Source organism: Myiozetetes cayanensis, unplaced genomic scaffold, assembly GCF_022539395.1.
Source record: "Myiozetetes cayanensis isolate MyiCay16 unplaced genomic scaffold, myiCay2020 scf9, whole genome shotgun sequence".
In the NCBI taxonomy this organism is placed as follows: Eukaryota; Metazoa; Chordata; class Aves; order Passeriformes; family Tyrannidae; genus Myiozetetes; species Myiozetetes cayanensis.
Window position 1 is genome coordinate 29,721,408 of NW_026088185.1, and position 1,095,652 is coordinate 30,817,059.

Below are 1,095,652 nucleotides of genomic sequence, written 5' to 3' on the forward strand. Positions count from 1 at the left end.
AGGGAAAAAAGCCTCTGCTCCCGATGGCGGAGCTGGAGATGCCGGCCGGAGTTAGGACTGGCTTGATGGCTCCTGACGGTAGCAGGAGGGGAGCCTGGAGGTGGTTTAACTGTGCCTTTGCCATCACTATGGTGGTTTCTGTGTGTTCCTAGCTGTGTTGTGAATTAAGGGACACTGCTTCAGGGTGCCAGGTGGGGTGGTCTGGTGAGCTGATTGAATCCCAGCCCTGTGACTGCAGGGGATGTGCCTCCCTGCCTTGGAGCTTTGCTTCAATATTTACATAACACATTGACACATGTTTAAAAAGCTTCAGCTGGAACGAGCAAGACCAAACACTGCTGTGGGAATGTCACCGTGTCCTTTTTCTAGAGGCAGTGTGGGGGGCTGGCTGTTGGGCACAGAGCTCTTTTGGGAGCACAGAAGTTTGAAGGGAAAACAAGGCTGTAGCAGTGGATGAGCTTTTACTTGGGGTGGAGGTGGGAGAAAAAGAAGGGAAAGGGATGCTCAGATCTGTGGTACTAGAGTGAAACATGAAGCCAAGAGCCAGCTTGACAGGCTTTGTTAGAGATGTCCCAAGGAATGCAAAGACCAGTTTGTGATACAAAGCAAGCTGGTTTCGGATCTACCAAGGAACCTTTGGAGATGCAACAGTGCACCCTGACCGGGAACAGCCCTGTCCTGCCTAAGGGGATTATCCAAGGGAACCCTCAGACCCACCTTGCAATAACTCCTGGGGCAAAAACTTGGCCACAGCATAATCATTGCCATGCCTGTTCTGCACTGGGAAAGCTTGATTTTCCCAGGCATTGCACAGACAGACAAGTAAAGAGTGGTGTCATCTAAACACTGTTATGGATATTTTAATGGTGCTGTGGGCTTGTTTTCTAGCTTTCTCTGAAAAATAGTTTGGGGTGCATATAAATGCACATATGCTGAGCCTTAGTGTTTCTTCAGGGAGGGAAAGGAACTAGAGCACCACTTTGCTATTCATTTCCAAAGGCAGGATGTACAAACAATATCAATATTTATTAAACAGCTTTGTTTGTCCCAGGATTGCAACAAAGAAAGTGACTTAGATTGTGGTGTTTGTCCTCTTTGCAGTGTCCTATTTCTCTTTTGGGATTGCAGGTCTTTCTTAGTGCATATATTATTTCCCTTTTCTGAAGACAACTGTACCCAGAATATCTTAAAAAGAGAAAGTGGCACTTAGTTGATGTTTGCCTCAGTGGTTATATCATTTCTGCTTTTAAGAGCCCTGCTTTGTGATAGACAGCAGCACTCACCACCCAGGCTTACAACAGAAGCTTTCTTGTCAGATTTTGCCCTTCAACTCTTCCTCCCTTCCCCTCAGCTGCTTTAGATAAACAGAGAAGTTGTAAGTTCAGTAAGACTAGTAAATTTACTAAATCTACACCTATGAATGGCTTATTTTGTTTGCTTCAGTTTAAACCTGGTTTCAAGTGACATCAAGAAATATCCCCAAGTCCCCAAATCCCACTTACAGCATTGTGAAAGTGCCCAGCCAGCAGTTTCCACAGCAGCAGCTTTGCTGGAGGCTGTTTGCTGTGCCCCTTAGTGATGGGCCCATGGAGGGTGCAGGGGGGCATTTCTAGGTATCTCCTGAACTACAGAAGTGAGAGTTAAGGTGTTTACTCTTTATTAAAGATGCAAAAAGTCAGTCCCGAGCATGGGGACTCTCTGCCACTGCTTGTTGCATCCTTACGCAAGACAGAAACACACTGTAAGGCATGGTGCTGCTGCCTCTGAAAGCTCAGGACTGTTACCAGCTGCTCCCTTTAAATTAATTTTCCCAAAGTCAGTCACAACGCAAGCAGAGAGACTATCCTGGTGACATTTCCCGAACAATTAGCACCGGGAGCAAGTGGCACCAGAGGACTCACGCCATGTTCTGTGCTGCATGTCTCCAGTATAAATAGCCTGGCTGGAGGATTTTTTGCCCAAAATGATGATGAGAGGGTGATTTTATGTTAATTCAATGTGTCAGTTGTGTTTGAAACCAGGGACACCAGAGCTTTCTTATCTGCCTTGATCAGGAGCACTAGACTGATTAAAGAGAGGGGCAATGTGAGGGTTGTTCATAGCTGGCTGGTGGACATGAAGGCTTGTGGTGTGGGCAGTGTAGGGCAGGTAGGTCCTATGTACTTCCCAAACTGCTTGCTGTGTCATCTTTCATGAGGAGAGGCCATACTCTGCATGGTAGGGACACAGCCAGAATAAGGAACCCTCCTTTGGAATCATGAGGGCAGTGACCTTCTGATGAGGCACCAAATGAGACCACAGAGATGTCCCATCAGGAAAGATCCAGGATGACCTACCAACCAGGCAGGTTGAAAGTGCTCAGTGAGAGCCTGACTCCTGCTGTAATTGCTGACGAACCCAGCTCGTGGCTGTGATTTGCTAAGCTTGATCCCCAGGTGCTTTGCAGAGCAGGTTGGCAGCTGCAGTGACCTGCTGCTGGTCCTAGAGGAGCTGCCTCTGCCAGAGGACACTTGGCCAGCACAGATCTCATGCCTGCACTGCCTTCCATAGGCAGAAGTCTGTGGAAAGGATGTAAAGCCCTTGGGATGGAAAATGCTCCTTACGGTGCCAGGAGTTTGCTGAGTCCTTGGCAGTGGTTACGGTCCTCGCTTAGTAAGGATTAGCACCCAGCCAAAATGACTCAGACTAAAACTCCTTCAGAAAGTCCCTTAGTGGATGGTTTTCTTCTCCTTCCCCTTCTGTGTTTTGACCAGCTGTGGGCCAGTGGAAGGAGAGAGGAGAAAGTGAGTAAACCAGGGGAAACACCACTGTGCCCAAGGCAACGTGCTGACCATAACTTCAAGAGGGGGGAATAGAGAAAAGTGTCAAAAGTTGAATGGGCAGAGAGCCACAGTGGTTTGTGTTAATTAACTAATGAGGAGTCTGTTGGAGGGACCTAGAATTACTGGCCCCTCACTACATAGAAAGGCCAGTTGCATTGCTGAGCTCAAGAGTCAGGGTCCACCCTAAGCAGTGGTAGCATGTGAAATACTAGGGGAAAGATCCCAAAGACTGATAAAGACTGATAGCAAAGGCTGGTAGGAAGACAGCACTCACCTGCTTGCAAGGCTCTTGAGTAATTCTGTTGGGGAGAACATGTGTGAACATGGAAATGGGCTGTGGTGTGTTGGAGCTCAACTCTTCCCATCAACAGGGGATCCTGTCTCATGCTTTTAAGTCATCTGGTCCCTCCAGCTCATCTTTTCAACTTTAATAAGAGATGTGCTTCCTCTTCCCCCCAATACGTTACATTTTCAGATCAATTTTAAAAGTAACCTCTTTAATATTGAATTATTCCTGATCTCTATTGTCACTTCTAGCTGATTAGTTTAAGGACTGTGCTTGGTTTGTTTAATAACCTCTTGACACTAAACAAACAATCTCGAAAAGGGAACAATTTGCAAAACAGAAGGAAAACAAATAACCTACAAGGGCATCCTCTTCAAAATAGAAAGACCGATTACATTAAAATGGCAAAATAATTCCAGACATTAAAAGAATGTATATAGATATTGGCTTATCTATATTCAAGGAAGATTTGAAAACACCGCAAAGTTAAAGTTTTCATTAGCAATACAGTGAAATCTCTCAATTAGAATTCCTTGAGCATATTAAATGGTATTTAGTTTCTAACTCAATGCATCATTTTCTGTTAAATAATTGATCGTGGTGCAGAGATTGTGTTTGTGTAGCTTAAGAAAGCGATTAGACCAAGGAACATTTGGTAGGAAAGTTGCATCAATAACTCCAGTACTACTCCAGTGTGTTGTGGAGGTGCTCTCACAGCAAGGCTGATGTGGGAAGGTGTTGGGGCTGAAGTGACTTCGGGCAATGAAAGCTGTACTGGGCCACAAGGAACTCTTCTGGAACACGACAAGGAGAGCCTGATGCCATCAGAGATCCAAACTGCCCAGGAACGAATTGCAGATGGGAGGAGGGAGAGCCCGACACCCCAAAACTACATTGATTAAGTGAACAGAACAGAAGGGAAAAGGCTGAAACTCCAGAGATGCTGAAGATCCTAGTAAGGAGCCATAGGAGTCCTGGCAAAGGCCATGTGGAATGAGTTTAGGCTGGAGGAGGACAAAACTATCTGGTCTTTCACGAGGCTCTAGCACCTCCGTGAGCAGTGTCTGAACCTCAGTGCTATTATTTTTCTACGTGACATTTATTTACGCTCTACCCACCTGGTGCCTGCAGCAGGAGAATATGGTGATGTTACACCTCTCTGTTGCCACAGCACAAAAGACTCTGTCTTCAGATGTGTGCACTTAAATATTATTTTAAATGCTTGTTTCAGCCTATCCCTCAGCCATGTTTGGACTAGGAAGGGTTTAACCTTCCTTTGTGGCTCTGCCATGACTGGCGCGATGCAATTACAGCCACGTGTAAGGGTCTGGTGGAATTCCCACTTGTCTGAGACTAAAACCAAGGTTTCTGTTGTGCCTTTTATGTGGACAGGTCTCCTTGGAAACTTGCTGCCTAGGTGAGCAAAGCCGCCTTCTGGGCTGCCCGAACACCACCCAGTTCTTCAGGGCTTCACTCCATTTTATGAGGTATTTAGGCTGATTGAATGGCACAACACAAAGCCCATAACGTCGAACCGCCAAGATTTTGGGCAGCTTCTCCCCCCGCTCAAGTTTTTAATTTTGATTTGCTTATATTCTTTAATGGGATGCAATTACAGTTTCAGTGTAGTAGGTAGGAGGCTTTATATTTGTACTGCTTTGTAGTAAAGACATAATTACTGCGTTTATGAATCAAATCCCTTTATGTATCATAAATACTTATTAAAACAGCCACTGGCAATTTTACCTCAACATGTTTCTTCATGAAGTAGGATTTATTGCCTATATAAAAATGCCAGTCTTCCCTGGATCTCCCTCCCCTACAATTGCTTGGCTTGCAGAATCCCCGTGCCTGGTTCAGAGTGGTTCAGAAGGTGAGACATTTTATAAAGCACTTAAATATCTGTGTGCGTGCAGATTCAGCTCCTGTGCCCTGAAGACACCTTCATGATTATTGTTTGTGCTCCAGTGATACCTCTTGTCTGTCTGTTGCTCAGTATGCTGTGAGCAGACAGTAGTAGATGTCATCTTCATCCCAGCCAAGTTTGGGGCTGACTTATCTGTAGCCTCTGCTGTAGCAGCTCAGCCACAGCAGAGGTGTTTGCCCAGTGCATTCTGTGCTCCAGTGGGGCTGTCTCCCTAAGTCTTTAGACTCTTCAGTTTTGTGCATAAAGGTGGGTTTCATGCAACTGAAGAAAGTTTCCCTTCAAATAATTTTTTTTTTTTCAAATGCAAGTGTTATTTCACATTCTCTTCCTCTTATCCTCAGACTGGTTGAGTGGAGTGTGTGCCCCATCTGTAGGGGGAAAACAAGGCTGGGGTGGGAGGTGGCACAATACAGGTAGAGATCTGGGAAAGACTTGAACATGGCAAATTGTTTGACACTTCAGAGGCTGCTGCCAGAAGGAGAATTTGATTCATGGACTATTGAAACAGTAGGAAAGACAGCTTTGATTTCTGTAGACAAAGGTTCAGAGTCCCAAAAAGTTTAAAAGGAAGGTTGGCAAGGCAAAATCCTGCAAAGTGGTGCCAGGAAGTTTGTGCCAGATTAAACTGATTTCTCTCTCCTTGGCTAAGCTAACAAACAGTCTCAACACAAGGGCAGTAAATCTCCTCCCTGGAACTGTACTCCTGAGAAAGTACTTTACAACAAGTCATTGGTGAAACTAGAAAAATTGTTTCTCAACAGATGAACAAATAAGGTTGATAAGGAATTCATTTACAGACAGACAACAGCAAGCAAAGAGCGTAATAAATGCTTTTCTCAAAGATAGATCTTGGGACAGATTTTCTCTAATGACATTTCCTTAACGACCCAAAAAGCCAAAATTCTGTTTATTGCATTAGCCACTGAGACACATTCAGGAGATCTGGTCAGTGGAGAGTAGAATCACAGCGTGGTGGGGGTTTTTTTGTTTGTTTTTTTTTTTTTTTTCTTTCCCCCAAGAACCAGGAGAAATGGAAATAAATGTTGTAAGAAGTGCAAAGTCCTGCGTTCAGGCACTCAAGACAGTGCCAGCAGCTTGTGGTACACACTGGGGGCTGGGAGCTAGTGAGGACAGCCACCCCTCTTGCTCCAGTTATCAAACAGGCAGCTGTAACCTAAGGGTGGGACGGACTTTCCCCAGATACAGGAAAGCAAGATAATCATTACCAACACACAAGGTCTGTACAAGTACTTGCCTGGAATACTGCATATTTGGGTCACACATCCTTAAGAAAGATGAATTTGTCCTGGAATGGTTACAAAGGAAGACTGATAGAGCAGAGGGGAGATCTTATCCTGCAGAGGAGGCTGGGAGTGCTCGGTGAGGAGGCACAGGAGTGCTTGTCTTTGGGTGCTGTCTCTGACAAACTCTGCTTGAGTTAGAGGACAATGCTGGGTAAGAAAAAAGATGGATATAACACTACATAACTATAACTATGAAGAATGAGGGGGTCAAAATTTTCTACCTACCAGCAAAAGAGATGGGTCAGCACCGGAGAGGACAAGAAGAAGGGCACAAAGACCTCCTGGCTTAACAACGGAATGAGTAACTCAGACACATCTAATAGCAAGGAACAGTAATCCTGAGTGTCCCTTTGGTCATCAAGTCACTCTTAATGAGCCCCTTCATGCTCAGTCTTTCACAAGACAACACATGCAATCTAGGTGCACTGTGAAGGTCCTGGTGCCTGCCCTAATTTATTCGATGGCTGTTATTCCTTTTTCATCAATAAGGAATAATGACACAATGAGGCCCTCTAGTTGGATCATTAATTAGAAGACTTTTCACCTTTCAATTAACGGAAGCAAAACAAATGCCTCCTGGTTCCTTTTGCTGCAGTCCCGGGGGAAGGGGAAGGCAATCACCCCATACAGGTAGGGCAACAGGGGAGTTTCATCCAGCAATGCAAGGTGCCATCTCTGGAGCTGATTGATTGGCCCAGGAAGCTCGTTTAACCTGATATCTATCTTCAAGAGTAATCAGGCATGATGAATAAAAAAGAAGAAGGCAAGCTCTTTAGTGAGAGAAGACTGGTGGCTGATAAACAGATAATTACACAAAGCAAAGCTGTCACGACAATAAATGTGTTTTAGCAAGAAGTGACCTCACGGTGTGGGAAGCACAGAAGAGTGTAAACCTCACCATCATCCAGGGGTGAGGGGAATGAAGGAGGATTTGCCACACAGTAAATGGTCCTGGCATTTGTCACAGGAGATATGCAGAGTCTCTGGACACTGCTTCAGCAAGCCCTGGTGCAGCCAGTAGCTGGTTGTTTCTCAGGCATTTGGTCTGTGATCTGTTTTTTCATAGAATCATGGAATGGTTTGGGTGGGAAGGGGCCATAAAGATCATCTTGTTCGGACCCCCCTACCTGCATGGGCAGGAATGCTGCCTACTGGATAGTATTGTACAGGGCACCATCCAGCTTGGCCTTGAACACTTCCAGAAGTGGAGCATCAAAACTTCCCTGGGCAACCTGTTCCCATAACTCAGCACCTCACACTGAAGAATTTCTTTCTTAACAAAATCTAAATCTACCCTCTTTTAGTTTAAAACCATTCCCCCTTGACCTATCAGTATTTGTCCCTGTAAAAAGTTGCTCTCACTCCTTCTAACAGCCCCCTCTAGGTACTGGAAGGTGCTCTAAGGTCTCCCAGGAGCCTTCTCATCTCCAGGTTTTACAACTCTGACTCTTTCAGCCTGTCTCTATAGGAACTGGTGCTCCAGCCGCCTGAGCATCTTCATGGTCTCCTCTGGTCTTGCTCCAAAATTTCCATGTCTTTCTTGTGCTCAGAGCCCCAGACCTGGATGCAGTACTGCAAGTGGATGTATCATGGGTCCTGGCAAACTCTGGAGTCATCAGATGGACCCAGCCCAGAGCAGCTGCCAGGGGGAAAATGGGCTGCTCCAGCCCAGGGGAGCTGTTGGGACTCCATGCTTCACCCCGTGCTCTTCCTTAGCAATCTGAGGAAGCATTAGAAGCCTCGGTGGGCATCCCTTTGGCCATATTTCCTTCGGGGAAATGCAAATCAGGGGAGGCAGAGGCTGCTGGAGCTGGATGCCTGGCACGTTTCCGTGGGAGCAGCCGAGTGTGGAGCTGTGCTCTCCCGCGGGGAGAGACCTGCCACGCAGGACCACGGCCCTCCAGGATGGAGGAGCCTCCGCCGTGCTCCGTGGTCGGAGGGGGTGCCAGGTGGTGCCAAGAGCCGTCCCCAGCCGAGCTATCCGCTCCCCTCCTCTCTCCACAGGGTGGCAATGCTGCCTTCGGCTGCACATCCCGGCCCGCCGCCGCTCGCAGCCCCCGTGGAGCAGCCGGAGCCCCGGCCGGGGGTCCCTGGGCATCCCGCGGGGGCATCCCATGGGGACAGGGACATGGGGCTGCTGGCCGGACCTGGCACCTCCGGCTTGTCCCTTCTTCAGCCTCATGGAGTGTTCCTGCCCATCTCTGCTCTTCGGGGTGGCTTTTGGTCCTGTCCCTGGCCATGCTCCCCTCTCAGTGCCCATCTTCCCGGCGTACCACCAGCGCACACCGACCAGGCTGGGTGGGAAATTTCCGTAGCTGGGATGTCTCGGGGGCGATTCAAGACCTGTGCAAAACGCTCAGCATACATTTGGCAGGCAGCAAGCTGTTGGTGTTTAACTGGGCTTTGTAAATACATGTGTGGCTCTAATTCCAGGTCCCCTCCTGTAGAAGCTGCCGAATAGCAACAGAAGGAGCTGCTGAATAGCAGACATTAAATAGATAAACATTAAACTTGTGATGCAGAGGCAAGCACCAGAAAGACAGGTGGGGAAGGTTTGGGAAGGTAAGGGAAGGGAAGAGAAGAGAAGGGAAGGGAAATGAATTCCCCTGAAGCACCTGAGCCCATTTCTTTATTACAAACTGCATATCTATATATGAGAGGATAATGTGGCCAAGCACAAGCTCACACCACTTGCATGGCCAAAGGTTAAGCTGTAGGACAGGCAGAAGACTGTTGTGAGCTGAGCAGCAGGACATTGCCCTGATGGACCAGCTGGGTCTTACAGGACTGAGAGAGGAGCTCAGATGCCCAGTGGTCCCGTACTCAGGAGCAGCTGCACCCTGGGAAGGCATCCCCCAGGGTGTCCCTTTTTATAACTGAGTATTTACAATATTGCAGCCCAGAGAGCAGAGGCAGGTGTTGTATTTTAAAGCATGCAGGAGGCTGAGTAAGTTGCATGTATAATTGTTCTCAGGACTGAAGTAATAATTTAACCCCATCTCTATTTCTACCATGACAGGAGAGCCCAAACATGTCCTCTAACGATGTCATGTGTCAGAATTTCTTAATGATGCTTTCCCCTCTGATTTTTGTTTAATTTGCCCCCTTTCCTTCTGAAGATTCTCTCTTTTTACATTCCTCTGAATAAAGAACATTTAGTTAGCGGGGAAGAAAAGATTGCCATTGAAGAACTAAGAAAAGCACTGGATTAATTCTCTGCCTGCAGCTAAACTGAGAGTTCATCTCCTAATAGGCCATTTCAAAGCAGTTAGATTTACTCTTTTAGACTAACCATACTGTCTGAACAATATTTTATGCCTGTGTTAAAATATAATAGGCTAGAGAGACAACTCAAATGTCAAGAGTAGATAGTGCTGTCAAAGTAATTTGTCTTGGGTAATAGATAGAGTGACATGACTTTGAAACATTCTGAGAAAGAAATCATTCCACATTTGAATGGATTGTTTCTTGCCCCTTAAAAAAAGCCAAGGCTGTATTATTTAAATCGTGTCTATAAGGAAGCCTTTATTTTCTGTGAAAATAACATTGGTATTGCCGGTGGTGGGGACGTGGCACAATGGGACTTTGCGGTGTTTGACAGGGGAATTAGGCAGTGCCAGCACATTGCTCCCAGAGCATCCTCAGACCACCCAGCATGACACCTTGAGTACTCAGGAGAGTTTGGGAATGGATTAAAAATTAAACCCAGTGCCCAGGGAAGCAGCAACAGCGTAACTCATTCAGGAGAAATGCTTTTCAACCAAGGTGTTTCGAAGTCCCCTAAGGAGTGTGATTTCTCCAATATTAACCATTTAGATAAAAAATGCTACCGAATCGCAGAGGTAATTGTTTGTCGCGAGCCCCTCTGTGGCAGAAATGTTATTGTGACTGCTTATAGATTTTTAAAGCTTTTATCAACTTCCACATAGACAGTCAGTGAATAGACGTATGCTTAAGGGATATGGACGGCCTGTTATCTAGTCTTGTCTGGAAGAAAGGCATAACTTAGTTCTTTGCTAAGAAAGTCTATGTGAGGACTTAGAAAAACTCTGAAAAGTCTTAAGAGAATTCACTGTCTTGTGTTAAAAAGATAAAAAGGAAGTTGGTAAGGTCTTACTTTGCAGAATACAGTGTAAGTAAGATTTTTAGTGTTTATTTAGTCTCTTCACAGCACTGTGCTGGGTAAAAGAACGGTTGAGAAAGGAGCCAAGAACATTTATGTTCCCTTTAAAGTCTGTTTCGACTGCAGGTATAAATGTCACCATCTAGCAGAGCTGATAATCACCTAGTTTGTCATCTTCCCTAGTGCTGTGTTGTGCTCTCCGGGGCTTATGCTGAGCTGTCTCAGGGCTGGGGGTTCCTGCTGGGGCACAGGTAGGGTCAGGGTATTATCCATCCATGGGAATGGAGATTGGTCCTGCCTCAGGCTCAGTCTGGGACCATCTCAATCATGCCCTTCATGAGGAACTTCTTGAAAGGCACAAAAAGGCCTATAGGTCATAGCCTAAAATAAGTACATGATGTGTGTAAACACTTCTTTCACCTGGAAAAGAGGCATCTCATTTGGAAATGGATCCATGCAAACTCAGTGATGAAATGGTATAAGAAAAGCCTTCATTGTTTTGACTCTACCTGAAGGTAGTGTGGTGTTTGGATGCAGAACAGCTTCCCCAGGCATAAGGGTGTTCTACAGGGCTGAGCCCCCATGCTTCCTACCCCTTGGCAAAGTGTCTGCGCGACTATCCAACACCAACAGCATATTTTATTCCCCATCTCCCACACATAGGTATAAATGACCACCAAAAACCATGGGGCTATAGCAACAAATGCCTCACTTGAAGATTTCCCAGGAACATTCCATAGGAATGTTGATAGTCAGAGCTGTCATCCTAGTTTTATGGATGAGTACATTGAAGCATGGAGAGAGACTTGCTCTGCTGGAATTGGAGGCAGTTCTGGGAATAGGGTAGGTGTAGCAAGGGAGCCTCATGTTCTAGTGACAGAACTGACACTTGTGGGCAAAATGTCCCTTTTCCATTGCTACTCTACTGCCACTTGCAGCCATTTCTATTCAAGGCATGTTATTAGCAAATTTTGTGGAGACCCCCCTTGAGATTTTTGGCTGATAACTAAAAGAAACTCCTTTATGTTCATAATGATAAAACAAAGCATCAAGTCATTCGAGTTGATTTTACCCAAGACACTTCCTGAGTTATTGCTCTCTCTCGCAGCTGTCATGGGCTTGAAGCTTTCAAAAGCCCATTTTGTTTCTGCTCGTAGCTCTTTCATCGTCAAAGCCTGGTGCTGCACCCCTGGGTTTGCCTGTGCAGCTCAAAGCGGAGCGAGCGATGCAGCTCCTCAAAGTTAAACAAAAAACCCTCGCGGTTAATGAACTTGTCTAATTTTATGCAGAAAATGCTACCTTCTTTCCTTTCAAAACTCACTGCAAATTCCAGGTTGATACCGAGGGGGATCGTTTCAAACGCACCTCAGTCTTGGATGCAGCTCCCTTTGACTTTCAGCCAGACCTATACACTCTTACACACTTTTAGTGGAGGAGATTTTCAGCTGTCAAAGCCTTTTAGGCAGAATCACAAACCCACCTGGCTTCTCCTCAGCACTGTGACCAGCCAGGAAAAATCAATGCCTCTCTACTTAGCTGTGTAAATCCAATTTACTGTAATTACCCATGTAAGAAAACGATACGGCTCTACTTTAAGGCTCTCCAAAGTTGTTTTATGATCTTCCTATATTATTTTATCCATGTTGTGGTATTTTTTTCCCCCACATCTTGAGCAGTGAGTGAATATGAAACTAAAAAAAAAAAAAACACAACTCAAACAACCCATATACAAAAAGACAAATAGTGTCCCTAAAATGATTAAAGTCCTATGTAGGTGAGTGGGTAGAAATGCTCTTGCCTACTCTGAAATCAAGTTGACCTAAATTATACAGTATAGATTATTGCATTTAGAATAATAATGGTGTGCTGGATATAGTGGAGTGCTTTTAAACCAAGGACGGACAGCCTTTGCTGAGATCCAGACAGGTTTCTTAATCTGATTTATGATGCAAAATTTAGGTCAGGTGGATTGATTCCTAATAGAGATATAATGAATCAAAATTTCTACAATGGCTTTATTTTGCACAGAGGTGTCAACAAGCTGTACTTCTCTATTTGTGCACCTGGCGTGTAATGATTCTCTTGAAAAAATCATAATCCATCAAGTCCTTCATTCAAGAATATCAATCAGTGCCAGGAACAAGACTATTTCAGCCAGGAGTTCTCAGTCTTTTTGCTTTCCTGTTCACGAACACATAAGGCGCTGTGATATTTAAATTGTGCTATGACATGTAATCATTAAATGTTTGAAAATGTCTCATTCAGTTTTTGTTGCTTCATCCATTTGCTTACACTGGCTTCTTGTTTTGCCCTTGTTTTTAGCATTTGGTACCCATATTGTTGCTTTTAATAGCTGGAGACAGAGTAATCTCAGTTTTCTAAAAAGAAGTTTGGTTTTAGTATTAGAAGGCTAAAATTAAAGCTAATGAGATGTTGGTTCCTGCTTTAATGGAAATTAAAACAAACCAACCCAGACCTGTCTCTTACCATACCTATCTTTCATATAACAAGCCAACATCAAGGTGATGATCATAAAACTTGTGATGTAGGCATGAATGTAGATCTGTGGGAGCTTCTTGCTAAGGCTTATGTCCTACAAGTTTTCTTGTGTTATACTTTTTCTTATTTTCTTCTTATTTTCTTTTTTTTGTCAGTGTGGAAACAAAGTTACATGATTGGGTCACCATAATTCCCAGCCTCCTGACAGTGTCATATGTTGGGCAGCTTTCTGGTTACACTTGAAGAACTGATACAGGGACTGGGGCTGGAAACACAACAAATCCCTTAAACTGAGCAGCAGTTCTGGGAAGGACTGGGTGTGACAGGATATAGTTACACTATAAGTAGATGTACAGGCATGGCATTATTTATTATTGCTGGAATTAATTGTCATAAACAATAACAGTGACTTCTTTCTATTCTTACTGAAACAATGTGCAAATGTCTAAGCCAAGACGACAGCCTGGTGCAATAAGAAGCTATAGAGTTACCCATGGAGAAGCAATTGCCTTCCTTAAAGGGCAGGGCTAATTGACCATATTATTTTTAATTTGATCATTTAGTTATGATAATCCATTTAAAAGAGGCTTAAGGTGGAGACCTCTATAAAGCATGTTCAGTGAGTGTCTAAAAATGGCATTAATACTCACTGTGGTCCTGACAATGTGCTGCTGTTATAAAAATTCACTAATGGTATAACAAAGGTTTGACTTGTTTCAGCCAAAATTCAGCTCAGTGTTGTGATCACTAATGTCCTGCTTCAGCCTCCACAGGCCACTGCCACCAGCCTCTTCCCTGAAGCATCCTCTGGCATTACACAGATGGTCAGGGGCTAAGTGAGGGCTAGAGGTGATCTTCATATCTCCTTTCTCTGCGTGAGAAAATTGTTGTTTGCATAATGATTAGAGACCCTGGGATACAGGAGAGCCCTGTGTGGAAGCGTCCACAGAAGTGCAGCTTTTCCCTCGGTACCCTCCCATTTAAAGAGGTTGAAAACAGTGGGCTGCTGTGTTATTTGTGGCACTGGATGCAGGCAGCTATGGGTGGCTTGTAAAGTGTTTGTATCTTTATTCCAAACCCCCCACAACACACACAAATCCCAGGGCCCAGCCTTGTGAACATGCTCAGACCTGTCCCCCTCCAGCACGTGGCAGAGTGGGATGCTGCTTGCCTCCAGCCTTCCAGCAGATCATCAGACTTCTTTTCCCCTCCTCTCTTCTAATTCTGGTGCGTAACTGAGAAAATTATGCCTCATTTTTTCCTTGGTGTAAATGGATGCAGCTGCCTTGGAGTCGGCGGGGCTGTGCCAGATTGTACCAGCCGCAAGGTTGGCTGGGAGCCAGCGCTTGGCACGAACTTGCTGAAAGCTGTGTACAAACAAGGCTCGTCACTATGTGTGTTATTGCCCTTTTGTTTGGGATATAAATATGCCCCATATATGCAGGCAAGCCTCTCGTTTGCTATTTCAATGGAGGATCCTGTAAAACAGCTGTCATGCTGTCTCCTGTCAAATCAGTTGCAGATGCATGTTTCCTTCCCCATAATAAAAAGGTATGAAATCGTCTTTATGTGCTACGCCAGCCCTTGTCACCAGGAATGCAAACTAGGGAAGCTTGGGGAAAAAAAAATCACCTCGAAAGCTGGTGCTCTGATGGAGCACCATGACAGTTACTTTGACCTCTTCAAAGAGACTTACAAGCATTTTGGGGCATGAAGTAATGAACTAATGGTGATGTGAGTAGAAAAACTCCTTGCTGGCCCATAAGGTCGCCCTCCTACACTAGCTGCAGGTACATGATGGCAAAGCAACCTTGTCCTGGACTGGATTAGAGTAAGACACCAAGGCACAATCCTTCCTGCATCCACCAAGATGGACACATGCTTTGAGAATAACTGTCTGTAAGAGGGTAAGGTAAGAAGGTCCTACTGTATAGTGCAAGAAAAGGAGACAGGCAGGATTTCAGGAGCATTTTGTGACTCCTGGACTCATTACATATCTTGTTATTGCCAAGGGTGGCTGGAATTTTGACTATTTTTGTCACTGGGTGACTTTGGGTGAGAGCAGGCCACCAGATCTCCTGCTCTGAGGGACTTCAAGTACGTCTCTATTCAAGAGACCCAAAGTGTCTTGAGATCCTTGTTGGAAAACTCTGCCCACCTTGGTCTCACCACAGGCCAGTATCAGTTTGGGAAAACCTGAGCAAGCATGGGTTGTATGTATGAGTGCTCTGTTTTTCTCTCACTAAAATTTGATAAAAAACCCAACATGACATGTGTCAAACATCACTAAAGCTCTGACTTGCTCTTACACTCAGTGCTGCCCACAGGAGAGTTGATCTTCAATATGGATGGGAAATTAAACATAGTTTATAATTTTTGGGTCCTTTTGCCTCTACGCTTAACTCCCACCTTGTACACCAAATGTTTCATGGCACACCTTCTGTTTTCAGTTAAGTACTTCTTTCCCAGTGGCTGACATTGGTCCTTCACATGAATTAAGTGTCAGATTGTGAAAATCCCCACTGCACAAATGGAGATAATGAGGCAGATTTGCAGAGATGAGGGTCTGGCCCATACATTTTATTCACATTTTCTTAGGCCATGTCTCTGAGGTGGATAATCATGAAGCTGACAGCATCAAATAAAGTGCCTATTAGCTATTAGTATCTTGTTTCATGCAATAGCAGTCAAATCTGCTTACATCTGACAGCAGCGTGTGTGAAGGTTTGGAAAGTTTGGGGTATCCATCAGAGTTAATTTTTTGCAAAGACTCAGTAGATCAAAAACAAGTAGCTGGGGTCACACACTGACAGTGGGGATGAGGAGCCTCTCAAGACAAGGCTTGAATGCTGATGGAGTTCTCCATACTGAGCATGAAAGGAGTAATCTCTTACAGCTTGGAGACTCTCTGCAGCTGATGAATTTCCCGTCTCTTCCCCACTTCAACAATGTGCTGTTGAAATCATAAAACTCTTATGAAATCCTGTTTGCACCCGAGCCAAGGATGTTGAAACCCTGTGATGTACCACCAGGGCCATTGGTCATACAGCAATTAGTGAAGTGCTCCTGGGCATGGCACACCACACACAAGTCAGACCTCTCAGACAGGGCTTTAAACAGGGATGCTGAAAACAGGAGTCCAACAAGAAACCAGAGCAAGAAGGTGCATTCTGGAGAGTATTTCTAAGATTTTTTTACAGGAAAATATGTGTTTAAAGAGGTTTCATTGAGGACTAAAATGTCACTGGGAATCATAGAATCACAGAGTGATTTGGACTGTGGAAGGGACCTTAAGGATCATCCGGTTCCAACCCCCCTGGCATGGGCAGGGCAGGGACACCTTCCACTAGACCAGGTTGTTTAAAGCCTCATCTAAACTAGCCCTGAACACTTCAAGGGATGGGGCATCCAGAACTTCTCTGGGCAACCTGTTCTAGTGTCTCATCACCCTCACAGTGAAGAATTTCTGATCTAAACCTGCCTCTTTCAGTTTAAGGCCATTCCCCCTTGTCCTATCACTCCATGCCCTTGTAAAAAGTCTCCTCTCCAGCTCTCTTGTAGCCCCTTTAGGTACTGGAAGGCTGCTCTAAGGTGTCCCCAGAGCCTTCTCTTCTCCAGGCTGAACAACCCCAACTCTCTCAGCCTGCCTCCATAGCAGAGGTGCTCCAGCCTTTTGATCATCTTCATGGCCTCCTCTGGGGTCATTCCAGCAGGTCCACATCCTTTCCATGCTGAATAAGAGGGTGTTTTGTTCTGAACTCCAGAGAATGATGGTTTTAAGGAAATCATTACAATTCTTTACTGATGTGTGTGGTGGGTTAGATGTGAGGAACTGGCCTCACAAAATCGGTAGGTGTTGATTTATTGGTATGTTTGACCAGAAGGGTGCTGCTTGATGAAAAAAACAGAGGCTTAAGTGGTACAGGGAGGAGAAAATACTGTCCCTGTCTGCTGTCCTTCCTGCTGGCAGTGGGCAGAGATATGTCCCACTTCAGGTGCTGCAGCTCAGGTGATGGGATGCCTTTCCTCAGCAGCTTCACGTTGGCTGACATGCTCACAGGACTCAAACTCTACTGCTTGGCCACACTGACTTTTGCTGCCCACTTTTTTTTTGAAGAAACACTTTTGGCAAAGGCACTTGGTTGTTGGTAACATCTACTCTGCTGAAAATAGCTCTGCCTTCTTAATTTTACTCCTGTGAGATCACTTTACCACTACTTATTACAGCCAACCAAGGCATCATGCCCATCAAACTCGCTTCTACTAGGCAGGCCAAACTTGATCTAATAGCCCTGGGTTGAAGGTGTTAGCCTCATACATTCATTTTGACACTCCACACTAATCTATGCAACTCTCAGCGCAGGAGTTCGGGGAAAGCGTTGTCAAAATGACACTGTTCTTGCTGAGGAAGGCTGCAAGCTCTGAAATCCCTAAATTATACCCAGGAAGTACATGGTGATACTTGCTGACATTTTGTACAACTGCAGACAAAAATAGCTGTCCTAGTAGAGGAGGATGGGGGAGTGGGTTGGGACTTGCAAAGGCAGCAAAAATAAAATAAAAAACCTTCAGACTAGAGAGACTTCAGACCACTCTTCTCTTGGATGCTTTGCATGTTGGTGGTGGAAGAAATAGGGTGTCTCAACATTTCTCCTCATTGTTTTGTGAGGACGAACATCTGCCAAGGGCAACAAGTGCCTCCTGATGATAGGAAAAACTTTCTGCATCTTCTGCAAGGACGTGGCTGGGACAAGGGCTGTCTGGCAGGTCTGTGCTGCACCTTCCCACCCCTTCTTGATCCTCCTGTCCCAGGGGATCACTACCCCTGTGCTAGCTCGGTGCACATCCCTGCAGAGCGATTTACAGGCACTCACTGCTGGTGCACCACGGGCAGAGCTGCGGAGCTGGCCAGTGTGCTGTTGGCAACATTGAAACAAATCAAATGAAATGGATCTAATTGCTGCTCCCAGGGTTTTTCTCATTGAGTGAGCTAAGGTCCATGCAGATCAGCTGAGTTCTCCAAGCTGGGCTGGGTTCCCAGCATTCCTGCCGCCCTGGCTCCTCTCTTTCCTGAGCCCTGCTGATCCAGATCCAGATCCAGATCCAGATCCAGATCCAGGGCAGATCCAGCTGCTCCTCATACCTCCTTGCTGAGGAAGGACTGTGCTCCCAGAGGACCAACAGTAAGGGGATGGTGGCCATGAGCATTCCTTCTGGACCATCCTTGATGTCTTTCTGTATTTATGTCAGAGCTCCATACATCTTTGACCTTGTACCTCTTCTCTTTTCCATCTACTTCTCCTCAGGTTTTATCATCTGCAAACTTCAGTTTAGGGAATGTTGGCAACTCACAGACCAATGTCACTCTCCCAGATCACAGCTGCAGCTTGTGTTTTTGACATATCCTAGTGGATATCTGGTTGCCATCTCCAGCTCTTTTCACCCAGGCTATGCCTAAGTCCTACACGCTATTTCTCTACAGCTTCTACAAGGCTACCACCTATCCATCCCCCCCCCACCACTGTTATATCTTTCCTCCAGCTTTCCCTACACCCACCTTTCCTCCTTGCCTGACAAATGCAGCTTGATCAGCTTGTGGAGAGCCACCATGGAGTTCCCTCTTTGGGTTTAGTGGCCATTTCTTCCACTCCGTAAATCTCCCTGTTCCTTCATGTTCCTCAGTAGTTACTTTTTCAGATAGTCCCACTCCAAAATAATCACTTGACAGTGACTCAAAGTCATTGAATCATTAGCATTGGAAAAGACCTCTAAGATCATCAAGTAGCTGTCTCTGGTTTTGAATTGGAAACCTCTTTTTAGTCAGTGTTTACTAAGGGTCTGGCGTGGGAGGGTCCTCATTGCTGAGCTGAAACGAACACATCAAACTACAGCTTTGATTACAAATGTAAAAATACTCTTCCTCTGCCCTGAGATCAAAGGGTTGGTGTGCATGTTTCCCAGTAGGGGAAAAGGGGGTAAAATAGTCCTTATTTATTCAATCTGGAGTGCATGAGTGCAGGAGGGGAACTGGTGTGCACAGGTATGGCCCTCACAACAGCTGCCAGGTTTGCTCTCAGGCTTGGGAATCTCCACTATGGCAGGTCCATACCTGCGTCTCATCCCCCAGAGTGAACAGAGGGGATTTAATCCATCAGCAGCTGGGCTGAGGAAAGAAGAAAAATTCAAGGAAGAAATCAGAGGGCAAAACAGCTTCCAAAATAAGTTTTCGAAATCTGTGGGAGTTTGATGCTCATTTAAGAGTCTTTTCATTTTGTGCAGACTACTAGGACAGGATAATTAGCTAATTAGCTAAACATAATGTTTAAGTCTTTTTTTCATCTTTATGCCAACTTTATTTTTAAACTCCCTCCCCTCTAGCCCAAAATCCAGCCGTTTCTCAAAATCATCTTCTGATTAATCTTGGTCCTGATTGTAATCAAGAACAAAAATCCCCTTCATTACTCTGTGGCCAAGGTTTCTTCTAAGAGGATTTTGGTCAATGTTTTTTCAAATTGCACATTTAAATAAACATGAGTTTTTACTTAAAAAATCAATTTGGGCAAAAAGTAATCCTATTTAAAATATTATTTTTGTAGATGTACCATTTACAAAATCTTTTGTGGAAGGATCATTCTTGATGTAAAAAAATTCAGTCTGGATTTAAAGAAAAGAGCCTGGAGAGAAATTGGAAATATATTGCAAATGTTTTATATAAAAGCAAAGACTTGCTTTCCCCAAATGCTTCCAAACTTAAACAAGGCAAGCTTGAAATTCAGCACAAAAATAGGTTTTTGCTCCTGTTTGTTTTGACTTTCTTTCTGGTTGATTTATTACCCTTGGCACCCTGCGGTACTGTCTGAGCAGTCTTTCATTACTCTGCTCTTTTCTTTCGGACATGATGAAACTTTCTGGCTCCTTGCTGTCCTCCCAGTGATGATGAACATGGAGCAGGCACCCAGCTCTTCCCAGGCAATGCTCCCAACCTCTGCTGCCAAACACCCACCTTCAGTGCTTGCATTTGCTCTTGTCTTGCTTCTGCCAGCAATTTGGGTTGCACTGGTGCATGCCTGGGAGGATGGGAGATGGCCAGAAAGGGGGGAAAAAATAAAAGGCAATTAATTAAGTGAATCAATCAATCAATTAAAAAAAAAATCCAAGCCCCAAACCTTTACTCCTGTTTAAACACCAATTTAAGAGCCAAAACAAAACAGGGTGCTTTTTGCTGCAGTGGCTGCTGAAGCGTGCAGATATTTTGATACTGGGGCAGCCAGGCAGATGAGCAGCAGGGCAGCTGGGTGAACTCAGCCTGCTTTTAATCATGTATGTATTTCATACACACCCCACCTTGTGTGTTCGACCTTCTTTTTGCACCTCTTACCCAGCAATTTCAAACTCAGTGTCCAAGGTATTTACTAGCCTGTTGTGTCATTTTGAAACACCTAACCCTATGATTTTTTTTTCTTTTTTTTTGTGTCTTGCTTCATGATGATTGTTTTGTCCTGCCTTGTCAGTGTGAGGCTGCTGGGGCTGGCACCAAGGTGATCTGCTGCAAGAGCAGAGATGTGCCTGTGCAGGCCAGGCTGTGCTTGCTGAAGCCTTGGGGGTGAGCACTGGAAGAGAGATGGCTGGGGGTGGCATCACCTACTGCCAGTTATCGCACACAGGAAAAATTAGAAACACACTCTCGGGCCTGTTTGTGTTTGCACACTTGTGAGGTCTGGATGGGTTCTTCATGAGACCTGCCATAGGTGCTCCAGCCTGGAAGTGCTGAAGACGGGTCGTGAAATCCGTAGCCTTTCCCAGTTTTTCCTTTGTGGCAACCTAGTTTCGCCAGTGGCTTGGTGCAGTCAATTTTCCCATTAATGAGGCTGTAATTAGGCAAAGCTAATTTGGGAAATGCTGAAATGTTGGGAAATGCTTTTTACAGTCCATCAAAGATACTGGGATCTTACTCATTGCTCCATTCATTAGTGGCACAAAAAGGGGAGGTTACAAAATTGACTTAATTTGCATTTTTGGGGTGGGTGTTCTTGGGTTTTTTGTGACAATCTCACCTGAGATGCCACAAAATGCCCATGCCATGCTGCCTGCCTGTACATGCCATAGAAGACCATGAACAAGGCAGAGGTGGACACCAGGAAAGTGTCTCCAGAGGAGATGCTGCAGCAAAACCCTTGTCATAGATCGAGTCAGCATGAGGTGCTGAGACACTGGTAAAGAGAGTGGCTAATCCAAAAAACCTGGAAACACGAGCTCAGTAGACCTCACAGGTTTGGAAATCACAGATTAAAACCTCTCTCCCAGAAGAAAATTCCCCTTGTACGTGCTTTCTGGAGGTAGGATGGTGTCTAACACAGTTTTGGAATGCTTTGTTTTGGCAATTGGAGGTCTCATTTCCACCCGTCAGCAGATGTATACAGCCAACACTTGAACACGTAAATTACAGGGTATAAATTAAATTAGTATTATGAAGTTCAAAGGCACCTATTGGCCAATGCATTATCTAATACTAAGATCTTGCTACCTAGAGAGTGATCCAGATAACTGAGTCCACTCAAAGGCCGTGTTTTTGTAGCCTGTGCACGGCACATGCAGTCATCCAACCAGCACCTTTTCTCATCCAGTCCAGTGCCACTGAAATTAAGTCAGTACATGTGACTTGAAAAAATTAGAACCCGCACATGAAACTGACAAACTCTTAACTACAATCCCAACTTCATGCTTGTTACTAATTGCAGTGAAGCCAGTAGCATTATTTTATCCATCAGGAGAGGTACAGAGAAGGGTAAGGGATGACCAAGGGCGGGCAAGGGTTTCCATATGACAAACACTAAACAGACTGGGACTTTTCCTCTTGGAAAATAAATGACTGTGAGGGACATGAGCTAGAAGCTGTGATATCTTGAAGGTGATGGATGGAGTGACCAGGGGATTATTCACCATGTTGTTGAACACCAGTACAAAGGTCACCAGCATTCAGTGGTGAGTACCAGGTTCAAAGGAAACACAAAAAAAGTGCTTCCTACTGCTTCCTCACCTGACAACTAATTATGTCGAGCCCCGCTGTCTACCTCCATGGAAACTTTTGTGTCTCAGGTGGTCAGTCAAGTATTTTTTTGTTGTTGTTTTCAGAGTGAATAGAGAGAGCTGCTCTGTAACAGGAGGGGTGTTTGGCAGACAAGAACATGTCAGATAATGGGTACTTTACAATATTTAATCCACCAAAATCTTCATCTTCTCATTGTATCACTTACTAATTTGCTAGTCCAAAAGGAAGGGGGCCAGGTCCAGCACGCCAGAAAGCAGCAACACCTGGTACCTTTCACTGCATCACTTGCCAGTCTGGAGCAATCAGTCAACTGCTTAATAAGCAAAACACTTGAAACCTTTAGAGGTATTTTTCTTTGTTGTTATGAAAAGGTGACACACACATCTAAGCAGCACTGACTTGCATTGTGCTGCTTTATATGAATGCACATAACCACCTGCGACCTGCCAGCCCCTCATTTGTCAATGGGGAGCAATCACTCAGCCACTTAACAATTGCCAGGAGAAATGCTCTGAAGCTTTCCAACTGGAAATTAAAGCAGAGCACTTTGGTGAGTGATTGCAATTCCCTGACAAAGCATCCTATGGTCTTAGAAATAACCATGCATTTTTGTATATATCTGTAAACAGTTGACAGTTGATTTCTTCCATTTCTAAGCAGGCTGGGTAATTCTTTAATTAATAGTCATTAGGGATTTAAAAGACAAATGAGTCATTCATTAGCTCGGTGTCCAAACTAATGAGCAATAATGCTTATGAAAGACATGATTTATTTAGTATTTAGAATCTGTGTCAGTATGCAGTATCTGATGAAGATTCTAAGAAATAGACTTGACCTATGCCTTGCAGCCTGCTCTGCAAAACCACACAGGTGCCAAGTTTGGGAAACTCCTGGGAAGTCAGCAGCCTTCCTAGGACTAACAAGGGTTAGTTTAGACAGCCAAGGCAAAATTTTCTCCTAATGTTAGGTGTTTTCCTAGGGACTGAGTCCAGGAATATAATTCCTGTCAGATCACTTATCTGAGATCTTCAGTACATATATGGCACCACCATGGGCTGCATGTTCTTGTCTCAAAGCCATTTTTGGACTCAAAGCCATTTTGGACAGTATCCTTTGATACTGTCCAGACAAAAAACCCAGCAGTTGAGGAGGAGAGTCTGGCTGGGCTGCTACCCCCATTACCACTCAGTTTTGTCTGTGGTCTTTCAAGAAGGCTTTCTACTCACCCAGCCTTTCTTTCCCACAGTTGAGAGCTGGAGTTGTAATAGTCCAGAACAAAGCTAATATACCAAAACATCAGAAGTAGTAAAAAAAGAAAATCACAGACAGCACATTAGTTGCAGCTGGTCCTGAGAAAAATTCACTCTGCCTCCTTTTTAAACAAGCCAGGAGAGACAAACTGTGGGGCTGCTTCACATATGACAGAGACAAGGAGTTGTAATACTAGCAGGCACTTAAGGAAGCTAAAATTTGGATTGCAAATGGCCCTAGTCACCAGTCCAGGCTTACAAAACCTGCTGGTGCCAGGTAGAGGGTGGCTCTTATCCTAGCAAACAAAAATTTGTGGTCAGGGATGAGGACACGTAATGGGTGCTTATTTTTGAGAAGAAGCTCCTGACTTACCTGGTGTGTGTGTGTGTGTGTGTGTGCTTACTAACACATCCTCGTGGAGTTGCTCTCTGAGCCAGCTCTCTGGCTTAGGCTCCTCTGGTCTCAGGAATCTCTTCCAGAATCTCTTCCAGCCCCAACTCTCAACCCCTTTTCTTCTCGCTGATTTAATTGCTGTTTGGTTGGACTATTGGAGGAGAAAAGTGCAGCTCGGGGTAGCAAGGATCAGCCCTTTCAGACAGGTCCTTCCAGCTTCCAGGGAGTCATGTGAGTGATTGGTGACTTTTGAAGGACAAATAGCTCCTCCAGAAATGTGGCTTCCAGCTGAGCAGACAGCAGGCCCAGGACCCTGCAGGGATCCCCACTTGAGGCTCTGCACAGCGGTGGGCTGAGGGTTAGACTTGAGAGAGATCAGCACTCGCTGTGCTCATCCTGGGAGGCCCCTCAAACAGGAAGGACAGGTGTACAAAGCAGACACAATCATTTGTTTTCTTTCTCCTTACAGACCTTGCAGAGGTCTCAACACAGACTTCTGATCCCATTGCCTGGGTATTCACGGTAGGTTATTCAATCCCTGCTGCAAGCAGAAAACGGGAAACACGCTCAGTAATGTTTTCCAGGCACAGAATTGGCATTTATTTTTATCACAGGTACTTCATATGTGTTGTTTCTGTATTGGGCTAGAGCTACATTACCAAATGTTTCAGATGACAAGAATTTAAAAAACTGGTACAAGCAGACATTTTGTGGACCAGACAGTTCAACTCCTTTTTTAAAAAAAGAAAAGATCATCAAACACTGTGGTGTTTGGTGGGGTAAGAGTCTGTGCATCTGCCCTATGACACTTCCACTGCTATCCTTCAAAGTTCTGAAAGTCTGCTGCTTAATTAAGACATCTTTAACAGATAGATGTCACTGAAACGAGCTGAAGGAGACAATTAAAAAATCTGAAAATTAATTCAAAATGAAAGGAACTCTTCAGATATGTGATTTTTGGCACAGGGATCCTCTGGGACACAACTAATTACTGCAGAGACCAGAGGCAAGACCAAGGTGAGTTCATTCTGCTCCTAAACGAGCTCCACAGCATTCCTGCCGAGAAAGGGGAGTCCTCAGGCGTGTGGTGCACATCTCCAGTGCTGCCCAGGGCTGGGGAGGAAGACAGGAAAGCACATTGCCCTGTCCTTGCAGAGGTTTGGAGCTGTTGCCAGCAGAAACAAGATGGACAGATGACATCTCTGTCACCTCTAGGAGGCTGCCTGCAGCCCCTGAGCAGAGCCTGGGGGACTTGATGCCAGTGGGAATTCGTGGTGCTGCCCATTTGCCTTGCTCTGCTTGGGCACAGCAGGCACACAGTGGCTTCTCCAAACTTTAGGATCTCGAGGGGGATCATTGAAGGGGCCAAAGGTTCTTCTCACTTAACCATGTCCATTCTCAACTCCCAGAGACTCAGATCACTGGGTGATAAACGACAAAGTAATGCATGTGTGTGATAGAGAGACTTGTCTGCAAGAGAGACTTGTCCCTGCAGACATGCTTTAACTGGCCAGGTGAGCTGTGCTGGGCGCTCTGAGCTGGCCCTTCCCACTTCAGAGATGTTGAGTTAATCTTGTCTGTCATGGTGGAGCAGCACAGATCTCATCCAGGAGCAAACAACCCCATGCTTAAATAAGATAACCAATTTGTGCCTTCATGAAATACCAGCACAGCTCAATTTATGCCGTTTAAGAAAGGCATTTATTGTTTCCTTGCATAAGCAGCAGCAGCAGAGGTAGTGCATTCTTCCTTGCTGTTTTTTGAAGGCGGTTCTAGTCCTTTTTAATGTGTAACCTTCAAGCTCTACAGAAAACTTACAAATGAAAAGCTTCTGTGAGTAATCCTGTTTGTAGTCAATATAGCTGCATTCTGCAGAGGTTGGGTATAACTTTCTCACCTCAGAGTAGCAGGTAATAAACTAAGGGTGGGTTTTTTAACTTTTAATAAATGGATTATTTGGCATTCAGAAATCCTCCCTTAAGCCTAGACTCTGAATTACGCTATTGCAAGAAATGTTTTTAATTTAATTGAAGAGTGGTTCTTAAAGACTTGGCTCTGGCCACGGTGGGCGCCTTTTGTCACCAAACCAGTCCTTGGTGATGCTGCCTACCTGTGGGCTTGCGTGGGAGGGGGAAACCCAGTGTGCAGCATGGGCTGGAACGCCTGTGTCCTTTGCAAATGCTTCTCATTAATTTAGTGATGAATGAGAAAGTCGGGGAAGAAGGGGCATTTTTCATGTCTTCCTGCTGTCTCAGTCAATTCTCCCTGTAAGAAAATCTCTCTCTTGGCAGCTTGTAGAAGTTCATAAAAAATAAGTGTCAGAAAAGTAAGTTTTTTGGCAGGGACTGAAGCTGCTCAGTCTTGGCAGGTGACATCCAAGGGCATGTGGGACTGGGGTTCAACAGGACGTTTTCCCCCTGCAGCCCTGGGTGAGAGCTCAGACAAGGCTGCTGGGGTGATCAGCCTGGATAATTAAAGAGGTGTCCAGGTCTCTTGGTGATTAAAGAGGCTTTCTGTATTTACCTTCCAGAGCATTGATTTCAAACCTTGGCCTTTCTCTCTACAAAGGGGTTAGCTGATCTATTGCTTTCTCATTTATTTTTTTAATATGGGGGGATGGGGTGGTGGTGAGATAACTTGTGGGAAAGGTGTGAGGGACTGTGAGCTGACCTGGCCTGCTCAGTCTGCAATAGGAGAGTGCAAAAATTCTTTATTTCTTGTTGCAAACAGTCACGGCAACTTTATTTTTAACATTTGCACACTTGAAGCAGCTGGGGGTAGGCAAATGAATGCTGGCAGAGGAATGGGTCTCCTTGATGAGTGCAGCCCAGCGCTCCCATGAAAACTGGGACTGATTTGGCTGAGTTATGAGCTTTGGAGAGCTACAATTTATTCATGCACTGAGTATGACTGTACATCCAGCTGGGGGAGAGATTGGCTGTCCTGCGCCCACCCTGGGGCTGAGGGAGGCTCCTACAGGGACATGACTCATCACTCACAGAGTTTCCTAAATCTCTGTGTCAGTCAAGTAGTGGCTGCAGCCTGATGTGCAGAGCTGCTCGTAAAGGGATGCAGAAAACTCAGCCTTCCCTCCGTTTTGGGGAGACCAGGCTTCAGCTGCAAGGAAATAACTTCTATTTTCCATTAAACCACAGATTTAAATAACTTTCATCCTTCTCTTTGCCTATATATGTTAGGAATACTCTTTGTCTGTCATCTGATCACTAGGCCAGCTCTCTCTGGTGCATAGTCACAAAATGTGAGCAAATCCCAAGCCCTTGGCAGAAAATGGGAGTGCTGACACAGCTTGAGCCATGGAGCAGCTCCTAAAGGCTGAGGTTGCCTCATTTCTGTTCAGCATTTAAGGCTAAGCTGCAGAACATTTTGAGGAATGATTATCAGGATGCTTTCTGCAGGCTCTGGAACACAGAGAACAAAATGTACTTCTGCAACGTGGTCCAGAGCAAGATCTCTGTATACTGCATATTTCTTGGGCCAGTGCTGACTTCAGAGTCCTGTAATGCTTGATTTAGTTCAGTGGTTAGGAAGTGGGAGGACAGGACATAGGCAAGACTATGCTGGGTTACTGTTCTCTGATGGGCAAGATGTGTTATTTTGACCTATTCTTAAAACCAACTCAACAACCCAATGAATCAAACAAAAACAAGCTTGCAAAGCAGTGGCCATCAGCAGCAGCCAGGCCAGTAAGCTTGCTGGTGGGCTCAGGGAATGCTGTATGAGTCTTTCACCAAAAAAAAAAGTGATTTAAGAATTATCACTCCAGAGTGCAAAGTCACCCCATTTTGAAATGGGGGGTGAGAAAAGAAAATTAACAGACTGATGCTTCAGTGCATTCAAATATTTTAATAGCTTAAATTTAAAGAAACACTCACTTTATTATTTTTATACTTAAAGATATAAACCACTACGTACAAATTTTTGGAATTTCCACGACAAAAAAAAAACCCTCATTGCCCCAAAATTATTTTTTTCCTGAAGTTGCTATTACTGTCAGCATTTTCCACCCTACCAACAAACAAACAAGTATTCCTCCCTCTAGGCGAGGACAATAAGATGCTGTTTGTATTAAAACTTTGAATCAAAGTAGTTTTCAAAATTGCAGAGGGTCTTTATTTTTGGAAAATCCATGTCCAGAGAAAACACAGATTTTTGAGGATGAGAAAAATTACAGCAATTTGGAAAGAGATCTTTCAAGCTTCAGAAGTGGTCACTCTCTAATAAACACCAGTTAAAGAACCACTGGAAAAAATAAATCAAGGCAAAGATTTTATTTCAAGACCTGCCAAGGCAGATACAGCTTCAAGGCATTACCTTTGCTTCCTGATGGCTTTTCCCACCTGCTCTGGTTTTTGCAGAAGTGTTTCCATGGGTTTTGGTCAGACTGAAAGATAGTTTCTGAAGGAAGATCAGACTTAGGTGCTTATACCCACTCCACGTCTCCAGAATCACCCCCCTTCTTGAAATAGAATCTCCTGGGACCTGTGAGGTCCTGGATTTGGGTGAGTTTGGGACCTCATGCTGCCTTTTTTTTTTTGGTAAAGATTCATGGGAAAGCCAGTTTCCCTGCTTACGGCATCTGCTAACTGCGGGAATCTAGGCTTCCTCCTGCCTCAGGTGGGTGAATAGCTGGCTCTGTCTCTTGTATACAGTGCTTGTGTCTCACTGTGTTGCCAAATTAAGTGTGCCATGGATGGGCAAGAAGTGATAAAAGCAGCACTTTCAGAGGATGAATTGAGACCATGTTCCTGTTGCAAGAGGAACACCCTGGCAATAAGGATATTTTCAGCCATGTCACACATGTCAAAGGACAGTAGCAAAGCATGGGGCAGATCTTCACTCTTATTTGGGATGAAATAGCCCAACTCCTGTTTGTGGGATTGGCAGGGCACTAGGGGTGCTGAGAGCATGTGAATACCCCGCACTGCAGCTGCAATGGCACCAGGAGGATGCTAATGCTAAATAAATATGATGCCTTTCAAAGAAACAAATGATTTAGGTCTGTATGCTGGGTTTCTCTAACATGCCTGCAGTGAAATTGGGCATACGGCTCCCAAGGCAAGGAGAGCATGTCAGAAAGTCCCAGCCTTGTGGGCAGCAGAATTTGGCCATCAGAGTTGGGAAGCAGGCTTTTTGGAGGCAGTGACAAGGCTCATTAATGTCAGTGGTACTGGGTCAGCGTGTCCTGGGGCACACTCCCACTGAGGGCAGGAGAACCTCTTGGAGCAGCAGCACTTGCAGTCCTTGAAGTTTCAGGTCTTCTCTGTGTCAGGATGTCAGGCCAGAATCAGGCTCAAGTTTGGACAAAGTTTAGCCAAAATATTCTTGATACAGGGGATATTTAAGTAAAAATAAATGTAAGCATCGCCTACTTAAAACTTGGAGAAGGAAAAAAACCTGGTCAATATTAATCAATGGGTAGGTGTTAATTAATGTCTTGTTTCTCAAGCCAAACACCATCAAGCCGGTAAACCGCTTTTAACCTCACTTCCAGGTAAATTATGTTTAGTTGCCCTTTTATCTGCTGTGCTTTGTATATAAATGAGCAGCAGCTCCCGGTAGACTCCACCGAAAGGTTAGCAGCCGCGCACAGCATCCGGGATGAACGCTTGGGATCCTCTCCACACAGACAGGAGCAGCAGCAAAGAACGCTTGGGTTTGATTAATTGGGACAAATTTTACTTTGATGGGAGTCCGGAAGGTACAGTGGCGAAAGCAGTTGTTAATCAATGTGCCTGGAGCTCGGTGTTGTGTGCTCCGGCATGGGAAACATTGTTATGACATCAATATGCATCTCCGGGATGGATGATGCGTAGTCCGTGTGATGTTTAAAGATATGTAGGAGAAAGTGGGAGAGTAACAAGGGGCCATGCCCTCATTTACAATCTTTTCAGGCAGTGAATTGTCAAAATATCTTGGAAGGATTTGGGCAGCTTTGTCACTTCCCCTCCCCTGGTGCTCAGCTCTTATTTAATTATTAATGCGTGTGGCTCAGGGTTGTCTCGGCAGGTGGAAGAAAAGTCTCTGTTGAAAGTGATGGGAGTACACTTGAAAATCTCAGTTGCACGGTCGTCGTGTAGGACCTTTTGGAATAGTACAAGAGGATAAAATGTCATGAAAGGCCAGATCCAAAGTCCGTCAAAGTTGGTGAAGTATTTCCATCACTTTGGTTAGCTTCAGGCTAATCCCCAGGAGTACTGATGAAAGAGGGGAGCAGAGAGAGATGGGAGCATTCCCAGCCAGGTGCTGCTTCTTCTCATCACCTGACATTGCCCTACTAATTGCAAATTTGGCTGGTTAATGAGGCTTCATGATTTTCACCCACTCTGGGGGACTCGCTGGTCCCCATGTCCGCCTCAGCGGTTTCACAGAGCCCTTCCCAAGTGGCAGCCCCACCCAAAGCCAGAGACTTCTCTTGCTGCAGTGATGCCTCTTGGGCTGTGATTTTTAGTGACATATTGATGCTGGCAGGAGCAGCAATATATGGATTTACACCAGCCAAAGAACGTGTCTTCCTTCAGCGACAGAATGGGAAAGACTTTTTCCAGCAGAAGATGTGTCGGCCTTCAGAAGTGCCAGCAAATTCTTATTAGTGCAGACAAGATCTGGGGAGAGGTTCCCTTCCTGGATGACATTTTTGGCAATTCTCTGAATATTTTCCCCTTCTGTGATGATCATGGCCTGGGAGACGTTTCAACCATTGGCGTTTTAAACAGAAATCTCCCTCACTGGGATTGATGCACTTTGAAAATCTTCTCATCTCTAAAACATTTTCGCCTTCAATTTGGGAAGCAAAACTACTGAGGTAATTAAGTTCCCTGTTTAGATTTTCTAAGTGGTTTCTGAGCACTTTCAGTTTTATCTCAGTCTCAGCAGAAGGTGCTGGATTCCAACAAATGAGGCAGGATGAGCTCATCAGGTGTGTTTCTGAATTGGGTGATGTATTTGTTACAAAAAGCAGTTTATGCTTCTAAGGATAACAGAGATGCATCTGTGGCGTTTTCAGCAGCATATACATGCATCTCACACGATGACAACTGAGCAGCAACAGAGGAGGAGCAGACCCCAGGGGAGATTCCCCAAAATGGTACATTTATGGCCTATTATTAGTCTTCTCATTTGCCAGCTTTTTTTCCCACTGATGTGGCAAGAGGAGAAAAAAAAAAAAAAAGCGACTCAGGAGAACACTGCAAAATTTCTTGCTCTTCCCTTAATTTCAAAACAATGTCCTCATTGTGTTTACATCTGTACTCAGTAAAACATATTGTCAGTTTTCCAGTATTCCCTGCCAGTCTGTTACTAATTCCTCTTCTTGTGTTTTCCCAATAACAGATGGTCACCATCAACAAAATTTCTAGGAAGTAGATAGGATGCTCAGAAGTCCTTACTGGCAGTGTGGGTGCAAGAGATGTTAGGATTAAATCCTTGTTAGTGTGGCACAGACAAACACCAGGCTGGATGGGCTGAACTCCTCCTTTTGGCCACTTTTGCCTGGGATAGATAAGGCTGCTTTCCTCACTGTCAGGACCACCTCTAAATTGCTGTGGATTGAGTTCATATGATATGCTAACTTGCTGAAATCTTTAACACTCACTTTCCCTAAAAGTGGCAATATTTTTGCTTTTAGTTTTGGCAAGAAATCAGAGAAAATTGAATTTTGGCTCAATCTCAAGATTTTTTATTTTTGTTTAGCTTGCAAAAAGAGTCTCTTATTTCTCCAGCTCTCATACCTGCTGTGCCAAGACTTTTTAAACTTGATATGAGCTTTCTTTTTTTCTTCTCAAATTTGGCTTGACTGTGGTTACAAATACTTCTGAAACCCAGAGTCTAATTTCTGACCCCCAACTCCCTAAAAATATCTATTTGGCTTCATAATAATGTGTGATTTTGATGTTCTGTTGGAGGTTCTCTACATTTCTACTCTTTCTTCGGAGTCAATTTGGATTTTCTTTTCCTCTGTCGATTTTGAAAGTTGGATGTTCCCCTTATCTTTGAACTTCTCTACTTTTCCATCCAGGTACTGGTTATATCACCTGCCAGGTACCTCTCTCAGCTACCCTCAAAGACACAGATGGGATGGCTCAGACCCAGTATTTACATAATTGACTTATTCCAGTTTACCTGAAATGCTGCTGCCAGGACACTCTCCTGCTGTGTCAAACATCCTGCACACAAAGGCAGAAAAGTATTTCAGCTCCTTTCAGCTATATGAACTTAATCTATGCTTTTAATGGAGAATAATTTTGCACTCTTTGATTTACAGCCTTTTTTCCCTTGACAGCTACCTATAGTCTGCAATAACTTGGGTGGTCCTCTCTCAGACTGCTCATTCCTCTTGATTTTAGTGAGAATCGTGGGGCTCAAGCTTGCTGAAAATGACTTGATAAGGGATTTTTACATGTTCACCTCATTCTGGAAAAATAGTTGCGGGTGTAAACCATTTTGACCTCAGCAGAGCTGAGTTTATTTACATCAGCTGAGGATCTGACTGAGCCTGTGGAAACCTGACAGTGATCTCTTAGTTTCTCAGCTGTGATTAAAATATTTTCTGTCTTAACCGATCTTAAAGGCCTTAGAGGCCCGCTCTCCACTCCATACCTCAATGTGTCGGCCGGGCTAACTTAGTATTAGTCGTTTGTCATGCAAAACAGACAAAGTTGGTTGGGTTTTTTCATTCAACAAGACTTGCTGATTATCAGTATCAGTGTTTTCAAATACTGACAGGCACCACGATCTCATTTTAAAAAGACTATTTGGAAACTAAATGTCAGAAATATGAATAGAGCAGTACATACAGCTCTGAAAACAGAGATTAAGAGTTAAAGCCTTTGAAACAGTACAGGAGTTTGCCTCTTTAATGTGAAAATGATGGCTATCATCTGGTTTGTAAATTCACATCAGATGAACATCTTGGATCAGTTTACAGCTACAGAGCACAAGATATCCAAATGAATAGGAGGGGAAAAACCCTACAGATGGGGAAAGGGATCCACAAATACCTGATTACATAGGTAAGGGATCCATAATACTTCATTAGATAGGCTTAGCTGTGGCACTTGATGTTAGCTGCAGAATGAGCCCTTCTACACTGGAGCAGGAGTTTTGCTTTTCCAAATGTGAGTGCCACAATAGATATTCGGATGAAAAATCACCCAGTTCTATGCTTATGCTTCAACAGAACTTTAGCAGTTTTCTAACTTTTCATCCACATTGCTATGTTCTGGGTCAGAACCCATTTCTTCACTAGGGTCATTGACATTAAGTGAAGGAGCCAGGATCCTTGAATGCTTGATGGCACAGAGGTGAAGGATGCCTTGGGACTACATCCAACATAATGGGGAAAGTAGCAATAATTAGGGTAAAACTGCAGAAGTGTCAAGGTGGGAGAAAGCTGGAACTAGAGGTGTTGATGAAGTGTTGTTCACAGCAGTTTTATAACCCTTTGTGCCATGAGACTGCAAATTACTGTGCTTTCTAATAATTAGTGCATCTCAATTTAAAATACCTTGTTTAAATAACCATTTTGGGAGAATCCCTACTGTTGTATGCACTAGAAAACTTCAGGAGTCAGGATTCACAGCCCTGGGCATGTTTTTGCTGGCTGCCCAGGCATTTGAGGAGAGTCTCACTGTTCCTGATGTCCAGAAACCTGGAAGTTGGGCCTCTTGTCTTCTTCCCAGACTTCTGGGCAGCACACATGATCCATCCTCAAGCCCAAGAGTAGACTCACCAGGAGCTAAGCAGTGTTAGAGAGAGCTGGGCAAAAGAGGGCTGAATTATTAGCAGGAACAAATCCATGTAGCTCCCCAGATATCAACAGAGCAATGTTGATTTACACCAGCTGCAGATGTGACCCAGGTCACAACTCTCTGCTTCATCTCCCGTACTGGGTGATGCTTGGAGGCCTTTTGCTGAATTCTCATCACCAGGAACCCCTCACTAAGCTGGGCCCCACATGTTTACTGGAGACTGAACATTTTACCCTGGCATCCTCAGTGCGCCGAGCCTGTCCCACAGGGTCACAGCACGTCGCACCCGAGCAGGTCACAACTGACATGCTGGCCTGTAATGGGAAGTGGCACTGTGCATCTGGGAGCAACAACAGGAAAATGTTGAAAAAGTGACTTTTTTTCACATGTTTCCTAGTCTAAGAGATGTAAAATCAGAGTGTGCTGAAGCACTGTGGCCACAACAGCCCTCGAGAAAGAGAGATGCTTCTCTGGCTTTTTCTTCCCTCTCCATGACAGCTTGCACTGGGGGACTCAAAAAGGCTTCCAAAGTAAATAAAATGGAAGTAGGGGACTTCCCCACTCTTGATCTTGCAAGTTTTTGGAGTATAAACACAGGAGAAGCAAAGGGTGCTTTTTCCTCTCATTCCTCCTTAACCACAGACAGATCCATTTATAGTCTTGTGAAGCTCTTTCAGTCTGGTTGAAATAACTGGATTTTCAGAGACAGGGTATTTCCCTTCCCTTTAGCATTGCTATGGGTGTCTGTCCCTGCTTGTTATTGGAGAAATTTTATAGCCCTGCAAGTTGAGTCAACAGTCTTTACCCATGTGTGGAAAAAAACACCCTTGTTCTTTTAGCCCTGAGATCCTCATTTCTCAGCCCTGGGTAATTTGGATTAGCTGTTACTCATGCAAAGAGTGCCACTTTAGTTTAGTTTGATCTCATTTCCACCCAGAAAAGAGTTGGAGGGCCTCAGAAGTGTGCTGAGAGTCTGCTACCCCCAACAAGCTCCTCACATCGCTACTCTGTAAAGCCAAACATCTCCTTTAAAATCACTGTGACTGCACAATCAGAGTAACTGCAGACTCCCAGTGCTTGTGTGAGCCATAACTACCACGGCAAAAGCCTTCCAGAAATTCCCTTTCAGAGGCTGAACAAGAGTGAAACTATCAAGGTCACCTCCAGTTTGATCTTGGCATGTGCTGCACATTCCTCTTTTCTCTGCACTCTGGCAAGGGCATTAGCATCCTTTTATAGGTGTGCTGCTTGCTTGGAACAGTAAGTAGCTCTTCCAAAACCTGGTCCCTGCCAGGTGAAGTTAACTGTGTTAAGGAAAACTTATTTTCTCTCTTAACCCTTGTCTGGGTGAACTCCAGGCAACACCACTTGGTGGCTCAAGGACCTCAGCTAGTTCCTGGTGTCCCAGCACAGGTCAGGAGTGGAGTTACTGGGAGAGAGCCAGCAGGTTAATCACCATGGCAAGAATGTGGAGGTTTTTCAGGAATGTGGTGCTTTCTCTGCTTTTAGAAATCTTTAAACCAAGATAAGGCACCTTCCTAGAAAACAAGCTGTAGTTTCAAAATGAGTAGAAATTCCCAGGTGAGTTTTTCTGCCCTGCACCGTGCAGAAGGTCACACGTGATTATTAGAATGGTCCCGCTGGCCTCAACATCTGTGAAAGTTTGCTGCAGTTCCTTTGAATAGCTAGTCAGCTTAGTAGGAGGGGACTTATTTTTTTTTCCCCTGTTGGCATGTTATCAGAAGAGATCAGACTAATTGCGTATTTATCTGGAATTACAGTTATGAATCTGCTCTAATAAGGCAGTAATTCATATCTTGAGTGATTTATGGCCTGAGCCTGAAAGCCCTCTGAATCCTTTGACTGCACTGGGATTTCCTAAGGCAAGGTCATTGCAGAATTGTGCTTCCTTGTGCTGCTGATACCCTGATGGTGTGCAACCAGCACCTTCACGGAGCCGACTTATTTGTTAGTATTTATACAAAACATCACAAGCAGACCCAGAATAAATGCAATTTGTGTACTATTTTCTTATTCACCTACTTATTTAACAGCTTGCAAAATCCTCTCCTGGCTTACCCCAGTGTGATGCCTAGGTGGCTTAGCAGGAGTTTTAGGAGGCAATTCTTCTTCACTCTGGAACTTGTGCTGTTAAAATTCATTTAGCTTCAACAAAGGAGAGCAACGAGCTTTTATAGTCCCTGTGAAGTAGTTTTAACCTAGGACTCAAAAGACAAAGACTGCTGTTGAATAACAATATTTATTTAGCATTTTAGCATTTAAATCTTTCTCTATTTGGATGTGTCTTTCCTTTTGAACTGGAGGCATAAGTTCCTCTATTTGCCTGCAAACAACTTTTTTTTTCTTTTTTTTTTCATCTCGAACTGAATCCCCAGAAAATCCTCAAATATTCTTGCAAATCTCAAAGATACTAAGACGTTAGCCCCCCTTCCTCCCTGTTTAGACCTTTGAAGGCTGGTGTGACTAGAATGATTTTGGAGTTATAGCTCAGAGTCTGAATAAAAAATGAAGGGAAGCATTTTGCAATACCGTAGTCAGTACAATAACTAATTACTTATAGATTTTAGGTCACATTTGAAAAAGACAAATACTGAAATAAATGGATGATCATTTGGAGCTACCACTAAGAGTTTGTTTAAATACCTTGGGTTAAATCCAGCTCTGTGTCACAGCAGAGCAGCTGCCTACACCAATGCATGCTCTAGCTTCATGGCAGTGCCAGTGAGAGCCAAACTGGTCCCTTTGTGGAGATCAGAAACATTTGTGGCTCAGGCTTGTGAACAGCACTGGATGGTTGGTTGGGCTTTTCCTGGACCATGCCAATGGGAAAAGAGTTAACCAAGCAAAACACGACCAGTGCTGACACCAAGAGAGACAAAAAATAACCCTCTGAGTATTTTGAGGCCAGATGCTGCCCTCTACCATGATGTTTAGCAGAAAAAACTAAGAAATGTGCTGGCAGATTTGTGGTGATGTGATCTAAAACATCAGAAGACTTCAGAAGAGAAGGATGAAAATACAGCTAGTGACCCCTGTATGATGTGATGAGTTTAATCTTTAGATACAGGCAGCACGTGTGTTAATGTTGTTACCTGTCTGTAACATGAGCAGAAAAGTAATTCCTTCACTGCAATCTTTTAAAATGACATCCTTAATGCAATAAATGCCTTTCTTACTTTTGCAACTGGAATTATCAGTAATTTTGGTAAGGAGAGATGTCTTATGGGTGCATCAGGCATAAACTTCAGGCATTGGAAACCTGGAGAACTGGCTTTTAGTTAGCAAATATTTTGCTCTTCAGCATCTCTGTGTGCCTGAGTGGAGCTTTGAATTACGTGTGACTTCTGCTGAGGATACAAAAACTGCATTCAGCATCTCACCAAACTCCAGGGGCAGCCTTCAGCCTTCTCTTTCATGTCATTTTCCTGAGGTTTGACAGTAATGCCAATATCGAGACACGGAAATGGTTAGACAAACACTCTATTTATCAACACACATTCTCAGCAGGATCCTCCAGGACCTAAAGCTCCGATGCTGCGAAATTGGCAACTCGCTGCAGAGCTGAGTTTTCTGGATCCAGCTGTCCACAGAAGAGGTGTTGGCTGGGGAAGCAGCAGCCTGGGTGCCTGCCTGTGCAGTGGGCTGGGAAGGATGGCACACGTCTCCTCCCTTCCCGAGGGGCATGAGATGAGAAACCTCCCTTCAGTTGCTTCCCTGTGGATTTTGGTAAATCCTTCCAGCCACAGCATGTATCCCACAGTGCCTGGTTGTTCCCCATTCCTTCACAGCTGACAGAAGGCCCAGTTTTCTCCCCAAAAGGAGAAAAGTTTCAGCTTGGTGCCAGACAACCTCTGTGAAATGTTCATCTTCTTGGAAAAGTAGTGCTGGATATGTTGGAAATTATGTTTTAGGGCTCCAGAGAAGACTTGTGTTCTCAAGGCACTCTGCTAACTTACTTCAGAAATACATGTGAACTGCCAAGAAGGGAAGACAAACTACCCAAATACCCCCAATTCTCTCCACCCCAAGTCTCTTCAGATAACAAGGGATGGTCAGGGACAGGGATGGGAGCATCTGGAAATAACATTATTCCTAAGGGAAAGTGCTCCTTTTAAATTAATTGTATTCCTTTTATCCATGACAGTGTAATTGCATTTTGCTTAACTAAGTCTTTTTAATTGGTGCTGGGTGTAAATGATAAGCAAAGCTGCATCATTCCTTTTCAGCTGTCACAGACAGCTCTTTTAGGGCAGTGCAGAGACTTAGAAGCTGGGATCTAATATCACTGAGCTGGGTATTTGGGGAGGGGGGTGGTGTGGTCATGCAAGGCAGCCTCCACACCTCACCAACTATCCCATGGTGACTCGTGGCACCCTTCCTACCCCAGTGGACCTTCCCTTAGACTGGAGAAGCACAAGTGGGGCACAAGTGCTCTCCAGACCTGCTGCCTGGGGGTCCCAGGGCTGGGTTTCAGGCTCCAAATGCCACTGCTGTGAGTTGAGTCCTTCCCCCACAGTGATGAGGCTGGAGTTGAGCTGTGGAGCTGTCCCTCCAAGGGGACACCTCTGACATGCAGGCAAAATCTGGGGTTTTGCCTTAAAAGATGTGTTTCTATCTATTAAGAGTGGAGAGCAAAACCTGCACAAGTGTTCCAACTGCTCAACAGTCAAACAGTCAGGTACAGGAGACTGCATCAGAAAAGTGTTTTCCACTCCTTTTTTTTTTTTGTTTTTCCAGATCTCTTTCTGGGAGGACTGGTTGACCACAGCTGGAATTACTGAGGACTGAATTTCTCACAACCTGAGTTATGCCCTCAAACCGAGCGCCCTGCTCTGCTCTTGGGCTTGGTACCTTGCTGCATGTGCCATCAGGCTGTTCAACAGAATAAAACACATTTTTGTCCTTCCCTGCAACACATGTGGGATATCATGGAAAATCTCTGGCTGCATCACCAGGCCCCTGTGGCTGCCACTGCCCTCCCACCCTTGGGATCATAAGAATCACAGAATGATTTGAGTTGGAAAGGAACTTAAAGTTTCAATCCCCTGGGCAGGGACACCTTTTACTAGACCAGGTGGCTCAAAGCCCCATCCAACCTGGCCTTGAACACCTTGGAGGTGGAGCAGCCACAGCTTCTCTGGGCAACTTGTTCCAGAGCCTCACTTCCCTCACAGTAAAGAATTTCTTCCTAATAGCTAATATACTCCTGCTCTCTCTCAGTTTAAGGCCATTCCCCCTTGTCCCATCACTACATGCCCTCATCAAAAATCCCTCTCTAGATCTCTGGCAGATATTTGGAAGGTGCTCTAAAACCTCTCTCTTCTCCAGGTGGAACAGCCCCAACTCTCTCAGCCTGTCGTCAGAGGAGAGGTGCTCCAGCCCTCTGGGCATCTTCGTGCTCTCCTCTGGACTCGCTCCGGCAGGTCCGTGTCCTTCCTGTGCCGGGGGTCTCGGAGCTGGACACGGTGCCGTAGGTGGGGGTCTCACAAGAGCAGAGCAAAGAGGGATGCGAGGGAACCGCGGTTCCCCGTGGGATAAAGCAGCGGGGACGAGCGGGCAGGAGCGGCATCAGGGCCGATCGAGCCGATGTCGCGGACCTCCCGCGGTGGCTTTGCGGAGCGGGCGGCGGGCCTTGAGCTCCCCTTAGTGCCGGGAAGGAGCATCTGAGATAACCGGGAGCCGCGGGCGGGGACTGGGACGGGGATGGTCGTGGGGAGGTGGCAGGTGGGTCCTGGGGCGGTACCCGCGGCTCATCCTGCAAATCTCACCGCGCCCCTGGCATCCCGTCGGGATGTGCCCAGCGTTCTCCTCGATGGGAAAACTTTATTTATTGATAGCGAATTGCGTCAATTGCATAGGAGCCAGGAAAGCCCAGTCCAATATTTTCTGCCTAATACATCTACAGATGTGTGTGTAATTTTATTTATTTATTTATTTATTATTTATTTAGTTATTTACTTTTTAATGCCAAACAATAGTTTATTCATTTCTGATACACCATGATTTGATATATCTTTTTATTTGTCATCCTTTTGCTTTACTGGATCATCTAAATTCTAAAGGTATTAAATGCTTAGCTTTGTACACCAGGTAAGGTAGAGGGTATTGCTCCTGGAGACTGGTTAGGAAACACTGACAGAGAGGACAAGGGACTTGGCTAAGGTCAAAAACTAAGGGCTATGCTAAACCAGGATATTATGGTGCCTAGATCCCAGGCATTTATTTTTGCACTTTAACCTGCGATCAACATAATTTCTGGAGAGTATTTATATTTGCATGCCAGAGAGTTCATCTGAGGATTTCTGAGCATCTGCTGTCTTGGGTGTATACACTCCCTGGGGGGTTTAGGCTCAGGTTCACAACTGTACTGTGATGAAGATGGACTAGCCCTCTCAGCTGCAGAAACTGCACACTGAGCCTCTTCTCTCACTGCACTAAGCTAACATGGACCATTTTCCCCCCTGTGCACTTAGAGGTCATACCCTTGTGAGCTCCTGCAGGTGAGCTGATGTCAGGTAGCTGAAAAAGCTGTGAACTGGCTCACATGCCTGAGCTCCAATTGTTTTGTGACAGCTGGGATGTTTCAGGTTACCTGTGGGTCTTGCAACCGTTACTGATTTACTAAAAATTCAACTTTCTTTGTCAATACTTTTATGACCTGGTAAGGAGACTATATGCACAGCCTGATGAAACTGGGTTTGCATCGTGAAGAAAAGCCCCAGAGAGAGCAGAGGTGGCAGCGGCTCCCAGGGCAGCTTCTGTGTCCCATCAACTGCACTCCACCCCAGCATCCTCGTTGTGGTTGCAGTTGTGCGAACCCCAGCTGTTCTTTGCACAGGAGAAAATCGAACTTTCAGTCCCACTGCAATTTACTTCGTCAAGCCAAATTGTTCCAGTGCCTTTGGAAGATGAAGTAAACAAAAAAAACTATTGGTCAAGAGAAAGAGGATTATGCGCTTTTTTTAAAAGAGACTCCTGTAAATAGTGGGCATGTGTTGAGTTGGATGGTTGGCTTATTGGAAATCAAGCTTTTGGGCACAGTTCAAGCAGCACTTAATGTGTAGCTCACTCATCCCAAGATGAGTGAGCTACATATCCTCAGGAAGGATATTGAGGTGCTGGAGCAGGTCCAGAAAAGAGCAACAAGGCTAGTGAAGGGACTCGAACACAAGTCCTATGAGGAGAGGCTGAGGGAGCTGGGGTTGTTTAACCTGGAGAAGAGGAGGCTCAGGGGTGACCTCATCAGTCTCTACAACTACCTGAGAGGAGGTTGTAGCCAGGTTGGTCTCTTCTCCCAGGCAACTACCAGCAAGACAAGAGGGCACGGTCTCAAGCTCTGCCAGGGGAGGTTTAGGTTGGATATTAGAAAGAAATTCTCTACAGAGAGGGTAATCAGGCATTGGAATGGGCTATCCATGGAAGTGGTGTTTACTCCATCCCTGGAAGTGTTTAAGAAGAGACTGGATGTGGCACTTAGTCCCATAGTCTAGTAACTGTAGTAGTAGTAGATCAAGGGTTGGACTTGATGATCTCAGAGGTCCTTTCCAACCTGGCTGATTCTATGATTCTATTCTATGAGTCTATGAATGAGCTGCCCTGCTGAGATTCTCTTTGCTCTCCTGCTGCTTGTGTAGGTGACATTGTTGTGGTGCTTCCTGGGTGTATGCAATGCCAGGCCTGGGGACGTGTAAAGTTGTTGTGGACTCACCTCCACCAGCTGTGAAGGCAGAGACTGCACGGCTGAATCCCAGCATTCGGCAGACTACAGCAGCCTCTTGCATGGTCCAGTGGTCGTCACATACTGTTCCCCAGATCCCTTGGTAGAGGACTTCCACACGGCCCTTCCTGCTTCCTCCCATGAGTCGTATATGATTGGAGTCAGCTGACAGTTTAGGGGAGAAGAAAATAACTCTATGGGTCATACAGGCGTAAGAAAGACAGAAGCAGTGATCACCCAAACCAGATGGATGCTCCCATCTCCGTGGCTGAAGCCAGTGGCCGAACCAGGAACCCAGTGGGACTAGGTTACTGGTACAATTCAAGTCCTTCTCCTTCATCTGGGGACACCAGGCTGCAACTCAGAGCATAGACCCCCTGGTTCTGGTTGCTGTGCTGTGGGTTAACCAGTGTGAGCAGAGGGGAATGTTGGTCCTGATCTCAGGTAGCTTTGATACCAGAAAGCAAGTGAGTGAGGAAGTGAAAGTCCAGTACTCCTCCCTTTTCACCCTTGCTACCTTTTGCTCCTGGGAAACCTGTTCCAAATTAAAAAACCTCAAACATTTGATGGCTGAGTACAAAGAAATCCAGTTATTATCTTGTTCTGAATACTTGTATGAGTTGGAGATGTGAAGACTCCCTCCCCTTGTGGAAAATGAAAACCCTGAAGTGATTAAGGATATGTAAAAGAAATGTGGCAAGAAAAGTATGATAACATACAACAAAGTCTTCCTAATGTGTGATGCAAGAAAAGGGTCAAAATCCCACCCACTCACTTGTGGGAAATTGTTGGAGGTGAAAATCATGAAAGTTATGAAGACTGCAGAAGAAATCAAGAACCTGAAGTATCCCATGAAAACGAAACCTCCCTTTGAGGGTAGATGAATTGTTTCAAATGTATTGATGTGGGGTTTGTATTTTATTTCATGGTTAACTATATTATACTTGTTGAATGTACCCCAGTTTCATATGAAACTCATTTTATTCCTTGTACCATGGACCCTGTTCTCTGACTGGTCTGTTTCTGCCATAATGTAGTGTTTTTCCTATATGGTTATACCTTCTCTCAGTTTTGCATGTTCTGTCCATGCTCCTCCCTTGTTACACCCCTTTTCTAGTTGGTTCTCTCCTTGCCCTTTATAAGGTAGGAACCATGTTAAATAAAAGGCCATTTTGTTCTCACATACAAAGTGTGCAGTCCCATTTTTCCTGCCATAACTGTCAGGAAATGTATCTCATTCCCACTGCTACCTGTAAAAAAACATCTCTAATAGCCTTTGGGCTTTCTGGAAGCAAGTACAGTATCTCCTAAAGTACTTGAATGAAGGTTTACATCCTGGGATTTGTTCTCCAGGGACAGCAGAAAGTTACTCCCAACAGTCTTCCACATTTCTGTGCAACATCTGGCTCTTGAGAGAAGGGATGTTTGAAAAAAAATCCAATGAGCCCTTTCCCCAGAAGTTACCTTCAGAAAGCCTTCACTGCTGTCTTCTTCTGTGGGGGGGACCAGAAGATGAGACCCACCCAGAGGGCAGTGCTTGTCCTGGAGCCAGCCAAATTACAGTTTTCCCCTCTTCCAGAAGCAAGGCTCCAGAGGAGGAGTGCACAGAGAAGCCCCACTTACCATCTACTTTATTTTGTTTCTGAGGATTCCTCTACTATTCTGTGTGAACAACTAAAAGAAAAATCATATGTAGCACTGGTTGCTTCCCATGGCCTGTTGTAACTACTGTTTGGGGTTTTTTTTTGACTACAGGTCTTAGGGTTCTCGGAAACCTATGCGATGGGAAGAGGGATGAGTAAGGAAGGAGAGTAGCTGTAGTGTTGGCCCTTTTGAACAACTTTTGTGTCCTACAATTAGCAAGGTGTAGTCAAATAGCCTCACTATTAGGTGTTCACAGTTTTGTGCTCCTGAGTGCAGTGTTTATCTGGGATTTATCCCAGTGACACAGTGTGCTGCAAGATGTCTCCGCACAAGGCAAAAAGGGACATTGGTTGTTCCAGTTTTTTCTAAGACCAGTGATTTGAGAAAATCTAATGCATCTGTTTACTTGCATGTCTTTTAGCACACCTCCCGCTGTGTACATGTGACACTCTGCACATTCCTCTTTTGGGAATGCTAATCTGTCTGTTGAGTTCCTCCAAATGAGCTCTGTAACATTCCCCAGAGCAGCTTGTGCCAGTCTGAGATCTACGGTCCTGAACCCAAAAGCACCGTCAGCTCCACAGACCCCTTGGCAAACAGTCTTACCAGACAATCCTTGGTCTCCCTTGGCTCCTTTTGGCCCCGGTTCTCCTTTTGGACCCCGAGTGCCAGAATCACCTTTGCTTCCTTTTTGACCAGGTAGGCCTTGCATGCCTGGATGTAAAGCAAAAAAGTAATTGCCTTTGTGTCTTCCCAAGGAAAGAACATGTTGATGCAGAAAGGTGGAACTTGGCATTTAAAGTGTTTTGCATCATCAGGGTAAGTTATGCTGTAAAACATGGGTTTACCTTTTAGGCCCTGGTCTCCCTTTGCTCCCTGTTGCCCTGGAAGACCTAAGGTCATCAAAACAAACAAACATACATACATTTATAAGACCAATATTTATACATTTATAAAAGCTTATGCAAACTAGTCTGTATGTAGTACTTTAACTTGTCTAGTTTGGGTGTCTATTCTGTAGACATCTATCTCTAAATTGGGTGTCTTATTTCACATCATATTTATTGCAGACCATGTCAAAAAAGAAAATACAGGCAGTGGAGAAACATCTTCCGCTGCAGTAGATCGACTCCTGGTGATTTATTTCGTATCTTAAACTGCACTGATGTCATAGAGACTCTCCCTCCAGCTGGGTCTTCACTAACCATATAGACCAGCCTAGACATGTAAATTTAGGTGCATCAGACATATGCAAGCATGTAATGTTGGGCCAAGTGACTCTCATCCCTGTCATCCAGCTGTCAGTGAAGGCAGAAAGGTGCAGCACTTGGACCTCAGTTACCTCCTGAAGGGCATGAGGTTGCATGCACTATATAAATTCAGGATTTTAAAGAGAAGTACATCAGAACAGGTTTATACAGCAGAATGTCACCCTGTTGTTTGGGTGCCTTGAAAAGAGGTGACCCTTTTCAAGTGGAACGTCACAGAAAAGGCCTCGTTTGTGTGCCCTACATTGGCCTCTGAAGATACTTCATCCTGCAATGCTACAGAAGAGGCCAGGATGGATGCCTCCTTCCCCATCTTCCCTCCAGCCAGCAAAATTTGTCTTTAACTCCAGATTAGGGAGGTGGTTGTTTAGTTCATCTTAAACTGATGCTTTGTTTGTGCATTTTCTATTTATACAAAAATTCAGGCAACATCACCTCCTGGCAACATCAACTCTCTGGTAAACAGCCACCCCCCAGTAGCCTGGCAGAGGCCCACGACTGCCATAGCATCTTGGGATGCACTGGGGCTCCAAGAACAGGACTCAACAGATCTCCTCCTTTCCCATGCCTGCATAATGAGCATTGTTGACTCCAAACTGGTCTTATTCTCCTTTACCTCTTATTCCTTGTTCTCCCTTTTCACCTCTGAGTCCAGCAGCGCCTGCTATTCCTAAAATTAAAAACAAATCAGTAAGGGTGAAGCCATCATACAAAGTGAGGCCAGACTATGAGCTCAAGGAGTTATAGGTTTGAGTAGTGTTGTACCTGGGCTACCTTTGGGCCCCTGGTCCCCCTTCTCCCCTTTCTGACCAGGTCTGCCTTCAGGGCCAGGGCTTCCCACAGTTCCAGGCTGTCCATGTACACCTTGAGGTTGAGTGAAAGCAGCACATATGAAATGCAACACAAAACTTGAAGGACATAAGAAGGAGGACAGTTCAGTCACCAGCCCCTGCACTGTACAGACAGAGTTGACCCTATGAAGGCAAAATGAATGCTGGGTCTGTCCGAGTCGCAACCCTCCCCTGGCAGCACTAATCTTAGTGCAGCAGGGAGTGATGCTCTGGAGTGAAAGGCTGTACAGACCCAGGTCCTTGCAGCCTATCATCCTTGACATGCATGAGTGCTTTCCTAAAAGAGCACTCTTGCATGTGCACACACATCAGGAAGCAGACACAGGTCTCCACAGTTCAGGACCCTTCTTTCCTTCTCAGTCTCCAGCACAGTGAGCAGGGCCCAGATGAAGCAGCCAGGGCTGCAGGATGAGTTTGCACAATGCTGGAACATTGTCATGGTTTCTTCATCTAATCATCATCTCTTACCCAGGCTGGGATCTAGGCTGGCTGCAGTTTTCCTTGTCATGAAGCACTATCTAAAAGAGATCAGTCCTATATCTCTAGAAGAACCTTCACCTTCTGGGCTACTTACCTGCCTCTCCTTTCTGCCCAGGAGGTCCAGGCTCCCCCGTGGTACCTGCAACAACATCCTGACATCAGTGCGAACAAGGCTTAGCCCAATGCTTCGGTTAGGTCAGCCCTGCTCCACAGCATGTGAGGGCTGATGATGGGTCACACTGTGCCCTCTGCACTTACCATTGAAACCTGGCAGTCCTCGGACTCCCTGTTGTCCCTGAGGACCCATGGGTCCACGTGACCCTGGGTCTCCCTTCTCACCTGTGTCACCCTTCTGTCCTTGGACACCTATCAAACAGCACAGCACACACATATAAATAAAAAAAAAGCCAATTGTCTCTGCAGCCTATGGAGCACCTCTGTCTAGCCACATCAGCAACAAAGTTTGGCCTCACACCTGCCATCATTCAGTGGCATTCCTGTAAAGCTGTAAGAGAACAGGGCTGGTCTTTTGAATTCACCTCTGACTCTGTCAGACTGTCTGGCCAAGTGTTTGTCTGACCTGGTGTTAAAGGTTTGCAGTGGTGCCATGACACCTCTCCAGTCTATTCCCTAAACTATCCCTACCACTACAATGGTTTCTCCTTTAGTTAAATATCCCTTATTGCAGTCTGCATCCTTCCCTTCTTCTAACCACAGTGGAGATACAGGACAGAGTATTCTTGTGCTTCCAGAGTTATCTCCCCTTAGCCTTCTCTCCTCTCAGCAGGTGATAAGCATGCTCCAAAAGAGCTGAATTACTTGACAGTACCTCACTTAAAGTCTTACATCTCCTTCATCTTTCTGCTCCAGAATTATCCCTTTTGGTATTCCTCCTACAATCACTTTTCTGGAGCAGCTTGTGCTAATGAGTGCACTGAAGCATATGGGATCTGATGGAAGATCTGAGGAAGCTCTTACCAGCCTGTTCAATTGTCCCTCCTGCTCTGCACCACACACATCATCTGCTTTCTTTTCCTATCCTTCTTTCAGCCCATGTGGGACCACTGAGTAACAGCTATCCAGGAGATGCCCACTAATGCATGTTGTATGGGAGAAACACATTGCATAACTCTTCTACTTAAGGTGTATAAAGTCAGACTTACATAAGATATAAAGCTCTCAGAAAGAGGTTTCACTGAAATGACAACTAACATCCACATGCTTGTGCATATAAATTATATTGTATTATTTTATATCATGAAAACCCTACTGAAAACATTGGTGCTTTAATCTAGGCATGATAGATAGGCTGATAATTGAATATCTGTGGCTTTCATTAGGCAAAGGTGACTCTATAAAAAAACTTCCATGGTGCAGAGTCAACATTTTGCATGACCCCTTCCCCCAGGCCTCCTTTGGGAGCTTTGCTGAAGCATGATATGAAATCAAACCCCTTCAGATCAGGTTGAGAGTCCTGTTTATCCAGCTCCCTCGTTGACTGGCAAGCCACTCTTAGAGCTGCATGGATTTTTATGAAATACTGACCTATGAATCCTTCTGCTTGTGTTACATGTAGAATGAGTTTAAACAGAAATACATGTGAGAATCTTAAGTAGTGTAGAAGTCTTACCTGGAAGTCCCACCTGTCCTTTTTCTCCTTTCACTCCTGGCAAACCACTTGAACCAGCAGGACCAGGAGCTCCTTTGCTCCCCTTCTCACCCTGCGGTCCTTGTAAGCCTGCAAGGACAACACCACTTTCCTGATGCTCCATTGGATGCAGTGCCTAATGAATGCCAGCAGCAGAACATGAAACTCAAACGCAGGCAGAAGCCAAACTCCCCTCTCCATGCACTTGACAGTGTGAAACTGGCCCACTGTGACTGTTGCACGTTGACTTTTAAAATAAGATTTTTTTTCCAGTTAAGTTTTGCTTTTGCTCACATTAGCTCTATATAGGCTTATATTTCCTTCAATGACATTCTTACTTACTTACACTTTCACTGAGGGCAAGATTGCCCATAAAATCATCCATAAAGCCACTTTATGTCCATCCACAGAAGTAATTCAGGTTTCAGAAAAGCCTTACCCTGGATTCCTTGGTCTCCCTTTGTCCCCGGTGGTCCCCCTAGCCCTGAGATATAAAATACATGTATCAGCTGACACACATCATCTATTCACAGTAATGGCTAAGAAGAAGAGATGAATTTTTAAATCATCCTTTGTGCACACAGTTTTGGTCACCAGTGAGGCCAATCTTCAGCTGTCAGGGAACAGCATAACCACTTGGATAAAGTCCTTGGAGCTCAGCTGAGCGCATGGCTGGGCAGGGGCCAGCTGTCATCCAGCCAAGCCCACCTCATGGGGACCATTGGGGACATCTTCCATGAAAGTGCACTGAACTATTGGGCTCTGATGTGTAATAAGCACTGTTTGGCAGGAGGTGCTGTTTCAATGTTGTAAATGAATCCAGGAAGATGTGAAAACGTGATTTAAAAAAAAAAAAAAATTTTTTTTTTTTCTTCAGAAAAGCTCATCAGTGTAGCCAAGAAGTAGGGATGGATGAGCCACAGACATGACCCAACAGGGGTTGCATCTTAGATCATCGCCATAGAAGCACAGAAACTGTTGCCTAGTCCGACCTCTGCTCAAAGTGGAGCCAGCCTTAGATCAGGACTTGCTGCATCCTCACAGTCTAGAGACATTTATCTCCTGCAGCAGGTGTAGTTCTACCCAAGCCCCAGGTACCCAGGGCAACAGCTTGTGCATGGCTGTGGAGAACAGCCCTTGCACCCAGCTCATTCCTAAGTCTGTGCCATCATTTTCCTAGGGACAGGGTGGGCAAAGTACCACCTCTGTTACATGCACTGTTCAGCCGTGGCTCTACAGGGCAGGCACTGGGGTGGTCTGCCTGAGTTGTCCTGGAGTAAGCTGGACAGCAGAAATTGCTGTGTCTGGGGCAGAAAGCTCAGCCATCTGCTGATTGTGGGACACACATAAACACCCTCACTGTGAAGAGGAGATTTGGGATGGTTATTGCAGATAATGATCAGTTACTTGATCACCCCTGAGTTTTTCTAATGGGGTACCAGTGAGGAGGCAGAGACAAAATGCTCCTCTGTGGTGGTCACTGACCTCTGCAGGAGCACTTGGGCCAACCAAGGCTCCTGGAGGATCAGTCCAAAGGTACAGCAGGTCTCCTCATGGCCAGGGCTTTGTGTTTGTGCACACTGGGTAGGGTCTGGGTCTAGAGACTGAAATCCCAAATCCTCAGTTAAAGTCTCTTAGATGAAGTAAAGAGAAAGAGTTAAAAAGGAAAAGTTTTACCAACATACCTGGGGGACCAGGATCTCCTTTGCTTCCAGGAGGACCTGAAATATTTAATGGATATTTTTCAGTAGTCAGCGCTCAGTGAGGAGCATATCAATATGGGATTGACAAGCCTGAGGCCTGGGCTGAAGATATCACCCTTTCAGAGGGCACCTGGAGTCCAAATCTACAAATTACAGGAGGGGAGGGATCCCACAGCCACATGTGCAGCTGCTGAGGGGATCCGGTGGTCTGCACAGGGCAGTGCTCCAGCTCCTCCAAGTGTGTCCAGCTCCCCGGCCAGAGGGTCTGGAGCCGACTCCAACCCTGGGCACTGGCTCACCACTAACAGACAGGAAAACCAAATCTTGCCCTTGTCACCAGTTCTGAACTATGTTTTTGGCCCAGCTTTGCCAGTGGTTCAGAGGAGCCAGGTCTTTCCATCGTAGAGCTAGCATGGAGAAATGTAACCATACCTGCAACCAGGCTGATGTTGCTCACCATCATCATCAGATTTGCATTGCTGTTTTTGATTATGGTAATTTCCTCTTCTAAACTTCTCCTCCAGTTTTCTTCATGTCCCATGTACTTCTCAGCAGAGCTTCTCTCCGAAATCAGACTGTTGGCAAAGGAGCTCTTCAGAATCTCTTCTGTATAGGAGGTATTTTGTTCCTGAAATTTCAGTATCTCTCTCTCCATCTTAAGCACTGAGGAAACAAAAAGCCCATGTAGTGAATATTCCCTGTCCGGTCTGGTTGGGAAATGCCTGTCTGGCAGAGCAGCTCCTCAGCACCTGGGGAGAACACCCGGGGATAAAGACCACCCCTGTTTGAACCAGGGAGGTGATTTTCATGTGCCAGTCCTTGCTGCAGCCAGGAGTGCAGCCGGGAGTGCTTTTGCAAATGCAAAGCACATGTCTGGGGCTGGGGGAATAGTTTCCTGCAGCGGCTGCTTTGCCTCGCGGTGTGCGGAGCAGCCTCTGTGCTCCCTCAGAGGTTTCCGCCCTGCGTGCTCGCCCATGCCCTGAGAGCACCCAGCAAAGCTCTCTTTTGATGCCAAGCTCACGGTGAGGTTGTGGCATTACCTTTGTACATCAGCAGCCCTTGGCCAGCCGTCAGCAGCAGCAGGTAGACGCCAAGGGCCGTTAGAGCACAGCATGTGGATGGCTTTCTCTGGCCTTGAGGCTCTAAAAAACAACAGAAGTAGGGTAGGCACCCTCCCACACATGCTCTCCCCTACAAAATCTGCTTGCTTCCAGTCTTTCAGGTTTGGCCACAATAAATTAACAGTGTTTTCCAGAGATGGGGAGCAGAAAGATCTGTCTGTGAGAGTGCTTGATCGTGTCAGAAGGCAGGTTGCTTTCCTCTCCTCTGGGCTTTGCACTGCAATTCACTTGGCTGCCTCTTCCTTAGCCAGTTTAACCAGCTCAATGCCATCAAGAACTAATCCAGCCTATAACAAGTATGAATATGGTGGTTCTCCCCTCTCTGCATCAATAAAAGTCTTGTTTCCATTGCTTTTAGTTGTCCCAGGTTGCCATTCAGAGGGTTGCTCAAAGCAATTCCCTCTCCATCCAGAGTGCTGCATACATGTGATTCCAACAGTGATCCGTGTATGCATCAAAACCAATGAAAAATCAATAATAAACTGAACTGAAGAACAAATGGAGACAAGTCATGTAAAATGAATCATTATTGGCAAAGAGTAGAAGAAATAAACTGCTTTGTCAAATTTTGCCCTTCAGGAAGAAAAAAGTATTTCAGAAGTATTAATAACTACTTCAGACACTCAGTAAGTTACCCTTAATTGAATTTTTTTTTTCTTTTTCAGAGTAATGTAATCAGGAGTTTAAAGTCTTAGTTTTAAAAGAGTACAATGTTTTAATTGGTTTTACAATAGAATGGTTTAGTCAGCAATTAAGTATTTATACTCAGCTAAAAATTCATAAACTTACATTTTTTATTCAGTCTGGTAATTTCAGTATCTTAATTATTAAGACATGAAAGTTTTACTCAAGAAAATTAGTCATTTTCTAAAACAGGGAAATAACTAATTTTTTTTCTGATGATCAGCATCAGTTTTTGGATAGAAAGGATATTTTGACTTACTTCTATTTTTAAATGGCAGTTAATTTACTAGCAAAATCACTGTAGAAAGTATTTAATATGCAATATTTTATTTTTATGTGTTGTTTTGTTTTAGACTAGATAAAATCCATATAAATCCATTTAATAAAAAGAGATCTTACCACTTATCTGAAAGGTTGTGGTAGTAGCTGAGGCAAACCCAATCTTGTCAGAAACACTGAGACTGTTCATATCACTTGAATTTTGATCTTCTCCGTACCTGTCTTTAATTTTCATGACAAATTTCTTGTGGCTAACCTAAAGCCTTGCCAGATTATGGGCAATAAAAGACTGAAGGGACTTCTTCTTTGTCTCCTGATTTGATATGCTTTCTGATATGCATTTCCTATCTGCTCAGTTTTTATAAACTACTGAGAACTCTGATGTGGTAATTTGAACAGTTCCTCAAAAAATCCCACAGCTAAGAAGTTCAGCTGTTCTCGTGTTCTCACTTGGAGTCCACGGAGCCTTGGGCAGAATCCTGAAAGAGTCTCAACTGGGAGTTATTCAACATCTCTCCTTTATAGCAGGGTTAGGCATGAGATGGACATTTTGTTCCTGACACAAGTAAACCTCCGTATGTAGTCAAGATCTCATGTGCAGTGTTAGCTTGGAGATCCATCCCCAGGGAGGGGAAGTTAAGGCCTTTTAATAGTGAAACACACAGTAACTTGCACCAAGATGCCACTTTAGGGATGGTGCATTACTGAAGTTCAAGAAGGGAAAAAATCAGGAGGAGCTGTAATGACAAACAAATGATGGTGGGATGGGGGATGCTGAAGACTAAATGCTTTTGGGATGGTATGGAGAAGACACTCGCAGCCTCCTTGCAGTCTCTCCAGCTCCTGCTTCCTCCCTGATCCATTTTTCACACCCAGGGACACAATTCCTACCTCTTCACCATTTCTTTTCTCACATCCTGTAAACTCACCCCTGCAGACCTCACCATGGTATTTTGTATTTTGGCATCTCCATTTGTGTCACATTTGATTTTGATTTTGCAAAGCAAACTGACTCACCCAAATCCTCAGGCAGGAGCTGTTGGTAGGTGCTGGGCAGAGCCCTCCTCATCCACGCTGCCACCACCACGTGCTGCCCTCTTCGAGGTGCAGGGCAGTCCCTGTCACACAGTTTGCTCCTGGACTGCAGGTCTGTGTTCATCTCTGGGCCTGCTGCATCCTCACTGCTTTGCTTGGCCATGGAGTAAAGTGTGGCCTAAGCTTCAGGTAGAGGTGAGCTGGAAATCCACACCCTGTGTGCAAAGTGAAGCCCTCTGTTCTGCACCTGATGTACAGACCTCTGAAAGACCTAAACCAAAAATGTGTGGGGATTTTTAAATCTGCTTCTGTGTTCTTCTTTTAAAATTTGCTTGTGCAGCTGTGAACTGGTTTGCCACCAGCAGGGAGGAAGAGGAATCCTCCATTATCATACATTCTGCCACACTCCGTAGAAATTGGGATAATTTGCTTCATTGTGAAGGGCTCAGATATCCCTTTGAACTAGGATGACTTCAGAGGTTATCACCAATCAGGTGAGCCACAGTAATGACCTGTGCATCCTCTACCTTCATGGCATCACCTCCTCACTGGGGTAATGGCTTATATCCACCCAATTTCTGATGGTTTGTGGGGTCCAGCTGAGCATTCTGCACAAGCCTGAAACCATCCATTCTTGCTGGCCCAGGTGCTGAGCTGGGAATGACTGCATTTGTGCCACCAAGTGGATGTTTATAGGGATGGATGTGATTTCAAGTGCTCATAGAGAACACATTTACAGCAGAGGGGCTTTTAACAATACTTCTAGTAAAATCCATTTTACTTCAAAGCATTAAAAGTAAGCTGGCAACTGTAGTTCTCAAAAGCCCTCCTAAATACAAAAGGTGCAATAAAATCTTTGTGCTGTTCTTCCCTGAGAAAGTTCAGGGGTAAGTTTTTGCACCACTGATGGTCATGCTGTGGCCATACCACTCTCAGTGACCCAGATGGCATCGGTGCAAAGTAGGGGTAGACACCCTTGATTCTGACAGCCCTGATCTTCACTGCTCTGGTGTTCAACATACAATTCTCCATTTTGGGGGAGAAAATCATGATTTGGCTACCCAGCTAGTCAAATCTTTATTTCTAGCTGCTGTAGCCCTGTGCAGTTCTGTGAGCTGCCACATTCCCACTGCTCAAGTGAGCATCTGGCTGCCTGGGAGCATGGTGGTGTGTTTCTATCTGGATGTCATCTTCTGCACACAGGCAGTGGATTTCCCAGTGCACGTGGGCATCTCAGCCACACTGTGGATGCCAGAGATAATGTACCAGCATGCTGGCTCAGCCCTTGCATGAGCTCACTGCTCTTGCTTCCCACCCTGCTTTCTAGATGCCTTTCATTTCTCACTGCACCATCACCGGCTGCAGCAATAGGTCAACTCCGATTTTGCAATCAGGATTACTAAATCAGGAAAGAAAAAAAGAAAAGAAACTGCTGATTCAGTGTAATCTCCCTAGGCTGATGTTTTGCTGAAACAATGGGGTTATTAATAGAATAAGTTTCCAGCATATTATGGGACATGTCTGCTGGGCCATCAGCCTTATCCTTTGGGCTCTCCGTGAGGAAGCCCCGATCCCTCTCCTGCTGTTCACCCTGCTTCCCCTGACATATTCTGCTGACATTCAAGGAAGAGCTTGAAGTCCTCTAGTTCATCCCTTCCCTTCCTGCACTCTGATGTCGTGGCTCGTGACAGGCAGAAGGTGCTCCCCATGCTTTCCCTGTGAATGTGCACCACATCTAAACCAAGTTTTATAAACAGATACCTCAAAGTCACGGGCCTGAGGGGAACTGCTGGTGGAATGAATAGGAAGTGGCCAGCAAGCGGCTGGTGGAGGGAAACGTCCCCAGCCATACCCGATACCTTTCTCATGTCCTTCCACCACTGTTGTCTGCTGCGGGCATCTGCCACCATCAGGAGCTCATGGTAGAGCAAAGAGATGTCACACCAAACTCCAACCTGGCAACAGTGAAACACAGGGGTTCCCAGCAGTGGTACTGCCAGGGTATTTGGACAGATGTCAGCCTCCTCAGGATAACCATTTATCCTGAAAGAGCTGAAGCTGTGATTTGATGAAGATACCCCATCTGAGAGGTGTTTGTCCATTTGTCCATAAGGAGGTAATTTTTCCAAACTCATCTATTTGACTGTAGACTGTCTTGGGCATAAATATGCAGAATTCAGGAGGCTTTCGTGACCCTCCAAGGACGAGGAAAAGAAGAGGTGATGGCACAAACAGGTCCTATATAAGGTAAGCTGAAGCAGGAACCTCCACCATTTCTGCTGTCACCTCTAGACTAAAGTGAGAGTGGCAGCCAGAAAAGCTGACAGTCTATCCCTTATCCCAAGACCTGCACTCATGTTTCTGCAGATGGGCTTCAGACCAAAAAATAATCCTGCCCACAGACCACACTGCTCTCCCACAGGAAAAAACAAGTAGTTGTGCTTTGACATGTGACACAGCCCATACATGCCCACTGCAAAGCCAGCAGTGACCAGAGCTGTACAGTTGACTCCCTCGAAGGCAGGGAGGCCCTGCACAGAGACCTTGACAAATTAGAGCACTGGGCAATCACCAACCATATGAAGTTCAACAAGGGGAAGTGACGGATTCTGCACCTGGGATGGGGCAAACCCGGATGTTTGTACAGACTGGGGAATGAGATATTGGAAAGCAGTGCTGGGAAAGGGACCTGGGGGTCCTGGTTGATGGCAAGCTGAATATCAGCCAGTAGTGCCGTGGCAGGCAGTAGGGCCAACCCTGTCCTGGGGGGCATCAGGCAACACATCGCCAGCTGGTCGAGGGAGGGGATTGTCCCGCTCTGCTCTGCATTGGGGCCACCTCACCTTGAATGCTGTGACAGTTCTGGGTACCACAATATAAGAAAGATATTAAGCTATTAGAAAGCATCCAAAGAAGGGCAATGAAAATGATGAAGGGCCTTTCCCCACCCCTCCTTCCTCTTTTTACCTAATTTTTCAGTCTTTTGTCTTTTTGAAATGAACAAGATTGTTAAATTTTGACATATGATCTCTTGTGGTATGTTTACCACAGCCATCAGACAAACACCCACCCAACTGTTCTTTCAGTTTTCGTTCCTAAAGGATGGGGAGAAAGTAGCAGGAAGGTGAGAAGACTCATGGTAGTTTATTATGGAAAGCAAAAGATGCACTTGCAACCAAAGCAGAAAGAGGGTTGTTTGGGCTGACAAATGTATGAAGGAAAAACTTCCTCCTTCTTTCCCTGAAATTCTGTCACTGAGCCTGACGTCAGATGGCAGAATATCCACGGGGTCTGTTCAGGTCAGCAGCTCCTGCTCAGTCTCTTGCCCAAGCCCAGCCTGTTCCCAGCCTCTACATTGTGCAAGCTCTACTCACAATAGCCAAAACATCAGAGCGTATCAACTGTGGTTTAGCCCCAAATCCAAAGCACACCACCATACTGTGTTGGGTTGCTGTGAGAACGTTACCTTCATCCCACTCAGATCCAGTGCAGCTTCCCAGTATGATGGTGTTTATGCTAAAATGCCTTGTTCTCCCTGAGGAAGGACCAGGGACTTTGATGCCCATGGATATCAAGAGGCACTACTGAATTCAGGGGATGCCAAAGCAGGATGTGAGTGATCTGCCCACCAGCAGCTCATGGAGGTACCAGATCTGGGTTCTCCCTTGTGGGTATCCCACTGATTGCCCAGATCAGCCCTGGTCAGTATCTCCTTACAAAAAGCATATCTAGCTCTAAGGGCAAGAAATGGTGCGTCACATGGAGAGTTTCCATGCAGAGGAGAGACTGAGGCCAATAGACAAGTTCTAATGCCAGGGTATTAAAACAAACCTTGAGCCTCTAGTCATGTGGAAGAAAGGGCCTTGTTGTGAAGCCTCCCACGTCCCTGCATGGCCAGACCCGTGCTCGGGGGGTCTGGCTGCTGCAGTAGCACCTGTGCACTCCTGAGACTGTGGAGAAACACTTGTGTGAAAGCAATAAAATCCCCAGCATTGCCTGGCTGACATTTCTCCTTTCTAGCTTGATGTGTTGCTTGGCTTTGTTGTAGAGATTGAAACCAGATTTTCTTTCCCTTCTATGAGTTATGTTAATTTGTGTTTCATCAGAACTTGACTCTTCTCCTCCTTTTTTTTTTTTTTTTCCCCCTTTAGGCTGGATCCAGCTGCACCATGAATTCAAGGAACCACCTGCAAAATATTTTAATGACTTCAACCTGCTCTTTGAGGTGAATTAATACCAGGGCAGCCTCCATAGCATGGTGAAATAGTCAGGCTTGGCTAAGCAGGCCACCCTCAAAGCAGAAAAATATGTTTTACAAGGCAGAGGCTCCTGACAGGCAACTTTGTTTTCAAGGTCTTTGTATAGTGTTTTGTTCCTCACCTGAAGACAGTTGTCCCCTATTTGGGTAAGAGCTGATCCTGGGGACTGGATGTATCTCAGACCAGATTAGAAACAGGAGGGATAACATGACATGAAAAAAACAGCCACACAGAGGATGGATTAGATATGTTAATGATCTGCTATAAAAATTGCAATTACCGTTGAAGGGAGGCATCTCCCAGGGCTTGCTCTGCACGTCGCGGCTCAGTGCTGTAGGGAGAGATCAGCTGCTCCCTAATGCTCCTCTTTTTGGAATGCTTTGGTTCATCCCATGCATTCAATGAGGCCAAAAAGTCTTCTCTAAGCACAGCTCACAGTGTCTTTTGATTCTCTACTATTTCTCAGTGTCACAGGAGCTACATCTCCACTTTCCTCCAGCCCTTGGGCTTGTAATATTCAAGAGTCATTTTAGATTTGCTAAGCAGCTGCAGGTGTTGTTGTGGTCTTTTCTGGCCAGGCGTGTGTCCCACAACCAGCCCAGCCAGGCAAGAATGTCTTTAATCTGCCCTCATGTTTTTTTCAGGAAAATCGCTGGGATTATGTGAAGTTCAGGGTCATTGTATTTTTAGATATTAAGCTAGGCAGGTAGTCAGCACATTGTTCAGAAGGACATTCTTAGAGAGGTTTATTATCAAGTATTGTCCTTGCACTGGGGCACATCCCAATTAATTGCCTGCACATCAATGCATTACTCTGGATTTATCTCAGGGTAAACATATTAAGGAGCTAATACTTGGGCTTCCACTAAAGGATGCCACGGGATGGTTTGTCTCTGATAAGGTTTCTGGCACAAATTCCCATGTCCCGAATGCTGTTGGCAAACACTTCAGCTTGAAAATCCATTAACCTGTAAACCACCCCATGCCCCTTATGCAATGAATGCAGAGAGCAAACATGTGTGTGAGCAGCTATATACACAGGCTTGAAACCATCACTGACAGCAGTCCATACAGAATTAACTCAAAGCAAGTGTCCTGTAAAACATGTGTGCAGTGCTAGGAATTAAAGCTCAGACCCTGAAAATGCTCCAGACTTCCCTGCTTCTTGGTTTTCTGCTGTCCCTAGAGAGCAACAACCAGCCCTCCTGTTAAATCATTTCCCGTAATTGCTATGGTGACACTGGGTGCTTCAGAGACCCGAAGCCATGACTTTTCCCCTTGAATTTCCTTCCTTCATCTCCTGCCCTCTGTTCTCACGTCCCTTTGCTGTCCTCCTGTGCAGCTCCTCTGGGTGCTGACATGATGGCATTGCTCCTGTCTGCTCGGCGCAGCTCTGCAAACGAACCTCGATTCACTTTTGGTGACTTTTGTGCTTGCCAGTGACAGCTACGTGTGCCTGAGTTTGCTCAACATCCTGCTAGGAAATGATAAGCTTGAGTGTGAAACTCCCAGCACCAGCACATGGGGAGGGGTAAGTGACAGAAAAGGAAACCGTGCCTTTTTGGGATCTTCGTTGCCGTCCTCCAAGGCACAGCACTTACATAAACCAGAGTCAGTTTGCAATTACTGCATTGCTCCCCACAGATTTCACCTTTATATCAGTCTAGGTTGTTTTCTCTTAATTAGGGCCAATAACTGACTGCTTCTTCCCCATTATGGTCTTTAGCAATGATAACTAATTCTTAATTAATTCTTTTGATTCTCCACTATTTCTCAGTGTGAAGGAGTCTGCCTCAGGAAGTACCTCAGGGAAAGGGAACAAGAAACTGGTGAAAGATGGAAAGAGCAGGGTGAAGCATCTGACGGGGTGGAGCAGAGACCCTGGTCAAAGTGGTGAGGGCCTGGGAGAGGACAGTGCAGTGGGTGCTGCTGGCTTAGTGTGTCAATCCCACAGCATTGAGAACAAGGCAGAGTCTCCGGGGCCATCAGTAAGGCTTGTTCTTGTTCTCATGGGCACATGGGTGGTGTGTCAGGACTGGAGTGTATGTGCAACCTTTTGACTTGCCTTCTCACCAGCCAGTGGCAGGCTGGTGGTTCTCACAGTTCACATTTTCTACAGTTGTTGAAAGACAAGTGTCATCACTGCTTCTTTGCCATGCAGAAACAAAAGTGAAGCACTGGTTCACAAATCTCCTCTGAGCATCTCACAAAGTGGGCTAATGTTAGTAGCAGGAGTGACTTAAGATGGTGTCAAAGGAGCAAACAAAATCACTTTTTTCTTTTCATGCTTTCAGATACTTTATTTCTTTGTAAGAAACTGAGTGCAAGTGTCAAATGCCTAGAGAATCACATGATGCTCAGATCTTGCCAGTGGCTAACTTACTTGAGGTGTGGGCAAGTCTTTCTAGGGAAAAAAAATTCTTTTATACTGACCTTCAGGCTTTTGTGCCTCTTTCCATAATCAACACACACCTTATTCTGGGAACTAGCTGGGAATTTCCTTCCTCCTGCTACACTGGCAATGACAGATCAAGCAAAGCTGAACTGCTTTGATTGCCTTGATGAAAAAAACTAGAATTTGCCCCACGGCCCTGACTCTTGCCTAATTCCAACCTCTCCCATTGAACTGCTTTTTTTCCTTTTGCTTTTTTTTTTGTTTTTCACCAAAGTAACTGGAAGCAGTGAGCCTCTAGGATTCTCACACTTGAATATGAGCTAAAGACCTAAAAGGCTTGGGCAGAGTGGCTGGAGCCGTCAACACCATTAATTCAGGGGTATTGCTGTTCTCACATACCTATGGGTATTTGAGCAGAGTTTTGACAGAAATTTGGTGGAGCCAGGCTCTTCTCAGTGCTGCCAAGCAACAGGAAAAGAGGCAACCAGTAGAAAGTGATGCACAGGAAGTTCCACCTGAATATGAGTGCAGGTGACCAAGCACTGGTACAAATTGGCCAGGGAGGTTGTGGAGGCTCCCTCACTGGAGATATTCAAGAACCATCTGGATGCAATTTTGTGCCATGGGCTCTAGAATGAGGTTTGACTACTGTGGTCCCTTTCACCCTTACCCATTCTGGGATTCTGTGAAAAGGGCTTCTCATGCCACAGCCACTGCGTGTCCTCTGTGTGTTGCCTACGAAGACAGGTCCATATGGCAATGGCAGTATGTGGCAGTGGTAGAGCAAAGAATAACCAGGTGTCATTGAAGGCTGGTTCAATACAGAGATGGTAGTCACTGAAATAAAAAAGTATGGTTCTTAATGAATTCCCTCTGTCCTAACCACCAGGGAACCTGGCAGAAGGCAAAATTTAAGCAAAAACAAACATCAAAACCAGGTATGTATATGTACTTTAAAAGAAAGGAGGAAGGGGAGAAATCAGTTAGAAATAGGTTTCATTAATCAGTCAAATACTTAAATCTAGCTCAGGAAAATAGTAAGATTGGCCTGCCATTATTTGCCTTTATTAATGAGTCAGATATCTTTAGTTCAATACAGCACTCTTGATGACATCAAGAAATTCTACATGGAAGCCACTGATTTACATTCACTGCTGTGTTCAAATGAGCTGAGCTGGTGAAAATGTCCATGCTGTAGGTTGTTTAACCTTCCCAAGGCATGAGGATTTTGGTTTAAAACAGCAATTTTTGGGACAAGTCAGCAGGCTGCAGGTGAGGCAGGAGCAGGGAAAGGCATGAGAGGAGCCTGCAGTCACGGTGAAGATGTGGAGCATTTCTGTGCCTGCTGTTACAGTCAGCGGAGCAGGAGAGCTGGAGGTCACTGGTTAGCACAACCCTGAAGCTGTGATGGTCCCCAAAGCCCTTCTTATGCTCCTCAAAACTCTTCTCTTCAATAATGTTGGGGCCACACAGGGACACGACCAGTGTCTCAGACCCCGCTTCCTTCTCAGTGAGGCTCCAGCAGAAGCCCTGGCTGACCTCACTCACACTTTGGTGCTGAAATCCAGAGGTCAGGAGTGTGCAAGGGGCTTGGTGTGTTTGCCAGCACTGAACTGGATGGGAGTTGATAAGGGAGGTCAGCCCAACCAGAGGGATGCCAAGCCAGTTAGCCTGGCTCCTTCTCCCCTCCCAGCCACATCTGAGAGGGATTTCAGAAACCTTGCAAGGGAGGCTTCAAGACCCTCTGCTTGCCAAAAATATTAGAAAGACATTGTAAAAAATTATGGCTCCTGGTGTCAATAAAGTATGCGATAATTGCAGTGGATTTCTGGATGTCCTAATTTCTTTAATTAAATTGCACCAAGTGAGCAAGCTGGTGAGCAGCTTTCCCTGCAATGTAAGTGCATATCTGAGTGAATTGGACCAAGGTGCCACGTGTTAATCATTATAAGATTTTGTCTGCACAACATCAGTCTTGCACAGATCTACTTACGAAATCATACCTTTCCCATTAAGAGCAGCTTGAGTTCTAAAAGAGAATTCATATTGGCTTGCCGTGAGTCTTTGTACAGGGCTAAGGAAACCTTGGAGACATGGCCCTGCTTTAGGTAATGAAAAAAAATTAAACTGAATTCTCTTTTGTGGTGCATTGAAAAGTCTCTGCTTAAGTACTGTGGATTGATGGAGTGGCCTGAGGTAGGGAGAGTTTTAAAAAAGATGTCAACATGCCAATAAATGTATGTACCAGAAATAAATGCATTATATGTTAGTCCATCAGAACAAGCTAAAGAAAGGTGTTCTTTTATGGAGAGAGACAGTCTGATAGCTCACATCATTAAGGAAAAAAATTATCAAAGCAGAAATGAGCTCAAGTTTCCAAAAGTCATCTCACATTCAGAGTTCATTCCCTCAACCAGACAAGGGATGGATATTTGATGAGTAAGACCCAGGATCTCAACTCTAGGGAGAATCTTTGGTGTACATTTTCCTTTAACTGTCCCCTGCTTTCCCTCCATATGTTACCCGAAGCTCAGGATCAGAAATGGCCTTTCAGGAGTTGCCCCAAAACCTTTCCGCAGACCTAAAAAGAGAACAGCAAAATCCTAAAGCAAAATGAAAAGAAAGCAGATCAAGGTCACAGATTTCATTCTCCAGCTTGAGATCACGAAGATCCAGACTAATGACAAGCAGATGGGAAGTCAGGCACTGGTCTAAGTTGGCTGCCTTTTGCAATAGCAGTAGGGCTCGGTCTATAGTGAAACATGTTTCTGGTGGAGGCATGCTGGCTGTGGAGAAAAAAACATTGCATCTCCTCTCCGAAAGCTGAGCCAAGAAAACTTTTGTTTTAGATAGTGTTTTGTCAGCCTAGCAACGTTGTTAGTAGAGATGATACAGCCCTGCTGGCAAAAAAAGTCCTCATTTGGTACACTCAGAGGTCTGATGTGATGTCTCCAGTAGCATGACCTTACCAGGAGATGATTTATCATGCCAACAAGCTCTCCTTTTGTGGTCTGTATGGGACCTCTAGTTGAGAATGAGCATGAGCAGCTGGTGGTAGAAGGAGGAAAGACCCACCCAGAACCTGGCTCTCTGCTCTGTCCCCTGGCACCAACACAGTCAGTGGGGCAAGAAATGGCATCTTTTGTCTGATTTTTGTCTGTTTTTTCCTAGATAAAGCCCTCAGCAAGGATAACTCCTAATGCATTTTGGCATGTGAATAATATCCCTGGAAAGCTCTCTGGCAGTGACCTATTATGGGAAGGGGACAACAATTAGCAGCTCATGGTGGGTGTTGTATCATGTAGACTTACTCAAAGTTCAGCTTCTCAGTGTACTAATAAGAACATTTGAGGTTCATTCGTCACACACCAAAGAAAAAAAGGAAAAAGAAAAAAGAAATTTAAGAAAACCCATGTAGCGATATCTCCTGTCCTAGGAAATAAACACATCCCTGTCCTGTGGCAGTGCCCCAGACTGGCAACAAGCTCATATTACTTAATTATGATATGTTGCATATACCAAATAGCAGGGGACAACCCCCCTCCTATATTCTCACAGTCAGCTCTGGCTGTGTCTGCCTTGCAGCTGTTCAGAGCACATATATCAACATGTCTCAACATCCCAGTGCAAGCAGAGGTGCTGGGGATGCAACCCTGGAGAGAGAAGCTGCAGTGAGGAAGACCCAATTTTACCCTTAACAGTGTAGAACCAACTTCTTCCCTTCACAGGATGATTTCCTTCTCTTTAAATGCAAGTTTGGTTATAGTTCTTTGCAAGGTTTCCCCCTAAAAAGCACCAGCTGCTGTTTTGCCTCCACATCAGTTCTTCCCTGTTGCCACCCTGGACCCAGTGCAGGGAGAACCAGCTGCTGTATTGCCCACCAGCAGGATTATGTGGACAGTGAGAGGAAAAATGCCAGGAAACTTCAACACCTCTGAGAAATCTGGTCTTATGCATCCCAAGCACACGCTCCTGTTCTCCTGTATTTATTTCTTCCAGCAAATGGCTTAGTTATACCTCTCAGCTCTGTTTTGGGCTGAGGACAGAGAAGAAAATCTCCAAGTACAAAATATTTTTAAAATATACAATTATTTTTATAAAATACAGAGTATTTGGAGGGGGGGAAAAAAGTGTCTTTTACGGACTGCTGATTCACCCAGTCCTACAGGGAAGAGCCCAGGAATGTGCTTCCCAAGCCCATGGTACCCAGAGTCACAGCTGCTGCCAGGCAGACCCAGGGAAGATTCAGGCCTGTAGCATCAGGATAAACACCCAACCGGGAAGGCCAGGAATGAGTGTTTGCCAGTGTTCCTCCTGGCTTTAATTAAGCTCATTGTCATTTTGGTCAACTCCCACTCCCCTTCCCTCCCTCTCTCTGTCTTTTTGCCCTGAAAGTCTGTTCAGCAGATTGTTCCCAGCTCTCAAAGCTCAAATTTTAATTAAAGTCATTCAGTGGTTTTGAATGACTAATGACCTCTTATCAGGTATTGTGCTACAAATAACAGGCGAATGACCTTCTCTCCCACTCTTCATTAATACACTGTTATTTTTTTCTACTGCCTGCCCTGCCAAGACTCTTCCTGCTTCAAAATAACATGAAGATTGAATGCCTCCTTGAAATCCATTTTAGTTAAGTGCAAAGAGCACAAAGAGGCCCATGGATGAAGATGCACCTTTACAGGCCCACCTTGAAAAACCTGGCTGTGGAGGGGTACAGCTTATAATCCAATTTTCAGCAAAGAACAAGTCCTGTTGGATTTCTAACATCAAGGTCTGTCTGATGGGCATTTCTGTCCATCACTGGACAGCAAGCATCTGGTGCTGTCTGGGTGAGTGTGGCTCAGGTTTGAGTATCCCTGAATCCTCCAAGGACAATCAATAAGGCAGTAGGAGAAAAACATTTCTACTGGAGCTAGAGAAAGGGCAAGGATCTAGGATGAAAAGAACTAAGTAAAAATTCCATTTTGCTCATATTCTCTGATCTCTCCTTGTTTGGATGTGAAAGTTTTCATAGAGGAGAAAAGCCTCTGTGACCACCATCCTTAGGCCCCTGGGCCCCGTGTGAGGAAGAAAAAGAGCTGAGATGAGCAGAAGTTGCTGGTGTGGCCTTTGCTAAAGTGTTGGGTTCTCTCAAAAAAATGATACAGAGAAGTAAGAATAACACAAAACACAGTTTCTTTTCCCAGTGGCAGTTCTCTTTTTGAGGTGTGGGGTGGGTGTGGCACATGGTTGTGCTACCTCGGGGTAAGTGGCTCCTCTGAGTTACTTGGCAGCACTTTGCTTATTGGGAGCAATTAAATGCTGTGTTCCTTCCGTGCTCCTTCACATCCATCAGTGCCAGAGATTCATGTTTTATGAGGTTTCGTGAGTGTCTGAGGGGTGAACTGGGAGCACAGAAGACCTCTGCCAGGCTCCCAGGGTAGTGACTGCTCTGGAATGATGTTTCTCTGGGAAAGTCCATTACACAGGTTTCCAAATGCGCAGGTGCACGGGGAGGTCCTTACTGCAAATTTGCAGTGCCACGATGATAAGAAACGAAACTTAACTAGTAGGATTGTTGAAGAACTACTTTTTACCTTCTTGAAGTTGTCACATAAACACAAAATGAAAACAAAACCAAAAAAAGGTGAGTTCATAGCATAACTCTTCCCCTATTAATGACACTGTATACACCAGCAACAATTTTCGGACGTAGGTGACAACTTGGGCTTGTTTCCAAGTGTTCACCTTAATGTAAAGTCTTCAGATTTGCCATTCATATCCTTTAGGTCAAACTCAGACATAAACACATGTTAAACCCAGACATTTTTTAAAGCACTGGCCAGAGCAGTCTCTAACTGCAACTTAACTCTGCCCTGTGCAGTCTGAGCTGAAGGAGAGCTGAACTTGCTGTTGTTTTTCAACAGCTATTTATCTCTCTCTCTCTGTGAAATGCTCAGCCTGCTCATGTACACACAGCTGCCACGCTGCAATTTGCTCTGGGTTTATGGCCTGAAGCTGCAGCTTTCTCCTGACGCATCTGCAGCCCAGGGTGGGAGACCACAGCACGGAGGACGGAAACATCCATGGGCTTGGATTTCCCCCATGTGAAGCCACGAAGCCAAGGTGGACCTGACCATGTTTGACATAGGGGTATGATGGAGATTTCAGTGAAAGTGACTCTCTGAGCTCCACTTCTGCTGCAGTGGCTGGTTATGGTCACTCACCTGCCGGACATGGCCGGCCACTGAGAGGAAGCTCAGCAAACCCACTGCGTGCCATGTGGCTCCTGGTTTCTTGGCCAGCCCAGCTGAAAGGAAGCCACACAAAGTTGTGTTCTGCTTTGTACGAGTGGGCAGGGCTGACATGTTTCCATCTTCGATTTTCTGTGCATTTGGCAATAAAACAATCCACGTAGCAGCAAGGGAGGAATAACTGAACTTCTATAGCCATGACAAGACCCCTGCAGCAGCCACTACATGGGTAGGTTCATTCTGCCTCAGCATCCTCTTCTGTCAGCTGGCCAAGCCAAGCCAGAAGCAAAGTCCTACCTCTCCTACCAGGTGTCCCCAGAGATTTGCTCACAGTGGGATGGCCCCAGGGCTGGGGAAAAAGTCTGGGGTCTACAAGCCCCAGGTTTCTGGAAGTGGTGAGCTGCAGCACCGTAGCTAATCATGCCAATACCTGGCCTTAGGTACGACAGGACTTCCAAGGGATGGCAGTTGGAACCAGGCCTGCCAGTGCTCCCCAACCCTAGCAGGATTGAGGGGTGCCCTTTCTTTGTATGAGCTCATGGGATACCCTCCTTATCAGAATTCTCTGTTGAAAAATCCCCTTTGATTTTCTGACCTATATAATAAATTCCCTGGGATAACTTTACAGTAGCATGGCAAGGAAATTCCAGTTCCTGCCAATGGCATTAATTCCACCCATGACCTTAGTATTTCATACCACATGGGTGAGAAAAAGAATACAGAGATAAACTCCTGTACATGATGCTTCATCTGGGGATGGACAGAGTCAAAGATAAAGCAGTCACAGATGAACATGTTCAACTCCTCAACTGTGTAGAGTTAAAATTACATACAGAACTGAATTTCTTCCTTGCTGTTTAAATGTAACTTTTCTGTCATGTCACCAAAATAAAACCACAAAATTATGAACATTTTGTCATTTTGAGAATATTCATGACCCTTCCTCATTGTTCCCTTCCGATTCACTTGTTCTTGCTGTGGCTGGGCTGTAACTTTGCTTGCTTCCTCTCAGCAAAGCACTGCCTTCCTCTTCTGAGCTGCTACTGTCAAATATCAGCTGCCAGCTCTTCAGCTGGGTTAAAAATGGCCAGGGACAGTAGTAAATTATTGCAGAACTCATCTACTTTCTTTTCCTGCAGGCGTCCGTCTGTGAATCTGTGGACCACGTCCTACTGTCTCTGAAAGCCTACTAAAAAAAGATAGTGAGTTGTCAGAAGGTTGAAACACCCACTTCCCACCAGGGGCTGTGTGAGGAAAACCTTTTCCTGTAGAGAAACAATTCCTGTAATTTTCTAAGCCCTATTGAGTCCCATTCAGCCTCTCTCTTGACTGTAGTATATGAATGAAAGCTTTGACTCAAATGGACCAAAGCCTTAGGTAGCCCACTGCCCAGCCTGAGGTTTGCCAAAAGTGAATACCTAGGAAAGAGAAGAAGAAGAGGATATAGGAACATATATATGATGCTTCCCAATGGTTTTCTGAGCCTCCAGTCATTCTCAGCTCAGGGATTTCCTGAAGAAACCAGATGTTACTCCCAGTATTTGCTGTTTCTGTCACTACTCGGACCATTTGCCATCTATTTCCTCTGGTCAAGTAGTCCCAGCCCAGTTGCCTCAGGGTGCTGCTGACCCCATGACCCTGGGGTGCCCATCTGCTCCATGAAGCCCTGATTTGAGGAGTGTTTTCACTGTTCCTGACCCTGCTATACTACTGAGATTAAATCAGTTGGTTAAGCAGAGCTGTGGGATCATGTTCACCCATACACCTTTTCTGAGGTGGCCGAGGCCACTGCTGAACTGATGCTTAGGGAAGTCCATGCCCCACGTTGCATGACTTTAGAGCAAGAGTAAATTCCCCACTGGCAGCACTAAGACAAGATCAAGACTTAATGCTTTCCTCTATGCACTCCTAGTCCAGCAAGAAGGTTGTTCTGTACAGAGAAAAAATGCTTCAGGTAAAACCCATGGCTGGTTCTGCAGGAAGAGGGGCAAGGAGATGGGATGTTCAGAGCAGAGGAAGGTCCTGGGGAGCAAAGTGGGAATGAGTCAGGGTAATGTGTGAACTAATAGAATTGAATAAAGGGACTGAGATACCTCCAGTGGTGTCACAGAAGCTCCTACAACCATATCTAGATGGGTGATAGCTAGGGAAACCCTCCCCAGACACAGAGATCCTCTCTGAAAAGCTTCATCCCTGTGTATATGAGATGTGAAGTCAAGACCTGCAGGAGGAAAATGTTAAAGTCATAAAAGCAAAAGGTATTATCTAGGAGGGTCTTAAGATGACTCCTGACATATGTTTATGCTATGTGCTCTTAAAACTAAAAGACTCACAGTCCTTCACAGATAACCTGTCCTGATGTGTAATTACCTTCACAGTTAGAAGGGATTTTTTTTTCCTCCAAATGCCTATTACTAAGCTCTGTTGCTAAATGTTGAGTTCATTCCTTTTTGTCCTCCCCTTGGTAGCTATGGAGAGCAATTGACTGCTGCCCTCTTCATAATAACCTCTTGCATATTTGAAGACTATAATCAAGTTCCCACTTCTCTTTTCTGGGCTGTCAGACACTTTGTTAACTGCAAGAAGTATCACAGCTATTGTTTGCCTATATTCATTATGTCAGACATCCCATTCCCAGCTGGTGGGAAGTATCACTCTCACTCAGCCTGAAGTGTACAGGAGCCTGTGATGCCTGTGGGGTGCAGGTGGAGCAGGATGACCATGGTTGTCAGGGGAAATCCCAGACGCAGCCCTGTGCCCTGGCACTCCCAGCAGCAAGTGTTTCAGAGCAGGAGGAGATGGTCAATGTGCAGGAGGGAAATGCCTCTGTAATGCCCACTGGCTGCACGCTGCCCTGAAAGGCAGGGCTCTACAGCTTTTAAGTTTTTAAGGAGCCATCATCTGCTGCCTCTGTGCAGGAATTGCTCTCACTGTGCCATCTGCCTCTGGAAACCAAGTAATGCTGAGCAGAAGCATGGAGCACTGAGTTTTCCAGCACGGCTGAGCCACCAGAGGAAGAGGCTCCCTTAATTGCTTGAAATCCATCACCTTTCTGTGATGGTGGTGTCACTTTGCTCTTGCATGAAAAAATAGAAGAGGCACATCTGATTTCCTGAGCCTTTCTGTGTCTTGCAGGCTCACCCCAGCCTTAGGAGCAGCCTCGGTGCTGGCTATCCAGGCTATAGTAAAAGCTCTGGGGACTCCAGGACCATATTGCCCTTGCACCAACATTTTCTAAATCCTTTAATACTGGATTATGCAGGAGGTACAATGCAGGATAACTTCCAGGGCCGTGAAGCAAGCTATACAGGGTTAAGTATAACTTGCTTAATATGCCTTACCATACCTCATATTGGCTTTTGCCTATTAGAAACTTCGTCTTACACAGAGATGGATGTGATTAGCTGGGCGCTGCCCGGCCCGGAGCCGCTGCCGTTCAGCATTGCAGCAACCCCACCTTGTGGTGCGCATCGGAGCGCTGCGAGCGCCCAGCCTGGATCCCGCCTCTGCCCGGGCTGCGGGGACACCTGACCATCGGGCTACGGTCGGGGCTCACCTCAAGCCCTGGCTAAACACTCACTGCTCACTAGCATGAGCTCTGTCTCTTCTAGACAGGCACTAAAAGGTATGGAAAAAGTCCAGGATATACGAGGAAAAGTTTGTTGAAGGTCTTTTTTTTTGTGTGTGGGTGATGTTGCTTAAATCTTTCCATGTAGAAAAATGAAACCGTGGTTCTGATATGTAAATATGTACCTTGAAAATTCAAAATACCGCTAGAGGTTTCACAGAGGTGTTACACAACTGGCCAGATACCTTCTCCTTTGCTGCTTATGCAGGAAGGGGTCTCAGGGCTGTTGTGGGCTTTACTGAGAGCATATTTTGCAAGCAAAAGGTTTGTGACTCCTCACTTAGTGCTGTGAGTGTCACTGGTCTTCAGAAAAAAACAGGTATTTCTAAATCCCACTGATTACCAATTGACTCAAGGAAATAATCCATCATCTGTAATGAGGTGAAAGTGTTCCTAGAGAGGTGGCAGATGCCCTATGCCTGGAAACATTCAAGGTCATCTTGGACAGGACTCTGAGCAGCCTGATCTGGTCGAAGTTGTCCCTGCTCATTCTGGGTGTGTTGGACTAGGTGACTTTAATAGGTCCCTTCCAACTCAAATGATCTACTTTTAGAGGTAACAACTCAGAGTAAACTAGACATTCTTCTCAAAGACCTGGATAGTTTTCAGTCTCTGAGAGCATCTGCATGACCTCTGCCTTCCCAAGTCCAGTGCTGTGAGCTCCCTGGCACATGCCCCATGACCATGGTACAGAAAATTCTCAGCCTCCTGGCAGAAGAGGAAACTGGGCAATGTGGAAACTCAGCACTTTCAGTGCTTTCTTTTGAGGGAAGGTGACACAATATTGTATCTTGTAAAAAAAAAAAATTTAAAAAATTATATATTTCTGTGCATACCAACTCTAACAGATCCAGGTAAATGCCTGGTACCCCAGGGCTGCATTTTCTGCAGTGCTCTCCAGTACTTTCTGAATAACAGGAACAGTTTATAAAAATATAAAGCCATCAGTGACTTTGACTAGCTCAGAGGCTGTTTCTTCCTTGCACTTCTTCCTTGTGTGCCAAGGAATTAAGACTATTCACATCTGCTTAAAGGAGGAACTGATGGCTGGAAGGAACAGGAGGCGACCTCCTCCCTCCAGCTTCCTTCTGTGGTAAAAGGATAAGGAGCTGCAGGGTCTCTCTTAAAAAGCTTTTCTCCAGGCTTGCTAACTTTGCAACCTGCTGATGAGTTAATGCGAAACAGAGCCCTGGAAAACGCAGGGAGCGAGAACAGCAAAGCAGCCTGGGGGTGTGGGTTGGATAAATCACGGACACGCCGGCCGGGAGGGCAGTTGTAGGGCTGCGCAGTCATAAAGGCTGAGCTTGCTCCATACGCCTCAGCCGCTCGCCGGGCTGCTCCGGAGCTACTTGACAGAGCTCTGCCTTACAAGCCAGTCTTCAAAGCATTCCTGTCTTTACTGTTGAATGCACCAAATGTCTCCCACAGCTGTTTAGTTGGTTTGTGAGCCTTGTTAAGTGCCGGGTTTATCATAGCTTTCCCAAGGAATGCTGTGCTTCCAACAAGTAGCTGAAAGATATTATCTGGTTCAACCAGCTGAGGAGCTCAGGCTCCTTGAAGACTAGCTGGGAGTGTACAACCAGTTTCTTTACTGGGGCAGACACTGGCCAGTTTGATATGTTTAACTAAACTTGATTGTCCTTCGGGCTATATTCTGCTGAGAAGAGAGGTGTGTGGGGAGTCTCAACATTGTCACCCTTGTAATGGTGGAAAAGCACTAAGTATTGCCTGGTAAGCCATTCAGGTAGTCATAGCCTTTCAAACATGAAGTCTTAAATCAGTATGTTTATACTTATATCACCATTAAGAAATATCCATCACCTAAGTGTTGTGCACCTGCAGTTGGTAGAGCCATCTGCCCAGACTGACCTAATATTGTTAGCTGCACCTTGTGTCCTCTCCATGATATAAGCCAGAAAATTATCCTTTCAGCAGCCAAGGCTGCATCCAGACCAGCATTTATTTTCTCATCAGAGTAAAATCAAACCATACCTTCCATTGCAGAGTATGGCAAAAGGTCTACAGCCCACTCTGGGAGTTTTACCTGAACTCAGCCTGCTTCCCTGTGGATTAAACCTCGCCCAGGCTACTGGCTGTTAAAGTTCCCTCCACAGCATTAAGCAGCTCTAAGCTTTCTTTGAAGATCACTTTAAACATCTCTCAAAGCCATAATGGGTAATGTGAAGGTGAGATGTCTAACGGTCACAATAACCTTATAAAGCACACAGAGAGACAGACAAAGTACCTGAGCACTGCAGAGTACCAAGCCACTGAGTAAATGGGCTTAAGGGCCTGCCTCTCTCATTTGCTTGTTCAGCTGATTGATGCGACCATAAGCTCCCCATCTGCAAGCTCTCTGGGCTCTTCATAAGCTAGTTTTGTCCATGACATACAGTTAATATTATTAATTATTGTCTCTCTCATCTCTGTGGAGAACAGTGTCACTGGTGCACAGCAGGCAGCAGAGTAAGACAAGGAAGAGAAATATTAGGGAGAAACATGCCAAGAGGGGTTTCCCATCCTTTTTCAACCAGTAGGAGGAGGCTTGCAGAAGAGTGCTGTATGCCCTTGGATGGAGGACACAGGACAGAAACTAAGCAGTGATTTAAAATCTTTCAGTGCAGGATGGTAAAATTACAGTACGTAATGAAGGCATGGAAAAGTAGCAACTATAAACTAGGAAATTCTACAAAACAGGTCATGAGACAATAAATCAACTCTGCTTAGAAAGTGATGCGAAGCTAGATCACTGGTGAAAGTGACAATACAAAGTTCAGGTTGTACAACACACTGCTATTTGCAGTGCAGTCTTAATGTTTCTGATGTGAAATTCAGAATCAGAGATGCAGACTTGCATAAACTGAAGTAAACCTTTAAAAGACAGCCTGAAGAACTGAATGGCAGTCCAAACTAAGACCATACTGAACACGTGGAAAAAGAAAGAATTCAGCTGAAAGGAGACAGTGTGGGAGTTAAAGGGGCAGGGAGACACACTTGATTTTCAGCAGAATGAAAAGAAAAAAAAATGTTCTAAATTATGTAGATATTGCAAAATACATTCTCTGGTCATGAGTTTTCTCCCTTCTCCTTGATGTGAGTGTTGGTGAATGGCAAACAGCCACCAGTTCAGGTGTCTGTGCTTCCCTTGGGAAGCTGCTGTTTGGGTGGCAGTGTAGGATTGGACATCACTCCTGGCCAGACCCTGTGCCCAGCCCTGCCTGCCCTGAAATAGTGGATGTGGAACTGAAGGCATTTTGGTTTGCCCTGGGATAGCATCATAGGCATCAACAATTTCTTGGAGGGTTAAAGTTAATTTTTCCTCCTAGTTAGTCAGTTTTAAATCCCAACTTAGATCACCTTAAATGAAAGAGGGTTGTTGATGGAATTTTTTTTAATGTATGGATCAAGCAAGAGGTGTTGAACTGGATTCTATAACTATTGCACTTTTCACATCATTGTAAAGTTTTCTAGAGTCACAGAAATATTAAACCATCCTTTCAGTAGTCCTAGCAACCAATGCTCTTGACATTAGAGGGGAACTATGTTCACTGAGTTGAGCTCTGCTGGTCATGTCCCACAAAGCTCCTGCCTCTGAAGCCCATGGATCAAAATTTTTCTTGGCATAAGAGTTACAGAAAGAATCACTTGGATTTGATGAGTCAAAAGTTTACCCAGCATCAGCCCGAGTTGACAGTTTCATTTCAGCAAACCTAGATTATTTTGGATATCTATTAAACTGGACTGACTGGTATTCTCATTCCCATATATACACACACATACCAGACAATAATCTCTCGAACAACCCACAGATGAATTCCTTAGCTTATGAATCTGCCAGAAAACACATAATTTTCCCCATCAAAGAATGTCGCTTGGCACATCTTTAATATATCACTTACACAGCCCTCAATCAACCTAAATGATTCATCTAGCAACGTCTCTTAGGCAAGGCTTTACGTGATTGAATGGTTTATCCTCACTGAAAAAGCACACACCATTCAGTCCCACGTATCAGCTATAAAAGTTATTAATAACTAGGAATTATTTAGATAAGAGTCATGAGGTCGGCTTTAGCCTGGGTGATGGCAGCTGGCCCACTTCAAGCTCCATCAGTAAAAATGAGCCAGAATTTGCCCCTGTGGGAAGAGATCAGAGGCTTGGAGGCTCAACACCAACCCATGCATCATATTTTATGTTGTGTTTTACAGTTTATCAGCCTTTGGATTAAGATTTATTAGTGTTGCCTTGCTGTTTAGTGGTCATAACTCATGACAGGCTTGTTGCTGAGCATTGCCTGTGACAGAGGGGCTGGTTCTTGCTGTGGACACTGCACCAAACTACAAACCCACATGAGAAAACCACCTCAAGCAGCAGTGCAGAGACACCAGGTCTCTGTCAGGCTGGTTGTCCTGTCTACATGGTGTCTCACGTCTGTAAGAGGCCAGGAGACATTACTATAGCCAGTAATGGCTATTGGATCTGATCACAGCCGTGGGTCAAGAGATCTGTCTCCTGGGCTCTCATGGATGTGAGAGGCCATTATGGGCTTGGCCACCTCTGGGATGGAGACGCCAGTGATTAGCTCGAGGACGGACAGCAGGGCACCTGGGAAGTAATTTTTCATCTGTGATGTCTTCTCTCCTCCAGGGCTGGATGAATTACATAAGGTTCCTTGGACACCAGGCAGGCCAAATTGGGTTAGAACGCCATGTGATCTCAGCTACAGTTCCCAGCCCAGTGTCCTGATACTGTGCACAGACATGGTAACTTGGCTTCTTTCCTGCTTGAAAACATTTTTTTGGATGTTCTGAGACTTTCTCAACATTGTGAACCCCCACCATAGGGTGTTACATGGCTTTAGATAAGAAATCTCCATAAAACTGTAAGCAATGTGTCTTCTGTAGTAAATCTTTCCTCTTAGTCAAGAGTGAAGCAGTCACATTATGTTTCCTTATATTACAGCCCACCTGTTGCAAGGAAAGTGCCAAGAAAATTATACACCAGTGGGAAAGTATAGATTGCATAGATGGCTTGGACCCAGAAAGAGTCAGTGTGGCTGTGGGATACACATTTAAAATCACCCCTGATCTGTGAAGCTTTCTTTGTGCAATCGGAAGGGAATCCCCGGCTGGATGGAGACAAGCAATCTGCTGGCTCAGACACCGTAGCTGTAGCTGCTGTCTCCCCACCAAAAGGAAGGAGGATTAACTGTGTGTTGGGCAGACAGATCCTGCATAGCATGGCACCGTGGAAATCCTTGGGGTGCCTGAGGCATGAGGAACAGCCTTCACTTCCCTGCCTGAACCTGGCTGCTCCCTCCTGTGCTCTGTGGCCATGAGTGAGGAATTGGCTGGCAGCACTGCGTGTGCTCAGGGCTGCCCATGCCTGCTGGTACAAGCCACACTGGGAGACAAAATGATGGGCTTGCTGTCTAAAAAGAGGTTTACCAGAAAAGATCTGTTGGCACCGGGTGGTTTAAATGACCTTTCCTTATCTCCTTAATAATTACTGCTAATTCATTACTTTTGAAATTATTTTAAAAGCCCAGTAGTGCCTTTTTCACTGCAGTCTGGGAGGACTGTGCATTTGTACCACTGCCTGTGCAGTCAGCATGGGGATGGATGGGACCTACATAGTCATGGGATCCAATTCTCACTATTTGCTTCCTACAACCCACTTTCTGAAAAGGATCATCTTTCACAACCTCTTGGGGTTCATCCCTCCCACTTAAGCTGAGAAACAGCTCCTGGAAGTTTCTGCTGAAAGGGCTGGAGAGGGCCCTCCTGTCTGCAGCACACAAGGACTCATGCCATACCCCAGCTTCTGCCAGGCGCCAACACTGCCTTTCCCCTGCTTCTCACAAAAGCGCTTTTGCTTCTTATTTCTCTGTCTTTGTACTGTCATGAAAGTAAATAATGACAAAAACTAAACCAAACAACCAAACAACACTGGGCTGCATTAGCTGCTGAGGTGCCAGTGCTAGGTGTTGTGCAGGGAGAGAACATAGATGTCCTGTGGTGGCACCAGTCTGGTAGGGCTTTCACTCCAGTGGCACCTCTGCAGAGATCTCTCCTGCAACACTGATGCTTAACACCCATACTCTAGCCTGAGCTGTATGTGAGAGTCCCACGAGGCCGAAAATACACACTGAGGGGTAAAAGAAATTAACCTCACCCAGGGTGCAAACAGCAAGCAGCCTGGGAAGAGACTTGTCCATCCAACCCTGCGGGAAGAGCAGCGTGCTGGGATGTGGAGCAGCTCAGCTGTGATAGCTGGCAAGAGCCACAAGATGTCTCTGGAAACCAGCATTTAGACAAAAAAAGGCATTAATAACCCCAGGAAAGGGGCCGGACTGTTTCCATCTGCAGTGAGTGCACAGCCCTGGGATGTGCACTCTGCTGAGTCTGTGGTTGGAGCACTAGTGCTGGGACAGCCCCACTTGCTGAAGGCCCCTCTCCACAGCGATTTCCTGCAGGTGAGAATTCAGCCTGGTCACACGCATGACGATCCCTCAGTGCACAGATGGGAACTGTGGATCGCTCAGTCATTGTTGGATTAAAAAGCTGTATTGACTTATGAAGTAGTGGGGCAAACAGCAAAGAGTACACATTGAAGACCAAATTAAAGAATTATCACAGCGCAGCAGAAAACAGCAAAAACGGGAGCAGTCCTCTGTGGGAGCTCTTCTGCTAAATGTTCCCTGCACACCAGAGCAGTGGCTACATGGCTTTGGAACCCTCACAGCAGAGCCTGCAGCTGATGGGATCTCAGCACTGGCTGCCTCAGCCTGGAGCAACGATTGATAATCCCTTTCTCTCTTAGGGTGCTGCTTCTGCTGCAGGTCCCTCCTGAGATAGCTAAAGGAGATATTTTCAGCTTCTGAGATGTTCCCTGTAGGCAGCACAGGCCTGAGTTTATAACCTCCACCACTTGCCAGCTCCTGTGGTCTTTCACTACCTGCACCGTCACTCCCAGGGATTGATGAGTACAGAAAAAATCCTGCTGTGGCACACCCACAGACAGAGATTATGGGAATGAACTCTCTGGCCCTGACACAGGGAAAAATCCTGTTGAACGTGACTCAGAGCTCAGCTGAATGTCTGCAAGTTCTGATCCTGCATCCATGTCAGTCACTTGAGGAACTCCTCTCCCTTTCACCAGTTCCTTTTGGGCTGCCTATTAAACAGCTAGAGAATTGCAGGGTGGAAAAGGCCCATATAAGTGCAAAGTTGTTATTAAGAAATAGGCAAAGCACAGTAACTAGTGACTCACAAAGTTTAATGTGAGAAAACAAAGCTATCCTTCAATGGACCACATAGAGAGACAGCAATTATTGTAAACTGGAAAACCTCTTTAACATCCAACTGAAAATGTGTGGCAAATAAAATCCAGTGCCCACCAGCCTCAGTGATTCCAAGTATCATTTGTTTTAGGATTTGTTTTCCTCTTACAAATCATAAGACAGTCATTTAAATTAATAATAAGCGAGTTATGGGGATAATGGGATTTTTAATGAGCTGTTTCTGGTTGGGGGTTGCCTTTACAGAAATTCATCTGCTGCATTGCAAATGCCAGTGCTTAGCACCAAGGGATGTGGTGAAAAGTCCATTAGTCTAAATCTGCTTGGACAGAAGGGCCAAACTTTGTTCTTGCAGTGTGTTTAGGAAAACTCCCTCAGGACTGAGCTATCATTACGTGATTTTACTCGAGGCACATACATTTGGATGGAGCAGGATGAGAGGAAAAAAAGATGTAATCAAGATCTCTGGCATGATTGGAGGAAAAAGGAAAAAATTAAAGATGATGTTGGTAAAGTCTTTGCCTTCATTACACAGACTGGGTGCTTAGAGTTGTTCTTACTAATACAATTGTGTAGTATTCAGACAATTTGGAACCGTTATTGTGGAAGATCATTAAGATTTAGTGGAACATTTCTTGATGATCTTTAGCTTGACCTCTACATCCTGAATTGCCTGAGATGACTGCTTTTTTTGGTCAGAAAGTACCAATTTCCCTCCAAAACATGCTGTAACTCAGAAACAGAAGACCCATTCCTGAATTGCTACCCATCCAAAAAAATGCTTGCCCCAAAGGACCAAAATCCCACAGCACATTTAATTTCCTGCATGAAAAAAAAAGCTGTGGTCCTCCATTTGGGATCTGTGTCTCTCATGATGTCTGGGCTGAGGCCTCAGGCGACTGAAGGATGTGAATCCAGCAAGAAGAACCCACCCCAAGCCGCAACCACCCTTCCCACAGCCACGGCTTTGTGCAAAATGACAGAGAGGGCAAAACAGTGAATGCGAAATCTCCTGAGTGAAAAGGAATTAGTAAAACCCCATATTCATGAAATATTGAGAGCTAATTATATGTGCATCGGAAACCTCTGGGGGAAGGGAGATGGAGGCCTTTCATTAGACGGTAACTGGAACTTTTTCATCATTTGTCTAGCTCAGGAATGTAAGGCTGCTGTCTGGAGAGGGATGTGGGATTTGGCTGCAGGGCTGGGTGTGCAGGTGAAGTGCCATGCTAGCGAGTAATTCTATTGTACTCTGGCATGTCTTGGAAAAGGGTCTCAGCTGTAGCAAGTCGGTTGGGCTGGGTGCTCCAACAAGCTCTTGGTGCTCCCACAAGACCTCTTCACTTGTGCACGGGGAGGAATCGTTTTTCCCAAATAACATTTTCATCTTCCTGCCACAATGCCCCCAACTGGGTCTGAAGTCACATCCCTCACTTCAAACCTCGTCCCAGTTTCTCCAGGACGGTGCAGACCCCAGTGTCTGCCAGACTGTCTCCAGAAAGTTCAGTTGCCCTGCTTTTGACTTGCTCTCTGCTTTTGCAACCGAAACGAATAGCTAGTTATTGTCACTGCAACACTGACCAAATTCAAGACCAAGATCAGAATCGGTGAAGACGGGGGGAAGTTTTTATGGTGGAGCCAGAGAAAGGCTCGCTAAGGCAATCCTGCCTGCTGCGTGGCCGGCAGCGCCCGGCAACCACGGGGCAAGGGACGCAAAGCAGGAAAGCGGGGGAAAAAGTAGCCTGCAGTGCGTGACTGAGGGTTTTCTCTCCCGAAGTTTTGCAGCAACTTTAGACGCAGGGATGCTGGGAAAACCCATCGCAGCTCTCTGCCTTCTGTCCCCGGCTCCCTGCTGCCAGACCCCTTGTCCTCCCCTTGGGATCTCCTGCCGATCTCGGCCGGGAGGGACGCGTGTCACTCCCCGCGCAGGGCAGCAGCTTCCCTGCCGGGGAGCGCCGGGACAAGCCGCCTGCCGGCAGCGGCTCCTCCGGGCCGTGCTCGGGGCCCGGCTCAGCCCGGCCGCCCCCCTTGGAGCTCCTGCACCCGCGGAGCCCACGCACCCGCGGAGCTCCCGCACCCGAGGAGCTGTTCGCGTTGCTCCCGCGGCGGCGACGGCGGCGCGCCCCGGCCCTCGGCACATAAATCAGCATTAAACCCATTCCCCACTCTGATCCCCGGTGCCACCATCTATTACTCCCCCAGTGCGTTTTCTATCACCTTTTGTTAGAATTACACAGCCGGAAACTTAATTTACCCCGAGCTTTAAAGACAAATACACCCCGGCAGGCCGGTGGCCCCTCGATATGCCTATTTACTCCCACGATCCGTAGATTATTATGAATCGTTGTGATTTTCAGGCTGCTGCTGGTTTAAGTACCTTCTCGGCTACTCTTTCCAGATGGAAAAAAAAATTTCACCCACCCTTCCCGAGCAAGGGCCAAAGTGCAGGAGACCATCTCACTTGCACTGGGTTTTATTTACTTTTCCTACTATTGTTATTATTATTTTTGAAATTTGGAGCGAGTGAGGTTTTCAATTGCTGAAATAATTGCCTGGGAGAAAGGTTGCTTAATCTGTTCATACATTATTGACTTGGGCTCCAATATTTGACTTTCTGCTTTTTATTGCAAGAAGATCACGTACGACAGTCTTTTGCATAACAATTTTTAAAGAGGACACATCCTTATATCAAAAGTGGACGTGACTAGAATTTTGCCGGCGTTTGTCCCTAAAATGACCCAATTCCGGTTACCGCCACTGGGCAGCAGTAACATTGCATCATTACTCCAGGCAATAGACTTATTTTGCTTTACTCTCTGCCCCTTTCCCTGTCCCCCACCCCCAAGCGAACACGTACTTTTAAAGCTGATTATTTTGTCTTGCTGCGTTTTAGCCCTGCACACACTGTTTTCTCTCCCTGGGAACGGATGAGCAGAGAGCAGCAAGCCCGGTTCGTAGGAGAAACATGGATAATTAGAGCCGAAAGTTCCCAGGCAAGGCAGAAATAGTGCCTTCAACGAAATTTTGCTGTGAGACGCCGCAGAGAGAGACCAGCGCCGGTGTCAGCGCCTCCGGCCACCTCCCCGAGCATCACTTTCCCCGATGAGGATCAAAAGAGCCCCCCTCTCCCCTGCTTTTTCCAATCGAAATCGTGCTGCTCCCAGCCACACTGGTCAAGTTAGTTCCGGAACAAAGGAGGACAAAAACACAAAGGATTTCGCTTCCCCCCTAACCCCCCCCTTTCTCCCCTTCTCAGCTTCCCCAGTGCCTGCAACCCGGCCCGCTGCAGGTCGGAACCCCCCAGCCGGTATCGCCTCCCGGGTCCGAGGCCCGTCTCACAGTCACGGCCCGGCCGTAGGGGTGTGAAGTGACACAAGTGCGGGACGGAAATGTTGTGGTGAGGGGCATGGGCCTCGGGTCCTCTCCAAAGCACTGGCAGGGAGAAAACCCTGAGCTGCCTGCGGACAGGAAGGGGAAAATCGGTGACACTCATGTCCCCCGACACCGGTGCTGTCGTTCAGACCTCGGGGTAAAATACCAAAAGATCGTAGGTGGAGAGCCCCTGCCGCCACTGCAGACAGGCGCCTGGGACGGGGTGTGCACCTGAGAGCCGAGGAGATGACCCTGGGAAGGAGCATCCCTCTGCGCGAAGAGTTGGGCAAACTTCCCACCGCGACGGACCCCGCCGGCTCCCGGGCAGTGGGCGAGCGCGGGGTTGCCAAGAGAAGCCCCTCAGGGCGGCCCTCGGGCAGATGGGGAAGGCAGGGAGGACTAGTGGTGGAGGGGTACCGTGCCCATGTGCAGCCCGTGAGCTGACAGCTACACCCGTTTGCACACGCGTGTGTGCAAGCGAATGTTTCCCCCACACCCTCGCTGCACCCACGTTCAGCCGCACAAACGCACCCGCAAATCCTGACACGCAAATACACGCGCAGAGAGTGCGGTAGGGCTGCAAGCGTGGGCTGGGAGACACAGCGGGGCTGCGTGGAGCTGGACGCAGACAGCCCCTGCCCCTACACCCACGGCAGAGCAGCGGGTGTGCGGCGTGGGCGCCAGTCCCGCCTGTGCCCCTTTGTCAGCCAAATATCCAGAAGCCGGGGAAGTGAAAGGTTGCACTACCACGGAGAGCCCTGCACGCACTCGAGGTGGGAAAAGTCTCGGGGTGCCGTTCCCAACGCGGGGCCGCGGCACCCTGCCGGGACAGGGAGCCCCCCCGGGCAAGGATACCCCCTGCGCCTGCCAGAGCCCCGCGGAGCCGCCCCGGCCCTGCCGCCACCCGCGGGGTCGGACTGCAAAAGTTTTCCCGACTCTTCCCTGGGCTCCACGGCTCCCCGAGCTGAAAGGGAAGCAGGGTGAGACATAAGTGGGGAGAGTCGGAGGAAATTGAAAACATATTTTAAAATGTAAGCGGGTCGGAGCCAGCCCGAGCCGGTGTGCGGGTGATGAGGCGTATGGAGGGACCGGGACCGGCCCGGCGGAGCAGAGGCGTCTGCAGACCCCAGAGCTTCCACGGAACTTTCAGCCCCTATTGGTAACGTTTTTAGCGAGGGGACAGGAGTATCTGTCCCGAAATAGGGCAAAACAGTTCTCAAAAACCTTCACTGTAACTTAAACCAGATTGCCAGGGAGCAGCCGCGGCCAGAGGCAGCCGCCGGAGCTGCTCGCCGGGCGAGAGGATGCCGCTGCCCTCCTCGAATCTATTCCTCCCCCGACCAGCTAGCGAGAAACATCTCCGGGAGCTGGGACCTTTTAAGGCACCCGATCCAGGTGACTTGAGCTGCTCGCAGAGAGGTAGGGTGGGCTGCAGATGTGGGTGGGAGGCGGGAGGGGGCTTGGGAAGTAGATGAGAAGGGGTTTGCAGCCAGGCCACTGGAAAGGAGAGAGCTTCTTCTTTCTCTTTTTTCTTTTTCTTTTTCTTTTTCTTTTTCTTTTTCTTTTTCTTTTTCTTTTTCTTTTTCTTTTTCTTTTTCTTTTCTTTTCTTTTCTTTTCTTTTCTTTTCTTTTCTTTTCTTTTCTTTTCTTTTCTTTTCTTTTTTTTCCCCTTTTCCTCCCGCTTCTTCTTTTCCCTTTCCTTCTAATTTTTCTTTTCCTGTTTTCTATGCATCCTCTTTCCCTCCCCCTATCTTTCTGGGTTCTTGTCACTTTTCTTTTCTCCTTGGTTCTTTCTTTTCCTTTTTTAAAAAAATTGTTTTTTATTTACTCTTGCTTTTCTTTATTTATTTTCCTTTTTTTGGTAAGTTTTTTTGTTTGATTGTTTGTTTGGTTTTTTTTTCTTTTCTTGTTTAGTTTTGGGTTTTATTTTCATTTTTCTTTTCATCTTTAATTTTCCCTTTTCTTTTTTTTTTTTTTTCATTCTTCCTTCCTTCCTTTCGTCTCTTTCCTTTTTATTTTTTTTTTCTTGTAGGAAAAGAAACAAACTAATAATATCTCTAAGAAAGACAGTTTTGTCTCCTCTCCCTAGAAACTTCTGCGGGGTGTTTTCGCCTCCATCCCCCTTGGGAAGTGGGGACAGACAATGAAGTAAATAAAATTAAATCTTTCCTATAGTTCCCTGTGACTTGATAGCCGGGCTGCACTGCTGGGGTGGGGGTGGTCCTGGATGGTAATTGATTCATAACTCTGCACCAGGACACCAGGGCACAACATCCCTGGCGCCCCGGGAACTTCTCGGGGGAGCGGGGCGTCCGCGCTGCCCGCCCGAGCGGGGTGCGGGGTTGCCGCTCTGGCCGGTGGCGCCGGGGTCTCCCCGTAGCCCGGCCCTCCTCTCCATAAAAACCATCCCTTCCTCTCTCCCCGCTCCCCGCGCTGCTACCAGGAGAGATTTTGCATCCCAGAGATATAAACCTGTGCTCCGAAGAAAGTTTCGAGCGGGGTTGTTTCCAATACCTATTTACCAACGAATTACACCGCTATTATTGCTTTCAATGAAGACTGAATCCCCAAGCGATAATTGAATTAGTCTATTGAAGAGACTGTCAGGTACAATGACGTGGTATATCCCGCGCCTTTCCCAGGGTCTATAGGCTTTGGGGACCCGGAATGTATAGTCTGACCTTACAGCTCATAATAATAATGCTGCACTTGTAGCAGAAATCTATTCGTATTCACTTTTAACAAAACCTCTGGTCAGCCAGTCCCTGTAGGAAGGATGAAATCTATTGTATTAGAACAACTCATTTATGTCCTTCAGCAAAGGCCCCAATGAGATCTGATCTAGACCTAGAAATAGGATTACCACAGCGTATATTAACCACGTTTCTATACTTCCTCCTTCCTATAAGGGCGCCGAGAAAAAAATAAATATAATGGCTTTTCAATCTAATTTTAACTTTGTTTTTATTTTCAATTTTAAAACTTCCTTCCTTTGATGGCCTCCCTCAAAAAGAAGAAAATTAGAAGAAAAAAAAAAAAAAGTAAATGCAACGAAATCGGAGAAATTATTTCGCCCAGTTTCCAAAGAGGATGCGGGCACCGCGGGCTGGCGTCGTGCGGCGGGAGCGATGCGAGCGCCCTCCGCACAGCCCGACGGCGGGCACCGGGGGTCCCAGTCCGGCTCCCCGGCTCCGCCACTCCTCGGCCACTCTCCGCCTCCCGGACTGGATTTTCTCCCGCCCCATGCCGGGATGGCTGACCCAAGCTCCAGCGCCGAGAGCCGGTGGGGACACCAACCTGCCAGAGACTCAGACGGCACCGCGGCACTTCCGAGGGGCAGCAGAGGCGCAGCACGGCCCCGGCCCTGCAGCACTTTCGGGGGAGCCCCCGGTGCCCCGGCCCCGCTGGACGCGCCGGCGGCTCCTCGGGACCGGCCCCGCCTGCTACGGCAGCGGGCAAGGGGTGCCGGGAGGCCGGGCCCCCCGACGGGGACCCCGAAACCCAACGGCACCCACAAGTTACAGAGGGAACTTTTTCTATGAAGCGGGTTTTTTTTTAAGGCTTCCGTCCATAAGCCGTCCGTGTGCAGACATATTACCCCGATTACTGTAACTACCTGCGAGCCGGGGAGTAATATTTATCTATTTAGATAGGAAGGGTCGCGGTGGAAAAAAATATCCAGCCTGGAAATATACATCGTCTTTTCCTTTAACCCCTCCTCATTCATCCAGCCGATCCCCCACCCCCTCCATACACAAACCTACTCAATTTATAGAGAAGCCTTTACAATCCAGAACAGTTTCTGGAAGAAGGGAGGACTCCAGATGAAATAATCCCCCTCCCTACACACACACGTACACACAGACACACACGCACATACACACACTTCCCCCCGCGCGTGCTCAGGAAGGCAAATTAAATAGTTAAAGGCTTCGATTTCTCTCTCTCTCCCTTTTGTTACCCAATTTTGGAACATTTAAGGATGGGTGTGTGTATTGTATTCAATAATAAAAGCTATAGGGCCGCCAGGACATTTATCATCCTATTACTGTAACAAATCCGGGCTCCCAATACATGAAAGGTAAAATGAATTACCGACGTTAAGCCGTCAATAAAGTCATTTCTGTAAATGGTGTCTCCGAAGGACTGCAGCATTATTCAACTAGCTTTATCAGCAGCTGGGAAATTACGTGAAGAAGCTCGCAGCGTGTAATATGGCCCTGCTTACTTTGATTAAGCGTCTTGCCAGGGAATAGTGACAGTGCTTTTGACCAGGTTTTATTCGCCGTCCTGTGATGAACGCCAAGCTGATCAGGCGGAATGAAGAGTAATTAAAACCTATAAATTATCTTTTGCAGCCCTTCTCAAGGCGTCTCTTGCAGGAGAGATAAGGCAGCGAGCCCCCATTTACAGCTCTGAAAGGGACCGCGGCTCACAAAGGCTACGTGGCTAAATGGGATATTGATAGTGTCCTAATTAGAATTTAATTAAGTACCCACGCTCGCTTTTGGGATAAAGATTTCAATTTTGCTAACTTAAATATAAATAAACCCAATTTCGGTGCGAGTAAATGATATGATATTGTGAATGCGGGGGGGGGGGTTGGGGGGGGGTGGATTTAACATTCATTTAATTGCGGATGAAGCTCTTGATTCCAGGGCTGATTTTGTTCTGCCAGCTATTATTTTAGGGGATTATTGTGTGGCTGGAGGTAACAATTCGGTAATGTTTCCCCGGTACAGAAAATTACCGAACGTGCTTCGGAGGTGCGGGCACACGCACGCCTCCCGGGCACCCGGGGAGCAGCTGACGGACACCCAGAGGTGTCTCCTTCGATTCCCGGTGCCGGTCGCCTTCTGGAAGCGTAGCCACGGGCCGGGCCGCTTCCCCGGCGCTCCTCCCGGGTTGGGAAGCCCATCCAGCCGGGGCGGTGCGGCAGGGCGAGATGGGGGAGCCTCGCTGCTGCCGTCACCGCAGCTCAGCTCGCAAGGCACCGCCGTCATATAGACACACACAGACAGAGCTATAGGTGTATTTTGAGCCCCCACCCGTGCACATATAGGATATATAGGCGGCGGCACGTGACGCGGCCCGGCCCCACGGAGAGGCGCGGAGAGGTGCGCGGGGCCCCTCGGCCTCCCCGGACCCACCGCCACCCTGCCGCCGTTTTGGAGGGGAAAATGGGGGGCTTCGGTCACGTCAGAAACGGAAAACGCCCTGAATTGCCCTTCCCGCATGCCCGGGAAACAGCCGCGGGCAGGAGCGCGGCTCCAGCCGGAGCAGGTGCCTGCGGCCGGCCGGGAAGCGCCGCGGCTCCGGGCACCCAGCCCGCCCGGACCTTCTCCGGTGTGTAAACTGGGAGGTATCGGGGGGACCCCCATCCCTAGTGCCGCTTCGTGTGAGCACCAACATTGCCCTTCCCCGCAGCGACTCGGTCCTTGGCGGCCGGGAGCGCCCGGGGCCGAGGGGACCAGCTGCGGCAGAGCCGCCCTCCCTGCGGAGCTTGTTCTGCGGCCCCAGCAGCCCAACAAAACCAAAACCGGGACCAGGGTATTTTTTAGTTTTTTTTTTTTTTTTTCCTCTAAATTAATTTTTAGATAGCAGCATCGATCCTGAAAAAAAAAGCCTTTTTCTTCACAGCCTTTAAAATATTTACATTTCCCTTCTGCCTCAACACACATCCTGAGGTGGTTGCTCCTTGCCGGGCAGAAAAAACTAAAATAAAACCAAAGAAGAATACTAAGGAGAAAAAAAAAAAAAAAAGCCAACAAACCGAGTCCAAACAAACAAACATCAAAAAAGAGACCAGGAAACATGATACGAGTTCAGCTGTGAGCTGGCCCTGATCTGCTTCATATTCCGAAAAAACCCGCAACATCCCAAACCCAGTGAAGAGGGGTTTACTGAATGAGAGAGAAACTAGTGAGACGCAGCAGCAGTAAGCCCAGCTCGCCCCGGCAGTGCCTCTCGCTTTTATTGCTATTTATTGTCATTGTCATTTTTTACTCCTCAAAAACAAAAATTTTGGATTCTCGGCGAGCCTCCGCCCGGCTTGCCGTCTCCCTACGCTGCGGGAGAACAGAAAACAAAAAGAGGGGGAAAAAGCTCACATATTGGGGGGGTGTGTGTGCTTATTATCGCTGGGGCTACAGGAAAGCGGCCGATGATGACCAAAAATCCACACACCACGCGTGGGGGAGGGGAGGGGTACGGCGCCACTGGAATTTGTTTACGGGGCTGGTAGGGGGTCGGGGTGGTGGTGAGGGGGGGAGTGGGTCCACGCGCGTGGGCGCGGCGCGGTGCCCCCGCCCCGTCGGGGCTCTGCTGTTGCTGCTGCTGCTGCTGCCGCCGCCGCCGCCGTCCCGCCCGCCCCGTCCCGCCCGGCGCCGTCCGCCCCGTCCGGTCCCCACGCGGTATTTATGGCGGCGGCCCCATTGGGCGCGGTGCGGGGTGTCAGCGGCGGCCGCGCCGCGCCATTGGCCGCCCCCACGTGCGGGGCCACCTCACGTGCTTCCGGTGCGAGTGAAAAAAGTGTGGCTGAGGGATTTTTTAGGGAGAGTTTGGTGCACGGATCGGCGCTGTCAGAGATTTGGCCTTTTTTTTTTTTTTTTTTTTAAGGAAAAAAAAAAAAACGAAAAAAAAAGGGAAAAAAGGGAAGAGGGAAAAAAAAAAAAAAAAGAATTAAAAAAAGAACCCTAAGCGGGCGCGGGCGGCGCAGCACCGGGCTGGCGGGGACGGGCTCCGGCAGCCCGCGGCGTGGGCAGAGCAGAGCGTGACAGCGGGGCAGCGCAGAGCCGCCGCGGCGGCGGCGACGGGGAGATGGGCAGATCGTGACGGGTTTTCGGGGGGCGGGTTTTTTGGGGGGGCCGTGGTGCCGCCGCACACACCTTTTTGGGTTTGTTTTTTTTTTTTGGTGTTTTTTTTTTTTTTTTTTTTTTTTTTTGGTGGTGGAAATATAAGCTGATCGGGAGAATTGGGAGAGAAGCCCTCGAGTGTCTCCCCGATTTTGGATCCATCCGTGAGAGAGAGAGAGAAAAAAATCTCAGCTCCAGCCCAACAAGTGGATTTTAATATCTTTTTTTCTTCTTCTTTTTTTTTCTTCTTTTTTTTTTTTCTTTTTAAATTTTTTCCTCCCCCTTTTCCACCCCGCCACCCACCGTCAAAGTGGGGTGGGCGTAAAGTGGGTGGGTGGGGGGAAAAGAGGCAGCGATCTCCGTGGCGGCGGCTGAGCATGGAAGAGCCGCCGGAGGGGCACGGCCACCGAGACGCGGCGCCCGGCCCGGCGATCAGCGGCAGCGGCAGCGATGGCGAGAGCGTGCCCGTGTCCCCAGCCCCGCGCCCGCCTCCCCCGCCGCGCCCTGCCCCTGCCTCTGCCCCGCCGCCGCCACCCGCCGCCCCCGCCACCGCCCCCGCCACCGCCGCCGCCCCACCGCACCACCAACTTTTTCATCGACAACATCCTGAGGCCGGACTTCGGCTGCAAGAAGGAGCCACCCGCGCCGGTCGGCGGCGGAGGAGGAGGCAGCCGGGAGCGGGACGGAGACCGGGGGCAGAGCTCAGGTAGAGAAAACGTCAACCCGCTGCTGGCCCGGCCGCCCAACCCGCCCGCCCTCCTCTGCCCGGACTCGAACTGCCGTCCCGACGGCTCCGCGCCGCCGCCACCGCCCGCCGCCGCCGCCAAAGCCAGTCCCGCCGCGGCGGCAGCGGCGGCGGCGGCGTCGGGGGCGGCCAAGCCCCCCGCCGACGGGGCTGAGACTCACCCGGCGAAGTACGGGGAGCACGGCAGCCCCGCCATCCTCCTCATGGGCTCTAATAATGGAGGACCTGTTATAAAGCCCGACTCGCAACAGCCGCTGGTGTGGCCTGCCTGGGTCTACTGCACTAGGTATTCAGACAGACCGTCCTCGGGTAAGGAACCGCGGCGCATCTGGGAGCTGTTAAATCGTGACAAGGTCGCCCCCCCCTCCCCTTCCCCTCTTCCCCCTTGGCTTTGGCTCCCGGCCTGTTCAGGACCTCGCGTGGGGAGGCGCGGGGGGAGGGTGGCCTGGGTCACCCGGGGCGAGAGGAAACGCGTCCCCCCCACCCCACCCCTCCTTCCTCCTCCGAGTCTCCCAAATTTGAATGTGACGCCTGGCCCCGATTCGGCAGCGGTTCGATGCGGAGCCGGCGAGAGCGACCCCCTTCCCGCGCCCCTGGCCCGCCCCGCCTGCCGCAGCTCCGGGTGTTCCGCAGCGCGGCGGCACGGGGTGAGAGCCGAGAGAGAAAAAAGTAGCGGGTTCGGCCGCTTCCTTGCTCTGAAGCTTTCTCTCCCCTTATTTTATTTTTTCCTGGGTGCTGGTGGCGGGGGGGGGAAGACCCGAGCCACATGTTGAGCGGCTGCTGGCGGGGTGGGGAGGATGGGGGAGGTACTGTTTTCTTGGCAGGCGAAGGGAAAGGGCTTTTTAGGAAGGTGGCGGAGAGGCTGTTTTACCGGGGCCTCTGCAGCAAGCCAGGCAGGCCCTTAGGCCGCGCATTGCCTCCGGAGCCGGTGTTCCCTGCTGCTGTTTGGGGCCCAGCTCCGGGGAGAGGATGTGCCTCTGCCCGGGGCCGTCCCGGTGGGAGCTGCCGGCTCGGCCCTCCCGGCCCCGTTCTGCCGCTCTTTCTACCTCTTCACACTCCCCAGGTGCCCCAGGCAGCCCCTTATTTATCACCGTTACGTTCTGGCTTTAAATGCCATTTGTTTGCGAGAAGCAGAAGGTGAGGAGAGTGGGTTCCCCCATGACACCCCCAGCCAGCAGCCAGGGCTCCGGCAGCTCGGCGCGGGGCCGGGATGGGCTGCCCTGTGCCTACCCGGGGTCCGCTCCGATGCGCGGGGAAGGCGGTGCTGCCCTGCCCCGGCCCCGCTCCGCGCTGCCCGGCCTAGTGCTCCCCGCCGGCCGTCACTGCGGCCGAGCCGTCTCCATCCCCCGTTATTGACACGTCCAGCGACTTGAAACTCAGAAAAGCCGCTTTGATTGACTGGGGTGATTGATGGGGTGATAGAGCTGTCAGACGGCACTACCGGCCTCGCTCCCGGCCGGCCCGGCCGAGGGTGTTGTGCTGCCGATTCCCAGGGCCACCGTGCGCCCGGCGTTTTGCACTTGCGCCTTCATTTCCTTTCCTCCCCTTTCTTCGGGCAAAGAATCATTTCTGAATGTCCTCCCCAACGCTCCCTGCTCGCTGCAGCCCGGAGGGGAGAAGGGCGAAGGGAGGATGGCTCGCCTCGGCTGCTCTCTTTGTTGTGCTCGGAGCTGCCCTGCGGCCCCGGCTGCTTCTCTTGGCTCCGGGGACGAGCGGGCTGCGGTGGTCGGAGGTCCCGGCACCCCGCTGCAAGGTGCCGGGGCTCAGCTATTCACTCCCCGCGCCCTCCGCCCCTCCTCCGGCCCAGCCTGCGAGCATCCCGCCGGGCCCCGTCCCTCTCCCCGCCGACAGCCACTGCCGAGCCGGGGAGAATCCCCCCGATCGGGGAAGGGCTGCGCTGGGAGAGGAGCTTTCGGCCTACTCGGCAGCAGGGAGGCCTCTCTGGCTTCGGCTGCGGCTGCGGCTGCTGCTGGCGGGGGGCTGTGGGCCCGGAGCCACCCGCCGAGCCCGGCAGCTGTCGGGGGATTTTCGTAGATCCCTTTCTTCACGGTTCCCCCCCTCCTCTCCTCCTCTCTCCCCTGGTCGGGCAGGGCCGGGCCGGCGAGCAGAGGACAGAGGATACCCCTTCCCCCCGGGCTGGGCGCTGTCCCCAGGATGTGCCCCGGGACCGGGCGGCTTCCCGGGTGAGCTGTGTGACACTTTAGCCGGCCCCATTGCGGCCTGGAGGTGGAGAAGGCGGGGGCACTGCATTCGGCTGGGCTGCACGGAGGGAGCCGCAAGCGGGGCTGTGGGTCCGCGGCAGGGATCGGCCGCCGGAGAGCCCGGACGATTCGGGCAGTGACGGCGGGGCACCGAGGTGGCGGCGGGGAAGGAGCCCCTGGGACTGAGCTGGCCTTGCGGAGACGGTCGTGGCCCCCAAAAAAGAGACTAGGGCAGCCTTCGGCCAGTTTGCTGCTGGCGGCGGCTTCCCGGTGCCTGGCAGCGGAGACCCTGGTTCCCCGCTCTGCCTGGCGAAGCCGCTGCCCGGCCGACGCGCTGCGGTCCCGAGCCGTGCAGAAAGAGCACGGCTCGTCCCGGCGGGGCGGGCGGAGCGGCACCCCGACGTGTGCCGGGGCGGGGGCCGAGCGGGGCTTCGCTCCCCTCGCTCTGCGGAGCCGGCTTGGCGGGGCCGGGGCGGCGGGCGATGCCCGGGCGCGCTCGGCCCCGGCCTCCCCGCTCCTTCCCCATCCTTCCCTCCGCCGCGCCGGGGCGGCTGTGCCGGGGCTGGGGGAGTTGGTTGGGGGGACACACGGAACCAGCAAAAATTCACCCGTCGGCCATTTTTCCGCGGCTGGCGGGGCGGGGGTGGACGTCGGTCGGTCGTGCGGTCGGTCTATCGGTCGGTCGGCGGCACGGCCCTGCCCAGCGGCGTGTGTGTGCCCTGCCCGCAGGCCCTCGCACCAGGAAGCTGAAGAAGAAGAAGACAGAGAAGGAGGACAAGCGGCCGCGGACGGCGTTCACGGCCGAGCAGCTGCAGCGGCTGAAGGCGGAGTTCCAGGCGAACCGGTACATCACGGAGCAGCGGCGGCAAAGCCTGGCCCAGGAGCTCAGCCTCAACGAGTCCCAGATCAAGATCTGGTTCCAGAACAAACGGGCCAAGATCAAGAAGGCGACAGGCATCAAGAACGGGCTGGCGCTTCACCTCATGGCCCAGGGACTCTACAACCACTCCACCACCACGGTGCAGGACAAAGAGGAGAGCGAGTGAGGCGGGCGGCCCCAGCCCAGCCCTGCGCCGCGGCGCCGGCCCGCCGGCCGGGAGGCGGACAGGTGCGATTTAAAAGCAGATCTATTGTCTATCCATAGTATAAGGACTCCGATTAAGAAAAAAAATAAAATATGAACACTTAAAAAAATTATCTCTATATAGCCAAACAGCATATGACCTTGTATATATTTAATTTCAGGTAAGAAATACGTGTAGCGATCTCTATTTGCTGGACAGTTTCTCTCTTCCCTTCTCTGTCTCCTTTCTTTTGTTCGTTTGTTCGTTTTCTTTGCTTTCTTTTTTTTCTTTTTTCCCCCCCCCGATGTCCGTTGCTCTTGTTTTACCGTAAATGTCTGACTTTTCTCATCTTTCGTTTGATCTTATTTTATTTTTTGTGTGTGTGTGAATTTCTGTCTTTTTTTTTTTTTTCCCCGAGGAAAAAAAATTCTGATCCACAGACTGCGAGACTGAACCCGCCGCTACAAGCCAAAGATTTTATTATGTTCAGAAATCTGTAGTCTGAAATAAAGTGTAGACTGTGTTCAGGATCCAGGCTGGCTGTAGTTCTTCATTTTAGTGCATGGATGTTTGTGTGTGTATATATATATATATGTGTATATATATATGTATATATATATAAAAATATAAGAAATGTATATATACATACACCATATTCTGTGTACATAGTACCATTTTGGTGGTGTATTTAGGTTTTGTTTCTGATGGATAGGTGCAGCAATTTTTAAACCTCTTATCCCTTGTATAAAAACCCTGTCTGAGACCTTCGATTTTTTAAAAATTATTTTTAATTTTTCCACCCTCTTAAAAAACAATTAACTCTCTTTGGCTGTTGCAGTCGTGCCTCGCCTCCCGCATCTCCCTTTTAACCAGAAATAAAGCCCACTTCTATATAATGGTAATAATATATCACCAGCTCCCACTGAAAAATTGCCTGAAACCGTTTGGATGTTTAGAGCTCCGGGATGTGTTGGAAAGGTATTTGTCTGACAGCTCCTTGCCTCGGTCCGAAAGGATCTACTCGAATGCTGTTTCCAACGAGGATTTCACCGAAGCATCGGACCGGAGCGATCGGCGCTCGTTGCCGGGCGCTGCGCCGCCGCTCCCGGGAGCTCTCCCGACCCCAGCCCCTGCCCTCCACTCCCTCTTCCAGGGCTCGGGATCACATTTGCCGTGTGAGTGGGAAGCACGGGGTGGCGGGCGGCCGGGAGCACAGCAGAACTCCCCGCTCTGCTTTCCTCCCGTCCCGGTTAAACTCGGTTGTGCCCCGTCCGGGCTCGGCTCTCTCTTTGTCGCCGGCCCGGGGACACCAACGGGCCGGGATCGGGCCGTGCCCGTGGCCTTGTCCTCGAGCCGTCGAGGAGCCCCGCACCCGGGCCTGGTGCCCACGCGGCCCTTGCGTGGGGCCCCGCCGAGCCGAGGGCGAGCGAGGAGGATCTGTTCCTCACTGCCCCTGAGGAAACCAGGCGCCGGAGCGGGCAGAGAGCCTCCCGTCACCCTCGAAGAGGATGTCTGTCGGTTTTCTTTCTCCTTTCTTTCTGCCCCTCTGGATCCCCGCCCTAGGCCGGTAGCCGGCGGGGCAGAGGGGAGAAGCCAGCTGAGCTGGAACCGGGGGACCCTCTTTCCTGCATCCGCCGGAGGATGGGGCAGTGCCGAGGCCGTGCCCCGGGCAGTGGGACTCGGCGGGCCGGGGCGCCGAGGGGAGCGAGCAGCGGCACTCCTGGTCAGCACAGCCTGCAGTTCCCCCCTCCTCGTCCCGTTGGAGGCATTAAGGGATTTCCATCTATTCGAGAAGGGGAGCAGAGGGGCAGCGGGAGGTGGCTTCTGCCATTTTTTTATGCATTTTAACTCTTCCTGCTTAGCGCTGCGGTTTGTTCTCACCGTCCGGAGATGGAGGCACAGGCTGGGGTGACAGGCCCCTGCCCTCTGCGCCCGCTGCCAGCGGGGCAGGACCCCTCCTCCACCTCATCCCACCCCATTCCATCCCATCCCATTCCATTCCATTCCATCCCATCCCATTCCATCCCAGCCCAACCCAGCCCAGCCCAGGCCGCCTCTGCCCGCTGAGGGCTTTGCTCTTCTCTGCAGGCCAAGGACCCAGGAATACTCGAAGGGATTAAATAAATGTTGTACAGCGCCATCTAAAGTTGTGCATTTCTTTCTTCCTTTTTTTTTTTTTTTTTTTTTTTTTTTTCATGGGATTGGAACATAAAGTCAGATCTTCTGCGCGGAAGAACATAAAACTGTCCCTCAAAGTGTGAGCTGTACTGCTCACATGGAAAGTGGTCACCGAGGGCAGCTGCAGGATTCGAGGGGTGCATTCAGATCCCCTCTAAGTGTCCCTCTCGCTGCTGTCCGGGGTGCACAAAGAGTTCGTCCCTCTCCTTCCCCTGCTCCAGTCTCAGTTCAGTCCTCTGTCCTTCTCATACCAACCGTCTTGCACTCCCCTGGAGCTGTACAAGCGAAAAATGACATTTCTTCTTCAAACTCGAGTAACAATCCTCCCCGAGAGCATTCCTGGGCCGGATCAGGCCCTGCCCTGCCGAAGGGAGAGGGCTTTGCTTCCCCCGTCCGCAGGGCACGGGTGATGCTGGCTCGTTCTCGGCGCTGGGTCAAGTGGAGCTGTCAGCCCCTTCTGCCGCCCCCCCCCCCTCACGACAGACCCCGGGACTCGCTGCCTACCTGCAGCACTGGAATTGGCTTCCAGGCGCGGGGGGGCCCGCGGGCTGGGGAGCTCCGGAGAAGAAGGGAGATGAAGAGAGGTTTCCTCAGCCACAGGGCGTCCAGCCGAGCTCAGATGAGCTGGACAAGTTAGGAATAAAGACGACGGGAGAAATCTAGGGCAGATTAAAGGGAGCCTAAAGAGGATTATTTAAACAAATCAGGCTTTTTAATATAATTATGCTGTTAGGATTTTGCATCGAGGGCAGCTGAGCGGGGTATATGAGGGAATCGGCACAGGCCAGCATGGTTCAGGTCTGCCATCGCTGGCTCCACGAGTGACCCTGGTCCCCCGTGGGTGCCAGGGGCTGACAGCCCCACAGGGACCCTCTCTGGCCAGCAGCCGTGGAGGGGAGGCCTCCAACGGGGGCTCAGCACCACCCTGAGCCAAGAAATAAGAGAGAAGGTGCAACACTCTCCGGGTAGGACAGGGATCAGGTGCGCGCGGAGTGGCGGGAGGAGGGGGACATGCACCGGATCCCCGGCTGGAAAAGAGAGCTGGGGGTTGGACCTGTGGAAGGCACCGGGCAGTCCAAGGCCCAGGAGGAGCACCCACTAGCCCAGGTGGAAAAACCCTGAAGGAAACGCGGTTTCTTCCCCTTCCTTCCTCCCTGCCATGTGGGTCTGCTCCCCTACATCCCTACTCTCGTTTGTGGCATGTGAATATCAGCCAACACCCACTAGACAGACGCCCCCTCGTCCTCCCTCCGCTGGTGGAAGGACGCACCGACGCTCATTTCTCCGTCGAAAGCACCCCGGGAGTCGGACACAACTTACTTCCACGACCCCGGCCCCGGCCTGACGACCACCCTCGGGGCAGGGGCGGCCCGACGTTCTGCTGCTTTGCATATGCAAATGCGGCGCAGGGGAGGAGGGGAAGGCCACGCGTGGTCCCCCCCGTCGGTCCCCGCGGGCCGGGGCGCAGATCCCGCTGCCTCCTGTCACGGAGCTTGTTCCTTTGTGCCGCCTTTCGAGGAATCAAAGCAGACACGGTTGTGACACGTAGCCCGGCGGGTCAGAGGTCAGATTTCACAATCCCAATTACAATGATTTCCAATGATGTTTATCTTGCGAGTTCCGACGGCTAGGAGCTTTACAAGAGGTCTTCCCTTCCCTCTGCCTGGAGGGCCGTGGGTGCGGGGGGAGATGAGCTGCCCCTGGGCAAGGAGCGCCGCGTCCACCCCGACGAAGGGCGCTGGGGGACCGAAGGCGGTGCCGGGGGGAGGCCTCGGGGGTCCGGCTCTGGCCCCAGGCTCCCTCCGTACCTCCCTGCGGTGCTCGACGCCACGGCGGAACTAAGCGAGTGAATACCACAGTGGTTTACAGTGAACACTATCAAGCATTCACCTCTCCCTCCCCGTCGGGTAAGGTCCGAGGCAGCGCTAACAAGTGACTGAGCGGAGGTAGGAGCTCTGCTCGCCGACCATTTGTCCGGACCCCGTCTCGGATTGGGGGGCTGTAGGGATCGACTTTGCCACAGTCGCACTCCCACCCCTGGGCCACCGGGGGAGACCTGGGGGGAAGGACGGCTAGCGATCCCGGTGGGAAGCTCCCGCCACGTCCGGGGAGGGTCCTTGGAAACAGGGGGCACGGCCCAGAGCACCTTTCAGCCCCGGGACTCCGACTGCTTGTTGGTGAAACCGGTTCGATTTAACTTTTATTTTGTCTTACAAGAAATAAACGCAGAGCGGCGGTCGGATCAAAACAAAACTCAAACGGTTTCTGATTATATCTAAAACCGTTTGGAAAAAGCTTTGCTGAATGGCCAAGGGCTGAAACTTAGAGAAAAGGGTAATAAATTTTGAGTTTATAAAAAAAATGGACTTTCCTTCTGCTAGGGAGTTGGACATGTAGCGCCCAAGCCCAGGGCTGGCTGCTGACAGCAGCGCGCAAGATGCATCTTTATACTCTACATCAAATGGCTTTGAAACAGACTTAAAAAAGTGTATGTAAAGTAGCTAATGGTGCTCTTTCTTCCGGCTGAGTAAGCCGGAGAACCAGACTTTGCTGGAAGCAGAAGTCCTTTGCCCTGAGAACTGATTGTTACTGCACCAGGTGAGCAAACCTTACATTAAAAAGAGTTTGTTTGTTTGCTTGTTTGTTTGTTTGTTCGTGGTCACTTGATCAGTTTGGGATAACGAGGATGAGAATAAAAACTTTGGTAGCTGTGGCAGCAGCAGAGCCACCGGGGGCGGGTTGAGGAGGCTCTGGGCTGCCGAACCCAAGCCGGTGCGGTCCTTGGCCGGGGCGGTACCGGTGCCGGCGGCGCAGCTGTGGGGGTTCCGAGGGACTCGTGGGGGCAGACACTGGGCAGAGCCCCGCTCTGCCCCCGGGCTCTGCCGCGGGGGTCTGCTCGGGTATGGGAAGAAGCAGCTACGCCAGGGCGATGCGGGGACACAGGTGGGCCAGGGTGCTTTTCGCTGGGGATTTTTTTCCCTTTTTTTTTTTTTTTTTTAAATCTTTCTCACCCTCTGTTGTGGTGCTCCACCGAGGATCCGCTCGGGGATTAGCGGTGTCACGCCGGGAGCAAAAGCAGCCCCGACACCGGGCGCTGCCGGGGTGCCATGGACGCTGCTCTTCCTCGGCGCGGGTGGGGTGTGGGAACAGGATGTGCTTGCAGTGGGGCCGGTCCCTGTCCACCGTCCTTCCCAGTGCCGATGGAGATGCCCCCCACCCGCTCCCCGGCACCTCCATTTGCGAGGACACTCGAGAAAGCACCGCAGGGGCCCGAGGAATGGTGGCAGTAACGGGGCATTTTTATTTCCTCTTCCTTTCTTTGATTGCCAGAGGAAAAAGACACCCCACTTCTTATCCTGTCCTGGTCCACCGCAAGCTCCCCGCGGCGGGGAGGGAGGCTCGGGGACCCTGTGGGGGACACCGGTGCTCTCAGGTGTCCTCTCACGCCAACAGACCTTCTAAGAAATAGGTGGAGGAGGAGCTGCACCTGAACGGCCTTGCCGGGCCCAGAAGCCAGGCTGGGGAGAGGTTATGCTTAAACCCTAAAATCTGGAGTGAATGGAGCCAATGAGGACTATGGTTTGGTGAGTCCCTTCAGTTATAAAAAGATTGAGGAAGGCATGGGAAATAATATTAACTTTAAGATCAGCCCCATTTTTTTCCCAGAGAACAATGAGTGCCTTATCTCTCTCTGAATAAATAAATCATAATTGCCCGACAGTTACCCATCACAATAAACTTGACCAGACCTTCCAACAATTAGTTACGCGTTCTCTCCGCTCTGGTAAAAGTCTTGTTAAATGTGATGAATGTTAAAATAAGCTAGCCTTGAACATATTTTCAAAGATCTTTATTGGAAAAGTACAAGTATTTAAGCCTCTTAAGGAGACCATAATGAAAGAGTGAGATGGTAAAAGATAAGACAAGAGACAGCACTAGATATTCAGACACAAATGAAATACTAATTGGATCCATTTTAATGGGGTTTGATGTTTTCCTGATGTCCTGGTACAGCTTAAAATAAAAATAAAAATTAAATGTGAACCCTTTTGCTTCAGAAGCTGGGCACCGACTCCTGTAGCAGTTTTAGTGCAGAGTGCTGTCAGTTTGGACCTTTCCACTGGTAGCTTCAGCTGCCTAAAATATTGCCTGGGAGTATCACACCTCTGTTGCAGTGCTCTCCTCCTGTGGGCTGATGCAGCAGTACCCAGACCCCAGCTGAGAAGGTGCTTCCCATTAGGCCAGTCTGGGGCAAACCCATGCTGACCATCAACCCTTAAGAGACAACAGACTGTGGTTTGTATGGAAGAGGGAGGCTTGCAAGATGTGAGGCTTGCTCCTGTTTCCCTAGCAGAAAGTGGGGGGGAAGGTGTATTGAAGAGTCCTGAGTCCAGCTCCCCAGCCATCAGATACTAGTGCTGCCCAGTGGAGCCCTGGGCCAACTTTGTAACAAGGGACATCTGTGAAATCTGCCTCCAAGACATGGAATTGCAAGGCAAGAGCAGAGCAGAAGACTTGAGCACCTGCATGCAAACAGCCCCAAAAGCCGGCCCCAGGTGGTCATTCTGTCTAAGGAACCAGAGTAGACCTTGGCACATTTGAGGACCTTTAATTGGATTAGAAAAATGATCAATGTTTTTTTTGTTGTTGTTCCCCAGAAAGTGCTGAATTTTTCCTTGGGATCACCCAGTTTGTGTACTCCTGGGTTATTAGCCTGGCTGTACCAGTGTGATGGGTCCCGGGCTGGAAATTTGGGTCCTCCCTTGAGCAAACTAAGGAGAAGCTGCTCTGAGGTTCCTATCTGCAGGTGAATCAGGATGAGACCTTGGAGTGAACAGAGTAATTTCTTTCTGTCCATGCTGGTGCAGAGCAGGGCACTGAGATTTTCACCTGAGCTGAGGGAGGTTCCTGGGCCACCTACACACCAGGAGACTGCACAAGGAAATTTCCCTGCACATTTTCGAGCTACACCCACTGCACAGTGACAGATGCCTTGGTGTGGCCCAAGTCTGGACATTTATAGCACTGTACCATCTCCATGCTGCTGGAGGAGCTGGTGAGGCTCTATGACTGTGGAAAAGCAGGCAAAGAATTTCACAGTGGAGGTTCGTAGCTTGGAGCAAGAAAGAATCTAAATGTTAGAGCAGCAACCTAGAGATTTCACTTGAAGCCTTTAACTTCTATAGGTCTTTTTACATGTAGGGTCATATATTTAAAGTGAATTTCTGGATTAATATGAGGTTGTTTGACGTTCCCTCCCTTAAGTAAAAACACACAAGACCCTTGCTTTCTTGTGGAAATGAACAAAAATATGGATCCATTTTTGTAGTGGTTTAACATGCAGCTGAGTTTACCCCAGAACATGTCTGTTATAGGATGCATTATATAAATATATAATGACTCACATTTTAGGTACTGATCATGTCCTCCATAGATAATAATATCAGTTTGAGGTTATTACAGGTTCTGTGATGTAGCTGTTTCATATTTGACTTTTTAAAATACGTTCCACTTACTTGTAGACCACACAAGCTCTATGGAGGACACCTGGTATCTATTAGGTTGTTTCAGTCTGTGGAACAAAGCTAATCTGATATGACTAGGGAAGTTGGGAGTTTTGCCATTGATTTCAATGGCAGCAGGATGGGACTCAGAAGGCTGAACTGTAAAAACACAGCTCCATATGATTTTATTCACATCTAGCCTGTCAGGAATAAAACCCCACTAGCCAGAGGTCAGGGGAGCTGCACTGTGCTAAGGTGCCTGCGTGCAGGATTGCAAGCACAGACAAACCATGTGCATGTGTGGATTTGCCAGCTTTCACCTGAGGCTTAATTTAAAAATGAGCATCAGCTCAACCTGAGCTACAACAATAGATTAGTGGCCTGAATATTGCTGTAGATAGGATAAATCTTGGCAAAAATAACAGGCATATAGCAATGCCAGCAGAAAGTAGATCATTCCTCTTTGCCTTGCGTATTGTAGCCTTTTGAACATCCAGCTGAAGGTACAATTACAGTTTACAGACTCCCACCTGAAGTCAATTCTGAGCTCTGATTCCAATGGGAATGCAGTGTAAGCTGGTTGTGCAGTGTGGTCAGTCACAAGTCAGGGACAAGCTCTGACATCCCAGGGAGTTTAGTAGCAAGCATGAAAGGTTTTTTCCCCAAAAGAGTGCTGTAGAAAGCTTCAGGATCCTACAGATCCTCTTTAATCCACTAACTCTTGATCACTGCCTGAAATTCCTGGGTGCTCCCCTTGCCGCTCCCCAAATCCATCACAGAATTGGTTTGAAGGCAGTGCCCTGAATGAAGAGCTGGCTTAAAGTCGTTTAACCCAGTTGGTTTCACTGCTGTGTGACAAGGTGAATGCAGGCAGCACGAGTTCTCTTCCCTTGTGTGCTGGTTTACACCAGCTCCAGATAAATCCCTGCAGTGGTGACGCTGAGTGAAGATGAGAATGCAGCACCCAGCCCATGCTTCTGCCTTTCAAGAAGGCTTATACGTCTGCCGTGGATTTTTGTACTTCGATACACATTGCTCAGTCAGTGTGTTTCACTACCCTGAGCTGGAAAAGTTACTTGTAAGCTTTATTTAAAATTACAGCAGCTTGTCACACTTCAAGCTCTTCTTTATATCCAATAAATTATTAAAAATTATTTATGACAACATGTACATGACTGAACATGAATGACATCATTATTGTTAGTACTACATATTAGGGGCCCAGTTTAATTTGTGGTTGTTTTTATTCTTTTTTTTTTTTTTTTTTTTAAGACTCCTTTATTTTTTATTCTTCCTAAATCCACACTTATAGCAGTAGTGATTCTGAGAATTGAACTTGTCATTGTTGTATGTGGTAAAGTCATCCTTGAAATCACCAGGAATTCTGTGTGTATGAAGCTGAAAGTAAATCAGGGCTTCAGGATCTATTTGCAAGCAATTCAAAAGAGTCTTAGAGTTTTATTTCATTTGGATGGAGTGCGCTTGAAGGGAGAGCTCAAGCACTAAAAATAAATATGCCTCTTCCCCATGCACAGAATGAAAGAAGATGAACTTGGAGACAACTTCTTGAGACATCTGACCCAACCCTTTGCACCACACAGAGTAAAGGTTGCACTAATCCAGCCCTAAACTTCTCTGTTCTTATCTTATGCATGTCTGCTGGTGCTTTAAGTATCTGAATAGGCATTTATTGTATTTGCTAGGAAAACAGTAATCAACTGTACCACTGCAATTATTTTTATGTTTCTATTTCTGCAAAGATTCCTCTTTTTAGAAGAAGACCTGGGAAAATGTTTGTGTGTTAAATAGGTTTTTTGGTCAGTTAGGTAAAAAGAAAAGATTAATATGGTTGTGTTGGAATCTCGGTAGCTCTTTAATATGTAGTTAAATAAAACAATTAACTTGGTTCTAATTTTTTTCAGTGTTAGAGCATGCATTGAATGGTAAATGGTTTAGAATGACTTCTGGATAAACCAAGTCAAGTACTAGAATAGACTTGCATATCAAATTTGTCAGAAATCCTTCTTTTGAACTGTATTCTGGATAAGAGAGTATAAAATTAATGCAGTTTAAGTTTATGTAAGAGTAGCAAACTAATTACAAACTCACAAAATTAATTGCCAGAGAGTTATCAAAATTGTTACATGACTATATTGAACAGTCGTAGAAGGAAGAAAAGTCTCTAAATCCAGAGATCAGAGGTGCACCAGTTTTCAGCAATCCACAGGTCCTGGGAGTACAAAGCCATCCCCAGAGCCAGCTCTAATTCAGAATAACTACAGCTCCTGCATTCCTGGCACACCACAACAAAAGACAATAAATGGAGTCAGGTTTTGTCCGGTCCAGTCAGCCCTCGCTACTGTGCTCAATGGGTTGCTTCACTCGAATGCAGGACTGGACTCAATATGTGCCTGCTTTTTTTTCTTTATCCTGCCCCCCTGTCCCCTCCTTTTCTTTTTAAATGTATGTAGAAAGAAAAAGCCCCTCCACATTTTTCAGGACCAGCCCCCTCAAACTGCATCTTGTGGTGCCTCTTTGCCATTCCATTTGTATTGCTCATTCCCCACCATAAATACATCACAAGTATATTAAGGTTCCTGAGACCAGGGGTGTTGAAATATTAGTGAAATTTCAGGACATTACAGGAGAAAAGTTCAAAACCTCAGGGCCCAATCCTGGCCCCTTTGAACTTAACAGGAGCTGTTGCATAGACTTCAGTGGGAGCGAGATTGTAGGCTCTACGTGCCGAAGCATTAAACTTAAAAGCAAGCTGTTTAAAAGACTGTATTGTTTCTTGCTTGTACTGATAGTTTCTCATGTAAAGTTCTATATATTCTTTCACAATAAATACATGAAACAGTTAATCCAATGTTTTATTGTTTAGTAATATTTTACTTGCAAATGACCATCATTTCTTCTCTGCTCTGTTTGTTCTTCTGAATGTCTGTTTTATATTCTGGAAATAGAAGAGCTATTCTTTTAATGCCCATTTCTTTCTGATGATAATCGTTCTTTCTGGCAAATGTTGTGACTCGTAGGTAGTCTATATTTTCGATCAGTAAATATTGAACCACAATGGCAAGGAAGGTCTGAGCTATGATACGGCTAAAACAAACAAATAGAAACCAGCCCACCTTTTTTTTTTTTTTTTTGTTATATTTCTATTATTTTCTGGATAGATGTACCCTCCTCCAAGGTGATTCTAAACTACTGACTACCTTGTCCCAGACAGGATGTAAGCCAAACTGCTTTTCACCAGCAGCTACAGTGGGGAGGACAGGAGCCTCGTGAGTTGGTGGCTGATACCTGCCTGCTTTCTGCCTGCCCTGAGGGGCAAGCCAAGAGGCAGGGCTCCCTGGGGTGGCCCCAGGTGGCCATCAGGGTGGTGGCCCAAGGGATGATGTTGGGCATCACTCAGCACCGCACACTGGAGCACAGTGCTGGCACCGACAGTGGGATTTGGCCATGAGTTTTTGGGTCTGAAGGGAAGGTAGTGCCCGAGGTCTGTGGCAAGCCAGACCCTGGTGTAGGCTGGCTGTTGTGGTAATCCCCTTCTCCTGGTGATGCCCAATTGCAAAGACAACCAGCGGGCCAAATCCCCAGCCCTCACCAAAGTAAAATGCCATTGACTTTAATGAGAGTTTGCAGGCAGATTTTGGGTAAGTCAGTGTGGACTTTTGTCTGCATGAGGACTGAAGGATTTGGCCTACAGTCTTTTACAGTATGAGGTTAATCAATATGCGGGAAATTCCCACACCGTGTAAAGGGCCCTATTGTACCCCTGTGCGACAGAAATCTCTGCTAAATCACTGGGTTCTCTGCTAAAAAGCTGTGGGTATGATATGAACCAAAGTAACTCCAAGTCAGTTAACAGGATCTTCCCAGGAATGTATCAAAAAAAGCACCCACAAAAAAAAGCAACCTGGATAATTCAATGGGAGCCAGTAGGGAAGTACCCGCTCCTGCCCTCATTAACATCAGTGGGAGTTTCCCCATTGATGGAGCCCATTCAGTGGGAGAGGAACTGGGCTTTACAGTAGCATTTTAAATTATATTCAAAGGTCACTTAAATTATATGGTCACTTTAAAACCCCTCTCCAGAAACCTGAGTAATATTCAGTTATGCTGGGCACTTGCCTGAAAGTGTCAATTAGGATCTCTTTGGATACATTCACTTTTGAAAAAGCCAGTTGGCATCAGCAGCTTGTTGTAGGAGCTGCTGCAGTCTAAGGTGTTAAAATGAAGCATTTGTTTTTGAAATGACCTATAAAGCCTGTCAGCATTTGCAATCCAGCTTGCGAGTGGTTGTGCAAGGCAGACTGTTTGATGTCCGGGCGGATAGTTTGCGATCTTGGGCAGGATCCAAGTTTTTCCGGGAGCTGAAATTATCACCGGGCAGTATAGAAATACTAGCATTTGGCAACATGAAGTATAGATAGAGACACCATCCTATAAATAATCTATTCCTCCTCCAGTTATATGGAATCCTGGAAATAATATTCTCTATTATGAATGAAAGGTGTTGAAGAATAAGGTTAGAAAATGTGAATGCAGCCAAACAGCTCACCTGCCAACGCAGGCACAGCTTGCCCTGTAAGTTAGCTGTGTTTTCCTTGTCTGGCATAATATCTACAAGAAGCAATAAACAGCCTAAATAAAGCATTAATTCTCAGCCTGATCACTTACGGATCCATTATACCTTCATATAATTTACTAATATTTATCTAGACCAACTAAATGTTACTGAAAATTTAAAGATGGAGAACACGCTGTCTGCTGAATTATTCTGTGCATGCGGGGAAAGTAGCTCATGGCAGAATTGAATTATTTAATATTATTTTCCAGTATCATGTAGAAGCTTCATTTTTGGATTATGATTTGTATTATGAAATGCTTATCAAGTGTTTTCCAAAGATTAGTTTAGTTTTAATTAAATAAACCTTTCTCAGGAGAAAGCTCCAACTACTCTTCGTACCCAGAGGCTACCGTACTTGTTGTTTTTAATTATTTTTCACTGTTACCCAAACTGCTTTGGGTACTCCTGCCCAATTAAATCACAGACATGGGCTTCTTATACACAATATGTTTAATATTTAATTTTAATTAAATTAATTAAATTGTTTATTTAATTTTATGTGCATTATTGTGCATGAAGCAATGCAAAATTTATGATAGGAAGAATTTGTGGGAGCTTTCAAACAAGCTAATTACTGAGGTAAAAAGAGACTTCTTCTCTCTTTCTAGGGAATAGGCATTCGACCATAAGGAGATAACAGAAGTTGTTTGGATAAAATAATAGGTGGTTGCACAGCATTAAGAATTATTTGTTTTACCTTACTTTATGTTGTAACCATTATTGGATCGTATTATAATAGATTTGACAACAGCCTTCTCCCCAAGTTGTGGCAGACAGGTAATCAAGTATTTATCAGTGTAAATAAACCTAAAGCTACAACATAAATACATTAGTAACATTAAAAATCAGCAACTCACATGTCACAGATACACATTTTTAGTTACACCCTGAGTCTTTTTGTTTTCAACAGACTCATTTATCTCCCAGGTAATCTTTGCAAGAGCCTGCTGTTTATTAAAAAGAGTAACAAATAAAAAAAATCTGTTTTTTTTCCCCAGTGCAGATCATTTGTTGTGATAGTTTTTGTTTTTGGGCTTTTTTTTTTGTTTGGGTTTTTTTTTTGTTTTAATGAAGATTTCTTTTTCATCTGAAAAGAAGCAGCACAGTATTTTTGATGCTGTTGTAATCTGGTGGTATATTGTTTTGAGAAGGTCACTGATGCTGGGTATAGACAGAAAGCTATTTTGCATGACCCTGATGCACATTATTTCGGCAGGAAGTTAATAAGCAAGAAAAACATAAAAACGCCATTTTGTAAAAGTTGTTTTTTATGATTTATATAAAGGTAGCTCACAAGCCTCGTCTCTACCCGTGTGGAGGCTATGGGAACCCTCTTGATTTAGTGGGGTTCTTTCCAGCAATGCTGGTGGGGGGTTGCAACAGGCCTTATATGGGGCTGATTTCTTAATAGTGGAGGAGGCAAACCCACTGCTGTGCCACAGTTGCATTTGTCAGGAGTGCAGCTCCAGGGAGCAGAGAGCAGGATCAGGCCCCTGTGAGAAAGGGTCCTGGAAATGCAAACCAGGCTCCTGGCGAGAGCAGCCCTGGTTGCTCTTGCGGCCCTGCAGTTGCTGTGCTGCGGGCAGCTGCGAGCACGGCCATCCCGGCCGAGTGAGATGCAGGTCCTTACGGGGAAAAAATAAAGGGAATTCTTCTCCCTCCCCATTCTACCCCCTGGAAATGCAGAATGTGTTTTGCGAACTCGATACACGGTACGTCTGTGAAGTTGTTGTGATGGGCATTTCCCCTCTCCATGTTTAAGGGTTAAAAGTGACCTCACAGTGAAATATAACATGCTACTTCTCTGAGTATTGTGACAGTTAAAACAAATACAAATAAATGTATTCACAGGAATTATTCATATAATAATTAACAGCTCCTCAGTCCCAAGATCAGAAGAGCTAAAAACAATTTTTCTTGAATGTTAGAGATATTCACAGAGCAATACTTTTATTTCAGCAGATTAAATAGTATCATAAAAGTAGCTGATGATGCAGTAAATTAAAAATCAGACTGGGGTCGACTTTACAGCAGCTTTTTTTAGTGTAATACAATTACCCATTACTGGCTAAACATTAGTTTTAAATCAACAGCAGTTGTCAAAAAGAATTTTCTCTTAAAATTATTACCAGAAGAATTTAAAATGAGAGCAATATTACCGGATACACAAAGCCTGAAGAGATCTTAATACTGAAGGAGCACACATCATAAAGACTCATCTAGATCTAATTTTTTCCCTGCAGTCTCTATCCCTGCGTAGAGCCAAGGCAGAGCAGTACGTATGCATAATACTGCTCCCTAATGTACATGCATACACTGGGAGACAAATCCACTCGAATTCATAGAGACACAGCCTCACCTCAGAGTGGTTAAACTTAAAGGAGAGATGTGAATAAGGAATGAGGCTGGGGCTGAGCCCTGTGCAGTAGCTCAGTGGGGCTCGCTGCTTGCCCCCAAGTGTTTGGGGCTACTTCGGATTTCCATATGCTCAAGTGTACACGGCAGCGTTATTGAGGCAATAGCACCCAATTATTTCCAGACCCTTCTCAGGATATTCTGGGCAGTATCAGTAAACTCAAAAGTTCAAAGTCTTTGCATGCTAATGGGAAGGCGTTTTACTCCACGAATAAAATGGGAAAGGGCCACAGGGTGCTGGAGACTGCGGGGTCGGTGGGGAGACTGGGGAGATTTGGGGTGCCATGGGCAGCTCCCTGTAGCCAGCACTGACACAGCATTCATTCTGTGTGCACCCATTCCCAGCTGTTGTGACCAGAATAGGTGCAACACAGGCATTATTTGTTGCCTGCCTTTCCTTCCCTTCTCAGGAAGACCTGAGAGAAGACTGGAAAAATAACATGAGTATCAAGCTAACATGGCATTTCTAGAGCGGGACATTTCACAAGTATAAATAAATGGTTTGTTACCAGCCACAAAGACACACAGACGCTCTAGTCAGTGTTCCTGTGCTTGCAATAAGGCGGGGAAAAGCTCGGAAATAAGGTTCATGATGTAAATCAGGGCAGGCAACTGCAAGGAAGAAGTAGCTATATGATTTACAGAGTAAATTACTGGCTTCACTAGATTTCATTATCCTCACCAAACTGTTCTTTATATTTCAGTGTGTTTATATTTTATTCAGAGATCTTTTCAGGGCAGGAGGCTGAGCATGCACAACGTCGCCATTTCCTGAGATGCGTGCAGGGTTCCAGGAGTTATTTATAAAGGCAAACTTTGACTTTTATAGGCAGGGCGAGATTATTTTCCCTAGCTAAATATATGTTTTAGTAAGTGTGCTAAAGGTACTTTAATATATGTGCCTGTTATCTGATGAGCTTACTGCAACAGCTGCTATTTATCCATGACGGCATACTGCTCTAAGATTGATGGGTGGAGGACTCATAGGAGCCAGTGCCTGGGAGACCCTGCCCCGGCACCCCAGGCTTTCCCAGCTGGTGCCCTGGACACGGCCAGCACGGCAAACATGACTGTGTCAGTGGATGGGCACCATCAGACTGTGTGGCTTTGCTATGGCCATTCCCGATCAAAATGGAGCCAAGGCAGCTCTGGGAACCCTTTTCGGTTGATCCCAACATTATTGCCTTTTGCATGGGCTCCCAAAGGGAGATGATGATGGAGGGAGGTAGGGATTGTACAGAGCAAAGGGAAGGTATTTGCTGTGAGCTTTCCTTAGGCTCAGAATTCGGTTAGAGACCTCACGAGTAAGGAGACGAGGCAAAGGGAAAGTGAGAGAGTGAACGGTTTGAAATCCGAGCTGGTGACTGCTCACTGCTAGGACAGCTCATCTCTTTGTGATGGTCACTCCCATGAGCGCAACTACACCATGTGTTGATTCCGTGTTTAATTTCTTTTGAATTCAGCATGGCCATTTTCCTTCCCTTGTCCCTTCCTTCCATTTGTCCATGTCATCAGCTGCAGCATTACCAATTTCACCTGCCCTTTCTGCAGGGAAATCCACTGCTTCTGGCAGTGCCATTTTCCCAGGTTCTCTTGCAGCTATTCCCACAGCCATGGCCACTGAGGGGGAATTTTCTGGTGCACGAGCCATCTAAGGGACAGGGTGAACTCGCAGGTCTGCAACCCAGAGCTGTTGCACAATGCCTCCCCTTCCTCCTGCTCTGGGACCAGAGCCTCTCTGGTGAGGTGAGGGTGAGGTTGAAGGGGGACACCCCAGTGGTGGGGTGCTACAAGCTTCAGGCAGTTATTTCCCTCCCCTTCTGGTGAGGGTGGACAAATTTCATGTGACTTAACATCTGAGTCAGGAGTGCAGGCCATAAGGAAGAGTTATCTTGACTTGACAGAGCAAAACATCTACCGTGGTGTTGCTCAGAGTCATCATAGAAGCCCCATCAGCTCCAGCATGGCCACCCCAGACTCTGATGTCAAAGCTGCATATGTCATACCACAAATACAGTCTATATTATTATTTAACAGAAAATAAAAAAGAATGTAGAAAATAGAAAAGAAAAATGTAGTGTTTATCTAGAAAAAATTATTTTTAGGAAAATAAACTTTAAATGTTGTTTAGAACAACACTTCCAGACTTCAAAATGTCATGAATTTAGAGTGGTACAAGGTTTCCCTTTCTAGCCTTGTATCACTCTGTCCAACAGGTAATCATCATCACAGGCATTTCAGAGCATTTTCTGCTGTATTTATTATTATAGCTGTTTGATGAAATAGAGCAATTTAATTATTCCCATTTTTCAGCAATAGAGCTGAGGAATAGGAGAGCTAAAAGTAGTACAAGAAATCTGTGGCAGAGAAAGGCTCTGCCCTGGGGCTTTTCTGCAAGACATTATTAAGACTCAACTTCAAAGATGGGACATTTAGATATATAAAACAGTGGCTACTGCTCTAGGATGGAGTTTTACCTTGGCTGCCTCAGCTTCAGGCAAGAGTATTGTGTGGTGGTTGAATGTAAATTTATTATTCTTTGGAAAAGGAAAAAAAACCACTCAAAAAAGAAATAGAGACTGAGATTTCTATAAAACTGATGAAACTGATGGGAAGGAGTCAGAAGCTCCTGAGGATTTTATTTCCTCCCTCTGCAAGCAGCATAGGTGGGCATGTAAAATATATCACGAGGTTACTTACATATGTGTGCATATGTAAGCCAGTGTATGTGTGCATGCACACGTGTGTTGTGTTTCTCTTCATGTACTTGATCTATTTAACCATTTTGGGCACACTGTTTATATTCCCTGCAACAAATAAAATGTGACCCCATAGGCAGAAGTCTGGCACACCAGATCTGAGTCTAGAAGTAATTTTCTTTTGTTCACAGTGGAGTTATTAAGCTCTTGCAATACGAGTTTACAGCCGAAGTGCTGACAGACTTAATTTCAAGAGCAATGTGATTAGGGCAATGTGCAAGGTAGTGCTGTACCAGTGCTTACCTTTATTAGCTGTGACAGTGGCGTAAGTCCAGCTGACTGAGGGAAAAACAAAACTAAGGCAAACAAACAAACCTCCTCCAGGAGGAGGCAACTTTGGCTTTTGGAGGCGCACATTAGGGGACACCTGATGCCAAGCCAATTCCAAACTGGGGGAGATTCGCGTGTGCTTTTGCTAATATTTATTTTATGACACATTATAACTACTGTGTGTTACGGTTGCTATGAACCCTTGGGAAATAAAACTGGGAACTGTGTTGTGGTGCAGCCAAGAGTCCACAACTTTATTAAACACGAAAGCCGATGTACGAGGAGCCGGCAGGAGCCACGGGTCCCGGCCGAAGGCAGGCAGTGGGGCAGCCAGGCACTCTCCATGGCACCTCCATGTCCTCCTTGCAGGGATGGACAGCGCTGCTCCCACGGGTCCCGCTTTGCACCTGCTCATGTCCACTGAAAACAGCCAAAATGTCACCGTGCCAATATTAGCTGTGCTCAGAGAGCTGCACCCCGATCAGCTGGGGAGCAGAGATTATTCACAGATATTGCTCTGAGGAAAGCTGCAGAGGGAAGGGAAAATTAAAGAAAAACAACATTCCCTATAAAAATTCTCTGGCAGCATTAATCCACTGCCTGTTTGGTTCTTGCTTATTTGCCTGACTCTTGCTCCAGGTTGTGTTTCTGCTTTGGTGTCATGAGGCTGCCAGTGCTGCTGATGCTTGGGTGTGCTCACAAACACCGGTGCTGATAAAGTGAGTGCAAACATAAAACGCGGTCTTGAAAACATCCTTCATTTTTTTATGAGATGGTGAAGCCCAAATCTAATGAGTTTGTACAGTCTGAATACCAATCTCATTAAAATGCTCTTTTCCATTTCTTTTGGATCAAACCCTGCTATAGTCCTTCCCTAAATATTAATCATTTGTCTGCTGGGACCATGTTCATTTTCCATTTTGTTCTTCTACCAGCATTTTTAGGGACTGAATAATTGCTCTCTGGAAACAATTATAAACCTGGTTAACTCTTCCCTTTCCCATCTTCTCTTCCAAATGCATTACTTTGTCCTGGTTTTAAGTGACATATGGATCTGGTTCCTTATTCCTTCATTTTCTGGGGACTGAGGGCTTGTATGTAAAAAAAAAAAAAAAAAAGAGGAAGGTAAATTAATATCTTTTTCAACTTTTTGAACTCAGTGGCTTTCTAAGCAAGTGTAGGACAGTAGACTGAGAAATGTGAAGCAAAAGTAAACAATGTGCAAGGACTGAGTGGCTGGTTGCACTGGTGGGTCTGATAGTTATTTCTAGACAGGCTCTTGAAGAGTATATCCCAAAATTCTATTTTGAAAAAATGTCTGGCCAGAAGCAGAAGATGTAACCTCTGTCCTCCTGTCTTTAATTTTCAGCTCTAATATAGACATATTTTCCCACAGTTACAGAAGAACAGCAATGTGAAGGATGATTTGGTGCAAGAGGTCTTTGCCTGAGTGATACTAGAGTATCTTGCTAAGAGATAATGCGTTATTCCTTTCTCTTCACTGCAGCAAAGGCACGTGGTATTTGTAAAAGTGTGGAGTTAAGTGCCCAACGTGAGGAAGTGTGTAGCAAAAAGCAGTCTGAAGTTTCTGGCTCTTCAGGGGTCAGACCTTAGAAGCCAAAACTCAGATCCAATAAAGGGAATTAGGAATTTCAATACTAATGAGTTATTGTGGGACACAACAGTCAGCTCCGGGGGTCCCGCTATCCCAGGGCATCAAAGGATGTTACAAAGCTACTGCTTTAGTTTGTTGTCCCATTAGAAGAAGGATATCTTTGCACTGACAGTGCACTCTTTTGATATTTTGATTAAAATTTATGAAGTTCTGTAATCATCTGTTCTTGCCACTCATTGCCATTATGATCCCTAAATGCACTCTTCTGTGATTTTCCCCTTCTCAAAGCTTTTTATGGCATTCAGATCATCTCTGTCTGACAAAGTGGGAGGACAGAACGTTTGTGAAGGCACTCTAGCTCCTAATTGGAGTGATAGTAGCACAAAGGACTCTGGAAACAATACGTTGTGCTTAGGAACGAGGCCAAGAGCGGCTGCCGTGCCCTTCACCACAGTGTCAGCGGAGTTGTGAATAGCTCAACGGTTGTGAGCAGTAAACAACCTAGCTCATCAAGGCTCTTCCCACACGGTGACAGTTGAGCTTTTCTTACTGTGGGGATTTTTCCAATTACTGTCCTGACAGTATCATTCAGCACCACACTGGTTTTTGCTTTCTTTCTGGAGGTGGAATGAGTTCTTGATGATCAAATGCAATCTTTACAGCCATTTCAGACTGTAGGTGTTGCAGGTCAGGCAATACTTGGGACACTGAGGCTGTGCCTCCTCTGAGCTCTGTGCAGATATCACGCAGGACCCAAAACTTGCCAGAAACTTCAGTTCTTCTTTGAAAGAAGCAGTTGTTAAAGTCTTTCTAACCAACTTTTCTTGAATCCTTGGAAACTCTCAGCTTTAAGGAAGACTTTGGAGAAGACTGTAGCAAAATAATTGGATAGCTTTTGACTCTGCCTGGTTTCTTGCTGACACTGACAGTTTAACCTGGCAGCTAGAGAGCAGGTGAACTTGAGTGGTGACTTCAAGCTGCTCTTGTGTCCTGAACTCTTCTTTGGTCAGTATGGCATTTTTGGTCAGCAAAGCCGAAGTCTCTTCTGACCTAAACATCAGGCTGGACATCCCACCCTCAGCTATCACCACGGTGAACATGGTCAGCTCATGGCAGTGACACAAGATGTTGAATATGTAAACACAGGTAGAAGGGGTGGTTGATGGACTTGTCAGTGAGGGTAGACCCAGGAGAGGTTGGCCAGTTTGGCAGCTTAATTGAGGACTTTAACCTGGTCTCTTTCCTTGCTTAGGTGGTACTATCTAGGGGACATTGTAGAGCTTCTGGGCTCTTGCAGTATCCAGTTGTTCCTGTTACTTGTGTACGGCAAGCGTGCTGCATCCTTTTCCTTTTCCTACAGAACCTGTTATTCATCAGACCTTGCCTTGATTGCTCATATATTGCTGCCCTAAAACCAGACTTATGATAATCACTCTTTTATCTATCCAGGGGTTGTGAAGAGCATGTGATGTGCTGGCCTAGCTGTTAACATTTCATGCAGAAAGTGCTGCACTGGCTGTTGGTGGTGCAATTTGAAAAGCTGAAGGATGGTGGTGTGTGGTCCAGTCTTCAGCTACACAAGAGATCTGGTCTTTTGTCTGGTAGCTGAGGAAACCTGAAGTATTTGGTCAAACTGCTTTGATGAGGTACACTTGGGTAACACGACACTCTTTACCAGGAAATGTTGGTGTAGGAGTTAAATTTCCCCTAGACCTTAAAGCATCTGCCTTCAGTTGTCTGGAGTCTCCCGATCTACCAGTGTGATAGGGGTGGTCTGCTCACAGCTTGAAGACCCAGGGGACAGCAGGATGGATAGCTTACCTTTGCAGAAGGCAGTGCTGTGAAACCTTTGAGGAGGAACAGGTAGAGGTACAGATATGGGTGGATGTAGTCCTGAGGCTGTCCTGCTAAAGAAGAAACATTTTCAAGATCAGCTGTCTCACTTCAGGCTTCAAACCTGTTAACTGGAGTTAACTTTTTAATAGACTTTGTAATGACTTCTATGTTTATGTATTGGACTTACAGAAAATTTTCTCCCATATTATGTCTCTGGAGCTGCGGAGACAGTGCTTGTTCCCCTTTACTTTGCTCTGCATCACTTCCTGTTGTTATTTTCTCTTAGTCTTCATAAACAGTTATTTCAGTAGCTTTCACTTTGGTCCCATATTGCCATCACTTTCCACCATTTTTGCTGGAAAAACCAACTGTCCTCTCTTGCAACTACTTAAATTCAGTGTATCTTGTCTAGCATAGCCTGAATGCTCTCACATGTGGGAAAGAAGGATAAACAGTACTAGTTCTCATATTTGAAGAAGGATCCTTTCATACAACATCAATTTAATATCAAAGAGAAGTTAAAACTTGACGCTGTTGTTTACAATTTTGTTTTTTCAAACCCCTTTAGATTTCTTGTTTACATAAATTGAATAATTTCATGGCTGTGAAACAAAACAATGGGTAGTGTTGATGCTGTGTGTTATGAAATAGGTCTTCATGGATCATATTTTTGGAGTATTTCAGTGTTTGTATCCATTCAGACTTTGGCTTCTCTGAAAAACTTAGAAGATCCCAAATGTTGGTTGTGCACACATAATAACTTATTCATAACTTCTTTATATGCCACTGTTCTTCCTCATAAATATACTAATAAAACTCATCATAGAAATCAAAGCCAGCTAATACAATATATCTGATGGACAGCTGTCTCTGGATGCATGAATTATAATTACATGAAGCAAGATGGTCTTATTATGTCAGGGTATCTTTGTTCTGAATAAATTTCTATTACTGATGTGTAATCTTTTGACTCAGGCCAGATGATAGGAAGTTGCACAAATAAGTCTCTTACAGCATTACCATTGAGCTACGCTTTCACCTGTAGAATTACGATCAGGTAAGTGATGCTGGAAGTTGTGACTTTGAGTATCAGTGGTCTGAGTGAGGTTGAGGGCTGGGGGGAGCAAGAACCATTCCTCACCTGTACTGGTCTTACTTCTTCAATCTGCTTTCAGGCTATAACTTGATGCCATACACCGATTTAGATGTAGCTTTTGTCAGCCATATAAGACTATAAGACAGAGACATTTGAGGACTTGACCCACACTTTATTGTGAATACGTGATTGAACTCTGAGCTGACAGACAGAGGCAGCCATTAGTATGGGAAAGTGAAATTGTTCTGCCATGTAAGATTTCAAAATATCCTAAACTCAGCTCTGTAATTTAAGCTTAGAACTCTCTTAGCAAATTTCTCTATCCTCTCTTATTTCTCCCCCTTTTCTTCTGTACTTTGCTAATAAAAATGGCAGCATCTATTTTTGAGATGTCCCTTGGGACACTCCTTATTTCAAGGGATTTTTCTCCTTAGACCTCCAGTATTCATATTAACCAGAACACACTGATACTGAATGCTGAAGCTACAAACCTTTAGTGAGTCTCTTTGCTCTAAATTTAAGAAAAGTGAAGGTATTTGCATGACAGCAATGCAACACTGGGTGTCTGCTTAGGTTGAGCTGCAAAACCAAGGACTAGAAAAGTAAAAACTGTCCGGCAATAGTGGCATTTCTTTCCCTGAAAGTGTTTTGACCCTTCTCCAAGAAGCTGAATTAACACTGAGCAATGCTGACATGAGAGACCTGGAAAAAGAGTTTGTGTCCTCAAGAAATGTAGGGAACACTTACAAATAGGAAACTTTCTCTGAAGAAAAACAGTTTTCTTATTGCTATGCCTGTTCTATCAGCAAAGATGTAGCACGTCATGTCAGACAGTCTGTTCTTCTTCTGATCTGCTGCAGATGATAAAGTAATGGAGGATCAGGAAAGAACTAGAGTAAATGAGCATGTGACATCTCTCTCACTTTTATCCCAGGACACTGTCCTGTGTATCAGGCAGAATCGAGAATATTCAAAGAACTCATGAAATATCCAGAATGCAAAACAAACAGGAGAAGGAAAAGCCTGTTTCTTGACCTTGAGGGCACATTAAAATAAAAAGAATTCTCTAATCCTTACTATTAAAAGATTAATAAATCAGATTTGCATTTAGCGATAATAAAGGCATCGTATGCACAGTAAGAAGCCTATCCCTGTATTTATTATATGTAAGTTTTGATTTAAACCACTTCCGCTTCACAAATGTACTTTATATCAACAAGAGCAGTATTTACACTGATTTTTTAATTAAAGGAATGTAGTCATCTTTTATGCTTGCAATTTGCCTGCAAGCAGGATTTTGTCCTCTTCAATTCATTCTGTCAAAATGGTTAGACAAATTGTAGAAACATGTTTGAATTATGGATTATTTGTCAGTTGTACATAGCAAGATACTTGTTGTAGCTAAAAGTTAGGGAGATACCTAAACTTGTCTTCTGAGCTCCTTCTCTTATCAAAGGAGAGAAATCATTGTCTCAAAAAGGTGCTTCAACCTCTGAGGATGAGGAAAATGTGAACTCCTTTAGTTGTACCTATCTCTTCCTGTTCTCTGTGAAAAAACTCTTGCAGACCAGGAGCCTAACATTTTGATGGTTAAAGATATCTGGGATATTTTGTGACTGTTTATGTTAACTAGGATAGAAGTTTTGGCCCTTAGCAAACTGGTGCAGTATTTATGAACTGTTGTTGCTTCTGTTCCAGCCAAATTTCAACTCTTGACTATATTGTTTTCAATGTTAGTACAAAATCCACTATATATGAACTCTTGTATGGAAACTTCTAGGAAGCATGGGTTGTGGGAAGGAAAGATATCAATAAAACTACCTCTGCCTGGGGTTTCTAGTTTGGTGCTTGTTTTGTGAATAGTCTTGTGGAATTCAGCAATTCAGAGGAATGAAGGACAGCAGTGTGATACACTGATGCAGTGGACAACGTGGTTCCTGGGATGAGAAATTACAAAAGGAAAAATTAAAATAAAGGGAAACCTCAGGAAGCTGCCCGATGCTGGAAATCTTAATTGATACATCTGGAATATTAATTGATACTGCCAAGTATCAATTATTTTTCTTGGAGAAAAAAAGGAGAAAAAAGAATTCAAATCGCAGTGATTGGTAAAAGATTACTCAACATTTTTTTGGACTGTTTTCTGTGAGGATTGAGACTAAAACTGGAGAGTACACAAAGACCAGTCGTCACCAGGAGCTAAGGGAAATGAAATAGGGACAGTTCCTCTGCCTGGGGTGGCAGCCAGGTGCCTTCCATGTCTTCTGGAACATCCTACTCTTACAGGGCCCCTGCTCCCGTGCAAGGGGTTTCATCCCCAGCACAAAGGGTGAGGGACTGGGCTGACAGATGTGGTACTTTTAGACATCTTTGCCAACATCCTCATTTGTGCAGAGGATTTATCTGAGCCAAAATGTAAAGCACAGAAAAAGAGAAAGTGTTTTACATGCTTTTAAACACAGGGACTACTGGTACTGTCACTGCCTGTGTTTGCCTACAAGCAACGCACCCGGCTGAGTAATTTATTCTCAGTGTATAATCTTTGACGGCTGAAGAGCAGAAAAGCTGTTCAATACATTTGGAAATGACTGCAGCTACAAGGTGAGGGAGCAGTATTTAATATCTGTTTTGAAACCTATACTGGAGGCACCTGATAAACTGCCAGAAGATGGGGTTTGTAACACACACAAAGCTAAAATTTGAAGGACTAACAAACACTGAAGCCACTCATAGGGGGATATAAAATGCTGTGAAGTCTGGACTCAATTTATTTTGCCCTTATAAAATGCAGTTGTCTGAGTTGTTTTAATATCATGGGCCAGCAAGTGGAGACTGAAAATTTCACAAGAGCAGGCAGTTTTGAGTGGATTCTCTTTTGAGAATATTGCAGAATATGGGGCACCTGTACTCTGATTCAGCCCACCATGAGCAGGAGCATGAAGCACCAAAGGAGCGAAGGCAATGGCAAACAAGGAACTAAACTTTTTAAACCTCAAAATAATCTGGTTATGGTTGAAGCCTTGGCCAGTGTTGCCAAGACTTCTTGTTCTCTTATTCACTACCCGTCTTTGGAAACAGGGAGAGAAAGGCTTAAAATGATAACATTTGAAAAGGGCATCAATACACACACACACACAAAAGCTTAATAAATGCCATTTTCACATTCACCTTTGCATTGATAGGGTGGATATTACATCAAGCATAAGACCAAGAATAAACAAATAACTAGGAGGGTGATATGGGAAAAAGGTAGATTAAGCTTAAATCTGGAGCTACAGTATCTGTATGGTCTCAAAGCTTGGTGGTGCTGTCTCACAAGGTCCCTTAGTACAGAATACAGGATTGTAGAATTAACCCTGTAACAGGCAGCCATTGGGTGGCAAAGAGAAAACCTTTCTGCAAATCAGGTCTGGAAAACTGAAATGCTTGAACTGTCTGATTTTGGGGACATTTTTCCTCCATAAGAAAGCCCCTTCTGGGCTAAGTGGAACGTGATGAGGCTGGTGCCACAGGTGAAGTGCAGGGCTGTCCTCTGTTCCTTGGGCCCTGGGGAACAGGGACCCTCATGAGTGGGAGGTCTGTTTTGTTTTCCTCCATCTGCAAAATGGTACTGCGTGTATTTTCTTACTAATCCCCAAGTTTTTGTGAGTCTTGCCAGTAAAACACATCAGAGACTCCAGCAAAAGGACCTTCATAGATTTTCAGTCTCCAGGAACCATGCAGACACCTCTGGACCAGAACCTGGTGTTTTTTACAGTGACAATCTTGAGAAATAGAAAGAAAAGGCATAGTGAAGAAGTTTGCAATCAAACTACAACTTGAGCTTGACCCAAAGCTCTGAAGTTGAGGAGAGGCTCACCCACCAGTGGGCAGAGGCTACAGAAAACCAAAAGGTAGGTATGAGATTATGATAGGTGTGGAAACAAATGGAACTATGTCTCAGCTATCAGTTGTATTGCTCCAAAGAGTAATGAAGGAAAGGGTTTAAGGGTTGTTTTATAGTTGATAAGAAAGACCTGGACATACAGATGGGTATCTACAAATCAAAGGCAATTATTTTACTGCGGTGGAAATAAAAAGTGAGACTTTTATTGTTGCAGCACAGTCCAGGCTATAGTCAATTGCCTTGGGAAGAATCTTTATGGTGTTAATGTAGACTTGGCAAGCTCTGTCCTTCTGTGTGTGAAATCAGCTGTACAGCAGTGTGTTTAATCTCCAACCTGGTGTTGCTGACACACACGAACAGGGCAGGACTTCTCTAGATGAGGTATCATCTAACCCCATGACCAGGGACTGTCTGAGTCCAGAAGGACTCATGTTAAACCAGTCCCACCAACACCTTCACCCACGTCAGTCTACGCTGTGCTGCTGGTGGTGTCCATAGGAGACTATCCATAAAATTCACCATGCATACAAGCCCTTGTAGCATCCTTTATTAATATGCAAAATTCAGACAGAAGCAGCAAATGGGTGGTGGGCAAGAGCAAAAAGGAAATTATGATAGCAAGCAGACAGCTGTAAGGACTAGCAATGTGCCCAGATGATGGTATTGCAGCCATAGTTTTTAAAATGTGCAATAAGGGATAAATAAACTGATAAATAAAATGGATCTCAAAAGGCCACATGGGAAAGATGCACAGTCTTGATTACCTAATTACAAAAGGAATATTGCAGAAATGGAAATAGTACAACAAAGTCCCATAATGACTTTGAGATTGGAGGCTCCAAAATGGTTAGTGAAACTAGGTCTGTATCCCTCGCAAAGAGAAAAGATTAAGAGGGGACCTTGCTGAGCTGCAGAGGGCTCTGGGGGGAACCGCAGGGAGCAGTGCTGCAGTTATTAGAGCTAATGTCAAATATGAGGATGAGGGACATGGCTCCAGCGAGGTCTTGCACTGTACAAATGTAATACATTTTTTTTTTCCAGAGGGTATATATTATAAGCTACCAGATGCTGCTCTAGAAGCGACCGATCTGACCAGATTTCAAATCGAGTAAGAAGCATATGGAGAGAGAGGGGGAGAAAAAGAATATATTATGGAGAACAACTGTTAACTGGAGGAAAGGATAGGCCTAGCTGGGCTTCCTGGCCTCCTGCCATCTTAAGATTTTCTTATGTCCCTATGTAATCTTCTGACTTTTGATTTAGATGTTTCCTAAAAATGTGGCCCAGTGGTTGGTACATACTAGGCATTAGCCCAAGAAAAGAATGAAAAAAAATATGCACTGTATCTCATTAAAGAATTTTTAAAGGGAGACTTTGAGGCGCCATTTGCTTCTTGTTACTCATCTTTGCAAATGTCTCTTGTCTTCCCAGGCTCTGCCCTGATGTGTTAGCGTTAGCAGCCTGTGGATTTCTGAGCCGCGCTGAAATGGGAACTCAGAGCGGCCAACCTAAGTCGGTCAAGCAGAGACGGCAGCGCAAAGCAAAGGAGGAAGACAAAAATAAGATCGAGCGAAGTAAACGATACAAGATCTTTTTATGTGCATAAATGGTTTCAGGTAAAAAAAAATGTTGTCTGGTAATGGCTTTTCAGGCTGCTGTTGGGAATAAGGGTCACTCTTATATTTGAAATATTTACGGTTCAATTAACAGCATTTGTTTCCATGAAACATTTTAAAAGAGAAGAGTATTTATCTTTAATTATTTTTCATTTTCTTTGACAAAAGATTCCAATATAGATATTGCTGTAGGCACAGGGGGCACTGAACACCAAGAAGTGGATTCTGTAAACAATTTTTCTCAAAGCACTAGAAAGTTTAAATATTAATTTGGCCATAATTGGCAGAGAAGCAATTAAAAACGCTACAAAGCTGACTTTCTCCCTCCTTTACTTTCTCCTCCCTTTTCATTTAACCACAGTATAGAAAGTAGATGTAAAACAATAGGACCCTGAGCTGTACGGCATTCTAAGCCTAGCTTGCCTTAAAGCTACAATATGGATTTAATTTATATGCAAATGTAAGCAATAAAAAGCCAGACACTGTAGAAATTATAGTATTTTTCATAGATGCTTCAGCACCGGCACATAAGCCAGCACTGATTTCAAACAAGGAGCTAATTATTACTGGTCACTAAGCTACCTTTTTCTTTTAATATCTCTCTCTTTCTTCCTCCTACCCCCCTCTTTTTTTTTTTAACAATGAGTAAATTATTTTCTTGAGCGAGGAAGGAGGGGGAGAGAGAGAGAGAGAAAGAAACTGGAATATTGGGGGTGAGTGAATGAAAACAACCAGAAATATCTCCTGTGAGATTCAACATCAGGATAATTTCACAGTCTCGCTTTTTGACTGCTGTGTCCTGAAGCTGACCAGCACCATGCAAGGCTGATCAAAGGCCATCGGAAACATCAAGTAAGCCTAAATGGGGCTAAAGTATGCTAATAGAGAAGCTAAATGTACTTTAATCCTGTTATAATACAAGGTAACTTAGAGGCAGTGAAGGGCCTTGTTGCTTTTCCCTACTGGGTCCAGGACCCCTGCAAATCTTGAATAGAAGTTGCTTCCTATTCTTCGCCGGCCGGGGTATGGCTTTCTCAGATGCACACACAGTCCCCTCCTCCTCCGTTTACTAAGTGTCAACAGTCGGCTGAGCAAGACTTCTCCGCTCCTTAGATCAGCACCCTGTGACCTTCCACATTTAAGCACAGACCATTAAGCTAAGCTTTCCAGCTGTTGCCTGAATTATGAGGGATTTTTTTTTTTTTTTTTCAGAGGAGGGCAGAGCTTAGAGGAACACTAGGCAACAGTTTTATATTATGGACCCGCTGCCACCCAACTTGCTATGCAGAGCAATGTGCTTTCCGCAGGGCCGTGGCAGACGGGTGACGTTGCCTGAAAACAGGGGGCTGCTTTGAAGTGATTCAGACCCGGGGTTGTCCGGCTTTGGCATCATTGTGCTCGCTCGGGGAAACGTAATCTAATTTTAGGAAGAGGAGGAAACAAAGTAAACACGACTGGACTGCGCTGAACAGTACGCTCCGGCTGGGATGGCATCCCCAGGAATATGTGTGCTCCCTGGGCAACTTTCTTATTCATTTTCCTTTTTGTTTTTTAGACACTGATTTTGGTGCATCCTACCCAACAGAGGGAAAAAAGAGTGGCAGTTCTGCCCATGAAATGATATACTTTGGTGGATGCCCCAGACTAACTACTGCTTGCAAACCCCAGATTAAAAAGGAGACTGGTGTAACTTTAAATCCAGCCAACTGCCTTAGTGACTGTATCAGAAGATTAAAAACAAAGGTTTCATTGAAGCACTACCTCCCACTGTGCAGCTGAAAGTCTCATGGCTGAGGCAAATGGTCCTAAATATCTTTCTGTTAAGTACAAATTACATACTGGATATATTAAGTTGTAATGGTGCGTTTTTCAAGAGTCACTTTGCTTGTGTGAGAGCATCAGTAAAGACTCAAAAAATGCTGACTGTATGGCACATGGAAACAAAAAAGAATCTGCCTTTCACATAAAATGTTTTGTTCCCATCAAATCCTCTTTTTCCTCCATCTCTCCCCAGCCCCCAACAAAGCCTGGAATTTCAAATGACAGAACCAGTATGTACAGTAAGTCCTTTTGAAATCCATGGCAGAGAAATAGTATCCTGGCCTAGCAAACTATTATCTGCACTTACATTCCTAAGCCTTACCCCTCTGTGTTAGTGCTGATAGGAGCCCTTTAGATCAGCTGAAATGTAACTGAATAAAGATGCTCCAGAAAATGTCTTTTTAATGTGGAATTATCTTTCATTTACATAGGCAACATCCCTTAACTCAGCACATGTGCTGTAAGGCTTCATGTAATAGAAACATTCATATAAAACTTAACGATTAGCATTCGTCCTGCTCCCAAATGATCAATAAAATGCTAAGTTAATACACAACGTGCAAAGAAGTCTATAAGAATGCATAAACTTTGCATTACTGTGTGGGATGTAGGTAAATAATGACTGTGGAGCAGAAGAAGAGAGCAGTGCCCTGCACTTGTGAAATGGGCAGTGGCACCAGGGCTGTCCCTGCCATCGGCTTCTTTCCCAACTGGCCTTGGAATCTTTTATGCCACACATGCACTGCCATGTCTGCAAACATCCATGTGCACAGGCACAAATACACTGCTACAGCAGATAAAAAAGGACCAAGCAGACAAAAATAAATAAGAACCCGTCTATAACATCTTCTCTTTGCATTTTCTGTGAAGGACCACTTGTGATGTGATTTCTCTACAAAAATAATTTCCAACTACTAAATAAGACAGAGGTAGCACTCATGGAGTGGTGCATGTTTGCCCAGATACCTTTACATCAATCTTGCAAAAGTGGTTTTGAAGGCCTTATTCTGGTAAATAAACTGTGTAGATTTTGAAAGAATATGTTTGGGCCATATAGAGTTAATATTAGAAAAATGTTTCTGGCAAGTACACGCGTAGCTTCTCCTGAAATATTTCAGTTCTAATCTGTTCCTCTTCACCCCGTCTAGGAATAACTGCCTCATTTTTAGGTGTTTATCTACTTTTGTATTCACCATCCATCAGTTATATTTGTCTGTCCTTCCCTTACAAGATCAACTGAATTATCAGCAAATTTTGAAATGAAAAGCATTTGCAAGACTCTTGCCTGTTCAGCTACAATTTTCTGGATTTGTTTTTAATTAACGGAAGTCCTTCCCTACACATATGAAGCTTGACAGAAATCTTTTTGTTCTTACAAACACTCATACACTGTTTTTGCTGCTCAATATCTTTCCACGTCTATTTCTCCACCACTTCTTTTAAAACAAAAACTTAAAAAAATTCAGTGACCAATTGAGAGGGGGCAATTTCAGTCCACAAGAGTTCCAGAGATAGTCTTTGAAATTATTAGAAGGCACCTAGTTCAGAGATATTGAATGAAAAGATACAAGAGATTTCTCCCCCCAAATTTTTTTCAGGTGTTCATTTTTCAGGGTTAATTTTTTTCAGGTGTTCATAATTTACAAGATAATGACAACTTGAGGTCATATTTGACTGCTTAAATACATTTCTACTCAAGTTCAAATGTTTTGTTTATTATTTTTATTAATTTAATTTCTAAAATATCAGAATCTCTATTGCCACCACAAGAAACCACTACAACATGAATAAAAGAAGCCAAAAAACCCAGCCAAACATGAGCTATATATTAACAGCAATGATGAAGTGAGATTCACAGTTTGTTTTTATCTTTTGCAGTTTTGTGATTCTTTGCATCATCTATGTTTATCAACAAAATGTTTTTATTTCTTCATCAAGCATTTACAATGTTGTCAACATAGACAATTAATATTTCATGTAGTTATTTCCAGACCTGGCAGTTAATGTCTCTTTCCCATATAGAGAATTACTGGAGGTTCTGGCAAGGGCAAAAGCCACTGCAAGGCAAAGTGCAGCTCTGTAGCAGCACAGGAGGTTATGAACACGACTGAGTGATGGGAATTGTTAGACCACGTAGCAAAGCTAGGAACATGGCTCAGTTATTAGTTACCTGTTAAACTATCTGCACTTTATTAACAGAGACGAGGTAGCTGCACTGCCCACACAATCTAATCTATAGGTAACACACAAAGCACACTCTGTGTGGCAGATACTGTACTTACCAACTGCCAAGTTTTCCCCATGCTAAATATTTTCATTTTGAAAAATAATTTAAAATATAAAAAAGAGCTGAGATGAGGTTGTGCCAAAATTCCCCTTTTCTATGCTGCGAGGTACAAGTGTATGAATCTGAGTTTTGATTTCAAATGTTTTGCCCCACCAAATTTCATAGACTAGTTTTGAGCTTATTTGGCTTTCCTGTGTCCAAGAAGATGAGTCTGAAAGGTTGGCAATGTCTCCTTCTCTCCTAGTACCCAGAACTGAACAGACTCAAGATGGCTGCAGAAATGCAGTTCTGCATGCTATGGTTCTTCTAAAATTAAAAACAAAGGAGAAAGAGACCACCCAGTCACACTAGGTGAGTTTGCTTACCCGTGTTCTGAACTGGCAGCTAAGCTGCAATGTTTACAGTTTAGATATGTGGCAAATTCTGGGACAGAGTCACAGCTGACTTGTTTTTCTGAATCGTGCTTGGCCCCAAGTCTGAGATGAAGAAAGAGTCAATATATATTTGCCTGTGGAGTAGCTAATTAGAACAATTAATCTGAGAACCAGGACAAGCTGTGAGACCATGAGCTGATTCAGGCACGCCCTCTACTAACTTAAATTTTGATCAATGTTTAAAACACCATGGGAAGGACTGGGGTGATGAGGCCCAGTGGCTGAGATTCAGGTTCGCCGTCTGTGCCCCTGTTGCTGTGACATGCAGTCGACCTCGGGCAATGTGTTTTCCTCTTGTTTCTGAAACAGGCCAATGATATGCACTGCCTTGTTGAGCTTTGTGGATACAAGCAGCATGTTGTGAATGAAACGTTAAGTACATCTCAAAGCCAGCCAAGACAAGAATTGCATTTTTCTTCCTAATATCTATCAGCTCGGAGCAACGGAAGAATCCCACTTGCCACCAGCTCCCTCTTCTTGTTTGGAGTTGTGGAGCTAGCCCGATCATATCCACCAGATATTTGCTTTCAGGGTCACATGAAAGTAGAGCAAAAGAAAGATCTTTTGTGGGGATGACATGCTTGGAAATATACTTGTCCAAAACAAACAGCGCTTGTTCTTTCTTCAGCTAATTCACTGAAAAGATATTATTTTAGTCAAGAAAACGGTATCAATTCTCCTCCTTTTAGGCAGGATGGTGGCAGGTTTCCCATGTAGATTTGTGGAAGGTATAATTTTGACAGGAGCATCTGGTTCCTTTGTGAGCTTCACAAGCAATTGTGTGGCAGTGGCTTTAGGTCGGCCTCTGGTTGAGCCATGTGGGCAGCCCTTTGACATGTCTGCGCTGCTTTTCCTGCTCCACTCGGTTTTGTTTTGACTCTCTTTTGAGCTTCCTAAATATGCAGCCTTGCTCTGCAGATTCCCTGGGACAGTTTCATTCAAGGTCCCTGACAAGGACTGCGGTTTTGCCAGGGCTCATGGATCCATTCTTACACTGGTGCTGTGTGTTATATTAGCCGACAGCTGCTTTTGGCAAGGCTTTTTTTTTTTTTAGAAATCCTCTTAGAGAAGGGAAAAGAGTGATCTCTGGATAGCAGAGCTTTCAATTCTCAAAATAAACCATGCCAGGTTGTTTAAGAATTTAAAAGCACTTGTGAGCGTTCCTGGTATAATAACGTGTAGTGTGGTCCTTCTGCCCTCTTTAAACAGATGATGCCTGGCTTTTATCTACTAGGTATATTTGCAGTAAAAGAAAGCCTGAATTTCTTTTCTTACTTCCCTATGTACAGAGTGACATGAAAATATCCTTTTAACCTGATTTACATAAATGCAATCACAGCACCCAGCTTGTGCCAGCTTGCTGCATTTGGCACACAGTACAAAGGTTCAGGATACCTTGACTTCTGCTTCCCAGATCCTCTGAGCAGTTCAGGCACCATGCTCCAGACATTTGCTGTTGTGCCTACCACTGTGAGTGACTGGGAAGTGACCACCAGTTGTGCTGCTGCTGGGTGTGAGCGAGGGGATGGGCAGGTAAGAAAGGTGCAGCTGGGAAGGCACAGACTCTCAAGCTCAGTCCTCTCTTAGCCCATCCTTAGGCTGTTTGAATAAGGTCACCTATGTTGTACACATTGATGACATGACAAAGAGGGTCCCTGTCTCCTCCTGGTGAACCATCCCTTGGGGCCAGCAGGAAGGATGCCTGTGCAGCTCCAGCACTTACCACACAAGGCCAGCTGGGGCATGAACCCAGGGGATGGCTGTGCTGTAAGCAGTTTGTTACGGTGGTGTGTGCTGTTCCATACAGACTGAAATCACCAGGAGATTGTTCAGGAGAGATCTCTGGCTAAAAGAGTATAAGTGAGCAGGAAGGATGGAATAATTTTTAACCGTTGTTTGGACAAATTTTACGTCACTGACAACAGTTCACAAATCAGGAAGCTGAGCTGTTTCAGAACTAAGTAGTTCATGTTTATTAAAATTAGGAAAAAGCTTGGCTAAAATCAGTGTTTAAAGAGGAGCCCATGACTGAAGCATATTTAAAGAGACTGTCTCAAGTCCATGGCATTACTGCATTGAGTGTGCTGGCTTTCTTTGGCATGAAAAGACATAGAGACACAATACAAATACTGAAGGAGAGGGTGTGCATGTGATAAGATGGAGGGAGAAACCTGTGCATCTAGCAAAACTACAGCAGTATCAGAAACATCAAAAAGCATTACAGTACTATTGAGAAATCCAAAATAATACACCAGGGATGGTGACAGCCCAAGTACAGTATATCTACTTTTGCAATGCCAGTGGAAAGGAAGAACAAAGCAACTGGTTCAGTTGCAGCTAACAAGTTGAAGGAAGAGCTATTACCGCAGCCTTTCCATGTGATGATGGATTTCCCAAAGTGCTTTATCAATTAGCCATCTCTAAAGTCATCACAGCTGTTTCTTTACAGAGTGGAGCCACTGCTGGTGCATGATACGTGCAGCAGAGTGTGTCAGCGTGCCCAGCAATGGAAATGTTATCAGGCAAACAGAGATGCTCCCCCACTCCTTGCTTCCCTCCCACCAGCACAGAACTTGGTTTCGCATTGCTTTTGCTTTCTAAATTGATCTAACTAATGTAATCAGACAGAAACACCCTGTTCCAATGTCACTAATGCCTTCCAAACTAGAAGGCCTAATTAAGGTCACCAATTTCATTGACTAAGACAATTTCTTGGGAGATATCAAAGTGGATACTAGAATAGGTCATAACATTACATAAAACAATTAGCAGAGAAAGTGAAAGAAAACACCCAGGTCAACTGGAAAAAAAGACTTTGGGACTTCAAAATTTGCAGACAACAAAAACATAATTATAAATGATGAAGAGTGAAGTGAAAACAGAGAAAGCCTATTCCCAGAACTGAAACTTTTGCCAGACTCAGAACCTGTAGACAAATCAAAGGTTTGCCCAAAGACAATACTTCATGGCAAAATGAATAAATGTGGTGTTGCTCATTTTTTTGCTATTTTGGAGCCTGCATCTGGTTGCTGGAAGACAAAGCAGATCAAAGAAGAAATAGTCCTGATCTGTATTAATGGGCCGCAATGGAGGAGGTGTGCAGTCACTCCCTAAGCCTATTCACTTGCCTCAAGATGTGGCTTGCAAAAGGAGGGAGATGAAACCTATGGTGGGATCTCTGGGGTTGCTGTTAAACCACCATAAAGCTCTATGTCCAGAGGCAAAGTAAAAGTCAGATGAATGCTTCATATCTGCTGTTGAATTATTTTGGTTAGAATCAGCTGGGAATATCATCTTCACCTTTGCAAAAGCAACAGCTACCTAAAGAACAAAGCTACCGAGAAGTCATGCTGGGATAAAAAATATTTAAAATAAGCAGAAGTTTCAACAGTAGAATAAGCTTTCCTTAAGAATACCTCAGGCACATTAACCTCATATAGAGAGGTAGTGACTGAAGTGGCTGTGCTATAGTTAGGGTTATTTGAGTGACTTCTGACCAAGAGCTGCTTCTTGGGCTGCTGCTGCGTGTGGTTATGTCTGGTAGTTCACAGCAATGCAGGAGAATCAGCTGAAGCATGAACTCCCACAAGGACATCCAGTCTGCCTTGGTCCCTGGCAGAGGTAGGAGCTGTGGGTGCAGGAGACCTCCAGGAATGTTTGCTGACCTGGGAGGAACAAATGTGCCAGTGCTAAGAAGGTCCCATGGGAGTCCATCTGGTACTGACCACCTAATTTGGAGAGGCAAAAGATGTGTGGGAGTTGAGTCCCACTAGTTGAAAACCTTCACTGGGACACATGGGAATAAAGACAAGCACAGGGCGAGATAGGCAAGAGGACATCAGGTACATGTAATAATTTCTGTAATGCATACATCTCTCACATCATCATGTCTGAAAAATACTAAGGGTGCAATGCATCTTTGTTGTCTACCATTTAGCAGCAGCATTTATACTGATAAAAAAAATGCATACTAGGGTTTGAACAACATCAGTTTAAGACAAAGAGACTGAAAGAAGCGCAAAAACTAGACCATTTCGCAGACACAGCTTCATCTTTGCCTCACATACAAGACCAGGTATTGAACAACAAACTAACACTAACATTCATCATCATGGTGAAATTTATGGCTTCAAATAAACTGAAGAACAGGTAGTGAAATGCCTGCTAGTGACTGTGGCAGTGACCCAAACCACAGACGACTTTTGGCCACCAGGAGGATTTCCTAGCGTGATTGACCACGCTTGGAGTTTGCTTCCAGACAGTTTATAGCGACCAAAGTACATTATGTTTCAATCCCCTAATTTGCCCAAGTTAGTCAGGTTGCAAAACCATAAATTGAATCTCTGGGCATTTGCAATGAAATCTGTCCTCTCTCTGAACTCAAAAAGCAAATCTCTGACATATCATATTACAGCCAGCTTTGAGATAGATATCTGGTTAGTACAGAATACTGAATAGCCAGGACATCCTGAATTTATGTTAGTGGTGAACTGGATAATTTAATTTTCTTCTGTTGGTGTGTAACTTTGGCCATTTCATAAGGTTTTTACACTAGTGCTGAAGTTAGAAACCCAGTACAGACAACAGTGTCCAGGTCAGTATCAGTTAGATTTTCTCAAAATACATCTACTTAGGAATGGTAGGAATCGTTTCTATGGATAATGAGCAATTCATTCTATGGCCCTAATTTTACTAAGAAAGTTAATGACAGAGCTGCATTGATACTGAGGAGTTTTTGCAAGAATAGGGTATTGTAAATAACTCCATGACTTACATTTTAACTGTAAGACAGCTGTTTGACTGTATAGACAGCTTGGTCTTAGAAGAAATACTTGTGAATTAGTGTTTGAGCAGTTATTTTATGAAATGTTGTATTCTTTGCATAAAGATCACCATTTCATGATCTTTTGCTCTATTAATTTCATGCCACCTACACCAGTGAAAGTTTTACCAGAAACACCACTTCCATCTATACAACACAGGATAAAAGTTCTCTCTTTATTACCAAAAAGATATACAAGGGAAAAAATATAGGAAGTACCATGAACACATCAGAGAAAAGGCAGACAGTCCCTCCTAACCCCAAATGCCCCAGATCTTGTGACTATCTGGACTTTACACACTTCAATATAACCTTTTAAAAACCTACTGCAGTCTTAAAATTTCTTCAGCTTTCACTAAATTCTAGCACACTCCAAATAACACAGAACTCTATTTCTACCATAAAGCATCCTAAAATATGAGCTTATTTTCATCTTACAAGAGTGCCAAAGATGCTTTGAAGCACTCATCTGGTAACCATGACTGACCCTTTTTTCAATTATGTCATAAGAAAAACTTCTGAGAGCACTGAAAAATATTTTCAGATTTTTTAGATGCTCTTTGTACCTACAAGACCCAGCTAAGAACAGTCTCACAACCTCAGTGCATGCCAGTAGCTTTATTTTGCATTAAGAATTTTCACCAGTCAATCAGTCAGTCTGGTAAGTGAAAATGTGCTGCTTTGCATGCGTGAACATAGACATGATTTTTAGCAAATCTGAGATCACTCTTGCCAATAGCCCCGTTAAATTGTTTTTATCAGTCTGGTTGACTGGAATGTTTGAGTATTTACAATAGACTCAAGAGTATTAGGCTGAAAGTCTGTCTAATATGCTACCACATTAGACATGGCTATACAGTTGTGCAGCAATTTTCAGCTGCTTACTCCAAAACAAAAAATTAAAGTGTGATGAAAAAAAACCTCTTAAAAAACATATTTTAATTCTGAATCTAACATTTTCTCCTACCTTTTGCTTCCCAACGGTGTTCTGACAAAACAGAAAAGAAATCTGTAAGTCCTGAGCCCATCCTAAATCTTCCCTTTCTCTGGAGGCTGAGCTACTTTCAGTAACCTAGTACTTGCTGAGGAATAAAAGCATGTAGCTGGGATATTCCTGTGGCTTGCTGCTGTGCTGCAGTGGTGGCTTGTTCATGGCTCATCCATCCCCTTGGTGTTGAAGGCACACATCTGGTCCTGCGCACTGTGTTTGTCATTTATCCTCCCATAACAGGATGTTTCCCAGAAGCAACAGAAGAAAAAGTTAAGCTGGAATGGGGAAAACAATTAAACATGTGATTTAATTTGTTGGGGAAAAAACCTTTAATGGCGTTTAAACAGGAAAAGATAAAGGATGGTTAAGTATCACATTGCAAGTGATTGAAACTGGAGGAACAAAGGAGTAACCAGGTGTACTTTTTGGTCAAATGATGCAAGAAAAGACTGAGTCAGGAATGGGTTTTGACCTCTGGAATTTTTGGGTCTACCATTAGGGCTTGTCTACACAAGACAGTTGGAAATTAGGAAAAGGTCTAACTAAAAAGATGAAAAGTTATTTGGGATTCACTCTGTATGTATCTCTATATTTTTATATATTTGTGTGTGTATATATACATACACACATGTATATTTATGATCCTTCCTGGAATAAGCAATCTCTTTTTTCCTTCAGTCTAGGGCAAAATCTGTGGAAAAGCCCTTTTATTTCAGCCCAGGACTAACAGTATGCTATTGTCCCAAAACATCCTCATTTGCACCCTCAGGTGCACAGAGGTAAATCTGTTCTGCAGCTGTAGGTGTCACAGCTACATCTGATTCCATCTCACCTAAGATGATGCTTCAATCAGTAGTATAAATTAGAGTGGCTTTTAATCTCCTCCTCTGCCTTTATTTTGAGCTACATTCCCTTTTGCTTCCATCTAAGTTTCATCTTTGAGCCCTGACTTGTGCTCATAGAAGGAAATGTCAGCTGTTGTCTTGCAAGCTCAGTTTTCAGACTGGGATGAGGGCTTGGAAGAAGGGGACATCCCAGAAGACTGCAAGACCTTTCTGTAACAGCATTAAACCACTTTGTCAGGTGAGTACAATGGACACTTTGTTGGTGTTCGAGGAGAGAGGAGGAAGGATTGTGTCTACTTTTTAGTATGGCCTGGCCATGGGCCAGTTCCCCAGAATTTGGCAGGAGGAGTCCAGCTTCTGACCAGTTCAACTCTTGCAGCCTTTCTCACAGTGATTACATGATTACATGTTGAGCCCAGACTGGAGAGGAAACAGCTTTTAGGAGGGGCTGCACTTGCTCAGCGAGCAGTGGCCGTGCGGGAGGTGGGTGTGAGCACCTCGGGCAGCTCTTCATGCAGAGCAGCATCGCACCACTCAGTTGCATCTTGCATCAGTTTGCAATTAGCTTGCATCATTTCACCCATCAATATTGCTTAGCTTCAGATCTGGCATGGCAGGACATTGTTCCTTTTCTTAGTTCTCTTTGCAGCGACTGCTCGGGAAGCGCTTGAGCTGGAGCTCCTGCAGCACAGGGATGGGAGCTTTTCCCTGTTTTCTATGGAATCGGGACTTTTCTCTGCCTGATGCTTGGGTGTTGGGATTTGCTAACAGACAGAGCACCGTGCTCTGCCACCGAGCCTCCCCACTGATGTGGTGGGTGGGGAAAGAGGTGCGTGGGAGCTGTCTGGTATTTTTGTGCTGCAGGTGGTGCTTTAGTTTGGGCAGCATTTGCCGTCTGTTTGTTTTCTGGCTTGTTCTTTTGTGTACATCAGATCTTCATGAAAGGGTGCAGTGCTCTCAAGTGGAGCAAGCAAAAGAAACATAAACATAGATGTACAAGTCAAAAGAAATACGGGCATGTACTGAGGCCTGAAGCCATCAGTGTTCTGCTCCACTGGTTTGCTCTGCTGGGGGAACAGGCATCTCCTGAGAGAGAAGACCTCACCAGTCCCACTGCAGTCCTCAGCCCTGTGGCTTCCTCTCCTTCTGCACTCTCCATCCGTGCCAGCAGGCAGCTGCTGGAGCACATACCAGGCTTCCCAGATCTGTTCTGATGCTGGCCATAGAGTGTAAAACCTACAGACCTCATCTGAGCCCAGCACTGCAGCTTTCTCCATTGTTTTTGCCCTCATTTTAGCAAGAGATAAAGCTGAACAATCCTCTAGATGACACCACCCCACATATGCTGCTCATTGAGATGGTTGCTAGCCAGAATATGATATAGATTGATTTAGGTATGCTTTGTGTAAATACAAGTCATTAGGTTTAATACAGGATGAAATTTTACGGCCTGACTCATGTTGGAGGTTGGACCATACGATTTAATAGTTCCTTCTGACTTTAAAATCCATGTGCAGCAAAAAATACTTATACTAATCTTAGCAACCTCACGTTTTTCTTACTTTTTTCTTTCTATTGTGCTGCTACTGTAGGTGTTTATGTTCCAGAGATGTTGGAGGACTCTGCCCTGAAGGACATGTGCCTCTAGAAACTGAACTTTGGACTGCTGATTTTAGCAGAGTCTTTAAATGGCTTTAGCAGTTTACAGAATTCAAGTTTTCTCTCTGCTTATTGATGCAAATATCTGCAACAACCATGCTGAGTTCATCCAGTCTGGGGCTAGGAATAGCCTCATGGAATTCATCTGTCCAGTCATAGCCGAGCTAATAGACTTTTGCTAACTTGTAGGAGTTAAAAATGTAGAGGAAAAAGAAAACAACAACCCCAAATTGCTAGATATATAAAAAAAATTAATAACTTTAGGGAAATGGTGATTGTTCATGGAAGAGCCACGAGAAGAAAACCAAGCTAAATTAGTCAGATGATTTATTCATTGTGAATGATTCACTCCATTACTGGCTGCTTCCTCCACAGGCCATGGAAGCTAATATATACACTGATAGAAGAAAGGTGGGATCAATAGAGAGCAACCTCTCCCTCCTCTCCAGGGAAAATAGGTCACCTGTCCCTGGTACGCTGCTCTTTGGGCACAGGGCACATCTCAATAGACTGAACACTCATTTTCAGCTAATAAAGTTTGTGTTTTTCAGGGTAAAATATTCCCTAGGAGTGTTTCCCGTTTTTTCCATCAGGTCTAGAGCCTATACTCACAGTTTGGCTGGCTCCCTTCCCCCGTCCTGACAACTCTCATTGTTCACAGATGATGGCTGTTTGCTGGCCTGTGCAAAAAAATAAGAGATTTTTTTATCTAAATGCGGTGTCCTTTAAACTGTTGGTGCTGTGGAGGAAAGACCTTCAGAATTTGCTTAGTATGGGACTGGCTGGTTGCTCTTCAGATGAACCAGTATGGAGTGAACCTCTGGGTCCAGGGTGTGACTGAGTGGCAGGGATGCAGGGTGCTTGGTAGGCACACTGGGGCTCCTCATGTTGCCATTGTTACTTACACCCCATAGCCATGGGATGTGGGTTTTTCTCCTTTCCCCACATCCCATGCCAGCCCTATGCCACCCCAGGCACTGAGAAGCCCAGCTGTGGCCCTGCCTACACAGGAGGGTACTGATCTGCAGAAAGCTGCCATGCTGGGAAACATTTCTGAGGCCCCTTTTAGCTCCTAATAAGCAATAATATTACCCGTGGCGACGTCTCTGCTGTATTTCTTGTACCCAGCAGAACCCACTGTTTATCATGTGACTATTTTAAACTGCTGCTGAAGCTTCGTAAATGGTTTTTGCTCATTGCACAAATTGGAGCTGAACAGCTGGAAACTGTATTGCAAGCACAGCCCGAGCTGAGCCTACCCAGAAATTGCGCACAAAACTTCTATGGATGGTATTTATTAGAGAGCTGGTGGAGAGGAGTTGCCAGCTCTGGATGCTGAACGCATTCAAAACTTGGGAGTGTGGGGTTTACTTGACAGTTCATCTTTAATTAATTACAGAGGCCAAACAATTAGGGGAAGAGGTTGCTGCTGGGCTACCTGACTCATAGGGCAGTTAATGTGCTAATGGAGGTGTTTGCTTCTGTGCTGCTGGGCTGAGCTGTTCCCCTGCCATGACTCTTCCATGGCCCATGCAAGGTCAGGCCCTCGTGTCCAGCTTTTAGCACACAAGTGAAAAACTCCCAATAAAACCCCACAAGTGGGCACATCAGCCAGCAGCCATTTCAAGTAGGGAGCTGAGGAATTGATGGGGCTGGGGACAGCATGTTCCTGGCAGTGCTTCCTCCGTGCACCCCAAAGGGAGTTTTGCAGTGTTGTGTACTCCTGGTGTATTTGGTTGCAGGTAAATGTCAGCCTTTATGCTTCTGCTCACCTGATGGTTTCCGAGCAATATACATTAAAGATAAATAAAATAAAGAGTGCAAACCATCTTTGTGTATAATAAGTGGTTGGGAATAAAGAGCTCTGGGTTTTGCAGATTTAAGAGGTTTTTCAGTTTGAAAAAAAGAATTTCAAAGATCCTGTTTTAAAAAAGAAGGAAAGAATAAAAGGAAGGAAATGTTACAGTAATTTTGTAGATGACCAAGGCTTTCCAGGCAGCTCGGGTGTATATGCACAACATAGTCTCACAGTTTCTGGAGAAACCAAAGACCTCATTCTACGTGAAGTCAGAAGAGAGTGTATTATGTAAAAACATTGATCATGAGGTCAGATCTTCAGTGCCAGTGTTGTGCAAATACAACTGCATTTGAAGACCACACCTCAGCTAGTAGAGGACATTCATCACCCTTAAGCCATGATTCATGTTGAGTTTGGTTCAGGAGACTCAGGACAGATGTTCTAAAGTCTACTGTTGAAATGCAAGAGAAAGGAGTCATCTGTTAAAAAGATCTTGAATCATGCTCAACTTGAATGAGATCCAGATCAAAACCAACGACCTAACTACCATCTTTTGAGGAAATTTAAAATCAGAGCTGTGCCTGAATTTTGTGGCCAACATCACATTCACGCATAAAAGATTTCTGCAAATCTCCCAAAATGTACTTCAGAATTCTGTCTGTTAAAACATAATCGCTTCATTCAAGTTTGGTTCTAACTGCAACGAAATAAGCAAACCAAAAGCACAACCCATAATGCACATCAGGATTTAGTTTGCTTTAGTTTAACCCAATTCTTACTGTGTAGTTAAATAAAACAGATGGCAGTCACCAGGTGCACTGAGCCCAAATACACCACGTGGTGGTGGTGGATCAGCGCAGCTCACAACCAGCCCTTGAAGTCCCCAAACCCTGACTTGCTACCACGCAGTGACCTGGTCCAAGTGAGTACCATAATACTGAGTCTCCTCAAGCTTGAGGGGAAAGAAGAAGAAACAGGAAAATAGTTAATGTACATGATTTTTTCCTCTCATTTTTTCCCATTGTTTCTTTAAACCCTGATGTAGAATAAGTTACCTGGACAGAATACGAATATACTGTTATAATACATGACAATGCAGCAAAATTCTGGACTCTGTCAATTACTGTGGTGCTGTATATTTTTATTTTATTCCTTTGGGGAAATGTATCATTCAAGTAAAAAATCACTTGGACAATGCAACTACACAGAGAATATCGAATGCATGAAGACACCTTTGCAGTGAACTGCACATGGAGTGATATGGAAAATGGTACGAAATTGTGGGAAAACTTCCCAGTCTAATTGGTGACACAGTGCTGCCAAATGAGCGTCTCTCAGAACACACTTGTTGGCGTAAGTCACCTTCAGAGATCCCTACTGATACTTGAAGTTACAAGGGACAGAGTTGACTATTTTTTTAGTAGTAGTAGTCTGAAGCAGTGGAAAAAATCCATCACAGCAGCCAAATTGAGTTGGGCAGCAGAAAACTTAGCACCTGGGAGGTGGAGCTGCTCAGGAATGTATGGGGCAAGGCTGAAAACCACCTCCAAATTATTTTGTTCGAGACTAGAAAACCTGCCCAGTAACATGTGCTAGACAGACTTGGATAGATCAGAGTGAACTGTTTTTGAAAGGAGGAGATGAGCCAAAAAAATGTATTTTGGTTACCTGGCAATGACTTCAAAATTAAGATTGAATTATTTTGAATTGTGTGGTTGGAGATTTTTGAGTGAGTTGGCAGAGAAAAAAGAAGAAGCAAATAATCAGGGGGTGGCTTGTCAGGTTGGGTTTTTATACTTGTTAGACCAAATGCAGAGTCAGGGAAGGGAGACCTCAATTCCCTCCTCTCCCTGAAAGAACATGAACCTCTGGGCTTTGCTCCTGGTGGAGATTCTGAGCCCAAAGGCTGCAACAGGGCTGCTCTTATGGACCACTTCCCATATGGGTCTGCTGTGCATAAATAATTAAACATCTGGAGCTGCGTGGGGGCCTTATGTAGCCTCTTCACTGTGGACAGGTCAGTCTACAAGATGGGGTTTTCATTTTGTGAACAAGATTTGTTTTGAATGGAATGCTAAACCAGTGTTAAGCAATCGGGGAAAATTCCCAAATAGTGGGATATTAGGCTTGAGGTTTTTAGTTGGGGTGGTATCTTTAGCTGATACTGCCAAGAAAGGATCAACCAATTCCCATAACTCCTTTAACAATTTTACCCTTCCATCTCCATTTACCTTCATATCTTTTTATTAAAAAATAGGGACTGTAATAACTTTTGCATCAAGCGATATGCATGAATTGTGAATTACTGACTTTAATATAGCACGATCATCTAAGTCTGTCCAAGCTTTTAGAACTTAGTACTCAGGTCTGTATGCAACATGTCAATTATTTTGCCCTTTCAGTGTCTACTTCTTTTCTTTTCTTTTTTTTTTTTTTTTGCTTGTACAGTGTATTATTAAAAATTTTAAATGAAATTAATCTTTTTCAGGCAGTAAATGAAATAAAGATCACTCTGGAGAAAACGTGTGCATTATTTCTACTGCAAAATAAATCATGATGGAGATGACATGTTTTCAGGTATGTAGACCACTCAGTGTACATAAAAACGCACCCAGTCTTTTAGTTATATCTAGGCTCTGTGTAGTCATTTCTGTAATAGCAATCAAAATGTTTCCACAGTCAAAAAAGCTTTCACCTTTTTAAAAAATATTTTTCTTTGAAAATCTAGGTGAGCAGCTAAGCTGCATCTTCAGATAACTGATGGAAAATGAGTGGCAGTGGCAGGGTCTGGCTGTGGGAGAAATGGGCTGTGAGTGAGGGTCGGGGCTGGGCAGCTCTTTGCAGAGGGAGGACTCGGAGGTAAAGTTTCCCTTGTCTCCTTTGCATATTCATGTGATGGACCTGTCTGTTAAATCACAGTTTTGCTTTGCTTTCTTAACAGATTCCACTGGGTTAATTATGTGGAAAAATTGGTAGCAGAATATATAGCATACATACAACTCTTCTCTTGTAATAAATTAAAAATTCCTTTAAAATCCCCATTATTTTGCCATTTTCAAAAAAAGACTCAAAGGTAAATGTTGATTTTAATATGATTGTGGTGATTTTTCCAAAAGTTTAGCGGATAGAATACCAACATACCTTTCAATGAATACTTATGAGCTATTGATTAAAAAAAGTAGTTGCAGAGCTAGTGGTGCAAGATATGCCTTGTATTTGGGAAGCTGTATAGACATCTTTATATTAAATGTATTCACAGCACCTCAAAAGATCATGCTTGAACTGTAAATTGTAGCCCTCTAGCAAAAGTTTAATGTTTATTTAAAGGGGGCAGCTTTCTATTATATTGTTTGAACAGATCTCCTCAGACAATGATCATAACCTCGTTCCCTTCTCCTTCACACTCAGGTTATGATATCTATACTCTTCTTATCGCATGTGACTTCACTTTTATGAGCTGTCTCTGGCTCTCACCTGATTTTATGCTTGAAGTCAAGAGGGATATCGTGAAGCCCTGAACAAAATGACAGCCTCAGATTTTTGAGAACTACTTGCAGCGGTCAAACGTTTGAGCCCGGGCAGGGAGATGGGATTCTTATTTGATGCAGCCCCGGCGGGTGGAGGAGGGAGCTGGGAAGTCCCCGCTCATCGCCAGCGCTGCCCCGTGTTGTGCCCTGGAACTCGTGCGGGGGGACGGGGCTCGGGTGCCCCGCGGACGGGGCTCCTGTGACCTTTGTTCTGGGGATGGGATGGCCCTGCACTGTGCACAGGCTGGCGCTGCTAGGCTGGGTCTGACTCCCGATCAAGCGAACAGTCCCATCTCCAGCTCGTCTCGCTGCAGCTCAGGCAGCCCCACGTGCTGCCGAAGCGAACTGCGCTCGGTACAAAGCTGCCTGGACACATAAAGAGGCATATTTTTTTTTCCGGGCAGAGATATCGGTCCACGCTGATTTTTCAGGCACAGTTTAGAACCTTTTGCTTTTGAGAATGTGACTTGCTGGTCCCTAATGTAAACATACAGAGTTTTTCACTCTAGATCTAAAAGCACACATTTTTCAAAATACCATTAGGCAGAAACGCTTCATTCCAGATTTACATGTCAGGGGTTTTTTCTGTTTTGTTTTTAATTTTCATTGACAATGTCTTTCAGATATGTTATTGCCTGTAACTTCAGCATTTTGGGGGAAGGAGTCTGAAATCTGCATCTAACCTGTACATATTGTTAAAGATGAACCCACCAAAATAATCCAGCAAAAAGTTCAGATATTAAGTTGGTCACTGAATAGCTGCTCCAGCCTGTGTAAAACAGCTGCTATCTACTATATGACTAAGAACAAAAAAATGTCTCCACCATCCTGATGAACAAATTTTAATACCCAAGCTATTAAAAATCTATAATGCGACCCTTGAAAAATGTTCAGAAATATATAAGCAGGTTTTTATAGAAAGCATATTTGGACAAGAAGAAATGCCTCAGCAAGGAGGTAAAAAAGATCTCAGTCTGTACATCTTTGTGTGTATGGGAAAGGCACGTAGGATCTGGTTCCCAAGCCCAGCAATTCCCTCTCACTCGCAGCGTTTGGTGAACCTGCAAGGGCAGCAATAACAATCCTGTACTACAGAGACTTCAAATCCTCTTCTATCTAGGTTCTCGTGCTGTGCTCTCATCACTGGGGTTTTGCACCTAGGAAGGGCTAATAGGTACTAATTATGATTATAGCAGCAGCTATTTTTGCTATACTTAGTGTGGTCCCATATGCTTAGGATTCTAGGAGACAAAGGGGACAAATTGAATGATTTTGGATGTGAAATTCATTTGCAGTGCTTTAATTCCTTAATCTAAGACTAAAGAGTGCATTGGATATGCTGGCCTAAGAGTGAATATGCACTAAGCCTCCTGGGGATTTTTTCTAATGTGAACTAGTCCCAAAACCTCAGAAAATAGTAGAAATAAGATTTTTATTTTCTCCCCCCCCCCCTTTTCCTTTTTTTTTTTTTCTGCAGAGTAAAGCATAATTTTGCTATATTTGTAAATCCATTCTCTAAACATAAGGAACTGAAGTGCATGTGTAATGTTCTTGCAGATTTGAAAAATGCACACAGTAATGAGGAATGAAATTCTCCTATGAAATGATTCCACTGATTTCAGTGGAGTTAGGCCAGCGGGGAATTTGATCCTTTAGAAACTTGTTCAAATTGTACTGAAGTTTCACGCTGGAACATAATCATGAACATCTAGAGTGCCCTACAAATGAAAAATTTATTAATTTGATTAAAATGCTTAGATACTGTGCTTTCAGTATATATTTTTTTTCATATGTTCTATAAAGAATTTAATATAAATTCCTGAAATTTTTTTGGCAATTGTCTAAAGGTACACAAATAAAGTAATACTGCTTCAAGTATAAAAAGAAATTAATTGAAAACCTAGAATTAGTGTGACTAATTCCAAATTAAGGCACACTTTTAAAAATATTTTGCCAGGAAAAAAATAAGCTAAGGTTCCATACTTATGCACAGTTTCAATTTTTTTCTGTCTCCCTCTTTTTTTTCTTTTGCTGCAGGCTCAAGCATAATCTTATAATACCAATAAATGAAAAATATGCGTTGAGGGAATCAATATACTGATTGTATGATTTTTTTTTTGAACAAGGTTAATTTTGTAGTGGCAGATTAATTTGTGTTTTACTTAACATAAAATTGTCTTTAGCCTTAATTCAGAAGTAAATCGCTCCTCTAAGACTTTGGATTTTGTTTTATAATAATTAACACAGAAAAAGGAACTTCAAAACAGTTCAATTAATTTAACAACAATAGCCTTTTGAGGTATAAATACAACCATTTGCTCAATTCAAGCAATAAAATTAATGTGAAATAGATTTTAGTATATATCTCAACTGAGGGACACACCATCTCACTGCAGCAGGAGAGCACTACCACTTACAAAGACTAACTAAATCCCAGGAATATTCAGGTTTCCTCAAAAGCCTGTATTACTGAGTAATAATCTAAATTACAAGTAGCTATTAAAAAATAGAAAATTAAGTGTGGAGAATCCTCCTACTTAGGCAGGAGGGGAAGAGATTTTAAAAGTTTTTTTTCCTAAAACAAGTTTTGTTTTTTATTTATTTTCCCCTTGTCCCCCCCACAGTGTTCCTACAGAATATATGCATCACAGATACTTAAAAGTTCGACAGTAAGAGCACAAATGTCAACTAAAGGACATTATTCAGCACAAAACATCTGCAGCAAGATGTGAAATCATGGTAATAGCACAAGGAATAAGCTGAGCAAAAATTCCTGTGTCTAATATTGTTACACAATTTTATATGATAAATAGCCAGAACAAATGCTCCTCAGAATTATGTTTTTGTTCTATCTTATTCTGCAAAACTAATTTGTGAATGACCCCAAAGATAGATGATTTGTTAATTTGCAGATGTCTCTCCACTTTCTTCCCTGTCTCTGGCTGTTTCAGCAGATTACGCATTTACTAACTGTATGTGCATGTATAAAATATCTCTCTCTTAGGCATTTCTCAATCACTCATCGTACCATGTTTAAGTGCTAAATAAATGTATTAGGCACACACATGCCCACCCACAAATGGGAGATACATATACATATCTGCTAGCTAGACATTCAATTAAATATGTATTGTAAAAGGCATAAGTGATTTCAAAGATTTGAAGACAACCGTGATGACAGTATATATTACTGTTAAATTCACCAAGGCACATCTGCAAAACAGACTAGGGACTTATCTGTAAATCTTTTCTAGGAAGCTAAAGGTAAACATTATTTGTTTGCCAGAACAGTGTGGAAAAAATATTTATGATTTCAAGAAACAGTTAGTGAAACATTTGCTAAGGGAGTAACAGTACATTTGCTTTTTAAATGAATTCATCTCAAGTAATCAGGATTTAGTTAAATGGACTAATGCCACTGAACGTTTCAGTCTGTCATTTGGGGTGTGAACACTGGCACTCAGAGGATACCTTTTAAGCACAATACATTTATGAACTCATTTCTTTTTCCCTGAGGATTAAAAAAATAATTTTTATGCACAGTATCAGTGGCCTTCTTTAATAATTTCCTCACTGCCACAGCTTACCTTTAGAAAGAATGAAGAGTTTAGCCTCATATCGTAAAAGTTTTAGCCCTGGGGGGTTTATTATAGTAATATTCCTTTTCAGTGCACTGTCCACCATTATGGGTCTTAACATCTCACTGGGTAGGCAAACAGAGAAGCACAAAAATGAAACAAGCTATGTTTAGCAGAATTTTTACATACCATAACCTCTTTACCATGGTCAGGGAAGGCTGGAATTTTCAAGATGATCTCTTATGGCACAAATCCATTGCAGGACAGAGCTGATTTACAGCTTAGCACCATTCTCCACTCTTCACTGAGAGTAAGTTAAATGACCCAAGAATAACATTAATATGTACTGTAACTAGATAGAATGGTGGTCTAAAGGGTGGTCTAAGGCATTAGCTTTCACCCAAGGAAACTCAAGCTCATATATTGCCCAGAAATACTAATAAGGGTCAAGTATCATTACTATTTTAAGAGGTTGACAATGCAGTGAGTTATGGGGTATGATAGCAAAGCAGGGCTCTATTCCTGCCTTCTATCAGCCCTCTTGTCTCCCCACTGCAATGTTTTGAACAAATCTTGGCTAAATTCAGACTCATTATTTTGTATGCTCTTTTGTGGCTAACCTGGCTTAAATATACCTGCTGACCAATTTTTTTTTGGGGCTTGGTTGGGTCAATCTGTTTAACCTCAACTGAGTCCTCACAGCAAGCTTTTTTCCTTTTTTCCCCTTTCATTGGGGAAGTAATTTAGAATTAAAAAACCCCACATACAAAACCAACTTGGAAGAAGCTGAAGCCACAATTTTAAAATCAAGTTAGAAGGGGCACTAAAATATTTCTCCAGTAACAAGAAAGATCTGACAAAACAATAAATAGAAAAGTAAGATGTTGAAATTATTTTAAGACAGATGCCTTTTTAAACTGTATTAAGAACACCTATCATGGAGCCTGATTCCAGCAGTTCCTCACACAGGAGGTATTTTATCTTCACAACATCTGGCACTGTCAAGGAGGTACAGTTGTAGACCTTACCAGATGCAGACACTCCATACATAAAAGTACACTAACAAATCATACCATTAATAGCAGCACAACACAAGTGTTTCTTATACATCCATGAAGAGAGCTATTCCATGGTTATGGGAAAGCTTAAAGAAAAAAAGCCACAAAAAACCCCCAACAACCCTTAACAGAAATTTCTTGCAATTCCTAAAACATAAAAATAAGAGTTTTATTTTCAGCTTTTTTTATAGATGACTGACAAGAAGGCTTTTTTCTTCAGGTTGAAAAACTCCTTGTCCCATAAATCTGTGTGGTTGACATATCTAGGTAAATTTGTATCCTTGCTCAAAGGGATCACTGGTTTTATTCTCTATGGATTTTTCACTCACTCTGTTGTGGAAAGTGAGTTGAGGCAGAGAAAAAATTGCTTGATATTTGAAGGAAGGTTTACATTATTTTATATCATCCACACTGTTCTGTTGTCACTTGGTTTCTTTTATGAACTGTTTAAAACATAATACTATATTACATAAACCTTGCCCATTTTTAAATATGTAGTTTATTTCATACCCTGTAGGTCTTGAGCTTGATATTCTTCTCACATACCTGTCTGTTAGTTGGACATAACTATACCAAGCCCAAAATAAAACATGAAGGCATTTGGAAGTTATATTTATATAAAACACATGTTTATTTTCCCACTTTAATATTTTATTTATGTATATAAGTATTTATTTATTTTAATCAAGGTGTCTCTGCTAGTCTCTCTAATATAAATAAGCAGTCAAGTAAGCCTCCCTTGAAGGTAAATCTGAACATCAGTGGCACTGGCATAATTGCCAAAACCCAAGGATTTAGTTTGCATATGTGTCACTTGGTCCTTCCTCTTTATATTGCACCAGCAATTATCAATAATCCACAGGACTCATCAGTACAATGCATAGGACTCATACGAGAGGCAGAATTTCTATTTCGGATCTGTTTCTCCTCTCCTTTTATTAAATGATTAAGTAAAATAAATAGGTCTCAGCAAAATACTATTTTTAAGATCAAAGCGTTGCTCAATGTTTTGTAAGATATTATCATAACAAAATGCACAGAACAGCAGCCAGCTGCAGTCCCAGGGAATTATTTTAGTGTATATAATACCACCCCTCTCAAGGCTGGAGCCATAACATGTTGTCAGGAGTGGTGTTTTTTTTTCTACCTCTGCAACACGCTTTAAAATTTAATTTTCTCCAAAACGCGTGCTGCTTCTTGGAACTGAAGTGATTTTAAGTGCCTGTGCTGTGTTATGACAGCAGTGATGGTGGTGGTGCACGCTTGGCAGAGGGATTAGATATGGGTCAAATGCTTAACCATCTGGATTTACCATGAGTTAAACCTTATTTTTGATACCTCTGTTTAGACTAACTGGAAAGCGATTCCTCCTTCGTCCTCTCCAAACTTTTCCCTCTCCTCTCCAGGCTGGTGTGGCTGTGGAGCCGCACTACTCCTACCACCCTGTGGCAATCGCATGCCATGACACACGTCAGCTCAGCCCGGGCTGCTGGCAGCGAGCTGCAGCCATCTATAGAGTTATTTGTCTTCTGGTGATTAATTCTAGGAACAATTAACTTTGTTTCTTCAATGCAAACAATACACACGTAGGTGCGGAGTATTAAGATAAAACGCTCTGTAAAAGAGATTACTACTGCTAAACTCTTTTTGTATGTGTAACTCAGACTGTATTAAAATAACTCTTAAATGCTGGAAGCAATAGACTCTGGTTTTGTACCCGAGCTATTTGTATATTACAGACATAGAAGATCCTAAAGAAAATATCTGGGCAGTACTTTAGACATGTCTATTTGCTTACTTAACATAGCAGGAGATGATGAATACAAGAAGTTATCCTGATCAAAAAAAAAAAAAAAAGAAAGGTTAATACAATTAAAATTTTCTCACTGCATGCACATTTCACAAATTCTCTGCATTTTATATGTAGCAGATGGTGTTCAAACAAATCAAGAAGCTGAAGCTAAAAAAACCACCCTGATGGAGAAACTCATATATTTCTTCAAACGATAAGATGAACTGCAGATGTTTGTTGAAGAGTACTGCTGACGCAGGCGACCTAAGAAGCAAAGGCTTAAAAAGAAGAGTCCAGTTGTGTTCAGCACTGGCCAACCACGCTAGCTGTCACTGCATGATTTATGAAGGTTGCTTGCTAGATTTTATGCCGACAGAGAAATTGTGATTAAAAAAAGCCCGACCAGTTACTTATGTTAACAGGGAACATGGCAAAACACTAGCTTGCAGCATACCTTGCACCTCACTTTTTCAAGTTTAGCTTTACTGGGCAGACAAAGATATTTAAGCAGCATAACTCTCTTCCATCAATCTTTCAAAGTTTCGACCAACGTGCCTTCATGCTTCTGCATTTTGTCCACATGGTTCTCGGTAGTGCTGCTAAAATACTGTGCTTATCTGACACCTGCAGTCAAATTAATCCTAAGTTAAGCCTGACAAAGTCACTAAAAGGAAAACAGTTGTCTGTTTAAGAACTTGGGAATCAGACAGAAAACCAGCTGCTTGATACATGGTTAAAAATCATTAGTGAACACCTAAAAATTAATTTCTCGATTATGCTTGATAATGTTTGCAAAACCTATAATTAAACCAGTGTATTGCTGGGGGAAAGTTGCACCCTTATGTGTCAGTGTTTCCACACAGAAAATCACATATTCTTACAACTTGTTGCAACTTGGCTGTAAATATTTACTCTAGGCAGCAGTTTAGTATACCATGTTACAACCCAAAAGCAAATATTTCAGACCAAGTTTCAAATATATGGATTTTCTGATTTGTAAATGACTCAGGCAGCCTCTCCCCTCCCTTAGAACTGGTAACTCAATCTATAAACATAAATATACCATTTCGGAGGAGAAAGGATGCAAATTGCACATCAGCACAGTAGTCCTCAGGGAGTTTATTATGGGGTAATTGAACCAAACAAGGGCCAGCTTCTGGCCTGATTTACAGTCTCAACAAATCTATTGACATCAGCAGAAGTCTAAGGCAAGGAAGAATTTGGCTTTGAGGGGTTGAAAAGAGTTTTAAATTATTCCAGCTTAGCCTCCCTGTGCTGACTTCTGCTCTGAAGGGACACCATTATAAAGGTAATTTGCAAGCAACTCGACTCCGCTGGCTAAGGATGGGTGTAACCCAGAGCAAGGCTTTGCCTCCTAAACAGTGCTTACTCATCAGTTCTGAATTTGGCTCCTCTAAACAATTATAACCCTCTACAGATACTTAGTAACATCACCAAACGTGTGGTTTTCTTATGTAATTCCGTAGGCTGGTTGCAAAGCAGAGTTCCAGGCTAGAGGCCAAGCCGCACAGCGCATGAGCAGCTTCAGAAACAAGCACCGTTCAGGTTTGTTTACTGCAAGTGGGATGGAAACCATTAAATTAAAGAAAATGAAATAAGTAACCACTTGTGTGTTAGCGCAGGTTTTCTATACCCTTCCTAAAATTGCTCACATTTCTGCGGGGTTAGGAAGAGAGTGCGGTGGCAGATTAATGTGGCTACTGAATTCTGTATTGCACTGGGGTCTTACACTGCACTTCTGTGTTGCCATCAGATTAGTCTGCCCATCTCAGAGTGCTTTGGAGATGTTATAAAACACACTGAGAAATGGGAATCCAAGACTGCAGGTGTCATGAGGTGACAGCTCCATACAGCTGTGGCTGATGCTGGGGACTGCCCCATGCAGCAGCGATGAAGGGCATCACCATGCTCGTGTAGCAGTCAGTGAAAAGCAATTTTGTAAGGTTTGCATGGGAATTTTGCACTGTCAATGAACATTCACTCAGCTACAGCTCGGACTGGAAGTGACCCAGAGTAACTGTTTCATAGGCCATGGTAAATTTCTTGGAGATTTCAATGCATGTGACCATATCATTATATCACAGATATTGTTCAAATCACTGGTTTTGTGGTCCCACAATGGTTAACAGAGATTAAAGGGCAGCAGTGTCTTCATCTCAGAGTTCATATGAAGCAAAAAGGGACACGAGGTCTCTATTTCAAATTAATGTGTAGCTCAATGTCTCTGAACTTGCAGCAAGTATTTTTCTCATTTATTTTGTGCCTTAATTGGCCATGGGGTATATCTCCAGATTTTACCAGTAGCTGCTCTGGTTCTGTGATCTTTGAATTTACTGTGGAAACAAACAGTGACAGTTGAGTCTGAGTCAGATTGTAGTTCTGCCAGCCATGGAGTTCATACCTAATGACTCAGTTTTCTGCAGTTTGTGAGCAGTGTGCAATCAGAAATAAGAGAGATGTTTACAGCGTAGTTATGGTTATTGTTAAACACAGGAAATATTTGCAAACATGTCTTAGAAGCTCAAGATGGGTTGTTTCTGTCCATCCATAGCAACCATGCAAGAGGGCAACTCTGTACTTACCTTCTTTAGATGCTGTGGAAATGATTGCGTGCCAGGCTGGCTGGAGAGAATTAAATCTGGTGTGCAAGGGGACTACCCTACAGGATTTTGGTAAATTTGATATCCAGTTATAAGTTCAAATTCATTCAAAAAAATGCTGTATGTGGCAAGATTGGAATCTCTTCTGCATGCACTTATGCTGTTGCTTGCCTGAAGATTTTTCCTTTGCTTTAGTGTGCCCACCTTTGAGGAGCATCTCTTGTGCCTCATCCTCTTCCTTTTCAGGGCAAAAGATTTCTTTTAGCTTTCTGTTTGCATAGGACTTCAGAAATCAGGATACATGTCCAGTTAGAAGAAGAGCCCTTAGGTTTCCCAAAAAGTAATTTCCAAATTGCTGTAGGGGATACAGTAACACCAGATGGGTATAAAATCTCACCTCCAGCGAATGCAAAATATGCAAAAGTGACTTAGCAACAGCTACAGCTTTGAATGAACTTTCCCTTCTCTTGCTTTTTTTTTGCTGAAGAATGTGATGCTAAGTTGCTTTTCTGCCTGAGACAGTGTGAAACTTGTCTTCCCTCTACTTCTGTGAGACCTGCACATGGATGAGTCTGACTTCACAAACTGTTACCATCCTTTGTAATGTCATTCCTTCGATAAAGCACCATATTAGATACCTTACTGCATTTCATATGTTATTAGAAGTTTGATTAAGAAAAGTCATACATATAAATAAAGTATTATATTATCACAACAAGCTGCAATGGCATCTGTTTAGTCCCTGAAAGTGCTCACATAACAAACAGTGCCATGAAACCATTGTTGGTAATGCCTGTGTTATTCTTGCTCCTGATAAATGCACTATTGAAATAAACCAGCTCTCCCAGCATTAATGATCATTTGATTAAAGAAAACTTTCTAGTTAACATTTTGTAACAATGTAATAAGTAACTTTCAATTAAATTTTTCTATATGTGGAGAAAATGTGTAATGAATAAATCAGTAAAGACTACATAATGGAAGCCTATTAGCTGGGTGAATATATTCTTGTAACTCAAATTTCTATACCACTTTAGTATTATCTTCTATCAGAAGAGAAGGTACAATTACCAATTTTATCTTATCTTAGACTTATTATTAAAGAGTAGTAAAGGAAACTTCATTCCAGAAGCTATAATGTGATTTTTGATTAATGGTGGGATTTTTATGTGACAAGAATATTTCTCCTAGGCAAAGTACGCACATGTATCTTTGCCTGAACTGACTTGTTTCTGGCAGGCTTTTCACTGACAGCAAGTTTTGCTTCTCTAGACATATGTATTTTTCTGTATATATAGCAGATGTAAGTGTACAGGATCTAAAACAGTCTGAACTGAATCTATGCTGCATGAAAGGACTTGAGCTTTTACTTCACATTTTAATCCATTTAACAAGACTCACTAAGCAATAAACACCCTCCACTTCATCTTCTGAAATGTCAAGGTCGCAAAGAGAAGTGTTACAAATATGAGCAAAATTAATCATCACTTGAAGTGTTGCAAGTAGGTCTCGCACTTGCAGGTAGGTGCAGTAGTGATTGTTACTGAAAGCTACGTGCATATAATGATGGCCGATGGGATGTGCGAGAGATTATTTAAAATACATGGAAAAGGATATCCATTCAAGATCTGCTGCCCTTAAACTGCCATGCATGACACTTTTTAAAAGGCAAGGTTGGACTGTGTTAAATAAGAGTTAAGTCAAGCACTCACCAACATCAGATGAAAGAGCCTGCTCAGATTTTCAGGTTGCTGACAGTAAGACTTGCTTGCCAAGGCACAGTTGATATTCACCTATGTGCAAGGGACAGCAAGCAGTCCCAGCCTACACGAACAGGATGTGTTAGACGTGGGAGGGCATATGATTAACACAGTATCTGCTAGAACTCTTTAGTCTCTGCTAATGCTTTAAGAAGCACAAGAAGTCAGGCCAACAGATCTTTATGGCAAGACCTGATCATCCAGCAGTGCCGTGTGCCGCCAAGTCAGGCCTGCAGCCTTGGCTTATCTTCCCAGTCCTGCTTTCCAGCACCACTTGGCGCCTCTGCAGAGAAAGAGAACAGCCTTGTGTCAGGTAACAATGGAGAACTAAATGTGCCCTGCATCTTACCTGTGCCTGCAAAGGCTCCCCACCTTGGCATACACTCTGCTCTTCACAGGACAGGACCTTTGCCCAGAAAAGGACAAGCTGCAAGTCAGCAGGTCCACTCTGCCTCTTTGGTTTTCAGAGCTAATGAGAACAAATATAAATATATATATATATATTTTTTTTTTTTCTTTAGAGAGATTATTTATGTTCTTGGCTTGAAATTATATTAAAAGACACAATTTTATTCTTAGCCAAATTTAAAGGAGCTACTCTGGATTTAAATCAAAGAACAAAATTAATTGAATTTGGACTGGCTCCCCTTCTAACCCTCTATCTTCTTTTTTTAAAATCAATTTATGTGATTTTTTTCTATAGGGGTACACACAAATCCATTTCTCTTGTGCTTTTTACTTCTTTCAACTAGATTTGTTTTTCCTAGATTCTTCTTAATTCCAAATAGCATAAAGATTACTTTGATTTCCCTTTCAATATATTTTTTCCTCACATGCATCTCCTTTCATATAAATACATGTAAATGAATTTATATACATGCATAGATATATGTGCTTGTGCAGTCAATTGTCCTGGTTTTGACTGAGATAAAGTTAATTTTCTTCCTTGTAGCTGGTACAGGGCTGTGTTTTGGATTTCCTATGAGAATAATGCTGATAACACACTGGTATTTTAGTTGTTGCTGAGTAGTGTTTATACTAAGTCAAGGATTTTTCAGTGAGCGTTATGAAGGGGTAAAGGGATTTGGGAGGGGACACAGCTGGGACAGCTGACTCAAACTGACCAAAGACATATTCCATACCGCATGGCATCATTCTCAGCATGTGAACTGGGGGGGAAAGCTGACCAGGGGTCACTGCTCAGGACTGGCTGAACATTGGCCAGTGAGTGGTGAGCAATTGCATTGTTCCTCCCTTGCTTTGTACCTTTAAATTCTATTATTATTTTTTAAAAATTAATTTCTGCCCCATTAAACTGTATTTATCTGAACCCATGAGTTTTCTCCCTTTTACTCTTCTGATTCTCTCCGCTATCCTGCTGTGGGGGAGTGAGGGAGCGAGTGGCTGTGTGGTGCTTAGTTGCTTCTTTGCTATCCACTTTTTTAGTCTCTATTGCCAATATGCATTTCATAGGTCGCTGAAAATGCACAGTGTCCTGATGCATGGTGCTGCTGTATTGAATACAACATTTTCTTCAAACTCTGGAAAAGTCAGTGGGTACTATTCCATGGAAAACAAGTGTTTGTGTCAGATGTAGCATACACGTAAGTCATGGGATTCTTTAAATTGTTCAAAATGGTTGTTTTTAGTGATCCCTTCAAATACCAATAGGTTTGCTTTGGAGTGGGACTTCTGTACAGTTTTAACAACCTGCATTTTTTTTTTCCTTCTATGAAAATAAAAAAGGAATCAGAGTCATGTTCACACTCTTCATTCAGTAAAACCCAGGAAGAGTCAAATGCATTATGTCTGTGCAACCAAATGGCTATTTCTGCCAAACTGCATGGAAGCAATGTCTTTCCAGGTTGTACCCAAATTGGGAAAATGAACATGGCAGTTTTAGAACATCTGTGTTACTGCATATAAACCCGATGGTGATTCACTGGCTGCTCCTGCTGCGTTCTCCATAGTATCTGTAAATATGCACAACATATGAAACACCTTTGTAAAGACTCTTCCAGCTTAAAGACCTTCTTCTGCCACAGAAAAATCCTGCTGTTGATTCAGACACACCTTGGGCCACCAGCATATTTTCCAGGGCAACCACAGGACTTATAAACTCCATTCAAGTTTCCAGCAACACTGTGAAACCAGTGCAGATCTTTATACATCCCTTTCAGAAACAAAAGGAAAAAAAATGGGGCTTTCAATTAACCTCACATTAGTACAAGAAAGATGATGGCATAATTTTAAATGCATGTTATCTTGCATGAAATATAATGCCTGCACAGAATAATTTCCAGCTTCCCCTGCCACTAATCTCTGAACAAATACAAACAAAAAACAGTAGCAGGTCAGAGCCCCTGTAATTTATTCATTTCCCTTCCACTGAAATATTTTACAGTCCTTCATTTATTTGTAAATTTTGTTCTAAAACAGAAACCCCCTTGAGATCTGGCATCTTGTTTGCAAGAGAGTCTGCAGGGAAAACAAGGTTGATGGCAGCCACGAGAACAAAAAGGTTAAAATGAAATGGAAGATGACATCTTCAGTTGCTGTATAGAAGTCCGCAAACAGACTTAACGAGATGCACTCATTTTTACTTTAAAACATCACAAATGGTTTTTCATCATGCAATGTTTGCCCTTGTGTCCCTGTTGTTTAACCCCCTTTATCCCCTACAGTGCATTTTGCCCATCTGTTTATACCTCTGCCCTACCCCAGACCGGTGTCTCTGTCCTGCTCGTGATCGAAGCCGATGAACTGTGATTCTAAGCAATACCCAGGCAAGATAGGTATCCCCTCAATCACCTGCATAAATTACACAGAGGGCAGGCACAGATCGCCTTTTCTTGTCCCAGGGTTTCATGGGGAAAGGGGAGCAATGATTATGATCTTTTAATTAACGCTGCATTTAACATGGCGTCAAACAAAGGTTTTTGTTTTGGGGTTGACAAAACAGTATCAGAACCAAAGCTGAGGTAATAGAATTGCAGACTTGGAGACTGAGAGGAAGGGACATCCAGTGGGATGATATTGTTCAAAGTCACTGCACAGAGGGTTGCAACACAAAGGAAAGGGTTTAGACACCAGTAGCAAATAGTACTGAGTTTCACTGCTCATCTGGCTGCTCAGGAACTAGATTCTTCTTTGCCATCTACAATTTCACAGAAAGTTTCTGCCAAACGAATCATCTTCAAAAAAATGAGAACCCACAACTCCTTGCATTTTTTCAGTCTGTTCTCATGTTGCCCTTCCCTTTATTAATGTCCTGTTTCCCAACAAACTATGGAATAGATACAAATGCTGCAGTTTCTTATGCTCTGTTTTGAACCATCATTAGTGTGAATGGATGAATCTGGTAAAGATGGGCCTGGTCCAAGCAGCCTGCACAAAGTTATTTCACTGAATTAAAACTTGAAACAGTTTCTGCTATTTTGAGCAAAATGTAGATTCTGGGGACATTCCTCACATCTGTGAGAGTACTGATATGTAAAATCTCTGTTTTGGAAATGATGCCTACTCTCTTCTTCTCTTCCTTCCCACCGTTGTCTCAACACAGCCCAAAGTCCACCAGGACTTCTGCTTGGGCTTCCTATCATATTAATTGTTGTGTCCACAAACAGATTTCACAAGTGCAAAACAAGTGTCCAGAAAATGAAAATACTTTCAATGAGGTTAGAACATAAAAGCCGCAGTGGTCTGCAGTCCCATGGCTCAGACCTGCATCTCTTCCCTGCGTGCACAGGACCTCACACACCTGTAGGGCAACAGCCAAATGTAGTAACACGAGGTTTCAGAATAAAATACAAAGGCAGATGTGAGAACAGACCATAAGGCCTGTGAACTATTACACAGGGTGTGATCCTCCTCTAACTTACAACTGGTGTAGATCAATTTACAACTGATGTAGTACTGATATAGACCTGATGTGGTGTAGGTTAAACCCCTATTGAAATCAATGGAGTTAGACAGGTATAAAACTTGAGGGAAAGGAGTGGAGAACTAATCTGATTATCTCAGAGTTATGAAAACATCATTTATTTTCAGAATTGACATACTTTGTGGTTTCTGCTGCTTGACTCTCCAAACATTCTCTTGTACAGAAAGTGAACTTGAAAACTTTAAAGATTTATGGCACAGCCCTCAGTTTGGGTAGGTAATTAATTGTGATGACTATTTATTTTGGAGCTCTTTTTGTATATTTTTTGGAGAAAGAAGGAAGCTTGCTGCCAGGAAAGAAGGAATCTTTGTTTTGCTTCTCACAATTTGTGGCTATGTCAGTGGTTGATGCATGAAGTTATAGGAATAGCCGCTGTTGCTTTTTCTTTGTGAAAATGCACCGAGCATTTCCTAGTCCTCGTTTTTTTGTTATTTTTTTCACTTCCCAAGACTTTGGCATCTGTTGCTGTCAGATAATTTGTAGCACGGCCTACTTGACCCTTAGTTCACAGGTCATCAGAATCTATATGAAGGGGGTTATTCTCTGCTATTGTCGAGCGAGGGATTTACATCCTAACTCGTATTAATGCTTGTAAATCTCTCATGCATCATTGACAAGAGGAGGCCTAAATTACAATCATATTTGCTTATGAATACTACTAGAGAACTGACACAATCCAAACAGGCATGGAGATGGGATATTGAAGAAGATGAAGTTTTCATGTGAAGTCTAACAGGAATCTGAACTTGCAAACCTTACAGGAGTGCGATTAGTGAGATAGTTAGAAAAACATTTTTAATGGTTCTAAAAGAAGAAAAATGGTTAGGAGATGTATTGCAGCCTTGTGGCAACAAGTCACACACTGGAGAAACAGCTGTCTGACCAGGAGGGGAGAACAGAGTGAACTGCACCAAGTACTGGACTTGCTGAAATCAGGCAGAGAGATACTGAGAGGAACTCAGGCAGTTAAGCATTTTATGATATGGCTTAATAAGATGAGCAACATGAAATCAAATCTGTTTTTAAACACTACAAACAGGCATGTTGCAGTCCACTCTCTAGGATCTACTTTTATAATAACCATCTCCAACCTTTGCATCAGGCATTTGAGGTAAACCAGATATTTGTTTAGAAAATCATGACAAAAACTCCTTCCTTTTTCACTAGCACTTTTAGGAATGTCGCTGGTAACTGATATCCCTTTGAGGAGAAATCAGTGAGCAAGATGTGCCATGGGATCATGGAGGTGGTATCACCCAAACTGTGCTGGGTGTGCAAACAGCCATGACCACCCACATCACCTTCTCATGGCTGAGCCCTTCTTCTTCCACACTTGGATTGTGGTGTTTGTCCAAAAGCTTTTCCATTTTCCAGTTTCACTGGGGAGATGTACTTGCAGTAATGATCTCTGTGGTACTGTGTGAATGAATTACTATGAGCACCATGCCAACTGCCACACCCCAAACTGTCTTCTGGAAATGTAGTATAACAGGGTCCTTATGAGTTACGGAAATAAACGAAGGAAGTAAGTTTCTCCTTGAGTGGAAAAGGGTTGTGTTAATAATGTGCCTAAGACAATCACAGTGGAAAGCTGGGTGTATCCTACTCAACAACCTGCTAATAAACACAATTTTACTCCTCTACCTAAGCAAATCTCTGACTTTATCTTGTCAGAATTATTTAATGTTTTTTTTTTCATCCTGTAGAAGCTTATCTGCATACTCTGCACTTCTCTACATACAATCTAAAGAACATTCTCCTCAGGTTACTAAACTCAGGCACTGAGGGTCTGAAAGAGCAGTCATGCAAACAGTCCCTTTGACTCACATGAGCAAGAGTTGCTTCATCAGTTCATTATACATCACTGCATTCATCAATGCAAAGGTTACAAGTTCAGAAATGGAACAAATTTGAGTAAGTGCTTCTAAAGTAATAGTCTGTTATTTTAAAAAATTTTTCACAAGAGTTTTCTCATGCCCCTAAAAAATAGTTTTTCCTTACTATTGAAGATGTTAAAATATTATATTAAAATAATTATTTATAACTATTAGTTATTTATGAAGGATTTTACTTCTTAGGGATTCATGGATATTTGCTGATAAATATTTTGAAAGCTTGTTGTCCCTTAAATTAGGGCTTAAATTAGGACTGTTTCAATGTAGATGTTCATTATCTGGATGTTTTAAAGAACAAAACTGATACCTCTATCAATGTGAGGAGCAAAGACTGGACCCACATGGATATTTTGCCTTATTCTTAATAAATGATGAACACTGGATGAACTGTATGTTACCTATATAGGGATGTATGTATCCTGTATCATGGGTACGTTAGTAAGACAATGTAATTACAAAGAAACAGATAAGGAATATCAAAGAAATACTTATAAATTAGGTGTTGTCAAAGTATTTATGTGAGTTTAAGGCTGTCCATTTTACGGATATTATGTCTCATCATTTAATCTCCAGGTTAAATATCAGACCAAATCATTCTTTTGCAGGAAATAATAGAAAAACAAAGAAATGTAACTTAAGCACAATTCAATTATATGCAAGGGAATTGAGCACCTCAATTCTTAATGAAATTAATGATCTTTTATAATCACAAATGGCCAGACCTTAATTTTACTTGCTATTTAAAAGATGACACCTAGAGTAAAGTCATGTCCCATAAACCATTAAGTGCCTCTGGGATTCAGAAAAGACTGTCCCTTCCTGGATTTGTAAGAGACTGTCTTGACACACCTTTAATACTTCCAATACCAAGACAGCTCAATTATGACTACAAGATTTTGATTAAAAGGTAAGTGGAGCATTCCAAAGCCAAATGAGATCAAGCAAAGGGCACTCTATAGGTTCAGTGGAATATGGCATCTGCCTAAAAGTCTTATCAACAGCCATTGTCATACATGGTTGCTTTGAATTTTTACAGATTTTGTCACAGATAAGTCCAAATAACAGAGGAGTGATTTTTAAATAATGTTAATCTTAGATACACATTAAGAAAATTTTTCCTAATGTCTAAGAAAAACCTATGTTTCCCTGCAATCCCTTTATTTTGTGTTAAACAATTCAAGAATAGATTATTTTACTCCTTTTCCCAGCTATATTCTTATTACTTTATGACTATTATCTAGCTCATGTAGGGGTTTATCAGAAAGAATTCGAAATAATACATTGCAATAATCTGTTTGAGATGTCTTCAAAATAGAAATCTCTCCAGTAACAACAACTGAGTTAGCATTGACTTCCAAAAAAAGACTCTCCTGATAAAGAAAGATATTCTTTCACTATCTGACTTAATCTGTGAAAGCTATTAGAATGTGAAAGACACCCCCAAATTTTAGTTACTGAAGTTGGGAGAACACGGATTATTGTGGGATTATTGTGCAATTTAGGATTGCACAAAAGGAAAAGGTCAAATATCCCGGGACTCTGGTTTCACCCAAATAGCTACAGACTGACTTGTGGCATTGACTTCCAAGCTTGTACAAAAGATGTAAAATGAAAAAGTGAATGAAGCAATACTAGAAATGTCAGTGTATCAGAGGCTGAACAATAGCAATATTTCGGAAAAACTTCTATCCTATTTTGCAAACTGTGCAAGCTTTTTGAGCTGAGGAATAATGACTATTTCTTCATACCCCCTCATTATAACTTTCTTGCAAATAGTTCTTGACAGTAGAGTCATTATCCCAAACTTCTAGAATAGAAAAAATTATGTATATTGAGAGACTTTTGTTCTTTCCATGTGACCCTCACATTATAACCAGATGGTAAATCACTACTTTTTTCCTCCTAAAGGGCTGGGAAGATGTAGCCCATACTGACTTAATCTGAGGTTGATGAAGTGGTTTGTATTTGAGATAACAAGATTAGATTATCACAGTTTATTAGTTTAAAGTCTTTCTGACAGAGCCTTGTGTTACCTGGTATTAAACCATGAATCATCTCTGCGTGCACTCCACGGGCCAGATTCTCCTCTGGCACAAAATGATACAACTCCAAGGATGTCCCTGGAGCTGCCCTTGCCAATGCCAGCTGAGGATCTGGCCCTTATCACACAGTACTTTATTGAAACGTCAGTCTTCAGAGCAATTCACCAGCTTGATCTACCTCACCAGCCCTGGTTAGTCATGCCCTGGAGGTAGCTGTGATAATCTCCATTCAATCTGTACTTCTGGAATGGAATTGTTTGGAAATAATGCTTTCAGCTGCACACCTTGCTTTTGGGAAGTTTGCCAAGAAGCTTCTTGCTCTGTTTTGAAATAAAGACTCACATCCCAACTGAGATTTTGGCTCTATTCCCTATTGCAGAATGTTCAGTAAGTTATTAGGTGCATCATTACCCCATTTCATTTCCTGGCTGTTCTGACTACCACCCTGGTGCTTATACACTGAAACCAAACCAAGATCCTTTCCTCAGCCCTATCCCTGACTGCCTGGTCCAAATCCCACAGAACTCCATTAAAAGTTTCCCAGCAAACTTACTCAGACTCCTAGGAGAAAGAAAAGGAAGACATCTAAAGTTTTTGATCATGAAATCTTTTATGCCACAGGTTGAGATGCTGAAGTGGAGCAGAGAGTAGCAACAGGAAGATGAGATTTTCATTCCTGCAATATCTTCTACAGGTTTTTCCCCTGCCTCTGTACCTGCAGGAAGATAATCTCTTGGGGAGGACAAAGATACGGACTTTTTCTTTCCATTTGGAGCATACTGCCTCCTGCTGATAATGTGCAACTGACTTCACTAGAATCTTTTTATACATTCCTCAAGGTTCATGATTTTCAAGAAGACTTTGAAGATGTGAAATACCTATTTGTGGGTTTCTAAGTTTACTCTGTGTCTCTGCAGTTCTTCTATAATATACCACAGTGGGGTATCATGATGATTCCTATTTCTGCATTCTGTGTTCAGTCTCATAGAATATAAGGATCAAGAGCAGGAGAAAAGGTAAGTGCACAGCCAGTTTTCTCTAAACAATGCACACAACACCTCCTTTGGATTCAAGCAGCTGGCTAGAAAAAGAGATTTTTCTAGATAGAAGAAAAAACTGAATGCACTGGGAGCATCTTCCATACAAATTTGTATACTTTTGAAGGCTGAAAAAAATCTAATCTTCCTGAGCACAAAAAAATCAAATAATACGAAATATTTCCTTAGCCTATACCTTGAGCCCACATCTTGAACTCTGGCAAATAGTCTTGCTCTCTCTTTCTGGACTTTGTGCTTGGCTTCTTCATCTCTGTATGTCCTCTACTTCCCTCTCCTCATCCTTCCAAACATTCCTAAATGGCCAGGCACTTGCCTTTGCATTTTGGGTGATGACATGCTTCTTGGCTTTGATTTGGAGACTGCTATAGTTTCATAAGTGACTGTAACTGCTGCTTTATGGTTATCTGAAATGAAGGGCAGCTGTTACACCTCTGGCCTCAATAACATTTTGTCCAGCCAACACCGACTTCTTCATCACCTCATTGAGGCAGAACTAGTCCTAAGCACTCACTCTATGGGCTTGTTCTCTGGACCCTAACATGCTTCTGAGTCTGCTGTTTTCCTCTTCTCCAGCTGCTCTGGTATTTCCTTCATCTCAAACAGACACAAAAGTGCTCATGAACAATGTCAGTGAAATCCCCTTCAGTGCTTGCCTTTCCTTCAGGTCATAAAACTTGACTGTATTGTGGATGGAGATTGATGTTGTTTCAGCTGTTTAGTTCCATAAAGGAGCTTTGCTACTACTTATATTAATCACGGTAAGTAGTGGACAATTATTACTCTCAAAAACATAATTGAATTTTTTCAGTTTCTTTGCTCATGCAGACTAACAGCTTGGATGAAGCTTGATAAATGCAACTGCTTGGCAGCAAATGTGGCTCTGAAAGGGAAAGGCAAGGAGAAGGAGTCTTCAGATCTCCTCATGGGTTTGGAGGTTTTAGCTTTTTGCTACCAAAGACTCAGCTCTGGTAAATCACTTGGGAATCCTCTCACTGACTTCAGCTGCCATCTAGACCAAATCATAACAGAGATTTTAAAAGATTTTTCAGAAAAGTATCAGAAACAGTTTCATTTCAGTCCTGGAAAATGAGACACTCGGCACTAACAGATTTAATACTTATCTTGTCACATTCTAGGTTGCCCTACTGAACTTCGAGCTGCTCACACAAATAGCTCCCTATCAAGTTTCTGCTGAAATCTCTTGAATGCTCAGCAGCCTGGTCATAGAGCAGAATATAGAGAGGAGTTTTAAACTCTTCCTTCAGAACAGAAAATTATTTTTTCCCAAGATTTTGATCCAATGCTTATAGATAAGAAGGTAGAATGCAGTAAATATATGTTTTTGAACACATTAAAGTATCTGCTGTGTACTTATAAAAATATTTGTCTTAGAAACATTCTATTTAAAATTTCTGAATATTAAAATAAAGCTCAAATGCTTTTTGTGCTAGAAACATGTGCCAAATATAAATGAAATTTTCTTATCTATGTGTATTCAACTTTGCTTGGAATGTTGTCCAAGCTTCAGACTATTTAACAATAATACTTTGGACTTCTACAAAGCCTTGGAGGTTTCATCAGTATTCCATCAACTGTAGTTATCAATACTTATCACTGTAAGGCTGCATGAACTTCATCCAGACTGAAGGAAAAACCCCAAACTTGTGCTATTGATGGGCAATTTCATTAAATCTGGTTTCATTTTATTTGGGCTATATATTCCATTTCATAAAAATCTTATCATAAAGATCTAAATCTATGAAGAGAGACATTAAGCAATTCTTTATTACCTCTGCTGGTCCATTAAAATAAATTACATCTATCCCTTCCCCTATTATTTCAGGGAGTGCAACTGATATATTTGGGTATAATTGCTTTGGTATCCCAGGTTTATTCTATAATTGCTGTTGTGCAAGTAATCAGCTTTTTTTCTATATGGCACATCACCACAGTATATAAGCAATATATATGCTGTGTATTTTGTAATATATAAACTTTTCAATGATTTTATTGGCGTATTTCTTGATAAAGACAGATGTCAGACTGCACCCAGTTTATTCATACACTGTAAGGTGTTCTCTGGCTTCCTAATTCATTAACAATGGTCATTCGTTATGATGACAACTTAGAAAAACAGATTACTTAAAAGTTACGATGGGGTAATTCTGCCTCTTGGAGCCTCTGTAATGAATCATTATTTTCCCTCCCTCCCTTGACCTAATTTCAAAATCATATACCTGTGTAAAATATTATGATGAGAATTGTGTCTAATTATCTTTTAAATTTTTCTTTTAATTGCTAGAAGGATGCCCATTCTTGAATAAGGGAGGTATTCATGATGTAATAGTGTTAGAGAGTCCTTGAAATCTAGATTAATTATTAGTTGTGTGGACTTCTGAGAGTTTTTGATGTATTCATTTGCATTCACAAAGATGGCTTTTTAATTAAAGAGAGTTTTTGAACTTAGACAAATGAGCCTTTTGCAAATGTCCCTAGAAACGTGAAAAGTGTTAAAAGTGAGAAGAATCAAAGTTTTCCTGAAACATTACCTCCTGCTACAAACACTGAATGACCAAAGCATTTGAAATGCCAGACCTCATGTCAGCAACTCTAGCGGATCTCTGATACAAAGTAGAATTATTAAAGCCTGTGCTTGTTTCAAATACCATAGAAATGGTTCTGTACAAAAGAGCAGTGTAAGAATATCCGATTTCCACTTCAGTTTCCACTACAGCATATGTTTCTACCTTTACCTGCATGCTTATTTTTTCCTCTTTAGAAATTAGATCCTCTTTCCCAAGGCCTCCAAAGTTAAATGTTTCCTCATTGTAACTCCTATCATCCCTTGTTGCCACCTCAGACTTCTGGTTTTTCTTTCTTTCTTTCCCTTTGTTCAAGATCAAGAGAACAAACTGAAAGCTCTCAGTCTCCAGGTCTGTTTGACAGATTTATAAATGGTACCATATTTTCTGTATTACAGCTATTCAGTTCTTAATGCAGCCTAACATCTAATTTACAATTTTGACTGCTGCTACATATTGAATTTGAGCAGATGTCTTTACTGAGCTGTCCATATTGATGCCTAAACAATTTTCTTCAGAAATTCATAGCAAGTTCGGATCCCAGAGGAGTGAATATGTAGTTTAATTTGTACCTTCTAAAGTAAATTATTTTGTAAAGAAGTGACATTTTGTCTGACAGAATACTGCCTGATTTCCTCATTTTTGTGCCATCTACCCAGGGCTGCTCATACACCTTTTGGTCAGGGCTGGCTGCCTAACTTCAGTTTTCAGCACATGCATAACACCAGCCCTTTACCTCAACTATGGTCCTATTCCAGAACTGTGCCATGGTGAGACTGGAACCTTTAAACCTCCTCCATGGTCCTGTGTCTTCCACAGTTCCCAGTTTACACACAAAACTGTAATCCAGATTTACTGATGTCTTTAATTTGCTCTTGTGAAGACTTTTTAAAGTCTGTATCACAGATATCCACTGGTTTTGCCTCTTGTCTCCCGTTCTTCAAGTCTTTGCAAAGACCTTACCTAGAGTCCAGTAAAGCAGTTATTTTTAAAAGTGAACCCACTGTATTCTCATAGGGGGATTAAAACACACTTATTTAAATTTGTTTCCTCTTATGCTATTCTTGAAGATAAAGTAGTTCAGGATGCCCACCGTTATTTTCATAGCTTTTTTGCCTGTTTAAATTGGTCATTATAACTAGATACCTGACCAAATACTATATCTACTTAAAGCACATCTACTTTGTCTTTCATTTTCCAGGAGAATTAAGTTTTGATCCAAATTTCCCTAAAACCAATTAAATATTTGACCGGATCAGGGGTATTTTCTATTTTTACTGTTGTTCATGCCCTCTGTTTCCAGGTCTTTTGTCTCTGATGATGTTTAAACTTCCTGACAGATGCAGGTACAGGGCAGTGTAGGTATTAATCTTTCAGTTTGATAGAAAATAACCTTAAATGCTATTCTAGTTCCTATTCCTCCTCTATATTTTTTCATGTTTTCATTTTGAAAATGTTCTTCTATTCTGAAGCACTCAAATAATTTATTTCAGCATCTGCTCACTTATTTTTCTGATTTCTTGCAGTCCTCAGAGATGGCACCATATATTCCAGAATTCTTTCCTTCTTGGCCTCACTTGGGAAAAAGTTTAATTTTCAAATTATAGATATATTTTTTTAACTTAAATAGATTTTTGTAATTTTGATTTTGACTGTTTTCTTCCCTCATAGCTTTCCTGTTCTGTAATTCTACTTGGCAGGGAAACATGAAGACTATCCATCGTTCTGTCAGCATTTCTTTAAACAGATTCTGAGTTTATTTCCTTTCCTAATTTTTTTCTTTAGTATATTTCAATGGAAATAAACCATGTATTTTTTAATTTCATTTCACATGCACATATAAACTACATAACAGCCAGATTATGCTTGTTCATACTATGATCACAGTGCTACTTCACCTCTCGCTTCATGTACACACTCATGTCCCACAGCAGGGGAGTTGTTCTGAGAAGCAGCACCTCATGCCATCCAGCTATTACTTTTCCTGACCATCTTCTAAGGCAGTGCTCAACCACCCCAAGGCAGGACTCCCAAAGGTGTTTGTTCTTTACCAGCTTTTGTGTTGTCCTCCTTCTGGTGGATGGTGACCTGCAGTGTTGGAATTGCTGCTACTGAAGCTGCTTTTGCTGGTCTTGTCTTGCTGTGAGTTGGGAATTTTACCTGTGAGGTTTCTATATCATGGTCTGCATGAAGAGGATCTTGGGACCTCCTGAAGTTCTCTGTGAAAAACAAGGGGAAGAAAATCTCTCGCCTGAATATTTAACAGCCGTGTAGTCAGGACCCAGGAGATGAGACCTCGAGGTTGAGGTTGCAATTGTCTCTGCTTTCAAGCAGCACCTTGAATGTGAACTTCTGACAGCTGGGTGAAAGCTGCAGTCAACAGACTTTGGTGGAGTCTGTCTTAAAGCTGTCCCTGCTTCTGGTTTTTGGAGTAAAAGTAAAGATTCGTTAGTACAAAATGTGAGTGAGCTACTGATCACCAGTGCCCTCACTAATGCATCTCTCTCACTCTCTTCAAAAGCTTTATTCAAATTGATATTTTACCGTGAAAGATTTTGCTTTCTACAAGACAAACTCAAATGGGAATAACAGAGAGCCTAAAATTTCTCCCACACATCCAATTCCATTCAGCCATCTACTTTCAACCTTCATTAGTAAATATCTGCACTTAGCTTACAAAGACATTTTGCTTTCCTGTTGGGTTGCAGAAATTTACCCATACCTGATTTTAAATATAGATTTTACTCATATGCTTAGACCCACAATTGGTGCTGAACCAAATTACTTGATCTAGCACATTTATTGTGTATGGAATTCATCTGGTTCTAACATTTCCCCAAATCTTTGGTTTAAATAAATCTTCCCCAAATATTCATGGTCTTCCTTGAAGGCAGTCTGTTTTCATGTTGCTTAAAATGTAAACCATCCGTGCAATGTAAATGCAAACCTCCAGGCAATTCATTTTCTAATTTGTTTTCTCCCGCATTGGAAACTCAAGAACATGTACTTCATTTACATCTATTATTACTATATTAAAGATATTGTTATTATTATTAACATTATTATTATTATTTACTCTGGGGGTGCTATATACCCTCAGGCAGATACATTGTAAATTGAAACCAGATGTCCAATGAGTTGATGGCACAGAGATTTCCAAGCAGGACTGAAATCTCTTCCTAAAATTCACAACGCTGCAGACAAACTAACGTGAGTCTGTGTGACAAACAGGGAACAGACCATGGCAAGCCTGAAATAATGCCACATATCACCTTGTGTTTACACACAAACCCCCCACTTTTCACAGTTTTAAGTTTGCTCTTCAAAACCCAGAGTGAAAATATAACAAAACAATTAGGGAACGTAAGAGGCTACAGTAAGATTAGAAAATAGGAAAGGTACATTCGGAAGCCATTAAAAACCCAATGCTACTAACCAAAGCTAGCTTTAAGATAGTCCCTCCTGGGAGGATACTTCAAAGATCCTCAAATAAAAAAGGCAATTTATTGGCTAAGTAATCTTCTTAGAGGCCCCAAATTTCCTACCCAGCCCATTTGTTTTTCATTCCTCCTAAATTTTAAAGTCACCTTTGCAGTTGCTTAGGATCTTTAAGGAATTTTTTTTAGAAATAATACTAATTGGCCTATTTTTACTCCCCTCTCTTTGCCCTTAAAGACTATGAAGCTTGGTGCCTAAAAATAAGTCGGAGTGAGCTGAAGTCTGTGCTCTCCAGATGGCTATCAGCAAGAGAGTTCCTTTTACACCCCGTGCTTTGTGCGTGGTTACCTGTGCTCCCCTGCACCGGGAAGTTTAACCATTGCAGCAGAGTTGAGAACAGCAACACCAGAATGTAGGGCACCAACCCACCCCTTGCTGAGGCTATTTCCTACAGAGACCAGGGCTGTGTTCTCCCACTAGCCCCCCTTACTTTGATGTGGCTCAAATCCGCTGTGCAATCTGAAATTTTGCAGTGATTTGAAGATGAACTGAACAAATCCTCCTGCAAAGCTCTCATTGTGAGCAAGGGACTAATAACAGTAAACATGTAAAAAAGGTTAATTTTTTTATTTCCATTAGAAATAGAACCACTGAAACTGCTGAATCCAGAAAGACAGACCTATAACAATGAAGACATATACAATCTCAACAAGCCATTCTTGTATGTGTTTTTAAATGATATTTTAATTTTCTACAGCACTTTCAAGAATATCGTGACCAGTACTTTGCCGTCAAAGGAGTGTGGCAAGTCATATCATGTGAAGCCAAGAGCCTGTCTCCGTGTCCCCATGCCTGGACGTTCAGAGACACCCAAAGCAAACCAAATGCTGGGGTAGCTGTGGTGCATCCCTGCAGCGCTTGCGCTGCCAAGGCAGCGAGTCCTGCTCCCCTGCAGGAGTCACAGCCTGTGCTAGTGGGGCTCTGCTGATTTTCTGCTTTTCCCTGCATTGCCTTGCACACGTAGGAGACAAAAAAGCATAGTCCCCAAGACCCCTGTCTGTCAAGGAGTGAGAAGCGATATCCAGTGAAGAAATTGTGCGCTTAATATTAAATCTGTGAATTTCACTAAATTTGTATGTGTTAAATGGTGACATTTTTATAGGACCATAGAGCAGGCTTAGAAGCTGAAAGCTCTCAGCATAAACACAGAGTTCTGTTCTTCATGGAACTCATTTGCTCGTATTTGTTAGAACAGAAAATGGAGAAAAGTGTTAATTGAACTGTTTAAAATCATTAGTTAACACACTACAAGTCTGCCAAGACGTACAAACAGGCTAGACTTGAATTGCATGCACTGTTCCAAGATGAAAATATTTACAAATGTCTGAAAGGTGTAAATGTGAATCAGGATATTAGGGTAGTATTTTGGTTTTGAAATCTGGGGTAAAGACTGACACTGGCAGGGAATAAAGTGCTCACCTGATGCTTTCACCTACATAACACTGTTTTTATTCTCATCAGAGCCTTCTCATGACCAGGGAGGAATGGGTTATTAAAATAACCAACCAGGATTTTCAATAGGAACCTACTGATAAGCTAAGATGGTTGTATAGCTACAGCAAAGGACAGCTCCTGGCTGCCACAAAACGTTAAATCGTTTGTGGATTAAGCCCAATTTATTTCCTAGATATCAAAGATACTTTTTTTACTTTTCTGTTTCATGTCTGTAATCTGTTTTATTTATACATTCGTGAACTGCTGGAGCCCTTTGTGGCTGCTCAGTCCTTCCTGCAACGCCAGGGCTGCCGGGTCTGGCACAGCCCCACGCAGACTTTCCCCATCGCAGCCATGCACGGGTGGGGGGGAAGCCCCAGAGCCAGAAGATTCAGTCCCACTTGACATCATTTAATCTAAGTTCTGCTACCTATGTCCTCTTGCAGGTGACTGAGGAGGAAGGGGACAAAGCAGGATCAGGACCAATGTGGTATCTCCCAATACCTGTCTGCAAAGGAGAATTTAAGTGACATTTCAAATGAGGAAGGAAAAGATCCCCCTTGTCTAGTTTGTGCTGAATACGTTTCCCCATGCTCTTCCTCATGTTTAATTTTTAGTCATTTGCACTCTGATAGAGATCAAAGTCTTCTGTCAAAATACGAAGTAGATATTTTGCAAACATACAGGGAGATATTTTTCTCCCCTAGTGTATCAAAATTTAAAACTAGCCTGAAAATGAATTGTGAAAGGAATGATTCCTACAGATTTTTGCCTCTTGATTACTTGCATTTTAAATAGAATTATATTAAAATAATCTATTTTCATTTTCTGTGTTTATAAAATGCACCTTCTTATAACCCTTTCAGAGTAATTTAGCAGCAACAAGCAAACATAGGAATGCAAATTCATAAACTGTTACAGAAATAAACAGATTCAAAAAACCTGAGTTATCATTTCACAGCAAAATGCTATTTTCCTCCTAGAAGGCATTTTATGTCAAAGAAACATTCAGTAGCCTTTGATAATTTTATCTGAATGATGTAAGGGAATAAGTTAAAATGTATTAGGAAACCAGACAAGAACTCCAAAACAAACACACATAAGAAAGGAGGAACAACTTAAAGCACTCAGGAGCATAGTACTGAGCTATGTTTCTCTGTCGTTTTATCTGCATGGAGGGAAGATCATTTGCAGGTTGGCAGCAAAGGAATTGTAACCCCAGGAGAAGGGAATCTCTCCTCCCCCAATCAAAGAGAAATATCATCTGATGCATTAGTGCTTCAAGTCTTTCTGTTTTCTAAATAAGTTCAGATGCCGCCTGTGTGTGTTTTTTAATAAGAAAAAGGCAAATCCACTTGGTAAATTTTAAGCCCAAATCAGCCTTGGCTTTCCAAGCTCCAAAGAGGACGCATTTCAGTTAAGACAGCCCTCTGTAACACCAAAGAAATATTTCAGAGATGCTGTGAAATATTTAGCATTTACCAAAACTAAACAAGCACAGGACCAAAGAAACTCTGCTTTCTCTAAGAGGTTTTTCTGTCCAAATTATTTTTCTGTTTGCAGTTAAGGTAACCCTCGAGCCCATTTCCCCTCAGCTGCTGAGAGAGGCTGCCTCTAACCTGCAGCACTGGAGAGGACCACCAGCCATAACAAGATTTTTTCTCTCCTCTCATGTCCTTGAGCTTAACAACCCATCAGATGGACAGTAAGCAGGATGACCCCATGGCTGTCACTGACAGCAGCTCGATAACATCCCAGCATGGCCATCAGCAGCACACATGCTCCTGGAAGGCAGAAATTCCTTGCTGGGAATACATGGCATCCCTCCTATGCCAGAAAGCACCATACCCTCCACTCTTTGTTGTGGCCGTTCCTTCTCAAAAGCTCACACTTATCCCTTGTAAGCACATTTGCCCCTTCAAATCTGCTTCCCCACAGGACATTTTACTTTATCATAACAACCTGTTTGCATCTCTGGACTGCCACATGTTTTCTGGGCTTTTTTTTATGCAGCTAGGGGAAAAAGCCCTCCACCTTTCCCTTTCAGATTCTTATTTCTCTATCTGGAGCTTTCTGCAAAAATTCCCCACGAGAATGCTGCTTTGATTGTTGCTGCATATTTTTATCTTGCCATTTCACACTCAACAAAATGCTGCCCCCTCCTCGTGCCACCTGTTCTCACCTCTGGCCAGCCCTTCCTTCCATTTTTAATTACCATTTCACTTACCTGTTATGACTCTATGCAGAATCACTGACACTACAAAACACGCTGCACGTTGCTCTCCTGTCATTGAGATGCTGGCTAGACTGGTTGTTGTCTTGGCCATGGGGAAAGGATTCCACCCAGAGACCCTAAGCAATTATCTTTCTCCTTCCCCTTTGAGGCAGGAGCATAGTATTGGTAATTAAATTCATACTTCTGTTTGTTGTGGGGTTTTTTTCTACATGTTCCCATTTCCCAGAAACCTTAGGTGGAGGATTTTCTGTCAGGATGAGGAAGGAGAATCTGAGGCTGATTTCGTTTAACTCTCGAATCCAATCTGGATTTAACAGTTACATGGTGAATTATTATTTATTTTTATTTAAAAAAAAAAAAAAAAGGAAAAAAAAAAAAAAAAAAAAGAAAAGAAAGAAAGCCCTAGATGTTTTGCCGAACAGTTGAGAATTTATTAGGTCACATTCACAGTTTGCTACATGAGGACCTGCCTGGAATGTATTATTTTCAAGGTAAGTTATTCCTCGACCAAAAAGGAACTCCTGGTTAAAACAAGCAAGAAGTGGACAGGAGCAAGGGAGATCCCCTGGGATGGGTCCCCTTGTCTGGAAACACTAGCTCTGCTTTCTAGTCAGTCAGCCAGCCAGTCACTCTTCTCTCTTGTGTGTCTCTGGGCCTTGTTTGCTGCCACACACTACAAAATAAAAGCAAACAAATCTCTCTCTCAGTATTTTCAGGTCATTGCCAAGCTCCTGTGCTGTGAGCTGCCAATCCCTATCTGAGTTCTCAACTGCACAGGCCCTCTTCTCCCTGCCAGACCACTTTCTTTTCTATACAGACATGCCACCTCCCTCCACCACTTCCCAATTTGTTTGTTTCCAAAGCTGTTCATTATTTCTCCATTTCATTTCACTGCAGAGGTCTGATCCAAGGCCCGTTGAAATGTTTCCATCAACTTCAATGGAATTTGAATCAGGCCCAATGTCTTTGTTTCTTTCAGGCATCCTTAGCTGCCTCTAGGTCAGTCTTCTCTTTCTGTAAGGTCTCTTTTTCCCTCTCCCTTTCATTCAGCAATGCAATATGCCATGAAATCTCCTCTACCTTGCATGGCCCACCCGATCTGGTAAAGATGATCTGAGGGCCAGGGAGGGAGAGGAGATGGCACAGGGTGTGGACATTGGCTGAAGTTGGAGCCACCTTTCAAATGGCTCGATATTTTCAATTTACTTTTAAGATTGCTATCATATTTGCCAATATTTCATGGGTTTTGATACAGTTTAATGTAAATTAAACAATTATCAACTGCATAGAAGATGCCAGGGTTAAACCAAACCAGACAAGTGGTGCATTAGGTTGCTTCTGAAGGATGCAAGCTTCACTAGTATGTTGTGGAAGAAGACAGCCTTGGATGATGTATACCTCCACTGAAAACAAAAAGACTTTGGAGATTTACAGCAGATAAGTATTTGTTCCTGAAAATACAAATACAAATAAATAAATAAATAAAATATGAAAAAAAGAAATCCCAGTTGCAGTTAGGGGTGCAGTTAAAATTTCAGCTCATACTGTGTTGTTTTATTTTTTTTTTTCCTGAATCACACAAAAGATTGTTATATCTTTTTTAGCAAAGTAAAACTCCAGATGCAGGAACTGTTTTTGACCAGTCTCCATATAGCATAGCTAAGGATTTTCACTTCTACTAAATGCCTTTTTCCTACCGTAGACATTTCCCCTCCTCCATGTGGAAGACACATCTACCTTTCAAGGATCCTGCTGCTATAGTTGTTTGTTTGTTCTTAACAAGACCGTCTTTTCACGGCAGCCTAAAGCCTTTGTGTTTATCTCCAGCGCAATCATTTTCCCCTACCTGCTGTGCTGACAGCCTTGCACATTATTCAGGTCCAAGCCCATCTCGCTGCTCTCCCACCCCTCTCTGGGCAGGGACGAGCTGCATTGCTGGGGGCTGAGACAAGGGCGAGTGCTGGGTGAACTTGTGTAATGTGTAGCAATACAGAGTAGACCATATCAAAGAACAAGCTTCACCCCTTTTGTAATGCTTTTTCTCTCGCCTAAAAGGTGGAGCTGGTATTTTCACATGGCAGAGGCGTTGATAATTTGAAGTTTTAATTTGATTATTCTTGCAAGTACTGGGATTGTCTGGGATCCAGTAAACACCCTCCGAGTGTGTGACTGCTCCAAACCCCATTGAAATCAGCGGGAGTCTTTCTGAACTATTGAATTGCAGACTTTCCTCGGGGTTGTGTACAACGCCACAGACTTAATTACCATGTTCCTGGCTGGGATAAATATGCAAATGGACTTTTCAGCTGGAGGGCCTTAAAATACAGGTTGGACACATGGCAACTAATGACTTGATTTGGGCTATATGCAAACATTTGCCAGGCAAAGGCCTGCTCATATTCCCATGGAAGCAAAAGGCACAATTATTACCAGCTCCAGAGAGAGTAGGACTTGGATGCCTTCTTTAAATAGTGGCCTATGTTCCCAAGCAGCTCAAATCTGTCAGCAGCCTTTCCTCAGCCTTCCCTCCTTCTTCTCTCCCTGATCCACTGTGATAAGAAAATGTTTGCGACACAGATTTTATCATAAACGTTAGAGATTTATGCACCTGCAGGTTTCACAGCTGCAGGGCAGGCATCTTATTGCAAATGCAGCTCCAGCCATATTCAACACATGGGTTGTTTTCATAAAGTGGGAGCCTTTCCTCAGAAGGAGTAAATCAGCCGCTTAAATTTACCAACGCAACCACTCTCCTCAGCATCTCCTGCACAGTAGAACCACATGCTCTCTGTTAAGGTGCTGAGCACGAATTCAGCCTCTCTCAAATCATTAAAGCTTATTTGTATGGCCGATAGTGAAGGGTAAGAGAAGATTCAGCCCCACAAAGCTTGGCTTGCTGACTCAGCTCCATGGGGCTCCAAGGCCAGCTGTAAGCAGACTTGTTAAATCAGCTCCTGTTACGGGATAAGAACATCTGCTGGAAACCTGATGTCCCTAATAATTCACAATTCCCGGACTGTATTTATTGACATTCATAGTCTATTTTTGACTTTTTTTTCCCCTATCAAAGAGCTGCAATCAATAAACAACCATTTCAGTCATATGCTTTTGAGAAGGGTCGTGTCCAGAGACACAAGCCGTGACTGGTGCGTTAAGCAGCTCAGTGCAGTATTTTTCATCAGAGCAAGAAAGCCTGGAGTGTGTGCAAGGAATGGTTTCACACTCACTTGTCCCAGGGGGCACCCAGCCATGCACAGAGAGGTTCAGTGAAACAGCACGAGGAATTAGGATAAAAGGTCACTTCTCTGCTGGTGCCATGGAGGCTCTGCTGTGATGTGATGGAGGAGCGGGAGAGTTGGAGGAGTGAAGTGAGAGGTGGGTGACAGGATCTTCTGGCAATCATACTTATCTGGAAGAAGGCTCCATCCCTTCCCAGTCACCAGTGGAATGGTGCCTGCCAGCTTGTCACTGAGAGCCACTCAGTGTTCTGCGCCCAGGCACAGGGCAGAATATTTGAATACACCCAGGGTTACTTTATTATTATTAACTGCATGAGATGTAGTCCTGTGGTTCAGAAAGTCCAATGTTGTGCCAGTATTTTTTATCTTATTTTTCTGTATACCCACAATGAGATATTGAGCTTTCCTTTGTCAGAAAAATAGCCTGTACTTAGATAATCAAATATGAAGGCAAACGATACCATTTTTTAGCATGAAGTGAAATACCATGGGTCCCTTGTGACTACAAGGTTGAAAAGGGCAGGAGTTTGATGGTGCTGCTCCACTCATGTCTGTGAATCAGCAATTAAGTGATCATAATAAAATACAGAAAAATAAGTTATTTTTAAGTTGCCTCTTAAATTACTCCAATTTGTGTCAGCAAGGACATCTAAAATAGAGGTTTGAAAACATGACAGCAACAGTATTACAGCAACCATGCAGTGTGCATTCCAAAGAAATGACAAAGCCTTGCTGCAGTATTTGAAACCACAAAAATACCCTGGGAAAGGAGAAAGGTTCACTGGGCAGAGCAATAAGCAATATGAAGGAATCCAAAAAGCAACCAATTGATCTCTACTAATTCCACTCCCCCCCCCAAATATTTTCTCCAAAGCAGCAGATAACACTAATCAGACAAAGAGGCATTGATAAACAGAGGTTGATGATAGACAAGGGAAAATAATTTATTAGATACATATAGACATAAAAGGGAGTTACCATTCTAAGTGCAAAGTAATAATGTGGTACGTGTGTGTGCATAGGTGTGTTAGTATGAATATATGTGCTGGCATACATGTGTATATTTGGCCAGTGGTTGAAAGCAGTAAGAAAGAAATCTATTGTTGCCTTTTTAATATTAAATTCGTAAAAAATAAAATGAATTCAATCATGGCTGTACCTAAGTACTTGGATTGTTAATTCAGCATCTAAAAACACACTATCCACAAAAATATAACTCTTTCTTTGTCAATACTGTTGAGAATTAATTGATATTTATGGAAGAAGAGAGTCCTAGATGATCATGGGAGAATCATGTAATTTATACCCAGTCAATGAGAAGATAAGGAGAAGAAAGCTCAAGGTAGCTAGTGCCGGTGAAAGTTTGTTTTATTTTTGTGAAGTTGTTGAGAACCATACAGGGTGCCTGCCATGCATTAACCTGTTTGGATGAAGATTCACAGCAGGTTGCTTCAGTATATTGGTGTCCTCTGCAAATCATCTGGACAGCTGGGACCATGAAATTTACCCAGATCCAAAAAAAGTTGACCCTCACCAAACCTCAGTGCCCTCTAAGGCCATATGTGCAGACCACTTCACATTTTGCACTTGTTTTGCCACTGTGGAATGACAAAAATGCTCTTGTCAAGTGGACATGAGATTTTCAGGTCCTTCCACACAGAAAATATGTCAGCAAAACTTGTCAGATGGTTTTTAGCTACAGCACTATAGACACATTTTCCCTTTGTTTCAGTGTCATCTTCTGTACTTTGAAATAAATAAATAAAGAAAAGGCAAAAGGCTGTTTGACTCAGTTTTGTGTTTCTGAACCAAGTGTAATCCCATCAGTTTGGTTCATCATTTGTAGTAAACTATTCACTAATCTAAGACAGGTGCCCCTGGGTGTTAACATTTAGTCTTCTAGTAGAAAAGTGGGTGCAAAGTTAAACCACATGTTCTACTTAAAAATAAGTGAGGTGTGATTAGGCAAGGTCTTTAAAACATGCGCTCAGACACACACACACACATGCACACGCACGCACAGTTTGCAAGGAAAAGATGCTGACACTTACAGGCTGTATTGTGCAGTTATGGTCTGGACTTAACTGTTTGCCAGGTGGATCACCCTGTAGAAATCTGAGGGGCAAAAGGTTATGTTGAGCTCATTACTGTGGACAGCTTTTAAAACAAAAGCAATAATATGGACATTCCTAGGATGATGTGTTTCATTAATATTTGCCCACTGCTGGACTGTGTGAAGATCTTTGCTCATAGGAAATTGTAGCTTATTACAGTGTTATCTGTACAAAGAGTATATAAATATGCCTATTTAAAAATATGTGTTAAAATACTTTAATTTTTATGAGCAACCTCCAATCAGCTGCATTTTATCTTTTATTGATAGCAGGGAAAAGTCTACAAAAGTCCACAGTCTTATGTGATTTCAGATTGAAATGAATGCTTAAAATATGGAGTGAAGACTGCATTAACCCAGCAATTTAAGAACTGTGTTCAGTGTATACTCCCTTACTTTTGTACAAAATTATTGTCAAGGACTTCCAGTTCTGAATTCTGCTTTATTTTCTCAAGGGGATCAAAGCTGTTATTGCCTGGGTGAGTGAAAGAGCAGTCAAGACTCCTGGTCTACATCTCACAGCACAACAACATCCAGGAACCTGCTTCCAAAATACAAAGGGGACAGAGAACTCTTCTTGGGTTTGAATTAATTATTGAATATGGTCTGACATTATTTGAAGATGCAAAACACAGGAAACATAATCAATTATTTCTGTAAGAATGCATTTGAGGCTCAAGTTGCAAAAGTTTTGAAAGAAGGTAGGAAAGCAGATTTTTTAAAAAAATTGAAACCAGTTATTGCAGTACTGCTGGTAGCTTTAAAGTCTGAACCATCATAGATCTAAATGTCTTCAAATGTTGGCAAAAGAGCAATGGAAAATTAATGATGCAGTATTTCAACAGAGATGTTCACATCATCTGTTATTTGAGGATCACAGCATTCCAGAGAAATGAATAGCTTATCCCCATTTTACAGACAACCAGACAGGGAATTTCCGTGGCTCACCTACCACTGCTCAGCCTCTTGGTGACACTGCTGTGGGTAGAGCCTCTTAATATCTGCTTTCATGTCTACCTATACAAATTCAAGGCACAAAAGAAACTATTATGCCATACTAGAGGCTTTCAAGTGCTGAATTATTTACATCTGTGCTTGAAGCCTTATTTCAGAGTAAAGCTACTAAAATTTTAATGTTCTCTCACTCCACCAAATTGTATACTAAAGCTATACTCTCTAAGTGTAAAGAGAAACTTATCTGTGAACTCAAGTACTTGATCTTCTACTATCTCACTGCAAAATAAGGGAGAGTTTGATCTGGGAAAGGAGATGAAGATGATTTTTACCAGTAGTGAATAAGAATATCCTTTAAACTAAGACTTTAAAAAAGGAAGATTTCAATGATGTTATACCAGATGTAGTGTGCCAGTAATATGCTCCTGGCAAGCTTTACAGATGATGTAGAAGTAAAATAAAATTGTTAAATCAAAGTTATGAAATGAGAATTGACTAAAACTGATCTTTCTCAGAATACATTTTCACTGGAATTTGAAAACATATTTGCTTTTGCTCCAAATCTGAGAAACACCTACCGTAAAGTTGAGCCATCTTATGAAATTCAAATGTAGTCATCATTATTGATCCATCCTTGCTAAGTACACCTAAGACCTTGTAGCACAGGCACACCTCTGCTTGCCAAAAGAAATATTTCTCTCTCCCTAAATGAGGAGACTGCAGTGCTCTGCAGTTCAGACTATTGCCACCTCCTTCCAGTCTGCTGAAATGGAGCAGAGTGGACCACAGGGCTCTGTAATAGAGAGGAATTAATTCCAAGAGTGCCAATGAAGCCTACACAAGACCTATGAAATATGAATCTATTACAGATGGGTGGGGTTTTTTTCCAGTACAGTTTCTGATTTTCACCCCTCTCCTCCTCCTATCACATGTTGCTTGTTTTAGTGGTTGGCAGGAGGGAGGGGGAAAGGAACTAACAACATGTGTGCCTATCATCACCCTGACCACTGCACTTGTACATCTAACTCGCTCCCCTTTGCTTTGTCTGCTTTTTGTCTTTATCCTGCTTGATCCTGTGAACGCTTAACGTGTGTGTAAGTTGTGCCTGCGTTGACTTCAGCTGGGCTACTCATGAGAGGAAAGCTGCAGACACAATGCTCACAACACAGAACCCTTTCACTGGTTCCTTGAGGGAGATTTCCTCTGCATTTGCAGTTTGGTGCAAAATGATCAGAGACAGGAGCAATCTTCCAACCCCTTCATAAACCCCAACAAACCAACAGCTCTGCCTTCTAGCACATCAGCACAAGAGATACCTGTCATAGTACACAGGCTTTTTGGAGACAAGGCAGAAGAAAAGAAGGACAAAATATAGGAAAGAGCAGAGATGGAAGATAGATTCTCCCTCTTGCAGCTTTTGGGTTTTCTATTGCTGAAAAGTAGGGTGGGGGAAGAGCTAAAGTGACTCACCAAAAGCCCAGGGCCCCTCCTGTGGATTGGGCTGCCAGCTGCCCAGGGGATACTCACATCAAATCTTCTCTCTCCTACCTCAGCCCCAAGAGTGAAGCGAGCTCCAAGACTTTCTGCAAACAAAACGCATCTTATCATGACTGTGCAACACCACACAACATGAGAGACAACACAAGAAATGTTAAAATGAAAGTAATTATCTATTTCACTGAGGCTAAACCGATGTAGTCCCCTCTTGCATTCTAATTTAGTAAAAACTATCTGCTTGTACAGCCCGTATTAATGTGCCCACACTAAACAGGCCAAGGATTGGTAATGGGTAGGTCCTCTAAGAGTGATTGTAAATGTGCAGTTAATGTGTTCTGGGGATGTATTCACTGAGGTTGAAGAACACTTTTCTTAAGCAATACCATTAATTGTCAAGATTACAAAAAACTTTCCTATTTTTCTCATTTCCAGTAAAATGGTTGTTTACCTAAATACTTAATAATTAAAACAAAAAAGTGAAAAGAAATGTGAGAAGAAATGACTGCTGGAAAAATGAAAGCTGAGTCCAAAGTTTTCAGTTTTCAATTTTTGTTAAAAAAAATCTGACTACTGGTTCAGGTGATCATTACCAAAGTCATGGTTCTCTGCCCTGATGTTCCTTTATTCTAACACTCTACAAATATTATCAAGGTAGACACCAAAACCTGCCAGATGAGGAACTGGGAGAGCTTTCCTGGTATGTTCATTAGGAAAGGTGTACTGGCAAGATGTCTGGTTCATGACAGAGAACATAAGAATATTTGTGCTATATGGGGCTGATCTGGGTTACTTCAATGACACAGATTTCAGTAAATCCAATACAAACTGTATGCACAGGAAAAAAAAAGGCCTGGATCAGTCTGACAGAAAATCTCAAAGGATGCAATGACACTGAAAAAGTCTTCTAATAAATGGAAAATAGTTCATTGAACATAAGCTGTAAGAGCAGACACATAACTAAGATGTCAACAGGTTTATTGGATAGAGAGAGAGAGGATGAGAAGATGTGGAGTTGGCATTACTCCATAGGACAATCATCTGAGACCTACCTCCACTGGAAACAAGGAAACAATTGTGGATGTCTTCCTTCACAAACTTGAAGAGTTTTGTCACTGAAACCTTCAGGAACTGAATTAAGTGCAGAGTGAACACACAGGACCATGGAGAATTTAGAAGATAAGCAAAGGATTTGTCATCTCAGCTGTTCTTGAAATTAGATCAAAAATGCTTTATTACCTGAGAGACTGAAACTCAAGTGTAACACACACAGCTGTCCTAGGTGTGTACAAGCTTAGAACAAGAAACAAAACTGACTAAAGAATTTGATCAGTGAGGGCCAATACCTGCTAGTTAGCAAACTGCTGGCAGATGTCGAGAAGAAGCATGAGTTTATCTTTAAAAAAAAAAAAAAAAATAGACTGATCAAGGCTGTCAGAATGTTTTCAAGGAACCCTCCTTAATGGGCTGAACTAGTCCAGTATTTTGACTTCCACAGCCCACAGCAAAACCACAGGGTTCTGATGCAATATCTTAAAGTCCCTATTCCTATAGCACTATAAATGCAAATGATTGTGAAAGGATACTCAGCGAGGTTCAGTAATAATTCAAATCACAAATCCTTTTGCCATGCAACTCATATAATATGATATTTTTTATGGAAGCCCTTCTCCCCCTCCAGAAGGCATTAAATTGTTATTCATATTTCAGATTAAAAAATTCAGGAAGAGTATTAAAAGACAGACAGTGATAGCAAGATAGATTCAAGGCATGTGTATATGCCTCATGCCTACTATAGCAAGTGCTCCTGCTCTAGAAATATAAAAAGGAAGTCAACTGAACAGCATGAAAATGGATGTAAACATGGAATTAAAGAGATCAATCTCCAAAGGTACAATAGCATTTTTAAGGGAAGGGTGTGTAATTTGAACAAACACAGCTGAAGGCAAGAATTAGCACCATATGCATAATCACATAAATCAAGATAAATAAGATTGGTGGAATTACACATGATGCTTGTTTGCTCTGAAGAACAATGAAGTCAATAAACAAGGATGTCTCAGGGTTAGCAGGAATTGCTATGCTAAGTGGCAGCACTGGTAGGCTGCTAGTGCTTTCTAAATGCATTACTAAAGAAAATGATCATGGTATAAGAATCAGAGCTACAGGAACTCTGGCTACAGAGCTCCACTGATAGCCATCAACATATGCAGGTGCAAGGGGAGACATGTCACTCTTAAACAGCTCATTCATTTTAAGTCTCAGTTCATTTGCCACTGAAAATATGAAAGCAGTACACTGGAGAGAAAAAAATCTGTTAATATGTGCATCCCAGCTCTCCAACTAGCAGTCATCTTTTAAAAGCTTAGTCATGTAGTTGCAAAGGTGGTGAAGTTCTGCTTTGGATCCTTCACCAGCACAAAGTAATGTAGTTTGTTTGGTTTTATTTTTAATGTGCTGGTTAATTTATTCCTAAAAAAGTATATTTTTTATGCAGCTCTTGATCCTGAATTTGACCTGATGAACCCAGAAGCATTAGAAAAACCCAAAGTGAGATCGGTCATTAATATTAAAATGCAGAGTCCAGCATATTCAGAAAGAAGTTGACATATTCAGAAATGATGCTCTGCCACTTAGGAGGAACTGAGACTCTCAGATAAAGAGTGCCAGGGCTCTGAGCTGTCATTGTGGAGCAATAGGAGCAGATCTGCAGAGAGGAACAGGTGACTGTGAGGTTTGGCTTTGTACCATTCCTGTGAGCTGAATGTCCACTATTCATGCAGCAGCCTTTCCTCTGGGCAGTGACTGCAATCAGTGTTTGGAGTGTGCTTGGCCTCCTGGATTGCCTCCTCCAGATGAGCTCCCATCAACAGCATTCCAGTTTGTGTCCTCTGAACTGCTCTGTGCTATGACCTAAAACACAGCAAGGGAGGGCAATCAGATTTCTGAAGCATCCCCTGTACCAGAGCTAAGACATCACTTGTAGGGATATGCAGACACACATTCCTCAAGTCAGGAGGTTTCAGGGGAAATGAATGAAGTTCAAACAGCCCCAGTCCTGGAAAAACTGAAGAGAGGATCAGTCCTGTGAGCATACAGAACCTCAAAGCAGAAAACAAGCTTTGTAAGCTTTTTTTTTTTGAAGTTCCAGTTAATTTCTCTCACTCAGAAGTTATGGATAATGGACAATTGGAAAGATCGAGACAATCTAGGTAGGAATGTTATAATAATGTCTCTTCCATGTGGCTAATGAGAAAAGACATATGAAAAGATGTATAAAGCATGAGAGTTAAGGGCAAAACACTGTTGACATTGATAAATCTGAACTGATTTGGCTTTGGTTAGGTCTCCTCCAGCTGTCACAGAACAGCTGCTATTCAGCATGACTGTATTTTCTGCTTTTTTTGCAAGTGTAATACCATTAGCTCAGAAGTTCTTTTATTACTCTAGAAAAGCACAGGCTTTGCACTCACTTACTAAATCACTGGGACTTTTTAGATCTACAGTTGACTCTTCAGAAGGAACTGCCTATAGCATTATTAAATGCTTCTCTTGCACCCTGATGTCCTTGATAGGAATTGAGATACTGCTCCTGTGAAAGTAAACCAAGAAACTTCACTTTTGCCACCTCCAGCATTTTTTGGAGGTCTCCTGCTTCAGGCAATAGTGCAAGAGTCTCCTTGCAGCTCTGGCTTGGGACTGGAGAAGGTTGGAGTTTGTACAGCAGAGTCCCTCTGTGTCTCACTTCCCCTACAATTGTCAGAAATAAAGAGAAAAAAGGAAAGAGAAGACACAGGAGTGCAAAGATAAGAGGCAGAGCTCAGCTTTTCTTTGATCTCCTCCTCTGTTGCAGGCAGAGGAGATCAAAGAAAAGAGGCATAACAGAAAGCACGTGAGCCGGGTATGCCTGCAAGAGGTTGTCACTTGGAGTGCCTTGGCTCTGCACTTGGGGAGTTTGGATGCCTGGTGAACACCATGTCTTCCTGAGCAAGAGCTACAGCAGCCTGGACAGAGGGCAGGGGACTTATTTCTGCTCAGGGAGCACAGGGAATTACAGCAGCCTTTCCTCCAGCCAACCTTCCAGCTCACAGGCAGACACCAAGAGTGAACACGGCCTTTGCTGCACGACTGTGTTGGAATTAGTCTCAATTTACATGAGCGAAATTCAGTCCAGGCCCACACTTAGAAGGCCTTTCTGGAATAGAAATATCCTTCCATTATACTGTAAAAGCAACTTGTAGCAACAAAACTCCACTGTTGATACTATAACTTTTCTCATCTTGCCAAACAAAGTAGGATGGAAATGGCTATGGGGTATTTTTGCCAGTTTACCTGCATCGACATTGATTTTGCTTATGCCAGTCACAGATCACACCTCATTCTACCCTTGAACGACACAATTATGCCAGAAAAGTCTGCTGTGCGGGCTTAAGAGGGAAAATGTGGTTCCATTTTATCACATTGGAGTTTTCTCATTAAACTTATTTGGACTGGGATTAGGCTATTAGAGAAAATTTAACCCCAAATGATTGGAATGGAGAGAAAACCAAATTAAAATATTCTCATATGTTACAAAGGAAACAGCCCCCAAAGAAATTGTAGAAAATATAAAAATGTATAGATTTATAGCAGGGGAAGAGGTAAAATGGTAGAAGAATTCAATAAGCTATTCTAGTCAAAAAAGCACAACCTGAATCAAAAAAAAAAAAAAAAAAAAAGAGAAAACAAAAAAAAAGACATTAAAAATATTTGAAGTACTTTCTGTATTCAAATAATGGTTCTTTTATTGTGATGACCTGCACTATTCATACTTAATAATCCACAAGTTAGAGTCAATAGGTTTGTTTTAAGGTAGTACAACAGATTTTTACAAGAGACGATTACTACATATAAATAAGTATAAAGGTGATAATGATGTTATTGTACCTGAGTTAAATATATATGTGGGGTTATATTGAATGTATGAGTAATCAGCATGGTCTTTTTTTGCATTCTTGGTTCTTAAGTATTTGTAAAATTTCTGAATCCTTGGTTATTTAGCAGTTTTTGCTACCAATTGAATTATCCCACTTTAGCTCCACTTTTTCCTCAAATTTTGTTATGTCTTGAATTTTATAGATTTTTAAAGATGTTGAGTGCTCTTTAAGACTGGTGATAGACTGTTGATAAAAGGGGGATAAAAAAAGAAATTAAGACAGTCCTGCGGACACAGACGCCAGGAGTCAGGGTGGCTGATGGTCTGGGAGCAGTCAGGAGGCTCCAGGAGTTGGCTCTGCCCAGCATTCATTACCACATAATCCAGTACTTTCTCCTTCCTCATCATATAGAGCTTTCACTCTCCCTATTCCTTCTGCCCTTTTTTTCCCCACGTATCTGTGTTTTCTTTTGATAACTTTTCCTTCCTTCACTTTCTTTGTTCCTTCTTACCTCTTCAGCCTTTCTTTTTTCTAACCTGTTTCTGTCTCACAGCTTCTCATGGTTTCTCCAACTGCTCTATCTCCTCACACTATGGTAACCCTAGATAAGCTTCACTTTTACTTCCACCCTTCCCAAATTTTGGATTTGGACTATTTATAATTCAACAATCCTGTCTTCTTAACAATGTGTGGAATTATTCATTACATCTTCCCATCAATTCCCAAATCATTTCATTAGCATTCTCCAGTTACTCAGCCTAGACTGGACCAGAATGATAGATTTAGGCTCAAAGGTAGGAAAGGAAGGACCTCGCTGCACATTCACACTCTTACCCTCCTGTAACAGAAACACACTTTACTCCTGCCTTGTATTTTTACCCTGTCCTTTGCCTTTATTCCTGTTTTGTTATCATCATCATGTCAAGGCAACCTAGATCCAACATTCCTCCTCTCCCATCCAGCATATCGGTACCCAGATAGAGATCGGCCTCAATTACTTCTGTCCAGCAAATGTAACACAAAAAGATACAACCTATGCCCAGTTTGCAGAGTCGCTGAGCACTTGCAGCTCAGGCTTGGTGCAGAGGTGGTGCAGAAGACTGGACTGAAGCAATAATAAATGGCCCCCAGCAGGGTCAGGCACAGGATCCATCTCTCCTGGATCCTATTGTCAAGGTCAAAGCACAATAGCTGCAAAATTCAATCATTTCATTCACAGTCCTGCCCGATTATTTGGCAATAATCCACTATTTGGCAGCTGGTGGATAGGGCCATGATCTTTTTCCGTGTTGCCAATGCTGATTTCTTGCATTTGGCCACCAGACCTATTGCACATGTATGTTCGACTCCCAGGTATCATGTGCTGCTCTTGGACTTTAGGGTTTAATACTTTTGACAAAGTCCCATAATGTAATGAATTGGACATACAGTTGAATCATCTTCTGGCTGGAAGTTAATCCTTACTACTATAGAAATGAAAAATACTGTTAACTGAGATAACATATTGGTCAAAAAGAGTAAAAAACTCACCAAGCTGGAAAGAAATAAATCCTAGTAGTAGAAGCCTTGTGTATTATGGAGCTGTTTAGACACTGTGTTGATTTTTCAAAGAGTATAAACTAGCAGCCCTTTTGGCTTTGAAACGTTTTAAGTAGCTTTTTATATGACAGTACCATGAGATATTCATTTGTCTGCGGCAGGCTGAAGGAAGGAATGACTGGATCTCACAGACAGGAAGATATAAACAGACCTTGAAGAGGTCAGATGAATTCATGTTTCATAACAGCCTGAAGGGAGCTGTTGCAGAGAGGTTAAAGCTGGTTAAGCATTTTTCCCTATGGATCCAGAAACAGAAGTTTAAGCCTCACTGCAGACTCATGGCAAAGGTTTTGCTAATCAACCCAGATGTAAATGGCTATTTAGTGTTTTAGACCAAGGGGGCACAGGCAGGTGGACAGAGTGCTATATCACTGCTTGTATGCTACCTTCAACTTACTAGTCTGATAGGTTTGTGTTGGCATTTGGCCCTTGAAGAGAGAAGCCAGCTCTGAAGCATTCATATTATTAGCCAGCCCTCTATGGGATTGCTGTGCTTGGGGTCTCAGCAATGTAAAGGACATGCAATGCTTTAGAGTCTCACCGGTATCTCTCACGGCTGGGAGTGTTCCCCTGGTGCATATTTTAATCATTCCAGCTTGGTGAGTGATGAAATAATATATTTTTTGTTGAATTTATTGCAGGTTGGAAGAGAAAGGATGGTCAACAGTCAGACTGCCAATACTCATAACAAATCAAATCCGCATTTTGGCTTAATGTTTTAAAATATTTAGGAATACTAGTTTTCTGCCTCTTTACTCTGTAAGAGGTTTCTAAAGAGCAAAAGAAAACTAAATTATCCTATAATGCCAGCAAGCAATTGTAACAAATCTTGTCTTGCATAAATACACATTCTGTTTTGCTTCCCAGGACTACTTCAGAGTTTTTCCAACATAGGGGTTTTACCCATGAAGCAGAAAATACAGACTATTTTGTGGTGGGAAACAAGCTAAAGGCAAGCAGCTGTGGCAATTTGAGACTATTTTCAAACACAGTCATCTTGCTGCTGTATGTGCAGTTCAACACATTTGACAATTTAAAGTGCCCCGCTCAACTGACTGTGCAATTTGTTTCCTTCACAGCAGCAGCGTGATGTACTGGAAACCACCTACTGCAAAGTATCCAACACAAAGTGACACCAAAGGCTCAGGCTGAAAGAAGAAATTAATTCCTTCTCATGCAAATACCTCCTGAAAGCCATAGGTCATCTAACCAAGCCTACTAATTATTACCACCACTTGATTTTTTGCTTTGATATTGCATATGCAGCTCAAACTGCTGCCAAGTTCAGTAGCCGCACAGTGGCTGATAAACTTGTAAATGTGTGCACCAAACCTGGGAAAAAAATTAAGTAGTTTCATTGATACTTTCCCTGCATCTGCAGTCCTTATGTTTGTGTAAAAACTGGACTCCAGGCTAAAAGATGAGCATGAAAGGAAATAATTATAAATTATCTGCATAAAATCTGCAACAAATTACCTATAAAACTATAACTATCTAAACAGGATGACATTTACTTTATAGGTTCATGACTTCCTTTCTTTAAAGTTAGCTAAGAAGAGAGTAAAGTAATTACAGTTCTCTTTTGATTGATTAAACATGACATATATGCTAATATGAAAGTAACTTCTGTCCTTTGTTACCCAAGCTTCTGGTTTAAAGCAATTTTGAAGATAACAGATATAATCTCACCAGTGCTGCCATTTCTAACATATATGCCAAGAATGTAATTCCTCTGCCTTTTTTCTCCAACAGAGAAAGCATATTTTATCCTTCATGTTTTAAATTTTGGATACAGAAGTCGGATGATATTACAGCCATAAATCCTCTGTTTCTTTGCCATTATATATCAGGAAAGGTCTGTGCCACCAGTAGAATAAGTAGTTCTGCCTTTTCACAAAGGTTGTCCCACCAGTTTGGGGGAGACTATTTGATCGAATAAGGTTGATGGGATACAGTCCCGTAGGAAAAAAAGAAACACTTGCTAAATTTCACTTGAAAGTACTACACACTGAGGAACAGTGTCCATCAGATTCACCTCTATTTAATTCTGGCTCCAGTATCAGAAGACTATCCTGACAAACTGAGGTTTATGGGGCTCAAGTTTTTCTGCTCCATAAAATTTTTACCTAAAATTCAAGTTTTAGCCATCCTCTAATTCCTTACCTTGATGCTTTTATGCTGTTGTTTCACTTTAATGTCAGCATAACTCTTGTGTTTTTAGTGTGGATGTGCACCCTCTTTGCCACCTGTCCTGTAAATGGCACGAATTCAGTTCCCCAAGTCCTCCAAGGCTCTCCTTACAGGATGGATCCTCAGGTCTCACATCATCTGACTTGTTTTGACTCTCTGGTTGCATCCTGCCCTTTCTGTAATTGTTGAAACCAAAAGAGAGGATGACGTTCCAGCTGTGGTCACACTAATGTGAACAAAAATGAACTTCAAACTCTCTGAACTTAGCAGAGACGTCCCAAAAATACATTCACCAAATAGATGTGGGGTTTTTTTCCCCAACACTGCATCATATTACACACTTAAATTAAACCCAGTGGACAAAATTCCTCCCTGGATTAAGTTTAGTAATGTCTGTGGAGTCCAGTGAGAGAGAATTTGGACCAATAACTATTAACATTTCCAGTTCCCTCCCTGAAGCAATGGTCTTTTACTGATATTAATATTCCCCTCCAGAAAGTTGGGAGGAATGCAATCCCAGTATTCAGTTTCCTTAAGTCTTCAAACAAACACACACCTCTCTGGCAAAGGTCTTACCCTGTTCTATCCCACCCTCCCATTCCCCCCTGCCACAAGAATGCCTGACATTCAGGTTAATGCTGAAGTTGCAGCAGGTGACCACTAACACAGAGGGAAAATGGATTCCTTAGTAATGCTGGTTTAGGAGATGATGGTCCTCAAGGAATAGTACAGCAAGATGTCAGAGATTATTTTATGTCTTGGACCACATACAAGAAATAAAATATGCAAAAATAGGGAAGGGCAGCAGGGCCTGGAGATGGGGAGGAAGGGAAGGAGAAAAGGCTGCCTGCAGCAGCCTCCTGGATGTGAGGGGGGAGCAGGGACTTTCCCATGGCAGGAACTCGACTTTGCTATCGGAGAAACTATAGTGAGCAAAGTCTTTCTTAGGTACTCCAGCAATTAAATATCTTTGCTTTTTTATGATATTTAGACATTTAAATGAACAGAGACTAGGCTTGAGCCCAGCCCTACATGAGATATTTCATACACACTGTTATGGAGGTATCAGAGCAGCTTGCAGTACTTTTGCCTAAAGGCAAGAACAGGATACATAGGGGATCTCTATTTGGTTCCTTCCCTCTGTATTTCTGTTTTTCTTGGCTAACTCTACTAGCACTGCCATGGTTTTGTGCTTGGTGTGTTACACACCAGAGGTACAACAAAGGTGCATTCTAACTTCGTTGCTTGGAGAATTGCAAACTATTGAAAAAGGCTTCCAAGGAATAAAAGCCTGTGGTTTGAAGTAGAATGTTGTTACTAGAAAAGGAGAAAGTAGGTTCATAACAAGTTTTAGAAACAAAGATTATGCTAATGGAAAAAAAAGGTGTTCAATTCTCTGTATTTCCTATTATTTCCTAAAGTATAAACACAAATCACTTAAAATAAATTAGCATTACCCAAATTGTACAATTCACAGGGTACTGTCTTAGGCCAATAGATTTGCCAACAAAGGGGAAAGCTTTCATAAATAAGAAGAAAAAAAAATTTGTTTTGTAGATTATCTACTTTATATAACCCTTAGGATCTGTAGCATTTATAAACAGCAACATGTAACAGTGCCACAGAAATACAGAACTGGGTCCTTGACTTTTGTACAGTATTGTATCACCTCAATTCTCTCTTGGCACAGTGCTAATTTACGCTAGTTAAAAATCCAGACCAGAGCAGTTTTCAGGAGGAGATGACTGATTCATGAAGTCTAAGTGACTGAATACAGAAGTAATTCATTAGCTCCATGCTGTATATGAAAGCTTGACCAGGGATGACTACAAAGTACAGCATATGCAGGCTAAAAAAAAAAAAAAATGTAAAAAGCAGAATAAAATGTAGGAAAGCCCATTAGTAATTTGCCTTGAGTTTGATAATAGGTCTGCAACTTAATTTATTTTGGTGTGACTTGAAGTAATGCAAGAGGAAAAAATGGAACAGCAACATTCCTGCACTGACCACGCATCGATGGTTTTCTAGAAGAAATGTATTTTATACCAAGTTTACTTTCCTTACATATTGTCCAGATAAACTGCCTCTGTCTAGTGTGCTTTCTTTTTCAGTTATGTTCATCTCTGCTGCAGAAAACATAGCTGTTTTCTATGTTTCTATTTTGAGTTTAGCTATAGGTCCTTTTCACCATTAGTAACATGGAACAAGTCCTGTTGGAAAGTAAAATCCATAAAATCCATGATATGTCCCAGGTGAGTTTATGTTGATTCCAGTCTGGGGATATCTGAATGCTACAAGTCTCTGCTTCTCCAGTCTACATTTAAATTGATACTGGTGCATTAAATTCAAGGTCCTAATTATCACATAATTACCTAAACCAATAGTACATCAAATGATCCCTTCTTGTTATAACTTCTCCAGGCTCCTGGAAATCACTGATTAATTTATTGAACGTGTTGTTTAGCTCCTCCCTTCTTCATCCAGGTCTGCATTGGTGAAACATCACTTAACCCATTTTCAACTTGTTCATTAGGAGCACCCACAAAAGGAGTTTGTCAGTAATCCCTGTGCAGTGCTCACAGACCTTGTGTAGATGAGCTGATAGGCTCTGATCTTTGGAATTATTTAATCTCTTTTTCTTTGACCACTTCTCAATAGCCTCTTCAGAACACTGTCAAAGGTGTTTTAAATTATTGTTTTCTTTCTTTGAGAACAATGTGCCTGAAAAGCTCTAATAGATTAGGGAGGTATGTTTTTCTTTGGCAGGTAGACACTGTCTTTATTCTATTATGATTCTCATTTATTTATTTTTGTTTCACAATACCCCTGATATTAAGAAAAGAAATTGGTGTTCAATTCCCAGGATTATCTGTAGCTCTCTTATTGAAGATAGTCACTGGTGATCAGGCACAGTAGTTCATTTTAATGAGCCTGAATTTTAGGGGTTTTAGCAGTACAACCATTTCATTCTTAAGTTCCTCTGAAAGTCCTCGAAATATACTCTCTTATTTTAATAACTAGTGGTTCTCTAATTCTTTCCTTCTGTTCCAATATGTCCTCTGCTGCTATTGCAGCCTCTGACAGTACCTCATCTTTATTTCCAGAAAAGAGAAGATGTGTCACCCAACATCCTCCGTGGTGCAGACAATGGCAAAGAAATAATTTAAGTTTTCTGCAATGTCTGTGTATTCCTTAATTGCTCTCATTAATCCCTGGTAGTCCAACAGACACACAATTTTTTTCAAGGACTTTTTGGGCAATCTATCAAATCACACTCAGCTGTCGCTTTAGGTAAGATACACATTATGATTTGACATATGTCCTCACATTTTTCATAAGTAACTCACTGCAATCTACGTAAATCATTTTGCACAGACAGTCTATATGTGATACTTAACTTGGATTGAAGGCAGAGCAGGCCCAATTGTCTCTCGTCACAAATACCTCTGGATTTTCCTGCTATTGGTAATCCCTAATATTTTTCAGTTGGTGATTTCAAGGCTTCTTGGGCAGACTTTGTTATTTCCAGTTTTACAGTTAGGAAAATGAGTGATATGAAGAGGACCCTGGTGTTCCTATGGCTGTTGATGCTGCTGGTGGATCTCTCACCACCTCCCCCAGACCGATGGCAGCACCTGATCTCCTCCAGCCGTAGGTCCCAGCCACACTTCCATAGATTGCAAACATAATCTGACAACATGGCCATGTACTTCTCAAAGATAACTATTTTGGCAAAATGAAAACAAGTTTACATTGTTTCTTAGTAAGTGATAAAATATTTTTTATCATTAGACGATTGGTAAGTGGTTTTAGGCAGCACAGGAAAAATGGAAAAGAAAGACTATGCTCTAACTGTGTAGTCATAAATTACATGAAGTACATTTCATTATAAAGTACTACATTTTTTTCTAATCCTTTATGAATTCTCTCCGTTTACCCTGGGGGGTTGTAATGTAAACTGACATCTTATTCTCTACTCAAAAAAATCACTAGTATTCTCTTAAAATGTTTTGCCTAGGAATATGAACAAACAAATAAAAGCAACAGAACACACAAGAAAAAGAAGTATCTCTTTTTTAAAAACAAAAAAAGAAGGGAAACTATAACATCTGTATGGCAGTGACTGAAAAAGTTCAAGCATGATATGTACAGAAGTAATGACAACCATACACCTATTTTATTTCTATGAAAAGGAGTATTTAGATATTATTGCTGAGATATAATTCCCTTAAACAATGAGGGATATGCTATAAGCATTAAATACTTGCCATTCATATATGATTTGCATTATTATTATTATTATTATGATTTATACTGCCTGAGAAAGAAATAACACTCTCGTTTTCCTTAGCTCCAATAATTGTGAAGAATTTTCATATTTTCTTCCTATTTCTATCAGTTAAACAGCTCAAAGCGAGGTTTTTCCACTCCTAGTTTTGAATAACACAGAATACTGGCTTTGTACCCTTGGGCTACTTGGATTTAATATCAAATTCTTACCTTGCACAAGGTCAGAAAAAAAAATAAATCTTATAAAATTGGACTCATATGAAGAATGAGTTTCTATCTTTTAATACCACCAAACAATCTGCAAATTATTTAAATTAAGACAACCAGCACTCCAACATCTGCAAGCAAAATGCTTAAATGCCAAATGCAACTTTACTGGCATAAGAAAATAATAAGTGGAGTTCAATTTGTGTCAGCATAGCTCAGGAAAATAAGATATCATGTCTTGCTGTCTGCTTGATGTCAGCTTCTCAGATTCAAACCCTAATGCCTCATCTTAGGCTGTCCTTACTGGAGGCTGCCAAATAGCAAGGTTCAGCCAGAGTTCATGCAGCTACTACAAAATAGCTTTTTTTTTTCCTTCTCCTTTTTCAATCATTATGAACCTTCTGCTTTATATTGTACACACTTGATTATATCTATCCTTGAAATGTATACAACTCTATTAGCCTCTTCTCCTATTCTTTTAACATACTGTAAATTCCTTTCTGTGCTTAGTTTGTTTTATGACTTACAGAATTAGGCTTTTAAACTTTCACTGCACAGAGAAGATTGAGTTGTGCAATTTGCTACAAGGAGAAAACAAAGGAATGGGAATTTATACTAATATAAAAAAGAAACAAAACTATGAATGCTTTTACTACTTTGTAGACTCTTATCAGTTTTCTGCTAAAATATTAGTCACCACCATAACTTGGTTCCAAAATAGCTGGAAGGGGTTCTGCCTAGAAAGGAAACATTAGCAGCTCTCTAAAATGCCCATTCTTGTTCATTCTAAGAAGCCTAAATCTCCTCCTGCCTAAAATCTCATCTCGCATTGATATTGATATTTCAAATGAGACATCATGCAAGCTTAAAATGAGCAATTTAAGTGGATTCATTTTCTCAAATTGTTTTAAATTGGCTGCATATAAAATTACTCTAAATGGAAGTTGTGGGACAGATAAGCCAATAATTTTATAATAATATATATAGTTTAGTACTGTCAAAGTTTGTAGTCATACAATACCTTTTTGGAGAACTCAGCAAAGCCTGTTGGAATCTGCTTCCAGTGGAAAAAAAGAACAACCCAGCACATGTGGGTTGCAGCATTAAAGTCATAATATACCAACACATATATTTTGAAGATAACACGATCCTTCCACAAAACAGGGATTGAAATTTTCTGAACATTTCAATTGTAATAAACATGCAGACACACAGATACCTCTATACACACGAGGAAACATGTATAGAGTGTAAGGAATTTAAGTTTATCCCAGTGCTGCAAACAGTACAGTTTCAATAATTTTAAATTAATTGATGAGAAGTAAGAAAAGCAACTGCCTTAATATTTCCTGAAATATGAGGAAGATTTAAAAAAAAAAAAAAAATTTGGCTTTTCTTCCCTTTCTGACTTGCTGTCCTAGTTTAAGGGAAACAAGTTTCTTCACTTAGGCTCATTCATTGCAATCTTATCTGGTATGAATTACTGAAACAGATTTGCAATATTCAATGTCTGAACAGATGAAACACTTTAATACCTTAGATGGCTCATTTCTGGAATCAGCTGGAGGGGCATACTCCCCAAACTTTAAAAATATTTTTTACAAAATTCAAAGGCACTCAAGATTAAAATTCCCAAATGTGTATTCTGGATCACCTCCAAAAACATTCAGTCATTATTGGATATTGTCTTGATTAAAATTCCTGTTGGTTTGTTCTATGGTTAAGGAATAATCTTGTATCTTAGCTTTTGGAATGTATTCCTATCATGTGACATCTGTGAAGTCCGAATTAATATAAAGAGATCTTTCTCACTACCCAGCATGGGAAAAGGTTTAAAATCTTCAGATTTCAGCATAAAAGCAGTGCAGAGAATGGGTTTTCCACTAATATTAACATTTAGATAGATCAAAATTTCCTTCAGGAACAGGGAAAAGTTAATTTCTAAAGCAGTATCACGGAGATTAATGTGTGTACTAGGCAATAATTAAAGCAAGAATTATTTATTGTCTCCTTTGTAGTTACCCTTTCCACAGAACCCTCATTTTTTATAATGAAGCTAGAGCCATTCCTGACTTAGCACAACTGAGTCACTACATTCATGGACTCCAAAGCTACAACACTGAGCAAGCTGTGATTTTCCCACTCTATAAAGCCATGTGAGATTACCTTTCCAGTTTTCATCTACCTTGGGACAAAAAGCAGGAAAGTTTTCCCCATCAATGTCAGATCGCATGACCGAGCCCCAGGACACTGCTGCACATAGGCCACTTGCAGGAAGAAAAGGCAGATCAGACATCTTGGTTTGTTATTCTCACACCTAAAACTCTGCTTTTAAGTGCTATTTAACTACTGAGGCACTATTTAATGATTTTGAGATGTTTCCTCAAGGTCCTCCTCCTTTAGCTAGTTGAGGAGGAATATTCACCTGGAGCCTCTGATATTTCATGAAGTACTGCAGGAAGATTTGGGTTTCAGATCTCCTAGAAACAGTAAAAGTAGAAATTCCATTTTGTATTCTATGAAGCTGTCCACGACAAAGTTCATCAACACTCACAATGACAAGCTAGCATTCTATTTTGGAACCATCAGTGTTTTCCTCCTCAAAGCCTTTAATTCATATTTCCCCAACCAGCTCTCTAGGTAAAAATAACATCTACTTTAGAATTGTTTCCACACAGAAATTTGAAAAAAAAATGTTGTAGAATAGGAAAGGGAAAACCCCCACATTTTCTAGTGTCCCCAATGAAAAGTTTTAGATACATAGACAGACGAAAATAATTGACTTGTATAGGAAGTTACCTAAAAACTACAACAGTCACACCAGAGGGAATACGAACTAGAATTAGTCTCTGAATCTGTCTATAGAAAATTTGACTTAATCCACAACACGAAAAATACCCTGCTGAGAAGTTCTTATACTATATATTGTTTTTCTACATAAACAACGCCAGTGTATTCTTGCACAATGCTTACATTTGCCCAAATTTTTGGGAAACCACCTTGTGCACCCAATATTGTGTCTACAGGTAACTTTTAGTAACGTGAATCATGGGTAGGTGCTTTCTTGAGATAACTAAAATATGAAAAGATACTTTTGAAATTTGGGATCTATGCAAAACCATTTTCTTTTCCCCAGAAAGACTTACATAGCAATATGCAGAACATGTGGAAATCACAAGCTGAGTAAATTACTCTTACCTTGCTTTGGCTGTCCTTAAATTTAATATGCATACATTTGTCACTCTAAAATGTGATTTGTATATGCCAGAAAAAACTGAGAGACAGCAAGTATGTCAAACTCTATAATCTTCTTCTCCTCCCTCTTTATGTTTTGAGATTGTCTCTTGCCTAGTCTGTCTGCCTATTTATCTAATTACAGTGCTCTGGTTTTGACCAGGATGTCATGGAAGGCATATTGCCCTGGAGGAGTTTCCCCATTTCTAAAATGTCATGTTCTCAAGGTGAAAGCTCTCAGTTTGAGCAGGTAGGACTCTCATTTGGGAGGAACAAAGGCTGGGTGGAGGAGACAATTCCCTGTTCAGCTTTGAAATAGAGTCACGACACTGGTCTGTGATGGACCAACTATAGGAATTTATTTCCATGTTTTTAACTTAAGGGGATTATAGGTATCTTTAATGCTTTCTTGACTTACCCAGCTCGTAGTGTGATAAGAATATCATCCTTAATGCCTTCTGCATTTTAGAGTGAGACTAGCTCATATCTCCTTCAGTCTGTGGAGAACTAACACACAGCAGCAGTGCCCTGTCTGGTTTTTAACAGAGTATATAATTGGCCAGTAGGAGCTACATCAGGACATAAGTACATGCTGGGGTAGCTAAGGAAGAGATCTGGTTTTTAATAAACATTGAAATTGGAAGAGTGGAGAGTATTTGGCAGCTTATAAGTTATCCTAATAATTTAGGAGTCTGACTTTCAGCACCTATGTTTCAAACTGTAGATTCAGGTTACTCATTTGAACCATGGTTACTCATGCAAGTAACTTTTATTGACCACAGTAATAATATTTCTCTAAGTAAGATTTTCACCAGGATTTTTTTTCTTTTTTCTTTTTTTTTTTTTTTTTTGGTGTATTTTTCTTTATAGCTTGGAAGTATTTTTAACACATTTTGAATCTGCCTTTTCATATACAACTGAATATTGCTAAATACTTCGTGGTTCCTCAGTGACATAGCTTTGCCAGGCTAAAAGATTTTTAATGTGGCAGTGAATGGATAGCAATGGCTGTGAGTGTTCATTCCAGCTTTTGTTGCGTCCTGGCTTTCTTCCCTTAACAGTTCACAGGTCTGTAATAGTATTGTTTTGATCTGCTTGCTATTCTCTTGTGAGTATTCACACAGAATGTGTAATTAGTAAATCAGTTAAGCCTTTTTTAAAAAATTTTGCTGCCTGAAGTGTATGTGTAGATAAAAAGTGTGTTCTGAGTCCAACTATAGAAGAAGCAGCTGGTGCAGTAGTACAGAGAAAGTGGAGGCACTAGTTAAGGAAGTTAGGAGTGTAAAATAGTGCTGGCTGGTAAGAACATGAGGATGATGACACTGTGTAACCAAACTTTAGGCATCTGGTTTTAACTGAGGCAAGGAGTTCCCACAACTTCCTTGTGCACTTTATGAAGAATCACTTCCACCCACGTCTTTTGAAGTTGCTACTTGTTGGCTTCCTAGGGTGCCTTGGAAATGACAGTGTGCAACTCTCTTTGACTTATCCAGCCCAGGTCTCCGTGAGTTCATAGACACCTTTAGTCATCCTTCTTTCAGATTAACAATCCTTTCTCTAGTCATTCCATAATTCTGATGGTTGTTCAAGTCCTCTGAACCTTCTCCAGTTCCAGGATAAGCTTTCTTTAGATGAAAGGAGTAGCAATAAGGGGACAGAGCTACAAAAAACATTTAAGATGTGGGGGCACAGTGGATACACAGAAGCATAATGATGATACACATCTCATGGTCTTTTCTATTCCAAATAATTCCTAGCATTTGGTTTGCTTTTTTGCCCATGATTTGAAATGATCAGTGAGAGTCCACCAGTGCTTTTACACAGCCAAGACTACTTTTTTTCCAAACATACCTCACTTCCAACTTATTTACAATGAAGGTAAAGCAAGTCACTCATTATTGTAAGTTCCCTGCGCATTTATCACCCTTCTGTTATTGACACAATACACAAGAATATTTCTCTGTTGTGCCTTAATTGTGCATCTCAAAATGAACTTCTGAGTGTTCTATGCAGGTGCTCTTCTCCATGGTTTATGTACAAAAGATTTTCTTTACTAATTCATTTTAGTGGAAAAATGTCTTAACGCAGTAACAGTGCCTACATTAATTTTTGAGTTTTTCCTCTTCTGAGTTAACTTATTTCTTTCCTCTTGCCTACCCAGAATAAGTTGTTTCAGTTTGTTTATAAACTTCCCAAATGTTGTGGAGATTGTTAGTTGGGTTCTCCAGACACTACTGTAATGAATAAAATAAAGCAACAACAAAATATATTAGCCTTGTGACAAAGCACTCATTCCTTTTAAGTACTTTGCCACTAATATTAGGAATGTATTTGTGTAATTTTAGCTGTTGCTAAGGAAAAAAGAGTTTTGATCTTTTCTAGAAAGGAAAAGATTAAGCACTCTGTCTACATTTGATTCTCATTTCATTTTCCCCATATATTCTATTTCTTTCTCTGGAAGTCAGCCAGCAACCCAGCTCCATATAACTACCTTCTTCCTTCCAGGCCTCTAAAAGTATTTGGTTTGAAAAAGATGTTTATGGTGCCTGTTATACTGGTCATTCTGTGTTCCTCTTTCCTCTTCATTGTCTATTCAGGTTATGTGTTTGGGTTATAATTGTGTGTCCATACAGAGCCTGGCACAGTGCAACCCTACTCTCATGCAGATGTGTAAGTACTGCACTAGAAAATGTCATTACCATTGCAATAACTAGTAATTAAATTTTCTATAAATTATTTAATTCAAATAATATATATTTAAATATACATATTGATAAAATATAAATGATTTAATTAGGCCTCCAAATTGTAAAGGCTTTAGGATTTTAAGTAAAAAACCCAAACTTAAAATGGTTTCCAAGTTTGGAGGCAGTATCTTTGAGTTCTTCTTGCAGAACTGAATTGAAGTTTAGAGATAAACTGCTAAGATTATCCTACTAGTATTCTGGGTGTGGTTTTCAGTCATTTACTCACAATGGTACCAAACAAAGAGCTATACATGCAAGCCTACAAAATTCTTACTGTTTTTGGGAAACACAAGCTTGAAAGATTTCTTGCACCGTTCTGTTCTGTCCTACATGGGATGGTAGATCCACAGATCCTACACTAATAGTAGACCACCAGTGCTAATTGTACCTCTTCTTGGACCCCACATGCTCTCTCCAAGGGCAGTCTTGTACATCAGTTATTTAAAAAATGACCCTTGACAGGCCTGATACTCATAAGTGAAGTAATTGCTTTTAAATTTTGATCAGTCCATGATGTTCTACACAGAAAGACAACACAAACTGGCCCACAAAGATGGTCTTCCCTATTAACCCTTAAATTTGTAGTATGGCATAGTCAAAATCAATATACAGACTCTCAGCCATTTTCCATATGTTTTATTTGGTAAGAAAAAAAGGAACCAGTTCACTTTCTTTACCTGTTTGACTTGCAAGCAATATTGGTGATGATACCATATTTATAAGTGCTCTGACTAGTTTGAGTCTTTTCTGCAGACTTGGTCTCTGTACACTTCTGTCAGTTTAATTTTTTACAGCTATATTTTTAAAAGCATGCCTCATTTATAAATCTGGCATTTATTACTCTCTGTTCAGCTAAGTTGGACTACATTTTCAGTTTTGAATCCTGTGTGATCACTTTAAAAATGAATTGAAAAGAAAATAATTACTTTTTAAAGCATGTGTGTTTGGAATTCCCTTTGGTTTTAGACTATTTTTGAAGTACTATTTCTCACCACAGACACAAAAAATTATGCATTTCTTCTAAGACATACACTCAAGGAATATTATATATGCAGTTTTATTGAACAGTCAATTTGCCATGTGAATTTTTTGAACTGAAGGCTCAGATTCAGGGCACTTACCAGCCTTAAAAACATGTTTGAGGTACATACACAGATGCCACAGTACTAGATGATATTACACCTGGAAAAAATTTTAACGTAACATACTTAAAGATAAAAAAAAAGTAAAAATAAGTAAAAAATCAAATAAAATATGTCAGGGGTTTTTTTACATATTTAAAATTCCACACCTATAATAGCTGCAAAATATATAAGCAGGAAGAAAGTGAAATGAAAAAAACCCCAAAGTTATAGATAAAAATAAGAGTTTTCTGAGTTACTATTTAAACTCATGAGATACTTAAGATAAGCTTTATTCTTTTAAGCATAGGCACCAGAGGGTTTAAAATATTCACTAAATACCTTTGGTTTCACAGTGTTTTTCACTGTTGAACCATTGAAATGAGTGGAAAATAAAGAAAACCATCCTGATATAGTAGGAATACCAGGAAGACTATTGTAAAATATGCAGAAGAGATTCTCATGTTATATCCAGTTTGCCCCGACTACAGGTAGTGAGAAGCGCAGAGAATTCCCATGTAAGGTCTGCCATGTTTCCAAATCAGTGCTCCATCATCACTGCATCCTGCAGTTTCTGTCCCCTGCTGCTGATGGCAAGTGGCTATGGAAGCCTTGGAGTAAACATCATTGTGCTTTCTCTTCTGGGGATACTTCCAGGAGAAAAATCTTCTCCAGTGCAGAGAGCCCATAAAAACCCGAGTGCATTAACCTCCTGAAGGTGAGCCTCCCAAAGCCCTGCTGGGTAAATCTCTGCAGCTTACAAGTGATTCTGTCCAGCTGTATGGAGAATCCAGGTTCATCTTTCCCTGAAGCACTCAAATAAATGCACCATCACATTGGTTTTCATTCTCTGGGCCAGTGCCAGTTTTCAAGAGCAATTCAGCAACTCCTTTCCATCCCTATTCCTCCTCTGCTTCTGTGTCTCTCACATAGTTGGACACTTAGGGACTCCTAAACACAACTGCAAAGTGGATTCATGAAGAGAAACTTTACCAACAGTCATACAGATGCTGTTTGGAACACAAAAAATCACAGACATAAAGAAAACACAAATTTGGAGCTCAGTCCTGAACACACATGTCCTGAGCTGCTCTTCTCTTTCTGCAAAAACTCCAGCTACTTCAATCCCAGAGGGTTATTTCATGAGGGCACAGCAATCTGCATTCTAAATGCTTCTACGTTGCAAAACTCGGACCCAGAATTTTTTAAATGCCTAAAGTTTCCCAACTTTTTTTTTTCACGGAGGTCTTAGACAACATTAAACTTAAAAAAAATCCCAGAACCAAACCCACAACATTCTGTGTGTGTGTGTACACTAACATGACACAGATGCAGCTGCTGCTGTTGGAAAAGTCAGCATTTTCCGGAGACACTCCATAGTGACCGTAGCTCATTTCTGTGCTGAGTGTGTTGGGGTAAAGACTGGAACATCACATTTCTCTGGTTTAACTTAGCAGACGCTATTTTTTAGCAATGAATGAACTATAAATAAGTTTCTCATTGTACAATCATACTATAGTATTCACACGAGTTGGAACATTTCCTAATTCCTGCCTAATACTAAACAGCGACAATATAGATCAAAGATAATTCATACAAATTTGATATTTACAGTGTCTCCATGCCTAGAAAGAAGAGGAAAAGTGATATGACTGTGTATAAACAAGAGTTATGGCATTTTCAAGGATCAACTACACAAATAGCCAACATGTGCACAGATATAAGTTTAATAGCTGCTTATTAAAAGATGCAATAAAATTTGAGAGTGTACTGGCAGTAGATAGATTAAAGATCTATTAATCTATCTTCAGACCAAAAAATATTTCATATGCAGGCACTATTAGGTGGCTGGGTGTAGCATATATATCCATGTGTAATTTTTTTAGAACTGCAGTTGTTAGGTTTTAATTATACACCATACTTACTTCCATTAAAATAGCTGTTTTGTGTAAATGAACAGCAGGAAGTAATAAACACCCAGTACAAACAGTGTTTTGATATGAAAATATGGGTGAATGATAGTTGAAAAACACATTTACCAGGCTCTGCAAATAAACACCAAAATATGAACTGACAATTGGGAAGCGGAGACATTCGATACCTCTAATGCATGTCAGCAGGATGCCTGATGCCAGAAACCCAAATGAAGTGTTTGCTGGTACTTAAGACAAATACTGTCTCATCATCACAGTATCAAGGTAGAGACATACTCTGAAAGAAGATCAAAAGAAAGCAGTGGATTGGGGCTATAATCAGAGCACTAAAATCAATGTTGTCTAGAATCAAAGTTGGCTACAGTTCAAGTTCATGTTAGGCAGATGTTTGTCATTTTGCCTTTCTCTCGTTGGTGTTAAACAGCAAAGCAAGAAGGAAAACCAGAAGAAATAATCAGAGAAAAAGCTCAAGAGGGGTGTTCTCTGGGAGATCAGGTAAGGGACAAACCGCTCACATTGGGGTAAAGGTTCAAATCCTGTGGAAGCAGAGCTTGATGTGATAAAAGACCACCAGGCCAGCTGTGGGAGACTGACTACAGTGTTTTTCTCTCTCTAGAGCAGAGGCAAAAACACCTTAAAACCTGACTTTCTACCCACTAGTGTGGGGATCTACTACCCAGACAAAGTAGGAATGCAAGACTTTTTTTATCTCAACCCAAATCACATTCCACTCTGAGCATGTGAGGCTGTGAAATGATCATCAGATTTGTTCCAAGGAGTACAATTCACATTAAGTAAAACAGTTCCTTAATGCTGTTGAGGAAAAAAGAGTTTTGATCTTTTCTAGAAAGGAAAAGATTATCCTTAAGGGCATCATGACAGGAATACAACGTTCATATGGAATGAACATTTTGTTCAGTTTCAGCAATGCCCTGCTAAAAAGTATTCCCTGAAGATCCCTTAGTAGAACTTACCTTGAACATACTTACATTTATTGTGACCAACCTTATGCTTTGAGACTTCTGTATCTTTTTTATATCCAGTTTATTTACTATATAAAGAATTGCTTTCCAGGTGCTAAAATGTCCCTCAACAATCTGAATTCCTTTGAGAACATATTTGATTTTATTAACTTTCTATTCTGGTAGTTTTCTAGGCTACAAATTAATCTTGGCCACATCAGCATGTGTGCCTTTGGCTAGAAGTAAACCTTACTGTGTTTGGGAGGGAGACCACAGATTTATATGGTGCCAACACAAAAATATGTAAATGGTGGTAAAAGTTTCTGTAGAGACTGGTGAGTTGCAAAAGAACTTTATGCATGAAAAATAAACATATAGAATTAGTGTCTTAGATTTGCTAGACCAATCATTGTGTATTTCTGCCTTTCTGAACCATTGATGTGCTAAACAACTTTCAAAGCCTTCTCCTGACAGCTCTCTGTCCTGTAAAGGGCAGGTTCTGTCTCTGACAAACCAAGGGCCCCCAGTTCTCACTGGTCTCAGGTTGCCACTCAGCCCCAGCAGGATTTGGCCCCGAGGTCTGCCCAGTCCTCTGCTGTTTCCCATTTTTCAGGGAAATGAAACTTCATACAGTGCTGTGCTAATACCGGTCTGACCCCTTCACACTCCATGTACAATTAATTTAAAGTTTGAAGCAGCTTTGACAGATATTTTCTTGAACGTATGTAATTATGTTTTAAATTCTTCCATTGCATTACATGTTTTCACTGGGGTCTCACAAATCATCCAATCGGTTCTGGGGTCCTGATTAGGATCTTTCACAGGAGTGGGCTAAAACACAGGGAAGAAAGAAAATGGCACATGTTTTTTTGCCAACATATTAAAAAGTACTTTCTCCTTTTTTTTCCCCTCATTTTTGTTTCTGAAAGTACGTTTAAAGCCTATGATTCTCACTGGAGAAAAACAAATATGAAAACCCTATCTTCAGATTTAGTGCGTATGAAACTAAAAGTTTACTGTATTTGAACTAAAACCAGGAAATCCATTAGTATTAGTGGTACCAGCTGTTCTTTGTATTAGGCCAAACTCTGCAAGGGGACACTGGAAGTCCTGCACTACAAGGTCAACACAGAATGGATAGCTTTTATTTAAAGTGAAAGAAACAAAGAATACAAAGAGGTTTCAGAGAAAAAAGTGCTGGGCTTATGACTCTTTCTGTAAGAGCAGCCATTTTTAATGGATTTGAAGAACTCATGGAGCAGGACTGCAGAACTGCTTTTGGGAATTATGCTGGCTCCATGTCTCAGTTGACTTTCTTCTTCCCTGCAAGAACGTTTGAGTAAAGTAGGGAGGACTTGCAGTTTTCCAAATGTTAGCATTCTTTTACACACAGTGGTCTCTTTGTCCTAGATGGTCTTCCAGCCAATTTCTTTTTTTTTTTTTTTTTTCCTGGGGGAAAGAAAAATATCCTGTTATGGCATAATTACCCAATATGAAGAAGCAACAACTTGAGAAGCCAGCAATCCCATCTTCCTTCTTAGGAAGCCAACACAGAGAAAAAGCTGGTACTCAAAAACCTGTGCCTGTTCCAGTGACAATTTCAGTGACTTGAAAGTCCAGTCTCAAATGTGAAACTCATTTTTTTCAGTCCTACTTCATCAGGTATAAGGTAGTGCCTTCATATTTTGAGTCCTGCAGAACTGGGCATTGGATTCAGTGTACTAATTCAACCTTGGCTTTTCTAATTTGTTTTCTTCTCTAGTGATGTTGAAGAAACTCAACTGATACATTGCAAGAATTAAACACACTTCACTTCCCATTTGCTTTAAATGTCTGCTACTAAATAGTGCTGATAAGTAGAGATACAGCCAAAACCAGCATTCAGGTGATTAAAAGGTTGTGCTATCTCCAGAAGCTCCCACTATGGTGTCTTAATTTACATTTTGCAGTGAATTTCCAATTCTACATAGTAATATATGTGTGGGAGTAAAAGTTACAGAAGAGAAGGAAATACTGACATCCAACTTTACAACTTGGACATCACAGTGATAAATAATATCTTCTATTTTCTGCAAATTGAATATTACACAGATTCTTCTGAAGTCCCTCCTTATAAACAAATAGTTGAAATAAACAATCCTGGAGTTATTTTGTACCTAAAATTCATTAAGATTCAGGGCATGTCTACATGTGCTTGACATATTTCACATGTGGAATTTATGCAGCTCCCACAGTCTTGGGGCAGAACACGTGTTTCACACATGGACTGTGCAGTCCATGTTAGCTACGGTCCACCCAGACATATGAGGTGGGCAGGCTGCAGATGAACAGTTATTTGCTGAGCCTTTAAACATGGTAACAGTGAGAAATGCTACAGGAAACTTCATTGCTTGGGACTGTGGTCAAAATTCTGCAGAGACTTGTAAAGAGACTACCTGCATGTAGCTCTACCTTGCATCTGTGTGTGCCAGAGTGTGTATTTCAGATACTCTATTAGTGTCACTTCCCAGGAGTCCTTTTCTGGCAATATACTCACTCTTCAGACCATAATTGATTAATTGGTGGGCAAATGTCAGGGGTCATCTGAACAGAAGGAGGAGGGGGAGCCTGCCATGTGTGTTCCAGTGTGCTAACAGGTTTTGCTTTGGGAAGAAAGAGTGTTGTTTTATCATAGGACAGAAAGGACCACTGAGAGGTTTTCTGAAGCTTTCCCCACCCTAAGGCAAGATCAGTGACCCTTCTGCAATTCTTAATGATGTTTGTCTAGCCTGCTTTTAGAGATCTCCCAAAGGGAAAATCCGGTCTTCTTGTGTTTTGTTATCCTTAGTGTTCCTAAGATTTTGTTGGCACTGAACTATATAACTAAAATATAAGTCTGTTAGTGCTTGTCTTGCCCATGATGGACATGGAGAACAGATGAGATGCAACAAAAGCTTGGAGACTGTACTGTTCACTTGTTCAGTCCTCCTGTCTGACTAAACCACCTCACACCCTTCTAGACTGTGCTTTTCTGAGTCTTATTAGGAGTTATGTGAATACCACTTTTATTTTGCTTTCTTGTGAGAATACCAGATAAACTATGTAAAAATTGTCACTAGAATTAAAATATATGACAATAACAATCTCTTCCCTATTCACAAAGGCTGTTGCCACAGAAAGCAGTTTGGCTTGAACTGGCACACTTGTGATATATCCTAGGACACATGCTATATGCTACATAGGATCCTATTCACTTTGCCACATTCCAAGTTCTTCTCTGGAATATATCCTTGAAACACTATTTTGTTTTACTCTGTTTCAGAATTATTCCAGGAACTCATGTTCATTTGGCTGGACTATAGTGCCCCAGATTCTTCTCTTTGGGGGAGGGACTATCATGAGGTGAGAAGCAGTTTTGTTATTCATTTTGCTTACAAGAAGACATTGCACTGTGTTTTCCATGACATTCTCACAGAGAAGGCAAGGAACTGTACTGAAAATAAAGCACATTTAATCCAGCATCACTACCAGCAGCCACCTTGTGCAGATCTAACCTGGTACACACCTTCTCCCTCTGGGAATCTGCCGAATCAGGACCTGATTTTTTTTTTTCTTAAAAACATATTCTTTTGCCAAAACTGAAATCCCTGTTTTCATTTCCTACTCTACGTATTTATACTAATGGGTATTTTCACCTCTGAATCTGCTAGCCCACTGATAAACTCCTGTTACAACACCAGTGTTAAAAGCACAAGTATTTATCTAATGCTGCCCTGAATATGACAGTACAAATTCAAAGATACAAAAGTGATTACTGGATTTTTGAACTAGATCAACAAAATTGCAGTTATAGGAATGCTTCTCTTCTACTTAGTGTGTGTGTCTTAAAGACTACTCCTGATTTAAGATTTGCTAAGGTGTAATTGTCACCTCTGTAAAGCAAATATGTCCTGTACTTGAGGTAGAGCTAATAAAATATTGCTTTGGAAATCTAAAAAATATCAATTCAATCTCCTTTTCAACATCTGGAGCCATGTCTTCTAAGGTTTTTGTATGAGAGACATTTCCATATGATGCAGGGGGGAACCATCACAACACATCTCTCCACAGCGAAGACAAGAAACACGAAAGTACCTGAAGAGGAAAATTCCTGTCAATTAAGAAGGTGCTAAATGAGGAACAAATTTTAAAGATGTGTAATAAAGTATATTTCTTTGGTAATATTCAGAATCCAAGCACCATTTTTTCATCATCTATTTGTGTCTTTTCTGTTATAAAGCACTTGAAAAATATTTCCAGCCTGTGTTCCAAGATGAGCTCTTTGTAATGACTTATCATGATAATCCACTTAAGGATGTAAATTACTGGGGAAAACAGGAGAGAATTCTAACAGATTTCAGACTCAAGTATGTTTGGCAGACTTATTTATAAGTGCTGTTATTTCTATATACTTTTCCAACTTTCTTCTCAGCCTCCCTAATAATAATATAATCTGTGATTTGAATGTCATGGCATCCTTCTCCAAAGCTAGTATGTCCTTTAATAAGATAGGTAAGCAGATTAAGTCCTACATCTGAAGGAAAATAAAGATACAAACTTGTGAACAGATTCAAGGAATGTAAGCTCTGTAATGAAAATATTATGCACTAGGCAACACCATCTAACAGCTTTGATAAGATATGGTAAGATATAGTTTATAGTCCAATAGGAATGTTTCTCCAGGCAAAATTTGCATTTTGTTTCCATAATCCCCTGTCAGTAACCTTGGGTAGTCCTGGGATATTTTTTGTACTTGTGTTTTTGTCTTATGAATTGCAATAGTTGCTCTGGAGGTTGACTTATGTGATTTACTTGACACAATTGGCCTTACAGTGTAATAACAGTTTGATAAATGTCACAAACACCTATGGAGATCTTTGATTTCTTAATAATCTTGATTTTGGAGGACAAATGTGATTACTCTCAGTGAAGATGGAACAAGTTATAAGTATGGGGCTTTGCTTTAAGGACTTATAAGCAATATTAAGAAACTTCTAATATTACTAATTATTCAAGACTAAATATGGGGAGAAATTATCTTCATATGGCTTATACCACAGCTGCCACTACACTGAGGCTAGGTATATTCAGTAAGAAGAGTCCAGCTGCTACTTTTCTATATTTTTTAAAAAAATTAAAACTGAAAATGAAAACAAATTATACCAACTGAAAAGCCTATGTAATCAGTAAAACATATTTTCTGTATAAGTTAATTTACTTAGACTATTTAGAAAATCCTATCTTGCAGGTATCACAGCATTCCCCAAAACACAAAGACTCCTTATCCTGGCCCAGAAACTTTAAGCCTGGAAGGGATTTTACTAATGATTTCTTCTGGTTTTGAGAGAAATACCAAATAAGGACTCCTATTCTCTCTTTTAACTTCATAACCTCTTTGTACTGATTGTGTATTTTTTTTTTAAGAAAGATACTCAGTTTGGATCTAAAGAGGAATAAATTGGGAAATGGTCTTAATTGTAGACTGCCTTTCTAACCTCACAAACCAGACCTTGCAGTGTGGGTTTTTTTACAGTGCAGTTTCACAACAAAGGAGAACTGTCCCTAATGAAAAAAACACAGTCTTCTGAAGTAAATTCCCTGAAAACTATTTAACTTTTTAGGACACATCCCCACCTTCCCAGTAAATTATATAGAGAGACCTTCCCACTACATGGCAAATAGTAAATGGACCTTCCCAGTCTCAGTATTTGTTACCATAAAGAATAGACCTATCTGAAGGTGAAAGATGGGGTACAGCCAGTGGGAGTAATCAGTGAAAAAATACTCTCCTAGACTTTTTATTTTGTGGAAGGGTCTATGTATGCAAGTTATTGAGGATTCTTTTTCATCGTTAATGTTGTATCACAAGTTTGGGAACATTAGGCATCACCTATCAAAAGCATTGCTTAAAAACTTATCATGACAAACTCCTGGAGTAAATGGAAAAGTTTTGGTTAGTATTATAGAAAATTTGGTCTAATTCCACTGGGAAAAACCCCTCCAAATTCTAGAATATTATAGCTGTTATCAAATGGAACTTTGATCTATAAGCAATTACAGGTTTATGGAAAAATCATGGGAAACTCTCTTCTTTCAAATCCAGCTGAAGAAGCAGCTACACACTCTCTTGTACACTGATAGTTCAAACAAAACTTACGGTGTTGGGTTGCATGATAAAGACACATACCTAATCCCCTGAAAGAAATTCTCAAAGACTGATGAGGAGACTGGTGAATTCATTCTTTGTAACTGCAATTATCTGAGCATGTGGGGAAAAGAGAGTGAGAAACAGTCAGCAAGTGAAGTATGTGCAAGGGCTGTGTGGGGAAGGAGCAGGGAGACGGGGCTTCTTGGACATTGTATTAAGAAGAAAGGTGGGTTTACAGGTTTCTGATCAAATTGCCTTCTGCTGATAGTTCTTTCGCATTTAAGAAGAGAAGATTTCAATACTACCCCTGTAAATAAAGGAGACTTAGTCAAAGAAGGATTGTTTTGCTTCACTGTTTGCAAAGGAAGAATCCTGCTTACTGCTATCCACTTTCTCTCAAGCCATCATCTTGTGACTTAGACCATAAAGAAGCAAGGAATCCTATTATCAGGTTGCATTAATGGCAGGTCATGGAAAGCTAATCTGAGAACTGCAGAGGCAGCATGTACCATTCCAAGAGGGCATAGGATTATGGTGGGCACAATACAGCAGATAAGAACATTGCTATAATACTTTAGGTCCCAAACCATCCTGCTGTCTCCCCTTCAAGGAGGCATTGACTGTGTTTGCTCAGGTGGAGTTTTACTAGGGGTCCTTTGACAATGTCACTTTTAACATGATTCCGATGATGCCAAGAGTCATCTCAAGGTCTGGGTTTTTTGCTTCGTTGGCATGAGGAGTAAGAACTTCCAATACAGACTTTGCAATAGACAGTTCAGATAAACTGAGGTGTCAGCAACTTACTTACAGGTCTTTCCACTGAGTTTTACACAAATTTGCAAGCTTTATTTCTGCACCTGGTTTGCCCTGTCAACCCTTCTCTCTTTCTCCTCAGCAATGTCTCTTGCTGGTCCATGTAACCCTGGGCAAGCAAAAGATGCCTTACTACTTGTTAACAAGAGTTAGCAAATGACATATTTTCCAAATGAAGTCGGTGGAAATCCCCTGTCAGCTGTGAATTGTACTATTTAAATTATACTGCTGTGCTGACAGATTCAGATTTGCTACTAACCATGTTTGCAAGAAAAATCCAGGTATGGTAGAAAATTATTTCTTACAAGCAAAGCTTTACCTTGGAACAACTATAGAGAAAGGGTTTTGGCTCTGTAAGTTACAGATTTCAGTGGCATTTTACTTAATGTTTATGATTATCCATTTGCAGAAACTGTGAGTGGGTTTAAACTTTCCACACTGTCCATGAACTAACAAAATAAACTTTTAATGGCTTGTATTTTGTGCTCTGGTTTTCCTTTACGGGTTTTCATGTAATGATTAGGCATCAGGTCCTTCTGACATGTCCACATATTTCTCCCCAGTTTGAGGGGCAGTCCTGTGCAGGGTGGTGGTTGCTGCTCATTGACGGTGGCAGGGCCTAGGAAAGCAGGCTCTGGAAAACAATCCACAACCTAGGGTGTCAAAACAGAAGTCATTAACCTGAGTGGTTACCAGGCAACTGTTCCAGTCCACTGTTTTGGGGTAGGAGACACAATACCCCATGACTCTGTAAAAAAGGCCTGGTAGATTGGGAGATATGTCTATCCACCCCTTCGCCACCAACTCATGGGTAGAGAGCATCTTCAAGCCCTCTCTGCCCACGACAGAGGAGGTAGAGGCTGGCTAGCAATGATCAGAAGCTTGAGGTGAATCTGGGACTTACTAGGGGATGGTGGGTGATACTAAATTACGTTTGGTCTTGTAAGAACTGGAGTTAACAACCAGAATGAAACTGGAAGTCTTTTCCAGGTGTAATAACCTGATCCTCACACCAGCATACCTAATCACAATTTGCCTGTTGACTTTGGTGTTCTTTGGAGTGGGATCTGAGGCACTACAGGCTATGTCAGCTATTGTGGCTGTGTGGGGAGAAAGGCAGAACTAAGCCAGACCCAGTAGTATCTGGTGCACAGGCTGCCAAATTTTGTTTCTAAATACAGAGAGAGGGGAGTGGGGAGAAATAATCTTGATGCTCAACCTATGCATGCACAATTGCAGTGGCATAACTCCTGCTCACTGTTGAGAGTGTGGAGCCAGGATCTGGCAGCTGCAGACTCTTAGGTGGTCTGAATTGCTCATTACCCTCTTGAACTTAGGTGGGATATCAGGCTCCTAATCTTGGACGCCGTAGCTGGCAGTCAGTATAGGGCCCTTGTATCCTGCAGCTTAAGCAAAGACTGTAAGAATGAAAAGTGGTATAATGTAATCCACAAAGGGGGGATAGGAAGAAATATTTAGGAATCAATCTTCTTTATTTCATAAGCAGTATCCAGTAACCAAGAAGAGCTCAACAGAAACTGACCATGGAAGCACAGGAGAAATGCTTAGTACTTGACCATAATTTAATTAGGTCTCAATAGCTTCCAGAAAAAAAAAAAATCTTTAAACCTGCATATATTTAAGATAAGCCTTTTGTTCCATTTGTAACCCACAAACTGACAAAGAATTTAGGTCCCTTCCCCCTTCTCAGACTCCATCCTCTTTTATTTTTTTTCCCCAAGTTACAGAACTTGATTTTTTTTCCCCTGCAGTACTTTTGTTTGACCTCATTCCCCCCTCCAAGTAACTCTATCCTGTGATGCTATGTTCTTGCCCAGCCAGAGCTTTACAGATGGCTTAATTATTTTCTTTTCTCAAAGAAAATTCAATCTGATCCCCAATACGCATAGGATAGAATAAAATGAATCAGCTGGGAAGCTGCATTGTAAAGGGGGAGGGGTAAAGAAGTTATGTAAAATTTCATGTCGCTGTCAGACTGTTTTCATAGAATTTGTGTTTGAGATTAAATTAAATCTCTAAAACTGCTTTGATAGCTTCATACTTAGGGTGAAACGAAGCAGATGCATTTTACCCCGATACCACACTTCTCATCTCCCCTTGCAGAGAGAGAATGAGCTGCTTTGTGGAACAGTTCTATATACTTACAGTATTAAGCAATTCTTCTTTTCCCCTGGCATTGGTATTCTTTTATTCAATTTATCTGTACTATAGCTTGGATAATATTTACCAGATGTTAAATAAATAATTTAAGATAACAGAGTCCTGCATGACAGTTGTAGTATTTTGGGTCACCTTTTTATCCATTTTTTTTAAAAAATCACTTCAGCTCAAGATTTCAATAAAGTCCACCTCAGTGGTGACACTTAATACTTTTTCCTCTCCTTTAATTTGAAAGCAGTGTTCCCCAAATAGTTCATTTGCCATATTGTTTTTATCTTTAACAAGATAAAATAGACGTAGCGGGTTTACTATTTCAGCCTGATGCCGACAAATATGAAACCAAAGAATATGAAGAGCCAATGTTTTGTAAAAGCCAGTGTTATATAATGAAACCAAATGCATGGTTTGGAATTTAGAAAGAAATCCTAGTGTGAAGATAAAAGGACATGAAAGATAGTAAATGCTGAAATGATACACCACATAATGGTATACTGTCAAGAAAGAAAGATAACATGATAACTTACAGAGCCATCTCAAAGCCTACATAGGTACTTGACCTATAGTTTGCAAGGAAACAATCTTTTAGTTTCATCTGGCTCATATTAAAAATAGGAAAAACAAAACCCTTATTTTTTTCCACTCTCACACATATGGTTCAAAATCCATGCAATTTTTAACTGTCTAAAATTCTTTTAGGCAATTTAAGACAGAAAGAATTATTAAATCACTTTTCCATTTCATTTGATGAAAAACTGCACCGCCGCCGTTGTTCTATGTACTATCAATTTTAAAGCTCATAGGGCTCCAATTGGTCCCATGTGCAATCCATCACGAGTGGCATCGGATTTGTATTGCCAAAGTTGGGTGCTGCTGCAGACAGAGCTGAATAAAATCTAACCCAACGTGTACGTTAACTTTGAGCAAAGCTTAAAATCCTTCCCTGCTCCATCTCATTCCAGGTTCTGAAATGTGACTGCTTCCCAGTCCTGTCTCAAAGCATTTCCAGAGGCTAACAAGCCTCACTGTCCTCAGTCCACCTGCACGCAGGGAACTGCCTTCTTCCTTTCTCCTCTGCAGGACTGAGGGGTTAAAAAGCTATTTAAGAAATTCACTTTGTTGTAAGAGGATAAGCAGCAACCTACTAGCCCAAATAATCTGGTTTCCAGAAACTACAGGTTAAAATACCATTAGATTGAAGTCAACCTTTCATCTATCCTACGTACACAGTTTTAAACAGCTGTGGTCTGCATAAGAATTTTCACAGGTCTGCATTGCAGCTGAGAGTGCTTGAAAATCTTTGGTCATATTTTTTTTTTAATAACAAATTGGGGTTTGGATTAATTCAAGTTCTTCTGTATGTTCCTCTCCTCAGTATTTTAGGAAATATCCACACAGCATAAGAAAGAATCGCCTCAACCTATTCTACCAGTTATGCTAAACTTACTAGTGTCTGAAACCAAGGTTTTGGTTTTCAACTGAAAAAAAAAAATATTAAAGCCAGAACATCTTTATCTGGGATTATCAATTAATGACCTTTAATCTTCAACTAAAATCTCCATAACTACATTTTTTAAAGAAAACAAAGCCTTATCCCACAATTAAAGTCCATTGAATAAACACTCCTGTAAGATGAACTTGTCCCAGTTTCCTTGGCTATAATGCTCTTTTTCACTGTAACTATTCAGGAGAATGTTTCTCAGTGGCACTGCATTTTTTTATCCTGTTCTAGAGCCCAGACCTGCCAAATGTTATACTCTTATCTCCCACTCTTCATATTAGCAGAGAGCAATCATATATATAACTTTGTAGAAGACACTCTTGAATGAGCAGGTAGCTAGAAGAGAAGGAAACCCATGATTTCTGAAAACATAGCCTCTCTACAGTAGGAGCTGAAGGTGCTCAGAGCCTTCTGAAGTCTTTGGAGTTTACCTGTGAATCCTATTTCAAAGTGTTATTAGCGGCCCTACTACCAGAGAATATAAATCTGTACCTTAAAGAGATTACTTGCTTTGTCACTGGGATTGTTGCCAGGGAATAGATTCAACACAATGCATTTCAAGGACTAAACAACAATGGGTAATTGCTTGCTTAATTGAGAATTATGTGTTTATCTGGCAAACACAATATCTGAAGGCCCACTCACAGTTGTTCACAGGTGTGCTTTGGTATTTATGTGCAGATATTTCTTGCTCTGGAGGCTGGCTGTGAGCTTCTGGTTGCTGCCTAGGTGTGCAGCTCAGGGTACTTGAGAGGGAGGGAGTGGAGGAAGAGTTGCTCAGTGCTCATCGTTAAAGCAATTCAGGAAATAAAAGTGAGTGTCTCTCAGCACAATATATTCCTGGGAGCCTAATCTGAATGAGCAATTCATTGGCATGTTTCTATTTCCAGCAGGGGCTGTGCCAATTAAGAGGGCTGCATATAAACCCTTTTAGTGATGTACACTGGGAGGTTAAAAATAATGATAAAATATGGATTTATTTTTTTAGCTATTCCTTTAGTAATAGTGGGAATGGAGCAAAGCAAGCCTACTGCCTTCTCCTTTCACAGGCTGTTTCCATAAGTATCTGGCCATCTAAGAGGAAAATTCTCCTTTGGAAGTGCTAAGAAACTTGTCTCTTACTTGTGCATCCAGATAGGAAAATAAACAGACTGCAGCCAAGATTTGTTATTACACTTGAAGAATTAAAGGAAACCTTTTCATCTTTATAGTTAGAGTGTCTTTTTAGCACCTATTGCTGGCTGTGAAAAGGTTAGGGGATGCTGAATTAATTTTATCTACAGTGTTCAGTCCTTTTATTCCTTTAATATGAAGATGGGGTGGGAGAGGAGAGAACACTTGAGATATTCAAGCCTGTGGGATTCTGCTCTGTTGAACCAAGTAGGAAATAAAGAAAAGAGCTGAAAGGACCCCAGTGACTTTCAGAGATGAGCAACTTTGAGATCCTGTCTGCATCACTTCAGTCAGAGCTGTGAACTTCAGTCAGAGATGTTTTATACATCCAGTTGTGGGTTTATGCTTTTTCCTTTGCTACCTCACGGCTGCAATGATGCCTTCACAGTAGCTCTCCTGTGAATCCATGAGCCTTTGAGGGAGGATTTAATCCAGAAAGTGGGGAGAAACTCCTCCTGATCTGGGAGGAGAAGAAATTCGTCCCCCACTGGGCAAGAGATAGGAGTTTAAAAAACAACAACATTCCCATAAGAAGGAAGAGGGAATTAAAGTACTTGGAGCTTTACAATGAGCTCATCCTGGGAGGCACCAATTGGTCCTAAGTCCCAGTTTCCTGCTGTACCATTGCCAGAGTGGGACTGGGGGGCACTGTGCAAACCCAGAATGATTCCTCAAGTTGAAGGCTGCCCAGGAAAAATGAATGCATTTCCAGTTTGCTGAAATATTTGAAGTTACAGCTCTTGTTTTCACTGTGATGCCAAATGAACTTGAGACTTTTAGAAATTTTCAATATAAGAAAACCCAAACAGATGGTTTTCACACCACTTTAGTACAGTAAGTGACCCTAATTTAAAACCTTGCTCTGAAGACTTAATTTGAAGTTTCTTCTGCAAAAAGGTAGGTGCCAAACCACAAAACTGTTGGGTGTCTACAGTAACAGGAGGGCAGTGGAAAGGAGCAGAAAACATCTCTCTTTCTCTGCTCTCCTGACAGGAGTTGTGTTAAAGAAAATACAGCCCTAGCCAGCTAGGATGCCACAAAAGCTTCTTTAGATGCAAACCTGAAAACTAGGAGAGATGTTTCGTGCCAGTGTGTCTCACAGATTAACTGGCAAGTGTGTTCCTTATAGCACTGAACAAGCCTTCCTTAAAAGAATTTAAAGAAATCTTTTTTAAAAGTACCAAGAGAGCAAACAAAGTAGTCTTTGGATGACCTCTTGTTTCTCTTGACTAGCAGTAGCATTCATTAATCTACAGCATATGATAAAGTCAACTGTTCAGCTGGCTCCCAGTAAACTAGACTCCTTTAACTGACAAAGCCCCTGCCATCTAAGAATTTAGTTCATTTTTTCATATCATGCTAAAAGACTAAATAAAATCCAATCTTCTGGAGCAATATTGAGATATTACATCCAGATGAAGGGTGGGTGTCATAAGAGAACAGGCTGCTAGCAATATTCTCTAGGCTTCTTGCCATCAGCTTGGGTTAAAGTAGTGAAGCTGAGGGAAAAAGTAAAGCAGTTTTGTATTCTTGCTGACATTAAAAAAACCCAGAATACAGCGCACTTCATCAAGTTTTTTTTTATATATGATTATTGACCTGGGAGTAAAATGTTTATTGTATTCTTTGCTTCCTAATACAACACTTGTTTCATCTTAGGATGTACTGTGCTTTATATAGTAAATATACATGCTCTAAGATGAGAGAAAAAAATTAATTCAGATTCATACTCAGATCAGATTCCAAATGTCCATAAATGTGTGTAATGGAAGGTGGAGATTTCATATTTATCCCCTGCTAATTTCATCAGGATGAGACTGCACTATCTGTTCTGCTTTTCAGAGTGTGTCAGTCCTGCCTGGAAAAAGCTTTCATTGTGTAATGGCAGAATGTTGCCCCTACTGTGCTGGGTTATTGCAATAAAAAGCAGAGTTACTACAAGTCAAACAAACACTAACCCTTGTACCAAACTGACAATAGCATTCACAGTTCTTTTCAACTGATGCAAAAACATTTACACCATATGAAAGCTATAAGGCACTAAACGAGGAGCACATTTAAATGATGAGCTGCACAAAGCCCACCGAACAGCAACCTGATCAGCTTTAAGGGCAGAGGCTGCAGGGGTTTGGCAGAGATGGGACAGCTTACACTGCCCAGCAAAAGACACACTTTAATTTTTCCAGGTCAGTCCTGCAACTTCATGAAGCTGTGGCTTAGGTGGGTGCTGGACAACCTCTGGCTATATGGGTTGCAGATCACTAAAGCATCTACACCGTAGGGTGCAGCGTGGCTCAGGGAACCGTTTTCCGGATTTATGAGCACCATTTCATGAATAACTGTCTAGTTTTTGTTCCTCTCTTCCCATTGTTATTCTGTTTTCTATTCAGCTCTTCCCCTCCCCACAGCAGAGAGGGGACTTTCATAACACAAGAGATACCCAGGGAATACTGAAGCAATGGTAACTAAGGCACACCAGGGAAGTTGAGGGCAAACACTGTACTGATGGCTATGTGCAGCAGATATATTCTGTATATTGTTAGTTCCATCTCATCCTGACCTTAATATTCCCTCCAGGGCTTTCTTCCCTGGCATACAGTGCAGCAAATACCTAGGGAATATTGCAAAAAAAAAAAAAAAAAAAAAAGAGAGAGAGAAAATTATCTAGTTACCTAAGGCAACTGAAAAGTTTTAAAACTGCCCAGTTTAGTTGTGTTTCACAACTCCCATTTAACAGACAATGCCTGTCTCTCAAAATATCTACATGGAAATGCGGAGCCAAGAGGGAAGTTGGACTGCTTTGTCTGTGTGTCCTGCCTGCATCCAATTAACAGCCAAACTATTTGAAAGTGATCAAATGGAATTAATTAATTTACAAAATATAAATGGGCATAATGTTTTTACAATACAGATTTATGTATTTGCTGAACTGGGGAGGTTTCTAAGCTTTTGAAAGCAAAGTCCTTTCTGTTGGGAAAACAGCGTCTTATTTGTATTTATTGTTTGTATTACATTTGGGCCTTCTAGGAGCAGGAAGTGATACTTTGAGATGTGTTGTACAACAAGAAGTCCTTTTCAGAAAAAACTTAGAGCCCAAGTAGAAGACATAAAGCAGGAAGTTATGGCAGGTTACAAAGTAATGATCAGCTGCCCAACATATTCAATTTAATGTCTCCAGCTTCACCTTCTGTCTTTAGTTCTATTTTTCCTGCATTGCCCTCCAGCAGACGCCCCATCTAGTCTTTGAAAAAGCTGAGATCTTCAAAATACAATTGCATTTCTTAATGCTGTAATGAATGACAAATTAGCTAGCAATGTCTCTGTTTGAAACAGCGTGATTCTTGTTGGCTTCAGGATACACTTGGTAGAGAAATTCATGTGTCATGGATGTGGTTTCAGGCTCTGAAACCAACGTTGCTGGTTACATTTGGGCCACGTCTCCAAGGGGGTTTTTATTTTTTTTTCTCTTGGAACTGGAATAGCTGTATTTTAAATGAAAGGCTAAGCCTCAGGAAAATTAATTAAGAAGTTGAGTCTTTACAGCCAACTGCAGTGTATGTGTGTTCCTCATGCCAGCTACAGATACTGTATCTGGCAATAATTTGCACTCTTAACAATTCTATTTAATTTTAATTTAGCAAAATGACTCTGTTTAGCTACTAAAGTCATAAAACCCAATTAAAACATCAATCCAATTAAATACATTTAAGTGTGATTTAATTTTATACATACAATTGCTTATATTGACTTCCATTTTAATGTTTCAAACTAAGGAAAGGCTTAAGCGTTATAATGATTTTGATTCGATTATAACACTAATTTACGACTTTGGTACTGACAACAGGGCCAATGGAATGTTGTCAGCAATGAATTTGACCCACTGTGCTGAAAAAAGGTGAGAAAAGCTTTTAAGAATTCAAAGACTCAAGACTTTCCAGCTAAGTCAAAAGATTGCCCAACATATGCCCCTAAGCAAACTTCTCTTGAATAATACTGTCCTTTTGCTTTGCCATGTTTTACATGTTTCGTCCTGGCTGAAAGGATGACCCAGACATCCTTCTGCTTGCAACAGAAATAAATAATAATGGAAACCATAAGGGAATAAGGGATATTTAAACATTTACAGCCATGAGTATGTCACAATGGAGACAAGCCACACTTTGCTATGGAGAAATGGCAACTCAGATGGAGCTATTCAGCCAAAAATAAAAACTCAACACTCTTCCAGATTTTCAGAACTTATTTTTCTTGAGGTAGTCAGCAAAACTCTAGTATCTGTGATGTGCCTTTCCATAGTCTATAAAGCTATTGGAGAATAAGTCATAATTAAATATGTATAATAGGAAAACATCATGTTACATACATATTCAAGAGCAAATGTTAATTGATGGGCATAAGGGAATTTCTAGTGCAGAATCTGACCCTCAGAGATGCTGTCTTTGAGAACTAGCTATCTAGATACTTATATTACTCCCAGCACTATGATATCTGGGGGCCTTGCAAACGTTAATGAACTTATCCTCACAACCACCTTGTGAGGCTGGGAAGTTTTAGCATCGACTTTAAGGGAGTACCACCAGGCCCTAGGCATGCAGTAGCAGCCACAGAGGAGCTCAGAAGGAATCATGCTTGCTTCAAACAACATTAACTACTTGTTGGATAATAGCTGGGGATAATGGCACATACAGCGTCAAGTGGGTTGCCCCTCTCCCATAAATAATTTGGAGGAGAGAGCCTATGAAACTCCAGTGAGAGAGGTTTTGCAAGGAAGTAGGGGAAATAATACTGCTGAGCTATGGATTCCCTTCTCTCTTCCCTTTCCATCATGAAAGCCTGATGACTTTCAGTCATTTGCAGTTGTAGAAATGTGTGTGCGTGTGTGCGCATGTGTGTGTGTGCAGGCGCATGGGCACAGGAACGAGGAATGACGTCAAGGAGGGAAAAAAGAGCATCACTTTTCCTATGGGTGCAGACAGAGAGGTAGCAAAAATACTACATTAATATTTTTTACTTACTTTGTGTCCAGTTTCAGTCATATTGCCCACTGCAATTGCCATCAAAATGAAACCTTCTGTCAAGTCTGGCGTGCTAAAGGGCTTGGCCCATACATGTGCAATAAGTAGCCATCTTCAATTCCTGAGTGCAGGAACTCAGATGGGAATTGCACAGGCACTTTTGGTCGTTTTTCTCCATCAGAAAGTCACATATCCTGTACAGGTGTGGCATACTGTTTGAAGGCAAAAATGACTTTTGCACATATCCAGTTCACCTTTTGGGATGTAATTTAAGAAGGGACTTTTTGTAAGACACGGCACATATTCGGGCACAAAGGAGGAAGCAGCCTGACAAACTGAACAAAGCAGAAATTTTTTCTCTCTCCTGAATGTAAAAACAGGGAATGTGCAAAGCCCAAGCATGCTTCATAAATTCCAGCTGCTGTCACTCAGCGGTGGAGAGGAATACAGGGGAATATCTGTTACTAACAGGCACCACAACAGTAGGGGTTTTTTCCCCCTTCCTGGCAGTCCAAGGCAGATTTGTGTTTAACCCTTCTTGCTGTGAAAAGCCAGTGGCCAAACTAATTTTGACTGCTCTGGGAACAAAGTGTGAATATGCAGTTAGCAGCCTCAAAGCATGTCGGTGGGAGGAAATGCTCCAAGGATCTGCTTCTGCAAGATGGAAGCCTGGAGAGCTCCCAAAACCAAGGTACATGTACCCAGCTACTCCCCTCCTATCCAGAGGAACTACACCAACCTCCATGGACATCTGATATTGTCCTCAAACTACAGAGGGCTTCCCATTGCCAGTTCTGCTAAAGTGAAAGTGTTTGTCCCCAGAAATTTGGTTGCAGGACTGGGGCACTGAGTGTTATAACCACAGTCTAATCAACAATTTCGTTTCTACTCTGCAAAACCATCATCCAAATGAATTGTTTATCTGTTTTTGCAGTCAGACCCTCTGAAAGCCTTTTTCCCTTGTTTTTCTAGAGTGGGAGATTTCAAGCTGTTTTAAGTGTTCTACTAAGATGCACTAAATATACTGTACATATGGAACAGAAGTGGGCTAAAAGGAAGCTACTACTTCCCCTAAGCAGCTAGAAAATAGGTAGGTTCAGCAGAAAGCAATATATGGCATGTGAGTTTTTCTTGCCAAGGAGGAGAAAGTTGCAGATTATGAATAGGGAAGAAGAATTTTTCTGTGAGCTGTGTTGTACAATTCCTTAAGGCTCTTTATTTTTGTTGTTGTTGTTTTTGTTGTTGTTGGTATTTTTTTAGTTAATACAACCCCCCCTCCACTGACTGCAGTTGGAGTTGCACGTGTGGATAAAGGACAGGATGAGCTAACAGCAGAAAATTTGACAATCTGGCTTGATTAAGCTTTCATTGAGCTTTGCAGCACCTGCCTTTCTGTCTATCTCATGAAGCTGTTCCTTAAGCAAGGAAGAATTATTCCTCACTCTTCCCTATGTGCTTTTCTAGCCATGGAGAAAGGGGTGAGAACAACAGCCTCCATACTGGGAACTGGGAAAGAGTTAGGTAGAAAATGTGCTAGTTATATGATTTTTTAAATAAAATAATAAACTCTGTTTTTCTAGGAATATTCCTATAAAGCAGCTCTCAAATTTGTCCCCACAATTCTGAGACTGCTGGTAAGAGAATACTGCTTCAATTTTTAATCTTTCTGGGACAGGTATTTCTCTTACCTTTAATGAGTGCACAGCAGCTAGCACGAGAGAGTGCCTGGTTTCAGGTGAAGAAAAAAAATGCATTGTTAATGAATAGGAAAAAATAAGACAACATTGATAGTTCTCAAGCCAGAAAAAGAAACACACAAAATAAGATCCTAGATCTTCATATGAAAACAAAAGGGAACATTACTTAAAGCATGATTAAAATTAGGCTCAATATTTATTAAGGTGTTCTGAGGTATTGCTAAAGGAAAATGGGATGCAACGACAATGTGCCACAGAGAGATTCTACGTATGTTTAAAGATAAACCAGAACTAATTCGGGTTTTAATTCTTTGATGAAAACTAAAATTTTGTCCATTGTTATTGCATAGTTCTATTTCCCTGAATTAAACATTTTTGCCACTGTTTAGCACATCCCAAATAGCAGCCCCTGTTAGATTGGGATGCTCAGTTTGGAAGTTTATTTATCAGAGGTACATTGTTGAAAGAAAATCTACATGCAGGTCTAATGATTTCAACATTGGATTAAATCAACCATTAGCTCCTAGGAAGTGGAAGGGCAAACTCTGTCTCAGTGAAATAAATGAAAGCATAATGCCATATTGCTCTGCAATGAATTTGTGATTTATCATACTCTTTCTTTTTGGAGTTGAGAGAAAGAGGGTTTTAGCTCACCCTGGCTTAAGACCCTAGAGTTGAAAATGTTAGTGAACATGCAAACAAGTTTTGTTTACAAAATTGTGTTGTGTTAAGTGGTTTGAAATTAAACTAAATCTCTATCCAGATTAATATGGTAAAAGTGAGCTTGCTTAAAACATAACACAGATTCATTTAATTCATAACAAAGGGTTCACATTAACTCTGACTGGTTTTTGTTTTCTTTGAAAAAAAAGGCAGTTTTAGCAATACTGAAATGCTTTCTAAATTCACTGAAGTGTTGCCAAATTGTCAATTGGAACAAAACCATAATGTAGAAAATGCTGTAATGTTTTATTTCATAATTTTAAAACCAGAATACTTGAAATCTAAATGATTTTTTGTTTTGAAATTTCCTTTAATACACTTAAGAAGTAAAGCTGCTTTAAAAAACTTTTAAAATTTAGAAGGAATTTTTCAAAGTTAATCACTTTTTGATTCTGCAAAACTGCTGGCAAACACAAATCAGTTTTTTTCAGATAGATTTAATTCCTCTGGCTTTAACGGGAAATGAATTCTCCATCCAGAGCAGAGAAGGTGTGCTTCTTGGTAGCATTAGTATAAAAAGCCTTAATAAAGATAAGCCGTTTCCTAGGAACAACTGTCAGCAAGTCCAAATAAAGACAATGTGAGAACCTAGGATTCATCTTGACCTGCAAATCTACAAGAAAACTATCCTCAATGGGATTTTAACTTACATCTTTCATAGCTGTCTTTCCCTTCACAAGTACTAGCCTACATGAAATGAATTTTATTTATTTTTTTCATTTTCAAGGACTGGATTAAATTTAAAAATTCAACTTTAAATCATGATTTTGAATCTTTAAAGTCTGAGGCCAGAGATAGATATTATTTCATTAACTACAACCTTCTCTTCTTATTCAAGCCCCATTTGTCTCTCCCTCTCTGTCAGTATAACATTACCAGCAGTTTTATAAGCCCTGGTCTCCTCCTCTTTTTTATCATGCTGTGCTTTTCTTTTTCATTTACTGCATGGCAGCATTTCTTTTTCTAGGTAGGGAATGTCTTCATCTCCCTCTCCATCCTTGTTCTCCATTTGGGGTGTTATTGAAACTAGTAATGCTTGTCTATAAGCATAGTAAGATGCATAACTGAGTACAGCAATCTTACTTTAAGGTAATGGCACCTCTTAATTATTCTTCCATCATTGTCTTCACAGAAATGAAAACATATTGATGAGGGATTCTGGTGGTCAGCTCATCTTTTGCACACTCCACCATTATGTCTGCTTAACCACAGAGGTACTGACAATTATAAATCTGTTATCTGTTCTGTAAAGGGAGGGAATGGGACTAAAAGCCTGGGAAAAGAGAACAAGGCCAGGCAAAGTTTTGAAGACTCCAGTTGTGAAAATATCTGAAGAATATACAGATCAGGGCTATATTTACAATCTCAGCAAAAATAGGAGGCATTTAGCCAGATCTTTAGCTGATGTAAATCTGCACAATGTACAGAAATCATTAACACAGGGAAGGACCTGGCCAAGTGCCTTCTGCTTAAGGCATAATACTCATGATTTAGCAATCTCTGCTCTGAGTGATGGATCTGGGCTGATATTCACCAGGTGAGAATACAAGCCCGCATCTTAAAATCAAGATGTCTATTGCTTGGCTCAGGTAAATTCTGTGCAGTAATTGCTTGGAAAAAAATAAAAAAACCACCAAACAACCAGTTATTGCTTGTTATTATTTCACTTTTGCCTCAAATTGAAGTGTATAAATCTGCCTGCTTATCCTGGGCTCAGCTTACAGAAAGCTCACTGTACTTGCTTATGTGTAGTTATCTGTTGCCTTCTTGAGTTGATGTTTGATATTTTATTGGCCACCCAGAAGGGTAATAGAGCAAATAACGTACTGATGTTGAAATGCAACTCAGGAATAACATTTTGGTGTGTGTGTATGTGTCTGGGAGTGCACATGTGTGTTTATTTACAGGTGAACCTTTGCAAAGAGTGAATTAAGCACAACTGGACCTAAAAGGATTCACTATTTTCTTCCACAGTTTGGATTTGTGCTGAATTAGACCAAAGCAAAAATTCCCTGCTTGGATTTTTTTCTGTTGGTGACCAGGCATGGACTCTGAGTCAAATTCTGCCTTGGTTAGGCAATATTTTCTTCAGGCCTAACAGGCACTGTGAACTTCACAATTTCAATCAAATGTCACCATTTCTGCTTAAACTGTGTGTCATCAGAAGGTTTCTGACCAGCCTTTCTTGTAGCCAAACTCCACATCTGACAAGCTCTTGCTGTTTTTCACAGCACGTTTTAAGTTTCTTTGCCCCTACAAAGAGATATAGCATCATCTTCAAATATAGTTTACTTAGAAATATTTCCAACAAAACATCATGGTCTATGGTGAATTAAATCAATGCATTAATTCTCATTCAAATTTGTATAAAATATGTTGAAAAAAAGCATGAATTTTAGCATATGCAGTCGAGTCGATATGGAGGCATGTGAAAGCATTCTGGTTTAATTTGAAATTTGCTCTGTTCAGGATCAGCTGGACTTTAAAATCTGGGATCACTTTGGGTGTTCCTCAGCTGAACCAGAGCCATGGGGAGGGCAAAATGGCAGAGGCTGCTAATATAGAGCTTGTGAATATTCAGTGCACTTTAGCCTATGTCACTGGATTTAAAAGCAGTTTGTAAATCAACTTCCCATTCTGTGACTTCCATTGCTGAGTCCAGAAGTTCAGTCCAGACAAAAATTCCAAAAACAACAGATACCGATGACTTACTCTGGATATTTCAATGTTAAATAAGAGATGAGAATTAAATCTAAATAGTTTTTAAAAAGCTTTGCCGTGTATCTCAATGTACAGGCTGTGAACGAATTAGAACAAGGGAGGCAAAATCAGACATTCAATGTATCAAATGTAATAAATCCTCTGAGGCTAATCAGCCTGCCTTCCCCCACTAACCTCAGCCCCACGCTATGCCAAATAGTGAAAGCAGATGTTTTAGGAACAGGTAAAAAACAAACTGAATTCCCATTCCCCACAACTGAAACAAAATGTAAGGGTTTGGGGTTTTGATTTGGGAAGCTTCCAAACTGAGCTGCATGAGACATTTCATCCAAAGCTCTTCAAAGAAACAGCCCAAAAAAAGGAATTCAATTTAGCTGGCACAAGGAGAGAAGATCTATTGTAATATGGAAGAAATTCAAACACTATAGGAGAGCAAAATGACATCTCAAATTGCTGTGATTTATCTTGCCTTGCTTACCTATATTTCTTCAAAATAGCAAGCTAACAAACCCAGTTATAGTGCTTAATACACAGAAATCCACCCATTTCCTTGTCCCTTTTACCCTCTAATTTTCTTTAAGGAATTGCAACGAAAAATGCTCCATCTTTGACCTTAGAAAACAAAATCTTTCCCCCAGAGTATGCTATGATCTTCAGATTATTGCTCTTGGCATCAATCAGTGTATGAAGAACATATTTCTAAGGTGCTTCACTCCGTGCGAGAATGTAAATGAAACAAGAAAAATATTATATTGGAATAGCTGAGGCAAGAATTCTTCAGGTCTATATGTGTGTATTACAGGTTCATTTTCCTGACTAAATACTTCAGGAGCCTACCAGTATGATTCACATCCATCACAGAGAACGGTTGGGGTAACACACCATCATTCCTCGTGCTTTGACTCTCAGCCTGGTTAGCTGGTTTGAGAGGAGCAGGCAGAGGCTGACACTTTCAATAGCATTGTGCCTATTTATACACACAATGAAAAGTGATGGAAAGAGCTGTACTTTTTGTACAGCCCTGAGCAGCCCCTACTCTCCAAACCAGAGCTTGGTGCTGTGCCTGGCACCCTTCCCTGTGTGGGCAACCTGTTTCCTGCCCTGAAGAAGGCCAAGGGCAACGTGTGTGTAAAATGGTGCTTGAGTCTCTCCTCTGGGAGTATCTAGAAGAGCAAAATCACCAGGTGAGGTTATTTTTCTCTGCCTGAATTGTACATCTGTTTAAGACACTTGGATCATAAACGGGGGGAAGTTTAGGTAAAATACCCAGAAGGTGTTTATGTACTGGAACAGGCTCCACAGGGAAGTGGTCACCATACCAAACCTGCCTGAGTTCAAGAAGTTTTTGGACAATGCTCTCAGGCACGTGGTGTGATTCTTGGGGTGTCATGTGCAGGGCCAGGAGTTGGACTCAGTGATCCTGATGGGTCCCTTCCAACTTATCCTATTCTGTGATTCTATAATAATGCTTCCAGGTAAATAATGTATTAAACATGAGAGAAATGTGGCTGGACAAATCTTAAGGTGATGATTGTATCATCTCCAGCCCTTTGCAGGATTGTGGAGCCTCAACAGCTTACTAATAGAGTTTTAGAAAGGCATGTTGGAGGTATTTTCAGAAAATGGTCGAGGAGAATGCCTTTTCTTCCTTCTTTTTTCTTTAATACTTGTACCACTGAAGCTGCCCTCATCGCTGGAGCTGGTCTCATACCTGCATCTGTACAATTGTCTCTACAATGCCTTCTGTTGTTTGGGGATCTGTGGGGGAGATAACTAGCAGGAAAGAAATCTGGTCTCAGTGGGTCTTTGTGAGAGTTTTGATGCAACCTTTAGCTAATTAGTTTCATTTAATATAAATTCTCATGGCTGAAGTTCTCAAGAGACAGGATCACTGTTCTATGAAAGGAAAAAGCTCTTATCCTTAGCAATACTTTTGTATGCACTTCTTGGGGGAAAAGGGGTAAGAGGTAGGCTTTGAAAAGCCACTATGCCAGAACAGAGTTGGAAGGTTGGATTTTGTACAGTCATTCCTGTGTGATATAAGAAACTATTTTGTAAGACATATACCTATAAAATTCCCATTGATTCATAGAACAAAATGAAATTACCCAAATAGCTGTAGAGACCCCACCTAGCTGAACAGATGTTGCACTGTAGTACTTTGGAAGTCCTATTGACCATAACTATAAAATGTTCATCTGTCTGTCATGGCTTCCCTTGACCACAGCCCTTGAAGTCAAGAAATGGGTCCAGGAACGGAGGCAAGACTTGAACTGAAGCTCTGAGTGGTCTGCAATGGTCACAGGGTGTTTCTGTGAGCAGCTGCATCGCTCAGCCTGAGATCCTCTGTTGGCTGATTCAGGCGAGCCCTGCGAGCAGCAACCCGGACATGTTTATGTGGTAAAGGTAAAGGGAAAACAGAGAACCACATTCCTGTCTGATGCTCAGAATATAAATCTGTCAGAGGAGCCTTCGGAAGAGATTTTGGTCGGGGAGTAATGAAGTGAAGGAACTGTAGGTGAGTACAGATGACTTAGTAAACTAACGTAATGGCTGATTGGGGAATTAGCAGCACCAGGAAAATTTGGAGTGAAACATACCCTGAACCTTCTCTGTGACTGTGCCACTCAAGTTCACTGAACACGAGTATTTTCTTAGAATTAATGGAGATACTGTAGAGAAAATAATCTCTTGCATTGTGACATTTTTTTTGCATCACTTGTAAAGCTCTTTCCTTCTTGCTTCCCCCTGGTTTTGGGTGAACTGACAGTTGTGCTGGCTGAGTGTTTGCACAGTGCCCCAAATGGAACTCTGAAGGGGTGGGAAAGGGCCAAAATAAGAACCAGGCTCTTTCTATTGAAATTCAGTCTCAGGGTAAGCAATGCTCAACAAAACCTGTGGCAGTTTGGAAAGCCAGAACTTGAAACACAGGACCAGGTCCTTTTTCTGCTGCAAATCCTCCAGTCCAGAGAAGAACTGAGATTTAATTGACTTAAAGTAGAACTGGATTTTCTTTGTTAAAAAGGAAGATGATTTGTTGCTTGTTGAGATGCTAATCTTTATGATCTTAAGCTCAACTGAAAAAGACATGGCAAAGATGTCATTCTACTTCATAAAGCCTGAGCATCCTAGGCTGCAACATAGAGCAGTGCAGATGAAAATATTCCACCTTTTGTACTGCATTGTTCAAAGATTTTTAGATAGTCAAACACAACCAAAAAATGCACAATGCCTTTCTGCAAACTGACACTGTACTGTACTTTTCTTTTGGAGTGTCTGTTTATTCCTCTTCTTTCCCACCACTTTTTTAATCTCATCTCCATATCTTTTCTTTCCTCTTACTGTCTTTTCACTCATTTCCTTAATCCCATGCCCACTGAGTCCCTCTGTTCATTTTCCTTCTCCTTTACTGTTATTAATTCTCCCCACCCAACTGTTGCCTGGGTTAACTATTCTGGTTAAGCAATAGGATTGGAAAAGCCAGCACTTATTTTGAGAAGACCTTGTGGGGAAAGAGGATTCATACTGTAATCTCAGGTGAGGGTCTAAACATTTCCCAAATTCTCTGACCCCTAAATATGAATATCATTTGACTTTGAATAATGAGCTATTCGTTCATCTCTATATAAAACTTCATGTATCCTGACAGTTCCCTATTGCCTTCCTGTCTGAAGTGGCTCAGGAGTATAAATTATTCCAGCGAAGGTTGGCAGTAATTTATGCTCAATAAATTGACTATAGATCCGCTTGTTTCAGTAGGTAGCATGGGAAGGACTTATACGTTTTGCTAAATTCCCTCATTTGTTCTCGGACGGACTATTCACCATCCTGGGGCTGATCGTGAGCCCCAAACCTCTGTGATAGGCAGGTACTTGTGTGCCTTCAGTAAAACTGCTCCTTTGAGTAGCAAGTCACTGATGTAAGGAAGAGGTAACCAGGCTGGTCATTGGAAAGTCACTGGCACAACAATGTGGAAACTGGAGGTCGTATTTTGCAATATATGTGTAAAGGGCAACTGATGGAACAGCAAAGGCTGTTCTTAAAAAAATCCCCCCTCACTTTAACTGGCAGAAATGCCCTGTTTCTCTTTAGACTGATTTTTCCCAAAAGAGCATGAAACAGCCCATTCAGTCTTTTGTTTTTCTTTTTCTTTTTTTTTTTTTTTTTTTAATGTAATATGGGCTAGTTCCCTAGTAGGGCTTCTGTACAAAAGGCTGTCTTTTGTCCAAGATGCAAAAAGCAGAAAGTAATTCATCACCTTTCAAGTACAATTTATTATGGGTCAGGGAGAAAGGTTTCACTCATGATCATTAGGTTTTAGTGGTGCAGATGCTGGACATGATGAACCAATGAGGCTTATCAGGTGTGATAATCAAAACAGATTTTCTTTTGTATCTGCTGTCTCTCTCTCTTAGAGAAACCTAAGTTTCAGATTCAGACACTGACTACCATTTCATAAATAGACATACTCCTTTATTGTTCTATGTGGAAATTATCACGAAATATTTTAAATTAGAGTGATAGAAATGATTACCCTGCCTGAAGTTTGATGCGAGTTTTGAAACCTGCCTTCCTGGGCCCCGTGGGAGCAGCAAGGGCAGCTCCTCCTGCACTGCACTCTTTTCCTTCCACTGGTGCCTACAGCTGCAGCAGCAGCACCAACACAAAGCAGGGAGTGGGGGAGGCAGACACATCCCATGGCCCATGTGTGATCTGTGGGTCCAGGCTGGTTACCTGGTATTAAGCATATGCACAGCACCTTAGGGTCAGATCCTGCTGTGAACACTGCACAGGCAGATTGCTATGCAGTCTCACTGTAGACAAAAGCCTTTGTGTGGCTGCAGAGATGTGTGTGCAAGTAAAAAAATCTGCTTTAGGGTAATCAACATAATTAAAGGGTCAACCTTGCATTGCAGTGTTATTCTGGTTCCGTGGAGTCACTGAAAATGTGTCTGCTGAATTCGGTGAATCTACAGGGCCATCGGTCCAGCTTCCCACATAACTCACCTTTGCTTTGCAGTTTTATAAACTTTGCTATTAGCATTGTATCTGAATGCTTCACTCATTCCAGCTTCACAGCACAGTGAGGTGATCACAGTGAGAGAAATGGAAAAGTGAAGTGCAGCACCGGGGGGGGGTGTTGCTGACAACGTGTTTTCAGTATTTGTCAGTCAGAGAAACGGAGGCACCGTCAACTCCAGGTACCTCAACCAGCCCAGATCACTGTGGGGAAGAGGCAGAAACAGATTCTCTGACACCTAAGAGCTAAACTTTACAGATTGGTACTGAAACCTCTGACTTTCCCCAAAGGCAAACAGAAGTACAGACTTTGCTGCCCTAGGTACTTCTGTGCATCTGCATCACTAAGCCTGTTAAAAAGTTTTCCAGTGACAATTTGGTTTATATATCTATGTATATATACTATAAATACACAAATATATAGACACCCATATCCATATGTTCATATACAAAATCATCTGTATTTCACAAAGCTGCCTGTGGTTGCAATGACAACTAAGGATTCAGGACTAGTGTTCCAAATGCCAGCATAACCCTGGTCTTATGGAAAATCAAAGAATTTGTGACTATGAAGCCATATAGTACTACAACAATACTGGTCTCTAATAAAAACACAATAAAATTAACCAAGTCAGCTATATGCAAAATCAGTTGCTGCAGGTTTTTGGCAGTGAACAATTCTCCTTTCCCTCTCCCTCTCCCTTTCCCTCTCCATTCTAATATCCCTCCCTCTGTAATTCTCTTTTTCTCTCTGTTTTTCTTTCTATTCTTATGATCTGAATCCAAATGACAATTCTTTTTTCTCTTTTAAGGGACATGCCAGCTACCACTACAGGGTATGTTTTGCATGTGGGCATTAATTAGGGTCATCTGTAAGTTTGATAATGTTTGATTCTAGCAGACAGATGTGAGTATTTCAAGGGAATAAAAAAAATCCCACATTTTTCCAATCACTTTAGAGTGATTGTTGTTTTCTTTTATTAGTAACATAATTAAATGAGTTATTTTCCTCCACTCCTTCCTCCTTTACTTCAGTAGCTCAGACATCAATGAAGATGGGCTCTCTGGTGCCAGGATCATGGTCAGCTTTTACTGTCTCAATGTCAGAACTTTCATTTTCTGCCCTATGACCAAAAAAATTAACTTTGGTATAAGGACAATATCTCTGCTTCCACTGTCCCCCCATCTCTCCATCAAATAAAAGAAAAATTCTTTTGGACTAGTCATATTTAAACCACACAAACAGTCTAGGATTAGGTGTCCTTCTTTGTTTCTCACACAAATAAATGAATACAAATAAATGTCTGACCACCATTTCAAGTAGGAATGAAATTAAACTGGACATCTAATATGACTGCAGCTAAGCTTTTGGCTCTGCTGCCAGATTCCCAAGCAGATATGGCTTTCCTGTTAGGAAGCTACTGCAGGGATCTGTGCAGGGATATTCAGTTTACACCAACAAGCTCACGGGCTCTACACGCTATAATTATAACTCATTTAACTGCTCTTGGGGCTTTTCTAAGTGCTTCAGACCTACCAGATCTGGAGTTTGTAGGACCTAAATACAATTTAATCTGTGAGAACTATCCCATATGTACTGAGATACCCTTGTGCAGATAATGCTGGTTCATACAATGCCACCTGCCCACTGAGCCCTGCCAGAAGGGCTCACCTTACTCCCCGGACCATCTTTACTCATATTTTTTACTTAATAGTTCAAAGTCAGTGATTCTTTGACATTTCCTCTCAATCATTACCTTTTTTTGTGCCTTGAATTGTAAAACAAGCACCAACATGTTTTAGCTTCCCCCCCCCCCAAATATTTGGCCATTGACTGGTATAAAGTATTATCAAAATTCCTTCAATGAATGGACAGTGAAACTGAGGAAATGTTTTGTCAGGGAAAGGGGGAAGGGAAGAAAAAAAGATAAGTTGCTGTCCTTCAAACTTTGTATCAGATAACGATGTTTCCTAAGGAAAAAAAAAAGACTAAACTGTAACAGGAGCAGAAGTATTATATATTTAATTGCAGCAGCTACTGGCCTTTCATGAAGAGAGCCTCTAATCAAGTACTTTGATTATAAGGGACACAGCTGAGATAAATATCTTAGAAAAGAAAAAGAAAAATTCCTCAACCTAGTATTTTAAGAACACATTAGGTACTACAAACTACAACTGTGTTGTGAATCAAGCCTAGTTTTCAATGAGGATATCTTTTGCTTTGTTTACCTAAAATGGGATACAGTGTCCAGTCTATAGAAAAACTACTTCATCCAAACACCAGCAAAGGAAAATACTTAAGCAAACAGTAAGAAATGTGATTAGGATGAAGTTTTACACTTAAATGAAAGATACATTAAATGTGTTGCAAGACCCACCAAGTTGGGGCACTATTCCTTCCGTGGAAAAATTTCCTAGACTGTCAACACAAGGACATTTCCCAACTCTTACCAGTAAGTAAGAAGTGCAGAGCCTTCTTCCAGCTCACTTTATTTTTTCATTTGTTTTACCTCTTTTTAAACTGAAGATTTTATTCTGTAACTTCACACATATAAATTGTGTCATTCAAGCAGCATGTGGGTCTGTTCAAGTTGTGGAAGTTATTAAAAATTGATGGGATTCTCACAGAAATTTAGAAAGTCACTAAGACCATAGGAAATTTGTGATGCTTCTAGTACAAGGGTTCTCCATCTGTGGCTACTGCCCATATGTGGTATTATAAAATGTTGCAAAATAGAGTTGTCTTTCATTGATTTAATGTTTTTTTATTTGGGTTTGTTGGTTTGGGGTTTTTTTTGGTGATGCTTGGGAATATTTAGAAAGAGACAACACAAAATACATATTTGAGAACAAATCAAAACAGAGTTGGAGTCCCTAACTACTCCACAGGGTCTCTTTAAGAAGTAAGCTATGAAACAAACTCTAAACTGAGATCCGCCTAACCATCTAAACTTTATATTAAAGAATGATTATCCATCTGTCATCTGTTTTGTGATCCTTATCCATGCCTACACTTGAAGTCCTTGATCACATCCACTTCCTCTGCCAACCAGCTGCAACTTGGAAGAGTTTGGCCTGTTGTCAGAGCTCTGACAGCTTTCATCAGTTTCAGCTTCATTTTCTTTAACCCAGATCGGCACGGGCAGTTTTGGGATCACCGGTCCAGGCACTGAGCAGGTTATTCTGACTCCTGATGACCAGGCTTCCACTGCTGCACAGTTTGTGTCCAACTGCTGAAAGGGGCTTGTGCCTGAAGTGATGAGGGAAATGTGCTGGAGCCTGAATGAAACCCAGCCCCTTGCTGCCAGCCCGGCACAAGGTAAACACTGGAAATTCCATGTGGTAGAGCTCAAGAGAAGTGTTGCATAGCTGTAAAGCTGACCCACAGTCAGAAGATTAATTGCTTCCACTCGGGATCTGATCCAAGCTGAGTGAGTTCAGTGGGACTCTTTCCAGTGGAAATTAATTCTGGGCTTCCCTGATTTCAGGAGGTGACTGGAGGTTACCACACATCTCTGTTTTATGAATGAGAATGCAGGATGCTTCCTGCTGATTTTACTGACTTTTTCTGTCCATCTTTCAGGGCTTAGAAGGGAGCTGCTGCCCAGACTCTTAAAGTTCAGTGAGTTAAGCCCAGGGCTGGTGTTACTCTTTGCCTTTGTAAGAACATGCAGCTGCAGTTAGTAACATACTGACTCAACTGATCCATTCAGTGTGGGGGCTCATTTAAATTGGGCCATATCTACTGAATTTCCTGATAAAAATATGTTCTTACTACTTTACTTAGCATAGCACAGCCCAGCCCAGCTAATGGAGAGGGAGTGAGACTCTTCCATCAGCAACTAACGCCTGCTCCAGATGCCCAGTCCTTACTACAGGTGATGAAGTGTGAATCAGACAGAGCACAGCTCAACTTTCACATGCAGGATTAGCTGGCAGTATTGCTGGATAGAAAAATAATCTCTTCACCATTAAAATGAGCACATTTGATCTGCAGTGAAAGGTGCACCCTACAATGCTGTTCTTCTCAGGGTGGCCTTTTAGCACAGAAGCAAACTCAAGTCCATTTCCTACTTGTTAATGGAAGAGCAATTCTTCTACTGGTCTGTTAATACCTTTTTCCCCAGTTTGTTGATAATTCTAGGACAGTTATACTAAGTCATTTCTTTCTTCTCCTCTAGTTATCCACAGCAAAAAAACCCAAGCCCATTTTCTCAATACAGACCACTCAGTCTCTGTTGATTTACATGTGGTAAAGTTTCAGTGGAAATCTAAACTATAAAAACAGTTCTCCTATTATTTAACTTTGAAGGTGATTCCTCACTGACCTGCAAAAAAGAGGAGAAAATGGAAAGAATCTGTTTGTAAGAAACATCTCAATACAGTGGACCAAATTCTGCTCTCAGTTCTGCAAAAAGATGTCATCAGGTCGGGGTCTAGCAAAAACAAAATCAAGATCATGTTTAATTATTAGCACAGGAACAATTCTTTTTGCCCTCACTGGCAGGGCTAGATGATATAAAGTATGCTCATGGGAACAACTTTACTTCCATGCTCTAATTTAACTGCAAGCCTGAGTGTCTTGTTGGAAAGTAGTCAACACTTGAAAGACCAAAATTGAGAAAAGTTGTTGAGCACCTAAGTCTTCCTGAAGAAAACATGTTTGATATCAGTGGTTTTTGGTTTTGTTTTTTTAATCTGGGGGCTTTAACTGATGATTTTAAATACTCTACAGAATCAGAATTAAGCCTCAAATCATGGGCCTTGAGCTGATTTTGTTTCTCACCAGTTTAAGTAATTAAAGCTAGAAAAGATCAGTCTCAGACTCTTTTACATTGTTCACATAACAAAGAAGAAAGGTCTTCTTGGGAACAAAACCCATCTAAAACTATCTTAAATCTGACTCAGCTATTTTATTATTTTCTGATGAAAAAATTTCAGGCCTAATTCTGATTTTGAATATGAAGCTGCACCTCACAGCATGCTGTGGATGGCAGCTGATTTTTACCAGAGAAATGTCACGTCTCTGAAAACTGTCAGCATTAAACTGGAAAACTGCTGATATATAAGCAAAGTAGGCACAACCATTGTGTAATCTTAAACTTCAAATAGGAAAAAGCCTAAAGCCCTCTTTATAGCAGTTTATGTGGCTAAACACTGCATAAAGAAAACAGGGCATCTCTAGTTAATGAACTATCTCCCCATTTTAAGTTCATTTGCCTAAGCTTCTCATTTCCTTGGTTTTTTTTTGTTGTTGTTGTTTTTTATTGTGGTTTTTTTGGGGGGGGGGATGGTTAACAATCTGTAGCTACTGAAACAGAGAACAAACAGTTTATTTTTTTTTTCCTCAGGTTGGTTTGTACTCCTTTCCAGAAGGCAAGTCTCTGTAAACCTTACTTGTTGCTACCCACTTATATTTTATGTCTGTGACTCACCACACTTTACATATTTATCTGGCACAAGTGTTTCACATGTTACTATTCTACAGACAGCTAAAAATCAGCTGTTTTGATAAAATACGTGGGAATTTTTTAGGGAAAAAAACAATCCATGTCTGCTAACTCAAGCAGTAATGAGCCTTTCTCATCATAGCTCCAGTACTTGAGATAAAACTTTTTCATTGAGATCCTTTTACCAGCTCAATCAGTCTGACTTTCTGTTTGAAGACAGCCTCACTATTTCAGCATTCTGGGTTTCTCTAGGTCACAATTCAAGATTTCTGTTTCTTCGTCCACCTAACTGCCCACAAAATACTTGATGGGAATGAGCCAGTAAATACCTCCAAAGAAATAAATTCCCAAACCAGCGTGGTAATAATAATCATAATCAAATAAAGTCTTACAGTAAATAGATTTCTAAATTAATGAGAATTCATTAAGACTACCATAGACTCTTTTTGCTATGGATTTTAAACAGACACTGGGCAGACACTGCACCTATAGGAGATATAAAATCCCTTGTGATACATAATTAATTGACCCTTGCTGTAAGATTAACATTAGAGAGAGATCTGCACCAAACCTCTGGACCTTGAACATCTCAGCATTTGTGGAATATCCACCAGGAAAGTTTATTACACCAAGTCTGAGTTTTAAAAACAAAATTCCTCCTACAGCTCTAAAATTTGCTCCTCCTCCGAACACCAGAGCTTAATGTGCTCATTCAGTCTAGAAGAAACGTGTGACTCACACGTGGAAATACCTTCTGGCATGATGTATAACCATTCCAGTGAACCCACAGAAACTGGGGATTACTGAGCTGGCCTGGAATTGCAGAATAAACATTTCATAGGCAAAAAGAGTATGTTGTACGCTCTTATTCTAGGTTGTCTTAAATTACTGATATGGACATCTTAGCAGCATAAAATGGAACTACTGGAGGATGAGTATGGTAGATCATGAGTGTCCTCTGACATAATAGTGAACATATTCAAAAATAAACAAACAAACAAAAAAAACTTAGCCACCACTGAACAAGAATATTTTAGAGGGTTTTCCCACCAATAATTTCTACCAATAATTACATGCCCTTTTCATAAAAGTTGTAAGGATAAAAAAAAAAAATATATTTGCTGATAAAATGCACAGATCATGCAAAGGTTGGTGGAATAGTTAATTTAGTAAGGAGGAGATGGTCACTGAAAGAAATTAGGTAAACTAGGTAAAACCAAACAAAGCTCACACCAACAGACCCAGATGCAAGGACAGACATCCAGCGACCAGAAATGGAGGTCATGCTTTTGGAAACTAGGACGAGTGTCCTGGATAGCAGGGACTCTGAGAAGTTTCTTGGATAATAACACATAAGCAAATCCACCTGAGCTGTCAGTAATATCCTGCATCAGAGAGGGCTGATTCAATTCTGGGGTAAATAAGCTAACAACAGTGAGGAGAAGGCTGTGATTCTTGGAAGTGACTAGACTTTTTAAATGAAGTTGGTATTAAATGAATAATAAAAGAAAACCCAAACTGGAAGTGAGAGCCATGAGAACTGAGAGATTCTTCATTTCTTGATGTCTACAAAGTAAAACTACATTCCATTCTCAAAATGACGCTTTGCCAAAAAAAAAAAAAAAAGCTTTCATCAGGCTCAAGTGATTGGTCTCAATGGAAGTGTAACTGGATGAAATTCAGTTGAATGTGATACTCAGGAGAATACTCCAGATCATTTAAAGGCACTTCTGCCCATAGCTCCATGAATATTCATATAAATCAGGATCATGAAAACGCAGTCAAACTCCTCTTTTGCTTTGTCTTTGAGCTATGTTCACATATTTCATGTGGACTAATTTAAAAAGTCTGAACTCAAATGAATCACCAAGTTTCCTCTGGTTTCCCAATGCCATCCAAAACCTACAGAGTCAGATCTGAAACAGCTCATTTTCATTTAAATTTTTTTTTCAATCAATTCCAACAAGCTCTATGTAAGTTTGCAAACAAACTTGATCCTGTCAAATTTTAGTATGTGCAATTTTCAAAGTGCTGCTTTTAATTGTATCTGCTGTCATCATGTCTTAGGGCTGAAAACTGGACTTCTGGATGCTATAATAATGCACACTATTATAAAAATAAAGAGCAAAATAGGAAGCTTGGGGTCACAGCTGCAGGGCTGTTGCCGAATCACTAACCTCCTCCTCCTCCCAAACAGCAATAAAAAATCATCTCCAGAGATTCCAGCACTGAAGGCAACAAAGTACAGTAGTTACATTTTGAGATGGAATCCAGAAACTGCCAAAATGAAGATATGCAGTCTCCACTTGGGAAGAGGCGCTGAAAACCCAAGTACATAGCCTGACAAGTGAATCATGTCAACAAAAGGAAAGCAACAAAAATCAACTTGTTAAAAGCATCTCTGTGTGTCAAATTGTTCAAAGCAGTGGACACATTGCTGAAATGAGTTCAGTAAAGATGAACATCTCATCGTAGCTTTCAGGAGTTGAAGCTGCATACCAGAAACGGAATGAAATTCCATATCGCTTTGCAGCTGGTAACGTAGGGGGGGATAACAACGTGGAAACACTCCCTGCACTGGATCCACAGCCTCTGCACTCAGGAGAGCAGTTGTGTTTGATGTCCGAGGCACCCATAATAAATATGAATATCTTTATTCTTAGGGGTGCACTAAAGAGTCCATACCTTACCCCAGGATATGGGAAGGATGCAGACTGGGAAGGATGCAGACTGGTTGCTCGTGAGACTGGGCACTGGGAATGGCAGGGAGGTTTCCTAAAATCTCTTAGCAGACTAGGATGACTTCTGCAAACCAGCTTAGTTTACTGGTTTGATTGCAAGGCTGTATTGCTGATTCCTTCAAATTCCACATCCAGCCTGCTGCAAAAATCCTGCTCTACAGTCACGCAGCTTGTTGGAGTTTTAGGCAGCAGGACCTTTCACTGGAATATAAAAATGCCTGTATGCTTTCTGAGCACGATTCCTTAACATTAGGGCTACTGGGTGTTGAAAAAGTCTTTAAGACAACTTTTTGGTTTAAATGACAGTTTCAGTGAACCAAAAAAGCAGAGGAATCAGCTTTTAGTAATCTTGCACATTATGTAGTGGATGGAGAGTGCATAATAAATTGGATGGATTTTCAACAACTTTTAAACAATCTAACTATAAATTAACTAGTGGTGATTGCCTTGAAAGGATGTGGCATACAGTCTGAATTAATCCATCAGGTGACTGTGTTGCCTTCATTGGAATAACACAGAACTGGGTTTGTTTTCTTGCATCACAACACAGCTAGTTGCAAGAAGGTCTGTAAAAGTGGAATACGTTCGAAAAACACAATCAAAGCAAGATGTAGTAGCTACACAGAGATAAGAAAAAAAGATGAGGCTAAACAGTGATTTAGAACAGTATTATTACTCACATGAACATTTTCACGTTTCAAAAGTAACTTGACCATTCAGCAGTACTTGGATTACTGACTTAAGTGCTGCTAGTGATAATATGCCTGTTCCAGTGATATTTGCTCTCAAATGATTTACTCTGATTTTGAATATCTCTGAGCTTTTATACCAAAATATGAGAATGCAGATTATCAGAAGTTATGTAAAAGGGGCTGATCATATTACAGATAATGTGGAAAAACACATTAAAACTTAAATTAATGGTATGAAAGTCAAAGATTAAATAATTTCACATGAAAAATCAAACCAAACCACGAGCAAAGAGAAATACATTTTCAGTTGACATGTATTAAGAAAAAATAGTGCACATAATTAAGCCCTCTTCTTAATAATGCTTTTGCAAGTAAAAGGACCATTTTCTATAGTTTCCATATTCTGAAATCATTTCTGCAAGAAATTTTGTGTGGTGCATTCAACAAGCAGCCCTAAAAACCACGAGAAAAGCAGTTCTGAGAGTGGTGTTAAGAACCTGGTTCTGCCAAGCCCCACAGAGGCACATCAAGATGGCACCAAGCCCAGCAGAGGCTTTTCTGTGTACAGGCAGCATGAACACGATGGGAATGCAGCCAATTCAAACACGATGTGTTTCTGCTGAAGGAATAAAAGCAAATGAGAATTTGTTGCTCCTGTTATCTTTTCTCATTGCTCCACATGATGCAGTGGACAAAGTATTCTGTTTTGTTGCTGTTCCATTTAAAATGTATATAAATACTATTAGTCTCTGTGGCTCTGAATCATCGAGTTCCTTCAGCACATGTCTGATGGCATAAATAGTCCTGACTGAATCAACAGGATTATTTATCCTTTTAGAAGCAGGCACAGGTTTAGTATATTTACCAAAATGAGATACTGATTCCCGTTATTTGTGGTTCAGTTATATTCTCTGTCATTCTTTTCTTTCACTTCTTTTTATTCAAATAAACTGTTTCTATGTAAAATGGGAATTACACTAATAAAAACTCCGTGTCCCAAAATGTTCAAATTTTCTCACTCAGGAGTCACTTTAACTCACATGAATAGTCCCATTTGACTCCAGCATTTTAAATACAAGTAAGTAGGAACACTAAATATAAGGCAGGGAAGCACACTCAGACCCTGTCATTTAGGCACTGACACTGATAACTGACAGGCTCATGGAGTAAGGAAACAAAACTTGTAAACAAAAAAAATAAACACAGCCCCATTTCTGTAATGAGCTAAGAGGCTGGGTGCAAAAGGTCAAAATCTAGACAGAAAGAAGATTAATATTTTCTCTGTGTTCTTCTGTTGTCTGTATCACCTGGAGCAGGCAGACCTGGACTTTGTTACAGGTAAATAATTACAGTTGTATCTGCCATAAATATCCACTTGAAGGGGCTACTGCAAAAAAATTGAGATTGTATCTCCAAGCAACTGTCAAATGGCTAGAATAAATTTAGAGGGCTTGAAATACTGATGTACACTTTCTATCATAGATATCTCTTGGTCTAGACTTTCAGGCTGCGTTTTGACAGAACACATTGGATGACTGAGAAATTAGGGACTCAGGACCAAAAAAATTACATAGTGTTGGCACTTGTGGTTTGTGTCTTCCTTACCTGTGGTACTAGAAAACAGGAAGTCATTGCTTCACAGCAAACCCAGAAATATTAACAGGACATATCCTCTTGCATTTTAAACACAGAAGGCAATAAATCTTGGACTATGATGGCAAACCTAAAGAGGTCACTGAGTAATGGTAAGCGTAATATCTGTACTTTTCAGTGCTATAATAAATCTGACAGTGCTCTTTTTTAAAGTTGGGATGCTTCTGTATAGACTGAAGATCAAAAGTTTCTTTGCCCCCCAAAAGGAAAAAAAAAGGCACACACATGCACTGCAATCACCTGTTTTTCATTTTTCGTATTTGGTGGAATAGAGAGTGAAAATAATATGCCTGTCTTTTTTAGTGTGGGTGATATTCTCATAAGCCCTGACTGAATGAGAAAAATCTGTCCCTTATTTAGAAGAATAGATAGGAAAGTCATTCAAACTTTGAACTTCCCTGTGTGTTTACCCCCCTTTCCTACTTTCCCAAGCACACATTAAAATATCATTATGGGGGTTTCTTCCCAGGCTGACCCAAAAGGTCTGATTTCAGTTTAGATCATCACTCCACTGCAGGTAGCACTGACCTCACCATAGCCATATCTGACCATACCTGTTTTCAGGGGTCGTGCTTTGCCTGCTCCACAAAACTGCCCTCAACCTTTCTTAGGTCAGATTAAACACTCTTTGGACTACAATCTAAGATATTCATACTTCAGACCCTCAAGCTTTTCCTTAATACGTAACATATGTAGAAATACAGTGTTTCTTGGAATAAACATCCTGCAGGCACATATAACAGTTCTACTGAGCAAGACCTATTTCCACCTGCACTTGCAATGCTGCTGCTGCCCCCACTGAGGTTGAACTTGTAATAGCCAGTGAAAAAGGAATAAGGAAACAGTATGCATTGATTTTTTTCTTTCTTTGTGTGTGTAATTGTGGATCTAGCCAAACCCCAGAGACTCTTTCTTTATGGAAATCTCAAATATGAAGTATGTTACTGAAATAAAGGAGAAATGAGAGGATGGAAACTCTGTTAGAAAAGGCAGACATATAACATTTATATATACATACATATATACGTATGACACATAGCATATATACATATATACATATAACATTTTCTAAGATACTCCTTTTCTCATTTGCCACTTGCCATGGCTCTTCCCTAAGCCATGACTTACCTAGCTTACAAGTCAGACCACGTGTTGTTGCTTAGCAGACTGAGATAATCAAAGGAAGAATAATAATCCAGGAGTGTTCAGTCAGACAAGCTCAGAAACGCAGCTTCACTGAGCTACCAACTGCAGCGGGCAAGGAGTAAGTGGACAAGAAACCCAGCAGTGGAAATGAGTTTCCTGTGGAATGTGTGTATAGACACCCTTCACTGTAACAGGACCGGAGGACCAGCTTTGGGGCTCAGTGATGGATGTTTGTTAGCATGTCTGAAGCAGAACCGCAGCCTGAGTGTTATCTATCAAGCCTCTCTCTGCCTCACCATCTGTGAGACTGAGGATGCATAAAGGTGTGATAGAGAGCTCTGTCTGCAGCCTTTATTCAGAGTTTGGGAACTATTTATACTGCTTGTTTATATTAATCTTTCCCCACTTTCTGTGTTATGGCAAACAGAAATCGCTTCTTGTAGGGAGCTGTCGGTGTAAGAGGATCTCGCCAGAGGAAGCTCCAGCCCACTGCTGTGGCTCGTTTTTCACACCAATGTTTGGCAAAGCAAACCTACTCTCCTGGGCTCTGCAGACTGCTGAGCAACGTGCCCTCTTCACTGTCCAAGTTCCCCACAGCCTAGTCATCGCCTTGCCTACTCTGAAACATCTGCTTCTCCCACCTCTCTGATAGTGATACAAATGATAATTTTTCAATCTTCCAGCAATTATCTTAGCCCTTTTTCTCATGTTACCGTTTCAGTGCAGCAGGAGCTCCCTGGGAACAACCACTGTGCCACTAAATCTGTCCTCATGATACTTTACTGTCTGCAGATGGTGTGTGATTGACTTTGCTTTCCAAAACGAGAATTTCATCCTTGGTAAATTGTTTTGATTGCATCTGTGAAGTACATCCATTATCCTATAACTAAGGACAGAGTATAGATTTATATATTACCTGACTTTAGGGACTAAATTCACAACTGGCCATTAACACTAAGTATTATAATAATACTTGCTTTGACGCTGGTCAAATAGCTGCTTTAAAGTGCACTGGTGTCAAGGGAAAGATTCCCACGAGCGTCACAGGAGGTGAATAGATTCTCGATCTGAGTCATGATCTAAATTAGCGCAAATTTTTATGCATCTGAATTTAGGTTGACCGAGTCTGTACATTACTCATTTGCCACTGTCTAACAAAGGGACAGCTCTTTTCTTCACGAAGCAGCGGCTGGGTCTTCAAAATATTGTGAAACCTGCAAGCAGATACTTAGAGGTTTCCAAGTCTGTTAGAAAGTTTTGCAGCCTCTGTTTGCATTGCATTTTGAAAAGGGCATGATTAATTCAGTCCAGGACTACAATGAAGGTTAGTAACATCGTAGTTGGAAACACATGAATTATTCTAAATCTCCTGAATTCTATTATTCAGGAATATTTCCAGCTAGTAAATGTACACAAGCTAACAGGCTTGCTTTCCCCTCTCTCTTACCACGAGTGATATGCCAGTATAATGCATGAATACCAGTGTAGCAGAAGATACAAACAGGCCCAGCTGAAACTCTGTATTTAGATTTGCCAGGCAGCAAGGTGGCAGATTTAATTCCATCAACAACAGTGAGGCTTCTAGAATGACTGCAAGGAAAATGAACCAAAAGATATGTAAGACCAAGACACTGTTTAAATGCTATTTCTATGTTATTTTCCAATCCAGAAAGTTAGAAATCCCTTAAGTAGATTTAGGTCTTTATATATGAAATGGGGAGAGCAGAGGAAGCCTCTGTCAAAACAAGCAGCTGATGTAGGTCATTAGCACCTATGGACATGTAAATGTCAACAGGTTATCAAATCACATATCTAAATTCTGCCTGAGGGTGGTATGTTAGCAACAGAATCATACTAGTCCAAAGTAAATATATATATACATATATAAAATTTTTTTTTATATTTTTTTTTACACTACACATGCTTTCTTTACAAAGCCAATTTTGCTTTATAGACAGAAGTGTTCCAGGGTAGGACAAAGACAGTGCAGAGACTGAGACCGCCCTTCAAACATCACTGTCCTTACACAGGATTTGCAGAGGTGCCTGTAATAATACTTTACAAACAAGTTCTTATGACAAGAGCTTTTTGAATTCAAATAGGGCTGTTCATCCAGGAACTCCAAAACACTGTCACCATGACTTGTACTATTTTACAAGGCAGAAACTAAGGGAAAGAATATTCGAGACTAATGGAAAGAACATTAGAGACCTATGCCTAGTTACAGTGAGTCAATAACAGAATTTGGAAAAAGCCCCTTCTCCCAGTTTAGGGCTGTTCCACAAAGTCACAGATAATCCTGTGAGGGGAGCAAAAGAAATTCCCTTGTTTCTGCACTGACTAAACTTTTTGTCGTTGAATAGCTACAAAACACACTTAGAGGAAAGTTGGCAGAAATACTAACACTGAAGTGGTCACTACCTAGTGCACTCAGATAAGTAATATTCCTGTTCAGTAAATTAGCACATTCATGAGTTATATACTTTGTCAGCACTTTTTCTTAGCGTGTGTAGACCAGATTTCCACTACATCATTCTGAGGTTAGCAGGGAACAAAATTAAACCCTCAGTGTTTTCACCATTGTTCAACCTGCAAAGTCATTTTTCAATGCACTTAACAGGTTATCTTATCTTGGAAAAGTCTAATAAATGGTGAGTGTTGCCTCTGACTTTCCCTTAGCAGAGCTCATTGTTCATCTAATTTTTGCAACAGATTTCCTACCTCCTTTAAAACTTCAGCTAGAAGTGCTTTCCTGTTACATATTGCAAACAGACATATAAGTGACTCAGAAGCTTGGATCGGGTTGTGTAGTCAATATAGTTTTTGGCAAAAGACTGGGAAGCCTTTTTCTGGCTGAAAGCTAAGAATGATAAAAATAGATCCTGATTTTACAGTCACTGTGACAAACTGGCTTCCAAAAGCTTCACAACAGCACAAAGGGAACAAACTGGCAAAAGGGAAGTGAGCTGGAAAGATATATATTTTTCCCCAACAAGACTCAAATTCACCATCTTTGAGGTTTACAATGATCTTATATCATCACATGTGGCATTTGCTGCACAATGGCAACCCAGAAGTCAGCTTAGCTTGCAAGCAGCCATTCTCTTCCATAGCTTTACTGTGAGCTCAACACATTTAATTCACAATCACTTACAGAGCTTATACAACCCTATAAAATAACCTAGTCTCCTGAATCATCTCTTACCTACAAGATATAATTTTATTCTATTTCATATGATTTCATTATCTTATTTTTGTCACTTGATCTCATTTTTCTTGGGGTTCTAAAGGATTTAACAACGAATGATAAGAATGAGATTATCAGCACAAAAATAGACAATAATTAAATGTCAGTCATGTCTGTGACAGAACAAATGCAATTCTGTATCTCACTACTTTTGGTGCTGGCTAGTGCAATACTCATTAAATATTTTTACCGTTATTGCTGATAGTTTTGCAGTTATTTCAAACAGATGAAATACATTTCGCTTACCTACCCTTCATTCTTCCTCCTCTGCAAATAAATTTTTTCCAGTGAAAGATTAGCATGGTTGGTACCAGGAATTTCAAATGGGATTGTTTATGCATCAAAGAGTAAGTATTAATAACAAAAATGCATTCACAGTATGATTGCTTTGTGATGATTAGAATATAAATTGTTAGTTCTATATATACAGACACACACACACACACACTGAATTATGTGCCTCACGATGGTATGTCTTTTGCATTCCTCTAACATCTGATAGTCAGATGCCACGTCACACACATACTTGTCAATTGCTTTTATCACTAAAAAGTTTGTCTGTGATGTTGTATGCAGCTGACAACTCAGCACACTAAGAATCCACCTGAAAACGTTACCCAGAGAGATGCCTTGCACTTGTAGGGATGAGGGGGAAGGAAGCACCCTCTGCCCCAGGATCAAGCAAGCAAAGGCATTAACTTCACACAGAAAGCTAGTTTTCTCGTTGTTGATGATGAGAGGTACATGCTAAGCAATAAATTAAGTGAGCACAGTCAGAGGTGGACAGAAATTCCTTTCTGCAGGCTCCGCTCCACCATGTATGAGTTATGGGGTCATCTCTAACTTGTGAAAATAACTCACATATCACACTATCCCCATCACAATGCTTCTTGCTACTTCTGCCTGTGGAGCTGGTGCAAAAACATTGGAGCTGGACAAAGACTGAAGAGATTGAGAGGAACCATTTAGCAAAGAGTCCTATGGCAACTCTATCAGGCTTGTGGATCTTGTGGAAACACCAGCTGGAAAAAGGCCGGCCTCTGCCTCTCCAACTGCACTTCATCATTCCTGACCTTCATCTAAGGGGAAGATGCTCTAAAGCACAACAGCACATGGTTTTACAGGACTGGAGAGGGGCTGAAACTGCACCTGTGTTGTGGCCCTTGTCCAGACCCCCACCGACCTTCGGAGGAAAAGAAATTTTCCCAGGAATACAGTGAGCAAAACAACCAGATAAACAAGCAGCTGACCGTGAAAGCTATGGGAATAAATAACACAGTGTTAAGCACAGGCTAGGCTAAGTATGTGAACCTTCAGTCAAAGTTCTGACCTCAGCTTTTGCAGACATACCCAGGCTCACTTTAATTGCCTGGTTTGCAGGCTGGAGGAAAAGCAGCTGCTGCAGCGCAGAGCCCAGGGCAGGTTACAAACTCCCCCTGTCTGGGCAGCAAGGAGCTCTCTGCTGCTGTGCCTTGGTCAGCCCCATTTTTGGGGCAAAATAAATCTACTCATCGCATCCACTGGAGTGACACAGCTAATAACTGGGCAGTAAGAAATTGGACCGAAAGAAAAACTGCCCCTCTGGTTTAGGTAACGTGGGCAACTGCCCCGTGTGTCCCTGTGATGGACTGAGCTGCCTTTGATCAGCTACACTGCTATTCAGCAGCTGAAGCAGCCAGTGTATAATGTCCTTCTCACTCCTTTAATAGGAAAGGGCTGCCTTTATCCATGAGGCAGGATCATGCTTATTATCATGTTAATTAATACATTTCTAATGAGAAGCCGTTTCTCCAGTTTATATAGAGCCAAAGTGAAAATTGAAATGATTCTGCTAATTTAAAAAGAAATTATTTTAAAAATAGCAAGGAAGAAACTTTGAAGAGCCAAACAAAAGGAAAAATATTGGCTCTAATGAAATGTTGGTTAATTATCCTTTTGTTCACTCTTTTATATCCTTTCCCCATTCCTAATTGTCTCATCTAATTAGATTATAACTATTTATTTTACTGTGTATTGCATATGGGGCCTTCATAATACAGTGCAAACAAATACTACTAATAATAATTAACAAAGTCTTTCCAAGCCAGGGAGTGTAGTATCCAAGTGTAACTGGTTTCTGGGCTTGGCTTTATCTGTGACACAGAAACAGAAATCAAGATTTTGCAGACTTGGTTATTTCTTCTCCTCCTGTGCCTGGCCAGCTTCCTAATGCTCTGGATCACTGTTCTCAGACCTAAGATCACCACCTTAAGGCAATTTCACTCTGCAGGTTAATGATCTTTGATATTTGCTGAAGGGAATGTGTGTCATTAGGCAGCAATAGCTGTTATCTCTAGGAGGACCATTCCTCTGCTTTCTGAGGCTGTCCTAGAAGAGGTTGATCTTTCTGGTCTCAAAAACAGCAGTATCTGTTCAGAGTCCAACGGAACAGTGAAGCCACTGCATTTCTGAAGTGCTGAAGTGCAATGCATGGGGTTCTGTGCACAGTTATAGCTCCTTCCAGGAAGCTCAACAGTCTCTCTCCTTTCCTCAGAAGCCTCCATTTGGGCATCCCCGTGTTGGATAATATCCTTGTTAAGTAACTGCATAAATTATTCTTTTTCATTGTAGTGTGACAGGGATGCTTCAGGAGAGGCTGAGGGCTCACTGAGACTGTGGCTCCACGCACCCAGGCTTTCCAGAGCTAACAGAAGACAGACAACAACATTTCCTTTCTGCCACCTGTTAATTCTTTTTAACAGATGGAGAACTGGAGAATGGAGAGATTAAAAGCCCTGATACAGGAAACCATATTTTTTCAAGACAGTGCTTAAACACATGCTTCTGCAAGCACAGGCTTCTGTCCCAGTGAAGCTGAGCACACGCTTAAATAGTTTTTTGACTGGGTATCTAAGTGACTCTTTCAGAGTCATAAAAGCAGTAGGACAAGCTGGCTGTGAAACCTCTAGTTCACATTGCAGCCTTGGTCATGTCTTCACAGAGTCCATTTCCAAAACTGTTCTGGAGAACTCTGATGACTCCTTAGGCTCTCCAGCTGGAGACTACAGCCAAATCTGTGTCAGTTATTTAGATAGAAAGGTTACTTCAGGTTTGTGTACAGGTTGCAGATGTGAAATCAGTTAAAGGTGAAAAAAATTGAAAGAGCAATGGAAGGCTTTAAATGTCAAATCTCCTACAGTTTAACCTGCTCTAAATAAGAAAACAAGGGGATTTACCTGTGTTTATATTGTAAGTCAGAAGAGATTCAGATCCATCAACAGTTACAATACTGTGCAAACCTTTGGGGTACTCCTACTCATTTTAGCATTTCATACCTTAACTAATTTACAATGAAAATTATAAAACTTTCAGAGTTGAATACTAACTTTCTAGTAGTGCTCAATGCACTGTTGGCTTAGGAGGCAAAAAGTTGCTTGTGAAACTGAGAAAGGCAGTCTTGTGGGAGCAACAGTGAACTGAATGTGGGGAGATGTCCCCCTCAACCTTCTTCTTTGACCTCGGGCAACACCCTTAATTGCCGTGTGCCTCAGCATTCCTGAGTATTCCCTGTCCCATTCATGTATTCAGGAAAACAATCCTCTCTTCTTCTCAGGCTTGCCTGCCTTGCCTACTTCAACATACTTTTAAAAGCATGAAGGTTGTGCTGTTTTTAACTACCACAATCCCCTTCTGCCCTCTCTCAAATTAACCCCTTGCAAAACGGCCCCTAGACCAGCTCTCCTAGAGAGCTGTAACATCACAACAGCTGCATGTCAAATTGGCCAGTAAATTCTGGACAGTTTTCATAAAACATGCCATATAGTCTCTTGCAGTATGATAAACAACTAATGCACACGTTGCAGGTACTATAAAAATAATCCACAAAGCCTTCCCATGCAGCTACAAAGAGATTTTAAACTGAGATAGGCAATGGCACAGCTCGTACCTGGGCCTTTCCAGATGTGCTGCCGTGCTCCTCGTTACTCACACACACGGAGGTGAGACCTCCACACCTCCTCTGTGTTTAATTTCTCCTTCTCTGGTGCATAATCTGCCTGGGGAAAAGGGAGTTTGCCACAGTGCCCCACAAAAAAGGGATGTCATCTTTGCAGGGGACTGTCATTACCCCTGCTCTAAGTTTAGCAGAAAATGGCTTTCATCTTTATTTCTATAAGTCTCTGTAATTACGGTATTTACACTTTAAAAATAAAAGCACTAAAGGATTTTTTGAATAAACCTTCCTCTAAGCACTGGAAAGCTAAACTAGATGATATGAAAGGTAGTGTCAAACAGCATAGTAAGGGGAAAACAGTTACCAAATGGATACTCTTTAGGTCCTTATTTCATTAAAATCTGTATCTGCTTCCACAGAGGATGTTTTGCTATCACATGCAAATTTGTTATTTTTCAAGGAAAGCTTTATATAACCTGACTATTTGGCCTTTGTCAGTCATGCTACAAAGACTTAGAAGCTTTGCAGATTGTCTTAACTAAATAGAGCCACAAGAACAACAACGCACTTTCTTCCAGTCACTGATCAGGCTTCTAAAGAGTAACTAATAATGTGAATTTTAAGGAGCAAAAGGCAACAAGAAAATATTTAATAGTAGAACTAACAGTGCAGCATACCTTCTGCAGAAACCTGTCTGATTTACTTTCCTTTTATCAATATTGCCAAGAAAGTAAATTTGTCACTGTACAGTTCAGAATCTCTCAAAGATCTACTTTAATGTTTCACGCTACGTTTGCAAAACAAGAGTAATAAAAATAATGACACCATTATTACTCTTCCCTCTTTGTTTTCAGTTCATCACTTGCATATTTGAATAATGAATTATATTCACATTATCTCTACACTTTTGCTCTTGACTTCCTCTGCTGGCTGAAAGTAAAGCTATTATCCAGTTGTCAGCTCTGAAGAGCCATTCAACACAGCAGCCAATGGTCCTGACATGTAGATATACTACTATGCAAAATTATCTAGAGTACAATTTCAAGCTATATATGAGAAAATTACCAGCCAGCGTAAAAATGAATCTTCAGCTAAGGTGAAATATTAAAAATTTCATCAGAGCCACTTTAGAACATAAATAAGTAGACAACAGAATTAGTTGTGAATTAGGCACAAAAGGCTAATTAGCACTATTATATCATCTTGATTGACTTAAAGTCTATTAAATCACTATTTTATTGTCTGAATCTCTGAACCTTACAGGAAAAATAGAACCTTCTTCTATTAAGAGGGCCCTGTTCATTCTCAGATCTGCAGCTTTTGACTGAATTTCATTAAGACTCGTTCCACTAACCAATACTTTGCACGTGTAATTTCCTGATAAAGGAATGATTGTTTGTATCAGTTGATTTATAAAGCTTTTTTTATTAAGTGCCATGTTAAGTTATAAACAAATCACATGAAACAAAACCCACACAATTTTCCTTTAGTGTCACATCCCTTCATGTAATTATAAGTATAACTGGAGTTTCAGAAGTCAGATTTTCATGATGCAATGGAGGGGCAGATACAGTTTAGCAGCAAACATTCTCAAGGGAAAAGACTTTCTTCTCTTTGTGCTTAAGCATTTTTGTCAGTGAAGAATAACTGGAGGTCGGGAAGGTGAGGAAGTGCCCTCTACCAGACAGAAGGCAACATCCCTGAGACGAAATTAAACAAAGAGATATAAGAACAGACGGGAAATCAGAGCAAGCAACTGTGCTTGCTTTGAAGAATTGTCTAAGAGAAGAGCAGCTGTTGCCTCTGTGGTCAATTTTTATTCTTCTGAATCAGCTGCCTCAATCCCTTTTCTATCCATTAGACCTGTTCCTGTTTGCAACGCTGTATTGGGAATGATCTTCAGACTTTTGAAAAGAAAGAGACAAAAACCCAATGAGTATTTAGTGCAACACAAGATGATAATAATTGGTTCTCTGTAAAGAGTGAAAAATATATCTCATGGATCTCCTTCAGGGATGTCTCCAAGCGCATCGACTTATATTGAAATTTAGAGATGGTGCAATGATTTGAAATGTATTTTCATGGATTACAACTCCTGAAAATTTACATCTAGAAGAAGTTTTGCTTTTTACTAACACTGTTTCATCCCACAGCATCACTTAGTGTAACTTAACACTGTAATTGCCTCACCTTAAACATGGATGTTTAAGCAAATAGAAGACATGATTTGTCTAAGAACATGGAATGAGGATAATCACTTGTCCAGAAAACTCAAACATGTCCTCTTTCTCCTCCTGGAAACACTGTTCTTATGGCATTCAAGGACAGTAGCCATTCTTGGATGTCTGGCAGCTTGGCAATAGTAACACTATTTGTTATTGGTCTGGGGACATGGGCAAGTCGGGGACAGAGGAAAATCTGCAACATTTCAACTGCATGGTGCAGGCAAAATGAGTCGGATGCGTTCATGAATGTGCCAAAAAATGTCGACACATGCACAATAAACCCGATATGCCTGGCTTACTGCACACTGGGAATCCATCTCCATAATGCATGCATGCATATTTCTGCCTGGGAAATCATGGATAGCAGCATGGCAACCCAACACAGAAAGTCCTCTTTGAAAGCCATGCTCTCCAGCCAATGTTTAATTCATTAGGTTAGCCCTCCTTAATCAGTGATCAGTAGAACTATTTAGATCATGATGCATTAGAAGAAAGTCTAAGACACTCCTTCCTAAAAATGGAAATGTATTAATTCACACATGTTACAAACAAGTAAAGAAGATGGAGGGGAACTAAATATCACATTCAACGTTTGGGCCAATTGTGATTGCTTGTAAATAAAAATGACTGTGGCAACAAAATTTTGGGATGTGGACTTTTTCTAGCAGTAATATGGGGCCAAGTGAACTACAAAAGCTGAATAAAAATTAGGTTATATTGATTCCTGCCCTTTTGATCTGCTATGAATCATAGCAGTGTCCATCCAGTAGAAATTGCAGCCTGTTTTTGCCTAAAGCCTGCCCCCTTTTCCTCAACGACCTATTTAAAGTGCTTTCCCATCCACTTACCATGTACCAAAATCTTTGTTGTAGTTAGACTATAAGCAGTCTGTCCCATGCTTCATGACCACAGTCGTGGCTTGCTTGTCCTTCCAGCAGCATCTTTGTCCTTTTAGAGAGTCTGAGTGGGCACACAGATGGGTAAGAAATGTTAGACCAAGCCTTTCTGTTAACTTGGAAACAATAATCAAAGTTAGTTGGGATTCTCCCTACCTAACTTCTGCACAGAACTATCAAAAGATAACAGCTAGATAGCACCTACAGAGTGAAACCTTGCCCCCCTTAAACAAAAAGCACCCTCAAAACACCTTTTTCTGGACTGAAGAGGCAGTGAGACAGTTAACTTAGCTGTCTTAATTTACAGCACAGACTTTCTGAGTTAGATGAGAAAATCCCATACCTAGAACCTACTTGTTACTACTTATATTTAGATATATGCTTAGATGTCCTTGGCACTGAGATAGAGGAGTTCTAGTATTGATTCCCTGCCTTGAAGGTTGTAAAGAAAAGAGAGCTAAGAGCAGTCAGGTGATGTAGTACTATGAGAAGAGGCAAGGGAGTCCTGCTACCTGATGTTTGGGGCTTGTCTGGGAGTTGTAAGGCTTATTTCCAAGTCTGCCTCGCCACAGTCTTTCTTCAAGTGTCCTTGGACATGTCACTTAGTTCCTTCTTCTTGGTTCCCAGCCTGTAAAGTGAAACACCAGCACTTAACTACTTCACACAGATGTTACCAGAACTACTATAGGGCAATTTGAGGAGTCCTGACAATATAATAATGAGAATCAGATAAATGCCACTGATGTGGGAAAGAAGGGATCAAAGAAAGAACAGCATAAGTATGCAGTTACAATCTGAAATTATGGACATTTTAAGTTTCAAAGGAAGCCCTTTGGGTCATTGAGTATACCATTCTACACTGTAAACATTTTTTCCCTATATAAATATTAAAATGTATTTCCACCATAATAGAGTGTATCTTATACTGAGGAGTATTACTTTGTTCTCCTCATGGCTAAGAAGTTTTCTGTAATATTTAATTAAATAATACATAGGATTTCATGATTAAAAAAGAAACAAGATGCAATTAATAAAAAAGCTCAGACATTCAGTGGCACAGTAGAGACTTATTTTCATTTAGTCAGACGTGACAAAACTTAAATTGCTGGGCTTGTTTGACAGAAATAGATGCAGCATGCCTGTAAGTTTTAAATGGAGAAAAAATTTTGGTGACAGCTGTCTTTGGAAGTCCAGAAATTATGAATGCTACCTTGATATAACTATCAAGGAAAAGTCATGAAAAAATGACCAAAAAGATCACAAAATTCTTCCTGTCTAGCTAATTTCACCACTGATGTGATTAGATCCATCCGAGACAGTTATTCTTCATCCAGAACCCAGTTTTATCCAGAACCTATCCAGTTGGAAGGTGCATTTTAATATGAAAATCAGAACACAGTTCTTATAGCTCAAACAGTTAACACAGTTCTTATAGCTCAAAGCTTTCAAAAGAATCTCTTCACCCAAATCAACAGTACAAACTCATCAGTCTGGATTTTTCTCTGGATATTGGCAGGCAGCAAAGTGCTTTATTAAACTTCTTCAGCAACCAGTGAATACACCTCTGAAGATATATTGGTTTTAATGCAGTGCTACAAGACAAATCATTAGCCTTATATTGAGCAATCAAATATTTTCATATTATTTTGCTTGTTTGTGGCAGAGTAAAACCAAGAGGCATGGAAAGTGGTAAATGATGGAATTTGAAAAAAACGTACTGCACCAGCACAAAACTCTGGTATGTTATCATTACTGCTATTTCTTTCATCAGTGTAGTATGGGTTGGTTTCACGGAAAGTCCAGGGCCCTGTTGAGTTAAATTCTATATGTACTAAGAGACTGCCCAAGGAAGCTTCTGGCAAAGCTACAAACTGACCTTTATTTCCACCACCTTCCCCAGTAACTATCCCTTCATCATGCATAATTTATACAGGAGTCACTCAGAACTGACCTCAGGCTCCATTTAAAAGGAGAATTGTGTTTGCTAATGGTAGTTTCTCATTTATGCTCATCTTTCATCTGGAACCTGTCCTTCTCTGAGTTTTGTTTTCTTGTTTATTTCTGTATGTAAACCTAATTTTGCATCTGTTTATTTCTGTATCTAAACCTAATTAGTCCTGGGGACAGTTTCAAGCCTGCTTGTCCTTAAAGGCAATTTGCATGAGAACTGAGGCTGGCCAGAAACACTCTCTTCTTGTAGGGTGTGCACCCACAGAGTCTCTCCCATCTCTCCCATTCTGTCTATGAATTGGTTTCTCAGAGCTTTCTTTCTTCTTCAGAGACTCCTTTTAAAATGTCTGATTTCTCACAGATCTTTTAAGCATTCGGTTATGCCAAAAAGAAAAAGTTGTACAATCTTGTCCTGGCCCCCAAAAGTGGACCTTGGTCTTGCATTTATTTATATAATCATTGTGCTGCTCTCCTGCTGGTTTCCCCGATAACTGGACATATAAAAATGTAAATGGATATCGATATGCTGGAACAGTGCATCACCAGCAATCACATGCACTGTTGGCTAAATTATACCACATATTCCTAGATTATTAAATACTTGCTCCATATCCACCACATGGCCTACTTATCTAACACTCCATTTACCAAAAAAATACTCAACACTTAAAAAAGTAAAGCTTTTTATAATTGAGGACGTCATAAATCTTACATCACCTATAAAACAATATACATGCACACGGCCACACATTTTACCAAGTGTAAGCTCTGGTCCCTTGTTTCCACACCTAGAGGGTTTTACCTCTTGGCTGTTGTTAACAATCCTCTACAGAAATATCTTCTTCATCTTCCTAATCTAAAAGAGATATGTATTTTCACAGACATGTGGTACCTGCTCAAGATCGCACCAAGGCTGGTGACAAAAATACCCATTTCTATTCAAATATGACCCATACATGACATGAGTAAAAGCAGACTCCATCATTGAACCCTCAGCATAAAATATTTGTAAATAACTTTGCTTTACTCTGATTCAAGTTCTTCCAGTATGGCTGGCATTTGGAGTTTCAGGAATATTTAATTATATGGAAAGCCTTAAGGAGCAATAACAAGCTGGTTTCTGAGCTAATGGGAAAGAAAAGAATATGAGATTAAAATCTAAAAATTAAATAGAGGGTCATTCTTTTTAATGACTAATAACTCTCAAAGAATTTAAGTTTCAATTAAATTCTGACTCCAAAGGTATTTATGTAGTCATGAAACTATTTTTAAATATTTCACACTCAGAGTGCTCCAGTTTCCTCAGTGGTTCTGGATAATATCAGACACCATTGTGATATCTGAGCAATCTTGCAGAAGCTCTGTTTTTGCTTTTAATGTCTTGTTCAAAGTAGTATTTTTTTTTCTATCAATGACTTTGGAGTTTTTCATGGTTTCTTAGAAAATCCTGCTGCTTGTAGAACAAACACTGCAAAATTTTGGCCAAACTGGTTGCTTACACTTTTAAGTACTGAATGAAACTGGAAGTTTGGTGACTAGAGCATTCTGGTGGGAAAATATTGTCAGACAAGTAGCTAGCAGGGCAACAGGGAATTATTGTCCATCCTGGAAAAAGAGAAAAAAAGGTTATATTCTCCCTTGCATATTAAAAATGTGAATGTAATGTGATTAGAGAAAAAGGAAATATGAAAATCATCCCTTTTCATAATAGGACACACAGCACAGGAATGCATAAAGATAATACAAGACTAAGAAAATATAAATGGTCTCATTTGGCAACGTGCAACAACATGACCCTCAGACGTCAGACCCAAACTGCTTCTCACAAATTAAGAGCAGGGCTTTATCAGGTAACATCTTGCATTAAGTTATGTAAGCAGCTCAGGGATTCATTCCCAGGTTACAAAGCATTGTGATTTTTGAGAAAAAAACCCCAAACACTTTCAATTAGAGCCCAGCTGATGCTGGAAGCTGGGGTCATGTCTCACCCCACTTGTGCCTGGAGCACTGGGATCCCCCATGTCAGCAGAGGTTTCCTCTCGCTGGTCTGAGAGGAGAACTGGCCTTCTCAAAGTCCTTTATAAATCTTGGTTTTATGAGATGTATTACTGTATCTCCAGAGTCTCCAGCCTCAAATGGGTTTCCATTCCATGAGAGAGGCATCTAGACTTTCCTGCTGGCCCAACAGCTCCTGCAGCTTAGATATGCCAGCAAGGAATATCCTCTCCTCTTTCCCAGCTCGAGGCATGAATTTCTGCTATCACCAACTACCCCTAAAGGACCCTACTTCCCACTGTACTGATGCAGCTCATTTCTCATTTCTCACAGCCCAACACCTTGATGTGCTGTGTCCTTTGGTGACAACCTTGTGCTGAAGGTGTGCAGCTCCAGTCATTAAAGCCTTGGCTTGGAAATACAGGGTCTTGAGAAGAGGTCAGAAGAAGTCCTTCTCATTTTGGTTTGCTGCTTTATTTTCAGGCTGAACCGTGGTAGTTTTTAGATTGAATTTTCATGTCACCTTTTTGGGGAGATGAAACCCAAAGAAATTAATGCAAATTTCTATTTTCATGAAAACATAATATCTCATCCGATTTTAGGAAAATAATAACAAGAATAAAACCCTCAATTATAGAAAAATACATTTGAATCAGGATAATAACTTTATCACCAGTTCCAAGCATAATGACATTTTTGTCTGCCTTTGCTGTGTAGTCAATATTTCAGACATTCCCCAGTGTGTTAAAGACAGAATGCAGTATACATTCACTGCTACAAAAATTGTTAAAGGAATCTCTCTAACTACTTCTAGGAATCTGTGGTTCAGAACTTGTACCTCTCTTAACAAAATTATAAAGAGAAAAGATGCACAGGAAATTAAGAAGAACTTACTCTTGTGTCATCAGAGGCATATTGGGCTAGATACTATAAATTTTTATAGTAAGGGACTCCTAGTTTCAGTGAGTAAGAAAGAAGAAATGACATTTTTATTAATTGCATTTTATGAGTATATATTTATAAAATTTTATATAATTTGTCCATTTTACCAAATGGGAATTGGGGATTAGACTAAGGCTCTGTTTAATAACGGATGAAGCTAGGTGTTAAAATTTCAGATGAAGGAAAAAGCAACTTGAGTCCCTCTGAAATATTTGGAGAAAGATGTGGCTCTTTACACTAGAGGTAAGTGGTTCTGTGCATTGACCACTTGGCCCTTTGGAGAACCAAGGTACATACAACACCCTGAATGGCTATCTTAAATGTAAAAATTCACTCCAGATCGCTGACTGCCACAAGGACCTAGACCTCTGAACCCCCCCCAAAGAAGACCAAAGCAATCCTCTGTCATAATCTCAAAGGCACTCCAAGATTCCATCGGAAAGTTTGTAGCTAAATGAAATTACCTCAGCTCTGCACTCATGGTCCTGTACTACCTCCTTCTTCTCTTACTGGGGACACACTGCAGGTGGAACATCACCATTTGGCCTTGGGTCTTGAAATTCAAGACAGGACATCCAGAATCCATGAGCTTAAAAATACATATAAAGGTATGAGGGGACCAGAAAGACTACAACGCTGTTCAATAATTAAGCAACACCATCCTCAGCTGGCATACACTGGAATAACCATTTACACCTGTGAAGGGCTAGTAGGATTTGGTTTTGTCTAAGAAAGAAACTACAGTTGAACTCAAAATCTACTTAGTTTAAAAACAGCACACTTGATAGCGTTTCTGCTTTTAAAGCAGCTTGTGACTTCGGTTGTGAATTTGATGCAACACAGTAGAAGATGTAACAATTATGTCTAACACATACATGCACAAGTTACACACACACAAAATACACATATATTAACATATCTCTATTTTCTTCATTCCCCACAAATTAAAGTGACAAGCTAGATGTTAGTCCTCTCTGAATTAATCCTGTCTGAATTGCATTACTGTCATCTTCACCATACACCAGTAACCGCTAGGCTATAAAATTTATGATATAACGTTCAGAATTAATCTGCAAATATATACTAATTCACACTGACCTTTTTTCAAGCTGAGGCCTTTTTAGCACTCACAGTAGGTTTAACATTGCCCTACTGAGTGTTATTACGAAGCAGTCAATGGTTGTCCATAATTACATCATGCAAATGACATTTGCTTTTTTGTTTGAGCTTATTCCCTCCGATGTTTCCTTCTTTTATCACACTCTACACACATCTGTGTCCCTGAAATGGCACTGTAAACTCCTCCTCTTTTGGTCCCCAAGTTCCTTTTTCTGTCTTCCCTGACTGTCAGGCAGACACCACCAGCAGTTTGGGCTGGTGCTGCAGTGACATATCCCTCTGACATAGGTTATGTCGCCAGCTGGTTGGAACAGGTGTACACTGATTTTACCATCAAATGGCAACACGCTCTTGGCTTCCTACCAGCGCACAGGCATGAAAAACCTGTTCTCTTAAAATTTCCTCCAAGATTGATGGGCTGTTCTTTGACACAGCATCCAGCAACAATTTCAATTCCCAGATTGTTTCTCGCCGTTTGGGCTCGCTTGACAACAGCAGCAGTAGAAAGTCGCGGAGAACTTCCTGTTAGTGGAGACAAATTACTCAGTCTTTTCCTCTCTTTCTTCAGCAAAATAAAATGCAACTTAGGGTGGAGAGCAGCACGAGTACCCAACTGCTTGTGAAATAACACCCGACACCAAATACCCGCCTTTTAGAAAATAATTGATGCAAAATATGAAGCAATATTTTGTAAAATTCCCATGAAAAAGGCAAAGAAGGTAACAATATTTCTGAATAACTATCTGGTTAATCCAATTAAGATAAATCAGCGCCAGGATATGCATCAATAGCTGTGTCTGGTCACGGCTGAGTCCTGTGAGCCATATTAGTGAAAACACAGCTCAGCTGAGGATACAAGGCAGAGATCAAATATACCAGCTGATGATCTTTGTCTTTCCAGTACCACCACAGTGACGATGCACTTAGGAAAGTTCAGGACTCAACTCAGCTCTAAAGTACATTTTCAGGCTGAGATCATCTTCTTATTCTGTTCCCAGAGTAATAAGTAATGCTCTGATTAATTCTGCGATAGAAAATAATCTAATACTAAAAATATCTCAGCTTCCATTAAGCCAGTTCTGCAGTCTTTAAAAATCCAAGGCAATTACACTAGTTTATATTTGACAGTATGTCTTGATTTGTAGATACTTTGGGAAACCCTTGTTCTTCACAGCTGAGGAATTACACTTTCTATTAAAAGCCATTGCTTATATTATCTTGTTAGGACATCCCACAGTAAACATTGGATGGCAAAGCAGACTTTTTAATGACAACTAATCAGAAGGTCAATGGCTGGAAGACACAGCTAAAGTAATCGAGTTAGTAAGACAATGTTATTTTAGTCTAAAGCCAGCTGAAAAGCAGAGGTGCAGGAGTGAAATAGTGCACAGTTCAGCTGTTCCTGTTCTTAATATTTCTTTTCCTATCAGCTTGATTTTCAAATTCTTTTGCCACAGCTCCTTTTTTTTAAAGTGAAAATATTCCTGGGGAACTTCCACACATCTCATTCCTAACAAACTGCTTATCAAAGAAAATTACCTGACAGTGTATTCATTAGAACTATAAAGAGACTTCCTTAAAAGGCTTTTATATTATTAAAAAAAAAAAAAAAAAAGGTGTGTGTTTGTCTTAAGTATTTCAGCTTCTGTACTGATACACAGCATAACAGGGCTGGTGCCATGGTAACTAGCGTGTGGTTTTTAATTGAACAGCTGACTTTCAGTAGTGAGAACAGCTACCTACTTCCCTGCTTCCTGCAATTTACCAAGGCTCTATCCCAAAGAAAAACAATGAATTAGGGGCTGTTAGCTCCTGTGGACTTGACAGCTATGTTTTCTCCATACAGTAGGTGTAGTTCATATAGAAAAGGTCTGGGAAACCTGCCATAGCACAGACACATCCTTTGTCGATAATTTGATTTGAAACCAGGTTACAATTGCATTTTTTTTTTTTTTTTTTTTTATCCTTGGTCTAATACTAAGGGCAGGAGGGGTCTGAAAGAACTCATTAAGTCCATATACAGCCTAGTAAGGAAAAGGCCTACATATTATTACATGTTATGTATAATTGCACCACAAAGAAGACTTTTTTCTCCAAATAGTTAATTGGGATGCAATGCTGGTTATTTTAAGCTTTACAAAAGAGTCCTTTGCATAATAGAGTGGCTGCTTCGTGAAGCTCCTATGATAAAATTCTCACCAGTCTTAAAATGACAGATGTAATATTACCTTTAATAAGTGTCTACCGATGCATGCAAATTGAATTAAATAGTGGGAGTACAAATTTGTCCGATAATTAAGATAAAAATTCGTGTCAGCTTAAGCCCTGATGTATATTAGTAACCCTGTATACTTCTTTTCCTGCATTCTCTACCAATTACTTTTAGTGTCGAACTCTTGATTACTGTAATATGCAGTCCTTAAAAAATTTATAAATGATCTGTGGAAAGTATTAAACAAACAAACAACTTCTTTTTAAAGCACTTTCAATAAGAAATATCTGCACCTTCAAAATCAGAGAGCCTTACAAACTGCTCAAAGTTCAAAATACCTCACAATTGAATAATTTCTCTCAGAGCATAAAAGAAATGAGAAATAATAGGTATAGATGTACAGTAATAAGTAGGGTGAGCTGCAAACAATTTCTCCAACCTGTGAAAATAATCACTGTTTTGGAAAAGGTCTCTGTTTCATGTCAGGGCAAAACTCTACCATCAGCCCAAGTTTTCTAGAAGCCAGTTATGAAATTTAGCTATTTGACTTTCTTGTTAGTCTCTCTTTGAAGATATTCTAAGAACTGGAAATTCCACATTTTTATAGTGAAGAAACTCACCTAGGACATGAAACAGGCAGCCCAGGTGCTTGAACCTAGGTTTAAACATTTCTTGTAAATGTCCTAAGTCATGAGCTCCTCTTGGATAATACCTTACGTGCTTTCATTTTTGACCTGAGATGCTTTCTTGGATGTGATGCACCTTATAAAAATGTTATTTAAATGGCTACAACTCACATAAGTTGTAATTACAATAAAATGTTTTTCAACCAAACCCTATAAAATCTGTAGTAAAAAAAAAAAATAATCCCTATCAGCACTTGGCATAAATGGAGGCACTAAATGTGTCTGGAATACGAATTTACATTTTTTACACTTTAAATTAGGAGTTTCTTAACTAAAATATTTCTGGTTTAGTATGATACACGCTTATAGAAAACAAGAGTCTGGGGTTATTTGAGGCTAACCATTGCATTGTAGAAGGGAATTTGTGCTCGACATGCACAGTGATCTTCAAGGTAAAGAATTCAAATTCAGAACACTGAAAGACTGATACGTATTTTGGAAATGAGATAAAACTGGAACTTTGTCCTGAAACATCTCAATTTTATTTTTATGAGGACCTAGAGCCAAGGTATCTTGGCTTGAATATCAGCCAGTGTTGCTGATATTCAGGGCTATACTCTGGAGAAAAAGTCCATAATTGCTTTGCTGATGCAGTGAGATGTCTCATGAGGACAACCCACCCACTGGCCCCAGACTGATGGAAGTCTACTGAAATTAGCTGGTCTTCCAAGTATTGTAACATTTGAGGACAAGATATAAAAACAAGACTATTTGCATCTTAGATTCAAAATGTGTTTACAACTTACGTTTGTGCTCCTTGAGCACCAAGTAACAGAAAATGTGGCTTTTGATGCACTTGGCATGGGTTTGGTCCCTTTATATGTAAGATGCAACGTGTAAGTATTCTCCAGTGATAGTTAAACACCTCTAATGAGCTTTGCAGACATGTAGTGAAGTTAAACATCTGTCAAAAAGAAATATCAGCTGCTCTGAAAACCCAATCTCTTTATTTAATTGCTTTGTTATCACTTGTGAAAAAGCAGCCAGTCATCATATAGGCTTACAAGCTGCATAGGTAGAACAGGCACCTTTAAAGTAGAAAACCATACCAGGCCAGAAACAATAGATAGACAGTTCAGAATTATTTAGACTCGCCCTCAGATGGGGAGCTGAAGCCCATTCTTCTGCTGCAGGCTTACAACAGAGCTCAAAATAATTTTGGATAGGGCTGCACAGAGTAGCAATCAGCTCCAGACACTTTTTTTCTTACAGGAGCCCAACCCGCTGAAATCCCTGACTATGCTCCTAGACATATCCTTGTTATTGCTCTGCCCATCTGTAAAATGGAAATAATAGCACTAAGGATGTTGTGAGGATAAATACATTAAAGATAATGAGGTGCTCAGATACTACAATAATACGAGCCATATGAGTAAGCTTTGTTTAAGTTCATGTGCGTTAATAACAGTGTTCAGTCCGTCTCTGCTATAACACTGTACTTGGCAACAATTTAAGTATTATAAGTACTATATAATGAGTGAGATTATAGAGCTGAATGGATTTGGAAGCCAAGACTGGCCTAATGGAGCAAATAACACAGACCCTGTCATTAAGCCTCGGCTCCCTTTCCTGCCGCACCCAGCGGGGCGGGCGCTGCACCCCAGACGGGCAGCACGAGCCCAGCCAGCCTCTGCTCCCTCTTCACGAGCCTCCATCCTCAACAACTGCAAGGAGAAGGGCAGGATACACGCCCAGCAGAAATGGCTGCAAATCCAGTTAAAATATTGGTTCGACCTTACTTAAACCAAGAAAAAGTGTTGCCCAAGATATTTCAATATACTGGAAGGGGTAGAATCACACCCCGTGCTAACAGATCGCTTCTGAAAGAAATGGCACCAGAAGGGGTTCTCAAAGCCATTCCTTGAAAATTTCCAAATAGTGTGTTTTCAGGTCCTTCAACGCTAAAGAACATTTTCCATTTTTTTCACTCTCAGTATACAGATGAAATGAGAGAAGCAGCATAGGATTTATCACTGTTTGAAGCTTCAGGAGTGAGCCTGAGTTTTACCTTATTCTTTGCAACCCTGTGAGGAGTCCCAGACTCATTCACTAGAATCCATCCAAGGTTATCATGGCTTTGTAATATGACAATGAGAACTTCAGGTAGCTGTTGCAGTAAGAAGACACGGAATCAGCTCCCCTGTAACTGTGACAACAGCAGTGAAGTGAATGTCTAATTTAATGCAATCTCCCAGTGCCTCTTGCCACCAGTGGAGATACAATGATATGTCTGGGGAATTTGGCTCATCCCACTGACTGTCCCAGTGGTCTCCATGAAATGATGTGGGGAGAGATGTCTGTACCCCAAAGCAACAATGGCACAAGAGCAATGCAAGAAACCAACATGCCACAGACACCAGTGTAACTAATGACCACAGCAGGTGTCATAAATACTTTCTTCAGCCAGAAGGAGCTACAACTTCTCTTCTCCCAAGGCTGAAGCAAGATTTTGGGATTTGGGGACTATGGGATTTTTGGGAATATGGAGTTCTCACTACCCTTTTCCTGAAAAAGGACAGTAAAATACCTCTTCTGGATCAACACCCTTCTATTCAGCATATCTGTAAGGGGCTACACAGGACAATACACAAAAGAAGTGTTGCTTTCCCTGCAAAGCACCAACACATGAGAGGAAAGATGCTTTTAAATGAGTTGAGTACAGAGGGGCTGTTTCCCCTTCTCTCACCTAAGTGAGGAATAAAGTCACTGAAAGGAGCAGCCCAGGGTTGCTCCTGTTGTTACTCCCTATCGCCTCCCATCAACTGTAGCAGAAGCTCTACCTAATTACACCTGTGATGAATTTTTCCTATCTGTTGCAGACATTATTAAGGAGTGTTTATTAGAGATTGTTGTGTGATGGTGTCTTCTCTGTAATCCTCACAAGTAGGTCCCATCAAATGGGAATTGATGGTAAGGATCAGCCTAACATTTAACGTCCTTTTCTTTGCTGGGTTTCTTGGCATAATTTTTTTAAAGTAGTTTTTTTGTTGAGTTAATATACACAACTATTCAGAACTATAAATTACTATTTATCCTGTAGCCAGCTAAGAGGGTTCAAACTATATCAGAAATGAGGGTACACTGGTAAAATGGCTAACTGTGATCTTTAATTTGTAAATAATGATTTTAGACCATGACCCTTAATAGGACACTGTCACTTGTGCTGTGATTTATGTCTAGTGTGATGACATCAGTACCAATACTGCTGATAAAAGAACACTTATATTGAAGCAAACAGGATGATGAATGGAGTACAAGTCTTACTTACTCATTTCATTACTGACTCTTCTGTTCACCACAGAGCTAATGTAGCGAGTCATTGTCTGCCTTGGGAGTATTTTGCAGGTTGAATTTAATGGCACAAGTGTGTGATATGTACTTCAATCCTAGTGTTTGAAATGGCACAATCATAGATTAAAAAAATAAATGTGTGTTGGATAGTTTATGTATGAAACAGAAAATAACTTTACGGTGATTTTTTTAAAAGCAGAAAGCAGCTAGAAAGTACTTCTCTTGTTTTTACTGCAAAATCTCCAAGGTTTATGAGAGCACCTAATTCCCCAACAAGTTAAATTTCTGCATATGTTTTATAGGGTGGACAAAAATAGTAAGTAATATTACCAGCACAGTTAAGTATGACACACATGCTTTTTAAAGGTGCACAGTGGTTTGTTTTTTTTTTTTAATAAAAAGTTTTCCACTGCAAATGCAGAAACATTAACATATAAGCCATCTTTAAAATGCTTTCATTAGCAAACATTTGATACTGAAGCCTTTGCCGAAATAAACAATGTAAATGTTAACATTAACCTTAATCAGACCTATTTCCTAAGATATAAATACTATACTAATGAAAGAGTCTGCCAGCATAATCAGGAGAGCAAAGAATTCCCCTAGGACTCTTCAAGCATGTGTATGTCACCAATAATTCTGCTAACCCTTGAGTGCTAGTGACTTTGAATGTAGAGAAGGGGAGGTAAATGCAGTTTTATTAGTGCAGTTTTATTGCTATGGCCAGCTGCACTCTTTTCTCTATAAAAGGTAATTACTTCCAATAGTAACAAGCTAATTGATTGCTAATTAAATCAATTGGCACACTAACCGCTGTCAGAAAGTGACAGATTAGCTGGTCACATGACAGTGTGTTAGTAATGAAAAGTGGACATGGTCTGAGTGTGATTGACACAGCAGATGAAAAGTGATTTGGGATCTCCTAGGTGGTCATGAAGAGGGCATGGAAAACATGATTGATTCAATGGTGACTGTCAGGGAGGAAATGAGAATTGAATGGGATTCAGTGTTGCCCTGGAACCTCACCACATGATGCTCCAAGTTTTTTCACATGTAAATAAGCTAGACAGGGCTTTCTGGCAAATGAAAGGCAGGATGGGGGAGGAAAATGGGAGGAACAGAAAGTGAAAGTCAAATCAACAGAACTCACTTAGAAACTTCAGTTTGCTTTGCAAAGGGGAAACAAATACAGAATTTTTTTAGTGACTAAGTACAGGTCCCCATGTCTTATTGTCATTAATTGTGAAGCTTTATGAATTAGTTTAGGAAGGCCTTCTTAAAAATAAAACTAACATTTTATTTTTTAACATGTTGCTTTAGTTTCAAGAACTCTATATGCTTTATAAGACAATGGAGAGGAAAGGGAAATAGTTTTATGCCATTAATATTGAATAGACAAGTACATATACAATTACATATATCTCCCTCTCTGTGTGCCTCTCTATTTTATGTATAAATATTTATATAAAAATATAACAAGTTTAGTATCACAAAACTGAATTGATTTCCTAAAGATTAAAACCTCATATCTAATATTTAAGATGCATTTATGTCCAAAAATTAGTACTATATAGTAGTCAATATTAATATCTCAAAGCCCAATCTTTTAAAGTAAAGTGGGAAAATGTTGCTAATTTTTTTAGGAAAGACATTCCATACTTGTTATATAGTTCTTGCCATCGAAATTGAGTGTTTCTGAAACACCAAAATTTTTACATAGTCTTTGAATAAGAAATACTTAGTTAATACTGAGCATAATAATATGTTAATAAATGAGTTAATACTCAGTAGCTCCTTAAAAAAGCTGACATTTAACTGTAACTGTGAAAGTATTATCCAGATACATCTAAAAAGGATTACAATTATTACTGTTTTATTGACATCTAGATGGTATGAGCCAGGGCTTGTGTGCTTTATTCATCCTTTCAGAGGAGAACTGGCACCACTAAGGACAAGTGCTGTTTGGCAGAGCACCAAAACCAGCTATCCCTGAGGTTGTTTCCTTCTGGTAGAATCCAGACCAGTGGCATTGCACAAGATGTGTGGACGTGGTCATTAAAACCCACCATTTTTTAAAAGGAAATGGGAGTCTGGCCTCAACTCCTTTCTCATACTGCCCTACTCAACTGCTTTCAGGATGGGTGTGGGAGAGAGGTGCCACTAGTTATGAATGATTTTGCTATCAGTAAGAAAGAAGTCAAAATAAAGATGCACCTCTGTCTTTTGAACGCCGTAGCAGCTTGTAAAGTCATTGAATGAGTCCATCCCTGGGTGGGAAGAGACATAGACACCATCTAGAGGCTTCTGTTTTGGCTAACAGATGGCAAGTGGGATTAGAAAGATGCAGGTGATGTATTGTGCCTTAGCTTTTGAACAAACTGTTCAACATTGCCTCACTGCACAGAGTGGTGGGATCTGGATCGTCAGGAGAGCAAAAGGCAAAGTGCGTGTTCTGCCTCACTTAACTCCTGCCACATCTCCTGCAGATGCCACATTATCATCTTATGTCTTTAATTTTTCTTCTCTGCTTCCTTCTTTTTCTGTTTTTGAATGGATGTGACCTGACATCTCTTCTGTCATATGGGTACTACCGAAGAGGAAGGGAAGAAGGACTTTCATTCACAAGAATGACAATTCATTTAATCTAAATAAGCCTAGACCTCTCAGTTCATTCCTTCCTCAGACAAGAAAATTAAAGCAAATTAAAAATACTGAAAAGAATCCTATCCACACAAATTATCCGAAGACTTTATTGCTATGCCTCTGAGTTTCTACATCAAATTATGCTTCAGACTATGCTATAGGATTACAGGACCAATAAGTATTGCCCCTGGCTAAATAAAGCACATATTGTATGAATATAACAGTATGTGACCAGAACACATTATGGGATCATTACTTCCTCTTAGTATTTCTTTTCTAATTCCAGTTTATAGATGATGAAGGATCTTCTATATCAAAGAACTTTCTACTAGGATGAGTATAACTGGAGAATTATTTCTAGATATTAGCTTTTTCAAGGATGTCAGTTCTTGCTCTTACAAATTATTCTCGCACTTTCTTGTTTCTGTTCTTTAACCACTTACACAAATGAAGGCAAAGTTCATGCACACGAGTTATTAAATAATAATTTTTCAAAGATTCTTACTCATGCAGCATTTATCTTCTATTTTCAGCCAAGTCTTTTAGACCTCTAAACAAGAATGGGCATTACATATAGGTATAGGTTTTGTCATTTATCTCATCTCAGGAACCAACCAGAAGTTATGAAATATTGCCAGCAAAAAAATCATGCAAGCATTTTGGCACTGAACTTCAAGCCATCCTAATTTCTAAACATGGTAGGAGTTAGTGATGAGTCACAAAAATCTTCCCCTGTTGAATAGCAAGGTATTACAAAATGCTCTGGAAGTTCCACAGAGAGCATTGGAACATATATCTCAACTTCATAATGGGTATTTTTGTCTTTTAAGGTGAACTATTAAAGTTTCTTTTTTCATAATGATTCCTTCCCACCTAATCACAACACAGTCATGAAATTACCACTCATGCTCTGGGTTTGACCTGCCAGAACAGCTCAAATCCAAAATAAAAACCTTCTCACGTTCCTACCTCAAAAAACACAGGTGATGCAGAGAAAAAGTCCTTTTTATGTGTTTTCTGTTCAATCAGTTTCCTTACTCTGGACTGTGTGTATCAAATCCCACAGGTAAGTGTGGATCACATGGCACATGCCACGTGCTCAGGGAAGCTGGGGGCTTTGCTGGTGTTGGAAGCACATTGATGAGGGAAACTTCCTCCACTGCAGGTAGGGCCTGGCTGGCTATCAGCCCGGTGCAAGATCTGCAGAGGTTCCTCTCTATTCCCATCTTCCCACAAGTGCCAAGTAGGATTATCCAGCAAAACATGTGGCTCCACTGCTTATCATGTAACACATGAGTCCAACTTGGAAAACATATCTGAGCCTGTATCAGAACATGTGGTCAGGTCTCCACTGCAAAATTTTCCTCCAAAACAATGGAAGCTGCAAAATTAAAGTAACTAAATGATTTATTTATTTTTTTTTTTAAGTAAAGCTCTTGTAAACTGAATTGATTTTAGAAACTATATGTTGGGTGTCTGCAATCAAGTTGCAGATTTGTCATGCTGACCACTGTCCTAAATTTTATTCCACCAGCTCTCTTGGAACAGCCAGTGCACTGATTAACACACTCGAACACGAAATCAGGCTCCCCAGGTAGGCGCAGGAGCATGAGAATCTCAATCCTTTCTATTTATCCAAAATCCCAAATGGAAAATTTGTCCTGTGACTTGGGAGAACAGTCATGTTTCTTAACACTTGCTCCAATATTTAGGGTCATCTTTCCTCATGATTAATTAAATTGCTGTATAGGAAGAAGCTGTGGAAGGTGTGAAAGGATCCTGCCCTTCAGTGTGTTGTAAATATGTCCTTTCAGGGAACTAACAAGGAGTGGGAGGGAAAAATATTATCACAGCTTGACATGCTACCTCACTGATAGAAATAAAACTGAATTAAACTTGTACAGATCCAACAAGGGTGACATTTACAAAATAAAGCTAAGCCCGCTTATGTCTGGGTTATTTTAAGTCATAGAGATAACTCTCTATAACACTGAAAAACCTGCAAATATAAAAGATATTTAAATAAATGTAGTAGTGTCTGTACATTCAAGGGATTCATATTGTTTGGACCAACATGGTACCTGCTTGCCCATTTCCATGCCCCTAACTATCCCTTTCTGTCATTTATAACCAATGGCTTGTCTAGTTGCGTACTTGGGAAAGATAAAGCAAATCCATTAATGGTGAGAAGTCAATAAAACATAAATTAAAGCATGTCAAAAACCCATGTAAACACTCTCAGCTAAAGGGGCTTTAGATCAGATGAAGCCTTCATACCTAGATTAAGCTCCTTAAGCTGCTCACATTGACATCATATGTTTTCTTTATTTTCTTTTGAGCATCCACAAACAGACAAGTTGTCTTCTGCTCACACGCTGCAGAGGAAGAAAATCCTATGATTTATATCAAAGACTTTATTGAAGCCCCACAGTGATATCCTTGAAACATTTAGTGACAAAATTCCCACTGATTTCAGTGGAGTCATGTCTTTTACCTCAACCTGTTTGAGTTTATTTTAGCAGACAATAGTTTAAGGTGTTGCCTGGCTTTATTTGCTATATATTCTTCGATATGCAAAGAAGGGCAATAATCTGACCCTGTCTATCCCAGTGCCAGGATTGACTTGCATCAACAATACAGAATTATATTCTGAAAGGATTCCCAGCCACAGATTCAGGTCTAATCTACCCCCTTTTTTAGTATGAGTTCTTAAATACTCGAGAGTTAGTGCTGCCTGGGCATCATTTAACATACCAAAATCATATGAAATGCCTGTGTCTGTTGGGTACAATGAATCCCAGAAGGATAATGTTAGGTACAAGTGGAGCTTCAATGTCTCTCTTACCCACTCTCAACCTGCTTTGAATTCTGCCATTTGCTCCCTGTTGTGAAATTCAGGTTTTTTTCCTTCTCTGGAGCTGATCCAAAACTCATTAAAGCCAGCGTGAATTTAAATGAATGGACTTTGCATCATGAGTTTAATTACAAGCTTTTACAAGTCCAGCCCTCTGAATGTTTCACCCTTGCTGAAACACTCTTATCTTTGCTTCTTCTGCTATTAATGACACCAGTCCTGTCCATCCCAGCACAGTCTGTTCAAAGACGACTTTTTCAATTACCATCAACTGCCATCTCTATGCTAATAATTCACTGATCTACATCTCTCTAGACCTGCCTCTGTGTGCAAATTAAGGTCTTGGTCTGCCACTTTAACGTTCTCTGGTATTTAGCTATCACCTAAAACTAAGCAGGCACATAATTCTCAACCTTTCCTTCCAAGCTTTCCCTCTCTCTTTGTTATGAGCAGTATCACCATCATATCTGGTTCAAATCTGGTGTTAGCTTTGACTCATGTCAATCCCCAGGTCTCTGAATGCCTGGTTTTCCCAAACCTGGCTGTTCTATCATCTCTGAAATACGGAATTCCTCCAAATGACTTGAGATCTTGTCATCTTACCTCTCAATTAATGCATTATTTTCTTAGGCCCAAAAGGGGTGCAAACTTATTCCACTTATATCCAGCAAGAATGCTACCAAAAGGATGTTTTTCTAGCCCGTTTTTGACTGAATCTTTTCCCTCTTGAATAACATACAAACTGGACTTCTTCACTTTCCAAGTCCTTCACAGATTCCTGTCAGTGCATCTACTGTCACTTCCTCCCTGATGAAACATGAACCCACATCTCAAAGGTAAATAAAGGTTTATAAACCTTTCATCAAGGCTTTTTTGTTCTTTTGTTTTTGCACAATTGGAAAGTGCTCACCACAGATATGTATGGAGTTATCTCATTGTCCTGTTAAGGTTTTTTCTGGGGAAAGAAAATTGACAGTGGTCAGGCTGCTTTGGACACTTTGGACAGTGTCTGCTTTTTACTTTTGCACTCACACAGCCTTGAAGCAAAGAGGTCTTTAGACACTGTGATGATATTAATATGTAGGAATAGTTGTTAAGATTTTGAAAAGGTCAGAAAGCACATGATACAAAAGAATATATTTTTAGTACTTTAAATCATTGGCCCAATGAGTGCATTTGACTAATATTCACCAGTAAAATAAATAAATGAATATTTGTACAGCACCCAAGTGATGAGTCCCTGGTCCTTCAGGTACCCAGGTACAGTTAAATAACAGAATCACCTTGACAGTGAAAAGTACAAGTTTTTAATGCCAGTGCTTTATGGCAAATGATATGACAATGAATGAAATGTTTACTTTATGTAACTTCTGTAGAAAAATGATTTATAGCAATGCACTGTGTAGTCTACATTTATGTAAGGCTTTGTTCAGTGCCTCATAGACCAGGCTTTAGGCTTCAGGCTTCAACACTTTGTGGCACAAAATTACCAGTTTTATATGTTCCAATATACAGTCTGGTCCACACTGAAGTGGGACCAAATGCTGATTTTAGGTATATCACTCCCATCACCTTCTCCCACCCCACATTATTATCTTCTGTTCCTCCCTTTGCACTTCTCTGGTCCTGCTTTGTCTGCAGATAAGGTCAGCCCAGGCTTTGTGCTGTATTTCTGATCCTGGTGTGCTCTCCTAGCAGAAAGGGTAGAACAGTGCATTGATCTGGCCTTTCTCTATGTTTGTCACCATGACTGCACACCCACTAAATCTTGTACCTTATAGTCACTAACAGAGAAGAGGCTGGACATCACAGGGCAATCGCTGTCACAGGGCTCCCCTTCCCACTCAGAGTTTTGAAGTCATCACAGGCAAAGTCCTAGAGCAGCAGAGTCACTTTTGTGAGCTCCTCTTGTCTCTAAAGGAAATAACTTGGTGGAGAGCAGTGGGGAACTGGAATTTCTAATGATTGGAAGTGAAACTGTAACCTCTGCTTGATCGTTATAAATATCTGATTTCCTTATAGCAAACACTGGGGGTGATTTTTCTATTAGGTACATAGTAGGGAAATGTGCTATGGTGATGTTTTGATGTTTACATATTGGCTTGTAAACAAATTTAACTATTAAGTCATAAGTACTTGTACCAAAACTGCTTTGACAACTTACTTAGCAGGCAGTAAATGGAGACAACCAGAAAGGATCCATTTAAAAGTAACTCCACTCTGAAATTAATTGGAAAGCGTGGATACAGCCTGTAAAATTGCCTATGCTCATTATGTATCCTCTCCAACATCCCAGCCAGAAGTTCCCTGGTCTACGTAACATGTTCCTTACCTTCTCACTTCCTCACCTTCCTTTACTGACCTTTTCAGTTTCTTCTTTATGGTCTCTCAAATACAGCATTCAGCAATCAAGGCATGGGAGCCCTGATCTACACAAGAGTATGAAGATGTTTTTTCTTTTGTTCTCTGTTCTTTTAATGTGGAAAGACTCTATTAGTGGTTCCTTTTCATGTGCTGCAGCTCATACTGAGAGAAGAGTAAGAAATGTTATGACATTGCTGCAAGTCAGTCCAGCCTCGGGATTGTTTGGATATATGGTTTGGGAATGAGGGCTCAGATATCATAATGACTGGCACAGGGTGAAATCCAGATTGGAACAGTACATATATAAAAGCAAGATGTAATTAAGTAAGGATTATGTTTGGAAAAGGATAGTTAATTTTTTTGTACTTTTCAGTGAAGATAGAGAAAGTAGCAGGGGTTGATCCCAGGCATAGAAGTGATACCTGGAGTCCATGCAATAGCTCTGCCAGCCTTGCCCTGCTGTATTCCTCCTGCTCTGCCACTACTGGGCATCCCCTGGGCATCCCCTGCTGTTTGTGCTAGATAGTGGGGTGGGTTTTATGATACAGACCAAAAACCTGCCAAGAATCTACTTCTATAAACACTTCAGCAGAGTCCCGGGACAGTTTTAAAACTTAGATTTCCAACAATAAAAGGATGAGGGTGTAAATCTACAGGAACTACTTGCTGCAGACTTTTAATGAAAGCACAACACAATGAGTTCACTAAAGATAACTAAATTCAATGCTTGGGCTAGAAAGTCCATCATTCATCCAAGGAAGCATGCTGAAGACAAATCTATTCATTCTCAGAATGAAAACATGCAGAAGACAGTTTGATGAAAGCTGTTTTGGAAAGGGTTTTGGACTGCTTTGGGCTGCGGGGAATTGCAGGAAGTCTGTTATTTAGAAAACTCGTGGCAAGTTTCATTTGGGAGAGGTCATCTGGTTTTGTTTTGAACCCAGAAGTCCTTGACCTAATAGCTGCAATACATCCTATTTACTGTAGAGTAAATTGAACAGATTGAGGTCATTTAGAAATCAAGATGACTGCATCTTCACTGTGAACATTTGACTTCTAAACATGTGCCCTAAATTCTTATTCTGCATAGATGTGGACTTGCAGATCATTGGCTGACTCCTTTTATATTTTGTCTTGATTTAAGCTAAACACCTTAATTTTATAATCCTGCTGTAGCTGGGTAAGTGCTGGACTCCTGAAAAGCACCAGACATTTTAAAAGATGTTAGTGCAAAGAGATTAGCTTCTGAAAACCTGTCTCCCGTGGGAGGTTCCCCACTCTGGAGCAAGGGGAGAGTGTGATGAGCCCTCATCTGGAGGAGGAAGGAGCAGCAGAGACAACATGTGGTAAACTGACCATGGCCCCCATTCCCTGTCCCCCTGCGCTGCTGGGAGGAGCAGGGTGAAAAAATTGTGAGTAAAAAGCTAAGCCCAGGATGAAGGAAGGGCTGGTGGGGGGAAAGTGTTTTTAAGATTTGGTTTTCTTTCTTATTATCCTACACTGTTTGCTTGGTAATAAATTGAATTGATTTCACTGTTTAGCCAGTGAAGGCAATTGGTGAGTGATCTCTCCCTCTCTTAATCTCGACCCATGAACCTTCCATGAGAAGGTCAAACTCTTTTATTTGGAGTGAATCATCAAGAAGTTTGTTCAGTAATAGAAAAAAATTCTCTCTTGCCATCTTACACAAACTTTTCTTATACCTGTTTGCCATTTTGCCACTCTTTACTCGTGCTGCTTCTTTAATTTCCACTAAATTTTTCCTTTAAAGAAATTTGACTTCTTTAAATAAGTGGCTTTAGTGCAGTTTGTTCAACACTGTTAAGATTTTTACAGTCAGCCTGTATTAATGTGGATAATCCAGGGCAGAGTCATTTTGTGATGACAGGGAAGTTGTAATGATCAACAAGAGATCACAGCTGGCATTAGCAAGGGGGTCAAAGATTAGAAACTCATTAATGGGTGGTTATGAAGCTTCTTTTGAATGTGACATTCAAGCCCCAAATTGTGATATTTATTATCCTTATTTGATGTTGGAGACCAATCAATAACATTTGCTTATTGGTTATCTACCAAGATTGAGAAGTTCCATTCATAAGGGATAATGAATCACACACTGAAGAAATCCCTCTCCCCTGCAAGTATAATTAAATATTGCATTAGCTGATCAATAATAACTAGATTTAGAGGGGGTATGGGACACTATGCCATTAACCTGATGGCAGGAGCGGTTTAGTTTTTAAAAATTTGTCTTTGAGAAAAGATAGAAAGGTGGTCAAGGTTTTTCAAAACATAACTCTGCACACTTTTTCTAAGTAAGACCTTTTTTAAGCAGGGAATTGAGTCATTCCTCAGCAACAAACTAGCTGAAACAATTGCTTTTTAAGGAGAACTAAATGTTGGCCCTTATTTTGAAATCCTAGCTCTACTTAAACATAAATAAAAAGAAAGTAAAAACTGACCTTGCCAGTAAAAACAAAAGTTAAATTTAACTTTTTGCCCCAGGAGTGTCCCCTTCAGCACAGAGAGGACTTGCACCTGCTATGAGCTCTGCCAGCAGCACCAATGCTCTGTACACCCCAGCAAGGACACCTCAGTCCAGGGCATCTTTGAACCCACAGGGATGGAAACAGGGACTTACTTTGCCTGGTGGAAATGGCCCACATGGACCTGCTACATTCCACTACTACGTTCCATGGTCTTCTGAATTATGAATGGCTTTGCTTTCCCATGTAGACTGGGTCATTAGCCTCTGATGACCAAATCAATTAGCAAATCACCACCACATTGTATAAGGAAAAAAACAGTCTCTGCTGAAGGGGTATTAACAGTAAGCTTGAAAGTTTATTGATTTAACTTCCCATTTCAAAGTCTTTTTTTTTTTTTTAATCTCTAGTGTCCACTTTCACCCTCTTTGTGCCTGCAGTACAGTGCTTTATAACTTTTTCTCCCACATAAACCCAAAAATCACTGCCTGCAAGTTACCTCAGGCTATTGCTGACCATATAGCCTAGTAAGATGACAAAAAATGTTCTTAACTGAAGAATATACCTTATTCAATAAAGTAAACAGGAGATTAATTTGGCGAGCAGGGAATAGTAAGTTGCCAGAGGCAGTTATAAATCTTTTTAATTTTTTTTTTAAAACTTCATATTTGATTTAGAGCCTTGTAAAAGTCTTTTGCTTTTAGAAATACAAGTATGCTCCAATACTGAAAATAGAAAAGCCATTTAGTGCACTGCCTTGTTCAGCTACAAATATTCATCAAAAGTATCATCTTCGTCTCTTCACTTTCTCTTTCTTCTCATAGTCTACTGATAGACAAATGGCTTGTCCCTCCCCTTGTCTTATCTGCCTCTTCTGTGCACTACAGACAAAAAATGAGATTTAGTATCACAGTTGCATAGTAATTTAATAAGCAGACCTCAGAGAACAAGAAAAAAAAAAAAAGAAGAAAGAAAAATGCTAAAATATTGCTCAGAAAGAGAAACTGATGGAGCTGTTCATAAAGAAACAAGAAAAAAAAATCAGCCTGGGAGCCCTGAGGAGTGATATGGACTGAAGACAGTGAAGCTTCTGAATACCAACTGAGCAGACTCCCCAAACAGCTTATGATCCCCCAGAATAGGCATCCTTAAATTTTCCCAGTTCAGGGAAGCATTTTTGCAACTGAATGACTCAGCCTATATGACTTTCCTTAAAGTGGGCATTACCATTGGCAGTTTAGCCAGTGGTGTGGATTAAAGCAAATCCCTAGGATAATTTGATGTCACACCAAAGGAAGCTAGCATTGCAGCTGGAACTCACCTGTGCTGGAAATTCTTGCTCAAATATATAGAAAGAAAAGCTTTGATCAAGAACTTGACCACTAAGGTGTTGGTCTTCAGACAGGTCTAAGCCAGCGTGCCCTCTATGATCCCAGAGCCAGGTCTGTGTGTTGGACCTGACTTTTCAGCAGAGCATTTGCAATGTATTTTTGCCTCTATAGTATCCTGACAAAGCGCAGCTTTGGCCTTGGTGAGGATAATTAGTGTAATTTGCAGCAGGTGGGATTAACCAGACTGTTGCATCTCCTCCAACCCTACAAACCATATTAAAACAAGGCTTTCCAATCCCCAGATACTCTCCCCATCCTGCTCTCTTTTTGCCTGAAATATGCTTCTCCATTACTTTCTTTCTTCATACAGCCTCCCTTCTTCCTCACAGACATCCTTGGGCCTGCATTGTACCAGATTAGAGAGGCATCACATGAAAACAAGCCCTGTGATGGCCCTAGAAAGTAAAACAGCCTGTGCTGTTTTGTAGCTTCTTGTTGATTAAACAGCAGAAACCCAAACACTTGCGTTTAATCTCTGAAGTTTCACTTAGGATTTATACGTCACACTCTCAGGGCACAGTCTGCCTCTCTCTACCTGTGGTCTCCAAGAACTGCAGGACAAAAATAATCCTGTTTTGAAATACAAAGTTTCATTTAACACAGTATAGTCAGCGTCAGCAACACTTGGTGAAACACACCAATATTAGCTAAAGATAAGACCTAAACTGTGGACTAGGAAACCGAGCTAAGCTGAGGTCCAAGGGCTTTTAGGTGGCTGATTAAAGTTCAGGCTTTATTAGAAATTTTAAAAAATTAATAAAAATTACACTTTGGGCTTCAAAAGCACTGGGCGTGCCTGCTCAGAGCTCCAGGGCTTCAGAAATGACACTCATGCAGATGACTGTCTTCTACAAAATAGGATAAAATTAATCTTTTTTCTCCCACAAGTAAAAAAAATCAACTTTAAATATTTCAATATTTTAAAATAATCATTATTTATTGTTATTGAAAAGTAACATATATATAAACAGTCTTCATAAAATGAGGTTTATGAGCAGTTAAAAACTCTAAGAATATCCTTCCAATGCATAAATTGTTGGATTTAAGTAATTAAAATCCACATGTACATTATTGTTCAGGCATAAATTTTCTCTCTCATTCAGACCAGAGACTATTTTGACACACTATACAACTTATAAGTTGTAACCAGTATTTTATTTGGAAAGGATTAAAGCCACAATTTATTACTAACAAATTCAGCAGAAATAAATTTAAAATATAATGTGCATGAATTTAATGCAATAAATAAAGAGTCCTCTTTGTAAATAACCTGCATATTTTTTTTAATTTACTGGGACTAGAAGATCAGGTCATAAGTTTTATATTTTTATTATGGTTTTCTTTCAAGACTATTATAGTTCCTTTTGCTAGTTCCTTGCTTTCAGGGCATCTTCAGTACAACTGGGAGGAGAAAACAAAGGAATAAGCCTTATCAGTTATTTAAGCTGATATCTTCCACTACCACTGAAGAGATATTTTGATGATACAGTTTTCATTACTAAAATGCTATAGCATAATAAATTAATTCTATGTTGTGCACTTATCTATTAGACACATTACTACAGAAAAATAAAAATGTTAATTATTCATTATCATCTCTCTGATTATTTGTTGTGGCTGATAATTACATTGAATGTATTTTATATCAGTAATAACCTTCTGTCTACATTTACAACGTATCATATCTGGGGGGCTTGTCAAGCTTTTTCCCAAAGCCTTTTCTTTATTAAGACACAGACCTCATGAGTACATAACCTTTATGTTGAAGGCTGATTTTCCTCTTTCATATAAAGTACAAATATTATAGATTAATTAATCCAATGTGATTATAATTTAATCACCCTTCTTCTGCAGTCACAAGGGACTTGGTTATTATTCAGTGGCTCATTCATATTGTTATGGAGAATAAATGCAGTCATAAAAATATTTGTGTGTCACTTAATTCACACAGCTAAAAAGAACTGAATATCAGTAAACAAAACTCACTATTTTTCTTTCAACATAGAAGCTTTGTGGTCTTGCAGGCTCTTACTTTCTACCTCTTAACCATTTTCATCTGTTCAATGTCTTGGTGTAGAGCCTCCATTTCCAAACAGAGCAATACATGCTGCTCCCTTTCCAAACAATAATTAACTTGATTTTTAAGAGGTTGACTCAAAATTGAAGTGTGGATCCTGCGCACACCTGACCAAATGTCTCTTGCCCCAGCCCATTTTTAAAGCAATGACTTACACGTTCCACTCATGTCTAGCCTATTCCGCTTGATTTTATTGTCAGAGAAAATGATTACTTATTAATCTAACTTTTCTAACATTTGCTTTTATGCCATTTCCTTAAAGTGTACCCTAGACCATATTCCTATCACCATGGAAATCCTCTTGGATTATTTTTATCTTCAAATTCTATGAGCTCTTTGAATGCTGAATCCTCTCAACATTTATTTTAGAAGGACAAGGAAAAAAAAGAAATTTCTTTTCATGAGACCTTTGAACAAAATGTAATTTGAAAGTGCGAATGAAACTAATGTTTAATAAAAATGAGTATTTGAGCTACATGACTTTGGGACAATGTTTCATTAAATTAATCAATTTTAATTTTTAATGAACTTTGAGAAACTAAGGTAATTCACAAATGTATTAGATGGAAGCAAAAGTTATGAGTGATATAAATATGATATTTCTTCTGCCACATCTAGGAAGTCTTAATTAGTTCTACTGTTTAGAAAACAAGTATTAAGTGCTGAAATAAATATTATCAGTCCAAATGGATTGATCAATAAAAATGCAGCCAAATCAGAGTGTAGGTTAAATGAACAAGAAATACAGAAACAACTGAATTATTTGTATGAATATGACATGGAAAAAGTCTTGGGTCTGTGTGAGCTGCTTAGTGATCAAAATCGAGTGTTTTTAAAGGAGACAGTAAATTTTCATTGGGCCAAATGAATTTGTACACTGGACATTTCAATTCTATCTTTCCTTAATTTCAAAGTTATGCTTGCACTACCATGATTTTATCTTGCTCTAGCATGAAAATCCAGGCAGCTCTGTGAATGTGAGAAATGCATATTTTTTTCAAATGTAGTTCTACTACTTTCTTCAGAAAAAGCTCACGTAGGAAAGCCTAGGTATGGCTGGGGTTGTTGAATTCTACAGCCCAACAGGGGCAAGGCTTCTTCAGCTACATGCTCAGGCTTGTTCCTCCCCAAACTACCTTGATCCTGAATGCTGCCTCATAGAAAAAAACATAATTTTTTTCTTTTTTCCAACAGCACTGAAATTTTTAAAGGCAGCTATAGAACCTTACAGGCCTAGAAACAACAGACGATAAGTTGCATATGATGGAGTTCCCCAGCTCCAAATTGATTCTTTCTGCAGTTTTCTTCTCTGCCAGTGGAACGAACACAAGTGTGAGCTCTCAAAGAGCTAGGGCACGATCTGATCATTTAAAGCATGTGTAAAGAGCATTGAAACTGGAGCAACCGTGGCTTGGGACTTTCCAAGCTCTTCATTGCCTCAATATGAAAATTACATGGGTGGTCCTCCTTCTTCTGCTCTATCCCAAGCACTGGAATCTCCAAGTGCGTCTGAGGTCTTAGGCACAAGCCACCAGATTAGATGAGCAGTTTTTTGCACAACCAGTTACACAGGTATCCTGAATACCAAACAGCAGCTTCAACTAAACTAAGCTGATCTCAGATCATCTATGATACGCAAAAATTATGTTTAGAAAAACCTTCCAGACATGATCAGAAGTGAGTGATAAACCTAAATCTAGATGGGAAGGACGCCAAGTTGGAAAGATCAGAAGATAGAACCAGTGGAAAAGTAAGATTGCTGTGTTTGAGTGTTGTATGGACAAGACTTCCTTTACACAGGTGTACTGCTGGTGCACATCTACTGTGACATTTATGTGGCATTTTTCTTTATGGTGTTCTGGAACAGATTTCAGAATACTGTTTTTTAACGTAAAGTGCAATAGCATGTCCTTAAACTCTTACTTCAATTGTTGCATAGAAAATGGCAGGAAATGCCATCCTTCTCTTGTCATTTTATCTATATTTTAGTATTTGCTTTTTACATCTTTTTTCCATGATTAGTAGTCTCCATTTTCCAACCCACAGAACCCAGACCTGCTCCAATTTCTCATGATGTTCACCAACTGCTTTTAAACACAGATTGTAAAGGGCAAGCCTGGGCTTGGGTATCAACTCCAAAACCAACCTCAAATCCTAACAAGTTTGGGAATTCAGCAGCTCAACATAACTTATACTCTTTGTTCTGTTATATCTTTGAACACTGGCTACCTGGGCAGAAAACATGGTTATTTATGTAGCTGTAACAATACAATAACTGCATATTCCACCCATAATTGTCCTACTCAGTTCTGTAAACAGAGGAAGAAAAATTTGTTCACCTCAGAGACTTCCTGTACTAGACATGACAATCTAATTGTGGAGGAGTCAATTATCTCTCCATCTCTTTTCCTTAATATCTAATCTTGTAGTATGAATACAAAATTTCTATACCAAAAAATCAGACAAACCTGGAATGTCAAATTACAGTGCATAATTCTAAGTGCCTGTGCAAGTTATTTTCATTAAATTATTCTCTCTCAAATAGGAATGCGTTAAGATGATCGAAACCCACTCTGGTCTAAGTGCCAGGAGAAAGGGATCTGTCTGTGAAACTGAGAGAACTGAGAGCTGTGAACATTCAAGCCAAGCAAAGTATCTCAAGTGTGGGAAAATGAAAACCACATCTGACACAACATAATTTTAACATCACCCTTCACACCTCTCTCTTCTGTTTTTCAGCCACATCCATTGGCACACCCATGCTCAGGATACAGACTGTACACTCTTGGGGGTAGATTTCTTTGCCTCCAATGAAGCTGCATCACATACTATGATGGTATGCTAAATCATTAATTTTACTGTGCAAAGAATTAAGATATAGTTTACCGTCAGTGAGATAAGTTTTTTGCTTTGATTCACACCATAGCAGTACATGAGGGCAGTTCATGGGCTCCCAGTGCTCTTCAGGGCACCACAAGTGGAGGAATTTGTATTCATATGCTTTATTTTTCTCAATCATTAACATCATTGCCTGTTTTGCCATGGTAGTGCTGACCCAGCCCAGCCTCGTTTAATGTCTGCTGCCTGACAAGATCACAGCTTGAGGAGATAGGGCTGAAAGTTGTCTTGTTTTCCAAGTACAGTTTCTTTTAAACCACCAGCATGAGAAATGTTTGTTTGCAAACATGTTTACACAGCTCTTCTCCTTTCAACATAAAAGGGAAGCTATTGCAATGGTACAAAGAAGAGTGGTAAAACTGAGGTCCCCATGAAGACAAGTGGTGGCCATTGTAATAAGTGTTTTGCAGCTACCGAGCCTTTCATCTAAGGATTTCAAATTCCTTGCAAAGATTGATTAATTAAGGCTCACGGTGAGAGTTCTGTGAATCATCAAACCACAAGCATTTCACACCTCACTGACTTGCAACTCAGAGAAGCTCTTGATGAACATGAGCTAAGTTCCATGAGACTTGAGGGAACTTAGATCAACTCCAGTGGGTTGGCGCTGAAGTCATTTTTAAGATGTGTAAATTTAAAGGGAAGCCAGGTGAGCAATCCAGAGCGCTTCGTTAGGAAGCACAGTGAGTGATCCCTGGGAAAAGCCTCCTCCTGGATGCTGAAACTGCTGCGCTCTGGAAGCTGGTGAGGTGCTAGCAAAATCAGTAGTGCACTCTCATGGAGAAGAAAGAATCCTTTAAATCTATTTAAAAAGCTTAGTCTTATTTCGCTGATATTTATTTTACATCAGTGTAAAGCTGAATGCCACTTCCCCTTCTTTTTGCAGCACCTGTACCCATTGTCCTTGACCCAAAGCAATGTCAGACCACAAGAGGACCTTAGTAATGGGCCAGTCTCTCCTCCTGCATGTTGGATGACTTGCACAGCACCTGAGGCCTCTTAGTAGCTCTCCCATCAGCCCATTCCTTCCCCCTGGCACCATTGCATCACCTCTCTGGTTATGCACCTCTCTGGAAGCTATTCATTTCATTTTCAAGAACGTTTACAGGACTATAACTACAGACATTTAAAATCCTGATTAGTATTTTCTCTGTCTTAAGCGTTGTTATAAAATATTCCCTGGTCATGCACAGCTTATAAAAAATGTTTTATACATAAGAATGTAGGCGCCTATGTTTTTAGTTAAAAATAATGATTTGGTTAGTCATATTTTACAGTTGCTAATTACTCTACAAATGCCATAACCTGTCTGAATGGTAACTGCTCAGTAAAAGGTTTTATTTTCTTTAAGACATGCTAAGTAATGCAGAGTAATACTACATGTGTCAGGCCAATCTATTATAAAATTTATATGTTATATATAAATATATATATACACACACACACATACTTCTTTCTTTCTGTTATTGTTGGCTGAGATGATAAATTCCATTTGAAAGTAAATAATTTCTTGATTTTCTCCAAACTCTGAGCTTTCTCTGTTGTTTATTTGGATGTAAATTGAGCATAACTGTCAAAATTGTGGTGTGGGAAGACCACTGGGCCTCTTCCTGATTTTAATGACAATACAGTGACCTGTTGGAATAGCAAAAGAATGGTAACTACATGAAATCCACTCAAATCTTTTGATTAAGTTAATTTCTGGTATATTTCTGGCACAGTCACATACTTTGCATACATACACTGGAAATATGTTTAGCTTCACATTACTGCAGAGTTGCAGAGAAATACAAAAATGTATGTTTTCAGTGATTGCTTCGTCTTCCTTTCATTTATAAATGTTTGGTGTTGGTAGCACAGAGCAGATCATAGCTTGGGCACTCTGCACTCCTGTAGGAGCTGCTCTTTCCCAAATAAACCCGGCCTTCCTAGCCCCAAGTTAGCTTTGTGGTATCCCCCCAAGCCCAGAAGCAAGGCCCTGTCCCTCCATCCTTTGTTCCTCCCCCATGAGCAGCCCAGATCAGGTTCAGGAGATGGCCACAGCCACAGCCCTTGTGACTCCTCTTCCCCATTCTCCTCCAGTTTGTTTAATCTTGCTTTCGGTGTCCTCTTCTGAGAATCCTTCAGATGTTGTTCCCCAAAACCTTTTTGGTTTCTTCTCCTGCAGGCAACCTCAGCAACAAATCGAGAACTGTAGGTGCTATAGCAGCAGTTCATCAGCTGAACAGAGGAATCTGGAAGTTTAACTACCATCCCTCCAGTGGTCCAGCTTCCCCCCATGAAAACAGAAATTGCATCAGCTTCTTGTGTAATTCACTAAAAGTTACAATTTAAAGTTCTAGATATTATTAATTATAGTAGGAACCCAAGAGGTAGGGAACTTTAACTGTCATAAAATGCATCAGCAAATAACTCATTACAGATGCAGGTGTGAGCTCTCCTATATTATTCCAGAATGCTGAAAAAAACCTCTGTTTTGAAATAATTTTCATTCAGGAAACTTGAGCAAGCAGAGATAATAATGAAACACACCAGAGTCATAAATTACTCTCTGAGTCTCCTGTAAGCTGTTTTCAAGACATTAAGAAGTACGAAATAAATAGTACAAGAAAAGAAAGTCGTGACAGAACAAAGAAGAAAAAAACTACAAAAAAACTACACTTAATCTTTTTCTCCTTTTTAACTGTTACGCGTTTCCTTCACTTAAAGACACACCAGAATATATGGCAATAGCCTCTGAGTCACACAAAGCTGGTGGATATTCTGAATGAAGTCATTTCAAAATCACACGAAGGACTTGGAAAATAAGTCTTAGATCTCTGTAGAAGAGCAGAAATAAATAAAGGGGTTTTTTTTCATATAGGACCAGAAGTCCAAACTAGCATTAATTCCTAAACCTACCATCAGTGATTACAATTAGCTGCAAAGGTGTTCTTTTCCTGGTAGAATGCAGACCACAACTAAGTTACACATTGTCAGAAATTTTTAAGTTAAGGCATTAGTGATTTTAGGGGAGTAAGGAAGAGTTCAAAGTTTTGACAAAGTTTTAGTGGCTTCCTTTCATTCTGGGTGGATCGATACTATCTTGCCAGGATTTCCAAGGCTCATCTCCTGGGAAGCAATTTTGATTTAAAAACAAAAGGAAAGGTACATGCATTGCTTTTCTAGAAGAACCAGTCAACTATCAAGGAGCAAGATATCCTGCTTTCACCCACATGCCCACAGACAGTTGCCATCCCCATAACCAGTGCTGACTCAGACAAGCAGGGGCTAAGCGGAGTTGCCTTGACAAGCAGAAGAAAGATCCCACAAACAGCCTGCCAGTACTGCAGGGCCAGTTCATCTTAGACAGGTGCTCGGTGAAATGCAGCACTCTACTGTACTGCACACCAGATTTGGCGTGCCTGGTGTGAGCAGTTTGGCCAGCGGTCAAGAGCTGAGCTTATTGTCACTGACTCCAGTAGAGCCTGTCAGACCCTGTCTCAGCCCCCCTTGCTCAGTTCCATTTGATCTCTGCATGTAGGATCCCTCATTAAAGGCTGCTGGTGAGGAAAGTTGGGTGACCTCTTAGAGCTGCCTCTGTCATGTGGAGAAACAACCCCCTGCATTTACCAGAAAAAATTCTTGACTGGTTCAGCACCTACGGATCTCACAGAGTTGTGCCAAGGGCTGGTTTGCTCTTGCTCAATTTCATCAAATTCTCCCTCGTGGGGAGGAATGTCACTGACACTGCTGTGAGCTACTCGTGCCTTCAGCGTCTGTGGGAGGCCATTTCAAAGGGTAGGCTGTTCTGGTTTTAAGATGTTCAGATGCTTCATACTGGTTTTATTCCCACTAGAAGTGCCTCACAGGACCACTTTGGCACAAGACACATTAACAAAGCATTGCCACTGCCTGTGGTGGATGTAAAACCTGTAAAACAAAAGCATTTTCTCCTGCCTATCTTCTTTCCCAAATTTCAATGAAAAGTAGAAATCAAATTTCCTTTGTTTATAATTTTCTCCTTTGTCCTGTTTCTTGTTTGCATAAGCTGCCCCAGTTTCTATTTCCTTTAATAGGAATTTTATCCCCCAGACTGTAGAAGAAGGTCCAGCATTATGTCCCTTAAGACAGCAGGCCATTCTGGGAATTGTAAAACTCTCAAAAGCAGCCCTACCCAGTAAACTCAGTAATTTTCCAAGGAGGTTGCAAATAGTCTTTGCTCAATGAATTCAAAGTATTTGTGAACTCCAGCTATCATCCACTTATCCCCAGCAGACACCAGGAAAGTTGGCTGCCCCAGCACTATATCCTAACTTCATTCAGAGACTTTAAAACCTCAGAATTTCTTTTGGTAAGAGCTCCTACCAGTGCAGGTACCAGGTCCCTCAAACTTGTCCAGGAACAGTTGCACTTGAATCCTTTGCAGCACTGTTAGCAGCATTACAAACATAGAGGAAAGAGGATATTTTGCATTATTAAGGCAGAAGACAAAGGGATTGTTGATCATAGTAAGAAAATTGTGCATGTATAAATGATTACTTTGTCTATATTTCCTCTTAGGCAATAGCTGATGCAGAGACAATCAGATATTTGCAAGATACAAGGCAGATACTCAATTTAATTAAAATAAATATTCTCAAAAAGATATCAAAAGCCAAGCAAGGTTCCCATTCAGACAGATAACTGTATTCCTTCATTAATAAGGTCCTTGATTTAGGGCCTCAGAAGAGGGAATTAACTTCTTATCATAGGATAAATTTTCTCTACTCACTATGAGATATAAAACCAGAAACTCTCTAAGGTGACAGAACTCAGAATTTTGGAAATGTGGTATTTTGGATTTTTGCTAAAAACAAACCTTATTTAAAATACTCAATGGGCAGTGTTTGTAGTGATTGAAAGAAGGCATTTCCAACGCTGTTTTTCTGGGTACCACTGTCCCCATATTTCAGGCCTTGGAGCTGTCACACAGATGGGAACTCCTAGCTGGTCCCACCATGTCCTTGGTCCCAGGCTCGGTGCATTATGATGAAATTACTTCCATAGGTAGGAAGTTATTTATATAAATAAATGATAAGGAGGCACTCTTTGCAGTTGTGACATACACAGAAGTATTCCGGCAGAGAGTAGTGATAACTTTGTACCATTAAATACAGCCATGAATGAATATTTCATCAGCCAAGATACCATTTTCCTAAGGAGAAAAACACAGAAAAAAACCCAGTCCTGTGGGGTCAAATCCATGGCTGGTGTAAGTCCAGATAGTCCCTGGACTGCAAATGGAGTTTACATGCAATTTACACCAGATGGGAGCCTGACTTTACAAAGCAATGGCTGGAGGCTAAATGATATTCTTGAAAGTTGCAAAGCCTTGGATTATGAAATCTGTCTCAATATATTTCCATTTCAACTCCTTCCAGTATCGTTTGCTCACAGCAGTCTGAATGCAGAAGAAACATCTATTTCATTACCTCAAATAGTTTATAAATGCTTTTTAAAAATTCTGTTATTTGCACAATGTAAGGACCCCAATGCACCCTAACAACTGTTTGACCTGAATATATTAAAAATATTGTAATGTTTTGTTACATATCCCAAGGTAAAAAAAAAAAAAAATTAGAAAAAAATCAGGGTATGGCTTATTAGTTTTCTCTTCACTGCTTCTTATAAAGGTTTATTTGACAGAGCATAAGATAGTGGTAAAATCCTAAGGTAAAGGTTAAACTCTGTTTTATTATGTTTACAGGATTTAAAGGGTAAATCAGGAAGTGCTTATTTAACATCAAGTGAAAGTGGTGGATTAGTAACCAGACCGAGACTTAAAAGCATCCTTAATCCTTAAAATCTCTGAGGGTGAAAGGTCACTCTTTAACACCAGGCTGTGTAAAGAATGAAGCAGACAGAAGCTTCTGTTTCATCATTGCCCAGTTAATCCACTGAGGAAATGAGCAGCATTGGTTTTTTGCTAGGTAAACTCCTCCTAAAACCAAGGAAACAGAGGAAAGCCTGAACAGGAAATAATTAAAGCAGGTTTATTCCATGAACACAGCAGAGCAGCATAGGAGGTATTTTAAACTGTTTTAAAAATGACACTGCTGTGACTCTTAATTGTCTACCTTGATTACATTTTCATTGCTCCTTATTTTCATTATTTTTTTTAATGATTAAATTAATGCTCAGTATTTTATTTGGAGAAAGAAGTAGAACAAGACAAAAATTTTCAGAGCCACAACGAGTCACTTCCAATAGCCACCGGTTTACGTTCTGTATCTTTTGGTATCTTGTGGATTAGAGAGCACAAATGGGGCTCATAAATACTCTACCTCTTTTAAACTTAGGAGTTTGGGAAAAATAATTAAATGCAGCGATATGTGTCAAAGAAATAGGTATAGGAAATATAGTTTGTAACATTTCTCCTCTTTAATCTCTACTAGAAGGTAGGAGGCATTCACCAGTTGCTTCAGCTATGATTAAAATGGGGTTTGAAGTTCCCAGTAGCTAGGATGAAACATAACTCAATGAAGCTTTTCTCTACAAATGCAATATAAAGTATAGTATGTTAAAGAAAATGTTTAGAGCCCACTAGTTAGTAAATATACCCACTTCTTGTATAGACAAGTCTTAACTTCTTTTTTTCTTTCTGAACAATCAATATGAAAAGACGAAGCTCTCACATATTTCAGCTACTAGAGAAAGAGAATTTTCAATACTAGCAGCCTTTCAATATTTATATTGAGCTTGCCTTTATTAAATCACTGGTGAAAAATAAGAGGATTCACCCAAGCTGTGGTTTCATCACATAAAACAGTGCAGACATTTATCTTATAAAATTGCAGAAGTGTAGCTCCACGTAGACTGATGGAGCTGAACTGCATTTGGCGTTAGGATCTCATTTTCTTGCCTAAGGTGTTTATGACGCACACAGTTGCTAATAGCTTATGCAGTTCATTTTTTACGGAATCTGTGGTTTAAGCATAATGCTTAGTACTTCTGAAATACTACTTTTCTTTTTTAAAAATTGCAGAGTGTTTAATGTGAATTATGAAGAGTGCTTAGCTGCACGCATTTGAGACCTGCCTAAATTTTTCACAGTATTAATCCCTACCTTTGTGGTTCCATTTTATCGAAACATTTTCTTAATTAAGCAAAAATAAAAGCCAGAAAACCACATTTTGTAAACTGAAATGAACATTTGGGTTCTTTGGGGTAACTTTCCAACAGATATGCATGCTCACAAGCATCAGCACAAAGCTGGAATAGCCCTTCCGTAATCAGGTGGATCAAACATAGAAGAAAACATCCTTTAATGCAAATAAAGGGATCAAAAAGCTCATATAGCTTTTCTTCTATCTCCTTTGATACTTTCAGTTTGATTTCCTAAAGAACTGATTTATGTTTATGTGACCAAACCATCTATTCTTCTTTACTGCTTCTTGTAGTTTTCAACCAACTGGCCACTTCTGAAGGTATCTGACAAACGAACAGTAATCCCAGAATTCTTATTCAGGTTTCCTAAAATTTCATTAGAAGAAATCATTTCATAGAGGGCAGAGATACCTAAGTCACCTAGCTCATGGGAAAACTGAATCAAGTGCTTTTGAGAGTTCACAGTGAGGAGAAACCTCTGAAATGCCTGAATTGTGAGGAAACATTCAAAACAGAGCTGGCATCTATGAATTCATAGGAAAGCAGGACTTGTTAGTTCTGAAGCTCATAAAAGTGTCTGTTTTGCTTACTCAGATACCACGACTTTGCTGGCCCATCAACACACATCCATATTCAGCAGCAGTAGTACAAAGTGCAGAGCTGCAAAACAAACCAAGCTAAAACACTGTGATTACAGGCATCAAGAAACATTAGCTATTTCTAGGTGACTGTTAGTTTTCTCGGTGAGGGATAACAGATGGTTTAAAAGATTCTGTTTCAAAGCTATTTTTGAAGGAAACTATTTATATATGATGAAGTATTTAATTTAAAAAAAAAAAACAGGTAACTTTGGAAAACAGAAGGAATATTATTAATTTTTCTGAATAAAACAGATTGTGAAAAGAACCAAAATAATTCCAGAGGAGTTGTGTTTTGTTTTTCAGAATTAGCAGCATTTAGCACCTATGTGCTACCTTATACCCAAAAAAGACTTTACAAATGCTTATAATAAATTCTACTGCTTCTGAGCACTGAAGTCTGGTCTTCAAACCACAGCTATTGTAAGAGTTAGAAAAGGAGGAGCAAGCTAACAAATAGGGCTTAAAGTCCCAACGTCCATGGCCTGGATTCTTACACAGATTGCATGGCAATAATGCCTCCCCATTTCAGAGTTTAAATCACAAAGCCAGTCTCCTGCCTGATCCTACCTACTTCAGCACATTTACAATATGAATGGGAAATGAAGCATAAGACCACTGTTTTCAGAAATATTTAGTTTGTAGTCAGTAAGCTTTGAGGCAAACAGCTTGAATCCCTTTGACCTGATTCCTCTTTGTTAAAAGAAATAAAAAAATAAATTCAAGCTGCAAAATGAATTACATCAGAGCCCAGCAGACAAGGAAGTAAGTAATTCTGCAGAGTCTCCCTGCTTTAACAAGCTGAGAATCAAGAAACACCCAGTACTACCTGCATACTAGAACCAGGCATGTAAAAAATTACCTGTCTTATGTTTAAAATTATCCAAAAACAAGCTGTGAAAAAAAACCTTTACATATATTCATCAAAGAAACTTGCTTCAGCTGTGGCTTCCTCATTTCTACTCAATTTACCCTAATACTAATTCAAAAGTATAATTTTATTTGTTAGTAATATAATGTATAGCAAAAGCAGACAACACTTTCCCAAATAGCAGACTTCCCGATACAATTTACAGCAAAGTGAATGTCAGTGTCAGTTCATGCTCAGTTGTTCATGGTTTATATGTTTCATAAGAAAATCAGTTTAAATTTACAATAAAAATAATTTTATATTATTTTCTATTAATAAATAAGTTGTCTTTTTAATAAGTAGTGGTTCAAGACACAATCAAAGCATATACTTGGAAATTATTCAGTTGTTTTTATATGATTTGTTGCACCCTTTATGCAATTTAAACAATAGCTCACCAATATGTTTTATAAACTAACCATCAACATGAATCAAGAAACCAATATACCATTTTCTCAATTTACAAAAAGTAATAATGGAGAAGATTCCCAAAGATCACACCCAAAGACATTTCTATATTGAAATTCTGCACTGTCAATGTCCCAAAACAGCCTACAGCTCAGACACAAAATCAGTAGAACTTTGGGATCCTGAAATACAGCAAACACCTTAGAAAAATTAGAAAAGAGGTAAGAGTTATTCACTTAAACAATCCTTATACCAATATATTGCCTGAATTTGGTGCTACTAGTTAGATGAGCAAGATCTTATTCTGGGAATCCAGAACTGGAAGGGATAAGAATATATTTCCCCTACCAAATAAGTTGTTAAAAGACATAAATGCAGTCCCCAGAAAAGATGTTCTTGTCACAATTCAAAGAAACCCAAACAAAATTAAAACTAATTGGAAGCCAAATACAAATGACCAGCACCTGGGTTATCTGTAGTAAGTAACCAAGAAAAATGTGCTGTCTCTCATCCTCCGTGTTTGAAGACGCAAAATAAGAAAGTAAATCACAGCCAAACAGTATTACAACAGAATTAATTTCTCCCCAAATACTTTCTCCAAATGTAATAACACTGTTCCAAGTAACACACCCTGGAAGCACAGATGCAGATGTGCACCTTGTGCACTCAGTGGTAGGAATCTGTGCACCCAAATTCCAGTCAGAGTGAGAGTCACACAACACTTATCTCTGCCAGTCCCCCACTTCTGCCTCCAGACCCACACGGAGCCCTATTAAAATTTATGGAGCTCCATATGGGTGTACATGTCTGCCCAGGTAAATCACTGGCAAGCTTGGAACTGTAATTATCATTATTAGGAGTGTCTAGTACATTTTTTATGTGCTAGCAAAATCCAGCAAGTATGCTGACAGCAAAGTGAGGGCTTTGCGGTGCAATATGAGGTTACTCTGAATGTCTCTTCAGAGTCTGGTCCTTCATTTCTTCCACAGTCAACACTCCCCCTGCATTCTACAGTGTCTCTGAAGCTCAGGTATCTCTGATGTACCACCAGATGCCAATTGTGAAAACTGGTCTTTTTTTCATGATTCCTTCCAGCCAAATAAGAGTGGAAGGACAAAAAATAACAATTTGCTAATAAAGGAAAATAGTTGGAGGAAAAGACTGCACCTTGTTATTAATTTGAATAGAAATGCTGGAAAAAAATGAATCTTTATATTCTTTATTAAAAAAAAAATCTCCCATGCTATTCAAAGTCTCTAATTTTGGTTGTCTTAATGCATTTTTCATGTAAGTCATAAAGTATGATTTTTATTTTTATTATGGTTTACACACAAAATTATATCTAAAATGCTTTATAGGCACTAAAGTACGACATCCTTTACTCCACCACACCCTAATAGAACAATAATTCACTCAGAGATTGATAGCTGGCATTTGTCTTCAACTTGTCCAATGACTGCATGAGAATTAAAATAAAATTATCTTCTCACCAAAGGACTTAGTTATCCCTGCAGGCCAGGGCTGAGGTAGAGTTATGATGAATCACATGTTGGGAGGATCTCTAGCTTTCAATGAAATTAGTAACTTCCTTGAAAATTAATTTAATTACACCTAACAAAAATCTCTGTTCACAAAACACGCACCTTTGGAGGTCTAAAAAGAGAAGATGCACTATTCCAGTCAATAGAAATTTCTATATTTTCATCTCTTTCCCATATATATTTGCACACTGTCTTGGATGCATGGAGGAGGAAACTGTTTCTAGAAGAGCTGAGAGAGAAGTTATTCCATGAGTTCTAAACTGTAAGCTGGTTTCTCAGCATGGATGAATTCATAGAGTGCCTTTGGCTTCAACAGAGCTACACTGAGTCACCCTGACGTGGGGCCTGACCAAAAGTCTAGTCTTCTCCTAATAAAAAGAGTGAAATAGAAATTTGGAAACAATTTGGCTCCAAGCAATGTTTCTTACAGGTACAATTTATGAGAACGATAACAAGTACTGGAAATTTTAATTCAAAAATTCATTAGCAGTAATCATAGTCCTCTTCTTATTTTTCCACAGACAAAATAAAAGCCAAGTCTGCCTGAATGAAAAAAAAAACCCTTCTCTATTTTTTAACTCTGCATCTGCAGCAAGTCTTGGCATCTTCTGCAGAAGAGGTTTTTGAGCTCATGAGCTCGATTAGCTGCTTCTGGTTTATGCAAGTGTTTGAAAGCTCTAGTGTCAAATCTTCCCTTTGCTCAGCTTCATCTCCAAGACCACAGATACTGCTCTGTTTCACAGCTGCTATGGCAGTGCCAGCAGGTCCCTACCTGTTTGATACCTCTCACTTGGGGGTAGGGAGGATGTTGCCTTTCTTCTAACACTTATGTTTAAACCTTCATTAGCAATGGAAATGTCTTAATGGGACATTCTCTGATGCTTGTTTGTCACAGGCAGATTTGCTCTGAACTTTAGCCAACTCTCACCTGTCTGGCACCTTCCATTATATCAAACGCAGCGTTATGGCAAAGGACTAAGTTCAGTGCCAAATAATGAGTAATAAATGATTCAATCTGAAGAGAGAGTTCATTTATCTCCCCACATCTGATTCAGCTTAAAAGACTTAAGGAACACTGGTGAGTTTTCTTCAGTGTGGACAGACAAACTTACAGATGGATAAATAACACAGGTATAGGCTAGAATACACTTATTGTTGAGCTCATTGTGCTTATAAAAATACACCCTTTCTGAAAAAGGCACTGTTACTGTGCTGTAATGCATCTGTGATTATCTGCAAAGAATTCAGAAGTACCTGCTCCAAAAGTATGGCTTATCTATAATTTAAACTGAGGGAGACTTTCCTTTAGGCAACACAGACTTCGTGACACATGAATGAGCAGCTCTGGCTGTGTCTAATAGTTTACCACCAGTGCTGGAGCCTTTGCAGCAACTTCACTTCCCTTAAATTAGAGGTTTTCATTTACAATACTCAGAGGAAAACATTATTATTTTTGCAAAGGTAGCCTAGCAGTTTTGTGCTAGTCATTGCCAGATAAGGTCTGTTTCCTTCTTCTCTAGATGGGATGCCACTACTTGCAGAGATGAGAAAGGAGAGGTACAGTGCTTGGAGAAGGCAGCATGGAGTCAGTCTGAGAACACAGGGCTGAATCACAAGATACAGCTGCAAAACCTCAGGAAATCCTTGTCTTGTTCCAGGGCCAACCTCACCCTAGAAGTAAAACATACCCCTCACTTTATTACAAAGGGCCCAAGACATGAAGCCCTGGCAGTACTCAGAGGTGGCACCGAGGTAATTCAACAACATCAAGCTATGAGAGTTAGAATTTGATTTATAAGGATGACTAACCCAATAAAATGGTAAAGCAAGTCAATACGCAGGCTCAGAGACTTCTCCAATTTTTTTTTACCCCCTATTTCTTTGATGATGCAGTCAGCATAAAGCATTCCAGACATGTCATGCTCAGTGGAAACTATGGAACAACAAAGCCTCATGTGTATCCTTGCAGAGATCAGGTCATTCTTCATTAGAGCTGCATAAACCTATTTACATGATCAGCTTTTCTTGTGGTAACAACGAAAGGTGAGAGGGGGAAAAAAAGAAAAACCCAAGTGCCAGCCTCTTGATCACAGCATGTATGAAAACAGTTCCTAGTAAGAAGGATATTTTTATGTGAAAGTGGTAAATTTTCAGGTGGACCAAAAAAAACCCCAAAAGTCCCAAGAGTTCAAATCCTTGTAAATGGACATTGCTATGCTGATTTATGCCCACTGAGAGTTGTCCCATCATAATTTGTTCCAGGTTGGAATTTTACTATGGAGAAATATTCACATTCTTGTAAAGTCAAGGAAAAATACACCCAGGTAAAAGGATAGTTTCCATGTAGTTCTATTTTTGATCACTTCAGATATTTTAGGCTATGTCCTGCAATCATCCTATTTATGGGATCAAAAAGAAGTAACCCAGATATTGGAATAAAGTTAGTAAAGTCATTGGTCCAGACAGGACTCAGGCTGCTAAGTACACGATGATTGATATTGGACACATTTCTTTCTTGGCAGGGAGTTTTGGCTTTCAGCTACACCGTGCTGACATCAAGCACATTAAAAGTGAACCCAAATATCTGCTGAAATTCACAGAGATGTTGAAACATTTTCAACTCTGAAGCCAAGGATGTGTCAGCTGGGAAAGCTGAAGTCTACCTTCAACTTCTTTCATTCTAATTCAGGGAAGAAACGCTCAGCAAACTTGTCAAGTCTAAGCAAGCTCTTTTACAACCCACTTCTCTATTTTCTTGTGGCAGGAGTCCACCAGCAAGAATCTTTATAAAAGCAGTAGAAAGGTCAACTGTTGCATGTGTTTGCCAGCGCTGGATACGGTCCCAATGCACAAAAGTGGGTTCAGAACCCTAATCTATATTTCACTTTCTGTAATCAGGCAAAGAAGACAAGTTTTAGGTCCATCTTTTGCTGAGGCAAGTGATTTCCAGAGAGAGCCTACTTGCTCAAGAGATGAATTACAGGACAGAAGCATATTTATTATCTTTAGACAACCTCTCCTCTCTTTCAGGGCTCCCTAACTTCCTATTCTCACTTCTGTTGTTTCATTTTCTGCTTTCACGTCCCTCTCCTAGTTCTGCTGCTATTTAAGGGCTGATCAGACCCCATCAATCGCCCACTGTGCCACGAGCCATCTCAGGAGCCCCAGGAGAGAAAACACAGGCAACCCCTGGAAGGTTTCAGACTAAGAAATCACAAGTCATGGTGTGTGTGCTGTTCAACCAAAAACTGCATTCAGGCTGTAACTGGTTGCTCAGTTTGGCATCTGAGGTAACACAGATTGCTCAGTTTAATTATTTTGCTCTTTGGTGTGCAGGTTGCTGGTGGGACTTCTGCTGTCTTCCATTACTTTAAATACTGTCAGGGTTTCAAAAACTTATTGAAATGAACCTAAACAGCCTTTTAAGACACTATCTTTCAAAGACTCAAGAAAGTAATTCCCTTAAACTTAGTGGACAGTTTCATAAATGATGAACTATGATAAAGCAAACTGCTTTTCCCAGACAATGTCTTTTTGGAGTGGCACAGCATTGCTATGGTTTTCATGGAGGCACTTTGTATTTTATTATTGATTTTCTTAACTTAATTAATCGGTTTTACATTTATTGGCTTCACCTGAGTGTCCTGCATTTTAATGTTACAATGAATCATTTGTTCAATAATTTTTTTTTTGACCACACTGTGGTTTATGTTTTAAATAGTTATTAAAACAGGTTGAAAAAACAGTTACAGAAGAAGTTTGAAATGATGAGCATGCTGATTCAATTACATTTTCAGATTAAAAAAATATTTTGGAGGAGAACCACATTAAATTTTTTCTTTCCCCCCCCTCTGTATGGATGGGATTTCAGACATTCTTTCAAAGCTCACAGACAGACACAGACATTAACAGGGCACTGCAGCCATGCCTGGGCCAGGCTAGGGTGAATATTCATTAGGCTACCTTAGGGGCAAGAGCCAGGTCTGCAGCAAGAGTTCACCAACCTGCCCTTACCAGTTGTTTCCTGGGCTGCAGGAGGTTCCATTGAGCCCCCATTTCCAAGTTTACATAATGGTCCATGCGGGAGAATCTCCTCTGGAAATACAATTTCAGATACAATTTCTATTTTAGATATATAAATATAATTTCAAAAATAATACCTCGCTCTCAACTATTTAAACACTTCACTGTTTATACTTCCATTAGGAATTGAAATTAGAGTAAAGATTACTGAAGGAATAGTAGATTTTTTTTTTAAAACAGCTCTGAGAGGAAATGAAAGTATATTGCATATATGAAGAAAATTAGCAAACAAATTCTGAGAATAGAATATAATTTAAAGATGTTTTATGTTAACCTTTCACACAAAATATTTCGTGCTGCAGAAAGAGCAGAAATAGCCTAAAGAGGAGGGGCTAGTCCTCATTTAGAAGATATTCAAACAGCAAAGTGAAATTATTTTAAAAAGCAATTTAAAGCTTTCCCTCTAAGAATTTCATCCATCTTATACTGGTAAGAGACAATATGTACGTGCTACTTTATATAACAGACTGTTTTGCTCATGCTGTGAGATGGGTGAAAGCTGAAGATATGTAGTATTTTGTGTAGCAAAAGGTCTTACTGCTTTTCTGAAGACCAACAAATTTACACCAGGAAAAGAAACCTATATTGACCTTATTGTCAGGAAATGGTCAGACTCAGGCATGTTTCAGCTGACTAACTAGTGGAAACATTTCAAGCCACATAAAGGACACAGTGCACATGAATTAAGACATGCACTAAGAACAATGGAAATAGGCACTGAAAGATAAGACATTGTTTAATGGGTTGTGTAATCTGATAGTTTGATCCACGTGATCTAGAAGCTGGATTTTGCAAGGTTAAGATATCAGTAAAAGAGAGCAGAACAAAATGAATATTATAAATAGTCTCCAATGATGACACCTACAAGGAATAGCAAAAGGTAACTTTCAAGGAAGGAGCTCTCAGGGGTTCATCTCTACTACTGGATCTGAGCTGAGCCGAACCCCTAAGGAAACGCTTTTCCATCAGCAGTGAATTTCTGAAGCACACATGTGCCCTTTGTGCAGACAAGGGCAGAAAGAACAGAGTGCTGGAAACTCTGAAGTCCATTTTGCTGAAAGTGATGAGGTTTCTCAAAGCTAATTAAAATAGTTTAAAATATCTGAAGAGTTATCTGGTAGTATAAGCAGGCACAGCTATGTCTCACCTGAATCAACTGGCTACCAATTATTTTGTAGTGAGGATAAGGGGCATATAAATACCTTTTAAACAAAATATTCCTTTTGTCACCTTAGAAATTTTCTGCAGAATAGCTGAGTTCCAACACACCTTGTCTAAAAGACAAGGAAACCTCTCACCTGTCCCCCAGCCCAACCACTTCACATGAAAACATCACCAACAGCAGACTTTCGTCTCACCCTCAGGTCTTGGTCAATTTGGATTGGAGATGACAATTTCCTAGAAACTAAAACATTTGTGAAGCTATAGGATTCATCCTGCACATCTGGCACTCCCAAACACAGAATTAACTAACATAAGAAGACTTTCAGAGTTGATTTCATCATGTTATTTTTTTTTTTGTTACATCTCATCTTTTAATCCTTCTTTATCATGACCATCATTTATGTTACAGCCTTTCAGAACAGAAAATAGAGTCCTTGTACAAGAAAACACAAGAATGCTTTATGTTTGTTGTCCTTGTGTAGAGCAAAAAAATAAAAGCAGTACTATTGATCTGTGCTAGAGTTGACCATTATCTACTTAAAAGTTACATGGCTATTAGTTCTGATATACAACTATGTTGTCCCTTAAAATAAAACACAGCTAACAGATAATGAAAACCATAATTGACTGAACTCAAACACCAAGATACAAGGTCCCTTAGTGTCATCAACTGAGCCTCAGCAGACCTCCTCCTCATCTGTTATCATTGTCCACGCTAAGAAGGTAGGCATTGTATAAAAGCAAGTTATAGCTGGGTAAGATGTTTTCAGTAAAAATAAAAATGTTTTAGCAAATTCTAAAGCCACCTGCTCCAGAAGCTGGAGCCTTTGGTAGTCACCATGTGGGAAACAGATCAGTCTTGCTGATCTCACACACCTTCCTTGACCACAAACGTCCAGGACACAGGTATCACATTTATTATATTACCTCACATTTGCTCTGCTATTCAGTTTTCTCACCCCAATTACAGTGACCACCTCTATATTGTCCAACAGCTCCTGCGACCTCCGTGTTCCATGAGTGAAGTCCATAACATGAATATCTCAGCATCATGTTTAATTTGATGATGGCCTTGACTGGAAATCTGAAATATTGAACTTTATATTACAAGAGAGGCCAGGCATATGAGGGTTGTTTATAATGAAAACAGGATATGGAACAAAACTAGATATTGGCAAAATAAATAACAGTAATAAAAAAAGAAAACTAGGACAAGCTAAACCTATCTGTAAGTCTTCAAACACTGTAAACTGAGATATGCATATGCTGAAATTAATTTTCTGTTTCTTTAACCTCATCTCTTCCTTTCAATGCAGATATTGCTGCTTTGTGACTCAGTTTGTATGGAGTCATCCTCACGTTGAGACTTGTGATTCAAACAAATGAAGAAACTAAATCCACCTCCAACATGTTATTTAGTTGTGCAGACCATGTCTGCTGTTCCTTCCTTTAAAAATGACAGTGGCTTCTCAGCACGTTGCCACACCACAAAGTACATTTCAGGTCACAGCTGAGGTCCTGGCAGAGGCAGGCTGGTCCTACATCGTCGAAAAAAAAGAGGTTTAAGGAGCAGAGAAGGCTTGGGTGGGGCATGGAGGGAAAGCCACCAGCTCCTGCCAGCCCTTGGAGTCACTCCAGAAGAGCAGGGTTGAGGGATTCTGCCATGAAACAGAAATCTTGGCTACATCCCTCCATTCCTCCCCAGCCCTCTCCATCCTGGCACTCTCTGGTCTCCCAAGAGATGCAGTAGGAAGAAGAACCATCTCATTGCTCTCTCTCCCCACAACTTTTCTATCTGTTTGCTCCTCCAAACCTCTGCCTACTTTTGTAGATAGAACTGGTATGTAGAAGAGCTGATACACTAAAATAAAAAAGCAGGCTAAAAGGAGGTAGTATTTATATTTAAGTAAACACATGACAAGCTCTTTGAGGCAGTCTGCATGTCCATAGTGGGCCCCAGTTGGTTCTAACCAATTAACAATATTTTCATTCCTATTAATTGATCAAAGATTAAATAAATTGGTCCAGATTAGATTGTTATGTGGGCTTAAAAAAAAATTGATTGAAAATATATGCCTGAGCTTAAAATTTCGTTATGTGAAATTAATAGTACAGCAGCATAATTAGGCATTATTTCAACAACAACAAAAATTTATTATGGCTACAACTTTCCATCCAACTTATTTTTCATAAATTTCTTTCTAAGTAGTTCTTTTGGTCTAACAGGATTCAAGGGAAAGAGAAGCAGCAGAAGAAACAGAATAGCAAGACATGAAGAAAAAAGAAATCAAACTAAAATAAAAAGACATTTCATCTTCCCAGCCACTCATCATCTCCCTGAGAACCTGAAAACCTGAACTACCATAGTGATGACTTTATGGCAGAAGAGGCACAAAAGAGAATAATTGAAACCTAAAGTCACTTGCATTATATGCATTTATTTTTGCCACTATGGTCTTAATGTCCCTTATTGCCACAAACTCTCCCTTATCCAGATTAGAATTTGCAGGGGAAGGCAATATCTTGTCTTTGTTCTTTGGTTTCTGATGAACCATTTCACATTTCCCTCCTGTTCTCTCTCCTGCCATTCCCAGAGGACAACCATGGACCAGATGTGAATGAAGCAAGTCACAAATACGCCCATAAATACTTCACCATGCAAATGCAATTTCTTCAGCCACATATAACAAAACGCTGTACATGTCAGACTGCTTATTCACACTCCAGCTTGCAACTAATCAGCACTAATCAGAGCTATCAGATTCACACTTCACTGAGCTTTCCCAGATTTATACTGCAGTGGACTTGGATTTCAGAACAGGAGCACATGGAGGCTTGTAAGCAGGGAACAGCCATCTGTGTCTCTTAGGAGAAAGCTCACTGAGTGTGTAAGACCAACTTCAAAAAAAGATCAAATTGGTTCCTGATGCCATCTTTTCCTCTTAAGCTAGTGAAGGATCCAGAAAATAAAGAGGCACCACTCTTCATCACTTTCGCATGATAAGTGGAACAACAACATAACATTACCTGGAGTTACCATATATTCTATGCAAAAATTATTTGGGTTTGATAAATCTCTTGTAAGACTTTGATCTTCAGGTCTCATGAGTCATATTACAGAAGAATTTATTGTACTTAACTTAGAAATCATTTGAAAAGGTCTGCCACATTCATTTCTCTCTGCACCCCTATGAAGAGAGATCCCTAAATGAAGGAAACTGAAACCAGCAAGCTCTGTAAGTTCTAACTGCATATGATTATTTGTTTAACAAAAGAAAAAAGTATCAAAGTATAAGGAAACCATTTAAATTTTATTGCTTTAAGCAGCCATTAGATACAAAAGAAACATAACCAGAGTTTTTAAAGGTTTTGAGTGAAGCATTGATTGGAAAAATTGTTGGCAACAATGAATGGCCCAGAGACTTGGAGACTTCAGTAACCTTCACCGATGGTTTACTTTGCTTTAGACAGGCAGGCTGAGCTAAAAACCTGACTCAGACAGGATGTTCATGTTTTCATCAGCCAGCAGAGAAAAGTCAGGTTTTTCCTCTTCTTTGACAAAGATAAGAGGCCACAACTGATTTGGGAGAGTTCAGTGGTGCAGACACTGCGTGCAAACTCTGGCAAATTCTCTGGAGAGGAAACTAGTAGTGTTACTTATCAAATATTACCTGTCAACTACCCATAATTTTGGTAGGTTAGGTACTGAAGAAGGCTGAAGATAGGTTTGTGAAGAATTTCTACCTTTGGAGAGAAAGAGTTGCACTTTCCTGGAAAGCAAAGGTAAGGCTTCAGGATTCTCTTTTTACAAATGCTTTTGCAGTTTATTCTTTTCCTAGTTACGAACATAAATACTAAAAGAATATTTACTTTCATTTTCAAAGTTTTCCTTTAGAAAAATTCTATAAACAGAATTGCATCATTATATTGGCATTTTATTGAATAAAGTAGCCTAATTTTCCCAGGAAAGGGGGCACACTGGAAATCATTCATCTTTCTCTGAAATACAAGCTAGACATCCACATACCATAGAAATGGGAACTATTTCTGTGCTTAACTAGAAATACCCCAGACTTGTATATGGATCAGTATCTTTTAACTAGTATTTATTTAAATAAGATGCGTTAACTTACACCGTTTGCCCCATCTTCCTTGGGTAATTCTTACATGTTTATTGAGCCATGATAACAATAAAATTGCCCATCTTCCTTCAAAACGTTCAGGAGGTATTACTGAATGTGCACACTGCTTACTGCACTTACATCTCCATGACAAGCATTAACAGATCTTGGCTGTACTTAAATAGAGGCAAATCTAACAAACATTTGCCATCAGGGGTACAAGTTCTGACGTCAGAACTGTTTAACACCACCACCACTGACCATTTACATTCCTCTACAAGTTGCTACACAAAGGAAGATGACATACTGACTTTTTCATTTTAAGGATGTGAATTTGATATTTCTCCTTTGAGGTGAGAGGAAAAATCCAAAACAAAGAGAACCAGAATAAATGTCAAGTTTCAAAAGTAAATGACATCACATGCACACAGGCCTTTTCAGTTAAGCAGAGTTTTCTATTATACGTTTCACTCTTACTAGTGAACAAATAGCAAAGTGAAAACAGCCATTTTAATAGAGAAAAAGGGAACATTTCTGTAGCAAAACATTTATCTATAGTGAAAAGCTCACTTTCTATATTCCTTTTTTAATTTAGATCCTGAGGCCACGGATGAATTTAACCTTCGGCAAATTAGCAACTTCCAGTGGGAAAACAGCCTGTCTAAAAAACAGATGCTTTTCAGAGCTGACCAAACTGATCATCATTGCCATGGACACAAGATACTAATTTCCTGAGGAAAACCGTCAGTGACTTAATGCTGAGGATTTAGAGGAGAACAGGAGTGGGGCACCCTGAGACATGATGAGAACAGGACACATCCCTTCCATAAACACTCAAGCCCCGCAGGGAGCTGGGAGCAGACAGTCCCAGGTGTAAGCAAAAGAAATCAGGTGAATAACTTGAAGGTTGCCAGGAGACTACCCAGATACACTGGCCACTTTGGTGGTTCATTAACAAATGGAGGTTAATTAGGAAAAGCAGATGTGTTTTCCACATTGAAGTCATCCACGCTGACCCAAACCCAAGGGAGCATTTGCTCCTGAATAGATATACAATCCAGATCATCCTAAAAGCATTTCCTGTACCTCATAGCCACTGCACAGTCCTATTGTACAGCTTGATCAGCTACCTCCCAAAAACCTAGAGGATCACCTCTGCAGTCCTTAGCAGCATCTCCTGCAGCATGCCCTCTCTGATCAGGGCCACTGAATCCCATTAAGGCTCATTGAGGTAAGGGGACATAGCAGTACCAGGAGCCATGGACCATGGGAGAGGAAAGGTCACAAATCACAAATTCTGGACTATTAGCCTATGACAGATACCACCTCCCAAAGAAATCCTCACCTCTTCTGCAAGTCAGTATGGTGCTAGTCCCATCTATCCACTGGTCAGACTGATGGCTGCCTTTGCATTCTCAAGCTGGTCACATAATTATGTTTTAAAGTTATTTCAGTGAAGTTAAGGAGGCCTCTTTCATTTACCCAGGTCTTTCATCATCAGAGATACCAGGACTCCCTCCTCAATGATCACAGGTTGGCTCTGACAGCCCCTGGCAGAGACCCAGCCTCTCTGGAATTAGCCACTAATAAGGCATTGCCTGCTCTCACCTTCTCCACACTGCAGAATTGGGTCCAGCTCTCCTTATATTGACTAATCCTGCTAATGACCCCCTACTAATGATATCTGCCAATGACCCCTGGAGATATAAGCTAATGATATCTACTAACGAAGTGTAATTGAACTGCACCTTCTGCTCATTAAAGGCCAAAGTCCACTAACTTTACTGCCCTTGGGTAGAGCCTTGGTCTCTCCTCTCTCCCTGATACTGGCAAGACAACTTGCAGAAGACAAGCTCTTTACATAAGAAGGTGGCAGAAGTTGCATCTATAGGTTAAACAGAGGGTTTCCTTTCTCCACCTGCAGTGCTTTCAAGAGGTACATTCCCCAGAAGGAAAAGAGGATCCTCTGAGTAAACCAGGCTATGAGAGGCCCTAGCTGGGCGTGTGCTCTACCACAAATGCCTTGTGAGGCAAGACACTCTGAGATCCCCCTCTTTGCACCAATCTGGGTTCTCCAACTGAGGATAATTACTTGTCCAAAAAGTGTGTATTACTTTCTGAACAAGGAATGCAATCAGTAATGAACTTCTGAGCCAAAATTTATAAAGAAGGACACTGGACATATAGAGGCAAATTATTTTGGTGGACCAGATTTTTGTTAGTGTTTTGTAGGCTAAAAAGAACCCTTAGAAGCTCTGGTGACTGAATTTTTTTAATCATTAGAAAGAGACTGAAAGTTAGTGGAGAGTTGGGGGAAAGCCAATATATTACAGTCAAAGAGGAAAACTACTCAAAGGCTCTTTGATAGTGCCATGATAAAATGGGTTTCTTCCCAGTCCAGGTGACTTTCAGGATATCTTTTGATAAATATCCTAGGTTTTGGTCTCTGGTAGATTGAACCTGTCCCTGCAGGTGCTCTTGGAGCAGGGCAGGGTGTCTGGGAGGGTATTTACCTGTGGAGCCATCACAGGGAATTCAGCAGAGTCCACCAGGCAGAGCCCTGAGCTGGTGCTGTCTACACTGTGATCAGTGCAGTGCGCTGAAGTCAGTGGCAATCTGTTAACACCTGGGGAGATGTTGACACAGCACCATTCCCTGTGCCTACTTTTAGCAGCATCAGCCTCCAGGGTTTTGTGTGTCCAAGGGGACAGATGCCTCGGAGCAGAAGCCACTTAAAATGTCTGTTAAACTTAACGTAACAAGAGAGCAAGTTTGATCCCTCTGGACAAGGTACCCCTGATTGTGCTTTGTTAATGATCAAGTGTACAAGGAAGAGTCTTATTCCCACTTGCTATTTAACGGAATGAAATCCACAGCATCCAAAACACACAGAAACAGAGGGTATTTTTACAGACATCCTCTTTAGTCTAAGTTCTGGCATTTTCACTCAATTTACCTTGTGTTTTTCTGATACTGATAACTCAGGTGACCAAGACTTTTCTATAGTTCAGCAGTATAAATGAGAAAATGAGAACACACGGGGTTCTACTCTCCACAGACAGACATGGCTGGCCAACCACACATATAGGATATTAATACAGAGCAAGCAGCAATGTTTTTTTCCAAATGTATAAGGAGGCAGCAGTGGTGAGGGGAGAAAGAAACCCAGAAAGCCCAGAAAACAGATATTTATTGTGCTTGCCTGCCATAAACATTCCAGCAGCCCTGCCCTGGGATCCTAACACCATTATACAGCTAATATTGCTTGATTACCCATGCACCACCACAGCTTCAGCCTCCCAAGAACTGAAATCGAGTTTTCTATTCTTAGCTCGTGGTAATTTAAGCTCATTATGGAGGTGCTTGTATTCCATGAGCACAAGAGATAAAGGAAGCAATATAACTTTAATGAACAGCTGAAATAGCAACCACAGCAGGCTCTGTAGGAAAAAAAAAAAAATCTTTTCTCTGATGTTGTCTTGATTTTTGTCCCACAGGTCTGAGCAGTTAGTGCTCTCTGTATGTTTTATGAAGATATTCACACACACACATGCTTAATGGAAACAAATATGATATCCTATTTAATAATAGTGGGTACATAGTAGCCTGGAAGGTAGAACCTCTCAAATTATGGAAAAGGAAAAAAGCAAAAATGTTAACCTACATCCAGGAAAAACAATATTAATAAAGAATGTAAAATAATACTCGGCTTAAGCTAGGCAGCCACAGGGCTTTCCTGTTTACATAAATAAATGTCTTATGTGTCTAATGGTTCTCACTTAGGCCGAAGAAAATGGATGGATGCAGATGTAACTGTCAGAAGCAGTAAGTGGAGGAAAAAATGCAAAGCATTCTGGGTTCTCTTTGATAAATGTTTGCACGCCCCAGGTTATTGATTGGGTGCTGCTTTTCTTTCAGTGCTATTCATTAAGGCTCTAATCAAATCATATGGTCAAATCCTGCAGCCCCCCTTGCAGGCAGCAGTTCTGTTTGCTGAGCAAAGAGTTCAGAGAGAACGTGAGGTAGGCAGACACCACAAGTTTGGAGCTAGGATTTGTGGAAACCATCATCTTTCAGCAAGGATGGCAACTAAAGGACCACTTTACAAAAATGTCCCATGGATGACTATCTGCCTCCATCCAGGGCTCATCCTCACTTTGTACACTCCCCATGACACGAGATACAGAAAAGCATTTTGCTCCAAAGTGAAAGGCAAGATCTGGAGGCAGCTGTGGAAAAGACCTGCCTTCTTCTCAGCTTTAAAATTTGTCCTTCTAACTATTTTGAATTCCTATGTCATAAAATAATCTCTCAGGAATGTTCAGAAGCTAGTGTAACTGTTTGGAATCTGGTATACTTTTAAATCCATTTGGAAATTAAATTTGGTCCAGTAGTTTCAAAACAGAGCAGTTCTTCATTAACTTATTTTTCCCTAACAAAATAATTTTTCTGTGTTTTTCACATGGTTTTCAATTTTCTTTTGGCACGCACTCGTCATTCCTTCCAATGAGGAAACTGAGAGGAGGAAGGAAGAGTGAGGAGACAAAACATCTGCTTAGAATAAAGGAGAAAAAAAACCCCAACACTTTGACTATTAAGATTTTATGTTTTCAAAATAAGGGAATAAAATCTATGTGTGAAAAGCTTCTGACATTGGTACATAATTAAAATTCATGAAGTGTTTAAGCATAATTATTGCCATGGCCCAGAACCTTCTTACAATAACTACCTATACAACACCTCTGAATATCTCTGCACAGAGTCAAGGTTATATTTATCTCAGGGGCATGCTTTCCCCTTTGTATCTGGGAGAAGGACTCCTACATGATTGTATACGGACACTTGATTTCTGTAGCACCTGGTAATTATGACTGCACTAATTTGGAGTGGTTTTATTATCAACCTTATGCAGCATTTAAGTTCACATCTTTAAAGTAGACTGGAATTACATTTAAAAAAAAAATCATAATATATTTCTGGACCAAAATATGATAAAGGCAGTAATGCTCCAGCATTTCTCTGAAAAGACTTTGTTCTTCCATTTAAAAGAAGGCATATTTGAGGCAAGCACTCTTCACAATAACAGCAACAAAGTTAAGTTTCGAAATATCCTTCTCTGTGTTGGAAAAGTTATGATGGACTGCCAGCTTTTCTGTTCACCCACATTCCTCATCTATGCAGGGAATTTCATTGTCGTCAGTAGAAATGCAGGCTTGAGCCCAGATTAACACCTGAAGAGGATACTAGAGGGCTTCTCAAAGAAGTGTCATTTACATTTTGGAAATGTGAGGGGGTTTTCTGCCTAAATTGACACTGAAGATTCAGTTGGAGTGGGGAGGGCAAAAGGTTGGAAGCAGCTGGAAAAGGATAACAAAATTCTGGTTATGAACACATCACTGTGTCTTTAGCCAGTAACACTATCCTTGAGATCCACTGCACCGAGCACACTTTTAAAGGTTTTATTTCTGCCACTCTGTGAATGGAGACAATGAGATGAATTAATAAAAACAAGTGTGTGGACAATCTTCATTCCTACTTGTCAGCCACTTGGTGGTCTGACGTCTGAGAGGCACAGGAAACTATTTCCATATAATAGAGGAGATGTGCATTGAGTTTCCTGGCACAAGACCTGGGGGCTGCTGCTTGTCACTGGGTAGAGTTTTCCAGGGTGCTATTGTGCAGCTGTTATACCACAGATCATAAAATATTCCCCCTGCCCCATTTATTTTCTCTCTGGAGAAAAGTCAGAGGATGCCACCAAGAACATCAGAGAGACCATCAGATAATAGTGCTTGGATTTTTTAACCTCCCAGGAGGACTTTTTCATACCTGCAGAAAAATCACAATCTTGAACACTCTTTAGAGACAAAGCAGCCAAAGGCAAGCAGTGGTTACAATCCAGGAATCCAGGGATCAGAGACAGCTGTAGAAACCTACCAGGATTCTTGAGGTGGGTCCAAAAGAGCTGCTGACTCCATTCTTTTTGGAGGTTTTCTGCTGAAAGGGCTTTAGACCAATCTCAGGTACAGTAAAAGATGCACTCAACGTGACTGACACTCAGTCTTGATTGAGTCCTCAAGCTGGGACTGGAGCAAAGGTCCACCTTGGCTGCTGTTCTACTTCTGGCTCTCTCTGGCCAAGGAAGTTTAGACACAAACATAACAATGGAACATGTTAAGAGAGCTCTTTCCCCCAAAATTTTATCAATGTGTTATTTAAGAAATTATAATAATAATAATAATAAAAGTTAACAGATAATTCTAATCCTCAGAGATAATACCTCAAGGGTTATCCTATGTTCCTGAGCAACAGTCAGGCCATGACTGAATAGCCAATTCAGTCAAACCTCATGAAATTTTCTTCCCTGAACAGGAATGAAAGACTAAGTTGGTTGATTTCTTTCTCCTTGGCTCGGAGACCTCATCCTGAGACACCCACAGTGATAAGGGCTTCCACCCTGATCACTTAGCCCAACACCTGAGTCAAGGTTTTCCTTGGTCAGTTGAGTTCCTGAACTACCTTTCAGGGGTCGCTGGTGGGTTGGCTCCCCAGCCTAGTTCCTTTCTTATCCCATTCCATGTTTTCTCCTGTGAATGAAATCCAGATGCAGGTAAGAGCTGAATCCAAGCTCCTTGTCGTGGCCCAACTCACACTCGTGCTCCCAAGCAAGTTCACTCTTTTCTTCTGGTCCACATTTCAATTCTTTCCCATAAAGAAACTTCACTTAGGGTAATCAAACTGCATTTGCAAGCCATAAGAAAGGTCAGTGACACATATGAAAAAAGCTATTTTTGAATGTCTGGCTCCACACTTTATCTCTTGAAATTCCCTTCATGGCTTTCTATGGGTCCAAACAGACTCCTGTTGATTTCCTCAAGAATTGGATCAAGCCTTCTGCGGTGCTTGCCAAAACAAAAACACAGAATGCAGTCAACTGTATGCATCAGGAGGGCTGCAATAAAACCTGGTTAGATGAAAATGTGGTTCTACTCTGAAGACTGTCTCTGTCAGTGCGGTTGTGCCTTTCCTTGGTTGACTCTCAATCATTTTCTTATCATCAGTGCCAAGATTAATATTTTAAAATGTGGACATTTGTTTTCACGTGCTACAGCCCTCTAAAATCAACCTGGGATTAAGAGAGGAAGCAGGGTCTTGTGGTTAAGACTAGCATTCACTCCCATGTCTGCCACAAACACCCACCACTGACCTTCAGCAAGTTGCTAAGGGAGTTATTTTCAAAAGCACTCATCTTTGGCCTGACTCTGCTTTCTAAGAGTTAAATGGAAACAGAAATTTGCATTAAGGGGAAGATAGATAGGTTGGACCTAAATGTCACAGAATAAACTGTTTTCCTTCTTCATTTTCTTCCCTTTAGTAGTATTAATCCTTATTCATCAAGCCCTTTAAAAGTGATTTCTTCACCATGGAAAGACACTCCTACACAGGTATTGTACAGTGTCCAGTCTAATAAAGCCTCTTGATTGAGTCCTCAATCTGGGACTGGAGCAAGGTCCACCAGTCCAGAATAGTCAGAAGCTATTTTGCTTCTGACTTTGTCTGGCCAAGGAAGTTTAGACACAAACAATGGAGCATGTTAAGAGAGCTCCTTTCCTCGAACTTTTAGCAATATGCTACGTAAGAAATAATCATCATAATAAAAGTTAACAAATAATTCAGTCTAATCCCAAAACCAGAATCTAGTTTACCTGCTCCTGTCTATATTAGGAGGGAAAATGGAGTTTTTCATAATATGACTAAACACGTCTGCTAAATAAGTTACAATTTTCCAGCCATATATGCACTCTCATAAAATATTGAGGAGTTAATATACTCCAACTACATCCTTCAGTACCACTGGTTTAAAATGTGTCCTTGGGAAAATCACTTCTCTTAGCTAATCCATTTTCTTCTTTTCATCTTTCCCAGCATCTACATAGCTGTGAGGACTTTGGGGCGGTGACTGGCTTTCCATTATTGTTCCTGCAAGGCTTCCCAGTGTGGTCCCTGGTCTTGAAAGGCATTTCCAGATGCAATTGCAGTGCAAACAAAGGGATGATTATTCTCAATATATTCGACATAAAGAAATTATAAGAAATCTTTCTATCTAGAAGAAGTCATCATGTGCACTAGAAAAAAATGGATATGCTTCTCTTATATCCAACTTGGAGGAAATCCATTAAAAAATTAGATGTCCTTTTCTGTTTTAAGTTTACCGAGAATTGGAACTAAACACATGCCATCTGAAGAAATCCCTTTCTCCCTCCAGCCATCACACTGAACTGAAATAAAACAGATGTGCTCAAATAAAAAAATCTGTGCTTACTTGTTATTTTTTTCCTTGCCCTTATTACCAACACATATGACTTGCACTAGTACAGGTAAATGCAAGGAATATTCTTCAGAAGTTTCACATTGCTGTATTCTGCCAATACCTGCTGTGATTCCATTCCTATAAATAATGGGTTTCTTGTGTTATATCGTCAGATCTCAGCTGCACAAAAGCCAAACTCAAAACTCAGACATTCTTAGAGATTTTAAAAAAAACCTCCTAAAAAACAAACCACCAAATCCAAAACAAATACCTAAAAATTCAACTAGAGATTAATAGTTTCAAGATTTGTGGTCAATTAATGCTTGTTTGTATGAAGCCAAAAATGCACTTAGTTAAAAACTATCAGTTTTTATATAGGAATATGAAGTATTTTTTAAAGCTTCATTCAAATATCCTTTCAGAAATAAGTTCTCAGGATGGGGTTTCATAGTTTCACCATTCTATTAAGAAAAATAAGTTGTTTGTAGAACACTATGCAGTTCATAAGTTACCAGTTATAAACTAATCCTCGATATCCAGTCCAAATCCTAAGGGAGGCTTCAAGACAGCCACTTCTTTTTGGCAATACAGTGATGAAAGATATATTGTTGAAAACCATAAAGCCTTGGGAAAAAAATTAGAAACTATCTGCACAGGAATGAAATGTTGAGAGCTTGGCTCATCAGCTGGGGCTTTCTGGAGAAGGAGGGGCTGCAAATATTTTTGTACAGGTTGGCTAAGCAGTCTTGAAAACAAAGAGAAATGTTGTATGTGAATTATGAGAATGGTTTTCTTGTGTATCACAGAGGTTTGCTTCCCAGGGATCAGTGGGTAAAGATTAGGTGTTAAAAGAGTATAAACTGTCCTTTTGTAAGTTGTTCAAAAACATTATTACCCCAAATGAAGATTGCATCCAGAAAACATACATATGGGTATATATTTACGAATTCAGGAGAACTTGTGTTAGCAAGGATGGCCCATTGTGTACAAACAGCACGTGGGTGACACTGCACAAGCAACCACTGTCCCTTACTGTGCCAGTCTAGGTGAACACAGAGGAATATTGGTTTTCCAAAAAATTAACAGAGGGTTGCACCAGAACCAGCTGCCTGGTTTCTTATCGAGGCAGAGCTCTGGCCAAAATAAAGCCTGCAGGATTTAGGGATGCAGCTAGATGCTTCCTTCCACATCAACTCTAGGAGAAGCCAAAGCATTTTAATGAGAATATTTAAGTGGGCACACAGAGCATTTTATAAACCAGTAAAAGCTTTCCAGACATAAAGAGCAGTAGTAAAACAAGGTGTTCTAAAACTTTTGTACTGAATGAAAAAGTCTTAATTGCCCTCTCTGATGCTAGGAAATAACTCCCTGGAAAAGCCTGTGACACCCTTCACACGAGGCAACGGAGTCATCAGGGCCTTAGTCAGCCTGAGCCTCTTCTTTTTCCCAAACCTTTGTACATCAGTTTGCTTACCCAGTCAAGCTGTGGGGTCACTGCTATGGGCTGTCTACAGTAGGGTCTGCAGCCGCTGCTGAGGACAGCCTGGCACACAGTGTATGGAATTGGTCTCCAGAGCAGCTCTCAGGCACCAGTCTGCAAACACAGACCTCTGTGCCTGAGCACATCCCATCAGCAAACGCACCATGGACAGGCCCAGGGTGGTCAGCTGAGCTCCAGTGACCTTATTTCCAAGCAGAGCAGACCAAGCCAATGTGCCCTTCATAAGGATGTTCCCTCTGTGGCTGGAGGCTCCTGGGTGCTGCTATAATACGAATGGTCAGATAAACTGAGACTGACACCGAGGCGTTGAATATAAATATTGGAAGTGACATGACAATTTCGTCATGTTAACACCTCACCTAGGCATCAGAAGAAAAGAAACCAGAATCCTGGAGCTGAGCGGTCCCAGAAGCTGAAGAACCTGGAATCAGATCTGAAGTTTATGGCAGTGTGGGTTCCGTACACAACTTACTTATACAAGATGATTTATTTTTAATTGCAGACTAATTCATGGAAAGACTTCAAAAAGCATTTGATTTTTTTGGCAAAATCCCGGTCCCACTGAAGCCAGTGACAAATTGCCCATGACTTCAATGGGACCGTGCTTTAAGTCTTTGTTCCATCCATCTCAATACAATAACAATTTTGGAAACTTTTGGTTATTACTGAAAAGAGACATTATTAACAGAAGAATCTTCCGTTCATCAAATAATTGTACTGAGGAAAGTTTGATATAGTTCAGTGGCCACATCCTTCTGAACACACACTCAGTGGCAGTTTGAAACATATGTTTTTTATAAATTTCTCATTCAGAAACAAAGACTGACACTAAACCCCAAAAGCTTTGATATTTATATAAATTACTAAATGGTTGCACTGGAAAGTACATTTCAATTAATGTGTCACAGAGCATCACATTTGTTTTAAAGTTTGCCGACTCAACTGCCTCTGTAGCTCTGTGCTAGTCGTTTGGGTTTTCTCTAAATCTGTGGTATACAAAACAGTGCCTCCTCAAGTGCTCTCCAACAAGTGGAGATTTTTTTTTTAGGTCAACTTAGTTCCCTCAGATCCAGAACATTAGTATTATTTTCACCCTATTACCTATTTCAAGGATATGCCAATATTGCCTCTTGGGTTTTATATGAGCACTTTATTCCAGTAAAACCCTTTAGTAGGACTTTATATATATTAACTACTAACCAAACACAACTTTGCCCATTTTGTGTTAGCTTTTTTGTTTCTTATGTACTCTGCTGCCGCCTCTAGGACAACACTGTAAAACTAGGTTTTGTTTCTATGGCAAGCAGAGATTAAAGTTACTTCTATACCTCAAATAATGCTATAGGAGAAAATTGAGACAGTTCTAGCTGGATTTTTTGCTAATTTGGGAAACTGAAATGAAAAAGTGATAGCAGGTATCAAGTTCGGTTAAAGAAAAACAGGTCTTCCCAGCAAAGACACAATTGTCCTATTTTAATTCACTGCCTTTCCTAGGTTTAGTGAATCTATTCAGCTCTTGGTTCTGTGAGCAAACAAGAAAACTCTCTTTAAAACTCACCTAACTTTCAATTTTTCCACAGATTCAAGAGTCAAGTAGATTAGTGTGCATAAAATGCCCCTTAAATGTCAGAAACTGCCTGTGAGCTGGGAGCCAGACAATGCACTTTGGTTCCAAACCTTTTGCTGTTCTAGGAATACATCAAAGTGCATTGACCAGCTCACATCCCAAAGGGTGCTTATATTCATGGAGAGATTACAGCCTATTTCCTGATATTGATTGGGCTGGACTGGGGGTTGGTAACCTCAGAGAGGAAGAATGGCTGTCCTTGAGCAAGAGCAAAACAACCTGTGTCACCCCATGCTCCTGTCACTGGGAGCCTGCACAGGTGACCTGGAGCAGATCTTGATGGGCAGGAATCAGTGGTTAACATGGGCAGAAATCAATGGTTAACATGTGCCTTTGCCAGTGTATCTTTCCTGGCAGGTGTCAGTAATGCGAGCACTCAGGAGACCTAAGATAAAGAGAATTGGATAAACAGTTAGGGAAAGCTATACAAAGGTCAATTTGGACTTGGAATTAGCTAGCAGAGAGCTCATGCTGCACATGCAATTCTCATTGCTCTAAAGTGTTTAAATAAAATAACTACCACTCCTGAGAAAAGCCCCTTTCTGCTTGAGATTGTCATCTCCATGGCCCCACTTGGCTGCAGAAGGGCTTCACTTGCCTGCTTGGCTGCTCTAGGCTGATGGGACATATTCATAGCAATGTGACCTTTTTTATCAGTTTCCACAAACAAAAGGGATTTTACCTTCATATTGTAACACATAATTGGCCCAATGATATGCAAAATTGACTAAGAGGGATAAAAACCCCTCTGCTTACCGCTTTTTGGAGGTTTCTTATTCAAAGATGTAAATCTGCTACATTCACATTCAAGCTTGAATTGACATTTCTGTCTCCCTTCCCCCAAAGTCACAGCCAGCTACAGCTCCTGCAAATGCTATTACCATATTAATACACCCTCGTAATATTGATTTCTCAGCAAAAAACACCCACTAATTAGTAAAAATGACTGAAACAGAAACATATGTATCTACAGTTCCTTTCACCTACTTCTGCTTCACTCACCAGTGCTTTTGCCCTTCAGATGCTGATATTTCCTTGTCTCCACCAGTGCTCTTTGCAGCCCATATGCCTGGACTCCCAAATCCACCTCAAGCTCCCAAGTGCTCCTCTTGTTCTATGTACCTGCCACTGCCACTTTTGTTCAGTAGGTAGGTAGGTATATTTTTTTCTGTTAACTGTTTGATCCTGCATATTAGCTGACCTTAAATTAGGCTGTGGCCAAAGCCTACTGAAGGAATATCGTGGACCGAACCACACCGACATGATCCATGGGGTTTTGGATCAGTCTCTTATAGACTCACAAGGCCAGCATGCCTTGTCCATGTGTGAAGCAAGTTAAAATATCGACCGTTCCACCTAAAAAGAAGGTCCCAGTGAAGAGAGTGAGTGTTTTGCTGTTGAATTTGCTCAGGCCAAAATCCCATTTTCTTCAACTTCCTACAGGCAAGCCGTGCATTTATTGTACAAAAAGCAAGATTACTGAGTCGTTGCTGTAACTAGGGTTTCCCCACGGAAAACAAATCATCTATCGAATCCAACTTCCCTCAACATTAAAACCAGAAGCATATATAAATCATATGAGCTGAAAACGTGTGGAACCCCTTCAATATTTTTTTTCTTATCCTACAAGTATTTCCTACGTACTTTGTTCTTACTTGATAAATGTTAACTACCCTCATTTAAAACTGAATAAATAAATTGCAACCATCAGAGAATGATTATGAAAATTCGAGCCAGAACTTGGTGTCTTACAGTTGCTCCAAAATAAGAGATGGCTTATGGTGCTATGTTTTGTTTCCTTTTTCATTATTATTTTAAAGGAGGCAATTATTTCTGAAGTCATATGGAAAAAGTTTGATTAAAAGTATATTTATACAAATGAGTATATTCCCAAATAATGATCCCTTATGAATAGGGGCAAGTCTATTTTGGTTTGGATGTTTTATTTATTTATTTTAAAATTAAGGATTGTTCCTTCAGAGTTTTCCCATTATACTAAATAGTAATATATGAGCAGTATGAAAAATGAAAGCTGGCAGAAGAAGTTGAAGAAAAAGAAATCTCCATAGGAGTCTGGATACAGAACTACAATTGCTGTAAGTGATGAATGCAAACCAGCACTCTTTTCAATTGCTAGTCTTTGAAAAATATAATGGAGAAGAACACCTATGTTTCATGCATAAAATATAAATGTTTCATGCATCAAATATACATTTCCCTTATTTAAAAAGTATTTAAAAATCTAGGCTTTAGGCATCTTCTTACACTTTTACCTACTCATAATAATTATTACTCCATTTTTATGCAAATATTTTAAAGAAACTTAATATTATAAAGGAACTGAATATTTATAGTGATGGAAATGCACAGCAAGAAAAAATTCTCCTCCAGCACTATTCCCAAATCTACCACAGGAAAGAGCAACCCAATGGTCTCTTTAACATGTGAAGAAGGAAAGACATATAATAAGCAGAGGAGGCAAATAGGAGCCAGGATTCTTTGGTCAGATTTTGCTCATTCATTTTTGAAATGGGAATAGAAACAACTTGCGTCCCCTGGGTATTGCTAAAGACTTAATTATGTTTTTTTTAATGATGTTTCAATTATACTTGCATGGAACGATAGCTGCATATTGCCACACACACACAATTATTCATTTATAGTCTAGTAACACATATCCAGTGTAGTCTTATCCTCTGAGAAATTACAGACCCCACCCTACAGAGATTATAAAAATAATAATAATTCACTATTGTTTAAAAGTAAGATAATCATATATACCAGATGGGCAATTTGTAGGAAGGTATTTGTTGCTTTTTGTACAGGAATACTTGGATCTGTACGTACATGCAGGCCAGTTTTTGCCAAGTGCCAGTAGATGGAGCTAAAGAATATAGGCACCTTTGCAGGTTTGGGGGGTCAACAGAAGAGAGAATGCTCCCTTCTGCCTTGTAATTTGTACCAGGATGTGAGTGCAGTTCAAATGCCATTGAATCTGAACCTGAAAGTTATATTGCTAAGTTTGCTCTTGGCTCCCAGCTGCACTGGAGCATCAGCTCTGACAGGTAGTGGTCACTGTACACCCTGCAAGGCTCCCGGTATCTTCATCCTTCTTTGGCTGCCATTGTCCTCTCCCACAGCCCATCCAGACATCTGCTGCAAGGCAGGAACTGGGCACACAAAGAAAGAAGGACAATGTGATAAACCTGGACTGAATGCAGACAGACCTGGGAGGGAGAGGGGAGGCATAGGGCCCAGGGGGATGGCATCTGCCATCATGGAGACTGCAGTATTCAGACACTCTGAATGTCTACGGTCTAATCATGATTTCTTTACCTGAGATTTGCTCAAAAAAAGTCCAAGCAAGACCTGAGGGGGGAAAAAAAATCCATGGAAAAAAACTTTGGGGTTTGATATACTGCTTCAAAAACTTTATTTGAAAATTTAATTCTTTACAGCTAATTTTGTCAAGAGATCCCTAAATTCTAGTTTGATTACCACTGAGCAGTAACATGCTCACCTAATGTTGCCTTATTCCTTGGTGATGACCAGAAAGTTCATCTATTCTCAAACATAAATATTCTGTGAAGCTTTTAGGACAATACACCTCAATAAATCAAGAAAACTGATATCTACTACATGAGTTTTAGAACTGTGCTGGGTAGCAATCTCCCTCCCTTTCTTTGGGTACTGAAATCCTTCTGCTCTCATAACACCCACACTGGACAAAAAGTTCTGGGACATTCTTCAGAGGAGAAATGTGAACTGAAACCCCTGTCATTCAAAGGCAAAGTTTCATGTGTAATTGAGGTTTCTCCTTTTCTTTTAATTTTCAGCATTTAATATTCATAAACAGAGAATACTTCTAAAAGAGAGAAAGAGTATGACTGCTGAATTAAGATATTGTTCACTCAGTGAATTCTTCCTTTACAAAGACAAGTGCATTCAAAATTATTTTAGAAGTAATTTGCTGAAACTCTATTTTTCACAGCTTTCAAGTTCTGGCTCAACAAACATCTTCCAGCAGAAGCTGTTTCTTGAGTTTTATATGTACCAGCAACTTTCCCTGCCACGATCAGCGACACATTTCAGACTTTAAAAAGATAGATATTTTTTCTCCAAGTCACCTTGCTCACGTTAGGTTCTCCTTGCCACAATAAGAGAAATTTAGTAGAGCAAGGAAGACAAAATTTCTCCACATCTCAGAGCACTGCTGGTGGCTGGGGACTGAATTAGAGGCCCCATTGGAGCAACAGTGGCACTCAGAGCTTGGGGGCCTGGAGAGCAGTCTCGGTGCATCTGGGAGCAGGCTGGAGCCAGGTCTCAGTTGCCTGAGGTTGTTAAAACAAAACCAATGCTAATTTTCATTTTTGCTCGGGGTGATTTACTTTACCTTTATGCATCCTCTCGGAGATAAATAAATGCATACAAACTGCTTGCCCTTGTCCCCACGGTGAAGGTTTCTGCCCCTGGAGTCAGACTGTGGCCATGCACAAATTAATGTGACATCCAGCTGAAAGGAAGGAGGTCGGCATCTGCAAAGTGGGGAGTGTGAGGACGTGGTGTGGGTAGCAAGGAGCCTCCATCAGACCCACAAATGATTCTGATAGCTGTGAAGAGAGCTTCCCACCCCAGCGGTTCTCCCCTTCTCATCATCCTTTGTGCCTACCTGAAGTGTCTGCCTGCTCAGCCACACAAATTGTTTGTGTCTCACCTGGCAGCTGAATAAGGGCAAGAAGCTTAAGTGGAGAAATTTTTAACAGGCATTTTTAGACAGATTGCTGGAGGACTTTGGGGGTAAAGTCCCCTGGCATTAGCTGCATGAAAGTTGCTGTTGCTGCTCCACACACTGCTATGTGCTGACCCAGCTGATTGCTCTTCACAGAATGCATAAACCAAGAGTTTATTTATGGCTACATAAATACATACAAACTTCAGTGGCTTTAAACCAGGCCATCAATAACTGCTAAAGGAGGAAATGGCAACTTTTTCCAAAGGCAGATCCTAAGCCATGTAGGCCTTTAAAGGCCAAAGCCCAGGGTGAGAAAACTGCAGACCATTAGGACAGAGCTTTGGGAGCAACAGGTGCTAAAAGATGAGGGGATGGCAAATTAAGGGCAGTACCTGTCTACTAAGTGGCATAACTTGTTTGCCAATTAGGATTGCAAGCCAGTACCATTTCCACATTTTCCTCTTGGTACCAGAAATTAAAAAGAAAAGAGTGAAAAAGAGAAGGTTGGGTCAACAGCATGTTTTCTTCCATATAGCTGTTCCTCGCAGCCCTCTCCCCGTGAATGTATATTAAGAAATGCTTTTCCTCTTGCCATAGTAATGCCTCAAAGAGATAATTAAGTGACATCCTGGTAACTGCTTATGACTACAGAGGAAGATTTTTTGAATGCTGGCACATGGTGCACACTTTACTATGGCAATTGTGCAAGCTCAGATTTATTGGGACGGTTAGTCATATCAGTCCAAAGACTGTCACATCCCGTTTTCACTGCTGTCGTGTAATTAATCTTCCCTTGACTTAGAGTCAGACCTCATCATTCTAAATACCATAATAGATTTTTAAATGAGAACATTAATAACAAGGTCTCTCTATTATTTACCTTGGCTGGAGTAATGAAAGCCAAAAAGGAGATGGCTACTCCCAAGGGCAGGCGAGGAGAGGCGTGAGAAGGAAATGAAGGTTGCTGACCTTCCTGTAGAAGAACCCAGGGAAAGAGTATGATTTGCAGAGCTTCAGTTCGTCACTGAAAAAGAGGTTGTTGTTGTAATTTCTATTAAGTACTTTGGAAGCATTTCCACACGATGGTGGAAATGGAAGCATTTCCACACATAGGCACACTTAGATAGCTCTATTAAACAATAAAAGTATAAAGGTATAATATGTTAGTCTCATTTAAAAACTAGGAGAGCTACATTGAAATGGGAGGTTTTCTACCCGTAATCAGACTAAATTGTGTATTTAAATTTGACAAAATAAGAATGCTGAGCAGGTTCTTTGCAAAGCAGCTTCAGGTTTTGAGTTGTACTACAAGAGTTTAAGTAAAAAGCCAGAGGCAACAATTTCATCTGAACAGACCTTGGTAAGCTGGGAGAATATAAGATACTTTAAATTCCATGCCTGTATCCTTACTCTTTCTGAGATGTATGTAAAATACAGATATTTTCTATAGATATGGGAACACAGTACACAAGGCAGTGAAATTGTGACACCTCATTCACATACCAAATAAGAACAGAAGCAGCACAATATTAATCCAGCTTCATGACAACCACTGTGAAGAGAGTAAAATGGTGGAAAAAACACAACCTTCTATAAAGTACAGGGTTAAAACTGGAGTCTCATGTTACTTTTCTGCCTCTACATTCCATTAAAATTAAAGGCCTAATAAGAAATGCATTTCAGAGTTTGGCCACAATTATCCAAACTCTACAGAGGGCATGGAGTGAATGCAGATTATCACAATTTCAAGAAATCAGTGGATTTTTCAGGGAAAAACAGAAGTGGTGTCACAACTAGAGCTTAGATGCTGTTGCTGCTGGAGAAAGTTGTTTTCTGAAAGGTTTCAAACCCACTCCAGAACATGGAATGGGAAGAAGAGAGGATCAGGCATCTTCCACCAAAGATTTTTTGTACAAAAGTACGTTTTTTGTTACTTCACTGCCTTTTACCACCCAAGGTTATGTCACCCAGCTGGGAGCACGGGACCCAAGCCAGGTTTGTTGTATGTTAGGGGGTGTTGGATTATCCTCCAGGTGAGCAGTGACTGAACACTAGGGATGAAATCCTAGTGGAGAAGAACATTATAGAAAAAGTGGAATCACACCAGGGTGAGTATCCATAACTGCAGATTGAAATTGTCAGAAATACTACTCAGGGGTTGAGATCAACAGAGGGCAGGTTCCTGCCACACAATGGAAAGCTATTCCTTGCTTCTCATTAACAGCTCAAAGGAAAATGTTCCTGAAAGTCTATAGAAATACATGATAGAAATTGGCCACGAAGAGCTTGCAGCACAAGTGATGGAGGGGAGCAAAAATTTTTATAAACATAATGAAGCCCAGCACACAAGGAAGTGTTCTGATTAGTCACTGGCAAGGAAGACCTGGGAATACAGACACTGCAGTCATATTCTGAGATACCTGAAGCCTCCAAGTAGTAAAAAAGATTTAGAAAATGTTTGCGGGACTGTGTGCTGGTCTTGGTTACTTTTTACAAGGGAATTCTCCAGACAAGGCAGAAAATACCTGAATGTTTTATTGTTGTACACATCCTTACAAGCTCTCTATTTTTGTTTTGTTTTCATGCCATCTCTTTTAATAACAATGACAGCAGCACCACAGCTGGGAGAATCAGAAAAGGTGACATGAAATATGGTCAGTCAGAATGACACTTTACTTTTATTATTTCAAATGACAAATTTGATTTCAGAGCTTTTGGGGGGTACTATTCTTAATTTATAACAAAAGATGTTGAAATTGATGTATAGCATAGATCATTGTATTCCAGAATGGCACCTTGAAATGTTAAAAGCATTAATCTAAAATGATATACTACATCCAGAAACTGAAATGGGTTAGTATGACTTTTCTTCCTTCTAAAAATTCATTGAATGGAACCCACCACAGGACAATACAGGTTTCTAAAAGTTTCTTGTCTCAGATTTCATGTAGTTTCAAAGTTATTTCCCTTTGGTCCTGTAACTTGCAAACAGCAATTAATAGAACCAGACTTTCATAATCATATCATTATCATTATGATATCGATTTCTATAGCATGTTTTCTCTGATGATTCCTATAGCACTTTGTAAACTAAAAAATGTCACAGTCAAGCATCCTGCCAGTTCATGACAAGAGCAAAAGGAAAGGGACATCTTGCTGAAACCAGCTACTTGATTTCGTGTTTGCTGACCAGAATGAAGAAGAATCCATGAAACAGAATAAAAGAAATGAACACAAAACGGTGAGGACAGGACTGTCTAGAATCACTGTTTGATTACCCCAGGCTCTATATGGATAGCATATGTTGATAGAAAGAGAGAAATTTACTACCATCTTCTTTTAACAGCACCCAAACACCCTTGCTAATCTCAGGGATAACTATATGAGATACACACACCTCAAGGGACATAAGCTGTCCTAAGGAATTCCCAGTTTGAATAGACATGACAGTCAGAGAGTAGGAAAGGAGGCAAATTATCATATCCAGTCACAGATAAGGTTTTGAAGCACCTACAGATTATGTGCAGTCAGGCTCATCCTTATCAGTGGAGGGAGATTAGGGGTATTTCAGCTCTGTCCTTCAAGACTAACCTCCCCCAACAGAATATATCAAGTACCAACAACCTCAAAGACACTCAAATGTACAGTATTTTGCTCTTGCATGTCTCTTTCTTGCTACTCTTTACAAAAGCTTTGCACCCTGTTCCTTGGGCTTTTTCAGCAGAAAAAGTGGGTGGCAAAGCCTAGAGCAAGAAGCAGAAGGAGTGGACTTGTAATAGTGATTTAATGAATGCCAAAAATGATCCCTTACCTACAAGAGCTGATCTATCATGCCAGCAAGACCAGAAGTGACTGTAGCTGTGGTACAGGTAGGAGGCTGCAAAAACGATCTTTTAGCCAAATTCCCCAAGGAGAAAAGGGAAGAGAGAAGCTCTGTTTAACAGATCATGATAAGTCACAATTGTCACTGCTGCATTTCAGGGCAACATGCTTTATTTAGCTCTTTAACCTTGGGCGATTTGTTATCAGCACAGTCGAGAATAGTTTGTATTCATTAGGAGACTTGTTTGTTTTGTAACATAATCCTTTTCTTTGTTAACATGAAAGCACAACGGATGAACCACTGGAAGGACAGTTCATCCAGGTCTGCAATGTTGTTCCATAAAAATGTCTCTTGATAAATGATTGCCAGGATTAGATTTTATTGGTTAGATTCATAAGAAATTTCAGTCTTGTTCCCATATGTTTCTTACATAATAGAAAACATGCAAAAGATACTTAAAATGCAATTCCTGGTCATTCAGTAAGTGCTCCCTCTCTCATTTTTCTGGGAAGTATAAGAAATGTTTGTATGTTTTGTGGACTTATTAAGGTTGGAAGAATTTTTTTTAGCATGTCAACTTTTTCCTGTAATTTGAATCCAGATTTTTACTTGCACTCCCTAAGGATTATTTTATAACAAAAGCCAAACCGAAAAACCAAAACATGCTTTTGCTCCTTTCTTATCTTGCTCACACCCAGCTTCAGGAAAGACTTCAGCACATAAACGAGAGAGAAAATTACATTAGAACAGGTGACTGGTGTTTGACTATACTGGTCTTGCATTTCCATAAGTGGCTTGCAATTTGTGCTTCCATCCTTAGGCCTTCAGGTCACCAGCAGAGAGAAAAAGAGAAAACTCACACAAATTTGATATTCTCCCCCAAAAATCCAGCTTCTCTGAGCTTCAAGGTAGACTGGAAGAAGTGGAAGTATGCAAAAGTTTTCTAGTCATCTTGAAAACGTATATTTAGATTACTTCTTCAGTCTGTCCTTGAGCAGACACATTTATCAAGCAAGTGGAAAATGTCTCTTTAGATAAACTAGATGTAATACCAACAGGAAACATCAGAAGCACTGTCTGTCAGTACCATTGCACTGGAAAATGCTTGGGGCCAGGTTAATGAAGGAACATAAACTCTTAGAGATATGTGATCATGGAGACTTAATGCAGCTTCAAAGACGGAGAACTTAATTTCATTATTAAGCACTCAAATGTCTTTTAAAACTGGTGTTGCCCTCTATTTGCATTAATCCAGTAGAGAAATTAATGGGTTTTTCTGTCACTTTCTTGATGTGGCTCTTTCAGTTTAGCAGAGGAGATCAAGAGTGGCCATTCTGTACCTCTGCAAGGTTTTTTCTGGGCAGGCTATAACCTTTGCCCTCCCTCCCTCTTACCTATGCTGAGGAGATAGTTCATTTAGATTTCAACACCTTTCCCACATTTGGAGATTATCAGACATTTTTCCTCTGAACAGAAGAAATGAAGAATGACCAAGAAACCAGCACAGGCTATCGAGCTCATTTTAGGTGAAATAAGAAAGAAGTTTCTTTGTGGGGAAAAAAAAAAAAAAAAACTGCAATGTTCATATTAAATCTGAACTTCTGAACTTCAAGTGCTCATGTTAGGAATATCTTGTTCACCTATTCCTCTCCAGGAATGTTTTCCATAAAGCTTTATGATGGAACACATAGTAAACAGAAACAATCTTCTTCATTCACAATCATTTAATCATGCTCACAGTGCACACTTCCTCCTAGCTGCACTCTGGATTTTGGATTTCTCTCCCTACCATCCAGTGGACAGATAAATTTAGCAAAGCTTTTGTGTGTTTCTTCTGCTTCTAAAAGAGGTGAAACAAAGTAATTTTTGTTTCAGAAACAAAAATACCTCATGTATAGTCAGGCTATTGAGGATGAAGAAATAATGATGTAGCTCTTTGCCGTACAGATCAATATGCACAGCTGGTACTACAAGATTATTAGGTAAATCTCCTAAAAGCTGGTTGGATTAAACTGAGTATGGAGCATGTAGCTCACAACTGGATGTTTTCAGGACAGACAGGGAGAGGCTCTGCGAGGCCAAAAGTTCGTTTCAACCATTATTCTACATAAAAAGAACTCTGATTCCAGCAGGATTTGGTTTCTACAAGAGTAGCCATCTGGAGCTATAACCACACTTAAGGATCTCTGGAAATGCCTTGTGGGTATTCTTTGTGCTTCTGGAAACCCAAAGCCATTGAGAGGCTTCGTGAGCTTTAGTTCTTCAATGGAGAGCATAGCTGTGGTTGATGGAGGGCTAGCAGGCCCAAAGGGTGGGTGAAGCACAGTAGCTTCTCTAGCTGGTGCCACACAAGAGAGTATTGTGTCTTGCCTACGTGTTTGCTTGCTGCTGACTCCTGACACTGGACAGAGACCCTCTGACAAGGAGCGCTGGCCCACTGCCAGGGCTTGTCTTGAGGCTGAAACACACATCTCTGGGACACTGGAGAGATCTTTAACCACGCTGCCTCAGGAGCAAGAAAGCCACTTTTCACAGAGCATCCTACACTTATCTCTGGGACAAAAGGACACACAGTCCCTAAGCAGAGTGATTTATGCTCTGCACATAAAGAACTGGAGTAAAAACCTGGCTTTCTGCTAGGATGGCACCCACTCCTGAATTTATCCAAGCCCAGTATTGTTTCCATTAGGTAAACCTCTAGCTTTGGCGTCATTGAACAAAGAACAACTTCAGAATGAAAATTCACTTTGCACTGGAACTTGGCTTGTTCACTGTTATGTTTAAGAGCCAGCTTCCCTCTTCTCCAAATATATTTGAATAGACTGATCTGGTTTCAAGCAACAGGGATCCAAATGGGTCAGTGTTTATTTATAAATCTGAGTTCTTCTGCCTCTTATGTTAAAATCATGTTTGTTCCAGGGTCACAGCTTTTTTTCAGAGTGCCTACAAATTAGCAGTTATCCTTAATTCCACCACTTCCTTAGTACTTAAGCTTTTGCTGTGTTTTAGGGTTTTTTTGTTTTGTTTTGTTACAGTGGCACCTCTAAAATTGAAAAAAAAATAAGACTGTTACATATTTGAAAGAATAAGGTACTGTGGATATTTTTATATTCTGCTGATTTCTAGATGGAAAAAAATTTGAATTTAAAAGTCTCCTCTTCAAAATTACTTTTTTTGTGTCATGAAGCATGCCTGGCAATCATTAAGTATAGAATAAGCGAATTATTTAAGCCAGCAAGCTTGGCAAAACCTATAGAACCTTCTTTCTTTTACTATTCTGCCTATATTTAGCATTACAGACCATAGCATTTTTAAAAAGCACCTTATTTTTCTCCATATTTGAAAGTGTGTTCAATGTCTCCTTGTGTCAGAGAAGAGCTACATACTCTCCAGCATCCCTACTTTGTACATCTGGTATAGCACAATAATATAAGCTAGGCAGATTAGGCAGAGTAAAACCAGTAATTTGGGGAAAGGACCAGGCCATCTGACTATACGAAAAGCAAACAGGCAGCTCCAGCAAAGCCCAGGGTTTCCAAGAGGTGTCAGGTTTTTCTGTGGATAGGTGCACCAGTGTGGGTGGGAAGTCTGGTCTTCCCAGAAAGTCCTGGCCCTGTACCACCAAGCCACAGCTCAGAGCATCACAGCCCTTAGCTCCAGTTCCATATATGAGAAAGCTCTTATGAAAAAAACACAACCAACCAAACAAAAAAACTCCAGTCCAGGTCACTCTCAATAGATAACATGAGTACAGGACTGCCTAACCTGTCACAAGAACATTCAGAAAACCCAAACAAATACATAAAATTATTGTTGGAATTGAATTACTGGCTCTTTTAAGGGCATTCTTCCCTCTAAAACAGTTAAAGCAACATGCAAGTTCAAGGAAGGAGGTAACGAGATCAGGGAGTGATAATCCACATCAGATTAAGTGTGGTCAAGGGAAAATGCAGCAACCAAAAAGAAAATCCAACAGAATTCTGGGCTGCATGACAAAGGCAACAGCTCCTTTTCTTATACGTAGATGAAGCTGCTTTTAGGATATTATGTATGACTTGAGGCCTGACTGATATGGAGAATGATCAGAGACTTCTTTCTGTTAAACCTCAAGAATTAGTTCCCTGAAGGTCTTGAGAGGATGGGAAAAATAAGTCCAAGTGTTTGAAATTTAAGACAGTTCGGTCAAATCTTACCTCTTTTCTTACTGTTCCTCTGTCCTTCCCCTGGGACTCAGCAACATCTTGTGCTAGGCACTTCCAATGTAGCCATCACAGAGATAACACATTGTGAGAGGATTTAAGATGAAGGGTTTGGATATCCCCTATATATCAATTCCCAAAGCCCTTGAAAGTGAAAGGACTCATTAACATAACCGATAGCACTGAAATGTGGAGCAAATTCAACTTGGAATCTTCCACCACCATCTCTAGATTCAGCTACTGTTGGGGAGGCACAACGTCTACCTCTAGCACAAATAAAAAGAAGTAAAAAGAGTGGGAATTGTTTTCCTCTGAAGCACCTGAAACGTTTATTTCTTGGAGCAAGGAGAGGAAGGGAAAAGAAAGAAGCTGGGGAGCCTGCTTTTGTAACAAAGCATTGCAACATGAGCCAAGCGAGAGCTGCCCATCGCCTCCCGGCTGTAGCAGTTTGGTGTCCCTCCTGCTCTTCTCTCTCAGTGAACCACTTTCCCAAGAGATCCCACAGTGCCTATCATGGATTAGGTCAAAAGAAAAAATACAGATAGTAATGGCCCATAAAGAGCACAGGGGCATGAAGCATCCAAACCACATCTGCCTCAAAATACTACTATGGCTCACACAGATACTTGATTGTATCAAATTGCTTTCAATTCAATATTTGAATTCAATACATTTAGAGTTTTAGATGTGGGTCAGTTGGATTAGGAATGATACATTTTATAAAAGTTCCCCCCACTGAAAACTTAAAAGAAGCAATACCAAGAATTTTCCCCCAGCTAGAATTATCAATTTTGTGAAAGTTGAGTGTTGCCAGAAGGTTTTTGAGAGCTTGTCAGTCATAAAACAGAAAACAAAAGATCATATAACCGTACCAACAAAGAGGTCCAAGACACAATTATTAGAGCTACTGACCTCTTCTTCACCCTTTGCCTGTGTAAGGGGGAGATGAATGCCACTTACTGCATTAAAGGGAGAGGTCAGGCTGTACTTGGCCTGAGAAGAGAGCAATCAGGACATCATCTGCATTGAAAGTTGGGAAAAGAAACCAAAACCAATAAAGCTGAAGTAACAGCTTGAAAGTCATAATGAGATTGAAGATGAACAATCAATGCAAAGCATCTGTTTTTCCTCTGCTACAGGGCTGATTTCTATTTTACTGGCTATCCCAGGACCTCTTTTTCCCAGTTCAGTGCTTTGATTTCTTCTGCTGCTTTCCACTAATTTTGGCTGTGTAAAGCCCTATCAGCAAATTAGCAAAGGTTGCCTTAAACTGAGGCGAAATATCAGATTTTACTCTGTACACAAACTGGTAATAAGTTTGACTTCAACAGGTTTAGCTGTTTTGCAAAACTGCACCCTAGAGAAAGGAAATGAAGGGCAAGATAAGAGTATTTAAAAGCAATCTCACCCCTGGATCCACCATTCTTCAGTCGCTCCTCCAATAAACATTCATCTGGTGTGATGGGTGTCCCCAGAGCTAAACATTGAGAGAACAAGCCGTGCTGTGCTGGCTTGTTGGAACTGTGATAGTTCAGCAGAGAATGGGAATCCACATGGACAGAATCTTGCTGACCTGCTCCCAGCTCCTCCTGCTCACAAAGTGCTCTGGGGACATTTTTACGCTGACAGAGTCTGTGCTTGTTTTCATTTGACTGCCATAATCTCTCCCCCAGTGGGTAAGCTACAGCACAAGGGAAATGAATTTTTCCTGTGCGTGGCTGTCTGACACTAAGACACAGATGTTTGAGTAGTTGGAGTTCCCTCCACTTTTTCTCTTCCCCCTCTCATCTCCATCTTATTTGCATTAATTTGGCTAGAATTAGAGTTCACTTTGTTTAATCACTCAGAACACTGGTGGCAGGTGAGCGCAGCTGTCATTTCAGAACATGACAATTCACTTCCACAATGCAAAATAAAGATGATTTAAGAAAATTAAAATTAAGAAAAAAACCCACCCCGAAAGCATCCAGCATCTCCCAAGGAATGGTCCCAAACAGAAAGTCCATACAATACCCTGTAAGTATCTGCTGTCAAACACCCCTCCACACCTCCAACCATCAGGCAAGAAGAAGCTGAAATGTCATCTTACAGAACGGTCTCATAAACCTCTTCTACCAATTTTTTTTTTTTTTTGGTAATGGTGATGACTTTGCTGGGGACGAGGGAACAGGTCATCTACTTATTTTATTTTTCAGTGTTTATGAAGCTTTTTGCTCCTTTTACATATGTGATAAACAGACCTTTTGACTTCTGCAGCTATTCTGCAACAAATGAAATGCAGAATCTCTTTTGGCAGGCAGTCACTTTGGATTTTCTGATATCTGTTAACACTCCTGAATTTCAGAATGGTCTCACCCCAGTTAGTTTAGCATATGCTAAGCAAAACTTTCCTGCATGGCATTGGGTTTTGGTTTTTTTGGTTTTTTTTTTTTTCCTATCATTTGTCATGTGCAAATAGAGCAAGAAAGAATCAACTTCCTAAGAACAGCAGTTTGTTCTGTAGAGAGAGCAGTATTGCTAAAAATACAGGGCAATAAGGAAATGAAGTATAATCTGATAATCTGGGCTGGGACTCTCTCCAACTTTAATGATGCCTTCACCGGCCCCTTTCTGCAATCCTTGGATATCTGAGAAACCCAGTGGACGCTGTGAGGCACCACACCTGAACAAGGAACTGGCACCTGCCTGCACACCCCTGCATATTGTGCATTTGAACTGATGCCGCTCAGAGTGGGCTCAGGGAGAGCCCATCATGATCAGCTCCTGCGAATTAAAACAATGGGCTTTTTGCATTCCATAATTCCCATTTGTTTTAACTACAAGCAGGCTAAACTGCCATGATGAAGAGATGCTTCCAGGGTCCAGAGAGAGTGAAGTCACCACCGTTCTGGGGGCATGGTAGATACCACAGAAGCACCGAGTCCTTCAGGAGTTCCCCCAAGGACATCGCACTCCTCAGCTGCTCTGCAGAGAGCTAAATCTGCTTGTCACAGGCCAGAAGTTTGTCTCCACTCCCAATATGTAAAGTAAGGATAACACTATTTATCCCATGGGGAAGTTTCAAGGGCTTAGGTAATGTGCATACATGGCTTTCGAAATATAATCTGCTCCAAGGTCAGCCCTTTGTTTGTCTTGGGGGGCTGCGTTTGCTGCGTGCTCGCTTCAGAGTGAGCTCTGGGGTCACCCGAGGGGTGACCATCCCCTCACCCAGAGCCACCCCGTTATCAGCTAATAATGGGAAGGCAATCAGATCGGTTACACCTGTGTGATAACCTGCGTCCGATGAATAGCTGTGTACCGGGCAACATCATCCATCCCAGCCCACCAGAGCACAGAGAAACGCGGTGAATTAGCCCCGTGCTGAAAATGAATGGTCGGTCCCGGCACCCTGTGATAAGGTGAGACGCACATCCCGGTGATTAGCTGGGTCGGTACTAAAGAACATTAGGAATTCACTTCTGCTTCTCTGATTGGTAATTAAGTGACTCGTCTACTGGCCGACAGTCCTGTATGCTTCCCCAGGCAGTTGTTAGTTCTTCGAAAACCACTCCTGACAAAATGAGGTTTGCCCTTGGTACACAGATAATGAGACTCAGCTTGACAGGTGTGGCGCGATTAGAGCGCCGCTACGCGCGGCTCTCCCCGCTGCAGCCACTCGCGGTAAACACACTCATTACAACCCGCCGGTCCCCGGAGGCAAAGCATGTTTGACATTATTAATTGGCTTTTCTGTATAAGGAGTCAAATAGATGAAAAGGTTTATCAAGCTGAAATAATTAATTTTGCCTGAATTCGCTGACAGTTCAGTTCTCCCGCAAAAAAGACCGTTTTAAGGGTTTGGTTTCTTTCTTTCTTTCTTCCCCACACCCTCCCCCCCCCCACCTTTTTTTTTTTTTTTTTTACTGAGTTTCAAAGTTCAAAAGACATAATAGTGGCAAAAGTGGAGCTTTTTAGTAAATTATAATTAAAGGGGATTTAATTAATTTAGACCTGAGAAAAGGGTGTGTGCGGGGGGGAACTCCTATCTTTGTCTATACAGAGGTCTAGATGGTAGAACATATCACGGCTTAATAATGCATTAATTTTAATCTAATCAAAGTATAGTAAAAGAGGTAATTATGTTTAAAAATTATCATGCTCCAATATTGGTATATTTAAACACTTAATACTTACACTGCTTCCAGTTAGCAAAAGTTGTAATTGTTGCACTCAAATTTAGCTTATTTAATGATAGGGCTTATATTCATGAGGTTAATTGAATAAATCATTGTAATAACTCATGGTGAAGCTATGATTATCTATTGGGTTCTAATTTTGCTTTCAAAAGGAGAAAGAAAAGCCCTCAGAAATTATTTTTCCTGGTTTCTCTCCCCAAAAGGCAGTAGATATTCTCCTTAAAAACTTGGAAGCTAGGATTTGATTTAAAAAACCCCAAACATACTTCTCATGTACTTTTCAAATTACACACTTTACAGTTTATTCAGCCTTTTCAAAGCATGCCAATGTAACTTAGCAAATATTTTAAACCTTCCACATTAAAACATGCAGATAAATATTGTGTAATTATGTGTATCGGTCTGTCTAGAAGCCCTTCTGTACTACTGAAAATATTCCCCTTATAAGTCCAAAGGCACAAGATTTGAAAGTTCAGAAAAGTTCCTCTAATATGTAAAGAATAAAAAGAAATAGAAAACCCAGGAAGAGCAAGTGGGTCAGCAGTTGCTTCTGCACAGTCATTTTTTAATACACCTGCTGATGCACTTATTTGAACATTTTAAAAGGACATTTTCACACTTATCTTTTAAAAATAATTTTGACCTTTTCTGACAGACATGTGTGCATACCACTGAGCAAAGCAATGAAAAAACTTCCCAAGTAAACTTGTTCTTTTTGCTGAAGCCTCAGTGGCCCATGACCGTCAAACCGTTTCACTTCATACAGTGTATGGACTCTTCCAAAGCATTCAAAATGTTTCAAAATAGTAACAAGTGAATTTTTTAAAGCTGACTCTCTACTATCAAATAGTCCAGAGTTTGTTCAACACATCTCTTTGTCCCAGTGAAACAGATAAATTCAGGAAGCCTTGGTGATTCATCTAGCAGAGCCTGAGGAAACAGGAGTAAAACATGAGTGTCAACGTGTCAATATTTTTGTTGCTGTTGGAGAATATTTGTAAATTTTATAGTCTCTCACGTCTATATAAACGTATTTCTGAACAGACTGATGGGAATCTCGAAAACAACTGTTACATCTGTAAAAGTGAAAGGCAACCCACCAGTTTCAGGGAGGAGGATACAAGCCCCACTGGAAAGTGCAGCAGATGGGCTCTTGAGGCTACCTCACAGTTCCTGGTGTCACTTGCTCATCTTTATGGACCAACATGGACAGGAGAAAATATAGGGAAAGAGGGAAAAGCAGTGGGACCCACTCTTAAAGTCACACCCAGAATCAGAAACTTAGAAGCCCTGCACAGTAGCAAATGGTAATATTTACCAACAACTTAGCATTTGGCTCCAGAAATGTCATCTTCCAAAAGTGCAAACATCTGTGCAGTCATGGTGGAATAGTCAGCAAATGCGTCAAAGGGATAAGAAAATAAGACCATTCATTAACAGCATCATTCTCTTCCTTTGCCACACTTAATGATACTTATAATATTTTATACTTGCATGTACTACATTAAACTTAGTAATTGGCTACATAATAAAGCTCAGAGTTACTACGTTTAAGTAACTGGAGAACTGAGAACCAGGAGAGAGGAATAGAAATGATGGGTATATGCATATTGACCAAGATTTTTAAGATTTTAGTTGGTATTTTCCCTAAGTACCTTTAATTCTTGTGTCTTACAAAAATGAACTCATATGCTAATTCTAAAAGTAATTTATTTGGGATTTGTAATGACTTATCTCACACTAATAAATCCTGTCTTAAAAAATCTGGCAAAAAAACTCCCACACAACTAAAGACTCCAAAGCTATAAAGCTCATTGTTCTGCTGACAGATTTAATAATTCTACATCTTATAATTCTGTTTTCAGCAATTTTGTTTGATAAAATTCTCCCATCTAGAAGGATTCTGTGTCAATGTGGTCAGTAGAAGAATATCCTGGGGGAAAGCACATCTGCCCAGCACCTCCCTTTCATTCATTAACCCACCAGGGGCTAACACTAATTAGATCAGGCTGCTCATTTTAAGCTGATAATTGATTTAAATAGGTTGCTCATTTAAAATAGAATAAAAACCTGCTAAACATTTGGTGCTTGGGTTTTTTTCATCTGCAACTTTCAATTGCTTGTGCAATGTAGCATAAAATGTAGAGGTCTCCCTTTGCTAAAAAGGCCATAAAATTAATTACAATGAGTATGAATTGTGCAGGGTGAGGGGGTGGAGGAAAATGAGTGCTGGAGTTAACCGGTGATGACTAACTAAGAATCACCAGCAATGAAGCTCGTTTCTTTTCAGCAGGATTTTTAAGGTAACTTGGATATCTGAACCACATAGTTTTATAGACTTTTAACCCAGAAGAGAAGGAAGAGTTCAGCAAATCCAGAGAAGCTTCACACATCTTCTAAACTACCACTGCTGGATGCACAAACATTACCACAAACTGCTAGATGTTTCTATTGTCCCTCTTAAATTAATTAATATCTCTGCTCTCTGTATCCAAGCATGTAAATACACAGTCTTAATTTTATTAGTAGGAAAATATCAAGCCTCAATCAATGTAAAAAAATATCCACTTGGTGAAGTTGAACATCAAAAGCTTTAGTTGCGTGTGTCCATAACTTACCACTTGTTTCTTCCCAACTTAAATAAATCATTATCTTTTCAGCCAACTGTAACTATGTTTGTTTGTACAAGGCTCAGACTTCATCCCAGGCTAATACCCAACATTTGCTGTTTATTTACCTGCCTAAGTGTCTATATCTGCAAGCTGGCATGCACACACGCACAGGACAGAACAAGTAACAGCAGGTACATGTAGGCTGAAATAGAAACTTCTGACAAAGCTGCAGGATTACCAGAGGACAGAAATAAAAGTGACTGCAAGATGCAGATTGTCAGCCCTGCTATATCATTTTTAATCCCACTTAATAAAGCCAACACTCTGCTACTCCATCTGCTTCTGCAGCCCTGTTTCATGCCCTGTTTGGGGAAGTCACTTCCACACGGGCGGCACCGCATTTCCCCCCTAGTGAATCACGTTATTTCTCCTGTTTCCAACAAATTCACCCAGAGATCCAAACTCTGCAGCTCAGATGGGTTCAAGGACTCTCTGCCTTGAAAAACTATTCAAGAGCACTCACTAGTGGCTGCAAATGAAAACAGCGCCTTAGAAGGCATCACTTAGGCAGCTTCCTTCATGCCTCTTTAATTTGTAGGGAAGGCAGCAAGAAGACAATAAACATGCTTTTGATAATTCTCCATTCAGGCACCAGATCATTTTCTCAGTTAGTGGTAAACATTATATACCAGTAAGCAGTTTTTCAAGGCAACCAGTTGTGAAATACATTGAAAACAATACCAGTTTCTCAATTGCTATCTAGAAATATTGAAGATAATTCAATTGCTTACATTTTACATAAATGCCTGAATTTCTCCATCCAGTTTTGAACAAAGCACATGTTAATACAGCATGCCTTTCTTAAAGGGAGATGCTAATTTATTCCCTTTCATTTCAATTTGCCACTGAGCACATGCTTCTCATGTTCTCCCGTTAGGTGCACTAATATCTAAGCATGCAGCATATGAAAAGGCATGTGAGCAATCAGTTTAATTGACAGTCAGCTGTAACAGGAGCACACAAATAGGATGAACTTAATGACCATACTGTGGCAGTGCACCTGGTTTGGCTGCAGTAAAACTGCCAGTGGACTCCAAAGGCTGATAACCAGGTAAAACTGTGGTGCCCCAGAGAGGATGATTTTACAAAGTTTCTCCATCATACCTCTCTAAGTGGCAGTACCTGTGTTGGTCAGCTGTGAACGTGGGTGAGGACTGGCATCCTGGTGCACTGGAGATGGGACAGCCAACACAGCCAGCAGGAGCTGAGAATATAGCACAGCCAGAGCTCTCTAGCTGGGGGCTCACAAGTGCTGCCTTACCGGGAATGACGGGCTCCTCTCTGAACCACAGTGCTGTGCAGGAACAGATTGGCAGCTAGTATGGAAAGCTGCCTGTTTCCTAGAATAACGATGAGGTAATTTAGAATTTACATATGTGTGGAGAGGGACTGTTTTGATCCCAAGGTAGTATATCTGTGATACAATAACGCAGGCGATAGAGAAAAGGTGAAGCAAGGAGGCCAGATAAGAGGGAAGCGAAGTGTCTCTGGTGCCAGCACCAAGGAGAGACCTAACAAAGCACCAGGCCCAGCTCGGTGCTGAGTAGAGGCGTTGCTGGAACAAAAGAGATGTGGCTGAGCTGGGGAGAGGCGAGTGCACAGCGAGGAGCACTGCAAAGGTCAGTGAAGCGCCTTGCACGGCTGTGCTTCCAAGTGGGCTCCTCTTGCCCCAGGTCCTTCCCCTGACATTTCAGTAGCTGAAAACCAGGCTTTGCTGCTGCCTTTTCATGGCCTCAACACCTTCAAGTGCCACTGGGAGCTGTGAGGTTTTAGCTGGGGTAGGCTAAATGTACTTGACTCCCCCTTAGCCCTGTGTTTGAGGCGCTTTAATGTGTTTGCTCCCATCACAGCCAGTTGGATGTGCCACCTCAGACCTGAGCCCTGGAGAGGCAAAGGGATTTGTCCGTGGCTGCATGGGCAGTTGGCAGCAGACCAGGGAATTGCTGCTGACCCCGGGGCAAATGTTCTGAGCAACACAGTGTCCTCCCCAAGTACAGGATTGGGGCTGGAGTCAGAGAAAACAGACTTGCATTGATCCACTGAACCCTCAGTGATGAGGCAAGAGCTGATGGCAGAGAAGTAATGAGTTGCACAGTGAAAACACAGCATTATTCCTGAATCCCAGCATACAAAAAAATAAATCCAATGCTAATACTGGCTGTTTTGGGTGAAGGAAGGTCGAAACACCAAAGTCTCTCTGATACATTCTGATTAAGATTTGCACCATCTATCCCGTTTGGAATAGCAAAAATAATTACATGGCAGTAATATAGTAAAAAACCACCATGTTCTTGTGCACCACACATGACCTAAGCAGAGAGATAAGTGGGAGTAGCTTAAACCTAAGACATCAGTTCTTCCCCATTCAGAAAATCATGGCATGTTGAACTTGCTAGAGGTAATGTCTTCTCCCACTACATGTGCAGGGATGTATGTATAAGTGAAGGCTGGTGTATTTACACTAATGAAAAAAAACAGGTGGCATCAAACTGAGTACCAGAATAGCCATCAATCCAATCTGTATGTCGCCTTCTATTATTTCATGTTTTTCCTTCTTTTTAAGCTTTCTACCTTATTTTTGCTTTTCTCTTATTATTTCTGCTTTTTCTCTTCAGTCCATTTCTGTACTTTTTTCTGTATTTTTTCTTAGAATACTTTTCCTTAAAATATCTTTTAATTTTGCTACCATTTCTCTCCTCTCTCTACACGTGCCTTCATCTTGAGATCCAATTTCTTATAGCTTTTAATTATCTCAAAAAATAATGTTCTGTGTAACTTCTGTTTCCCTCTCCTCTTTACATTTTTCTTAGTCTTATTTCTAGCTATTTTTGTTATTACTCAGAGTATAATAATAATAACAGTAATAATAAAATGTTTAGCTCCCTCAATTTCTATTGATAAAATGTTTAGCTCCCTCAGTCTCTGTTGATAACTAAAACTGTTCTTACAACCCTTTGCCACTTCTTGAAGACCAATTCTAAACAAAACTCAACCTGTCTCCACTAGAGCTATACTTTCCTTCCTTGTCCTTCCTTCTGCAGTGGTAGGACAGAGGGGGCACACTGGCTGGGGAGCTGATAAACCTTCTTGTGCTTCCATGGGGGGAACCATCCAGATTTCTGGGAAACCTAATTAGTGAGGAAATCCAGAGTATCATCTCGAGTTTAGGACATCCACTAGAAAAAGGCTCCTGCCTGGATCACTGCTGTAGTTATTGAGGTTCAGCAAAGAGTACCAGAAATAGGGTTTACCACCAAATCCCCAAGTAATTTCAGGCACAAACTTTGAAGAAGTTGCCTTGCTTGGAAGTAGTGATGTCCCTTGCACAGAGGTCTGGTGTCCTCTTGAGAGGAGGTAAGAAAGCAAGATGAGTGCTGGGCAGAGTTTTACTAACATTTCAGTTTGGGTAGACATTCAGGGCTATGAGGACTTGGAAGGACTGTTTCTTTGTCACAGTCCTAAGGCTCAAGAGCCCTTAAAGTGAATATCTAAAAGACTTTTCCTTTCCGTTACCTCTTTCTTCAAAAAGGAAGGAATTATAAAGAGCTCAACTTTCTGTTTGTTTGGTTTTTACTTTTGATCCTGGGGGATTTCAATTACCTGTGTTTTGGGGGCCAGCTCAGCAGAAACACACAACAGGAGCAGTGTGCTCGCAAGCGGACTGTGCAAATGTTTCTTTTGTGGTGTGTTTTCTTTTGTATCCCTGTAGTCAGCGACTGCTCTGGATCCCGTCCTAGGACACAGGCCAAGAATGAGAAATAAGGCTGCAAGCGAGACAACAATTCACAACCATGGCATTGTTTGACTTGGAATACTCACCGGGGTAAAGCCTACAACAGGAATAAAAGATGCTTTAAAGTAGCAGATGCTGATTTTAATCTTTCTGGTGCTTAGGGGAGTCCACCTTGCCCGGCCGCACGCAGCCCACGGAGCCACGAGGGACCTGGCAGAGGGATTTCTTCCTGGTTGTGGCAGCGAGGAAATGACAGCAGGAGCAAGTGTTGTTAAGCACCCAAGGTGATCAGTAGAGTAAGTAGGATGCATATGAATATACGCTTTGTTAGAGAAAAGGACTGTGCTATCAGTGAAAGTGAGCAGCAGCAGATTAAGAAGATGGATGGTTAAAACGGGGAAAATATACCTGTGTTCTAGTTTGTAGGAGTTTCCAGACAAAACCACGGCAGAGTCTGAACGTACACACGCAGCATGAGGAGGAAAAGATAAAGCTGTTTTGCTACAATGTGGAAACACAAAAACACAGGCAAAGGAAAACAGACACTGAGGTTTCGATTCTGCTTAAAGAGGAAGAGAAACATGAAAAACTGCTGCAAAATTCCAACAACAAAGTAGGATAAGAGAGCAACAGATAGTAATCACCACCTCTGCTATGAAGTAGTATAAAGCCCTTAGAAACGTGCATCCTACATTTTAGAGAAAATTAGTGTAATACAAAGTAAACTCTTAAAGAAAACCTCTCTTTAATTTTCTGATAATTGTTAAGGTATATGATGTAGCTTTAAAATTATTTAGGAGACATTGTGGTATGAAAATTGAGTTTGGGAACGTAGCACAAGTTACTGTACAGGACAATATGAACTCTGTAATTTCCAGAGCAGTTTTTGTTTGAGCTGTTCAGAAAATGTGGGCAAAAAATGAATTTTCATAAAAAAGAAAACCTCCCTCAGAACTGTTTGTAATTTCCTAATCCAGCCCACACTCCCAGTTCCTGCCCATCTTTGAGAATGCTCTGGGTGGGATCCAATGCCTGTGAAAGCAATGGACAGGATCCCACTGGCATTCAGCAGGTGGGACGTGAATGCCAAGTCAGTGTCAGGATGCCTCTTGAAAGCCATATCTCTCGCTGCAGATCCCAAATATTATATCTAGGCCTGAAATAATCCTCTGTAAAGCAAGCTACAAAGGCTTTGGATATTTTATGTTCACACTTGCTCGTGCAAACGAAATGGCAAATAGTAAATTTGTAAAGATGGTAATTACAAAATGAAAATGGACCAGGCATATTCACTGGAAAAGTTATCTACCACACTGTCCAAGAAGGGAATGCAAATTTTCCTATTCAGAAAGGCACAGAGCTATCAGCTTGAGCAGTCTCTGTACCCTGGCCCTGTGTCAGCTGCAGTTTTACCATAAGAGGGAGGCTGAAGTTCTTCAGGCTCTGACATCACACAGCTGTGAGCACAGGCAGCCACCTCTCCACTCAGCAACATCCTTCCAGTTTGCTTCAGGTGTGAACTACAGTGCTCCATGACCACTGCTCACCCAACACCTTTGTGCTCTTTCCCTTCTTCCCCCTCCAAAAGCAAAGTAGGAAGGGCAATGGACAAGTCCTAGAGGAAAATGTTACAATTGCAAACCTACTGTCACTGCCCACCAGAGCTAGAAGGGAGAGTGCCAAGTATCTCCTCACCTCACCTGTGCAAATAATCCAACTAATTCTCTGGCACCTCCATAACTATGCAGTTTTCCAGAAGTAGCTGGTCTTTTGTCCAAGGTGGAAATTATTTGTGTGAAAGGGAAAAATATAGAGGATTCAATGTCATTGAGATAAACCAAAAGTATCACTAACAGCAATGGACTGCTAAGAGCAAGATTTACAGAAAAAGGTTCTGAAAAAGGGCTACAATTAACTAATTTTCTGCAAATTAAAGGCTTACAAGCAGAAGAGGGTCAGGAAATGAAAGGCTCTTTTTAACTGTTCCTTGACTCAGCACCATCCCACACTTACAAAGCAGAAATACAAAGAAGAATGAAATGCCAAGGAGGTGAAAAAATGGAGAAAACTCAGATCAACATCTTTTACCATAATCAGATTTTTATATGTTCTAAAGCAAGGAGTCCCATAAGCTGTGGGTAAAGCAAATGGCACAGATTTTGTGTCTCTCTGTTTGTCATGAGGTCTGATGGCAGCTGGATAAAGTTTCTTTAAGTCTCTGCCCTGTTTGGGTTCTCAGGTGTGCTGCAGTCACCTTGCAGGTATTTTCCCTGCCAGCCTTCTTGGGGTATTTTTTGCCTCTCATGCTACACGTTTTCACCAACCTTCATGGAATATTTGGAATATTTATTCCCCTCTTGGATTTATTAAAATGGGTCAGATTCAAAAACTGGCATAAATGAAAAGACATAAATTCACAGAAGCAAACGCTCATATGAATATTGGTCTACAATGCTGTTATTGTTGGAGGGGTTTTTTTATTCCGGAAGGTTTTGTTGTTGTTGTTGTTGTGAGGGAATTGGCTTAAAATACTATCTAGCAGAATGAGAATTCCCTCCATCAGTCTCAGTCAACATATTCTCCTATTTCATTCATAGTTCCAGGAAATAATAATAATTTTAGTAGAAAGTTAATCTGTCAGGATTATAGTATTCAAAATGAGCTGCAAAGAGAAGGAAAGAACCATAAATGATAAATACATGTAAGCTAATTGCTGGTTTTATTTTATCAAGCCACAAAAATGTAAAATACTCAGCTCCAGGGATTCTAAATGGATTGAACAATATTTTTAAAAAGAAATCTTTCATTTATTTTATTCCAGGATAATGAGTAAGTGCCCCCAGGATAGTCTTGAAAGGAGATAATGCACCTCAAGAGCTGATTTCCTTTTCCTGGCAACATATCCTAACTGCAAAAGTATTTGGATTAAGCAACTGCATTGACTGACTGTCAATGCTGCAAAGCAACTTTACAAAGCCACCTTAGTTGCACTGCTCAGCCACAGCTATCTTTCAGTATTCAAAACTGTCAGGCATATTCTCTTCTCATGTGAAAACACAATTTCCTCTTCAAACTTCAGGTGAAACAGAGAGCAACCTACCCAGGCAGTGAACTGCTCAGGAATCCAGAGATTTGTCCCCCTTAAAGCCTTGGCAGCTCTTGGTGCCTTCCAGTTCTCGCTGTGGGGATGGAACAGGGCATCCAGACCATCACAAAGGTATCGGTAATCTGGCCCTTTCTGCAGGAGGGAAAGAGCACATCTAAGTGTTCACAGCAGACTGTCGACAACCTGAAAATTTTTTTTTCGTTCAATTTAAGGTGTATAATGGAGTTAGAGGCTCAGAGCTGGCTGAATACGAATGGGAGGAGGGCTTCCGAGGAACTCAGACTGCTCAGGAAATCAGCTGAACAGACAAGCAGAGGAATTTTTACATTGTGATAAAACACGGAGAAGTAGGATTGTAAGAATGGAAGACAGAAGCAGCCTCAGGGTGACTGACTGATGATCCTGATAGGGCATTGGTTTGTAGGCTTGAAAGACAAAATTAAGCTCAGGTGTTACTTAAGTGTCTGAACCAAAAACAGAAAAGACAAATAAGGAGATTCAAAAGCCAAATACTGTAGTGCCTGGAACCTAAAATTTACACACAGCAGTGTGGAGCCCAATCTTATGAGTCTATCGTACTTGTAAAATTTTTTTCTTAAAACTTCTTTATGCGTACAGCACACAGATGACCATGACTGGCTGGTGTCTCTACACCTGTTAATACTTCTATACAATGAAGGGAACAAAAATGAACAGCCAAACGGGGGAGGCAATATGAGCAAGTGGATCAGATAAAGAACTGGTGACAGACAGATATGGGTTTACACATGGCTCTGCCTTGCTGAATGATGGCAAATCAAACTCCTGCTGCTTTAGATCCCCAGCTAAGCTGGGTGGTGAGCCTTGAGGACTTCAGACAGGAATTTCTGACCTGCTGTGAAACCAGACACTGCTACAGCCACGGCAAAGCAGGAGCTTCAGCACTGACCTTCAGCAAAGAGCTCTGCTTAGACAGATGTTGCAGTCTCCCCTTCACCCCTCCCTGAGGATGGTATATTTCCCACCAAACTTTGAATCCCAAAGAGAGCCACCTGCCAGCAAGGTGGGCTGTCACTGACAAATATTGTCTCAGTGTTCTGTAAGTAGAGAGGTGAAAAGGGTACACTTGGAATAGCTTCACACCTTTGGGTGCTTCAGGTAGAGCAGTTACAGAGCTGTGTTTCATACTGTCCCCATTACAGCTGGGGAGACTTGCAATTCCCCTGGCAGCCCTATTAAAACGACAGGGAAAGTGTTGGGGAATACAGCTAGCTATGTGTATGCAGTCCTCCCATAGAGAGAACAGACCATTGATTTGGTCGAGTGACTCATAACAGCTCGGTTAGAAATAGAAATGTCTAACACTGTCCAGTCACTATTGCTGATCATGGAATCCTCACAATATCTGGGTTCCTCCAACAGTTTGACTTTAGTGTTAAGTAAGAGAAAACTTTCCATGGTGGCCAGTTCAAAGAAGAAAAGCAAACCTGTTCTCCAAGGCTTAAGGGTGTTCACATCTCTCTAAAAATGGAACTGTTAATGAGATTGCCAAAAAACACGGGATCAAAATACTTTGCTGCTTTTATAGACATCAACAGACATTCGTAATACAATGAAATTCAAAACCTAATTATGGTTACCTAGTATATAGTACATAAATATTATCTCTTTATATATACATGGCTCTACAAATACCCTTTTGCTAGGATGCCTAAGTTTCATTGCATGTGTTGATTTTTATAGCTTTGTTTTAAAATCACTAACCTTCAGGAGAGAGAAAACATATAAGTACCTTAAGAAATGTTGATTTATGAACTATAGTGGTCTTTATTTTTCTTGTAAACCTGGGTGGAAAATTGATCAGTTATAAGCCAGCTATAGATCTCACAGGTTTGCAAGATATATTATTGTATTTCAAGATTATCTGATATTGCAAAAGATTTTTTTCCCCTTCTTTTTTTCTTTACCATGGTCATATATTTTCCTGTCTCCAATCTTTTTTCCTACTCTTGTTAGAGTTAGGGAAGCTATCAGAAAATAAAAATAAAGAGGAAGAAATCATCCTAGAGAAAGTAGCTTTGGGCCACCCCAGGTTTTCTCAATCCATCATAATGTGGGTTTTGTTTCATACCCCACCGAGGTGGAATTTGCAGAATGTTTCTTGAATTACCATGAGGCACTCTTATAAGACAATTACTGTCTTTTTTCCCTCCCTTTTGCTTCACTCTGCTTTTGACAGCTGTTGGCATTTATTATATAACCAATGAACCCGGCATTTGTTTACAATGAAGAGCCCTTCTGTAGGCTACAGATCAGTTAAACTTTGAAGTAAAATGTACAGACCAGAACTGCTCAAATGTGGGATATCCATCTTGTAGAAAACAAAAATATTTCATAATCTTTTGAAATTAAATTTTTGGTAGAAAGATGAAATATGAGAATCTTATCAAAATGTTCTAAAAATAATGTTTTGACAATATTAAAATGCTGAACTTTGTATTACAACAAAAATGTAATTTTAAAGTGGTAATAGTTTTGATAGTTCTGTTCCTCTAGCTCTTTTTGTTTGGGGTAATATCATGGAGATAGAGACCTATTTGTAGCATTCCTCAAATATCACCTGTATTGAGAATCTCCCAAATAATGGAATTTATCAGTAATACACCCTCATCAAACAGTGCTACATATTTTAAGGTAAATTATATTCTGGGTCACTTCTATTTTTATCATTTACTCTAATAACCTGTACAGATCCCAATCATGTAAAAACTCTGGTGACTTTAAAAGGCATATTCAACACATTTTTGGAGCTCTGGAACATTCAGTTGTTCCAGATTCCTTAACATGTTTGGGTGCTCAGAGTGCAAACAAGCTGCCCTTTCTCTGACTGGATGGAGCTGAAATGCCTGACCTTATGTTAGGGAATGACTTCTGAGGAATGGTCTCCAACTTGACCACCCCAGAAATGCCAAAGTCTGGCTCTCAGCTCCTAAGTCTTGGACTGAAGGCTGGGTATGAATTGCAAGCTGTGTTGTGGCAAAAGCAACCAAGCAATCGTGATTTCTGTGACAACTCCAAAGCTCTCAGAGTTCAGCTGTGACTGGCAGCAAGCTACCTACCCAAATTATCTGCGTGTTTCTTCATCCTTTTATATGGTCACTTTATGCCTTTGAGGAGATGCTCCTTCCCTTTTTATGCTGTACTTACAGCACCTTCTGGGAGCAATTGTTTTACTTTAATCCTTGAATCAGGAGCTAAAAGTAAGGGGAAAGTTCCTTTTGCTCTTTTCTAACTGGAAAGAGGCCTTCTGGGTGTGCATCAAAAAGCAAATGTACTGCTTCCTAAGAGCTTCCCTACCAAGGGTTATATACTAATTATTTGCAGATGTTGTATTTTGGTTTATTCCACTGGAGTCTCCACTGAGTGACATTAACAAGATTTCTGGATGAAGAAGAGTTTCCTCATTATGAACACAGATATTACAGTGTAGATGGAAAAGCAGAGGTGTGGACTGAGACAGAAGATTAGGACAAAATATTCAATCAATCCTTACGTTAATCAAACCTAAAGATGTCCACCAGTGCTTCTGACATACATCTGAACCAACTCTTCAGATATACATGGAATGGCTGTTCTGCATAAGTTAATCAGTCTTATGGTTTGGGGTTTTTTTTTTTTTGCATAGACAGTGATTTTTTTAGTTTTCAGGTTCATACCTCTCCTGGAGAAGTTACTGAACATGTACAATTGGAGGAAAATATATGAAAAGAAATCTTCCATGCTGAGGTTGTATATTGCCATGTAAAGTCTGATATGGTCATTTACTGCATGAGACAAGAAGGGCCAGATGAAACACAGATCCAACCCAGCTGGTTTTAACATTCTTGTTGCCACCTTTCTATCAACCATGTGATAATTACACACTCTAAATAAAAAATATCTTTGAAGAATTCCTTAATCAAGAACTTTAGTGATGCAGCCTCCTGCTGGAAACATTTTTCTCCTTGACGTGAGCAAGTTTAAGTGTATAACACCGTGATTTGTTAGGTGGGAGAAGCTGTATGACAAAACACTTCAGAGATGCAATGCTTTTTGCCAAGCAGCTGAAACTGTTTTGTTGATAAATGTTCATGTCTCATACTATTAACACTGTCACACAGGTAAAGTTTGATCTCCTGACAAAAACTCCTGTGGCTATCTCTTAATCTATTTAGTAATCAATATTAACACTCTCAAATGTCTCAAAACATTCCTTTTAGCTTGTTTTTTCAGCATGTACTATGTACACACACACATATTTCACTCCATATATTCATTCTGTATGTGTGTGTATATATATATTTCATTCCAAGTGATAATTTTCTTTAGTAACTGCAACAACCTAGAATGCAACAGAAAGATGAACACCCAGATAACCTTGCAAAGAGCACATTATTTTGGAAAACAGGGTAGGCAGCTGCTTTCACAAACCTGCAATTCGTACTGAACTCCAGGATAGTCTGGCACTTTTGTTTGCTGTCTGAGGAACCTGTTTGGCTTTGTAACCTCAACTCTGCCTGACACCAACAAGAACAGACAGTGCTCAGTTTGGTGTGGAAGATGGCCCACCCCTCTCATGACTGAGCCTATCAAGCCTCAAGTATTTATGCAGTCAAGCAATAAAAGATGCATTTCTGTGATAAACAATAGACAGTCTGCCTATTCCAGCTGTCTCATAATATTTGAAATAAGCTGTGATGATACAAGCCCCAAATACTACACTGGGCTCTCACACCTAATCACTCCACTCCAAATGCTAGTGAAGAAGAGCTTTCCAGATTAACCACACCAGACACCTGGATTCCCTCATGGTGAAGCAGATTCCATTTGTCTCTTAAACACATATTTCCTTAAGACCATCAGAACTTCAAAGGTAAAAGAAAATTAGCATGTGTCTTGGCTTAACCTAGACCTGGAAGAATAAGAATAGTTATTTCTTGGAGGCCAAATGAGCGTAACTTTGCAAAGTTGGAGTTTTCACAAGCAGACACTGCATTTTAATAATTTATCTTCTCAGAGGAGCATACTGTACCTTGAAGTAGAGCCTGAAAGGTTTTACCCTGTAGGGAATGCAGCTACAACAAAAGAAAACTGAAAGCCACTTGGCTGCTTGTGACCAACTCAGAGTTCGAATTGGCCAAATTCCACACACGAGCAGAGAGACACAAACACACAGCGGCTGCAACCAGCTCACAGTGCCAAAATGCAGCCGTATTTATAATCCTTTCAAAACACTCGGGTCCATTTTTGTGGGAACAACAAACATAAAAATAATGAAACCCCAATATTTCCTTCAGGAAGTAAAGTGTCCTCTCCCCCACACAACCCAGTAAAGGCAGTCATATTGCATTTCCTGCTACTGAGATTAATAATACCAGCCGTTAACATTTGTAGTTTCTTGTAAAGGTTTCTTTAGAATAAATGTGCTAAAAAATAAGAACACTGAAAGTTTTGATATATATTGCATCTTCTGACTAAATCCAAGAAAAAGACATGGGAAAAGGCTTTCCATAATTTAAATTATACCTGTTCTTGTGAAGCTGTTATTTCAACATCAGAAAACTGTTTTAATCTTTAATATGAATTCAAAGTACATTTAGAGGTGGCACAGAGTGAAATTTTGCACCTATGCTATGTGGCTATTAAACAAGTAATGACAACAAAGAATCTGTCTTGACAGTCAAACACTATGGTAAAGAACAAATTAATTTCTGCTGATACTAAACTCTCAAAATCACAACAGCATATTCATATATGTTCATGCATATATTCAATATATAAAAATATTTTACATTTATACATAGCCAGGTTTTAGGGCAGACCATTAGCTGATGATGTTGGTCAGCAACATTTAAAATTTATACTACATTAGACTCTCTCCTCTACTATTGTGCTGTGCTGATATTTAAAATTTTCTCTTTGAAACTCTGTTTGAAGAGACTCCCACCACTCTGAAGTTTCAAGAGACTAGCTCCCTCCACTGTCTGCAATAACCAATTCACCCTCAAAGGATTAGTCCCACACCATCCAATAATATTTCCAACAGAAATATTTCCAACAGAATCCCAGATTGAAAGTTGTTTTCCTATCTGAAGTGGCAATTATTTATTGAAGTGAAGACATGAGTCTAGGAAATAAAAGGAAGGCGACAATATTTTCCATTGATATATAGGACAAAAAGAAGGAAGGGAGAGGGATTATTCCCTGAAACTGGGCAAGTGTGGACTGCACGATGCCACTTACAATTCTGAAACATGAAGCAGAGCTGCAGTAAAACGACATTAGTAGCTTTCATATGATAATTGGTATAGAAGAGAAGGTTGTTTCAGGGTGGAGCAGTAGCCAAGACCAAGATCACTGAACCTAGCACACCATTCAATCAACCATGGAAAAAACAATGGCAGATAGAGATGGGGGAGACTTTTATTTTGACTTGGTAGCAGACATGAAGGCAGGGGGTGAGTACAGGGAGGGGAAAGTATGCAAAAGTGAGAATTCAAGGAAGCTAAATATTTGCAACATCTCTGAATGCACATATATTATTTATAACTATAAAATAACAATCATCCCTGCGTTGACACACAGGGTGGCAAACCAAGCAAATGCAGATTTATATGGGATATGTAATATATGAAATAATGAAAGAGGATGGTGGCAGTCTGCCAAGTCTCCCCCTCCCCATTGCCCCCCTCCCCAGTCATTGACTTTCAAAGAGGAAAAGATTTCATACAACAAAATCTACCCTGACTTCCAGGAGATGCAATGAGAAGGGATTTACACTTAGTAGTATCTTCTAAATAGTCCCTAATAAATTCAAGTTTCAAATAGTTCCTTGCAAGAATTGTCTTTTTAGCTTGCTGGGACAGACATACAGGTTGGGATTTTCTTGCCTATGTCTTTTAGGTAGGATTTTTCATTTTTTTTCCTGTCTTTTGGCATCATTTTATTCTTATTTCAAATACAAACTACAAAAGGCTGTTCCATTTTCATGGAAATAGCCCAGTAGTATGAATTTCAGCTCATTTCCAGGAGAATAATTTTTGTGCTGGTCAATCCAGCCAAGATAGTTTGGTGGCTTTCACACAGTAATTTACTAATTAATGATAAATTAAATAATGTTCTATATGAAGATGACTTCAGAGGCGCTTTCTAAAGTTTGGGATTCCTGGAATATCTTTAGACTGGCTACAGTCCATTTGCACAAAAATATGGCTGTTAAAAATCATGTTGATTTTTTGTGCTACCTAGCCCAAAGTAAACCCTTCCGCATGTTTCCTTTAGTCATATAGATATTTACATATGATTCAATACTCTTAGTGTACCTTAAAAACATGTTTATAATTCAAAACCACAGAGCTGTTGTATTAACACTTTGCTGCACTCTTTGGGAAAAATCATTCGGGCTGCTCTGAGAAATGTAAGCCATGCTATCAAAATGCATTGCTGTACAGCATGGCTTCATTTGGAAAGGGTGTGGGAATGGTTCACAGTGTTGCACCCCTCAGGGTTTCTCACCAGAGGTGTCATTTCAGAGTTAGGCATTTTCAAGCACTCAGGAGGGGTATAATTTTCATCTCACTGAAACAACAAGGTAGCTTTTGCTTGCCTTTAATGGGACCTTGCTGTGATACTGTGGTTATGAAAGAGTCCTTGAATTCCCATCATGAACTGCCCCAGAGACCCACAGGGTGATTTTGGGATGCCTTGGCCTTTTCTCCAGCAGCATCAAGTTCTCTTGAGCCTGGTCACACCAGCAGAGTGCAGCTGGGGGTGGGCACAAAGTAGCTGAAGGAACTGCAAACCTTCTGCACCGTGTCCCACACCAAAACCTCAGACATCACCTGGCAGATATCAGATGCATGCCTGATGCATGTGTTGTAGCTTTTGACAATGTGACCTGATGCACACTGTAGTTCCAGACTGGATTTACATCAGAAGATCAGGAATTACTATATTTTGACATCTAATACTAGAGGGGACTGTGAGGCTGTAGGGTGGCAGGGAAGACACTGCAGTGTGATGCTGTTTAGGGGAAAGAGGTGTTGCTAAACACCCTATACTTGAACCATGGGTTGGCTACTTGGTCCAAAGCAATTTTGTTTGCATCTCATCTGCTTTGTACCACTACAGAATTTCCTGCCCAGCATACATTAGGTGTTAAAAACCTGACCATAAGAGCCTGTGTTTTCTCTAGTGGTAGATGGTTGAGCATGCTGGGCTAATCTCCCCAGACTTGAGGAAATGTGCAATAAGGCAGGAAAGATTTAGTTTTCAAAATAAATTGAATGTTTGATCACAAGTTAGCATTCTGCAAAGCTGTGTGCTGTTACTATGACAAGTTCTTAAAACTAGATCTAGCTAATAAAAGAATTTTATTGATTGTCATGCCACATCAGGTCAGAAATTCATTTAGTGTTTTATTGCATTCTAGCACCAGATGTTTCAGAGGAAGGTGTGAAACTCCCATAACAGAGAATTATGCAATAACTTGCTTATGAGAGAATCTTCTTCCAAAGCCCAATGCTTAATGGTTAGCATTATTGTTGTTCTTACTATGTACTGTCCTCCTATATAAAGTGGCTGCAGCTTTTCTTTCCACATATAATCAGTGAGTCTTGCAGTCATTATTGTGGTATTCTAATGTTACCCATATGCAATGAGTTCCACGATTAACATATGTACAAATGATATTTCAATAATTTTCTGCCCTTTTTTTTTAAAAAAAAAAAAAAAAAAAAAAAAAAAGACATCCCTTTATATTATTCATGACCAAAACCATTTATCTATCCTGTACTAATCCTTACTGAGGATTTTTTTATGAATCCCTCACTGTTTCCCTCTCTAAATTCAAAATGGTTCAGCAGCAATAAAGACAGTAAACAAAAAGCAAAAAGCAAGCCATACACTTGCAGACCTTTGCCTCTCTGTGCATTCCTGTGTTAGGTAAGAACAGATCACAATGTGTTTGAATTTATTTCTGTGAAAGATTTTGGTAACCAATATTTGCTCAGTGTTTTATTATTTATGCCAGCTTTTAAGCTGGCTTTGCAGGACAAGTAATTCGAGATATTTTCATATATAAAGAAGAATGGGCATATATAAGTTCATGAATAAGAAACCAGATTACAAAATCAAGAGAAAATTTCTTCAACTATTTTTGAATGTCTACTAAAACAGTGCTTTCATAAACTATCCTGACAGAAGCTCCTTTTCAAGAAACCTAATGAAACTGAACCCAAAGCAGATGGGAATACAATCAAGACAAATTCGTTTTCCAATTCCATTCAGTTGTTAGATTTTTTTTTCTCCACTCTTCTACTTTCAGGTTCCTCATCTGTTTTATGGGTTGCTACTACTTACTCTTCCCATAGTGAAAGATCAATACATTCATATTTTTAAAGTATTTTCAAATCTCTGAGTGAAAGAGGCAACTATATCAAATTCATTTTGTGTTTATAAAAAAGAAACTTAAAAGTTACTTCAGAGAAGGCTTCAAAATCAGATCAATACAGATCTGAGAACTGAATATAATGAAGCTGAATACAGCATTATGTACATATTACTCAGCTGGGCTCTAAGCCAGTAAAGCACAGGTGTGTGCCAAGTTTTACACACTCTAAGTAGTGCCACTGATCTCCAAGGCACTCCTCAGCCCTAAGTACTTCACTGGACTGGGGCCTTCTTGTCATGGGGCAGAAAGGGAAGTGCCACAACCATTAGGATACACAGGAATCCAATTACATTTGTCTCCCAGTGGATCTCCCCATAAGGTGTCTTTTTATCATCCCAATTGTGTTTTCTTTAGGTCATGAGCAAAGATGTTTAATTTGTCAGCCTCCATAAGGATGGACACTTTGTAAGCATTCCTTTCAGAAGCACTGACATCCTTAAAATAAACTACTAAGTTTTTAAATGTAGTCCAGGAGAAACTACTTCAGAAATAAAAAGCTAAAATGCCTCTCTCTAAAGTAAATGAAAGTCAGTGATATTCAGCTCACACGGAAAAATTTTATTCAGCTTAGGGAGGCCCAAGGAGAGACTTTGCACAACAAAGCTTTCCAGTGCTATTGAATCACTACCTTTGAATCTTTCTTCCTACAGGATAAGAACAAACAAGCACTCATGGCTCATTCAGGATTTGAGAAATGCCTCTCTCTCCATTTGAAAGATGACTTATAGACTCAATTAGGAGCTGATCTTACTGGGCAAATACTTTTCATAAGTTTCAGACTCATTTGGTTTCACCTTCTCGTTGTCTTAACTCATGGAGTTTGTGCTCCTCTGCTTGCATGTATCAGGCACTACTTTGCTATACAGGAAACTAGATTTACTTAAGGCCAGTAGCTCACATTTCATAGAAATCACAGAATATCCTGAGTTGCAAGGGACCCATAGGGATCATCAAAGTCCAGCTCCTTTATTACATTGCTTCCCACGAGCCATGGGTGGGGTGAGTCTATATTAGTATTTTAGTTGGATCTAGGTACCTTAAAAGGAAGTTTCCTAATTGTACTGACTTACCACACCTTGGTTCACAACACAGAGCAAACTCAGAGGGCACAAACAGGCTTCTTGTTTGGAAGAAGCTGATGTGGTCAAAGCATTCCAGAGGTCAGCTCATGCCCTCCAGGCACCAATGGGCTAACCCTGGACTTAGCCTGGAGGTAAAACTGCAAAAATGCAGAGTGTGAACCTTTCATCCTCCTTATAGGTGCTCTCCCTTTGCACTGCATTGCTCAATAGCATACACGACAGTAGTAAGCTGTAACTTACAAATTAAGCTAATTGCTATTCCACCCAAACATCAATTCTCTACTGGACAGTAAAAGTCTGATCTCATTTCTGAGTGATGCAAAGCACCTCAGTGAACTGTATTTGTGCTGCAGCAGAGCACAGGCAGGGAGGTGCCTTGGGGAGCCTGCAGTGACAGAGGCACTGCAGTGGGACAGGCTGGCTCACCTCTTCCAGTGGCACCAGGGGCAGGCTGGGCTCTTCCCCTGCTGACAGCAGGGTAGTGACACCAAAGAACAAGGGAGAGAACTCCCAGCAGGGCTTTATTCTTACCTCTGGGAGTTAAGGACGGAGGGCTTCATTCTTCTTTCATGCAGGTCTGAGAGGAGAATTTAGATTTTCAAACCAGCATCATTCTGTTCTCTCCTTTCCAGCTCTTGCACCTTGCAGTAGTGGAGCTCCATTTCACAGACATGGGTGAGATCTTGTGTGCAATCCCATGTGATTGTATTTTCCTGGGCTTTGTGATACAGCATTGCAATGGAGTTCATAAAAGTGATCCTGGCACACACATCCTATGCTGTACTTTATGCAGTGATGAACCCTCAGTCTGGCTCATCCTTAGTTCCATAAGAGCCTTAGCAATCCTAAAAAACAAAGCACAATTACCAAATCATTATGATTTATTCAGTATTATTTTAATTTCTATTTACATGCAAGTTTAATGTTCTATTTAAATGGACGTTTGAGTGCTGCAGCACTTAAAATATTGTACTTCCACTAAAAGCTTTTTCCTGCTTATAATTTTTTTCAGTTACATCATTAGAATATGTCCACAACTAAGCCAAAACAAAGATTTTTTTTTCCCCCTTGCACACAACCATAAAAATATTTACTTGACACTGTGAGAGCAAGGCTCTGTTCAAATAAAAAAAAAATTAACCTGAGGGTATTTGCAGTAAAAATGTCTCTTTTATAATTATTCCCTTGTGTTAAAACAATCCTGGTCAGTCAAGAATCAGTCTGGCCATGGATTCCTCTCTTTCTCATGTGAGCTTGAGTGAAAAAGCAAAGATGAAAGCAAGGAAGAGGTTTTATAGTTCCTCTTGCAGTCATTTCTTTCTCTGACTAGAATATGATTAAAGATATCTCATGTAAACTGGGAATAGGCAACACTTCCTAGCAGCTATTTCAAATTCTGCCCTTGAGGATAATATAATAATAAAAAACCATCCTCATTCTTACGCAGCATTTCTTACCCACAGATTTCAAAGGCATGTCTTGTCTCACTACTAGGGTGCCCCACACCCATGTGGAAGTTTTTCTCTCCTTGCTTGCTGCCACCCCTGAATGTTTGGAGGGGCATTGAGGGGGGTGTTGCATGGCTGGATACAATCAGAGAAGGTGCCAGGAGGGACCTTTCACTGTCACCTACCAGAGCCTTCTGGTAAAGCCCAGTGAGGCTGCCCCAAGCAGAGGACACGCTGGAGCATCACAGCACCACAGCAAAAGGGCTCTTTTCAGCTCAGAGGTGCTCCCTGAACCACTGTTCTCACTTCATTACAGCTATAGCAGTGACTACTGCAGTCTCCAAGAGAGAAACATTTTCTTCATCATATTATAGTGCAATTCCTTTTTCATCTGTCTTCTTCACTTCTAAATCAATTCTCACTCAATGTATTCTTTTCTTTGTTTCATTAACTGATGGCTTTAAGGACTCTCAGTGTTGCATAGTTAATAACTTTTCTGTAGCTTGACTTTTTCCATCAGTTCACGTTTCCAAACCAATTAATTCCTTGTTGTTTTCCAATGGTTATTAAAAGGTAGAAAAATCCAGTTTAACCCAGTCTACCGTCTGAGGGATGCATCTATATGCTAATTACTTTTCCAGTTTGCTAGCAGGAAACTCTGCATGATAGAAAGGACCATTTTCAAAAATTATCAAGGGCCAGACTTTTAGAGGTAGTTAGGTGCTTAAAGATGAACAAGTGCCTAGTGGGGTTTTTAGAAGTGCCTAGAGATTTAAACCCTATTGAAATGAGTGTGATTGAATTAGGGGACAGAATACTGTAAAAGCCAAGCTCCACAAGACGCAAAAAGAGGGTTTTGAAAAAAAAGCAGTATTTAAAAAATAGCTAGTCATATAATGAGGAAGTTAAATATTTGAAAGAGTGGGATGATATTTTTTTTCTTCAGTTAATTAAATTTTACGTTAATCAGCAGGATTATTCAATTCATGGTGCATTCAGCCAAGTGACTTCAGCTAACCAAAAGAGCCCTGAAAATATTTCATTATTGCCATTTCCAAAAGATAAACCTTTTCCTGTTTTGTTTGTTTCTTAAACAATGCTCGTGTTAATTCTCTGAAAAGGATAATAATCTGTGAGCAAAACAAAGTGAAACTGTTTTCCTCTTTCACCAGGAAAAATTACAGAATACGTGTTTCCAGTGAACTTCACCCTGCTGTGTATATACTCATTTTGCTCTCCTTGACTCATTTCAGTGTAAGAGGCTGCAAGGCTGATCTCAGGGCTGGGCTTCTTGCCTGTTGTCATCTCTTAATTGAAAAGGCACTCTCAGCACTTGCTCTGGCAGCTTTGACCTGTCCCATCTACGTCTGCAGCAGCACCACCTGAGCAACATCAGACATCTAAAAACCAGCTTGAGACCCTTTTTCAGAAGGGCCCTAATAGGAATGATCTGCAGGTGGCCAGAATTCCAGTGGGCTCAGGTGAGTTCAGGATTTGTTCACAAAGTATCAGATCTCAGGAGAGCCCAGAAATATAGGTTACTCCCAGCACCAACCAGCTAACAAATAACACGACTTTGAAGATTAATTCTCCCTGGTGCACAGAGGGATTGCCTTTCTTCACTCTTAAGGCCCTTAAAAACCAGACTATGGGTGAAGTTTGAAGAAGATTCTCCATAAGAGTTATCAGAAGTCACATATAGCCAAGAGTCCTGAACACCCAAAGGTGTAGATCTTACATTAAGCTGTAGATACCCAGATACTTTCTGAATCATGTTTGATAACCTAGTTTGGCTAATTTTAGAAATAGAGAGCCAAGTATAGGCTTGCTAGAGGTGGGATCATCTCTCAAAGAAATTTGGTTGTAGTCACTTGAACTAGTTCTTCTACTATCTATTGTATGAAGAATTTTAAAAACTTGTTAACTATTTAGGATAGACATCATTGCCAAGCTAGTGAAATAAGGATTATGGCCTCAATCTCTGGCTTGATTTCACTCAGGACACAATGACCATGCATCTCTTAAGACTATCATCTCATAGTCTCAGGAGTGCAGCTAAGCAAAAATACAAGAAAAAATTTATTTCAGAAGAATGGTTCACTGCTAGTTTATCTGATTTGTTCCTTAAACCACAAGTTGTATTTATTTCTTCCCTAGAAATATTGCAAAATTGCTTAAGGACAGGATGGCTCAAGGTCTGGTAATGGGATTTTTAGCCTTTTGCATTCAGCTCATTTATCTGAGCATGGGTAGGTCTTCAGGTCAGTGAGTTGTTACCTGCTAAGTCTTGTCCAGTGGCCTCTGAAAAAAATGAATGAGCAACTTTAACACAGTGAACACTTGTCTACCCAAAGTTATAGCCAAAAAGGGACAGTAAGATAAGAAATAACACAGCTACACAAGAGTGGAGCCCAAATTTCTTTATGAGCACAAAAACATTTTGGAATTATGCTGGTAAGGAGATTTGAGTAACCCTATACCATTCAGCCCATCTCTTCTGCATGGAGATACATTTTAGTGACCCCACACTGAATCATATTTCTGCTGCACTTGCCAGTACTTTTTGTAGGCAATAGACTTGGGAAAAATAGGAACTCCCATTCTTTGAAGAAACCACCAACATTATGAAATAAAAGTCTGAAAGATCAGTAAAGTTCAACATTGTGTCTAATGCTTTTTATAGTGAACACTGCAATAAAACCAGAATATCATAAGACACATATAAACACACTCACAAAAAAGGCTGAATACGATCTTATATTAAGGATGGAAAAAAAGAAAGCAGAAGAATACAGAACAATACAAAAGAAGAAAGCTCAGGTGAGATATTTCATTTTGTTTGGAACTTCCTTGTTTATTTTCCCCATTAAAAGCATTCTGAGCAGCTCTTCCAGGCACAGACTTTGAAAGGGAAGTGTGGGCAGTGTCAAAACTAGTCAGGACTGCAGGAGCTCACCTGGCTGAGATTTCTGACTTCAAGTTCTATCTTCTGCATTTTATTCAGTCTTCTACTTCCCACCCCCACATTGGCTAAAACCAAATAAGTACAATGGAATACCCTTAAAAATTGCTAAAGAGCAGGAGCATCCAGAAATTACCTCATAGTAGATGCCTTATCTTGGTTCTCTCATTCCTGATTATCAAACCCAGCATGCCAGTACCTGCTAAATGTAACCTCAGATACTAATGATTCATAAGGCTAAGAGATACAAAACCCAGTCTCACCAGAGAGGCTGCTTTTATGGAATATTACTCTTCCTCTCACTTCTCAGCTCCTGTTAAACCCTAATAATTCCTAATCTGTGAATTGGATCATCTCTAATGATCTTATTGATTAGTATATTTAAATTAAAGTCATCACCTCATATTTGGTTGAAGATTTATGCTTCTCTTCCAGACCTCAAAAAGACCTCAAATGTGTCAATTTTTTCCCACAAACATGTTAGCAAGTCTATAAAAATACAGCTCTAGATCATCACACCAGTATCAATGCAAATAATTAAAAAACCAACACAAACCCACAAACAAAAAAACAAAACAAAAATAAATGCACAGGTACCTGTTTGATCATTCTTCTACTGTAATTAGCATAAATCATATGCAAAATTGATTGATAATTGCACGTATGAACTTGATATGATTTGGTCCATATGTGTATATGTTTGTATACACACCTGAAATTCATACTTCCTGTGAATACAATAACATTAAAAAAGATTTACTGTGTACCACATCACTATATATGCAGGATATTGCAGTGTGCTGATAATTCAACATAGTATTAAGACTGTTTTCTAGGAAATCAAATGTTAAATATTTAGTATCATCCATGATACAAGGCAATATTTCATTAGTTATATAAATATTTGGTTTGATTCACTGGAGAAGGTAGAACCATAGAATAACTTGATTGGAAACTCAACCAGTCCCACACCCTCCCATTTTCTGGAAAAGTATAATGTACATAACTAGGATGTCTGCATGAAGATGTTACAGATTCATCAACCATGCCAGGAAAACAAAACACGGTATGTGAGGATCCAGCCTTGTGTTACTTACAGTGTTAAAAGAAAGACAATTCCTAGCAGCCTAAATTTCATAGATTCCTGTATTCTCATCACTAAAAAAATCCCTGAGCCCTTGGAAACTTCTGATCATTTGCTTGTTATACCAATTCTCATCACATTCAGCTAAACTGAAACAATCCCAATTTAAATTTAAATAATAGCATTCATGTTGAGATGTAGTTCAGTAGTTTTGTAGTTTTAAAATGACATTTCAAGTGAAACTGCTGAAGTTTTTTTATGTAGTTGTAAGAAGTACCTTGCTGATACCTTCCTTCTACACAGAGCACTGCACATCTCACAAGACAAAGGCCTCAGACCAAAGCTGTGCAGGAGTTGAGGCACTTCTCCTGTAAATTAGGCAATTATTTCCTCCTAACAAGCCCTGAGTAAAGCTCAGTAAATAATTTGCTGACACGGTCACCAGCTCAGGATTTGGTACAGGGAATGCAAATCCATAGTTGCCAAGGATGGATTGCATGGAGGTGTGCAGGTGAAGGGCACTGCCCCTGCCAGCAGTTTCTGGGCTGTCTTCTGGCATCTGCTCATGCTCTCCATTTTAAGAATGGTCCAAATCCCACCAGATGAACACTATGTATGTAGCACTGCATGTCTTTTTTGCCATACCATGACTTCCAGACATGCTGTGCCTAGGGGTTAACTTCACCCCGTAAGGGGCAAAAATCCCCAGCATCTGTGAACAGCTACAAAGAGAAAGTGCTGAAATCTGCAGAGCTGTCGGCCTCTTTTAAGTGGGAACTCCCTTTGCTGTAAGCACAGAGCATTGCTTTAGGCTGCAACTGGATGTTTTCATTTGCATTGAACAGCTCTCTGCTGAAACACTGGTGGCACGAAGGTCAGCAATGAGCATCCCAGATGGAAGTGTTATAGCAGATCCTACACCTGCTGCAATCAGATCACACTCGTGCCGGCCCAAGGTGAGAGAAAAGCCAATTTAACACTATTTCAGCAATGCAACATCAGAGCAAAATCGTGTGCTGCTGAACGGCCATCTCAATAACAAGTGATGCTCGGGGTGGGGTAAGCGTGTGGGTGGGGATGAGAGAGAATAGGCCTTTGTCAGAGAGCACACCAGGGCTCCAGATCAAAACATTCTGCAGCCTCGGAGGGGATTCACCATCCAAACTTCGGTGCAAACCTGAATCTCATTGCTACTCCTCTCAGCACACCGAGCTAAATCAAATTCCCATGCGCGAGACTGAAACACGAATCCCAGCGGCGTAGCTTGGCCCCATCTCTAACTGTAATATTATCAGTAATAGGCTGTCCAAGGAAAAGTGAAGGGGCATCACACATCTAACACCCTGTACATAAAATATGCTGGACCAAATTCTTGCATTTACATTTTGCTATCAAAGCCTACAGAAAAATGTTGATTTAAGCAGTAGGAGCTCTGTGCCTACGTCTCCCTGTAGATATGCTCATTGTCTCTGTGCCAAAGCCAGAAATGAAGTCTTGGGGATATTGAGGCAGAGGAAACTCAGAAGAGATTGGAGGGAACTTGAATCCTAGTGCTTTGTCTAGGATTCCTTTCACAGTAATGAAGGCATTAATGATTTTTCACACAAAGAGGTGGCTATGCAGGATACATGAGTGTGCATGTGTTTGTGTAAGGAAGGAGAGGGGTAGAGGTAAATGTGAGCAGCTTTACACTAAAATTAAATCAGGCTTTTCCATAAAACAGATGTTATGATTCCCTTTAAAAAAATAATTAAATTAACAGCAGACAGAAGTGTTCAGGAGAAGGAATTTGGGGTTAGTATTTTGGCATTAGTAATTCCCTATACTTAATCCATAAAAGTTTTCTTTTATGTTTACAGAAGGGGGTTAAAAAAAGAAGCAAGTCTGTTACTAAAGAATTTTAAGATACAGTGGAGATGTGAAAGGCACAGAAGATTTTCATTTCCTGTGTTATGGGGTGCAAATAATATCAGTATGAAAAACCTGGCAGGAAGATTTAAGATAGCAGTTTTTACATTGATAAGTATTTGTTCATTTCCTGACAACAAAAAATATAAATCTCTTCAGAAATTAAATACCCTGGCTTGTTGAAGCACTTTTGTGACGTTCTGTGGTAGACTGGCTTCCTTTCATTGGAAATCCACAGCTAGAATAATAATCACAGCATCAGTTATTATACTTGTATCAGTTCTGTGCGGCAAGAGGCTAATACAGTGTATGGCCGAATTCTCCTACTTTTGTGTCACTTATTTTCTCTGTGGGCCAGATTTGCATTTTAATGGAAGTAGTTTATAGACTTCTTTGCTGCCTTCATAGTGCCACAAGTGGCATCATTAAGTGAGTTAAGCCGGATTAATGCTGATAGTAAAGTCAGATAATACAATAACAGAGGCCTTCATTTCCATTTGGATTAGGTGAAGAGAGCAGGCCTGTCTGGTGCAGGGTGATAATTTGTAAGCGCGATATGTTGTACTTGAGAGGATAAGATTAAATTTAGTGGGTTTAACTGTCATCCCAGTAAGTCAATTACTTCATCTTTTCAGGCTTTGAATTTATTTTATAAATAAAATAAATGGAATATTGAGCTGCTCCACAGCCATTTCGAGCTTCCATGAAGAAGAATTACACATGCTGGGCCAAAAAAAAAAAAAAAAAAAAAAGAAAAGGAAAGAGAGGGGAGGAGAAAAAGGGTTTCTGATTCGGCTTCATAAACAAAGTACAAACTGCATTGAAGTGCCATCATGGCAACAGCTTGGGAATATTGTCCATCTGTCATATCACAAGCATGACAGATTCCATTGTGACTTTAGTTTACTCATAATAGGAAATATTTGCGTTGTGCCTGGCCTTTTCTATTTGTATATATTAGATTGTAGAAGGAATACTAAAATACCGATCCCTGCTATCATTTAACTCTTACTTTTTTCCTCTGCTTGCTATCTCCTGTATATTTAATGCTTACACCTTGCTGCTAAGACAGTCTCAAATGGAAATAAATAAAGGAGATCTGTTTGATTTTGGTTTCTATCAGATAAACCCTTTTGTAATTCTCATGTCTTTTCTCCCCATCTTCACTCCTATTTGCACACCAAATCCCTTCAACACTATTTCTTGGGCTCAGGAATTTTGAAAGCTTTCTGTAAATTAGATACAGGTGTATAAACACCAACATCTTCATTTCTATCCACAGACCCAGAACAAGTGATGTCAAGGGATGGCTGGCATCAACAGGGGATATGCCTGTTGTGTTGTATGTGTTTATGCAGAACAAGAGATGATTTTAGAAGCCCCCCAAACTCGAGATGCTTTCATAACATCCTTTATTAAGTAGTTTTCTCCTGTGATTCCTGCTGTGGGGCATTATCACATGCAAGAGGAAAGAAACCTCTGTTAGTGTCTTTAAAGCTACAGATAAAGCTCAGCTCTGCAATGAACCTGTGGCAAGGTACCAGGCACACTTATCTCCCACTGATGCTGAAAAAGAGCTGGCAATAATCTCCTGGGAGGGACAAAAGACAGAGCTAAAGGCTAAGGAAAGTGCTCTTCATTCCCATATGAATAGTTGGCACATGGACCATTGGCCAATTCAGTCAAATGAGCATCCTAAGATCCCGGCATTAAAGGACTCTTTACAGAAGATGCTCAGCAGCCTGCAGGACTGAAAACATGTATGAACCCATACAATAGCCAAGAGTGCTGGATAGATTCATAGAGGCCTGTCTAGGATGTGCCTTTTTATTTTCCTCCACCTCTCACACATGGCACCTCTCCAATTTCATTGGGGACTGAGGCACTACAAGGTGAAAGGCACCCTTCAGGGTCGATAGGAGTAGGATAAGTACATACTTTGACATTCTGTGCCAAAGAGCTCTGTATTTTCCACACAATTAAGCTGACACAAATCATAAGTAAACAACTCTTTGCAGTGGGGGTTTATGTCATGTCCCACTCTCTTTTATGTTAATTAAAGTTACATACAGCTTCCCAAAAGTCAGAGGAATCACCCAACAATCAAACCTCTAAGGCAAAGAACTGGGTCTTTTCATGACACAAAGCTATACGAAATAAAATAGGATGTATCAAATGACAGAATCTGTATCTTCAGTGGAGGGCACCACCTAACAGAGATTCCTTTGTAGGTAGGAGATATTTTTCAAAGAAGGTTGTTCTTTGAAAAGTGTTAAACAATTCCAATTTTATAATTTCATGCCACAGTTTAATGGTCAGTTTGACTTTCAGGTATCTTAAAATCTATCTAACCTCTTTAAATATTCCTTAGTAGGTGACATTTACATCTTCCCATCTTTTGGTGTTGAACGGTTTCTGTAATTACTTATATAAAGACACTAAACAACTTTAATATTCACGGGGTTGATTTGCTGACATATATGGAGTTTATAATCAAAATCCCAACCCTGAGTGTTCTTACAGATATCAGTGTCCCATTTTCTCTCAAATTAGCAATGTCACGCAAGTTTTGAGAGGCTGTAATTACAACCTCAACAAAGCAGAAAAGCAAAGCCCCAGCAACCAGCCAGCCTCATTCTGCTAAAAAATGGGTCTTCCCTTGTCTTTAACACTGGGGAGTTCTTCCTGCTTGCATCTGAGTGTTGTGACTGTGATCCAAATCGTGCCTTTTTTTTGGACCCAGCAGTGCCACATATTTTTTACGTGCAGATGTCAATATGGCAGAATTTGACTGGCCTGACTTTCATCTGCCCTGATTTGTCACACAGTTCTGCCAATTGAGTCCCTTAGATGGTATGGAAAATCGGTGCAGCTTTTCTCCAGAATGTCTCTTCACACACCAGCACAGCACACGGACAGTCAAGTGAGCAGTAAACGAAAAGCACAATAGCTCAGTGGGTCTGTCACAACCAGCTGGGCTATCAGCTAGGTTAACTCAGCTATTTCAGGGAAATTACACTGTATGGCAAAATTAGCCTCCCTAGATGTCTTCCTTTGCTGTGCTACCTGAATATCTCACTAACGGTGGTTAGCGTTACAAGTGAGTGAAATAAGGCAGTATTAATCTTCATTTTCTAGGAAGCGTCACAGAAAGAGATAATGGCAGGTTTCAACCTAGTCAAGATGTTAAAAAATGCAGAGAAATAACTAGTAACTACAAGTTTATAATCCATTTTTGCTGACTTTCCCCTTTCCTCTTCAACCGACCTGATTAGATGGGATGTAAATCTCCCAGGGGACACCTGCTTTATATCTTTTGCTATTTAAATATTTTTCAATCAGTTATTAAGTGATATTAGCAAGCAGCAACCCTTATGCCCAAAGAAGCACCTCAGTCACTATATGATGTTATTGTTGGTAGGGCTGAGCCAAAGCTCTGTGAATGGCTCAGCGAGGAAAGAGGCAATTCTACAGAGACCAGCAAGGCCAAAATCCATTCAACATTCCGTTTGATGAGCAGCTCAGTCCAAAACCCTGGCAAGCTTCAATATATTTGATGAGAAAGGAGAAATGTGTGGAAAGCCTTCACTCTGCGGGAATCCAAATGGACTGGCATTGTCATGATGAACACTGAGGAACAAAGTCAGAGGGGTTGCACCAGTGCACATGAGATCCTCAGGCCAGCTGCCACCCCACCTTACACAGGTTTTATGGTGATGTAAAGTCTCTGAGGATGATGAGGTTGCTTTGGGCTGGTTACTTGAGGTACTTGAAATTTATGTCTGCACATGTCATAGAGGGCTGCTTGAATTAATACTCACCCAGAACATTTGAAGTATCAAGTCCTCTAAGTGCCAAATATGGCTATTTCTGAATCAGTTCTCATCTGATAAAGGGCAGCTTTGCTCTTACTGGTATCAGAATTAGAAGCCTGTATATTTGTCATCCATCAGCTGTCTTAGAGTTATCAGTGTGTTTCAAAGGGAGACAGAAGCGAAGACAGAGAATGATTAAAAAATGCTGCAGCAAGATCTCAGCTTGCTTTCCTATAACTCTATATGGGCAAATATTAAAGGTTGTAACAGGGAACATCCTGCCTCAGCCAAGCTTCAGCTAAAACAACCTCTCTTCTTACTGTTTCTGTTCTGCCAAGCACAGGAGGTTTGTTAAACTTGTATTAGATGGCTTTGACAAACAGTTGTTCAAAAATATTTAAAGCCTTGTAGACATTTGTAAAGAAATATGTTTATTACAAATGCCACAAAACCCCAAAGGTTCTCAGAAGCTGAAAGCAGAGACCTATGCCAGAAAGTCTCAAAAGAAGAATTTCTACCCATGAGATCTTCTTTTCCCATTCACGCTACAGAACAGAGGGAAAATTTGGGAATTCAAATCCATTTGAACATGATACTGTAGCAGCAACAGCAGGGCCAGATTTATAGATTTGTAGAGTGGTTAAGAGACTTTTGTATTTACCAAAGCTTTATGTCTTGTACAGTAGGTCCAGAAGCCCAATCTGGTTTTATCAGCTAAAATGCAGCATTAAATCCATTTTAGCTATTGCAGACGGGATCCTCTGACATAAACAGCAGCTCCTGTCAACTTCTAAGTTGAAGTCAGGTGCTTCCAAACTACAAATCTTTCTCCTCCAAGACTGAAGGAAAGCAGATATGGCAGACAGGAAAATAATCACAGGCTGGTTAAGCCAGTGTTGTTGTGATGTGCTGTCCTTCGAGGCTGGTATCACTTGAAGACACCACTGAGCAGCTCTGAAAAAACACGAGGCACCGGCCTTCAGGAAGCAGTGCAAGGGTTAGGGAGGGGGAACATGAGTTTTAAGGAATTGCAGCCAGATATCCCATGATCTGCTGAACACTGCATACATGTGGTGTGTCAGCAGTGACATTTGAGTCTACAGTGGGCTAAGACCACGAAATGCATGATGTACATGAGGATCATCAGATTTTTTTTCTTCTTTCTCTTATCTTTCTTTTAACACATATTCTTGTTTCAGTATGCAGGATATACTGGCTTAAGAGGAGGAATAAGAAGAATTCTTCCAAAGAAAGAGAAATAAATGGGTGTGAACTGCATAAGGCAGTCTGATTTTCATATCAGAGAAGGTCACCAAGAGGGTTAGCAGGAGTTGTGTGTGCAGATACATCAATTCTGCAGCCAACCAACTCAAAACCTAACTTGCATCTAAGCAAAACCTACCTGCCACAAAGAAAACAATTCAGTGCAATACTGAGGAAGCTAATGGAGCATTTTACGGATAAAAAAAGATTGCAGCAAGCCTAGGTCGATAAAGATGGGCTGAACTCTAGGAAGGAAATTACTGTAAATATACAATACTAGGACTAAATATTATCCAATAGTCCATTTGGGCAGATCTGGGTGAATAAAGTAAGTAATATTTTGATGTTTCTTGAGCATGTGACCATTCACCTAGTGACTATATTATAATACACATGTACAGTGTTTAATATGCTGCCTTTTATCTTGCATCTTTTAGTTTTTCAAGGTAGAAACATGACTTTTCTGAATATATGCCTGTGTGGGAAATTTTTAAGCCTAATATTATACTTCCATGGGAATGAGTCCATATGTACCTTACAACATTTTCACACACCTCACTGCATATAATTGAAACTATTTCAGATGATGCTGTTACTTTAAGGATTGACTTGTCATCTGTTAAAATTACATCTGTCAGAGGGCTGAGATTTAGAGACTTCAGACTATGAGTACATGGATTGCCACTTGTGTGTTGGTTTAGAAGATTTTATCATGTTCTACATGCCTGGCATCAATTTAACCAATTCTCAAATTTTGTATCGCACTTTTTTATAAGTTTTTCTTTCTTTATAAAGAAGGTTAAGGTAATTTACTCACCATGTTTATTATATATGAAGTTGTTGAAATAATGAGGGCAATAAAATTGAATTTAGCATTGTCTTTATTGGTTTGAAGGTTACATTCATAAGCTTTGTTTGTTTTAATAAGTTTATTGTACAGTCTTAGGCATATGTTATTATGCAGCGATGGATATGCTTTGAATATTTTTGTAATTGTGGGTAGTATAAAAGTCATTTTCTGTTAGATTGCACAAATCCATTACATTAGTAGAAAGATACATTATTGTAATAGGATTAATGTGCAACACATAAACATGATCAGTAATATTCTTTTTGATAAATTATCTCATTTTAATGACTTCGAATGTAGAGAGATTTCAGGATAGTTCCATCTTTGATTTGCATAATTGTATTACAGACAGACAAATTGCATTATATTCTTCATTAACAATAGATGGCTTGTATAACTATTGTATTTTTGAAGGCACTGCTTTTATGTTCATCCTGTAATTTGTCATTTTATGACACCACTGTTTAGCTTAGTTTGGAGAGAATAGAAACTAAAAGATTATTTGATTTTAGCTGAGCACAGTAATATCTTTGCATTCAACTGTAATGCAGTAAGCTATTGTTTGTTTTAACAAATTATCATCCCCAGCTAAAGTTAGTGAAAAAATACTCTTCTCATTTGTGGCAGATCCCACATTCATGGTATTTCACAGCAAAGTGTCAGCACTTGTAAATGAACTTCAATATAAAAATACAACATAAAATTAAATTAGATCCATCAGAATGTTTTCTACTTCTCTGCTTGGGCTCACTCTCCCCCCTTTTCCTCCCTTGCACATGCACACACACAGAGACACGTGGTCTCTCTTGCTCTCACTGAGTTCTTGAGGGTTTTGTAATTCCACAGGCTAAATAAAATATATAATTTATTTTTTTCAATGGCAAATCCTTCTCTTTTAAGATTGTGTGTTTTCTCTATGAAAAGCTAAATACTCTCAAAGATATTTTAGAATAAAACAAATTATTTTTTCATTTTTCTCTAACCAAGCCTTCTTCAATCATTTCTGACTGCTAAGAATACCAGTAAATTAAAAGTTAGTAGCTTGAGACAGGTTTGCACTCCTACCAAATCAAAACAAGCTTCTTATTTTAGAAAATCTAATTGTTGCACTCTATTAGGGCACCTTCAGCATTGTGATTCTTGAAAAATAAATTGCTTTTAGAAAGAAATTATTATGGCTAAATCACAATACTTTTGTTTGATAATGACACAAAACTTCAGTTCCCATTCAAATGCAAGTCAGAATTCAAGCCTAGCTCACTGAACTTTGCTATGTTACACAGCATTTTAAAAATCTGAGCCAACATTCTTGTAATTTGATTCTAAATTTAGGTTGTTATTTTAGGTTCTAATACTATAAGAGCATATTTATTATTGCATGAAATGGGTAATTCTGTCAATGCTGATACAACCAGTCTCAAATGAAAGCCTGATCCTATAAAGCCAGTAGGGGTACACTTATAAGTCCTATGAGCCCAGGATTTCATCCTTTTCACCCACCTACTGACACTCACCACAATTCTGGCCTCCCTAATAACACTGGGTTTTTAAAATCCATTACACACTGAAAATAAACTTTACAGAGATGGGAAAAGGAGAAAGAGTTTGGACCAAATTGCCATTTTTCCTCCAACAGATAAAACACATTATTATAACACTTTTGAGGCTTGTAATATGTTTTATATTTTATGAATATTTTTAAATACATCAAAAAGAAAAAATACTTATCTGGCATTTTTTCATTCTTGTGGAGAAGAAACATATTAAACAGAACTTATGAAAAAGATAAAGCTGGTACAACAGAGGCAGAAAAATATAGATATTCACAGGGAAATTAAAGAAAACTCTGAAGTTGTTTCAGCTATGCTTTTTAAATTTATTCCTTTTAGTTTTCTCAAAATAGCATTCACACAAATTTCATCTGCCCGCCCCTATCTGACAGTGTTATTGGATATTTTCCCAAAAGGCTGAAGGTTAATATTTCACTATCTGTCTTCTTGGAATTTCTTTGAACGTCTCCACTTCATCTTGGCAAAACCTTAGTGCTTCAATGAGGGAGGATAAACATTATCTGCACCATCACATGGCCTCCATGGCTGACTGATACTGAGAATTAACAATTAATGAACTCTGCATATGCAAGGACAGTGTCTGAAACAGGCTGGCAAGAGGAAATCTCATCCTAGTGCTGACAAATGAGAAAAGGTATAAAATTCAGAGGCTGCTTGCAGATAATTCCCAAACATAAAACAGAATTACATTTGCAAGCAATTCACGACCAACAAATTGCCAAACAGAGCGCATATTTACATCAGCTCTCTCAAAAGTCATTTTCAAAAATGTTTCAGCGCTGATATCTGCAGCTGACCTCCCCAAGCCCCCCAGCATCAAACATCGCTGATGTGTCAATCTGAGAAGGTTTTGTACTGCTTGACACCTCGCATCAAACACAGAGACATCCTGGCTTTTCCAGTCCCCATGTTTTGTGTGTTTTGTAAATGTGCACATTGCAAGGCAATTGAGATTTAGGGTCATACATATTTAACACTCTAAAGGACTTCGGGAAATATCTTTTTGCTGCTTATACTAAATAGCCAGACATCTCACAAAAAAGGTAATGTGAAAAATAAGCTTATGCTGTTATTTACCGTCACAATAGCTCCTCTAATCAAATACACACAAGCCACGCTTTCTCAAAAGCACAATTCTTCAGACTGTTTAAGTAGGGCAAAACAATCACATCCTCATCAGTTGCATCTACCATGGCTCACTGCCAATTAGGCTCTTCCAAATTGTCTCTCTGTATTCTCCAGATGGAAAGCCAGAGCACTCTGAATGTTTCACCCACTGTAAGTAGTCCATGTGACCATCTCACATGGGGCAAACTGGTCTTGGAAAGGAGGGTTGACTTTTGGCCACCACAGACTCATCCTCTGATCCAAGGCAAGCACATTCTGCTTTTTATGTCTGCATGTATTGTTCATTCTCTCCATTAAGATGTCCTACAGGAGGTTTTCCTGCCTGTGTGATTTAACCACAGATATTAGAAAGATAAATAGGGAGCAGTATTTTAGGATGTGTATTTATTCTTCTTCTAATAGCTGCCTTCCATCACCTAACTCTTATTAATGCAGTTGAGGAAGTTCCCTCCAAGACTACATGTTACAGCATCAGTGGTTTAAGTCTTGAAAGTTCTCCTTATCCACCAAGAGGATAATTATAAATATTAACAGAAATAGAAGCTGCTGCATGTAAAAATATATCAAACCAGAAGAAAGCAAAAAAAAGCCTAAGCTAGCAAATGTCTCCTTTCTTAACATGTTTCCCTTAAAATCATTCTTTTCTCTTCTCTTCTTCTTTCACAGATTCCCCTGAACAGAAAAATGGGATGCATATGATGCATGTTGTACATATGGAAACTAAACATAACCCCCTTCAGGAATTAATAAGATTAAGTTACACATCAGTGGGAAATCAGTGTACATAAATTAATGAAAATTTCCTGTGGATGGTGGTGAAGAAAGCTACTCACTGTGCCAGTGAACTGATGCAAACAGACATTTTATGATGAGAAGAAAAATTACTGAAGAAGAATTAATAGGACCTACCTACTGTCTATGACAGAATATAGGTGACCTCAAGTGTCCCCTATGAGTCAATGTTTTCCATCACATCTGTAAGTGAACCAGGGATTGTGTTCTGATGCAGACAGCAGGTAACGTGTTTTTTCAGTTGTGAAAAATGTCTCTGTCAGGCAATCACATCAATGTTTGCTTAAAGGTAAGAATGTGTTTAAACGCTTCTCTGGTACTTGGAGTAAAAACTCAACCAACATCTGCTATTGTCCTATATGTTTTTCACTACAGGAAAGCACAAGGTTCTGTCAAGTGACCAGTCCTTAGAAATTCTCTTGGTCTTGGACACCTTATTAATGATTCTATCTCTCACTCCCTTTCAGAGCTGTGAAGGTCAGCACAGGATAATGCTGGTGTCCTCTAGGTTCTCCAGATTCTCTCATTTCAGGCTCACCATCAACCAGAGTATGTGTGGGAATTCACCTAATCCTATTATTCTGAGGTTACTTAGTTCCTTCAGTCCGAGTGTCCACCTTTGATTTCAATATTGATAGCAAGGATGCTTTTGAGTCACATTTTTAGAGTTGGTTCTCGAAGAATAGGCTAGATCTTGAAAAATCACTTTTTCTCCCACCCTCAGATGTCCCAGGCTGGTACTGGACATCTCTTCTGTTGATCAACGCACATGCATGTGGGGAAATGAGGTTTCTTTCTCTTCCCTCTCCTACCTGTTATTTTTGCTTGCTGTTGAAGAGTGACTTTAGGTGTGGTTCTTTGAATTTAAGTTATATCTGAATCTTGGCATCTTAAGTTAAATATTCTTCTAATGAGGTTTATTTTTTTCAGAACCCAGGAAACAAAGGGCTTTTGGGTCTTCTGCAAGACAGCAGATTTATTAATATGTTGTCTACTGCACCTTACATTATCAAAGAAGAAACTTTCCAAAATTCCCATAAGGATGCTATTTTTGTATTTATTAAAGCTTGCTCATAGAAAGCATTTTCCAGAATTTTTTTGTCCCTATTTTATTCTATTATTCCCAGTTATGCTGTAACTAGGATCACTAACTACTAATTTATTAAAAGAAATCCAATAAGATTTGATCAAATAGTCATAACAGCTTTAAGATTCCCAAGTCTGAGATTATGTTTGGTACTTTAACATTTATTGTAGCTATTGAAGCTCTCAATGCTTTTAAAAATCTCCTTGTGATGTGCAACTGTAACATGGAGCTTAAATATCTCACCACTGAGTGAACTAAGTGTTTGATATATAAGAGGAGAATCTTGGAGATATAAAAATGTTTCACTGCCCTCCTTCTTTGCCCCAAGATGCCATATGAAGTGTTCAGTCACTTTAGACAAACAGAATGATGTTTGTTAAAGGACTTTAGTGCATTTAAAATTCAGTCCTGAATAAATAATTGTTTACAACTCTGGGAAACAGGAAGAATTTCTGTTGTTCTCTTCAAAAGCTGTGTTACACACAGAGATCAAAATAAAAGAAAGCCTCTGACATGGTTAGGTGGTGGCATCCTAGAGGGAATAAATATAACCACGGGAACAATAGGTATTTTTTCAGATCTCCCACTGGAACTAATACTTAGCTCTAGATCAAACATAGAGGCTATTCTGGGATCTGAAAATGGGCTTCCCAAAAAGCCCAAATGCTCACAGTATCCATGTTTCCCTTTTAACAAGCAAAATGAAAACTTCATAGACTTAGAAGCGATGAGTTTATTTAAAAAAAAAAAACAAACCAGTAAATGGCCTTCTGAGGTCAATATATTAGTTTTCCTCTAGATATACAGTTTCAATAGCAAGTGATGCATGAAGTCTGTTAAGCCTTTTGAATTGTCTATCAGTTCTGGGAATTATAGATTTTAACCCATATAGATACTTGGCTCAAGCACAAAATGAAAAATCATTAGGAAAAAAGCACTGTATATTATTACTCCAATACATAGTTGTGATTCAGAATTGGCATTTCAATACACAATGAAAATTCTTAGAATCATCCAGCAAAATGCAAATGGGTTCTATAAATACTTTAAATAACCAAACAAAAGAAAGCTCATCAGAATTTACTACTCATCCAAGTATATACAGCTTTTTCTATTACACAAACACCCTTTGTACTTCTACAGTTGATTGAATCAAAACATGAGAAGATCTGAAAACACTTTTGTAGCTTTCTTTAAGTTCTACTACTACTGTAATATGTTCCCCAGTTGTGCACAGGCCATACTCTGTAAATAAATGTGTGTTTCATTTTCAATTGGAATTTCATTAATCAAACCACAGTAATAGTAGAGTATTTAAAACACATTTCTCTCTAAAAGGGGGGTAGAACATTCCAGCAAACTACTGATACAGTTCTGCTGCACAATTATTCAAACCATCTGAGGAGATGGCCTTTTGCCTTTGGATTTCATGACAGCCTGGGCTTGAACTTCTTCCCTTCCCAGAGGCTCCCAAAGCAACTCCAACACAGTCATGAAATCTCCCCTTCCAGGAGTCAAATGTATAATTCTCCTCCTCATTTCATTCACAGGGAAATTCAAGAAGAAAGTTAATGCAGAGGTGTCACATCTATGAATCAAACCAAGGGCATATAGGTGACAGTGGCCTACCTTTCATAACAATATATATATAATGTCTGCTGCCATTATACACAGCATTTCACTGGAAATTTATGGATGGAGAAACAGAAAAACTGATAAGAGAGTGACGTTGAAATGTCATCCATTGACTGAGCTGCGAACAATCAGAAAACATCCAATGTCCAGAACTTTTGCCCCTACCTTCACAAAGTAGCAACTAAAAGCCCTGGTCCACATGAACATACCGCAACAGCAGTAAAAGCATCAGTAACTTTCTCGGGTAAAGATGAGCTGTAAATGAAGCTTTCAGCTAAGGTGTGGCTAGCTACAGCTCAGCTGCAAAATGTCTCTCCCGATTCCCAGGAATACCTATGGCTTTGTTGTTTGCAAATTTGGAATCACAGAGTTATTTAGGTTGGAAAAGACCTTTAAGGTCATCAAGTCCAACCATTAACCCAGCACTGACAAGTCCACCACTAGGGACAGAAATCAACAGTATCCATTAATACCAGCTAGCAGTTGTTATCAGCTTCATATCTTGGTTCTTAATGTATGATGCTGTAGGTAGTGAGAAAGAATGCACAATGGGGAGATGAATGAATTCCTTAAGAACCTCTGAGGATTTCATGCAGAACAATAAAAACCCAAATTAACTTGTTCATTTTTATCACCTGATGAGCATAATTAGCAAACAGTACATAATGACAGCAAATAATGGCTCTTTTTTCCTCTATTAAGATAGTTTAATGACTGTATTTTCTCACAGTCTTAAAGCTGTGCTGTATTTACCAGTTGTACTTACCTGAAAAATGTTTTGTCTGTCAATATTGAAGTTAACAAAATGCTTACCTAGAGCACATAATGATGCTAACACAGAACAGCACTTGAACTGAGCATGGAGGTTTTTGTAGCTGTCATTGTGCTTAAACCTCTGTGACAGCAACTCAGAAAAGAAACATGATGTAGCAAAATTTAATCATTCACTTCATCTTCCCTGGATGATGACTAATAAGCAGCCCTCATTTGTGATATGCTTCTTTCTTTTATGAGTTTCACTCTCTGTGTATGAATCCCAGAACAATCATCTAGAGAAACTTGATGGTAGAACTGCATTTTAATTTAAGCACTTTAATGTACAGCCACAGGATCCAGGTAGCCTTTGGTAACATTGAACTATCCCTTTGGGTTTCAAGGTTGTGAATAAGGTTATCAAGCTGGCTTGCTCTATACTCACACTGAGGGACCTTGCAATTAAACCTGGGGAAAATGGCTTTGCTGAATTTTCTAGTGTTGAAATCAGCTTTTTGCAACAGGAACAAGATGCAAAATGTCTTGTCCAATGACAGAGTTTTCATGCTATATCTTCAGCAGCAAGTGACACTGATTGCATTGGCAGCTATTGCTATCTACTGCCAGACAGAAGAAATTCAAACTAATTTGGATGGAGTATAAAATATACCTCTCCTCGGGGCACAGTCTTGCAAGACCCCTGGAGACTGAACTGCCATTGATTTCCCTTGATTTAAAAGGCACAAATGATTCGCATGACCAGGTCCAGAATGGATAAAGATGGAGAACAGCGGTGATTCTGATATCATCCTAAAAGCCTCTCTGACCCTCACTGCACAGCCATCCTTTGATTCATCTGTCACAGCTGTATCTAACAGAAGTACTTACTTTAAAGGATCTTCCCAGCCTATTGTATTTTTCCTACTGAGTCCAAGCTTAAATGTCAACTTCCATGTCTTCCAGATGTCTGTATTCTGCCAACATCTTCTTGTCATACAAAGGGATCAGAAATGTCTCTTAGTTCCCTTTTTCTACAGCAACTTGCCCAACATGACAATTGTCTGTAAGCAATACTGCATGGCCAATTAAAGTAAACAATATACAGGAGATAAACCTAAAAAAAAAAAAAAAAAGAAAAAATGTTATTCTTCCTTCTCAAATCAAAGCATTGTCTATCTGGAAAATAAAAACAGCATTAGATATGACTTAGTGCTGTCCTAGCTGGTCCTTCTGTGAGATGTAACACCAACAGTATATCAATGCCCAATTTTATTTTTTTTTATTTTGTTCCCTAATAATATACATTGAAAAAACCTTGCAGCTTTACATAAAGACAGCATGTGGCACTTACCATTACGTAGATGATGGTTCTACTGGTAGTCTTTCTGAAGCTTCGAAATTCTGTGTTATTCCATAGTTGTATTGAGTGGATATACATTATGCTGGTGGATCTATGGCTTTGATATGATGGAAGCTGCTTTCCTCATGCCTGGGGTAATATAGGGGAAAAAATAGGTAAGCTGGAAGATGTAGTGTCTTTTGTCAGTCTTGGGAAAAGTGCAAAGGTTCTGGACTTTTTTTATTGTGGCTTTGTTTGGTTTTCTGTTCTCTCTGCAGAGGAAGAACTTTCCTCAGTAATGCCTCTTCCAGAGACCAGGGGTTCACATGGGCCCACAGCTCCCCACGTGACTCATTCAGTTATTAATTTGCTTCTTTAGAAGGATCTGTGATTGAGTCTCTGCAAACTACTTCTACTTTGTACCTACTTCTGCTTTGGCGCAGAGGTCACCACATACAGAAAATATATTTACTCTTACTGTCTCTCAAATTCTTTCATGGTTTTGTTTTACTTCTTTCATCAGACATCAGTGAGGCATGAAAGGATGATAAGAAAAGACTTGCCAGCCACTCATGCTTCTGTTACAAATCAGGACTCTGAATGCTAGACCCAAGCATTAAAAGAGGAGACTCTACTGTATATGGATTTTCTGCATGGCTGAAAAAGATAGACTTTGAACTTTATTGGATCTGGTTGGCTCTATCCTCTCATTACAGGGAACGTGTGGCATTGATGATCTTACTCTTTCTAACAAGATCCAACTAAAGAAGATTATTTAGCAGCAGAGGATAATTCAGGGAAGAAGGCTGGAAGAGCTCAGTCCTTCAGCAACTGGATATTATGTCAACATCTGACAAGTACAGAAACCTTGTCAAAACTAAGATTGTGCAGCTTGAGGTATCCATTCTACACTCATCCTTTTTTTCATCTTTATCATGGCTATTTCTACATAGACTTTGGAACAAGGGAAAAGACTCGTGGCTTCTGGACCAAGTTCTTCTGTGCATACATTAGACCAACATGCCCTGTATCAAAAGAAGTATTAGACCCTATTGCAAAAACTTGAATCATGTACCTCAGGGACAGAGGAGAGACTGGAACAATGAATGAGAGCCCTGTGTATGTAAATACATAAACCTGCAAACACACAAGCAAATGCCTACTGATACTATAAATATTACATAATATGCTGGCACTTGTTCAAAACTTTGAGGCATTGGCATTATTTTAATCATTTTTCCATTGAAGTAAAGAAACTGCATGTATAATTAAACAGTTGCATTGTATTGTAGAAATAACCATGTAATGACATAGTTAGAAATTCTTGGTTTTTCATGGTAATACTAAATATAATTACCATGTAATCTGCAGAAAGCAAACAAGGCTGTAATTATTCTGTAATCCAATTAATTACAGGGTAGCAGATTGGTTATTTCTTTCCAATAAAGCATACATGCAAAGGAAATTAACTGGTAGAGAAAAGATATTTTTTCCTTTGAGGAAACTTATTTAATGAATAAAAAAAGATTCACTAGCATTTCTGTGTCAAAGGACTCAAATGAACCTAGCTGTGGACATGCCTCTGACCAACCCTTGCAATGTGTAATCTGGCATCACTCTGTTAGCAGAGGTACTTTCTTTACCCTTTTCTTTCTTTTTTAGTTGCTAGAGCTGTAATGCTTCCATGCAGTAACACCATATATTTGTGTGATTCTATAGGAAGATACCAAGTTAAAAGCATAGAAAAGGGTACTCCTATAAGTATTCCCAAAATGGACATTATCTAGGTTTGGAAGCCTTAGCTTCCTTATGCCATCTCCCACAATCGTGTGGGACAAAAAGAGGATGAGCTGACTGTGTCTGTTCCATCCTCTGCCCTGACAGTAACCAAAATGTTTTGCTGACTTGGGTTCCTTTCATTTTTGCAAAGTGTCCACTATCAGCTACTAAAGGAGCCCTTTTGGTTTTCCTATAAGTGAAAAATTATTTCTACCCAAAAAAAAACCCCTGTTTGAGGTGAGATCATCCCCCAGAGAGCAATGAAATATTTCTGCAGGCTGTACTCAGGTATTTTGAGACCTCACCCACATCCCTATTTCAGTTCTGTAATTCCAATCAAGTTAAATCTTCTGATCTATTTTTTAATAATAACAATTGTGAAGCATGCTACAGATATGGATGTAAATCAAGGAAAGGCTGTGCTGCATGTGCCAAGGGAGACATGACTGCAGCAGCTTCCAACCATTCCTGCTGTAAGTTTGAATTACTGTATTCTATAGTCAACAGGCCTATGTGCAGCTTGAAACTACTTAAAGAGCTTGACTACCATATGATAAAACAATATTTTGTTCCCTTATATATGATTTAAGGACACTTTTAAAAAGGATTTTGATCCTGTGAGCTATTTCTGCTACCTGCTTCTGCTCCAGGTATTTATTCTAGCCCAACACTAGTTCCAGACTACTTAAAACCCCAGCCTTGTGATGACAAGATCAGCTCTCTAAGCCAGCAATGCTCCACTTTTGTGGACCATGTAAGGATATGCACAAAGTCAAGACAAAGTCACCAAAATTCAAGCTATTGTCCTCCAGTGCTTTCCTGCTCTATTTCTTTGCTTCTAAAGTTTAATTGCAACAGCATCAAAGACATATCTACCCTTTGTCCCACCAGAGACTGAACTCAACACTTGGTGCCAGCCCCACGGTCCCAACAGCCTTTGGTCTATACGTGTAGCCCAACATCCTTTTGTCAATGGTGCAGTTTTGTACAGTGGCCATTGGACTTATAAATTCATTGCAAATAAACATTTTGCCCTACTTCTGCCTGCCCAGCTGGCTCTGATCTCCTTTTTCTAACCTCCTTTTTTTTTTTAACCTTGCACCACTCTAATCCTCAGTGTTCAGTTGTTAATCCTTTTGAGAACAAGATGAAAAGTGGTGCAGTAAAGCAATGCTTGAGGGCATGTAAACAATTATACTTCTGCCCTTAGCAGGTGCTGTTTCTATTTCTGGAAATTGTTTAAAGCTCTTCAAAGTATGAATAGATGGAGAGTACTCTTTCTGCTCTGTTTCCTCATATACAGCATCTTCTTCATGAACAATACATCCAACATTAAAGGAGTCCTGGGGATCAAGATTTCACTTAGAAAATTTAGGCACTCCTCATTAGTTATTAAAAAAAAAAAAGCTCAAGAAATTTCTTCTATTTTGATGCAAATATATTTTTGAATGTGCATAATGTTTTATGCACATTCATTTTAGAGCATGAAACATCTACACCACTTGAATGAATTGGGACAATAGAGTTCTGTCTCCTACAATATAAGTGTGAATTTCTGGGGAGGGGGTTAGGAGGAAGCAAATTTCAAGGGTCACACACTGCTGTAATACTTTTTTCCTATTTGCCTTCTGAGATAAGTTTAGAAGATTAAAATGAGGAAAGGCTGTTGCACAGCAGGAGTTCTAGAAAGGAAACGCTTACAACAGCATGCCCATGGAGAGGCTGTTTAGCCAGACTGCCAGACTCACATTCACTTCTGCCCCAAGTTTTGAATTTATGGACATTCATTTTTGGGTAAAGTATACCAGCCTGGGTGTGTGGAGCTGATTTTTTTTGTCCCTTGATCACACTCTTGTAAAAGTTGCAACTGGAGGATCACATTGCTGTAGGATTGGTGGTAAGATCCATTTCTGCTTAAAGACCACAAGTCCTCTGATGAACGGCTTGGCAGAGTGGAGAGGGAATCTCTGCCTTTTGCATGCTTCTTTTTCCCTTTTCTCCTAAGGGAATTAAGCTTATGCAATCATGTCACGTCTGAATGTTCCCTCACCCTTTCATTTTGCAAATGATTTTTTAGCCTGCTATGCAATGTCAGCCAAATTTGAGAGAATGGTAGGTACTGAGTCTCTACAAATTTGTACAGTTTCTATTCTATTCAAATAAATATAATAATATATTATATTTATAGCAGCTGAGAAGGGTGAGAGATTTTATTAGTTCCCCTGTGGAAGGTAAGGCTACAGCTTGAATTTATTTTCTATTTAGCTATGGGAGAAGCCATATGGGCAAGAGACATTATGAGTACCAGGGCTGGAAAACCATTGAATAGGTCTCACATCAGCGAGTACAACTGCAGGCACAGCCCCATAGGGAAGCAGCTTTCACTGATTCCACTTGCACCACAACTTCCTGATCCCTGCTATAGCTCAGGTTTTAGTCTGGCACAACAATCTGTGAAAAAAAGCCTCTTGGCATTATCAGAGCAAGGATACACATGAACTGATGCACTGAAACCACTATCAAATAACACTTAGAGGATATCATGGTGACAAAATCAAGCTCTAAAAATATTGTGAATGACATGTGGTTCAGCACATGTACATACATGGACTGCAATACTATCAGTACACAGGGATGGGCTTCAGTTTGATTCATTAAATCTTTTCACTTATTTGATACAGCCCCACAATAGTACTATCCTCCCACCCAGTAAAAAGTTGTTTTTCTTTTAACTCTGTTTCTGTGTTGCATTCTTCAGAGTAACCAGTAGTTTCACAAACATGCAGCCCATTGCATTTCATAACACTTTGCAGAACAGATGTTATTATCCCCATTTTACAGCTGCAGAATGGAGGCACAGAGGAGCTACCACCAATCCCATCTACCTGAAATCAGTTTCTTTGGGTTTTTTATTCTTGGGTCTTCTTGTTGAGTAGCCAGATTGCAACTGCACTTTTTGCATTCAAATCACAGCTCAGGTTGACTCCTCTTACACCTGTAAGAACTCAACATCTCTCCAAATTTGTCCACAGATAAATGGTAATGGACAACCAGAAGATGAGAAACTCATCCCAAAGGTCCAGCCGTGCCAAGACTGAGGATCTGCCCAGTTTTATAGGGCAGACACTGTGAGACAGCAGCAGGAATGGAATCCAGCTTAACCACAGGACGTGGCTTCTCCTACTATTGCTCCATTACCTCTGCCATTTGCCTTCCAGCACTGGAAAAAATGGGGTGAGGTCCTGCACGGAGAAGGGTTTCATTGATTGCACAGCACTAACTCACTCCCAGGGCTCAGTACAGTGAATAAAGCAGGTCTTTATTGAAGGATGATGAAAACTTCCTAATCTGAAAAATTCTGAGTACGTTATCACTTTTCAGATTTGTGACACTGCATATCACTGCAATACAGTGCTACTTACTGCCTGAATGTTTTACTTAAGGATGCTGAATCTGGTTTGCTTTGCCACCGAAAATGAATATTCATGTTTAGCATGAAATAATTATTTTTAAACTCTGTGCAACAAACCCAAAAAATCTTGTGATGACAGGAGCACTTAGTGCTCTGCTAATTGAGTAATGTGCATTAGTGAGGATGGTATTCCACTGTACAGTATGTGCTCATGTAATTAAAGACTTGTAATGCAGACAGCCCTATTAATACCATTTAAGCGGAATATTCTGAAGCCCAAACTTTTCCTTTTTTTCAATTTATTTTCTGGGTGGAATTCAGAATAAAAAAATAAAATTATCTCCTTATTCATCTTTCTCCACACTTCCATCATGCAAAACCACATTAACTCCACCCCAGGTCAGCAGGAGGATTCAGACAACAGATATTTTACTACTTGTATGAAACTGTTGACAGCTGGGGACTTCGAAAAACTCCTAAAGCCATTGAACAGACATTGGTCAGCCAAAGCAAGCACTGATCTCTGCAGGAAAATTAAAGTATGGAAGATTCAGTGCTCATTTCTTTGCTCCTCTAGAATAAAACCTTGACAAGGATACAGTTCAGGGAAGACTGGTTAGAATATCCTTAAGACTCACTGAAATCAATGCTTACCTTGTGCTAATGTGCTCTTATAAATGGACTTCTGAGCAGTAGTTCTAGACTCAAACTACAGCTTGCATTATGCCTGAGCCTGGCTAAAAGTCACAACTCACTGAACCCCTTGCTCCCTAAATGTCATGTTTTCAATCTCACTTACAGGGATGAAAACAATATTCTCACCAAATCTGGCTTTCTAATAAAATATCAACCACATGAGTTTTGTTCTTATGTTGCTGGCTTGAATGCTCATTTTCTACTTTCATTGAGGACTTCTGTACAGAAGTGAAAGATTCAGTTCATTTTGGATTCACTGAAGTCTTAATTCAAAAGGCATTCACATAACCTTCAACTTTTTGAACAGCACTTGTGTTTGTTGTGTGAAAGCACATGTGCACACTGCTGTGGGAAGAAAGCCAGAGAAAAATTGGTTCAATACCCTTGAATTATTCTGAATCTAAATGTAACATTAAAATACATTTCTGTATGTTATTTAGATATACCACTTGTCCAGACTTTCAGTAGAAGGAATAAGGAAAGGGAGGATAAAAGATGCAAACAGAAGAGTGTAGTAAAAATCCTGAACAACCAATAGCAAACAACTGACTGCAACTGGCTCCTTCAAAGCCATTCTAACCCTTTATGTCAATATCTACTATTAGAGATCCTTAATTGATGGACTATCGACACCACAAGCAGTGATGGCTCCTTTGGAGTTGTTACACTCAGTGCTGTTAGTGTCTGTTTAAGGAGCTTTAATCTGCCAATTATTGACATGAGAGAAAGTAATGACTCCTTGGAAAACATTATGTTGTACTGTGTCAGGGCAAGTTTTTCTGCCTACTCAAAGTGATACTCTGCAATTTCATGCTTTAATGATGACTAAGAGTGCTGTAGATAATACTAAGAAATACTGCAACAACTGCAGCACCATAACTTCAAAATCAATAATATAGGCAGCAAAAATATCCACCAATGGATTGCAATAATTCGCGTTCTGTCCAATTTCATCTGCCTGTAAAATGAAAACAAAATAATAACATCACAGGAAAGGTCAGTGTGTATTTCATTTCAAGTGTGGAATCTATTAAAAAATCTCAGTCTAATAGTTTTTATGTTTGAGATGTGTTTCATCCCCAAAGCTCCTGAGCAAGCACAGAATGAGTCATGGAATAGTTGGTTACCAACACCACAGCATGTAGTTTGAGTGCCTGTGATAGAGATGCAGAAAAACATTTTTCAGCACTCCTTTTCTGGTTCCAGGGCCAGCATTTGGGTAGAAAGCCAAATTACACACGTAGGGAGCTCCTTCATCGTAGCTATTCTGGAACCTCCACACTGTGCTATTGTTTTGCCAGCACAGCTGTGCCTGTGTTGGGTCATAAACTGCACTTTGCAAAGCCCTTCATCGATCTGAGGAAGATCTGTTCTGTGTATCTGCAGCGTGGTCCCACCTTCCGTCCTCAAACCTTGCATTCTCATCCTCTCCCTTGAGACAGCATTAATGATCACACGTTTGGCTGTGAGCAAAAAATTACCATTGGTGTTGGGGGATGTGTGTGTGTGTGCAAGATTTCTTTTGAGCTGTATCAGCTCACTGATGCAGCCAACTGCACAGCTGCCCCTGTTAATGCTAACACAGAGAAGGAGAGGGAACACACAGCAAGACCCCGGGCTTTCTTGGGCTTAAACTGCTTCATAAACCACACTCTTTGAGTGGTACATCCAGTGGTATCTCATCCAATATAAAGATCACTGGTGCAAAGTCATCAGAAGTGACAGCTTTGGCCTAACAGAGAAAGTCTATCCAGGCTTGGTGTTTTGCATCATTCAGTCACACAATGTTTGATCCAGTACTAGAGAGAAAATTTATTATATTGTTGAACTGTGGTCTCAGTCTGTACCCCAAACTACTTCCAGTTTGAAAAGGCAACTAAAAAAGGGCTAGAAGAAAGGATGTATTATCTACCCACTTTGAGTGGAAGATGTAAGGTCAAGTGACCTGACCAAAACTGCACGTCAAGTCTACGGCTGAGTGGGGAATTTAATCTGGATTTTACAAATCTCACTTTGATGTCTTAACCATAAAACCACCCTTCCTCACTCTTATGCATGTCCTTTTCATTCCAGAGACAGCAAACTATAAGGCAAGATTTTTCAAAAAAGCTTTGGCCTTTTGAAGTACCACAAAACACGTTTGAAAACCTGACCTTTCTGCAAATGCTTAAGTGAAAAGTGAAAAATCTGTCTCTATTTACATATGCAATGCATTTGGAAAATCAACACAGAATAGTTGTTTTAATGATTCACTGCTTAGGTAAAACTTTGAAGATGACCAAAATTGTAAAAGTCATAGAGCAAAGACAGGCAAAAGACTATTCTTCTCTCTTCCATCTCTAGTCAGACATGGTTAAAAAGAAGACCCAATACCTAATATCTGAGTATTAAAGAAGTGGTAGAGTTTTCTGGGTTTCAAAGTACTGGCATTTCTGATATTATGGAAAATTAAGCGTAGTTGTGATGTAAAATTTTCTTTCCTGGTACAATTATCTACTGGCAAACCCACCACTTTCTAGAAAATAAGGTTATTCTAATAAATCTATTTAATCTAATCTTCATAATCATGGTATCTCTAAGGAAGAAAATTAATTGGATGAAGTTAAATATCCCCTTTTCATGTCAACAAAATTGGTTTTTCTGGGGATTAAAGGATTAACGTGGTGTTAAATCCCTAAAGAGGTTAAAAACACTTTATTATTCATTACAAAACACAAAGATCGGACCCTTATTTTGTTCTTATGTCACTGTTTTTCATTTCATTGAAACAAGAATAACAGGAAAACACAAATGGTTTAAAAAACAACCTAATGCATAATTTTTAAAAGTGTGATGAATTATCAAACTTTTGTTTATAAAAAATTATCAATCTTTTTAAACAACAAGTATTTGCAGTTTTCAGGTTCTACTAAACCTATAGATGAGGAACAGGAGGTAATATAGTTCTTCATCGATATGTTAGAATTTCAGGTAACTCCACAAGTATTCCCAAATTAATCCTTTCTTTTAGTTATCTTTCTTAAAGCTATAGAGTGAAGAAAATGGTCCATTAACTCTGTGTTCAGAAGGAATTCTTGCTGAAGGGAAGGTTCTTTAAGTAGAAGAATTAATCCTCACAGAACACTTCCCTCATCATTCTGGGACTGATCTTATTAAAGTCAGAGAGAGTTTTTCCAGTACCTTCAGTGAGCAATGGAAAAAGTCCTAAGAGCTGTGCTTGGTCAACATCATTAAAACCTATATTTTTTTAATCTGTTACAGAAACAAAACTTTGTACTAAGGTGTTCTTTTGTTTGACATCCTATATTGAATTTAAATAGATAAAATACTGTTCATGTTAATAGGTGATTCTACCTACTCTTGCCAACTCCTGCTATGGCCAAATAAACAGCTCACAGTTAATTTGTGCCAAAAGCAGGATCAGTGTATGGATTTCCTGATGGAATTCAAAGATGGAATCCTAAAGACTGTGAAAAGCCAAGGGCATAAATGGGAATGTGGTTTTCAAATACTTTCCTGGTGTCCTGTCACAGCCAGCAGCATTAGTCAGTGGGATAGACATATCTGGAGAAAGACTGGCTTACATCTTCCAAGTGCTCCTAATGCACGAATAGATCCCCCAGATATAAAAAACCTGCCTCTGTCACCAACCTCACCCTGACAGCAAAGTTCAAAATGTTTGTTTCCACCAGCTCAAGACATACCACAAAAGAAGTTTGCAATTTGGAAGCTACTTCACAAAAACTTCACTGACACAAGTGAAGTGTCACTTGAGACAGTAGTTAGCAGCATCTGGAAGAATTCTCTTTGACCATCTTTCAGACATTAATCCACACTACATTTGTATGGAACACAGAGAGAAGGTGCATGCATGTAGGCGTGCCTGCTGAAACACATCATATATCCACCTCTAGTCTTCTGATCTGCTCTTAACTGGAGGAGGTCTGGAGAAGGTCCATGGACACTGAGACATAGGAAAAGTATAATGAACCTGATAGGACTAATTTTTGTTATTGTTGCTTCAGCTTAATGTTACTGCACTAACAAGACACAGTGCTGGAATCCTTGGCACCAACAGGCCATTCTTGGAGGAAAAATGCCCCAGAGCAACACTTAAGGTTCTGTGAATTTGCCCCAGCTTCTAATCTGTATTACATGATACAGACCATGAACCCCCCAGGCTTTCCTGCATTCACAGGTCCAGCCAAGGTATCAGTTCAAGCCAAAGTACTGCAACAGCCAGTTGCATGAGAGGTATTTTAGAGAGCAATTAACACTAACCATAGGCAGAGCAAAAGAGAATGCTGGGGGTACAGGATTGGAGGGAATGAAAATGTTTTCAAAGATTTGAAGAGAGGGAGAATCAGGGAGGTGGAGACACGGGAAGGTGGTTCCAAATGGCAGGAGCTGGAGAGGAGCCCAGCCATGCATATCAGCACAGAGTGATGGGAGGGAGGACAAATATTTGGCCATTTAAAGGGTACCTAAGAAGGACCTTGTTTAGTGTGTTTCAAGAGAATCTTGACACAGATTATCTCCAGAGGTCTGACTGGTGAGATACCTGCTTGCTCAGAGATGCTCAATTCCTAAGTGAAAGCCATGTGGTCACATCTCCCTTAATATTTTGGATACAAAAGCTTAAACTTGGGCTATGCTTTTCTCCTAGACCTTGCAGTTGCCTGTGAAACTATTGCAGTCCCTTTTCCTCAGCTGATGTCACTCTGATAAAAGCAGTAAATTCCTAAATCTCCCATTGCTCAAGTGCTTTTCTAACCTTAGCGTCCAATTCAGCCAGCCTCATGTTGCCATCTCCTCTACAGAAGTTTTAGTTCAGGCTTCAGCCAGTGAAAAAGGAATGTCAGAGTACAAATAAGTGAGAAATTAAAAAACAGTGCCAAAATATCACAAGAAAGCTGATCTTGGAGCATTTCCAAGCAGAACCAAAGCAAGAAATTCTAAAAGTAACAAAATAGAGATTATTTTCTTGGTATCTCCTGCCAAATTTTGGCAGCCCAGTAAATAGGAATAAACTGACAAATTTTGAGTGCTCATCCACTGAATGCAAGCTTTGACCCATATTAGTTATACCCATCTTTAGTCAAAACTCAGCTTCACAAACCCCCTGAGGCTTCTTCCAGTCGTGCTGCTTTGATTGATGTCTGTATAAGGAAGATTTATACTTGGAGATTCTGGAGTATCTCACATGGTTCAATTTTCAGCTTTGAAAAACAATATCTTTTCTTTTCCTAATTCTCACCTCAGATATTATATTATGAGGGAATCTTCTGTGTTCCCACTCCACTGCAGAGGAAAAACTTCTCCGTATCTTTCCCAGCAGCAGACGCTGCCTTTACAGTTTTGTTTCGGGAAACTGAGAGCTAAAGGAAAGGGATGAGGCTCCATGGAAACTTCCCTTCTGCTGACCATTGTCACCAGCTTGGTAAGAGTTACACCCGTGGCACTAAAAATCCCATTGCTGCAATCACAGCCCAGTGTGCTCTATCACCTGGCACGATGCTGAAACAGATGCTGACTTAGCCCATGCACACGACATACGTTTTGAACCAGGGAATATCAATATTCACATCTTTTAAAGAAACAGGATAATTTTTGAGTTGGGGAAAAGAGTAAAACCATGCTCGTGTATTGAAGGTAATGCACATTCTTTGGCTCTTTGTTGTGCTCAGCAGGTGGTAATCAACGGCCTGATAAGATTAGTGAGACCTTTAACATTTCAGAAAGGAGTTTAGGAGCCATGAAAAAGTCTTATAATTGATGGTATTGCAGCAAGATCACCCAGGGCAAGAGTGTATTGCTCTAATATTTTCTTTATTTCATCCCTGACAGTAGATATCAAACTGTTAATGCATTTTCTGAAAATAATAAAGTATCAAGACAATACTCCTACAAACCTTTTCTTTTTGGCTAATGATGGATTCTCTTATTAAATCAAAGACTATCTGGACTTGCAATGGAGAAAAATAGAAATCCAGAAAGTTGTTATTTTATTTGAAAGAAGTTGTGTTGGGTTCATCGAGCAGTGCTGATTTCATAGCACAGAATAAACACTTATGAAAGAGATAAGAGATAAAGAATTTTGAGGGTAGATATATTTCCTGCTATATTTAATGACAGTAATATTCCACAATGATGATGGCTGCTGTAGTTTTTCAAATTAACCCATGGATGAGGAAGACTCTCCTGTTGCTTTTGCCAAAAGGCAATAAGCCCTGGACATAGTCAGCTCTTTCACACTGTTCAGTTGTTGTATCCCAGAATTAGATATATGGGAAATCATGCAGTATTACTTTTCCTTGCAAACAAGTCTCTTCAGTGCTACAGGAATAATATACAAGTATGGATAGAAAGAAGGCATTTTTTTCTGTCTGGAAACTGAAAAGAATTGTATGGGGTGACATTTTTTTTTATAGCTGCCTTTTGTGAGTTTGTAGTGCAGTGATTTCAGACTAAAAGTCTGACAGTGGAGCTGGTTTGAGATTTCAAGAGGATTCAGAGCTGCAAATTTCTAAGTAATGACTCCAAGAAGTTTCAGTACCAGAATGGAGGAATTCTCACAAGACCAATAATAGCAGTCACTTATGAGATTTGATCTCACCACATACACTTTCTATCTAGAGACAAAAACACAAGCACAAAATGCATGTCAACTCCTGTCAGCTGAATCTAGGAAATGTCCTGCTTTTGTCCATAAAGGGCTGGGATTTTATAGAAACATTACAGCCCAAATTTCTGTAAGTCTGGCCTTGTTTTACACTACCCTTTGCATGAAATAATTGGAACTGCAAAAGTAAAGGGACAGAACTTAAAATATTTCACTGATGATTTATCAAATGATAAATTACTCTTAAGTCAAAGGCTTCAGCAGGCTGTCATGCCAATATAGTCTTCCTCCTCACCAATGTCATCCATGTGCAGGAGTGTCTGGCTGCTGAAACTGTTGCTTCTGCTGCAATAGTTCCAGACATCCTCAAGTATGCATTAGCAAAAGCTGGATTTAATGAAAAACATTTTCTTTATGTGTTTGTGCTACATGATGCAAAATTAAGTTTTGTGTGGTAATGGGAGTAAAGTATGACCTTTTCTTACGTTCTATTTCTATGATTGAAATCCACTGCATTGCTTTTTTAATCGAGCTGTTCGTGTGGAGTTGTTTGTACATGACCTGTACACTCACTTCCTTGAGTGTACAGGTTATGCTGGAATCTGGGCTTTGAAAACTACAGAAGAAGGTAAAGGAATACAAGTCAACAATGGTGGGAAACCATTTTTGGTTTTGTGAATATTAATTACAGAGAACTGTTGAACTAGAGGTGGATGCAGCTTCAGTCTGGCTAGATTTATGGTCTGTAAGTTTAATTTGGAGCAATATTCTCAGAAAGAAAAGGAGAATGTAGCTTTTCTCTCTAATTTATGCAGAATCAACCTCCAGCCACCTGGAATTAGGATGGTGGATATGGTTATACCTCCGGTGTGTGACAGGATGTTTGAGGAAAAGGGAGTGTATTTGAAACCTCAAAATGGGACAGAAAATGATGACAGACTGAAAGATCAGGACTGAATTATTAAGTGACACGAATGCAAAAAACAACACATTTGGGAGATTTAGGAAAAAATAAGATTTGGACTCTCTGCAGTTTTAAATTGCATTATTGGCCTTTTCCCCAGCAAATAACCCAGAAAAACCTCACTTAGTTTGCCAGAACTCTGGGATGATTCTCTACATGAAAGATGACTTCTCACATGAGAAAGAAGACTTCTCACAAGAGAATAGGCTGCTTCCTCCAGAATTAGACCCTTTGATTTATTTTTGCTCTCTCACATAGCCACAGAGAAACCACTTCAGCTCTTGGCCAAATATGAGCGACCCATATTGAAGAGTGTAGATGTTGGACAGATAAAAGCAGGTCCAAGATCAACACTTTGACTACCAAATGAAGTAAATCTGATTCTTAAATCAAGGGTCCTTTCCTATCTGAATTATCCTGGGAGAAGTCTAAACCATCAAATGAGAAGGCAACCAGCCCAGACATTGATTTTGCAGCTCCTGCAGGCTGTGTACTGCACTGCAGCCCCATGACCTGCACAGACCTTTGCATTAGCTGCAAACATCTTAAAGTGACCCCTGTGCCTGAGATGTGCAGTGTAGGCACACCAAGAGTTGAAGCAGTTGGACAGAATGCTGTCAGCATTACACCTGGAACAGCAAGAATCAAACACTTATTCTTCCCCTTTAGCAGATTCTTACATCTGCCCTGAGTCCTGTGTTGCTCCAATGGGACTGAAACCTATGCACAGGACCCCCAACAATTTAATGCCAGTGTGGATGTATCCATGCTGTACTTCAATGCCAGTATTCCATCCACACCTTTTTTACCTTGATTCTTTTGGGAAGGAAGAAATGGAAAAAACCCTCCAGACTGCATGAGCTGCAAGAACCCTAAGTCTATATCTTTTTATGTGACCACAAATAAGGCAGAGAGAAGCAGGGTTCAGCAGACCCATGACAGGAAATATCCTCTCTCTGCACTGAATGGTTGCACAAATTCATGCAGAAGACCAGGCTTTGACCAGGAAGGGGTCAGCCTCAGGGTCTCTGGAACCTCCTGTGAGGGTGACTAAACCAGGGTGTATTCAGGGATTATCTGTTTGGAGGATGAATGGAACAGTGACCCCTCTGCCTCTCCCTGGCTTACTCTCAGATGTGGCTCTGCAATGCTCAGGTCAAATGTTTTTTGGCAACTGGGACATGGAAGAATTTTAATTGACTTCAAAATCCTTGAATCTGATTCATAATATTAAACTGAACTTTGGACAGTAAAATCCTTAGGGCAGGAACATCAAATTTTATTAACCTGACAGTCACTTAAACCTTACCCACTTTCACTTAGAGCATTATAGAAATGATCAGTGTGAAGATCTCAGCAGTGCAGCACTCTGCCTTTGAACATCACTATCTCTGGCCATGGCTCACCCGAGTTGAAGGATCATCAGAGTGAAAACTTGGCCATATTAATAGATCCCAGGCACCACAGCTCCACCTGACCACAAAAACACCCCAAGCCATTACAGAAGGAAAACGACTTGCAGCATTGCAGAGAGAACAATAAAACTGGTCAGAACTTCCACACCCTTATCTTTGTCCTGCTGTGAAGAAGGGGTTAAGGGGAGCATCTCTGCACTGCATAAGCAAAAAGGGAGCCCTTGAAAAAAAGATCTCAGAAGACAATGTAGGAGAACCTCCCCCTGCACCAGCTCATGGAAATCAGGGATAGCACTATTTTTCTCGTGTAACTGTTTTGCTTACCTAGGTGTGCCTGTCATCAGAGGACTGAATTGTGAGCCTCCAAACTATCAGACAAGATGGTCTCTGTCAAACCCATGCCAGTTTCTCTCAGGTTTGCATGGAGAACCAAACAGAACCATTGTAGCAGTGCTGCTGACACCGTCCTGTGGGGGAAAAATGAGAACTGTCTTGCTGAGCCTGTGTACTTTGCAAATATCCTGCACAATATAAACTGCCTTATTTTTAATTTAAATTATTGCATTTCAAGTACAAAATAATTATTCTTTTATCTGTTATTTTAATATTTTAAACTTAGGAAATAACATATTAATCTAAATGGAGTCCCTCTCATAAAACCTGCTTTGATACTGATCCATAGATTTAAAGCTATAAAGTGTCTTCTTGGCCAAGGAGAAATCATTGTTTCAGCCAAGCCACAATAAATTCCTATGTTGTAGTTCCTAAAATATTTTCCTGGAATTTATGGCATCACTGGAACTTATTCCTTACATTTTTTAAACACATAACTGTATTATTTTGCCAGTAATTTTATGTTTTACACTAAATCACTGGGTTATGAATGTTCCCATTCTTTTTAGATTTTGTATTTTGTAAATCAAATTAATCACAATTTAGAAGTACATAAACTTGACAGGACATTTTTATAACTCTGTTGAGCATTTCAAACTGAGTGTACACAAACCCCATTAAAATAAGAAAATACCTTGAATCGCTATTATTTGAGTTCATTTATCAGTGGCATAGAATAAATTACAGTTTCTAGAATCTGATTTAGGCCACTCTGTAGCTTCAGTGACAACCACAAATCACGTACACACATACTGATTTCCTTACATCTCCCCAGTCTCCTCTGCAAAGAAATCTGCTTCCTTTCTGTCCACTCAGCCTTCTCAGCTCTCAGTGTTTCTGGACTCTGAGCCTTTGTTTTCTATTAGAACAACATGCTCTGCTACTTAGCAGCAGGCATTAAGAATGAAGAAGTCTGTGGACTCCTTTGGTGTTGCCCTAGAATTATCTTTCCCTACAAGATGTAACTTTCTCTTCTTCACCTTCTGCAGCTATAAAATGCCAACCCTCTGCAGCCAAAGAGAGGCAGAGATTTATTAACCTGTCTAAGCCAGACTTCAAGAAGTGCAGAGGAAATTTCTGCTGAGCAGATGCCCCGTAGAAGGCATTTTCAACACTTAAAATTTGCTTAACATTCCCTTTCAAGGGACTGAGCAGCTTGTAAAACTCAGTCTCCCTTTCAGTTGCTAATATTATTTCAGTCATAGGTTGTTGCTTACCCCTGATCGTGGAGTTTCAAAACATTCACCACTCTCAACTGTTGCCACAATCAGGAAGAATAAGAGGTAACAGCCTAGAGAGGAATTTGTTACAGACACAGGGTAAGTCCCATAAGGGCCAAACAGCTGCCAGGGAGGTGCTGTGGGTGCAGTCTGCAAAAGTGGACTCGGAAGAGTTATGAACTGTGTTAGCCTGCTCTGATCTTCTTTGATTTCTCAGCAATAGCCCACTTTAGGTCCTTGTAAACCTCACACAAACACACTTTGATGAAGTCCTCAAGTCCCTGAAATTCCTATCATCTTTCTTTCCCCTTTTGATGAGCAGCTGGTTTGTCAGCATGTGTTCCACAGGGCTCCAAAGCTAATTTGATGACTGACCTATAAAGCCTGAAAAGAAGGATTTGTATATGATATGCTGAGAGACTTGTAACAAGGACAACACAGCAGCAGCCGGTGTGATAAAACTTATACTAAAATATTGTTTGGAGAAATAAAACAAATAATTCACCTGACAAGAAAAAATGTGTTTTACCACTGTATATCCCAGCAAGCTGCCTTGAAATAAAAGAACAAATAAAATACTGAGGAATATATATATAAAAAATTTATATATAAAATTTATATAAAATACATAAATGCACAAATATATAAAGATACAATTTAGATTGAGATATCCATGTATAAATTATGCGACTTTTTAGTCAGAAGAAAAACCATCTAAATGGCAGTTCCAGAATGAGACTCTTCTGTTACTGAGTCTATCGCACACGATCACAGAAAATCCATCAGGCTTGGTATTTATTATCAAAGGGCTCACACAGCAGTGCTGGAAACCTCCATGTGAATAACGTTTGATGCACTGCCCCATCCGAAAAGGCCCCAGACAGGCCTGTTTCCTCGGTGCAGCAGGTCCCGGGGTGAGCGTGACACCTGGTAGCAATAGCACTGAATCAGAATCAGAACCAGAAAGCAGGCAAGTGCTGTAAGCTTTTGTTAAACCTGACAGTTTAACCTACTGCTGAAAAAGGAATTTATGGACTCCTAGTTTTGATTTAAATCACTGATTTATTGCTTTCATTCCATCCCGAACTTTCCCCAGCGAAAGACTTTGCATTAACAGTTCCACTTTTCTCAGCAGAATTTCTTGGTGGAGATTCCTTATGTGAAGTATTAATCGGGCTCTTCTTTCAGAATCCACTTTCTGCCAGTATTTTACAGTCACACAAGATATCTCCAACACAGCAGGGTAAAATTTTTCAGAAAAAATAATATACTCATCAGGAAATGTCGTGTTGTGATAATACATAAAAATATTTGAAAACTCAGGTCAAATCCAGCAAATAATTTGAACATAGCAAAGTGGAATAGACAAATAATGCCTAAATATTTTATTTAAAAATTTCAAAAATGAAACACTTCAACTGCTGACGTCAAATGATCACCTTATCTCAGGCATTACCTACTTTATTAAAGAAATATTTTAAAGATATTTTAAAACCAAAAAAATGAAATTGTTTATATTAAAGCTGTTGGAAATAATTTTAAGCAATTCCATGAAAGAAAGAATTTTAAAAAGACTGCAGGAAGTCAATCTGGATATTTTGATTTGTTGACTTAATTTGAAGATAGGGATGGGAAGAGGCTATTTACCCAACTCATTATTCCCACAGGCCTCCCCCTGGAACTGTACTATGAAGGCAAGGATGAGAGACCATCACAACTGATACTGGCACAGCAGTAATGGCCATGATCTCTCTGAGGCTGGAAAAGTGCATGAAGCTCTTACCTAAGGACTGGTGCACATTGAAAGAATCTGATTAAAAGCAAAAAACCCCACAGCATTAAGTTTTAAACTAAAGTTTCGTCCTTATACAAGTAGTACCACATATTTCAGCTATCCACAGTATCTTAGAAAAATTACTGCATTGTGAGACTGCATATAAATGATGTGCAATATCTGGAATGAAGTGCAGGAAATGTCAAGGACATGCATTTTATCATTGTTTCACAGGATGCCCCAAGAAGAGACATGAGTGAAAACCTGAGAGCAGATAGGTACATGAAAAATGGACCTTTTTCCCTTCCTGTTCAGAAATCCTGAAGCACTGGTTCCTGGCTGCACCACAACTTCTTCTGACTACACGGCAGTAAGCAAAAAAGATATTGAATGAGAAGAATAATGTTTAGTGGCTGTTTATTATCAGAATTACAGCTGTTTAGTTTAGTGTGGAAAATCTCAGTCCTAAGTCATTTTGTTTTGTCATCCTCCTAGAAGAGTGACTTCTCATGCCCACAGAGGCACTGCACTGTCCACAGCAAATAGCTTCTCGCACACATTTGGATGTCCTGCTTGTATTCTTCTTTGAATATTGTGCAGTTAAATCATTAATTGTTTTTTAGGAGTTCATGAAAGCAAAAATAAAAAGCAGGAAACAAAAGCCCAACAAATCTTAGGGAAAAAATCTAATGTCAAACACTGTGCAAAGCCAGAAGGGCTTTATGTCATTTGAAAAATCAAGACACCAGTAAAGGAGCCCATATATAATCCTGCAGTCCATGTTGTATGTGGTTTACCACCCTATCAGCAACACATATAAACATGAGGGGAATTTTATCGTCTTCACAACATCACACACTGACTCCTTACATTCTTAAAATAGACTCTAAATTATCTTGACCTCTCTCTCTCTCTCTCCATAGGAGCATTTCACCCAGAACAGGTAGTATTTGGCATATAATCCAAAAGATGCACCTTCCCCTTTGCAATCTTTCAGTTTGCCCATTACTGAAACTTGTCCCACCACCATAATTCCCATAAATCTAATTACCAGTGTTCAGACTCAGCTCAGCTAAGAAGACAGGTATGTCTGGCAAAAGAATGATAACTGCAAAGAGAGAGAAATAAACTTTATCCAAGCCACTGACAATGATTTGTCAAGCTTACCCGAGCCTTGCACTCACTCAGTGGTAGGAAGCGGCTAGAGAGATCTTATACTGAATCCAGCCCTTATTCTGCTCTTAGGTTATCCAATATGTTATACCTTGAAAACAACCCTTATGTAGGTAAAGTTACAGAGGACTCATATTTCATATGTAGAGAAACAGCTGCTTTTTTAATTTAAAAAATCTAAATTAAATCATAACTTAAAAGCTCTGTTCCGTCATCTATAGAACATGCCAAATCATATGCCTGAAACATAAAACTGATGCTGAAATTCTGGTAATATTTAACATGTTCTTTATGAAGAAAACATTCTTCTTGAGCTTGGAAACTGACTGAACAATAGCAGCTTTAGGACCTCCAAAGCCGAAGGCGCACAAAGGTTATGAGAATGTGTCTGCCCAAAACTACAAATCAAAAGAGTAACAACAATACCATATGTTACAGAACATAAAGTATCCTTCACAAACACTATAAAACCCCCACATATCTCTGCTTCGAGAGTCCCACTGGCCAGTGGAAGGTTGTGTTTCATTACACTATCACCATATAAGAACATTTTTTCTCCATTTCTAACGGCATCCGAAAACATAGCGGTACCACTGAGTGACCTTTGGAGGGTTAAGATTAAGTAGTAGTGGCAGAAGTTTGTCTTTGGCCTAATACTTTTTAAAAATGCAGAAGCTGATTTCATAGAGAATGTCTCCAGCTGTCTTTAAACTACAGCCAAAAATGGTCTTTATTGAGGTTGTTAGTTTGTTGTTTTAAATTTGGAGGAGGTGCGTGGATTTGTCCACTCCATTAAGACCCGTTTCTTGCTGGAGTACTTCACTCATTAGTACTGTGGGTCCCCGTGCTCTAAGATATTGCAGTAAGTAAAGAAATGGACACATCTAGACTGGTACCCAAAGAGGGATGAGAGAGAACCAGTGACCCTCCCTGTTCAACTGCACAGAGCCCCCAGACTGGGCTTTATAACACAGACATGCACCCACCACATCACACAGTGAGGAGCAACTTGGGAGAAATGCAGCTTCTCCCACAACTCATTTCAGCAGCAGGAAGATTGCAGTGAAGTGCCACCACTGCTGTTGACAGATCATTTATTTTCTTCCTTGCAACAGAGAGGGATGCCTTCAAGCATCTACAAGCCACAGATGTGCTGGAGCTGGCACAGTTCTGCTCCAGTAAAGGTGCAGAGGACTTGGTCAGTCCTTCAGCACTGACTCCTACGGCAGTGGGACCTTTACAAAGCCTGGAATTAAAAGCGGTAGATGTAAAGATATACATACAGTCCATTTAAGATCCTTCTGAAAATCAATGAATTAAGTTTTAGAGCAGTCCCAGAAGAAAGTACAATAAGATGCAGAGGTTGAGTTTTGAGCTGTAAAGTGTCTGCATCTGGGGCATGGGTTAAAGTGAGAACATAACCAGCCTCATCCTGCACGTAGCTCTTTGCTGAAGGTCACCTCTCTTTTGAGAAATATTAATATAAGATTATTTGAAGGTTCACTGAACATAAACATGAAGCTTAAACTTTATCAATAGATCCTCCAAATTTTAGGAAGTATCTAAATGCTCTGGAATACTCCTACACAGCCTCTAAACTAGAAGATAATGAATAACAAAACTGTCAGCCTCTCTTTCCTGTATTGATTTCAGAGAGATTTTCCTTTCTCCATCAAAATTACCTTTTCAGACTCCCAAAAGCAACATGCAGTCTTGCTCAGCAGAACTCAATCGCAGCCTGTGTCTGGTTTACAAGGAAGCTTAGGTAGACCCTTTCAACACAGCTATGAAAAGAGAAATTCCCCCTGATTGCCTGTGCAAACACCCCATTTCATCCTAACTTGTGGATTGCTCAGTATACTTTGTCTAATCAGACGAAAAATTACACAAAGCCAAAATGGAAAAGGTTTATAAGTACATGAAACAAACCAGAGTGGAGCATTCCCGCAGAACCTTTCTCAATACAAGGTTCTCTTCCTCCCAGAAGGAGGAAGGCTAGAGGAGGCATTTACCTCCTCTATACAGATATTCCCTGTACTTAACTCTTATACCTATTCTTGGACTTAGCAATACAGAAAATTACAACTTTAAGCAATTAACAGTAATTAAAAGTGTTATAAGTTTTGTGAGTTCTATAAACGAAAGCTTTTGCATGCCCATTTGGAGATGCTGCAGATCTAGGAGATGTGTTGTAGATGGGAAACTGGGTTTCCCCACAGCACAGAAGATCTGGAAAAGAATTTCTATAAAGTTCAGACAAGCCCAGCATACCCAGAGCACAACCACCAAACAACATCCCCTTTCTTTGCCTCGTGCCATATGAACAGACTTATCTGTAGACGGGGCTGAGGAGAGACAGTGACAAGAAATCCTTCCAGGCTAGGACTTAAATCCTTGCATTTCTGATTGAACTACAGATTACTGTGGCCATATGCTGCCTTTCCACACCAGGTGGAATACACTTTATCAGATCTGCCATTGCCAAGACAGCTATCATTTTACACATCTAAAAGATTTATGCCCCAATTGTCTTCTTTCTCTCAGACAGAGGGCTTGTCTATGTGGGAAATTTGCTGTGCAGTAAGCCAAGCCACATGCTTTTCCACAGTAATGCTCTGAATTCACACATTTAAGGAAGAGTATTGTTACATGGGTGTTTTTTTGAGGCACTCTGAAAGAATATATGGCTGGAAATTGGTGCAGAGAAGTTACGAAAATTCAAAGCCTCCCCTGCCACAAACTGATTTTCTCTGGTGAAAGTTATTGTAAACAAGCTCCCACAAAAGTAGCTGAGAGGAAAAAAAGGGTGCATAAGATCCAGCCTCCCACTTCGTGCTCTTCCCTTCTCCCTCTGAAGGCTCTTGAGCTTTCCTGAAGATGTAACTCCTTTAGAAGTTTGGCAGACCTGAGGCTTATTGCTGTGGTCTGTAGTCAGACAAAGCAACAAAAGATATTTTATTAATGGAGCTGAAGCCCTCTGGGCCTTCAAGGAAAAGAGAAGAGTCTAAAATTTCTGACAGGGCTGTTTCCATTGGAAGAACAGAATTTCACCACAATAATGGGTTCACTTATCTCTGCCACACTGGTATAATATAAACATAAATGACATAAATAATACCCACGCACTGGGCACACTGGTGCGGAGGACAGGCCGAGCTGCACCCAAGTCAGGTTGGAGAACTAGTGATTCTAGTTTCTCCTGCTTATTCTAATTTTTAAGTGTCTTGCACTCTGACAGCCTAGTAGCTTTTATCCCTTTCATGGAGAGATTTCCCCGTGCCAGAGCTTCCCTCTGGAGTCTCCCCTTGAATTCAATCTTTCTTGTCCAAACCTTGCAGATGAAGAAGCGTCACAGGACAGAGAATGCAGCCTTAATGAGGGGAGCGTGGTGGAACCTTTGCTCCAAGCTGGGTTGACATAAAGTGCCACATCCAGATGCAGGGCCAAGGCAGCCGCAGGAGATCCATCATGCAGGGAAATAGTGCAGCTCTGCCACGTCATGGTCAGATGAGTCCTTGGGAAGTATCTTCTTGTGCTTGCAGCTGAAAAGTGGGTAGTTTGTCAGAAAAAAAAAAATCCCATCCCTCACTCCAGCTAACTGCATAAAGAAAAGCATGAACTGGGGTGGGCAGATTTATCATCAAGAGCACCCACATCCATTTAGTTTCAGTAAGAGGTAATTCTGTGTGTTGACTGGAGGTATTGCACTATCACATTTATGGCAGTGCCACATATGGAGAGCATAAGGTGTTGCTGTGCCAGGTACTGTACATTATTATTATTTGTACTAGCACTGTGCCAGGAGCCAGGTGCTGTACAACATAAACCAAAAAGTAATTCCCTTCTGCAGACAGGTTACAGAATAATAGCAAAGGTGACCATTTCTGACCTAGACAGCTTAGTCTAGATCAGGACAAAAGAGAACACACATCAGATATCATGGTTAAATAAAATATTTGTTTTCCTCATGGAAAGGGTCTTTGTCTAACAGGAGTCAGGGTTGCAACCTTGGAGAAGGGAAGAGAGGGAGAAGGGACACCTTTATCACAACATGTTTACTCGAGGTTCTTTTTGAAACATTTTATCAGAGACATCCAATTGCTGAAGAGCCTTATTTGGAAACCAGTTGTGCAAAGTTTAGTCCTGCAAGAGGTAGAAATAGCCACGGGACTCAGAACCCTTAGACATGCAGACTTTACCCCGAGTAAACTCTTCATTTGCAAAAACCCATGCAAAGCACCGCCTTGCCCATACACTGAAAAAGTAAACATTATAAATATATCTTAAAGCCCAGTAGTTTTTTCTTCTGTGGGTGAAGATGGAAGAACAAACCCCCAAGCAGACAGACAGGTTCTCACTGTGGTTGCATGTCAGGTCAGGCTTCAGCACTGCCAGTGAGCTTCTCCATGGAAATGGACCAAATAATCCTCTAAAGAAAAGGTGTTCCATCATGTTAAAATTACAGCTCTTTTCTGAATCCTGAAGGTTAGGGGGAAGAAAAAAGTTCCAAATCAACATATTAGGTTCAGAGTTCCTTTTCCAAATCAAACTGTAATTTATCAAGTGTCCTTACAGCAGTGGCCATGGCCTCACCATGTGCTGCAGCCAAGTGAGACTTACATTTAAATAAGCAAAACAAGAGAAAAAAGGTAATGATTGATATTTTTATGGGGGGGGGGATGTTTCTGTGACATAGCATAGTGCTTCCAAAATGTATGGAAAGCTAATATGGGATAAATGGCATCAGAAAACCAAACTTGCTTCTTCAGGCACATCAAGCCAGTAGACCTGGCTGAATGGAAGAGGTGAAACAGGGGGAAGATTTGGCTTGATCTTTTTCCTTTTTCTTGTATATGTAAATTTCGGACTTTGAAGTTTAAAATTATAGTGGAGTTTCAAGATGATTAGCCAGGAAGAGTGGGATTGTAACATGATTAGTATCTTCTTTCTCATAAAGATCTTCTGCCTCTTTTACAACTGGAAGGCAATATTCAAAGCCTCTAAGATAATTTCATCAAAACATCAGACCTTACAGATAAGTGAGGATGTTCCTTGTATTCTGTTAAGAAAATCCTTTAAGACTTGTTTTGCCAGAAAGAAAGTGTTCATGGTTTTTCAAAGGAAAGTTGTAGCAAAGAGAAAATATCCTCCTTTTTTTTTTTTTTGCATTATAGAAAGAATGCCAAAAGTCTTCATCAAAAAACTCACACAATTTATAATCAAATCTGCATATAACATCAAAATTTGTTCCATTGTTTCACACCACGTTACATTGCATTCTCTAGGAAATCAAGTAAAATAAGTAAAAACTAACAGAAACGCTTATAAAGACTTTTATAAAAATGTGATTAGGTTGCCTTTATTTTGATTGTCTGGATTCAAAAAAGGAGTTTGATACATTTTGGGTTAGGGTATTCAAAGCCCATTCCAGATGCCCCTGGGTTTTGCTATATGTCCCTCCCCCAGCTCCCTTCATCTTGGTTCTCATTGTCATGTATCTCAACCCCACACACGGGGTCCAAACCAATGAACTGCATTTTTGCCATTGTCCCTGTAAGGTGACGGATCACAGTCCTAGTCTTTTACCTGCCTAATCCTTTCTCACAGAGGGATGCCCCTAATTCTAATTAAGTGAGTGCCTTTGGGTCCCTAATCTATGCAAAATCCTCTTCAAAATTTCTATTGATAAAAGTGCCAGGAAAGTATGTATGTGCCAAGATCCCATATGGAAAACAGAAGAATTTACTTATCCAGACACAGTCCTTGTATTTCCTGACATGTGTGAATCTTGTACTTTTAGTACAGAAATGCAGGTTATTTGAAAATGGAAGACTGCCCTGAAAGAGTCTAGTACTAGATTTAAGATGATGAAGGCATTCTGTGGCTAAAACCAAAGTATTTTCTAAGGAAAGGTGAAGAAGCCAAAGGCTGAAAATTCTGCTTGCTGAAAGACAGATTCAGAGATGGTCTCAGGCTGGTTGTAGAAGCTGACATCGATTACCATCTAAGAAGCAAAAATAGGGCACAAGGGTACTCAAAAGAAGCCTCTCCAGGACGAGCCTTCAGGTGTCATAACTTGGTATGGTGTTATCAAAGCTGAGGTGGCAAAGAACAACAGCTCCAGAGCAAGGCACCCAGGCCAGGCAGATTAAGTAGCTACCCAAATTCAGTCCTCTTTAAAAATACATTTTTAATTTCTGGAGCTAGATCTTGACCTGTTTACTCCTGGGATCTTGCCCTACAAGAAGTTCCACATAAAGCACTTTTCCTAATAAATAATAGGTATAATAACCTGGATGGGAATGAAACCTATGAAACAACATCTATTTCCTGACAGACTTCATAATTGGTGAAAACAACTTTAACAAAATACAGCTCCTCCCTCCCCCAGTGGTCCCTGGTCTGTATGCTGATGTATTGTGGGTTTACCAAAACCCCCCCTGCAAGCTGAATGAAAACCCTGGCCTCTCGAGAGTCTCCCAAATCAACAAAATGTCTCCTCCTAATTCTTTCTCTGTTAGAATTTGTTTTGCATGGAATTTATTTGCCCGTTTTGCATGAGCTGTTTGGCTGTAATCTCAGCAGCATGCAGCCTTGCCAGATTTCAGAAAGATGAGTAAACTTCTGAATCTGATAGCGACTTCAGCAGAATACCAAAAAGGGGCTTCTTTGTTCTCCATAAACAGACTATTTACTTTGATCTGGTAAAATGAATTAATGAAAGGAAATGACACCTTCCAATTTCATGTGTGCAGGAGAAAGAGAAGTGGGCTTAATTTGTTTTGGTTTTTTTTTTGTTTTGATTTGTTTTTTTTTTTTACTAAGGATGGAGTAGGCTAAGGGGCATCCTTTCCAAAGTACAGCGCTCTTAGAAACAGACAGATCTTTTCTCTGGTAAAAAGTCTCCTCAAAACACTGTAAGGTCCATGTATATGCAAGCAGTTCAGAGTTATTACAAATCTAAAATAGGAAGCTATTCACTTGATCTTTTGGTTCAATCCTATTAGGACCCCCCTGGAGCTCTAAATGGATACCAGCCTGTCACAGGCCTGTTGCTGTGACGACCCAGTCTTTACAGAACAAGAAAAAGAAATGATAGTGATTGGCAGACCTTCCTTGCCCTAGTATGTAACACAAAAGGAGACAAAATGAAGAGGAAGTCAGACTGTTATTATAGGTTTGATGCTTCTTAACCTTACAGCACCTTACACCTGGTAAGTGTCACCCTGCAAACTCAAACCCTCGCCAGACTACTGTTACATCTCAGAATCAGATGTGAAGAGCTAAGTCAGGCATTAATTTATCCATCCTCTTGTTTTAGTTGACTGAAATGCAAACAACATTCCAAGCAAAACTGCGTTTGCAGAGGGAAGAAATAAATACGGGGAGCCAAACCCTGCTCACCGTGCCCTCAGAAGTGAGTTTGTGGGTGTAAAAGCTGCAGGTCAAGCAGGATTCAGCCCACAGCGTAAATGAATGAGTGGCCAGCAAAGCAAGGGCTGCAAGAGCGAACTGTCTACAGTCCCTATTCGCCCTGCATGAGAGGGAAAGAATTTGATAAATTCTACCATATGGTGCCATACTGTATCTTGCTAGCTATAAATAATAGTCTTTCTGTTTCTGCTTTTCTTTAGCTTTCCTTGGTAGCTGTGACAGATTTTCAGCAATGGTTATAAAAAAGTGCAAAATGCAGTTTCTCCGCCTTTTTTTTTTTTTTTGACCAGAAAAAAAAAAAAAAAAAAAAAAAAAAGGTCAAGAAAAGGAATAAAATAGGAAACTTCCCACTATGTTAACAATATGAAAAGCCTGATAAAGTCATTGTGATGTTAGGATATTGTGCAGTCAATTGTTGCTATCAAGAGCTGTCAAAGAAAATGATTGTTTAAGGGTGATAGATACACACCTGCATCCTCAATGCCGGAGCTATATTCCTGCTTTATGCATGTTTTTCCTAAACTTAATTATAAATTTTGTTACTATCACATAATAATCTTGTAAAAATCCCAAGAGCCAAATAGCTGTCTCATGGCACCCCAGAGAAAGTTCATGTAAAACTTTTATATTTTCATTCCTCTCCAGCTCCTCTTTAAAGTAAAGGTTTTTACTCACAAACTTTCAACCGACATTTCTGACATTTGTGGCACAATCTTGTATTTAAGAGTATCACTAAACAAATGTTTGCTTGAGTAGTCAGATGAAATCCAGTAAACCATGATCCTTAATGATGGTATAAAAGTTTGCTGTATTAGCACGCTCGAAAAATTACATTCTCTAAAGATAATAAGGAAAAGTTAAATTAGCAAGAACAGAAAATCTGGCTATCTTCTGAAATGTCTTCTTAATACTTTAAGTCACAGTTCAAAGCATTAATTTTCTTGATTAAGCAAAGCTGAACTTTCAAAGGTTTATAGGAAATCACTTACACTTGAAATCAGAGCCAAAACAATAGCCTGGATTCTTAGCTGATGCAAACCAGCGTAGCTCCACCGACTGCAGTGATGTTACGCTGGTATAAAGCAACAGAACTTCTGATACAACCTTCTAAAAGCTTTTTTACCTGGAATTTAAAATAATATGCTATTGAGTGTTTTGGATAATGCTTTGGATATTTACATTTGGAGCTCTCCACCGTTCTTCCTCCCTAACCCCTCACTTCCGAAGTGAGACCTCCAAGGCAAAATGGAAAATAAGTAGGTGTATGCATTGTTATTATTAAGGTAGGGATTAAAAAAACCCACCCAACATTTCTCAGAATTTTAAAAAGCAAAGAATTTAGCACAAATTTAGACCTATAGTTTCTTTTCATCTTTATACAACTTAATTCCCCCATACCTTTAAAAAGATTGTTTAATAACATGTTGAACAGAGGTATGCTTCTTACAACAGATATATATATATACATACTGCCTGAAGAAGTCTGCATTCATAAAAGCAAAGCAAGTTTCTGTACCTGGAACATATGTAACATTTGCCTGAAAAAAAGTATTTGTTAGCCAGGAGAGGAAAAGGGTTAGAGGTGTCAAAAAATATATTATAAAAAGATGATTTTTAATTTTGTTCTGGAGAAGTATGCTGAAATATACTGGTTTTTTTTATACTGGTAGTCTAAACTATCCCACAATAGGCTTTGATAATCACTGCCAATTGAGAAGCTTAAATAAATGCTTCTTTTCAGAGTCTTGTTCTTCTTAAAAAAAAAACCAAAAACAAAACAAAAACAAAACAAAATAAACCCAACCAACAAAAAAACAAAACACACAAAAAAACCAACCAAACAAACAAAAAACCCACCCATAACTTCTGTAATGTTAAGAACAATAAACTGAGTCTATTTTTTATTTTCTGATAAGCGGAACTCATGTCTATATACTTATTTTTTCCACAATGTAAAATGAGTTTTCATATGACAGCTTTGTAATAACACACTGAGATTTTTTAAATTAAATAAAACCTTCAGTTTATTTGAAACTAATGAGTTTATTTTTCTAACGTTTCAGTAATTCAGCAATCAAGACATGTTTTACACAGTTTTGTCACAAAGACAAATTATTCGTTTTGTTAAATTACCACCAAAGGCCATTCAATATATTTAAAACTCCTTATTACTAATGTACACTATTTCAGTAAGGAGAAAGGGAAACTATTTAGTGATCCCTGTTTTGAGTAAGAGAGAACTGATAACACAATTTCATAACAGAGCTTTTAATTTTTTAAAATTGATACACAAGGATGCAATGGCTTATTAGAATCTATTTATTTTTACTCTTATTAATTAATTTTTAGTATTATTTTATGGAAAAGTTTGGAAAACAAAGAAGAAATAAATTGTACAAAATGGAAAAAAAGCGAGCACAAAGAATCTAAAATATGATCACATTTTTGTCTGCATTCTGCACAGCAAGAATCGCTTGTCCTGGAAATAGAATACTTTAGAAGTCATTCGGTAATACCTTTATTTTATCACCATTATTGCAGCACGATAATAGCAGTTCGCAGTATAAAGTTCCCCTGTGTTTGCTCCCTTTCGCACAGTTAGCATCGTCAACCTTGAGTACATACCAAAATACCAGAGTTACAGAAGCATGCAGGGCAGGGTGAAACCTCTAGTATTTTTCCGGGTAATACAAGTTGGAGAGTTGTCCCTGGAAGAGCGAGATTTGCCTCCTATCCGTGGGATGAGCAGGGGCTTTGCACCACCTCCTGGCGCGCTGGAGAACAGCCGGAGACCAGGGCTGTAGCTCACTCATCCCTTCTTGCTGCCGTTTTTCTCTCTTTTCACCGCTTTTGCCCCTATATTTTTTTTAACCCCTCTTTAAAACTTGGGGACCAATAGCGCCAAAAGCCCTTATCCTGCCCTCCTGTCCCCAGACCCCTAAAACAAAGGGGTGAGGCAAAAGGGTCTCTTTACATCCACTCTCCTGCTGCCCATCTAAGAGAACACCTCTGTGGATAAAGCCAGCACAGAGCACACTGCTGATTTAACACGGACTCCAGTCTGGGAAGCACGGGGATCCTGAAGGGATGGAAAACACCTCGACCTTGCAATGAGAGGTGTGCTCTGGACCTGACTGCACTGGGTGGCATTGCCACAGGGTGTCAGTTCCAGGCAGGATCGCTTGCACAGGGCCTTTGTCACAGCCCTGTTCCCTCAGCCATCACCGCTCTCAAGCTTTTATCATCCTGAGCTGCAGGTTCCTAGAGAAACCCCCAAGGGCCTGGTCTGAGGTCTTGCAAAAAATGAAGAGAAATATTCCTGGAGGTTCCAGCACGCTCCGAGTCAGGCCCCAGAGCTAACAAACTCCCGGAGGCAGACCATCCTTGGGATAGGCTAGTCCCAAGCTTCTTATGCGTGTTGATCAGCGTAGGTCTATGGGATTTCCGACACAGAAAATGAATGAAACAGAACAAAAGGCAAAAAATACAAAATCCCAGAGCTCCTGAACTGAATCGTTGTCTCTTGCCCTGGCAGAGCTGCTGTGTGATGGGGATTTGGCCCCATAAGTCTAGTAAACAGTCTAGAGCAAAACAAAAGAGCTAATAAAGGGGTTTCATCATCTGTTTGGCTTCGCAGTCCCAGCTCTAAACAAAACAAGACTCTACCACCATAATACCAGAAAAATAAATGCTTTTCTTTCTTAGGTTCATAAAACACTCATTACCCATAATTAATCATAATGACATGCTGTATTCAGGCCTCTAGCTAGGTTCTGGCTGGAAGCATAGAGAATTGGCTTCTCACAGCTTCCAGTGCTTTAGCCAGTATGTTCCTCAGGATGCAAAATTGATTATCCAACATAGAAATCTCTTCGTTTCCTTTGTTTTTGTTGTGTTGAAAAACCTATTAGTTAGTTGTTAAGAATCTGAATTTTCCACTTCCCTTAAACAACTGGCTATTTAACTCCACTGAAGTTAATGGGTTTACCCTACAGGGACGTTAACCTTGCACTTACAGAGTCATTACAGACTTGACCAAAACTTGACCTGATCCTCACTAAGGATTTTTGGGCCACTAGTGAGATTGTTAATAAATTATGTATGTCTTAATACTATCCACTCACAACAGACCCCAGGATATAATAGATAATATTGATCGTAATGCAATCTCTCCTTGTTGAAACAGCAATTGATACTATTTCTGAATATGATTTTGAGATTTAAAGCAAAACAACCCACACCACCATAAACACTTTAATAATAAATTTCCAAGGTATACCAGGCCATACAAAAATCTTTGACTCTAAAAGCAAGAGTGCAAGGAGAAAGCAAATGCTGGTGTATATCCATCATCCCAGCCAACTATGACACTTAAACTAAAAGTACAATTCTGCTGGAGAGATTTTGTTTACTCTCACATCACTTAAACTCAGCTCTGATAAAAGGAGGTTGAATCTTGATCCAAGGTCTGTTTAGTCAACAGTTTTCTGCACACCTCAGCCTACAGGTCAAAATGGATTGACCCCCCCAGGGAACACCATGCATGTTGGCTTCCCCTATACCATGTGGGATATCAGGCCAGTAACAGAAAAATACCCACTGGCTTTTGGAGTAATTTCTACTTCCTTCACTTCCTTGCCTCCTCTCAAAGCATGGATATCTGTTCCAGCTTGCTCATGCCAGTGGCTCTTCTCCCCTCATCTTCATAGTCAGTCTAGCCAAGACCAGTTTTGAGCACCCTTGATATGAACCAGGTCATTTTCCAAAGCTCAGGGAACTAACAGACAATAGCTGCTCACATACTTAAGACAAGCGTTTTGCTCTCTTTTTTGACAAATCTGACCCATGCAGTGTGCTGCAGAAGTAATCACCACTGACTGCTCCTCGAGAGGGCACTTGCACAACACAAGCAGGATACCTCCTTCTCACATGCTTCAGAAAATGGGGCTGCCAAAATTGGCAAACCAACACCAACCTTCCCAAGTCTGAGGACAACATCCTGTGATTTCCTCATAAAGATTAATAACTCAGAGTCTAATAACTGTAATTTTTGATGAGTGTACAAAGACTTCTTTGTATGAACAATTACTGATTTGGTTCAGGGATCTAAAACAGACTTTAAAAGAAAAACTCCAGATAATTTAAAAGAAAAACTCAGTAAAATTGTATGGGCCAGACTGTGCTCCCTTTCTGGGCTGGGCTTAGTGCAGTGGTAAGGCTGTCAGTTTTGGTTTCTTAACACATCCCCATGGGCTGCTCCAGCTTTCACCAGATGGCAGTGGTGCCTCAGGGACTACCCATCAGATGAGGTTAGCAGCAGGCTCTCCTCCCCTCTCCTGGCATACCTACCCAATGGGGGACTTTGGGGAGCAAAGCATTGCATCTTCCCTGTGCTGTTCAAGACTCCCTCATTTCCTATGGCATCTGCAGCAGAACATTATAGGAAATCTCTAAATCCATATTACTACATGAACAAGAACAACACTAAAAAGTAGGAGATCCTGGCAGTTCCTGTAGTGACATCTACAGACTTCTGTGAAACTCCATAGATCCCTTCTGTTACTAAACTTAAAAAGAGTTTTTCTGTAAATACAAGGACAAAGAGTAGTCAGGTGGAATCAGAGCTTACAGAGTCAGGTTTGCCACAAGACCTGTATTTGGGCTAATTCATCTAACCTTTCCATTTTTCAGTCTGCATGATAAGCACAGTAATTCTCCTTCAAATGATGTCTGATGGGCTTTAACTCTGTTGTCATCTGCAAAGTTCTAAGGCTGATGAATATTATGGAAACATCTATCTGAATGTTTGTATAAGCATACATTCTTGGAGCACAAGTAATATTTATATTCATGATTGTGGAAACACACTGACGTTTCCAGCAGGAGATTTCCATCCACTTCTCCTCCCAGCCTTTCCGTAGCTCCTGTCACACTCCATACTCATTCATAAAATCTTGTTTATTTTTGTGACAATGATTAGCCTGTCGTTTCTCCTATATAGCAAAGCAATTTTCCCAGTTTCATTCTCACTTTCCTTCATTGGTTAGAGTTCAGGGCAGGAGGGACTGAGAGGTTTCCAACACTAAATTCTACCTCTAACTAGTAGATGTGGGCAAGTTTTTCACTGTGACATCCTCTTACATAACGAGCTAAAAGGGATGTCAGCACAACATGTGGGGAAACCCTAGCAAGAAACTGCTGGTCAGTGTATAGATTCTTCCAGGAGTAAGAGAGTCCAGATGGGAGATGCAGACCAGTTCAGTAGTCACAGAGAAGAATGGCTTGGGAAATGGTTCCTCCAGAGACATGCAGAGGGACACAAGCTATTTCCTTAAGGAAGTTGCCTCTTACTCTCTAGTGGACCAAGAGATTGAGCAAATGTCATACAAACTGTTGATCTGGTCAAAGAGTACTAATCTATGCATGTATATCTTGAGTGAAAGATAGGGACACACACATATATAACAGTACACACATACTTTAGGTGTACCCAGCAGAAGCACACTTGTGATCTGCCACAAGTCTCTTTTTTTGAACTACAGCCCTGGTAAATGCTGAAGGTTTTCCATGCTTAGATAAAAAAATTGAACTGTCAAGAGAAACAATGGCTCTGGTGGCATTTCCTGCTTCTCTAAGTGGTGGAAGGTGGGCAGAGAATTGCCTGCGGTATGTGGGCTGAGATCTGGTAACACCTCAACTCTCCTGAGATGTGAGAAACAATATATTATCTTCTGTAATGTGAAATATGTTCTGAGCCACAGGAGAAGTCTTGTCTGTTACAGGGAAGCACAAAGAAACAGGACTGGCCAGTACAGGCTGTGTTAATATGCTGAATTTATATTCTTGCAATGCTGGGTTTTGAGCCACAGCTTCATCCCCACCTCGCCACAACCCTGCAGCTGTGCAGATGTACATGCTGTACTGCACGAGCAAGAGACACATTCTTAATAAGTTGTTCTGACATTTCTACTCTATGGCATTTGTGTTTATTACAGCAGACCATCACTGTGCACTTTGCAAATCAATACAGTGAATGTGAAGCTGTTCGTAGCACTCAGAGCCTTGTCCATTACTGTAATATCCAGTTGTTTACAGTGCAGTAATGAGGCACTAGTAGGCCTCACTCAAATATGGCTTTCATTCCCCAGCATGATCAAATGCCAGCATGCTGTACAATGGTTCCTTTGTGGATCAGGTATATACTGATTTAGCCTCGGATAACACTACAGAAGTCAACAGGGTTGTAGTTCACTCACATCAGCAGGTAAAGATAAATTAAGTCAAAACCTCAGACCCAAGCAGTTTCCAGAATTAGGGAACTTTTGGCTCCAATCCCTTTCTATCAAGAAGAAGAATTTAAAGAGGAGAAAGGGAGCACAAGGAAAAAGGGGTGTGGAGACAAGAAAAATATGCCATTTCAGCCATGCATTGGCTGCTTCTGTTAAGACAAGTCATGAGCACAGCTCAAAAACCCATTTCTCAGCTTCTTTGGCTGAAACAAAGCCTAGCAAGCGTCTGTATTCCATTTCCTAATGTCACAGACTGACTCTGCACAGAAGAGACTGCAGAGGCACTTGATGGTTCTCTTTGCCATGTCCCACAACCCTTCACACGTCCCAGGTGTGGGCTGTTGAGAGCTCATTTAGCAAATATTCTGGAGACCGGCACTCTATTTCCATGGAAACAGGTAAACAATCAGTTGACAGGGTTTTAAACAACAACAATAACAGCAGTGTTTGTTTTTATTGTTATAATACCTTGTTTTTACAACCCTTCCCCACAGGGTTTGCTTACTACAAGAGGAATAATTTCATCCCAGGTTCCTCGGAAGGAGGCAAAACATTCTAAATTTGACTTTTTGTTATTTTCCCACCAGCAAGACAAAGGGTCTGTAAAAGGTAGGAGGTTTGAGCTCTACAATTTTGGGAACAATCTGGTGTTGCACTAGGAAACAAAAACTAAAGAGCTCTTTTGCTTGCAGACCAGAAAGATTTCAATGAGGTGCCATGAGCAGCAGACTCACTTAAAACAGAGTTTTGTCCTTCTCTCAAGCATCTTCAATGACCACATTAAAGATAAAAACTGAAACTTGTAGTGAGGAAAAAGAATAGATGGAATACAGGTATTTCCTTTCCTTCTGGCAGTCACAAATTTGTTCAAAATCTTCCACCTATACACCTATATATTCAAATTTTACCTTTGTTCCTCTTTTCTGTTTTTCCTCAGTCTTTTTTTCTCTCTTCAGTCTCTCTTTTCCTGCCAAGGATTTCCCTTTCCACAGTCCCCTTAGCTCATTAAGGCCACACCCAGCTCCTCCAGTGGTCCTTCCCTAGTGGACTTCTCTCTACTCTGAACCCTTTGTTATCTCTCTGCAGCAGCAAGATTTATTATTCTGCTGTTCCCAACCACAACCCAAACTACCTGTTTTTCAGCATCCCAGCTCTGGTGCAGGGCCAACCCAGAATGAGCAGCCCAGGCAGGTTGCACCAATGCCTGCTCACAGATGTGGCCAAGGAAGGCAGATTGATCTACCCCAGTGCAGAGTGGGAATGGCTACACCTGGATCAGGGCTTTGATGTTCGAGAAGGGGTGGTAACACAGTAGATGAGCAGATCTGCAAACAAGTGCCTCTGTAGAAAAGCTAGAAGCTTAAGGAAACTGGCCAAAGCACTTGGCTGGGAAGTTCATGGTTTCAATTTATTATTTTGTTGTGTTACAGCAGTCAGTTTTTCACCAGGTTATGGCTTTTGCATGTGCGGTGGATATACTTCCATAATATATGTCATTTGACCTTTTAACTATGCAGATTGATTTTGTGAATCCAACCTAAACCACAAAAGAAGCCCTAAATTATTTTGTTTAGTTTATCTTTTGGATATCCAAAAAACAGTCTATATTTGCTGGTTTGTGCGTGCTCAGATTTAATGCACTCCTGCAGCCTATCTGCTTAACCCCCAAGAAGCAGGGCTGGTATATTCTATATGCATCAGAGTAACTGCACCTGCACCAACCTTCTGTCCAAGATTTCCAGCAGCCTGGTCAGAAGAGCAGCAGCTCTGTTCAAGCTGAAGCATTATTGGGCAGGAGGGGGACAAGGCCTGGCAGATAGCCTTCAGGTGCTGAGCTTCATTCATCTTCACGGAGCTGCTACAAGGCATGTAGATAGTGGTTGCCTTCTTTCTCAGGTGGTCTGTGACAACTGGAACTACGATTGGCATAAAACCTGGTCAAGAACATGCAGGAGAAACAATGACTGACACATTTAGTGAGCAGCACTTAGTTAATATTAAACATAGCAGGCTCTGCAGCAGCTGGAAACGTAGAGTGTTGTAAACATTGTTATTGTGCAGAGTAGAGAGGGTGAAGACAAGACTTGCCTGAGCACCAACACCCTGAGCAGGTAGACTAGAAACGCAGCAGCAAGGCTAGAGCTTCAGTGACAGCTTCCAGCAATGAATGACATGACTGTCTCCATGTCAGTTCCTTACCCAAAACCAAAGTATTTCTCAGAAGTCAATAACTAGGCAGGGCTGCCTTGCCAAATTGTTACAGGATACATACAAAGAATTGTTGCTATATCTGAAATTCCTTGTTTGCTTGCCTTAACTCTTTTCTGGCTTTATTTGCAATCTGCAAATTATAGTAAATCTCTTATTTTAGCCAATTAAAAAAGATGTGGTTTTGGAATCCTTTACTTTTTTCTAGGCACACACAATCTGTAAAATTTACATTTCATTCATCAGCAGCTCCCGATGAACTCACTGTAACTGCTGTCTCAAGTGAAACTTATTTTAGCCACTGCAAAAGCTGAGTCCTCAAGGTGAGGACCTGGTGGATCAGACAGGATTCAGCAAATCCTCCAGCTGATGTTTTGCCCCATTACATCTACCCTGACCCAGCATGGCCACGTCAGGAGTGTCACTGCTGAAGAGCTGTGCTATTCTGTTTCGCAAATCCACGCTTCTCTAGTGTGTACAAATAACAAACTCCCTCGCTACTGCTCCAAAAATATTTAACAGTAGTGGCTCCAGGGATGATTCACATTATTGAAATGTAATTAGTCCTACAAGAAGTGTAGGAACATTTACTAGTCTATTATATTAGCATAAAGAATAATTACAGTGCAGGGATTTTTTTTTTTTAAACACAGTTGTAGGAGTACATATTTTGCACAGTGAGCACACAGAAAGGCAGAGAGACCTGGTAAGCCCCCAGAAAAGTGTTTATTTGAGTCATGGGAAGAAGAAAATATCCAAGGTTTATAAGTAACCTGAAAAAGGGACAAAGGTGCTTCAGTGATTCAACAAAGTGCTTATTCTAATCCTTATAAATATGCACTACATCTATCTTTTATAACTGTTATGTTTTGCAGTATTTAGGCAATAGTGGGTATTGAAGGCTTTGTCAGCTATGCTTCAATGGATTCACAAAAGCACCTTCCATTTAAAGACAGAGGATTTCATAGTAATGGGCAAAATTGTTAGTGCTGTCAATGGCTACATTTCATCTCATTGATTTACACTGTGTAGGATGATTGCCTGATGTGAGTCCCGTATGCTGGAGATGTGCCACGTTCAGTGCAAAACAACTGGAGCTCACTGAAGAAATGAATTAGCAAAAATCACGGACTCTGTCTGTGGAAAGCTCACAGGGTTACAGCGAGGTGATCTCAGCAGGGCAGCAGTGAGGGGAAACTAGCAAACAATGAGTCTTCAGATGACGTCTTTAATCTGTCTGTGGCCAAAATACACCTACTTAATTAGCGGGTGTTCAGTTTTGGTGCAAAACATTGTTGAAAAGAGGCCTTGGGCTGGGACAACCACTAACTACAGCTAAGTGGAGGGTGTTTCGAGATGAAACGTGCAGATTGGGGTGGCTGGCATTGTTAGCAAAACGCTACTAAAACCTGTGTTTGCCGGGGCTTGTTCTTGCCCTGGATAATTGTCAGTAAGGTGGGAGGAAGCCATGGATGGGTTATGACCTGAGCTATGTAAGCCAAGTTGTTCGTGCAGCAGGGGGGAGGAGCTGTTTTGAACTGATTGATAAATTGGGTGTGTCACTTGGACTTTGTTATGGTCACAATCAATGATAAGAGGTAACACCCTGGCATACTCCACCTAAAGTGTGCTGTCATCAGTAAATCAAAAAGCAGAGGTTTGGTTTGCCTTGCACTTCACAGCAAAGATCAGAGACAGAGATCATATTTTCCATTCCAGCCTATTTCATGTAGGTCCCCAAAAGTTACATTTCTGTTCCTCTATTAGATTAAGTAAGGTCATAGTCTGGACACTGAAAGCATAGTAACTTTTATTTTCTCTCTCTCAAAGAGGGAGTCAGTCTGAATTCTTGTGGAGTAAATGCACAGCTCTTATGAAGTACAACAGTAGGGCAAGAGAAGAGTGAGGTCCTTTATCACTTGTATTAGCTTAAAATTTCAGCTTAGAGAGGGCTGATTAATTGAAATGTGCAGCTGCACAATAAACTTTCCTCAAACCAAAAGCATCACAACTATGGGATGCAAAATACTTTCAGCACAGCTAAAATCTGCAATGTAGAATAAACTTGAAAAAGTTGGCTATAAGCCTAGGCAGACAAAAGGTTAACTCAGAGCACAGTAGAACAGGACAAAGGAGCCTGAGCAAGGTCAGAGGAAGGTAAAACCTCTATGCAGCACAGCAGAGAACCATGCTGAGTTTGAGTCCCAGAGGCAATACAGATGCACCAGTGCACATGTTAATAAGCTTCATCTCAGCAAAAACTATTAGCATGGGCACAGCCTCCTGCTGCACCAATTATTCCGCTTTGAGTGCTAGTTTAGCTTCTTCAAGGTGCTCCACTGCAAACAACAGCCATGCCCTCTGCTCCCATGCCCTACACAGCTCCTTTGCTAGGAAATAAATTCGTGGTATGCAAAAAAAAAAAAATTAGACATGGCTTAGTTGTGGCTTGGCCTTGCTTCCAGTGCTTGTGTTGAGGAGTTGAGAGCTATAACAGTTTTGACTGTCTGAGAAGCTCCCTGGGGTATTTTTCCCTTGACACATTGAGGGTGATGGAGGGTATGGATTGAGAGTGCTAGCAGGGACCCCAAAGCCAAGTCTGGCCGGAGCAGGGTGCTGGCAGCCAGCTGTTTGCCAGCTGTTTGCCTTTACCCTCACCCAGTCATACATGGTCAGCCCTGTCTGACACTGGGTTTCCTGTGTGTGCTGAGTGTTTAGGAACCAGGACCTTCCAGGTGAGGACATCTCTGGCACACCTGGAAGCTGTTCTGTGGCTGTCACTGGTCACTGTCACAGGAATGAGTTTGCCCTCAGGCTGACGCAGCTGCTGCCTGGCTTCAAACACAGCAGAACTTACTTTGGGTCACATCTGCCCCAAAACTGCTTTGGCTGAACTGGCTATTTCAATGCATCTCCCAGGTTTCTGCCCTCTCTGTCATGTCTTTGATAGTGCCAGCCCAGGGATTTACTGTGAGGTTCTGGAAGTCCCCAGACAAAGGGCTGTATTCAAATGGAGAGGGTGCAACATGGCCAATCATATTGGCTTGGGGTTTGACTGACCCTCTCCAAACTCAGGCATCAGTGACTGCTCCACTGCCCCCTGGAAGTCACCTGGGAAGGTAAGAGATGCAGATAGGCAAAGTTCTGAAGCCAAAGAAAATAAAGCTTTAATCATAATGATAGGGTTATTGCATGATGTCATAAGAGATCATCGTGAACTTTCCAATGTCTTTCTCTTCAGACTTATTTTAACTGAGCTAACTTCAGCTGAGTTTTCTGTGAATTATAAGGCTTGCCTGTGGGACAGTTACTTCCATTTGAGGTGTTTTATGCTGGCATGATTGATATATATATATCAGCCTTAACTTCTTAACAGGGGTTTTGGCACGGTTTGGGAAACAATTCTCCTGGTCCCACTTAACTTACATTTAAGTGTAATAGCCAGTACTAAGGGGGTTTTCTTGCACAAAGGGCCAGATGCAGAGGCAGGTCTTAGATCTTTGAAATTAGATTTTTGCACTGAAAGTTAGATCCTCTTGAAGGTGGATCATTTTGTGCAGCCTCTGAAGTTCATGGATGGAGAAGTGTGGGAGCAGCAGGAGCAGGAAATGGCTGCTGGACCAGAAAGACTTACAGGAGGGCTTACAAAGCAAATAAGTCCAGTAGTGGCACTTCATCAAAAGATACTGTGAGTCCATCCCATCTCTGTTACCATCCATTTCATCCTGCCACATACAGAGAAGGCTTTGTGTCTCAGCAGGGAAAACAGGCCTTCCTCCCAGCCAGCCCTGGAAGGGCACACTGTGGAATTAGGATCAGCATACAGATGGAAGCATTAAAAAATAGGTGCAACTATTCATGTTCTGAGATACTGTGACTGACATCCAGCTTGCATATTGCTGCTTGCATATCTGTGACCAGGTTCCATGGATCTGGACCATTTCCAGGTTACTTGGCCTCAGCTGTGACTGCTCTTCTTACCTTCTTTTGCTATTCTGGGTGAACCTATGTCCTCCGAGTACAATTCTCCAGCCTATGGCAATTTGTTGTTTGGACATGTATTTTTTTAATCCAATTGACTATGAGCTTCCTACCAGTGCTAGCGCTTTTCTCATACAGGCTAAGCATCGTCACACATTGTTCATGATCTAATAGACTTGATCAGGACCACCACAGAGTCTGGAAAAATGTTGAATCTAATCCTGTCCCACTTCCACCACAGTCTAGTGACTCACCATGGCTGGGAGCAGAGTCAGGCTGACACCTGGTGTGGTGCCATGAGTAGGTCCCACACCTGGGCCACAACGAAAACCACTCTGTTTGGCTTGGTAAACAAGTGGAGGAGCCCCCCTTCTTTTCTGCCTGTGCTGGAGAGCTGGTTCACAGCTGGTGATGGTGGAGCCAAACACAGATGCTTGAGGGAGCCTTGGTTTGCAAGAAAAACATGGAAACTGCTAGACATTGAGAGGGGCAGTGAGGAGATAAGAAAAAGCATTAATAGGAGAAAGCAAAGCCGATCTAATAACCAGGGTACAGTGTTCAGGGACTAGGTAGCAGTTGCTACTGTCTGCTACCCACTTTATTATGCCCTTGGGCAAGCCACTTTGGATCCCAGCATCTGAAGGCCTTGGGCATTTCATGAGCCTTCACGCCTCAGTTTCCCTTCTGTAAAGAAATAATACTGCTTTCTTACTTCTCGAGCAACTTGTGAGAATAAATGTATCAAGGTTTGTCAGCAGCACAGGTATGGGATGACACACACCAACAAATGCCTCTGGGCTCTTCTTGGTTGAAAAGCACATGTGCCGTGAGGGCATGTGGGCACTGGGTGTGTGCAGCCCAGCTGGGCCTGGGGGGGCCATGCAAACCCCACGTGTGGGGGAGAGCTGGTGCCACAACACGGGAGATTTACACCTTGGCTGGCTCCACAGTAACGTCCTTGTGCACACAAGTCCTCACTTTACCTTCAATTTTCCCTACAGGGATGTGCTATTAATTCACATCCCAGCCCTGTGTGCAATAATTTTTCCATGGAGACAAGCCCTGAGACAGATGTGAGAGTGGAAATGTAAGGCAGGGCAAAAATTAAGGCCAGCTGGAGCAACAACATGGTGGGACAGGAGGGTTGTGTACCCCTTCTCCACAGCCGCGTGTAGGATGAGCAAGGACTCCTGTAGTCCCTTCAGTCTTCCCTCCTTCCTGCGCTTTAATATGCCAAGGAAACAAATCTTATGAGAAAAACTTTTATGAATCAGATGAATACAACGTGGAAAAGGATGGAAGGATTTGTTTTGTCCCAGCTTTTTAACACAGACCAAGCTGGAGTTTGCTGCAGGATTGAGCGGTCGGCTGCGGTTTGTGCCCACGGACTCGCACAGCAGCACAAGGTCGGAGGGAGAGAAATGAGGCCCTGTGAGGAGGAGATGCAGAGCAAAAGCATGCCAGGAGAAATGAATATTAGGCAAAAAAAAAAGAAAGTGGGCATGCCTGTTGTGAGTGAGCTTGTGGCTGTGGAGAGGGGCATGTGCAAGACAGAAAGTAGATGAGGGACCTGCCAGCGGCAAGTGTGAAGATGAACACCCAGTAGTGACAATGATGGTCGGGCCAATCAATGATGCTTGATGCATGGGGGACGGGGTAGATGTCATTATTCTACAAAATCATACACAAGCAAAAACAAAGCCATCTTTTTAAAATGAAAATGAAAGAAATGACAGGCGAAAAGCAAAATATTTGTGAGATGATTTAAACAAAGAGAAGTAAATCCAAAGAATATATTTTTTCCCAACCAATATGATGTACTGTATGGTTTACAAGAGAAGAAGGAAAAAAATCAATCTGTGGCAATATCTGATGTGCCTCTGTGTAATAAACTGTTCTGCAATTATATGAACAAGGTGGTGGTGGTGACGAGAGTTAGGGGATTTTTGTGTCTCCAAATGTGCTGGGTTTGTATCATCCTGTCACCAGTTGTTCAATATTGTGATACCGGACAATCTCCAGTGTTTTTCCCAGTAGGTCAGTGAACTTATTTTCTTATCAAGCCTTAAGGCAGGTGTAGACATGAGGAAGGCATTTGCCTTTGTTTTTCTCCTTCAGCCCAACCCAGCAGCTCCTTAGTATGCGTGACCAGTGATTCAGCCACACAAGTTTCCTCCTCCCAGTATTTTCTTTATAAGGATTGCAGTGAAAAGCACAACGGGGAGAAGTTTCATCTCTCCCTGTAAATACAAATGAGAGAAATGTCTAATACCTGTTATAAAAGGTGGCATTTTAATTACCTCGCCGCACTGCAGCAAGCACACACACATCTGCTGCTCCTGCACAGTCACAGAAACACACACACACACACTCATTGCACCTCTCCCCCCCTCACCAGGATGAAGGTCTTCTTCCTCCTCCAATCCCTTCTCTGCCTTTATGCAACCCGGGGAACACGGGCTGATTGGAAAGGTCTCTTTCCTTGATAACAACAATTCAATGCGCCTTGACATTTTAATAGCCTGCCGTCCTAGTGAACACAATCGAGCTGAGCAGTGAAGCAAAAATCATTAGGTAAGCAAGATAATCTAAACGAAAAATCAGCCTCAACTGGTTCCCACATCTGGGGCACATCTGGGCAGACGCTACCCTTTCCTGCCTGCTTCCGAACAGGAATCCTCTCCTGGGAACACTGTCAGGGAAAAGAGGGGTGTCCATGGATTTATTGCCAGGGAAAATCCACCCTCTCCTGCCCCCCTACCCCTCCCACCTTCAACCCCTTCCCTCTGCTCACACCCCCTTTTCCATAGAGATGCTGACTTTGCAAGCCATTCGCTTTATGAATATGACCCTCAAAGGGAAGAAACCCTCTCACAAGCCCAGAACTATGTTATCATCGTTATTAAGGAGCTTAAAAAGGAGCTGGGAAGAGGAGACACCGGTGGAATTGCAGCCTGATTGTGATTGATGTGTTCCTATTAGCTCCTCACTGTTATCTCTCTGGATGGCAAGAACAGCCAGTGGCTTGTAACACAACAGATTACCTGAGTTTTCAGCCCTAGACGGATGTTTAAATAAAATATAGTCCCTTTTAGCAAGAAGCTCATTTTCTCTCCGAGGCTCCCAGACTATTTCATGTCAGCTGTGATTCGCTGTGACTCTCCTCAGTAAACATGTCTTATCATTAATAATTCTTTACAAGCACAATTTCATGGAGTCTTTTTGTATGTGTGCGTGGGGGGAGGAGGGGGCGTGCATGCGCAAACGTTGGTCTCAGCCTCATCTCGATACAGTTTGGGAACCCAAGGTGCTTCTCTTCAGAATTTCACCTGCCTTGCCAAAAATGATTGATTACCCCTAGCAGACTGGGTGTCCAGCTATACCCAACAAATGACTTTGGCCCCTAACAACAGGCCTTGGCCAGATAGAAATCAATATTTCACCATTAAAATCTATCAAAGAAGAGTTAAGGCACCATCTGTCCCTGCCGCCTTTCCATGGTGTGTGAACATTAAATCCGACACTTGTAGTACATGAGTAATCAATATATAGTAGTTCACAGATCATTTGTGGTCCCCTTTTAGCAGTGATGGATGCTTGGAATAGTTGTGATTCATTTTGTCACACCATTAAACAAGATTCTGTCCAGTTCCTTCCTGATTTCATTTAGAGGATCATTCTTCACAGTTCATAAGAGAGAAACGGTTTTACCAATCTGCTTCTATTTCAATAAGTCACTTTATAGAGATTTTGTGTCCTGCAGACTGTAAAAATTCTGGAGAGATAGTACAAACATACCTCTAAAACTATTCACTGCATGACATATGCATAAAGTGTGAAAAACTGAATGTAAATATGTTTACCTCTTTATCTACAAATATTGGTTTTAACCCTTCCCTTGCTACAGGGGACTTGAGGCAGAAGTGCATGGAAATTCAGCCTCCCCTAGGGCAGATACAGCCAGGTTTGGAAATGGCCTGTAATTAAAAGCATGAATAAAACAACTGCAAACTCAGTGATAGGGCTTTACTTCTGAAATTGAAATGGTGAGGTCTCAGTAAAATAAACACCTTTCTTAATTGCTTCTGCTCATACGCATGCAGCTTCTTCTGAATTGTTGATTTTATACCAACAATAAATGTATAATTGCAAAGCATGTTTAAGTGGTTCCAAATAAATGGCCTTCTTTTTTCTTTTAATTTTTCTTATAATTGCCATTATTATGCAGACTTCTTCCTTTTTGGAGGAGAGGGGGAGAATTACATATTAATGTTCCGTAGATTATTAATCTCATAAAAGACCCGCTCTTCCAGTCTCCAAATCATTCAATCAGATCCTCAGACGATGCTGTAATTGGGCATCATGATGGGGCTTCTCAGATTTAAACACTTTAGGAATTGGCCCTGTCTCGACTTCCCTCGGCTGCAGTAAGATATCCAAATAATATAAGCAGCAGACTTGGATGCAGAGATAAAATCAGAGGGAGCCCTGAGGACCTGTCAGAAGACATCTTCTAAAAACTGCATTGTGTGGCAATTTTCCTAATTAAAGGACATAAACAGCAGTGATTCATGCAACTAGCAGTGCTGGCCTGTCCTCTGTGGAGTGCTTGATGCAGTAATTTTTAATCAGGTTGGTCATTTATAACCCATACATTTTTAAGAATCCCATTTGGCTGCTGGAGTGCGCTGACTCACTAAACAGAGGGCAGAGGAGGAGGAAGGCAGAAGCCTGTCCTCGGCTGGATGAGGTCCCACCAAAGCTTTCCTGGCAGTAGATCAGACCCCACAGATACTTAATTCAAGTATTCCTTGAGGAAGAACGTAGTTCTTGGAGTGCAAACATCCTCAAAGTAGGGTTCCCCCTTCTGTGTGTGGCTGTGTCCCAGCAGTGTTGAGTGGCTCCAGGCAGATGGGAAAAGGCAGTAGGAGAATGGAAGAGCCCTGTTCTCTTCAATGAGATCACTGAGAGCAGAAAATGCAGTAAGCTGATGAGTTCATATGACTAAAGGAACCAGAATATTAATGATAAAATTGTCCAGAGGATTTTTGTAAGTAAGGTTGAGTCACTGGAGCAGAAATCCATAGTGAAGAATTCCTGGGGCCTGGCTTTGTCACAGCTCCTGAGTGGCTGGGCTCAGGTACATAAAATGGCTCCAGGCAGAAAAAATTGCCCCAGCTACACATGCTTCTGGGCTGGTGTCCCAGGAAAACTGCCTGTGGTTCCATACACGTTAGAGCAAGGGTGAGAATGGGGGAGCTGTGCCCAGAAACTGGCTCTGAGACATGGGCTTAGGCTGCAGCTGCACCTTTAACTTCTTGCTTTATATAACCATCGCTCATTAATTCCATAAACAGAGCTGTGCTCCTGGGAGATAACAAATGCAAAGAGTTACTGCTAAAAATGTGCTACTTAAAAAAAATGGGCTTTCTAGCACAAATCAAGTCTCCACCTTGGTTTCAGTGAAGATGTTCTGATTTGCACACACAGAAGCCCCCGTCCCTTATGTTTAGGATTGCTGTATTTCAGAGAACAGAGAAAGCAAAATAATTACTGACTGTTTTCCAGAAAAAAAACCCACATGGAATCACAGTATGGAAGCAGCTCCTAACTTCAGCCATACGCCTGACGTCATGGAGCTGGAGGTTGCTGAAGGAACCAGGTTTCTCCTGTTACCACCTAGGAACTCCATAGGCTCCATGCAAAAGCCAAAGAAAGAAAAGAGATAAAAAATGAAATCAAGTAAGAAATCTGAGTTATTATCAGTAAAAACATTGCATGGGGAATAGAAGAAAAAATGAAAACATGCATCATCTTTACTCTTCGAATATTATGCAGAGCACCCCTCTTCAGCTGAATCTCTAATACATTTCAACAGATACATGTATTGATTTTTTTGCTAATAAACTGCATAGCTGTGATTCCCTTATTATAAATCTTTTCCTAAGCACAAAAGTGAGCCAAGGGAGGGGGAAGGGGTTGTAGGGTAACAAGACTAATCAGGACTTCACCATCAAAGCAAATACATCCAATTAACAGCTATTAAAGAAGAATTTTATGGCACCGTGCACAGTGAAGGCCATTATATCCAGTGGAATTAATCTTAATTATTTGTACCTGTGTACATACATGCAAAGGAAAGCAACTCACATTAATCTACATTAAACTTAATACACAGTTGGTGTATTATCTTCTGAGTCAAAATTGACTGCTGGTTTCTGCATATGTATAAGCGGTGCTATCTTCGGTACATATGGGATGTCTAAGGACAGAATTTGCTCTTTACAGAACAACTCAGCACTTAAAATCTTTCCTGTGATTTTTAAAAAGCAAAAAAACCCAGACCAGTATAGGCAGATGGGCAGATATTATCATCTCAGAAGTCTTTCTTGGGGGAAAAAAAAAAAAAAAGAGAGGCACACAAAAAAAAGGCCAGAAGAAGCTGTACAGATTTATTATCCAGCTTAAAGGGAAACCGAACAAATATAAATCTGCAGCTTTCTGAGGTTTAAATAACAGCAATTACTACCCCCAAAATATTGCATTTCATGCACTGTGGACAACGTTGTTAAAACCACCCACAGTATTTTGGACTGTGGAGGTTTTTTTCCAGGTTTTTACAGAAGCTGACAGTAAATTATGTTGGTTGTTTGTTCACTTGGTTTGCATTATTTGATAGGGCTGGCTGTGGAGGTCTGTGCTGTGGTAACAATAATGAATGGTGTACTTTTTGCTTTAAATCCCTGTCTAATGAATATAGACATAGGCAAACAGCTACTTAGGATTCCAAAATATAACTAACCACAAAGCAGAGCTCCAGCTGGTCTTCCCTCCTAGTGCATTGTTCAAGGGCATTTTTCTTATCAAGAAATGGATTTTGAGACCTGAGAAGCAAAAAGAGAAACTGATATCCATTGTTCCCAGCAAAAGCACTTCTGATATGGTGGTGATCAAGTACTCAACTGCTTAACAGTCTTATAAATGTTCACACCTAACAGTGGGTTTTATCCAGGTAATAATATGCAAAATCCTGGCTGTGCAGAAGTCAGTAGGTCCCAGTTTGGTGCTGTCTCAGCTCAGGATTCCCAGAGCAGGTGTTATATACTTTAGTAAACATAGGTAAGTTCCTTGTCCTGAGTGAAAGCCTAAGCACTGCATTTTAGTTATGTTTTAATATGTGTTATTAACCTTCAATGGCTACCAAGATACTAAAATCTCATAAACCCACTATACAAAATATTTCTCTTAGGGTTAGTCATAGATAGCAGCAAGTTAGAGTCCTTCCATGCCAGCATTTGCAGATTTGTCAAAATATGCACCTAAGTCCTATTATGCACTTCAGCTGTTTTTAACAAGCACTTTGAGCTAACAATTGTAACTATGAATCTCTGGTAGTAAAACTGGCAGATTCATGAAGATTTAAAGAAAAGGCTTGATAATGTTTCATGTTATTTTCACTCCTTCAGCAATGTTTAGTCTGCTCTTGAATGTTTTAGGAGCTGTTATATTTCACCCTATGCTATTTAAATATTGATGCATGTTTCTTAGCTATTAAACCATTACAGCTGAAGTGATTTCTCCTGCCCAGGCTGCTCCTGGGGCTTGCTGCAAGTACACCTGCATAGGATACTCAGTGCTCTTGAACTGCTGTGCAGTCTGGCATTTTAGCATGAAATCAAATTTTTATGTCAATCTTAGTTTTTGCACTGTCAAGGAATATCAAAAGGGGTGGTGTCACTGGATTTGCTTTAATTCAGATGCTTACTGAAGTCTGAAGTGACCATCCTTTCCTCTGCTTGTATAGCAAAACTGAGGCTTTTCCCCCAAGCCTACATCACTGTCCTGTCTGTGCACATTAACCATAAATCCAGAGATTATGTTGCCTTTGGGTTTCTCCATCAGGATGACAATATAAGCACCACAAACCAGAAAGTCTCCCAGCCCAGGGGCATCCAAGCAGCAAGGAAACTAAATGGAGAAGCTCCTGCAAAGGTGGGGAGTACAGAAGATTAATGGGTATGAAAGGAGACAAACTTGGAAGAAAAAATGGGAGAGTCACCTGCCAAAGACTGATGTGCTCAGAATGACCTCAGTGACTCTTTTTGAGAGGATATTAGAAAACACACCATCTCCCACTGCAAAAAGCAAGATCTGAGCTCTGATGCTCTTCAGAGCAATTCTGCACTGGGATAAGTTTGCAAGTTAAGACAATGAAGGTGGTAGTGAACCTTTAAGAAAGCCAGTGAACTCCATGATGGAATGAAAGCTGAAGGCAGAAGTATGGATCAGTACAAATACCATCATTAGCTGCATTCCTGAGGTCTGCAAAGTACAACAGAGATGTCTGCTCATGCAAAAAGTTGTTAGCTAGCCTCAAAACCATCAAATAAGTGGGTGGGAATGGAGGAAAGATTTGTATACAAAGATGAGTCTTTGTGAGTAAAGAAAAAAAAAACAAACCACAAATGGATGTTTCTGAAAATATCTCTATCCCGAAAGATTAGCTTCAGCAGAAGTGTCACTGCAGAAACCATCTGCATATTGAAGAGGTTGCCTAGCAAGGGTTTTTTTCCTCATTATTATTTTCTACTTAGATTTCTAAGAAAAGATCTCTCAGGAGAAATAACAGTAGGATCATAAAAATAGTTCTGAACCTGGCATTAAAAATTCAACACGGATATTGTCTAAGCCATCTGTACTCAGCTTGTTTTGAAGCCATCATGTTAAATAGCCTGAGATTCTCTGCTGAACTTGCTTTTAGTTCTAGCACCCACTTAAGTATTTCCCTGAATTAAATGGCCAAAGAGCAGCGTGGTGTTGGGGAACCAAACATGGTCTTGAGGGGGCTGTGACACCGGGGCACAGTGAGCAGGCTGTGTCCTCCTAATGAAATAAAACAGGACAAGGAATTGCTCTGAGATTAGAAAAGGAGATCCATAGGAGTTAACACAAGGACAAGGAATTGTACTCTAACTAGAAGAGCTGATTCATAACAGTTACCATGAGAAACTCCTGCAATAAGAATGGAAAGGGAGTGAACCAAAACCTAATGTTTTCTATGTTTCCCCCCTATGCTATTATATGTATGTTGTTATACTGTGACCACCCCTGTTCCATTTTGCCCTTTTCTGAAATAAGACAATAGTTTCTGTCATGTACTGTTTCCTCTTTCCTCTTTCCCCTCTCTGGAAACTGGGTATTCTCCACACAAATTTGTTCTTTCCCTATGTAGTCTTTCTCTCCTCGCTATTTTCTTCGTTCACTGCCTATCCCATCAAAGGTGTCGCTGCTCCCTCTGCCTCCCCTGGGCACCCTGCTTCTCACAGAATCTGAAGAACACAAAGAGCTCAATAAAGAGCATCCTCCTCTTTAAAACAGGAGTGGCATCAGCCAGCACAGTTTGTAAGCTATTGCTGTATCACACAGTTTGTATATTAGGCATTTTTCCACTGTGGTTTGTGTGCCTGGACGATGGCAGGCAGGAGGAGCCTCAATGGCCAAAACATCCCCTTACTTTGTTCCTACAGTGCTGTGTACAACCAACACTTGTTTGATTCCAAAGTCATCACCCTCGGGAAGAGCAGGATGCAGCGCTCTTCTGTGGTGCAGATGTTTGTTTATGTTTATACTTACATTATTTACTGAGGCAAATGTTGTTTGGATACACTTAGTGAGGATGAATGTAGCAAGCAGAAACCTGTGTTAAATTATGAGTGTCTACATTTGGAGAAAAGTGAGTAAAATGTTGACATTGGTTAAGAATTTTCATAACTCGTCTTAATGTGTCGAATACAAGTGGAAGTGGGTAAAACCTCAGCCCTAGTGAAGCTAGTGGAAAACTACTGACTCCTTAAAACACCCAGCAGAAGCCAACATTTTAGGTGGATGGGAAACACTGTGAAGATTTATTGTGTCCTAAATTCTCCATCACTATAGCCTCCAAGCACATCTCAAATAATATGACTCATTGTTTCTCTTGACCTTCCTCTGGGGACAGCAGAGAATGCACCATGAAATGATTTCTTTTGCCACCAGCTGTATTTTGAGGTGGAGGGGCTGCACATCCTGTTTGTTTCTGGAGAGGAAGGCAAGGCATAGATGTCTGTACCTTGTACCTGATGGGCAGGTAATTGTGTCTTTGATGACTGTCCATTCCCAGAGGACTTTGCTTCCCAGGCTGGCACCATGAACACCCGTCCTCACAGTGAGAGGGCCAGGAGGCTGACTGGAAATGAATTCCAGCGTGCTGGAGGGATGGAGTGGGCAGGCAGTGCCTCCATCTCGAGCCTTGAGCCAGCCTGTCATATATCCTGGTCACAAGCCACTGAGCACTTTAAAGCCTCGGACCTGTTCAATAACGTCAGCGAGTGCGTAAAACCTTTTGTGGTCCCACACAATAATTCAACTTCCATCAGTGCTGCTGATCTTGCCAGTGCAACAATACCAGCTACCGCATGCCAAAACAATAAAATAGCTGTTTCCATGAGCAGCCTGATGATAATTTGAACTCTTCAGTTCTTTCCAGTTATTTACAAGCATTGTATGTCACAAACAGACCACCTCTTTTGTAACGTTCTTTAGGAAAGCTGTGTATTATATTGGCATAATAGTCTTCTTCAGGGAGAGCATTCTGTTTTAATAAAATGTGTGCCACCATATTTAATCAATCAGATTGATTGACACCGGCACTAGCTGCATCTCCCAGCAGATGCTGCTGCTACCTCATTCTTATTCCAGTTTCATTTCTCAATCAAATCCATGTGTAAAAAACATAATGTGCTGCCAACATAATGTAATAAAACTTCAACTGAAATGCACACCACCACAACTGAAACTGATAAGTCAAAGTATGGGGAAAGTTAACTTCAGCAAAATCATTTTTGACATGAAAATATTAAAGTTTTACAGTTTAGATATGCCTTGGCTAACCCTAACATAAATGCAAAAGTTTCTCGGGGGCTGTTAAAAAAAATAAAAAAAAAACTATAGAAAGAAATTCTGGTTATTGAGCTTTTAGCTGGCTCCCTGCATTTTCTAATCTTTGGAATTTGCTAGTGTCATTCCAGTTGGATTTAAGTGTAGGCTGCCCAAGTGAGATGAATTATAACTTTTACCTGAACAGCTCAGGTGCATGTGTAAGGTGAACACCAGGTAGCAGTGACACATGGCTCAGGGCCAGAGGCTGAACTAGCAGGTTTGGAAGTTAATGATTCATACAAGCATAACGAGAACCCTGACTGTTAGGTGTCACAGACAGGGTGAAACTACTCTCAACTCTATTAAAGTTAGTAATAATAATAATAATAATAATAACAACAATAACAATAATAATCATAATAATCTGCACCCCCCCACATTACCCACAGAGCACATATGGTTCACAGAGCACTTTTCTGGGTATTTTGCTTTACTGTACTTACAATTTCAGACCACTGAAGTTGAGACCCCTCTTGATACAGGTGGGTCACTCAAATTCCCAAGGAGGTTACACCTCAGGCTGCCAAAGTCACAGCCTTCAGCCTCACAGCAGTCCCCCAAAGCCAGCTGGGAATTAAAGTTGAGCATCTGACAGCTTTTTTACCATGTGCATGATATTTTCATGTGTAATTACTGAAGAAGGTATGAAAAGACTACAGATCAGTTTTTTTAAGTCCCCACAATAAATTTCTTCCCTTTCATTTATTTTATACTTCTAGTGATGATATGATAGGAAACACAAGCCATGAATTCACATCCCACCAATTTCAATACTTCTGTTAGAAAGGATAACAGAGGTTTTAATCTGAGAAAATACCTGATGCTTCAGAATATCCTTTTGCCTTCCTTGTTTCAAATGAATGACTTCTTTTCAAATTAAAAGGTTTCATTAGCTGCAGTCCTGTTGGACAGTGCTTTGGACAGCCTATGTACCCACTGTGCTTACACAGAGAAGGAGAGATTGGGAAATTCTAGGCACCAAGGAAATTGCAACAGATGAAAGTTTTTCAGCCTCTTTAGGCAAAATGCAGAAATGTTAAATATATAAATACAAGCAACACTCAAAGAAACGGCAAGGCTCAAATATTATCAGCCTCTCAATTTTTATCTACCCAAACACAATAAGCCCAGTTGGCAGGTGGGCTGGGGGATGCCCCACCAGCAGCACTGTGGGCTGTGCTGAGCTGTGCCAGCCGCTTGAGATCCCTCCTTTATTCCCCTGGGATTCAGCACATTACGCTGCTGGATCGGCCAATTTTTCCAGAAATAATGTGTTTCCAAACAAGGTTCCTTTAACACAGACAAATGTCCAGGGGTGCTCCAGCCCCACAATGGGGGTGATCACATGTAGGCTCCATAAAACAGGAGTAAGGACAGTGGCAGGTGGTGTTCAAGATGACCTCAAACCCTGAGCTGAGGCTGGTTGAGGTTTGACTGCTCGATGCTTGGGATGGGTTGCTGCTTTCCCTTGCCTGTCCCAAGCTGGTGCTCACCACCAGGACTACAACACCAAAATACCCCTGGGTGACAGAGGCAGTGAAACCCAGCAGTGTTGGAGCTGTTATCCCACCACCTGCTCCTGTGTCTTCCCAGAGTGGGGCTGAGGCTCCCTGCCCGCCAAACATAACAAAGACACATGGGCAGCCTGAAAGAGATTCCAAAAACAAGCCATGGAAATGATTTAGTGTTTGGAAAAAGCCTGTTTTGTACTACAAAGATCAATCCATGCAGTTTAGTAAAATGAATATTTGGCAATAGCTTAGTTATCATCTACACATAGTATCAGGGGAGAAAATTCTGACAGCAGAGGGCTCTTTAAGCCAACAGGCTGAGTTACAGAAAGATCTGGTAGCTGCAAGCTGAAGCTGAACACATTTGAACTGAAAACAAGCTGAAATCTATTAGTGATGAAAAAATCTAATCTCAGGACTTCCTTGCTTTAAAAATGAGTTGGATTCCATAGAAGATGGAATTTTAGTTCCAACTGGATTGTAAATATAATTTTCATTTAAATTAGATACATTTTAAAAAAGAAATAAACTTCTTTAAAGTTGCATTTATTATTATGACAAGCTATAGTAAAACCCAGACTTACTCTTATCTTGGAGTAATTCAGATGCATAAAATAACACACTGCATCAATGAGATAAAAGTGATTTAAATTCCATAATCATTGGGTTTTAGCATGTAGTCCAAGGAAGAAACGTGAACTTCTGGAAAGGGCCCAGGCTAAAGAGACTTGTTGCAAAACCATGCAATGCATTGCCTGCATTATTTTTTTTTTTCAAGTGTAAAAGTCCTCAAAAGCTCATTATTTGCTCCAAGCTCATTTCAAGACTGAGACAGCAACCAGATGTCTTTTTGTTCCCTCAAAAAACATGTACTCCCCTTTAGCACAACGAGCATCCCATGTTCAACTGATTTTTCCCATGAGAGGTCACAACTTGCTGCCTCCGAGAGCACAAGCTCTGGCTCTGCAGCATTAAAGTGTTCATTGCTGAAGATTTCATCTGTGTTCATCAGAAACAGGTAGATATTTCTGACAGAAAAACAAAGAAAACTGCCCATTTTGTGAACAAAACTGAAGCAAGTGATGTACTGCATGTTTGAGGAAAGGTAGAGTTAAATGAACCCAGAGCAGAGTTTTCTTGGAGATGGTACAATGAAAACACTCCCATGTGAAAAAAACAGGAGAAATTTGTCTAAGAAGTTTTCCTCAGCACTGCTGCTGAAAGGAGTGTTGTTGCCTCCATACTGCAAAGTGGAGTGGCTGGAGCAGGGTTTTTCATGGCACTTGACATGTGCCTCAAGGAGAATCTGGCTCTCATCATGGTTTTAGGAGACAGAACTCATAGCCAGGTCTCAGGTAGAAATGGCTCTATTAAAACATGAATATGAAAGAAAATATAGCAACATGACTCTTGACCCTAAAATATTTAGATTAAATTTCATCCACATCTGTACTGAGCTTCTTCCTGGCACAGCCCTGGCAATATCCTTCCAGGCTCTAACATTGCATGTTATTCCAGACAGTACCAAAGGAACACAGTTACATCCAGACCTATTACTTTAATTTTCTGATTAGCAAAACAGCCACTTTTCTTAGGATCTGGGCATGTTGTCACTCCTAAGGGTGGCAATTCACACTGGAGACCATGAAGCCTTTCCCCACTGTTACTGAATTGCCCCTCCATGAAGGAATCCGAATGAGGCACAGTTTGCCAATGAGTATGTGGAGGAATTAAATCCCAGAGGGTAAATCAGGAGCTGACATGTAGGTCTCTAGTGCCAGGTGGGAGGCTCTGGGGACCTGAGACATCAGTATAGGGCTGTCAGGAAGGAAAGATGACCTGTGTGAGACCCCAGTATCTACAGAGGAGGCCAGGGCTGGCCCAACAGAGAGTGAGGTGCATGTGTTACAGCAGCCAAACCCCCTTCAAGGTGACTGAAACCTGCCCAAGCTCCTCTCCAGTATGACAACTATTTATACAGCATGAGGCTGGTCCCCACCAGGCTTGCAGAGCAGGAGCTCATAGCTCACACTCTTCATTTGCCCTGAAGTACCTTTGGTACTGATGGACCCTCAAAACAGGGAATGAGAATTAGTATCCTTTGCAGGAGGGACAGACATTGCTTGTCTGAGCTGACACCCTGCAGGCTTTGCCACCTCCTCATAAGGATGCCTACTTGACTAATACCTTTTCATTAATGTCTCTGTGACCTTTTCTGGCTTTTGTTTAACACATAGTTCAAGCTTGTCAAAGACATGATCACTGAAGTGTATTTTTGAGTATACCTTTGGCACTGAACACACGAGGCTGAGCATTTCAGTCTTCCACCACTGTTACTTGTTGCTTCCTGATCTTCTTACATGCATTTTTTTAATTATGATTTCCCACCCCCCAACATAATTTCTTAGTATAAATAATGGCAACATCACTTCTCACTTCCATAAGCATTTAAGCCCTGAAGCAGAGTGTGCAGCCACTGCACCAAGGGTCTTGTTTTGTAGTGGAAGTGAGGAGATATTGAGCAGAGGGAGAGTGGATCTGTGCTCTGGATGCCCGTGGTCAAGGTGAGGAGGACACATTTTTCCTGTCTTCTGCTACCTTTTGTTGCCTTTCCCTGCCATTCCTTGTCACAAGGTCGTGGGTGTTGATTCCCTCTCCCCTGAGAGCTGTGACCCCATGATTTGAATCTGGATGACAGAGATAAAAAAAATGAGCCACAGGAGCAAGGGATGAGGGCAGAGGAAATGGTGCTACTGCCCCTCTCCCCACGGCCAGCCAGGGCTGTGGTTCCCTGGCAGCCCCAGGCGTTCCCCACAGTCTGTTCCCGCTGCCTACACTGCACTGCTCTGCTGCAGGGGTTTCTGTGTTCTATTGGTTTTGGCTGCCTTCCAAAATTTCCCTCAGGAATGCAACTGGAAGGGGGGAAGTGGCAGTTTTTTACACTTCATATTTCAGCTCGAATGGAATGAAATTTTAGTGGAGCAAAAACATGGTGGTTGAGCACCTCTGTAGCCTGGGGGCTGTCTGCTCACCAAACACCGCCGGCACGCCATGATCCCAATGTCAGCCTTGTGAAGGGAAAAGACAAGGGACAGTTCTGTGAGGGGAACTGTTGCAAAGGCTGGAAAAATATTTCGTTGCACACCCTGCTCTAGTACGTGCTAGAGAAGTCAAAAAAATTCTGGACATTAATGTTTTCGGTAAGTTTCAAAAGCTCAAACTAATACAAATATCCCTGGATTCTGGAAACTTTTCAATTCCTATTCAGCATCTGTGGCCTGACTCCATTTCTAATCCATTTATTACTACATAGACATTAAAAGTCCTGTTCTGTGTGTCTCCCATGTCGAGCTCCAAGCTCCCTCCTTGGCACCACAGGGCTTGGAGTTGGATTGCAGTGCCCTACGCACACGCTGCTCGCCCAGAATTTGGCTGCGGGGTTATTTACAGCCTTCCCCATGGCAGGGTGACGGTTGCCAGCTGTGCTGGTGGCTTTAGCGATGAGCAAACTGAATGCTCTGAGTTTGGCTGGAAATGCATAATTCATTGCAACATTAAAAAAAATGAACACCGTCAGATGTGGCGCTCCTTTTAAATGCCTTCGCTGCTCGGCTCGGGTTTCTCCTCATCTGTGTGAAGGAGCTGCTGCACGGCCCGGGACTATGGAGAAGCTGGGACAGCAGCTGTGCTGCAGTCATCATTTTGGGAACTTGCTGGATTGGAGGATAATTTTACAGACTTTGGCAAGGTACAGAAAGGCAGAAACTTCAGGATATCTGGCCAACCTTGGGAACGTCCCACTGAGGAGAAACTCTTCAGACTGAGGTGTTGATGATGAAATAAGTTGACGTCATGCCAATTTACACTTTCCCAAATAACTCAAGGAACAGTTGAGTAGTACCAGAAGAGAGGAGGTTAGATAGGAGTATCCTCATCCCTGCCCATGGACAGCTGTCTTATTCTCAAGACTTTTTTACACCAAAAGTTTTGATGTTTTTCTTGCTTCATCCAGTTGTTATGGCTCATCATTCATATGGCCAGTCTGTTTGGGACTTACATATTCAAAAGAATGGAAATGTAACAAAGCCATAATTTGGATAAAACTATCAGTGCTGCCATGGTATAAAGCAGCAGTTTTCTTATCTAGGACAGGAGAATAGTTTGTAAACCTCTGTATTGAGTATGAGAACTTCCTTCCCATGACATTACAACATCTAGAATAACCCAAGTGGTTTGATTTCTTTGCTGCACAAGAGAAACTGTGTGGACTTAATGAGAGCCATTCAAAGAGCTGATGTTATCCCAAAATTTGAATAACATCTCCTGGAGAAAGTGAGGCAGAAGAAGCAACACTTAATCGCATTCAGGATTTCATTTGCTTGGACTAACAGCTCAGGAAACTGGTTTAATTTCTTCTGTGAGAAAAGTGAGATAAATGATGTGTACATGTGTCTCGGGTAAAATATTTGATCACTTACCTTCTTAGTCATCACTGGTCTTTAATCGCGCATTATGTAACATTACACCCAGCACAGATTACATCGGGGGGGAAAATCACAACCATGCAGCCTGCAGAAACTAGAAAGCAATTTGTCTCCAGGAGGAAGGATGCTCTTTTCTGCACACTCTGTATACAGCACCATTTATCACCTGGGAGCATCGCCCAGCAGAACAGCGCTCAGCTGAAGTCACATCAGGCCAACTCTCCTCTTAGAGGCTCCTGTACCAAGAGCAGCCAGACCCTACAACTTTCCTAGGGCAAAGGACTTTAAAGCAATGCCAAATCAGTCAGCCCAAATAGGTTTATAAGACCTTTTAAACTCCTGGGCACTGCTCATCATCTTTTCCAGGCTACCTCTGTCATAGTGCCTAATTCAGAGACATGGTGTACTTGCAGATTGAAGACAGATCTATTTGGTAATAAAAAAAAAAAGAGAAAGAAAAAGAATCCCAAAACCAAACCTCCAAACAAATTATTTCCTACTGAAGAAACTTTTCTGCTCCTGTGAAACCTAACTACACTTTGGCATGTTTTCCCAAACACAGTATGCAAAAGTAGTAATATTTTATGTTTTGATTATAGGACATTGTGGGCTGCAGCCATCTGCTAAGAGAGGGACATTCTACTCCCTGAACATCCTGGTTGCAATTTGCACAATATTTGAGTTTCTGAGAGATGTCAGGAGCTCCAACAGAGTGTAGATACCCACATGGACTAACAACACTTAAAACACAGGAGAGCTGACTTGAGGGTGACAGTGGATTTGGCACCTCATGATTTTTCCCCAGGCAGTGGTAAGTGTTCCAGCGTGAACTAAACATGTAAAAAGGTTTCCCCAAAGCACATGCAGCCCCCATGAAAAACTAAAAACATGAAGGAGTGCCTCTTGCTATAACATCATCTCCCTTTTCCAGAGTTACAGTTGGGTTCAATTTTCTTTTATTGCAGATCTTTGGGGTGGGGCTTTTTTTTGAAGCGTTCAGCCTTGGCCCAAATCCTCTCCCTCTGGAAAACAATGAGCCCCCCCGACTCCCCCGCTGCTTTAATGGTAGAAGAGCGCAGCCAGCACAGAGCGCTTCGGAAAATCCCTCCCTCCGCCCGCTCCCGCACAATGGGTCTAACGTTTCATCCCTGCATGGAGCCTGAATAAACAGGCATTGCACAAGGAATCGCGGTGGGGAAGCCAGGCTGGCCGTGACGTGGTTCCTATCCTTCCATATCCCCCTACTGATGGTAAAGATGGTAATTTCTGACCTCGGGGGCTATTTGCTGTAAGGTCAGTTTTGGCTCCCTGATTGCAAATTTTGATGCAAGATGGTATTTTTGAAAATTGACCCATTTCATTCGTTAATGAAAGAATCACATGGTCACAAATTATCACCTACACTTTCATAAGAAGAAGAATTTACTGTTGCTTTGAAGTGGCTGACCAAACTGTACCTACCCATCAAAGATACTAACCTTGGGGACATCCACCTGCCACACCAGGCATACCTCCTCATTTCTTGACAAACCATGTCTGAGCTTCGCCCAGGCAGCAAAGACAATTTGTGCTAAAAGACCTGCACAGTTCACCCACATTCTTCTCCTTAGGACTCACTGGTAGGGATTTCAGATGGAAATGTACAGTCCCACAGTGAATGGAAGCTTCTTCACCCATGGGCTGTCTTGCAGGAGGAGGTTGCATAGAGGACTAAATATGGGCTCAACAGCCTTGAGCCTGTGCCTGTAGCACCTCAGACAGAAAACTAAGCTTGTATTGGGTGAAGAGTGTTAATTTGCTGCTAACACATGCTTTTACATCATTATTTCTTCCTTATCTGGCATGTTTCTGGTGTGGTCCATCAATGCTCTGCCCTGAGTCTCAGGATGTGCTTCTGTAGGCCAAAAGGAATAAATAGCTTTTTTCTTCTGCATTAGGTAAACAGGCACAGTAAACGGGTTCTCTCAGTTGACATTATTTGAGGATCTGTCTCATCATCATCAATGCCAAGACAGATGAGCATTTCCTACCATCCTTCTGCTGAGACAGCTACAGCAAAGGCATAAAGTGCTTTCTTCAGGCAGCCCTGTGCATACTGTGCTCATTTAAGAGGTAAATAAAGAAGACATCACCACTGGATGTGCGTCCTCTGCTAGCAATCAATGCACAGCACACACTTTTGATGAGGCTAGATAACAAGCATCACATGGAGAGAGGAGTACCATGCACACACAACGTTCTGAATATGTGTCAGCAATAAAGTGAGAACTTCAAAGGCAAGCAGTAGCTGCCCACTGTAGGATATCTCATCTACTTCAAGTTCAGCTGTGCAGTACAAGCCCAACTCTCTGTAGTTTGATAAAAAGCCACCCCAAAAACAACAACAAACCCCCTATATACTGCTCTGAAGGATTAGCACAAGGATATGTCTTTGTTCACAGAGCCCTTTTCAGTCTTGAAAAGGGAATTTCTTACATAAAAAATAGAGAAATTCTTTCATGTCACAGTCAGCTCCGTAGCCCACCTAAAATTGCATTATTACCACTGACAGAAAGACAGGTGTCTAACAGCTGGAGAGAAAACAAATGTAGAGCACTGTGGCAAAATTTGAGGAGAAACAGATGTGTGAGCAACATTGTCTTTGATATTTATTTTAATAGTGCTTCTCAAATGTGTTCAATATTTATGCAGCCATAGGCTCAGCTTTCCCTGGCACACGAGAGCCCGCGCGGTGCATTATTCGCCTCTGCCACCACTTCTCCTTCTCTGTTCCTCCCTTCTGACTGCCATAAAAACAGCATCCACAAATCTCTCAGGAAAAGCTGGTTTATTCCTCCTCCCCTCCCCCAGTATAAAATGGATAGAGTTTTTTAGCAGTGGGAGTTCAGTGTGATTAGTATGCTAATACGGGAGAGAGAAAAGGAAATGGAGATGAGAGATACGGTCCTTTAGCGAAGAAAAGCAGGAACAACTGAAAGGAGGATCTCTGCTAATCAATTAACCTACAATGGACCTAATGCCATAAGAAGCTATTGTGCATAAAGGGACAGAATTCTCGGTGACAGATGGCACTTGGGCTCATGATATTACAGGGTTGCTGCTCGAGAGCTTGTTTACCTCCCATACAGGGGTAAGCAATAAAGCAATAAAATTGCTTATTTATTTTAAAGAGAGAAGTTGAAATGCTTATTTACCAAATCAATCAAGGTTTACTAAGGCAGAACAGCCACAATCCTCATGGCCCTAAAATGCTGGATACTTCACTGATTTCAAATAGCAATTATCTACTGCAGTTTCTTGAACCCGCTCTGACTGCAAAGAGACGTTTAATTTGCAAATTTTGATGAAAATTGTCATTTTTTTAATTGCCTATTTCACCAATTTGAATTTTAAAACAAACTATTAACTAGAAGCTCATTTTTACTTGCCTTGGGCAAGCCCGGAAAGATATTTGTCAAGACCCAAGCATGTCTGCTTAGCATTTGAGTTGAGAAATGCACAACTGCCTTCAAGTCAACATTAGCTGTGACAGAAGCAAGACTATTATTTAACAGTAGCTGAAAATGTCAAAAACAAGCGGCATTTGGCATTTTGACAAGACGGTGCAGAAAAGAAACTACTTTTTTATTTTTTTCCCCAAACATTCAGTTAACTGTAAAGCAAAACTGTACAATTATCACTTGGCTCTGAGTACGGCTCTGGCTGTTTCCTTTGAACCAGAGGAGAGAAGGAGAGCAGGTGGGTCTCCACCTTCTGCTTGCAGCCACCTTCAAGGTCCCACCACGGGCCAGACCCTCTGTCCTTAAAACCAACCCACGTTCTGCTCCCAGAAATGGAGGTGGCATCATCTTACAACTTGTGTCAGGCCTCAGGCACATCAACGAGATGAAGACATCTTGAAAGCTAAAGGCATATGTAAATGCTTAGAGGTATATATTTTAGATGTTAACTGGCTGTCAGAAGAAATGCAGGCATTTTTTAAAAAATATAGATATTGTGCCTGGGCATTAATCAGCCTTTTTTACTTCAGAAATCCTAACAAAGGGTCAGCTGAATTAATTAAAAATAGCATTTTGTTGAAGAGAAGTCTGATACTGAAGAAGTGCAGGGAAACTAATACCTAAAATACTATGTTCCCATGGGAAGATTAAGTTGGAAGTTACTGTTTTAATCAATGACTAGATGTAACAGTGCTTATGATAAACAATATTGTGAACCATCTCAGGGAAACGATGCAATGGGTGATAAGATTCTGCTTTCAAGAACTTTAGATACCAGAATGAACAGACCTTCATAACTTAAGAGATGCCAAAGTAATGAACACATGTTCATCTTCATTGCATGCATCAGATACTCTGCATCATTTATCTGAGCTCAAGTAAAACAATTTTCTAGCAGCGTTTCCTACCCAGGAAGTGCCTTTAACATCAGTCAACATTAGGTTGAGCATAAAATCCATAAAGATTTGTCTATACGAGTGCCAGTTGCCTGTTTATGTCCTTCCTCAGTGAAATCTCAGCACACACCTCACAGAGCTGTGCAAGGGAGACATCAGATATGTTGGCTGGTCCCTATTCCAGGTCCCATCCCTTAATAATCTTCTGTGTAGCAGCTACATGACCAACCTCACCACATCCCTCTGGGTTTCATTAGTTACAGTGATCTTATAAATCACAAACTATCAAAGTCTGACCGCTCACCAAAGTGTAGGTATTCCATGAAAAGCTGATTCAGATGATGCCAGAAAGCATGTCTTGTCCCCATGGCTTTGAAACTTTCCTGAAAATTTGGGGGTTTCTGGTAGCAATTGGGTCCCTTTCCTGCTGCACAGCACCCCTGGTTTCTCACTTCTAAGACTAGTGGATGGCAGGAGGAGGCAATACCACAGACAAGAAGAGGCCTTCCCTTTGCACTGACCCTGCATTAGTGCTGGGATGGAACAGAAGGGACTAGGGAACCACTCCTGCTTCAACTAAGCTTATTATATTTCCTTGGAAAAGATTAAGGGACCACATTTGTCAAGCCACAGGCTGTGGGAGCAACACAGCCATCCCCATTTACCCATGAGCTGATCCCAAGCAGTGAAACACAGTGGTTTTCACATCCTAAGATGCACTGCAAATCCAGAGAGCTGGGGTACAATAAAGCACCCTAAATGGCATGTGTGGGTCTGAAGAAACAACTCCTCCTCATACTTTCTAGCATAGTCCCACAGAGGTTAAGGGTTGAATGCAAAAGCAACCCGTGATACCCCTCTCTGTCCCTTGGTACTTGAAGGCGATTTTCCTTTATAAATTTACATTAAAAAAAAAATATATTAAAAAGCCCATGTGTGAACTGTACAAATATCACTGGTATTTGTCTTGGCATTGGACACTTTGACCTGACATCTCAACAGAATTCCCTTTTGTATCCAGCCAGCTTATCAAGTGACCCCCTGTCCTGTTGCTCTTCACTGCACCAAAGTTCACCCCCGGACCAGTGCAACTATTTAAAGTCTGCAGAACAAACATGGAAAAAAAAAACATTTCCAGGGAACAGGTATAAATCCCTCTTTCTACCAGCTTCATTATTTCCTAACACTGCATTTCTACATTTATTACTTACATAATACTACATGTCTAATATTTCTAATGCCACCTATGGCCGCAGTGGACACATCACTTCATCGATTCATGTCCTTGAAACATCAGTCTTCAGGATCTTTCAATTCATCTTCATCAAGCCACTATTCCAGCTGCATTTTCACCTGATACGCTGATTTGAGGAAACTGGTTGGTAGAGGAGTCTGAAACCACACAAAGGAGTATTATTTTTCTCTCCCCAGTTTAATCAGAGCAGGCACAGGTCCAACACAAAGCCTCAGCTGAATTTCCTACAAGCAAAATGCTGGACCAAAAAAAAAAAGGTAAGATCATGGCAAGCATTTTTGACAACAAGCTCATTGGTGGCCAACATTTTGTATTTGCATCATTATTAATCTGCTCTGCCAGATCTGATTCTCCTGAAGAGTTGATATCCCATATAAAAAGAACACATTGCAAATCTCAGGGGATGACGACAGTTTCCATCAGTGCTTAAAGAGGGGAGGGAAAGGCAAAATCTGCAGTGTGCTGCTCTTACTTGTTGCACAATGTAGGAATTTTTTTGACCTATATCACATTAGAAAACAAGTGAGGTCTAAACAATTTCATCCCTTTCAAACACAGTGGGTCAAATTCCCAACCAGCATGAAATGCTGCATATCCACTGAAATCGATGGAGTTATGCCAGTTTGGCTGAGAACTTGGCTTTGCATGTCAGTTCATTCAGCAATGATTGCACTTGACATGCAGCACAGAACAAACATTTGTTTTTAAAAAGAAACAGTGGAGTCTTTCAGTGCTGACCCAGCCTATATATAGTCCTGGCTCCAAGAGCAGGATTAACTATCCTTAGCTCAGGGTCCTCTGTATTTGTGCAAATGAAGAGTAAGGAGGAGGAAAAAAAGCATGTTCTTTGGCACACTGTTGGCATGTCACCACTCGAGACAAGAAATGATGATCTGTAGAACAGGGCAACTTTGCTCTTCATTGGGACTCGCAAGTGACACATGCACTTAATGTCCTTACAGGCACTGGGCATCCTTTCACCCCACCTGAACACTATAGACTCACATCCCTCACTTTACCCCACCACTACCAACCAGTGCCTTGGGCCAGACCACCAGTTTCTCACCCGGTTCAAAAGGACTGTGTCAATCTCAGCGAGGAGTTGCTAAAGCCATAATCCCAAGAATTCCCTGGGGGCATAGCTAGGCTTACCCCAGGCACCCCTAGTCACTGAGGAAACAACTGGCACAGCTGGGGTGGAGGAAAATAGACAAGCCAAAACACATTCTGTTGATCATAGCCAATTAAGCGATGCCTTCGGAGAACAGATGAGATCAGAACAAGTCAATACAAATGCATCTGTGAGACTCCCCTTACCCTTGTTTTGAAACCCATGGTGCAATCAGAATGATCATTTACTGTCCTTTTCTTTCTTGCAACATTATGGAAAATGCTGGAGGTTCTCCTTGCATAATTTCTCTCTGGTAAATTAAGTTGCAGCCCTGTTCCTCACAGCTTTCTTTTTAGTTCACATATTTTCCCTGAATAACTGCAGAAAACAAATCCTTGCTTTGAGGTTTGATTACCAAAAAATTATTAAATACCTAAACAGTTGATAACAAGGCCAGTGAACTAACCAGAGAACAGAAATAGCAAAATTACATTGTGAATTCAGACAGCAACATATTTATAAATCCAGATTTTTCTTTCAACAAATATTTAGCCATATTTGCTTGCAAGGCACAATTTCAGGATTTCTACCACAAAGACATAAAAAGCAGGTGTTATGGCTACAGCTGTGACCCTTGCCCCTGAAAATGCTCTGCAATGTGAGCTTATATCCCTGCAGAACTAGAGTACAACAGGTCACTTCCTACACAGAAGTTTTTAAGTGCAAAGTACAAGGCAGAACTGCTGCCTCTACAGAAAGAGAATCCTGTGAACCTTGATCTGAGGACTCTGCAGGTTGTGCATCTGACGTGGATGTGCAGGGCACAGAGCTGTCACCTGGCTCGGCCTGGGGAAAATTAGTAGCTGCCCTTTCCCTCTGTATTTCTTTGTATTCCTATATATTGCTTCCTATCTGCTGTAGTGCTGGGCAGGCTAAAAAAGCAAACTGTGAAAGTGTAACAGGAGCTACTGAACTTTGGCGCCTGAGAACTGAGGAGTAAGAAAGCAAAACCTCAAGAAAATGCCAAGCTACATTTCAATCTGGATTTTGGCTCCAATCAGATCAAATGACCCCCACCTCTTCCCCAGCATGGCTTTTAAACACTCAAAGCATGAAGTCCCAGTATGCCACCTCAAAAGCCCAGGCATAAAGTTTATCCTTTAATTTGAGGCTTTGTCATTTGGCTGGGGGGAGGCAATCAGGACAAGGCTCTGGACCACGCTGCTCAAAACATGACAACAGACACCAAAAATCCGAGCTGGCTGCCCGAAGCAATTAAAGGAGTGTTTACTATTCCATGACAGTTAACATGTTGGACTGACCTTTCATTTACTGTTTAGTGCTGAACATTAAGCTGCAAAATTACTCATGCTTTGCATTTAGTACTGGCATCAAAACTAACAGCATTGGATCGCTATTCCCCACGGCAAGACACGCGTTCCCTCTGCCCAGCTGTGCTCGTATTTTCACAAGCACTGCATTTGATATTTAACATCATTTCCACAGGTTATATTGGAATGATTGGTAACACTGCTCCAAAATTGTAAAAGGCATATGCAAAATGTCTGGGGTGATGCAGCTGGTGAAATTATGTTCCTTCCTTGCATACCGGGAAGGATAAAGAGGGAAGACTGGTGTGTGCCCACGGGTCCCCATGGCTGCTCCCAGCCAGACGGCAGCAGGGAAGATGCAGAAGATACGGAAGAAAAGTTTCTTTGTTTACTCTCCTCCTGGCTGCTTAGGGCAGCCGTGTTACAAAGAGAGGCACAAGATGCGTTTCGTGAGAGCCTGGCAGCTCAGCAGTTGGAATATTCTCCCCAAAACAGGCGACTTTCCTTTTGACACCCTTGGGTTGGAAGGACCGGGAGTTTCCATTCCTCATGGAGAGGCTGCAGATGAGAGGGAGAGGTTAAGTTTCCAGCAAAACACCTTTGCTTGCATGCTTTTGGCTGATCTCAGTGCTTACTATTCAAAATTACGGTTATTTCTATCCCTGGCTGTAATTTGCCTGGTCAGACACTTGGCACGCCCAGGATGCTGCATTTTGACAGCCGAGTTAGGAATTTTGGGTCACAGGCTGCCAACACAAACAGAGGATTTTTCCATTCACTCGCTGCACTCCTCCCAACTTTCAGTTGTGGTTCTGTCCTGCTGTGGGACTGCATCTCAAACCCCCACGAACTTCTCCTCCCACCCTTTCCTCACCGCTGTCTGGACACTTTTCCATTACACATTTCCAAACCTCTATTGGTCACATCTTTTTGAGACATGGAGCAATAGGCACAATGAATGGAGTCTGTGAATACCAGAATAACATTCACTTCATATCCAGACCGGAACATTAATAAGTACAAATATATTAAAGAGTTTCTCTGCCGTTTGTGGGTGGGGTTTTTTTCATATTCAAAGCAGTTATTTATATCTAAATCTCTATTTTCTGTATTGCGAGGGGAGTTATCTGACTTATTCCCACTGCAGATTCAAAAGGGCAGATTTTCCAAGGCTGCTCAGTATGCTAATTAAGATAGAATCACAGCTGATTTGATCTTGCCTGCTTCTTTTTCAGTATTTCTAGGCAGGTGTGCAACCAATATGCCAGCAAAATGGTCAAAATTATTATGAGATTGCTGATAGAAGGCAACTCAGTGTATTTTAAAAATCAGTGTAATTTCTTAAAGGAAGAAGAAACCTATCAATCAAGGTTGTAATTGTATTTAATGCACATTTTGCTTTTAACGGCAATTTGCCAGTTTAAACAGCATAGACCTCAAGATGCTTAACTGGTGAAGAGATTATAGTGCTTATAAAGTTGTATCGAAAATATACCTTATTCCTTCTCTACTGGACAACATTTTTAAGAGTCTAATGTTATAATGACATGCTATACAGTAGCAGCATGCCCCCACCACTAAAGTTAAGGCTGTGTCAGCATTCTCATCACGAACCTTTTCCGGGGTTTGAACACATCAGCCACAAAATTACAGCGCAGTTTGAAACAACAGGACACCCACGACGGGATCCTGTATTGACGTTAGTCAAGTAAGAATAAAAAACAGTAAGACACATATAATAAAGGACTCCACCCAAATTTATTTTGGATGATTGCTGCCTTTGCACAACATGCTTAAAATTTCCAAAATGAAATTTAAAAGTTAGCGGAGAGCACAGTCTAACCAGGTTTAGCTGAATCTGAGTGCAAAGTGCCGTAAAGTGGGTGCCACAGATGCACAATAACCACTTCTCACATACTGCACATTTGAACATACACAAGGCTGCTTCTGTCTAAGTATCAAGACTGGCAGGTAACAGCAGTTCTACCACCAAGTGAACAACAAAAGTGACTCATCTCCAGTTGTACACACTCACTGGTCATGATGAAACTACATTGTTTACCAAGTCAGCACACTGGCTACTGAGGTACCATGTTTTCTCTACAGTTAGGATAAGAAATATCTGAATTTTTATGCCACTCAAGCTGCCCAATCATGCTGCCCACCAAGCTGAAGGCATTTGTTGAAACAAAAAAGGTGGATGAAATGAAATACTGTAAGAGAGAGACTCAACAGCTTCTTCAGCGAATCGCCAGAGCCTGCCTATAGAAACTCACTCTTCATTCATGCCCAGTTTCCTGTTTTATTAATAAAATGCTTCTTATTGCCATATGGTTTGGTTAAGAGAAAACCTCTAGTCATGGATCTACTTAAACATGTTCTACCTCTGCTTAAAGCAAAGCACCTCTGTACGTGCTTTCCTGAAACATGACCATGTGCTGTGGGTGCTGAACTGCTGTGGAACCATGACAAGCTGATGATACTTTGCAGAGATGCAGAACCAAGCTCTTTATACCACACTTGCTTTTTACTTTTACAATTCCCCATTCAATAAATTTTCCTTCTGTGACTACTCCATTCCATACCTTTTGGACCTGGAGGTAAGCAGATAAGACTGAAAAAGAGTAGCCTAGTTCAAGCTTTGTGTACAACGCATTCGCACATTAATAACAACTTGTCTAAACATCTATCTGTTCTTTGGACCAACTCCAGCCTCCCTAGGTGACTGCAACATGTCTTATAAACCTTTCATGGAAGACTTAAAAAATAGTACTTCAAGACAAAAAAGGAAAACAAATACATTAAAACATCATCAACAAAGACAGAAGGGGAAAACAAAGTGGAAACATCCCATGCCCAAGTCACTGCAGGCACAGGTTAGCAGTGTCCTCTTGAAGTCTGCTTTCTGCCTTCTTGCACAAGTTCTTTTATCTCATGATCTTAAAAGGAAGCTGCAAAGCCAAGAGGAAATTCCACATATGCCCCCAGATATGGGTCACAAACTAAAATCCTTAAGAAGGGAACTGATTAGCACACGGCCTATTTCAGCTTACTGTCCTGCCAAGCTTTCTGTGCACAGGCACCTGTAAAACAGCGGTAATGCATTTCTCTAGCCCAGAAAACTGCTGTAGGAACAAATGCATTTATGGTTGTCTGCACACAGTCACAGAAACAACAGCTACATCGGCACCTAAAATACAGCCTGGCCTCCTCCTGCTGCTCCCTGCCAACAGAGCAGGTGGTAGGCAAGGACTGTCAGGAGTAACATTGGTAATGGAGGGGTTTATGACACTATATGGTAGTGGCTGATTTACTTCAGCAGAATTAAATTTTGCAATAAAAATTCCCTAAGTTTTCTTTTTTTCATAACCACACAAATCAGCTTAAAGGATTGTACAAGAATAACCCCAACTGTATCACATTGAGCACACAGGCAGTTCCAGAATCTGTCCACATCTGATGATGGTTCACATAAATTCATACACAAACATGTATATTGGTTGTACCAGGGGAAAAATAGCAAGTAATTTCTAGATTCAGTTTCCATTTCTATATTCTGTGATATTGGGCAGGTACCATAAACCAATGAAATGCTACGGCAACAACTCACGTAACCTGTATTGTTTTCTCTCCTGTAATGTGAGTAAGAACGATACACTGTGTTAACAGGCATAAATCAGTTACTTATTGCATCAAAGTTCATCTGTAATCCATAAATTTCATACAGATATTATGGGCTACCATCATAGAAAGAGATCTTCATTCCAAAATTTGAACCCCCTGTCTTTCACTAGCTGCTAAGAACATATTCCTCAAAACTTTCAAGATAAAGTGAAGCAAGAAGTTTCAGCTACAGAAACGTAGTGCAAAGATTCAGTTTGGCACTGCAACATTATGGACAAACAGGAATTTATGGTAAACTGTTTAGATTTGGAAAAAAGAATCCTATAATTGAACCAATATTGTCAAATGTATTGCATACTATTATAACTTCACAGTAATCAAAATCAGACATCAAGGTTTCTATAGAAGCAGCAATCACAGATTGCAGTAAAGTATACCACTCAAGGGAAAAAAATTGCATTTTGGCAATTTCATAGTCAAGTGTTCCTTATGCTCCTCCAACAGTCATTTGTCAGACATTTTCCTGTTTAAAAGGTGCATATTGTTTCCTCTCAGTCCTCGTGAGACTTCTCTGCAATGACTTTGCATTCATACTGAAAAACACAAGTTGACAAAACAATATTAATTTACATAACTCATGAAAAAGACTTATGAGAGTGACTTTTCTACAAAATGGGTAATAAAACAGCTCTTCTTAAACTTAACCCACGTAAGTTTGGTCTCTACAAGTTCTGTGCACATACTGGTGGCTGCAATTTCTGTCTCCCTGAGCAGCAGATAAAGCAGGTCAGATTTGGGGTATGGCCTGACTTTTCCCCAAACACAGGAGCTCTTATTTACCTCTTGGTTCTTTCAGGACCTAAAAGTATGTAACAGAGTGTGCAAAGCAAAGCATAGGCTGCGCTCTGAACAACAGCACAAGCAATGATTACTGATTTCTGCCTTACTGCACAGCCACGAGTCAAATAGCTGGTTGGTATATATGGAGGAGGAAATGACATGGACATTTACTGGAAGGCAATAAACCCTCCCCTCCACCACTCACCATTGCCAGCTGCCTGCCAATATTGCCCATAGTTATTCCACCAGCAAAAAATATACATGGCAACCAGGAACGAACATAGAGGAAATCTGGAGATGTGTATCTGGAAAAGAACACACATTTTTGAGCTCATCATTGTGCAATACAGAGAGTCCTCCAATCACAAGGCAAATTCACAGATACTAGGACATTTCAACTCAAAAAGATACATATTATAGAAATCTAATTACTTGCAGAAAACAACAAAGGAGGCTTCTTATTGATTATAGCTGCATCTACTCAACTGGAAAAAAGCATGTTACATTATTGGTAAGGTACCAATTTTATTTCAATTAGCAACTTCCAACTAGATTTCTCACACACATAACAGCTTTCATAAACAGTCCAACTTATGCTACGCTCAATATTAGGTGCTGACAGCTTTGGAAATCATGTCAAATCATACCCTTTCAGTTATTCTAATTTTATGTTACAGGTTCAGAACACTGTAATTTAACCTTAAGAGAGCAAATACTTACTGATAAACTCCATTGTAGACAAGAAGCTGTGATACCAACGTGGCCAGGAAAGCAATTCCCACTCCGAGACCAAAGCCACTCCGTGATCTATCAAATGTCCACCACAGTCCAATCGAAAGGGCTGCTAATGTGAGCGACAGCTGGATATTGTTGGCAAAATCCACCTTCTGTGCTGGTTGTTAAGGATAAGTTCGGAAATACCATATACAAGTGTAAAGCAATTTTTTTTTCTTATTATTATACAGCATTACCTGTGTCAGCTCTCACACAGCTACAGGTGTGAGGGAAATAAGCCTTGTAAAAGTTGTCAATATACCGGGAAACCAAAAACTTGTGACACTACTTCAAATTTTAGGTTCTGGGCCCTGTACAAGAGCAAAGATATTCCACACCTATCAGAGACTGCAAGGATTTTATAAAGACACACAATGCACATGTTACTCTCAAGAGTAAGGACATCTCATCCTCACCTTGTCCTTTACTACAGTAGATAAGAAAACTTAAATCTAGCATTAGACTTCTCCAAGTGACAGGGATTTACCAAAAAAAGGTATTTATCACTCTTAATTAATTGCAATTTGTTTAATTTAAATAACACTTTACATAAAGCTCAACATTAAAATGTTGTTTTCTATAAAACTAAATGTAAATATTACTGGAAAGCGTTCACGTAAATCAATATAGAAAGTCAGTTTTGTCAGCTATGTGACAGAAATATGAAGTCATTCCAGATATCTTTGTAGTGTTTCACATCCTTCAAAATGTTTTGGAAACACTAACCCATCCTCCCAACTCCTGTTCAAAACAGATAATTAAAAAGGAGGCCGTCAAGTTTCATAAGCCTGAAAGCAAATTTATGGGATGACAATATAAAAAACACTGCTCTATTTCTGCACAAAAATCTGGAGAGAGACCTAGAGGAAATGAGAAAGAAGTTTGACTAACTGAAATAATTACAGGATAAAAATCAATAGCATCAGAAAAACCGTCAAACAAGACCAAACCCCTCACCAAACACAGCAACGTGCAGAACTGGCAACAGCCAAAGAGAAAGCAGACTGGAGAGCTGTCCAGGAGGAAATACAGACAGTACATTGCTGATGTCCTGGAATATGGGTAACAACTGTTAGAGAACTGCAGAAGGTTTGCTGTAAATAATCAGACCCAAGCAGAGAGGGGGTGGCAATTCTCTTGTATTTCTTAAAAGCAGCAAAGTTGCACATGCTCACCCAACAGGTGAGCCAGGTCAGTGAGAACCACAGCACCAGCCTAGTCCATCTTTGGCAAGGACAGTGAGGACTGGGAGGGACAGCCAGAGTGACTCAGAGCCTTCGCAGCTCCAGCTCATCCGGCCGTTCTGGAGAGCAGTGGGTGGGAACACTACCAAACAACAAAACCTATCTGAGGGCCAAGCCACCTCAGTGGAAACTCAGCCTGTTTTCCCACCTTTCACTTAACTTGCCCTCTTTTCCTGGGAATGAGGAGATTCAGTAGCAGGTGGTCAGCATTTCTTAGCACCGTTTTTGTGAACTGTGTTGGAGCTGACACTGATGGAGACAAGCATCTCAGAGACGATCAACTTCCTTTTTAATTACTCTAAAAGACCCCAATTTTCACAAACAGATAGTGGCTTTAGCTGACAGAGAATGCATTATGCATGACTACACAAAACCTCTCAGCACTGCCAGCAAGGTGCACCAGTCCACGAGAAAAGCACCCTGTCACCCACAGCATGTCCCCAGCTGCTTCAGAGGGGACACCTTTGAGCTCACTTGTGCCAGGATGCATCTGAGCAGCTACTCAATTAGGAGGAGTATAATGTACTACAACATGCTGACTGACTTCTAATTGCTCTTACTGAATGACCACAGGAATGAGAACTACTCTTTTGGCATCAAGGAGGGCATCATTTGCAGAATGGGGTAGCAACACTTCCTTAAGTCGCATAGTCCTGAGTATTCCTGGTCCTGAGTTTTCCCCATTCTTTGCAAAGTGCATGTGCTTCGCTGATGACCTCAAGACTGGGATTCAACCTCTTACTGTGGTGTTAGAAGGACATAACTTGGAATGTCGTAAAGCACTTTTCTGTAATACCTACCACATGAATATTTTCCCACACTTTAATTATTCAAAGAAAATAAAGATTGTAAGTAAGACAAAGCCTAATACTGAGACATTTCTACTGAAAAGATTTTTCACAGCAAAAAGACCTGAGACTTAACCACCTCCAACACTGCTACAACAGTTCGACACTGACACATATTCTGCATGTCCCTTGCAAAAACTCTGCATGTTATATCTTTACTAACAATTCACGTGACAGACTGTGTGAGGTTTTTTTACATGGAAACCCACTTGTTATCACCAATTTCATCTGAACGAAGGATACAGCGCTGGCATGATTTATTCCCACAAAGACTGCTACACATCGCATTACACTGGACCATTCTCTCTTGAACTTATGTGGCTCTCCCAGATGTCTGTCCATGCAGGGGTACAATAACCCAATCACAGCTGTGGAGAACAGGAAAGAAAAAAGGCCCAGAAGTTAAAGCACTGGCAACGTTTAACTGAAATAAAGACTATCTAGACTTTGACAATTATAATCACTACTAAAACAGACCTGTAAGGATAAATAGCACAAAAACATACACTGTAAACAAAGAGGAATTTCAAAGAATTTCATTATTTAAAAAAGCCCTGTAAAACTTCAGCAGCATCGTCAAACACTGCAGCAGTGATCTGGCAGAAGGAGCAATATAGAGACAGTTTGAACTAGGGGCAGAGCTCTCCCACACACCAAAATCTGCACTGCAATTCAGGAAGAACAGTAATAACCTGTAGGGTGGCACTTTTGAAAGCCCCACACCTCAAACATACATGTTTAAATAACTGCAAAACAAACACACCACAGTGCAGGCAGAGTGTGGTATTTTGTTTTTTCTATTGTTGTTGTTACAAGCAGGTTTTGTTTGGATAAAGTTTTTCTCTTCTTCAGTGTTCACTATCATGCTCACCCAGAAGAGAGAAAGCCAAGAGCCTATGGCAGCTGTTGAATACAGAAAACAAACAGGACTTCCAGCCCCAGGGAACGGCGATGCTCTTTCCATATTTCTTCATAAACGTGTTCTCTACTGCAACTGCAGCTAAAAAGACTGTTACCAACCCCACTGAGGACTAACGATGGTGCATAATGTTACACTGGTGTGGCAGGAGTGTGGCAGAGCCTGAGCCATCAGTACAGACTCCAGTGCTCTCAGTCCAGCACACTGCTGGGGGTAACAACACAAATGCTCTTTATTCTGCAACAGAGGAAACTGATCTCCAGGATTCAGGAAAATAAATCATCGGTAAAGCTGGAGCGGAAAAAAAAACCTCTCTGAGCAATTTTCTTGCCAAAGGCCTTGGGCCAAACTCATGACTAATAACGGTGATGGATGAAAGGACTTCTCTGAATGCAGCCTCGATCACCACTGATTATAAATATGCAAAATACCTTTATTCTGTTCATAATAATAAACCATACTGCAGAGAAATGTTCACGCCAATTCCAGGAAGGCTGTGCAAGTACAAATGGTAAGAAAATGGGTGAATTATCAGCATTTACCACAGAGGTTCCCTGGATGTATGCTAGCAGAGAAGATAAGGGAAGAAAATGGAGAAGACTGATAATGAAAAAGAAAGAACCTGAACACCTCAACAGGGGTGACTCCTGCTGGGAAAAGCCAATTAAATCTGTATTATCTTGAAATCAGGTGGCTTAAAATCAAGCAGTGCAACTGCCTAGCAAGTGACTGACTACAATTTACAAGCCATATCCAGTCATTCCATCAAAACCACCAAGCCGTCAGATCCAGGGAGGCCCACGAGTTTCTTGTGAGATGATTGCGAGAGCTACCCTTCACAAGTTCCTACTCACAGCTGCAGTGTCCTCAGATGACCTAAGAGCGCACAGGGTGCAGCCCGATGCAAACAGCCTTTGATGCAAACACTGCAGTAAACACTGCAATCCCTGTGCATTGCTGCTGCAAGTTGGTATTCTGTCATTTCTAACCCCATTACTCCATACATATAAAAGATCAAACCTTTACCAGAAATATTTGTCAAGACAACCAGCTTAAAGCATGAAAAAAAAATGCAGTAAATGCAGGATATCAACCAAAACCTAATCAACAATCTTGGCAAGACAACAAGAAAAGGACTAAGACAACTAGCAGATAAGACAGGTAAGTAACTGCCACCATAATATGCCAAATGCATTTCCACTGGAGAACAGAACTGACGTATTCAGCAAACTGTTTGGAGTGCTTCCTTTCAAATTAAGCTCCTCTATGACATCTAGAGTGTAGTATTTCAAAAAGGTATTAAAAAAAAAAAAAACTAGCAAAAAACCCAGGTTTAAATATTACCATTAGTAAGACAGCAATGCCATCTTGAAAACAAGTTTATTGACTCACATTACTGCCCAGAATCATGAACTTCTCAATCTTATTAAAACTGACCTCTAGGAAGATACTGCCTGCAAGTAACAGTTTCACTAAAGCAGAATCCTCCAGTACTGGCTGCTAAGAATATTCCCTTAGCAAAGCGTGAAACTGACCCACAGGATCAGTGATTTTCAGAGCCAAGTAGAAAGCCTAATCCTATCATGCTTGTAACATGGAATACGCCTTGATAGTTGAAAGAAGAGGGAAAAGGGATATTTCTTACTACCTGCAGTGGGCATACATCTCACTTAACTATCTAAATACACAAAAGCCTCAACTCCCTACGTGGTCATGGGAGAAATGGAGCATGCTCACATCATCTGAGGTGCTCTGTTCTGCACTGTGCCTCTACAATATGAGCTGCCTGCCTGCCCTCACCTCTGGAGACACATCAGGGCTCCCAGCTCCATGAAGCTAAAGCCATACTTCCAACTGGAACGAGGAACAAATGGAAAGCTGGACCACAAAACGGAGTACTTCTCAGGGTGGTTTGCTGTGCTCAAACAAAGCACTGTGTGCTGCACAGTCTGACACTGCTGAGGTATTTTCAAGGGCTGCCTGAGAGCACATTCCTGTAACCCAGCCTCCAGGTTACACATGGCACCAGTTTTTCAAGTTTGTTGAACTTGCACTCTACCCCAGCATAAAAAGCAGAAAAATTGCTGTGCTAACAATGGTACAATAATACAAGTTAGCAGACTTGTCTTCTAAGACAAAAACAGCAATTTCTGGATACGTGCATATTTGTGTACACACAGAGAGATCAGAAAGGATGGGAACAGTTCAAAAAGGGCAGTGACTATGGAAGAGAAATTTTTATCTTCCCCACCTCTCATCTAGTTTTTTGTAACTATCTACCTCCCCCTCCACTTTTTGTTCTCCACGCCAGGCACACACGTGACTGAACTTACCTGATGCCGTGCCACAGCAAGGTGGTACCCACCAAGCTGAAGAGAAGATGCTTGTGATCACGTCGGGGGGGAAGAGAGTAACGTTTCTCTGGATCTGAAGCAAGTTTAATACTAATGCAAGAAATACGCCAATAAAAAACAGCACTATACCACGAATTACCAAATTCATGCCACGACTGGTTACAGAGGAAATATATGGGCCACACTTTTTTGGTAAGGTTGGCATTGCATCATTTTCTGCCATGACTTCTTATGTTCTCAGAGGCATCCAACAGGTTGACTGAGGAGGATTCACTTGCAACTGGTATTTTGACTCTCTTCAATTAGGAGACACCCAAACCCTGAAAAATAATAAGAAAGGGTGAAAACGCAGATATAAGAAACATTTCATATATTTCTCTTAAATTATTTGGAGATTGGGTTAAAAAAAAAGTCTATTATATTTATTTCTGAATTTTCTGAGCAGGCAATTAGTCATTTGAGAGTAGAAACAACCACAGCTGCAAAAACAACTTACAAAGAAAACAGGTTTTACAAATAGCTTTGTCTGTTAGGAGACAGAGGAGGAAACACGTGATATGGGACAGCTAGGAATGTGAAACCACAGTGAGGAGGAGAAGAAATGAAACTGGTATCAGATGGAAGAAAGGCTTGCTTTGTAGTAACAATAAATTGTTTTTCTCCCCTCCTTTAAGCAACAACTGGAGATTATGTAATTCAGAAGCAAGTAAACACAGCCCTTAATTCCAAGTCAGCCACAGAGGTTCATAGATCTCTCTTCTTGAAGAGATGCCAGAAAACATTTCTCAACTGGAAATGAAATCTGAGAAATAATTTTCAGGATGGAGTCAGAATTTCAACAATCCTGCAGTGTGCACATTTTGTAACCCTTGGTAAGTGCAAGCAACTTGGCAAACCAGAGCAATAACCTCAATACAGAGAAGTATTTGCCAAAGTAACACACTTTTGGTGAAAACTGCCACGTATTATTACAAACCATAACTGTAATCAGGCACAAAAGCACCTGAGGGTGAAGGTAAAAGGAGCCCTGCCTGCCCATGCACTCGGCAGCATCCTACATGAGTAACTGCAGGCACTACAGGAATGGAGAGTTCCCATCCCAATCCCTCTTTTTTAAAAAAACCTGTCCATCAAGAGTCTTGTTATACATGGATTCAGTGCCACATTCATGTATAACAACGGTTTTGATCGACAGCTTAGCCACCTGGAACTTCAGAAAAAAAGGCCTGACATTGTTTTTAAATTTGAAACTGCCAGCTGGTGGCGGCTTCTGTTAACTCTTATTTATGGCACATGGGGAGCCAAACCAGAACATCCATCCCCCTTCCTCCCTGACTCCAGTAGATCCAGAGGAAGCTCTCTGAAGATGCAGCAGCAGAGCAGAGGACACAGCATTCAGTTTTGCTGACTGAAAGCTGAAAGGGAAGTTAAAAACATCCAGGCTACTTAAGATACTCCAGGTAACTCCACAGAGGATGCAATGCCACAGCATGGCATCCTCCATCAGACAGAAAAGGTTCCAAAAGGCAACAAAAAAAAAGGAAAAAAAAAAGTTATGATCACACACAGCTTCCCACCGGCAATTTGGGGAGGCAGTGGTGTCTTCCTGAAAACACAGGATCTCTTCTGCACAGCTGATTCTCCACATTATTTGTAACAATGAGCACATCTTAGGGGTACAGAGGACAACCAAGGTGTCTGGCTTCTCAGTCTGCTTCCTGACTCACATTGCTACCCTTGATGTCTACATCAAGGCAACAGGCACTGCAACACACTTCCCTCAAGCAAAAAGGAGGTGCTCTAAATTTTTTTTCCCTCCTCCGTATCGCATGGCTTGTTTGCTTGGATAAGTGGAGCTTGGATAATACGTTTAGCCTCCAGGAAAGAAAGCACAGAATCACAAACACATCACTCTTTCAGCTGAGAGTCTCATCTGTGTCCCTGAGTGCTTTGCCCAACAGGTGATCACAGGAATTCTCAGAATTTACAGGAGTCTTTTCAACACATTGCGTTGGAGGCTCTAGGTCCCAATTACAAACTCTGCAGGAATATTGTGCCTAACAGAGGCTTTCAAACTGTTATGTCCCTTCTAAGCTTTAGCTTGCCTAGGAAAACAAGTTAAACTCCTGACTCTCCACTTCCTTCACCATCCCAACAGCTCTTGGCATTTCCTGAAATCTGCACATTCCTTTTTTTAAATGCATGGCCATAACTGACGTACAAGAAAGTTCACACCTTTGTGTCTCTCTGTAACCAGCAACTATGCAGCACACAGCGTCATGGTTTCTTTTTTTTTTCAGTCATAAAGTGGTTTGCTCATGTCCCATGATCCATTACTACTTCCCAGTCTCTCCTCTTTCATGTTACTGAAATCCTTGTTCCCTGGTACCAGCCCCAACCCTTGTATGCTGCATTTCAGATGTTATTTACTCTGACACTCAACATCATTCCATTTTTCCTGCACAATCTCTCAGTCCTCTTTGGCCCTGCAAATGGTTCCCAGCTTTGGGTCCTCAGCAAGCATCATTACTGCATCCTGTTTTGTGCACCAACGTCATCAACTAAAATAGAACCATACAATGCTTTGGGTTGGAAGAGACCTTAAAGATCATCTAGTTTCCAAACCCTTAAATACTTAGATTGGCCCAAGTCCCCAGTCTTTGACGAAATCTATTAACAATTTCCCCACAGCAATGATTTCCCCCTTTTATACCATCTCTTGATATGTCCCTCTAACAAGACTCTGCTTTCTGTAATTCTTCAACTACAGCAATCTTCAACCTAATTAAGAATCACCCACTGTCCCACATGGCAATACTGATGTAAACACCTATCAAATCTTACTGTTGTTTACTTTTTTTTCTAGAAATGCTAATGATTGAAAAAAGTCCAATTTTAGTCTGGCAGAAACCAGTTTCAGACTAGGAAACCTGCATTTATCCGATTTCCTTTTATTTGTCATTCAGCAAATATGCATTTAATCGTGAAGGCTTAGCAAAATGTAAGAGGACTTTGCTACTCAAGGAAATCACTCACTGCTCTTATACAACCACTGCAGCTGCAAGTCACAGCGGCAGATTTTTACTACCAGGTAAACAGCCTGACCACAGCAAGGGCACCTGAGTGGGTACACATTGGTAGATGTTTATAAAAAGTAACTCAAGGTCCTAAAGTAGCAGTAGTTTTCACCTGGTGGTTTCTCACCCTACATGTATCATTCCTATGTTTTATCCCTGTTTCCAGATTTTGTACTGACCCTGAGGCCTTCTGGCACGCCACAGAGCAACAGGGGAACAGAGCAAGGTGACCAACGCTCATGAAAAATTCTTCAGTGCCTCTGAAAGCTCTGGTGCAGCAAAGATATTTAGTATCATCACCTTGCATGAAAATTAAATAAGATCTCTAAAGACAACATCACCTCCTGCTCCCAGACTACGAGGCTAGTGAGCCTGCAGACAGAGAAGACAATGTCTCCTTTTAAGACTTGTTTTTTACTGAGTGTTTCCTCTCAGATGGGAATAGATCACATATTGAACCAACACGACTTCTGAGCCTGCGTCTCTTGGGACTGCTCATTCACAACTATAACACCGCACTGAAAGCTACAGGTTTGGCACTGCCAGAGCCTCAGCTGCGCTCCCCCTCCCCGCTGGCACACGGATTCAGCCCAAACCTTCCAACAGACAGTGCCTGGCGTTGCACAAAGAGTCAACGAGTAAATTACCACCTCAGACATTTTGGAAACACTTAGTCACTTAACTGTCTCGTAATGAGAAGGTCCGTCCTGCAAGTGCGCCCCAGGGCTCTGCGGGAGCACCGGGAGAGATCCACAACTCCCGACACCGCACACACACACACCGGGCACGGCGCGGCGTTGCGGGGGCCGAGGAAGAGGAGATTTATTTAAGCAACACCGCGCAGGAGATGGCAAGAAACCATCCGCCGCTTGCCAAAGCAAACCACCCCTTTCTTGGGGCGCAGCGGTTCAGCCCGGGCCCCGCGGCAGCCCTGCCCGCCTGGGCACCACCAGCACCCCAGACCCGGTTCTCCCCGGCCCGGCCCGGCCCGGCCCTTCCAGCAAGGCCGGCGGAGCGGCCACGGGCCCGGGACAGCCCCGCGGGGCACAGGGTCCCGCCGGCGCCCCGGGAACGGCCCCGCCGGCCTCTCGCCGACGACTCGCCCCCCGCCGCGTCACCCCCGTCCCGGAGCCCGCGGGCAGGACGGGCCGGGGGCGCCGCTGACCAGCCCAGCCCGACCCGGCCCGGCGCGTCCCACCCTCCCTCCCGCAGCCCCGGCCCGGCCCCTCCGCAGCCCCGGCACTCACTCGGCCTCCGCCATCTTCCCCAGTCCCCGCCCCGCGCAGCCTCCGCAGCGCCCGCCGGGCCCTGGGGCTCGCTGGGCTCGGCAGCGGGGAGGGAGAGTCTCGGGGTGCGCCCGGGCATCCATCGGCACCGCTCCCGGGCACCCATCGGCACCGCTCCCGGGCACCCATCGGCACCGCTCCCGGGCACCCATCGGCACCGCTCCCGGGCATCCATCGGCACCGCTCCCGGGCACCCATCGGCACCGCGCCCCTCCGCCTCGGGAACGCGTTGGGGACCAGAACTGGGGGGCGTTGGGGCAAGTGCAGGGGAGCGCCACGCAGTTCGCAAGAGGACTGGAGCGCAAGAGTGCTGTGTGCGGTTTTCAGCACCGCCGTACAAGAAAGACATTACGCTGTTAGAGGGCGCCTAAGGGGAGGGTAGCGAGGATGGTGAAGGGCCTCGAGGGGAAGCCGTGTGGGGAGCGGCTGAGGGCACTTGGTCGGTTCAGCCTGGAGAAGAGGAGGCTGAGGGGAGACCTCACTGTGGTCTTCAACATCCTCACCAGGGGATGTGATCCCACCAGGGGAGGGGCAGGTGCCGATCTCTTCATTTTGGTGACCCGTGACAGAACCCGAGGGAATGGCCTGAAGCCAAGGGGGGGTCAGGTTGGATATCAGGAAAAGGCTTTTCACCCAGAGGGTGGCTGAGCACTGGAACAGGCTCCCCAGGGCAGTGGTCACAGCACCAAGCCTGTCAAGAGCTCAAGAAGCGCTTGGACAACGCTCTCAGGCACATGGTGGGATTCTTGGGGCATCCTGTGCAGGGACAGGAGTTGGACTCAATGATCCTGATGAGTCACTTCCAACTCAGCATATTCTGTGATTCTATGACAGGCTGGGGATGTTGGGACTGTTCAGCCAGGAGAAGAGAAGGTTGTGTGGAGCTCTCACAGCAACCTTCCAGTATCTGAAGGGGGCCTACAGGGAGACTGAGAGGGACTGTTCATCAGGATCTATAGTGACAGGACAAGGAGTAATGAATGGGTACAAACTGAAAGAGGGCAAATTCAGGTTAGATATTAGGGAGAAGTTCTCAACTTCGAGGATGGTGAGTGTTCAAGGCCAGGTTGGATAAGGCCTTAAAGCAACCTGGTCCAGTTGGAGGTGTCCCTGCCCATGGCAGGGGGTTGGGACTAGATGATCGTTAAGGTCCCTTTCAACCCCTTAACACTCATTGATTCTGTAATTAAAACAAAATCTATACATGTCGGGCTATTTGCACCGCGGTCGTGCTCCCAGCTGGGCTCAGTGCAGCAATGAGCGGCTGTGCCACAGCCCTGTTACACATTCAAGTACAGATGAGGGGGTGAATTCCTTTTCCCCAGCTGAAACTGCCAGCCCACTGTGGCCCTCCTGAGCACCTGGTCCCACAAAGACTTTCCCAAGCGCTTGCTTTATTGATTGAGTCCAAAATTACACATCTACTTACTCCAGCAGCCACATTTCATCACCAGTTTGGGAGAATGTACAATGTTAAGCAGAAAACAATTTGCGTTAGCCAGTCTTAACTACTGGTAAAGGCATCACAATAAAAAATACCATTTATTGTATATACATGAGGGGGATTATGGGAGAATAATACTGTTACAGCCATTTATATCTCATATATATTCCTTATAACTTTATACTCATTATTCTATTATTAATGAAATCTCTCCTTTCTCATTGCACTGATATTGAATACAATTTATTAAAAATATTTGCATGTTGCATTCCCCCATGCTTAGTATTTCATTGCAAAGACTTTGACGGAACTTTCCATGTGACGAGCTCTGCAGTGGTTCTGTGCAGATCCCATTGTAGTTCCCAGAGTAGTGACTGGGTAGGATGGAACTTGTAGCTATTTACTATATTGGCATCTTTAGTGATAACTGTGGTTTCTTTGTGCTGGTATATTGCAAACAACAGTGTCACCAAACATGTAGAAACTCAGAGGGCAATACATGGGTCTATAATAGACATATTAAGAATGGAAAAGGGAGACATTTGCAGCAGTAGAAACTCATTGTGGCTTAGGTGAGCAATAAATGAATTTTCAAATTATTCAGCTTTGGGTTTTGTCACACAGAAACAAAGTCTTTTTATTCTCCGTAATTCCTGATGAGCTGCTTGCCCTGCCTGTGGTTTAGATATTTACTTTGCTGAACGTGAACTCCAAATTGTGGATCGAGAAAGACAAACAGGGTTTTTTTTTAATCAAATAAAATAGCTTTCCCTCATGTCAGATAAATGCCTTTGGCCAGCCACGTGCCTGAAGCAGAGCAAAGTGCCTTGTCTCTTTGTGCCTTAAGGACCAGGACCACCAGAAAGCCTGAAATTGGAAACTTTGGGAACATAAGGTGTGTGCACTGGAGAGGAAAGTATGGCATAAATAGATGGAGACTGAGAGTGATCACTGGATCCTTCTCTAGACACCTATGTATATTGTCGGGTAATGGCTTGTATATAAATTTGGATTAGTTACAGTCAGGTCTGCTGCTGTGTTTGGTACTATAAAATTATAAGAAATTAGTTCCTACAAAAAATTAATGATCATATAATAAATATTAGCCATATTAATAGAGGGGCATGAAGACTAACGTGAGAAAATACATAACCAGTGTTGGTGTAAATCTCTGCAACTCTAAGGACTTTATGGCATTGCCAGTTTACATCAGCTGAAAGCTCAGTCCTTACACCCATCTGGTTTTCCTGGAGGGCACAGTGTCCTGTTGCACAAAAATGGCAGGAGCACGAGGGAAAAACATATGAAAATGTATCTGAATTGGGAATTGCCAAAACAAATATATCAGCAAATAGTGTTGCAGACAAAGGAGACAGACATGTGACCTGCAGAGAAATGTCACTTGCTCTGATTTTGACTGGAATTGCTATGAAATATCACGGGAGAATCATCTCTTTTGGAAAGCAACATGGAGTTGTTTCATTGCACTGGCTGCAGAAGAAGATGGTACGAAGTGTTCTGCACTTAGTTTTGAGACATCAGCATTACTCTGGGTATGATAGACTTGACAGTGAAAAGCCCAGGAAAGTTTATAAAAAGCAGAGGAGCCTAATTGCAGCCACACACCTGCAGAAAAAGTGGAATTGCTTTCTTGAACCTTACAGTGGCTTTTTAAAAGCTGTATTTTGTAAAGGCTTTCAGAGCTGCCTGATACACTGGTTGAGTGAGCCAAGGCCAGTTGACTTGACTGGACGTGTGCCTGCAGCAGGACAGTAAGGGAAGGGTGAGAAACAATGGATAGATGTATATATGAGTGGATGGGTTAAAAAAAGAGAAAGAAAATAAGAGAGTAGGTAAAAAAAACTCACCTGAGTCTTTGTGTGATGATCCATAGTCAAATGATCAGGTGTTTCTGGAACTATATGCATGTGTAACTTTGGAAAAGCCTATGTGTACGACAAGAAAAAGCCTCCAGTGGCAGTCTGGAGCCAAATCCTGGTAGGGCTTCCAGAGCTGATATAAAGGACAACATCAGGCCAAAGCTGTTGTTCTTCTCCAAGGCCTGCCTTTACTGTGTGTGGTGGTGGGGCAACCACAGAGTGCATTCAGTGTAAGACCCTCTGGGTAGGAGCCTTGTTCCCAGGGATTAAAGCAGGTTTGCTTCCTTTAGGTATATGAATTAATGTCTGTAGAGCTCTTCAAGCACAGTCTGCAGATCTTAAGTATGGCATCCCTGCAGCAGGAGTTCTGCAGAATCCTCTTTGTGAGCCATGCTGAAGCATGACCAATGACCAACAGCAGTTTCCCAACAAGGAATGCCTGTCCCTTCCTCACTTTACGTTCCAGACAACTATATCAAGTATTGCTGTTATTTGGGGCCTTTAGCTAGTATTGTAAAAAAAAACCAACCAAAAAACCCCACCCCAAACAAACAAACAAACAAACAAAAAACCACACAGTAAATAATAGATTTTTCTTTATCAAATTATTCTTCAGTAATCTAAATCTCTTTTCAAGCCTTCTTGGAAGTTCTCCATGCATGCAGAAGGCTTCTGGAAGGCCTAAGTGAAGAATTAAAGAACTGCACACATTTTCCACAAATGCCTTTTATCTCACCAGCTGAGGACGCTGTCTTGTCTTCTACTACCTTTTACTATCTTCAGAAGGCATAGCAGGCACCTGGGTTAGCACACAGCTGGTCACAGGCAGAGACAGCACAGCTGACAAGTCCTGCAGCACATGGGAGCTCGTTAGGCACAGAGAGGCAGCGTGCTGTGAACTAGCCTGGAGTCTTGGCAAGAGCAGAGCAAGTAGTGGACAAGTTCTATAAAATTGATTTTTCAATAGCGTTGGCATTTTAGAGAGAAAATCAAAAAGAGATGGCAGCAAAGTGCAATCATCGGATCACATGCATTCTCACAATCAAAAAGGGCTTGTGCTTATCTCAGGTTAGCGATAAGATACACAGTTTTAGGGCTGACATCAAAGGCATTTTTATTTATTTAGCCACTTGCAAAAGGCACTGGGTTGCCAGCTCCAGAGGCTAAAGTCCTGTATTTATGTACTGAAAGGTGCTTCATGGACAAATGCAGCCTGGGTTTTCCTGTATCACTCTGCCAGCGTGGCTCAGCCCTGGTCTGGTTTCCATATTCATTCAGTACTTGCTAAAATAGTTACCTAGGGAGTAAACACTGCCAACCACAGCCAAAGTTTCTGAGATATGGAGTCCAGCCCAGTCAGGAGTTTGCCAAGATAACCTCATTGCATCACATGCCAGAGAGCCACGAACAGCTGTAGCATGAAAGGAACTGTGACATTTAAATAAGATATTGAAAATGCAAGGTAATCATCATCACGTTAGAATACATCCAGATATGGGATTTAGAAATTAAAGACTCCCTACCATAATTTTACAGTGCCATATAACATCTAGATTCAAAGAACAGACTAAATAGCTGGGGCACTGAGCTTCAGTGAGGTGCCTTTTTTTCAGTGGTAAATTCTGGTGAGAAGCAAGGGCAGTATGGAGCCTGGAGGTACATGGAGAATGTATATGAATGCATTCCAGCCCTGGGTATATGTGCATCTGTCAGAAGTGTGTCACTTGCTGAGAGTCAAAATAAGGTCAGCGCAGATGAGTAAGTATATGCAAAAAGGCAGGGAGGAAATTCATGTCAAATCAAGCTAAAAATAGATAGCTGAGTGGATGAGCAAAATGGCTAAGAAATACAAACAGAAAAACTGCAGTGTCGGAGAAGGACAGTACCCTTGCACAAGAAGTTAAAATGCTTTCTGAACTTAAGTGAAAATATTTGAGATATATGTGTCATCAAAGTTAGAATGAAAATTATTATATTTAAGTTGGGAGGTTAACAATTTCTTGGCAGCCATGAAACTCAGGTTCCCTTCCTTCCTCCCTTCTTTTCTTGCTCCCTTTCCTTCTCTTTCTCCTTCATTTCCTTTGTGGCATCTCAGATCCACAAGGAAGAAGAAGATTCCAGCAACTGCAAATGAAAGCTTCTGCTCAGTATCCCAAGGCCTGCCATGTAGTCATTACCAGGCAATCTCAATGACAACTGCATTTGGCAGTACTGTTGACTGACTTTATTTCAATTGGCATTATATTTGTAAAGATACAGACTTTATACTTATGCCTACAAAGAATATTAACAACTAATTTTAAATTATTTTGAGATAGGGCAAGCCAGTTTTGCCCTTCATGTACAAAGGCAGAGTGTGAACATCTCAGGCACATGCTGGGATTCTTGGTTTTGTCCTGTGCAGGGCCAGGAGTTGGACTTGATGATCCTTGTGGGTCCCTTCCAGCTCAGCATATTCTGTGATTCTACAAACAGGCTATTTCTGCAAAGTTTACGGTCCAAAGAGAGCAGCAGATTCCTCTGTGGGTGGTAGAAAGAAATAGCACACACAGAAAGATCCTTGTGCTCATTTGATGTATCTATTTTAAGTTAAAAAATTGTCCTCTGGAGAAGCCTGCTTCTTTCCTTCACCTGTTGCAAATGGAAAAGGTGCCAAATTTCATAGGCATCTAACTTTTAGGCCTCAGAATAAGGAGATAATGATGTTATCCTGTGTAATTTGTTCAACAGCATGGGTTATCTGGGTCAGTGTTGAGGAATGTTTGTGTTGCAGCAGTCTCAGGCGCTTCTGTCAGACAGCAATCACTGCTGGCATTGACAGTGCTGGGAAGGACACATTACAGAGCAGTTTAAAAAATGTCTATTTCTCTTAGGCAGTGAAAATCTGCAAATTTACAGTGACAATTCAAATACCACAAGTTTTCATTTCCAACAAATATTTCCATTTTGCAGCATTCTGCTTTGTCTCGAATTTGACCTTTCCCTCAGAAAGCACACGGTGCAAATGCAGAAATAAAGGAACCAAGAGCTCACTTAGAAACACAATTTTCCATTAAAATCAGTTTTAATGAAATATATTCCATCAGCTGTAGCTGCTTTTGACAGTCAGTAAGTCATTCAGGTGCCTAAACATAGGACTCACGGTCTGCCTTAGAAACACTTTAGGGCATCCAGGACACCTGCATGGAGCTGGGGATGTGACAGACACCTGCAAGACCTTCACCTTCCAGATGCTGTGGCTGTGGCTGGGGAGGGACACCCTGGGCATCTAGAATAGCATTACACATCCTGGGCTGGGCAATTAGTCTCAGAATCTCTACGATTTCAGACAGAAAAGCATCCCACCTGATGCTGTTGTTAATGGGCTGTCAGAGCCTGATAAAGGAGAGAGGGAACCAGCACAGTGCTCTCGAGTCTCACCAGAAATTCATGACACTCCATGACCTCCAGCAAGTGCTGAGCATTGGGATCTGGTTTGCCCACTGCCTCCATGCCAAGCCCTGGAGCAAGAGGCAGGTTGGAGTCCAGTGACTTGCGGCAGGAGCCCGTGCTGTCCTGGGAACCCTCTGAGCATGTGGCACTGCAGCTGCAGTGAGCTTGGCAAAGAAGTGAAGTCTTTTGTTGGGCAACCTGATTGTGCAAGGAACACCAGCATAAACAAAGCAGTAACTAGTAATCAACTGAAGTCTCCCTGAAGCTATAAAAACAAAAGAATTATCTGAATCAGCATTATTATATGTTTTCTTTTTGATCAAAGAGGCAACACTGGAGAACCCGTGTGCTGGACAAGAAGGGAAGACAGAAGTATGTAACTGGTCTGGGCTGGATGGGCTTTGAGCAACCTGGTCTAGTGGAAGGTGTCCCTGCCCACGGCAGGGGTTTGGAACAAGATGATTTTTAAAGTCTTTTCCAACCCAAACCATTCTATGATACTATGGAAATATAAAATAATTTAAATTGAATTTGTGTTGGAGAATTCTCAGGCCCAAAAAATGAAAATGCTTTCCCTCCTTCATAATTACTGTCTTGGCTGTAGTCTTTGTGAAAAGATAAAGATTTGTCTCTTTCTTCTACAGTGACCCACTAGTTAGTGTCAGCAAAGAGCTGTTAGGCTGCCCTGGAGTTCTGAGCTACTGCTTCAACTTGACCTTTTCTGATGAAAGCAGAGGCTTAGCCATGCTGTGTAAGATTTGATGTTACAACCAGAACATGGGGTATGAACCTTCTGAACTTACATTTTAATGTGATGGCAAATGGATCTGTTAACAGAATCACTTGTACTCTCTTCTACATCTTTTTAAGGTTTAATGAGGAAGGTTTAAGAAGGTGTAAATAGGAGGGTTTAAGAAGGTTTAATGAGGAAGGGTTTTTTTTTTAATTCTTTTCTCTTTTACTAGAATTATCACACGTAGGTTGAGCCAAAGTAGATGGGACTTCACGAGTACTGAAAAATATGTGCCCAGATGTGTTGCTGATGTGAGACACTGAACTATTACCAGCCTAAACTGGCTCCTGGATTTTGTTTTAGCCCCATTACTCCCAGGCCACACATTTTGGATGTCAAATTCTGCTGGCATTGTAAATTTACCCCAGTGAAGAATTTGGCCTTCTCCTTGCAGAAACAAATAAAATCTCAGTATTGTGTTTGTGTTTGGATTGTTCGTACTGAGGTTTTGGTAGGTTTTTTTTTTTTATTCTTTTTGCTCCAGTGATTCATTTATGAAACAATGTGATGAGATTCAGGCTTCTGACGATATTTCCATTACCCAGGAATTGAAGTACCCTGAGCAGGCCAGGACTTGCATAAAGATAAACACACGTACCCAAAGTGAACACAAATACTTTAAATACAGAAAAATATTACAGCTTGTGCCCTGTGCTGCTTACCCAGCAGACCCTCTGCTGTGGATTTATGGCTGTTGTCACAGTACTTTCTCCTCTGGCCTTTCTTGGATGAAAGCTTTTCCAAGAGCTAAATTAATTAAAGTCATAGAGTGTTAAACTAAAAATATTGTCCATACAGATACGCACATATGTACATTCATATACCCATAATTACCAAACAGTTCTTCTAGAGATTTGATCTAAATCCGGCAGATTAGATTATCTGATAATTAGTTTGTTTAGTGGATCTCCAGCGCAGATACAGGACTCCAAATAACATAATTAGTTTGGGAAAGGGCACGAGCTTCTCAGCAGTTCACTCTCATTTTCTCATATGTGCTTCCTGAGAGCCGTATGGAGATCTTCCATTCCAAATAAATCCAAAGGCATGTGTCAGTCGCCAAATATGTTATAAACAATAAGGGAATTTCATGCACCAGTCTTTTTGAGAGTAATCTGCTTACACAATTTTGTGACTCTTAGATCAATATTTTCCAGCATTTGTGGTGCAGCAGAATAAAGACCATGTTTTATTCCAGTTATGAGATTTTAGCTATATATTGTTAGAGACTTTAGAAGTAGTTTAACATGCTTGTAACCAGAACATGGGCCAAAATGAGTAATGTTTTGTCATCAGTAAATTTCTGCTGCTTCATAAAAAATGATCTCACCTTCATAACCAGCAATAATCTTATAACTTCAGATGAAACTTGGCCTCTGGCTGTGCTAGAAAACTGATACATTTTCTGTTTGCTCTCTATGCAGAATTTCAGTTGCCCTGGCTTTCTCTTTTGCTGCATAATAAATAAGTAGTGTAGTTCAAGTTTTATTTCTCTTATAAATAAGAAATCTCATCCTTATTTGGTGTAGAGCTGCTTCAGATGCTTTACTAACATTTTATTGGCTGCCTCAGTAACAAATACACTGTCTATCCAGAAACACTGTGGCTTCCATTAGACTGTTCTATTCACTGGATTCAAGTGGACAATAAAACATGCTGAATGACAGTGTGTCACTGATGACTAGAGAGCTTTAAAGAAAAGCCATTCTGTCTCCTGCCTTTTTCTTGTTTTCATATATCTGAATGTACCCCACACACTTTTTTAATGGCCTTGTTGATTTCTATTGTTGTATTTCTATTAATTTTTAATGATTAGCCCAGTGTAAAGCCTTGTTAGATAAAACTGATTATGTTATTTTTTCCAAAGGAGAAAATAGGTACCCAGATGTCTAAAGATTAGTAAACACACTTCTATTGAGAAATGTTGGTTACCAGTGTATTTTTAGTAAATTATTCTGCAGTACTTGGAAAACACTGGAAAACTAAGGGAGGTCCTTTAAATGAAAATATATATAGATATAAGTCAATCTGCTCTGGGCATAGATGGAAGAGATGACTGAGAATCAGTGCTAAAAATGGCTGGTCTGTGACTTGTATCAGGGTTGTGAGTTGGTGGAATGTCTGGTTTGGTAACAAAAGACATTTCTTTCACTCTGGATGGAGTTAACCATGTTCCAGAAGCTGGTACAAAGCCAGTACCACTTTTGTTGCTTTTGGCTCACACAATGCATAGGTTTCACGTGCTGCACAGGGATAAGGTGTCATTAACACTTGCTTTTCTTTTTTTACTCCTCCTAGTCAAGCAGAAGTGTAAGTGACTGTAATTCCTCTATCCATTAATTAGATGTGACACTTCAGCAACTTCTGCCTGACATACATCTGGTTTTCTGGAGTCCATCAGAGGTCCCTTATCCTGGGGGATCTACTGAACCTTCACATGCCCTTCAGGTATTAGATACCAGTATGTGATTTTCAAGGTAAAACTGGAGATCTTTCTTTATGAAATTCAGGCAGGTTGGTTTTTTTTTCCTGTTTATCACATATTTGTTCTGTGGTGAAGGAATATTCCAAAGTATATTTAAGATATTACCCCCTCCTTTCAGAATGCTTGTATTTTGTGCCTTAATTAGAGAGTGGCCAGGAGGCTGTAGCTTGGGTTCATTGGCCCTCTTTCAAGAAACTGGCTTTTGAAAACTTGGCCACAAGGAGTAGGCTAGGAGGGTTTTCATGTGTGCTGTTTTAGTGTTGTGGAAGACCTATCTCAGCATTATTAGAGAAGCACACATTGCCCCAGCAAACACATCCCCCACTCTCTGTGATGTCCTGCCTGGGGTGCAGCCTTGCAAACCCCCTGTTGCCTCCTGGAGATCAGGTCTCTTTGGGACAGGCAGCATCTTTCCTCTGTGTGTGAGCACAGGATGTAGCAAAATTGTCTCATTATGCAGCGTTTCTAGGACCTGCACATCTCTGTTACAAGAAGCCTTTGCTTACCCACAGGACCTCTGTGTAAATGGTGCTTGCAACGTGGACCCCAATAAACAATAATGATGGAAATGACGATGGCAATGGGTTTCTTTGGCTGCCTGCCCTTTCTGTTACATGGGAGACATTCAGGTACCACAAGATGGATGTGGCACAAAATAACAGATCTGTTGTACCGGGAAGCAGCAATACTGGCAGCACTTGGAGAGGGATGGTACTGTGTGCTGAGAATGTTACATCTCTCCACCTCTTAAAATTAAAACACTGTTTACAACACCTCTTGGTTGAGGAAGTGTTTATTTATGTTGCTCCACGTCCAGCTAAATGTTAAATATGACGTCATGCAGTCCTGCTCCGTCTCTGGGTGAAGGTACGAGTGGAAAGGCATACAGAACTTTCTTCTCTGACATTCCCATCTGCAGATACACATGAATTGATAGAAATAACCTTTTGTAATACCCACAATTTTCTGTAGTTCTAATTTTTATTGTGCCTGCTGCCTGAAAGATGATAAGACTTATTCATAAATTCACACTCCAGTGGTTTGATAAATATATAACAGTCTGAAAAGGAGTTTCTTGGTGCAGTGCATGTTATTTATCAGGTCTCAGTTTTCCTTGGGTTTGGTCCTAAGGTTTATTGTTGATTTTTTGTGGGTTGGTTTTTTTTTTTTTTTTCATTCTGACATTTTTAGCTGACTTCTCTGATCCTCTTCATACCCATAGCCACAAGGAAAAATAGCAATTGGGACAACTAAAACTAAATATGGCATGACAAAAAATATGTTTATATACCTTTATTATATTATCTCTTATTCTCTATCTGATAAATGAGGAGGCGAGAATATTGTAAAGTGATATTCTATAGCAGGCACAACGCTTATCAGTTATTTTCTTTTGACCTTCTGCCTTAGAAAATTAATTCACTTGAGCTGCTCGTACACTAGAACATTAGGAAAAAAATAATGTTAGCACTAGTGAATATAATCTCTGCAGGAAAGCTGGGCAATTATTCAATGGCCTAATCTTATCTCTTGTTTCATTTTTATATGGCAAGTCTACATTTAAAGTATTAGATATACTGTGCTTCTGCTCAGTGCCATCAAACCACAGTAAATAAACGCCGCTAAGTGCCACCATGAGTGAAGGAGCTTATAATGAGAAGTGTGAGCGGACGTGTGCGCCATTCATCATCCTGCTCGGGCCGATATTGGGGCTCTTTTTATCAGCACTATTCGTAGCAGTGTCATCACCTCTGGTATAAATCTTCTGTCAGTGTCTGTCGTCCCCGTGCCCTATTAAACTCATGCTCTCACATAATCACGGAGTGACCTTTGGATGTCTTTCATTAACCTCTGACCTGAACCCCGCTGGCTTCTTGTTGGTAGGTAAATCTATAACATGACATTTGCTTACGACTCAACCTTTATCCTTGCTTAATAGTCGTGCCTTTCAATTTATTTTTTTTTTTTTCTTCTGGAGCAAAAAGATAGTTATAATCTTAAGGCACAGCTTGGATTTCAAAGGTTGGAACACAATATTCACCTTAGTGTCTCCTAATAGACTTCATAATATTTTTCCACTGCTGCTTGCTGAGTCTTATCAATTGTAAACTGGTGCAGGACGTTAGCCTCACAAATAATAATTTTGTTTCTGATAGAAATTTGTTTTCCCTCAGATATTTTCTTCTTACTGTGTTCACCTAATCAGGGATTAAAGATTGATTGATTCAAATTCAGTTCTGCAGCTGTGCCAAAGCTTAGCCTAAAATTTCTGGCGCTGGAGATGAAGGATAGCTATTATACAGCAATAATGATAATAAAAATAATGCAAGATTTTGTTCTCATGAGGATCAAGTGGGCTGGAAAGTAGTTCCTGCAGTGCTCTCTCTATGTTGCCGATGTCTTACTGCAAAGCCTTGGTCAAGCTACTTGCTTTTTCTATGACTCATTTACCTCACTTGTAAAACGGGCCATGGTAAAACTGTACCTGAGGAATAAAACATGAAAAATGGCTTCTATTTACCTCTTATGTGCTTGGGAACCAGACTGATGCTCTTATTAACCCTGCTCAGCTAAGTGTGTGTACAGAGTTGAGAGAGTACTGAATTATATTTCTCCTCCTTCAGCCCTTCCTCCCCCCACGAATGTGCCCCTAGTTACCCCTTAACTATAATTAGAGCCAATTAACTGGAATTCTTAGCAGTTGTATTCCTGTATTCCTAAAATTATTAGCAGTTGTATTGATGAAAGGGGCTCTTGGTAGAGAACAGGAAAGTAAGTGGTTGGGGTTTGTGCTGGCATTGAAATGAGGGGTCCATAGAAAAGGGTAGGACTGGCTGGTGCTCCCTTGGCAAGGAGTTGGGGCCATGGGCTCGGCCTCTGATGGGAAATGGGAGAAAGGAAATGGATGTGGCACCAGAGAAACCCAGGGAACACGAAATGTGGGCAATAACTGTGAGGGAGGTTGTGGAGAGAGAGTGGGCGGGCAGGTTTGATGGTCTGTCTGCAAGGTGCTGTGGTGCTGATTCAGTCATTCGAGGGACCACAGAAAAGAGCACAGGGCTTTCTGTAGGTAAAAATATGAGTGAATTACATGCTTGGCTTTTGTATTTTTCTGCTAAAGTGCTGTAAATCATCCTGACGCAGTGTTAAAGTAAGAAAAGATTGGATGGCATTATCTTCTCCTGAATTTTATACATACTTTTAATAAGGATGTTTTATCAGACTTCTGTACTTACAAAAATTTCAACTAATTTGTGTAATAGTGTCAGTGTTTCCTGCTCCATATAATGCACATGCACTCATTAAATCCATGTCTTTATTTTGCTATGCAGCAAAATGCCAGCAGTTTGTTCCTGAGATTTTCTCTCTCTGTTTCTTTTACTGTATTCAGGAATGGCAAGTAGGTTATGCTTCTTTTCCTGTTTTGGTGTGAGGCTGTCTCCTCACAGCTGGAAGGCCCATCTCTTCTCAGCTTGCGATCAAGCACCATCAAAGTGGGGAAAATTTCAGGGAATTGGGAATGAACAGATAAGCACTTTGTCTCTTCTTTAACTTACGTTTTTTTTGATCTATCATTCCTCTCTGTTTTTATCAGTATTGTCCTCATAGCTCCTTTTTCTCTCTCATTTTCTTCTATGCTTGGGTACGTCTTTTTTGATATCAAGGGCAAAAAAAACCCCTAGTGTTGATGTTTTTCACTTTATAAAATACATGGAACAAGTTACGTGGATAGCAAAGGAAACTGTACCAAACCACAGCAGATACCCACCCCTGGTATTGGCTGACAGTGTAACTCTCCTGCCTCTCTGGAAAGAGAGGTTGTTCTTGGCATCAGCCATCTCCATGGGAAGGTGACACCACCACGTGTGCCTGGGACCAGTGTCCTCTGAATGACTCGGACGTGGCCTGAAACAGCATCAGCTTCCTCATGGTGTCTGAACTCTGGGTGGTTACTGAGGGATGTGGCTGCAGCCCTTTGTCAGGGGGCAGAGGTGACAGTGATGTCTGCTTCAGTCCTTGGAACCATCTTCTTCATTTTCGGGTCACCACAAGGAAATCTTCTTGTCATACAGGTGTGGAAGAACCAAGAACTCATTTCCTGACTGCAGGCTCGCTACATGGATGGTATTACCAGGTGTAATACAACTTACACATGGATAGTTGGGCAACACTGTGCCTTTTGTTCAACACAGATGTACCTTTTTATTGTTTGTTAATCAAAATGAAAAGGGATAAAGCTAGTGAAAGGAAACAAAAGATTTTTGTTCACAGTGGATAATCCATCTTCCCAACTCATTTGCAAGCACCTTGCCCTTCCCAGTTTGCCGTGCATCTGTTTTGGAGCTCACAGGCTCACATGGGGCAAACATTGAGTAGTGAGATGGAATTGGTGGTAAATTAAACCATGAGCTTATGAGATGCCAGTTCCAAAATAGGGTGCACAGAAATATCCTGGCAAGAGACTGTTGTTGCCAGGGCAGTCTCCTTTCATTGGCAAAAGGGGAAAAAACTGGGCAGCATACTGTGTAGTTCTAATCCCTTGGCCATTAAGGCCCATTAGTGCCCTCAGAACCCTGACACAAATCCCTGCAGTGACAGGGAGATAGGGATGGACAGCAGGGAACCGTGGAAAATGTGATGGAGAGGGCATTTCCCTCAGATGTGCCTAGTGCCAGTGTTTGCTTGGGCCCAGCATCCCTCACGGTGCCCATGATGTGACCTGGCACCTGGGCACACATTTGTCATGTTACCGGACAGGGATTCAGGATTCACTGGAAGTAAGTGTTATAATTCCAAATAATGGTAACACTAATGATAATAGCAGTAAGTTATGAGAGTACTCTGGAGCTCTAGCTGTGGATCAGAATTATATTGTGCTAGTGACAGCAAAGAGCTTTCCATCACCGCTGAAGAGTGAGATGAACAAAGTTACAAAAGCATGGGAATAGAATAAAAAAATAAAGGATTCTCCTCTCTTTCCATTTTATTTGGATTTGCAAATACATTTGGAAATGGTTGTCAGGGTCAAGTTTGGCAAAATGCAGTTGAGGACCTCTGGAATAAACTGTATTTTGAGGAGAAACATATAGAGCAAGGATCCTGTCTCTTAGATGTCTCAGCCCCACGGACCTGAGTGGGCTTTTGATCTGGCGATGGCAAAGCAGATTTTCAACTGATGATGGCAACTGAGAGGACTTTTGGATGACAGCAGCAAAGAAACACAAAGCAGTGGTTAATTGTGTGACCCACAGGGAGCACTGGAGGACATTAATGGGTATAAAGAGGCCATATTTCCATAAATGACCATTAGTCTTCCACAAATGTTCCTTGAAATGTAAAGGAATGGTTTTCTCTCCCCAATTAATCATCCTCGAAATCCTCTTTCGTGTAGTCTTGAAAACACGGGAGAGGGCTTAATATCAGCAAATGTTGCCAGATGTACAAAATGGCAGAGTAATGTGTTGTATAAAATGATTTTCGGTGGCAGAAACTGGATAGGAAGCCAAGAATACTGCACCAACATTTGAGCTTTTCTGCAAGAGGCGTTGCCAGCCTCAGGAGGGAGCACTGGATAATTTATAGGTTAACATTTTCTTTTTATGTGAATAGCATTTTTTCTCATTTATAGTTAATTAGGTTAAGCATGCATGGGGAGCGAGGGAGGAAAGACTTTCAGAGAGAATCTAAATGATTAGTAATTTGAATGAAGTAAAAGAATCTGCTAAAAGATGTAGCGCTGGAATTAAATATGTTGCTATAACAAGTGTAAGTATCAGATAGGAATTTTAAAGGTTCTTACATTAATTATAGCAGCAGCATAAAAAGAGGGAGAGCATATTTACAGATTTGGCACGTGTATTCTTTTCCCATGTAGCTGCTGTTTCGTTTTACTAGAGAAAGAGAAACTATTTGTCCCACCATTTCACAGGTTTATATCTTTTGCACACATTTCTTGTCTCGGGGGTTTCGGTTCACATACAGGATCAGTTAAGGTGAATTACAAAGTAAAATGAACATTCCCTTAACCACTGAGTTTCTTCAAATCTTTTTTCCTGTATAAAATTCTCTTGACACTTCCTGGTTGGCTGCACACTTTTTTGGCAGATTCTGTGTGTCCATCTCTACGCAGGGAGTGGAACAGTTTCACTAAGAGCCCTCTAAAAATGCTGCACAGTATCTAGTGCAGGACAGACTTTTATGCAGACGCTCAAATGGTTCAGGGTATTAAAAGCACCTGGGCTGCAGTTCGATTGCTGGTCCACGGACCTGTCAAATCCAGTGTGTTGGTGGTGAGGGTTGCACAGTGTGGCTGTCATCTCTCCCACCACGAGAGCAGTACAGATCTCCTCTGCAGCGCTGCACCACAGGCTCTGTCCCTTCCTGATGTCTCATTTCCCTGGCACAACTGGCCAGTTTCCCCCCCAGGACCAGCTCTTCACTCCCTGTCTCCTCCACTGGGTGATCCAGGGTGTGGTTATTATGGCCAGATACGTTCCAGGGTATCTGTGATGAGCAAGATACAATTTTAAAAAAAGGAAGACATTTATGAAAAATTATTTAAAATGCATTTCCAGCCATAATGCCTTCCACTGGGTAATTTTTAAAAATTCTCAGAACAACTTTTAACTAATTTTCAGTTCCCTAAAGTGTTGGGTGGAGGTTTTAAATGTAAGCATGTAAGTTCAAATTTAAATACTTTTATCCAAGGGATCTGAGTACAAGTTCTCCCATCTGAAGACCGTGCAGTATTTCTGAAAACCATGCAGGGCTTTGTGGTAGGTACTAAATATAGATTTAACAGTTTATCCCCTGACACCCAGATAATTCAAAAGGTGAATGATTTATGATTTCAAGAAATGAGTGATTATTTATACTGGAAAACACTGCCATTTTTATTGCATATGAGCAGTTCCACATGGAGAGTTAGTCAAAGTAGTTTAATATTTGTGCTGTGCCCATAAATGCCAGTTTCTTTTTCTAGACAAGGGTCTTTAAAGTAGCCTAAAGGAATTGAATGCTGAGCCCAGATGAAAGTCACAGTGAAAGATAAGCATTGAATTCCCTAATTTTAAAAGATCCCAGTGTTTATTTGCTTACTCCCAGCTGACAAAACAACATTTTAGAAGCAATTTTTTGTTCTTCCAACATGGCACGTGTGGTGCTATGAGTTCAAATACCCTGCCTTGGGTCACCCAGGGAAGCAGTAGCAGATGCTGTAGAGGAACAGGGGCACCTGACTCAGAGCCCATTCACCTCCTGAACCACAGGCCTCCTGTCACAAGCCAAAGGGAATACTTTCATACGTGCAAGGAGAAACATCAGAGAAAGTGACAGTTCAGCCAAGCTCGTAGTGAGTTTGGATAAATGGGCCTTGTTGGTCAAGCAGCCAGAGCTAGGGACCAGAACCCAGAACTTTGAATTTGCTTCCTGGCTAACTACAACTGTGCCTCTGGTGACTCCTGGCAAGTCCTTCATTTCTCCACCAGCCCGAAAAGCTGGGCAGAAATGACTTTATGGTATGCTTGTGAGAATTAGCTAATTAACACTGTGCCAAAGCTCTGCCAGAGATCTGCTCTGCCCTCAGCGGAAGATCCTGAGATGTGTGCTCCCTCCAGGCTCTTGCAGGGTAGGATTGAATTGCACAAGGGCTCATCTGTTGCTGCTGAGATCACTGGAAAGTATTTTGATCCACCTGGATCGACCGTGTTCTTGCCCAGGCAGCCTCAGAGACTGAAGCTGAGACTGGTGCAGCAGGAGGTGAATTTAGGCATTTTGGGCATCATCCAGCTCCCACAGGGCAGCTGCAGAGCAGCACCAGACCGGAAGGGCAGTATGACCTCTACCACACCAAATTGCTGCACCTCTCAAGCATGTCCACAGCTCTCCCTGAAGTGATTCCAGCACAGTTAGAATGCTCACAGGACTTGTGCCATCTGCCCACGGGTTGGTTCCCACACATGGCAGGGAGGGTCACAGCAGAAGGAGCCAGGGGAGGAACCACAAGACCTTTCATTTCCTAATGTCCCTTCTGCTTAGAGAGTCGGGCCCATTCACAGGGGGACAGTTCTGGGGTTGGGTGTGTGGACTCTGCACAGCTGCTGCTTTATTTGTCCCAGCAGCAGCAAATGTCTCCTCTCTTCTGAGAGAAATTGTAAGTGAGGCAGGCATAACATTTTGTCACTGGTCAAAACTGCAATATCCAAGGAGGGGGATCAAGAAGGGATAAGAAGGGCTGATATGGCATCTCTTCAAGACCTGGATCACATCATGGACAAGTGAAATGCTTCTCTTTGCACCAGTTGGTTTTCTCATCTTTGGGAAGGGCTGCTTCCCTTGCACCTCTGCTGTGTCTCTTCTCCCCTCCCATACCTGGCTGTCAGGGCAGTGGGAGGTGCTTGGTGAAGAAATGCCGGTGCCTGGAGAACTGTGTGGGTCTGAATGGCTTTTGCTATCTCCTTGTGGAAATCCTATTGTATCATGGAGCCCGTGCCAATGGATGTTCCAAGGCTTGGCTCATAGTAACATTCCCTTGAGAAATAACAGTTTCACTGGAAGAAGTTGCCAGTACATTAAAAATGAAATAAGGATGGCATTTTTCATGCAAAGGCTTGCTGTCAATATGGATAACGAGCTATCTGCTGCTAGTTTCCTTCTTCTTGGGGTGGGAGACAAAGAACTGAACTCTGTGCTGAATGGGTGGTTGTGAGAAGGTGATACTATTCAGTGATTCATGAGCAGCTTGCAGACATCAGGAGTAAAGGTTCGTTACATCCCTAATTTTTTTCTTCCTTTGGGCAGGTGGCCTAACAGCCCAACAGCTGATCCTACGTTTTAAATTTAATTTTAATTGAATGCACTGCTAGAGATGCCTTAAATTGACTCTTTTTGTTTGAATTTCCTCAGGGAGTTTGCCCCAAGACCTCTATCCTAGTGATAACTTATTCTGGCCAATGGAGCCAGTGTGTATTTATTGTATATTTCTCCATCCTTTCAGTGGCTTCTGCTCCCATGAACACTGCAGTTGCTGATGACTAGAAAATTACTCAAGTGTGAACTGTTTCACTGTCTGTCACTTGCTCATTAGGTTAGTGAGAAAATGTATCCACGGCTCTGTCACACACAGCCCTCATTAGGTCAGCAGCACGTTGAGATCATTGCCTTTTTTAAAGATGGCTGCAGGAAAAGGGCTGGGTAGTTTGATGCTCCTCAGTAATAAGTGGAAGTAGCAAAACTAGGGCTCGTTGCACTCTCCTCTGAAATAATTGCATTGTTTGCAGAGCCTGATCAATGGAAGGAAGTGATACTGCTGGGGAAGGCAGCATAATTCCACTTCTTACTCTGAGGGGAAGGGGCTGGAGGTATCACTAATTCAGTGTGCAGAAAAGATTTAGTACAAGAACAATATCCATATGTTGCATCTGCTTCTCCTTGTGCCTCTTTAACCTGGAGGGACTTTATTGAGGGTGGTCAAACTGTCCTTTGTGTCAGCATGAGCAAAATTTAGGTCTATCAGCTATAGCTCCAACTGGCAGCAATGAAGGCTACCAGTGGGTTTATAGTTCCTACCTCAAGCAGTTAGCCAAAGTAGCACTAATCAGTCTAGACCTGTTTTAGCCATTCCTGGAAGGCTGCATTTGGACACCATCACTGCCAAATGTCCAAATGCTGAGCTTCTCCTAGAAAAGACACATCAGACCTGTAGTGCTGATGGTTCATCTCTGTTCTCTACAGGAATGTTCATTCATTAGCACTGGCACAGAGGATCTCTGATGTACTGTATTTGATTAGGTTCATAGCAGTTATGTATCCCCTAAGGATAAGATGATGAAAAAAACTTAAGGTCTTTTTGCTTATTTAAAGTTGATATCCAACTCCAAGTTAAATTGGATATCAAGTACTTGACTTGCTCTGCGTATATTCTCTTCAGTTCCATATATGCAGGATTCTTCTCATTATCTGCATTTACAAATTCAAAGGCAATTAGCCCTGAAATAGCTAGAAATGTAGAGAAAGAAATGTTTGAATTTTTATTTCCCATAAAGTTCACATTTTCTTTTCCATTTAAGTGGAACTTTAATTTCTTTTGAAGCACATAAGACATACGTTTAAAAAAAAAAAAAAAAGTCCCTCATGGGATGGGAGGCTGAAAAGAACCATTATTGTGAAATAGAGTATTTGCTTCCTATGCTGGTGATTCAAATATTCTTTGAGAGTCTGAGTCTATACTGGCACGTAGAAAGCGGCTCCTGATCTGTCGTATGTTGAGACTGCCAGTGCTGGGATGGCTGGGCTCTGGTGTTTTGGTTTTCCTGGCAGCTGAAGCCTGGGCTTGAGCAATGCTGAGTGTTTCTAGAGGCCAGCCTGGTTAGTGTGCTCAGTACCAGCCTGCAGTGTCACCACAGAGCACTGACAAACCTGCAGCACACCATCTGCTGTGTTCAGGCTGGCATTCAGCTGACTCTACAATCCATAACAGGAGCCCAAGTTTTAATCCAAGCCAAGATTTGGAGCTACCTATGCAGGAACACCTGTGTTCAGTCAGGTGCTGAGTGGGTGTTACTGAACGTGGGAGCTGAAGAAAGGGATCAAATTCACATTTAAGACATAATCCTGGTGGAGTTTATGTGAAATAAGCCATTCCAGTTCCAAAGGAATAGGTGTCCCCACACTAAGACTGAGAAAGGTTGGCTCTCTTAAAGCCAGACCTCGAGCAGCTGTAGGATAGGAGCCAATTTCCTGTATTTTGTTCCTTTATGTCAGAATCAAACCAGTCTGTCCAGCAGGAAAGCCTGAGCTGTGCCATTGTTACATTCCCTGCAGACCAGGCTGTACATCCCTGTGCCAACACCATGCAGGGTTTCACAGGGCTCGTCACACCTTAACAGTGGGAAGAACAGGTTCACACTGTGCTGATTTTGCAATTGTCTTCAGTTTTATATTAGTGTTTAACTTTCTTTTTCACACATAACTCGTCTTCAGATACACCAGCTTTTCAGGAAAGTAATTAATTTACAGCAATATTAGTTCATCCAGCTGGCTGGTTGTGCCTTATTAATGCCGAGGTACAAGACTGGGTTTTTTCTTCATTCTGACAGGGATTCTTGGAGTCTCAATGAGCAATTAGTTTAAAAAAGCTGTCCTGGGGAGACAGAATTAGTAGTAAAAATCCCAAGCCCTAACTTGAAACTCTTCAACATGTCTGAAATTTTGTGTATTTTTTTAATCCATTAAAAGATACATTATTAGCTAACAATCTTCCCCCAAAATACCTATCACCTATTAAAAAATAAAAATTAATAAATTTTTTGAGTTTTTACAAGTCAATTTTAATAATTTTCATTTAAAGGAAAAATATAACATCATATTCCAAGAGAAGAATGAATGTCCTGTTCAACAGATGACGCTTCAAGAGTTGTTTGGGGGGTTTTGTGTTGGTTGGGTTGATTTTTTTTTTAAGAACGACATTTTCAGAAGCATAATTTACCACAGGAGTTGACTTTCAAAGGGCTGTTGGTGGCATCAGCTTTTTTTTCTCTTTATTAGAGCTGGTGGGAGCCAAGACTAGATTGTTGGCTTTTTAACATCTGTAAACTACATGATATCTGCCGTGGTAGGAAAATAAATAACCAACAGCAGTGCATGAAGACATTATGTGTAACATGGCCTGAACTAGTACCTCACTAATGTGTACATAACCTGCTTTAGAGAACCATATCTTAACCAGGCTAAGGGCTTAATTATTATTGATTAGTTCTGCCCACTCTTCCAATATCAGTCGTTATTGAAATAATCTCTGTGTCCCTCATTAAACATGCGTCTGTTTCCATGGGAATGCATTTTTAAATAAGAAGTGCTATTTGAATATTATTGGTTTCACTGGTTGTTCAGGCACTTGGTACTGCAGTTGCCCAATCTGTCATAGTTAATCAGCTCTCATCTCTTAACACTGGCTGCAGTTATCAATGAGTTGAGGATTAATATTCTGGGCGAAGCAGATGATAAATCATTTGTATATAATTAGTGTACAGCAAGGTTACAGCTGACATGAATTTTTATCTTAATTATGAGAGAAATTTGTTCCATTAATTTAATTTAGTTTGCATGAGTGGCTAGACACCTAACAAAGTTAATCTTACACCTGTCATTACAACATTAAGGAGAGGCTCATTTTCAAGCTGTAGACACAGATACTCCAGTATATAAGGATAATGTTGCTCATTCTGATGTGAAAATAGATGATCGTAGACAGAAGATATAGAACCTACTCTCTTTAAAGACTTCCCAAAGGATTTATGTGCGAACATTACGGAGATTCAAATCCAGTTGCTGCTGTACTGAATGGACTAATTTTCCTTCAGTCTCCTTATGTACTTCCTCACGAAAGAGGCATGCAGTGCTTACAAACAAAGGGGAAGGTTTTCCCCTTATTTTTATGGATATGTATTTTAATTACTCTAACTATATACATATAGTTAACATGTGACAATGCCATAGCACGTGTATGACATGATATCTGCATTAATGGCTGAGGAAATATGTGCTGCCTGCAAGCCAGCCTTCTTATTTATGTGAAAAAGAATTATTCATAACTTCATCTACTACACAAATGGCAATTATGCAGGCATTTCTGAGGTTTCAGCACACTGAATAAACCTAAATTCTGTGTTAATTATCCAAGCAATTATTAAGTCTGATAAATCATACATGATTGATAGATAAGGTGGGGCTGTTTGGGTAACAGGATATGGTGTTAGTTATTTTGCTGATAATTAACCAAGCACCTAAATGAAAGAAGACTATTTGTGGCATCCCTTATAAAAATGTTTATCTTTATAGATTTGTTGATTATAGTTATTTTATTGTGGTAGGATGACTTCGAAAAAGAAAAGCCAATACCCGAGTCTTTTTACAGCTAATGAGATGAGACTGAATACAGTGGAGACAGAAATATAACTGAAAATTGCATTCTGCACTAGCTCAAGCCCAAATACATATTTGTAATACAAGCCACAGTCTTCTTCACATTTGCAGCATAAAAATAACCCTCAAACAGAAACATTAATTGAACAGTAACTCAGATTAATGTTTTGTAATATTAGTTCACAATTATTACTCTCAGCTAGGGTCAAGAAGTATATAGTTGGATATTCACAAAGAAATGGCTGATTTAAAAACAAAGAGCTCTAATGGAATTCAATAGTGCTTTTCAGTCATTCCAGTTGGCATCTCTATTACCTGAAATGATTCACAGTCCATTATGGGAGCTTCCATGCTAATAGAATGTCTATCTTCTGTAATACAGACACATCAGGGCACTAACTGAGAATCTGTCACAATGAATTTCATCTAGATTTCACTTCATCTCTTCATGGACTGTAAAATTTGCTCTTGTACAATGCCTAAATTTACTGTGGGTAATTGAGAGAGATCTATAGATGCAGCACACAGTAAAAAGCAGTTTTCCAAACATCTATCGTAAAATGTGCAGATTTGGTTCAGTTGGAAAAATATTACGGAGTGCTGGACACCACTCTTTGCTAATTAAATGCTTTTGGTGAACTCTGAAAATATTTTTAACAGATCACAGTGAATAGAAAAGAGAAAACAGCAGCCCAGTTACAATGCCTCTCTTGCAGCTAGAAAGGCAATGAAAAAGCTTTTGAAATCTAAGAAACCCAAAAAAGAGGTAGGCAAATGAGGGAGAGTAAGCTCCATTACCCCTTGTAAGACTTATGGATCATATCAACTAGTCCTATGGTATTTTTTATCTGTCCTGTGTTTACATAGTGCAAAGCGGGATATTACCCACTTAATCTGACTTCCTCCAGTTCTTTAGAAAATCCTGCTTAAATAGGGCAGGCAACTCCATTTTATTATTTTTGCGACTGAGATTATTCATCCTCAGTGAAAATGTTGCTGTTAAGTTCTATGCATGGACTGTTGATAAAAAATTAAAATAACGTTTAATGCGTGGCTCATTTTTTTCCCCAGCTGAACACTTATTGCTCTGCTCATGAAATAGATATGCTGAGCATTTTCAACCTTTTCTTTTTTTTTTTTTTAATTTTACTTGTTTCCATCAAAAGCTAAAGCAAGTTATTGATATCCTTACTGATCACAGACTTTAATATTTGTTAGACAATTACAATTGGGATATATTCTATAGCTTTTTTCCTAAGCCACAAACAGAATAATAGCATCACGCTCCACTGCAAGTGAAGTGATCTCAGCCTTTACATTAGGAGAAAATCAGAATGGTATGACTGCAGTTCATTACTGAAATAGGTAACTGATGAACTGAAAAGACAAAGGGCATTGTTTAATGAAATGTCATTATTAGAGCTGCTCATGTTTAACAAATGTACTGTAAGTTAATTCAGTGGTGCTTTCTCCAAAGTTCTCTGTAGGACATTCACCATCCATGTTTATGTCTTCACATGTTCAAAGTATTTTTATTTTCTTTGTGAAAAAAACACTAACTAAATCTTAAATAAACACCAGTTAAACTGTTGTAAAAAATGGTACATCAACTTTTGTCCAAGGTTTACTTCCAGAGCTATGGCTCACCCAGTGATCTCTGAAAGACAAGCCTTTATGATTGCTTTTAAGTGTTTATGTATATTATATTTACATAAATGCCTTGTTTTTCTTGAAGGAAAATGGAAGGTAAATCCACAGTTTCATGGGAAAAAGGTTGAGTCTTTAGGCTCCAATTCAGCAATCTATGACTATGCAACAAAGCACTTTGGCACGTGTTTAATGTCAGGACCTGAAGCATCTGTTTTAATATGTTGCTGAATTGGGGCCTTAAAGCTCAAGCAGAATCTTGGATCTCGTATTTTAAGAGCTGTGTAAAAGTGCTGTTCTGATATTAAATAAAAAACATATCATACTTTCAGCATCTGTGGGAAACTGTTTGCATTGCCCCAGAGGTGATAAAAATAATTTATGGACTCAGTATTTTTCACAACAAGGAAATGACCTCAGCTTTGGCAATCTGAGGTAGTTAGTGAAGCTTTTCTGCTACATTTATAGATCTGCTTGAGCTACATATTCTTTGACCTGTATTTTAGATTTATTGGCAGATACATAAGTCACAGTAAATAACCTAAAAAGCAACTGATGCTCTGTGCATTTTGTGCATGGACTGATTGACAGATTATGAGAGGCTCCTTCTTCACAAGTGATTGAGACTTGTGCCCTTGCTTGTTATAAATGTCTGCTGAGGTGCCATGAGAATTTTTTTAACAAAAAGTTCAAATACAACTGGAAGATTAAAAGCATATTGATAATATAGGATGTGTAAATATGAGCTTGAAAAGAAAATATGTACTTATGCATGCAGTGCAAGAGAAATCAAACTCTTGGGAGCAGCCTTAAAGCCCTCTCTTCTCTGGGGAGTCCCACTGGCTTTGTACCTCTCTTAGGAACAGGAGTGCAGAGTCCAAGTTTCTGTTTCAAAGCATTAATGGTTCAAAAAAGAGGGGCAAGAAAAGTTCCTCTGGTATGTTTTCCTTCTGCTATGGCAGTACTCACACTGAGATGAGCACTGTAAACAGCTGAGGACTTCACCCCCAGCTTGCTTTTGTCTTGAAAGGTTTTGAAATGAAGATTTGGGCCTCGAATGCCCTATTCAAGGCACTCCTCCAGTGCTTTGTATAGCCCTACTGGACTGAGTAATTGTGTCTGTATGTGAGGAGAGAGACTTGAGCTGGTGTTCCTCAGGTGAATCAAGCCCTGAGCAGTAAAATAAGGGAAAAAGATGCTGCATTTGATGGTCTGACCTCTAATTGGAAATCATAGACCCCACAAGTATGTTTGTTTCATGACATTGCCATGGAACTTAGATATTATTGACATCACATAGATATGCCTACTATATTTTCATCCCTTTTTCATTTTAGGCAAGGAAGTTAAAAGTTACAATCAAATATCTATACTGACATCTCCATTATTTGCCTGCTGGAAATTGGAAAAAACCCACCCCCCTCTACTATCCTACCACCAGAAGGGAGATTAATTTAAAGTGTAAGGCAGAAGTGTAAAAGTTTACTCTCAAACTCTTGGTTCTTGTGGCTTTAAACTGATATCTTATTAACCCTTTCACACACTTGTTTTAGCAGTAAAAAAAATTGGCAATACAAAAGTTTTAAAGCAACCCATGGTGATACGCCCTCATCCTCTCAGATGTAGCATAGAATACATAATAAAGAGCAAAAGTTTACTCACTTGAAACTGAGCTCCATCCTCATCTGTTCAGCTATGCATAGGTTTTAAATATGGATATAAGAAAGAAATAATAAGAGATTTTATCTGTATCACCAAAGACATCACAAACAAAGTAAACATGACTTGGACTACTAACAGATATGGATGAATTAATAATATCTTCTGCCTCTTGAATGTGCTACGGACCACCTGTGCATTGGAAATTAACCTTGCACTGTCTGAATATGGACAGAGCTCTGTGAGCTCTGCAGCAGCACCATCCACCAGGCAAAACACATTTTGTCGACCTATCTCCCCTCATTTGTTTAACTTCACTGCCATCTGCTGTTAAGGAAGGGAAACTGGTCCACAGGCCCGAGAAATAGCTGTGATGTGCCCAGGTATGACTTGCCATAGCACTTCCAATGTTTACACATTTTTGATGTGTTGTAAAGGACAGGAAGGAAATAGTTGTCTGTAAGATTTGTGCCCCACAACGGACTACCATTGCCAGGAGTTCTGCTAATAGGCCAGAAGATGCTGTGTCCTGCTGAATTAAGTGTTAAAATGGCCCCTGACTGGATCCAAGGCAAGCCTGGCCGCTCACAGATTGCTGCTGGTTGTCATCCTGTGCATCCTTATACCTCCCCCAAGGGACTGTTTTATCACTGATACACTTTGTGAAGACTCCAATGACACCAACATGAGTAATGCCTTCATTATTTGGGCATGTTTCCCTTCTGCTTCTTCCTCCCCCTTTTCTTCTAGAGAAGAAGTCTTCCTCATGTTCCTTTTCACGGCACTATTGCCCTATGTTCCTTCAAACAGATCCTGGGAAATCCCATCTTTTCCACATAGCTTAAAAGAATGTAGAAAAACAGCTTGAAGAGTAATTATAATATCTCTCATTTTGTGCAGAGAGGACTGGAGCAGCTGGATCACCAGCTCTTCTCATTCAGTATGTCAGGTCGTTCCTTCCAGTCTAATTACTTGATGCTGGTATTTTCACTGCTAAAATAACTCAGTATGGGTAATGGGTTGCACCCAAGAAAAAAACAAAAAAAAACCCTACCAAACAACCCCCCCAAAAAAACACCCCCAAACTGTATATATATATATATAAAGATTATTAATTTAAAAATACACTTTAGTTATGGAAAATATGTTAAAAGTGGAATATATTCTACTAGTGATGGGAGCAGTTAAAGATAGGAAGTCTGTAAAAGCATGACATTTTCTATTTCTTCCTATATATGTGTATCCAGCTTTGACTCAATTACTTAATCCTTTGGCCTGGTTCAATATAAAGCAACAGAAAACTTTGCTTTAACCACAGGAGGCTTTGGCTGAGACCATCAGTAAAACTACTGTGGAAGATAAAGTGATATTTGAAGATTAACCTAAATACTGTGTTTAGATAGTTCATCTGATGGACTTGAATGGTAAATGATGATATTACAGTTCTATACATTTACTACAAATAGTATATTTTTAATCTGCAATGTCAGGAAGAGGTTCTTGTCAGTAGCAGTTTACTACTCTGGTATTAACTCTTTCCCCATGGAAATACTTTTTCAATCTCCTTGCTTTTCTGAATTTTTTTTTCCTAATTACTAAAAGGCTTGACAATCAGTACATCTGTAGAAAAAGCAAGATTCAGTCTATCTCTCCTTACAGCCTAGTAATAAAATTTTTAGATACTGTGTTAAGTACAGACATGGCACAAGTTAGAAAAATCTTATTTTACCTTATAAAAGGAGTGAATTTGATATGGAATTGAAGAAGTATGAGAATAGAACACCAACATGCCAGTTCTTAAGTAGAACAACATCCCTCAGGGCAACCAGATTTGCATGAAAGTCTAACCCAGCATTGCTAGCACAGGAGTGTGTTCTGGTGGGCAGAATGTATTAACAGGCATATTCATGTCCAGGCCTCCTGAAAAACCTCGATATGAGACACGGAACAAAATGCTCTGAAAATGAAAGAGTTAAGGAAAACACTTTGGAAAGAAGGAAGTTGGACTAGAGCTGACCACGGTCAAAGGACAGAGATGCCGGATTGTTTTTCTTTATGTTTTATTTTTTCATAAAGTGTTTAAAGTACTTGTCCTGACTCAAACCCTTTCACCGTGCATTTCTTCATTTCCTCAGTTTCTCCTATGAAACATGGATATTCTCCTGTGAACACCCACTCTTTTGCACAACCACCCATCATATATGCAGGCAGACTTTCATAAACTAAAATCTCTTCAGAACTGACTCAACATTTGAAATTCTGCCTGTTGGAAAGTTCATGGGAAATCACTGGCACTTGGTACTTCTGACTTAGTGCCTGGCATGAGAGCCACTGCTTGCCTTCTCACTTTGGAACTCCCAGTCCACTTTGTCTTACTGAAAGCAGACTTGGCTTTTCTCTCCCACACAGACCAGCACAGACCTATTTTCTCCGAGCCACTGTGAAACACGCTGCTTCACTTCATACACACTTCCAGAAATAAAGGCTGCCGAATCCTGATGTGATGTTCTGATAAAGCATATGCAGCTCATTTCATCCTACTTTCTAAACCAAAAAGTGGAAGGATTTTTTTTTTTTTTTTTTTTTTTGCTACACAAAGGGAAAAGCATAGCAGATGGATCGACTACAAGACTACAGTTAGGGAAGCAAAGACTGACAAAAAAGAAAATGCATTGTTGGATTTTTCTTTAAACCTGCACATAAAAAAGGAACTGGGCAAGAGAATCTCGCCAGAAGAGATGATGACAGAGAAATGGCTTTAAGCTCAGTAGAATAGTCAAGGTAAAAGGTTAATTATTCTCTCAGTGGAAGTTACAGTGCCTGAATTAATGGGTGCAACTGCACCTCCTCCGTTAGAAGCAGTTCCTGGATTCAGTCATTTCTGCTCCACGTGGACTGTGCTGAACTGCCAGTTTATAGAATTGCTCCATGTCCACTGCTCACCTTCCCCCCAGCCCCAGGCTTCCCAAAGTGGAAGGAAGTTATGTCTGCTAAGTCCATCTGCAGGAAATGGACAGTTTTATAGGATGGCTTTTTAGTTTGCAGAAGTCTAAGTTAAAGACAAACAATACATCTCTGCAACTACAGGGCATCACAGCTTGAGGTACAGTAAGTTCTCACAGCAGGGCCAAGAGATGGGAAGCTGGAAAAGGTTATATTCCCTACAAAGAGACTAATTTAGGAGAGAAGACATAGCTGTGCATCTATTTCTTATAGTAAGCAAAAGCAACAGAGATCCCAAGAAAGAAGTCATCCCCAATGGGAAGTAGAGCTTCCTGGAACTTTTAAAGCTTTCTTTGTGAACGAGCTGTGCTTTTAATGGCCATTCGGAACAAACTAGACTGGACACCATATGGCATATTTCAGGTGTTTGTGTGCCTGTAGGAACTTTCCTCCTAATTTCAAAAGTCACGGAAGTTACAAGGCATCCTTTTCCAGCTTCTCTTTCTAGATGGCATAGTCTCTGATAACAAGGAATGCTTTGGGGATAAGCAGTATAACTCCAAACATATTACTTCCAGCCTTTCAAACTCACACGAATATGATCTATTGGAGACAGTGGAGAAATTGGTAGGAGAATTCTATGACAAAAGACTTCATTAGCCTTGAACTGCAAAAAAATCCAGCACAGTCACTGGAGTCAGCCAAAGTGCTGCTTTTGAGTAGACTGATAATAAGAAAAATGCTAACAATCTTGGATGCAAATCTTTGTCCTAAGTGGCCCTGCATAAAGGATGTGAAGCTGTGTAAGAAGACATTGCCAATTCTCCTTGTTTTTATTATGAGCCTTGCAGTATTTGATGTTTGTTTATAGCCCAGCTCCCAGAATCAAGAGATTAGGTGACAGTCTCTGTTTTAATTGAGAAACAAAGGTTTCCTTCATTTTGTGTTGCTATAAAAAAAAATATTTCCACTGGTGCAAACCCCCCCCCCCAAAAAAAAAAACCAAAAACAACAAAATAGATAGAAAACCCTTCATATTGATATATGATTTAGATCTGATTGAAGTTGATTACATTATTTATGAAGACTGAATTTTTAATGTTCATTATTTAGTAACACTAATAATGCTAAACCTAATGAAGGCTTTTTCTTTATTTTACACGTAGTCCTACTAGGTGATTTCTTAACAACTAAGCTGGATCTGGGGGTCTTCTCGGCTTGGGCCTCTCTTGTCTTCTATTTTTGGCTTCTGAGACTTTTTTTGACTATAAGAAGTCTTAGAAGTCTTGTACAAATTGAAAGCTAAATCTTTTGGAGATGTAACTTTTTCCTCCCTCGCTCTTTTGGGCAATAATGGACCTGTTTTTAAAGTTACCATTCAGTATAGGTGATTTATCTCTATCAGCTACCAAAACCTTCCTCAATATTCCTCACTGCACAAACAGCAGACTTACCAGTTGAGTGTTTCTGCTACAGAATGTTCAACATTAGAAACAATCCTAACAGTTTTTGATGGCGTCACTGGCTGAATAAAGATTTATCACCTCACTGCTGTGAGATGCTGGGAGGAAGCAGGACATCCCTTTTCTTTCATGATAATCATGGTATGCTCTGTGCTGGCTTATTCAGACATGCTGCTCAATTTTATTCTAGGTGACATTCTGATGATTTTCTTTACACTTTGGGGATGTAGTGCTGTATTATTGTATTAAATAAAATATTAAATCACTGTTATGTGAACCAGGTTCATATGATGAATTGGAAAATAATATTGTAATTATATGACCATTTTTTTCATTAATTATATACTTGAGTCCCATGTCACAGTTAAGAACTTCCATGGTTTCGGCATTCTTGATCTTTATCTAGTTTTTGGCAAGGTTCTCTGATGTCTAGGGAGTTTGCACAGCTTTTGAAGTGTAAGAGTTAGTCTGCACAAAACACAGCCTTAGAAAACCAGTTATTTGCAGACTAAAATTCCAGAAAGTGTTTTCTAAGCTTATTGTAACTACTAACTGCGTTTATTAATTCCTAACTAAACACACATTAACTTGACCTTGAATTTTGATGAAATGGGTCCCATCACCATTGTGGAAAAAAAAAACTGTTCAGAAAAAAAACATGTATTTTATTTGTTAGCATGTTAGGGTTCAATTTGTGCTGAAATTAGCTATGATTTGCAAATAATAGTCAGGTTAAGATCTATCATTTTTCCTTACTTCTGAATAGCTAGAATGGCAAAAGGTAATTCATTTTTCTTCATAATTGCTTCTGTGGAAAAAGAAAATCTTTGAAAAGATAGCTAAGCCAAGTTGAACGCTGTAAGAAAATACTTGGATCATACACAGAAAAGCCTTGAAATGTCCAGTGCAATAAAACTTGGGACTGCATTTCATGGTGCCCATAAAACCTGCTCCAAAGCCTCCTAAAAAATGTCTCAGAACAATTCATAAAATCTTTGATTCAAATTGCAAGAACTTCTCAGTGATTTAAGGGACAGTAGAAATAAGGTCACTGTCAGCCCTGATTTGTTTTCCGAATGTTCACTGTTGTATTCCTTATGCATAATTGAATAATGAATTAAAACCCATTGAAACACACCGAGGCAGGCTTTTCAAAGCACAGCACACCAGGAATGTATTTTCTAATGGCAGCAGAATACGGTGAAGTGCCTGGTGTCACCAGATGGTGCTCTTCCACCATTTGTCAAAGTGTTTGCCTGAGAGTAAGCAGGATTTGATTCTTAAAAACATGTGTGATTCTAATGGCAGTTTTGGATTATGCCAGAATCCACTGCTTAGAATTAGTCTGAAGATGGAGGGAGTATTAGTGAATGCTGGCAAAGTTTGCTTTTCATTTAGGGTTAAGTTGCAGTCAGGTTAAAATTCCTAAAAATTGCTCAGTGGGACTCTCATTTCAGAACACACACATGTATAAATTACTCAAGTTAAACTTGATGCCTACCCAGACAACACACAACATTTTATTTCTGCAGGCTATTTTCCTTTTTGCTTAGCTCTCTTAAAGGTTACACTGCCAGTGCTCACATTGTATATCCACCTTTCTGTCTCTTCTACTCCTACATCACTGATACTTTCTCTTGCTCCTCTTACCATTTCTCTGCCTTTTCAATTCTCTTTCACAGAAATCCACATGGAAGAAGAAAAGCCAAAAAAACCTCCTCCACCTTAGGCCATCATTCTGTTGGGAGTGAGGTGTCCCTGCGAGAAGTCTGTTACTGTGTCAGATTATCTCACTCCATGGGGAAATTAGAAATTCATTGTTACAACTATTTTAAGGTAAGGATATGCCATATTATTATGACATGTAGAAGGTAAAATCTAAATCCATATATTTTGCCTTAAAATGCTGCAGTGCAAATATATATATATCTGCCCCTTTGTAAGGATTTGCAAGCCAGTAATCCAACAACCTACAGTCTTGTTCTTTGAATACCAAATAAATCTCACAGGTGATTCTGTTTGGAGAATTTTTACCTTTTAAAAGTATATTATAAATTACTGGGCTTTTTGTTTTCCATCAATTCCAAATCAGATTTGCTCATAAATAAATATAAAAACAAAGCAAAATATTTCTTCACTGGGAGAGCATCACAGACACAGCTTTGATCTGAAATTTAATATCCTGGCCCATATTTACAGTGGATTTACAGTGCAAAGATTCTCATTTTCTTGGTACCTGCTCAGGTAGAGGCTCCATAACTCAGACTTAATTAGTTGTTCCATAAAAGACCTCTCCCACAGATTAATTTCTTTTGAGTGTAACAGCTACAGATGACCTGAGACTTTCAGAAGAGAAGATATGTGAGGCATTGGCCTTCCCTATAGGTAACTACTCTTTGTCAGGGTGTGCTGTGCCTGTTCTTGCCTGAACTTTGGAATGTGTATCCGTGTAGAAACCCAGAAACTCCTCAGTAGCCCAAGTTTTCACAGCAGCACACTCTGAAAAACAAGCCTCTCAAAAGTTTCTCGAAAACTGAAGTAGCCAGAATGACTAATTACTTTAATATTCTGATTACAGCCTTTGAGTGATGTGATCAAAATTATGACACTGCAAAAAGAGAAGTTTGGTAAAAACTTTAATATTCATCAAATACTTTGTTATAATATTCTCTTATTCTTCAGACAGACTCATATGAGACTTTGCACAGATGAAATTGTAGAGAGGACCAACCACCAATTTTGTCAACTTCTGTCATGTAGACCATGAGGGAGCTGTGCTTTTTTTCTTACCAGAGCCTCAATATTTTCACTATCTTTTCTTCTACAAACTCCACAGACCATCAGGTCTTTTCTCTTGCTCCTGCTTTAAAAAGGAACTACTACTGTGTGTGGCCCTTTGCTAACTACATCACCAAGATGACCATGAACAGGAGCTTCTTCTGTTTCCGCATTCATTACCCACACCTGTTTTGCCTGTGTTTGCCTTGGATTTGGTTGGGATGAACCAACTGCTAAGTGAGCTAAAAATGCTCATGTCCATATTGCAAATCTTAATAAAACAATATTAAAAATTACACAAACATAATTTTCAAGGAAAAAAAAAGTCTTCTTGTCTGTCTGTCTGTATGTTTTAAACTATTAAATGCTGAGAATAGGAATTGTTCAGAGGAGAGATTGAATAGGACCTTGGCTGGACTGGACCTTCTAGCTGTCATCCATGGATAGGATAGTGGGCATGTTTAAAACATCATTTTAAAACATCGCTATTTACTGTTACGTGCAATTTCTGAAAGGGCACAATACCTTGCAAAGCATATCAGCCCATTTGATGGGATGCAATGGTCTGCTGCAGCCCCTAACAGTGGCTACTGTAACAGGTCTGTGACTTTTTCATTTCACAGTGCACAGTCTCACTTCCACTGATGATAATTGGGAATTTGCAATTGCCTATTGAATAGTTCCTTATGCCTACAACATCTCAGGAAATAGATGAAGGGGAGCTGAACTGTAAGGAAATGGGACACAGCCCAGACAACAAATGAAAAGTAAATGCATGCAGAGGAAGATACTGCTGCTGTGACCTGCAGTACTGGTAATTCCAGAAACCTGGATGAAAGCAAGGAGTCATTTCATTAGGGATCAGGATGGAAGTGATCTCTGTGCTGAAGCTACCAGGCAACTAAATGCTTTGAAAGCAGAGCTCATCCAATATATGAGCAACAGAAGACATAGCAAAATTTGATACTGACTTTGGAAGATGTGGGTTTAGTTCCCTACAGCTGGCTTCAGCTTCTCCTGTAACCAGGAATACAGCTGGAAAGATGCAGTCATGGCAGTGTGGAGGTCCATAGTCTGATGCAGTCACTGGGATCCTTTCCATTTACTCTGAGATCTGTCTATGACACTGTGTTTTATGGAACACATAAAAAAATGTTGTACCCTAACAAGAAAATGCTGTACAAAGTACCATTGACAGGAAGTTATACTGACATTATCTGTATTTTATCTATCATCCAGAATTTAGGAAAATAAGTACTTTTTAGGCCTTCTCAGCACAGAGAATATTGGAAAGTTACTTTAAAAAGTTACTTCAGTTACTTCATGTATCTAACTGCATCTGCCCTGCAAAGTGAGGAGCCCTTGCTGTGGCTGTTACAACTCCATCTCGGATTTTGTTCTTAGTATAAAAAGAAACAAATAAGTGCTAAAAGATACAGTGGAACCTATTGCTACATTTTCAGTGGTGAGCCAGTCTAATGTTGTCACAAGTCCAGGCTGAACAGCAAAATGAATCACATGGCTACAAAAAAAATAAAAGAGGAAGCTCTTAAGCTCAGTTCACGGGATTGAGATGAATGAAATTGAAAAATCAAGATAGGATTGTTCAAAGCAGTTGCACCAAGAGTCAGAGCTCACTTACTGTCACGGATCAAAATAAAGCAAGGAAAGGGAAAATGAAGACTAAAGCTGAACCTGCTACAGATTTGCAAGCACAAAATCTAAATATCTGAAGGAAGTGGGGGGGTTCTTTTTTAGATGGTACCCCTCTTGGGACTCTTTTTAAACCTAATTGGTGCTTAGAAGATTGATTATCCAAATGTCATAGGAGACAACGGCTCTGTCTGGGTAACTGGGTGAATTTGCATCACAATTAAGTATTAGGATGCAATGCCTTTGTGGAGTATTTTATTGAGGTTCAAGTGATCAAAGATGAGTTGCAATGACAAAAGACATATATTTTTGGATTTTCATGCCTTTCTTTTTTCTTTCCCAACTGTATACCAGGTGAAGGAAAATTCCAGCCTTCACTGTAAAGAAGAAAAATGTTTCCAGTCTTTATGGTCTCATAAACATAGAGCAAATTAAAAGAACCTATTGCATTTCTGTAAGCACATCATTTCAAGTCAGCTTTGTGATTTTGGGTTCCACTTGCATGAGTTTTAAAGTTCATAGGAGTTAACTAACCCCATCTCCCTCTTTTGCTTTACTATGCTCTAAAAAGCCAGAGAAACAGTTCAGTTTCTCAGGGTAGGTTTCTTCCCTCCCATGTATGATACTCAGTACTATTCAAGCCCTTAGTCCATACTAACCTTGGCTTTTTATTTATCATTTTTCTTTAATGTGTTTCTTTTAAAAGGAATTTTATGACCATATAATGGCTCAGGAAGCTTTTATCCAAGTTGGTGTTTCTTTTCAGCAGTTACCTCACAACCTTCACTGGCTGCTGCATCTGAAGGTCGCTTTCATCCATTCCTAACACTCTCCTTGTTTAAACCCTTCTCCTTGTCCCTGCTTTTTGCTTGTTTGTTTCAGTCTTCCTCTCCACAGCAATCAAATTACTGTCATACAGTTCTCTGTGAGGAGAAGGCAGACAGAAAGCAGAACGCCCATATTGCTCTGGTGACCACATTAACCTCCTGGACTGCACAACAGTTTTCTGCAGCTCTAATTAAGACATGGCCTGTGGTTACACCAGCACATGGTCTGATCTTGTCTGGCATATTTTTGCTTTTATTATTATTATTGTTGTTTTGATCACTCCTTCAGGGCATCAGTTGGTATGGACTGGCTCACATATGCTCTGCTGCCCTCCAGAGGGATGGGAATACTGCTTTTGTGTGGTTTCTCCTGTTCCTTCACCTCCCTGAGATGCTTCTAGCCACTATTTTTTGTAATGCTCTGTGTATGGCAAAGAGCCTGGAAACAGAACACCTATGGTAGACTTGAAAAGAGACCACTGCCACCTATTTCTGAAGCCCTTGCCAACAAGAATGCTGCCCTGCAACCATGCTATGCCATGTTTTGATCCCAGGCTGTTACCACCCATCAAATCCTCCTGCACTGGTGTGATTTTATTCACGAGGCTGAAGTGTGTCGGCACCCAGACAGTGCATGGGCACAGCATCCAGCGCTCAGCACACACCCATCCTGCCTCAGGGTCTGCCCGGTGCTGCCGAACCCGGGATGGGAGGCCAGGTTCCAGCACATCCAGGTGCCCACCTTCCCAGCGGGCTACGCTCAGACATGGCCCCACGATGCGCCCAGTGCTGGGAGGCAGAGGCAGCACCAGATTGTGGCGGTGCCAGGGTTACTCGGCAGGGCACTGGCCACAGGTCCTAGGAGAACGGCGGAGGGAGCTGGGGGTGTTTAGCCTGGGGAAAAGGAGGCTCAGGGATTACCTTATCACTGTCTACAACTCCCTGAAAGGAGGCTGTAGCCAGGTGGGAGTCGGGCTCTTCTCCCAGGCAACCAGCAGTGGGATGAGAGGATACAAACGTAAGCTGCTCCAGAGGAGGTTTAGGTTGGACACTAGGAAGAATTTCTTCACAGAAGGGGTGATTAGACATTGGAAGGGGCTGCCCAGGGCGGCAGTGGAATCACCATCACTGGAAGTGTTTAAGGAAAGACTGGACGTGGCACTTGGTGCCATGGTCTGGTTGACAAGGTGGTGTTCTGTCACAGGACAAACTCGATGATCTCAGAGGTCTTTTCCAACCTAATTGATTCTGTGATTCTGAGACCTGTGTGCAGGGCAGAAAAAAATAGAGCTAAACGCCCCTTCAGCAGTCAGGTCACGAAAGGGAACCGGGCTGGCAATGAGGAGCGTCAGCGCCCCGAGGGGCACGAGCGGCCGTGAGGCACCTCGCGGTCACAGAGCACTCCGCAACTTGTCCTCCATGCTGGCGGGAGGCCTCAGGACCCCTCGGAAAAGGAAAAAAAAACGAAGGAAAAAGCGCAGTGCCAAGCGCAGCCCAGCCGGAGGGAACCACCCGGCGCCTGAGGGCGGCGCCGCGCTCCGCGGGGCCGCGGGCACGGGGGCACCCGGGGTCGCCCCCAGGGGCGCCGCCCTTGGGCGGGCGGGGCCGCGGCCGCTGCGCTCCGCGCAGCCCGTCAGTCACATGAGCCGCCGCCCTCCTTCCCCCGCACCCCTTCGGCCGCGAATGGCACGGCCCGGATGCGCTTGTACGCAGGGAGGGTGCGGGCGAACCATTGCGCGGGGGCGGGGGAACCCGGCAGCCGCCGGCCGGGAACACCCCTTCGCCGGGGCGCTGCGGCGGTGGCGGCGAGCGGACGTGACAGCGGCGCGGCCGGCGGAGCGCGATGGGGGTCCCGCGGGGGCAGGAGCGCCAGGCCCCGCAGGAGGTACCGCAGCGCTCGCTCCCGGACCCCCGTCCCCCCGAGGCGCGGCCGCTGCTCCCCCGGCCCCGCGGCACCGGCGTCCCCGGGCTCGCCGCCCGCTCCTTCCCGGAGCCTTTCCGGGAGCCCGGCGGTCGCTGCCGCGCCGCGGGCTCGGCCCTGGGGGCGCGTAGGGCGCGGGGAGGCCTGCGGGGCTGCCGGCAACGCTGTGCGGGTCACCTTCGGTGCTCCACCGCCCTGCCGGGTCCCCGCTGCCAGGAGGGATCGCCTGGAGCCCGTGGGAGCGGGGGGAGAGCGGGAGGGTGTGCGGAGCGCTGGAGGTGGGGAGGGAGCGCAGGTGGGTCCCTGCAGCCCCTCAGGGCAGACCTGCAGCCCTGTGACCCGCCTCTCCGGCCTAGGGCTGAGGGGTGTGGGAGCTCCGTGTCTGTCCTGACCCCTGTGTGTGTCCCTGGAGCTGTGGGGTTTCGCCCTGTAAGGTGGGGACAAAAGCGCTGCGATGTGGTGGCTGTGCCGGTGCTCTCCGGTCGCTCTTCGGAGCACTCGGGCTCTCCGGTCTGCCTGTCACACTTTGTCTCTGCTGTGCTTTGAAATGACTTACCCTCCCCCCAAAAAAGCGGAATTCCATATGGATGTCTCCTACTGTTTTTGTAAAAGGATTATTAGAAGCGTGTTCTGGTTTTGGCTGGGGTAAGAAGTTAAATTGAGGTGCGTGATTTTATGAACCCTGAAATTGAAAGAAATATGCGAAATGGAGAATAAATTAAGTGGCTTATGGCAATAGGGCAGTCTGTGTAGCTGGAGGCAAGCAGTGGACCAGGAGTCTCAATAGGAAAACCAGATTAAAGTATTTAACTGAGTGGAAGAAAAAGTGATGTTAAATCCATATAGAAATGTACCTGTTTCTTTAATGTCTTTCATTTTAACAACCAAGTTACATATGGAAGTCAAGGTTTTTCCTGATATGTGGTCTGTGCTAAGGTTAAGTTTGGAAAATGTTCATTCTTCAAATGAATGAGAAGTGGTCAATTAGTGTTGTGTTGTTTGTTTGTCAGGTTGAAACGAGAGAAGATGAGGAACAAAACATCAAGTTGACTGAAATTTTGGAATTGTTGGTGGCTGCTGGGTATTTTCGAGCAAGAATCAAGGGACTGTCACCCTTTGACAAGGTGAGACTGGTGCAATATTTTTAAAACCCCTTTTTTAAGTAAATGAAGCTCACATGTTTTGCTAGTTTGTTTAGCAGTGCCAGGTGACTTTATAAAGGACACTTGCAACCTGTGAGGCTTTCTTGTGTAAGTAATTCTGCAAATGACCTATTTTCAGGCAGACAGGACCTCCTCAGTCTTGAAAGATGATTTTGTGCAGCAAGGCCTATTTTGAAGGAGACAGTTGGATGCAACCTAATTGCTGTCTGCTTTTTTTTGTGGGTGTTACAGCCTGTGGGAGAGTCATGTCCAGGGAATTTGCCCCCTTCTCTCAACTGCAGTTAGAATAGTGAGAAAGATTTGATACTTGGAGAAAGCCTGGTGATTTTAAAATGAGTATTCGTTAATGAGAAATGAGGAAGTATCTGTGTAAGAATGGAACAGTTATCCTCGTGAGATTATTTTGGGGCTGTTTTTACATATCTTTAGAATGTCACATATGTTAACCTTTCATTGTCCCAGGCAGGAAGTGTGTGATACTGACAGTGAGCAAAGTTCAGGTTGAAGAGAGATTTCTGAATTGTTTCGGTGCTGACTCGGTGAGAAATTCCTGACCCAGGGTTTGAAAACACATAACTACAGAAGCCTTGAAATGGACTCTTCTGTTTTCTGCTCTTTGATCGTAGCACAGCCTTGCTTTGCAATGCAATTTTAGGTTGCTCCAGACTCCTTGGTATTACTAAGTGTAGCTGCTCAGGAGTCTCTGCACACAGGCACAGAGTAGTTTGAAGGAGAGTGCCCTAGGATGTAACATTGTTGCATTTGTGTGTAGAAATCGGGTCCATGCTTACCTAAAAACAATTGCAAAGGTACCATTTCAGGACAATGCCCAACCTCACAAAAACAAGCATTGCTATGGAAAATGCTCAAGGTGCTAGTGCAGGAGGGATTCTGTAGGTTAACTGTTTCAGAGAGGAATGTGGGAGGGGTGATAGGTCAGAAACCTTGTCTAGAACAAGGTTCCCAGTTTGCTTTGTGGTATTGGTGAGTTACTCCACATTTTAATCCCTTTTTCTCTGTTCTTTGCCTTTGCATACATTTAGGTTATCTTGACTATGTTTATGCAAGGTTGTCTTTAAATATTTATGTAAAGTTGATGAAATGGCTCAGGAGTTTAAATATGCCTAAGTATACATCAGATTAGGGCCTGAAATAGAGATTTCCATAGAGCTGGGGATTTCCATTGCTGGTACTGTGTCTAGCACTTGTCTCAGCAAGCAAGGAGTAACAGTAGCAAATGTGTATGCATAAAGGTAAGTACATGAATGTAAAAATTATGATCCTTGATAAAATTTTGATCTGGTCACTTTTTAGAGATCATGGCATTTAACATACTGTTGTATGTTAAACATACTGTGTTTTATCAATTTTTTTTAGTCTGAAAGCAGTTTCAAATCTAAAGTATGAACCTAAGAGAGGAATTTAGAATATCAGTAACTGCTGGGGTTTTTTCTTGTATATGTGTATTGTATGTAGAAATTTATATGGTCGTGGTATCTATTTCAATTTCTCTATGAGAATACTGAGGATGGAGAGAACACTACAGCCTGTATTTGGTTTTACTTCTTCAATTTAAAATGGAACTAATCCTGCTGTTGCTCCTTTGATAGGTGGTAGGTGGCATGACGTGGTGTATCACTACTTGCAACTTCGATATCGATGTTGATTTATTATTTCAGGAAAACTCTACTATTGGTCAAAAAATGTAAGTTGGTTAAATGGCAAGTGGGGTATTTTAATTCTTCTTAAAGAGGAAGCGGATGGGGAAGGGGAAGTTACCTGCTATCTACCTGTTTCTAAGAAGGATTTTTAGTCCAAGTTTCCTGCTTTTCAGGACTGCCCATCTGCAAAACATTGCACAAGTTTCTGGGTTTCTCAGACTGTAGTTCCACAAACTCTAAAAGCAGAAAGAAGCTTATTTCAAAAAAGGCAGTGCTATTCCCAGTGGGCTGCCATGCTCTTAAATGTTTTCACTGCTTAGTAGGGATATATGTGGCTCCACACAGAACTGGATTGGGAACTGATCCTGATTAAACCCTATAAAAAAAAAAAAAAGAGAGAAAGAAAATAGTTTTAACATGAATGAGTTCCTGGATCCAGTTCTCTGCACAGCTGCACAGATGCTTGTGCTGGCACAAGGGGATGATGCGGAGGCCAAAACAAAGGGCAGAGGGAGACCGTGCTGCTGGAAACTGGAGTGCAACATTAGAAGACCTTCCCTGAGTACCCTCTGTCTGCAGTTCTGCTGTGTAAATAACCTCTGACTCTCCTTTATGATTCTGAGTTGGAATTGTAGGCATCGCCAAACAGAATTTTAAACATGTCATTGTTGCCAAAATAGTTACCTGCCCCATACTGAGTGGAGATTTCCTTTCTCAGTGACCCAGTGAAACGACTTTGCTATGATTAATTTCTTATGCATGGAATTTGCTCATAAGCCAGCTAATTCCTGTATTAGAGAGGTTATAAACTTTGTTTATGCTGAGAAAGGGAGCACATTCCAAACACATGCATATCTGTGATAAAAGAACCATAATTAAAATTTGCAGAAAGTAAGAATAGCCTGACGAGTTACAGTGGCATGAAGAGACTTGTTTTTTACTCAATGTAGTTGAAAAGAACATCTTTCTGTGCTGTTTTCTTGGAAGTCATTGAGCACTGGCAAGGCTGTAACACTTTTAAAAAGTAAAGATTTGTGGATATTGCCATTGCCCGTGGAGACACTCAAATTTTCATAGATAACTAACTACATAAAGCATTGCTGAGTGCAAAGAATTAAGTAGAGGCTAGGAATGAAGATGGTAGTGGTAATTTTTATAATTGCTAGGTTTTTATAATTGCCATTGTTGTTATCCTTAAGAACAACAGGATAGGAGATAGTTAAGTTATCCTGAAAATGTTCTTTTATTTTTCCAACTGACTGGATGCAAAACTGGCAAAACAAAAATCAGGCTCCTTTCCCAAAACAGCAACAATGATTTATTTGTAAATCTGAAGCGTTCAGAATCACACAAGCATAGGCTGTTTTGATGTCCACGTAATGTTTATACTGGTGGTGGCTCAAGGCTTCTGTGGTGTTCTCAAGATAAGGAAAAGCTAATTGTGTTTTCTCAGAATTATTCCAAAGACATTGCGATGGTGTCCTGTTATTTAATTGCTGTGTTGAAATAAACACGGAATCGTACATTAGGAGAGGATCTTGCATCTGTTGGATAAAACTCTTGTTTTAATTGCATTTGCTTTGATTGTGCTCCACTTCCTTTAATAGGTTTCAGGCTCTCTTCCCAGGCTTTGGTGTCATAGCTCTTGCTCCCCTTTTGTTCTTCCAGAATGTCAGTTGTGCATTTGGGCCATACTAAATATCAGTGAGGTCAGTACTGCACCAGTTAGTTTTTCTCCTTCATGGGGAAATAGCTTTGGTTTTCTTGTAAAGTTTTCATCCTCGGTGCTGACACCTACTTTAAAAATGTACTTGGCATCATTGACAGCAAAAAAATTCCTTGCCCTAAAATAAGGGATTTGGTGGAAACAAGATGAAGTTTCTGTAGATGAATCCCTCATGGTAGGGTGATCCTTTCATTTTACCAGCTCCTACCTGAGCTCTAGAATGAGACGGGTGCCAGCAAATTCAGTTTTACTCACTTGAAAACTGTGTGAAGTATACTGTGTACTGAGCTTTTAAGTGCAATATATATTTGAAACCATACAGTTTCAGGACTAGCATCAAGGTATGTTTTTGGAGTTCTACCAAACAGTTTTTAAGTCCTTACATTTGATTCTGTACTTTTTGAGTGCATGTCTCTTACTTATAACTGTTCTCAAAGCTAGTGTCTCCTCATGTGGGCATATACTAGAATATGCAAAGGTGTTTGTAGATGTATCTTACATGGGTATTTCATCTGAGCAGACATGCAGATCTAAAAGTTTTGTGTGTAATACTATAAATACAAAAACTGTGTACAGTGGAAGCCACTAGAGGGAACTTAACTGTGTTTGCAAAAATAATTTGTAATTTACAAAAGAAGAACTTATCTGTGTTTTTGTTATTGTTTTATAATAGTGCCTTAACTGAAAAAATTGTGTCAGTGTTACCAAAAATGAAGTGTCCTCATCGTTTGGAGCCACATCAGATCCAGGGACTGGATTTCATTCATATATTTCCTGTTATACAGGTAATAATAATTTTATGGTGTATCGATAGTTTGCTGAAAAAGGCCATAAAACTTGCAAAGCTTTTCATTATTGTTTGGCTCTTTATTTAACTTTGGAATGAATAGTCACAGAGAAGTAATTTAATGTTTTTAAAGAATGGAGTGACATTATGGATGATAGAATCCTTAATTATCATTTGATCCACATTTAAGAACACAAATCAAATTCTCTAAATTCTTTGAAATGGAGTCAGATTCTGCCTTTTGTGGTACACCTGCTTACTCCATAAGCTTAAGCACAGACTGTAAGTTACGAAGACAGTCACTGAACCAAATGTGAATAAGGCTGAAGGCAGCTGGGGTTGTTTCTTTAACCATAATACATTCTTAATTCTTATCACTTAAAAACTGTATGGGTGGAAAAATACATTGCTCTGACAAGCACCGCTAGCTGAGCATGTGCATATGCATAGTTCTCAAGTTTATTAAGGTTTAAGCTAACACTTGATGTGTTCCAGTTACATGTGGTATTTTGAGAATCCTTGGCATGTTGTTATCATTTTTTGATTTTCCTTTCATCTGCACTCAGAAACGTATCTTTGATACATAGGGAAAATGAAGACTGTTAAGCAAGCTTTTTTTCTATTAAATATCTCACTACCTCCTGCCTGTGTAGGAATTTAGCATGAATGGAATCTAAGTTTCAGTTTGTAAGAAGTGGGGAAAACTTCCTGGTGCTTTGTCTTGTTATCTTCTAGTGGGAGTCTTCTGAGGGAAACCACACTTAACTGCACTCCCCACAAAACATTCTGTGGTGTGTGCTACTGTTACACAGCTTTCAAGCTGTTCTCATGCTGTCTAAGGTGGAAAGTTTGTATCTTTGTTAATAAGACTTTTTACTTCTGAATTCTTATTTCCTACCAAAAAAACAAAAATCCAATCCAGGTGAATTTTTTTCCCTGGTCACTTGATGACAAGGAGTGGTTACATTTATTAAATACCAGGCTTCTTTCACAGGAAAAATATTACTCCTGCTGTAAGAACGATAGCACAAGGTATTCTTTTCTCTGACCTGCTTTATCCAAAATCCTGATTTGGGATATTACCTCAGGAAAGGAGAAACATTAATTCTAAGCAGGGAGGAAATCTGCTTCTGGGTTTCTCTGAGAGCAGTGATTCTCAGTAGCTGGCCAGTAGGTGGTATAGCTGACCCATACTTGAAGAAGTCTTTCTTGATTGACTTGGTTTTTTGTCTGTAGAGGATCTTTTTTAGAAGTTGTGGCTTTCTGTCAGGTTCCTGTGAAACTCTCAACCAAGACAGGCCTTCCTTGCTGATGTCACCAGCATACTCTGTTCTGAAAAAGACCATGCAAGAGCTACAAAATGCTGACTACACCATGTAGGAATTATGTATTGATAATGACACTTCATTCAATGTCCTGTTAAATTCAGGATTTCACTGGCTATCTGTAAATCTCAAATCAGTGCCCAACTAATAAAAACGCTTGCTCTTCTGCCTGGGATTGTGTCCCAATACCTCTTGCACTGTGCAAACTAGTCTGGTGGCCTTGACAGGAAAAGTGTAGATGGATCCTTCCCAACAGGAAGAAATTAGGTTGAGTTGGCTCACTGCCACAGACTGTAGCAGAACTTTAAAAAATAATTAAAAAAACCCGCCATAACAAATATTCCAGTGGAGGACAGAAATGTCGCTCTTCTTCCCAGTAAATTGTGCTGATGTTCACGGACAAAACTATGGATACAAACTTGTGTTGAGATGCTCTTTGTAATTAATAGATTGCATTTTCATCTCTCATTGTCATCATCTTCCCCTTGCTTTCCAGGGGTTCATGGTTATAGCACAGGAAACAGTTGCTGGTTCGAACATGGATCCCAGGATTGATCTCATCTCTTATGTGACCTCCTGCACAGGCTGTCAACAGCCAGCAGGATTTATCTGCTCCGACATTGTTTAAAATGTACTTCAATATTTTGTGGCTTTTTGTGTGGTCTTATAAATGTCAGAAGTCTTTTTTTCTTACACAGGCATGTGGTTCTTCATGAGCACTTCATAGGCTTGAAGATACGTCTTTTCACAGGGGAGCTGTAGTTTTTTTATAACAGTGATCTGTAGTAGGAAAAGTTCATAAAAGAATCATATGCACAGAAGAAGAAGAAGAAGAAATGTGAAGTTTATAAAAGAGCTAATGCTGAATCATTTTGTTAGGATTAGGTCCCTGGTTTACCATGTTTACAAATAAAAAAAATCACTTGTTCTTATTTCTGTGCTTAAAATGTGCTTTTAGCTTTTATCATGTATTAAAACTAATTATGCAGCAGTTTGTTGTTTGCTGCTGTTACTCTTCTTCTTTCAACTGATAAATTTTTTTTTCAGTGGCTGGTGAAACGTGCAATAGAAACAAGGGAAGAAATGGGAGACTATGTCCGTTCTTACTCTATATCACAGTTTCAAAAAACTCACAGGCTGCCAGAGGTGAGATGAAGCCAGTTCCTGTTTCTGTTATGATGTGTCAAATGCTCAGGTGCAACTTCACAGCACCAGAGTTGCTTTTGCTATCTTTTTTTTTTTGTTTCCTTTGTATAGGAGGAGGGGTGGAATGAGCTTGGATATGTGCCTGTAGTGCAGAATTATCAGTTCTGTTCATTCCATATTTAACACCTAGAACCCAAGTTTTGTAACGTTATTAAAGCTAGATGGCCCTACTATTGACTATTTTATTAACTGGGGATGGTTTGGATTTTGTTTGGGGGTTTGTACTTTTGTTTTTTGCTTAGTTTTTTGTTGTTGGGGTTTTTTTAATTATTTTTAATGCTTAGAAACTAAAATAACAGTAGAGAATACTTTTCTCTTTTCCACATTAAGCCTATCCCAGCTTCATTTCTTTATAGTGTAAAGACTGGAGATCCCAGTAGTGTCCTGGAATGGCATTTGTGTCAGGTCCTGTATAAGCAGAGAGCAGGACCTGCTGATCTGGGTACAGCTTTAAAGACCTACCCACTATCTGATGACAGAAGCAAGTACTTTTCTGTGTTACAGGAAATCACTAACATTTCACCAAATAACTGGACAACTCAGAAACTATTTGACAACTTAGTTTCACAGAATCCTTAGAATGGTTGAGATTTAATCTCCATTCCTGGTATTTTTCATTACCTCCATTAATGTCTTTCAGGATGATGAATTTATGCAAAGGAAAGAGAAGGCAATCAAAACGGTTACTGATATCTTTGTAAGTATGTTAGATTTTTCTTTTTTCATGATCAAGAAACAAGTGGCTTTAGTAATGAAATGGTGATAGTTAATTCTGTTTAATGCAGCCAGTGCTGGGTTTTCTCATGAGAAGATCCCAATTAAGTTACATGTTGAGCTTTGTTCTTAGAACATGGTCTCAAATGCCAATATATCAGATTGAAAACCTTTTAGGTGTGCACTGTATGAGTAGATAAATCATATCAACTGCCTGCACAAAGAGTGTGGAATTTCACACTACCAAACTAAAGTCACCAGGTAACTTACAGGCTGTTAAACTCTCAGTAGACTATTAGTTTGAAGCTATCAGCAGTTGGACTATTTATCTTTAATTAAAGTAGAGATGACCTCTTCAATTTAAATGTCTGCATTTCAACACTTGTCTTTTTTACTTGTAATTAGCAGTGGAAGTACACACCCTAATTCAGAAATGTTTTCGTCAAGTGGCAGATGTTGGTTGGGAAAGGTGGTATCACCTGTGTTCTCCCTCCCTCTTCAGGTGCAGATCTTTAACTCTTGGATAAACTGCTTGTTTATATTTTTTGAAAGCTTGTTCATGAATACTACAATGACATGTAACCTGTCTAGGCTCTCTCACTCTCTCGTACCTAAATTCGGTTGCCTAGCTAGCAACTGGAGTTCCTATCCTTGGAGTTTCTGTCCTTGCTTTCTAGTTTCCCTGTTTGCCTGGGATCATCCATTTCACCATTCCTGACTCCCTGCAGTTCTCTACCCTTTGTTTTGGACCGTCTTGATAAATTCCAGTCCAGCATTTGAGAAAAGGTGAAAAGTCTGGGTTGATTTGACTAAGACATTTCCAGGGCTCTTCAACACATGGCAGAACCCTACTCTGCAGAGAAAGCCAGTGCTATTTGAGGTAGCTCTAACAGGCATCTGAACTCTTCATGTCCACTGGTGGAGGTGTCCACTGCCTGTGTAATGAGCTGTGTGAGAGGTTGTATAATGGACCAGACAAGCCATTTGAGTCCTTTGTCAGGTTTTGGAGGTGGTTGTTTTTCTGTTCTAGTGAGCTGAGTGCTGCTGAGCCTCATGGATGTGGTTGAATTACAGCATGTGTTTATTCAATAATGTCGCTATGAAAGTCTCCAGGTGGTGACCAATGCAAATTCCTTTGTTAATCTATTTGAATAATTGCTCTTGCTTTAAAAATTTCAGTTACAGTCTCTTTAAGTGTTGTTCTCCATGGTTTGATTATGTTTTTTTTTAATTATTAGCAGACTTACAATGAGTCTTTTACTCCACCCAGAAATATGTTGTCTTTCCACTGAGATGTTTTCTGTTTTACAAGTTAGCTCTCCTTGTACATAGGTATCATTGCATTGTTTATGCACCTCTGTAACCTTTTAAATTGAGAAAGAATGCAAACCTGTGGGATAAAGCAAATTCCAAATGTGAGTAGCACTTGAAATTCAAGTAGCACTTGAAATTCATTTGGCTTATTTCAATTTTCAGAATAATTTTTCAAGTGTGTCCATTTTTTACCTGCACTGTCTTTATATAGCACTAAAGAGTCTATATCCAAGTGGCTGATATCGACCTTGTCACAGAAGAGACAGAAACAAAGTAATCACAATGCTCTTATGGGACACCTGTACCTAGAATTTTCAGTGTCATTCAAAAATATACAGAAGATATTTGATTAACAATGATGAAGGGTTCCCTTTGGTTGCTGAGAAACAGAAGTGGTTTCAAGGCTTACTTTCTATGTTCTATTACTCTGTCTTCTCCATCTGGCTCAGTTATCTAGTTTTTAAGTGCATCTTCACGGAACGTAAAGTTTTTGACATTTGTTCATCATTGCTCAGGGTATCATTAGACAAACATCTCTTCCTTAAATATATGAGCTCTGTCAGGATCTTGTCTTCTACAGCTGGTACCTGACCTTCTTAACAAAAGATTAGTTCATGAGAGTTCTTAAGGCATCAAAGCATAAGTACAGCCCAGAACACAGAATTAATTTGCAAGGGAGAATGTGCAGAAGCTTCCTTATCTATCCACAGGAACTAGAAGGAGAAAGTTGCTATTAGATGAAGGTACTTTTGTAGGTCACCTTTAAAGCATTGGAACTGGAAGAGAAATTCACTGTCCTAAAAGAGGATCAGCAAGTGTGAAAGAATAATTTGTTGTCTGAATTCATTATTACAACTCTGGTCTGAGGACCTACCCTTCTTTTTGCAAGGGGTCAGTACGCTGACATTTATGGTCATGGTCAGGCCTAAAGGTTGGAAAAGAGAATATTAAATATCAGCAATGGTTATTGGAATAAGAACTACTGCTGCTGAAAGGTGACTGTCTAGTCAGTTGAGATTATCTTGCAGTGGTTTTGTTCAACTACTCAATTACCTGATGCCAAGGCTAATGTTTGTGATATGATGCTTACACTTTATATAGCAAAGGTATAAAATACAGTGCCGTTGTAAGAGCTATAATTATTTTTGTTACTTATGTTGCCTCTCTGTATGTGAGAGGCTGTGGGAGATCCTTGGTCCTAAAAAGCTTTTTCACGTGACAGTCAAAAAAGTAGCAAGATTGAATAGCTGGAAGCAAAGGTGACAGAAATTAAGATTAGAAATGAAGTAAAAATTGCAAAGAGTAACAGACAAATTCAGTAGAAACTTACCAAGGAATAGTGTCAATTTACATTTGTTTGAAATCTCCACTTTGGGATTACCTGTCTTTGAAAAAGATTGAAAGCTATTTCAGCAATGTTATGGTGCCAGCAACTGCTTGTTGAAAATAATAGTTTGTCTTGTACAGAAAGTCAGAACAAGCAAAAAATATTCTTCCTTTTGTTTTTTAAATTGGAAGCAACTCTATCAGAACAAAATAGCACTTGTGAATCCTTGTTTTATTTGATGGGCTGTTGTCCAGATATTGGATCACACTTGGATAGCATTAGATTGAATCATTTTACTGACAAACTCCTTCAGGTATTTTTGTTCCAATAAAATCTGCTTTAAGTCTGTTGTAAGCTGTGACCATTGAGTAAAAAATAATCATGCTTATTTATCTAATCAGAATTTACAAATAGAATTAACTCACAAAGAAGGTAACATTTCTAGACACTAGCATTAGCCAAATAATCTTAATAGATGTTGAGTATGTTATTTTTGACTCTTCTTTCAAACATGACAGAAGAGATGGTTGAGAAATTGTGTGTTGTTAAATATCCATTTATATTTTTGTTTTAAACCAGGAGAGGTTTTATTCCTGTAGCAAATTGTTTAGAAATGAATTCAGTAAGATTTTATAATGTAATTCCAAAAAGACAAAGTGAGGGATGTACATTTGGGTAAGTGTATTAAGTTGGAAAGCAAACAGTGTGTGTATCACTTGAGATAACAAGTCACCATTTATTTTAGAAAAGCCTTTTACAAGCTCTGAATCCATTCACTGTTTTACAGGAGGTTTACAAACCTCAGAGAAAATACAGACGTCAGAAGGGAGCTGAGGAGCTGCTGGATGAGGAGTCAAAAGTTCATGCTACACTTCTGGAATACGGCAGGTGAAAGGCTTCATTTAATTCTCCTTGGGGTTTGTATTGTGTGCATTATAAGCATTACATATAAAATTTGGATTGTGATGGGTTCTTGTCAAACTACTTCAGATATGAACTATGTGAAAGGTACTTCTGTTTGGTTTCATATTTTGTTTACTTATCCTGGAAATTCTCTGGGAACTGGACAGTCCTTATATGTGTGACCCATTTTTTTGTACAATGGGAGCCCAAGTTCAGACTTTGTGCTCTTAGTAGGGTATGGTTTTTTAACATAGTTGTTCTTTGTGTTATAGAAGTGGCTTAAATTCATGATCCTTCTATGTATTGTCTGTCAATTAGTTTTGTCTCTGAGCAATGCAAGCAATCCTCAGAAAGTGAGGGGAAAAGGAGCTGAAGTTGCTATTGCTTCTTTTTGTAATTCTAATGTGTTTGTTGCATCAAGAGGCTGAATCATTGTTTGGTCTTCTTACTTTTTGCAAACTCCCATACAGAGTCCAAGTTACCAAGGTTTTCACTTTTCCATTATCCCTCTGGTTTACTGAGAGCTCTCCAAACACATGAAAATGAAGTTACAGAGCTTCTGTTTGAGGTTTCTATTTCCACTTTTCACAGTTTAGTGATAAGAGCAGCTTGTCTCCTGTCTGAACTCTTAATACTTAACGAGTGCAAATGACATTTGAATTCCATTTTGTATCTTCTGTGGCTTCTTCTCCCTCAAAGCCATAGATTTTTATATTTGTTGTTCTCACTATTTTGAGTGCCTTCCTTTTAACAGTAACATGGACTGTAGTGTAATAGCTCAGGATTAACTTCCAAATGGAAAGAGGACATCATTGCTTTTTCCTTTCATGAGCTTTACATGACAACATTTTATGAAGAGTCAAGATTTGCAAATCATGATGGAAAGAGTAGATGGAGCTGAAATCATTCTGTAAATATGCTTCAGTACTTGCTTATTTAGTTACCTTGAAACATTCTAAAAACTAACCTGAATCTGGCTGTTGGTGCATATCTTATGTTGAAAACTGATAGAAACTTAATATATTTGTAAAAGTTGTAAACAACAATCTGTTTCCTTCATGTTTCCTATTGTTCTTTTAGGAGATACGGATTTAGCAGACAAGCAGGAAAAACAGAACAGGTAAAAAAAAATACTAACTTAAAATACTCAAATAGTGGCAAGAATTGCATTGTTGGAGTGTTGGTTACTGTTAGATCTTAGAAGAATACAGCAGAATAAACAGCTATAACTTCCATTATTACCCTCTCTTAAGAACTGCTAACTGGAACTAAAAATCTGCATTCCATGTTTAAAAGAAAGGGGGTTTGGGTGTTGTGTTTGTTTTAGTTCCGTTTTTACTGTGAGGTAATGACATATCCTGTCTGCTTAATAAGCATCTTTTAACTAAGTGTTCCATAATGTGATCATTAATGGGTTTGGATTTTTCTTTTTAAAGACGCATTCAGCTTGGTAAGAAATATTGTAGACATTTATTACAAAACAGGTTATCTAATGTGGTAGAGAAACACGATACCACACGATACCATGCCATAAATAAATCATTGGGCTTCTGGAAAAGTAGCATCCTTGCTTTTGATGGTTATGGAATCTTAAAATGTCCTTGTCAGAGTATCTGCAGTTTTACTATTTACTATTAATTTGGCTACAAGCTTTTATTACAGACAGAGATAATGAAAATAATGCATGAAGCATGTCATGGACTCAGGAATACATTTGACTATATTAAGGTTGCCCTTCATCATCTCAATATTCCACATACAAATTTCACATTTCAATTTTATACATAGAGCTGTTTCCCGATCTAGGCATGCCTGTCTTCCCCTCAGAGTAACGACCAGGCTGCAGTCATGTTTATTGAGTTAATTTTCTTTCTTCAAAAATATAGTTGACTTTGGGATATGGTATATTAGATGGTCGTCATGATTGTTATGGGAATCGAGTCTCCAGTAAGGCAGAAGTGGACAAGGAAATAACCATGTTTGTGGTGCAGTATTGACCTAGAAATCGAGCCTGTCTGTCACCAGCTGTCATTAGTTCTTGTGACTCAACTGGGCAGTTTTACACTCTTTATGTTGTATATTTATTTATACCCATATTAAGTTATAAAAATTATTTATGTAAAAAAAAAGTTCAACCTTCTCCTGTGTAGCAGACATGCTATTTTGGGATAGCTGGCTTTCTCCTGAGGTTGGTAGCTCTCAGAAAGCTATGAGATAAGGAATCTTTGCACCAGATGTGTCCATAGGAAGCCAGAAACACAGTTGGAATACTTGTGAGAAATCAGGGAGCCTTATGTTTCAGCTGACATGATTTGGAGTGTAGCTGAAATGCATTCATAAAAACAGAACAGCTACATTCCAGTTTTCTCCTTGATGTCTTATTTAACACTTTAGAAAACAGGAACCAGATATGATAGTGGATTTTTGGTTTTTTTTTTTTTCTTTAAAAGGCTGAAGATAAAAAAACAGCGCTGCCTGCAGGGCTTGCAGCAGCGGGAAAAGCTGAGCCATGTGATGAAGATGACCTTCAAGCTGCTGAAGAGGTGTGCCACAGACATAGTAGGCATGGATGTTACTAACTTGGGGGGAGGGCAGCAGTTATCACTGCCCACTTGTTCGCTGGAAGAAGGAAAATTTCCGTGGTTAGTTGAAGTGCAAGTTGCTTCCCACAGAAGAATATGGAATCTGAAATTGATGCACAGAAATGTTTGTTGGTGTTTAATACCCCAAAATTGAATTTTTGTTTTGGAGTTGGAGCATTTTTAAAAGGTTGGGTTTTGACCGACAGCAGAGCTGAATAATCTGAGGGAATGTGTACTGTTATAAGGGACTTTCCTTAAATTAGGTAACTTTAACCACCTCTTTAACTTCCATAGATTTAGTGCCCTATTACATTCATTAAAATACACTTGTTGTGTGATACTAATTTTACAGATGTGTCCCTGTCCCTGGCAAAAAAAAGCTAAATAATAGAAGTTAAATTGTTATGTATAAATCTTCCTATTTTGCTCTAGCTTCGCATTAAAACTCTGATGACTGGAATGGCTGCAATGGCAACAGAAGAGGTAAGCAGCATTTAAAACTGATAAAGCTTTGTTTAAATTATGGTTGATTGTGGCAGTTATTCCTAAAATCAGACTTCTGATTCAGATCTGAAGTCTTGGAATGCCTGCATTTAAACTTTCATAAGGAGAGTGCAATAAAAGATGGTTGAAATAGGAAGACAGTAGTTTTTAGGAGGCTGATGAGTTTGCCCTGAAATGGCAACAACAGTAAAATAGTGCCTCTTTCAAATGCTTTCTATAAGGAGAATTTCAGAGGAAAGGCATCACTGTGCGGCTGCCCAAGATGCAGTATGATCTTACTGTATTCATCTTGTGAAGTTATCCAGGGGAGGAATTGTTTTACTGGGGAGAGTGGAGGAAAATTCTATGCCTTTCAAGGTGCTTTTCAAAGCACTGATAAATAGTTATAAACAACAATGTTAGTCTAAGACACTGAAAATACTGGATATGTAATAGTGGATATGTATCCTGTTGTCTTAATTCATTGTGTTTAATGATATAATGGAACTTGTAGTCAGTCCTTTATTTTGATTTCTGGGTGAGAGGAATAGGAAGAAATTCAGTTGTTAAAATTGTTTCTGTTTATGCTGAAGTTACAAAAGCAAAGGCAGTAATTAGTCTGCTCTCAAAGTTGATTGGCATGCTTTCTACTTAAATCCATTGTGGAATTCAATTCTATTTGAAAACTGTTTTTATACAGGCATGCAGTTTGAAAGGTGCATTCTTAGAGTTTTATTACTGCAAATTAAAATTCAATATAGAGAATAGAATCAAAGTTAAGTTTCTGAAATCTGATTTCAAATTTGCTAGAAGGTTTTAAGCGAGAAATTTCCATCAGCATAGTTGACCTTATGGAGTGGAATGTTTCCTGGACTTTTCTTGTGATTAGAGATTTTTACCCAGTGTAAAAATTTTGTAAATTCCTGTTAAAATTAGAGCTTGTGGAAATTGTCATGTAAAAAGTACAGGCAGCTCCAAAACTCCAAACATTTTCTTGACACAATTGCAGGGCAAACTGACAGCAAGCACAGTTGGCCAGATTGTTGGACTCCAGTCAGATGAGATCAAGCAAATAGTGTCTGAATATGCTGAAAAGGTAAGTGTGTCACCTGATTGTGTTTTACCACACTGTGTTTTATAGCTTGTTAATTTAGGCCTTAAGCTTCCAATTTAATTGCCATGATTCTCTTGAAACACACTGCTTCATATATGCTGTGGATGGCAGCAAAGCCAGAATTCAGGGAAGTATTTCAAAGAGATGTATGAGTAATTTGAGTTTAAGCACCTGCTTAAATGTTTTTTGTGAAGAAAGAAGGCCCTGAGTTGATACCTATTCAAATTAGAGGCCTAAACTCTAAATATGTTTTAAAATGCTCAGTGTTAAGCACAGAAATACAGTTCTGAGGGCCTGCTCAGAAAAAAATCTAGGCCTCCTCCGCTCAGATTTTCATATACTGGGATCTTGCTTGCACTGGGCTCCATCTCTGTCATGCCCTGGATCTCTAGTTTTGAATCTTGTCTCATCAAACCAAGCCTTTGTTGCTTTGAGGAGTCAAGGCGATTAAATGTGCACATTTACCCCATTTATTGTGTTCAACTGTGATTGTTTTTACTGTAATGTGAAAAGAAAATCTGGCTCTTCAAGCAATTAATCCATACAATACATCACTGCCAGATATGAGTTATAGGTCGCTCCTATTTGTCCAGTAGTCTTCTCATATTTCTTCCTTTTTGTTGACACATATGAGGTATGGAGCTTTTCCATTTGGGAGATAAACCCTATAGCTCAACAGAGTCTATAGCAAATTCCTGGCCTTTCTTTATTATAAAGGATTGGAGGAACAGAAGCCCAAGGGTCATATTTCAATGTTACATTTCTTCTGTTCTGAGAGAAGGCAGCAGGACCTTGACCATTATAGTGGAACAGTGATTAATACTCTGTAAAGTAAGAACTGATTCCAGTCAAACCAAAGATAGATCACTTTTCAAAACTATTGGATGTGATAAAACAAAATAAATTTCTGTGCACGTATTCATGCATCAGGAGAAGAATTAAGGATGTTATCAAACAGTTTATTGAAGCTTCAGCAATGTATGGATATAATTCTAATAGTTTTAACCCCTTGTAACTATACACAGCCTGAGCAAGCACAGCAGTGCTTATTTGTCTACCAGAGTCTTAATAGAATCCACAGGCCCAATGAAGATAGCTGACAAACAAAATTCTAGATCCAAAGTTGCCATGTGCCAGGACCTTTCTTACCAGAGGTGTTTTTGCAGAAGATCAATGCAGTTTTCTGCATTTGCCCCTCCATTCTGCTGCTGTGTTAACTTGTTCAGTAAACTGGAGGGAGGGTTTTATTGTCATTCCTTGCTTTCTAAAAATACTGACAGAAAATCATTAACATGGCTTTTATCTGTCTATTCATCACCAGCTTTCTAAGGCCAATTATTCAAAGTAGTTTTGAATTTACTGTATTAAAAGTATTCTTCCTCTGAGAATTTACAACTACAGTGATCTATAAAAAGTGGTTTTGCTAGGAGTAGAATAGGAGCAAAACCTTGTTCCCTGGTGAGAGAATGAATAGAGCAGTGCTGTGTCGAAACTACCCTCTTCAAAAATACCTGAAGGAGAATACTCTTCAAGAGTTTTAAGTGCTGTTTGCAAGTTACTTATATCTTAAGTTGACTCAACATATTTTAGGATTTCTAGAATCCTATATTAAAAATGCTTATGCTCCCTATACAGTCAGTAGAAGTATTATACAATAAAATTTTCAACCTTTTAGTTTGCTTAGGGTTTGTTGTTCAAAGAGGATAATAAATTGGATATTTTTATATTTTTTTGGTTTGAGGAAACACTCGAAAACCCTCATAAGGTTCTGTAGAGAAATGTTTGAATTGTTCCATTATTAGCTTATGTCATATGTGTGTGAGAGAATTTCATCATAAAGAATAACATTTATTGCAAAACCTTTACATATTAACAGTATGAATATATAAACATATGAACAGTGGCAGGCAAGCTCTGAAAGTCTAGAAGTAACCATGTATTTTGGCTACCAGTTTTTGAGCTGCCATGGATTAGTGATCCTCATGCATAACTAATAATGTGTTTTAATTTATCAAATTCTGTCATACAAAATGAGGCTACTAACACTTCACGTTTAATTAATTTGAATTGGCTAAATCTTTTTAGGGCAATTGAGCAGTTGCAGGGAACAGGGAAGAATGCAGAAGTGAGTCTGTACCTGTCAGTGGTGGGGATAATGTGTGTTCACAGAAAAGTTGAAGGATGTATCCACGTATCCCTTTTTTTCACGTGTAATTGGATTTCATATATCGAGATAAAGTAGAAAATTGATGATCTTAAACAGTCAGAGACATTAGTGCTCAGATACAGCTTTCTTAAACTGTAATCAAAAAGGCAACTGCTACTCCAGTATAGCAAGAGACCAGACAGCAACAAGGATGAAAGCAAAGTAGCTTCTATAATTTGTGCTTTCTTCTTTCCGTGATGAAAGATGGGTTTTTCTCCACAACTTGGAACCCAGCTCCTCAATAACTTTATAGTGTTGCTGCAGAGCCCCTGTGACTGCATGAGGCTCATCCCTGGCTTTTTCATTTGCAAACCAGAAGGATTTCTCTGCAGAAACCTCTGCAAGTGCCATACAACAAACCTCTATTATGGTGATGGTTATTTCCCGTTTTCAAAAGGCGAGCTGTAACAGTTCACTTCTTAAGATGTGCCTTTTTTTTTTTTGTGCCAAAGCTGGACTTGTATGGGTTTTTAATGTTTTTGCAAACATCAGTCTCAGACTGGGTTAGCTCGTGTTTCTTACTTTTGCATTTTCAGTTTCTCAGTTGGTATATTATGCATATGAGAGAGGCTGAATGTACAGTGAGAAGGATGGGATCTTGGAATGCACGATGTGATGAGGGAATGTGATTTGACTAAATAATGAGAGGAATAAGTAATCTGAGTGTGTATTTGTAGAATAGTTCAGTGTTACGGGTGTTGCTTTTTTCCTTTCCTAACAAAGGGAGAGAAAGTATGTGAATTCTTGGGTTAAGAAGTCAGAATTGGTCTTTTTGTGTTGTGGATGTAAAAGTACAACAAATCATTAAGCTGCTCTTCAAATTGAATAATATAGACAATAGTGAAGAGGGAGACAGATTTTTACCTCTTATTTTCATTTAAAATTAAGCTGTTTACCCATCTGCCTAGAGTGGAACCAGGAGCAAATATGAGTGAAGAGTATGTCATACTTCTTGCAGCATTTTGGGTGATTATACACTGTAGTGGTTGTCAGTATTTGGTGATTATTCAAAAAGCACTTAGTATTGAAGTCTTTGACAGGCTGTAAATTAGCACCTGAAGTACTTAAAAGTTAACTGGTTTTCTAATGAAATATTGGAAAATGGATTAGCTCAAAAACAAAAGTGCATGAAGCAAATTACCAAAACAGAGGACTTTCAAAAGGTACAAATAATTGCTAGGCAAATAATCCCTAAGACATCAGGCTGTCACTAGTTTTTAGTCATTCTTTTGTCTACTGCAAATAGACAATTTCTATTATAAATGTTATTTCTGGTAAAGAATGTTTCTGTCAGCTTTGCTTTCGCTATTCAGAGAGAACAGGAGACTGGATCCAGATTGCTGTCTTCATTATGTATTTATGAGACACTTTCTTGGCATTGCAGGCTGGATTGAGTAGTTCTCAAAGACTGGTGTCAATAGTACACGTGCACACACAAAAAACATTTACCACTCAGTGGGTTTCATCTACCACACTGAGTATGTTGTTGTCATTCAGCATCAAGATGCATCCAAGCCTCTGTTTCAGAATCTAAATACACTATTGTTCAAGGCCTTTGAAAGTCCTGGATCTACTTACTGGGGTGTAGAGCATCTCCAAGTCAACAGGCTCAGTAAATAGCACGGCTTAAGGTGGTTTTTGGCATGTTTGTATTTTTTCTGTTTAAGGAATGTGTAATGTTGATGCAAAGAAATTACGTCTGTGTTCCAATATACTGTATTATTTTCCACCCGTACCAGGACACTTGACTTTAGTTTACTTTACTTGTAAATTTTGGAATATAATTCATGTGTTCAGCTACTTCCTTACCTTGATGTGAGATAAATTGGTAAGTCATTCTTTCTGCTGGACAGTGGGACACAGTTCTAGATAAGAAATATCACAGATGCGTCCGGCTTTGGTATTTTGTGAGCTTCTGAAGAAGCAGAAAGTGATGTTGTGAGGTCCAAAAGGCTGTTATTGTGGTTTATTTTAGCAATCTGAGCTTTCAGCTGAGGAGCGGCCAGAAAGGCTTGGAGCTGCCCAACAACACAGAAGGAAGGTGGCATCTCTGAACAAGCAGATTCTGCAAAAAACCAAGCTGCTGGAAGAGGTAAGTATTGTGTGTGTAATAAAGAAGAAAACTGTGATAAATGTGGTTGATCACAAAGTTGTTGCTATCCAGAAAAGATTTGCAGGCTATCTTCTGTACCAACAATTTGTCATGCTGAACATTCACTTCAGTGTCTCTGAATGTCTTGCTTGCACATTTATTACTAAGACAATGTGGCTGGTTTTATATTAAAAAATTATGTAGCCCTGTCTGTGAGGAGGGTGCTAACTAATCAAAACATGCTTTTCCTTTTTTTGCATGTCTTTCAGAGAAAAACAGAGGGAGTATCACTATTTGATTTGTTAGCTACAATGTTGAATGTGCTCTTTTCACAGTTTTAAGAAACAGTTTAGGAAGTTACTCTAAAATACGTTATAAATTACTTTTATCACTTCCTGTCCTTTATATGAGCCAGCTTGTCTCACCAGGGTGGGGTTTTGCTAGTTTGTTTGTGGATTTTTTTGCAAGTTACTACTCAGTTTATATTTTCACATTTTTTTGGGAAGGAAGGGCTCTTGAATTTGTGAATAATTTTTTTTAATATCTATAACTAGAACCATTATTCCTCTATTTCAACCTACTTTTGCTATTGCCATTTAAACACAGAAAAGTGTAAGTGGAAAAGCTGTGCCATTACTGAAATGCTGCTCTTAATTATGCATACTGCTGTAATCAGCACCATCTTTAGCATGCAGAATCTGATGAAAACATGCTGCATCAGAGTCAGTAATTGGAAGAGCTTGCCAAAAAAATAAATAGTACTTGAGGAAAAAAGAGTTGCTGATGACTCCTGTGGATGATGCTCTGTCAAGTACAGCACTGCTCCAGCAGCCTTCATCTGTTTTTGTTTTGTCTGCTCTTGTCAGTAATGCCTTAACCTTACATCTTCACTGGATTTATCTGTTCAGTGTTGGGGTTACAGGGGCTCTGAGAGATAGGTGTCTGTTTGAGACATTGTATGAGACAGTGTTATGTTCTGTCCTACAAACAACAGAGGTTTACTGATTTGTAAAATTAGAATAAAATAGTCTCTAATGCAATAGTGTCTCTTATTTAAAGGATATTTATCCATTCAATACTTAAATCTCCTTCCAGTAAAGCACATGCTGTAAAACATTTTTTGAAGTCTTTGACTAACTTTCAAGTGATGCTAAGTTTAAATAAAACTGTAGAAATAAAACCTATGCACAACACATTTGAAAGACTAATTGCCTATCCTGTTCTTTATTTCTCTCTTAATTTTTTCCAACTTAATGAAAAACTTTATTAAGAACCAGTGCAGGTTTGTCTTGATTTATTTTGCTGAAAAGAAGAATTTTGGAGGGTAGAGTATGACAGTGTTTTGACTGGTCAATATTAGAATGCATTTCCTCTGGAACTTGCCAAACTAGTTTTGTTCTTCTTAAACTGATGCATTTCTGTTCATGTTGCCCTCTGGCATCTGTTAGAATAGCATTTTTTTTCATTGTCAGTAGCACTACAATTATTATTTTCACTATATCTTGAATGCAAACTATGTCCATCACAATTCCTTTCCATTCTAGAGGGAAATATTAAAAAGTATTGCAATATACTATAATTATGATGCTATTTTATATAATGAAATCAAACATAGGTTGTTTGTGTTTTGGGGTTTTCTTTTCACTTTTTTTACTCTATATTCTTTTAACACTTTGTTAATATGAATTTCCATGTCTGTTTGTGTCAAACATAATTTTAGTGTTCTGTCAGGATGATGACTGTTAGTAAAAAAAGTGTTGACACTACCTAGCATTTAAATGCAGGCTGAAGTGTCAGGCTTTCAGAATCATAGCATGGACTTGTAGACAGTTAAATCCTGGTGGATTCCCTCGTTGGATTGAAATCGCTTCCTGAAGTAGAAACACTACAGAATGAGATGTTTGGAATTTCAGAAGTGGGGAATTTCAGTGTATCCCAAAATCACTGTGGTATGTTTGTGTCACACTTCAACTCTTCTTTTGAACCATGAGGGCTGTGAGACACGTGCATGTGAAGGGACTGAGATGTAGGGTGTGTGTATATTGTAGAATGGAGACAGATGCAGGCACTTGAAGCATCTGCTCTGAGCAAGCCTGTTCCAGGTAAGCATCTTTGTTGTCATGGTTGTCACTGTTGTAGCACTGTTCTGTTATAAAAGAGGGCAGATTTGCTCAGGTTTAATTGAGTTCTAATTACAAATCTACAGGTTTTGGTTGTGTCCAGTAGCTCACAGCCATCTGTAGTTTTATCCCAGTCAATCTGTAGCCATACTGGAGCATGCCCAGTTTGAGGGTGTGTATTTTTTAGAACACTGCATTGCCCTTGCATTCCCTTGTGGGCAGTTAGCTCAGGCTTAATTTTGGGGAGGACAGCCTGGGTACAGTTGTGTAGGAGAAGTGGCATTAGGAAATTGCAACAGCTAGCTCAGGTTTCAAAGTGCAAATGTGTATTAGCACAGCTCTCCAGCCCTGCTGTTCTCTTGATCTTTCTTGCCTAGTTGAGCAGTAAGAGAGGCTGGTAAGAGAGCCCAGCAGTCGTGGGTGGCTTTTGCAGCTCTCCTGTGTTGTGCAGTTATGATCTGGAAAGCAGAAAGGATCCATCAAAGTCTGTCCATCAAAGCCTCAGTGACTGAAATGTTCAAAAGCATTTTCTCTGTAGCAGATGACTCTGATATTCCAGAGACTTTGAGCATAGTCTGTCTCCTGGGTCAGTAATACAGAGTATGTCTGTAACTAGATGTATGTTGTGGGGATTACGTTTTCATGCCTGGTGTGCACAATTTCCTTTGCCAGTTTCCCTGGTATATGAGTGAATGCATTTGCTTGTTTTCCTTGTGCTGCTGAGAAGCAGAAAGCAGTTTGGAGGTACCCTGGTTGTAAACCACACAAAATTGGTAGAGTTCTTACTTCATTACAGCTCTGCTTTGAACTGCCAAACAAACTTCCCAGGAAAACTTCAGTATTTCCTAAGTCTGTTTTCATGCCATTTTAACGATTGAGGACCCTTTAATTCTGTGTGGCTTGTTTTCAGTATGTAAGTCTCAGTGCTGTTTTTATGTGGGGAAAAAATGTACTGACAGCTGTTAGCCAAATATGATGCTTTTATCACTTTAGTAAAGTAAAAATTTCCTGGCTGAATTTCTCTTACTACTTGCCAAAGGCAGTGTTTGAAATCAGTGACGGTCAAGACTCCACCTTTTTAAAAACGTTTATGGAGTTCTGCCTTCAATAGTGCAGTAATTTTTGGTAAGATTTCTCATAACAAATAACTCTTTAATCTTTATGTCAGTTTTCATGAGATGTGGACTGCAAGCTTAAAATTTTTGCAACTGGTTAGAACCCAGTCTGTTGGTGAATTATTGGTAAAAAGTTATGCAAAACAATGAAAAGGGGTGTTTTTTTAATATAAATTAGGCTTTGGAAAGGAATGAGTGGAGCATTAAGTCACAGCTCTGTGTTGTGAACAGCAAACTAAACCAGCATGAAGGGAAGTGAAACAGAGCTACGTGTGTGTGTTTTGTTTGCCCACTTTTGCTCCACTTTTGTAACCCATGTCTTATTTTTGTTGTTACTATTGGCAATGTTATCTTAAATCATAAGGACTTGAAAGAAGGATGCTCTTCTAAAATTAGCCTCTGTAAATTATTACAAGTGAAGTATCTGCTGGCATTTTGCTAACTGCCTTCTTATTAGACTTTCCATAGTTACACAAAAGAAAACTTAAATCAGCTTGCTTATTTGGTATGGACATGTCTGTGGTTTGGTGCCCTGGTGCTTCTGTGCAAGTCTTAAATTGCCCTGACTTACTTGGAAAAGTACAAAATGGGGCTCTCTTCTTAGCCTGCTGTGAAACTAGGCCCATATAACCAGGCTAAATAAGTTTAAGTAATTTAGCAGAGATTCTGTCCAATAAGTTACCATTCTGTTTTGTAAAAGCCGTTGTTTATTCTACGACTTTATCTAGAAGTTCAGGTGCTAAATGTTGCTGTGATTAATTAAATATTCGATCAGAATTCTTGCAATCAAATGCTCTCAGAGTAGCTGACAAGAAAAGACAGTGTCTGTGATGGTTGGCCTGTTGTTTGATAGACAGTCATTATGAACAACTCAAATATTGCTGTTCTGCATTACAAGTGTAATTAGTGTGAATACAGAATCAAAATCTTTTTTTTTCTCTTTCATAACAGTTGCAAGCTAAGTGTACTGATCTGCAGGCAAAATGTACCGAAGCAAAGAAGACATTAGCTGAGGTAATCTTGGTTTGTTTTCCTGTGTGCTAATTGTACCCATTTTTAAGAAGTTCTGTGTGTGAAGGAATGTATAAAATGGTGAAGGTGTTTGCCAGCTTAACTCACTAATCCCATGGTGTGGGAAAGCTAAGTAGCATGACTCATGTGGAAGTGTATTTCAATTTGTTATTAATTTCAACCCTTAGGTTAAGAGTTACAGTGAAAAGCTGGACAAGGAATTGGCAGCCTTAGAAACAATAGAAGCCCAGGCAGATTCTAGGTAAGTTTCTTCCTATATGACCTTTGAAATTCTGAAAAATAATGACTTTAAAATGAATCATTCAATGTTTCTTGCTTAAACTAAAATTTAAAAATTAAATAATTCTCCAGCTTGCTTCTCAAAGACAGGAAAACATTACCATAACATTCAGTCAGAATGAAAAGTGCCAGTCTGTAGTTCAAAATAATTGTAGGTGTTTAAAGCAGAAGAACCCTAGACACATTTGACAAGTAGATGAGGCCTTCTTGAATTGTTTTGTTCATATTTGAAGCCTTCATCTCAAATTAAATAGGAGTCTCTCAAAATTTCCACAGTAATGAGGTTAAAACATAGCAAAGCCATCAAAATACTCATTGTAGTACTGCATCTTTATTTTGACCTTGGTATATCAGTGGTGATATTTGGGGTTTTAATTTACCCAGGTTTTATTAGAAATTTACTTAGAACTAAGCTTGTTCTAATATGTGTTAATTCTCCATCTGTTTAAATTAGAAACTAAAAATCTAATATGGTTTACTGGATCTTCAAATTTAGTGTATTACAGAGTCTGCGAGCACTGGTGGCCATGAATGAAAACCTGAAAAGCCAGGAGCAAGAGTTCAAAGCACATTGTAGGGTAAGTTCTGGTGTCTTATGTAAGGATTAATTTAAAACTTGGTAAATCAGCATTGTACTTGTTCCTGATTTGTTGCTGTGCTGTGTGTGACCCTGTCTGCCATCTGTCCCTGCACTCCCCACCCCCGTGTTCTGGTAGTTCCAGGCTGATGTTGAATACTGCCACCAGCTTGATTTGCAGCAGAATTATGGGCAGTTTCCCATATCTGCAGCACAGCTGTGACCAAGAGGGTTGGCACTGGCAGAGGGATCTGCCCCCTGCCCTGAGGCAGGGACGGGTAAGGAAGGGCTGCCAGGGCAGCTGAGTTTGTGTGGCTGTCCCTAACACAGGGCCGTTCCCAGACACCACATCTGCCTTGTGCTGCTCACAGCCATGGCCCTTCTGGCTCTTCTGCTCATCCCCATTCTGCTGAGAGCAACCTGGGCTGGGCTGACAGGGATACTGGAATGTAAGTTTGAGGTTGGGCTGTACTAGACACCCTCCTGTGCTATTCGCAGCCTGAAATGGATCATCTCTTCCTGGATCATGCAGCCAACAGGGACCTGAGGAGAGGCACAGTGCCAAAGAGGAGTGTTCATCAAGGCCCCTTCTGTGGAACAACCCACCAAAAGAGACAAAACTGAGCTGGAGCTATTCCAGTTTTCAGACCATGTTCCAGTTTTACTGCTTAATTGCTGTTTCACTTTCCTATTTACTGCTGTATTTATGGACTGCCCAGAAATATCATCAGAGAGAAGCATTTTCATTTCCTTCTATTCAAACAATAGCAGATGTAATTTAGTAGAATGAAAAGAAGAAAATAATGCCCTAAGGCCTACATGGAGCATAAGAACCTCATTTTCTCCATGCATACTCCTTTGGAAAGCTCTAAAGGATTGTAATGGAAACTTCCTTGCAAGCAAGTTTAGGTTCATTCATTTTTAGAAATGCCATATGTTACAGTCCCCTGTCACTCTGCTGCTATTGTAATATTGCTTTGCTTCTTCAGCTTCACTGTCCATGTCACTCATTAGCTGTCTGAGCTGGATCTAGTATATTTGCAAGTAAAATAAATCTGTTTCTGTGTTTGATAAAAGCAGACAGTTTAATGTAACAAATATTAATGGATGCCTTGCCCTTAAGCAGGGAATGCTGTTTAAACTATGTGTGGTCAGCTCTGCAGTTTTTTTGGAAGTGTGGGTTGGCAAGATCCTGCTCTCCCCTGCTGAGAGAATAGGTCTCAGTTAAAAGCCACATCAATTTTTGTTTGTTTTAAAGGAAGAAATGGAGAGGCTTCAACAAAGTATAGAGAATTTAAAAGCTGAAGCAGCAGAAGATGGGGAGGAACAGGTAACAGCAAATGTCTAAGTTTTTTACTTACAATTTTTGTTTTGAAATGTTGGTTTAAGTCCTTCTGACTTTTGGGACATCTTGTAAGCATTAAGGTATCTGCTGGAATATCTGAAAAATTCCATATCCCCCTGGTAAAGGCACAGCTCAGGCTAATAATCCTAGAAGTAATTTCTATTCTGGAAACAGCTGTAGCATTCTTGGTTATTCTTGCAGGATCTGTGGGGATCTACTCAGTGATGCTTTTGTGCATCTTTGTACTTTTGTGCATTACTTCTTTCTGTATAGTTCCAGAGAAGAATCTCTGAGTGTTGTGTTAAGAGCTGTGAATACCTCTGACAGAAACAGCTCTTCCTCAGAAAGCATGTTTGGCTTGGTTGTTTTTTCCTCAGAGTGGGTTTATTTGAAGGATGAAAGCAGGAGTTTTCAGTGGCTCGGTACATTGCATGCCATGAGCGGCTGTCAGAAGTTAGGCTTTAACACAAGTGCATCCAGACTGATGGCAATGAATAATGAATGAACAGAAAAGGAAAAGCTTGAATGACTTGTATTTTCAGTGGGTAAACATTTGATACATTCATGCCTCTGAGATGAGGTAGATCAGAAGTTCTGTGATGCTGCTGTCCTTCTGAACGCAGCATGAAAAAATTAAAAAGTAAACCTAAATCTTAAATTTTTTAACATGAAAAAGTTACTTTAAGCTCACAATCCAGGAAATCTTGAATATGTGTTAGAGGATTTATGTTTATTTTTAAACCCACCGCTGAATCAAAGTATAAACACTCAAAGGATACGGACAATCTTCCGATCCATATTTGAAGTGTGACTCTTGTAAAGTAGAGCAAATACTATCGACAAATCTTAAACTAAAATATCAAAAGTTAAAAGCTAGCTAAATGCACTTGCTTACAGTAGATGTGTCAGGTTTTTAATACAGATTATGAATTACTGTTTAAAAAAAACAACTAGAGCAACAAATGGTGATGTCATTACTGGGCACCATAAGATAGAGACAAACAGAAAACAAACCCAGTCTGCCCATTTTTGCACTGCAGCTCTTCTATGCTGCTGTAATACAAAATTGCTTTGGGTTCTCAAATTCTAGGAGCCGAATAAGATCATAGAACAGCAGTACCAAGCTGAGAAAGAGAAACTTCAAAAGATCCGGCTGTTACTGGTGAGTAACTGTTTGTGAATTTATTTGTACAAAGTCGTTGACATTTTCCTTCTCTTGTAACTTCTAATACTTCTCTTTTTTGTTCTAATTTTAACAAGTTCTTCTGCCACAAATCAATTACAAAAAAAAAAAAAAAAAGATCCTCAGCCAATGCTTTTCTTTTTTTAAAATAAATTATTTAATAACAAAGTATTGCTTGGGGGGGGGCTTCATCCATTTTAAGAAGAGAACAAGAAGAGGCTTTGTTTTCTCCCCTCCTAACTTTCTATTCAGGCACGAAGAAACAGAGAAATAGCCATTTTACAGCGCAAGATTGATGAAGTACCCAGCCGAGCTGAGCTCACACAGTATCAGAAGAGATTTATTGAACTTTACAGTCAGGGTATGTATATCAAGCAGGCACATCCTGCTGAAGGCTAAAGCCCTGAAAGGAGGGCAGTTGCATTTTGAGCATATGGCATGTAACAACAGCACTAATTCTGTGGTATTTGAAGGGTCTTTTGGTATTCATGTTCTACACCATACTTTTGAAGTTTTATAAGCTGGGCTTTAAGAATTTTCCTGAGGGTGAAACTCAGTGCACAAGATATCTGGAGTAAATTTTATCTGCAAGTGGTTCTGTCATTTAGGTTAATGACCAGTGTGTTTAGAAAGTCCTTAATTCACTATTGACAAATGAGGTTGCTGTAAGTTTGAGTCATGTTTAATTAATTTGCTTTACCATTAGATTGCTTTCATTGTTTTCACTGAAGTGAAATATCTGGTTCTGAACCAAACTGTGTCAAGAACTACAAAGAAAAGGCAGTCTCTTGAAGGGACTGTTTTCATTTTTGATTAGTAAAATCCTGCAGTATCTTGGTAGAAACAAATTGTCTTTAGCTTCTATGACCAGAAGTTATAAAATTGGGAAATGTGCTCAGTTGAATTTTTGGATAGGAGTGTGTTTGCTGTACATGGATGGTATGGAACATGCAAATAGAATAAAATTTCAAGGTTGTTCTATTAAACTGATAACAGACCAATGTGCTTACTGGTGTATATTTAATGAGCTTGTGTATTAGCATAAGCCAAGTCTCTTTTAAAGATATTCTGCATTTATTAAATGTGTGTGTGAACTGAGCTCTTGAGGGTTGAGCAGTTCCAATCTGGTTATCTAACTATGATCCAGAGTCCTTTGCCCTGGTGAGGCATCTCTAGTGACACAGTCATGTGTTGTCTTCTATGTGTGTTGTCTAACTCAATACATGGGAGAGGTGTGAGTGCAAACCCAGTACTTCTTCCCCTCTCTTTGCTGTGCCTTGCAGTTCATTCAATCAGGTCCAGCTACAAAGAACTTTGTTGTCTTGCATTAGTTCAAACAGACTCTGGTCAGATCATCCACCTGCTCAGACAATGGAACTTCATTTATAGAGGAAGTACAGAAAGATTAGGATCAAAGAGACTTGTGCAGCTTTGGTTGTAGATTGAAGATGCCTTGAATTTTATGGGACTTTGTATTCCGTAGTATAAAGTATGTGTAGTAACTCAGAATAACACTGCTCAGTCATGGTTGGGAACTGCTTTGTACAGGCTAAGCTTCTGGAAAAATGAGCTGAAAATCTCTAGCCAGCCTTTCTGTGAATTGTGGTAATTTTAGAGTTGTGCAGAAGCTTTTCATTTAGCCAGATTCAGATGACCTTCAGAGTTGCCAAAACTTGGTTTTTTGAACTTTGATCCGAGGGGCGTTGGACAAGAATCTTCAGCAATGACTTCCAACCTTAGTGATTTTGTGATTTTTGTACTAGAATGCTTTTCAGTTACAATATTCAGAGCTTTACTTTTTACCTAACAGAGCCTCTTTCATTGAAAACATTAAGCTGAGGCTTCAAGAGAATCATTGAGCCAATTGGCTCTTTCTTCCTCCTCTTCTTTGTCTATCTTACCTTACACGGGCTCGATAACTTGGCACAACTTTCTGCCCAGTGGAAATCTTGAAAGGTTTTCTGAGCTGGTACGTGGAACCCATAAAATATCTGGACTACCAAAGCTGCTGCAAGAACAGAAGGAGCTGCACAAAGCAACTGGTTTGGGAAAGACCTCTTCCATTTGGCAGCAATTCTGCAAAACCCAGGCTAATTAAGAGACCACACCTGACATAAGCCTGTGTTCCTGCAGGTTTTCAAGCTGCAGCATGATTTTACCTTTTGGAAAATCTTTGGTGAACATACTGAACAGCCCTTAATAATTTGTCAATCCATGCCAGGCTTTCCTGATTTCCTCAGTGTTTCCATGCTGCTGGTAATCAGTGTGTTCCTCGAGACTGCAGCATGAGCAGAACATGTGTCACATTTGTGCTGTGACACTGAGAAAGCTCTTTGGTCCCAAACATCTCCTACTGCAGAGGTAGCCACTGCTGAACTTCTGTCACTAAGACATAGAGATTTGGGCTGTGGGTTGCTCTTGAGCTTCAGCTGGAGAAGAGGATGGTACAAATCAAAAGCTGAAATTTCTTTAAAAAACTTTGGAAGTTCAGTGACATTGTGCTGTGGGAAGGAGGTCATGCTATCTGTAAATGGTTCTACTGAAAAGCTTAGCCCAGTGTATTAGTTCCATAAAGGTGTTATTTAAAGATGATAGTTAGTTAGCCTTTAGAGTGTGATGTAATGAGCATGATTTCACCAAGGTTTACCTTTTAACCCATGCATTTTTTTCCAGGTTCTGGTTTCTACACAGTACTTAATATATTAGTGATTTTTGCTGACTGTCTTTCTGTGCTGAACTCCAACCTTGGGAATCACAAATATCTTGGGTTTCCTTAGGTATTGAAAAACTAAAGAATAAAAGAGCACTCAGCAGATCTGAGTATCAGGCATCATGCCCAAAGGGAAGGCATGGCTGAGCCTTACCTTCTCCACTCAGCTCTATCCAACATCTGCCGTGAACACCTAAACCAGAAAGGATTATTTAATTCTATCACCATGAATAGATTCTAAAAAGATAAAAAAGGCTTTAAAACAGAAAAAGGCTTTGTTGGTCATCTTGCACCTGTGCAGCTGGAAATATACAGTCTAATGCACTGTGTTCCCACCCAGTACAATCAGCTTATCTGTTCTTCCCTGTCCCTGCCCAGTCTATGCCTCTCCAACACCACAGCTGTGCCAGGGCCACTGTGAGCAGCACAGGAGCCCGTGTGGTGTCAGGGTAAAGCTTGTCAAGGAAGGATGGGCAGGCTGATGGTGCCAACATATGTTGGCATAAGGGACTGTCTGCATTTGAGACTTAATTTAGACACTGAGCTGTGTTGTCCTTATAAAAAGAGGGTAGCTGGAAACCCTGCTGAGATTTACACGCAGAGGGAACATCCTTCCAAAGTGTATTAAAGAGTGTGTTCCATTATTGATAGTGGAAAGTATGTTATATAAGGCCTGTGAAGTATTTTTACAGATTCCATTTCACCTCATGTTCTTTTATTATTATGCTCCTTTTTTTTTTTTTTGTTTGCAGTCTCAGCAACTCACAAAGAAACGAAGCAGTTTTTTACTCTTTATAATACACTGGATGATAAGAAAGTATATTTGGAAAAGGAGGTAAGAAGTTGTTATTACTGTCTTCTAAATATTCTGTCTGTGGGGAAGGAGATAAAAAGTTTTTACTTGGCTTTCACCATGTTCAGTCTTGTCATAGCAGAGTTACCAGTCTCTCTAAATAAAAATGGAACAGCTGGTTCATAGGAATATTTCTAATCTTGGAGGGGAAATGGTCTGTGTTGCAAGAGAATTGCTGTTAGTTTAAACCACTTGCTGTGCTCACAAAACACGAGTAACGTTTGATTAGCAAATATCTCTGTCATGTTATCACAGGACCAAATTACCCTCTTTTTCTCTTTTTGGTCAATATCTTTTATTATGAACCAATGCTCCAGGCAGTAACCTTGGAGAGCAAATTCCAGTTGCTGTCAGCAACATCAGAGTTAGTTCTCAGGGTCTGAGCCTGCCTGCTCTGAAGCCACTGGCAATTTTACTGGAACAGAATGATGAGTAGTTTTCATGGAAGCAGCTTGGGTTTTGTCTCTCCCAGCCATACAGGGTTCACCTCTTTCTTGGGCATAACTTAACTGAGTGATTTCAGCTTTCTTTTATTTATTTTTTTTTTGCAATGACAAAACATCTGATTTCAGTAAAGATGGAGAAATGGCAGTTGTCGAGAGTTGATAAAAATTATTACTCTGTTTTTAAAATATGTTTTCATACTTCAGGCTTCTCTGTTTATTCTGATGAAATAAGAACAGATTACTGAGTTTTGCATTACTTAGATATATTTGTTCAGTTTGACAGACAAGCAGTGGTCAAATTTTTGACTGTGTAAAGACACTGTATCTCTGGTTCCAAAGATCACAAGCAACTATTTCCTTCCCCTAAGCAGCTGATTCTGATCTACCCATTGGGTAGTTTTCATTTTTTCCATTCAGAAATGTCATATACCAGACTTAGAAAACTACATTAAGTAGCAGCTATAGAATTTATATTATTTTAGCTTTTCTCCTAGGTTAGAGTTTAATACAGAATTATTTGGGTTTTTATTTTGAGGGCAAACCTGCAAATTTTAAAAGCATGCCAAGATTGTTTTTGAAATGGGCACATAAAAATCAGCCAACAGAATACAGAGCAGATTTATTTCACTGATACATAATTTGGAAGTACTCTTGTCAAAATAAATCAGTGCCTTTTTGGGGGTTCACAGGGAGAATTCTGAATGTTCTTCTGATGCCATCCTAACTTAGTTAAATGTATAATATCATTGAGATTTCCTTGAGTTGCTCTTAATACAAGAACCGAGGTTTCAGCAGTTAAATACTGCCTAGTAATGTACAAAAGATGCCTTTGGCATCTGTGCCTCACAAAGATCTCTGGGATATACTTGCACTTCACCTTATCCTGTGTTTTTTTTGTTGTTTTTTTTGTGTTTTGTTTTGTTTTCCTCCTTCCCAAACCAACCTTTTCATAAAACACACTGAACATCATTGCTTCAAAATAGCAATAGCAGGAGTTACTCTGAAGTTGAATTTTGGCTATGGAGGTTTTAGTTCTGACATGAAAGGTCTCTGTGATCATGGTTCATGTTTGCATCATTATTTTGAAAAGGATTTTTTAAATGCTTTTTGAACTAATTCTTTTCATAATGTCTTTCAGTTTTGGGGTGCATACTCTGATTTCAGTGTAAAGTAACCCATCACACATTCCTGTGCAGTGGTTGTGCAGTACTGCTGTGCAGTGTTACTTTTCATGACGTGAATGCTTTGTGGTATAAGCTGTAATTACATTCTCAAACACACACTTATTGGAAGAGTCTTGAGGCAGGGATGTGGACTTGGCAAATATTGATGAGTCATGCAACAATTTCTTTCCTGTAAATAACAGGAATTCTTAAGCATCTTGGCTGCTTTGGAGTCTGTTCAGAATTTGTTTGTTTGAATTTTCCAAGGGAAGGTCAGGAACACCTGCAGAGTCTGCCAGGCATGTGCTTATTGCTGTCTCATCCAGGTGGAAGGTTTTAGATTTGGGAGAGATGAGTGCAGCTTTCCACAGCAGTGGGGCAGGTGATTCTGTTTGCTACGCTTGGGTTTGTTTAATGCAGAACACTTCAAACACTCATCAAAAGGAGAAACTGCTTGGAAGGCTGAACCACAGGAGACTTGCAAGATATATTCAAAGCCAAGAGAAAGGATCACATTAATTGCTAGTTGCTGAATTTTAATACTCTCAGCAGTACATAAAAAACAAGACAAAAATCAAAAGTGGTTACATGGGATAGATTGAATATAGTTTAATTAGTTGGGGGAGTTTATACCAAGCAACAAAATATTCCTGTGATGCTGTTATAAATTGCTGGTTTTGTCTTGAGTTAGTGAATGTTAGTGAAATGCCATTCTGTAGCTTTTTCAATCTTTTAGCATCCTGTAAAGTGCATATAAGCAAAGCAAGTAATGATGCTGTTCAGAAACCTGTAAAACTCATTTGCATGAAAGCAGGGCAGGAATTCACCTGCTGTGCCTGCACTTTTTTGGTGAGTCTTCACAGGATTCTGTGGAGATACTTCATCACATACATTGTGTGGTTCCAGTCTCAGAGGCAAAAGTGGAGGTTTTTTCTGTTTATTTGTGATGTGCTTGTGCACAGTCACTGTTGAACAGTGGGCCAGTACCTGTAAGGTATTTTTATATCAAGTTTCAACATGTGTAGGACATGTGTACAGGCCACTTTACTGTATTGCTTTAGTTTGGGAAGTCATCATGCTAGAAAATTCTCAGTGGTATAAGTGAGTGTCAGTGAAATTAAAAATCTCAGTTGTGGTCCAAGACCTACTTCTGCTTTCTGTGATTCCACCACTGAAACAGATTTTACTAATCAGAAGAATTGTGGGATTTGTCCTGAAAGAAAGCTTATGGTGATGTTCATACAGCTGGCTGCTTTTCAGGGAAGTATCTGTATAGTCAAGTTTTTGAACTAAATTTCATCTTATTGTCTGTGAGAACTCATACCAGAAAAGACAAATGTATATTTTCTTTTTTTCTCTTCTAATTCACAGGTTAACTTACTAAATTCTATTCATGACAACTTCCATCAGTAAGTAATGGCCTTTTATCTCTTAATATTGGCAAAGTGTTGGTTGGAAGAATGGGAGTGGGCATCAGTTACAGAGACTAAAAATTTGTTAGAAGTTTTTATAATCATAAACTAGTTTATTAAATAGTTTATTAATTCTGATTAAGCCAGTTAGGTAATTCCAATTCTTTGATTCCCCAAACCTTTATAGGTGACATATGTTTTTAATATCTGACTCCTTAGATGTGGAAATTTCATCATAATTTTCCTGGCATTAATTTAAATCTTTTCCTGCATTTTGTGAGGTTGTGGTTATTACATTATGTACAAAACATCAGACTGGGACATGTTTCAGACATGTTTATTATAAAAAACTCTGTATCTAAAGGTTTTGATATAGTGTGAACTCCTTATGTAAAATCGTGGTTCCCTTGGAAGTTCATGGTCAGATATCAGTCTGTGATGCAGCCAATGTTTATTTTTCTCTGAATCTTTTTGATTTCAGAAACAAAAGCCCATTAGGCATTTTTGTCACAGCAGTTTATGAGAGTCATGGGGGAGGAGATGGCATTTAGTAGTTTTAAACAATTCTTCCTATTACATTGTTTTATAATTTTGTTGTGAAATTCTAAGCTTTTTTTTTTCCAGATTAATTATCTCTTTACTTTCTTCTATACACTTGTGACCTTCTGTGTTTGATCAGAATTATTTTTTTTATTTTCCTGTTGTGTTGTCCAACACAGTAATTACAACAAAACCTAGGAATTTACTATTTCAGATGTTTTCCTTTGCAGCAGGGATTGTAGATCTGTTTTGTTCAGTGATGAGATCCTTTTGTCAGGCACTAGAAACCAATTCTGTAATGGACAATTGGGCTTTGAATTGGGGTTTTTTTGGGGGTTGTGTGCAGGGGGATATTGCATTTTCCTTGGTTTATTTTTCTTACTCTGTTTAAGATATGTTAAAGTCTAAAATGATTTTTAGGCTTTCCCTGGTAGGGCCTGAAATTGCTTAGTGAATATTTTCTGACCTACTAGACCTCTACTCACTTTCTTAATATTCAAAACAGCAGCTTTTCTTAAAAATTTTTTCTTTTATTTAGTTATTTGCAATTTATTTCTATACAGCACATGAGAGTAAGCAACAGGCTTGAACTGAGAGGGACAACACTTGTGATGAGCTCTGCAGTGTCCGTTCCCCTCTCTTTGGTCGCTTATAGCAGCTGAAGAGCTGCACTGTCACTGAAATCACTGATTACAAAGATAAATTTTTACATAGAACACTAAACAGTGAGAATTGCTGGATGTGGCTAAACGTACAAGACACCTGGTACATTGAGCTCGTAGCTGACACAGTGTCCCACATCCCTGTCAGTTGTCACTTTTTTTCCTTTCCAGAGCAATGGCATCTTCTGGTTCTCGTGAGCAGTTTCTACGGCAGATGGAGCAGATTGTAGAAGGCATCAAACAGAATCGAATGAAGGTCTGAGACTCCTCTCACTTTTCTTTGCTAGAACCTAGGAGTTATTTCAGCAAAGCCTCTTGGATAATAACTGTGTGTAGAGAGATCCATTAGGTGAGGTGCAAATTAAGCGAGTAACTAACAAGGATTATCTCTTTTCACATTCATAAGAAGCTTCTCACCACTAAATGTCAATGAATAGAGTAGAACAGAGGTGTTATAACACCTCTGTCCTGACAGGAAGCTTGTACCCCATAAGTTGGTTACTGTCAGTGTAGTGATTTAAATGCTTGAGACAGCTGAATGTCACTGAACTCAGGGACAGCTCCTCCACCTGGATTGTGTGGGTGCAGTCAGAGCTGCACCTCAGGCAGCTGGGACTCATGAAGCTGCTTTCTGCTGCAGAAGAGGGTCAGCAGCACCTCAGAGTCCCAACTGTCCCTTGTCTCAGCTGCAGCCCTCACCTGTTGAATCCATTCAGGTGGGCTTTTTAACCTGGCTGAGAAATGGCTCAGCTTTGCTGCTGAGTGTGTTGTGTCCACATAGCAAGTGAAAGGGGTTTGTGGGTGAGGACAGGTTCAGAGAAGACAAAAACTGTTCTGCTAACACTGGGGGCTATTTTGCTGCATTCTGAATGCCACTTACAGTGCCACTGATACTGAGGCTTCAGCGTTAGGTTTCTAGATATCATTTATGAGGTATCTGTCTCCCACTGTGTTTTGTAGATAGTTGTTCCTTAAGCACTATATCCATCTGTGTGTGTATTCCATGTACAGTGTGTGATCTCTTATCCTTCCTGCACATCAACAGATGGAAAAGAAGAAGCAAGAAAACAAAATGCGAAGAGACCAGTTGAATGATGAATACTTAGAGCTTCTAGAGAAACAGAGGCTTTACTTCAAAACAGTGAAAGAATTTAAAGAGGTAAGAGCACTTTTGCTGGTGTAACACTGTCAGGTGTTCAGTGACACATTTTGACTTGATTTGTGCACTAATATATGCATAAGATTTCCTGACACGATGCTTATCACACCGTGTTCGTGATGTATCCTGGTGGTTATCTCCATGTGAATCTTGGACTCTTGATTCTGGCAATTCCTCTTTCACTGCTAGCTTGGCACCCCTCCATGTTACAGGGAGCAGAATTTGTTATCAAGCAAGATGCTTATTTAGGTTTCCAGGTGGAATCTCTTGAAGACTTATGAGCAGTTACTTACTGGAGCAAAGAGGGTTGAGGAATGTGTGTGAATAAGGAGGAAGTGCAGAGTCTTGGTAGGTATAAATAGCTTTGGGAAGCAGCCTTGTTGTCTAACGACTGTGAAAGAAGCATTTAACACTTCATTGATTTAGCCTTTCCCAAGCTTTTAATCAGCTTGTGCTTCTGTTAATTCTTGTCTCCATGAGAATGAATGGCAAAGGAGTGCTGCCAGGCAAAACTGTCATTTGGCTTCAGATGTTGGAGGAAAAACATCTTTCTGTAATTTGTCCTGCTTTGTTCTGAGACAGTTCCTTCCTGTTTCAGACAATGTGCTCTGGGAGAATGACAGGGACTGTTCAGCTGCTTGTCTGACATACAGCATTTTACATCCTTGTTGCAGAACTTATGTGGAGGTTTACTTATTTGATTTTTAACCCATTTTTCTTCCATTGCCATGTGATGGAACTTCTTGTCAACCTTGCTACCCTTAAAAATAAATGAAGTGGAACACAGGTGGTGTGTACTCGTGTAAATATATTTCTTGACCTAGAGTTGTTCCCTGAACACTGACTTTTTTGCAAACTCTCTTGTGAAGTTCCAGATCACCTACAAGTAAACTCCATTTCAAATGTATTCTGTTTATAAGTAAAAAGCTGGATTTGCTTTAGCTACTTGTAACAACTTTAAATGAATGGGTTAAGCAGTGTTCCTTTCGGCTTGTGTTTCAAAGTGTAATGGGTATGACCATTGGAATAACATTATGGATGAAGAGGAATTATCTTCAGCTCATCACTCACTCCAGACTACTTTGGATTTTGGAGATCCTTCAAAACAATAGAAAGTGCTTGGTTTTATCGCTGTGAAGATACAACCAGTAAAGAGCAGCTACCTCCTCCTGTGTTTGTTTTCTGTTCACAGGAATGCCGTAAGAATGAAATGCTGCTGTCCAAGCTGAAAGCCAGTTCTTCCTGAAGAACTCCAGCTGGGGAAATTTATAGAAGATTTTTCAGTCCATTGAATCTCTTTTGTGAGGTGACAGTTATAACTGCAATGTAGATGTATATATATAGATATATATATAAAAAAAATATATACACACAGCTGTAAAAGTCTGTTTTTTCCAGTATGTGTTCAGTTTACAGTCCCTTGTAACATGGCTGTATTATTCATTATTGCCTCCACTACACAGTAAAGAGTTAACACAGTACGGCAAAATAGAAATACTGTCTAATTCTATTTATTTGGGTTTGGGTTTGTTGTTTTGGTTTTTTTTCCCCACAGTAAGGACAGTGGGGATGTTTTTTACTTGGGTTTTAACACTGCATTAGGTCAAGATTCTGGAATAAGTAGATATGTACTGTGTAATATGTCCAATACCACAATATGAGCACTGCAGAATGCAGTAGTTTATTAATTTTGGCCCCAAAAAAAACCCTAGAATGAGGTTCGTGAAACTCACTTCACCACCTAATAACTTCACATTACTTTACTTTACAGTCTAGCCACAGATAGGATTCCAAGGATAAAAATTAATTTCTAATGGTTAAGACATAAGAAAATGGAGACTTAACCTTGGATAATTCCTGGTGTAAAATTATAGATCTATATTTTTATAAAGTCTAGCTGTTATATAAATTTCTTTGAAATTTCATTTTTATATAGAGAGAGTATGCTTGTTAAATTAATAGCTCCAGGAAAAAAAACACCTTAATCACTAGGACCACCATGTTATCCCTGGCTGGGATGAAAATCAGTCTATCACCTGTAATATAGGAAGATAAAGATTGAGGCATTGTGCTCAAATGAACTGAAGCTCACCTTTGAAGACAACCACCTACTTACCCTGCTGAAGATTTGCTCTTGAAAGTTTAGAAACTTTGTGGGACACTTTCTGAAACATTTTTATATCTGTATATACAGTATTTTATAATTCAAACAGTTGCTTTTTGTACTTAACACCAGGATTTTGGACTGACTTCTTAATGTACATCAGATCTTCAGGAGAAGAAATCCATGTTCCTTTTTCCCAATGACCCTGATGACAGTGCTGTTCAATTACTTGCTATGGCAGCAAATATAAAATAAAGGATGTTTGGAATCCAGTGACATTCTGCTATCGTGTCTTTAAGGTGGATCTTGCCTTAGGAGCTTTACCAGGCTGTCAAGTTACAAGTGCCTTAAAAGATGAATTCTGTCAACAGTGAAATGAGATGCTGTTTTGGTGACATCCTGTTCGTGTTCCTTCAGCACAAACAGAAAGAAAACCTTTCTACTGAGCCAGCTGGTAACCTTGCTCCCCCATATGAGTCGGGCACTGAACAGACACAGGCTGCTCCTCTTGTTTCTGTTCAAAAAGTCAATCTGCCCAGGGCTAGTGAAATAAGGAAGGCAAAGTCAGATTCCAAGTCCCTTCAAAGAAGGAAAAAATTACATTCAGCATTTCCTTCATTTCCTTTGTAGTCAGCTTTGATACCAGGTGATGTTATTTCTTACCTACAAACTTTGCCCTCTATAAAAACTGTAATGTTCTTTCTAGTTTGTAGTAGTTCGAATGAATCGAATAATTCATCTCTGGCAACAAGAAAACCTGTTTGAGAATTCAAGCTGTGCTGTATTTGTGTACAATGGAATTCTCAAAAAAATAACTTGAGTGGACGTTTCAATTCGGGTTTTACCATTTTCATCAAAATTGCTTTAGCCATCAAGCAAAATTTCCTGGGTAGGGTAAGTAATGAACTTGGATGTAGAATAAATGATATTTGTTCAGTATAAGGTTAAATTTTATGCTTACCTGCTACAAACATAGTAACCTGGAAACTTCAGTGAGGAGTATGAAAATGTCAGAGCCAGTGCTCTGGCTAAGAGTTTGTAATTTTGACTAAGACATAAATCTGAGGTTTGTGAAGATGCAGTTACTGCTCACAGAGAATAAATCAGAGTCCAGATTATAACTGACTATCTAAAACAGATGGAACCCAGGGCAGATGGACACATCTTTGCCTTCAGACCCCTGTGAAAATGAGAAGAAAAAGCCTGGAGAGGGATGAAAACAGATCCTTGCCTTTTGGCCCAGGCTGTATGGTGTTAAATGCCATTTCCTCTGATACCAGAGGAGGAACCAACAGCAAGAAGAACTTTCTTAATTCTCCATCTCAGCTGGTTTCAAGGGAGGAGAAAGAGTTTCTCAGAATTTTACTTCAGTATTGCTGGATTTCTCTGTTTAAAGAGCAAGGGTTTGCCCTGAATTCATTTGGTGTTACTAGGCTTGTAAAGTAACATTTACAGGACTTGCAGCAAAACTTTTTTTTTATTTTTCATTTGCTAGAGCCAGTTTAGAGTTTTAATGTGCATTTCAATAAATGTAGTTATTTTGATATACTGATGAATAAACTGCTGGAACATCAGTCTGTCCTGTGTTTCAGAAGTGGAGACAGTCTCTGAACTTCAGGCATACACTCACCTTAGATGTTGACAGCTCTCTTCAAATGCAGTTCCTCAAGTGCACTTGTAAAGCAGCTTTTGAGAGTGGAATCAGTGACATACACTCAACAAAATCCAGACAATCCTTTTGTTACAGTATGTCCCAATGAATGGAGTACTGCACCAAGTCACTTCTAATGTCAATAAAGAAAATCTCTCAAGGCAAGTTTAAATGCAACCAGTATTTTCTATAAGGGTTCTTCCCTTGTTCCTCTTTATTTTATGACAAAATCTGCTTACTGAAGCATGACCTTAGTGTGTAGGTTCCTCAGTCAACGAGTATTTGATGGAGAGGAAATGTATGACACCAAAAACATTCTGCTGTGTGGCAAACTGGCACCTTGCACTCTTTACTCTCCAGAGGCACTATGGGCAACCCAGCCACACAGGACATAGACTTTGCTGAGAGTTCTTTGGAAACATAAAATTACTTGCATGAGAGAAAGGGTTTTACTTCTGTGTCCCCCTCTGTGTAGCTGCACTCACACAAAACAGGCAGCTGGAGAGCTGTGCTTGGCTGGGGCACCCACCCCCTTAGAGCAGCTTTCCTAAATTGGGCTTGGAAGTAGGACAGATGACAGGGCCATACACAAACCCTGCTCGTTTGGGTGGTGGGTGACGTGCTCTGAGCATAGTCTGTTATCTTAAAAATAATATCTTAAAAAACTCCAGCCTGTTCATTCGTGCAGTGCCTGCACAGCCCTGGCTGCAGCTGGTGTGAACTCCAGAGCAGAGGCTGGAGAAGGGCTGGAAGATCAGCAGCTCCTGGGCACAGCAATGAATTACTGAAGAGCTTCCATTGTGGAGGCTGGAGCATGGATGTAGGTTTCCTGGAGACAGGAGCATAGAGGGTTATTAGCATTTCTGTTCACACTCATCTTCCCAAGCCCTTTCATTTCTGTACAGTCTGCACTCCAACAGCACAACAAACGTAGGCCTTCATTTCAATACAGCTGCTGCAGGGTTCTCAGAGCCTCGCTGCAGGAGGCAGCAATGCCCTTCTGCTGAGCAATAGGCTCCAGTGAGGTTTTCTAGCAGCACATTCAATGTCAGGAAATAAAGTTTAAAACTAGTAGTCCACCGTGTGCAAGCAGAGATGATTGCTGTACTCCAAACTGGCAGCTTCTATCTGGGGAAGTAAACTGCTGTATGTCTAATCTCTGCAAAATAATGTTCCTTTAGAATAACTGGGGTTTTTTATATTTGGATAGTCAAGATACTGTGTCATTTATCTTAGTTCATTTATGCTAGTTCATATGGAAGTTGTGTTTTCCATATTTTCTTTGGTCCATCCTGAAGGCAAGGATAACTGCACAACGATAATGTCAGATCTAAACCCTAATGCTTAAGTGCCAGAAAGAGGAATCCTTTGCATGCTTGATTCTCTTTTTTTTTCAATTAAAATAAAGTTGCAAGATTTAATAATGAGATTAATTAATCACAGAAATAAAAGTACCGAGGAATGTAGAACATTATCCACAGTTCCAAATTGTTTTAATCAGGGTTGATGACGATCTAGCAGTTATTCTCCCTTTGCACCAGGTCACTGGGCTTGGCAGACAAATGGGAGGGTAAAGCTCAGGGCCTGCAGTGCAGGAGGCCAGGGGATGGGAACACCTTTTCTGGCTTTGGGTGGGAAGCAAAACCCAGCAGGTTAGACCATAGCTCCAGATAACGCAGTTGTTTTCCCTACACTGAGCTCAGATTCCGTGTCATTAAAACCCCGGGATTCTAAACCCTGAACATGTGCTGCCGCTCTCCTAAATGCAGTCTCCATTTACAGCCAGTGTGGGAAGTCGATTTTGTTCAGAGCTTTCTAAAGCCACTGTAAGGAAGTGAAAGCCCCGCTTGTTCCTCGGCGCCTCTGGGTGTGTTCAAAGCGGGCTGGTTGCTGTGCAAGCCTGTCACTGTAGCGCTCGCTGCTGTCACAGATGCCTGGGTGGGCAGAGCACCAGCTCGTTATCTTCAGAACTTCTCACAGCAAAATTGCAGAGGCTCAGACTCGCCTCCTAAGGAAGCTAAATTCATCCTTGAGGAGGCGGAGAGCTGCGCTCTGCTGCGTCAGTGCCCTGCTCCCAGCGCTGCCGCTCGCTGAGGGCGCCCTGCTGCATCTGTCTCTGCAGCAACAGCTGTGCAGCTGCACTGACCTGCACACTGACCTCACTGCTCTGTGGTGTTCTCCCAGGTTACAGCTGCCAAGTATGGAAAAATGTACCTTCACAACCTGTTGTTTCTGGAAGGACTCCTGTGCTGGAACTGGAGCCGAGTGTTGCTCCAGTCGGCTGGCACGGAGAGTTGAATGTGAGTATCGCTGCTGCTGCTGCTGCAGCCACACACTGTCATGGGCCTTAACCTGGGTGCAGCAGGGTTGGCACTGGATTTGTGTGATAGTAATGGCTTGTCTTACCAGGCACAGTGGGTACAGGCACCAAAATTTGGCAAAAGCGCGATTATGAGAAACTTCAGGAGATTTGTATGCTTTTCAACACCAGCTCAAGATGACCTCTTCATTTCCTCCTTCCATGTCATCTGTTTGGAGTTTAAAGATTTTTAGAGCAGTGACTCTTTCACATGAAAAATTCAGTTGACTTGAAAAATTTGTGAATGGTTCTGCATGAGGCCTGTGGGTTTTAGTAACTTTCATTCTCTTACATATGTGTGTTCCTTCTGGCTTAATTAAGCCTCCAAACAGTAGCTTAAATGGTAGCTATTCCATATGCAGGCAAGTTGAGAGTCACACGGGAAAGTTATTTAAATTGACACTTAAATCTGAGCCACTTTCTAGCAACTCTGAAATTCTAGGTTATTAAAGTTTCTGAATTTCCACTGAAATTGAGAGGAGAAGCATCATCTGCAGGAACACAAGACAAACAGGTGGCTGTGGCTGCAGGCACAGCAGGTCACACTGGACTGTCACAGCACTGCAGGTGTGAAGTACAGCAGTGCCTGACCTCACCACACACTGTGCTCCTGAGATACAGCCAGGCCTCACTTCAGGAGCTGGAGGAACATGTGCTTTGATGGCATTTACTTAAATCACTTGTTTAGAAAGGAGCAGCTTCTGAAGGAGCTGTCATGTTGCCCAGCTCTATCAGAGCTATGATGATTTGCCCCTTACAGTACCTCAGGAAGCTTTAGGAGGAGATGGAAGAGGGTGCAGGGACTCTGCATCATTAAAAAGCTGCAATGCAAGAAATACTCAGAGATGCTCTCAGCTCTCCCCCTCAGGGCAGGGGAGGAAGTGAAATCCACTAGAGGAACAAGTATGGAGCGAGATGGACTTGGCAGTATGCAGGGAAATACTTTACTTATGTACATATTGTTGGGACAGGAGTGCTTGTCTGATCTTGGAGAAACAATTAAAGGCTTGGTTTTGTGTCACTTTAGGGTTTTGGGAGTGACTTAGACCTCATGGCATCAACACCTTCCTTACAGTAGGAGGAAGTTGATGCAAGCTGACAAATTGTGGACTTCACTCCAGGAGGGTGATGAGCAGACATGGTGCAAGACACAGTGCAGACACTCACCTACCACTGCCAAGCAGCCACATGCTGCTGGCAGCAAGCCTGGTGACTGAACAGCATGTTTGGTGTTTGTAACACAGATGCACCCTCAGTTTTATGGCAGCATGAAATAATAATGCATCCAGTCCTCGTTCACTTGGAGGTATTGGGGATCTATCTTGAGCTCACCTGGTTTCATAAAACAGGGAGAGCCTGAGCCCTGCAGAGTAAGGGTACAACACAGGGGAAAACTCCAGGCTAGATCCTCCTCCTGTGCAAGGACCGAGAGGACGTCCTTGGGAGATCTGAATAATTTTACATTTGGCTCTAAAATTTCACTCCCAAGGGACTCCAGGGGACACAGCCAAGCCATCTTTCACCAAGCCTGCCCATCAAGCACTGCTTGCTAGAGCACACACAGCCCCTCAATCACATCAGGGCGTGTTTCTGAGCCACTTAATCATCCATTTTAATTTCACATCAACTCAACGACTGATTGAATACAGCATGTTTATTCCCTTCCAAATAAATCTCAGAAATGAAGCAGCATCCTGCCCCTATCACAAACATTTTGGTATTGCTCAATTAGCAACTCCCACTGTTGCCTTTGCTAATGATGAGAGAGCTCCAGGATGGCACGTGTGGGTTGGATGAGATCAGAAGTGCTGGGTTTGACAGTCATGGTATCAGACACACACAGTGCTTCACTTTCAGACCTCAGCACATGTTGATTCCAAGAGCAGAAGGGAGGTATTCACTGCTTCCATCTTTTCTGCCAAACCCTGGAGTAGCACATATGTATTTCCAAGGGGGAACTGTAAACTGTCAGTTGGTTTATATCCAAACATCTTCCATCTTCCTTCTCATTGTTCCTGAATCCCCTTGAGTAGCTCTTGTGCATGAAACCTGTACATATCACAGGCACGTTTCCCTCAAGAAATCTCTATATTATGCAATAGAGGAATAATTTCCTCCTCTGTCGCCCCTTTTATCTCTGCTTTACAAAAAGGTTCTTGAAGGCATTGTTGTAATTTTTGTTAAATGCTGTATAAATGAGAGGATTAAAGAAAGAATTTGAGTAGCCAAGCCAAAGGAAGATGCTTTTCCAGACCGGTGGGATGTTGCAGGAACAGAGGGGACTTATTAATTCTGTGATGAAGAAAGGGATCCAGCACAGTACAAAAACTCCAATTAAGATGCCAACCATCAGAGCTGCCTTTTTCTCTTTCTGTTCTCTCCATGTTTCTCCATCTGTCTGGAAAGTGATAGCTGCACGACGAGCTGTAAACACCATCTGTGGTTCACGCGAAGCTTCCTTCACCTCAAAACAAAAGCAAACACAATTTCTTACCAAGACAGTTTGTTTGAGGGAAGTATTATTTCTAAGTGACAGCACAACATCTGTGCACCTACCACAAAAGGCCTCAATTCCATTCCTTCCACGTTAAAAGAAAGAAAATGCCCCAGAGTGCCAAAGTTACCAGACTTCTCATTATGTTGGAAAAGCTGCCAAGTGTGACTGACAAAGGGAGCTAAATAAAAAATAACTGATGCCATGTGTGTTGTGGGATTCTTTTTCAGTTCATTTTATTGGATGCCTTGATACCTAGTGGGAAATCAGGTTGTTAAGGCAGGCTAACAAAGGCATGAACCTTCTGCCTATCCCTACACTGGACTCATGCTGTACATGACCTTTAGGATCCTTTAGACCTGCTCCAGATGAACTGCTGTGGCAGAAGGGTTGGACTACATGGTCTCCAGAGGTCCCTTCCAACCCCAACCATTCTGTGATTCTGTATTCTCTCAAAAAATACTCCACTGCCAAAAAAACCACCATTTCAACTGGCCTTCAGTCCAAACAATGACTTCAGCAGAAGTTCCACGAGAGAGGAGTGCATTTCAGCTACTCCGGGTTGCTGACAGCGCTTCTTGAATCCTCTCTCTCTGCGGGAGAGTCATCCGTGCTGTGAGACTGTGGCAAACAGGTTCTGGGCACAAGTTATTAATGTGCTTAGAGTCTAACCAGAAGATACTCCCCTGTGATTTTAACCTGAAGATTAAAGTATCTGCAATATTAAAGTTTTTCTAGGCACTACAGTTATGAGCACAGTGCAATAAAAGAAAGAGTTTAAGGACGCAACCTGAGGCTCTAAAATTTGCCTCAGTGATAATCCACAGGCACCGCAAGACTTTGACACCACTCCAAAGGTGGCTTATTGTTAAATTAGCTACATGTTCCACATGCACGTGCCACCTTTGTGCAAGCTTTATAACAGATGGAGGGCCTCTACTTAATATGAGCATGGCAACTCAGAGAGGGAAGCACTGGCAATGGCTAAACAATCACTCTTCAAGATGGATATCCCTGTCTGCACCCCCAGACACGAGACATGGCTGCAGAATGTAAGAGCAGCAGATTATGGGCGCAGGCAAATAATGGAGGAAAATGAAAATCACATCTGTTCTGACAATTAAAATGGGACACCCCTCACATAGCAAGGATCACACCATTTGTCTGCAGAAGGACTTGCTCTGCACATCCTTAATCACACTCTGCAAAAGGGGATGAATGTATGACAGGAGGACAAATTTGTGACAAGCAACCCTGAAAGATTACGTCTCAGCCCTGAGGAATAGTTACCTAAGTGTGCCTCTTGGGAAGAGCCATACAAAGGACTTTGTCACTCACACTGGGCACAGTTTGGTACTATGCTTAACTTTCAACTCTTGCTCAAAAGACAGAGCTTGCAGTGTGCCATCATCAAATCAGAGCCTTTTTGCTCTACAGGTTTTAAAAGGCTTATGACTTAACTGCAGAATTTAGTAGCAGCAACCCTTTTATAACCTCGTATCTTGAGAAAAAAGTATTTCATTTATTTTGATAGAAGATACCACAGTCCTCAGGTGTTTTCCCTAATGAAGACAGCATTTACCACTTGGTCAAGTTCCTACTGAAGTCAAAGGAGATTTTACAAACTTCACTGGTTGTTCGATCCAGCCTCTGAATACTAAACAGCAAGTGAAAATGGATCATGATATGTTTTATAAATTGTGGGAGAGCAGTTGTCTTCCTGTCTAAGTAATTTCTACTTTCTCTGATGTCACAGCTGTTTTTTCATTTGGGATTTTTTTGGCCTAGTTTTGCCTGAGACTTCTGAATAATGTTGTATTAATAGTAATTATAATAACAGTGAAAATAGCAGTCTGGTCCTTTAAGAAAAATAACAGGATCTCTCATGGAACCTTCTATTAAGTAACCGTGTAAATATCTGTGGCAGACTGGAGATATTTTGCTTCAATTCTCCATAAGAAATCCTTTGAAAAGGATGCACAAAATGTTCTTGAAAACGTTAACCAGTATCCCCGCTCAGCGAGGTCTTTCAGCCTGTGCCTTCAACAGGCAAGCTGGGAGCTGTATGGAACGCTCCACCCCACCTTCCTCCCGGGCATTCCCAGCATGGGGCACCGCTCCAAGGGCCAGCCCCTGGCGAGGGGCTTATTTCCTATAAGGCAACCCACACAAAGTCCATGGAAGATAAATTAGGCTGCTGCAGGCAAGCCCTCTCGGGGTGCACAGTGCTGGCAGGGGAGCCCTGCTGAAGGATTCCCTCCCTTAGCCAGGCAGGGGGTAATCCACTGTAATTTGGCATTGTCTGAACAAGAGCACGGGTCAGAAGATTACGTAGCTGCTTTCCAGCCCTGCCAGTTGTGATTTGCTTGAACTAAACACAGCTCTGGCTATACCACACCTGCAGTTCCCAGAGTCAATCCTGGACGCTTTGCACAACTCCAGTTTCTAATGTAAGCCACAATAGCTGGCCATTATCCCTGCACCACGTGAAACAAAGGACAAACTTGTTTTGGGCCTGCTGATGAATGAGCACTGGTGAGCAGGCTGTGACAGTGGAAAAGGTAGTCACAGGCTATAAATTAAAGCAGGAAATGCCTTGGGTTATACCAAGGACATCTCTCACCTGGGAGCATCGCTGCAGTGTTGACAGCGTTCAGCAGCACACTATGCCTCAGGCACAGACTTCCTTCCATCTGCCCAGGCACTGCCCCAGGATCTACGAGTCAGGAGCAGTGGGGAAATAGCTGGTATGAAGGGACTCCTACTCTGAAGCCAGGATTAGGTTCTGCATTCATGAAATCAGCTATTTCCAGGACAACAGGCTCTGAGAAGTGCAGAGACAACTGCTTTCCAGAGAGAATAATAGAGAGACTAAATGAAGGAAATGAGATCTCAAGAACAAATTCTTCTACAGACACAAAGGAGTTTGGTTTTAGTTTCAGAATTTATTCTTCTGTACGTTGATCAACAGTTACAGTTCAATGCTCTTTCACTTGTTTGTCTGTCCCCAGTGAATCGCTATTACTAAATGGCTACATGTTCCTAGAGCTGTATGTTCCCAATTCCTGTGTTCCTAGCAGTGTCACAGAAAACACGTCACCAAGGAGCTCCTGACAAAATCCCTTGATTTAAAATGTTCCTTACAGCTTTAATGATTGCTATTATTGGTCCTTCGTGGCAGGTACTCTGTGTGTTTGTCCTGCACCTCCAGGGTCTGCAATAACAAAACAACAGTAAAGATAATAAACTTCAATCAAATCTGGCTTACTAACACAAATTCAGAGTTTTGCCCATTACAGTGTGATTCAGCAAAGGTCATTATTGCCTCAGTGGAGCTTTGGCACTTCTTACTCTTTGAACAAGAACACAAGAAACTGAAATGCACAACAAAGGATCAAAACATAGGAACATCTACACTTTTTTGGATGCTCCACAAATAAGACAAACAGGGAGAAAAACACCTGCTTTCTCTCACAGGATTTTCTTCTGCTGCAAGCAGGAATAACTCTGTATTTCTGCCAGGAAATCATTATCTACTCCACTTTACTTTCTGCCTCACCTTTCTCCTACATGACATTTGCTGCCACTCTTCCAGACAGTTGAACTTCATTCCCTGACCCATCTTTTCTACTTGTACAGCCAGAAGGACAAATAAGAAATGGAGGGCCTGTGACCCCTTTCAGAGAAGGAAAATCTGTTTTCTCTCCCACATTGTGAGTAGGAGAGGCTGAAGGGGCCAAGGGGAAGAACAGCACTGCACTGCTGGAGCTCTGGGCCTGATACTCATCTGAAGTGGGAAGGACTCTCACAAAACAGTAAGGTTTGGATCATGCCTCATTTTTCATAAACTGTACAAGTACTTCAAGAGGGAAAAAGGGAAAACAAAACAAAACAACAACTGAAAAGCCCCCAACCATCAACAGAACTTTATTTTTAACTCCTCACATAGAAATTTAATCCTGACTCTGCAATTGCTACTTGTAAGTAATGAAGACATTCAGATGCTGTCATCCATGGTTTTGCTGGGCAAAGCCTGTGCTACAAGGGACTTCACTGATTTAAAAGGGCATTATCCAGCAGTACTGCTGCTTTTCCAGCAGTTTCATTTATTTCAACTGGACTGTTTAGAAAGAAAATTATTACCTGCTGTCAGGAAGGTGTGACAGAGCATAGCTCTCTGCCAGTGATGGTATGTCACAAGGTTTTTACAGGGATCACCCACATCAGTATTGCCTGCAGAATTCACTTTTTAAAGAGTTTCACAACTAGCAAACAAACAATTATAAGAGCCCCAGCTTAATTTAGTATCCCAATTTTTTTTGTTTCAAGGGAAGGCAAGAAACAAGCTCTCGTTAAAATTAGAAGCACCCCAGATGTTTCATGTCCATATCCCTATCTTTTTTTTTGAAGGTTTTAAAAAGCATTTTTCAGAAACACAAGTATAATTTTAACCAAAAAATTACTCAAAATAGTTACTTGGTAACTATAAATATACATATATGTACATACCCACACATAGATATATACATATCTCTCACCATCACTTGGTGCATCTGTTCTTGGTGCATCTGTTTCTTCAAGGCATCCCTACTGGCACATGAGCACTATGAACTCAAACCTTTTCCTCAGCCACGAGGCACAGTTCCAATCCAGTGCTACCTGACAGCCAATTCCTGAGTGCAACACTGACGTCTCTCCCAGCAGGGATGTGTTACTGCTGCTGTTATTGCTGCTGTTATTGCTCACCTCCAGACTGGGAAGCCCTTCCACCCTTTGGCATCTGCCAAAAACCCCTCTAATGTTCCTCAGATAGTGCAGGGCACCTGGAGTGAGAACTGACAGACATGTAGAGGGCAATCCACATCCAGGGAAGGGTGACAGAAGGAAAACGTTGCCAGGGAGAGCATGACAGGTGAGCATTGTCAGAGAGGGAAAGGATGAAAGAAAGCAGAGGGAGGAGAGACATTAAAGGAAGAAAAAAATGGCAAATCAGGGTGAGCTGATGGGCAAACCAAGAGAAATGGAACAGAATTTGCCCCATCAGAGCGAAGGACAGAGCTGACACTGACAGCCTGATCACCTCTGCATGTGGAGAAGCAAAGCTGGAGCACCTCATCAGGTTTGCCACACACCCTGGCAGTGTTATCCTTGTGTCTGCAGGTTAAAAGAAAAAAAGGGTTTTGCCAAAGGAACAGTCGTGTTGTTCTTGAAGATTCCCCTCCAGAATTCACTGGGAAACTGCTCCTCTTCCTGTGGATGTGATGGATCCTGCTCCTATAAGCTTAAAGAAGATCAGGACAAAACTCAGTCTCTTAGAAAGAAAACTGAGAAGAGATGCATCCTGAATGCCAGCTCCCCTGATCCATGGGTTCATTTAATGAGCACGTGTACACCTGGGCATCAGCCCTTCCTTTAGGTGAGGAGTAAACAGCTGTATTGCAACCCTTCCAAAATGGGGATTCAGCTCACACTGACAGAGCTCTTTTGTCAGTACAGCCTAAACCAGCTCCCAGACACTGCATCAGCAAAAAGCACTCACCTGCCAGCCATGCTGGGCCCACGCAGGGGCTTCTGCAGACACAACTATAACAATCAGGAGCCAGACTTTTTTCTGCCAAAACTGACATGCCTCTAGATTGGCTCAAGCAGCAACACCTCAGCTCATTTGGCTTCCCAGAATTTTAGATTCCAAACAAGTAGTCCTGTATGAGTACGTGTGTAGGTAAAAGACAAAGCATGCAGAACCACTACAACTGATCAGCTGGCTTTTGTGCTTGGAAAGGTTATGCATTAACTCTAAGGAACACATTCCTCATCCTTATAACAATCTGGACAGAAATTTGGTGCAAACTAGGGGGTGAAGATAGTAGGAACAAAAAAAAAAGAATGCCACTAGAGGAGACATTCTCAAGTTTTCTAACACATTTTATGCTGTTGCATAGAAGACACCTCCACTAACCAATATATATTAAAAATATCTCCAAGACATTACGATCCAAACGTGCAAGTCTAATCACATGTAATTGCCAGCGCTGTTATCTCTTGCAAGAATCTGGGGACACAACCTGCAGACTTCTATTTGTGACCATAATAACGTGTTCTCTACCATGACTCCAAATCAAAGTTAGAGGAGTGAGGCCCTGCAGGATTAGCCCAAATTGAACAGAAATGTTCCATGTCTCTTTAGGCATCTCTGTCATCCACACGGCTCGTCTTTTGCTATTGGGAAGGGACTGGACTTAGCAAGTACAACAGGTAATCACAAAAACATAAAGAATCTTTTCCACAGGCAGGAGTGAGAGTAAGAATCTGTTACAGAAAGCAGGGAGAATTTACAGAGAGCACTGCCTAGCACCCTGGTGCCATGGCATGGTTGACAGCATCATCATGCAGAGAGCCTGACTTAGAGGACTCAAGGAGCCGACCCCAACCCTTCCGAGGGGACACAGCTTTCCTGTCAGCAAGGTGTGTCCCCAAAGTGAATGAGACCTCCCACATGGCTAAGGCACTGTGGGATTACAGACAATCTCTGGGATAAGAAGGACACGGTTTTTAAAACAGGAGGTAATTTTAAAACAGAAACAATTAATTGCTCACTGCTTTGACACTACGCAGTGAGCAGCATTCAAGGTAAAGCAGCCCATGCACATCAATGAAGTGCATAATTTGCTTATTAACACGTGTTGAGACATACAAAGTCTGTGCTGGTAAATAAAATATGCATACATTTACTCTTACTTACCGGACTTAGGGATCTGTTTATGTCTGTTTATGTCTTTGTTTACCCCACTAACACTGGAAAAAGAAATAAAGAGGAAAAAACCCCCAAGGAATGGCAAATTCAGAGCAAAGAGAAGATTCTTAAGTAGCTCTCCTGACTGGCAGTGAAGGCGCCTGTTCCTTACTCTTATCACATAAAAGGAAACAATGAGAATAAAGCTCTTTTCCAAGAGTGGCGCTTTTTGACTGGCAAATTACTGCTCACGTCCAGTCTGGAACAGAGTGTCCAGCCTATAAGAGAGTTAAGCTCGCACGGGACACCCAGGGCACTCGGCAGTCGAAACCAGCAACGCAGGGGTGACTGCTGGCAGCAGATGAGGAGGATCACGGCTCCCTGGGGGAGGCAACAGGGGCTCTCCTCCCCATCCCCACCGTTACCTGGGCAGCCTCGGGCAGGGGCACCACGGCGTTCCTCCTGCGGCCCCCCATGTGGAACTTGGACGCCTTGTAGATCTTCCAGTAGACGAAGAGCACCACGCAGAGGGGCAGGTAGAACGCCCCCCCGGTGGAGACGATGGTGTAGGAGGGGTCCTGGCTGACCTGGCAGCGCTCCTGCTCAGGGCTGTAGGTCTCGCCCCAGCCGAGCAGGGGGGCGAGGGAGATGGCGGCGGAGAGCACCCAGGTGAGCGCGATCATCACGTTGGAGATGCGGCGGCGGGTGAGCAGCGTGTACTGCAGCTGCCGGGTGATGGACCAGTAGCGGTCCAGCGCGATGGCCGTCACGTTCCAGATGCTGGCGGTGCAGCACAGCACGTCGAAGCTGACCCACACGAGGCACAGCTCCCGGCCCAGCCGCCACCGCCGCCCGGCCGAGAGCTCCTTCACCAGGCTCAGCGGCATCACCAGCGCCGCCACCAGCACGTCCGACACCGCCGTGGAGGCCACGAGGTTGTGGGGCACCCGGTGGAAGGCCTTCACCCGCAGGATGGTCGCCAGCACCAGCAGGTTCCAGAGGAAGGTGGCCACCGTCAGGAGCACCAGCAGGGTGAGGATGAGGACGGTGAAGATGGAGAAGGGCTCCCGGCCCCTCCACGCGCTGCCGCCCATCAGCGCGAGGGCGGCCGAGGAGGAGGTGTTGGTGTCCGTGCTGGCGGACGAGGCGTTGGCGCCCATGCCGGGCTGGCACTGGCCCCGTGGGCTGCAGGGGCTCAGGGTCTCCGCCATGCCCGGGAGCGGGGCTCGACCCCTCACTCTTGCCCCTTCCCAGGCCGCCGGCACTTTCTCCAGCCCCGCTGCCGGCGGGCGGGAGCCCCGCACCGGGACGCGCCTCCCTCAGCGCCCGCCTGCCATGTGCCGCCGGCCCAGGGCATCCCGCGGCTACTGCCCGCTGCTCCTCACAGCCATCCCGGGCGGCGGCAGGAGGGCGGGAGGCTCGGCGGGACCGCGGCGAGGAACCGGCACGGAGAGGGATGGAGGGAGGGCGGCACCGCCGCTCCCGCCCCGCCCCAGCGGCCGCCCCGGGGGCGGTGGCGGAGCCGCTCCGTGAGGGCTGGCGGCTCCGCCGGGTTCACCCCGCGGTCCCCGCGAGGCGGCCGGACACCCCCTCCTCACAAAATCACAGAATCGTCAGGGTTAGAATGAACCTCAGATCACTCAGTCCAACACCCCTTGCCAAGGAGGGTCACCTGGAGCGGAGGACGCGGCCAGGTGGGTTTGGAATGTCTCCAGAGAGGGAGACTCCACAACCCCCCCGGGCAGCTGTTCCAGGGCTCTGCCACCCTCAACGTGAAGAAGCCCTTCCTCGTGTTGAGATGAAGCTTCTTTTGTTTAAGTTTAAGGCCATTGCTCCTCGTCCTGTCGCTGGGCACCACCAGAGTCTGGCACTGTCCTCTGGGTGCTCACCTTTGGGATATTTATGTGCACTAAAGAGATGCCCTCTCAGTCTCCTCTAGTCTAAAGAGGCCCCGCTTCCACAGTCTCTCCTCATAAAAGAGATGCTCCAGAGCTCTCATCATCTGTGTGGCCTCTGCTGAACACTCTTCGATAGCTCCTCGTCTTGTCCTGAGGAGCCCAGGTCTGGTCACAGCACTGCAGGTGTTCACTAGGGCTGAGCAGACAGTAGAATTCTGTGTGTCCCCACAGCCCGTGCAGTGACAAGACCCTCCCCTTCTCCCCACAGCCCCCATGAGGTGACAGAACATCCCCTCCTCCAAACTACCCCCAAACTCAAGATGTTTCAGAAATTATTTTAAATCCATTACACAAACTTTAATTTTAAAGTCTGTAATAGCAGTTAACAATGTGATAGCATAAAGGAGATATAGTGATTAGATTTGTCAGTTCCTGAGTAATAAACCATAGAATATACAATCACAGAATGGTTTGAGTTGAAAGGGACCTTAAAGATCAACTCATTCCAACCCCCTGCCATGGGCAGGGACACCTTCCTCTAGACAGGTTGCTCAGAGCCCCATCCAACCTGGCCTTGGACATTTCCAGGAATGGGGCATCCACAGCTTCTCTGTCAACCTGTTCCAGTGCCTCACCACCCTCAATAAATCATAGAATCATTAAGATTGGAAAAGATCTTTAAGGTCATCAAGGGCAGTGACTGTAGTTAGAATAACCAGGCTGTTTTGTTGGTTAACTTTTGGGTGCCACTTCACTCACCAGATGAACAATAAAGCAAATAAATCCTTTTTCAGGCCCTTAATGCAAACATGATTTCAGCTGCTCTTTCCTACAGTAATTCTGACACGTGTTCTAGTGTAAGCTAGCAGCAAAGAGAAGACTATCTGCATCACTTACCAGCTTTTATTAAGAGGAGAAAAGGACTTCTGAGTGCTGAATGTGCTTCCTTTGCTTTGAGTTTCCAACAGGCAGAATCTGACAGAGCTTGTCAAAAAAAGGCTTTTCATAATACTGCTGCAAGTTAAGTCTAAAGCAGCACCTGAGACAGCTAGACACTGCTAAAAATTTGTCAGGGTGGGCAGGCAGCACTTGACTGCTTCACGACCAGCTTTGCATACTTTGCCTTATATTGCTCCTTTCTCATTTGTGTCTCACTTTGTTAATTAATGCCACTTTTAAAATGTCAGCGAAAGGATTACTGAACAACACTTTGTACATTTAAAAGGCAGCCAAACATGAAAGCAGGCAGGGAAACAAGCAGATAAAAAAGCCTTTCAACTTCTAAATGTTTCAACAATTGTCAGTCCACTTCTGTGAACTTAAGGACTAAAGGGATCTTGTCACAATTTGAATTAACTTGGTTGTTAAAGAAAGACTGCATAAAAACAAATGAGACTTAGACTAACTGCAAAAGTTTCATGTTTAGGGATCCAAATGGGCCTGGATATAATCTTTTGGTTCTTGCTCCTGCAGGAAATGAGGTGTTTTTCTTGTATGGGGGTGCTTCCTTGGTGGGTTGCAGACTATTCCTACTCTTAAGCATACAAGCAGATTACTGTTTTCAACCCTTTTGTTGCAGACCATCATTAAAGCAGCCCAGATGATCTCAGAATCTTCCTTTCCTGGAAGCCGTGTGTCCCATCCCTCTCCTCCTATTTATTATGTGTACATTACGTGCCACATCCTGAGAGTTACATTTCAGTTCACACATTGAATGCATTGAAAACTCCCACTTTTTCCTCCCTCTTGGCTGAAATAACCCAGTCCTATAATACAGAGGCTTGAATAAAGTCTCCAAGGGGTTTATTTTTTCCTCAATAATTACTCCACTGCTGTCTTGTCCTGTCACTGCAAATGCTTAGCACTCCTCAAAGATTGCTATGGCAACACTTTACAATGTCTCAGAAACCAGGGTATACTTTGAAAAAGAGAAGAGGGAATTATAAAAAAAATCAGGAGACTTGCATGTATTGACTTATTCTAAATAGCAGGTAGACAAATACAAATTGCATGACATGATAGAATAAATAGATTTAAAAAAGCCACCAAGAAAGCAAAAACCAAAACTAAAACATTTTTCTTCTACTGAAACTAAAGGAGGACCTAGTTTACTTTTATGCTCAATTACAGTATGATAAGCTGCTGCCACATCAAAGTGAACTGAAAAAAATGAAAACCCTTTGTTTCATTCACTGATACTTTTCAATGACTTCAGAAACTAGTTTGAATCTTCATAGTTTCTTTTTTTTTCAGTGGAGCATGACAGTGTGTAACCAACCATTTCATTGCTCTTAAAATAAGCAAACAAATATGTGACTAAGGGCTTGGAGCTGGGTGATAGAATTAACAGTGAACACCAAGCCACGTCATCTTTCCATCTGGATGTTTGGTACTTTGTGGGCTGGGAAATCTGTGGGATGCAAAACAGAAAAGGGTGGAAAATAGTAATCTGCTTGTAAGTCTTAGAGGAAAAAAACTTTATATCTTTTGTGTCCAGTTCTGGGCCCCTCAGTTCAGAAAGGATATTGAGGTGCTGGAGCAGGTCCAGAGAAGAGCAACGAGGCTGATGAAGGGACTTGAGCACAAGTCCTGTGAGGAGAGGCTGAGGGAGCTGGGGTGGTTTAGCCTGGAGAAGAGGAGGCTCAGGGGTGACCTCATCACTCTCTACAACTACCTGAGAGGAGGTTGTAGCCAGGTGGGGGTCGGTCTCTTCTCCCAGGCAATCAGCAGCAGGACAAGAAGGCACAGGCTTAAGCTCTGCCAGGGGAGGTTTAGGTTGGATATTAGGAAGAAATTCTTTACAGAGAGGGTAATCAGGCATTGGAATGGGCTTCCCAGGGAAGTGGTGGATTCTCCATCCCTGGAGGTTTTTAAAAAGAGACTGGATGTGGCACTGAGTGCCATAGTCTAGTAACAATGGTGATAGTGGACCAAGGGTTGGACTTGATGATCTCAGAGGTCCTTTCCAATCAGTTCTATGATTCTTCCTTTGCATCTGTTCTCACCTTTCCCTGTGTACCTGAGAACTGCTGAGAAAAGGACTTGACAGAGGTGAGGAATTGCAAAATGTATTTCCTTGTCCTTATCACTTTACCATCACCTGCAGAAGCCTCTCTCTTGAAGTGAATCTCCTCAGATTCAGTCTTGTCATAATCTTTTTTTTTTTCCCTGTCAGTCTGGAAGTTCTTAACTTGGCTTAACCCTCCCTGCATCCTCATAATTCCTGTCCAAGCTCCCCTTTGCTCAGCTGTGCTAAGGAAGTGTTTGTCCTGACCAGGCAGCAGCTGCCCAGGCCAGCTTCGTTACAGCACCCTGTTTCCAAGCACTTCCAAAAACAGAATGCTGCTTAGGAACAGCTTTGGAGGAGGATGATTCATCCAGATAACAGAATTTCAACTCATTATGTGAAGTGATGCTGTATTTTTATAGCAAATATATAAAATTTAATGTTACATTTTTCAGAAGTTGGTTTTTATGTGTTAGAGGTAGATTATTTTTACACCATTATAAAGGGACTACACTGAACTGATTTATTTTCCATTTTTGTTTTAGATTGAAAAGTCCTATGAAAGCTTCTAGTAGATGCAGTTTTATCACATTCTCCTCTGTTCTCTGCTAGCTCTTTAATAGAAAACCAGCCTCCTTTGTAAAGCATTTTCCAGAAAACTCAGTTATATAAATGCTGCCAATAATCTGATAAATCTCTAGAAAATTTCAGCTCAAGAGAAAACCAAACTTCCAAATTTCTTTGACAGCTGGGTCCATACTTTTATGACTGAAAATGTGAAAGAGAATCTAGATGTCACATAAATGATGCCTCATAATGATTTCATTAATAATAATGAGCAAGTCCTTGACAGAAGAATTTCCATTCGAATATGAGACTTATGTAGCCTACGAGGATGTGAGAGACTAAAACAAGATTTCAAACACAAGGGCTAGTCAGCCAAGATCTGTATCCTGGCATGAATTAGGTTTGCCCAGGAGTATGTATGAGATAATGAGCCCTGGTACTGCTAAGGCTAACACATGGATAAAAAAGGGTATTTTTATTTTTGCTGACATTGTCCATTTCTCCTGTTAGAGTGGCCACGTAAGAAAAACCCTCAACTAATAAACTATAAGAATGGTAAATATGATTTGCTTGACCTTGACTATTGTAGCTTCTGCTACTGATAGAATTCTTGAGAAGGAGCTAGAATTTATCTTTTTTCATTATTATTTTACTGTGTATTAAACATGGGCAGATTTTAATATTTTAAAGTGTCAGATTCAAAGTTATTTAGGAATCCACATCCAGTGAACTCCAGTTTAATTGGTGTCCAAGAAAGTTGCAGTGTTTAGATGCCTTTTGATTCTTGTTCTAGCTCACTTCAAATCTGTGCAACCCGTTCCACATTTGTCTTAAGTTTGGTAGAAACACCCCTCTTTCCTTGGACAGAATGTTCACAAACATTCCTCATGTGGGCCACCTATTACCACTCATAACGTGGAGTGAGTCTAAAGCAAGACCTTTGTATGAATTTACCATCAGTACAAGTCTGGGACAGGTGTGTGTGTGGTTTATTTCTCTGTGCAATACTTTTAAATAGACAAGTTTTATGCCCATACTCAAATTTTGCTAATTTTTATTCTGCCACGAATAAAGAGAGGAATGCAAAGATATCAGTGAATACAATTTCTATAAAAACATCAAGTTGCTTTATGGTGGGGTTGGTTTGGTTTGGTTTTTTTTAGTAATGTCATTTTAGGTTTATATTTAAGCCCTCAAATCACATTTTGTAGGTACTAGTGTTACTATGTACTTTCATAAATTCTTTCTCTGGCCTCTTAATAACAATGACAGAAAGGTGGCAGGCAGAATTTGCCCCCTCCTCTGTTTTCCCATACAGAAAGTGCTTTAAATCAGAAGTGACGACGTACCAGGAACATTTATCCAGAGACCCAACAACTCCTGCAAATTCACATGGTCTGTCAGCCCCTGTGAGTGAACATCTAGGCTTAGTTCTGAGAGTAACACATCTGGTACTCCTGTAATTCTCAACAGTCATAGGTGATTGCAACAACTCAAAGAGGAGCTCAGAAAGCCCTGGGTGGTTCAACATATGGAGCTGACAGCCAAAACAGTTTGGAAGTTTTGGTACCATTATACAAGATTTTGCAGAGCCTATGTTTTTTTTTTTTTTCCAAATTCTGACCAACTCGGAAAAAATAGTAAGTGGTTATGTTTTTCAGTGTTGCAGCTTACAAAAGTGTTTAGGAAGATGGACTACAACTGAAGAGTATGGCAGGTTTGGTTTTTTCCTTTTTCTTTTTTTTTTTGTAAAAGTGAATGCAGTTCTTAAGCTGGATGACACAGATACAGCAAAGTAAATGTGTTTCTAGACAGCACCCTGATTTTCCATTTGTCTTCCCTTCTCTTAGTGGCATCTTTCCTCTACCTCTCCTCACAACTCCATATCAAAAGTTTATTGTGGTGGCTGAGGAAAAAAAAAAAGTAATCTCTTCCCCACATGGCTGTGCAATAAAGAGATTTGACAGAAGAAACATCATGGTATTTATGACTTTGATTGAAGAAAGCAGACTTTTTAGAAGCTAAGAGCATTCCAGTTCAGGAGGCTGGATGCCTATTGTCAGGGCTCAACATCACCTATAAATCTAAAAGCATTGGACAAACAAAAGCATCAAAAAGAGTTGCATGAATTCTCCTGTCAAGCCAAGCAGCTAAAATCCTGAGAAAACCAAGCTGGTAGAGCAAAAGTCAAGAGCGGTGACAGACTTAATTCTTTATGCCCAGCCTCTTGCTTCTAGGTTTCTTTCAGCATTACTTTACTTCTAATAAAACCCAGCCCCACCAACCAACCCACCTTTCAAGGGTTAATAAGTGGCTTTTCTAACTGTTGGGTTTTTAGGTCTCTTGTAAAATCCCTTCTAAGTTTGGGGAGTGTGTGTGTATGAAGTAACTGGAAAACTGTCTCCTAAAGAGGACTGAGGTAGAACTACAAGCAAAAGTCACGGAGCTGTGCTGTATCCTGTCAGCACCCTGTCTTCCTTCACAGTGAGACCTCTACTAAAATAATATTTTTTTAAAATCACATGGCCCTTTTCATTCTTCCTGTGAGAGCTTGCTTCCCCTGAACCTCAGAACACTGGCTTGAAAGGAAATCATTTGAGTATCTAAAGCTTTGGTAGCTTACTTAAATTGAGTCATCAACTCATACATCAAACAAAAAGGCTAATTACTGCCAAAACATAAACACACTTTTTATTTACAACAGACCTCAGTAGATAATATCTTACCCTGTTGTCGTGGTTTTGCCCTGGCTCAATTTACTTTTATACTCTCACATACAATTACTATTAGTTGAGAGAAGGTTTATGCAGACAAAAAGAGGCTGAATTGAAAAAAGGTATGAGTATTTATTATTAACAAACTAAAACTAAGGAATTATATTTACAACAATTCTACTTAAGTAAAAGGTATTATGTATTTACAGAAGATATTTCTCCCCCCACCTCCCTTTATATCAGTCCAAGGAGGAGAAGCAGTCTTTTTCTGTTCTCGGAATTCCAGCTCTCTCTCTCTCCAGTAACTCTGCAGCACTTTCGTCGCAGTTGGAATTTCTTTATCTCTCTCTCATTCTGTGTTAGCCTCCAGGGCTGGGCTTACCCCCCTCCTGGGTTAAAACCGAAGGCTGAGGGTTACCCAGGTCCTGAAGGGTCTCCTTCCATAGACTTGCAAGGGGACACTTGCTTACTATGGATCTTCTTCCACAGGGTTACAGGGGATAATGGTTTAAGAGTTCACCCCTGTTTCCCTATGGAGGTCCCTCCCCATGGGAGAACAGTCCTTGATTGACTTCTCGGCATGGGTCCAGTCTGGATCCCTTACTCGGATCCCAATATCCCACCTGAGCCATTTTCTGCTCCAGCGTAGGTTCTCTCTAGCACCAGCAGCACGGATCCCACACATGGATCCCAACGTCCCTACCTGAACCGTTTTGTGTTCCAGCGTAGGTTCTAATACCCGTCAGGGTCATAAATCTTCAACAGCAGCAGCATGGATCTCTCACTGAGATCCCAAGCTTATCTGAGCCGTCTCGCTCCAGCATAAGCATCGATCCCTCCGAGGGTCACAAAGTCTTTAACAGGACTCTGCCTCATCCGAGCCGCTTTTACTCCAGCATAAGGCTTTCTCTCTGTTAAAGTCACAAATCTCTGGTGCATCCACAAGCTCCTCTGTGAGCCGCACGGGGGGTCTCTTCACCCCAACAAACTTTCACAAGTGGCAGGGTTTTTATTTTTCAGTCTTTACCCTGCTGAAGGGAGAGAGAGCGAAAGGGAGAAAAAGCAGCTCTCCCCCCTTCGAACTTTTCTTCTTTCTCCTGCGACTGCAGCTTTGACCTTGGAAGTTCTCTTATCTCATGGCTGGAATTCTTCTGCAGCGGTTTCTCATCTAGGCAGTTCATCTTTTAAACTTTTTTTTTTCTTCACTCTCTCACAAGAGAGAAGGGAGGCTTCAGTACTACACCTGCCCCATCCCCGGCCCAAGCCGGGAAGGAGGGGGCCTTGGCCCTCCTCGGGCCCGCTACCCTCCTACATGGCTGCTGCTCCTAATTTCAACTGCGCCACAACCTTCTCTTCCGTTTTCTTAAAGATGTAATTAGCAAAGGCGTCACTGAACTTTTTGATTGGTTTTTTTGTCCGGAAATCACCTGGACAAAACCATCCTCAGCCCCAGGGATGGGCTGGCGGGCAAAACCACGACAACTCCCCCCTTCGCCTTTGCGAATTACATTTTAAGAAATCTTAAATTCTACAATAAACATACAATTATAAATAAACAAGCTATAACTAAAAATTACTCTATTAAAACTTAAAACAACATCACTATAATATTTTAACTCTATTATTCTCTTTCTACTACAACCGCAGTACACAGAGTTAGTCTACTTTTGTCTGCAGACCTTTCTCTCAGTTATCTTAAAATCATTATGGCCAATTCTTCACATTAGGCACTAAAAATGTTGGGGTTTGATTCAGTCACTGCCTCTCTGGGCAGTCTCTGCCCGCATTCTCCACCAAAAATGTCGTGGTTTTGCCCTGGCTCAATTTACTTTTATACTCTCACATACAATTACTACTAGTTGAGAGAAGGTTTATGCAGACAAAAAGAGGCTGAATTGAAAAAAGGTATGAGTATTTATTATTAACAAACTAAAACTAAGGAATTATATTTACAATAATTCTACTTAAGTAAAAGGTATTATGTATTTACAGAAGATATTTCTCCCCCCACCTCCCTTTATATCAGTCCAAGGAGGAGAAGCAGTCTTTTTCTGTTCTCAGAATTCCAGCTCTCTCTCTCTCTCCAGTAACTCTGCAGCACTTTTGTCGCAGTTGGAACTTCTTTATCTCTCTCTCATTCTGTGTTAGCCTCCAGGGCTGGGCTTACCCCCCTCCTGGGTTAAAACCGAAGGCTGAGGGTTACCCAGGTCCTGAAGGGTCTCCTTCCATAGACTTGCAAGGGGACACTTGCTTACTATGGATCTTCTTCCACAGGGTTACAGGGGATAATGGTTTAAGAGTTCACCCCTGTTTCCCTATGGAGGTCCCTCCCCATGGGAGAACAGTCCTTGATTGACTTCTCGGCATGGGTCCAGTCTGGATCCCTTACTCGGATCCCAATATCCCACCTGAGCCATTTTCTGCTCCAGCGTAGGTTCCCTCAGGATCACAAATCTCCAGCACCAGCAGTATGGATCCCACACATGGATCTCAACATCCCTACCTGAACCGTTTTGTGTTCCAGCGTAGGTTCTAATACCCGTCAGGGTCATAAATCTTCAACAGCAGCAGCATGGATCTCTCACTGAGATCCCAAGCTTATCTGAGCCGTCTCGCTCCAGCATAAGCATCGATCCCTTCGAGGGTCACAAAGTCTTTAACAGAACTCTACCTCATCTGAGCCGCTTTTACTCCAGCATAAGGCTTTCTTTCTGTTAAAGTCACAAATCTCTGGTGCATCCACAAGCTCCTCTGTGAGCCGCACGGGGGGTCTCTTCACCCCAACAAACTTCTACAGGTGGCAGGGTTTTATTTTTCAGTCTTTACCCTGCTGAAGGGAGGGAGAGCGAAAGGGAGAAAAAGCAGCTCTCCCCCCTTCGAACTTTTCTTCTTTCTCCTGCGACTGCAGCTTTGACCTTGGAAGTTCTCTTATCTCATGGCTGGAATTCTTCTGCAGCGGTTTCTCATCTAGGCAGTTCATCTTTTAAACTTTTTTTTTTCTTCACTCTCTCACAAGAGAGAAGGGAGGCTTCAGTACTACACCTGCCCCATCCCCGGCCCAAGCCGGGAAGGAGGGGGCCTTGGCCCTCCTCGGGCCCGCTACCCTCCTACATGGCTGCTGCTCCTAATTTCAACTGCGCCACAACCTTCTCTTCCGTTTTCTTAAAGATGTAATTAGCAAAGGCGTCACTGAACTTTTTGATTGGTTTTTTTTGTCCGGAAATCACCTGGACAAAACCATCCTCAGCCCCAGGGATGGGCTGGCGGGCAAAACCACGACACCTGTTCTCAAGCATTCTTGCTCAACACCAGCAATAAATGTGCCCTCTACCTGTGACATTCACCCTGAAAAATTTGATGGCAACACTTTCTGACTGGTCTCGTGCTTGTCTATAACTCGTTATGGCAAAGGAAACTCGTATCATGACAAGATCTTTCATGATTATGAGCAGTAGCTCAGCAATGGAATTCTCCTTTATGGGCCTGTTCCAAGAGCTGTCAAAAAAAAAATCTTCCAGTTCAAGCTGGACAGTTTTGATCACCCCCTTAAGTGGTTTAAAGAGTCCAATTTCTTTGTCAAGGTTCTCAGAGAAAGGAGGCGATTTCTCAAGGCACACAATATTAGTCCCCAACCTATCGGTCACTGTTATGAGACAAGCCTTGAGAGTCTGAGGGCTGAGGTCTATTAACTGCTCACAAGATTGATAACAGGGGAAGCTGCAAAGGAAACGTTGGATTTCCAATCATTCTGACAATGTTTTACAGTTCTTGCAATACCCCACAGCAGAACAGATGCTGCCCCATACATGGTATTTCATCAGAAACTATCTGTCATTTCTGACTTCATAAACAAAGCAAAAGGTAATTGCATCTGCACAAGCCAGGAAGCTGAAGCCCCTTCTCTTTTAATTCCCACTTAGTCTCAGCTCGTGAATTTCTCTCCTGCTTGATCAGGAAATTAGAGCAGACTGTGCAGTTACCACAGGCTGTGCAGCCATCATGCATATATAATATTTAAGTAAGAGTGTTAACACTTTTTTTTAGGGTAAGCTAGTACTACTCCAGAGCAATAGTATTGAGTCTTTTCATCTCCTAAGTAAGATTTTTTCAAAAGTTTCTTTGTATTAGGGTCTATAAGAAAATGCAACCCAAATATCCCAGGGAAGAATTGTGCAGGCACATACCAAAGCCCTGTTTTGTCAGCATTTTCCATGTATCAGACAGTACCTCAGCTCTTCCAAAGGAAAAATTATGTGGACCTAGAGGTTTTCAAACCTGGGGAAGCAGTCAGTCTGCTGTTCCCAAAATGACTGACAGATATAAGCAGTTCTCCATAGTGCAGGCTTTTGCCTACACAGGGAAGTGGAAGGAATTTTGATGCATTTTCAAGCCCAACCAGTTCTGGCTCTGCAGCAGCACATGGTCAGACAGGTGGCCACTGACTGGCCCAACATCTCAGCCAGACTGCTTTTCCCCACATCACCACACTCTGATCTTCACAGTGGTTTACTAAAGCTTTGCTTACATCTCTTTCCAAGTAATTAATTTTGCAGTTCATCTAATGAGTCCCTCAGCGTCTCTTTTGCTATAATGTTAAGCTAATTCCCATGCTGTGACTGCACAGCTGGCAGGTATAGACAGGAGCTTTAAACTGTATGAGGCTGTAGGTCTCAGAGATAACTCCTAAAATGTGCCACTAAAAACCAGGCATGACAACTATTTTGACATCTTTTATAAATATATAAGAAACCCCAGAATCAAAGATTAGAACTCAATGAGACAGGCATCATGTTCTTAGCACTGCTTACCCTTCAGAGCAGATTTTGCCACTTCAGTGCAACCCCAGAAGCACGAGACATTCAAATCCATGTAAAAAAATTAATCTACTGAAATGTTTTGACATTTGACAATCAGAAGCTCTTAAGATCTGATCAATGTTAATTAAGAATCGTGAAAAGTCCAAGTCTACAGTCAGAAATGGAAAAGCAGGCAATGCTCAGTTCTGAATGCTGGAAGCACTAGCAAAAGAATAGTGATATTATTTCTCCCCTGTCCTCCCCCCAAAAAAATTATCTAAGGATGAAAAGAAAGTTCACTTATTTTTTTTGGCAATACTTCAATGCTCATATCATAGTTTTAAATCTGACATGCTACTTCAGAAGACCTAAGAAACAACAGTCCTGTTTATACTGGAATATCTATTTATGCTTTTGTATTTGTAACTGGTCCTGAGTTACATTTTAAATGTTAATTAAAAGCTGGTTTACTGTAATCACATGGGGCCCAGATTTCTGGATTCTGTGACATTTGTCTTTCCCTGTCTTAACACATGAACACTTTTTAAACACTTGCCCACCACCCCTGTAGCCTCATATGAGCAGTTACCTACTGCAGCAAGAGCAGAGATGAAAATAGTATGTAATACAGTTACTCTACTTTTGCATTTCTGTGTTTGCAATGTGTATTCCAGCCTCTTCCACTTCAGTCTTTTATATTCCTCCTTCAAAATACCTTTCTAGTGTATCTATATACCCCATTTCATTTTTCCCTTATTGAGTCTCTCCACCCCCTCAGTCCTGTGGCAGCACCTTTGACTTTGCCCACCACTGATCTGACATACTAAGACTTAAAAGCAATTCACTTCTGTAATTTACAAGATAAAACTGCAAACATTCTCTGCATCAAGGTTATGAAGTATCTTAAGAAAACATTATCTGGGTCAAGTACAATTTATGTAACCTGCTTTTCTTAATTTTCTTTGCATATTCATAAGAGTAGACTAGACCTCCCTAGATGGATAATTTCAGATTTAAAGTGAACATGAAGGAAAACCAAACATTGCAATAGAATGTTACCATTCTATCACAACATAAAAGTATTATTCATGTCCTAGAAGTGGTGTAAGAGATTATTTATTATTTTGGACACTGTATTTGTTATAAAGATACCATGTCTGAAATTAATCACAAGCTCATACAGCCTTAATTATTCATCCATATGCTCTGTTCCAAAGGAATCTTCCTATATTCTTCAGCATATTTGATGGCCAGAGCAGAGTTCTGTAGCACTAAAATCCCTTGCAAAGATTCATGTGAGCAAACCCTTTTTATCTCACGTTGCAATGTCCTTATGTTGAACGCTCCAACAATTTTCAGAGTACATAGAAAAAAGGGTAAATGTAAAGCAAATTCTTCTATAAAACCTAAAAGTAATTTTTCTTTCTTTAATAAAAACCTCTGTAGTATTGACTTAAGATCAATAGGTTAAATGATCTTCTTCCTTAAATATGGCAAAATTAGCTAGCCATATTATCCTTTAGTCTCCCTCCCAAAGAGTCTTCCTGACCTGAGAAATAAAAGATGTTCCCGGAAAAAAAAAAAAAAAAATGCGAATGGAGCAGTTTAAACTGAAAGTAGCTGCCGGATGGTTTTGATCAAGGTGGGCTATTCCAATGCCAGCAGCCATTTTAGTGACCGGATGGTTAACGAGAAAACTGCCGATTGTCTGATTTCTTGCTGATGTGCTTGAAGATTTTCGCTTTGTGGACACTCTTGGACTTCTGATAACCGAATCCTCCGCCTCCACCTCTTTTCTGTAGTCTTCTGCCATGGTTGCTGTTCACATCTGAAGTTTTATTGGTTAAAGAACTTAAAAAGGAATAATTTGAAATGTTGTTTTTTGGGGATATGAGGGAAAAAATACCAGCATTATACAAATATTGCATAACTATAGAGGAAACCAGAACTATGTGCCTGTGGTTCTAAATACTCCTGCAGTTGTCCAAAGTGCTATTGCTTCAAGTTCCATCCACTGCCAGGTCTGACAGTAATCTAGATACAGCTTTCTGTTTCGTGCTTTTGCCCCTCTGTGTCAATATTCCATGACTATGAAACATAAGCACGTGCATTTCCATGAAAATAATTTTGCAGAGAGGAGAACAGTACTTTGGGACACATCTGCTGCCCCACAGCAACTGAGGCACACACTCCGAGGACATGCACCAAAACACAGATGTTTGTAGGCAATTTTTGCAGTTACAGTATGTGCAGTGTAACATTTCCTTTGATAAACTACTGGGGAAGCATGAGGGATTCCTATGGTTAATAGCAAAAAAAACCCCACAACTACAAACTACCAGAACCTGAAGTAGCAAAGGAATTCAGTAAGTTGCACTCAACACTTATAATGCAGAAATTCAGCTTTGAAACACTGCAGTAAAAGGATACTGAGGTCAACAAAAGGAGGAACTTTAAAACCAAATGAAAGGCTGACTTTGGGAAGATCCAAGTTATTGACATCATAGATCTGCTTTAGAGAATGGGAGTCATAAGCTCTAATATAAGCTTTGTATGCCTCCTGGGCTGACTTGTGAAGGAAATAGTTCTTCTCTATCAGTTTTTCCAGCTGGTGAGAGAAAAAAAACAAACAATGAAGAGTCACAAACAATGATATCTGTAAAGTCCATACATTATATTCCAGCAGATTATTTACTGAGTGGCAATGACATTATTCACTTCAGCAAAACCGCCCTGTGACAGCAGAGTGCACGTAGAGGTATCAAAATGCTTTTATAAACAAGTAGAGGGACATAAAAGCCTGAAGCTGAATTACACTACAAACAAAGCCTCAGCAATACACAAATTCACAGAAATAATAAAAAGTTAAGAAGGAGAATACAACTGCAGCCACACCATGAAACGATGTGTATTGAGAATTAGTGTACAACAGCAATATGCCTTTAAGTCTAAACTCCACGATTCCATGTAATTCTGTCCTGTCTTATCCATTATGGTGCAAATGCTTTGTAAAATACGCAGTGTTAATTCTAAGACAAGAATGCAGATACACTAGTGTAGACTGAGACATTTGATTTGTTGTGGGCCAGGTTCCCAATGCTCATTAAATCAGAGTGTCTCATTTGATGTTTAACGTATGTTAATTCAGCACACTAAAAATAAGTTACATTAGTCACCATTATTTCCTGATTATTCTTAATTAGGAACCTCTGATTGTAAGGACTGTCTTCATTGCTTCTTGTACTTGCTATTTTACATTTAAGTTACTGCAAAGAAACTTCACAGACCTCTTATCAAAACAATGATTCACAGAACTCACCAACAACAGAAATTCACATCTACAGAATTATCTGTGCTATTCCTCTCAACTTTGTGCTCCGTGGTTATTTTTGTAGCACCAGAGCACAAAGCAGGTTTAGCTGATGCTGGGCTTTCTTAACACCAGCTAAGTTAAAAATACAAATGGACTAAATAGTAACATTCCTAAGTGTTTGTACTGGATCTATTTCTGCACACTGAAGTCTGAGAAAATCCTCTTACAACACATACATTATTCACAGTTAATCTAACGTAAGTAATTACCCAATGAAAGCTACCAAACCCCTATTTGCTAAACCAGGTAAGAACATTTTGTTTCAAAAGCTGAAAACAGGTTGACATCACTGTCATTTTGCGTCACTGTCCTTTTGTCATTTTTTGATGTAATGTGAAAAAACAATTCTTAAAAGCAAATTTGTACTGTATAATGATGACAATCTAGTACTAGATATTAAAATTCATCTTTAATTCCTAAATAGTGTCTTGCTTAACTGTATTCAAGGGCAGGAGGATTTCCTGCATAGTGCTCATTTACCGGAACTTTCCTAAACAAGCACACCTCTTTGTGAACTGCAGTTGTTACAGGCTGTAACATTCTCCATGTAAATTATAATATTCAAAGTAATTGTAGTATAAAGTAATTTCATACCTGAGACTGGATGTCTGAAATTTTTGACCAAGAAAATTCAAATTCACTCAGCGGTACCTTAAAAACAAAAGAGGAAATGAAATATCAAAATTATTTACACTCTGTATATAGTGAAAGTGTTTAAGATCCAAGACAAAAAAGACCTGCTAGATAACAGATTTTTTTTTTTAATACCACAGCTGTATCTGTAAAGTGCCTTTATATCAGTATGACAGTATTATCACCTCCTTTAAGCTGGAGTAATAAAGATGCTCAGTATGACACCTTCTTTTACCACTTTTGCTTCAGAAGTTATACCATTTTAAAAGTGGCAAAACAAGCCCATAAGGAGAGCAACAAAAAAACTCTGTGCAGCTCTATCATATTAAAATGGCTACATTTACAAGAAGGCTACGCTTCCTTTGGAATTCAATAAATTGAAACTGATCTTTGAACAGAAAAAAAGATTTAAATTTAAAAAACAAACAAAAAACCTCATTAAAATGTAGACACAAGTTTACCCTGGCTTGTTTCAGGTATCGCAGAAAGCCCAGTTCTTCTGGTCGTAAAATGAGCAGAGCGTGTCCTCTCCCATTTATGCCTCTGGCAGTTCGACCAACACGATGAATATATTCCTTTTGGGAAGAATAAGCAACAGCAAATTCAATCAGTCTTACAAACTTGCAATAATCAAAGTACTTCACAAAAAATACCCCAAATTTGACATTATAAACGTAATTTATCATTCATTATATCTTAAGACTTATTCTTGTCACTGGCAAATGGATAAGGTTGATGAAAAGATGAAAAGATGAAAAGCACAGGTAGGCTGAGACAGAATCCCTGACTACAGTAATTTACCTTTTACTGAGGGGAAAAAAATCTTAGTCTAATATAATTAAAAATTAAACCTTGGCTTTGGTGAATTTGCTGTGTACATTTGTCAAAACTTCTGAGTTTTTGAATTTCACTTGTACATAGTAGACATTTATTCAAACCAATTTTTTTTTTTAAACGAAAATCAAATTTCAACTGGAAAAGCTGTTAAGACTCAGGGATGCACACATAAACTCACACTCCTCTGGAAAAGCATTTTGTTGTTTGGTTGATTAGATTTTAAATTAATTGCACAGCAAAAAGAATATTTTATAAAGTAATTTTTAAAAAGGTAACAAAGGTCTCAGTTAGGAACAGGATTTCCTAGGAGGTACTGAAGGTAAGTGAAAGAAATCAGGCTGGATGTGATCATGGCTGAATCCTGATCTCTCTCCATCAGCAGTTTCAGGTTTTTTTGCAACTATGTTTGCAGTGAAGATTTGATTTCTTGCTGTGAAGTTTCTCTCTTTTCTTAACTTACCTTTGGATCATCTGGAGGGTCATACTGAACAATCCAGTCAACTTCAGGAATATCCAATCCTCTGGCAGCAACATCAGTGCACAGCAATATTCCAGATTCTGCATTACAGAACTGGAAAAACGTTGTAGTACGTTTGGTTTGCTTCTGCTTGCCCTAAAAGGAAACAAACACATGGGGCATGAAACATCAACAAAAAAACCCTGAATTTGCCAGCTGGTAAACTTAAATATAATTTCTCATTTCACATATATCACATAGATATTATTTGACACATATAAAATAATTTGGGGCATCTTTCCAAATCTTGGTGTTGTACAGACCAAGCAGGACCATTTCACAGTGAACAAACAAGGAAAAAATTAAACAGCACAGGGCTACACTAAGTGACAACTCCCAGAGGTAACAATGTATCACCAAAAGTATTAAAAATTAAAAATTGCATAAACATTCTGTTCAGGAGGGCTGCATAAATGTCTGAAGTTCAGAAAAAGGACATTTGCAAGTCTAGCAATATGTTAAGAGTGATTACAGGTTAAAAAGCAAGCAACCAAACAAAACCCACACTTCAATCGAAGAACAGCAGAAAAATCTCCCAAAGAACAAAATAAGAAAGGACATTTTTGGTTAGTTACAACTGTTTCATATACTTACAGTCAATTCTTTGTCCTAAACTATGCATTTTGTGGTTTTGACAGAAAAGCCACAATGCTCATCCAAATGGTAAGAACTGGCATAGCAAACCCAAACATCACCCCGGCCTTAAGAAAAAGCACCAAACACTTCAGGGATCAGAAACTTTGGATTTCTCTGACAAGAGCTTTGCTCCACAAGTTGATTTTAAGTGCTTGTGAAAGGCGACCTCTTGGAAGAAAACATAATTCTTTCTACACACAGAGCATAAATTAATATCAGTGTTCAGACTAGTTCAAAAAATTGCAAGTTTAATTACTGAAGTGTTGTTATTATACAGTCTTTGCTTTATCTCCTTTCTCTACAGACTAATCAGGACCATCACCAGTTTTGTGAGTAGGGCATTTGTTTTTTAGAAACTGGACTGAAACAAACAAGGCAAATGTAAGGTCAGTAACAACTTCCAGGTACTATGAGATTACCTGAAAATAAATTAATGAATAAAACACTTACATGAATGGCCAAAACAGGCAGATCAATATAGTTGAGTAATTCATAGTGGTACTTCACTGACATACATGAAGAAAAAAATACCATCAGTTTCTTCTTCCGGTTCTTCTTGAGGAATGTGAAGAGCAAAAGGAACCTTTTTTCAGATGGACACACTACATACCCCTGGAAAATTTTTAAACATTATTATATACAGAGAAGTAGGGAGAAAACTTCTGTTTCAGCAACACAGTTAAATCAGGGAAGGGTTATGTTGTGAAACAAATACACCAAATAGTTAAACAATGAAATATATCTGTAGCATATCAATCTCTAGTCACTAACGTGGAAAACACAGTTATAAAGACAACTGGAGCTTGTGTATGTAATAGGAACAGACAAGTGTAAGTACCTATATTATTATTTCATGAGGTTTTATATCATCAGTCCTACAAAATTGACTAGATGCAGGTAACTTACCAGTCTGCACTCTGAATAAAGCCCTTTGGGCAACTGAATGGCTTTTGCCCACTAGGATGTTAAACACCCTTTAAGACAACCCTGTCAAAAACACAGAGGAATTGGTGTGTTCACAGATCATAGCCCTTCTAACGTTCGTGCTTTACCTGTTCAAGACCATCTACTGTTGCTGTCTCCTTGTTATCATCAACCCCAACATACAGTGGCTCTTTCTTCAGAGAGATCTTTGCCAGATCTTCAACCTTTCTGGTTTGTGTAGCAGAGAAAAGCATCGTCTGTCTGCGCTCTGGAAAATATTTATTTTGAAAGACAGCCTCACTTTTTAAAGGAGAATTCAAATAGTAAGGTCATAAAATATCAAACTGCAAACTACCCTGAGCAAGTCTCTTACCTTTTTCAATTAAATTCTAATTGAAACACACTGCTACTGACAAGCAAAGAGCAGTGTAATTGTATTATGGATTGTACAGGTTGTTTACTCAGGCTGCCCCACCTCCACAATCCTAACAGCTATAAACTTGCAATATTCTCCCTCATGCAAAGTAAATATTTCGTTTCCCTATCAATTACCACTCCACATGTAATTTTCATGCTCTTCCTTCCATTTCTCTTTTTAGCACTGTTCATTAACATTTTTCACATGATGTTATTTATTAGATTCATATATCTGCATTTTAAACACAGAGATCTGACTTTTAATATTTAAGATGTGAAAACTCAAAATATTTATCATTGTTTTTTTAATGTACTATTTCCATGGGGTTTTTTCTGCATTTTTAAAGTTTAAAAGGAGAGAGCCTTGTTGACTCTGGGAATGTGTTTAATACAGCAATTACAAGGAATATCTAAATGAAAAATTTGGAGAAGAAAAATTTTAGGTATAGATTTAAACTTCCTTAAGATACTGGTCTTGGAGGTATGAAAAAACCCTTGAACTACAAGACAGAAGACCTTTTTCCTTATAGTTAAAATCTTATTAAGAAATAATGAATTGCAAGAAATAAACAGGCAGAGTAGGATTAATGAGAAAATGCAGATGTCAAATTAAAACCATTTAATATGAACAGAATTATATCTCTAAAGTGCATATGAAAACTCTGTCCTTCAGATAAATGATGTTAAACAAGATACTAGGAAAAAAAAAGGCAGAGTAAGACAACCACTATGCAGTTCATTTACAGAACTAAAAAATTAATGACTTCTCTTACAATACTTGAGTCAGAAAGAAGACATAATGTTAGTCAGGTAATTTCCAGGAAAGACTGATTTCTTTGTTCTTACTTGGCAAAAGTTTTATGATCTGTTTCATTTCTTCTTCAAATCCAACCTCCAAGATTCGATCTGCCTCGTCAATTACCAAACACTGCAAGTTCTTATACATGAAACCTGGAGTGTTCTAGAAGATGAACAAATTCACAGTCAGAGAGACAGGAGTTTTATTACTGTTTTTAATAACAAAGATTAGACAACGATATTGTATCTACCTGCATATGATCCAACAGCCTTCCTGGTGTTGCTACAATGATGTTGATTCCGTTTCCAAGCTTCTGTGCTTCTGCTGATCTGTTACTGCCCCCCATTATCAGACCATAGGTGTGAACATGATGATTCATGAGTTCTTTAAGAACTCCATAGGTCTGCATAGCAAGCTCTCGAGTAGGAGAAAGAATAATGACACCTGTTCCTAAAAAATACATCAATGAGACAGGAGTAAATTTCAACTCGTCCAATCCCCTCCAGTCCCTAAATGGTTGAGTAAAATTCAGCTGTGAAATGAAGAGCCTTACCATTTCTAGGCATAAATTTCAGCTTGTAGATGAGTTCTACTGCAGGAATGAGAAATGCAAGTGTTTTGCCACTGCCTGTTTTTGCAGCTGCTAAAATATCCCTGTATGGAATAGAGTTAGAAAAAGTATTTAGATAGAAAAACAAGTATTTAGTTGGCCATACAGAGAACAGAACAGTCCCACTCTGAAAACTGTTGACACTGTAAAAAACCTGACGTGGCTTAAAGGAGACCGGTGGAGTTGGTATTAAGATCCAGGCCACAGCAATCGGTCGCTCTGTCTCTGGTGTCAGTGTCTTTGAGACACACTGACAAGACTAATGAAAACTGGCTTCTCTGCTTCCAAAGCTAAAGGCAAAGCAGCTCCAGGAGCTTACTCAAGTATTTGTTCCCATGCAATAATGACACCCTATTTGTATTAATTACTATAAACAAAATATATAAAACATAAGAGAATGCATTAAAAAACCCCAACGGTTTAGCTGCAGAAAGTCACATCTCAGCTGTTCCAGGGGAGGTTCAGGTTGGACATCAGAAAGAATTTCTTCACTGAACAGGTTGTGAAGCACTGGAATGGGCTGCATAGAGAGGTGGTGGAATCACCATCCCTGGAGGTGTTCAAGACACAACTGGACACAGCACTCAGTGCTATGTTTTAGTTGACAAGGTGGGGTTGGGTCAGAGGTTGGACTTGATGATCTTGGAGGTCTTTTCAAACCTTAACAATTCTATGGTTCTATTCAATGATTCATCTATTTACCTTGCTGGCAAAATTCACACAACATTTCAGATCAGCAGAGCGATTAAAAAGACTTATTTCTTACCTGCCTTCCAGAAGAGGCTTAATACTTTTATGCTGAATTTCGGTCATGTGTGTAAACCCCATGTCATTTACGCCTTTCAATGTATTCTCACTGACAGCACCAGCCAGGGAAGCAAAAGAATTGTCTTCAAAAGCACCTGAAGTGAGGGGGGAAATGAAAAATATTTGAACTTATTTCTTCAATTCCACCTGTCCTCTGAAATTACCCAGTTAAAACTGACCTACACGAAAAAAAATCAAAGTTTTTTTTCTTATTCTATTCTACCATAAAATTTAAAGATATTGACAAAATACTCTTTATTAATGTAGTACTAAGAAAACTACATAGAGCTAGTGAGAATGAAAATGAATCCACTGCTTCTCATGGCCAATTTATTAGCTGTATGCTTCCACCTTGCTCTCCTTTACAGTTAAATACATGTGCATGCAGGTTTAAAAAACAGACTTTCACCTGTAATTTTAAGACTAACAGATGTGTATATAATGCAAATTCCTAAGAAGAGTAACTAGAGGACAGCTGAATATCTGCCAGTGTCACATCACCTGAATTCAAACACCTGCATTACAATGCTCACTTGAAAACTGCAACTCACTCTGGAAGAAAGTGTTAGACCCTGGGTTTTTGCACACACATGCAAAAGAGAACACAAGATACCTGTTAAACCTAGTGGTAAACTGGGCACTTCATCCTCCTCCTCATCCTCCTCTTCCACTTCTTTCTTTTCAGAATTCTGCTTATGTCCATTTTCTACCTCTACAGATTCATCCTCTTCAGTTTTTGCTTTTTTGGTTTCTGTATCTAGAGTATTGTTTTACAGAAGACAAGTCAGTTAGCGATAAAAAGGACACGTTAATCATGAAAAACATTCCACAGACTGCATCTCCTTTAGTCTCTAAACCATGTACAAAGATCATGCTTTTCCATCGGGTGGAAGGGCCTGGAGAAGGGGAGGCAAAGTTTCAGTTGAATTTTCTGAGGCACAGAGCAAAAAATTCCGAAGTCCTTTCCATACAACCCACTTTGCATAGTAAAACAATGAAGCTTAATGTACATAAGATGATATTTTCTGTGGAAACAAGATAAACTGTCCTTAAAAAAGCAACAAAATTCTTTCCCATTTGTAATGCAGACATTAAGTTTCCAACACAGTTCTTGCTTAGAATATTAGAAACATAAAGTCTGTTGCATTTTAACTACCTGAGTCCTCAGAGGATGAAAGCACCTCTTCACTGGCACAACTATGGTAAGTGTCACAAAAATCAAATACATGAGGAACAGAACCTTGAAACATACATATGTCCGTATATATCTGTATATGTAAAAAAAATACACGAAAATCTAGCAATATTTCTGGGGTGCTATTTTTTGTGTAGTTTTCCAGCATACTTTAGTTTCATAATATACAGACGTTGCCAAAGGCTGGACGTGCTGCTAAAAAGTCGTATTGGCTGCACAGCCAACACAGAGATCCCCCATCTGTCAGAGCTCTACTCTGAAACACAGGGTGTGCATTTGCACAATAAACAAGCAAAACGTCGCAACTGAATGTTACAAAGCAGAATCCTATGCAATAATTATATTGGCTGCTACGGGTTTAGAATAAATTGGAGTTCAAGCATTCCAGCTGCAATAAAACAGGTAATGCTGAAGACCTCCGGGTTTTTAAAACACACACCAGACCGGCACATGGCACGGGGCGGAAACCCTAAGGAGGCGCTTTAGGGGCGCCCAAGAATAACCCAGCCCTGGGAGACAAGCTGTATTTGCTAAGACAACGCACCATCTCCCGCATCAGCTGCCGCTTTCCTCTTTTTTTTCTTCTTTTTCTTCTTCTCCTTCTCCCCGCCGCGGGGCCCGGCAGCGTCCGCAGGCTCCGCGCTCTCCTCCACCTCCGGGGCCGCCGCTGCCTCCTCCTCCTCTTCCTCCTCCGGGGCTCCCTGGGAAGCCGCCTGGCCCAGGGAGGGCACTGCGGGGAGAGAGGGAAAGAGGGAGAGAACACAAAGTGAGCGGCGGCTCGGCCAGCGCTCAGCCCGGGGGGAGGCTCCGCCGCGCCCGCACCTGCCCCCTCGGCCGCCCGCAGCTTCAGGTTGCGCTGCCGCAGCTTCAGGTTGCGCTTGTGGATCTTCCTGCGGAGCAGCCGCATGGGCAGGTTGCTGGCGGTCGCCGGCACCGACATCGCTGTGCCGGTGGTGGCCCCGCTGTGCCGGTGGCGGCGGCCCCGCTGTGCCGGTGGTGGCGGCCCCGCTGTGCCGGTGGTGGCCCCGCTGTGCCGGTGGTGGCGGCCCCGCTGTCCCAGCACACGTGGGAGCGCCGCGTCCGGGAGCGCCGGAACCGCCGGCGGGGCCCGACGGGAGCCCGGCAGCGCCTCCTGGGGGCCCGGCGGAGGCAGCGCCGCCCGGGTCCGTGTCCCGGCACGGCCCTCAGAGCGGCCCGGGGAGCGCGGGCCGGTTCTCCCTCAGAACTCGCCATCTCCCCCACAGCCCCCCGCAGGACCCGCCTGCCCCGTGGTGTTGGCTCCACTCACGGCTACGGGTGTTTAACTCCAGCGGGAGAAAGAGACAGAATCGCATAATCGATTAGGTCGGAAAAGACCTCTGAGATCGTTGAGTTCAGCTGTGTCCGAACACCACCATGTCTCACTGAGTGCCACCTGCAGTCTTTCCTTAAATGTACCCAGGCACCCGTGACTCCACCACCTACCTGGGCACCCCATTCCAATGTTTAATCACCCTTTCTGTGAAGAAATTCTTCCTAATGTCCAACCTAAACCTCCCATGGCACAGCTTGAGACTATGTCCTCTCATGCTGTCACTTGTTGCCTGGGGGAAGAGCCCGATCCCCACCTGGCTACAACCTCCGGTCAGGTAATTGTAAAGAGGGATAAGGTCTCCTCCGACCCTCCTCTTCTCCAGACTAAACAGTTCCAGCTCCCTCAGCCGCTTCTCACAGGATTTGTGCTCCAGACCCTTCCCCAGCTCCATTGCCCTTTTCTGGACTCACTCCAGCACCTCAATGCACTTCTTGAATTGAGAGGCACAGAACTAACACAGCACTCAAGGTGCAACCTCATCAGTGCTGAGCACAGGGGGACAATCTGTTCCCTAGTCCTGCTGGCCACACTATTTCTGACACAGGCCAGGATGCCACTGGCCTTCTTGGCCACCTGGGCACACTCCTGGCTTGTGTTTAGCCAGCTGTTGACCTGTGCCCCCAGGTCCTTCTCTGATAAACCACTTTTCCAATCACTCTCCCTGCAGCCTGTAAACTGAAACTTGCAGTCTTGCAGGATGTCCAGCACCAGCCCTGGGGATAAAGGAAACAGCTGTGGTGTTGGTGAAGACCTGAATCTGTGGTAGCCACCACTGTCTATTCCTCCTGATGGGTGCAAGGAGCATGGGAATCCCCTGGTGTTTTCACCAGCCTGGAAGTGCTAGTGCATACCCAAGTAATAGAATCACAGAGTGGTTTGGGTTGGAAAGGACTTAAACATCATCTCATTCCAACCCCCTGCCATGGACAACTCCCACTAGACCAGGTTGCTCAGAGGTCTGTCCAGCCTGGCCTTGAAACACTTCCAGGGATGGGGTACCACAACTTTTCTGTGCAACTTGTTCTAGTGTCATCTTTGAATCTGGGAGCCCCTTATTTCCAGGGCACAGTTTCTTGAAGCTTTATTAGGCAGCACTTTCCATCTGGCCAGCTGGAGTTCCCAGCAGCATGACCTTTCCTTCTAGTGTCCTGGTGCTTTTTGCCTCTTCCGAAGAGTGATTCTCCCAGGCTGAATCGCAGCATCCCTCAGCTCCTTCCTGACCAGCAGAGGGCACAGACAGCACAGGGATACACGGCCGCTTTGCTGCCTGAAATCGCTAACCACCGTGTTCTTAGAAACCTGAATAATTACAAATCGTGTATGGCTCAGCTTGCGATACCTCGCTGTAGCACAGAATAAACTGCAGAAATATTTCTGTATTCATTTCGAAGCGTTTATTGCATATAAGTTTTCTTAAAGCTACTGATATTAGAGATGAAAAAAGGTATTTTTTCAGCATCTGTAATTGTTGCTTTGCAGAGGTCATGTGGAGAAGAATTAAATTTGTTTTTCCACAGCTTCAGACTGTGAACCATGTGAACTTGTCTAGACCTTCACAGGCTAGAGAACAGGTCTGGCCACTGGCTTATTAAGTTGAATGGATAACTGTCATCTCCATTATCTGCATTTGAAAACTGATCCATCCACAGCAAGAAAGGCTTTTGGTACAAAATCCAGAGGACTCAGTTTTACCAGCTTAACTTTAAGCAGTGTAATTTATGTTCTGGACATATTTTCTTCTTGGATACATTATATTGTATTTGCAGGATATATTTTTAAGTAGACGTGGGTTTGCTCTCCCTAGTCTGTAAGGAATTATGTGTATGTGACAAAGTTTACTATCTGGATCTGGATTTAACCCAGGCAGGGCTTCTTTCTGGAATATGGTCATTGTGCAAACAAAGTGTATTGAAAATCTAGACAGGAGGAGCTGGCACTGATACTTACACTGAGGGAGGACAAGTTTAAGTCCTTCGGGCATGGCCTGGTCTGCATGTTCCCATCCTAACCAGTAGTGCCAGGATCATCACTATTTTGGCTTTTACCCATGTCATCACACCCCCAGCTCTGCCAAGAATCAGGACCTGAAAACCCTGGTCAGGTGAAAGCCTAAATAAAAACTCACCTCAGTGGCTGTGTTGGGTCCTGGCTGACTTGGCAATTCTTTGTGAAATTGCATTAGTGTGGCACGAGGCCCAGACTGATAAACTGTCCCGAGGAGTTATGTCAGGTCCCACTGACCAGAATATATTGGCTGTGTCTGTTGGCTACTATAACCATGGTGCACAAGGAGAACCTTGTAGATAAAAGATGATCTTACATCTGTGTAAACAGATGTCATGGCATTGTATACAGGAATTTAGAAACTGCAGATTTCATTAGGAGGCAAAGTATCATGTGCTCCAACATTGCTTTCTCTCAAAATCTTGTAAAATATGTTGCTTAGAGTTAACAGAGAAGTGTGCTTCTTTGGAAATTTCTAAATAAGTCTTACAAACTTCTTTCTTTTTGGTGTTTTTTTTTTTTTTTTTTTTCCTTCAAGCTGTAATTGTCACAGAAAGAAGACTCAGAACGTAATAATGATATTTTTATTGTGACAGGTCTAGACAATAATTTGAGCCACTAACTCATGTTAATAGTTTTGCTCTGAATTTTGTCATTTTTTAGATACCATCTGAATTCCCCCTGGTACATGTCTCATTTCTGTCCAATAAATTCATTCGTAATTGCTTGAGTTATCAGGCAATCGTTACAAACAAAAGGATTGTATAAAATGGTTATTGAGTTGTTGTCAAAATGTCTTAAATTTTCTACACATGGTCTTGCAGGAAGCTTTGTAAAGAAACACGTTTTTTGTTAGTAAAGATTTCACAGAGCTGAATAAGTCCATGTAAGGTACTCTGAATTTATCTCTTAAGATGAATGTTTTTAATTGGCTGCCAATGTCAGTGTTTACCTCCCAGAGTCAATTTATCCTTAAAGCCAAATTCAAAATATTTGTTCCAGGTTACCATTAACTCACTTGTGTTGGCTAAAATGTAACACAAATGTAGTCATTGATTTCAGTTGTATCATTTCAGGTAGATGGTGATAATTTGTACAAAAAGTACCAATATCCAATCTAGAAAAGGTCATGAAACAAAAGTGTGTAGTCATTTTTTGATACAAGAGTTGGGGCACAGAGTTTATTTAAGGAAGACAGGTTTTATTTTCAGTAGTCAGAGTCTGAAAAATGCTTTTTTGATGTCTTAGATTGGACATGAAGAAAAATCACCAGTGATGTAATTAATTAACATCTGCACCATTAAGCTATAAGTTTTGAACTGGAAAACTAAGAGCTGTCTTTTCATCATTAACAGATTATAATTTTCCCTGTTAGAGCAAATTTATCTGTCAGACAGTAATACAAAAGGACTTGGTTTAAAATCAAATATCAGATTTTTTTTTCCAAATAGTGTATACTTTATGCAAGAAAGCCAATCTGTATAGGTATGCAAATGATGAATACAAAGGTATCTGCAGAAATAATCAGTTTTCCAATTTAATTGAGATATATAATTCTGAATTCTGGACTTTGACAGAGAAAGGTTACCCAAATGTGAACTGATGTAAATGGTGCAGATACAGATATATTCAGATATATCACATAGAGAATGGATGACTTGATTTATAGAACATGTCAATGTTAATGGGAGTTAGAAATTGCTGGTACAAATCATTTCTTCATAGGGTAGCACTGAATATCACTGAATCTGTGAGAGAATTTAAAGTGTGGCTTACAAGGAGAGTAAAGTATCCATGTTTGGAAAAAGCAAGCTAGGCTATCATAATCACCTTTTTTTTTTTTTTAGGGGTTTTGTACAATACTGCTTTTAATTCATGTCTCCCTTGTGCCATATGGAAATATTGTCTCAGTTAGAAGTGACATCATCAGAACTGTGTGAACATGGCAATACAGGTGGATTCAAATCACATTTGTGTTTTTTTTAGGAAATTTCTCATTCAGCCAATATCTTGCAACTGGAACTGAAACCACTGCAATTGTTCTAATTCATGATCTCCTCTTTTACACACACAGAAGAGCAAAGTCTAGGAAATGCCACCTAGTATAAAATGCTGTTGTTCTTCCTTGCAGTAAGAGGGATTATACTTTTTGCTTACCACTGAAATTTATGCTAAGGTCAGTGTTTTGATCCTCATCTCCAAAATACACCAACACTAGGGCCTACTTTGTCTAAAATATTTGTTGAATCTCTCAGAAATGAAGAAGAAAGTTGCAACTGTAGAATCACAGAACGGTTGAGGTTGCAAGGCACCTCTGGAGATTTCCTGGTCCAACTCCCCTGCTTGAGCAGAGTCAACTCGAGCAAGTTACTCAGGACCCTGTCCAACTCCAATTTTGAGTATTTCCAAGGATGCAGACTCCACAGAAGACTCCATCTTCTTTACTCTCTTCCATCAGGTGTTGATGCACATTGAGCTTTCTCTTCTCCAGCTGAGCAGTCCCAGCTCTCTCAGTCTCACCCTGTGTGCCAGGTGCTCCAATCCTTTTATCACCTTCGTGGCCATTTGCTGAAGTCACTCCAGAATGTCCCTGTCCTTGTGCTGTGGAGCCCAGAGCTGGACACAGAGCTCCAGAGATGTCTCACTCAGCTCAGTGCTCAGCAGAGGGAAGGATCCCCCTTTGTTTGTCACAGTTGTCACTGTGGGACTTTCTGTTATAACTGTGTAACTCTTTTTCCTTAAGAAAACTTTGCCATTTCCAGGGTAGATATACAATAACTTTACATTAAACACCTACACACTGCAAACAAAAAAATTTTCTTGGAAAACAGGATGCTATACACATTTTTATCCTCACAGAGGCAATGAGAGAACAGAAAAGACATGATACAAGAGCAGTTTGTAATGTACCACTGGCAGGCAGAAGGGTACCATGAGGATAACTGTAGGACACATAACTGAATAGTTGAGATTTGATTTGATTTGATTTGATTGTACAAATTGTTTGTGACATTTGTATTTAAACTTACAGAATATTTTTGGGGCACTCAGAAGCTGCTTTTCTGAATCAGATGAAATAATAATCAAACATTTTCTGTTTTGTTTTAGGAGGCTGTTTATAGTTGTTTGTTTCCACTGTTCCACCATCCCTAGCAAGTGTTGGTAAATATCCTGTGCTCACATGACAGTAAGATACAGCCACTCGTATTAAGACAGCATGTATATTTACAATATTCACAAGATTGTTTCTTTACATACAAAGATCCATTTTTTAGTATTTTTCCACTTTTAGAAAACTTAGTGAAGGTTTTTCAAAATGCTGCAAGGGCTACAAATAGGATCAAGTGTTTTATTAGCATATTAATCAAACTGCAGGTGTAGCAACTAGTTTATAACTTACAGACTGACAGGTTCATAATCTTTAAAATAATTTTCTCAGACATAAAAGACATTCCTTTTACAGTGCCCTCATTAATTTAAAGAATCCTGGTAAATATATTACTGTCGCCTATTCAGAAGGAGTGTGTCTCTTATATTGCTTTATCATGTACAGATCTTCATTTAAAATAGCTCTGTTCAAATAATATAAAGTCACAGTTAAACTAAAAGAGAGTATGAAATCTGAGGCAGAAAGTGAAATACATAGGGGCAGCTAAAATTCTTTGCAACTCATTTGAAGATGAAATTTGAAAGAGAGGGATATTTTGGGTGCATGGCAGCTGGATAGAGACTGATCAGTGGCAACTTGTGGATGGAATGAACACAAGATGTCACTCTCACTGTGAGAGAGAGCTCCAACACACAAATGCCATTGGCTGAAAAGGAAAAAGAATGAAGGATTGAGGTTTACCTTTTTTTTTTTTAAGTTGCCATCACATGTGTTCCTTCATTTACTTATCCCGAAACACTCTTCACTGCAAAATTTTCTCCACCTTGTTGAATATTTTTAATTAAATTATCTCATGCCAGTTATGATTGTTCAATTGTTGTTTTAAAGTAGTTTCTGAAATTTGAAATCAGATTTTACTTCCTTGAATGGTAGCCCGATGTTTCTTATACCATAGGTGAAAAAGATGATGGAGAACAGTGACTCTATTTTTCTGAGTTTTCTTCAGTCTCATTCATTTTTGTACATTTACTTACAAGTGTAAAAGCTTATAGAAGGATGCAATAGTAACTATTGTGAAAATCTTCAGATAACATCATGTAGTTGAATTGTTATATTTCTTCCTAAAATATGTAAACCTTTTTGTGCTGAAGAGTAATACTTTCTTCATGAAACAGTTTGAAATTTCATTCACCTTTACTCTAAAAAATACAAATTCTTCCTTCAAGGAAAAAGGAGTTGAAAATCTTGAATTAAACAAAGCATTAATTAAATAATGACATTCTTCTGAATATGGATGGGGAGTAGATACCTTAAATATTGAACTCCTTTAGCTCAGGCCCCTGATTTCACTGATACAGGCATGCCCATGTTCAAAGTGAAATTCATACTTTAAATGTTTGTTTAATTGAAGACATCTGTGTGGGACTTGGGAGACAGAACTCAGTGCCTTGTTGTGTTGTAGATGCTCATATTATCTTAAGTGGTCATTCTAATTTCATTTATCTCATCCAGACAGTGAGAATGTCTTCATCAGTAAGATGAGGATAGCAATACTCCTTTACTCCCACTACCTGTTTGTGTTTAGATAGCAAGGCCTTAAAGCAAGAACTATTTTAAAAAATATGTTTGTATGGGACCTGTAACAGAGAAGGCCTGTGTGTGTCAGGGAGCTCTGGGCACTATTTTAATATTGATTAAACAAAAGTGTATTACTCTTAACCGTCAAAATTTAAACATACAAACAATAGTAAAATACTATTTTATTACAAAATATACATCTTATGGGACCAAATTCTCATCAACCTGGACAGAGGGGAGAACTAAATAGTGAACACCGAGCATGTCAAATAATCTGTGGTACCTCCATCTGACTGATATTTTAGCCCATTCTTGAATACCTTCAAGAAAATATCTAATGTGTTCATTCTCACATTTTCCTTTGAGTGACTCACTGTTCCCTTGTTCAATATTATTAGTATGCTCCTACATCCATAGTTTTACACTACTCTTCTGCTTTACATAATTCTGCATGTCCTTAAGACCACTGTAAGTTATTTTTGCTCCTAAGACCCTTTCAGAGTGCCATTTAAAGGAGATTTAATATCCCTGAGAATGAGAATGGTTGATTCTTAGTCTCTTACGTAATGTTGGGATTTCTGATGGAAAATCAGTGGAAGTTTGGAGAGTCAGCACTCCAGAAGAGAATGCTCAATAGTTTGTGTTATTGGACTCTGAGCTTTTGCAGTTCAAGCCTTTATAAACTGTGTCAAGCTGTGATAGTTATAATTATTGCACATGTTGGCTTAACCTACATCGTGTAGCCATAATGCATTAGCCTTTCCAACTTTGCTTTGCCTGTCCTTTATTAACTGTGACATTTTCCCTTACAGATTCAGAACAAGCATGACTTTATGATCAACCGTGAGATTTAACTAAACTCTTTTCTTTTCCCAAGGAAGACTGTTGAAGATACCAGAAGGTGGCAGTCTTTCTTAATGAATCGCAGTCAAAATCTATCCATTTCTGTTCTTTTGCCCCAGAATAGGCAAAAATTTAAAATGAAGTGAGGGAAGGGCCACATTTCTTGTCCATTTTTAACAGGAAGTCATTGCTTGACTCCTTTGGTATCTTCCAGAGGCTTTTCTTTCAGGTGTCAGATCTTGAACAATCATATTAACCCAGGGAGTTGTGATCTTCCCAGTCTTCACACTGGCCTTAGTGCAGTTTTCTTAGCTGGCTGTTTCAACATACCTGAACCACAGTTCTTGTTCCCTGCTAACACGCAGGAGAAGTCAGTGACTAGCCAGCCCACCTGAGACCGTGCCCTTCATCTGAGAGCAGGCTATTGCACAGAAAACTGGCTTAGAAACAACCCACTGTTCATTCATGTATGTTTGATCAGTATAAACATAGTAGTCCAGAAACTGTGTGATCTGCTCTGTCTCTCTGTTAGTAAGTACCTTAATTTATCTGTCACCATTCTTGGACAACTCAGCTCCTCTGCAGGTGACCAGGATTTTGACTGGCTGTGGTGCTTTTGGGCTGTTATTAACCTGACTAAAGGCAGTGTCACATCTGTTTATAACCCACTGGGATATCACTGCAGTGATGTGTGTTTCTCTATTCCTACTAAAGAACTAATTGCTGCATGGCAGTATTAGACACTGGTTTCTTTTGAGCTGTTGATTGCAAGCATGAACAAAACCTTCCTACCTTTCTATATGCTTTTCTGCAGAGTAAGCACCAGAAACTGACACAGGAGAGCACAAAAGTGGCTTAAATTAAGTCTTTGTCCTTATTGACACAGTGCAACTCAAACAGAGCTTAGGAAAACCATGATCTGCCTTCAATTATTTACGAGAACTAGTGATAGATTTAATTCTAACAAACTAATTATCTTGTATCTCCATACTTATCATTGCCTTCAGACTCCCAAAGCTGCCTCTCAGTGTTACCACTCCTTCCCTTAAACTGCAATAAGGTGCACAGGAATGGCAAGTGCACAGAGACCAAGAGCACACATTACATTATATTATATTCATAACCACATCAGGCTTTTACATTGTTTGGACTAATACTTCATCTACTACTGGGGCAAATACTTGCTTTGTACCTGACAAACATTTCAGATTGTAGTAAACAACCCCTCAGTGGCTAATAATAATAACAGTAGTAAAATGAAAAATTCTTTTAGGCAGTGCTGAATAAGATGAGCAGATAGGTAAGCTGGCTGATGTTTATTAACTGTTCTGATTGCTACCTGAGCTTATTGCAGAACCAAGTTGTTCCAAAGGTCCAGCTACATTCTCACTCATCATATTTGTCAATATTTTAAGGGAAAGTTTTTTGGTTTTTCAAGTTAGTGATAATAGACCTCCATGATGCATTTTTGTGAAAAGGTCCTGAACTTTTCTTCTGCAGCTCACTGTGTTCAAATTGATGCATGTTACTCAATGTCCTGGCACTGTTTTCCTGAGCACTCATGGATTCTGCAGTCATCCTGCAGGTGACTGGTCCTCACAGCAGAGCTCTATTTTTAACTTGGCGTGCAGGAAGAGGAGCTGTTCCCATCTAGAAGGCAAATGTCTTACAGACTTGTGTGCCAGGATTCTGCAGGTGAGAGCTGTGTACGTGCTAAGGAGTATCTGGATATAGGCTTGGAATATGGATACACTGAGAGTTAAAAACTCCTTGGTGTGGCAAAACTACTTGATATATGAATGACCCTTAATGTATTTATCAAAGTTTGTTACTTTGTGTGCTTCTCAGAATATCAGAAACAGTTTACTTTAGCTGTGTATGTGACCTTTCAGTTGCTGTGCAGCATCACACTACAGGCCTCTGAAAGCTATGTCCAACATTTATCTTAATCATTTGGCAGAAATGTTTGAAGGCGTAATGTCTCATTAATAATTGTTAAATCACTGAGTTGTTCAAAGAGAGATGTTCCATCTTCACTTACATAATGGTAAAGCACAGGTCATTTACCAAGCACGCAACAGCACATCAGATACTGGAATTAACGCAGCCTTATTAAGGATATGCATTAGTGAAAGAGGAAAGCATTTAGTGATTGAAACAGTGTTCAGCCAATGTATACGGTCTAGTTTCTGCACTCCCCCATTCTCTGACAGCTTAAAACATTCTCATGTAAACTGGTAGGTGTAAAGAAAAAACATTAGTAATATAACTAAATTATTTCTGTGTCAGTTATGGGACTGGAACTCAGAGAATACACACAGAGCTTCCACCTCTGCCAAAGACACCCGACATGATTGAAATAAATCATTCATGCTTGCACTCCTGCCATCTGACCATGAACAGTGACAGAGGTCCTGCATTAAAGCACTCCCTTCAAGAAGCAGCCCAAATGTCACAGTGGTGCCTGTCTCTCTTCATGGACTGTTGAGGGTACAGAGTGAACCGGATCTTAGCAGTCCTTCAGTGCAGTTTTGGAAATCATGTTGGATGTTTGTCTGGGTTTGTAGGTTTATAAGCATTGAGTTGAAATATTCAACTGCTTGAGTTGAAATGCTGCACTTCCCTAGAGGGTTCTTCATACCCTTTTGCACAGAGTTCAGTAACCATTATGCTTCTGATCCATGATAACAATCAGTCCTTAACCTAGATCCGGGGTATGTAGGGAATCAAAGCTCCTGGTTAGTGTCAGAGACAGGGTCTGGCCTGAAGCAGTTCCTGTGTCCTTCTGCTAAGCCCTTGGCCTGTCCATCCTCAGCCCTTTTCTGCACAAAATATGAGGGAATTCTGGTTTCAGCTTGATTTGCAGCAGCTTTTGTGCCTATGCCATCGTTGTTCTTCTGGAGGGTATGGAGTGAAAAAAAAGGTTTTTTGAGTAAAACTGATGAAATGGAAAGGATTTTTATTTTGTTTTAGTCTCAGAATGACATTGCTTCTGTATAATTTCCATCCTTTGTATTAATAGCATGCTTTATACCTTCCCATCCATGTCTGTGTGGAATGAAGATAATCAGAAGCAAAGGAGCCAGCAAATCAGTATAGGTAAGCTCTGGACTGAGAGCAAATGTACTCACTCTACAGTCTGTAAAAGGACAATTTAGGGCTTCAAATGAAGCCTAAATTACTTCAACCTTGAATGGCATTAATCTGTATTCATGTAATTTCACAAAAGAAAGCAAGAAAACCAAGAGATGCGTAACCAATTTAAATGGCAAAATTAAAAAAAAAAAAAAAAATCCTGAAATCTTGACCTGGGATTTGTACATTTCAAGAAAAATAAAGCAAGGATCCACATGGAGACCTGGAGTATAAGACATATATATATTTTGCAAATGTGCAGCAGGTTTTGATGAATGAAACAGAATTCTGTGTGACTTCTTAGTCTCTAAGAGATAACACCCCAGCAAGCTTAAGCATTCAAAAAAGGTCTTTTGTCCAGATACCAAATATAGAGCAATTCCAAGTGCCATAGAACTAAACCTTCATTAAAATAAAGTGATAACCAACTTCAACAAAAAGATTTGGTTTTGCTACACCTTGGAGTCCTCTGATCATGCTCTTCTAAAAGAGCACTCTCTCACTGATCCTGTCCAAAGCAGTGGGACAGTCCCTTGATGACTCCAAAATGCAACGTCTCACATCCAAGAACATGCTGTGTTTGAGTCATCACCACCTACATGTTCCGTATCCTCAAAGGTGTGCTTGTGTGTTTTCTCAGAGCCCTGTTACATCCTGTTATGAGCTATTTACAGGATTCTGGCACAATAAAGTCAGGAGAAATTATCAGGGAGAGTAAAGAGCCAAAGAGTTGTGCACAGGGCAGGTGAGTGGTGGGGTGTAAGTATTGCAAGGGCTACGCTGGGAGCTCAGTAAGTACAAAGGAGATGGGGTGGTGCTGTTTAAAATAACACTTTCTATGGTGGCACCTCAAACTTAGAACACACATAGATTTTGGCCTCCTCAGAATAGACAGGCCCTTTGAAAACACCATTTTCAGTTCTATTCTACGTTCATGATCTTGCAGTGCTATGACACTGGCTGATGCTGTACTGCTATTTCTTGGTTACTGTAAGACTTTCTCCGGAGTCTGATTGCTTGGGATAAGGATTTATCTGCAAAAGTAAAGTCATTTATGCTGTGCCACAGAATTAGTGTTACTCAGGTTTTTTTCTGACAGAAGCTAAAGCATTGAACAAGTCTGGCCCTGGAGGTGATGCTGAGGGACATTGGGGGATATAAAAAGTAAAATTCCCTAGCCAGCTTGATTTTAATGTAGAATATTTACTTCTTCCAGGGAAGTTAAACATCACCTCCACCATGCACACTCTGCACATTTACACCTTTTACAACTTTACACCTTCTTGGTAGTTAACTATCTTTAAAAAGGATAAACAAACTAATTCTAAATATTTTTTAATTACATAATTTCCCACATCATATTATCTTTCCACTAAACAGCACAGCTTTAGCAGACACACAGACCTGTGAGGCAGCAGCTGTGAATCTCTTAAGCTTTCCGTCTTTATTATTGTGTGTTTTGATTGGTTTGAAGACAGATTCTTTGAGTTTTGTGCTCAAAACCATCTTGTAGATTTGCAGACATGATTTTAAGTGTGAATGATTTGAAAACTCCCAATGTCTCTACCTGACTTCTGAGGTTTTGCCCTTTTCTGTTACACTGAAGGCGCAGAATGAAGAACTGATCCTACCTCAGAGTTCTGTCTCTCTCTTGTTATATTGAACTTAATGAGAAAATGTTTATAATTTCAGCATGTAATTTTCTGCTATTCTCAAACAGCTTTAGTGGTATAAACAGCACTCTGGATGTGTTTGAGAGATGTACTTTGATAAACAGAGAACAGACTAGTGAGGAAATGTGAAGACTTGTATAAAGGTTAGGATTTTCCTATACTATTGGAATGGAAATAAGCCCTTGGTTAAAATATTTTAGGAAATAGAACCAGTAGGGTCCAATTTAAAGAAAGAAGTGCACTTACATGAATAAGTGGAGGTGTCTGACTTTTCCACTCTTAAAGAATTTCCCCCAAAGTTATAAAATGAGAATAATTACTCTAAGCAAAATTTTCTGATCATCTATTCTACTAGGATTTCCTGGAGTACATTTTCAGATCATGGATTATAGGTGCATTTCTCATTATCACTAATGAGAATTTCAATGCATGATATAATTTTACTGTGCTATTTTGTCTGACTTGTATTACACCTGTCAGTCTGCTTTCTCCTGCTATTTCATTAATATTTAAATATTAATATTTAAAGGTCAAACTTAGCCTTCAGTGACATTAAAATATATTATTCAGTTTTATCTGACTTGAGGAGAACATCACTGGGACAGTGTTCACTAGGTAGGGAAAAAGGCAATCACCATACACTTTGCTGCCTTTTTAACTGAAAAGTTTCTATCTGGGAGAGGAAGGAGAAAGATTTGTAAAGGAATGAAGTGAAATTCACAGTGCAGTCAATGGAAGTGAGGTGCCACTTTCTTTGTACTTTGAGAGTCTTGCACTGAAGCAGTTGCAGAACTGAGAGGCCTCACAGGACAATGCAGCAAAAACTGGTTTTTTTACACTAGAATTTCTCAAAGCACATTTCAACAATATATTGTCCTAGAATAGAAAGTAATGTTAAGTGTTTAGTATAGTGGTGTGATAAATGCAGTGCTACAAATTAAGCAGCATTTTTTACACAATTATATAAATAGTTGAACTGTGTTCCATAGGTAGGATTTTGCGTTTTGAGCAAAATTCAATTATCCAAGAAACTGCTTTATCTGTGTAAGTATTTGTGGCATCAGAATTGAAGATTATAAGGCCAGGTTAGCAAAGAACTATGAATACAGGGTGCAAATTCCATAAAAGAATGTTATTTGACTCGGGACCATGATAATGCCAATGGTCTTCTGTGACTGAGTCCTTCTGAAAACAACAAAGAAATTATATGTCCTTATTTACTTGCTGTGTTCCAGGAGGTGGTGGCGCTGCAGAGAAGATGGAAGAGGTCCTGCAAAGTGTCAGATGGATCTTCACAGAGAATCTTCACAGCATCAGAGCTGCCTCTCTCGTGAATTTAAGGGAATCTGCCGTGCAAACACCTGACAGGAAGGTAAGACTAGAGCTGTGTATATGATGTGTATGTGAACTGCTGCCTATAGCATTGCTTGAAGTGCAGGAGTCTTGTAAAATTTGCTCATGTGCAAGCAAAAAGGAAAGCTCCAGGAAAGCCCCAGTAGATGATAAGACTTCCTAACTCAGCCAGTGCTGCAAGAGCAAGTGGGATATGTGGCAGCAGACCTCTTAAATGTAGCATATCCATCCTGTCAACACTGGATACTGATGCAGTTGGACTTGTGCCAAGGGATGTGAGGCATCCAGCTTTTTCCAATGTTTTCTTTCAATATACATAAAGGAATTGTGCAGATTTAAACCAAAATTGTGTCCACACGATTTGGACACAGTAGTGGTTTGGACTGAGCACAAGCTTGACCAGATGTTGATTATATATACACGTACCTGTGGAGCTGGGAAGCTGTGCAGCTTGACATATTTTATTGTAAAAGGCTATCAAGGAACAGGGAAAGTATTTAGTCAAAGTGTCAAATCTTTACCATGGATGTGAACAGAAGTGTAATTGCTGACTTCAGTGGAAATAAGATCAGTCTCAAAGTGCCTAACAGTCTAAATGATCCTGAGCAGATATCCTAAATCTGCCCTTGTGGTTGTTCACCACTGCTGAATGCCAGGCTGTATGTCTTGTTTTACCATTGTGCCATTTAAGATTATATTAGACTTCCACAGGCAATGTAAAAAGATCACAGTATTGGAGTCTTTGTAATTGCCTACTAATGTGTGGCTGTAAGGTGTTAAATTAAAGTAGACTCTTGTTTCTTTTGTCTGTAACTTTTTACCTAACCTGGACATGTCAGAACAGAATTTTCCTTATCTGCGCAGTGAGTTGGTGATTATAGCTTTTGCTATCAGATACAAAAATAGAAATTGTAAATGCATATACTTTTAATAGGAGAAATTATCTTCAGCTATATAGCTGTTTATCCAAACCCTAATGTCATTGTTATGAACCTAGAGCTATCTGCTTCTGAAGATCTGACATAAATTATAATTAATTTTGTGACTCTCCTCAGTTTAGCATCATTATTCAGTGTGATTTTCTGACCTCAGCTCATGCTAAATAATCAAATGTACTTGCTGTGCTTCTAAACACCTCTTTTGAAACACAGAACAGCAATAAGAAAATGCAGTTGCAGACACATCGAAGGAAATGTTAAAAGTGGGATATGATATAAGTAGCTGATCTTTTATCACTATTTGCATATCATCAAAGAAGAAAAATACTTTTAATAAGATAAATAAATCTTCCTAAATTCAGTAGTTTAATAGTTCCTCTGGAGGGGTGTATATGGAAAGAAACAACACCCTTCTTTTTGTGCTGCCATAGAAACCAACCTTAGCCAGGACATTGTAAATAAAAAGAACCTCCTCTGACTTCATAGTTATGGATGAATACGAATCTTGTCTTGAATATGAAAAAAGGCAATTTCTCAAACAGGTAGTCTGTTGATGCCCTTTTAGGTTTGTCTATATTTGCAGAAACAAGAAGTAATTTTTGACTGAAAAATTGGAGGTACACAGACCCTAAAGGGACTACAGAGGCAGCACGAGTACCCCTGCAGACCCAGGAGTCAGAAAGCTCCCACTGCACCCCAGTGTGGGGGATGGCAGAGTGCAGCTCTTCCCTTACTGTGCCATCAATCATCCTTTATGTACCTGTCAGGGAGAGTAGAAGGCTTAGACAAAGTTTTAGAAAGCAAAGCCTTGCTGGAGAGTCTTGAGGTGCAGGAAGGACTCCCTTGCTTTCTAAACTCCTTCTCAGGGAAGGGTTCAGGTGCCCTGAATCCTGTCTTACCTGGGACTGTGTTAACAGTTTAAATTTAAAGGAATTAAAAGAGGTCTCAAACCACTTTGTCCCGCAGATTTTAATGACGGCAAAACGAGAATATTTATATAAAATGAATAATTTATTTTATACAAGTGATCAGACAAAAAACCTTAATCAGAACTATTTACTACACAACATAAACACTAAAACAATATAAACACTAGAAATCTACTAACAGAGTATAATATAGCATAAAGTAGTACAGTGCACTGTAACAAAGCAATTATTGAAGCAGTTGTATTAAAGCTAGAAAAATAAAATAATTATTAGGTAGAGATCTGACTATCCTATCATGGATAGTGAGTTCTCAAAGTTTTAAGTACTTTTTGTAAGCAATCAAACATTTGCTTTGAGTGATGTGTTCACCTGACACCAGTATTTGACTTGAAAAGTTTCATTAAAGTGCCACAAGCTAAAACCCCCAAAATGAAGGCACTGAAATGACACATGAAATGCTGTCTCTATTGGCATGAAAATTTTGGGACATATCAACTGCTTCATGTGGAAAAAACCTCATACACTAGTGCACTTTTGCAAATATCATTTTCAAAGTTGTGGAGAAATTATTCAATTTCGGTTTAGTGTTGAATTTACCTTTAAAAATAATTTTTTTAAAAAATGGTTGAAATGACCTTGTTTCTCTGTGTGATCCCACTCTAGCTCTCTACTTCTAGAGATAACTTTAAAATATGCCAGTTTTTAGGAGGTGAAACTCTATGCTAACTACTAATACAGCTATTAATGGGATTAACAGATAGTAGCATCTTCCCACATGTTGACTGTGTTGTCTGTATATCTGCTTTTGGTGCACCACAAATCTGCACATTACAGGTAGGAACTCCAGTGATCTTTTTGTCCTTGACACTGGGGTGACCCTTGTGGGCAGGTGAGACTGGACTGGGGACACAGCTGCATGAAATAAAGGTCAGTGTGTCTGCTCAGGTTGCAGCTACACTTTTCCAGGCATTTCTTCAGTTTCTACCTTTAACTCAAGAGAGAATATATATAACGCCAGCAGAGGTTAAAAAGGCTTTCTGCCACTCATTCCTGCTGCTTCAGGGGGGATACCTGTCTGGTTGCTGCAACTCTGAAGGATAAGCTGAAATGCTTATTTAACATCTGAGAGTAGATCCAAAAGACAAGGCTGGATACAGCCCATTGTGGAGAGCTGTAGGGCCATTCCTATGTACGTTCTTTTGTAGTCTGCACCATTTTAATGAAGAGACCTGGCAAAAATCACTCTTAGGAAAGAACCTACACTGTTGTTTGTCTGCTGTCAGTTGTACAGCACTGCCACAAGGATAAACAGGTGGGTAGAAGCAGCCAGGTCCCAGCCTAGTTAGTTCTCCATGTTTTACATATATAATGGGAAGCAGTCAGACCCCCGCAGGCTGGGCAATGACAGCGGCTGATTTTCAGTAGCTACAAAATACTGTGTCTGCTGCAAGAAATGTATCAATACCTGCAGTCATGTCAGGGTGACACTAGCAATATTCTGTGTGGAAGTCTGCTGTTCATTTGAGCAGGGTCTGGGTCAGCCCTCAAGGCTTTGTGAAGGGCATATGCTGAAGCTGGATATTCATGCTGTAAAAGAAACTATTTCATCATAGTCTTGTCCTTTATGCCATTGCTAGTTTCATTCTAGCAGAAGCTGCATTTCTTTCTTTTCTGACTTTTCTTTTTCTTTCTGTGTTCTCACTTTCACATACATACCTCTACCTTAAAATGCACTGTCGATCAAAAGCTATCTGTGTAAGAACTGCCTCTTCCTTCCCAACAAGGCTGCACCCAGAGAATGATACTCACTGAGTCGCCTGACAAGAGACACCTTTGAATGATTTTTCACTCTGTTAGCAGAGCGCCTACGAGGTTTGCTCAGCCAATACCACAAAGAAAAACACTTCTTTCCTTGTCTGTCTTTGGCATTAGACCCATTTGCTAAGTCACAGCTGTGCAAACACACTGACAGCGAGGGTGTTACACAGGTGAAATTGGGCACCTCGTCTGACCTACACAGCCTTCCCCCTGGATGAGAGTGTCGTGCAAGAAATAAAGAGACTGTGTAAGTTTAGATCTCTCTGCCTTTCTAGATAGCAAGACTGTTCTGTCACAGAAAGGAATGGTTTAGTTCAAGTAAGGATTAAATGAAGTCTCTGGGACTTTTTCCAGGTGCTAATGGCTGGGGTGTGGCGCAGGATGTAGATGCCAGGATTGGTGTTTCTGGGGGAGAAGCAAAGGATGGGGCTGTGGGATCAGCAGGCATGTCCATAGAATGACTAACAAACTGACTGTGGGAATGTAAGCTTGGGACCATGTAAAAGTTAAATATGAAATGATGTTATTCATATTTCTTCAAAGTGATGCTTGTTCTAGATTAACAGTCTGCTTTTTATTTGGAGCAGTGCAGTTCATTAAGACACTTGCTTAGGTTGCAAAATCAAGTATTTTGAGGCTGAAAATTGCCAGATTTATGGCTGTCCATACAACATTAACTCTATGTCCAGTGTCTTAAATTATAACATCCTACTTCAGTTCTCTACAAGTGCTCCCCTTATTCAGTGTGCAGAAAGGGAAGGGAATCAGGGCAACTGAACTGGCCTTGGCTAATTGCCTTGTGCCACACTTTGTTCCTAACAGCTCCCATTTCACTTGTTTCCTATTGAATTTACCAGACACCTAATGTTAGTCTGGTGACACCAGGCTGTTTGTCCACCTGAAGACTTCAGGTCCTTTATAAATGATGCCTTACCTTTGCAAGCCTTCTGCAAATTAAATAATTCATTTTACAAATGCAGCTAGATACACAAATATGGAGTGATATACTTGGAGGCACAGCACCAAGGCTAAACCCAGAAATATAACCATAATATATGGGCTCCTGACCTTCCATTTTAATAACAAATCTCTTGTCTTATGCCTAGTAGTTATTGATTTTCAATATAAATGGAAGTCAGAAATCTATGGTCCCTTTCAATAGATCTAAATCAAACTGCTGGAATTATATCTTATAAAATTTCAGGTGGGGTCTCTGAAACAGGTAGAAGTAATCAATTAGAATCAGGTGTAGCTCTGTTTATATATTGCCAAGTGACAAAGTCTTAAAGTGAAGTCTGTTGATACATCCAGCAATATTAGTAAGAGAGGAGACTTCAATGGAAGTGATTTTTCTTTTCACGGTGACACCATGTGAAACTACAAGTTGGGACTTTATCTATACCCATATCTTCATTACAGTTCCCTCTCTCTGCTTTCTTCTGCAGCACATGCACTTGCCATAAATCCTTAAGAAGAAATGGTGTTGTTACTCTCACCTACCAAATTTTGTGTTGGTCTGAGGAGATGAAACTAGGATCGTGACTCCATTCCCCTCAGCAGCCAACATAGCTGGTCAGTGAGGGGCTGGGAAGGCTCTAGATAATGGAATTGCCAGAAGAGCATGAGAAGAGAGTGTGACAGTTCCATGGGGGGCCGTGCATGGAAACAGTCCAGGCACTGTGCTAAGCAAGGTGTATTTTTGTTTGAAAATGTTAGTGTTTAATTAGAGGTGTAAACTATGAATTTTTGGCCCAGTTGAAAAAGAAAGGCTTTAAGGGTGAAAATAAATACACCTAATCTGCCGACAAATACATAATACAAATATATTTAAAAGAACCCCATAAACTTCCAAAAACCCTCATTGCCACACACAGTTATAGGTTTGTAGAACTTGGGGACAATTTTGGTAACAGACATGCTAAATACTTTTAACAAAAGCTGCACTAGGACCATAGGTGCTTTCTGGAAGAGACCAGTGATGAGTGTACAGCAACTCTGTGGTCAAAATTAATCTGGGCCGTTGTTGCTGTTAAGACTTTGGACACTCTGTGTTCTTTGTTCAAGCAAAGCTGGACTCAGGAGCAGAGAGAGGCAAGAAGAGAATATTAGTAGATGTTCTGGCTGTAATGGAGGCTTGTTTACAGAGTGAATGATTTGTCTACATATCTGTGTGGAATAAGGCTGCCAAAATTCCTGCTAAAGTGTAACCACAAAAATAACCATGCTACTGTCTTCACTACATACTATGCCAATTTCTTTACTTAGCATGAAGTCTGGAAGGGGATATCCATTAACATGAAAACCTACCATGTAATTTAAGAAATAATATTTATCTTAATCCTTTTTTTCCTTTTATCTCCTCTCCCTCCCCCATTCTGTCTCATCCCTGCAGCAGTATGATGTAGTGCTTCTGAATGCTGATGAGACCACACTAAGTCATACCCCAGCCACTCATTATTGGCCACCTAAGTTGGCGCCACAGCAGCATTTAATACTTCTGACAGGGAGAATATCTATGGAGAAGGCTGGTCGTGGTATTGAATTTTCTAGAGAAAACATGGCTTTGTTTTATTTTAGTGTGTTCTTAAATATAATTATTCAAGTATTGCCTGATTATATTCCCTCCTCACCATGTTTATCTCAAAGAGGCAAAATCTTCCTGTGTTCAATCATCTCAATCTGTTTTCTGAAGATGCACATGCAGAGAGAAGCCAAGATCTTCTTTCAGCATGCAGTGAGAGAGGTTTATTGTTTATATTTCCTACTACTTCTGTCCACTTGTGTGCCATAGTTGAAAAGCTTCTTGATCCAAAGAAGTTTATAGATGAGACAGATTCAGAAAGGAAACCGAGGCAGAGAAGTACCAGAATGGACTGTGGCATTTTGTAATTTAATGTTTGTGCTGTTTGAGACATATATACTCTGAATTTAAGTAAGATTAGTCAGTGCAGAATTCCTGTTGAGATTATACTAGAGCTGAGAGAAAAATAGAGAGGCAAGGGATTGGTATTAAGCAGCAATTGACTACAAGTGGGTACCTGTGAGTGAAACACCCCTTCTTCAATAACAAATATGGATGGATTAGAGGGGAAAAAAGGTGATCCTTGGCTCTCAGAAACAAGTCCCAGGACTTAGGAGTTGTAAGTGTAATCAATAACAAGTAAGTGCTGGTATCTCTGAATTATGGAAGCTTTAAAACATATGAAGTATGAGTTACAATTTCTTTGTGCATTACCAAAGAGGCTGGACTTTTTCATAGACACTTTGCTTTGAAAAGAGAAATGGCATCCATTTTTTCAGGTATTCCTGTGTAATAATATTCCCTAGACAGTCACACTAATGCATTGCAATATAAAGTATACTTTAAAACCATTTCCCTGACTGCAGCTGTCAAACACAACACCAAATGTGTCCTGCCTGGTACCATACATACATTTCTTAAATTAAATCATAGGCAGATCACAATTTTGTTGGATCACCTCACTGAAAGATATATAGACAATTAACCAAAATGGTAAATTCACATATCCCCAGAATGACTGCTGTTGGAAGACAACTCAGGAAATAATCCAACCCAACTGCCCTTCGGAGAGCAGAGTCAGCTAAAGCAGATTGATCAGGATCCTATCCTGTCAGGTTTGGAATAGCCCCAAGGATGGACACTCTACAGCCTCTCTGGGTTCCAGAGCATGAGAACCCTCTCAGTAAAAAAGCTTTCTCTTATGTTTAAATGAAATTTACCCTATTTCAATCTATGGCCATTGCCTCTTGTCTGGTCACTGGGAGCTGCTGAGATGAGTCTCAGTCCATTTTCTTGACTTCTCCCATCAGGGTATTTTTTTACTCATTGATGAGACCACCCCAAGCATTCCCCTCCCCAGCCTGAACAGCCCCAGCTCTCTCAGCTGCTACTTCTGCACTGAAAGCCCTTAGAAATCTTTGTGGTGGTCTGCTGGACTACCATATGCGCATGTCTGTCTTGTCCTGGAGAACCCAGAGCTGGACACAGGACTCCAGAGGTGTCTCATCAGAGCTGACTAGAGGGGAAACATCACTGTTTGTCACAACTACACTCTGCCCAAAATATCAAGTATTGCAATCCACCCCATCAAGATAACCCAGAAGGCAATCTCCTGGTCTGAAAGTCCAAGAGTACGGCTTATATCATTCCATGTTTTTCCTTACTGGTGACTGTGGTGTGTGTTCCTCTGCAGCTGTAAGCATCTCTGAGCTTAGTAGCACATTTCACTGTCAGAAACCTAGTTTTAGAACACAACCTGAGTAATTTATTACAAAAACTCCATGTTAGACTAAATATATGTCTGCTGCCTACTGGTGGTATGCTGTGCTGGTCTGTTCAAGCGAGCTGAATTACACTGAATCAATTCTTATCAAATGAGATAAGCATACCCACTATATACCTAAGTTTTATGATAACTTACATAGAGTTCCCCCAAATTAGAGAGCAGGCAGGTGGTTGCTTAAGCAACTTTAGTTTCTACCTGTGTGCTCTGCTGAGAGGCAAGCACTGCAAATGAGATCATCTGTATCTGTTGATATTTTCCTGATTTTTCCCTTTTAAAGGAAAGCTGAAGTGGTGTGCGTGATGCTGTGGTTTAAAATGCTTCACTTGCTCCTGAATCAAAGCTTCATGTAGCTCTGGCTGAGGCTTGAGAAAAACAGCATTTACCTTGATCTTTATGCACTACTCACTCATTGGGGCTGTGGCTGTTTTGCTTCATGACAGGCTTCCCACTAGCTGTGTAAGAAATCTATGGCAAATGATTTGCAGGGCTTTCCTTCTAGGTCAGCAGTTTGCAAACACTCTTTCAAAACTCAATTAAAATGTTCCATTTTCTCGTTGGCACGAGGATAGTAAATGGAGGAATTTCAAGGCTTAATATGTCTCTCTCTTGGAAATACTTCAGCTTGCACAGCTGTGAGCAGAGGTGCTTTATCAGAGATTAGTTTGTTCAGATTTCCTCCATGACTGAAAATTGTTAACAAGAATTCGATTACTGTTGTGGGGAAGTAACTGAGAAAATAAAGGCTATTGCTGGCTATTTGCTCAAGGAATCAGTTAGAGTAATAGCATCAGTTAGAGTCAGTGGGCAATACTTTAGAAGTTTTCAGTAGCTTAATCACAATCTTTTCCAAATGTAGCATCAGGTGAAAATAGAATTGCATTATGTCCTGCACTTCAAGTTGTTTATGTCTTGTACTATATCTTATACGTACTGTCTACTGGGGAGACCCAAAATGGGAGAGTGATATTGTCTGTGCCTCTCACCAAAGCATCTTGATGGCACTTTGCTATCTGGATGCACACAAGCCAGTTTCTGCTCTCTCTTTGGCCAGTCTGTGTTGCTTCACTGAACAGTTTAACCCTTTGGAGGTGAAGTGCTCCCCCTCTCCTCCCTGTCCCACAGTGGTTGCAGCCTATGTTTCAGCTTGCAGCAGCTGTGTGTCCCTAGCAGTCTCCACAGCTGAACTGCATGTTTTCATCCACCCACAGCATTTCTGGCAGTAGCCATGGCCTCATCCAATAGCATTTTATTGCTCTGTACATCTAATACAGGATCAAGGACTGAAAATTTGGACATGGAGGTGTAGCCCAAAGGCTGTGCTCAGTTATGGTGCCCTTCAGCATACAAAGTGTGCTTTTGTTGAAGAAAAGTTAAGTTTTATTGAGTAGGAAAAAAAAAATTAACTCTACTGCTTTCCTGCATCCCTCATTGCAGGATGGGACTGACTGCAGCCTGCTTACCCCTGCTCTTCTTACCTAGATATCACCACTTTTCCTACAGTCTTCCTTAGTTTTGACACATCTCACCTCTCAGGCTGACTATGCTCAGCCTTCCACTGGTATCCCCTGGATTGTTTTCTCCATCAGAGGGATTGTCAAGCTCATCACTTCTTGCTGCTCTTTCTGAACTTTATAATTAGCTCTGCCCTAAGGGCTTGTGAGCCTGAGGAGCCCTGCTTTCACAAAAGGGGGGTTGCTCGATAGGCTAAGTGCAGGTTTTCTGAGTCTTTCTTAGTACCTATCCAGCCTAGCTTATCTTTGCACTGAGCTCCCTCATCTATAATTAATACATGTCAGAGATGAATCTGTGCTATGAAATGTTCTTATGAGGATAAGTTCTTCCATGAAAATATTTATCAGGTTCTGCTCACCTTCACCATAGCAGTTTGCAATTCTTTTGTTCAATTATTCACAGTCCTGTGAAGGACTCAAAAGTTCAAGTAGCATTTTAAACAACAGATTGGGTGGGATGTGCCATAGGCTTCATATTTTGAGCCTGTCTTCACATTAATTGATGCAATTTTTTCGTGAATGTATTTTGAAGTCCTTATTTTGATTACTTGAAGAAGGTAAGTCAATAGTGCCTCAGAATTATGTGAAATTTTGGTGCAGGGATATTAATAACTTGACTTTTCCCAGTGTGCTTAGTCCCCACAGCTTTCATTAACTGCAGAGAGACTTGCAGTCACCTGTACTTCCTACCATAATTTTCCAGGCTTTCTTGACTCATCAATGACACAGATGGGAGAATGAGTCATATTTTTCATTAATGACTACTGATTTTGAATATGTCAAGGTTCTGATTATTTGAAAAGTCAGGCTTTTTTATTTCCAGGTTTCAGATTAAAACTGAAAATTCAAAGCCTGAAAGCACTTGTTGCTCACTAAGATCCTGGCAATGACCCCTTTCATATTATTTTATCCCCAGCATCCCTCACAATCCACTCTGCAACTCCTATAAAGATGATTCTAGTGTTTTCATCCCATCCTGTTAAATTGAGAAGAATATTTCTATTGATTCAGAAAGCAGAGGGATTAAGTTCTAGTGCATGCTTTGTTCCATTGTGCCACGGAGTGCCTCATAGCCAATTCATAGCATATGCATCTTTAGTTTACTGAGTGCAGTTCCAATATCTAACTGTCTGTTTACATCAAGCATGACATTCTGACACAGATAATTATTTTATGTTGTTATAAGCCATACAGTCTTTCTGGAAATTAAAATGATTTATTTTTTTCTTTTTTATTTCTGCTGCCTCTGCCTTACTTAAAACCAGTCAGTTTAAGACCATCTCTCTGACTCACTGAGCTGGGTCCAGCTGACAAAGATACCTGCTTTTGTCACAGAGGCAGAGTCATTAGGTTATCTGGCTGATCCTCTTCTTCAGGTTGTGCCTGGAGAACCTTTGCTTACAGTTTTCAATATTCTGCCCATTGAAACAGTATGATGTTTAAAGAGCTACAGTCAAACCAAGAGCAGTACTGGATATTTTCTCTTAGACTGAAACTGCTCACTCTCAATTCTGAGTTTCTACAGACCTGACAATCAAAAGGTCAAGAAATTGGCCACACTAATTATTTTTTAAGGCTGTGCTAAAGGACTTTATCTCAGTCTGACTATAGTTAGCAGCGTATATTTCATCCAAACAAAAATGGAACTATGATGATTCCTTGAGGTGAAGGTGGAACCAGGCTAAAACCTCTTGGGCACGAAGCATTTTTCAAACATTTGGAAAAAGAGCTAAAAGCATGGAGCAGCTGTTGCTCTCTGGTTTTAGTATGGATTGATTATAGAAGACTTGGAAGGTGCTGTTTCTTGCTTGTTCCTTATGGTGTCTGGACTCCCTAGTGCTTTGGTGAGATACTGTGAAGCTGAAAATCCAGGCTGTGGAGATGAGGTTTGGTGGTCAGCAGAGGTGTCAGAAAACCTGAGATCAGTCACACAAGGGCAACATGTGGAGCTTGCCAATCAGTTTATTCTCTCGAGTCCAAGAGGTGGTGATGCTGTAATGCTGCTGCTCTACACGCTGTAACTCTGCTCTGGGCTTGTCATGAACGCAGAGCTGTAGGGCGAGGCAGGAATAACATCAGGATTGGAGGCCTGGGCCTGGCAGGGAAGATTGGACACCCTTTCCTTATAGCCAACAAGACTATTCCTCTGTTTTTTTGAAAAACTGGGTTGTGTAAGGCATGCAGCCTTAAAAATGTAAGTGTACAAGTCCCTTAGCTGGAATATCCTGTATCCAAGCAGGAGCTGACAGTTTCCCCTGGTTTGGCATGGGGCTGTTGCATCACTGTTTTCCTCAAACCCTTTGAAGGGTCTCTCCTCCCAGGTAGTTTCCTATGCACATAATCTGTGGGAACACAGCAGATCCACAGGACTCCCCTTGCTCCTTGGTCTGACTTCAGCTGTCAAACGTCTGTCAGTCCAAATAAGGAGGCTGTTTACACTTCTACTGCCTTGGGATTTGGACAACATTCCACATGCAAGGCTGTGCTGCTGCTGATGTTGCAAAGATCTGATGGGGGCTGTGCCTGCAGATTCATTACACCTCTAAGTAAATTTCTGCCTGCAGATATTGAATACAGAGCCTCTATATATCCAGTGTATCCTGAAAAGATGTGACCCTTTCTTGAAGGCTGTTCTTGAGAAACAACTCATTAACATATAAAGCATATAAGATAAAATGGCAAAGATTGGCACTTTGCTGTGCTGCAAACTCGGTTTGGAACATGGAGATTTATCTCAGTTTTGAAATGTTTAGTTCTTCACTTCCCTTCTCTGCATTACATGAGGAGAAGAAAATGGGAAAATGATCAGAAAAGTTGCCTGAATACATTTTAATAATAATTTTAACATAAAAAGAGAAAAGTCATAATTTTGTTCAAGTAGTTCATCTCCATTCAGACAATACAGAGGTTATTGCAGAGCTCATGCCTTTGATTTCTTACTTTACTTTGGCTTGTGTACCAACCAATTCTTGTTAAATATTTATGGACAAGATTAAAGACTTTATAAAACTTAGCAGCTGGCAGCTGTCCTCGCCTAAAGGATAATGCAGAGTTTTCATTTTAATTGGATAACTATGTGACTGAAATATGCAAACCCCAAGGGAAATACCAGAATTGAAATATGTAATATATTTTTTTAAAGAAAATGCCCTTTTACATTCTGTACTTTCTTTTTCCCTTAGTAGCTTTTATCTGAAGGTGAAATTGGCATTTCTTTTCCACTTCTTTCTTTTAAACTTTTATTTAAAGTTGGTTGGCTTTGTTTTTTTTCCCACTGAAGTTAAACTTTTTAGATGGGATTCCTTCTGTTTTTACAGGCCAGGCATGAATTAATATGCCTGTATTCTATCCTTCTGTATTTTTTCTTCTTCTCCTACATTATTTCACTTTTTGTGTCCTTATTCAGTGCTATTATTTTGTTAGTGGGAATCTTAATATTCCACCCCTTGAAGATTATCTATTGATACAATCTTATAGGCTGATGTCTTCTCCTTCTTCTCCTTCTGTATGTCAGTACTTTACATACACCTCATGGTCCAACTAAAAGAAAGGGCAACTATAGCTGAGCAAAACCAGAGGATCATATTTCAACTGTTTTTCCCACTGAATCCATTTCTTCTGTCTTTCTAAAAGTGTTTGCTCAACTGCCTTAAGCTGTCCTGTGGCTGTCTTTGCATGAATGTCTGCATGGAGTGTGGCAATAAAGCAACAACAGTTTCTTTCTCATTCAGTGTCTCATAGTGCAGTTCCTGACCCCTCGTTTTCTCCCTGCATGGATGCTCTCATGTTTTTCTTCTTAAACCTATCTTAAGATTTTTCTTTAACACCAACTTATTCCAACAGATTGTTGTTCTCGTTGTGAAAAAATTTCTTCTTGTGTGTAACTGAAATCTCCCCAGGAGTAACTTGTACCCACCACCCTTGTCTTTTCCATGTGATTCTTTGTTAAAAGGGAGTCTTCATCCTCTTTAGTCACCCTTTAAATACTGGAACATGGTGACAAGGTCTCCCCTTAGCCTTGTTTCTCAAGGCTGAATAGACCCAGTTCTCTGAGCCTTTCCTCATACAACAGGCTTCCAAGTCCTTTGATCATCTTTGTGGCCCTTCTCTGGACCCTCTCCAGCCAGTCCACAGGCTTTCTTCCAGTTTGCTGGAATGTCCTCCCAATCTCCACAACTTCTGAAAGATTATGGAGACACTATGGCATCAGCCAGCTCTCTCAACACAATCAGGTGGATGTTGTCAGGCCCCATAAATTTCTAGGGGTCAAGTTACTGTAACAGTTCACTTTCCAGCTCTTCCTTCACTAACAATGGGTCTGTGTTTGTATTAACCTGCATTTTTGCTCCCAAGGCCTGGGCCCAAACAGTGTTGGCCCAACAGTTCAGCTTAGCTTTGCCATTGACTTATAGTGGCTTTGAAATTACTGCTAATCACTTCATCTAGGACACTAATCACATCATCCTAAGCTCAACCAGGCATCTATTGTCTCCACCAAAAGAGTGGGAGAAGCCAGATACTGCCTTGCAGAGCTCCAACAGCTGGAGGGGAGAGCACACAGGACATGCTTGTTGTCTGTTATTACCCAAGAAGAAAAGTAGAAAGGGCTATAGAAGATGCCAGAGGTCAGTGGGGAGACAGCTCCTTCTGCCTGAGGATCACAGCCTTGCTCCTGGGATAATACTGCAAAAAACTGAGAAGACAACCTTCAGAAACCATCTGGAGAAGGTACCTGCTGTTTAGCCAGTAGCTAACTGGCTGGAAAGCTGAGCCAGGCGGTAGGAACAATGAATTCACAACTCCACTGAAAGTCTGAAGAGATAATACCTCCCAGAGTGCAAGTTCCTGGGGAAACTGGGATGAAAGAAGAAAATCACTGTCAGCTGCAGATGCAAGTTTACTTTTTATGGCAAAATTAAAGATACATTGATAGAAAGAGAAGGGGATGCTGATCTCTACCCCAGTGTTGGTACTTTTGTAGAAGGACGGAGGGCTGGATTCTACTGTGTTTTTCCTTGACTTTTTAGACTATTTCTATCTATGAGTGCAGAAACCCATAGGCAGTGGTTTAGAAAGGGCCGAGCTGAACTAGATTGTTTTTTAACACTTCCAGGAAATTGTATATTATAAAGGCAGTTTGGTAAAAGGTGAAGAGTCTGTGGAGTGGCAGCTGTGGGGTGATTCTGAGGACTTTAATTTGGATTTGCATTGCTCAAATGGAAATCAGGCAGGACTCTGGAACCAAAGTCTTTCTTCAGATTTGTCCTAAAATGACTCACCAAAGATCACAGCTGAAGTCCTTATCAGAGAACAAAACCCAAAATTTGCTTTGTAAATAATAAATTGACATGTCCATATGGGTCCTGTTTTTTAGTCCCAGTATTGCTTCTCCTTTCCCTGTTGGCACTTCAAAGCACTGACATTTTAGATTTGACACATGAATGTGTTGTTTAAATGACCTGCAAAAAGCAGGAGGCTTTGAGCTGTACAAGAGCAGCTGGACTCTTGTGCATTTTTTATGTGCTTTCTCACCTTCCAGCAGCAAGCAAAGGATGAGGTTTTTTTAATTTTATTTAAAGAGGTAATTATTTCCCAGGTTTGCTTCCTAAAACTTCTTGGTTGCCTTGCATTTGCTAGGAAAAGAGTACAGAAAAGAATATTATAGTGAAGAAACATCTAATGAAAAATATCTTTTTTACTTGCTTCTTCATCTTTTTTTAACAGATAAGAAGAATCAATAGATGATATTATGATTTATTTTAATAAAGTATACAGTAAATGTATAATATTTCCTCTACTTCAGTTTGTACTGAAGGTCCTTGGACTACATAAGGAATTCTTTTCTTATGAGAAGCTGCAAGCAGGCTTGGCTGATCTTCCTAAAATTATAAAAACAAAAAACCCTTTAAAATACCCTTATCCAGTGGTGTATTATTAGAGTGTCTTGTCTCTCTTCTTAAGCGCTGGTCTGGAATTTGCAATGCCAAAATTCTTTGTTAGATATAAGGATCTTCAGTAGCTGCAAAAACAGCTCAGCCAGTGTTTGTGTATAACAGATAGTGTGGTCAGAGAAGCACCAGAGAACATGGATCTGCCACATGTGTTTCTAGGAGGAATACTGGCATCAGGGCTTAGTGGCATGCTGGGATTATGGCTTTTCCTTCTACAGTAGAACTTTTAACTATTCAGAGAGGTACTTAAGCCCCTCCTCAATGTCAGTCTGTCTGGTGTGTGGGCCAGTAATTTACACTTTCACCCATCTTTGCTTTAGCCCACTGTGATTAACTTTGAAGTACTTGGAAATCCAGGCACAGAAACTTCTGGCTCAACTCCTGTAAGGATTTCACATCAGCCATTTCAAACAGGGACTCTGGACATATACATTAAATGGGCCTTATTCACACAGATTAGATGCATTAATTAGCTGCACTGTGTCTTATGCATTTTATATAGCCTCTGAGATTACATCTGTAATATCTCATTAAAAAAAAAAAAGGCATATTATGTTATCACACTTTTCCTACTTTGAGACCCAAACACTGCTGAGAGGCATACTCACCCTGGCTTTCCTCTTTTCTGCTGGAATTTCTGTGATTAAACAAATACATTGAAAGAAAAATAAGGTAGGTTATACCCACAATTTCTTAACTTCATAATCATGTTTGTGCTACAAATAGTGTCATCCAGTGAGAGTTACTGCCATATGTTATATATTTACTCTTCTAATGCACTTTCTGTGACTGGTCCACTGAGAGGATAACGGAGTTATTCCTATTGAAGTGAGTTTTCCATTAACTCTTCTAGTTGGTGTTCTGGATATAAGATAGTTGGCAGTTTCAGTTCTATCTCTTTTTTGTTGTATAAGCTTCTGAAACCTCTTACACATTGGACATTTAATCTAGATGTGACAAAGTGATGAGAAAAGTCTATTAGAAGTGAATCCAAGTACTATCTTGAAGGTCTTACGATGTACCATTCTGTTTTTTTTTTTTTTTTCCTGTCTGTCAGAGTTCTTGGGCTGTGTCTGTGCCTGAGAATGCAGGAGAAGAAGGAAGAAATCCTTCTTACTACATTTTGTGAAACTCCTTCACTGGAGTGCATGGGCTAGAGGAGTGTGCACCTCAAGAATACCTAATCCACTAGGTTTTGGATCATGCTTTCATGCTTGTAATTCTTCTCCCCCCCCCCCCTTTTTTTTTTTTTTCCCTTTTCTTCTACTCTCCTTTTGGCAGAGTTTTAAACAGGAAAAAAAGAGAAGGAAAATATTGAAAAACATTACTAAAATAGTTCAACATATCGAGGATTTTTAACCCCCTCAGTTGTGATTTGTCTGCACAATTCAGTCTGTTTCAACACTGTAGCACAAAGAGCAGAAAATCTGCAAGACCAAGAGCACTAAGGAAAAGCAGAATGGTTGCTTGGCAGTGCTATAAAACTCTTGGCTCCATGTAAGGTTTACATGATTTAAGAGGGAGATTTGGTATTTACTTTGTTACTGCAAGCAGAATCTCTGTTACTTAGACTCAGGTGTTACTCAAAGGATTGAAACACACCAGTGAGCTGAAATGAGAGTTGTAGTTAAGGACTCCATAGATTAACCTGTTTTGTTTGAGAAGGCTTGGGAAAGGCGTACTTGTAAAGATCTGTGTTGAGATCACAGTTGGTAACTCACAATGGCCACACAGAAAGGATGTGGGTTGTCCGCAGGAAGGTGGGAAGTGATGCTGATCAACTGCAATTCCTCTGGACTCAGCCCCTCTGAGAATTGGCTCTTTGAATCTCTGGTTCAGTCCCTGAAGGACATCAGGTTTTATCCTGAGGGATGTCTTTGTTCCCATCCCATTCTCATGATTCACTAACTCAGCAGCTTGTAGGACCTGGTGCCAGCTTGCCAAAAGCTTAAAAATAGATCATCTCCTGCACTGCCGTTGCCTCTCAGCTGGCATCTGTATCAGCACATTTGTGTCTTGGCTGAATCCCACCTTTGCAAATGGGGCCTTTAGTTTCAGAGTCACTGAACAATAATCAAACCAGGGAAGAAATCCTTGATACATAGCTTTTCCCTTTTCTTGCACAAATTCTTGGGCAGGGTGAGTACAAGTAGCTTTTCGGAGATCAGCTGTCTGTACATGAATTGTCATCTCTGAGGACATCTCTTCAGAGTTAAACAGTACAGGGAAGTGCTGTGAGGAAACCAGGCTCAGGGATGTTGAAACAGCTCTGGTGTTGAGTTTTGCAGTACTTTGAGAAGAGAAATGCCAGCATTGTCAGGGGATGGGTTGCTAACAACAGGGAATGACAGCATCTCCCCCCTACAGGGAATTGAGAAAGAAAGATGTGACCAAACAGGGAACTAATGAAGTACAAGGGAGACTTCTCAGAAAAGAAAAGAGAAAGGAAAGAAAAATGTCACTAAAAAAAAAGTTGGAGGGATGAGGCTTCCAGAGTTGGCAGAAATGTAATAAGGCCTCATAGGGAAAAGCAGAATAGAGAGACAAAAAGGGATCAATGAGATTTAAAAGCCCCCACATCTTGGGGAAGGCTTTTTATCTGCCATACAGCCTTCAGCCTACAAGAAAACTCCCTACTGCTTACAGGAGTGGCATCGGAGCTTGCATGACCCACAGCAAGATTTAAATGAAATTGATAGTAAGTGGGTCAAGGGGAAAAAAAGAAGGAGGATTTTCTTTTGTCATTAAAATCCCTACAAATGTACTTTAGTTTTCTTGCAACTTTCAGCTTTTGCTTTTTTCATTTTTGCATTTAGTATTTAAATATCAGGCAAATTTAATTTTTTTTTTTTCCCCCCTGATCGCTCAGGTAGAAAAGCAGGACCTAGTTTTTGACTTTCAAGACTTCACCACTGAATTTCCTTTAGGGCTTAAGGAGACTTGAAAAGTGATTACTTTTCTGTTCTCGCCCTTCTTCCTTCCCCTGCCCTGAAATTTCAGTAGACTTTTGTCACTAAACATTCAGATTGAGAATGAAAAAAAGCAATTAGAAGAAATACATGATTCCCTTGGGTCACCACAACATTTTTTATCTACAGCCTTTGGCCTTAACATTAGAAGCCCAATATCACAGTTTCCAAGGTTGCTGTATGCATAATAACACTGGCACAGGGAAACTTCTACAATGAGCAAGGGACTATGACTAAAGACCCTCCTAAGGCATTGCCTTGAAAGGCAAGCTCAAGATGAAGTATGTAGTTGCTCACAGTTGGAATAGCAACACTTAAACTGTACAGCACAAATTTAATCAACCCTTACTTTTTCTTTTTGTCAAAATACATGGCTGTAGGACAGCTGGGTTTTTGTTACTCAGTGCTTCCCAAGCAATGTTTCAAGAGTATTTGATATTTTTTGATTGCAGAGTGGAAAGTGTTCTAGGTGCTTTTGCAGATGGAGAGGAAGATACAGTGTTAGTATCAAAGGCAATACAGGCAAAAATAAAAACAAGCAAACAGAAGACAGTATCCATTTTGGGCTTTGCTCTTCTGGACAGTATTTTTACTTCAGGGAATTGTTTGTCCTGAAAGCTGAAATAAAAGAGTAAGCAGCAGGCTGGTGACGAGACATTCCTTCCATGGATAAAGGCAGAAGTAGAAAGCCAGAATGAGGAGTTATATGTGTCTTTATCATCCCCAAAGGATCTGTGGGGAAGAATGTGGGATTTAGAGAACAGTGTTTTTATCTGTTATCTCTCATCTGTGGTGGAGAACGCGCTGGGAGCAATATGCCCATCTCATGAATATTACATACTGTATTTCTCAGGTGTGCAATCCAGTGGGATTGCTGAGACTGAGAACATGCTTCACCTTTTCCTCACTGTCTTTCCCTGTTAGGATTAAAGACAGGGCAATGAGATGTGCTTTCCCCTCCTTATGTCTCCTGGGGAAGGCAAGATCTGAGAACAGCCACAGAATAGCACATCTCTGGGGGCCTTATTCCCTATTTTACCCTTTGGCATCCACCTAGGATTAGACTGTTACCTGGCATAAACCAAGTAAGTCTCCAGCAGTCCAGACGAAAGTTAGATTCTTCTTGAATATAAACTCACTAAATACTCCACTGGCCAGTTAGCAAGATAGCTTCTGCAAATAAAGCAGCTTTCTGTAGGCATCTTTGCCAGATGCTGGTTTCCTACACCTTTTTAACACCTGCTGGTGGCAGACTGAAATTTTTCATTATAAATTAGCAATTCGTTGACAGCTTTGAAGTCCACAAGGTAAAAGTCATATTTCTTCATCATCCATTGCAGATGAAGGAATTAGGTTTTCTTCATAAGGATGCTTTGCTTCTTAATTTGTCTCTCTTGCAGTCCAGAGTCCTAGTCAATGGACAGATCAGTCCTATATGGATGTGGAAGAGCCCCCTGTCCCAGAAACAGGAACAAAATTGATTACAAGGTGTAGAAAACACCTTAACATCTTAATCTGTGGGTTGGAATGCTAAAAGAATTCTGAAAGCATGTAGCATCATTCTAGAATGTTTATAAGACAGCCTAGCTGAATGTATATTTTGTGGCAGCTCATCTGTTCACTCTCACCACATGCTTTTTCTTGCTCGCAGATCTGACTGTCATCCTATCCAAGGATCTTGCTGCTGGACAGGATTGTTCTTGGCAGCTGCACTGGCTGGATTAAAGTTATTTTGGTTAGGTCTGTGTGTGATATGTGCTAAGGTGCTGAATCACTGTACGTTTCACAATCTCCAGTGGGAGCTCTGCTTGTGGGATTTTATGGAATTACTCAGCAGATTGTCTTCCTCTGTATAAACCTGGCAGCACTGTGGCTTGGACAGCAGGCCCTCACAGCTCCTCTGCCTCCCCAGCTGGACTGTTTGCCTGCAGGGTTGTGTCCCAGCCTGAAAGAGTTAGCAAGGATGTTGAACTCCTGACAGTTATCCTCCCCCCAGGTAGTTAGGGAAGAGGCAGGAATGTGGTTATAGATTTCATTTGCTGGCCTAGAGCACTGGCAGCTTGGCAGGAGATGAGCTTGGTATCAGGATCAGATAGCTGTAAACTACCTGTCAGGAGGAAGAGGTAGGAGAGAGATTATGACTGTGATGAAGTGTGGATTATAACACTGCCTGTTATTTGTGGCAGAGCTTAATGACAGGATGCAGCTCTGTGAAGGCCAAAGAATAAATATATAGCCAAAAATGTGTGCTGGGGTGTATATCCTCACATCCTCTCTTCAAAATCTTTGGCATGGGGGTGTCAGAAGACCTTGCTTTAACCCAGCAGCAAGGCAAGATTGAAGCTGAGCGATTCCCTTCTTCCTTGAGCATCCCATTTTTTGTTTTGTTGCAACAAATAAACCAGCAAAGTTAAGCAGGCTGGAGCTAATGAGAGGCTACTGGAAAGCAGCATGTGAATAATGTAAATGTCTTAGTATGATAAGATGATGTATTTTCATTAGGTTGGAACAGCATTGACAGGGCAGCTGAAGGGCCCTTTGGCAATATGAAGGCTAATTACTTGCCATGAAGAAACGAAAACTTGTCAAGCGGGAGCTCTGTCATTGCTCAGTTCAATAAATCAAGGCAATAAATCATACCCCACAGAGTCCCTGTGCCGTTGTAGGCTATCTGTAATGTGTGTGGGAGTGGAGAAACCAAACGCTGCGACACGGAGTCATCTCAAATAGGGGCTGTTTTTACGTAGTTTATGAAAAATTATTTCCATGCTCGGGTTTTATTGTTTCGTTTGAGTAATGCATATACACACTGATTGAGGTGGAGAAGGGTGAAGAGGGTGAATCTGTAAATGAATATAACAGGGGAGAATGGAGATGCAGCAAAAGAGCTTTATTGTTTTCCTTCTAAGTGCTCAGGATAAGAACTTTCAATGAGCTCTCCGGTTCGGATTCCTCACTTCATAGCCCCCAGATTAGCTGATGGAGTATTTTCAGCGGTACAAACAGCTCTTCAGGCAAACTGGTTCTCAAGGGGCAGAGGTGCTTGTGTTTTCTGATTTTCTTCTGCATCAGGGGACCACAGAATATTACTCTCATCTGGGCACCCCTGTTCCAGCTCTGCTGCCAACCCTCCTGACCTTGGGTAACACGTTGCTTTCATGCTGTAGCCTTCAGTAAAATGAAACAAATAACAGTTGTCCTATTTCTAAAAAACTAGAAAGTTAGATATTAAGATACGTAGTAAAAATTAGTAGCTAAACCTTCTTTATTGTTGTTTTTGCTGTAAAAGAGGTTATTAAATCAGGATACCTAAATTAGCTTCAATACTATCACAGAGCTGGATTTAATTCAGACCGGAGGAGGATACTGTTACTGCTTTGTGCTTGTTCCACAGTCTGATTTGCAATTGTAAATATTCTCTGAGGAGACCTGAAGAAGTCCTTTCTGATCTCTCAGAGGTGGTCAGCTTCTGCTGCGTTGGCCTGTTTGTTCCTAATTAAAACAATTTTTGAGTTCAAAGAGAAATGTTACTCTTGCTTGGTTTTGGCTTTTACTTTTACATTTGTTCTGAACAAATACTGTCATGTGAAATGTTTTTGCCTTTCACTGATCACAGCAATTCCGTTTGCTCACAAATTATGTGTGTAATTAGTATGTGGTGGTCTTTTACTTCTGTGGTAACATTAATTTATTTATTTAAAAGATTTATTAAGGCAGAAGATGAGAGGATCTGGAATTAAAAGTACGTAAAAGCTGTAACTGTCAAAACTAGCTTAGGTTTAAGAAAAGTTTCCTTCTTCTTCCTTGATTTTTAAATATAATAAATATTATTTCTTTTCCTACTGCAACTGAGATGAGTGCTGAGATTCCAATTGTTTTTTTAAGGGGGATATGATAGCTGTCAAGTAAGAATTATTTGTTATGTTGTGAAATACCCACAGCAGCCCATTCCTACATGTTCCCATCTTCCTTCTTGAGGAGAGGGTGCACAGACAATAAGCTGGAGAAGTGGAATTCCTGTGACAGCACTTGACATACTGCTGGACAGTGGGATATACTATGGTAGGGGGATGGTGCAGAATAAACACCCAAAGGAGTCCATACATAAGTAAATATCCCACAATAAATATTGTTAATGGCTGGAAGTTAACACCTGAAAATCTAGATCCTGAGTGTTACCTGAAATTTCTGAGATAAGGCTTTTGATCTCAGATCCCTCTGTATTTCTGGGACAAGAGGCTGAAGTGTTGTAACTAAATGCAAAATTTAGATTAAGCTTTGCTTTTTGCTGAAATTTTTCATGAAGAAACGAAATTCGTCGTTGAGATTGTTTTTGCCAGCACCACCAAAAGATGGCATCTAAAAACGAATCCAACTGGTTGTCTTTCAGGGTTTGCAGCTACAAGGTTTTTGCTGTTGAGAGAAAAGCATAAAGGTGTTTTTGTAACCAGCACTATAGAATTGCAACAAGAAGTATTAGGTCTAATTTATCCCTACTGCAAAACCATGGAGAACAACAGATGTATTCATGGAGAAGTATTTATTCCATTGTGATAAAACAGTAGTTGTAGAACAGAAAGAAAAGAAATCCTCTTGTAATTCCCTCATATCACTGAGGAGCTCATTAAAATCTCATTAATGGAATAGTTCAACTTTTGTCAAATTCCTTGAGGCAATTTTTTTTTTTTTTAATGAAGATCGCAATATTTTTGCTAGCAACTGAAAGGTGAATTACCCTGTGGTAATGTGCATATGTGGAAATACCCTAAGATCTTTTCTCAGTGAAAAGACTGTAGTAGTGGTCAGGTTTTATCCTTGTCTGTTCCTTTTTTTTAAAATTAAATTGCGCATGAGGACTTTTAAAAGCATTAACATATAACACATTACAAAGAGTCTATCAGCAGTTCTATGATAAACATCCTTTTTTAGGTTGGGTTCTATAAAACCTCATTTTATGCTAACAGCAGTAAAACAAGTTGGAAACCATGCTGCATAGGAGCTGTGGCATATTTATCTCATATTTCAAAATTGCTTTTCAGAAACTGAAGTTCTGTAATTTATGTCATCTGTAGGGTCTGAATGTAAGCCTTTTGTAACCAAAAATAATAGTTCTTGGCATAGAGGACTAAAACTTTAAGGGCTGAGGCTAGAAAGGAAGACTTACAGGATCAACTTTTCAGTTATTTAAGCCCCTGACTCAACCCAAAACAGTGGGAGGCATCCATGTAAAAGTCTGTAGAGATCTGAGTCGCAGGTATGGCAAAGCTACTGATGATATTCATATCCTGATGCCTGCAGGAGATTCAGGAATGTTGAGTCAAACATGAAGGGGGGACCATAAAGCAAGCTGCTCAGAGAGCTGGCTGACCCTAGATGCCCACTGAGGAGTGGGGTGTCTTTCAGTCTTGGATTAAGACCTAAAAAAATGATTTGGGGAAGGGTTTCACGAGACTGCTAAGCCACCCTCCTGATTCAAAACGTATTTTCTTCTGAATAGCTTTCATGTGTAGTGAGTTGCACTGGCTTTTTGTGGGATAAGACAAGTGTTAGAACCAGGGTATGTGAGAAGCATGCAGATAAAATATGGGATGAGCTGGATTTCGACCTTTTGAGGCAGGAATGCTGTAGTTCAGATTGATTCACAGGAGCCAGCACAGCTGTAGTGCTGCAGTGTTTTGTACCATCCAGTACCTGAGATTTTCTCTTACTACGTGACCTCACTTTCCAGTCAAGGAAGACAAGGAGAGGGCAGGAGCCCTGTGACTCGTGCATGAGCTGTGCATATCAGGAAACCTGGTTTAGCAGATCTTCCTTTGCATGCAAGGAAATGCTTCATGTCTGCATCTCCTTTTCCCAGGAGAGCACTGTAACCACTGGATTCTGGAGTTACCCTTCCTCTTAGCCTTCCCTGCTGAAGCCATGTTGATGTTCAGTGAAGAATTTGGCAGTTGTGGGGTGGTGAGGAAGAGAAATCCTGGGTAAGTCAGTGATGAGATCTCTAACCCTGGGGTGGGTGCAGGAAAGAAAGGAGCTTTCTGAGTCTGAGACGATGTCCTAATCCAGCCTTTGAAAATCCCATCCTGGACTACTTTTGCCCCCTGAGGCTTTCACCTTTCATCTAGGGCCACAAACACTGCTTGAGATGAGAGATCTTGAAATGTGGGCAAAACTGTTCATTAGGAACATTCAGAACCTCCCATTTGTTTCACATGGGCCACCACGCTGCGATAAAACAGTAATAAAGTAAAACCTCGATCGATTATCCAAAGAAGAAAGATCTATTATCTCTGAGATGTTATTAATCCCAGCTCATCCAGTCTAAATATATTTCAAACTGATTAATATTCCGAGCAGTAGCTGTAGGGACATTCTGTACCACTCTCAAGCTTTCCATTTATGAGCATGTTTAATTTGCATCCATGGCGTGCAGCTTAACGGCAGGTGATTTTCCAGTGCTAACAACAACCCTGTGCCTCGTTTGCATGCTCTGTGCTATACAAAGCCCAGCCAATCAATGCTGACCACTGAGAAGCAGGAAAAAGAAATCCACAGATAACGTTTGAAACCTCTTTTAGAAATTAATCCTGAGGACTTTTTAATAAAATTTACATGAAAGGCCTTATTTTCTCCTATTTAGACTATGTATTAGGTGATTCTTTTTTATGCTGTGTTTTTAGTGATCTCTGGTGTGCAGGTATCCATCCACACACACATTATTCCTTCTAGCACATATCTTGGGAAGTCCACAAGATCTGCAGGGTCCCTGTGTCTCTGATTGCTGTAAGTGGATGAAAATGCAAATGCTGTGATGGCAATGAGAGATGAGCTGCTTTTTGCCGTTGGAGGCTTTATTGATCCATTTGTAAAGAGAAGGGTTTGGAAGTCATTAACCTTTGCTTTTTTTTTTTTTTTTGAGCAAATAGTTTTGATCAAATACTTGAGGAGGTAAAGTGGAGCAAGCTTTAGATAATGTCTGGAAGGGAAGTTAAGATATGGGCTTTTCATTCTTTTGGGAAAGGTAGATTGTTTTTTCTCATAGGTGATTCTAACACCCCTCAATCCTTCATGACTTAAATCAAGAAAAGTTCTTCTTTCTCCATTCTTGGAGTGGTATTGAGTGGAAGGAATATAAAGGAATATATATTTATTAAAAATTTCCATAACACACAATTTACTATTTGAAATGTGGATTGATAAAAGGTTAATTTATCTTTAGAGGAAAGATAAAATAACACAAATTTTATCTTCTGCTCCTTACAAATCAGCTTACACATGTGTCTTGGGACTCCTCTAATGCTGCTATGCCATATTAATGGTTATTTTTAGGCATTCAAGTAAAAGGTCCCAAGGAGCTCTACAGAAATATAAAGAAACAGTGGTCCTTGGGGATCTTGCTGTCTAAAACTGGCTGTAAGTCTTAGCTTTCTTTCCACATTTTTATTTTTTTTTTTAATGTTTAGTCCAGAGTTGCAACCCAGAATAATGAGAAAAAAGGTTTATAATTGATATTCTAAAAATTTCATTTTGTGAAATGAAATGTGTTCCTTATAATCTCCAAGAGATTATAACCAAAAGCCAGGTAATTCTTCTCATTTCAGGTGAAACCTTCCTCTCCAAAAAACAGCTGTGCAACTGAATAATTGGATCTTGTAACTACACAGTTGCCAATGTGGGTTTTGGTAGGATTGAGATTTTTGAATTTTACTTAATATCACCATCTTGGAACAGAAAGCTTGCAATTTTCAAGATCACAGGTTTGTGACAGAGAAACTACACGTTAAATGCCAAGCACTGCCTTGACCCTGAATTCTTTGATTCACAGTAGGATTCATAAAGCTTCTGGTTCCTTGGGAGAAACATTTTAAATGCTTCCAAGTTAAATCTACTCCAAAGTTGAAAAGTCTGACCCAGGTTCCCAGAAGAAAAGCTTTATAGAATTTGCAAAAATTGAGTCTTCACCATGAAACACAATTTTTAAAAAAACCTAATTGTCCTTTTCCAACAGAAATCTGTGTCATCATTAGGTTTTGACTTCTTGTAGTCATAACACTGTGAGAGGTGACACACAGTAGTGTGGGAAATTATTTCTTTCACAAGAAAAGAAATAGCATCTGAGCTGAACAGAAACCACTCCAGCTGGGTGAATGAAGGCTCAGAATCTCTGAAAATAAAGCCATTTGGTTGTAGGTTCTTCAATATATTTCTAGCTGTAGTATTAGAAAAATGACCAGTAATTTCTAAACCATTGTGATTTATACTCTGTTGTGGTCAATTATATTTATTTTTCTTTATTTCTTTTTTTTCCCCTTTCTTTAATATTCTGGATCATTTATCTCTGACTCACATCCAAATCCCTCATTATTTTACTGCCTGGCTTACTTCCAGAACAGCATGGACTCACAAAATTCTGTGCTGCATGATGATACATGATAACTATCAAAATCCAGTGCCTGATAAAATAGAAGCTCAGTGACAAAACTGCAAAATCTAGTAAATTGCTCTTTGGTTTTATTCTTCTACAATGGCTCAAATGTTTGGAACACAGTATAAATAGTTTTAATATAAATAATGGTACAACTTTTTAAAATGCATTGTGACTTTTATCATGCAGAGAAAGGTCTGAAATCCTCATTTTCTTCCTCTTCTTTGTAGCCCTTACTCCAAATAAAGGAAAATGACTCTTAAAATTTCCCACTTGACCCGGGAAATGGTCTGTCATCTCAGGTATAATCAGGTGCTGCCTTCTCAAAGTTCCTTTGCAAAGCGTGTGACATTCTCCATGGGAGGGACTGAGCTGAAAAAAATCTGATCTGAATTCTAGGCAATACTGAAATGCTTTAAAACAGTCTGGGGAGGTCACTGTGCCTTAGAAAGCCTCGGGTCCTTATCCTAATTAGGCTGCATCCCCTCCAGAACCTGGTACCAAGGTGTTTAATGACCCTTTAATTCTCCCGCACTGAGCAGTCTCTGCTGTGCTACCACACGACCTCTTAACTGAAGATGAGTGTCTGACGAGCTAAAGGGAATCACACATATGGAAGATAAGGCATTAGAGACACCAGAAATTAGAGTTCTGTTCCGTTTCAAATTGTCTCTTAAACAAATGGGAAACCTTGCCATTGTTACCCTGTGGTAATAGAAGCAATACCGTGTCACTGCCTGCTCTGGATTCTGCCAGAAGTAGCTGGTGAAGCACAGAGCTAAGTAATTATCCTAATTGAAAATGGAGAAAGGCAGTCACCTGCTCTGGACCTGAGACACAAAAGTTTAATGCAACTCGCGGAAGGGTGACAATTTTAGTCTGCTTCAAGACACATGAAGCAAAGATATTTAAATTTGTGGTCTTAAAGTACCAAAATAAGCAGAAATTTCAGAAATTAGTGATGGGAGAGGATGGGAAAATATAATATAGAAGAAGCAGATGAAATAATTTTCTTCCTCATATATATGCACACTAACAGATACACTGGCATTAAAATTAGTAATGCTGAGGATGTGTCTGACTTCTACACTAGTGTTCTTCCCTCATAATTGACAGCTCAAGGGGGGTACTGATACACAGTGATGGTAATGACATTAACTTGTTCTTGAAAGAAATCGAAAATGACACTGCTAATAATACCTGAACTGTGACAGCATCTCTGCAAATTGCAGGAAGAGTTCAGTGGCACTGGGAGAAGATGTAGATGGAATAAGGTCCCATATATCTTAATATCAAAGTTATATAATATTTGTCTATTTTATTACTTGCCTAATGTTAAAACCTTGGAGTTGGAAGAAAAATTTCCCCTTGGAGAGGTCTATAACAAAATGTGCACAACTCAATCACTGAATCTTGGTGTGATGTGCTGGCCCTATAAACAGAGGGACATTTCACTGAATTTGTACAAAAGTGAAAAATTATCAGTGCTAAAGAGAGAAGTACTCTGGTTATGGATGTGGAAGAATTGGAAAATATTGGTTTATAGACAGGGCAATCAGTAAATTTAATAAGTCACTTCTGTAGTTAGTCAAAGTAATTAACACAAGGGCGTACAGGGCAACTTGAGCCAGCAGACTCTGGCACTGGAAAAACTGACTGTAAAGAGCCATTAGCTCATGATTAAGTGGTTTATCCCCAGAAGTCAGCATCTGTAGTCATAAGTACTTATTTATAACTATTTCTGACTGGTGCTAGGGCCACACAGGGCATTACATAGCCTGGGAAAGTGTAATATACTCTATTTCACATGGGAAAATTTTCTGCTTTGCTTGTTTCAAGCCATCATTTTGTGTTCCCCATGAAACAGGACCTGAAGAGAAGCATATCCATGGATCCTTGACTGGAGATAGAGCAGTGTGAAGTAGCTGGAGCATAGGATTGAGAGCAGAAACTTTTTACAAAGATACAAAGTGGAATCAAGGAAGGTGGAATCCCTCCAGCAAACAGATCCATGGACATGGGACTACAGAAGTGTCAGGAAAAAGGGCTGTGTTGCTAGCCAAAAAGGAAAGATTGACCTCTGGCAATCAGAGTAGGAGGCTGGCCAACTTTACAGGCAGCATTTTCACTTCTGGGTTTTTAGTTTTAGAGTTGATGTCAAGAGGACAAGACAGAAGGCAGGAATGTGATTTGCAGGTTGGTGTCTGGAAAAAGGCTCTGCATATTCTGAGAAAAAGAAATTACTTTGATGAGCACATTTTACCATTATTTAGAGATAGAGTTGGTATATGACTGAGATATAGCAAGAATGGTGTCTCCAGAGATGATGAGATCAAAACCCTTTAAAATGGGTTAGAGAAGTCTGAATGCAGTCTTTGAATGTAGGGAAACTGTGCTGAACTTCAGGAGTTTCACTGAACTGGAGTTGAGTAAGTAAGATCATACAGTAGTTTGCCAGATGAGTTTGTGAAGAAAAGAACACAACCAGGTTGTATCAGCAGAACCCCTCTTTGTTGAACTTCAGTCTAACCAGTCATCTATCCTGCAGAGATAAAAAACCATTCCCTGATAAAATGAAGTTCACAGTGCCAATTCACTTGCTGCTGGAAGGTGGAAAATCTGGGGGCAAAAGAAGGTGTTGCTAACTATTAACAGTGCTTCCTTGTCCCATTTGCCTTCCATGTCTTCTGGAGGTGTCCACTGTACTTTGAAATTTCTGATTTAGGGTCTATAAATTCCACTATGAGAGCAACCTTGGCATAGTGTAACCTTGAGTTTCAAATGCAAATGATTATTTTTTTACAGATGTGTCAATAATTCATCTATCTCACTTTAAAATGCTGGGGATTTCATTGGTGGATGTATGTGTGTATGTTTGTATGCTTGATATAAGACACACAAATGCTGTTTAATTGCATACTTCTCATCTACGTGTAACTTTCTATCTCCCCTCAGCTGTGGATCCCTTGGACAAATGTGTCTCCCTGTGCTGGTATAAACAATTCTTGCAGCCTTCCTCTCCTCATTTCCACACGAAGTCTCTCACGGTAGAAAAACATGATGTTGGGTGTGTGTCCATCTGTTTTATTCTGTGATTTGAAACACCATTTGGATTTTTTCTGATCAGGACAACAGCATGTACTAAGTGAGAGACTTGCAATTGTACAGGCCAGTATTACTCAGAATTTCCCAGGCTAATGGGATTACTGTTGCTCTACTTTATATTGTTCATACACAAGAGAGGAAAGAGATTCCCGAGACAAGAGCTCATCCACAGTAACACACCTGAGAATTTGTCCCACTTCTTGTTCCAGTCCAGTGTAATAACTGTGAACTGTAATTTCCTCTGAATTGTAGTGCTCAGATAACACAGCTGACCAAACATGGGTCTTATCAAAATGCAGTGACTCAGTCATACACCATGGGAAGATTTGTATGGGTCTACTTAGAATTTGGCAGTCATAGTTAGAAACACCTGAAGTTGGATGAGAAACTGGAAGGAGAGAAGATGGTTGGTAGATCAAAATGAAACTGTAGAACAAATGGATGGAGAAAACTAAAAATAAGAATAGAAGGTGGAAAGAAATACCTTGACTTTACTGAGTACTTGGCAGTTGTACTTTTAATAAAAGAAAACTACATAAGAGACCACAGGGGGGCAGGGCTAAATCAAAGATCAATATCTCTGTGAATATTCCTAATGCTTATGTTGAAATGGTCATTTCATGTGAATGGACCTCAACTCTACTGGTCCATTAGTGAAAACAGGGGGCAAGTAAAGTCTGATGTAAACACAGAAAGATCATGGATGAAGTCTAAAATAAGTACCTAGCCTCTAATGATGAGCTTTATTTTTTGATTTGAGATCCTCTCTGAAAGTCCTACAGGGTTTTTTCAAAGCAGCATATGATCTAGTCACCAGTCTGTCTCTTTGCCTGGTTTTGGCTGTCCATAAAAATGGCTGGTTGACATCATAAAATTATCTTTCCATAGCACAGTGGAAGCTCATGGCACACATGTAACAAAAAACTTTGCTTTGATATGGTGTGAGAGTAGTAAGAAAATATATAAATTTATAGTACATACATTAGGGATCACAGATTTGTGAAGTCCTAGAAAATGAGTCTTCAGTATTGAAACAAGCGATATTCACTCCTGAGAATTTCACTGTCTGTGATGTTTAGAGAGAAGTTACAATCATTCAAGCTTATAGGAAGTAAGGATTAATTTCCCACATTTATTGTTGGAGGCACAGTGTATGTTATCCCTTAATGAAGAGACTATAACATGGAACAGACAGTACTGTAGGTTTTCCATAACACAACAAGCAGATGAAGATCCAATCCCCTGAGGCTATTTGGATTTTAGGGGATTTAAAATTTTGGCTAAGGAGCGATGTTCATGTTATGAGTCCTTTCTTTGAGCTGCTGTGTCTGTAGCTTTTTTTTTTCTTTGTGCTTAATGTACACCAACCTGTAATAACTAGGGATCCATATATTATAAGTCTGTGGCAATTCTAAAAAGTCCTCACTGAAGAGTCTAGTACGTGGTTTAAATCACCAATGTAGGGCTAATTCCTTAATGTGTAACTCCTCCTTAAATGTTGCAGGTGATAACTCACGCTTGTAAATACAGCACGTGGCCAGAGAAGTTTGCTGCTGCCTTAATCAGCTTTATCAATTGTATTACTTAATTGAAAATGCTAATCACATAACTATTAAACTGCTAATAATCAGGAATCAGTAGGTCATTAATTCGAAATTGCTATAATCACAGGATGCACAAGTGTAGAGTTTCACTGGTGAGGTTGAACAATTAATTTAATTTCCTAAAGACAAATAAGTCATAGGTAGGCATCGTACAAATAGTAATTTAAGTGCACAAGTATGTGTTTCTTTGCTTTCAATCATATTTATTTACTTTTCAGACAAGCAAAATACCTGAGAATTTTTTTATTTTTTAATAACATTTCTGAATTTCAGAGAAAGAATTTTCTGTGATTATTTCATCCCAGCAGGGTTTTTTCCTAGGGCTGTCCAACCTTCAGCAAGAAAAAAGGCAAGCAAAATAATCAGCAGTTCCTTGCAAATAGAGCAAGACTGTCTGCTGGGCCCAGTCTGCCAGTTTTGCATTACCAAAAGCATCCAGTTTACAGAAACTCAGCCCTTGTCTTTTTATTCTACAGGGATTCAGTATTTCTTTTAGGTGCAAAAACCTGTCCATGTATTAGAACTGAATCCAAATCTCTGTGTGTATTCAATGCTTGCCCTTACATTTTCCATGCAGGAAAGTTAGCACACAGCCAGCTACTTAATAGGCGGTTCTCTGTGCCACATTCCTTGGGAGTGCAAGCAGTAAGCTGGAGATAGTTTTCTGTGTTTCTCAAACCTTTGTATAATTTATATACCTTGTTTGGGTACTTGCAGCAGTTCCTTCTTAGAAGGGGTAAGCAAAGCTTGGCCTTACCATGCACTAACTGAATCCATGAGGGAACTGCAGTATCTCTGGTTTTACCAGCTGGCTTTGCAACGTTTCAATATTCATTTTCAGAGCAACCTGGTTAGTTTGTCCAAACTGAGCTTGTGCCCTTTGCTGTGACAACCAAGGAAGGGAGATACCAGAGGAGTTTCATGTGCAGATGTCGCAGTGGATTGAGGTCTCTGATAGGTGTGAATGTTTTATCTCTACCCAGGAAGTCCCGGGCAGGTGGGGCTCGTTAGCCCTTAAAGGCAACCCACCTACGTCCTAAGGACCTCGCTGCCACCGTCCAAGCTCGCTTGGCCCCGGCAGATGAACCTTAGGATTAAAGGGTGGGCTCAGTTCCGCGCACACTGTGTCTCACCTAAAAAAAAAAATCCAATGCGCAGGCTGGAAGGTGGAAAGACCTTCCCCGGATCTTCGCTCGCGAAGACTGGCCATTATTATTACCCAGGAAGATCCCATCACAGCCACGGAGACACTGCAAGGCTCAGGAGGCCCTGGAGACTAACGATGACACAGTTTGTGGAAGCAGATTTTGGCACACAAATCATCAAAAATCAAAGCCATCTGCAGTAGATATTTAATTCCTCAGGGTCCTGCGGAAAATCCAGTACATCTCCAGATAGACAGGTATGTTTGTGTCTTTTGAATCCTTAGCTATTGCTTTAACACTACTGTGGTTTGTTTTCGAAGAGATTACATTTCTGTAAGCCAGTTACACACATACATAGATGTATCCATTAATATTGCATCACACTGCAATCCCTACTTCTAATTTCATCACAAAAACAGAATAAAAATGTGCAATGCAAATACACCCTTGGTCATTGTTCAGTGGAGTAAACTTTCCATTGCAGCTTGTGAAAAATTAGGCAGAGTGTTAGCTGTGAACATCTAATTCCCCCTGCAGGGTGCAGACAATGTACTCCAAAATAATGGTTTTCACTAATTGCATCCTGCACTGACCATGGAAGCCTTCTACTATCCCATGGCAGAACAGTAGGATTCCTATGGCTTTTCCATTTAATTGAAAGTGAATATAAGGGACTGTTACTATTGTCTTCTGGGATCCAGTGAGGCTCCCACAAATTGCAGAATTTTAGGCAATTGGTTAAAACTTTGTTACATTGTTAGCTATCCCTCACTTTCATTTGGGAAAAAAATGAACCCTTAACATAAAATGTTCAGTAGGCAGGCTTCTCTGGAAGTGTGTCATGCTGCCAGCTCTAAATTAGATGGAAAATGGGGTTGCCTTGCTGTGGCTCAAAACTGAAATTCAGGAAAAAGAGAAAACCCAACCCACAAAATAAAACAATAAGTAACTTCCTGGAAGCTATAGGGTTGAGGTTTTTTTCAGCTTTGTAATGCAATTTTTTTGTATAATATTTTTGCATTAGTCCAAGAGTGATTGTCTTATTGGACATAGTACACCAGTTAGGTTCAAAGTATATTATCACCTTCATTAGTTAGTGCTTGATCTTCCTACTACTGAATTAGCTTTGAGAAAAATAGGATTAAACTCTAATATACAAAAGTAGTCCTGATTAGACAAGGAAAAGAGAAATCAAGCTGTCTGTTTAAAAACATATTTCACACCCGTGTGTTATATTGCACTATGTAACTTTATAGTGTTTTATACACTATCAACCAGTGTAAGGACAGAACAGACTGGAACAGATGGAAAAGAGCAGGTCTGAATAGGGAATGTGCTTTCTCTGTCCCTCTGTGTTTGTACCTGTGTGCAGTGCAGGCTCTGAAGCTTTGCCACATCTCCTTGTGGCTGTGCAGGGTGCCCGAAGTGCCTATTTTATGTATGGAGTATATATACTCTATAGAGTATAGAGAAAGTAAAAATAGGTACATGGAGGTTGCTTTAATTTACAAGCTTATGGAGCTGAAGATTATGTTTCTTTTTGTCTTTACTGGACCAAAAAGAGATTTGCAGGAGAAGCTGTTCAGTGATAGCAGCAAGAAGGCAAAGGTGAAATCCACTGAGAAGAATCTGAGTAAGAAGGATGAGAGAAGGCTCCATCAAACAACAAGAGGAGCGAGAGATAGATAACTGAGGAGAGATCATTTCTTTTGCCAGCAGGGACAAGATGATATTTGTTTGTTACATTTTTGCGAATATTTGAAATTTTATCAGGTAGGAAGGAAGGAGCTTTCTTTTTACTTAACAGGTTGGGCCTGAATACCTATTTGCATTCGCAGATGTGGGAGTTGTGTGCACTGCTGGTGTATGACTTTGGGATTTCTTTGAAGACGTTTAAACTTCTACTTGTTTCATATTTGTCCCTCAAAATTAAAGGAGTTAAATACTCTGAGCATGTGACCCTTTGAGTTTGGTGTCAGCTAGGCTTTTTGAAACAAATTCTGCCATTTACAAGGACAAACGGCATAACCTAAATGAAAGAATATTTAAAAACCTTGAAGGAAATTACTTCTGTGTGGGAGAGAAGTTTTCAGAAGCATTAAAACGAGTTAATTCTGACAAGAATGCTAAGACTTTAATAAGCTAGTTTATATGCTTGAGGCAGTCAGTAATCAAATGCCCAAGTACCTTATGTACTGACATTTACAAATCACAAACAGATTTATATATTGTGATTCCAGAACTTTATCACAGGAAAATCATACTCTGCTGTTTAAACCAGATGAGAGAAGAAGAATTAAAGATTCATGCTTATGAGAATAGAAGCAGCTGTCTGGTGTTTGTTATATGGGATGGAAAGCAAGAGGAATGCATTTTAAAAAGCTGAAATAGCCTTCTGAATAAGGTGCTAACTAGAGGGTTACCCAAAAGATTTATACTGGGAGAGCACTTTACCTCCCTGTTTCCCTCCTCTCAAGGAATAATTATTTCTTTCTATTATTCTTCATCGGTCTTGCCCATCTAGGTTGTGATTTATGATGCATAGGAGTTAAAGCTGCTTCAGAATTTTTTCTTTTGAGTTGTTAGGTTCCTTAAAAAGTGGCTCCTGCTGGCTCTCAAAACACCCCTGATTTCTTATAAGTGAAAATATCGGGAAATGGAAACCCTTCATGAAACTGTGCAAGTTTTTGGGTAATCTTTTTCTAGGAAAGCATTTCAGGACAGAAAGTTTCAGAAGTTGGGTGATGTCTCCCACAGCAGTCATGGTGTTCTGAGCTAAGGCATTTAGCTGTGAGGAGTGGGAGAATGTCACAGCAGAAGGATAATCCTGGATTCCCTACAGACCAGGCAAACATCATCACACTGGACTCTAAAGGAATCTGGGATTTCTTTTCTTTTATAGCATATCTATGATGTGCACAAATATTCAGGAACTCTGTGGTTCTTGTCTAATGCACATAGGAAGTACAGTCACAGCTCTTGAAGTGTGGTGCTGAGTCCTCCTTTTCTTTGCAATTCCTGTGTGATTTAGTTAAGAATTTATTCTCCTTTGAAATAATAAGCATAATATAAACTAACATAGATCTAAATATAATGGATGACATGTTTTTAAGTGGCTTAGTGTTGAGCAGTGTGTGACATACGTGCAGTAGCACAGCCTGAGAGCTTTCAGAACTGGCTTGTCTTTCTGGCTTGACCTTGGACTTGCCTTGTACCTCTGGAGTGGGGTGATCATGGGACTGAGACAGACTCTAATTAGTGCCTCCAGGCCAGCTCAGAGCCACACTGCCACCTCAGCATCCCACCTTCTGCTCAGACAGGTTCCTCCATTCTCCTGCCCTGCTGTCCCTCTGCTCCCACTCGCCTTCCTTTCTGGTACCAGGCAATCATTGCTGCTCCTGGGCACAAACCCTGATGCAGAAGGACAAGAAATTTCATTTTGAACTTGTAAAACTGATAGGTATTAATATTTAAGTCAGGCACTTCTCCTGTGGCAGTATGATTTCTGGGCGTTCAGTAGAGTTAATGAAGTGATCATGTGAGTGAACAGTTGCAATAATGGGAGTTCTCCACTAACATTCCGGCTCCACATCACAGAGTAATGCCATTCCTCCAAATGCATTTGGCTTTCACTCTATTGATCTTTCTTAAAATGTTTTCAGGATTTCATCATTGCCTGCGTTCAGGTTTTTGTAGAAAATGAATATTGCTGCACTTATGAATGCCACTGATTATGAAATCCACAGCATTTAAAGTATTGCTAACATTTTCCTGGTAATGGAAGAAATTATTTTTTTATATAAGCACTGGTTTTTGTTCTTTTATCTTTCACTTCAGCAGACATTCTCCATTAGTCCTTTCCTTCTTGTTTTCTTTGGTTTTGGTTTTCTTTTCCCCCCCTAAACAAAATTTTAGTGTATTCTGAAAGATTCTGCTCTCCTGAGAGTTGTGAAATTTATTTCAAAGGAAATCAAAAAAATCTTTCTATACTCCTGAGAGATGGACCAATCAGCAATCATCAAAAAAGGAATAATAACAATTATTATTGCTGTACAGGATAGTATATTTTCTCTCTTAAAAAAAGCTATTTAAGATTTCAATGCAAGAGTACAAGTACTTCCCACTTGCTATTATTTAACCAACAGAGAATACACCTACAAGGCAGACAGAAAAAGTAAAAACATAGGCTATTCCTTTCTTTCACTGAGTCAGTGAGTAAGCTTTGCATCCTGCTCTACAGTCCTGTTGCACCCGAAGTTTTTAATTTACAATTCTCCACAAGGAGTCTCGGAGAAAATATAAAGAAGAAATATGCAGTTTTGAGAATAAAGCATCATGTAGGTTCAGTTTTTCATTCCTCCTCTTGAAATGGTTCACATTTGTGTATTGCAAGCTGCATCTTGTCAGAGCACAGCCCACTGTCACCGTGAGTTACATGATAAAATGGGATTGAAATAATTCTCTGCATCTGCTGCGCCTTCCATAAGTAGCTGGAAAATCATCCCTGTAACAGGAGGAGAGGGAGAGCATTCCCACAGGTCAGGATGAGGGATCTAATTCCCAGCTGATTTATTTTGTGGACACGATGTCAGTCATATCATAGTTTTCTTCTTCCTGTACAGAACAGACAACTACATTTGAATATATACTTGCTATAATTTGTGAAAAGCTTCAACATTTTTCTACCTCATCCTTATTTTTTCCTTCAGGATCAGAAAAATGCTGGACACCAAACTACTGTCCAATTGGAAATTGTCTTCAGGTCTGAGATATCCCTTTGACTTTAATTAATAATAAAAATGTGGGTATTGCAGGGGAACAGATTTTTACTGCACTACCCCTAACTTTACAGATCTCAGGAGGAAACCAAAGAAGCAGCTCCCCACATTCAGTGAACATTTTTCTTTTTCCTCCCCATTCCCTTTCTGAGGCTCACTTCTGACTTTGTATCTAACTCTGACCCAGTGTTCCTATGTTTGAAGCACAGACAGCAGGGTGTAACAGGCATAGGTATTGACTTTGCTGAAAAAGCTCCACATGGAAGCAGCCAGCTCATCCTTGCATTTTAACCAGCTTTTCCATCCGTAATCATGTTATTATTTCCAATGACTAATGGCTTGGGGGAGCTCTATCTCCTTCCGTGCCGAGGCTGTGGAGGAATGTGAACACTGGAGGCAGGGAGTTCAAGTGAAAATCAAAGAATTTAGGAACAACAAACCCTGATAGAAATGAAAATCCACTGTAACTATGCCCAACAATTATGCAGTCTGACATGGCTAGATTTAGGCACGTGTGTGAAAAAAAAAGCAAAGAAAAAAAACTTCCTGTGTGCTTAGGAAAATGAGAAAGGAAGAAAATGCAGGATTAAAAGAAAATGTATCTTCCTCACCAAAGGAATCTCCTCTGCCTTGGTGTAGAGAAAATTTTCAGATAGGTTGTATACAGAGAAGGGTCTGGAAAGAAAATGACTGTGGAGTAGGAAGGATATGTATCTCTTGTGTTGGCTGCTTCATATATAAAATGAGAAGTACATAATTGACTCAGTTTTACTTCCACAGACCTACTTACATCTGTGTTACCTGCAGGTAGGGCACCTCTCCTCTGTCCGTTCCCACCTGAGAAGTGGGTGCATGAGCTGCAGCTTCTTTTGTCTCAGAAGCCTGGGAAGAAGTCTGATGTTGTTCAGCATCTATATGTGAATCATAGGGCATTTGAAGCTCCCCCAGAGTTGTCTGTAAGATTAAAAATGCTAATGTTTTCCTGGTTATTTTAATCCCATGTTGGTAAAGCCTCACGGTGTTAAAAGCTACAGACGAAGAGGACACAGAGCATACTTATGAGGAGGAGCTCATCACTGCATGAAACAGAAGTGTCTAGAGAATGAGAGACTATAAATACTAATAAGGGAAAAGATGACTTACAGAGAAACAAAAGCAAGAAAAGGTAAGGACGAAGATCAGAAAGCAATTCTTAAAGGGAAATCCTCTGCTGCTACAAATCCCATGAGGAATTAATCCCCCTGTGAGAAGTCACAGTCTGTACCGACGGCACTGCACGCAGAGTCACACACCGTGGTGAAGGTGCTCAGACCATGTGGTGTCAAACCCCAAGTCTATCTCAGCCTTCTTGAGTGATATCAGGCACATCAGCTCACACATCACTACAGACAAACCCTGATCCAGCTTGTCACCCATGTTATTTAAAAGCTAGCAAAATGTTAGCTCTAGTTTCTGATGTCTGCTAAAAAAGAACCTGAGTGGTGCTGGTGCCCTGAGGCAATAGCACACGTCATCTGGGTGGCTGTGGCACAGGTGGGACCCTGGGTGCTCAAACCAGGCCTGCCTTGGGGATCTCCTTGGCTCAGCTCTCCCTGAGGATGGGACAGGTGCCCTGAGCACACCTGCAGCCAACAGAGCAGAGAGGAAGCACCCGACTGTGCAAGTGATGGCATCATCACCATCTGTAAAGTGGGAAGGAAGCAGAGTGAAAAGCCCCCATTTGGTCTCTCACCTGTGTAAACCTGGCCAGTAAGTGCCTGGGAGAGATGGACTTCTAGGTGGGCTGTGCACAAACCATTTATCAAGCAGCAGAAAATGAACTGTTTGATCCATTAAAGAAATGGTCCAGCTTAAAGCATGCAGTAATTGGCCAAACCATTGCAACATGCATTTGTTCATCAACTGTTAATTTATAAATAATCCATCAAACAGGAATTTACTGTAGCCTATAATCCACCAATACCAATGCACGATATACTCCTACTCAGATAGCTGCTTTCCACCTCTTATCTTCTGTTTTTCCATCCTCCCCTAAACTGCAGCAGACTGTATACAACTCCTGGAGAGAGACAGGCTGTCCAGCTGAGGATTGCTGGTGCCTGAACAACAGTTGTTTTTGTTTCCTTGCATTGCCATCAATATAAATTACAGAATTGTTAATGACAATGGCCCTGAAGGATGAATCTCCTGGTCAGGCAGCAGCTGTTCTAGCAAATCCTGGTACTTAAATGTGCTTGTTGGTCTGTGCAGTGAGTCAGCCTTTCATGTTTGCAGCTGTAAATACAAGGAAGGCAAATAAAATGAAAGCTCTCTTTAATTCCAGTGTTGTGCTATCAGGCTGAGTGCCTATTGCATGAGCTGTTCATGATGCAGAGTTTGCTGTTGTCTCCTTTTGTTTAGAAACAGGAACCACTGCAGGCCAGGCTCAGGCTACGGGACCACTGCAGGTTGTGACCGGTGTGGTTCTGGGAGCTGCTTGCTGAGGGGTGAGGCCTTTCCAGCTGTCCACATCTCATTCCACGTGTGCAGGACAGCCACTAAGTAACCACAAAGGAACCTGGCTGTGGATTAATTTACTATACTAGAAAACGGAGTCCAAGGTACCCCAGCAGCCTTCCTGGGCAAAGCCAGTGATAACATAACTTTAGTGCGATAGTTCAGAGCTTGGATTGCTCTGTTCTGGAGGTTGAAGTAGAAGCACTGGTCACATGTGAAGGTAGGAGCTATCCATTTGTAATTTTGCTTCTAGTTTTATATCATGGCCATTATTTCTTCGTGCTGTTTGCACAGTGTCCAGCACACCAGTGCTCTGCAAGCCCCCAGTTCAATACAGCCATTAATGAGAGTCTGTGTGTGTATCCAATGCTGTGGACACTCTATCTGCTTTTCTGGTTTACATTCCATTAAGACTGGAGAATCTGGTCATATCTACTTTAGAAAAAAATTGTGGATGAATTGAAATAGCTGCTTCCAGCAGCACATCCTGGAAAAATGCTTACAGTGACAACAGAGCTAATAGCAGAGGGCTTAACTGATTCCTCCCCCTGACACGGTGCTTTATTTGCACTAAAAGCACAGATCTTGTGATAGCAGCCTAGCACTGGGTCAGCTGTGCTGATGTCAGTGCGAGCCCTCAGATTTATGCCTCACATTTACTGAGCAGAGGAGCTATGATTGTTTAAGACATGGCCTTTCCCCAGCTGTTTTCTGTTACAGGTGGAGAGCCAGGCTGGGCTCCTGTGCCCGAAGCAGGTGCCTGTGCCAGCTGGCAGCACTGCCATCTGCAAGGATTGCAGCAAGGCTGCAGCTCAGCCCGCCCAGCCCTCCATCAGCATCCCACTTGCTCATTTTTGCACTTACAGCTTCCTTTCACAGCCTCTCTGAGCGTGGAATCACCACGCTGTCCCAGTTTTAGTGCCATCGCCTTTTAGTGCCAGTCACTCCCACAGTGGCACTTGAGCCCATCCTGATACTAAGAAAACATGTGACAGTCCCTTGGGAAGTGCTGGATCTCCCACTGTTGCACTGGGGGATGCCTGTCAGCACTTGATCATGCACCACTGTGGTGTCCTTCCAAGTGGGACGGCACGAGAGGTGCTGGGCCTGATTTCTGCCTTGGGACACCGCTGCCTTTGTGAGGCTGTACACGACGAGTGTTGCAGATCTACCTCTCTTAAGAAATGCCAGGCCAGAAACATTAATGCTGCTGTTTGGAAAAACCCTAAATGAACTCTGAACTTTTAAGGGAGAAGGAAGAAACTCGGGAAAGCTCTTACACCTGAATTACCATTTCTAGATGTTTGAAGAAAACCCCTGTTGATGCAGTGTCAAAGATAAAGCAAAATTAAAATCTTGTGTTTAATGCTTTTCCCAAGAAAATGTGATCAGAGAGACCTGAATGGTGAGATGTGTGTATTGTTTGTGAAAAGAAAAGAGAAGACAAGCACTCTAATAGGCTGCAAAGGTTTTAGATATGCCATAATAAACAGCTCTTGACTATACTTAGAGACGTGTTAGAGAAATATTTTTATTAGACAAATGTTTTTGAGGTTATGTCTTTTTGAGAAGAAGAACAGAAGAAGCCATTTATGAGACTGTGAAGGAAGTAATTGCATTTCACCACATCTACTTGATATGCACACCAGAAAGGCTCCAGGAAATTATATTTTTATTAGGCATTGCTTCCCATGTAGTCCCCTTTTGGCTGTGAAGCCTTGACTGTGAAGTACAACTGTTATCATGCTGGGATAAAAGTCCACCATTTCTCTTCTCATCTTCGTCAGATGTAACCTCATACTGGACAGCACCTCTGAAGCTGGGCAATGAAAAGAAGATTCATTTTCAAATCTGAATACTCCATCTCCAAAATGCCTTCTTTTAAGACTGCAGTGTTTTCCATCAGCTATAGTCCTGGCATACCAATTCACAGACATGCTTAGGGCATGCAGTTGATGTGGAAAGCAGAAGAAGGAAGGAATCCCAAGGAACAAAGCCAGGCTGAGCACATCCCTTCTATTTTCTCTCTGGCAGTGCAGAAGGGGCTGTATTCACAAGGACACAAGTAGGTCTTGGAACATGCAGTAAAAGACCTCTCAAAGGAATTTATGAAAGTAACTGTTTTATAGTAAACATTTTTATTTTTTCTTTAGCTCTGACTATACAACAAATGATAACATGAAATCAAACATGACACCCTACCTGCAGGACTTGACTCTGACAGATGGAGCTGTGTTTAAATAGCACCATGTTGCCAGTTCCAATAAAGCAAAATACACAAAAGTTAAAAGCTAATGGGAGAACTAAAAATGTTCAGTTCTTGGAAATAGACCAGAAAAACGTGGGAGCAAGGAGCATGGTGGAGAAAACTCTTACATAGAGATCAAAGGAAAAAGCTTGTCAACAAAGGAGAAACCCAGAAGGACTGAGGAAAGCATTTCTGAAGTGCTGGAACTTGATGTTATCAAAGAAAGTTCAAATATTTCAAGACAAACACGGTCAAGGTGCAGATGTATTTAGATTGCTTTATGGGTAACTGGCATTTCCAAGATTCTTATTAACTCTGAACAGAAGTTTTATTGAACATAGCATCTCTTTTTGGTGAACTTTGACATCACCTTATGGTGTCAATCAACACAGCTCCACTGAAGTCACCATATGAATTCACAGTTATGTTTAGCAGGGATCTCAGAACCTGTAGCAAGAGTGATAAGCCTGAGAGTAGCTTGGAAACACTTGTGTTGGTGTTGCATTTAAGAGCTTCAAAAAGTTTAGACATAAACCTGTTTTGGAAATACATGAATTGCTTAGACTTCACAACTTCCACCTTTGTTACAGTACCTGGTGTTCTGCCTAAGGTCTCAGTTTCCAGCTCTTGGCAATTTTATGAGAATTTCAGCTTCTGTTAAGCTCTTGGGTTTGTGAAGAAAAAGCTTGTAAGAAGATATTGACTGAACCTTGAAGATGAAAAGAAAGAATCAGAAGGCAAAGAGTAAAAAATTGCGATTTTTAATTGAAATCTCATGGTTCTGAAGCTTCCTGCTTAGGATTGCTGGATTCTTTGGACTGCCAATACCAGCACATCACTCTGGAGAGCAGACTGAGTAGTGCTTGTTCAACAAGAGTAGATAAAGCTGCTTCCCTAGGCATAGTAGAGCTCCAAAATACATAATGTCTAGAAATTATTAATTGCATATATTCTTATCCCTCAGATGTGTGAGGTTAAGTGATATCAGTTCAAAGCACTCAGGGAACAGAGCAAGGAACTTCTGCCCTTCACCTGGTGTAAAAGCTCAGTTTAAACAGGTTTTGAGCACATTGGTAAATCTTCCTACCCCCACGTATGGTAGGTGTGAGGATTCAAGTTATTTATGTCATGCTGTTAAGTGCACAGCAGTGGCTCAGAAAAGGAATGAAGGTGCTGGTTCTGCCACTCAGGTTCAGGTTGATCAGCAGCTTTGGGGTGTTCAGACAACCAGCATGAAAGGAAACATCTCTGACATCTTGCAGTGAGTGACTGATACTCATGCCATGTTCTTGTACATTACATAAAAGGCTTAGGCAGTCATTGTTTCTTTTTCTGCATGAAAAATTTCAGTCAAAGTGAGGGTGATGTGAGTGCTATTCAATCTACCATCTTGTAGCAATTCATCATCAACCAGATAAAGCAGAATTCTTGATAATTTAGTATTTACAGGCTAAGAAGGTTTTGGTTTTAGTTGACCTAACTCACCTTTCTGTGAGATGGTACTTGCCTATCACATGATGAGTCTTTTTTAGTCTTTTTTAGTAAACAGATCAACTACTTTCCTTTTGGTTACATCCTCTTTTTATTCCTTTTAAGTTCAAATAATATTTTTAAACATTTTTTTTCATTACTATCCTTTATTTAGCAGACTTATCAGTGAAATATTTGAATCTGAAGGATTTACCCTGTGGTAGTTCACAATAACTTTTTGTGGGATCCAAAGTATTTACTGATTTCAACTAAAAGTACAGCTTATTTCATTTTTTTATGACAGCAGCTGTTGCTGCAGGAAATCATAATATATTAGATAACAAGTATGAGACTCTTTAGGAATATATAGTACCCCTGGATTAAATGTATATGAAGAGGCTCTTGTGTTCAGCCACAGAGGCAGCTGTGACCCCTTGAGATAAATTGATGGGTGCCTTGGAAAATTGGTATCACCTGTGATTTGTGGGGAGTGGGATGGAGCAGGTGTCTAAGGCTCATTATAGAAGTGGAGATGGGGAGGGAGGGGTTTAGGATGAAGGTTTGGGTTTAGATGAGCAGTGTTTGGGGTCTGAGCAGACCTAAAGTGCTTTCCAGGATTTGTATGTGATCCTCCAAAGTTCCCCTCTGATAAGGAAAGGTAAAGGATGCTGCTTGTTAAGCTGCTGCAAGGTAAGGGAAGTATCTTCCACTGGATATTATGAGCTTATGTGGAGGTGTGTTGTAAAATGTCTGTCTTGGTGTTTATTTCTATTTCTGGACCTTAAAAGTGGACTAAAGTAGGTTGTATGTTTGTCAGTGATTTAATTGTAGGAGCATGCACAGCCTATTGAAAGAGAACCAAAAGTTCTTAAGCAGGGACTAATGAGACACAAAGCTTAGCTCAGGAACTAAGTGCTTTATCAGGAATGCCAGAGCAGTTGACTGCTACATCATAAATAAATGAGTTCTGAGGAAAGCTACTGAGAAGGACCGAGGTACTGAAGAACTTCCAGGCTGTATTATGAGGGTTGGGATGCAGTTAAGAAGGTTGTGAAAATTCGTTGGTCTTTGGACCAATGGAGTTTGGGAATTTCTTTGTCAATTGTTGTGCCTTTTGAATTGACAGTGTTGAGATACAGCTTCAGCGTGGGCTTTCCTTTCTCTTTTTTGTCTATTTATCCCTGCCCTGTTGCCCTGATCAGGACTCCAAGTTGTACTTTTTAGATTAAATGCCGAAAGGAGAGCAAGGAAATAGGTGGAGTAAGGGGGGGCTGATTCTTATCTTTCATCCTGTCAAAGTACCACTTAAGCTTTTCTGCTGTCTTGTGTGTAGCAGTAGCACAGTAAGGTGTTTCATTGTATTAAGTCCTTTATCTTTGTTTGAGTAGTTGTTTGTTTTACCTTGCCTTAATCTGCTTTATTTTTTTTTGTTTTGTTTTCTGTTTTTGTAAGAAGTAGTGGAGGAAGTTAGGTAAGTTTAAAAAGAATAAAAGAGGCACTTTCATCTAACAGTGGCATGCTTGAGAGACAAGGGGGAACAACACAATTTCACTGTAACCATTTAGCAGAAACCAATGGGAAATGCAATATGTAATCTTCCAGCCACATCTTGTCAAAAGCTGGCACAGAACTATCATCTTGAAGGATTTTCTTATGTCTGTTCATCCATTACAGCTGCTTGTTATTAAACTTGATTTTTCTTTCAGAATTATTACACTGATTTATTTGTTCCTTTTCTCTCATCTCTAAAAATCGCTCAATAGCAACACTAATAAAAATCTTTTCTGGGACAAAATAAGAGATATTACACTCTTTAAATTACCTCGTGTTGTATGTAGTTCTTTGCTTCTACTGGTGGAAACTATAAAATAATTGAGGCCAGATGTCTATCTTTTTGTTATTTTGTTTTTGGTTTTTTTTCCAAACACTTACTTCACCTTTGCTTTAACTAAAGGCTTTTGCTTTGACTAGATCTTCCAAGATTTTACTGCAGTAGAAATTGCTAATGTTGAAAGCTCTTTTTTGTGTGTGTGTGTGTGTGTGTTTTTTTTTCCCTATCATCTTTGCCTTCCCTAAATAACACTTTTTCACTAGAAGGACAGCTTAGTTTTAGCCAAAAATGTAAGTTTTCCATTACAGCACATGAGAAGGGACTTCTGTCTTTCATATATCCCACTATAAGTCTTCATTGTATCACCATTTCCTCTAAGGAAATGTTTGTATCATCATTCAAGCCTGAACAAGGTAGAGTAAAAAAAACCAAACACAACACAGGATTTAACAACTGGAATGTCTAAGAGGACAAACACTATCCTAAAGCAATGGCAAAACGTTTAGGGCTGGATTCTCTGTGTGCCTGCTATGTTAGGTACTGAAGAGTACAGTGCACTGTAAGTTTTTAGGGACTTAGCCCCAGAAATGTCTTGTAGCAGTTGTTCTGTGCTACAGCTCTTTAAATAAATGCAAATAAAAAGGGGACAAGCTTGCAGAGGGTTGTCCTGCCTCTAGTAAACTTGTGCATATAACACTGTGCAGACCTGAGCCACTGTGTCTGTGCAGCTGATGGTGGTGCCAGGGTCAGATATCAGTGAGGAAATCCTCTAAGCAGAATTTATTTGGTTGTGCAAATGAGTTTTAAATCAAATCTGAGTTATTACTGATAGTTGTAAGCACAGGAGTTGCATTGTGCCAAGTGCTAAGGTGCCAGTGAAGAAACAACGGGTAACTCTGATTTCTGTGACTTTCTGGCAACTTCAGCACTGACTTGACTAAGCAGCAATTACAGCAGTGCAGCAGAACACTTGTTAGGTGCAGTTAACTGCATTTCTCACACCTGTTCTCCAGAAAGCTGCTTCAGTGTGGAACTTGATTTACTTACTCTTTCAAGATGAGTGATCCTTAGTAACAGCATTTTCTCCAAGAACTGAAATGTTCTTCAGCTGTGTGATTTTGGGGATAAGTGTGCAAGCTGTGAGGGCCACAGTCCTGTAACAATCAACCCAAAGCTCTACAGGCGACAGTGTGCAGCTGGGCATCACACAGTTTGGGATTTGTCTGGATCTCTGTGCATGTGCTTAAGAGTTGTGAAGAACTATGGGACATGCAATGAATAAAAATATTTTAAGTGTCTTTTTATTATGCAACCGTCTTGTAGCAATAGCAGCACGTCTGGCATTATCCAGAGCCTGTTCCACACAGCCTTTCCTTAGATGCTGCTACCCTGCACAAATGGACAGTGCTCCCATCTTTTTTTTTTTTTAATGTATCAGAGAGTAACTGTACCCAAGAGGACTAATTATTGTCACCTGTGGGTTGTGTGGAGCACTCATTCTTGTGACTGAATCTACAGGACAAAATACAAATACTGTAAGATATGAGATATTTACTCTTTGTAGAGACATAGATATAAAGGCCAGATGACTTCAATGTGGAAAAATTATCTTGAAATATTGTTCCATAGGCAGAGTTTATTTTTTAAGAAACCACAGTTTAGGTATGACTGAGCAAACGAACTTGGTCAGAACAAGGGTCTCTGTTTCTTCCCTAATACTTCCATCTAGGAGTGCTGCAACCGCACTCTGGTCTTTATTGGATTCATATCTCCTTTGTGTGAAAATATTACTTGCTAATTTCCTCTGCTGCTGTCTTTCCTCTCAGTGTACTTGGTTAAAGACTCTGCATATGACATATAGTAAAATACACAGGAGATGTAGACTCTATTAGTATATAATAAGCTGCCTATAGATCATGATTATTCCTTAGAGGATGCTCTATCAGCACCTCTTAGTGCTGTTTTTTCTGCGGGTCTGCTTTGCTGCCTTCCTTCAGACATGTACCATAAAATTCCTTTTAAACTGTGGGGCCCAATTTGCAGAACTGCATCCTTGTGCTGTGTTTTTCCCCTTTGTTCTCCTCTCTATGGGACCTGTAGACACTAGCTGTGCCACAGAGAGGGATGGCTCATGGAGGGGGTCTCTGTACTGCAGGGGAGCTGGTCTCCCTTAAATGTCAGTTCTGGATTTAAGGCTCAATCCTACAGGTTTGAGTCTCTTATTAAAGAAAAAAAGCACCCTTCTATTTTAGAACCTCAGATTCAGTGTTTCAAACAACATGGTTCAAGTGTTTCAGCTTTGCAAGGAGCTTATTTAAAACCTGTCTGCACTGGTCCCAGCTGAGCACCCGATTGTGAACAACTGCATTGAAAGTTGATTTTTTCTTTTTTTTTTTTTTTTTTTTTTTTCTTTGAGCTGTCATGGCTCTAAGCACAATCTCTGTCTGCAGCTCTGCAGGCAGGTTTGCTGGGCACGGATTGATCCTTGCTCTTCCTGGCACGACAGCTCGGGAATGGCACCTGCAGGAGGGTATTGATCTCCAGGACTCGCCTGTTGCTCAGCTCTGCTCTCGGTAGAATTTCAGCTTCTGATTACTACACTTCTTTTTTTTTTTTTTTTTTAATACTTTGGGGAGTTAAAACAATTGAAGGAAAGAGAACAGAGCTTTTGCAGAGGATTTTATGAACTAAATGGTCTTTACTCATTGGCAAAGTGCTGGAAATATGGCTAAAATGAGATGGCTTTGCACGGTTCCCCAGCTCTGCTGGTGGGGATTCCTGCTGCTCCTTGTAGAAACCCCTCTGGCTTGTATTGCTGCTTCTTCTTAGCTTGCTCATATCTGCTGGCAAATTGTTGCTCAGTAAGCCCTTTCTTCCAGGCTTTTTTGCACTTAAAATTTATTCTTTATTAAAAATCAACTCCAACTCCTTGTTTGTATCCTTCCTTTCTCCATTGCCCCAGTGCATGTTCTTGCAAGGAAGCAGAGCAAATGTGATATCTTTCAGTTTATTTCATTTTCTTCTGATTTTCCCCCCCTTGAAAGCAAGTCTGGTATGATAATTGCTATCAGTTATTTCTGGCCTGGAAGACATAGTGTGTATTGCACGGTGCAGCTGATTATTGAATATTTCACTGCATAATCAATGTAAGAAATCTGTCCACTTAAAGCTCATAATGTCTGTTTGATATTCTGATATTTCCTAAACAGTCAAGATTTGCATTTGTAAATAGCATTTATGGAATGAATTCAAATAGGGAAATTTGGTATGACTTTTTTTTTTGCACTCAATTATGCAGGTTAAGTCAATGCACTCTGGTTTATTTAGACTTAATAAATCTGAACCATGAGTTACTGCAAGGAGATTTCCTGAGCAGTCTGATCTGAGTAGGGGAAATCTATGCAATCAAGGTGCTTTGTGAAAAAATTCTCGTATCTAGAATAAGTTTTTAAAATTAAGCTGCATCTGTTAAATTGGAAATGGTTTGGGCAACAGTCTTTCTTTCTTCACAACAGAATACAGCAAACCTTCCCAACAGAATCCATTAGCCATGGGTTCACCTTTACTAGCCAAGAGTGTCCATGCATTTATGATGGCATTGATGGGCACTCTCTGTCAAGGAGAACCTTGTAGATCACTGAAACAATTGCTCAGGAAAAAAGATCTCAGTTCAAATAGAACAATGTTACCTAAGAGTTAAGGTTTTCTGTCTAGGAGAAATTTTCAGTCAGACAAGAGTAGTTTAGCCAAAACAGTTTCTATGGTCTCCTCATTTTTAATTAAATGTTTAGTAGTTCTTCAACAGGCAGGTTGTGCTTAAGTCTTTACCCTGGCAGTGAAATTGAGCAAACCTACAGGAGTTTAGGGTCCTGAGTTTGAGTTAAGTCATGACAAATGCCCTCCCTCACATGTTGACTCAGTAGCCCTGGTGAAACTATTCCTGCCTTGAACAGTTATTCTATATAATTCATGTGAGTGCTGAAATGGATTAACCTCTTTTTATAGCCTGGGATGAAAAGCCTCTTCTGTTGTAACTCATCTTGTCTGAATTCCTTACATAAAGGCTAGGAATATATTTAAAACATGAAAATCACAGTTGTCCTCTTCTGTGCTTCACCCAGCTTGGGTGCAATACAAAGAACTCTCTTGTGCCTGGGCTTGGAGCGGATTTTGCACAGCTCTGGCGTTTAGCAGTTGGTGCTGAGTGCCTTTGTATCCATTGAGCCTTTCAGGGAGTTCATGGCTTAAAGCAGGCATATGTTATCACTGCTCTTGATAGACACATTTCTTTTCTGAAGGTGTTTTGAAAACATGCAAAGCTCTACCTAATAGAAGTTCTCCCTGATTACACTGTGTGCTAATAACAAAAAATTGGTCAGTTTTAAAGATGTCCTCACTCTATCTGCCATATCCATATCTATCTGCCATATTGAGAGACATGCAGTGTTTCTTGCAGGGAAATTATGAATCCAATTTGAAAGCGGTCAGAAGGCATAATTCTCATGCTGCCCAGAGGCTGAAGGATAAGAGACTGTTCTGTGCTGAAGCAGATGTGTTTAGGTGTTTGTGAGCTGGCAGCTTTTCTTCCATCAAAAAGGGAAAATTAAAGCCAAATTCCTTTGGATGGAGATCTTGAGAGAAAACCTGTTCCTAAACAGCAGAAAATACTATCTCTGGCACAGAAGTTGCCTGAGTTTTCACCGAATTATGCAGGTTTTGGGGAAAAACCAAGGCAGTCCCTCAGTTATACTTATCAATACCAACCCTGTACAGTTCAAGGGTGTGATTCTTTCCAATGAGATAAATTGACTAATTAATGAAAAATACAGTTTTTCCTTAGTAGGAGTTATTTTGAACTGTTTAAGCATAGCTATTAAATATTGGGAAATGCACACAGTAACTAGTCCCTGCTTAAACCACTTGAGGCAGTGTGAATCCAGGGCCAGCTGATGGGAAGCCCAAACCTGAGGCTGTAGCTCTGGGAGGCGTAGTATCAATTCTTGGGCAAAGGGGAAATGGTAGGACTTCAACTAAACTTGGTGTGAAATGAGATGATGTTTCAAAAACCCACCTGGAATCTAGAAGAGTAAGAAATCCTTCTTTAGTCGGACACACAAATTTTACATACCTCTGCAGCACCTCTCCCAGGTACTGCACCAATCCTCCTGCCTTCTTTCCCAGGCAGTCAAAGCTCTTCAAGTGATAAAGGCAAATGTTACATAATGCATATTTTGAATATTTATAAATTGCTTACTAGTTAAACTTGTAAATCATTGCAGTTCTCCTGGGTTATTTCCAGCAGTGTATGTGGGGAGGTTGTTTTCCATGTCTGTGTCTGAAATGGTTCAACTGCACAACAGGGTGCAGCTGCCTGTTTATATCCTCTACTTTGCAAGCTTAATTTTGAGGTCACCTTTGCTTGAATCTGATGATCACACCTGACACTGATCCCCCTGTATATGGGAAAACAGAAGAAATCTTTTGGAAATAGTTTATTTTGGAGCTTAGTTATCTCCTCTGGTTGTAGGTTACAATTAATATTGTGACAGTGCTGTCTTGGACCCTGAGCTCAGACTGCTTTGGTGGTGGAGTCCTGCAAAGACTCAGTTGCTCTGACTGACCCTGATTACTTGTTTTCTCTCATCATGGTCTCTCATCTGCCTCATTAAGACTGTGGTTTATTCTCATGTTTTGGCTATTCTTATGAAAATGCTCAGTGAAGATGTTAGATTTGTTGTCATTATTTCTGACTGCAGAGACATTTTGTTCTGTCACCAGACAAGACAAAATGTTTGTGTGTTTTCATACACAGTATCTTGCCAACCTTCCCCACAAGTCCATAAAAACCCTGTACCAACCAGGGCCAAAACAGATTCTTGGGCAAAGCTGTGGCTTTCCCAGGATCCTGTCAGAGCTCCACTGATGTTAATTGTCAACTCTTATTTCTACCCTTCTGTCTTAAGCTCTTGTTTGAGTAAGTCTTATGTTTTCTCAATGCAGCTGCCCTCCTGTTTGAGCAGTGCTGGTGTTTGATACTGTCAGACCCATCTGTCTTGTCCCCAACTCCCAAATGCAGCCCCCAGCAGTGTTGTGGGTCTGCCAGCCTTCCTCTTGAAGGGAATTTGTGGCACTGATAGCAAGACCTGATCCTGCTCTTGAGGTGTGGTTTTTTTTGTTGTTTGTTTGGTTGTTTTGTGCGGTGAGGGTTGTTTTGTGTTTGTTTTTTCTGCCCAAGGTCAATTTACCAATCTAAGTCTGGTTCCTTGGAGGGATGATTTTCATGACTCTCTGGGTGCCTGAAGAGGGAGAATTCAAACAGCAGGGATTGCACATGGATAAATGCTGTGAAGATGGGGGGGGGGGTAAAGGATACTGACAACTTCCTACTCTGCTTAGAACAGGGAAATAAAAACCTTGTACTGACCTCAAGGGGAACAGTAACATCTAGAGATTCAGACTTGAAAGGGCAAAATATTTTCTCTTATGCTTGGTGCTAGTCTTCTCTCAGGAAGCATTTGGACACGTGAACTGGAGAAAGGAATGAAAGCACATTTGGGAAAGCCTCAGATACTGCCACGCTGTGCACATCTGTGACTGTGCACACAGCTATGCAGTGTCTCACTTATCCAAACCTCTTTTTGAAACTGAACATGAAGATCAAGCAATACAAAGCCAAGTATTGCTTTGCACTGCAAAATGCTGGCACAGCTTTGTGATTATTTGTGTTAATGCTGCAGTCACTGTGGTATCTGAAAACTTGTTACTTCAGTTCCCAGTGACGTGTACGTATCTGAAGATTCCCCAACACTAATGTGACTCCCATGGTTGTGACACAGGCTCAGCAACTGGCCTCTTGGGGACAAAAAAGCTTTTTGGTGTGAGCAGTTACTGAACACATTAACCAGAGCATATGTATGTTTGAAAATTGTCCTCTGGGGACTCAAGACCAGAAGACCACCTTATTTGTCTCATCCCTTTCTGCTGCTTCAGCAGGACAGATGTTGCTGCAGTACAGCTTTGGTTTTTCATGGATATCCTCATCATTTTTTCAGTGACTTTTTCCTGTCTTTATTATATGAGATATGATACCAGAACTGGGTGCTAATAAGCACACAAATAACTAGTGGCACTAGTAGTGGTGACATAAATTTATAATCTAACAAATGCATGTGGTTTCTTTTTTTTTCTTTTTTAAATACTTAAAAATACTCTCATGTCCCCCCAGCTGGCTGAAGTGTTTATAGGTACTTATCCCTCCTCTGTGAATTTATTTTAAAAGTGTAGTTTTCAGGGCATTTCTAGATGATGAGACTGGTTTGTGACTGTGTTACCCTTTCCTGACTGGCATTCTGAGATACTGTCTTGTGTTTTTATCCTCCCAGTAACTTTATATACGTGAATTGCTGTGATCTGTTGTTATGCTGACAGTGCATTATTTTAATATTGAGAAATGGAGCTAATTAAATATCACTGTCTCAGACTGTCTATGCTTTTTTCTTCCTCCTTTGGTAATGAAATAGAGGAGGAAAATATTGGCTTTCCCATGAACACCCTTGGGAAGATCCTGCTGGCTTCATTGCAATTTGAGCTCATAACAAAATGAGCATTCATAGACAGTAATTTCTGGTTGGTTTGCCTGGGTGGTGGTGTTTTGTTTGTTTGTTTGTTTGTTTTGAAATTCTTTATGAATATCTGGAGCTTTTGATGTTCCATCCCTCCATCCCCCTGCCCCAAGTTACCTTATGGATCTAATTCTGGATCCTTGGAGGGATATTTCCATGACTTCCTGAGCACTTCTGTTTGGAAACACTTGTTTACCCACTACATTGGTGCCTGAATACCTGTTGGCAGCTTTGTTTTCAGAGTCTCATACGTGATGCTCTCTATAAAAGTGTGTCAGAATTGCCATTTATTTGGCAGATGCTTTTGGACAAAGAGTCTTCTCACTTTTTTAGGAAGAAGTTGATTGTTGAGCTTATACCAAGTGAAAGGTGGCTTTTGTGTTCTTCAACTACAGCGAGAACCAATCCAATTCCCGATGTAACATATACAATGGAGAAAATACAGCTTGCCTCACCTGAGAAACCAGCTCATAAAGGTGTCTTACTCTCAGGATTTTGGGAGTTTCCATTTGTCAGTCCTTGCAGTATGCAGTTGAGTTTTTTCCTCAAAGATATTGGAAAGTTAGAAAACAAAATGTGCTGTTAAACATGGATTGTAGCAAATTGATATTTTAAATGAATGATGATACATTGCAGCGATTAGTGATGGCACAGGAGTGTTCTGGGGAAATAATGAGCTGTCTAAGTGGTCAGGAAAAAATTTACCTTCATTCTGTCACCTCAGATGTGCAGGAGAGAAAAGTGAAATAATTTATGACAGGGCTATGTACCTCTTAGCACTGTAATATATTAGACTTGTGATGTTGTGACACTAATCACCAAAAAATTCTAGGGTTGTGTCATAAATTAGATTGTGCTGCATCTGATTGGGCTTTTTGTGCTTTATTCACATCAAAAGGCAATTACATTTTGTGCAAACTTAATCTTACCAGTTTAATGGTGCATGTAAAATATGCCTTTTAATTTGTCCTTTATTAATACTGTATATAGGGGCTTTCTGCAGATGAGAAGCAAGTAATTATTTTGTTTCTTGGATACTGGGGGTACCCTTCAGGATATAACCTTTGCTTAAGTTATCTGTATGTATGTGTAAGAGATGTATCTTGATATTTTTTCAGGCCTGCATCTGTACTACTTAGAGGAATTTTCTTGACAGTCAATAGGAACTAAATAAATAATAAATTGCCTAAATGAACTCAGCAAACCAAGGTTCAGCTGAGATTCTTGCACAAAACTGAGACAAACACCAAAGTCAGCTCTCTTTGCACAGGGACAAAGGGGAATGGCTTTAAACTATAAGAGAAGATGTTTGGATTAAATGTCAGAGAGAAATTCTCATTGTGAGGGTGAAATTCTCACTTCCATTGCTGGAAGTGCTCAAGGCTAGGGTGGGTGGGGCTTGGAGGAACCTGGTCTAGTGGAAGGAGTCCCTGCCCATGGCAGGGAGGGGTTGGAATTAAATGCTATTTAAGGTGCCTTCCAACTCAAACCATTCTATGATTTTATGATCTTTTTTCAATATTCTTTTTCATTTTGTAATGAAATAAACTTGACACCAAAAAAAAAAAATCAATTTGAGTTGGTGAAAATTCCTGCCAGACAAAAACTAAAAGGAGTGTTTGAACAGCGAAAAGGGTCTCTACACAAGAAATGAATGACCTTGGAGAAGGGAGCAGCAAGAACAGGATCAAACTCAGCAGCACAAAATGAAAAGCCACATGTACTGGAGGACTCATGAAATATTTGCTGGTCTAAACTGGGAGCTCTAAAAGAAACATACTGGACACCAATGTGACGGAGATAAATGCAACTAGAGGATGAATTAGGACACGTATTTCCATGAGGGTTTGGGATGTTCTGGTGCCTGATGAGGTGTCTGCAAGAGCAGGTGCAGTATGTGACTCTGGGTATCTGGTGTTTCACATTTGGCCAAGTAAGGCTTGCAGGTGGCAAAATTGTACCTAGAACAGGCTAATTTTTTTTTTTTTTGGCCTGACTGTACATTTTCGTTGCTGCTCGTAGAACATGATTAAAAAATAATAAATGATCATGAGGGGTAATGTTGGCACTGAAAAAAGTTTTATAAACAGGCTGGGAGTGTGTGTGGGCAGGTTTTAGGACAAGATTTGGAAAAATGCTTATTGAAATACCCTCAAATCAGAGTATGGGCAGAGAAAAATGGAGGCTATAAAGGAGTTATATGGTCCTGGTTGTAACGACACAAACAAGTGAGGTCACCTGGTCTTGTTAATGGGCATGTTTGTGTGAAAAGAAGCTAAATTATGTGTGTTGTTTCCAAAAGTCTGTAATGAGGAAACTGGTGAAAAGAGACTGAAGGAAAGAAATAGCATAGCTGACATGTCAGACAAGGTCTGGGTTGATGATGATTTCGGGAATTGAATGTGTATGATGGGTCTTGATTCTGTACTCCTATGGCTGATCAGCCCTTAAAGGCAACCCACCTACGTCCTAAGGACCTCGCTGCCACCGTCCAAGCTCGCTTGGCCCCGGCAGATGAACCTTAGGATTAAAGGGTGGGCTCAGTTCCGCGCACACTGTGTCTCACCTAAAAAATCCAATGCGCAGGCTGGAAGGTGGAAAGACCTTCCCCGGATCTTCGCTCGCGAAGGCTGGCCATTATATATATTACTGGTTGGAAAGGGTAACCATCCAATACAAAGGACTTTCCTTTTAAATAGAAAGCAAATTTTCTAATTAAATGCTTCATAGAAAGCTTATTTTCAAATGAACTTTTCTTAATGAAAAGTTCTTGTTTTCCCTGTGGAAAGGTGATAAAACCAATTACTTCCAAAACTTTCAAAGGGGAGGGGAGAAGATTTGGTTTTGTTTGGGATTTTTTTTTTTTTTCTTAAATAACATAAGTTTATAATGGAATCTTAACATTTTATGAATTTATTTTTTTCTGATAACAAACCCTTATTTTTCATTAGTGATTTCCAAATAACTACAATTCAGAGGCTGATTTCAGTTTGCAAGTAGCTCATGTTTGACTTAAGCTTACTGTTTTTAGAGTGTATTCATATCTCCTCTGATGAAATTGAGCTTGATATTAGTTGAAATCTAACATCAGGTTCAAGTAAATTAGTTGCATTTTCAGAACCACCACATTTATTCTTTGCAGATGTGGCAGCAGTGATTAGTCATGTTATATGTCAGCTGTAACAGGGAACAGGAAAGAGGAGTGATTTAAATACAAGCTGAAAACGAAAATAGCTCTACTTTTCTCATTAAATGGTTTGCAGAACTGATGCACGAAAACAATTACTTGTTCTGCAGCACTCAGAGATGCTGCATTGCAAACACTCCCAGCAGCTTTATTTTTAGAACATGTTTGAATCATCCAGTATGATCTAGTTGTTGTCCACCTACGATAGCTGAGAGACAAATAATATTATGTGTGACATTATATCTTGAAAAACATGCCTTATTGATACGTGTTTTTCATTTCTATGCAGTTTTCTATCCAGAGCATTAGAGCTGATTTTCCTTTATAACATACAGATCATTATCACAGGCAGAAGTCAGCAGAAATGAGCTGGGAGTTTCAGATCAGTTTTTGTGGCCCTAGTCTTGCCTCAAAAACTGCCATTGCACAGACTACAAGCGTTGTTTTGGCTGTGGCTTAGCGACCACATCAGTATTGGTCTGCAGCTTTAGCAAAGAAGAATCATGTGGGTAGAAGTGGGCAGAGCTCCTGGCCTTTAGTAGTCATAAACTTCATCCTTCCACTTACCTACCTCGCTCCTCAGGAGTCATTGCTTGGAGAATGCTGGACTAATTCATGCTTTTTCCATCCATGGGTTTGCTAAGCATGGTCAAAAAAACTAGCAAAACATAAGTCAAATGATGATTTTAGATGTACCAGAGTGGATACAAGCTAAAGTTGGGGAAAAACTGCTTTTAACAGCAGGCTTTTGGAGTAGAAGAAGACTGGTATCTTCTGATTTCTCTGCTTCTTGCTGTGGGACAACCCTTTGTGTCTTAGAGCATTATAGATCTGATTGAGGTGCACAGTGAGAAAAGGACCTGTGATTGTCTTTGGCAAAGACCTCTTTGCCTCATCTCTCTTCCAGCCACTATCAGGGAAGGAAGAGGAGGGGAATGAAAAGTAGAGGCTCAAAAATATAGCAGATTAGTGTTGTAATACAAAACAAAGTAGTTAGCTGCATAATATAAATGTAATAATGATAACTGAAAACTGACCTAGAAATTAAGGTCAGGAACAACTGGTCTTCCTGAGTGCCTCTGTTTTTTAGTGTCATTCTAATGAGTTAATAGAAGGATTTGAGTTGCAACCAGTTGCCATATCCCCCTTTGAGACTGGATCTTTTTCCCCAGTAGATCTTCTTGGGACTCAAACTAAGCATGTTTGGATATCTTGGTGCACATCCCAGCTGAACCAAAAGGGCAGTTTCACTGACACCAGTGCCACTGAACTGGATTTTACACTCAGTTCAATAAACACTAAAATTGTGTCAAATTCTACCTTGATGAAATCAATGGCAGAAGTCATTTGGCTATGACCTTGTCTGCACTCAGGCCACTTTATGCTCCTCTGGCACCGTAAAGGAGCAATGAATTATATTGTGACTCATTTTAAAGCCCCTCTGTGCTGCCAGGGTGATATTGTGGGTTTAGAGTAAACGAAATTTCAGGCTAATTGGCTTTAGTGTAAATGAGCATCATGGGCCATGCACTTGTTTGGGCTGAAACAGCGATGGGATGTATGTGTGGATGAGTTGCCCAACTGATTTTAGTTGCCCTGTGGCTGAAGGGCATCCTCTGCAAGGATACAGGATGATAACAGCTGTTGGTTTGAAGAACACTGTGTGAGTGAGGCAGGAATGACCCTTCCTGAATACTCTAAACCACCAGACAAATGACTGAAATATGATGGGGAAAATATCCTTTCCTCTCTGACCATGTTTTGTCATATTGCCTGGGGATGGGGCTGGAAAGTAGTACCATTCCTTGGGAAACATTGGGAGGGAGGAAAAAAACTTCCCCTCTTTTCCAGGTGGTGCATGAATGGTTTGCTGAAATGTGGCTAATGGCATTTTGGACTGGTGTGATCTGAAGTTCTCTGCAAGCTTGTAAAGCAACTTTCCCTCCTCTTCCTGAAATAAGAACAGCAAAGTCCCTCAGAACTTTCTCACTACAGAGGATTTATTCAAGATTTTGCATTTCCATCTGCAGTCTGTCTCATGTGTGTGTGTGAGGTACTTCAGAAGTAAGGCACTAAATCAAATAAACCATTTTATAGCTGTATTGCAGAGTTAAACGGGAGCAGCTTGCTGAGACATAACACATATTTTGTAAAAATAGCCAGAAATGTATTTCCTTTCAGTGGTTACAATTAAGGTTTTCTTCCAGGAGAAAAGTGAGAGAAAGGCTGTTCAATTACACAGAGTGCTGCAGAAATGCCATTGAATGAATCATTTAATCCTTTTAAGTACAATCATCTTCCAATGGGTGGAATTTTACCTGTTTCAGACATTTCCCACCTTACATGACACATCCAAGAATAAAGGGAAAGGCTGATTATACCTTCTTTTGTACTCCTTGTCAATGTGCTCTTGAGAAACACCTGAACACAGAAGTAACCCCCCTACTCCTATATGGCTGATACACATAGATGTGAGTGTGTATAGTAATTTATTAAATATGTGCATTAGGTTTGCATAAACTCTGGCTTGTGATGCCTGTTTTTGTTGTTGGATTACGCTACTAGTTCTCTGTGCCTTGCATTTAGGAACTGATCAGGTATGGCCAGCATAACATTGCTCATTAAATCAGTGAGAAAGAAGGAAAAGAACTGACATCATGTAGGGAAAACATGGGGGGCTGGAGGAAAAGAATACTTTGATTTTTTTTTTTTTCATCAGTTCTGTAGGTTTTCCCAAGACAAAGACTTTCCATTAAATGTAATGTCTCTTTACGTCTCCCTCCTCAAGTGTAGCTTCACACCTGCTGCTCTGGGAAATGAGAATTATGCTTGAAGTAGGTATGATCTGAGTAACTTTATTCCAGGATACAATTAGTTACTTAGGCTGGTTGAAAAAGCCTAGCACATGTAAGGATGCTTTTTTTGAGATGTTTGCCCTTGGTTTGCAGTGGTTTTTAGCCTGCTGTACTATGTGTTACATATTTTAAAATGTTGCTTCTTATCCAAATTAGTTTTTATTTGTAAAACAGTTCTGACAATGAGTAGTTTGACGTAAGTAATTTCTGAGAGACTCCTCAAATTACAGTCAGTTTTCTCTGATGTACAAAAGTATCTTAGTAAGAATATGTTATCTGAACCTAAAATTGTCAGTTTTTCAACAGCTGTGATCCAGACTCTTTTCCCATGTTTATGGAACCATTGGTTCAGATGGGAGAAAGAAAGAGAAAAGATAAAACTCTTGTCTCTATTAATGGGAATTTCAGATTACTTTCTGAGCTTGGTAAGTTTCAAGTGGGTGGGTGGGGGGAAATTTTGGAGGTATTATTGGCAAATTAATAATTAATTGGCAGTTATGCTTTGGTAGCAAGAAATGAATTAGGGGAAAATTTGAAAGGCTCCAGCTCCCTGAAAATTAATTTTTGAGGACATAGAGAATTTCATTCTAGTAGAAGAATTTTAGACCTTGGTTTCCATGAACAGGTGGTGTTTGACAAGTTACAGCTTAACCAGGAAGGAAAAGCATTCTCCTTCCAAGTTTTCCATGCTGCAAAGTAACCCAGGTGGTGCAACTGCTGTCCTAAAGGAAGCAGTGAATTCATTTTACTCAGACTGCTGACACAGAGCACACAAGCAACCACGTCTGAAAATTGTGTATATCTAGAAATGAGATTTATCTCCAAGACTGGTTTACCACTCTTACTAAATATTGCCTGCTGTAACTGTGGATTTTTTTTAAGGTGAGAAGTACATAAACACAAACATCATAACATGAATTGTCTACAGAGAGGAAAAAAAGCAACCTATTTTCTACAAAATACTTATGTTTTGTTCACCATTCCTGTAACTGTCTATATTTAAAGTTATGAATCTTTCCCTTTGCAGTGCAGTAAATACTGAGCCCCCTATCTAATCTTTATCGAATTTGCATATGTTACTGTGTAGTTCATACCTGTTCAGTGAAATCAATGTAGTGAAATAGCTGTACTGGGACTTTCACTCACCTGAAAGTTTTTAAGTCCCCTCTACTGACACTTTCAATTTCCAAGAAAAAAACTTTAAGTTAAATCTTATTATAGGTAAGCTAATTGGAGCTTTTGATAACAAAGTTTTAAAATGTGTTTATTTTGGGCTTCAATGCATGTGACCCTATGCTAAATTTTAGCATGTACTTGCATGCCTTTCTGGAGGGAGGAGTGTTTTATTTACTGCATGAATTGAAGATAAATGAAAAATTATATTCTGTGTAAGTACTCTTGTAAAAGCAAGACCAACATTTATGAGCAGTGTACACATAGCATATTGTTTGGTCACTGGGGCTGTGTTTGTGTACCCTTGGGTGTCCTTTTAAAAATGCAGTCAATAGAGCAGACTCATCCTGGGATTTAATGATGGGCATCATAACACAGTCCATCACACCAGGTATCTCCACTAGTGTGTGAGAGAGAAAAGGATGAACTGGTGGTGCTGGTGGGGTAATAGACTTTTTTATTGCCTTTTTGTGCTCTGCTTACCACTGAGAGTTTCTGTTTTTGTACATTTGTCCATCTGCTCAAAGGGGCAGCTCTAGCTGGTATGGAGAAACAAATCTTTTGTCCCAGATACCCTCATGTTTTGCAGTGTTACCTGGCACAATACTTTTTCATCCATCCTCATTGTAACTTGACTTCTGGGAAATTTGCTTAGTATTGATTTAACTTCATTTCTGTTAGAAGAAAACCTGAGAGCACTGTCTCTATAGCTGTGCTCTAATAATGGAATATCCTCAATATCTGATTAATACAGCTGGGAAATATACTCTTGTTCCACAGTCAAAGCAATAAACGAGGGGGGGATCAGGCTGTAATGAGAGAGAAACTTTTCAGGCTATTTAATATGTTGAACTTGGACTGATCAAAACAACTGCAGAGTAAAGCATTCTCTTTTATTTAACCTGCTTTTTCCAATAAAATTCTTAGTGGAAAAATACCAGGTAGTCTACAAAAAAATCGCAGTTTAACCTTTTGATATTTCTTCAGGCAAGGTGACTTGTTTTTAAGTGAAACTTTTAAGGACAGGAACCACCAAACAAAATTCCAGAATCACTGGGTTTAACTATTACTGTTTGCTCAATACCATTGCTGGTGGAGGATTCCATCTCTAGTCACATCTGCTGGCTCTTAAAAGTGCCATGGGCACATCCCCAGGGCACTGGTCAGGGTGGGAGCCCTCCTTTTGTGTGTGTCAGAGCAGTTCAAAATTTATTAAACTGTTTCTTTCACCGGGGAAGAAAAACATGATTAGTCATGATCAACAGGTCTGTTTTCAGTGGGTTTGAGGGAGCAGTTTTTTCAGTGCTCTTCGGGAAGATGGGCTTGGAGAAGGTCTAAGGAAGCTGCAGCTGCAATACTGACAGGTGTTGGCAGACACTGGACAAGCTGGTGTGTATCGTAGTGAAGCCAAACGGAGACATCTGGATTCAAATGAAAGTGGTGGATATCCCTACCCTGAGGGATGGGGGATGAAAATCAAGTGGATGTGCTGCTCCCTGGCAGTGCAGGGAAAACAGGATAACCCCACCATTACTGGGAGATGCCCAGAAGGAAGGATTGACTCGTGTGCATAGGCTCTTGGTCCTGGAGGCATGTGGCTGAGCTCACAGTGTGCACCATCACCACCTTGTGACATTTATCCTCCTACAAAGCTGGTTGAGAAATTCCCTTGCCTGGATAGATGACAAGCTGCCCTATTATGTTTTCTCAGTGCTGTCCTCCTTGAGGAAGCAGAGGACAGGGGGCTCACAGGACACAGGAGAGGGGATCCTGAGGTACAACCAGAGAGCACAGCCACACGGACAGATATGTCACATCTCCCTCACGAATGCGTGTGATGTGATGGAGGAGTAATGCCAGAGCACCCAATTGTTAGGGGATAAACAAGCTGTTCTTTCTTTTTTCTTTTTGTTTTAGAATCTGGTTTGTGTCATACTGTCATGATAGTTACTGTTCCCTTTGTGCTCTGAAGTAGATCAATAGGTTTGTTGTTGGGTCAAGACAAAGGGCTTGACAGCCCAGGAAACAAATTGCTTGTATTTCCTTTCCTATTCAAGCTTCCTCTGTCACAGAAGTTGTTAGCTGTGGAAGACAACTTTTTTTTATGTTGATGTCAAAATATCTGGAACAGATGAACAGGTATTTTATCCCTACATAGCTCAGCAGCAGCTTTGCTGCATTCAGCTTGTCTTCATGGTAATAATTTGGTATTTCACTGGGATGCCACTATCATCTCTTTTAACAACTGCCCCTCTCTTTGACAAATAAACAGGCAGCTGAGGAAGACTCTTTTCAACAAGAACTCCATGTTCATTTGTGAGCAGCTAAAGTAATACCAGCAATAATACTAATAAGCTTTTCAATGTCATAGCAGCCAGATGTGTTTTTATTGAAGCAGAATTCTTAATTTCTATAGTGGGAAACATATTTTCCCTATCTCCTTTATATGGAAGGCACGAGTGGAGAGGGATTACATCAGAAATCATCCATTTTGTCATGATACTGACTTTTATTTTCCATTGGGTCCTTTTAAGATTTGTATTTTACTGTCTGTGTCAAAGACCAATTCTGGTCAAGACTTACTGCACACAGATGAGCTATAAACAGAGTTATGAAAAAGGGCATTTGAGGCCTCTGTAAACATATATCACACTGTGCTTCTGGAAAGCCTGGACCCTGTGAGTTTCTCAGTCCTTAGTTTCATTACTGTACCTTCTGCTCTCCTTTCAAGCAACTCTTTAAATCTCTGCTTTGGAGCCTTGGGCTGCACCACAACCTGTGAACACGACCACCCCCTTGTCTTCCTCCCAGTGACTGCGTGGAGTGGTCACAGGGAGTATGAAGTCTGAGCATTTATTCACTGTGCAGTATTTCAGTCCAGTTCTTCTCACACCAGGACTGGTTTTATGTCAAATTACTCTGAGCACACCTTGCTGGCTCTGGTTTATACTGACTAATGACAAAGTCATTCTGATTGGGTTGGTTTGATGTGATTTACCTCTGGGAAACATGGTCAGGAAAACATCGGCTTCTTTATCTTAGTTGTTTCACTTGATGTGAAACAAATCCTTTGTTTGATTGTAGAATTTTTTTAAAAACTCTTTATATGTGGCATGGTAGAAGATAGCAACACTTAGTTTTGCTTTAACTCTGAAATCAACACAGGTATTTTAAAATCTGTAAAGCAGGTACCATTTAAGAGAATTTCTGTCTATCAGTATATTCTTGTACCTCAGTTTCTGTCTCTTTATTCAGTATTGGAAAAACACCCACTGTTTAAATTGCAAGTGTGTGAGACCTTTGGTGAATTACTCTCAGCTGGCTCTGAGCAGGGATGTGAAGGCTGATAGCAGGACAAGGATGTCTCAAGTTGCTTATGGCCACTTCTGTCTTTGTACACACAGAGACTGAAGTTGCTCTGCAGAGTCTTGTTCAAAATGCTGAAAATTTTGTGTGGAAGGAGGCCCAGGGTTTGGAGAGAAGGTGGAGACATGGAGTAACATGGTCTTGATTAAACATCTGCTAACAGGGCACTGAGGGAGGAATGATGTCTGGTCCCTTAGTCTGATTCATCAGGCACTGTTTCTAATTCGAGGATGCTTCTCAATATGAGCCTCTAGTGAGATTTAAATTTGAGCTCGGTGTCTGTGCTGTGAGGTTTAAACTCCCTTTCTCTTCCCCTCTTCGTCTCAGCCACTGTAACCAAAGTTCCAGTGCCTCCTATTTATTTCGGCAGGGAAGGGAATACTTCTCTCTGAGAAAATGACAGTTTCTTGGAAAATGAGTTTTCACTGGGAGGTGGGGATAATGGATTTCACCCAGGTGTTTCTTTCCCCACCACTCCAAGATGGGAAAACAAATGTGGTAGTGCTACATTAGTTGTTAGGATCAATGATCTATGTTGCCATAATGCATGATCACTGACCTTTCCTGTGTTCTGCATGCTCTCATGTGAAAAATACATGGAAAAATGTCCCTTTCATTCCCTGGAAGCTTACCCTATCTAGTTGGGATATTTTTGAACCTGAGGCTTCTATGGAGAACTATTTTGATTCATGTGGAATATAAATCACTGTGCCATTTTTGACTATTTCTTCAAAAACTGTACAAGTACGAAAGAGCTTGAAATCCTGCTTTAAAGGGAGAGCTGTAGTTTTTTTTATGATTCTCAGTGCTGCATTTCCACACATGATTTTTTTTTTTTATCCTGGTATATCACATTTATTTCCCCTTACTCTTCCTTTCTGTTTTATGAACCATGAAAACTCTGAGGACCACAGGAAGGGTTTGGTAGCTGTCAAGCAATACTCTGTGGTATTTCACATACGGTGAGGGGCATCAGTATCATGCTTGGAAGATCAGCTTGATAAAGGGGACACAGAGTAGAAAGGTTGCACAGATGTTCTGGGACCTCAGTTCTTGAATTTGGTCGACCAGGAATTTGATTATATTCTGAAATCACTGAAGCAAAGAGTAAATATAAAGCTCTGTGACGAGAAATCCCTGCAGCAGATATATGCTCTGTGCTACATCTTACAATTAAACCACAGTGGTGCAAAATCTGCTTCCAAGGCATGGCCTAGGGAATCTGAAACTTCCTTCTGCAGGTCTGTGATTCCCCAGTACCTCGAGCAGGAAGGTGGGATTGCTGTTCAGTGTCTCTGCCGTGTCTGGAGCAGGAGAGCCTCCCTTTCTCCTTGCCCAGCTGCAGACACAACTTTATCAGCTCTGGGTAACCTCTGTTGCTGTGCTTAATATTGAGCATTGCACGCATTGAATTTCTGTGACTTAAGTGTATCTGTTTTCTGTGTGTTTGGAGTTGTTGCTCATTTAACCATGACTAATGGAGAACTTGAGCAGAGATCTCCGAAGAGAGTCTATTCAAGTTGAGAGCACACAAAAAGCCTTATCTAATCAACCTACGCACATATACACATCATCAACATTTGCAGTTGAGTTTTCCCACACAACCACTTCTTGCTTGACAAAAAGATGTATTTTTCGTTCAATTTTGGATTAAACTAATTGTAAAAAGAAATTTTTTGTTCACTCTGCTCCAAACAAGAAAAACCATGCTGTCTGATTAAGGGCTGTATATCAAATACATTCTACAATAGGGAGGGGTGAAAATTCATTTTCATCTGGTTTTTTTTTTTTTTTTTTTCAATACCACTGCTGTCTGACAGGTGTTGAACTAAGAAAAGAAGAAAAGGTTGCTGGGGTATGCTAAGATATATTAAGTGGTATGAGACATATGACACGTCAAATGAAGTCTGCCAGCTTAAGATAATGCTGAGATTAAGGGCTATTAATGCTACCTGGTCTATCTGTCCAGTTTGCTGGTTGGCATTTGTGTTTTACTGAACAAGACTATGGCAAATCAAACATACACTAAAGTCTTCACGGCCTAAAAACGTCTCTGTAGAGAGGAAAAAAAATTACAGGTTCCCACAGTTAATGTTTAATCAATTTATTGGCTTTTCCTCTTTAAGCACCATCAAATATAGTGTAGCCAGCCACAGGCATTCCTGACTGTATTGCTGTTTTGTTAAATAATAGTTAAAATGGAGCTTGAAAGTAAATTTCTCTCTTGAATAATTGGACCAATAAGTTCTCATATGCTTGGATGTGTTACTGTGCCTGATGGTGGCATGAATGCTGCCACAGTTGTTCTTATCTCTATAGAGATGGAAAACTTGCTTTAAAATCATGTGTTTTGCAGCTTTCTCTTGTACCTAAGGGACAAACAAGTGGCTTTCTCATGTGCTCACTGGTTGTTGCTGTTCTGTTTGGATAAACTCTGTCTGGGGCGTGTTGAAGCTCCCCTGAAGAATAGGATTTGTTCTACCCATTGTGGCTCTGCATCTGGTCAAATGCTTCCTGGAAGCAGTACCTGTTGTTTTCTGTAACAGGGGAAACAGCCTAAAACTCCAACTTCATGTGGAACCTTTCAGTCCTTAAAAGGAATTTCTGTAACTTTAATTTTTTTTTTCTAATTGTCTGGATAAAACATGTTAAGTGGTTCACGGTGACTTGGATCACTTCAGTCCAGGATAGTCTCAAAAAAGGTTTTGGTGTTTCATGGTACTGAGAAACAATAAGTCCTCAAAGCACATGCTTCTGTGCTGTCACCCCAAGTGTGAGATTTATATTGGTGATGGATGCAGAGAAGAAAAATTTGTCAGAAAAAAGAAGAATCTTGCATGATTCTTTGCAGTCCTATGCACTTTTTTTTTTCCTTACGACCAGATAAGAGTAGTCAGCATGGTTCTTGTGCTCTCCTTTCATTCCCCTTGAGGAAATTGCATATTGAAGTTTCTCCAGAGGTTCATACTTTACTTGTTGCTTTGGATTTAAAGGCACAGGGTCTCTTAGGTGTTATTCACAGTTCTTGTCCTTGCGTGTTTTCTCTGCCCTTGACAGTTAAGGACAGTTACTGGTACAATGTGTGGTTACAGCAGTTGCTTTTGCTATTAACAGTAAACAATTCCCATTCTAAATGTGTCATTCCTAAAGGTCATGGTGTGTTGTGAGGTGATGTAGCATCATGTTGGCTGTCTCTGTGACCAGGTCTCTTCGTGGAGGTGGCAACAACTTCTCGTTTGATGCATGAGAAGTTTCCTGGTTTACAATTATCGATTAGCATGGTGTGATTTAGTGAGCCATTTTAATAAAAGACTAATGTGAATAGGTTTTAGGTCTACTGGAGATGCTTGTGTCCCTAGCTTGTGTCCCTTGTGTGAGTGAGACTGGAGGCATCATAGCTGCAGGCCATGGAAATATCCTTCAGACCTTTCAGGAAGTAAAAAGCAAGGCTCTTCTGGAAAGCTGGTAACGGTTGTGTTGGCTTGGACTCTGTAAAATCTAAGTCTTGCTTGGTTCATCTTGCAAAGTGCCTGTTCTGGGCACTTTCACGGACAATGTGTCCTTCCTCTGTCTAATACTTTGCTTCCAACACACAGCAATGGAAATTGGAGAGTGTATTTCCTGCACTTTCCTATTTCTATCCATCTTGCATCTGTGGTACAGTAACTTTCCTGAAAGTGTAGTATTAACATAAAATAATTGCAAATCATCTACATTGCTAACAAAGAGGAAAACCTTGGAAAAAAGTAAATTTCAGTGGCATAGGACTTCAGTTTTTGGTAATTTTGAGTTTTCTATGTGTTTGTAATGTATTCTTAAAACACCAAGCACTGGTAATGATCTGAAATCTTTTTGGAAAGAGAGGGTTTCTGTTACAAGAGTCACTATATATGATTTAGCGACAAGAATAAGTTGGCAAATTATCAACTTAATTGGCTTAAAATTAAACCTGTAGATGACAGTACGAAATGCTTGCATTAACCATGCTTTCTAATCTATACTCTCTGTTCTTCCTATCTTCTTCTCTGAGTTATAAACAATTCAATACTACATTAGAATACTAGGTATTGAGAATGTCCTGATCTCTGCAGAAAACTGGCATATTAATATTTGTGATTTTTTTATTTTTTTTAAAGGCTTAGAAAACAAAACACCAAAAAACACTCAAACACATCTGTCCCCTCTCAGAACCCAGGATCCCTTCAAACCACCAGAAAATAGCTTTTAATGTTGCCTGGACAGTAGATAGCAAGTTTTGAGCACTTGGTATCTTCAGAAGAAACTAAGGAGGACAGTCCTGGCACATCCACCAGGAGTGATCAGTGGCAGAGAATCACCCAGGAGGGCTGCAGCTGCAAGTAACTCTCTATCTAAGTGTTGTAGGAGACAATCCTGGGTGGGTAATTAGGAGTGCTGTGACTGTGAGGTTAACAGATTGAAATAGAAGACAGGCCCCATCTTTGAGCAGAAAGAGCAGTTTGGCAGCTGTCATTGTACATTAGGTGCATCTGTGTGTGTGTGTGCAGAACATGAAACAAGAAGCCTTTCAGGAGGAACTAATACACTTGCTCATGGAAGATTATATATCCAAATCAGACAGAGCAGAGTTAAGGAAATGGGCCAGTATATAAAAAAAATAAACGTGTGTAACTGTGTCTAAACTCCTACTTATAACTAAACTGTACTCCAATGTCTGAGATTAAATCTCAGTGTCTTTCCTACCACTAAAATTAATGCTTGCACATGGCTGGTAATTCCTGACCTATGTAAATTCACACCCTTTTAAATTTAAACTATCAAATAACTATTCATTTGTAAATACTAAAGAACCCCTTCTTCCTAATTTCTACTGTAGCTATCAAATTATTGCATTTTATAAAAGTGCTGTGGTTTAGCACAGGTATTTGCAATATGTTCGTTCATATGAACGTACAGTTCTCTCCTTCTGACTAGCTGGTGCTGCTTTTGATGTCTATTTTCCACTTTTCAAGAGAAAAAGAAAGAAGCAGTTGCAGAGCTGTGGTGGGAGTCATGAAATCAGCACCGTGTAATGCCTTTAGTCTGCTGTCAATTAGTCGCTCTGACACAAAACCATGATGAATCCCATGGCACCATTTCCCTGTTGAGTCTAATAAAATTCACTTTCAGTTTGCAAGTCTGTAGATGCCCCTTCTGGTCTAAGGGAATAACAAAATATGTCAAGCTACAAGTCAAACAGCAAGAAAGTAGAAAAAGAAGCAAGCTGCAAATGTAACAAAAAAACCCACCCAAAACCTTGAGAAAGGTGTATTTGCAGTTGAATGTAACTGACTTAAGAGATAGGAGTTATTTAACAAGCCTGAAGTTTAGTACAAGCTTGTCATGGTAGACTGTGTTTGCAGTTCATATATCACACTAAGAGGTGTTGCCTTTTGTTGAGAAAGAGGAAACAGCTTGGCAAGGCTTTGAAATACTGCTGTGCATTCAACAAGAAAAATACCTCTTAACATCAGGTGAATCCCTAAGTGAGGCAAGGCTGGGTGTTTTGCAGAAGCTCTTGGGAAATCATAGGGGAAGGGATGTGTCTTAGAGGAGAGCTGCCTTAGGGACATGGAGCAGAGAGGGTGGGAAGCCTTGAATTCCAGGGAGATGTTGGGTCTGTTTCCCTGGGAGCTTGGCTGCTGCTTGGCTTTGGGCAACACTGCTATAGATACAAGAGCTGAGCAAAGAGGTGAACAAAATCAGGGTGGATAAAGCAGTCAACTCTGCTAATGAGATTTTTTTTTTTTTTCCCCCTAAGATAATCTGCTATGTGACTGTTCTCATTCCTGACTTAATAATTACAAAAATAATTTGAAAAATGGAGAATGTCTTTCTGTTGGGAGTCTTTCCCCAAGGATGGGAAAGGATGTTCTGGGATATCCTTGTTTACTGCTCTGCTCCAATTGTTTATAGGCTGAAGGAACATATATATTCTGCAGATTCCCCTCCTGATTGCAATCTATTTTAGGGAGGTAGATATTTTAGATATTCCCCTATGTACAGAAATCTTATTTAAAATTACAAAGGATAAAAACTTGGATTTCTTAAAAAAAAAATTAATTTTAGAGTCAGTTTAGGTGGGCTGGGTTAACCATGGAAGGTAGGTATAGTGTGGAAGGTATTTTGTATTTGTGACAGCAAACAATTGGGTATGTGATTTACATAACATAAAACTCTGAGGTATAGAGCTGTCTATTTTTTTCCTCCAATAGTCATAGGGAGCCTAATTTACATCACCATACCTTTTGACTCTGTGGCAGGAGCTGGTTGACAGACAATGTCATAACCTCATCTCCTCTGTTATTTGAGAAAATGTTTGGGGGATATTGAAAGTAAGGAACAGGATATGGCCACAAATCACTTCTGAAATGAAGCATTGACTCTGTTTTGAAGAAAACATGTTGAATGTTGGCATGCTGCACTCTCCTTTATTTGGCCAGGAATCCTTAGTGTTTATTAAGGGTGAAATTCATCCATGTGCTGTGAACTATGCACTCCAAATAAAGCTTCAGTGAGTTTTTAATGTTGGATATATCATATGCTGACTTTCCTGCATAAGGATGAGGTTTTTTCTTGAAATGAAATGAAGACTGAGAGCAGATAAGGTAAAATAATGATGGGATGAAATAAAACTGGTCTATCAGAAGAAATGGCACAGAAATCCAATCTGGGACAGTAAAATGGGCATACATATCATTTTCTGTTGTATGCTATTTCACACAAAGTATGGTTGCAACAGGAAATCAATGGAAAATAAAAATTACGTATGAGGCAAACTGCTAAAAATCAAGAGGCTGTACTTTCCAGTTCAAATTGAAAGGTAAAAGCAGGAGAGGGATAACATATGGGTTTCATATCTTTTGGATAGCTGTAAATTTGCTTCTTTTGTCTGCTGATGTACAACCTTCAATTTTATTCTCATGATTGTTTTGGTATCATGTGCCTGTCCTGATACTGTGGTGAATGCAGATAAATGTTCTGCATAAACACTATTAATGTTACTTCTGTCTGTAATTTCTTTTTGCCTGAAGTCATTTATATTTCAGGCATCAGACCTCTTCCATATCTGGATGAACCTGACTTTTACACCATAACTGTACTTAATCCTATTATGCTACCAGTGTTTGTCCTCTTTGTGCTACCCCATGGATCCTGGTGCTGCCCTTTTAAGTAATTTGTGTCTGTGTGTGTATGTTAAACTCCTCAGCTATAACCCTATTTAACAATCACCATGAAATAGCTGGTAGAAATGAGAAAGGTGCTTAGAGTTCCCTTATTTAATAAAAAAATGACCCGAGTACCTTAATCTTTTAAAAGACAATATGGTATCTGTTTTACAAATTAGAAACTGGATTTAGGTGGCTATTGGTATCTGTGAAACAAAAATAAAATCCAAATGTCAGTGGAGCTTTAGTGCTAAACTCCAAAATTCATTGTAGATAACAGGATATTATTTGATAAATTTTTGCATCAAAGCACAAAAAAAAAAAAAAATATCCCTCAAAGTTGCTGCCTTTTAACTGCAGAAGGGAAAAAGAAAACTTGACCAATAGCTTTCTCTTGGCTCAAAGTACTCTTGGGAAGAATGTCCATAGCTTTCCTTGCCTTCTCTCCATCTTTTTTCTTTGTATTTCTCCTGCATTTACAGTTTAAAAAAATAATTTTTTTCCTCCTGCTCTATTTTTTCCCTCAGTTGCCTGTTAGAATCCCCAGTGGCCCATTACCTGTGGTACAGCCCTCTTGAGCTGGCTCTGTATGAGCAACATTTGAAGTTACCTTTGAAATATTGAAAAGTAGGGGATATCAGGCAAGTCTCTCAGAGTTACTGTGACTCCAGAGAAGATTAATCAGCCATCAGCAGACGAACAGCTACCGGAATTCGAAACAGTTAATGAATTGTTTCTCTTTCCTACCTCTTCTGTTTAAGTCAAAGGAAATTCTGATTTTTAAACAAAACACAACAAAGCAACAAACTTCATCCTGTTTCAGTCAGCCAATTGCCTTTCCTAAGAAATAATTGAATTTTTAAGGTTTTGACTACAGCGATCAAGACAACGGTTCTGTGCTTTTGAGATGATAATTATTCAGTGGAAACCTTTTGAATTTCAAGATGCATGAAATTCTCCAAGCTTTAAACTGCAGGGTTTATGTAAAATGTATGAAATGGAGACTCGTCATGGACAGTGACCCATACAATTATTCTCTTGGTTTTATGTTTTTGTCTCGAAGTGTTTGGACTTGTTCAGCATGCATATAAGAGAATTCATTAATCAGAAATTTGACTGACTAATGGAAAGGCTTATTGATTTAAGGTGCTCTTATAAAATCAGTTTCTGGCGTAGGATTTTTCACTGGGCTAGAAAACTCTACCTATTGGTATTCAGTGGTATTTCTTTGCTTCATTCAGTCTGCTGGTCTAGTGGTAAAGACGCCGCTCTATCACCGCGGAGACCCGGGTTCGATTCCCGGTCAGGGCCACTCCCGGGCAGGTGGGGCTCGTTAGCCCTTAAAGGCAACCCACCTACGTCCTAAGGACCTCGCTGCCACCGTCCAAGCTCGCTTGGCCCCGGCAGATGAACCTTTAGGATTAAAGGGTGGGCTCAGTTCCGCGCACGCTGTGTCTCACCTAAAAAATCCAATGCGCAGGCTGGAAGGTGGAAAGACCTTCCCCCGGATCTTCGCTCGCGAAGACTGGCCATTATTTTATTACTCTAGTGTTTCCAGAAGGCTTGAGTCTCCCCTGGGATGGAAGCAAGGGGGGACAGCCATCCTTCAATCTGAGTACCCTGTTATCTGCTGTGCTTGCTCAAGAAGCTGTACTTGAGTTTGGATGATGTTGGGTTGGGTTTTTTTTGCATGTGTGTGTTATGAATAGGTGACCAGTAATAAATATAAGCTGGATGTAATGTATGGGACCCAGAAATGTTTCTCAGTTTCTGGTTCCTAGTGTGTGCCTTAGCAATGTATCAGCTCCTAAGTGTGGATCATTCTGCTCTTCTCATGTGAACAAGTAGATGAACAAGAGGAAAACAAGATGTGACCAGGGCACCACAAAGTAAAACACTGTGGTTCAACTAGAGAGTAGAACTGTGTCAACAGGCCTTCTGGAAACACTTTGATTCTTGTAGAGGAAAATCATATTAAAGAGGAGTATATCTAAACTTCTATCCTGAATAGGTTGCTGTGAAGTTTGATGCCACTTTGCCAGTTTGCTTCTCCAGTTCCTGTGATACTGTGATTTAGAGATAGAGAGATGACTGAATGACAGCGCTCTGCTCCAGTGAGGTTGTCATTGCTGCATGTTTTCTGTTGCACCTCCTGCTGTAGGTTTGTTTGTAATGCCTCTGCCAGACTAGGCTGTACCTTGCTGTGCTCCTGTGTGAGTTTATTTAAAAGTGTGAGTTTCCAGGATGTCTCAGTGTTATACCTGCACTTGAAGCCTTTCACAGCTCAGTAGAGGTTCAGCATCTACTGACTGGATTTGGTGCAAAGAGATTTTTTTCTTCTCTGAGCACTTAGTGATATGATATTCTTTTATCTGTCTTCCAAAACTGTACTGGCCTTCTGCTGCTTACTTTCTGAGGATGGGCTGGACATGGACACCATTATAAGTGACTTTCTCCAGTAGTCTCTCCCTCCTCTCCCATTCAGCAGTTGTGATTCATGTTACTTTGGTTATATCAGACAGAATTTTTCTTATGTGGTATATTTTTATTCCATATTTGTGGAACTATTAGTTCTTCACAGTGCTGGGTGATTCATGTGGGTTTTTTTCTGCTGTTCCCACCCTCAGGGAATTAATGAAATAATGAAATGTAAGCAATAATTAATTTAGTCCTTCAGTTAGGGCAACTGTTGAGGGCTATGACTTGAACCATGCTGAGTTTGGAGGAGCATACTGAGTTGTTTTGGTATTCCACAGTCTGAAAGGGCTTTTCAACCATAAAATGTTTCCTACACCTTGTAAGCAGCAGGTTTATTCTGAACTTGCAGCCTGTGACTGCAGAAAACCTGATTTCTGGCACTGGCTAATGTGTCGAGGGGGCAAGTCTGCTGTCACTGGGTCCTATCTTATAAACACCTAGGAATTTGCTTAGCAGAAGTTTCTCTCTGATGGATGACAGTCTATTTTCACTGTATTTTCTGAAAGAAATAGTGTGCTTTCATATTGTATGCACTAGTATATTTTTTCTGTGTGTGTGTGGAAGAGAACTGATGTTATATGTTTGATCCTGTTTTGTTGTTTCAGTGGTTTGGTTTGGTTGGTTTTTTTTAATACTTCTAATTCTATTTACCTTACAGTTAACAGCTGTATTATTTCTTTAGGGTGGATTCTACTTGGCTCACAGCAGCAGGGATTCTTGTGAGCAATTATACTCAAGGCAGCAGTTAATTATGGATACTTACTGGTCTGAGTTATGGAAATCCTAAAAATCCAGGTCTCTTGTGTTTGCAGTTTTATGGAATATTACTAAGCAGAATAACTCGTTCAGGATCTTTTTTCCTTGTACACGTGGGAGGTGTATTATAATTGAATCCAGATTTGTACAGCATTGGTAGGCAAAAAATATGTTTCATCCCTAATATATATGTCTAGTCTCCATCTAACAGCAACACCTGCAACTTATAGGAGAAAACATGCATTTGAGTGGGGAAATAAGAAACAATTTAATGGAAATGTGTAGAATTGGCTTCCTTATGGACGTCCTATGAGCAATTCTAGCTTTGGAGAAGCTCTTGCTCACTTACAGCACTGAAGCACTGTGATCTCCACACTTGTAAAGAGATGCTTGAGGATGGGAATTGAAGAACTTCCTTTTTCCTTATCCTTAAGACTTTATCCAATGACTGGTGAGAGACTGAAGGATTTTTCTCAATCTCTGCTGAGAGCACTTGATGGAAGTGTAGAAGCCAAGCTGAGAGCTGAATACTCCTGTCTGTTGTCCTTACTATGACAAGTTTTCATTTCCCAGCTATTTGATCTGCACAGACTCGATTCCTCTTCATGCTAAGGAAGATGTGCTGGAATATATAAACCCTTATGAAAACGGTGTGTGCTTCTGCAAGACCACAGCAATTGCAAGATGACTGTAAATCTGTTCCCATTTGCATTCTTGATAAGAGCTTCATTAGCTTTCTTCTCTAGTGAGTCTATGAAACAGATTTGTTTCATTTTGGTCTCATGAGTAAGTAACCAAAGGTGATAATAATGTGGATAATGAGTCTATCAGAGATGCCTTTGGTATCTCCCAGGCAGGTATTTTCACGTCAATATCCCTTAATTTGAGGGGATTGCATTTTGTTCAGGTCTCCTCCCACAGATTTTACTAAAAATCCTGCATCTCATTTTCCTGCCTCCTGTTCTTTGCCTATGCCATACTTTTTTAAGGTCATAACAGCTGTCCCTCTTTGCTTTGTTCTGTAAAAGTATCCTCTTCCTCACTCCCACTGTTTTTGGGGGCTGGGTGGCACCACTGAAAACATGAACCTTCAACCAGTCTACAAAGTGAGGCTGGTCAGAGTTGGAGAGAGGGAAGCCCTGCCTGGTCCCACCACTCACTGCCAGCAGCAGATGCTTATGGGAAGAAGGGGGAAATAAATCAAACCTGTAACTCTGGATAGACTCTTCTAGTGTCTGGCAATCTGTAGTTTAGGGGCTTTCTGAGTTGGGGATTATATTGTGTCTTGGCATTTAATAGTCTGTAATGATGTTTTCTTCCATGGTCGGGCTTCCTACTACCATTTTGGAGGAAACTAGTGATGAAATGAGTGCTGTGAACAGCTGAGGTGTTGAAAATGCATTTACATTTGCAGGTAGGATTCAATCCCAGCAGCACATTCCACTGCATTTTATTGTCTGTTTATTAGAATAACACTGCAAAATATATGACTTGGCGTTGTGCGTTCCCTTGAATTACCCCCAGTAATCAGAAATGGCTTTTGTTTGTTGCTTCTGCCACTTTATTTTTCTGTTCTGCAGAACTCTTCGTAGCTGAGGTGGGTGAAAACTCTTGTGGATTGAAGCAACTTGCTTCTGTGTCCTCTCATCTTCCTTAGTTTCAGGACTGTATCTTTTCAAATGTTGTATTTGTTAATTTCTTTTCCTCTTTCAAGCCAGATCCCTTTCATAAATCATAGAGGAAGTAAAATGTCTGCATTGAATGCATAGGTATGGATAAATATGGTTGTTTTCTTTGTCCTTGAGTTGATACCTAAGGAAGATGTGATAATTTAGGGCTTTCATTCGTACTTCCTGGTAAGTTATTTAAGAATTAAAAATAAATTCACATTGCTCAGTAGAAAGTTTCTTACCCATTTTTAATGCACTGTTTTAAATGGATATAGTTGAAGATACGTTATTCCCCACACTTATGGGCCAGTGGTTGATTTATTTATTTATTTTATTTATTTATTCTTTGGCTGGCCCTGCCTTGTCTTGTGGGGCCTAAAAGCAGGTTACCTTTCAGCAGCTGACAGGATAATCTCTCACTGGTGGAAAGGTGAGAGCAGTAACTCCCACAGCACCACACCAGGGAACACTGCCCTTGGCTTTGTCAGCTCCTTCCACCTGTTTTTATGCTCTTTGGCTTGAGAGTGGGGAACCTTTATTCAGCTTAGACCCCAAGACAGGCAGTAGTTTACACACAACAAACTTCAGCTGTAGGATAGCAAATAATTTGGTATCAGTGACTTTAAAGATACATCTACCCATCTCTTCAAGAAGTTCAGTATTGCTGTTGATATCCTCACAAATATTTTATTTTCCTGCAGATTTTTACGACTGTGTATGTGTAAAATCACATGTTATTTTGATCCTCCTCTGTATCTGGATAACAGTGCCCTGAGAAACATCCTTGAAACATTACAGATATACACTTTTTTCTCAAAGGACAAATATAAAATAGTGGGTACAAGAAACCATAGAGACTTTCTGAGCTGTTTCTGAGCTGTGTTGTGGGACACAGTGTTAGAGGAGTAGTTTAGGGGAAAAGACTGGCTACTTTCAGGAGAAATCAGAACTCTGATAACAATTCATTCAGAAAATGTAAAACTTCTATACTGTGCACCTGCTAACAGCTTCTTATTAAGCAGCAGCACTTGCTGTCTGTTTGCTCCTGCCAAGGTGTAGCTGAGTGCTGTCAGCTTAAAGCCAGGCTCTCAGATGACATTTATTCGTTTAAATTGTGGACAAGTCCCCTGCAGAGACAAAATTTACACTGACATAGAATCAAGATGGTGCACAGTCAGCTTTGCCCTTTGCAGCCTTTCCTTTGTGAGAAAGGGCTGTGACCGCCAAGGACATTAAAGAAAAAAACACGTAATTTCAGATAGCTTTCAGTCCTCCAGGCAGTGAGAGGGAAGAGCTACCTGTGATCTGTTACTCTGGGCATCACTGCATGGGGGATTTTAAATTAATAGTGGTGAGCTCTTGGGCAAATAAATAAACTAGCTCCAGACAGTATAGCAAGTAACTGGACTTCAGTTTACTAATTTTGCTTTGGATCAGTTGTGTAGTTTCACTGCACTTGATAAGACACTTAGCATCTCCCTTAGGCTGGTCTTATCAAATGTAGAACTGACTGTGGATTTGCATAAGAGAGCTGAGAGGAAGAAGCTCAGATGTTTCGTGCTCTGCTGACAGGGTTTGATCTTGATTCTGAGTGAACGTCTGAATGCCGCGTTGTAGGTTGGATATGTCAGAGGGACACTGTTTTCAAACCAGGAGAGGCATGGGTATTATTGTTGTTGGCAGGGACTGAAAACCACTTACAAAAAGTCTCTCTTCCCTCTTGTTTCTTTAGTTTGGGCCACTTCCTTACAGACCACAGATGAAATGAAATGAAATAAACGCCCTCTCTTCATCATCACACTCTCTCAGTGGGAAAACACAAGTTAAATAGAGCTCAGCTTTGTGGTCGGAGGCTCTGTGTGCTCTCACAGCTACTGTCATTTCCCTGGGGGTTATTGCTGACTGACCATCCCAGCACAGCTTGCATGGAAGCAGCACAGTTGCCCATGGGTTTTCAAGCCCATGTGGGTGTCATAGTAGTTTATTATATTTGAAGAGTTTTTATTTTGCTCTAAATAAGCTTAATTGTGGGGTGTGTGTATATTGAACAGGCTTTGTGGTATTCTGAGGCATGGGAAAAATGTGCAAGTCTCTCTTTCCAGAACACGCTTCATTCTGTTTTCACTTGGGGACCTGTTCTGCAGGAAAACTGAGAAAAGAGGGAAATGGGAGACACAACACATCTTAATCTTGTGTACATGTGTGCATGGCCTGGTTAACTGGGTGTTCTACCTTGTTGAAGTCAGATTGATCTGGTTTTTTTTCTTAGCTCATTTGGAAACTGAACATTCTAAGTTGATTTTTTTTAAAGAATTGCATTTTATAACTCTATAGGATTTCATGGAAGTACTTTTTGGAGCTCAGTGGTTCCCAGGATGTTCCTGCTTTGTGTACAGTGGGGGTAATATGTATGACTGTGCCCATCCCTGTGAAGAAAATAGGCTTAATATTTTTTTAAAAAACCCAAACGCATCACTCTGAGCAAAATCCATATGAAAATACAGGTGAGTTTTGGATCAGCTTTCACTTTGCTCCATTGTGGTAGACTAACAAGAACAATTTAATTTGAAGGAGCATTAAGATGTTTGATTTTAGCAAACAGCAAAACAAAATGTTTCTGTGTTTCGATGCATTTCTTCTGAAGCTTCCATTTCAGTGAAAGATTGTGCTGTCAACTCTTTATCCCAACCTTAAAAGAAAACTCACTGTACACTATTGGGATTCTGAAGTGCACTGAGATTCCTCCCATCTAATGAACTCCAGTTTGAGTTCTGATGTGTGACTTGAGTGTTTCATAGATCTAGAAACAGAGGACTGATTAAAGCAGAATCACTGGAGCTATTTCTGTTCCTTTTGATACTCCTTCTTAAAACTTGTCTGTTACCTCGAAGGCCTTTGTGCATACCTAAAGGAGGTCTGCAGTTGAAACTCCCCAACACTTAGGAATACATTGCAGTGAAACTACTTGCTTCTAGATGTTTATCATAGCAGAAGTAGAGTACTGTGGTAATTAAAAGCTGAATGGTAAGATGGGTCTGTGTAGCACGTGGGGTAAATTGGAATGAAAAGCCAAACAACCTCAGCTATATGATTATCCTTCCTCATCAGTGCTGAGTTTTTTCTTCCTTCCCTAATAGTTGACCACATATTCTAAGAAGCTGAAAATTATAGCAGTTAAAGGGGCTGTGTGGGGACCATGGGTTTCTGCTCAGACTATCCTGCAGTCTGGTGCTTGGCTGGGGGGAAAAAGAAGAGTGCAGGGGACTTTACCTGGAATGGAGTGGCTGAAGTTGCAGCAGCTGCTGGATCACTGTGTGGTTGAATCACTTGGAAGAGTCTGATGGGTCATAACTGTTTGCTATTTTCTCAAATAGAGCATTTCAAAACTGCTGACTTGACAAAGCAGCTGCATTTGATGGAATTTCCAGGGAGAGTTTTGCTTCTGAACCTCCTAAAACTCCTCTGAAATGCTGTTGACCACAACAATGAGTTTAGTATTGACATTAAAGGTAGATTTATTGCTCTTAAAGTTTTTCTTCCTCCCAACTTATGAGATCTTTGAGAGCTGAGATTCAATAATTCCTTGTAAATGGCTACCTCTACTTTTGATCGAGCCTTCTTAAGTATGATATATTACTAGCACTGAGCGCAAACATATCCCTTCTGTTGTTTCAGAGAAGTGCTGTGTGGGTTTTCTTGCTGACAGGAAATTGGAGAACCATAAAGGTATGAAAATCTAGTGAGATTATAGCTGGATTTGACACGAAATGTTGAAAATTCTCCTTTCCCTAACAGGAGATTTTGCTTTTGGGAGTGGAGATGTAGATCAGAAGCTGCTATTAATGTAATAAAACTGTTGTTAAAGACAGAAAGCTCTTTGCACATCACATTGACTTACATGTTCAGTGTACTTGCAGCAACAGCTGGCTGCTTGCTTAGATGCTGTTTCCTTTACTCTTTGTGTATTCCTGTAGTCTGTGCCTGCAGCAGGCACCACTTTGTCCTGTGTGTTGTGTTAGAGCATGCTGATGTTGTTGTCAAGATCTGAGTGAATTTCTGAGTTTATCAGTTCTCATGAATTGCATAGGACTGCTACTCCCCCACACTCTTTGGTCCATGGGAGTCTTATTTGTTGTCTCCCAGCAAATTTTTTTTTCTCTTTAGAAACATTTTTCTCTTTATTCTGTTGTCTTCCCATAATTATTTCTCCATTGATACCCAAAGTGCCTGTGAAGCCTAGGTCACAGGCATTCACACAGGAGGGGACTCTGAGATTGGGTGAATATAGGTGATTTTTTTTCCATCCCTAGTAGCAAATGGACAGAATCACAGAATGGGTCAGGTTGGAAGGGACAACAGTGGGTCCTCTGGTCCAACCTCCCTGCTCAAGCAGAGCTGTCCTAGATCATATGGCACAGGACTGAGTCCAGGCAGTTCTTGGATATCTGCCAATGAGGGAGACTCCACAGACTCTCTGGGCAACCTGTTCCCATCTGCAGTCACCCACCCAGTAAAGAAGTTCTCTGTTGTATTCAGGTAGAACTTCCTGAAAAATATTTCTCAAGAAATGGTTTATCTGTGAAGCTGTGTGAAACTTTGAGAGTAATTTTGGAAGAAAAGAAAGAGGAAAAAACGTGTGCTTTGTTTTATTTCCAAGTTTTCAGCTCAAAATTTTGAGAACACCATATGTGTGGTTTCATGACAGGCTACCTTCCTTCCACAGACATCTCGCTATCACTGGTCAGTTATTCTGTCACTGAAAAGTAAGTTTCAAGTGCTGACACGTCAGTCTATTAACTCACCTAGGTACAACCCAGCACTTTGCCTTCCCATGGATCTTCTGTTTGCCAAGTCTCATTTTTTTCTCTTTCCAATAGATTAGATGAATTTTTATTGTTTTCTTTTAGTCCTATTCATTCTCTGAAGGATGGCAAAGTCTACTGTTACATGTCACTGCTATTTTTCAGTCTTTCTCTTTTTCCTTTTTCCTTGTCCTTCTTTTTTTCCCTCTGATTTTAATCCCTGACTGAATTGTTCATCCTTGACAAAAAATTGTTTGGACTTGTTTGCTCCTGCTCTCCCCAGTGCTGTTTCCCTCCTGTATGTCATTACCTTTTTATGTACTCAGAAGAGGGATGTATTCCTGAAGGTGAGGTGAGAGTAATATCCCCTGGTGACTTTCCTGGGGCAGACTTCTCCTGACCAGGGTTGACCTCACAGGAATGTTAGACTGAAAAAGATGATCATCCCCATCAACTGATGGTAGCCAGAAGCACCTGCTGGTACCACCACAGCCTACAAATGACTTCCTGATCCATGTCATGGACTAAAACTGTGTAATTTAGGTGTTGGAGTCAGGGTTATGCAGTAGTACAAGGGGACCAGAAGTCATCTGTGCTGTTTGCAATGCCCCAGTTCACGGCACAGGGTAGGATTTCATTTAGAAAACAAACTTGGTGGTCCAAGATGATGAATATGCTGTATGGTAGAGAAGACAACAGTAGAGCATATCAGAACCCTGGTAAGGGTCAGTAGGCAGATGTTTGATATACTGACCTGGTCTTTAGACTTCCTGAGCCTGTTGGCAGAGCCCACCAACCTGTGATCTAAAAAATGTATAAAGTTCTATGGCCATCAATGTACCTTGTACTAGCCTGTTCCTTGTTACTCTTCATTGTGTTGTCTCAACTGAAGCTTTTCTTACGATTCTGAAGGTTTGAATTTTATGTTCCACTTTTTATATTATCAAATAATTTTATAACTTAAGACAAAAAGGAAAGAAACACTGCTGTTGACTGGATGTTACTTTGTTATAAAACAGGAAAAATGTAGAATGAAGCTTTAGATAGCTGTAAGGCAAGTTTAAAGGAAATGTGCCCTTTTATTTTTAAATTCATTTTGCTTTCCCAGAAATAACAGGTCTAGTACATGTAGACAATTATAGCAGATGCATTTGCAGAAGCAGAGAAATCTTTTGTGTGCCTCCAGCCCTTTCCATTTTTTGTTACAATCACTGCATTTTCTTCTTAAAATGCAGGCAAGTCAATGGAAGCATGGCTGTTAGGATAAAATAGCTATGGGATAATTTGTCTGCCAGACCAACCAAAATCAATCACTGTTATTTAGGGACCAACAGCATTAAATAGCTGAGAGATGTTTCTGGACTTTTACAAAGTGCTTTCTTTTTAGGACAGCTAAGGGAGGGGGCTGCTGAAACACCCTGAGGTGGTGGTTTTAGTTTTCAAATTTACGCACTGATTCGAACAATAGTTATAGAGGGAGTTGTCATCGTGGTGGGTTTGTGTTTAAAACTTTAAAAATCAAACCTGTCAATATTGAAATTCACTCCAGTTTTACTACATATTCTTGAAAGACAAGAAGTCTTAATACTTGCATATATGAAATAGAAAGAAGGTTTCATGGAAATATATCTAGCAGAAAAGAAACACCCACTGTGTTTCCTATCCATGAAGTGGGACTGGATTAAAATAGAGATCAACTAATTTCTCTGATTTACCAAGTTCTTACCGGTGAAGTGTTTCTAAGATTTTAATCATTTCCTCTTGCCTCTCCCTAATAAACCTGCTTGAATGTTGCTCAGGATGTAACAGTGGATCCTGCTGGAAACCTCTGAGTTTCCTGGGAAAACACAGTCAGTTGTCTGTCAGATACCAGGAAAACATCTCACTTGCTTTCCCTCCTGAGCTCTAAGCTGTTCAGTTCAGCAGTATTTTTCACTGGCAGAATACAGTGTCCCACAACCTGGTTTAGAAATCTTGTGGGAAGAGGTGTCAGTCCAAGTTTAAACTTAAACCTTTTTCCTGCTTTTATCTGGGACTTAACCCTAAACATCTGAATCAGTGTAGAGGAAGAGATGGGAATGTGTGGTGAGGTTGGGCAGAAGAAGCTGAAGTTGAGAAAACTGGGAATCCCCTGTGTGTTCTCAGGAACAAGGGTCTAGTGAGACACCTTGTACTGAGGTAATTGACTCTACAAAACAAAATAAAAATTAGTGGTTTTATTTTGAAAAGGCAGGATGTAAGAATGTGTGCTACCTGTATTCTGAGGTAGTCTTAAGACTGAAGACTAAGGTGTAATGAGGCACAGGTGGAGATTTCAAATCATCCAGTGAAACTGGACAAAAAGTTTGATGTTTTTTAAACATAATATCCCTTTAACACTATTCATCTCAACAGAGTCTGATTCCAAACTTTGCAGTGATGTGTAAATACTACATTTCACCCATCCCAAGGAAAAAAACTCAAACAAATAACATTTTTTTAGGCTGGGGAGTTTTCTGTCTTTGTGCAGGGAAATGATTTCTCTTCTTTCTCTTTCAATTATGGTTGTTACTTTTCCTTACCCTAGTAGCCTTACTAACTGTGCAACCCCTTGCTCTCCTGAAGCCAACTTCCCTGATAATTTTTATCCAAAATGAAATTTTTAGATTAAAATCTGATTACTTGACTAGATTTTAAGTCAATTTAAGTGGGCTTTTTTTTCCACTCCAAAGAACAATAAACCCAGCTGCTGCTGCTGATAGAATTTATTAAAGAAACTAAGGAAGTGCATGTTTGATAAAGTGTACTGGTTCCATCAGTAGTAAACTTGTTTTTAATTGAAGGTGCCAACATTTAATTCATTAAAAAGCATATTTACCTATTACCAGATTGATGTCTGGGTTTTCCACAAATTCGGTCCTTCATGACAGGAATGCATATTAATTTATGACTTAAAGCCATCAGAATATTTGTCTACAAAACAAGATCCAAATAAAAGAGTTTATATTGCAACAAATTAACAAAACCAAACAAAACACAACAAATCAAGGGCTTTGAGAAAGGTCTGACTTCATGAGACCAGAACCTCAGGGTGCAGAAAACCCTGATTCAGGGGGACTGTCTCTACATTGCTTACCAGCTCTCTTCTTGCTGCAAGGGACCTCTGAAACCCGTGTGCTGCCCTTCTGCCACCCTCAACTCATGTTTAACCTCTCAGCTCTCTCTGTTATGCCTTGAGAAACTTGGTCTTCCATATTATGGTAATAATTGTTAAAACCAATATTTTACTTTTCTATTGCCCCTCCCTTACTGTGCCTATGAAAAAAAACAAACAACAAAACAAATATGGTAGCCAAGGATTATATTCCCCTTTCTTTTGGTCATCTCCTCTCTCATGTGTTGTAGTTTTCCATCCATGAAAATTCTTTCTTCTCCCTTTATCCTTGTCACAGTTTCACAGCACTTATTTACAGGCTGTCCATCCTACCTTCTCCTGTCACAGCTAAAGCACAGGGTTTGAACAACAGCAAGGATGTTGCAGAAGTTGCATTTTTTTCTTGGAGACTGGCAGGATAACACCAGGGTTTGCTTTGGTGGCTTTAGCCTGAGCATAACATTGAAAGCAAAATTGATACCTTTACCTGTTGCCACCCTGGAGATGTTCACAATTTGAGGGCAAGTTATAGAAGAGCAGACAGAAAAGATTAAATGACTAGAGAGATCTGATTTGTCAGGTAAAATTAGGGATGCAATATATTGAGGCTGGATATGCAAATAGAGCAGGGGACACGATAACTATCTTGAAATACTTGCTCAGTAAAGACTAATGATGGTGAAAAATTACTATGGAGAGGAACAGAGGTGTATAACTGAGAATAATGGGTTGAAATTAAGAAAAATAAAATGTGGGCTCAGTGCCATGATAAAGCTTCACTAAATTGAGAATGCAGGAGATGAAGAAGTGGTGAAAGACCCATCCCTTAAGACAGTTTAAAATTAGACATGAAAAAGTAGTAGAAAGTGTGCTCTAGAGGGCAATCCTTCACTGGCATGGGGATAAGAGTGAATGTTCCCTTCCATTTCTAATTTCTGTTACTCAACAGTCCTGTGATTCCGTGATAATTTTTTTTCCTTGTGCAGACCCAAGATGCTACTTAATATTTTAAGGGAGCTTTTAAAATAATCTGTAGTAGCACTGAGAGTTAGCTTTATCAAATAAATTGAAATACAGCATTATGAACCCTAGGTCTGTCCCAGGGAACACTGAAGGATTTAACATATAAAATAATAAGAAAAATAGTATGACAAAATACTTCATGTGGCTTCCTCACAGCCATTCTGAAGACTTGGGTCAGCTCTAAAGAAATGGTCTAAACTCTGTTGACATCTCTTCCTTTGTGAGCTCTGGTAAAGTTAACTGACTGCCCTTCATTCCTTCACCAGAGGAGCAAAATGTCAAAAATATGTTAAATGGAAACTTGAGCCCATGTGGTTGCTCTCTCTTGTGCACTGTTCAAAAGAAGCAAAGAAGAAAGTTGAACAGATTTTAGAAATGGTCCTTTTTGACCTTTACAAAAGTAGTGAATTTAATCCCTTTAGCCCAAAAGATCCTGCTGGTGAAAAGGATTAGTAAGGGAGAGAAAAAAATTTGTGTGTCAGGATTGGTCAAGCTTTTGTGACCCAGCACTTGCAGCACATTTGTTAAGTCTCCTTTCTTCAGAGGGTTTCATTTTGTGACATGTTTTAGACTGATATCTGAAAATTGCAGGTCACTGTTTTTTGTAAGGAACAAAATCTTTAAAGGGCTGATGAAAAAAAAAAAAAAACACACCAACAAACCCAAATCATAAAACCTCAACAGACTTCCCTCCACAATCTGTTCCCATATTGGTCTACCTGAACTTGATCTGTGTGAATATCTTGACATGGATTTCTTTTCTCTGTGTGTCTGGTGGTTTTTTTTGTTTGTTTGTTTGGTTTTTTTTTTTAAATGTCATTAAATGCAAAATGGTTAATGATCTTCAGGAACTTCTTGTCCATACAAACCAAAGGAAAATTTAAAATGGTTTTAGAAAGGAACAGGCATCAGGGGAAAACAGTTTCCATCAACATCTGCCAATAATCAGACAAATTTTGCAGCTGATCCAGTTGCCAGTGCTCTGCTCAAATTCATGTATCCCACTTTCAGGGAGCCTAATTACTAGGTTTAAAGGCTAATGTTACTATATTGCTTGTGGTTCCAAAACTTGATTACTGGAGAAATCTTGGATGTGTCTCTTTTTGTCGCGTACCCTAAAAGAGCACATAGTGGTATTTGGGACTAGTTGATAATCTGTCTTTTTTCTATAAGAACATATTTTTACCCAGCTGAAGGCCACAGTCTGGAATTGCTTTTAATAACTTACACAGATTTACACTAAGTACCACTGTGAGGATAGGATCTAATGGTTAGATGCAATTGCAAGGATGCAAACTCATTTGGAGATGTTTGACAATGCTGGAAATTCTAGTGTTGTTATGTTCACTGAGCACATTAGTGGGACAAATAGAATTGTCTTGTCACTTCTGAAGTCAATGAGGGTTTTGCCATTAATTGCATTTTCGAGTAATGTAGCCCATAAGGAAAAACACATGTTCTTCTGAAGTTATTTATTTAATTGTTTACGTTAGAAAGACAACACAGAGCAAAGTGAGGTAGAGAAAGGAGGGAGGTGTGAGGGCAAATGAAAAAAACAGGAGGGGGAAAATAAGTTATGTTTGTTTGCATGTCTGTGGCAGCTGTGGAGATAGCACTGTGATTTAATAACCCCACAGTGTGCCATGTGTCGCTTCTCTATTGCACACTGATGTAATAATGCGACGGGAAGTTGAATTATTTGTCATGTCATATATTGTAAGAATGAGCTGCCCAGAAGTAAACAGCTGAAAAGTGTCTCGATAACAAATTGTGAGGCTAAGAAACAGGAAGGCAAAGTGGCAAAAAGGAATTGCTGCTGTCCTGTTGTCTCTGGTGAGCTGATATACGTTATTCTGAGCAACTGCACTGCGAAATGCGGCGTCTCCAGTAATGACAATGTGTGGTACAATTGTGTCTTGTTATCTGTAATGGTTTGCTATAAACCATAACACCATCCTGAGCTTCACGGGAACAAACGGTGGGGTAATGTTGTGTTCTGAGATTGTTTTAAATAGGCTTGAAATTATTCTGTTGAATAAACAAAGTGGCCGAAATTTGCACGAGGGTTTTACCTAATTTAAATGCAATTCAGGTTGTTAAAAATGCCCACAATCCCCTTTATAATCTCTAATTCGTTTCCTACTGGGTCATTGCTAAGTTTAGCCTGATCACATCTATTTCACAGTGATATCTGCAGCTGCACAGCCACCTGCCTCTCTGCATGCTCTCATTTATTTGTACAAGGTGATGTCTGCAAATAAAAGATTAGAAGCTCGGGCATAGATATCTCATGTGGCCATTGATCAGGGAACTGCAGGTTTTTAAAATCAAAATTCTCCCAGCATTAATTTCAGTCCCATTTATAGGACGAGATCGTTGGCTTCTCACTGTTGTCTCTAGTGTATTGTATTGCCATGTGATTTATATAAAAGAAAACCCCAAACCAAACCCACAACTTGATCTAAAAGTAACAATTACAATGCTGAGTGAAAAGGAGGTAAAAAACACTGCAATTAATGCATTTTTGCAGGTAGGAGTTCCCCAGTCCACTTTGGAGCTTGGATACTTATTGCCTTTGAGGTGCAAAGTGGTTTAGGACAGAAAACCCATAGAGAAATTCCAAAGAGGGAAATGGTTTGATAATTTACTTCATTTAGAGTAAAGAAGTCCTGACTATCTATGGAGTGGCTACTCTTGAGAGGTGAAGTGGGTGCCCACTGATGCTGCAGTGAGAACACCTTTGGGATGCGTGTGGGTGTGTCCTGCCAGCATCTCATACCGAATATTTTTAACAGTCTCCAGGCTGGAAGCTGAGTGACATAACACTGTACTTTATAATAGCTAACTTTTAACAGTGGTTATGTACAATAGAAGTGGGAAGATATGCTGTTACCTGCTCCTGGGAGGTGATGGATATTGGAAGAAGAGGCAGAAATCAGTGTCTACAGGGTGCAGGTGTGATAAAAGAAGAAGCAATTATGCCCATATGATGAGATGTGCCTACTTCTGGGTTTACACTTTACAGCTCCTGTAATAATAGGTTCAAATAACACTAATAACATGCCTGCCTACCTACTAATTTGTGCTGTTGCTCATTTTGAGACACACAGTAGTTAATGCTCTGCCCAAGCTTATTTACTGTGGATTGTTTACTGGTGTTCTCATAAATATCATCCCACAGTTTGGAAACATCTTTGGGTGATTATTTTATCATAGTCACAGTATAAAACCACAACATTTAAGAAAATCACATTCTTTCTAGGTATATTGATCTAGCTATTTCTTTGGCAAGAGAGAGGAAAAATGTGTACCCTGTGTATGTGTTTGTACCTGACACTTACCTGCTTATCTTGTTTCTAGTATTTTTTTTGTAATATCTTTGCTTTTTGGTTTTACTTTTAACCTAGTGAAACTTCTTCAGTACACTGTTCCTAACAGTGAAGTCAGACGCTATTTCAATGTCAGAGTGTACCTGAAATCTAAGTAAAAATTCTGTATTTTTAGGCTATTTTTATTCATTTTTAATAGGGCTTCACAAGTAGCTTTTTGTCAGTTCTTGCACATCAAATAGACATTTTAATTGGGTTGTCTGCAGTGACATATGAGCAAATTGTTCCTTTACTACACTTTTGTGTGTTGAGAAACCTCTGTCACTAGCATCATTTCAAGGAATACTTAATCAAGAAAGTAATTTCCTGGATCATGACTCTATTATGGATTTGATGAGTCTGATGTAATGCATCTGATGTGCATCACGACATCTGTGAGACTTCACCAACCTCCAGAATCTCTTGCTAAGAAACGTTGTCATCTTACTCTATACATCTTTGGTTTTAGGAAGCTAAATTTATGTCTTTCATTACTTCTGCATGTTTAATTCACACCTCCAGTTTTTAAAGCAAGATCTCCCATGGACTGAAAGCCAGGCTGTAATTTGCATTTCTTGTTTTCTCTTGAGCCAATACACATCTGATTCATTGACAAGATATTACTTTTTACCTTTTGGAATTAATTTATTGATTATCACATTTTTGGGGGCTCTTCTGCACGAAACCACTTGTTTTCTTTGAAAGATTTAATAAACTAAATAATTCTCACTGTGTTCAGCATTATAAGATTATGCAAACACAGATATTCATAATAGATAATAGGGGCTTGTGTTTCATAGTGGAGTCGGATGAGAGTTACAGACTTTTCTAGGTGATACCAACTTTGTACCTTGGCACTGCTAAAGTGTATTAAAGTAACTGAGCTGAGGTCAGTGTGTCCCTAGTATCCCTTGTCTTGTTGAGGATAAGAATTTCAAAACATCCACACTTTTATATTCTTTATTTCGTTTTGTAATGACTGAAGATCATCTCACAAGTTCAACATTGTGGTTGTTGATGTGTGTGATACTTGATGTTAGAAAGATTGAAAGAATGAAACAGGGTGGGGTTTGCATGTCCCTGAAAGTCTGATTTATTAAATGTTACAAAGTTAGGTGGAGCCTTTTTCGGTATGATTTTCATGATTATCTTTTCTGGGTAATCCATTTCCAGCTCTATCAAGCAGGCTGTGTCTGCAGCTGATATCAGCTTGGTTCAGAAAAAAGATTTAGCATGAAATGTGTTGTTAAAGAAACCCAAACCAAACAAAATCATAAACCCCATGGCAAACAGAGAAGTTGGGAGAAAGTAGTGCAGCAAAAGAGAAAATCTTCAGAGAGAGTGAGGACATGCTGAAATGTGATTTCATAAAAGACTTAATGAACAAGAAGCATTGACCCTAGATAACAAGTTAGAAAAGACAAATGGTTCAGGCTCTTAAGGGAATAGATCTAGCTGACATAAAAAATGGAAATCAGGTTTGCTGGTTTTAATAGGATGATCAAACTGAGAATTGGTTAAAAGGTTGTCACAGAAGTGTTGATGAATGGTAGAGAAGACAATTTTTCAAGTATTGGTGCTGATAAATGAGGAAAATGAGCAGTCTAGATAGAGGAGCTATAGGAAACTCTATATGGATGGATTATTTAATTGAATTGTTTCACTGCCCTTGTTTTCATGCCAGCAGCACTTCAGTATGGCGGTTTTAAAACTTTAGAGCTGAGATAAACGAAAGTGTTAAGAGAACAGCAGGACAGGGAACACCTGTGCTTTGTGACTAGGACTTGTGTGAAGCTCAGGAAAATGCAGCAAAGACATGGTAACCAGTGAAGAGCACTGATAAATGCATTATTTTCCTTTCTTTTTTTTTTTTTTTAAATTCAAACATCTTCACCTTTTGTGCTTTTTTGTAAAGCCAAGGAAATCAAACCTCAGAATTGCTGAACAAATCTTCGTTTTCAAAACACATGAGATGAGGATGCAGTAACTCTCAGATGCTGGCAGTGCTGTGCTAAAACAACTTCAGCATGAGGAGCACGAGGCAGCAATGAGAGCTGTGACTGAAGTCCAGATCCTTGGCCTTTCACTGCTATTATTTGCCATTGCAAATATTCTTGGTAGTGGCCAAGGAATGTGGCATGTAAGCTCTGAAGTGATATCTTTAGGCTTATTTGGATAGCTGGATACCTTTTTGCATGTATAGATGGCAACAGTCACATAACAGGGTACTGACTTCACATCAAATAACTTTCTGTAATGCTTTATTACTCATGTTGTGTGAAAATCTTGCCTTTTTTTACTAAGTGCTTATTATGGTGGTGCCTTGCAGTGTGTGGGTATCTTTTTGTAACCTGCCCTTGAATCTGCAGCCTTCCTTCGACTCACTTCAATTTTATTAATAGAACGGTTATAATTAAAGTGTTCTCAAGGCTTTAAAGAGATAACACAAAAGTTTAGATCTGCTTAGGGCTTAACAATAAATTACCTCTGTGGCTGCCTGGACAATTTGTCAGGACAGCAGTGGAGTCTAATCTTCATTCTTTTGGACCACTTGAAAATTTCTCCTCTCTGTATGTGATGTGGAATAGGGTTTGGTTTTTTCCCCCTTTTAAGCTGTCTAGTTTTTCAAAAGCAATCTTAAATAAATATCTAATAACAGTTAATGAATCATGAATTAGGATGGAAATCCTGCTAACATGGTTATTAGATGAAGCTAAAAGCTTGGGTTTTGTAACAAAGAGACAAAAAGAAATAGGATGCTAATAAAATTGGGAGAAGCTAATGTTCTTAAAAAAAAAAGGACCCACTCCCATGAAGCTCTTTGAGAGGTATGTCCATGACTTCCTAACTTTGTTTTGATTTTATTAATGAGGAAAGGTAATCTGCCTTGCCTTTCTGTTGATGATCTTTCAGTAGTAACTTGAAAGCTTTCAGAAAGCGGTTTTTCATTCCTTTGTCAAAGAAATTTTTCATGTCAGTAAAAATACTTTCCCCTCAGTGAGCAAGTAAAGTTGCAAGAAAAAAAAATTTAAAAGGGAAAACATCATGTGGAAAGTAAAGACAGGAGAGTGCCCTTGAGTATATTTTGAGTGTATTACATTTCCTCATTTGAGAACAATTGATAGCAGAGACATCAATAGAAGAATGAGGATCTTTGTTGTGTGTTTGAACTGAACATTATCCATGTAGATCTAAAACCTTCAGAACTGTAGCTTTTATCTGGATGAAAAAATCTTTAGAAAAGCATTAATGTTATGAGATTTTTAACAAACCTTTGTAATAAGGACAAATTGGGAAAAAAGAATTGAGGAAAACAATAAAATGTTGAGGTTTTTTCTGTGTTAAAGGGCATTTTCTTTACTTAAAATGGCAGAAGATTAGGGAAAACAGAAAACTGAAATACCTGAGTTTAATGATCTTGCTTAGTAGCAGAAATAACCAGAACTATGAGTTTAGAGGAGAAATGCAAAAAATCTAATGACATTTAAACATTTTGAGAAATACCTGGAGCCCTGAATTGGTACCTACAAATACTGGGGTTTTTCTTTAAGCGGAAAATTATTTAGTTATGATTTAAGGGGGGGGAATCAGTTATAATGTAATTTCAAAAAATAAAGATACATTTTAAAGTTTAACAATACAGATTTTTTTTTTCAAGTGCAAGAATGTAGACTCAAGGCAATTAGAAGGGAAGAAAAAACTTGTAAAATATTTTGTAAATTGCATTATGTGGAACAGGCATAAATTGGCACTGGCTATTGTTTGTCTCTCTCTTCTCTCAGTTGCTTGTTCATCCAACAGTGCCCTTCCCTCTGCTCCCACCATGCCATAGGTCCCTACTCTACTACATTCCCTGTCTATATGTATAGATTTGCTGCCTAAAGTGAGATATGGCCCTTTCATATCAATAGATTGAATAATATGAGCACATATAAGAATTAATAGATGTCTGTCATAAATCAGTGGAACTTATGTGCATATAATTTACTTGTGAAAGGTTTGACTGGATATGCCATGGAATAATAATTTCAGTAATAATAAATAATGGAATGCACTGGGAAAAAAAAAGCTTACATGCTTTGCAGGTCTAGATTTTCCTGACCTGACCTCCCCCTATGTCCTTTGTTTATCTTCTCCTTTGTGTTTCTGAAGGGCTAAAACTACTCAGGAGGAAACCCAGTGATTGAGGGAGGAGTTTGTGGGAATGAAGGTGGAATGGCTCAGGCCTGAGTGCCATATAGTCATTAATGACACTCCAATACCCAACTTCACACATTGCTTTGTGCAAGACTTCCCATCCTGTGAGGAGCTGCCTTGTGCTCCACTGTAGATCAGATATGAGGAGCAGAGCATGAGGGGCCAAATTATAAAAAAAAATTAAAAAAATAAAGAAATGTATATATATCTTTATGATGAGTTCCTTGAACACCATCTGTAATGCACTCCTCACAAAGAAGATTAAAACCCTTCCATTTCTATTCTTAGTAGAAGATCAGTTCTCCACTGTCTCTGGAGTACATTCAAGTGATATTGAACTTGGTTTTGTTACACTGCTAAAAGCTGACTGGAAAGTGTAGTCACCATGAGGAAAATGGAATAGCCATGCCAGCTGTAATGTAGTATTGACAAAAAGCCTTGACTTGGCTCACAGCACACACTTTCTTGGCTTTGTTTCAATTAAGTTATTCTCACTTAGTGTAGCCTCCACAACTCACTTTTCTCCCTGTTTTTTTTTATTTATTTTTATTTTATTTTATTTTTGTTTTTATTTTTTTTTCCTGTGGGTGCACCGCAGTTGGATTTATCAAGAGGCACTTTGGGTTATAGCTCAAGATATCTCAATGTCCTTCTCCCTTAAATGCCTTTCTTTGTGAGTCTATGAATGAGACCTCTCTCACTGCCATTTGTTATTGAAATTGCTTTTTCTTTTTCCTGGAAACTTTCTTGGAGTGGAACATTTAACTTTCACTCTAGTCCTTTCTACTGGGATTACTTTTCCTTCTCTTTGCTGAACTTTCTGTTCACCTTTTTTATCATTATACATTCCATTCTCTAGATGCTTTTCTTATTTGTAGCCTATCACTTCATTTTATTATTTTCTTTCAGCCTCCTGTTCATGTGGAGTAATGTGTTTTTTCTCTATCTCTTTACAAAACAGAGACATATAAGAACAGGATGAGAGAGACTTTTTTAATGTGAAAATGAAATCCTCAGTTCAAGTACTTCCATCTATCTCTGATTTCTTCTTCATTATCAAAGTGCAGTGGCAGGTAATACCTCAAATATGATAGTCAGCCTCTGCAGACCAAGAGCATAGTGCAAGCCATGTTTCTGATATTAGAACCAGTCCCCTTAATCCCTTACTTATATCAACCTTTTTAAGAAAATTAATTTCACATGATTATGCTAATATTTTCTTAATGAATTAGAAAAGAAACCTGTGCAGAACATTAATGAATCATTTTAACCATCCCTGCTGTGAGATTTCAAGATCATTCTTTCTGTAAAAGTATATGAATATTAATATGCACCCTGCTAATTGGTACAAAGTTAATTACTGTAATTCCACTGTAGTAAAAAAAAAATCTATGTAATATGCAGTAAGAGTTAGCTATTAAGATGGAAATCTTGAAGTTAAAGTACTGACCCATATATATGAAGTGAGGGTAAAAAACCCAATTTTGATATAATAAACATCTTTTAAAGAAATTTAATTTAGCTATTAATCTCATTCAGTTCATGTAAATAAATATTCTACATAATTTAGTATTTATTTCAGTTAAGTTTGCCTCAGAACTGGAGTCCACATGATTGATATCTATTTCTTCTAATGTCTAGGATAATAATATATGTACATGTGACAAAACTTGACCGTGGAAATGAGAACTAGCAAATAAATGTATACTCCAAAGCTTTAAAACAGGTTTTTTGTTACTGTTTGGCATTTGGCAGGATAACTTAAATTGCCTGTTTCCAAAACAAAGAGTAGTTTATATAATATGTATAATGACATTGAAGTAGGTTCTGTCTTAGAGCTTGTCTAAATGTGTACTTTAATTGATGGATGATTTTTATGTGCTTCCTAGAACATGGATGAGTTTTTCTCTCAGTGGAACTCCAGCCCAAGCAGTCATTTCTGTCTGCTATGATGTAGGAATTTGCCCTCCTCTCATGGTATGGGAAGGAGGGAGGAACTGTTCACTGGTGTCCAAATTCTGTCAGCAGCTTCAAGGCAGAGCTATGAAACCCCCACTCACCTGGTTTGGTTCTGTACCTGCTTTTCAGCTCCATGAGTTTCAGATGTGCCTTCACTGCCCATGTGAAAAATGGTATTTTTAAGGCTATTTTATGGAATGTTTTCATCTGAGGTGGGAAGAAATGTGAAATGCTTCTATAACTGATGGTATAAACCTTAACAGTTATTCAGATGCTGTTCTTGGATGTGTTATTAGTTGACATAATCTTTCTGTGTATCTTGCAAAAAACCCTTGATCCTTACAATGATATAGCTGTGTGCTCATTTTGTTTTACTTGCAGCTGAAAAAGTAACTTGCTTCTAGTGAAACAGGAGTAATGTGCAGTCATACACACAAACAGAAATTGTCTACAAAATTGTTATCCAGGCTTGTAAGCTGTTCATTTTTCCTAGTGTTTATTATATTGCTGTCTAACCTAATATCGGTGCAGATCTTCAGTGGGAGTTTTTTCTTGAGAATGCATTAAGACATGTAATTATTAACCAGTCCAAATTGATGAAGATGCTTCCTTTTCATCTAAAGTCTGTGTATTATCTACTCCCACTAATGTAGCCTTCTTTTACTGAAGGCTTTTTCGCTGTGCCAAGTCTACAATTTTCACATTACCATATAGACTGTAATTGAAAAGGAATAATCCTTTATTAATTTTCTATTAGGGAAAATCAACACCTAAGAAAATCAACACAAAAGAGTATGAATACCAATAGGGAAATAAGAAGCTTTCTAGAAACTTTATCCATCATACTGAGAATAAATTGGAATAATACCCCCTAAGCAACTTAAGATTGAATTGTCAGGTAGTAATAAAATGGTGGCTTAAGTGATTTAAAAATGGCATTTAGTCAAGATGTTTTTCTGCTATATAGTTACCACAGAAATAAAGTGGACAAATATTATTTTCCTTCATACAAAGAAAATATCTGAGTGCTGAAAATTGATGTTAATGGAAGTGTCTTTTTTTTTCCTAGTACTTGTATGCTATCTTTTAATAATGCCCTGTTTTAACTGTGTGTGTTTTCATTTTGATTATCATTTAAAGTAAATGTTTTAGACCTGATTAATATGAAATCAGGAGAAACCATGATGTGTTAAGGAAAGAGAGTTACCCTGGAAGTAGGTTACCTTTCCTCAGGGTAACATCAGGGCTTCACCATTCTCAGAAGTCAGCAAAAAGCAATGTCATAATGGCTTTGATTTCCTAGTCTTGAATGGCTAGATAATAATTCCATATGTGTCATGTTAAAAAGACAGACATGGGTCCAAATCCAGAGGGGAAATTTAATTTCACACCTCTGTTTTCATAGAACCTTACTTTAATCTGCCCTAACAGCTTTGTTTGGGAAGGAAGGAACGGGAGGTCCCGGGTTCTCCTTAAAATTGAATTTTTGGTGTTCACCAGGGCCCAAAGCAATCTATCACCTTCAGTCTTGCTGTATTTCCATGCTGTGCTTTAGTGGAGAATACACAGCCCCTGCCTAATGACACAGTAGGGTTATTGATGGTGTCCCCTCTATTTTTCCTCCCAGTGACCTTGAGCTCTGCAGGGAGCTGGTGTCATCAGTCTGCATTTCAGAGTAGAAGGGTTTGACAGTCCTCTGAACTCCTCACCCCTCTTGCTGCTGTCAAGGAGAATGTAATGCCTTCAGCATTTAATACTCTCTTGAATTGGTTTCCTTTGGAAAAATGGTGCCTATAAAAACTGAATTTTCCCCCTTCTCCGTCCTGTGATTTTAATAACTTCAAGTAACAGAAAGAAAAGATGACTATGTAGAGCAGAACATCAAGATGAAGGATGACAAGAATGCTAGTTTTGGGTTTTAGTCAAACACTTTTGGTTTCCATTAACAAAAGGGCATTTTTAAAAGGCTTTAGCTGAAATTGTTCTTCATTGAAGTTCCTATTTGGCTTTCCTGGTGTGCATATGGAAAATATCAAGAGCTTCAGAATAGAAATTCCATTTGTGTGTTTTCTGTTGTGCTCCTGCTCATCTTCAACAATTTCAGCTGTTTGCCAGGCAAGCTGTGCACCCTTCTGCATTTCTGTCAGAACTGAGCCTCGGGAAAGTTCAGTTTTGCCTTGTGTAGGACTCTGTCTCTTCAAAACAAAGTAACCCTGTCTCCTGTCAGATATTGCTCTTTTGTTCTGGAAGGAACAAAAGAAATGTTTTTCATGTGTGTCTGTATCAACAGAATTTGAATAAGTTTTGTGTTCTGAAGGCTGGACTGTGATCATCCCAACTTCATGCAGCCTATAATGCCAAGCAATGACTATTGTACCAGCTCACACAACCTTGTCCCTGTATAGGATATTGCCTCTTTGAAATCAGTTTCCTGGTTATATGAGTATTTCAAGAGGTGCAGAACCTGTTATATTTCTTGGAAATATTTTTCCATAACTGCTCCAGTGGTTTAAAATTCACGCTTTATCTTCAGTCTGAATTCCAGCTTCTAATCTAATCATCCTATCATGTTATGCTCCCTCATAAGACAAGAAATATGCTGGAAACTTCTCTTTTTCTTGATTAACTTGTTTATCCTTTACACATCCTCTTTGGTAAGCTCTTCTCATGCTCCACTTGTGAGTGAAACACTAGATTTCTCTCTAGCCTCTCTTCCTATGGCACGACACACATGAACCCACTTCTTGCTTATATATTTGTCCATTTCTACATCCTGATGAGCTACTGGCTATGAAACTGTTGGATAACTTCAACTACAATATAGCTGTTCTGATTTTGGCCTACTTTTTTTTTGTTTTAGGTCTTTCTGCTGTGAAATTGTTGTCACTTCTCCATCATTCTGACATTTGCACTGTCCAGTGATACAGGTCATTGTCCCAAATTTAAAACTGCAAAATCCAGGCATTTTTTAATGCTATTATCTGCCTGAGGTACCCTACACTTGCATGAAACTTAATGGTGGTGATTTTATGGTAAATCTCGAGGTCTTTGACAAAACCTAGAAGGGATCCCATTGGAAGAGCACAAAGGCAGCTTGAAACCATTGCAGCCTGTGCCTCCTCAGGACAGCGAGCAGTCGGCAGTTTTCTGTTGGGGAAGGAGGAGAATGTCACCTTTTGTCACAGGATTTAGCAGCTGCATCTTATTTTCAGATTTGTGATTTCTTCATTTTGGCTAGAACATCTGTTTGGGTTCTTAATATTTGAGCTTTTGCTCTAACTGGAGTGCTGTGGAAACGTTTAATGAAAAGCTTAGCTTCTATGAAGAACAAATTGCTTAATTATGAAAATCACTCATTTAAGGCATGTGACAGAAATAAATCCTACCAATTATAGCAAACAATAGTAAGTTGCCAGCTGAGAAAAACTGAAATATGCATTAAAAATATTTTTAAAGGTTCTAAGAGGAGGAAACAAAGTATCTGTTTAACACATTCATTAATCATCCAGGAGGAAGAAAAGCAATTTAATGACATCAATTACATATTAATCATATACTTGTTTAAATGCTGAAAACAAAGGTGAGAGTTAGCACAGGATAGAAATAGAAAATATGTATTTGAACTTTTAGATGACTCTGCCTTGGCTACACTCCCATAATCTTGGGCGATACTTTCTGTGTTGGACAGTGTGGAAACACTGCAAGGGGAAGATTAGCAGAGGTATGGTATTAATCTCAAATACAGCAATATGCTCTGAAATAGAGAATTCTGAACTGTGAATTTTAATGCTCATGTTCAAGTACATGATTCAGAACTTATTTTTATGGTTAGATGCATAGTTTTCATATTAGATGATGTTAAGTCTACCATATGTAAGAGACTCAACAAAAGAGTAGAAGCGATACCACATAACTTTTGAAACTAATCATCAGAGCAGGGAATGTACAACTACTTCATTGAAGTATTTGTGGTCAACTTGCAAATCCAATTAATTACTCTTATGAAATATTGTTGGTATTTTTGGGTTATCCATTGGAGGCCTCTGCAATTCGTTCACAGGCAGTTTGCAAACAGAAAAAGGCCTGAAATCCTATTTGTGCAATTTTCATTATCGATGACTCATTCAATCCTGGCTTAGACAAATAAATAACACAGGATACACAAAGTGTTTTGAAATCCATGCAAGAAACAATGCAAAGATTCAGTAAAGAGAAACTCATTCCAAGTTCCAGAATAAGGTGAACAGTAGCTGAAATGAGGCCATACAAAGCCTGCACCTGACTTACAACCAACAACAGTATCTCACTGGGGCAAATCCTCACTGATATGACTGAACAGAAAATACTTGGGATGGTTATTAAATTCAGAATACCATTTTCCTCTCTTTTTGAAGATGAAACCACCTACTAAATGAAACATCTATTAACAAAAACATCATCTCTGACTATATCTCCTACTTTGCAGGAAACAAATAGTGGAGCCTGAGGCCATGTGAAAACTTGTTTTGTGTACAAACTGTGGTTTAGCTTGACATGGACAGGTGGATTTTGGTTGTTGTCAGGGTGATTCTCCTTTGGATCTTAAACTGTGGTTGTATCCAGCATGTCGTGGCCACCTCATTTCAGTTCATCTGTCTGTGGAATACAGAGTTACTCTAAATTGTGACTCTGCCTGGTTTGGACATGTCTGCTTTGGGACTCTGACAGACTTTTTTTGTTTTAAAACAAAACCCAAACCTAAACCCCAGTGGTGAGTATAAGTCTTAGAGGAAAACAAAAAAATAAATCTCAAACTCTCAAATGAAAGGGAGGAAGATTGGTAATAGGAACCATGGCAGAGCTAAGAAATCAACTGAGGCAAATATTGTTGCAGTCTGTCAGCTCATACAGAGATAGTTATGATGAGTGTTTTGAATACTTCTGAGCACAGAGAATAAAATCAGACACAGGAATCTTTCCTGTCACAGAGAGATGGTTTTCTTTTGCTGAATTGTCACTTTGGTTGCATCAGTACAAAAATATTCCTATTTAATTTCTTCCAGATACACAAGACTCAGGACTTCAGTTTTTGGTGGAAATAGAAGTGTCTCAATAGAATTGACTCTGGAAGACAAATAATATCTTGAACTTAGATGAAAAAGATAGCAAATGTCTTATACAGCTTGTAAAGTCCTATGGCTTGGAATCTAATATTGTTGTATGTGTCTGCTAGTGGACAGAACAAAGAGCAGAAAGACTTTGTAGAGAAGAGGGCTTTCTACCACAATTCATTTTAAAAGGGGAAAAAAATAAGTGGTGAGGTCAAATAGAGAGAGACATGTATTAACTGGGTTGGAGTATTTCAAGTCTTTAAAAATCTAATCTATTTTAAAAGGTGTGATCAAGAAAATCACATTGTTTTGCCTAACAGAGTGAGCCATCCCATCCATCAAGGCAGACTGAGGTGATAGAGCAAAGGAAAAAAGAAAACTGTGAAAAGGTTGAGTTTGGTCTGTCCCAGAGATACCCATCTACTGTGGTTAAAAGTCAGTGAATTAAATTTTATAGTCTTCTGTAGTTTAATAACCATTTGTATGGCCTTGGAAGTCCTAATAAGCATGAAGTGGTATATTCTGGTTTTTCACAAGCATGCTGTGATGGAGCTTTGAGATGCCATAAGCAACAAAGAGGGAACTAGAAAATAAGTATCATGCAAAATAATGCAGGGAGTAAAGGAATCAATGTCCATATCTGCTCTACCCTCTTTGTGCAAATAAATTCTGTGCTGTGTTGCTTAGTTTGTCTCTGGAATGGTGCTAACAATAGCAAGTGTCTTGGTAAAAGGTTGAATTTCCTTTTAACAGCTTTATACTTGGCTTTTGGTGAGCCTCTAATACTAGGAAGGAAAATGCCTCTATAAAATGTGATCTTAGTATCAAATTATTTATAATATTTGTATAATGGGGTAAATAGCTTTAAAAAATAAGGACTTTAAAGATACAGTTAATTTGTGCTACTCAACTGGAAATAGAGAATGAGGAATAGGATTGCAATAGGACATACTGAAATATGACTTGCATATGTTATCTGTCCAAAGCACAGAGTGTTAGTGTGTGTTATGTATATAATTCAGGAAACATTCTATTTGATAGGCTGGCAACCAAGGAGTTTTAATCTTCCAAAGCTTACTGTCTGTTTTTGGACTATTTCAGAGCTGCAATAGCAAATAAACAATCTGTTTGCATTTGTAATGGACGTGATCTGAAAGATCTTGGCCTGCAGTAGGCATTTTCCAGAAGAAAATAGAACACCTAAGAGAGGAGATGGTAAACACTAAATGAGGAATACCCATAGGAAACAGTTTTCTCTACCAGGGGAATACCTTTCAGATGTGTTCAGAGGCTATTGAAATTTTATTGTAAAATTCAGTAAAAGGAAGATAAACCTGATGCTGTGGATATTTGAAAATATCAGCAAATAGACAGGGAGAGGTTTGATTTGTGCTGACTTAAAACTAAGTATATTAAATGATTTCAGTTTGTATTAGGTTTGAAAATATTTATAGGACTATTGCATTATTACTGTAAACTGTCTTGATACTCTTGACTGTATATTTTTTCCTCTTTAGTCTATCTGTCCTGTTATAATTTAACTAACAGTATTTGTCAACAGTCAAACAGGTACAGCTTGAATTTTTCTTGCTTCAACTGTATTCCAAATTTTTATTCTTTCCATGTATGCAGTATAGTTACCAGTCCTAATAGGTTGTGTTTCTTTCTTTTTAAAAATAGATACTCTTAATGGAGCATTTTAAGGGCCAGAAAAAATCCTGAACTAACAGAAATTGGTGCAATTACTTTTAAAACCAGTGGAGTTCTGCCAGCTGACACCATCTGATGATTTCACTTTGTTTCTTTTAACCTCTTTATTTTTTTTTTACTGTTTAAATGAATTTGTCAAGTTAGACCCACGCTCAGTGTTTTTATTTTTACCCAATAAGAAAGGATCTATATTTTTTAAATAGCTTCCACACTTACATTCTTCAGAGGCTGTTAAGTTTTGATGTTATATTGTGCTAAGCCAGTAACAGTGGCGTGTCCAGGATGCCAGGATCTGACAACAGTATTACTTTTCAGCTATTAAAACCACAATAACTTGAACAAATCTACAACAGCGTATATTTGTACTGAACTGCATTTTCCTTCTGTCAATCCATTTACTGAGACACAATCTGTTTGGATCTCAGTATTTTGTCTTTAGTGTTCAGCAGTTCATGCAGTTTTGGGAGGAGCTCTCCAGCAGTGAGGTTTATGCTTTTATTTTATCCCGTTAACTTCAGTCAAACTTATAGTTCAGGTGTATACTAAAGGAACCATGAAGGCCTTAGCAAACTACTGTGAAGCACAAACCCTATTCAGCCAGGCAGAACCATAGTGCAGTATTTACACTGCTCAAATCTAAGTGTTGTTTCCTAAATTAGATAATTTGTCTAATAGTCTTGTAGTCAGAAAAGAGACAAAGTCGTTTTAGAATGAACTTTAGGTAAAAACCTGAAAAAGATCTAAACCACCCCCTTCAGAAGCCTGTTTACTGTCCATATGTAGGGAATAGGGAGTGCAGCATTCTCCTGCAGGTTGTGTGAGAGACCCTGCCTGAATCAGAGAAAATGAGTTTGTAAGGAAGATATTTCCTGTAATTTATTTTTCCTCTTAAATTTTGAATGAAGAACCAGCCATTCCACTGATAACAAGACTGTATTTCAGGCTATTGATTCTCGTGTCTCAATTACACTGTCTGTTTTCCTGATAGCCAGTCTGAATGTTTTCTTTCTGTGGCTCAAGCTTGCTGCTTCCACCTAATCTGTAATGAAGATGTAGAGCATGCTCCTGCAATGTTTGTTGTGTTGGGTTTTTTTTGTTTGTTTGTTTGTTTTGTTTTTTTTTTTTTTTTCATAATGGTGTGGTATTAGTGATTATTTATCATCCATGATTAGTCCTTTTCAAAAACACTGTGACCAAGCAGCTCTTCCCCATCAACTCCATGTAGACGCGTATTTTTCTGAAGTAATGAGTTTTAACTTTCTTTGGTGAACTGTGCACTTTATTTTTGATCACTTCTCTAACGTGTCGGTTTTCTGGACAGTTACCACTGTCTTCTGAATTGCTAACTCACAAATTCCTGCTCTTGAGACATTACTTGTCAAGCAAATTGTCCCAATTAACCTGGTGGTTCCCAATTTGCTAAGCAATCTTGAATCATAGAATCTCATCAAGTACCCTTTGGAAATCTGAATATGCTTATATTTCCACTTAATTTCCCTTATCTAAAATGGTAGTAGTATAAAGCTGCAGCAGATTGGTTCATTAAGTATAACCTCCAGTGCTTTAAGCCACTCTCAAACTCTGTATTTATCAAGAAACTCTAACAGATGGAATATAGTTATAGCACCAGCTTAGAACCTGTGAAACCTTAAATGACAGTTCCTTACTAAAACAGTTTTTTTCTCATCTTGTGTCATTTAATCTCTTCATTGTCTAAATTCTCTTTTGGTAATTTGAGTGAAGAACACTCTTTATTTTTTTCTCCTCTGTTCAAATGACAAGGACTTCGTTTTCTAAATCATTGGAAAGTGTGGGTAAAACAAAACGTCTGTCTCAAGCAGATTTTAAATGTTTTTCTCAATTTAGATGTTGTCAGTTTATGGAGTTAAATTTTTCATATTCACTTAGACTACACTCATAAAAGATAGTTATAGATAGGCTGAAACACACACCAAGAGTACCTGAGCCAGCGAGTTGAAAGGAGGGCAGCTGGACTAGATGATTATTGTAGGACTCTTCCAATGGTTCTGCTTAGAAGGATTAGTGGTCAGAGAGAAAGACAGTGCAGGGACAAGATGTGGAATTGTCAGTCAAAATCCCACAGAAACACCTTCTGCAATTCGTATTGTTATCACTACATGGAAAATAGACATATTGACAAAGGAGCAGAAATCCTAGAACTCGATCTTGTGAACAACTTGATTTCTAATGAAATTGATTTTTTACCTTTGAAGTATCTGAACTTGATTTCTGAAATAGGGTGTTTTCAGCTGTTTTTAAATGAATTTCAGAACAAACTTGGAGATAGACCTTCTGGCATGTACTCAACAGTTATGTGGGTTTTGCTGTAATATCTGCTTAGCAAAACCTGGTGTTTTCAAACCTTAACATTGTGGTTTCCAGTTAAGACTCAGTCTGTAACTCAGTACCTTCTATCGAACAGAAGAAATCAATAATAATAGGTTTCAGGACTTGTGCTGCATAGGCACAAAATACATTATTATGCAATGCTACATTTTGAGTTTTCACTGTGGGAATTATATTGGAAAACCAGAGTGAAAATGGATTTGTTTTAGCAAGCACATTTCACAGAAGTTTGAACTGTAGAACTCGATGCATTTTTCTGGTGAAGCTAAGACTTCCAATGATGATGATAATCAAATCTGAAATGCAAAGAGTTAGTGCTGTGCTGGGTGCTTATTTGCAGTGCATAGTAATTTTTCCATGGTGAGATCCCTTAGGATGTTTTACATTTCAGGACAGTATGTAAGAGCTTATAACTTTTCTCATCAGCTCCTCTTTCTGCTTATAAATTCTATGTCGACTGTCTAATCATAGGAAATCACTAATCTATGTGTCGTTAAACACACTGGAAAGGCTGAACACATTGCAACTGTCTGATGCATTCTGTATAATTTTAACTTATGCTAACATCAGAAACTTTCTGGTATAAACACATGAGACTGGACTATGGAATGTTGTGGTAATAAATGGAGTGTTTTTCTGGACTCTGATCTCAGATCTGGATTCTGCCTTTAAAACCAGTCCCTGAGGTGTTCTCTGTTAGGTTCAACTGAGTGATATGAGTGACTGGTGAAATGATGAGCCTAGGAAGACGATGCTTTCTGTCTGTAGGGATTACCTGGAAAATACTGTATCCACTTTCTAGAACTGTTTTATCCACTGGGTCTTGGATCTGATGGGTATTTTATACAACTCTCTGAACTTCCACGTTTTCTGTATGTGTAAGCTGAGTTTAGACTGGAAGAACAGTGATGCCATTCAGGAGTTGGACTTAATGATCCTTGAGGGTGCCTTCAGGGACATTCTATCATCCCTTCAGGATTTTCTATGATCCATTCAATTTTGCTCTGATGTCCAATACTGTAGAGACTGCATACCTTGTAGGAGTATATTAGCTTTCTGAAACTCTTCCCATGTTGAGGGGAGAACATAAGGGAATAAAGAATTCGTTAGTTTTCACACCTTTCAATAGGAATAACGTTATTTCAGACCTCTGAATCAATATTTTGCCATGTTTTTATACATTTAGTAATATCAAGCATTGTATTTTGTGGTCATCTGTCTTAAAATAAATGCAGACTTTGGTTCCATGATTAAGTATACTTCTTTGTTTCAGGAGGTGCCTGTATATAGATGTAACTAATACTGGGTTACTTAATTTCATTGTCAGTCCTCAAGAATAACTTTTAGCAACTTGCACAATTTTTACACTAGAAGATAAGTGTAATTTTTGTGAGGATCCCAAACTGAAGTCCTGTATTAGATGCTTTCTTCTGCATAATGTAGTTAGATGCTGCAGGAGATGCCCATCCTGTTCTCCAGCCCCATTTGCTACACCAGTGCCTCTTTCAGGAGGTTGCTGCTGAAAACACTGCTACATATTAATTCCAGACACTCTGTTCCACAGTAATCACTAACCATAAAACAAGTAATGATGTCTTCAATATACACTTCCACCTCTATCACCAGTTCTGCCCTTAAGCAGGCTATAAAACAGGATTTTTAACATTTCAGTGATGCTGTGAACCATCCCATCTGGCTTCACTAATGCTAATTACATGAAATTTCTTTCCACCGGTGAGTTTCCAATTCCTTTTTCTTTGTTTGGCAGATTCCTGTCATTGATGCAGCAACAACTGAAGTGTTTCTTTCCTTTCCTTAGTAATTCAGCTGAACTCTTTCATGAAATCTTGAACTTTTCTGTGCTTCATTTGTTTCCTTTATCAGCTTGACTTTATACTGTTAGTTTAAAATCTCCCTTGCTGCTTCAGGTGGTCCATAGCAGAGATTAACCCCTTTTCTGGTTGACAAAGGCCCCTCAGGCCTTCTCTTTGTCTGAAAAATGGACTGATATTCCATAGTCAAAACTTCCAGTTTTTAATCGCACAATTTCATGAAGTTTCATATGAAGATAGTGGTAAATCCTCCAAAATGTTTCCTCAGAAAAGATCTTCGGTAAAATAACGTCAGTGTTTTTGTGCTGCTAACTCTTCAGCTAGCTGAAACCCCCAGAAATCTTCTGAGACCTGCTTGGGTGATATCCTGCAGGCATTTCCCTGCCACCGCTGCTGTTGAAGATCCAAAAAATTACTTCCTATTCCTCAAAACTGACATCCACACATTGTATAGAGACTGATTTGAGCTATCCCTAAGCTGCTCATTCGAGCAAACAAATATACAAGGCTGTGTAAAAAGTAATAATCAAAAAAATTGTAGCCTGCATTGTACATACTCATGATGATTTAAAACTAGTATTTATTTTCCCTATGAGTGCACTCTGTCACGGGTCAGCAAGTCTGATGTGCCTTTATAGTTGTAATTTTAGTGGCTGACTCTTTTATTAAAGATCAACAGAATCCTTGATGGCATTAGTTATGTTCATGAATAAGCAATAATATGGTATCAGAAATAGAAGATAAAAACCAGACCTTTAAAGTAGTGCAAGTTACGGGTAAGAGTAAACAAATAGCCCAACATTATAAATGTTGAGTTTACTTAGAATATAAATATCATACTCTTTGCAGACATAAGTGTTCAAATCCTACTGAATGCACTTGGAGTAGTACAGGAATACTTCAGACTCAGGTAGGGACCTTCTGGAAGGATTTTGGAAAAGTTACAGTGAGCAATTTATGGACTGTGGCTCGTGTAAATTTTGAGGGACTTGATTAAAGGGATGTACATTCCAGTGCAAATTGAAAATGCACTTAATGAGCCATGTCCTCAGATTTTATTATTTTTTTTTTTAAGAGGTTTGAGTCAGCAGTTCTCATGCAGAATGAGCCTTGTTCAAATACCAGGGCAGACTTGACATGTCTCTGGCTGAACTTTGTGGCCGCTCTTCCCAACCACCTCTCATGACTGTACCACATCTTTTAATCATATATTGGGAGGACAGAGTGGGGCTGAAATATCCAGTCATGTCCTGATAAATCTTCGCTCTCTCAAGGATGATGTCTATTCCCTTTCAAAGTTAACCTCAAGATTTATACTGCTGTATGCTGAGATTAGCAGCTAGATTTTTCATTATTTGCTGGATGCTTAGTGTACTGAAATAAATAACCTGAAGGGGGCAAGGAGAGGGAAAAGTAGCTGTTGTGTTCCAGATCTTGGTTCTCTGCTCGGTATCAAGCCAACAGGGAAATCAGGACATCAGCCTGCCCTGAATGTTTAAAACACTGGGTTGTTCGTCTTAGTGGAAACTATGTAACTAATAAAAGATATTAAGAAACTTAAATTTTAACATTTAATCTTTTGGCAATGATAAATTATATAAACTAACATAATTATTATTAGTAGTAGTACTATAATGAACTGTTAATATTTTGATATTTCAGACTTCAATTTTTCATTTTTCCCCGAGAGCAACATATGGGGTTTTTTAATTATGAGACAGGATATTGTTTTAAAACACAATTATAATGAAATATTTTTTTTTTCCTCTTGGTAAATCTGTTTCACATAGGTCTGCTGTGCCCATTTACTGAAAACAGGCAAAGATAAGCAAATAGAAAAAAAAATATTTCTGGGGGACTCTACCCAATTTAAATCTACACTGTTAATGTAAAAAAATCCCAAAGGTTAAATACTAAGGAGAGACATTTCTAATATATGTAAGAGGAATTTTGCTCACATGACCTGTCTCATTAAAGCTGTTGAAGTGGAACCTCTCCTAAGAGGAAGGTTACTCAAGTGTGTAATTGTTTGCAGGGTAAATTCCTAGTCTATAGCACAGTGGATTTTGTTAACTTACTGTAAAAATGCATAAGGATAAGCATACAATAATTCTGTAATTAGAATTACATCAGGCATAATGTTTTTTCATTAGACAATATATTAGCTGGTTATAATAATGATTTGGAAGTGTGTGTTTCTGTGTTCTCTAGTTAATGATTGTCTTCTAGCCCTGAACACAAAAGGAATCAAATATTCAGTCCTAGACATGACTTAAACGGTTGCACCAATTTTTTACAGTAATTAACATTTAATATAATTTTCATTTCTGATCATCCTTCTTCCCATTTAAATCAAAAGTTGTCTATTTCCCACTTATCAGCAAACAGATTAGCAGATGATTTGGTTCACCTTAGAAATTTAAATGTCTGTTAAATATTGGCTGTGAATCAAACCATCGAATGAACTTTGTCAATTTATAGATCTGAGTCTTGTTAATTATCCAAAGAGAGAACTTATATGCTTATAAACAGCTGACCAAGTCACAAGAAAGATCTCTAACATGTCTTTAAAAATAGAGGGCATTATATTACATTCATGTGCTTTTATATCTGTATCTCCTGTAATGTTGAGTCCAGCTCTTGGACACAAGCATTACAGATGTGAGGCTGTAAACTTTTTTGTTGCTGGTGATCTGCTGCTCCAGCAGACAACGTATTCTGCACTGGACCTAATGCACAGCCTTAAGTGACTTGTTTAGTTCATTAATGCATCTTCCATTTTAATTTTTCTAAGAGAATTTCAGAATTTTCATTGAAAGTCCTTGGTCTAGACTTCCCTGTCTACAAGCTCTAGGTCTGTACTTTTCTGTAAGGAGTATATTTGTAAGGCTCCAAAAAAACCCTTGTGATTCTACCTGGGATTGTTATTTTACCTGGAATATGCTGAACACAAAAACATTTAGAAGTTGTTTCCAGGAGAAATGTACCTAGAAAACATGCGATTGAAATATTCCAGAAGTGTTGGTAAACAATAGAAGAGCTAAAAAGAATGAAGAAGCTGGGCAGGATATTAGCAAAATAGCAGAGAAGGGGGGTTAGTTCTAAGTATAAAATGATACATTTTTCCACTTCCTATCAAGTGTTTTAATTTTCTTATCAATACTGATTAATGAATTACAGGATGGTATGGATATAAAAGGAGCAAATTGAAATGATCTATGTGTTTTAGTCCCAATTAGAAAATGGATTCTTTTGGTAGAGAGCTACCTTGCTACCCTGGTTTTAGGGGGAAAGTGTGTAGAAGAACATTATTTACTCCTGACCAGATGTTATTTCAGTGTTAACCTTCACAATTGTTTGTTTAAAATAAAGCACCCTGGGAGTGACAGAGGGAAATATCTGTCTGTGCAATCATAAACAGGACTCTTGCTTTACACTTGGCACCATAAACATTAGTAGTGAGATGTTTATAATAGGATCAAAATGAGTTGCTCACCTGACCATAGTAATCTGCCCCTTTATTGCCTGCCATTACCTACCATGAGCACGGAATGCAAAATGCCCCAGTTTGCATTGTATTCCAGGAATACCATAATAATTCCTGCTTCAATGAGTTTGTGAAATGCATGCTATTAACATAATATTAATTAGAGTAAATTGTGTTTTTCTGTGTCTCCTTTCCTCACCCTTGGTTGAGTTTCCATAATGTTGTAATTGCTTGATGATGCCAGTAAAGACTGGGTGTCTCAAGGGTAATGCCCATGAAATCTTATTTTCTACTGTAGTCCATTAAGAAGATGCTGATATTAACCCGAGTCTGAGGTCAGTGTACAGCCCATGAATTTGTTCAAGCACTCTTGCTTGTTGCACATGTAAGTCTTTGGTTATAAAAGGCTTGACTGTGTTTCCTCACAGTGGTTTAACTTTACAAAATCTTGAGTATTGAGAATAGGTCGTGTAAAAAAAAATACTAACGTTATAGTGTGTGCATGTCTTAAGCATTTTTGAAAAAATATTACTCACTTTATGATTCCAAAGGTAAGTTAGGGAGACATAAAATGCAAATACAGTTGAGAAATCAATAAAACTCTCAGTATGTTTCATTATTGATGCCAGTAAAAACCAGTCAGTTTTGCACTGATCGTATTGAAAATACAAGAGAGGAAAGTTAAATATTAGTGACTGCATGAAGTTGTTTTTATTATGCAACTTTCTGTAACTCTTTTAGTAAAAGTGGTTTTATCACCTCTGCTGAAACCAACACGTGACCGTTGTACAAAGCACAAACATTAGTTTCGCCATTCCCTTGGCCTCTTGAATAACAGCAATTAGAATTTCAAGGTGTTGGTTGGCTCCCATGGTCTTTGATTCCCTACTTTCTGTCAAATCATGCCCAACAGAAGCAGAATTGTTTCATGTACCTAAAGGTATTGGTGCAAATTCATCAGTCGAAGAGTCCTAAATTAAGGGGTGACCTTGTCTCAGCTCTGCTGACTGCAGTGAATTTGCATGGCTCAAGGCACTGTTTGGGTTTATCCATGAGGCTTCCTGTTATTATGTTTATATAAACATTTTGTTTTATTTCTCCTCTGTCCAGAGAGGTGGTAAGTGGGGTGGAATCAATGTACACAGTCACAAACAAGCACATCACAGTGCTCTGGCTACCAGGTGATATCACCTGTTTCACTAAGTCAGTAACAGACCTGAAAGAGGTTTTGAAAGCAACTTCTGACAACCACTTGCTTCAAATGTTGCATTGCTGATTTATTTTTTGCTGAAAGGGTAGTTCCTATTCTATTTTGCCAGGAATGCTGCTGTGACTATTAACAGATCCACAGCAGAACCACAACCTTGAACATGACTTCATGGACAAATTCAGTATTCAAGTCTTACAGTGATAATTTCTGTATGTCTGTTCAGGTCACTTGACAGCCCTTGATTTTGTACATCAACCTGACTCTTTAAAGTACTTTTGCAGTTTAGTTGTTTTACTTAGCTTTGCAAGACTTATCTCAGAAGAAAAATTAGTAATATCTTTCTTAAAGGACAGTTTCATCAGGAGTTGTATAGAACCTTGTTGGAACTGAATTTGCCCTTCTTTATGATGACCAAATACACTATAATGTATCTTGGCTGAGTTTTATACTTCATCTTTCATTGCTTTGTATTTTACTCTGGACACAAAGAGTAGATGTTCAAATATTAATTTTTTTTTTTAAATACGTATGATGTCACAAATGCTATTTCTAAACTTATGGTATCCCTCAAGTTAAGCATGAATATACCACACATTTGGCCAACCTCTAGGTAGTGTATCCCACTTGTCTGATTCAAAGTCCCTTTCGGTCCTCATGGTCACTTGGTTAAAAAAACACCACATAATTTGTCTCAGTTAAGTGCAACTTTCATGGAACTACTACTTAAATTGTTTGTAGAGAAGATGAAAAGCATGAATTGACTCATATATTTATATATATCTAATAAAAAATAAACATTTGGGGCTGATGTTTACCTATTGAGATAACAGCAGAAGGAACTGTTCTGTATATACAGAAATGGTTGTGAGTTAAACCCTTCCAACACTGTGACAGGAACTAAAGGACTAATGACTACAGTGTTACTTTCTGCTCCTCTGCTTCATGGCAGCTTTTTTGGCAATTTGTTTTGTAAGAGCTTCAAGGAAGACATCTCTTCTTGTGTTTGAAGGATTCCTCCTCGTTAGAGCTTTTGTAGGGGTGGTACTATGTGATACCACAACAGAAAAAATAAATAGATTTTGTTTGTGAGTGCTTAAAAAGGAACACTGTTGAGGATGAATTCTACTTCATAAAAGTAGAATTGGCTTTTGTTCTACTTGAAGAGAGCATTTTGAACAGTCTGGTGTTAATGTGGGATTATAATAACTCTGAACTTTACCTTATGCTGCTATTCACACGCTTCTTGCTCACTTTACTGGTGTTAGGCTCATCGATAAAAGTTGGTTTTTTCACTGTGCTTTTGAGATCAGCCAGTATATGACCAAAAAAACCTAGAAAAAATCAGAAATTTTCCATTTTAAGAGTGCTGCTTTAGCAGTTCATTCGTCTGTATGAATTTGTGTGCCCTCAGGACTTGACTCTAATTTAGCTAAACCATAACACTCTGGAACTGGTTCCTATGGGTAGCTTTCACGTTGACCTCTTAGGAAATGGAAGGAAAATTCTTACACCAGTGTAACTGAGGTAATCTCAGGGAACTGGAGGAGTATTACTTGTGTGGCACTGCCAGATTGCTGTAGGATATCAGCTTCTACTCCTTACCAGAAAAGATCCAGAAGACCTGAAGGTGGCAGATACATAGGCCTACAAACAGCTTTGAGGTGTGGATTTGTAACTGGAAGGACACGAAAGGAAATTGTTAGGTTACAGATGAAGAACCAACAATGGGAAGTAATTTTTTAGTAGGAAAACTACTACTTGTTGTGCTTACTACCACAAGGTCTTTCTGAAAGTCAAAGTTATGTTTAAGAAGAGGTCTGCATAAATTCATGAGGGATAAGTCCATTAATGGTTACTTAAAATGATGAGTCTTATTTACATTTCTAATTCAGCAAATCTATTAACTGGTTCTTGGCAGAGGATGTGAGAGGTGTGCTGATTTTATTCATGTTCTCTTATTATAGAATCATGGAATGCTTTAGGTTGGAAAGAACCTTACAGGTCATCTTGTTCCAGCCACCCTGCCGTGGGTGGGGACACCTTCCACTAGACCAGATTGCTCAGGGCCCCACCCAACCTGGCCTTAAACACTTCCAGGGAAGAGGCAACTTGTCTTGGTAATCTGTCCCAGGGCCTCACCACCCTCCCAGTGAAGAATTTCTTTCTTATGTCTAATCTAAACCTGCCCTCTGTCAGTTTGAAACCATTGTCCTGTCACTCCATGCCCTTGCAAAAAGTCCATCTCCAGCTCTCTTGGAGCCCCTTTAGGTACTGGAAGGTGCACTAAGGTCTCCCCAAAGCCTTCTCTTCTGCAGGATGAACAATCCTAAGGCTCTCAGCCTGACTGTACAGGAGTTGTGCTCCAGCCCTCTGAGCATCTTTGTAGTTTCCTCTGGGCCCACTCCAACAGGTTTGTATCCTTTCTGTGCTGGGGTCCCCAGACAGAGATGCAGCATTCCAGGTGGAATCTCAGGAGAGCAGTGTAAAGGAGGAGAAGCACCTCCCTTGACCTGTTGGTCACTCTGCTTTTGATGCAGCCCAGGGCACTCTTTTCCTAAACAGTTTCTGTTTGTTAATTATCAAAAATAAGAGTCTGGATTGTGTTCCCTTTGGTTGTATCCAGGATGGTAGTTCATAGTGTCCTCCAGGGGAAGCACCCAGAGCCTCTGTGGGTTTGTGCAGTCCCCTGTTAGGGAATCTAGCTTGCATTAACCTTCAGCATGTGTGTAATATTTTTTTTTTTAACCTAATACAAGAGATTGCTTGAGCTTCAGCACCAGCAGAACATGTGCCTGTGTGCTGTTGTATGTTGTGCTATTCCATGCAAAAACAGGGTAGTCTGTTTTGTGTCACAGGTAGCACCTGTCAGCAGCCAAGCCCATGTGAGACCCCTTCCCTATCTGCCTCTACTCCACCGTGGCAATTTGGCTGCAGTGTCTCTGATTACCATTACTTTCCAACTCAGTTCTCATCTTTGCATTGTAGACAGTCATGTTACATTCTCATTTTTTCCACTGTCCTTGATGCCTCAAAAATAAAGTCACTCGGCCCGATCTTGCAGATAAACAGCAGACGTGATTTATTGGGACTCTGGAAGTGATTTGGCCGTGGCAGAAGAAGGAAAAAAAAAATCTTGGCTCATTCCAATGAAATGTTGAAACATGCAAAGTATTTGGCTTGAAAACCAAACAGTACTCCTTCTGGTTTAATTTGTGTATGCAATTGGCTAACAATAATAATAATAATACAATTTAAAAGGCAGATTTGTCTTGCATTTTAATGCGTATAATCAATTCCTAGCCATGAAATAATGATCCTGATCTCATCTATATTTCTTTGTGAGAGAAAATAGGAATAACATGGGCATGAAAATTATCACTTATGAGGGGAGTCAGCTGGTGTCAGATTAACTACTGATTTAAAAATAAAACAGCTCTAGCTCCTATGAGACACGTCAGTCCATCTTGGAAAGAGACGGCACCAGAAGCTGACAGGAGGAAAGGCAACCACAGCTCATGGGAATGGTTTCTCAGGGGAAGCCAGCTAGCTGGCTTGGACTTCTTGGGAACTGTGGGAACTGGTGCTGGGGAGCAGTTCTGTTGTCCTCTGAGAGTTGGAGAGATCTCCATGGGAGGCTGAGTGGTGGGATCAACTGTCCTGGTAGTCAGCAGGGATGCCCTGCTGGGGCAGCCCACGGTGACCTGCTGGGTTGTGCAAGGGTTGTCAAAAGTGCTGACAAGGAAAAGCATCTGAGCATGTGAAGAAGCTACAGAAAAAGGCAGCCAAGGGGAAAAGAGAACAAAAGAAGGGTGGATTGGTGGCATAGGGTGAGACAGAGGCATTTAAGTGTCTTCAATTAAGTTTTCTAAGGTGGGAACAGGGAAGGAGAGGGAGATTCTCTGCAGAAGAAGCTGTGGTTGAAGTTTCTCCTGGAGCTTTCACTAAAGTAATGAAGAAATGCTTAGAGGAGAGTGGCAGCAGTTTTGAGAACTATGTGCATGAAGGAACATTTTTATTGGTTTGCAGCTCTGCTAAGGGGTTTTCAGAATGAGATGCTTTCATACTTATTGCACCATATTAACTTCAGGGATTTTAGTGTTCTCCCTATATCAGTAGTATCTGAAAAGTTGTTTCTCAGTGAGTATTTTCTTATAATACTTTTAGAAAAGAAATCATAATTAAACCTTTATGTGTTTCCAGCTTTACAGTCTACATGCATCTCGTAGTGTATTAATTGCTTGGAGTCCAGATTTGCCTCTTGATGCAGTAATCACAATTCTAAAATATAATTTGAAACCCTACAGTTCTAATTCTGTCTCAGAGTGTGGAATAAAGAAATAAAATTGCTCCATTTTAATTTCAGAAGCTAATGTATGTTTTTAATCCAGCTTCACCCAGTATTAAAAGCACTTTGTTTTTAATAATCTTGAGGGTGAATGAGAAACCATTTTACTACTGTGACTAATACAGAAATGGCTTTCTGTCCTCTGAAATGTATAGTCTGTGTACCAATGAAAATGAATTTTCAACTTGAAACAGCTTTATTGATGCTTTAAAATTGAGTGAGAATGGCACTGCTCCTTAAATTGAACCTGGAGAGGAAACGATGCACTATTAGTTTTATAAGTCATGTCATCATCAGTAACCTAATAATTACTGTAAACTGTATATGTAACAATAATCCCTGACTGTTACTCATTATAAGCAGATAGTCAATGATGTGATAAGCTAAAAGTGTAAGATGATAAGGAGGGTGGTTAATTAAGTAGAGACTGATTTCCCATGAAGTGTGGTGGTATAATTTATGTCCTCTCCAGTGGTTAGAATAGCAACAATTTTGCAATTACTGCCTGCATCCACTGGCTTTTTCACTAATGGAGAACAACAGATATGCACAAATCCAGAATGTTATTTTGGATTATTTGAAAAAACTTTTATCTTGAAGCTGTCGATGTGTTTTAATAGAAAACACCTATTATCAAGAATGCAGCAGAATGAAAAGGAATAATGCTACTGACTTCATTAGACAATCAAAGATAACTTCATGGTCTGTACAGTGTGTTCTGAAGTTTCCCAGTATAGCTAGTGTGTCATAGGTATGGTTTGAATATGCACAGATGCAAATTCATAAGCTGGTTGGATTTGATTTTTTTATTTCTATAAGTCTTAGATGTTCTTTCAAATATCTACCCTTGACTTCCATCAGTTATTTAGCACATGTGTGCCGCAGGTATTCATATCTCCTGTACTATAGAACCACTTGAGGTTGTGTATCATTTTTGTTGATGGCACTCTGATTGTGCTAAATCAAAATCAGCACTGCTCTCTGGCAGGATTCAGTTCATTTTACCTCTACAGGGCTTAGATTAGCAGAAAAAAAAAATCCCAGAGATCCTGTCTAGTTCTCTGCTGTGGTGATCCAGGACTATCACTGTCTATGCCAGCTCACTGCAAACCAAGAGCAGGTTGCCACTGAATGTGATTGTCACAAGGCCTTTTGCAATAAATATATAAACATCTAAGAGAATCAACTTGTTCTATTAAGGTGGATGCTGTTTGTAGGCAGCAGCACATGTGGGAAAACAGGTCCAAGATGGTGACAGTGGTGACAAGATCTGTAACCAAATTCCTGGATCTGGGTGATCACATTGCATCGGCTTGGGCAGAGCAGACCTTTGTGTCTTTCTGGCTTTGCATCACCAGAAATGCAAGGTGTCAGAAGAAAGGGCTGCACTAGTAACTGGTAAGCAATACAGTGTTGTAAGGTGCACGTTCATTTTAGCTGGCAGTGTTAGCACTCTGACTGCTCAGGGGAGGAATCTACGGGTTGATTTTGGGTTATCGTGGGTCTGATTGGAGTGTCTGCTCAGTGTCCCGAGTGACAAGTGCCACAGTGCAGAACCAACACAGCAGCCTTGGGTACATGTGGTGGTACCTAGGAGTGGACAAATATCAGTGTCTCAGTGACACACAGCAACCTGTGACACCCTCCAAGAGAGGGGTTTTGGTCCCATATCCCAGGAACACTAAATACATGGAATTATACAGCCTGGGAACTGTAGCATATCCCTTTCATCCTTCTATCTCCTGCAAATTCTCTTTTTCATGACTTGCCAAACCTATGCAGGAAGAACAGGAAGACAGGATTAATACCTGTCAGCTCTCTTGGCCATTCCTTAAACATCCACAAACTCCCAGCCTAGCCCAGGTTTTCTCATTTAATGGTCTAACTAGGTGTAATTAAATTTAGTATTATATATAGAAGCTACTGGCTCCTGTCTGAACTTTGTCTAAAGATTTATCATAGTAATAAGATTATACTAATAATTGCATTGAGTTTGTTTTAGCTCAAAATGTTTTTGCTAATCAGAACACTGTTTGCCAACTTGGTGAGTTATCTTCTACATGTATTAAACGGAAAAATTATGTAAACTGAAAGCACGGGGTAATAACTGTAAAGAACAATTATTGCAATGACTTGAACAGAGATGGCCAATTACTTAACCTCTTCATATGGAGAGGGACTCTTTTGCTAGGGTTTTGTTCATGCCCTCAGATTTAAACAGCTTAAATTCTCTGTCTTCTTCAAATCTGACATAGCAAATGAAAGAATTATTATGACTAAATGAGAGTACTTCATATAGAAAAGGCTATATGTAACAACCCTCAAAAATGGAAAACTGAGATTTAAAGCTTAGCTGAAGCTGTCTTTGTCTTGGCAATAATCCATAATGTGTGCTTAATCAAAGAAATGAAAACTGTTGTTTGGAATTTTTTTTTTTTTTAGGAAACATTGCTTTATTTTTTTTCAAAATGGAGAATTAACATAAGTTTGATTTCAACAGGCTTGTTTGATGAAGACACCAATCTTTTCCTATCCAGAGTTAGATCAAGGGTAATATTTTCAAATGTGCCCAAGTGACTTGAAGAACTAAATTGAATTTCTGAAGGTAACACGGGCATTTCTCATGTTTCCAAAGATGTAGGTTTCTAAGGCACCTGAGTAATTTTTCATTTCAAAAAAAACACCCACAGATTCATTTTTATATTAAATAGGAAAGTATCAGGAAAAATTTCTTTTCAGATCAGATACTTAACCTAATCTTATATTCATTGCTAGTCACAAAATTTAAATTTTTTAAAGAATAAGCATAAAGAAAAATAGCTTCCACTTTTTTTCTAAAGTCAGGTTGAATTGCTAATTTCAGATAAGAATGTGATGAATCTGAAAAGGCCAAACACATGAATAAGATTGTGGTAATCACAGACATTATCAACTCCTGCAGGCTCCTGGGAGAGGAGATAGTCTTCTCCCTCATCCAGAGGTTGTAGTGTGCAGTTAAGGATTATATCTTGGCCTCCTGATTTTTGGCTGTTCTGCACTGCAATGGACCCGTGGCGTTTTTAGCTGTTACTGAGCAACACGATCGAACTGCTGGGCACTCCTGTAGACCATCATCAGGGATGGTTTCTCTCACTCCTGAGCAGTGTTTCACTGAGGGACTCTGGGCTGTGGAATTGCATCCTCCCTCTGTCAGAGTGCATGGGTTTCTGCAATTCTTTGCAGCAATAATGAAAATAAATAAATAAATTAATAAAAAATTCATTAAACTGTATATATGTGTCCCAAGAATTCCCTGAGATAACCCTACAAGAATTTCTCAAGGCAGTCATGATATATGTAGTCATGGGAAAATATTCTAGTAACTTATTCCTTTCTCTCTGCTTAGGAATGAAGACAGAAAGGAGCAATAACACCATTATCATGTTTTTTTGACATGTGACCTTTAGGCAAAGAACAGCACTGACAGTGGAGTAGATAACAAACATTTGTGCATGCAAACATAGCCACGGGCACTATTAACTATTAGAAGAAAATATATTAACTTTGCTTTTAAGAAGCTTCCTTAGGAAACTGTTTTAGGCACATTGAATAACTTCAACTGCTTCCCTGAACAAGGGATGTGTTAGGTAAGGTGGAGTCTCTAAAGGTCCTTAGAAAGGGTAGTCAGCTGTGTCCTTTCTCTCCATTGTAAAATGTTTGCAAGATTTGCCTTCTGGCTTCACACATGTGACATCTGTCTCAATTCTGGTTTATGTGTTCAGGACATCTCCTTTTAGTTGTTTTTTGGGCCAGTTGTGTACCAGATTGGTGAAAGATGACACTGCTAGATCAGCTGTCTGTTGCATGTAGGAGAAAATTTAATGGGAAACTAAATAGTTTATGTTAATTTTTAAAGGAAGATGATGACTACTGTAATTTTTAATATCTATTTATTAACTGTAAAAACTCATGTGTTCCATTTGGGTACTGATGATGGCATCCTTCATGTTTCCAAGAACCAAACCTTAACATCCTTGTGCCTGCTGAGATATTGCCTGGGGTGTTTTACATTCAGAGATGGAGCAGGGTGGATTAGGACTGAGTACAAAATCAGTGAGTCTCTAAATAATGTATCAGAGGAAGATCTTGGGGGGGAGGAGGAGCAGAATCAAGAAGTATTGATGTTAGGTCAGCCAAACATTCAAGCATGTCTTTAGTAGGATGTCGTGGTAGTTGAGTTACAGGAAGACTCGACATTGTAACAATAAGCCAGAAACAAGATAAGATCTAGACATCAATAACATTTACTGCTTGAAAGATCCATCAAAGAAATACAGCAGAGTAACAATAAAAGGCAAGCATGTTTTTAGTTGTGGGGTGTTTTTTTCCCCTGAGCTTGCACAGCTTGTTCTCAGTGACCTTTGTCTCATCTCTGCATGTGGTAGGAATCTCATCTGAAAAAGGAATTTAAACTCGAAGCTTCCATTTGTGAATCAAAAAATTTCTGCAGAATAGCTAGCAGTGGCCTTTAGAGAAAAGCACAAAAATTAGATCAGTTATTGAAGAGGAGTTGCTGAAATTTAGATCATGAGTCCCATGGCTGAAAAATGAAAATCTACCAAGTTGTAGTGCCACCCACATGCAATGTCATTGTGATTATTGCAATTAATGTAATATTGTTAATGCATAATATAATTATAAAATGTTAGAATGTTAATTAATATACCTTTTAGTATAATGCATACCTAGAAGTTAATCAGTTCTGCATATGAGAGGGGTGAGCTAGTCCCTGGTAGAGAACCTCTAATTAACACTGTAACATTAAACAATTAACATAGTGGTGTTAGACACACATACCAAATAACTGTATGCCATTAAAAAAAAAAAAAAAAAAAAGTCTCAGGAAATCCTAAACCACAGCTGGGCAAGTATTATTTTCCCTTCCCTTATCTTCACAAACACCTGCAAAAGATGATGGAGCAAGCGCAACTCAGAAGGATTCCCTTTTTTCAGGAGTCTTGTTTTTGTTGATTTTGGAAATGGTTCATTGCTAATGATCTTGAATTAGAGTGTCAGCAATTAATCATGTTTGATTATATTCCTTCATCATGTCCTTGATTATAGAAATGAATTCCTGTGATCCCCAGCTGCTAGGCCTGGGGGTGGACAGTCAGCACACACACCTTCTCACACCATTGGGGCAGGAGATGTCAAAACAACTCTTTGCATCCCACTGTGGATATAAAGCAGGAGAATGATAAACCATCTTCATAGTGGAAAATCTTCTGCAGAATTTCCACTCAGTGAGTTAAAAGCAGAGTCCAGGTGCACAGCTAAATGTTCCTGCTGCTATGAGGGCACCACAAACTGGGCAGCTGAACGATAATTTAACTTATACTGTTAGTGCCTCCCTAAGGAAAATAGGCAGCTACGTGATGATGATGGTTTTCCTCCCTTAGCCACATTGTTATGCAGACTTTGCCATTTGGGTACAAGTGTCAAACCTTGAGCAGAGCTTGCACAGGTCTCAGTGCTCAGATGAAGCCATGTCATGAAAATATTCAGTTGTGCAGACCTTTTTTTATGGGATTGTTTTCACAACTGCTTCCTTGTGCACTTGTGCATGGAATCTTTAGAACAGACCAGGTTTGGTAAATCCACGAGAATGAATAATGTTGGTTTCTTGTTGTTATAGTATTTTATTATGTGGATAAAAAAACTATGAATTTTCACACCAGACTTATGAGCTTCAGACAGATGTTGAGATATATTATAGCACAGGGCACCAGTCATATTTAAGACTATTTTACATTATGTTTGTAAAGCAATTAGGATAAAAGTACAACTCCTTGCATTCACAGTGCACATTGATTTTTAAAGATAAGTTTATTCAATATTTATTTGTCTTGCTCCTACATGAAAAATTTGTGATCATTAGAAAAATAGACCCAAGTGTCCACCCTGAGGAGTCCAGAGGCAAAAATCATACAGCTGTTACCTGAGCTGGCAGCAACATTTAATTGTAACAGAATTTCATACTGTCAGATCATCACTTTTACACAGAAACTTCATATATGGAAGATTAGATATAAACGCAGGCATACCAGCCTTTGCTCTGCTTTCTGCTTTTTACAGCCTATGAGCTCATGCAGTTAATCTTGTTCTTCTAATACGGCAGGAGTCGAAGGTTTCTTCTGCCTAAACCAGTTGATACCCTTATCAAGTATATTAGTGAATTAAGTATTTCAGTTCCTATTTCTGTGTTTGTATTCACGTATTGGGAAACTTCTTTTCAGCACTTTGCTGAAAGAATTGAGCCTGAGGTATGTTTGTCATTAGTGGTCTGTAATAGTCCTCAAAGTATTGCATTAGAATGCTCAAAAAGTGCCTGTTTTGGAGAAGTGGAAGAACTGAAACTGCAGGAAGGGATTTTTCAATGGCATACTTTTAGTTATTATCTGAACATTTTACACCAAATTGGTCTTGAGCAGAAACCTGAATCAGTAGACTCATGATCAGCCTCAGCGATTTCAGTTTCAAAATGAACAGATAACAAAACTCGGGGGTTGTTAAAAAGTAAAAATTGAAGTTTTCTCATGGTAAAGACAGGTGGGCTGCAAAATTTTCCACTGACTACTAAGTGGGTAGGGACACTCTAGCCCCCATCTAAATGACAGTGTCTATTCTATGTACTGCAAAAAACTTCACTGTTTATTCCAGAAACAGAGACTGTTCTTTGGTGATAAGGATGGAATGGTTAGGCTTGGTGGGACCTGTAGATCCCTGGCTTTAGTTTCCTGTCCCAGTGTCTTTTGTCACCTGAGCAATTTTTTTCCAGATCCATACAAATGTTTAAGAATCATCTCTCCCATTAAAGCAAAAGTGAGAGATGTTTCAAATCATGTAAGTTCCCTAAACTGAAATATAAATTGAGGAAAGAATATGTGCTGGGTATGAATCACTCCTCTGAAGATGTTTCTGCTTTTTGCTTTTGCATAGAAACTTCAGGATGCTTTTATTTTGATTATATACTTATTGAATAGCTGAATGGCTCTTTCGCTGTAATACCAAAGAAAAAGCCACACAAAAGCAATTCCGAGAAATCCATCCTCATAAGACAAGTAAACCTTTCAGCTTTCCTAATTGCAGCACTCTGACAATCCATGATAGTTTTAGATTCTTTGATTGTTATTGCAAGAAGAAAGAGGTTGCCAGAAGAGTCCATTTTGTAAGGAGAAAGAAAAGACATGAAATAAAAGAAATTTCTTACACAGGAGTACACTGATAGGCAGACACTGTCAACAAAAATGCTTTTTATTTATTGTCAGTCATTCTTCCCAGAGAAAGGGATGGGCTCCTCTCTACCTGGAGCAGTAGAATTCAGCTGTTTTTATCCATCCCAATTATTTCCTGTATAGCACTAAAATACTTCCATGCTGCATATGGTTGATGGTCAATAGTTACACATATGTTTTTTTCTGAAATAGTGAATGGTGGATATAAAAGATTAGTTTTCCCTCTCCTTTTTTTTTTTTTTCTCCATGACATTCAGAATCTCTGAAATTATCTGCAGAGTCAATCAAGTGTCTGAAGGGGACTGTGAAAGTAAATATATTTGTTTTACTTATGTTCTTATTTACATTAAAAAAAATGAGCAAATCATTGCAACTTGATCTAAGTATAAAAATGGCAAAGTTTACAATCTGAGCAGTGATAAAAGAAAAAGATGTTTTCCAAACAATTCCATACTTGCAAGTAGTCTGATATTTAGTCAGTTAGGATGTATTGATATTTTTGTTGTGATTGAAATTTTTAATGCAAAATTTCCAGATCCTTTGAGTTTTTTTTCCAGATCTATAGTCCAGAGGGTCTGCCAAAAAGAATTCTTCTATGGGTTATTTCTGAACTCAGAAATGTGTCCCACAATGCCACTATATAAGGGAAATTGGAGGATAAATCTGAGAGGGACTTATATCTTCAAAACTCTCTTGTATCTTCAACTTATGCCTCTCTTCTACATTTTTTGTTTGTTTGTTTGTTTGGGTTTTTTTGGTTAAAGCTGCAGTTTGGGGAGTAATACAAAATTTTGTTCACATATAAAAAAAAATCTAAAATTGTCCTTAGGTTACTACTTGCATGTTACATTTGTGTTATGTAAAAAGAATTCTTAAATGAGATTTAAAAGCTTTCTAGATAGTTATGTTAAAACAAAGTGTTGTGTGTCTAAATATTTTCACCAAATATCCACTCCAGTTCCAAGAAAAAAATAGGCATAACCTTATGTGTAATTCCTTTGGAGCACCTAAAAACGTAAACAACTTTCTTGCTGAAATGGGAAGTAAGGCAGGCGTGCCTTGCTCAATATGCAGGACTGCTATTTTTATGAATGATCAGGAGCCATAGTGGTTTGACATGAACTAAAGATTTGGCTTACCTTTTAATGGTGTGCTGTTTCATACCACTCCTGGGTAATTTTCAGTAAATTTGTGCTTTCCATGTAGTTCTAAAGAAATATGAAATTCTGTTTGCATTTGCAGGGGTTTTTAAGTTACATAAAAATAACTAGTTTGTTACGACATCTTGTCACGTTTAAAATGCTAAACCTTTCCCCTACTGCTTAGAAGTATTTTGAATGTTAGGGAAGGAGCATGCTCTTTGCATCTGACTTTAGCTTGCTGGGAACCATTAAAGAAAAAGAAAAAAAATATCCTGGCATAATACCACTGAAATACTTTGAAGCCCGTGATAAGAATGGATTAAATTCTTATAAGGGACTTTGGAAATTCAACCCAAATGTAAGGGTGGTGTAAGGAATCAGGGATATGCAGCTGTGATAGGCAGACACAACGTGTGAGACAGGTGGGTCCTGCTGCTGGTTCAGTCATGGGCCATGTGGGGGAGACCTGGGAAAGTTTTCTCACCTCACTCTGTCCACCCTTGCCCACCTACCTTTTTTTTCACAATACTGGAAAATCCTGACCTTGATCTAAGGGCATCAGAGGTATAAAAGCTGTAATTCAGATGGGCATGGCACGTGGGTGCCCTTGGTGTCTGACGCTCACCTTTCCTGTTTCTTGTAATATTAATCTCAGAGATGACTTTGACACTACATCACTTTTTTTTCTTTAACTTTCTGTAATAAATTTAATGTTCACAGAAGATGCCAGATTGACAGACCCAGAGAATAAAATTATTCATGAGGCAGGTAGTTATAGTTTTGGCAGGGATCAATCTTGTAACTGCCATTTTCTTGACTTTGAGGATTTCTGTTTATGGGATTTCTCACTGAATGGCAAAACTGGAAACCAATGTGATTATTTTTACTTGTCAATAAATGAAAAAAAAATCAGGTAGATATTTGAAGATGCACTGAAGGCAAAATACCAGTCTGTCACCTGCAAGCAGAGCACGTGGGACAGCCACTGCTGAAGTGGCAGCTAATGCCCTTGGCCTAGAAAAGAGCATCCCATGAGCTGTTTTACCTCAAAATGGGCTTAAAAGCACCTATAGAGAGGTGAAACTGTGTCTTCAATACTGGAGACACCAGGGAATCCTGGGTGTGCTAAAACCTTCCCCTGGCTGCACTTTTTACTCCACTGACAGCAGGGTGAAGGAGTGCTCCAGGACAACCTGACCCCTCTCTTCACCTTTGTTGGGGCATTTTTAACACAATTATTCTCTTCCTGGCTGGTCAGGCTGTTTCAAGGAGCAGATAAAACACAGTAGGCTCTCACAGTGGCTGCACTGCACCAGAAAAACACATCCCTGGGTGACCCATCCCCGTGTCAAAGCCAGACACCTCGATGCTGAAGGAGAGTGAAGGAACAGTTCATGTTCCCATTCTGCTTTCATTGCCATCATTTTCACTTGAGCTGTTAATAAGAATTTATGATGTTGTAAACTAAAACGACTTCTGGAAGGGCTGCTTCTCAGAGAGACTGTTCCTGGCGTGTTGGTCTGTGGTGGGGTTTCTTTTATTATTATTTTGTTTTAAGCTGGGAGTCTTCTGATCCAACTTATGCAGGCATAAGGTCAAACTAACTTCCCAATAAATGAATGTAGCTCATGCCTTTTCTTTTGTTTATGAAATCGTCTGGAGAGTGTAGAAAGAAAAATTAAATTAGAAAACCTGAGTCATTTTCTATTACGCAGCCTGAGCTTGCCCTTTCTCAGCACATAATTTTGCAAAAGCATTTGTTCAGTGGTAGATGAAGCAGCATATCTGTGCCTTACCCCCTTGTTATATGCAGCTTGCCACAGCCATCTGCTCAAATCCCCCCTCCTTTTTAGTGGAGCCAATTTGAGGCTAAAATATTGATAAACAATCTCTGCTGCTAATTTAAGACTAAATGAATAAAGAGGGGATTGAATGTGAGCTTTAAATTTCCCAGACATCCATGCTAGGTATGCTGATGCTAATATTATGGTGATAAGGAACATGGAAAATCTGACGTGAAATAATTGTTTTCAGATAATATGAAGGACAACAAATTTAGGTAGGCTACCATAGAGATGATGAAAAAAGACAGCTTAGTTGCTATTTATTGTGGTCACTTGTGTAGCTGGAAATGAAACACGCTGTGTTAGTCACCTCTAAGTGTTTTGTTGAATATATTTACACTGGTAAAGTGGAAACTGTTTTGTTGATTTTTGTTGCAAAAAAACTACTTCTAAATAGTTCTCATCCATGATCAGGAGCTCCCCTTTCTCTGAAGAATGGAGAAGGGTTAAGGAACAAAAAGTCTGTTTTCTGTCTGCTCTTCATTATCTTCTCCCTATTTCATCCAAAAAAGAGTTAGAGCTTTGTGAGCTGTGGTGTCCTAGAGGAGAAATACTTTCCTGGAAATTGTTTTCTGAACTAATGTTTGGGCAAACTCAGGTGTCTAGACAGAAACTGGAAGAGCGGATCCAGCTCCTTCACCCTGATGCAGGGTCAGTCTACCAGCCATGGAGCACTGAGGGTACATCCACAATGCAGCAGAGGCACAACACCTCACAGCAGGGTTTAAAGCAGCTTGTTGTGGTACAGCCCATGCTGATCATGGCAGTGAGGAGCTGAGGAGAAGCTGGAGAAATCTGTGTAGGTTTTAAGGTGTAAACTCAAAGCAGCTGGTCAGAGCGAGGTCTCTGTCACTGTGGACATCTTGCTATCAGTGCCAAAGCTGGATGCTTTAAAGCTACTTGGAGGAGCTACAGGTGTATCTTTGGCTCCAGGGCAGACACATGCAGAGGCAACAGCTCCAAGCTCCTATATCTCACTGTTTTAAAGTGAACATATGGTAGAAAGAGAGGAAGAAGTAGTTCTTGGAGCTGGAGAAATTTTTCCAGCTAGTTAAACGTGTTTGGTGAAGTTTTACGTGCAGCCCTACATACCATGTGTCTTTAGACACAGGGTTCAAATGTCTGACTGCTGCCACATGTTGGGGGTGGGAGGAGGATCCGGGTGTGAAGGAATTGCCTGAAGGGTGCTGTGTGCCTCCTAAAATCCTTAAAACTGTTGGTTTGTGTCAGAAGGAGGCTGTCACCTGGTCTGCTGAGCTCCATGATCTGCTGCTGTCTGTGAGCAGAGTTGGTGTGTGCTCTCTTGAGAGCTCAGCAGTGCCTGGGACAACCCAAAGATCTTCTGAAGTTAAAAATAAGACAGGGCAGTGAGATACGAGAAAAATAAGGTTTAGATAAGGACAGAGCACCTTTAAAATGGGAGGGGAGAGGGAAATGGTGGGTGGACTCTATCTCTAGATTTTTTTTTTTGAGAAACTTATGCATACAATATGACAAACATCCCTTTCCCTAGCACTCCTCTGGCTCAGCAGAATGATTTGGGAATTTTTGTTGTGTTACCCCTTAATTGTCAGGATTTAACCCCTTAAGTTGTCAGGTCCTACAACCACTAGAAATACTCTTTGGAGTGAATGAGATCTGTGATAAGACATGTCAGAAAAAGAGAGGACTTTTCTGCAGTCATTTTCTTGTATTTGGGCAGTGGTGCCAAAGGAACACAGGTGTACTCAAAGTAAGTGAAGAGATTGTGTGTTGGAGAGATCACTGCTGAGGAGAGCACCTGCCATCACAGCCACAGTAATAAAAATTGATTTGTAAAAGCTGTTTTACTCCCTGCTTCTAAAAAATGTCAGCTGCATTACTTTCTTGTGCTGTGGTTTCCAGGTTTCTGGAGTTTGTTCCTCAAGCTTCCACTGCCTGCCCAGGCTCTGCTGTTTCTCCCCAAAATAATAAGAATATAGTAGATCCTTTAATCTACTGTTTGGTGTTAAATCAGCAGAAGTTGCATTTCCAGTGTCTGTCTGAGTGTCATTTCCAGCTCCTTCCTGCTTTGAGCAATCCCCTCTCCCAAGCCAGTGGGGCTACACAGTGCTGTGACCTTGATTTAGACAATTTTACAATCTCTCTTATCTCTGCCTCACTTTCTCTGCTCCTTCTATGATGAACCACCTGAGGATCTCCAATGTATTGAGTAGTCTGACTTTCAAGAAAGTTAATTAAAGTCTCAGCCTTAATGCTACTTTAATATTTTCTGTTTTAATTTGATTTTTATGTATGTAGTTTTCTCCATCAAAGTGCCAACGTTTGCTGTGATTTAAAAACAGTAGCGTCTCATGCTTAGATTACCAAATGACTGCAGCATCTTTGAAGCTACAGTTTCACATAATGACAAGAAATGTTTTGGTCCTTGACTCATATAAACAGTGTTTCATATAACTGTAAAGGCAGGGAATTGCATCTTTTCACCATAAATGAAGATAAATAACAAATCTAGGAACAAGCAAAATATCCCTTTTGTCCAGTCATAGGTTGTACTTTTATTTAGAGATCTCAAAACACTACTCTGAGGTTAATTCTATATAATGAGTGCTAATTTGAGGTCTTTGTGTATTGTATAATGTGATGGAAATAGAAATGTATATTTTTGATATCATATTTGCAGTGAATTGGAAACTCTAAAAGGTGTCTGCAACACTTTTGCTTTCCGCCTGGCCATGGGTTTTTTCTTTATTTAAATGCTGTTTCAGCATATTCCTGGCCAATAAGGATAGGTGTTTTACATCACTTTAGCAAAGTGAAACACTAGAATTATATGACTGAAAATCTATATTGACATTTTTCATTTTCATTATTACTCTTTCTTAATTAGGCAATAAATATAAGCTATGCTGATTTGTATGATTATGGCAAGCTTTCTTGAATACTGCAAAGAATGAGAGAGTAGATGGAAAAAGATTTCAGCTATGCTCAGAAAAACATAAAATTAGTCTTTCACTATGTGTTACCTGCTGTTGTCTGGGACACGTGACATAAAAAAAGGCTGAGTGTCTCCAAGCCACATGTCTGTAAAACTATTCTGGTAAATTAGGGGTGAAAGTAGTTCTTCAACAGTTTTTGAGAGCAAACTGCCTCTACTTACCTTTTCAGAGTCGCTGCAGTGAGGAGCAAATAAATGTGATGTGTTTGAATTCAGATGACTACATAAACCTTGTCACTGTTTAATGGACTCAGTTTCAGATATTTCATCAAGAAATAGATAAGAAAATATATGCTTTTTCTCCTATGTATAGTTTCTTGAGATGTGGTGAAAAGAAAGGACAAAATCACGTCGATGTCGAATCCCCACTGTTTATTCCATGGGAAGAGGGGAAGAAGAGGAAGTGACAAAAGTGGTGACATGAACCATGAGATGTCTCAGTTTGTTATTTCAAGGAGTCACAGAGAGCCATAATTTTGTAAACAGCTGCTATGATTTCTGTAATGCAGAGAAGTGATGAGGAACAGGGAGCCAAGCTTGGTTAGAGCATCAACACTGCACTGTAACCTGCTGCGCTGACAGCACACAGCAATGGTCTGGAGTTCTGGGAGATTTCCTTCTTCTGAGTGATTTTTGGCAAATCACTTTCACTCTGCGCTGCTTCTGCTTTGCCATCTGTAAGTCAGGCAGGGTAATAAAAAAAGCACAATGAAAGCTACTGGTGGAAGTGAGGTGGCACCATTATTTATCACATTAACTGTGCCTTCTATGAGACATTGTTTGTGATTACAGATGCAAATTGTTGTGAATGCTGCAGAAAGCATTTCCTCCTCCCTCACAGATCCTCTGTGCCAACTTTTTGTTTATCATCCATATGACTGGGTGTCAAATCTGACCATCAGTCTTTATATAAAAGGTCTGCTACCATGTTACAGCATGTCAATCAGACTTTTATTCTTCTTATCTTTTTTGTATATTTATCTTTTTTTTGAATTAATGTCATAACATCTCCTATAATTATAATAATAATAATTGTGTCATTATAATTTTGTAACTCTACAAATAGCTGCCTATACGTGTCTTTAAGTTCACTTTTACATGTGCTTAGAAGATGAAAGAATGTGGAGAAAAAAACCCCACTCATGTAGCACAGTGAGGGCCAAGAGGTCCCTTTTAACAGCTTTATCACTCCTAGAAAAGTTCTACTTACAAGTTTTCTGTTTATGTTTTGATTAGTAGGATTCAGAGTTCTATTTATAACTGAGAAAAACCATTTCAAATTGTAACTTCCTTTCTTCTGTCTGCTTACAAGGTAACCCTTTTCTTTCTAAACTAACCTATATTTGGCTTTTAACTTAAGTTGTTAAAAGTGTAAAGATCTTAGATCTTTCAAACTATCAAACTGCTTTATTAAACTTTCAGATGGGACCAGCTGCTCTCCTGACAATCACCATGTTTCTATAAGCCTGACTCTAACTGAATTGATTCTGTGTTCTTGCCAGTAACAAAGATGTTTTCAAAAATGTTATTTTTGAAGACTTGTTGTGGGACCTTCCCCACGCTTTTTTCCAGATGAAAAGAATTAATAATTATGAAAATAATGTTTTTGAAGTACCAGGTCATACAATGGCTGTACTGTGTGATGGAATTTCTTCCAGTATATCTTGGTACATCCTGTTCAGAGGTAAAAATCAAACCCCACTTTTCTTTGATGGAAAAATCCCCAATGCCCTCTGTTCTCCACCCCCCCCCCCCTTTCTGTTCTGGAAATGAAGTGTATGCCCATGTTTGTAAAGGATGTTTGTGTGTGTGGGGTTGCAAACATTCCATCTTATTTTTATCTGATGGATGTAAAAATAAATCCATTCTCTCTCACAGAACAAAGCAAAGTCCATTTAAATTTCTTCATATGTTGGCTGATTGGCATTCCCTCGGGAGAAAAAAGCGATTTCAGGCTTGCACAGAACATTATAAAGGGTCGGTTTCCTTAGAGACTCTGCTTGCTATGAAATTGTGGTAGCGTGTTTATTAAGCAGTGCTGTGCAGAATGTGATGTCTGCAGTATAAACCCTCTGATTAATGGGATGTGGGGTCCTGGGTCCAGGTTCTTAAAGGTGGTGCCCCACTAAACATTACAACATATGGAGAATTGGGATGGCAGCAGGGCACTTGGTTTTTTCAGGATGATGTGACTTTCCCAGAGGTTCTATCCTCCTCCCTGTTCACTAAACTCAATATAATTCCATTAAATATTTAGTCATCATCAAATTCACTGTCTTCTGATGAAAAGCTCTTTAAACTGAAACACTTGTGAAATACTCCATATGCCACAGCATTTCTTGAGACTATGTTGTTACTACTGCTTTTCTCATTTGCTGGTAGAGACAAAAGCACTTGGTGAAATACACAATTTGTTTGTAGACAATTACAATTAAAGAAACTATTGATCTCTGTGGTAATTTCTCACCCTCCAAGATTTTTCCATTGACTTTGAAAATCTTCTGGCAGATGCGATTCACTGTCCCTTCCTCTCTGGATGTGGTAATTTGCAAGTCCCTTTCTAATCTGGGGCTAAATTACTGGAAACAATGTTTGTTTCTCAGCATTTTATATGTAATAAATTTAATACATTATGCACATATTTAATCAGATAGTGCATTTTCAAGTGTTTAATCTGATATTTATATTAATTCTTTTTTTATTTAATATTTTGCGAGCTTCTTAAAAGTAACCGAAAAACATTCTTGATACTTAATTTGGAAAATAGAGGTTGCTCAAAAGGATCAGACCTTTACCTGTAATACTGAAATGTCAGACTAGTTGGAGATCCTCAGTCCCAGCCTTTGATTTAGCACAACTTTTCTTCACTTGTTCAGACGGATGAGGTAACAGCTTGAGGCCAGCAGAGCTTTGTCGCAGTCCATTTTGCTCTGTCTCCTGTTTGTCTGGAAGGTGTTTAAAGCCTCCCACAACACGTTGTATCATATGCTCAGAAATTCGTTCTTTGGATTGGGGTTTAAAGGATCCCATCGTTCCATTGCATCGTTTTATCATTTTGCATGCTGTGCGTGGTTTAGGAACCATACCTGTTACCTGGACTGTAAACCTACCAGTTTCACCCCAGTGGCAGCTGTGGAAGCTCTGTTGAACCTGCAGTGTGGGTATGACTCCACTGCCTTGCTGGCTATAGCTTCCCAGATCAACTGATCCCAGCAATTCTGTGTCCCAGGTGGAATTTGTATCTATGACTGTTTGCATTCAATCAAAGCAATTACAGATATGTTGCAAAGTCAGTAGAGGCACATGTAGTTATGCACAAGTAAACTGCTGGGAAGTAATAACTCCTGTTATAACTACTCCTGTAATAACCACAAAAGTCAAATGTCTGGAGGAGGCCAAAGAGGAAAAGTCTTCAGAATTAACTGTTCATAATTACTGCCTTTTGCACAGTGAATGGGGTGTGTTGCTGGATGTTTTCAACATCTGTAAAACACTCAATCTACAAACTGGCAGAAAATTTGAACAGAGTCTCTACAGAGAGTGGTTTTGGTGCTTTGATCATTTCTGAATGTTAGAAAAGTGTTGGTGAACCTGTAAATGACCCAGTGTGCCCCTAGATAAATGTGTGTGGTGAGGAAGTAGAGGGAATTCATTCGAAAACATCTTAAGGACCCAAGAGGTCCAAGGGGAAGAGGAAGGAAGGGGAAAGGAATTGGCTTTAGGCTATTTCTGTGTACAGAAAGCTTCTAGTAGAGCTTGCTCCATGGGTCCATACCACTGATCCAGAAGGGAAAATTTTTTTCCCTGGGCCTGAAGAACAAATAACTTTGTTCAAACGTGTGCCATGCTAGGGCTGAACCTCTGCTCTGGTGACACAGCATGCTGTGATGACATGCCCTCTGAAGCTGACTCTGTAGCTGATCACCCCTAAGCTTTTCTGCTTCTGAGCTGCTCCAGGAACTTAGGCTGGCTCTGTTGGCTTTGAACTTGGGAATCCACGATCATCAATCTTGCTTTCTTTTTCATGACTTCTGGCCCTTCTCTCTACTCTGTTACTCTGAAGCCCATAAGTAGGAAAAGACAGAGGTTTGCAGGCTGATCTATCTCTTCAAGGTTTTTGTGTCACAAGGCACAAAGAAACGTGTGCCTTCTGACAGGAGCCATCTCTGTGTCCCTGAGAAAGTGAGCACATGCACATAGCTGAAATGGAGGCTCTATATTTTATTGGATCATAACATTGTACTATTAAATTACAGAAAGGGAGGAGCAGCTTATGTGGTTTGGACTAATTAAAGGCAATGTCATGGCCAGCTCTTACTACAAATTAACTTAAATGTTTTAATGTAAAGACTTAAGCTGTGTATTTTTCCTTCTGTTTCCTAGCCTTGTTCCTTAGCTAAGTTATTCAATACTCTACAATACGTATAGATAGACAGATAAATAGTAAGCTTACGGCTTCATTTCTTGGGTCTGCAGTCTTAGCAAACAGTGAGCTGTTATAATGATTCTGTTTATTCAGCTTCTACTTTGAAAACAAACCAGAGCAGTCCTTCTGTGTCTGCTGAGCTCAGAAATGTACTCAAATGTACTCACAGTGTTCCCTCCCATGCTTTGAATGTAACAAACATAAAATGGCTCCCTTACAGATGTTTGCTTCCACTCCTGTTGCATGCAGTATTTGTGAAGAACCGTTGGGATATTTATTGTTTCTTCATCTAACTCAGCTTTGAATTTACCTGATCACACAGATTCCATAGCTCCTGCTGCTGTTTCAGCAAGAAATCATGCTCTTTTAGAGGAAAAAAATAAGGCCAGAATAATTTCAAGGAAATACCCTGTTGCTGTGAGAACCTGTCTATTTATCAACACACCTGAGTGATGTGGTGCCACTGCAGTGTAGGTCCTGCCCTTAGCTAGATTCTTTCTGGAAGCCTGATGAATTTTATCCTTTCCTCCAAGCTCATAAATATCCCTTTGGTGCAATCTCTCAAGGATGCCAGTGCCTCATTTTGGCTTCTCAGTAGCATCCACATACCAGAGAGTAGGATTCAGCTGACCTGGCTTTGGATATCATCTGGACTCTGGAAAATGGGGAAATAAGTAGGCAGTGAGAGAAATAAGTACTTATGATTCCTTCACAGAGAAGGAGAAACTACAGCACAGAAGAACCTGTTTCTGTGCATTATATAGAAGGGAGGTGCTTAATTGCACTTATCTAAATTAGCTGATTGTAACTCAGTCCTTTTGTCAACTCTTATTCAACTTCATTAATAGCTCCCTGATTTGTAATTAGATAATGACAGACTACAATTCTTAAGTTTCCCCAGTGTTATCACCTTTATTTCTTCTTTTTGCATTATCAAGTTTTTCATTGGAAGTGCACCATTTTCACACAGAAATTCCCCACACACCATGGAAGGAATCAAGGCATAAAGTGCTTTGGATATTCCATTCTAAGGAAAAAACTGGTATGTTTTAATTCTCTCCATCAACAAATGGCCAGTTTTCTTGACTGGATGTATTTCCTGAGTCGTTTATGACCTTAAAGGACAGAGAGCAAAACCTACCACTGCAGCAATGAATAAGGAGCTGCAATTACACTTGAGATTGCAGGACTTTTAATGTAAGTTCCCTATTTCATGGTCAGATCAGGATAGTTTAGTACAAAAACTGTTTTGAAAATTAATGGCTGAAGTCAAGTGCTAGGAAACTCCAGCCCCATCATAAGAGCTCTGCATGTTTTTAAAGCTCTGCAGTTTTTCAGTAGCCCTGAAGAGCTTATTATACACACAAGAACAGGTTTATTTAGACCCTGGATCCAATTGCAGAGAAGCCTGGCAGGGCCTGGAGCTTTGCAATGAACAGGACTGAAATCCTTTCTTTTCAAGTTGTCATTTAATACTTGCAGCCAGCACCTTTAGGGACTTCAGCCTTGCATAGAAACTCAGTCACCACTGTGGCTACTTCAGCATGAGCTTTCATGTAGGGGATGATTCAGCTGGTAAAATTATGTTACTCTGAAATTAGTTTGGTACTTAGCATTTAATATTCTTCTCTTTTGCTCTGCAATTAGCTTTTGCTAATGCAATTTAATCTATTTGTAACATTTCTTGAAAATCATAGTAGACATGATTTGAAATGAAGTTAAATCTCTTGAACTTTTCCTCATGTTAATTTGAAATGCCAACAGGGCACCAACTGCTGTGAAAATTAATGAATGAGCTACACCAGACTGTCTTTCATTTCACTGGAATGACTTCACACTCAGAGAGCATATGTGCCAAACAAACTATTCAACACCCCAGATGATTCCGGAGAGAGAAGAATTTTGTAGCTGGTGAGGCTGAATGGCCAGGTTTGTGGATCCCAATTTCTTTTTAGGTGTGTTATGGAGTACAGGTCACAGGAGAGGCAACTCCTCTCCTTGTTTTTCTTTTAAAGAAACATTTTTAGAATTGTCTGAAATACTACTAAACTAAAAATATAAACTGCTGTGGTAGCATTTTTGTCAGAGTGCTTTGCTCCTCATTTAAAAATTCCCAAACATGACACTCAGCTTTCTTAAAAATGAGAGCAATTTGTCTGTGTTACTTCTTAAACATTAAGCTGCAAAAACTGTGTAATGCTACTGCAGATCTAGAGCTGAATTCACTTATACCGTGCACAGGAATTTTGTCCAAAACTGCAGATTGCACTTTTTCTTTGTCCTGCAGAGCTGGGGAAGTGGTTGATCTTAACAGCCAAAGCAGCAAAATGAATTTCAGGAGAGAAAAAGATAAAAATTTTGGACTTCTTAGAAATGCATGTGAGCCAAAACAAAATAAATACATGCAGATATTTTTTTTTCCTCCAGTAATGTCTGTCACATCATATCCATTAAAGCCCAGCTGCAGAATCTCAGCTGTTTTATCGTGATGATCAGAAGTGCTGTATCGAGGGCTTGAACAGCAACTCTGCCGTTGTTCTCTGCTGAAATTCCTTTTGCAGTTCTGAAATTTGGCTTTTTTACTTCAGACACCACAGAGCTTACTTGACTGTGTTCCTGATGACAAAGTTTTAATATCTTTCTCTTTAAGCACACGTGTATATTTCAGTATAGTCCTAACACCACGTACGCACCAGCTCACTGGGGGTGGTTTGTTGACTCAGGTGGGAACTTCATCTCAACTGGAAGTAGTAAATAAACTTTTTTTATTCCACTATTTTCAGTCTCTAATAAAAAATGGAAACAAAATCAAATTGTGTGATCAGTAAAACAATGAGACAACATCTCCTCCTACATAAACGATCAAATAAGCAATTTTAGTTACACCCAGATTAAATAAATGGCAGTAAAAAGCAATAAACTATTTTTTTATACTTTGCATTGCAGTTATATAATGAAAAGACTAATTGGATTTGGACTTGGAAAAATGCCACTGCTGTGCTCCAAAACCTGAAACATTGAGTATACTCTGAAATAAAACAAAATTGTGGGGCAGATGTGTTCTGGCTATTGCAGTGAAAAGGATTCACAATTTTATCTCTGATTTGGGCTTGATATCTAATGGGCACAGTGTTTTGTGGATAGATATGAGTTTCATACTCTGTTTGATGGAAACCAAATGAAGGAATGTTTAAAGGTATCTTTTAGAAATGGGACATGAAGAGGCTTGTCAACAGCAAGCCCATGGCCGAGTGGGAATTGGTGGCAGAGGGATTTGTTCTGCCTTGGTCCAGCCAGGGCAGATCCCTTCCCTCTGCATCATGCAGGGCAGCCACTCCTGGGTGTGTCTGTGCTGCATCCAAGGACAGAATAAGGTTGTCCTTTGTGTCATTTTAGATAAGTGACATCCTTTCTCTCTGCTTGTTGTCAGGCACCAAAGTGATTTCCGACATAATTTATGGGTATGATTTCTACATCAAAACACCTGTCAAACTGAATGCTTATAAAGCACATTTTAAAAGTCTGGAGAGAGAGGTATAAAGGGCACACGTTATGAAGTGGTCTCAGGACTGTTGTTTCAAACTGGCATCTGACTTGTGCCTCCTGGAAGCAATAACTATGCAGATGATTGCCCAGAGCAGCCTTGGTGTGCTGGGATGCAGCAATGAGAGTTGCCCAGCTATATGGAAACCTGCAGGGCTTTATGTATCAAAACTTCACTAAGAGTTGCTTTGATTGCTTAAAACTGGTACTCTGTGGGGAACTTGGGTTGTCAGTTCCCACATCACGTACACCTAATATTCCTGCATAAAATAGTAGATAATTAAATATCTTAAAAATTGTGAATCATATTTTAAGAGATTCATAGTGGAAATTGTTAGGCAAAAAGTGGGAAGGGAAGGGATATAAGAACAGGTTAGACCAGTCTACCATTTTGGGGGTTCTGTGAAGCATCCACATCTATTTTTATCATCTGCCTCAGGAAAGTCCTTGATATTAGATCTGCACTCCCTGCATGTTAATACTATGGTCAGGTTCACCATATTCATATTCTGTTTCTTATCCTTTTTTTTTCCCAATGTCTGCATTCTGTCACTAATCCTCTTATTAATGCTGTGGCTTTCCACATCAATTGTTTTGGACTGCTACAATTAAAAAAACCCTTTTTTTTCCCCCAACAAAAATGAATTTTCTTTTGCATTTTTTAAGATAAAAATTTAAATATTATATCTGAAAATATCAGAATGAAACATTTCTGATCTTGTTTATGAAGTTTTTTTTTTTTTTCCAGCTGCATGCTTTGGACAGTTTTTCTCTGAAATTCCTGAGTAGTATGCTTGATCAAAAAACTGAACTTGTAAGCAATAGATCAATATATATAACACAATAGTATTTACTGTCCTATAATGCTTAAGAAGAATCTAAATTGATAAATATTCCTGATACACAATCAGTGAAATTTATTTTGTAGTGCCCAGTACAAAGAGACAGAAAAGCTACTAAGAAGACAATTGTCATCCCTTCAGTTGGTCAAGAGGTGGGAGTTGTTGAGACAGGGCTGGTCACAGATGACATTTTGATTGTATTATAGCATCTTGTAGATAGGGATCTGTCAACATTTCTTTTATTTAATGTTCAGGCAAGCACAGTTACCAGATTGAAACTTCATCCTTAACCAGTCCTTGTTATTTAAATTCTCTAAGCTGATGAAAATAAGTTAGGCTGGTTTGTTTCCAAATTTGGATCTACTAGGAACAGAGGAGCAACAATAAGAAACAAAAGGTTTCTGGCTTTGTGCTCGTACTCTCAATTATTAATCTGTTATTTTATATAATGTTATTTTCCATCTGTTATGTTTAACACATTATATTTTGCATAAGAAGAGAGGCTGTGGTGTTGCTTTTAATTCTGAGATTGTCAGGGCTACTCAGAAACGCTGTTAACAATTTTTCATATTGATTGAAATGTTAGGTCACATTTCTCTGCTTCATGTCTGTGCAAGACTCAAATGAACTTAACTAAGAGCAGAATAAACATCTCTGTTGTAAGAAGGAATCTGTCCCTTCATCTTAAATTATGAATCTATAAGACTGAAGCAGGGAATTATTTTGGTCTTGCATAATATGAATAATGCATGTAGCACCATTATACACATCCTGCATGTTGTGGAACCACAATGTACTGTTATGTTAATAAACATTCATAACGCCTGCCATAACCATTCTGAATGTTTTATCGCCAAAAGAAATTGTGATCCCAAGGACATGCAGAGATGTCAGTCCTATTACTATATCCAATTTTTTAAAACTTAAACTTATAGCTGTGTTATCCCCTGTCTCCATTTGATACAGGTAAAAACCTCTGGGTCTCGTGTGTTGTTTTTGTTAGGTTATTGAGGAAGTTGGTTGTTTCTTATATGCAATCTTATTTATTTAAAAAAAAAAAAAGCAAAACCACCTGTTGTTCTGAACACAATGAGAGTAAAACCAGGGATACATGAATCCCTTGCATTTCTCAGCTGCTTTCAAACTACACTGAAGCCTAAATCTTTTCTGTCATGTCAAATGTGTTTCTAAGGCTGTGGGAGCTACTTCTAAGCTGATGTCTTGGTTTCCTTTCTCTCTGCTCATACAGCTCCCTTCATTCCCATCCAAAAATATCTGTTTTCAACTTAGTCTCTGGCTGTATCAATATTCAGGAAAAGTAGCTGAAGCCTCACAGTTGGCTGTGTTTCCCATTCTCACCTTGTTCTCTGTGGTGCTCCTTTGGTTTTTGCCCAAGAGAGCCTATGAAGGCTGGAAAATGGTGTTGGAAGGTGGGAGTGGGGGTGGAAATAATTATCTTTTTACTTGCTTAGATAGTCAAGGAAAATAGAACAATCTGCTCTAGAAGGGATTACAGGCTTTCTCTTTAAAGCAAGTAAGTTTTAGGGTATTTTACTAAACTGGTCAAATACTCTAATCAGTTATTCTAAAAGAGGCACCTTTTTTTCTTTTGGGCTTTATCTTGTTTTATTTCTATTTTAAAGTTGTGTGTAAGTTAAGTAAAATAGCAAAGTTTGCAAGTGAACTTATTTTCTACATTCACAGAGAGATGAAACAGTTTGTCAGCAAAGTGGGTTTTTCAAAGGTGCAACAAGTATTTTCTTTTGCAGAAAACAAGAAAATAATTAACTACACAGTTATCGTAACAACACATTTAATAATTTTGTGTCTTTTAAACCATTAGTTCTGGGAAATTTATTCTTAACTGTCTAGTTGTTTCATTATTGGGAAGGAGGTTGACATTAAAAAGGGCCATTTGTGATCATTGAAAGGTTAGTTTAGACCATAAATCTCCTTGCTGTGGGTATAAAACTGGAGAAGGAGCCTTTTATCCTCATCAATGTTATGCTTTTCTTTCATTCCATTGCTTCAGAAATTATTCTTATTACAGAACCATAGCTTTTAAGGACAAACTGGGACATTTGATCGTTTACTCTGACCTTGTGTAGCAGAGGCCATGGAATTTTATCTTATGTTGAACCTGTTAAGTTCAGCTCCATCACGGTGTATATTCTACAGGGGTCTTCAGCCTTGATTTGAATCCAACAAAACATGATGAATTCGTAGCTTTTTATGGTAGCACATTCCAGAAATTAAACACTCGTATAGATACATGTGTGTGTCTTTGTTTGTTAAATTTATTTATGCTAATCCTCAGTTTCTAGCCCCCAGTTTCACTCATAAAGAAGGGAATTTTTTACGTTGTTCTCCAGATTTTTGTTAGGTCAATTTTCTACCTGACCTCTTCTAGGAGAGTGTTTACGTGGAGGATCAATGAGGTTGCAGTGCAGCCACATGACAGGGAGCTACAACTGAGGGTTCAGCGTTAATTTGTTTCATGGTTACATGTAATTAGTTACCAAATAACTTGTCACCCTTGAAGGCAATGTCATTAACTTCGGTGTAGATGCAAATCCTGACCAAGTTTTGGCCAGAAAGCTCATCTTGACGTGACATTATAATTATGCTCTTGAGTGAAATAAAAATAGCAAGGAAATACCACATGAAAAAATTAGCAACCAGGGATTTACTTTTTTTGATTTCTCCAGATAGTCTCTAATGTAAAATCCTAGAGCTCTGCCACAGCTGTTCAAGGCACAGGGTAAGCATGGGGGGACTTTCCCTTTTTGTGTGCTGATTCATTTCATTCTTTCTTTCAGTCATTCTTTAGTTCACTTCTGCTTCCCTTGGGTATCCTACATGATTCTTAAAAGTGTGTCCGCTCTAAATTGGATTCTTCACCCATAATGACCATGTCAAGCATAGCTCTTACTCATTTTGCCTTCCATTAGTGTCTATAGCAGCCTTTACCATCTTCCTAAAAGCCAGTTTTCCAAGAAAATGATACAGGTTTTTCCTATAATAAGTACCCTCCTACGCTTTTTTGGTTTGGTTGTTTGTGTTTTTTGTTTGTTTTTTTTTGTTTGTTTGGTTGGTTTTGGGGTTTTTGTTTGTTTGTTTTTGTTTGTTTGTGTTTTCTTTTTTAATTATTTTTCTTAAATGAGATGATGGTTTGAGCTCTTACCAGAACATCAGTTTTCAGAGAAAATAAGGTTTACAGCACACTGTAATTCACTCTCTGTTCCCCTTGTTCCAGGAAAAAAAATGTGCAAAGATGGTGCTCAGAGAAAGGATGGCCTAGTAGATACTACTTTTAATGGAGAATCAGTGATCCCTTTTTTTCTAATCTCTGTATTCTTTCCAGGTTTAGGCATAAAAATATAAAACTTGCAACAAAACATCTGAAATATCGCTGGTTTGCATTTTTGTGTCTTTCCAATATGGAAAGTAACTTGAGTTTTTTGAGAAACTTAAATATTTGTGTTCTTGGTTTGTGTACTTCCAACCGGTTTCATAACAGCATGCCAAGCAGGGAAACAGAAATATGAGGTGATGAGCAGAGTATGAGCAGAGTATTTGTGTCTGGATTTACTGCTGTTGGTTACAGCACTAGCTCATGGTGTTTGGTGTTTGTGTAAGGAGAATTAATTCAGTAAGTTGTATTTAAAGATTTATGATATTTTGTGAAGGTGCAGAAGCTTTTTGCTGTATGTTCAAGGCTGCTTCATACCTTTGCACAGAGACTGAAGTAAAAACAAACCCTGAAAAAGAGCCAAAATTTAAAAAACTCTGTACAAAGAATTAAACTAAAGCTTACACGATATGAGGGCTGGTTGTCTTCGTAGTTTTGCCATCCTTAGTACATAAGTGAGCTGAGCTTTCTTAGTCGAAAAACCCAATAGGGCAACATCTTAAAAGAGCAAGAAGAGCTGCTGGCTAATCAAAAACCTACTAGCAGAGCAGACTAGTATGACTTTGTCAGAGTCAAAGTACTGTGTTCACCATGTGAAAAGTTCTCTGTTTATGTGTCTTGGGCTTGGCCTTGAGGTAACAGGTGGAGTTTACAGAACATTCACCAATTCCCGGATTCCGTCACCACTTAATCGGAAGCAGGAGAGACAAATTTTCTTGCTTATTCACTGAACTGAATGTCATCCTTAGGCCATTCTTCTGGCCCTCAGTTTGAAAGAATGCTAATTACTTTCTAATTGCAGCAAGCTGGCATCAAATCAATCTCTACTCAGACAAAATTTCCATGCCTGTCAGACAATAAAAGACTTGTATTTCGATAAGCTCCTTTGATTCTGCTTAGAAGTTACACATTCAAATCTCTTTTAAAATATGGTTTCCATTTGAGGGAAAATAAATATATTTTGTAAACCTATCTAATTATACTTGGATAGCAGTCTCTAAAAGAAAACTAATTTATTTTTTCATCAAAAGAACAGCTCTGGAAAATGCTTTCTCTTTAAAATTTATGTTTACTTGACAACTAAAACGAGGCTGAGAAGTGAAATATTTGAGCCTAAAAATCTCTTTCAGATTTTTCAATCTTTTTATTGGATCTTCTTTAAAGGGCAGTAGAGGGGAGAAATCAAAATGGTACCAAAACTGAGATCGGGCTCCTATTGTGCATAACTTGTATACAGATGGAGTGAAAGATGTTTTTAAAAAATATCCAAAGCAATGATGTCTCAGACAAGATAAATGCGTTGTGTAGAAAGGAAGGGAGAATGTAAGTCAAATAGCTTTTATCTGAATTTTCTCAAGCAAAAACTGCTGTGAGACAAGGTGATGTTTAGTCATAGAATATGGATTGGGACTTCAGATGTCTCTCTGGTACTCATTCAGATCTAATGTGGAGATATTTGCAAATGTGGATGTAGAATTCAAATTCACAAACAGTAGAGTGAGGTTTTGGGTCCTTAGATTTCCATCCCACCCCCATGCAGCCAGAGGTCTGTGGAGGGTCCCTGCCACACCATTGCTGCTGTGGAACATAAACCTCTCTCTTCCTTTTGATTTTCCTGGGTTTGCTGACTTCTTTTCAGTCCTCATTATCCTCCCTCCAAAAACCTCTTTACTTGCATTTTTCTGAACCTCTGTCTGCTTTCCTTGGTATAAAGCATGGAAGTGTTGGGGAGAGCTTTTTGGGAACATCGCTATTGTTTGTGTGTTTTGCATTAAGTTCTTAACTTTGTCTTGCTTCCTTGCATGTTTCCCAAAAGAATTTTTTAAGGTGTGAAAGGCTGTTTGGAGAGCCTGCCCTTGTATCTTTGAGCAATTGCAATATTTAAAGCTGTGTAGGATGTGGAGTCATGCAGTGTGGTCTAGTGCACAATTAGCATCTGTTGGGTAGTTTATTCCTCTGGCCTGTTTCCAGCTCATGCTGAGAATGTGAGTACAGAATAAGTCAAACAAGTTGTCCAAGTTCTTCAACCAGGTAGAAGTGGCTTATGGAGGACTTGAGCAATTAAATACATTTATGCACTTGGGCATTAACAAGTGACTAGTAAAATAAGCATTTTGTGAATACTACAGAATATCTCTGTAAAGGTTTCCTAGTAGGTTTGTGTATTGAAATTACTGGACTCTGGGATGTTTACATTTGTCAGAGTGCCTAGTTCATTAGCAGGAAGGAAAAATCAATACATTAAGAGGAGGGGAAAAGGAGAACTGCATAATTATGACATAGATTCCACTGCTGATCCAAAAATGAGGAAGAACTTGCTGGGTTTAGTTTTCATTTTGTTTTAAAAAAAATGTGTCTTGTCCTTTTTGTTCTCTTGTTTTACACTCATTCAGCTTCAAATAGAGCTGTTAGGTGACTCTTTATGTTCCACCTATGCCTGAAAAAATACATTTTAATTAGATAATATTTGTAAAAACTCTTCCACATTCTGTAGAGAACTGGGAGCTGTCCCAATTGCTGCAGTAATGTAACTCTGGACAGTGGTCATGGTATGAGTTCCTGTAGCAGTTTTTTCCAGTTACTTCAAAGAGCTTCAAACTGTTTTGAAACAGTAGAAAGAAACAATAACTGTGCTTCTAAGCACCAATTCAGTTGCTAGAGTTGCTGCATCACTTCAGTCCTTAAAAATATTTACTGTGTTAGCATCTGTAATATCAGCTGGGATTAGGTGTGGAGTGTCCTGGAGGATTGCTGTAAAATACAGTCAGCTTATTTTTCGGTTTGTTTCTGGGTTGATTTTGTTCGGTGATCTTTTTTTTTTTCTTCAAGAATAAAGAGACTTTACCTTATCACAGTCAGAATATTAACACAGGCTGTGCAGTGCCACAATATGGCTGCAGAGATATGTGTGTCATAAAACGCTGAATCAACAGTTAAAGGATCAGATATTCAAACACAGACTAATTTTAATTGTTTTATTTCTGTTCACTTTGGGTAGAACTCTAGTTTTTGGTGCACTTAGAAGTATGAAGCAGCCACTTGAGCTTTGCAAATCCATGCCAAGCAATCCTGAAATGGCCACTTGGCTGCTCCCAACCACTGTAGGCATCTACCCCTGCTGGGTACCCTGTTCACCAGTACCACAGCAACTCGAAGACACACAAAACAACTCAGGCCATCCCAGCAGCAAAGCCCTACTTAATAAGAAGTGAGGTCATCACAAATCTTGTCTTTGAGTTCCTCTGTTTATTTTGACCAGAAACACTACATTGGAGCTTTCCATGCATGGGCAGGGGCAGGGGCAGTAAGACAGGCTCCATTTGCTGCTGGGAGGTCCAAGGCATGGTCTGGCTCAGTGCCTACTCTGGGTTTACTGGAGAGCTGAAGACCATAAGCTGGTTTCATTTGCCCTCTAAAAGGGCAATGCAATGACAGTAATTACTGACATCCTCAGGATTATTCAAAATTTATGGTTCTCAGTGACTCTGATTATCTTTGAACTGGGTCCTTGGAGAGATACTTTACATTTGGGCAGAAATAGAAGTCTTAAGAGCATCACACTGGTATCTTTAAAGGATTTTAAATAGATAATTTTCCTGGCTTAATCCTTTGATCATCTTTCCCTTTTTGCAGATCTTCAGTCACTTTTCATCAAATGGGTTACAAATCTTTTTCCTTGAGGCTTTTGTAGGCTATCATCAAACTACCAGTGGTTTCTGCTTTTTATCATCAGGGAACTTACCAATAGTCTTGCCAGCTGTCATAGTTGTTACAATTTGATGAATGGACTGGCTATGTGTGTGAGTTTTTTATTGTTGATAGTGCTATTTTGTTTTAGCTATAAATCCTACTCACAATAATACTTTGCTTCTTGCGTGTCTGTGTGCAGTCTTGAGGTTGTAACTTCCAATTTCCTTTTGTAATCCCTAAACCAGTTTGAAATTAAAGTATGTTAGTACATATGTACTTCATTACAAAATGGACTTTCAGGATTTCATTAGCATCTGGTGTGTTGCTTAATGCGTTCTTGTAAAGCTAATTAAGTGTTATGCTATCATCCATAATTGTATTTTATTTTTTCTGAGCAGTACAGCAGGCTGCTACAGGAAAGAAATAAGTGAATGATGAAGAACATCATTGTGTGTTTTATTTAGATCTTCTGAGCTCTCTTTTAATAACAACAATAATCACCACAGTGGCCAGACGTGTAAAAGTCTAATTTACAGATGCAGTGAGCTTATTATAACTCCAGAAGAACTCAGTAGTATCTGCAGATGCTCTGTATTTTGAGACTCAGATCTGTAATGACTACTATTTCTTAATTTTAAAACAAGTCAGTACATCAGCTGTTGTTTTTAATATGTGCTGTATAGCATAATTAGACTATTTGAATTACCTACCAACAGCAGTGGCCTATAACTTTGAGCTGTGTTGAATTATAACAGAGTACGTGGGTTGAACCTGAATTTGCCTACCCCTGTGATCATTGTAGCAGGCTCCATCGAGTTTAAAAGGATGACTTTGGGATGTGTTGAGCTCCCACTGAGATCATCCTTGATGGGTTGTGTTGTGTAGATATGGACTCAAACAACTCTGAAGGCACAGGGAGGTTTTCAGCTTGTGTCAGTGAATGCATCCGAAGGTCAGAAAGTTCACCTTTCTTCCACAAAAGTGAAAACACCTTTAACTTCATTGGTCTTCCTAGACCAATGTCTCCTTGATCTCTCTTTAAAAACCCTTAGGATTCAGGCAATAATCAAATCTCTTTCTAAACTTAAGCAACCTTCATTTTATTGATGTTTCTTCAAAAGGTTCATGTTACCTGGACTTCTGGTTTTTCTTCTTGATGTCTTGGAATAATCTCCTGTGAAGTTCTTGAAGTCTTCTATTTAACTTTAGGATATTGATCTGCCTTTATCTTGTTTCCACAAATTTTGAAATGGAGGAAATAACATTATCTTGCCATCAAGGTCTTTTGAGGATACATTAATAAAATATTATGAATCTCTCTAATAATAAGAGGCTTGTAAGCACATAAAGCAGTCAGAATGGCATGTAACCATCATGCTGAATAGCAGGTTTAGTGTGTATTTTACACACCTCTAATAAATGAAGTTATGTATGTAAAAATGAAGGTATTTTCTTATTTATGTCTTTGATATAAAATATTTTACTGATTTTTTTTGACCAGGGGCAAGAGTGACAATCCCACAGCATTCGAGTAGCTGTCAATCAGGATTGTAGCAGTCAGCCAGGACAGGAAGAGAAACTGCAAGTTTCGCTCCTGGTACACTGCTAAAGCTTCCCCTTGTAACCAGGGACAGGCATATTTAATAGAGGATTCAAGATCCTTGAGTGAGAGCTACTGCTGAAATGCTTGGGCCTCAGGTTCCCCACTATGTGGGTGCTCAAAGGAGTGAGCACTGTGTATTACAGAGTGCAAATTCTACCTCTGCTCCTTGACATCAGATGAAAAATATCTACTCTGCAAGGGTACAGATCTGGGTTTAAAATTGAGGATGAATTGAGCACAAGCCTTACCCATGTGCCCAGAGGTTTCCCCAAACAATCTCACCTATGTCAGTCTTCAGCTTTTACCTGCTATTCTCATTCAGTGAAACACCACCTTTTCCTATTTAACCCAGTAGCGTGGACTAACTAAGTATTTTAGCAAATATTGTCTTTCTAGTGGTAAACTGGACCTTGCTTCTGAAATCTGCCCAAATCTGCAGTGCCTCAAAGGAACTGTAATGTGCTGAACCATGAATGAAATATCAGGTCCAGAATTAGATGAAACACCTACAGTCTTATTGAGTGGTTGCTCTGCTCCAAGGATTTGATCCATGGCCACTGTATGGAAAGCTTTTAGATCAGCCTGCTGTGTTATGTAGACCCTACTCTGTGACTTTTAATTTACATTTGTATTTTGCAATCCAGGCTGCATTGTCTGTCTATTCCTCTATGGCATCCAAGAACCAACAGATGAACTAGGACCAAAAAAAATAATTTAAAATCTGCAGAAATTGCTTGCTGGCTGATTGTATGTCCTTTATGAAATGCCACCCTTGCTGGCATCTGAGGAACCAGCACCACAGTCCAGTGCCCTTCTGGCCTGACAGTAAAAGAGCAAGAGTGAAACAAAAGAATAGCAGTGTATCCAATTCTCTTTGTTCCTTAGCAGTACCACAAGGTTATTCCTTGCCTGAAAGACACAGAATAAGGGATTGCAACACAACAGTGGCTCTGGCTGAAAAGTCCCATGTTCCCTGCATGGCATAGAGCACATTGTGATGCTCTGTAATGCTTTGCTCACTAATCAGCTCTGATAAGACAAGATCCTTGCAGGCTTTCTGGGCTGCAATGCCACGCTCAGCACTAAGAAATCACACTGGGCAGTTGCTCAGGTGTAAAATGGAACAGTCTTCTTCCATTCACCTGTATTAGGAATCTTTTCTAAACATTTGAAGGCATCTCAGCATAAATTATTCCTCACTAGCTTAGGTTTAACATGTATTGTTAAACAGCTACATTAAATGTTACTTAGCAGTGATCTCTAGGTTCATTAATATACGTGTTTTCAGACTAATTGTTTAGGTGGAGGCAGAGGGAATAGGTAAGCAAAATAGGGAGGTACTTGATATTATTTTAAAATTTCTTTTAAAAAATTTAAAATTATCTCAAAATACCAAGAAAAAAGCTGGTAATTCATGACTGAAAGGAAAATAGGACAGATGAGATTACATTCGTTGTCAGTCATGATAAAAACCCAAATACATTACTGCAATGAAAGTGTTGGAATACAGTTCCTAGGCTTTTAGATAAACTTGTCCTAACAGCTGTTCAGTGTCATCAGTTTCTGGTTAATGACATTTTCTGATTTATCAGATATAAGATACTTTTCATGAATAATTCTGAGAATTCAGAAAAAAAGTGTTCAGAAATGGAATTTCCCTCTTGTTCAATTGCAGTGGTTTACTGCAGTTAATGATATAGTTATACTTGGGAAAAATAATTGTATTTCTTCTGTTTGTTTTCCTGCTTAACCTTCCTGAAGACCCTGGTCCACCAGTGGTTTCTGGAAAAGATGAGCTTTAAGCCAAAGATTCTGAGCTGATTAAAGCTTTTGGAGTGTTGCTTTTGTCTGGAATGTTTACAGGAAAATAGCACATGATCCAGGGAGCAGCTTTTGCTCTGTCCCTGCAATTCCCCAACCTTGCCCTTTGCCAGCCCTCTTGGGAAGTGAGGTGATCCCAGAGCTAGAACTGGCAGGCAGGTCCATATCTAGCAATTTCTCACAGTCTCCCTCAAGGCAGTTTCTCTTCAGCTTTGCTGTAGCTTTAGAAGGTAATGTCTAATTTCAGCTTCAAGCACTATAAGAAAATATGGTTTACATATGCCTTTCTAGTTCAAATACAGTTTTAGGTATCGTATTTTCACACCTTTACCCAGAGAGACTGTAATTTTCTTATTCATTTCTGCGTACAGAGCTGAATTTAGACATGACAGCCAGCTGTTTGCTTTGCTTACTGACATTTCCCAGCAAGAACATCCCTAAAGGAACAACAGTGAGTTTTCTGCTTGGGATGCCAAAACTGTCCTTGCCCTTGAAGGCAAATGGCATCACAATGTAGAAGCAGGTCACCTCAGAGGTTTAAGTAACTTGCTGCTTGGTCATCTACTCTGGAAATTTGTCTCTAAGCTCTGCCCCTGTCACTGGAAATATGGTGGCAATGCAAAACAATGGGAAAAGGAGTAGCACAGAAGATTTCTGTGGCATCCCGAGAGCCCACTGGAGAGTGTTGAGTGTCTTGAATTAGTGTCATAACTTAAGTGTCCCAACAGGAAACATTGTGTTATCCGGGGGTGTTGGAGCTTCCTGATACCACAGGAGTGGAGGAGAATCAAGCTCTTCATGAGTCTCAACATATGTCTTAATCCATGAGCCACGGTTGGGGGCAACTCTACGCTACAAAATTAACCTTTCTAGATTCCTTTTGAAGGTGATGGGGGGGGAGACTAGAGATTCAAAACAACTCTATATTAGGCTCCCAGTTTGAATTGTTCTCTGGAGAAACCCATCTCACCACAGTAGGGGAATAGGAAGGATGTCATGGCTTGCTGGGCTGAAGTTGACTTTTGTGCCTGCTGCTGGGCTCCTGCCCCAGCTCAGATTTTCACCCACCAAGCAGCCACAGAGAGTGCCCTGCTCTGTGAAATGAGGCTGTAGGAAAATGTTTTGTTTTGCTCTACAAAACAGACGTAGATAATTTGTCTTAATTTTGTGAGAGTATACTTATTTCACTAATAACAAATGGAAGCATTCTGGTACATGCCAAATAGACATACTTTTGCAGAACCACTTGCCAGCCCAGGAATAGTCTTTCAAGATATGTGGTGATGCATGTTTGAGACATTATGATTATAAATGAGCACCTAAAGTGAAAATTAGCAAGCTAGTCTAATTTATTAAACCTGTATTTGGATTTTACACATACACCTGCTATTGGATCAATTATTGCTAAGCTGTGTTCACTGTAGTATAAATTCAGTACCTTGATTAATTCCAGTCTGCTTGTTTGATGTAATAAAAAGCTTTTTTTGGTAGTATCTAGAGCACAGCCAAAACAGTTGTGATTTCATGTTAGTTACTGTGTATCTAATACTACAATTTTACTTGTAGTTTAAGAACAAACTGCAGTTAGACAGGAAGGAACACTCATCTTCATTTCCAAGTCATTCTGAAAACAACCAAGATCAAAAAGTATTTCAATTACTTAGAACTGAATGCAGAAATTAATCTTTTCCGTTTAAAAGTATTTGATTTGTAATTGATTTGGTTAGCATCTTTTTTCTTTTACTCCCACTTTTCCATTAGACTAGATCAGACTTCTCTTAGAAGGGTGTTTCAAAATTACTTTTGGTATCTTTTTCCAAAACATAGTCATTGGTGTTACCATTTATGTAAAGTAATTTTAGTCGGCAATTTTGTGATTCTTGCCTATTGTTTTTGTGATTCCAGATTAGGTTTTCAAACTATATTTTCTCAGAAAGGAAAAAAACAAAACAAACAAAAACCAACAAACAAAAACCACAAAATAAAGAGGCAAAATCAAAGCCAGACAATGGTTATAATAATTCTTTGATTTCTTGAGTATATGTTGGAGAGCATCCTCTGTTATTTTTCTAAATGATGACTACTTTGGTTTCTGTGCAGCTGCAACAAATCAAGCTGCTTTGAACATTTCCTACTGGGATGACATGGACTACATATTTATCTTCAAACTTGTCATCTTTCCACTGTCCCATCATATAAGACTTTGCCTGAGATCACACAGCACAAGGAGTGGTCCTGGGTTCCTGCTGCTTTGAAAAGTAATTCGTGTGTCTGTGCATATGTGAGTCTGCAATGTTGTCATTTCTGTTGTGTTTCCTCTGCTGACAGCTGGGACAGGTCATCTCAGCTGGTGCTGATTTTTGCCAAGGGAGATACCCTGTGATCGTACAACCAAGGTTCCATGTGGCTCTGCTGTGGAAAGGGTGCTTGAGGCAGTGGGCTGCAAAATGAACCTTAGGTTGAATGCCAGGTTTGGGCTGGCTGGAGCTGCTTGCAAAAACCCTGATGATGATGATGATGATGATGAACAACAACAATAATAATAAAGAGCCAGATGACAGGTCTTGTTAAGGGAGATATGAAATCATGTTTCTCCTAAGATATTTCAAGAAGACTCATTTCCACAGGGGCTGCATAGATCATATCCCCTAACACAGACTTCATCTTAAAACTGAATGTAATTCCCTGTATAGTTTGAAAAAAATATGGTATTTTCTTGGTGTGTAATACTTCCTGAGGCTGTTGCAACTGAAGTATTTGATGGCTGGAACATTAGACTGGGTAGAGATGTTATAAGCTTAGTTAATATACCTTTATGAGACTCTTTTAAATAGAAAATAATAAGGTGGGGATTTGCAGTGTGCAGACTAACCTTCTAAATGCTCTGGCATATGGTGGCCAGAAGACCACTTAGCAGTTTGGGCATATTTTAGAAATTTTCTTTTGTCACTAGACTGAAATTTAGATCTGCTTTTTCTTGCCAGTTCAGCTGAAGGTTTCATGACTGGTGTTGGGGAAATACCTGGGTTTTCCTGTGTCATATTTAATTTCACTTCACCTTGTTTAGTTACACTGCAGATAATGGGGGTAAAACTTAGGTGTTACACTGAGATGTGTGGACATAATGTGTTTGTAGCAACAACTGTTTTTGCTGCACATGTCTATATGTTGAGTTCAACATTTACCTTCTCCATCATTTTGAGTATCTTTAAGCCATACAGTGACATGAAGAACAATGAAGGTAAACGAGAGGCCTCCTGTGATATTCAACAGCCATGGTGCCTTACAACTAAGTAGTAAATACAGGATTTTTCCCTAGGATGTTGATAGACTTTCAGTAGGACTGACAAGTCTGAGAATTAGAAAGATTTTCCTGAAGTGAGTAAATTATTTCAGAGTGAAATAAGCATGATTGAAAATGCTCAGATTTCTAATTTTCCATATGTTTGGCAAGGTTATTGCTGTCACTGCTGTGATAATCAGAGTACCAGGAAGTTAGCAAACATTTAAGAATTGTGCATAATTGAGAAAGACTTGTTTGTAAGGGTTGTGCAGTTCTTTCACTGTCTACTTTTTAGCCTCTAACTGCAACGGTGGATGAGAGCACCTGGGGTTTTCTCTGCAAATCCGTTTAATATATTACTGTCTGCATAAATATGATGGGAACTTATGGCCTTTGGAATAAGAAACCTGTATTTATTCCCTACTGGGAAATATGGGTCTTTGTATATAATTCTTTTTCTTGAGTAGTAATTCAAATATATCCTATCCTTTTGGTAATTTCTAACATCAATTTCTTCTCATTATTTGCATCCTTTCATTATTCTTCAATGCTATTTACAGAAGTTGTGCCATGCAGATCTAGTAGTCGAGATTTCAGGGCCAGAGAAGGAACGTGTAAAAGGGATAAAACCCACTTAGTGTGCATAGCCTGCTAGTTTAAGGAAGAGATCAGGGCTTCAAGGCTTCAGGGCCCCAGGCTGGATGAGAAAATTTTAATCCTGGTCTTTTCTGCCTTTAGGAGGGTATTCCAGACACGAGATTACTGCATCAGAGCAGGATGCAGCACTTGTGGCTGCTGTGAGTTCAGTCGCTGTTTGGAGATCTCTTCTTCCTTCATGGGCCCTCAGCGACTGTTCAAGTTCTAGATTGCAGCACTTAAATTTTAAATACCTAATTAGATCTGTCTCCAAGTGAAGGAGACATCAGGTAAAGAGTCTGTGACAGAGAAACAAACAGTCCTGATCTCCAGACACTCAGAACAGTGAGAAGTTGTTATGTTTGGTAGAGCTGGAAGCAGATAATCTTACAAGAAACTACTTTTATTCAAATTCATTTATCATTGAAAAGAAAAAAAAGAGATTTGGATTCTTTCATTTTTTGCTGAAACAGTCTGAAATGAATAGCAGTTTAATACTTGTGACCTCTGCAGATCTCTCCTGATGTGGGTAACCATCCCATTCATGGACACACAAGCATCAGTGTCACATACATTTCAATCCATCAATAACTTCACAAAAACCTGAAAATTATTTTATTTTAAAGCCTAATTTAATGTTAGAACATGGATAAAAATATTACCCTGAAGCAATGAATAGGTACATTTTGCATAAATTCTTATTCATTAGCAAACTGAAAATAAGCTTATAAATCCAGTGTCAGATTCACATTGGTGATGGTGGGAATTGATGGTTCTGCAGGATTGGTAATAATGTCCTATGCTTTTGCAGCAAGAGGTTCTCAATCATTCCCTGCTGTTATTATTGCATGTCCTGTGATTTTAACAAGAAATTTTGCCATAACAGAGCAGTGAATCCAAAAGTCTTCTCTGGCATTGTCTCCCTTTTTTCTTATGGCTCCTCAGTTTCTTCTCTCTCTTAAATCGCCTCCATCATTAATCCTCTGTCTCACACATTCACATTAAAGTGTCTTTTATGCCATGCCTACACAGGGTGTAGGCACTGTGTAAAGATACTCATGGTAGCTCTGAATGAGATAACTCAAATGATGGGACACAGCATTGCACTTAACTGGGTGTCATCCATTGTGTTCTGCTTCTCATTAGGATCTGGCAGAGCCAGTTCTGCTGTTTTTCATTGATGTGGTACCGAGACAAGTAGAAATCCTCTTAACATTATGCAAGTAAGATGCAGCAATTTGAGGGTGTACCAATATGTAGAAAGACACATCCCTAAAAAAACACACCTTTTTTTTCTCACTTTAGAACAATGTTAGCAAGGAAATGTCAGAAGAAATTAAAAAGGGTGAGAATATAAGTAATCTGATGGAGTTTGCAAAGTGGACAAAACAATATTTTAAACCATAATGAAATGCTGTTGTAGATCTAAAAAATCCATATCTGACTGAAACTGGAAAAGACATTTAATGAGGAAGAGAACTTAGTTTAAAATAAAACTGGAGTGGATGTAACTGCGAGGTGGTATGACATAGATTGAAGCAGGTTGAACTGAGGAACAGAGCTCAATTGCTAACAGTAGATGAACATGACTTACTGTGCTACACAAGAGAGTGTCATAATGAGGACAGGAGCTGGGAAAGGAAGGGTAGTCCTTCCATTAATCCTTTGGAAAATATGGATCAGCTGTGAAGATTTAAACTGGGATAAATTTTGAAAGAACAAGAGATCATTTAGATTTAAGATGGATTATGCAGTATTATGGTCCTAGCATGGTGTAATCTCTGACTTTCAGCTTTAGTTTATGGGTCTATCTGATCAGCATGTGATTTTTTTCACTGGATATGGAGTAGAAGAAGATGCTCCCTGTTTCATGTACTATGCCAGCATTAATTGACATTTGCATGGTTCCTAGCTATCCATGAGTTCAGTTATACGCTGGAAAGTGCTTGTTTAACCCCTGATGTTTCGGCTGCATCACACCTTTTCCCAGGAGGCTGGTGCCAGCTGCTGTGTGGGTCCCCTCTCTCTGCCTGTGTCAGAGCCATTGCTAAGCAGCAGCAAGGTAAGATGTTCCCTGGTGGAGCTACACCTGGGGTTTATCATTCTCCAGTAGCTTCTGATCTGCAGAAAAAGCCAGGTGTTGCTGTCGGTGCTGTCACAGATACCTTCTCTGCTCTCACCCTTTGCCTGCCTTGGCCATTGGTTACTGCCTGCGACACACACAGACTTTTCCCTTTCATTGCAGCGTGTTTTTGATGGCAAATGTTTGTGTACTCCCTCCCATGCCACAGAGTTGGTGTGCTTTGTTCTCACAGCTAGGGACTAGACGGGGAAAAAAGTAGGGCAATTTCTATTATCACCTCTTCTGTTTGTAGACAGTTGTCTCCCCTAGCGTGTCCCCACTCCTCTCCATTCACCCTCTCCGATTTACCTGAGGAGATTCCTGTGAGGCTGGTGTGGTTATGCAGCAACACAGCAAAGTATTTCTGCTCTGAGCCCTGAAGGATCCTGATTCCCACCAGATGCTCCTAGTAGATTTAGTCCCACTGAACCGGGCCAACTCTTCCTAAACATGTCCACCCGTGTTAGCCAGTTGATGCAGGAAAGCTCTCTACATATGATGGGGTTGTCCTTATATCATCTGAGCATCAGGGCACAGAGATATCACCATTGTTTAAATTGGTTTACTACAGTCAGTGCATTTTATTGTTTCACTTCTAGGGACCAGTGATGTGCAACACATTAATTGCCACTTGTTGGGATGCACAGGGCTTCTCAAGTGTTCAAGGTTTTACAAACCATTCAAAAAATAATGCCATGACCTAAAAGTCTTTTTCAAACCGTCAATGAGCTTTAAAAGAGGCCATTCCGTGTATAAAGTAATATTGGGAAAGGAGGAAAGAAAGCTGTTAAAAAAAAAAAAAAAAAAAAAAAAGTCAAAATTGCTCCTCATTTCTGTTCATTGCACAGTTACCAAAATCAATGTGTCTGCAAATGTAACCTGTCTCGTAAATCATTAGGTCACAAACCTGCACAATGTCAATGTGTTGTCACCATCCTATTAAATTAAATTACTAACCAAGGTAACAGTTAACAGCACATTTCACAGGGAACAATGTTTTAATGTATTGAGGATGCCTAATAAATACAGCAGTCAGCTTATATGATTTGAAGCCTTTTAGGTGGAAAAAATACTAGAGGGAGATAAAGGAGGGTGGAAAAAATGCCGTCTAGTCACTAAGGATATAACAGACTGAAATACTGGGCTTCCATAATGAGAAATGCCCTACTAAATCCCTAACCAGTAATTATCAAAGAAGGGTTGAATGGGTTATATTTGGATTTGGCACCTTCAAAAATAAGGGGACTGGTAGACTTATAGATAACTGTCTCTTGGCTGAGCTATGGGAAAAACTGAAAGGTGAACTCTGAACCTTATTTTTACTGAACATTCCCTGCAACAGTATTTATAAAAAGGCATGGACAGACTGCCATCTCCAAAGAAAACAGTGAAATATGCTGACTTACAGCTATTCTAACCCCCATAAATTTCTCCTTGAATGGTAATATCCTCCCTGCTCTTCTGTTTGTCCAATGTGGAAATAGCTTCCCTTTTTTTTTTTTTTTTTTTACTAATAGCCAAAGTTTAAACACATTTCTCAGAATCCTAATTCTCCTATCCAATGCTTTAGAAGAAAAATGAAAGCTTAAAGAGCTCCTACTTTTATGAGAGTAAATGAAGAATAACTAATCAGCAAGTTCATGATTCTGTCTGGACAAGTTGGTGGGTGCACCATTCAAGTTGCAGTTCAGGCCAGACTAATAGTACATAATACTGAATATTTTACTGATTGATCTTGATTGGACTTTTAAGGCATTTGCAGTCCAGCATTATGTTTGACATAAGGAAATGAAACCCCAGCACTGCTGGCCAAAATTCAGCCAAATAATGGTGCTCTAAGTTGTGCTCAGCACATTGAATGATCGTTGCCACATTTTTTGCCATTCAGTGTGAACTTCTGTGTCTATGTCTAGCACTAATGATGCTACATTCATTTCTTGGCCTCTGTGATCTCCCCCAAGGACAATGTACAAGTCAAATGCCAAAATTTGATCTCTATCAGGCTGTAGAGAAAAGAAGAAGGCAGGAGACAAAGACAATGAAGGAAAAGATTATTTTTCAATAATGGAATAAAAAAATTAATAACAGTGATTCTTATCAATTCCAGTTGTTTGATAAGAGGAAAGGCACCATGAGAAGGAGTTGATGTGTGGTCACAGTCTGAAAACCTATGGAGAATTAGTTAGCTGAGACAGATATGCAATTGAATGTAGTATACTTTGTTCACATGAAATTTATCTTTTTGTTTATTGGTTTAATGCACAGTCCAAAATGTTATCTAGCAATAGAATAATAACTGTTGTTTTTAAAGGAAACTATAGTCCCATTCTCTAACACTTATACTGTTATATAATGCTAATGATGGTAATTAGGCTCTGAAACTTACAGCTTGATATGGTCTTTACTTTTAGGGGGTATTTTTGTGTCATTTTAAATTACGGCATAAAACATTTATTGTTTCGTAAAGAGAAAGGAAGTGTTCATCTGAAAAATATGAGTTATATTAAAGTTCAAGATACTTCGTGTTAGGACATATTTTGCAACATTTTTTTTGGTGAAGTGTAATGGTGAGGGGGGATTTTTTTCTCCTCACCATCACCAGGAAGAGCTATTTTCACGGACTACATGTTCTTTGGGTAGGAACAGGACAAAAGTCTTCTATAAAATATCAAGCATGCTAAGGTTTTGATAGGTGTGTTTGAGTCTGTATAGTCAGGTAAAATTCTGGCCCTAGCAAGGTATACAGGAATTTTGTGGTACACTTAAAAAACACGGAATATTGTTCCTTACTACAAAATTTTCTCCCCTGAGATTCTCACGTTGAGAAATCCGAGACACCTTTCAAACATAAGGTCCATCTCTATGTGCCTATACAAGGCATTATTTCCAACCTGTGATTTCAAACAGAGCTGTTTGCAGGGGTTTGGTGTCAGTGATCTTGACTGGGCTCAACTTCCTCTGCTGTCACGACAGTGGCAATTGTAGTGGCAAATGTGCCATGTCTGTGGTCTCTCCTAACAGTGCCTACATTTCTCTTTTAACACTGACAAGGTGGAGTAGTTGCTTAGCAAACAGCAAGTGGTTTAACATAGCTATCTACCAAAGCTCATCACAAGCTGATTTCATTTATTGTGCTGGTCTCTACAGAAATTAATTAGTGATTGCTTGATGCTTCATTCTTATATTGAAGGTTTGTGGTTCAGCCCATCTGTTTGAAAGCCTTATTTCACGTTTTCTTTCAATGTCACTTTAGAGATGATTGTATTTTTTCACATTTTTCTGTCCCTCTGTTTGCCAGCTGCATTGATTTCATAGTCATGGCATATTTCCTGCTTCCTAACAGATTTCTGCCCACTGCTCCCTCCTCTAAATCAATGTTTTTAATACTTCAAGAACTCATCAGTAAGAAGGGCTGCAAAATTTACTCATTTCATTGGCAGTTGTCTTTTGCTTGATGCTGAGAGCTATTTGTACTCACAGTTTCCACCAGATACTGCAAGATGGTTTTGGCATTTTTGGGCTGGAATTCACTAAGGTCAGTCTAAGGCAAACCATTTCCTTGCTGTAATTTCACTGGAAATAAAACCTCTAAAACTGCAAAAAAATTTAGGAGCGTTCAAAGACTCATTTTGAAAGAATGTTTATTATTCATTGTTGCAAAATACACTCAGAATTTCATTGATCACAGAGCAAGAGCAACGTGATCAGACAGTGGGCAGTGCCCCTGTGAGTTACCCATCTCTGTCAGCCAATGACACTTTATTTCTAGCATAGTCTATTGTGATTTCTAAAATTCGGCAATATGAAACCAGTAGGTTCAAACAGAAAACACCTCCTTTTTTTTTATTGTAAATCTTTCCATGTAACATTTGAATTACTTATAAGTATAGATCAATTCAGTCTGGATGGCTTTATTTTCTCTTTTAATAGGAGGAGGACAGGAAGAATTTCAGCATCAATCAAACAGCTGAAAATATCACAGCTTTCATTTACGTGCAAAGTAAACATTCATTGCCATGTCTGGCATATATAGTTTGCTGTAATTATAATAAGAACAGCATGTAGCATTATAATATGCTTACATTATAATTTAATATACTTCTATTATGATTTAATTGCATATTACTATGCGTAATTTATTTATTCTTGCTAAAATTATGTTATAATTCTTAACTAATCTGTATACCATGGGGAAGCACTGAGAATGTTGAAATGAGACTGGAAAACTATTGCCCTGCTCAGCAACAGCAGTAGGAAAGTAGTGCAGAATCTACACTTCTGATCAGGGGAACAGGCAAATGCAGTCCAGCCTGTTGGCCCTTGCAATTGACTTCTGAGACAGCAGAAAAACTGGCTTCTGTCTTCACTGGAGTCAGAGCTGGAAAGGGATATGGCTAATTTTGGCGTGCAACGTGTGCAGGATCTCAGCTTGTGGCTGGTGGTTGTTTCCAGAATAGACCTCAAGATATAGGGAAAGATGTGTTGATTTGCATGGACAAGCTGTGCCTGTCAATGGAATTGTTTGAGTTTGACCATCACTGGTTGCTGTCCTTTTTGTCTGGGTCTTTGGGACTGACTGTGTGATCACTTTTTTGGTGAAGTGAAACATGTACGTTATAATCAGAAACCAAGGAGCCATCCCTGGTGACCTTGTTTTCTTTTTTTTTTTTTTTATGAGACTGATCATCCTAGCTTATTTTGGGAGTCCATTATTGACAGAGGTGTTTTGAGTGATTTCTAGGATATTGTCCCACCCTGTACCTTCCAGCTGTACTGGAAATCTGTGTCAAAGGTAGGCCCATCCAGCAAATAAGTTAATAGGGGTTTTAAAAACAAACATAAGGTTTTATGGAAGGATCTTTACAATGACTATTTATATGCCTAAAAAAAAATCAGCTTGCTAGCATGGTACACTGCAACGGTGGTCCTTTTGTTCAGCAATAAATGAAGTTTTATTTCAATATGAAGTATAGTCTTTTCCAGGAACTATATTCTATCTCATTGGCACATCCCACTTATAAATTGTGTTAGACTGGGTGTATGAACTAATCTTTGTTCTAGACTTTGTTTTCAGGCCATGGCTTCTATTATATTTAAGTGCTTCTCCTTGAAGCTCTAAATCAAGGGCGGCTTCCAGAGTGGGCAGCTTCTATTAAATGTAATTACTTTAATCTGAAGCTTATGCTAAAGGTGAGGCTTCTAAACATGGGTAGCCACTAAATTAGAGTAGCTGCAGTTAAGAGCACGAATAGTAAAAGTACTTCTACTAAATAAAAGATAGTAACTAATCAAGGAGGGATTACAAATAAAGGTATGCAGGGGCCGTGTATTGTACTATTCCCCAAACCAGCAACCACCTCTCCATATTTTCCTCTCTTGAAAATGACTAATAAGATACATAATGTCTGTATCCTTGTGCCCCTACGGGTTCAAAGCCTAATGAAGTTTAATGCATGGTGTTTATATGCCCTTACTTGTTTATATGCCCTTATTTTCATTAAGCATGAAGAGCTTTTAAAACCAAATGCTTAGAATTTTCACTGGCAATATTGGACTCTGAAACACAAAGCCAAGAATCACTTTTGTGCTTTTTCTTTCTAACTGTATTTTTTGACTCTCCATTTGGGGTCAGTTAAATTAGCCTGTTCTCCCAATAGTCATGAGGCATCTTATAATTTTTCCAGGGGACCTTTTCCTCTTGGAGTCTCTGTATCACGTCAGATTTCCTAATCTGGTCTATGCTGTGATGCTTTACCAAAATTCTGATGATTCACTGGCTTTTGGTCTCTCCAAATGCTTCTGGGGGTTTGTTTTTCCTATTGAATCCCAATCTTTCTATTCTTGACTTGGGAGATGAATCGGTGTAGTACTTCTTAACTCCCTTCTAGAAGATGAAAGAAGTTTTCACTCAGCATTGCAGTCATAATTCAGGCAATAGTCTGCCCAAATTCCAGACATGAACTGCAGATGCAGGAACTAGAGGTTATTAATGCCTTGTCTAGTGCACCATTGAAAAAAAAATTTTTCCTTAGGGCTTGATAACTAAACTATGTCTTTTAGTGGAATGCTCACTCATTAGTAGACATGATGGGAAAATAGAATGTGTTCTTACTGGGATAAAATATCACCGGAATATAGAGAATCCAACTCTATTTTCTATGTTGACAGTTAAAACTAACATCAGGTGAAAAAAATAGGCTGAGTTTTCTTTGTATGGTTGAAGGAAGCAGATAAAAGCAGTTTCATGCAGGGAAAAGATCAGGTAAATACCATCTTTACAGCATTTATGCTTTTTGAGTAACTGGAGCAATTTACCTTTCGTTTTTAAGGAATCATTCTGAGATTTGATACTGACTGAATCACCTCTGTGAGGTATTTTTCAGCATTCAGAAGTCACCTAAAGTGGCTTATTTTCTTCACTGTTGTTTTCCTCATCTCACACATCGGTTCCTCTCTGTCATAGCCTTTCAAAGACAGTCTGTCAGCATGTAGACTGCTGTATCAGAGGCTTGATTTCTTTAACTATTGTGTGGGAGAGACTGAGCAAAGGGAAGAGAGCTCTTTGGACTCATTCTAAGTATTAGAGTTCATCTTGAGAATTTTGCTTCAAAGCCCAGCATGGCATAGACAATTTCTGAATAATTCCTTATTCTCTCATTTTCTTTACAAGTAAAATGTTCTGTGCAAAGTAAGTGTCTTAAAAGAAAACAAAAGCTATCTTAATAGCCACTTTTAAATTCAACTTAAAATACAATTATATAACCCATGGAGGTGCTTATCCCCATTATTAACTTCTAACACCTTGGAAGATATAAGGACCATAATGTGTGTCAGTTATAACCACACTGTTAAAACCAGAATTAACAATTTTAACTTTACAATAGAATTACTAATTTAAAATTTCCCTAGGTAGCAGGGACCCACCTCTTCAAGAGAACAGATTCTTCCCTTATGGAAGCAGTAAAACGTATCAGCTAACCAGTCAGCTAGTCCCGTTTTTTAGTCAGTAACCATAAGGTTTATCCATCCATTATTTCAGCTTATAGATAGAAATAAATACCTTTATGTGATGTCATACTTTCTGTCCAATACTTACTTCCAAAATGACTACTCAGAGGATGTTTTAAAGGTTAAAGCCAGGAATTTATTCTTGCATGTCAGTTTAGGGAAACATAATTTGCATAGTATGCTAGAGTACACTTATTTGTTGACTGGTTCCTTTCCTTTGGCAGGAAGATGATATCATGTATTCCAGCAGCTCTTCTTTCCAAGATTTATCAATCTTCTCTGTTTTTCAAATGGTTTTGCTTTGCACTGAGTAACAAAGTAACTGCTAAGCCAGAAAAGTAGTGACATAGAAATAACAACAAGAAAATGGATGGCATTTAAAAAGCTAGAAAATGAAGAGTTAAATTGAATCTAGCTTAGCAAATTTGGAAACCAGGGAAACATCCAGAAAAGCATCATTTAGGTGGAATTATGGAACTTAATCTGAGAAGCCTTTGTTCCAGCAACTATAAAAACCTGTCAGGAATTTACATTTTGGGCAACAGTTTTTCTTAGATGTTTATGCTTCGCTGCTGTGCGTGGTCACAAGAACTCTGACATAAGCTGCTAGGAAGCTCGCTGCCATCTCAGTCACATTCCAGCTGGACCAGAGACTAATTCCAGTTCTGAAGCAATGATTTTATGTTGTCCTGAGAACATGTCGTTGAACCCTTTTTGTTAAGTTTGTAGTGAAGAAAAGGATCAGGTAGCAAGAAAATTCTCTCAATCTAGTTGACCTTTGGTTGAAATCTCACATCTTTAAGTGGAAAAAATATGTTAATAAGCAGTAAGCAAGATAAACTTAAGAATACTATTAAATGACTGACTCCTTTATGAGGGGATGTTGTCTCAACACAAGATGAGCTGGAGATCCCATGGAAGTTCCTGGAGTCTTTTCACCATCTGCTAATGACTGATGGCCATCTGCAGGATCTATCTGCACCTGTCTTTGAACCTTCTTTGAAAATTAATTTTGTCAGGGAACAAGATCCACCAAAATGAGTGGGAGGGAAGTGAATGATCCTTTTTTTGTCTCTGTGCAGGTTTTCTAGATCACAGCAATAAAAGAAGTCCTTCAAATTGCACATTCTCCAACCCCTCCAAACACAAGGGCATCTCTTTAATTCAAGTATCACTGGCAGTTACATGATCCACATCAGAGGTGAATTGTGAAATGTTCTCAAGGCATGTCTCAGGGTAAAGGCTAAGAATCCAAGGAAGCAAGAGTGGAGCTTCTTGTGAGCTTGCCTTCCTAGTTGTTCCACTGTTTTGCCTGTATGAAGAACAATTCTGGCCTTGGGAATAATAGGGAATCTGAAATCCAGAGCCATCAATATAATCTATTAGAACAAATTTTTTAATTTGAAGTTCTGTGCCTGGGTCTCAGTCCTTTATGTTAGTGCACTGCTGACTACTCTGTCCCTTGAGTGCAGGGCTCCTTGAGCTCAGAGGCAGTGCTGGGACAGCCTGTGCAGGTCGTTATGTCACTTGAGATCCCAGAGAGGGATTTGCTCAGTTTTCTGCAGTTCTGTGTAGTGCTAGATGATAGTCTCAGCACTGGAATGTACTGGAAAAGCAGTCTCAAAACAGTACCTACTGCAATGCATTTTGTTGAGTAAAAGGAAATATCTCTTGAAATTAGTAACAGGATTTGTCTATTTTCTCTTGTGTTTCCTTACCCAACAAATTAAATGTCTTTGGCTTTTCTGAATTTTTATTAAAAGATAAAAAGGCACTCTGCGCATTTTCCTGTACTGTTTCTTGTTCTTAAAGAACAAAAATAATTAGTATTAAAAAGAGGAATTCCTCAAGTTGCCTTTACCCAAAGTAATTTCATTCAAGTCCTCTAGCTTAGCCTCATCTAAGAAATACTTTGTAGGAATTTTTGCTTCTGTTTAGTAAGATAAGAAAAATAGCAATAAAACAACTAATGCTAAAAAGAGGTAAGGAGAAGGATCCAGCTGATAACTGTCTAAATTAATTGAATTATTCCTCTGAGAAGTGTTTCAAATGTAGGTCATTACAAGGGAGTGAGACTGAGGTTTCCCTCTAAAGCCCTGATGCAAGGACAGTTTACACCAGCCAAAAATTCCCATTTATTTTAAATAGGAATTGACTCAAACATGAGCTTCTGCTGCAGGATGTAAATGCTGGCATCCACAAAGGCAACACCCAGCATCACAACACCCCAGCATTTGCAGGTGGCCAAACAGACATTGGTCCACAAAACTGGAGGCAACCATATTGTGCATTCCTAGCAAAGTCCCTTTGGGACTGTTAAGAACAGAGAAATTTGAATGCCTCAGGGGTTGTTTGGGTCTGTCACTGTATCCTGTTAACACTTAGGTAATTGAAAAACATGCAGGTGGCTTTGAAGAGTTTAGGCCTCCAGCCTTAACCGGCCAACTTTGATAGAGTTAATATTTTATCAGCCACTGAAACGAGACTGAGACTTAACTTGTGGTGATGTGGGCTGTACTCTTCTGCTTGATCACTGGGATGAAACAATATCCACCAATTCCAGACATATTGTTTGCCTGTGGAGCCTGCAATGATAAAGAAATGTATAGAGGGAGATTTCCATGCATATGACCCTAGAGGATATGACTTGTCAGTTATCAGTGGAATTGAGTAGACACATATTTTGAGTCATGTTATTGCACCTTCTCCTCCTAATCTGGAGATGTGTAACAGTAGAATCCCCCTGTCCAAATTTTGCAGGAGTACTTGTGTTTAAGAGGCATGGAATACTTGTCATCCCTGAAATTGTTCTCAGACTGGCATTTCATATTGATAATATTTTAATGTTTGCATTCTATGTATTCTTATTTTACGTATTTTTGAACTTTGATGTTTCAGTGAAAAGTTGGAGTTTGATTGTTGAATAGTAAGAAAAAAAAAGACCCTTGTGCTGAGTTTCAAAATTGTCAAGGCTTGATCAAACTGATTAAAAACCCCCCACAACTATATTTCAAGGTAATTCTTACTGTGAGAAAGATGCTTCCTACAAAGAAGCTAGACCAAAAGGATTGTTGGAAAGTGGATTCTGCTTACCTTCCTGGAGTCTCACTGAATTGTTCTCAGGATCTCTGGCTGCCCTTGTGTATGTTGCCTTGTACATCAGTACCATCTATTTAGACTTACTTCATTACAAATCTTGTATAATCACCAAATCCTGCAAAAATATTTCAGATAAAAGCTTCAGGATTAATCACTCACTGTAAAGGAATGTCATAAAATGTTAGTTTCTGAAAGATGCGTCATGTCTGGAGAAGAGAAGGCTCTTGAGAAGCTTTATGGTGACTTTTCAATATATTTTGAGGGTTTCTAAGGAAGATTGAAGCAGACTTTTTACCAGGACATTGCCCAGAACAAAGTGCAATGGTTTTAAACTCTAAAGGGCGTAGATTTAGATTAGGTATTAGGAAGATATTCTTTATTGTGAGGGTGGTGAGGCACTTGAACGGGTTTCCCAGAGAAGCTGTGGATGCCCCATCTCTGGAAGCATTCAAGGCCAGGTTGGAAGGAGCTCTGAGCAACCTGATCTAGTGAGGTCAGTGGGATTGGAATAGAAAGATCTTTAAAAGTCACTTCCAACTCAAAACAATTTATGGTTCTATGATACATGTTCGTATCCTAATAAACCTTCCCAGATGAGGAGCACAGAAGTTTTACTTGTGACCAGTGTCCCGGTTTCTCTGGGGAGAGCTTTGTTGTGTCGCACTTGGACCTACCTTAGTGTATTATTGACAGCAGTTCTCAGGTGGAAAGAACTGAAATCTGGGGCCAGAGATGTTTTCTTTTGTGGCTCTATCTGTGGAGCAGGTTACTGGTGAAAGAGGAAAACAGCCTTTGTAGCTGTATTATTTGTACTTCTCAATGAAACTGCCCTTGAGGATGAACATTAAAAAAAGGTAATCAAACATCTTTTAATTTTACATTTTTAAGGAATAGAAAGATCTTTGGCTTTAAAAACATCTGCTTAGATGCAGAAGGTGTGATTGGTTGAAGTCTTTTAGCTGAGAACTTACTTTCTTTAGGTTTTAGTGAGATTTTTCCTGAAGTAAATGACCACGTGTAACAAGAAAGGGCACTGGAATCAAAATTTCTCAATCAGGGAAAGATTCATTTCAGCATAGCATGGTTCTCAAAAACTTTTAGGTTAATTAGGACTATTTGATTTTACTAGAAAGGGCATTCCCAAATTCAGCAGATGCTGCTAAAAAACAGTGGCACTTTTAATTTTTCAAACTGCCTATTGCTGAAGTTAAAAAAACCAACTTGTGACATATAAACATGAGCCATACATCACTGTTTTAAGTAAAGAACTTCACTGATACATTTACTGCTTTTCATGGGTTTGTTGTTTGTATCTTCATATTAAAATCACCTTTTTTAATTGCCAAATATCTGCTGTTTTCATGTCAAAATTAGAGATAACATTTCTGTTCCTCCAATGATCAGTTCAAGTAATTCAGCATACCCAAAGTAAAGCAACGTGGAAAAGGTGGTGTTTTTCTTATTTTTCTTTACCTCTTCTTTCCTACTGTTAGAAATTGCAGTCTAATAATCAGTTCAGTAGTTAAGTATATGTGATGTAAATACCTGGGAACATTACTGCTTGTTTTCAACATGTATTGTTCAATGTTTATTGTTATTATTAATTTAAAATCACGATTTATTATGCAGGAGAAGCTCTGTAGTATAACTGATTTGCCACAGGATGTTTAAGCGGTCAAAATACTCACCAAATCTATCTTACAAAACACTGGCCAAACAGTCCTCCTCCTCACCCTTCTTTTCCCTTTTTACAGCACCTCTTTAATTTTGGCACCTCTCTCATTCTGGGACCTGTGTACTGCTGACATAAAGCAAACCTGGGCCTGTATTGACAAGCTTTTCATGTTTTTGCCAGTCAAAAACTGCTAAAATTGTTGCGTGAGGCTTCTTGTTTCTCTTTTGGATGCAGATACATGTTCTGCAACAAATAAGAAGCAATGTATCATAAAAAACTGTCTGCATTTAATCTCTCTAGTATTGTCACTCTACCTCCAGGTTGCTGAAAGAAACATAATAATAATGGCCAGTCTTCGCGAGCGAAGATCCGGGGAAGGTCTTTCCACCTTCCAGCCTGCGCATTGGATTTTTTAGGTGAGACACAGTGTGCACGGAACTGAGCCCACCCTTTAATCCTAAGGTTCATCTGCCGGGGCCAAGCGAGCTTGGACGGTGGCAGCGAGGTCCTTAGGACGTAGGTGGGTTGCCTTTAAGGGCTGACGAGCCCCACCTGCCCGGGAGTGGCCCTGACCGGGAATCGAACCCGGGTCTCCGCGGTGATAGCGCGGCGCCTTTACCACTAGACCACCAGGGGCTCCATGAAAGAAACATACCACTCTCCTTTTGGCAACAAGTTTTATAAATGAGGATATGTTTCTTAGTCTCATTATTTCCTTACTGGAGCAAAATAAAGGCATAAATTAGGGTAGCGGGGGAATAGTCAATTGATTTATTATGATTTATCTTGTGCTTTTGGGTCTCTTGTTTATTTTGGCAGGTGGACAGAAATGGATTGAGTAGCTGAGCCAGTAAGAAAAACAGATTTATTGAGGGAAAGGGCTGGAGTTTAAATTTGTGTTATCTTGGTTTTCTCTCACAGCAGAATTCTCAATCACAAAATGGTTAGGGTTGGAAGGAACCTCTGGAGATCAACTAGTCAAACCACCCTGCTAAAGCAGGTTGCACAGGATTGCATCCAGACAGGTTTGGAATATCTTTGGAGAAGGAGACTCTACAAACTCTCTGCATAACTCGATGCCTGTCCAAAGGTACTTTGTAGATTATTCAGCACAAAAGTGCCTTCTGCATGTGCTGAGTTAATTCTTTCATCTACTGGTTTATGTGAAATAGCAAATACCAGTCAGAGGGATCACTCCTCTTGCCTAATCTGCAGAGCATGACTTGCTTAGATCATCCCAGACCCACATGGGGAAATGATATGGGATCCTCTTGGCTCTGCTCTGTGTTCTTTCAGGTAGTCCTGACCCACTTCCACACAAAGTGGTCTAAATTTTTGTTGCCATGACCCGCACTCATAAACATTTGAGCTCTGCTGTGTAGTAGGGAAGCAAGAGGCCAGGGCAGTGGCTGAGGACTCAGGACTGAGCCAGCTCCTCTCCCTGAGCACCTCCCTTTGCACAAATCCCAATCTGCAACACATCTGCCAGCTCCATGGGGACTCCTCAGCTCCTGTGTCCACCAACACCCATTGAAAACACACCTAGTGTGATGTCAGTGAGTGAGCTTCAGTTGACCGATCTGTGCTCTTGTACCTCACTGGGGAATACTCACTTCTCACTGCAGTGCTGAAGCTTAAAACAATAGCCTTTATCAAGGCAAAAATTACTGGGTTTAGTAAAAACTAGTTTTTTAAAAAAGCTACTTTAATATTAGTCTCTGAAAGCACGTCTATATGACAGTGTGTCCATGCCTGGGAGGAAGTTTATCCATGTGTGTGTTTGCACAGGCAGAGGCAGATTACTGCCAGAATGCAGGAGCTTGTGAGTGCCCTGTTCCCAGGGAGCTTGGGAGGGCTTGAGTTTGCTCTGAGCACAGCAAGATTGCTCATTTCTCCAGGTTCCTGACAGCTGATGGGAGCAGCAGCTCCTGTTTGTCTGAATAGTTCCAAATTCAGACAGTCCCCCATATCATGTGATACAAATATGTTGTGGTTTTTTTTATCTTCTATAATTCATGAGAGATTCAACACAATACCAAACTAAAAAGAAGGGGAAGCTGAGAGGAAGAGTTTAACTCCTGTTAGTGACTGATAGGCCTCTTGTTTTCTTCATTTTGTTTAGATTTATTTTGAAATGTGATAATTTACCACGTAGTTAAATGAAATAAAGGGGCAGAATCAGCCCTAAGTTCTGCTAAACTCCTGCCCTTCTGAATTCTATTGTGTCTTTATAAGAAAGATGTAGAGAAGAATGAGATGGAAGTTTAGAATTTGATATTTTTTGCTGGGTGCACTGCTGTTTCTGCAAAAATTACTCTTTCCTTACTCCACCTGAAAAAAAACCCAACAAACCATCTTTCTTCCTCTACAGCACTTTATTAAAACATGCACTTTTCCAAATGACATAACAATTATTTGAATGTTATATGAAATTGTAAGTCTAACACACCCATTTTGCTACAGTAGTTGAATTTTACATCTTAGACACTAAAGCTGTGCTTACTTTGATTACCTTCTATCCCTTGGTGGCCACTTAGGTCACCTGCTGTCTTGCACCAGCTTTGCATAATGCCAGAGCAAAAGCTATTTCAAGAAAATATCAGTCTCTATTTCCCAAACCCCATTTGTTTTCCCCATGTGACTAAAGCCCAAAAGACACAGCAGCTACTGTCGTTCTGGTGGGCAACAGGAAAAGCTCTGGCTGTGAAATCGGAATCCCTTGTGCAACATATGGAATTAGGAAAAAAATAATTTCTAAAAATAAACCCACCCCTTTAAGTTTTAAGATTGTTTATATGCTTTCAGGTCTATTCCCTAAATACAGTAAACCAAATCCTGTCATTTAAAAGCTCGGTCATGTTAGCTGTGATTTTAAACCTAACAGCTTCAGGGATTTACAGGTATGAACGTATTTACAGGTATGAACACCTTGCAGCCTGTGTTAACTATCTGGCCAGAAAAGGTGTAAGTCATGACCCTGCTACACAGATGAGGCATCTGAACCCTTGGGTGTTGGTCCTGGACTCTGCAGTGCTGTGGTACGTGTAATGCTGAGGTAAGAGATGCTTTTGGTAGGAGATTGCAGTGTACTATCTAACCTATAAAACTGTTTAATCCCAATTTATAGTTATCTAGGGCGTAAAGAAGCTTTGTGGGTTAATGAAGGCAGAGAAGCTGGGGAAAAAGAAGGAAAAAACTGATAATTAACAGAGCTGTGGCACTCATTTGGAAGTCCCTATGCAGATGAATAGCCTTTACCAGAGATTTTGCCCTGAAATTCGTTATTACCCTAGTGAATCTTGGCTATCTGAGAGCAGGGGACTGCCATATATCCATCTGTGACTCAAAGAAAGTTTTTCAGAGGGTGGTGGCCTTTCAGCAGGATCATGATTTTGCCCTACTTTGCTCAGATCACCTGTATCACTGCCAAAAGCGATATGCCATGTTTAAGAGCTTCTCTCTTTGGAAGTCCTTTCCCCCTTTGCATAGTCAGATAAAAGCTGGCTGAATTTTGAACTCATTTCTTCTCTTTGGACAGTTTCATCTCCATCAATACATCATCAAGGGGTCTCGTTTGGATGATGCACTGTCCCACTCTGTACCAGGATACGATTACTGCAGTGAAATACGGCTAAGGCAGCACTGCCAACTGCCAGGGAGAGCTTTTGTGATTCTCACCAACTGTTACACCATTATTTAAGGGCAATGAATTATTTTTTTGAAAGCCTCAGTACTGGGTTTAGAAAGGGAAAAACCGTATCGACTGCATTCACAGCAAAACTGCTGAGAGCAAACCCAGCCTGGATGTTTATAGTTTTAAATGACTGATGGAAACTTTCTGTCTTTATTTTCATGAGTGAACAAGCATCTGCTGTTGCAACTGCTGCTTAACAGGCTCTTTTCTCCATATGAAATAGATCCAATTATATGCTCTAGGCCATCCCAAGAGAAGCACAGAAGTAGCTCCAAGCAGGACTATTTAGTAGAGGAGAGGCATAGGCTTATTGAGAGAGTGTAATTTTTGCTGTACTTAAATAGGCTGCACTGAAAGGGAGTTTGCCTTTCTTGTTTTTCTGAAAATGGCAGTTTTAATGGCAGAGAGAAAGTACACAGTGTTTTAAATTTTCCATTGTCTTTGCTCTTTTAATTCCTACTCAATTTTATTTATTCTATACTAATACACATACAGGGCATACCTTTGTTTCATCCAAAACCCTGTGAAAAAAGTGGTGCTCTTCCCACTGACTTTGGTGACCTTTAGATCAAACTGCTAGTGCTGTTTCTATGACAGTTTTGGCAACAAATTCAAAGATCTTGCAGTCAAAACAAAGTTTTCTTGACAGTTATAAAAAGTGACAAATTATCTTTAAAAATTTCTGGAGGAAAAGCTGCACACTACAAAGGTATTTCTTGGTGTTCCAATTTTTTTTTTTTTTAATTACGTTTTGGTGGTGTACTTTTGTCATCCTGGAGATCTGTGTTCCCTGCTTAAATTCAGTTTCCAGTATTAGATAAAACCGTATTCTTCAAAAATTATTTCTCCCATCATCCCTCTTTCCTTTGTCACTGTCAGCCACCCCACTGTCTTCCATCCAACGCACTTTTTCCAGCCTGAGGAGAGAATGTCTGCCATTGGCAACTGGGAAAATACAATATAAGACTTGTTTATGACAGATTGCAATTTGGTCCCCTGTCATTTTCTAGCTTCTTTTCCATCAATGGCCCGACTAAATTTTTCTTCCCTATCTTTTCCACCACCTGTGATATTTGCCCTTTCTTTACCACCCTTGTAACAAACACTTCTTAATTCATCAGCTTTTGGTTGTGTTCTGCACTGCTGTTCCTTCCAGCTTCCTTAGTTGCACGTTGCTTGACTTAAAACTCACAAAGAAAACATTTTTTCATTCTTTACTACATCAGCCACAGCATCTTTTAATTGTTCTCAGCCTTTTGATCTTGTTTCTTCCTCAGCATGAAGTGGTTAGCTCAGAACCAGGCAACGAGGGTTGTAGCAGCATGAGTGACTTCTCTGGTTGAAGGTTCAGCATTAAGTTCTTTTGCAGTCAGAGATCACATGTGACTACCTGCTGATTGGTGGAAAGGGAAAGGGCTGGGAATACTTATGCTGATAAGCACTTGCAGAAATATTCCCGCTGGAAGTATCAAAAACATTCATGATACAGCTAGTGGTGGACACCCTCCTCTTCTGTCAAAACCTGGCATGTCCTACTTCTGTTTCTGACTTTGGTGGATCGGTTTGCCTTCTGAAGGGCTCTTCTGAATCTTATCTGTTTTTAAAGCCCTGGTCCCTCTCCAGGATTGTGTTAGTCAGCGGGGATCATTTCTGCTTCTTGAACAGGGAACTTCAACCTGGACAGAAACATGAGTTGTGGAATTTTTTTGTAGCAGGAAGATTCTGAACAACCATATTCAAGTGAGTACTGTGGATGTTTACAGCTTGAATATTTATGCAAATACATTTCCATGCAGAACTCAAGCCTTTCTTGAGAACCAGAAATGTATGAATGATCTTATTTTTTTTTCAACATCTTTCCTTTTCTGTCCTAAATCTTACAGATAAGGGAGTTAGTTCATGATCCTCTTCAGTTCTCCCCCAATTTTTCTTATTTTCTCTTCACTGAGGGGGCCTTTAGTTGTTTATTCATGAAAATGATTTACTCTTCATTTACTGCAGTATGTTCTTGCTGAGACTCTGCAGGTCACTTTATAGCCTACTGTGCAAGCAGTTAACTGAAATATTTTGGTCTCTTTTCCTCTTTCTAAAGCAACTATTTCCCCCAGATTGATAGTGCAATCTGGTATAGTTTAAACCCAAGTTATTTTTGCATCTTACAGGTTCAACTTCATGTGCTCAATAGCATTGTAGTGTCCTGCATGGTAATGACCCATCTTTTGGGTCTTCCACTTCTGTGCTCTCTCTCCCTGTATGGGATGGGGTGGTTCAAATTTTGTTAAATGAGCAAACTTTAATGTTCACCTTAGGTTTTTTTGTGAAAGTAATGGAAACTGTGGGTCCTAGTTCTTCACATGCTTCACACACAGTTATATTCAGAATTTCCTCCTGGTCCCATCAGGAGGCTATTAAATATCAATATGGAAACAGGGTGCATTGATCAAAAGGTGAAGAAGCCCCAGGGTGCTTTTCTGGCAGACTATCAAGAGGTCTTTCTCAGAGTTAAAATACATTGTCTCACTGTGGCTTTTGGGTTTTTTTATCCTACAGTCTAGTAGGCAGCCACTTCCCCTCCTCCCTTCTTCACTGTGGGTAACAAATGGAAAATTTTAAAGGCTGCTGAATACACTGTGCATTTTCACAGTAGGTCAGGTGTTTAGCACAGGTGTTTCTGAAATAGCATCAAGTTGGTAAAGGCCACTGTGCTTGATGGCTTTACAATTTCCACTTCTATCCATGTGAAGTAGGAGCCTTCCATAAGTAAAACAGTCTGCAGTTTAAGTTTGTAAAAATGATGGATAGCTCAAGAGTAGAAAGGGTAGATTTGGATCTTAGTCACAAAGCAGAGCTTCAGCTGGTGAACCTGCCAGAGATTTGGCAGACCCAACAAAACTGTGGGTCTGAAACTGCACCCTGGTGAATTTAGCCCTTTTAGGCTCTAGAAATCAGTTGCACGGAATTTTTGGTATCTCTTAATTATAATTGTTATTCTTAAGCATTTTTCAAATTTTTTTCAGTCAAGGATGGATTAACAAACTCTTCTTTTTTTTCTATTCACTATTTACTAAACATGATGTAACTATATTTCATTTTCCTGTATTTATATTCAAATTATCAAAATTTCTAAAAGAAGAAAAAAAATTGTATTGTATAACAAGTACAAAAGTTTAAATGATTACTTGTGCTAAAAACTTGTTAGTTAAATGAAGGTTTTTACATGGAATTCACATAAGACTGCAATATAATTCAGTACAACACAGGAAAAAAAAGAATAATACAGCTGTAGAAATAACAGCAATCAGAATTCAATGCTTTAATTTATGAATGCATTTGCACATTAATTTTGTATTTGTGTAGTCAAGGATGCATGTTTTGTTTTTCTTCAATGTGTGCTTTTCTGTTGGCAATATTCTATTGTTATTTTCATTACTATTATTATTAGGGTTTTTTGTTTGTTTGTTTTGTGTTATTCTAGAACTGCAGAGCCAAATAATAAATAAGGCTTTCTTGTGCAAACTGCTTTGTTACCATATAAAAAAGAAATAGTATCTACTTTGAATATGTTATAGGATGCAAAGAAAGGAGCATAGAGTAAGGTTGGGATAACATAGGACTAAAATGAATAAATCTTGTATAATGGCTAGTATGTCAGATAATACAGTGCCACACTGCACATTTGTGCTTAGAATCTAAAAGAGAATAGGTGTAAATACAACCTCACTTTTGCCTTGCCAGTGATGTGATAGAGCAGGATTTTTGATGTTTCACCACTAGCTTTAGCTGTAAAGGAATTCAAATATTCTGAGTTCGTCCCACATATGTCCCTGAACACAATGGCAAATGTAAGCCTAATAATGGAAGAGCTATTAAGATCTCATGGATCTGGAATGCTACAAGGGTGCCCAGAGCATCCATACTCAAGAGACAAACTTACATACAGTATCCTTAGCTAGCAGGAAGGCAGCAGTCTCTCAGATAAACCTTAGATGCTTTTTTCTCCCAAATTACCCTTAATTGTCCTCCTGGCAGAGCAGAGAACCCAATATGTCAGTGATTTGACTTACAGTATCTGCAGCAATCTGTTCAAGTAGGTGATGATACAATTTGCAGTGCAGATCCTGCAAACGTTTACCTCGTAGTTAAGAATTTCAAATCTGCTTGCTTTTGACAGAATCTAATGCAGAAGCTGCTGCTTTGGTGCTTTTAGTTTTTCATTCTTCATGCACAAGAGTGAATTTAAAAAAGTCCTTTTTGTCTGTATTTCATAGTCCCTGCCATCACCTGCAGCCCTCTTTGGATAATTTTAGATTTTCCTCTGCTTTTAACATCCAGTCTAGCATTTGAGCCAAGACCTACTTTCTCTTTGTGGCATTGTCATGCCACTGACCTTGTACCCACCTCTTTTGTGAAAAACAAGCAATAATGAAAGTCACATTCAGAATGAGACCCTGATGTGGGGATCCTCTGTTGAATGTTATCTCATATTTCAGCAGTTTTGCTGGCTCCAGAGCTTGGAAACATTCACATTTCCCACTGGCTAGGATAAATCCTATTTTAAAGCGTTCTTCTCTCTTGTCCTTATTCAGGACTTAAATTCACTTTAAGTCCTGCACCGTGGCATTGTGGTGCTGGAAGCTTCAAGAGGAATAGGAACCTAACTTAATATGGAGGTTTGCCTCTTATTTGGACAAAACATTTCCTATCACCATTTCTTTAGAAATGTGAAGGTGGTGTACGTAACCTTTACTTCACAAAGATGTGTCTACCTTATTCAGGGCCCAATTCCCCACAGAAATTAAAACTTCCTGTGAAAACAAAGTTTCCAAAGCACTACCTTCACATGCACGAACTGCCTTAGGTTTTCCATTCCTGCAGAAAGTTTCCATGCAGTTTTGTAAACTGTTTTCTTGTGAAGTCAGTTTAAATTAAACAAAGCCAAGTGCCATGAGGAAATCACAGTAATACACAATAGTTCAATATTGTGTATTGATTCAATATTGATCTGTTTAAATTATTACGCTCGGTTCTCCTTGGGAAGGGGAGTTTGGGCTGACAGATATGTTACCTCTGGCTGACTTGGTTACATCCCTCCCCAAGTGGGTTGTGCCAGACCAAGGACTTGTCCACTGATCTGTGGGCTGGATTTTTTTTCAGTGGAAATTAGAGTATGATGGCTATTGCATGAAAAAAAAATCTCTCTCTGCAATGGAGTAAGGAAGTTCAAGGGCACAGACCTGTATTTAATATCTTGGAAGAGTTTCTAGGTCCATTGATTTAAGCATAACCATGATCCCCTTTCATTGTCAACTGAAATTTGTGAAAATGTAGTCACAGCTAGTGACTCCCTGAGACTACAATGAATCTTGGGGTTTTTAACTGTCTCGTGATGTCCTTGGAAAAGTTTGATTGCTCACTAGTTTTGCCTGGACCTCATCCAAAAGGTCCAGGCAAAGCCAGTGAGCTTGATAATTGTACCCCAAAGTGCCAGAGTTGTCATCCTCTATATTTCCATTTCTTCCCAGCAAAATTAAAATGAGGGATGTCACAGTTCTGATCACAGCGTCTCTCATAATTCTTTCTCAAGAGTACTTTGGGTGCAATCCTTCAAGTACAAAGTATCAAGTGCTAAAACCCTTTCAATTCTTTTCTCAGTCTTAGTCAAAGTTGACATTTCAGTGTCTCAGTTATATTTCAGCTTGTATTTTTGATTTTTTTCTGTGAGTTTATGACTATATGTGAGTGCCATGACCTGAGGCAACCTTTAAAACATGAGTATGGAATAACTTGATGGTAGGAACATTACAAAGTAAAAAGACCTCCTGCCCCAAATTTGCTTAGGCTTACCTTTGAATTTCCTGATGAGTGTTTCGTAATTTGTCTCCCAGGGTCCTCTTCATTTGGTTACATGCATACATAGTATAGAAAATATCCATAATTTACTATGAGGAGGACAATCTACAATGACCAGAATCACTGTCTCAATCTAGATAACAGCATGGACTGAGAGATAAGGATGGAAACATGCTGATGAGAACCCCCTCATATGCTGTGGAAATGTAAATCCTCCACAGAGTTCCAGTGTGGAAGTGGAAGGATGGAGTCAAAAGCTGTTATGCTGTCCAAAGTGAAACTTCATAGCTCATTGTAAATGGTCTTTTGGACTGTGGTAAGAGTTGGAGAGTCTTTGGCTTCACCTTTGGACAAAGTCCTAAAATAATAATTGGAAATATTTATTTCCAAGCTAATAATATTTATTGTCAAAAGGCAACACCTGTTTCAAAGTACTACAGGATGTCTTTCTTCAGTCAGCCCTGGAACACTACCAACAACCCTGAAAACTTAGCCAGTTCTATTTTACCAGAGAGTTTGTTACCTGTGATGTATTAGCTAGGATCATTCAACCTTCTTCAGGAGCAAGTGTTTGAAGTGTTTCAGTCTCATTTTCATTTCCTCGTGATGCTCTGTCACAGTATAAAATGTCAGGAACCAAACTCCACTGTTGTTCACGTTGCAGTCAAATCTTACACCACATTGTTGAAGTCAAAGAAACAATTTTTGGAGGACCATTCCCAGCCAAATGTATAGGGGGCTCCATTTGAGACCTAAAAAACCCTAAAAAACATAGTTTATTCTTCTCTCAGTGAGAATTGGAGCAAATAGATTTAGATTTTTCCAGTCTAACAATGAAAAATAGTGCAGAAGGTAGCTGTGAGCTGCCATTCCAGCTGGCTGGGAGCTCTGTTTGCAGCTGGTAAGCTCTTGCACATCACTTCAGACAGTTGTTGCTCAGCAACTAAGGTATCAGACAGCAATATCTGGTCTCTGTTACCTGAATTATGATAGCTTAGACTAGTACCCTGTTTGCATATCTAGATTCATGTTTAAATGCCTACAATCAAATATCCAGGTTGGATTATTCAGCCTTTGGACCTTAACTGTAATAATATTGTTTGATTTGCTGTATGGTTTTACCAGGGGGGATAATGCCTTTCTGTCCTATCTATTACTGTTCTTTAAAAAGCAGTGATACAGAACAACCCACCCAATGGCAGTATATGTGAGCCTGACCAGAAATGGAGGGTTTAGAAATCAAAGCAATACTTCACCAGGCATTTGCTCAGCCTCTCAATTTTATTTCAGAAGTCAGTGGAATATTTATTTGACTTCCATGGGGTTTGAACCTAGTCCTGTAAGGTACCATGCTTCTGAATTTTTTCCTCCCTTCCAGATCCTCTTTTGAGGCCTCACCTGTTCTGACTAAACCAGTCGGCTCCTGACATTTGGATAATGGTTGAGCTGAAGCATACACAGGCAGCAGGCTAAGTTTACCCTTTAACTTCCAACTTCCCTTTCTGATGTGATGTGTGATATTTGGGTTGCCCTGCAGGACAGCTTCTGAAGCTGAGAGCTTCACTTGTATGTGTCCTGTGAGACCCAGAGGTGACCACAGACCAGATGCACTCTTTCCTGCTGGACACTTGGCACTCTTGTTAATTATGGAGATGGAAAAGCACTTTAAACTTTCATTCTGACTCTCCCCTATCTTTATCTTGCCTCATCTATTTAATCAGTTGCCTTACTGTGCAAGCACCCTTTAGCTTTCATCTACCCAGGGCTGCCTTTAAAGGCACTAAGTATTTTGACACAAAATGATCCTTTCCCCCACTCTGTTCTCTCCAAAGGTGGTCAGATCACCTGCTTTGTTTACTCTTTTGACATGTCCTGAATTCAGTCATTATGACCTACCACAGTAATGCCCCGATTATCTCGATAAGACAGCATTGTGTTACTGAAGTTATCCCGGCTACTTTTCAGAGCAAAGACAGCAATAGCAGGGCAGAGACTGCATGGAGAGTTTCTTCACCAGTTTAAGCTGAGAAAGTCCTTAGTGAAAGAATCTGAAGTTGCCTGTAATTAAAGTGGATCAGTGTTCAAACTTCTCTTGTGTACAATACCTGACATGCTGCCCGAGCTAGTGAGGTGGCATCCCTACTCATGACAAAGAGGTTGGAACTGGGTGATCTTCCAGTCCATGCCTGTCTATGATTCTCTGCTATGACTTGTTTGTGGGGTTCTAAATGGAAAGCATCCCTTCTTCCCTCTCTGATGAGTCCTGGATTGCCCCTAATGCCTCACCATAATCAGTGTAGTGCCAATTTGCTGAACTGTTTCAGGTATTATTTCTCCTCTGTAGTTGCTTAGACATGAAATGCTCTCTTAGTGTAAAAGCTTGCCAAGTTCTACCCACAAATAATTTTTAAAATTAAACCAAAAACCTCAACTTTTTTTTTCCTGAAAGAATAATGAAATGATAATTGTATGCATAATTTATTCTGATGTTTCAAAATTATATGGATATCAGGTATTTTCCCCAGTGCTTTCATATTCCATTTTACCACTTTGTGAGTGTGTAGGGCAGTATATTGACTAAATTTGAATCTGACCCTCTGAATTACTTTACTGTTTACAGTGACCATCCACTGAACCTTAGACACACATGTTTCAAATTTTGATGTTGCTAAATCGGTTAGATTTTCTTACTGATCTACCCACAGAAACATTAAATATTAAAAGGAATGTAGAAGCTGTCAAATATTGTCTCTCTGTTTTACATATTGTCTGATTTTTAAGTAAATTAATTATTCAATGATAACTTTGGAAACCAAATAATCTCTGATGTTCTAATCAGTGACACTTCTGGTCTCTCAAAATAATGACCTTTAAATATAAATCATTGAGGCTTTTTTGCCCACACTGTGACAAAGCACTGACAAAGAATTCTCATGCTGTGTTAGATAAGGTAGTATTGCTGTATTTTCTTTGATCTTCTGTAGTAATATAAACTTAAGAAGATATTAAATAGCCAAATCATGCTGCATCTTTACATAATTAAGCAAAATCATGTCATTAGGAAAAATGGGTTGAAATTACAAAGCAATCTTGGGATGTAGATACATGATTTAGACACATATCTTGTATTAAAATTAATGAGGATACCAGTGATTCCTCTACATCATTTTGAATATCTCAGCAAAAATATGCAACTTGAGGCTTTTTAGAAGTAAATTATTATTGATGTACCTTATCTTTCATACTGAAATTAATTTAATAGCCAGATAAATATAGTAACCAAGTGTATTTCACATGAAGTCTCATTTTGCTTCGTACTACAAAAGCAAACAGTACCATACAGTGAGAAAAACAGGCTAAAAATAACTCACAGCCATGGGACCATTAATCTTGTTTCCTACCTCTTCAATAACAAAACCTGAACTTATTTTGACAGGAGGAAACGTAGGCTCTCTAGATTAAATGTTCAGTCATGTGTAGACTCGGGGCTATTATTCATCGACTATTAAACACATACATGAATTATTTTAGAAGACAAGAGTTTGTTAATTTTTAATGGCTTCCTTTTAGCTTTGGATATTGATACAATAAACCTTTCTTCGAGGGAAGAAACAGCTTCCAAGGTTCATGTTTGTTTTAGCAAGAGTTGCATCTGTAAATTTCAGAATTGGAGTGGTTTGTGGCAGGAACTCAGATGTTTGCCCTTAGCTTGTAAAAAATCCAACTTTATCACATGCATTAGGTTGCTTCATCTCTTTCTTGTCAGGGATTTCTATTCCAGTGTAATATCAGAAGAAAACTATTGATTTCAGTCTGGTTATACCAGAGACCCTCAGGAATGAAGAAGATGTGAATTAAGCCTTAATTTTTCATCAATGTGTTTCTTGCTTACATCAATGACAGATGAATGCAAGTTATATTGTCCTATTCTTTAAATGGCTTGCTATTAACTAAATGCAAAGCAGTGGTGTAACATTTAGGGTGCAAGAAGCACAACAGAGCTGCCTTTTCATGTACCATGTTATAGAGGATTATTTTTATTTTCCTCACAGGCTGTGAATGATTAATAAAGCAACCAAAGAAGACAGAGAAATATCACTGAGGTTTAAGTGAAAGAACATGGGGAATATATGTATGCCATTTATTAAAACAAAGCCATTCCTATATCCACCCATGATCTTCCTTGTAATACACAGTGTGATTTGCTTTAGGCATTTTAGGAGTTATAAAAAACATTTCTATGAAAGAGTTCTACAGAAATGTGTTCCTACAGGCTTCCCTGTGAGTCCTGTGTGGAGAAGTTAAGGATCACGTGGTGGGCTATCTATCGGAGTTTAGAAAAAATTTTTAGTAACCATCAAATTACTATTTTGTGTGTCTGGATGGACAAAATATTTAATATGTCATCTCAAAGGATTAGCACAGTACAATCAAAGATTACTTTCTCTCTAGGAAGTAAAACATAGGAGCTAGATAGTGCATATTTCCCTGGAGGCTGAGACTTGTGACTTTACACAATTCAGTTGCAATTGCAGAAAAGGACAGAAAAGGTCATTTGGAGTTTCTATTTGAAATAACTAATTATTTTGATTTTTTTTTTCTATAGGTAGATAAAAAGTGAAAAAGTCATAATTACAGTGGGACATTCAAATTAACTCAAAAAGCATTTTCCCCCCCTCCCTGTTGTTCACTTTTCAGTTTCTTTGACTGCAATTATTTTTAATTTTTTTCTTTGAAAAGGAGGACACAGTCACCTGGATGGTTTTGTTGACATGAATATTGATTCTGGTTCCAGTTCTGTAAGTAATTTTTTAGACATTCAGAATTAAGCATAGGAAAAAAAACTTGACTGGAGAGAAAAAAAAAAAAGTGTGTAAAATGTCCCATGGAAGTGTGATTTAAATGGGGAAAGACACGTATTATCCTGAAAAATGAGATTGTTATTATTAGCAACCGATAATTATAGTCTTAAGTGTTATTAATTTATCTGTACTACTGCTCAGGGATAATGAACCACCCCTGTGTTATCAACGCTGTTTTCACCACAAATCCCAAACCAGTCCCAAAACAGCTACTATGAAGCGAATTATTCCAGCCAAAACTAACACAGTGACCAAAAAAAAAGAAAAAAAGTTTTAAATTCACATATTATTTGGGAGATGAAATGCTTTGGTGAAAGCATAAAAATGAATTTCTAAACAGAGTTCAAGCTACTCCACATAATATAATTTCATGTGGTTGTCATTTCTACTTTTGTTGCTCAGTGAGTGGTGAGACATTTTGTTAGTAGGTAAGTTTTATCTTAGTGGAGGATTTCTTAAGAAGGCTGTTCTACACAGTTTTCTGAAATGTCAGTTATTTTCCTGTTAAATCAAGTTTCCAATGAGCTTTTTTTAGGAAGCTTCTACCAGTCCCTTTCATTCCTTCAAAGCTTCAAAGTTAGGTTTGAATCTTACTTTGAATACTCTTCAACACTTCATTACATTTTATTTGCTCTATGATGTTTATAGAAAAGTGAATTTGGAAACACGAAGCCTGTAGTTAAAAGGACATGAGGGCTGAGGTAAAAAGCACCATCAAAGGAGGCACCTGGTGGGACAGAACCTTACCATATGCACTCTGATTCTCTAGAAGGACACATTAAAATATAATTTAAGTAGGTTTCCTGGTGTGCCTAAACCCTAGAAAAAGAAATATTGTAAATTATTTGCTTTTATGTATTCCTTTTATGACTTTCCTCAGTTTGTGTCACAACATTAATGTTTTCTTAATGCTGTTTTAGAGCGTGAGTTACACTCTTTTTTTTTTTTTTCTGATAATACATAACCTGACAGAAGTCTGTAAATTGTGATTAGAGCATGCCTCCTGAGTAAACTATATTTGTAGTCTCTGGCTAATTTTGAATTGTTAGGAATATTATGTCTGTGTTTTTGCTAGGAGTTACATTATAGTTCTGTTCATTGACGGCTAAATCCACACGTGTTACAGCACAGTAAAAGACATAGCCATTATTTCATGGAAAAAAACTCAGTTGATGACTGTTTTTCTCTCTAGCATTATTTGTTTTGGGGGTGAAACAACTCTTTTTTTGAGACTATAATTCACATATAAATTGAAAAAAATAATTAGTTTTACTTTTGTCTTGGCTATTAACATTTTTGTGAAAGTTTTGGGTGTTTTCAGTGATTCTGCTATTTTCCAATTTACTTATTTCCACATCCACAGGATGATCTGGATCAAGCAAAGTCTGGTTGGGGTGTTGTACTGCACTGGCCAAAAGAGGTAGGGTTGAAGGGTCAAATTTCTTTTGACCATGACCCACATGATCCTTTTGCAAGCACCTCAATGGGACTTGAAACACTTGAAGGAGGAATCAAGCTGTAAGCAGGTAATACTCAGCAAGAATTTAACTGGATTTTGGATCCAGCCTGGTTTGTAAGGGTTTGTGGAATCCATCAGGCTGGAAATCACTATAAATGTGCCTGTTTTCTGATCTCATGGATTATGTTTCCCTGTAGCCTACTGAAATATGCTACTGAGAATAATCAAGCATAGCATCTTCTCCTCATATTTTAATATAAAGTACCTTATCAGCTGATAAGAAAAAAGATGCATGTCATATAATCAAGGAAAATGAGACAAATATTAGCATATTAAATCACCTCTACACATAAACATTATTCTGAGCACTCAGCATTTCAAGGTGAGAATGTTCTTTATGAAGTGAAGCAAACTCCTGTGTATATAAAGAAAAATTAACTCAATAAGCAATTTTCTGTATTCCCTTTGCAATTATTTTTGATATTGAGCAAGAGTTCTCTCTTTCGAAATCCAGCTTTTATCTACCACTCTGTCCTTGGATTAAAACACTTTTTTATGGTATCCCATTTGTTGCCATGGATATGAATGTAATGACAGATTCCACATTGTGGATTCTCTGGAAGAAACAGTATGGGGGAAAAGATTGAAGGGGGGGAAGAGGCAAATATTGAGTTTGAATAGGTTTCCTTTGGAATAAGTGATTGTGAGAAAAATGGATATTGGCTGAAAGAAAAACAGCTTAAAATTGAATGTATGTGCACAAGGTTTTGAATCTATCAGATTTATTTTTTTCCCCATAAGAAAGCTGCATTTTGCAGCTATGACCACCTAGGACAGACGTGCTTTCAAAGGACATGTCCTAATTTCTGAAGAGTTGTGTCCTTGAGAAAAGCCGCATCATCTCTGTGCTTATTCTTGAGGAGTGGGACTCCGTCAGACATCTGTTCTCCTGCCCAGCTGGTCTGCAGAGATTCAGAGCAGTGATGGACTTGTCTTCTTATTTTTTGGTATTTGGCTAGAGGTGTGTGTGTCCCTATAGAATTGTGTCACTCTGCTGTGTCTCCTCACAAACAGGGTTTGGGAAGATGCCACAGGCTTACAGCTCTGTGGGATGCAATGGTTGGGCTGGTCCTGACACCTTCTTTGCTGATAATTAGCTCTCACTGATTAGATGTTACTGAGTCATCAGGCAGCAAGGAGAAAGTTCCTGCTTTGTTTTCTTCTTGTGATGAGCAATTGTTTATGCCACAGAGTCTGCTGAAACCAGCCCCTCTTACTTGTGCAAAAACTACTTCAGAAGCAATGTTAGCTTGCTGCTCTGGAGATGGTTAGAGCCTCAAAATGTGAGGAAACTTTCAGATTTTCCTGTTCAGTTGAGAGAAAGTTTGGATATGTGTAAATGAGAAGTGAGTAATGGGTAACTAATTAGAAAGAGAAAGGCCAATGTCTTCTCTCTGACTGTGCTTTCCAGGAATGTTAATAACTGGAGATGGTCATGGCTCCCTTTAAAGGCATTAAGTTACATTGTCTGTCTAATGTCCATTATATGCCCTCAGGGAACAGTATTATGATCAAGATTTAGCATATTTAGATTTTGCTGCAAAAATTCAGTTCCACTCAGTGCTACCAGATGGAAGTGTCACAGAGGGTAGTCTTGTGGATGCAAGGGTCAATCCTCCATACCTGTTTTCCCTAATTAATCAAAGGGACCTTTGAGAGTCACACTGCATGTTCACCTACCAGTGATATATCTTTCCACAGATACTAGTCTAACTTCCCTTATGCAACTTGAGGATAGAGGATTTATATAGTCACTCATAACTCCCAGTGAGATCAGGAAAACAGAGAGTTTCCTTGCATTAAGTATCCTGCACTGATCACCTTACACGTGATGAAATCAAATTCAACCCAAAATTGAAGTGGAGCAAGATGTTCACAAGATGTTCTGGTTTGCTCACTTTTGTTGCCCATCTTGATAAACCCAAGCTATTTTTATGGCTCTATTTATCAACCAGAGGAATTCTTACACTACTAAATGCCTGTTGTGGCATTTTCACTTTGAGTGCTTGATCGGGTTACAGTGTGTGGCCTCCTCTTAACAAACAAAGAAATTAGTTGGGTACTTTCAAGATTAGCTTTTGTAAGGATGTCAGAATGGTTATGTGACATAGAAAGGGTTACTAGAGTTTCAGATATCACCTGGTTGAGAGTTTATGTCCTCATAAGGAGCAAGAGCAGGAGAAGCTGCTGTAGAGAGGAGGGAAAGGGAAGATTTTCTTCCCCTTACCTACCCGAGATTGAGTGAACAATTACCTCGGTGTATAGGCTGCTTTGTCTTGGGTTGGAAGGTGTTTCTAGAAGCTGGAATTGAGATCTGAAAGGGGACATCTGTTGAAGCCTTGCAGTTTTGTACTCTGGGCTAGGATATATGCAGACTTTATGCTAGACTTATCATTGCACCATTTGAAATCACCGTCTGATCATTGCTGCATTTCAGTAAAGATAAGGGCTTTTTGGCTTACGCTGCTGAAGTGGATGGTTATATTTGCAACGCTTTGCTTTGCTTTACTTTTCTTCTTCTGATAACAAGCTAACACTAACCACCTTAACATTAAATAACCACCCAAAACTACTCTCATCAACGGGTAGGACATAACTAAATGTTATTTCACCTTTAAAATCATCTCTATGCTTTTCTGTTTGACTGTTGATTTACAGTCACTGAAAAAAACCCCATGAAAATGTTGTTACTTATGTGAGAATTTGAATCAACAGGTTTAATTGGCTTTTAAAGGCATGAGAGCAAAGCATAGAGGTTTTCATCTGACTTTTAGAAAGCGAAGGTAGAGGCCCTCTAATTGCTGCAGTCCTTTGACTAATTACCTATTATAACTATAGCTAAGCTACAATTGATTCTGTAACAATTGGGTGTTACTGGGGAGGATGCATATCAGAAAGCACATCTTTGGTAGGAAAAGATTTCCAAAGTTAGGTACACTGTAATTACTCAAGGACAGGCAGCTTTGAAAAACAAGCATATAGGAAGGTCAGGCTGAGCAATTATTTTGGTTTAGAATAACCCTTCTCTGGGATCTTATTACTTGCCAAACGCCACACACAGCTCTGATCAGTGTCAGGAAACGGCCAACGAGCTGCTGCTTGTGACTCCCCTGGTGAACCAAAGAACATGTGAACTTGTTAGAATGGGGCAGCTCTTTGACAGTAAATGGGAAGCTTTGAAGATTTCTGCATCAAGTAATAATTTTCAAATGTGAATTAATAAGCATATCTCACAGAGCTCAGCGTGTTGGATTTTCAGTATGTTTTTAAAGTCTGGCCTTAAATCTTTCAATAATTGATCTGTAAAATAGGTTTGCTGGTGCTGGGACATGAGACTGCAGTTATTAAAAGTATTGTTAAAGAATTGGAGTCTTCAAAGTTCTCAGATCATGGTGGAGTTAGGATTCATGATGAAAAGTTGCAGATGAGATGCTGGTCTACAATTGAGTGCATCTTAACTTCCGTCTACTGTGAGATAACATACTGTACTAAGCACTTCTATGTATTTTTTCATTTTCTTAAGATTTAAAACAAAAATGCATAACTGAATTCTTTTACTAATTTTACCTCTATTTCTTCCATTAAATGGTAAAGAAGTCACATATGTGTATACCTTTTGACCAAAAAAAAAAAAAAAAAAGTTACAAATTGCTAAGCACAGACAGAATTTTGTAATTTTTTATTTTGTTTCTCAGTGCCAGAGTGGCACCAGGGGTGTTTCAAAAGTAAGAAACTGGTTTTTCTTCTCCCTCTGATTGGCAGTGGGACAACTATTCAAATAAAGTAGGGAAAGGTTATAGCTCAGGCATTGAATGAAAGCTTTATATGAAACTTGCTCCTAGAGGCATGCAACACAGAAACTAGACAGTCCATAAATATTTCTGGAGAGTGTTTCTGATCATCTTGGGGAATTAAGCACTGTTGTTGCAGTTGTAGCTGAAATTTTTGGTAGCTCCATTAGCTTCCTTGTGGTTTGACATTGGAAGGCAACACCACGCATCTGTTTACACAGAGGCAGAACATTGCAAAACATACCTGGGCTTTACTGAATATATCTGAATAAAATCTTCAAATCATGTCCCAGACTGCTCTAGGCTCAGATCAAAAACATATTGAATCCCCTGTTATGTTCTCTGGGGGCACAAATTCCTACATTTGCAAAAAAACACATCCATCTAGTCAGGGCTCTGGTGGGATTATCTCCTGAATACAGTACTACCTGTTTCAAAATAAGACTGACACCTCTAACTGACTATTGATGCTGCTTCCTCTTAAAGTGGAATCACACTGGAAATAACTATAAGTCCTGAGGATGATTAAGCAGATAGGGAAAAACAAAGGAAGTTTGCTTATTTTGGGTAATGTTTGTTTGATTTCTTTATAGTAGATGGAAAATGCTGTATTCATGGATAGACTGTTGCAGCAGCCAGAAGGAAATGTCAAGGGTGTTCCACCCATGAAGATTTACATTTAAGTTGAGCATCTATGTACTACCCTATAACTGTGGATGCATAATTAGAAGAGTATTTGTTTAGAATCTCTGTATGTGCATAAAGGAGAAGAATGCTGTATATCTTAGCATTCACTTACTATGTGAGTGAGGGAATGGAGTTTGAGTGTGTTTCTTGGTAATTTATTATTTTTTTATTCAGAAATGAATAATGCAAAATGATTCTTAAAAAGTCAAGTAAATCACTGTGTAGCAACAGCTCTGCACTAAACAAACTGCTGCTACTGGAGAAGAGACTTACTGTAATCTTAAGTCCTTCTCTACTCCAAATGAAAAATCAGAAAGTCTTGTTATAGACACAAAGGAGGTAGAAAGAGGAGCAGAATCTGAGGACGTCCTGTAAAGTAGATGAGAGACAGGATGCTGTGTAAAACTAGGGGAAAAAAAGGAGTCAGAGCAATGGGATGCATATGCTTACAAAGATACTGCCTCCCAAGACAGAAATGGGTCAGGTTTGGTGGAAAAAAAAGCAACCTCAGGACAACAGAAGAGCGACCTGATAAAATGCAATATACTGAAAAGGTGGGGAAAGCTCCGGGGGTGGGGGAAGGAGGATGCTCTGAGTGGAGAATGCTGAAGCTGACAAATGAAGGGCAGAGTGCAGCCAAACAAGGGGATAAACCTGCAAGTGATTAAATAGACAATTCAAAAGACATTAAATGCCTGCGGAAGACAGATGGAGTTGACATTAGGAGAAGAAAGCTGCAAATAGAAATGGGAGGAGCAACTGAACTTTGGGTTTCTCTCTAGGGAAGAATTTTATGTAGTCTTTTTTTTTTTAAGCAGAATTGGCAAAGCAGATGACAGACTCATAGAGGAATGATGGCTTTTCTTTTATTCACTTCCAGTAGCTCTTGTCTGCGTGCAGATCCGATCTCCGCCCTCCTATGAATCATAAGTGTCTGGTACACCAGACACTTGGACTGATTAATTTGTATTAACATTAATTTATGTGACAGCTTTTGCTGAATATTACTAATAACTGTTTGGTGCAGGACTACCTGGGTTTACTGTGGAAAAAGAGCAGGCTGATTTTTATAGATTATTGTACGTTATGGCTACGTGTACATGATGAGCATTTGAAAGAGACCTCTGCTACACAACTTGGATGTGAGTCCAGAGTTTGATACTCCCCTCTAATTTGGATGTATTCAGTTTTGAGTTGGCTCATTATGAATGGAGCAACCAGCTGCAAAATTCAGATGCTGTTCTAAATTTGGAGTCTGAAACTTGCCAGAGGTCAGGGACTTTCAGAGATAAAAGCAAGGTTTAGAGCTATCTCTAATAAGAAGATAATATACATTTTAGAAGGAATGACTCCAGACTTCCTCTCATCTATGATGTACTAGGTATATCACACAGTGAAGGTTTTTACAAAAACTCTGTTTGTGTGACCCTCAATGACAGTTCTGTGTATTGCCTGGATCAGATTCTAATCTTTTACTGTCCTAAGTCAGTTGTAAATCTGTAATATTTCTTTTAGGCACGAGAATAGAATATCATAAGGCAATACTATGTATGGCATATATGAGCAAAGATGTCACTTATGCTTATAAAATACAACATCTCGTGATTCCACATTACTCTTTATAAGTTCTTAGGGCTAGAACTGGAAAACAGTTCTGTGCCTAAGGCAGGATTGAGGCAGAATTTAGATATTAGACTCCAAAACTGTAAGCCAAAATACCTAGTTCAGCTCTTTGCTGCCTGCTGAAACAGGTTGCCTGTGGTTTTGAGCAGATGTTTTCTGTAGGTGCCTGAGCAGTTGGTGTCATGTCTAATTCTCACAAGCATCCCATCTGAGTGGTGTGCCCCAAAGTGCTTCACAGCTTGGCAGAATTATACTTATCAGGAAATGCAGAGGTTTATTATTCACCTTTTTATTACTCTAATCCAGGTTTTTCTATGTTAAACCTAAATGTCAAGCAATATTGTTGGGATCCTGGGGGAGGAAGAGTGGCAAACTAGGAAACCTACACTGCACCACAGAGATTAACTAATTCATCTTGCAGTCCGAGCTGACATGCTGATTCATAGGACAGAAATTTCGTGTTATGCTAGAGGGCTTCTGGGAAGGAGAGATATGGGGAATGGTACCCTAAAGAGGTGCCAGGAGATGCTGGAGAAGAGGAGCATTGTGCTGTTCGGATGTTGTTGTCAAGCAGTGCTGATCAGTTAAAACCCAAGCAGGGAAGGGAGCAAACCCCTGCCAGCATCCTCGGCTCTGAGGGGTGACTAAAGAACACAGCATGAAGCTCACGCCAGGCTTGCCTCATGACACTGCTGAAGTATCTGACACCAAGCTGGAACCTGAGTCATTCAGGTGCCACCATGCATAAATTTGTCAGGTGCTCTCCATGGGCATGCTGTTCATTTTTGTTCCCTGCGTCTTGTCCATGATCTATGGCTTACATCAAGGTTTCATGCATTTAAAGTACCTTGTCTAGTGCTTCTTTTTTTTTTTTTCCTTTATAATAAGTCAGTTAGTTTTAAATGGAGCCCATCTGGCTGTATTTTAACTAGAGTATTTTTTTCCTTATGTAGTTCTACAGAAACACCCACTTCTTCTTCCTCTTTGGAGAGGTTTTGCCCTCTCTGCTGTCTGCCTGTGGCCCCCTTCATCCCTAATTTTCTTTACATTTCAGAGATCAGAAAATCTTTATACTAATTCTGTGGACACAAATAGTGCAATTTCATAAAAATTAAGTTGCTTTCCCTATAGAATACTTAATTGTTTAAAACCATTGACAAGTTTATCATGTTGTGGAGGGCATGCTTGTTGCTCTGGTGTGGAAGAGGTGGTGTCCCATGGTCAGCACACTCTGGAAGAGAGCAGAAACTGGTTGACATAGAAGGTGATTCTGGGCAGGAGCTCAGAAGACATCTGGAAAAAAAAGTTGGAATCGGTGAAAGAGGCTCGAGTTGTGAGAAATTGAATCACCGCAAAGTAAAACCGGTGTGGCAAAAAGAAATGAGGATGGGAGGACTGACTGGCTCAAGGGATTTGTAACTGGTACAGAAAATGTTATGCCTTGGTCAGTGGCTTGAATTTGCACAGTCTTACACATGAACACTGTTGAAAAATCATTAAAATGTTCTTCTGTTAATGTCCTTGGGTTGATGCCATGAGAATCATTGTGATACTTTTTCTATGTTACTTTTGACAGCCCCAAAGCTTGGAGCCAGATTTGCAAAGATGTTTAAGTGCTTAGTGTTCATCAAGTATGTTTGCAGTGCAATTAATCCCATCCTTAGAAGAGCTGTATAACCCTAAATTTCAGTGGTGTCTCAGTGACCTTTGTATTACACCTGTCAGTTAAGCAGGACTATCAGCACTGTGTGGTATCTTAGTGAGTACAAACTAGCCATCCACATTACTTTGTAATCTTTCATAAATAAATGAACACTTATTTTACTGATTTTTTTTTTTCTATTAATTCTCTTTGTGAGAAATACTGAGTTGAAATTTTTAAACTGTCCTGAATATCCAAGGGAGTTCATGCTGAATTCAGAGACACACTCTAGAAGCAATTTTCTGGACCTTGTTGGCAGATGGGAAGTGAGGATACTCTGATTTCTGGGCAAGATGCTTTGTTTTCTGTTTGATTTGTTTGGTTTGCTTTCTCTATTGTGTGAGTGTGTCTGGATTTCTTGAAGTGCTTAATGATTCTGTCAGTTCTGGTAAGAGAGCGATCAGTCCAGGCAGGAGAAGAATACCAGAGGTATCTTAGGTCTTCACCCCATATATGGAACAGCTCATGATGAAAAACTCCCTGTGTTTAAGTCTCACAGGCTGAACTAGAGGGACTCACAGCAGTGTCGGTGCAGTGTCAGGAGCTTGACAGACCTGACCGCTCACTCCCAAGCCATTTGGAAGCAGTGTGCACATTTTGAAGGCACTCTTTAGATTTCTTGTTTTCTCTGGTGGGATAGGAAAGGTTATCCCTGCTAAATGAGTGCCACAAACCTCCAGGCAAAATACTGCTTTGGGGTGCAAATTTTGGGAAACAGCATCAGAGAGGGGTACTTGCCTTCACTAGATGTGTCCTACTGCTATGTTGCAAGTACCCCACAGAGGCAGCCTTTGTCCTATTCCTGCTTGCTGCTTTCATGCTGTGATTCATGGAGAACTGAGGTATAATTGAGCCTGGATCAAACTGGCTCAGTAGAGAAAAACAGCTTTGTTGAACTGAAGAATTTTGTGATGTCTGCATACAAACTATGCAGCTTACCTGTAATTTTACTTATTTTAGAACTAGACCTGAGACAGAACTGACTGAACAGCTTTTTTTTTTGTGTAGGGGAAAGTGACAAGAGTGTTATGCCAATTAGTGCAGCACTGAATTGCTCGATAACTTGGAGCTCAAGTGAAGACAGCTGCAAATCTCGGAGCAGCTGTCATGCCCATCCAGTGAGCAGTTTGGCATTTGGAATGCTCGGCTGGAGAAATGGCTGAGGAGATCAAGCCTTGTAGGCATTGTGTATAATCTGAAAAGAGGCCCTGGATGAAGTCATACGGAAGGATTGATCCATGTATGTTAAATCAGGTGAGGTGAGATGCAATTAGCAACTACTTGCTAGCTGAAACGCTGCAAAAATCCTTAGAGCATCTCCCAGAAAACAGAATCCGCTGGGAATAAAAGCAACAATGGCTGCTGTTAGGCTTGATGAAGACATAAGGAGTAAATTTCACCTGCTCATATAGCACAGTTTTCTGTCTCTGCCTCAGTAGCAACCAGCTCAGCTGGAGATGCAACAGCCAAATAGCTGTCTGACTTGTTTGTGATGTCAGTAATACGAGCAGAAATCACAGAATGTTGTCATTTCAGCTGCATAAACCCAGGCAAGACTTCTCTAAATCTTCAGAGAGGGTGGAGATAAAAAGTCTCTCTGGATTTTTTTTACTATGATGAGATGAACTATGCACTAGGAGTGCCTGTAGTCTCAATTTTCTCTAAAAAGAAGGTGGATTAGTAGCTCATGTGCAGATATGTGTTGCAGAATTGCCTATATTTTAATCCTGTAGGATTAAAAACAAGTCAAATAATAGGTTATACCCATTGCTGTGGATATCACTACTGACTATATCTTCAATTGTGCAGCTTTCAGAAGGCACAAATCAGGGACTAACTTGTTTTCAGTGCTTCTCTGTTATTAATTGCCTGATATGACAGCCTTTTCACCTATTGCATTTGTATAAGGTGTAGTCATTTCCAGTCAGCACAGGTCAGTGTGACATCAATTAAAGCTCAAAATGAAGAAAGAGGTGTTATGAGTGAAGTATGGTTGTTTTTTTTTTTTTCTCCAAATAAGCACTTAACTGGATGACTGTGCACACTGTTACCTATTGTGCTTCATTTTAGAGGCTCCTGAATCATAATCAAGGTGACTAATGGCCCTGCAGTCTTCACACTCTTTTCATGGCAGGCTGAAAATAAGTCAACACTAGACAATTTCAAAGAGAAAACCAAAATCAAATTATAGCTCATGTCACCGTTCCCTTCTCTGATGTTTGAGCAGTCTAATAATGGGATATATATATTTTATACATGGGACTTTAACCTACCAAGTCTATCTTGCACAAGTGACAGTGAGTCATCTATGGTTCACGTAAAGTTCTAATTTAAACCTGTAAATTTGTGATGAAAAGAGGAAAATCAGAGGAATTGGTGGCTTTCTCTTTTACCCCTTTCCTTATACTTTGTGTATTTGCAGATGTCATTTGTTGACAGGTCATATTTGTAAAAGGGAGGTGACTTGCACAGCTGGGAATATGTTGTTTTTCTTTGAAGTTCACTTCTAGTATTTGAATCCTTTTAGTTATTATGGAAGGCTCATGTGAGATGAATTATGTAATTACCATAATAAATAGGATCTCATGGAGCAATGCCTTATTTTTATGGTTGGGGTAACTGGCTGCTTTGTTCCTAGGTTGTGGTAATCCAGGCTAAAGGAAACTGTAAGGTGTCACTGATCTCATCTTCCAGCTCCCAGACAGGATGAGCTACACCTGCCTCATTTGGGACAAAACTTAAATCTCCAGTCATGACTGCTGCCTATGGAGCTTGCTGAGGTTTTTGCCAGGGTTTCACAGTGGGGAAAGATGCAGGTTAGACATTGTCTCTCACTTCCACTTAGAACTGTTAGTGCTTCTCTTCATCACAAGCACACCAGCAGATTCCTTCCACATTGCATGAAACTTTTATATACTTGAGTACAGCTATTCTGGGCATCGTGTCTCCCCTGGCCAAAATAAATGGCATTCTAGCACTTTTTTTCCTTATATTTCCTAAAATTTCTGAGGGTGCTTGTTGTTTTCACTCATTTTCTCTGGAATCTATCCAGCAAGTCCAGCTAGGTCTCCCTTGAACTGCAGCATAGTGCCTTATGCCAGACACAGTAATTTCTCAAGGCTGTCCCACTGGGCTGTAGAACATTGCTGCACTTCACACGTCTCTCATGTGGCACTTGTTCATACATCTCAGTGTATTTTTTGCCTTTCTCTCAGTAGCTTCTGTGCTATGTTATCATCTAGCTCCTGCTCTCTTGACCTGCTCCTTCACCTCCAGTCCATCCATGTTTGTGCAGCTGATTATTTTTCTCTGTAAAGTGCTGCACTTGCCTTTATGAAATTGCAGCTTTTTTCTTCTTTTTCTTTTTTTTTCTTTTCTTTTTCCTTCCTGATTCTCTCTCCAGTTAGTCAGGATTTCTTTGAATTCCATACCTATCCTCCCACTTGGGGGTGTCTATGACTGTAAAAACTTGCTCACTACTCAATCATCAAGGTTACTAATGAAAAATACTAAATAGTTCCACATTTGGAATTAACTCAGGGAATACTGTTCACTACACCTTCCACTTTGGTACTGATAAATTGATTCTCTGACTTTAATTTTCCAGCCAGATGTATATCAGCTTGATAGGCACTGTCTCCCCAGTTCATTTGTGAAATATTGGCACTAGAAAAACAACTACCTGTCTGTTAAATTTGGTTACCACATTTCTGTCCCTTTGATGAACAGTGAAGAGAGCAGACATCCATCTATGGTGAAACTTTGAAGGAAAATCTGTGCTCCTACAAACCAGAGTTGTTCTTCTTGCTAAAACAGCACATAGTTTTACACCCTGCCTACGCAGTGAAATCAGCCCAATCCCTCTGCCACAACGATTAGTAGGACTGTGAATCTGTTCCCTTCTAGGGAGGCTGGATTAGGTCTTGGCCAACATGTCTGTGTTGTCCTGACCTTTGGGCTGGTTTGTTTTGTCCATCTACTGTGTTAACAGATGCACAGTTTTGGTGTCCAGACCTCTAAATGTCACACAGACATCCTCCATGGTTTGTAGAGAATGGAGACATGTAGGTTTTCTATAATTTTCTAGCCCTTTTTTTTTCCTGAGGGATGGGATAATGGAGCAGAGTTTTCCAAACAGTTATAAGAATACATAGCTGGGCAAAGTCTGGTTTGCAGAATCAGGTTGATAACAATTTGGAAAATGGCAATGAATATAAATGGCAGAGCTAATGAGGCTGTTGTTTATTGTTTAAACATTGAACTTTCTTAAACTGTCTGCATCCAGGAACATAATTGTTGCATGGATTTGAGCTTGAAATATGTGTGTTTATTCAATAAAAAGTACTAATGTGAAAGTATATTGCTTTCATTCTGTTACTGATACAGTATTCAAATGAGCAAATTTTTCAAGTTAAACTGCATTAGCTGCCTCATTGCTGTATAAAAATCTGGTTGTGTACATTTAGTCTTCATGTAAACCTGGTTGTGTACGTTTAAAGTCTTCATGCAAATCAAGAAGCCAAGAGCTGGATCTGCTCTCTCCTACTCTGTTCATTTCATTCATTGCCTGAAGAGATTTGCAAGCTAAGATTTCACTAATTGCTTACAGTCCTTTTCACACATGTATTTCAAATCAGTGTTCATGACCTGGAAGCCAACACAGAGTAGTGTAAGTCAGAAGTCTAACAAAGAGAACCAACTTTTGATCAGGAGTGTTTTCTGATAGATTTCTTGAAAGCTTCAGAAGTGACTACTGAGTTTTCTTGGTTGATTTATACCCTAAGCAACATCCTTTTCAGAATAACTGAAGTCTGGAGTGTATGGTGTAATGGATATTTTAGAGGAGGTAGTGCATCCATATCTCTACTGGGTATTATCATTTATTATGAGGAACTATTTTCATGTGCAATAAAGGTGTTGCTCAGCTGTAATCAGTAGTTTCTGGATCATCACAGAATCATTTAGGTTGAAAAAGACCTCCAATATTGAGTCCTACCTTTAATTATTATCTTTTATACTGTCCTGGGTGGCAATTAAAGGTAAACCACATGTCTGTGTGCTATTGTGAAAGATGCATTCTTAATAACTGGTGATCTTAGAAAGAATAGAAATTTAGAAAAGTGTTAGTTCAAATGTTTTTTCAAACAGCTAGGAAATGCAATCAATACTTGAGGGTAATATGCAGATTTTCAGAAAAAGGGAATCTTATCAAAAGTAGAGTGACAAGTATAATTAGAAGCTTAAATAGATCAGGTAAGAAAATCTAAGTTAAGACAAACCTAGAGATCTTAAAATGTAGATGTTTGGGTTAAACATGTTTATTAAACCCTTCAAATATCCAACTGACACAAAACATTGAAGTATGCCTGAAAAAACTCTAGTTTAGATGACTTTAAAACAGAGCTTAGGAACTTCTTCTGTCTAAACGCACCTAGACAAGAAAATGGAAAGGTTTCTTTCTTCTATTAAGTCAAAGAATCGCAGCCTGAAGAAATTGCAAGATGCATCACATGGGAAGATTCTTGACATAGGAAGCTTCAAAGGCAAGAAAGCAGAATCCCAAACCTGGAGTATTCCTGGTGCTCAGTCCCAGTGAGTCCCCATGGAGAACCTTGCAGGTCTCAGTCCCAAGATGCTGGGTGGCCAGTTCAGCTGGCAGGGGAGACAGTGTCCCAACAGCAGAGTTTGCCAGGAACACTTTCTGTTTCTTAGAAATCCTTAGAGGAGTCACTTAGAGGTGAACATTCTTTTCAGATTACCTTTAAGAGATTTCCTCATCTCTTTGTCTTGTACCTTCTCTAGGAAATCTTGAATTTTTTAATGTAACCTATAAACTCATGGTAGTTATTCTTAGATCTGCTACAGGTAAATATCTTGTCCATGGGATACCTAAGAAAGCAAAATGAAAATCATAGCAGTAAAGCTCTCCCACTGTCTTCCATGGAATCAGATTCATCCTTTAGTCTCATTGGCAAAATTGCACCTGCAATAGCAGTCATTAGTATTTAGGGGAAGATGATTGGATTACTCATTTCAAAAGATGAATACTACAAATGAAATAAATTTATGATACCATTTCAAATTCAATAGCAATATGATGATTTGTTCTTTATATCCATTGAGAAATTACTAGAAAACAGCCACACTAGTTCTTCAGATATACAGAAACCTGCAGTGATAAACCTAAAATAAAATGCTGCTTAACCTGAATACTTAGGGGAAAAAGTGCATTCTTTGTATTAAAAAACTGGTGGGAAGTAAACTACCCAATTTTGTGAAACTAAGAACTCGACTACAATTTTATTTCCTCTGAATGGTTTAGATGACAAATGACAGAATTTATAGTCTGCAGGAAGAAATAGCTAAGAAGTATTGAAATCGCTAAGAAGTGTTGTAATGGCAAATGTAAAAATAAAATTGTGTTGGGTAATCATTTTCCTTACAGAAAATGCCCACAACCGTAAAGAAACTTCATTCACTGCTGTTTATGTTGCTAATGTTTGAATGCATGTTGACATGCTACTGTGGTGATAAGGACCACAAAAAGAATGGAGATTACTGAGGGCATGTTAAGAACTTGTTTTCCTTTCTGATTTTAGCTACAAAGTCTGATTTCTAAACTCTACTTTCCTTTACTCTGCATAATTTATGTTAGTAAAACTCCCATGGAGCTTGTTGCAGTGAGCTGTTGTGACCTTCATTCAAACACTGATTGTTGTTGTCTTTTATAAGCTTTCCTGAGGAACAGGAACCCATGGGACTCCTCAGCAGGAAGCCCCTTGGTTAGTGGTGTATATTATAAGAAAATGTAGAATTACGGTATTGCACAATGACAGAACTCTGCATAGGGAAATGAAAGATCTTGAGCTTCAGGGCATAATGCTCTTCTACCTGTGAAAGCCAGAAAAACCCTTTATTTATAGCTCTTTCCAATCTTGCAAGGCATCCTGTGAAAAACTCTGTGAAATTATAGGTATTGACAAGGACGTAACACAGCAAAGAGAGACTGAGAGCCTGCTTTTAAGTAGGTCCTTCAACATCTCTTCAAACTCTTCTAAGCCTCTTTTAAATCACGCTAGACAAATTCAAATTACTCATGGAAGTGAAAATAATGATTTCCAAAGTAAAAAAACCCGATATTTCAAGGAACTGGAGCATTTTGGAACACTCCATCTTAAGATATATTAAATTGCCTACAAATACTAACACAACAAAAAGTAGGTAGCTTTTGGAGTTCCCAGCACACTTGTTTGTAAGGAACTACTTAATTTGTTATAAAGGAGATTCCCAAAATATTCCTGATAAGGTGGAGAGGACAGCACAACTGCCATCAATAATAGTGTCAGATATTGACACAGCATGACCTGTGCTTCTGCCAGTTCCATTTAATAGTAAAAACTTTTTAAGAATGAAAGTTAAATCCTCTGCTTATATTATCTACTGTGACATATCTCTATATAGTGGATTTTTTGATTTTTAAGTTATGCTGTTATCATATATGATATCCCACCATCATTTGTTACTTACTGAAACATGCATTGTCTCCAGACTTTATTACACAGATTTTACTAAAATAGTCAATAAAAGTTTATTGCAGTTTGCTACATTTAGTCTTGAAAAAAAAATAAAAAGGCACATAGAAAATCCAAACAAACTCAAAGATCTATGAAGTTTTAAAAAACCCTCCATCTCTGGATTATTCTTTAATATAATTTTTCTATCTAAAATTTCTCTGAAAGGAAGCTGTTGTTTAATAACACCTGATCAGTGTTGTTAAAACTTCCTTGAACAACAGCCTGTGCAGGCATTGTTTGACTTCTACCTGCTCAAGAACCTTTAGGTCATCAGATTATCAGGCTCCCAGTTGACACTCCGCTCACAGAGAAGTTTATGAAAACATCACCAGACAGTTTCAACATGCAGCTAATTAATTCATAAATGTTTTATTTCTTAGCATTTCCTTAACTTTCTGCTAAAGTTTCTCACATGAATGTACAGTACAGATTAGTTGTGTAAAAAGCTGGTGATGTTCTGTAGCTGCTGTGATAGCTGAGATGTCAAGTCATGTGGAATTTGAAATCTACTTTTTCTGAAGGGTTTTCTCCAATCCAGCTAATGTAAAAAACAATTGCCTTAGACTGGATGGATAAAATGGGAACTGTGGAGATGGAGGTTAAATGTCCTAAACTGGTTAACAGTAGGATCTTAAGGTGTGGGATCTTAAGGTTGACAGTAGGATCTTAAACTTAATATTTACAACAGGCTACATATACATATCCATAACTCTGAAAAGGTGCATGCAAAGTAATATCAAATCATAGAATAGAGTTGGCAATTGTCAAATTTTTGTAAAGGTTCTGCTAGAACTTCATTTTGCCTAGGAGGAAGGCATACACTTGGAAGCACCAGTCTTCCTGTCTGGCTTCCAAACTATGTAGATCAGAAATTTGCAGGCTTTGGGCTTTTGCTAAGCATGCACTTTAAAAAGTAAAAATTCATTGACTGAATGGGTACTTGAGCAGACAGTTCGTCCATCCCTATCAGCAAAGGGAAGGCGTGCTTAACACCCACAGCAGCTATTTAATTAAAAGTTTCCCACATAGTTAATCTACCAGACCTCCTTCGAGTGAAAAAAAAAAAAAATCTATCAGTGATGAAAAGCTGCACTATATTTGTTCAGGTTCAGAGTTGTTTTTAGATGTGCAGTGTGAGTTGGGTTGGAAGTGGATTGCAATGACAGTGGCTGCATGGTCTGTGCTGATCAGATCCAGTACAGTCTGAAGCCAGAGAAGCAAATTGACCTTGCTGAAATGAACCTATTTTACCCTTGATACTTCAGAGGGATTCCATGTCTCTGAATAATTCTGCCAGAACAACCTTTATATGAACAAAGCTTTTCTGTAAAGACGAGCTTTCACACAAATGGCAAATACCCGTAAAATCAGAATATGCATAAATTGAAGTAATTGTTAAACCTGCAGAGCCAGGCTTTAATTGTGCTCTCAAAAAGAGATTTTTCTACTTGAACATATTTTCAGTACTATGACCTCTCTCCAGCTAATTCATAGTTAATTAGCAGTTAGTCGTGGTTTAACCTCAGCTGTCACTGAGCCCCACTCAGACGCTTCACTCCCTTCCCCACAGTGGGATGGGGGGAGAGGATCAGAAAGGCAAAAGTGAGAAAACTGGTGGGTTGAGGTAAAGACCAGTTCCCATGGGGCAGGCAGCTGTAGTCAACCCCAGGAAATCAGTGCTTTATGATGTGTTAATGGTTACTCGGGGGGACAACCTCCATCAGTTAGAAAGTCCCCCTCATCCCCTTCCTCTGTCTCCCCCCAGCTCTATATGTTGAGCATGATGCACAGTATGGGATATCCCTTGAGTCACTGGGATCAACTGCCCTGTATTGTGCAGCCCCAGCCTCCTCACTGGTGGGGTGGGGTGAGAGGCAGAAAAGGCCTTGGCTCTGTGTAAACTCTGCTCATAACTAAGGAAATATCCCTGCATTATCAACACAGTTTCCAGCACGAATCCAAAACCCAGCCCCATACCAGCTACCACGAACATCAACTCTACCCCAGCCAAAACCAGCACACAGTTATAGATAGCCTTGGAAATCAAGATTTCTCCCTTCATAAGTAATTGAAACCCACACCATTCATGCTCCCATCAGACACAGGTTTGAGTATTCACTGGTGTCCTCATAGTAGTTTAGTTTTCTAAACTTTGTTTTGTCATTCAGTACATATAAAGTCTCTGCTACGAGCACCGCAGTGAGCAATGCTTGGAAAGGAAGAGTGGGAGTTGAAGTATGTGCTTTATTTTCTTTGCACCTGTAATAACTCAAAATAATAACAACTGTGTCTCTCTTCAATGAAAAAGAAGTAGGTATACTCATGGCTCTTGAAAAGCACTTGGAGACTTGAGTAACAGGCCAAAAAAAAAAAAAAGTAATTTAACGTGGTTATTTGTTGACATAGACAACATTGTAATCGAAGTGCATCCCCTAGAAGTGTCTATGCATAACTATTTGGCACTGATCAACTATAATGCTTATATTGCTATGCTAAATTAAGTTTTATAATAGCACAACTAAGCCATATTTTCATTTATAGTGCCTTTTGGTAACAGATCCCCTAAAATGTGGTGGTTTGAATTATATGCAGCTCATGTTTACATCTGTTTCTGCAGTATATTTGTCCAAAATATCTTGGAAACTCTACAGGTAAGATTTGTGAAAAAGACCTGGAGGAGCATTATTCATGAATTGTCTTTCCTCTTCTGCTTTTCCAGATATAGAGGAAATGTTGAAGACCTACTGAATATTATTGTTTCTGCCACTAGTGAGCAAATATTGGTTGGCTCTTCCTACGATCTGTGGTTTGTATTGTCATTAATGTTCACCTCAAGATGAATGAGCTGTGTTTTCAGACAAATTCAGAGGATCATTTTGCTTTCTACTCTGTATAAGAATTTTAGCAGAGCCATTTTTTTCCTCAAACTCTCCTTCATTCACAGCTCTCAGAAACATTTACAGTGGAAGTTCAGAGCAATTTCTGCTTTCTTAGCTCGGTGTTTCCTGTGTGCTAGAAGTAATAAACCACAGTGTCAAATCTATTTTCTTTTGCAAGTTAGATTGTGTAGGGTATAGTATTGTGGCATTGCAGCAAGGCTTCGATGACATCCTGTGCTACCTCTGTTTCTTGTGCTGGGCCAAGTTTGTTGCCTCACTGCTGGAGGAGCGGGAGAACATTCATGGTTCTGGAGGTCCACTGCATCATCCTCCTGTTGCTCTGCCTGCTTTTGTTGTACTAGTGCCTTAAAGCTGTTCTTTTGTGGGTTGGATGGAGTATAACCAGGAGGGGAAAAGTACCTGTTGCAACGTGTTTGGGTCAAGGTAGATCTTCCACTGTTTCTCTGGACCCCTTTCTAGTCCCTGAGTGGTTTAGTGCCATTTGAGGGAATGGGGTATAAATGGGCTATTTGGACACTGTTACATACAGGGTACCTGCAGTCAGTGCTGTTCTTTATCTTTCCCATGCATCTAATGGCAAGCCCAGCTCCCCCACAGAAGGGCTGCCCTGCTTCTATGTGTGAGTTACCTGTATATGGAGTCTTGTGTGAGCAAAGAAAAGGCATTTTGTGTCCTCACCTCATTTTCTTTCATTTACATCTTATGATAATTTATTCACATCTCACAACTGTACTTCTATTTAAGTGGTTTTGAGCACCGATACAATACAAATGCATGAAAAAAATAAAAGCATCATTCACACAGCCTTACTGTTGAGACACTAGGGCAGAAGAATTCCACTTCAAAGAGGCAGGTGAGAAGAGATGAAGTTCATCAGTAAGACTTTGAATTGCTATTGTGGTCAAGAGGCATTTAGTGTATTTTGGATTTTATCTTACTGTCTTGTCTGTTAGCCTTCAGAATAGCTAGTACAGAAATGTTGTTTTGATTTGATTTCTCCTGCATGCAGTGACAGCATCTTAATCTAGTTGATCAATTACCCTCAAGGCAAAGGAGGGCAAGTATTAGAGTTTTCTTATCTGTCCTTGTTTAAAGAAAGAAACCAGCTCTTGGATAATTAAAGGACTATTTAATTAAGTGAATCTGAGAAATCATTTGGATACTTACTTCTAGTTTCAAAAGTAGACTAAGTTTCTAGGCACTTAGCCGACTTCAAGACAATCAAAATTGGCCCAATATGAAGCACCCTTTGACCTATGGTATCTTTTTCTGTTAAATTTTTGGGGTGGGAGGAGGGGGAAGGAATTCTTTTTTCAACAATATGAGAGCATCATTTTCTAAATGCTCTATAAAACAAAATGTGTTTCTTGGCATAGATTTACATGGTCTTCCCTGGTATCACATATGATCCAGACTGAAAAAAGTGCCATTAATTTCATAAGCCACAGATTATTATTTCATTGCAGGCATCAGCCTCTAAGCTTTTGATATGAGCAGTATCCCTGGTGTTGGGATTGTTCTTGCTGGTATTTCTATGACTCTTTTTGAATTAAGGAGAAAATTAAGCAAGAAGGTAGAAGACAAGTTGAATTGAAAGCCATAGAAAAAAAAAATCCTACTCTAGAAAGGAATGTGTTATCATCTTTTCCTATGATCTTCTATCTGATTGTACTCTTATTCTTAATTCCAAGGAAGTGCCTCCTCTGAGTGCTACATACTGGGCAGAAAGTAGTGGTAAAAAATATCAGGGATAGCAGCATGAGAAAGAGATGCATGAACTGAATTCCTACAATATTAATGGGCAGCTTGGCATTCAGAATTTGGGGTGTAGCTCTGGAGGTATGGAAGTGACTGTATTTTATTTCCTTAAGCTTAATCCTCTTTGTTGCCAAAGACAAGTTTCTGTTCTTCAGTTCACTTTAGATTTCAGCAGCACTGTTTACTGATTCGGTTTGCCTCAAGTTGGGACTAAAATATGTAAGTGCAAATGACTGTAACTGCACAAAACCTGTGTGTTCTGGCCCTTATTGTACCTTTCAGCATTGTAGAGGAACTCATGCTCACAACCTTTTTTATAGATAAAGAGGAAATACACCTTACATATATAAAGAAGGATTTATCATAAGGACAACTGGAAACGTAATGGTTCAAATTAAGAATCATGGTAATTTTTGTGCTTTCTTCTTTATCGTGCTAGAACGTATTTGGGACAATTTTAGTGTTTGCTGTTGCACTTTTTCATATTTTTCTTGCTTAATTGATCTGCAGATTTATGTAATTTCCAAATGGACATACTGTACATGGTTCTCTGTACAAGTGTTAGGTACTTCTTTGTTTTCTGTTACCACCAAAATATCTTTTGCTTGCTCCAGGTCTGCAAGTCTTTAACGACCAATCAGTTGGTTATAGTCATGAGGTCTCCAGTGCCAGCCTGTGCCCCCTCTCCTCTGCCCTGTATCAATGTGATTTTTTTTTTTCTTCCATGTTAAAGAGAGAAATATTTTCCTCCAAATTTGATTCACCTTTCTGACCTCTACTGAAAACACTTATCGTGATGGCTTGTCCAAGTAATTACTTGTCTTTCAGGAAGCTTAATTGTGAAGCATCCTACTTTAGTCAATGAGGAAAGACAGCCCCAAATCCAAATTACTAATATGAGTCTCCTGTAAAGTTGCATCAATTCATCAGTTCTTTCCACTGTCCCAAGTTTCCTTTTGGATTTGGACTATTTATTTTCTCAGTGACACAGTGCACGTATGAACAAAATTAATAAGAAACCCCAGGATATTAGAAGACTGTGAGGTGCTGATACGATAATGTGCTTTTTCTTTCCACCTACCGTTAGGGTAGGAGGTGCATGTGCATATATAGGAGTTCTAAAAATAGCTCAGAATGCATCCTCTGCTTGTTTTATACTACTCTGAAATACAGCTATTTCAAGTAACCCATAATCTACAAAAGAAGTTTGGATATAAGGCACAGATGGCTGACTGCAAACAGTAGTGAGCAGGTTCAGAGCAGAATCTCTACTGTTTTCCAACTCTCTTTGTTCTGTTTCATGGCAGACCCCCAGATGCTCCTGAGAGACATCCCAGGGGCACACACTGGCTCTCCAAGAGGTTTTGAAACCTCTGTAAATTTCCTACTCTTTATCCAACATTGGGCAGGTTCCCGCAGTGGGATAAGGATCAAATGAAGGTGTCCAGGTCAGAAGCACAGTTGAAGCCATCTGTTTATCAGCCTCCTAGCTAGGTGTGCTCAGTAATGCCATGGGATGAATGCTGGTAATATCAGTCTCTTCTCTCTGACAGGAAAAAAGCAGGGATAAAGCTCATTTCATAAAATGACCCACTATAAAATTGATGACTGCAAAAGATAGATTTTGATAACTATTAATAGAAAGGTCAGAGTTCAAAATGCAATAGCTAATGCATCATTTTCTCAGAAACTAAGTAGCTGCTATAGGTCATCGTGGACATCTGTAATATTTGCAGCCTTGAAACTGTGGGTAGATTAAAGGCAGGCTCTTGTCATTTAGGTTTTTCTGTGATCTATTTACTCATCCCTCTGGTAGAGCAATAAATATTCTTGTTCTCCAGAAGCTGTATAGAAAAGAAGAAATTCAAGATTAATGGTGTGACATAGCCTATGATTGGGTAGGTAGCCTTTCTGTGGACTGTTTTGAGAGGGTGATGTTAAATGCACATATTTGCAAAACGATGCTTTACTCTCCCTAAATAGTTTTTCACTAAATCATAGGCAGTCTTCATACTTTGTCTATGGAAAGTTTTCCTAGAACAGTGGTGTTCCATGCAATTTATAATCATCCTACAAAGTTATTCTAGAAATTGAATTTAACTCAGCTCTGGATAGTAGTGACAAAGATACCTTTAATATATATTTTGGTCATCACAAATAGATCATAGGAGGGGAGTAATTAACAATATACTGTGCATTGCGAGAGTCTGGAGAAGCAACTCTCCATTTTTTTGACAAAAGCTTCCCAGATGCTGACAATGAGGCTTAAGCAGGAGATGACACAAGGATATGGAGAAAGTCCAAGACTAACCTCTCAAGCTTTCTGAGAGGGTTTGACAACAAAATGATTCTCCTTAGGAGAAAAAACTTGAGTTCAGTGAGACTGATATAGCACAGTAGTTTGGACTACAAGAGGACAGAGCCTTTTTTCTTTTGTCTGCATTTGAAGAAGTCAGGACATGAAAATGTCCTTGAAGTGTCTTCCTTCTGTAATGGACAAGGAGCTAAGGCCAATCTGTACATCTTTATGAAACATCTTATGAAACACCTTTCAGTCATGTCTTCTTCATACTACATTGTGCAGATCTGTCCTAGGCATTGCATGCAAGTTTAAAGGACTTTTTCCCATAAAACTTATGGTCACTTTTAATTTTTTGATATTTATAATTTAGAGACACAGGGACAGCGTGTTATGGGTTGTGTGCTCCATCTTCCTTGCTGGCCAAAATTTTAGAGGATGAAACCCTGCAAAGTTGAAGTGCTTTGAAGTATAATGTCTCCTAAATCACTAGTTTAGATTTATGGTAGAGGTTTTTTCTTGGGATGAGTTACAACATGCCATTATTAACTGTCATAAAATCATAACAAAATAGGATATCACAGTTTTGGTTTTACTTCTACAGAAACAAGTTTAATTGCAAAACAGGTGATTTGAGGAGGAATTGGGGAAGCAAAGGCTAGTACCTCAGTTCCTTTACAGTTCCTTAGATCTGTTTCAGAAACAGAGTTCAGCATTTTCCACAGAATATTGTCAAGTGTGCCACCAGGAACAGAGGAATCTCGAATGACCACTGATTTTGTCACTAATATAACCTTGTGCACTTTAATTAAAATTTAGTATTTCTTTATATTACTGCAAAGTACTTAATGCGGCTATTTTTTTGTCTACTCAAGTCTCTGTTTGTTTTAGCTTTGATTGTTTTATTTGTCTGAAATGTGTAAAACATGGTTTAAATTTTATAACAGATAGTAATAGCCAGAGAGTTGGGGTTAGATTTGATGGCAAGAGAATTTGAAAGGAACCCTGAAATTGCTGATGTATCAGAATGCCCCTTGAATACGTTTGAGAATGTAAAATATTGTACCAGACTTTTATCAAATATAGAACTGATTAGAAACGAATAGAAATTTTACCCCATGGGAAACTTCTTGGAACAGATGTAGAATTGTTGTGAAACTAAGGATTTATCCTGTCTGCCCTTCCTCAGTAGCACACTCAGTCCACGTGGTGAAGGCAGAGAGGGAGAATAATAACCTGAGGGTCATTCAGGTGCCAAGCTCTCCCTGGATGGGGCTCTGGAGGAAATTCCACATTAGTGTGCACTGGCAGGCTCAGGAACGGCACTGGGGAAATGACTCACCTCCAGGAGTCTATATCTGTCACTGGGGAAGATGGAAGAGTCGAACTCTTCTGACTGAAGAGATAACAAACTGCAGAACGGCTGGTGGCCAGCTGCCAGCAGCTGCCAGGAACACAGCCAGCCTGGGAAAGTCTGTAAGAGGTTACAGCTACCAGCTGGGCATCTTGGAAAGCTAAATGTACATCCAAGGCATTAAATTCTGCTTTCTTTTAAATGTTTTGGTGTTGAATGAATGTTGCTTGTTTTTTAAAGGCTGTCTGGTCAGTAGTCATCATTATCTTTACTCCCAGGAGAGGACAATCACAGGGACAGAAAAAAGTCAGGACACCTGAGCTAATCGCGGCTGTCTGCAGCAGAGGGAGGGCTCAGAGCCCTGCTGATGAGACAGAAAATTATGTCAATTAGCCTCAGGAAAATTAAGTGCAAGGTTCAAGGTCCGTAAGAGATTATCTCAAGGACAGCAGAAAGCAAGAGAAGTGCCGTTAGCCTAGAGACAGTGGCATGGGTTTTTTGGCACACAGCTTCACCCACACAGGCACAAAACTTGGCATGGTTGGTTTAAAGATGTTCCCCTCATTGCCTCCAAAAGCTGCAACACTTCAGGTTGCCTAAACTGCCCACTCCATCTGTCCAAGTGGCTGCTGTTTTTTGTGATCCCTCCCCCTCTAAGTTAGACTTCCCTGCCAAAAAGATGAATTGTGGCATATTGGTACACCTCTGTGCACCTGTGAGCCCAGGCCACATGGAGAAAATGCTGTGATGCATCTGCATTAGCAAACAAAATTACCCAGAAGAACTAAGAAATATTTATTTTTTTACATATCCTGTCTTTATTGTGCTTGAATAGCTTTATATTTTCCTGTGTTTGCAAGGCTTCCTTGCCTCTGCAAACAGCATTGTGTTGTAAATATCCATTTTACGTGCACAGAGGCAGTATAGATATCTCCAATTTTCCAGCACTTCTGGACTTCTTTTGAGAAATGCCAGAAAATCAAAACATCTTTTAAAAGAGTGGGTTTTTCCACATCTTTCAGCAGAGAATAATAAAGACAATATTCTGTAATTTACCATTCAGTATGCACATTTTCAAATTTTGCATCTCTGGAGGAATATAGTTTTTAAAAATGCCAGTATATTATCCCACATTTTATTTTCATTGTTTCTATGAATGATGTCTTAAGAGAGATTCATAAGAAGAATACTACTCAAATTCACATTTTTTTGAACACGTTTAGTACTGCTTTTGGTTTAAAATATATTTTAATAATATTTTAACATGTCTCAACATTTTAATATTTGATATTAAGTATTAAAGCCACTCCTTGTTCTGTAAAGCACAATTTTCAGTTTTATAATTTGGATAGATCTGTCCAAATTTCATCTTTAGGCACAAGCACAAAGACTTTGCATATCTACTGATTTTAGGGAGTGATCTGTGCAATACTGCAACAGGTTATTTAAAAAAATTATACTTTGTGTTGCCTGGTCTTGCATCCTCTAGGGACAGCAAGCTCTCAGTTCCCATTAGCAGGATCTTGACCTTGGATGCTCCCAAATGGCTGTAGAACTGCAGCTAATTGCCTGTGTCTTAAACACAGTGACTCTGTAATAAAACCAGAAGGGGATAGCAAGTTCAGCAAAGCCTTCAGTGTCCACTTAAGTTTTTTTCTGGGGCACTCGAGATAATTCATAGCTTAAGAAAAGATCTTATCAAATAAAAATTTGTGTTTGTTCCTGGCCCAAATTTTAGCTACAATCACCAAAAATGGGTGGCTCTTGTAGACCCATTCTCAAGTGCCTGACACAGCAAAGGCTTCAGGGTTGTTATTGATGTGTTGTGAAAATACACCTTGTGAGGCATTTTGTTTTTGTTTACCTGTTCAAATTTTCCCTCAAGAATTGGTTTAATGAGATGTGGGGGTCAAGAACTCATAAACAGTAGGAAAAGTTGTGCAAAGAGCTTTGAATCAGACATATATTTAGCAAATAATAGATGTATATAAATGACAAATGTAGTCTATACAATTTTAAATCCATTAGAGCAACACTAAAGAGAATGCATTGAAAAATCACAGCCTTTCAGATCTTAAAGAGAAAGTGACAGATTTTTGAAATATGAAGAGATTTTCAAAGAGAATTAAAAAGAAAGATCTTGTGAAGATCATCTCCTTTTCCCCAAAGGCTAGAACAGAGGATTTGACCCAAGGTTAGGGCAATTAATGGGAATTATTTTTAACATCTATAATGAGGTCTCCAACAAAAGTCAAATTGGCAAGGGCTGAGCCTGGTACCTGGGTGCTTGATCAGAATTGGGGTCATTAAGGGAAAGGCACCAGTAGATGGTGCTCAAGAATATGCAGAATTGTTTCTGGTTGTGCAGGACTAACTCATCCCTGCACAGAGTTACGTGTGAGCAGCTTTCTGCATGATGTGCAGAGTGCCTTGGAAAAAAAGGCCCAGATCTCAAGAGAAATCCTATACATCCTGGGCATCCTGTGTGTCCTAAATACTATTTGGAACTCTCTGGGTCATGATCCCTCCAAAGGAATGGTCAGTGCAATTCTTTCTTTTTCTGTCAGGTTTAAAATGAATCAGTAGCAAGTCTTGATTGGTATTGTCAAGCAATGCTGACAAATCTGACAGTGAGGGCACTGCTGATTGCCCTAAAACCATATTTTTATAAAAAAAAAAAAAAGTATTGCTTGGCTTATTCATAGCATTCCTTTCCCACAGAACTGTCAGTGTCAGTGAGAGGTCTCTAGGTTTTGTAGGAGGTGCCTGTGCTGAAATACAACTGCTTTCTCAGTTCATTTTGGCTGTGGATTTGATATCAGTGATCTCTTTGTAAAAATCTTCTCAGCGTTACACTCAGGTTTAAAAAAATAGGTGAAGCTCATGGATTTTTTAAAGCTATTTTCATGTCCTGCTGCAGCTTACATCAGAGTGGCTTATGTGTTTCACCAGAAATGGAGGGCATGACAGGTGTATTTTGAGGCCACAGCTGGACAGAAAGCATTGCAGTATCATGTAGAGACTGCAGAGCTCCAGTTTGGGTCACAATGGATAAATCCAACTGGATTTTCCACTATTCCACCATTTTCTGTTATCGTTTTCCACCATAATTACCAGTGTGGTGATGGCTTAGTATCTATTATAACGAGCAGGTTGCCCAAAGTCCAGTGTATTGTCAGAGAACTGTGAACAATAATTTAGGAAGCTACTGGAGAGGCTAAGATTTTTTTTTTTTACCCACTTTATTGTGCAAGTCACAATAACATTTGTGGGTTTTCAGAAGCCTTAACGGCCTGCTATTTGAAAATATGTATTTCCAGGCATTCTCTGTCCAAAACCTAATCTGAAAATTACTGCCTGTAATACTTGCATAAAGAGTTTTAAAAGAAAATTTATCACAGGTCTTGCTTGCTGCACCATGTACAATAGATTTTCTGAAACACATCCTTAGGCTTGCCATCAGGATGCCTTTTCACTTCTTCACCATGAAGAATTTTTTTTTAATGTGTTGGTGAATTTAAAAATGGATAATAGAAAGTTCATATAATCCTTGGATACCTTCTGAATGACAATAGGAATAAATAGATCTGGAAATGGAAATTATCCCTAGAAATAACTATTGAAAGCAAGACTAGGAAGACCAGTCTTTTTCAAGATAGTCCTGTAAAAGTGTATTAGAGATCAGGCACAGCACAGCCTCTCTTCTTGTTCCATGAAACAAGAGCTATGATTTGACCATGTAACATTTCTTTATTTCCCTATAATAGGTTACAGTCAATGGTTAAAGTCTCATTATGATAACTGTTAAAACAGGGCAGCAGTTCTCCAGAAAACCTTTTGTCTATTTTGTGAGTTCTCTTAAAGCAACTATGAGGAAGAGCTTCTTTCTTAATCATCTCTAATTCTTATTTCATGGAATTAATTCTATGGCAATTCTGGCTGAATACCTCTGGAAAAAAAAAACATGTTAACAATGTATAGATATGTAATACAGTTCAGCTGTGGTTATTATATCAAATTTTTATTAACTTCTAGAATAACCTGTATTTTCTTTTGTCTTTCACCACACATTTGCAAAATGCTCAGTGAAACATGGTTTTATGCAAACTGGCAACTAGCAAATGCATTTCTATGCATCAGTTTAATTTCACAGTCCTGTTGAATTCTGAAGAGATGGCACTTCTCGTCTGTGAAAGATAATTCATACTAGATGTTTATTGTGGTTTCACTACTAAGCTACCAGGAAGCAAATTAACTCTATCCCAGCTGAAACCAGGACAGTATTGTGTAACTAATATTATACTCTGAGGTATAAGCAGATCTCATTTTTAAAGGTACATATGTGATAATGAGTCTTTGCCCCTGAAGTTTAAAAACAGAGGTGGATGGAAGGAATTCAGCTGGATGTAAAGGCTGCTCCTACTAACCACCCATTAAGTGTGTATTATAATTCTGATTTGCACAAATATTGATAAATACAAGATCAGTGATCAGGGCAAGGTTTAACAGAAGCTGAGCTCACAGGAAACGTAAGGATGTAAGCTGTTGGCCTGTGAGCTCCATACATCTGTTTGCTGACTCTTGTGTTCCCTTTTCCCATTGAAGAGACACGTTTGTCTGTCTGAATCTTCTCACTGTTGGAGCAGCTGACATATATGTGTGCAAAATATTTGACAGTCTTAGTATTCTCACGAGAATCCAAAATCACAAGGAGTAAGTGACATCCTGCAGGCGTTGGGGTTTTTTTGTATTTGAGATCCGTTTAAAATCCTTAGTCCCAGTCCCACAAGCTATTCTATGAACTAAAGCATCTTGGTCTCAGTCTCAATCTTTTTAGTTTGCATTTCTCTCTATATTTCATTTTATAACTCTCTAATTATTTTCCTAATTTACTGGTAAGGCATCCCTCAGAGCAGTTCAGCATTATACCATCATCTTTGCCCAGAGAATTTGATATTTCAAAAAGCAAAACAGGTGAATCTTTAAAGTATCCATAACACAGAAAGTTTGCTATTTTATCCATATTTAACAGTAACATTTCAGCATATTCCATCAAGTTCATGGAACTTGACTCTCTGGAAATTTATGTTGTATCACTAACAAGTACTATCCTGAACTTGCCTCTCAAGTTTTAGAACTTTGGTTCAGATAGACATTTAAATAACACTCCTGTACTATTTTCAAAAATACTTTTCATTATTTTCCTGTCAGTTAAAGTAGGAAATACAGAAGGACTTCATTAGAGTCAAAGGGTTTGTTTCTTCCTGTACAAGTTCTATTATATTACCATCTGTAATGCTTTTTAAAGTTGGATCAGGATATTAACTATTCAAGCTAATCCTCTAGTCCCACAGAAACTGGAAGCAAATAAAAAATCAAAATTAAAACAAAAAAAAAAAAAGAAGAAGAAAGTGGGAAAAAATTCTCTTTATTTCAAAGAAAACCTGAAATTTTAGATGAAAGTTTTATCTGACTTCTTTTGATTATAACATCATGGTCTGCTATGATAAGGAGCTTTATTCCCCTTGTTTAAAATGCAAAATTGAGTCAGATCTTGCACTCCATAAATAACAGATCAGAACGAGGTTGACTAGTAAATGAGTATGAGAGAACAGGTAAGGCTTTAGAGAGTCCTTCCAGGGGAAGAAATATTAATTACCTACCCTTGTTCTGAATAGAATAGCAGTGCTCAGGCATTGGAGGCAAAGGCTGTGATTGCTCTTTACCAACCTGAAAGCATCTCTCTCCCGCTTACCACAGGGCACAAGTATGGACACAGACAAATTTTAGGAGTAAAGCTTCTTCCCTAAACTGAAACCAGGTACATCTCAAAGATATTGGAATAAAATATGTTGAACTCGAACCACTGAGAGTCTGATCCCAGGCACGTGGAAGTCGGTAGGATCCTTTCAGCTCCTGTTATTAGATTTTGCGCTGGAAGCTACTTTGTTGATACTGAAGGCAGGAAAGGCAACAACATGAGAGGAACAAGGGACCAATTCTTCTTTTTTCTCTTTTCCAAAGTAGGAAAATTGCCTAATTCTAACTGTCAAAACCGAAGTTTGTTGAAATCAATAGGAGTCTGCCTAAGTGGGAGCCAGCGAGCAGTGTACAAGCGACAAATAGCAGCTGTGTTATGTACCTTGCTTCAGGTCCTCCTGGAATGAAAGCCACTAAAAATAGAAACAGCACCGTGATAAAAGTTACCCCAGTGAGCATACCCCCGTTTTATCATGGTAAAATTGCTTTCCTACCAGTGGGGGAATTTGATTCCTTGTCTGTGCCAGAGGGATGAAAACAAACAAACTCCTTTATAATTCCTGGACTCTCTTGTATTTTTGTGCTTGAGCCAAGGAACAGCTAGAAACAGAGTAGGTTTTGTATTTCTTCTAAAAAATATGATGCAGCAGAAAAATTACAGTATCTAGCCAGAAGTATTTGGGGAAAAATGTTACGTGGCAAGATAGCCATCCCCTCTTTTCCCCTCTTTTAATTTATATCCCAGTATCAGCCCACACCAGCAGGTACCTGAAAGACGTCACAAAGCTTCAACACCTAGAACAAAACCTAAGCTGTGTCAGGGTAAGTCATGCATTATTTGACTTCATTGACTCCACCAAGTTTGGCTCTACTAAACAAAGCTGAGAGAAATAAACAAAAGAAACCCTTTGATACTGAAAAATATTAACAGAGATTTATTGTCTTTGACAGTACAGACGCTTTACAAACACTGCTGTTGATTCTTATGCAGATGAGGAAATTTTAAAAAATGTGTTTCAGCAATTTATGGTTCTCATAGTTAATAAAGTTATTTTATTAATGGGAAAAAATTCTCCATGCTGGACTTCAAAACCTATTGATTTTATTTGAGTAGCTTAGTGGCAGATTGCTAAAAGTATGAGTTCAGGAGAGCTGATGCAGCAAAAAGAAAGATAGTATCTCTTACAAAAATTTAATTATCTTGACACTAAAACTGCATCTTATTTTAAAAATTAATCTCCATTAAAAAAAATAGGCAATGCCTAAAAGTGAAATGCCTGTCATGTGTTATTGGCAAATCTGAAATGAAACTGTAGGCAACAGTGATTGATTATACCTAAAGCAAAGAACCGTGATCTGATAATAAAATTGGTTAGACAGAAAAATATGTGACCGAGCAAGAAACCTAGGTTGGATCCTCAGAAGTAAATGCTCTCGTAAAAATAGAAGTGTGAAGCTCACATAAAACCTGAAGATGTTACATTCTCTATCTTCTACTGGGTGGTAAAATCAAAGATCAGGAGAAAGGGTGGCGAAACCAGCCTGGATCATTAGCACAATCATCAGTGCTTTTTAACATCTTTGTTTTTCCAGCATGGAAATAGAGGAGAGTCTTCAACCAACAGACGCATCTCTCAACAATGAGAAGATATTTCAGTTTTTCCCAGGTGGGATTTTTGGTTAAGTTGTCCTGGAATATATTCTTTGCTCTTTACTACAGCTTGATATTGGTGTGTGTAGACGTTTTGTGGTGCTGACAATGTATGACTGTAGTGTGCTATACATAGAGAGACTCTGTGTGTGTGTATGCATGGCTTATATAGTCAGGGGTATGTATTAATGTATTGATTAATTTATCACTTATAAACACATACAGACTCACAACTCTGTCTGCATAAACACACTTTGTATGAAAAAAAGACCGCACCTGTATTTGCAGTAAAATATGCAGAGTGTATTTGATATTCTCCTTTCCCCTGGGTAGTTTGAGTGTTTAAGGCCATAATGATGGTTCCTGGTTCTGCAGGAGCAGCAGACCCATGTACTGAAGGATGCCCTGGCATGACATGCCTGCACTGCCAGAGGGCAGGAATCATAATTTCTCCCTGGGCATGGGTGTGTTCTGAAGTGCCATTTACACACAATGTGTTCTCTGCTGAAGACCAGCCTTGACCAGGAGATTTTAGAGATGAGAATTATGTAGCAAAGCACGGGACTAGAGGATTTGGGATGAAAAAGTGAGACTTGCCCAGAATCCCATGACTGTCTTAAAATAATAGCCTCTTATTAAAACATTAGCAACCACCTGTTTTCTTCTTGCACTATTATAGGACAAAGTCAACTCTTTTTAGTGTGTTGCTGTTGCATTTGCACCAAGCAAAGTCAGAGCCTAGTTAATCTGTCTGCCAGGCATCTAATCCTTTAGCTTTTTTTCCAGTTCACGTATGACTTTGAAAAGCTTCAAAAGAATCAAAGGATAAATCAAAAACTGAATCTGATGAGTTTTGCAAATCAGTAAAGATTATTAATAATAATAATAAACCAAAACCAAAAACCCCCTACACCCTTAAAGTACTCTTATTAAATTAAATATTCACAAACTGATCCACGTGACTGCAAGGGCAGTGCTTATCTGCACAGAGCAGTAGCAAAAATAAAGACCTGGGAGTCTTATGGATAGAAGAGAAACAAAGTATTTATGCTATGGCCAAGTAGGAGATGCAGAAGCTGGACAGTCTCTGAACAGTGATAATGAAAATATTTTTCTTATCAGCTTTAAGTTCACTGACATACTAATGTTCTCTGGCAGTGATGAGAACAGCATTCTTGGTGTGTGCTGTTTTAACACCAGCTTGTGCTGGTGCTCTCTCAAATAACCTCCCCCAGGTGCTTCCTGGTCCATCCAGCAGTTGGGCTGGGGCAGCTCTGGCAGGGAATAAACGAAGCACATCAGCTTTACCTGGGTCTTCCTGGGCTGGGAGAAGAAAGGTTGAGCCTATTTTCGAGTTGCTTAATTTTTGCCTGCATTTTGGAAGACTTTCTCAGGGTGGAGAACCATATCTATGTGCCCACAGATACTCTCATACATTTTTCTTCAAGGAAAGATCTTGACCCTGGAGCTTGAAAGAGGAAGACTCTTCCCTGGGGCAGCTAGGGTAAGTCTGGAGACACTTACTCTAAGGGTGCAAAGAACTGAATTTGTCTGTAAAAATCTGTGCCATGTTTCAGTTATCTCCTGCCCTTTGAGAGTATGGACTGAAGTAGAAAGACCCTCTTACCCTGTGCTTGATAACATTGGAAAGGCACAGTGTTTTGTGTTTGCATTGATACAATAGCTATAAATTAAATGGATTTCTACATTTTCTTCCCTCTGTGCATCTCAGCAACAAGATACAGTGGCCAAACTCTCTGGCAGTTTGTGATTAGGCATTTTTGTAGACCAAGAGAAGGTAAAGAGATAGACTATGAGAGTTTGTCCATCTTATTTAAGAGGAAAGGAAAGCTTTACCAGTGTTTGCCAGGTTCACATGTATGGAGTGCAATAAAAGGCAGGATAGGAAATAAATCTTAGACATAACAGACCTCGACTTGGATGAAATCTGTAGATCACATCTTGTTGTTGAAGTTTTTTGCCATGTATAGTTATAATATGAAAGCAGAATTTTCTGGGCTATAATATGGCAATTAAAATTGATTTATGAAGAACAAGCCTTCAAAGTGATATCCCACTGCAATTTCAGAGCCAAAGGTCTTGCCACCAACAAACAGCCAAGTGCTTCTAGGAAGTTAATGACAGAGAAATGTGAATCAGCCACCAAAAGTATGATTGCAAGTTTTGTTGTTAAGTTTGAATATATCACACAGATTCCCACCCTCCTCCACACATAAAAGCCCTGCAGACCCTACTAGCTCAGATTCCAAAGTATGATATAATCATTATGGGAAAGGGTATTTATTAGGGCATCTGTGATTCAAATTTCTCATAGTCTACCATATAAAAGTCTGAAAGAACCTTGCTTTTCACTGTGGAGGTCATACAGAAAGTTTTGTGTGTCTTTAGTGTGCAATCAGGTAAACATCATCACTCACACGAACACACATCCATTCATCAATTTTATAGCGCTGAGAATTTCTACAGGCTGGATCAAATTAATAAATTCTTTTTCAAAAGAGAGACATTGCATCTAAATTACTAAAACTGTTTTTTAAAAAAGTTCAGGAAAAATTATCCCTCTAAATCTGTATTGCAGACCTGGAAAGCCAGGTCTGCTCTTATTTGATTTTTATTCTAGGTCAGTTCTTGACACCTAAAGTTTCCATTGAGACTTTTAGGCACTCAGTGTGTTTTACAATTGAGCAAGAATTATTAACACACAATTTTTGAATTTAAGAACTGTGATACACGAATGGTTTTTATAATCTGAGCCCAGGGATTCAATCTGCTGAAGGACATTGATTCCTAGGCTTCATGTGCTTTGCCTCCAAGGGGAACCCACACTCCTTCAAATGCCTGGGGAATGTGTTCTCTGTATGGAAACCCATATAAGCCATGCAGTATAATGCACCTGCATGAGAGCTGAATATCTACCACATCTAGAGATGCCTTCCACCTGTCATTTAGAATCAGATGATATACAAAAATTGTGTTAGTTTTACAAACTGCATCTGTCAGCGTTTCTACTGCTTTCCTTTCCCACAACCGGCTTACAGAAACGTATCCAAAAGATTCTATTAGAGGTCCCATCTCTTGGTTTTTACATAAAATAAGCAAAGTGTTGGTCTACAAGAACTTGGGATGTCTCAAATACTCTTTTAACCTGTTCCAACCAAGGGAAATTGAATTAGTATTCCTGTGGATCTGTTTAAATATTTAAAATAATATAGTGATTAAAGCATCCTGCAGAAACAGAAGGGGAGAAGGGAGGGAAGAAAGGAACCTTTCAGTTCGTGTTTGTTTATCTGAATGTTATATTTTGAACAAGGTGAAATAGCCTACAGGCTTATAATTTAAGCGATGGAAAAAGCCTAAGGCATTTGATGTGCCTGAATAATTTTGTTGTATTCACATGATATTTAGAAAATAGACATCTATTTATATTATGTGTTTTGGCTACCTAGTGGTTTAGCATCTGTTTGGGAACAGTTTGCATGCTATTTTCTGTAAATTGTGATTGCTTGTTTCCCTGCATAAGATCACACAAGGTTCCCGTTCCTGTATTCACAAGATATATTTCATTGTAATTCCCTGACAAACTATTGACAGGTAAAAGAAAAGTGGACATTCTTTGTTGCTGCATCTCTCACATTTTTCCTTCTTGATTTAGCTTTTCTTCTCCTTTCTGCTCTGTGGCAGAGTAAAATGATGGCTGGAAGAGAGGTAGAATGGTTTCTCTCTTTTAAATATCTTTATTTGTTCTATGATTATCTCCTATTTATAAAATAATATCCGAAGAAGGAGACATTTTTAAAGATCTGACTTAAGATTTCTATCATAACATACTCAGGAACCACACTAGGAATGTTTCTAGCAAAAGTTGTGAGGAAATGTTCTGCACTGTGTGAAGGAAAGGAGGGGAGAGAAATGTCAGTAATATTGGTGTTCGCCTCAAGTAACTCTGTTGACAATGGGGAGTAATTAACAAAATTAACCGTGTGTTTTATGCATTTTTAAGTAAACACTGAGTATTAGTTACACAGGAAATAGCTCTCTCATTGTTAAGCATGTGAGAAGGACCACAGGGTTTACACCAGAGATCCATTTAGCTGAGAACACTCTTTCTTCACTTGGCAGCAATAGGTGCTAAAGAGAAATCAGAAACAGAGACTGCATGGAGCAAGTTTTCCTCCCAGTATGCCATCCTGACTTGTAGAATAGTGTATGAACTCAGGAAAAAAAAATTGAGTTAGAACACTGTCCCATCCTTAACATTTCCATTTAATAGATCCAGGATCCCCATTTCTCAGAATCAGGATCAGCTTACAGATCCCTGATTTGCTTTCCTTTCACCCTTTTGTCTTCCAGCTCTCCTCAGTGTTATATTGTAAATGTAAGCACCTATTTATGGGCTCATGTGTCTGTTCTTACATTCTCTACTGGATAAAGCTCCCCATCTTTAAATATAACTCACAAAGTTTGGGTCTGTGATGACAGTAATGCCTCTCTATTTTTCTTATTTTCTATTTTTTCTGCTGGTTGCTATTACAAAAAAACCCACATTCTTCTCTGATACATAATTTAAATTGCCCAATTTGGTTTTCTTATCCTGTATTATTTCATCAAGCTTTGAACAGAACGGAAGTTACATCTCCTTCCACCATCTCTTAACCCATTGCTAGGGTGTAGGAGGAAAGTATTTCAAGATAACAGTGAGTGCAGGACATCAGAAAATCACAGGCATTTTGAAGTCTTGGTCCCAAACACTGCTCACAGATGTTAACTGGTCATTTGTTACTGGATTTGTTTTAAAAAACATTAGAAGTATTTTATGAGGGAGTGACTTGACACTTCTGAGTGAATATTCAAATTTCCCCCTCTTTTTTCTATCGCTCCTGATGACAACTAGATGGTCAGAAAGCAACTGCCACCTTCCCACCTTCAGTCATCATCTTCCCACTCACTCTGCAGGTACCACACATCCTCCTCCAGTACCTGCATTGTTTTTGCTGTCCTTATGTATCAGATTCAAGTTTCTCATTATCTCTAACAAATCTCTATTTTGGGGCATAGTAAGCATTCTACTTCATTTTCAAATATTTTGTCAGAGGATGGGGCACCTTTTTGGAGATCAGCAGGAACACACCTGTCTCCCCAGAGGCTGTGTCTGGCTCCATAGTAATTTTTTTTCCTCTGGACTTACTGAGAGTCTAATAGCAGTGATTGATTTTCCTGAGAACTTAGTAGAGAAGCTTGGTCTATTCACTGTGATATGATGAATTCATTTAATTGATTTGGTGCATTCAGTATAAGTCAGAAGGGTAAAACCAAGAACATGTATGGAATGGCTGCTTTTAACAGCAATATGCTGTCCCACTTTGGGGACAGTGTATTGAGTCCTGGGCCAGCTGCTGAATTTTTCAAATTCAGTGCAGTAATATCATTTTGGCAGGCCAGGGAAATGACAAAGGAGAAATAGAATTTTATATGAAGGCAGCATGTTACATTTGGGACTGTTTTTTTATACAAGACTGGTACGAATCTGGAAATGTTTTAAGCACTACAGAGCATCATAGTTCTAATAATTTGCCTTAATTTTTCTACAAATCCTCAAACCAAGTGGTTTAGATCCAGATTTAATTTTTCTATGATGAGTTTGTCAGGGTTTGAGAGGCAGAGAAATTACAACTCTAAACTGCTACTGATGCATTTTGGAGATTCAACCTCTTTGGACCCTGATGCAGAAATGGCATAGTACCACCCATCTCTTTCTGAGAAATGACAACTCCCTGCTGATGTCCTTCTGCTGCTTTATCATTGCCCTACCCACCCCAGCAGGGTGGGGAGATTAAAGACATATTCTTCACAATATTCTGATTTTCCTGTAGTGAAAGGCAACACGAAGAGAATGAAAAAGAGACCAGTTTTTAAATACGGGGCTTAAATACTGGTTTAATGATACTGATTGATAGTCTTGATGTTATTTTCCCTCTAAAAGAATGTTGCTTTTTTGAAGCCTATAATGTGTGAAGTATGAGCCCTCCTTTTTCCATCTACACCTCAAACAGTGTGGAGGACAGGACCCTCACCCAGACTCACAGGTCTCACAGTAATCAGCACCTGTGCTTGCACCAACATGTTATGTGAAAATAGGGCTATTCAGCAGGTGAAATGCAGCTTCCTGGGAAAATGTCAGAAGCCACTGCACAGAGCACAAACCAGCAGCTGGCTGGGAAAACATCGAGTGATAACTGCTGCACCTGAACAGCCTGGGCTGTTCAAATGAGAGTAGCTATTTCCCCCTGATTATTCTCATCACCTGCCTTTTCAGAAGGTTCACGACAGAAGGAGAATGCTGGCATGGCAAGGCTGAAAGGTCAGATCATGTTGTTCCCTTTCAGACACCAGAGCTTTGCAAAAGTCACAGGTTCACAGAGTTAAGAGATCTGAGGTTTTTTACACATATATATGTACACACACACACACACCAGAGTGAATGGGGAGCTGCAGTTGAAACTGGTAAGACATCAAGGAAGAAATCAGGCAGGGAGGAACAGGATCAAGGCAATAGATGGAGTCCTGGAGCTCTCTGCAGGACCCTCCCTGGTGGGTAGCACTTTGCAGTCAGACATTATTGCCTCCTCCACGTTCAGTGTGTTGGGAGGCAGAGCCTGAAAACTACAAAATAAAGAATAGGCCACCAGTTTGGGCTGAATTTTGAGCAAAACTGTACTAAATTTGGCTGTCACGTGCAGCCCTATGAAAATGTGCTGTACAGTACAGACTGATGTGTGCAAAGGGTGAAGATTCAAGCTCTGTCTTCCTACAGTTTTTGACAAAGCCTTGCTTTTTCTTTTTTTAAATATGGAAATCTGAATTTTAAAATGCTCTCCAGAAGGTTGCTTTGATTTGGTTTACTCTAAAGGAAAGCAGAAAGGCTTAGATGTTATTTGAATGAGTAATTTCAGGGCTCAGAATCAGGAGTCTCCCTGAAAAGTAAATAAATACGCACAAACAAATAAAAGAAATTAGTTATCTTTGGGGGCATTAGAAGAGTAAAAGATATGAATTTAAGAGATTATTTTTACCTGATTGTCCAGCATTGCTGAGACAGATGAAGCAATGGTTTACACATTTTTGGTATTGATATATTTTATAAGCTGCTGAACCACTTACCTTGGTACAGAAAGAACCACAGAAGGGAATTTCGGAGCTGAAAAATATACTGCTGTGAAAGACCTAAAGAATGCAAATCTGTTTAGCATCTCAGGAAGACATGATGATTTGATTGCAGTTTGCAAGTATTTTCATGTGGAGAAGATAGTGGATACAAAAAGAACCTTTAATTTCAGAGACGAGCAGGCGAGAGTCGTGCCTGGAAGCTCATCTAGAGAAATTCAAATGACAACTCATACAAATGTGAACTAAGTGTGAAGATACTGGCCTTCAGATTATAAAGAAACAGCAAGGAAAATAGTAGATTGTCTATCTCTTGATACCTCAAATGAAGACTGGTGCTTTAGGAGAAAGATGGTTATGCTTTATTGAGCTTAATAGAGGAGTAACTGGATGTAATAGCCTGTGGTGTACTGGAGATTGAGTGTGATGATCTAATGGTTCTCCTGGCCTTAAAGTTTACGAATTCCTTGAAAATCCATGCAGACAGAATTACAAAATAGAAGGAAGGGTTTACTTTAGCCTCTGAATGCTGCTACTGGTAAAATGTACTCAGCTCTGTTCCCTGCACAAATGAGGTGGCAAACACCAAGACGAGCTGGCTGGATATCAGAAACATTCACATCCCAACATTCTGGTCATCCCTATCTGTGCAACCTATCATGGTTGACAGAAAAGCCATTGCAAGAGCATGGGCCTGTTAGGCTTATTTGGCAATGAAAATGCTCATATGACATTGCTTTCTAAATAAATGTAGTCTGGTAACTAACTGTGGGAAGCAAAACTTGCTCTGATGGTCCCATTTATTGACCAGCATAGCTTGGGCAGTAGCCTTCAGCTCAAGCCTGACATGTTTATTGTCATATCAGCCCCACTCCTGTGTGTTTATATACACTTTTGGGTCATCATCATTATGCTTTTTAGGTCTGAAGTTGAGCATGGAGCTGATGCCAAGTCTATAGTTAGTCCATTAGGTTCAAATCCTTCTATAACAGACACTTCTGTAGTGTGGCCAAGAGGGGGCCAATAGCTATTATCTGTTGCTGTATTATAAAACATGCTTTACTTCATATAATTTCTTTGTTAATTAGGCAGGTTTTAAGGCTGCCATATGTGTGCATGATCGTGTCCATCTGAAGTACAAAACACCACCTAATTGATTTTGCCCTTCAAAATTCAGTACTTTATTTATAATGATTTGGGGGCAGGAAATAGCAGAGATGGCTAGAAGTTAGAAGAATTTATGCAGCCAAATTTTTAGGTATTCCATTCACCAATGAACAGCTGTGGGTAGCCCATCTCATCCTCCATGGTTCATAGTTTCTTAAACTTTTGTGACACCTCTAGCATTTTAAGAGTCTGCTAAATTTCTTAAGCCACAGTGCCAGCTCTTGAACTCCACATTGATTTTCCTTAAGTGTTCTCAAATAAAACATATAAAGTAGGCCCGTGTCTGAAATTCATGTTCCTGCCAGACACCGTTCTTATGATATATTGCAACAATACATCAGAGGAAAGCAGCCCCGGTGATCTATTGCAGTAATACTGTGCTTTCTTGTAGAAGGAATGAACAGGAACTCTAAACTGAGAAGTTAAACAGTTTTTTGAAGTTATCTTCTGGCAAAGGTACTGACAACCTATTATGTTTGTCAAAAGATCAAATGTTGAATTTAACCTCCTGTGCTATCAGTGCATTGAGTATTAAGTGTGATTCTGTTTTCTGTTTGAGGGAATGAATCACAAATATTCAAGATTTTTTACAGAAGTATCTTCTGTAATTAAGGGCTAAATACAGATTGATATTGAAAATAGGGCTAAGTATCCATTGATATTGAAAATAGACTTTGCATTAAGAAAGAGACAAGTAAAATTTTTTTAAACCTTCATTGTCTCTGATGTCATTTGAGTCAGAAAAGAGCAAATAAATGTTACCCATCAAGGGAGTGATGAAAACTTGACCATTAACTTCTGAAATTTGTAGCATAATGAGGAAAAGCTTCTGTACCATATTCTATTCTTCTAGACGAAAGGGACATATGATTCAAAGTTATCCCTATGGGCTCAATAGTACCAGAAATATTTCTCCTTAGTGATGTTTTTACCTAGACCTTTTTCTCTGAGAATAGGAGTGTGCCTTCCCTTGAAGTCACCTTTTCTCAATAATTTTAGCTCTTTGATATCTTGGTTCACTGACCTGAAAAATCTTGAGCTTTGCCTCAGAATCCTCCCAATCTGCCTCCTTTGCTCACATCAGCTGAGTTTCAGTAGGTGGTTCCTGCTATGATCCCTTGTGTTGTTGCCATGCCTCCCTCAGTTTGCAAACTCAGATACCACCAACTAAACAACAGTATATTTAAATTTCACTAAATACACACAGCCTGAAACTTGTGTCTTCAAACTGTGTTCCTGCTTTATTAGAACATCAAATATTGCTGCTTTATGCTGAACTGTCTCATAGCAAATAAATATTTCTCTCACCACTACACTGCAGTCAGTACTGGAGGTTGTTCTGCCTGAACAGTTGGGTCAGTATGATACCAGTTGTGGTTGTATACCAGAAGGCTAAGTGCCTATCCTGAATCACCTACACTACATTTCCTTTTGAGGCATCTCTGATATGGACAGATTTTCTAAAGTTTGTTCTCCATCTGGAGCTCAGCTCTACTTCCTTCAGGCCACATCCTGGATACTTGCTCTGGCATACAGCTAAGTAACAGGGATCTCTTCCTAATTTTGACCAGAAGTTGTGTGATGGAGCCAAGAAAACATTTCTGGATACAAACTGAGTCAAAACCTGTACATTTTCGTATGGTTCTGAATTACTCAATCAGGCCTTTTCCAGAGAAAATGTGCTGCCAGTGCTGTTTTAAAGACATTTTGGCCACAGTGCTTTGGGTAATTTGACCTGCCAGCACAGCCATACTGCACTGAAAATGTGTGAAGCAGCAAATGAGATCAAGGGAAAACTCTAGGTCTGGTCTCTTCTGTGCCTTAGGGCTGTTTTTCTTATGCAATGGAGTTTTAAGCCCATTTCCCAAATTCAGTAACAAAAGACAGGCATTAAAGTAACTGGCCAAGAGCTGTTACTCCGATTCCCAATTTTTGCCTCTCCCTTGCTCAGCACTGAAGTGTAAGACCATTTTGTCCTGTGAGTGGTGCTTCTGTTTCTTTATTGCACACGTTCTCCACAGTCAAATTTCCTGAGTCCTCCTGAAACTTTTTCTTTCCTACCCATCAGATTTCTTCATAATTTCTGTCTCTCTTTCAAAGTATAAAGGAGGAAAAAAAAAATAAAACAGAGGAAAGCGTATTTTTAAAAAGAAAATAAATTAGAAGGCAACCTGTAAAGGTAATATTTCTTTTTGGTTTTCTTAATTTAATTTTTCCTGGACAGCCACCTTGCCTGGCTGTCTTCCAAGCTCTCTGTCCATGTTAGAACAAAATGTTGCACAGTGTCTTAAGGTTCAGATCAAAAGGCTGGAGAAGTGCTGACTATTTCAATTTACCTCATTTACACCATTTCACATTTTATGACACAATTGCATTTTTTGATGGAAGAAAATTTTGTATTACCTCCTTTTAGTGTCTGCCCTCCCCTTTTCATTTTTGTAAAACGAAGTTCCCAACAAATTTCAACTGCTAAAAAAATAAATTTTTTAATTTTTTTTTATACTGTTGGTTGTTGTGGGTTTTGCTTAATTGGAAAGACTCGATTGTTTTATATCTTCTCAGCTGATGAGTAAAAAAAAAATATTAGTTTATTGTGTTTGGAAGGTATATACTTAATCAAGTTTCAAAGTTTATCTCAATTGGTTAGTTTGTTGTCCTTTGTTTAGTAGAAATATTCTTGATTTGTCCTGTCCCTTTTCAGAAAATTCCTAATGTTGTTTGCATATTATTTCTATTGAGAGAAGAATGTGTTCATCTTTATTTAGCATGTGTAATACAGTATGCAAACTAAATGCACAAAGCAGCTGAGAAATAACCGAATATAGCTGCCACAAGAATACAGATATCTGAAGATGTGGAAGTGATCTAAGATGCTCACTACTGTTATAGCTGGAAACTTTAAAACTGATGAGAGTTATTTCCTTTGAGACAGCCTATCCGCTACCTTGAAATTAACTTCAAAATTTTAATACACCTACAACAGCGAGGTCAGGCAGGTGCCAGAGCCTCAACTACAGCAATTGCAAAATCAGGAAGAGTCAGGTTGTCACTTCATGAGGGCAAACTGGCTGACACCAATCTTGGCTGGCATCTGCTGGGGGAAGACTTGACTTCTTTCAGTTACCCCGTAGTTTCCTATCTATTAAATATCTCTGATGAGTAGAGGATGTTCTTATTTTCTCTGATGATTCGTAGCAGGTTCCTCATGGGAAAAATTACCAGCGTGTAGTCTGTGTTGCCTTGGCCTCTGTTACCTGATTTTTGTAATAAGCTGAGATATATTTGCTTGCAGGAGTTGTCTGATTTGATTTGCATTGTGCTTGCTCTTGAAAATAAGAAACTTTTAAACCCCATGCTCGTTTTTGCATTACATAAAATATCAGGTCTGCTGTCAGCAGCAGTGATCACTGGAGCTAGACCTGCTCTCAGAACAGTTATGGTCATATAACTGCCTGTGGAGCAGGTGTGAAGTGCAGCAAGAAATCTTGTGAGGAACCTGTCTGTCTTTAGTCTATTTTTCCCATCCCTTTTCTGGCTTAATTCCTGGATGTGTCCCCCCTGGGTCTAATCAGTGAATGTGAATCAATCTTACTTACCCACACTTGGCTTCCTCTAAGCAGCTTAGTTACATGATCCTTGGTAGAAGAGAGAGATTTGCTGTATAATTCGTTCTTCAGTGGCTCCTTTCTCTACTGAAGGTTTTACTTTCTGTGGGTAGAAAGGAGAGAGGTAAGCAAATACACATGCAGAAACTCTACCTATTTAAAATAATAGATATTTCTAACACCAGCCTGCTTTGAACAGCCTGTGTGCACATTGTGAACTTGCTTGAGCCACAGGTTGAATGGGGAGTGCTTGGCACAGACCTCTGGGAAGATGCAATTGATGTTTGAGCTCTTACTCTGTGAGAGGTGTTTTGGGTCAAAGGCTGAGATATCATGGCTGAAATGGCACAACACTAAAGAGGAAACACCTGAAATTATTTTGGAAAGGCTTCAAAAGACACGGGGCTCATGTGGTTCCACAGCAGTCTGAGCAAACTGCACCCTGAACACCAAATGCTCTCCACTGTTCCTAACAACACTAATGAAATGGGATTTGTGTTTCCTCATCATGTCTTGGAGCATATACCCTCTTCCTATTTGTGCAGTAATTTCCACTGATTTGGGATTTTGCCTTTTCATTCATTTATTTGTTGTTTGGAAGTACTTCAAAATTAGTATATTTAGAAGAATATCTCAGATTACAAAGATTTTAGATTAAAATCTTTGTTCACTTTTGCTTCAGGCCCTAGGTAAAAATGGAGCCTCATCATAATAGCAATTATGGGTGGTTATTACTCTTGATTAAAATTAAATTAAGCTGCAGTTGTCAACTAAAAAGATTTAATTATCACATAAAAAATGTCAGCCTTTCATTTTAAACATCTGCTAGATAAGCATGCCAGTAGCACTGATGTGGAGTATTTGCCAGATACCTCATCAACAACCACCTTTGTATCATCAGATAATTGAGACAATATGGTCTGAAATGAGTCATATTTCAAATATGACTGTGCCTCACACACTACGTAGAGTTTAGAAGTCTTCCTTCAGGTCAGATGTAAACAAATCCAGTATTTTAGGATTATTTAATTCTTCAGATATGGTGTTCTCTGATGACTAGTTGAAAATATATTTGGGTCATACCAGTATAGAATGTATTGATGTTTGGGATCTAAAGGATTTATCTGGGTACTTTTCTGTTTTCCTGGCCCAGGTTTTCAATGTCTGTAAATCTCAACAATCCTACTGATATCAGTTCACCAAACCTATTTCTCAGGCTAATATTTGCAAGGGTATTTAGATGTTTACACATCCCTGAGGACCTCAGACTGACATGAGCCGCTATCTGAACTTCTGCCTGTGCATCTTCTGTACCAGAGAGGAGGGTTATATTCTGGTACCAGGCATAAAAGGACCCTGTCAGCATATCCAGATACCTACAAGGAGGAATTGATAGGTGCAGAGACCTCCTCTACATGATGTGCTGTAAGAAAATGCAGTTCTGAAACTGTGAGTGTGCTTAGGAGAGCTCAGTGCTATGAGAAGAAAAATTCTTATTCTAAGCTACTGTAATATTTAAATGTTGATTTTTGTCTCTTGAAGCTACTTGTAAAGAAGATCAGCATATTTTCATGGAGTGCAAAGTTTAGAAATTTTTGGTGTACGAAAGTGGAAATAAAAAGTGTCCCAGTTTTAGCTGGCACATGCAAAGAAAGCACAAAGGAACTAATTAAAGACATTGAACAGTCATCAGAAGTTACTCCACTTCAGCAGTGAGCTCCATTGTCGGTGCTAAGCAAGAACTAACTGTTTGCAGTCACCAAGATGGTGGCGAAGTGGAAATAGCACTTTTGGATGTTTTCTGAAAGTAATTTGCTATTCCTAGTGCTGCCAAAGTTTGACATTCAGTCTGCTATGCTTTCCTTAAGAGATCAAATCTATAACATACAATATTTTATACTAAAATTCTGGGGAAGAAGGTCCAAGGAAGCAGAAAGAATAATCTTATTTAATAATTTGATTTGTGGAAATTTCATAGGAAAATCTTGGCTCATCCCTTGCAACGCTATTACTTTTCTTAATGTGGAAATCTAGTTATCAATACTTACGTAGGAATCAGACACAAGGATATTTACTCATGGTGAAGAAATTTGCAATCAAACATACTTTATTTTAGTGCTTGACAGTCAAATTAATGCCTTTGACTATGTCTGAAATGTTCAGATGGGATGTGTAATGGGGTTATTTATTGATGTACAGTGTCTATTCCAACTTCATGATGTATTATTACTATTGGTATTATTATAATCTTTTATTTACTAACTGATTTCAGTATGCCTGATGTTTAAAGACTTACAAATGTCTTCACTAAAAGGATTGACCTAAAAACAGCCCTTACCATGCTGTGAGTGGTCTACCACCTCTCAGGGGAGACAACCTCAGCGATGGGGTGACTTAGACATCCAGCTCAGCCAAGCAAAAGTAACCTCTGTCTATGGTTTGTACTTTTTCAATCAACAGACATTTCTTATGATGTTGGATTTTTAAAGATTTTCTTCCATAATCTTGTGAAAAAGTAGATATGACTGATGTTTCTGTGCTCCTTCTTGAACTGGAAAACAGAAGAACAGAAAAGTTGGAGGCTACAGGTGAGATGCTTTGCCCTGAAACTAATCTCTCAGATGATGTGTAATGACCCTTCCGTCTTCTATCTAACATGGAGTGATCATCCTGTCTGATCTTGAGCTTCCTCTGAAAGTTTCATGGCTACTCCCATGCTAGAATTCCATCTCTTGCCTGGGATTCGCAGTCTAGGATTCACCCACAGTTGTTATCTCACTCATTCTATATTGAAAAAAAAATTCTTCCAATGTACTAGGAGTCCAGTGGGCTTCCAGTGGCTTTGTCTCATCTTTTACCTGTCAGCTTTTGCTCTCTGGACTGTTATGTGTCTCGTGCTTCTTGGCTGTGTGAAGACTGTGATACATTTTTTTTTACAGGAGAGAAGGTTCACCAATCCTGATTTCATGCACAGCTCCATGAAACCTAAATGGTTTCATCCTAAGAACTCAGAATTGGGCTTTACAGGTTAATTCGCATCTGAAACTCTCATCTCTCAATTTTCAATCCAGGCAGACATTGCTTTATATTATTTATGCTTTATAGCACCTTTCAAAAGAGAAAATTAAAATCATTATTCTTTTCTCTTTAAATGAAATGTAGAGTAAAGTACTGCCTTCTGCATTAACCCAAAGCACACAACTCTACACCTGTATCATCAGGTGGGTTTTTTTCAGGTCAGTACAAAGGTTAATATTTTCCCTAATCTCTTTTACAGTTGGCTCTATTAGATTACCAGTTGCAGATCTGTATACATGGAGGGGAAAAAAAAAATCCCAAACAAAGACTACAAGGATTGCTTCCATGTCTGCAAATTCTCTCTTATGGAAAAGAATCTTTCTTACACTTATTCACCTAGAGAGGTGATGTAGAACACACTCTATGTGTTTAATCCGAGCTCTCGGTTGTTCTTGCCATCTATGTTGTATGAATTTTGTTGCTGTTTGCCAAGGAAAGATAAAATCTCATGTTTTGACATATTCCAGGTGTCTCCTATATGTCTTTGTAGTGATATTAATTTAAATAAACTTCAAAAAACTTATACGCTTCACCAGAGTAAGGCCAATCTGTCTATTAAATTGTTCTTTGCAATATAAGAGCTAAAGAAATGCAGTTAGTTCCAGTATAAAATTATGATTACTGCTGGGGTGGAAGTGAAGTGCACTTTCAAAGCAGGGAGAAAATGGCCAGAAGAGATACGATCTCTTAAACTGTTTAAAATTAACATATTGTACTAAACCAAAATTAGGCATAATTGCAGCACTTAATATAACCTGTCAAGAGATGTTTTAATGAGCTCAGTTCAAATACTCCTGCCAAAGAACGAGATTCTTTTCAGTTCTATTTTAAAGTGTAATTTCAAGCCTTGAAATATTATTTTTGAATGCTAGTAATATGTAGCTGAAATTCGATGTCTTCAAGGACAATATTCATACTATTTTGGCCTCATATGGTACCTTTTTCACATCTTTTTCTACGTGGGGACAGATTCTAGTCCAAGCAAATAAGACATGTTTTATGTGACAGAAAAAGTGCTTTCACTTTTTTGTCTTTTGCCATAAAAAAAACCCTAAATAATTAATCATACTTCAGGTACTAAAATCAATAGATTTTGAAATCCTAATTATTTAATAGCTTCTTCTTTGACAGGGTAGTAGGCACATAAAGTTTTCTTAAATTCTGGACAAATTGCCTGGAAACGTAGTCTATTGCTGTATTTTTATTACGAAAGCTTAATTAGTGCAAAAGGTAAGCCAACATCATAAATGACTTTAAATATACTTTTCAGTTTGTCAATAAAATTAATTTGGTTAATACAGATTGTGATTTTCTTATGTACTGTGTCTGACTTCTTTTTCCCTGAACATTTACAGTTAGTTTCCTGCTGGATCTATACACACCACTGTATGCCTTTTTCCTCTTCTGGTCATGTATGTGAGTACTCCTGATCAAACAATTCTGCTCAATTCTGTAATTCAAATGTAGTGTTAAAATCATTGTACAGGGGGATCTTTGTTGCTGAATAATTTGCATAGTCGAGTTTTGTGGTCTAGTTTTTCATCATAAGAATAGCAAAAGAAGATGATATTTATATCGAACACCAACTTGGTCTGGGGAAAAAACAGAAAACAATCATAATGAAGTGTTTGTGTGGATTAAATGTAATTCCTGCCTTTTTTTGTAGCAAGTTGCATATCTGTACAAATATATCTACAATACAGTGGAAAGAAAACAGATGTTATTGTGCAAATACCAGCACTTCTTAGAAAAGCATTATAGAAGAATAGAACTATATGAGATTTGAATTGAGTGGACTAGTGGTGAACTCCCTTGTGCAAACTAAGTCTATGAAACCACACAAGGTCAAACAGAAGAATCCATTTAGAGGGTTATTTAATTAAAGTCTCATCACTGAGGTTCACAAATTTCGGTAAATAATAAGTAAAGTTATGCACCCTCAGGAGTGCAACACACACCTTCAGCAGTCAACTTTCCAGTAGAAATAATCTCCACACAAATTACTTTCTAGATATCATTAGTAGAATATTGGATGGTACATTTATTATTCTGTGGGAGTCTGAATATCTCCAAGGACAGGAGCTCTTGCTAAATAGGGGATATTTATGTGGAAACAATCCAATATATCTATTAGTCAGGAGATTTTGTGCCATAGTTACTGAGAACTTCTCTTTCTTAAAGGCCAATCTAATGCACAAACCCTTTGGTAGGTTTGTTTCTCAAATAAAGTTATTCCCAACAAATCATACAGGTATTTCTGGGATTTAACATTTACATATTTATTACAGAGATGAAGTTGAGAAAGTACTAAAGAACTTTATTGTAGTTAGAAAGCCTGTAGCTAAGTAATCTGCCCTATACTCTCTTACAGGTGCATCAAAGGCTTTTTCAGCATCAAAGAATACAGCTAAAGTAATTTTTTTTGCCCTGTGTTCTTTGTTGTCTTTATTATATTTTGATGTTTTTAGTGGCTGACGCTTCCCATCAAACACCAGCCTGATGGATTTCCAAAGACCTTTTGCTTTCATTATACCTTTGCAGATGGATACTCCTGCAGAAGTTTACTCAAAGTAAATTATGACCACAGTCAGTAACTTCATGTATTTATGACTAGGGATACTATGATCTTCAGCTGCTCAGATCAGTTGCTACCTACACAGCTACATGAAAACATGGAGAAGGTTTTCTGTTATTTGTATAGTTTTTAAAATTTAAAAATGGAAGTTCAGAGTTTGCAGTGTAATTCATTAGCTTTGTATGGTAGACTCTTATTTTTTTCTTTTTTTTTTTTTTTTTTCCTGGAGTGTCAAAAAATTTTCAGATTTCAAATATCCAAGACTTTCAGTTGTGAGAAGCCTGATAGCTGCCTCAGGGGAGCTCAGGGACCCTGTGCTGGGGTCTAACAGGTATCTGTAAAGGGCGGACAGGCAGGTGTCCCATCTCACCAGGTTGTTACACTTGATGGTGCATGTGTGTGAAGTTTATTGTCATGCAGTTTGGTGTGCATATGCATGTGTATTTCATGGCCTGATGTGTGCTACTCGCCTAATGGACTTCTGTCCATCATGAAGTAGATAAATTTTTCTAGCAAACTACACTCAAATACATGAAAGGTTGGAATACTAGGTGATTAGCTGAATCAGTGTTAACAGAAATGAAGAAAGACATATCAGACCTATTCCCAGTTCAAGGGGAATTGTCATCAGTTTTAAAATTAACATTAAGAAAGGTGGATCAGAATAAAATGGGGGAAAGTAAGAGCATATTGAGCACTGCACTTAGGCATCAGCTATTAGTCTCCTTAATAACACTGAGAAGAGCTCTGAGAATTACTAAAATAAACATTTAAAATAAGGTTCCAGAAAGTGAAATGGTGTTAACTAGTGACGAGAAGAAAGAGAATTTGTTGGTTTAATGTCCTTACAGAAGAAGTGGCATGAGATCTAAGAATCTAAAAGAAGTGTGAGCTAGGAAGAAAACCATGAACTTCAAAAACTTTCTAAAATTATCACTGTTTTCTAGAATGTTTGAGAAGTGATCATGTGTTTGAAATATCATAAGTATGCAGGAAGAAAAAGCAGAAATATCTGAAATTCATGTAAGAGATCATTACTGAGTTTAAGGTTGATGTGCTTGATCTCTGGACCTAAAACTATGGTTTGATTCTCTAAATACTTCTTTCCCAACAGCTGAAAGGAAACATTGCCAGGGAACTTGTGAGGCAGAGTCTAAGCAGTTTGGGAAAGAGGAAACATGAAACAGAATCATAGAATCATTTAGGTTGGAAAAGACCTTTAGGATCACCAAGTCCAGCTGTTAACACAGCACTGCCAAGCCCATCAGTAAATCATGTCTCCAGGTGCGACATCTACGTCACCTCCAGGGTTGGTGACTCCCTCCACCCCTTCCCTGGGCAGTCTGTTTCAATACTTGACAGTAGTTTCAGTGAAGAAATTTTGCCTAATATCCCTGTTAAAATCACAGTTTTACTCAGTAGAATTATTTTTAAGTGAACTATAAGCAATTTCACTTCCTACTCGGGCCAGCAAAGGAGAAAACACAGGGAGACTTTTACTGTAATTCTGTACATAAACCTGAACTCTATTTTTTACTTCATGTGAGGAATATTTACATGACACTTGGGCCCAGCTGGAGGACACTGTTGTTTACCCTTTCAAGCAAAAAAGTGCATGCTGGTATTCAAAACCTGTATATCCTACTGGCTCACAGTACCACAGGTTCAGAAATAGATTAAGAAAAATACACCATAGCAGCACTTTATTGTTAGCAGAGGAACTAGCACTGAGTAGGCCAAAGGGCAGTGTTATTCTTTATCCGTTGTGACAAGAATAGGATGATGGAATTTGAGGGAAGATTCAAATCTGACCTGGTGCTGTGCTGCAGAAATCTCTGCCAAGGAAAATATATAAATGCATAGGGGAAATTATAGCTAACTTTTTTTCAGATCTGTGCCAAGGAATGAGAAGTCCATGAGCTGGAGAGGCACGATTTTCTCATGTCAAGAGATCTGAGGTCAGTATTACATGGATTGTGTTGGAGTAATGGGAGCTTAAAAATTCATGGCAATTTGTCTGATTTTATATAGAGCAGATTGAATTCTGCCCTGTCCTTTCCACTCACGATGAAGATTGAAAGTAATGGGAAGCAAGATGGTTGGAGTGTGTGGGGATGTGCCAGTGTTAATAAGCCAATATTATTACATGGTATAATTTCTCTTTGTTTATCCCAGCTGAGAAAAAGACCTTAAAGTGAAAATATATTTAAATTGATTGAAGCATACCTTTTGACAAATAATAACCCAAAGAGTGTGGTACTGGGTATTTATCAAACCTTATCAACGAAGTCACAGGCAAAACAGGTATGGCAACTCAACTGTTTCATTGTCTGAGGGAACGTAAATAAATTTAAACTTGAATACAAATTTAATACAATAATTTTGCAAGTATTTAAGGCTGACTAATACCAGATCATGTTGGGAATATGGACAGCTGCCATTTGACTGTTGCAAACATTACAGCTTCTACCTGTAAGGTGATAAACAGATTTGCAAGGCTTGAGATGAAGCCTGAATTTCCAAGGAGTTCCTGAAACCCTCGCTGTTGTCCTCAGTAATGCTGTCTGTTGTTGTTACAACTGCTTAAATAGGGGAGGTTCTGGTGCTAAAATCTGATTTGAATCAGACTTCTTAACGCTCAGATTTTTACTGTCTGAACAGTCAATATGCAGTCAACCAAGTAATAAGATCAACCAAGACACCATAGAGTAGTCAACCAAGAAATAATATCAAGGGAAGCATACAAAGTTTTGACTGGCTTTCAGTGGGTTTGTGTACAGCTTATTTTAGTACTTAAGTCATAATATTTGTTTCTTTCAGATGCAAATTACATGTAAGATTACTAAGCCTGATGGAATCAATAGGGAAAGGTTCTTTTGAATTTAGTGACTACAGCATCTAATTGGATTTTTTTCTTTTTTTTTTTTTTGGTGCTTTAAAATAAACAAATTTAATAAACTATTTCACATAAACATTGATAGACTTCTTGTTTTCCATGCCAGTGAGTGAGGGCTTCTGTTATTAATTTCTTAGTTCCAAGCCTCTACTACTTATTCACAGTAATGAATAACGACTACACTTGAATGCAGCTACTTGTTGCTGATGCTGCACTGGGATTCCAGAAAGTTTTCTTCTTTCTGTTTGGTCAATGATCCAACTTTTTCTCTGGTTATCCTAATGAATACAGAACCCAATCCCCAAATACTGACCAGGCTTTATTTATCTGTAATTACTTTCAGGTTATTTTTGCCTACATTTTTCTAATTACATCTGTTTATCCTGAAAGCGTGACTATGACCTATGTTTTAACTATATTTATAAAACATAGATTTGACTAGCAAATGTCTCCAAAACAAGGCATGAATATAAACACTTCCTAAACCTAGTTGCTTCTTCTGAATCAGTTATGTATTGATATAGATGCATCATCCATATGGTCTTTTCTATTCCCTGCATGCTACAGTGGATATTATTGCCTTTCTTAGTGCTGTTTTATACTTCATAGTGCAAAAGTATCCTAAAAATATTACCAGAAATCTGGGCTAAATACAGAACAGATATAGCTTTCTTTCCTCCTGAACTTCTAATAAAAATACTTATAATATGCTTATATACAACTTTCCTTGCTACTGTATGTTATCACAGCACTAATCACTACTTCCCTAGATTTCATTACTTACTGTTGGCATTGTGAGGAAAATTCTTCTATAATGTAGGTTGAAAGATTACAACTTAATAAACTCTGAAGAGTTTATAGCCTAAAGAGGAGAAACAAAGCACAGGGAAAAGGGGACTGTCATGGAAAGCATCTTCTTCCATGATTTTTAGGTCTTTATCTGAAATATTTGTTCTTTTAGTTTGCTGTGGCTGGTCTGTAAGGAAAAAAGTAGGAGAGGAAAGGAAAAAGTGATAACTGCAAAGGATGGAAAGCTAAAGGCTAAATGGAAAAGGGGATTGCAGGCAACGAGAGGAGCTGAGACTTTGCAAAAGGGATGAAAAAAGTTACCTTCCTTCAATTAGGTGGAATAAAAGGTGTGACTTCTAGTAAGTGTGGTCTCAAACAGAGTATGCTTACTTTCAGGTTTAGGTGTAAATTAGAGAGAAAGAGTTTGGATGACTTAAATTCAGAATTTCATGCATGTCTCTTCCATTACTGCCACTGTTAAATAACCTGTTCTGTAACAGCAGTGGTTTTCTATGTATGCTCAATACCAAGATACTGAAACAAATCTAAGAAAATGGAGATTTTTAGGAATTAAGAATAATATATTTGACTAATTTAACTTTTCCAAAAGGTGAGGCAAATAGCAGTTTGTAGAAAATGGGACACAGGTCCAAATTTTGTGTTCTTTTCTTATTTTGTAGAACTCCAATATTAATGACTTTCCCAAAGTAAATTTTTTTAATTACAGTAATAGTGTTTTTCTTAACCTTTTTATTATTATTTATGGGGACTGCTTCCTCTTGCCTCTATACTTAGCATATACCTCAGATATAACTTGTGATCTGCATAGGCAACTTGGGGAGTTTCCTCTTCAGGCAGAGTGCCTCTCTGACTTCCTTTAAAGATCAAGATATCAAAATTTGAACTTCCTTTTACGTTATTCATTTTCAATAAACAGTATCTTGGTTCCTCTTTAAATCCTGTTTAATTTAAAAGCTCCTGAAATCCTCAAGAAAAAACACCATGGTGAGATAGTGAAAGAAAGGGAAATAATATAGAGAAAAAAATCTTCAGACTCCATTATTTCTTTAACTGGGGCAAAAATGAAAAATGGTTTATTTCAAAAGTAGAATGCATTTAAATTGACATGCAGTTACTAAAATATAGTAGTTAACTAACAGAAGATGTCTTTCTTTTTCATAAAACTGCTGAATCCGATGTATAGTTACTTTTCTGGGACAAGGACTACTCTGATCTGAGCCAGTTTTTTTTGTCACAACTAATGTATTGCTGTTCCAAAGTTTGATCTCAGTGAATCAAATATTTCTGTTCTACCTTCTAGCATGCAGAGACTTTTTTTCCCCCCTACTTCAGTGAGACTGCAGCACTTGCACAAAAACCTATAGTCTTCAGAGGATGGTATGAATTGCTGCTGCTGTTGTCCATATGCAGCAAAGACAGGATACAAATTCTCCTTAGTACTTCATAGATTCCTGAAAGAGAAAGGGGAACATGAGAGTGGGTATTTCAAATAAATTTCTTTGCCTTGATTTAGATTCAGACGTGCATACTTGTATCGAGCCAGTGTTTTTCCACATGAGCAGTGCAAACAGCATGGCGTAATTTGGAGTGCAGAAGGCTGCTCTACTTTTTCTAGGCATATCTGAAGATGGCTGTTGAAAAGGAAAAATGGTTTTATGGCTAATTATCCCTTTGGTCTCAGCAGGACAGACCTTATAGGAAGCACAGTGCAGGTAGTACATTCCCTCAGGGAGTTCCTGTCCCAGTGTGGGTCACCCACAGCCATGAACACAGGAGGACCCAGCATGGGTCACTTTATCCATCTTTAGGTGAATCTGGTACCAAACTCCAGGGAGTGCTGATGATAAAACTGCTGTTTATGCCCTTCCCAAAGGCATTATTTGTTGAAAAGCAATTAGTAGATGTAGCCTTCTGCTGCTTTATGTTCATTTTGTGATAAAGCTGCTGATAAAGATTAGATACCAGCATATCATGCTTCAGTCAAAATAAAAAGGTTTTTAATTTGAACATCACATCTCCACAGGCTGTCCCTGCTGACCCTTCCAGCTACACATCTGCAATATTTTGTAGCTCTTAAGTTGAAGCTTATAGAAATAACACTGCTGATATGAAAATGCTTCCCTCCATCCTGATACCCTCAAGACATGTTTGAGCTTTCTTTGTAGTCTTTGATTTTTTTTTTTTTAAATCTTGTTGAAGAAGGAATACACAAAGGGGAGCATAGTAGCAGAAAAAAAAAAATCAGAAAGAACAGACAACCAGTCAATACTTTTAAATATAAGAAACGTGTTTGCCTCAGATTTTCCAAGATATTTTGCACTGGTCTTATTGAAATTAATGAAAGCATTTTCAGTACACAGATGGGAATCAGAGTTCACTTCAGTGCTGAGTGCCTGTGTAACTCCTTTTCCTTTGCTACTTAGCAGTGACCTTCATTTTCCTTTCCCTGAGTTAGCAAAAGGCTTTAGAAATACGTGTTACAAACAGGACACAAGCTTCCAGCCGGAAAGTGTAGAAAGAGGTAGCCAGACCACCTGCCATTGATTAAATTACTGCAACTATTAGGTTAATTTTAATTTGCTTAAGTTCAATCCATGTCTGTTTTTCTTTTTCCATCCAGATAAGCAGAGGAAGCAGGTGGAGGCTTTTATTACCATAATTGGATGTCTCTTAGCAATGTGTGAAGCAGAGCAGACTGTGGAGAAGGATGGCATCGCTTGCTGGGGTAGGTGGGTACAAGTTCATTGCCCTTGAGTAATGTGGAGATTCTAACAGTGTTAACACCCATCAAACCCTGAAATATATAGAAGGGGGATACTTTTATTGTTGTGAATAATAAAATGCAAGCTTTATAGTAGTAAGTCTTCACATTAGCTTATGATAGACAACTTTTTCTCCAGAAATATTTGTGAAGCTCCAAAGCTTCTCTAAAGCCTTGGTCTCTTTGAAGTCCAGCAGCATTTTGGCAGGGTCTTCCAGTAGGTTTCCCTGGTGGACTTCCTCTACAGAGGTTCCAGGAAATACCTTCCTTTTTTTTGCCATTCAAGAGTCTTATTGAAACTAACACAAAAACCTAATCAGTGTGTTTGTTGCTGTTCTGCATTAAATTACTCAGGTTAAGAAAAAGGAGTGCAACACATTTTTAAAGGCATTCATTGTCTGCTCTGTGATTTCCATCACTGTGCTATTCTCAAGGAGACCCTGCTTCTACACTATTTGATGTCTTCCATGGTTGTCAATGCTAGACAAATTATGCAGAATATTAGTAAATTTGTAGGACTTTTAAATTGAACAAGGTTATTTTCACAGGAATTTTTAAGAGTGTGATGGATACTTTTAGTAATTTTATTTTTGAAGTCAGGTCTTCTGTGTTTATTCACCCTTCTGGTTTTGTCTGTTTGCACACAATAGAGAGAAAGATACAGCATTTTTTAAATCTTATTGAGCTTACAGATCTGCAAAGGAAATCTTTAAAAGTCTTAGACATTAATTCAGTAGCTTTAACAAGTGTTTCATTAAATTAATATTTCGACACAATAAGTGTATGCTACTTTACACTAATGAAAGATATGTGCACTCAGTAAGTTACTGATCATATCAAATATGACAGTAGAAATACTATAGGCCTGGAAGTTGAAGTGCTTAGTATTTTTTTACTGAATAATGAGCTGATTTAGCTACTCATTTCCCCCTATATTTCAATACTTTTAATACTCTGAAATTCTCAGTCACAATGAGGGCTGTATCTTTAGTTGTCACCAAGTAAAACAGAAAACAACAACCAAACTGTCACAGATCCTTTTAACACAACTAAAAAAATCTCTCTCCTTTCTCATTACCTATAAAAAAAGTGAACTTTTTCTCCTGTAGAAGGAAATTGTAAGTATTTAGGTTAAAGGGAAGAGAATAATACTAAATTATAGTGATAACCCCGTGTGCATACTCTGAGAAGTTTCTCTCTTTTCCTGAGAGACCATAACTCAGGTGCTTGTGTTTGAAATGCCATTCCTCACACTCGGAAACATTTCTAAGCCCCGGATGACTCACATCAGTGAATATAAATCAGACAGATGTATTTGGGATAGATCTGCAGTGGCTGAAAATCAACAGAACTCCATGGATTTGTAGAAACTACACCTTGGGGTCTCTGAGGGTCTGTCCCATTACTCATCATGGCAACAGCAGAGACACAAATTTACACTGGGCTGGATTTGATCTCTGTTCCCTCTTCCCAGGTAACAAACTCTCAGAATCGATTCATATTATTGCAGGACACTAGAAAAAGCACAAGTGGCAAAATGTTGTTCTACAGGCATTGTACAACCCTCCAAAACATAGGGGTCTTATTAAATTGTATATTTTTCCCAGCTGAAAATTCTACTTCTTGTTTTCATTTTTTTTCCAACTGTGCTGGAGAGTGAGGTAGTTTTCCTCTAGTAATAGTGTTATAACATTAAAATAAGAAGTTCATGTCGTAAGGTTAACATTTAGAAATTTTTTTTTTTTATTTTCACACTTTCTCCCCGTTTTTATAGATAGTATTTGCTATGTTAATTTGAGAAAAAGAATGCAGTGCTTATGCTAATTTTACCGACATAAATAATTTTATTAGGGTTTTTTTTTAATATTTTTATTAATCCTTTTCCATCATACCAGGGAACCTTTGCTCAGAAAAATTCAAACTGATCTACAGATAAGTAAGTAATAAAAAAACCCACAACAATATTTTATCTCATAGATAAAATCATAGACAATATCTTTGTATTATCTGCATATAAATCAGTGAAACATTTGGCATTTCATAACTTTAAACTTGGGATAAATGTTTTTAGCAGAAATCAGTCTTGTAAGAAAATTTTATCCTGTCCTACCAGCCCTCATAGCTGATCTCAACTCTGAAATAGTACAGAGGAACCAAAACTCTTGCCCTTCTCAGTCACAGGACCTGGGCCAGGAGAAGCACATGATCTTTGATTTTGGAGGCTTGGGATATGATTCCTTCTTTCCCAAAGGTTTTATATCAGCTTATTGAATAGTAAGCCACGAGCATGTATTTAGGTGCAACACTTCATGGGACCATTTGAAGGCCTTATATGAAGTTGTAAGTGCTTGGAGCATTTCTTTGAAACCTCAGTGAATCTTATTTCTATCATTTTCCAATTAAATGAAATGCCCTAAGAGAACACTTGAAAAACCATTAGTTATAAAATCAAACCATCATATGAAGCAAAGGAAACGGTGTTATTGGCGTAGCGTCATTAAATTGTTTCTTTCCCACGTATTTTCCACAGGCCCTGTAGTTCTCTTTTTTTTTTCTTTTCAAATTATATTTTAATTTTACATTTACAGTTTTCTATGCACCTACATATTAATATTTTATTCTGTTAATTCCGTAGCTTCCACCCCTCCCCCTGCTTTCTCTTGCTTTTCCAGGCTATGTTGTAAAATTCATAAAGCAAATAAATTAAAAATAAATTCATATGTTTTGCACTTGAGCTTAAGACTTTAGATATGACAATTCACTTATTATGAAAGATGTTAAACACTTCATTTTACCTTAATGAGTGCCAAATTCCTCCCTCTCTCAATTGCTGTCTTTCAACCAGGTAAAACAAGAACACAGTTTTCTTCCTTTCAGTTTAAATATGTGAAACCAACATTTCTGAACACACATGAACATTATTTGACAAACACCTCTCTAGTGCATTGCCTTTCCATAGAGGAAAGAAAATAATTGAAGATTCATAAAGAAAACTCTACTTCAAACTTTGTCTTGAAGTTTTGCTCTCAGAATTAATGCCCCGACTACCCTACACTCTTCCCACAGCCCTCTAAGACCTGATCTTAATCCCAGTTTTGACAATTAGCAAAATTTATGATGGTTCCAGTTGAGTTCCTACACTTGCAGCCTTCATAAAACTACCAATCAATTAGGAATGGCCAAATCTTTATTTTCCAGCAAAGCCCTTGTCTGAGCTGAACTGTGCTGGGAAAGATGTGAAGTCAACTTGGTCTTCCCCTGGCATCTTGACTCATCCAGTTCACTTTTCTGGGAGAATTCTGCAGGATTTTAACATGTTGGTGGGCAAACCAAAGCAATTCCCCTATTTATGTGAATGCTAAATGCACTTGCACAGTGTTGAAGCAAACATATCGAAAACTTAGAAAGAGATATTGTGAGAGAGCTTTTGAGAAAAATTATATCTAATGAAAAAAATTTTCTTATGTTTTCTCCACTGTATTTTTCCTACTGCTGACTTGGTCCATCTGGCAGGCAGAGAGCACATGTCCTGCACACCTGAAGGGCATTTCAGGACATATCAATATGTCCTGGGGGACAACAGTGTACTAGAATATGCTGTACCCTCCCTGTGATGTGGGTACATCTCCTGGCCCCTGGTGTTTATGATTGCAGTGATAAATTACCTATTTTTATAATCACATTTTTTAAAATGAATATTTCATTTTATGCAAATCACTTGTCCTGCTGAAAGCAAAAGTAACTGTTCTATATTTTTAGCTTTGGTTGCTAAAAGATAAGATCAGTTGTTTCAGGTAGTTGACACAAGAATGTTAATTTATGCCAGTCTTTAAACATTGATCTGCAAACTCATTTCTTTATAAAACTTTACTTTGTCTTTAGATGTCAGAAATGTTTTCCATGCTTCCTTTTCTCATAGTTCTGCATTTTAATGAGTAACTTCAGCAATTACTGTATGGTTTCTGCATTACTTTTATACATATAGACATTGGAAGATATAAAGTATGAACAGGGTTAGAAATACCTGGGTGATCCTTTTTGGATTTTAATTACCTAAATTATATTTGTCATAGGTTTGTCTCTATTTATTTTTTAAAAGCTTTTGTTTCCATGATAAACTCACAGATCAAATTAAAGTAATTAATTAATGGATTAGTGCAGTAGGTTACAAGACATAAAAATCAGTTTTAAAACTAATGGTTATCACAAAGTATCCTTAAAATCTATCATGTTGTGGTGATGAGTAATATCCTTTGATAGCCAAATTAAATACAAATTACTTTTCAGTATGGACATGTAAGAGAATGTGCCCTGCAAGCTCCTTCTGTGGAAGAAATTTGTTGGTGCTGGATCTTAAAGTCAAATTTGGCCTTATATGGCACAATAGTTTTCAATTATATGTGGTATAATGGTAAAGAATAGAAACTTAACTGTAATTCCCCATTTTAAAATTTCATAACACTTGGATTTTTGTTATTCATATGATGAAAAAAATTAGGAATAAACAATTTGAACCTATGAGTCTCTGTCATGCTACTAATTATTCAATTGACAGTCACTGCTAGTAGCTGTGCCTGGTGCTACTCAGCTGGCCCGTTCTTACCAGTATTTTCAGTGCTTCACAACACAAGCAGGTGAGGGCAGATATTGCTAACAAGTTCATGTACACGAGGTTTTGATGTTCTTGGCATACATCAGTAGCATCCCCTACTCAGTGCTACTGATCCAAACATATTAATGTGCTTTAAAGAACCTTATTCCCCTTAGTGAGAATCCTTGGTAGATTAAATGAGGTGCTAAGAGTAGGAGCCCAGCCTGATTTTCGTTGTTGCACGTCAAGACCTTTCAGCTCTTCTCCTTCATACATCAGTCATCAGGTCTCAGTTCTCTGGCTTATGGTCCCCTGTGTCTGCTGGGCCTCCCAGACTGATAGGTGTCCATAAGGAATGGCCAACTCTTTTTATGGGTCTTTTGGAATCACTATTCATTTCAGATTATATGTGCCTTGACATTTTCTAACTGAAGGCTATTTACAGATATACAAAGACAAGAAAGATAGGGAACATAAATATAGGGCATGTACTGATTTGGCCCTTTAAGGCACCAGAAGGCATTACCATAGAGGTGAACTAAACAAAAATTAGAGTTCATCACTTCCCATCCACCCCTTGTGATCAAAATCTGGAGTCTGGGTTGGCCATACACATTTAAAACTGTGCATACCAAATTCCCAGATTGGACTCATATTTGCAGTGCAGGTTCTAAGTCTGACACTGAATAAATAACTTCAGTTATTTTTTTAATAGTACCAAGGGCAGAGTTCTTCATTCTTCCCAAAACTGAGTTGTCTCTTTGCCTCCTGTGAAAGTTACAACCCAGAACTGCAAAGGTAAAAAGACATTAAATAAATGGTGTAAATATGATGTGCTTAAGAAGAGTTGGTGCTTTGTATTATGGGGTTTATTTTGGGGATAGGAGGAAGTTTTGGGGTTGAATTTACTCCAGAATTAGCAGAAATAAACCCAGGTTATTTTTCTTTGGCATTTTAAAGGGTTTCAGAGGTTGTTTTGCTAGTGGTAATTTCTGTCTCATATTCACTACGGGAAGGAGAGGAATGATAAGAAACACTGAGACTAAAGAATATGATTTCTATTTCTGTCAAGTGATGACAGAAGAGGTCGTTTTAATAATTTTATCTGTATAAATTAGCTAGGATGTCTTAAGCAATGAGCCTTTTTTCTTTTTATCTCACTTTTTTAATTCCCTCCTTGCACTGTCAATGCTTAAATTGTAATTTGGGTTAAATATTGAACAGAAAGGAGGTATCCAAACCCTTTTCTTACCTATGTTTCAGGATTTCTGCTACATTTACCAAAGAAAGTCCTATAAACCTACCCATTTTGGCAACAGACAAGTCCTTTTAAGTTTTCTTTTGTTGGAAGTATTTCTGTTGAATCCTGAAAAGGACCAGTAAATGTATTTTTAATGCACAGGAGGTTTCTTTTTATTTAAGCAGCACATTCTTAAAATATTTAGCATCCTTTCCATTCTCTGGTGAAATGCTCTTCTGTTTCTTAGCAGTACATGTTGACCTTGCTGTTATTACAGACTATATTTCTGTGTTGTTTCATAGCAGGAGCACTGAAAAGAGACGGCTGCTTATTAAACCTATCAGTTGTGGAAGCAAAAAAAGATAATGTTAATATAAAGCTGGTTCTCCTGGTCAGATCTTTACAGGGAAAACCTTAGAGAATAGCTAATACCAACAACACTGTTTTGAACTGCATCAGCTGAGTGTCTGACCCATCCTCTTAAATGAATTTACACAGCACTTACAAAAAGCCTCTCTCTGAAGATTTCCCTGAAGGCTCTCAGGGAACACCACATGAGTGGGCTACTTAAGCTCTTGTTCTGCAAACCCTCCTTTGTGGAAATAATCCCATTGAAGCAGATCATTTTTGTTACTGGTTTTAGGCCTTGCTGCCTGATCACATGAATGACGGAAGCATTAGGAATTGTACTCTTCAATCTGAAGAGTGAAGAATTATCACACTATGAAGTTCATAATAGAAGCTCCTCTAATCTTTCCTCTACCCTTCCAGTGAAGGTTTTATTTAGCAGGATATGCTGGATTTTACACTGTTCTGCAGTTGGCTCTTTGTTGGTGAACAGAAAGCATCTGGTCTCATTTGTTGCTAGAGCTATATGTAAGGAACACTGCTGTTTCCTCCATTCTTTTCCTGCCATCTGCTACTTCACAGTACCAGTTGAAATTCACACATTTGGGTGACTAAAAGCTGTGTTTATTATTTTTCTGGGAAAACAGAAAAGATAAGTAGTAGAGGAAGTAAAGTCTATTTATTGCTCTTAAATGCAGCAAAACGATTGTGAACTGCCAAGGTTTTCAGAGATGACCAGCAGAAGTTTGTACCCAGAGGATCCGATGAATTTTAGAAACCCATGAAAATGTCTGCAAAATCTGGGAAGAAAGAGAGAAATGTTTCTGATTCTGAATGTGTCCATTGTATCCGTACAGCCTGACATTCAAAAGTTCACCTTATGCCAGAAGTTATACTTCCCAAGTTTTCTTGTTAGGAATTTCTCTGCAAAAAGCTACAATTGACTTATTCATAAGTATTTTAAAACAAATAACTACCAAGACACTACAGTCCTCCTGGGACTGGACCCAAGATCTGCCTAACTGAATTGACAATTTTCAGAGACTCCAAGCCTAGAAGGAAACATTGCTTTGCCTAAACTTCTTGTGTAGACTGGTCAGAGGATTTCACTCTTTTAATTCTCTTCTAACACATGAGGTGCATTTGTACTAAAACACAGCTTTTGTAGAAAAGCTGCAGATATTCTTCTTTGTTTCTTTCTCTCTATCACGTTAGTTTTCAGAGTCAGTATTCATGGCCGATGCAGATTAAGTGATATTGTACTCCTGCTTTGTGCTTTTATAAAGCAGTGCAATCTACAACAATCAACATGTACTTGAGTGAATTCCTTATTTATGCCTGGTGTAGTGGTAGTATTACCTACAGTGAGATCTCCGTGCAGCTGGTGTCATTTTGCAGGGGTCTTTTAACCTCAGAACTACAGTGTTTGGTCTGTCCTAGATAAGTATAAGAGTTCCAGTATTTCAAGTGTCACTTGAGAAAACACCACAAGAGGTTTTCCCCCCACTTTTTATTGTTATTGTTGTCTGCCTTTCGTAAAGCTTAAGCAAAGCAATCTTAAATCTCTTTCATGCTCTGATATTGCTGTGCAGTAATCTCTGGATATTTTTTTAACACTACAATAAGCTGTACATCACTTTTCCTGATGATAAGGATGACTATGACTGTGTATTGTAGTAAAAAAGGAATTACATATGGCACAGCTAGATTTACAGTGAGATGGATGTTGCACTGTAGTCTGCTTGGGTGGATAGTAAGTTACGAGCCTGAAGGTCAACTGATCCCGGAAAAGGATTGTGAAGTCTGAATGCCTGAATGATCTCTTCCAGTCTCAGATCCCTGCTGTAAGTCATGTGGGGTGAGGGGTAATTGGTGCTCTGAAATAACAATATGTTTTCCATTAAGAAGGGCTTCCAGGGATCTCTCACAGTGCCGAGCATCCACCAGCCCCAGCACTGCTCTGTCTGACAGTGTTTTATTGCCAGGATCAATGAAGTTCTCCTTGATCTTCCACATAAAGAATATATTGAATATAGTCTATTTCTTTGAGTCTGTGACACATCCAGACTGAGGAACTGTGTTGAGTAAGGTGAATTGCTGTTAATCTGAATGTTAAGATGCCTGAGTGTGTGCCAGAAAACCTCCTCTGTCTCTTGGTTGGTAACCTGTTTTTAAAAAGCATACTGGTTATGAGAAAATGCTGAGCTCCTTTTCAATAGTTTTAGCTGTAATGTTAGACACTCCTGTCTCTTCCATGAGGGAAATGGCTCTCTTGGGCCCCTTGTTCCTGCAATGGGATTTGCCATTTCCAAGTTATTTAGTAGATGGAAACTTAGACTGGCTTGCAGTGCCCAACGTGATGGGCAGAGGAAGAGTTCATCCAGCAACAGGTGAGACTCCTTTTGCCGTGGAGATTGCATTTCCTGTCCTTACGGAAAAGTCTGTGTAAAGGTAATTACAGGGGGATGAGCTGGAGAAAAAAATGTTATTTTAATTTTTTAAAATGTATATTGTTGCTGTAAAGAACAATAGGCATTAGAAATTTGTAATAGGCATTACAAAGATGGTCTGTAGGGTGAGAGGTGCTTGTGCTGGGTAAAGACAGTGAATGTTGACTGGTGCCTGAAGGAGTAATGTGATGTAAATAATAAATGGGAGTATCTGCTTGGATTTTATCATACAGAATACCTAGGAGGGTATTGCATTTCAAGGAGCATTGCCCCTTCTGTGCCTGCACTTCCTCACTGGCAGAGGGAGTTGGAATGGCTCATCCTCCTGTAATTTGAGATGTAATGAACTATGCAACCAAGGTTGGAAAACCAGTTCCTGGACGGAGGGATGAATGCTATGGATGGATGTACCTGGTCCTGGCCATGCTTTGGAGTTGCCTGCAGCACCCAGAAATTACCCTAATTGCTGTCTACTTAAAAGATAAAAGAATTCAGGGATGTAATGAGTCTTTCTGTGGAATGACTCGTCCAACAAAGACATGACTCTCTCCTGATTTACTGTTCATTACTGTGCCCCATTTGAAGGACAGATGTGCTACTTAATTACTGGAAATAGCACAAGTAGGTCAGTCACACTTTACTGTTCTGTAGTACTGTTCTGTAGTGCCGGTCTGAGACAGGGCTTCCTCCCCAGGCTTGGCTCTGTCATCTCTGCTGCAAGAAAAAATTGAGATTTTTTTTTTTCTGTTTTTGACTGTACAAGATATTTTAAAATAATCTAATCCTGTACTTGGTGTTGCTGAGCGAGTGCTTTATAATTAAATTTAAAAGTATTTACCTCTACATGCAATTAAATTTGCCTTTAAAGTCTGATTATCTAACTTAAAACCAATTTGCCTCAGACTTTAAAAATGTCTTTTCCCTCTTTCCAGGCTCTCTTTAGAGATATATTCCAAATATTATGTTTATGCACATTTTTGTCCAGAAATACAGGGCCAGAAATTGTATCCACAGCAGCTCTGTTCTGAAGTGTCTTTTAAAGGTTTCCAGGTACTAATTAACCGAGCTTCTGAGGCACTGAAAAATTATCCTTGTAATCCTACAGAGTTCCTAGCCTACTCTCTCAACATTTATCTGTGTTGTTGTTGTTTAATATTTATTCCAAAACCTGGTGTATATTGATTGTGTTTGGAATCGATTCAAAGCTTCAGCAGATTTAGTCCTGACTTACACCAATGACAATGGAACCAAAATGTCCAGAATTACACAGATTTGCTGGTTTTGCTTTTATAACCAAAAGTGCACACTCATACACACAGGCTGTGCCCATGGGGTACACGTACCTGCTTCTGAGCATCCCTGTGTACACACACACCATTTCCCAACCCCTGGAAGTGCTCAAGGCTGGGTTGGATGAAGTTTTGAGCAACCTCGTCTAGTGGAAGGTGTATCTGCCCATGGCAGAAGGTTGGAACTAGATGATGTTTAAGGTTCCTTCCAACCTAATCTATGATTCTGTGACTGTTTCAGACTGGATATATTGTACTCAAGTGTTGGCGTAGTGAAAAAACTTAAGGATGACTGATTTGATAAATTTTCAAAAATAATTACATGCAACGCTAAAAAAACCCAAACAAACCCTTATCAACAAGGTAATCAAGCTATTGTGCTTTGTGTTTCTTGCACTGTTTCTTTGTTTAAAAGAGTTTTCCAAAACCAAATTCAAAGGATCACTTTCATGAGCACACACAACTCTGTTTCTCCTGTAGAACAATAAATGCAAATCTCTGTCCACCAAAAGAAGGCCCACATTGAAAGAAGGGAAAATAACAATTTGTAATACAGCATTTAAAAGTTAGGGTGGGTTTTCTTTTGTTAAATTATGTATTTTGTTGCTGCTTTCTCGCTGGGCAGTGCCAGAAGATGCCAATGCCATCCCCACTGGTGTCCATTGTGGTTGAGCTGTGCAGAGGAAATTACTTTCCCTGGAAGAAGAAACTTTCTATCAAGTCACTGTTATGTTAAACAATGCATGTAGGTGAAGCCTTTGAGCCACTACTTTAAATTCTGCCTCAGTGCCAAGAATACTGTCAAGTGTTTGAAAGAGACACTTTGAAAATAAGTATAATCTCCTTAAACACACAGAGACTATCTTTCTTTTCAGGCAGCATTCCTAGGAATCGGGACAGGAAACTTCTCTTTCATCAACTGATCATAAAACCTGCCAGAAATGTGAATGTGCTCCTCCCACGTGTGATGGGGAAGGTGCCCTTTAGCCTCTGCTGTGGGTAAGTTGGTTCTGCTTCAAAATTTTGTAGGAGTGTCCAGACTTCAGATCTCTAATTCAAGCTTAAATTTAATGAGTTGTTTCTAAAATGGGGACAACATTTCAGGCTTCAATATTGATACATTGTGAAAATGCTTTTTATTATCTTTTGGTATAGGGTTAAAAATAATGCCAGGAATAGTTCATCTTCTATATTGTTTTGACATCCATTAAAGCTTCAATTTATTAACATGACCAGCTACTGCTCACTGCTGCAAAGTAAACAAACATTTGAGCAGAAATCTGTTCTACCTCTACAACACCACTGATTATTTCTTATTTATGTTTCTGCCAGCTGCTTTCTGTTAGTCTGAAACTCATCTGATCAGGGCTTCAAAAATGGTGCATTTATTGCTGTCCTTATCCTGGTCTGTCCTCTTTGCAAATCCTTTCCTATCAGAAATAGCTGATTTGCTGGAGGTTTTTCCTGCTGCTGAGATTTCCTCCCAGGCCAGATCCAGCTGGATTTCTACAGATTCTACCCTGTTCATGTTTTCTTCTGAGTGTGGAAGTTTCCCACTAGTTTAAATTCACAATTTTTTTCATTTTGACCATTAAATTGTCACTGTAGTTAGCCTTTTTGCCCTATTTTTATTGCATATGCTCATAAATTGCACATTCTTGAGATCTTGTCTCCTATTTCACTTTGTTGAATGAAACTGAGTATTTTCAAATGTTGAGTTCCATCTGAATTCACATCCTACACTGTCGACTTTCCTCCCAGGCCTTTCTTTGTTTACCAGTGCTTTATGGAGATTTTTTTCTGTGTCCAAAACAACGGATCTGCATAAAACAGAGAGGGTCTTCAGCACTCCTGGTCTCAGCTGTGTATGTGTCAAAAATCTCTGTCTTCAAGGGAGCTTGGCTGTTCCTCAGCATCCTTGTTCTAGCAAATTCAACTGTGCCATAACTTCCAGGCAGAGAAATGAGGCCAGTTCTTCATAAGTCTTTATTGAGTTTGTTCCTTGGTGTTTGTTGGAGTTACACTAAATACTAACTGGTGGCTTGTCATCTGATTTCTCCAGAGTTCCAGCAGATGCTCCAATATATTCCCATAATTGTTAGCATATTTTCTATCAAATTATGATTCATTTCTACATGCATACATTCTCAAAATTTTTAGAATTCTGTCAAAGGCTTCATATTTATATATATATGAACACTAATGTGGTAATAGAAATACTTAAAATAAGTTAAAAATTTAATCTAGTTTAAAGTATTTGAAATTCCTGGAAAGGGTGTGATCAAACTTTTGGAAATAGGACTGGTGAGGGGAAATTTCATGCATGGGGTTGCTTGTGAGTAGAGGTTCATTTTGTATCCATATCTCCCACCTCTAAGTTTTGGTTTATAGACAAGTTTTTCTTACCTTGGCTGTTGTGACTTTCCCTTCTCCCACAATCTGATGAACCACTGCAGGTAACAACTGCTGTAGATGAAGGCAAAATGGTAATTCACCCAGGTTTGTCTTTACAAATAAATCCCAAAGCCTCAAGGGATGGTCTTCATCTTCAATTTAGGGCATTTTGTTTCCCTAGATATCAAAAGGGTTCTTTCACTCTGTAGTCTAGTGTCCAAGAAGGGACTTCTTATTTATACACTTATTTATAAGGGACTTATTTATACACTTATTTTCACAATAAATAAATTATTGCAAAGAGTGGTAATAAATGCTTCTGAGGAGAGAAGTTGCCCAAGTGGAAGAAAGTCCATTGGTAGTCTTGCAGTGTGCTGTACCACACCTTTAACACTCTTTGTTAGTAGAGCTGTCACCCTGGAACAGAGAAAGGGGTTTTAAAGCTGTCAGTGCATAAAAGGCATTCTCTGAATATGAGCATTTCATTTTCATCTCTAGAATTCAGAAATGTGGGGATTTATAACGACACACCTGCAGCTGCACAATGTCTTACCTGGTTTGTAATAGTGTGAGGGCAGCACAGTGGAAAACATTCAGTATGAGCATACTACAGTGCTTCAAAAATAACGTACTGAGAGTGTGGGTTTCTTTTGTCATTCAGTGTCGCAAGGCTGTTTGAAAGAACCAAACCTAACCTTAGTATTGGGTAATTTTGTGTTGGTGATGCTTGAAGCCAAAAAGTTCTCTGTAAAATGATGAAAAAAGTAATGAAACTTCAATTATCATGCTGATATGCTCCCCCTTTGGAAATTCTCAGGTTACTGCTAATGCTTTAGGAAATTAAAATGCAGAAAAAAGATACTTCCTATCATGTGCTATTTCTAATTGGTTCCTATACTGGAGAGTCTTTCTGAGCTGTTTCAGTTTGATACGGATGAAGAGCAGTAAATATCTGTCTTGTATTTGAAGCACTGTAGACTGAAAGAATGATATTACATTGCAAAGGGGCCAATTTTAATGACCCTCTCTGACCTTTTCTGTTTTCGCAAAACTACTGTGGTCAGAAGCAGAATAAAATCCATTAAAACATACAATTGAGGGATGTAAGGTAATAGCACGCTGCGCTGCTTCACTTTGTTAAATGACTCCTGCAAAGTATCAAATGTCAAACAAAAATGCCAGGTCTAGTTGCAAAATAATAAAAAAAGATACAGCACGAGACAGGGGAGCACTTCAGTAGGTGCTCTTGGGAAGGGCAGTTCAGCTCTGACTGCTGCTTTCAGCATTGCAGCCCTTGAGTGGAGCAGGACACTCAAATGCTTTATTCAGGAAGCATTTAACATATAAGAGGAGGGGGATTTGGTTTATTTTTTCTCATTCAGAAGTTAACTGCAAATTAAGATTCTGAGAGCATATGTTTGCACCAGTGTCCAAGTTCCCTCTCGCTGAAGGTGTGCATATTAAAACAGACCGTGTCTGTTTTCTGTTTCTCCTAAAGCTTAAACTTGAGGGTCTTCTTTTGGCTTAGTGAAAAATTAACTCTCTTTTTTAATTTTTTTTTCCCCATTTTTTTTCCCCCTATAACCCAAAATCAACCTGGCGTGATAATATCAGAATATTTTTAGGTAAAAATTCTGGGGCTTGCTGTTTACTGGTTGCAGACTCATTTTGGCAAATAGGTCTTGTTCCTACTGCAGCCAGCACATCTCTCACTTTGCCAGAGTCTGTACTAGTGTATGCTTAGGAAAATTCAGCGTGATGGCTTACATGTGATAGTGCACTGATTGTTCTAGAAAACACTCATCAAAGGGACAGGGAAAATCTGTAGGACTTGACTGAAATATGAATTAATGAAATGTGCAGCTGAACGTTTCTCAGCCAAAGTCTTCTACTTTGATTTATTAAATGCATTACTAGACCTATTTCCAAATATATTTTGTTTGGGAAAAAAAAATTAGTTTTAGGGATCTTTGTCCCAAAACAGGGAAAACTGAGCATTAAAGAGGAATTCTAAGGTGAGCAAAGTGTTTCAAGCACAAGCTGCTGAACCCATGTGGGACTTGAACCAAGTTGCTCCTTGCCAACAAGGGCAACCATTTCTAACATGGAAAACAGATGAGGAAACCTGGTCATCTGCAGTCTCTTCCTAGCTTTGTTACAGGCTTGCAACAAGGTATGTTTCTGAAAATGTTAATTAAGCTGTGTTTTTTATTAGCTCCTGCTGTATTTTTGATTAGCTCCTGTATGATCTGTTCCTCAGTTGCGTTTTGCAGAACTTGAGATCTGTGACCAAGTGTTTTCAGGCACCCACACGTAGAAAGACTGTACAATGACAGAGCTCAAATCTGTTTTGATGTAGTAACACCATATTCACAATCAGCATGAGGGCACCTGGCTTTAGGAAGCATATGGCTGATGGCACTGAGCCAGTGGAACCAGCTCTGATTATTTTAGAATACAAGTTCAGCAGGGGGAGGTGGTCCCTCACGCTACATACAGACAAGCTTCACACCTGGCCACAGTTTTGCTCAAAAGGCAAGTGAACCAATCCACATAAGAGAAATCCACCCAGCACTCTCAGCCTTGCCCAGGAGATCCCTGAACCACGGTTGGCTGGAGGTACTCTGGTGATTTTCACTGCATTCTTGCCATGCTCCTACACTTCTCCCTGGGCACCAGCTGTCTGCCACTGCCAGAACTTGATGCTAGCCTGGAGGGACCTTTAGTGTGACTTGATGTAAGTGTTTTTAGATGCCAGGCTCCCCATATCTGTGGGAAAGTATTTCTTGCAAGGAGTAGTGCACACCAAATATCCTTTTCACAACAAGATGACACTGTGGATCCCTTCACCTTTCTGAAAAGAAGTGTTCATGTACAACTGCAGAGTAACCATAGAAACAGACACTGAAGAGATATTGAAGCCAACACTGTGAGTGGGATGAGAAGGTGCAAGAGAGAAACACAGGCTTTCATTTGTCATGAGAACTAAGGGGTCTTACATCCCCTCATTAGCTGCCATCTCTTGCCTCCCAGATGATGCTCTTGTTACTCTTGCCAGAGTGGTACCACCACTGCTCCACAACTTCTCCTCCCCGAGGCTCAGCTGCAGCTCATTAACCTTTTCATCCAAGGGATTTGGTGATGAGCAGCTTGGGAGTGTTCCCAAGTGCTCTCCTCAGCGTTCCTTACGTCTGTTTGTGTCTCCCCCACTTCCCTGTGTGCCATGTGCACTAAAGGTGTGTCCTGCCATATAACACATGATCACAGCTGGGGGGGATGCTCCCCTGTCCTGCAGGACACTGACAGAGGGGTCCCAACTGCATGGCTCAGCGCCATGGTCTGGGAGCTCCAGGTCACTGTGGCCCAGTAGGAACCATTTTTGTTGTTTTTACCAACATTATAAAGAAATCTGGAAGTAACTCTGAATCTCTACAGGGGACATAATACCACTCATTCACTCTTCCCATCAATTCCAACTGATCTCTCAGAGCACATTTTACATGAATCCAAGGGTAACATCTCACTGGTACACAATGAGGAAGAGTGCTGATACAGACACCAAATCATTCCTGGACAGCCCACACCTGCCTCAGGGCCAGCCTCTCCAGAGGTGGAAACAGGCCCATCTCATGGTCTGTCACCTTTCCAAAGTAGAATACTGTAAGCCAGAGAAATGTGAGGGGACTTACCAGAGTTACAAACCTGAGACAGGAGAGCACAGGGAGTCACTCAGACTTGAAAAATAAGTATTTTATGGGACTAAGGAGACACATGAAGGGGCGAGGTGTTAGGACTTAGTCTTGCAATAATACAGGAGGCATCATGGACACCAGAGTTTATGTTACTTTGCCTCATGAACATGTATGAGAACAATAAACTAGACATTGAGCATGTGTGTGTAGGGAGGTACTATTATTTTTTCCTTGTTAGTCTCCACTGATTCTTAATGCCCTTTAATTTATTATCTCAAAAGTTTTTTGGTGACATCATGTACTGTCAGTTATATTTAGTCAAAAGCTCTTAGTCAAAAAGCTGATTCTGTAGTAGCCTGCAAATTGACTGTCTGGGAGGAGGGTAGTCTACTTGAGCCATAGTGTCTGCCTTTTTGGGAAGGAAATCTTATTTATCATTGTATGGCCTTGTTCTGGTTTAGTTGGGTGCTATTGTACTCAGGTGGACACCTAGCAAAGATAAAAGGCAGGACTGAAATTTGTCTGCAGTGGAGTTTCCATTCCTAACACATTTGTTAGTGGAACTGAGTGGTCAGAAACTGCCTTGAGGGTCATGATATAAAGATCTTGTAGAATGCTGTTCTTTCCCAGAAAAAGAAAATGTACCTATTCTAACTGCCAGTGTTGTGCACAACATTAAAATGATCACAGAAACAATTAGTATAGATTTTAAATTACAACAGCAGTTGGATTTCAAATAAAATACATCAAAGTTCATTCCCCCTCACCCCCAACCCATGATAAGAGACCTCAAGCTGGGACTTCCTTTCAGCATTTCTGGTTTTATTTTGAGTAATAACTAATTTAACATATATACCTCCTGTATATTGTCTGTATTATCCTAACACAGTACATTCTGCTTCAAAGAGTTTTCGTAAATATCATCAGAAAGAAATCTGAAAGTTTGCTCACTGACAACTCCTGACTGATCAAGGAGTTCTGTGTTCTTCTATTTAAGCCAAATACTTTCAATTTTGAAATGGAGAAAGCTCTCCATTTTGAAAAAAATTATCTGAATATCTGTTTTGCCTTCCTAAGCCCATCAAAATCCTGTCTGAAAACCACTCAAAAAGGTTCCTATCCATGTAGGTGGATGTTGGACAACCAGTGGGACTGGCGCTTGAAAAAGTGGATTGTAAATATGTTTAGTTCTAGGCAAGATGGGACAAGAGACACCTTGAGACTCATATCAATTGTGTAATTTTAGCTTAAGATTTTTCAGCCCCATCATCTGACTACTACAGCAGCTTCTAGTACCTCTGTGGCTCCTACTTGTCACTTGGACAAGACAAGCTGGTTGGTGATACCTGAACAGCAAGTCTGAGGTTGATTATAACACCTGATGGGCAAAGGGAATGTTCTTGTTGACCTCAGATTTACTACATGAAGCATCAGTTCAGTCTGTTGCAATCTTTTAAATCCCTGACATTAGTTCACATGCCCACAAAGAGACACAGTGTTCTATATGCAGTGTTAAAATAGGATGTTCTGAGGGATTTTACTCTACTTTAAAAGCATATTCTGTAAACATTACTTATAAATCTGCACTTATTTGATTGTGTTAATTCATGTGAGACTATTCTAAGTGTAATGTAGATGAACTCTGACTCCTCCTTAGGATAATTTTTGACCTGTGACTTTGAGTGTTGTCAAACTATAACATACATTTACAGCAAGAAGCTAAGCCTCTTATGTTTCACTGAGATTTTTACAACCCTCCTTCCCACCCCTGTGTTATTAATAACCTGCTAATGAACTGACAGCTACTGCACTTATGTAAATGAGGAGGTTGTTGAACTGAGAGTTAGTCTTCCTCAAAAAACCCCATGAAATTAGCTTTTCCAGTTTGATAACTCATTGCCCTCCTCTTATGGTTGATAGACAACATGCATCTGCATCCATGGTGTATATAACAATGCATGATGGTCTATGTAATATTATGACCGTTCAAATGCTTTTTGTTTCTCAAATGTGTAAAGGACACAGCCTAAATTGGCATAGACCCTGTAAGGTGCCTGTTAATTCGTAGTCAGTTTTCCAAGCTTTATTGTATTTTAGGATATACCCTTTATACATGTTAAGTGTATATGCACATACACATGCACACATAGACTTCAGTATGACAACAAGTCGTAAAGGTCAAAATTAAGTTTTGGAAAATTCTGTTGAAACTTCGGCATCATTTTTTTAGCACCTTACTTCAAATAAAATGTGGGCTAGCTGTAGTATAGGAAACAGAAATGAAAATGACTGGCGTGTAAGAAAACACTACCTAAAAATGTTTGATAAATATGATAAGATAAATATGATAAACATGAATTGTTGCTGGCTAACTTAATGATGAGAAAACGTTAGGGGATGTGATAGTATCCTTTAATTATTTACATAGTTATTGGAAGTAGGAGGAAAAATATCCATCTGAAACAGCAATAGACCAAACTTCGTGCTTGGAAGTTTTCTTAAACCCTGGGAAAAACTCCAGTAACAAGAACTACAGTTGAGGAAATTTATTGAGTGCCCAGTGTTGGGGGTGTTTAAGAGCTATTTAGGCCTCATATACAAGATATGATATAGTTATGCCCTAACTCACTAATGGTCTGTAATAGATGAGATAGACTTAAGCATTTTGTCTGATAGTGTATTACGAAAATTTATTACTTAATGAAGGGAATAATTTCTTAAGTGTATTAGGACTAGTGGATGGAAAATATTACTATGGTTTCAAAATAGGGCTTGAACACTCAGGCTCTTATCTTTCCTTTGGGTCATTTTCCCATCAGTAATAGCTGATACACCTATTTTTGTGTGTTTTAGTTGTTTGTTCTTATAGATTTCTATTCCATCAGTCTCTCTTCTCCCTAATGGCAAGCTATTTCACTGTGGAACAGGACAGCCCTGTTGTTTTAGACATCAGAGCATATTATCCCTACTGCCACAAGTTTGCTAACCTTTGTGCCACAGTGGGAATTACCGATAGAAATGTAAAAAAAAAAAAAAGAAAAAAGAAAAAAAATCAGTCTTCTCAGCATCTTGAAGGTAGGATGCCTTTATTCCCCTCATTTGTGAGCTGGAGATGGTGACAGCCTTCTGTCCACAGCTGACCATGGGGATGGAGGAGCCCTGGAGGGGTGCACACAGCTCCTCTGGGGGCTGTTCGTGCCATCTGTCAGGCACAGAACAGCAGAGCACCTAATTATGAGATCAAATGGGATGAGCTGAAGACACTTTTTTTTCTCTTTTACAGTGCTGCCTGATAATGATGGCTCAACCCCCTGTAAGCTTTGTCTCTGTATTTTTCCCTCTAATCATGCCCCTAGTAAGGAATGAGGGCAACGACGTGTTACTGTGAATGGAACATTTGTCTCTGGTTTATCTCCACCACGAGGGCACACATTTGTATATTTGTAACATCTCACCTCCAGGAAATCTGACCTATTTATATCCAGCCAGAGTATCTGTGATTTGAAATTTTGTTATTAATCATTTCACTCAACTAGAATCTGCTGTGATTTTCCCTTTTTGATATAAAAAATCATTTCTGTATATCAGATAAGCATTTATTATTCATCACTCATTTCTCTTGTATCATAGCTGATGTTTTGTTATTTATTGTGATGGTTTTTTATTTTTCACTCCCTTTCCTTTTCTTATTTTATTTTTCTTTCCCATTAAGATGTTAATAGATAACCCTTTCTCATTTGTCATTGTTCATGACATCTAAACTAAATTAAAGATAGAACAAGTTTTGATACATAAGATTTGGTCACTATTCCTATTGTGCAGAGGACTAAGGTTTTTATTTCAATTATCTTAATGGAAGTTTCTATTCGCATTTTTTTATTGATATGTAACCTAATTTTATGCAATTTTTTAATTTTATAGAATATTTCTTTTCTATTTGTATATCCATTTTAATTTTGGTTCCCATATAGCTTTTGGATGTGAAACTTTGCAGATTCTGAATCAAACCTCACTTTTTCTTTCCTATTACTAATTGTGGATTGGGCACGTGCTGTCTCACAGAAAGCAGGTCCAAGTGTTAATTTCTTTTTTGTCAGCATATATGCCTATAGTACTATTTTTTAACCAAAACTTTTTGCACTTCTGAGCCAGGATATAGAACTCATTAATATCTTACCTGACTTCAGGGACTTTAAATTCAACTAGTAGCAGAACAGATTATTTCAAGATCTGATCATGATATTTTATGTCATCCACACCACTAAAAATTGCCCCTTATTCTACAAAAAATATAGAAATGATATTTTAATCTTTTCTCAAAACAAATAATTGAAGTTCATCAATGCTTATAAAGCTTATTTCAGAACTAACAAAGACTTTTCAATTAAAAAATTGTAGTGGTCACGGCACAAAACTAACCAGTGGAGCTGTACTCTGTGAAAGACAGAGCCACCACTGAAAAATGACTTCAAGGCAGATAATGGCTAATTATCAGGTTCCTGATTAGTTTCTGAATTTATTTCTTCTTTTTGGAGGGGAGCCTTAAAATTATTGTGGTATTTTGTTGGAGGTTGAAATTGCAAGGATTAAAGTGGGTTTTGGCTTTTGGCATGTGGTGTTCATTCTGTATATCTATTTTAACCCAGAAAACTTTGATCATGATCCACCCAAGGTAATAGCAGATAGTGGAAAGGAAGTTATGGAGGGGAATAAGGGGTAGGGACTGGATTTAATGAGATATTTAGGAACATGTTCACTTAGTCACTAAGTTTAGGTAAATTTATATCTGTCTAATAAGTTGCAGGCTTTATGCATGAAAATTTTATTACAGAAATGACATTCAAAATAGACTGTGTAAAATATGCAAGAGTAATATCATGTTTAAGATGCAGCCGATGTGACTCTTAAGACATTTACTCTATCTTTGGTTGTCAGAAGCCATTCACAAGGATTATTCTACCTTTTCAGGGGTCTTAATAACTAGAAAACTGATAATCCTTAAATTATGTGTGCATACTGTTATAATTCACTGAAACATTACACTGCAAACTTCGTTGACTGGCACATGATTTTGTTCTAGGAAATATTTTTTTTCTGATACATCCATTTTATTAAGTTCTGAATGTTACTTGTTTAGATAATTTTATTTTTAAGACCCATAGATAGACCAAAAAGAGCTTGACTGCCATCTTTTAAAATCTCTCAGGTTTGGATTCATTATGCCTACAGTTCTGACTCACAGTGTATTTTAGCTTACACCGTAGGGGATAGTTACATTTTTATAGGTAAAATAGGTGCCTCAAAAGAAGAAAACTGTGATTCATATTTTTAACGATAAAAGATACATTCCTACTCTGATTCCTGGCATTCTCCAGGGAGGGAAGTAGAATACGTGGATACTGAATATTTGTTCCTAGTAACCAGTCCCTATCTCTCATCTTGTTTCTCATCTCCCTTTGGAATTAACCTGCTTTCCATGAACACTTTTGTTATGAGGTCTCCAAAGTAAATTTTATAGCTCCTAGAACCTATTCTATCTCTTTTTCTTACATCTTCTGTAGTGTCCCAAGGTTGTCTGTGAACTCCCACCAATTTCTATGTCTACAGAGAGTTTTTCCCCAAACAAATCTATACCCTTGGACACCTCTTGCAAAAAGGCAGTTCCACTCCCTGTTGGCAGGTTGGGACTTCAAACTATGTCATGTGTAGTTGAGATTTACTATTGGACCACATAACACAATTATATAGGCCTCATTTAGGTAGGACTTGTGCTAGATTTGATGTGGGGGAAAAAAATCAAATCTTTAAAGATTTGTCAATGGATTGACTACTTCTTCTGTCACTTGCAATCCTAACTTCTGTCTGTATGCACAGCGCAGCTCAAGGCAGCTTCTAAAGCAAAAACTTCCTTTGTACATGTTATTAAAAAACACTTTTCAGTGGGAAGCTGATTTAAATTTGAGAAAGAGATCTCTCTAAGGTGAGGCTTGAAGATATAAATCAGCTTACTTGCTCAGAGGTTATAACTAAGCCCAGGCAATAAATATGAAAAATGACCTTTTGACTGTGGAGAAGAGTAGGGAAAGGTAACAAAAAAAAAAAAAAGATATTAAATTCAGGAGGAAATGGAGGGAAAAGGGTTGGAAATGTCTTACAAAACATGCAGGAAAATAAATGGCAAAGCCTGGGTGTGTTGAAATGTCATGAGAAGATGAAATCTACTTCTGAGACCCTGCATCCAGCTTTTCTAGTTTGTCACCTGTAGTCATGATCTTGGCCTAAAAAGAAGACTAAAAACTTTTCTGTGGATTGCTAGTCATTAATATAGCCCTCCCAGATTTTCAGACCATCATAATTTGTCTGTGCAGGGTCCTTGTTCCAAGCATGACTGTGAGGTCACCTTTCATATCCACATCCTTTGGGGATGACTCTGTGGGCAGTCCATATCTGGATATCAAATTCTTTAAGGATTTGAATGAATCCATGAAGAAGTAAGATAATAGTGAGGGGACACAGAACATTTTCTAAGAAAAGTTGTATAACTTTCTATTTATTCTTGGATATCTGTTCACATATCACCATGTAGATTCCCATAATTTATTCTGTAAATCAGAGTGCATAATGGCCAAGTTCTGCTTGCCTTTACTTTGCCTGAAATTTATTCAGGTCATTGATTTAGAGTCTGATCTCTACTTAGTCATCAATTTTCATGAAATCTATAAAAACTAGTTATCTTTGGCACCTTTATTTTTTTTTCTATATTTGCTTTACCATTCAGAATTGATTCAGAATCATTTGGAAGGACAGAGACTGGCAAACAAACAGACAGGTAGATTAGCAGACATCATAATCACAGCAACTGTATTCTCTTAGAAAATCAAGCTAGGCATGGACTTGTTGGAAAAGTGAATATCTTATTTTTGTGCATGCATGTACATGGGTTTATGTGAGTCAGTATTTTAATGAATGTTTTCACAGTTTTAAGATGAGACTTCCAATTTCTTTTTAGCAAGTCTATAGCTGATTGCCTGCATTACCTAACTCCATTTCCACAGTGTTTGGAAAGCTACAGCTAAGCTACATGAATGCTAGATCACTAAGAATAAAATAAAGTTTTTCATGGTTAATGTATATCAATGACTATGTTAAAAGAAGCAAAACAAAAATTGCCTTTAAAAGAGTGTAAAGGTTACAAAGTCAAGTGCGTAAAAGTTAGGAAATGCTACACTGATAGCCCTGTGCAAGTTTAATTTGGCTTCCTTGTGTGCATGCATTATGATACAGTCTTTAATTACCTGATCACACACTGTTTTCTCTGTGGGACTCCTACCTCATTCAGTGCACTGGATGAATGTGTCTCACTAAATGAGTAGCTATTCAGTGTTTCCTTTTATTCTCATTATTCAATGGGTATCACCATGACTTATTTACTGATCTTCTAATTCTCTTTGTAAATTCAGGCTTTTTTATTTCCTCATGGCCTTTTCAGTGCTGTGCTTCATTGAAGTACACATGTACTTCTCATATATCAATGCCTTTATCTTCTCAAGGCAGCTATAAGGTGACAAGAAGTTGATAAAATCTTTGAGGGGAAATGGAGGCTGCTAATTGTACCAGTATTCATTAATTTTGAGGATATGCTTTAAAACTTAAAATCCGCACCTCCCTTTAAACTTTTAAATCAGTGAGATCTATTCTTCATTTTGGGTAGTCCTCAACAGCTCATTTTGTATGAGACCTCATAACAAGGAGTAAATTAGCAACCCATTTTTAGCCACCAGAAGTTGTTTAAGTGCTGAAAACAGTTTTGGTCTGTGAATCTGTGCTTGCCCTCTTATCATTGAAATCAGTGGGCTCAATATTTATACACACCAGCACCCAGGTGTGGTTTGGTGGGTCCATCAGCAGCACCAGTGGAGTGTCTCATATCATCAGAGTGTCCTAAGGGGGAACTAAAGGGCAGAATTTACCCTGTGATCACCATTTGCATTCTCACAGGTCCCTGCTTCGAACAGGGAGCTCTGTCTGATCTGGTAAACAGCACCTCTTGATGTGATCTTAACATACTTACTCCCTGTTAAAGCATGTATACAGTCTTGCCTTATCCTTCCTGAGTTCCCAGAACTCTAGCTGAACATCATCCCCTTCATAGCAACATTAGTTTAATTAGTTTTATATTGCAAGTAATGTATTGTGTACAGGCAATGTCATAAGTATCATTCATCTCAATTTCAGCTGGTATGTATTCCTTTTACCTTATAAATGCCTGTAGGAAATATGACTCTAGGGAGTAGTTATAGGAAAAGAATTTACAGTGAACTTACAACCAAAATATATATATATACTCTTCTTCACTTGAAGAGAATTTAGAGATAGGTCATTAGCACAATGTGCACATTATTTTATATATTTACTATTTATAAGATATTGTGCAAGTAAAATCTGCAGTGACCTGTACATGATTTTAAATGTCAGAGAATAAAAAAGTACAGGAGTTATTCCAAGTGTATACAGAAATGGAGATATGCAAGTTTTGCCTCTGACAAAACTCAGCTTTGAAATTATTCAGTACAGTCTTCTCATTCAGCAAGTTGATTTACTATACTATTTTATTTAAATAAAAATTTATCACTGTCTCCATTTTTGTATAACTGTGAAATTCACTTATTTTGGTACATCCCATAATACCTGATTAACCTTCCTAAAGCAGTTGTAAATGGAGACACTCAGGAGAAGTTTTGTGTGATTTCCCAAGCTGCTCTCTGTGCACTCTTCTGCAGTAGTGGGTGTGCTGTGTGCATTTTAAGTGCAGCAGCCTCACGTACAGGCATCCCTATTTTCCTTCTGTTCTCTCCTTATGTTTGCTCAAATACCTTTAAATAGAGGAGATTTCCAGGCACAGTTTCTTTCTTGAAAGTAAGGGAGGTAACACCTGGTCTAGTGGAAGGTGTCCCTGCCCATGGCAGGGTAGCTGGAACTAGATGATGTTTAAGGTCCCTTCCAACCTAAAGCATTCTGTGATTCTATGAATTTTAAACCTTTATGTGGAAAAGCAAAGCCATGATCCTTGCAGTGGTTTTAAGCCAGAGTCCTGTCAAATCACTCAGATTATGCAGTCTAGATTTAAAAAGATTTAAACCTTGAACAGTCTTTTACCGGGAGCTTTACTGGAGGGTTCGTCACCACATTTGTGTGTGACACTGTAAAGTCATTTCATTATTATCTGTTTCCTATCTTCAGAGAGAAATAATATAGTATTATTTTGTGGGAGATGCTCCCCTTGTGACAAGACTTTATGGTATTTTACAATTATTTCCAAAGCAAATCAAAGTTAAAACACTTTTTTAAATTTTTAAATATTTCCGTGCTCTAGAACAATAGAAAATCTTCAGATCTTGAAAAATCAAAGTACATTTTAACATTTATGAAGTAACTTTTTAGTCTTTACCTTTTTTTTTTTTTTTTTTTCTTAGAATGCAAAAATTATTTCGATCAAAAATGAGACTGTTCGTTTAAGTATTGATGAGGAGGGGAATGAGTGACCATGATGCTGAAGAGGCAGAGGGACAGAAGTGAAAAATGAAGTAAACATTTCTGTTCTTCCTTCAGTTCAGTGATTATACGGTTGTCCATCAGTGAGTGAATCCCCACTGTGGGGAACAGAGGTGAGAAAAGCTTCTGCCAAGGTATTCTAGCTGCTATGAATTATCAGCTGTGTCAGCAAGACTTAGTTCTTTGTCAGGCAATAAACAAGAAACCTTGTAAAGGATAAATGACTTGCCCAGAGAGAATTCCAGGGACATTAAGCCTGAAGGATCAGCTCTGAAATTAGCTCCTATGCATTTGTGAAAAACTCAGAATCACTATGTTATACAGCTGCTGGAACAGTTGTGAGGCAAAGAAGGAAATGCTGAAATTTGCCATAACCTGTGCTTGAGCTACCACCTAGGTTATATGAAAATTAAATGATAGAAAAACACAAAGACCCCATGGTCTTCTCTGGCTGCTCTGTTTCACTTAGCAACTGCAAGATTTGGGCAGTAACAGCAGTGATTGACACGTTGATCCTTGAGACTGGCAGTGCTTGAGTTTATAAAGTAGAGGGACTGTAGCATAGTGCTGTAACACCTTCAGACCATGGCAGTTCTGTGTTCATCTGCAGACTGTACAATACAATATATCAAGTGCAAATAATTTCTTTTTTTTTTTTATCAACAGCTTTACAAATCTCTGAAAGATTTACACTTTTTCTTGTAGACCCTCTAAAACACTTTTTGAGTTTAAATTATGTGTGCTGCAGCAAACTTATCCATCTGAAATAGTCTCAGTAGAATGAGAGCAACTGCAGAAGATTAATGCCAGTTCGTATGTGGGTGTGTTGTATCCCTGTATCTCCAAGTGCCTGATATTGTTACGGTGAGTATGATCTTACAACTAGTGTCACATCCAATCCATGTTATTAAGAAGAAGTTTCATGATGTTTCTGAGCATCTCCTGGGAGGAATTCAGATTATCTTCCATGACTGCTGAAAGCCTTGGGAGATGGTAACTTCTTGGCAATATCTGAATCAAAGCTGCTAAATATTGGCTGCCAGCTGCCAAGAATTTTTCACTGATCTGAATTTATCTTTGCTTACTCTGCTCAAAAGGTGCATTTCAATACAAATTTCTTACTAAGAACTGAGCTTAATAACATGTTTCATGTTTGGGAGATGTGCCAGTTCAAGGTTTATCAGTGAGGAAGGAAAACATCCAAGAAGGAGAGCTGGAAGATCACTGTCCAGTGCAGAGAGTCTCTCAGTAGTGCCCAGTGACTGAACAAGAGGCAAAGGACATAGACTGAAATACAGAAAATTCTATGCAAACATAATGAAAAATTTTACTGTGAGGGTGATAAAACACTGCAGAGGTTTCCAAGAGAGGCTGTGGGGTCTCCATCTTTTGAGATACCCAAAATCTAAGAAGGCGTGGTCCTCAACAATCTACTTCAGCTGCCCATGCTCTAAACAGAGATTTGGAATAGACTTTGGAAGTCTCCAGGGCTTCCTTCCAGCCTCAGCAATGCTGTTATTTGATGTTCTGCCTTTAGGAATAGGAATAGCTTATAACATTCCTCCAAAAAACAAAACAATTATTTCTTCTGAATTTCGTGAATTCTTAATTTTACTTCTTACTTATCCCACTCCTTAAATCTTTCCCAATACCCTCAGAAATTAAATGTCTGTCATGTTCTTTGGTAATTAGTCACTAGCACAACACAGCATCTGGTGGCTGTTGCATTTTTTTTTTGTTGGTTAAATGATCTGGATCTAATGCTGCAACAGAAAAATGCATCTCAGTAAATAAAGCTGTACAAGCACCTTGCAGGCACTATTAACTGTTCAACGCTGCTGAACTTCCTGAGCAGATCCAGGTAGAATGAAGCTGGGATAATGGATTGGAGCAGCACAGCAGCCACATAGGAAGACCAGAGGCCATCAGGATATTGAAAGGAGACTGAAATTTAATGGCATTCCTGTGTTTTCATACAAAAGATAGAGGCCCCTGCAAAGCTGATTGAAACAACAACCTCCTCTGCAGTACCCTGGTGAGCCTGAAACATGACTTTTTTTGCACCAGATTGCCACCTTTTACCTACTTCGTGGTTTGCATTTGCTGAAGTTTGCTAACTCTCATTAGGCTTCTCCCACTTGAAGAACAGAGCTCCTCTATAAGCAGATCTGATTTTAGACCTGAGTGTATTCAACTTGCTGAGAAATAGTAAGCTCTGGAAAAATAATTTTCTGAGCCAAGTTCAGAGATGACATTAGCTGTGATATTGTAGCAATTTGACATAAATGATCATAAAATGTTGGTACTTGTATGTCCAGGAGATTATGTTGCAAGTCTTTTCTGAGCAGAATGAATAACAGGAAAGCGCAGAGTAGTTTAAACTTCCTGAAAGATGATTTCTTTGTTATCTCCAACCTTCCAGTCAGAAAATTTATGGTGAGAATATACCTTGTTATGAATATGTTGTTATCATTGCTCTGTAAAGCAGCAGCACCTCTTTCTAAATCCTGCCTTATCTCTCGCTGACCTCTGAAGCTATGAAGATGAGTGTTGTGTCGTTTAGTGCAGGAGATCTCTTATCTTTATAACCAGCACCTTTTCAGAGCAGAGTCAGCTTCTTAGCGCTTATATTCCACTATGGAAAAGTTTGTTTAAAACAGAAAGGAAACTGATCACTCCAGTGTCTGCTATGCTGCTATGGTTAGACTACTGCTCACTCCCTGTATTTAATGTAATTATTTTAGACAATGTAGGGCTAAATTCACAGCTTTTATTCAGTTTTTACTGTCTACAGGTTAAAAAAGAATATTTGGGGTTTTTTAAGTGTAGTTTAAACTTATATTTACCAGTGTAAAATATGTGCTCTTGAGATGACCTTTTCTGCCTAGAAATGTCTGTGAGGTATATAAATCTTTGTGTTTATTAACTAAATTACTCATAAATTGAACAGAATCTCCCCTATCAATTTGGCTGTACTCCTCTTTCCACATGGTCCATTAAACTTTTTAGTCCCTGGAGGTTTACTCTTTTAGAGTCTGTTTTATTGGAGACAATTTCCTCATGAATGACTGTTAAGCTGAAGGAAACGTCATGTATATAAACTAGATGTTTATACACTACAGTGAGCCTTGAGCAAGGTAAGGCAGTTTATATAATTACATATATGGGAAAATAGATCAATTAAAACTTGAAGGGTAGTTTCTTAGATTTGTGTTGGGCTGCCAGACATGGTTTGAAGGCCCTCAGCTGCAGTAGAATTGAAGAGTTTGGGAGTAATCTTTAGGGTTTTTCTCTCTAGTAACAGAGGTACTAAGGTCAGTAATTTCATAAGCAAAATCCTGACTTCTCTTTAGTAAGGCCAAAACTTACCCTGCTCTGCAAACTGTGTGCTATCAAAATAATACGTGAGATCCATTATTTTTATATAACCATTATTTTTACACAACCACTATTTATTTAGCTATTAATCACATTGAACCAATACAAATGTAGTTTGCTGCCAAATGTTTCTCATTAGTTCATGTTGTAAACTCTGGTTACATTCAGGAATTTAAAGAGCAGTCATCGACTTTAGGTACTTTGCTCTGGATTTTACATTAAGGGTCTCCAAGTCTCTAAAGGTAATGTGTCTTATGAAAATCAAATCTCTTTTGTTTAACCTTTATCAAGGACCCAAATTTTAGGGCTAAACACTGGAAAGTGCTTGTTTAGATGAGCATTTTCAAATGTAGCTCACGACAGTTTGTCAGCTCAGAAAAGGAGACCTGGTATGGGACAAATGTTTGCCAGCATGAAGTTCAAGTTTCTTGAATAGGAAGAAATATCTTTTTTCAAAATCAGGAGAGACTAAACAGACAAAAAGGCACGTACAACACCTGAGGGTGCAGCAAGCCTGGGACCACAACTCTTCTTTCCACAGGAGCATGGAGACCCAGATTTAATATTTATAAATAGATGTGTGATGCAAATTAAAGAAATAGAATATATTGCTGGAGGAGATATCGTAATCTGAGGGCAAAGTTTTAGTAGAATTAACTTTATTTGCACATTTTAATGTTAAGTTTCCTATTGCCAACATGTGGTTTTTCTGAAGTCTTGTCCTGCAGTAGAGGAACAGTAGACCAAAATTAACATAATTTGTCATAATTTTCCTACTTGGTGTCTTGATGGGTTAATTTCATTCTGTAATACTAGCAGGTTTTTTAATAAGCTTAATGGAACCATATTAATTAGTGCCTTTGGGGAAGTTAGAAGAGAAAATATTTTTTGTGAGAGAAGATGTGTATGAAATATTCTCAAATAGAAATAATGAGGTTTTTTCCTTCCACTCTCTGGGCCTCTTTTCTTTTTCTTGGCTGCTGCTTATCACTTAATATGATGAAACAAAATTTTTTTTTTCTTTTCTTTTGTTTAATTATTGAACAAGAGCATGTTTTGTGGAAAGGAGAGTTGAAGAACATCATGCAGAGAAATCTACTTTGGAAACTCGATGAGTTGCAATTGATTTTTCCCTTTCTCTGAACTGCGTTTGCATGCTTTAAATGATTTATGGTTCATTAGTTCAGGTTAGAGAAAACTTTTACTCTGTTATTGTGAACTGCAGAATTCAATAAAAGAAAGGAAAATGCTTCACTTGCAGAGATGCTGAAAGGACAATTATGGTGCTTCTGAGTTTACACTGGGATATGGCAGCAAGCTGCTCTCTTTTTAAATCCTTACTAATTTAAGAGCACGAGTCTCGTAGAAGCATAATGGACCTGCAGTCTGAAATCACTCTAAATGGGAATTTCAAATGCACCACTGACTGTTTGCATTAGGCAAAACTGTTCCAGCCTTTGTTGGACTGGACGGGGGATAACAGCAAATAAGCCTGACTGTTACATTTCTACTTGGCTTCTGCATCCTTTTAGTGATAGCAAAAGAAGAATCTGAATTTATTTCAGCTAATCCTGGAGTGATCCTGTGTAGACAAAGAGTTGACTCTAACAGCTGAATCCAGCCCCAGAATAAAAGGAATTTATATATATTCTTCCTTGAACCCCATTTGGCAAAGCAGATATTACTGATGCTTTGTGGTAATATGTTTTTTTTGTCTGCTGGGGTGGCAAAAAGGACACAGAAATAATGGGAAGAACAGCAGTGTATCTGTTCTGCCATAAGAGCAGACGAGAGGCACCAGTTGCTAAGATTTGTGAGCAAAGCAACTGTCATGTCTCACTATCTGTTTTGTTAAATGCACAGCAAGTCACAAGCAGAAGTTTTGCTTTTCCATTCTCAGCAAACTCCTCAATAGGCAGGAGCACCTTCAGTGCATCATGACTTTTAATTAGGGCATTTGCTTCTGTTGCATCTTGTTGTGACAAAAGCACCTTACCTTACCTTGTAGAAAAACACTGCTTCTAGGCCAGATCTCCAGCAGAAAGAAGTTGACTTAAGTTTCATTCCATGTTGCTGGAACTGCTGCTTGGCTTCCCCTCTTCTCCTGAGGATTTCTGCTACTATTTTTTTTATGCAATATTTAAGTCAAGTGCTTGTGCTCCCAAGACAGCAGCTGCCAGCTTTATTAAGTAATTGGAGTGCAGGAGTCATGCTTACAGCCCAGCCTTTGTTGACTGGAATTCAGCAGGGAGAGCTGAACTTTATTCCAAAGTACTGTACAGCCCTTCTCCAGAGGGGCCAATGAATGCAAGAGAAATATATGAACAGGCAAGTCCGCCTGCAACAATCATCACTTATTAATGTTTGAAAGATAAGAGCACTACATTGTAAGTCGGCCTCTAGTTTCTAAATATAGATTTGAAAACTGCTTTGGTTTTATCAGCTATGTTTTCTTACTTTATGATTTCCTGGATAATGTAGAAAAGAAAGTAGAGGGAATTCCTTTCATGTCAGTCACAACTATTTCCTCCAACTATTTGGTATTTTTTCTCCTTTCTTTCTTTCTTTTGAATGGTTTTAAAAATGCTGGCGATTTTGTAAATTAAACTAATATTTTACAGCAAAGTGTTATAACACTAGTCTGGAAAATATTGAAACTGTTCTACTTATTCCACTGTTCTTCCACCATAGTTCATCCTTTTTTTTTTCTTCCCAAATATTCTACCGATCAGATCTAGTATAGATTTATTGCATTGAAACTGTGCCTTTTTTTCTTTTAAATACTGACTGTTTTTGGAAACCAGCTTCTATTGAGCTCTCCTGATTACTCAAATATTTAATAGTCTAATCATAAGTGTCTCGTGTGTATATTAGTATCATCATTAAGCTTCCTCTGTGTCACTTTATCTCCAAATATGTACAACTTTTCCATTATTCCTTAGTCACTTGCTCTATTGTGATAGATTCTTTATAGTCATACATACACCTCGTTCACTTTGTAGACATGGAAGAAATATACAGGGAAATGAAAAATTGTTCCAGGATTGAAACACGATCCAGCATCTGGGATCACTTGTTTCCACAGAACAGGAATAGTGTGCTGCAGACTTTGTTACTGAATGGGAATCTTGACTGTCCGTCAAAAAAAAGACAGGGAGTCTTTTTTTAAGTTTAGGCAAAACTTTTTTAAGTTTAGGTAAAAGGTTAAACATGAGGACTAGCATCTTTTTGTAGTGCTGACATCTTAGAAGAGAATTCTATCCTCTGTTAAAAACATAAGAGCATTAATATCTTTGACATGTACTTAATGCTACTTCATTGGTTGGAACCACCCGTGCACATTGTCAGATCCAACTTCTCCACCACCTTAAGCACCATGCTACATGAAATCAGATAAAATCCATCTGGAGAAAATACTGTGATTGTAGCTGTCTGACTAATTCTATATCAGCCCTTTTCAATGGTTTTTGCAAGACATTGTCTTTTTCTTAAAATAGTATTCTGTTTTCAAGAAAAGTTCTCTTTCTTGCAGGGTTAGGACAGATGTATTGTAAGCCACCAGGAAGGAGTAATGAAACATAGCTGAAGAACTGTAAGCAAGGTAAAACACATATTTGAGCTCTGGGATTAGTATCTTGGTGAAACAAGACATGGTTTTTAGTAAAGTGACTATTTCTAGTATTGTAACTGGAATGAAACTCTGGAATGCATGGAAGCAAGCAAACTGTTAAAATAGTAAATCAGAAGTTTGTTCAGCTCTTTGCCCATTCTCCATGTTGTCATGCCCAAGTGACCTGGTGAAGAAGGACATTGGAATGCCACCTAAAATGGCTCTTTCTTGACTCAACCTGCCTGTCTGACAAGCAGCCTCTCTCATGATCAGAGCATGATAGCTGAGAACCACTTGGATGCTGAAACCATTTAGCACTTCACAGCATCCTCTGCTCCATGGCATCCTCCATCCACTCCACCTCCTCTTTCCCCAGCAAGTTCTGCAAAGTTCCGAATCAGTTTATCTGGCGCGTTGTCCTGGTGACGCTTCAGAGATCAGCGAGGCAGAGCTGTCACAGTGAGTGATTGCACAAACTTTGCAAACTGATTAATGTGCCTGGAATGCTGAAAATATTAAACTATAGTCTTTAGTTAATCATAGTGCCAGGGGACAAAACCAGAAACGAGACTGATGTTGTGATTCAAACAATGCCCACAGTGAGCAATGATCTGAGCGCTCAGAGTGGTCTGTGGACAGTCACTACTGCCACCCACCCTTTATCCCCCAGCTATTTGGCATACCAGATTTCCCATGGTGCTGAGAGCTTTTACATTGTAATGCTGGTGTAAGAACAAGCATCTCTGCAAGACAGATTCAGGTTTTCTCCTGTTGCTTACCTGACTGTGAAAATTGTGTACAGACAATTGAATTTTTCAAAGTGATATACTTGTTCATGTTTGCATGATACATTTTTCCCTGGGGGGCTTCATGTTAAACTCATCCATTATTTAAAATGCCTGCCAAAAATCAATGGGTCCTCCAAGTATAGAAATACTGCCAGAGCATCTCTACATTTGCATAAGTAATTGCTGCTGATCATACACTAAGCCTTATGAAGAGCTTCTTTACTCAAATGATTTCCAGTGGAGCTCACACTGTCTTGTCATGCCATCAGTATTCTGGAATATCAACAGATGTTATGAAATACTCAATGGTAAAAATATTAACTCTAGGTCAAATTGCTCTGGTTAAGGAGCACGGCCTCACAGAGTTTTTGAGATGCACCTTCACCTTGCTCCATCTCCAAAGCTCTAGGTGTCCACCAGTTAAACAGGTAAATTAATTAATGTTGCTGGGGAACATTCACCTAAGTAAGAACTATCTTGAATGTGCAAAATCCAGCTTAAATATTAATACTTGTTTATTAATGGCTTTTTCCCATTCTACTGAAAACTAAATAATAAGTCCTTAGTTGAACTACTTCAGTTCAAGCAACTGTTTGCCACAGCAGTTATTCCCTATTTAGTCAAAATATGAAATTAGTTCTGTTTCTTTAGTTAGGGGAAAAAGCAACAATGTAACCAACCTGCTACTGTTTGATTCTCTGTGATTTCCTACCATAACACAGTAGTTTGGCTATATTACTCTCTAGATGTTTCATTCCCTGTACTTTTTTTTTTCCACAATTACTTTAAATGCCCTTTTTGTATAAAGGAGTGCATATACTGTAGATTGATATCTGTCAGGACACACAATCTATAATAAAAGGGTAGAGCAATAACAATACAAACATATGGCAACCAGATGTCAGCCAAGCATGAAGTCAGGAAAAGATGATACTTGGCAGCTTAGAGCAGCTAAGCAAGAAACAGGAGAACACATAAACACTCACATTTTCTAGATTTTTTTTTTTTTCTGAACCCTTAAAAAACTGTCAGCCTAATTTTTCTCTGCATGCCCAGGAAAAAGCCTTCTGAACTTATTCTGATGAGGACCTGAAGGTGGTGGATCTGGTATCCCGTGGTGTTGGTTCCTTGGCATCATGGCTCTCTGTCCTCCCACAGTAAACTCTGCCCACCATGCACAGTGCAGTAGTGTTACAGATCCCAAAGGCTGCAAACAGCCCTCCCTTCCCTTTCTTAGCAATTTTGTTGTTTCCCTCTCCAGTCTACAACAGGGTTGCCTTGGGAATATTTCAAACCTCCAGGCTTTCAGCTTTATGAGGTACATGGCAGCTGGACAGATGCTAATGTGCTGGGAGAACAGGAATCTACATCCATATTTCGTGTCATCCACCGAATATGCTACTGGAAACTTTGACTTCTACCTGTGTTTAGTGCCCTTGAAATCTCTCTGCCTTCTCTTGGGGTGACACGGTTGCAAATCCATTTTCCAGCTGGTGCCTTGCTCACTCGCTTTGGTGAGCTCACGTTTTGCATTTGAGTTGGCAGCAGTCAAGCCCTGAAACTGTATGCTTGTATTACCTGGTCAGAAACATTTTTAAATTTTCATGAACAAGAAGTGAATGCAATCCTTTCTCCTACATGGCATAAGAAACTTTGTTGAGCAGTATTGTAAATCCAAATTACCATTGTATTTTCCCTTGGTGCAGTTGACAGTTCTCAGTGAACAATCAGACCAGATTTGCTTTTCGAAAGGATGGGTTTTATATAGGTGTATTCACACTATTGCAAGCAAGAGATAAGCAGAAGCTTCTGCATGTTTCAATCCTTGTTCTTCAGTAAACTGAAGTGGTATTCTTAACTACCTTGGGAAGCAGGAGCTATGTATCTATGTCAGTACAGTGCTGTGTACATCACAGCCCAGGTTAGTCAGAGCTCAGGTGTTTTTGAAATGTTGCCTATTACACAGCACGAACTTAATTAACATTGTGTGAATTCTTTGTTTAGTTTTGACGCCTATGAAGGGACTACTAACTCTTACCCAAGTTTGTGGAAATCTTTCTATTGATTGACTTACAATAATTAGTAATCTCCCAAATTTCTCATTTTCAATAATAATATAAATAAATAATAATGTCCCTCACCTTATGCACGTGTCTTGCAGTCTCCAAGGTCTGTCTTAAGTTTTTTGTAAGGGAAATGGTACTTAAATACACCTATTTCTCCTACATTGGGATTCTACCACTGCTGCACTCTCCTTTTCACAAAACAAATAAGACAATTTTTCTCAAAGTCTGAGAAGAGTGGGAACTATGAAGTGTCAGATACAAAGGACCACTGTAGAAGAATCCAGGTAGGATGAAGCAGGAGATTTATGTAGAAAAGAGGGGGAAAAGATGATAATAAAGTGAAAATCATCCTGAAACATCCTAGTTTTACAGTCAGGAAAGATAATGCACCCTAATTAAGATATGGTGTTTGGAACTTGTAATGCTCAGCTAGAAATGGGAAGGAATAAAATGCTCATTTTGCTGGTGTTGATGAACATTTTCCTGTATAATTTGGTGCAAAGGATATCACAGGTTGTTATTTCCTTTTTGTACATAAAATATCATTTTAATAAAGAAATGGAATAAAATTTTAAGTTCTCCATTTACAATTTAAGATTAGAAAGTGTCAAAATATCAGATTATTAAGAATTCATTATTTTTGTTATAGCTTTGTGGAGAAAGGACACAGAGCCAGAAAGGACACAGAGCCAGAAAGGAGTTCTGAGCAAGATAATCCAGCCCTTTCCTAGAGTTTAAACTTAGAGTTCTGACTTTGAATTAGCCAGATACATTTCCTCCAGGTCCCTAAATGAAAAGCTGTCACAGCTCTCATTACCCTAAAGCCAAAATCACAGAGAACGGTAAATTCATAACGAGCTGTGGTGAACTATTTTCATAAATTTTGAAATGAAATCATAATAAATATATCATCCAAGAGAAGAGAAAAGCTGGCTGCTGATAGAAACACCCTGTCCTATCTCCAGCAGCAAGGCTGGGTATGGAAGGGTGTAAGAATGTTCCTTGTGAGGGGAAGCTGAGGGGTAGCCTGATCCCTTCCCAGTGGTGACCAATGACAGGACCCATGGGAACGGCCTGAAGCTGTATCTGGGGGATATTAGGTTGGATATTAGGAAAAGGTTCTTCACTCAGGCTCCCCGGGAACTGGTCACAGCACCAAGGCTGACAGAGTTCAAGGAGATTTGTACAGTGCTCTCAGGCCCATGGTGTGATTCTTGGGGCTTCCTGTGCAGGGCCAGCAGTTGGACTCAATGATCCTTGTGGGTCCCTTCCAACTAAGGATGTTTTGTGATTCTGTGATAAGACAAGTGAAAGCATAGTAGTTGTCACCCTCTCTTGAGCCCAGAATTGGCACAGACACTGGACAGTGGAATAAGCTTTTTGAAACCCTTATATTCAACAGTGCTACAAGAAATCTTCCTGCCCTCCCCCCTGCAAAAAAACCCCAACCAATCCCCCTTTTTACTTTAATCTCTGTTTCCTAGGTTTATAAATCACACACTCTTCTTTCGAAGCCCAAGAAGAACACTCTGCCAGTAACTTATTATGGAAGCAGAGAGGGAAAGAAAACTGTTATTATTAGAATATGACTTGCCATCTGCTTGTACTTAGTTCAGTAGGATGGAAGGTTTGAAATCAAATGTGTGCTGCTCAATCCCAGAGCTCTTGCTCAGTCACTTAAAAGCATGTCTTTGTAGGTATTACCAATATGTATGCTTTGTGGCCTTCCAAATACACTTGTATTTCTCATCCTGCTGCTGATCAATATGTAAAGTTACACATGTAAGTGTCAGCCATTTATGACTTATGCTTTAAAAATAATTCACTGTAATTTAGTTAATGGGGTCATATGTGGAGTCAGCACTTCAAACCTCTGTTTGATCTAAAACCTCCATTGTTAGTCCAAGCTATGTATATCCATATTTCACTGCCAGTGAAAAGTAGATTTGGAGCCAGATATTCCACTGGTGTTGAATCCTGCTGCTTTAATGTCAGCTGAGAATCTAGCTTGTGCTTCCTATTTTTCATTACTAAACTTTTTGGAGTCAAAGGCAGTTCTGTGGATGCATTTTTAAATGCATTTTTAACCTGTGTGATTTGGAACCAAATGTTTAAAATGCTGTTGTTTTGCATGTGGTCACTGTGTAGTATCTAGTAGTAGTATCTGTGACTAGGAGTATCTGTTGGTCTACTTAAATTTTTTGAGATTAAGGTATTATTTCCCTGTGGTGATGTTCAAGCAGGTTATCACATTGTGATAACTCATTACAAGTTGAATAACACTGTTCAGCCAGGTGTGCTGATCAGGGCAGAGATACAACATAGGGCACAGAGAACAGAGAGTTGTGTTTACTCACTGTATCCAGGGTCAACACATAAAGATGAGAGCAAGCCTAAAAATTGTCTTCAGAGCATAAAATACTGACATAAATCAATGAAAGGTACTGGTTTTCAGTATTTGCTATGAAAGTGAGGTGTCCATATAAACTGATATTATTCTTTAAATTACAATGCTTGACTGAAGTAATTAGTTTTTGAAACAATTATCCCTTGATCAGAAACTGCTGGCGATACCAGTCCACAAAAAGATGTTTTTGTTCTGATATGAGAAATACTTTGAAAACAGCAAAGAATAAGTATGCTTACTACCCGTACACTGAATTTCTTTTTGTTTTTAAGTTATCTGACAGCCATTGGAGTGGCTAAAAACCATCCATGAGTTTTTACTTTTTTTTTTTTCCTCAGTTTTTAATTGTAAAATTCTGGTTTAACTTCAGGAGAGCTCCTCCAGACTTGCTCCTTGATAATACACATTTTGTGACATTTGCCTATGTAAAATTGCAAGTCTTTCACAGTTAACTTCTCCTGCTAAATAATGTGGCCAATCATCAAACTTCAAGCAGCTGGAATATAATTTTGAGGGCTGCATTATCAAATTATCAACATATTAAAGTCATTATCAATTCAGTTTAAAGTAATGTGCCAAAAAGTCATGCAGTTACCTTGGAGGAATGAAGAAGCATATTAAAACTGGCAAGCAAACCCATCAGAAAAACAGAGGATAATCAATCTTGAAGGAGTTTAACAAATAGCTACATCATGAAATGGATGCTGTCATGAGCTGTAAACATTTTGGTTATGACTCTAGAAGGATAAGAACAAGAAAGTTTAAAACACAGTTGTGACTTTTAGAATCAGGTAAGCAAGAAATAACTTTCATATATTTTGTGTTGGTTGGTACTTTTAAAGAACAACTCAGTGAGAAATACAAAATACACTGACCAAGGTCTAAGAGGATTTTAGGGAGAAAAGAACTAACACTTCAATTCTCTCAAGATAACTACATTTTTACTTTCTCTATATATTTTTTACTTTACTAAATTCTTTGTTTTCAGCATTTTCCCCATTTTGTAGTTTTCACCTGTTGTAAATGTTGTAGGTGCTCCAGGACTGGAGCATTCAACAGAGAAATTTAGTTTGATGTTAAAATCCATAAAATCAAAACAAGCAAAAAAAAATTACAGGTCACTTCAAAGAAATGTAGTTCAAAGAAGCAAGGAAAATGAAGCTGAACTGACATACTGCATTTCTGGTTTCCTGATGGCAGCAGGGAACACTTCAGGCTGAAAAAAAGAGAAACTTTCAAACAAGTTGGTGACGTCAAAGTTTATTTTCAACTGGAAGAAAGAGAAAAAACCAGAAAGTTTTTGTTGCAGTACATCACACAGTAGAATAGTGAAAGAGTGCTTTGAAATACTTAGGCCATCAGAAAGGGAATGACAGATACACAGCAGAGTGGATGGCAATCTTTCAAAAGTCCCCAGGGTGTAGCAAAACCCCAGCTGTACAGACTGTCAGGTAGCAGGAGGAACTGGAGCAAACCTGGGGTTTTTTTTAGTCAGGCTGAACAGTAGCTGAACTTCTTGAGGATGTTCACTTTCGTGGTCATGTTCTTCATCTTTGAAGGATGGTAAGATGTCATAATGATTAATTGTCTTTTGGCCTTAACATTTTACAGTTCTTGTTTTCTTTTCTTTTTCTGTGTTGAAACCTTTATTGTTTTAATTAAATTCAGCTTGGAAAGCCATTAGTAAAAAAGACTAGGTACATTCTGGTAATTTGTGTTTTGTAGCTGGTCTCTGATTTATGAATATGTTAGTACCATGTAACGCCTCTGTTGTTCTAGAGGCTCATTACTGTCATCTCACCATGGCTATGCTCTTATTTTAATTAGCATCAGTATCCAGAGTAAATAAAAGATAAGAAAAAAACCCAACATAACAGATCAAGTATTCCTCAAGCCCATAAGAAATATCAAACTCATGGGATGTAAACCAAGGTATAAATAAGTGTAAAATATATGTTAGAATATATATATCAGATCTCTTTTGAATCCCATATCTCAGCTTAGCTCCAATTAAACCATTGAAGTTACTGAGTTAAGACTGTTGCAGACTTAATGATTAATATATAATGACTCAGTTTTTGAAAAGCAACAATGTGCCTCATCTACTGCATCTGTTACTTCTTTCACAAAAGAAATAGCTGAGGCTGTTAGACTTATTTGAACATATTTTTAAAAAGATTTATCAATAAAAACTAATTATACTTTTAAATCAATCTCTTTCCACATGAGGAAGAGAGATTTAAGCCTTTAGAAAAAAACCTTCTTTTCCTTAAAGGTAGTTTTGAATAATAAAAAAAAAAATTATATACTTCAAAATGACACATTTAATTCAAATTCAAATAGATTCTACTTCTTTCTCTTTTTAATGTTTTCAAAAAAAAAAAAAAGGAATCTTACTAAACAAATGAAAATATTTTTTCCAATATCATCAATTAAAGGAAAAATACTGTCAAGCAGACTGCTCTGCACTTGTGCATGTAATAGTACAGAAAAAATCCAGTCACACTGATGTTTTTACGCATTTTAAAAATTTCCTTTAACATGTTTTATCTTTATGTTTTCAGGTCTTATAGGGCATAACAGAGGAAAATGAGGAAAATGGAAAAGCATTGGGCAGAGATAGACAAATTGGGGTGTTTCTATTTTTTTCTGGAATTTTTTTATACTGGCTTGTACCAAATTGTGCTGAAGCATAAAGATACAGCACACTCATGGCCTCACTGAATGTTTTACCTGTTTACCTGCATAGGGAAAGTCATAGCTTAGAGATGTTCCAAAGGCAGAATCTATTATGCAATACTGGTGAAGGTAGAGATGAAAGAAATAACTGTGGCCATGTAATTTCTATCAGAAACTGAATGACAGCAGGAGGGGAAGCAGCAGTGTTGGGAAGGAGCCCAGACTGGAAGTGGGCTGGGCAGAAGTTGTGGCTGCCGGGAGGAACAAAGAAGTCAGCAGAGAGGCTCTGGAATTCTCACAGCAAAGTGATAAGAGACAAGAGCTACAGATCCCAGTAGAAAGCATTCCAACTGGACAGCAGGAAAATGTTGCATGTAAGTGATTAAACACTGATGTGAGTTGCACAAAGAGGGTGTAGAAAATGGATGTGATGTGTCTTACCCATGTGAGCAACATATTCCTGTCTCTTTTAGAGTTTGGTTTGTTTTTTTTTTTTTTTAAAGCACTGTCCCCTTGTGTAGTGAATTACCAATGTTAATGAATATTGATCTTGTCTAAATTACCCAGGGAGAGCAATGCTGCTCTGGATTAGCCTTCTTCATTGCTTAGCAGTCTTAGGAATAGATCTGTCATGGACAATAATGAACATTGCAGGGGAAACAAAAGGGACCAGGTGTCTAAAAAGCACAGAACACTTGCTTGATTAGAAATGGACAATTTAAGGAGAAAACAAGCAGATAAACTCAAATACATAGAATACCCGACAAAAGATAAGCAAACCCTACATGTTTTCTTAACAAAGGAAGATATTTTTTTCCCAGAAGAACAGGTTGTATATTGTTTTAAAGAAATTATCATTTTATTACTGTCTCTCCAGCAAAGTTCTCTAAGGTCCTATAAAGCAGCAGCCAGCCACGAGGTACAATTACACCAGGGTGAATTATTGAATTGCATCTGTCTCTCAGAAGCTACAAACATTGATGTTTTCCTTGCCTTCTGGTTATAATCAAATGACATAATGACAAGCAATATGGCACAGATCTACTACCTACAGACCCCTGCTCTAAGTCAAATTTTGGTATTGCTGCAGATCAAGAACACTCTGCGTAGAAGTAAGAACAACCCAACCTTTTCATCTAGCTAAAATTCTTCAAAATCTCTTCCCATGACTTTCAAATATTTCACTCTAAGACTCCTGATTTCCTGAAAGTGTCTTATCAGCACTTTCTGGAAATCAAACCTATAACTAAAATTTCAACTTTTGTCACTTTCAGAGAATTCATCTCTTATTGTGTCCATCTGATGTGCTTGTATGTGAATTCAAATACTTTGTGTACTGCATGCACATTACATTTTGTAATGTGATTTTGTACATGCTGTAAACTAGACTGTTGCTGAGGATTATGCAGTGCAAATCTGCTGGCTCTTATTTTATATACATAACTTTTTGTACATAGACTTATAAGATCATGCCATGGGTGAATTATTTTATTTAATCTGAGTAACTAAAGGGACTATTTATTCCTGTATTTTTTAGGGATAATCCCCAGACCAAAACAGTAAAGGGGTATGCACTTTCTGACCTCCTAAATATTTTCACAATGTTACCTTTCCCATCCTAGGTCAATTAAATAAAATAGATATAGGGTAGAGCATGCTGCTTTGTTAACTGAGTATTGCTGATCTGACCTTCAATTCTGCAGCAGAATCTCAGTGTAATCATACTGGGCCATAATATCCAGTTGTTACAGGAAAAAAAAAAAGGTGAAAAGGTAGAAAGTAAAAATAAAATATTTTTAAACTATCCTGAGATTTGCCAGCCACCTCAGAATTAATGAATATTTGTCCAAAGGAGTGTTCATTCAGTATGGAACAGTTGCACAGAATCCTTACCTCTGTCTTGCCATAAAACTGGAAATGTTCTATAGGGACGGAAAGTATCAGATTTGTAGAGACCTGTCAAAATCCTTTGTAGACACATTTAATGTGTGCAGTTTGGAGCTGCCAGTAGCAGCTTACATTTTTCTGATGTACAGAAGCTCCCCAGGAAACCAGGTCTCTGTGACCTGCTTTTGTAACCTCTTTGGCTGTACTTTCAGGTGATTTCTTTCATCATGCAGTGTTTCAAATCTGCATTTTTCTAGATTAAAATTCTATTTTGCATAAATTGAACCTTTTTATACTGTTTCTATGAAGGTTTTCAGCAAAGATGGGCACTGCAGTATGTGTATTGGCACTCAAGAAATCACCAGAGGAAAAAATCTAAAGGTAAGGTAGCAATGGCTAAAAACCTAAGACTATAATCAGTTCTCCACATGTGCCTAACTGCTGATGATGCCACAGGGACTTATGTGTGTGTCATGTTGAGAATACACCTCATGGAGCTTCTGTCTAAAAGTCAAGGTTTATTAATATAGTATAATTAAATGGATACGAGAGGGAAATATCTGATTAGTGAGAAATCATAATCTGGCTCACAGAAAGTGTATGGGTATAAGTAGCTCCTATGAAGGTAGAAAGGTCCAGAGTGCACAATGGAATTTCACTGTGGGGGAAATAAATTAGTAATCTCAGTTTCCTTTGTCTAAATAAGTGCTATTACAAGAATATTTGTCCTTGAGGAAATGCTATCTGAGTTGTTTTCTGAGTTGTTTTCACATGATAGAAAATTCTTCTATCAGAAGTATGCTTGTGGCTAGAATGAAGTACTTCTCAATGGAAGTATCAGTCATAAAGATTTGATCTACTTTATTTCAATATCAATATGCTCTCAGCTTGAGGACCATCTGCCAGTTTAATTCTTAGCCCTTGCAGACAGCCTATGTGGATATGTCTACGTAGTTAGATTTATGTGAAGGGGCTGTGCAGATACAATTTTATAGTGCCTTGGTCTGAACTGGCAAAGTACAAGTCAGCTGCAGATCTTGGTAGGATAACTTGCACAGTTTCCAGAGTAGCACTGCCCCTTGCCAGGTCAGTTCACTGCAGCAGAAGCACCACCTGAACGCTCCCCTGCACATTTACCCGGTCATACTGTGAGCGATACCCTGCTGCCCACGCTTGTTTCAATCCCTTCCACCTCACAGTTTTTCAAGTTGCTCAGAATATTCACAATGTCCTCTGGGGCCTGTTTTTCCAAGAATTTTTATGAAATACAGGTGAGCCACTGACATGGCTGTCCTTGGAGTTGGGTTAAAGAACAGTGAACATCAGTGGTGTCAGGGCTTTGCAGTTCGTAAGGCTGGGCAGGGAAGGAGGAGAGTGCACGGTACTGAACACAAACACAGTTTGGAGCATAATTTGAGCTGAAAGGAATAAACTTGAGAGGTATTAATGGTGCCTGGAATGGAGCAAAGCAACAAGAACAGACTATGCAGGAGAATTCAGTCCTGAAGGACCTGAATCTTGGATCAGTTCTCCTCTCCTTCCAAATATGTGTATACAGACATCTGTGTGCCTAGAAATATGCATGTGTATTTTTGTGATTCTGAAAGAAAGCACTTTGACATGGAAAAAAAAAAAAAAAAGGAGAATCAGACAAAAGATACAGAAAGACCATGTAAACTACCCTTTGAGTATGTTTTTGGTCCAGGCTGCACCAGTTGGGCTGCCCTCAAACACTGTCTGTTGTTGCACAATGTTGTCACACCACCGTAAAGGTACCTAACACTTTGAGCTGTCCTGATGGCCATCCATAGAATTCTGAAGAAGATGCATTGGGAGCTTGCTGCTATTAGCATCAGAGTCTAACTTAGGTCTTTGATTCCCCTTAAGTTATTAGCAGTAAAAGAGAAAGATTAGTAAAAAAGGCAGCTCTTTATTTTGGAGCTGTTGCTAGATTTCTTATTTGTGCTGGATGTGATTGATTGTTGTAATTTCTGCTGATCATCTGAGGTGATTACACTAGAAGATAGATACTTCTCTGGCCTTATAAATTCAAATAGCTTTTTTTTTCATCTCCCTAATTCCTATCCTCCTGTCTACTCTCACTGACTTATACAGAGAACCAGCTTTTTGTGCCAGATTGTCTTTTACAGGGAGACACTGGTAACTAAAACTCTATTTAATGTAACAATTTTGAAGAATCGATGCTTCAATTAAATTAAAGCAGAAGCAGTTTATGACTTTTTCTGATGATAAACGTGGGTAAAACTCAGCTCAAATGAATGGATTGACATCATTTACATCAGGAGAGATTTTGGCCTTGATTTGCAATCCTGGAAAGAAATGTGGCGTTATATTGTTCTTCCTCCTTGCAGTGACAGAAGCTTTCACAATAAAAATCTCTTTTAATTTATGACGTGCCATAAAGGACATTGCGTGACAGAGTTCTCTGGTACCATGGTCACCTGCCAGGGACAGAGGAACTATTCATTATGCCTTATTCTGCTCAGTCACTTATCATGTTTCTTACCCCACTGGTCTATCTCATTATTCTCCAGGAAAGCCATTTTAGGACCTGCCAGCACCTTACTTGAATTATAATGGGTTTATGCCACTTTTAGTTTTGAACAAGGAGACAGACTTTTGTGAATTTGGAACGTGGGGTTGTGGTACTCCATAATGGGACGTGACATAGTGACTCATCCAAACAATAAAATATCCTTCTGGATAAAAATTTGAAGTGGCATCTTTATATGTATTTGTTTCCTCTGGTAAATTCATGCAGAAAGACATAACCAGATATCCTGGGTCCATAAAAATAGTCTCTGCATTTAATTTCTTTTTTTTTTTTTTTTACAGATCTTGTTTCTACTGTAGAAATCCTATGGATTACAGTTTAGCACAGGATGAAAATGAGATAATATCATTCCACACCAAAGGGAAACTAGAGGGATGCACTGAAGTGCATGGCATTAATCTGAATTTAGCACTGTAAGTCTGACATCTGGTCTTTAGTCTGAGTAGTCTGACAGTCGCTCTTGACCTGACTTGGTACCAGCACACAGAGGGGTGATATTATCCTGGCTGTCTGAAGAAAATCTAGAAATGATTTGACAAACTTGAAAGGAGAAACCTTAGAAGGTGAAGAGTGAAATCTGTCTGTGTACCAGAAAATCCAAAGCAGGGTGAGTCAGATGTACTGGAGAGCCGCTCTAATTGCAGGGGCATAGCAGTAACGTGGCTTCATGTTCTAACATCTACTTATTATGAGCCTCTGGGCCTTGCTCTGACACTGACTTATTGCAGTAGGTTGAATGCTTGGTTATTTTTTCCTGATCTGTTTTGCAGAAACTGAAGTTGTAGAGCTCTCTTGGGCTCGTTGAGTAATCTGGCAAATTTGAATACTGGCACTTAGGTTAGAATAAGGGATGTACTCAATTCATTTACAGCTGTGGGAATATAAACTGGTTTTTAGTCTGCTAATAATTTGAAAAATGTGATTAAATATCATTTGGAGGCTTAGAGAATGTTTAGTTTAGCTAAAGGTATGTTTCTTACCTGGTATCTTGAGAATTTTAAAAATTGATTTTAAAATGCATTATAATCTCAACAGGAAAAAATAAATAGTCTTTTAAATTAGTTTAAAGTTATTTTATTTATCAGTTAAAATAATTCAGTCAATTTAATACATATTCGTCAAAGGCTTTGTTTGACTTAAATCTGCATTTTCAGTTATGACAGAAAAATTGCATCCTCTGCTCACTTCCAAACTGAAAACCATTTCTGATTACAAACGCATATATTCATCAATCTCTGTATTTTGCATGTTAATTCTGATAACACGAGGCCATCAATATGTTGTTTCAATAACTAGATGCCATCCTTTCAATCTAACATCAGTTGTGTTAACAAACTGACCTAATATGTAACAGTGACATCAGAAGAATAAATTTACTTTCAAATGCTGCCTTATTTTTATACTGTGTTGTATTAGTAACAAGAAGCTTATAATATGAAGAAATACATATCTTAATATATGTGAACATATAGATAGCATAAAAACATAATGCAGCTTCTCAAACAGCAAAAAGCATTTCTGCTCATTTGCAGTGAGGTTCAAGTACAAGCATTTCCACTGCAGTGTTTTTTTGAGCTTGAACTGCTCCATACTAATTTCACAGTAATTTCTTCACAATGAAATCACAGTTACATTATCATTTTGGAAATCCCTTTTGATAGCTATAGTATTAGGAATCTCATTTAACTGTGAACGCCTGGTTCTGGTTTCCTTGGAACAAGTTAGAAACTAGAATTCACTCCAGCACCATCAGGCAAGTGTGTTCATACAGTAAAAAGCTGTAAAAACTGGGTTTTGAATTTGGTCTATATTTGTTCTTGATCCCAGGACAGGTCTATTCCTCCTCAGGTCTATTCCTGCATCATGCCAGCAGGGCTCCAATTATACTCCCCACAGGTGAGTTTAATTCCTCTGTGGAACTTAACATCCTGCACAGGAAGATGATAACAAGGAAAACATTTGTGATGATGTACAATGGTAACTACAGGGTACCACTTCTTCCCTCAAGTGTTTCAGCAGCTGCCCCACTGCTCAGTGCACTTTTTTCTCCGTGGAGAAAATCTGTGTCAGGAGAAGACTGACCTTGTTTACTTGTCTCTACTGCAGCAGCTACCCTGTGATATTTTGACATGATGTCTTTCTCAGAAGAAAATAAACAAAAAACCCCAAATAGCAACTGAGCCAAGGAAGGGGAATTGCTTAGTGATGCTCCATTCCTCAGTAATCAGTATTTTCAAGCCGAAGAGGCTCTTATCGAAATAGAAGAAAAGTTCTAAGTATGGCTCAGCTGGACAAGGGGTGAAGTGTGTAAATCCATTTTAACAGTGTACTGCAAAGAGAAAGGCAAATATGTGGTTTTCCATACCATTTGCTCTGTTTATAACATCCTTTAAAATTGCAAACTGAAAATATTCTTTCATTCTTGTCCTTCCTCTTTATGTGTGTCCAGGTTTCCTCATGTACAAATGCTTGGCTGATATCTCTGCAGCATCAGAGGCTTTGTCATTTACTGAAAAGGCATTTACCTCAAATAGGAGCACTAGAACTATGTTAATTTCTCTTTGAAATTATTAGGGTTAATACATTTCAGAAAAGACAGGAATAATAATATTTGAACTTACTAACCTCTTTCATCTGAAATGTAGAAACATTAACTAATTAAGTATCACAATTCCCTCATGAGTTAGAAGCTTCCCAGTAATCGCTATATCTACTTGACATCTCTACTCCTAGAATTATTCACTGTGATTTTAAGACAGCTTTATACCAGCTATTTAATAATGTGTGACATTACAAAGCAAGTTGGACTAGAAAGTGAAGGATACAGAAATAGAGCTTATCCGTGGGAGTGAACCCAGCAAACTTGAACAGAATGCACTCTAAAAGTCAATTAGTCAAACTTCACTAAACTCCTCTGTGGAAATTCTTATTCAAAGGTACCACGGTCACAACTGGAGCAGGAGTGAATTATGAGCACTGTGTAGAAAATTTCAATTGTATCTTGTTCTCATTCACTTCCTGATTGACCATGCAGAGAGTGTGATGATGGGAATTACTGGAAAGTACAAAACATTTTAAGCAAAATGAAAATCTGTTGCACAGTTCAAAATGAGATGTGAAAATTTTGAATATTTTTAGACAAAATTGAATTTTACTTAGGCAGAGAAAAATTTTTACATGAAGTGAGAGATTATGATTTTGTTTCACTATTGCAGTGAAAATTCTTGAACATTTGAATTTTTTATTTAAAAATGAGGTATGCTTAAATGCATAAATATCTCTGAAAGTTTCCATTTTGGTAGAAAAACCCATTTTCTGTAAATTTATTAATTTTGTGAAAAATAATTATGAGCAATCTGCAGTCAAGAGACCCCACTGCATTTAGAGTGAGGAAATATAGGTGGGAATAATACCTACAAGTTTCTTTTTTTTTCTATAACTAAATAGTCCTTCTCTTGTACTGTATTAAATCTGAAGCAGTGATCAATCACTGTGTTTGTTTTTTGTTGTTTTTTTTGTTTGTTTGTTTGTTTGTTTGGGGTTTTTTTTTTGCTAAGAAATAAGAAACCATTGGCAGAAAATTGTTGCAGGGGGAAAAATATGCATAGGAAAAGGCTTTTTGCCAAACCCATTAATTAGATTTTTGGCTTTTTTTCCTAATGGTTGCTTTTTTTAAAACTCTTTGAGAACCTGCTATTATAAATTACATATGCTGCTGCTATTTATGCACAAAGCCAATAACAGAGCTAGATATTTGTCCTCTGAAAAGAATGACCCAGAATATTTCGTACTTAGATGAACTAACTAGTTTTATAATTGAAAATCTTAGCCCATTGGTCTCACTGGCACCTTTGCTGCACTATAAGCTGGCTGTGTCAAGAAATACTTCTTTGGTCAGTTTGCCCTGCAAAGCTTTTTAGCCAAATGCAGGCAATGAAGAAAGGAACTAAATGTGCCTTTTAGCAGTCTTTAAAGGATTTCCTTCAAGCAAGGTGATTCAGCTTAAAAGTTTGTGATTGATTAGCCTAAAAGTATATACAATGCAAGAAATGCTTATCTTCACTGTGTTTGGAAATGAGCCGTGTGAGGTTTCCTTGTGTTTCAAGAAATGAGGCGTTACACTCTTCTAAAATAGGTAAACAATTTTGCTGCAGTCAGTAAAATGGCATAGCAGAAGAGAAATCTAGATAAAGGCACTAATTTTTCTCTCCATAGGGAAATGATGGTGAAGATATAGCTGGAAAATTTTGCTTAGGTTTTTTTAAATACAACATTCTCATAATTAATTTCTTCCTACTATTGTTGCTCTTGGGCACTTTCTGAGATGTTTTCTGATGGATGTAGAAAGACACTGCTCCCGAGAACTGCAGATACCATTTTAGCTCCAAAAGAATGACAGAGCTAAAAGTTATCACTGACAAGAGAGGCTGTGAAGCAAGGAAGGGCCAGTTCCACTGTGACCTGAACAGAAGTGGTTGTGGTGCAGAGGGAAGAACAGCAAAGTGGTCATAAATATGAGTGTGATAGGACATCTTGAGGATATAAAATGAGCCTGCCATGGCTACATCTGTTACGTGGGGCAGTGTCCCCATGGGATTGCTGCCATCCCCTCCTGCCCATTTAAAAATATTTAACCCACTCCTTCCTTCCCCTCTCATGATGGAGTGAGCAACGTGTTGGAGCAGAAATGATCATTCAGAGCAGCATCAGGCAGCAGTGATAAGGATGGCACAGTTTTACCATGAGACAGGCATTGACATTTGTAGACAGGCTGGACTGCAGACTAACATCGAAAAGAACGTTTGAGAGATCTGTGAAGTGCTGTATCTGTGAAGGCTGGGGAGAGAGCAGGTTGCTCTTGTGCTGCAAAGGCACATTTAGTGCAGGGTTTTCAAGAGGTGCTCAGAACAAGCATCCTTTTGCTGGGAGTGGACTCAGAACTCTTTGAATACGAGAGGTGGCACCAAGTACTGGAAGATACACCAGGATCTTATTGCAGCTTTTCGTGTCTGACTGGGAGATCTGAGAGTCTGACTGTAGGATGATTTCGGCTTTCAAGATCTCAGCCTAGAAAAAAGTTTTGACATATTTACTCTTTATACTACAAAGCCCACAGCCATTTACCTTCTTATTCCCTCAGTAATGGAGTGAGCTGTAGGATTGCTCTCTGTGTCGTGCACTGGGATCTTCTTGATGCACCAGGAGCTCAGACTCACTGGGACAGTACAGTGGTACCTTGGGCCTGAAGCAACAAGAGCAGAGAGCACAGGAGAAGTTACATTGTGGTTCTGGACTTTCACAAAAGGAATGTTTGACTTTTCTCCTCGATCTTGGCTTCTCAGATAACCAAGCAAGCAAGCAAGCAAGCAAACTTCATCCCTTTTGCTTTCCTTTCCTCTTGGCCTGGTACTCTGATTCTGTTTTTAAGTCTCAGGACACCAAGATTGTTTGCTGGTGAAATACTTGAAATTTGCTAGTCTAGGGAAAGAAACCCATGATCAGCTCTCTGTAAGTCCCTTCCCATGCACCACAAGCTGCATTCTTCATGCTTTTCCAAAGAAATTTGGTTATAATCTGAGAAATTTCTGTCACCAACTGGATTCTGTATGTTCTGTTTTCTTCCAGTAGTTGTGAATAGCAGTCATGAAGAACTACCCAGAGCTCCAAGGGCAGTGCACCAGCTTACTTGTCCTTGAAATGTCCAATTAAAAAGCTCTGAAAGTCAGTATTCTGATTTCACAAGGATCTGAGTAGCCTGTTTGAAAAAGGAAAAAGGTTTTTGGATAGTATCCTATAATTGATGACTACAACATGCCTGATGGATTGCATTAGGAAAGTAATGCTGTTGGCTTTCTTTTTCCTCCCTAGCTGTCTAATTTTGACTCCTAAGGGAGTCCACTGGATGAATCAGGAGATCCACTGGACTGTCCTCATACATCCATTTCTATCAGTAGTCTCTGCGCAAAACCACCTCTAAACTCCATCAGCCAACTATGCTACCAAAGTAGAGAAGCTGAAAATATTAATGGATATTAATAAGACAAATAAGAGCTAGTAGATCTTCTTCCAAGTGCTTCCTTAAGTGCTTGTGATATCACTGCCAGCTAGAAAACTGCCTGCCTGCCATGTCAAATATCCACAACATGGTAGAAAACATTTTTGGAGGTAAGATCTTGGGTTATGGCTCTGAAATTTTAGCATGACCTTTCTTGCTCCTCAGATTTAAAGATTAGAGCTCTGGTGAAGGCAGTGTGATTTCAGTGCTAAAGACTCTTGAAAAGCTTTTAGCAGCTTGAATTCTACAGCCAGTTTATTGCTGAGTTGAGCCTTGAGTTAGTAACAAAGAGAAAAAATTAATGGTTGATTGACAGAGCATATTGGGCTGTACAAGTGACTTAATTTTCATCACACTTCACTAATGGCAAAATTACATGTTGGAGGTACAAACAGTCTGGGAAAAAGGAGTGTCTTTTTTTTTGTAATGTTGCTGTTAGAAAGTTATTCTGGGACTCTGCACATTGAAAAGTGATTAATTTCAGCATGTTACCACAAGCTGTCCTGATTGCAAATTCATACATTTCCCCTATACAAAATAAATAACGATTCCTACTTTCACAGCTGTTGAGAATCCAGGCATTTTGCCCACCTCTGGTCCACATTATGAAGTGAAATACTTCAGCTGTTTCAGTAGTGAAAGATACCAGGGCCAATCTGTGTTTTTCAGTGTTTTCTTTATCTATTTTTCCTCCTGAGGAAGACTTGTTATGAAATCATTGGAACAGAGTCCAGGAGACTGGTTTTGAAATTTTAGCTTTGTCACAGACTTGTCATGGAATTTTTAGAGAAATTGTGGTCTAAATTTCTGTCTTCTGTCTCTTTGGTAGGGCTACTGCAGACTTCAGAACAAATTTTATTTTAAAATGTTACCTTATTAACATCAATTTTTCAATGACAGCTGTTAGTAGTTTTGACTTATTCACTAATTTTCTAGACTTTCAAAACTGAAAAGAATGTGGTTTTTTCTAATTCTTTGGGAAATTCTGACATCACCCATATTTGTAAATTCTTAAGGACCAGGGAATGACCCTGATCACTGGAAATCTGTTGACTGATAATATTTTACAATGGGGTTTTGCTTATGTTTTTTTCTGTGTTGAATAAGATAGTGTTTGGTAGCTGGCACATGCTGGGACTCATTAACAGCAGGCAGTTTGCATGGGGTTACTCTAGCTTTGGAGGCTAAAAGCACTTAAGAGCATGGATGAAATCCAGTCTGTGGTAACTGGCTTCAATAGCAAGGAATAACTCTGGACACTTAATTTACCAATGAAAATGTAGTCCTGGTTTTTGCCCACAGAAATTTTTTTTTTTTTTTTAATGTTGATATACAACCAAAAAGAGCAGAATAGGAAGTACCATTTCAGATAAACTGAATAAAGTGTTTCTGCTCGTCCAAATAACACTGTTTTCAGTTTTCGGCTCATAAAAATTGGAATAATTTAGCTTTCAGTTACAATTTTTTTCATTTAAATTAAAAAGAATCCTGATCAAAACCTGGCAAAAATGTTGATGTGCCCATCAGCAGCAGTTTCTAGCCAGGCATCAAGGAAATTAAGCCTTGTTTATCCATTAATTGGATGGAAATTAAATTTGGGTAAACAAAATCTTCATCTTCACAGTGTTTCCGATTTGACAGATGACAGCTGGGTAAGTCAACAAATCTATTGTTTTGCTTTTAAATTTGGAGGTGAAGTAACAGTTTATTCCATATTTTTTTGTCAATACCCAGCACAATGGGGCCAGGGTTGATGATACCAATGTAATACACCCATATGTATATTTATACCCTTGAGATAAGCAATGTATGAATTTTGGGTGACTTAAACTGACAACTCTATCTGATTTCTGTCCATACACACACTTTGCCTACAATTCTACAAGTCTCCCATATCTTACTTTCCTTGCATGAACAATCATGAGAGCCAAACTATATTTTCAACTTTAAAATGACAAATTATTAAATTTGTTGTAATTGGTATCTTTTTTAAAGTTCAAGTTCTCTGAGTCCTTGAGCTGAGTTTTTTTTCTAGTATTTTCAGTAAAAACACTCAGCATACCCACACTCAGTTTAAAGCAAGTTAAGAGTCAAAAAATATTATGTTAATTTTTCTGAAGAAGAAATTATTAAAAATTCCCAAGCACAAGCCACAGGACTGATAAATAGAAATTTGATTAATAAATTTAGATTGCATATTAAAAACCTGCAGCAAATATTTCAAAAGACATATCCTCTTAGTAAAGCAGAAATATAATCAGTATTAAATTTAACAATATACTTAACAGAACATCAATTAACTAGAAAACATAAATTCTTCTAAACATGCTCATGTCACAGAGTAACTTATTTTTTTCTTGTAACAGCTTTATTCTATATTGTAAGTATTCTAGGGAGCTCTGCTTCCCCACTAATATTTGACTCTCAAGGCAAATGTAGGGAGACTCTCTCTATACATTTGGTTACTAAATAAACAGAGCTCTTTTAATCTAAGCTCTTTTTTTTTTTTTTGCAAGGCAAGCACAGAATCATGTCATGTTTTCTAATTTGCTTATAATTTCTGAAGTACCTACAAGCAAGATTTGGGATGCACAGCTTCTGTTTTCCAGATCATCCTTCTAGATGATAATTTTTTTAACAGTTATCCAGAGTTGTGCACACTCTCCCTGGAATAATTTGTGGGAAGGAGGAAAAACTACAAGGCAGGAGAGATCTCTTTCCTAGGAAGGTACTTGGGGTGACAGTAGTGAAGTGACACATCCTACAGAACGTCACAGGATTTTGATCTTGATTTTAAAAGTACTACTTCAAAACTAAAACTTAATGCATATGCAGTGTATTCCTTGAACCTTTAAATAATGATTGTGACAAGTACCCAAATGACACTACATTCATTGAGTCAAGTAACGAGCCCCTTATTTAACTTGGATGGCTGAATAGCTGCTGCCCTGATTCTGCCTATAGGTCTCCAAGTAAAGTCTTTTTTAGTTCCTTTTCTGCTCAACTTCTCCAATTTGAAGGTTTTTGGTTAAAAATTCAGTGAATGTCAAAATACATCAGGAATAAAAAGAAAAATAAGACATAAAGTGGTGAAATAATTTCACATGAAATCAACGAGCAGAAATATACAGTAAATATTTCAGCTACATTGCAGAAATTGCACAAACCCACAAGGGGCATCAGGGTTTGATGAAAATGTATACAATTAAAGTAAAGAGCCTAAGGCTGTAGTCGTCTAAGTACCATGAGACTCTACGTTGAGATAGTTCAGAGGTTTGGGGCAAGATTTTCATCAGAAAATGTCAGTTCATTGGGGCTGAAACTTTTCACATAAATGTATTGGTCTTGATGAATCTTCCACTGGGAGAAGTATTTAAGCTCAAATATAAAATTTTTGTAAAAAGGAGAATACACGAGATACCTTGAATGTTTGAATATTGGCGGAATGTTGCACAGCTTCACATAAGTCAAACACAACTGTAAACATTTTTAGAGGTTACTTGGGAAAATAGACACAAGTATCTTGTTTTTATAATATATTTCATTCACTCAGTTCTTAATTTCTCTAACAAAAATTCGGATATTCCATTTTCAAATGTGAACTTTAGCAAGAAGATATGAATTTCTTTAAGCTTCTGAATGTTATGTAACTATGAAAATCAGCTGGGCTAAAAAAAAAAAAAAAAACACAACAGATTTGCAAAGTTAGGGTAAAAAAAGACACCAAGGAATCTCAGGTAGACTGAAGGATTTTGTTCATAGAGGCTTTTGCCTGGTAGCTGAAAAAAATGATTTGGAGGGCTGGAGTGGAGGTAGAGAACTGGAACCTGGGAGCAGAGAGCAACAGCTGGATTTCAATTGAAAGAAAACAGGAGTGGAACCATAAGATGGTCAGACCCATCCCCCCAAGAGAAGTACAAAAAGTGAAAATCACTAGATGTTTGCCATAGGAACATACAGTGGGATCTTTTTTAAGTGGTCTTGTTAGGGTTTCATTTTCATTTGAAGTGACTTTTGAAATGAATGGAAAAAGTGTAAAAAAAGACTATAAAACTACATATTATTTAGTACCAAAAGTATTTTTCTAGTTATTTTTCAGTAGAGTTGTGTTCTTAAGTGAAGCTCAAGTTCCACTATTTTGAGATTTTGTATGTAATAGTCAAGATAGTCTCTGCACTAGAAAACATCTAATATGCACAGTGTCACAGTGACATTTATTGCCTCACTCAGGGAGTTCTTTTGTCAAGTAGAAAATCATCCTTCCTCTTCAGTCTTGCTTACTTTCAGTGTTACTATGTGTACCTATAAGTGACTGAGGCTCTCTGACCTTAATCTGTGATTTCAAGTAAGTTTGGTTATGGTGGAACTGAAAAGCAGGTCTTTTGATCCCCAGGGACTTACATCTCCCTTGTAGCATTTGCTATTACATTTCTGTGCTCTCCCCACATGACTCAGTGATCCATCACCACATGAGATTTAATGTACTTTTACGGACTATGTTTTTTGACAGTTGTTTATTGTTCTCATGCACTGTGCATGTCTGACCCTTGGCTTTCCTGGCAAGATAGAGGAACGTGTTGAAACTCTGTGCTTCAGTGGCTCTGGGCTCAAGTTTTGTTTGGGGTAAAATACCACACAGACAGTATAAGCTGCCTTCTATCATGTCAAGGCAATAATCACTTGGGAGTAGACACTCTGTAGGGTTAATTAACACTAACTGAATCTCCCATCCTCTTGACAACCTCACCTCTTGATACACGTCGGTGGATGTTTATGAGATAACATCATCTGTGTAGTGATCTATGTCAATAATGACAATGATGAATCAGAGTTAATTAACTTGTAATGGTGACATTTACCTCTTTCTAACTGATTTTCAACAGAAACGACCAAAGTTCATACATTTCTGTAAATAAAAATGGCCTCTGCCCTTATAATATTCTGTTTAAAAATTTGTTAAGAGTTATCAGTCCTATCCTCACCAGGTTAACATTTGTTCACAAATGGCAGAAAGAAACAGTATTTCATGCCTTTTTCATAGCTGAAGGAGTGTACAGTGGAAAGAGAGGTAGGACAGCTTTCTGAAGTACATACCAGTGGGTTTGTGCCACGTGCAGATCTTCCAGTCACCTTCAGCAGGTTATCGCTTTTAAGCTCTTTTAAGTCTTGTCATTGCAAATTTTCCATGGGATATTGCCTGAGTGATCTGATTTCAAATCTACATTTTATTTAAAAGCTGAAATTTTGGTGTCTACCTGTCTTCTTATTGCAGAATTGAGACTGAGATAGCATGTCATAAATGTTTAAGAGTGCTACTGCTTTTTACGTTTTGGGGAAGTTCTTTGCTCCCTTGAATCTTTTTGACTTTGTTGTTGTTGTTGTTGTGTTTTGTTTATTTTTTTGTTGTTGCTTTGCTTTGCTTTGTATGTTTGGTGTTTTTTTCCCCAATTATGATTCTCAAGCTTCGAGAGTCTTTGATTTAGTTTTCTTCTAGTTTCAGTTTGAATTTTTTACAGGAAAGGAAAAATCCTTTAAGCATTTCCATCTGTCAGAGTAAGGCCAGAAGTTTTGTCTAATTTCAGTAAGGTGGCTTAAGGATTGTGGTAGAAATAAGTCTTACAGACAGCTGAATACATTCAGCAGCTACTGGAGATACTTCAAGGATTTAATTATAAAAAATTTCCAAAATTAGTTTGGAAAATTTTGATTTACTGTCAACTGATTCCAGTTTTGGGTCTACCTGTGTTAGCTTGGACTGGAAAAAGAAGGGTAAAAAGCTGTAGCCCCAAAATTATCACTGAGTATTTGTGTTCTTTAAGTTTGTTCATGGTGTATGCTTAGTAAAAAGAGGTAGAACTGGAAATAACTTCACTAAACAATCAAGCTGTTGGTTGCTTCATTAAACTGAAGCAGATTCACACATTTGTGAATTGAACTTCTGTAAGAAGCAGTTCCAAGATAATAGATCTTGCTCATGACCCATACAGATGAGTTGGCACTTCAGAATATAAATTCTTCAGGTCAATTTTCAAAACCACTAGATTCACAACATCTGCTAAGGAAACTGACCTATGTCTTGAAATTAAATGATATGAAAATATTTGGTTAAACACTGATGGCAAGGACAGAACTGATAAAGGACAGAAAGAATGAAATGGATATTACCAGTGATAGCAGATACAAATGTAAAGAAATATCAATGGCAACACAAAGCTTGGATGAGTCTTACCCTTGTGTTACTGATGGAAATTTTAAACAGCATTTTTTTAACTTTTCTTTAAAGTGTACAACATGCTGATGTCCTGTTAGGAAGCCTGTAATGCTTCTCTGGGCACTTTTTATTTATACTGTGATTTTTACCTGGCTGGGCAGCAGGTAATCTATTGTGGGTAATCTTTATTCAGAATTCCCAGATAATCAGCTCTCACTGCCTAGCTGATTACATTGATTTTGCAATCAATCTTGTGATGTTCTGCTGTAAAGCTAGTAATAGGAGAGTAAAGCAGCTCTGGATTTTGGATATGTATGATCCTTGGACACATTTCCATACACACCTGTTCTCTCCTTCATCCACCCACTCACACATGTGCACATGACCACAGGCATCTTTTATGTTTGATTAGATCAGGCAGAGAACCAATATATTTCCTTGTAGTGTTCCCTATCTATTAATTACCTTCGGATAAGGTGTGCTTCCTCTAGGTATTTAAGTCAATACTCTTGTGAAGCCCTCAGCCTTCACGTTTGCTACTCATTATTCTGCACCCAGAACATTCTCCCTGGACTCTGCATTGACAGGCAGTGTGTGTTCAGCTGTGAAGAAAGGGCAGCATATATTTGCTTTCCCCCAGAAGCAGAGCAGAGATCAATTTATAGCCCCTTCTCAGTTATTTGGTTGTTCCCTGGGGAAACCCAGTTGATCTCCTGTTTCCCAGCAAAGCTCTGCCTTTGCCCTGCCCCTCCAAACAAGAGGCAGAGGCTCAGACTCGTTTACCTCTCGGGGAGATTTCTGCTGCTTTATTCCCCCAGTAGCTACACAGGTAGAATCCCAACTGACTCGCAGTATTTCATGCTCACTCTGTTAGTTTTTAGGCCTGAAAAATCCTGAGACAGAGGAGTTGAGAGGGTGGTTTCAGGTTTTTCTGTGGGAGTCGCTGCAGTTCTGCAGCTCAGCTTGATGCAGCATCCATGGAACAAATTCCTTACCTGCCCTCAGAAAGTAAGAAACGTTTCTGGCATCCAGAACCTGCAGTTCCCATAGGACACAGAGCTGGTACTGGGCTGTGTGTCTTGAGGAGGATTTTTACTTTAATGTCCATTTAATGAGCAGACATCAACCTAAATGAAGTCTCCCTTTCAGCTTGCTGCTCACACTAATTTGTGTCTGGTCTCTTCTATTTTGTTAATTCGCGTTTAACTTGCTCAAATATTTTGTGGTTTGCTGACATGGAAATAGTGGAATTCTTCTTCTTTGAAGGTCAAGGCTACTTGTGTCTGTGCTACCTATCATATGCCTAATCTCCTGATTTTTTTTTTTTTAATTAGTTTTTGAAAGACAAGGAAACTGGAAAAAAGATTTTGGTTACTTTATTAACTTTAAAACACATTTGCAAGTCATTATTTACAAACAGCCCAAGAAAAAGTGTATCCACGTTCTGTTCTTTAATACAATTTCTTTTCTCCCACACTTTATGTGAACTGGTTTATCATACTAAGGTCTCTGTTCAAAGCAACTCAGCTGTTGTTTGTTAGAAAATCAGACACTGAAGCATTTTCTTTGGGGAAATAGATAGATGCACAATGTTTCCCAGGCTTCAAAAAACCTCGAAGAATAGGCCAGACTTAATTGAAGGACTTTTCTAGCTCAGTCAGAACAAAATCCCTTCTTGGCTGAGCTTCTTCTAAGCTTGTATCTTAAACTAGAATGGTGGCATGTACATCCATTAAAAGCTGAGTAACACAGTTTGTGTTTAAATCTATCAAGCTCTGAAAACCTGTCTCTGTACTCAGATTCTTTTTTGAAGGAGGAGAAGCAGATCCATCTCCATGGGTTTTTGTTTGGTCACATCTAATGCACTGACAAAAATCTGCATGTCAGAAACAGCTGGAATGAATAGCCTAAAAAAACCAAAACAAAACACCAAAACAAAAAAACACAAACAAAAATTCTGTCTTCTTTCCTCCTCATTATTTAAGATTTACAAGTTCTATCAGGTAGAAGTAGTTTACCATAACTATTTAATATTTGACAAGTACTGGAAGGAACAAAGCTGTCTGAATAAAATTATGAGACATGTACTTGTTCATGTTCCCTGTTGATGGGACCTGAGTCATCACAGGATGAGGTTACTAATTAATCCCAACCAAAGGTTTGTCCTCTCAATTAGCAGCCCCTTAGATAAGCTGTCTGGTTGATCTACAGCTGCCTCGTGGGAAATACCCATGTTGTGCAAGTTTTATGAATCTGACCCCCTAGGCCAGTTACAAAGATATTTCAAGGAGAGGAGCTGGTCTGATTTGCAGAGTAACAGCTGCGTGCAGTGCTCTAGGGCAAATCCCATCAGGTAACTGCAACAGAAAGCTGGTGTCAGCACCCAGAGGAAGAGGAGAAATATGCCCTCAGCCTGGCATGCTGAAAATTCCATCTCTGAACCTCACAAAACCTCTTTGACAATGTCTGCATTTCTGGAAACTTGGGAAAGGGTCCCATGACTGACAAAAAGTGTTTCCAGAGCTTAAAATCAATTTTTAATTCCACCTATAAAATACGTGTCTGTAACATGTCTATGATTACTTCACAGACATGGCTCACACACAGTATGGGCCAAACCTGAAGAGTCTTAGTTACTCTTTAGTTGTAAGTTATTTCCTAACACACCTTTTCTGCCCGAGGGTTATCAAAACATGCCGGCAGGGAAATGAGAAGTGCACTCTGTGTGAGAGTGTAGAGGCCCAGATCAGGATACTGAACTTGTATAGAGTTTAGTTCTGTCAATCTGCCCATCCATTTTCTTCTATTTCTCCGAGGCATCATTATTACCCTTCATTTTTGTCAGTGGCTTCACAGAAGACTGAACTCAGCCTTGGGATATGACAGACAGAAGCAGCCTATCTCCCCTGTTTATCCAGCCTAAGACAAGAGGCCAGATCCTGTGCCTGCTTAAATTTACCCTGTAGAAACTGAAGACATAAACTAAAGTGGAACTGAAGCAGTGAAAGGGAGAATATTGCCCTGAAATCTCAGTTGTGGCTCTCTCTGAGGAAGATGCTTGTTCCTCCTCAGCACTCATGAGTGGAGTCTGAGCTTATCACTTCATTTTTACTCCAAGCCCCGCTGCCACCAAGAGACCAAGGCATAAGAGCACTGGGATTAACCTGTATCCTTTAATACTTTAATACTATCCTATTAGCATGGTGCTTAAATATGCTGGGGAATTTAAGGATGATTCAAATGACACACTCCAAGACTTTTAGCACTTGGGAAGAAAACGGTGTTTCTGATTGATGGAGCACAATTCTTTTCCCAGCTGTACCTTTGTGACCTGCACATGCTGATAATGTAATGGAGGGGACTGCAGGGCCTCCAAGGGATTTTTAATTTCAAAATGGATGGCAGGTATCCATTCACTAATAAATCATCTGTAGCACTTCTGCAAGAAAGAAAAAAGGCTCAAGGCATCTAATTTTGGTCTTGTGTACTTTCTCCCACTCTCTGGGTTCATAGAGTTAACAGACTAGAGTTAGAGTAGGGGTGGGCAGATGACCAACATTGAGATGTTTTGTTTATATAAATTTCATTTTAACTCAGTGCATAGTGAGAGATTTATGAGTCAGTATTATTTTTTTTTTCCTAGGACCTTATTCTTGTACTTCTCTTTCATGACACTACTTTCTTTTGGGCAAGAAAAGTCATATAGATTTATTACCTTTCTCTTCTCTGTCCAATCTTACCTAATAAGACCATTGCAGTGCTGCAGCCTGTGAAATTAGCCTATGAACTCCTTGTATCCTGCTCTGTCTGTCTCAATATTCCTCAGATCAGCCTGGTAAGAAGATTTAACTGTGAACATATCTGTCTATTTCTTATTATAGACTCATGTTGCTGTAAGTAGCAGACTGATGAAATGCAGCAGGGGTTTCTGGTTCACATTCAAATTGCAGTGCATTTCTTCCTTTCTCTTTTCATTCAGTAGGGCATGAATGTCAGTCATCCACTAACATCCCTAAAATTAGCAGGTACAAAATACACAGGCAGCACATAACTGTGATGTGTCTATGAATTTTTGGATGGCACTGCAAGAGTAATTTCATTGTCTCATGGCAATAACACTCATTTGCACAAAAACCCTTTTTATACCTACAGTTTGATTGTGGCAATAGAAACAAAAGAGAGTTTATGGGTTTAGGTTCAGTGCAGTGATAAATATTGGCAGTAAAGTGATTTACTGTCTATCTACTGGGGTTTTAAATTGATCTACAGGTGTTTTATATACTTATAGCTCATCCTTCAGCAGAGATACTGAATGTAAGTTCATGGCCTCGCCCTGTTCACTCTCAGTTGCTATATAGCAAATACAATTAGTGACACCTCTGCACAAATGGCTGGGATACCAGTGTTTTATTAAATATTTGGATGTCTGGGCTTTACATATGTGTATCAGTTTATGCTTTATTTACTTCAAACAAATCCCCCAAGTGTCTTTTCTTATGCAGATGAGTGCTGTAAGATCTCTCTCTCCTAGTCTGAATGCAAGAGTTGTGCCAGGCTCAAGAGAACTAACACATACTCATGGGCAAGGAGAAACAATCCATTTTAAAGTTATGTAGCCTGTTATTTTTTGGCGTTATAGAGTGAGTTATGTGGGGTTTTTCACCCCTGGCTACTGTATTTTGGACAGTTACCCTCAAACTTTAACATGGTACAAAATGTCTGTGTGGGGAACTTGCTTTTCTTATGACTGTTTGTACCATTTAATGGTGTCTGTATTAACTAGGCCACTACAGAGTAAGAAAACATGCAGAATAACTTTGTGGGTCAGACTAACAGAATGAGGATGGATCCTTTGTGCTTCAGGCACTGGCCTGGTGTTGAAGAATTTGGAGCTCACTTCCTGGCTGTGTCACAACTGTATGATGGTTGGCCACTCTTCTACGGCCAATTTTTTTCCAATGCCTAAAGTGCCAAGTGAACATCTATTGGCATTTTCAAAAGCACTAGAGGACTGGTTTTCATGGGGCTTTTCAGCATTCCTGTGGAAAGCACAGCTCCGAGTCCAACAAGCCTTCCAGGAGTTGTCCTTGTTCTTTTAGTTAAATTCTGATGCCATGCCCAGAGCAAGGGCATCCCAGATATCTTCAAAGCTTCAGATTTAACTCTTAAAAACCAAAAGAAAAGATATATAGAGAGGTCTTAAGTGTATAGGGGTCTTAAAAGCTACAGTCACATTTCCTTTATAAACCAGACTCAGGATTAAGGTGTGGCTAATATCACACCCCTGTGCCTGAATTACCACTAGGAGTGAATGGTGGCAATTTCCATCTCAAGCTTCAATTGACTTGCAAATTGTCCTCCACCAAGGAGGACTGTGCATTCCTAGAGACACCCAGGTAACAGAGTCACAATGTAAGTAACTAAAGCTATCCAACAGAGTTTTCCTGTACAATACCTGAGTTTCCCACATAAGGCAGGGGTTATTAAAAGTATTTTTGTTGATATAATCTGACATGACAGGTTAAAAGTATTTTCTAAGTTTGGCACTCTTAGACTGCTAACAAAAGCAATAATAATAAAAATTATATCCCTAATTTTTATGGTAAATAATCACAATAGAAGCAAGTTATCTATTACCCAAAAAAGTTTGCAAGTAACCATCTGTCTCGAGACAAGAGGAAAGTTATTCCCTTTGCAGGGCAGACAGCTCCTGTGCTCCTGTTTCTCACTAATCTTGCAGGGATTGGGAATTCACAGCACTTGAGTTGTCACAGCCCATGTTTAGGTGGCGTGTTTCACATCTGACTACGCTGTCAGGTACACTGAAGTGGCTGCTGAAATAAGATGCCTGAGAACCCACTCAGCCAAGACGTGCCATCTGCTTCCTGATGACTGACAACAGCGAACGTCTCTTGTGCTCTTGCCAGCGGAATCCTCCCTTTCAAATCCCATTGTGCAGTGCCAGAGTCATTCCCTTCCATGTCATTAAAGCTGGGAAGGGCTCAGACTTTCTATTTAACTAGCAATTTTGCAATTTCTAATCTTGTTTTTTTTGTCCAGAAAAGTGAGAACAACCCCAGTACATTGTTCTCATTTTCTACATCTAATTAAAAATAAAAAGGTTTCCTATACAATTATATTAACTATATTATACATATATAAAATACAAAATATATACTATATATAATTCATATATATCATACATATTATATGAATTATAATATATTGTTACACATATATATTCTTTTTTCCCAAATTATGTGGAAAAAGGTTTTTCTTTAGTGCTTTCTTATGCAAAATATTTAAATGCAAATATTCACTCAGCTCTGACTCTATTGCTGCTATGTACTTCTCTGCTTCAGTGCAGTGGTGATGCAAGCTGTGGACTGTTCACACAGCAAGTGTCATTTGGTCAAAAATAGAAGGAAAAATTGTACTAGATTCTATGGGTTATTATCAGAAAATATGTAGGATAGAATAACCTTCTGCTTGAAGAAATCATTTAACTTCTGTCAGTCTCCAGCAGCCCAAGAGAGGGACTGACTGCCCAGGTGGAACTCACATCAATTTCCTATCAGATTTCTGAAATCAGAATAAGTCAGTAGTCCTAAATTGGAAGCTTAGACCAGCACTTGTTTAACAAATTGGTGACATCCATTGACATAAATACCAAATTGGGAATTTTTCAGCCATGGCTGAAGAAAATCAAATTGCAAGCAGACACCAAAAGAGATGGTGCCACTCCCTCCATGTCCCTTGTGAACTCCATCCCTGTTTGCATCTCCCACCCTTTCCCTTGCACTGGGACTGGGGCTTGTTTCTCCTGGTGAGCCAATTTCAATTTCTAAATAAATAGAGAGCAAATTGTTTTGATTTTTTATTTGTCTGTTGTGTTTAGGGTTTTTTTTGGTAAGTTTGGTGTAAATTTCTAAACCTATTTAGCTGGGTGAGAGGTTGATTGCAAATGCTTTCTGCCTGTTTCTGTTCCTTCTCCTCCTCAGCTGTGCTAGCCCAGGTATTTTTGCATCCATGCCTTGAGCTACCTCAAGGGATTGGTACAGGTTTAAAATAACCTAGTAAAAATGGTTATTATTATTCTGGATCAGTTCTCCCCACAGTGTCACAAACAATTGTACCAGGATGCCTAAATGGACATGCTGGAAGAATCTGGATGGTCAGGAGAGGGAGAGGAGAAGAGTGCGGGCTGCCAAGGCAAATGGATGTCAAATCTGCCCTTAGCATGCACTTGGATACCCAGGTAGGTAAAGAACTGGTATCATACAAATTCACATCCCAGCTTTGAATGCATTTTCCCCTCAATGTAGATGCAGCCTTAACTACTGTGATGATAATAAAAAGCTCCACTGATGGAGCTGCTGAGAAGCACTTGAAAGACTTTGCTGTTCTTTAGTGCATCTGGAGTAAGAAGCACAAAGGAAGCTGTGCTAATGCACTATGTGCTGTGCTCTTTGGGATTTATTTATTCTTCCATTTAAGACACAACTTGCAGCTTCAAGCAGTTGAAGTGTGGACTTAAAAATAGGAAGAGACTAAGTATATTATACAAAATAACCTCTAAGTGGACTATCACATCTGGATGGTTTCTTTCCAGTGTATTGTGTGTTTAATAAAACATTATATATTTTGAACTCTACAGTATTTTCAGCCTGAAATTTCTGTATATGTGCCATTATAAACCATGACAGGGAATCCTATATAAATTCTGAGTATTATGAATACATAAAAGCACAGATGCAAAATGGCTGAAAGTACTCTGAATTTAAAGTTCTCTGAAACAAATATATATTACTAGGAGTTTCTAAGCACTGACAACACCACTTAGGTTACATACTGAAATTTCTTGTGTCGTTTAAGACTGTTGTTGCATTTAAATCTGAAATGGCTTTGATCCCCCAAGAAGTAGATGCAGGTAAGGCACTTCATTCAGCAAGATGCGGGAAGCCGACAGGCTCATGTCTAAGGTTTCTCTTCCACTCGTGGCTAAGTGGATTTACTATTTCAACATATTTAAAAATGTTTTTCTTAATTTTTTTCGGTGCCTATTTGACACTTCTGCTCTCCAAGACTTGCTGATTCACGGTGATCTGCTAATGCTCTTAAGTAGTTTTCACATAGTGTGGTCATCCTGCTCTTTGCTCTACTTGTACAGTTTCACAAGCATCTGTTCCTCCATCACGAAATGCTGGGAGCTGAAATGCACGTCAGCTGCATCAGCTGCAAATTTTTCCTGATGGAATCTGGCTAAAGTGGTCAGAGCTGCTGCAGACTAAATGAAACTGCCTCATGTTTTTGACAGCTGAGATGACAGTCCAAAGCATCTCTCATAGCTCAGGATGGCATGCATCATTAGTTTTACAAAATGTGAAAGAGAAGCCTATGCTAGAAGCTACTGTCCTTCAGGCTCTCATGTTATTTTTTTCGTTTTCCTTGAAATTCGGACAAAGTAGAAGCCTTGAAAAATCAACCATGCACAGATGTGCCAGCTATTAAAAAAAAAAAAAAGGCAGAAAAAAGTGAAAATATGAAACACAACTGATGGGATTTTACTCTGCAAAAAAAAAATCCTGTTGTATTTCATTTCAGTTGAGTGGGATGAATTGCAAATGGATAAAATTCAAAACACATGTGACTGGTGTTGGTATAACACCCAAGGCAGGAAAAAAAAAGGCTGTTAAGGACTTTCCCTCTTGGTACATTTTCATGCTCTTTTACAGCCTTTCCAGTGGCTGCCCACGTGGAAAAGTGAAATGTTTATCTAATTGAACATCCTAGGTTATATTTTACAGGAGAATTTTTTATAATGAAACAGTTCAGCTGGATAGCCAGACATCCCACAGCATCTACTTCAGTCCGGAGTTGGCATTTGAAGTCTTGGAGTAAGAACAGCCCAGTGCAAGCCTTTAATATTTCTTCTGTGCCTTGTAAGTCTCCTTGTAGACTTCAGAGCTTTCAAGTCTGTCATCACGGCTATCAGGGAGAAGAAGGTAAAGAAAGAAATATGCTGTCCCTCGGGAATTTTCTCCTCAAGGCAGTAGGGACATTTTACATTCATTAGAATACTCTGTGGCTGAGTTTAGAAGTTCTCCTTAACAGGCAGCACTCTGCATGTCGACTACCACTTAGATCCCCTTATCATATATAAGAAATATTTCCAAATCTTAATCTTTCCTGGTTTTCTTTGAGATGACAGATCCATGCGGCAAAAAACTCTTGTGCTATGCAAATTAATGTTCAAAGAACATACAAAAACTAGAGAAATGTATTTTTTGTGGCTTTAGTAAATGGATGCTTGGAGAAAAAAGTAATAATATAATCATAAATCTCTCTCAGCACGAGGTGACAATGGGTAGACTCTGGAGATGGAGTAAAGAGACTACCTCCATTTGTGTCAAAGGAATTGGGCTGACTGACATGACCACGAGTGGGAAGGGCATGGGGATGTACATCAAATATATCCTACAAAAAAAACAGAGGAGGAAACAAAAATCAACCTCTGAATAACTCCTTCCTGGTTTGAAATGAGCACAGGGCAAAGTAGAGATAAATAATAAATCTTTAGCTCTAAAAATTATGTCCTTCATTTTCTGTAAAGTGAAATATTTCAATTTATTTAATTAGAACTTTAATTCTCCCTTCCCCGTGTGCTTTTCCCTCGAGGGAAGTTCACAAATATTTCCTTGTTATTTCACTCTTTCTTAAGTTGCTTCTTGAAAGGAACTTGGAGGAATTTGTTTATTCCCTGTGAATCCTGTCTCTCTTCTTTTTTGTTCCTTTGGTCAATGAAGTACCACATAGCTGCTCACTCACTCCCCCATTCCTGGAGGGATGGGAAGGAGAACTGGAAAAAGGTAAAACTCATGGCTTGAGAAAAAAACAGCTTGAGAATTGAAATAAAGTAAAATATATTACAACAACTACTATGCTAATGATATGGAATTTCCCTTTGGCCACTTTGGGTCACCTGTGTTGGCCATGGAAAAGTCCTTAACTTGGGGTAAAAGCTTCTTAGAAACAACTAAAATATCAGTGTGTTATCAACATTATTCTCATACTAAATCCAAATCACAGCACTGTATGAGTTCCTGGGAAGAAAGCTAACTGCCAGCTGAAACCAGGACAATGTGAAACTGTAATACAGGGCTTTTTCTATTCTGTTTGTTCTTTAATTTCCTTTCTTTTTCTTGTTCCTTTGTTATGTTCAGTATTTCACCCTTGAGCTGTCTGTTCAAACTGCATCCTCAGCGCACTGCTCACTTAAATTTAGCTTGTCATCTCCTGTGAAACAATTACATATTTATTTGCACAGTGAGGTTAATTTTTTATGGTCACTTTTTTTTAACCCTGACTGCTACTACAGAATAACTTTCTTCTCTGTTACTTATTCCTCTGAGGAGCAGTAGCTCTTCCTTGTGTCTTGCCCTCTGCTGTTTGGTTTGGAGATGGGCCCTGCTCAAAAAGTTTCTCTTTTTTTAAAATGTATTCATTTTTTTTTTAAATCCTGTAAGATTCTGTTTAGTTTGAGTTATAAACCAGTTAGAAATGTGAATTTCCTTTATTATCTGTTCACTGAATTTTTCAAAACCTTACAAGAAGTCCAGTGAATTGTGAATACCTCACCCCACCCTCAAAGTGCTGGGCCAAGGCTGGGAGCAGAGTCTGTGTCCTGCTGCTGGCTGCTCGTGGTTTTGCCTACTTCAATATTTTACTCTGGCTTGAAGCTGCAGTTCCAGCCTGGAAAAAGCGACCAGCTCAGCAGTATTCTATCCAAAGGCAGCTGGGAGCAGCAGGCAGCAGGCTGGCCAAGAAGTGGCACTTCTCCACAGCTACCCTGTTGCAGCCAAAACCAGCTCTGGATTGCAAATCCTCCTGTTCTGTTCCAGTAGTGATGAGGGCTGGATTGCTTGCAGATAATAATATCACCCAGGATGGGGGCTTGCAGCCTGCACTGCAGTCAGGCTGCTCATCTTCCCTTCAGTGGGATGAAGCAGTTGAGAACTTGTGGAGACAAGAAAACACCTTCCGTTTCCCCATCAGCCTGTGAGGCTGCAGGCAAGGGGAAGGATAAGCACACTCAGTCTCTTGGGGTCTCATCAAGGGAATAACAACCAACTCTCTCTTCCTCTCAGAGTAAAGGAGGAACATGGATGAAATTTGGGTTAGTTCTGGACTAAATGAGGGACCAGGTGGTGGCTCTGGAGCAGCAGAGCATCACAGTCCCATGAGGGCCTGGAACAAACCATTTCTGCACTTGAGCAGACAAACTTCTCTGCTCCTTTCACATCTTCCCATCACCAGTTTGACTGCCTTCACAAAGAAACACACAAAACTTTTAACGGTTAATAGTGGCAATAGTGATTTCCTTTAGCAAAATAAAACAATATTGCCATAAATTGCCATATTTTCCACAGCTTTTACAGTCCTCAGTTGTCCAAAGAAAATGTAAAGTTACTAGAAACCACAGCAGCCTTTTAGAAATGCCTTATCCTGGTAAGTAAATTAGAAATGTTTGGAGTCTCCAAAGTACTACTGCATTCATAAACAGAAATTGTGAGGACTATTTCTTGGGCTTTAAAATTTTACAGAGAATTTGAAAACAGATGGTTTAATGTGACCATCTCTGGTAGCAGAACAAAGCTGATCTAGTTCATAACTATTAACAACTATTGTAGATAAAGGGAGTTGCCTTCCTCAAAGAATCAAATTCTTTCACTGCATCTTTCTGAAATAATTCCCAGCACATTTATTATTTGTTTTCTCTGATTACAAATGGTGCCCTGATCCAAACCTTGTTGCAGCCTGAGGAAAGATCCAGTCTCACTGAAGCTAGAATAACTTCTTGAAGAGTTTGGCAGCATGAGTGCAGAAAAGCTCTTTCTGGTTTTATTTTAGGACTTCTTAAAAATATTCTTCCATTTTCTATTGGTATTTGCCTGCTTTGCAGTCCAAACATCCCATCTGTACGTGTATTAGCATCTAGGTTGTCTCTGTTTTCCCTCCAGCTGCACTGAGAGACTTTCCAAGTACTAGTTGAAAGTTAGTTTTGCCTCTGATTTTACTTTATTCTTGACATCACCTCTTTAAAGTACAAAGGCAGATTTTTGGCACCACTTTTTTTCACAAATCAGTAGTGTCTTGATGTTTAAAACAATCCATATTCTCACAAGGGCATGCAGTTAAAAGAAACAAGTATCTGCCTTGGTTTGGAGAACAAGGAGTACTGTGTAAAAATTTAAAGGACTTACAGTTATTAAAAAACTCAACCCACTTGTTAGAAGTATTTTTTTAGGATTTTTTTTTCTTGTTCCCAAGGGATTTTGATATTAATGTGGGACTTTGCTTCATCATAACATGCTCCTCCCCCTAAATTAAAACTGAAGCTAGGCACAAGGCATGTGTCACTACAGACAGAAGCTGCATGGAAACCTTAATACAGTTTCAGAGCTGCAAGCTTATCCGCTTAAGGATATTACCAAGAAACCAGATGGAGAATAGTTTTCCATAGTTAACCATCTGGGCCCTGAAATGATACACTCTGCCCTAAGCATCACTATGGGAATTGACTTCATGATGGGAAAAAGCAGAGAAAAACAGAAGAGGAGAGAAAGAAGAGCATAGTATTTTATATTGTAAAAAATGCAGCCAAGGAGTCACTGTTTTGCCACATGTTGCAGATTCCTCATCTTTGTGTTTATAATCCATGGGACAAAAGGAAGAGAAAATAAGACTTTGATGGTTACTGTAGTATGACAAACAACTGTGAAAGGAACCAAAGATGGTATTTTCCTTTTAATGGAACTTTGATTGAGTTATTAGATGTCAAAGGGCAAGGGAGTAAGGCAACACTGTTTTTTATGGTGATGTGTAATTTTAGGTGGATTTAGGTGCTGGATTAATTTTTTGAGTTCTGCACTTCAGGACTTCCAGCCAGTGCTGTGTCCGCAGCTGAGAAATGCACTTTTTTAATGAATCTTGGCAATGGCTTTCCTTTCTTTACTAAATTTGGCTAAAATTGTAGACCTAAAAAAAAAGGTATAAAAGGTAAGTAAACCAAGGTTCATCTCAAAGTTCTGCTGAGTTTGAAGTACTCAGATAATGCAGGTTAGCTCTAGTGGACTATTTAATAGTGTGAACCTGGATAATGAGTTACTGAAGGTCACTAAGCAAATGTCATTAACCTCCATTCAATATTAGGTTGTTTCACAGGGTTTTCATCTGTAACTTCTTTTTTATGTGTTTGACAGGTCAAGAGAAGTACTAAATAGTTATAAAAACCCAGAGAACAGGCCATTCAGTACATTCCTAGGTGGGATCCACTGAAAGAAATAAAAAGTTCAAAATTTTCGTGACCTTCATCTAGACAGGACTGACATTTTTCTTGATATATGTATGTTACAACTGTTCTGTAAAGGGAGAAAACAATGGTTTAAATCACTGCTGTATCTTACACTTTAAGTCCCACAGCACTTCAGCCTGCTGGCACTGGCTGTGTTCATGCGTGCTTATTGCATCTGGATGCTCACAAGGAAACATCAGATAGAACTAGTTATCAGGTAATCACCAGTTTATGAACAGATTGTTTCGTCTTGCCGCAAGAAAATCTATGTGGTAACATCTGTAATGATTGCTTTTTGTTACTTTGTGTCACTGCTGTGGAACAGGCTGTGTGCTTTGATGTTGAGATGGGCTTCAGGTTATTGACGAAATGAAATAGTTTATGTGAGTGATATCAGACTAATAGGTTCATATCTCACTCTTAAACTACATGTTTATGAGAATATAATTAAGAAAAATAATATTAAACATTAATGCTTTTTTTTCATCACTGTTACACTGCAGAACAGGAAAACATGACTTATATGAAAAGCTTGGCTTGGCAACCATAACATGTGGCCTGTAGAAGATAAGGAGGTCATGCAGGTAAATAGATCACTGTTTTCTAAAATATTTGCTCCTTCTTATTAGTAATGTATTTTATTTTTCTGGAATTTATTGGTTCATTGGAAGTTTGTTCAATTAAGGCATATTGAACTGATACACTTCCCAGTCAACTGCTAACAGAGCCTTCAGTTTATGAACCTGTGTTGTTGCTTCCTTGGCATTTGACCTGTTGGTGATCCAGCTGCTTCTTAATGAACAAAAATATAAGTAATAATTTATATCTTACAGCACAGAATACCATGGAAAGTGTGAGGAAAATTATTTTGACTACAAGGAGGAAAGTTGTTAGGTTGCAACGAGAGACAGAAATCTACCCTAAACAAGGAGAAATGTCTGGTTTTGCTTTTCTTGTGTGCAAGCCTTGAGCTAAAAAGGATGTGTGACTGCAAACAGCTGCTTTGAGGCAGCTCAAAGAGAACAATGAAAAGTTGCCTTTGTGTCTGAAAAGGAATTATTTTCAATAATTTTACCCTAGAATTGCCTAAAGACCTGTTCCTCTCCTGCAAATCTCACTCTGCCCTTTTCTACCCACATTCGGCACAAGTTATAGCTCATAAATTTCATAATTGAGTTGCAAATAGCATCATTCAGGACTTGTGTTTTTTTAAAGACAGTCTTAAACACTGCTTGTTTTGTGTACTCAAACTGCTCTTGGCTATCAGTCAGAATCTGCCAAAGGGATCTGTTCTGAGAGATCTGATCAGCAGACTTTCACCAGGGAATCTTAGGACTTCCACATGAACCTTGGCCTGATGTTTCCTAGTCCTGCAGTACCACATTGCTGAATCACTCGTCCTCTGAGAGCAAAGGTGGACGACAGCCTCACTCAGGAGAAAGGGAAGGTGACACGTAAATTAAAGTGACAGTAAAAAATCCAAATAAGGCAGTGTTATTTATGAATATTTTTCTGAAAGAAGACTAGGCAAGGTGTTGAAAGATTTATATGAAATCATACCCTGTGGTTCTTTTGTTTGCCTATTCCTGAAAAACTGTGACTTTCCTCGTACAAATAGCTCTGTGTAAGAGATGGTCCATGATTTCAAGCCTTAAGTGATACTCACAGATGGCATCTTAAGAGTTGGCAATAGATCCTTGGTCTCTCAGGCTGACCCTGCTGTACACTGAGTAAGAAAAAGAAAAGTTCTGCCTACCCTTCCATCTCAAACTGCAGGAAAATACCAAGGAAGGTTTTGGGAAGCTCTCAGATGGCCAAATCCTGCGGTAGAGACATGAAGACATTAAAATCAGAAGTCAACAAAGCCCCCTTTTTTTTTTTTTTTTTTTTAATGCTGTTCTCAGGCTGCAATGAGGTCCCTACTCCTTCAGCTAAAAATAAACCCAGAGAGAACTTTGGTGCACAGAGGAGAGAGACTTCCTCAAGAAGAACTTTATATCAATTACTTTTGGCATTCATGAATCTTCAGAAGTGGCTGCTGAGTGTGTGCCACTGCAGTGATGTCAGGGCTGCACTGGATCAGCTTCAGCATCCCGCAATGCACCACCCTGGGAGAGACAGTGCCCAGTGAGGTGAACTCCATGTGCTCAGGGGGTCCCTTCTCACTAATGGGAAGTGGCATGAAATACTCAATCATCATTAAGTAGTCAAAGATTTAAATCTGCTCATAAAATTGTATCTAGAGTAATTGAGTCACTCAGTGTGAGTGTCTCTAATTGTCTTATCACAGTGTTCCTCTGGCCCCAAAAAATGAGAGAATGGCATGTTTTATTAAAAGAGAGAATTTACAGTAACTTGCCTGTAGAAGCCCAAAGCCTGCACAGACTCAGACTGTGGCACAGGGACTTAGATTTAGTCTTTCTGATGTTGGTTTAAATGCACTGTCAACATTTGAAAAATGTGCCATATTTAGAAGTTATCTGGGTTTAGTTTTACAAGCAGTGTAGGAAGCATGATCAGATATTTTTGTATTCTTAAAGTAGATGTGGAACTGAATACTCTGGAATTTGTGAATACTTGAAACAAGATTTGTTATCAGAGATGATTTCAAAGTCCTGAACCAAACACCTTGTGGAAATAGAGCTCCTGCATTTCATTGTGATTTCTCTTAATGAACTATAGAGGTAATTCAGGGGAATCATTGCCACACAGTGCTGTGTGTGGAAATAAAAAAAGTTTATATGTGCTTAATAAAGTGTTAAGACATGTAGGAGAAAATATTTCCTGGCTAACTGTTAAACACCAATTACCTTGGACTTGGTTTTGAGTAAAAAACCTCTGGAGCTGAGAGAGTGTCTGGGGGAGACACAGTTGTGTGACCTTCCTTCAACCTTCACCTCTAGCTGCTACTTGGGACAGGAAACTGAGCTAAAAGCATCTTTCTCATGAAAAAGCTGAACACTGCTGGTAGAGTATGGTGCCATTAAAGCACCTGAAAATCTATTTATGCCATGCAGAATTCACAAATGACAGGTTTTAACTATTTTAATTCCCCTTAATGATGTCTAACAAAATACATCCTGTATATTCTATCATATTTTTTTCCCCCTACTCCTACATATTGTGCTGGTTTTGGCTCTTTTTATGTTATTATTTTTTTCTCTTCATGTTCTTCCACTTTAATTCAGTTTGCCCGGTAAGATCCCTCAAACAGGAATGGTCATATAAAAAGTATAGTGTGAACACTTACCTTTTATTCTTGGACAAATTGCTCACTGCAAGGTAGAGTGTATCCAGAATTGCTATACATAAAACAATGGCATTTTTATTGTGTTGTGATGAGAATAGTTCACCTTGCTGATGACCTCAGGAAGGCAGACTGTTTCTCGCATGCAATTTTAGCTCATTGAGATTTCAAAGATCTCTTTTAAACATATATCACTAAAAGCCTTCTTTCAGCACATTGACTCTTTGTTCTTCTCTTCTATCATCGAGTTTAACATGCTGATGAAGGCCTGCAGAGAAGGCAGCAATGCCAACATATTGTGCCTGGAGAGAAGAGGACTTTGAAGGAATGCAAAATGAATGAAGAGAAACTGGGCTGAAATTCAACAATATAGAGATGAAGTGGGAAAGAAATAAATTTTTTAGACATCAACAGCAAGGCTACAATTAAGTTTCAGGCCACCAAAACCAAACAAGCAGAAAGCTCAGAGCCAGATTGCAGAACCTGTGTTTTGTTCATGCGATCATATAAATTGCAGGGTAAGGACCTGTGTGGGATTGCTCAATCACAGACATACAAATTAAGTCTGTCCTCTCTGGGTGGTGGTCTAGCAGGATCCTCCAGAGGCTGGTGTAGTGGGTGCCAGCAACCTGAGCAGAGGTAGCTCTTGCAGTACCTATGGAAGATAATTCATAAAAGTGAGTCCTCAGCACCCTCAGGAGAGAAGTTACTGTGGTGTCACAATGTCCAACTTATCAATGAAGGGAAAAGAGAAGGGAAGGATGTTGTTTATTTATAGTATCTCTTTATGTCATTGTGCCTCTGCACACAGAGTCTTTGTTCTGTTACATCTGAAGCATTTGCTCTTGAAGAGACTCGTGTATGGAATGCCATTGGAAAAACAGGAGACACAAAGCACTGAAGGCAACCAGGAAGTTTTCAAGAACAAGTAAAAGGAGATGCAAACAAACAAATGGCAAACTGAAATGGAAATCTCAAAAGTAAGGAATTTTTTAAATCCACATTATACTCAATAAACAAAAGGAAAACATATAATACTTTTTAAATTTGCAAAAAGTTTATATCAACAGTTAAATGCTCAGTGAAATTAATTAGATGAAGAAAGGGATCAATCTTTGAAAGGCAGCAGGGAAAGGACAGGAAAGTAAGTATGGGACAGTATTGGACAGAAGTGTTGACAAAAGAGTTGCCTACAGAGTGGCAAGGCAGGGTTAGCTATAGCAACAGGCCTAGAGAGCACACACACATTAGTTTCAGGAAATGGGCAAAGAAATCAGTGAACCTTTTAAGTGACATTTAGAAAAGTTCACCATTTCAGGAGCGATTCCTGAGAATTGCAAAGCAGAAAATAAATCTATATCTAGACAATAGACACTGCTTTCTGCTTCAGATTTATTGCTTTCGAAAAATAAAAGAATTTAGCTGGGAAAACTAATGTGGCCGTGACCCTTCCTGCAATTATTTAGACTGAGTGACTGCAGAATGAGGTCCATGCTCACACCACTTTCCCTGTTCCACAGGATCAAGTACTCAAGTCAGTTCATCCACTGAGTCCCACTGAAGTCCAGGGGAGCAGAATGTAGGGTTGTGACCTGTTTTTCATCTTTCTGATGGCAAGTTTGTCAAGGCACTTAACGTGACCCAGGGTCCTTAGTCAGAAGCCAAGAAGCGAAGAGCTGCTTTACCCATGGGCTGTTTCCCCATGTGGTGCACACAGGACAGTAATTTTTCTGCCCCTCCATGTGCTGCAGCAGGGTCTGAGAGACAGGACCCCAGTGTGCCCCCCGTTAAAGCCTCATGGCAGGTAGGGGCCACAGAACACCTACTGCCAGCTTTCCAGAGGAAACACAGGAGTCATGACACAGTGTGTCTGAGGCAGGTGGATGGTGTCCTGCTGGTTATGCCCTTTGCCCAGAGAGGCTGTGAGATACTTCCCCAGGCTCAAGCTGCTCTCAGGTCATGGTCTGGAGATGTTCAGGAAAGATGCACAGATTAAACCTCAGCACATTTTATGAGGGGTCCCAAAACTGGTGGAGTTTTCAAAGGTGTGGTTGTGCACAGGCCAGAAATCATGAAAGTGCTGCCACTGATTTCCAGCCTTAGCTGTTGGGACACTCAAAAATTGAGTATTCATTGAAGTGTTTCCACTAGTCCCCAAATTAGAAACGTGTTCCTAGATAGCTAATCCAGCACAGAGCCTTCTGTTACCACAGTTTCTTTATAAATATTAATAATTTGCCACCAAGTAGATTCACTGTGAAGCTAAATAAGCTACTGTGCTGTACTACACATTAATCTTATTGGAGTCTCAGTGGGAAAGTGGAAGCAAAATACTTCAGTAAGAGATTAGATCAGGTTATTCTCAATGGAAGATTAATCCAGAAATAGTCTCTACATTTTCTACTCATTTACGCAGCAAAAGAACTTATTAAATAGTTTCTATAACTGCAGGAAGTGGGAAGTTTTCCTGTGGCAGTTGTGCTATACTTTATTCCTTTCTTTTTTTCCTTTCCTTTCTGTTCTACTGTTTTTATGCTTTACATGATAACTTCATGAGAAAAAAAAAAAAAAAAAGAAAGAAGTTGAGTTTCCAGAACTGTATAAATTTAATTGGTTCTTAATAGTACTAAAAAATTCTACAGAATATGACAGGCGTTTTCTTTACAATGTGAAAATGGATTTTAGACCTGTAGAAAATTTGACTCAAAGTCCAGTGAAAAAGCTTAAGAAAATTAATTGTGCAGTGATTTCAATACACACACATAGGAGTTTTGAGGTATTGTTTGTCATAAGGAGTTTCCAGGTTGGTCTCCATGGGACAGGGAATACCAGATATTCTAATGTTGTACAATTTTTTTCCCTGGTTTTGTGTACTTTTAGGACTAGTCAGAAAACAGATTTCTTTCACTGTTGGGAGGAGTCACGGGTGTCTTGGCAGTCTGGAAACGTCCTTCCATTCCTAAAAAGTGCTTCTAATTCTTTAGGTCCCTTGGTATTTCTGAGGTTGTGGATAAGGAGTGAAGGGAAGGCGGGATGCTCTCCAGATTAAACTCTGCCTCTGGAAACTCCATTCTCAGGTCCACATGTGTATGTATCCACCTGGTACCACTCCCAGAGGTACAGACCTACAAGAAAGAGTCTGGAAGAGCTGTTAGGTCTCAGCATCCTTGGGAATCTTTTAATCTGTGCTTTTGAGGCTAGCAGTACTTCCCTGACCCCATTTCAGTACTCTGGGAACAAACATATTAGGTGTTAAAGAGAAGGTAGGAAAGGGACTATCTGTATACTGGGCAGGCAGAGGGAAAGATGATTCACATTTACCTTAAAAACAAAGACTGGCGTCCTGGGATTTAAGAATAAAGAGAGGAACAACCTTGTGCTGTAATGGAAAAGTACGCAGCAGATCACAAAAATTTATACTTATTCTAAAACATAAGAGTTCAGGATTTAACTCTCAGAACAGGAAATACTGACAGTTGGTGATTTTCGTGGTAATCATTTTTCTTAGGGTTGTTTGGCTTCATGTAAAGTAAACAGCTGTGTAGATGTCTTTCTCCATGTATATAATTATTTTATTACAAAAACACTAAGGACAGAGTTGTGTTTGAACAGCCAGATGCTCTTCATTACTCTTTTGAAACTCTTGGATAATTTCCTGTATTATTTATTGTGCTCAGGCTATTCCTAACTGGGCTTTAAGATCATGCTGAGATTTAGATAATATTTGAAATACCAGTGTGGTAAAACTTCCATACAAATTCAAGAAACTACCCTAAATGAATTGTTTATTGAGTAATAACATTATTATGATTTCCATTGTGTATTTATTTCAGCTTATAATTGATGGGGATATTTTTCTATGGAACATCTTCCTAAATCTCTCCACTGATGGAGTCATGGTGTAATATTAAGAACTTACCAGCAAAATGACTCAACTGAAAGCATACAAAGAGATTTAGAAGTGGATATCTAAAAGGAGTTTAAATGTGTAAAAGGTATTTTATAGACATGCTAGAATATCTCTGTGTTAAGTAAATATCGACATGTACATCCTTTTACCCATGATCTTCCTTTTTTTATCACTGTTTTCTTTATTTCTTCACTGTGTCAGAAGTTTATTTAGATGCTCCATGGAAGGAACTGTTTGAACACATAATGAAAGGTATATATGGTTTCCTATGAAACCAGTGTTTAACACAGATGTAAACAGACTGTAAGAAGTCTCTCTTATGCAATAATTAACAAAAACCAAAGATTTATTTTTAGTATGTTAAGGGTCTCAGAGTATAATCCATGTTAAAATTCATCATCATGAGTAGATTTTTGTCTCATTCAAATGTAAGCTATGAATAAGATGTGACACTCCCAACCCATAAAAGACAAAGGCACAGCTATAAGCATCAATTAATATGGAATGAGTATCATATCAGTGTTTTGCCTTTTAAATAACTAGGTTATTTTCTGACTGCTAATGACAGATGCAAATATGATTATTCACTCATTTTCCCAAACAAGTAAAGAATTTAGTCAAATTCTGGTATGTTCTCTAACTGGTACAGTATCATTAAAATAATACTCTGGAGATGTACATAGTATAAACATTAACACTAACATTCAGCCTATAACCCTTGTCAAGGTATTTGCTTCCCATGAATGAGCACTGGGCAAACATTTCAGTTTTGAGCTCACTGTTCCCATTTGTACTATTTTATTGTGAATGTTATTGCAGCACTTTTAAGAAGTGAACAGAATAGAAATTTGAATAACTGGGAATTGAAAACCATAATATGCTACTAGTGAATTTTTCTGATAGTTCATCAAGGTGGGTAAACTGCATGGGTGCAAAACTCAATGACACTTAATCCTTATTCTGGAAAGGACAGTTTGAATTAGGGAATGTTTGTGACCAGTATGTTGTAACCTTCAGACCTATCTTGTATAATAGCATTTGCTAGATCCTGGAGACTGAAAATGTAATCCTAGTTAGATGTAACTCTTTTGTCTGCTAGCTATAACAAGATTTGGGATCCCATGGGGTTGTTTCAGGTTAAGCCTGTTTAATCCCTTTATGATCAAACTTCATCCTCCAGAGTGGATAGGCAAGGTTGAGTTTATCATAAACAGGATTAATTTTTGTTGCTTTGTTTTGGTTTTGTTGGGTTTTTTTGTTTGTTTTTTTTTTTTTCCTAAAGGGCAAAACTTCATATCACAGTTTAGGCAGTAAAGAACAGGGTCTGAGGACCTTGCACTTGTCCTTATTGAACTTCACAAGGTTCTAACAAGTGTACTTCCTTGCAGTAGCTGCAGCTCAACTTTGTGCCTTCAATGACAGGACTATTTTATTTTTTTCCCTCTGAAACGATGCCTTAGGGGACCTTTGGTGAACACATACTGTTTTCAGCTGCAATGGAGGAGCTGCCAGGCTGACAGGTCACTTCCCTTTGGTGAGTGCTGCAATGATTCACATACCAGCCAGGTCTTGTTTGCTTATTTATTAGTTTTTAGGACATGAGATAAATGTTTCATGCAAAAGTGAAAGGTGTTTAAGGTTTGTAAATAAGACTTTGAGTGCCCTCTTCATTTTTATCTATCTCTGTACAGCCCTGCCTGGTGAAGCGTTTCTATATAAAGTAATTTTTTTCTGTGACATCGTAATTTTCTTGAACAGAAAGCGTTATTTGGCAAAGAAACTGAAATTTTCTGGGGAGTGTATTACTTCTGATGGTGAAACAGCAACCTCTCTGCCTAGCATACCTTGGCAAAGGGCTCGACAATATGTGTATTGCAATGTGTGGCTTGTTTCACTTGCCAGAAGTCAAAAGGATTTAGTGGTGTTAACAGAAGAAAATAACCAAGTACAACAGAATTGCCCAATGACTTCTGTCCAAACAGAAGAGCCCATCACTACCTCCTAAGGTAAACTGAACAATTTGTGGACAAAATCGATAAACTTTACGTTTTAAAAGTTGAGCCTTATTGAACTCTTGGGATCTTCTTAGTTGTTTAGCTACAGGCAGGTTTGTTCCTACACCTGTACATCAAGGTACAGTGTCAGGGATTTACCAAAACTTGGCCTTGCAATGTACACTGAAGAGGATCAGGAATTCTGACTAGTCAGGCTTAGTTTGAGAGCTCATACCTCTGCTAGACCTCTTTACCTGACCATGCTTTAGCTCTTGCTCCCACACCTCTCTCCTGGGCTCTGTGTTATCCTGGAGAGCAGAGCAACCTTGGCAGTTCCCATTGCATTTTATTGCTGTGCCTGCAAAACAATTAAGCTCAAACAACAAAATTAAGAGTTTGTGCCTGGTAGAGATAACAGCGAGAGGTGAGTACCTGGCAAACAGCAGCAACTTTAACTGAAAAATATTACCGTTTCTTCTCTCTCTCTCTTTTTTTTTTTTTTTTGTGATCCCACAGTATTTGTTAGTATTTTCCCTGATATACTTGACATTTGACTTATTTTTTTAATCATAGCAAACACTGACCATGAAGAATCAGATTCTAATCCATATATTTTAGTTACAATATGCAGTTTGTACTGCAAGATACACTGTCCATTCTCTAAACTGACAAATACAGAGCTGATAAATATGCATTTTTGATAAATTTCCACATCACAACAGCATTCTGCATTTTTTTCTGCATTCTACTTCCCCAGTTAAACTTCATGGCTCAAGGTTTATTCAGATTAAGCAAAAAGCAAGATTTGGCCTTCAACAAATGTTTCAAACTACATTGCCATAACTGCATTGAAATTTCCTCCCTGTTCTCAACCCGAAAAGTCTTTGAAGTCTTTGAGGTATTCAGTGACAGAACATACCACTTCTGTATGTTTCCAGGGATACTTTTTTACCATTTTTTAACCTTTTTTTTTTTATATATTTTTGTTTCAGTGTTACACATTAGGAATAATTTGCAAAAATATTATTTGCTCACACTGGGCAAGGAGGATATTGGGATGCTCACAAACAGGTGTAAGATCTCAACTGAAGGTTTTTGCTAACCTACAAAGAACTGTAATCGTGTGCACTTAGTGAAAATCACATCATCACATGGGGAAATTCTTGCACAGTAAAATCAGAGTGGCTTTGCAAACAATAATAAAGAAATCAGGATTTCACAAGATCAAAAAAAAAAAAATGCCAGATTTGTCTTTTCCTTTTCATTCTCATGCATCTTTTTTTTTTTTTTTTCCCCCCCAGAATCCTGATAAGGACAAGCTACAATTTATGTACTGAAGGCAGATTTTGAGATGTACATGGCATTTAGTTAACAAAGTTCCATGTATATAACATTATGAGACTGTCATGGCACCTTTCATATTCTAGATTTAGCATATTAAAATACATATTAAAAATGCAATAAATACTTATCTCTAACCAAGCCCACATGAATTCTGAATACAAACCAGGGAGGGAAGCATACTGGAAATATAACAAGAATTAGAACTAGTGAGTAAATCAAAGAATTCTTAATTAAAGTTTGAACATAAAATAGGGAATATGGGCATTTTATAACCTGTACAGAGTTCTTAAAGGACTTTGTGCCCCTATACACATAGAACCCCTCTATTATCATGCAAATAAGTGAGCTTCTCAAATCAAAGCCCCCTGTGAGCACTTATTCTGTTACTCTGCTGGAAACATCATTCATGTGTGTTTTATAGTTTTTTGCACAAAATCTATGGGGTTTTTCCTTTCCTTTTTTTTTTTTTTTTTTTTTTTAATTAAACTGAATATAAGCTCCCTCATATTTGCAAAGAGAAGGTTTAGTTAGTGATTTTTGTTTTGCATAATGTAAACAGTGTATTCCTCCTGCTCCATAATTTTAGTTCCTGCAGGGTAGAAAAAAACAAAAGAAAATTTGAAGCTTGATGTACCTATCAATTTCTGTCACTTAGCTGACAAGGTCAGTTAAACACTCTTTGCTGAGTGCCTCCTAGAGATATCCTGGTTTCACTGGCAGCATGGAATGCTTAGGAATATTAGCTGGGCACACTAAGTAGTTCAAACAAAACATTTTCAATGTGCATTTGCAAATGAACCACAGATGTGTTCTCCTTTGGCTGATGGTATACCAAAGGCATGGATGTCACTGAGATTTCTAAGTGGATGACTTACATTAGTTTAGGTACATTTTGCTTCTATCAGTTCAAAAACAACTCTCAATCAGAGGATTTAAATACGGATTACAGAAATTATTAATTAGAAAATCTGGGTCGTCAGTAATGTAGGGACAGATATTCTGAAGAAAATAAGTTTCTTCTTACGCTGTTGGCAATACACCTAGGATTTCCTAACAAAATTTAATTTAATAAACTACACCTCTAAACATTTATTTAGTAATGGTAACTATTCCTTTATTCAGTAGGCCCACATGGTCAGGAGAGCATCCACCTGTATCAGCAGACTAGTTCACACTGGACTACACTCTTGGAAATCCTGGTTCCTGAATTTCCAGAGCACTCTGCAAACCCCATTTGGATTCTTGTTGCAGAGAAGCCCCAGCACAGCCCCTGGACTCTCTGTGGACCACACTTAATTGAATGATGCACTCCACCTGTGCACTCCATGTGTTCCAGCTGTGCACCCAATGCCCTCCAGCTGTGCTCCTGATATATTCCAGCCTGAGTTAGACACAGAGCAACACTAATGCAGGCACATGCAGTTTGGGTCTTGAGTTATCTTTGGCTCTCCAAATGATATAGTCAGAATTGTAAAGCTACTGCCATGTAGGGAAGGTTTTTTTGAAAAATCAGGAGGAATTCTAAGAAGATCTGACTTTCAAGGCAAGTTTAAATAACTATTGTATCACAGTCTTCAGCAGAAGAGAAAAATACCCTGGGAATGTATTGAGTACCTTGGTAAGTAAATACATCATTTTTAATACCTTCTCTCCTACTTGTTGATATATATGTGCTGACGCTTTTTAATGATGTAATGCATAGGTAAACTTTCTGATTGTCTGCTGCAATGATAAGTTTGGGACTTTAAGGCTCACAATCTATAAAGCATCTGCAATTATCAATGTATACAGATACATAACTATGTTCCTAAAGTCAGCTGCTGCCTGGTATGTGTCTTCTGTAGGAAAAGAAAGACATAAAAAGGAGTCTGGTTAAGCAATAAAAAGTGTAGTATTCACTAAAAGAAGTAAAACAAAAAGATAACAAAACTAGACCATCAAAAATGAGATAAACAAGACTGCTGCTACAATGGGCTCCCCTCTGCCATTACCCACACACTTCATAAATATGCAATGGGATATATAGCACAGATAACACTTTGCTGAGAAGAATGAACTACTAGTGCCTGCACACTTTTATGTGTCTAAGTGTGTGGGGAATGGTTGCTGAGGGTCTGGTCTAGTACTGTTCCTGAATTTTTCCTGGGCAAAATAAGCTATGAGTGAACTTGAGAAGCAATTTAAACTCACACATCACATCACTGCATGCCATTTGGACCTGCTCACAGTAGCCACTGACAAGAAAAAGGGATAATGTTTAGCAGAAACCAACAAGGAGAAAACAGAGGAGCTGAAAAGCAATACATTTTTCAGTTTAGCAATTCACTGGTAAAACATACACAGTGGACATTGAACTGAAAACTGAAGATTTCTAGGGTATTATTAAAGCAGAGAAACAGCCACAAAAACCCACATTTGAATCAACTCAAAATGCCTTTTTTTTTTCCTTTTCCAAAGCAATTTGATTGCTTCCTTTTCAGCTGCTTATTGCTCTATTTTAATATTTTCTCTTTCTTTCCTTCCTTCAGTTTGTGTCACCATTGAATGAAAAATGCCTTTTCAAAACTGAAATGCAGTTTCATTTATAAATGTAGGAATGAAACATACTTTAACTTGAAATGTATTCATAGCAAATATTTCAATCCTTTTTTCTGTTCTTGTTCCTTCTGCCTCATTTTTTTTCAGCCAGACTGCCAATCTAGGAACAAATTGGTTATTCATCATGAGGACCCTCTGTTTTCAGGGATTACAGTCCTCAGTTTCTGTGGAAGTAGTTCAGGTGCAGGAAGTAGTTCAGTTCATTATGATAATGCCACTGGAGCCGTATATGCAAGCCTTGCAGACAGGCCCAACTACCACATACACACATCCATATGTATCAAAAAAGTGGCATTAGAAGTTTATTTTCGGGCAGCTTTTTTCTTCTGTCTGAGTCAGATCAAAATAATTGTTCTTTACAACAAGAATTCTATGTTATCTGAGAGGCCTTTTAAATGCTATTTAAATGCTTTGGGGAAAAAAATAATTGTTTCCTTCTTATGCTGATCATCTTTGCCTACACCCTCTGTTACTTGTATCTTATAGAAACATAGAATGGTTTGCGTTGGAAGGGACATTTAAGGTCATCTAGTTCCAATGCCCATTGCATGGGCAGGGACACCTTCCACTAAACTATGCAGCTCAAAATTACTCTTATCTATTCTAGAAAGAGAAAAGCCAGTGACAGGGCCATGCCTGCTTTAATGTTGGGTGTTATGTCTTGTGCTCTGAGAGGGATTTTTGAATTATGCAGGTAATAAGGTCACACAGCAGCATTTGTGCCTTAGGAAGGGATTAAAAATAGGAAGAAAGAAGTAAGAAATGGAAAGAAAGAAAGAAAGAAAGAAGTGAATAAAGTGCGTGTACCTAAGAAGAGACCTGTGTTATTCCATTGATTTGGCCAACTTTGAGCAGTGTAAAGAGAATTGATAAATAGTGGTCTGTTTCTAAAGGTCTGTTTCTACTCATTTATAAACTGTTTTTTCAAGCCATTAAATATCAAAATTATTCTAAAGCTACTTAGTAATAGAGAAGGACTGTGTATAGATCACATATATGTTTATACAGTGATTTAGAAACAGTCATCTGGTTAAATTCTGGGTGTTCTGTTCAGAATATGAATATCCTTGCAGGATTCAGCATGAATAGAGAGAAGAATATAAAGACTTGAGAAAAAAAGAAATGGAGATACATCTGAAGGCTTTGAACAGGTGGGAGGCATGTCAAAGTAAACAGTTTTATACACTTATTTGTGTGTTATCCGCTAACTTTCCATTCAATAAATTTTCTATGAAGAATATTACTTGAAGGCATTCTAATCAAATTCCTAATTCTTAGAATTAAGTTCTTCAAATTAATTTCTTATTTTCAATTAGTTGTTTGTTCTGCTGACTCACGTGTCTTTAGAAAGGAGACAAATCACTAAGAAGTGAATGGTGACAGTGGGGCTGTAACCCAGACCCTCCTTTTTGAGAGAGGCAAAAGTCTGCCATTTGAGTCAGATGGATACAGTGAGGTGCCTGGGTACAACTGTGTCCTGAAATGACTACAAGGATTGCTTTTCCTTTATTTGCCTGCCAACACGAGGGATTTATGTTATATTTACTTTCTTTTTGTTGTTAAGAAGGAGAACCCTGAATGCCCAAATAGAAAGCTTTTTAGGCTTTGAGTCTTGCTCGTTTTGCTCTTCCTATATTTGATGTACTGTTGTAGTCTAATCTGATAGCATCCTTGCATTTCTGATGAGGAGCCAGAGCTCTCAGCTGTTTTTCAAATTGGCAGGCACTGAGTAACTTGTAGAGAAAGTGAAGTGCTTGTTCTTGCTTACATGATTCATTGTTATTTTTACCAGTCATTATGAATTGAAATAAGCCATCTGTTATAATAACAGTGCACCTTGCACCAAGAAGCGTGGCTTTAACTAGGAACAGAAACAAATGTCACATAAAAATGAGTTTGGGGATCCACATATACATCCAAATTAGATAGCTCAATAATAGCAGCAATGGATATGTACATAAAACTTGTTTTGTGGGAATATTTAGTGTTGTTTTCAAAGTGAGAAGCAGTAGGCTGCTACCATTTGAAACTGATAAAAACAATCTATTTTCTTGAAAAGAATAAATTTTATTCACTGTCCTTCAGTATTAAATCTATGACTAATAGGCAAGTAAACCTGAAAACTGGATACCAAATATGTTTTTATTTATCCTTTTAGGTCAGTATTAAAGTAAATTCCCAATCAGCTTGACAAAAGCCTTGAAAAGCACTTAAAATACCTAAAGTCTTATGACCTGTAAGGTGTTTGTTTTTTTTTAATTACACAATTAGAGAAATCTACAAACCAAATTGCTGTGTTTGTGGGAACAGATCTTCACTGTCCTGCAGACTATAGTTGATGGTTTAGTCTTTGGGTTTTTTTTCTTACTGCCTTGTCTCTTCTTTGAATCGTCTCTACTTGGCATGAAAATAGAGCTAAGAATTTTATCACTGTGGTAGTTTTCCTCACTTTGTATAAATATTTACATAATCATATTTTATACAAAAAAAAATTTAAAAAATGTTCTAAGGATACAGTTTTCACAAGTACCATAAGCTGTTGCAATGCTGTATCCTGTATTCCCAATTGCAGTTTCCCCATTGTTGCTTCCTGCCTGTCCTCACCTTTATTCTTCAAACTTAGGTGCAATTTCTTTAGGTAGGTCAGATTCAGCATTTTTTTTTTTTTATGTGGTTCATGACACATCCTATATGGAGAGGGTGGATATTTTAGCTCTGTATGAGGAATTCACACACCAATAGGTGTTGTGGTGCAGCTGGGTCAAAACACGCAACAGAACTGGCAGACAGTCCAATTCAGCTCTGCAGGGTATAAAACAAGGGCCAAATGGGTGTAACATGAATTCAAAATCTTATACTTAAGGTATTGTAGTCAAATTCAAGGAGGTTCAAGGCCCTATGAACACCTGAAGAATTTTAAGCTTTTTTTTCCCCTCCCTTATAACCATGACCTTTAGAGGATGGTAGGGGGCCAACTCCTTCCACTGGCTAAGAGAATATTAATCCATACTTTCCTCATTTCTTGAGTAAGATAATAAACTTCCAACTGCAGATATATTATGAAATGTAAATGTTCCCTAAATGATGCAAAAAAGATTATGATAATATTCTGCAGTAAGCATGGGAAGTTAAACACAAGACTTATATTTTCCTTCTTGTGTTTGGATTTGTCGTTTAAATCAATGGGAATTTTTACCTTGAAATCACTGGGAAAAAAAAGCTCCAGTTGTACTCTTCCCTAGTACCTTTAGGTTTTGGATGTTTTTTGAGTAATGGATTTAGCAGTCCTGTTTTTATTCCTGCCAAACAAGAGATGACAACGTGATTTCAGTAGTAGGAGATAGTCTTTGTCACAAGCTACAGCTGGAATCTGAATGCTGCACCCTGGGAGAGATTGTGCTGCAAGCTAAAGAACAGCTCTGGATCTTTATCAAGTTATGTCAGGTGTTTCTGTTAACTTCTGAAAAAGTATCATCATTTATTATATTCTATCTGCAAAGATTCACTTCACAGTTCTCTTTTACAGATATTTCTTTACTACTAAATTTTAGCTTGATGAATCAGATAAAACCGTCCCTCCTCAAAGTTCTACTTGGGTATGGGTAGTAGTAGTTTACTGGAGTATTGAAAAGATGAGATATACAAAGTGCTTGTGTATCTATTGAAAATAACTTATGATTACATAGATAAAGAAGTGGCATTTCCCTTGAATTACCCACAGGTTAATTAACACACACACAGACATATATAAATTTTTAAGGGAGAGAATGAGAACCACTTACACAGAGCAGGCACAAAATCAAAATAGTTTTGGACATGGTGACACATCTAATAAACAAAAAGCCAACCTTCAAGACCCGTAACCAAATTCTGGTCCTGAGATCCAAAGCAGACTATTGGGGTTATTGTAGGGCCTTCTCTTGAAATGCTGTTAATATTGGTTAACCTCAAAATATATGTCAGCCATCCCTCAAAAGTGTACAACTACCTGCACATACACATATTCCATGTGCTCCAGATCCACAAAACCTAATGCAAACCCTTGGAATGGAAAGGGTGCCTTTTCAGGGCATTGCTGTTATACCTCACTGTTAGCTATCATGTCATGATATTAGACATTCATCTTTTATCCTTGTTCAGCTCCAGTAATAATGTGTCATCTAAGACTCCTGACTCTTAATTAGAAATCATCTGCTGCTCTTCACCCTGCTCTGTGATGTCCTGCTGTGACTTTTCTGTCACTCTGTTCTTCCCTGTGATATGATACAAGGTGGGAGAGCACAGGGGTTAATGCAATTATTTACATACGGTAATGCAGTGTATAGCAGGGAATTAATAAAACACTTTGCAGCATTTCAGAGCTAAAAAGAAATTAAACACCATCTCATCACTGATTTTTCAACTGAAGTATGCTACATTTAACTTTTAAACTTTATGCTCTTTGCACAATTCCAATGTCACCTTTTTTCCTTCTTTTTTTGAGAACAATGTACAATCAAGCTGGATTTGGAGGAAATCAAAGATGCTAGACATGAAAAAAAAATTAATTTAGAGTTCTCTTTGTGAATTTCACATCTTGTTTATTAAATCAGGCATCTAGTTTCTCCCCTGTTTACCCTTTTGCATTTTTCCACATTGATCACAGTACAAACCCAAAGCAATAATTAAGTATGGTTACCCTTTTGAAAATAAGAGCAAGCATTAAGTGCTGAGTGGTATCTTTATGGAGAATCCAGACCTACTGAAATAAGAGGGGAAAATCAACATGACTTGCAGGAGGGCAGAATGCAACCCACAGAGGTTCCTGACACTGCCAGAGAGGACTGGGAACCTGCTGTCTGAAAAACACTGTGGTCTCTGATATCTATCATTGGTCAGTCAAAAAGCAAGGCACTGAAATAGCTAGTGCAGACTGAAAAAGCCAGCTCCTTAGCTCGTGCTGAATGCTGTCCCTCTGAGAGCAGTCACACAGTGACAATTAAACCAGCTCGGAAACGAGATTCAGGATTTTGCATGTACAATATACATGGGGTTTTCTTTATATTTACGGCTATACCTTTGAGGAATCATTGATTGGGAATATAAATATTTATGCAACATCATCATTTTACTAGACAATTACATTCGTTATTTAAATATTTTCATAATTGCTCGGTTCACAAACATGAGCACTAAAAAAGAGCATCTGATAATATTATACCATTATTCCTAATAACACCTCATCCACAGACAAATTAATGTTCTTTCTGATACTGCTAATTTAAAATCTATCAGATTACAACTGCAAACATAGAGACACAGCATCTCAATGAAAGTTGTAATGGAAGGGGATGAATCCCAGAGCTTAGAGCATGTTCTTATCAGTTACAAGCACCAGGCAATATAGAAAAAACAGATAGGAGAGGCAGCCAGTAGTCTTTTAAAGCTGTTTTCCAAATGCAGGAGCATATGTGGATAGAAACGTATTCTATGAGAGACTTTGTATTAAGGGTTAAATGCTTTACTAAGTACTTAAGCGAAGAAAATGGAAAAAAAAAATATGTTGTTCTCACTTCAAGAGTCTGAATGACACTATCTTAGTATGGCAAACCTGATCCAGGTCAGGATAAAATTTACACTAACTTAGGTATTATGAGAAAACACCAGGAGCGATTTGATCCCCTGCTGTCTCCCAGCTGGCTGATTCTACTTCCAAATGAGTAAGAATCTCAGATATCTTCTCAAAGCAGTGAAAATATCAAGATTATAGTTTCAAGCCATCCTGGGGATGTTCCTGTCTTGACTGTGAGACAGAATCTGCCTCACCAGTTTGTTCAAGCTTGGGTTGGCACAGAATCATAGAACAGTTTGGCTGGAAGGGCCTTTAAAGGTCATCTGCTCCAACTGCCCTGCAGTGACGAGGTACATGTACTAGATCAGGCTGCTCAGACCTCTGTCCAACCTGGCCTTAAATGGTTCCAGCCATGGGGTACCCACCATCTCTCTGGGCAACTTGTGCCAGTGATCACCACCCTTATTATAAAAAATTTCATCCTTATGTCTATTCTAGTCTCTTGTAATTAAAAACCATTACCTCCTGTCCTATCACAACAGGTCCTATTCAAAGGTTTATACCAATTTTCCTTACAAGTACCCTTTAAGTATTAAGAGACTGCAATAAGGTTTCCCTAGAGCCTTCTCTTATCCAGACTGAACAATTCCAGCTCCTCAGCCTGTCCTTATAAGGGAGGTGCTCCAGCCCTCTGATCATCTTCATATCCCTCCTCTGGACCTGCTCTATCAGGTCCATATCTTTCCTTTGCTGAGCTGGATCCAGTACTCCAGGTGAAGTCTCAAGAGAGTGGATTAGAGGGACAGAATCACCTTCCCCAACCTGCTGGTCATGCAGCTTTTGGCACCTCCAAGTCCTTCTTGGCAAGTCTGCTCTCACTTCCTTCAACCCCGAGTCTGTATTGACACCAGGGATTGCATCCAGGTGCAGCCCCTTGCAGTTGGTCTTGTTGTACCTCGTGAGTGCACTGAGTAGACCTGACTTAAGAGAAGTACAGGACAATCTTTTCTGCAGGGTTAAGAACCTGTCAAGGGTGCCCTGGCTGAGTACTGCTCAGCAACAAGTGGCTCTCTGCAATCAGAAAAGCCCCCCTTGTGATGCCCTGAAAGGAGATGCTGTACCTGGGCAATGGGTGGGTGGTGGCAGGGAAAGAGGGAGAGTTCTTTAATAAGACCTGATGTATTGGTTCAGGTCACTAGATTTTTTTTGCACACTGGGATTTGAGTATATATTAATGGTAATGGATTCCCCTGGTTATATAATTTCACCTTCTTAAGTTTGATTGTGTCATGCGTTGGATTAATAAACATCAAAACTGTGATAATGACAGAATTAACATTGCCAATTTAGATCAGAATGAATATTGCCCTGAAAGAGTCCAAAGTAAACAATTTATGCTCTGCTCAGAAACCTGTCAGAAAGAGGTTGGAATGTGCATTAGTCCTTAACAGAAGTGACTGCACAGTTTATCCATCATAGTCTAGACCAGGGATGCTGAAGTCATAAGAATTTATGGAAAGGGAAGAAGGGACCTATAGGCATTCACGAGCAGAGGCAGAGATCCATTTTTCAGTGGAGGCAATACAGTCGCTTAAACTGAGAAAACAAGCAATAAACAAAACCAGGAAGTGACAGCTATTAAAGTTCTGAATCATTACCATTCTGAATGCTGAATAAATAAGTGTTATTATTTAGTATGCAGAATAAGCAATAGGTAGGTATTTGTGAGTTTTATCAGCGATGGTGAAGCTGAAGAAAAGCACCTTGGTTCTGAGCCATGCAAGATGTGACAAGAGGCTGGGTGAAATCCCAGCCCAAATGAAATTAATGAGACTTTTACCAGTGATTTCAGCTGGATGAGGATTTACTGCCTTTTTTCTACCAATAATTTTGCAGTGCAATTTAATTTTTCAGCAGTCTAACTTTCATTAGAGCATGTCTTGTCACATTGGTATAGAATAGCCTCTCTATGCTCACAGTAAAGATAAATGTCATAAGTGTTGAAAAATGTTAGGCGTTCTCACATATTAAACAGCTCCTTAGGACTAAAGAACTTAAGCTAGACCAGGGAATTTATCTGCAGTCTGGCTTCACTGAGAAGTTTCAATCGTCTGTTTCAAATGTTGGCATAACTATACATCTCCTCCTCCCTTTAGTTCAGATTTGTAAATGCAATGAAATCTTCCATGGTTTATTCTGAGAAAGGAGAATTACTATACTTTCATGGTGGTGTAATTGCTCTATAATAGCTAATAATTATGCATCTGCAATATCATAAGCACAGTGTTATAAAATCCAGTGCAAACAATTAGATCCTCTGTTATACCTCAGAAAATTATTTCAGAAATGGGATGAGGTTCAGTCAGTCGTGTAGACAGACGCTATTTTGCATTTGCTAATGTAGTGAAGAAGCTTATGTAATGTAGCTTATCAACCCTTTATAGTCATGATCAGTTGTTTTAGGAGGTCTGTCAAAAACACTCTCAAAGCTACCTACAACTTTGACATAAAAATCAAAGAAAAACCGAGAAGGCAACTGAATAGGGTAAAAACAGATTTCTTTGAAAAGAAGATGGTACTCATGTATTTGCTTGTGTCTTTTGTGCTTTCAGTTTCGTTACTTTAAACCACAGTATTAGAATTTGAGCCCCACTGCCTTTTGAGGATTCTGGTAGCCAGCAGCTTGTATGCAACGGGCTGTATGCTCAGATCCTGGACTACACAGGTTTAATTAAGGAACAGCATTAAAGGAAAACTTTTTTTATTAGAAAATTGGACTGAAATGTAGTTTTTAACAAATAGGCTTTTAAAAAATATATATTTCTTTTGGTAAGAATCAGGATTATGAAAAATTCTCCAAATGCAATGCACTGCTGAAGACTTCCCTGCCAAAACCACTGGTGGTTGTTGAGCCAAAATGAATCCATCTCAGACTCTTGCTGGTAAATCCTTTGCACCAGTGCAGTTTAGTTTGTATTCCTTTTCCACACACACAGAATCTACAGCCAGCTGTTGCAGATCCATATTTCCTGGGACCTGGAAGGTGTCCTGCCAGTTTGCATAAAATAGAATTATAGAATAGTTTGAGTTGGAAGGGACCTTTAAAGGTCATGTAGTCCACCCCCCTGCAATGAGCAGGGATATCTACTAGATCAGGTTGCTCAGAGCCCCAGATTTTCAAGGTTCAACTGTTCCATGGGGAATTGGTTAATCTCCATTAATGTTTTTCTTTTTCTTTTTCATTACTATTGCTCTTTTTCCTTGTATTATAGAGGCAGAGGAGCTCCTAGGAAACAGTCACAAAGGAAAATAAGATTTTATACGAAAAAATAATTCTACAGGTAGCATAGCTCACTTTGAACATAATTATGATCTGGCATCTCCTGTAACAGTTGAAGTCTCAGTAGGGTATGGCATACAGGGCATGAAAAGAAAACCTGTCTATGAAAAAAGAGACACATTGCTTTTGGCTCCTTTCCTGTTGATGATGTGCAGAGTGTTAGGCAATGGGTTGTGTTTTGGTTTTTTTTTTTCATTTATTATCCTTTGCTGGCAGCCAAAAATAATGGTCAGGCATGAAATACAGTGGGATCTTAGAAACAAAGAGTTATAATGAAGGAAAGAAGGACTTCAGAAAAAGGATCCAGGAGAATGTATTGTGTGAGTGAAACTTGAAAAGGGTGGAGAGAATCTGAAGCTGGATAAGGCTGCCCTGTGAGAAGGACTGAAATGGCAAATATATTGTGCTGTATACACTGTCTAGATCAGCCTCTGCTGACACAGTGGGACTGGAAACACAGGGATTGTAATTGCAGTCTCAGGTCTACGGGAATGGCATTAGGAAAATGTCATATACAGTTTGAATTATTCCCTGTTTGCAAAATCCCTTACCCTTTGAAGTCTTCTACAAAAAAGAGGATATAGTCTTTATAGTCCTCAGAGGACAGCTGTAAGTTTAGACTTTATTTTCTCCTTTGCCCTGGGGAAATCTCATATTGACTGTGGATGGCAGCTATACTGCAGACCAAAATTTCTCATAAATCATGCTGTGAGTCGAGTGCATGCCTCTTCATTTGCAACCACCTTCTAAAACTCTGCATCCTTGGAGGACGCTGCTCTTGCCACAGCAAGTGCTGAGTAAAAGCAAGGTGCTAAATAGGACAAAAGTGACCATCCTGTCTCTGAGGAGGGTGGGTGGGGAGAAGAGACATCTTTCATTGAAGAGAATTCTTCCTCTACTAGAAAAGTCAAATACTTTGTGGTCTGTTCCACTTTCTGAGCAGGTGATCTGCTGTCTCTAGAAAGCAATTGTCTCTAATTTTGATTGAAAGATGAGCACTTAAAATATTTTTTCTCTTGACAGTATAGGTGGCTTTTCTTGTTACATACAAGCTCATTTCAGATAGACTATCTGTTCAGTGACTCAAAATATTTTTTGGGTAAGTGCTTTATAAACTACTCCCTAGAAACTTTTTATATAATGTCATATCTACTAGCACAAAAAGAAAATTCTGTCCTCATACAAAGTTTTCCACTGTGAGCTTTTTTGGCTCCCACACGAAAAGATATCTCCTTTTTAAAAATTCATTTTGCTGCACAATCAATCTTCCAGTGCTGGGAGTCCTATAATGCAGTTGGAATATTAACATTAGACATTACACCTTAAATTCCTTTAAACAGCATGATATTAATATTTCTTGCAAGAGAACCTCTCTGTAAGTCCCACAGATCTGACATGCTGAGCCTTGCCTCACCATGTAGGTAGGTGGATTTGGTGAGGGATTTGGTAGGTGGGTTTCTTTTTCTCGGGGTAGTCTGGACAACAGGTTGCTATCAATCTTAGCAGTTTGCACACTGTGCAGTGGAGTTGAAGAGCAAGGTTTGGTGTTTATAAACAGGCCATTTATGGCTCTGCAAGCTATAACTTACCTGGTCCTCACGTGCTGTTCCAGGAGGATAGAGAGCTTCTGTATATCCCATGTCACCCCTGCCCTGGCAGATGACATACTTTTACAGTAGGGTGCCCACACAACGGCCACTGAATCCAACCCTAGCTGTGCATCACCTCAAATCAATGAAGGTAGGTAAGAGTCTTCCTTTAAAAAGCTTGAAAGACTCCTTTATGCCCTACATAATTAATTATCTGTTGGTAACTACGTTCCATTCATGTCTCTGCCACTTGCTTTGGCTCATTACTACACTTCATAACCTCAGAGCACTCCCAAACATTGGCAGATGCACATCTTCAGGCTTCATATCTCTGTGATACATTTATTCATTTTCTCAGTTTGAACCACAGCACCAAAGATGTCCTGTGGAGGCTTTGACACAGACAGTTCTGCTCAGTGTGGTGGGAATGGTGCTTATCAGTCACACTGAAGTTCTTATTAAGATGGCCACTGACAGTAATTGCAGCTGACATTCTTAAGACCTTTTATTGCCTTGTTTAAGCCTGGTGCTGGTATTCCTGTCTCTTCTCCCTATTATTTTTTTGGAGAAGCTGCTGTAGCCCATGTCCAAATGCCTACACTTTCTTATCCTTCCTTATTTGAAAAGTCTTCATAACCTTCAAGTAAGATATGGAGTTGTTTGTTTTCCACACCTGCACTCCTGAGTAAGAAAAAGATACTAAAGAGAGGAAAATTGAATAAAAATCAGAAACAACAAGAAATAGCAATATCATGTTCTCCAGCAGCATCTCCAATTATTCATTCACTTTTAATTACTTCTCATCTTAATCTTTCTTGGAAACTTGTGAAATGAAATTCTTCAGATATTTCAGCTTTTTTTCTGCATTACCATTTTGTCTATTTTTGAAAATTATTCATTGCAGAACAGAATATGTGCTAGTTAGCAAGAATAATCATTTATCTTACTGTAATTTCACCTCATCACCCATTAGTCAGTAACAATGATTGGCAATGTAATTTTCTTTGCAATAAAACTAATTAATATTCACCTCATTATCTGCTGTTCAGATACTTCTAAGAGGAAAACTTGAGACTTTTTAGCAAGCGGGCCATTAAAAGGAAAAAAAAGGTTGTATGAAATGTTAAAAATGGTGCTTGCATACATGAAAAATATGAGTGGAAGCTGACTTAGAATGACCATTTCCATGAGGAAATAAAAAAAAGAAACAGTCTCCCCTTTTAGGTAGCCCTGATGGATTTCTTCTGGAGAATTAGCAGAACAGTTTTAGTCAGTCATAACAGCATAATATGACAGGAAAAAAAGGGAGATAGGCTTAAGATTTCTCAACAAGTGCATCTGACTTCACCTTGGAAATAGAGCACATTTTCTTAGTGATGTGTGTCAGTGCTTTCTCTATTGCATCATCCAAATCAATCGTGTACTGAACAGCCTGAGAAAGTTCTTAAAGGCTTTATGACTAATTCCCCCTTGCTTTTAAAAGAGAAACTTTATAAATATAGTATTAGTAGTAGCAGGTGACTGGGTGCCAAGACATCTGACAAACTGCAGTTATTTTTTGCTTACTCACCAGTTTGTTTCTCGATGATTTTGTAAATATTATAAACTTCAGCAGGGCTCCAGATAACTGCGGGAAATTTCACAGGCAAAAGAGAATGGGGAAAAAATATTCAGAAAAACATATTTCCATCATGAGTGAAGAATATATACATCACACTACTCAACCTGTACTTGGAAGTGCATTGCTTGAAAATGGTTGTCTTGAAAATTGCTTATATAAAGGTTATGTAAACAGATTGTTCAAATAATTTCTGTGTGTTTAGCAGCAGTAGTGGTGTATTAATTGTACAGTAACAACAACAAGAAAAACAACCAGGGATGCCCAGTGTCACAGTCAAAAATTGAATTTCACAGTTCTGAGGGCTACATTCTGCTTCATTAGTTTTCATTATGTGGAGAATTCTAGAGCTGTCGGGTCTAAAGGACATATATCTGACATTGAAATCATCCTGGGTATTTATTGGTTTTGAAGGAATCACAAAAATGTTCACAGATCTTTTGCCTAACAAAAAAAAAATTTAGGCAACAAATGGTTGACACTGTCAGAGTGTTTTGTTTGCCCCCCCAAAATGTGAGTATATGTATATCTGTGCGTGTAAGCACAGAAGAAGCGATGACTGTCATAGTTTTTTCACACAGTATGGCTTTAAAAGCATTTTGATTGTCATTGCTTTTTAAGAATCTGTGCAATAAGCACGTGTAAGGTCCTTGTGGCAGAAGGTGTGTGTTGTAGCAAGTCCATAGGAATGATGACCACCTTCTTTCTTGTAGTAAACTGATGGAGTTCTGTTAACTTTCACATGTCTACCAGGGCAGATTTTAATGTGGTCTCTTTCATACTTGAAGATCAGACGAGTTCAAATGGCATTAATCTTGGTATTCTTTTCTCTCATTAACTAGAGAAAGCAGAAATAAGAGTGTCTCATATGACCCAGCTGCCTGGGTCATAATACTTTGATTAACTCTTTGTATAGGTCATATATTGCATATATTTTGCTGAGTGGAAGGTCATGGCAATTTGGTTGTGCTGTTTTGGACATTTTACCTTTCTGATTCAGAGCAAGTTTATGTTTCTCCATGTGGTACTTCAATATTCTATATAAAGACACATATCTGTAAGGATTTCCAGGTGCCCAACAGTGGGACATCCTGGATCTCCAAGATGAAGGTCATCATGGGGGCTGAATGTTTAATGTTATGACTTCAATAGGAGATTGGACAGGTTCATGGTGGAATACAACATTTATTCCTAAATGCACCGAAATGACTTCTAGCTCAGAAAGTCTCTGAGGTATCTGAAGGAATACTCCAGGAAAATATCACACTTGCTTGTCACCTCAAATACATACCTACATATGTTCTTTGGTCATCTCACAGTCCACTCAGGTAATTCAATTCTTCTCATCTTCTAGTTTAGGGCATATCATGTCAAGCTTTTTGATTTGTTCTGTTTTACTTCCATGATTCAGACCCACCCGTGGTGGGTCTCAAAGGTTCCCAGTAAAAAGTAGCCCAAGAAACTTCATTGTTCATATTATGACCATTGAAAAAGTGATGTCAGAAATTCTTGCAACATGTTCGGTTTTTGTAAATGGTGAGTGGTAGATAAGGAACTCCATAAAAACTACATTCCTTAAATCAGCAACATGGTACTTAGCAGAATGCCACAAAAAAAGTAACTATTAATGCTGTCACATTTCTAGTTGATGAGTAGTCAAAAGCTCCTCACTCGATTATCATATCAAAACAAAGATGATGTAGCATTTTAAAAATGGGAAAAGTGCAATTTGTCTCTATTCAGCTGCTGCTGATAAGAGTAGATCAGAGACCAATGTTCTGGTCAATCAACCTAGCAGGCCTGGAACATTATATTTGGTTTATATTTCAGAGCTTGAACACCTACTATAGCACAAAATATAGAATTATTGGAAGTATATCCCGGTTCTCAAATAAAGACCACATATAAGAGAGTCCATACACTTCTTGGCGCTTGTCATTGATGTTTTACTAACTTCCCATCAGATAATTTGGATGCTAAAATGAGGAAATATAATGCAATCTGTCAAAGCCAAATAGGTTTTGAATGAATTACAGTAGCACGTTAGCTGCTCTCAACTACCTGAAGTGGTAGGTTCCAATTTCCTGAACTTTTAAATACATTCCTATATATAATTATGAACATGTGATCCAACATTACCCTGTGAAATATTTAGATAAATTAGAAGATAAGGGAAAAATAAGCAATTCTGGCATTTAATCCACAGTGATTCACTTATGTTTCAGAAACTTTTATTCAAACAGACTGTATTCACTTATATTCTGAGCTTCTGTTAAAACAGGCTGTTAATTAAGAAGCAATATATTATTAATTTTCCTTTGTTATAGTCAGTGAATCAGCTTAAATGAATTGTTGCCATGTAAATGATGAATCATAAGGATTTCTTTTCAGTCAGGGTTTCCAGAGTTAGTATTTTGGGTTATATTGCCTAAGTTATCACTGCACTGGGAATATAAATTATTTGTGTCTGCATATCCTATTACTCCTTGGAGGGGTTAAAATAATAATTACCTTCATCATCATCCAGAGGAATATATTCTTTTTACAGATGAATGAAAATAATCTTACTCTTTATTCTTACAGTTTTATCATAATCAGGGGCAGAACATGTAAAACACATGTAAAACATGTGGTAAGATTCATGGCTTTCTTAAGAAAAGCATGGAATACGTTCTGCTTTTGCCTTGGCATGATTGAAACTCAAATAGATAAAAAAAATCTAACAGGAGTAAAAAAATAGAGTGAAAAAATCACATAAGACAAACTATTTTTTGATTGTAAAGGTGTTAGCTACGCAGTTATTAAAATATTTCTGTAAATAAACCCCTCCAAACCACAAAACCCTCTAACAGTGTTAACAAATAGAGAATAAAATGGGGAGAAATCAGAGTCAAACCAAACACCTGCTCAAAATTCATGTACACATTGGAAACACTGCTTTGCAGAATTCAGACAGCATATCTGTGTTTGTAAGGATAGTGACCCATGATATTCAGGGTGGCTGACAAAGGATTTTAGAGAAATGTCAACAACAATGATACATTTATTAAAGCCTTCCCTGGTACTTGGTAAAGAAAAAATTATTAATAATTTCCTGGTGGTTGGGGAGTTTGCCATTTAAAGAAGCTTGTTTAGAAAATACAATTTATTAACTGACTGTATTGCTTTTCCATCTATTATTGTCTGACTAGGTTGATATTAACAAATGGTATTCAAGAATTCAGAATAATTTAAAAGTTAGGATGTCACCACCTGTCCAGGTGCCCACTGACAAAAGTCATCAGATCTCTATGTACATTAGTAACCCTCCAAATAGGTGCTTGATCTCCAGGGCACTTTTATGTACACTGAATTAATCTCCAGATTACAAATCATCTGGCTTATAATTTAGCACCGAATGTAGCTCCCTCACCTTTAGGTTCCCTGACTCATGGATTTTACTCATTTTGATATACTAGAAACAAAAATTTCCCAAATGTAGCCCTGGACTCTTAGAAAATCTATCATTACCCTCAATCTGTAACTGTAGGTTAAAAATGTTATTTATATTTTGTGTTGTTTTTTCCTAACAGTAAAGGCAAAAAATCTGTTTCACTACAGATTCACTACAGAAAACACAAATAAGTGGTGTGTTGCTGTATATTTAATTTCATTAAAAATCAATTTTATGAATATTTATAGATTTAAGCAAGCAGAGACACACATAAACAAAATATGCTGCAATGTCACTTATCTGCCAAGCTGTATTGCAATGAGTGGGTCACTTGCCAGAGTGAAGTTCTGGAAGGAATGAGCAGATGGTACAGTAGACAAAGCAGAAAGAAAGCTTTTATCATGACTATTCAATGTGTTACCCAGAGGAGCTGCAATTATGTTTCCTTTATAACAAAGGAAGCCATTAAATAAGTTACTTAACTCTTACGTTATTGAAGCTGTTCCAGAGCCTAACAGCACTTTGGTGCCTTTGGACTCTTGACTATATAGAGTGCTTTGTTCACGAAAATTGGAGAAGGGTTTCCATTCTCTGGGTGTATTGTGCACCAAACCTGTTCTGCGTAGCTTTGTAGGCTTTCCTGTGTAGGAACAGGTGTTCCTGGCTTTAGGGTTTTCATTGCTTAAAGCCAGCTGGAAAAAATCCCTACCAGCACTCATGTTAAACAATCAGATTTCCATAATGGTGTGTATGGATAAAGTTCTTCAGGTATCTAGGAATGTCAGTGCTTCCTTCTGAATGATGCCAGTGAAAAGACACATCTTTTATTGGATGGCAATGGATTGAGGAAAGTTTTGCAGCCCTCCTAAGAAAGTCAGTCAAAGAAAAGAGTCTGATAATAATAGAGGATGACTTTAATTATTTAGCTATTGTAAAACAGACCAGACCCTGGAATATATTGAGTGCCCCTGAAATGGATGAAGAGAGCTTTTTTTGTTCTGAAGCTTGCCAAACTTATTAGAAGGTTTTTCTCAGGCCACACTGAAATTTTTTTAATGTAAAAGTAGTCACCTTTATCTTAATTTTTAAATATTATTTTAATTACTATTTTATTTTTAACAATTGCCCAAATTTTTGTCTTACTATGTTTGTGAAATTAAAATACTGTATTCTTATAGTTCTTACACTTTTGTCTATTCTTATAGTTCTTACACGTTTCTCTAACTCCCTCCAGCTTTAACAATATTTGAATAAATTGACTTGTACAGAAAGACCTGTTAAAATACATATTTTTTCCTAACACAGCAAGAAGCCAAGAGCTCAAGAAAGACTTTGTTTAAGGATGGGTTATTTATTATTATATCCTTATTATATTATATCTCAGGGTAACCTCCAAAACCTTACATATCAGATACCTCTAGAGCCAGAGGTGACAGTATCTATTTAACACACCTTGATGTATTTCTTCCCCATGAATTGTTTCTCTTTGGTTTCCCTAACTTGTAGCATCCACAGGTTAGGGCAGCAGGGAGCTCTGCAGCTCGAACAGGAAATGTAAGAAAAGCTGCTTTTCTGTGGTTTTTTTTTTGTTGTTGTTTTGTTTTGTTTTGTTTTGTTTTTGGTGTTTTTTTGTTTTGTTTTGTTTTTGTTTTTTTTTTTTTTTTTTTTTTTTTTTAATCTGCTCACAGCTAATTGCATTTGATGTCTCCTAGTTCTTGTACTGGAAGAGACACTGGATAATCAATCTCTTTTTGTCTTTGCCAAGCATGATTTTCCATTCTTCTGTCAAATCCTCCTTCAGCTGTCTTTTCTCCAGTAGGATAAGTCCTTGTCTGCTCAGTCAAGGTAAGAACAGTATTCAATATTCCTTTTCATCTTTGTTGCCTTTCTTGAAACCTTTTCGTAGAGGATGAGAACTGAGTGGCTTGGATTTATGTAGAAACATAGATGATTTCTATTTTTTTTCCTATTCTTTCTCTAATAACTGTTACCATTTTATTTTATTTTGTCACTGTTTCTGAGCTATGGAAAGTAACCGAACTACACATCATAGCCCCAAGATCTCAGCAGCTACATTGCTCAATGAAGATCCCCTCCTTTTATATGCAAAATAACCATTTTTTTACCACTCGCATTACATAAAATTTACCTAGATTGAATTATATTTGTCCATTTTGTTGCCCAGATCCAGTTTTGCAGTACCCTTAGATCAACCTTGGCAGCCACAGTCCTTTGGTCTCACAACCTTAGAGCTGTATTTTCAGCAAAGATTGTCATATATATTAAGGAATTTCTTTCCAAAAAGTGGATACATTCCTGATTTGATGGTTTTATGTTACTTTTAATGGCTTGTATTTCCCTGGACCACTCATAGTATATTTCTTGAAACTTTGTCATCCTTACTGTTTGCTGCTTTCTTATTCTCAGATATGAAGGTGGGTTTAAGGGACACTTTATATGCCACTAACAGTTGTTCAGTTTCTGGTCCTTAAACTTCTTTTGAATTCTTAGGTAAATGCTTATTGATGCAATTTGTCCTTGTCCAATTTTGTTATTTGCTTTGTAAAATTTATTGGCACTTCAGTTTGATTCAGATCCTCAGTGAATGCCCAGTAATGAAGGGTCCCAGTGTAGGAACCTCCCCAAGCTCTTCCACAATGAATATAAAGGCAGAAAATTTAGTTTTCTGGTTCACCCTTTTTTCTCCAAGTGCTCCTTTTGCACCTTTATTATCTGTTGACTCTAGAGACCTTCTGCAAAGCTTTTTACTCCTAATGTGTTTGAGGAACAATGTATGAAGTGTTTAAAAATCGCTTTTCAATTACAAGCCATTTCTGGTCTATCATACTATGTCTCTTACATTGGCTGCAAACACCTGTATTCTGTTTTCCTCATCTGGAGAGAATTTTAGATTTTCTGAAAGCCACTATTCAACTTGAATGACCTACCTTTCCCAGCAGTTTAGTCAGACTTTCTTCTTTTTTCCCCTTTCTCGGATCTTTTCTGAAAAGTGATGGTGCACTTGTTTTACACCTTAAAATGTCATTATGGTTCCTACTTGAAGGCTACAAAGATTTAATTCCAGCTCTTTCTTCTTAGAAGACCTTTAGGGTTAAAATTATGAAAATACTTAAAATTTTAAGTGCTTGTGACCATCCATACCCATTTATGGAAACAAATTCAATATGTGCCTTTGTGTCTGCCTTCATTTTAATAATCAACAGTAGTTTGATGGGTCAGTTTAGAAGAACTGTATACTTGAAATTGTGCTTATATTGGTGGTACTTCAATGTTCACACATCATAGAAGAATTTTTTTTCTCCTCAGTTGAATTTTGCCTTCACTGTTGCTCAATTATTTCAAAAAACTAGGATTACAGCACATAATATAGCCAGCTATTAATTTAAAGCTTTTTCCTCCCCATCTTAATTCATGAATGGAAAACAATCATATTCTCAGAGTCTAGACAACTTTACACCAGATGAAAATTTGATGTATTTATATTGCCTTTAAAAAACGAAAATGGTTAAAAAGAACTAGGGTTGGGTTTTTATATTGGTCAGCTTGGTTGTTTTTTCCCCTTCTTCTGAAATCTTCCTCCCAGGTAAAGACATCTTATCGTTGTAGTGCTGTGCAGAAAATAGCACCCTTAAGGTTTTGGAAAATTGAAAAATTATTACGAGACAAGAAAAACAAGAGATATGAAGTCAAGTAATGTGGGAGCTCCCATCTTGTATAGGTAAAGCTTGATGTAAATTAACTATAAATTGCTCTCAAAAATTAGGATATTGAAAAATTAGATATGTTTAACATTTGGGAAATGGATGGTCATTGTGTCTCACATTGGGCTGAAGAGACTGACATTCAAGGTCCTGGTTCAAAGCACTGAGGGAAAGGATTCTGGTAAATCACTAAGTAGGGATCTCAGGATATTGGTTACTCAATAGGGCTCGACTGGCTAAGCAGAGATCAATGTCTGCACACACAAAGAGAATTACCTTTCAACTCCATGCAATGCAGAGGTAGTAATATATGAAAAAAGTAGAATGAGAAAAGAAAAAAATCTCCAAGTTTATATAAAGCTCATGTTGTAATTAGGTGGTAGAATAAATGTCACTTAATTTCCACAAAAACAGAAAAAGAAAGTGTTATCATATCTTTAAATCCAGATCATAATAATATATCAGAACTGAAATACATAAATGCAATGACATTAAATAATAATTAAACTCTCTAGAGAACAAATTTGTCTATGTCCTCACAGATTTTATTTTCTCATTTTCTTTATTATTTTCTCTTATCCTTCTTTTTGTCTCATCTGATTTTATATCTACTCCCTCAGCTAGTGTTTGCTTTTGAAATCGGTGAGTCACCATAGATCTTAGCAGTTTGATGAATTGGATTAGTTGAGCTGCAAAGTTATCTTGGTTTACAACACTTTTTTTATCAGATGCTTCATTTCAACTTTGTTTGAAAATTTGTGCGTTTTTTCGTTGTTGCTTTTTCCCCCTTACCCTTGATGAATTTCACATATGAAAGTTTAGACAAAGATGGAGAACTTGGTTTCAAGAAAGGCTCTTCCCAAGACTCTTCTGTTTGTATCTTACATAAGTGCGTGATTAAACAGATCCTAAAAGCTGTAACATTGTTAAGGTTGAAAACAGTGTAGATCTCCACTACTTGTAATGGCAGTTTCAACTCTAAAAACAAGAGTGCCAAAATCAGCCTCAGAGCTCCCTCAGTCAAATGGAAAGAGTGCAAATATATTTCTGCCAGTGCAGAAAATGTGTTTCTAAGAAGACAAGGAGACCATTCAAAACCTTCGGAGAGTTCTGTGGCTAAATCCCAACATTTTTCTTGGAAAATACATTCTATAGCAGAACAGCCATTTGTCTTAACACCCCATGGCTGCCTACAAACAAAGCGTTCTGCCAATGACTGGCACAAACAGCAAGCTGCAGCCAGAAATCAAGCTGGTCCTTTTTATTCTTTCCTGGTTTGGTTTTTTTTTTATTATTTTTTTTCAATCTCTCAAGGGCACATCCTGAAGCCTGGATGAGAACACAGAGAAAAGCAGATGGTAACACCATTTGCAGCCTGAGTGACAGCAGAGGAAGCCAAAATGCTGATTAACAGCCTCGTCCCCTCACAAATCTTTGTTAACTCTACTCTACTCGATTGCACAGGGTTATCTGAGGGCCCAGAATGGGGCAGGCACCTCTCTAGAGATGAAAGGCACGATCCCAAAAGGATCTGCAGGCTCTCTTTAACACTGTGCACCCACAAAACATCATTGCAATTGGAAAATGTTTTCGAAGGTCACTGGTTACTGTGGACTTTGGGAATTTGGGAAGGGGACCATAACACCTTCACATGCCCCTGCTATAGAATATAGCTTGCAAGGAAAGGATTTAAAGTCATTTATCTGTTTTGCTGTTCTAGGGTTCCCTTTCTCCCCCTAGAATGTACCAAACCTCCAGATCAGGACTATCTGAGCAAGTTTCTAACTAATCCAGAGCAGCCTAGGTGTGATTGGTTGCACTCCATTGCATAGACAGAGGAAGAGCTGGCATCACAGGGGTCTGAATAGGAAGAAATGCAACACAGTGAGCAGTGATCTCAAAGGAAAGGTGACATCAGCAAAATATTGGATGAGATGTTGGAAACCAAATGGTTGCCATGGAGTTTGGCATACAGAGGAAGGGGTTTTGCCTGGTTTATAGGAGAGACACTTCTATTGCAAGATGTACCTTTCTGCTTCAGTTAATAATATAGATCCTCTCAATAAATATAGATTTCTTCAGTGGATGTCCTCTTTATCTAATGCCTATTTTAACATTTTAACCAGAAGGGATGAAAATAATTAATATCCTCTGAGCCACCAGTTCAATCCCAGTGCAGCAGGACAACCAAAGGGTATGAGGTAATGACACGTGTTTAGATAAGGTTTGCACACAGTGCATGATCCCAGAGTAAGATCTCTCATGACATAAAGGTCATAGGATTTATCAAGGTAAATTGGCCAATAACAGCTGCTTCAGAGGGAGGGAAAAAATATAAAAGAGATTGAGCAAGAAAACCTATTTACTGTTTCAGCCAGTGAATCTCACAGTGCTGCACACTAGGAAAGATGGTTATATTACTAATTGCTTTCTTGATTAGCATTTTGGATTTCATTTTCTTATGCATTGATAGGGCAGTGTTTCCAGAACTACCACACTATGCCTCATGGTGATGAGCAATACAGGAATGTGTGCTCTTTTCCACAGGTGGTAAAATCTTCCTGTCCAGGAGGTTCTGCATTGCTATAATCCAAGAGTAGTCCCCTGCCACAGGAGAGTACTGGCAGCATGTTGGAGTGTCTGTTGAGAGATGGTGGTCTCATCTTTCAAAGCAATTTTGTCCTTCTTCCAGGGAAAACCATGTAGACTCAATGTTATGTTAAAAAGACTTCCACTGATTGGTTTTGTAATATCATTCTCCCTGAAGGAGGTGGTCCAAGCTATGGAGCCATAGCAAAACCAAATACTCTGCAATTTTTTTGTTGTGTGTAGCTCTACATTTAATGCTTTTACTTTTGCTTATATATATACAAATATACATGCAGTGATTTTAATGTTAATCGCCTTGAATACTTAGTATGAATTGCATAGTTGGAAAATTAGAATAAGTAGTCATTTAAAGTAGTCCTTCATAGAACTGACAGAAACCACACTCTCCTGTCTTGTAACCCCGAGGCCAAATGAAGTTCTAGTCATAAGATGACCCAGATGTTTTGAGGCTATTTGTTCTGACCTTATCTCAGTGCTGTACAAATGACAGATGATGATTTCTCCCATTGGAAGGAAGAAAAAGATCAGAATAGCCAGAGTAGCTGCAGCATTTCTGTCTGGGTAAAATTTACTTGAGGAAATGATTGACACAAAAAAGGGCATTTGGACACCTGAACATGATCACTGGGGACTTGCCGAAATCTTTGAGCTTGTCTAAACCACTGAACCCAAAACTCCCTCTGGCTTTTACAGGCACTATCGTCATATGCATTCTGGAAGTAACTGGAGTAAAATCCAATCCTTCTAGTTGATGATGTGTCCACTGACTCTAGATATTAGTGCTATTTTTCTCCTCTTGCAGAGAGAATATAATTAATTGTTCTCTACCATGTCCTACTGTCCCAGAGCATTTGTTTTCTGAATTTCCACTCTACAAGCCCAATGCAACTTCTGTAGTCAATCAGACCCTCTCACTTGGGCTTTCTGTTATCTGTAGTCTACCAGCATTATAAATCCTTGATTGTTCCCATCCCCCTCATAGCTGATTTTTATGTTTCCATCTTTCATACATGATTTTTATCATGTTTTCATCACAAGACACACTTTAATCTCTGTCACTCTTCTCCATCCTACCTGCTGTCTCCATACACTCTTAATAGTTTACTGGAAGATAAAATTATCAAACATATAATGTGACCTTATTCCTCTCTTTTGCTTATTATTAATTTTTCTTTCCACTTGACTCTGATTGAAAAATACCATCCAACCTTTGCACTTTATTGCACCTCATCACATCTACTGACTATTCTTTTATTTACTGTCATGTTACTGCTGCCTTAAGTTTCGCATATACTAGTTTTTATTTTTGCTGTCTTTATTATACAGTCCTGCTCTGGTATTTTCTACTAAAACCAAACAATCTCCCTTTAGCCCATTTGCTTCTGTAGAGACCGGTTTACCTTCCTGTTCTCATTTATCTTTATTCCTATTTACCATGCTGTTTTCAATTCCCTCAATTCCATGCTCAGACCTGTTAGTTTTGCCTTGTATCCTTTGCACTCGATCAATTCAAGGCACTCATGCCAAAATTTTTAATGGCCTATTCTTAGCCAAGTCCCAGAACCTGTACTCTGTCTTCATCTCTGTGACCTGACAGCTGCCTTCAATACTGCCACCATTCTCTTTTTCTTGAAATATTGCCTTTCCCTGATGATTCAATTTTCTCCTAGTTCTCCTCCAAACTATTTATTCACTCATTCTTTCTCCACAGGATTCTCTTTTTAATTTCATAAGCAGAACTGTCTTTTTACTGTATGATTACGTGATCTACATCTCAATTCAATTTGTTTCTCTCCTGTTGAAAAATAAAATTCCTACTAATTTGGCTTGTGGCTTAAGGGTGGGTGGTCACCTGAGGTTAACCTACACCTGATGAAGCATATTTCTTCAATTCCAATCCCTTTGTCTTGCAAGGAACAATGTTATGTCTGTTGGATCTTAGTCACCATTGGACAATCACAAAGCCATCTCACACCATAACCCTTTCATGGCACTTTTCAAAGTTTTTTGAAAATAAACCTTTAATAAAATTTCAGTAGTACCTTGGTCATGTTTTGGTTTTTTGGTGTTTTTTTGTTTGTTTGTTTGTTTTGGTTGGCTGGTTTTTTTGTGGTTTTGGGGGTTTTTTGTTAGTTTGTGGGTTTGAGGGTTTTGTTTGTTTTGGTTTGTTTTTTGTGTTTTGTTGTTTTGTTTGTGGTTTTGTTTTTTGTTTGGTTTTGTTTGGTTTTGTTGTTGTTGTTTTTGGGTGTTTGTGGGTTTGTTTGTTTTGTTGGATTGGTTTTGTGTTTTTTGGTTGGTTTGGTTTTTTTTTTTTGATGAGTAGCATCCTTCTACATGCTTCCAGTACCTCCCTGCCGCTTCTTGTTTCAAACATAGCTTATAGAAGGTTTTGTGTGTGGACCCTCCATTTGCTTTTTCTACAGTGCCTTGCATCCCTGAGGATGTTTCTTATTATGGCAACTGGGACAATAGTAAGGCAGTGTTAACCACAAAATGCAACCAGACCCTTTGGAGGGGTGTGTTCAGTTAAGCATCTTTTGGGGAACCAAACTTGCAAAAAATTTTGCCATAAGGTGCTTTCTGCAATAATCACTGCAGCTTACACAACAGTTTCACTATGGATGATGCATCTTTGGCATCTCTGTGTGACTGTATATACAGCTGTTCTGACAGGTGTTTCTATTATGGGCTTTCTTGTATTGGACTGTAACAGTGGTGTTTGAGAGGTAAGGTCAGTTGAGGTTATTTATCATACACAATGAAATAATGCACCAGTCTGTGGGTTTTTTTCCTTTCTTCTGCTTTCTCTTTTCATCAGAACAAATTGTACCTACATCATAGCAGAAATAATAACTAAGACATGAATTTATGCTAAGAGAAGAAATTACAGCCCGAACCCATGAGAGGCATGTGATTTTATTGTGTTCCTTTGTTTGAATGACCTCTTGCAGACAAACTCAAGGGTCGTTATTGTGGAAACTTTCAGGCAAAAATGATGTCACCAGAAATCATTTTAATGGAGCCTCATCTTCACATCCTATTGATTTATCTGCTAAGTATGAAGGGAAATCAATGAGCAGAATAATATTCACATCTTTTAAACATCTACAGTAGCCAAAAAATATTGTCCAGTGCATACATGAATCACTGGAAAGAAAAATCATAGCTGTTGATAGGCATGAAAATATTTATTTATTTATTTATATTAAGAAGGTGATTTTCATGTTTTGCCCACCAGCTTTTTTTTGATGTATTGGTACTAAAGGTGAATACTGAGATTTTTTAAATTATCAGGTGAGATCTGCAGAGGGTGGAACCAAGGGCAGGGAGCCTGGGAGGAATACAGAGAATTTTTCCACATAGCCAGGGATTTGGTAAGGAAAGTTAAAGCTGTCATAGAATTAAATATGTCCAGGGACATCAAGGGAAAAAGAAGAACTTCTATAGGTATGTCATTGATTAAAGGAAGAATAGGGAAAATATAGGCCCTGTTCAGACACAAATCAGAGAACTTGGAGATGCTCTTTAATGTCTCTTCCAACCTTTTCTGTGATTTTATAATCTCAGTTAAATCAATATAGATTAATTGATCATAAAATCATAGAATAATTTAGGAAAAGACCTTTAAAATCATTGAATCCAACTATGTTTGTTTACTGAAACAGAGGACCCCAACTGGCTTATTTGCTGCTTTTAAATCAAGAACCTTATTCCATAATCTGCTAACAAAGACAAGATAGCTCTGGAATAATAATTCAGAAAACCCAATTCAGAAACACACTTCTGACCATGGTTGTTATAGGGAGAGTAATAGGAAGTGTTCCTAATATGAGATGTATTTCTCATTCACCTCCACCGGGCCACTTTAGTAGCATTTTATTCATATTACAATTGAGATCTGTAAAATAAAGCAGATCAGTAATTATCCTATACGTTCATTTAAATCTTAGACAAAGGTGTAAATTAAAATGTTGATGTTTTTTACTTGTATGGAAAGTGCATCATATCTGCTGATATTTCCTCTCTCCAGGACTAATTTGTTGTGGTAACCAGTGGGAATAATGCTTCTGAGAAACAACAGAGCCACTGGTTTTCAAGGTAAATTAAAACACATTGGAAGATGAAATAAGGTATTTTGTTTTTTATGGAAAATACGAGGTAAATGCTCACTTTCTGTGTGGTGCTTTGTCTGGTTATCTATGAAGATTAAATTATTTTAGTTTGATTATTTACTGATCAATATCAGCCAAATTACAATAAATTAAATGTTATTTTGTGTTTTTCCTTCTCTTATTATCAAAGAGATCTTCATTAATAATTCTAAATATGGTTCTGAAGAAAGTAATTCTTCCACCAAATAAGAGACACATTTTTCAGTTTTTTGAGATGATTCATGTGTTGGGTCTCTATCTTATGACACCTCAAAGAGGCTGAGCTCACTTGCTTGTTCCTTGACAAAGACCAGAGCTGTCTAAAGTTCCTAAAGTTACTTTGTTGTTATCAGTGTTGTTATTGAAAACTACGCAAAAAACATTGGAAAGTGTGGCTTATCCATGGTGTTCAAACCCAGTCACTGAAAAATTAATCCAGTTCTGCCAGATAGTGGGGAAAAGAAATTTCTGCCCACTGGCAAGAAATCATAGATTGAAAATCTAAAAGTGATACTTTTATATAGTGTTACTATTTTGTGTGCTCTTGAAGCCGCAGATGCATGAAAAAGCACCAAAAAAATTTCTAATATTGGAAGAGAAACATGACGGTTTCAATAAATTTGAGAGGGAAATCTTTTCTGAGAGTGTATTTGCTGACAATACGGTGGATTTGAGTGTCATGTCTGCATGACTCTCTAACCAAACTCTTCCATTCCTGCAGTTTTTTCCCATTCTCTAAGCTCAGAGGATACAGGCTCTGAATTTCACCACCACCTTTTACAAGCAGGCTCAATTCCAAGTAGTTTTTTTCCCCTTAGCCACTTGCCAGATTAAAAGCATTCCATGTTTCCTCACAAACACTGACCTCCTCACCAGCCTCCAGCTGTGACTGCTTATGCTGTGCAGAGGATAAAAACAAGACTTGTTCCTTCTCTGTCTGTATAAACTCTTTGCTTCAATTATGCTCATCTGGCAGATGAAACACCTTGCTAATTCAAAAAAAGAATTTTTACATGAAGGGCATAGCTTCCTCAAGGCTTTCCAAACTAAATTAGTATTCAATTTAAATCTTTCTTCACCTTCTAATCTTTGAAAATCTAATCATGCATTTTTCCTTTCATTGCGTTACCACATCAAAGCAAAACTTGTCATTGATACTTACTATTCTAAGTTTACTGTCTTTGCTTACAACAACATTTTGTTGTACAGCCTGAACAGTTTTCTAGAAACATCATCTGCACAGTCATTATTTTAACTTTTATTTAAATATCTACTTTTTTTAAAATGTTGGGTTTTTTTTTTGGTAGAAGAATAATGAAACCTTTTTCAAAGAAACTACCAACCAAGGGCAGTGTAAATTGGCCTAAACAGATTGATTGTAAAATGCTCCCTGGGTATATTGTATATTATATATTGACTTCTGAAGAAAATTCAGTAAGGACTACCTCCAGTCAAAACTTTGAAGAGTATTTGAGGATATTAATTATATTTATTGATTTTATAAGTATTTGGTAATACTGGCTAATATGTGGACTCAAAGGGTTCAGAGGCTTTCAGCAGATATGCAGCAAGTCAACAGTGTTATGAAATGGTTGTTCTTACTTAGTAGAGAAACTGCTGTAACTGAACTGACCTCAAAATACTCAGCCTGGAACTGTGGAGTAGCCCTTGAACTGAGCAATCTGGAACAGAGAAGATGCTCAGCCTTGATTTGAGTGAGGATCACCAAGGGCAGGTGGCTGTGGGTAACCCACTTCCAAAAGCTGCCTCAGGTCATCTGGCCTGTCTAAGGCCTGGGCAAAATGAGAGACCTCAGCATGCATTCATTTCTTTCCTTCTTGTTTTGGCTAACTATGATACTGTTGACTTGTAATCAACAACCTAGTTTGAGAGAATGTGTTATTAATCACTGCTTTTCCCATAATCATCAACACTCCTCACAAAGCTACCTGTAAAGCAAAAGAAAAGCTCTAGGAAAAAAAAAAGAAGTCCTGTAGCTAATCATTTGCCATTTGTAGAATGATTTCTGTTCTGCCCTGAAGTGCTTTTGCAGGTGTTAAAGGTGCTGCTAATTTGGTAGGGAGAAATAGATGTTTGCTCAAACCCGTATCATGTCAATTTTATTCCTTGCTGACCAAAGCTCATTGACATTCTTGACAAATTACAGGTTTTATGTGTTCTAGAAAAAATTCCTTTCAGTCCTATCTTGGCTGATTTTTAATGTGCTCAGCCTCAGAGATGGTCCTTTCTAAGTTAGGGTCAGGGAAAGCAGAACTGCTATGATCACTTGACATCTCCTAGGATGGAACCCAAAAACCTATAGAGGCGACCTTTTTTTCCATCACTACTGCAAGAGTTTCTCCTTTCATATACAGCAGGGTGTTTTTGGCAGTGGAGTAAAGGCTTTTGCTTCCAGCAGCTTCCTTTTGCTGGGATGGTGGGAAGGCAGACCAAGGAGGTTGGCCTGTAGGACATAAGGAAAATCATGATCACAAAGCCAGGAAAAAAGAAGAGATTTTCAACTTGGATCTTTGTTTGAAAGTGAGTGAAGAAATAAACATATTTTCCCCAGACAGCTGTTTAAAATGTATTAGAGTACCTGCTTGCATTATTTATCTCAGTCTGTGTGTCTGAGGTGATTGTGCTGTGTAACTCCTTGGAGCAGGAGAGGAAGGTTTGATTAAATGACGTGTGCTTAATTGCCTTTTTTTGAACTCAATGCCAACTGTGCAAAAGAGGTAGACATGTGCAATCATGTCTGCCTCTTTTAACCTCATCATTTATGAGTCATGATTTACTTCAATTTCTATTTCTATTTCTGTCAGTCTTAAACAAACACTGCTGAATTTTCGCTTTATATTTGGACACATGATCTTTTTTTTTTTGATATTTCAGTCTAGGGTTATGCCCTGAAAAACCTTTGAAAATACTACAAAGAAATTTGGATCTTATATTTAGTTACAACTAACAAATTTTAAGGTAGATTACCATTTATTCCTATGTGGCAGAGATCAATTATGTCTAATTCTGTCTTTTCTTGGATTTTTTTAACTAAAAAAAAAAAATCTAGTGAATTAATTAAATTAATTCCTCCATCCGTGCACTAAATAATACTTCTAATAATAAACAAAAAGTTTTTGTACCGTCACTGACTGAAAAGAAGCAGCTTCATGAGGTCCCCCAGGAATTTCTCAGTGGTCTCTTGCTTTTAGATACTTATTTTTCCAAATAGCTGTGAACAATATCATATCCCTGTCCAGTGTCTGTGACTCTCCATCACCAGTCCTTCTTGTATCCTTCCTTTTATCCAGCTTTTTTGTCTCTTCAAGTGCTTTGCCTCCCCCCACAAAGCAGCTGATTAGTTTTCATAACTCATAATTGCCTCTTGAAGCCACAGTAACAGGAGAGTCCATGAAAAATTTTTGAATGAGAAGAATGAAAAGGGAAGAATAAGTGATGAATAAGAAGGGAAAGCAAATGGCCACCTTTGAACTTGGAGGCCTTCCATGCTGCATCTACCTCCACTGCCAAGAAGCCACTGATGTGCATCACGTAAACACACACAAGTGTTGCTGTGAGGTAACTGGTTTTGGCTAGTTCAGGATCTTAATAATGCATATTCTCTCCAGATTTTTCCCTAATTTTTAATACTGGAAACTTTAATAATACTGAAGTAGGAATGAGGAACTAAAAGAGATGGTAAACCTTATAGAAACCACTCTTATTCAGAAGATGTAGGGTAAGACTGATAAATTATTTCTCCTAGTACGTCAGCTAAGCCATTTCAAATATTAGAATAAAAATTTACTGCTTGGTAACACTAATATTGTTTGTTCAGAGGTAATAGTAAACATATCCAATAACTGATTACAGTATAATTGTTTTAATCTCCATTGTATTTCTTTCCATATGATTTAGAAGGCAGTATTATTTTTAAAACTCTCTCTTACTATATGATTAAGGAGGACCCCTACTCGCTATATCATTTAATACCATCAGGAAAACTAATCTTTTCAAAGACCATACCAGTTTGGGCTAGCCAAGTGCTAACAGATTTCCTTAAAAATATGTTTAAGATCCTAGCAAATTTATGCAGCCTGTAGTTAATGACAAAGGCAAATTTAAACCTAAATAAATTGCAAAATGTTTGGAGGTCTCCTAGTGACATCCTTGATGAAAGATATGTCATGAAAATCAGTATTTTAAATATGAAATTGCTATTATCTTGTGGCTCAGAATCATTTAGGGACACATCAAATGGTTTCTAATCAACCTGAGCACTGGAATCCAGAGAAAGAGATTCCAAATCCAGATTCACGAGAGGGCCTCCTAGAAGGTAAAGCTTGCCATATTCCATTAGCAATGAAAATGAGGTTGGAAAAACCTTGTGTAAGGTAATAGCTAAGGTTTTGAATGATGGACCACCACCAAGATAATCAACCTTCAGATGGCAGACGTGATCAAACCTCTATTTAAATCAGTGGAACCCTGATGATTTACGGTGCTTTAGCATTTGGTGGCAGATTTTTTTTTACTTAGATTAATAGATGCGGGGAAAGATAATTGTGCAGTTTGCTGCTGCAGGAAGGTTTAAAAGAGCAAGTGACTGAAAGAGAGTATCTTATTCCCCTATGTATGTGTCAATGAGCTCTGAAGAAATGAATGTTCATGGTCAGGAGTTTGCTTTGGTAGTAAGGGACACAACAAATGCAAGCAAATATGGAGACCAAAAACCAAACCAAAGTTGAGCAGTCTGCGTCCCTTCTCTCCTGCCCTTGGTTAAACAGCTACTAACACAAATGTTTAGGAAGAAAGTAAGACAAATGTTTTAAATGGCATTTAGTTCTAGACAAGAAAACATGCCAATGTATAAATAGGGTCACAGGAGAGATGGAACACTGCATAGTGGTGGTGTTTGATTCAGCTGAAATGGAAAGTAAGGCCTGTATATGCTTGTCTGAGTAAATATTACCGAAGCAAGAGGAGAGCCAAAATGCTCTTGAAATGTTTTCCACTGCTGAGGCTCAAAAACTTGGCAGTTCCCTGTGCGAAGGAGCAGGACCTCCATAGGGCAGAGGAAGAATGGATATATGTCTCAAACAGGGTAACTTTTCAGTAGTTATGTGAGAGACCAGTGATGATTCTGAGACATTTAGGGAGGAAAAATTTGCTTTTATATGCTGCAATTGTTTTAGACAACAGGTTATTTAGAATAATATATTATGAATATACATTGAGATAAAGAGAGCAACATCATCATTTTTGCTTATCAACTGGGGTTCTGCCCAATATACTCACCCTAGCCATAAAAATGATCAGGCTGTGCTTCTTCCCCAGCTGGAGCAGATGTGGGGAGTATGACTGACACTCCTTCCATGCTATTATCACAAACAGATAGCTATCAGAAAGTCAATCTCTTCCCAGCCTTGCAATGTGTCTCCAGGCTGTGATGGCACAGACATGAGGTATATTTTAAGCTGCCTGTAGATTCCAGCATGAATGAGAGATTTAATATGGAGGAATGTTCACTGATAAAAGAGACTTATTTACCATGCCCAGTCTGTGCGCTGCATTCCAAGACGAGCAGATAAGAAAACAAGAAATAATAATAAATAACATATAGGTGGTTTTATTAATATATGAAGTTGTCCATCACCAGGAACACATTTGCCTCACTGCAGGACAGAAAACTAAGATAAATGGATGAAAACAGTATATTTCCTGTTAAGCAGAATTTGGAGCAAGAAGAAGAAATTATTTATAGAGAACTAATGTTTGTTAAGATCGTGAGAAAGCCAGAATGAGTTAGGACACACCTGTCACCCAGCCTGCCCTGTGTTTGCAACAGGGAAAATAATTTTTGGGGTTTTTTTTTCATCGTTAGCATATTTAACTATGAAAACAATGCATCTTTTATGTCCCATGAGAGACATATATGAGAGACTTCTCAAAATTCTTCTTTAAGGTAAATACACACCCCAAGAACCAGTTGGAGTCAGGGATAAAGTAAGCAGATATCAAGGGCAAAGGGACATCAGTCCTGCTACCTTTCCACCAGGGCCCTGAGGAGCCAAGCCCTGCACTGATTCGTGCAGGAGGGGCTGCAGGCATTTGCATTAGGGAGGTGACTTATTTTGGGAATGGGAAACTCCAGCACCCCTTTCACCATCCCTCCACCAATAGCAGGAAAACCAACACATATGTCCAGAGATCTGCTGTGGACTGTGACTGTGTTCCTGCTCCACTCCTTTCTATATCAAGGCTTATCAATGAAAACTGGAGCCCTATTAGAGGTGAAATGTGGGAATAGTTTGATGCCAGGTGGCTATTTTATATCTTGGAATGTGTTACCAACACCTTTGCTGTCATCACAAACAAGCTGAATTTATGACTTAAAGGATGGTACAAAAAATGCAACACAGATCACATAATCTTGTTTTCCAGACAGACCACTTAGCAATGCACATAAAAATATCACATAAAAAGGAGTCTGGTGCCTCAGATCTTTACAAATATCTAACAAATAACAGTTTGAGAGAGAGAGAGAAAAAACATTCTGCATAAAACATCATCAATATATGTTGCCTTATTCAAAGAACATATTTATGTATTTTGGGCATTTGCATTTTACAGTTTGCCATGAAATATTCTCTTTCCTTGATTTCAGAGAAGAGGCAGGCAGCTGGTGAAGCCACAGATATAAGAATGTTTTCCCTTTTAAATGGCTTAAGCAGTTGTGTTCCACAAGGACAGAGATCAGCCAGGAGAAGGAGCAAAGTTTATCTCTGCTTTGTCAGACTGTAGCAAAAGTGTGTGTATTCTTGGAAGCACTACAGTCTATAGAGGTACAGCATTAGACACATGCCAGAGATATCTTTGGACTAGGCAATATGTTAAAAATCACTTTTCAGCATGATCTGGGGTTTATTTGTGAGATTCAACTGAATCCTTAGTGTTGTCTTAACCCTTTCATTGTGGGAATGGGGAAGGGGGAAAAGACTGGATTTTAAACCAGTGATAGTTATTGTTACCACTTTTAAATCATAATTATGAAATTATATTTTGTCATAATTACTAATTTAATGTGTAGCTATGTGGTGGAATCACCATCCCGTGGAATGTTCAAAAAACAGGTAGTTGTGGTGCTTATGGACATGGTATAGTGGTGTTAGGTTAATTGTTAGGTGACAGTGTTAGGTTAATTGTTGGACTTGATGATCTTGGACTTCTTTTCCAACCTTAACAATTCTGTGATTTGATACATCAAAGTAATTTCTATAATTATATAAATTTTATATATATAATTTATATAATTATATAAATTTTTATATAACATTAAATTATTTATTTAAATATGTATATTTTATAAATTTAAAAGTGGTCAAAAGAAGGTCACGTTACATGCTGCACTTTTTCACAAACTGAAAAGAAAACCTAGACAAGTTAAAGTAAAATTTTTGAGAAGAGAGGGAAGAACATTATTATGAGGACAGAGACTATAACTGTCTGCTTTTAGAATAAATCAAAGAATAGGTTCATCATTTTTCCCTGTGGCAATTTAATTCACATTTTGCACTGTTCAGGTAGAAGCATATTAATGGCAAATTACAGAAAGCAAGTCATTGTAATGCAGGGAATAGCTAATTCCATTGTTAAAATGTGATTCTCAGTCAAGGATAAATGAGGTTGCCTTTTCCATGCATAAGGAAAAATCCTCAGTGCAGTGAGGAAACTGATGAAAGTTAGAGATGCTCTGTCTTAGGACTCAAATCCTCATCTGAATGGCTCATGGCCACTTCTCCTGCCAGCCAGACCTGTTAAAAAATAATTTAAAAATTTCATAAAGGACAAGTGTTGGTTTTCCATGTCGTGCTGGTAGTTTAGTTTGTTTGTCAGTGCTCTGTGCTTATTGTTCTCACCAATTTCCCTGTACATTTAGTAAAATGGTCCTGACACATTAGTGGTTGTGGGATCAACCAAACCACAGCCAGTTTCTGGGATCTGCACAGATTCACAAAGTGAGGGGGAGTAGAGCATTCAAAAGGACTAAGGTAATTGAACTAAAAAAATTCATGGACACTGTAAAATCGAGGACAAGTCCCAAATTCAGAGTTTTCTAATGCCAAGTAGTTTCAGGTTGATGGGCTTTGTTAAACCTACAGTTTCCTGCTCTTTTCCAATACTGGAGATTTGCGTGTTGTGGTGAGTAACCTTCAGGCTCATAAAGGCAATGAAAACTAAAAGCTTTCCTCTAGTTCCTCTGCAAAGCAATGGCATTTGACTCTGAAGAAGGAAGGGAGGACAGAGATAACAGGAAACAAGCAAATTGATTTTATCTCCCAGATGTCATTCAGCTCTTATTTGGCATTAAGCACAGCACAGCCCTTCAGATGGCCAAAGCAGCTCTTCCAGTCACCAAAGATACCTTTCCAAGAAGGTAACAATCTTTAAAAAGTTACAGCCCTTGGGACCCATAAATAATTTCTTCTTTCTGCCATAGTACTACACTGGCAATTATAAGGAGCTGTTGGTATGTATATTTTTAATCCCTGTGAGCTAATAAAAGCTCTTACTTCTTATTCTGAATCTCAATAGCCAGTAGGACTCTTTTGCTTCACCTCACTGTCCTCTTGATAGTTTCCCAGAAGTTCTGATTGGAGCAAAAATATAGAGAAACTGCAGAGCTGTTGAATAGGGTGGGGTTTGTTGTACAGAAGCACTGTACAACAAATTTTTTGGGCTACTATAGTAACTTGAGTTCTGGGGTATGTTATTAAGAGTGAAGTGAAATCTAAAGCTAATGGCAACTTTTATATTTCTCATCAGTCTACTTTTCCCATATTTATATTTCTTTGTTTTCATTCTTTCACTTTCTGAAAATGTTTTGAAGGACATTTGGGTTTGGCAAAGTTTCAATATTGCTTCATTGACTTCATGGGTACATATAAGTGTAGGAACAAAACAGCTTAGGAAAGTTTCTTGTTGTCTTGGCAAATTCAAAAATAGACTTGTCAATTACTAAAAATATTTACATATTTTTCCTTAATAATTAGGCTTTAATAGAAAAGATGTTGAAGGATTATCATATTACTGGAAATGGAGACAAAAACCTTCTTTAGATAGCACAACTAGAGCTGATATTTCCATCTGTTCTGCTGCAGAAAGAAACTCATTCCAGAGTGGAGGATTTGCTGCTTTTCACGGAAAAGATCAGGTCACAAAAATGCCTCAGAGGCTAATCTCATGGGTTGCTTTATTTATTCCTCCCTAGCAGTGGCAGGTCAAACCTACTTTGTATAAAACTCAGAAGTATAGGGTAAGGTTTCTGTCTTTACTTTGACTTCCACCTCCACAAATTAGGCTGGGGTTTGAAAATGAGTTCTTTTTCTTTCTCCATTAAAGATTCTTCCAAAGGAGTACGGCTGACTCTCCTGTTCTCAAGGCAAAAATGCAAGGAAAATATTACAGAACTAAGAGCTAACAGTAATTCCCTCTCTTGCTGAGAGGACTCCTAGGACTCTTCCCTCATACAGGCTCCCTGATATCTGTCAGACTCTCTCACTGCTAAAGCAGACCTCCATTATTTTTGCCTTTACTCACTGACACTGTAAAACCCTCAAAAGGCAGTTTTTCTTACCCTGTTTTGAGTTGTATGTGGTGTAGTTTTTAATTACACCCTTAGTATATCTTTACACGTCTTGTGCACCACAGAGATATCTCCAGGTATTCTGCTTTACTATATGGTAGTCAAAATTCTCTGTTAAATTTCTTGTCACTTTTCCTGTCATATTATTCTGGAGAAATTCCTGTGTGAATTCAGTGTGACTATTCCCAGAAAATGGTACTGCTCAGCCTAAGTAAAGACTAGCAAACTTTGACAATAGTAATTAGAGTAGTCCATTTACCACTGCAGTTTCAAGAAGCCTGTCTGCATTTCACGGACACTGCTGTGATGTGCTGTGCTGTGCCATTTCAGATATTCTGCTTTCAATAGGCTTCAGTAACTCCAAGACAGTCTTTATTTAGTAGTCTGGCTGTCAAGAAAAAAAGCCCAAACAAACATAACTCATGTGCAGAACAATTTATGCAGAGAAGTTGCTGTGCAAATTGGAAACTCTTCAATTACCATGTACGGCACCTGTATATACCATCTACATGTATATGTATATGCAAAATACTTTGTGCTGTATCTACTGTCCCTACCTTGCCTTTTGATAAGAAATTTTGAAAACTGGCAAGGAAAATTTATGGCAGTTTCTGTGTGATTCACCCTCCACCCCATCCATCACAGACTGCTCCTGCTGCCCAGTCAATCACCAGTGAAAGACTGGGATTTGACAGGGTTTTTAAAACATATTACTATTAACTCCTGTTAGTCTTTCATAGCATAATGCAGAGAACTGGGGTGGAGAGGTGGGATAAGATTTTTACACTTTTAAATAACTTTGGTTTCAAGATGAAAATGCCCCACCCAAACAAGCCCTGAATCTTCTATGCTTAGAAACAACAGCCAAGTTGCCTACCATCAAGAAAATCAAGACACTCCTTTCCATGAGAATAAAGACTCCATTGCAGATAGGAGGGGAACCGGAGTCCAGATATAAAATTTTGAAAAGTGCCCTCTTTTTTTATTTTAAGTAATTTGAAATTCAACACTGTACTTTGAAAATCCAATGAATTAATAAGATATGGTCAGACTATGGACATTCATATCCTTCCTCTTGTCCAATTGGTGAAAACTTTTTTGTGAAAAGAACTTCTCCATAAAAAATATAGTTGCTACCCAAAGAAGATTACTTTTTCGTTTTTTCTTTATTTTTTTCTTTCTTTTTGTTCTTTTTAATATGAGTTTTCTAGTCTCAGTCCACAGAGATTTTTGTCTTGACTTTATTCACCATCCATCTCCAATGTCAGATAACACTGACTGACAATATGAGCAGCAATAATAACAGAAGTATCATTTTACTTTTTTTTTTTTGTTCCATCTCATATGTATCTATATTTTGGTTGCTAAAGTATATTGCATAAACATAAAGTTGGCAGTTTTATGTTTCTACAAGTTTTGTCTAAATTGATTTGTTAAAAGAACCAATATTATTTTACTGTATTTTACCTTCTGTTACAACTTCTCATGATATCATGTTAAACATTACAGTCTTAACTATGCATCATTTAATGCAAATATTGCTACTTAGGGTGATGGGCATATTTTTAAGAAAGCGTATATCAAAACGAAACCTTCACTTTTACAGCTATTACATTGCATTATCTCAAGAAATAGAACACAATGAAATTACTTTTTTTCCCCATAGATCTGAAATATATTTTTCAAAGTCCTGATAATTCTACAGACAGTAGAGTTTTTTCTTTGTTTTTACAAGAACAATTGGGTTTTACAAACACACACACAAACAAACACACTCACAATAGGAAGCTTTGTTCTGAACAGAGACATTTTTTCATACTCCTGTTGCACTCAGCATGGTTGCATCCATGTACCTTTTGTCCCTACTTGTATAAGTAGTGTTGATCCATGCTCAGGACTTGCCTGATCCTTGGGTAAATTATGCTTGACTTATCTTGCCCACATTTCAGCAAATTGTCCCTTCAATGGAAAGCCAGTGTTAGGGGGAACTAGAGGGGCTGGTACAAGAGCTGTACCTGTACTTTAGCCTCGGTGTTTCACAGTGCAGGTGGCAAGGTCAGATTAAATATAAGTATGCCCTGGAAGTTTGTTATTTCTAAAGCAGCGTGGTTTTCAAAATTCTGGGCCAAGACTCTCATAGATCATCAAAATTTTGAATCCCTGCATGCAGATAAAACTTTACACTCAGTCCTCTAGAAAATAACTGACATCCACTCAGCATCTTTAGCACTTTGCTTGTCTTGTGGTCTGCAAACTGACACGCATTTATTTTATACCTGGATGTTTGGTCAAACAGAACTAACTCCACAAATACCAGACTATTCTGGATTTAAAAAGAAATAATAATAATAAAAATGTTTCTTTCCCTGAAAGACTCTTCTCCCATCCCAACTGTAAATGCAATTTCCAATGCAGAGAGTCCAGTCTACCATGAGATCAGAAGTTCAAAGTCCAGCAACCACTGACAGGTGTGAAGTCTCAGCGTGAGGAGTTTGAAGAGAGACAGCAAATTTAGCAGGTTAGCATCACAAAGCAGGTACCTTTAAAGTAATTCAAACTGATAAATGGCTCACCTGTCCTTCATTTAACAGAAGATGTCCAGTCATATTCCATAATTTCTCATCCGAAGTTACATTATTCACTTTCTGTGCCAAACGACACCCTTTTTAAAAGTAGAATTCCACAATTTAAATTCAGACACTTATTAAAAATGGAGAACCATTTCAACACTTTTCTCAGAATGCACTTTAAAATGTCCTTTGTCTGAAAAAAATAAACCTGGGGAATTGTCAGGGTAGATCAGTTTTTGTAAACAAAGTTATTAGAAGCTAAATAAAAGCTCTATAATGAAATTTGACTGAACTGGAAAGGATTTATGCCTGTAATTAATTATGAAGGCTGCAACATGGCTCTGTAGGAAAAAAAAAAAAGAAAGAAAGAAAGAAAGAAAAGGGTAAAAGAAGACAGACCCAAAAGCTTGTCCAATAAGCTGAAAATAACAGCTTTGCCACCAAGTTAGGCAAGTAAGAAGGTTAAATATCACAACAGGAAAAAGCTGTCTAAACTACCAGACAATTTTAGCAGAGAATCCTCAGGGAATATTTATAAAGGGCATGTCAAGTAAAAATAACTTCTTCACAGAGGAGGACATACTGCAGAGAAAACAATGGAGGACAGAAAGAAAGAAGGCACAAATGCCCTCATTAGCTCCCTCCAGGAAGTAGGAGGGTTCTGAGACTCTGGGTTCAGTTCTTCCTTACTTTGTTGGGGTTATGGGGGTCAAGAATCACTTTGATATACAGACAGGAAAGTCAAATATGCTTTTTCTCCTTTCACCATATTACTAAAACATCATTATTTTATCATATCTTTTTCAGACAGGATTCTCAAACCTGACAGCAAGGTAAAAAGGAGAATTGCTCAGAAAATAGAGAAGACATTGACTGGGAAAGATCCCTTTGCAGAAGTAAATGCTCTCAGGACATGAGGTAAGGATGAATTAGTTGAATTTTTCGACTTCTGAACTCATTTGACAGTTTACTAATACAAGAAAAGAAGAAATAAAGGTGGTGGGGGAGAATGAAATAATATTAGTCTTGTGAAAGTAACACCCTGGAAGAGACATTTCTGTTGGAAAAGCTGTTTCCTTATAATGGACTATACAGATAATATAATTACCTGTATTACAGCAAGAAAGAGAGTTTTGATTTTAAATACAGGTGGATAACACATGTAAGTCTTCAGTTAGTGGGTTGTTGCCATATGGAGACCAAGAGCAGGTGATTTTTCAAAGAGTTGGACTGTAGGATAAGGAATTATTAAAAACAACAGTTTCTGTTCTGAGCAGTCTGAAGTATATTGCAAACCTCAATAAAGATTCACAAGCATGGCAGAAGCCCCATGCTTGTCAGAAATTACATGAGTGATGCAGAGCCTTGGTGTCTACATGCTGAAATATCACTATGACATACACTAAGTTGATGAATCAAAATAAAATCAATAATAAAATGCCAAAGGAAAGGTTTCCAGTGAAGATATTTGAATAATTACTTCAGTGTGGCTGTAGTGAAGTCAGTTGGCACAATCTCAGAAAATCCCTTCCTGAAATGACATACTGACCAAAAGCACTTCGAGGGTCCTTATTGTGCATATTTTATGATAGAGAAAATTATTAAAACCTGAATAAATTACCATTAATAATCTTTAATAAGCTATTAAAAATAATAGCAAATCTTTCTGAATATTTCTTCATACTTGGTAAGGAAAGCCTACACAAAAGCTTTACAAAAAGCTGCAGCTATCTGCAGAGTTCCTGTGAGGTAATTACTGAAATATTGCAGTTGAGATTAACTTCCAGAGTTTCTTTGCATCCATTGTACACTGCTCTTCCCACTCAGCAGGTTTTTGTCCCATCCATATGCTGTGCTCCTTTACATGAGAATACCATGGGTATGGACATTCAGATGAGTAAAATTTTAGCTTACTCCTGTACTTACACAGGAGGGTTTTTCCTATATTTATAACCCATGAGAAAGGTGTCTCTTTTCATACAGTTTTTGGGATCCACTGAAAGCACAGTGTTTACAGTTAGTGGCACTCAGAGGCCAGGGAAGTCAACAGCTTTGGCTACTAACATGAGAACAACAACATGCAAGCAGCCATGGTTCAGCTCAGTGAGGGAAAAGCTACATGACAAGAAAATCATTACAATTTCCTGCAATCAGGAAGATGCAGGTAGTTTTGTTGGCATCTGGTGAAAGGCTATTTAGGGGCAGGCTGTACATCCCTTCTTCACGGCATTTATTAAGCAGTGTGTCAGACGATATTGTGCTGTAGCCGTACCCCAGAGTGGTCCATTTTGGACTTCCAAATGCAATGTCGCAGACCTAATGAAGACGAGAAAATGTTCGGCAGTGAAGCAGCCACAGGCCCTAATGAAATGTGGCACATTAATTTCTGAGCTATGAAATTATATAATCCCAGTGGATTTACATTTCAAACTCAAGGATCCCAAGGAGGACAAAACAGTCGCTTCTGTGAAAAGTCTGTTTACTTCACATTGTGGGGTTTGTGGCTGGGTTTCGCCTCATATAATGATCTCTAGGAGAAAGCTCTGACTTGAAAAACTAGGGCTCATGAATTATTGTGTGCATTTGAAGAAATGTCAACCTTGTTGCTTTTTGAAACAGGCCAAGAACTCATATAGAAAGACAGACAGCTAAATAGATAAACAGATGGACAGATATGCAGAGCCCAGGTTTAACTGTTTGATTTGACAAAAAGCCCTGGAAGAAAATACAAGTAATTCATGCCTTGTCTTGTACTTAAACTGATGAGTGGTTGTGGGGAATAAATTTAATTTCATTTTCTCAAGAATTAAATTCAGGCTCCTCTGATTAAAAACTCCCAGCAGTTTAAGCTGGATGTATCCACAGCCCTATTTGTGATACTGTCATCAAGCTGTCAGCTGCCTCACTTCACATCAGGTTTATTCCAATGCATGACACAATCACAAGAGAAGAGATTAATTCCCATTTGAGATTGTAGGTACAGTGAACATGAATGATATTACCACAAATAAGATCAACTTTCTGTCTCCCAAAGACTCCAGCAAGCCAGCCAGCCTTGAAGAATTTTGGTGGGTAAGGGCTCAGTTTTCAATGCCAGAAAAAGCAGGCAGTGATTTCACCTTTAGAATATGAGCCATGCAATTGTCCCAGACCTTCTTACATCCAGAAGCAAACCAAGTTCTTCTGTCAGGAGGCCAAACTGAATGTGTTTTTGAAGCAGAGGAAGAGAATCAAATTCCTCTTGTCTGAGCTGGTTCTCATTGTACTGAGCAGATTTTCTTCAGGCACTATAATTTCCGTATTTACCTGTCTTTTGTTACTGGTTCACAGTGGGTTATTGCGATGGAAATATAAGTATTCCAGAAAAGTGACAAATTCACAAAGGATGTGACAGTCAGGCAATGTTTTAGGCTGACATATGAAATTACTTAGATTGCATATTTACAATCATTTGACTTAATGTTTTTCCAGCATAAATATGAAGCAAGATGTATAATTGTGTGCAAGACTTTGGGCAGCTCCAATATTATTCATTTGTTAAAAGTGTCATTCCTTAAAAAAACCCCAACCCATTCTTTGCAGTCTGATTCGGTTATAAGACTTCAAACTTATTTTGAAAACTTCTCAAACTGGTTTTTATTTTTCTAAATATTAGACTGGAAACATAATCTAGGCATTAAAAGCAATCTACAGTGCATGGCAATGAAAGCAGAATTATTCTGTTGAGATAATGAGGTTCATTTGTCAGAAATGATAGCATAGGGAAAAGGGAAGATACCTTTGTATATCCTTGGACAATACTCTATGAAGAAATAAATAGTTCCATAAAAATGTTGAGAAAGGATTATTAATGTAGCAACTTACATTCCTTAATATATAAATTTTAAGTGTGGCTGTTTGAGATGTACTGACTTTACTCTTCCTTCTCACCAGAAACATGAAGTCTCTGATGTTCAGTTAAGACACAGAGGCAAGTCCTTGTTGTTTTGCAAGAATTACTCATCCTTTGTCCCCGTTTTCCCCATTTCATCTTCCTAGTCAACTTCAAGTTTTTCTTTTTATTTGTTTTAACTTATATTAGAAGGCAAAGAGGATTTTAAAAAATTAATCCCTTAAGATGGGGAGTTGGTATTCTTTCTATAACACATCTCAGTAGCATGGACAATTTTTCAATACAGAGGAAAATTGAGGAAATGATATGTCAAGGGAATCTCAGTCAAAAATAAAAATAAAAATTAACAAATACTAAAAAAATTCATTAGAAATCTGACATCTCTGTACCTTTTTTTTTGCCAAACCTTGATTTATAATGCAAGATGTGACATGTGATAAAGGCAACTATATCTATATAAAATATAGATATATAGCTATCTCTTGATCTATCTATAGATATGACACATGAGATCATAGGTTGCTTCTTGGCTGTTATCTAAAAAAGGCAAGCTGAAGCTGGACCAAAAGGATATTAATCATTCATGGTCAGGCCCAGATCAATATGCTGTGAAACACTTTCATCTTCTCCACAAAAATAATGTTCAGGTATCTTCCAGCCTGTTTGACATCTGCAAAATCTCCTAAGATAATACCAAGGATTAGTCTTTGTCTATTTTGATTTGAGCTCATGATGTACAATATGATAATACTACCCACTGACAACACTGAATGAAATATTTGTTTATTAATTATGAATGAAAACATGATGCCTGTGGAGTCACCAGTAAAATACCAAAAGCCCAAGATGAAAGTGCAGGAACAAGTGCTAATCCTTGGGATGGAGACTGTGTCTTGATCCATGTGTCTGTAACTCAGACAAGGAATTCAGAAATTGCCATATGGCTAAAAGATATGGGAAGAAACTTGAAATTATAAAATTAAAATTATCTGCTTTTCATCTAAAAATATTAACCCAGGGAAAAAAAAAAAAACACAAAAAAACCCCCAAACCCTTAAAGATCTGTACATTTAGTGTTCAGTGTCTGATGGTTCTATTTAAGCCATTTGGCATCAGAGCCACTCATTGTGCCTAAAAATCAAATCCATGGTACTACTGATTTTCAAACTATTTGGCAGACCCACCTATTACCTCTTAACATAAATAATAAGTATTTTCTCTGCCATATAACAGATGGAAAGATTGAAATATAAAGGAGACCAGCTCTGGAGAGAAATCTTTGTCAGTGCAAAGTAAAAGAAAAATGTGAAGCACAACTATTCTCTCCGTTAAAAAATATAGCTGTTTGAAAAATTGTGTCATATATTTTGCTGGGTTCTTGACATTATGTCACATCAAAAGAAGTGAGTGAATGGATTATCCTGGCTCAACATCATCACTAGAGTTGTGAAGGTTTACCTCACTTTTACCAGTTTTAAGCACTAGCTGGATACACACAGAAACATTCCATTTCCCAACAGAATGAACATCTTCTCTTTCACTGAGACTGAGATTTCAACTGTGCTGCAATTTACACTGATTGGTTCTCAATAGAGATGAATATTCTTGTCTAGACTTGTAGTTTAGTGTCTTGCTTCAAACAGCACTTGGCTTTGGCCTCTTCAAATACACTTTCTTCTCCTCTCCATTAGCCTCTTGGACAGTGACTGTGTTGGTCTTGGCATGTTCCCTCTCACCAGGTGTGACCCTGACAGCTCCCCAGTGCCCATTACTTCAAACATATCTCCCACTTTCAGGGACTTCACATTTTCACATCACCTCATCATACCTGCCTGGGGAGGACGCTTTCCCTACAGCATCCTACAACGAGAGAGTCAATGCAACTTCCATGGAGCATCCACCTGATGGCTTCAGCATCACAGCTGACCCTAGCAGGTTCTTCTTCGAAACTCTCCTTTGCTGAGAATCCAAGGAATTAGCCTTTGGGCTGCTGGGATGGTAGAGCTGGCAAGAACAGCAATGTTTTCTGTTGTGGTCCAACTTTTTACACTGCTCTGTACATTGCCAAGCAGCCCACAGACCTGGACCATGCCTAAGGACTCCAAATGCTGCAGTCATAAAAACACCAAGAATTATTTACAGTAAGCTTCACCCAGCAAAAAATAAAGGTGCTGAAGTGGCCAGGCGGAAGGAAGGCATGAAGCCATGAGATTTTCAGGTCTCTGCACATCATTCCAAAATGTCTCTCTTTAATGGTTTACCCCGTGTGATATACTACCCCTTAGAGAAGAACCTTGTCCACTATGAAAGGATTTCATCACACTTTTAAAATAAACTTTTAAGAAATTTTTTTTTGTCAAAAATTTTAAAATATCTCAATATGGGCAAATCCTGACCACAATGCTCTCTTATTTATTCAGATTTTTACAACTGTGCTGTTAGAAAAGACCTCTGTTGGTAATACATCTTGATTTCAAAGCTCCATTTGCAGGAAAGTAAATCCAAAAATATGCAAAAAAGTGCCATATTTTCTAGAGATAATGGAGAATGTTCTTTGACTAAAATTAGTTTTTTGCTGCTCTGTCACTACTCCCTTATATATATGCCTCATGGTACCTATTGTCATACTAATATGGTCATTCAACATTTCATTGCTTAATTGTAATTTTTTTAATAAGATCATTTATTTTTATTACTGATCATCCAACTAGAATTTATAGCTTGTATTTCCCTCACCATCCCCAAACACACTTGCCCCCAAAGGTAAAAAATCTTGAAATGGGCATAAAAATTGAATTACATCCATATGTTTTTATTCTGTTCCAGCTCTTTTCCCACTGTTCTGCAATTAAATTCTACACGGAATATATTATTGAAGGAATAAATCTTACAGTGTTTAATCTGATGAGATTCACAGAAATAAATCACTAAGGAAATGCTGAAACATCTTCCAGTGAATACGTAAAGGAAAAGATAACTCCTCAGATGAATGGGTAGCTCTGTAGAAATGTTTTACTTACTTTAACATGAAAAAATTAATTTTTATGTCATAGACCTGACTCTGCCTGTTTGGGTGCTGGCACATGGGCTGTGGCTGTTGCTCGAGGGAGTTGAAAAACGGGAGGTAAAAGAAATATCTGAGCTTATGGTGTGCTCACGGTCGCAGCAGCACTGACAAGGCATTCTCAGGGCTGAGAGAGTGGCATCGATAATGGGAACACACAAAGATAACGTGTGACTTCCTTAGGCCTTTGTCCAGAAAGGCTCTTAAGCACCATTAACCTGCAGACACCTGAGTGATGTTATTGAAATCAGTGGATTTTCCATCAAGTTTGTACAGAGTAGTACTGAGTTTGCACTGAAATCCTCATAACTTTGAGACTTCCAGCAGGCAAATGGCAAAGAAGATGATCAGTAAAGGTGGAAAAAGGAACACTGGAGCAGGGCAACAGCTGCAAAGAGAGGATAACATTCCCACTCCTGCCCTTCTGCAGGACTGGAGGACCAGGGGGGCAGTGAATCTGCTGTTATGTTTCTAAAACAGATGCACAACCATTAGAGTGGCACTGTAAAATCAAAACCAGCAACTGAAGTACCTGCATTTAAGAAGAGGGATGAGTGAGGACAGAGGTTCAGGAAATCCCTTCTGACCTTGGTCTGTTAGTCTGACTTTGATTTATTTCTCTGAAAGAATTAATAAAAGCATGAAGGTAAATGACAAATAGAAGAAAAAGCAACAGTACTGTACAGAAAGAAGTATGCAGGCAGATGAAACAAAATAATTTTCATTATGTTAACTGTCTGACAGAAATACAGTAATTTACCTGCATCTGAATTTCATGGAGCATTTGATGTGATTCTACATGACAATTTATAAATGGGGGCTAGTTGAAAAATAAAAGGAGTATGAAGAAAGCAAAAATGAAGTGTCTAAGGGAAAGTAGCAGATGAAGGGAAATGTTGAAAATTAATTTGCCAAGGACTGTTTCCATGATGACCTGGTTATACTGTGGCTTTCCTTAACCTCCATTTACTCCATCAGCACAGTAATATGAGTCTGAGATTTGTTGATTACAAAAAGGTGAGAGGCATCACCAATAATGATAATAATCATTGACTGCACAGCCCTGAGGAATGACAGCATAGATCTGGGGGAGTGAAGTGCAAGTTCAAGCACATGGTGTTCAACACCACACTTTTCTTTTGTAAAATGGATCTTATAATTTGGAAATGACAAAAGTGGGTCTGGGAACAGTAGCTCAAGGAAGGTCTGCAGATCATGGGATGACTATGAACATCAACATCAGCCATGAAAGTGTCAATGTGGAACAGAGAAACACAAGCAGTATGTCCTCTTCAACACAAGCTGAGAGCAAAGGTGAGTTTTCACAGGAGATTGTAAAGAAAAAAATATTGGAGTGATTGGAAGGATGAAGAAGTCATCTAAAAATGGGAGAAATGCAGGAAAATTTAGATTGAAAGAGAATGTGATTACTGTCTACAGAAAAAGGTGAACATAAACCCCTACTAACATTAAAAATCATGCAGGTAAATAAAAAAAATATTTTTCTAGCTATATTTATTCTGGAAATCAGTAAAAAAACCAAAATCCACCTAAAGATCAAAACAGCAAGACACAGTCTTCCCATTTGAGTAAAAGTAAACAAGTTCTACTTTTTAAAGGACTTTTTGAGCTGTTTATATAAAGGATTATATCATGGGGTTGTGTGGATTTAGGGATTTAAGAATTCAATGTTAGTCTTGTGTGTCTCAAGAAAGTACTGTGAGATAGACTGAGATAGACATGCTACAATCCACCTGCTTATCAGACCACTGGGTTTGCTGCAATATTTAAAGGCCTTGTGGTTTTTCAGGACGATGTCACTGCAGGAGGAACATCCTAGGAAAGTGCAAAACAAACTACTATCTGGAAAACGTCAAGAAATATTTGTTTAATTTTTCAAAAGTGAATGAAGCAAAGAAAGACATTTTGCCTGTGAATATCAAATTGTTCAGTTGTCTTCTGGCACAAACCTGTAGGGATTTTCTTTAGAGAGGAATTTGTTACTGCAACAAAAGGAAAATTTGCATCAGATTTTTGTGTGTGTGTGTGTGTTTTAGGAGTTTTCTGTTTGTGCATGACTAGATTGAAGAGGCAAATCAAAGAGTAGATATTAAAATGTTATTAAAAAAAATAAAATGTTTCAGGAATAAGAATGAAACATTTCACAACTTTTATTTCAGTAGCAATAGAATCATGACTTCCATTACACGTTTTCAATTATTAGCACAATTAATATGAAATATTAATTGAAGATCCATGTAGGCATAAGAACCTGCTCCACACTGTGCAGGGGTAGACACGATCAGCAACTGGAATTCTCATAGGCTTGATTTTTGCATTTTTATTTCTATAATTGCAGGTTTACACAACTTACAGGACATCTATTTATACACACAACATGACGTTGCCAAGCAATTTAGAGCTGAGAGGCGGCTGCCTGGGCCATGATTAGATGGGTAGTGCTTTGGAAATGTCACGGATGGATTTGTGTGAGCTTCACTGAAATAAAACTGAATGAATAATTCTTACCGATCATTTTAACAACTTTGAGTAAAACAGGCTTTACAAAATGTAGATGTATCAGCTACAGAGGAGTTAGTAGGTCATTCTCACAGATGATTCAAGGCCAAGCATCAGCACCTGGGGAGCCTGAACAGAGCAGGCTTTTCTAGGGCAGGTGATTACCTGCCATTATTGGGTGATAAAAAGTGGAATTGCTCTCATTTCTTACCTGTTCATGTACTCTGAGTTTAAAGACATGAATTAAATCCATCTCTATTTCGCCTCTTTGTAGAAGAATTGGTGATAATCACATTGTCATTAAGGAAATTAGTAAGTTATTATTTACTTCTGTTTAGCCGACCCAATGAAGAGTGGTGCCCATACTGCCATTTTGGACAGAATTATTTCAGATGTTTATTTCTCAGTTTTGTTTTTTTTTTTTTTTTCCCCCCACTTTTAATAAGCATCAGTAAAACCTCTTATTCTGGTAGATTTACTCTCTAAATACTCTGTGATTCTGGTTGTGTTTACTAAGGAAGGGGGCAAGAAGGAGACCTAAAACTATATTTTTTTCCAATAAAACAACTCATCCTCACATCATAAAGTCTGCTGTTGCAAAATATGTTGTCTAGAATTTTGTGGATTGAAATTTTTTTGTCTCAGCAAGAAACACTTCAACACTGCAACTTGTGCAATAGTGTTGTTAGTAAAAATAATGAGAAAATAAGTAAGCAGATACCATTACATCAATAAAGGAAGAACCAAAATCAAATACATGCTTCCTATTCATCCTGCACATAGAAAATAAAAACACAAGTTTTAAACAAATAGTTTCATAGTGATTTTGAACTGATATAAAAAGTCAAAACTGGTAGTATTTAGAAATAAAAAGAATTATGTATTAGAAGTTTTGGTGTTGTAGATTATTGCAGAACAAAGAGCTCGGATGAATTCCAAATCTGGCAGCTTTAGTAGTGCACTTGACATCTTTTCCCTTTATATCTGGTGGTTTGATAGATTATATCATATGTTAAAGTTTATAGAAAGAGATGGAATTAAAAATAAAGAAAACATATCCTAAAATCTAATATAGCAAGCCTTAAAGACTTTTTATGATTTCAATATTAAATTTCCTTTTCGATGAAAGTGTCTTGGACCTCCGGGAAATTAAAAAGTCATATTTCTGAGGGATTTGTAATGCCTTCTGACATTTAGACTGATAGAGTGCATAAGACAATGTTTTAGAAGTAGGTAATCAACCATTGACTTCAAATGAGACTCCAACCTCAGACTTGTTTTTATTCACAGATTTTCTGGGCTGTAGAAGTAGTATTTTCATCAGCGGGCAATTCTTGTAGGCTTAGTGTTTTCAGCCTTGAGCTCACTTGCTTCTCACATTGTACAATTCTACAGTTCCTCTTTGTCCAGTTACCTGCTGACATTAAACACCTCTTACTGAAGAATGAGTGAGGACTTCATTGGAACATTCCTTGGAGGATTTGTTGGTACCTCTATCTTTGGTTCGAGCAGTATCCTTGTCAACACTGAGTTACACTGGACATTTTGCTTCACCTTGTCAATTCCAGATCTTTAATGTTTTACTGTTTTCAAATTTCTCTATTTTAACAGCTGATATTACTCTTGGATCAATAAAAGGGATGGTTTACCCCAGTGGTTTTCTCCTGATCACTGATCTTTTGTTCACAAGCACAGAACTTCTTCAGTTTCTGGAAATACAGGGTGCAATAGCTCAGTTTGCCATTAAGAAGGGAGGTTATTTGGTTCCTGAGTTAACAAAGCAACTAAATATGTACTTTAGACTCCATTGACTGAGGGAAAACAAAGTGACCATTGTATTTTATTGAACAGTGAAGTTTTAACGTGTCAATGTTCATTTGGCATAGAGCTTTGGTTACGCTTTGGCACACCACAGCAATGCCATCTATGGCAGCATTTTTGGAAATAAAGCTTTCATGCACGTGTTTTTGCCATAAGTGATTGGGATTAAAAACACTGTGGAAAATTCACTAATCCTCACATACAGGCTGTGTCTAAATTGTCAGCAAAATTTGAATGAAATAAGTCTCCTATAGAATTTTTTCTATAAAGAGTCTTTATCTGCCTTGCACTTGAAGGGACTAACAGCAGAATTTCACAGTCTGGACTATGCAAAGAACAAGATGATAATGGAAAAAATTAGCACCTGGTTTAGTAAATTATTACCACTAATGAATATGCAAGTATAGCTTTTCTGATTTTTGAAAAGGACCTTTCACATCACCTGAGATAGAAGGGTCAAATCTCGCAGTAAAAATTCTATTCTAATTTTGCTGCCAATAATGGAAAAGGCAACTGAATATCCAGATTCAGTGAAACATGAAAATAGTCCGTTAATGAGTAATTTGTTTTAGCTGTGTGTCTATACTAAATAGCTTGGAATAGTGATAATTATAATTTGCACTTGTATTAAATTTTCCATTTGAAGAGTTCAATGTCCTTTACAAACATTCTAATAATTTTTTTTTAGGGACTGGCTAATCTTCCCAACACCCAGTGCAACAGGTAGGAAGCAGCTGCAGAACAGTGAGCAGGGAATTGTGAATGACTTGGTGAAGCTCCCAGGCAGGTCAGTGAATCCTCACTTACACACTCCTTCCCCTCTGTGAGCAAGCACAGAATCCATATAATAACAATTCACAAAGTTTTCTAGAGCAACATTTGAAAAAATATCCTGAAGTAAGAATGGCTTTGAGTGGGGATTTTGAATTTCTTTTCCCAGCAGATAATTAGCAGTGGAAGCAAAAATCTGAAAGGTCAAAGTGGAAGTTGAACGCAGGTGGTCCAAGTGAAAGTTGATTAGTTGATAACTGGCTACCTGATGGCCTTTGAACCTTAAAAACTAGCCAAAATCAAAATAATTCTGTAGATATTTGCTTCAGCAAAGTCAGTAAGTAACTTGCCAATATAAAAGACTGGGAGAATTTGATCAGTAGTTATTATTTCCAAACCTCTCCCAGACACAATTTTTATGAAGATTGAAGTCTGAAAAAAACAGCCTTTCTTGAAGCATATTAAATAGCATCTGACAAAAATAGAAGCTGACTAATCTAATGTAACAGATTCATTAATGAAGGATCACTAATTGCACTCATTTCACATTAATTACTGTAAGATATATAGTCTAATGACCTTTGATTACTAAGTCTTTGTGGAGGAAGCTGAAACCTTATTAACTTTCCTCCTCCTTCCCATACAAATGATATGAAATTCTTGAATCCTACCATCTTTTACATAGTGTATTTTAGTTCCTTCTTGTTTGTTCTCTTCAGCTACAGTACCCATAGTCTTGAAGGACACTCTCATTCTTTTTCTATGTCTTCTCAAACCTTCCTGAAAAGACATTTTTTTCCACCTGCTTTTTCTACATGTCAGAGGAATTATCCTAAGTTGATAATGAAAACATTTATGAGTGTTTCTTTTCATAACTCTGTTGTCTACTATGTTCATTGTAGTGTGCCTCAACAAATCCATCATGCTTTCTGCATAATTTTCTTTTTCTCCTGCCAGTGCCTGCCTATAGTCTTCTCTCATCAGTCAAAACTGCCTTGAATATTATATATCAAGTTCCTCTTTTAAATTTTACCTTTTCCTACACACAGATCTTGTATTTGTAGCTGATTTTTACATTGTTGACAGCCAGAAAAAAGTTTAGCTATTAATAGACTAGTTTAGTTATTAATTCAGTACAGATCTAAAAGTGAATCACTAAATATTTTGTTTTTAGTGGCATGAAGCCTGACGTCTTCAGGCTGATTAAGTCCTAAATCTTTTTGCTTCTTATCGCCTCTTCACTGCTGTGACTTGACTAACTATTGAGATCAATCAGCTCCAAAATTATTTTCACCTTCCATGCCTGGTCTGACATATCTGCATGGCCCAGGCAGCCACCTGCTATGTTTGGGGTATTTAATTTAGATGATGCCTTAATCACTCTCTTATTCTCTGACAGCAAGGAGCTCAGTTACTCCAAACTCCAGTTATGATTTGTTATACCAGAATCTCTTGTTAAGGACAGGGATCTTAAAACACACCACCCATAACCACCACTAAAGCAGGACCTCTGTGAAGGTCTGAGCAGGCAGAGCCATTTGGTGGCACAATTTGCAAACCTTTGGTGAGATCTGCCCTTGGTGCAGGACCAGTAAAAGCTTTTGCTGTGCAGTCTTGGGACACCCACCTGCTGCAGAGAGCAGAACATGTCTAGTGGCAGTGGGACTTCATTCTCACTGGGGGTTTATGTACTTTCTGTGGCACCTGGTGCCTAAGCCTGCAATAAAAAGCTCAGTCTGTATTTGGTTTACTGATATATATACTTGTACAGCAATAACATAAAGCTACAGTGCTGAAGTTCATAGAAACATGACACATAACAACACTGTAGAGAGGATAAAAACATCAATGCCTTTATCCACAAATGCAGAGCACTTTCATTTTTTTCAGACTCAAGTGATTAAAAAACCCTTCCTTCAATTCCAGCTGTGACCTTTCCACATGTTTAGTATCCATTTTAATGGTGTAGTAAAGTAAAAGGTAACTCACTCTTTCAGCAGAAATTAAATTTTACGGTTGCTTTATTATGGTTGGTTTAGCTGGAGAAGGTCTCTCTTGAACGTTTTAAGATACTCTGCAAATAGTCCCAATACACAGCTCAGATAAACAAAGAATACTCATTCCTGAAAGGAAAAGCAAATGCAAGGATTGCTTCTGCCAACATTATCCCAACTGTACTGCAAAGGCTGCTCCACCCTGAGGTTACTGCTGAGGATGTTACAGAAGGGAGGCATGAGAGAGGGATTGTGCTTCTATTGTTAGCAAGCAGCATTTCCAGGTACTAATAAAAATAATTTATCTTTTTTTGTTCTCAGCAATTGCCAGATGAGATGAACATCTCGTCTTTATGAGGGCTCACTAGGAGTGCTGCCTTACGATCTCGCCCAAGGCTGTTTCAATGCCATATAAATAACTGTGTAACACAGGGTATTCAACCCAGAATTGCAAGTAATGGGAACTTTATAAATCCAGTTCATTTTACATTTAAAAGAATTCGTGTAAGAAATTAAGTTTCTTAAAAAACAGGCACTGGCCCAGCAGTTTGGCTGATCAGGACAAATGACAGGAAGCCCCATTTCAGCTGTCTAATTAGGGGCTCAGACCTGGAGGTTGAGGTAAAATTTAATTCCTGTAATGCCCAAAAACTGGTATATTGTTGGTGCTATTACACGTCAGAAAACACAGTGGGGAAGTGTGAAATACTACCAAAAACAAACCCTCAAAATTCAGAAATCTTGCTTCTAAAATCACTTTTTATGTGATCATGCCACATCCCTGGAAGAGCTCAAGGCGAGGCTGGATGGGGCTTTGGGCAACCTGATCTAGTGGAAGGTATCCCTACCCACAGCAGCAGGGTTGGAATAAGATGACCTTTAAGGTCTTTTCCAACTCAAACCACTCTACAACTCTATGATTCTATAATATTTTCTGCTGTCCTGCTAGAACTGAAGAACTAGGTATTTCAGACCAACCACCTGCCCTGCTTGTTTTGCCACAAGGGTTTTCATAGAGGTATTTCAAGATAAAGATTACCACTTCTACAATTTTGCTCTTAAAATTGTGAAAATTCTTAGCTCCTTTGCAAGGTAGTATATTTGCAATGTATGAATGAAATAGGTCCATTAAAAAAATGCCATCTTCAGAAAGTTAAAAAAAAAAAGGTGACAATTTGTTACAGACTACAGTGGTGAGAATGATTGTTGCTGACTTCTGTTTATCCCTCAAGATTGAAGCTTTTCAGGTTTCTCCAGGTGGCTGTAGTTTACCACTGTTTGTGTCTTTGACACTGTCTTAAATCCGTAAAAGTCCTGAGATGGCTGAACTAGCAAAACAAATCCTTGATCTTATGCATGTGCACACCTCAAGTATCCCTCAGATGACAATCTGAGGACAAGGATGGCCTCTTTAATACACATCTGCTCCTGCTCACTGGAAATGCATACTGAACTCAGTTCAAGTGAGTTTGTTTGTTAGTAAAGATCAAAAGAGACATTTGCAGAGACAGCCAGGCCATAATCCTGTCACTGTTGTTAATGCACTTCCCACCCAGAGCTCAGTCTTTCTGCAGCCACATTCAGCTCCAGGAACGAGAACCATAAAAGAGAGAAAATCAGGTCAGAAAAGCTGAAAAGGAGAACAGTGAGAAAGTAAAGAGCCACCAGGAAGAAGTCCCTCCAGAAAACCACAGGAATGAGTGTAAAATGATGCTTGTATCTCTACTCACTATATAAACATAGCAGGATTTCTTGCTCTGAACTTGATCTCTCTAAAAAGAGCTATGTGGAGTTCCACAGTGAGCTCACCGAAGTTTTTACACTTGGCCATGGTGAAGCAGCAGCTGGGCATTTCACTGGAGTGATTACACACGAATTTCAAGGGTTGCAAATGCTGTGGAAGTTGTTTCTCTGTAAAATATTTCCCACCAAAAAAAATTCATCAGAAGTAAACAGTTAGGACTTCTGAGAGTTTAAACAAAGTCTCCATTTTTCATGTGAGAGCACAGAAATAGAAAATATAGCACTGGATATGCTCCAAAATGCAGTCAAGTGAGCCAAAACTGGAGGGATTTTTATCAATGTTCTGCAAAGATCCTATCAGCAATCCAGAGTCAGAGAAAGAAGATTTATTTAACTATTCTCAGGTTGATTTAATAGACAGTTCTCACTCATTTTCCTATTTATTTTTTACACTGACTTTTGTGATAAAGCAATGCTTTTTATGTCTAAATGTAACTGTGTACTTACACAGCTGTGTTGTTTAGAATTATAGGACTTTGATCTTCTTTTTAAGTTATGCTGCATAAGTGCTTCAGAGCAAGATGTAGCCAATAATGTACTACCTGCATTTACAGTGTCCTCAGATAATTACAATATCTATATTTTGAATTAAAAGCAAATATTGCAGTCTAACAGTCAAAGACAAGCAGACAAGGCTGTGGATCCATTTCAGTGAGCCATTGTGAGTCAGACAGAAAGGACATTTTGTAACTGTCTGCAAGTATCAAATGTTAAAAAGCATTTCAATAAGGTAATAAATGTATGACTTCTTTTTATATCATTTATAAAGAAAATGAGCCAAAGAAAAATGGGGTTTATTATCTCACTTTGCTTTGGCAGTGACATTACTGGAGGAGAGCACAGGTGCCAGTTATGGGAAACACAACCTCTGATAACACGTTTTATGGGTTTTGATTTTAGACTCCCATTCATGAGCATGCATAATGTTTTGAGGTATTATTTTTTTACACCAATAAAAAACTCAATGTAAGATTTTATGTGTGGCATTTTGTCACATGAATGGTGAAATGTTAAAATAAGATCAGCTGAAACATATACCACATACTTCATTATCTCCTGTGAAATGAATATCTGGATAATTGGCAAAGCAAAAATCTTTGTTATAAGGATTTATGAATTGAATAAAATTACCTCCTGCCACATGAATTTCTGTAAGACTGAGATTTTCTTTTTTGCTGAAAAACATCAGGAATTATGAAGTGTATCCTAAGATATTTCTTTTAAGAATGACACTTTTTTTCAAACATGGAAACTCCCTTTCCATCCTTTCTTGCCTTCCAGGTTAATAGTGTTTAGTTTAAAATACTCTCAAAATCTCAAATCCAACTTCTCTGTCAGTTCTTAAATGAGCCTCCTTTTCATATAACTGAACTGGTAACCCCATTTGCCAGAACCTTTACCCAGTACTAACTAGTACAAACTATTCAATGGGGACTGTACCTGCTGAAGTCTGTACCTGTAAATGAAACTTGTCTCTTTGACTGTAAGGAAGGAGTTTTAAAGGGTGAGAAAAAGTACAAAAATTAAGCTTACCCCAGAGAAAAGTGGGGAAAGTTAGCATGGATAATTCAGAGAAAAAACACAAGTGGTCAGGCATTTCAAAATAGTAGGAAGGCCTTTTAAAGTGCTCTGATTAAGTTTAGACAATACCTCAGTATTCAGTAAGGACAAGAATTTAAGGGCAGGTGCATTGCAACGACACTGACAGTGATTAGGGGTTTTCAGTGATGTATCCAGGTTAGTTAGGAAGGCAGACTTCCAATGGGACCTCAAGTGAGTCACTTTATCGCTCCATTTTCAGCTTTAAAATGAAAATAATATTTTCTTTCTCTTGACATTTATTGGGAAGCTTAGTACTAGATATGCTAGTCCACGGATCATGAATGTTGAGTACAAAGTTTTACACATAATCTAATTATCTGACATTTTCAGTCTAAACTTAAAATATTAAAGTATGTTAGCTCTGAGCCCTGGAAGAAAACAGCTCTCAACAACATGAAACCACTAGAATGTGTGAAACACCAAAGATGCCTCACTCTACTGCTGCTCCTGCTCTCCCTGTGGTTTCCAGTTCATGATGATGATAAAGGACCTGACAGTCTGATGTTACGGTCATGCTTATGCAGTTCACTTTTTTCAGTGTATCAGCCAACAGCATAGACAAACCACCTGCCTGTGAGTGATAATGAACTCTGTTGCTTCTTCCATGTCCTAAGGAAAAGTCAGCATTTACAGTACCCAAGATCATGTCACGTTTACTCTACCTCTGGTCCTCATAGGCGTTTTTCTCTCAATGTCACCAGGGCAAGTCATGAAGTTGCTTTTCTTTTTCACTGCATTTACACAAACGTTACCCTTGTTTCACACTATGGCATAAGCAAGAACTCCTTCAGCTTAGCATAAATAAATTTAGATACAGGACACAATAGTGGCACTGTAGAAATAAAGGCTGCATAGAGAGAGAAAGGAGAGAGTATTATTTACTCTTTGCTAGTCTTTCCTAGCACAATACATCTCTGAAACCCAGAGGTCATTTTTTGTGAATGTAACAAATACATTCATATCCACCAAGGGTAATAAATATTGCAAATTAAGCTGAATAATAACTACACTGTCTATTTCATTTCTACATGAGAGGCACACATGGGACTTAATGTAAGCCAGTATTTATAATGCGATATATGGTATGAGTCTCATTCAAAGTTAGAACTGCAGAAATGCCACAAACACATAAATTTACTGTTACCGCCTGAGGAACAAGTGGAAAAACAAAATCACTGCAAACAACCAACGTGCGTGGAATTCATAATGAATATCTACTTTTTTAAAGTTACGACTTTTTTTTTTTTTTTTTGTGAGGAGATCTTGGCATTTAAAAGGCTGAAGAAGAAAGGTAATGCAGTAAAGCAATTACTAGAAAAATGCTATTTGCCATGTTTTTAACTGGATTGATTGTTTCAAATGTACTCTAGCCCACACGAGCCTTCAAAATATTTCTAGAAGTAACAACTAGGGAATCAAAAATAGAATCACAACTTTTTGTGAAGAATGGATGGCAGGAGGGAAAAAAAGGCACTCGCTGCCATAAATAAGCATAAATAAATATAATCTAAAGTAAGTTCTGGGCTGCTGGCATGTAAACAAAAGAGTATGCAATTTATACTAGAGTTTCTAAGATTTTTGGTGACACAAATGGAGCATATAAAAATTACAGCTCTACTGTTCCAACCAGCTATTTATGTGAAGTAGGTTTGTGACAGGATGTTTGACTTCAGATTCTTGTGGAGGTGAAGGAGAATGAACAAGTAACAGCTTCAGTTGGTATAATAGCAAGTAAACTCTGGAGACAAGAATATGATAATTAATAAAAAATAGAGGAAGTAATATGTTTAAAAAAGATCTTATTTATCACATCAGACAGACCTGGGATTCATTGCATTTCCTTCCAGTGGGAATTTTGGTAGGTTACCAAGTCCACAGATACATACTTTGAGTTTTAGATTCCTACCAAGTTATCCAAAGATACTGAAGAGGGCCTAAGATTCCATAATTGGGTAGTTCCTGTTTTAGGAAGTTAAAAGCCATATTTTCTGCTCACCTAATTTCTGCACCCAGAACTTTAGCAGTTCTCTGAGGACAGCAGATGTCCAGCATAAGTAGTATGTCTTGCTGGAGCCTAGCACTCCTCCAAGAACAGAGCTATCTGTGTTTGGACAGCAGCACTGAAGCAGTAGGAACCAGAAAACATCCTGTCTTTTTTTTTTTTCTTTGATAATATTTACCCTTTACTAAATTTTTGTTCTGATTACCTTTTTCAGGTCCACGATGGCAGATTATTTGCACAGTTAGAAACATAGTAACCAATCCAGATTCTGAAGGTGGCATTAGTGTTTTCTTTCCTAAATCCCTAATTATTTTTTTTCCTGGCCCAAGGTGTCTTGTTCCACAATTTCAGTGGGAAAAAAAATGTGTCTAGGAAAAGCATTTCACTGTATCCTACATGCAAAAAGCTATCATGGAAATGGGAGTTATATTGAAAGAGTAATAAGAAACCTGAGGAAGGCTTTCCTATTTGTAAAAGATCTTGCTGTGTTAATATCATTAGCAGAGGTCATCCTAAGGCCTGGAACATGTGAGAAGACCCAGTAATTCATTTCATTGTAAGAGATGTGTGGCTGTGTTCAGCACAGCTTAGAAAGACATCACAGCAAGTGCCACATTGGAGTCATCATTACTGCTCTTTTCTTTACAGACAAATCTACTCCAGTGTAAAACATCTCCAGGAGGAGTTTTCTTAAGCAGTTGTGTGCAAACCAATACAGAAGGTAAGAAATGCTACCATATTGAAATAATTTATGTATATGCTCCAATTGGATCCTTTACACCAGTTCAAGAGTTAAAAGTCGAAAAATTTCCTCTTTAGAATGACAGCAAGTGGCTTTTTGCATCTTTACGCGCCTGCAATGCACGCTTTTAAACTCAGGGGTGTTTTTAGCATGTTTTTAACACATCCCTGCCTCTGGCTCTTTCTGTGTCCTTAAGCAGGAACACCAGAACACTGTTGCTCCACGATGCAATCAGTGTCCTGGGTCCATTCCTCTGGCAAGTTATAGCAGACTTCCCTTTCAGGGGAACTTATAGTGTATTTGGATTGGATTTGGATTGGACTGGATTTTTTTAAAAAGCAGGTATACAGACCTTTATTCAAGTACATACATGTGTGCCTATATTAGATAAATATATATATTATATATATTATATATATTATATATATACACATATAAAATCCTATCTAGAGTGTGATAAATAACTCTCCATATACACCTATATGCACATATATATTTATTTCATATATATGCTTATTTATAGCTTTGGATGATAGCCTTTATTTGAAGAATTCTGGGCCATACAGAAAAGTGAGCCAGCATTTATTAAAGACGTTCTCTCCAGCAACTTTGGTTATCAAGGCTTGCCAGAGTTTCAGTGCTTTCCCAGCCATAAAGGCATGTACAGTCAATCTTCTTGGAACCCGGGATGTGAGAGTTAATGAAATTTGACAGCTGATTGATGTCAGATGCAGCACTGAATTTGGAAACCCAATTACCTCCTTCCCTCTCAAAGCAGAGGTCATTCCAGTCAACACGACTGTATTGCCATGCTTTGCAATTCAATCTGAGAAGTTGCAGGAGATTCCCCTCTTCAGAAAAGCCAAATATAAAAGGGAGCAAAACTTACAGATGAAGATGACACACACTGTCCAGTGACTGCCCACACGAGCCAGGTGGAAATGTGAAGTTATCCTTTCTCCACACAGACAAAGGTTATTTCTATTAGTAAGCTGGTTGTCTGTAGTTGAAGGTGGAAGGACAATACTCTATGGTAATTCCTCAGTTTCTTAATCCTGTGTCTTTTTCCCTATTGACAAATCTTTCTGTCCAAAATACTAATGGTTCATACCAATTTTTATACTCAAAGTTCAGGAGAACTCTATACTACATTTGATACACTGAAGATGATATAACTTCGGTAGAGCTGGGACAAATTGCACCGGCAGAAAAATTTAGCCAGCTTTCTAATCTCACACTCAGCTCATTAGGCTCTGCTTGTCTAAAAATGGAACTGCTGTAACTTGTTGTGCAGAAGCAGAAATCACTGTGTTGAATTCAGATGGGCAGAAATGAAGATACAGTGATCTCTGTCCTTTCTTGATTCTTTTAACTTATTAGCATGGAACAAACAAATGTGGATCTTCACCTGGTTGGCATCTGCTCTGGATTTAGTTTTTAGCAATTAGGTGCTGTTTAAAAACATTATAATGTTAATATTTACTGAAAAAAAATGAATTTTTTTTGGAAATGCAGAATAGTTCCCATAGCCCCTTGAGGGAAAATAAGAAGAAAGAGATTGACCAGACCTGTGGTAGAGAAGGACTACAATCATTACAATTGTCATCCAGGGTTTCTCCATGATACTTGAGGTAGTAAAACAGAGCATTAGCTTCTTATTAGAAGTATTTTGAAACACTCTCTGTATGAAAGAAGTGAAACTATTGCACCTCAGCAATCCAGTGTCAGGCCTGACTCTTCTTGCTCACCCACCAGTATAAATCAGAATCACTCTAGGGAAGGATTTACAGTGCAATTTTGTTCACATAGTGAAAACTTTGCATGCAAAGTAATGAGGACACCATTTTTTTAGAGCTCTCCCAATCTTAGTTTTCAGTTTTGAAGAGGTAGAAACCTCATCAGCCCTGACAGAAATGAGACTGCCCCTGAAAGTATGCCACCTCTCTGGTCATGGGTAAAGCTGTTACAAAGCATTTGTTTATTTATCCCATTCCTTTTTTGGGTCAACTTGGCAGTTTTCAAGATACTTTGAGAGCATTTACCGTAATTATCTACTTATGCTTATTGCAAATCTCTGCCTGTGAAGACTCATGAACATCTTCATAAACATGATCCTCACCTTGCCTCAATTCTGCTCCATGCAGCAGAGCCCTACAGAAGCATCATCCCTCTGGCTGTAGGGGAACTGTGAAGAGGAAAGAAGTCTGCAGACTCCTGTACAGCTCTGCTTGGATATATAGACCAGTTGAAGAATTAAAATGACTCACTGGCTGTTATGTCTTACATAACAGTAATGTCTTTATCACCATGACACAGTAGTAGCCACCAGTGTAAACTCTGTTTTCACCAAGTCCTGTTTGTAACAAAAACAGCTGGGTTTTAAAAAAGCAGGATATAACAGTAGGTGAATGCTAAAGGTAAATGGTAAAAGGAAATCACAGGTATCATCCTTTCCAAGGAGTAACTGAGACAGATCTCACAGGTCCTCATTAGCTGGTTGTACCCTGTGTCGTGGTGGAGGAGCCACAGAGGAGCTCTGCCTGTCTCCTGGAGCCCATAGTGAGTGAATTCCCATCTCCAGCCCTTCTGAAACACCTCAGCAGTGTGGCTGTTTGGTTTGGTACCAAGGCCCAGCTGTGACCCTCTGTGCTACACAAAACCACAGGAGAGCCTGTTGCTTCCCCCACCATCAAAGAGCCACATGTTCCTTTCTGCAGCCCAGACAGGACTGTCTCCAAAATCCACACCAAATACCTTACACCCCAAATAATTACTACTGTACTTGGCAACAGCTGCTTCAACTAAAATACTTAGTGGGAAAAAACTTTCAAGAATAGATAAAAATTAAAGAGTTGCTAAAGCTTTGATCCAATATTAATTTGCACATCTGCCACTGGATTTAGTGAAATGAGAAGTGCACAGCAAAAGATGATGAAAAGATTAGTTTTTTTCTTGTCTATTTTTCAGTGAGCATAAAACAACAGCACAACAGCTTTCATGTGGTCCTGCAGCAATGCTGCTGGTTGTACTGCAGGAAAATCACCAAATCATAGAACCATTTAGGTTAGAAAAAACCTCTAAGATCCAACCACTAACCTAACAGTGCCAAGTCCACTACTAAACCACATCTCTAAGTACAACATTTACACATTTTTTGAACACTTACAGGGATGGTGATTCCAGCACTTCCCTAGGCAGCCTGTTGTCATGTTTTTCTGAATATCCAATCTAAACCTTCCCTGTTGCAACCTGAGGCCATTTCCTCTTGTGCTATTGCTTGTTACCTGGGAGAAGAGACTGACACCTGCCTCAATGCAACCTCCTTTCAAGTAGTTGTAGAGAGCAATGAGGTCTCCCCTGAGCCTCCTTTTCTCCAGGCTAAACATCTCCCTCAGCTGTTCCTCATAAGACTTGTGCTCTAAATCTTTACTCAGCTCCATTGCACTTCTCTGGACTCACTCCAGCAACTCAATGTCTTTCTTGAAGTGAAGGGCCCAAAACTGAAAACAGAATTCGATGTGTGTCACAGGGTGACTGAAGGATCCTTCAGAACACAGACAGGTTTTATGCTTGGACATTTATATGATGTTTTGAGGCCCAGTTTTCTCACTTCAGCTTCCCTTTGGCATGTAGCTGCAAACATTTGGGTCTTCCACACTGCACTCTGTGTGTGTATATAGAGCTGCTCTCATTTAATTTAAAGGAGTGTTTTCCGAAATGACACGCTTGAAGAGCAGTATTATTCCACACCAGTTGTCTATCCCTCAACTTAAAATATCTTTTCTTGGTACTTTTTGCAGTTGAATCAGTTATTCTGCCATGAAGTGGAAGATAATACCAACCTAACACATGTAACACTAGCTGCAGATTGTTGCCTCCATTTCCACTTGTGTTCAGGAGGAGGAAGGAGGGAGAGTGTATGGTTATTCCAGCCCAGGCAAGGCCAGAGGTAACCCAGTGCTGCAAAACCTGCTCCTGGTGGGGCTCATGGGTAAACCAGCTCCCTTCATGTCCTGGTAGCTCTCAGTGGGGCAGTGAGTCACTCACAGCAACACAGTTTTTTTCCCCCTGCATTTTATGTGCAGCACAAAAAAAAAAAAAAAAAATTCCATCCAGTAGATGAAACTGAGCAGAAGGACAGTCTTCCTTCATGCCAGTCAAAATTCCTGGTTACTTGGTTCATGGATGATGGGAAAGCTCCCCTTCAGCCAGCACATAAACTGACATAAACATAAACATCTCTCCTGAGCACATGCAATTGCTCAGTTTTACGTTTCATATGTGTGGGAGACATCATTATGCAGTGTACACCCTCTTTTGAATTTACATGTCTGTAATTAATTATTAAGCAAAAACCAATAACCTGGAAGAAAGTGATACAGCCCTATTATCTCATCATTTGTTAATGGTGTTGAATAATTGGCAAAGAATATCTACCTGCTCTTTGACAAATATGTACTATAGCTAATTAACTCAGGTAAAACAGAGAGTATCCCACAGACACCTGGCCTTCAACCTCATGTCTGATGCAATAATCCTTTCTTTCATTTAAAAAACATATGAAAAAAACTAAGTCCAGGTCATATATCTGGATTCAGGAGAAACTCCACTCTGAATAGTGCTGAAGTAGATCTAGTTACACTTTCATGGGAATTAATTTTGAACTAACCATGTTATAAAAAGTTTAGGATGAACAAAGTCTGCTCTTTGAAAAAAAAAAAAAAAGAAACCATCCATACCTTTCCTTTAGGCTTTCAGCAATATTGACAGGGTTTTCAGGGCAAAATGCAATTTTAAGAACTCAGAATCTTTTGGCTGGGATTTTAAAATTTCACCCCATTCCAAATGTCACTTTTTCATTTAAGCCACTACCTTGAGGGTCTGTAAACCTGTGGATACAAATTTATTCCTTTTTAAGCAGAGTTTAGAATTTGAATTTACTGCTTCACTTTAGAATATGTAAAGGTTTAACTAGATGGCATAATCTACCCTTCTCTTTTATGAAAAAAGAAAATAAAATTTCGAGCTGAATTACATTATTCCAAGCCTCCTTTGTGTTCTACATACATTACTGATATAATTTTCTGCCAGAGATAATAATCATTTTGAGAAATTTATCTCCTGGAAAGCTCCAGCTACAGCAGCCCAAATCGCATTTTCCAAGAGTAAATGATGAACTGGCTTTCCCCCCTGGTTAGGCTGCACAATTTGCACGTCAAGTGAGATTATCCTCATGATTTTACAGTTACTCAGCTCATCTCAAGGAAGATCATTTGCTGCAGGTGATGTCCAAGTTTTACTTCCTCACACTATGCAGCATTTGAAGAAAGACAGCAAACACTGACTTTAAAAGCCAATGGAATATAACTGTCACAAGCCTTCTGGTTGTTTGGTTCAGTCTTATAAAAGACCAACCTTGCATGGGATGACTTCTCATGAGTGAACATTGCTGGAAATAATCTTCATTAATGCTGTAGAAGTTATATTGTTATAAATTGGAACCACGCCATGCTGATTGAGTCACATTTTCCTCCTTTATTTACACCGGCTAGGGATGTATTGCCCTGCAATACATCTTGACACACGGCTGTTAAAATGGCCTCAGTGGGGTTTCTTTTGCCTTTGTTAGCTTTTTCTCTGCTAGCAAAAAAATAAATAACAAAGATAACTTTGTCATTTCTCTTTTTTTCCCCCAGCCTCCTCAGACAAAGGCCTGGAAGCGGGATCGGAGCTTGAAAACAAAATATAAAGGACTATTGTGTCCATAGCTGGATGAAGATTTTACAGAGAAGTATTTTCTGTGCCACAAATGTCAGTTCATAAACAGAAACACTCTGCAGCAGTTTGCCAGATTCAATGAAGTTTCATTTAGGGAAAAAGTAGTTCTTGAAGAGCTTAAGGGAGGAAGACCCCATTGACAGAGCTGTGCTGCTGTGAGCTGAGCAAGACAGACAGGAAAGGAGAAAAGGACAAAATCAGATAATCCAGAGGGAAAAACTCCCATAAATTTGCCTTTAGGAAAGGGACAAAGAGAAAACGTTGTTAAAACCTTACAAGACACTGGCAAGACAGTGTCTCTGTGGGAAGTATAAGCTTTGGGATGCAGTGGGACATAGCTGTGCTCTTCTTCTGAGCCTCACCCATAGAGTCACAGAATGGTTTGGGTTGGAGGAGATCTTCAAAGACCATCTCATTCCAACCTCCCTGCCATGGGCACGGACATCTTGCACTAGATCAGATTGTTCACAGCCCCATCCAACCTGACCTTATACACAGAGCATGGTTCATCCACACCAGCCTCAAAAAGATGTATCATCATCATCATTTTTTTTTCTCTATTTTCATTCGTTTATTTTCATTTCCCAACATGAAACGATCAAGAAATGGGAGCAAGGCTAATACAGTCATAGAGAAGCATAGCCTGACCTGAAAGCAGCAGGTTTGGCAGGAAAGTGCCAGGATATCACACACTGCTTAACTGCTGTCCCTGATGCCACCAAAGCAGCCATGGCTGCTCACATCCCCTCCCGGCTTTCTGGGTGGCTCACACAGGATTCAGAGAGATCTTCACTACTGGTATGGAAAATCAAACAAATGGCTGTACTTTCCTGGTCTCTCATGTTCCTGCCTGTGCACTCACATCTGAAAGAAAAATGCAATCTGTATTACTTTGAGCAGTTTTCTTTCATATCACCCAGGTAATGCAATCACACCCATTTCCTTACGAACCCGAATGTTCCCTAACAACATTATTTTGCTTTCTTTGTAGCTGAGGCTCTTTCAGGATCAAAAGGAATTTAAGCGCAATTAGGTTAACCAGGCCTTGGAGCACTGAAACCCAGCAAAAAAACCTAACAAATGATGGAGTGGGCCAGATCTCAATGTGCTTCTCTGCATTGAATCCAAAACTTGTGCAACAAGATGCTGCTTGTTATCCCTGGATATAAGTGGTTCAGACCCTCTTGGGCCTCAAAGAAGAGATTTATTCAGTCTAATTTAGGTGGGTTTCTTTTAATCATTCTATTTTTCCATCAGCTACATCAAGGGGTGAATTTGCTTCTCAGCCTTCCCCCACTCATAATAAATGAGAGGCTGTCTTGCAAACAGGAGAGTCCTAATTACATTGAAAATATATCCTGTGGTAAATGTCAGCTACAGAAAAAATCTCGCTTCTGTAGGGTGCTTTTTCACCTTGGATTAAAACTATTATTATTGTAAAATATTCACTTATTCTCTAATCATAATTGCTGAAGCACATAGTATTTCCTTTTATTACCCCTGTACTTTGGCAGTAATATGGAAATACATCACTATCAACCTTTGAATGTTTCTGTGTGTTTAAAGCTGTCTTGATTAACCTGCTGGTATGCCACAAGTCCTGGGAGATTCTAGACTTAATCATAAATAGCTTATTTATTGGGAAGGTAGTTTGAGATCCTTATTAATTAATTTATTAATTTATTTATTTATTTTTCAAGTACACAAGCCTTTTTGAAGTCTACATTACTTCCTGTAATAGATGCAGTATAATCCCATACTTACAGGCTTCAAATAGACTACATTTCAGAAGCCATTTGGTGTTTTGAGTTCACTTCATAAAGAATTTGCTTGTCTTTAAAACATTTGAGTTTCTTCTGCCCTAAACACAAAAAAATCTCTAGAGACACAAATATCAGAAAGTATATGAATAAATGGAAAGCACTTGCATACTAATACAGTCCTATTCTTGCTCTTTGTCTTATAAGAAAGCAACTATTCATTGCAACCAGTTTTGGCACATGTTGGTAACTTCAGCAAACAGATGCCAGCACCACACAAAAGAAACTTATCAAGTCCTGTTGTGTTTTTTTTTTAATTACTTACATAATGCAAAACCTCAAAATCTTTCAAAAAACTGCCAAAGAATCACAATTTACCTAAGTGGAAATTCATCTTCCTTTTTCTTCCCCCCGTCGCCTCTGGTCTACAATTACATCCTTAACATTGTAATACCTATTTAAGAGAAGAAAAAATAAATGATAGGACAATCTATTTCTTGTGAAAAATACTTCCTGGAGAAAATAAGCAATAAGTAACCTAGAAAGCGATGCTTTGGACATATCAATGTCTTTAATGTGTAAATATTTTGGTCATTGTCTGATTTTGTAAGTGCTCTAACTCTGAAGCTTTTGGTGTCAGTAGGATGGTCCTGAGTAAACACGATGTCAACCACATTAAGGGCAAAAGCTCACCATATTTCTGCATATCACAGAGGTAAAAAGATGAAAAGATCAGCTGAAACTCTCCATTAAAATGGCATTTCTAGGAAACATCTTTCTCTAAGCAGGAATGCCACTGAAGATTTCCATTCTCAAAATTTCCGCATAAATGAAACCAAAACATCACCTGTCCTGTTCTCAAGAATCTGTTGCTAGTCATAAATACATGTTTTGAGAAAATGCTTTATAAAGGAAAAGCACAATAAACCTCCCTAAAACATCTTTAAAAAACAGCTGGAAAAACCATAAAAACTGCATTGAAAATTCAATGCAAAAATAGAAAAGAACTGAACATAGGGTGAAAGTCATTTCTAGAGGTGTAAGGTGCCATCCCTTAAGAGAGGCTGGGCTACATCTCATCTGCTAGGGACAGATGTTTGTCTAACCTGGCATCTCCAGTGATGGAAAGTCCAGAGGCTTTTTTTACTGCTTACTATGCTCAGTATTACAAAGCCCTTTTTAAAGCCTGACCTAAATCTCACTCGCTGAAAATTATTCCTTTTATTTCATATACTGTTCTAAGTAGACATGGAGGATAATTTATTACCTTATCTTTGCAATAACTCTAAAATGGCTCTAAGTACACCACATATGCCTTTTGATGGTTATAATTTTAACTAAATCAGGTAATTGGAAGCTTAACTACTGTCTGAAAATTATCACATCTTAAATAAAATATAGATAAATAATGCCACTCCTTAAAAACTATATTTAAAAATATGAACCATGTTAGGAAATGTTTTAGTTTAATTAATTATCAAGGATGATCACAGTGAATTTACTTTGCAGTGTTATTCCCATGTATTTACAGCTGAGAGATTCAAAATTAGTAGGACACAAGGCAACAACTGATTCAAAATTAAATAAACATGTTTATGAAAAAGGGGTTCTAATAACCGTTCCTGAACTTATAACTACTCCGTAAAAAGGGAATTAATGCTTAGTTTGCATATGGAGATGGCTATTATGATTTTGAGTAAGAAAACTACTTAAGCACAGTGATTAAAATAAGGCTGGTATTTAATTACTTCCCTGGGCTGTGCATATCTATAAAAATTACTTTCCCCACTTCTGAGTGGAAAACACTAGTAGATTCATAAAGCCTGAATATGGAGGGTCTTTGTTAAGCAGAAGGTAATTAAATACCTGGTTCTCACTCACTGCCTGGCTTCAGGCCGACTTCCCAGCCTCTCCACTTGGCAGCTCCAGACGAGGCTCAGACCTACTTCTACAGCCGTGGAGCCAGTAACCAGCACTGTGCACTCCTGTGGCCACGCCTTAACCCTCCCTGGCACATCCAGGAGTAGCACCAGCTCCAGGATGTCTGAAGGTAAATGTGCTCCTCCCAAACTGCCCAGATATAAAAACCCCAGGCAGCCTCTCACTCACCACTCTGGCACCACCAGTGCTCACCCCAGGTGGGTTTCAGCAGCCCAAGGGTCAGGAAAAGTTCCATGCATCTAAATCATTAGCACCACTCTAGCCTGGGAAGTTTCTTCCAAGTGATGTTGTGCTAAGGGAGGTTGATGGTGAGGTGCAGATTCTTGTCCATCAGGTGCTTGCTCAGCTGTACGTTGTGTGTATGACCGTAACATTCTAAATGGTGCATGTAACAGCAACTACACAGACATTCACCCAACTTGTTTAACATTCAGGTACCTTTGTTTCTCCTCTGTCCCTGGGAAAGCAGGAATTGCTCCTCTCCAAAGCTTGTGGCTGTGCACAGCACAAGGAGCTCTGTGGCTGCTGCAGGACTGAACCCTGCGAAAGATTCAAGCCTTGCCTTTTATCCCTCAGCCCCTCTGTTTCCCACAGATCCCTGGAGAAAATACAGTGTTCTGAGCTCCAGGAAGAGCAAGTGTATAAATCTGCTCTGGAAAGGGCTGTACATGATGCTAATCTAAATCCAAACCATTCAAGATACATTTTGAAAAAGCCATTAATTTATTACTTCCCCATTAGTGCACTGGGAAAATAAATTTAACTGACTTTTGCAATTACCTTATATTTTTTAAGTAGGATGAAGTAAAATGCATTAGGTCAAATGGTGATTTTTCCATCTGATCATCAAAAATGGAAAGGGACAATGGAGATAAAATTTGCTCGAATTCCTCACCACCTGGAAGCAAGTGGCATGGCTTTTTGAGTAGATAAAAGAGAAATATGTAATGAGAAATTGAAGAATCTGTGCTAGACTCTAGGAAAGAGCTCTGACTCCCACAGGCTTGCAATATATACTTTGTGTAGTTCTGCCAAAATCAGGGACATATCAAAGGAAAATTCTTCAGATTGCTATTCTCATGATAAAGGCCTGTAATTGGCCTGTAGCAGTACTGTCTATAAATGCATTATCCCAGTCTGTTTCTATTGTATTAGCACATTAGGCAAACACCCAGAGTGGATTTTTAGTATGAGATATTATTTTAGAGTATAAAGAATTTTTTGTACAAATATAAATAGATTTTATATATATATATATATATATATACACACACACACACATATGTATACACACATACCTAGAGCTGAGTAAAGACTATATCAAGGAAAGTTAGGATGATATTCTTTTCCAAGTTGAGACTGGAAGAGAATATGAGAAGGATCCAAGAATATGTGAAGAAATACATTCTAGAAATTTAGCTGCTTAAAAGTATATATATTGCTAAGGGTGGGGGGGAAGGAAAAAAGTAGAGGAATAGTTTTCATCTAAAGGCTTAATCTTTCATTCTTTGATACTAAAATGCATTGATTTCAACAGTTCAGGATAATGGATATTAAAGCATTTAAATCAACAGCACTCAGACGGGATGACCACATTTGGAGTAATAGTGAATTTCTGCACATCTCTAGACTGCAAAGCAAATAATTGCACAAGCAAAACGTTTGGCTTCATCCTGTGCCCTGAAGAACTGAAGCTTACTGTTGATTTGCTGCCCAGACTGCATTCCTTCTTGGCCTGATGACCCATCTCCTACGTATATCACCATATGCTTTATGTAAAAAGTCAACATTTAGCTTAAGAGTTTGCACAGACCAACCCGAAGGGACATGATAAAGGCTGACAGATTCTAATGCATAAAGTACTTTCTATAGAAACACCAAGTGACAGACTTGGTTTTCTCTTACATACCAGAAAAATATTTATTTTGCTTAAGGCTTGTGTAACATCTTTGATACTACTTCATTTGTGTTATGCCTGATGCACCAGAGAGAATCTGACCTTACTGGAAGACTGAATTGTCTCCTAGCCCCAGGACACAACAGGAATATTTCTTCTGACCTCCCTGGCCGTAGATCAGGCTCACAGGTTTCTTTGCTGCAGCATAATAAAAGGTGGTTCTCTCTAGGTTTGCTCTGTGATTAAGGTTTGATGGCATTGGGCTGGCTAGCACCAGTTCTTCCCTATTTAGTGTTGCAGTAAAGGTCTATTGGGCAGAGGAAACATTACCGATTGCCTCATGGACAGGGTGAAAAAACCAAAACCCAGAAAGTCTTGGGCAGCTGTGGAGGATAATTATGCTTTATACATCTGAAAAACAAGAGGAAGGTGATGTAGGAATCTGGAAATCTCTGCATTCCCTTCCACTTGTCTCATTGCAGCTGCAGGAGTTCACTTTCTTGCCACCTTTCTGCAGGCAGAATGAGGGCTGTATTCCTCAGGGATATTAGGAAGTAGTACCCCCTCTTTCATTTCAAGATCTGTACTCAGATATTCCGATGCCTACTACTGGTAAATATTGATAAGTCTTTAATGTACTGCTAGTTACTTGGGTTTTTTTATTTGCACAGCCTTAGATAGATCTGGCTTTGTTTTGTGCTTGCTTTCACTGGAAGAAGTCCTGACACAAGGCCTTCATGGCAGAATCTCCACCATAAGAGGAATCTCTGCTGGCCAAGGAAGCAATAGCAGGGCAGAGCTTCTCACAGATAAATATATTTAAGGGATTTAAGACCTGATAGGGCAATAGATCACCAAAGATGGCCTTCTCTGTGAGACTGACTACTACATACCAGCTGTGTACTGAACACAATAACTTGCCTTTTGTCAGTGTAACCCAGTCTTGGTTACTGTTGATCTTCCTGTGAGTTATCCAGTTGTTGTCTGAAGAAAGGAGGGGCTCTGGTACACACCATCACCTGTAAATTGCTGTTCTGATGGTTAACATTCCACACACATTCAATTATTTTACTCTTCTTTCCCTTCACTTCTGCAAACCACCCCCACCCCTCTGCTGCTTGTCTAATTTAGGGGTTTCATCTTTGCCTAAAGTGTAACCTATGTTTCTCATATAAATATAGGTTCTTTTTCTGCCTTTCACTACCAAGTCAGAGGTAGTCAGTACAATAGATTTGGGTCCTGTTGTCTTTTACTGTCAAACATTGCAAATAGTGTCTTTGTGGCTGTTCTGTGCCACCTCTCCGTTTTCCAGCAGTGTTTAAAAATGTGTGCTGTGTGCAGAAGTGTGTGTAGTTTATACTAAAAATGGAACTGCTTTAGACAGAAAGGCTATGACCAGGCCAGCTGTCAGATGTTCTATTTCACTACAGTATCCCAGCTGCCTTTAAAAACGTGAGTACTCATCTTCCCCAGTGCAAAGTCAGCAGGGCTCTGCAGGAACAGGAGGACAGCTTGGAGACACACTCTTACATGGCATGGCATTACATAGACATAAAAAATATTACATTTATCTCCCTACAGTTCTGGAAATCAGGCCACAAATCCTGGAAAAGCTCCTTTTTTTTTTTTTTTTTTTTTTTTTTAACTCATGGCTGACATATTCAAGATCCAAGTCTGGAATTTCTCTTCCTATTTTCCCTAAGGAGTTCATCTCTCAGACCTTCCCTCTGCATGCTCAGCATGAATGATCCTGACATAGAGCACAGCTCTGACCACAGCACTCAGAAAAGCCACTACTAAGAAGGAAGATCAATGTTCTGAGCACTCATCCAGGGCAAGTGAGACTGAGTTTCATCTTTCATAAGACACATAAGGCAAAGAGAAAGGCAAGGAGCTTCTCTCATCCTGCATGTTTCATTATGGCTTATTCACCCTGGTGGCTCTGGATCCCACACTAGAGTTTAGTTCCTCTTGTGCACTACCCAGAGTGTACAACTACTTACAACCGATTTCTGTGTTTGACTCTGAGAGATAAATAAGTAAAAAATGGATGCTGCAACAGTCATTGCATCAGTGAGTAAACCTGTTGGGAATATAGACCTAAATTCAATGACAGAAAGCAACTTGTCATTTACCAAAAGCAGAAAACAAACTTTAAATCCTTATATGCATTAAATTTTTCTGAATGTAAAATCAATCATCTTAATCAATGAGTATTGCTTGGCTCACCCAGTGGTAAAAAAAGCAGAGAAAATCATATCAAGTTCTAAAACTAAAAAGTGTGCCAGTACAAGTACAGCCTCCTTTCTAGATAACTTCTGAGACAGAAGATTAGCACTGTCACTCTCACAGTCTGTGAAGTACTTGTTTTCATTCCGTGCATCACAACACGTATTTAAAAACAGAGCTGAGTCTCCACACACCACACTGAGCGAACGACTTAACTCTGTCATTGATCACCTGACTTCAAAAGTGACACAAGCTGTTGGTGCTTAGTTTTGGGACTTGATTTCATCAGGGTGGTTTTTGCCCTGAATTGCTTGACTCATCACTGCTTGCACATCACCAGTGTCATACTCAGCTCAGGCCCAACCTACACCGGCCATCGTCAGTGCACTCACCTAACACTGTCTCGACTCTGGGTTTAAGCTACAGGCAAGAAAACAGATCAGCCTTTCTGCATTTTGAAGGATTGTACTAACAATTCCCCCCAGATTTCTTCATCTACCTGAACTTCATTTTTAGTGCATCAGAAGTTCTTTCAATTACAGATTTAGAAGAAGATGATCTGCATTTTAATGATAATCTCCTGGAGTTTGAGGGCTAGAATAAGAGGCTTTCTTGGCTTCAGTTTTGCCTTAAGGTAATGAAACCGTCAGCTAAAAAAGAAAAAAATATGATTTCAGTTGTATTAAAATTGTTCCTAAGGGGTTATATTCTGCTCTCAGAATAACTGAATTGATCTACAAAGAGGTGCTCTGTGTTCATGTGGTAGTACTGGAAGAAGTCCATGAGCTGTACTATGAGATATTTTAATTCTGGAAATACCATAAGGGAGCCAAGAGTTCTGCTTCAATGGCATTTTGTCCTGAGAAACACAATAGACTTTTTTCTGGTTTATACTTGATTCCATCTTCACACATCTGAACAGGTGAAAATGTCTCCACCTCCTGTATCTTTAGTTGTTTCCAGAAAGAAGGTGACAGAGAATTATATGAAAGATACCATCCAGGTCACAGTATAAGATGGGTACAACAGTAAGGAGATGGCAGATGGTTATCTTCTCAAGAAATCACTTTTGTCCCCACAAAAGGAGAGACAACACTTGAAAAGCTGGATTTTCTTCCTTCTTGAGTCTTTCTTAAATGTAGGTGACAGTATCATGCTCTGAGCTGTGCCTCAAGTCTTTCATCATTCAGTGAAACCTGTTTAAATTCAGAACTGAGCACTGAGAAGAGCTTTTGTTATCATTTGCTCTCTTGGCTGATATTTCAGAGGCTTTCTCCATAATATCAGTCCAGTGAAGGCTTTTGACTCAGAAACATTTAGTTTTATGATCCAGATTTTGAACACCTTTAAGCTGGGATGTCGCTTTGAATTCTGGAGGTCAGGCTGATGCAGTAGTCCTGGCAGTATTTTCATTCAGATGTAACTACATCTTCTCCTCACTGGACACTTATGAGCTCCTGCTGCCACTGATAAATCCATGATGACTTATTTGGGATTAATGGGGTTTTATATGGACAAAATGTCTTTCCCTGTGTTAATTTGATACTCCAAGCTATTAGGCAACTTATTGCATCACTGGTCATGCAGGGTGTTTCCCAATGCCTATGTCAAAGTGTCCAGGCAATGCTGCTCCAAATTTCAATAAGCATATGTGGCTTCCAAAACTCTCTCAGGGCCTGAGCAAGGAAACAAACAAAAAAAAATTAAACAGAATCTAAATTGTTATCTGTTATCCCTCATGCTTTAAAAGAATACAACTATTTTTTTTTTTTTTTTTTTAAACAATTTCTCTAACTCTGTTTGTAAAATTTCTGTCTTGGAGATGTCTATTTTCCCACACCTACCATGTCCTTTACAGTCTCTGTCAAGTATTTTTCCTGTTGACGTATTAAAAAAGAAGAAAAAAAAAAAAAAAAGAAGACATATTACACATAATAAAGTTTACTCAGCAGAGGCAAAAGCACCGAATGTCTGTAAAAAATGCAGGTAAATAAAGATAAATGGTGGCTTGGGACCTTTCCAACTGGATGATTCATCATCTAGCTGCTTCTCTGAGATATGTTTGATGCTAACAACATTTATGCAATATTCCCAGGCTTGGGCATGCACTGCCTGCCACAAAAGAATAAACAGCCTCCTGCTCTACTTGAGAACTCTGTCTAAGATGTATTATTATCTTTTATTGCTACATTAAATTGGCAGAAAATTAGTCTTTTCCAATATGAATACACCTCAGCCTCAATAATTTATTTTTGCCTATGTAAAATTCTAGCACTTCCTAATCTTTTAACTGTACCCATCCTAGGATTTATTTATTATTATTATTATTATTCATTCAATGCCTCCCATAAAAAATACAATGTCAGGTCATTAGGGGAGGGACCACGAGGAAGAATGAGGACAGTATCAAGGCCTGGCTGTACAATCTGAGCTAACATTTTCTCAGTTATGGCACTGATGAGTCAAGTATAAACTGTAGGTGACAAAAAAAAAGTCTAAAAAGTGCACTAGAAATCTTTTGATCCAACATATTCCACCAGCTACAAACACAAATTTTAGTGTTTTTCTTGACTGATATAAGGTTATGTGCAAAGAATGTTCAAATAGTTCATATCATCTTGATCAGACTAAACAGCTAAAATGGGATTTTCATGAATTTAAGTTAGGACTGGGCATCTGCATCCCCTTTCATGTCACTGAGAAAAAGAATGGTCCTCCTGGGCCAGACCAGAAGGCTTGATAGTTCAGTATCCTGTCACTGAGAAATGCCATTTCATATGTAGTCTGTTAATGCACACAAAAGAATTAAAATTATAACCAATCCAAAGCTGCCCGAGGTTCACTTTGTGCTTAAGTATTGTGAAAAATGCCAAACATAACTATTATTGCTGTGTAACGCTGCAGTAGTGGGGAAATTGAGAGGCAGAACTGTTTAAACACTAAAAACCAATGTGTCATAGTCGACCATAATGTAAAGGAAGGTTGTGTTGTGTTGAGGAGGATGCACAGACCAGGAAGGCAAACACATGGAAATGGAAATATACCATGGACTGAACATGTGGTGCTGCTAATGGCTGGAGCCATATGGGAAAAGGAATTCTCCAGCCAAAAGAATGAGGAAAGATGATAACCAGTAGATATGAAACAATATGTAACAAAATGGATAATTCTACGTGAAGTGACGCTCCAGGTTCAACTCTGCACTCAGCCACAGTCAGGCACGTTGTGCTAAAGGGACAGTTGGACATTTGACATCTTTTGAACACACATGTATTATACACATAATATTGGCCACGTAACACAGAGATCTGAATAAAAAGACCTCCAGATTTGTTTGTGTAATAAGCTGAACCTGCCTTCTGACCTGCCTGGGATGCTGTGGGACCTGGCCCCACGCTTTTGCCATCCTCCTCTTCAGACCAGGTACTTCATGCAACAGAAACTGGGGTGAACAGCAGATATGGATGGGATCAGACCTGTGGATCAATATTCACATTCTTTAAAATTTGTCCAAACAGAATCATTTTACTTCCAATTATAGATGTAATAACTAGTTTCATTAGAAATTATAACATTTCCTAAAATATTTTACTTCTAACAATCTGAAAAAGTTCACAAGGTGGGACCTCCATCATATTTCATTACTCTATGATCTCTCTTGCCATCTTTTTTATAATTTGTCTATAATTTTCATAGCAAAATAATTTTTTTTTCTTTAAACTTTTTTGTTCCAAAGAGATCTATTTTTGGAGCCTCTAAAGAATCTTTCCTCTGAATTTGAAAAATATTCTGAGTTGCACCTCCCAGTGCTTCTTAAGCTTCTTTTGGGCAATTTTCCTCTTGGCTATCACCTCTGTCTTCATTTGGCTTGACTGGGTTTCTTGTTAAGGTCACTCATTCCAATGAGCATCCTTCCATCTCAATTTATTGGGTATCATCACCTTCAAATTAAGCTCCTTGTGAACAGCCATGTGTTAACTCCTGTCTGTTTTAGTTGGCATCAAAGCCTGAGCCTCCAGTAGCTCCATTCCTCAGCATTTGGTAGGATTTGATCTGAAATGAGCATGTATCTGTGAGGAAAATTTTCAGGGTTAATCTTTAATTAGGAAAGGGGTGAGAGGAGAAGGTAAAAGTAGCTGCAAGCACATAAGTCTTCTGAAGCTTCATCCCATTTCTGGTGACAAGATGTAAGGAATGTCTTGCAGGTATTAAAGCCTTGTAGGCGATAGCCCAAGATTGAGACTCTGAGTCACAGCTCCCCTCTCAACTGTGGGAAACTCCTCAAACATTTTGTTCAGTGGAGCTTGAAGAATAGTGTGTCATCACAACAGACAAATCTCTGTTTCCATATTAATAATTCAGTATTCCCCAATAATTCTCTAAAGGCATAAGAGTTCCAGTAGGAATTGGCTATAAAACGTAGCCAAGGCACCCTGCTGGCATAAGCCAGCATCACTGAATTCCATGAGTGTTGATGCAGGTCCTAAGTCCTTCCATGTTTTATCACTAAAGCTGTGTCAAGTTTCTTATCCCAATACAAGCAACAGGGGAAAGCAATCAGTTCTGATTTATTTTCCTTAACCTTGGGAATGAGTACAACACTTCTGCTTTTTCTTAAATCATTAACTTTTCGTCCTCAAGATCATTACTATACTCTGTGTAAAATCTATGACTCTTCCTAGGTGTCCCTTAATGTTTTCTGAACCTGGTCTTGATGTGCATTAGGCACTTGGGATTCATTAGTGGTGTTAATCTGCAGCCATTAAAAATGCAAAGTCATTTTGAAGATGGAAAAAACCAGGCAAGCATCTTTCAAATCTGTACCTCAGTCTTTTCACTCCTCATTAAATTTCAATTGGTGAAATCTATTGGTCTCCCTTAGTCCTTTATCAGGGGGGACTGTACCATACGCAGACCATCTGGTGGTGAGTAATGGGTCAGCCACAGTGGGCTTTCAGGGGTTCATAACAAACTAGCTTAATATTGCCCAGCAGCTGTCAGTTCTGATTATGAAAGGCAAGCTTACATTCCTGTGATCTCCTTCCTTGGACTGACCCTTTCAAACAAGTTGTATGATAGTCCAAAACTATTGTTAGAGTTTTCCACAAGAATCCAAAAGCAGGTGCCCTGTGAGAGAGAATGAACTTGGCTGTTCATATGGTAAATTCTTTAATAGCTTTTCCTTGGCACGCTCTGTTTTTCATCAGGAGAATTTGCTGCCTAATTTAGAAACTCTGGGGTGATAAAGCCATTTGGGGCAGATTCACCTCAGCATCACAAAACAAGTAGTTCAACCAAAGATGCTCTTTTGTTGCTCTTTGAGAACATCTTTAATGTTAACAAGCAAACCTTTGAAAATATTATTCATCATATCAACACTTCAGGAATTCTTGATAATTAAGCTGATTACACCTGATTGGTTAAATTAGCAATCAAAAAAAAGTGGTAAATTTAATGTCATAGGTTTAGCATACAGGATGAATATATTCCACAGCATCATTTTAAGTGGTCATCCGTCTTCCATTTGTAAGATTTGATGTGGAAAACCCTTATTTTTGTCACTGTGTTTAATGGTTTGGAGAGATAAAAGCTTCTCTACTTACTGTCTCCTAAGGACATACATCTTTATATGTAGTTTGTGAGGCAGAAAGACCTGGATACTCAGAGATGGAGTTATGTTAGCTTTAAAAATATTTATAGCATCCTTTCTTCTTTGAAATTACACCTGTCAGTCAAACACAGCACTAACAAACAGAAGAAGCCTCAACACAAAACCTGTGGATTTTGAACTAATTTCTGTATTTCTGCAAAAGAACAAAGATTTCCTGTTTTTCCTGCAGAGCAACTGATGACCTTGTATTGATCACATACATTTTCTTTATTTGACTGTTCTTTTTTCTGTTTGTCTTCCAGACATTAACATGCTTTACAGATGGACATAGGGTATTATCCATCCCATTTCACACTAGAACATCTAAGTGACCCAGCCCACTACCAATGTCAACAGAGCCATGTAGCAAGGCTATTGGCAGAGTTTGGGAAAGACAAGGGCCATCACAACAAGCCCTCCCCAGGACGTGTGTCAAAGCTCCCTGAATCCCTCTTTGCAGTATCTCATTCATCCCACAGAAAATTTTTCTCTGGGTACTGTGTGAGAAAGGTGATTCTTATCAGTCACTGTGTGCAGTAAACTGGTTCTGGTATGCAAAGGCTTTCAGTTTGTGGGCTTATCAGAAGGCTGAGTTATGCCATCTCAACAGATTTTAATATTTACACCTTACCTACAATGCCTATCAGTGCTTATCAGCCTGCAGCTAATCAGCCATGTGAACAGCAGAAGCCACAAGGTGCTCTGTAACACACAGGAGACTCACTGAGGTCTTAGATTTGAGAGTACAACACTAGTAAAGATATAACACACTTCTAAAATCTCCAATGATACACAAATAGTAATGATCATGTCAACATAACACTGCTATTCGGTCTTTTTTCTGTTCTGGAACACACCTGAGAGCTGCACTGCTGCTTCCTGCATCCTCAAAGTGGGCCACAGGCTCTATTGCTTCATCTGTATTGACTGGCTGTGTGGCACCTTTACTGCAGTAGAAGGGGTGTATGGCTGGCACACATTTGGCACACACTGCACCTCCTTCCATCTCTAAAACAGCCACATAGAGCAGCTAAAGTTTTTTCAGATGGCAGCTCTCTGCCTACCCTTGGAGAACAGCATTGCAATAAACAACCTATTCTGCTGCCCTTCGGTTGCTAATACAGTGTTCTCCAAGTCACAAATATGATAATATTTTGCTTTGTTCCTCCTCACAGGGAAATTGGAAGTAAGAAATAGTGTGTTGTCATCAGTGGGTTGGAAGTACCTCATTAAATCACACTGGAACTGCTGCAGGATTTGTCTTGCTTTCTTCTTGTCATCTGCTGGCTCTAGAAATGCACAGACCTGTCTAAGGAAATGAAAGAGACAGAAAGTTTCAACACGTTGTTAAAATTAACCCTTAGGATGAAAAATACCTTCTCCACATTTTCTGGTTAAAGTATTTTGCACATTAGTAAAACAATTCAAACAGAATAACAACTTCCAGAACTTATATCAAGGTTAACTGCTGGTTACTGCCAGAAAGTATGTTTCAAAGGCTACATTAGTGTTTGACATCTCCATTTTCAAACAGCTCTTAGGGCTGAGGGTCATCTAAGGGACTTTAGAGACTGATTAAGAAAGGTTTCCAGATACTGACCTCTAAAATTTCCTTTTAAAAAAAATAGATGCTAGATGGGAACAGCCAAAAATGTGAATGGTATCTTTGGAAATAAAATCCTTGACTGGCTCTTCAGAAAGACCTTTTATGTTTACACGTGTAGTTTCTGCATGCAGCTTAATTAAGTCAGATTCTTAGTGGGGTTGTTTCTTTATACCTGTGCAAGAAAGTCAAGCAAAGTGAGACAAACACTATGAATATTTTTTGTTATTGTTCAGAAAAAGAAAAAGAGAGAAAGCAGCTATTGGCCTAAAACTCTTTCTTTTTCTTCTTTTTTTTTTTTTTTTCCCCTATTCAATTTCTTGGGTCAGTTTTATAGCAGAAAGTGATTTTCTGGGATCCTCTGCCATTGTCATAAATGACACATTGTCAGAAGGTGATTCATTTTGAACCACCGAAAACAAGAGGGGAAAAAAAATAAAAAAATTGTCAAAGTTCAGCTCCTGACATGCCTTTCAATTTGAGAAGGACTCACAACAAACTGAACAAGGGCAACACTCGCACTCCTCCACTCCCAAGCGCAGTGTGATGCAGCCAGCAGCCGAGGATAAGCTTGTTAACTCAGACATATTTTCAACATTGCATAAATTATCTACCTTTGGGGAGATGGAAATAACCAGGACTTTCTTACGTATTTTTTAGAGAGAGGGAAAATTTTAATCTGAGCACAGAAAGCACAGGTGGAATTAAGAAAAGAGAGGGGAAGAGTTGTATACCAGTAAAGGTTCAATTCCCATATATCCACCTCACATCACAGAAACCTCAGTTCCTTCCCAGCTACCACCCGGAGCACTCTGCTTGGCACAGAGCCCTGTGCTCTTGCTCTCATGTGATGGATGGTGCTTTGAATTCTCTAAGCACTTCCCAGAGTCAGCAATGGCTTCATGCAGGCTCAGGTGAAAGGCTGCATCTGTCCAGCACATTCTTGCCTTTCCTACCACATTTCTGCCATGCAGCCTTCAGAAGCATTGTGAATTATCTCTTTGACTCTTGAGCCCGGGGTTTGTGCCTATTTTCCTCTAGTGTGACTGGCACTGTCATGACCAGTGACCTCCACACTGCCCTCCTAACATCCTCCAGCCTGATCTTTGCACAGAGTCACCTTTGAAATGACCCCTTTCCCTAGAGATGAGGATGAGTACCACAGACAAGGAGGGCTGAGGAAGGGAAAGCATAGAAAGAAGCCTTTTTAATGTTTTCTGCTACCCCAGTTAATGTGGTCGGAGGGGGCTCATCATTATCCCAAGGGAAGAAGGTCCCATCATCAAGCATTACTTTTTTAACAAGAGTGCAAGTGAGCTGTACAGACCCATGGAGACTGATTGCACTCAGGCAAACAGGTTTCCAAGGGACATTTTTGAAGAGAAATGGAAGTGGCCTTGGGCACAGCAAGCCCTACTAGATCCCCAGGGAATACACTGGGATATTATTACTGAAGTGATGGCGCTGATTTTTCTTGTTGTCATTTATTGTATGCAATATTGAAGATCACAGTAAAGTCCCTGGCACTTCCCTGGCAATACAATAGCTCTCAGACAAGCCAGGCTATTTCAGGAGTGCACTCCTCAAGCTCGGACCCCCATGATCATGGGGGTCACAAGCCATGAGCATTTGAGTCACTGAGTGCAAGGACAGGCTCAGGTGCAGAGGCAGAGTGCTTGGACGGGGAATTCTTTCATCTTGCTCTGATGAAAGAAATGGGGAAAGACCTGCATTCCCTCCATGGTGCTTGTGTTGGAGGAAATAATCAATTGGATTCAAATCAATTCCAATCAATAGAATACCCAGTGTTTCTGGTCAGGAGGGTCAAAGAGACCCACAGGGAATTTTGAGGGTGAGAGCCTGAGTTTTTCAGTCAAAGAAGGAGCTCTAACTTGCACACTCTGTTCCTGTGCCTCTACCCTTCCCCTTCCAGCTTGGTCTTGCTGGATGCCTTCTGACAAAGTAATATTTTAATTTGTTTTAAGCTCCTAGAGATTTGAGCCATATCCAGGCAATGGACTCGCCCACATTTTTCAGCATAAATAAATTTCAATAAACGAAAGGCAGGAAGTTTTATTTCTTTAACATATGCACAAACACTATATTTGGTTTTCAGGCAAGACCCCAGTGTTCTGTACAAATACCACTAATGAGCTCCCAAAGGCTCACCAGGCAGCTCAGGAAGGAAAGAGCACCAGGCACCTCCAAGGGGATCTTGTGCTCCACGTCAAGAGTGAGCATCGCAGAGCTACGAATGGGACCTCTGCCATGACCAGGTGAATGCCTTCCACCTCAAACATCTCAGTGCAGCAAATAAACCAGCATGTTTTTTATTGAATACTGATAAAAGAAACCTCTCAGCACTTGTGCAAGAAGCTGAGCAGAAACTCCCAAGTAATACCTAATGCTGAAGCAAAGAAGGGGGTCTCTACTCCAGAGCTCACTCACACTCTGAATCTCATCTGCCCATGTAGAATTACCCTGGGAAGACAGAGATGCTTCTCTGCACTCCCTGGCTCCCTCACGGTGCCCTGCATGACCAGGGGCCAACTGCATGAATGGATTCCAGGTATTGCCATGAAGCTGCACCAAAAAATTAAAAGTAATTCAAGAGTCATTGGGAAAGAAAGGTGAGTAAGTAGCATGAGGCTACACGTCACGGTGAGGAGAGATGCCTCAGAAAGACGGTAAACAGAGGTTTTGTTCCTTCATTGTGTATTCTTTAAATTATCAGCGGTTGTTTTAGATATTTAAACTTGCAAATTAGAATTAATTTCCATTAAAAAATATTTCATGAATATTAATGTTAGAATTGGCACAAATCTCCATCATAACCTTCTCCCAGAAAGAGTTGTGGAACATGTGATTTGCCTTCAATGCCTGAGTAAAATTCCTATGACAACTACAAAAACACATAAGGGGAAGGATGAGACTGGAAAACGAAAGCTGCAAAGGACACCTTTTCCTTTCCATGACATAGCCCCAGCCCAGCTGGCCCAGTCCCACCTTCCAGCACATTTGCATCCCACTGGATGCACATTTGCCCCAGTAAAATTTTATTAATTATTACAGATTTATTACTTATGCAAAAAGGAAAGGACTAACATGATTTCTGAATAATTTAAATGGACAAAGGCAATTGCTGGACTGATCACAGGCTTTTGAGACCCAACTCATCCATCAAACTTACACCTCCTCCTATGCTAGTTATCCATCACCCTTTCCTTTAGGTAGGCTGTCAATAAATTTTGTGTCAGCAGGTCAGAAGGGATGATGCAGTTCCCAGCTTTGAAGGACAAATAAAGCAGAAAACAGAGGCAAAGGAAATCAGGAAAACTATTAAACACTTTCTTTGTTACATCAACTACAGCTGCCCACATTGGACACAGACAAAAACACCAACTAAACCAAATAACTAGGAGATAGATAGATAGATAGATAGATAGATAGATAGATAGATAGATAGATAGATAGATAGACGGATAGACAGACTACAGAAGATATATATATATATATGTAGGTAAAGAGATACAGATACAGAGAGATATTTAAAAAAACAAAGGATAATAACACAACTAGCTCAAAAATGTCACTTATTTAATTAAGTAATTTTGATTTTTTCTTTCTAAGCATGTTTTGCACATCACAATTCTCAGAGACTTAGAACTAGAAATATTGTATACTTTGGTAATAATTGACTCAATCAAACTCAAGGCAAATGTGAAGAGGTATATTTGTAGAGGATCCTGGGTAGGAATATAGTAATAAGAGTTGAATTTGAAGCAAATTAAAAGTAGAAGAGCCAGGTAAGGTAGACCAGAGAGTGACCTGCAGTACTGAAATCTGTAAGAATAATTCAGAGAGGTGAAGTATTCAGAAACTCATATGAAATCAGCAAATACATTCACTGAAGTCTCACTTTATGAATTATAGTAAAAAAATAGAGTAATTCCAAAAAGAGACATATACAAACATATAATCCAAAGCAAAGTCAAATCAGAATCTGTCCCTGGACCTTTCCTGAGACAATACCATCTTCCACTCAAACTAATGGTGTGTATTGCACCAGCCACCTTTTCTAAAGAAACAAAAAAAGGTACTGTATGTGCTTTCCAAGATTGAATAAGACATTCTATCAACATGCAAAATGAACTAATTCAGCCATTGCAAATGAACAGATTCACAAAGCAAAAGATAAACTTTCCACATCTCATTTAATTTATGCTGTTTCCATTCTTCACTGCACTGAGAAAACAGCTTTACTCATTCTCTAAAGTGTTCAAATGTTATAAACTTTAATAATCAAAACAAAAACAAATAAACATTATTAACTTCTTGAGAGAATATTTTAAATGAGCAAGAGAATCAAGAAAAAATTCCTAATTCACATGTTTGCAGTTTCTGCACCAGAAATCTCCCTAAGGGTGTATGTGAAAAAATGTGCAAGAACAGGATGCAGTAGGGGCCAGAGATCTATTGCTGGAGACAGAATTTGTTTTTTCACACAAAAACCTTTATCCTACAAAGATACCTAAGGTTATCTAAAACCTTTAAAATATGTGGTTTACTGGGGTTTGGTTTTGTTACTTGTGTTAGATGCATGTTAAGATACAGTTTTCTGAGGATGGTTTGAAGAATTTATTGTATCCACATGGTCTTTTTGAGGTTCAATTGCCTCTAGTGCTCCTACTTTTCAGTTTTGTCAGGCAATTTCAGAGAGAGTGGGCTCATCCAGATTCCTCAGCTGCCTTCCAGGGAGGGAGGGCATGCTTAAAGGCAATTTTACTACAGATTACAACCCAGTACTATAAGAATCATCCTAGCATTTTACAGAATCAAAGTCTTCTATTCCATGTTTGGAAGAAAAAAGAAAGAATTGTCAACGATTTGTCCAGCTCTGGAGCTGGGGTGATATCTTCAGTCTAATTCCAGCCTCCAAACTGTCATTAGATAGGAAGACAGCAATAAAACATAGTGATTTTCACTGCTGTTATAGCCAAGCCTTTCCCTGAGAAGCTGAGAAGAGGACAAAGGTCAAGAGTTTTGTAATCATCAGCTGTAAGAAGCTCTAGAATTTTCTCAGGACACAGACCTGAATAAATTATAACCATTCTCCCACTGTTAAGAAATACACCAGACTTTTTAAAAATATCTTAATCCAAGGTGGGTTTTTTTACACTTTTGATCCATTAGTGAAAAGCCTTGATTTACTATGATGTATCCAGTAGCAATTACACTGCCCAGCACGCTTCTACCTTACAGGCTATGAAATACCAAACTCCATTTGCCTGAAGTACCTCTTCTGAAATGCATTCCTCTCTTTCTTGACATGTGTAAATATATATGTATAGGTAGTAATTTCCTTTAGTGTAGACAGTTTAAGCCACCCACTCACCTGAAGGACTGTTGCTGTGCTCTAATGCAGGTTTCAGTCCTGCCTTGTCCTTGGGTACAACTCAGAGGGAGAACACATATCCAAGATGCATTTCCTCCAACACTTTAGCTTGTCATTTTCTTTAATTGAATCAACATGGGGGAGTTATCTGCAAAAAAAGAGGCTGCTTCTTTCTTGCAAATCTCAGGCAAAGAAAAACAGGCTATGTATCCTGTAATGGCACACCCATCTCCTATGTCTTACAATGCCATAGGACATTGAAAATTGATGTTCCTAAAATTGCTCTAAATGAAATAATGATAAAAGAAGACGCCAACAAACCAGTTTGACAGCTGAGACACATTAGTTAAGGCCTGCTGCTTCATAGAGCACTTTAAATACTGTTTGTCTCACAGTGGGTATCTGCAAACCCACTGTAGAGTTGGCCAAACAGCTTCCAGATCTGACTAAGTGCACTTTGCCAGGACCAGAATTATCCCCAAGGCCTTCTTCTGCCATTAATCATTCCTGCTGTACACTGCCCACATGTTTGACAGGGTCTAAACCACTTGTGAATAATGATATTTATTCCCAAGTGCCTTCTTTTATCACTATTTCATGGAGAGCAATTTTAGGAATGTCTTTTGTAGAAATGCTTTTATCCAGACCAAAGCTGAGCCCTTTTGTAAAAAGCCTTTTACATAACTTCATTCTGATCTCTTTAGTCTTCAAGAAATGATCCATGTCAAAAATATGCTGTTACTTTTTATCTCTGAAGAAACATAAGGTAAGAAATAAAAGATATTTGGGTTCGAGAGCAAAACCTTTCAGCATCTGGCTGTTTTTAAGCATTCATAAAAGTAAAGCTCTTCAGTTTCTTTTTTTTGTCTTTCATCTTCAGTAATTTCTCAATTTTTATTCTTAGGATTCATATAAGGGGTAAACTGGGCACCTCCCCCTCATTTTGCCAGGAGTATGAAATAAATTATGTAAAATAGTGCTTTTTAGCCCAAATCTATTAAAATCATACACATATTCAACCAGACAGAAATGCACAGTCACCCAAGAAAATGATTTTTTTTAATTGAGAGGCTGAATCTTCACCCATGTTGCACTTTCAAGTCAGCCCCATCTCGCTATGACTCTGCAAGTCACGTCTCAGAGAGACTCCTCTGTAAAGACAGACAATTAAATTCCTCCACACTGGATAAGCAGCAACCGAGCTGGAATGATGGAAATACCTGCTGTGTCTAGAAAACATCAGGTACCTCATTACTTTAAGAGGTAAATAAGCACTTAAATACATTAAGAGACTCTGATCCTAAACCGCAGAATGGAAACAACCGCTCTTTGGTGAGGACTTGCTGAGCTTCTTGGGGTTGAAAGGGTGGTGCCAAAGTTATCAGATCACCTCGTTTGACACATCTCCATCAGGGGTTTTAGGCAGCCTGGTCTCCCTCAGATGATGCTGAACAGCAATTCTTTCTTATTTCTGTCAGCAGAGTCCTAGTAAAGTAATGGCACTTCACATTTCTAGATGTATATATTTTGTCCAGACATCACAGACCATGTTTGTTTTACTTTTACTTGCATTATAAACCGACGTTTTATTGTTCATATGAAAGTTCTTTGGTTCTATATCTTGTTTTCCTCAATTCATTTATTGCTTCATAATGAATAGCTGCTATTCAGTAAAGTACTTGAAAAATTACCACTTTAATAATGTATTAACATTGTGCATCAGCAGGATGAAAGAGGCTGTTTAGAGCATGCTTTAGCATTTTTCTATTCTATTTTTATGGAACAGAAAACATTTCCAATTATTCAATGTTATATAAACTTCCAATTTGCCTCATCTATGTGAGGTTTATCATATAATTCCATGCTGCAACTGGGGATTCCTTATAAGTCATACCACGCAAATCAATACAACAAAATTTAAAAAATAATGGTATTAAAAATGTTTCATAACCCAGAGTCTTATTGGATTTTTTTAAACTTTAATTAAAGTTGGATTTAATTAATTTCAGTTAGCTTATCTGCCATTGTATAGCTCAATGACTGCAGCTTGTTTTGGATTCCTGTTTTATTTTGATATAAAAGTCTTTAGCACATCACAGTGCTGAAAAGTATAGAGATTACACGGGAATATAAAGCACTGGGAACACCCCTGCATGTCAGTGAAGTAGTCTGACATTTACTGTGATGTTTCACAAGGGATTAGACCCTCTAACAGTGACACTCAGGAAGCAGTATCACTGTATCACTTGGCATGTGCCTGACATTGCAGGAGCTGAAAGACAGTATTTGGGGAGAAGAACCAGCAAGGAAAACAGACCATTAAAAGGAGGAAAAATGCCACAGTCAGTAGGTTACATTGCCTCTTAAACTAAGCCTTTCCTTTCATCCTTAAAAAAATGTTAAGTCTTCACGTAATGCCAGCTTCATGTAATGCCAGTTCTCTTCACGTGTCTATCGTGTACCGACTCACTCAGCAGATCCTTTATGCCTGTTTGCTTGGTATAAAATTTTGGATAAAATGTACAAACAGTTCCGTTTTGGTTAAAAATTCATGAACTCTCTCTGGAACAACATTCAACCTCCTTAGACCAACTTTCTCCATATTCCCACTTAGTTTAATAACAGTCATAATAACTGAATATTACTTACAGTGCTGGCCAAGTCTACTGATGTGCTTTCTGGGAAATATTTCTCACCAATCTTTATTGACTAACATCTCAGAATTTCAATGTTGAGAACGTGGATATTTACTTTCTCTGTACATCATATTTATAAAGTAAATATTCACGGTTTCTGACTACCAGTGTTTCTAGCTCTATCACATCCCTTTTGAGGGAGGATAACAATACACACGGTATTCAAGATTTTTGGATGCCTTTCTAAAAATCTGATTTCTACAACTGCATAATAATGTTTTCTTATTTATTCTTTATGTCTCCTCTATAATCCCCAGTGCTTTACTAGTCCTTCTCGCTGTTGAACTTGAAGCAGTACCCAGAGAACAATCCAGAAAGGCCTCATGATCTCTCCATTGCATAGTAATGTTGCAGTTAGAGCCTACCGTGCTCAAAAATAGAACAATTTTCCCCCTCTATGCATTAATTTGCATTATTGCTACTGAATTTCATCTGCAGTTTTATTGCCCAGTCATCCAGGATTTGAGGATCCTTTTGTATGTGTTAGCAGTCAGCTTTGGGCTTGTCAGAACAAAGCAACTTTGTATCATCAGCCTAGCTGTTTTCTCAGCTTCCTTTTTCATCTCTTTTTAATTTCTGAACACCTCGAGTAGAACAGATCTCAACAGAGGTTTTCCTGGAACAACTAAAACCTGATAATTAGTCCCCACCTTTATTTCCCAAATTCTATCTAGTTTTTACTATTAACTTTTCTATGACATAAAACTTGGAGTCAGTAGGAGAATTTGGTGAAGGGTCTTGCTAAAAAGTCCACGCACGTGATTTGTGCAGAACAGCGCTGTGCACGTCTTGGCTCTTACTGCAGCAGGGGTTTCTGCAAAATCCATGGAAACTCTTTCCCACTGTGTCATCCCTATCAATGAGTTCTTTCCCTCCCTTTTTTTCCACTGTTTCCATGCCAGACACAGAAATCAGGCTCCCTACAATACAGCCACCCCTCCTTATGGGCTTGTAAAGATTGGCATTTCCTCTCTGCTGCTAAGATGTTTTTAAACACCTCATACTGCCAGAAATAGTCCATCAGTTTAACACTTCAGATCCTCAGAGAGCTTTAGGGCACAAGCACGCGAGTCTGGCAATTTGTAAGTAAATTTTCTTGATTTGCTTTAAAAAGGTTTCTGCTGAGATCTCAGCACGGGACAGTTCCTCGGGCTCAGCCCATCACGAGTCCCACCTCTGCCGTGGATTCTTGCGCAGAGATTCACTGCACTTGCCCATGATGACCTTAACACCCCTTCCTCCACAGACCCACAGGCATCCTGCAGGCTCCCTGCCTTGAGGGAATTTGGGAAGTTTTCCATCATCAGCTTTTAGGCCTTCAGAAGTCTCAAATTCTCTTCTGATCGTTCTGCTGTGTTTTACATTTCAGCTACCAGAATTTTTTTTTTCACTTTTCCCATTCTTACATATATTTCATATTTTAAATAGTGCCTTTATTGCTCCTAATAGCATCTTTTACACTGCTGTTTTACCTGGATGGTTTTTTTTCCCCTTCCAAGAAAACATTTTTTTTAAACAAGGTATTTACTCCAATAGAACATCTTTAAACAACCTCTATGACCCTGTAAGCTGCTCCTTTGACTGGTTTTCTTATTTTAATGTTGTTTCCCTACGTCAAATAAAAGTTACCACACTGGGTGTTTAGTATGTGTCTTTTCCACCTCTGAGGATGTTGAATAGAAAGGTAGTATATTCACTAATACAGATGGGCTCTTCTACAGCTAAATCATATGCAAGGTTCAATGAACTACTCATAACTAAACCACCATCTGATTTTCCTCCTTCAGCTTCCCTGATTACTTGATCTAAGAAAGAAGTATTAGCATCTCTAAATATGTGACCTCTTAATCAAATCCTATATGATATAGGAACAGAAAGTATCTCCTCATCCCTGAAAATCAAAACTGGTTTTCTTACAGAAGTGTATTCTCTAGGAAGTATTATCTTTTAAATAACCCCAAGCTATTTGAATTAAAGTCCACTTATTTCGTAAATTAAAGTAAGATAAGGAATGGGAATAAAAAGGACAGACTCATGGTTCCTCCTACATTAAACCTTGAGAATCTATATTGGTTCCTCAAGTGCCATACATGCTGCTGTCCTCTTGAAGACTTTTTCAGCAAAGCAAAACTTCAGAGTACAATGAAATATGCTACTTCTCGAAGCTGGAATGAGATGCAGAACTATATACTCTAACATGAAGTTGTGTTCAAGAAATCCAGAACCTAATTTGCAAAGGATAATACTTTTGTGCATTTAAACCTTGGGTGAGCATGTTTGAAGTAAGACCTCCTTTCCACTATTTCCACTGCTTTTCCAAGGGGGGATTTTTGCATCTGCAAATTGGAGAACAAGGGAACTGAACATAAAACTTACACTAGGCAAACTAGTAACAGAATCATTCTGTTACACTTCTGCATTAGTGTTTAGCAGCCTAAATTCACAAGCCTACCCTCAAGCAGTGATTATCGTGTGATATTGGAAAGAATTCTGCTTTTTTTGGGAAGTTTTCCTGTCTATTCTGTCTGAAAGCTAATTTAGATTCCTGAAGATCACAACACAGCACCAATTCAGCAGTGTAGACTTTGTGGGTGAAGCACTTTCTGCTTCAAGGATTCTGCATCCTGAAATACCTACAGCAGATGGCAGAAAGCAGAGAATCCAACTCTGAGCAATCACATCCATGCTACTGACTGCCTGTAACAACATTTGTGTCACTCCATCAATGAGCAGAGCTGTGCATACACATGGTTAGCCCTTTTACTTACCCAGTAATGACAGGCTATCTCTTGTCTCCAGACTCACACTTGCAGACCTGCAGGGAGGAGTGAGCAGCAGCACCACAGACACCAACTCAGAGGGGAGTTATTTCAGAGCAGAAGAGCAGCATGTATAGAAGCAGCTGGACTGTGCATGTAGCTGCCTCCTTTGGCTGGCCAAAGTGCCAGTTTGCATCCATGCAAAACACTGAATCAGGCTTTGAAAAGAGCGATCCATAGGAAATCCACACAGCTGTTATAAAGTTTCATAGGAGTGAGTCTACCAAGCCCTCATGAATGAGACAGAAAAACCTGTGCAGAAAAAGGTATTGTGCACTGCAGATGTGAGTGAGTGAGATATCAAAATCTGATAAAAGGACCATTCAAATGAGTGAGGGAATTTGCCCTAAACAGCCTCTGTCCTTTTTGCTATTAAAACAAATACTGTCCTCTCATTTTATAATCTTTTTACTACGCATGACCAATCTGTATTTACACATGTCTGTTATACATAAGACCTTGCTTACCTCTGAACACCTGTGAATACAAACCCAAGCCATCAAAATGTTGGGCCAATATAGATTAATGTGCAGACTTGAGTAATGAAGACACTAGAGTGTCTTCAAGGATCTCCACTCAAAGCCATTACAAACAAAACAAATACTGTCTTCCCTCTGCCCCCTTGCTGAGGACAACTCTCTAAGGCAGTGGAGCCCCATGGGGGTTCCCAGCATGACTGAAAATGATTTGTCAACCCACTGATATTCTGGCTACTTTGCCTCCCTGAACTCACCAGTGTCATGAGAAGACAGTGGCTTACCCTGAGCCCCTGTGGCTCTGGCAAATCAGCACAGTCAATCCACTGAAGTTGAGCAGAATTTAAGAAAAAATCATGGGAGAAACATGGCACAAAGCAGCCATAATTCCCAGGGAACTTGGCTCATGGTATTGATTGCTGGGAGGACTAGTCATGAATACTGCCAGGGGCTACACATTTTGAATGCCCATGAAATGAGGGAGCATCAGTTTATCTCATTAGTTTTCATCAAGATAAAGAGCTCAAAATAATAGGCAACTATGTCTCCTGAAAATAAAGTTTTGGCAGAAAACAGACCTGTCAACAGCAGGAGAAAAAAATGTGTTCATCCAGAGATGCTTCCTAAAGAGACAGCAGGGATGTCACCGAGGGAAGCTTAGGAATGAGTAAGTGTTGAAACCCATACTTCATTTTTTATACCACTGATTGCTGCTGTCAGAGACCTTCGATCTCTTGAGGTGGCAGCGTTTCAATCCCTTACGCAGGTAGAAGTGTCTATATAAACACCAAAGGAAGGGGTTTTCTTGTGTTTGGAGATAAAACGCTGGTGGATTCATTCACCCAAGGAATCCAGAAAATCTTTTCCTACTCATTCTGAAGAAACATCCTCAGAAACAGTAACTAAAGTTTCCACCTGCACAGAACTTGATAGTTACTTCCCATGAGCAGGACCAAACTGATCAACTCTCTGATAATTTCTCTGCCAGATCAGGTGCAACCTTTTTTTTCTAGACCAATTCAAGATCAGATTCAAAGTTCATTTCTGATGTTGGAAGACTGACACTCAGTGACAACCCCACATCATGTGTGTTGCACAGAAAGAGACTTCCAACTCAGGTACGTTTCACCTCTGGATCCCACAGGACTTTCCACACCAGCTGAGTGCCAGCAGCCCTAACACTGCCAAGGGGGAGGATAGTTTGCTTCCATAGGGACTGTTTAAAAATTGTCACTGATTAAACATAGCAGAGGGAGCCAAAATATCCATTTACATTGAAGTGGTGTCTGCCACACATACCCTGCAAAATGGATTAATTTAAACAGCCTATGTGATTTCCCATTGCAGATACCAACTAGAAGGCATTTCTGTCCATAGGTAATGAGGAGAGCAGGGGCAGGTTCTCCCCCAGCATATAGACATGAAACAGGCAGCAATCACAACAGACGTGACGAAACACAGCAGCAGCCACTGAAGGAAAAAGATATTTTGTTGTTTAACTTTTTTCTGGGCCACCTAATTACCGTGATAACTGCTCATTCTTCTTTCTCTTTTGCTAATCATTTACTGTTCCACACACAGCACTCAACCTTGTTATCAGCCATCGATCAGGAGATCAGTGTGTTTACCTGCCCTCCCATACTCCAGTCTCACCAGGCACCCAAGAGATGCTCATCTGGGAGCAGCAAGGTAGTGACAAGTTTCTCCTGTGTTTTAGTCCCACCTTCTGATAAAACAGATTGCAATTCACAGTGGTAACACACTCCACTTCTGCTGAACATAAATGCTCTGAGAATCAATACAAATAATTATTTAACCATATGTATAATGCAGACAATTTATTTTGCCTTTACCCCAAAAAAACCTCTGTTGGTACAGCATAAACAGGCAATATGCCAATATGCTTAAGTGTTTAAGGTAAGTAAGTTACTCAATCACTCCTTTACTGTGCATTTTCACATCACTATGTGCCTATTACTCTGCTTCACATACAGGGAACCAGAAGCTCTAGTAGTTAGGGAGTGTTCTTATTATGCCATATTGTAAAATGTGAAACGTAAATGTGTGATATATTTGGATATTTATGATGTAAACTTCACAGAATACGCCGAGTTGGAAGGGATCCAGAAGGATCACTGAGCTCAGCTCCTGGCCCTGCACAGGAACCATCCCCAACAGTCACACCATGTGCCTGAGCAGCATTGTCCAAACGCTTCTTGAACTCTGTCAGGCTTGGTGCTGCGAACTCTTCCCTGGGGTCTAACTTACTTTGGAAGAACAGTTCTCTTTGCAATTCCACTGCACACAGTAGCTTGGTCTTGCAGGTTGGAAGAGTTGTGCTTAACTATGGTGAGAAAGGGATTAGGGAGACTGGCAACACGAGTCAGACTAAATTGTCTCAAGCACTAGTAACCCTTACCACTCCTCTTTAGGAGTTATTTGCAGATGGGTAAGCAAGGTTTGAAGTTCCACACTTCATACTTTCATTCTGGCAGAAGGAGCATGCACACAGCACACAGCAAAAGATCTCCCCTGTTGCAGGACAGAGCAGGCCACGTTAGAAGTCATTGCCTCACATAAGGTATCTGCAGAAGAGAACAATACTGAGTCTATCAATCTCCACTGGAGTTTGCACTGGCTTTACCTGAGCTCAAATCCAGAAACCTCTAGTCTCCTAGAGCACATTCAGATGCAGAGGAAAGTACCTTAGCACATACAATAGGTGATTTCCTTCTCTCAAAGGAAATAAAAGAACTCTTCAGTAGTATTTTTCCAGTATTTTGTAATCAGACAAAATCAAACACGGTTCCATGTTGTCACCAAACAATTTGCACCAGATTAGGGCAGGGAATTTAGGACAAGAGAGCAGGACAGGTCTGATCCAAACCCTTGAAGGCAACTGCAAGGTACCTGCTGACTTCATGGGGCTTTGACGGCAACTCTTTGAGAATCACTGGCACTGTTACAAGACTTCTTACAGAGCCACAAACATAGCAGGATTCACGCTCGCCAAAATTCCACCACAGAGCTCTCAGCTGCAGGACTGATGGCGGGTGCAGCAAGACTGAGGAGGGTTAATGGGGAGGGAGCAAGAGGATAACTTCCATACTCCTATCTTTAGCTGCTCTAAATTGAAGTGTTATGCTGAACGAGAGAGTCAGAAAGGAAACCTAAGTATTATTAATGCACAGGAATCCAACTGCAAAGATGTTAAGACAATCAGCTAGGCAGGATAATATTTTGCTTGAATATGTTTTAAGAGCAATTATATTCAGAAAAATTTAGCCTTAATTCTTTATACAGTTTTAAAAACTAATTGCTATAGAAACAAATTAAGCACTCAGATTATCTCTTTCCTGAGCTATCCATCAAAAGCCTTTGTGCTGTATATCTCTTGCATTTTAACCAGCTAAGGAGCCCTCTCTGGTTCTGAAGAACAAAAAGAGTGTACATGTGCAGGGAGGGAGGATGAAGAGAACAGGTCAATTCTCTAGATGTTTTCCTCTGGGCACCGTAGTTCATCATAAAAGTAGGGGTTTTAAAGTTTATGTTCTCCAGCAGAATTTTAGTTTCCCACTGTAGGCATTTTGAGATGTGTAATAAGGTGTTACTGCATTCACCTGGAGAGAGTTAGAAGTTTGGTGTAGCCATGTTCTTCTGTAAAACTTTGTGCAAATACTTTCACCCATAGAGATGGGCAGCACAGCTTTTGTCTGTCTGAAAAGAAGTATGATGCAAGTTAAGGAACAATACGAATGTAAAATAACAGAGTAATAATAATACAGAAGAAAATAGAAGGGGGAGCAGCAGTAAGGTGAGTGGAATAAATGACTCCTAAAACTTTTTTTATCTTATAAATATGCAATTATGTCAATATAACCTTCCTATCTATACATAAACCCCTTAGGTCTGGGTTTAGATTCTCCAGTAATTTGGGTATGGCCCAGATTTCCCACAAAGCAGCAACTGTATAAAGCCTCATTCCCTTTTTTCTTCATCCATGTTAATCTATTCCGTATCCAAGCTACCTGCATCACCTGTAGATACATTTCTGCATCACCCAGGGGAGTTTATAATTCTCTGCATCTCTTAAAATGGTCAGACGTGCCAGTTCATACATTACATTGTACAGATGGAGATACTTAAATGAGACACTGATAATCTGAATAATCAATTTACTTGGACAATCTGAGATGCTGCTCAAGTTGGATGTGTTCTTTTACTTCCATGACATTATTGTAATTGCTTAAACCACTTTCGTGGGGATACTTTTTCCACCTTAATTACCTTGTCATTTATTATTAGGGATTTTAATATGGCCATTAAATGTCACAAATAGCTTTCAGTTTTTGCTCTCTGTCTGGTTCACATTCCTGTAATTCAGAAAGGTCCAGTCATATGCATATTTTTATACTCTGACATGTTTAAAACTATACTCAATGCCAAGTTTATTACAGCATTAAATTGATGAACTTGCTTTAACAATCAATGTATAAATAATCAATTTAGTGCTATAATAAAGAAAACATAAAACAGCCAACCCTCTGTCGAGTTTGCTGAGGTGCAGTGACATTTGGTGGTCATGCATGGCAACATTTGTACAAGCTTCATTTAGAGAAGGTGGCAGGTTAATTGGGACAGAACAAAATGCAGTACAGCATCCATAATAAGCAGCCTGTACAACTGATATAAAAAAGGGTAAAAGAACTGAAATGCTGTTCCCACTCCTTCCAGACATACCCTCTTAAACGAATATTCAGAATACACAGATATCTTGAATTAGCACCAATATGTTTTTATAAATTTATATGAAAATATACCAGGATATCTCAGTAGGCATCAAGTTGTTTTCTTCATCTACAAACAAAATGTTTGTAGCTCCAGACTCCCACTGCAGTAGCTGGATGAAGTGCAGATACGTTTTCCTTGGATTCAATAGTTGGCAGAAAAATTTAAACTAATGGAACCTGAAACCAGTATTACAGGGGCAACACTCAACAGTGTGACACATCCTAAGTGTGTTTACACAGCATTCCTTTGTTTCCTATTAATGTATCCTCATGTATTTCCCCTCACCCCCAAAGCCTGTCACAGAGAAAAACCCAAATCAGGGACTGATGAAGGATTGAAGGCTTCTATGGCAACAACATCAATATTTATCTGTAGAAATTACAAGCTTCAGCTGGGATGCTAGAGAAGTACTCTTAAATCTTTCAAATTGATCACCAGCCATATTTTATAATGCAGTTTGTGTATTAGTATTGTAGAGATATGCTCTCTTCCCTTCCCAGAGTGCTGTACTCACACCATGACAGTTATGGAGCAACCAAGACTGATACGCTGAAAAATGCTAATTGACAGTCAAAAGTTAGCTCTGCAGATGGGTTAAACTATAAAAAATACTGGTTTGCAAAAAAGTGGATAGTTATCACTGAATCAGTTTCTAAAATGCTCAGGTTGACTTATTACTTTTTCATCAAACCTATAATCCTAAACTGAACTACCAGAAGAGATTGTGGTTTGCTTCTTATTCTCCCTCTTTCACAGACTGAAAGGGTAAGATATGGCAGATAACCTTGATCCATCCCCTCAGCAGAAGTGAGAAGTGGTTCATCCCTGCCAGTATCAAGCAGCTGACACAGGCAGGTCCTTACCAGCAGGATTTAATGACTCTTCACTTTGTACCACTTCAGCTGGAAAAAAACCTCACAGAAGACATAGGCAACAACCCTGCTTGCAGGTCAACAGCCCTCTCACAGGGGATTTGCAATGTTACAGTTCTCTCACAATGGATTTGCAATTTGCATTCTGTGGAGACACTCTAAATGAATAAATAAGACCTATGGGGTTTGCATCATATCCAATAGTGGATAACTGTGCAGAGTATTTGCCACCCTTTGCCCAAACACAGCAGACATTGTTACCCCATAGGGTGATTGCAGATTTGCATTAAATATGTAAATATGTGCCTCAGCAGCACACTCGGCCCAATGCAAACACAGTCACACCTGGTGTTTGTCTGCAAACCCCTACAGAAGGTTTACAAATTCAATTAAGGAAAAATGCAATGAGCTGTGGCAGAGAAGGTAAGTGGAGTATAGGCAGGAAGGCATCACCTATAGGGACTACTCTGCAGGTACAGATGAAGTAGAGAGAGCAATGGAGATTAATGCCAAATGTGGCAAAATCATTTCAAAAGCTCGTGGCAGGCATGTGCATGGGATAACTGGGTGTCACAACCTGGGGTTTTGTGGAGCAAAAGAGACTCTGTCCGGGAGTGGACTCACCAATGCAGCACAAGAGGCAGGCACTGCACCCAAGTCTTGGGAGAGCCAAAAGGTGTTTGGAGCGGATGGAAATGGGTAGAGGCTCCTGATTTGCAGCACCTGGGACTCTTGAGTGCTGCAGGGTTCCAAGGAAGTGAAGGGCCAGAACCAGGAGAGGCAAAACCCTGACCTCCCCTCGGCTCCCTGCTCCTGGCAGCCCCAGCCATCCCAAACCCCCACCAAAATCACAGACCCTCTTTGTTCTGGACACTGTCCCTGCAGACAAGATTTGCTATAGCCAGATGATGATGCCAGAGTCCCAAAGGCTTAATAAGTGTCATGAGCAGGAGAAAGTATGTATATTACTGCTTGCTAACAGTAGCTTGTCTTTGTACGCGAGGCGATTCCTCCTTGCACACAAACAAGATTTTGAGCAGAGCAGCAGAAGGGTTTCTTTGGGAAGATGGAGAGCCCAGTTATGGCAGTGTACACATAGACTTTGAGCATGCTAGGAAACCAATTCTTAACAGAAATGCAGTTAAAATGTACAACTAGTTTGATATATGTAAAGTTGTGATGCATCTTAAGAATCAGAGAAAGACATAATTATTGACAACAAAATAGTATTAGAAGTTAGGGAAAAAACCATAACTGATCCATGGTTAGCTAAGCTCTAGTTCTGCCTCCAGATGGCTCACAATACAGGGCAGAGAAGCACTGCTCCTGTGTAGATTCCACTAAGGTTACTTTCCCTGCTGAGTAAAAAGTGTGTGAAGAACTGGAGGTGCTGGCTTCTCCCACAGTCAAGCTCTACCATCTACTTACAAAACACTTTAGGGTCATGAGCAGATTCCAAGAGCCACTTTTGGAAACTTTTTCCCTTGGAAGAGCAGGATTTCAACACCCACTGGCTCCAGAAAAACACTGCAGGGGCAACAAGAGGAGACCTGAGAACCAGCTTCTTCCAGCCTCAAATATCACCCCAAACCCTTCCCTGGACATAATCCCTTTCCCCAAGAAGGGCAAGCAGAGAAGGGTCTCTTTTCAAACACAGCTCCCTTTCTTTCCCACCTTGTTCCCAAGGAGGCTTTTAGGCTGCTGTCACTGCCACTGTTCCCCCTGCCATGGCTGCTCTTAAACCCTTCTCTAGTGGCATGGGAAAGCAAGTCAAACATTAGGAGAAGACTCTGACATATTCTTCTTGTCAGGTGCAGTGTTGTGCACCTACATAGCAGCAGACGGGTCCGGCACTCAGCCTCTCCAGTCTGGTCTCTGCTATAATGAGTGAATAATCATTAGCATAACAAAGGAATTAGAACTTCTCATCATATCATGATAAGACAGAAAGAGTCTCGTCCCAGTGTTGTTTATGAACCACATTTCAATTTCTTCACTTAGGGTAAACACAACACCTTGCTCTGTTCTCCCACAGTTCCGAGGCCTCTTCATGAAGCACTGTGCCACTCCTTGAAATCAGCTGAATCTCCTGCTCTTCCAATTTGTTATTGCTAACTCCTAGCTTACTCTCTGGGCTTTGATTTTTTAAGTGTGGTTTCAGGGTTTTTTTTGTTTTGTTTTGATTTTTTTTTTTCTTAAGAAAATGTACTGATAGGCACTTGGGTCCTTGGAAAAATCTCACACTTGCTTCCAGCCCCACCTCAGAAACAACTTATTGAACAAAAAAAAAGTAGGATAAAGCAAAACTGCAAAATTTGATATGCTCTCTCACAGTGCTCCCTTTAAGCCTGAAAGTCCTGCCTAAATCAGTTTTCCACACTGCCTTTTCTTTTGCCTTGCTTAATTCTGATTACACTGCCAAATGACTGTACTTTTCCTTTGTGGTCCTCAGCTTCCTAGGTTTTTTCATATGATATTTTATACTTTTCATATGATGTTCTATAAAACCTCCTTCAAATATTTCATGGGTATTCAGATTCACTGTATTTCCACAAGCAATTCCTACAAAAATAGATAAGCCCCTCTGTCCAAAATCAGTACAATTTCCACTTCAATTTAAAAACCCATCAGTCCAACAAATTCAGTGTCCACTACAACCCAAAAGGAAGAACAGTTAACTTGACAGTGTAAATACCTTTAAATGCAACAATTTTCACTGTTTTGGAAAATGAAATGTTTTACTGTAACTGCTTATTTCAAATGTGGAATTATATTTAACAATTTCTACCTTATAATGACTGTCTGAAATGTAGGATGCAAATCAAACACAGGACTAAAAATCCATAAGAAACCATGTAATTAATTATTCTTTTGTGCAAATAACTGAATGATCTGGCTCTCCTGCCTTAGTTGAAAGTTTACTGAATGAAGCATTGGCTCCATTTGTCTCTAAGGTTACCACTGCACCACTTTAAAATAGAGCAACAGCTCTGAATAGAGCAACAAAATGCCTCTTTGCTTGTCTCCTCAGAACACTCTTCTTTCTTACCACTCTCCTAATGGTGCTGAAAACCTCCCTAAGAATGGATTCTACACATTATTTGATTTGTCAAATTTATGTTCCAGGAAAACGCTGAGAGGTGGAACAAACCAAGACAGTTCTTCAGGAATGCTTTGTTCTTCATTAGGATTTTGGAAGCATCAGCCCATTTTACTAAAGCAGCTCTTCTGAAAAACTACCAGAGGCAAGATATTCTGTCCATGCATTATATGCCCTCTTCTTTTTTTTCTTTCACAGCAATGTCAGAGCATTTACAGACACCACCAGAGCTGTAATTGCTGCCAGCTGGTCTCTCAGCTGGATGTGTGGAGTGGGTCACGGCGTGCCCTGGCCAAGCTCCCCATCCTCACCTCTGACAAACTGGAGAACAGCAAGATGACCATATTGCTTAGTCATTTTTAAACAATATTCTTATTCCCGAGGTAACAGTTTCATGCCTCAGCCTATCAATTGCGTTGCTTGATGGACTAAAATATCAGACTATAACTCCCCTTCATGGAGCTGTGAAGGTTCTGCACTGTGTGCAGGATGGAACACCTGCCTGTGCAGGTACTTGCTCCCCACCTGAGCCTCTGGACACCACCTGTGTGTCAGCATCTACATTCCCTTAGAAGCATCTCTGACAGATGAACCCTCAGCTCATTTATGACACAAAAATATGCTACAGTAGAAAACATGATTTTCCTTAGGGAATTATTTCCTGAGCATCTCCCTCCCTACCAATTATATTCCCTCTGTTGGTTTTATCAATCAGGAGTTTTTTTTTTTTTTTCCCTTTACTTTTTTCTTCGTTTACGAAATCTAAAAAAGGACTGTTGGCACTTTATGGAGTATTTTAATTAAAAAGAATTGTATCTATATCATTTGTGTTCTCATGGGGTATAGGCACTATTAAATCAATTTTGCTGTTTTCAAGTTCTACTTACGTAAAAGTAGGATATTGGATTTCTAAACTAATTATATAGGAAAGAAGTCTGGTCCCCTTTAATGGAAACTTGGGACTGCATATACTCAGGTGGTTTAATTTCCTTAATTCCATCTAAATGCCTGATCAACTTTATCTAACAACACTGTAATTTCCAGACATTGGAAGACAAGGACTTATTTTATAAGACATATGTTATTTTACCTGCCTGGTGAGTGAATCACTAACACTCGATGTGAATCACCTCCTCGATGCCAGGCTCCTTCTCGACTTTCATGTATGAAATTCAACAGACAGAAGTTTAACTAAATCCTTTCTTTTCTTTTCAAAGCTCCAGGCACCTTGGAAGTTGTGACTCCCCTTAGCCACATCCCATGAGCTCCTCATTCTCTGAAGCACTCTTGAATTCATTAAGAGGATAAAGACAAGCAATCTTAATGGCACAGAAAGACGTTTTGCAGAAGATGCACCAGTAATCAATGCCGGAGAGGTTCTTCTTTCCTGGAGGCAACTGACTTGCCAGGAGGAGTTATCTGAAGTAAATACAAAATGCCTGGACCGCTGCACCTTGCCTGTGTGCTTCTAGACTGTGCAAAAGGAAGTGGTGCTCAGTATCTTTGGGTCAGTCTTGCTCTTGCTTCAGTTTCTTCAGCAGTGTCTAATAAACCTGCAAGGAGGGATACCAGGTCACACCTTGTATCCTCTGCATTTTATTAAAGGAGCCAACACTCAACATTCCAAGTTTCCACGGAGAATCTTTGGCTTCAGATCAAATACAAGCTCTTCTGTCTTAAAAGGCACAATTCCTCAGCTAAATGAAGCTAACTAACTCCATACTCTGAGTGCCAGAGCTGAGAGAACAGAGGCAATCATCTTCATTTTCAGACACAGGGAAATCTACCGTATGCCAAAAACTGAGGAACAGTGAACAGTTGGTAATAACAAATCATAGCAGACGTTGATCAGGTAATAAATAATTCTGTCCTTGCTGCAAAAAGATTAAATAAATTAATTTAAAAAATAATCAGCCTTTCCTTGTACTCCACAATCTGGGGAAAATATTCCAGTAGCCATGCAGTTACTCCTGATTTTGTAATATAGTTGAAATCTCAGTATGACCTACAGGTTTCATAGATTTTGCAAGTTGTAATAGCAGAAAAAGGAGAGAAGAAATCAAGAAGGTAAAGATATGCTCTAGTAAGCAGTAAATGGATATGCTGATTCCCTAGCTTTCCATAAATTAATAAGTCTAGTCTAGTGTAAGTGTCATATTTTAAGGACAGGTGAATCAAATAGTAATTTTTCAGACTTAAAATGTCATCATGGTGCTTAACAAATGATAAGCTACAAAAAGTCTATGCTTTTCATGCTATTTTGGTGCAATGTGTACTAATTTTTGATCAATACTGTAGATCACATGGGCTAATTAATGATCGCCATTAGTTACGTATATAGCATCTGATGTATAACACTATTCAGTTGCGCTGTAAGTGGAAGAATTATTAGCAAAAGTAAAGGGATGCCTTACACCAAATTCTTTAGTCTAACTATAATCTGAGCCTGCACCTGCAAACACTTTTGCAATATCTGAATTCAATACATGCATAAAAATGTCACTAAAAGCAATTAATCTGTGCCTGATGTTCACCCTTGTATACACATTTATATAAAAATACCTGTATTTCTAGGATGTAAGAAATAATAAAAACATTAAAAGTATACCACATTTCCACGCAGATAACCCACATTTCCGATAACACACTTTTTAAACATACCAGTTCTGCCAAGGGCATTCTTACAGAAGGCCGTGTCCTCATGACACGTTCAAATTCAGGTAAATTGGAGGTGAGATGCTGAGGTAGAAAGAGTAGGGAATGGGGGCCTGAAACAGAGCTATGGGAAAAGGAGGAGACACGGTGTGGATCCACAGAGCTGGGATAACGTATTTCCTGAGCACATGCACAATCCTATTGCTGAGACACAAGCCTTGTTTGTTTTCTTTTGCAGGTAGCCAAATGCAGCTCAGTGTGAAGCACAGAAAACAATGAGCACAGAGTGGCTGTGTCCCAGGAGAACAGACAGCACATATTGTGGGAATCAGCCTTTTCACGTATCCTCCGCACGCCCAGTCCGTGCAGCAACCTCAACACGTGCACACAGCTTGTGCTTCCTTCACGACCATTTGGCTCCAATCAGGGAAAACATCTCACTGAATTCAACTGGATTAGGACCTTGTTTACTGTGTTTAGGAAAAGCATCAGTATTGTCAGGTGAGCATTTATTAAGTGATGGGTGTAACTTATAAAATCACAAACTAGCAGTCCCAGACAACAGAAGACCTGAAAACGTTGCTCTCTATAGGAAACAGGATTTGCAAAACCTTGTCTGAATTCTGCTCTTACTTTTTTTTGTTGTTTTCTGTTGTATTGTATGATCTTACTGTAGTGCACACAGTAGCCTCCATAAATATATACTGTACCTATACCATAGATATGTAATCCATATGTACTATAATTGCCACAAAGCAAAGCCATACCTTGTGGTGACATTGGGACCCAAACAAGATATCATTGCACATTAAAACTGTATTAAACTAATTGAAAAATAGTTAAACATTGCTAATAAAACAAGATAAATACTAAACATTAAAAAGACAGAGACTTTCCAGTGTTCCATAAAACCACACCTTTCAGACAAATTAATTATTTGCATCATAAAAAAATCCTAACTGTGAAAGAAAATATTCCAAAAGGAATTGATGAGTAAAAAAGCTCCAGGTGCTTTTTGATTACATTAAAAACAATTCCCATTCTCATAAAATATGCAAACTTTACATCTTAAACAGCATATTTACCTTCAAAAAATTACTTTCTTTTTAATCTTGCAAGAAATTAAACCTTAATTGGGTATGAAAGTATTTGGAATATATTCAGAAATAAAAAAAAACTACAGCTATTGTTAGTGGCACAGCATCTGTCAAGAGTTTTCACATACGTTTGAAAGATATCTAAAATTAAGCCAACACCATACTTGATTTTCATGATTAGAGTTAATCTGCAAATCCAAACTGGCTGCCTTGTTTATTTCATAGTTTCAATTTCTATTGCTGTAATTCACCCTGACAAATAAATAAATAGGTGTATGAGGGGCTGAACAATAATAAAATTTAACTTCTCAGATTCTTCCTTTGCCTTGAATGAAAAACATTTCATTTCTTTGTGATTGCTGTTGAAGCTAAATCCTGTTGCAAGAGACTTAATGAGCAGCCTTGGAATAAAAACTAATGGTGTGTTCCAGCTACGTCACCGACTTGATGCACATCAGAATTACATCTGAGACCAGATGGAAGAAAAGGAAGATGCACTATACAAAATATGTCTTCATTTGAGGAGTAAAGTATTACTCAGTGGCATTATACATTGTTAATAAACTTTCTTTATCTGAAACTATAATTTAATATTTATGTTTCTAATTTACATGTGACAAAGTAGCATATTCTAAAATTAGAGTGTAACCAGCAAACTATTAACTACTATAAACAATACCAAAACACAACTCAAACATATTTTAAGGAAACAATAGATACATTTTGGACTGGGGAATGATTTCAATTGCAGATATTGTTTTAAATACAGCTGTCAATTACATCTTGAAAGAAATTCTTCAACCTCAGAAATATTTTCTGCTTAGGGAATCCTGGGTATATACATAAAGACCAAGAGCACACCACCAAAAAATCCCTTATTGGTTACTAGTAGGTACAGTAATAATTGTAAATGCTGAAATTGTGTGTGGGGAAATAATTTTCAATATCAATGTTATATGATGCACTAGACAATATCCCCTTGAGCAGAAACTAGAGAAAATATCGTGCCCTTTATTATCTCTGTGGTTTCTTACGTGTAATAGACAGCAGAAGAATTGCACTTATTGTAACATTACAGTAGAGTGTTAGATTGCAGTTCACCTTTTAGAATATTAGTGGCCATAATACTTATGATAGGTTGTGCCTTATGCAAAGATGAATAAAGATGTGCATTTAAATTAAAAAACGAGCAACCACTTACAGAACCAACAGTGAGGCTTAACATAACAAACATGCACTAACCCTACACTTATGCAAAACTAAGTTCTTCCAGGAAACTGTAACCAACTGTTGACCTTCCACAAAGGTAAAGGTTTTGTCCCTTGGTAATATGTTTGGACTTTGCAGTCGAATTCCAGTTTATTAGCTCATTGTCTGTAAATGTGCTGTTCCACTGTGATATCCTTTAGCTGCCCTTGAGCTTCTGCAGAATCTGCAATCTTACAGTCACTTTTATTTAAGGGTTTATTGAGCCGCAGAGTAAGTCCCCTTCAGTACTACACAAATAGGCTTCCTTATTCATCCTCTTCAGGTTCCTGTGGTAAAATTGGTGTCTCCTCCTTTAAACAAGCACTAAAAAACCCAAGGATTGTGCTGTAAAGGTGATATTTGCTTTTTTCAGAAGCAATGTTATGACCTTCATCCGGGTAGATCTAGCAGAGGAGAAAGGAAAAAAGTAAATAGTTTTTATAGGCTTTTCAAATATTTAGGGCTCTAATTTTCTTTCTCTGATCTTCAAAATGTTTTAGATGACAACAGGATGATAACATTAGTTTTATGGCATCAAGGAAAGCTAATAAAACTCAAAGTAAAACTCATTCTCTTGGAATTTGAACTTACATAAAACAACCACTGCAGTGGGATCTGCAGAAGTGAAAAAATTTGTATTCTTAGCCATTGTGCTTACAACAGTTTACTTAGCTGGCATTTTCAATGGTGCCTAGGCATCCAAACCCCATTAACGTCAATGAGGATTAATTACTTCATGCTTTTAAGGACCTCTCAATATCTCAGCTTCTAAGTGTTCAGCAAAAAACCTTTTTATTCATATTTTTAACTATCTTGTTATCTTATCTAAAGCCCATCTTCTCTTTTCTCCCGGGGTGGATGTGGGCATTTTTATCTCCTAAATCAAATCCCACTGGGAATCTCTCCCAAGTGAGGCTGAGCAAACGTTTCCAGTCTGAATGAAGAAATCCAGACTAGGAGACAAGAGACCTGAGGTGGCCTGAGGCAAAAGGCTTCAGCTGCTTGCTCAGACTCAGGTTATCACAAGGTTGCATCAGAAGGGCTCAACAGGGCTCTCCTGAGACAACTCTTGTCATTCCTGCTTCTTCCTCTCTCCACAGGCCTTCACATCACCTCAGCTGAAATCACAAGGGCAGTGGGAACAGATTGTACATATAAAGTCCTTTTCCTTTCCTGAGTGACACTAACCCCATTGTTGCCACCTCCTCCCTGACAGGAGCTCTCACGCTTCAGAGAAAACTACAGGATCGCCCACGGTTCAGGAAGGTCGAGGCTTGCAATGTGTAACATCAGAGATATTTGGAGGAGTGACCCAGAACAAGGTCATGTCAGATATCCAGGAAGGTTTGATGTAATCAGAGCCCTTGGCCAGCAACATCCACGTGCTTTGGGTGGGTCCTGTGCAGGTCTGTGCATTGGCAGCAGCCCTGTCCTGCTCTTCCCATCTTGTTCTCACAACATCCTCCTCCTCTGCAAGGCAGTGCAGAGAGGGAACACTGCTCTCGCCTTTTAGCTGCCTTTTAGTAAATCTAAATGTTGAAAATAAGGGTAAATTACTCTCACGTGTCCCAATACTTTTTTAAGTAAAAAGGGACTAAAGTAGTGATATCTCCCTTTGACAAATAGCGCATATGGATTCTGGAATGCTTTGTATAGTGTTGTAAGATAAACAGAAAGATGTGGAAAAACAGAAAGATGAGAGAGAGCCTAGGAGAACAAAAAGATGATATAGTTCTTGACATCGATACTAACAGGGAGGAAAACGGGATTAAACAGACTTCTAACTGCAAATTGAGGTAATGCTGCTGCATTGTGGTAGGGAGGGTCCTTCTCAGTGAAGAAATAGCAATAGGAGGTTAAATGTTCAACTGTGTTTACAGGAAAAGCCACAGTGCACATACCTGCATAGTGTAATTAGCCCCAGCTTTTATTAGATGTTTAATTAGTTCTGCTGAATGCTGGAAGTGGACTTTAGCTGCAAGACAAGATTTGATATTATTAGAAAAAGCTACACTAATATGAAATACTTATCTGCTAAACAGCTTTGGCTGAAAACATTTCCAACCTCTGTAATTACTGGATCAGAAGCTGACTATCTTTAAGGTCAGAAGTGCCCAGCCCCATCAGAAACAGCAATACAGGGTGTTAAAACAGAGGTTCTGGAGAAGGAGCTGGAAGCCTCAAGGGAAGCCATACTTTCCACGTACTCTCTGAGGGCTCCTATTCATTTACACCCACTGCGATAGTTTAGAGGTGTGTAAAACCATTCTGTTTGAACACCTAGGCATTTTATAATTGTGTTGAAGGAAAGCACATTGGATTTTCTACTGCTTGCACAGGGTTACTACAGCCCATGCCTCTTAAGGAAATGGAGTTTCTCCACCCCATCAGTAACTTAAGCTTTGTGTAGTGAAACCAGGCAGCTTTATTATGTGTTCTAACCCTGCAGGGCTTGGGCTGCAAGTGGGCTGGGTGGTGTCACTGGATGTGATATTAAACAAGGGCTGCAGACAATCAGAGTCCCAGGCTTGAGCACACTGCATTGCTCAGATACCTATTGAAGTCCCAATTCCTGCCAGGACCAAGTTCAGAGGGGCAGAAATTGCTGCTGCCTGTTACAATCAGCAAAGTCTGAGACCCTCATGCCTGCTTAGTCATCCAGTATATCTTCTCAGCCCCTCTCCCCTGTGCTCTGGGAAGAAACACTGGACAGTGTTTGTACCCCTTTGACTGCACTTTGGATCCATAACAAAGGTTTGGTGCCTTCACACCGGGGTGACAGGCTGGCAGGTGCCATTCTCACTGTGCCAGCTGTGCATGGGCGCTCTCAACTCAGCCCATCACTGTGAGGTACTTATGCCTCCAGAATGAGGAGTAAGAAACCTTCTCTTATCCCACATTCACCAGAAGAATGCTGGGGAAAGAAGTAGGCATGAGAATCTGTTCAGAGGAGCTGGTTGCAGCACTGTAATTTGTGCCTGCATCAAAGCTTGTTCTTCAGACTTAAATCAGTTAAGAAAGTTCAAAAAAATACATTGCAGTTAAATTTAAATCTGTAATTACAAATTATCTCATTTGACACATCTTGTGATTTCATTAAAAGTGTTAGAACTTACCCTGTTCTACCTGTTTTCTGTCTTAAACTACTGCTAAAAGTATTAGTGCTATTAAAAGGTTATGTATAGCTTCAGCTTCAGATGCTTTCACACTACCTTGTAATTAATTAGCTGAAAAGATTAGCTTTCCATGTGGTGATGTACTTCACCAACTGTACTGATAATTCTGCAGAATTTCTATGAATTTAAAACAACATTAAAAATGTATGTAGCTCTATTAATAATTCATGTAATACCTTTCACTAGAAAGACAGGGGTCCTCAAGATTTAAACAAATTAGAACATACAGCATCTAAAAGGTGCAAATATTCATCAAAGAAAAATGTCACCAGTTTAGAGTTAGAAGTTGAAGCAAAAGAAAAAAATCCTATCAGAGGGATAGTAAAACTGAAAATGTACTTTCTAGATGTGAGTTTCATCAGTCCTTGAATGCCTGCCTATTAGAAGTTCTGACTCTCAATTAATTGCATCTCTAAATACTTACCATCAGCTGTTCCATGAACTATTAGCAAATTCGCTTCTTTTAAACCATGAAGGTTGTGTAATACACTGGATGCCTGGCAAACAAACACACACAAGTGTAACTGAGTTGCATTTTGAGAGTAAAATGGTCATTTTAAGTTACATTTTTATGCTAACTTACCTGATAGGTAATTTCCTCTTTTGATGGAATCCCAAGGTATCTTTCTGAAAAAGCTGATGCTGTATAAGTAAAACAAAAACTTGTGAATTCAAAGTTACTTCTCTTTAAAAATTGACCTAGAGTCAGGAGATGGTATTTAAGCCATGAAGTCAACAGAGATATTCATTTAGAACCAAAATGTATCATTTTATTGTACCACTGAAAACCATTTTTAAATGGTTAAAAAAAGAAACCAAACAAAAATCAACCAACGCCCCTTCCCAAAAAAACCCCAAGCCCACAACCAATAACAAAAAACCTCAAACCCAAACCAAAACCCAAACCAAAATGCACTGAAAAGTTTAACAGACCAGTAAAGGAATGTGCCCTGATTTCCTATGTACCATAGTCCAGAGCCTGTGCCCTAAACTTCATATACATAACCAAAATATCCTGTGATTGAATGAAAACATGGTTGATATTGTAGGGAATTGACTGCTAACCTTAAAAGAATCATTCCTCATTTAAGTCTTGATTCATGCTGATATACCTAAAGGGTCCTTAGGAAATGAGTTTCAGTGGAGAACAGGAAACAATTCCTTTGAAAAAATCAGCAGTGTTAATTATAATGTATCTGGTCTGTGCTATGGTAAACTGTCCCAGTGTTAGCTTCACTTCCATTTAAAGAAGAGAATGAGACAGTAAGGTGAAATCTCATTGATGTTGCTACATTATCTGCCCTTAGTTAAAATAAATAACACCTCCAAGAATAAAAGACATTTTGAATAAACTATCACAGAGGTGCAGGGTAGGGAATACTCACCATATAACTTCATGTCTGTGATTGGTGCCACCACAGCTCCACACTTGAAGAGCCGTTCACTGGATTTCAGGATCATGGATGTAATGTAGCCACCATATCCCTAACAATGGGATAAAGATTTTTGGTGATTTATTTCTCTTTAGCAAAATAAAGGCCACTGTGCTACTGTGATGGTATCATTTTACAGTGTGCAGCTATATCTGCAAGAATTGTTTTTAAAGGAAATGTAAAACTTCAGTTTAAGAGTGAATGGAGATCACATTGACCTGGTCATAATCTTTAAACTATGCAATTAATAATGACAAGTGTATTTTGCTTCAAGCTCCACTATTCCATCATGACAGTCTAGCCTATAGTTCCTTGATTTGAAAACTACAGAAAATAACCTACAAAGCAAACCCCAAAGGTGATGTTTTGTGGAACAAAGCCTAAACAGGAGGATTTGTACTCAGTTTTTAATATGTTTGATATAGATACTTCCAAAGTAGCAAGATACACTGACCATTTTGCTGGCAGAACAGAGAGTAGGAAAAGCAGAGGTAACCTGTGAATTGAGTGCATTATGTCCTCCTCCTGACACCTGAACCTTTGTATATTAAATTGCTATTAAAGAGGTTTCTGCATGTCAAAGATCCCACAGAGAGATACAGATCCTGCATTGTTTTGCAGAAATAAGAGCTGTATGTAAGCACATTGTTCAGTATTATGCTGATCTCTGGATGCCCTTTCTGGACACAACAGCATCCATGAGGCTGCTTTGCTACAAAGCAGGGACCACAGAGGGCATGAAGAAGTTGAGAGAGATAGTGCAGAACTGGGGAGGTCTGTCCTTGCCTCACCATGTTTGTCTGTCCCTATTTCTTCACCATCTCTCCTGCAAAGTCTATAGTAGACCTTTCCAGGAAAAGTTGTGACACAAAGAGTCATGAAAGCTTTCTGAAAGCTTTAACTTGAGACCAGAGTTTTCCTTGGAATGACACTGGCAATCCATTTCTGTATACCTGTAATCACTCTAGATCCACAGAAAATGAAATTCTGAATTGTGGCATCTGGGATCAATGATTTTCTCATATATTATGGGCTCTTCCAATTTCTCTATTTGTCATTTTTGTTTTCCCTTCATCAGTGCTGAAAAGTTGATTTTTTTCAGGTTTTTTTTTTTGTTGTAGTTGTTTTGTGTTGGCACAAAACATTTCAGAAAGAAAAAATTATCCCATATCAGGGAAAACGAAATACAAAACACCAGCTGACACCAAAAAAAGAATATTATGCATCAAATGGTTAAAGTTTTCTCATGGACTTTTATGAATGCTGCCTGTTCCTCATGACTAAATAATTAATGAATAGATGATTTCTATGGAAGAATGGGAATATTTGAAAATCCTTTAACCTTATTTAAGAAAAAATAAGCAGAGATAAACATTCTTTGGAACCAATCCACAGTACGTGTGAATGGACACGCTGAAGGAAATACAAAACGAGTGCTGAGTTTTCAAGGGAGTGTGAAGAACTGACTTATTCCTTTCCCATGGAAACTCCAGCCCAGGAGGAAAAGAGGTGCCTGGATCTGTCCATGTGCAGGAGTAAATTTCACCTAAGAAAGAATTTCTGAGCGGGCAACAGTAATTTGTATAATTCAAAGAGTTTAAGAGGACAGCAACTTTTCTCTGCCTCTGGGTTTTCTCTTCTTTTACTTTTGTTTAATATTCTGTGTCTTTCCCAACAGCACAGTTTTAGTTCTAGAATAGGTATTGCCAGGTTATTTATTATTTATGCCATGTTTTCACTAAGAGTTTGCTTAGTTCTCCTGGGAATTTCTTTCCTTTGTGCTTGTGCCCTTGCTTCCAGCCAGGCTTTCCAGGACAAAAACACTGGAGAGTGATATCACATTTTCCGAAGCATTTCACAATGACAATGCAGAAAACAGTCCACACGTCCTGGTGCAAGAAATGTGGTGCACCACTCATTGGCTGGGTTTCTGTGGGTGTAACCTAATCACCGTATTTTTAAGAAGGATGTTGGCTCTGGAATTGCAACTCATTTTTAAATTCGCTTTTCACTTCCATGAATAAATCCACAAAGTACATGGAACCAAAATTTGCTGTCTAACAGTTCAGAAAGGCCCTTGGATAATGTATCACTTGGGCTTGCAACCCTCATAGAGGTAAGCAATGGGGCAGTCAGAAGTAGGTATTTTCCACACTGTGCCCTTCGGGACAGTCTTGTTACTCTTGTGCCTCATTTGCATCACTGATTTTGACAAGGACTTTACTTCTGTGTAGTTCTGGAACCTCTTAAAAAGCTGCCTGACAGTGTGTATGAGTCCAGTTTTATGAGATCAACATTAAACAATTCCAGGCATCTTATTTTCAAGCAAAGTGCATATTCTGTTTCCATCAGTAAGGCAAATTTAATGCATAGAAAAAAAAAATATTTTCCCTATCACACTGTACATAGTAAAAAGTAAATGAGTTTTAAAATCGATTTTTAATTGACTCTAAAACAAGCAGAGAAGAGGAAAATACAATTAACCCTAGGAAGCTGTTAAATAGATTTTTTTAATTAATTCTAAAACTGACTTTTAAATTTTATGAATTTTTGTTTGACAGTACAAAACAACCCTGAAAGGTTAACTTGGAAAGGGGATATTTCCCTGACTTCAAAGCAGTGTTGAAAGTTTATCAAATTTCTGAGTTTTTGCTCTTTGCTTTCTCACATTTCCACTCTTCATTCCCCAATACTTCTATCAGAAAATAAGCACAGGAGCATGGTCATCAATAATATTTTGTGAAAGAAAAAAAACATCAGGGGTAGGTCTTGGCAGATATGTAAAGCCATAGTTATGTGTATGCTTTGTGGCAACTGTCTCATTACATCACTCTTTAGGAAACAGGATACTGCTGAATCTCTGACAGAAAACAAGTGGGAATTTTCAAGTAGCATTGGAAATAATTTCTGAAGTCAGAAACAAGTGAGCAATTCAGGGTCCTTAGTGATATCATTTCAGAAACAGTATTTTTAATCATTTGGGAAGAGGATATGGAGAAATGTTGATATTTCTATGCATATGCACTTTCATATACCTTCATAACAGATATTAAAACCTGAAGAGAAACGTGGCCACAATCTTCTGATGGATTAAATCAACCCAGTTTATAAAGCCTCAGTTTAAAAATCTCTGGTTGCCACCCTCCAAACCAAATCCTGCCTCCTGAAATTCTTGCAGTAACAGTTTCTTTAGCTCCAAGGAGTGTGGCAGGAGCTCAGATCTTTGAGGAAGGTCATGTTCATGTGAAATGCTAATAACAGCCACAAACATTAGCCAGTCCCCAAAATGCTGCCACGCAGGAGGTAAATGTCAATATCCTCATCCTGCATTCAGACAGACTGAGACAAGCAGGTTAAATGACCTGCCCGCAGCCATGCAGCAAGTCAGTAGCAGCGTGGGGATGAGAACTAAGGCATTTCATAGTGAAATGCATGCTGCTCGTATAACTGATGATTGTGGGGGGGGTGCTTGATCATGGTTTGTTATTGCTTTGAGCTCAAAGGCACAAAACAGCTTCATTTTTATCAAAAAACTTTTAAAAAATTAAGAGGTTGCACATACCAGCTCAGAGATGAAGCAGCAGTTGGGCGGTGTTTCTAGTGGCTGCTTTTTAACAGATGTCAGTGAAATGCTACTTAGTTTGCTACTAAAAGTTAAGCCTTTGCCTCGTTCTACCTCATGCTAAGGGCAATGACAGGCCACACAGCAAAGACAGCTGATAAAATAGCAAAGGCAAGACTTCTCACTGGTGCAACAAGAAAGTTGTTGACAGCACCACAGGGTTGTTACTCGGCTGAGCTCAAGGGTCAGTAAAACATTCAAATTAAAAGCTGGGTTAGGGTGGCTTTGCCAATTTAAATTCAGCCCAAATATAAAACTTTAAGAAACAAGCTTTCACAAAAACCAAGCCCACATAAAAAATTTCTAAAGAAAGCAGATTTTTTAACAAATATTTTCTCCTTCAGATTCTGAAGCAGAAATACTGCTGTACTATAAAACTCATGCTATTGAATTAAATACCTATTCTGAGAAAAAGACAATATATAGAACAGACAGGAAATTATGGGAGGTTTCCCCCCTCTTTGATCTGACACTATTTTCTTAAAGAATTATGATGATATAAGCTGCTATTTTTGCACATTACCTTTCCAAATATACTCAGTCTCTTAGGATCAATGAAGGGTTGTTTCAATAGTGATCTGAAAGAAAAAAATTTGTTGTTTTTGGTGGTTTTTTTTTTTTTACTTTGGTAAAGTAAAATGGTGAATTTTACTTGCTGAATATACTCTTTAAAGAAAATTATTTGTACAGTAAGGATTCATCATACATGCAGGTCAGGTAGAAGAACAAATTACATCCATACAAGTAGTACTGCACTGTGAAATGTGATTTGCTTCCTAGTTCCTTCTCTATATGACAAACAGTTGGTGTTAGGCTCATCTCATCTAATTTAGATACCTGAATTTCAGCATCTTGTCTAAATTACCCATTTACATCTGCTTTTCATTTAAAGGACAGAAGAGAGACACTGTGAGAACAGCCATTCTTTCCCAACCATGTTGGAAACCTCTCTCATTCTGGGGAGAATAACCCTCCAGAAATGCCAGGATTTTCCACTAACCAGAGCTTAAATGGCTGGCTTTGACCAGCGTTTTGACAGCTGAAGGAAGGTAAGATGAATGGAACTTCTTGCTTCTTGAATCTAGATAATTAAATAAATAATTAATTCTCTCATCAAGGCCATTAACCAGCTATGGTGAATTTTTTACAGAAAGGATAGAATAACCTGAGAGGAAAAATCCAACTAGCTTTTGAGGAGACAAAACCAGCTGCAGCACCTCCTATCAGCCAGGGGCACCCTTCCTTTTTCCCTTGCAGTGCATCCCAAGAGGGGCCAGATTAAATTTAGCCTAAAACATACTGGGATTTGAGCAGGGAGATCAGGTATCACAGCAGACTGTGTGGGCTGCTTCCAATTGCCCTTCCAGGAGGGTCACCTTGAATTGCTCTGCTCAGTGCAGCCCATTCCTGACCAAAGTGAACACCAGGAGCCCTATTGCCCAGGCAGCAGACACAGCTGCCTACTCATGCCATGGTTAAAGCATCAACCACTTTCAAAAGAAGAAGATGAAAATATCTGGCCTTACATCTGTCTTTCCCTGGGAAACCCTACAAAAAGTCCGTCCAGACCTTGGTATTTGCCATTTAGACAAGTGGCCCCTGAGTAAAGAGTATTGTCAAAGCTATATGTGATTACTTCATAGATGGACATTACTCTTGTCTGCAGCTGGTGGATTTATATCAGTTTAACAGTGATAATGTAAATGAGAAGTAAGAGGCATTTGCCCAAATTTTGCTCTCATTACACCATTATAACACTCTTTGCTTTGTGCTGTTACTCCAGATCTCTGTAGTGAAAATGAGAGCAGTATCCGATCATATAGGCCTAAAATACTGTAACACAAATGCATTTAACCATTAACACATGTACAACAAGAATTGTTCCTAAGGGATATAGACAAAAACAAATTAGCTCAGATGGCATATTTAGATTGCACAGAGCAGGGTCAGCTTTATCAAAGAGAAGCACCAACACAAAAATGCACCTCTTTGATCTCCTATTTGTTGTTTGCAATGAAAACATCATTGCTTAAAAATTTGAAACGGCATTATAATAAATATGAACAACATTTACATATGCAAAGAAAACATTCTGGGCAGTTTCAGCTGAAAATGCTCGTTCATCAAGGTGTAAGAAGGGTAAAAAAGAAGAAAAGTTTGCACATACGTACTCTACAGCTGCTATTTGGTCCTTCACTTCCACTGATCCTAAGCATCGATGGACCTCCTGTAGAATCTTGAGGCCTTGAAATCCACTCCCTCTGCCATCAAATCGAGCTACGATGACATTATCAGAGTTGACAAGCACTGAGTCCCAGTCAATGTGAAACTTATCTGTAACCAACTGGCTGCCTGGAGCTTCATCACTGCAAATACCAACACACCAGACACAAACGAAGACTATTGACAATGTGATGCACTGTGCCGATCTCCGATATTTTATTCAGCCTAGATGGCAGAGTTCAGTCGGTTATGCAATCCTGCTGAATTACTGTCACTTCCATCGATACCATCCCATTAGCTAGTGCTGCTATCCCTGCAGCAGCAGCAAACAAAATAATTTCTTTAACCACATAACCACTATGCCGCAGTGCTGCCAATACCTGAATATACTTTGTTGAAAGAAACAGAAAACTAGTGCTGCTTATAACACAGTGAAAAAAACCAACACATAATCACTAATGGCTCAGTTCTGAGAAGGGTCATGCAAAATTGGTTAAGCTGCACTAAACACACAAAAAGGAGAATTTATTTTGTACCCTGATTACCATTTGTAGGATATATAATACTATTAAGAAGTATGTTATCTTAGAAAACAAAAATAATTGCATTATTGTACCCTTGAATGGATTTTTTGAAACAGAGTAAAAAGACGACTGAAATATACACTGGAGAAAATTATATTTTCTCCATCCAAATTCATAGCAAGAAATGGATGCAGGCAGGAGTGATAAGTTTATTTTATTACATAAAAAAAAAAAGGTGTTTTACATCAGAAAAGGTGGAATAGAATGGGAGAATGCATTTTCTAGAGGAACAATAAGATTTGCCATTGAAGCCAAATATACTGTTTTCCTTACAAAGAAAATAAAATGTCAGTTTTAAAAGGGATGCTTGTCATTATTTTTCCCCCAAGATAAACACAGAATAAAAGAGCAGGCTACCATGAAGTTGTACAAAATATGAAATTGTTCTGTGCAGGCTACATCTGCCAGTTGACTGCAAATTAAAATGTAAAAGTGTCTGTGCTGGCTGTATGGAAATTAGATTGGATGGTCTGTGGGAATATCCTGTCTAAGGTGAAAGAAAGATGAAGACAGAAATTATTATTTTGCCAAAGAGACTTATGTAAACCTGGGGGAGGAAAGAGAGATAAAAATATCCTGCAGTAACTACTGTCTTACATGTACAATAACATGCTGATTCAATATCTGGTTTTGGCTGTGGATAACAGACTGTCTCCAAGGTAATCACCTAATTAATTAGCAAGCATATGATGAACACATATGTTCTCAAATTCAGTCAGACCTACCTATGTAGTTGCTATATCATGTACTGAAATCAGGATTACTTGGTTATGGACTCATCCACAATATGTTATGCTTGATTTACCATTATCTTGTACATCAGGCTTATATTTGGTTTTAGAAAAGAAAGAATGGACATTTTTTTGTTTCCTTAACCAATTAATTTGTGATTACACTTAACTGTTTATGATAAAGAGCAATATTTGGAAATACTGTCACGTTAACTCTGCAGAAGACACAATTCAGAAAGTATATAATCATTATTATTTACAATCAGAAGCAGAACAATACTTTCAATTTCTGCTTATTGTACAGAGGAAAGTTTTCAGAAGCACTATACATTGATGCAGATGTTTTCACAAAGCATTTATCATTCCTTTCAATACAAGCAGCCTCAGACCAGATATAATTACTTTTAAGTTCTTCCAACTTTCAACAATAAGATAATGTCAGAAATATTCATGTTTGACTAGGTAACTTTCCAACAGCTTAATGCACCCCACACAAGTGAAAATATCATGAGTCAGCCTGCTTCCCTTCCATCTAATATATGAACAAAACTAATATACTAGACTAAAACTAATTTGTTTTATACACATTATATATCTAGGTTCTATATCTATATATGTTATATGCCATATGTCTAGACACTTACAAATAGGAGAAAAACCATTACATTTGTAACCCTTTCTCTAAACCAGAAAGTGCTTAAAACCAAAAGGTGTTTCAAATAAAAAATGATACCCGCAGAGAATTTCTTCTGTTAAGAAAGGAACAACAAACAGAGCCTCAGCAGGATTCTCAGTGGGTGAGAACTGACAGTGATGGTTTCCCAAGCTCCATTTTGGAGGGCAAAGCTGGGCTACTTTCAGGTTTAGACTTTAAACACCATATATGTTCCAGTCCTGCATGATGGGTTGTTTGACATATTGCTTTTGGAAGCAATTTTCCAGTGGCTAGTTTATTTCAAGAATGTCCATATAAGTAGCCTGTGACAGGCATTTAAAGCTATTTCCATTGAGGTACATATCAAAATTCCCATTAGCACCAAGAGGTCTCTTTACTCTTCAGCTGCTACTACAAAATGATGCTGATTATCCGAGGTGTGCTTCTGTCTTCCACAGAGAGACAACATATATTCTATGCACCATTTAGACCCCATTGCTAACCTTTCAAATGGGGCTTCTGCAAGGTATTAATTCTTTATGCAAGTCTGAACATCATCCTGAGGGCTCTGTAACAAAGTAAGATTGATACTGATGGACAGTCTGATTTCAGTAGTTTGTCCTGGGTTTAGAGTTGTCTCAAAGTTCAGGTTTGGTTTTATGCTCTATCACCATTCAAAGCCTAATTATAATTAACTGCTGTTCAGTGGTACACTCGTCAGAGAATTAGTTCTTGACCCCACTAGCGAGACTGCAAGAAGGGCTGTGCCATTTACGCTAAGGTGTAATACAAACACAGAAGTCTTCTTCCCACCTGACTATGGATGGTCCTAAGAAAATCACGGACTAGCCAAAGCACTGTAGCCAAATCAAAGCCAACACCAAAAGGGCAAAGAAAAGCTACAGGCTCTTCAACATCCCTCAAGAGTTCCTTAAGGACAATCATCTCCAGAGTCAAACAAGAGCAGAATGATCCAAATGAAGACTATGCCTTGTTTCTCCTGATTCATTTTTCTTGCTTGTAAGTGACAGCACTTGCACTTTCCCCTTTTTACTTTTTTTCCCCGGAGTTTCAAGGTTCAGAGCTGCCCAGTGTGCATCTCCAACAGCAACTGCACTCGGACCAGGAGTCCACTGTGGCAGCACAAATGCTGATGGCTGGGGCACACTGCTGGAGCTCACCACCGAGGCACCATTTAAACAGACAGAAGCCATTAATAATATACCAATATCGTTGATCTCAGTGGGTAATTTGTATGCTTCTTGCAAGGCTGCCTGGTAAAAGGGGTAGCTCATTATAAGTTCATAGATTGCTGAAAAGAGAGGAACCTGTTCTTTCAAATTCTATAGCCAAAAGCTTAAACTAAAGTCTCTGTTCATGATTTGAGTTCCAACCTACAGGGAATAATGCAGTGTTAGCAGAGAGGCTACCACTGTTGTGCTGTACTCTGTGCAACACTCCTCTGCCACTCTGCTATCATGACTGCAGCCAAATTTGTTCCACATTTTGCACCATTTAAAAGCTAACTGACGAGATTTTGAATTGGGATTTTAGAATTTATAGGACTGACCAAGTAGGACGGAAGACAATTTTAAAAGATGCATGCCAAATAACTGCTGTCATCACTGCTTAATATCCAGTACATTTCTTTCTATTTCTGCAAAACCAGTGGATTTGATGCAGCATATGGAAAAGATAACTTGACAGAAAATATGTGAGAAAGACTGCAACTGAAAGAATAAAATCTATGTAAAGAAATGTAATTGATAAAAGTCATATTTTATTTATGGTGAAACTGAGTGGGGAAAGATCATTTTGCAAAACTGGTGCAAATAATAGAAAGATCCACTTCATTTTCAGATTTTACAAGCATCTCTTCCACAAGCATCATCTTCCAAGCACATACACCATTACTGGTCAAAAATCAGGTAACTTGAATAGTCTCAAACATCGAGAACAAAAAATCCCAAATGCTTTCTTTCTTTTCATATGCCCTGTTTAGATATAGCAGACTACAACTAAAGACAGATCATGTTTACAACTCCTGCCTGAGACATGGCTAAAGAAATTAAAAGACCTGACCAGAAGAGATTCCATTATGAGGGTAGAAAACATGCAAGAGGCAGGACCAAAGCAGAGAGCGTAGTAAAGCAGAGAGGATAGTATGAAAAATAAAGCTTTTATTCTTAAAACATCTTAAAACATCTTTTTGAAACCCTTAAGGCTGAAGACTTTAAAAATACAATTTTGAGAACAAGAGATGTAACCCTGTCCTGTGTCATAGGAAAAGGAGGTGAAGTTTTGAATCTCCTCTTGCCTTTTTTTGCTATGGAAGATTAAATGAGCATTTTATTCACCTAGCAAGATATATACTGCTGTAGGGGAAGAGGAAATAGGGAAAGCTGAAAGAAGATGGATCTTAGCTCAATGATTCCCCAAGACTTTTGCATGGACAAGACTGAAGAGAAAGGGAGTGAACAGATCATCACTGCCCACAGCACCAGGACTGCTACTGCCCATGAAACAGTTGGAATGAGCCTCCAGTCTATTTCTCCTTTAAACCAAACTAAATGAATCCTCCCTCTAGGCTTTGAGAATTATTACAAAGTTCAAAGAATGGGGAAGAAAATCTAAAAGAGTAAAAAAGAAAAGACTGTTCATCAAATACTTTGATGTAACAGAAACACAAAAGATCAGTGAAATACTGGCATGCTCTGCAGAGGCAGGATGAATACAGGCATGAAATGGATAGCTGGCAATTCATGAATTATTCACCTGACTTAGGGATCCCCTAAAAAGTAAAGTTTTCACAAAATATTTTTATACTTCACCATGCAGCCAAGCATTGTTCCTTCTCTTGCAACAGCTGCCAGTTAAAATGAACAATATCCTTTACAACAAGAGAAAGGTACACAAGACAGCTATTAATTGGTAGTGTTACCATACCTCAGATCTTGAATGTTTCCCAACACTTGCATTAAGCCTGCCTATATTTCTTCTAGCCTTTAATGACTTGTTCTCAAAGCTGCAAAAAAAATTCACTTCAAACCCTATTGTCTTATCTTGCAATCAGTCCCGAGAGTGTATTCGCTGGAGGCATAAACAGGTTTGATTGCCTGTGGAAGGCCTAAAACTTTCCTAATTTCAACAACAGGCAAACCAATTCCTGTTTATAACCAATATATAAGAAAACAAGTAAACAAACAAACAAAAAGAAACCTCTTGGAGACAATTCACTGTTACATTGGAGAATACCTGGGTCTTTTTCCCCTCAGATATCAGAACAAGCTTTCCACTGATTCAGTTTTACAATATCCACAATATTGGACAATTTTAAATGGCGCTAAATAATACATACTGACATTTAAGATACATCATCTACAGATTTGAAGAAATGAGGTTAATTATGTTCAAGGCAAAATAAAGAATGATTATCTACTCTGATTTTATTACCCAGATTAAATGTCTTTACTTAATCATTTCCTGTGTGTTACCAAGAAGTGTATCTTCCAACTTTTTTAATGAGTAAGGTGAACCATAATGAGAAAATCAAGCATCTGAAATTTAAACTTTGATCTTAATTATATAGAAAAAAGATGATAATCACTCTTTCAGGCAATTACTGTAGAGCCCTCTAATCTATAGCTACAGTGTATGCATTATATCAGAAGGAAACTGAGTGTGAAATGTATTAGTGGTTTAGGAGAACAAATGAAAAAAAAAAGGAAAGCATTTTAATCTTTCAAGATTTTATGGGCTACGCATCACAATTCTGGAAAGAAAGACAGTGCTGCCTCACATAACTGGTTTCTACACAAGAACTATGTGTTAGATAGTCCAGCCATGCAGATGGACATAAACTTTATGGACATAAACTTTAACACAGCAATACAAAAATCTACTATTTGACCATTGCAGAACACTTTGCAACTGTTAATGGATGAATGTTCACAAAATCCCTGTGATGAAGATTACAGGATATTCAGGGCCTGGTTCTTAACTTGAGGTTGTGTCTGCAAGGAACTGTACCTAGTTCATATCCAGGTTTCACACCAGGAGGAGATTAGTGACTGGATTCAGCCTTAACATTCAGGCACAACAAGGACCATGTGCTGGAGGTTGAAATTTACCTGTGTTCATCCTTGCATGAATACAGGAGCCCTATTATAGTCATGCACCTTTGAAATGGCTACTAGCTTTCAGTACTCCGAAAAAACCCCAAACCAGATAAACCCAAACTTCCTCCACTTTACCTATTTCCAAATTCTGTTAATGCTGTTGTAACCCTATTGATCCAGAGAGCACATTAACACCATACAAAAGTAGTCACTGGTGATGAAAATTTACAGTAACATTATGAACCTCACTCATCAAAAACCCACTTCATTCTGAGCCAGTGAAACCAGCCACCAGCACAAAAGTTCTGCAGAGACAAGACCACACAGATAAAACAGACTCTGGCAAAATGTGACACAGGAAAGATCACTTTTCACCAGAGTCTTGGAGTGACTCTGGAGCAGTGACTTCAGCCAAACAGCATGTTAGATCTTACATGCCACATCTACCCTCCAGCTAGGGGACAAAGGGGACAACACCTACATACACTTAGAAACTTATAAGCACTTAACTAAACACTTAATTTGCACTGCAAAGACCTATTACATGAATTTCAGGTTTAAAATCACATTGTCTTTTCCTCCTCTCTCCTCCTTCCCTCTTTCCCTCCCTCCCTCCCTTCTTAAGCTCTGGTCAAAGTGCCCTGCTACTGAGGTGGAAAGTAAAACCCACCTCTTATCTGCTAATACTCCACTTTTTCAGATGTATATCTTCTCTTTATATATATCTAAGTGCATGTTGTCTGGATCAAGATGTTATATAGAATCTCCTCTCCAAAAAATGGACATACAATTAAACCAACACTCTTACAGAGACACTGGTAAGCATTCTTTTTCAAACTTTCAGCAGATGTATTATAATGATAATTGTATTATGACTGGAAATGAAAGAAAGAAAGTAGGTGCAGCTGAATAATATGAAAGGCAGCACTTGTTATCAGCCACTAATTCTTGTCTAACCCTTCTAGCAGTAGGAACAGCAGGTCTCTCAATCAGTTCCAACAGTACCACTCTGGGACCCAGGAAAGTCAAATATCTGGGAAATTATACCATCTATACAACTAATGTTCCCTATAAAAGCTACATGTTCCCCTTGGACCTGAATATTTTTTTTTTTTTTTTGGTAGTATTTCTGATCATGAAATAAACATTAAGACATCAATTTGGAGCCATGTGGGTCAAGAAATTACCCCCTACATACCCACAGATATCCAATCGTTCTTTCTCAAGCGCTAGGCAGAATTTACTAGACTCAAATAATCATCCCACAAGGGAACTTCCCATAACTTCAGTGACAGTTTTCAGTTTTATATTTCATTTGGGGACCTCTTTAATAGAAAAAGGGACTGCTGGCAACCTTAGTTTAAAGTCTGTAAAAAGCTGTAGAAGAAATATAACTGCTTTCTCTTCTAGGGAATAGGAGGACACAAAATACGCTGCATAACATGAGACAGGACAGATTTCAAATTTCCAGTTTCATACTTTCATTACTGTACAAAGTTTTCTAAAACTAACTCCTGCTAAAGCTAACATTGAGAATTTGATATTGCAAAGGTATTTGACTGAAAAGAAGCAAAGTCTCCATGCTGTAAATGTAGATACAACAATCCGTATTCATAAGTTGATGAATTTCCTTTTTATCCAACATGCCCATAATAAAAAAAATAAAACAATTAGAAAACATATCCACACATTATGAGTTGCTCACATTATTCACTTATTGGGTACCCACAACTTTGTTTAGTTTAAATTTAAACCTTGCCTCAATACTGTTCTCAGTTCTTTCACCACTCGATATCAAAATACATTTAAAAATAGTATTTCCTTAGCTTTTCTATTTTCGTTTTCCTGTAATTTTTGACGTTGGACTTCTCAGTTTTCTGATCCTTCCCTTCTGTATTCTGTAGTTCTACATGAGTATAAAACCTCATATTTTACCATACCTCTATATGGCAGATTATGTATTTACTAGGATACTTAAAAAGGGAAGGATTAGACTGCCAACACCGTAGTGTTTCCTTACTCTCAGAAAAAGGAATAAGCACAAATGTTTTCAAGTCCCTGCAGTACTGCTGGGGTCAATTCACAGAGTCTGTTTGCCTTTGGAACACTTATAAGAGCTGCTTAAAATATAATCATGCTTCCAAGATCATGCTAGCAAACACTGCAAAGATGAAATAATATCAATGTGTCATGTTTCTCCACAAGAAAAGAAAAACATGCTCATGAACCAATTAAAGCAGAGAGTCTCCACAACTTCAGATAAATGCAACCTGAAATATCTGAATTTTTAAACACAAAATGGGCTTAGAAATAGCAGCTTTATGCCACTCTGTCCTATTATCTAAGATCTGATCTGAGTAGAGGAATTTGGGATCATTCAGGAGCTCAAGCTTGTAAATTTGACCTCACACCAACAATAAGGATCTCCGCTGTCATTAAGGGCAGGTCTGCTGCAGGTGATAACAGCTCAGTAACATGGCATTTTCATCAATTTAGCAGTGCATTCCTACACCTCTGTTACTGAAATTCACATCAACTCCTTCCAGATGGGACTGGAAGAAGATCTGCAGGTACAGGAAAGCCCTCTACACCCATGCTGAGATCAGGTGGAGAGAAAGAAGTGGTGCCCTGAGCTGGCCATCACCAGTTTTCCCAGGTAGGCTGCAGGTATGCTCATGACTCTGCTCTTTTCCTCTGCTCACACTGTGTAGACATGTAACTTAAAGTCTGACTGTCTCTGCAAGAAACATGCACCCTATTTCTTTTTTATGGAGCAGGACAGGTTGCCAGGGAGTACCACCTTCCTCCCATAGAGGTTTTCTACAAACATCAACAGACTTTGGATCATGCCTATAATGCCTTCAGCCATTGATGCTCAAAAATATTTTTTTCTTCTTTCCAGTGCTCCTAAAAGCAGTTTTTTTGCTTTATGCATCTTAACTGAGCCCCTCTCAGAAGCTCTACCTGTTTCTAGCAGGGATAAAAAGGAGCACATGCTCTGAATGAGATACTCTGTGGGTAGGATCAGTATGGGTCCAGGGAAGACTGCAGAACTACTCACAGCTACACCATCAGAAGTGCCAGTGCCTCATGTACATAAAAGTACAGAGAAGCAGAGTTAGGTTTGAGGAGCTGAAAAAAACCCCAGGCATATCTACCAGGCAGCACCTACCATAAAGTCTTCTCAAGAACGAGCCTTTTGATTTATTAACTCAAATACATGAGGCAATTTTCCTACACAAGGTAAAGAATAAATCATTTTCTAATTAAAGAGTTAAATGTTTTCTATTATGTACTTTTTTATTATTATTTTCAGTGACTCAGATACTTACATTATTAATAGAAGGGCATACTGGTTTCGATCTGTGAAATCTTTTGGCAGTGACAACTGTAAAGGGAATTCTTTTAAGAAAAGAGAAAAACATTAAAGGCTGGTAGTTACACAGATGAAAAACAGTGACATTGTAAGAAAGCTTTTGGTTTGCTAAAATAACATTTTGCCAGATTTACCGTAATCCTCAATGTGAAGCATTTTGATTTCAGTCTTGTAATTCTTTTTCTTAAAAACAGCTTCCTTCAACACAGCATTATTTTCCAAAATATAAAACTCTAGAAACAGGAAGAAAAAGCATGTTGAAAGGCATCAGACATAGCAGCAGACATAAATCAAGATTCAAAAAAATTAAAGAAAAAGAGACAAATGTGCAATGATAAATCCTGTAAATGAATACCTTCTGTAAATGCTTTTTTTTTATAATGCAACTACTTTACAATTCAGGAGCTGAGTAAACATCTAATTCAAAAGATATACATCTAGTCCATTTTCTGGCTTCAGCAGGCTTTGCTTTCACTAAGCAATGAAATTGCTGATGGCCAAATGAAAACCAGTATCTCTGATAAATACTAACAGGGGCTGTTACAGAAAAAGGCTACTCTGCTGGGCAATATCCTAAGCCTCGTGTAGGCATCCTTTTCAAGCTACCTATTCCAGGGCAGTATTTAGCCAGCACAGCTCTATGTGGTCACTGCATGTCCTTATGTGTCTTCTGCACTTCAGCCAACAATAGGACATCAGTTTGGTTTAAAGCTGCAGATACATTTGAAGAGATCCTTTTACACATGAAAGAATGACGAGTAATTTGTTCTCCTTTTTGTTTGTTTGTTTATTTTTACTCAAATTACAGATCTTGCTTCCAAAATTTAGATTTCTTTAATTAAATAATGAACTCTTTGCTTAGGGCCAAAACTGGATAATCTAAGGAGAATGTTTGTTCTGGGCAGTCAACCAAAATGGAATAATTATAGTCTGGGGATGGAATAACTGAAGTAGTCATTAATCATTCTTTTATGAGTTGAAGAGGATAATCTAATCTTGCACTAAAACATTAATGTAAACTATATCTCTTATTATTTGGCTTCTTGTTGTTACAAGAAACAATGTCCCTCTATCTTGACTTGCTTTGCCTTATTCTGTGATGTTGCACAGAAATCTCTATTTCAGTATTTCACTACCAACAGGATTTTAGATGCCAGTAATAAGGAGTGAAAGTCTGCCTTCACAGGATTGAGGAGCTCTACAGAAGTCGATGAATTTGCTTTGAGCAGTAGCTGCACCTTATTGAGCTGGACAGAACTCCGTGCCTTCAGTGTGTTATGGCCCTGAGCTTTGCAAAAATATGACATTGAAAAAATAAATAAAAAAAAAGCGCCATAAAGTTCCCCATTCCTGTAATCCACACCTTCATGATAGTGGGTCACAGTGGAGTTGGAGGTAGCAAAGCTGTCACCTCTGCTGCACCACAGGAATACCTAGGGGGGGAAAAAATCTACTGCTGAAGGACAGTCTTCTGTTACAAAGCACCTCAAGCAGCCACGAAACAGCAAGAGATTTGGTGTCAATATACAGAAAATAATGTATAAAACTTGCAAATAGAGGTATGGAATATCCCCCTAAAAAGTCTTAACTGAAAATGTCAGTGGAGTTGTTCTGATTTGAGAAATATAAGATAAGGACTGACGTAGGTCAGCTTTTATGAACAATTGTCCAAGGACTGTACCTTACTTCAACATTATTGGACTGTAACTTTAAAAATATCTCTAAAAATACAAAAGTTGTACTGTAATGACAGCATGATTTACATACAAAGTGAAGAGGATGAAGATGAACCTGCCACCTAATTTACTCAAGTGTAAACAGAAGATGAGTCATATGCATTTAGCATAAAACATATCTGAAAAGCCTGGGAAAGATTCAGTCCTTTGATTAACTTCTTTCCCTATCATTTGCTGATGTGGATGCTGCTAAGAGGTGATTAATAGAACTTTATATGAACAAGCCATCTTTTAGTGTTCAGATACTTGTCATGGCCTTTCCCCTCTCCCAGACTCTCCAAAACAATCAGGGACGATAACAAAATTTAACTATTTCATAAGGAATACTCACTTGCGGTATTACTTGTACTGTGCACACTAACAACTGGAACACCTGGTCCTGTTTCGAGGAGAGAAGAAAAACAGAGGCAGTGCAGGGTAGTTATTTAGTAACAAAGGACGAGAGCACCAATTACCACATAAGACGGGATCCTGGAAGCTCCGTACAAACTGCTTCCCTTCAAACACAATTTAGACTACAGTACCAAAAAGTGGGAAACAGAGGCCTCCTGCCTGTTCAGCAAGCAGTCCAGACCCTGTACCTACACCCTGTACCCACACCCTGCACCCACATAAGCAGCATCCTTTTTTTACTTTATAAGCTCCATGGTTTAGTTTTAAGGGAAGAATAAAAGAATTATGGAGGCCCTTAATAACATTGTCAAAAATATAGCAGTTTGACATTCAGAAACAGTAAGTTTAGGTTGACTGAGAGTTGAATTAATGATAATATGCACTTATATTTTCTAAGGAAAAGCTATTGAGGTGCTGAAAAATTTTCACGTATGTTACTTAATTATCTGTTTAAGCAGCGCCTTTTGATATGCCAGCTCTGCAAACCCGACAGCATCAGTTAAATCGAGGTGTCATGTAATCTAATTCCACTTCAGATACTCTATTTTTACTTTACCACTAAAAAACTGAGTGCACCAGGAATAATTCTTCACGTCAAGAGCTGCTGTGCAAATGCACAATATGGTAAGTGAAACTGGGCTGACCAAGCATTCAGCATACTCAGAAGCAGAGCTGAGTTTGCTGTACCTGCTCTGAGGACCCTCCTAGTGTAAACTTGCAAAAGAAAATATTGCATTCCCACCCCCAACATGGAACTTTCACACAAGAAGCTTAGTTTTACTTTAATGAGACAAGAGTTTAAATTACAAGCAGTCAGTCAGAATTGTGCTAGGAAGAATGATGCAGAAAAGCTGATGTCTCTGAGGACCCCACGGCAGATGAATGCACGGACCCTCTGAAATTAGGAGTTACAACTTCTCTTTTTTTGAGAAAAAACAATTCCTTCTGAGAGCAGTTCAGAGACAGAGCGTAATTTATGTGTTTCGAGAGGTTGTCTCTCTCAATTAATTATGGCATGAGCCTAGGGAAATGGAAATATCTGAAATAGGAAGCATGATGCCACTCACGGCCTCCACTGAAGATTTTTATCAATTTCATTTAGTCTCAAGAGGAACTATGGACAAAAATCTTACAGGTAGATTGCTGAGGAATCACAGTTTTCTGCCTTAGCTCTTGAAGAAGGTAATTTCTTCAGGTGTCTCTTTTTCTTTTGTTTGTTTGTTTTTTTCCAGCTCTTTTTACTTCTTCTGAATTTGTCATTTTGCTTTAAATTCTTATTTAAGAAAGACCATTTTCCAGTGGGAAAGCATTGACATTTTCTAGGCCAGCTCTATTTCACAGTAAGATGGAAGGATGATGACAGATTTTGAAAAAAGGGAGATTGCAGTAGATTAAAAAGCTAATCAGAATAAAAAGAGGCAGACCTGTCTTATAGGCACTGTGTTACAGCACATCAGAACTAAGCACAGCACTTAGATTTCCCATTGACCTCCTATTACTAACCCTAAACCCAGAGCTTATTATCTGTTGTATAAAAGGGGAGAAACAATTAATATCTTTGTGAAATATTTTATTTGAGTGGAGAGATTAATATCTGTTAGTGTTTATGAAGTGCTAAAGGAAAAAATCTGCAAGGAGTGTTGAAAATAAGTGCAAAGGATGCACTTGCCAAAACTAAGAGGCTGTAAAGTCTCCTCCACCTACCAGGCTACAAATTACTCCTCACTCAGGAGAGTCTCTGGAGATGGATACACTGAGACAGATCTCCTTGGTGAGGAAAACTAAGCAGGAAAAACTATCCTAATAAAGGTGCTCATGGGTAAACAGGAGGTGGAAGAATTGAAACTTGTACAGATCAAACTAGTCCAGAGTCCCCCAACAATTTTTCTGGGCAAATTGCTTTTGTAACAATTCGGCAAAGGCTTTTTGTGGTGGGAAAATGAGTGAGTATGCAAGTAGATGCAGTGTCATTTGTCTCCTCGAAGCAGTTTACATCACACTCCTACAAGCAACACCCTGCAGAAGAGTTTAATACCTGTTCTGTGGTGATGTTGCCATCAACTTTGATACTCCCAAACACCCAATGCACCACAGAGTCGTGGCAGAATATGAGGGCCACACCACTGCCAAGCTCTGATTAAACACAAGAGAAGGCCACTGAGTAACTCCAAGGTGACAGCTGTGCATTAATGTTAGAGGTAGGAAAAACTTCGTGACAGTGGTTTATCATCCGTGCCCACGACCTGCAGCTTAGGGCAGTTTACTGGCTGTAACTCAGTGGAGTGTAGGTTTAATCCTGGGAGGATGATCTACAGCCTTATCAGCTCAAACAGACGACTGCCACCTCCAAAGTCACTGAAAGTCATGAGCCTGTGAGTAATTCCATGCACAACTTCCTGCTGCCATCCACGTTTTTATATCAAAAGAACACATTAAAAAATACAGGCTGAATATACTTTGCTAAAATAATAACAAGAAGCTGTCCTTTTGGACCCTGGAACATTGCTGATTCAGGGAAAAAAACTTCTCAATTTACCAGTCCTCCCTCTTGCAGGAAAATCTGAGACTTACCCCATAGGGACTATGTTAAGAACAAGGGAAAACTCTGCTTAAAGCATGAGGAAGTCATTACTAGTGCAGTCTTTACTCAGATATGGATCTCAGGATTAGCTCTGTAACATCATGCTGCAGATTTAACCATGTATAAACCATACAGTTTTTATATTTTTTTTTCTAATCAGTTATGCCTTATAGGTATATTTCCGCAAAAAAACCCAACCAACAAAAAATAAATAAAACCAGACTCCTTATTTTAGCCAATATATATTCATAGTTTGTTTGTTTGGATAGATTCAATGCTCAAGCTGGCAGATATTTTATTTTTGTGCAAAAATAAAAGTGGAGTTGCAAAAGAAATAGAAAAATACATGCAAATAAAATGGGCTATTCATATGTATTTCAGATGAATTGTGTTCTACCCTTTTCAGCCTGATTCTAACTATGCAAAAGTACTGGTTGGACAGTGTAAAATATTACAAGTTTCAAGGACAACAGGTCTAGCTATATACTTTATTATTGATTGTCTCATGCTTTTCTGAACCTTTTTTTATAATCTTACTTATTTCTCAGTGTTTATTTCCTGAGTGTAAGTTATAAATTTCAGTGTTCTATTTTTCTGTTTATAGAGAAACTCTGACCCCACTGGTGCCATACTGGAACATAGCTAAAAATAAAACACCAGGAGTTATTTATTGTAATTATTCTGATAGAGAGGATCTGAGGATTAAACCACACCTGGTTTTTGGAAGATACACACACACATATGGGGGTGTGTACAGATACACTGTGAACATACATGTGTAAACACATAGAGAAACTGTTACAGAAAGAAGGCCCTCATTTTTTAACTAGGTATAATCACACAAGATCAAACCCTATACTCAAAATAATGAAGATGATACAAACCACAGTACCATCACCATAAATTCCAAATTTTTTGGTGAAGGATTTTTATTTTGGGTGACTTTAAGTCAATGTCCTTTACTTGGACAGAAGGGTTAAGATTGGATGTCAGCTTTCCGACATTTTTATTTAGTTGTATTCCGACATGTTATTTAGCTGTTACACAGAACATCTTCACTTAGTCTTGGAACAGGCTCTGTACAGAACTTTGAGTAACCCACTACTGAGCCAACTGTTAGACTCCAGCCTAACGCCCCTCTCAAGCGTATACATTAATTCAGAAGCAAACATGCACTACTATACACTGTGCATTTGACTTACCTTTACAGTGCAGTAGAAAATGCCTATTCATGGGGCTAAACTTTGCACTGAAGTATGTGCACCGGTCTTTCAAGAAGTTACATGAGAGACACTGACGATTCAATGACCCCACTGTTGATACACTGTGGAAAAAATTAATCAGAAACATTTTACATTGTAATAAAATACAATAAACCAAGAATTAGCTCATTGGAGTGACAAAGTTTGTTTCAGTCCCCCAGCTTGCTTAAATACCACTGCCTCATTTTCCTGAGGGAAACTGTTCTCAGATGACTCAGTGGACTCAGTTCTGTAAACTGGGCAATGTGGACAGGATCCAAAACCTGCCCAAAGCAAGACTGAGGATCCAATAAGTAGCAATGCTGTGGGGTACCAGTATTAGTAGGACACAATGAAGAGCCTCACTAACTTCAGATTCAAGCACTGAGGTTTGTGCAAAGATGAGGTGCTTCGCCCACACACTAAGTTACATGATTAAACCCTATAAATATATTTATTTAGAAGACTTTTTTTTTACTTTTAAAACACAGTCATGTTAAATGCTTGCATTTAGGTTTAGCTTTTTAGATGCTTGTAGAGGACTACTAAAGATGTAATTGGTAAAAACATTTTGTGTTAAAATTTTTTTCCATTTTTTAGGAAATTTAAAGTATCATTGAAATTTTTAACTTAGAAAAGCTGTGATTCTTTCCTTGCTACAGCTCAAGCATACTAATTGTTACACAATATAAATCATTACCCAAGCACCACTGCACTTACAGCTTGGATGAAGAAGCTGTTAACACAGCCCCATATACTTCTTACCTATGCAGCTGTCTTCCTCTTGGGGATTCTTCAGTGCTTAAGAAATAACTGTGCCCAAAAGATGAACAAAGTTAAAAGTTAAACTCCGTTTGGTAAACTGTCTGATGTGAAAAGTGTTTAGGGCAATGAGAGGCACCATCAATAACATTTTTTAAAATTAAAAATTCCCAAATATCCATGAAGATAAACCACTTACATAATAACCTAATTTCCAAGATTAAACTTGAACCCAGTACACAGAGTAGTTATTTCAGAAGGCATATGGTTTCATATTTTAACAGTGATGAACACAGTGTTTTAGAGTTTCTGTTTAAATCCTGAAATGCCCAGGGAGCTCCAGCAGCAACCAGGATGCCTTCCTGCACATTACAAATACAGAGGAGAAAGTTTCTCCTTCACTCCAGAGTTTGCAATATAAATCCAAGTGGTAGATAAAGGTCACAATGAAATTATATCATCTATTACAATATCATCTATTACAATAGGTCTTATGATACCCAAAAGCCTTTTTGAGCTGTAGGAAAACTTTTTCTTCTATCTAGTTTTTACAGGTAGAAAGAGACTGGGTGCTAAAGCTGCTGCAAGAATACCAAGACAAGCCCTTGGTGTTTCCCAGGTGAGATCACCAAAAGCTTCTGCTTGATAGGCAGAAGAAGGGCAAGGAAATCCTCTCAAGAGGCTGAGACAACCCACATGAGGTCTGTTGCCTCTCTGCAGGCTGAGTGCATCCAGACCTCATTTTTTTCACCTGAACCTTCCAGGAGTATCTAGAAATTATCCATGGATATATTTTCAGAACCCATAGAAGGACTGGTCAAAAAGGGTTTTCTCCAGTACTAGTGTAGAAGATGGGTCTTGTTGTAGGCTCAAAAAGGTGCTTGCTGAAATATCATTTATTTTAAAGAAAATGAAAATGTCTATTTTTTTGCCATGGGCAGATAAAATTGAAAACTAAGGAAGTTCCACTGAAGTTAACGTGGAGCCTTCAGGCATTTTGTGTCAGTTCTATACTTCCCCCAAAAGCACCAAGTATGTGCTGCATTTCCTTCTACTATATCAGTAAGATGGGCTTCAGAAAGATTTCTCTGTGAGCTGGGTAAGAATCAGGAGTTCTGATAATCTCTACAGATAATTTGAATTTATGAGATTGAACCAGATCCCCAAAACTCTGAGGCCTCATGCAGTAACCAAGCCAGGATAAAAACTAAAGGTTTGATGTTTTATCAGGTACTAAAAATTTACTATGACTCTTTATCTGGATTCCAGGAAAGAAGTCACCAAAATGTTACTACTGCTGCACTGTGTGTTGATTTCTTTTGTTCAGAAAAATGCAGTGAGTAAGTGATGTCATGGTGTGCTTCTTTTCCCTCTGCTTAAAAACACACTCAACAACAGAATGGCAGATAAATTGTCTTACAACTGCACTTTAGGCACTCAGGTGTGTCAGAGTTATGGCAATGCTCAAAACTGAAAGAAATATCATTGTTTGATTTGAGATATATTATTTCCAGTTAAATGGATTTCATTTTAATAACTCAGATATTTTCTTGAACAAACACAGAGAATAGTGCTTACATCTTTTGAGTATTTTCATCATATGCCAGTATTTTGATAACTTCCCAGTTTCCCGATGTAAGGTGTCTCACACTGATTTGTTCACTTTTAGCCTGGAAAGAGATGGAAAACATTGACTTTCACCTTACTTGTTATATTTTTCTTTGTCCAGAGGGATGGTCTGAACATGTCATTATTGATTACAGCTTTTAAAACTTAAATATGCAATGTAACATCTTTAAATCACAAACCTCACATTTTGACAGGCCTGAATTTATAGTATCTTTCCCCCCCCCATATATAAACTTTTCAAAGTCATTAAAACAATGTTGGTTTTCATCACAACTTTTCTTTCAGCTGCCCAGATGCCAACAAACAATCTAAGTCCAATACTTCAAGCTAAGGACATTGCCATTCCACATGCTTTCTTTTTCTTAGTGTTTCTTTTCCTTCACAGTAGCATTCCAGGGAATCTTTCCCCTGCTCCACTGTGCACCATGGAGAAGCCTCTCTTTATCCAGCACCTGTAAGAAGCTAAGAGTAGCTTTAAATTTTGGCAACTGAACCAAATGCTTACAAGCTGGGGAGCATGTGTATTTTCCTTTCAGAAGCAGTTTCTACCCCTGTAAGCCCAGAAGAATAACTGCTACAGGGGGAAATTCAAAACATCCTTTCAAAGAATGTGATGACACTTTTCTCAGCCAATGCACCAGGAACTGAATTAGGAAACATCAGGATGCAGTGCAGGTAAAACCAACTCTTTGGCTGGAAACCAACTCTTTGCAGTAGGTTGCTCATCAGACACAGGTTAAAAACAACAGAACATGAAGACTAAGAAGCTCCTACTGCAAAAGGTAAAATCTTGGCCTAGGCTATTGAAGATTAAAACTTCAACCCTCACTGCTTGAACAGAGTGTTTTTATCTGTATTTGGGTTATGATGCTTGGCCTGGATATACAAATTCTTAAGTTTTCAAATTCAAGACAAACTTAGTAAAGAAAAGAGGTGATATTTCAGCTTATATTTCATCTTCAGTGGGCAAAACCGAGCAGCAGGTGCTACAAAGGAGGTCAGACAGAGGATCTAATGGTGCTTTCTGGCCTTGTGGCTTGTGAACCTGCAGCACCAGTCCATACCTAACCGCTGTGACCTCAGTGGTTATGTGGCCTACAAAAGTTTATAAAGGCAAAAAGGGTTTGCTTTTTCCAATCCATGTATTTCTGAACTGTACCCAAAGTTCTGCATCAACAGCAGCAATAACAAGAAAACAGAAAAAGCTCAAGGATATCTATGAGAAATGCTGGGAACTGCCAAGGCAGAACCAAGTCCCTTAGAACTGATCTGTTTTCTAACAGATCCTCAAGGAAAGAATGATGTAGTAACTCTATGACAAGACTTGCAAGTACCAAACAAAACCAGGACATTGTGCTAGATGCTGTACATATGTCTATGATGAGGGTCCTCCATTCAAGAAGATTGTGATATTCAGTGCTGACTCCAAGAATGATTAAAATACAAATTAGTGATTTATTCTAAGTGACTACGCCTTCTTTCAAGAGGGAAAAGCTGCAACAATTGAAAGAGATATTTAAATATTAAGATCACAGGATCTAACAAGAAACAGCAATAAAAAGCCCAGCCAAGTGTTAATAAACATGGTTATTTTTCATGGTTACAGCCATAATACATAATTTATGAAGCTTGCAGGAAGTTATCGCCTTGATCCATTAAAGTAACTTTATAATTCTTATTTTGTGGTTGGAAAAAAAGAGACTTTCTAGAGTTGCAAAACTCCATGAAAGAAATTTCTAGACACATAACAAATGAATCAATACCATTTTGAGATTAGTTTGTTTTAAATATTTCATAAGTTACTAAAAGCATTTGTAAACAATAAACCACACATCTATCCCTCTACATCCAGACAGTAAATAATCTATGATAGACAGAAATCTTTTAGACAGTCACTTCCCACTGCAGCCACTTCCCTAATTAAATCTTTAATTAGAAGCTTCTGCTAACCTGCTTTGATTGTGTCATTGCCACATGCTTTTCTGAAGTACAGTCAAAGAAATGCAGCCAGAGAAAGACCACCATTTGTCAGCACTTCGTTTTAAGATTAATTTAATCACTGAGGCTGATTTGTCAAAGTGAGCCATTAAAATGTACTTTGTCCCCACGAGTTCACATTGGTCCTGTGTTTTAACTTTGCTGCATGCAGAGGCTGATCTCCCTCAATAAATATCTGTACTGAGTAGCACAGAGCAGCAGTGGGAATCCAAATGCCAAATTCCAGTGTTACCTGAGCTCCATCATGGAAAAGCTGTGATCATCTGGGTACTGGTGATCTCCCAACTACTTTAAATTCTGCAGGGCACCTGCTATGGCACTGTGGCTCTCACTGGGTGTGACAAACATCTAATGTGACAAAAGACTTTATGTGCAACGGTTAATATACTTTTTATGCCTCCATGTTTGCTTTAGAAATAATGGACAATCAGATTAATGCAGTGTGTAAAACACATCATACAAACGCATTTCCTGTCCTTTACTGCTCTGTGTCAGCCCCATTACCATGCAGAATGTTGCTTACTGATGAATAATGCTTGATACATGTGTTATCACATTTCCTTCTTCTTAGGAGCAACTACATACTAAAAGCCAAATTTGTCATTGGTTATACCATTCAAATTTGTTTATTCATGCTGATGGCAGTCAACATACAAGTATTTTTTTATTTTTGGAGCTGTGCAGTACCCAGGCCTCTGATTCTGCCTAAAAGGGATAAAACTCTGAATCATCAACTCGACTTTATTCTGGTTAAATTTTGTGAAGATGTGTTTAGAAGTAGGTATATATTTAATCACCTTATTGAATAAGAGTGGGCTTAATTTTTGCTTAAAGATTTTCCTGAATGAGGATCAAGTTTCCTGGGCTTTCTAGTAGTGAGAAATCTCAGAGCCTACAGGTTTAAGGCAAATTTGATTGTATCTGTACCATTCTTGGGAGTGTTGCAAATTAACTTTCAGATCTAGAGAGTTACTATTTCATGTATTTTAAAGGTATTTATTCATAGTGGGAAAGATACCAAAATAAGACTTTACTGACTAAATAGTTTTGCTCTGGTGTAAATTTTTATGTGGTTGCTGTACTAATACACCTTTACCAGACTGTCATCTGAGTTTCTGTTTTCTTTAGAAGATAGAATTTGACATGTCTTTGATCCTTTTTATCTTCACTGACTCTTTCTGGATATATTTACTCTAGTGAACGAGCATCTTCATTCTTGCTTCTTAAGGTTAAATTTTCATTGAAGTTCTTTTGCTCTTGTTCTGTTTGCAGTACACTGTGAACATATTTCAGACTTAATAATGTTCATACCAGAACACTGTCATAAAGGCAGATAATAGAGTGTCCTGGTGCCAAGTCTGCTATTTTGATGTTTTGGGTACCTTGATAATCCTTCCTATCTCATATGGCTCTGCTAAAGTACCTGGATTAATGCTCTGCTGATTTAAATAGATGCCTTGGAGTGTTCCGTTCCAGGGCATAATTTCTTTTATTAGTTCATCCCAACTTCATACTGGTGACCTTCAAAGTCATAGTGCAAATTTATCTTCTTTCACATTCTTCTTTGGAAAAAGTAATGACCCTGGGAAATGGAAGCCACTGAAAAATGTTGCAAAGGGTAATAAAGAGTCCTAACTCTTCCAAAATTTTAAGTTAGGGTATTTCCTGCCTTTACTGTTCTGTTTAAGGCCAGATTCTGAACAGACATTTAAAATCATACTTATGCATGTAAAGCGTATATGGAGAGTATAAAAATAGTGATTCTGCAGGTCTCTTGAATTTCTGTGGCTATAAAACATTACTACTGACAGAAGGGTTTAACAAGAAAACATCTCTGCTTGCCTACAGAGGTACAAAGAAAACATGAAATCTTCCAGAGAAAGTACTTGGGAAGTACCTTCCATTTAGAGAACACATGTGCTACCACAGAAGAGGTCTTAGGAAAGAGAGAACCCTCCACTCATTCTGGAAGAAGTTACAAATATGTCCCCTCTGCACCAAGGGACAACCTGGAGAGGACAAACGATGACACAAGTGTTCGGACTCCAATGAAATGTCTGGGCCTTGTGTCCTTAGTAAAAGCTCTAGATGACCACTAAGATACTGAAAACAGCCAGAACCAAAACCTCACCTGCACAATGAACATGGCTATGTGGTGAAATTCGCCCCGGCCTCCCTGCTTCACTGGGACAGTCATGAAGAACTTACTGCCGTCCTTGGAGAAAACCGGTTCTTCGTTCTATAAATGTAAGATTGTGTCAGTTTGCCACACTTTATATTAGACTTCTAAACAAAAAGATCAGCTTAAGTTCTTTCTCTCCTTGGTTTTGGTAGTTGCTGTGCTCATGAGTCAACTGGAAAAAATCCTTAGGTTTTAAATCTATTCTGCTAAGATTAAGAAAAATGTGGTGGCTAAAGCTAAAAGTAGTTCGTGCCATGTGCATTCTTGTCCTAAAGCACTGGTTACAGCCCTTGTTAAACTCTCCCTCACAGTGAAAGGCCTGGTAATCTCATCCCTAATGCAGGGGGACTTTCCAGGATAATTCCCTTTACAGACTACAATTACTGACAGAGACAAGGCCTGCAAGTGATGAGGAAAAAAAAAGTTTCAGTGGTCTGGACCCAGCAAAACATTATTGAGCCTTAACAATGCTAAACATGCTTAACAATCACTGATTTTGATGAAGCTGTATGGAAAAAATAAGCACATTGAAGTGGTATTCTGAATCAGGGTCGTACCACAAATTGTAGCATGATGTGATAACATCTCTTCACATCTAACTTTACACAGAAATATTAAATGGAAATGGTTTGCTATAAAAGCATAGTTTTTTGCTAAAATGATTTCTCATTTGCACGTTGCAAAATGAAGCCTGAAATGTATTTTAAATAGAATGTGTTTCATCCATTTATTGGACAGTTCTTCTGAAGCTATGAAAATGGAATAATTTGCTGGCATATTAGTTCAACATACTGTTCTGGGTGTGAATTCAGAAATATTATACTTATGTATTCCAATTACAGCCCATATGACCTCTAATCCTTGAACTCCTTTGGGTGTAATTTAGTGAGGTTATTTTTTAATCAGAAAAAAATCAGCACAGTATATAGGACATGCCTGGAATGGGATTCATCTCATCTGTCTTTAACCATCCAAGAGTTAGATAGTTAATCAGCCAGTCACCTAAGTGCTTACTGAACTGAATGCAGACAGATTGGAAACTGAAGGGAATATTGCCTCCAAAACCCACACAGGTGTCTCAGGATTTTATTAGCTTATAAAATACCACATAATTAAATAAAATGACAATGAAACAATGACACATTATACACCCAGAAACAGGACTTATACTGTACCTGTTTAGGAAGCCACAGGTCTGACTGCATTTCATATTTCTGGAAAAAAAAAAAAAAAAAAAGAAGAAAAATTCCTTTTATGGAAAAGCTATAGATCAAAAATATCTCCCACATTCAGCAAAAGGTCACTAGTTATTTCATGGGGTTTTGTTTCCACTGTGCTACAATCTTCACATCCCTTTGCTGGCACTTCCATAGAAACAAACAATAATTTAATTACTAAGTCAGCTGCTTTATTCAGAGTTTCTGGTAGAACACCACAGGGGACCTAAGAATGCCGTTTTCAGTCCTTTCTGATTAGCTATCAAGCTTTACAAAGGCAGTTCTATTTGTTTTTTACCTCTAGGCATCATCTGACAACTGGATATTTTAGGTCCTTCATCAACACTGGGCAAACAGCCAGCATCAAGCTCAAATTGTGAGACCTTTTCAAATCACAATCCCTTGTTTTAATGGGTTGTAGTCTGGCATTAGTGATGAGAAGAAAAAATAAATACAAATTATTCTTTTTTATTGTTCCTACTCATATTTCACATCATGCCAACTGAAAGAAAAAACCCAAATACCACACATACATTGTTGCAAAAAAAACCCTAAAACATCAATTGTTACAAATTGTCATAGTCACAATGAAGTAATGAAGATTTATTAGCTACAGAAGTGTCTTTACATATATGGCCTGAGAAATGAAAATCTGTAGCTGTTACACCAGCTGGTTTGATACAGTACTTTTTGAAACTGAGAACATATGCAAAATGCTAGGGGAAAAAAAGGGTTATATTTGAAATCAAATGGTGTGATACAATGCTAAATTGTCACAATAAGGCCCTTCCTCTTCCATTAGTGATTTCTAGAGCTTCACCTTACCCCAGTGGGTGCAGAATAGAACCATCCAGGGGTACAGGCATGAGGCTGAGATGAGCTTACTACAGTGACACTGCATTGTTCTCTTTCCTCACCCACCTAGAAATGTCCTTTGCTGCACTCTAAGTTTTCTGGAGTGGGACTTCTCAGTCTCTCTCTCTCTGACATTATATCCTGGATTACAGCTCCCTGGATACCTACTTCAAACAAGTCCAATTGACCTTGGAGCACATAAAGGTTTCCCTTTCAGAAGCGACTGCTCACAGTGGTTTATGGCCAACTTTCTCAATAAAAGGCACAAGGCTTGCAGGAACCAGGTAAAAAGCAACCCAATCAACAAATCTCCATGGTCACACTCTTAATCCGTATTTTGGGGATTTATTTATAGCTTCTGAGACAGGAAAAGCAACTTGTACTCTGTAGCTATAGAAGTAGATGAGCTCAGAAATCATTTCTAACACTTCAACAGGACTGACTTCAGTAGCAGACATTGATGGGAGCCTTTTGACTCAGAGGCCAACATTTATCACTCATAACCACTTACTCTGCCAAATTATACCCTCTACTTTGGAGCATCTGCTGGTACTGATATTAGCATGTATAGAAAATACTTATACTTTTAGCTGGTTCTGGGAAGAGATCGTGACTCAGAATGGGAAAGAAGCCAATTTTATTCAAGATGCAAGATTGACTGTGAAAATGGGGAGATGTAATGCACGAGTGTCAGAAGTCAAATTCAGGGTCAAGGGATGAGATGCAGCTGGATTCAAATAGAAAAATGTATTTCAGCTTGGCTAACATTCAAAAATGAAGTCTCCCTTTTGTCTTTCCTTTTTTTTTTTTTTCTGAAGTTATTTATTTCTGCTATTGAATTTGAAGGAATTATCAGAGTTTTACACCTTTTTCCTTAAAAATACATAAGCTGTGAGAGACAGAAGGATCTAAAATCAAACTCTGCAGGGGGAGAGGAGAAATTAGTCAGCTGAAAATATCTGAGGGAAGACAAGCTTGTCGCTGCTCTAGCTATATCCCAAGTACATGATGTTCAGCAACATCAGTCTCCACTGAAGTTAATGAATGAACAAAGCTTAGCAATTCCGAAAATGTCACTCAAAGCTGTTAATTGCATGAAATCATTTTACCACATTTGGAATCTTCTCACATCTATTTCCTCCCTGTTGACTAATTATATTCAGCTTGCAACTACTGCATCTGCAAACTCATTTACAAAAAATCTTTTTCTGAATATGAAAACAAAATGCAGAAGAAACCTTGAAAAGAGATCTTTAGGAAAAAAAAAGCTAACACAACTTACCCTGGTACAAGCCCCAGTTGTAGTTTCACAAACTGTTAGGATGGAGATATTCTGAGCTCTGTTTAACCATCTCACCACAGCCTTGGTGTTGCTTACCCATTTCACCATGGTGATATAATATTCCCTAAGTAAACATTTGAAAACACAAATTTCAGATACTTGATATTTCAGATTAGACCTTAAAAATACAGTTCATTCAAATGCTGGATTTGTATGGCATGACAGTATCAGTGCTGAGGGACGGGGAAAATAAACCCAAGTGCCCAGCATCTGCGTTCCTACAATTGGAAAGGCTCAGTCCTTCCGTGTACTGTTCCCCAGGGAAATTTTTGCATATAGATACAAACTTTACCAACTGTGAAACATATGTTTGCAAATACACATGAACCGTGTACTTTCCAGCCAGCTTAAAAACAAGCACTGAATTTCAACAGAAGCCAGTATTTTCCTATACCAAGTACCTTCAGAAGACACGTTTTTGCCAAAGAATCCAGTCCTACTGCCAAAAGAAACAAAAAGTTCTGTAAGTCTGTAATGTTTGATGCAGACAGACCCCACTTTAAAATGCCACTTGCTATAAAATAACAACTGTTTTATAATGGGACTTCTGGATAAAAGGGAAGTCCCACTCAGTATCATTGTATTTCTGCTTCTGTTTTAACAAATAGCTCGTAACTGTTTGTCCCTCAACAACCCTGGCTGAGCACATGAGAATTTCCAGGCACAGACTCACGATATGGAAAATCTGCCTCCCTCCTCACAAAATCCTGCTAGGTTGTCAGGCTGGAGATGTTACAGAAGACCTGTTGCAGCCTGTCATCCCAGCCAGGCTATTTGCTTCACTTCTCCACTGGTGGCAGCTGGCAGCTTTCACAGTCCGGCTGAGTGATGTGCAACAGCAGAGCGAGCTTGTCTGAAAACTCAGACCCCCTTTCAAACAAGGGGCTTGGCTTGAATATAATTAGGCTTTTAATCCAAAACTGATGGAGATCTCATTACTCTTTGACAAACATGTATTTAATTAAACATTCAAAAGCCTCCTTGCTAGAACAAAGATGCTGAGAAGCACCAACAGCAAAGCTGTGTACAGCTCTGATGCTACACACAGGAGGTGCAGGAGGCAGAAATTCACTGTAACTTCACCCAGCCCCAGTCTGGTGCTGTATTTGCAGAAGAGGCCTGAACAACTCAGTATGCCCAGCTTTCTTTTGGCTTTTATATTTCAATTTAAGTAAAGCAGATATTTTCACATGTGGATACCAGAACGATAACCAGAAATGGTAACTCCAAGTGTATAGTGAGTGTAATATTTACATCTTTTGGGCTTAAAAGTATTTTAACTTATGAAGTCACAAAAATGTATGCCAAAAGTAAAGCAAGAGCTATCACAACACCAGCTGACCTATCCAACAAAGCAATGATCCAAGAAACAAACCAAAGAGTGCAACTCCAATCCCAGGCCCTGAAATATTTCATTTTAAAAAGTATTCAGTGAGGGATAGGAACAGGAGATTTAGCATACAGAATCCAGCTAATATAGTAGTTAATAGTCCAAATCAAACCATAACATCACTTTCTATCACTGACATAAACTCCTTGAGCACTGAAATAAAAGCAAAAGGTCACCTAATAATCCCTCTTTTTCCCTCTGCCATCAGCTATGCATAAAAATATGTTCAAACTTCACTACAGTATGAATTGTTTATCAGGAATGTAGTGTAGTACGTGTATATACGTAGAAACATACCCTTCCTTTTCACAGTGCTCTCCATCTGAAAATGCCCTGAGTGGATAGGGGAAGTGGCACTTCTCTGGCTCTTAGATAGCAGCCAGATCTGCACTGTAGAAACTGCTGTCATTATTATTATTATTATTATCATCATTATTATTATTATTGTTATTATTACCTCTATTATATAACATTTTAGGGCTAGGAGATCATTAGTATATGTACTGAAACCACAATGGGAATTTAAGGAAGGTGACTGCAACTCTACAAACTTGAACACAAACATGGGAAGGGATGAAAATTTTCCTGCCCTTAAAAGAAAAATTTCAGGCATCTCCAGCTTAATGCAGGAACTTTAGCAGTTTCAGCCAGACCTCATTACTTCAGCCTCAAAGGAAATGTTAAATCAGCTCAGTGGTTCTGTAGCAGTTTCTCCTGAAAAACACAGCCCTGCCTCTCTTAGCCTGAGTGATCTGGTGGCATTGCTCCTCACCTTCCGCCACCTCACTGCACCTGTCAGCTGGGATGAGAAATGAAAGGAAAGGTTCAGAATAATTCTCTCTAAATGAGAGAACACCCCAATTCTCTGTTGTGAGCATTTTCAAGACACTTCTACAATCTCATGTCAGAAACCGAAAGCAACAAGTTGGCACACAGCAAGCAATGGCTGGGAGTGAATGAGTAACTACCTCAGAAGCAGGACAGTGTTTTCACCTCCCCTGACCACAGCTTAGGATTTTTAATTAAATATATTCCTAGTAAATTGGAGTTTCTCAAGACATCAAACATGAGCAAATCCTAGACCCCTGTGATTTATAAGAGAAGCATCAGTCCAGTACAGCTGTTTTTATTTTATCATTATGTTCAGCCACAGGGACTGAGATCAAGTGAATTCCAGTCCAAGATAAGTGTAAAAAGGCAGTGATTAACCTAGAGACAGTTAGGTTAAATCAAACATGAGTTTCAAAACAAGGAAATTATATACCTTGATTTAAAGCTGTCAGGTGGCATCAGTTCCAGTGTATGTGCTGGTCCATACAGATTAACTACAAACAGCTTTACTGTTGGGTTTGTTTGACCTGCCTTTGGAAAAGAAAAAATAAATAGAAGCTTTAGAGGCACTGAATCAGTGACAACTGAACATACTCACTCATTAACATAATTAAGTATTTTTAGAATAATGAAAGGTTATTAAAATTAAAATATCTTAAATTTTAAAAATTAATTTCACAGCCATTTGAATCACACAGATAAAGATATGAAATACTGACAGATTCTCTCACTGCCTTTTCTAATGGGAGACCTTCCCATGCAGAGCAAGTGACCAATGCTACAAGCAGCTTTGCCTGGTCCAGTTAAGTCAGCTGTAAAAACACAGTCAGTTCCTAAACCTCCAGCAAAATATTTTCCGGGCACTATTGTTCCTTCTTCCAAAAAGCTGCTCTGCCTCTATCTGGGATAGCATTTCTCCTCTTTCCTTCTTTTAATTTACCATTTTCCCCCAGTCTTTCTTCCCTGGTTTGCTGAGTTTGGCCCTGATAAGGAGCCAGCTGCTTTGGTAGGTCAGTTCTAAGGGGAACAAAATACTTCCCGTTGCAAAATGGGAATAAAAGGGCAGTTTGATGTATATCCACTGGGAAGAGTCTGATAAATCCTGAGTATCTACAGGGAGATGGGAATAATCCTTCTCCTGGTAACTAAGGGATGTTCCTGAGAAGAAAAAAAGCATTGGTGATAGAAAGTAAAGCTCTGAAGGGCTGCAAAGAGATGCTTCTGTTTCTACATCTCTATTCTAAAAATATAATTTCCAAATTCTGTTTCATTTAAGTCACAGGAGTCACACAAAATTATATAATGTTCTTGGAATACACAGAATGAAAAGTGTGTCCTTCAACGGGGCTGACTCCTGTTTACTATTGGAAGGAAAAGGTAAAAATCACTGATTCTACAGATTTGGTTACAATAAACTACAAAGTTGTGTATCTGGCTCTTCACAGGGCTATACAGAAATGCAAAATAGCTTGGCTGAAATACACAAGTTCCTTTTAAAAATTGGGCTTCTCTCAATAAAGTCTGAATGCGGTATCCACTCTTTTCTGGGTGGCACGGAGGACAAGAAAGTGGCATTTGTGTATTTTTAATAATGCTTAAAAAAAATAGTTTAAAAAAGGGACTTAATTAAACTCTTGGAATTATTTTTCTTTTACTTTTTTTTTCACAAAAATTTTGACATTTGCCTCAAAAGAAATGTCATCCTTCACAGGCATCATCTGCATGAACACGGCTTACACAAATGCATAACTGTGGAAGAAAACCATTGAAAGATCAAGTCTTTAGGACACCACTGCAGGCTCCTTATGTCCCTTGAACCTTACATTGCCTGCACAGTAGTGTCCAAGTGCTCTCACAGGCAGGGCTGCCATCAGTAATTACCACCCAGCAGCAGTATGAGCTTTAAGAGATACTCCAAAGCACACCTTCACAGCAAACCTTCACAGCAAACCTTCAGATCAAACGTGGTCAGACCTGTGCTAGGTCTGAAGGGACTAAACTGCCCCAAAACTGCCCCTGTGTCTCTGCCACAGACACCCTCAGGGTGCCCTACTCTGCTGTGTGGATACATCCAAGATTCAGCTCCCCAGCTGTAGCTAGCTGTGAGGTCTGTCCCCCCAGCTCTGGTCAGCGGGGCACTGAGATCCCACAACCTGCAGAGGTCTCCTGCAGCTGAAAGTGGGTGTTCTACTGGGCAGAAAATTCTCACACCCACATCTCTCCCTCAGCTAACTCCTCCACCCCTCAGGGTCTTCTCATGCCAATTTAAACAGCATAAATGTTGCACAGCAGCCAAAACATTTGCTCAGTAGTGCAAGAACTCTCTGCATTGAAATCCTACTTTGTTCTTGATAAATGCAACAAAGCTTAAACTTCCTTTTTCTTTTTTTTTTTTTGGAGAACACAGTCTGTGTGTATGACACGTACACATACGAGCATGTTCCAGTGTTCACAAACACATGCTTCATTTTATTTTTTAATTATAGCTATAATTTTGTACTTTATAACAAAGACCAAATCTTTTTTTAAATCTCTGTTGCTATACCACAAGCTTCATTACCAATTAATGATGTTTAACGGGTAGCTAAATTGGCATTAAATGGAGACATTAAATAAAGATAATGTTTCTTCATTAATGAGATTACTGAAGTATATTGTGTATCACTTTTATGCTGAATTGCTAATGAAAAAGAATTACTCCTTTCTCATTTACAAAGCTGAATTTTAAAAATATTCTTTATTTTTTTTCTTTGCTGTGTCACTCAAGGCCTTTTTCCAATGCAAGTATATACACTAACTCAGAAAATATGGTTACTTCATTATTTTATAGTATTATTTCACAGCACAAATACATTCTATTTATATCATTCATGCTACTGTTTCATAGCACCTGACCTAACTGTTCACCCATCAAGAATAAAGGGTCATCACCAAAATAAAGCAGCAGGAGTAGAGTAACAGTACTATTTTCTAAAGCTCTCAATAAACTTCCCCTGAAATGTCAAAGGAGTATCATATACATGGACCAACATAACCTGTCAGAAAGGAATTGACACTTTGAAATTGCACAGAAGGGCTGGATAAACTGATCAGCTGGAAGATCAAAACAACAGATAGGGAGGCGTCTCCCCAGAAGAATCCCCAGCAAACAAGGAGCAATTTCAGACTTTATCCATTTCTGGGTTGTTCTTTCAATTTCCAAAACAAATCTAAAAACCTTCCCTAAATTTTTAGAAAATCAGTAATAACTCTATTTTTTTTTCTCATTTTGATGGTCATGAAAATATGTAACTGTGGCTTATCTTATTCAATGCCAGTCTGTCACATTTATTAATAACAGCATAATCTACTGGGATCTACGTCACTATGAAGGAACATGCTCTGGGCTCTGCACACTGGAGTGTGTGACTTCAGCGCAGCTGTGACAGGATCATTTCTCTATGCAGTCCTTTACACATATTACCCTTCTCTCCAAGGTGCTGTATTGATTTTATCATGCTAAATATCAATGATGAAATTACTTCAAATTAGTGGGTTTGCTGTTCCCTCACCCAATAGTTTTTTTCCAGCAAAAGGTGTTACAGTCTATTGAAAAAAAAAAAAAGAAGTAATTATTATTTCCTGAAAAGCAGCATGAACAAAAACAGCCTCTGTTACTGTTTGGAAACACTATCACTGAACATGGAAGAGGAGGTGGGAGCTGCACTCACAGTCATCTTACCTTAGGATATGGATACTGCTTTCCTTTTGGATACAGGCCTCCAGTAAATCGGGGAATAACCATGTTCGGTACCAAAGAGTCATTTATGGTCAGGAAGGCCAGTCTTTCACCGTCTGGAGACCACCAGTGGGCAACGTGAGAGTGAAGAAGTTCCTCTGCAAAACCAGATTTCCTTAGGGTTCATAAAATAACTACCACATAGTTTCCAGTTTATTCAGCTGGCACTGAATTATTCTCCCTGTGCCTACTTGAAATGTGTTTGTTGTAATTTCAGTAATTTCACATTATCCTGGGCTGAATGTTTGAATACCAAGGCACATTGAAAGACCAAGATTGAACCATTTTCTCAAATGAATACTTCCAGTGACATCAATAAATCATCTAAACATGAAAAACATGAAAGATGATTGTAACTGCCATATGTTCAGTTCTGTTGCATTCCAATAGATGTGTTTAATTAAATTTTAAATTATTTGGACCATTTTAATGTGGGGTGATTTTTGTTGTTGTTTTGGTTTTTTGTTTGTGTTTTTTGTTTGCTTTTATTTTTCTTGTTTTTTTTTTTTATTATCAATCTTTCTTTTTTCTTCTCTTAATATAAAACTTCAGTATACCTGATTTCTCTGAGTTCTAGCACCTAGTAACATGCAGATCCTCACATAGAGATATTTATGTACACATTTTTGGAGTCCAGTATTTTGACTTTCTTGTCTCAGTCTAATGGACAGGTTTAATTCTTAGGAAGTTCAGTTTTTCTGCAACGTGACTTTCTGAAAATCCAAACAAAACATTTCTTTTTATCCGAATTTTATTTGCTTTCCAAATGAAAGTAATTCTCAAAGATGCCACACAATGTTTTCTTACATTTATTGTCACCGTACAGACTTTTTTCATTATCTTATGATATGTTGACTTGCTTGGTAAGGATTTTGTATTTAATTTTGAAGAATTTGGCTGGAAAACTGATTGACAATAATGTACTAAGGGGAACAAAGGCCTGACTGCATATCTAATTTGAGAGCCTATCTAGCAAAACTAGTTAAACTGTCAGTAGAGACTCCCCAAGAGGCTAATCAGATTCTGAACGATCTGAAGCAGCTTAACAGGTTGCATTATCTAAGGTTTGGTGCAATGAAGCTGAGACCTATATTCAAAGTCATATATTCTGGGTCATGCTTCACTCCCTGGTTGGATAACTAAAACCTTTCATACAGGAGAAGAGCAGAGAATGAATGGTGAATATCAGATAGCAAAAATCACAACTATGTTTGTTTTAAAATATTACTGTTTGCATTTAGACAAAGTTATTCACACAAGGAAAAGCTATCCCCAAATGCTTTGTAAGGTAAAATGCTAATAACAAACTCAGGCAAATGACAAAAGAAACAAAATGAGGTCAGAGGACTAACAGGGCTGGATTCAGCTGAAAATCCCTTAACTTCACCTGGACACTATTCAGCCTGCTCAGCTTCTGATGCTATGAAAAACACTGCTGAAAGTAGAACATTGCTCAAAGTTAAACAGTGGTTAATGGGAAAGAAGCAGTGTGTTCATTCCTGCCACAGCACATGGAGTGGTGTCCTCCAACATGTACTGACAGAACCGCCTTTAACACTGATTTTAATGATGTATATTGAGAAGAATTCTGACAGCTTGCATCCCTGGAAACACCATGAATTTTCTGTAAGTCAGGAAATGGAACAGCTGTTTGGAGCAGGGATTAAAAACCTTGGAAAAGAATCGGCAAAATCACCTCCAGAAGGCTTTAGGGCATGCTTCGGGAGGAAGGCTTTGGGATGTGCACCATCTCCACAATACTTCAGAAACTTTAAAGTCCCAAACTAGACAACTTTTGCTTTTCCTTCTCGTGGCTGTGGCTCTTACTAACTTCACTTTGTTTTAGCAAAAACTTGATATACTGTATCAACTTCAATGAGCTACATCTGCTTAAATTCTTCAATTTACATGCTTTCATGTTAGATGGTAAGAATATGAAGTGCACATAAGACTACATTACATTTCCAAAATGTCCACTGTCCTTATGTCTTCAAATATGCTGCCACACTAGAACATTTCAAAAAATTAGAAATCTTGGAAGTGAGTAACTACTGAACACAGGCTGAGGGATGCAAACTACCATTCTAACTTAAGTTCACTTGGGAACAGATTTTAAAAAAAAAACAAACCCTGAGGTGAGCTGTTTTCATAACTACTGAAGTGCCAAGAATTATGTATAGACCATTTTTAAGGACCATGCTTAAATTCCTTGCTGTATAGCATTAACACCACTCCTAAAAAACACTTTGCCCTGAAAATCCCTACATACAAGAAGTTATATACCTCAGGTAACTGATTATTTAACACCAAGCTATTTAACTAGAGAATACATGCGTCCCATAGAAAGAGTAACTGAAATATGTATTAGTTTTAAGCTGCTGTACCAAGCTAGAAAATCTACTCCCCCTTTTTTTTTTCCTTAAATTTATTATTATTATGTTAAAAACATTTTTTTGTGCAGAGAGAAACATTCTGTGGTACCAGGCAGAAGACTGGTGTAGAAGACGGAGGGTATTACAACAGGTGATCCATCCCCTACTCCAATTTGTCCCTGCTTGCCAGCAACAGCAAGTTTTCCAGGAGCCTAGCACAGATTGATTTAAGCAAAAGCAGCAGCCACTGTTGACGTAGCAGTGAGACACTTTTAGACTTCATCAAAACTCTCAAATAGGATTCAAGCACGTTCTTAAAGTTAAGCATGATGTGGCTGCCTGGCTTGAGGGTCTGGAGTCTCTCTCAAGTCATGCTGGCACAGAGCACACCAACCACCACCCAGGCTGAAGGAGAGATGCCAATTAAAAAAAAAAAAAAAAGAAGGTGAGACATTGGGCAGTATCATCTGGAATCACCTTTCAGTTTGTGTCCAGGGATAAAAAAGAAAACATAGTCAACTCTGCTCCTAAGCTACTGTTCTTTGGTGTCTTCTTCTATTGGGATGTTTTAACTGTAAATAGGTCATCACAGTTGTTCATACAAGCAACAAACCGAGCCCTTTCCCCCCCACATTTTTTCATGCTACCTAGTTTGATCATACATTTGATACATTCCGGTTGAAAATAAATTCCCCTTTCCCAGAAAACATTGCTATATGCAAACCAGCAGTCAATACAAAGGCAATCTGGCAAGAAAATGAGAAGGCAAAGAAGCAAACCTAACCTTAGCATTTCCTGAAATGAACAGATTTGTGCTGTTGGGTCTGTACAAGGACCTTTCATCTGCTTTAATAAACAGATATATTCGTCCAGCTTACCTTCATATAACCAGTCTGCAATTCCATTAAAAATAATTCCTTCTTTTCCTGAGGATGTCAGGCGCAATGAGCTACTCTTTACATCAGGCTGATAGTAGATGTTATTTTCAAATATATAAATCTAGAAGAGGTAAGAGAGATGTAGAGAAAAAAGAACATTTCGGTAGATATAAATGAAAGTTCAGCAATGAATAAATAATTTCCTCAGGCTCAGAACAGTCTACAGAATAATTCAACATGAGTTTCCACCAACATGAGCTTCATATTCCCTTTTATTATCAATTTGGACAAACTAAGCAAACTTTTAATACTTATGGGAAGCATAATTTTTCCTTTGAAATGGTCTTCTCAGTTGAAATGTTTCTATTCACCTTAAGAAATATTATTACATTCCTCAAAATCTTACAGAAGTTTTATAACATCTGAATAGATAAAGAATTTTTCCATTAATTCTATTCTATCCAATAAAACCATCTGGTTTTCTAACTGTGAAATTAGACACACTTCTGTAAGGACATACAGCACAGCACATACACTGTAAGTATAAGTTACAGCTTTATATCTTGGTGTGAGAACATACTGGAAAAGCAAAGGCAAGTAGCAGTCTGCAGTTAACTTTTCTCAGCTTGCTGACACTACTTCTGACTGACACACAAACATTTCACCTCAAGTGTGCCATAAAAATGCTCTTTATTTTTCAAGCCTAGGCTCCTCATCCTCCTTTTCCTGTGAGCAACAGATTGGACAGGCACTCCTTTCCTTCTTCACGGCCACTCCTCAGCCTTGTCTGCTTTTCTTTCCCTATTCACTTTGTTGCAAAGAATATGAAGTTCCCCTGTTTGGTTAGACTGAGCTCCAGGCTTCCCAACAAAGTGCAGTAAAAGATTAAGGGGGGGAGGGGGGAGAAGAAAGAAACAAAAAAGAAAAGCAATATAAAATTAATAAAAAATACTTTGGAGGAGTATGGAGATGGCAGAAAGGGCAGCAGACAAATACAGTGATGATGAGGAAGGTTTGTGACATGTTTTCAGCCATGTGCCACAAAGGGCTATACTGGCTGCTTTCCTACTACCAGCCAGGAGACCTTTGAGCACTTTGTTGCTGCACAGTTTAGGCATGTGTTGTCCCAAACTTCATCCTTGGCCCTATCTTTCCAAGTCCTGGCTAATAAAAACCAAACATTCAAGACACTAACAAGCCAAAAGCTACAGATGGGTACACAAGGCAGAACCACTGTCATTTCCAGAATGACAGAACTACTGTAATATCCTGTAGTAATGCTCTTAATCCTCTTTGTCTGTACTCCCATATTCCTCATTTTCCTGGGCTTTCAATGTGTGTGACCAGACTGTTTCAGCTACAATAATCTCAAGAGTTGCAGCCTTTTTCTTTGCGCTTTTTTTTTTTTGTTAAATTACAATGCCCACGTATGTGGTTCCACAGCAGTGGAATCAATCTTACAGCAGTATTGTGCACCATCTTGATTCATACAGAAAATGCAGGTAACAGTGCCAGAGAAGTAATATGCAAAAGACATTTTTGTTACATGATTTCAGCAATGTACACTGATACACAGTGTCTGAGGGAGTCTAACCTGAAGTAAACATATTTCCACCAGTGACCATTTAAAAAGCCCAGTCATCATTCTCTCACACTTCTGTGATAAATGAAATATGGGAAAATACTAACCAAAGAGCAAAGTCTTATTATCACTATTACTGCTGTTCCCTTTGTTTCTAAATTGCCCTCCGAAATAGATTTCCCTATGAGTCCCCAAACTAATGATTTTTAACAGTAGCCACTTCATGATTTCTGCTGCAGAAAGCAATAAAGATGAGGGGTTTTTTTCATACCATGAGCAACGCAATGATTTTAACCATTACTGGGAACCAGGGGTGATTTGTGACTAAGTCTTTTATGGTCAGAAACTCAAAACTCAGCAGTGAGATGAAAGCAGAAGTAAAAATAGTTTGAATAGTTTGATCCAGTTTGAATAATCCAGAATGTACCAAGCAGTAATCACATTTATAGTTTTATAAATACTATCTGGTACAGCTGAGAATTTATGGGAAGTTGACATGTGACACAACATCAACAGCAAAAGAAAACAAGGATTACAGAATGCTGGATGTGTCAAGTTTTTGAAATAATATTAACAAGAACTTCCTGTGAATGTGCACTTCCACAGTAAAAATGCACTTTTTCTTCTACAGTAAACAAAACAAATACAAGCAATAACAAGGCACGGTTAATTGCTTAACCAAGAAAATCCAAATAGTTTAGCCAAGTACTTTTTTTCTATATGAACTAAAAATATTCCTGTCAGACTACATTACAGATAGACTGAATAGTAGGAACCACTCTAATGACTATTGGTTAGTAAGGAGCAATTTCTTACAGCTGACAATCTCCTCTTATATAAACAAAAGTTTTCAAGAGATTACCAAAAAAGCCTACTTGGTCAAATGATTCTATTTTCTTTAAGCTTCTTTAATTAAATGAGATCAATCTAATTAATTTTGGAAGATCAGGAGGATAATTTTTGCTTCTCTCCCCCCTTCTCAGACTGTTTGTATTTTTAATGGTGAAGGTCAGCATATTGTCTCATCTCTGCAATGAAAAAGTTTTGTTTAAAGCCATCAGTGCCAGTCAAAACACAGGATTAAGGAGGACTTGTTTTATGACTGAACCATAAAAAGGTCTTTAATCCTGTTATTACTAGTTAGCAGGTATTGCTAATTCCATTTGACAGATTTCAGATAAGTAAATATCTGAGAAGGATACTCAATGATGTGCCACTGACTGCTGGCTGCCTCAGCTTTACTGCCCATTCATTTCATAAAGTGGCTTTGTCTCCATCCTTAATCAGGTCTCAGGCATCCTCTGAACACCCTCACAATCTTCTTAGCCTACTCTGCCATACAAAGTTTCCCTTCTTTCCTCACCACTCCTGATGTGTGCTCCTGCAACCGTGAAATCTACTCCAAACCCTTATTTTGTTTGTTTGTTTGTTTGGTTTTTTAACATCTGTATTGGAACACTTTAAAGTTCTTGAAAACCCTCAAAGCCACCCAGCAGGCTCTCTCTCTAGCAAGCCTCACACTCATTGCTTATGTGAATTAACATTACAAATTATGAATTTATGTTCCTGTGCAAAACATTTATGAGGTACAACCATTCCCGTTCCTTGACATAACTAAACTCACATAAATGCACATGGATGATTTAGGGTTGGTGCACTGGCTCTGCACTCACTGCCTGTACCATTTCAAAAGATCAATATCCCCATGCTTGAGCCTGTAAAAACATCTTAGGAAGATTCAACATTATGGTTACTAATTTAATCTCATTCTGGGTATTTATTATATTCCATGAGGTGCCACGAAGCCCCTGAACTGCTGTTTGTACCAACAGGAATGGCCCATGCTCACTTCCTGCAGTGATGCTGCCCACACCCTGCAGTCAGGGCTGCACTCCCCTCCATTCCTGAACATGCCAAAGTGCTCATCTGTAATTATTTAACTTATTCACCACTTGGAAATAAGGACTTGGGAGCTAAAATATTGATTTCTGCAGCAAAACTGGCAGTAGAGGTGTAATAGGAATGATAACATTACTGTGAAGGCTACTTAGTAGTGGCCTGAGAGGCTCTTCACTTTTCTTTCTGTAAATGTGGGCAGTAGATTCAATTAAACACAAGCACTTTGTGTAGCCACAAAATCCAAACTCCCATCTGACACTAAGTGCCAAGAAAGGCATTTCTAAAAGGCAGGCTCATTGTGAATTGCTCTCCCCAATATAATATTTATATGGTACAAATGTACCTTATATATAACTATAAAAATACTGAAATTTTAACAGATCACCCCTTGCAATTAATTCTGTTCACAAGACTATGAATAGATCTCATTTAGCATTTGCACCTACAACACCGACCAGCAACAACAGGTGGTGACAAATGCAAAATGACTTTAGAAGGAAAACAAACACTGGTTTTATTTTACGCAAATTTTCACAAGCCCACCAACTAAGAGTAGAAATGGAACTATTTCTTAGTTGAAACATGCAAAAACCTCCTACACCAGGCTGCAAAGCAGAGGAAGTCTTTAAATGTCAAATCCTCTCCTCCCTGCACATCATCTAATTTCCTTTTCTTTACTTCATACATTTTTCTCTTTCTTGTTCAATTTAAACATTGCCACTAATGCTTCCTGTTGAAAACTCCTTACAGGTCTACTTCATGCTGCTCTAAAATGTATTTCCAATATTTTCTTTCGAAAACACAGAGACTAGATGAAAATTTTTATTTTTTAGGAAGTGGCTGCTGCTGTTGTTGATTACTTGCAGTACAACAACACATAGAAGCTGAATTTAAGAGCCACAATTTGGCTTTTAAAATTGAGTCCAAGAGAGAGCAAGTGACTGGGAGAGAATTCAGACTACAAGGTACATAGCAAATCATGACACTGGGATAAGAATAATTCATGAAAACAAACAAAAATATTCTTGGAGCAAAATCTTGAAAACACATGAGCATAATCTGAGTCCGATAAGTAAAACTAAATACGTTCCCAAAGGTTTCCAGGGTGGGGATTTCACACACTTTATCACTTTGTATATTGTGTTTTGAGCACTGTCAAATGAACCAAAAATTTCCCTTGCTAGTCTATCTTCACTCAGGTATCTGGGAGCAAGTAATAGTAAAAGGGCTTTTCCTAGTATATACTTGGGTCTATTTACTATAGCACAAGTGCTAAATTGTTGACTGCAACTACTGAATCTTCCCAAACTGCTAAAAGAGGAGTTGCTAACTGTGTATCAGACAGGTATTCTCATGAATACATCAGTGGCTTTGTGCTCAAAATGCTTTCACAGCTTTCAGCCATGACGGTAAGAGAATAAATTGAAAAAGGCACAAAGTGGAACCAGGCTATGCTATCATATATAAAAATTATTATCATGCTGTTTTGAACCTCTTCAACACATCTTTCACAAGTATTTTTAGAGAATTTAAAATAATTTTTTAGTTAAGACCTTCAACTAATAATGCTACGAGGAGAAATGTCAAAATCTATTGCCTTCTAAATTATTTGTCTTTTTGTTTTCTTATAGATTTTGCAGAGCTAATCACATCAAGTCTTAAACCAAAAGAAAAAAATCACAGAGGATTTAATTATTTTATTAATTATTTTCCAATTAATGACAAACACCTGCAGGAGTGCTTTGGATTAGTGAGAGATTGATTCTTAATAATGCTCACATTTATTTCAGCTGACTGTGAAGAATCTGAGGCTCAGCTTGCTCTAATGTTCTACCACAGCACTAATCCTTCTCCTTTTTCCACATCTGGCCGCCTCTGAAGTATTTTTTTCACAAACCTTCTTCTAAATTGATTTCTTCCAAAACACTTATTCATTGTCTGCAACACGTTTCACAATTGCACTGTTTTATTTCAGGCTGAGGTCTTCAGCAGAGCACCCAGTCCGAGCAGTTCCAGATGGCAGACAGCTGTGAAAACAGAGACATCCAATCTCCCAGCCCAACGCAAACCCGGTGCCAGTAGCTGGAGAGGCCCCCTGTGTGTCTTTAATCGTTTCAAACACTACAGGCAGAGAAAAGCTACTAAATTACAGAAAAATACTCCACTTTTTCCCCATTAGGAGCTCCACTGAAGCCTCCTGCAGGGGCACATCCACGCTCGATCCCTCCTCTGATTGCAGGGCAGCGTTTCGGCAACAGCACAAGCCTTTTACGCTCCAGCTGGGCAGCAGCAGCAGCTTTCCTGGAGCTGTGTGGGGATCACTGTGTGATCACCTGCCCCTCACAGAGGCACTGAGTTTGTGTGAAGCAGGACTGGGACCTGCCTACCAAAGCAGGGGCAGCTTCTCCAGCAGGGACTGCCAGCAGACCATTAGCCCTGGCAGCAGAGACGGAATCACAATCAGAGATTTGCATGTGTCCTAGAAACTCATCCAGATAGCAAAGTTCAGACTTGTACTTATATCCAAAAGCCCAGTTTTCTTTAGGTGGAACAGAAACAAAGCTGCAGCCTTTGCTGACACAATTTATCCCCTTCCCTGGAACCAGTCACAGTCTCTCCTCCGGAGAGAGTCAAATTTCTCTCAAAGCTGTTGTTAGGGAGGTAGCCTTAACAATCTAGCATTAGTCTCTTCTCTAACTTATGCATGGATAAACTTATTTTACTATGAATATGATAAGGGAGTTTACCACGCAGTAAGTTCTTAAAACAGCTTATGCAATCACTAACCCTATAGGTATGATGTATTGGCACTGCTGTTCCCCAAAACAAGAGGGAACCACCTCGGGTCTAGAAGCAACATCACTCACTCATGTCATGCTTGGCCCAAGCTGAAGGTACATCTCCCCACTCTGCACCACAACCAGGAACTTGCTGGCCTGTCCCACTTCTCAGTGCAGCGTGGCCACAATTTAAAGCCATGGGAGGGTACAGCTATCCTACAAGGTACAACTTTGCAGATCCCCAGTTTAATATTTTTGCATTATCTGATGTAAAATGACAGCAGAAGCCACTAACAACTAGTAAATAAACCAGAAAAAAAATGAGTTAGCACAGACATTAAAACTGTCTTGATATTTATCATTGGGAAAACTTGGACACCTCTCCCATAACAGTTAACATAACAGGGATTTATTTTCCTAACTTACTGAGTGAAGCTTTCTAATTAATCCTCCAAAGTCTGACCATGGCAGATTTATTTGACTTCCTGATTGATGTCATCCACACAAATAATTTTGTCATCAACGATAATAACAGAAATATGTAATACAAACTGCAAGGGTCAGTGCCCTTTGCGGCCATGGTTTACCTTTATATAAGTTTTAACAGCTGATGAAATGAACTTTTCAAGGTAAAAAGCTAATATACAGAGTCCAGCATTTTGCTTGGAAGGAAAGAAATAGTAGAGTGTGACTACTGGTATCATTTGGCATTACATGGATTCATCAAGACTAACACCTAGGTGAAGGAAGGTGCCAACCAAACTCTAAAGCTGCACAGCAGATACAGCTGGAAAGGAAACAAAGAAGACATCTGTATCTACATGTCTCTGGTTAAAAAAATCCATACAACAAGTACTGGTCTTCTTCCTGCACAGGTGAGAGTTCTACCTGTGAGATGAGAAAATAATTTTTCCACAGAATCTCTGACCAACAAATATATAAATAACTATTTCAACTTGGAACAACTTCAGCACTCCCACTTAACACCCCAGAGAACATGACAGTCTTCCTTACCTTTCACATGGAAAATATGAACTACAACAAGACTAAGGAATTTCTGATTATGCCCAGAAGGAGACCTTCTGGCATTCAGGAAATGCTTCTGCTGCAGAACTCCCACAGTTGCTGATGACAGTGCTAAAGACATCAACCTAAAATCTCTTCAGGCAGCCCATCTCTAGTTACATTCCTGTGTGACCTTGGCAAGGACACAGAGTCCACCACTCCCTGGACTAGCACAGGTGTCTTCAGAGCACAACATTCTATGTAACAGACGACTCAACTGCACGTTTTGCTCTATGCAGAGGGGTAAGTTTGTTTTGCTGATGCAGAAACAAACCAGTGTCCTCCTGTGGACCCACATAGTCTGGCTGACCAGCTGACCCCACCATCATTATGGCTGATAGCTACACCTCAGCACAGGTTCTATTGGACGTACTCAATTCCTACGCATTCAGCAAAATTCCGTCCCTTCTTCTTGTGAGACTGCCAGCTAATTAGTTGGATAATTAATTCTTCAAAAGCTTCAAGATGCTATTCCATCTGGGCTTGCCTCTTACCATTTGTTCTGTCTCCTGTCTTACCATACATTAAGCAGGGCCAAATCCAGCTGCCTTCAGTTGGATCATTTGCTAAAATTTCCAGATGAAATATGTTTTCCTGCTAACAACTGTTAAAACAAATAATTTCAGCTATTCATGAGACAGAAGAAAGTCAAATAATGAATACTTTCTTAGTTGCCTAGCAAATATTGTACTTTGCTCTTCAGAGATTAAACCACGACCTCTCCAGTTTCGTATCCAGTATCAAGTTGGCACAGCACAGTTTCCCTGTTTAACCCCAGACTGGGAAGAGAAAGAAGTTCCCATGACACCCAGAGCAGCTTATATTTCTCCTAGTCCTGAGTTCATGTTAGAGCATGAGGCAGCACAAAGCATCACAGAACAGAATCACAAAAGCATTTAGGTTGGAGAGGACCCTTAAGATCATTGAGTCCAACCGTTAACCCAACACTGCCAAGTCCACCACTAACCATGTTCCTAAGAATGAGACTCACATCTTTCACTAGCTAGGCCACAGAGCCCTCAAATTTAAATTATATGAGGAAAAATTAGCTTGAAGCTAAATAAAATCATCAAAACTTTCTTGGCATGATAATATGCATACATACAGACTTATTATGTATATCCAGCCAGTGTTCTTTGCTTCTTGGACAACATGCTGCTCCATATGAAAAGTTCAGTACAAGATGGATCTCAAAATGAAAACAATAAAAATAAATAAAAAAAAAGTAAAAATTATTTTTGATTTATTTTTATAAAAAATGGTGGTTTCCATTCCTACTGTTCTTTTTACCACAGTTATGGAAAATGCAGATATCTATGCACTTAATTTGATTCGTAAATATTGGAGCTTACTTTGGACTAAAGGAAGAACCCAAAATCAAACCCCTGCATCCACATGGAAACCATTTGGTGGCCATTTTTCAAAATGCACTGTCAAAGTAACAAGTTTGTTCTTCATTTAAGTATTTAAAATATTTGTTACCACTTTCTGGTTCACATATCTGAAAAATTACACAAATAGCTCCACTTCAGAAACTTATGAATAGTTTTCATCAATTCAAAAAATACTGGAAATCACCCATAGTATCTGTCAATGCTTTCAAATAAATACATGGCTTGGCATTTCTCTACCACTATTTAGCATCCTCCAAAGTTCTGATAGACACTTTTTTTCTAATAGAGTCTGCTGTTTACGTTATTTGTAGTCACAGTGTAATGTCTGCTCTCTTCTTCAAGTTCGAAGTGAGCAAACATTTTCTTGTCATCTGTGATTTCGCTTACTATACCCCTGGGTCTCACAGCCTTAAACTGAGATTTCCAGACCAATGTTATACCCATTGCTACAGAAGGTAAGTACCCCTTCCTGCCCTTTTTTCTTGCCAAAATTCTTATTTACTTAAAGCAGCTTCCTACTGAAGAACAAGGTGTACTTAAGATTATGTGCTTTGTGTGCCAATGCAACAACAGTATAACTGCTATTTTCTTTTTTCCCCTCACAGAAAAATAAATGCTCATTTTGGGAAGAAAACAACAGCCAGAAGAACTGGACACGCAGTGTTACATAGGAACAGTTGTTTGTTATACCAAGCTAGAAGTTCCATGATGGTAATCCAAACCTCTGCTTCTGCTCTGTATCAAAGCTGCTCTGTGACCAAGAGCCACACAAGGCACACGCTGCAGTGAGCCACAGACATCCTTCAGGTCTCTATTTGGCTGCAGGGGAGAGGTTTCCTGTGCTCTGTGATGAACTGTTGTTGTGATGTCATTTGGCTCATTTCTACCCACATCTTGAGACTCAACACCCAGCTTCAACAAAACTCCACCGGCACAGGGGTCACTCAAACTGTTCATGGGCTGCAGGCACGTTAAGGATGATGGGTACACCTCCAAACTTCCTGTGACAATGCTCTGGACATCAGCGTTCCCAAATTAGGTTTTGATTTACGGTTCCATGCAGGTGAACAGTATGTATGTTGCATACAAAATTACATTGACAAACCAGATTTCTAGGAGGTATTTTGCACTTGTTGGAAAAGTAGCAAGATAAAGGGTCAGTGCCTTGCATTCTTGCCCACAGTAATCACATATGGAAGAAGCTCCCTGGTAATGAACAGGAACACTCACACATTGAGAGCAAGTAAAATGCAAGGTGGCAAAATAAACCCAAAACAGTTAAAATGCATTTCACTGGTGCAACTGATTATCCTGCTAATGTCTCCTTTACAGGTCCTGCAGCGATCTCCAGAATCAATTACTATATTTCAGATAATATAAAACACAGAAAAGTGGCTTATAAAGCTTCTATAATTGTGAATTTTATAAGGTTAGGGTATTTATCAGTGACTTTGTGAGTAACAATTATACAGATTTTTGCCAAAAGCCTTCTTTTTCCCACATCTTCCAAATTTTGTATCCAGATCACATATGGTAAAGAATCACAATTTCAAGGAAAGTTTTATGGAGTTGTATTACAAAGCTGCTTTATGTTATATTCCTTTCCCCCACATTATATTTGTAGCCTATTTAGATTGTGAGTGCCCAAAGACATGATTTCAGGCTAAAATGTCTGATACAGTTTGCAGTACAGCTGCTTTGCAAGTCTCCAAGAGTGTAGAGTGGCTCTGACCTCCTTTTGCAGATTTTTTTTCTCTTGCAAGTCAATCTATACTGGTATAAAATTTTCAGAGCTCTTCATCTCTGACTTGCTCCAGCTCTTACCCCATAGTTCCATGTGCAGAGAGACCACTAAATTATGCAAGTACTGGGCACTGCAGGTACCATCAGCTATCTAAGCAATACACGGCAGTAGAGAAATTCTGACCTTATAAGATCTATGTTTCAAAATCATCAGGCAGATTGCAAATTATGCAAAAAACAAATAATAGATAATAACAAAATTATTGTAATTGTAAGCAATAATAACTATATTCACCCTTAAAGGTACCAATTTTCTAAACACTGTGATTGACCTAGGCATCAATTTTTTTCAGAGGAAGCTTTCAAACCTTTTGATTATGTCATAATTAAGGCAGAGAGGAAGTAGCTCTTCAGTATAGAACATGGAGACCTCAAAACACATACACCTCAGTGCCATGTACTGCCTTTTTTTTGGTGTCAGTTACGATATGTTATTTTATTCTTGTGGTCATCAAGCTGCCAGATAGAGCATGAAGAACAGAACACTGAAGCACCACTTTTCTTCAGTCTAGACTAATGCCACTGCATCACAGTAATGTGTTAGCACATTTGAACAACTGCAAACAATCTACAAGGCTATTATATTTAACTGTTATTTGGATAGTTTATAAATCTACTGTAAACAATAGCAAGGATGCACTCCTAATGAACCTATAAGATTAGTTACTAATGTCATGACATAAACCAGGCCATGAACTCAGAGAGTATCAGCAACTCTGTTGTAACTCTGATGTTTATGTCCTTGATTTCCAATAAATGCTGCAAAGCATTGCCCTCTTTTGTTTCAATACACATTAATTATGTTGCCTTTCCAATGATATTGGATCATGACACTCGCTAAATCCACACCCTGCCTAATTCCATGACAGCTTACTCATGAGCACAAACACTGTGCTAGGCGTGTTACACTAATAAAATCACATATAATATCTGAGCTACAACCTACACAAAAAGCTGCTTAATACATCTTTGTGATTGCACAGAGGATCACAGTAAGACTGTCTTGCCCCTGTGGAGCTGCCTGAAGAACTACCTTGGCTGCAGCATTGTGCAAAATGTCACTGAGGACTGGGCTGCTCAGTCCTTTGGTCTTTGCCTAAGTGATGCATTAACAGAACTACCCATAAACAGTGTATGCTCAGCAATTCACACTCCTTGTTCCTCACACTTACTAAAAGTAAGTGACTAATGAGCCAGCACGGAAGAACGTGGACAGAAATGTGACTCTTACATGCCTGGCTTGCTCCTACTGACTTATAACAAAATCATAATCTGTCCTTACCATAAAATCTTTTAAAATTATCTCTGGTATTTTGAAGGCTCATCTCACACTGATATCAAGCATTTAATTATGCTCAGACTGATCAATCTGCACCATGCTAAACTGAAAAAATTTCAACCCAGTTACTCCAAAAGAAACAAAGGAATATTAGAGGACAGAGAAATATGTAGGGTAACTGTAAGGGCTCAGTGTCAGAGGAGGAATTTCCTGTTTTCTTTGACAAAATGTAAGAGAGTAGCATCCTAACAGCAAGGACCAAAGTAAAAAGACAGAGAATCAGAAATGCTGAGCTGTAAAGTCATGTTTATATTTTCTACTATTCTTAGAGTGGTAGGCAATCCATGAGAACTTTGTACATCGTGCAAATACTGAGATAGACCAGGATGCCTCTAAGCACCTTCTACATGAGCAACTCCAGCATGCTTCAACACAAAGTTTTATCTTTTCAGCTAAACTATTGCTGACCCATCTTGTTGTATAATGCACGTGCCTTCACCTCCCCATTGTGCACAGTGTCCACGTTGCCAGCTGTCTTTATAATGGCCCAAAATTTTAGTGGAGGACATCTACCTGTAAAGACTCCACACAGACAGTGCATTCAATGCAAGAAAGACAGTTTGTCTTAAAACTTTTCATTAGGAATGCGACAAATAGGAATGAGGAAATTTTTACTAGCTCTTATAACAGCATTTCTGTTTGGGACAGTTCAGAGTCTGGCAAATAATACCTGAAAATAAATATTTGCTTTCTTTTCACACAAAACCCTTCCCTTGTATTTCTGTACATGTACTGTAACCTGCCATAAACGATGAAGGAAATCAATGCTTCATTTTCTCTTAGATATCAGCAGAATACCTGACTTTTTAATCCTTATTCTCCAGGGCTGCCCTGGCCTTGAATTGTCAATGGTTATACACTTCCCACAACCACACATCCACAAGGAGCTCTTTGCTTGCTCTCTTTCGCTGTGGCTCAGGCTGAGTCAACATGAAAACCTAACTCACTTTAACACAGTGCAGCAAAAGTTTAATCAGCTCTGGTCCTTCAGCACAAACACAGTGGGAAGTCATAACCCCATTGCAGGGGAAAAAAAAAAAAAATCCAAGGTCATTTATGGGTTGGTGATGATGGAATTTAATGTCTCTTTTTCAAGAAGGACTTGGCTAAAATAAAGAGGAAGAGCCACCAAGAGCACTGAACACCCACAAAGTTGTGTGGTCATAATCTGTTGAGGTTTTTTTTCCCCTAATTACAGTTCTCATGCTGATAAGAGATTCAACAGGGAGTCATGACATCACCATCCATGAAGTATATACAAGTTTTACTTTTGTTTTGTTTTTTGGGGGTTGGTTTGTTTGTTTTGTTTGTGAGGGTTTTTTTTTTGTTTGTTTTGGGGTCTTCTTTGCTTGTTTTGTTGGGGTGTTTAATAATAACAAGGTCTGTCTACTCTATCCTTACCCATATGCAATTGGATAAAATCCTGGTTGACTGATGTAAAGAGCCTTCAGGATGAGGCGGAAAATTCGTCACATCCATCTTTTCCACCCATCCTGAGGTGTATCATAGCCTCTTTTTTTTAATATCAAATATGAAGTGACTACATAAGTATACGGTCCACCGACATAATTAAGCCTGCAAAGTTTTTGGGCAGGATTTTTGAGTTATATGAAAATACAGTCCATCACAAAACCTAATCTTTTCCAATTCTGATTTAGCTAAAGGTTCAGTCAGATTTCAACCACTCCTCTCATGGACCGTGCTTCACAGTTGTTATGGGTAGCTATTTCTAAAGAACTTTAGGCTTCTGAAATACAATTTTCATATTTCTGCATTACAGAAAGCCACACATTTTTCACACAAGAAGCACAGCAGTCCTCTTTTGTGAGCCATTGGACCTGCAGTTAATATTAGCTAACAGACGGAAGTGTGAATATTCAGATATGCTTTGTTACACACGCACATGTTGAACAACATGATAGTCTAGATGAGAGGTGCATATTGCTGTTTTCATTGCTCCCTGAAGGCTGCTGCATGGGAAAGTCCTGATGACTGCTCCTATCAAACCTATGTGTCTAGGCTTGTTTGTGTGTCCTTGTGGGACTATATATAAATACATATATATATGTATATATACATATATAAATCCAGAAAAGTAAGTATGTGAAAAAAAAATTAATTCCCTCTAGCACAATATCTCAAATTTTCAACATATTTGCTTACAAAAGAGTTATTGATACAAGACTGGATAGAAAAGCATGTTACCTGTGTGCACAGCTTACATACTGACTCAAACATTAGCTGCATGCTAGATCAGTGATAAGGACCAGACACAATAAGAACCAGGGAAAAGGGAAAGGAAACATCTTTTATCTACCCTCTCGATTTATTCACTATAAAGCTGCTGGGCCTTTTACTGTTCTACATGAAAAACAGTAGTAGAGGAATAATGCTCCTATAAAATATGATTTTCTCATTATTACTTCACCTCTTTCAGATAGAGCCAAGTAGCTATTCCCACAAGGGACAGTAGTATCTAATCGTCAATACACATATTTTTAGTTGCCTTTGATACCAAGACATGTTCATTGCCTTTCACCAACCAAAATGATGAAGCATCTTTGCTCAGCTTAGCCTTGCCTCCATTTATAATACTTCTGCTCTCTAGAACTCACAAACCTTTTATTGAATATATCCAACCTTGATACGTAAAAATGTATTTTTCCCCGTTTTCCAAAACTGCCTATTTTTTTTTTTTTTTTTGGCTGCATTCTCCATTCTCCTCTTCTGAGATGGGGAAAACTGCTTTCATATTGAGCATCACTTTTGAAACTACAGAACATGCATTACATGCTCCTCCAATCTATACTTAAGTGCAGTTGGCACCTAGAAATTAATAACTGAAAATGTAAATTAGTTCAGTAGAATATCTTCAGAGAAACTAATATTTTTTTCCTGTGAAGAATACTGTGAATTGAATCATTTAAAAGAAAAAGAAAAAAAAATTTAGATTTTGTAACCCTAGCTTGACAAATCCAAGAAAAATCCAATGTGTAGCAGCAGCTTAGGAGTAAGACAACTTTACCTAATACTTTTAGGTAACTCTAATTCTTCTGTGGAAAAAAAAATATTGCCCATGGTCACCATGAGTCTGATAAAAAGCAGTTTTTGTATCAAAAGTAAAGCAGCATAAAATTTTCAGTGTTACTAGCATGTATGCTAATAAGTGGCTTTCTTATAATTTCATAACAGGATCTGAGCATTTAGCACATTTTATCTAACACAAAAAAATACCAGAATGCCATCTTGCAAAATAATACATACTCTTAATTTAGCTGCTGGTCAAAAACTGCCATTAAAACAGTCTTTTTGTGTGCCTTTTTTCTGTAAATATTTCTACTTCCTGGTTCAAATCCTCAGTCTCTGCCACAGTAAGTTTCCCAGCTGGAAATCAGAAATGTAATGAAAACATTTGAAAGAGAAAATAAAAAATTTTTAGTAGTCTCCTTAATTTCTCACTGCCTTCAGAAAGATATGACTTCAGCATTTGCTAGAATTATGAACAAATCCCTTAAAGACTCAACTGGGTGGGCAATGCTCAACCATACATGTTCCCTTTCTTCATAAAAACATCCTCATCAAGACAAAGGATCTCAAATATACTTTGAAGTTCTGTAAGGAACATCTCATACATTTTAAATAAGAACTCATGCCCGAGGTTAATGTCACATTGAAGTATTCTTGTTTATTTCTGGTTTACAGAATAAATTCAAGCAGAGATTTTCCTTTAAGTTTTACTGACATTTGCCTCATTAGCATAATCATTAGGAGGAATGATGAAATAAATCCTTGACATTTCCATATGTGATTTTAAGTTACTCATCTAAAGTAGAGTAAGTCAAAAGAGCAGAAGACTTTTCAAATAAAAACAGCAGAAGAAATATATTTATTTAGGACTGACTTCACTAGCATTAATTAAGCGTCTGCTTCATTTGCATATGCAAGTGGTTTTGCCAGGAGGGGGTGCCAAGTACCCACAGCATTAATTACACAAAAAAAGAACACATGGCAAATATTTTACAGAAAGGTGAGTTACCAATTTTTATAGCAGTTGTACTTTGCACCTTGATAGACCAAATAGTAAATTAAGCTTTCAGCAATCGACGTCTGCTAAAGCAGGTGTTGAGCAAGGTGTGTGTGTAGCATAGTCCTGATAATTCCTCAATCACTAAACTTTGTCTTGTGCTTATCTGGGTACTTGGAAAATAATGTAACATCAATGAACTTTGCTTCTGTAGTATTTCTGTTACCTAAAATAGTCTTTGAAAACTTTTGAAAAAAACCCTAAAATTTGGACAAGGAATTTGAAAAGCAGGATAAAGATGACTCACCACAAAGGCAAAAGGTAGAGAGTTCTTGAACTGGTGTATTTATTAAGAGCAACTAAAGTAGATTGTACTCTGTTTTGGTTTCGGGTTTCTGTTTGAATGCTCATTTTTAGCTAGTTTTGATATAATATAAGGTCGTTTTTCACTGGATTCTTTTTTTATTATTTTTTATTTAAAAGCTTTGGCTTCTTAGCCCTATTTTCAGTGAGTAGCCTGCTCAATTGTTTGTTTTTGTTTTTTTCACAAGAGGATAAATTCTTGTTTTCTGATATTTAAAGTACTTCCTAAAAACCAATGGGAGCATCCTGAATCCACAATTTGGCTACAGTCAAGAGACTGAGCTTTGTGTATACAGAATAATAAGTAATTCTAAACAATGATGATGACCAAAATTATGGAAAAAAACCCCATAATAAATGCTCATCTTCAGTCCTATCATTTGATAATGTTATTTTTTGTTGATAGCATCAAATTACGACACAGCAAGCTGTCAAACTTCTACAAAATATTCTAGATAGTTTTAATATTTTCTTGATTTCTGCTTTGTTAAAATATACATGTATTTATGCATAGACATTCATATGTAAGTCAACAGATCGTTACTTATGCTGATCTATCCAAATATAAAATCAAGCTCCCCTCAAAAACACTTATCTATCAAAAGAAAAATGAGCCTAATGCAGTAAATAACATAAAATACCTGTAATAAATACAAAGGCAAAGTGACTTGCATGGAGGTATGTTCATAAAATAAAGTGAAATAGAGTGAAGTATTTTATACAAAATACACAACAGGTATCACTACCCAGGCAAAAAAAAAATTGATGAAAAACTGTTAAGAAAAAGCTACACCAAACTGAACAACTTCTAATCAGGCTTCACTGGGAGCTACTTGAAGCAGCCCACCTGATAACTGATCAGGAGAACCGTCTGTATCACAGGAAGCACTGCAGAGGAGCACTACAGCTTAAATACAACACTGCCTACACTGGAGACCAGATATCTCCAGTCCAGAGTTTTTATATTCAGGCTTCTACTGAGATACATCCCCCTAGACAGACCCAGACAGAAAGGGTTTCCTCCCCTGTGTCAGATACAAACCAGCTCCAGCTCAAACTCACCAAAGCCTTTGCTACAAACTATCGGAGAAGACAGGAGAAGTGAGAACACCGGATAAAAAGTGGGAATTTCAACAATAGAGGCCCCTTAAAAAAACCCAAAGCATTCTCCTCAGTAAAGCCTTCCCACCAGGTATATACTATCTCTTTCTCAGTCACATGCAATGAGGTCTCTAATCAATAAATTGGAGGCAGAAAAATGTGGATGAAACCAATTAAGCCTCTAGTTGTGCCGGTTTGTCTTCCCTGGAAATACTTAATGCTGCAGTGATGGAGGTGAGGTAAAGAGATAATCAACTGATGTCTTCCACAATTTTAATCAAACATGAGTAATGTTTAGCAAATACATAAACAGCTCTCTAACATACTAAGAGACACAGAAATGGTATTTTAGATCTGGCACAGTTCTAACACAGTTAAAGGACAGCAATCTAAAGAGTGCAACCTTGAAAACAGTTCTCAAAAGTAAGTGCTGTGTGACCTTAAAATACATTAATTCATTAGATAAAAGTTTCTTCTCCCCAACGGCAAACATTTTCAATTTCACCACCAAAATGTCATGACTCAAACAGCAGATGTTTCTCTGAGCTTTTCTTTTAATCTTTAAAAAATCCTCTACTCTTGGTAAATAGCAAGAAACTGAAATAACTGTGGTACCTTCAAAACAATGGTATTGTGGCCCAGTCACCTGGTATCTGACATAAACCTAACCCTGCTGTTCTTCACCAGGCACAAGTGACCTGCTGTCCCATTAGACAACCCTAGAAATTATCCATAACAGTAAACTTATACTGATGCATGCTTTCCACAAGGAGGTAAAGTCTTGCTGTATACTTGATTTCACTGCAGCCATATTCCTTCCTCTGTGCAATAAGCAGTTCCTGGCTTCATGGAAATTTTCCTTTTCAAATATTTTATTTCTATTTTTTTTTCTCTTCATCCTCTTATATTATCTATTTGAACCTCTTGGCTATTGTCCCTCATTTGAAGTATTCAGGATTCCTGTGTAGGCTGCACTGTTACTTAGGTCCTCTGCAGAAAAAAGGACTGGAAATATCTTATTTTACACTATAGTCTGTTTATTGAAAATAGTTGGTCCCAAGTCCATGTGTTACCCCCCATACTTTGAATTTAATCCAGAACCTTCCAAATAGTTTTAGTGTATAGTTAAGGTCTGTGGCTCAGTCAGACATACCTGTGCTTTGTGTTTTATATTTTGTGCTAATTTTGCTGACCTGTCATGGTTATAGCATCGCTATTCATTTCTGCATCACACCTGCATGGATGCTATTCCCCTTCATTTTAGAGATCTACATACACTTTGATTATGTGATGGCCACGTGGCATGTGCCATGGGTCTTTCTAAATGAAATTTTTGTATATAAAGTTAATTTGTTCTCCACTTGTTCTTCAGTTGAAACGAATGTCTCTCGGAGATTACCCACGTATATACTATTGTATACATTATGATTATTTTGTTTAGAGTAAGTATTTAACTGCTTGTTTTACTTATTATTTCTGTTTTCTTATTATACAGAAAAGACATATAAGTATTGTTCAGGAAGGTAAACCAATCACAGTGTGTTTGACAACATGGATCCATGGGACTGCACCTTTGTGTGCACCCAAATATGTGCCTCTGATAGCCACTGATGGATTACCATGACTTGGGGCTCTCCTTTTACAACTTCCTCTGTAACCTGTATCACTGCTGGTTGCTTCCTGTACTATTTTACTCAAAACTCACTGATACACTGTCTGTTCTAAGGACAGATTTTATAACTGAGAACCATTATGGCAATGTGTCCTCAGTCGCACATCTTTTCTCTGCCTAACCTATTCTGCTGGAATGATTTCTCTGTCCTGGTTCTGCTAGAGGCAGATGTTCCTTTAGACAGGAGCAACAACCATTATTCGCAACAGTCTTTATTCATTCATGCTCCTGCTACATTTTTGGCTTGTTGCTGAAGTGGGAGGGTAATGCAGCAAGGCATTTCTGTCTCTTTAGAGACCTCCTTTTACCACATGAGCAGCTTCAAGAGGACATTCTTCTTATTGGCAGCTCCTATGGGGGTGACCTTCAGTAGACTGTCATTGCAGGTGTACATCTATGTGACAACACTTGGTGCCATTCAGAGTGCACAGAAGATTTTGTGTTTAAAGTTATTATTTCCTAATTCTGCAGACCATATGGCACCATAAAGCCCACAGTGAAGCAGATATTTTTAAAGCATGACATTAACTTTACTAGGGACATTAGCAAAGATGTGGAATGTTATCCTCACTCACCTATGAATTATGCCAACGTTTTCAAATTTGGATGATTATGGTTGTACTTAACATGATCACCTATTTTTTTGTAGTTCTGGAACATAATAGGAATCCACCTGTCTGAAAGTATCTACACATACTTACAAAATGATATTTTAGGCAAACTCATAAAGACAGAATTACTCTGATCTGTTATTTTTCTGAAGTTCATGATTGGTAAGTCTGACCTGTTTGTAATATACATCTCAGGAAAAGAAAAATTAATTTTTCAGTAATCACTGCATGTAATTTTAGTTCTACTTTAGATTACTGATCAGAGGTATAGCACAGATAAATCTTACGAACTGCAATTTAATTAAAATATTTTTTACATCTGTTCAGTTTTGCAAATGCTTCTCCCTTCTGCTACAACCTACACAGTTCACCACATTCCATAATGTTGCCTTAGTAAATAACTTATCTATATATTACTATTAATCCCATCACCATGCTCTCATTATTAATAAATTAATGTGGTTAATTATTAAAACATACCAAGCATGTTCCAACTACTTTTTACCGCCTTCCTCTGCTTGCTTAATGCAACACATTTAAAGGAGAAACATTTTTTCCTTTCTAATCATATTGATAAATTATATAAGCAACAAGGTATATTCTCTAGACATTCAACTTGGAGCCTCTCTGCATGAACAGCTCAGATGTGCAAAGAGGCCCCCAGATCACGCCTGTGGGCCTTAGGGATGTTATCAGAAAACTGTAACAAGGATTATCTGAATTTCTTATCCAGAGAGTTGAAGCTTTAAAAGTCTCTTGCCTTCAACTACCAACACAGATCAGCTTAAAATCACTGTTGCTTTAAAACAAACATTTTTTCCTTCTCATATTGACTTTGGTTATGATGACCATGGATGATTTCTGTTCATAAAAAAATGGTAAAAATTCTGGAAGAAGACAATACATGAAACACAGCATCTCTGGGTTTTATTATTATTATTATAGATTCAGTGTAGCACAACTGACCTTGGCAGTAATTTTCATACTGAAATGAAAACATCACTTTTCATTGAATCCATCACATCCACTTTTGGATGTTAAGCTTTTGCTTTTGCCCACACTTTTCATTGATCTCATGCTTGAAAGAAAACTTCTCTTCACCTTTCTTTCTCGCACAGCAGTAGCCACAAAGATGGATATTCTGAAAATTACTTGAGTGCATATTTAGATGGAGGTGTGATTCTGTTCAGCAATTATACAACTTGCTTATTGGGTTCAGACTGGAAAAGCGTATTTTTACAATAAATAAATAAATAGATCTCCTTAAAACTGTAACAGGAACATAATAGCACCGTACAGAAATACATAACAAAACTTATCTTGAGGCTTTTAATTTTGTTTTTACCTCAGTCTGTCTGGAGTTAATACATTTTTAATGACTGTGCTTACCAGTTGCTGTCCGTGAACGCCCCAGGCTGCATACTGTAAAACTGAATCCTCTACTTCTGGAGGGTTTAACTCCCAAACTTCCCTTGAAAAAATGGAAACATTTTTAGTTGAACACACTGGCATCACCCAACGTATAGAACCACCGATACGACATCATGTTGAAAAAACAATGTGACCTACCTTGTGTGTATGTTATAAATCACATATGAAGCTGTATAAGAATAATGAAAGACCTGTGGGGGAAAAAAAAAGGCAAAGAATTACAAGACCAAATACTGGATTAAATACAGACTAGCATTATGACAGTCACAGTCTTTCAATCCATATAAACACATATACCTTTATTACTGAAAGAATTTTTTACTAAACTAATTATAACCAATAGACCTGAACCATACTGTAGGAAGGACACACACACTCATCAGTTAATTTAACCAGACACCTGATCAGTATGATGACTGCACAGAAAATGCCCCAGTCAAAAAACATCTGCATTCCATTTTAAATAATAAAAACTAAACCAAAGTCAAACAAAGCCCTCCAAGAAAACAAAGGACTTTTTATTGTATTTTGTCATCAAGGTGTGGTCAAAATAACTGCACAGGTATCACAGTTGTTTTACTTGAAAGGCAGACAGATACAGATACAGGGTTATATGGTATTTTTCTGACCACCTGCTATAAACAGCCTGAATGACCTTCTGGACTGTGGCTCACAGAACAGAAAAACCATGTACTTAGTGGGACTGTTTGCTGTGGCTTTCCTTAAACGGGTTTTGGTTTGATTTTGACCATCTATCTTTGATTTTCAGGGAAGGTTTGTTTTATCTGAGATTTTGGTTTTGTATGCAACAATTTAGGTAAAACAAAGAGCTATTTGTCAGTAAACTTTCCTCATTCAACAGCAAGTTACCAGTGACTTCCGGATCCAAAAACTGTAGGATTCTTTGGAATGGGAGAGAAAAGCAAATCTATTGTACAGCCTTATGCCGCTGTCTTTATTTGTTGAAAAAAATTTTATTGAATAAAATCAAAGGAATTGCCATTTAAGTGCAAAATATCAAGGCCTGATGTAGGAGGACCCAGAAAATCCATGACAGGGAACAGCATGTTACAGTGTATAATGTGATGGACCACCACACCAAAGGGCTAAAATCAAAGCAAACTATTACATGTCTCTAAAGTCAAGCATTAGTCTATACACATAAAGTGAGTAACAGACATTTTGCTGTCTTGCAGGCTTGGGTGATTGCTTTTAACCCAGCTAATTTCTTCCCCCCTCTATCTTGCATTATGAAAATAGCATAACTCCACAGTATTAATTAGTTTTATTATCCATTGAAATTACTTCGTGGTCATAGAATATAAAATATTTTTGTGACTAATTATTACTGTACTAAGCAAAACTCTTCTTTTTCATGCAAACTTCTGTCAGAAAGAAACATTAGATGACATCCACTAGACGTCATGTCTACAGTTACAGTATCTCTATTGGCACTCAGAGGACTTATTTCTGGACAGTGCCAGGCTATTTCCAGTTAGATGGGAAGAGATACAGCTGTAAAGCTGAAGCCCTGACCTAGAAGATGCATGTGTTGAGAACTCTTTAGCTTGTATGATCTGCAGCAGGAATCTTTCAGTATCTCCTTCAAAGAGAATACACAAAAGGAGGATCCTACATGAACAGAGCCACTGGAATTTGTTGCCATGGCACACAAGAGGGTTTCAGATGTTGTTACTTTGTCCAGAGGCCATTCAGTAACAGAAGCCATCTGAAACATCTTTCCACTGACTCCGTTTCCATTATTAGTTCCCTGTCAGCATAAGCCAAGAATTTAGTACGCCATAAATCCTTGCTGCCTGATGCTGCAAGAAGCCCACAAAGGTCTCTAAGATTAGTAACTCTACTTTGTGCAATTGTTGAATTTCCCTTCTGTAAAACTTACCCTTGAGACAAAAATAATTTCCCTTTTCCAAATCTGTTGTGATTAACATCAAAAGTGTTGCTTCAGTAAGAAGAATCACACATATACTAATAATTATGCCCCAAGTCTTTTTTAACTATTTTGTGTTACAGCTTATGGGAAAGTGTTTGGTCATGCAGACTCTTCTGAGAGGTGTGAGTAAAGCAGAGAGAAATGGTTAAACCATGGTGCTTTCTGCAATGCCAGAGGTTATCCAGAGGGGCACTTGCCAGCAGCTGTTAAAGTGGACAGTCTCATACTGCCAGTTACAAGGAAGAGAAATGGATCTTTTGCCTTTCCAGGAAAAGTATATCAGAGATAATGTGTGGAGGCCTGATAATTATGTAGAATACAAATATCTAAAAGGTAAATTATAGGACAGAATATATTTCATCAAAAATGCCAAACTAATAAGTCATTCTGACAGCTTTAACAGAAAATATGCTGTAGCAACAACAACAACACTTCATATTTCATGTGGAAACTCTCCTCTTGCCTTGTGGTGAAATTTTTGTGTCAATGTTTATGTAAAAGTATATCTGTGTTAAAAGTTGAATGAGCTCCATGAGAAGTGGAGACCAACACTACAATGCACTCACTTTCAGACAAGATGCCAACATTTTTCTCAAATTAATCATGTTAGTTTTAGTTCTTAACAGGAACACCATGTATAAATTACAGGTACAAAGTTTCCTAATTCATCCTGCTTGCAACAGCCACATACTGAAACACAATCATTATAGAAATTAAATCAATAAAAAAGCATGTAGAAAATCTTTCTTTTCCAAGTCTGGCTTTTACAGTAAGTGCTTGGGAAGCTCTCACAGTTTTGTATAAAGGTTTACCTGCTTGGCTTCCTCTTGAGCAAAGCAATGTGGGCTTGGCTGGGACCAAACCTCTCCTGATCCCTTAGATACAATACCTGGCATCACACAAGAGGAACCCAGCTGAAGACACTGCATGTGACTAATCACAGGGAAGAGTATTAGCAACCCTCAAAACACCAGGATCAAACCTTCCACATGGCCACCAGCTGTGTCCTCTCTGGAAGAGGCTTGGAGGGGATTTTGTCCTGCCCCTCTTGTTTCGTGGGATGTGCACTAACCAAAAAAAAATCTGGCAATTTATACAAATAAACAGACTAATGCTCACACAGCTAAAGCTCAGGCAGCACTGACCCCACTCGTGGTGTATTTAAAGTGAAGGCTGGTTATTGTGTTATATCCAAATCCAAAGTGCTGTCATTTCTATTCCAAAATGTTTTCAACCATTTCTTGTACTCCAAGCCTTCTAACTGGGGTGCTGTCAAAAGACTGAACTATGGCTAATATTTAAACATGGACAGTAAATTACTCCAATTGACTAAAAAAAAGGGACATACTAAGAAACTGAGGAAAAGGGAGAAAGGCTGTAGTGAAAAACACTCATCTTCTAGCTACAAAGAGGAGAATCAATTAATGAATATGGACACAGAGAACATCTCTAAGAAGTGAAGCAATTTAGGCGAGCAAAGCTTTTTAAAATACTAAATGCATTACAGTAATTTTTGCACTGTCATATCAGTTGAGGAAAGTGAAAAGGGGAAAATTTCTTGGCATAATTTAATAAAATAATAATAATACATGTTAAGGTTGGACACTGCAAGGAACCTTAACATCACAAGTGGTATGTGTGATTGCTAGGGTTCAGGCCTTTCTGGCAAGTAAATAACTTGCCTGTTTCCATTATGATAAGCTGGAAAATGTTCCCTGCAATGTTACAAACTGTAAAAATGGCTTTTATTATCAGACAGACAGTATACCTCCCCTCAATATAATTTATTTAATATTTATTTTGCCACAGAATGCAACAGCTAAAAACTATTGCAAAATTAAAATTTCTTCAGAATTCAGCCTTTTATCAATTTTTAAACTGATGACAAGTTTTCATCTGATGCTGTTCAACACTGAGTTATCTGCATTTATGTATGAAAAAATAAAATTAGAGAACTCTATTACAAAAGACCTAAAATGAAAAGGTGACAAAAATATTTCAAGACAAATTGCTCCAGTCAAAGCTTATAGAAATAACAATCCATTACTGAGTTAACAGCCAACAATAGGAAAAGCCACACTTATCAATCATGATCTGAACTTTTAGATGACACATTGTTTTGGGTTTCATATGTCCTTTAATTTCTACCTTTCAAGGAATTACTTTTTCTTTCTAAGGTTTCTAAAAATGAAACACTGACATGGAACTCAATGCATAGCCCAATATGACACAGGAAAACAATGTGCCCTATACACTCAGCCAAATACACTCCACTATTCCTGCAATGCATTCCAGAAAATATCCAGTTCACTGTCCTTGGGTAATTTGGAAAACATCCCTCAGCAGAATAGTCTTTTTTCTAAAAAGCTGCCAAGAAAACCTCACTAGCACTATATTTACAGGATGATGAGGGCCTTCAGCTCCAGGGAAATGGAGGAGAGCTGATGACATTGGAACCTCGCTGTGCTGTTTTCACAAAATGCTTGGGCAGGCCAAACACCTTGATGAATCCCTTAGCCATTTCCTACATTATAAACCAATTACCTTCTTTCATGTGTTATTTAGAGCAATAATGATACCTCCTTGCTAGCATGGCCTTTTGCAAGGCAGTGAAGTGACTGTCCTATATTTTTGTTTTTACCCATACAGATACCCATAATCTGAACTCATCCCTGTGGTTCTCAGTGTTGCTAGACTCTGTAAATTCTCCTTTCAGGTTCCAGTAAGACTTCTCACAGGTCATAAAAGCACTCAGTCTGATCAAGAACAATAAAAAGTGAGACTATATGAAATACAATTAAAATTTCAGCACTCACAGTAACATTTCCAGTTATTCCAAAGTTTACCAGCCAAATGGGGTATATGTCTTGCACATCATGATAGATATTCATTTATTTGTATTGTACATAGCAGGTAAAAAAGAGACTCTTTAAAAGCCATGCCCCTCCCATTAATTAAAAAAGAAATGCAGCAGAGAATCATTAAATAACTGAAATTGCAGTGTGTGCCATCATACCCATCCCACTTATCTCCAAACACATACACTGACTTGGAAAGAGAGGCAGTTTCTCAGATAAGGTTCAAAACCATGCACATCTCTATAATTCATCTGTGAGGCATAAGATCTTTTATGGGTTAACTTACACTTCTAATCAGATGAAAAACAAAATCCTGTATTTTAAGAGCCTACTAGTCTGAATGAAAAATGATTATATTCTTAAAGAATTTAATCAGAATTATAATAATGGGGGGAAAGCAGAATAATTAACCTTAGCTGTGTAAAGTTTTAATTGCTGCAATATATGGATGCCTCCCAAACAGTATTACTCATAAAAAGAGAAAGATCAAAAAAACCACTTTTATTGCTTCACAGGCACAAGTCAGTTATTTGGCAGTTCAAAGCTGTGAGAGAACCCAACCTTAAAAAGGTTTTGTGTGCCTGAAAGCTTTTCTTTTTTTTTTTTTCTTCCAGCTACATCAGTTGGTCTAATAAAAGATATTACCTCTTCCCACAAATCTTGTCTCATTTATCTCTTCGGGCCATGACATCTACAGCAACAATGTTATTGAGAAACAAACATTGCTAAGCCCAGCTGAAAAAAAGGACTACCTAAAACTAAAAGTGATCTTTCCTAATCAATAACCTGCATGACAGTACCTATCACAAAATGCATGTGAATCAAGAAATGAAGGGACAGGACAGACACTGAAGCAGGGAAATAAACAGGAATGCATCTTGCCAAGGACACTCACTTCTTCATTCATCCGTGGCCCTTCTCACTTCTGATGATCTTTCATAATGCATCAGTGAAAAAGTCTGGCCTGTTTTCAAAATGCCTTGGTGTGTTCCAGTCACAGGAACTACTGGCTGTTGTACACAGTTTGAAGAACAGCAACACAAGTGGGATTTTGCCTTCATTTTCTTTTTTACAAGTGAATTAAACATTTCAAGAATTACTGAAAAATCTACTTATGCTCAAAGCCAAACCAAAAGCCTTTGCCATGGTCAAGTAATTAGAAGGCCAAGATAAAAGGTAACCAATTATTCATCTGTAATTCAGGCAGTAAAGTCCTTTCACACAGTATACAGAATCTTATTCAAAGCTCCAAGATCAAATCTTTAACAAACCTTCACTGAGGACTCAAAAATACAATTCAGAAATAGAAATGCAAACATATATTGCTTCCCATTTAGCCTTTGGGATAAAAATGTCTTGGAAAAAAACATGGAGCCTGCAGAACATGCTGTGAACTACAAATAATAAGCAAATACCAGATGCAGAGTGGAGAGAATACAAGGGGAACGTAATGAAATACAGATGCACAGGATGGTTATGGAGACCTTTTGAAGGGATTACTGAAGTTAATACAGTGTGCTTGTGGCACAGTCACATCAAAGGCCAGTGACATAGCAGGAAACATAAGACTGTGTTAATGACTTTGGGTAAGTCTATCCCACAGGTGCCCAAACCTCTCTAATTCCCATGAACAAACCCCAGGGAACTGGGGAAAATGCAGGGCTGAGATAATTGTGCATGAGCTGACGGTACAGGGCTTTGGCACAGCTTCTCACAAATGGTCCAGATAAAGCATTTTCAGACCACAATTAGTATCTACACATAATGTGACAACATTAAGATTAAAAGGAGCTTGGATGGCTCTATAAACATATTCTGTTGTATGGTAGAGATCTGACTTTTGTTACTTAAATTTCACCTAGAGTGAAATCAGCCAAAAAAATATTTTTTCTTAAAATAATGTTTTAAGAAAGCTGAGTTAATATATATTCAAGTTCACCCCTATGACAAAATCACAGTCTATACAAATTATACAAAATTATACAAAGCCTATGCATATTATTATCTAAATTATGCAAAAGTATTATCAAAGTTATTTCTCCTCTAGTTAGTGATATTTTACTATGAGTTTTGTGCTGTGTATACTGTGTATACTGGTGTAATTCAGATTTCCAGTAATGAAAATGAGAAAAGGCTTTGAGCAGGTCTTTAATGTCATATACAAACTCCTTATTTTGCTACACATTTGGAGAACACCAGATTATTTGTGGCCAAACTTCATCCTTTGTAGTAGCCTACTGAAAGTAAATGAGTTACAGAAGGAGGGTGCTAGTCTTTGCTTTACGCCATCAGGATTCCAAGCAGCAACTTCTTGTTCTCAAAAAAATATCAGAATAACTTTCACACAACCAACTTCCATTCCTCATTTCCTTTTTATGAGCTATAAGACACGAGACCTTGCCAGGACTGCAGTGCAAAGAGAATGGAAGCAGTATCTAATGTCCTGATCACAAAACAATAAAAAAAGATATATTCCTTTCTTCCCTTTTATTGCAAAATATGTGACACCCCTTTAGTGAAACCTGCAAGGGAGTTAATAAGATTAAATTAGGAGCAGCATGACAACCGCCAAAGGCAAAGGAGAGCTGCTGGATGAACCTTCCATCCATTTTGCAATTTATGTGCTAAATAAATTCATAATGTTAATGGTATCAATACTATTATGGTGAAATCCAACTTTCTCTAAAACTCTGTTATCATTCACTTCAAATGTTCCCCCTTTGCCTGTCCAGTCTGACTCCATGTGTTCTCCAGCAGAAGAACAGCTTCTAAATGAGATGAAACAACTAAATATAGCACAGTCAAGGTGGGGTTTCATGTAATTGGTTGGCTGAGAGTGTAAAGAGTGAAGAGAGAGCTCTGCAGCATTAAATTCTGAGCGACAGAGATGCATGAAACCACTGTACAACACATATATTATAAGTGAAAAGTTTGAATAAAACACACACTATACCAATAAGGGGCAGCCTCCACATATTTATGAAAATAACATTGGTTGAAGATTGGAATTCTGTTAATTTTATGCCCTGGCAACAAACACAGTGAAACTTCAGACTGTGCATTGATATCAAAACTCAAGTCCCTTTGGGATATACACCAGAAATGGTTCACACACTGTATCAATGAAATGGTACCTTTTGGTTTTGGGAGCCGTAGTTTTTGACTGTTATTTTCCTGGTATTAGATTCAATAAGAGTTTAACCATATGCATTAATGACTGATTATTATGTTGATTATATCTGGGGTAGAGAGAGGCACAGAATTTAAATCCATGAATTTTGGATTTAAATTTTCATCCAGTAAATCTTTTCAGTTTACCCTAATTTTAAACTGCAGTTAATGATACTTTACTTTGTAATTCATACAGCTAGAAAGGACTGCTATGATCGTGGTGTCTGACCTCCTACATCTGAAACAAAGTTTATAAGACTTCTCATTTTGAATAGTATGATACAAGGTATTCCTCATCTGGTTTCAGAGTAAACTCTAAGAAACAATCAACCAAAATCTATAATAATGCAATGATGAATTTCCACCCATCTTCGAATCTTATTATTCCTACCCAATTCTGGAAGCTAAAAAAAACAGAGGTAAATTTTGCCACTATTGATGTCTAAAGCTCTATGTAGTTTTGCACAATTTTTGCCTTTACAGGTGGAATATCTTGTTTCTGAGAACTCTGTATCTAATTGCAGTTAATCTAAGATAGAGCTTGATGCATTTGAGCACTAAAGTTAAATGACAAGGTTATAACTTTGAAAAGCATCATATTTATTTGTTTCAGTCAACATCAATTACTTGTCATGATTGATAAGAACCAGTGCATATCATTGGTAATAATTTATGGTTAGCATTAATACTTTGGGGTATGAAATATTGCCAGTCATAACAACTATATGGTGCCAAACCAAAATAAATATAAAAGTGAGAGATTTCTAGAAACATAATTTATCTATAAGAAAAAAGTCTGTCAAGGAAGCCTAAACAAAAAAGGCACCTCTAGGAAATCTGTTTAAGCTTCAGCTGCTCACATAATTTTTCAATAAGATTAATTATCTCAAGAAAAAGACATCCTTTGCAGAATGTAAATTAATTCACAATCAATTAAACTCAGTTCATCTAACCAACAGTAATGTGATACAAACCACAATTCAGAATAAATGCAGAAACTTTTTTCTTCTCCTACATCAACAGCTGATAGACCACCCTATATTTGAATATGCAACTCAATCATTTTTGAATATATAACAACTTCAGATGAGTGAATTATTCAAGAAAGAATGTTCTGCATTGCTACTTCTGAAAGCTGCACATATCACTGTCATTTGAAATTCTATTAGTTACACTGTCACATAAAACATGTTACTTGAGTCTTGTATGAGATGATTTATGACAAAAATTTATATGATTTTTTTTCTGGCTTATTCACCTGCAGCATTAAAAAGCAGGAATGACTTCACTGAAATCATTGTTACGTGACGGCAAACCTGGTAAAATCTCATCCTCGAGCAAAAGTTGCGAATTTTTTTTGTATTGATACACATGTATATGAGTATCCTTCTCAAGCATATGCTAACACTCACATTCAGTACAATAAAAATTTTGACTTAATGAGTGTTTTGGAATTTATAGAAACTTATCTTTTCCTGCACTGATTTGCAGGCAGCTTCATAATGTACATTTGTATTTTGATCTGGACGAGCGTAAGGGGAAACGAAAGACACAAATTCTGACAAAACAGCCACAACTTTATCTCCAGACCCTAGAAACATGAGACTGGTGAGGGTGCTTGTTTGTGGTCAATGCAGCTGAGAATATTACATCTGTCTTCGAAAAATAGGTATTTAAGTACTTTAACACTGCCTGATACTTTAGAGAGTTTGATCTCTTTTCAGAGTCCTTCCACTATTAACCAAATCCCATAGAAGAGGCATCCTCTACAGGAAACTTGGATTGAGTATCTCCACACATACGGAAAACTGATAACTGACATCAAAATATGTTTTAAAACACTGATTCTTGAAAGCAAAGCTGCATCAAGTCTCCCCAGACTGTTTTGAGATGGTTTAATTGCTCTTTGATATACTGTGGAAGAAGGAATTGAGTCAAGACTTGGCTTTCTTTTCAGTTTTTCCAGGGTTAGTTGTTCCTCACATATTGTATTTATTCAAACAGATTGCTAAAGAGAAAATAAGCAAATGCAGAAAAAACACCACTTTGTTTTGAAGAGACACACTTCTACATGTTGTGATATTTACAAAAAAATATGCACAAACTGATTCAAGTGCAACATTATGTGCAAAAAGGGTAAAAAAATGTATTGAGAAAATATTTTCTAAAATAACATTTTATATAAATGAATTTTCCAGAGTCTGAACACAGAATAAAACAGAACTGAAGATGGCCTCAAAATGATGAGAATACAAAAGAAAATCAAAGCATACAACAAGCTCAATTTTGAAGTAAAGACCATAGTCTCAATATTTTTTTTTTCCTCCAGACAATCTGACTAATTCAGGCAGCAGTTAGAAAGCAGATTCTGGATGCACTTCTGCTGTTTGCTTACAAATGACGTGAAGAGATGAAAAGACCCTGTGGAGCTGGAGAAAGGAGAAGCAATGAGACAAATGGCCTGTGGGTCTGAAGAAATGTAAAGGGAAAATGGAAACGAAAACTGGGCTGAGGGAAGCAGATGGGTAAACCAGCAAGCGTGCAAGATGAAAGAAGGAAGACAAAAAGACAGGGCTAAAAATATCAGGAGAGGAAAAAAGAGAAATAATAAAAAGAAAGAACAAATTCAGAACAAAACAGAGCTGAGAACCTTAAAGGGCTGGAAACGAAGAGAATCAGATCAAAAGAGATCAGGCAGCAGGGAGGGAAAGCAGTACCCAGACCTGCAGTGAGTGGGCATTGGTGGCTGGAAAACACAGGTTCACTGGACTGATGCATGAAATTCATGCAGAATAGATTGGCACGTAGAGTCTTCCTCTTTTGGTGGACAGAAGTTATAAGTGAAAAAGGCAAACAGTTTTCTAAGGAATCTGACAGTTCAGTACTTGAATACATGAACTAACCGCCTTTCACTACCTTTCTTACCATCGCTACTAATTGTTTAGTTTGGATATGCCACACGGAAAAGGAGGAACGCAGGGTGTTTCTGATGTGATGTCATCTCCTCCTCTGTGCTAGTCTCCCACAGTGCTACCAAGACACCTTTAATGGTATCTCTGGGTGTTAGAGAGTCCAGGGAATCTTTTGTATGCTCCAGGGAGGTTTTATTTAAATAGAAATATGGGAAGGTTTTTTTAAATAGTATTAAATTTCTTATTTAGTCTTTTATTGAGATTTTATGAGAAAATAACTGTTTGTATGTCTTGAGTATTTTTCTGCCTGTAGGTTGAGTTACAAACAGTTTTCACAATTACTTTTGAAATCCATGTGTTTAAAACACCCTTGTGCTGCAGTCAAACCTTTATGATTCCAAGCAGCCAACACAGTCAGGACTTCATCCCTCCAAGCCATTCTCTAGAAATCCTGTTTAAACTCTTCAAGTAATTTGAACACTGGAATTTAGATTTCTCCCCTTCTGAGACCAGTTCTGCACTGTGGTACAGAACTTCAGCATCTTCATGTTTTAAAGACAGCATGAAAAGATCTTGTCCGTAGGAGTAAGTTCATGAAGTATCACTACGGCTAAATTTCATCTTTAGTTTTAAACTTCCTTTTCGGTCATGCCCTATTCATCTCCCTTATCTCCATGATTTCTTTGGTGCTGCCAGTCCTGCTAATAGGCTTATACTGTTCCCCTTCTGTTCCACTACCTTGTTACAAAACTGAGCAAAATATCACCTCTATGTGCAATTTCCAACAATTGAGCTCACAGCTAGTCATCCACTCCAGCACTTCCCATTAGCAAGCAATGATGCTGCTTGTAGTCAACCAGGCCTACCTGCACTAATTTTCTTCTATTGTACCATATTTCTGTATTAGTCCCTGTTGTGGTCGTTTTTTTGATATTACAGTCCCTTTGATGGGGGTAACATGAAGTAGACTCCTGTAGCAAGTAAAAGACCTCTTCATGATAAAGCGATTAAAAGGTCATGATAAGAGAGCTATTCATTTAGTACAAGGGAGTACTTCACAGTGATCTCAAAGAAGCTATAACAAAGTGATGAATACCTCACACCAAACTCGTCTCTCTAGGAAACATCTAATCTGGTGCTATATTTGCAGACAATAAATAGAATAATAAAGGCTAAATTTGTGCAGGTGGTTGACTGTCTTCACTGAAACATTAATTTATTGCCTAAGACCCCAGGCTAACAACCTTTCATGCTCAAATACCCAAAAAGACTCGTCCTTACCTAAAAAGAACACAAAAATTGGATTACAAAGGGGCACATCTTAATATTTCTCTAAAAAGTGGACCCAACCATTTGATCTGTTAGGTCTGTCACACTATCAGGTGTTCCTCACAGCCTTGGTTTAAAGATGGAAGCTTGGTTTAAAGCGTGATGTGCAACAAAGACAGCTTTGCAAAGAATGCTTAAAACATTTCTCTAGGACAGTTACATAAAGGTCTAGTCTTTGCCATCTACTTCAAGGCATTTCCACTCTGTCTATGTATGTATTTTAAAAGACCTTTCATTTTATCTGTACCAAAGTAACTGCTAACTCTCATTTACAGGAATTCACTTATTCAACACTCCTCCTTTCAACACTATTGAGAGATGCAAATGCCAGCAGATTTATCTACTTTTCTGACTGACCTGTTGGCCTAGCCACAGAAGAGGCAGTCAGCCAATTTCTCTGCAATCAAGGAGCCAGGAATGCAGAAAGATGGGATGGGTTCCTCATGCATAACGTAGATGGAGATACCCCTGCCATACACTGGGCTACGAGAAAAGGACTGTGAGACAGGATGGTTAAAATATTTGAAAAACACACAGCCCATTTTCCTCTATGGACATGTGCTCTGGGACAAAGTTTTCAATTACAGGACTATGTATTACTCCTTAAAATTCAAACTGTGCCAACAATACCCATTTATATCCACTTGCACAGTAGATTCAATTATGCTGTTGCAGCAGTGTTTCCATAGCATTTTTTAAGCAGTGACCTGGGACAGGCTGACCCTATTCCTTCAGGTTAAGTAATTTTATACTAATAGAGAGACACAGGCTTTCCATGAAGGTTACTTGTCCCTGCTCCAGTGAGAAGGAGTGATTCCAAATTCCAGTGATCAAGGAGCTAGCTTGATACTTCACTGCCTTATTTCTTTATTTTAGGGGGCAAAGTGACTTGTAGAGTGGTTTGGAAGGGTTCTTTCTTGTAGTGTAGGTGGTTTGGGGGAGAGTGTCTTTCAATTTTGTTTTCTTTTTTTTTTTTAATCTATGTTTATCCTTCTTTGTACAATGTGTTCTTAAAAACATTTGTTCTATTTTAAAAATAATTAACTACCGCTTTTGTTCTCAATTTTAAATATTTCCCAGAGAACTATTTTCTGCTCTGATTGTACAGTCACAGAACGTATCAGACCTTTTGGTAAGAATTGCATCAGATACAAGCTCTTTTTAAGGAATGGCAAAACAGCTCTGATTTTCTGTCTTTTTTTTTTTTTTTACTCTCACATGAGATCACCATTAATGGTGTACATAGCAGTGGCTACTGGCAAAATGTCTTCATTGCATCTTCTTTCCATTACCTTCATGTAACGCCTCTTTGGTTCCTCTTGAGTTAACATATCTGATAAAATGCAGTTCAGTTTGCTTTCTGTTTGACACTGCTTTTGCCAAGACAATCAAAAGGGCACTGGCAACTATGTCATTCAACTTCTTCCCTTACTGCCTTTTCAAAGCAGAGAAAGGCAACTCCAAAAATGAATTCAGCAGAACAAAAAATTATCTAGACTTAATTCCTGTACAGAACACACCAAAAGTATGGTTCACAGCTATTTCTGCATAACTGATAGTACAGATGGTATTGCTTGTGTTAATATGGCTCCCCTGAGAATTAATTTTGTTGGGGTGGTAGACCTTTCCTCCCAGTCTTTCAATATTTCATAATTTTGTTGATTGTATTTATAGATTCCCCATCTGTCAACTCACTAGTTTCCCTATTTTCATCCAGAGACATCAGTTCCAAGTATTTCATTAAAGCCCTGTTCTGATAATCTGTGCAAACAAGATTTACAAGCCAGTGCATCCTGCTTGTGAAGAGACTGCGTCTGATGGTGGTTGCTGGTCATGTCCACAATGAGCAGCTATTGGTTTCAAGCTGTTGCAGAACAGCTTTTACTATGAGATGCAATCTCAGGTTGCTATTTCAAGTACAAAGCTGCATCAGTGATTAAATTTTGAAAATATTTTTCTAATAATCTCTGAGTAAAAGCTCCACTAAGTGTGCTCAAAATCTTGCGCATCAGTCATCAGCTCAGCAAGCACCAATAACACTACCTCTTTTCTCACACATAAATGTTTCCAAGATCCAGCTTCATCACATCAAGTTAAAGATTCAGCTGGATTTTTCCTTAAACACCACTGCATGGGCTACAAGTCAATTTTCAAAACCTTCTGACAAGGCACTGGCACATTTTCGAGCTTCTATTCTGATTCCAAAATTTTTGGGAAAAGCTACTGATTTCAGGGAAATAATAAAAAAAAAAGTGTTTCATAAACCAGATATTTTAATGATTTATTACACGGACCATTCTTTTTGCAATGTTTTCTGTCAGACACTTAGTTTCAAATGTATTTATAATCGTATCTCCTGAGCTGAACATGATTATCAATGTGAACTTCAGGGGATGTTTCTCTTTTGTGAGACTCTGTAACAGTCAATAAAACTAATTATTTTTAAAAAAACCCCAAACTTTGTCTATGAACTTTGTGTAGGAATTGTGACTTCTGGATGAAATTTATATTAAAAAAAAATGTATCATTGTGCATAAACACCCTGCAAACCCCACAATAATTAGAAAGGGAATATAGTTCAAGGAAGAGCTAAAGGTTGTGTTGAGGTTTGCTATAGCAAAGATTAACAAGTTCTCAACAGCCGCTCCATGAAAACTGAATACAAATATGTTTGTGAAACCCAACCTACATGTGTCAGATCTTATTTTGAAGGAAATAGTCTAGATTCAGATTTTAGCAGATTACCTGACAAAGAACATGTGAAAAGAAAAGCTTCTTTACAGAAGAAATACTCTGTTAGGGAAATCTAGGTATCAATAAAAGCAGTTTACTGCCTAATCCTGTTGACCACTCCCACCTGTGATGTGGATGTAGCTGAAAAGGGATGGCTCCAGAAAACTACATCTCTGATGAAGATCTTTTCATTGATCTCTGTAAACTTTGGCTAGTTCATTGATGTGTGATTTGTATCCAGAAACAACTAAGTAGTGAATTCCAAAATGCAGTATTATTAAGTAGACATCTCTTGCTCACAGTATGTCACAGATATGTAAGTGAAGCGACAACTGCAGATCTTCAGTTGTTTGTTCACGGAGATCAACTGAGTAGCCCACAACCAACAGGGGTAGGTTATAACTTCAACAGATTATCTATTCTGCACCTCTCTTGCAGGGACAGCAATAATAACCAGGGTTCTCTTGGGGTCACATTTGAAATAATTTTCATTACTTTTTCTACACAAAATATATACGGGGAATAGAATTCTAAACTTTCTAAAAACGGATGCATTTAGATGAAGTCAATGAGATATCAATAAGTCAATGAGATGCACACCTGTAGCATGATGCTTAAAGATCACCCCTGGTGCTGCATCTTCTGCAGATCTGATACATAAGCCCTCAGAAATCGTTACCATTACCCCTTCCATGTGCTCTAAAGTCATCCTAATCAAAACAAAGAAATTCAAGTGATTTTACATCAAATACCTCCTATTAAGTGCTTATATTCCCCTCACATACTCAAGTGGAGCAAATTCTGTATTATAGCCACTTATTTGACATTTAATTAATCTTTGTAACTCACTGTGCAGAATTAAATGATTAAACATAAAAAATTTATGTACATAATGAGTAAAACCAGATCAATTCTTTTTTTTATTTCAGTAGTGGGGGTTATAAAAACGTTTAAGCACCTTTAATATGAAGAACTACATAGTAAAATTCACATTTGTGTCCTTTTAAAACTAATGATGACTTTAACCAAATTGAACTTCTTAGATTTTCAAGTAAACAATGTCTATTTTATTATAGTCTACTGACCAAATTCTCAGTTGCTGTGATGTTTTCTAACCTCTGGACACTACTGAACTATGTCACAGAATCGAGTCCATTTGAACATCTATATCATCTATTAAAATATTTTTGGGTTTTGTTGCCTTTTTTTAATGTGGTTTATTTGTCGTAAGAGACACACAATAGGTCGCATTTTCATTTCTATTTGATCTGTATCTTGACCATCAAGTTCCCTGAAAGCTTCTCTTCCTCTACAGAAATTTATCATCAGTTTAGCAAAGTCATTACAGAATCTCTGTTACCAATAATGGTGCAGTAGTTTGAATGACTCTTACTCAACACCCTTTAATTAAATTTTGCTTGTAAGATCTATACATTCAAGAGGGAAGCTGAGATTAAAAAACAAACAAACAAACATGGAAACAAGTATGTTGGTCCAAGTTTCTTTCAAAGATAAGAAGCCTGTGTTAGATTAACTCAAGCAGCAAAGACTGGTAAATGATGAGGAGGAGGGATTCATAGTAAATCCACCCTCTTGCAGGGTGCAGATGAATTCTCCATCTGATTCTGTGGCCCAGGACTGAGTGGTATAAACTTACAACTGGTTCAACACTCTCTCAAAGTCTGAATCTTCTCTGATTGAACTCAGCAACAAAATTTCACAGAACTAAGTGGTACAGAAGAGCACAGATGAAGAAACCACAAACATGAAGAACCATTTCAGGCATCTTTTTAACATGCAGACCTCAGGTTTCCATTAAACAAATAAGTGTTTCATAAGAGTCTGTGGAGTGACCTTAACTATGCACCATTCCCACTCCAGCTGATATTAAATGAGCACAGACATAGATGGATTACATGAGAATGAATGGGGAATGACATTAAATATGACCCTAAGAATTAGTACTTGTTAAAAATCTGATTGTTCTCTCTTCTTTCTCTCAGTATTAAGAGTGATAATCAGTAAGAGCAGTACACCCTACAAGCACAGCACTACCAGTGGACACCTACAGATCTCTGTAGCCCACTGCTGGTTTATACAGGAGTACAAGCTATAGGATTAATTGCATATCCATGTAATAGGTTAGGAATTCATAAGAGTCTATTAAGAACTTATTAGACAGATCTTTTTTTCTCATATCCTTTTTTTTTTTTTGGGTTCAAATTAGGTAAGTGGTACTGACAGCCAAGACGTATGTAACTAAATGCTACTGAGTTCTTTCTGTTAGCAGGAACTTTTCTATCAGTACTTCATGAGAGGTAAAGTTAGTCAGACAGCTAATGATCTGCTTTGGTCAAAGAAATTTTAACTGTCTCATCATCTATTCCCATTATTAACTAATGGAGCTTCCTTCCTCCACAAGACCGCTTTCTTTGCATACGTATTATTCTGGTAGAGCTGATTTAACTGGACTCAAATTCAGGAGCCTATTACTACCTTTGTACAGGAGAACTTGCATTTTCCATTATTCCCAAGCAGATCCTTTTTAAAGTTCCTTTTGCACTTCTGGCACAGCTCCTAGCTCAATGAATCTCTGCTAGACCACCATTACCTGTAACATGCAACACTAAAATTCCCTAGTCTTTCCACTGTGGCTCACTGCAGCCAATCTGGCCACAGAACTTCTTGAGCAATTACCCATCTGGTGACTGTAACTCTGAAATAAAAAGATAAGATAAAGACACTGTAATGTCTTGTACAGCAAGACTGTACCTAGCAAGGTTATCCATTTTACTCCATACTGGCAATAACACATTTAATTCTTTAATACATTCTCAAAAGTATTTACCAAAGTGGTGCATTATATTCCATAAATACATTGCAGGAAATATGGTGGTGTGAGTGTAGAGAGTTCTATATACAAGCTTTTAGCAGGAAGTTATAATTTAACTTTACCCTTCTAACACTGACAAATGATTCCATCTCTTTTTAAATTAGCAAGTAATTATTTCTAAGTCTTAAATTGCTGTATGCAACCTGTCAAAACCACCCTTTTATGAAAACAAACAAAACAAACAAAAAAAACCCAAAACTGAAACTTGACATTCCACAGTGGACTTTTCACATGCAACTTCATCTTACTTTAACTATATATTTTTGAGTAATAAAAAATTAGAGCAAAATTAAACCAACTTAGAATTCTAATTTCTATATAACAAATTATGTTTCTTTTGAGGAGGACAGACATCAATAAATTTAAGAGCTGTCACTACAAAATATTAGTTTTAAATTTTCTATTTATATGTGAAGGCAAACTGCTTATTTCATGATGTTCTGAATTCTTCTGGTAATTTTTTTATTCTTCCTATATACTGGATTTTTTCAATCTATGACGTGGTTTTCTTCAGTGCTGTATCAGATTTGGCTTAGTATGTATTTCTACAAAACACTATTGCAAGAAGAGAGCTCAGTGTAATAAAGAAATAGGAATTTTTCCACCCTGCCTGGTAATGCAGAAGAGCTGATCAACATTCTGGTCATACTTAATGCAACTTAAAGAGGTTTTGAAATCAATAGGAAAAGGGAATTTGTTAAGTCTCAAAGATGTGCATAAATAGACTTTCTCTGTTATTGTATTATCCTCTGAACTAAAAAAGAGCGACTGCAGTACTAAGCGGTATGGGATTCAATATCCAAAATATCAATGCCTGATGGAAAAATGGCAGAAAAATCTGACTGAGAACCAGCCATAGTCTCATCTTAAAGAAGAATGAGCTGCCACAAAGCATGGAGAAAATATTGGTTTAATCAGGTTACAAAAAAAGTGTCCAAGGGTGGAAACTCTACAGAAATTTTAAGAAATTTATTTTGGTTTTCAACTATTTTAAGATTTAGAAATGTTTCTACTCAAGAGGATATAAAAGAAAAATGTTCATCCTCTCACTGTACACAGGAATCTTCCACATATTTGAGACTTGTATCCTCAGCCTTTTCTTGATAAGGCTAAGGAGACCCAATTCTTAACCTAAATAATCTTTTCAAGACTTCACATTCTACAGAAAACACATCCTTAAACACTGAACAGTGATAATTTTTTCCTAAAAAGTAGGACGTTATTTTTGTATTCAGTTTGTTGCCTGATCCATATTCCCATATACTTTTCTACAATACTACTGTCTAAATGCTGCCTATTACATATTTGTTTACTAGATTTATTCTCAAGTAATTGTAAGAGCTTGCCATTGTATCTGTTGAATTAAAACCTTCATATTCAAATCACTTGTCTAATTTTTTTATATGGTTTTCGATTCTAATCTTGTTTCTTAAGCTTCTGGCAATATGATTGATATTATCTGTAAATTTAAATAAATTTACTCCCTGTTCTGTTCTCCAAATCTTCAAAGATTATCTGAATATCACTGCCCTCTGGTCAGAGCCCTGTGAGACATAAATCCATCTTTTTTGACAGTGAACTATTTATTTGCCAGCACTCACTCCAAGCACAGAACTGAAATCTGCTTTTAGTTATGGTGGGCCCATTTAGACCATGTTTCCTCAGCTCCCTGCTGAGAACACCATGGCTACTCCTTATCTACTCACCAGCCTTTTTCTACAATTCCTGAGAAATTAAACTCATTTTTTTAATGATTTGAACTTTACAGATGGATATTGGCTGTTACCTTCTCTTTGTTAAGTTCTAGGTATTTTCCAGCAGTTTAACTTCGCCATTAAAAATAAATAAATAAAAAAAATAAAAATCGATCATCATCCATTTTTCCACCAAAATTCCTCAAAACCATTCTTTTTCTGTTTCATTTTACGGATCTTGTCTACCTTCCATATGTTTTCACAGATTACAAATCTTCACAATTACTTGACCTCAGGCACTTCCCTAGAGCAATTTTTTATCAGGGCCAGCAGGGCAATTCTTTTCTTTCACTATCTTTAAGCTAAGCATTTGTTAGGTTAACCAGGTCACAGCTAACCTTGGTTTTGAACACTGGAGCAAAATAGACAACACTTTAGCCTTCACTGATAGCACTTCCTTCTCTCTCCAGATCGACCTTTCCTTAATTTTTTCCTTTCCTTTTTGTTGAAGTTTCTAATCACTCTTTACCTTCACTCAGGCCCCCCAGGGGGTCATTCCTGGTGCTTGGTCCTGTACGTCCCAGCCATGCCATAACTGCACACTGACATAAAAACCAAGTGAACAACAGCTCCCTTGTTGTTGTTTTTGTTCTTTATCCTCTCTCATACTTTCAACATGCCCTGTGGGTGCCAGGTGGGGAGGTCAGATCCTCTACCCTGCCCAGAGGACCAGCATCTGCAGTGCAATTCATACACAGCTTTCACATCCCTGGCTATGGTATTTGGCTGATTTTTCTCTACTTGCTGTCATTATTCTCTTCCTGTACAAAGTTTGGCATAAGGCATTTATTTCTTTTTCTGGGTCATGCATTTTCTCCAGATTTTCAGCCAGGCCCATGCAAGAACAAACAAAGGAGATGATATATGAAAACAAGGAACAGTCTGATTTCTAGCTATTGCTCAAATAAACTGCAGGGGGGGGGGGGGCTTGAGGAAGAAAGAACAAGGGGAAAAAAATCAGTTATTGTTCTACAACTACAGTCCAGTGAGGCAGTCAAATTTTTTATTAATTTCAACTGAAGTCCTATGTGAATAGAGGATGCTTTTATCAGAGTAATTTAAGAGCCAGGTGTAAACAGAACTCAGGTTTGTAAAGTGGATCATAGTCAAAATTTAGGCTACAATCCAATATTGCAGTCCTGGGGGGTAAAAGAATCACTGGAAGAAATTCAGTTTTTGACTACTCCTAGAGGTGTCCTTTTAACATTAAAATTCTTCACACAGAGAGAAGAAAAAAAGTTCACAGTTTTAAAACAGGTGCTAAATTGCTCTGCTACCACAGATAAAATACAGCTGATATCCCCACGAGCTGAACTCTTGATTCTGTTGAAGATCCTCAGACCACTATTCATTGCACCTCCACATGCCATGCCCCAGCAATCACTGCTGCCCTTCCAAATGCTGCTCCAGGAGGCAGCAACCCCGGTGCCATTCCCACCAGGTGCCATTCCCACCAGGTGCCACAGGCTCTTGGGTACACAGGAGGGAGTGTTTTCTCCCTCCCTCCAGCAAACACTCTCTCCCTGCCCGCTGAAATCTGAAGATTTGCTGCGCCACGGACCTGCTCCCACCCCCAGTGGGACAAGGACACCAAGGGAGCTCCTGCTGTGGTTCACAACCTGCTGCAGCAAGAGACTGTGGGCACAGCAGGGAACTCAGCTGAGACCCGGGGGAAGCAGCTCATGCAATCCCCAGTCTGGGCACCAGAGACATGGTTCAGATATTCCTCCTCCAGCCTGTTTTTGAGTCTAGCTCTGCCTGCTTTCAAAGACAATCTCAGGAGAGCTTCCTGAGTCACTCTGGGGACATTTCTAAGATCCAAGGAATTCTAAACTGAACTCATAGGGACGTCTTACTATGCAAATTGACTTTCAAGCCTGGCAACTTATAATAATAAATGGGAAGACTTTATATTAATAAATAACTAAATCCTTTGTCATTCCTTACCAGAGAAGAAACTAATTTCTTCTTGAAGAGGTATTTTTTTGGCATAATGAATCACACAGTATTGTATCTCGCTGTTAAGCAAACACACACAACTTCACTATGTCAATGCTTTGTGCAGCTCTGACCCTCACGGACCTGCTTTGGAGCTTTTTTCTACTGATTTTAAAGTATGTCAACTAATGGCAGAAAAAAATCCTCAGAGACCTTTTCAGATAGAGATATTCTGTCTTGTATAAAATGTAATGAAGTCAGATTTAAATACATATAACCTTGGGGTTATACAGTCTGAGTTCTTCTAAATGTGCTGTGGTCTGATAATACCTGACATTTAGAGAAGCATTTCCCACAGTTATGCAATGAAGTTGATAACTTTCCAGAAATAAATCCACTCAAAGTGTGAATTCTGTACAAAGAGCTGAAAGGGAAGTGGAGGAATTACTCAAATAACAGGATGTGGTCTAAGGGTTTGCCCATATTAGATTTTTTTTTTTAATTTGCACTCAGACAAGTAACAATCTGCATATGATTTTAAATTAAAAGAGCTTTCAAACTTAAAAAGTGAAGTAAAGCAAAGGAGGCATGTTTATTACTAATTGTTCATTATAAGGAAAAACTTCATTTCGAGCATACGTAAATATTTTACAAAGCTATAAAAGTTGCTTTATAAATATTCACCTGTAGCTACATTTTGCTGGTACCATTTTAAACATTTCTTTGCGTGCTTAAGACTGGCAGACCTTGAACATTAGTATTTTCATTGACCTTTTCTTCAGCAAGGGGCCTTTCAACAAAATGCACTGAATTTGCTTTTCCTCATTATAGGAGTAAAAAAGCAGTTCTAAGAACAAATCTAAGAAACTCTTGCCGCAGTGGAGGAGGAGGAGGAAGAGGAAGAGGAGGAGAAGGTGGAGGAGGAGACAACAGCATGTGGCACAGCAGCAGCAAGAGCCTTCTCAAAGCACCAGCAGTGGTTCCTCGGGGTTTGCTCAGTCCCTGTTAAAAGTCTGCACATGTCTGTGAGCTTGTGGCTCTGAGCCCAACAAAATGAGATCCCAAATTTGCCTGGAAAGGAAATTTGGAAAGAGAAACCCATCCTTTTTTCAAATGAACTGCATTTATGAAACGCCTTCTCAAGGAAAGGACAATGTGGAGAGAGGAGGGTTCCCCATGTAAATGTCTGCACACACTCATGACGTGTTCTGCAGTCCTTCATTTCATACAGTCTGCTACAAACTGGTTAGACTACTTTAATTGAAGTGATTTAATTTATTTTGAAAAGCTTCCATCGTATTTTAGGCACATCTGACAATAATGATATAAAAAGTTATAAAAAAGAAAGAAAAATGGGAAAACTGAGTAAGTATATATATATATTTAATGTTCCACCTTCTAAGAGTGAAACATTAGCAAATGCAGAGAAACTGAAGCTTCATCTTTGATAACACCATCCTCACTACACCAACCATTATATAAAGGTCTCTGCAAATTCTTATGATCTTAGGAAATCAAAGAGCAAGATGTGGAATTGCCACAGCTACTCATAGTAATACAGGACATATCCTATTCTGCAAAAGATGAAAGGAATATTAAAAAAATGCAAATGTCATTCTGTGTTTTAAAGTATTACCATGATAACCATGCCTAAAATGATTCTTTGCCTTTGTTGTGAAGTGAAGTATCTTAAATGTGAAAATGAGGAAAGTCTGCCTCCTGTTTTTCTGTGAGCTGCTCAAATACTGTTTCATGTTCAAATGTTTATCAATTAGCAACACGTAAATGTCAGTACCAACAAGGTTATGGGAAAATATTGGGAAATGTTAAACTAAAATACCTTTAGTTTTTTCAATGTGCACGACAGAAGGTCTGGATGATTCACTTTTACTCTTAAAATCTGCCAGATTATGTAAAGTAAATATTATCACTCATTTTATTAAAAATAACTTTCCTATATTAAAAATATATTTTAAAAGCATTGTTATGTTTTTATCATTCCATACTCCACTTTTTAAATGCTCATTTTATATAACCTCTTATACAGGTTTGTGTTTATTATAAGAGATAGTGTGGGTTTCTGGCACTGCTTCATGATTTGAAATAAATTTTAAGATGATAGAAGATGAAGAAATTAAAGCTATATTCATAATATATTCTGATCACATTATAAGTAAGGGCTGGATTACTAAAAACACTTTGCCTCCTAAAGATGAGTATAAAACACAACTATTCAGATGTAGTGTAAGACTTTATTTAGTCTATGACAAAAGAGAAGACAAACTATTAAACACTGAAATATTAGCCCTAGAAATTTTCACATTACATTTTCAACCAACATTTTCTGTCTTCCATTTATTCTCTTACAAGTTCAGGTTATGGCAGCCTTATTCATATTTAATAGTCTCTTAATTAAATTCTAATTCTGCTTATTTAGCTGGCATTACTAGAGAATAAACATACACCTCAGGATATACAGAAGGGGGAAGCAGCACTGGCCATTTACAGGATGCATTTTCTCTCCGAAGTGCTTCCTTCCTGATGCCATTTTACAGAGCAGTGCCCTCCTGTATTCATGAAAGCCACTTTCAGTTATTTCAGTTAGAGTGTGAGTGTAATTTAAGGATTAGAGGTAATGATAAGCTGTGCAAGCTGATTATTTGTCATCTCAAGACATACTACAAAGGGGTTAGAAAGCACACTTCTTCACAGGCAATAAACAGAACTGGAGAACTTATCCAGTTTCTGGTATTTTTGAAGACTAAATAGAGCTCAGAAATTAGAGTTTCTCTACCAGATATGAATACAGAGAACAGTATTATACTTTTCGATTTTTAAGGTCAAAAGTGACCATTATAATCATCCATTCTGCGCTCTTGCCAACCTTGTGCTAATGGCAGACATTACTCCACGACTGGCACATCATGCCCATAATTTCTGTCTGATTTTCAACAACCCTTTAAGAAAACCGTCAAGTCACTGTCACAGTCTAGAGTCTGCCCATCTTCATTCTACATCCAGAGTTACAGTATCAACAAATCCTGTCCTGTTCAGACAATCACTAAAATAAAGTAAATACATTCACCTTTGTTTTGAAAAATCCTCCCCAGTATTTCCTTTCCTTTGAGTTAAAATCATTTCCTCATGATCTGATTAAGCTTCACTAATATATAAACACATGCTGCAAACTGTGAAGAGTGTGTAGGACTTCTAAAAACTAAATTTTGCCCATTTTTAATCGCTCATTTATACTCCTTTTGGTAACACTCAAATGCTATTATCTGTTGAGGAGGAAAATTGTACTTGTGAATGTCTTCATAACTTTGCATTTAGTTCCCTGGAAAGAAAGAACTGCTTCATTGGGCTATCTGACACATAATGACCTCTGATGGAGGCGTGGAAGAATTTTAATTCATCTTCACTCCCTGAACCAAAGCTTACAAGAGTTGGAGAAGAGGCACTTTATCCCTGCCCTTACCCTCTGACCTCTACCTATATTTATCCTGACAAACACTCTTGGTTCACTAAAATTTGCTTGCCTGATGGCAGATCAGAAAAGTGAGGATCACTGTTTTTTCTTAAATTTCTAATTATTTTTTCCCAGCTTTTAATTTTGTTCACATTACAAGCACACTGTGAGACTCAGGGTTTCTCACACTAACTGTGAGTTTGTCAGTAGGTCTGGTTTTCCATCTCATTTATTTAACCTCATTTTTACGTTAGTTCTCATTCTATTAGTTTCAGAAGAGCTTCTTTGGAACCACAAGATGATTACAGACAACGAAGTTGAAATTGCCAGCTGAAGATGAGAGGAAAATTAAAGTCACCATTTTAAAGCAGGATGTCAGTGTGGCAAAATAGCATCCCCTTAATATATTAAAATTTCAAATTTACATAGGTCTCTTGGGCTAATAACTAACTTTGAAATCTGAATTAAATTTATTTTTGTAATTTACACTATCTACTACTACCCTTTTAATCTACATGCACTAGTGGTGACAAAAATATTTAGATTGAATTATAGATCTTTCCTGTGCCAGTGGAAACAGCAACAGGCTGTAGTTTTTTTAAGCATAAAACCTCAGTAAGTAGCTAACTGCAGATTTTCCATCTTTTATCGTACAGAAAACAAAGCAATCACCAAATCATCTAAGTTGAAAAAGACCTCCAAGGTGATCAAGTCCAACCACTAGCCCAGCACTGCCAAGCCCAGCACTCCAGCACTGTTGTTGGACAATTCTCCCTCTGCTCTGCCATTGCCATCCCTGCAGGAAGGGGATCACCCAGATTCCAGGGATTGAGGTTGTCAGCAAGAAAAGACCTCTGCCAAAGGTATCCTAGGGCTGATGGTTCCCTGCTTAAGATAATAAAAAGGCTACTTAAAGAGAAAACTCAGCATCTCTGGGAATCTCCCAACAACTTGTGTGTGACCTTTCACAGGAGAAAAGTCAAAGCTTGTCTATTTAGAGCATTAAGTTCAGGACAGACCTCAGGCTCAGACACTGCCTGCCAAGCTGCAGGCTCTGCTGCATCTTATTCTGAAAGTGTATTTTTCCAAAACTCTTAAAAAATTAGTTTTCACAGAAATACTGACAAAGCCATAATTACAGTGGAAATTGTAAGTGATTCTATAATAAACTATATTTCTTCCCTGTGAAGATATTAATTTACTTTTTTGAAATGTTCATTGTTAAGCCTAAGATTGGGTTTTTGAATTGTGTTCAGAGGCAATTTATGCATGAGTAAAAATACACTCTATCCTAAATGCACAGAACACTAATTTAAAATGATCTATTTGCCATAATGTACATTCAACTCCCTACTGAAGAGTTCAGAAGCTTCTCCTCCTTCACATACAGCATCATCAGGCTATTCTTATGCACTTGGAATCTTTGCATACATTTCAGATGAACTGTGAGGCTTCCAGTTCAATTTTTAGAGGATAAAAGTATGGGCTAGGTACAGTGCAGATATGTTAGCAAGTATCTTATCCATATCTTATAAATCACACAAAGCCTGATTCCTATAACTTCCAGTCACAGTTGCTTTGTTAGAAGGAGGTTACTTCACTTGCTTAGTGAAGTAACTACTAGGCATAATTCTTCAAATAGTACCTATTTGAATTTTCAGTAGCATTTTGTATTTTAATTCCTGTGCATCCAAATATTAGGTAAGTCTTTGCAAATCTTTGCCTGTAAAAAAAAAAACAACACCAACCCTGTATGTTCATTAAACGTGTGTGTTCAGGAACAACTCCTGCTGAGTGATATGATAATCATCTGGGAACTACACGCCATAAAGAGTCTGCCCAGACAAAAGTACCTGCCTCTGGCAGCAGATAAAGATTCCTCTGGATTTGATAATTTATTGGTTAGAAAGCCCAGCAAGGAGGAATGGGACATGTCACTGTGGCTGAGAGAACACGTGCATGTGTCAGTAACCCATGATCACAACAGGGGAAAAAGTGCTTTAAGCATCTTTAATTTTAAATAAAAGTAAAAAGCTGAAATTCTGATAAATTAAAAAAAAAAAATCCCAATTTTGTTCATCAGCTTGTTTCTTGTTGGTGCTTCCTCATGGAGTGATTTTACTGAGCTCTCTGTGGTCATTTTGGATTCACATTATTTTACATAAGACATGAATCGGGCCCTCTGATTTTGAAACTGCTGGGTCACTTATTCTTCAGGTAGTTTGAGGAAAGGACAATACTCAGCCTTTTCACCATTTCTGTCTGTTTTCCCTTAGTTACATAATTCTGTTGCATTGTTCCTTTAAGCAATAGTGCCACATTCACTAAACTGAAGGTACACATTGACAACCAGCTGAAAGAGCTGTAGTGAAAGCTTTGTGACCTATACCTTGTCTGCCTTGGACTACACTCCTAATGCCACACACAGTAGAAATCAAAGCAGCAAGGTCACAGCCCATGCTCAGCAGCCTTGAGAAACACACTGAAAGACGGCACATCTTGACGTTGTACCGCGTTTAATTCACTGACAGCAGTATTTCAACATCTTTTATTTAGCTTGTCTAAAATCAAACGTGATGTGCCTGCTTCTTTATTATTAATCAAACAGAAATATTCAATTAAGTTTCCCCTTATAATTAAACTTTCACTTCATGTAATATGCCATTTACGCAGAACCTGCAGTTGCAATCACGACTAGAGAAAAGAAATGTCAACTTCAAAGTTACTATCCCCTACAAGTTAGAAATTCTCTCTTAGTAGATGATGGTTATAGGTTGTAGACTCTTAAAATAATTAAAATTCAATCATGCACATATTCTTTTCCCATAGCAGGTGATGATGAAACAGATTTCTTGAGACATTTAAACCAGAAGACATTAAAAATACATAAACATATAGAAACACTGAAAAAAGACAGGTAGAAATGCCTAAGAATATAAAGCTCATAAAAAATAATGGGAACAGAACTTGTACAAAATTACTATTAAAATTCACACAGAGTTTTATCTTTAATTCACTTTGACTATCTCTAGAAGTCAATTCATCCATGTACATTCTAACCTGCATTCAAGAATAACAAGGTACATGGTTTTATTATACCAAATTATACCTATAACCAAGGCATAATTAGCACTGCAGCAGAACGTAATTTGTTTTATGATATGTCCTCAATGCCTCCAAAATTTTTACCCAAAGGTCCTTGCTCTTGGGACTTAGCATGTACTTCATAAAGCTTTACAAATTAATTCAACTTTATAATTAACTTGTAGTTGCATTTATTGTTAATAACATGAACTGTTCACATTAATCAAGCAGACCACAGTCTTTACCACAGGACGTAACTTCCAACTCACATCAACGGCAACACCGGCTGCTAAACATACACAGTAACATTCAGACAATGCACCAAGGATGGTGAACTTGTAGGGCTAATTCAATGAACTATAAAATGTATACATAAAAACCTGCAGGCATTTTGGAACAGGCATTTAGGAAATTGTAAACAGCCAGTTACAACTTCCCATAATCTAGAAAACAAAACAAAAAAAATCACTGAGAAAACAAAAAGTCCCCAGCAGTTCCCTGGTTTAACAGGATACAGTCAAGGTTCTTAAACCAAATACATGACTTTTCTTAGCAGGGGTTCAATCAGGGAGACTTTACCTTTTTTAGATTCTAGTCTGCAAAGGCAAGGCAGGTCTGCAGGTTTCTGTCTCATTCATGCCAAGCCAGATAAAGTTTCAGTAAATTAAGGAAGCAATGAAAAAATTAACCCCTTCTGTCCGCTGCAGGATAACATGATGTCCTGTACCTTGCCAATGCTGCACTTCATATCACAGCTATCACATTAAATAAACTCCACCTCCCTTAACTTCTGTTGAGTCAATCCTGCACCAGCTAAGAAACACCTGCCTCCCTAAAAACCACACACTGAAGTACTTCTCATCTATGTTGATCAAGATGGCAGGTGAACAAAAGACAGGTAAGATGCTAAAGCAAAAGTAAGAACAGAAAATAATTAAAAAGAATCAGTGTCATTGATTTCTCAGCAGATGGTGAGAAAGCTGAGATCAATCAATACAAAACAGTGCTTGAAAGGAGACCCTGTGTGAAAGAGGTAAGAACACAAAAGGGTCCATTGAAAAACTGCAGTAAATGTAAAACCTGTAACAACCTAATGGCCTCTCATCATGTCTGATGACAGAATTCAAGAACCCTTTACACTTAGCAATGACACCTTGCTAATGCCACACAGAAACTGAAGACCATCCTGAAAACAGCAGGAGAAGGTGAGAAACTGGACAGGATGACCAACCACAGACAATGGGAATATGAATCCTGCAAACTCTTGTGGATTAGAAATGCGAAATCAGTCAAATACAGAAAAGGGGTTGGTTTGGGAACCCCCAGAACTATTCATGACACATCGATTTGGATCCCTTGGTAAAAATGACAAGGCAAGGAAAACTTGAGGAATGTTTGTAACCTGGATAATTCTATTCCTCCTAATTTTATTTCACAGAAGTTGCATAAGAAATGCTAAAGTTTTGATGGGAAATGGGAGAGAAGGAAAAACTCATGGTCATATCTCAGACACTTTATACTATTTTAAGAAACTGGTCTAAAAAATCTGAAACTTTGGCCACTTTTATAAGCTTTTGAATCTCAGCAGGAAAAGGTGAAATGACTATAAAATGGTTCATGAAAATTGCCATTGTTTTTAGTCCACTATAACAGAAATAAAGGAAGAAAGGAAGGAAAGAAACAACAGAGTCCAGTATTGTACAAATATATACATAAAGGCTGGCAGGAAAAAAAAAGACTGCCACATGATAAAAAAGAAATACCAAGAAAATGAGAACTGTATTTCTAAGGTATGCTGTTTCAAATTTTGATGGAGTTTTACAGAATTACTAAGTCATTGCATGAAAGGGATAACCAACCTCCCCTGAGGAATTCACAGGATAGCCCAAGTAGGCAGATTAATTTTCATCTTTAATTACTACAGATAGGTATTTACAGCTAAAATGTTGCAAACTGTCTAATGCAGGACAAGATATGCAACAGGTAAAATCCTTAAAAAAACCCATACACTTCCTATTCTATGAAGACCTTCAAGCATTTTAAATCTGCTTGAATTTTCAAACTGAATGAAACTTGAAAATGTTCTACAGTCCTCTAGGAGTTTATGATGTTAAAACAAACAAACAGAAATGAAAAAAAAAAAATCAAAAGCAAACACACACACACACACAAAAAGTTTCCAAGGAAAAAATCCTCATCTGCCATTTGTATTCTGCTAATCTCACAATAAGCTGTTAATAATCAGCCTTCTTGATTGTCTCTAGTAAGGTTTGACAAAACTGGAATGATATCTATAGGCATTTTTAATGGCTAAAACTTTTTTTAGAAAAATTTTAATAACTGGAAACATCTCAAAGTCTAACTTGACTCACCTACTGCTTTAAGTTAACACTGTGCTATGAACCACCCTGAGGGTTTTTTTCAGTGAGACACCAGTGAGGCAAATCCCCTAAATTAAACAACTAAAACTCTGGATTAGGATTCTTTCAACATCTCTACCAAAATATCTTGCTCTTGTCCAGCTCATTTCCACTGATGAGTGTGATTTTTTTTCCTTGCACATTTTTAGGGACAAAAAGTGGCAGCTTTTTTGTATTTTATCTTTTTAGAAGTTCAGCCTTATTATCCACAAAACACCTTTCCTTCTGAAAACCCTCAAATCCTTTGGAACTGACAGTCTGGAGTACAAAAGATGTCTTCCCTTCACCAAAAGAAGGGTAGACTGAGCTTTCAAACTTCTCATAAGGGAGAAATATGCAAGACATGGTAGATGATTCTGCACCTTTTTCTTCAGAGCAGCCCTGCAGCAAGGACCTCACCTGGCCAGGTCATAATGCAGGATTCAGTATATTTAGAAGCAGACAGCCTTCACCAAGGCCAGTTTATTTGAACTGTACATTTAACAAATACACGGGTGAGATTTATAATCATTTACACTTTATTCACCTTGGATATTTTGATTTTGTTCAGTTCCACATAATCTAATTTTAAAGTAAATAAATCTAAATTTATTTATGCCAAAGACCACTTAATCAAAATGAAGAGTAACACTTAGACATCTTGATTAATTGTATTAATTTATTCCATTTTTACACCTGCTTTTGGGAGTCTGAATAGATCCCTCAAGGAACCTGATGAATCACACTAATGCAAGCTTTTCATTATAAAACCTCATTGTGGTTTAAAGTTTGTACATATTGAGCATTATATGCTGTTTCTGTCGCATAGCTAGCTTAAAAGAATTGCATGGAGTACCATTTTTTAGTTTCCAGTTCTGGCAAAATATCTCTAAAATTTGAGCTCTGACCACCTGAACTTATTACTGGTTGATAAGCCAAGGATTTTCAAATTAAGATTTCATTTAAGATTCTTTGTTCTGTAATAAGATTCCAGTAGCCTGGAAATAAAAGCAACAACTGCCTTGTGAATAAAATTCTGATGAAAAACATTTAATAGAAATTTTCTGATACCACTACCCATGTTATCCCAGTACACAAGCTCTTCACTAACTCATTGTATGACACA

The 1,095,652-nt window shown here is 39.7% G+C and overlaps 8 protein-coding genes and 1 long non-coding RNA gene across 15 annotated transcripts in view; 3 read left to right on the forward strand and 6 right to left on the reverse strand.

The window, feature by feature from the left end:
• Positions 1-39,265: 39,265 nt before the first annotated feature.
• MARCO (macrophage receptor with collagenous structure) lies at positions 39,266-963,164 on the reverse strand. Of its 3 annotated transcripts, XM_050340481.1 has the most exons (15): positions 963,155-963,164; positions 50,958-51,126; positions 49,794-49,895; positions 49,186-49,416; positions 48,736-48,771; positions 47,490-47,534; positions 47,033-47,140; positions 45,661-45,768; positions 45,497-45,541; positions 44,837-44,935; positions 44,688-44,741; positions 43,652-43,696; positions 43,410-43,517; positions 41,151-41,324; positions 39,269-40,341 (listed from the first exon to the last, which is right to left on the reverse strand). In XM_050340481.1, exons 2-15 carry the CDS (start codon positions 51,070-51,072, stop codon positions 40,211-40,213), a joined length of 1,401 nt encoding a protein of 466 aa, XP_050196438.1. In that variant the 5' UTR covers positions 51,073-51,126; positions 963,155-963,164; the 3' UTR covers positions 39,269-40,210. The 3 variants fall into 3 exon arrangements, with proteins under 3 accessions (XP_050196436.1, XP_050196438.1, XP_050196437.1); XM_050340479.1 differs by lacking the exons at positions 50,958-51,126; positions 963,155-963,164 and adding an exon at positions 51,855-52,050 and having other exon boundaries at positions 39,266-40,341; XM_050340480.1 differs by lacking the exon at positions 963,155-963,164 and having other exon boundaries at positions 39,270-40,341; positions 50,958-51,199.
• LOC126653035 (translation initiation factor IF-2-like) lies at positions 79,808-83,512 on the forward strand. 2 transcript variants are annotated; one of them, XM_050340488.1, is made up of 2 exons: positions 79,808-80,478; positions 82,073-83,512. In XM_050340488.1, exon 2 carries the CDS (start codon positions 82,105-82,107, stop codon positions 82,669-82,671), a length of 567 nt encoding a protein of 188 aa, XP_050196445.1. In that variant the 5' UTR covers positions 79,808-80,478; positions 82,073-82,104; the 3' UTR covers positions 82,672-83,512. The 2 variants fall into 2 exon arrangements, with proteins under 2 accessions (XP_050196445.1, XP_050196446.1); XM_050340489.1 differs by having other exon boundaries at positions 79,808-80,454.
• Positions 86,014-90,453, forward strand: EN1 (engrailed homeobox 1). Its single transcript, XM_050340485.1, is given in 3 exon segments — positions 86,014-86,418; positions 86,420-86,967; positions 89,589-90,453. Coding segments are annotated over 3 exon segments (993 nt in total). The 5' UTR covers positions 86,014-86,290; the 3' UTR covers positions 89,906-90,453.
• On the reverse strand, positions 431,530-444,766 carry INSIG2 (insulin induced gene 2). Of its 2 annotated transcripts, none has more exons than XM_050340486.1 (6): positions 444,721-444,766; positions 440,376-440,716; positions 437,367-437,491; positions 434,978-435,144; positions 434,463-434,562; positions 431,530-434,010 (listed from the first exon to the last, which is right to left on the reverse strand). In XM_050340486.1, the coding sequence occupies exons 2-6, from the start codon at positions 440,617-440,619 to the stop codon at positions 433,969-433,971; spliced, it is 678 nt and encodes a 225-aa protein (XP_050196443.1). In that variant the 5' UTR covers positions 440,620-440,716; positions 444,721-444,766; the 3' UTR covers positions 431,530-433,968. The 2 variants fall into 2 exon arrangements, with proteins under 2 accessions (XP_050196443.1, XP_050196444.1); XM_050340487.1 differs by lacking the exon at positions 444,721-444,766 and adding an exon at positions 444,157-444,250.
• On the forward strand, positions 482,428-522,180 carry CCDC93 (coiled-coil domain containing 93). The gene is made up of 23 exons (XM_050340478.1): positions 482,428-482,569; positions 483,616-483,729; positions 485,379-485,473; positions 487,829-487,940; positions 490,315-490,413; positions 491,114-491,170; positions 494,616-494,716; positions 495,812-495,851; positions 497,182-497,274; positions 497,746-497,796; positions 498,806-498,892; positions 503,092-503,208; positions 507,395-507,457; positions 507,643-507,716; positions 508,251-508,332; positions 509,590-509,661; positions 510,767-510,838; positions 511,112-511,220; positions 514,322-514,404; positions 517,403-517,440; positions 518,817-518,901; positions 519,691-519,804; positions 520,997-522,180. The coding sequence occupies exons 1-23, from the start codon at positions 482,528-482,530 to the stop codon at positions 521,048-521,050; spliced, it is 1,854 nt and encodes a 617-aa protein (XP_050196435.1). The 5' UTR covers positions 482,428-482,527; the 3' UTR covers positions 521,051-522,180.
• Positions 527,555-536,607, reverse strand: LOC126653032 (5-hydroxytryptamine receptor 5B-like). 2 transcript variants are annotated; one of them, XM_050340484.1, is made up of 3 exons: positions 535,571-536,607; positions 531,557-531,626; positions 528,274-528,382 (listed from the first exon to the last, which is right to left on the reverse strand). In XM_050340484.1, the coding sequence occupies exons 1-2, from the start codon at positions 536,354-536,356 to the stop codon at positions 531,561-531,563; spliced, it is 852 nt and encodes a 283-aa protein (XP_050196441.1). In that variant the 5' UTR covers positions 536,357-536,607; the 3' UTR covers positions 528,274-528,382; positions 531,557-531,560. The 2 variants fall into 2 exon arrangements, with proteins under 2 accessions (XP_050196440.1, XP_050196441.1); XM_050340483.1 differs by lacking the exon at positions 531,557-531,626 and having other exon boundaries at positions 527,555-528,382; positions 535,571-536,598.
• Positions 549,228-559,858, reverse strand: DDX18 (DEAD-box helicase 18). The gene is made up of 14 exons (XM_050340476.1): positions 559,698-559,858; positions 559,420-559,605; positions 558,294-558,437; positions 557,640-557,775; positions 556,817-556,917; positions 556,514-556,713; positions 556,311-556,425; positions 555,176-555,315; positions 554,574-554,735; positions 553,431-553,583; positions 552,595-552,708; positions 552,095-552,151; positions 550,558-550,735; positions 549,228-549,955 (listed from the first exon to the last, which is right to left on the reverse strand). Exons 1-14 carry the CDS (start codon positions 559,813-559,815, stop codon positions 549,813-549,815), a joined length of 1,947 nt encoding a protein of 648 aa, XP_050196433.1. The 5' UTR covers positions 559,816-559,858; the 3' UTR covers positions 549,228-549,812.
• Positions 963,165-966,923: 3,759 nt separating the features above from the next.
• On the reverse strand, positions 966,924-972,417 carry LOC126652962 (uncharacterized). Its single transcript, XR_007632089.1, has 3 exons — positions 972,339-972,417; positions 968,828-968,939; positions 966,924-967,139 (listed from the first exon to the last, which is right to left on the reverse strand). It is a non-coding gene; the product is annotated as an uncharacterized LOC126652962 (long non-coding RNA).
• A 24,695-nt stretch (positions 972,418-997,112) lies between these two features.
• Positions 997,113-1,095,652, reverse strand: part of DPP10 (dipeptidyl peptidase like 10) — a 473,153-nt gene continuing 374,613 nt past the window's right edge. For both annotated transcript variants that reach the window (XM_050339334.1, XM_050339333.1), the window contains exons 6-26: positions 1,064,171-1,064,223; positions 1,063,991-1,064,072; positions 1,042,969-1,043,089; positions 1,039,662-1,039,816; positions 1,036,374-1,036,471; positions 1,033,660-1,033,783; positions 1,031,481-1,031,519; positions 1,030,255-1,030,362; positions 1,026,075-1,026,166; positions 1,024,500-1,024,547; positions 1,023,696-1,023,817; positions 1,019,851-1,019,898; positions 1,017,918-1,018,016; positions 1,017,740-1,017,809; positions 1,008,268-1,008,462; positions 1,006,620-1,006,674; positions 1,002,427-1,002,526; positions 1,001,625-1,001,683; positions 1,001,466-1,001,538; positions 999,767-999,840; positions 997,113-998,269 (exon numbers count right to left, since the gene is read on the reverse strand). In XM_050339334.1, coding sequence (XP_050195291.1) covers positions 998,132-998,269; positions 999,767-999,840; positions 1,001,466-1,001,538; positions 1,001,625-1,001,683; positions 1,002,427-1,002,526; positions 1,006,620-1,006,674; positions 1,008,268-1,008,462; positions 1,017,740-1,017,809; positions 1,017,918-1,018,016; positions 1,019,851-1,019,898; positions 1,023,696-1,023,817; positions 1,024,500-1,024,547; positions 1,026,075-1,026,166; positions 1,030,255-1,030,362; positions 1,031,481-1,031,519; positions 1,033,660-1,033,783; positions 1,036,374-1,036,471; positions 1,039,662-1,039,816; positions 1,042,969-1,043,089; positions 1,063,991-1,064,072; positions 1,064,171-1,064,223 — 1,953 coding nt within the window. In that variant the 3' untranslated portion in view covers positions 997,113-998,131. The remainder of the gene's footprint in view (positions 998,270-999,766; positions 999,841-1,001,465; positions 1,001,539-1,001,624; positions 1,001,684-1,002,426; positions 1,002,527-1,006,619; positions 1,006,675-1,008,267; positions 1,008,463-1,017,739; positions 1,017,810-1,017,917; positions 1,018,017-1,019,850; positions 1,019,899-1,023,695; positions 1,023,818-1,024,499; positions 1,024,548-1,026,074; positions 1,026,167-1,030,254; positions 1,030,363-1,031,480; positions 1,031,520-1,033,659; positions 1,033,784-1,036,373; positions 1,036,472-1,039,661; positions 1,039,817-1,042,968; positions 1,043,090-1,063,990; positions 1,064,073-1,064,170; positions 1,064,224-1,095,652) is intronic.

What these genes read in the sequence shown, in the direction of transcription:
- MARCO (XM_050340479.1), bottom strand. Translation starts at nt 52,035, where the DNA reads ATGGCCAAGCAAAGCAGTGAGGATGCAGCAGGCCCAGAGATGAACACA. An exon ending in AGGGCTGCTGATGTACAAAG is followed by an intron (nt 49,417 to 49,793) that starts GTAATGCCACAA and finishes TTGTTTCCTCAG; the next exon opens with TGCTTAAGATGGAGAGAGAG. An exon ending in AGGACTGCCAGGTTTCAATG is followed by an intron (nt 45,542 to 45,660) that starts GTAAGTGCAGAG and finishes ATGTTGTTGCAG; the next exon opens with GTACCACGGGGGAGCCTGGA.
- LOC126653035 (XM_050340488.1), top strand. Translation starts at nt 82,105, where the DNA reads ATGCAACGAAATCGGAGAAATTATTTCGCCCAGTTTCCAAAGAGGATG.
- DDX18 (XM_050340476.1), bottom strand. Translation starts at nt 559,815, where the DNA reads ATGTCGGTGCCGGCGACCGCCAGCAACCTGCCCATGCGGCTGCTCCGC. An exon ending in GATCATAAAACTTTTGCCAA is followed by an intron (nt 555,316 to 556,310) that starts GTAAGAACAAAG and finishes AATATTTTCCAG; the next exon opens with AGCGCAGACAGACGATGCTT. An exon ending in GATACCTGAAACAAGCCAGG is followed by an intron (nt 552,152 to 552,594) that starts GTAAACTTGTGT and finishes TTTGTTTTTAAG; the next exon opens with GTACCGCTGAGTGAATTTGA.
- CCDC93 (XM_050340478.1), top strand. Translation starts at nt 482,528, where the DNA reads ATGGGGGTCCCGCGGGGGCAGGAGCGCCAGGCCCCGCAGGAG. An exon ending in AGCGCCAGGCCCCGCAGGAG is followed by an intron (nt 482,570 to 483,615) that starts GTACCGCAGCGC and finishes TTTGTTTGTCAG; the next exon opens with GTTGAAACGAGAGAAGATGA. An exon ending in CAGAAGATGGGGAGGAACAG is followed by an intron (nt 509,662 to 510,766) that starts GTAACAGCAAAT and finishes CTCAAATTCTAG; the next exon opens with GAGCCGAATAAGATCATAGA.
- INSIG2 (XM_050340486.1), bottom strand. Translation starts at nt 440,619, where the DNA reads ATGGCAGAAAATGATGCAATGCCAACCTTACCAAAAAAGTGTGGCCCA. An exon ending in GAATAAATCATGCCAGCGCT is followed by an intron (nt 435,145 to 437,366) that starts GTATCCTTCGTT and finishes CAACCAGCACAG; the next exon opens with AAGGTGGATTTTGCCAACAA. An exon ending in TTGGCAGGCAGCTGGCAATG is followed by an intron (nt 434,011 to 434,462) that starts GTGAGTGGTGGA and finishes TGTGTTTTTCAG; the next exon opens with TATGAATGCAAAGTCATTGC.
- LOC126653032 (XM_050340483.1), bottom strand. Translation starts at nt 536,356, where the DNA reads ATGGCGGAGACCCTGAGCCCCTGCAGCCCACGGGGCCAGTGCCAGCCC. An exon ending in CCCTGCCCGAGGCTGCCCAG is followed by an intron (nt 528,383 to 535,570) that starts GTAACGGTGGGG and finishes TTTTGTTTTGAG; the next exon opens with GTGAAGGAAGCTTCGCGTGA.